This window comes from Haliotis asinina, chromosome 11 (genome assembly GCF_037392515.1).
Source record: "Haliotis asinina isolate JCU_RB_2024 chromosome 11, JCU_Hal_asi_v2, whole genome shotgun sequence".
NCBI lineage: Eukaryota > Metazoa > Mollusca > Gastropoda > Lepetellida > Haliotidae > Haliotis > Haliotis asinina.
This window is the reverse complement of record NC_090290.1, coordinates 17384013-18336239: the sequence shown is the minus strand read 5'-3', so window position 1 is coordinate 18336239 and position 952227 is coordinate 17384013. Positions and strand designations below refer to the sequence as shown.

At 39.7% G+C, this 952227-nt stretch overlaps 13 protein-coding genes and 1 pseudogene across 23 annotated transcripts; 9 read left to right on the top strand and 5 right to left on the bottom strand.

The window, feature by feature from the left end:
• Positions 1–13603: 13603 nt before the first annotated feature.
• On the bottom strand, positions 13604–69719 carry LOC137255976 (coiled-coil domain-containing protein 93-like). Its single transcript, XM_067793606.1, has 23 exons — positions 69550–69719; positions 68997–69110; positions 68514–68608; positions 65466–65577; positions 65026–65124; positions 52882–52938; positions 52427–52524; positions 49320–49356; positions 47458–47553; positions 46476–46526; positions 42295–42381; positions 41371–41487; positions 40779–40841; positions 39741–39814; positions 39164–39245; positions 38791–38865; positions 37597–37668; positions 36564–36672; positions 35579–35661; positions 33657–33694; positions 33126–33210; positions 32439–32552; positions 13604–14944 (listed from the first exon to the last, which is right to left on the bottom strand). Exons 1-23 carry the CDS (start codon positions 69652–69654, stop codon positions 14900–14902), a joined length of 1908 nt encoding a protein of 635 aa, XP_067649707.1. The 5' UTR covers positions 69655–69719; the 3' UTR covers positions 13604–14899.
• A 151-nt stretch (positions 69720–69870) lies between these two features.
• Positions 69871–77102, top strand: LOC137255979 (insulin-induced gene 2 protein-like). Its single transcript, XM_067793614.1, has 6 exons — positions 69871–70038; positions 70717–70907; positions 72200–72324; positions 72992–73158; positions 73840–73939; positions 74716–77102. The coding sequence occupies exons 2-6, from the start codon at positions 70727–70729 to the stop codon at positions 74740–74742; spliced, it is 600 nt and encodes a 199-aa protein (XP_067649715.1). The 5' UTR covers positions 69871–70038; positions 70717–70726; the 3' UTR covers positions 74743–77102.
• Positions 77103–79259: 2157 nt separating this feature from the next.
• LOC137255966 (uncharacterized) lies at positions 79260–669169 on the bottom strand (annotated as a pseudogene).
• On the top strand, positions 94102–369438 carry LOC137255967 (serine/threonine-protein phosphatase 6 regulatory ankyrin repeat subunit A-like). 2 transcript variants are annotated; one of them, XM_067793586.1, is made up of 4 exons: positions 94102–94294; positions 98458–98797; positions 99556–99639; positions 363976–369438. In XM_067793586.1, exons 2-4 carry the CDS (start codon positions 98491–98493, stop codon positions 369258–369260), a joined length of 5676 nt encoding a protein of 1891 aa, XP_067649687.1. In that variant the 5' UTR covers positions 94102–94294; positions 98458–98490; the 3' UTR covers positions 369261–369438. The 2 variants fall into 2 exon arrangements, with proteins under 2 accessions (XP_067649687.1, XP_067649688.1); XM_067793587.1 differs by lacking the exons at positions 94102–94294; positions 98458–98797; positions 99556–99639 and adding exons at positions 358711–358997; positions 360291–360605; positions 363180–363263.
• On the top strand, positions 113725–140715 carry LOC137255969 (splicing factor 3B subunit 1-like). 2 transcript variants are annotated; one of them, XM_067793588.1, is made up of 20 exons: positions 113725–113779; positions 114651–114832; positions 115100–115186; positions 120921–121038; positions 123687–123766; positions 124375–124771; positions 125277–125725; positions 126417–126614; positions 127125–127226; positions 127604–127870; positions 129214–129484; positions 130153–130298; positions 132440–132586; positions 132966–133091; positions 133538–133759; positions 134386–134568; positions 135496–135860; positions 136536–136808; positions 138133–138349; positions 138770–140715. In XM_067793588.1, exons 1-20 carry the CDS (start codon positions 113758–113760, stop codon positions 138926–138928), a joined length of 4011 nt encoding a protein of 1336 aa, XP_067649689.1. In that variant the 5' UTR covers positions 113725–113757; the 3' UTR covers positions 138929–140715. The 2 variants fall into 2 exon arrangements, with proteins under 2 accessions (XP_067649689.1, XP_067649690.1); XM_067793589.1 differs by lacking the exons at positions 113725–113779; positions 114651–114832; positions 115100–115186; positions 120921–121038 and adding an exon at positions 121045–122947.
• On the bottom strand, positions 355775–386787 carry LOC137255978 (oxidoreductase NAD-binding domain-containing protein 1-like). 3 transcript variants are annotated; one of them, XM_067793611.1, is made up of 7 exons: positions 386737–386787; positions 386088–386193; positions 383254–383360; positions 382147–382288; positions 372599–372838; positions 371462–371558; positions 355775–356132 (listed from the first exon to the last, which is right to left on the bottom strand). In XM_067793611.1, exons 1-7 carry the CDS (start codon positions 386772–386774, stop codon positions 355966–355968), a joined length of 897 nt encoding a protein of 298 aa, XP_067649712.1. In that variant the 5' UTR covers positions 386775–386787; the 3' UTR covers positions 355775–355965. The 3 variants fall into 3 exon arrangements, with proteins under 3 accessions (XP_067649712.1, XP_067649714.1, XP_067649713.1); XM_067793613.1 differs by having other exon boundaries at positions 386681–386763; XM_067793612.1 differs by lacking the exon at positions 386737–386787 and adding an exon at positions 386487–386724.
• On the top strand, positions 386801–420037 carry LOC137255977 (corepressor interacting with RBPJ 1-like). Of its 3 annotated transcripts, none has more exons than XM_067793609.1 (10): positions 386801–386972; positions 390473–390567; positions 392082–392160; positions 395417–395484; positions 402299–402450; positions 403339–403442; positions 404780–404862; positions 408123–408235; positions 416261–416356; positions 416676–420037. In XM_067793609.1, the coding sequence occupies exons 1-10, from the start codon at positions 386901–386903 to the stop codon at positions 417317–417319; spliced, it is 1506 nt and encodes a 501-aa protein (XP_067649710.1). In that variant the 5' UTR covers positions 386801–386900; the 3' UTR covers positions 417320–420037. The 3 variants fall into 3 exon arrangements, with proteins under 3 accessions (XP_067649710.1, XP_067649708.1, XP_067649709.1); XM_067793607.1 differs by having other exon boundaries at positions 386802–386972; positions 408123–408241; XM_067793608.1 differs by having other exon boundaries at positions 386838–386972; positions 395420–395484; positions 408123–408241.
• LOC137255973 (beta-4C adrenergic receptor-like) lies at positions 420131–648351 on the bottom strand. Of its 4 annotated transcripts, XM_067793593.1 has the most exons (9): positions 648227–648351; positions 605753–605815; positions 574897–575056; positions 524146–524179; positions 499267–499326; positions 462202–463919; positions 461311–461434; positions 449723–449788; positions 420131–431368 (listed from the first exon to the last, which is right to left on the bottom strand). In XM_067793593.1, exons 6-9 carry the CDS (start codon positions 463039–463041, stop codon positions 430383–430385), a joined length of 2016 nt encoding a protein of 671 aa, XP_067649694.1. In that variant the 5' UTR covers positions 463042–463919; positions 499267–499326; positions 524146–524179; positions 574897–575056; positions 605753–605815; positions 648227–648351; the 3' UTR covers positions 420131–430382. The 4 variants fall into 4 exon arrangements, with proteins under 4 accessions (XP_067649694.1, XP_067649698.1, XP_067649697.1 ...); XM_067793597.1 differs by lacking the exon at positions 449723–449788 and having other exon boundaries at positions 648227–648350; XM_067793596.1 differs by lacking the exons at positions 449723–449788; positions 605753–605815; positions 648227–648351 and adding an exon at positions 598877–599082.
• A 30801-nt stretch (positions 669170–699970) lies between the features above and the next one.
• Positions 699971–700864, top strand: LOC137255320 (ankyrin repeat domain-containing protein 50-like). The gene has a single exon (XM_067792771.1). The coding sequence runs from the start codon at positions 699971–699973 to the stop codon at positions 700862–700864; it is 894 nt and encodes a 297-aa protein (XP_067648872.1).
• Positions 700865–747789: 46925 nt separating this feature from the next.
• On the top strand, positions 747790–785870 carry LOC137255319 (ankyrin repeat domain-containing protein 50-like). The gene is made up of 2 exons (XM_067792770.1): positions 747790–748351; positions 784018–785870. The coding sequence occupies exons 1-2, from the start codon at positions 747790–747792 to the stop codon at positions 785868–785870; spliced, it is 2415 nt and encodes an 804-aa protein (XP_067648871.1).
• A 14945-nt stretch (positions 785871–800815) lies between these two features.
• On the bottom strand, positions 800816–801220 carry LOC137255318 (uncharacterized). Its single transcript, XM_067792769.1, has one exon. It carries the CDS (start codon positions 801218–801220, stop codon positions 800816–800818), a length of 405 nt encoding a protein of 134 aa, XP_067648870.1.
• Positions 801221–855742: 54522 nt separating this feature from the next.
• On the top strand, positions 855743–856543 carry LOC137255317 (uncharacterized). The gene has a single exon (XM_067792768.1). It carries the CDS (start codon positions 855743–855745, stop codon positions 856541–856543), a length of 801 nt encoding a protein of 266 aa, XP_067648869.1.
• A 22821-nt stretch (positions 856544–879364) lies between these two features.
• Positions 879365–904409, top strand: LOC137255970 (uncharacterized). Of its 2 annotated transcripts, none has more exons than XM_067793591.1 (4): positions 879365–879443; positions 900542–900692; positions 901613–901762; positions 901945–904409. In XM_067793591.1, exons 2-4 carry the CDS (start codon positions 900547–900549, stop codon positions 903872–903874), a joined length of 2226 nt encoding a protein of 741 aa, XP_067649692.1. In that variant the 5' UTR covers positions 879365–879443; positions 900542–900546; the 3' UTR covers positions 903875–904409. The 2 variants fall into 2 exon arrangements, with proteins under 2 accessions (XP_067649692.1, XP_067649691.1); XM_067793590.1 differs by having other exon boundaries at positions 901921–904409.
• A 24081-nt stretch (positions 904410–928490) lies between these two features.
• Positions 928491–942785, top strand: LOC137255972 (uncharacterized). Its single transcript, XM_067793592.1, has 4 exons — positions 928491–928497; positions 939569–939719; positions 940524–940673; positions 940832–942785. The coding sequence occupies exons 2-4, from the start codon at positions 939580–939582 to the stop codon at positions 942783–942785; spliced, it is 2244 nt and encodes a 747-aa protein (XP_067649693.1). The 5' UTR covers positions 928491–928497; positions 939569–939579.
• Positions 942786–952227: the final 9442 nt, after the last annotated feature.

The window sequence follows — 952227 nt, the reverse complement described above, 5'->3', positions numbered from 1 at the left end:
CATATGTCATTGGTTACCAGTTGCTCAGATCGATGGTCATGCTCGTGATCACTGGATTGTCTGGTCCAGACTCGATTTTTTACAGACCGACCCTATATAGATGAAATATTGCTGAGTGCTGCGTAAAACTAAACTCACTCACTTACAGACCGACGACCGAATAATGACTAGTGCGACGTTAAACAGCAATTATAAAAACAGACAGGAATGTGTATTGTAATCTAAGGTAGTAGTGGTTTGAAGGACAATATTACCTGCAGAGGCAAGGATGTATAATACGACAAAATATTTTTATTAATACCCACTGAGAATGATAATGTTTGCTTGATGATAATTTTATTTTCGAAACACTTGTTCAGTTGCCTCTATTGTTTGACAAAAGCTCGCAGTAACGTTACCTCATTAACACATTGTTCCAAATGATGTCGTTCAATGATAATGAGCAATGACGTCATTCTAAATGACTCAAAGAAGGTAGTATGAGTCATAACAAAAGCCAATATAATTACAATTCTTGCTGTTACCCTGCCTGGTCCGAGTTAAGGGATTAAACAAGAAATTGTCAGCAAAACTCAGAGTATGGTTTCTATGTCTAACTGCAGAACGGGTATAGCAATACCTTAGCACTATACAGCCACTCCAATACAAATAGGCGCCCCAATAACATGCAGGTCTGATTTAAACACGGTTAAATATGACACTACAAGTCACCGTCGACGATGTTGCTGACAAACATATAATCGTGTCTCGTGGCATGCTCAGGTTATTCCTAGTGTTACCTAAAATATCCGCTTACACAACCCAAATATCCGAAGGCTTAATATACAAAAAAAATATGTTATGTCCTCAGAGCTGAGAACCAGTTTGTGAAGCGGAGATCACGTGATAGACAGCATACAAATGGGTTTTTTTTTCAAATTACCCTCGAAGAGCCTTGTCACGTACTTCATGACAAAAGAAGATTAAGGTACGTAATATCGCCATCAAACGTTGAAGAAAATGACCGTGTTTAAAAGTAACCGCCCATTCTTCAACCGCTAACGACATGGTGATAAAACACACTGCTCATACCTAGAAACATTGCGTGCTCTGTTCACTATTTTCATGTTTCCTTAAACTGGCTGTTACTTAGTTAAACCTCATACTAGTCGATCTTTTGTTTCATTCTTCGTCATATTATATGTTCGTTAGTTCAGTTTGACGCCGCGTTTTGCAGTGTCCCAGCAACATAACTACGAGGGTGACCAGGAATGGGCTTCACAGCACACCTGCTGTTATATACTCTGTAAAAAAAGCAGGGGATAATGAACTTTCAATTTGGATAGGAAGGGTAGACGTTAACAAACGTTTCAAGGACAGACATCTTATGAACGCACCACCATTATATTCTATTACGACCCCTGAACACAACGCATGATATTCACGTGCACAACGCAGAAGGCCCATACACGTGTATGGGGTCACATTCTTGATTTTGACGTTTTTTTTCAAGAAGGTCGAGAAATCACTTTGAAAATAAATTTTGACAGTCATCTTGCATCACACATTTGTTAGAGTTTGTTTCTAGTCGTGTGTTTTAAAATGAAACTCGTATATATGCAAATTACATGGCACACACCAATCATCTTTCAATAGCGACTACATTCCATATAACTATGGTTGTAAGGAAGTGCAAATGGTGATGCACTCTCAAAACATTCAATAACATCATTGACTCCGATAAATCTGCCAAATATTTTTAATCGTAAATTTTAAAAAAATGAAGATCCCCTACCTTTTTTTAAAGAGTAAACTGCTGACTTAAAGAACACCCGACCGAAATGACCAACCTCAGTTATCCAGTTTCTCATATCCCCTTTCACGAAATGAAGATAAGCTATACCGGCTGGCTCATAGAGGCTGAGGTATTTCAAGTGAAGAATACATAAATTCTTATACAGTTACTACAGCTACAGCACCACGGAGTCTTAGCTTGTTTGCCTGTTTGTTGCTGAACGCCGCTGTAATATTTTAGTTACGTGGGGGTATTCTGTAAATATTCGAGTCTGTGATCAACCTAATGAGCCTCGACCTGCCCAATTGGTGAGTGAGAGAGTTTTACGTCGCACCCAGCAGTATTCCAGCTATGTGGCGGCGGTATGTAAATAATCGAGTCTGGACTAGACAATTCAGTGATCAAAAGCACGAGCATCGATCTGTGCAAGTGGGAACCGATGACAAGTGTCAACCAGGTCAGCGAGCCAGACCACCCGATCCCGTTAGTCGCCTCTAACGACAAGGATGGTCGCCTTTCTTAGGCAAGCATGGGTGGCTGAAGACCCATTCTACCCGGATCTTCAGTTGGGTTATGATAACATGTTATTCACTTCAGCTACATGTCGGCTCTTAGTAAATAATCAAATTTGGACCAGACAATCCAGTGGTTAACAGTATAAGCATCGACCTAATTGGGATACGTTGACATGTGGGTCAGCCAACTCAGCGAGCCTGGCCACCCGATTTCGTAAGTCGCCACATAAGACAAGCATGGGTTGTAAAAACCAATTCTAAGTTTAATGGAAGGGAAGTTTGACACAAATCTCAGACCCGCCAAGTCAAAGTATAATTCACAACTGCTTCAGATAACTATTACCCGGGTATCCTTCTAGCAAGACCATGTAAAAATGTGGACAAAATGTAAAAACAAAAACAAACAAAAAAAGGCAAAACAAAGCAAAAAAAGTAAGTGAGCACCTGTTTATGTTTTTGTCCTAAATATTGAAACATTTCCTTTCTCTTAAAAAATCTAGGATATTTAATTCGTAAGGTGGTCAAAAAATACCCTCCAAGCCTTCTTATCAGAGTCGAAACCAGCGTGTTAAAAAGGATGTTTGAGTTAGGGCGTCAAGGAATCAAGTGTGCTGTGAATGGTGTAAGGAGGCCAGAGAAGAAAGTGTGTGTGTTTTAGGTAGGCGGTCGGGTGGTCATGCACGCGTACGCACGCATGCACACACGCTCCTCCATTACGGAGGAGCACAAGTTTTTGTGTGCTTGTCACGAAACTCCCAGAAACCCTGCATGTGAACGACCTCCAACGCACCCAGTGACAGTTCAGCACGATCATGGCGCTGGAAAATGTCAACGTATGACCCTGTACAAAGCTGGCGTTGCCCGAACTTTATCTGTGGGTCGTTACGGGCACTGACTTAACTTTGCTACCACTCTCTGCAATAAATCACACTTTCACAATATCGCGGCACAATTTACGATCCCATCGCATTAAAATATAACATGACCTCCCGCTTTGCAAGTAACCCGCCTTATCTATCGAGATCACTGTCTCCAAAGAATGAAGTAAATATTCGAGCGAGAGACCGAGTTTGGTTTCACACCGTTTTCATTACGATTAAAAGATTATGACGGCTGAGGGCGCCAGAAATGATTGATATTCCAGCTATATTGTGTAAATAATCGAGTCTGGACCAGACAATCCAGTGATCAACAGGATCATGATCGATCTACGAAACTGGGGCGCGATGACAGGTGTCAACCAAGTCAGCGAGTCTGACCTCCCGATCCCGTGAGTTGCCTCTTACGACAAGCAAGTTCAATTCTGACCCATATCTTCACGGGTGACACCCGAAATGGGTTTCACACATTGTACCAATGTGGAGAATCGAAGCCTTCACCACTAGACTACGTGCCCTAAACACCAGAACCACAACATAAAGTCTGTGTGGACAAACGTCATCAGGTCATTTGTTTGTTTGTTCGTGGTTTAACGCCGTTCCTTGTGAACAGAAACCCAGCTGTTTCGTTTTTTCGAGCATTGCTCATTGATCAAATTCAAGCCAATATATCCCAAGTTAACGTTTGAACTGTTTTTATCCGGTCCGCTTATATTTGCTGCATGCTGCGCCAGGTCCACGAGGAAAACGCTTCTTGTCAACAGGTGAATTTATTTGGCACATGTTGCACGCGTCTCACCAGCAAGTCGTGTCAGTTGCCGTTGACACCACGTGCCATTGATATCCAATATCCAACTTTTTCGGTGCAAGTGATGACGATTTCACTGCCGTGTAGAGAGGTTGCACTTAATAACATTCTAGCTATGTGTATATAATCGACTCTGGACATATAATCCCGTGATCAACAGCCTGGGCATCGACTTATGAACATGAATTGGCCTGCAGCAACTCGTGCTCGTCACAGGACATGACACTGGACGACGACGAGCTGAAACCAAAACCTCAAATCCGGTGGTTTATATGGTTGATTGTTGTTTTGTTTAACGTAACACTCACAACACGACTGATGTTTGTAACCTCTGTCTTTGAAATATATCGGTCTGAAGTTAAACCAACATGTTACCGTAAAACAATAACCATACATACAACAATGCAATACACAAATTATCTATAGATCGCCAACAAGTAAAGGTGGATCACCATGGGAACTAACAGTACATTTGATGCCTGCATCGAGTCTAGCTGGATGTACACTATTCCATCAGTTATGAGAGATTTTGACGAATTAAGAAATTAATTACATAAACACATATCCTTCGATCAGAACTGTGGTACGGACACATGTACTTTAACTTGCGTGGTCTTATTACCGTCTCATGTGTGATCGCTCAACCCCGGGAAGAATGGGTCTTCTTAACGCCATGTCCATTGGGTCAGATAATGTAATGTAAACGCGTCTAATTCCGCCCTTATGAATTTGTTGTGACACAGACATTGAAGCAAATATATCCAAGAAAGCTGATGCAAGTCGAATACGTGGCAAGTGTATGGGCTTATTTTCATTAGATTTGATCATTAAGATTTTGTTTGGGTAAAAATATGTTCGTGAGTGAGTTCGGTCTAACACCGCTTTGAGCAGTATCAGTTAGTTTAGGGTGAGTGAGTGAGTGAGTTCGGTCTAACACCGCTTTGAGCAGTATCAGTTAGTTTAGGGTGAGTGTGTGAGTTCGATGTGACACCTCTTTGAGCAGTATCAGTTAGTTTAGGGTGAGTGTGTGAGTTTGATCTGACACCTATAGGAACAGTATCGGATATTTCCTGGTGGGTGAGTTAGTGAAGTATAACACCGCTTTGAGCAGTATCGGTTATTTCGGGATGGGTGAGTTCAGTATAACACCAGTATCAGTTATTTCTGCATGAGTGGGCAAGGTATAACACCGTTTTGAGCAGTATCAGTTAATTCAGGGTGGGTGAGTAAGTGAGTTCGGTATAACACTTTAAGCAGTATCAGTTATTTCTGTATGAGTGGGTGAGGTATAACACCGCTTTGAGCAGCTTCAAGAATTTCAGAGTGAGTGAGTGAGTGTGGTATAACACTGCTTTGAGCAGTATCAGTTATTTCAGGGTGAGTTCGGTATAACACCCCTTTGGGCAGTATCAGTCAGCGAGTTAGTGAGTGCGTTCTATATATTACCGCCTTCACTAGTATTTGAGTTATTTTTAGTATTTCAGATGTTTCAGTGTGATATGACAGCAGACACGGAAACTATGCAAGTGTTAGAGTTTGAAACTTCGGTGAAACCCACGTGCACAGGTATCGCGAGTGAGAATCTGAAGGAAGGAAAGGGATGTAACTCAGCGACCATCGTTGGCATTTTCTATTCTGAAAACCCGTGAAAGGTTCAAATGTCTAGTTTGCCGGAATAACATGAATGGATAGGCGGCAACAGTCAGACGTCTTGATACAATGAAATCGGACGTGAAATCCAAGTTAGAATTGGTCTTCAGCAACTTATGCCCGGCAAAAGAGACGACTGACAGAGTCGGGTAGTCGGGTGGTTGGGTTCTCGGACGTAATTCGTGGAACAATGTCGAATTCGTACTGCGTAGATTGATGCTGACATTGATGTATGTCACTAGATTGTCTGGTCCAGACCAATTAATATTCACAGACTGCCGTCACATAGTTTGAATATTGCTGATTATGGCTTTAAACAGTCAAATGTGAATTCTATGGAATTTTGGATTTTAATTTCAGAATCTCATTCATTCAGAAATATGTGCGTAGATCGATGTTCGTGATTTTAATCACTCGATTGTTCGGAGGAAGCTGGGATTTTGCGAAGGGTGGTGTTACAAGACAAACATAGAATGATGAATTATAGTGATAATGCCCAGAGTAAGGTAACTCGCGGCTGCACATATAGAACTGACAAGCTTGCCAGGCTAGGTCAGGAAAAAAATACAACATGTTTTTAAAGCAAGCCGACAAATATAGAAAGAATGTGTTTTTGTGGTGCAACGAAGTTCGCAAAAGAATCCGTGTTGTGTGAAAAGAAACCCAGCTTTTTTTTCGAGCATTGCTCATCGATCAAATTCAAGCCAATATATCCCAAGTTAACGTTTGAACTGTTTTTAACCTGTCCCAAAACACACGCGATATATTTGCTGCATGCTACGCCAGGTCCACGAGGAGAACGCTTCTTGTCATCAACAGGTGGATTTCATTGTCATGTGCTGCACGCGTGTCACGAGCAAGGCGTGTCAGTTTTCTCAGCCGTTTAGACTCAATCTCAATACTGTTGATTGGTTAACACCGTTTACGGCAATGCTCCAGCTACCGTATCTGGGGGTGGTCCAAACCAGATATTCCATTGAGAGACAGCATCAGCAAATGAAGTAAATCTCTTTTTATTAGGAAGATACTGCTGGGCAGTATTTGTACGGCAATATTACACCTGTGTAATACCGCTAGATGCATGAGTCATAACGCTTCACAGTTAGGACGTCACAATGCTACTACCGCTGCAGCAATGGCGCAAGACCTTGCTTGACTCGTGAAAAGCAGAGAATCATCTCACTGTAGGCAATTTCGCCGCAGTTTCTATCAATTTAAGATGGAGAGTAATAAACAGAATACTAAACTCGCTTCCGTCAAATCCATTTGTATTAAACTCGTGGAAGATTTAGTTTCAAACGAGCGAAAGCGAGTTTGATACCAAATCATTAACTCGTTTCATAAAATGGCATTACACGGAAGGTAGTTTAGTATTCTCTATTTACGTAGGATATATAATTACAGTCGTATATTCACCTTTGATGCAACTATGGTGTGAATTTTCTCTTGGCAGAGGGGCCATTTTCTCTTGGTTCGGAGGTCGTTCTCGCCAGAGCGATGGCCGCTCTCCCGATTTCTTTTCTGTCCGTGTTCGCTAGGGTCTGTTTTCTCCGTATCCCGACTAACTCACTCACCCACGAACGATATCGTTCAGTAATTTTCCGGGTCCAGACTCGATTGTTTTCAGACAAGCTGAGGTATCCCTGAGCTCAGCGTTTACCCACACAAACAACGACATGTTTACCAGTCACTGAAATATATTGTCGAGTTCATAAGACAATCACCAAATCGCCTTCAAAACATAGACAAAAACATCCCCGTTTTCTGTGAACGTTGATTCGTTCCCCATATTATTATTGAGTGAGTGAGTTGAGTTTTACGCCGCACTCAGAAATATTACAGCTAAGTGGCGGCGGTCTGTAAAGAATCGAGTCTGAACCAGACAATCCAGTGATCAACAACATGAGCATCGATCTGCGCAAATGGGAAGCGATGACATGTGTCGACCAAGTCAGCGAGCCCGACCACCTGATTTTGTTTGTCCCCTCTTACGACAAGCACAGTCTCCCTTTATGGCAAGCATGGTTGCTGAAGGCCTATTCTGCCCCGGGACCTTAACGGATTCCCCATATTATTAGATGCACCCGGAACAAATATTGCCAGTGTAAATACATCATCTAGAAAGCATACCAAGCTTGCCAGTAAAAAACATTCCGTGATAAACTCTTCCTCTGAAGTATATGTGGGCGATGTTCATCGTTGTATTAGTATTATTTGTTAAATTTTGCTCTTTTTAGTTCGTTTGTTTATCACAAAGGTTGTGGATGTTCGGAAATTTTAAACAGCTCATTTTTTAACACGAAACTGTTTGTTTTGGGTTTTTTTAAAATATAAAACCAATGCTGAGGTAGAAATCCCATGTTAATTATGTATAAAGAATAGATTTTCTGCCCCAAACATTAAGCGTTGGATTATATGTCTGTGGAAATATACTTGAATTGTATGCAATGAATTTGTTTAGGCGTGTTACGTGAACAGGCCCCGAGGGTCGCGTCGTTTTCGTATGTTAATGAGTCGAAATGTAACCTGTTTCAATTTCCGTAGCTTTGAAACGCAAGGCACGCGCTCACGTTCCGCACATTTTCCACAATTTGAACAAGTCACTGCGGTGCAATAATGTAATCAACACACAAAGCTGTTTTTGTGGCAACAAAGCCATGTTTCGAGATAAAATCTCGTCCCACTGAATGTCAGTTTTCCTGTGGAGCATTGTTGCAATAAGTGTATCGTTTACCATGGCTAAAAAGGCTCCCGATAAATAATAACACAATGGCACGTTGTGAATGTCGGGTTGCAGACTTTATTGTCATGACCTCGAGGATTGCGGTCTAAGGGAGATAATTCTGTTAGACCCAAAACCTCAAAAGCAAGTGAAATCCAGTTGAATCAAACACTTTTTATCTTGACTATTTTCCTATCTTATTTAGGTTTGAAATTTACACCAAATCCAATATTGCTCCTGCTGAAACGTTAAATGAATACTCAGAGTGAGTGAGTAAGTACGGTTTTACGCCGCTTTCAGCAATATTCCAGCAATATCACGGTGATAGACACAGGAAATGAGCTTCACACATTGTACCATGTGGGGAATCGAACCTGGGTCTTCTGATAGACGAGCCAGTGCTTTACCCCTTGGCTATACCCAACCGCCCTACTGTGTGTTTGTTAAACACTGCACTTAGCAACATTCCTGCTGTATTATAGCAGTCTGTAAATCAAAACTGGACTAGTCAAACTAGTGGGTGATATCATGAACATAGGTATCCTCTGCTGAGATGTGTCCTTGATGCATGAAACAGATCAGCCGCTTCAATCAACCGAACCCGCGTGCCACTTCTTAATGGTTACTTGTTTTGGTGTTTTACGCCGCACTCAGCAATATTCCAGCTGTATCACGGCGGTCTGTAAGTAATGGAGTGAGTGAGTGAGTGAGTTTAGTTTTACGCCGCACTCAGCACTATTCTAGCTGTATCACGGCGGTCTGTAAGTAATCGAGCCTAGGTCAGGCAATCCAGTGATTACAAATATTACCATGGTTTTAATAAGTTATGCATCTTTTTGAATTTCATATAAACTTTATTTGTATTATCAACGTGATCGAATTTGTGACTGAATGATTTTAGTTTTACGCCACGTTAAAAATACTCCAGTAGTTTTAGGGTGATGAAGATCAGACTCAGGCTACACATATTGTACACTTGTTGGGAATCGAACCCAGGTATTCCACGAACGAACGCTTTAAGACTAGGCTATCACACCGCTTTTGAATTTAGGCATCAGAAATTTGTATGTTTCATATGAAATGGTTTCATAAGATTATATATTTTTTTAGTTGTTTCTTATTGGTATGTCACTGATTCAGGCAGAGTCAGCCATTCTCCAGTTAGAGATTGCGTTCCAAAGGGTAATCAACGTACTTTTAACCGAGCATGTATCCCCATCGCTTAATTGCCATTATTCACACGATGCTAAAGATTCTGTTTTATATGAGTGAGTGTGTTGGATTTAACGACGCTTTTAGCAACTTTGCTTCACTTCAGCAATATCAGGGCGGGGGACACAAGACATGGGCTTCACACATTGTACCAGGAATAATTCACTAGTGTTAGATTCTCCCTGATTGTACCCTTGTAGGGATTCGAAACCCGAACTCCTGCCTGAGGAGTGAACATTTTTACCACTAGGCTGCGCCACCGCTGAGTTAAGCTTCTTCAGTGCATTGTATACTGACTTGTGAGCTAGCAAGTGTTTGTTTCATCAATAACTGTTATTATGCAGCCTAAGTCGATTATTCCTTGGGCTGTGTCAGTTATCACGCCCATAAGTCCCATGTATAAATGCACCGGCATAATCGCTTCATCAATCTATTTGTCTGCATGTGTTTGTATTTATAGTGTTTGTCATTCCTGTAATCCGACTATCTGTGTCAGAAAGATAATGTTGTCAGAAACACCTGACTTTGAGTCTCAGTTCCGTTCACCGGATTTGCGTCTGAGCTGGATCGTCCACCCAAAGTCTCATTGTGTTTTCTGATTTAATGCATTGTGTTATTTGTGCAACAGTGTGCGAAATAGTTTCCAACTATGACGGAAAGTTACTATCCCACAGAATAATTCACTTATGAGATAAACACCATGTGTTGGCCAAATTCCGGGTGTTATCTCGTATTTGAAGCACATGAATTAATTTGGAACCGATGTCGTCCGAAATTTGAATGTGGACACATGCTTCACCATGAAGCTGATAATAACATGACCTTGTGTATCAGGTCATGACTTTGCTTGATTTTAAAATGTATTATGATTTAACAAATCGGAGAGAGTGATATACACGCATTTAGAAAATAATCCCATGAAAATTCAACTGACTTAACTGGATTTTCACTTGCCACGGGCTACCCATCCAGTGGCTACATCGCAGCTATGTGTTAATATTGCGTAACTTACACATTACAGGACAGTGATGCCAAATAGACCAGTGACAATCTTGAGCTAGCTAGTAAAACTGAGGAGATATAGGTCGATTGAAGATATAGCAAGATATATTGGGCATAGACGGAAAGCTGGGGATCTCTATTTTGGAATCCAGTATGGCCAGGCGTGCAAGTGTCCGGCATAATGTCATTTTGGGGCGTTTCCATGGTAAATACGCTGTCTTTACAGAAAACGTGACTGCTATAAATATAATGACATATTTCTCTATCGAAAGTGTTTTGTCATGATCGAGAATGCATGTACAATGAAAGCTGAGAAAATGGGCACCTGTCCAATCCGGCAAGTTGTCAACAATGGCGTAAAAGCTCAGTCCCATTCGCGGCTTGTACAATTATCATCTGCTCTACAATCCGGTACATTGTTTAAAATGGACTATTTCTTCAGTCCCAATGAGTGCCGGTTTAGACAGCTTCCGATCAAAGCAATCCTAGGCTACTAATCCAGCGAGCTTGGAGGTGCATGGAGGTGCCGGGATCGAGCCCACATGTGACCGGGTGTAAAAAACCTTGAAGTCAACTTTGTGTGCAGACTCTTTCAGTATTTTGTCACAACCCCTATTGTGCAGTAAACAACCCTGTCCAATTAAAAGAACCCACGAATCCGTTGATAGATGACCCAGATGGTGGCCACATGAACACGTGCTTGCGGGTACAGCAACGTGCAGTAAACATGGACAAAGTACTGTGACTATCTGCCCCAGTCCACCCAGCTGTGAATGGGTACCTGGTAAGGATGGAAAGCCACATAAACATGGTGCGCCTGTTAGACTGCAAGAGTTGTATGATACCCAGGGAGTTGAGATTGAAAATACTATGTGCCGTTGTGATGGACATCCTAAGATCAACGGAAAAAACAAAGCGCCCTTGAGCAGTTGCACATACTGGATATGGCGCTACACAAATATCTAGTAGAATAGTATGTTAGGTCTTCCAGACATATATCAAAATCTTGTACTGACACTGAAGGTGAAAAGGTAACCACTACAAGATCTTTGGGATCTGTGTAATATGGTTGGTTGCTCAATATTAGTGTTTAATTAATCATGACGCAGGGTTTATCTAGCCTGTATTTATTGACCCATGAAGCTCCGGGGCAGAATAGGTCTTTAGCAACCCACGTTTGCCATAAAAGGCGACTATGCTTGTGGTAAGAGGCAACTAACAGAATCGGGTGGTCAGACTCTCTGACTTGGTTGACAAATGTCATTGGTTCCCAATTATGCAGATCGATGCTCATGCTGTTAATCACTGGACTGATTGGTCCAGACTTGATTATTTACAGACCGCCGCCATATAGCTGGAATATTGCTGAGTGCGGCGTAAAACTCAACTCACTCACTCACTCACCTGTATTTACTACATCTGAAAGTGAAACATTCAAAGTATCCATAGTATAATGTCCAGTTCCCCTTGCTGACCACACTCACAGGTTAGAGAGCAGACAAAGGTTGATTTCCCACTGTTGTACTAGGCCCACTTGCACAAAGCGATCGCTACAATGGTTGTAACTCCCATTCTACAACACAGGCTTAAAATAGTTGTAGCGCTAAGATCACTTTGTGCAGGTGGGCCCAGGAAAGCAGACTATCCACATACATTTGTATACAGCCTAAGTAAACCTAGTCTCAGTATTATTTGTTACACTCCTCTACTGAGTCTAACAAACCCAAGTCGGAGGTCACAAAAATATGCCAAGGTGGATAAATTCTTGATCAGAGATGAAGACTGTGATTGAAGAGATCAGTCTGGCTAAAAGAGTGACAAGCTCTTGAGACATGTTGACACGTGGACAGGTTACACAATACTGTCCCACAAAACTTGATTGGAGATGAGTGAGTTTAGTTTTATGCCGCTTTTAGCAATATTTCAGGAATATCAAGACAGCACACCAAAAAATGAGTTTTACACATTGCATCCATGTAGGGAATCAAACCCGGATTTAGACGAGCAGATGCTTTAACCACTAGGCTACCCCACTGCCCTCTGGCCTCACTTGCACAGAGCGATCTTAGCACTATGTCTATCTTACACCTATGCTGGAGAATGGGAGTTACAATCACTGTAGCACTAAGATCCTGTTGTGCAAGTGAACCCTTGTCGGAGATGAACTCTCGATTCCTCTTCTGTGCCACCGTTGCTGACAAGTTCCTCTCACAATTCCTCTTGTGTGTCACCATTGCTGACAAGATCCTCTCATGGTCTCCCTGTGGGTCCTTCTGAGTGTTTAGCCTCGCCTTGTTAATGGCTGTGGACATAGCCAGTCTGTAGAAGGCCCTCGTGGTAACGTTGTCAAGTTGCCACACCTCACATGCTGTTACACAAACCAGTAACTTGTTGAGCGAGCATGTGAGTGTGGTTTTACGCCGCTTTTAGCAATATTCCAGTGAGTGAGTGAATGAGTTTAGTTTTACGCCATACTCGGCAATATACCAGCAATGGCGGCGGTCTGTACATAATCCAATCTGGACCAGGCAATCCAGTGATCAACAACATGAACATCGATCTGTGCAATTGGGAACCGATGATGTGTCAACCAAGTCTGCGAGCCTGACCAATCGATCTCGTTAGTCGCCTCCTACGACAAGCATAGTCGCCTTTTGTGGCAAGCATGGGTTGCTGAGGGCCTATTCCACCCCGGGACCTTCACGGGTCCAATATTCCAGCAATATCATGGTGGGGACACCTCAAATTTGCTTCACACAGAGTATCCATATGGGGAATCAAACCTGGGTCTTCAACATAACAGTGAACACTGTACCCACTAGGCTACACCATCGCCCCATTCACTTGTTGACATGGACATAAAACACCCACCTTTTCGTTAACACCCTACAAGTTAAATGTGCACTTGAACCAGTCATTGTGGGGTTTGAATATCAAGCATCCCCTTTTTCCAAATCCGGGAACAACCTCACCTAACACAGCATGATCTGGGTGATTTTTTCCCAATATGCCTTTCTACAACAAAACAAGACCTAGATGTAGTTTCTGTGTATGAAGTCATTTTTACTTGCATTTATTTATCAATACAGTTACAATAGTTCCACGGAAATATTATGTTTTATTATCTCATAAGAAAATTCAACAATATCACTGACAGGTTTTTAAAATTGTACACCACTGTGCTGATTTCTGAAAGTTGTATATTCAAATACCACAGAACCAAATGGGTTGGATACTAAAGTTTGTTCTTCACACTTGTCTCTGATCTGCTCATAAAACACTTGATTCCCATCACAGATAGTTGGCTAAAGAACAAAGAGTAATCTCTGAGTTGCTTCCCTTTACATACACCACCATATCTCAAAATGTCTGTTAAAACTTTGCAACTGAAATTAGTGAAGGCTACTTTGTACTTAATTTGTCTCAGGGTTCCATATCCACATAATTTTCCCTTCCGCCGAGCCCAGTTTTTGAAACTCATATCTCACCTGTGCTCCTTTTCAACTTAAATGGAAGCGTTTGTTTCTATACAAATTACTGTATATTGCCAACCATAATTACCGTATGTTTGGGGCAAGTTTTTCGTACCTAGATTGGATGTTGGGTCAGGGTTAACGTCTCACATTACAGGTTTAGTTCCTAGGTGGGTATATAAATTAGCATTCATTTTGAAGGTTTGTACTCGTCTTATGATTATGACAAAATCGTTTCACTTCTAGACTTCTGTGAAAAAGTTTAGAAAGCTTTACAAAGTGACGAAAAACAAAAATACCTTTTTTATTACATTGCAGTATATCGAACTGTTTCACTCCTACAGCTTTTAGCAATATTTTAGCAATATTTTAGCAATATTTTAGCAATATTTTAGCAATAGCATGAAGGGAGACACCAGATATAGGCTTCTAGACTGTACCCATGCTGGGGAATTGAATCTGGCCTTCGGCATGATAGGTCACTTTGACACTAGGCTACCCCACCACCCTGTGTGTTCAAGAAGGTGGGGGTGGAGAGTGGGGGGTCTGAGAAGGTGGGCCAAAGGGGCATAAGATACATGTATTCATAGAGTAAACATCAGGTTACCTTGAGCTGATCAGGCATTGTGAAGTACAAGCTTGATTTGAATTCTTTGAATCATCTTCCATAAATGCTAGTCTGAGTGATGTTGGGAGAAAAGTACTAGAGAACAAAACACTATCTACTTGGTTCACCTCCCTTAACTGGTGGAATGTTTTCACATCAACAAGATGGCAACTGTGAGAAGCCTGACCTTCAGTAAGGAATCATAATCATCACACATCACATTGCACACGTTCAGGACAAATTGCTTCAGTCAGTTCATTATCCCTTCATCTTCCGGAGGAGAGTTTCATTCCTGCGACATTCCTGGAAAACAATGGAAATGCAAAGACTGAATCAAAAGAATGTTTTTAAATATTAAGGCTACATTGTTTTTGAGTATTTTATGGAACAAACAAGTTTGAAAGTCACAAGGCTCTTTCAAGAGTATCAGACACAGCAAAAATAACTCGGTTTCCGTTCTTGCGGAAACCTGATGGATACTGGGTAATGTAGGTTTCCGCTGGGTTTCAGTTTCAGGAAACGCGCAATGAGAGTTTCCGCATAGTTTCCACAACTGAAACTAACAAGTCTTAGTTTCCGTCATGTTTCCGTCAACTGAAACTGTAGTTGGAAGTTTCCATTTAGTTTCAGTTTACTGAAACCTTTATAGCTGGAGTGAGTTAGTTTCTGGTCTTGCGGAAACCTTGTGGATCTTGGGTAATGTAGGTTCCCGCTAGGTTTTTGTACAAGGAAGATGACAATGAGAGTTCGGTTAGTTTAGAAAGCTGAAATATGTTGTATTATCTTGTTATATTTAATACATATTTATTTGAACAAAAAACAAACTCTGGAAATGTTATGATTCAACTGTTTCATTTCTTAGAAAAGGTCACATTTTAATGCAACAGGGCAGTTGCAGTAGTACACAATTCGCTGTATTAAGAAACTGGCGCGCTCAGAGAAGAGTAACAGAATTCTCTCCACACAAGCATTGCTCAGGAAGTTGGCACACTGAATGAAGACGAGCTAGTCACTACACAAAGTGCTTTGTTCTTCTGTAGATGTTTGTTGCTGTATGCGAGTCCTGGTTAATATCTGGCGAAACATCTGAATCCGAATCAATCAGGCTCTCACATTGTGGTGGTAATAGCTCGCAAACCTTGAATGTGCTGTTAATATCTTGGTCACTGTCAGTGTCTGGAAAGGAAAAGGACATTCAGTTTGAATCATCAATTCAACTGAAAGACAATTCACTGAAGAAAAGCTTGTAAAATCTTAACATTTCCAATGAATGAAACACAGCAATATATATGATAATGCAGATAACATGTATTACAAATATTAAATACGTATTACCATTTGCTCACTTTCAGTTATTACAGTTACATGTATGATACATACATTAAATATATTAAACATGGATAGCAAAGTGACAGTGCAAACTCGATTTTTAGTGAAATCTAAAAATTCTTGGATGACTTACCTGATGAAACATTTGTCATTCACCCGAAAAATCTTTACAAACAAACAAACATCTTGTCGTTACGGAGATGGAGATAACGTGTTTTTCTTGAAACAGACGTCTGGCAGTGAGGACAGAAAAGCCGTATTTCTCCTGGAATTTAAAATATATGTATATATTACGCTTTACACTTTGAGTGAGGTCAAAAAGGTTTGTTGTATGCACTTACATAGTGTCTGCTTCATTATAAAGCTATATGAATAATATTGTTATAATAGAAATTCCCTTACCGGGCATATAACAGATAATATAGCGTGAATTATAAATACCAATGAAGGCGTCTTGTCATTCTCCGAGTTTGTTGGTCCACAATCCATATCTGTAAATCAAATAACTGACACAATGATTCCTTCAGAAATATGAAACTTGAGGTGTGATGATAATGTCAATGCATTGTAGGGCTAACACATGCAACATGTACTGATGGACAAGGTTTTAATGGTTATAAAACAAATATCAAATCAAACTGATTAACTGGGACAACTGAATACACAGAACTGTCACAGAACATAAGATACTAGATAATTTGATGAACTAATAAATGTATGATGTGACTTGGTTGAAATATTTCTGGAGTACAGATTATATGAATAGATATAACGAAGACATATATACGGAATATCTCTGGGTACCCATGTTAAAACAAATATTGTAGAAACCAACCATATTTCAGAAACTTATTTCTCGTGATTTTAGGCTGTCTTTCTTGACAATTACTTGTCGCAATGTCCACAAAGAACTGTGTCCCTGCAGCAGAAAGTGCCACGAATAGTCTACAGAAATTATGCATGTACAAATCATAACCAAAGGGTCAGTGGGATTGTACTTTATTCTTCATTCACATTGACAAATGAATTAAGGTTTGAAAGAAATTGTGACACATCACCAAATTATATTAGTAATAGTAGTAAAGGTATTCATCAAGTTAACGTAAAGGGTAGATAGGGATAGTAGATCTGGGTGTATAACTGAGAAGAGCAAACAATGTTAATATTTCTAACCCCCGTGAGCACTGTGCGTAAATTACTTACATGGTACGTGGGGAGGGGGGGGGTCCATCCAGTAGAAATATATCCGGATACTACCTTCTCCTGACAGGATCTTAGAAAATAACTTATTTGCCACAATAAAGTTTCCCATGAGTGCTAAATCAGTAGGACTCGGGCCTGTTAAAGGAAGGTGAACACGTTTTCACAATTAATCACTGTTAATAATCACAAGGCCTACATATTGATGCTTGACACTGAGAAAAAACAATCAGTGACGCTAAAAAACTGAAAAGACTGCTAAAACCATAACTGCCCACTGTTGTCACTTTGAGTACTTACATTCAATCCGCTGAATTCCACTTTTCACACTCCCCTTTGATGTCGGCAATGTAAACAAATAAACGAATGGCGACAGGATCACGTCCACGCGAGACTATCTAATTGTTACAAAAACAACTCACAACAGGGCGTACCCTCCTCTTTTGTTGTAGAACGCGGAAATCTACTGTCAAATGGTCACATTAGATTTATTTTTAAAAAAACAATGACAAAGCTGTGTATTTCCCGTGAGTGTTAGCGAGACGCCATCTTGTTTGGCGGGTAGGAACAAATTTGTTTTCCTAGCAATTATTTTCAAAACTTTAAGCATAAGATGGCTGCGTCGTGTAAACTTTGCCACGGCCACCTCACTTTCCCCAAAAGCACTCGACGAAAGAATTCGCGACTTGGAGAAGAAAGCAGAGAACGGATGCGAGGAACTCGGAGTACCTCGGATGTGTCAGGTAAGACCGAGGGTTTTTTTTATTGTCAAATAACGTTTAAAGAATTATTGCGTCAATGACAGAAATCCGGATAGATTCTAAAGATTATCCCGCGAATGCATATTTTCGCTCGTATTATTTTTAAATGTTATCGTAAAATCTAAGTAAAATAGGCCTGAAAAATAAGTTTTTTTATATTTCATTTCAATAGATCGACATGGTATAGAATACACCAAGCTTGTATTTGTAAGTAACTATCTTAGTACTAACCACAAGTATTTATTTAAGTTTAAAGGAGCAGACTTTTGATTTTGGTGCTCCTGTTAATCCTGGATCATTAGTGAATGAAATTTTTGCGTTGCAACTCGGTTAACACTTGTACAAAAGGTGTTGGGGAGTGGGGATGAATTACGATCTGCATCACAAAGATCCGCCATATGTAGTGGTTCACTCATGAGTGTACTGGGTATTGCAAGATATATTTCACCAATTCAGATATATTTTAAAGAATGATAAAAATGATGGGCTTTTACAATGCAACATTTCGGTGTAGTTTCTTAAATGCAATCCTGGATCATTAGTGAAATTAAATTTTTTACCCCCAAATTCGCTCAGAGGGGTCAGTTGTGTTTCTGAACTATTTGAGGCAAACACTAAATTCATATAAGAAACTGTTAGCTTTGCGTAGGATACATTTGAAATTTCATGTAATTTGTCAGTAATTCAATACATATGTGTTGAGCTTAATCATATATATACCTGTTATATATATACCTGTTATATTTAACGTATTTGATTTAATCCTTCAGGCTGTTGTGAGAAAAATCTTGACACGACTGCTCCTGGACGATCACCCTTGTCTATCGAAGGTATGTGCTCATGTTACTAGGTAATTTCACTTTGAATATTTCATCAGTCCGAGACGTAACGTGTACGCGAGACGGCCTATCGTCTCTTGTCCGCGAGACGGTGCGCTCCGCGGTACTAACTGAAGCGCTTCCCCCTAATTAATTCAATCACCGTGGAACCACCTCGATTGGGTGCGAACACGATGCAGGGTAATTAAAGCGTCCCGTAAAATCCCCAAGGGTGGTGGGGTACTTGACAGTCGTGAATGAACAGGTTTTTCGATCTCGGATGCCACGCTTTCGTCATTTGCACTGAACAGATTACAACCTGCAGAATACAAGTTGTTTGTCCGACAAAATATTTACAATCATCCTAGGTTGATGCATACTTGGCCTCTGTATTTTCGATTTTTTCGGCACGGCCCAAGGTCGGCTGTTTACACATGCCAATTACACAAAAATCAACTCATCGCTCATGAAAAGGTGATTTATTTCATTTGAATGTATTACTGGTGGAAATGTCAACGTAATCATCTTGCAGAAAGTTACAGAATATTTTGAAACTAATACGACCCCTACCGCATCTTGCATGAATCAAAACTTTGCCAATTTCGTCAAAAGTAATCCTGCGAAAACTATTAACTCATTTGCATATTTTTCGGAAGTGACGTACGTCCATTGTGTAACTCCACACAGCACACTGAAAAAAGGGACTCGCAGTGCCAGCCAAAGCTGACATCTCGTACTGATCAAAATTAGTGTTATACTAAAATACCTGCTTCGATATTTCATTACAGCTCATGGTGTTGACATGTGGATATCGTATCTTCCAGAGTACATATCAGTTTATGCCCGCATTAGCGTTTCTGAACCTCTTGAAAGAGAAATGATGTTTCTTTTAAGACCACCGTAAATAGATGTGCATTGTGTAAAATGACAGAAGTTGGGAAGAAAACAAACTAATTAGACGGTAACTTTTATAAGGTTTCTGGTGAGCGGCTCACTGATCTCGTGTTTGCTTATTGCAAGTTGAGGATGGTGTTCCTCTGTACGGTCCAGCTTGCGAATGATGACTTGTTGATCATGAAAATGCATATAAGTGAATTGAACCTAATTTATGCCTTCGGAAATTGACATGATTTGATAAAGGCATTTAAAAAAAGAAATCACACATTGTGACATAATTTCGAAATGAAAAAAGTACGAAAATACAAATATAAATAAGGAAACATAACGCCCCCTGCAGGTTTTAATATCTTTCGCCCCCTCTTTCGATCAAACTCCATATGACCTGGCGAATACATTACGCATTCGGTAAGATCATGTTAAGTCTACAAATCATCATTTTCTGAAGAATTGTGCATCATGTCGGCGATTTGCGTAACATCCCTCATCCTGGAAGACATCATTCCTCCATCCCCTTCAGTGTGCACAGTATATTCAGGTAAGAATGTGTTGTTTCACTTACCCTGTACACACACAGGCAACTTCAATTAGATCGAATACATACGTATTTGCATACATACCTTTTCTACAACAAAACTAACAACACACATTACCAGATCTATACTTCAGGTAAAAACTGGGACTTTCTTGTTTACACATATTCTATGTATATGCTTGAAACAGAAAAGGTTTTCGTTCCTGGAAGACAGCATGGCCAGTGGAAGACAACCAGCCCCGTGTATAATCCTGCATGCTGCGTTGGACTGGGAACGGCCAAATGCCCGTTTCCGCCAGGAGTCAGCAGAATGAGGGAACACGCACATTCCTGAGAACATTGCATTATTTGTTATAAAAACGAAAATGTATGAAGCTTTCACTGAATGTTTTAGATGTATCACAGTATGTAGTACAGCTGTTTATGAAACACAGGTACATATTTCAAATAGATCAGTGCGGCGAATTGTGCTTGTCTTGGTTCATCTTTTTGGCCGAATGCAACACAATTAACTTTCATTTGGATTACGCAATTTATTGTATCACACACGTGACACTGGAGTGAAGACTGGGCCGAACGCGGCCAGGCATAGTTAATGACTGTAGTTGGGTATCACTGAATATACAGGTGGAGACAGGCAACAGGTGTGATGCAGTACAGCACGTTACTTCAGGGTGTGTACATCTAATGAGTTTGCAGACAGTTTACACGGCTATCTGGTGGACACGGGGGGCGACTGTGCAATTTCCTGTTTACGGTGCCTTTGTCGTTCGAGGTATATTTTATGATAGCTTGAAAACACATAATTAAATGCTAATTATATGTATTCCGTTTCCTGTTTGTGTTTGATAATCTGTGAAAGGCCATAGAAATGTTTATTTTGTGGTGACAAATATTCAAGTCGCATGGAGGTGGGCAAAATAGCGTTTTATTACTTCATTCCGATTGAACTGATCACGTGATAACGATCTCTCACGTGATAATGAGATGACATATTTATGAGGAAGAAAGGAATAAAATTGTTCCAGATGATTACAAACTCAAAATATTGTCCATAGCATTACTGATCGACGACTTATAAACAGAGTTTTATTGCTTAATGTTATAATGTTTTTCAAAGTGTTCTGTTTTGGTATGAAGGAGTTATTCTTGTACTGATTATCTTCGAAGAGTACTTGAAAGTGCTGTGCGTCGTTGTCAACACTATCATAGGCTTTCCTATCTTTTACTTTGGTAGATGATTTAAACATCCTTTCGGCCGTGGGAGCCGTGCCAATTTACACTCATCAGAGGGGTACACAAAGTACGCAGTCTAAACTACCAGTTGTCCGACTTTCATTTTGTGGAAGTCGCGGTGGCTGAGCGGGCTAGGCGGCTGACTTTGTGTGCTGGCGATTAGGTGCCTGACTCTGAGGGTGCGGGTTCGAATCCCGGATGGGACTCAACCGAAAAAAGTACTAGAATTTGTACTTAACTAAGAAAGTGAAATCCCAAATATGACATATGTTGCATGATTTAAACAGTATTCATAGATAAAAACAATACATTCAAAGCCAACACAGAAATATATATTTTATGTATATGCGTGAAATAGGAAGGGTTTTCCTTCCTGGACGACAGCATGGACAGGAGAAGACAACCAGACCCAGCTACAGTCCAGCATGTTGGTTTGGACAGCCTTTTCAGCCATCATCTGCAGAGTGAAGAAATATGTGTATACCAGGGAGTTTTGCATTATTTGTCATAATTACGTAACCTTTCACTGACTGTTTTATATGTATTTAGTATAACTATGGAAATAGTTATATATTCTCGGACACAGGTGCATGTTCAAAATTCTTCAGTACGGCGAATTGTATTTGTCCCCTGACAGAATGAAACACAAATAAATTTCACACAGATTATGCAATATCACACACGACACTGTTTTCCAGCAATGATTAAGCCGGAATGAAGAGGATGCAGTCAGGCATAGTTTATGACTGCAGTTGATTAGCCCTGAATATACAGGTAGGAGACTGGATACCCATTTATTGGGTTTGGAGACAGCATATTTGCAGACAGTTGACACGGCTGTCTTGTGGACACTGCCAGCCACTGTGCAGTTTCCTGCTTACGATGCTTTTATCGTCCGTGATAAACTTAAAAACGCACAATTAAATGCTAACTATTTTGTTTGGTGTTGTTAAGCTGGTAAAAGACAGAATCATGTTTATTCAGTTGTGACAAAAATTCAGTTGATATGTAGGTGAGCAAAATCTGCTCAGGGAAGTGGCATCTTCCGTGTGTAACAGGGATGGCTCGACTGATTTTATTGCTGTAGTTGACTAATAATACAGCTTTGAAACAATGTCAGTCTAAGTAAACTCAGTCTCAATGTTATTCCTTAAACTCCACCACTGAGTTTAACAAAACCTAGCAGAAGGTCGCATCAGGCAACCTTTGAGCGACCTATGACCGTCCAATCAATAGCGAGACGGTTATATAGATTTAACCAATCAGACAACGGCTACTACTTAGGGGCACAGCTCTCTCCACAAACAACAATCCGCAGAAAATACAGATATTTGACCTGCGATATATACGCTTTGGGGTTTCTGTTGACATGGTGACCATTGGCTAATATTTCTGCAAGATGAGATCCCTTGCATATTGCCAAAACACTGTTTTCGGAGACAGTTAACTCTGTTGTCATGGTTGTAATGTGCGCCGTGTGAATCACCCAGAAGCGATCATACGCTAAACAACATTCGGAATCGTTCGGGTACGAACCTTTTCGAGATAAAAAGTTCAAAAGGTGTGTGCGAATGTGCACTTTCGCGATTTGGAGAGCTGTGTTCTGATTGGTCAGTCCCAAAGGTTACCTGACGCGACCTCCCATAAGGTTTTGTTAGACTCAGTAATGGAGCGTAAGGAAAAGTACTGAGGCTAAGTTTACTTAGACTGGAAACAATATATATGAATACATAAATCTCCGTCTAAATAACTCTCTTTTTTTATCACATTCACGTCATCTGTTTAAAAGTGGAGAAATCGCATTTCTATAACATTACGTGTTGATGACAATGACATAAAACTTAAGGAAATGAGTGGTAATTCCTGCATGCAGTGTGTTCAAGAATACATTTTGCTTAAACTATTAAAGATCATGCAGTCCTCCGAAGTTACTTACCACCTGATGCGAGTGAACATATTGAGCACCGGGTCTGCTCCCGTGGCAAAAGGCGTCTCTCGTAGTCGTAACGATCTTGTGAGTAAGGTTTGAGTGTCTGACGAGCAGTGGGAGGAAAGTAGATGTGTTTCAACGCGATGCCACACCTATGTGCGTTCGTGTACTTGAACAAGTACTTGTATAGTGTAAATCTGCATTGAATATGCTTTCAGAACATGTTAAGTTAATGTTTCTATGAAACTGGCACATATGTGAAAATCGTCGTCAAAACCGACTACATTTGCCTCTCGAACGTCTGTTGATGTTGTGAGGGCGGTGTGTGTGTCTGTGGCCAGTAGCAGGAAAGTAGATGTGTTTCATCGCGATTGTACACCTATGTGCATTCGTGTACACGAACAAGTACTTATACGAGGTTAATCTGCATGGAATAAGCTTTCAGAAAATATAAACATCATGTTTGTGAGAAATGTGCACATAGGTGAAAATTGTCGTCAAAGGCTGACTACTTTTGTTCGTGCTTCTGGGAAGCGTCTCTCGTACGCGTAACGAAATTGTGAGGACGCTGTGTGTGTCTGTGACGAGCGGTGGGTGGAAAGTAGATGTGTTTCATCGCGAGTGTACACCTATGTGCATTCGTGTACACGAACAAGTACTTATACGAGGTAAATCTGCATGGAATAAGCTTTCAGAAAATATAAACATCATGTTTGTGTGAAATGTGCACATAGGTGAAAATTGTCGTCAAAGGCTGACTACTTTTGTTCGTGCTTCTGGGAAGCGTCTCTCGTACGCGTAACGAAATTGTGAGGACGCTGTGTGTGTCTGTGACGAGCGGTGGGCGGAAAGTAGATGTGTTTCATCGCGATTGTACACCTATGTGCATTCGTGTACACGAACAAGTACTTATACGAGGTAAATCTGCATGGAATAAGCTTTCAGAAAATATAAACATCATGTTTGTGTGAAATGTGCTCATAGGTGAAAATTGTCGTCAAAGGCTGACTACTTTTGTTCGTGCTTCTGGGTAGCGTCTCTCGTACGCGTAACGAAATTGTGAGGCCGTTTGTGTGTCTGTGACGAGCGGTGGGTGGAAAGTAGATGTGTTTCATCGCGAGTGTACACCTATGTGCATTCGTGTACACGAACAAGTATTTATACGAGGTAAATCTGCATGGAATAAGCTTTCAGAAAATATAAACATCATGTTTGTGAGAAATGTGCACATAGGTGAAAATTGTCGTCAAAGGCTGACTACTTTTGTTCGTGCTTCTGGGTAGCGTCTCTCGTACGCGTAACGAAATTGTGAGGCCGTTTGTGTGTCTGTGACGAGCGGTGGGTGGAAAGTAGATGTGTTTCATCGCGAGTGTACACCTATGTGCATTCGTGTACACGAACAAGTACTTATACGAGGTAAATCTGCATGGAATAAGCTTTCAGAAAATATAAACATCATGTTTGTGTGAAATGTGCACATAGGTGAAAATTGCCGTCAAAGGCTGACTACTTTTGTTCGTGCTTCTGGGTAGCGTCTCTCGTACGCGTAACGAAATTGTGAGGCCGTTTGTGTGTCTGTGACGAGCGGTGGGTGGAAAGTAGATGTGTTTCATCGCGAGTGTACACCTATGTGCATTCGTGTACACGAACAAGTACTTATACGAGGTAAATCTGCATGGAATAAGCTTTCAGAAAATATAAACATCATGTTTGTGAGAAATGTGCACATAGGTGAAAATTGTCGTCAAAGGCTGACTACTTTTGTTCGTGCTTCTGGGAAGCGTCTCTCGTACGCGTAACGAAATTGTGAGGACGCTGTGTGTGTCTGTGACGAGCGGTGGGTGGAAAGTAGATGTGTTTCATCGCGAGTGTACACCTATGTGCATTCGTGTACACGAACAAGTACTTATACGAGGTAAATCTGCATGGAATAAGCTTTCAGAAAATATAAACATCATGTTTGTGTGAAATGTGCACATAGGTGAAAATTGCCGTCAAAAACTGACTACTTTTGTTCGTGCTTCTGGGAAGCGTCTCTCGTACGCGTAACTATATTGTGAGGACGCTGTGTGTGTCTGTGACGAGCGGTGGGAGGAAGGTAGGTTTGTTTCAACACGATGATACACCTATGTGCGTTAATGTACACGAACAAGTACATGTACGAGGTAAATCTGCGTTGAATAAGCTTTCAGAAAATATGAAAATCATGTTTATGTGAAGTGTACACATAGGTGAAAATTGTCGTCTGAAGTCTAATATCTACTGGTATGGCAGCTAACATAAAACGTAAAACTGTTTTTACATCGGTAGAAGTGACCCCCACTCTTAATCGTGTTTTCCAACGATTATACTTCCAACAAAAGAGTAGTCCGTATGAAAAAATGTTATTCGTGATTTTGTTTAAATTTATTATACCCCTTTGATGTAACGCAAGAAATATCGCCATGTACATTACGCACGCTTCACACAGTCTCAGACTCAAGACGGATGTTTTGACTGGGCAATTTAGTCAGGCATCAGTTACCTCCCATTAATGACACGCTAACCCGGTCACTTCCACGCGAGACGATTCGCGCGGTTTCGAAGAAAGTAAACATGTTTCAACACAATAACAAACAGGTGTGCGTTGGTGTGCATCGAAAACTGCATATATATTATGAATCTACGATAAATGAGCTTTCAGAAAATACTAAATGTAAGTTTCTGAAAATTATGCACATAGGTGAAATTCGCAGTTGAATATCGCCAATTTTTGCTCAAATTTTGCACATTTTTGTCATTTTTTGACAATTTAATTTCCTCTTTTTATGTTTTCATTCACGTCATCCAATAACTTGACCATCTGTCAATGACTGTAGCAACTTTTGTTTAATTATTTTCACAAATAACAATTTTAGACATGTTTTTGTGTGACATGCAGAATTTCTCTCTCTGTGATCAGGGAGTCACGCGTATGAGTGACCCCCTCTCAGGTAGTCACTTGTACGCGTAACGGGAGACCGTCTCGCGTACACGTTACGTCCTCTACTGATATTATTCACTTCCCTACGTACGTTTTCTCAAAATGAAAAAAAACATGAAAGTATCATTTGCAAATGGAATTGAATAGCCGGTAAACTAAATCAGTTTAACATTACACCTGTGTGAAATTGCCATCAAACTGACCCCTTGATTTTACAATGCTTAATTGCTGCAAGGTTATGTCATGTGATATAACTAAACTTCTTTTATCATGATCTTTATGTCAGTTGTTCACTTACCGGTTGCATAACTTTGACAAACAGGATGTACATAGAATTTGCATGAAATAACACAAAGGATGGTTAGCCTTTTTGGAGGTTATTTCAAATCATTTAACTAAAAAATGGTAAACTTTCATAACAATATATGTATTCAAAGTGATAAATCTGTAGTTTACTTGGTTGTATAATTTTCACTGACGATCTTTAATTTTAATTAGACATTGTGTTGGATGCATGATTGAATGAAGTGCAAGGAAAATGACATTTGTTTTTATTTCAGTAAAGCCGATGACGAGGACTCTATGAATATAGTAGTCAAAGAAACAAGTGACTATATCACGATCAAGGATGGTCAATAGGATCTTGTGAAGGTAATTTTTACTCACCTGCCTGTCATTATAAATAGCTAATGATTTAATTAATAGTGTAAAGACAGATTTATGGGAGTTAACTTCAGTAACCCAGCCAGCATGGCATATATAAATACCTTTGCCTAACAGATGAACTAAAATGTGTGAAACATGCTGTATAGTACTTTAAACATTTATTTTCAGAAGCGCTTTGTAGAGTGTGGCGGAACAGGCGTGATGATCTCAGTAGACAAGAAACCGGAAAGAAAGTGTCACACAGAACAGCAGCAGCAAAAAAACAAAACAAAAAACCCAAAAAATCCGTAAGTATATTCGAATATTAACATGTAGCAACTCTTCTCATTACAATGTCAGATGACAGATTCTAAGTTCCTGAAATATACATTTAAAACGTTTATGGATTATTGCTTTTTACATTCTTAAGATATGTAACACATGATTCAGATCATAATTTCATAAATCATAACATAAGAATCAAGTCAGTTAATGATGATATATAAACATGTTACTACACTTCAGTGACTACATGTCACTTCCGAGCAACAGATTGTGTGTCCATAAGAAAAAAGGATATGTCATTAAATGTGATGAACTGCTTAACTTGTGTTGGGGTGATTAATAAAGTAAATGATTTTTCACGACACTTCCTTTTTAATAACTTGCAATCCATCTTGGCATTATGGTTTATCTGTTGATTGATTTTTGTTTAATTTTCAGAAAATTGCACTGCGCATGAAAAGCCTGAAAACTATTGACTGGCCAGATCGACGAAAGGAAAGGGTTTCAACTATACTTACCTTGGAAATGACTTCACTAGTTGTGAGTGATGAAGAAGATGCCAATTTATTGCTCTCTTACCCCTTTACTTGGGAATCTAAACTCAAGACGTCTGCACTGGACTCAACCACAATTTTCAACGCCACCACCAAAGCTAAGGCCAACAAGCTAAGACCAGGATGCGGCATCCAACCAGAATGACAGAGATATCCGCTGAAGGATGCCCAAGTGGGCTAGTAAATAGCTAATCGATCACATGAACGCAATTTTATCTGTGATCAATTAAAATTGAATTATTCTCAATGTAAAACTTTAATAGTTTTGATATTCTGATTGTATTTCAATTAATACAATTTTATTCAATCTTAATTTTTATCTATTTTCAAAGAGACCTTTATTTACTTTAAATACATTTTTTGTACTAACCTAAGTTCTTTATTGCATTTCATTTCATTGTTGTATTGTATTGCATGGTGTGTGTTATTATATGTTTAGCATTGACTGACTGGGGTGTGTTTTTCTGTGTCAGCGTAAGGAGGTGCAGGAGGAGTCAAGGGATGCAACTGTTATAGCATGTTTTTAGAAATATTTTTGTCATAAGTTACAAATGTTGATCTGTTATCTAGTGCTATATCTTTTTATTATTTATTAGATATATGTTTGATCCATATTTGTCTGAAAATAAAACAGTGAATCTTATTGTATCTTTTGTTTTTCTTTCTGTATACTCGATGATTGTACATAAACTCCTTATATTGTCTTTGCCAACCAGGAGTAACAAGAATGTTTTATGCAATGACACACATTGAATGACTCCTGTGACCCGAGTAAATGAAATACTGTGGAAAGTTTTCTGGCAACAGAAACTCTGCGGAAACTATGTAGGTCAGTTTGTAACTGAAACTCTGTGGAAACCTGATGGAGTCCTGATAACTGAAACTCTGCGGAAACCTGATGGAGTCTTGGTGACTGAAACCCTGCGGAAACCTGATGGATCTCTAACTTAACTGAAACTCAACGGAAACTTGTTGGAGCATGGGTAACGGATACCGTGCGGAAACCCTTAGAAAGTGGGTAATTGAAAGTTTCCGTCATTGCGGAAACTCAGTGCAAAAGAACGGAAACTCACTGGATTCTTGGTGGAAACTTAAGTTTCAGTCCACTTTCCATCAGGTTTCCGCACTGCGGAAACCAGGTTATTTTTGCTGTGAGATGGTCCGTATATTTATATGAGTAAAATTCAGCAATATTTCAGCTGCAGTCTCCTCTGCCAACATCATGACCTACATCTCTGAAGTCCTTGACAGTCTTGAAGTACATTTTCCTCTGTGAACAACATGATCTACCTCCTTGAAGTCCTTAATCCTTGAAGTACACTCACCTCTGCCAACATCATGACCTACCTCCTTGAAGTCTTTGGCAGTCTTGAAGTACATTCTCACTGCCAACATCATGACCTACCTCCTTGAAGTCCTTCACAGTCTTGAAGTACAGACTCACTGCCAACAACATGATCTACCTCCTTGAAGTCCTTAATCCTTGAAGTACACTCACCTCTGCCAACATCATGACCTACCTCCTTGAAGTCTTTGGCAGTCTTGAAGTACATTCTCACTGTCAACATCATGACCTACCTCCTTGAAGTCCTTGACAGTCTTGAAGTACAGACTCACTGCCAACAACATGATCTACCTCCTTGAAGTCCTTAATCCTTGAAGTACACTCACCTCTGACAACATCATGACCTACCTCCTTGAAGTCCTTCACAGTCTTCAAGTACATTCTCACTGCCAACATCATGACCTACCTCCTTGAAGTCCTTGACAGTCTTGAAGTACATTCTCACTGTCAACATCATGACCTACCTCCTTGAAGTCCTTGACAGTCTTGAAGTACATTCTCACTGTCAACATCATGACCTACCTCCTTGAAGTCCTTGACAGTCTCGAAGTACATTCTCACTGCCAACATCATGACCTACCTCCTTGAAGTCCTTCACAGTCTTGAAGTACAGACTCACTGCCAACAACATGATCTACCTCCTTGAAGTCTTTGGCAGTCTTGAAGTACAGACTCACTGCCAACATCATGACCTACCTCCCAAAAGTCCTTGACAGTCTTGAAGTACAGACTCACTGCCAACATCATGACCTACCTCCTTGAAGTCCTTGACAGTCTTGAAGTACAGACTCACTGCCAACATCATGACCTACCTCCCAAAAGTCCTTGACAGTCTTGAAGTACAGACTCACTGCCAACAACATGATCTACCTCCTTGAAGTCCTTGACAGTCTTGAAGTACAGACTCACTGCCAACAACATGATCTACCTCCTTGAAGTCCTTAATCCTTGAAGTACACTCACCTCTGCCAACATCATGACCTACCTCCTTGAAGTCCTTCACAGTCTTGAAGTACATTCTCACTGCCAACATCATGACCTACCTCCTTGAAGTCCTTGACAGTCTCGAAGTACATTCTCACTGCCAACATCATGACCTACCTCCTTGAAGTCCTTGACAGTCTTGAAGTACAGACTCACTGCCAACAACATGATCTACCTCCTTGAAGTCCTTAATCCTTGAAGTACACTCACCTCTGCCAACATCATGACCTACCTCCTTGAAGTCTTTGGCAGTCTTGAAGTACAGACTCACTGCCAACATCATGACCTACCTCCTTGAAGTCCTTCACTGTCTTGAAGTACATTCTCATTGCCAACATCATGACCTACCTCCTTGAAGTCCTTGACAGTCTTGAAGTACATTCTCATTGCCAACATCATGACCTACCTCCTTGAAGTCCTTGACAGTCTTGAAGTACAGACTCATTGCCAACATCATGACCTACCTCCCAAAAGTCCTTGACAGTCTTGAAGTACATTCTCACTGCCAACATCATGACCTACCTCCTTGAAGTCCTTCACAGTCTTGAAGTACATTCTCACTGTCAACATCATGACCTACCTCCTTGAAGTCCTTGGCAGTCTTGAAGTACAGACTCACTGCCAACAACATGATCTACCTCCTTGAAGTCCTTGACAGTCTTGAAGTACAGACTCACTGCCAACATCATGATCTACCTCCTTGAAGTCCTTCACTGTCTTGAAGTACATTCTCATTGCCAACATCATGACCTACCTCCTTGAAGTCCTTGACAGTCTTGAAGTACAGACTCACTGCCAACAACATGATCTACCTCCTTGAAGTCCTTCACAGTCTTGAAGTACAGACTCACTGCCAACAACATGACCTACCTCCTTGAAGTCCTTCACTGTCTTGAAGTACATTCTCATTGCCAACATCATGACCTACCTCCTTGAAGTCCTTGACAGTCTTGAAGTACATTCTCATTGCCAACATCATGACCTACCTCCTTGAAGTCCTTGACAGTCTTGAAGTACAGACTCATTGCCAACATCATGACCTACCTCCTTGAAGTCCTTGACAGTCTTGAAGTACATTCTCATTGCCAACATCATGACCTACCTCCTTGAAGTCCTTGACAGTCTTGAAGTACAGACTCACTGCCAACATCATGATCTACCTCCTTGAAGTCCTTGACAGTCTTGAAGTACAGACTCACTGCCAACATCATGACCTACCTCCTTGAAGTCCTTCACAGTCTTGAAGTACAGACTCACTGCCAACAACATGATCTACCTCCTTGAAGTCCTTAATCCTTGAAGTACACTCACCTCTGCCAACATCATGACCTACCTCCTTGAAGTCCTTCACTGTCTTGAAGTACATTCTCACTGACAACATCATGACCTACCTCCTTGAAGTCCTTCACAGTCTTGAAGTACATTCTCACTGCCAACATCATGACCTACCTCCTTGAAGTCCTTGACAGTCTTGAAGTACAGACTCACTGCCAACAACATGATCTACCTCCTTGAAGTCCTTCACAGTCTTGAAGTACAGACTCACTGCCAACAACATGATCTACCTCCTTGAAGTCCTTAATCCTTGAAGTACACTCACCTCTGCCAACATCATGACCTACCTCCTTGAAGTCCTTCACAGTCTTGAAGTACATTCTCACTGCCAACATCATGACCTACCTCCTTGAAGTCCTTCACTGTCTTGAAGTACATTCTCACTGCCAACATCATGACCTACCTCCTTGAAGTCCTTGACAGTCTCGAAGTACATTCTCACTGCCAACATCATGACCTACCTCCTTGAAGTCCTTGACAGTCTTGAAGTACAGACTCACTGCCAACAACATGATCTACCTCCTTGAAGTCCTTAATCCTTGAAGTACACTCACCTCTGCCAACATCATGACCTACCTCCTTGAAGTCTTTGGCAGTCTTGAAGTACAGACTCACTGCCAACATCATGACCTACCTCCCAAAAGTCCTTGACAGTCTTGAAGTACAGACTCACTGCCAACATCATGACCTACCTCCTTGAAGTCCTTGACAGTCTTGAAGTACAGACTCACTGCCAACAACATGATCTACCTCCTTGAAGTCCTTAATCCTTGAAGTACACTCACCTCTGCCAACCTCATGACCTACCTCCTTGAAGTCCTTGACAGTCTTGAAGTACATTCTCACTGTCAACATCATGACCTACCTCCTTGAAGTCTTTGGCAGTCTTGAAGTACAGACTCACTGCTAACCTCATGACCTACCTCCTTGAAGTCCTTGACTGTCTTGAAGTACAGACTCACTGCCAACATCATGACCTACCTCCTTGAAGTCCTTGACAGTCTTGAAGTACAGCCTCTGCTGCTCAACTAGGTTCAGATAGTCATCGTTCAGACGGTCCCTCTTCATCTTCTCCTCCTGTTTCTTCTTCTCCACCTGAAGCAACAAATTGTCAAATCTCAGTTTCTGCTATAACCTGACCACTGTCTTCTCACTGCTGTTCTTCCAGTTTCATCCTGCAGTGTCAAGTTTCACCATACAGTAGACTAAAGAGGATAGTTTGTATATCAGTAATACCGGATGGTTTCCAGTTTTCCACACTAGATGTCAACAGTAAGGTTATCCTGTTTCTTACAGCCATCAAAATAGTTTCCTGTTTTCTACAGTTGTTAACAGTTTCCTTCAACAATCTTACATAGTTGCTTCAGTTTCCAACAAAAGATTCAGGTAGAGCTTCTTAGCTCTTGGCACAAGTTTTACATTTAGTTTCCCGTTTCCATCTGTAGAAAATGGCCCTGTGTGATAGTTATTGTTGGCATCTCTTTCAAAACTAACGTCAAAATACCCCGAAATGGACAAGGACCTGATCCACAAAATGTATGAGTGCTACAACATTCGTAAGCCAATAATAAACTGCAGATTTATCACAGGTCGTGATATCACTGACGCTTTGTGGATTGGGGCCCAAATCTCCATATACTGAACATGAATTAAAACCCCAGAACTGACCTTTGCTCTGTTGCCCTTCACTCCTTCCACAATTTGCTCAAACTGCTTGAGGAACTGATCCTTGTTGGCCTGAGATGACATAGCTCTGAAACATCCCAAATATTGAGTGAGTGAGTGAATGGAGGTTGGAAGGGTGTCTAACCAAATATCAGATCATCAGTGGTATTGAAGGGTGGGACTGGTATAAACTTGGTGTAATAGTATCAGCTGGTTGGACTGGTATAAACTTGATGTAATAGTATCAGCTGGTTGGACTGGTATTAACTTGGTGTAATAGTATCAGCTGGTTGGACTGGTATAAACTTGGTGTAATAGTATCAGCTGGTTGGACTGGTATAAACTTGGTGTAATAGTATCAGCTGGTTGGACTGGTATTAACTTGATGTAATAGTATCAGCTGGTTGGACTGGTATTAACTTGGTGTAATAGTATCAGCTGGTTGGACTGGTATTAACTTGGTGTAATAGTATCAGCTGGTAGGACTCTACCATGGATCTAATGATCTCCTGTGACACTGATGTCAACACTTACTGAGAAAAGTTGTCATGGATGGAGTTCAGCAGGTTGAACTGAAATTACAACACATCTATCAGTTTATGGCAATACACATTTTATGCAACATTTTAGCTTTTTCCATTTTGATGGTCAAGCGTTAAACCAGGGACAGTCAAAATAATAATAGTGCGCGAGTGAGTTTAGTTTTATGCCGCACTTTTACTCCAGCCATATGGCGGCGGTCTGTAAATAATCGAGTCTGGACCAGACAATCCAGTGATCAATAACATGGGCATCAATCTGCGCAACTGGGAACCGATGACATATCAATCAAGTCAGCGAACCTGACCACCCAATCCCGTTAGTCGCCTCTTACGACAAGCACAGTCGCCTTTTATGGCAAGCATGGGATGCTGAAGACATTTTCTACCCCGGGACCTTCACGGGTCTGAAAATAATAATAACAGATACTGACTTGAATTAAGGAATTTGTGAATTGGGATGAAGGCTGCCTTAAACAGACTTTCTGTTGTGGAACTATCTGTCTAGTTATTGCAGGAAGGAAAATGGAAGTTACGGAGATCTAGCATGCTGACCACCTCAGAAGCAGTAATGAGTGAGAATGGTTTAAAGGGGCACTGATGCGGAGTGACTAATGTTTCTCGCCAACGGTCTAATTACGAAACCAAACTGCAAATTGGTCAGCGCCCGCTCCTTCCACCGTGATGGACAAAGGGACTGGGCTCCTGTCCATCTTAGCAGAATTTCTTCACCAAAGAAAGTCAGGAGGCCGGATACCCATCATATGCCATTATTTAAAAATATCCATGGTATTCCCTTCAAAGAACTAACCACCCTTGCGTCGATTGATTGATTTGCTCATTATTGGTTAACTAAATTACTTAGAATAGCGGACATCATACAATTAGTTGCCAGGTGTGCTATCTTGGGTGACCAATGAGAGGTTTATCAGGTTTTCACCAACGAAAGATGTGAAACGATGTGTTACTTTTTCGCAAATTAGACAGTTGTAAGACACGCGACACAGAGCAGGATTATTTACCAGCTGCAGATGAATGGAATACGATTTCTTTTACGTGGATATTGATGGATACATTCCTGAACAAGGTAGTAGCCTGACATTGTTGCTATAAAATTAGTCTGGTTTACATTCATTATTTGCATTTTGTTTTAATTTATTTGTTGTAGCATTCAGCAGAATCTATATGACAGAAAACGCACACTAGATCGCATATGTGTGTGAAATAGGATCCACATTGGCAATATATACAATGTATAAATGTTGCTGTTATGTTAGAAATTGACTGTGAGTATAAGCAGACCGTGTGTTCTTTTATTAATTTTCAAAATCATACAAATATGACAATAAACTAATTAGGGTTATGAGACAAAATATAGAGACATACATTGGCTTCGTTATTTTTCAGTCCTAATAGTTTTTTTACCATTTCTACCACTGGCAGATGATTAACCTTCAAAGTGTTTCATTTGTTTTCATAATACATTTGTAATGAAGTAAAAATGACTTCACCTCAGTTGATCTGTCTATAATTAAACTATCAGTGGCGCATACGGACTGCGCAGCAGAGGTCATGAACCAGTCACAAATTCTGGGATATCATCCGGGTACTCACGGGAGGAAAACAATAACAGTTTACACCAGTCCATGGAAATTGCTCCGCATCAATGCCCCTTTAAGTCTACTTTGAACTGTACTTGACATTATCACTCTTACATTTACATAGCTAAGACTGCCTGAAAAGTCACATACCCCAATGAATGAACCAGCAAACATTACCCAGAGTCACAATCTGGGCCAATCTTGAATCTGAATGGAATCAGATTCTGTAACTTCTAAGGGAGGCAACTCTGCACAAAAACTCTAGCGATTAAGTGAGCACTAATGTCCAATATCAGTATGTGAAATAACACTGTACCTCCTTGGCCAGGTAGAGTTTGGTGTCATCTAGAGTGTTGTACAGTGTGTAGAACTGCTTTGTCTCCTTGTGCTTCGCTGCAACTGTAACACAGACCACATCTAGAATTCTTACCCTTTGTTGTGTCAGTTGGGGTGTACATAATTATCAGAAATATTCCATTAATATCATGTCAGGGAACACTAGAAATGGCTTCACACACTGAACCCATGTGTAGAACTAAACCCGAGTCTTTGACACATTGAACCCATGTGTAGAACTGAACCTGAGTCTTTCACACACTGAACCCATGTGTAGAACTGAACCTGAGTCTTTCACACACTGAACCCATATGTAGAACTGAACCCGAGTCTTTCACACACTGAACCCATATGTAGAACTGAACCCGAGTCATTCACACATTAAACCCACGTGTAGAACTCAACCCAAGTCTTTCACACATTAAACCCATGTGTAGAACTGAAACCGAGTCTTTCGCACACTGAACCCATGTGTAGAACTGAACCCAAGTCTTTCACACATTAAACCCACGTGCAGAACTGAAACCGAGTCTTTCACACACTGAACCCATGTGTAGAACTGAACCCAAGTCTTTCACACATTAAACCCATGTGTAGAACTGAACCAGAGTCTTTCACACACTGAACCCATGTGTAGAACTGAACCCAAGTCTTTCACACATTAAACCCATGTGTAGAACTGAACCAGAGTCTTTCACATAATGAGCATAACATCCCGTTAGTTGACTCTTATGAAAAGCATGGGTTGGTGAAGGCCAATCATAACCTACATCTCACAGGTCCACAGTGCAACAGCTCCATGTTGGAGGAATTTTGCATAGGTTTCAGACGTTGTCTATGTTTGTGAAACCTACAAATGAAGTAAGATGCAGACAAACCTTTAAACATAACCAAGGCTAATCTGAGATTCAAACCCACAATCACAGATTCCTGGCACATCTAAGGGAAGAAACCCAGTAACTTACTCTGGCTATACAGCTCCACGAATCTGCGCTGATACTGACTGAGTTCGGCCCTAGTTGGAACCTCATCTATCTTCCGCTGCAGACCGGCGATCTCACGATTCTTCCGGGCCTGTCACATACACATAAAGAATCTCAAACGAGTGTCACCCAAGATTAAAAATATCAGGGCAGGTTGGTAGTAGTAATAAACATCAGCTGTATTCAGGATGACTGCATATACTTAGAAGCCGAAATGTGTGTGTGTGACTGACTTCACTGGTCTGGACTTAAGCTGGTTGCATATTATTATCCTTATCTTGCTGTTGGTTGGTTGGTTGGTTGGTTGGTTGGTTAACACTCAGCAATAATCCACCTATATTGTAGCATAAAATAATCAAGTCTGGAACAGACAATCCAGACCACTAACCTCAGAGAATTCAAAACCTGCAAGGGCTGCAACCCTTGATAACACTGGAATCATTACTATAGAGAGAAAGTATAATCTCAAAGAGTGAGTGAGTGAGTGAGTGAGTGAGTGAGTGAAGTTTTATGTTGCACTCAGAAATATTCCGTCTATATGGCGGTGGTCTGTAAATAATTGAGTCTGGACCAGACAATTAAGTGATCAACAGCATGAGCATCTATCTGAGCAATTGGAAAGCAATGACTTAAGTCAACCAAGTCAGCGAGCCTGACCATCCGATCCTGTTAATCGCCTCTTACGACAAGCATAGTCGTCTTTTATGGCAAGCATGAGTTGCTGAAGGTCTACTCTATCCTGGATCTTCACAGGTCTAATCTCAAATAGAGCGAGTGACTATGGTCTCACACTTAAATACTCCTGCAACATAATTGCAGGGGGCACTTGAAATTGGGTTCAGACCTTGTACCCATGTGGGCAACTGAACCCATGACGATCATGAAAAGCAGGTGCTTTGACCACTAGGCCCCCACGATCCCAAACAGAACATACTTTCAACTTGACAGGTAGAAACTCCTTCCTATGAACAACAAAAGGTCATCTCATACACAGACAGGAATATTGTTAACATACCAGCAGCAGACGTATCTTATGGAGTTTCTCCTTGTCGGCAGTATACTGCTTGTCGATCAGTCCAGCACGAGCCTGGGGAAACACATGACAGATAACCAAGTATGAACACAAATTAATCATTAATTAATTAATAATTACAGAAGGATCTGACGACAAATAGGTGCATGGTCATTCCTGTCTTCTGTTTCAATGCCCTTGATCTACCTCAAATTGTTGAGAATTGAAGAGTGTGTCTCCAGAAAAAAAACAACTAAAAACTAAAATCTGATCTATGAAATGTTTTGAGAATGGAACAGATACATAATAATTAAGTTTTTTTCATTACTCAATATTTATTGGAGCATCTTTAATTTAGTATTGTTTTACACATCTTTTAGATGTCAATTCCATGGCACTGAATTATTAAGAAAATACCAATAAATATGAGAGAGTTTTATGCCACTTTTAGTGAGGTCAATATTTCAGCAATATCATGATGGGACACCAGAAATGGGCATTACACATTGTACCCATGTTGGGAATCGAACCCCGATCATCACCATCACACCTTAACTACTACCCTAACCCACTGCTATGACAAGGTACTTACTCAATCATGTAGCCAATTCAAGGCACCGAGCTAAAGTGTGTATGAAGTGTAAATTCGGTTCTGATTTCTTTCTGAACCAAAAACATATTCTTACAATAGTCTGAACAGACCAAACCTGTTTTAAACTAAAAGTGCTTTATGGTTCAACTTCTGTATTATAAAAGGTCACAACGTTTCGAGACAGATTCTAGTCTCTTCTTCAGGTGAAGTGAGAGTAAACCTAAAGGGTTGTAGTATATATACATATAACAGTAGACTGATAACAATGGGTAACAAGATATACAGGTTTCTATTAATTGATGTACAGGCTTCAACTTATGTACAGGCTTCGACTGATTGGTGTGCAGGCTTGTGTTGATTAGGTTAAGGAGTTACAGGTAAAGAAGTTGAACCATAAAGCACTTTTAGTTTGATTCCTCCAACTTCTAAATGCCTTTAAAACAACTCAAACCTGTTTTAAGCTGAAAACAATAAATATAAAACTGTCTGAGGATGGAGTCAGTGTCTGCTTCTGTCACACAACATGTTGCAGCTTCTAGGCCAGTGTCTCTTGCAGGATACCTTCCCCAAAATAATAATCTGAATTTACTTGAAGGAGTGGCTACCTTATCCTCAGAGTCGTCCTCATCTATGTCTTCCTTCAGACGACTGATGTTGTCCTTCAATCGGGCCATCTCCTCCTGCAGAAACAAACAACTAAATTTAAACTATGCGCATAACAAACAGTGACCTTGACCTTACAATGACCTCGAACTCATAAACATGCACCATGAGTTTTGATTGATTAACTTACGTTGATCCTTAAATAGAGAGATCAACCTATCCTGGTAATGGTCTTGAATTTCTGAACAGTCCTTTTCAGTCTGCAATAGGTCATCAAAGAATGACCTTGACTTTATCATGGCCTTGAACTCCAGAACCTTCTTACCCTTATCAACTCTGTTAACTACAATGATATAATAGAGAAATGACCCTGACCTTGCAATGGGCCTTGAACTCTTGCTCCTGTTTCTTGAGGTTCTCATTCATGGCCACCAGTGACCTCAGACTGGTCAGGATTCTGTGGCAATAAGAAAATGAGGTGAGGTGAGGTTAAATGGGGTATAACTTCATACTTAAGAACACATTCGCTCTTATGACGATGCGCATGCTACCCATACTGCACTTAAGCATGAATACCCCACTCAGACATACTATACTGACTCTGAGCCGACCAGTCCTTGTTGTACCCATTAATGACAAGTGCCAGGCATTGGTCAACACGTACCACATTTTAATGTCTTTTGCTAGACACCTCCTGGGATTGAACCTGGTACCTTCCACTCTCCTGGTGGATGCTCTAACCACTGCACCATAGACACAACAAGAATTGCAGTGAACAGAAACACGACACAGCACCCAGCTCTGTGTGTAGTAAGTTGGAACTGACAAAAACTGGTTTGTCAGATCACTGGATTGTCTGGTCCACGACTCAATTATTTACAGATTGCAGTCATATAGCTGCCATATTGCAAAGAGTAGGGTTAGGCAACAAACAATGATCTGTTGTACTTACCCCTGATTCTCCTCTGTTTCAACCTCTGCCAGTTTCTCCATTTCAGTGTCAATAGCTTCACTCTTTTCTTGCACCTGAAACAGGTGAATGATCATTCACAGGTGTATAAAGACTCTACAGGTAGATAATGATTGAACAGGTAGAGAAAGGCTCTGTCAAGCATGTCACTCATAAAGAGGCTCCACTATCTTAGATGACTTTTACAAATGATGACCTTACAGGTGAGCAACAACTTCACACGTTTGACCTTGACCACAACTTGCTATCCGACAATTCCCAAGTTCCAAGACTGTACAAACAAAAGTGTAACTGGCAAAAACTGATGGAAAGATGTTTCACGATAACCATTCATATAGACACTACAAATAATCTGTGTGGTAGGATTGATAAATAAAGTCAAACAATTTTTGAAAAGCCCTAAGAACCTCTTCAGCCCATTCATCAGCTCACACTGGCTATGATCAAAGTTAAGAATTCCTAGGGCTACGAACTTGTCGAAAATCTAGGCCCAGAACTCCATCTTGGAATGGGTACACTGACATACAAATGTGACTCTGTAACAGAATATGCTAAAAACCGATAAAAAATGCCACTCATCACTCTGTGACATCATTATTGCTGATGTGAAACATAAACGTGCTACAGGTATATGATATGTCAACAGGTGAGTTCAAACATGTTCCAAGGCCATCCTGAACACATTCATAGCCCTACAAAATTCTTAAGCCCATTCTCAATACATTGGCTACGATCAAAATTAAAATTTTTTAGGGCTGTGAGTGTTTCGAGAATAAGGGCGTAGGAAGCTGTAACAGATTTGTCTCCTTTCCCACAAGGCCACAATGAGCAGTCTTAGGGGAAATCTAATCACCATTTTCTACATCTCTTAACACAAACACCCACCTCTCTCATCCAACGCCATCAATGGTGAAACTTGAAAACAAACATCTTATCATCAACATGGCTTAAAAGGTTTACATACAGAATCACTAAAATGGATCATACAACTGGTTTTCATTTCCACTGAACATTACTAACCTCCTTCAGCTTCGTCTGGGTGTCCAGATAGGTTTGATGAAGTTCTGCATGCTTTGCTGTTACCTAGCAACACAAAAATAGTATTATAACAAAACTGTTACTATGGAGATATCATCAACTGTAAATATGACTTTCTCATGAATTCTTCACATTTTTGGAAGGGTGGAAAGACAGTTGGTAGAGTTTGTTCAGCATGGTGTAGTGAATCCAGTGATCAACATCATGAGCATTCATTTATGCAGTTAGGATACAATGACCTGTGTTACTTGTCGTAAGAGGTGACTAACAGGATCGGGTGGTCAGGCTTGCTGACACATGGCATAATATCCCAGTTGTGCAGATATATGATCATGTAGTTGATTCCTGGAAAAACAGGTCCAGACTCAATTATTTAACGACCACCACCATACAGCTGGAATATTGCTGAGTCAGTGTTAAACAACATGGAAACAAACTTACAACCACTCAAAAACACACCCGTTCAGGGGTCAGAATCAAATAGCCATCAAGGACTTGTTTTCTGTCTACAGTAGCTTAATGTAATAAGTGAACAACCAGCAGAATGTACAAACAGAAAAACCAGTCTACCAACCTCTTCCAGTTTGGTCTTCTGTTGTTCAATCTGTTTCCGGAGGGCAGTGGTGACTCGCTTGTGTTGCTGAGCACCACCTACACGCTCCGTCTTCTCGATCTGTTCTATCTCAGCTTGCTGAAAAATGGACACAATAGTGAATGACAGAGTATGGTTTTATGCCACTTTTAGCAATATTCCTGCAATATCAGGAGACACAAAAAATGAGCTTCATACTTAGTACTCGTGTAAAGGATCAAACCTGTGCCTTTGATGTGACGAACCTCACCCTGAAATCTGACCAAACATACCTGTAACTGTGCACTATTAAGAAACCAGTCAGTAAAGAGACCACTCTTCCATGCAGGGTTGTTTAGGTTGCTAGCACTGTCTGGAGTTTAGTGTTGATCTATTGCTGAATTTTTTAGTTGTTCAGACATTACCTACTCTTGGAGTGAGTGAGCAAGCTACTTTTTTCATTTCCCAAATAACAGAAGACCACCAGATATTCATACATTTAATTTTACTTCATAATTAGAAACTGGAAGCTTTTGAGGATGGATCAGTCTGTCAGGTTTAAACAGATGTCCATGTCATCTAGAGACGCCATTGCTGCATGAGTTGTCAAACATTGTAAAAACATCAAATGAAATATTCAACAGACCACCATCATATTAAACAAACATTCAGGTGCTGTAAGAAAGTTTGTTAGCAACATAGAAATACAATATATTCCATATGCAATAAAGCTGCGATACTGATTATAAATTAACATTCAAGTCATGCAAATTGGAAAAAAATAGAAAGCAAGAATGGGTGATTAAAAAAGGCTGACAGACAAGCTTTTGTTGTCTAAAGTATGAAACTATATTTTTTGACAGTTTCTGTCAACATTAAAAATGAAGGTTAAAAACATGCAATGAACAAGAAATTAAAAGAACTCACTTTCTCTGCATATTCAGATGCAATCTGCTGGATCTCCTCTGATTGCATGCCCACGATTGACCCAACAGCACCTGCCGTTAACTTGCCCTAAACAACGTCAAACAAGGGGGATAACCATGCAGTGCTTCACACTGGAAGCTCCACAGAGGGCGCAACACAGCCTGGACATACTAGAACAAAGAGCCATGGGAGGTGATGGGCACACAACACATGATCTAAAGGTTGTGCCATTGTCTGTGATGGTGGGGTACATAGGGACCACATGGACATGGTCTGTGATGCTAGAGAATATAGGGACCATACAAGGACATGATCTGTGATGGTGGGGAATATAAGGGCCACACAGGGACATGGTCAGTGATGGTGGAGAATATAGGGGCCACACAAGGACATGGTCTGTGATGCTAGAGAATATAGGGACCATACAAGGACACTGTCTGTGATGGTGGGGAATATAGGGACCACACAGGGACATGGTCAGTGATGGTGGAGAATATAAGGACCATACAAGGATGTGGTCTGTGATGCTAGAGAATACAGGGACCATACAAGGACGTGGTCTGTGATGGTGTGGAATATTGGGACCACACAGGGACATGGTCTGTGATGGTGGGGAATATTGGGACCACACAGGGACGTAGTCAGTGATGGTGGGGAATATTGGGACCACACAGGGACATGGTCTGTGATGGTGGGGAATATTGGGACCACACAGGGACATGGTCATGATGGTGGGGAATATTGGGACCACACAGGGATGTAGTCTGTGATGGTGGGGAATATTGGGACCACACAGGGACGTAGTCTGTGATGATGGGGAATATTGGGACCACACAGGGACTTGGTCGTGATGGTGGGGAATATTGGGACCACATGGGGACTTGGTCTGTGATGGTGGGGAATATTGGGACCACACAGGGACATGGTCTGTGATGGTGGAGAATATTGGGACCACACAGGGACGTAGTCTGTGATGGTGGGGAATATAGGGACCACATAGGGACGTAGTCTGTGATGGTGGGGAATATTGGGACCACATAGGGACATGGTCTGTGATGGTGGGGAATATTGGGACCACACAGGGACGTAGTCTGTGATGGTGGGGAATATTGGGACCACACAGGGACGTAGTCTGTGATGGTGGGGAATATTGGGACCACACAGGGACATGGTTGTGATGGTGGGGTATATTGGGACCACATAGGGACATGGTCTGTGATGGTGGGGAATATTGGGACCACACAGGGACGTAGTCTGTGATGGTGGGGAATATTGGGACCACACAGGGACATGGTCTGTGATGGTGGGGAATATTGGGACCACACAGGGACATGGTCTGTCATGGTGGGGAATATTGGGACCACACAGGGACATGGTCGTGATGGTGGGGAATATTGGGACCACATAGGGACGTAGTCTGTGATGGTGGGGAATATTGGGACCACATGGGGACATAGTCTGTGATGGTGGGGAATATTGGGACCACATGGGGACGTAGTCTGTGATGGTGGGGAATATTGGGACCACAAAGGGACATAGTCTGTGATGGTGGGGAATATTGGGACCACACAGGGACGTAGTCTGTGATGGTGGGGAATATTGGGACCACATGGGGACGTAGTCTGTGATGGTGGGGAATATTGGGACCACATGGGGACGTAGTCTGTGATAGTGGGGAATATTGGGACCACAAAGGGACATAGTCTGTGATGGTGGGGAATATTGGGACCACATGGGGACGTAGTCTGTGATGGTGGGGAATATTGGGACCACATGGGGACGTAGTCTGTGATGGTGGGGAATATTGGGACCACATAGGGACATGGTCTGTGATGGTGGGGAATATTGGGACCACACAGGGACTTGGTCTGTGATGGTGGGGAATATTGGGACCACACAGGGACATGGTCTGTGATGGTGGGGAATATTGGGACCACACAGGGACGTAAGCTGTGATGGTGGGGAATATTGGGACCACACAGGGACGTAGTCTGTGATGGTGGGGAATATTGGGACCACACAGGGATGTAGTCTGTGATGGTGGGGAATATTGGGACCACATGGGGACGTAGTCTGTGATGGTGGAGAATATTGGGACCACACAGGGACATGGTCTGTGATGGTGGGGAATATTGGGACCACACAGGAACTTGGTCTGTGATGGTGGGGTATATTGGGACCACATAGGGACATGGTCTGTGATGGTGGGGAATATTGGGACCACACAGGGACGTAGTCTGTGATGGTGGGGAATATAGGGACCACACAGGGACTTGGTCTGTGATGGTGGGGAATATTGGGACCACATGGGGACATGGTCTATGATGGAGGGGAACAAAGGGACCACACTGGGACATGGTCTGTGATGATATGCCAGGTTTTCACAACACAGCCAACAAATATGGAGGGAACATTCAGTGCAGGGTTCCTACAGTGCTACATGAAGTGACCTACTGCTCCGTTAACTGATCACTCTACCCATCACATACATCTTGTTTTGCAACACGGAGAACTGAACTAAAGCTGTATGCCTCTGGTTTCTTGCTCTGCCAAGATGTGATAGTATAAGATGAGGTTGTGATATGATCACTGTCCTACTAATATGGGTATAATACAACTGGTCATATTTTCACAAGAATCATGAAAAAAGAATTATTTTTCCCTGCTTAAAAAAAGTAAAACACTAATGTTTATGTGATGCAAGTGAAATAATCTTAAAACCAGCGTGAAACATAAACTGAGTTTCTGTAATAAATTCCCTCATGTCATTCTTATGATTTATGCCCCAACTGACCCTTCCCACAATGGCCCCTGAGTTTTCACGCCTTGTTAACGACGTTTCCCAGAGTGGCCCCTGAACAGTTAAATGCTCTTGCACTGGCCTCTAGCTTTTAAAGTGCTCTGAGTACCATGATAAAAATGAAACACAACAATCAAAAGAGTGTTTTACGATACATTATTACACTTGCATCTTCTTTTTATACTGTGAAATCTTCCATCAAAATATCAAGTGCTTTTTGTCTCACCCTCTACAGCATCAATATAAGTTGTTGTGTATTGTACGTATTTTGATACAGGAGTAGACCTATACAATAACACACTGCACGCCACGGCATCAATTGTCCCTCTCCAAATTGATGTCATTTTCTTCACTCCCAAAATTGTGTTTTCTCCATCCCCTTCCTCGAAAAGTTATCCCCCATCAAGATCTCTGATTAAAGCAGTTATCATGTCAAAGGATCTCTGGCAAATGTTAAAACAAGATTGCTTGGAAGAACTGAGCTGTAGCAGTTATTGTAATCACCTAGATAATGCTTAATTTGACATCTTTTAGCAAACAAACCTATAAAACAAAAAGTATTAATGATTAGAGACATGGCAAATGAAAAACATTGGCATATCTCTTGTAAGGCCCTGAATCTTCAGAAGGAGTCATAAGGCTAATTATATCCCAAATGGAGGGATCGATGCCCATCTCACCAATCACTGGATTGTCTGGTCCAGACAGTGAGTTTAGTTTTATGCTGCTTTTAGCAATATTCCAGCAATATCACGGCAGGGGACACTAGAAAGGGGCTTCACACATTGCATCAATGTTGAAACTGAACCCAGGTCCTGATAAGCGCACGATTCAACAGTTACGATACCCATCTGCTGCAGGTCCAGACAGATTTACAGACCACTGACTACAGCTGAAACATTGCTGATAGCGGTGATAAACAACAAACAGACAAACAAAGGTAGCTTGTGAGAGTGAACAGAGAGAAGCTTGAAGGTTATGTCATGCATCACCTGGGCTTAGTCTGGTTTACTAGCACAGCATGGTGACTATTTACACTAGTCAAGAATCATCTATACATTATAGGATCAAAATCTAAAGGACCAGGAAACTATATTTTTAAAAAAATTAATTTAAAATGAAAACAACCACCATAGTCTACTAATTTTAAAACCATGGAATAAAAATGTACCTTCTTCCATATATATTAAAAACAAAAACTGATATTTAATCACGATACGGCTGTATTGTTTGATTCCAAATATCTTTAACGTATGACTGCAGTACAATATCAAACAAACGTACCATTGGCAAGTACAGCACACTACCTACATTGCTAGGAGCGTCATGCTGTACACTAACTTTGTATTACGAATAAATATTAATTTCCAAGGTAACATACCTCAAGGGCGCCTGTTGCCATCATGTCACTCATAAGCATTTTGATTCGACGCTGAAATACACAAAGTTTGCAAAAATATTTACTAAAATATTTACAATATATCAGAATTAGCTCTGAACCAATTCAATTAATTAACTCAGTTTAGTTTTACATCAATTTCAGCAATATTCCAGCAGTATCATAATGACACCAGAAATAGGCAATACACCCATGTGGGGAATTGAAACCAGGGCTTTGTTGAGATGAGCAAATGCTTTAACCACTTGGCTACATCACTGCCCCTGAATGAATCACAGAAAGGTTGTAGTGACTAAACATCAATGCAATCGATCATGTTTTTTTTCATTGGGATCGAGTGGTACTTTTGGAACACTCTTTTGCATTAATAATATTTCTCACAGGGATGTTGTTGTCTGTGTCAGTAAGTCATGTTCCAATATTTCTTGAGGACTACCAGAAGTTTATGCTGATGAGTTCATAATGTTGACTGTGAAATGTGCTAATGGATTTTGTGCAGTTCGTCTTTTTCTTTATTTTTATTTCTTGAGGACTACCAGAAGTTTATGCTGATGAGTTCATAATGTTGACTGTGAAATGTGCTAATGGATTTTGTGCAGTTCGTCTTTTTCTTTATTTTTATCTGCATAAATAACCTTAACAGGAAAATTTGAAAAATCATGTTTTGAAATTTCAACGAGTTCCGAACACTAATACTACTAATGGCCATTCACAAAGTGCCTTTTCCAGACACTTGTGCATGCTCACAGCACAGGATTATTATTACTCCAGAAAACCCAAGGTGCCCCTGATGCCCTAAAGGTAATAGTCACTTGTCTTATCCCACCAGGTACCCATTTTCTGCTGGGTGAACTGATTAACCTCTTTTCTCCACAATTTGCTTTCACTTGTCATCTCCTTGTCTGTGGGTTGACATTACATGCTGAAATGTGAGACCTCTCCTCTTCCCATAATCCCCTCTCACCTCTTCCTCTTCCTGTGTCTCCTCAGTGGACTCAGGCACCTGTTGCCCGGACAACCCAGCAGCCACAGCCTTTTTCTTTGCAGCTTTCTCATCTTCCTACAATCGAATCATATATATCATGTACAAAACTGATACATATATCTCCTTGTTTCAGGATGCCATGCTGATCAGTTACGGATCTATAAACAGAGAATACTAAAATATGTCCCGTGTAGTACCATATTTTGAAATAAGTGAATGCTGTTCACGAGTGTCATAAATAAGAGTCATCTGAAGATGACATATCCCCCTGGCCCCCACATATTTGAAAGGTCAAATCATCTGTTACTTGATGATTTTTTTAGACTAGGTCTGAATTGTTTCCATGGAAGTCATGATAAATATACATGATTCATGATACTGTGCTTATCAATTATGGATCTATAAAGAGAGAACACTAACGATTTCCTGTGTAATACCATATTTATGAAACATGTGAATGCTATTCACGAGTGTCATAAAAAAGATATTACATCAGGCACAGTATAGTATCATATTTATTACTCAGCCAACTTCTTTCCTAAGAATTCAACAAGTGTAAAGACGAATCAAGCCAGGTCTAATACTACTGTAACAGAGGTATTAGCATTGTGATGTCATAACTGTAGACAACTTTGACGTCATACTAAGGCATCACGCTATGTTATTACACATTATTACACAATGTGTAATAACACTGTAAAATTATTAAACAGTGATATCTTCAACAGGTGAAGAATAAGATCATATGATATAAAGTCCACTGTTGAGTCAAGGATGAAGGCACCCGTGAAGCTCCTTGTGAGGATTGGTTTTCAGTAACCCAGACTCACTGACTTGGCTGTCATCATATCCAAGTTGCGTAGATCAGTGTTCATGCTGTTGATCACTGAATTATCTGGAGCAACCTCCGTCAATTACCAACTGCTGCCACATAGTTGGAATATTGCTGAATGAGCTTTAAACAACAAACCAACCAAACCCCACAATGACCCCTTTCAAAACCACAGTCTCCTCGTTAAAGCACTCATGTTCAAGTCATTAGAAAAAGCAGATCGAGAAATCTGTAAAAAATGTTGATCATGTTGAAATGACTATCTAGTGATAATTCAGTAGTAATGAACTACAGACCTCTGTCTTATAGCTAGAATACTGCTGTGTGCATTGTAAAACAATAAAGTTAGGCCTACGTTAGGATTTGACTTCAGCAATTGCGCTCATAATAAGAGGCAACTAATAGGATTGGCTAGTCTGCCTTATTGACTTTGTTGATGCATGTCAGCGTATTGGAATTGTTCAGATTCAGGCTTATGCTATCAGTAACTGGGTCATTTTAATATTAAGTGTATATTTACACTGATGATATCAATCACCAGATTGTCCAGTCCAGACTTAATTATAAAGCTGAAATATTGCTTAGTTAATAAAAATAAAAGAGCCATCAGAAGATGACATATCAAATAGCACCCCCCAAATTTGAAAGAACAAATCATCTGACAGTTACCTCAAGTCCAATTTGATTTTTTAGGACTACATCCTAATCGTTTCCATGGAAATCATGAAAAATATAAATGCCAAAAATCAGCAAATAGCAAAAAGAATCAATTTGAAATCTGCTTGATTTATAAAGATATTGAGTGTTTATTGAGTTGTGATCCAGAAATGTAGCCCATCCATCCAAAAGTCCAAACCATGGAATACAAGAAGGATGGACAGAGGACCAAAGGAGAGATAGACTAGGCATCTCTATATCCCCCTGCTCTACCTGCCGGGGGATAAAAAAAGAGAAAAAAACCCCTAAACCTCAAGAATTAATCCTTCTAAGAGAAGTTCAAAGATATTACCTGTTCCTCCTTTGGTGTCTTGCTTACTCCATATCGCCTGCAGAGAAAAACATGTCATTACTGATTCATCCTTAACTTTCTTCAGTTTGTCTCAAACAGCACCTCCACATCTGTCATTTAGACCTAAATTTATCAGTTAGACAAAGTAATGATTCCCATCAATGCTTTTTAATTATGGCTGGATTTACCACAGCAATTTGGTTTTTCCTGTTATTACAATGACAGTCTAATATTGTTTTCAAGATTATGGCTGTTACATAATGACAAATTGAACATAGTGTTCAAGATTATGGCTGTTACATAATGACAAATTGAAGACAGTGTTCAAGATTATGGCTGTTACATAATGACAAATTGAAGACAGTGTTCAAGATTATGGCTGTTACATAATGACAAATTGAAGACAGTGTTCAAGATTATTGCTGTTAAAAAATGATAACACTGATTGTGTTACAGTGAGTGAGTAAGTATATGAGCTTGCAGCAATATTTCAGCAATATCAATGTGAATGGCATTGTACCAATCTGGAGAATTAAGCCTGGGTCTTTGGTCATATGAGCCAACCCTTTAACCACTCGGCCACCCTACTGCCTTGCCTTGTTATAGTTGACCCAATCTTGTTTTCATTATCCCTTTCACAATCTATTGTGACCACAGTGCATTTGAGTTGCTAGACAATCGAGACTGGGATATAGAAAAAAGACCATAATATGAAATTCAACCACCTGAAAAACTAGGCAAGATATGTCACAGTAACGAAACATGTTAAAGAAGACGTTATCCATAAAATCTGTCTTGTAAGACCATTATATGTTTTGAGATTTTTTTCTTGAACAGTAAAACGTTTGGTTAAAAAAAATACTTGAAAAAAATTGACACAAATTTAGAAACAAATGTGGAGAAATGAGGTGGGTTGTTCCAAAAAATAAGAAAACACCCCAAAAGGACAAATGGAATATCCCTGTCACAGTATCCTCCTGTAGATGAACATGTTGATCTAACCCAGGTCACGATGACCTGTTTCACAGGATCAATATTTGTCACGAGTACTCCAGCTGTTTATTGTTTTTTTCTCAAATGTTGAAAAGGTAATCATTATACTTCACCAGGACTAGCTATCACCTCTGTCATGTTTACATATTCATGCAAGAGTTTTCCAAGCTATCCAGACAGTTTGGCAGTTAACTTCAAACCAGATTTATTTTCAGGAAATCCACATGAATTCTTATCACTGTTTAAATTTAGTTACTGTGATTTTTCTAAAATATCAGATATGTGCCAACATCTGTTGTGTTCAGCCCTGAAGTGCTGAAGTATACAGCCTTGGCACAGTGGCTCACTTTTAGTCAATTGTTTAAAATGCAAATGGTTACTGTCAGAGCCATTATCCAAATATTTTCAGCAAATATTGTAAACTGTAATGATTAACAAAACGGAAAAAAAATATTTCCAACAATCATTCGAGAGAGAATTTTTTTCAAGCTTTATAGCAATGTGATTCCCAAATGCTACCTAATGTTTCAGAGACAGCCGGGCATGCTTTTATTCGATTTGGTGGTGTTCTGATGATGTCATGGCTGATTTGATGAGCATATGTTCTGGCTGTATTCGGGGTGTATTTGAGATACATTCAAACTGTAGTCCAACTTTAATAGAAACAACCCATTACATTTGAAGAATATTCCATGTGAAGTCCAGCAGCAATCTAGATACATTCAAACTGTAGTCCAACTTTAATAGAAACAACCCATTACATTTGAAGAATATTCCATGTGAAGTCCAGCAGCAATCTAGATGCATTCAAACTTTAGTCCAACTTTAATAGAAACAACCCATTACATTTGAAGAATATTCCATGTGAAGTCCAGCAGCAATCTAGATGCATTCAAACTGTAGTCCAACTTTAACAGAAACAACCCATTACATTTGAAGAATATTCCATGTGAAGTCCAGCAGCAATCTAGATGCATTCAAACTGTAGTCCAACTTTAATAGAAACAACCCATTACATTTGAAGAATATTCCATGTGAAGTCCAGCAGCAATCTAGATGCATTCAAACTTTAGTCCAACTTTAATAGAAACAACCCATTACATTTGAAGAATATTCCATGTGAAGTCCAGCAGCAATCTAGATACATTCAAACTGTAGTCCAACTTTAATAGAAACAACCCATTCAAGACATTCTGACAGGATCTGACGTGGCTTGTCTTTTCTATTCTCCCTCCTTTACGTTCAGAATACTCAGAATGCAGTTTGAATGCAGTAAGAATACTTAGAATGCAGTTTTAAAATGCAGTATGAATCCACAGAATGCAGTTAGAATGCACTTCAAGTGCTGTTCGATATTTTTCCATTTTGAATGCACCTCAAAAGTTTTGAACATGTTCAAAACATTCCGGCATGTTACAAGAATTGACCCAAACAGTTGGAATGCATTTGGAATCCAGTAAGAAGTTTTAGAATTCAGTTCGAATTTCCAGGAATCTCCAGAAATTTTCATTCCGACAGCATTCCAGCTGATTCTGCCTCAAGTGTCAAGGGGGTATCCAGTAATTGCTCTTGAAAGATGATTATTGTATGACAAAAATTTCCATGTGTACAATTTTCACTTCATAAAAAAAAAACAGCTGGAAACAAACACTAACAATCTGCGTGATGCAGGAGGATTGTCAAAATTAATGGTGTACAGTGGTTTATGGACCATCCAGAAACATGTCAAAATCATGTATGGGGCAACTGCATTGTGCATGTTCACCCCATGAGCCAGACATCTGGGCTGGTAACTTCAAAACGTTACCAGCCCAAAACAGATTTAACCAGACCAGACAATCCAAAGAAAATAACTCAGTATTTAGTTACAATAAATATTTTTATGAAACTTGTATTTACTGTCTGTCTGCAATAGTCATTATTACTACTCAGATGTATGGTATATGTTACCTACAATTTCTACCAGACCATTGGGCTGGCTCGCTGTAAATTGAGACCGTTCATCAGAAAGATAGACTTCTGAAGTATAGGAGTCACCTTTGCGCTATGATCGTTTTGCAAAGCGAGGCCCTGGATTATAATTATCTCTAGACAACAAAATCTTCCATACGCACCTGCCATATTCCAGAAGTGTCGAGTGGACTCTCGTCTCCTCATTCATAAGCTTGGCATTGTCGCTACGTCGATACTGCCGCTGGGGCTTATACACATCCTGCACAGAAAACAATCATGAGTCCATGGTTTAATTTTTAGCAATACACGTATTCCACCAAATCACAGCTGGGGACTCCAGAATTTGGCTTTCCACATTGAACCCATGTGTGGAATCAAACCCAGGTCTTTGGCATCATGGGCTAATACTTTATCCATTAGGCTAACCTTCCACCCCACACAGAAAACAAAAGGTGCTACACCTTTCAAACCAACCTGTGAAGATCTGCTTTAAACTGGTGTTTAGTAACCTAATCTTGTCATACAAGGTGACTATGATGCTCGTGATATTGATCACTGGATTGTCTGGTCCTTCACCCACCCAACTATTGACAAAGTTTTGGGTTACAGTTCTCACCTTCACTCCCCCAACTGTTGACAAAGCTTTGGGTTTCACTTCTTCAAAAGCTTGATCCTGCAACAAATAAAAAAGATTTTTTATATATACATTCATTCATGGAATTTTTGAGGATTGGATTTATTGAATCAATTCATTCAAGACAATAATGCTTACAAATACAATACAATAGCATTGTCACTAAAGTGACATAATCCCCCCACTGCAAATTATCAAAATGAACTTAAAAAGTTATGAAAATGAAGGTAGTAGTTTAAGATGAATTTGACTGCACCTTCCATAGATGAATAATGGTGATGAATAAGAAAATTCAGTGACCAGTTCTTGAAGTATCGTGTTGACAAGCTTGACATGTAGGTAAACATACTGAAATCTTGAAAATAATGTGAAAGTCACCAAAACTGATTGGGCCCCACACCTTCCCTAGAATAAGCCTGGTGTTGAATATGAAGAAAATTTCTGGGGATGGTTCTTCAGATATCTCGATGACAATGGTAAAAGGTTAAAGTCCCCTTGTGACCTTAAAGAGAAGGTGAAGGTCACCAAACCTGACTGAGACCTGTCTTTTACTATGATGAACCTAGGTACCATATATGAAAAGAATCTAGAGAATGGTTCTTGAAAACCTAATACTATATCCCCCGCTTTCACACTTAACGTGTGGTAGGGGACAAAAAGATGAATGGACATGCACCTCTTTTGTGAAACAGTCACACATGGCTTTGGTGCTGCCGTTGACAATTATACAAAGAAACCTGCTAATGGTGGATCACATCTTTTGGTCTAATATATATTAGCAAGTTCACTTCTGTGAACAGTATTTCAGCTCATACTGTGATGAAGTGTTCGACATTTTAGTTATATCACGGCAGTTCAACTTGAAGTAGGAGGAACAGCAGTCATTGTGCATTATGTGAACCCTGCAATTATTGATATGCATAATTGATAGAATTATGACTGGGGTGGATATGGGTTTAGAAACTTCAGTGGATCCTGACACACATAAGGGAGATAACTGCTCAGTTAACTAATGCTGAGACCAATGCTCTCCCCTTGGTTTAGGATCTAGGTTTATGTTTTCTACCTGTATGAGACATATGTATTTCTTGCATCATACTTCACTGTGTAATTCTGCATTGGTGAGTGAGTGAGTGAGTTAGGTTTTACACAATAGAAATAGGCTTCACACATTATTCCCATGTGGGGAATCAAACCTGGATCTTCTGTGTGATGGGAACACTTTAACCATAAGGTTATCCCACCATATTCAGCATCCCTAACTCTGTATCATGCAACAATGTGATAGCAGCCTGCACATAGCTTAGGCAGTCTGGCAAACAGGGGGTGGATATCATAAGCATAACGCGAAAGAACTTGTGACCACACAAGTCATACAGCCAAGCCAGCTGACTGAGTTTAGTTGTCACTAACAATGATCTGTTTGTTAGTTAGTGAGACATAAAACCAGATCTAGTCTGTTCCGTCTTAAGAAGTCTCACAGTAGTAGGGGCAGTGGGGTAGCCTAGTGGTTAAAGTGTTCACTTGTCATGCCGAAGACCCGGGTTCGATTCCCTATATGGGTACAATGTGTGAAGCCTATTTTCTGGAGTCTCCTGTGGTGATATATGCTGGAATATTGCTAAAGGCGGTGTAAAACTAAACTCGCTCACTCACTCACTCACACCAGTACACATACATTGGTTTTCACCAACCCATGCTTGTTGTAAGAGGTATCTAATGGGATTGGGTGGTCAGGCTTATTGACTTGATTGACATGTCATCGTATACCTGTTGAGCAGATTGATGCTCTTGACGCTGATCACTGGATTGACTGGTTCAGACTTGATTATTTACAGGCCGCCACCATAAAGCTAGAATAATACTGAGGTGGTGCCAAACAGACAGACAACCAACCTTTTACCAAATGGATCTATAGCTGATATTGAGAAAGAAATGTTGCATAGCATAAAAAAAATGTAGCACAATTTCATCAATCTTGTTGTGAAATCAGGAAACATAAAACGACACCAGCTGAGATGTCATGTTGACTGCGTAAAGGGCTAAATATATCATCACACTGTTCACCCAACACGGAGGCCGTGATGCAGCATTAGCCATAATCCTTGCCCTGCCTTTAATCCTTTTCAGATCTCAGCGACTGTTGAGATTGAAAAGATATTAGAATACTTCTGTCTACTTTTGGGCTCATCCAATGACTCATACCAGGAAAAGCTGTATATGATTTAAAAGAAAAATTGGTGGGGGGGGGAGAAACAATATTTCACTGTAATATTTTAGAAAGCGCACAAAATAAGAATTGCATTTTTTTATTTGGTGACAAAACAGCAATAAAGCCAACTCACTTTCCCAATATCCTTTTAAACAAATGTTTTCCCCTAAAATATGAAAACACTAAAATCTTAATGAAATGGTAGTAAAATCATTCTGGTGCTCTTAAGAAAATCAAATTGCTGCTGTCTACAACCATTGAATCAAGTGAGTGAGTGAGTGAGTGAGTGAGTGAGTTTAGTTTTACGCCGCACTCAGCAATATTCCAGCTATATGGCAGCGGTCTGTAAATAATCAAGTATGGACCAGACAATCCAGTGATCAACAACATGAGCATCGATCTGCGCATTTGGGAACCGATGACATGTGTCAACCAAGTCAGCGTGCCTGACCACCCGATCCTGTTAGTCGCCTCTTACGACAAGCTGAGTCACCTTCTATGGCAAGCATGGGTTGCTGAAGGCCTGTTCTACCCCAGGACCTTCACGGGTCTTGAATCAAGTCATGGCCTGATTATAAGAAGATGCAACCAGAGTGTACCTAGCCTAACGAGCTCTAATACCACTTTCTGCTCTTACTAATCAGCTATCACAAGGTGTCAACCAGGTCATGCTTGATGAGAGAGAGAGTGAGTATGATTTTATGCTGCTTTTAGCAATGTTCCATGTGCTAAATGACAGTACCAACCCATTCACAGATGACAAGTGCTTGATAACAGACACTCAAGCATTTGTCACCCATACACCCATGGTGCCCAGCTGATATACACTGCAGGTATCCATGACAACCATGGGTTCCAGGGAGATGAATTGTGTTCCAAAACTTTCACACGTACTTGATAATGATATATAACGATAACTGTGCTATGATATGAATGCAAATTGTTTACTCCCACCCAATGACACCTCATATCTCTGTAGCTCAAAACTACGCAGCGGTGATAAGTCGTGGCAGCCGAGGAGTATAAAACTATGTTGTGCATTTGCAGGTATTTCAAGGCCACGTAGGTAAGGCAATAATCACGTGATTGTCAGTCAGATACTGCTCCGATAACATACAGTCACAGCATCCTCAAAAGTTGCATTCATGAAATATTTCACTGTCAACTGTCTCCAAAGAAAATTTCAAATAGATACTAATGCCCTTTTTTTTTTTGCATAGATTTACATCTTTAATATGTTAGGTTTACCACATATGGAAGAAGACTGAAAAATCTGGCTATCAAAAACCACCCTTATCACCAAATAGAAAAGTCAACCATCTTAAGAAGAAAAAACTTACTTAAGGGAAGTGAGGTGATGAAAGAACTGGAAGGGAACACAAATATGTATGGTATGGATTTACTTCTTTATTTACAACATGATGTTTCTGAGCTACTTTTTACCACCTTCATCAAGTGATTAATAATAAGAAAGAAAATCCATACTTTGCATTGTAATACATGTATGAATACACATCTCACACCTGTCAAATATTTCTAAAGCTTCTAAGACATTTTCTAAAAAATCAATGGCCCCCAAAATAAACCTTAATTATTGGAATCTGATGAAGGAGGAAGGATATGCTGTAAAATGTTGCATTCCTTGTGATAAAGAAGTTGACAGACATAAATCCCTCTTTTTTATGGGTAATGCTTCTAAATGCCATTCAAAGACCTGACTGAAATAAACCTATGATGCCTTTTCTTCGAAACAAACGTCCAGTCATATATAGATATATCTCATTTTCTGTCTCCTTAATCTTGCCATGAGCTAACTTTATACAACTAATCAAACATTAATAAAATGGTCAATCCTTACTGAAATAACAAAATGCTTGGTGTTAAATTTAGAACATGAAGGTGGAGGGATTGTTGTCAAATCCCTCTTGAAGCCACTATTTTACGCATAAATGGTTGTAGTTGAGATTAAGGAAGTTGGCAAAATTTACAAAGAAAGGGGTGTTAGTTTTGAATCCAAATTATTCCATGAACCACAAAAAAACAAATTATGCCACAAATAATCACCCAGTTAAATTTTACAGCATATGCAATGAATTATCAATTTAAACCATTTTCATACATGACTAAGTTTATGCATACATCTTCTAAAGTCTTAAATGAAATATTGAATCTTAAATTAAAACTATTTGCTATTAATAAAACAGAAATCCAGATGTTAACTTCAAAACATCAAGCATCCTGCACAGTCACAATATTGATTCTGGCAATGTGCCACATGTCTCACCTCAGCTGACCTGCCTCATTTGCATAATATATATGTCGGCTATCATCCGTCTGGTCACACCACCATGTGTGTGGTGAGATAATCGTGTCAGTACACTTCACTCCTCTCAACGTGGTTCTATATTTACATGCTGGGAGTGACATTTATTCCGGCAAAAACTTGTCTCATTCAAAATATTTTCCTGAAGGCAAGTTTTCTGTAATGTTAAATCATCCATATGGTTGCTATGTGTGGACATGTGGTGTGGATGTTTTCATGACTTGACAAATAAAGTGTTTGTGATAGTGTTGTCATGTTTTAGTGTAGACATATTTTTATCAATGTAGTAGACATATTTAAGTGCCTTTCTTCTATATTTTACATTATTCTAATTCTGATTACATACTGTTCCAGTTTAATCTGAAGATCTATGAAATCAGACTTTATGCTCGGTATACTTTATCATGTTTATTTTGTTGTCACTAACATTTTTTTGAATTTGAATCTCTGTTAGAGGTGGTGACAAGCAGCCAGGGAATTCCTTGTCCTCTTGGAGAAAAAACTTATGAAAGGATTCAGTTTTTTTAAACAAGAAACAACTGTCACACTGTCATGGGCTTCACACATTGTACCCTTTTGGGGATTCAAACCCAGGCCTTTGGCGTGATGAGCGAATGCTTTAACCACGCAGCTGCCCCTTCCCTCCCACTGCAACGTGAGTGGGTTTTAGTTTTATGCCCTTGCATACAAGAAAGTATACACTGTGAAAACATGCCATACCAGAGATTCATGCAACGTATAGTCCGTTTGGCTCAAATTGTCAAAAGTGAATCGATGAAATTGCAATGTAACTCAAAAAATGAATAAACACAACATACTCAATGAAACGCTGATCATAATCAAAACATTGTAACAACACTGCGAGGTTTTTGCAGAATTTTTGTTTGAATAATAAAGAAGTTGTTTAACAAATTATCATTAAAATATTGACACAGCTAACTATTTGTGATGAGGGAGGTGTGCAGAGAAAGGGGCAGCCAGGTGTGCGAGAAAGCATACATACAGCACAGCACAGGTTAATGAATAAATAAATTTCTTGGCACTTGTGCACATGCTTCTCGAACACTTGGCTGTGCCTTTCTCTGCACTTCTCCCTCAAAATAGACAGTGAACTGTGTCAATATTTTCTTATTTTAAGAAAAAATATTCTGCAAAAAAACTCACAGAGTTGGTATGATGTTCTGATTATGATCAGCATTTCATTGAGTATGTTATGTTTATTAGTTTTCAATCTAGACTGCAATTCATCTGTCAGGCTTATGAGCCGAACGGACTGTAGGAAGATATGACAGGAGCAGCCCCTATGGGAAGAGAATGATCAGTGATAATACAATCCATATCTGCATACCAAGCAAAGCAAAGACTTCTCAAAGAATGGACTGGATGAACCACTTAACATAGAATTTATCATGGTTATATCTGCTAAAATGTGACATGTGACTCACAATAGTATAGCACTTTGCCAGGAGATGTTTAAACATTTTCAAACTGATCTTTCAATCCTCCAGTTTTGTAAATACAAAAAGAGGTCAATTACAGAATGAGGTTGGATACATCTGTAAAAATATTAGTACAAGTTCAGAAGCAAGAGTGACGAACAATGTTTAATAAGCCATGATACAGTTATCTGAAAGTTATCCTTGACACTGTTAAAGTGTCTAAATCAAGACAGCCACTGTGCAAAAATATCTAACGACCACAAATGTGTAGCCAAGCCACGTGAGACTTAATTGTAATTATTCAATTTGCATTCTTAATCCTTATCACAACTGAATTATGCATTGTCTTGTGAGCCACCCTGTACCATACTGTCACTGTCATTAATTACTGTATATGGCATTTATAGCCTTCCTGACCATCCCCCTTGGCCGTGTCTGTCATAACATCAACTTTTGCTGTTGTGTCTCTATCTGTCCATTGTTGAGTCTTCACCCATCAATGTTGTCAAAAACTGTAGATATGCTCACATCTCCATTGTCAAACAGTTCAGTATTCCGACTGTCTGTGTTGAGACAACCATGAGCAGGATGTCGCTCGTAGGAAATGCCCTGGGGTTGAGCAGGAATTCTGCTCTCCTCATTAAATCTGAGCATCCAGCTCATTTCTATCTTGTATATTTGTTTGCCATGTCTTGTGTAACCAACTGAAGAAGTTTGAACTCATCCCTTCGTCTTCATCAATGTACATATCCTAATTCTGAGCAAATTCTCCTGTTGACCACATCTAGATCATTCACAGCACTCCCAGAATAATGAACTGAAGTTTATTTTTCTAATTATTATTGTGCATAATTTTATCACAAATATCAGAATATTTACTTTAGAATTAACCTCTTTGTATTTCTGAATTGCAGCCACAAAACTTACAAAACCTCTGTCTTCTACAATTACTAAATGTTCAACTAAAATTGATGAGCTGGTGTAAGATTGTTTTGAAAGAAAATATATGTTTGGCAGATGTTGGTCAGTGTTTATTGATCCAAACATGGACCAGTGTTTAATGATCCAAACATGGACCAGTGTTTAATGGTCCAAACATGGACCAGTGTTAACAATTAAACAACTAAAACAGGGACAAGTGCTTCATGAACATAACAGGGACCAGTGTTTAACAAACGTAACAGGAACCAGTGTTTAAGAATCCAAACAGGGCCAGGGGTAACAACTCAACAACTAAAACAGAGACAAGTGCTTTATGAACATAACAGGGACCGGTGCTTAACAAACATAACAGGGACCAGTGTTTAATGAACATAAAAGGGACCAGTGTTTAATGAACATAACAGGTACCAGTGTTTAACAGTCCTAGGTGGGACCAGTTTTTAACAATCCAAGCAGGGGCCAGTGTTTAACAATCCAAGCAGGGGCCAGTGTTTAACAATCCAAACAGGGACCGGTGTTTCACAAACATAAAAGGGACCAGTGTTTAATGAACATAAAAGGGACCAGTGTTTAATGAACATAACAGGGACCAGTGATTAACAAAGGTAACAGGAACCAGTGTTTAATGAACGTAGCAGGGACCAGTGATTAACAAAGGTAACAGGAACCAGTGTTTAATGAACATAGCAGGGACCAGTGATTAACAAAGGTAACAGGAACCAGAGTTTAATGAACATAGCACTATTAGCAGGGACCAGTGTTTAACAAACATAACAGGGACCAGTGTTTAACAAACATAACAGGGACCAGTGTTTAACAATCATGATTCCTCCAGAGCAAAGCAAAAAAGTTGACTGTCGACAAGAGTTAATAGCTGTGACAAGACTGGGAGGGGCTACACACAGATAAACCATCAGTCCCAGTTTACAACCAGAAGCCAGGAAGGATATACTATCGTATACTATGTCTGGATTCCATATCTGACCTCTGACCTCAAGTTCAAGTCACAATGAGTGACAAACAGTGGTTGTGTCTGACTAAGAGAGATTGCAACCAGCCAATCACACCTCCTTGTCCTTGGATGTTATCTCCTTTCAAATCACTTGCACTCTGTCACATACACACCAGAAACAAATCTGTGGTGATACCAAAAACTCCAATATAACTGGAAAAAAACATATTGAGGTAGACTGTAATTGAATTTGAGATCCAGATCAGTGAGTGAGTGAGTTTAGTTTTATGCAGCACTCAGCAACATTCTAGCTAAATAGCGACAGTCCATAAAGATCCATATCAATTTCTTGATACATAGTATAATGAGTAAGTGAATGAGTGAGTGAGTGAGTGAATTAGTGAGTGAGTGTGTGAGTGAGTATGGTTTTAGGATACCTTTAATAACATTCTAGCAATAACATGGCAGGGGACACTAGAAACGTATTAAAATAGTGTGGACTTCAGAAATAATTTGTCATAACCATCATATTCCATAAATATCAGCCCGTGAAGATCTGGGTTTGAACAGGTCTTCAGTAATCCATGCTTATCGTAAGAGGCGACTAATAGGATTGTGTAGTCAGACTTGCTGACTTGGTTGACACAAATTATAGTATCCCAATTGTGTAGATCAATGCTTATACTGTTGATCACTAGATCGTCTGGCCAGACTGATTTATTTACAGACCACTGTCACATACCTTAAGGATCGCTGAGTGTGGAATAAAACTGAACTCACTCACTCACTCACTGGTATGGATCTCAGATTCAATTAGTCTACCTCAATATTCACTCATTCACTCTGCAATGTCAGGATATCCAGAAATAAAGAAAATACTGTGGACTTGTGAAACAATCTGTCAAAATCATTGTTATGTTATAATATTATCTGTGACTTATAACCGTGTGTCACTAAAACAGGGCTATGGAGAGTGTATTTGTGGGTTTACACAGACATATAGCCTATCTGCTGTTTAACTGATATCACTTTCCGGTATATACCAGAACTAACCGCTTCATACATGATAATTTGACACTGTGACACATGTATCCAGTCATGTGTTTGACCGATATCACAGTCAAACTGACTGTATGCATGAGGGTAGTCAGGGCACATTGTAGTCAGGTCACAGTGCAGTCAGGTCATATTGCAGTCTGGTTACATTGTAGTTTGGCTACAGGGGAATTAGGTCACACTGTAGTCAAGTCACAGTGTAGTCAGGTCACAATGTAGTCAGGTCATATTGTACTCTAATCACATTGTAGTCAAGTAAAAGGACATTTTGGTCACATTGTAATCAAGTCAAAGGACATTAAGGTCACATTGTTGTCAGGTCATACTGTAGTTTGGTCACAGGGCAGTCAGGTCACATCATAGTCAGGTAACATTGAAGTCAGGTAACATTGTAGTCAGGTCTCAGAAATAAGTTATACATCAGTTTTATACTCTAGAAGAACACTTATTGATTCTTGCTCACCTATTATCTTAGATCAAAATAGAAAAAACTAAAATATTTTTATTTGATATACATGCGCACAGAAAGAAACAGTCAGATAGACTGATGTACAGACAGTCAGATGGGCAGACAGACAGACATGAACCCATCACTTACAAACATGATATACACACACATGACAAAGTACACACATGCAGGCATGCACCTACCTACACATGCATGTACACACACATGCATACATGAATGTGACAGAGGCACACAATCACATCAATATCTCGCATTCATTCACCCACTTCCTGCATGTGGCATTCTATAATACTCTGTCAGCGTGTGGGGTAGCAGAGTGGTTAAAGCATTCGCTCATCAAAACAAAGACCTGGGTTCGATTCCCGTAAGGGCATGTGTGAAACCCATTTGTGGTGTTGCTGCAGAGACATCCACGGAATATGGCTACAAGGGGCGTAAAGGTAAGCTCTGTCACTCACTGTCAGAAAATGCTCCAAGTACTTGTATGTAAACATCAGGAGAAGGGTCTGTTTTGTTATCAGAGGCTTAAGGAGTTACCCTACCTTCCCTAAATACAACCCACTATCTATGTAACCATGACAACATGACATTCCATAGTCATGTTCAAAGATAAGATGCATTCAGATTTTTTTGAATGACATACCAAAGTTTTCTGAGATAGTGTTCAGGTCACCTGTTCAGAATATGTTCTAGAAGACAGGTCAAGGTTAAACTTAATCCACCAGCATTCACCATTCAGTGAGTGAGTGAGCATTTTACCAATGGTTAAACAGACACTGTGTGATTGAAATATTCAATCAGGCCACAAAATGTAATCTGACAATGTGCCACACATTGCTCAACACATGATTTCTGAAAACATGCTGGTTGTACTGAGGCACAACATAGTCTACTCTGCCCAGGAAAAGTGTACCTGTGTACTCTGAGGTTTAAGTAGATTGTACTTCAAATAAAGACCATGATTTCTGTAATCATGTTTGTCTTCTTGTCTGAACATCAATGATATAAGGCAACCTGGACTATGCATTTCAGACCACATACTGCCATTTTGCAAAAATGAGTACATAAGCTGCTGTTCTAACCATTTGGATACCCCATTGTCCAATTCACCAGAATACAGTGAGTGAGTGAGTTTAGTTTTAAGCCGCACTCAGCAATATTACAGCTATATGGCGGCGGTCTGTAAATAATCGAGTCTGGACCAGACAATCCAGTGATCAACAACATGAGCATCGATCTGCGCAATTGGGAACCGATGACATGTGTCAACCAAGTCAGCGAGCCTGACCACCCGATCCCATTAGTCGCCTCTTGCGACAAGCTGAGTCGCCTTTTATGGCAAGCATGGGTTGCTGAAGGCCTATTCTACCCCGGGACCTTCACGGGTCTCACCAGAATACAGGAAAACTGTGAAACACAGGACACACTAGTAGACAAGGTGTGTTCACTCCATTAAGTGGCAATTCTGAGATGTTCGACAGTAACATATGGACAAACTTTATGGATGAACATCTTTTTTCTGGTGATGCTACATTTTCATCAGATACCATATGCACCCTAAGCACTTCTACACACATTTTCACACATCTGCTCAAACTAGCAGCTTTCATATATGGATGAACAACTTCTTATTCAGGTGACATGACATTTCAATAAAGATTCTTGTGTCACTGTCCATTATGTGACAATGCCTCTGAAAACCAATGCTAACCTTGATCTTTACTGGAAAAAGGTAGAAGTGTTTAGGCTTTTGCTTGTGAAGCTCGTAAGCTCGTGAAGGTTTTGCTCCTAAATCTCAATGAACTTCAATTTAAACTCCATTGATTATTGTATCATTCCTAGAACTAGAAGTTATAACCTGACACTGAGGACATGAAGAGAGCTGGATGTCACAGGATCGACTGGAGCATGAGCTACCCGTGACTGTCTACAATAGATGGAACTGGGGGAGTGCGGGTGAAGTGTTGAAAGAGGTTGAAAACTTTGTGCCATGTTATTTCCACAACTAGGTGGTGCTGCACAGTGCTGACAGACGTTTGAAAGATTTGCCTTTTAAATGGCTTTTAACTTTGTGTGACTTTTGTGCTGTTTTGTGTTTTATATACTTCTATTTTATTTCTAACATGTGACCATATGCCACTTTCAAAACTGAAAAGAATTCACCTTCTGGTAGTAAAGTATTGTCATAGTCACAAGAACAAATCATAAGAAGATGTTCATAATGAGAGATATGGCAAGTTTTACTATTCACTGTTCTAGAATAGGAGAACAAGCAATGGAATGCAGCTCAAGAAAAGAAAAAAATAGCCAAATTTTTCTTGATAAACTTTCACTAGTATCTATCACCTATATCTGTACCTAAGGGTAAAGAGATATAAGATCAAATTTTCATAGTCTTCTATGCACCCTTCAGCGCAATCGTTTCAATTTCAAGCTTTGAAAAATGAAAATTCTTTCATTGAAGCCACATGTAGTTACCTTAAGATAAGTCTGTGACCTGGCCCTGATTTCTTGAAACTGGCTCAAGTTTTTGAATTTGACAATTTGAGCCACATTTTCAACACCAAAAGACGAAACAGCTCCTGTAACATATCTACCTAACTCAAATTGTCAAGTAAGTTTGAGTTAAATATCCATTTCAGTTTATTCTAGGAAATGCTCTTTATTGCTTTTTCTCAAAACTCAAACTTGAGTTTGTTTCAAGAAATCAGGGCTAGAGGAATGTTTGTTTACCTCAGGAGTAGCATAGTTCTTGTTGAACTGAGACACAGAAAACATACGAATCTGGTCACCCATTTCCTCTCGGGTCTCGATTGCACGTTTGACCAGCCACTGAAACATGAGTGAGTGAGTTTGGTTATTCGCCACTTTCGGAAATGATCCATCAATATAATGGCAGGTGACAATGAGATGGGCTCCACATACTGTACCACACATTAGGGAATAGAATTTTTAATCAACAGAGTAAAGAAGCGGAGATTTTCACTGCTTGTCCCAAACTTCAGCAGAATAACACACCTGTACAACCAGGCATATCCACCAATACAATGGCGGGTGACAACGAGATGGGCTCCACACACTGTACCACACATTAGGGAATAGAATTTTTAATCAACAGAGTAAAGAAGCGGAGATTTTCACTGCTTGTCCCAAACTTCAGCAGAATAACACACCTGTACAACTGGGTATATGTGAATAAAGTCCAGGCCTTGAATCTGATGAGGTTCGATACGATGTGGACATTTCATCTTTGGTAATACCGCCACAATCTTCTCTGTCAGAGCTCTGTTAAGAGAACCATCATGATGCTTAAAAACTGCTTTGAAATTGCTTTACTGTTTAAGAACACATCCGTGATATCTCCAGGGTATACGTTCCTATAAATCACCACTATACCCTGGATGCATCTATGGCTCAGACCGATATATTTATTACCTCCCTTAGTTGGCTTCCTATCAAATCTGGTGTCTATACTGTGAAGATGAGTGAACCAATCACAACTCACTTTCGCTTTTTGAATTATCTAAATGAGTAAACTTGGCAAAACAAACCATCCTGAGGTTCTTGCACATATATTTTTTAAGCAGCGGAAGAAATTTTTCTGTATGATTTCCCCAAAATCTGAGTTGCACTGCGAGCAAACCTTCACAGGTGCAATCGCTATCTCTTTGATACTGGCAAGCTTGGTGCAATGGGGGTTTAGCTGATTGGCTACTGTCAGAATGTGGAGCCAGGAAAGGGAGGTAATAAAATTATCAGGCCGACTCGTAGATGCATCCAGGGTATGGTGGAGACTCATCGGAATGTATACCCTGAGATATCGAGGATGAAGAACACATATGATGTAAATAATATACTCATGGAAACGAATATGGGAACATAAGAAAGTACAAGTGTTCCTTTATCTATTTCGAGAATTTCACCCAAAATGCAATACATACCTTGTGAAGAAACGTGATAAAGAATAGCAGAACACTTGTACTTTCACGATGTCTTATTCGTTTCCATGAGCTTATACGTGATATGTACATACCGGTTTTACATTCATAACACTACACATTAACAAATATAATGAAGTCTGTTCTTACATGGGATGTGTACTGGCAACATTGTTTTGAAATTTCAAAACAAATGGACTGATAACATAAAAAACAAGACTCCTTCGGCTGATAAGTCGGAGGAAAATCCCTTGGAATACAAACAAAATGATACAGTGACACCTGCCAGCACCTGCACCTGTCTAATCTGGCACAATGTCAAATCTGACATAAATTTTTGGTCCCCATTTCACAATGGTATTATAATCATAAAAACATTGTCTAATCCGGCGTCTGTCTATTCCGTATTCCAGCACGACTTTCCGGTCCCAACAAGTAATTTTGACTGTAATTAACACTCTCTTAACCGACATGGACATGAGCAGACAAAAGAGGAAGCCATAATCCAATACACTCATTAATCCACTTGTCAGGTTAGATAATCAGGTGAATAGTGAATGCGCTGTGAATCAAATGCTTGTGGGATGACCACGGTTATGCATTAACTGTTTTCAAGTGAGGGACCAAGCACCCTCTGACGACAAAGATGATTAATGACTGTAAATGGCAGCTATGTTGGAAAATGATCATCGCTCTCTAATCTGTCAGCGTGTAAACAGGCTTTTTATTTCAGTCCAGTGGGTCCTGGTTTAGACAGGTTTCACTGTCTTTGATAAACAGACTTTCCTGATAATGACTCACTCTGACCTCTGAGAAAATCCCCCAACATTCTAAAATTCAAGCAGACAAATGCCTTAAAAAGGGTAAATTTACTGACTTCTTAATAAGTTTTGATTGCTATCATTTGCAAAACCATTTTAAAATTAGGTTTTCCTTCTTTCATGTAACTAGGATGACATGTGTCAGCCAGCCTCTCTGTCCTGAGCCTCACTGCCTCATGCTATCAAAAGCCTCTTCCAGAAGTAATAAAATTATCAGGCCAACCCGTAGATGCGTCCAGGGTATAGTGGAGATTTATCAGAACGCATACCCTGGAGATATCGAGGATGGGAGTTGCTCAAGATGGAGTGAGTGAGTGAGTGAGTTTAGTTTTACGCCTCTTTTAACAATATTCCAGCAATATCATGGCGGGGGACACCAGAAAATGAGCTTCACACATTGTACCCATGTGGGGAATCGAACCCGGGTCTTCGGCATGACGAGCGAACGCTTTAACCACTAGGCTACCCTACCGCCCCACTCAAGATGGATGAATCTTCATAGGTATCATCAACATTCAAAATATCTTCCTGTCTGATCACCCGGGCATGGCTTATTTTCAACACGGACTGCCAGATTCTCAAATTCACCTGCTTGGTGGTCGGGGTAAAAATTAAGACATGTATATGAACATATTTAGTGGCAGGTAACTTTTGGTCAGGGCTGGAAAGCTTTACATCTAACAAGCCCTGTGGTCTGCCTGAGATTTTGGGGAGTTACCTTCCCTGAAACTACCACTAACAGACAGACAGGCTGACATTTAAGTGTCAATAAACCAGATATTGAGTTTCCTCTGTGACAGAGTCTGCTTATCACAATCAACATGGATTTTTTGCTGTAACGAGTACATTTTTTACTTGTTTGTGTATACAAACAAAATTAGACTACTGCTCAAGACCTCATAATCCATATTCACTACGCATACGTTATGAACGCAGCATAGCTTTTGAAACCACTTTTCCCCCCCGTGCTGGGGGAAATTTAGTGAATCGTTTGAACTGCAATTTTGTGGGCGTTTTTACGTCGCGTTTATTTTCAACTTTATAGGTTGAATTGGCACTTTTGATGATTTGTTTCGGTAAGTGCATACCGAAAGGTATCAGAATCTGCAAAGTGTGTTTTACGTTGCATGTGACCTTTAAATCAAGTCTAGATTTCCTCAGGTCTGAATGTCTGGTCTCCCTGGGGCTCCTTTTCAATTAAAATGGGTTTGTTTGTTACTATCAAAGTGATATATATTCAGAGACTAAGACTTAGTCTGTCATATCCTGCATCAACTGAACATTTATACAGTGAGTGAGTATGGTTTTATGTCACTTTCAGTAATATTCCAGCATGAGAAGAACTTATTGTACTCATATTGAGAACTGAATCTAGGTCTTCAGTGTGACGAGCAAATAACTTGAAGACTAGCTGCTCTACCTCCTTGGAATATTAATAGAAAATATGGGAGGTGTGACTTACATTTTCTGACCAATCGTCGAGTTTTCTTGAAATAGCAGGTCCACATCAACATCAAAGTTGCAAGTTGTTATACACCATGTCATGCCACCGACCACCTGTCACCACCAAGAATGACACATGACATCATGACATTACATTTTTATAGTATTTACCGAATATAGCTTGGAAACAGAAATTAGAATCAATAAAATATATTTAGATATTGATGACAAGGTGCTGCTGAATGTCTGTAAATTTTTGTTGTTAGCCACTACCCCTAAAATTGCCCCAACAGACCCTTGTGAAGAACAAACGTTCCTTTCATAAAGTGTCAAATTCTACTTCATAATAACAACACCAGTGCCAGTGAGGGTATTTATGTTTTCTTAATGCATAACTTCAACTTAAGTGAATGTGCAACATCCAATGCTGTTGAGATGTGATGATGCACTGTTATTGAGACAGATAAAAAAAAGATGCATAAAATACATATGTCCTCCACACCTTGTCAAAGGGAGAAAGTCCCTTGATCCTGGCTCTGAAATACCCTGCAGCAAGGAGCAACTCAATCGTCTGTTGTAGTTTGACATTCTGCTCCTCGTCTTCCCTTGTCTCAACCTGCAGGGAGGTGAAGATTTGACCATTTAGAAAATGTAATGTCAGAGAGAGAGAGAGAGAGAGAGAGAGAGAGAGAGAGAGAGAGAGAGAGAGAGAGAGAGAGAGAGAGAGAGAGAGAGAGAGAGAGAGAGAGAGAGAGAGAGAGAGAGAGAGAGAGAGAGAGAGAGAGAGAGAGAGAGAGAGAGAGAATTAACTCGGTGGCTTTATTACAATCTGACATTTATTTCTAATACGCTAGTAAAGAAAAAGGGGTACACAGGAGACAGTGTATTCGAGTGCATTCAATGCACTAAAGTACATAATGATATCATATCTGTAGGTTGGTGACTGCTTTAAAGTCACGCCCCTTTTCTAGGCGACATATGATCAATATTTATTCTGAATGTATTGTTGTTGAAATGTACGATCATGACATACTAATTGTTGGGTTTAGAAATACCTCAACTTCCCGACCGTCTGCATCTAACTGAGTGGGAGGGAATTTTGTTGAGCCTGTTCTAGGCCTTCCTGCAAAGATACTACCACCAGGACTGGGCGCAGCCATTTTGAAGAATCGCTAATCATGTGACCAATCGTCTTCGGACATAATCGGCAGTTTTCGATGTAAACAAATATATGACCCGGAAGTAATTAGAAACGTCTGCGACCCCCATGAAAGCGCGCATTTTTCGATCTTCCGAAGTTTGATTGGCTGATTGACTGACCGAGAATGTTACCGACCGCGTGACCCCGTTCAAAGGAATGAACACGCGGTGACGTAGTTGAATATGATTGGTTAACACTTGTCAGGCGAGTGCGATGGTGTGATGCTCGCCTTACGATTCAACACCGTGCGATTGTGCCGGTAGTATAGTATTTTACTGTTTGGACAACAATTACTTGACATAATATCGAAGTCTGGCAGTTGGAACGCTTCACATACGCACAGGTGAGTTTAGTGTACTGTGTAAGGGATAACAGATTTATATATGAACTGCTGTATTTTCTTGATACAAATACACTTTCGTTAGTGTTGATGTTCGTCAGCTGATCACGAAATCGCTGCATGCATTTGGCATGTCTTATAGACTGGTGGACTTTAGACCCTGGGATATATCTAGTCGTTTTCGGCAGAGTTCACAGTATTCTGATTTCTGCCAATTTTAAATCAGTATTTGGACTTAATATTGCTATGAATGCATAATAATTTTCAGTTTACACATGCAGAGTAAGTGTTTATAACATCGTGTATTTTGACAGATCTTAGCTGTGACGTAAGAAAACGTAATAGCCTAAATATATACAATTTGCCCAAGATCGTTCCTGATGCGTAAATAAATGTTCGTTTCTAGTGTAAGAAACACTTTGTAATGTAACTGTAATGATAATTTAGGCCTAGACTAATACAAATTTAACTGATTAAATCAACTGCTCAAGCGTCGTGACAGGTTGTAATACAACTTTACAAACCACTGTCGTCACGACCATGATGACTGACTCTGCAAGCCGAATATGGAGTGAAATAGAAACGTAGCCCTTTTGATCCTACTGTATACTTTTGAATTAAGTATTTATCACCACGCAACTCATGATTTTGTATGAACTTATATATTGTCTTTTTCTTCAGGCATTCCAATATGGCTACACTGCAGCAATTGATGATCCGCGGGACTGTGTTATTTAGTATTGGAGTATTCTTTGCGCTGGTTCTAAATTTGTTGCAAGTTCAACGTCAAGTTACAGTTTTCCCCCCTGAGGTTTTAGCCAGTCTTTTCTCTTCGGCATGGTGGGTGCCTCCTTCCTGTGGGACAGCAGCAGGTAAGATCTTAGTGAGGGAGTTTATTTTATGCCACTCTCAGCAATATTCCAGCTATATGGTGGCGGCCTGCAAGTGATCGAGTCTGGACCAGACAATCCAGTGATCAGCAGCATGAGCATCAATCTGTACAAATTGGGAACTAATGGCCAGTGTCAACCAAGTCAGCGAGTCTTACCGTTCAATCCTGTTAGTTGCCTCTTATGACAACATTGTTGACTGAAGGCCAGAATAATTCTTACCAGAACCGTTACGATTTGGTAGGAATTTTTAGGCAGGTGAGGACACATATTAGGGTCCTATAACATCAACACATAAACACGATGAAACAGTGTTAAAATAGAATGAATAAGGCTTAGTAACCATGAATTATTATGGCAGAGCTTTTGTGTTGTGAAATCTATGGTTTGGGTATAAGACAAAATGAAACTGAAAATGTGAGAGCAGTAAAAAGCATCCATCAGTCATAAAGAAATCTTGTTTATGTGGCCACCCCACTAACCCTAACCTAACCATAATCACCAACAATTAAGCAAAAGAGCACTATGACATGGTTATAAAGTTTGTAGTGCTGTATTCCTAAAGTAGGCTCCTAGATGATATCTCATGGGGTATTCTGTTCACTATTCAAATTCAAAAGATGGTTGAAGAATTCTTCCATCTTACAAGAGATATTGTGTAACAAAAAATCCCAAATGCATGTACATATTTCAGCAAGAAAGGTTTTGGCTTAAATCATCAGGATCATCTTTGGGCCTTATCTTCATATGACGAAGTATGACATGTCTGAAATGAAACTTTTACATAAACCATGAAACAGCTCAGTTCAAATCAGAAAGCAATTACTAAATCATCTTCGTTTTATGCTGAGAACATTTAAGTTTTCAAAATAATGTTGAATGTGACTTAAGCAGAATTCGTTACAAATGCCTACTTATATCGGCAACAGCATAGAATTGAGTTTCGAATTACCTGAAATGTTAAATTAGGATACAGATTTGTGATTTAAGTGGATGCTTTTCAAGAAATGGGATTAACTGATTTTTCACTTTTGGGTTTGTTTTATTTTTTCAGCTGTGATAGGCTTGCTGTATCCTTGTCTTGACAAAATAATGTTGAATGTGACTTAAGCAGAATTCGTTACAAATGACTACTTATATCGGCAACAGCATAGAATTGAGTTTCGAATTACCTGAAATGTTAAGTTAGGATACAGATTTGTGATTTAAGTGGATGCTTTTCAAGAAATGGGATTAACTGATTTTTCACTTTTGGGTTTGTTTTATTTTTTCAGCTGTGATAGGCTTGCTGTATCCTTGTCTTGACCACAAGCTTGGGGAGACTCCTTGTTTCAAGCGAGAGTGGTCAAGTGTGATGCGATGTGTAGCAGTCTTCGTTGGAATCAACCATGCAAGTGCAGTATCCTTTGACGAGAACACATTGCTCCTGTTTTCACATGCCTAATGTAATGATTAATGTGGTGAGGATTGTGAAAATGTTTTTTTAATGTGGTTAAGAAATTGACAATTAATTTTACAGTTTTAGATGATGGAATGTGCCCTAAGTCAAATATTACTTGAAGTGGACTTGTCATGTTAAGACACTGCAATTCTTTTTAAGAGAAAGTACACTCACTGTCTTCTTCCGAAAGCAAGATTGTTTACATTAACTAATCAATTTGAGGTTACCAAGCATTATTTCTGTGTCGTACATACTGTTATTAAGTGCCAATGTTTTTGAAGTGAAGAACTTTGTCAGTGCCAAAAAGTGACTGAGTGAGTTTAGTTTATATACCACTGTTAACGTGAGTAAAAAAAAATCCACATGGCATCGACAACATCGCAGCCATAAAGCAATTAAACCACTGTTAGCGCTAGCAGTATTCTAGCAATATTATGGCATCACACAGAAATACCAGAAACAGAGTATTAAATGACCTTTCAATGTGTAATATCATTTTATGAGACTAAGCTAATGATATAGTATCAAACAATTGGAAGCGAATTGTCATTGAACTTATGGCTGAGACACCTGTGTTTCCTATTTTTGTATTTCACACGGCTTGTTCTTCCTTAACTTGATACAGAAAATTGACTTTGCCAATAACCTGCAGCTTTCTCTCTCACTTGCTGCTATGTCTATTGGTCTCTGGTGGTTGTTTGACCGGTCCAGGAGTGGATTTGGGCTTGGGGTGGCCATTGCCGTACTTGCAACATTTGTAGCTCAGCTTCTAGTCTATAATGGAGTTTATAGGTGAGTTAAAGGACAAAATAATTTACATTCATTATTCTCGTAAAATTTATGGTTTTTCCATGTGTGGCTGCTAACAAGATTTGGTCCATTCAAATAAGCTTATGGTGAAGTGGCTGTTGTCAACATTTTAGTCAAGTTTAAAAACCCATCTCTTGCCTATGACTGTTAAACCAAGAGGCACTGTGTATATAGTGTGTACATACTGTGAATATTTGAAGGCACCAGTGAACAGTAAATTTGGAACCTTTCAACACCATACAAAATGATTTGACTAGATTAGATCTGAAAAAAGTTTCATTTGTTAAAATTTCCGAAAGTTCAATCCATATGAACAGAATTTAGGCTCATTAAGAGCCCTTTGACTCACATTCCAAGTTTATTTTGGTGCTGAGGTTATTTTGAGGTGATTGAGTATGCTTTTACATCGTAATATCACGGATGGGGCACCAGAAATGTGCCTCACACATTGTACCCATGTGGGGAATGAATCCCAGGTCTTCAGCCTGACGAGCAAACACTAACCATTAGGCTACCCCACCACCTCTTGCATCAAGTGAACTGTGTAAACTGAATGTGAAAACATGACAACAAAATACAAATAAATATTCTTTCTCTTGTCTGTTGTTCACTGATGATACATACGTGTGAAATATTTTAAAATTTGAATTATGTTTTTCCCAGGTACACAGAGCCAGATTTCCTGTTTGTGAGGTCATGGCTGCCGTGTGTGTTTTTCTCGGGTGGTGTAACGATGGGCAATATTGGACGACAACTTGCAATAGTAAGTAGTCATTGGAATTTTGGAACTTTGGATGTATGTGTTCATACATTCAAAGTGTGCCATAAAATTTGAAAACTTTAAAAGACAGGAGTTTGCCTTGAGCAAAACTCATGGCTAAATCTTCATGTATGTCTGCTTGCATGTTTTTGTGCTACCTTCACTGGTTTACCTGTTTTTAGTTGTGCTTACTTAATCACAGTGTTTCATTAATCCATTATAATTTTGATTCTTTGATGCTGAGAGTAAATCAGATGAAATATAAAAGATAATGAATTTCCATTTATAACTGATTGTATGTTGTATTGCTCTTGCTTTTGACCAGCAGACGTTCATTGCAATTGTATTTCGATTTATCAGTATCTTCCTAAATTTACTGTCAAAATATTGTTGAAGAAAGAGGAAGTGAACAAGTTTTGTCTTACTCCGCTTTTAACAGTGTCACAGCTGGAAACTCAAGGAAATGGGTTTCACATGTTTTGCCCATGTGGGGAATCGAACCCCGGTCCTCATTGTGACAGGCATACACTTAAAACTCACGACCACTAAAGATATAGGGGCAGTATAGTAGAACAGTACAGGTACCATGTGTGAAGCCTATTTCTGGTGTTCCCTGTCGTGATATTACTTGAATATTGCTGAAAGCAGTGTTAAACTCGCACAATATCACGTGACTTAAGGATGAAATTACACACTTGGAGAGAGGTAACATAGAATGAGTTCCTATTTGTGTCTGTTTCTAATGCTTAGAACATAAAGAATTCATTCATTCCTTTCAGGATGACAGCAAACAAAAGGAAGAGTGAACTTGTTGAGAATCTCGTGAGGATTAAATTCTCGTGATGACCAATTCAGTGACTTATCTCTGCTGTTGGACTATCATGCACTGTTTGTGTCATATGAACACCATCTCAAGCTGTCACCTATGACTGGCAGGTGTTACCATAGAAACGTACAGGTGACATAATTCACAAGACAGCTGTGTCGGTTGTGCGGATCAAAGGGTTGAGGCTGTCCCAATGTGATACATCGATGATACGTCACTCATTGCGATGCAGAGTACACCACAATACTTCAGTACAGTTAAAAGATTCGGCTTCATCCAATTTTCTGTGTGATGTTGCAAGTGGAAGATACAAGATCATACATTCTAAGACTCTTTCTTCATTTTCTGTGAAGTTGACAGAGCACTGAACTAGAGAGCATGTATACGATCATCAAATTAGCTTTGAACATGTGATGATAAATTTGTCATATTCATCTGTCATGTTCATCTGTTCACTGTTTTTTTCCTAAATGAATGGACCCCTTGAGGTCTTCTTGGATATTTGAATTTAAGAATCCCAGAATACAAAGTGCATGGGATTTTAACATTACTTTAAATTGGCATATTCCGAACTATGATTGCATTTCTCTAGAAATTAGAAATTTGCAGAAACATTTAAGACAAACAACAAGTATATGGACTTAGTAATTGGTATGTAAATTATTGCTTTTAGTTCAGTTACATTTAGTTATATTCCAGTCATAACATCGACTTCCAAAAATCTTTGTATAGATATTTTTGGTTTGAATGTTGATGTGACAGTATATGAGAGAGCTTCAGATATGCTTTCCACAATGTCAATTGAAAAAAGATTTTGGGAATCAAATATGGTAGCTACAACAACTGGTTACATCTGTTCTTTTTCTCAAAGGAAACCCATTGTCATGAAATCCATTATATTTGAAGCGCTGTTTTCATTAGCTGAGTTCAGCTTAGTTGAGCGCACTCAAAGGCCATTCCATGGTGACTGCATATGGCAAATGTAAAAAGTGACATATATTTCAACTACTATATAGTATATGTAATTGAATTACAGATATGTATGCAAGCAATTGTGTAATTTATTCGGTCTTAAAACATGTAAAAGTTTGCTGACATGGCTCAGGAATTTCTGATATCCAAGGAAAGGAAAAGAAGAAAGTTTCTTCCATGCTGCCATTAATCTGCAGTATTTTGTCAACTATCTTGCTTTGGTTCACTTTCTGATGTTGTTGGAAACAAGAATTGAACAAGATTTATGTTGTTTATGTTGATTTTGAAAACTGAAGGACTGACTAATTGAGATTGCACTCAAAAGGACACGACCATGCCTCAAATTGTATTTAAAGGGATGTAACTCTACCACTAGAGTTGTCAGGTCTAAAAAGCATGCAATAGGGCAACATTATGTGCAATATGAGTTGATTGGAGTTATCTTGTAAATAATAACCTGTCTACATGTGTTATCAAAATTTGATGGAACCTACAGGTTTGAATTAACCTACATCACCCTTTCATTGTTTGATACTCATTCCATAGTATATTAGGTTTTGGTGTGAATGTTGATATAACTTTTTGAACAATGTTGATAAAAAGTGTCACATGTTTGTATCATCTATGAGTAATCATAGTTTTTGCATTGGGCATAGGTAGTAGGCCTCATTATACCCATTTATTCATCATTGTAAGATTTTGTATCTTTAACCTAATAAATATGAAATATTTGAATATCAAAATAGGGAAACCTTTCGGGAAGTATTGTCAAATATAGGAGCATAAGAATCTCACAGTTGCAAAGATTTGATTAATTTTATTGGATTTTCGGTAAGGTACTAAAATTTGCTTTTGTCTGGTGTTTGGTCTATTTTAAAGCATAAGAGGTAAAAGCATAAGCTAATCTGAAAACATCCACTGTTCCCTTATAAACTATGTTAGGCCACATTCCCTTAATTCTGAAACGATTCTACACTCATCTCGCTGTAAACTGGTACACCAGTGAGACACTGTTGTAGGTGTTTTCTCAATAGAATCCTGTGTATCGTCCACAAAGAAATGTCCAATATATTAAGTGTTTTTGAATGCCAATGATCTTGAATGGATATTTTGGACTGTGAACAGGAACGGGAATGTCTTGAGGGGATCGGGGGTGACATGGTATCACAGTTTTCCTTTGATTTTACAAAAATTATTGTTGGTGATGCTCATGTGTATGATAGAGACAGAATGTTTTGTTGTGTATGTCAGGTGTGTGATGCACCAGTGTGTAATTAACTACCTTGTATGTACATATGTAAATATTTGTAATTAAATCTTGCCATGAATAATTATGTTATTCCAGGGCAAATAAATATGACCACAATTCCAACAGGCGGTTTGTCATTTCACTGAGTTACTTTTTGGAGGCTTGAATTAAATCTTTACATATTCATAGAGAATTTGCATTGGAGGTAGTTTCAGAAAACTGTCTGCCTTGTTTGTGATTTTGTGGACTAGTATTTATATTTTTTAGCTGCTGTGAGCCATATTCCAGCAGTAACACCTTAGGACGCCAGAATTAGTGTCTTACACGGGGAACTGAACTCATGTCTTGGGGACCCGTGAAGGTATAGGCCGTAGAATAGGCCCTCGGCATCCCATGCTTGCCATAAATGCGACAATGCTTGTTGTGAGAGGTGACTAACAGGATCGGGTGGTCAGGCTAGCTGACTTGATTTGACACATGTCATCGGATCCCAGTTGCGCAGATCGATGCTCATGATGTTTTTGACTGGATTGTTTGGTCCAGACTTGATTATTTACAGACCGCCGCCACATAGCTGGAATATTGCCGAGTGTGGCGTAAAACCAAACTCACTCACTCACTCACTCTTCCGATTTACTGGCTGTTAACGAAGGACATTACAATTTGCCTAACAATTAGCATCAGTGAATTATACAATGCAGTTATTGATTCATGATTCCTGCATTCAATCACCCAACAAACCATCTGTAACAATACTTGTGATCAAGACGTGTTGTAATTCTTTTCAAAGTACAAAGTATGCTTCTTTTCAGATGTATTGATTTGTTATTTTAAGCAACTGTGCAGGTTATCTGGAGGTTTTATTACATATCAACGCATTAACGTCCTAAAAAGATACCTCTATCCTTTCTCAGTTTCCACTACTCCATGGATAATTGGAGAACATAATCATGCTAATCAAATATGTACTTGGGGAATGACAAACACCTAGTGACCTACAAAACATTCTTAAAGTGTGAGATATTAAAAATGTAATGTGGAACATTGTTATGAGGATATTGCCAGTAGGTAACTCTTGTGACTGGGGGAGTAAGGTGTAGCCTGATAATAAGAGTCTGCTTGTCGCACTGAACACATGCATTCAATTCCCCACAAAGGTACATTGTATGAAGCCCAGGCCTGATATCGCCTGATACACTCACAATTCACCTTATTCTCCGAATGTATACGTTTAGAAAGAAACAAATAATTGCACTTAAATAGTAAAGGAGATGAGAGATTTAGAACCTAAACTTGAGAAAATGTAGACTTGCTACATATTGAGAACATAGTAGAAAGGCCTGGGTAGTAGGGAACATGATGCAGTTTGTTCAACAATCAGCAATATTCCAGCTATGTGGCGTCTTTAACTGATTGAGTTTAGACCAGACAATCCAGTGATCAAAACCATGAGCATCACTCTAGACAAATGGGATACGATGGCGTGTCAACCAAGTGAGTCTGACACCCAGATCTCGTTAGTCAGCTTTTATGACGAGGATGGGTTGCTGAAGACCAATTCTAACTCTGATCTTCATGGGTAATTGACTGACTTACTGATATTTTAACAATTTCTAGTATATTTACTATTAAACATATTGTTGTGTATTCAAATCATGTACCTTTCTTCTGAAACAAAACTGACTTATTCTTTGAACAAGTACAAACTGTCAGCCATCTAACCCACACAGCCACTGAGGCTGCCCCAGATGGGTTAGCAGCGTTAGAAATGTCTATGTGTCTGGCACGGGTTATTTCCCACAAGGACTGCCAGATTATCCAATTCACCTGCCGGATGGCTGGGACAAAATTTAGACATGTATATGAAGATATTTTGTGGGCAGGTAAGTTTTTGTCAGAGCTGGCAAGTTTTACATCTGACCAGCTCTGTGGTTCCATCCCCTAGGGATGGGCAGCTGACTTTTAATGCTGGTAATTAGTTGCTTGACTAAGAGTGTGGGATTCAACTCAACAAAAGTACTAGAATCTACATGCCTGAGAAAGTGTAATCACAAATGTGCTACATTTGACCACTTTCTTAAATGACAGTGTATTTGACAGCAAGGTTACATGCAAGTTCAGGTAACTGGTAGACAATACATACACTTTATCTCCATAATTGAACTCTCCATGAATACTTATTTTGGGGGTCTAATTTGGGACAAATTCATCATCATCCTCATCATTAGAGCTTAGAAAAATCTTCAGTGACATACATAATCAAGACAAAAATCCCATTTGAAATGATTCAACTGTATTCAGTAATACACATTTGCAAAAATAAGGTGACCAGCTGGCAATAGCTATCTTATCAATAAACCATCATCATCATCATCATCATCATTAGCAAATGTGTGGTATATAACAGGTTAATACATCTTGAAAATAGCAATTTCTATAGCATCAGCAGTGATCATTACTGATGGAATTAAACACAAATAGAGTTTCATGTCTGAAGTAGATCCGATGTTCATCCACCAATATGACATCCTTCCAATGAGCACGGTGGGTATTCAGCATGTCTAAGAACGCAAATGGGTCATGTTTCTTGTAATGTCAAGAACAGACATCAAGCACATACAGGTTTCTGACAAAATGGTCTTGTGTCATATTATTGGCAGGAGTGGGATCAGGAAGAATAAACATTCATAAAGGCAAATTTCCCCCCAGCAAACAAATTTTCATTTCAGTCATATGTTGCACATTATTTTGTCTCTACATATCATCTGTTATTTCAAGAAATTCCAGTGCAAAACCCCACTTGAAAATAAAATGATCTTTCTACCTTAAATTAATTGTTGAATAGATGATCATTGTCAGACTTCCAGACTGAAATCCCTCACAGTTTAGTCTGTGAGGCTAGTGAACTGATAATGAACGATGCCCCCCAGCCCATGACAGCTATATCCTCATATCCTCATTACTGTCAGAAGTGTCAGGTCAGCTTGGTGGAGGTCAGCAACATCTATATCCATACAAGGCAGCCTTCAATACCAGCCTGTATCCATGACTCCCTCTACTGTTGATGTTAGAGGGAGATAGGAGGTGTTGTACTATAGCAGTGTTACCACCCTGACAGGCAAGATGAAGTAAACTATCACCAGATGTTGACACCAGTGTCAGGTCAGCTTGGTTGGACACAAGGAGATCAAACACACTTTGATGTCCACTGACAGCTGCCTTCATGAGTGGCGTCCAACCATGCCTCCCTCTACTGTTGATGTTGGAGGGAGATAGGAGGTGTTGTACTATGGCAGTGTTCCCACCCTGACAGGCATGATGAAGTAAACTGTCACCAGATGTGTCCAACAGAGTCAGGTCAGCTTGGTTGGACACAAGGAGGTCAAAAACAGTTTGATGTCCATGGACAGCTGCATTGATTTAGATCTTCCATCCATGCTCAGTTGTACTGTTGATGTTAGGGGGAGACAGCAGGTGTTGTACTATAGCAGTGTTCCCAACCTGACAGGCAAGATGATATAAACTGTGACCAGATGTGTCCAGTAGTGTCAGGTCAGCTTGGTTGGACACAAGGAGGTCAAACACACTTTGATGTCCATGGACAACTGCCTTCATGAGTGGTGTCCATCCATGTCTCCCTCGACTGTTGATGTTAGAAGGAGACAGCAGGTGTTGTACTATACCAGTGTTACCACCACGACAGGCAAGATGAAGTAAACTATCACCAAATATATCCAGTAGTGTCAGGTCAGCCTGGCTGGACACAAGGAGGTCAAACACACTTTGATGTCCACCGGCAGCTACTTCCATTGATGGTGTCCAGCCATACTGACCTCTGCTGTTGATGTTAGAGGGAGACAGCAGGTGTTGTACTATAGCAGTGTTACCACCACGACAGGCAAGATGAAGTAAACTATCACCATATGTATCCACCAGCGTCACGTCAGCTTGGTTGGATACAAGAAGGTCAAACACACTTAGATGTCCAATCACAGCTGCCTTCATGAGTGGTGTCCATCCATGTCTCCCTCGACTGTTGATGTTAGAAGGAGACAGGACGTGTCTTACTATACAAGTGTTACCACCCTGACAGGCAAGATGAAGATAAGTATCACCAAATATATCCAGTAGTGTCAAGTCGGCCTGGTTGGACACAAGGAGGTCAAACACACTTTGATGTCCACTGACAGCTGCTTGCATTGATGGTGTCCAGTCATACTGACCTCTAATGTTGATGTTGGAAGGAGACAGGAGGCGTCTTACTATAGCAGTCTTCCCACCACGACAGGCAAGATGAAGTAAACTATCACCAGATGTTGACATCATTGTCAGGTCAGCTTGGTTGGACACAAGAAGGTCAAACACACTTTGATTTCCAGTGACAGCTGCATTCATCAGTGGCGTCCATCCATGTCTCCCTCTACTGTTGATGTTGGAAGGAGAAAGGAGGTGTTGTACTATAGCAGTGTTACCACCACGACAGGCAAGATGAAGTAAACTATCACCATATGTATCCACCATTGTCAGGTCAGCTTGGTTGGACACAAGGAAGTCAAACACACTTTGATGTCCATTGACAGCTGCTTTCATTAAAGCTGTCCATCCATGTCTCCCTTTACTGTTGATGTTAGAGGGAGACAGGAGGTGTTGTACTATAGCAGTGTTACCACCCTGACATGCTAGATGAAGTAAACTATCACCATATGTATCCACCATTGTCAGGTCAGCTTGGTTGGACACAAGGAGGTCAAACACACTTTGATGTCCATGGACAGCTGCTTTCATTAAAGTTGTCCATCCATGTTTCCCTTTACTGTTGATGTTAGAGGGAGACAGGAGGTGTTGTACTATAGCAGTGTTACCACCCTGACAGGCAAGGTGAAGTAAACTATCACCATATGTATCCAGCAGTGTCATGTCAGCTTGGTTGGACACAAGGAGGTCAAACACACTTTGATGTCCACTGACAGCTGCATTCATCAAAGCCGTCCATCCATGCTCACCTCTACTGTTGATGTTAGAAGGAGACAGGAGGTATTTCACAATATCCTTGTTGCCACCATGACAGGCAATATGAATAATTCTATTGCAAAATTTATCTTTCACTTTCAAGTTTGACATTTTCCGTAGTAACTCAAAACATCCTAGTGATGTTGCTTGTGCTGCAACCATGACAGGTGTTCTGCCATTCACATCAGCAGAGTCTATAGCACTAACTCCAGGTTTCCTATGTAACAGGACTTTCAGGGATTTTTCCATTCCTGTCTTACAGACCAGATGGAAGATGTTTTGATGGAAGTCATTGTCTCTCGTGTCAACATCAGCACCTTCATGGAGCAGATACACTAGAATGCCAGAACTGCCATTTTCAGCTGCCTGCAACAGAAGTCTGTTCAGTGTCTGTTGATGATCATGTTTTTCACAGCGAGTAAAGAGCCATTTCAAAACTGTCACATTGTTGCTTTGTGCACACCCTTCCATAGCTTGACTGATCTCGTCTTGAGAGAACTCTTCTCCAGTTGTGTGTTCTATATCTGTAACTAGATGTGCATTATGTCCAAGAACTGCCCAGTACAGAAAACATTTTCCTTTTTCTCTTCTGTGAAACCAAAGTTCATCTTTAGAATCAGTTTGATTATGCTGATGGTGGTGCTTTGCTTTATCAGACTGAAGTTTGTTCAGCAGTTTGAAAGCTGTAGTGTCTCGTTTCAGAACTGGATGTGTCACTGATTGAGAAAACTTTCCTTGTTTAATAGAATGTGCAAACCTTGTGGTTAGTATGTCATCATAATTATCTGAGACATATATCAGATGGAGATGATCATCAACTTTAGTTTCTTCAACCTTTTCACCTTGTACCCTTTCAAACAGAAAGTCATCACTACAATGCTTCAGAACAAAGACAGGACTGATATTGTACAAGGCACAGGCACAAGCATCATAGATCGAAGAGTGGGCAAAGCCGATAGTGTCTCCTCTAGTGAAGAATGTACCTCGAAAACTTTTAGCTGCTTTGTATATTCCTGAACGTGTAGCATTAGGCACCAGGTCTTGAACAGTTTTGACCATCGTGTCCATTTCCTTGTCTTCATCTCCACTGTCTAACCTAGTCAGGTTCAATTTGTCTTCACACAGCAGCATCAGAACCAAAATGCCAGACCTATCATTTCTATCTTCAAGTAACTGCTTTAGTTCTAGCCTAAGATAAAACAGTGGTTCCTTGAAAAATGATTTTGCATTTTTACAAAATGAGGAAAATTCAAAACAAAGTTTACAAATGAGAGGAAATCCAAAGATGTTGGAACAGATTTCCAGTTCATTGTAATCTGGAATATGTTGACCAGAACTGTCACCAAAGGCATGTTTATGTCGTTCAAATATTGACCGTTTCTCTTTGTCTGAAAGTCTGTATTTTTCTTGTTTTGTCAAGTCTACTACAGTTTGACCCCTGAACAATTTAAAACCCTCATACTGCAGTTTGGCAAGTCCATCATGGAAATTGTAGGATTTTGATGTGAAGACTACATGAATATCCTTTGTTTGAGAGTCTTGTAAATTTTGCATTTTCTTTCTGGATTCTTCAACAATATCGCTGTTTCCACTCAATGCTGACCTTTTCTCTTCTGCTCTCTGCTTTTGTTCTAAATGGGGGAGAAGATTATTCAGAAAGTCTTTAACATGTGAAGTATTAGCAGATACTCCAACTGTACCAAACAAATCATCTACAATGAGGAATACTCTTGAGTAAGTACTAAGACAGCGGTCAAAGTCAAACTTCTTAAGGCTGTCTACAAGCACAACCTCGTATCCCTTTTGTCTATACTGTGAACCCAGCACCAGAGCCATTGTTGTCTTGCCTTCTCCTGAAGCACCACAGATAGTCACATGACCAAATTCCTTCAATTTCTGTTTCACTTTTCTGTAGGCTTCAGTTGGAGCAAAAATCTTCCTTGCTTCATCTGTGCGTAAATCAAGGGAATCTGTGAAGGAATAAAATATATTTACCATCCCAGCAAAGACTCAAACGTAAATATAAGAAGAAAATTCACTTATTTCTACTGTGTGTGAAACATCTTCTAGTCTTTATGACTGATGTTAAACGTCTCGCACTAATGTCCCTGGAAAGTGATATTTTAACTTGACACTTAAAAATCTTTTATGCCTTCAAACTCAACACAAAACACCATATTGTTTCATCACTGAGAAAGGCTTGTGGCATCAGTTGTGCAGCAAAATTGACAAAAGGTGTGTAATAAGTGTTTCTCATACACATAGATCATCAGGGAATTGTTCAAGTCCTGCATGATATTGCAAAGCATAAGGTTGACAGGTAGGAGCAGGAAACGCAATAATCTTCTGTCTGAGAAAATGAAAATGGTAATAGTCTTGAACAAGAGTCATCAGCCCCAACATATTTGACAAATAATCTGACAGTTACTTGAGGTCTTTTTAAGATTAAGTCTGAATCATTTCCGTGGAAGTCTTGAAATATATAAATGCCATATATCTGTAAACAGCAAAGGGCAACACTTCAAGATCTGTCTCATATATCTGCCAAGACCTGTTGAAAGATATCAAATGGTTTTTGAGTTGTGCTCCAAAAGGTAGCTCATCCCTCCCTTTTCAGACTAAGTCCAAATTGTTTCCACGGAAACTGGGAAAAATATTAATGCCAAATTTTTGTAAATAGCAAAGGGCACCACTCTGGGGGTCTAGCTCACTTATCTGCCAAGTTTTGCAGAAAGATGTTAAGACGTTTTTGAGTTCTGCTCGGAAATGAGGCCCATGCCTCCCTTTTGAGACTCAGACAGAATTGTTTCCATGGAAATTGGGAAAATTAAAAATGACAAAAGTCTGCAAATAGCAAAAGGCACAACCATAGGTTCAGTTTCTTATATCTTCCAATTATGGTCTAAAAATATTGAACGGTTCTTGAGTTATGCTCTGGAAACAAAATGATTGTGAACGGGCGGACAGACGAGGCACTGACTATACACCCTGCATTACATGCCTAGGGGATAACAAGATCTGGTCATTTACTGACCCTTCCTCCATCAACACTCACCTCTCCCAAGTGTTCCTTGTCCGGCACCTCCAGTGACGATGTTGAGAATGTTGGCAGCTTGGGCATTCCCTGAATGCTGTTCACCTGCCAACACCAATCAGGAGGAATCATCAGTAACCATGGAAACCACAAATCAATTGATTAGTGTTTATTTCCACATGGAATAACATTTTTATGATTTCTATCATTCTGAAGACCTTCACTTTTCTCATGATGATAAAATTTATCCTGTCATAAACATTCTCTGATTAATTATACATATTAATCAGGCATCTTAACACTGCACAAACTGTCTGGGAAGACGCTCTGTCAGCTACTGAAAAGACACAATGGGTGAAGGAGTTCAAGTTTGACATAGAACTGATTTCACCCTGTATTCTCCACTGAATAAAAGCAAAATAAAACAACATCCATAAGAAATATCTGCTAGAAGCTAGAACTGTTAAAGTACAATTCTCACTGCATAGGAGTAAGTGGGTAAGTGAGTTTAGTTTTATGTCGCACTCAGCAACATTCCAGGTATATGGTGGCAGTCTGTAAATAATCGAGTCTGGACCAGACAATCCAGTGATCAACAACATGAGCATTGATCTGTGCAATTGGGAACCGATGACATGTGTCAACCAAGTCAGTGATCCTGATCATCTGACCCCATTTGGAATTTTGAAAGAAAACCCATCAGAGTACCTTGCCTTAGATTTTTGGCAGGAACATTGTTTTGACTGTGTCTGTACTTTTAAGGAGAGATATCACAGTGCAAATAGACAGATGGGTGGGAAGAAAATTATGAGCTGAGGAAAACTGTACCCATGTGCAATTTTTTTAAAAGGAATATAGAAAAGGATGGACAGGACACTTTAGTTTAGTTTACGTCATCTAAATAACAACTAGGATGACAACACTGAGGACAAAAATGACACCTACCTGTACTTAGTGTAATTGCTTGGCTATCTAGCTCAAGGACCTCTTCATGCTCTGCTGAACCTGCAGGTACCAAGAGACCTTCATGTTCCTTGTGTGCCATGTCCACATCAGAAACAGGAATGTCACTTCTGGAAGCTGACATGTCCGTGTGGCCTTCAGGTTGCTGACTGGAAGTGTCCATGTGACCTTCCGGTTGCTGACCTTCAGTCTGCTTATTAGAACTGGCCATGTGAGTTCACCTCCTCACTTCACCATGCTCTGCCTGTCAAAATGATGGTGAGTCTAAACATGCTGTGACAATAAGTAAGCCAGTCTGACAACACTGTTCCAGGCTCTGTAGCTCACCTACTATTATTGAAAGACCTCATACAAACAAGCTCACTGGACTGATACTTTGCTTTTGTGTGCTGACAAAAGAATTAAAACCTCTGAGTCAAATTCAGACATTAAATTCAGTTAAATTTCAGCTAAAATCAACTTCCTGGATGAAGGTACATAGCATACTCAACCAAGAATTTTCTTTTTTGTATTTAACTTACTTGTCTCTTTTTTGACTGAATAAAACTGAAGCCTTTTCATGATAATATTAAGCTTTGCCTGTCAAAGATGGATACCCTGTTGATGCCTCCGATCTTCAAGTAAACGATACATTTATAGAATACAAGTACCAGAGAGGAACCAGGTTAGAATTGGTCTTCAGCAAACCATGCTTGTCTTAGACTCTAGAGGCAAACACGGGATCGGCAGGTCAGGTTTGCTGACTTGGTTGACATGTCATCATATCCCAACTGATTGAGGCTCTTGATGTTGATCGCCGAAGACCCGGGTTCGATTCCCCACATGGGTACAATGTGTGAAGCCCATTTTCTGGTGTCCCCCGCCATGATATTGCTGGAATATTTCTAAAAGCAGCGTAAAACTTAACTCACTCACTCATGATGTTGATGACTGAATTTCCTGGTCCAGTGTTGTTTAGACTGCCAGCATATAACTGTATGACATTAAACAACAACAGCAACAACAACAACAGCAACAACAACAGCAACAACAACAACCACAGCAACAACCAGATCAATCATAATTCAGCAGTTGCACCTTCCTTGGTTGACTACGTTCAATGTCTTCATCTTTGGAAGGGAGGTTTGATGTATGTACGAGGGGATGTCAATAAGTTTTGAGCCTTACATAGAAAAACACAAAATATTGGTATGAACCACATTTATTTTTCAACATAGTCCCCTTGTGAGTCAAAACACTTGTTCCATCTTTTCTGCCAGTCGCTGATGCCATCTCTGTAGAGGGCGCCATTTTGGTCCTCAAACCAAGCCTCAGTAGCAGCAATAAGCTCATTATCATCCTGAAATCTACGACCACGCAAGTGTTTCTTGAGATTTGGGAACAGATGGTAATCACTTGGTGCCAGGTCTGGAGAGTAGGGGGGATGCGGCAAGATTTCGTACCTGCATTCCTGGACAGCAGCGGCTGCAACGTCAGAGGTGTGTATTGGAGCATTGTCTTGATGTAGAAGAATACCACGTCTGATCTTGCCCTGGTGCTTCTCCTTGATTGACTGTCGCACTTGCCTCAACAAGTTAGCATAATATTCCCCATTCATTGTTCTTCCTTTTGGTAAGTAATCTATGTGGATGACGCCTTTGCTATCACAGAAGACTGTCACCATTACATTCTGCAATGATCTGGAGGCTTTGAATTTTTTGGTCCTGGGAGAAGTGACATATTTCCATTCCAAGGATTCTTGTTTGCTCTCAGGATCAAAGTGGTGGATCCAGGTTTCATCAAAGGTTACTAGCCTAAAGTGAAAATCTTCTGGATTCTTGTTGTATCTGGTTAGCATGGAGTTACTTATGGTGACCCTTGTTTGCTTCATTTCATCTGTAAGCATTCTTGGCACCCATCTTGCACACACCTTAGACATGACGAGATGTTCATGAAGAATTGTCTCGATGGATCTGTGTGAAATGCCTGTGGTCTCCTCTAACTCATAGAGCGTGATTCGACGATGTTCCAGCACAAATCTATGCACTCTGTCAATGTTTTCCTGACTCTCTCTACCATGCTTAAATTCATTGACCCATCATTTGATGGTAGCAGATGAAGGGGAAGACTTCCCATAAACTGCTGAAAGCCTTTCTTCAATGTTCTTCGCCGAGCTTCCTTCAAGAACTAAAAACTTAATTACTGCTCTATACTCAATTTTATCCATTTTCACTGCCGTGAGGGGGGTCTCTTTCTGTCAATGTGAGCTGTTCAATAACTTCTGAGAGTAGGATACCAAAACTTATATATCACCTCAGCTACACCCCAAGATTCAATTTCATACCATAGGCTGTGACACCTGGGTATGAAAAATGCTCAAGGTTAAAAACTTATTGACATCCCCTCGTACATGGTGTTGGATGAGTGTGAGTGGGGTGGTGTGGGTTGGTAGAGGGGAAGGGAAAAGAGGGTTGTAGTTGGTCTAGTGTGGTGTGATAATGTGTAAGTGGTGAGGGGGTGGTTGGCTTAGTGTGAGCAGGACATAAGAGGCGGTGGTGAAGGGATAATGGTGAGGGGCTGTGTATTGTGTTTGTTATGTAATGATGGTTGAGTGGCCGGTGTGCGTTAGAGCTGCAGTTTTGGGTGAGACTGGATCGAAATGTACATTTAGTTGTGGGATGCGCGGACGTCGGGAAAGACGGCCACTCTATGGAGAGAGAATTTGGATCCCGTGTCTAAACAGTTGGGGAGAGGTTTTAGGTTTTAGTCAGCTTTCAATTTGTGTGGGATGATCTAAATTTTATGTAATAGATTTGAGTTTGGGGGGAATGTTGCTATGGCGTTGAATATGTTGGGGTGGGGGGTAGGGGAGTTTAGAGGGTTTATGAGTAAATGAATGTTGTTATGGTATTTGCTGGGTATTGAATTGTGGAGCTGTGTGATGTTTGATTGTTGAAGTGGCAGTGTGTAAATATGTGCTCTAGTGTTTCTGGTGTTTTCAGCAGTTGCAGATTCCATCTGGGTGTCTGTTTTATGTGAAAAGTGAGTAGTTTAACTTGGTAACACCTGTGATTAATCTTGTGATGAGTTTGTCTGTGTGGATTGAGCTGGAGAATGTAGGTGGTTTGGTGATTTGTTTTGTGATTATGTTTTGTATCCAGGTGGATTTGTTTGTAGTTATGATGTGTTGGTAGTTTTGGCTTAGTAATTGTGTTTGGATGAGTTGTTTTATTTTGGTTTTGGAAGTGTGTAGGTTGATGGGTGGGGATGGGTGTGTGGTAGCTGCTGCTGTGTCTGCTATGTTATTTCCCTGCTTGTTTCCTGGTATCCAAGGTATTGTTATGTTTTTGTTAGTTTGCTGAAGGGAGTGAATTAGTCATGTGATCTTGTGTACTAGGTCCTGACATGATTTTGAGTGCAGGTTTTGGAGTTGTTGAATGGCACTGAGGGAGTCTGATAGTATTAGGAACTGGGTAGAGGGTAGGGAGGGGATTAAGTGGAGAGCTGATAGGATGGCTGTGAGTTCTGCTGTAGTGATGTTGATGTGGTTTGTATAGTGCAAGTTTGTGGTTATTGGGGGTGTTTGCTGTACACGTATGCTTAATCCTTTGATATTATTTGTGCTGACTGATGTGTCTATATGTATTTGGGTGTGGTTTGGATAGTTTGAGGTTATGTGTGACTGGATGAGATTTGTTTTGGTGAGGGTGTTGGTGCTTTTAGGTAACTTAAGTAGTGTGGTGGCCAGGGTGGTGGTTTGTCGCAGATGTAGCTTGTGATGGGAGGTGTGTTGGATGGTGTTTAATTGTTGTGCATGAAGCAGTCTGTTGAGGTGAGTGAGAAGGGGAGTTATCTGGGGTTTGCTTTTGAACTTTTTTATGACAGACAGACAGACAGACAGACTGGTTTATTCAATACTGCAGGCCATGTGTCCTAGGGTACAATTACACCAAAACATATTATTTTGCTACGTGGATTTGATATGAAGAAAAAACTAATAATTAAGAATGGTGTGCTGCAAATACATGCTTTAAATATAATGATAGTAATTTGATTGTTTGTGGATTTTGTGAACAACTAAGTTTGATCAAGTAACATTTGTCTGGTACAAAAGAGGCTAACCAGGGCAAATATTTCGTTCTGAGTGCAGAATATTTTGGACAGGTATGTATGTGGACTTCATCTTCGATGTAGAGATTCATACAATATTCACAGCAGATGTTATAGTCGCAATGTCGTTTCTCCTTCCTATATGTATTTACCCTCAGATTGTTCAATGCTATTCTAAATTTACAAAATGCACGTACCAAAGACTTGTCATGAAGACAAGTAATATATCTTTCTGTGTTAAAATCAGTTTTAAATCTCGAGTATAACGACAGAAACTTGAGGCAGAAATAGATAAATGCCAATCCTGGACAAAGATATCCTGTAACCTTTGTTGAATGTGCTGATGAATAACTTTTCATCACCAACGTGTTGTGACAACCAAGTCCATGCAAAACTCGTTGAAAAGAGCAGAGATCTGAAACCCAGTTATGTCATCCATTATCATCTAGAGATTTGACCAGAATCCTTGGGTATCTGAAGGCATCCATTTGCAACAGTTTCAACCAGTATTTGATTACTCTCATTCTGGTATACACAAATACACTGCAGCCACCTGTTTCACTCAGTATTGGTTTGTTTGATGTAAATTTCCCAACGGATAGGAATCGTTTCAGGTACGAAGTATGGACATTTTCAGTTGCTTCATTGTACATTGTTCCCCATATCTCGGAGCCATACAGCAGGGTTGGTAAAATTTTGCAGTCGAAGATATTCATTGCTGTGGAGAACGTCACTGCACACTTATGTTTAAATAGCTGGTACACTGGCCTTAATGCTTTCGATGCCTGTGATGCCAAATTGTTACATGCAGCTGACCACTTCAGCCTAAATAAGAATAGTAGACCAAGATATTTGTGGTATATTTGTAGTATGTGTGCACCCCAGTTGTTCGTCTGTTTGTCTGTCTTTTAAGAAATTGTGAATGTAATTTAGAATTCGCCCATATGTGGCATTTTCTTTTAACTTTTTAAAGAGGCTGTTGTGCTAAACCATATCAAACGCTTTACTGAAGTCGATGAAAATGGCCATTGTGTATTGTTTTTGTGTCTGGGCTACCTTTGTCTTGCTCCAAATGCAAAATATGGTTTAAAGTTTGTTGATTTGGAGTAAAGCCACTCTGGTCCTCCTGTGTAAGATTATGTGTTTGAATATGGTGTTTTAGCCTATTATTTATGACAGTTTCCGTGATTTTGCATAAATGCGAGGTAACTGAAATGGATCTAAAAGGAGTTGTTAGGTTTCACTGGCTTTACGATGGGCACCATAATACACGGTAAGAAAGTTAATTACTTATTGTATTGTTATCATAACACTACCAAACAATCAAATCAAAAGGTTTTGAAATAACACCTCTAATGATAAAGAAAGAAAACATTGAGAGATTAATTAAACATCTCCATCATCCTCAATAATAAACACCAAGTTTTGTTGTGTGACTTCTTTTGTCATTTTTACACTTTGATATCAAATAATACAAATGTCATGAGCATTACAAAATAATAAAACCATGTATGGCCATTTTGACTTTTTTGTGTGCCATGTTGACTTGGGGTTGTGGCCATTTTGACCTTATTGTGTGGCCATTTTGACTAGGGGTTGTGGCCATTTTGACTTTTTTGTGTGGCCATTTTGACCTGTTCCCTTGTTCAGTATTGTGTAGGTGATGTGGTCTGGACCTGGGGCTGAGGTTGTGTTTTTATGATTTAGTGCTGCTTCAATCTTCATGTACATGGATTATTTTGTTAATGGGTAAATGTGAGCGGGGTGGTTGGGCGGTGTTGGAGGGGGCTGGTTTTTGATGGTTTGTTGGAGGTTTTGCAGGTAATTGGTGGAGCTGCTGATTTTCGAAAAATGGACAGCTACTTTATAAGTTTTGTTTTTATTTGTGGTGTGGTACGCAAGGTTTGGGTGAATGACTTTTTTTTTAATTATATTGAATAGCTTTGAATTTATTCCACATTTTCCGAGAATTCTGATGGCTTAGCCTCAGGGTTGAACAATTTTTTTCCAATTTGCAATGTTCCTCCTTGGCTGCACTGATAATATGTTTTGTGTAATATCTGAGTTTTTAAGCCAAATGTAATTTTGAACGGTCCCTCTTTGATTTATTGAGGGCCTTTTTCCTTGCCTTTCTGGCTTTAATAAATTCAGGGCTCCACCATGGGACTTTTTTTTGTGCAGATGTGGGCCAAGATGTGGGGATGCACTTATTCGTAATGTCGATTATGGTTTTAGTGCGGTTTCTGTTGAAGGTGTGCACCTCCCATGTGCATGATTTGGCGAGTGCGGGTGTGGTAATAGTTATGTCTAGGGCAGTTGGTTGTTGAAAGTGTGAGAGTAGGTATCTGGTGGGCTGTTTGTCGTTAAGTGTAATGAGGTTTGTGTTGTCTAGCCAGTTTGCAAGAAGGATGCCATGGCGGTCAGAGTAGGGTTTGGTGTCCCATGTTGGGTGGTGTGCATTTAGGTCCCCAAGAATAAAAGTATTGGGCGTTAAGAATTTTGATATGTTGTCTAAATCTTGAAATATAAGTTTGACAGTGGGTCTTCTGTATACATTTATGAAAGTGATTTCCTTACGGTTTATTTTAGTTTTAATGGCCAGGACTTCTATATATTAGAGGTAGGTATGTTTATTTCTGAAAAAGTTTGGCTATCTTTAATGAAGATGCCCAGGCCCCCAGCATGGGGGCCTGGGATGTTTACTGGCCGAGGTTGGTCTTTCCAAATGTAAAGGTAGCCTGGCAGTTTGAAGGCATTTTTGGGTGATAATTTTGTTTTAGGGATAAAATTTAAATGAGGGGAAATTTTCTTTTGGGCGATGAGTGCCTTAAGCTCCTGCCCGTTGGCTTGGAAACCATTACAGTTTCACTGCAACAGAGCCATGACGATGGTAATTTGGAATAGGATATTATAAAAGGTCATGGGTGGGGCAGTAATTTTGAAAAAGATAGCGTTTGTTGCAAGAGTAGCTTAGCGGTTGATTTAGGAGAAGGATTTAATGGTGATGAGTACGCTGGCTAGACGCTCATGGTATATGTTGAGTTTGGGAGCCATATTGTGAAGTTTCTTTGCTGTGGGGTTTTGCATTAGGATTGTGGTTGAAATGAATTCGATGAGTATATTTAGGTTGTGGATAAATTTTTGTGTGATGCAGGTGGGTGGGCATGGTGGTGGGCGGTTGTAGGGTGAGAGGGAGAGGGTTGAGGAGATGGAGATGTTGGTAGGAGTATAGGACATTGAAAGTAGTGAGTGATTTGTGATGGGGCAGATTGCAGGTGTTGGCAGGTGAGTGTGGTTGAGATGCCTGTTTAGTTTCAGTACTTGTGTTTGTTTTATGGGGCAAGGGTTTTGATTTGCTGAATGTCCTTGTCTTTTGAGCAGGTTTTTTGGTGTAGTGGCAAACAGTTGAAGAATATGTACAAAGCAAACAGTTTGGCACTGGGGGTGATTTGATAGACATGAAACAAATTACATACAAGATTGTTGGAATTATGTACAAGTGGTATCTACAAGTTGATAATGATGATATACAAAGAAGTTGGGTACTTGCCGGACAGGAGCCTGGTAAGCCAGGGATGAGGCCGGCCTGTTTCTGTTAGGCGATCAGAGATGGTGGAAAAGTCTTTGAATTTGGGGTTTGTTGTTTTGTGGTGGCAAGATGGAGGCCTGGCCTTGATCATTGACATCAGTGACTGTCAGCTGACCAGCTCCAAAGATCGGTAGAGAATGGATGAATGTGAATGTGAGATTTTGGAACTACACCATCTCGCTTTCATAAACGGGAAATATGAAAACGGGAAAACCAAAGCTATTTATAGCTTTCGTCCCGCAGCGAATATGAAGACATATTTACACTTGTTGTTATTGCAATCAAACCTGAACCCGTTCCCGTCTCTCGAGGCGCTTTATCAACGCGATACCCTTGATGCTGGAATATGAAAATGTTGCGTGCGGTGTTAAACAGCAAACATTTTAGTGTGAACAAGAGGGATCAAATGGACCAAAGGACCGCTGGAAAAGGTCTAATGGGAACCAATCAAACTGCATTGTCACGTGGCAGTTTAGGGTATCGCGTAGATAAAGCACCCTGAGAGCCGGGAACCAGTTCAAGTTCGATTGCAATAACAACCAATGTAAATATGTTTTCTTATTCGCTGCGGGACGAAGCTATAAATAGCTTTGGTTTTCCCGTTTTCATATTTCCCATGTGTAAAGGTGAGATGTAGTTACAAAATCGCACAAAACGCATGCCTTCATGAAAACGGAATCGGCCCACGGAATCTTTACCTTGTTTTGGTGCAGGGCTACGAAGTCAATGAAAGTGAAAGTGAAAGTAGGGTAATGAAAGAACGGACAGCAGGGGCGTGACCCGGGTGTTTCCCGCTCGCAACAGTCTATTAGTATTATATCATATGGTCTCTGCTCGCAATAAGTCGCCGTCCACCCATCTAGCAACATCTTGAAGTCGTGCGTCGTGAGGAGATTCAGTACACGAGTAGTGTGTATGTAGTCAGCTGGTAACATCGTTTTCCTATAGACAAACATCTGAGATGAAGAAGATGCAGGCACGAATGTTCAGGTAGTGACATATATACATGTATGCTGATGTCATACAGTCCCATTCAATTTTGTGTCCACCCGACGGTACCCAATTTCAACATCACGAACATGGCTGTAATTTAAAGGGGCACTGACGCTGAGCAATTTCCGTGGACTGGTTTAAACCTTTATTATTGTTTTTCTCCTGTGAGTATCTGGATGACATTCCAGAATTCGTGATTGGTTCGTGATCTCTGCAGCGCAGTCCGTATGCGCAATCGAAAGTTTAGTTATAGACAGATCTACTAAGGGGAAGTCATTTTGACTTCATTACAAATGCATTATGAAAACAAATGAAACACTTTGAAGGTTAATCATCTGCCCGTGGTAGAAATGGTGAAAAACTATTCAGACGGAAAAATAACGAAGCCAATGTATGTCTCTATATTTGGTATCCTAACCCAAATTAGTTTATTGTCATATTTGTATGACTTTGAAAATTGATAAAAGAACACACAGACTGCTTATACTTATAGTAAATTTCTAACATGACTGTAACATTCAAACATTGTATAGACTGCCAATGTGGATCATATTTCACACACATACTCGATCTAGTGTGTTTTTTCTGTCATATAGATTCTGCTGAATGCTACAACAAATAAATTCAAACAAAATGCAAATAATGAATGTAAAACAGACTAATCTTATAGTAACAATGTCTGACTACTACCTTGTTCAGGAATGTATTCATCAATATCCACAAAAAAGAATGATATTCTACTCATCTGTAGCTGGTAAATAATCCTGCTCTGTGTCATGTGTCTTACAACAGTCTAATTTGCGAAAGTGGTGAAAACCTGATAAACCTCTCACTGGTCACCCAAGATAGCACACCTGGCAACTAATTGGATTATGTCCACTATTCTCAAATTTTCAGATTTCTCTACCAAAGGCAAAGTCATCGTTTTTTGTTTACGAATTCAAATAAATCAACTGTGTGTTTTTATTATCATAAATAATAAACCATTGTAGCTACCATAGCTACCAAAATTTTCGTAAGATATTTGCTATCACAGCTGAACCAACACTCAGAATTACCTAAATATAAAGCTTTGCAATCTTCCGTACTGAAACAAATGGCTACGTGCCTGTAGACATCATATTTTCATGTAACATGATTAAATATCAGGTTAAAAACACTGAAATAGGATCAAATTGGATCAGTAACTATACCATCCAAGCATCCGAAAAGAACTACACTGCTGGGATATTTGGTTATGATCAGACAAGGAATACCATGGATATTTTTAAAGAAATGGCATATGATGGGCATCCGGCCTCCCGACTGTTTAGGTGAAGAAATTCTGCTAATATGGACAGGAGCCCAGTTCCTTTGTCCGTCACGGTTGAAGGAGCGGGCGCTGACCAATTTGCGGTTTGATTTCGTAATTAGACCATTGGCGAGAAACATTATTCGCTCCGCATCAGTGTCCCTTTAAGCTCAGTACGTCTCATTGAAAATATCAAGACAGGCAGAATGAAAAGACTCATTTATGGCCATGACATCAAGATTTTTCAGCCACATTAAACGTGAGATTTTGTTATATCCTGACATTCAGAAGTCGAGGGTATATAGTTATACCCATTAAAGAATTACACTGGAAGACATATTGGATCAACAAGTAACATAAAAACTAATGGTTGGATTGTTTTCCAACTGGATGATCACATTCCTGTCAGAAGGAGAGGTGCTGTGCAAACTGGGATTCTGATATTCATTTTTTAAGAAATTTAAACATAAGAAAATCAGTTCAAATTGAAAAGTATTGGTCAGATTGTTTTCACATTTGAGGATTATTCTAAATAGTTAGGATGTGTATTTACTCAAGACATTACAGCAATATAAGAATTTGAACTTACAAAAGTTTTTTCAACCACTATTTTGAAAAGTATTTGTGTAACAGAGGTGTTTGTAAAGTTTGGTTCTGATTTTAATTTTTATTGAAAGAATTGCATCTAATTATATTTTTCAGGCCAAGGGAAGTTTTGTTCAGCCAATAACTAGATCACATTTCAATGAATTTTTTTCTAGTTTTGAGATGACACTCCATATCTCGAGGAGAGGTGTAGCACATCAGATTTAATCATCCTATAACTTTTTTGGATTTTTTCAGATGTGGGTAATGGCTGGTGCAATATACAAAGCAAAGTTCAAAAACCTTCCATGTCTGAAGCAGAAGTGCAGTGCAGTGCAGTGCAGTGCAGTGCAGTGCAGTGCAGTGCAGTGCAGTGCAGTGCAGTGCAGTGCAAATAATGACTATGATATTTATTTTTGTAGAAATAATGCAAGTTGAACATTTGAACATATCTTGGAAGGTATATTTCTTGAAAAGAACGTTAGAGGTGCCTGTAAAGCTTGGTTCTGATTTTCCAGTTTTTGAACTGAGGGAAAGTTTTGTTCAGCCGGTAACTTAACCACATTTGATTGGATTGTTTTCAGTATGTGGGGATCTCCATATCTACAGGTGATGTGCAGAACAAAGTTACATTTTGATATGGCTAAAGCATCATTAATTAGCACAAATAACATCCCATGAAAAAGTGCTACATCAAATTTGTCCAATCAATAACTCTGCCAATCATTTTTTCTGATTGGAGTAATGGCCTTTGTTTCTTGGAAAGGTGGAGAGCAAAGTTAAATACAAATCTGCAGTTTTTGACAAGAATAAGCATTTGCGATTTGGGAGTCACAGTTCTTGGTATTAGTGAGTGTTGCTCAGACATTGTGGCTTGTTTACAGTGTAATGGAAATATTTTAGGCTAATGGCTGAACACATGCCCATATAATACAAAGTACAGTCTCGGCCATGCTTCTAATTTTTCTGAAACTATTTTCCTACTTATGTCCCAAAAGACTATTAAAACTGTTACTGAACCCCATTGAAGAGGCCATTTTGAAATATATTTAGCCGTCAGTTAAAATGAAATGGAATTTGGTATTCAGTATTCATAAGTTATGTTTTTTCTGCTGTTTCTTATTTTGCCCTTGATAAACATTTGTGCTTTGACATCACAGACTCCATCAATTCCAAAGATGAACATAGTCAAGCAAGTGTATTATTTCAAGAAGAAAAATACTGAATTATGATTTTTCAGAAAGCTGAACACTTGATCTGTTTGTTACTATTGTTGTTGTTGTTGTTGTTGTTGTTGTTGTTGTTGTTTAATGCCACACAGTTATGTGGTGGCAGTCTCTAAATAATCAAAACAGGACAAGAAAATCCAGTGATCAACATCATGAGCATAAATCAATTGGGATATGATGCCATGTCAACCAAGTCAGCAATCCTGACCATCCAATCTCATGGTTGCCTGTAAGACAAGTATGATTTGCTGAAGACAAATTCCAACCCGGTTCCTCTCTGGTACTTGTATGCTATAAACTGGTACTTGTATGCTATAAACTTAACTTTTCCTTGAAAACGTAGGCATCAGCAGGGTATCTATCTTTGACAGGCAAAGCATATTATTATCATGAAAAGGCTTCAGTTTTATTCAGTCAGAAAAAAGACAAAAAGGGAAGATTCTTGGTTTGATGTGCTATGTACCTTCATCCAGGAAGTTGATTTTAACTGAAATTTAACTGAATTGAATGTTTGTATGAATTTGGCTCAGATGATATAATTCTTTCGTCAGCACATTAAAACAAATATCAGTACAGTGAGTTTGTATGCGGTCTTTCAATAATAGTAGGTGAGCTACTGAGCCCGGAACAGTGTTGTCAGACTGGCTTACTTATTGTCACAGCATGTTTAGATTCCCCATCATTTTGACAGGCAGAGCATGGTGAAGTGAGGAGGTGAACTCACATGGCCAGTTCTGACAGGCAGGCTGAAGGTCAGATGAACACTTCCTGTGGGCAGTCTCAACATCATGTGGCCACTTCCAGTCACATGAAGACCTTCAGTCACCAACCTGAAGCCGGGAACATGGAGACTTCCTGTCAGCAACCTGAAGGCCGTATGGACATGTCAGCTTCAAGAGGTGACTTCCCTGTTTCTGATTTTGACATGGCCTGTTCAGACAAGGAACATGAAGGTCTCTTGGTACCTGCAGGTTCAGCAGAGCATGAGGAGGTCCTTGAGCTAGATAGCCAAGCAATTACACTCAGTACAGGTAGGAATCATTTTTGTCCTCAGTGTTGTCATCCTAGTTGTTATTTAGATGACTTAAACTAAACTAAAGTGTCCTTTCCATCCTTTCCATTTCAGATATTGCACAAGGGTACAGATTTCCTCAGCTCATCATTGTTGAATTTTGCAACTATGTTTTTCTTACCATCCGTCTATTTCTTATGGATGTGTTGTTACTTTTATTCAGTGAAGAAAACAGTATAAAATAAGTTCCAGCTATATGGCAGTCTGTAAATAATCAAGTCTGGACAAGACAATCCAGTGATCAACAACATGAGCATCGATCTGCGCAATTGGGGACCAATGACATGTGTCAACCACCCGATCCCGTTAGTCTGACCACCCGATCCCGTTAGTCACCTCTTACGACAAGCATGGTCGCCTTTTGTGGCAAGCATCGGTTGCTGAAGGCCTATTCTACCCTGGCACCTTCACGGGTGAAATCAGTTCTATTTCTAACTTGACCTCCTACACCCATTGTGTCTGTCTGACAGAGCGTCTTCCCAGACAGTTTGTGCAATGTTATGATTCCTGATTAATATGTTTAAATAAGCAGAGAATGTTTATAACAGGATAAATTTTAGCATCATGAGAAAAGTGAAAGTTTTCAGAATGAGAGAAACACAACTCTTTTGCTCTGCAATAATATTAAATAATGTTATTCCATGTGGAAAGAAACACTGATCTATTGATTTGTGGTTTCCATGGTTACTGATAATTCCTCCTGACTGGTGTTGACAGGTGAACAGCATTCAGGGAATGCCCAAGCTGCCAACGTTCTCAACATTGTGACTGGTGGTGCCGGACAAGGAACACTTGGGAGAGGTGAGTGTTGATGGAGGAAGGGTCAGTAGTGACTATAGATCTTGTTATCCCCTAGGCATGTAATGCAGGGTATATATTAGTCGTTGCCTCGTCTGTCTGTCCATCCGTTCGTAATCGTTTTGTTTCCAGAGCATAACTCAAAAACTGTTCAATATTTTTAGACCTATAAATTGGTAGGTATATTAAACTGAATCTGTGAATGTGCCTTTTACTATTTGCAGACTTTTGTCATTCTTAATTTTCCCGGTTTCCATGGAAACGATTCCAACTTAGTCTCAGAAGGGAGGGATGGGCGTCATTTCCAGAGCAGAACTCAAAACCTTCTAAATATCTTTCTGCAAAACTTGGCATATACTTGAGGCAGACCCCAAAGTGGTGCCTTTTGCTATTTACAGATTTTTGCAATTTTTATTTTTTCTGGTTTCCATGGAAACGTTTCAGATGTTTCAACAATATCGTGTTTTATGTTCAAAGTAGTCTGAAGGCATAAAAGGTTTTGAAGTGTTGAGCTGAAATATCACTTTCCAGGGACATTAGTGTGAGACGATTAACATCAGTCATAAAGACTAGAAGATGTTTCACACACAATAGAAATAAGTGAATTGTCTTCTTATTTTACATTTAAGTCTTTGCTGGGATGGTACATATATTTTATTCCTTCACAGATACCCTTGACCTACGCACAGATGAAGCAAGGAAGATTTTTGCTCCAACTGAAGCCTACAGAAAAGTGAAACAGAAATTGAAGGAATTTGGTCATGTGACCATTTGTGGTGCTTCCGGAGAAGGCAAGACAACAATGGCCCTGGTGCTGGGTTCACAGTATAGACAAAAGGGATACGAGGTCGTGTTTGTAGACAGCCTTAAGAAGTTTGACTTTGACCGCTGTCTTAGTACTTACTCAAGAGTATTCCTCATTGTAGATGATTTGTTTGGTGCAGTTGGAGTATCTGCTAATACTTCACATGTTAAAAACTTTCTGAATAATCTTCTCCCACATTTAGAACAAAAGCAGAGAGCAGAAGAGAAAAGGTCAGCATTGAGTGATACTGTTGAAGAATCCAGAAAGAAAATGCAAAATTTACAAGACTCTCAAACAAAGGATATTCATGTAGTCTTCACATCAAAATCCTACAATTTCCATGATGGACTTGCCAAACTGCAGTATGAGGGTTTTAAATTGTTCAGGGGTCAAACTGTAGTAGACTTGACAAAACAAGAAAAATACAGGCTTTCAGACAAGGAGAAACGGTCAATATTTGAACGACATAAACATGCCTTTGGTGACAGTTCTGGTCAGCATATTCCAGATTACAATGAACTGGAAATCTGTTCCAACATCTTTGGATTTCCTCTCATTTGTAAACTTTGTTTTGAATTTTCCTCATTCTTTAAAAATGCAAAATCATTTTTCAAGGAACCACTTTTTTATCTCAGGCTAGAACTAAAGCAGTTACTTGAAGATAGAAATGATAGGTCTGCCATTTTGGTTCTGATGCTGCTGTGTGAAGACAAATTGAACCTGACCAGGTTAGACAGTGGAGATGAAGACAAGGAAATGGACAGGATGGTCAAAACTGTTCAAGACCTGATGCCTAGTGCTACACGTTCAGGCATGTACAAAGCAGCTAAAAGTTTTCGAGGTACATTCTTCACAAGAGGAGACACTGTTGGCTTTGGCCATTCTTCCATCTATGATGCTTGTGCCTGCACCTTGTACAATATCAGTCCTATCTTTGTTTTGAAGCATTGCAGTGATGACTTTCTGTTTGAAAGAGTACAAGGTGAAAAGGTTGAAGAAACTAATGTTGATGATCATCTCCATCTTATATATGTCTCGGATAATTATGATGACCTACTCACCACAAGGTTTGCACATTCTATTAAGCAAGGAAAGTTTTCTCAGTCAGTGACACATCCAGTTCTGAAACGAGACACTACAGCTTTCAAACTGCTCAACAAACTTCAGTCTGATAAAGCAAAGCACCACCATCAGCATGATCAAACTGATTCCAAAGATGAACTTTGGTTTCACAGAAGAGAAAAAGGAAAATGTTTTCTGTACTGGGCAGTTCTTGGACATAATGCACATCTAGTTACAGATATAGAACACACAACTGGAGAAAAGTTCTCTCAAGAGGAGATCAGTCAAGCTATGGAAGGGTGTGCACAAAGCAACAATGTGACAGTATTGAAATGGCTCATCACTCGTGAAAAAAATGATTATGAACTCACACTGAACAGACTTTTGCTGCAGGCAGCTGAAAATTGCAGCTCTGATATTCTAGTGTATCTGCTCCAGGAAGGTGCTGATGTTGACACGAGAGACAAGGACTTACAGAACATCTTCCATCTGGTCTGCAGGACAGGGATGGAAAAATCCCTGAAAGTCCTGTTAAATAGGAAACCTGGAGATAGTGTTATAAACTGTGTTGATGTGAATGGCAGAACTCCTGTCATGGTTGCAGCACTAGCAGCATCACTAGGATGTTTTGAATTACTACGGAAAGAATCAGACTTGAATGTGAAAGATAAATATTGCAATACAATTATTCATCTTGCCTGTCATGGTGGCAACAAGGATATTGTGAAATACCTCCTGTGTCCCTCTAACATCAACAGTAGAGGTGAGCATGGATGGACGGCTATAATGAATGCAGCTGTCAGTGGTCATCAAAGTGTGTTTGACCTCCTTGTGCCCAATCAAGCTGACCTGACACTGGTGGATACATATGGTGATAGTTTGCTTCATCTTGCCTGTTGTGGTGGGAACACTGCTATCGTAGAACAGCTCCTGTCTCCCTCTAACATCAACAGTAGAGGTGAGCATGGGTGGACATCATTGATGAATGCAGCTGTCCATGGACATCAAAGTGTGTTTGACCACCTTGTGTCCAACCAAGCTGACCTGACACTACTGGATACATCTGGTGATAGTTTACTTCATCTGGCCTGTCAAGGTGGGAACACTGCTATAGTAGAACAGCTCCTGTCTCCTTCTAACATCAACAGTAGGGGAAGTTATGGATGGACAGCATTGATGAAGGCAGCTGTCAGTGGACATCAAAATGTATTTGACCACCTTGTGTCCAACCAAGCTGACATTACACTGGTGTCTACATCTGGCGATAGTTTACTTCATCTTGCCTGTCAAGGTGGAAACACTGCTATAGTACAACACCTCCTGTCTCCTTCTAACATCAACAGTAAAGGGAGACATGGATGGACACCACTCATGAAGGCAGCTGTCAGTGGACATCGAAGTGTTTTTGACCTCCTTGTGTCCAACAAAGCCGACCTGACACTGCAGGATACATCTGGTGCTAGTTTACTTCATCTAGCCTGTCAGGGTGGGAACACTGCTATAGTACAACACCTCCTGTCTCCTTCTAACATCAACAGTAGAGGGAGACATGGATGGACGCCACTCATGAAGGCAGCTTTCAGTGGACATCAAAGTGTGTTTGACCTCCTTGTGTCCAACAAAGCTGACCTGACTCTGCTGGATGCATCTGGTGCTAGTTTACTTCATCTAGCCTGTCAGGGTGGGAACACTGCTATAGTACAACACCTCCTGTCTCCCTCTAACATCAACAGTCGAGGGAGACATGGATGGACGGCATTGATGAATGCAGTTGTCGTTGGAAATCAAAGTGTGTTTGACCTCCTTGTGTCCAAGCAAGCTGACCTGACACTGATGTCTACATCTGGTGATAGTTTACTTCATATTGCCTGTCGTGGTGGTAACACTACTATAGTAGAACACCTGCTGTCTCCCTCTAACATCAACAGTAGAGGGAGACATGGATGGACGGCATTGATGAATGCAGTTGTCGTTGGAAATCAAAGTGTGTTTGACCTCCTTGTGTCCAAGCAAGCTGACCTGACACTGGTGTCTACATCTGGTGATAGTTTACTTCATCTTGCCTGTCAGGGTGGGAACACTGCTATAGTACAATACCTCCTGTCTCCCTTTAACATCAACAGTAGAGGGAGATTTGGCTTGACGGCAGTGATGAAGGCAGCTGTCCATGGACATCAAAGTGTGTTTGACCTCCTTGTGTCCAAGCAAGCTGACCTGACAATGGTGGATACATCTGGTGATAGTTTACTTCATTTTGCCTGTCGTGGTGGTAACACTACTATAGTAGAACACCTGCTGTCTCCCTCTAACATCAACAGTAGAGGGAGACATGGATGGACGGCATTGATGAATGCAGTTGTCGTTGGAAATCAAAGTGTGTTTGACCTCCTTGTGTCCAAGCAAGCTGACCTGACACTGATGTCTACATCTGGTGATAGTTTACTTCATATTGCCTGTCGTGGTGGTAACACTACTATAGTAGAACACCTGCTGTCTCCCTCTAACATCAACAGTAGAGGGAGACATGGATGGACGGCATTGATGAATGCAGCTGTCCATGGACATCAAAGTGTGTTTGACCACCTTGTGTCCAACCAAGCTGACCTGACACTACTGGATACATCTGGTGATAGTTTACTTCATCTGGCCTGTCAAGGTGGGAACACTGCTATAGTAGAACAGCTCCTGTCTCCTTCTAACATCAACAGTAGGGGAAGTTATGGATGGACAGCATTGATGAAGGCAGCTGTCAGTGGACATCAAAATGTATTTGACCACCTTGTGTCCAACCAAGCTGACATTACACTGGTGTCTACATCTGGCGATAGTTTACTTCATCTTGCCTGTCAAGGTGGAAACACTGCTATAGTACAACACCTCCTGTCTCCTTCTAACATCAACAGTAAAGGGAGACATGGATGGACACCACTCATGAAGGCAGCTGTCAGTGGACATCGAAGTGTTTTTGACCTCCTTGTGTCCAACAAAGCCGACCTGACACTGCAGGATACATCTGGTGATAGTTTACTTCATCTAGCCTGTCAAGGTGGGAACACTGCTATAGTACAACACCTCCTGTCTCCTTCTAACATCAACAGTAGAGGGAGACATGGATGGACGCCACTCATGAAGGCAGCTTTCAGTGGACATCAAAGTGTGTTTGACCTCCTTGTGTCCAACAAAGCTGACCTGACTCTGCTGGATGCATCTGGTGCTAGTTTACTTCATCTAGCCTGTCAGGGTGGGAACACTGCTATAGTACAACACCTCCTGTCTCCCTCTAACATCAACAGTCGAGGGAGACATGGATGGACGGCATTGATGAATGCAGTTGTCGTTGGAAATCAAAGTGTGTTTGACCTCCTTGTGTCCAAGCAAGCTGACCTGACACTGATGTCTACATCTGGTGATAGTTTACTTCATATTGCCTGTCGTGGTGGTAACACTACTATAGTAGAACACCTGCTGTCTCCCTCTAACATCAACAGTAGAGGGAGACATGGATGGACGGCATTGATGAATGCAGTTGTCGTTGGAAATCAAAGTGTGTTTGACCTCCTTGTGTCCAAGCAAGCTGACCTGACACTGGTGTCTACATCTGGTGATAGTTTACTTCATCTTGCCTGTCAGGGTGGGAACACTGCTATAGTACAATACCTCCTGTCTCCCTTTAACATCAACAGTAGAGGGAGATTTGGCTTGACGGCAGTGATGAAGGCAGCTGTCCATGGACATCAAAGTGTGTTTGACCTCCTTGTGTCCAAGCAGGCTGACCTGACACTGATGTCTACATCTGGTGATAGTTTACTTCATATTGCCTGTCGTGGTGGGAACACTGCTATAGTAGAACAGCTCCTGTCTCCCTCTAACATCAACTGTAGAGGGAGAAATGGCTGGACGCCATTGATGAATGCAGCTGTCACTGGACATCAAAGTGTGTTTGACCTCCTTGTGTCCAAACAAGCTGACCTGACACTACTGGATACATCAGGTGATAGTTTACTTCATCTTGCCTGTCAGGGTGGGAACACTGCTATAGTACAATACCTCCTGTCTCCCTCTAACATCAACAGTAGGGGGAGATTTGGCTTGACAGCAGTGATGAAGGCAGCTGTCCATGGACATCAAAGTGTGTTTGACCTACTTGTGTCCAACAAAGCTGACTTGACACTACTGGATACATCTGGTCATAGTATATATCATCTTGCCTGTCAAGGTGGGAACACAACTATAGTACAACACTTCCAATCTCCCTCTACCGTCAACAGTAGAGGCTACCATTGATGGAGGGCTTAAATCAATGCAGCTGTTAGTGGACATCAAAGTGTGTTGGACCTTCTTGTGTCCAGCCAAGCTGACCTGCCGCTTCTGGATACATCTGGTGTTAGTTTACTTCATCTGGCCTGTTGTGGTGTGTTCCTACCCATTTTTGGACAGTAAAGGGAGACAAGATGGGATACATATGGTGATAGTTTACTTCATCTTAACACACCTGTTGTGGTGTGTTCCTACCCCTTCTGGACAGTAAAGGGAGACAAGGTTGGAACACAGCTACAGCACAACACCTCCAGTAAAGGAAGACATGGATATAGGCCAGTATTGATGGCTGCCTTTTATGGACATAAAGATGTGGCTGGCCTTATACAACACCAAGCTGACCTGACACTTCTGACAGACAGACAGTAATGAGGATGTCGGATGTGTAGCTGTGATGTAAGGGCATCATTCATATCTACAAACTGTTCACCAGCCTCACTGAGTAAACAGCTATCAAACAGCACCACAGAACTTATGTGGGGGATTTCAGGCTAGAAGTCTGACAATGATCATCTATTCAACAATTACTTTAATGTCCAAAGGTCAGTTTATATTCAAGTGGGGTTGAGCACTGGAATTTCTAAAAAAATCAGATGTTACGTAGAGACAAAATAATGTTTAACATATGACTGAAATGAAAATTTGTTTGCAGGGAAAATATTCGCCTTTCTTTATTAATGTTTATTCTTCCTAATCTTACTGCTGAAATAAAATGACACAAGACCATTTTGTCAGACCTTTTTGACAGAAACCAGTATGTGCTTGATATGTTGTTTACCCAACTTATGTTTCTTTGTGGGTTTTATGATAGTAATAAACATGTGTGACCTGCCTTGATTCAGACTTTCCTACTTCATACAGCTGACATGGTGTTTTGTAACTGATCAAAGCTGTGTGAACTAGGTACATATAATTCATTTGCATTCAGTATGTATTTGTTCAGCCAATGACCGATCGCCATGAGGAGACCATAAAACTTGGATTCCAGACATAGCATTTTGATAACAAATGTAAGGATCAAGACACTACTTTAAGGTAGCCATATGCACGGATACATATTTAGTCTTGGGCCTGTAACATGAAACATCAAATGTGATACTCAATTACTGTGTGAAAGCTGTTCTTGACATTGTAAGAAACATGACCCATTTGCGTTCTTAGACATGCTGAATACCCATCGTGCAGACTGGAAGGATGTCATATTGGTGGATGAACATCAGATCTACTTCAGACATGAAACACTATTTGTGTTTAATTCCATCAGTAATGATCACTGCTGATGCTATAGAAATTGCTATTTTCAAGATGTATTAACCTGTTATATACCACACATTTGCTAATGATGATGATGATAATGATGATGGTTTATTGATAAGATAGTTATTGCCAGCTGTTCACCATATTTTTGTAAATGTGTATTACTGAATACAGTTAAATCATTTCAAATGGGATTTTTGTCTTGAATATGCCATTGAAGACTTTTCTCAGCTTTGATGATGATGACGACGACAGCGATGATGATGATGATGATGATGTTGATGATGAACTAGTTATAACTATGCCAAATGTTTTGGTGCATATAGTAACTTTCACTGATTAAATTTCACCATTGTATTTCCAGTTTCATACTCACTATCACTTATAATGGATGCGAAGAGTTAGTAGACAGATGTTTCTTGCTGTCCTGTGCTGGCACTGTAAAGTTAGGTCTACCTGATGATATCAACTTTTCTTTGTTATATGCAAAAAGAAAAACAAAAAATTAGATGTACCGTATCACGAATTCTTGATAATAGTTCTGCACACTCTGGATCTCCAGTCTGACAAAAAGTTTCAGTTAGTTCAATATTCATCTGAATGGTTCAACAGGTCAGCAAACATACATCTTCTAAATCACAAGAACATTTCTATATAATTGTTTGCAGCTTTGTTGCTTCTGTACTAGGTTCTGCTCCAGAAAAAATTGCTGACAGCAGTTTCAGTCTAAAAAGAGTAAATATGAAGACATCATGTACTTTGACCGTTTAACCTCAGCTGCTTGGCCTTTTAACACAAGGAGCAGACAACCATTTCAGGCAAATTGTGAAGGGGGAACAACTCTGACTGCTCTGACCAGCAGATGTTGATATTATCGATGACAGATAGAGCATGGAATAAAGAGTTCCAGCTACTATGAAGGGCTCAGTGAATTTCCCATCTTTTTCAAGCGGACCAGGAAGAGGATTTTTGAGTAAGCAAAGGTTTAGAAGAACATTAAAGTTTTGCAATAAGTTCCACACCATCCTTTACTGTCATAACTATAGCCTTCTCAGATTATTCTCAGTGCCTCAAAACTTTTTTCATTCTGAAGAGTTTGTGCCTTGTATGTCTTGTGTCTGTTACAAATACTACCTACATAAGGTATCTCATTTTTTATTTCATCATTTGCACAAAATTCAGATGGAAAGCAATAAATGATCATAACTAGCAACTCTAATATTATAATGAGAATGATATTAACACAACATTACGTGAAGGCTAAAAATATTGTTAAAAGAAGTCACTAACTGTTCAAGGGAAAATGAACTTTAAGGGGAGAGAACTTAAAATGGACCTTTTAACTCTGATATCATCCGCTTGGTATTGTTTGAGATGGTATGTTACTGAAAATTGAGATGGTATGTTACTGAAAATTGAGATGGTATGTTACTGAAAATACCTTGCCATAATTTACAAATCATCACTCTTTTTAATGTCATGAGTGGGTACATTATCCTGTATATTTTCTTGCATTTCAGAAGACATATTATCAACATACCAATGTCTTACAAACTCCAACAAATAGCATAACACAAATATGTTTTAAAATAAGTTTTAAATCCACAAACCAGCTTTAATTATTATACTTCCATATCCACCCAGAATGGGTATAAATTCATGAATAAGTTAATTATGACATAAATTTACCATTTATCCTTTGTCATTTTAAAGAAATTGTTTACTGTATTAATACACAAAACACTGTGCAGAAGTGGCCAGGATTGTCCATATTTTAGAAAGAAGTTACTATATAAAAATTACCCATTTTAGCATAATCATTAACCTATAAGCTCCGATGCAGTTGTCATCATGTATTTTATGGTTCATTGTTTTCATACATGCAGATATTTTGCTAAAAGGAATAATTCACTGTATTATAAAATATTAATCAATCAGTCAATCTTTATGAATAAAAAAAATGCATGAATGAAACACACCGAACGTATAAATCCAGCAACAACAAACAGGGTCATTTATTGGTAGTTTCCTTCAGGTAAGCTGGACCCGCACTCACCCAATGCCGAGATGTACTAATTAGAGCAAAATAAATTCTATTTCGTTTCAGCAGAGGCCATATGATGGTCTCTGGTTTCAGTTGCACATGTCTTCCTTTTCCTACGTTGCTATATTCGTAGCTCTGCAGTTTGAATGGTTGCCATTAGACCTTTTACGTCGACCCTTTTGTCAATCGGTCCATTTGATCCCTTTTGTTCACACTAATGTGAACTCGATTTGCATTCTCAACTCGATGCAGATTATACAACTGCCGGTACCCATCCAACATCTGAGAACATGTTTTTTTATGCATGTAAAACACACAGTATGATATAGAAACATACATATATTTTGATACAATACAATGCGACATTATGGCTAAAATACATATAAATATTGTAATATGGGTGTATAATCAAATAGAACAGTACTTTTCGTTAAACCCGCCAGTTTCTGTACCGAATGGGAGGACAGCCATATTTCAGAGAAATTAATTTGTCATTGTGAGGGTTACTACAAAAATACCTAAGGGGTGCCCTGTGTCTTACATCAGTCCGCTTGGAGAATGGACCTGTGAAGGTCCCGGGTTAGAATATGCCTTCAGCAACCCATGCTTGACATAGAAGGTGACTATGCTTGTCGTAAGAGGCGACTAACGGGATCGGGTGGTCAAGCTCGCTGACTTGGTTGACACATGTCATCGGTTCCCAATTGCACAGATCAATGCTCATGTTTTTGATCACTGGATTGTCTGGTCCAGACTCGATTTTTTACAGTCCGCTGCCATATAGCTGGAATATTGCTGCGTGCGTAAAACTAAACTCACTCACTTCATTTGGAGAATGGAATGTTGCAGGTTCGATCCCCGGCCGCGTCACACCAAAAGATGTTAAAAGACTTGTTGGTCCCTGTCTGGCGCTCGGCATTAATGGGTACAACTAGGGCTGGTCGGTTCGGAGTCAGTATGTGTGAGTTGGGTATTCATGCTGTGGCATGGTATCTCGGTGAGCTTGCACTTTAAAACTAACTGGGCTAGTACAATTAATCCGTTTGAGTCAAAATCTCCCCAATGAATTGCACTCTAACTCAAAAACAAATAATTGCAAGTGACTCAAACCAGAGTCAATTTTGTCATAATTCCTGTCTACAAATGAAAAAACGTTGTTCAGCAGACCATCATAGTTATCAACAGCTGTCTCACGATTTGTGACAAGGGTGTAGCGACAGCTCGAGTAACAGTCAGGTAAATGAGAAGAACGTGCAAATTTGTCACGTGATTGTTTATCCCACTCCCGCTGACTTAACGACTGATTCATTTCACACAGTGAAGTTTGCTTGTGATGTTAAAGGTGTAATTCACATGGTGTACGACTACACGGGGCTGAGCATCTTATGCACTTGATAAATTTCTTAAAAGCACATCTTGTGGTGTTGGGGTTCCAAAGCAGCATGCACTTGAAAACATTATTAAAACAACGACAGGCGCCATCTAAAAATGGTAGCGCCCAGGAAAAGGTCGTATCAAAAGCCATGAAAAATGGATAACTTAATTCCATTTCAAATCACTTGTCAAGAACACAGTTCGAGAGAAACGAAACTTATTCTTAAGAAGTATATTGCAAAAATATAATGGAAATTTATTTTGACCACATAATAAAATTTTCCCACCGAACCGTAGATGCCTCCAGGGTCTAGTGGAGATTTATGGGAACGTACATCGATTATGATTATGAGATAACCCCTCTCAGTATCCAAGTAATGCCTCCGCAAACTGCTTCTCGGCGTAAGGTCGAATTTCGGTACAGCATAGTTAGTGGGGAAGTCGGACATGTTACAGACGTGTTCTTTGTGAAAAAGCAGATATTGTGCGAATGTGAAATATATTGTACGCACCATACGTCAAAAGAGGGACGAGGGTTGAGCCTGTTCACCTTGATGAAACTTGATGAGGTAAATGAAAGCCACACTGCAGAAATACAACGGATTGCAAGCACCGAAGAGACATGCTCCAGAAGACTGCCATCAAGGAAAGGAGAGCGACCAGGGGCATATGCTTCATGCAGGTCGGAAATCTTTGGAGTTTGTACTAGGGTGCTCTCAGAGACTATACACAAAAAGGGCTGCTCCCTGGTGTTCTTTTGTGTTTACGGCTGAAGCCAAAGACAACGGAGATTATCTCAAAGAGATGAATGGACATGCTTTTATGGAATGGGTACAAAAACAACTGGTACCGACGTTGCCATCAAAGAGCTTATTGTAATGGACAATGCTCCATATCATAGCGACCAGGGCCCACTTGCACAAAGCGATCTTAGCGCTACAACTATCTTAAGCCTATACTGGTGAATGGGAGTTACAATCATTGTAGTGCTAAGATCGCTTTGTGCAAGTGGGCCCTGGACTCAGATACGAAAGCACCAAATTAAATGTCCAGGAAGGGTGGCATGATAGAGTGGTTAGAAAACCATACTATGCCGTTTCCACAAAACACAACAAAATCAAAACTTTATGAAATCATTAAAATCATCAAAAGAGCGCCTGTGCGCGAAATTGACCAGAATCTGAAATCACAAGGTCATGATGTCTTACGTTTGCTTCTTTATCACTGCGATTTGAACCCGATTGAACTGATCTGAGCACGAATCCGTGGCTAAGATTTCACAAGGGTGGCATGATAGAGTGGTTAGAAAACCATACTATGCCGTTTCCACAAAACACAACAAAATCAAAACTTTATGAAATCATTAAAATCATCAAAAGAGCACCTGTGCGCGAAATTGACCAGAATCTGAAATCACAAGGTCATGATGTCTTACGTTTGCCTCTTTATCACTGCGATTTGAACCCGATTGAACTGATCTGAGCACGAATCCGTGGCTAAGATTTCACAAGGGTGGCATGATAGAGTGGTTAGAAAACCATACTATGCCGTTTCCACAAAACACAACAAAATCAAAACTTTATGAAATCATTAAAATCATCAAAAGAGCACCTGTGCGCGAAATTGACCAGTATCTGAAATCGCAAGGTCATGATATCTTACGTTTGCCTCTTTATCACTGCGATTTGAACCCGATTGAACTGATCTGAGCACGAATCCGTGGCTAAGATTTCACAAGGCACATGGCAAATATCAGTTGAAAATGCTGTGATGATGATGATGATATTGATGATGATATTGATGATTATATAGCGCACATATCTACGCAACTAGAACATCCTCTAGGCGTTTGAGTGTTTGATTGGTCAACGGCCGTCTTTACTGACATTTTATTTAACCAGTTGATCCATGAAGATCCGTGTTTGAATGTTGATCTTCAGTAACCCATGATTGTAAGAAGAGGCGACTAATGGGATCGGGTGTTCAGTGTCGCTGACTTGATTGACTCATGTCATCAAATCCCAGCAGCGCAAATCGATGCTCATACTGTTGATCACTGAATCGTCTGGTCTAGATTCGATTATTACAGAGAGGTGGACTATTGTTAATTGTGGCGTAAAACGAAACTCACACGCGCACTCACTCATTCTGACCAACGCATCTCCCTGGACAGTATTCAACTCGTGGAACCTGTTGGGCGGAAGTAGTTATCACACAGCGTCCTAGTTATAGAGCATCAGTACTGGCTTGAAAGCTGATTGCAGCAGACAGCTATTAGTCCTGTCATCACACGAGTGCATTCTAATGACTGACAGCAGTGAGTAGGTGTCCGATTCAGAACCATAGTGCTATGACTTTTGATACCATCCCTACCAATGAAATTAACATCGCCCGTGCCCCGCGCTTACCTGGCTATTACCTGAGCTGTCGTTACACCCTCGACACAAATAGTGATAAAGCTGATGAAAACAATGGTGGTATGTTGCATAATTTTTTTTTCATTTTGTAGATGATTATGCAGAGTTGGGGAGTGTTGCATCTTTACTTTGACGTTGGTGTGAGTCGTTCATGATTATTTGTCGTTTTTTAGTCAGTCTAAGTAAACTTATCCTCAGTACTTTTCGTTACACTCCTCTACTGAGACTCAGTGGTGAAGTGTAACGAAATACACTGAGACTAAGTTTACTTAGACTGTTTTAGTAAGAGTGTAGTTAACTGGGGCAGCCACACACACACACATGTAAGCGAAATATTCTGAAGGACGACGTCAAACCCCGTTTCACCTCACCACACCTTTCTTATACCTTCAACAACTGTACATAAGAAAATAATAGGAAATAATGTTGTACTATCTGAACAACTGGCACAAATTGCACCATTGCTGGGATTCTTCAAAGGCATTCAGAAGTTTGTGTAGTTATACATGACAAAACCCATGGATAGCAACTTCTTGATGTATTTTTCAGAACGTTTCTAGGCTTGTTCTTGCTCATTCGTCAGGTGGATAATGGACGTTATCATTGTCATGAAGTTGTTATCCGTAACATTTGTCTCAGCCTATCGTGAAATTTACCCCTGCATTATAACATTTTACAAAGCTATTTCAACAAGCTTCTTCGGAGGGTATAAGCAAGTATAAACTATAACTTCGGAAAAGCGGATGATGAATCTCATTTCGCTGGCAAGTCGTTTCATCTTTTAGAAATGCGTACTTCCGTTTTCGAATGCATTGTGGGTAAATAAACGTCGGCCATATGCAAGGATGGCTGCAACAACAAGAGAAGGTAAAATTTGAAATGATACCATTTTAAACACCTAGGTGTGCTTTAGAAACAGTTACACACGAATATGAAACGCCGGTCACTAAAGAATCACCATGTCCAGTTACCATTGTGGCAGTGTTTATGTCATTAATAGGAAACTGGTACGATCAGTGATATTTAGCGAGATGAGTCAAATCTTTCGCCAGTTTCGGTAATGAAGGTGCAGATCACATGGCTTTCAGGTTTAAAGTAAAGAATAGAAAATACTGCTCGCCATAACGTCTTTCTTGAACAGTCGTTTCACAAAATGATCATTGCTGTACAATTGATTTTTACCACAGCACCGCTGTTTCGTTCGTTTAAAATTGCCAATTTTGGGATGAAGTGCAGCCTAAAATTATGAAATTTGCCATGGTGACAAATATTCCAGGATGATTTCCTCAATGAAGTGGCATGAAAGTAATCATACAGAATGCCTTAAGATTACCAGGCGTTAATTTTAAGTTGTAGTTTGGACGTCACTCCGAAAACTTTGTCATGAGGATTGCAGGTTTAGCCCTGTCTAGTGACCTATGAGTACAAGACACAGTGATGCTGGAAAATTAGAAAATTTCCCAAGCATTGTAGCTAAATGACCTGTAAATATGCACATCCATTTCACAAGTTTACAAATAACCACTTGTTGATCCACATGCAGTCAACAGGTTAGCTGAAACATGGAAAATTTTAATGTTTTGCAGATACACATGAGCAAGGATTGAGCATTATGTTCCAGTTTCATGTTTGGGAATCTTGTAAGGAATAGATGCCCCAAGAGTAGGATATCTTTGTTAGACGTTTTATCCACTTTCCGAAAATATCATGTCACATTTTGCTTTTGTTCTTGTTTCAGAGATTGAAGAGCAGGTGAGAAGTATCCAGGCCAAGAAAGCACAACTAACTGTAGTCCCAACAAATGAAGATGATTGTGAAAGAGTTGGACTTGGGGCAGAAGGGCACTATGATGTGGATATCTATGATTCTAACAAATTTTCTGGATATGTCACATCGATTGCTGCCACAGATGAACCAGATGTAAGTACATTGCTGTGGTTATTTGGTCTGATATCATTAATATGTACATTGTATTGTTCCATCACTTTGATTTCCATTGATGAATGTCAGTTGATAAAATGAAATTAAGAATTCATTCTTTAATATTATCTTGGTTATTACTGTGTATTACAGCATGTTAAGAACATCCCACTATCTCTTGGTTTTGAAATGGTGATCAGTGTGTTGCTCGTATGAAGTGATGTCAGGAACTTAGTGTAATGAAAATTATGTTCTGTATTGTTTCAGGACTATGAAGATGTAGGAGCTGCATTTCCAAAGCGGTCAAGTTACACTGCACCGTTGAACTTACTTCATGAAACAGCAAATGACAAGGTATTTTGTGAATGAAATCATGCATTTGTTTACATTTTGTCTCCAGTAGGTTGAAAAGTTCAGGATTTGAGGAGGTTCCATACTAAATATCAAAATGTCAAAAAATTGCTAAATTTGGTATCATTTTGTAGACCGATGTGTTCTGAATCTAATTATGTAATAAAAATAGCAAGTCACCACAGCATTTGTTTGACAAATGGCGCCCTCCAAGTGAGCTGAGTATTTTTTGCACCTGGAAGAGAAACACAAAAATTTTTCCTTATCTTGACTCATGCTTAGTTGCTTATCTCCTCTTCCTGGAGAATGTTGTGGAACACCTGAAATCCCTTGAAGTTCCCTTCTAAAAGAAGTGGACGTAAAATTCACACTCACCCATGTATTACCTCCCTTCCTATGCACATGGTCAGCTGATCGGCCATGCTACTTCACTCTCTTCCTATCGCCTGAGGGCGACTGGAGGCACACGGGGTCCCATATACGATGATAAGTCTTTCATTCTTTTGGTTTTTCTAACTACATTTGTGTTATATGCCATTTTTTGCTTGTATATATATATATATTATTTTTATACAAATAGTGATTATTGTGCTTTTCTCTAACATGCATTTCATCAACTGAGACTTAGTCTTCAATGCCTCAGAACCCTTTTCACCTACGACAGATATCACAGATGTCGACTGCAACCTCGGGCATCGTAGACAACTCTTCAACACAGTTGTCAATGCACACAAAGCATGCATTCGATGCAGGTGCCTCCATTCATGCAACAATTCACAGATGAAAACACAGATGTGAATCTTATGGAGCGACGGTTGGAAGATGAAAGACAACTGCACTCTGCAACAATGTCGACTGCGAATCAGCGAGTGGATTCATCTAGACCTGCACTCACGTCTGATGATGAAGAGGTGCACGCACGCACCGCAGAAGATCCAGGTCCCAGTCATCGGGTTGCAGTACACAGAAGGACACACCCAAGCCGAGTGAGTGCTCTCACACAAGTAGTTATACTGGGATGAGTGACGTCACATGCTCGCGTGAGTGTACTCGTGGATGGACTTCCCTATTCATAGAAGATGCCGTATGCAGTCATCCTTCCCTTCAGACTTAGACTCACACAGTCGTGATCGTCTGCGATCTATGAATTTGTCTTACCCTAGGAAGAAAGAACGAAGTTAGACACCATCGTGATTTGTCACCGGAGGGAGTCTATTTTTGGACTCAGAAGTCACATCATGGATCACAGATGGCTTAAACCTTGTTGCCGTGTTGAAGGCGTTGTCAGCACGGACAAGTGCACTCATGTGGATGACTAAACTCACATGGGTGAGTGCACTCACAGGTCTACTTGTCAACGAAGAGGATCTTATGCAGTCTGCCCAACTCATCAAAGGCGCCATCAGCACTTGTCGTCCCCTTAGACCTGAACTCGCATAAGGAGGATCGTCGGCATCCATTGAATATGTCACACTCACGAAAGGATGAAGACAGATTTTACCTATCGTCTTCTCCGAAGGAACCTCTCATCTTGGACTTGGAAGTCACCTCGTTAAACACGAATTGTCTGGACTTAGTATCACCATTCAAGGACTCCAATGAACTCAACACTTATAGGATAAAGGAGGAAGGCATCCATTAATGTTTCTACCGATAACTCTACAATTTCTGAGAAGTTATATACGGCATTCAAGTCAGTAACCACCTTTGCCACTTTTCAACGTTTGTTGCTTCCTTCTTCACCAGATGTAGAAGAGCCATACAAGATCATCAGCAGTCCCCGCAACATATCTTACAAGATAGAACGCATCTACCTGGAAGACACTTTGTCTACATCAGCTTCAAGCTACGGAAGTTATTTCGCACGCTTTACTCATCTAGACGCATGCTGGCAAAACAGCATGGTTACGGACAAGCCTAAATGCTAGCAAGGGTACTACTGTTTGAACAGGATTTCATGATGATCATTTGTATGCTACACAAGTGATGTCATGTCTACACTCTGACTGGTCCCCGAGTAACAACACCCTGCAAACAAAGCCAGTGACATGATTTTATTATTCCAGTGTCAAGAAGTTGTCTACATTCGACTTTCTGTTTTTTCAACGTTGTTTACACACTGGATTAGCCGTCTACAGCGTCATTTGATTCTTCAGGTGGCATAGAGATCATCTAACAGTAGACTCAAAGCTGCCTGTCAGGAGGCTTGCAGCAATGAAGAGAGTTTCTGATCGGGCAGACAGCCAGCTATAAATAGACATCCTGGGAATGAAAACTTGTTGGTAATGTACAATGTTGATGATCTCATCATGAGAGAAGTCAACTCAGTCTACAGTTGAATTTCACTATTCGGCTACTAACTCAGCTCGGATGACTTGAGAATCTAAATTCATCGGGATGGATGTCAGTGACAATATCTACTTGATCTGCTCATGTCACCTCAGGATATGACCAGACAAAGACGCCTACTACTGCGTCTATGACAGCGGTTCCTGAGTCACAGTTTCACGTCCTGATCCACACACAATGTTGATGATCTCATCATGAGAGAAGTCAACTCAGTCTACAGTTGAATTTCACTATTCGACTACTAACTCAGATCGGATGACTTGAGAATCTAAATTCCTCGGGATTTGATTCATCACTACATTGGAATACATTGCTGTCCCAGAGGATCGGTGGGTGGAAGTTCAAGCTGATGATTAGGACAAGTTCTACTCTCTCCATTATCACTATGTCAGTGACAAGATCTACTCAATCTGCTCATGTCACCTCAGGATATGACCAGACAAAGACGCCTACTACTGCGTCTATGACAGCGATTCCTGAGTCACAGTTTCACGTCCTGACCAGTTTACGACGCTGGACATCTTGAGAGCATACCCGCTATGGAAGACTCGCCAGTCAATATCTGCGCATGAACTAGCATGTTAGAGCCGACATTCGGCGACCATCTTTAAGGTAGAATCAACTCTCCTAAGATGGATTGCCCATCTAAACAACGAAGTTGCAGCAGGAGTCTGGAAGAAGGAAGATCAAGCTCTCTTCATCAACCACACGGGAGTGGTGATGTGAAGTGGTGATGCATGTTATCCATCATTGGCTGACAACGTTGAGAGACAAGCTACTGATGAACCACACAGATCAACTCCACAGTGGCTTTTTTACGTAAAGTAAACAAGTCAACAAGACCTCCATCTCTACTATGTTTCTACTCTTTGACGTGGTCGACCGTCTGAATCTCAAAATAAAAGCATTTTCACATACCAGGAGCCTGCAACATCATGGCAGACACCTTATCTTGTCCTCTTCATCCATCATCAACAGGGTATATACTGCATCGAGAGACGTTTCAACTAATCAGCCGGAGGTGTGGATTAGTACAAATAGACTTATTTGCAAGAAGGTTCAACTAACAGACAGCAACCTTAGTGTCACTGGTACCAGATCTGTTAACTTTGGCTTCAGGTGCTCTCAGCATCTCGTGGGAAGGACTAAATGCGTTCAAGTTTCCCCCTGGAGTGCTGCTACCAAGAGTCATTGTGAAAATCAGATAGCTGCCAGGTCAGCTGGACAGACTGTTCAATATACCTGCCTTGTCTTCAATCCTTGAAGATATACATTTCATGTACCATGTCTAAAAGACAAAGTTTCAAGCGCCTGTTCATCCATATAGCTACTGAGAAGTCTACGAAAAGTATTCTGCAACACTATCTCAGTGTGGTCTACAGAGTATAATGGCGGAGAGTCCATGCACACATCTTGAACAGACTAGCATGAGTGATTATGACCCTGTACTCGTAATGAAGATACTTGTACATAAGAAAGGTCGCAAATGGTCATGGTGGGAATATCTTGACATTTAGTTGCATCAGACACTGGCAGAACGTTAGTTATTTTGGATATCATCATGTTCCAGTCAAAGAAGCCTTCTGCTGAAGACAAGTTTGACTGGATGTGATCCTCCCCGAATCTTCAATGAATAATAGAAGAGCAGGACTGAATTATCGCCGTTACAAGTCCCGTTAGGGGGAGATTATTGGACGTAATTCTGACAGCCTCCAGAATCCAGCGTGGCCTGACCCACTGCCGTTTAGGAATTCAGCATGAGTCAGGATAAGGAAAAATGTGTAATTTTCTGATTAAAATTGATATCTTATACTTATCCTGACTCATGACGAAAGACCTCCCAGCTGCCCCTCACAGGCACACTGAATTCTCGTATTCTCATGTCAGGCGATTATAGGAGACAATGAAGTATCATGGCCGATCAGCTGACCATGTGCATAGGAAGGGAGGTAATACATGGGTGAGTGAATTTTACGTCCACTTCTTTTAGAAGGGAACTTCAAGGGATTTCAGGTGTTCCACTACCTTCACCAGGAAGAGGAGACAAGCAATTAAGCATGAGTCAGGATAAGTATAAAATATCGATTTTATTCAGAAAATTACATTTTGCAAAATATGAACTGAAACAGAATATTTCCATTTTACTGTATGTCAATAATAGTTCTCGTAGTAAATTATTTATTTTATAATGTTCAATCTGTCTTTTTTTTCTATAAAAACGAGATTTCAAGATAGATATGACCTAAAGCAGGAAAACAAATTTTCAAGGCAGAATGTAGGATTTGACACATTCTCTCACTTCTGAAAAACATTAATTTATAAGTAAATATTGATTCATCAATGAAAGGAAAGGATATTTAAAGTAAGATTTTTTCCTAAAATGAATTTTTATATGGTAAATTCACACTAGATCCAGAAGGTATCAATATTATCACCAAATATGAAAGAGCATACCCAAATTGAATTTGATAAAGGGATTTTTTGCACAGGTTTACCTGGGGATAAATGCTTGTGTGACCAAATTATCATGTACTGTGATTAGAGGCAAGATAAAGGGAAATAACAGTGTAACATGAATACATGCTTCTACTGCACATCCCATTACATACCATATGGACACAAACCAAGCCATCCAGCCTCATTAGTTAATTCTCTCTGCAGTATGGAGTTAGAGTTAAACAGTCGTTGAAGCAATCACTTTCCCTCTATTGCTCGCTTCATATAACTATGTTTGCATCTGAATTAGTGAGGTTAAAGTTTGAAACATACTGCTTTTTGCATGCTTCAAAGAATATACGATGTTGGATCAAGAACATCAAAGCTATGATGAAGTGTGGGCGTTGTTATTATAACACTTCTATAGTTCTGTCGATCAGGCCTGATTGTTGGTTGCCAGTCTGATTGTGAATAGTTGCTCTGGTATCGAGTCTCAATTATTGTAAGAAAATAGTCATATTGCTTGAATGTTGTTGAGTACACTTTGGGCAAACCAAAATGGGACTGACTTTTGACATTGATCAAAAGTAATCACCAACTGGTAACTGAATGTTGGATTATTGGTTAATATTGGAGCTCAAAGTAGTTTGATCCTGTAAAAGAAAGTACATGACGTTCTAGAAAAAGACGGTGTTCCGATTCAGAAGCAGCACAAGGTTTAAAGATGTAGCTTTATGTATTGTGTGTATAAGTTTCATCATAACAGTTTAAAGTAAGATATCATTGATAATGCATTTTTCATATGGATAATCATTGGTAATGCTTACTATCAGTAACATTTTCATTAATCAGTTTTTGTGGGCGGCAAACTTTTGGCACAATACTTTATTTTTGTTTGTCAAACTGACAGCGTCAGTATGTCGATTCTTGATGTCATTATCAAATGTTGTAGGATTATGATCCGCTGGCAGATCATCGGGTGTCGAAGATTGCCGACCGTGAAACTGAATACCAAGCCCGGCGACGTCAGATGATTATTTCGCCAGAGAGATATGATCCATTTGCTGACGGTTAGTACAAATCCCATGAACTTCTTACTTTGTGTCTGTCTGTTTACCACCTTAGTTTTTTAAATGATTTGTACACTCAGCGTCACAATTCTCAGTTACCTCTTATTATTCCTATTGGAGATAATGATGGATGTCAATGATATTTTGTGGTGTGGGTGTTGGTTCAGTGTTGGATGATAGTGAATGTGAAGCAGGACTTGATGTTTGTGAATTCTGTTATAGCTGTGAAAAAATAAGGTTAATGAATGTCAGAAGAGAAAAAGAACCTTTGTATGAATTGATATCTTATAGGGAAGGAAGTTAAAAGTATTTAAAGAGTTGCAGCTTTTTATCAGTCACAGAATGTTTAGAAAATGATCGGTATTGGGATTGAGAATGGGTTGATATTCAACACTTAAAGAAACAGTAATTTATGGTAGAGATTGGTAAACGTGTGTGTGTGTCAATATGTTAGTATAAATAAATTTAGTTGGGTTTTTAAACACTGCACTCGGCAATATTCCAGCCATATGGCAGTAGTCTGTAAATTACCAAGTCCTGGGCATCGTTCAGCGCAAGTGGGATGCGATGACGCGCGTCAGCCAAGTCAGCAAATCTCACCACCCTATCCTGTCAGTTGCCTCTTATGACAAGCATGGCTTGCTGATGAGCAATTCAGACCTGGATCTTTACAAGTCAAATTAAACTAGGTGATGAGAGCCAAGGATGGGGTTAATACCGTTATCGTAATGGGACCAGCAGTTTTGAGGTTGCGTTTTGCCACCACGTCAAGGTGCATATTTTTAGAAACGGTCATTGATTTTCTTTTTGTGGCAGTGTTAATCAGATGTAGTCAGACGTGTATGTTCAGCATTAGAATTGAGTATTTTTTGAAGGGGTGTTCGATTTTGTGAAAAAACTAGACAAATACTGGCTATCAAAAACGACATTACAGGAATGATCACTGAATGGAAGAAGCTGCGGCATCTCTGCAGATGTTTTCAATAACCTTTGTCTTTCAAAATGTGTGATGCGTATATGTACTATTTAAAGTAATAGTGAGGCAAACAGCTGTGATAGTTTCATTTCCATACTGCAAAGATATCAGTTTTCAAGCTTTCCAAGGGAGGGTTGTTCATCATGATGGTAAAGTTTACAGCTTTGTTAATACCAAGCAAGAAAAGTAAGGATTTTTAATTGTACCATATAGGGTATAGTTAAGGGCAAAAGTGTAGACTGTTAAAAATTATTCTGACTCGTACATGTATTTAGGAAAGAGAACTGATTACAAGATTGTTGACCTGTCTTTGTGAATGAATGTCACTGAGTTTGAAAGTTGGCTATGACAAAGCGAAGTTTGTACAACCTAAGCCTCAGTGCAGGAAGGCGAACTTGTAGGATTGTCATGTGCCGAGAAACAATAAGTCAACCCGAGACTAATGTCAAATATTTTCCTTTCTAGCTTCCTTCATTCGTTGAGGACATCGCCCAAGAACCTGACAACTATATATGATATTTTTTACATCTATATTGTAATGATACATCCAAGGTTCTTCGATTACAAAACATTCTTGATTTATTAAAGTTTCAGAAAAGTGACCATGTGGATTAATATAAACATGAAACATGTCAAGTACATATTGCCAGTAGTTTTAACAGGTCTTCTTAACCGTTGCAATGTTGAAAAACATATCCATAAATATGTAATGATTTGTTTCTTGTGGTAATGATATGGGTATCGTGCATGATATACGACCAGCCTTTATACCATACAAGGTTTATTCTGTGAGATGTGTGGGTAGTTCTATATGTTGCGTATGTGTGTGGTGGTTTAGAACTACACTAATCTGAGACTAATTTTAGGAGTTGTGAGGTCTGAGTATAACTCAGGGAGGCGTTGCAGCAAGACGGGAACCTGAAGACCCAAGGTGTACGTATACAATGCCATGGTGCAGATACCTTGAAGTGGTCAGAAATCAGATTTAGAGCTTTACGTTCTTTGATTTTCATCTTTGAAAAGTATTCGTCTGAAAATATTTCATTCTGCATGTAAATTTTTTCAAGTTTTGGTTAATTGAAGTATTTAAAGGGTATTCTTTGAGGCAGTCTCAGAATCTCGGTCAAACTTTCGGCTGTATATTTAACACTGATAAAAACAAACGAAGCTGTCGGTTAAGATTTGTTTTTTGCTTCTGAATGAGAAAGGCTTAATTTTGAAATGTTTTGTTTTTTTAAATTATGATTTGTCTCATTAAAACAGCATATTTTTCGAGAGATTTGCCTAAACTGAAAATGTATTTAATGTCAAGATCAATAGGTGTATTTTGTCACTGATTTCTGGCCATTTCCCCAAGAACTACAAATGGATCACACCAGTCATCAACTATATGGACAGGTAACACACAGTGGACAATTATAGTAGGGTTGAAATTTCAGAGTATTTGGAAATTGGTCACCAGACAGTGTTTCATTCTAGCATGTTGTTTCAAAAACTGCTCAAGAAATGTCAGTGGGATGTTTCCCCATACTCTGATCTTTCATGTGTAGTTCTTGGGATGTTGTAATATAGGCAACAATTACTGCTACTCTCCAGAGATTTTGGCAATGAAGTTAATGACTATTTATTTTCGTCACGGCGCATGTCGTGACTCTTCTGCTTTGTGTTGTAGGAGGCAAGACACCTGATCCAAAGTTACAAGCAAGAACCTTCTCGGATGTTATGACAGAATTGCAGCTCGGCAAAGAACAGGTAATAATATTAGATGTCTCAAAAACATGCCACCTTTCAGTGGTTTATATTAAGCATGAAATACTTGTCATGATGTTGTGAGATGCAGATTGGGGGGGAATCTGTAGATACAGTTATCATAGGAGAACATGGACATGTAAGGATTACCTTGAATTTTGGAACACTGCAGAAATAAAGCGATGCTAGTGCTAAGGTGGAGCTGATCCAGACTTGATTGTTAGCAGACTGGTGGAATAGTGCTGAGTGTGTTGTTATTCAGTTTACTACATAACTAAAGACATCGTTCTTGGAATGTAAATATGATTTTATCACAATTGTTTTTTTCCTTACTAGTGAGATCTCAACCAATTCCCAACACAATTGATGATTGCTTTGTTTCCAAGGTGCAATTGGTGAATAAAAGTATGTTATCTAAGAATTGAACACATTTTCTGGCCCTGACTACTTAGGAGATATGTTCCTTTGTCAAGTTTTTTAAAGTCTAAAACAGTAGTTCCAAAATTGTTTGTGTTCCACTATGAGAAAATGTGATCGATCGCTTGGTTGTTTGGTCAATGAGACCAATCTTTGGTTATTTCATTTAATTGTAACACCACTGTTCCTTACAGGCCGGGCTGCGTCAACAGATGCATGAGAAGGCTAAGGCAGGAGAATTACGGGCTGTCAATGGAGCGGGAGGTGATGCTGGCCACAAACAACCCACAAAGAGGAAACGTTGGGACCAGTCCTCCGCCCAGGAAGATGCCCCCACCAAGAAGAAAACCTCGTCATGGGATGCTGCAGAAGCTGTCACCCCATCAAACAGCCGATGGGATGAAACTCCTGGTAGAGCCAAAGGGGAACAAACCCCTGGTGCCACTCCAGGCCAAAGCACCAGACAGTGGGATTCTACCCCAGGTCATGCCACCCCTGGTGCGACCACACCAGGCAGAGACACCCCTGGCCACCAAGCCACGCCAAGTGCAAGAAGAAACAGATGGGATGAGACACCGAAAACTGAAAGAGGTAAATTTAGGATGATTCATGCGATGATAATTGTCAAAATACATAGGTTGTGTAATTTTATAGATTGTTTTGGTGGTGGCCAAATTATGTTATTTTTGCAATATTTTTTTAATCAAGCATAGCGACTAAGACACTGTAGTCCTATGGAAGATTAAGGTGTGTCTCAAGGATACATTTCTAACTTGAAGGATGACACAACGCTAAGAACACCTATGCTTACAACAGAAGATTAAGTGATCAGTGGGTCAGACTCAGGTACTTGACCTGTTATCATGCATCATGAAACGTATCTCAAATGATAATTCTGTGAAGAAAGTGTTCTGTGTTCTCTGTTGAGTGTTTATCCAGTAAAGTGGCTTAGTGGTTACTATGTTTTGTTTGTCATGTTTGGGATCTGTGTTTGATTCAGTACATGTGGACAGTGTGCAGGTCCCAGTTGCATGGAATATTGCTGAAAGCGACTAACTCACTGTTTGTTTATGATGGAATCTTTTCTATATTCTAGACACACCTGGCCATGGAAGTGGTTGGGCAGAAACCCCTCGAACAGACCGTGGCGGTGACTTGATTGAGACCACCCCAACACCAGGGGCAAGCAAACGCCGTTCAAGATGGGACGAGACACCCGGAGCCACCCCTGGTGGTATGACCCCTAACATGACCCCGGGAGGAATGACCCCAACCATGACCCCTGGAGGTCACACCCCCAACATGACGCCTGGAGGAATGACTCCTGGACAAACGCCCGGCGGTCACACACCAGGTGGCTTCACTCCCAGCGGTGCCACGCCCACTGGTCAGAAAGCCATGGCCATGGCCACTCCAACTCCTGGTCATCTTATGTCCATGACTCCGGAACAGTTGCAGGCATACACATGGCAGAGAGAAATTGATGAAAGAAATCGGCCTCTGTCAGATGACGAACTGGACTCCATGTTCCCACCTGGCTACAAGGTAGGTGGTCATAGATAGTCGCCAAGGTGTGCTTCTGTTGACTGAGAAGAATATTGGAATAAGTGTCTTGATCCTGTAGTTGTTGTTAACGAGGTTTCTCCTGAAGTTATGTTCTCATAGTACGGCTTGTAGTATAAACTTGACCTGAATATGACCTGTAGTAACAACTTGTAGCATACGAGTTATCACAACAAAGATCTTAATGACTTTGTTATTCATGTACACTTTATGTTGTTTACATCCTGTATCTCATGTGATTCTCTCACATGACTCGGCAGCATGGATTCATTGAGAAACGCAGGCATTATTATTTACCTGCACTCCTCCCTCATAACAAATAGTGAACTGTGTCGATATCTTTATGATAGTTAGTTAAACTATTTATTTATTATTAGGACAAAAATTCTGCAAATAATCATTTATTACTTACAGCATAAAAAACCATGATTAAAATGTGGACAATGCATAAACCGATACTTTCAATACATTTATTTTTGACAGGTACTTTTGATACAGTTAAGTATTGTCTTAAAGAAAGGATTGATGTATTGATGAATAGTGGCATCCCTAATTACAAGCCATTGGATCATCTAGTCCACACTTGCTTCCTCACCAACCTCTGGATTACTGCAGAGCAATATGAACAAAATCCTCTTCTCTATTACTTATTGACATGCTTTGTGTTATCTAGGTGCTGAATCCCCCGGCAGGTTATATACCAATCAGAACACCGGCCAGGAAGCTGATTGCCACGCCTACCCCCATGGCTGGCACCCCTGGCTTCCGAATGCAGACCCCAGACACCAAGACACAGATTGTAGACATGCAGCCCAAAGGCAATCTGCCTATGATGAAGCCAGACGACATGCAGTACTTCGACAAGCTGTTGGTGGGTTTTGTTATGAAGAGAGAACATAGTATAGTACAGTACCTCCTTGTTGTGACAAACAGTTAAAGGTTTATGTCTGTTTGAGTACGTGTGCACTGCTCACAGCCAATTGTTTGAAAGTGATTTATGGGGATTCACCTTGCAGAGGGGCACTAACTTTTAGTTGCTTACTGTTGCAAGAATCACTGGCAGAGATTGCGTTATTCTCAAACCAAAATAGCAGCTGAGGGAAGTTAGATAATGGAACAAAACATTTCGACTGATCAGAAGTGGCTCAGGCATCCCAGATTGTTGGTTTGCTCCACATCTTCAAAGTAGTTTTCAGTTGTCCTTTGGGCCTTGGAGCTCATCTATTCCATCTGCCTTGATATTGCTGGAATATTGTTAAAAGTGATTCATTCACTTCCATTATGTTCTAGGTGGATGTTAGTTTGTAGTACAAAGATAAGATCATTGTTACGTTAGAAGCAGATGCTTGTTTGTAGTACAAAGGTCTTTGTTCTGTTAAAGGTGGATGTAGATGAAGAGAGTCTGTCTCCAGAAGAACAAAAGGAAAGAAAGATTATGAAGCTGCTCCTCAAAATAAAGAATGGCACGCCTCCAATGAGAAAGGTATGTTGTTGGCATTTGGGTAAATTAGCGCACAAACTATTTTTGTGAGGATAATCCTCGTGATATGAAAGCAACAAAACAGTGTCATCCCTGTGTAGATAATATCCCCCCAAAAAACCCTTGTCTCTTTTGTCAAGAGACAGCTGACAAAGACTGGATTATGTACCTAATGTTGGATTGATGTTCATTTCATCAACTGACCAAGATTCCCCATGTGGGTACAATGTGTGAAGCCAAATTATGGTGTCCCCAGTGTGATATGGCTGGAATGTTACTGAAGGCGGTGTAAAACTCCCTCAAGTCCATAATCATAATACCTAACTTGCTTCATGCTTCACTGTTTGTTACAACAGATTCTTATTATCTTTTCCTTCCAGGCGGCTCTGCGTCAGATCACAGACAAGGCCCGTGAGTTTGGTGCCGGTCCTTTGTTCAATCAGATCCTACCACTGTTGATGTCTCCGACCTTGGAAGACCAGGAGCGTCACTTGCTGGTGAAGGTCATTGACCGAATCCTGTACAAACTGGATGATCTGGTCAGACCCTACGTACACAAGATTCTTGTGGTCATTGAGCCTCTTCTTATTGATGAGGACTACTATGCACGTGTTGAAGGGAGAGAAATTATCTCAAATTTGGCAAAGGTAAGTCTGAAAATTCCTAAAGATTCATATTTGAGTGAAATGCACTTCAGTTAGGTCTCCATTAAATATACTGTGACATAAAACCAGTTGTATTCATGTGTATTTATGTTGCTGTTCTTTTTATCTAAGGTTATGTTACTGACAGCATGACTGGCGCCAATGGAATTTTAGAATTTGGGAACCTAATACTGTAAAATCATTATTATTCCCGGGGGTTTAATTTTCGCGCAAAAAAATTATCCGCGAAAATAAAACCTCCGCGAATAATTATGATAAGTTGTGGAAATAAAAACAAACAAAGAGCTTTGAGTTTTAGTTTTGTATTGCTAGTAATTTGACTACAAGTACACGTCATTCATTCATAACTCAGTGAAACAAAAAGATACATAAAAACAAATTAAATAGTTGATTCAACACGTCATTTTCAGTGTCTCTGATTGACACGATACACACGACTTTACTAAATTAAAAATGTCAGGTCACCTGCTACTAGTGAATTAGTCCGAAAGTCCCGCTTGGTGAAATCCGCTTTGGATTAAATCCTTCCTCTTGGATATGTTGTCGTAGGTCTGGATAATCCATTGCTCATGTAGTGGTTTGACAATACTGGTACACGTGCACAGAGCTTTCTGAGTAGCTAATTGGCCGAGCGCGTCATGGGTCGAGGTCACATAGGTCAATGATTTCTTACGCAAATCTCAACATGGATTCTTCAGTGCTCCATTGCGTGTCTCAATGTAGCGGAAGGCCCATGTTTCCCCAGCTAATTAGGCAGGTGACAGGACGACAGCTATGGAACTTTGAACACAGGGCTGTACAAAACAAGCTGCGCTGCAAGGAGTATAATAAACTCTTAACCTTGCACTGTGTAATGTGTTTTTTATTCAGTATGTCACACTATACACAAATCACATTTGAAAGTTGCATTCTGCAACAGAAAGTATCTCATTTGATACTAAAGTTTTTAAGGACTACAAATGAAAATAAAACAACTGAAATTGTTGACTCTGATGAAAACCAGAAAATGGACACCAGTGGTGATCTAGTATACTAATCTGCAGAGGCTTAATTCATTCCAATTTATGACTGGTTGTTTTGAAGTTTCTTAAATACACATGACAATGTCCTGTTTGTTGTTTTTTCCTTTTCTTGTGAATGATCATTAACAGTTAAATCTCATAAGTTTTGAAAAAATCTCATGTTTTTGGTCCAGTGTGAGATTATATCTTGTATTTTTTCTAAGCCATGTTTATTCCTGGCTTTGATATTGTGGAGATGCTAAACGTGATGTTAAAACAACTCACTCACTTGCTCTATTAAAGTGATCTTATTCTTTATCCTAGGCTGCTGGTCTGGCCACCATGATCTCCACGATGAGACCTGACATCGACAACATGGACGAGTATGTCCGTAATACAACTGCTCGAGCCTTTGCCGTAGTGGCATCTGCTCTTGGCATCCCGTCCCTGCTGCCTTTCCTGAAAGCTGTGTGCAAAAGTAAGAAGTCATGGCAAGCCAGACATACTGGTATCAAGATCGTACAGCAGATAGCCATCCTCATGGGCTGTGCCATACTTCCCCATCTCAAAAACTTGGTGGAGATTATCGAACATGGTAAGTTTTATTTAGGAGAATGACCCCATTATTAATTTTGTTATCAGATCATGTCCAAGGGAGATAATTCCTTCTCGAAGTGTATTGTGATCTTGGAGCTCTGTGTCACATCCTGTTCTCTAAGGAGTTGTACTGTTCCTCCCCCACTCTCATATCTACACTGGGATAGGCAGCCACTGCCATACGTGGAGTTAGAATCCCTTTGCCCATCTAAAACTGTTGATGGAGAATTTTGTTGTGAATTATGTCTCCCCTGAAGAATCCAGAGACATATTGTTCTTGGTGTTTCCAGCATCAGCCTTGGCATTAACGTTCTCATTGTTTCCAGAACATAACTCCAAAACTACTTAAACAATCTTTCCTAAATTTGCTATACTGCCTTGACATATCAAGTAGATGGGCCTTTTAGGGGTGGGAGCTTTTCTTTAAGTATTCATACTAAGAGATTTTGAATTTGTAGGAATCAAATGAATTTTTTTAGGTCTCATCATAGGATTGGGGGAAGGGGGAGACATCTATTTTTAAGATTTAAACACTTTCTAGCTTCCTTTGTAATATGTTATTCAGACCATTAATATCTATGTCTTAAATTTCCTTGTCATTCATATAAACATTGAAAATCTGAAACTGTCTTTTCCTCCAACTGATTCACGGCCATTTATTTCCAGGTTTGGTTGATGAGCAGCAGAAGGTGCGAACCATCACTGCCCTGGCTTTGGCTGCATTGGCTGAAGCCGCCACACCTTATGGGATTGAATCTTTTGACAGTGTCCTGAAACCTCTCTGGAAGGGTATTCGTCAACACAGAGGAAAGGTAACTCATGCCGGTATTTTTTTGGCGAATGCAGACAGGATCCAAATTATACAGTTTTTTTTTTTATAATTTCTTTATTTTTGTTGCATTTTTACAGTCACGCATACTCATTTACAATTCATGAGAACTAACTAAAAAGCAAATGACAACTCGACCAATATTTATAAAATCTGTCGATGTTTGAATTTATGGAGGCTGCATATTTAGTTAGTCTATAATAATCTATTAGCTCCCTTTGGATTTCTTTGAATTTTGGCGCTTTCTTTTGTAATCTCCTGGTGAATATGCAGTGCTTAGTTATTAGTGTGATAATGTTAAGTGGGTTATTATTTCTTTCGGTATAGCCAAGGAAAACCATTTCTTTTGATATATTCATATTTATCTGAGCTTCTGTTAGCAGCCACCTTTTCAAATCATTCCAAAGGGAATGTATGTATTGGCATTCTCAAAACAAATGGACTATAGATTCCTTTTCTGATGAACAATAGCTGCATAAATCACTTTCAACGTATCCCATTTTATAGAGGCGAGAATTTGTAGGTAGAATATTGTGTAGAATCTGATACTGAAACCATTGGAACTTAGTAGAATCAGTGCATTGAAAAACTAACAAGTTATAGCTTGTGCGCTCTCTGTCATTGATATTATGGGATAATATATGTTCCCATTTCGCAAAATTTTGGTTTTTGCATTGATACTTTTTTATCAGAATTTTGTAGAAGTATTGTGAACCTTTCTGGGTTTTTAATAAATGAGCAATATGAAATGGTAGTAAAGGATATGCAATTTTGTGTATTTTTGTAATATTTTGTTTCCTACAGTATTGTTTAATAGATTGTATAATGCCCATATAATCTAAGTAGTTTATGGAGATGGAGTTTAGCTTACAAAAGTCTCCATGAGAGTAAAATTGTCCCTTTTCATCTATAAAATCGTTTATATATTTTACACCTACTTTGTACAATTTTTCTATAAAGATCGTGTTATTTCCTACATGTATGTTGTCGTTGAACCAGACAGGTTCAGACATAATGTCAGTATTAGTTAAAGTAGTTTTGTTCAGGCCCTCTATGAACAACCACCATCCTTGTATTAAATCTTTGTAAAACGGATTATTTATGTTGGAAACGAGGCGTACATATTGTTGTTTACTCAAGATATCATATATACTATGATTTTTGACGCCGGGAGTATTTAAGAAAAACAAGCGAGTCCATTTAGCGTTAGTAGTAAAGGCTCGTCGTAACATACCTAGCTTCTGAGAGTATATAGTCTCTCTTATATTAGGGCATTTTATTCCCCCATCGGCTTATACAGTTGATATAACTGAGAACACTGTGTGTTTAGGTAAAAGGGACCTAATGCTAAGGAGCATGCTGCTAGTCATCTGAGACAGAGTACTTTGTCCTGACTGTTGAACACTTTTCACTCCCTTATTTGAAGAATAAAGGGGAGGTGGGGTAGGTTAGTGGTCAAGGCTTTCGCTTGTCAGGTTGAAGGTCGGGGCTATATTCCTCATGTGGATACAATGTATGAATCCCAATTTTGGTGACCCCCGCCATGCTATTGCTGAATATTGCTAAGGATGGATAGAACTAAAATTCACTTTCTCACTCACTGAAATCTGGTGGACAGCACATCTTCCAGAGAGAGTGGATGTCTGTTATCAATATTTTTAGTACTGCACTTGCTTCCTTGTCTGTCTTGAACCTAGGATTGCTTGGCCCAGGGTTAGTAACTGCTTCAGATAGGTATCCATGTTAAAGTACTGTATCCTCACTGGGCCACAAGGAGTGATGGCTTAGCCTACTGGCTAAAGCATTTACTTGTCATGCTGAAGACCTGGGTCCAAATCCCCACATGGACACAATGTGTGAAGGCCATTTCTAGTGTGCCATGCTGTGGTATTGGTGGATTATTGCTAAAAGCAGCTTTAAACCATACTCGCTCAGTCAGTCAATGGGCTACCACATTAAAGTGTGATAGTGTTAGCAGACACGAACACAAAACTGCTCTCACCAAAAGCCAAATGTAACCCCTTTTTACTTTCCTTTCTTTTAAAAATATGTTCCCAATTGCGGAATATTGTATGATTGAAGATATATTGGTCATTTAATGTGAGCTGAATTTGTATTGTGCAGGGTCTAGCTGCCTTCCTAAAGGCTATTGGCTACCTTATCCCCCTTATGGACGCTGAGTACGCCAACTACTACACCAGGGAAGTGATGTTGATCCTCATCCGAGAGTTCCAGTCTCCTGATGAGGAAATGAAAAAGATTGTACTTAAGGTCAGTGCTTATTACAACTTAAGTTAAGTTCTTGAATTTAACGTCATGTCATGATACAACATCCATATTGTGAATTGACTTATGTAATATGGAAGGAGCAAGATTTAAAGTGCTTAGCACCAGTATCACTTGATGCTTTCCTTCCATAGCTGACAGTGTTACATATAGAGAATAATAAACAACCTGTCACCGGAACTGCCATTATGATGGCAAACTAGTGATATTACACTAGTGTAGTATTACAGTAACAATATTACACTGCAGTATTTTCCACAGGCATGTTATAACATAGAAATACTTATTCACAGTGTAATAATCTCATTAATCACACATTTCAACCAGGCAGTAAAGTGTACAATAATTGTTGTTTTGTGTTTAGGTTGTGAAGCAGTGCTGTGCCACTGATGGCGTTGAACCCCAGTACATCAAAGATGAGATTTTGCCTGCTTTCTTCAAACACTTCTGGAATCAGAGAATGGCTCTTGATAGGAGGAACTACAGACAGGTATGTTAAAAGATGGTACTACTTTCATAATGTTGCATAACAAGGCACTGTTGCTTTTCTGTCCTGAAATGTGCATCATTACTCTGCAGTCTTGCAAAAGTTTTGGCTCTGGTCCAACATTAAGTTGACAGGCTGTTCTAGCTTGTTCCTTACTACAAGTCAGACATGCACCTCTGCTGTGCTTTAGGATTTTATCTTGGGTCAGATATGGGTCGTGAATGTCTGAGACATGCTGCATTTGGGACTCTTGTCTCACATGATGCTTACAGGCTGTGTTAGAAGTGGAAAAGTGTTCCAGTTTCAAAATATTAAACCAACCTCGCTTCTACCTCAAGCGATTACAATATGTTACCATGCTTCTACCTTGTTACCATACTGTTTGTGAACCTGTTCTCATAAATATTTCAAGTCTTGACCCTGCATAACATCTTTCCTTGGTATTCTAGTTGGTGGACACAACAGTTGAGATTGCCAACAAGGTTGGGGCAGCAGAGATTGTTGGCCGAGTTGTTGATGATCTGAAGGACGAGGCTGAACAGTACCGTAAGATGGTCATGGAGACAATAGAGAAAATCATGTCGAATCTTGGAGCTGCCGACATCGATTCACGTCTGGAAGAACAGCTGATTGACGGTATCCTGTACTCCTTCCAGGAACAGACCACTGAGGTATGTTGGATTAGTAGTGATTGGATACTGAACTGTTTGATTGTTGACTTGCTGTCACAGAACTGGTGATGTGATGTTGGACGTTGTTTTGTGACTGTTGACTTGTTTATAACTTACTGGTGGGACTGTTGCCATAGTGGTGTGACTGTGACTTAATGTTACAACTATTGACTTAAAGTTCAAACTGTTGACTTAGTCCTGTGACTGTTGATTTAGAGTCTTAACAGTTCAGTTAATCGTGTGACTTTTGACAGTGGTTTGATTTCTTAGTGATACAACTGTTGACGGAATGTTTTCTCTGTTGACTTAGTGGTGTGACTGTTACCCTAGTGTGGCAACTGTTGACGGAATGTTTTCTCTGTTGACTTAGTGGTGTGACTGTTACCCTAGTCTTACAACTGTTGACTGAATGTTTTCTCTGTTGACTAGTGGTGTGACTGTTACCCTAGTGTTACAATTGTTGACTTGATGTTTTCGATGTTGACTTTGTTGTGTGACTGTTGACTTTGCAGCATGATGCCTCCTCAGTGTGAATTTAATGTACAGTCTTAGTATGTCTTTTGTCACATGATTTCTGATAAAGCTGGAAATCCACTACATGTTATTCAGTTTAATTTCCTTTTCAGGATGTGGTTATGTTGAATGGTTTTGGCACAGTGGTCAATGCACTGGGCAAGCGGGTGAAGCCATATCTGCCCCAGATCTGTGGTACCATTCTCTGGCGTCTCAATAATAAGTCGGCAAAGGTTCGACAGCAGGCAGCTGATCTCATCTCCCGGATAGCCATTGTTATGAAGACTTGTCAGGAGGTGAGTTAATGAAACTGTTTCATTTGTCTTGTGTTCACTATTGAAATTGTTCATATGTTATGAACTGTTGCTTTTGGAAAAACATGGTGGTGAAAATAGACAGCTTGTGTTATTTTTCTGATTGTGGTTTCACTGTGACACCAATTTCAGAAGTTAAGTGTTTACTGCATCTGAAATAGTTTTATGGTATGGTGGGTGGTGAGGTACCCCAGTAGTAAAAGCATTCACTCGTCATGCAGAAGACCTACGTTTGATGCCGCAAATGCGTACAAAGCATGAAGTCCATTTCTTGTGTCCCCCACCATGATACTGGTGGAATATTACTAGAGGCAGTGTAAAACTAAACCCACCCAGTTACTCGCTAGGCAATGGGGCCATTGCTTTGGGAAGAACTTAGTGAAATTTAAACCGCCTCATTGGTCTGGTGGATAGATTGTTTGCCTGAAGCATGGAAGGTCAGGGATGATATCACTTGCAGCTGCACTGTCTAAGAAGATATTAGAAGATGGTACTTGTTACCTTGGTGATGGATGTTATTGTGATAAAACAATGATTCGCTGGCTTTGAGACAGTAGACTAAGTATGGTATTCTTGTTAAACAATGGCATATTATCTCATTGCGCCAAGGGACATTTATCTACTTAAAAGACATAATGAAGACATTTATGATCAAATTGTTACCTCATATGGATTAGAGACTTTTATGAATGTCAGTGTCATGTTTATTCTTTTAGCAGTGTTCTTAAAGAACAATGTATCTGCATGGAGCCTGTAAATCTTAAGGAATAGCGACCTCTTCTCTCAGTGTCTTTCACAGACAAACACACACTTTCAAGTTACATTTTGAATCCTATGTTATGTTTCTGTCCTTGTGTCTGTGTCCTTGCGGATTATGAACACTTTTATTTTCATCTCATCCACTAACAGGAGAAACTGATGGGCCATTTGGGTGTGGTGTTGTACGAATACTTGGGAGAAGAATACCCCGAGGTTCTAGGCTCAATCCTGGGAGCTCTCAAGGGTATTGTCAATGTCATCGGTATGACTAAGATGACGCCTCCAATCAAGGATCTCTTGCCAAGGCTCACACCAATCCTCAAGAACAGACACGAGAAGGTACAGGAGAACTGTATCGATCTGGTTGGACGGATTGCTGACCGCGGAGCTGAGTTTGTCTCAGCTAGGGAATGGATGAGAATCTGCTTTGAGCTGTTGGAGTTACTCAAGGCTCACAAGAAGGCTATAAGGAGGGCCACTGTGAACACCTTCGGCTACATTGCCAAGGCTATCGGGTAAGATATGACATCTCAGATGAACAAGTCAGAGAATGAGTATTTCGATTGCATGAGTAATATCATGCTATGGCAATAGACATATAAAGGCAGACCAATATTATTTCTTGTTTTATGGAATTTTGTCCGCAGAAAACCTAATGGTTGAAGGAAAAAGAGGAAAATAAAAATAAACAGTCAAAGCCATATTCCTTATAAATACTCCAAGTGTTTACTTTTGGTATTTAATAAAGTGTAGATGGGTGGAGTAGCCTAGTGGTTAAAGCGTCTGCTCATCACACTAACGACTTGGGTTTGATTCCCCACATGGGTACAATGTGTGAAGCCCATTTCTGGTGTGCCCTGTTGTGATGTTGCTGGAATATTGTTAGATGTGGTGTAAAACCATACTCTTGAATGTGGGGACGGACTGATCTGATATTGCAGAATATTGCTGACTGCAGAGTTCATGGCACCAACAATTTGGAGGCAAAGATAGATACTAGGTGAAAGCACTGATAGATACTAGGTCAACATCCCCTTTGCTTAACAAAGTAAATGTCCTTTGCAGCCTACAGGTCATGTTTCAGCCAGACCTTTTTCATACTTGATCTATTTCTGTTATAGTCAATAGTAATAATTCAAAAGCAAGGTTCTTACAGTTATCCCCAGCTAATGTTGATGATCCATTTGCAGCCCACATGATGTGTTGGCGACCCTCCTGAACAACTTAAAAGTACAAGAGAGACAAAACAGAGTGTGCACGACAGTCGCCATCGCCATTGTTGCGGAGACATGTTCCCCCTTCACTGTGCTGCCGGCCCTGATGAATGAATACCGTGTGCCTGAGTTGAACGTCCAGAACGGTGTACTCAAGTCTCTGTCCTTCATGTTTGAATACATTGGAGAAATGGGGAAGGACTACATCTATGCTGTGTCACCTCTGTTTGAAGATGCTCTCATGGACAGGTAATTTCCAGTCTTTTTTATTTTCGTTTTGAATACTGTTGACCCGTGAAGGTCTGGGGTAGAATAGACCTTCAGCAACCCATGCTTGCAATAAAAGGCAACTATGCTTGTGGTAAACGGTGTCTAATGGGATGGCTTGGTCAGGCTTACTGACTTGGTCGACACGTCATTGGTTCCCAGTTGTGCAGATTGATGCTCATGCTGTTGATCTCTAGATTGTCTGATCCAGACTCCATTATTTACAGAGCTATATTATTTACAGCATAATATATAGCTGGAATATTGCTGAGTGCGGTGTAAAACTAAACTCACGCACTCACCAACTTAAATACTGTCAGTCGTCTCCTTGTGTCTGGTGTAGGCTAAATATGGAATACCTGGTAGGTCTGTCAGTGCACAGGCTTTTTCTGAAGGACTTGCTTTGTATCCAGTTGGTTCATTTCTAATGGGCATGCTTTAGTTCCAGTGGTCACACTTTAATCCAGATGGGCTAGCTTTAATTCCTTTAGGCACACTTTAATCCCAAATGGCACACTTTAATTCCTGTGGGCACACCAATGCATCATAAATGCCTTGTAGGTTGAGGATGAAGACTTTCATGGATAGACATCTTCTCTTTTGCAATCTATGTGACGTTACGGTGTAGATTCTACCACTGTTATCAAGTGAAAGAATCACCACCGAAATGTCTCATCCATTGCAAGAAAGAAGTTGTCTATCCACAAGAGTCTTCATCCTCATCATACCAACTTCTAAAATGCCACTTACGAACCATTTAGGTTGTTGCTGAAAGTTCTAGGAGTGCAAGTTTAGGAAGTGAAGGCTATAATACCTGATACCTCCGTCATACTGTATGTCATATCCTCAAGCTTCATGCAAACAGTTTCTCAGTTTCTATGGCTTTGCTATATTCGGTTGTGTTAGCTTGTCTATGCTCACTGTGACCTGATACACATGCTACTGGAGTGAATGCTATTGTTTCCAAAGTTCATTGAAAATACTTCATGTTTGTGTTGAAAAACTATGGAAGTTTGTTGTTGTTATGAAACATAATTGAATAGGGCGGTCAAATTTGTATGTTGTGTGCATTCCTTAATTATAAGAGGTATGAAATTTCTATCGATCTTATGGTTTTCTGTCAGGATATGACAAGTCCAATAGTCTAAAGTAGCAAATTCGCTTCAGGTGGTCATGAATCCTATCATTGTAGGCGTGAATCACAAATTCACCCAAATCTAGTTTGAGTTTGCTGTAACACCTGTGATCGTAATAATTTACTGTTGACTGTTGTGTTCATTGTTACCTGTTGTTACCTGTTTTGCAGAGATCTGGTACACAGGCAAACATCCATGGCTGCAATCCAGCACATGGCCCTTGGTGTGTATGGCTTTGGATGTGAGGATGCACTCACCCATCTCCTCAACTATGTTTGGCCCAATATCTTTGAAACCTCCCCTCATGTTGTGCAGGCTTTCATGGGGGCAGTGGAAGGACTCAGGGTGGCCATAGGGCCATCCAAAATACTTCAGTATGCCATGCAGGTTTGTATTCTTTTCTTATGAGTGATAAGTTCCAGCACTGTTCAGTAACTCCAAAGACCAGGGTTTGATTGCTCAAATGGGTACAATGTATGAACCCTATTTCTGGTTCCTCAGCTGTGATATTGCTAGAGCATTGCTAAAAGCCTCGTAAAAAATCTCTTGGTTCTGCAGAGTAATGTTCCCAAGGCTTGCCAAGATAAGCTGTTTGTCATGAGTTTGCTCTGACACATTTGACTGTCATTCAACATCAGTATGTGTCTAACTCCCCTACTTAAACAGAAACTGATATGACTTTGTAAAATGGGTTCAGACTCAGAACAAAATGCCAATTCTGTTTTCTTCTGTAGTGAACCTGGTGATAGTACTGAAACACTCATTGGGACAACAATGATGACAGATCACTCACCGTTGATTTTTCAGGGCCTCTTCCATCCTGCTCGGAAGGTTCGGGATGTCTACTGGAAGGTGTACAACACGGTGTATATCGGGGCACAAGATGGAATGATTCCTGCCTACCCCAGAATCCCCAATGATGCTAAGAACCAGTACATCCGATACGAACTGGACTACATCTTATAGGACACACTAACTCTGGACAGTCAGTGTTGTGTGAAAGTGCTGGACTGTAGGGAGCTCACAGTGACTGATTTTTGTATCAAAGTCATTAAAAATAATTTTGGTACTCTTGTACGACTGGGATGAGTTTGCTGATTAAGAGATGTCATTAGATGGATGATGTTATTTGTTAAACATTGAGCTTAACTCTTGATTTGGGAGTGATATGGGAGTGGATTAAAAGAGATATAGGAAAAGGTCATTGTTAGGTTGTCATCTAAAATGGATTGTGAAAGCATTATTCATATGATGCAGTTAATTCAGACTCTTGATGTCTGTGGGATAGTGAAAAAACAAGGTGGATATTTAGGCAAGACCCACTTGTGAATAACTAATACTCACAATTCTTACTTTACTGTGGAGACGTAAAAGGATATCGCTTTCACACACTTCACTATTGAGAGATAAAGGGAAATTGCTCTCACACTCTTATTGAGACATAAAGGGAAATCATTCACATGCTTTGCTATAGAGACATAGAGCGAAATCACTCACACACATTAGTATTAAGAGATAGAGGTAAGTCACTCTCACACACTTTGCTATTGAGACAGAAAAGGAAATCACACACTTTATGACTGAGACATAAGGGGACATAACTCTCACTCTTTTATAGAGACAGAGAAGGAAATCGCCCACAGAATATGATAGCAACATAATAGGAAATCAGTTAAACACACTTTACAGCTGAGACTGAGGAAAGTTACTATCACACATTTCACTGTTAAAACATACATGCATATCACTCTAAGTATCAGTCTTGTGTTTGTTGAACGTTTTTCAAGAAAACATTAATATCCACATGTTCAGGGAGAATAGTATGCGATTCTTACTTCTCTGCTATATTTTGACAGGGCCTTCAGTGCTGGTAGGCTGTGTGTGACCCTCATTTCTGTATGTGTCAATGTGTGCTGGAATTAGTTCTTAATTAGATTCCAGGTCTGCAAATCATCATGACTATTCATGCTTGAAAACCGTTAGCCCAGGTGTGGAAACACTACAGCAGAATTTGTATATTGAGTCTGACTTATACCTTCAGGAAGACTCTGTTTTCTTACGTTTTCTTGCTTTCTGGAGACAAAGTGAATTCAGTCATCTTAGAAGCATCATATTCCATTTGTATGTGACATCACAGTATTCCAGTCTGATGTCAATTGTCCCATCTATTGGTGTATGGGTAGAAAAAGTGCAATGGAAAATTGACGATACATGCATGAGTTTAAAATGTTGATACCGGTTTTGAAATATTGGGGTTTTAAGAGTTCCAATCATTGGAATTTCATTTGTAACAGATATATTACACTGTGAAAAGAACAGGAAAACACATGGTAAGGTAAGGTTATCTGATTTCAATCATAGAGATTGATGTGTTGGGCTTTGTGAAGATGCTTCACAGCTATTTGTCATCTGCTATAAATTCCCTCTTGTTGACCTGATGTTTGTTGTATCTGTCATAGATGAACACCTATAGTGGCTAGTCCCACTCAAAAGGATAACCTTCATCTCCATATTTTTAGCCTGATATTTCCAATCATTGTTTACACACTTCATCTGTTCACCATACCATACTATACTAAGTCTTGTATTTTCATCATGTTAAAATTTCATTTCATCCTTCAAAGTAAATAACAATCTCAACTGTGGCTTGTGAATTGTGTTGATGTCTCACCTGAGCTCTCTGCATGTCATTTATTTGGTCATGTTTTGTCTGTAAAATTTCATGTAAATAGAAATAAATCTGTACAAATATTTTGTTTTTTGTATTTGTGCTTGTGTGAAATGTTTGCCCCTATGGCCTAGTGGATAAATTGTCAGCCAGGGGAAAATTGCCTTGACCAACCCTAGCCAGGACTCCCGACGTTGATAAATTGTCTGCCAGGGGAAAATTGCCTTGTCCAAGCCTAGCCAGGACTCCAGACGTTGATTTCTGGTGTATCAGAGACCATGTCATATTATTTGGTCTCTGGGTGTATGGAAAAATACTAGCATAGAATGTTAATCAAATAAATGAAAATTATGTAACTTTATGATTTTGAATGTCAACAATATTCAATTTCACAATATCAGCAAAGAGATTCTCCTTCTGAACATCATTGTACCATTGTACCACCTGCACAGAAAATGTGTTCAGTCATTTTGTCAGTGTTCAGCAACCTGGTTGGGGCAGAATATAAATAATTTGTTGAACAGTCTAAACGGACACAGGCGTCAAAGTGAGGAAAAAATGTAAGGCCACACCAGCAGTAGCTGTAGCTTAAGGTACGATAAATACATATCGATATCCGTCACAAAGAGCACTGGAACATCAGTATTATAAAATATTCACGTTCAGTCTACGGCTGTTTGTCTTTCTAATTATGATGACAATGGCCATCTGAAAAACAATGCTTGTTGACCTTGCAAACAGTTTGCAAACACAGATCATTGTTCATGCCTAATGAAGTCGTAGTACGATGATTTTACTTAGCCTGTTCGTATGGAGCTAGTGATAAACTCTCGTAGCCAGGTACGAGTATCAGAGTATGTCTGTGGAACGCACAGTCTGTTAGAAACAAAACAGCTGAAGTCGTGGACTATATCATGGACAATGACGTTGATGTATTCCTTATTACGGAAACTTGGCTGCACTCACAAGGAGATGATGCTATCATCGCTGATATGACGCCACCAGCATATTCGTTTCGTGACGAACCACGTCTCTCAGGCAGGGGTGCGGGTGTGGCTGTGATATTTAAGGAGTACTTGAACCTCAAACTGTGCTTCAATAAGATATTCTATAAAAGCTTCGAACATCTGAGCTTCGTGCAGTACAATGGGAACGTCCACGTGAGATGTGTGTGCATCTATCGTCCACCTGTATCCAAACGTAACGGTTCTACTCAACAGGATTTCATTGAAGATTTTTCATTGCTTCTGTCAAACCTCACACAGAAAAACATACTAGTTCTTGGAGATTTCAACATTCTTTGGGATAGTCCACAGGATGCCGTCACGAAAAAGTGGATTAAGCTCCTGGAATCTCATGAGCTTGTGCAGAATGTGGTTACTTCTACCCATAGATCAGGACATACCCTTGACTGGGTTATTACTCGACAGGATAGGGATATCTTGGATGATGTATCGGTGTCAGACTCCCAGATGTCTGATCACCAGGTTATCACCTGTATGTTATCTTTAGTGAAACCGCCAAAGCCTGTTCAAACTGTCAAATCTCGCAATATTAAGAAAATTGATAGGGATGACTTTAGATCAGATTTACTAAATTCACAACTATTGACGACCCATACAGATGATCCGGACACTTTATGTGAATTGTATAATGACACCCTATCCCATCTCCCTGATAGGCATGCACCCTTTAAAGAGAAGAATATTCCTGACCGTTTGTCGGTTTCACGAAGAGATTGCTTCTTTAAAAAGAGAGCGTCGTTTCAGAGAGTGGAGATGGAGACACTCCGGTTTAGAAGTGGATCGTCAAATGTTCACTGCCGCTAGAAACTGTGTAACTAGGGCAGTACGGAGGGCAAAGTCTGCATACACTCTATCAGCTCTTCAGTCAGTAAGATCCAGTAGAGAGATGTATCAGCTCCTAAATCGCTTAGTTGGCAAGCCTAAGGATTCTGCTCTCCCACAGACGTCGGATCTGGGGGAACTTGTGGAACACTTCAATAGCTTTTTTGTTGACAAAATCTGCAAGATTCGAAATGAACTTGATTCATTGGATGCACCTTCTGTAACGCATCACGAACCAACCCCACTGGGTCAAGAACACACCATCAGTGCTTTTGCATCATTTTCAGAAGCAGAGGTCCTAAAGCTCTTAACATCAGCAAGACCAACATTTTGTATTTTGGATCCAGCACCAACACGGTTTGTTCTTGAGTTCATTGATGTTCTGCTTCCAGTGATAACAAACAGCAGTTTATCTTCCGGATGTGTTCCCAGGTGTCTGAAGGTCGCAGTTGTTAAGCCGCACTTGAATAAGCCTGGCTTAGACTCTGACATACTGTCAAACTATAGGCCTGTCTCTAATTTATCCTTCATATCAAAAGTGCTTGAGAAGGCAATCAAGGTACGCCTTGTTGATCACTTGGCCTTGAATGACCTCTATGACATGCATCAGTCTGCATATCACTCCGATCATTCCACAGAAACCGCACTTCTGCATGTGATGGAGAGACTTCTTGCTGCAGCTGATGCGGGCAATGTCACAGTTCTAACGCTGCTTGATTTATCAGCGGCTTTTGATACCATTGACCATGTTCAACTAATTGAGTGCCTGAAAACAGAATTTGGTATTCATGGCACTGCTCTAGGATGGTTTGTCTCCTACCTCGAAAATAGGACTCAATCTGTGGTCATTCACGACGTGAAATCGTATACGCATCAGCTTACGTACGGAGTGCCACACGTTTCCGTTCTTGGGCCCATTGTCTTTACACTCTATATGAAGAACCTCGGCAATATCATTCGGCACCATGGTGTGATGTACGAGTCATAAGCTGATGACACCCAACTGTTGCGTTCCACTAAATCGGATTCACTCCGAGCTGATATAGTCGAAGACTGTATCCTTGACTCCAAAGCATGGATGACACAAAGGAAGCTGAGATTAAATGACAGTAAGACCGAGGTTCTGCTGTGTGGATCACCCGGTAGCAAAGCTAAGGTGGATGTGTCTTCGCTGGTAGTGGGTAACGAGAAAGTTCTTTTCAGTGACTCGGTGAAAGACCTTGGTGTTTTTCTAGACTCAAATTTGTCCATGGAAACACACGTGAACTCTGTTTGTAAGTCCTGCTATTTTCACCTCAGAAGTATTGCTTCCATTCGTGATATTCTGACACTCGATGCAGCTCACCATCTAGTTCGTTCACTTATTCTCTCACGTTTGGACTACTGATGCAGTCTTCTCTTTAAATATCCGCCAAGAACTACTGTCTAAGCCACAGAGGATTCAGAACTCTGCGGCGCGACTGACGTGCCGAGTCAACAAGCGCAGTCACATTACACCATTGCTGATACGCTTATACTGGCTGCCTACGAACAGAGAATAGAGTATAAAGTCCTCACTCTCACTTTCAAATGCCTCCATGACAAAGCTCCAATCTATCTGAAAGATCTCCTCAGTGAATATGTCCCTCCGCGGCTTTTAAGATCAAGTTCGAACTGTCAGCTGAATGTTCCCAAGGTCAGACTAAAGTAATATGGACACAGACAGTTTTCTTACACAGCTCCCCTTCTCTGGAACTCACTGCCTCTTCACATACGACAAGCCTCGTCCGTGGAATCTTTCCAGTCTCAACTGAAAACCTTCCTTTTTAAACAAACTTATGAACTTTAACCCTTTCTTCAGATCACTCTGTCTTCTAGCGCCTAGAGAAATTGCCTTGCAGTTTGATTTGTGCGCTATACAAGAACACTTATTATTATTATTATATACCTTGAGTATGCCGGTTACCGAACAGTCGCCAGAGAACGCAGAGAGAGACAGCTAGAGCGAAGGCCACTGAATGTATAAGGAAGCCACAACGGTCGGCGAGAGGCAGAGGCAGTCCTGAACGAACACCGTTATATGCATATGGTGGTACCAGAGACCGTATAATATTATATGGGTTCTGATGGTACATAGAAGGTAGATCGGAGGCAGAGAGGACGCTTATGTTTTAGAAGGCAGAGCGGCCGCCGTCCAGTGTGAAAGGGGCCTTAAAAATGAATGTCAGAAAAAACGAGAATTTACATTGCTTCATTTCCTTTGTATTTGAAGCGGGATTATAAGTGAGCTGTTTAAGTAAGGTCTTCACTGAGAAAGAAATTGTGATTCTAATCACCAGGGACACAAAATGGAGAAGCCTTACCATTCAACAAGTATTTATGAGTAAAAGGATACAGTCAGTTCAGATCAGTATATATGTGTTTTATATTAATAAACGTTAACTCCGATAATATCAATTATACCTTTATACCTGTTCGCAAAAGACAAGTCACAAATTTACCATCAAGCGATACATGTATTACTAAACGGTATAATGCAACATCAAAAAGGGCTATACGATCACCAGAGACATTTTGGCTTACACTAAGTTACAGTACTTTTGCGACCTGATGGTGTTCACCATCCCTTCATGTGTTAGCCATTTTGACAAATCTAGCCACACGTTAATCGAGCGCATATTCTGCGATTAAAATTGTGGAAGGAATAAATATAGTTCGCATGGCGTGGACTAAGGTTACCTGTCAGAGTGTTGATGATTTAACGGTGCTTCACCACCCTTTGAAGATACAGCCACAACAATCTCAATTGTAAATATAATCTACAAACTTTAGAGTAACCTGTATGTATTCAAAAACACATCAACACTGTTCATCCATTTATATATTTTTCGAAACAAATTAAAGCAACCAGCATGCCTAACCGTGAGTCTTTCATCACCGGGACTTAGATTTTCAAAGCTCTCAAAGCTAAGATGGTCGCAAGTGCCATACGTTAACATTAACTTACCACTATGTTATTGCTAAGAGGTCTTCGAGAATCTAGGCTTTCGGTGCATAATGGATCATCTTCAACTTTAATATATATTCCTGAGTCTGAAATCTGGACTGTCTGCCCATGTGGGTGTAACTGATACTTATTCACACCTTCTGGTTTGGGGATCAAAGTTATTTATTCACTCAACCGAAATTAAAATTAACTCACGAATTATATCAAATAATCAAAAATTATCAATTCAATCAATTTCTTTTAAAGTACAGTTACTAATGAAAACATCCTTTATAGAAGCTGATTTGAAATATGCTGTCAAGCAACATATGCTTGACTATGATGTCCCTGTATGTATCTAAACGAGACACAGTCCTCTGTATATTTATATGCACATATATATTATGTACATGTATTGCTATAAAATGGATGGAAATGTAACAAAAAAGTGGAAATAAAACAAACAAACAAACAAACAAACAAACAAAAAATCCCACAAAAACAAAACGAAAACATATGCTTGACCATGATTCATCACAAGGAATTCAGAACGGAAGATCTTCGTCCTTTAATAAATAATTTCAGACAAAATGTTATGGATGTTAACTTCCTTATTATTTACACAACGTTTCAGGGCTATTCCTTGTCAGGTGGCCACAAACTATAATCCGACAACTAAACAAGTGGAAGATTAAATTTGTCTTCGAATGTTTTGGGACTTATGCACCCTCTTAGGACGACAATAATTTTAGGGTACTTCAACCTCCATTGATGATACCACCACTAACAATCTGAGTTATTGATTAAAACATCCAATAATGACTTATTTTTCTGTTTACAAATTAGTTAACAAATCTAATTCTTTTAAAAATGTAACTTACATTGCTAAACAATCCTTCATAGTTCGTGATTTGAAATACTTATGGAATATTCACCAAGCAAGAGGTTTAGGGTGTCTTTGAACATATTTAAGAGCCGTTAGTATGGCGTTAGCTTCAGCTGTAAAAATAGAGCTGTTATCTGGAATTCTAGAAGATATTGTTCTCGATCCAATGACAATGGCACAAGCTACTGCACCACCGTCCTTGGACCCATCTGTAAATAAGAGTTTGCAGTTGCTATATTTAGTTTTTAATTGATTATATTCTTGTTATATTGTAATTCGTTAGTTTCTGATTTTTTAAATGTAGTTAATGTTAGGTCAAATTGTGGCCTAACAAATTGCCAGGGAGGAGAAGAAAGAAGCCGGAAAGGAGCTATATTTTCCAGCTCAATGCCAGCAGCAGCAATAAATGGCTTTATTCTGAGCCCAAAAGGCGGAACAAGAGACGACTTATTGTTACACAAATCCTCATAGAGAGAATTGAAAACACAGTTATGTGCGGGGTTAGATTCGTTAGCGTATAATTTTGTGATATATTGTAAAGCTAATTTTATTCGGCGTTGTGTAAGAGATGGTTCATCTGCCTCTACGTACAGGCTGTCAACAGGAGAGGTTCTAAAGGACCCAAGACAAAGTCTTTGACCTTGGTGGTGAACAGAATCTAACAGCTTTTTAACACCATAGACGATGGAGCCATAATCAAGTTTGGAACGGACCAGCGATCGATACAGATGGAGGGGGGCAGCTTCATCACCTCCCCATTTAGAATTTGAGACAACCTTTAACAAATCGAGTGCCTTCAGGCGTTTGAATTTAAGGGATTTAATATGCGGCAAAAAGGTCAAATGCGAATCGAAATTAAGTCCCAAGAACTTGGCTTCCTTGACAACTTTGATTGGGGTGCCGCTTAGAAATAGTGCTGGGTCTTTATGTGGTTTGTATTTACGACACAAGTGTATACAACTGTTTTGGATTTAGAAAATTTAAAGCCGTTTTCAAGACAGCATTCATTTATCTTGTTTAAAAACATCTGTAGCTGCCGTTCAATAGTATGCATATTTTTACCACGACAAGAAATATTAAAATCATCCACGAATAATGATCCATCGATTGAAAGTGAAATCCCAAATATGACATATGTTGCATCGATTGAATCAGTTTAAACTTTTGATAAACTGTTGATAAACTTTTGATAAACTGTGGAAGTCGCGGTGGCTGACCGGGCTAGGCGGCTGACTTTGTGTGCTGGCGATTAGGTGCCTGACTCTGAGGGTGCGGGTTCGAATCCCGGATGGGACTCAACCGTAAAAAAGTACTAGAATTCGTACTTTACTAAGAAAGTGAAATCCCAAATATGACATATGTTGCTGTTGATCTTTATGCTAAAAAGTGTGACTGACAAAATACTGCCTTGTGGAACACCTTGCTCCTGATTGTAATGATCAGACGGGGTAGAACCCACACGGACCTGGAATTGTCTGTCAGTTAAAAAGTTGGCTATAAATTCAGGCAAACGACCTCGCAAGCCGAAGTCATGTAAATCTCTCAAACTGCCATATTTCCAGGTTGTGTCATATGCTTTTTCTAGATAAAAAAGATAGACACCACATGTTGTTTATTGATTAAAGCGTTTTTAACAAATGATTCTAAACGCACTAAGTGATCAACGGTACTTCTGTTTTTTACGAAAACCACACTGAATATCTGTAATTAGGACATTGGTTTCCAAGTACCAAACAAGTCGATTATTAATCATACGCTCCATGGTTTTGCATGTAAGCAATATGGGCCGATAGTTCGAAGGATCGGTATGATCCCGTCCAGGTTTAGGGCTAGGGACAACTAGAGCATCATGCCATAAAGAAGGAAACTTTCCAGATATCCAGATATCCTCAAATATCTGTAAAAGGGTTTCTAAACATGATTCCGGTAAATGCTTCAGAAGTTATTGGATGTTATCAGCACCTGTAGCAGCATCTGGTCAAGAGCTGTATGGAGCTCATGAATCGAAAATACCTCATTGTAATCTTCCCCGTTGTCTGAAGTAAAATTAATAGCTTTCTTTTCTTGCTGTATTTGATACTTTTGGAATTGAGGTACATAATTCGAGGAGGAAGAATGCTTTGCCAGTGTTTCGCCAAGTTTATGGGCTATATCTGCTTTATTAGTTAATAACTGGTTTCCATCTTTGAGATGGTGAACACCAGATCTAGTGCCCTTACCTTTGATTTTCTGGATCACATTCCATACCTTGGATATAGGTGTGCGGGAATTGATATTAGACACGTAGTCTTTTATAGCATCGGGATCATTAAGAAAACAGTCAGGTCTAAGTTTGTCAACACACAGGGTTTCACATAAAGCCCAGTTGGCCTTTCTAAAATTCCATCTTAATGATGGCGGAACATCGGATGGGTAGACAGGTTTTAATATTGTTGGGAATTGATCACCTTCACACAGGTCATCATGGACTGACCACCCCAATTCACTTAATAGGGTGGAATCAGTCTTTGATAAATCGAGAGCTGAATATGTTCCCGTGCCAGGGTGTAATTATGTCCTTGAGCTATCATTATAAACGCATAGATCATTATTTGAGATGAAATCCTCAAGTACGTTACCTTTGGTGTTTGCATTAGTACCACCCGAGAGTGGGTTGTGGCCTTTTAAATCACCCATGATCAAACAGGGTTTAGGTAGTTGATCATAAGGAGCTTGTATATCACTTAACTGAACAGCAGAAGATGGTGCAAGATACAATTAACAGAGAGTAAATGCAACTTGTAATGTAAGTCCCACTGCGAAGGCTTGGAGATTTGTTTTGAGTGTGACTTGACTATGAATAACATTATTCCTCACCAGGATAGATGATCCACCAGTAGCCCTGTCGCCTGGGGGAGAAAAATAATGGTATGCATTAAAATGACGTAGATCAAAATTATCCGTCTGCTTTAGATATGTTTCATGAATGTAAAATATTGACGGGTTAAGATCTTGGACTAACAGTTGTAAGTCATTAAAATTAGTTCTGAGTCCTCTACAATTCCACTGAATTATAGACGAAGACATTATTTCTTCCGAGGAGGATGTACAGGAGATCTACCCCGCGCCTTCCTTGACGGTGACAAGCTATGTGCCCTACCAGTGCTATGGTCGGACACATCCATGTCCTCAAGGGATCCAAACTTATTGTATAGCTGGATATCATCATTTGATCAGTTAGCGAGTCTATCGCATTGGTTAAGTCTAGTTATTTTGGGTTTCCTTTCACAATTTGTTTAACATGATGTTCTTGTACAGGTTTTGATGGACATGAATCTGGTCGAGATTTGGGGCTGGAGGATCTACTTTTGTCTGGTTGCGTCTTTGGGTATGTTCCACCTTTTGGAGAAGAAGACATATCTTGAGAGGACGTCACTGTAGCTGCTAAAACGTCAGCAGTCTGTGTAGCAGATTCTCCTCGTAATAACAGTTCTTGATTTGGGACAAGTACAGGAGAAGTAGACTTTGTCCATGTCAGCTCTGTCTGACATTCGATGGAGACTGTGGTCGTAGATTGTTTTCTGGTAACAGAAGCATAAGATTCACCTGGGAGGACATATGTCACAAGTTTCTTAGCTTCAGCATAACTGATGTTTTGAGTATGCTTTATTTTATTTACTTCCATTTCCCTTTTCCAAACCGGGTAATCTTTTGACGATGAAGAATGCAGGCCTGAGCAGTTGACAAATTTTCTAAAGTTGTTTGTAAATCTTCTGTGACGTGTGATTGTTCAAGTTATTGCATTAATTCATCCCATGACCATTTTTTTGGCATTTAAAACACATCAACGGATTGGGAATATACAATTCAACTTGAAGGCTACAATATCCAGCTTTCATAGATCTTGGTTTCGATGGTGATACAAATGAAAACAGATATGTGTTGGTTGGAACCACTTCTGAATTCTGACGTCTCGTAAATCGCTTCACGAACGTTACACCTTGATCATTGAGTTCTAGCACGACGTCATGTTCGGTCATGTCCGCTAAAAGATGATCCCTATCTCTGACTATGCCTGTACTAGAAGTGAGGGTCCGATGAACTGACACTGAAACAGGTATTCCAGCCAATGTATCAATTGACAGCAGGTTAGATGTATGTATAGGTTAATGTATTTAGATTCATCATTCCAGCTCTCCACCTACCACGGAGTATCACAAGGACAATGCTATAAACAAGTGGACCTCCTACTTGCAGCACAAAGGGTACTGGAAAGATATATTCAAGCAGAAAAATAGAAAGTAATTTTTCTACCAGATTGGGCCATGAGCCACCGCCTTCTGGGCATATCACTCTAGGCAAAATACAAAATTGAAGATGTTTTCTCTTTTTTTAAACACATACGCACAAACCAATGCATCTGACAAAACGTGTAAATAGTTTTCTTGCAGACGTGCATCAAAAATATACATGCCACAGGGCTCGGCATGACCAGCCGATTGATTGGTGGCCCATTCAACCACCCGTCTTGGTGAAGTTAAGGCCAAAGTGGTGTGTTGGGCAACAGGATCTCTTAGTCCTTGTTCCAGAGCCCTCAACCACCAGGATCCCCTCCTCCACCGACACAGGGGCGCAACCCACGGCAAACAGGTTGCCCAATTTGGTCGCCTCTTACGACCAGCAATGGGGTGCTGTGGACACATTCTGCCCCGGGTCCACACGGGAGAAGAGCACTCAGCGTTACCCAGCACCCAACACGAGGAGGTGGCTCTTCATGGGTGCCGGCAATACTTCAGCTGTCTCGTGACGATAACATTTAACACTGAAATGGAATATATGCACATCTTAAAAACCTGTCGAGGATGGGCAGTAAAACAGTTTTAGAGAGAGATTGTAGCTTTATTTCTTGCTAATGTGATATTCTAGTTGTTTTAATGTCCTTCGATGACAGGTTTTTATAATAACTTACATATATTTGTGGTGAATATACAACTTTTAAGTCACGATATGGCTGAAATATAGCTGTTGGGACTTTAAATTTTAACTCACTCACTCACTCAAGAGGCCCCGTTACTTTCTTGTAGATAAAATATTCACTCTGGGTGTCATTGTTAATACTCATATTCACTGTAAGAACCTTTATTGGTAAAGTGTTTTGAAGTCTTGGGCAAACTATGTAAGAATAGAAAAATCTTAATATTAATGATATTTTGTCCCAACCTTTATAGCTCAATCATCATTTTAAACATAACACCTTTTTGAATAAACAATGGCATGGTAAAGTAATTTATTTAGCAAACAAACATATGTAGCAATAGCGATTCACAGGCAAACTGTAACGCAAATGGGTTGCGCAGTATAGAGAAGATGACCAGTCTTCTTACATGCCAGCAAAGGTTGGCAACGTTCTATCCACGCTTCGGTTCGTAAAATATTTTTCATGTCAAAATAAAATATCGCCACCATCAAAAGAATATACCCATTTCTTCAACGGGTTGTGCTCTCACATTTCTAAACCCATGTTGAACAATTACTCACGTTAAATATTGTTAATTAAACATTTTAGGACAACTCGTGGCATATAAGACCGTTTTTCGCCTCCATTCCCACTCTCCTACCCAGAGTTCCATGCTAAGTTATCTCTGCGCGGAGTGTGCTCCATTCTCCCTTCCAGCTTCCGGTTCAGCGGAGTGAAGGAACAGGAGCGTATTACTCAATTCGTAACTACTCGTCTCTTTCCGTGACCTACATGAAGACTCGTACCCCCCATCGTACACCACTATTACCAAGAATCGTGCCAATCAAATCGCGCGTGGTAAAACACATTTCAAAACATGAAAATGGCGGAACGGTTGAGCTAAACTATACAAAGCACAATTTAAACATAAACTTTGAGCTAAAGGATCAACAACTTTGAACACTGGAACATATTTGCAAAGGGGATCACCGTATTGCTGTTTTGTCCACGGGATGTAGGATATTCTTAGAGCCATGTTTGGAAATTCAGAGTTATCTTTCCTTGATAATAGAACTAGACCGTTTTCATCTCCATGCCCGTTTGCGCTTAGACAGGACCAAGTCTTAAACATGGCCATGAGAGGGTTACGAGACGCCATCCGGCTTGCCGGAATGACACGAGTAGTTACGAATGGGTATTTCTCCTCGTGGAATACTTACACTTACCTCCCCTGCTTCATTCGCCCATTACCTCAGAAGTGTTATTATGTAGAATCAATGTTATGGAAATTCTAACAATAGCGACGACAGAAATAACAAATAAATTCCAACAAGTTCATGATAAAAGGCAAGTGACTATCAGGGACCTGTTGTTGGAATGTGTAATTTTTGTCCACTGGGAAAACGTTGTCATACTGTTCAAACATTTCTTAACTTCAATGCCGCTTCCATCAGTATTTGCACTTCTTTAACTTAGTGTTTTAGATCTAATGACTAGTTTTATATTTTTCTCTGTGATATTCTTGTTAGTTTTACTATCCTCCGTTGACAGATATTTGCAATGTGCCATTAATTAATATGTATTTTTGTGATTAATCGTTCTCATCAGGGTATGGCTGAAATATTGACGATGTGACGATAAACTCACTCACTCACCCTAAAGCAAATGTCCCATTACTATAAGGTGGTCTCCGTCTAAGAATAAAATGATCCTGCCATCGATTTGTGTGACGGACAAGGGTCATACTAGATGAGTTCGCCGAGTAAAGATTGTTGTTTATGGAATCGATTCCCAGTTCCAACACAGATAAGACTCCCTCGTGTAAGACTTTGCACACTGCTACACACACTACCAAAAAGACACACTAATCTAAATTTCATTTTATAATACCTTATTGAACATACAAAGCCCACAGACGTATATTATACGCTCACACAAACCATAGTATCAATGGTGTTCTGCAAACAGCCTCGCAATACAAGGCGATACACTGGACGGTACCCTTTCTTCCATGCAAAAAGCAACGACTATACTAACACAACACGCAATCAGTGAATGTTACCCATTCGACATATGAATAACGATATCCGCCACCAATTGCTCAAACAACAACTAAGGTTACAATACCAAGTAATCATCAATATATGGTACGTATTCGTCATTCCAATTATGATGTCCGGCACCCAAATGCACAAGACAAAGGCTAACATAGCGTATAATCAAGGTTGTTATCCATTCATCGTTTAAGGAACCATACCTGCCATTCGTTGTACAAAACAAACGACTGAAACTAGAATAACACGAGATCATCGATGTATCTAACAAAGTCGTGAAGGTCCCGGGGTAGAATAGGCCTTCAACAATCAATGCTTGCCATAAAAAGGCGACTATGCTTGTCTCAAGAGGCGACTAACGGGAACGGGTGGTCAGGCTCGCTGACTTCGTTCACACATATCATCAGTTCCCAATTGCGCAGATAGATGCTCATGTTGTTGGTCACTGGATTGTCTGGTCCAGACTCGATTATTTACATACCGCCGCCATATTGCTGGAATATTTCTGAGTGCAGCGTGAAACTAAACTCACTAACGCACTCACTGTGGGTAACACCATACACTATCAATGTCGATTACCTATTTATCATACAAAGCCATATACTCGCCACCTATTTCACAAAATAACGACTAAAACTAACATTAAAATTATCATCATACAAAACGAGATAACAGTCACTTGTTGCAATGACTGAAACTAAAAATATACGAAACCATCAATATATGTCACATACTCGTCTAAACCTGTCATTCACTACTTGTACAAACCAACGAAAAAGACTAAACATAGAACGGCACCAGTTGAAACCTATTCTTATCTTGCACTGATTTTGGAATACTGCCTACATTACTATAAGAAATGTAAACGTGTAGTTAAACGGAGTAATCTGCAATCTTTACCGTGAAATAACACATGCAACTCTTGCTGCAGGCAACATATACTGTATAAGAGATCATAAGAGGATAAAATTCTTTATGGACAACAACTTCTTTATTACATATGATGCGACGTTTCGGTATGGATCCTTATACCGTTGTCAAGCAAGAGTGAAATGACAAGGACATCACCATCGCCCCAGCCGACAGGGGCAAGGCCACAGTCATCCTGAACACTCCAGACTTCCGCAACATGGTCAACAAGATCCTCCATGACCCCACAACCTACTGCAAGATCAAGAAAAACCCCACCGCAAAACTCAACCGCCAACATAAAGCCAGCCTCAATCAACTGAAAGATAAGTATGAAATCAGCCAGCAACTATACTACAAGCTAACAACATCCAACCCACAGCCACCGTATGCCAGAGCCACCATAAAAATCCACAAAACTCCACCCAAGGCCAGACTGCACGTGTGTTCCAGAGACACTGTGTTCTACAGCACCGTCCAACACCTGACAGAAATCCTTGCCCCACTCGAAAAAAAACAGCGGACACCTTTATCTCCGACTCTAGTGATTTCTGTACTAAACTCCTGAAAATAACCGGAGCTGACCAAATCCTAAGCTATGATGTTGTGGACCTCTTCACAAGTGTCCCAATAGACGAATCCTCCGGCGACGCATCTCTGAACTGGAAACACCCCTTGACACCAACCTCACCATTGACTCCATCAATGCCTTGACCTCTGCCTGCATCACCTCCACATTCTTCACCTGAAGAGACGACTACTATGAACAAATCCACGGCCTGCCCATGGGTTCCCCTCTGTCCCCATTACTCACAGAAATCTATATGACCTCCTTTGAAAAGCAAGCCCTCAGCACCTCAACCATCAAACCTACTTGCTGGTACAGAAAGGTTGACGACACCTTTGTCATCCTACGTCAAGACCTAGACCCAGCTACCCTCCTGCAACACCTCAACCAACAGCACCCCCGGGTCCAGTTCACCTTAGAAACAGAAACAAATGGTCAACTTCCCTTTCTAGATGTCCTTGTAACCAGAGCCCCAGATAACAAGATAGAAACCAGTGTCTACAGAAAGAAAACCCACTATGACCAATACATTCATTTCGACTCCATCCATCCCCTGAAAACCAAAACTGGAATAATCTCTACCCTCACCAGACGGGCCATACACCTCCGCCCTGCTCAAAGTGAATGGCAGGAACACCTCTAAACAACATCAGCTACCAAAAGCTGTCGTCTACAAAATCAACTGCGACTGTGTCGAGGCATATGTAGGTGAAACCTCCCGGCCCATAAACATCAGAATCAAAGAACACTTATCATCTACTACCAAAATCAGGTCGAAAACCTGCTATATCCGACCACATCATCAAATGTTCCAATCACAGCATAGTTTGGGACAATGTAGAGATATTATCAAAAAACCACAAGGACTTCACCCGAAGAAAACTGGCAGAAGCAGTTCAAATAGGGAACACAACACAAGCCCTCAATTGCTAATTACCCTATCAGCTATGTATACTTTGTTTCAGCTACAGGTACTATTGGCTTCCTCTTATTGTCACATCATCACTACTATCCATTGTCGTTGTTGTTAATCCCCCGCCTTTGATTCATACCTACATGTTGTTATTTCTTTATCCCTGTTCACGTATATAAGTCTGTTCTGTGATGTATTACTCCACTCTTGCTTGACAACGGTATAAGGATCCATACCGAAACGTCGCATCATATGTAATAAAGAAGTTGTTATCCATAAAGAATCTTACCCTCTTATTACTCACCAGCTTCTAATAATGTCAATCAAACAAATGTATGAGAGATCAATGTTAACATGTAGAGCTTATAACTTCGGGCGCGGACATCCCACAAATACTCGATTGGGTTGATGTCATGCTTTGAAAGGTCATGGAAGGCCATAGAAGCACTGTGACGTTCTCATTCAGAAACGGGGTCTTCTCGTTTATCCACCACCTATTGTTCTAGGTGGACAAGTCACTGAAGCGGAATAATCCTCAAGACAATCGATGTCCCTGAAATTTTGTTCCCTGTGAAATAAGACCCCCCCCCCCCCTTGAATGTAGTAGTAAAAAAGTAAGTCTTTCTACATTTTTTTTAATTTCAACAATACATACAATATCAAAATTAACTATACATTCAATATCTATGACAATCCTCAATAGTCTGTTAAATGGGATATTGCATCCCAATATGCATATACATCCATATGGCCAGCCAAGAATTGCTGTTTGATGTTACATAATCTGTTTGTTAAATTGACATATTTAACTTTCTTGCGAGGAGGTTTGGCACCTCCTCTTAATTGCATACATGATGCCTCTACGTTCTTTTTTCAAGACTTTTTTTTGTAGACTTTAAGTTTTCCTTTAAGCTTTGCTACCATTGCTGCGGTATTCCCGTTCTTGTCTCTAGCGTTAATGTCGACCACGTTCTGTGACAAGATGCGCTTCACGATCTCCACATATCCACCTGCAGAGGCCACATGGAGGATGTTGTGTCCATCATCATTCACGTGGGACATATTACCTCCTATGCTCACAAGGAAGTCAAAAACGTCTTTGTGTCCGTGTAGTAGAGCCTCCATCAAAGGGGACGCTCCTGATGTACCTCTACAGTTAATATCCACACTGCTTTGCGAAACTAGATACTTCACAATATCCACTTGTCCGTAAGAGCAGGCCCAGTGCAGGGCTACGTCGCCCTGAGAATCAAATTGTGACACATTACTTCCCGTACACACCAGAAACTCAAAAACCTTCCTCTCGCTCCATTTGTCCTGTATAAGAGGGGATATTACACTAGCTTTAATACCGTATTGTCGGAGAATACATCCCGACATACCTACTTGTCCACCCTTGCATGCCCAGTACCGCACGTTCTTACAGTCGTTATCAACGTCTGACTTGTTAGCCCCTTTACTGATAAGAAGTTCAAATATTTTGCAATGTCCCTCCTGTGCTGCCACCATGAGTGGTGTTCTTCCGTACTTCTCGTCTCTGGTGTTGATGTCGACCAAACCCTGGGACAGGATGCGTCTCACTCGGTTCACATCCCCCTTCCTGCATTCCTCGTGAAGTGAGCTTTTGAAACATGATTCCTGCTTGTCAAGTTTAGGCTGTGAAGATTTCTCAGGGTCGTTCTGCTTTTCATCTGTGGGACAGTACGCGATAATGATACAATGGCGTCAATCTGGCAATAAACATCTAACAAATTAAAAAGTTTGTTATAGTCTGTAAGTGTGCTGAGGTTTCTTACATATAACATCAGTTGCACGATTATATTACCTCCCTTCACAGTAACAGTCGAAATGGCCGACATTGTTGTGAGAGTACAAGTTTGGAAGCGGTGAGATTTGACATACAAGGTAAGTACTGTCAGTTTTAAGAAAATTTGCCATTGGGCAATAGGTTTTGAAAGTTGTTAAAAACATAAGGCATTCAGAAATAACATCTGAATAGTCACGTTTGATCAATGACATTTACTACAGGTACATACAGATTTGATTTCAGAGTCATTTAATAAGCTTTTCCTACTAGATTTTCTTGTCACACGATAATGTTTAGGATGTGAAATATTGCCTTAAGAACCTTTAACAAACGATATGGAACCATCAAGCTTCCAAATGATTCTTACTGATATTATTTTACCACGACTCATCACATATAATGCAAAAAGTCTGTTGATCACTAACTTTTTGAGTGATTTGTAGTCAATGATAGTCAAGAACGTATTTTCAAATATAGTGAGTTAATATTTAACGTCGGCAATCTTGCAGCCATATCGTGACGAGAACATTCTTGAAAAAAGGAATTGATATATACGGTAAAAAAATTGTCGACGAAGGACAGCAAAACAACGAGAATATCACAATAATAAACAAAACTAGCGTGAAAAGTTAAAACTAATATCACCATTCAGACAATACGATATAAAAACGGGCTATAGATCGCCAACAACAGAAGGTAGATCACCACACTAGGGACCACGGGGACTTACAGTACCTCTGCTACCTGCATGGTCCCTAGCTGGATTTACACCATCCCCTCAGCTGCTGGTGATTGTAAGCAAGATTAGCCACAAATTAAAATGACAGAAATACTACGGCTACAAAAAATGGAAGATTAAATTTGACTTCAAATGCTTTGGGACAATCATAAAATACTTATTTATTTACAAGTCAGATTCAAATATAGATTATCAATGAAAATATGTTTGTTCATTACACAATACGTGGCTACCACGCGTATTTTGATGAACACAGCTTTGGATATCTCTATTTTATATTGGTGTATTTGTCCCTTTGATATGTAAAAACTGAATTAATGCACAAAGTAACAGTAAAAGGCATCTATATTAACACCTGCAAGACATTGTGCAGACATTAAGTTTCCAAGTTTTAAGTGTTCCAATATAAACGAGCCTGCAAAAGCAACTTAAAACGTTTAGAATCTGTCCGTCACCAAGGTTTAAGACTTTGTCTTGGCACCTTTGAACTCAACCTGTTGGCAGACTGTACGTCGAGGCTGATGAACCATCTCTTGAGCTGCGCCGTATAAAATCAGCTTTACACTACATAACAAAACTACATTTCAATCAGTAAAAGCCTGCATATAACTGTGTCTTCAATCCTTTCTATGTGGATTTGGTTACTGTTAAAAATATGCTGTGACAAAAGGTGTAAGAAATCACCCATGAACCAGCAAAACAGAACAAAGTCTAAAACTATCAATTACTGCATTATTAAGCAAAGAGAGCAAGTTATACAAAGTCACAAGTCAATTTCACAATACCGATTTCAAATACAATACAAGTGAGACAAAATCTAAGGCAATGGGTCAGAAAATATATAGCAAACTCACCAAAGTCTTGATTTGCACATAGAGTGAGAAACCGTTATGCAGAGTGTAACACAGCGAGCGGCCAGGCAGCAGTTATGTAGATCAGGCGTGGACGAAGCAGTTTGATACTACTCTAGTGTCGACAACACCGTAACTACCATTTATATATACATTCAGTCATTTCCTGAATGTTCGAGCACATACGACCATCACCACTGACGTGAAAAGCTCTAAAACAGTCTCCCGGAAGTCAACAAATAGGAAACCAAAGGCATCTAACTCCAAAGCACTGCCTTAGAGGCGTGTCGCTTAAATACTTCTCTTTAGGAAATGTGACCCATATTAACTAAGACTAAAACCTTAAATATTGTGACCCAATTACAACTACCACAATAATAATAATCAATAACAACTCTCGTAACCGTTTACAAAATCTTCTCTTGTTCCACTCTTGATTTAAGAATGTATTTCTGCTGCCTTTAACCCTGCCTATAACTGTGTCTTCAATCCCCATTACAAGACTTTGTACAACAAGAAGTCATCTCTTGTTCCGCCTCAAGGGCACAGAATTAAACCATTTGTTTCTGCTGCCGGCACTGAGCTGGAAAACATAGCTCCCTCCCGTCTTCTTTCTTCTCCTCCTTGGCAGTTGGTTAGGCCACAAGTTGACCTAACATTAACATCATTTAAAAAATCAGAAACAAATGACTTACAATATAAACAAGAATATCATCAATTAAAACATAAATATATCAATTACAAACCCTTATTTACAGATGGATCCAAGGACGATGGCGCAGTGGCTTGTGCCACTGTCATTGGATCCAGAACAATATCTTCTAGAATTCCAGAAAACAGTTCTATTTTTACTGAGCTGGATAATAATAATTCCTTCTCGTCTTCTTTCTTCGCCTCCTTGGCAGTTGGTTAGGCCACAAGTGGAACATATAATTTTACAGTATGTAGGATAAGAAAAGGTCAACAGACCACCAGCAACTGAAGGTTGATCACTGTACTAGGGACCACGGGTACAGTAGCTGCTACCTGTATGGACCCTAGCTCGACTAACATCATCGCTTCAGCTGTTGATGATTGAAAACAAATATGACCACATAACGGAAACATGCTATAACATGTACGTTACAAGTGTTTTACCCAGAAGATAAAGCACTATACACTTTAGTAAATACGAAAGTGCTTGGACAATGAAAGACCATTGTGCTGGTGGTACTCCAATCCGAGAGTACGTCGGATTAAGGCCTGAAATGTTTTCCTTAAAGAAAGCCGACAGTGATGAGATATGAAAGGCCAAGGGTGTGAAGAAATATGTTCTGATAAAAACCCATAAAATACGAACAATTCAAAGAGATCCTATTCAGTTGTGACTCTGCATAAGATATACATTTTAAGGAGGGTTGCCGATGATGGTATAGTCTCTTAAGTGTATGAGTACCTACGGGTAATACCGCACTGTTGAGCACTATGACCACAGGCAAACTGTAGCGCAAATAGAGTCACGCAACAGAGAGTAAATGACCAGTCTTCTTGTATACTAGCTAAGCGAGCAAAGGTTGGCAACGTTCTTCCTTCCAATGCCTGGGTTCGAAAGCTATTTTAAATGCCAAAATATAATCTCGCCACTACCAAAGATAGACCCTCATTTCCTCACACGTTTGTGCTGTCAGATGTCTAACCTCACATTCAATAATTACTCACATCACTCGTGGCATATTAGGCTGTGCTTCACCTCCAGTTACACCTACCAGATTCTGGTTCAGTTGAGTGATGGAACGTGTGTGTGTGAAATTAAACTCAATACATTGTGTTCATGAGGAGATAAAATATATAAATCGTTATTCAAATAATGAACATTCTAACGATTTTGATATCACGGCAGATAAGATAAATAATCAGCAACAGTTTAAGGGTATAATTAGGCTATTGTTGTGACGTTTCGATTTAATTTCTGGTTATTCTACTTCCTTCACACTGGAAAATTTAACATTGACCAAATATGTGTCAAATTCAGAGAAACACCAAATGATGTTCCTCTAGATTTTGCTTGATTTTGCTTGAACTGTGGCCAGTGCTTGAGACAAGCTGGGATGATAACGGAGATTACGACCGTATCCCCATTCTGTATAATATAAAGGCTGGTAAGGCAGATAAATTACATAATGAGATAAGACTATCAAATGTTTGAAACTATATTTTCTTCCTTTGCAGAAACACCTTGAAACAGGAAAAGATACAAAAGTCTTTGGCAACGTTTACACACATTTGGCTACATACATAACTGGCGAGAACAGCCTACTGCTAGACACATATTAGATGATCCTGCGCACTAAACGCATTTGTTACAAGAGAGGCGGTACAACGAATTGGGCGAGTACACTTGGCTGCTATAGGTAGCTTGACGATTATGCACGTGCAATACATGCTAACGGTGACATGAAATCAACACCGCTACTGATTAACACCTGTCTCGCTACTGTGTAACACCTGTCTCGCTACTGTTTAACACCTGTCTCAATACTGTTAAACAGATTTCAGTTGTAGTAAAAAATGTCAAAGTTAGGAAAACATTGGCAAATAGTTCATTCTCAGGCAAGGGAGATAGCATACAATGTTATCATGCATATGGACAAAAATTGTGCAACCAGAGTAGAGTCTCTTTTACAAAGTTTCCTTGCTACTGGACTCTCAACGGCAACTTTAAAGCGCATTAAGGCAGAAGGTGGTAGGAGTGCGAGTGGACCTACATTTATCAGTCCCACCAAGTTGCGCAAACCCAAAACTTGCAGTTACAAACTTGATGATTTCGACCGGTGTGGAGTCCGTCAATTTGTGCAAAGTTTATATGGCGTAAAAAACAACAACTATCCTCTCTGGATACGAAGTATGATATGGCAAAGTGCCAGTTGAACTACAAGGGTTCTAAGGAAAGTTTTCGAAAAAATCTCAAAGACATGGGGTTTAGGTGGCGAAAAACGCAGTCAAACCGTAAACGTTTAATGGAACGTAAAGACATTGTTTCCAAGCGTTTGCAATACTTGCGTGCAATAAGGAAATACAGAGAAGAAAATCGAACACTCATCTTTATCGATGAAACATGGTTGCATGTACACCACATTGTCCCAAAGTGTTGGCAACTTGAGGGTGGAGTCGTAATAAATGGGGTTCAACCTCCGTCTGGCACCGGACCTCGGCTTATTGTGGTTCATGCAGGGGGTGAAAACGGTTTTGTTCCAAATGCTTTGCTTGTTGTTCATTCCAAACTCAAATCGGCAGACTATCATGACGAGATGAACTTTGATAATTTTTCCAAATGGCTCCAGGAAAAGTTGATCCCAAACGTTCCACTGCACTCTGTCATCGTTATGGATAATGCACCATATCATAGCAAGCAAGTGGACAAATGTCCGCCAACCGCCAACAGAAAAGATGACACAAAAGCGTGGCTACAAAGGCACAATATCTCATCTGATGAGAAAATGCTTAAAGCCGAACTATTGTTTCTTGCAGAATTCAACAAATTGGGCCCTGTCTACAGAATAGACACGATTTTGAAGCAACATGGTCATGATGTACTACGTCTCCCTCCGTACCACGCAGAACTAAACCCGATTGAGTTAATTTGGGCAAATGTGAAAAATTATGTCGCTTCACAAAACTTGCAGTTCACAAAAAGTTCCTTAAGAGTTGCCATAAATGAAATGATGTCTGCAATCGGTGCAAAAGAATGGTCGGAATGTTGTAAACTTGTTAAAACAATTGCAGATGGTTACTGGCAACGCGAAACCGCAGTAGAAAGGGAAATTGACAGACTAGTGATTGACATAGGACTTGTAAGTGATTCAGACACCGAGACAGATTCAGAGAGTGATAATTAAAGCATAAATCAGTAAGTCTGCCTAATTTTCCAGCATTATTGTGTCTTGTATAATAATTGACTCATACTATATCAGGTTTTTACTTGCTACTCTGATTTAGCCACCACCATTCAGTAACAGATAGCTTTTAACATATTAAAAAGTTAAATGAAACACAATTAACTATGTGTAGTCATTATCTATTTAATATTTAGCAGACGAAAAGTCAACATTACCATTAAAACAACACCGCATATTCCTTCGAATGATAACACTGCAATTTCAGGCATAAGATACTGATATTCCATGCTAACCTTTAGTTAAGACGAAGACAAATAGATGATTGGGGCATTGACAAGCATTTTAGATATTCAGCAATTTTGTTAAAAAAAACCCAGGAAAATGTCATTTGCTTCGTGAAATGGATCGGTGGTCCTAAACATATTTGCTCAGTATGTTGTGTTGATTCAATTCGTTGGGATTGTACCTGTTCCCAAATCGAGTGTGCTATAACAATTCATGCGTGAAACGCACGGGGAAAATGATATTTATCAGACAACCTGTCTCCCTCTTGTTTCAAGTGGATCGATCTGTGGGGCGTTCCCAAGTATGCAAATTGGGGGCATTTGTCAGGTCGTGGATCATCTTATATGTGTTTACCAGTAGTGTTTTTACTGTCCTTCGATGACAGGCTTTTACGTTTTCAATTTATTGATTTTAATATTGACATAAAGTAAATTGTTCTCGTCACGATATGGCTGCAATATTGTCGGTGTGACGATAAATTCTAACTCACTCACTCACTTAAGTCTCACTCACTCACTTAAGTCCCTATCGCTACTATTTGTACAGTGGTGTAGCATGCCCAGAATGTTATAAATGTGAGAAAGAATGTCACGACAATTTCATCGTGGAATAGCTTACAATCTCGGGAATATATGAGAGTTAATATTAAAAATATCGGTCATTACCTTTTACACAGACGTCTTTTCCAGATCGAGTCTTCAAACATCGTTGACCGAAACTGCACGTACAGGAACCAGTCTGGACATCGAATACGAAGAAAGAAGAATGATGTTATGTTGTCCTCTATTTAAATATCAGTACTATAGTTTTCCATATAAGTATGTTCAATCAGCAATACAGCTGTCAGAATCGGCATCTGTGCAATCCGGCAACTTGTCAACACCGGAATGAAATCACAGTCCTATCCGAGACTTGTACATTTATCATCAGCTCTGCAATCCGGCACATTGTCTGGATCACAGGATGGATTACTGATAAACTGGATTATTTAGTAAGTCCCAATGGGTGCCGGTAGAGACAGCTTCCTCTGTACTTGTAACAAACAAAGATATGACAGAAATTGTTTATGATAATACCACACGAGAGTACTAAAAGTTAAGATAATATTGTAGTGTGACTAAAACACTCTGATTCATTAAATTACCTAATAACTCAAACAGGAGCAATAATTGTTTAAAAATATCGCTGATCAAACGTCAGTTGTATGGGGAAAACAATATTATTCCTAGAAAATGGGTACTAATTATGTATCCTCCTTGATCGTTTCACATACAATTTTAACTTGTCTTCAAGAAGAACTTTACTGATGATTTGACTTTGTTCGATTTCTCAAATAAATCTGCTAACAGCCAAAACTTCCCTTCCCTTCCACCACTTTATCATCCTGAGTAAAATTGTTCGTTTTCTTGTCTCGATATATATTCAGAAATTAAAACTCCCATAAACTCCTGGTCCCTGGGATGGTGATCTACCTTCAGTTGTTGACGATTTACAGTCAGGTTTTATATTGTAATGTCCAAATAGTGCTATTAGTTTCTTGCCATGCTAGTTTTAAATTCTAATGTGATATTCTAGTTGTTTTACTGCCCTTCGTCGACAGGTTTTTCATACTATGCATATATTCCTTTTCTATGTCAAGTATCTTCTCGTCACGATATGGCTGCAATACTGTCGATGTGACGATAAATATTAACTTACTCACTCACTCTTAAACTCCATTTTTACATATAACATGACTTTCCGACGGTCGACTTCCGCCTCATGTGCAGTAATATTTCATCAGTCCCAACCTTCAGCATCTCCTTTTGAGGTAAAATTCAGAATTCGTTTACGATTGTCATTTGACCTTTGCTCAAAAACTGTCTACAAGATTTTGCAGTCGGGTGAGTGAATGAGTTAAGTTTTACGCCACACTCAGCAATCGTCCAGCTACATGGCGGCAGACTGTAGATAATCGAGTCAGACAATCCAGTGATCAACAACATGAGCATCGATCTGCGCAATTGGGAACCGATGACATGTGTCAACCAAGTCACTTTCACGTGTCCTTTGCAGTCAGCATGTGAAAGTCAGGGCATCATGTTTTGTGCTTCACGTTGCCACTGAAAAAGTCAATAAAGACAAGATTGTCTGAATAATGTTCTTGATTCTCATTATTGTAAATCTTTTTAAAATTCTGCTTAGAAGACAAAAAAATTGTTTGACACCGTGGTAAGGTTTTACGTTCGTGTCGGAATGAAAACAAAAGACGGGTGATGAAACACATACACACCACGCACACACGCACGCATGCACGCACGCACGCATGCACGCACACACACACACACACACACACACATACACATTACAAATACTGCCCAGCTAATTAAAAAATGCACCTGATACTAATCATGTCCCCATGTGTCCATTTACAGAATACTTCGGGTGTTATTCGTCTTTAATTTTTTTATTCATTTACAGGTACGGTACATTGTGACTTTGGTAGGTACAATTGTGCTGGTATACATGGTATATAAGTCAATCAGTAGTATTACTATAGGAAAATGTTGCTGAATGCAAATTAGACAGCACTATAACTTCGTAGTGTTTGTTTGTTTGTTTGTTTCTTAGTTTTCCATGTTTGTTCATGCCTCTCCTTATAGTGCTGGAAAGTACATGTAGATATGACTAAAAGGAAACGAATTTGTCAACACCACAAGAAGAGGAATAAACATATTTGTAATGTCATAATACTTAATTATCTCCCTTTTCACATGACTCATAAAGGGTACAGGTCAATTTCTACTAAGCCTAAGGACAACTTGTTTCACAACAAGTATTATGGCATTAATTGGAATACTATTTTCCCCTTTGATCCCAAGCAAGACATGTTTTGTGAAATGCAACGGAATATTCAAGTCAGGGAACCATGGCTGGAAGTTTTACCATATATTGTGAACAATTTCACAATCCCCAAATAGATGGGTAACTGATTCAATGCTATATTTACAAAAACTACATATGGGGGAGCTTATATACTTGATCTTAAACAAAAACTATTTTGTAGGTAGAATATTGTAAATAAATATGAATCGTAACCATCTTAGATCAGTGCTATAAGTTGTTATCCATGGGATAATATTTAATACTTCCCAGTCCTTTGGTAGAAGGCTTAGATTCAAGCTGTCCCAGTTTTTAATATAGTATTCTGCATTTAGAGCACAGGAATATGGAATATTTGCTACCTTTTTCAGTGACTTTTAGTTTAGAGTGAGTGAGTAAGCTAATATTTAACGTCACATCGGTAATATTAGAATAGTAAAATATCAGAGTTACAATTTAAAACTAGTGTGGAAAGTTAAAACTAATATCACTATTTGGACAAGACTATATATCACCAACGACAGAAGGTAGATCACCATACAAGGGACCATGGGGACTTACAGTACATTTGTTTACTGCATGGACCCTGGCTGGATTTACATCTTCCCTTCAGCCGTTAGTAATTTAGGAAATGTAGCCATACATTAAAAAATATATTCTACGATTAAAAATGTGGAAAGTTTTAATTTACTTTGAATGTTTGTGGAGTTACGTGCACTTTTAGTTTAGACAGATTAAAAGGGTGTGTAAGTTGTTTTACTGCCCTTCGTCGACAGGTTTTTCATACTATGCATATATTCCTTTTCTATGTCAAGTATCTTCTCGTCACGATATGGCTGCAATACTGTCGATGTGACGATAAATATTAACTTACTCACTCACTCTTAAACTCCATTTTTACATATAACATGACTTTCCGACGGTCGACTTCCGCCTCATGTGCAGTAATATTTCATCAGTCCCAACCTTCAGCATCTCCTTTTGAGGTAAAATTCAGAATTCGTTTACGATTGTCATTTGACCTTTGCTCAAAAACTGTCTACAAGATTTTGCAGTCGGGTGAGTGAATGAGTTAAGTTTTACGCCACACTCAGCAATCGTCCAGCTACATGGCGGCAGACTGTAGATAATCGAGTCAGACAATCCAGTGATCAACAACATGAGCATCGATCTGCGCAATTGGGAACCGATGACATGTGTCAACCAAGTCACTTTCACGTGTCCTTTGCAGTCAGCATGTGAAAGTCAGGGCATCATGTTTTGTGCTTCACGTTGCCACTGAAAAAGTCAATAAAGACAAGATTGTCTGAATAATGTTCTTGATTCTCATTTATTGTAAATCTTTTTAAAATTCTGCTTAGAAGACAAAAACATTTTTGACACCGTGGTAAGGTTTTACGTTCGTGTCGGAATGAAAACAAAAGACGGGTGATGAAACACATACACACCACGCACACACGCACGCATGCACGCACGCACGCACGCATGCACGCACACACACACATTACAAATACTGCCCAGCTAATTAAAAAATGCACCTGATACTAATCATGTCCCCATGTGTCCATTTACAGAATACTTCGGGTGTTATTCGTCTTTAATTTTTTTATTCATTTACAGGTACGGTACATTGTGACTTTGGTAGGTACAATTGTGCTGGTATACATGGTATATAAGTCAATCAGTAGTATTACTATAGGAAAATGTTGCTGAATGCAAATTAGACAGCACTATAACTTCGTAGTGTTTGTTTGTTTGTTTGTTTGTTTCTTAGTTTTCCATGTTTGTTCATGCCTCTCCTTATAGTGCTGGAAAGTGCATGTAGATATGACTAAAAGGAAACGAATTTGTCAACACCACAAGAAGAGGAATAAACATATTTGTAATGTCATAATACTTAATTATCTCCCTTTTCACATGACTCATAAAGGGTACAGGTCAATTTCTACTAAGCCTAAGGACAACTTGTTTCACAACAAGTATTATGGCATTAATTGGAATACTATTTTCCCCTTTGATCCCAAGCAAGACATGTTTTGTGAAATGCAACGGAATATTCAAGTCAGGGAACCATGGCTGGAAGTTTTACCATATATTGTGAACAATTTCACAATCCCCAAATAGATGGGTAACTGATTCAATGCTATATTTACAAAAACTACATATGGGAGAGCTTATATACTTGATCTTAAACAAAAACTATTTTGTAGGTAGAATATTGTAAATAAATATGTATTGTAACCATCTTAGATCAGTGCTATAAGTTGTTATCCATGGGATAATATTCAATACTTCCCAGTCCTTTGGTAGAAGGTTTAGATTCAAACTGTCCCAGTTTTTATTATAGTATTCTGTATCAAATTTAGTGAGTGAGTGAGTGAGTGAGTGAGTTAGTATTTAACGTGACATCGGCAGTATTGCAGCCATATCGTGACGAGAACGATTAATTATAAAAATACAAATGAATTACTAGCACGGACATTTAAAACCCTGTCAACGAAGGACAGTAAAACTGACTAGAATATCACTGAATAGAATATAAAACTAGTGAATAGACCTAAAACAATGTATCTATAGAGGACAGTACAATATAAAAATGAGCTATAGGTTGCCAACCACTGAAGGTAGATCACCATACTAAGGACCATGGGGACTTACAGTACATTTGCTTCCTGCATGGACCCTAGCTGGATTTACATCATCCCTTCAGCTGTTAGCAATTTAGACAAATCTAGCTATAAAGTAAAAACACACTTATTCTACGATTAAAAAGCTGGAAAACTGAAATTTACGTCATATGTTTTTGGACTTATGTACCCTCTCAGGAGGACAATTATTTTACGGTACTTCAACCCCCTCTGAGGGTACAGCCACTAACGATTTGAGTTACTAATTTAATCTTCCAATTTTAAAATATTTATCTATTTACAGTTCGGTTAACAAATTTAATTTCTTTAAAAATGCAATAATTAAATGAGGACTAACACTGTTAAAAAGATCCTTCATAGTATGTGAATTAAAATACTGATCCCTTGTGATGGAATACTCAACACAGTCAAGCAAGATATGCTTGACTGTGATTCTTTCATCACAAGGGATGCAGAACGGAGGATCCTCACCTTTCAAAAGGTATTCATGTGTATATCTTGTGTGGCCAATACGACATCGCCGCATGATGACCTCTTCAAATCTGGACTGACAACCCAAGTAGGTGTAACCAATATAGGGTTTTATTGCATGTAATTTATTTATGCCCACTTCGGTGTCTCACTTCTTCTGCATCAGATCACGGATGTAAGTTCTAATGCTGGCTTTATAATCAGAGTATGGAATAAGAAGTGGTCTCACAGATTTGTTGAGTGCTGCCTTTGCAGCAAGATCGGCCATTGCGTTACCGGAAATACCTACGTGGCTGGGTAACCAACAAAAGACGATGTCGTATTGGCCAGTGGCAAGATTATTATACAATTCAATAATTTCTATTAAAAGTGGATGTTTACAAGAGATATTTTTAATAGCCTGAAGGCAAGAAAGAGAGTCGGAATAGATTATATATTGTTTACGTTTAGGGTGTCTTTGAATATATTTGAGAGCTGTTAATATGGCGTTAGCTTCTGCTGTAAAAATAGAACTATTATCTGGTAATCGAGAAGATATTGTTCTGGATCCAATGACAGTGGCACAAGCCACTGCGCCACCGTCCTTGGACCCATCTGTAAATAAGGATTTATAATTGCTATATTGATGTTTCAGTTGATTATATTCTTGTTTATACTGTAATTCATTAGTTTCTGATTTTTTAAAAGTCGTTAATGTTAGGTCAACTTGTGGCCTAACCAACTGCCAAGGAGGAGAAGAAAGAAGACGGGAGGGAGCTATGTTTTCCAGCTCAATGCTGGCAGCAGAAATAAGTGGTTTTATTCTTAAACCAAGAGGCGGAACAAGAGAAGATTTCTTTTTGTATAAATCCTCATACAGGGGATTGAAAACACAGTTATATGCAGGGTTAGACTCATTTGAATATAGTTTTGTTACATACTGTAAAGCTAATTTTATACGTCGCTGCTCAAGAGATGGTTCGTCAGCCTCGACATACAGGCTGTCAACAGGTGAAGTTCTAAAGGAGCCAAGACAAAGTCTTAGACCTTGATGATGGACTGAATCTAATAGTTTTAAGTTGCTTTTGCAGGCTCCACCATAGACAATGGAGCCATAATCGAGTTTCGAACGCACGAGAGATCGATATAGATGGAGAAGGGTAGCTTGATTCCCTCCCCATTTTGAATTTGAAACCACTTTCAACAAGTCAAGTGCTTTCAGGCATTTAGTTTTAAGTGATTTAATATGCGGTAAAAACGTTAAGTGTGAGTCAAAAATGAGACCCAAGAACTTAGCTTCCTTCACAACTTTAATTGGTGTGCCATCTAGAGATAGTTCAGGGTCTTTGTGTGGTTTATATTTACGACAAAAATGTATACAGTTAGTTTTCGATTTAGAAAATTTAAAGCCGTTTTCAAGACACCATTTATTAATCTTGTTTAAACATAACTGTAGTTGTCGTTCAATGGTATTCATATTTTTACCACGACAAGAAATATTAAAATCATCCACAAATAACGATCCATCAATTGAATCGTTTAAAACTTTTGATAAACTGTTTATCTTTATACTAAAAAGTGTGACTGACAAAATACTGCCTTGTGGAACACCCTGATCCTGATTGTAATGATCAGACAGGGTAGAGCCCACGTGGACTTGAAATTGTCTGTTATTTAAAAATTTGCATATGAATTCAGGCAAACGACATCGCAAACCGAAATCATGTAAATCTCTCAAAATGCCATATTTCCAGGTTGTGTCGTATGCCTTCTCGAGATCAAAAAAGATAGACACAGCGTGTTGTTTGTTAATTAGTGCGTTTTTAACAAATGAGTCTAAACGCACTAAGTGATCGACAGTACTTCTGTTTTTACGGAAACCACATTGTATATCTCTGATATGGTTATTAGTTTCCAAATACCAAACAAGTCGATTATTTATCATGCGTTCCATGGTCTTGCAAACACAGCTTGTTAATGAAATCGGACGATAATTGGACGGATCCGTATGATCACGTCCAGGTTTAGGTATTGGTACTACTATGGCGTCACGCCATGATGGAGGAAAGTTACCCGATGTCCAAATATCATCAAAAATATTTAGGAGAGTTTCTAGGCAGGATTCTGGTAAGTGCTTCAGGAGTTGATAATGTATGTTATCAGCTCCAGTAGCAGTGTCATGAGGCTGATCAAGAGCAGTATGGAGTTCATGAATAGAAAACGTTTCATTATAATCTTCCCCATCATCAGAATTGAAATTAATAGTTTTCTTTTCTTGTTGTTTTTGATACTGCTGGAATTTAGGTAAATAATTAGAAGAGGAAGAGTGTTTAGCGAGGGTTTCGCCCAGTTTATTTGCGATATCTGATTTATCAGTAAGTAACTGATCTCCATGTTTAAGATGATGGACAGTAGATTTTCCTGTACCAGGGTGTAAATATGTGTTTGAACCGTCATTATATAAGCATAAATCGTTATCTGAACAGAACTCTTCTAATAGTTTACCTTTAGTTGTTAAATTTAGACCACAGGAATATGGAATATTTGCTACCTTTTTCAGTGACTTTTAGTTTAGAGTGAGTGAGTAAGCTAATATTTAACGTCACATCGGTAATATTAGAATAGTAGAATATCACAGTTACAATTTAAAACTAGTGTGGAAAGTTAAAACTAATATCACTATTTGGACAAGACAATATAAAATACAGGCTATATATCACCAACGACAGAAGGTAGATCACCATACAAGGGACTTACAGTACATTTGCTTACTGCATGGACCCTGGCTGGATTTACACCATCCCCTCAGCCGTTAGTAATTTAGGAAATCTAGCCATACATTAAAAAAATATATTCTACGATTAAAAATGTGGAAAGTTTTGATTTACTTTGAATGATTGTGGAGTTACGTGCACTTTTAGTTTAGACAAATTAAAAGGGTGCGTTTCAGTTTAGTTTAGAGTTGTGAACTGTGAAATATATGCTTTTAACATGTAAGTAGTAATTGCTTGTTTGACCCCTTCATAGGTCAGGAAATTAGTTTAATTAGTTTATATAGATCCATATAGTCAACAGAGGATAGAAATTTACCTTCTGTTGTCACATACAAATACAACTCTCATGTTATACCAGTATTTATACAGAATAGGTTTGTTATCTATTAATATGTCATCATTACAACAGATAGACTTTGACTGGATTTCAAATTCACTTACATATGAACCAGGCTCAAACAAGTAACATATCCTTCTGAAACTGATTAGCTAAGAATGCATTAACAACAATTAAATATGATTACTATCTGCAGACCATTGGTAAAGTTCACCTGTTATCTGTATAGGAAAATGATAATCCCACTTGTAACATTTCTGTAATATTTTTTTTACTCACCCAAGCTTTTGGGCATCAACTCTCTCTTTAATGTTTGGTACCTTTAATCCACCATGTTTTGGAAACGATGTAATAATGTCCTCTCTTAACTTTGTCTGTTTCTTTTTCTCATTACAAATCCAAAAACATAGCTTTGAACTTTATCTAAAATATGGTCTGGATGATTTGAGAGTGTAGCAAATAGGCGTTAAAAATTTAGGAAGAAGGGGTGATTTCAAAACTCTGTTTCTTCCAAAGGCAGTAAATGATGGTGTTGACCAGGTCTTCATTTCTTTTGTGATTTGGACAATTTATCTGCGTAACTATTCTCAACCATATTTTCTAAATCTATGACAAAATGATTGCCTAAAAGTGTAAATTCAGAGTGGGACAAGTAAATATTCCAGGCGATCACAGTGGTATTGGTATCGTGACATAGCTGTGAAGCGTTATGACGTCATGCATCTAGCAGTATTACACTGGTAATAAAACTCACTCTCTCTCTCTCTCTCTCACACACACACGTACACACACACACACACACACACACACACATGTACGTACAGACACACACACACACATGTACACACACACATACACGTACACACACACATTACAAATGCTCCCAATGTAATCAAAAATGCAACAGGGACTAAACCTAAAACACGTCCCCATTTAGAGAATATGTTACAGTGACAATTTTCAGAAAAAAACATCAAATTTTCACCTCCTCAAAATCCATACTTCAAACTGACTGAATAACATCTGCCGCTGCTGACGAATTAGGTACTGAAGTCTAATCGTTATGGAGAACCCTTTAGAAACGTTTACTTACATGTGCATGATTCCTTGCAAGAATCACATGTCCTTCCTTTTTCTTGATCTTCTTTTGATAAACGGCAGGTTAAAGTCTCAATATCGTATTCAAAATGCAAACATTGTCCATTTTCAGCACATTTAAGCTGACACAGTTTGACACCAACGTTCCTGATAACTTGACCGTCCCTCTCTGTCTTCTTAGGTTTACACTGCTGCGTGCTTGATGTTGAAAACACAAACATCAGCAAAACCGTTAATTTCAGGGTAGTTTCACACGTTCACTCATGTGAATCGGTGCCATGTCCATGAGCTATCACACTGCTACCACGATGATCAAGGATCAAAGTCCGGGTCAAAATGTAATTTCGTCAATGTCTGGACCGTCTACTTTCTACAGTGTCTGGAAGCTACCACTGGGTAGACAATCGGTACAAGGTATCTGTCTTGATACTTGATTACGGGAAGTACAAGACAACAGAACAGTGCATCGATTGTCATGGATATACAGAGAGTACGAGCCACGTGTTCCTATCTGGGAAGGGGCTTCACAACATTAGATTTAGTGTTCTGCATAACGAGATGTAAATCAAGTGTTCTGCATAACGAGATGTAAATCAAGTGTTCTGCATAACGAGATGTAAATCAAGTGTTCTGCATAACGAGATGTAAATCAAGCACATAAATCTTTCACCCATGTCTGACTTTGACAACAGAAAATGTGTTGAGTTTTGTTGCATGTATCACTTTTCAGATATTGATTTCCATGTTTTTGACATTGCACTAACTTTCATGCATCTCTTCTCTGTTCTATCATTGATCGTAAAGCTTAAGTCCACCTCTTTGTATCCAAGGGGTTAGCAAACGCAGCTCCGCCGTCTTACTTGTAGTCAGTAAGAACCAACGGGTTGGGCGAAAGACTCGATATCTTGGTTGATGTACGTCATCATATCCAAATCGCTTTGATGGATGCTCATGACGTCCCAGACTTAACCATTTACATACTGTCACCATTTGGTCCGAGCATTTCCGAGTACACTGTTAACTCACAAACACTACACCAAGATATTATCTTTTAACCACCGAGCTAGAGGTAACATTGGCCACTAATCTACCATCAGGATATATCACTCGCTTATCCACAAACTAGATATCTGTGTTGTCCGTAACTCGGTCTCTAGTACTAGTAGGCGCACATACCATAGAGCCAGCGCTCGAAATGAACGCTGACCCAGAGGTCCAGCGGCAGTTGTTCATGGATCTGGCCCGCAGGTTCAAATATTTGCAGGCCTTTGTGGCCTTCACTGAATTATCTGGCATTTTCGTGACAGGAATTTGAAGCCATTCCATATAATTACAGAATTAAGCACTACAATACTGTGTATATTGTAGTCTATTTTGATTTTACTGGTTTGACCTTAACAAATTTAATTAAGGACCTGTAGACTTTAAAGCCCGCAGGTCCCAAAGGTCAACTGCCCAATATTACAAACAATAAGCATTCCAAACACTGCGTAGAGCTAGTCTTTCGTTATACTACCACTCTGTCTGCACATTAGGCGACTAAGGTACCTTTTCCTAAGATCGTTTTGTGCCCGTAGTGTGGCAAATACTACAGGAGATCCAATCCCCACACTAGACAACTGAGGTTCCTACATCACAGACCTATGCGCAGACAGTACCACTGACGACAAAATTACCCGGAGGTGAGACCGCTCCTTATGCCCCAGGGCCCTTTGATCCGAGAGGTATCCATTTCTAACAACTCAGAGCTACCCCTGCATCAATAACATTGAGTTATCCACGCTCAGTCATTGGAACTTCTGTGATACTTTAGATTATCGACCAACAGATCACCCATGGCAACAATGAGATTACATGTAAACAATTGCGAGTCTCATATCTGAAGTTGTGAGTTGATAATCATAAAAGAGGAACTATTTTAGTATCACGATGAACACTGAAAGTCAAACCAACCCAACTGGAATTTTCACTGACAGAAGTTCTGAAATTTGACAACAATAAAATATCTTTATAATGTATCTGTATCGGATAGCTAACCGTTTCTCAGGCAACTGCGTTCAATATGCATAGAAACGTGCTCAGTGTTCATCTTGGGTTTATACACATTAATCAGCTGCGCTGTAAGTATCTTCTTGGAAAATGCCATGCATGGTAAGAAAAATCACAGGTTTTTTTGTTTTGATTTAGTTGATTCCTCCTTAAATATTTGAGCATGCTATGCAACCAAGGAGTGCGCGAATCAAGATTTAACGTCACCTCGGCAATATTTTAGCCGCATAATGACAAGGAAAGTATTTGTTACATGAGTTTTGATGAATGATTTGTAAATGGATACTGTTTAATAATTGGTAGGTTAGATTATCAGCTTCGATTGTTAGTGACTGTACCCTAAAAATGTTTGAAGTATTTAAAAATCAGTGTCCTCTTGAGAGGGTACGTAAGTCCCAACACATTTAAAGTAAATTTATACTTGCCACTTTTTAAATCGTAGAACACGTGAGCTTTAATTTATGTCTAGATTTGTCTTGATTTCATGGCTGAATTTATTTTGATTAATGTGTTCTGTAGGTATTTTTATGATTGGTAGGTTAGATTAGCACAGCCACTAACAATTCAAGTTCCTATAAAAAGGGGGTTGAAGTGTTGTAAAATTATTGTCCTCCTGAGAGTTACATAAGTCTCAAAACTTTCAAAGTCATTGTAAACTTACCAGGATTGTTAAACGCAGTATTTTTTGTCATTTTAGTTTTGGCTAAAATTTCTTACAATCGCTAATGGCTGAGGGGATGGTGTAAATCTAGGTCCCTGAAGGCAGCAAAGGTGCTGTAAGTCCCCATGATCCCTAGTATGGTGATCTACCTTTGGTTGTTTTTAGTTTAACTGTTTATAGTGATTTCATTTTACGATAGTGAGTTAGTTTTAAATTTATATAGCTGTGATACTCTAGTATTTTTACTGTCCTTCAGAACAGGTTTCTATGTTCTGACTTTATTGATGTTCACATTGATATAAACTAGATTGCTCTCGTCAAGAAATGGTTGAAATATTACCGATGTGACGTTAAATAATAGCTCACTCACTTACGTGTACACCTAAGATGTAAACCTTAAACTACTACATTTATAGAAAGACAATACAATATGAAAACAGGATATAGATCGACTGAAGGTAGATCACCATACTAGGCGCGATGGGAACTTACAGTATGAATATGATAGCAAGGACTATTTTCAGATGTAATACAAAGTTTGTGAGGTCGTCGTCTACAGCAGGCAGACCATGTGTCCTTCAAGGTATGCTCACATTTCATCAATGGTCCATATATAATTATCACACCTTTGAGGAAATGACACTCAATAGAATGTGTTCAAGAAATACCTCGTGGGGACATGCTATGCCTGGGCTTCTACGACGTGTATGTAGAGTACAACAAAATAAATATATTGTGAATAAATGACCCATACCAACTAGAATTCTGACCTCAGAGGTTTTGAACACGTGCATGTGGGCATGTATCAATGTCAGCATCCAAATGTTCTGTTTTGTAAAAAATCGAATTGACAAAACACATTAAGCATTACTTCATTACAAACATATGTTGGAAGTTCCTTTCTGTCATGATTGTAGTGAAACATTGCTAAACCACCCACTCTGTGCCTGTTAAGTGCTTGTCAGCCTGAAATCCACTGTCAACATACTTTTAGTTAAATCAAGACGCACAGTAAATGATTAACCAGATAAAACAGTGACTAGGCGTAAAGGCCACAAGTATTACAGTTAATAATTTGCTGTAACAAAACGGTGGTTATGGTAATCAAAAATGAATTAGGGGAAATGCATTGTCTAGAGGGAGACTCGATGTCGTTTATTTGCTCGAGGGATGGGGTGTCGCGCTCCAAAAAATCGAAGCTGTTTTCCATTTTGCCGAATGTAGATGAATAACGCTTGGGTGTTTTTCGGGAAAAGGGACACCTGCTACTAAGGCCAGTTAGCGTTATTGAAGTTCCATCTTGACGATGGAGGGATATTAGCTGGAGGTATTGCCTGAAGAATTGTCGGAAAATGATCACTGCCACACAGATCATTGTGTGGTCGAACTGACCATTCGAATTCATTTAACAAATCTGCATCAGTGAGTGACAAACAAAGAGAAGAATATGTACCTATACCAGGATGTAAGTACGTTTTCGAATTATCTTTGAATATACATAGTTCATTGTTTGGAAGAAAATCTTCTAATATCTTCCCATTTCTGTTTGTATTAGAACTACCCCAAAGTGGATTATGGCCGTTAAAGTCACCCATAATGATACATGGCTTAGGGAGCTGGTCATAAAGAGCCTGAATATCTGTTTGTTGAAGAGTAAAAGATGGTGATACATAAATTGAGCACAAAGTGAAAACAGGCGGCTGACGTTGCGTGCTGGCGATTAGGCACCTGACTCTGAGGGTGCGGGTTCGAATCCCGATGGGACTCAACCTAAAAAGTACTAGAATTTGTACTTTACTCAGAAAGTGAAATCCAAAATATGACATATGTTGTTGTGTCTGATTCTTGCTTGCGCGCACATTCCACTAACAGAGAGCCATTTCGAAGTTGAGTTACATCCTTAACTTCTCCACAGACACCGTGAATGCCCGTGGAGATAGCAAAGGGGTTCAACTTGAGAGGGTTTTCATCAGCAGATGAGATGACAATAAATCTCGGCCACGAGTGAACTAAGTCAGATGAGCCTTCATCAGATGACGAAGATTCAACATACCGGCGTTCATTCTTCGATGAACCAGAAGGAATGGAGGTAGCCATTGTGTGGGAAAAGTGTTTGACAACCCTGCTCCCCACCCACCATGGTGTAAGAACGAGGACGGTGTTACAGTGGAAACCAGTCTGTTCCACCAGGGCTACACGGATGTTATACTCCAGCCAATAAAAACTTGAAAAGCTGTTGAATGAAACAGAACAAATGCCAGGCTGGTTCGCCCTTGACACCTTTCTAAAGAAACACAGAATTCAGAGGTCAATATTCTGGCATGGGACGCTAGGCAAATTAGCACACAAAAATTTGTTCTTTGAAAGCCAAAAGCCAAAAAAACCCCAAAGACCAAAAACAATAAATCTTGATCATATTTTTCAAAGCTTGATGAAACCTTTCTAAAGCCCCATGTGGCTCTGGATGATAAGCACTAGACTTAACTTGCTTAATACCTAACTGGTACATAGCTTGTTGAAACACCTTAGACATAACATTTGAGCCCTGATCAAACTGAACAACATCTGGCAAACCAACTACTCGTAAGGTGAAAATCTTGATCAAATCACAGAAGCAACAATCCTACGAAGCGGAATTGCTTCAGGAAATCTGGTAGAAGCACACATAATAGTGAGTAAATACTGATTACCAGATTTAGTCTTAGGTACTAACACAGTCAATAATAAGTCTGCTGAAAGGTTCCTCAAAAGTCGGTATTGATTTTAAGGGAGCGGAAGGAATTTTATGATTTAGTTTTCCAACAATTTGGCATGCATGACAGGTTTTGGAAAATTCATCCACATCTTGTCTCAAACTTGACCTAAAGAAATGTGCCAAAATTTTTCTCACAAGTTTTGTTTACACCCAGATGACCTGCTATGGAACTTTTGTGTGCCAATGGAAGTACATGTTATAGAAATAATTTCGTTTCCACAATTTGATGGTACAATTTCCATTCATCTTCCGCAAGAACATCCGGCGACCTATATTTCCTCATCAGAACACCATCCTTGTAGTAATAACAAACTGGAACCTTGCTAACCTCTTCCTCCTCCAAATGAAACAAAAAAACCCAAAAAAAACCCCAAAACAAACAAACAAAAAAACAAAAACCACCACACCCTTACTAGCCAGCTTCTGCACCTCAACATCCTCACTCTGTGCAGTAATAAGCTGCTCTCTGGAAAGAATGTGTTCACCACCTGACAAACAATCAGAATTATTTCAAAGATCTGAAGACCTACTACTCTTTGAAGACAAGTCATCTGTCTCTACCTCACACAAAGAGTGATCCACGAATGTACCTAACAAATCATAAATGGTACCATTCTGCAAAGAAGTCTTGGAGGAAATGCCTTTCGACATTGAACGAGTCACTGCACAAGAGGGAAAAATCCCGAAATTTATCCTCCAACTTTTCTGTACTAACTGAACTCTCCGGTAAAACAGTGACAATTGGATCAGCGCCTACTTTGGCCCCCATAAGATAATTACAAATCGACATCGGGTACTGGGAGAGAGTCAAGGACACCAACTTTCACCTCACCTGAAATCAGATCTGAAGTGCAATTCACAAATTGGAGAGGAGCAGAAGAATTGCCATCTATACCCTGAAGCAAAACGTCTGAGCTGAAGACTCATAAGAAAAAGGCAAAATACTCTTCAAAATCAGAGATTGAAGAGCTCCAGTATCCCTCAACATAATAACGGGCCGTATAACAAAGGGCAAAAACTCCTTCCGAACTACAGAACCTGGGGACTTACTCTCACAAATATAACTCTCCTCAAAAATTCCTGGAAAGAAAGGCTTAGGTGCGATGGGCACAAAAGCATTTGGGGAAAATGTAGCCTGATTTTGTAACATGCAGAAATCAAATGACATGGCTTCTTACAATATGCACAAACAGAATCAGAACCGCGGGTAATCTTAGGCTTAAACTGAAAAATATGTGACTGCTTGCCACCAGAATTTGAACCTGTTCTTACACCACTGTAACCTGCATGTTTTTAAGTCTTACTCGTACAAAAGCACCTTTGGCCAGAAAACTTTGTATTACCCAGAGATCTAAAGGAACTCTTGTGAGTAAAAAAAATAATAATCATTTGCCAACATAAACTTACAAGGTATATAAAGATAGTATTTTTGTTATGTCATATTTTGTCTAAGTTTTACTACAAACGCCAGCAACTGAAGGGATAGTGTAAATCCAACAAAGATCCATTGCAATTCACTATGGATCCAAGCATGGTGATGCGCCTTCAGATGACGATCTGTAGCCTTTTTTCTTAATGTATCGCCCTCTATAGTCAAACATGCTTAGACTGAAATACTAGTTTTAACTTTTGTATCTGCAATAGTCTAACTGATTTGCTGTTCTTTACTTTTAATTTACTTTTATTTTCATATTTTCAACATAAAGACATGATTCACAATATTCAGACACACAAAACGAATACATGTATTCTGAATAAGTTATAAAGACTAGTTTCTGATGTGCAGTAGAGATAACTGATAACAATAAAAGACATCATACTCTCAATAAATCGTGTAGGGAGGACCAGAATTTAACAAACATGTCTTCTTCACCTGATGACCGGTATGAATATTTTGTGGAATCATAGTACTGTTTAATCTGGTTCTTGATGTAAGCAATATCAGTTTTTTGCTTTTTAATAGAGAATTTGTAGTGAGTGAGTGAGTTAATATTTAACGTCACATCGGCAATATTTCAGCCATATCATGACGGGAAATTAACACTGAAATGGAATATATGTGTAATATAATAACCTGTCGACAAAGGGCAGTAAAAACACTAGAATATCACACATATGAATATAAAACCAGCGTGAAAAATTAAACATTGTAATTAAAGAAGACATTATAAAACATGGGCTATAGATCGCCAACAACCGAAGATGGATCACCATACTAGGGACCATGGGGACTTACAGTACCTTTGCTACCTGCATGGACCCTAGCTGGATTTACACCATCCCTTCAGCCGCTGGTGAGTGTACGAAATGCTAGCCAAATTTAAAATGACAAGAATACTACGACTAAAAACCTGATAGACTTAAATTTACATCGAATATTTGTGGACTTACGTACCCTCTCAGGAGGACAATAATGTTACAATACTTCAACCCCCTTTGAGGGTACAGCCACTAACAAAACAAGTTACTAATCTAAGGTACCAATATTTAAAATACTTGTATTTACAGAACACATTACTTAAAATTCAACCAAAAAATCAAGTTTTTAAAAAAAATATATAACTAAATGAGAAGCAACAGTGGTAAAAAGATCCTTGATGGTTCTGACATTGAAAAATCTATACCTTGTGGTGGAGAATTCAACACAGTCAAGCATGGTATGTTTGACCGTGACTCTGTCATCACAAGGGATACAAAATGGAGGATCCTCACCTTTTAACAGGTAGTTATGAGTATATCTAGTATGGCCAATACGACATCGTCGTAGTATGACCTCTTTAAATCTGGACTGACAACCCAAGTGGGTATAACCAATGTAAGGTTTCACCTCATGTAATTTATTGATACCCACTTGGGTGTCCCACTTCTTCTGTATCACGGATATAAGATCTCATGGTGGCTTTGTAATCACTATAACGAATAAGAAGTGGTGTCACAGATTTGTTGAGTGCTGCTTTGGCAGCAAGGTCAGCCAATGTGTTCCCAGAGATTCCTACATGACTGGGTAACCAACAGAAGACGATGTCGTATTGGCCAGTAGCAAGATCATTATATAATTCAATAATTTCTATTAAAAGTGGATGTTTGCAAGAAATATTTTTAATAGGTTCTAGACTGGTGACATCAACTGATCTTAGGAGTGTTGTTGAACAGTGTTCATCATCATCATTTCCAGTTATTTTTTTCAAATAGATCAAATAGTTCAAAAGCAACGGGCCCTGGAGGCATACAATATCGCCATCGCGTTGTCCAGGTTCGGCTTGCCAGCCTAGACCTTCAAAACTCGCATGAACTGCCATGACAGTGTGATGGTAGAGCGTTGGATTTGCGAGTTGGGGCTAGCGTCGGTAACTTTTCCAAATCAGGATCCACATCTGGCAACGGCAGAAGTAGATTACCCGTTTTGGCAAGTTGGCGCCGAGCTGAGTAACGGCGGTTCCGATTTCTTGTTTCAGCAAAATGGTCGGCAAACCTAGTAAGGAGACAAAAAGCAGTTTTCGAAACTCTTGCAGAACATTTTCTTGGGGTTAGCTGTGGTGGACACCTCACTGAATCTGCTTGATTATGCTATTATGATATCTAGAAACCAGTTTAATGTTCATGTTTTATGAGATCTTTGTTTTTGGTCAGGAAGGCTTGAATGATTCGCTGTCTGCCTTGTTCTATGAACTTTTTTCTCGGCTTCACTGATGATGGCGGGTTTCAAAGTCTTAGTTTGAATGTCTTCTTTCATGCAGTGGTATTTGGCGAGTTCGGCTAGCACCAGACGGATTTCTTCCATGGAGATTTTACTGTCTGTCGGCGCCAAGGCCAAGGATACGTGATCATCAATGGTATTCAGTTTGTTTTTGGATAGAACTCTGATCTCATCATGTTTTAAGGTCTTACGTTGCAACCAACGTGAAATGAACCTAAGAGCTATCCCTGCCAGTCCTGACAGCCCCATGGCTATTTCTAACCTTAGGACGACGCGGAAGGCCACGATGGTCGATAACCAATGCCAGCACCCCCGAGTCCCATGTTGGTGGCCACGAGCGTGGTATCTATCCCGTTGATGGCATTGACAGCTCGATGGTACTTTTTATGACCCTTGAAGATCCGTTTGGAACAGACCTTCAGCAACCCATGCTTACCGTAATAGCTGACTATGCTTGTCGTAAGAGGCGACTAACGGGATCGGGTGGTGAGACTTGCTGACTTGGTATGCAGATGTCATCGGTTCCCAATTGCGCAGATCGATACTCATGTTGAGGATCACTGGATTCAGACTGTCACCATATAGTTGGAATATTTCTGAGGACGACGTAAAACTCAACTCACTCACTCACTTTTATGCAATCCGAGTCTCACGTCGCGTTCGGTGACATCATCATCATCATTTAGACCACGGTATAGATGGGCAAGCACTATATTGATGATCCTGTTCAAATGACATTCGATTATCACTTCTCGGTTTTGCTATACGTTGTTTCGTAAGTGCAATTCACATAAGGCGTCTTCCATACCGGCTTGATCGAATCCCCGCGTGTTGTGGTACGTCTCTCAAATCAGGGCGTGAAAAACGGCTGTGTTTCTCTTTCGTGCAGCATCCATCAAAGTCGTCCTTCCGTATCTATTTCTCCTGTTAACATCAACACTGCATTGTGGAACGAGATACTTCACCACGTGTCCACCTCAGCATGTACAGTGTAGGGCGTTTCTGCCACTATCATCAACTTGTGACACATAGCTTCCCGTACACTCCAGAAACTCAAAAACGTTTATGTATCCCTTCCATGCTGCCTGCATAAGAAAATGTGCATGTATGCTCTTTACAACACGGTGTTGTAAGAGTGCACACTCAACCATATCCACATGCCCGCCCTCGCAGACCCAGTGCAGGACGTTCGTAGAGTCATTATCAACATCTGACTTATTATCCCATTTACTGAAAAGAAATTAAAATATTCAAATATAATGCCCCTCCTGTGCTCAAAAACGTCTATGTATCCCTTCAATGCGACCTGTATAAGAAAAGACATATTCGATATCCAGTCCTAGTTAAATGCTTAGTTAAATGGTTTAGAAATGTATCAACTGTATCCTCAAAGCAAATATTCCATTATTATAAGGTGGTCTACGTCTAAGAATACAATGGATCTGTCACAACTGTGTGTATGACAGGGGTCTGTGGATAGGGTTCGCAGAGTAAAAAATGTTGTTTACGGAATCATCATCATCATCATCATCATCACCATCATCATCATCATCATCACCGTCATCATAATCATCATCATCATCATCATCATCATCACCATCATCATCATCATCATCGCCATCATCATCATCATCATCATCATCATCATCACCATCATCATCACCATCATCATCATCATCATCATCATCATCGCCATCATCATCATCATCATCATCATCATCATCATCATCACCACCATCATCAATGTCTTTATTACGTATGAAGGCCACAGGCCCATATACATAGTAATGTGCATCTTCGAAACAGGCATAAAAACATGAAACAGTTCTTAAAGGAATAAGCATTTACCTACCTGCTTGAGTTAATTTTTTCCTTTCGTTACATCCCCACTGAGAAATATCACAGCACATATATGTACATGTGTGTCGGTACTGTATTTTTAAAGTATAATTCTAATACTAAATTCCATTTTCTAACCTTTCTCTTATTGTGTATGCATGATAGATAAAACGAGAAAGATTAATTATGTCTTCAGTTTTGTTTCGTGTAAGGATATTTTTAAACGATATCATATTTACTTGCAAGTTGTCAGGCAGAAATCTTTCCCGAAGATCTCTATGAACTGGACATCGATTCCCAGTCCCAGCAAAAGTAAGACTGACCCATGTGAGACTTTGCTCAGTCACACACTACCAAAATACACATTTCATAATACTTTATAGAACATACAAAGACCACAGACGTATATTACATGCTCACACAAACCTTAAGTATCAATGGTGTTTTGCAAACAGCCTCGCCATACAAGGTGATACACTGCATGGTATCCTTTCTTCCATGCAAAAAGCAACGACTGTACTAACACAACACGCAATCAGTGAATGTCATATGAGTAACGGTATCCGCCACCAACTTCTCGAACAACAGCTAAGGTTACAATACCAAGTACTCATCAATGTATGTCACATATTCTTCATATGAATCACGATATCCGCCCCTGTTGCACAAAACAACGAGTACGATTAAGGCTAACATAACAATAATAATGGGTGTTACCCATTCACCATACCTGCCAAACAACTGAAACTAAAATAACACGAGATGATCGATGTATCCAACATACTTGTCTGAGGGTAACACTATACAAGATCATCAAATGTCGGATACCTATTCATCATACAAAGTCCAATACTCGCCACCCATTACACAAAATTACGACCAAAACTAACAACAAATTAATCATAAATGTTTGTTTTCTAGTCATCATACAGGGCATGACAACTACCTCTCGCTGTATACAATAATGACTGAAACTAAAGTATACAAGCCACATAAAGAAACTGTGCACTGTCAAATTATTATCTATCCCACTTGATGAGTACGATAACAGTGTCACAGGTATACATGTTAACTATAATGGAGGGATCATGAGACCATTACAAGTCGTGAGAATTTCAGTTGAAAAGTCAATCACAATGAGTCCACAAGCGGGGCAGGGATCAAACTACCATGTCACAAGCTCAATAACGGGCATGTGCACCATCGGCATTAAGAACAGCAGTGCATCGACGACGCATAGAGCGTCGTGCAAGGAAACTTGCAAGGAAGGATTGTGGGATGTCACGCCAGATTCTCGCAAGTTCTGTTCCAAGGTCAAAGACGTTGTCTGGCAGATGAGCAAGACTGCAAGAAACATGCTCGTCCCAAACATGCTCCATCGAGGAGAGATCCTTTGAAGTGGCAGGCCAAGGCAGTAAGTCAACGTTGTGCTGTTGCGAGATACAATAAAATTTGCCGTATGATGGCGGGTATTGTGCTGATGGAATGTTAACCCTTGGCCATGACGTTGCAGAGAAGAATTTGCCACTGGTCGAAGAATCTGCTCCCTGTAGCCTACACCAGTTAAGTTGCCCTGAACAATCACCAAAGGAGTTCTTTAGCGTGTTGTTATTCCACCCCAAATCGTCACGGAACCACAACCAAAGCAAGTTCTCTCTAAGACACAAGCCTGTGCATAACGTCCTTCTATGCGTCTATAGGCATGTTGACGTCCAGTACTATGGGAAATGTTTTGTCGAACTGTGTCGGGGTGAATACGGCAAGGTCTAGGGATGGTCCGGGCAGTCATCACTGCAGTCTGAAACCTGTGTTGAAGATGGGTCAGCTTTGCCATCGTGGACGTCCAGTATGTGGCCGATCGATGGCGTTGTGTTCTGGTAGAGCCTCACCAGTGCAGAAATGGTGTTCCGGTGGCAGTGGATATGTGCAGCCACTTGTCGTTGAGACATTCTCCCTTGACCATTCCAATGGTCTCATGACGTTGTGAAGACCTTAGCTTTGGCATGCTATGCGTTTCAAGAGCCGTTTAATTTCTTCCACGATCGCAAGAGCAGGGGTGAGATTTCCAAAGTGACAATATTGTGTGGCATTCATTTGCTCTGTTTCTCTTTCCCGGAATGCACGTGCAACAAAGTATTGCACGTCTCAAGGACGAAACCACTGACGTCAGGAAACCTTTCACGTCCATGCATGTTGCATACATATCACTAATTCTCAGGTTTGATAAATTTACATTTTAAATTTTTGTATGCACAGTTTCTTTATGTGCCTTCTATAATACAAAATCATCAATATACCTACTTGTCTTAAACTGTTATTCACTTCTTGTACAAACTAACAAAACAGATGAAACAGGACGAAAATGGCATCAGTTGAAACCTATTCTTATCTTGCACTGATTTCTGCCAACCGCCTGCATTGCTCTCCTATTAAAGAGATGTAACCGTGTATTTCCACGGAGTGATCTGCCACCTTTACCGTGAAATAACAGAACTCTTGCTGTAGCCAACATGCACAGTATAAAAGATCAATGTCTATTAACATGTAGAGCTTATATCCAATGTGGCCACCGAGATCTATGAAACGGGCTCCACGGAGTAATCTGAAATAACACGTTACTCTTGCTGCGGGCAACATAGGATAAAAGGTCAATGTCTGTTAACATGTAGAGCTTACAAAACGTTAATTAATTAAAGGCATTTCTTTCCAGTTGGGCGGTGTCCTCAATGTCCGTTGTGGCCACCATGAGCTATGGAACATGCACTGCACCATCTCGGCATGGACTGAAGTGAGAGGGTATGTATATGTCTTTGAATCCGACCGTGTGGAATTCCTCTTGCACAGTATAAGAGATCAAATGTCTCCGAGGAGAAAGGAAAATAAAGTAGCAAACCTCGCTTCAATAGCCACATAGAGCACTATGAGGTCTGTTTGATATGTATGCCACTTTTGAGTGAAATATATTTAACAGTTTTGGAGTTGTTAATATAATGAATGTCCGTTACCCGCACATCATAATAGAAGGTTGTCAAGTTACTGGTTACCGCCTACATATCAAGATGCGTGACATCAACTTTCAAAATTACTCTTATTTCACAGGACAACCCCGTGAAACAAGAAGATTGTAGACTTTGAGTTTTTCTCTACGCTTTGCTATTATGGCTGCCGTTTTCCCATCCTTGTCCCTGGCGTTCATGTCGACCAGGTTCTGTGACAGGATGTACTTCACCATCGCCAGACGTCCACGTGAAGAGGCCAGATGAAGGATGCTGTAGCCCCTATCATCTGCACATGACACATTAGCTCCCTTGCTCACAAGGAAATCAAAAACGTTTTTGTGTCCATACACTACAGCCAACATCAAAGGGGTCTTTCCGTCTCTCTTTCTACTGTTAATGTCAACACTGCCTTGTGAAACCAGATACTTCACTATATCCATGTATCCGCGTCTGCAGGCAAAGTGCAGGACGTTGTAGCCCCTATCATCTGCACATGACACATTAGCTCCCTTGCTCACAAGGAAATCAAAAACGTGTTTGCGTATCTTTAATAGAGCTAGCATCAAAGAGGTCTTTCCGTCTCTCCTTCTACTGTTAATGTCAACACTGCCTTGTGAAACCAGATACTTCACTATACCCATGTTTCCGCGTATACAGGCAAAGTGCAGGACGTTGTAGCCCCTATCATCTGCACATGACACATTAGCTCCCTTGCTCACAAGGAAATCAAAAACGTTTTTGTGTCCGTATACTACAGCCAACATCAAAGGGGTCCTTCCGTCTCCCCTTCTACTGTTAATGTCAACACTGCCTTGTGAAACCAGATACTTCACTATACCCATGTTTCCGCGTATACAGGCAAAGTGCAGGACGTTGTAGCCCTGATCATCCGCACATGACACATTAGCTCCCATGCTCACAAGGAAATCAAAAACGTCTTTGTGTCCAGCTAATGAAGCCATCATCAAAGGGGTCCTTCCGTCTCTCTCTCTACTGTTAATATAAACACTGCATTTTGAAACCAGATACTTAACCATAGTCATGTGTCCGCATGAACAGGCATGGTGTAGGGCTTTTCTGCCTCTATTATCAACTTGTGACATATTACTTCCCGTGCACTTGAGAAACTCAAAAACGTCTCTGTATTCTCTCCTTGCTGCCTGTATATGAGAGGATACATAACGATATTGTTGGAGTATACACTCAACCATACCCACATGTCCACCCTCGCACGCCCAGTGCAGGACGTTCTTACCACCATTATCAACATCTGACTTATTAGCCCCTTCACTGATAAGAAGTTCAAATATTTTGCAATGTCCCTCCTGTGGTACCACCATGAGTGGTGTCCTTCCGTGCTTCTCATCTCTGATGTTGATATCGACCAAACCCTGGGACAGGATGTGTCTCACCCGGTTCAGATCCCCCTCTCTGCAGGTCTCATGAAATGAGCTGTTGGGGAATGATTCCTGCTTGTCAACTTTATGTTGTGGAGATTTCTCAGGGTCGTTCTGCTTTTGATCTGTGGAAATGTATGAGATAATAATTCAATGGTGTCAATTTTTTAGGACCATTCCAAGCGATAAACATCTAACAGAATATATACTGAATTGCAGTCTATAGGTTCCTGTAATGATGAGAAAACAAAAAAAAAACCCAAAAAAAACAACACACTAATAAACAATCCTGGGGTAAACATGGGATGCATCCTTAGGGATGCCCTAAGGTTTATTACACATAGCATCAGTTGTATGATTATATCATCTCCCTTCATAGTGAAAGCAGAAGTTTTGAAGCGGCGAGAGTTGACTCACAAGATAATTACTGTGAGTTTTAAGAAACTTTTCCGCATGACAATATACGTTAACGACAGTTGTTAAAACATAAGGCATTATTGAGGATTAACTTCAAAATAATCCATATATATATATATATATATATATGTTAAGAGATAGATACAATTGATACCGAAGCTTAAGACTTCAATGTCATATAATATGCTTTTCCGACTAGATTTTCTTGTCATATTGTGATGGATTAGATGCTTAGGATGTGCAAGGAAATGAACACAATCAAACCTTAAGTGAAATATTACCTTGTAAGCTTTTGCAATCGATATGGAACCACCGAGCAACCAAAGTATTCTTTCTGATACCATTTTCCTCTCCAACTGATCAAATGTGATAGAAAACGTAACTATCTCTTTGAGTGATTTGTTGTCAAAGAATGAAAATAGTGGCGGTCTTTACACATACATGGCTACCATCTGTATTTTGATGAAATTAGGTTAGGATGGATTTATTTTATGTTTGCGTATTGACCCCGTGATCGTAGCATTTGTGCATGAAGTTCCAGTGAAAAGCATGTATGTTCACACCTGCAAGACACTGTACAAACAGTTAGTTTCCAAGTTTTAATAATTCCAAAAATAAACGAGTGAGTGAGTTAATATTTATTGGATGAGCCACATCGTGATGAGAACAGGTTTGATTTTGAAATGAAATGTGCATACACTATATAAACATGTCGTCAAAGAACAGTAAAACAACTAGAATATCACAGGTCAAATTTTAGAAATAGTGTGGAAAGTTAAAACTAATATTGCTATTTGGACAATGCAATATAAAATACGGACTATACATCACCAACTACTGAAGGTAGATCAGCATACTAGGGGCCATCGGGACTTACAGTACATTTGCTTCCTGCATGGACCCTAGCTGGATTTACATCATCCCTTCAGCTGTCAGCAATTTAGGAAATCTAGCCATGCATTAAAAACATATTCTACTATTAAAAAAGTTTTAATTTACTTTGAATGTTGTTGGACTTGCCTACCTTCTCAGGAGGACAATAATTTTACAGTGCTTTAACCCCTTTGAGGATACAGCCACTAACAAGCACAGTATAATTTAAAGTTCCAATAATATAATATTTATCTATTTACAAGTCATTTAACAAGTCTAATTCTTTATGATTAAAAAAATGCAATGAACTGATATTAAAAAGATCCTTCACAATTCTGGATTTGAAATATGTATACCTTGTGATGTGGTGTCACAGATTTATTTAGTGCTGTATTCCCAGAAATGCCTACCTGGCACAGATTGTTTGAGTGCTGCCTTAGCAGCAAGGTCAGCCAGTGTATTCCCAGAAATGCCCACGTGGCTTGGTAGCCAACAAAAGACAATGTCGTATTGGCCTGTAGCAAGATCATTATGTAGTTTAATAATTTCAGTTAAAAGTGGATGTTGACAAGAATTTTTTTAATAGCCTGAAGGCAAGAAAGACAGTCTACATAGGTTATATGCTGTTTATGTTTAGGGCGTCTTTGAATATATTTAAGAGCTGTTAATATGGTGTTTGCTTCAGCTGTGAAAACAGAGGTGTTGTCGGGTAATCTACAAGATACTGTCCTGGATCGAATGACTGTGGCACAAGCCACTGCACTACCGTCCTTGGACCCATCTGTAAATAAGGTTTTTTAATTGCTATACTTATTTTTATTGATTGTATTCTTGTTTATATTGTAATTCATTAATTACTGACTGTTTAAATGATGTTAATGTCAGGTCAACTTTTGGCCGAAGAAGGAAGACGAGAGGGAGCAGAAAGGAATCGTTTAATTCTCTGAGCCCAAGAGGTGGAACAAGACAAGACTTTTTGTTGTGCAAATCCTCATAGAGTGGAATGAAACACAGTTACATGCAGGGTTTGACTCGTTAGAATATAGTTACGTAATATATTGTAATGATAATTTTTATACGTCGTTGGGTAAGAGAAGGCTCATCCAAAGGCTGTCAACTGCAGAAGTTCTGGAGGACCCAAGACAAAGTCTCAGACCGTGATGATGGACACAATCTAATAGCTTTAGGTTGCTTTTCCAGGCTCCACCATATACAATGGAGCCATAATTAATCTTCGAACGGACAAGCGATCTATATATGTGTAGGAGGGTAGCTTGATCCCCTCCTCACTTTGAATTAGACACGACATTCATTAAAGCGAGTGCCTTCAGGCATTTAGATTTAAGGGATTTAATGTGCGGCAAAAAGGTCAAATGTGAAGCGAAAATAAGTCCCAAGAACGAACTTGGCCTCCGTGACAACTTTGATTAGGGTGCCACTTAGAAACAGTCATGGGTCTTTGTGGGGTTTGTATTTACGGCAGAAGTGTACACAACTGGTTTTTGATTTAGAAAAAATTAAAGCCGTTTTCAAGACACCATTTATCTATTTTGTTCAACACAACTGTAGTTGCCGTTTTATAGTATGCATGCCACCTTCTCGTGGTGGGTGCTGGGTAACGCTAGGAGACGTTGTGGACCCGGGGGATATTTGGTCCACCAACCCGTTTGGCGTGGGTTGCGGCCCTGTGTTGGTGGAGGAAGGGATCCTGGTGGTTGAGAGCATGGGAGCAGGACCATTGTTCCTATTGCTCAACACACCACTTTGGCCCTGACTTCACCTAGACGGATGGTTGAATGGGCCCGGTTTAACCATTCGGCTGGTCATACTAATCCCTGTACATGTAAATGTTGCTACACAAATTTGAGAAATAATTTAAATATTTGTCTTGCCCTCATGATGATTCATTTGTATTTCGACTGAACAATTCCAATTTTGTAACTGGCATAGAGTCATATGTCCAGAAGGCAGTGGCGCATGGGCCAATCAGGTGGAATAACTACTTTTGTATTATTCTGCTTCAGTATAGCATCCGGGTATCCTTGGTGCTGCAGGCTGGAAACCCGTCTGCTCATAGCATTGTCCTTGTGATACTCCGTGGCGGGTGGGGAGCTTGGATGATGAAACAATATAAACTTACCGTGGCTTTTGAAACTCCGCTTATGAAATAGTCCTCTTGATACTATTGATCATGATGTTGACGACCAAGGACTGTGCTTTATTGTAATTGAGACCACTGACAAAACTCCATTAAAACTGAATGAGTTTCCTGTATCAAAAGGCATACAGGACATTGCAGGTGATGATAAAAACGTTAGACGTTTACGAACAGGTTCTTTGTTTCTTGAGTGCAGTAGGAGGCAACAAGCAACCAATCTCCTAATATGCTGGAAATTGACATCACCCTAGAGATGAAGGACCAAGGTGTGTTATTTGTCAAACGTTTCACTACCCGAAAAAACAACCAGATCCAACAAACCAACACCTATTTATTCTCATTTTCCACTCCAGCGGCTCCAAAATCAATAAAGGCTGGTTACTGTCACATCAAAGTGGAAACTTTTATTTCTAATCCATTGAGATGTTTCAAGTGCCAAAAATATGGTCATGTTGTAAATTCCTGCACATTGTCTGTTGTGTGTGCACACTGCGGTGAGAAGACCCACACAACAGAGGATTGTGACAGTAAACACAAGAAATGCACCAACTGTTCTGGAGACCATTCCTCTATCTCAAAAGAGTGGAAGTAGCAGTTGGAAATAAACAAGATAGAATTTACTCAAAATATTAGTTTTGCCGAAGCAAAACAACTTGTTCAAAGACGCGACCCACAAGAAACATATGCTTTGAAAACCAAAGCACCATCTGAACCATCCTCTAAAGCTTGTAAATCTTCTTCAGCTGCTCAAACAAACCTGACTTGGGTGCACACTGATTCCCCAGAGATCTTTTCACCCGCTTTATCCACTCAGACTGCTGAGCTACTTCCTCGCATGTCAAAAAGTCAATCAGGGTTAGTTTCGGATCATGATTCAACATCACAGCCACCTGCAAGGTCTCAGACGTTGTCAAATGTACAACAAATTCCTAAAGGAAAAACTAAACCTATGCCTGGTTCTCTGAAAAAGCAAAGTGGCAGAGCCCCAAAGGGATCTGAAAACAGAATTAAGCTTTATAACAAATACGGATCACAAGAGGACATGGACGTTTCCGAAAACGTCCAGTCAACAGTTTGTCACCCTCAAAACAAGAAAAAGTGCCGGGTAGATCCTGCCTTGTGAAACAATATACTTCACTATAGCCAGGTGCCCGCCCAAGGAGTCACAGTGCAGGATGCTGTTGCCGTCACGATCTACTTTTGACTCATTAATTCCCGTACACACGAGAAATTAAAAAACGTACCTGTCTCCCTTAAATGCTTCCTGTACAATAGGGGCTATTCCACTACTTTTAATACCGTATTGTGGTAGTACACAGTCCAACATACCTACATGTCCGCAGTTGCATACCCAGTGAAGGACGGTCTTACAGTCATTATCAACATCTGACGTATTAGTACCTTTACTGATACGAAAGTCAAATATTTCACAATATTCCCCATATGCTGCCACCGTGAGTGGTGTCCTTCCATGCTTCTTTGCTGTTGATGTCGACCAAACTCTGTCACATGATGTGTCTCGCTCGGTTCAGGTCCCCCTTCCTGCAGGCCTCGTGAAGTGGACTGTTGCAAACGTTTCATGCTTGTCAACTGTATGTTGTGGAGACTCTCAAGGGTACTTTTTCTATCAGTGGACGTGTGTATGATATATGATAGTATGCATTCATAGTAGTAAAGATCTAACATGAGTATTATGCTGTAATGTCGCATAGAAATTTGTGTGCAGCAGTCACTTCTGAAAGGAGTGAAGGAGAAAAGCTATGCAAATGACGACAAGAAGACCTTATGGCACATCATCACACCCTCACTTTATTTCGGCCATGTATGACAATCATGCAAAATATAGTCATTAACAAATGGATTTTATACCAAATCAAAGTCAACCGTTACTGCTAATGAATATCCCTTCTCATGTCTCAGAGCCGCGTTCCAGACTAAAGGAAGCCAGTGGTGATTACTGAAAACTGCACGGATCCTTTCTCAATGCAGTAGACAGTAATGATGTTGTGTACTTGAATACTTCTGTGTGCTGGCTACATTTTTGTTTTCAAGTTCGTTGGACTACTTTTCTGTGTGTTTGACTACTTTTCTTCGTGTATGTTCGACTACTTTTGTGAGTTGGACTACTTTTTGCCTTCATGTATGGTCGATTACATTATATTTGTCTTCGTCTTGGTGATGAGGAGATGCTACAGCCAAAGCTGCTACTACTGTTTGCCGTATTTGCAGATACACACGCCAGATATAAATGCCAAGATACTGACAACATAACTGGCACTGACGAAATAATGTGCAATAACTGTTGATGGAAATTCACACCAAAAGTCATTTGGACTACGTACGTAACTTGGATCTCGTCACTATATGGCATGTTTGTCTCAGGCATGTCCTGTAGCCAAACTGATGCGACACCTTGAGCATGGTTTTTAGTTAACTTATGAGGAAAGTAAAGTATCATCTGGCAATACACATTCCCATAATCCATCCCAAGAACTGTATTGGTAATACATGACTCACCACCAATACCACTTTGAAGAAGCTGGTCACAGATTGACACCACAGGGAAGAATGTCTGGCGTGGTGTAGGCTGCAGAGGTTCGCAAACTGACTTGGGTTGTTGCGAGACATAACTCCATGAGATGATCCTTGTAGCCGAACCTTTTGGTCTTGGCTCAACGATGAGGTGGGGGTGGAATTGTACATAACTGCAAGCTGGATCTCTTTACCTCGGACAGTCAATAACCCATTTTGATAACTATCCATTTCTCAGTTGTCCTATGGTAAAGGATGATATAACCAGACCAGACCTCTCTGTTAGGAGCCCATTTGCGCAAGACAACCCCATCGAAAGGTTTCCATGGCGCGCAAAGAGCAACAGTCTGAGACCCGTGAAGGTCTGGGGTAGATTAGACCTTCAGCAACCCATGCTTGCCATGAAGGGCAACTGTGCTTGTCGTAAGAGGCGACTAACGGGATCGGACTTGTTTGACACATGTCATCGATTATCAGTTGCGCAGATCAATGCTCATGCCGTTAATCACTGGATTGTCTGGTCAAGACTCGATGATTTACAGACCGCCGTCATATAGTTGGAATTTTGCAAACTGTGCGTGGCAAACTCACTCACTCACAAAACTCACGCCTTGCTCTTTCATTTCCGACATATCAGAAAACAGTCGATCTCTATCTGACAATACCTTTGCTCGTATTCAGTCATGTAAAGGGAAACTGAGACCTGAACTCCAACGAACAACTCAGTAGACATTAGGTTGGTGGATTGTTGTTTTCGATTACACTCTATAAGGAGAGAGCCTGAACGTTATCATCTGACATTTCTGACCTCACCCGCAATACCATGTATACCTTTTGATACTGCAAAAGGATTTAATGTAATAGGTGATTTGTCAAGCGTTTCCATAAGGAGAAATCGTGGCCAATATCCGATTTAGCTGGACGTTCGAGGTTCATCATCATCATAGTCAAGTTGACGTTTGTTTCTTTTTAGGGGGGTTGTGTAAGCCATGGGCAATGTAGTATGGTTCATCATCTGAGCTCCCCACTCACCACGGAGTATCACAAGGACAATGCTAAAAACAAGTGGGCCTCCGACTTGCATCGCCAAGGATACTCATATGATATACTCTAGCGGAAGAATTATAAATAGCTAATCCACCAGATTGGCCCATGAGCCACCGCCTTCTGGCATAAGACTCTAGGCAAAGTTCAAGTTCATATTAACATATTTCAAAATCCAAATCATTGCACTGTAATAATAAGTCCAAGTCCGACAATCAAACAATTCCAAATAAGATTTGTGCATTGACATATATACAGTCCATACCGATTGGTTGAACCGGGCCCATTCAATCACCCGTCTAGGTGAAGTAAGGGTCGAACGGGTGTGTTGAGCAAAGGGAACACGATTACAGGCCCCCAGTGCCCTCAACCCCCGTCCTCCACCGACACAGGGCCGCAACCCACGGCAAACAGGTTGGTGGACCAAATATCCCCCGGGTCGACTACGGGGGTATTGGCGAGCTCTTGGCGTTACCCAGCACCCACCACGAGGAGGTGGCTCGCCTCGGGTGCCTTCGATGATATTAAGAACCTTGAGTAACTTTGCTGTCATATCCCAGCTGAAATTTCTAATGGATTCGCTGACTAATATGCTAATGACCAAAACACAACAAATATTTCCAGAGATGGGAAATATATGCAGACTGTTAATATTAAGTTGCAGACAATGTGCACAAGTCTAACATGCCCGGAAGTCCTAACTGGTGACTTAGATTTCCACGACAAATACAAACATAGATAATAATCAAGAGCTACCCATTCCCCTCTTGTGAATACTTGAGGGGATGTTTAACTTACCTTGTACACAGACTGCTTTTCCAGATCGAGTCTTCAGGCATCGTTGGCCGACACTGCACATACTGGATTTACAGGAAGCATGCGGGAGCTTCCAAATGGATAAAGAAGAATTATGTTGTAACTCATGTATCAATAGATGTAACTGACTTGTTTCTTGATAAAACCACATGGGAATGAGTTATCATTCATAGTTTCCTTCGTGTGCATTGATGTTATGCCTGCTCTACCCTTCAGAATCACCTTTTCAGGTAAATTGGAGAATACCATTTCTGATTTCTAAGTATGTCATACGACATGTGCTCAAAAGCTGTTTATAAAGAATTTGTGGTCGTCGTGTGGAGGATTATCTCCAGAAACATCAGTGACTTAACTTTGGACAGATACAATTTCCCATTTAGGTATATTCAGGTTAACAACTAATATTTGTCTCTTCAAAATCAATCTAGGAGTGAATGAGGTAAACATTCAGTCACTTTAGGAAACATGTCTGCCATATCGTTTCTAAAGCAAGTTTATAATTCATAACAAATGCATATAAATTATGAGAATGTACCGTAAAACCAACTAGAATATTACAGTAATTTAGAAGTAAAACTAGCATCAACGTCTATAACTGGATTTTAAATGGGGACACTACAGTATAAAAATAAGTTATAGATCGCGAACAACGGAAGGTAGATCACCCTACCAGGGACCATGGGGATACACCTACCTGCATGGACCCTATTTGGATTTAAACCATCTCTTCAGCCGCTGGCTAGTTAAGGCCTAATTCAAAATCACTCAAATGCTTCATTACAAAATTCTGGTAGATTGAAATGTACTTTGGTGGTTTTGCGCCTCACGAACCTTTAAACCTCAGTAACATCTTATGGTGAGGCGCAATTCAGTCTTGGACATGCTTTTAGACACATTTACTTACATGTGAATGATCCCTCGCAAGGATGATATATCTTTCCTCCTTCTTGATCTCTGATTCAGCTCTTGATAAACGACAGGTTAAAGTATCAATATTGTATTCTACACTTACACACTGACCATTTTCAGCACATTTAAGCTGGCACATTTTGATGCCAACATTCCTGATAACATCACTATCCCCCTCAATCGTCGTCTGTGTACTCTGCTTCGTGCTTGATGTTGAAAACACAAACATCAGGAAAACCACAAATTTCAGGAGTAGTTTCAGATAGTTACTCACATACTTCGGTGCCATATTTGAAGTCTGTCGCTATCAGTGGCTGTGTGTGTACACCGAGGTTCAAGGATCACGGTCAAAGACTATTCTCACCAGTAATATAGTGAATACAAGGTTATGAAGGCATGTGACTACAGACTACCTCATGCTAGTGATCACAGGAATTCAAAACTATCTCTGGACGCTACCACCGGATAGACAATCACTACAATGTACCCGTCTTGAGACAACAACGATGTATACGGCAATCACAAGGATACAGAAGAAGACTGCAACGATTGTCATGAATATGCCGATAGAACGAGCCAGCTGTTCCTCTCAGCTAAAGGGCTTCAGGACACCGATTGGTTACACAACACGAGACATTAACATAAAGACATACATGTTTCAGATGTGTCTGGCAAGAAAAAATGTAAATGCACGTAAAACTAGATCTCCATTCAGAGATATTGATATCGATGTTTTGACGTTGCCATAGGTTTACGTGATAAATGAAACATCACTCAATCCTCTGGTATCCCTGGATGTTACTCATTGTTAGCGGAATCCAAACATTGGGCAAAAGGCTTGCTATCGTGGCTGATGTACGGCAACGTATCCGTGAACAGCGTCTGTCCAGAAAATCTTATAACATAATGCTAAATTTTGATAATCTTAGTTGTGTAACATGGTTATCAAATATAAGATACATGTTATTTTCGTATGGATTTGGGTATGTGTGGATTTTCCAGGGGGTGGTCTGAACGGAGTTCGTCAAAGAGCAGGTGATATGTTATGTCAGAATTGTATGAATAACACTAACATAAGTTCTAAATTTGATGTATATGCATCCTTTAAAAGAATGGTTGAACCTATGAGATATCCATGAACCATAACAAGCAAGAAAATAGAAATTCGCATTTGGATTTAGACTTGGTGTGAAAAATATAATGATCAATACTGTTTGTAAACAGTCACTGGTCAAACATGTAAGACCTTTCCCTGTATGTATGACGGATATTGAATACGAATATCATATGTTACATATATGCCGATTAAGGAAAGTATATTCCACAAGAGTATTTCGGTCAACATACAAGGGGAACACTTATACGAATATTTTCATAGAAAGACTGTTCGTGTAAAATTAGCTCTGTTTTTAACACATTAAGGAAGGGTCTGATGTCTCTTGTCAGCTAATTACACAATGATATGATGCTTTCCACTATTTGCTATGCCCATACTTTACCTGTAATATAACACTTTGTATACCGACCGAAGGACGTACGTACAATAAACCATCTTGATCTTGATATGCATGATGGAACAGACGCTATTATTTAGCCATGAAGCCCCGAATGCATTCTTAAATCACAAACACTACGGCCAGACACTATCCTTGAATGACTGAACTAGAGGTGTCTTTGGCCACTAATCTACAATGCGTTTAATCTACAATCACTCGCCTACACACCAGATATTGATGTTGTCCGTGCTCAGTGCACGGTACTTCCAGCAGAATGTGCCACTCAGCCAAGTTTTCCTTTTGCTACAAATCTACCTACACACTGGACTTTAAAGGTCACTGCACCAGAAACTACTGACACCTTAAACAGCTGATGTATCCACACGTTAGGTCTGTGATCAGCCTGTACCTCTGACCACTAAATTACTCCATGTGACACCACTCCCTAAGTCCAAGAGCTACCCGATCCTTTGACCAGTTTGCTACACATTTCATATAACTCAGTCCTACCCTACCCTCAATAACATTAAGTTATTCACATCTCAGGAAAATGAGCTTCTACCATACCTCTCAGTTCCTTGTATGGTGAGCTAACTTCAGTATATCGCTCGTGCTTTATACTATATTGTCCTGTTTAATTACGATATTTTAGCTTTGCTCGTTAGGTTTATATTCATATTTGTGATTCTCAAGTATTTTTTACTGTCCATTGTCGACAGGTTTTAATTTTCAAAATGTTTTCAATTTTGCCTGTGTAAATTGGTTTTGCCATGATATGACTAAGATACTGCCGAATTGACGTTTAATACTCACTCACTCACTCATTCATTAGTACCTTACCTTGGACCACTGAGAAACATCACTTCTGATCATTAGTCCATAAATACTAAATCTAAAATCCATTGTAAGCTAATAATCATTAAAAGAAGAAAAGTGTTATGATCAGGATAGGCATCAATTCAACCTAAATTGGAGTTTTTCACTCGCAGAAGTTCTGAAATTTGTTAAGAATGCCTTTCATTAAACTTTATCAGTATCGGATAAGCGACGGTTTCCTGGCAACAGCATTTATTATGTATGGAAATGTGAATCATCGTACTCATGTACGGTTTATACGTATGAATCGTTAGATCAATTGTTCTGTAAGTGCCTTCTTTGGAAAATACAATGCATCAGAAGAACACTTAAATTCGCTACTTTCTGTGTTTATGTGTAAATACAAATACATGAGTTCATTTGAAACGGTTTCACGGTTTCCTGTTAAAATATTCAAGTTTTAGATGTTGTCAAGAACTATTTTGAAATATAATGCATAGTTTTTGTAGCCGTCTACAGTTGGTAGTTAAAGTATTTCAGATTTAATTACTATACTCAAATCCTGAGTCGAAACGCTGTGGACCAAGTAATAAATTCGACTTATAAATGTATTCGGGACATCAGTATGTCTATGAGGGTTGAAAAAAGATGATCGTATGTTAAATAATTCGTTTATTCAGCACATCAAAATAGAGGACATCAATACTTTAGGTGACAGATAATGAAAACACATGACGCCATCTTGAACGAATCTATCGTGGCAGTAGCCGCCTTAGGTTGTTACTTGCTTCACTTTCTGCCAAGCATGTCGTAACATACACATGACATCAAACACTCTGATTACACATTCATTACTGTCGTTGAAGGCTGCTATGTAACGGTCAAGAGCGGCCTTTTGAACTGTGACATTATTTAGGATATGTATAATCACGTAATTTCATTTGATGTAAATATGTTTGCCGTTTTCTCTGGGATGAAAGCCGTTCTCTTCTGCGCGTTGGCCGTTTTCTCGTGTTTTTCGGGGTTCGTTTTCGCTGAGGTCCGTTTTCTCCGTATCCCTTTGAACTGACCTTTCAATAGCAGAAAGGTGTGAGGCGCGCTGGTCTGTTAACTGGATTAACGTCTTGTAAGAACTTGTACATCTCCTGTTTCCAATCGGAATGCCCTTATACCAAACAACGAGACAATTAACGTCTCACTGACTGACTTTGGCTTATGCATGCAAGATTCCTGTTGTTTGAATCTCATGGGACCAAATTTCCTTCTCGAGTTTTCGTGTGTATTTATGAGACGAATTCGTGTAACCGGAAAGCAACTGATGACAACTGTAATAGGGGATGGTCGGGACTCAACACACAATCCTAGAATCTGAACCTTACTAAGTGAGTTTAGTTTTGCACCACACTCAGCAATATTCCAGTACGTGAAGGCAGTTCTGTGAATAATCCAACCTGGATCAGACAATCCAGTGATCAACGGAAATGTTGTAACCCGGATCTTCACGGGTCTTGGCCACAATGAGACATTACAGGTAAACAAACAATGAGGGAGATAACTCCTGTCTTTCTTGCATGCCTCCCGCTAACAATAATACACCTGTCTGCGTTATAACACTACATCTCTCTTCTCCTTTAAAAGTAAAATAAAATAGTAATATCATAATGGATATGAATTATGATAGATATTCTCAAATTTACTTTAGAGTCCATGTGTTAACCAATACTAAAATTTCTGCAACCTTAACAAAATAATTATTGTAAGTCTCTCATAAAACACTGTGAAAAGAATTGGTCTGAACACACTATTATGAAAAAGTCCTGTTTTCATATTGTTTTACATAACAAAGTCATTTAATCTGTACTGACGTCTCCGTTCCCGGGTTGGATATCTTTGTTCTTGTATTTGATCATTCAGATCCATTTCCGGAACCAGTGTCATGTAATGTTTCACCATTTGGGGTGTCAGTGTCAAGTGTGCTCTTTGTCTCCTCAATTTCAGATTCCGTGGGGTGGCAAGGAGCAGGTTTGAAGAAACCTGCTGTTCCTTGTGACTTGTCATTCTCCACACTGGGCACTTATCATGGAAACTTTGGTTCAGGTTATGGTATAAGGAATGAGTTCATTATGCGTTTTTGACTTTAGAATTGATGTCTTTGTAAACAACACTGTATCTCCTTTCTGATAATCCGAAGGCTTTACATACGCTCTTCTGTCAGCATATGTTTTCATCCTTGGCTTTGCTTGGGCATCTTTCACTCTCATGTGAGAATCGGGTTTCATTAACGGCGATCGGTTTCTGACGTTACGTTGAAACAACGCAGTTGCAGTAGGAACACCAGTGGATGAGTGTGGTGTAGCTCTGTATGATAACAAGAACTTGTACATCTCCTGTTTCCAATCGGAATGCCCTTGTACCAAACAACCTTTAATGGGTTTTTATGGTACGTATGAAGCGTTCAGTTTCTGCGTTTGCACGAGGTCACAAAGGTGTTATTTTCCGATGATTGAATCCAGTGTTTTCTGCATATTAAATGGAGGGCCATTGTCAGTCTTGAGCACATATGGTATTCCAAATTCCGAGAACATCTTATCCGATCTTGGCATCACACTCGATATGATTTCAAGAACCACATATCTTGAATATTCTTCTTCAATATCAAGTAGTCTCCAGTTTCGATTTGTCCAAAATCGGCACTGAGTTTACGCCAAGGTCCACCAGGTAGCTTTGACATTTAAAGCAGTGCTCTTTATGGTGTTTCTATTGCAATTTGACATGTTAGACACTTTTTAACAGTGCTTTCAACCATGTGGTGCATGTTTGGGAACCAAACCTTTTCAAGCAACAGAGATAGCGTCTTGACTATACCTTGATGCCCAGTGTGAGCTAGGTCCACAGCTTGCTTGTGCAAACATTCCATCAACACATTTTTTGTCTCATTTAGCAGAATGACACTTTGACACAGAATGACATTTTGGGATGTACGTCATTCGATGACAATTTCCAGTTTCCAGTTTTGACCGACTGAATGACTGCGTGTAGTGATCATTGTCAGTGGCTTTCACAACATGACCTATAGTCATAGACTTTGGTACTGTCGTAGATATCACATACTGACAGTATTCTTCAGCAACACTTTCCTGTTTGCTGTTGTTGGATGTCTGAGAGAGGTGTCTACTCAGATAATCTCCTAGATTTTCTGCACCTTGTTGATAAATAACACTGAAGTCATATTGCTGGATTCTCATGATCCAACATTCAGTTCTTGGTAGCAGATTTGCTTTCGGGTTTCCAAAGAGGCTTGTCAATGCTGTGTGACCCTTATATATTGTGAAGGAAGAACCAAACACATAAATGAGGATATGTTCACATGCCCATGTGACAGCAAGAGCTTCACGTTCAGTTTGAGAGAACCGTTGTTCAGTCGGTGTGAGAGATCTTCTAGCAAACTGAACTGCTCTCGGATTTCCTTGTCCTTCTAGTTGACAGAGAACTGCACACAGCCCTAATGAACTGGCATCCACACAAATTGATAGTTCTCACAGATTCATGAACCTGTAGCAGATTGAGTTTTTGTGACACCTTCCACCTCAGGAGACACTCTTCGTCATCAGGAACTACAAAGATGTTCGTGGTCACTGTCGCCGTTTTCGATTTGATAGTTCTTTTGAATCGTCCTCATACAAAAACTGAATCTTTCTTCCCATACGGAATTATCTTGGTTTGACAGTTCTCTACGGTTGGTTTTGGACTCAAGGTTTTTCAATACCTTGCTCCAAAATCAGCTAACATGTTGGCACTCTTGCCATTAATGTTCAAGTCAAATTTTGGAAATTGTGTAGAATTCCCTTTTGATAAGAAAACATAGTCTTCTTCTGCATTACTATTGTCCATTTCTACATTCCGTACTTTCTTCCTTTGAAAGTTTTCAGAGCTCTTACACACTTTTGAGAAGTGATTCATTTTAGCACACTTATCACACGCAATTCCTTTGACAACCCTGGTGAAGCCAATCTTCTCCACAGTTGTTACATTTAACTCAGGGTTTTGAGCTGTCTTTCCTCGAAAACTGTTTTCTGTGCTTTTTCTCTCTAATTCTGTGTGCTTGTTCATTGTTAATACCGGAATTTGCAGCTGCTTGTATTTCTTTTGCAAGTTTATTGGTAAGTTCCAGTGTCCTACCATGAGTGAGCAAGTATTAGCAAGTCCACACCATTTTGATATCAAAGGGTCAGATTTTTACAACTATTTTTCCATGGTTTGCTGACACATCAGCATTGCAACAAACTTTACCTGATTAAATTCTGTCCAACCGTTCTTGATTGACAAGGTGATGAAGTCAACTACCGTCAACTATGTGAAATGTGTAAAAAAACCGTCACACTTCTTCATTTTAAATACGAAACTATATTCAGCAAGTGTTGTTAAACCACAAATATATTCATATTCCTTTCTACTAGCACAGGTATTTACAGAGAAAAAACGATTCTTCTTGAATTAAACTTCTTCTTCGAACATCGAAGAATTTTGATTCAAAGTACGTCCATCAAGTCAGCATACCTATAAGGAGAAAGAAACAGTTGCTTAAACATCATGAATGATGTACAATGTAATACTGGAAGGAACAGTAACTTAAAAACACCAAGTTTTTGAGACACATTTAAGTTAGAGAGTCAATATTGTGAGCTGCTACCTTCGTTTTGCATCAGTTAAGATGTAACATGTTTACATTTATTCTAATCTTCAACCTGCATCACCACTGTTGAAGATTCAATGTAGACAATGCTTTAAAACGAAAGATACCACATTTCAAACCTGAAGCAAATCTGACACTGAATTTTTTCATTGAAAATAATTAAATGGCAGTTAGTATCTAAGTTAATAAAACAGAACAAATCTGAACATAGGTTAGTATGTTAAAATCATCAAACAAAATGACCTTCAGTATGCACTTTGCAAAAGTTATCGGATAACAATACCACACTCATTATGGTTTAATCCCACCATTTACAGCAACATATAAACAAACCATGTTAGGAAAACTGCTTTTAATTCATTATATTCATTATTATTACAAGAAACAAATTTGTATCAAGGAACAAACAAAATCTCACAAACTATTAGTGTAAACATGGAATGAAGAAACAATCATCTAATTGTTAATAATCAAGCAAATCATAACAATGCAGATCACAGTGATGAGGATCACGGTCATGTAGATCAGAGCCGTGCAGATCACAGGCATGCTGATTCATGATTTATGATTGGTTGATTATCTGTGTTGAACTCCAGACAGAAGCTGCAACTGTCTGTAAGTGATAAGACTGTTCATGTACTGGTGTGTAACTCATGGTGAACAATCACTCCGAACTTACCAAAGATTTTCCAGTCTTATCACTTCATAATGCAGCAGTGATGGGAATGATACCTCAGCTGTTATGATCTCCAGGTCACCTCTCTCATACTCATTGCGGAGTTCATACACAAACAGGCTTGGATCACCATCATATTGAATGTTGTACCATGATGCGTGGCCAGGTACACATGAGAGCACAGTTCCAGCATATACTCCATCATCAAATGTATGGCGGACTCTCTTTCCAACTAGGAGTGGAGACCCATGTTGAGTCGCTTCTTTGGTTGGCTTGCTAAATGATGCATGAACAAGCTTCATGACCTTTTTCTTCAGTTCTGCCACAGTTGGATTCTTCTTTCCTTCTTTGAAGACAAAAACCTTCTTGTCATGATGTGTCTGTCCTAGAACATTCTTTCTAAACAATAACTGAGTCTTCAGAGCTTCCTTTTTTTCTGTGACAGATCTGATTTCAGATAGTTTGGCTTCAACTTGTGTGTTAGATTGTCATAGGCCATAGTAGAGGATTTTTGTTGTCAACTGCTCTTTGTATTGTCATTTCCGGTCACGTCGCTTTTTCAAAGCAAGTCTTTTTAGTCGCAGTGCAATTTTCTTTTTTAAAGCTATGTCTCCGAGCCTTTTGTGGATTTTTCTCCTCAACGCAGGGCCTCTTCGCTTGCAGTCCATGACAAGAGAGTCTCTCTCCTCCTTTGGAAGGGAATTAAGCCATTCTCTTGTTTTGTTGAAGGAATACAGTACCATGGCTTCATTTGCCAGCGTTGTAGCTGCTGGCCTGTACTTCATTAGTTGGTCCAGAACACCAAACACAAACTCTGGTAGTTTGTTATGAGCTGGGACGGGTGCACTTTGTGAACGGATTTCTTCAGTTGGCTGCCAGAATCTTCCTCCTTCTAGGTGATCACTTACCATTGTAGCCAACAATGTTTTGATTGCTGTGCATAGAGATTGCGCAATTTGGATTGCCAAAGTGTCCTCATGCACATCTTTGAGTAGAGCGTCATAAATCCTATTTCGGTCAACAAGTTCGTCATCAAACGGACTTCTGCCATTCAACACCTCCACACCATCACGAATGCCATCTTCTAGAAATGTCATCGTCCTGTGATTATCATGATTGATGTCAAGCACATGTTTTGTCCTTTCAACTGAACGCCAGAATGGTGATGTAAGTACCTTGGACAAAATACCCATAACCCTACATCCAGTAGTGTAAACTTTGTTACTCAGTAGCCGTCGTAGAGCCCGGAGAAGTCCATTGGTAATACCATGAACATTACCTTGTGATACCAGACATACTGGCAAACAACAAATATCATGTTGAATCTGTTACCACGGAATCTTGGAAACAGAACCTTTTCTTCTTTCTCATGGGTGTATGCCTTCCAATCTGAATGGCAGCCATTCTTCTCATCCATTCCTCTGGAGAGAGTCTTGCAGCATAGTCTTGCTAATTCACAAGTACCACTTTCTCCACTCTTTCTGAATTTTTTTCTCTGACATTAATGGATGGAGGTGAATCCTGAGTTGAAGTCCCAGGTACTGGCTCTGGATCATCATCCATGATTTGGGTTGTGGGCTGGTTCTCCCCAGCCTTCCTCCTCTTTGATAGTCAAGTCTTCAAAGTTTCAAAGAGATGCATTACACACATCTGCCATACCAACAAGGAGATGAAGGGAGCAGAAAAAATTGTGCATTTGGTTGCACTGTTCCTGTTCACTGGCTGATAAATCTTGCCAGGAACTGACAATTGTTGGCACAATGTCTGCTCTATACTGTTCCAAAAGTAGGTTGAAGGCATTTTGTGTGGATGCTCTGTCTGACATGGTATCTCTTATTCCGGCAAGTATGTGGTAACCAACGTTTGAATGCACAATGCCCCTTCCTTCATACACTGCACAGGTTTCCGATATGTCCGACAGGATGTCTTTAAACGTGTCCAGTGTTGTCTCTGCACTTTTGTCAGACATATCTCTCAGTCCTACGCAGTATGTACTTTCCTCATCAGACATAAGTGTTGTTGCTTTGGCTGTCCTCAAAACTCTACCAACATGAGCCTGTGTTAAGGCCAGTGTGCCCTCTGCACACTTGCTGACCATGCTTTTTGAGGGCAATTTGTTAGCCTGTTTCCCCACCAGAGACAAGACTTCTTTTATCACAGATCCCACCCTTTTTTACTGGCACTCTGAGATCTGTTAGGTTATTAATACAGTGAACTGTCTCAGCTGTGTAGCATCCTTGCACATTGTCATAAAGAAGTACTTCAGACTGATCAAGTATTTGGTTTTCTAGGAATGAACATGTAGTCTCCAATTCCTTAAGTCTCTGGGGTTTTTTTCTGTCTCCTCAGCTTCCTTTTCGGCGTGTGTTGTCATTTCATTCACAACCTGCTTCAGTCTGTCATTAGCTTCTTGCAAATGTTTAACTTCTGAAGTTGCCTTCTCTGTCTCTTTTCTCAGCTTCACACATTTAGCATTCACTGAAAACAAGCTATTCTTCAAAATACTTGTCTCTCTTATGTCCAGTGATTTCCTCTTTACAATCTTTTTCATTTCACGGTTCTTCCTTTGGGATTCAAGAAATGTCTTTTCAAGTTTAAGTTTTTTGCTCTTCACATTTTTAAGGCTTCCTTCCAGACGTCCAAGTTTACGTTTGGTTAAACAACCAGTTCGTCTCAATTCTTGAATTTTCAATGTCTTTCCCTCTTCTCTTTCTTCTTGTTTATGAATTGTTTTTGTTAGGTCTTTGAGTTCATCTTCCAGCTTGACAACTGTCAAAAGTTCTACATCTTCAGAGAAAGATGTTTTAGGGGCTGTACTTTACGTTGAAGTGGGAATTTCGAAGATGTCATTCTTGAAGTTGACTTTTGCCTGGCCCCGAAGTTTCTTGAAAGTACCTACTGATCGATATAATTTTCGTAAAAGTGCGTCCTGCTGTATATGATCTGTGTTTAATCCAACCAATGCACATATCCAGTTCTTCAAAATATGTCTCTGTACACCATGCGTAGTTTGTAATTCATTCAAATCGAGTATCAGCCCATTCTGAATGACACTGCCTGGCAATCTGGGTACATTATTTGTAAGGAAATGTTCAGCTGATAGTCCAAACTTGTTCATAAATTCATACATGATGGAAACTGTTCACAGAGTTGAATTCCTGAGCACGGATTCGAAGTAATATATGTTATCAACAGATGGTAAGTCCCCGGTAATCAAAGTTTGTGTGGCAACATCGGCAGAAGTTACAGATGAACGGTCTTCCTTACTCTTAATTTCTTCATCTTGAACAAAGTCACTGCCTTTGTGAAAGTAGGCTGCTGCCTTGGAAAATACATCATACTCAGGTGAAGATGAAGCTTGTTCTCCATGCTGAACTGTTGAGTCACTGACTACATTCAAAGCAGTAAGGTGATGGAATGACTGAGACTGATTAGTAGGCACTTGAAGGTTTGGATTAGTGTCGATAACAGCATACTCACTGTTGCATTCCTGGCCGTCACTGTCAGTGTCTTCAACCAGAACTGGTGGCTGAGTTAAGTCATCATCATCAGACGATTCCTCAAACAGTAGTCTCAATCGCTGAAAACAAGATATTTAAATCACATTGTGATATCACATTTACACACAATGTTGGATGAATATGGACATAATCATAACATACTGCACAGAAAAATAGATACCTTGGAATTGCTGGCCATAGTTGTTTGTGCAATGCTGGTCACAAATACTGTTTCTCATGGGAATATCCTGAAAATAAATTGTGTATCATAGTTGAAGTCGGCATAAACTGAAAGCAATATTCTTATTTAAATTTTCAACAGAGAATAACCACACCTTTATCCAATTGCATCGTTCACTTTAAACCTTAGTCATTGAGTAGAGTAGGCATTTTGTGATGTTGTATTGAGACAAATGTGAAAAATAAATACTAACTACTCACTAATACATCATGAGTATAAGTGCTATGGCATCCACAAATGTTCCATGCTGAATTCTGCTGAAATTAAAAGATCAGTATAATAGAGTCAGTTTTCAAGTACCAGCCACTGTCTTGTGTTTACTTTGGGATAAACATAAAGAACAATATATAAGTAAATCTGATTTACCATTGCTTAACAGTTAACTATCACAAAATGCTTTCAAATGAAAATAAGATACAAATTAAATTTCACATGGTATTTGGATCATAAATAATGTTTTCCTACTGTTTCATTAATTATCAAAGTAAACATATTAACAGATATTGAGCATGTTAAATAAAGTTACTTGATAAATGAGTCAATAATACGATCTTGTTGATCATTGTCTGCTGGAGTCACACGTGGAGTTATCTGCCCTTGGCAACACACCCCACCCTCACATAAAACTATCTGGAGTTTGCATCCGTGGTTGTATTAAGTTACAATTTGTTTTATTGTGGAGAGGATTGGTGTGTGCATACAATAAATATAATCTAAGGCGTGCCATCGAATGATAAACCAAATTTCAAAGTTCAGCAATATTTCAAAGGAATGAAAAACTACGAAAGAACAGAGCGAACCAACCTTTTTTTCCAATGGCGCCAGCGCGGGAATATTTTCTGAAAGGACCAGTCATTATTTTCCACTCAAATACGTTGTGGACACAGCCAGAACGCGTAAAACAAGGGCCCCTCCCTCGACCAAAAATAGACCAGGTTTTCACAAGTACTACAGAGTTACGTCCCCTGGCAACTCGCTCGGTGTGGACTTGCTACAAGTATACCATTTGGGTCAAGTCATATTGAGGGATGAAAGTCCTTTCTCCCTCACTTTGTTTGATTTACAGCCTGCTATCAGTTGTGATTTAATTTCACTTTTTACTCTCTCTTCCAAACCACAAGTACTTGCATGCTGACGCATTTCCTGATAGAATTCATCTAATACTGTCCGTTTTCTGCCTTAACTAACGAAAAACATACCTCTGAAATTAAAGGTTGACCTCGCCATCGGGAATGGAATCAACAATGTCATTCAAGTCATCACCTCCAAAGGAGAACAGCAATGCTTTCTTCTCTCGATCATCGTGTTATATCCAACGAACACATTATTCACAAGGTGAGATTTCCACTTATTCCAGCGGACTAGCTTTCTTTCCGATTTGAAGTCGAAGGGAGGATAGTGCGGTAGGTTTACCACTGCTTGGGGCTGTTCGGCAGGCTGAGGAGCTTTGTTGGCCATAATATCGCTTGATATAAATGAACTTCCTTATCCTCGTCGCCAATGTACTGTTTTTGATAACCGATGGGTGAACATGACAACAGATTTTAATGAATCACAATATGCACGTTGAATACACGCGCTATTCTGTTAGCCAGCTAGTCTCGACCCCCGTTCCAGGGAGATAACTCCTGTCTTTCTTGCTTGCCTACCGCTAACAATAATACAGCTGTCTGAGTTATAACACTACAAACCTCTCACCCAGAAGTTCTGAAATTTGAAAACAAAACATTTCTTTAAGTGCATCAGTATCGAACAACCAAACGTCCCCTGGCAACTGCATTCAATATCTATGTAACTGTGAAGCGTGTTCATATTGAGTTATTACGCTCAAATCATTGGATCAGTCGAACTGTAGTCTTCTAAGCACGCACAGAAGGAGAAACTACATTCTTTTTTCTGTTTAAATATGGAAATCGATGCAGATGTGTTCATTTTAAATGACTTCGCCGTTTTCTCTGTAAATATTCAAGCATGCTATGTCGTATAGTTGTCCTCAGTAAGCGGATCATGTGTCCTTCAAGGTAGTGCTAAAATCTATCACCGGTCCATTTACGTAGTTACCATCCCATTTACACACAAAAGAAAATGCTGGAGGAATATCAGAGACAGGTAATGCATTGGCTTTCACTACTTATGCATGTAGTTGAGTGATTGACTGAGTTAATATTTAACGTCTAATTGGCAGTATTTCAGTCAAGTCGTGACTAGAGCATTTAACACTGAATGAAATGCATATATTGTAAAAACCTGTCGTTGAAGAACACTAGAATATCACAAGTAGAATTGAGTGAGTGAGTTAATATTTAACGTCACATCGGCAGTATCTCAGCCATATCGTGACGAGAACATTTAATACTGAAATGAAATATATGTCGTTTTTAAAACCTGCCAACGAAGGACAGTAAAACAACTAGAATATCACAGATGAGAATATAAAACTAGTAACTATACCTAAAACAATGTATCTATAGAGGACAATACAAGATAAAAAGGGGCTATAGATTGCTAACAACTGAAGGTAGATCACCATACTGGGGACCATGGGGACGTACAGTACTTTTGCTACCTGCATGGACTTCAGGTGGATTTACATCATCCCTTCCGACGTCCGCAATTTGGGAAATCTCGCCATGCAAATAAAAAGACACTTATGCTACGATTAAAAACGCGGAAAGTTTGAATTTACTTTGAATGTTTGTGGACTTACGTACCCTCTCAGGGGGACAATAGTTTTACAGTACTTCAACCCCCTTTGGGGATACAGCCACTAACAAGCACAGTTATGAATTTAAACTTCCAAGCATAAAATATTTATCTATTTACAATTCATTCAATAAATCTAATCTTTTAAAAATGGAATGATTAAATGAGAGCTTCTGTTATTAAGAAGATCCTTCAGAGTTCGTGAATTAAAATACTGATGCCTTGTGATGGAATACTTAACACAGTCAAGCAGGATATGCCTGACTGTGATTCTTCCATCACAAGGGATACAAAACGGAGGATCCTCACCTTTAAGCAAATATTTATGTGTATATCTTGTGTGCCCAATACGACATCGTCGCATGATGACCTCCTCAAATCTGGACTGACAACCCAAGTAGGTGTAACCAATATACGGTTTTATTTCATGTAATTTATTGATACCTACTTGAGTGTCCCACTTCTTCCGCATCATATCACGGATATACGTTCTAATGCAAGCTTTGTAATCTGAATATGGGATAAGAAGTGGTGTCATAGATGTGTTGAGTGCTGCTTTTGCAAGATCGGCCATCACATTCCCAGAAATACCTACGTGACTGGGTAACCAACAAAAGACAATGTCGTATTGGCCAGTAGCAAGAGTATTATACAGGTAAATAATTTCAATTAAAAGTGGATGTTTACAAGAAATATTTTTAATAGCCTGAAGGCAAGAAAGAGAGTCGGAATATACTATATACTGTTTACGTTTTGAGTGTCTTTGAATATATTTAAGAGCTGTTAATATGGCGTTAGCTTCAGCTGTAAAAATAGAACTATTGTCTGGTAATCTAGAAGATATTGTTCTCTGGATCCAATGACTGTAGCACAAGCAACTGCGCCACCGTCCTTGGACCCATCTGTAAATAAGGATTTGCAATTGGTATAGGTATGTTTCAATTGATTATATTCTTGTTTATACTGTAATTCATTCGTTTCTGACTTTTAAAATGTAGTTAATGTTAGGTCAACCTGTGGTCTAACCAACTGCCAAGGGGGAGAGGAAAGAAGCTATATTGTCCAGCTCAATACCAGCAGCAGCAATAAACGGCTTTATTCTGAGCCCAAGAGGTGGAACAAGAGAAGACGTTTTGCTATACAAATCCTCATAAAGAGGATTGAAGACACAGTTATATGCAGAGTTAGATTCGTTAGAGTATAGTTTTGTGATGCATTGTAAAGATAATTTGATACGGCGTTCTGCAAGAGATGGTTCATCGGCCTCAACGTAAAGACTGTCAGTAGGTGAAGTTCGGAAAGACCCAAGACAAAGTCTTAAACCTTGGTGGTGGACAGAATCAAGAAGTTTAAGGTTGCTTTTGCAGGCTCCACCATATAAGATGGAGCCATAATCAAGTTCAGAACGTACGAGTGATCGAAGGGTAGCTTGATCCCCTCCGCAATTGAATTTGAAACAACCTTTAACAAATCTAGTGCCTTCAGAAATTTAGCTTTAAGGGATTTAATGTGTGCTAAGAAGGTTAAATGAGAATCGAAAATTAAACCCAGGAACTTGGCCTCCTTTACAACTTTAATGGGAGTGCCATTTAAAGATAGTTATATATTTTCTACAAAAATGTATGCAATTAGTTTTGGATTTAGAAAATTTAAAGCCATTTTTAAGACACCATTTATTTATTTTGTTTAAACATAACTGCAGTTGTCTTTCAATAGTGTGCATACTTTTTTCCACGACAGGAAATATTAAAATCATCGACACATAATTATCCATCTATTGAATCATTTAAAACCTTGGATAAACTGTTGATCTTAATACTAAACAAACTGACAGACAAAATTCTACCTTGAGGGACACCCTGATCCTGATTGTAATGATCAGACAGGGTAGAACCCACTCGGACTTGAAATTGCCTGTCTTTTAAAAACTGTTATATAAAAAGAGGCAAACTGCCTGTCAATCCAAGGTCATGTAAATCCTTCAAAATACCATGCTTCCAGGTCGCATCATAAGCTTTCTCGAGATCAAAGAAAATTGATATTGCATGTTGTTTATTTACTATTGCATTTTTAATGAAGGTTTCTAAGCGTACCAGATGATCAATGGTACTGCGATTTTTCCTGAAACCACTCTGAATATTTGTGATAAGATTATTGGTTTCAAGATACCAAACTAATCTATTATTCACCATACGTTCCATGATTTTACAGACACAGCTAGTGAGAGATATCGGTCTGTAATTCGACGGATCTGTATGATCCCTGCCAGCTTTTGGTATTGGGACTACAATGGCATTAGGAAACGAAGGAGGAAATTTTACAGACGTCCATATTTTGTCGAACATATCTAAACGTGTGACCAGACATGGTTCAGGCAAATGTTTCAGTAGCTGATAATGAATATTGTCATTACCTGCTGCAGTGTCATGAGCTAGGTCAAGAGCTGTATATAACATATTAGATGAAAACACTCCATTATAATCTTCACCATTATTTGATTCAAAATCAACTTTTTTTCTTTTCCTGTTGTTTCTGATAATTCTGAAATAATATTTACATAATTCGCCGATGAAGAATTTTTGGCAAGTGTTTCGTCAATTTTATTTGCAATATGAGACTTGTTAGTAATTAAATTATCACCATCTTTGAGATGGTGAACTGAAGATTTTGAACCTCAACCTTTAATTCTTTGAACCATGTTCCATACCTTGGACATTGGCGTGCGCGAATTAATCCTGGAAACGTAGTTCCTCCGAGATTGCCGTTTGTTTTGTTTGAAGGTACGACGGGCTTTCGCATTGAGGATATTAAACTTATTCAAGTTGTGCACAGTTGGATGATGGCGGAAATAATTTTCAGCCTCTTTCCTCGCTTTTCTGGCTTGCCTACAATCGGAATTGAACCATGGTTTCCGTACATGTGGAGCAGTAAAGGACCTTGGTATACACTCAAAAGCTATTTCTTTGAAAGTGTCAGAAAAAATCCGAATAGGATCAGTTACATCACAGAAACACTACGGCCGTAGTTTAAATGTGCATAACGTTTTAAATAAAATTCCATCTTGTATAAGATGGATAATCAGATGGATTAATTGCTGCAAGATAGTTGGAAAGTGGTCACTTCCACAGAGGTCATTGTGGACTGACCACTCAAATTCATTTAGTAGAGAAGAGTCTGCAAGAGACAGATCCAGAGAAGAGTAGGTGCCAGTTGCAGGGTGCAGATATGTGATTGAATCATCATTGTATATACACAAGTCATTATTGGCTATAAAATCTTCCAGTATTTTACCTTTAGAGTTTGTATTTGTACCACCCCAAATCGGGTTATGGCCATTGAGATCACCCATAATAATAGAAGGTTTAGGAAACTGGTCATAGAGAGCTCGAAGATCAGACTGCTGGAGTGCTGAAGAAGGTGAAATATATAAAGACCATAGTGTAAATGTAACGTTAAGAGTTAGTCTCACTGCAACAGCTTGGAGACTAGTTGTGAGTGTTACAGGACTATGGATAACATCCTGCTTTACAAGAATTGAAGACCCTCCAGTGGCCCTATCACCTGGAGGTGAAAAACAATTATATGCAATGAACTGGCGTAAATCAAAAGTGTCTGTCTGCTTCAGATAGGTTTCCTGGAGACAGAAAGCCGATGGTGCACAAATCCCGGACAAGTAGCTGTAACTCGTTAAAATCGGTCCTTAGGCCTCTACAGTTCCACCGTACAATAAGTTTGGAATGGGTTATCGTTTGGCGGGTTGATTGGGGATCTATCCCGCACTTTTTTTTAGCTCCACAAGCTGTGCGCCCTTGATTGGACGTTTTCAGACACGTCCATGTCCTCAAGTGATCCGTATTTGTTATGAAGCTTAATTCTGTTTTCAGACCCTTTTGGGGCTTTTTTGAAGAATCAGACATATGTTTAGTTTTTCCTTTAGGAATTTGTTGGACATTTGACAAAGACTGAGACCTTGCAGGTGGCTGTGATGATGAATCATGATCCGAAACTGACCCTGATTGACTTTTTGACATGCGAGGAAGTAGCTCAGCAGTCTGAGTGGAAATAGCGGGTGAAAAAACCTCTGGGGAATCAGTGTGCACCCACGTCAAGTTTGTTTGAGCAGCTGAAGAAGATTTAGAAGCCTGAGGGATGGTTCAGATGATGTTTTTGGTTTAGAAGCATATGTCTCTTGTGGGTCGCATCTTTGAACAAGTTGTTTCGCTTCGGCAAAGCTGATATTTTGAGTAAATTTTATTTTGTTTATTTCCATCTGGTACTTCCAAATTGGACACTCTTTTGGTGCATTTCTTGTAATTACTGTCACAATCTTCTGTTGTGTGGGTCTTGGTTTCTTGGTGTCGGTTTCTTGGATCTAGTTGTTTCTTCGGGTAGTGAAACGTTTAACAAGTAACACACCTTGGTCCTTCGTCTCTGCAGCAATGTCAATTTCCAGCATATCAGCAAATAGTCTATCACGGTCTCTCACAATACCCTTACTTGTGTTAACAGTACGGTGAGGAGACACTGATACATCAATGCCAACAACTGATTTTGTTGAAAGGAGATTGGTTGCTTGTTGCCTCCTACTGCACTCAACAAGCAAAGAACCTGTTCGTAAGCGTTTAACGTTTCTAACATCACCTGCAATGCCCTGTATACCTTTTGATACCGCAAAAGGGTTCAGTTTTAATGGGATGTTGTCAGTGGTCTCAATTACAATATACCGTGGCCAGTAGTCAATGGATGTGGACAGTCCTTGGTCTTCAACATCAGGATCAGTAGTATCAAGAGGACGTTTCGTTTTTTTCAGGGGAGTTTCGTAAGCCATGGTAAGTTTATATTGTTTCATCATCCGAGCTCCCCACCCGCCACGGAGTATCACAAGGACAATGCTAAAAGCATTCGGGTTTCTTGCCTGCAGCACCAAGGATACCCGGATGATATACTCAAGCAAAATAATACAAAAGTAATTATTCCACTTGATTGGCCCATGAGCCACTGCCTTCTGGACATAGGACTCTAGGCAAAAACATACATAACATGATACATTTGAAATAATAGTCTCAAGATAGGTCCACGTATGAGAAATTTAATTAACAATTTCATGAATTGTGAGCACTACACAGTTGCAGCTCAGGGCTTTGCGTGACCAGCCGATTGATAGAACTGGGCCAGTTCTACCACCCGTCTAGGTGAAGTAAGGGCCGAAGTGGTGTGTTGGGCAAAAGGAGCAAAGTGGTTCAGCCTCTTACTGCCCTCAACCACCAGAGTACCGTCCTCCACCGACACGGGACGCAACCCACGGCAAACAGGTTGCCCAATGTGGTCGCCTCTTACGACCAGCAATGGGGTGCTGTGGACACATTCTGTCCCGGGTCCACACAGAAGAAGAGCACTTAACGTTACCCAGCACCCACCACGAGGAGGTGGCTCTTCACGGATGCCGCTTACATAGGGCAGCAATGTTAGCAGATGAGTTCTCTTAGGTCTCCAGGTAGTAAAAAGTTTTCTGGCCAAAAGGGCTTTTTTTCCCCGAGTAAAACTTCAGGACATGCAGTTACAGTGATGTCAGAACAGGTTCAAATTCTATTGGCAAGCAGTTACATACTTTTCAGTCCAAGCCTAAGATTACCAGTGGTTCAGATCCTGTTTCTGCATATTGTCAGGTCATACTGGGGTCAGGTCATACTGAGGCCAGGTCATAAATTTTGATTTCTGCATGTTACAGTTTAGAAATCAGGCTACAGGTTCCCTAAATGCGTTGTGTACATCACACTTAAGTCTTTCTTTCCAGGTGGTTCTAAGGAGAGTTTTGCTTGTGAGAGTAAGTCCCCCGATTCTGTAGTTTGGAAGGAGATTTGTCCCTTTGTTACTAAGGGTTCTGTGTCGCTTATGAGAAATAATTCTACCCCGTGGCCCATTATTATCTTGGAGGATATTGTGGCTCTTCAGTCTCTGATTCTGAAGGATATTTTGCCTTTTTCTGATACGTCTTCGGCGAATTCGTACGTTTTGCTTCAGGGTGAAGGTGGCAATTCTGCTCCTCTCCATTTTGTGAATTTGACTTCATAACTGATTTCAGCTGAGGTGAAAGTGGTTGTTCTTGACTCTCTCCCAGTTCCCGGTGTCGATTTGTTGATCGGTAATGATCTTATGGGGGCCAGAGTTGGTGCTGATTCAATTGTCACAGTTTTGCCGGAGAGTTCAGTTAGTACAGAAAAGTTGGAGAATGAATTTCCGGAAAATTTTCCTCGTTCAATGACAAAAGGCATTTCCTCCAAGACTTCTTTGTTGCATGATTCCATTTATGATTTGTCAGGTACCTTCATAGATCATTCTTCGTGTGAGGTAGAGACTGATGACTTATCTTCAAAGAGTAGTAGCTTCTTAAGTCTTTTGATAAGTCTGATAGTTTGTCAGGTGGTGATCACATTCTTTCTAGAGAGCAGCTTATTAGTGCACAGGGTGAGGATGTTGAAGTGCAGAAGTTGGCTACTAAGGCTGTTTCTCTTGAAGGGGTCAGCAAGGTTGGTGTTCTGATGAGGAAGTATTGGTTGCCAGATGTTCCTGTGAAAGATGAATGGAAATTCTATCATCAAATCGTCGTACCGAAAGCATGTACTTTCACTGGTACATGAAAGTCTCGTGCCAGGTCATCTGGGTGTAAACAAAACTTGTGAGAAATATTTTGGCACAATTATTTTGGTCCAGTTTGAGAGAAGATGTGGCTGAAATTTGTAAGACCTGTCATGCATGCCAAATTGTTGAAAAACCAAATCAGAAAATTCCTTCCCCCTTAAAACCAATGCTGGCTTTTGAGGAACCTTTCAGCAGAGTTATTATTAATTGTGTTGCCCCACTACCGATGAGTAAGTCTGGTGATCAGTGTCTGCTCAGTGTCATGTGTGCTTCTACCAGATACAACTCCACTACGAATGTTGCTCCGGTGATTGTCAAATTGTTGTTTGCTGTAAGAGAGTGAGTTCAGGAAAGTTTAGGATTTAGCACCTTTGAGCTTGTATTTGGTCAGAGTGTGCGCGGGCCACTGAAACATTTAACAGAACAATGGATCAATGAAAGTCCCGAGATCAATCTGTTAGACTATGTGTCCACATTTCGAGACAGTCTTTCAAAAGCAAGTGAGTTGGCCAGACAAAACTTGAAAGTTTCACAAGCAAAAATGAAACCAAACTGTGACAGACAGGCAAAAGAGAGAACTTTCACTTGTGGTGAGAAAGTGTTAGTTTTACTTCCCATTCCGCAACAGTATCAATAAATTACATGAAATAAAACCCCATATTGGTTGTACCAACTTGGGTTATCAGTCCAGATTTGAAGGCGTCATCACGTGACGATGTAGTATTGGACATAAGAGATATACTCGCGTTTAATTATTGAAAGGCGGATATCCTCCATTTTTTATATACCTTGTGATGAAAGAATTACGGTCAAGCATGTTCTGCTTGACTGTCTTCAATATTCCATCACAAGGGATAATTATTTTAAATCGCGAACTATGAAAGAGCTTTTTATCAATAACAGTCCTCATTTAATTATTGCATGTTTGGCACCCGTGAACGGCCACCTCCTCGTGGTGGGTGCTGGGTTATGCCAAGAGCCGTTCAAACCCCCGAGTGGACCCGGGTCAACTAGGTCCATAGCACCCCATTGCTGGTCGCGAAAGGAGCGACCGAATTGGGCAACCTGTTTGCCGTGGGTTACGTCCCGTGTCGATGGAGGACGGGATCCTGGTGGTTGAGGGCACTGGGAGTCTGGAACGTGTTCCTTTTGCTCAACACACCACTTAGGCCCTTGCTTCACCTAGACGGGTGATAGAATCGGCCCGATTCTATCAATCGGCTGGTCATGCCGTGCACTGAGCATGGACACATTCATTCTGAAATTGCGTAGTATCAATATTATTCGATGCTTTCAATGAATGTCATCAATAACCTGTTACCTTTACTATTGCCTAGAGTCCTATGCCAGAAGGCGGTGGCTCATGGGCCAATCTGGTTGATCCTTTGGTTCAACTGGAGTATAACATTCCTGTATCCTTTTGGTGTCAGTATGCTGGAATACCGCTTACATGTGGCATCGCCCTTGTTGGCGCTCCGTGGCGGGCAGGGAGCAGGAATGCTGAACCACAATACATATAACCATGGGAAAACTAAATCCAAAAAAACCAAAGCGGCAATTGTCTGACTCAGAGAATCAGAACTAGATTCCTCTGATGATGAAATAGTTACCAAATTACTTTATTCTGAGAGGGATACTTGGCCTCGTTTTCTAGTTATTGAAGCTAAGGGTGAACGTACCCTTACTTCATATTCACCATTTCTTTTGGAAAAAGGACTTCAAGGTAAAGCTGGAGATTTAAAAGATGTGACAAAACTGCGTTCAGGAGGACTTTTGGTGGAATGTGCTAGGAAGTCTCAAGCAATTAATCTCATGACTTCAACAAGATTGGCTGATATTCCGATTACCTGCTCTACCCACAAGACCTTAAATTTTTCAAAAGGTCTAATACGTGATAGAGACCGAAGCCTTGCCAATGAATCAATTGAAGATATTGTGTCCGAACTCAGATGTCAAGGTGTCATCGAGGCAAAACGTTTCACCTTTCGAAAAGATGACCGTGTGTTTCCACCAAACACATATCTGTTAACTTTTGATTCTCCAGTGCTACCTAGTTCTAGGATGTTTTAATATGCGTGTGGAACTTTTCATCCCACGACCAACACGCTGCTTTAATTGTCAGAAGTTTGGTCATGGGCAAAATTCTTGCAGGAATAAGCTCACTTGCTGCAGGTGTGGGGAAAGTGATCATGATGGTAAAACATGCACTAACAAAATCAAGTGTTTGCATTGTGATGGCGACCACATGGCTTCATCCAAGGAATGCTCAGTGTTTAAACATGAGGCAACTGTTCAGAAACTGAAATGTGAGAAAAGAATCAGCTATGCTGAGGCCCGAAAACAAGCACGTTTACTCCCATCTGAAACCATCAGTCGTCCTTCTTATGCTGCTGTAGCTAAAAAGGTAACGGCATCAGTTCCTTGCCAAACAGATCTGACTTGGATAACGTCAGACCACCCAACAAATGTTTCTGCAGAGGTACCTAGTACGTCACATTCAGATAGTAGTTCCGATCATACAACAAGAAAACACAGAGAATCGTCATCATCGACTCAGACTGAATCAAAGATTAAGCCATCTAAATCCACCAAAGTGGACTCTAAAAAACAACCAATTCAATCGGATCGCGTGCCAAAGGCCCTGAAAGATGCTGTGCAACTCCATAACAGATATGGGTTGCTTGAGGACATGGATATGGAGGTATCCGTCCATGTGAGCACCAACGTCCATACCAATAGTCACTCACCCAAAAAGAAAGGGAGAGCATTGCCACCTGTTACTGCCCCTTAAATGCCTAACACATCCTTAATTCAGTGGAATTGCAGGGGACTACGGACTAATTTCAGTGATTTACAGCTTTAAGTGCACGATTTTACACCGTCAGCAATCTGTCTACAGGAGACATATCTCAAACCGTCTGATGTTTTTGAGCTGCGTCATTTCAATGCCTATCACTCTTTTTCACCTCCAGGTATGAGAGCAACTGGAGGATCTTCCATCCTTGTTAAGCAGAATGTTCTTCACAGCCCTGTTACGCTCAGAACTAATCTCCAAGCTGTTGCAGTGCGTCTTACGTTGCACGTCACTTTCACATTATGTTCTCTATATATACCACCCTCTTCAGCTCTTTAACCGAATGATCTACAAGCTCTTTATGATGAACTTCCTAAACCCTGCATTATTATGGGTGATCTAAATGGCCACAACCCGCTCTGGGGTGGTTCAGCTACAAACAATAAGGGCACAGTACTGGAAGATTTTATTTTAAATAATGATTAGTGCATTTATAATGACGGTTCAAACACGTATTTACATCCCAGCACAGGAACATATTCAGCTCTCGATATTTCAATTACAGACCCAAACCTATTAAATGAATTTGAATGGTCAGTCCATGATTACCTCTGTGGTAGTGACCATTTTCCAACACTATTAAAACCTGTAACCCCATCCGATGTTTCTTCATCATCCAGATGGAACATCAAAAAGGCTAACTGGGCTTTATATGAAATGTTGTGTGCAGACAAGCTTAAACCTGAACTTTTTATCAATATCCCTGACGCTATACAACGTTTTTCTGATGAAATGAATATCATTGCTGACGAATGTATACCACAGTCCTCTGCTATTCCACATATTCGGAAACCATGGTTCAACAATAATTGCAAACAGGCCAGAAAGGATCGGAAAAAGGCGGAACACTATTTCCGTCGACATCCCATGGTGCATAATTTAAATAAATTTAAAATCTTAAATGCTAAAGCACGGCGTACTTTTAAGCAAAGTAAACGCCAATCCTGGCAAAATTATGTATCGAACATTAATTCGCGTACGCCAATTTCTAAAGTCTGGAACATGATCCAAAAAATCAAAGGTAAGGGCTCCAAATCTAGCATTCACCATCTTAAAGGTGGAAACCGGTTGTTAACTAGTAAACCCGACATTGCAAATAAACTTGGTGAAACTTTAGCACAACATTCTTCCTCGTCAAATTATGAACCTAAGTTCCAAAAATACCAACTACAACAAGAAAAGAGAGCTATTAATTTCAGTTCCGATAATGGGGAAGATTACAATGAAACCTTTTCCATACACGAGCTTTATACTGCTCTTGACCAGGCTCACGATACTACATTATCAGCTCCTGAAGCATTTACCAAAATCATGTCTAGAAACTCTGTTACATATATTTGATGATATTTGGACATCTGGAAAATTTCCTAATTCATGGCGTAATGCTATAATTGTCCCTATCCCTAAACCTGGACGTGATCATACTGATCCTTCAAACTATAGACCAATTTCACTTACTAGCTGTGTTTGCAAAACCATGGAACGCATGATCAATAATCGGCTCGTTTGGTGCTTGGAAACCAATAATCTTCTAACTGATATACAATGTGGTTTCCGTAAAAACCGTAGTACCATTGATCATTTAGTGCGTCTTGATTCTTTTGCCATAATTAATAAACAACACTCAGTGTCGATCTTTTTCGATCTAGAAAAGGCATACGACACCACATGGAAACATGGTATTTTAAAAGATTTACATGATTTTGGATTACGGGGTCGTTTGCCTCAATTTATATCCAACTTTTTAAATGACCGGCAATTTCAAGTCCGCGTGGGTTCTACCCTGTCTGATCATTACAATCAGGAACAGGGTGTCCCACAAGGCAGTATATTGTCCGTTACACTGTTTACTATAAAGATAAATAGTTTGTCAAATGTTTTAAATGATTCAATCGACGGTTCATTATTTGTGGATGATTTTAACATTTCTTGCCGTGGCAAAAACATGCATACTATTGAAAGGCAACTGCAGTTGTGTTTAAACAAAATAAATAAATGGTGTCTTGAAAATGGCTTTAAATTTTCTAAGTCCAAAACAAATTGTATCCATTTCTGCCGTAAATACAAACCACATACAGATCCTGAACTATATCTGGATGGGAACCCCATCAAAGTTGTCAAGGAGGCCAAGTTCTTGGGTCTTATTTTTGATTCACATTTAACCTTCCTGCCACATATTAAGTCACTAAAAGCTAAATGTCTGAAGGCACTCGATTTGTTAAAGGTTGTTTCCAATTCAAAGTGGGGAGGGGATCAAACTACTCTACTTCATCTATATAGATCACTCATTCGTTCCAAACTTGATTATGGCTCCATTGTATATGGTGGAGCCTGCAAAAGCAACCTTAAACTGCTAGATTCTATCCATCACCAAGGTCTAAGACTTTGTCTTGGTTCCTTTAGAACTTCTCCCGTTGACAGTCTCTACGTTGAGGCAGATGAACCATCTCTTGAACAGCGCCGTATAAAACTATCCTTACAATACATTACAAAGTTATATTCTAACAAGTCTAACCCTGCTTTCAACTGTGTCTGTAGCCCCCGCTACGAGGATTTGTACACCAAGCAATCTTCTCTTGTTCCACCTCTTGGGCATAGAATTAAACCATTCCTTTTTGCTGCCGGCATTGAGCTGGAAAATATAGCTCCTTTGCGTTTGCTGTCTTCTCCTCCTTGGCAGTTGGTTAGGCCACAAGTTGACCTAACTCTAACACGGTTTAAAAAGTCAGAAACTAATGAATTACAATATAAACAAGAATATAATCAGGAATATCGTCAATTAAATAGTAAATATGATCAATTGAAACATAAATATAGCAATTATAAATCCTTATTTACAGATGGGTCCAAGGGTGGTGGCACAGTCTCTTGTGCCACTGTCATTGGATCCAGAACAATCTCTTCTAGATTACCCGATGACAGCTCAATTTTTACAGCTGAAGCAAACGCCATATTAACAGCTCTTAAATATATTCAAAGACATCCAAAACATAAACAATATGTTATTTATTCTGACTCGCTTTCTTGTCTTCAGGCTATCAAAAACTTCTCTTGTAAAGATCCGCTTTTAACCGAAATTTTTGAACTTTATAATGATCTTGCTACTGGCCAATGCGACATTGTCTTTTGTTGGTTACCCAGTCACGTAGGCATTTCTGGGAACACAATGGCCGACCTTGCTGCTAAGGCAGCACTTAACAAATCTGTGACACCACTTCATATTCCATACACTGATTATAAAGCCAGCATTAGAGCCTACATCCGTGATCTGATGCAGAAGAAGTGGGACACCCAAGTAGGTATAAATAAATTACACGAAATCAAACCTTATATCGGTTACACCTACTTGGGTTGTCAGTCCAGATTTAAAGAGGCCATCATGCGACGATGTCGTATTGGCCATACGAGATACACTCATAACTACTTATTGAAAGGTGAGGATCCTCCGTTTTGCATCCCTTGTGATGAAAGAATCACAGTCAAGCATGTCTTGCTTGACCGTTTTGAATATTCCATCACAAGGGATCATTATTTCAAATCACGTACTATGAACGATCTTTTTAACAACATCAGTTCTCATTTAATTTTTGCATTTTTAAAAGAATTAGATTTGTTGGCTGATTGTAAATATATCAATTTTTTATGATTGGAGGTTTCAATTAGAAACTTAGATTGTATCCTCGAGGGGGGTTAAAGTACTGTAAAATTATTGTCCTCCTGAGAGGGTACGTAAGTCCCAGGACATTCCAAGTAAATTTAAACGTTCCATTTTTTAAATCGGAGAATATGTGTAGTTTTAATTTATAGCTAGATGTCTTAATTGCTAACGACAGAGGGGATGATGTAAATCCAGCTAGGGTCCATGCAGGAAGCAAATGCACTGTAAGTCCCCATGGTCCTTAGTGTGGTGGTCTACCTTCAGTTGTTGGCAATATATAGCTTTCTTTTACCTTGTATTGTACTGTATGGCTAAACTTTCTTAGATCTAGTTGCTGGTTTTACATTAGAATCTAGTTGTTTTACTGTCCTTCGCTGACAGGTTTATACAAATTACCATTACTTATTATGTATGAAATTAATTGTTCTCGTCACGGTATGGCCGAAATATTGCCATTGTGACGATAAATTTTAACTCACTCACTATTGCATTTTTGAATGAATTAGATTTGTTAACTGACTTGTAAATAGATATACATTTTATATTTGGACGTTTGAATTAGTAACAAAGATTGTTAGTGGCTGTATCCTCGAGGGAGGTTATAGTACTGTAAAGTCCCAAAACATCCATTTATTGATGTATTAAAACTTTCCTATGTATTTAATATGTGGTTTTGTAATATATTGCTAGATGTGTCTTAATTGCCAACAGCTGAGGGGATGGTGTAAATCCTGGTAGGCTTCATGTAGGAAGCAAAGGTACTGTATGTCCCATTTTCCCTAGTATGGTGATCTACTTCAGTTGTTGGCGACCTGTAGCCCATTTTTATACTGTCATGTCCGCATTTGAACTCAGGTTTCACATAGGTTTTACCATATTAATTACTCTGATACGCTAGTTGGTTTTACTATTCTTTGTTGACAGTTTATTATGATTTGCATGTATTTCTGGTGGATTTACAACTTGTTTTAGTCACGATATGGCGGAAATATTGAAGATGTGACTTTACATTTTAAATCACTCACTATTGGATCACCTGTTTGTTGCCTGAATGGTACCTTTGTATGCATTAGTCATTGTCAAAAACGACTAACGAAATTAAAATAACAGATTATCAATAACCCGCGTCATGAAAGAAGATAGCCACACTCCAATAATGGGTACCGAAAACATATAAGGGTGCGTGGTATCAACTCACAAGCTACAGTTATTTCACAGGACAACCACTTGAACAAGAAACTTGGGTTAGTGTTTAACGTCACATCGGCAATATTACTATATAATAAACTGTCAATAAATGTCTATTACGGCTTGTCAACTCGACTAATGTGTACCGCCAACATGTCGTGGTGCGTGACACCAACTCGCGATATTCAGTTATTTCACAAGACAACCGCGTGAAACAAGAAGATTGTAGACTTTAAGTTTTCCTCTAAGCTTTGCTATCATGGCTGCCGTTTTCCCATCCTTGTCCCTGTCGTTAATGTCGACCAGTTTCTGTGACCTGCTTCACCATCTCCACACATCCTTGTGAAGAGGCCAGATGAAGAATGTTGTCTCCATCATCATCCAAGTGTGACACATTAGCTCCCATCCTCACGAGAAAGTCAAAAATGTTTTTTCGTCCGTTTAAGGCAGCGGTCATCAAAGGTGTCAGACCCTTTTTACATCTACTGTTAATATTAACACTGCCATGTTGAACCAGATACTTCACAACAGCCATGCGTCCGCGTATGCAGGCTAAGTGCAGGACGCTGTAGCCATTATTATCCACAAGAGACACATCAGCTCCCATGCACACAAGGAACTCAAACCCATCTTTTTGTCCGTATAATAGAGCAAACATCAAAGGGGTCAGTCCGTCTAAACGTCTACTGTTAATATCAACACTACGCAGTGAAACCAGATACTTCACCATAGCCATGTGTCCGCCTGCACAGGCATGGTGAAGGGCGTTGCTACCGGTAGTATCAACTTGTGACACATTACTTCCTGTACACACGAGAAACTCAACAACGTCTCTATATCCCTTCTGTACAGCCTGTATCAGAACGGGGATCCAATATTTAACGTAAATATCGAATGTTTGGAGCACACACTCTACCATATCCTCATGCCCGCCCTTGCATGCCCAGTGCAGGGTGCTCTTACAGTCATAATCAACTTCTGATATATTAGCCCCTTTTGTGATAAGAAAGTCAAATATCCTGCGATGTCCCTCCTGAGCTGCCACCATCAATGGTGTTCTTCCATGCTTCTCGTCTCTGCTGTTGATGTCGACCAAATTCTGAGACAGGATCAGCCTAACACGGCTCTCATCCCCCTTCCTGCAGGCCTCGTGAAGTTGGCGGTTGGCAAATGTTTCATGCTTGTCAACTTTATGTTGTGGACATTTCAGAGGGTCGCTCTGCTTTTTATCTGTGGATGCGTAAATGAAAATAGTAATATGCTGTTAGTTTGCCAGCACCATTCAGAGCAGTCAAAATAAGAACACACAGTGCATTACCGCATGTGCACATATGTAATGTAATATTAATTTGTGTCCAAAATGCCAAAACAATCGATTAATACTTGAATAAAAAGACTGACTACAAAGCCTTGTGATACATCATCACACTTCCGATTTACTTGGGGCACTGATGTCAATCACATAATAGCTATTAACACATTGATTGGAAATTCTGAATTCCAAAGCAAAGTCTACTGATTTATGTCCCTTCAACTGTGACTGAACGTCCAGACTAAAGTAAGTCACTGTGCTGTTTACTGAAAACTAGGCAGTCTGTTCTTCCTTTTTTAATTGAAAAGAATTAGATGTCTGAAAGCATTAAGATTTGAGAGAACATTGGAGTATCGTGGCAAACTTTGTCCCTTTATCAACAGTATATTGGATACATAGAGGATACTAAACGACCTTCCGTGTAATACCATATTTATTAAACGAGTGAATGATTTGGTATCAAACGATCGAAAGCGAGTTTAATAAATATGGTTTTACACGGAAGGGAGTTTAGAATTCTGTTTATTACTCGCCCATGTTAATCAAGCGAAATCGCCGAAAAAACGATCGGCGAGACAATCTAGGTCACACGTATGAATATATAAATCGTGGGATTTCCATCTGCATATAGTTCAAAAATAAAAACACAGTAGCAGGTGTCAGTTGAACAAAATAACAATTTATACGTTGAAATATTTCAATCGAAAACTCAACAATTGAAGTCACAATGTATTTGAAATGATAGACATAGTCTCATTAGGTAACCAATAACAGGGAATCCCTAGAATGTGGCGGACAGTTTACGTCTACGTCATGCGCCCGAAGGCTTGGATTTGAAAAAGTGTCAGTTTATTTGTTTTGTCCACCGTAGAAATTCAGGTTGATCACTGAATTATTCACAGGACCTGCACAGACTGAACTCAGCGATTGTGAAGTTGAATCTGTGACATATATTGTCTGTACTCTATTTTGAGATGCCACTAAAGACTGACGGTTTTCTTGCGCGCAAACTGCCACGTTGGAGTTACTAGCATCATTGCTTGACATTGCTTTTGCTGATAGTTTTGCGTTCATCTTCGGAGATGTGAGAATCGTTATTGATGCTTTGCACATTTTTATGCCCACTGATCTGCATAATCTGCGTTGGCGGCACATATTTGTCAGGGAGTGTTTGAACAAGATACTTTCGTGCAGAATGGTTTGTGAGGCGTTCAGTCGGCTCAAGCTTAGCGTTGGATGCCATTCGCTTCATAATACAAGAGAGTTTATTCACACCTACTGGTTGTCGTTCAGACCAGGGTTTGTCACCAATTGGTCGCCAAATAGAATGGTGCATCAGGTACACTGAACCCAAGAGGTCTGAGTCTAGCATACGTCTTGTAGACCAACACCGGACATCGGTCATCGCCTGTAGCCCAGGCTTTCGGTGTGACAGTACGGACGTCACGGGTGTTGACCCCGGTGCGTGTTTTTGTCTGACACTCGCTGAATTCAAGATATTCAACACCATTTACATCAGTTTTTAAGCAGACGTCCCCCCAATTCATGTTTCTGTGAGGTGTTACACTGCGGAGGCCAAAGTGTGTTGTGTTGTGCCACCATAATGTAATCAAAATGGATTCAGGAATATTCAGCCCCAACTTGCCGGAATCCCATAGTGTCTCGATGTCTACATCGCTGAGAGACTGAGCCCGCTTGGGTAGGTTCCCTAATCCACCTGGTTTCAGAAGCTTTTAGAACATCTTTCAGATTATTGAAATCAAAATCGAACAAGATCGATTTTCTGTAAGATTTGTAACGAAGATGTCGGTCGATACTCGATAAAATGCTCCTCAGGCTGTTCGGTTCGTAGTTAGACCCATCCCCTTTCTTGACCACCATCACAAATGTACATAGTAATTTGCAAAGATCAACTGGTGAGATACACTCAATCTTTCTGTTATCGCCATACTGTACCGTTTTATGTATGAACATCTTCATGTCATAGGATATTTTCCCTGCTGTGTTATTTTCCCTGCTGTGTTATTTTCCCTGCTGTGTTTACATTCATATTTCCCTCAATGAAATCCTCAATCTCAGCCTGGTTACAGTATTGAACCTCTTCACAAAAGAAATCATCCTCAAAGATCCTACTGATCATATCATGAAATATATTTTGGCTAGGAGTAGCGCTTACAGTTTCAGACAGTTTTTGTAATCTCTAACGTGCAACCTGTTTAGTGGATCCATCTTCTAGGTTCACGTTGTACACGTGAAAAGGTTGTACAATGTTAATTACTCTTCCTCGCATACAACCGTCAATTCTCACACAGTCATTAACTTTAATTGTACCTTTTTGATTGTCTCGTGAATGTATCGTCTGCAATGTATTGTATTATTATTTTTTTTTCTATCGTAGTGATTAGTTGTGTTAATAAAATATAAAGCTACTGATTTGTTTGTTTACTGCTTCCAAAGTACATAATCATAAAAAGAGATGTCTTATAACAATGTGTTATTTATGGTCTCGAACTAACGGGACTAAAAACTTTGACAGAAGAGATTTTGATTTGTCATGTGGTACATCACGTGACCGAAAGTAGTTCCATTAGAACTGGTTCACGTGTGGCGGTAGTTAGATATTACCGTATAAATATTACACTGCGATATCCTCCACGGGCGAGTAATAAAGGTATATTGCATACACGCACATGAGCAGTAATTAAACGTCAATCACCTTAATAGAAGGGCATGTGAAATATTTTGGTCTATAACAGTAATGGAACAGTCATGTACATGACGAGACTAAGATGCCCTGTTGCAACATTGATACTAATTTGAACATTAAGTACATGGTTGCTTTCAGAAGGAAGGACCTTCAAGACCTATAGGACACAGTCCTTATCTGGTTAACCAATTATTAATGCTGGTCACAGATATAAGGTGGACTCCCTGCTTTTCGCGATATTCTGAAATGTAGTGTTATATATAGTGTTATCATTTGTATAAGGTCTTAGGTGAACGCGAAACATTACATAGATTGCACTTATCTGTACGTGAAAAGCAAAGACTAGGGAAACTATTAGAATTGCATGTAATTACCTTGTACGCAGGCAGCCTTTCCAATTCGACTCTGCAAACATCGTTGACCGAAACTGCACATGCTGGATGAACAGACACCAGCCGTTACCTCCAAGAAGGAGAAAGAAGAATTATATTATACTGTCCCTTATAACCAATGTGCTGTGAATGTATTTATGTTCTGGTTCAAATTTTAGCATAGAAAGAGGCACGAACTGTGTTCCCCTTCTGGCGTATCTTTTCGTTTTTACATATAAGCTTGAACGTCAAGATGAAAAAGACAAATTCACCAAACAGTTTAAGTTTATCGATGTGTGATTTCGTTCAAGTAGCAAGTTCCCCGCCTTTGATTGACCAGTCATAGCTATTTTAGGGAGAGATATTTAACCTAGCAATAAGCATTCCCCTGGCCACTCTGTGTTTGAATCTATGTTGATGTTTCTCTTGCCATCACCAAGTCGAAAATTGCTCCACAGGTTGGATTGGAAAAATCCCAACACCAGCAAGGCGTTTCCACCAAGCAGTTTAACAGTATGGATAATCTGAGTTTGTTCAAATAGCTAGTTCCCGTCTTCTTCCTTTGATTTACCCTTTTGAGTCAGTCAAAAGTCAAACAGCCAGTCCCTTTCCACTGATTTATGAAATGGAGTTTAAAACTGAGTCAAACTAGAAACTAGAATTATGCATGTATATTAAATATTATGCAAAAACAGACCTGAGAATGTGGCACAGATGCTGGTATATATTTGCTAAGGAGGATAGGAGTATAATCACAGTGCCCCATATCGGCTCTAAGTGCTAACAGAATTTATAAAAAAAGTGTCAAGTAACAAGAAATTCTCTCTCATTTTTCAAACGTTCAGCAGTGTCACGGTCACTCAAAGAAGGCCTCCTCATGGACTGACTGATATATTGCTTACGAGTATGTATTTTCAGTATATTTTTGTTATTATTTCAGTAATAATTATTACTGGGTGACAATGTTTAGTGTTTTGAATAGTAAATATTATGGGTCAAATTTCGTTTTAATATCTGGTCAACACTTTTAGCATTCTGGCATTCCGGAATTTGCCTGCTCCTAGTTTTCGATGTTTCACTTCCGGGATACTGTTTCAAGACCATTCTACAGTGTTGACGATGTTAGTTTGTGCCCAAGCTTTCGGAAGTGACTTAGTTTATATATAAATATGCTGGTTGCCGTGTTTAGGGCGACACTCTCACTGATATTCATTCATATCTGCTGGATTTACATCTCTGCCACGCTTATATAAACACATTATTGGGAAGTTGGAGCCATTGTTCCTCAGAGTGCCCAGACGTCTGAGATGAGAATCCAAGACGTGCTCAACTAAACTGAGGTCAGGTGACCTCCGGGGGCCTAGAGATAATTCCAGGTCAAGATGGATCTTTGGGGCCTAGCACTGTTATGTTGAAAGTGGAAACCTGGACCACGTACTGTCATGAATGGAGTAAGGCCGGGGACACGCACCTGGTCGCGGAAACTTGCAGAGGGCGACATTTAACAGCAGTAAGGTTCCCGAAGCAGTAAGGTACCCTGCACTCTTGAGAGGCGCAGCATAAGTACCGGCTGTTCAGAATGATAAGTCCAGCTGATTGGAGCATGTGCAGTCGAATGCCCGTGTAATGATGAGATCACGTGACTAATGATGCACAACACGTGTTAAGACTATTGCAGGAGGTCTGGATTGACGTAAAGTTGTGGCGACATTTTTGAATCCATATTTGAGAATTAATTGTATGATACTCGAAAACTGTCTACTATAACGATTCATATGTTTATTTATGAATATGAATTGTGATATTTTAATTTTGACTATATGCTTCATGTCTGGATGTATTCAGAGACACAATCCTCTCAAACGTTTCTGTGTAAAGGATTTTGAGGTAAAATTGAGAATGCTTTGTTTGAGATGGTCATACGACCTTGACTCAAAAGATGTAGGAAAGGGTTGTCAACATGTCAAGGATAATCACAAAACGAATCAGGCACTAAACTCCAGATGCATGTCCACTTTCAAATATAATGCTTTCTGTAATGTTCTGAGCTCAGTAACGTCTTCCTATGATGATCGGCAGAGGATTCTTATCATTATGGACAGCCTTTCAGACACTTTTACTTACATGTGAATGTCCCCTTGCAATAAGGACATGACCTTTCTTCTTCTTGATCTTCTTTGATTCGACTTCGGATAAACGACAGGTCAAAGTGTCGATATTGTATTCAATACTCAAACATTGACCATTTTCAACACATTTAAGCTGACACAGCTTGATGCCAACGTTCCTGGTAACGTAATGGTCGCTCTCAGTTACCTTAGGACTACAGTGCTTCGTGCTTGATGTTGAAAACATAAACATCAGAAAAACCATTAATTTCAGAAGCAGTTTCACACACCAGCTCACTAACTTTGGTTTCATGATAAAGAACTAATAGGATCGCTTGCTGTGAGATGGTGAACGACTACCATGAGTTTCAAAGATCCAGGTGAGCACCAAAGAGTATTTTCCCCAATGTCTGAATGCTAACACCCGGTAGGCAGTGAACACAAGGTTATGTACGTCTGTATCTGCAGACTACCACCTGATACATAGTGATCACGAGAAGTGATAGACAGTGAGTACAAGGTACCTGCCTTAAGACTACAACGAGGCAGAATACAGAAGACTGAAGCGACTCTGATATATATATACAGTGAGTCACTTGATCCGACCACCAGAAGGACTTTACGCCACTCGACTGGCGTGCCACAAAGAAAGCTATAAAACAAGGACATAAATCTTCCAGCGATGTCTAAATTTGACAAGAGAAATTTATTGATCAAATGAGTTGATGGATGCTCATAATGGACCAGACTCACCTGTTTACATACAGCCATCATTTAGACCGAGCATTTCTGAGTGCATTGCTAAATCACAAACACTATGCCACCACGTCATCCTTAATTCCCTGAGCTGGAGGCACTTTGGCCACTATTCTACCCTCAGGATAGATCCCTGACTTACCCCCACACTAGATATATGTGTCCGTACCTCATTTCACAGTGCTTCCAGCAGCAGATACCACTGTGCTAACCTTTCCTTGTACACTCCCCCAAACCGAAACGCGTGATGGAAATTGCAATTTCATGTAGCAATGAATTAAAATAAACATTATTTATTTTACGAAAGGTTTTGCTGTGTTTATGAGTCCTATGAAACATCACAATAAAGTACACCAGCCACAAAATACCCGTATTTAACAGCATGCTCTTCAATTTCGGCGTGCACTGTCACAGAACACACAGTTCACATGCAAGCACGTAAAACGGATCTCAGTGATGAGTATAAAAGGTTGGTCGCTGTCGTTTGATTATTCATCGAATTTGGAAGTGAGTGAGTTAATATCTATCGTCACATAGGCAATATTGCAGCCATATCGTCACGAGAACAAGTAATAATGACATTGTAGAATGGAGAAATATAAGAAACTAAAGTCCTGTTGATAAAGAACAGTGAAACCACTAATATACATCACAGACATCCATTTAAGACTAGTAATTGAATCCAAAACAGTTTAACTATATTGGACAATACAATATCCAAATGGGCCATAGATTGCCAACAACTGAAGGTAGATTGCCAACAACTGAAGGTAGATCACCACACTAGGGTCCATGGGGACTTACATTACTTTTACTACCTGCATGGACCCTAGCTGGATTTACACCCTTTTTTGGAATATTTTTGACTAATTGCATAATGCCATGTTTAAGTGAAGCCAACCGCCATATCGCCATTGGTCTCGTTGAAGCTGGCCAGTCTAAACGTACAATTGCGCTGACGCATCAATATTCACCACAGAACCGTTTCACGGCTCTGGGAGAGATATTGCCGTCACAATTCGGTAGCAGATGCCCCTCGTAGTGGCGACCTCTTGCGGTGCAGGATCGCTACATCCGGGTACATCATCTGCGTCATCGAACAGCTATGGTGACCAGTACCACTCAACAAATACCCGAAATGACAAGGCTTTCTGCACAGACCGTCAGGAACAGGTTAAGAGAGGCTTGTTTAAGTGCCAGGAGACCTTATTTTGATCCAGTGCTTCGACAACAACGTCTTCGACATCAATTTCATTGGTGCACCAACGTTCAGGCCTGGAACTTACCAAACTCACTTAGAATCTGGTTCAGTGATGAAACAGGATTTCTATTGGAACAACGCGATAGAAGAATGCGGGTTTAAAGACGTTTACGTGAACGTTTCGCCAATGCCTGCGCTTCCCATGTGGACAGATTCAGCCCAGGAAGTGATGTGGGGACACATCACCTGCTGTAGGAGAAGTGATTTGGTGATGATCTAGGGCAAGCTGATAGCTAAACAGTACTGTGACGACATCCTACGCCCACCTCCCTCCAGTCATTGATCGTCAGAGGGAGTTGTTTCAACAGGACAGGGCCAGGCCCCACCAAACAAATCACACTAGAGACTTCCTCCAATATCAAAACATCAATGTGCTCCCCTGGCCCTCAAAATCACCGGGCTTAAACAGGATAGAACATCAGGGGGGTGCCCCGGACAGACAGGTGCGACGCCATAAGCCTCATCCCCAGACACTTCAGCAACTCTCAGGCACCTGTGGCGAGCCACCTCCTCGTGGTGGGTGCTGGGTAACGCGAAGAGCTCGCCGACACCCCCGTTGTGGACCCGGGGGGATATTTGGTCCACCAACCCGTTTGCCGTGGGTTGCGGCCCTGTGTCGGCGGAGGAGGGGATCCTGGTGGTTGAGAGCAATAGGGGCCTGCAACCGTGTTCCTGTTGCTCAACACACCACTTTGGCCCTGACTTCGCCTAGACGGGTGGTCGAATGGGCCCGGTTCGACCAATCGGCTGGTCATGCCAAGCCCTGTGCATGGATTACATTTATATATGTCATTGCACAAATTTTTTGGAACTGTGTTATTTTGAGTCTTGGCCTAATTGTTCATTTCGATTTATGATGTTCTGAACTTGCCTAGAGTCTTATGCCCAGAAGGCGATGGCTCATGGGCCAGTCTGGTAGGACATATCTTCTCAAGATATTCTCCTGCTTGAGTATACCCTCCTGGTATCCCTGGTGCCGTCTGTTGGAGGTCCATGGACATAAGGCATCGTCCTTGTTGACACTCCATGGTGGGTGGGGAGCTAGGAGGGCGAACTATATTTAATACAACCATGGCACCCCCACTCAAAAAAAGATCGTATGAATCTGATGATTCATTATCGTCTGAAGATGAGACTCCTACTGCCGTTGGTAATTCTGAAAATTGGTCTCGTTTCTGAGTCATGTCTTAACCAAATGATTGTCCACTGAAACTGAATCCATTTGCTATCGCAAAAGGTATTGAAGGTCTGGCAGGTGACGTTAAAGAAATTAAAAAGCTCCGTTCTTGCTGTCTACTGACTGAATGCAAAAAGCAGATTCAATCACAAATCCTACTATCAACAAGGTCATTAGCGAATGTTCCTGTAACGGTTTACCCTCACAGGACTCTTAACAGCAGTAAAGGTATTGTCCGAGATGTAAGTCGTTGTCTTTCAGACATGGATGAAGATGACATTCTTTCGGAATTAAGCTCACAAGGAGTTACACCTGTTAAACGTTTTACATCAAAACGAAACAAAGAAATAATGAAGACCAACACGTATTTATTTACATTCGGTCTTCCTAAACGCCCAGAATCACTAAAAGCTGGATACTGTCATTTAAGGGTGGATTCTTACATCCCAAATCCCCTTAGGTGCTACAGGTGTCAAAAGTATGGTCATGGCTCAAATTCATGCCATAACCCAGCTGCCTGTCATCGCTGTGGTGGCAAATGTGAAGACAGTAAACTCTGTGATAAACCTCCTTCATGTGTTAACTGCTCCGGGAATCACCCCTCATCTTCCAGAGACTGTCCTGTGTGGGCGTTTCAATACAAAATTTCAAAACTGAAACATGACCGCAATATCACCTTTTCAGAAGCGAAGGCATATGTTCTTGCTCTTGAAAAACCAGGGCCATCTTATGCGGCTACTGCTTCTGCCTCAGTCCAAAATGCTTCAGACCTGTTTCATGTCATTCGGTAGCTTGCCAGACCGAATACACGTGGCTAGAGTCCTCGACTCCAGTTCAGACTAAACGTCTTCAACAATCATCATGTTCTTCTTCATCACAAACTGAAGATCAATCTACAATGATACCAGCGTCGCCATTGGCTCCTAAATCGGTATCACAACCATCTCCTGTTGTGAAGACGTCCAACACAAAGCAAGATAAATCAGATCGTGTACCGAAGGGTCAGCGTGATCCTATACGGATACATAATAGGTTTCACTCTTTGGAGGACATGGATGTCTCTCCTCTCCCTCCTCGGCGCAACAGAAGTAAGTCGCCTAGAAAAGGGAAAAATAGATCTCCCGTGCAACCTCCTGTCACATGAGCGTTTCCAGTTCGTTAATTCAGTGGAATTGCAGAGGCCTCAGGACCAATTTTAATGATTTACACTTACTAATACAAGATTATAAGCCGTCAGCAATATGTCTCCAGGAGACATATTTAAAAGAAACTGACAACTTTGTTTTACGTCAGTACAATACTTACCATTCATTCTCTCCACCAGGGACTAAGGCTACTGGTGGATCTTCTGTTCTAGTAAAGCAGGGTGTGATCCACAGTCCTGTGTTGCTTCATACCAGTCTTCAGGCTGTCGCAGTTCGGATAACTATGCACGTTGTTTTTACCCTGTGCTCACTTTACATTCCTCCAACATTGACGCTTCAGCTAGCTGATCTTCAAGCACTTTATGATCAGCTTCCCAAACCATGCATCATAATGGGCGATTTAAATGGCCACAACCCACTTTGGGGCAGTGACCACACCAACAATAAAGGTAAATTACTTGAGGAATTTATTTCAAATAATGACTTATGCATGTATAACGATGGTTCACACACGTATTTACATCCTGGTACTGGTACATATTTTAATCTCGATTTGTCACTCACTGACTCAAATCTCTTGAATGAATTTGACTGGTGCGTCCATGACGACCTCTGTGGAAGTGATCACTTTCCAACAATTCTAACACCGGTAACCCCCTCTGATGTTCCTCCATCATCCCGATGGAATTTTAAGAAGGCTAACTGGCCTTTATTTGAAACCCTTTGTGCTGACAAACTTAAACCTGAACTTTTTGTTGATGTTGCTGACGCCGCAAAGTGTTTTTCTGATGAATTGAATAACGTAGCCAAACAATGTATTCCTATGTCCTCTGTACTTCCACACATTAGAAAACCGTGGTTCAATGATAATTGCAAACAGGCTAGAAAGGCTCGGAAAAAAGCTGAACATTATTTCCGTCGCCATCCTCTGGTCCACAATTTGAATAAATTTAAAATTCTAAATGCTAAAGCACGACGTACCTTCAAGCAAAGTAAACGCCATTCTTGGCGAATGTATGTATCAAAGATCAATGCACGTACGCCGATATCAAAGGTATGGAACATGATTCAGAAAATCAAGGGTAAGGGCACTAAATCTAGCATTCACCACCTCCAAGATGGGGACCAACTACTGACTAATAAATCAGATATTGCAAATAAACTTGGAGAAACCCTGGCCAAACACTCATCTTCTTCAAATTATGTACCTGAATTTCAAAAATATAAAAATCAACATGAAAAGAAAGCTATAAATTTCAATTTTTGACAATGGAGAAGATTATAATGAACTATTCTCTATTCACGAGCTCCATACTGCTCTTGAGGAGGCTCATGATACTGCTACAGGAGCTGATACTATACATTATCAACTCTTGAAGCACTTACCAGAATCCTGTTTAGAAACCCTTTTAAATATTTTTTATGACATTTGGACATCAGGAAAATTTCCATCATCATAGCGAGAAGCTATAGTAGTCCCAATACCTAAACCCGGACGTGATCATACCGATCCTTCAAATTACCGACCAATTTCTCTCACAAGCTGCGTTTGCAAAACCATGGAACGCATGATAAATAATCGACTTGTATGGTACTTGGAAACCAATAACCTCATAACCGATATCCAGTGTGGTTTCCGTAAAAACAGAAGTACCGTTGATCACCTGGTGCGTTTAGAGTCATTTGTGAAGAACGCTCTAATTAATAAACAACATGCAGTGTCTATCTTTTTTGATCTGGAAAAGGCATACGACACCACATGGAAACATGGTATCTTAAGAGATTTACATGATTTCGGTTTACGGGGACGTTTGCCTCATTTTATATCTAACTTTTTAAACGACAGACACTTTCAAGTCCGAGTGGGTTCTACCCTGTCTGATCATTACAACCAAGATCAGGGTGTCCCACAAGGCAGTATTTTATCTGTGACATTATTTAGTATTAAAATAAACAGCCTTTTAAGGGTTTTAAGTCATTCAGTTGATGGATCACTTTCCGTGGACGATTTTAATGTTTCTTGTCGTGGTAAAAATGTGCATACAATAGAGAGGCAACTACAACCATGTCTCAATAACATCCATAAATGGTGTCTTGAAAACGGTTTTAAATTTTCTAATTCCAAAACAAATTGTATACATTTCTGTAGGAAATATAAACCACACAAAGACCCAGAACTATTTTTAAATGGCACTCCCATCAAGGTTGTAAAGGAGGCCAAGTTCTTGGGACTTATTTTTGACTCTCATCTGACTTTCTTACCACATATTAAATACCTGAAGCGTAAATGCCTGAAGGCGCTTGACTTGTTGAAAGTCGTGTCTGGTTCAAAGTGGGGAGGAGATCAAGCTACCCTGCTACATCTGTATCGATCACTCATCAGATCCAAACTTGATTATGGCTCCATCGTATATGGTGGAGCCTGCAAAAGCAATCTAAAACTATTGGATTCAGTCCACCACCAAGGTCTGAGACTTTGTCTTGGGTCTTTCAGAACGTCTCCTGTTGACAGCCTCTATGTTGAAGCCGATGAGCCATCTCTTTCCCATCGGCGTGTAAAATTAGCTTTACAATATGTTACAAAACTCAACGCTAACGAATCAAATCCTGCATATAAATGTGTTTTTACTCCTCTCTATGCAGATTTGTACACCAAGAAACCTTCTCTTGTTCCGCCTCTTGGCATAAGAGTCAAACCTTTCCTTTCTGCTGCAGGCATTCGACTAGATAATATAGCCCCTTTCCGCCTGCTTTCTTCTCCTCCTTGGCAATTTGTTAGGCCACAAGTTGACCTGACACTGACAGCATTAAAAAAATCAGAAACTAATGAATTACAATATAAACAAGAATTTAATCAGCTAAAAAGTAAATATAATACATACAAATCCTTATTTACAGATGGATCCAAGGATGGTGGCACCGTAGCTTGTGCCACTGTCATTGAATCCAGAACAATATCTTCTCGATTACCGGATAATAGCTCTATTTTTACTGCAGAAGCAAACGCAATACTGACGGCTCTTAAGTACATTGATAGACACCCCAAATGTAAACGATACATAATCTTTTCTGACTCTCTTTCGTGCCTTCAGGCTATTAAGAATCTTTCTTGGAAGCATCCACTTTTATTAGACATTATTGAATTGTATAATGCTCTTGCTACTGGCCAATGTGACATCGTCCTCTGTTGGTTACCCAGCCATGTTGGAATCTCTGGTAACGCGATGGCTGATCTTGCTGCTAAGGCAGCGCTGAAAAAATCTGTAACACCACTTTTGATTCCATACTCTGACTATAAAGCTGTTATTAGATCTTATATCCGTCATCTTATGCAAAAGAAGTGGGATACTCAAGTAGGTATCAATAAATTACACCAAATCAAGCCAACTATCGGTTATACTTACTTGGGTTGCCTGTCCAGATTTGAAGAGGTCATTATGCGACGATGTCGCATTGGTCATACAAGATACACTCATGAGTATTTGTTAAAAGGCAAAGATCCTCCGTTTTGTATCCCTTGTGATGTGAGAATCACGGTCAAGCATGTCTTGCTTGACTGCATTGATTTTTCTATCACAAGGGATAAATATTTCAGTGCCAAAACAATTAAGAGTCTTTTTAATAAAGTAAATTATCATCTAATAATTGGTTTCTTAAAAGAAATAGAATTGTTGGATAAATTTTGAACAATATGTTTTGTATATAGATAAATGTTATTTTATTACTGGTAGTGTAAATTGGCAAACTGAGATCGTTAGTGGCTGTGCCTTCAAAGGGGGTTTAAGTATCGTAAACTTATTGTCCCCCTGAGAAGGTACGTAAGTCCCAGAACTTTCAAAGTAAAATTTTCACGTACCAAGGTTTTAAACGTAGTATATTTGTTATTTTAAATTTTGGCTAAATTTTCTCACAGTCGCTGGCAGCTGAGGAGATGATGTAAATCCAGCTAGGATCCAAGCAGGTAGCAAAGGTAATGTAAGTCCCCATGGTCCCTAGTATGGTGATCTACCCTTGGTTGTTGGTGACCTATAGCCCGTGTTTTATATTGTATTGTCTTCCCTGATTACAGTATTTTAGTTTTCCATGCTAGTTTTATGTTCATATCTGTGATAGTCTAGTATTTTACTGTCCTTCGATGGCAGATATTTATGTTCTAAATTCATTTATTCTAATCTTGATATAAATTAAATTGTTCTCGTCACGATATGGCTGCAATATTGCCGATGTGACGCTAAATATTAACTCACTCACTCACTCAGCAACTCTCACAGGCACTACAGGGAGAGTGGGATGCGATTGGGCAACACGAGATGCTAAGAGTTATTCGTTCGATGCGACGCCGTGCAGTTCTGGATGTCCACGGTGGTCACACTAAGCATTGACTTCAGCGCCACCACATGTCTCCATGTGACACTCAAACTGACTGTCCTCGAGTTGGTGCCAAAGGCGGATAAATCTGCCTTTGCAATGTGCAATTTCTCTATATTTCATTGGAACCCGTGGCGAGTCACCTCCTCGTAGTGGGTGCTGGGTAACACCAAGAGCTCGCCAACACCCCCGTAGTGGATCCTGGGGGATATTTGCCGTGTGTTGCGTCCTTGTGTCGGCGGAGGGGTGCGGGGTGCGGGGTGCGGGGTGCGGGGTGCGGGGTGCGGGGTGCGGGGTGCGGGGTGCGGGATCCTGGTGGTTGAGGGCAATAGGGGCCTGCAATCGTGTTCCTGTTGCTCAGTACACCACTTTGGTCCTGACTTCGTCTAGACAGGTGGTCGAAGGGCATGGTTTGACCAGTCGGCTAGACATGCCAAGCCCTGTGCGTGGATTATTTATGTAATTGTACAAATATGATTTTGTATTGTTTCAACCCTGGGCTTGGCTTTTCACTCACAAAGCATTTTTAGATTTGAAAACTGATGTCATGAACATTGCCTAGAGTCGTATGCTTATACCCAGAAGGCAGTGGCTCATGGGCCAGTCTGGTGGAATAATTCTTTAATTTTTCTGCTGGAGTATATCATCCGGGTATCCTTGGTGCTTCAAACTGGAGATCCGCTTGTTTTCAGCTTTGTCCTTGTGATACTCCGTGGTGGGTGGGGTGCCCGGATGATGAAAAATTACTCATTCACCCTGGCTTATGAAACTCCCTAAAAAAGGATGATAACAGCGACCTCCACAATCTGTTGATTACTGGCTCCGGTTTCTAGTGATTGAAACTATTGATAAAACACCACCGTTGAAATTAAATCCTTTTGCGGTTTCTAAAGGCATTCAATGTATTGCAGGAGACGTGAAAAACATTAGACGATTAGACAGCAAGCATCCAACCCATCAAACAAAAACCTCTTTTCGTTTTCTTCTCCAACTGCTCCTCAATCAATAAAGGCTGGTTCCTGCAATATGAGGGTTGAAACATACATTCCCAACCCTCTCAGATGTTTCAAATGTGAGAAGTTTGGCCACGGTATGAACACATGTACGTTGTCTGTCACATGCGCTCACTGCAGTGAGAAGACGCATGTGACGGAAGATTGTGACAGCAATTTTAAAAAGTGTGCCAACTGCACACTCGTCGTCCTCCAAGGAGTGCCCGATGTGGAAAAAACAGATGGAAATTAACAAAATTAAATTTGCTAGAAACATCAGTTTTGCAGACGCTAAAAAACTTGTACAATCTCCAGAACTAACTAGACCACTATCAGATACAACCCTAAAACAATTGAAAGTCAAAACTACATCAATAACCTGTCAAACAGACTTGACATGGGTGAAGAAACCGAGAGGTTTTCACCGGAATAATCCACCCAAACAACAGTTTCAGCACAAATCCAATTTGAGTCTTAGAGTAATCATGACACATCTACACCACAGGAGATACCGCCATCTCATTCAACTGCAAATGTCAAACAGGTCTTTAAAAGTAAACCCAAACCAAGGCTAGATCTTTCTGAAAAACTTCAAAGTGGCAGAGTATCCAAAGGATCAGAAAATCGAGTTTAACTTTATAATAAATATGGTTCGCTTGAGGACATGGAAGTGTCCGAACACACCCATCAAAGGGCACATAGCTTGTCGCCCACCAAAAATGTGTGTGGTAGATCCCCAATCAATGCCCCTAAAAGAGGAGTCTTCAGTCCTTGTAAAGCAGGATGTTATCCATAGTCATGTAACTCTCCAAGCAGTTGCACTGAGACTAACTCTTCGCGTTACTTTTACACTCTGCTCTCTGTATATCTGCTCTGCTCTTCAACACTCCAGCAGTCTGATCTTCAAGCTCTCTATGACCAACTTCCTAAACCTTGTATCATAATGGGTGATCTCAGTGGTCATAACTCGATTTGTGGTGGTGCAAACACTAACACTAAAGGTAAAATACTGGAAGAATTATAGCCAATAATGACTTGTGCATATACAATGATGATTCAACCACCTGTCTGCATCCTGCAAATGGCACCTATTCTTGTCTAGATTTGTCTCTCGCAGTCTCTAATCTACTTAATGAATTTAGTTGGTCAGTCCACAATGATCTCTGTGGAAGTGACCACTTTCCAACTGTCTTATCAGAATTCAGTGAGTTAATATTTAACGTCACATCGGCAATATTGCAGCCATATCGTGACGAGAACATACATGACAAAAAAGAATATATATGGATATTCTGAAGACCCTGTCTACGAAGGACAGTAAAACCACTAGATTATCACAGTTAGTATTAAAACTAGCGTGGAAATTTAAAAAAATGATAGTATGACTATTTGGACAGTACAATATAAAAACAGGCCATAGATCGCCAACGACAGAGGGTAGATCACCATACCAGGGACCATAGGGACTTACAGAACCTCTGCTACCTGCATGGTCCCTGGCTTGATTTACACCATCCCCTCAGCCGTTGGCGACCGTATGCAAGATTAGCCACAAATTAAAACGACACATATTCTACGATTAAAAAATTGGAAGATTAAATCTGACTTAAATCGTTTTGGGACTTACGTACCCTCTCAGGAGGACAATAATTTTACGGTACTTCAACCCCCTTCGAGGATACAGCCACTAACAATCTTAGCTGCTAACTTCCAGTCATAAAATACTTGTTTATTTACATGTCAGTCAATAAATTCAATTCTTTTAAAAATGCAATGATTAAATGAGAACGTACGTTACTAAAAAGGTCCTTCATAGTTCTTGATTTAAAATAATTGTCCCTTGTGATGGACTATTGAAAACTGTCAAGCAAGACATGCTTGACCGTGATGATTTCATCACAAGGGATGCAGAACGGAGGATCCTTACCTTTCAAAAGATATTCATGCGTATACCTAGTGTGGCCAATACGATATCGTCGTATTATGACCTCTTCAAATCTGGACCGACAACCCAAGTCGGTGTAACCGACATATGGTTTTATTTCATGTAATTTATTGATACCTACTTGGGTGTCCCACTTCTTCTGCATCAGATCACGGATGTAAAATCTAATGGTAGCTTTATAATCAGTATAGGGAATATGAAGGTGTGTCACAGATTTGTTTAGCGCTGCCTTAGCAGCAAGGTCAGCCAAAGTGTTACCAGAGATTCCAACATGGCTGGGTAACCAACAGAAGACGATGTCGTATTTCAATAATTTCTATTAAAAATGGATGTTTACATGCTAGGCTTTTAATAGCCTGAAGGCAAGAAAGAGAGTCTGAATAGATTATATACTGTTTATGTTTAGGATGTCTTTGAATATATTTAAGAACTATTAATATGGCGTTAGCTTCTGCTGTAAAAATAGAAGTATTATCTGGTAATCTAGAAGATATTGTTCTGGATCCAATGACAATGGCACAAGCTACTGCGCCACCGTCCTTAGACCCATCTGTAAATAAAGATTTATAATTGCTATATTTAGGTTTCAACTGATTATATTCTTGTTTGTATTGTAATTCATTAGTTTCTGATGTTTTAAACCAAAACCAATTGCCAAGGAGGAGAAGAAAGAAGACGGGAAGGAGCTATGTTTTCCAGCTGAATGCCGGCCGAAGAAAGAGAGGGTTTAATTCTGTGCCCGAGAGGTGGAACAAGAGAAGACTTTTTGTTGTACAAGTCCTCGTAAAGAGGATTGAAAACACAGTTATATGCAGGGTTAGATTCGTTAGAATATAGCTTTGTCATATATTGTAAAGTTAATTTTATACGGCGTTGTGTAAGAGATGGTTCATCGGCTTCAACATATAGATTGTCAACAGGAGAAGTTCTAAAGGACCCAAGACAAAGTCTTAGACCTTGATGATGAACAGAATCTAATAATTTTAAGTCGCTGTTGCACGCTGCACTATATACAATGGATCCATAATAAAGTTTAGAACGGACAAGTGATCGATATAGATGGAGGAGGGTAGCTTGATCACCTCCCCACCTTTAGAATTTGATACCACTTTCAACAAATCAAGTGCTTTCAGGCATTTAGTTTTCAGAGATTTAATATGAGGCAGAAACGTTAGGTGTGAGTCAAAAATTAATCCCAAGAACTTGGCCTCCTTGACAACTTTAATGGGAGTGCCATTTAGAGATAGTTCAGGGTCTATATGTGGTTTATGTTCACGACAAAATGAATGCAATTAGTTTTCGATTTAGAAAATTTAAAACCGTTTTCAAGACGGCATTTATTTATTTTGTTTGAACACAGCTGCAACTGCCGCTCTATGGTATTCATATTTTTACCACGACAAGAAATATTAAAATCATCCACGAATAACGAACCATCATTTGAATCATGTAAAACTTTCGATAAACTATTTATCTTTATACTAAAGAGTGTAACAGACAAAATACTGCCTTGTGGGACACCCTGATCCTGATTGTAATGATCAGACAGGGTAGAACCCACAAGTCATGTAAGTCTCTTAAAATACCATATTTCCAGGTTGTGTCATATGCTTTTTCTATATAAAAAAGATAGACACAAATGATTCCAACTGCACTAGGTGATCGACAGTACTTCTATTTTTACGGAAACCACATTGTATATCTGTTATGAGGTTATTAGTTTCCAAGTACCAAACAAGTCGATAATTTATCATGCGTTCCACGGTCTTGCAAACACAGCTAGTTAATGAAATAGGTCGATAATTGGACGGATCGATATGACCACGCCCAGGTTTAGGTATAGCGTCACGCCATGAAGACGGAAATTTACCTGGTCCAAATATTAACAAATATATATAAGAGTGCCTCTAAACAGGACTCTGGTAAGTGCTTCAGGAGCTGATGATGTAGTTATCAGCTCCTGTAGCAGTGTCATGAGCTTCATCAAGAGCAGTATGGAGTTCATGAATAGGAAATGTTTCATTATAATCTTCCCCATTCTCTGAGTTGAAATTAATAGTTCTTTTTTCTTGTTGTCTTTGATACTGCTGGAATTTTGGTACATAATTAGAAGAGGAAGAGTGTTTAGCAAGGGTTTCACCCAGTTTATTAGCAATATCTGATTTATCGGTAAGTAATTGATATCTATGTTTAAGATGATGGACAGTAGATTTAGTACCTTTACCCTTAATTTTCTGGACCATGTTCTATGCCTTGGACATGGGTGTCCGAGAATTTATTTTGGATACATAATTTTGCCAAATTTGGCTTTTGATCTGTTTAAGTACGCCGTGCTTTAGCATTTAAAATTTAAAATTTATTTAAATTATGCACCATAGGATGGCGACGGAAATAATGTTCTGCTTTTCCCCTTGCCTTCCTAGCTTGTTTGCATTCATCACTGAACCATGGTGTCCGGATACGTGGAACTGCAGAGGACTTTGGTATACACTCATCACCTATGGAGTTCAGTTCATCAGAAAAGCATTTAATAGCATCAGGAACGTCAATAAAAAGTTCAGGTTTACGTGGTTCAGCACACAGTGTTTCATATAAAGCCTGGTTAGCCTTTTTAAAATTCCGCTTGATGATGGAGGAATATCAGATGGAGTTACAGATTTTAGTATAGTAGGAAAATGGTCACTTCCACAGAGGTCATCGTGGACTGACCATTCGAATTCATTTGGTAGTTCTGAAATTGTGACTGACAAGTCGACAGCAGAATAGGGTCCTGTACCAGGATGTAAATATGTATTGGAGCCATCATTATAAATACATAAATCATTATCTGAACAAAATGCGTCCAGTACTTTACCTTTACCATTTATTGTTGCACTACCCCAGAGTAGGTTGTGCCCATTTAAATCTCCCATAATAATGCAGGGCTTTGGTTGATCATATAGAGCTTGAAGATCGAGTTTGTGAAACGTTGAAGACGGAGAAACATAGAGAGAACATAATGTAAACGCAACGTGCAAAGTTAGTCGCACTGCAACAACCTGAAGATTAGTAGTAAGTGTAACTAGGCTATGGATAACGTTCTGTTTAACTAGAATGGAAACTCCGGTGGCCCTGTCACCCTTAGGCGAAAAGCAATGGTATGCACTGAACGAACGTAGGTTAAGAACATCTGTCTCTTTCAAATATGTCTCCTGCAGACAGAACGCTGAGGGAGATAAATCTTGGATTAAAAGTTGTAATGCATGGAAATTAGTCCTTAGTCCCCTACAATTCCATTGTATAATAGGATTATGATAAGCTATCGTTTGGGAGGATTTATTGGGGATCTTCCCCGTACTTTTTCGGCGGGCGACACGTTTTCAGTCACGTCCATGTCCTCAAGGGATCCATATTTGTTGTATAGATTGATTTTATTGTCTGACCCTCTGTGGGCTCTGCCACTAAGTTTTTTCAAAGAATCTGGCTTTGTACCTTTGCCTTTAGAGAGTTTTGTTTAGACTTTGTAGGCAGAGATGATGCGTTGAGATCAGAGGATGTTTCACATTGGCTTTGAGATGTACTAGGAACTGATTCTGTTGTTTGGGTCGATATTGCAGCTGAGAATATCAGAGGAGATTCCATTTTAACCAAGGTCAGCTTTGTCTGACAGCATACAGATGACGTTGTTTTAGCGGTTACTGCTTCTGAGGGTGTTCTGGTGATAGAAGCATAGCTCTCCTTCTGTTCTCAGCTTTGAACTAGCTATTTAGCTTCCGCAAAACTAACGTTTTGAGTGAATTTTATTCTATTTATCTCCATTTGATGTTTCCAAACAGGACAACTTTTAGAGTAGGAGGAGTGGTCACCCGCACAGTTTGTACATTTTTTAACATTATTGTCACAATCTTCTGTTGTATGTGTCTTTTCGCCACAGTGAGCACATACAACAGACAATGTGCAAGTATTGACGCCATGACCGAACCTTAGACATTTAAAACACCTCAGAGGGTTTGGATGTTACAATAACCTGCTTTAAGAGATTTCGGAGCAGTTGGTGAGGAAAAGGATAAGAGGTAAGTATTGATGTTTGTAACAACATCGTTCTTCCGGATTGTGAAAAAACGTTGTGATTGGAAGTTGAATTAGCAGCTAAAATTGTTAGTGGCTGTATCCTCGAAGGTGGTTGAAGTACCGTAAAATTATTGTCCTCCTGAGAGGGTACGTAAGTCCCAAAACGATTTAAGTCAGATTTAATCTTCCACTTTTTTAGCCGTAGAATATGTGTCATTTTCAATTTTGGCTAATCTCGCCATCAGCCGAGGGGATGGTGTAAATCCAGATAGGGACCATGCAGGTAGCAAAGGTACTGTAAGTCACCATGGTTCCTAGTATGGTGATCTACCTTCGGTTGTTGGCGAACTATGGCCAAATAGTGATACTATTATTTTTTAAGTTTTCACGCTAGTTTTAAATACTAAGTGTGATAATGTAGTGGTTTTACTGTCCTTCGTCACGATATAGCTGCAATATTGCCGATGTGACGTTAAATATTAACTCACTCACTCACTCTATATTTCACTGACTCATAAAGACTACAAGATGTTTAAAAAAAACATAAAAAGTGGAAATTCCTAAATGCGTTTCATTTTGGGGAGAGTGTAATTTCAATCTATCTCGCAAGTCAGATGATTTAGCAATCTGTATATTGACAAACACTCCACTCCGGAACTTCCGAGTTATTCCACTAAACTAATCTCACATGGAAGCAAATAGCCACGAGCACATTAGATTGCTGAGCTACCAGTACCTTCGACCACAGAGTTATCCCAGGTGAGACCGCTCTTTAGACCAAAGGGATACTCGACCCTTTGACCCGTGAACTAATCATTCTGTACATCTCAGAGCTACCCGAACCCCGATAACAATGAGTTGTTGACATCTCTGACCAATGATCCACATCACTTCAGATCACCTGTTTATCCGCGGTCACTGTGAGACATTACGAGTGAACAAAGTTAGTAATCATAAAAGCGGAATTATTTTATCATAGTGGACATAAATCGTCAATTCATCCTTAATTGGACAGTTTCACTCAAAAATCAGTATTAAGGACCCAACGGTTTCCAGGTAAATACATTCTGTTTGTATGGGAACGTACTCAGTATTCACTTAAGGTGAACGCACATCAACCATAAGATCAGTAGTGATGTAAGTGCCGCCTTTTTAATATAGCATACATTGTCTGAAACTCGACTTTACTTTTCTTTCACTATATGCACCAAGAGGTGGACACTAATGCCTGGATGTTACCAGCAGATAGTCAAAGTACACCAGCCTATGGACATCACTTGGAGGTTACCACCAGATAGTCAAAGTACACCAGCCTATGGACACCAATGGTCGGGGGTTACCAGCAGATACACAGTTTACACCAGACTATGGACACTAATGTTTGGAGGTTACCATCAGATAGTCAACGTACTCCAGCCTATGGACACCAGTGTTTAGACGTTGTCAGTAGATAGACAGTGAACACCAGGCTACAGACACCAATATTTGGAGGCTACCACCAGATAGACAGTACATGGTTCAAAATTCATAACAAATACCCATATTTTGAAAACTTGTCCAGAAAGGACACTAAAACCAAGTAGTATATTATCACAGTATTAAGAATTAATGCTAGCATTCATCTCTAAGACTTATTTTCAAATTATGACAATACAATATCAAAAGGGGTTGATTATCGCCATCACCCGCAGGTAGATCACCATACAAGGGACCTCGGGGACTTCATCAGCTGAGGCTCCTGACTGCCCAGACTCAGTTATTTAGATACTGCAAACAAACATCGTATGGTATTTTAATAAGATGTCTTAGATGAACCAGATGCCAGTCGTCAACTGACAATAAAGTGACATTGTACATGATTTACTTTAAATAATTGCCAATATCTATGTAACTGCTCCTCATTTCATAGCTTTGATATATATATATGTCAGTAAACTCAGATCGTTCGAAGACAAAAGCAGTCTAGGGTAGTGTGTGTTCTAGTCATAATGATGCATTCAGACAGCTGGAGGAATTTTCCGTTCCCATAGGAATGATATATTAAAGTAACCCGATAATTTTAGTCAATCATCAGATTACGAACAGGACACAACGTTAAGTCAATATCCCCAGCCTTCGTCCTTCCTTAGTTTTCAAACTGAATGCTGAGGTGCTTCTCGGGATGAGTTAGGCTTTTAAACTGTCTGTATATGTCGTATCTCTATTTAGCACTATTCCAAAATTGATGATACATATATATATTGCAATTTCTTTAAGTGGCTTAAAATGCTAATTTATTATTTTGTTTCGGTTCGGGTTTTTTTCTTTGTAGAATGATGTGTTCAGCAATAGTGTCACTATTCCGGAGGTCTGTAAATAATCGAATCTGGATATGAAAGTGATCAACAGCATGAGCATCAATCTGTGCATATGAGATACACGAGAAGCTTGGATTGTTGAAGATGTGGTGTCATCATAATGTGTCTGCTGTAGCCGCCACCATTCTTTGGTCCATTAGTGTATATGCCCGTGTGATCGACATGTTTATGTTAAATTTCCAGGATGGCTGGTTGACGTGACGAGCGGTTAGCCTTTTTCTGTTTTGTTTATTCCAAATTAATACCAGGCTGTATTTATGCCAGAGTGACACTTCAGGCAGCTCCAAACTGGTAATAATAATTGGTACATATATGCATTTGCGTTATCATGTTCGGATTGTTATCATACAAGGTTTGACAAGGAGGACTGAAAACGGTGTTGGAGGCAGTATCTAAGTAAGTGAGTGAGTTAATATTTAACATCACATCGGCAATATTGCAACCAGACGAGAAAATTGTACAGTTACACTGCATACCAAAAATATCAGCAACTAAAAACCTCTTGACGAAAAGCAGTAAAGCCAGTAGTATATCACAGACATCCATTTAAAACTAGCAATTAAATCTAAAACAGTTTAACTACGAGGACAATACCACATAAAAACCGGCAATAGATTGCCAGCAACTGAAGGTAGATCACCATACAAAGGACCATGGGAACTTAAAGTACATTTACTTCTTCCATGGGCCCTAGCTGCATTACACCATCCCCTCAGCTGCCAGCAATTTAGACCCATTTAGCCATACATCAAAATGCACATATGCTACGATTTAAACAGTGGAAAGTTTCAATTTACTTCGAATGTTAAAGGATTTACGTACCCTCTCGGGAGGATAATATTTTTACAGTACTTTAAACCTCTTTGAGGATACAGCTACTAAGAATCAGAGTTACTAATCCAAACTTCCAACATGAAGTTAGAAACGGATTCGGAATTAGGATTGGGGATGGGGGATGGGGGGTTCGAATCCCGAATCTGAACATTTGTTTCAGCGTATGTATGTAATTCTTTTACACATTTGGAATTTGGAGCATCAGCGCCCTTGTAACTATGCTGTTTGGAACTTCATCTCTCAAGCGATGCTATCCCCACGATGCCGTGCACCATTCCCTGCTTGCAAGGGTCAACTCTCCATGACTCAATATGCATTATCTCACCCCTCCCAACGCGCAAGGCGCTCCTTGTGAGCATGGGTATCTCAAAATCATAAACAACTACACTGCAGTTTTCCATTGTTTGAACCTCACGTTTGAGTTTTCTTCACATTCGTTTTTCGGCATTTGAATCCTGAATCTGAATATCTTTCCACATTCGGGATTTGAATCCCAAATCTGATTATCTTTTCACATTTGAGACGAACGGTGTCAATATCCCATCCCCTCTAATGTACTAGGTGCTCCTGGTGAGCCCTGGGTATCTGGCACCCGTGAACCGCCACTTCCTCGTGGTGGATGCTAGGTAACGCTTAGAGCCGTTCACTCCCGTTGTGGACCCAGGGGGATATTTGGTCCACCAACCCATTTGCCGTGGGTTGCGGCCCTGTGTCGGTGGAGGAAGGGATAATGGTGGTTGAGGGCAATAGGGGCCTGCAACCCTGTTCCCATTGCCTAATACATCACTTCGGCCCTGACTTCAACTATACGGGTGGTTGAATGGGCCCCGTTCAACAAATCGACTGGTCATGCTCAGCCCTGTTCATGTAATTGTTGCTACACAAGTTTGAGAAATTATTAAAATGTTTGTCTTGGCTTCATGATGATACATTTGTATTTCGATTGTACAATTCCAATTTCGTAACTTGCTTAATGCCCTATGTCCAGAAGGCAGTGGATCATGGGCCAGTCAGGTAGAATAATTACTTTTGTATTATTTTGCTTGAGTATATAATCCGGGTATCATTGGTGCTGCAGGCTGGAAACCCACTTGCTTTTACCATTGTCCTTGTGATACTCCTCGGCGGGTGGGGAGCTCGGATGATGAAACAGTATAAACTGACCATGGGTTACGAAACTCCCCCCAAGAAAACAAAACGTAATCTTGATTCTACTGATCCTGATGTTGAAGACCAAGTACTGTCCACATCCATGGACTACTGGCCACGCTGTACTGTAATTGAGACCACTGACAAAACTCCATTAAAGCTGAATCCTTTTGCTGTATAAAAAGGCATACAGGGCATTGCAGGTGATGTTAGAAACGTCAGACGTTTATGAACAGTTTCTTTGCTTGTTGAGTGCAGTAGGCAGGCAACAGGCAACTGATCTCTTTTCAACAAAAGCATTTGTCGGCATTCCAGTGTCAATCTCTGCTTACTCTAAACACTAGCAAAGGCATTGTGAGAGACCATGATAGACTGACATGGCTGCAGAGATGAAGGACCAAAGTGTGTTAGTTGTCAAACGTTTCACTATCCGGAAAAAGGACCAGATCCAAGAAACAAACACCTTTTTTATTTTAATTTTCCACTCCAACTGCTCCAAAATCAATAAAGACTGGTTATTGTGACATCAAAGTGGAAACGTTTATTCCCAATCCACTGAGATGTTTAAAGTGCCCAAAGTATGGTCATGGTGTAAATTCCATGCTGTTGCAGTGTGACTAACTCTTCACGTTACACTATGCTCTTTATATATTCCGCCCTCTCCAGCACTCCGTCAGTCTGATCTTCAAGCTCTCCATGACCACCTTCCTAAACATTGTATTATAATGGGTGATCACAATGGCCATTTAGGGTGGTAAAAACACTAACTCTAAAGGTAAAATCTTGTGTTTATACAATGATGATTCAAGCATTATCTGCATTCTGCAACTGGCACCTACTCTTCCCTGGACCTGTCTCTAGCAGACTCTTCTCTACCTAATGAATTTGATTGGTCAGTACACAATGCCTCTGTGGACGTGACCACTTTCCAAGTATCTTATCAGAAATAGATCCATCTGATTATTACAAGATGAAATTTGTCCAAGGCAGACTGGTCATTATTTAAAACGTTATGCACATCTAAACTAAAGCCGGAATGATTCAGTGATGTAACTGATCTTATTCGGGTTTTTTCTGACACTTAAAATGAAATGGCTGATGAGTATATATCAAGGTCCTCTATCTCTCCACATGAACGGAAACCATGGGTCAATTCCGATTGTACGCAAGTCAGAAAAGTGAGGAAAAAGGCAGAAACAAACGGCAATCTTGGAGGAACTATGTCTCCAGGATTAATTCACGCACGTCCAAGGTATGTAACATGGTTCAGCGAATTAAAGGCAAAGATTTAAAGTCTTCAGTTCACCATTTCAAACATGGTGATAATTTAATTGCAGAAAAAAACAAAAATTAATGACAAATCTCAAATTGCAAATAAAACTGGCGAAACTGTTGACAAAATACATCAGTAACAAATTATGTCCCTGAGTTTCGGAAATCAGAGGGAAACAAAATTTTGAATCAAATAATGGTGACGATTAAAATCAAGTTATACATGAGTTATATACAGCTCTTGAGCAAGGTCATGACACTGAAGCATGTGATTCTGTCCACCACCAAGGTCTAGGACTTTGTCTTGGGTCCTTTAGTACCTCTCCTGTTGCCAGTCTCTACGTTGAGGCAGATGAGCCTTTTCTTACTCAACGCCGTATAAAACTAGCTTTACAATATATTACGAATCTCTGTTTTAATGAGACTATACAATATATTAAAAAATTATTTTCTCATGAGTCTAATCCTGCATTTCACTGTGCCTTTAATCCTCTTAATGAAGATTTGTAAAACAAGAAATCATGTCTTGTTCCTCCTTTTGGCCTGAGAATTAAGCCTTTCCTTATTGATGCCGGCATTGAGCTGGCAGTTGGTTAGGCCACAAATTGACTTAACATTAACTACATTTAAAATGAGAAACATGACTTACAATGTAAACAAGAATATCATCAATTAAAAAACGAATATAACAATTACAAATCCTTATTTACAGACGCGTACCAGCACGATGGCGCAGTAGCTTGTGCCACTGTCATTGGAACCAGAACAATATCTTCCTGATTACCGGATAATAGTTCTATTTTCACAGCTGAAGCAAATGCCATATTGACGGCCATTAAATATTTTCGAAGACACCCTAAACATAAGCAATATATAACATATTCACACCTTTTCCATGACTTCAGGCTGCTAAAATCTTATGTAAACATTCACTTTTATTGAATGGTCTTGCTACTTGCCAATACGACATCGTTTTATGTTGGTTACCCAGCCGTCACTGGACCTTACACCCGTGATCTGATACAGACGTGGGACACCCAGGTAGATATAAACTACAGGAAATAGAACCCTACATTGGTTATACCTACTTGGGTTGTCAATCCAGATTTGAAGAGGTCATTTTGCGACGATGTCATATTGACCACACAAGGTAAACACATAACATTTGCTTAAAGGTAAAGATCCTCCGTTTCCAGGAAGGATCTTGTTAATAATATTTCTAGTAATTCAGTTATCGCATTTTGAAAAGATTTAGCTTTGTTAACTGATTTGTAAATCAAATATTTTATGATTGGAAGTTTGAGTTAGTATCCTCGAGGAGAAAGTAAAAAGAAAATTGTCCTTCTGAGGGGTACGTATGTCCCAAAACATTCAATACATTAAACTTTTCTACTTTCTTTAGTCGTAGCATATATGTATGTTTATTGTTTGGCTACATGTGTCTAAACTGGTAACGGCTAAAGGGATGATGTAAATCCAGCTACTGTCCATGCATGAAACAGATGTACTGTACGTTCCCATGGTCCCCAGTATGGTGATCTACTTTTAGTTGCCACTTTGATATCAAATATGAAAATTATTTCCCAGTTATTCATGATCTTATATTGCCCAGAGTCTTATGCCAGAGACAATCTGGTAATGGCAACCTCTGAATTCCGTATTTCTACAATTAATATGTGTATTTTTAATGCATGGTTGCTACAGGTAGATTGGCGATTAAGCACGTGAAATACATGCTGACCGTGGCATGAAACCAATAACACTACTGTTCAACCTGTGGCTCGTAGAGCGATTTAGATCAGCAAAACACCATCACGACACGATTCGCACGAGGAAATTGAACTTTTCAATGTTCTGGAGGGCGTTCCTGTACATGCAAATTAGGGGCGTTTGTCAGGTCTTGGCTCATCCAATACTTGCCAAGGAGTAGCAGAAAGTATAAGGTCTGTTTGATATATGTTTCACCTTTTGTTGAAATATATCGACCGTTTCTGGAGTTATTCCTGACAATCTTATAAGATCATCAGTGTCTACAAGCTCACAGTTATTTCACTGGACAACCCCGCGATGCAAGAAAATAGTAAGTATTACGTTTTCCTGCACGCCTTGCTTTCATGGCTGCCGTATCCCCAAGCTTGTCTCTGGCGTTAATGTCAATCAGGTTCTGTGACAGGATGTGCTTCACCATCTCCACATGTCCAGCTGAAGAGGCCATATGAAGGATGTTTCGTCCACTGTCATCCGCGTGTGAGGCATTACCTCCGATACTTAAGAGGAAGTAAAAAATGTGTATGGTTCCTCTTAATGCAGCCAACATCAAAGGGTTTTTTTTTTCATCTTTACGCCTACCGTTAATGTCAAAACTGCCTTGTGAAACAATATACTTCACCATAGCCAGGTCTATGGTTCCTCTTAATGCAGCCAACATCAAAGGGTTTTTTCCATCTTTACGCCTACCGTTAATGTCAAAACTGCCTTGTGAAACAATATACTTCACCATAGCCAGGCTCCCGCCTAAGCAGACATAGTCTATGGTTCCTCTTAATGCAGCCAACATCAAAGGGTTTTTTCCATCTTTACGCCTACCGTCAATGTCAAAACTGCCTTGTGAAACAATATACTTTACCATAGCCAGACTCCCGCCTAAGCAGACATAGTGCAAGACGTTGTTACCTTCACGATCTACTTTTGACACATTAATTCCCATACACACGAGAAAATCAAAAACGTCCCTGTCTCCCGTCCCTGCGACCTGTACAAGAGGGTTATTACACCACTTTTAATACCGTATTGTGGTAGTACACAGTCTTACATGAAGAAGGAAATTTCCCGGAAGTCCAAATATCATCAAAAATTGATAAGAGCGTCTCTAAACAGGATTCTGGTAGTGTTTCAGGAGTTGACAATGTATGTTATAAGCTCCTGTAGCAGTGTCATGAGCTTGATCAAGAGCAGTATGCAGTTCATGAATAGAAAAAGTTTCATTATAATCTTCTCCATTATCAGAATTGAAATTAATAGTTTTCTTTTCTTATTGTTTGGATATTGCTGAAATTTAGGTATATAATTAGAAGAGGAAGAATGTTTAGCGAGAGTTTCGCCCAGTTTATTAGCAATATCTGATTTATCAGTAAGTAATTGATCTCCATGTTTAAGATGATGGACAGTAGATTTAGTACCTTTACCTTTAATTTTCTGGACCATGTTCCATACCTTGGACATGGGTGTCCGAGAATTTATTTTAGATACATACATTTATTTAAATTATGCACCATAGGATGGCGACGGAAATAATGTTCTGCTTTTTTCCTTGCCTTCCTAGCTTGTTCATTCATTCATCGCTGAGCCATGGTTTTCGAATATGTGGAACTGCAGAGGACTTTGGTATACACTCATCAGCAATGGAATTCAGTTCATCAGAAAAAACATTTAATAGCATCAGGAACGTCAATGAAACGTTCAGGTTTAAGTTTCTCCGCACACAGCGTTTCATATAAAGCCGAGTTAGCCTTTTTATAAACCTGCCTTGATGATGGAGGAACATCAGATGGAGTTACAGATTTTAGTATAGTAGGAAAATGGTCACTTCCACAGTGGTCATCGTGGACTGACCATTCAAATTCACTTAGTAGTTCTGAATTTGTGAGTGACAAGTCGACAGCAGAATAGGTCCCTATACCAGGGTGTAAATATGTGTTGGAACCATCATTATAAATACATAAATCATTGTCAAAACAAAAGTCCCCCAACAACTTACCTTTAGTGTTTGTAGTTACACCACCCCAGAGTGGGTTGTGCCCATTTAAATCTCCCATTATAATACATGTCTTTGGGAGTTGGTCATATAGAGCTTGAAGATCAGTTTCGGCAAACGTTGAAGACGGCGAAATATAAAGAGAGCATAGCTTAAACGCTACATGTAGGGTAACTCTCACTGCAACAGCCTGCATATTAGTATTAAGTAAAACAGGGCTTTGAATAGCGTTTTGTCTGACTAGAATGGATGATCCGCCAGTGGCTCTATCACCCGGAGGTGAAAAAGAATGATATGCATTAAAATGGCGAAGGTCAAATGTATCTGTATGTTTTACATGTCTGTTGGAGACATAACGCTGAAGGTCTAAAATCTTGGACTAATAACTGTAATTCATGTACATTAGTCCTCAATCGTCTGCAGTTCCACTGTGCAATATTATTGGAATAAACTAACATCTTTTGTGGGGATTTATTGGGGATCTACCCCGCACTCTTTTGGAGGGCGACAAGCTATGTGCCCTAGAATGGACGTTTTCAGAAACGTCCATGTCTTCAAGAGACCCGTATTTATTGAACAATTGCATTTTGTTCTGTGACCCTTTAGGAGCTCTGCCACTTGGTTGTTTTGAAGCATCAGGCTTTGGCTTCGGTTTACTTTTCACCGTTTGTTGACTATCAGCTGTCGATTGAGACTTTGAGTGTGACTGAGATGATGATTTGTGATCAGAAGAAGACTTAGGTACTAGGAAGTGATTCCTCAGTCTGTGATGATAAAGCAGGGTACAAAAGCTGTGGAGAATCGCAATTTACCCTAGTCCAGGTAGTTTGGCAGTCTGTTGATGATTTTGTTATTTTAGAGCTAGACTCCAGTGATGTTTTTGCTACTGTACCATAACTTTCCGAAAGTTCAGATCTCTTTACCAGATTTTTTGCCTCCGAAAAAGAGATATTTTGGGTGAATTTTATTTTATTGATCTCCATTTGCTCTTTCAAAATAGGACACTGTTTAGAAACTGACGAATGTTCGCCTGAGCAATTGATGCCTTTTTTATAATCACTGTCACAATCTTCTGTTGTGTGTGTCTTCTCACCACAGTGAGCACACACAACAGACAATGTGGAAGTATTTACACCGTGTCGATATTTCTGGTATTTAAAACACCTGAGCGGGTTCTGGATTTAGGTATCAACCGGAATGTTACAGTAGCCTGCCTTCCTTCACTGATTTGGGAGCATTTGGACATGAAAACGTAAACAGATAAGTGTTCGTTTTGATGGTTTCATTGTTTCTCCTAGTTGAAAAGCGCTTGACACAGAGCACACCTTGATCCTTCATTTCAGATCCTATATCAAGGTCCGACATATCAGCAAACAATTGATCCCGATCTCTAACAATACCTTTACCTGTGTTTAAGGTTTTGAGCGGAGAGACCATGACCGGAATACCCACAAAAGATTTAATATTCATCAGGTGGGTTGCTTGTTGCTTTTTCCCGCATTCAATTAACAGCGCACCCGAACGTAAACGTCTAATGTTTTTCAGATCCCCTGCAATACCTTGAATACCCTTGGATACAGTAAAGGGGTTAAGCTTTATCGGTGTCTTGCCAGGAGTCTCAATCTCGATGCAGACGGTCTATGGTCAGTATCAACAAGATCAATATCAAGTGGACGTTTTTGTTTTTTTTGGTTGGAGTTTCATAAGCCATGGTTAAGGTAATATGGCTCATCATCCGAGCTCCCCACCCACCACGGAGTATCACAAGGACAATGCTAAAGCAAGCGGGCCTGCAGCTTGCAGCTTGCAGCACCAAGGATACCCGGATGATATACTCCAGCAGAAGAATCATTAATAATTAATCTGCCAAATTGGCCCATGAGCCACAGCCTTCTGGCATAAGACTCTAGGCAAAAGTTCAGAACTTCAAAAAATGCATTTTAAAATCAGAAAAGCTCAATGAACAAATACGCCAAGACCGAAAGTTAAAGTCCAAATGAAATTTGTGCAATGACATATATATATATATATACTTCATGCACAGGACTTGGCATGACCAGCCGATTGGTTGAACCGGGCCCATTCAACCACCCGTCTAGGTGAAGTCAGGGCCAAAGTGGTGTACTGAGCAACAGGAACACGGCTGCAGGCCCCTATTGCCCTCAACCACCAGGATCCCTTCTTCCACCGACACAGGGCCGTAACCCACAGCAAACGGGTTGGTGGACCAAATACTTCCCCGGGTCCACTACAGGGTTGTCGGCGAGCTCTTGGCGTTACCCACCACCCACCACGAGGAGGTGGCTCACCACGGGTGCCTTCATAGGAGTAAATATCTAACATGAGTATTATACTGTAATATCGCATATGTGTAAAATGCCAGAAATAGACTTTATGACTTTTTGAGTTGGGCTTTACGGACCCGTAAAGGTCCGGGCTAGAACTGGCCTTCAGTAACCCATGCTTGCCATAAAAGACAACTATGCTTGTCATAAGAGGCGACTAACGGGATCGGGTGGTCGGGTTCGCTGACTTGGTTGACACATGTCGTTAGTTCCCATTTGCTCAGATCGATGCCCATGCTCTTGATCACTGGAATGTCTGGTCCAGACTCGATTGTTTACAGAATTATTTACAATGAATGTAGTTGGTTTTTTATAGATCCTATTTTCAGATTCAATAAAACAAATCCCATTTGTGATTACTGAACTTTTTTCAGAAATACATTTGAATATGAACATCTGGTAATAATTACGTCAGAATATGCCTTTCTTTCACACTTATGTTATCGTCTTTCTTTTAGTTGTATCGTGGAGATTCTTTCCAAACAAAAATAAGCAACAACACCCCCCCTCCGAAAAAAAACAAACAAAACAAAAAAACACAACAAAAACCAAAACCAAAAATACCCCCCAAACAAAAACAACAACCCCCTACCCCACACATAAAAGAAAACAAAGTGACCCCCCACCCCCCCAAAAAAAACAAAAACAAAAACAAACAAACAAACATCATCAACAACAGCAAAAAAACAAACAAAAAACGATACAGTGTACGAGTGTTTCGATAATATTAAGAACCTTGGGTAACCTTGCTGTCAAATCCCAGATGAATTTTGAATGAATTCGCTGAAAAACATACGAATGACCAAAGCACACAAAAGAGAATAGAACATATTACCAGCGATGTGAGATATATGCAAAGTTGCAGACAATGCTCGCAGGTCTAACATGCCCGGACGTTCTGACTGGTGACTTAGATTTCTACGACAAATACGCTCATAGATAACAATCAAGAGTTGCCCATGAGAGAATGTTTAAATTACCTTGTACACAGACTGCTTTTCCAGATCGAGTCTTCAGGCATCGCTGACCGACACTGCACAGATTGGATTTACAGGAACCATTCGGGACGTCCTTAATGGAGAAAGAAGAATTATGTTATGATCTTACTTCTGCAGGTCATGTGTCAATATCATATTTTTGGGAATTGTTTGCGCTATATATGAAGCACCATTTTTTATGACTATTTGTATTTCTTGGTAAAACCACGTGGAAATGAGTTGTCATTTAACTTTTCCTTCATGTGCATTGATGTTATGCCAGACTCACCTTTTCAGGTAAATTGGAAAATTCCATTCTAAGTATGTCATTCAGGCAATTATGTCAGTCATATCGGTAGTAAAACAAGTTTAGAATTAACCATTGAACTTTAAATTAGGACAATGCAGATTAAGGCTATAGATTGCCAACAACCGAAGGTAGATCACTCTGCTATGACCATGGGGACTTACAGTAACTTTCCTACCTGCATGAGCCCTTGATGGATTTATCCCTTTCAACCCCTTCAGCCGCTGGCGTTTATTGGAAATCATTAAAATAATTTAACATCACATAAATGTTGGTAGATTGAAATGTACTTCGATAGTATAAGGGACACTCCTTTCCAATCTTTATGTTACAGCTGGTTTAGGCGCCAAGAATCACATGACTCGCTGTAGGGGGGTGAGGATGGTTTATTCAGAAGTTCATATTGGTAATTGTAAGTACCGGAATGACATAACATTCTTATTAAAATTTGTACAATACATGATGTTTGGCATAAGCAGCACAAGCAGAATACCACAATAAATTCTGTAATCCAACAATGAAGTTATTTAACATAACTGAGCAAGTGAAATAATTACGATACATTGGTTGTGCCACCAGGGAAATAATTCATGGTCCAGTAACCTAGTTTGCCCAAGAAACTGTTACACTTAGCAATATGTACACATATTGACAGGCAATAAAGTTCACAACTATAAAAACATACAGCCAGATAAATATTTGGTAACCCTTCGTAGATACTAGAAAGCTGTACATAACAAATAGACATATGTGGACAAATGAGAATACATCTTACCCATTTGTGGAATAGAGCCTAGTATGTGACCTTGATAATCTGGACCATGTGTTCACATGTGACCTGCCAAGTGCAAACATCATTCGTCCTTGTTGTTGTACTGTGCTACAGTGAAGTATTGTTAGATGAGTACCCAGATTGGTGCATTGGAACTTTTAAATTTTCTAGCTAGGAACTATAAACTAGGGTCATGTGATGCACAATATTCCAAAGTGAGACAATCCTCTTGATCCAGCACTTTTTCTGAACCACAAATGCAATAGAAACGTTTCAGAAGAATAAAATGCATCTGGAATACTTTCCATACCGTACTAAATGTCAATATGATTGACATACGCATAAAACCACAAACTTTAGAACACTACCACCAACCTTCAATATTTTTAGTGACCTTTTTATGACTTATATAATATTTTTATTCCTATTTTCCTTGTAAAGAATAAAACACTGTAACACCAATTTATATAAGGTATTTATAAAATAGTTCACAGCAAACAAACCAAACTGATTTATGAAAAGCATGAAAATATCTCTACTACGTTAACACTTAACTGAGTAACACCTTCTCAAGAAGAGGGGCAATTTAGTAGGGATGTCGTATTGTTTTGGAAAGGCTTTTGGACACTTTACTTACATATGAATCATCCCTCGCAAGCATGACATATCCTTCCTTCTTCTTGATCTCTGATTCAGCTCTTGATAAACGACAGGTTAATGTGTCAATATTGTATTCTATATTTAAACACTGACCATTTTCAAGACATTTAAGCCGACACAGTTTGATGCCAGCGTTCATAACATCACTGCTTCCCTCAGTCGTCTTCTGTGTACCCTGCTTCGTGCATGATGTTGAAAACACAAACAGCAGGAAAACCATTAATTTCAGGAGTAGTGTCATATAGTTACTCACATACTTCGGTGCCATGTTCCAAGTCTATCACGATCAGTGGCTGTGTGTGTACACCGAGGTTCAAGGATCACGGTCACTATTCTTACCAGTAATATAGTGAATACAAGGTTAAGGACTACAGACTGCCTCCTGCTAGTGATCACAGGAATTCAACACTATCTCTGGAAGCTACCACTGGGTAGACAATCACTACAATGTACCCGTCTTGAGACAACAACGATGTATACGGCAAACACAAGGATACAGAAGAAGACTGCAACCATTGTCCTGAATATGCGGATAGAACGAGTCAGTTGTTCTTCTCACCCAAAGGGCTTCAGCACACCTGATTGGCCACACAACACGCGATTGGTGTGCTGCACAGCGAGACATTAACATGGAGACACGCATGTTTGCCGTGTTTGGCAAGAAAAAATGTAAATGCATGTAAAACTATGTATAGTTCAGCGATAATGATATCGATGCTTTGACGTTGCCATAGGTTTCCTGTGTCTTTCTACTTTTATTGATAAATGCAACATCACTCAATCCTCTGGTATTCCTCGGTGTTACATACATCCTTTAAAACAAGAAATCTGATTTCATGAAGAAATAATCATTAAAAATGAAATGTTTTATGACCCCGATGGACAGCATTTCAACCAAAATTGGAGTTTTTCACTTTCAGAAGTTTTGAAATTTGTCAACAAAACTTTTCGTTAAAGTGTGACAGTATCAGAGAACCAACGGTTTCCCGGCAACTGAATCATCGTACTCATGTAGGGTTCATGAATCATTAGATCAGCTGTGCTGTAAGTGGAAAATACAGTACATCATGAGAACACTAACATTCACTCTTTTCTGTTTTGATGTGTATATTCACATAAATGAGTTCATTTGAAACGGTTTCACGAATTTCTGTTTAAATATTCAAGTTTTAGACGTTGTCAAGACTATTTTGAAATATAATGCAAAGCTTGCGCAACCTGCATTGTCTCACATTTCAGCAATATTTACATAACTACCCTCCCATTTCGGGAATCAATACTCAGTGGTAGTTGTCGATCTACAGACCGATTTATGTTGTATCATTTTATATTGGAATCTTTAGTTGAAGTATTTCAGATTTAATTACTACACTCAAATCCCGACGAGTAGAATCGCTGTGGACCACGTAATAAATTCAACTTATCGAGACATAGGTATGTCTATGAGGGTAGGAAAAAGTGAGTGAGTGAGCTGAGTTTTACGCCGCACTCCGCAATATTCCAGCTATATGACGGCGGTCTGAATAATCGAGTCTGGACCAGACAATCCAGTGATGAACAGCATGAGCATCGATCTGCGCAGTTGGGAACCGATGTCATGTGTCAACCAAGTCAGCGAGTCTGACTACCCAATCCCGTTAGTCGCCTCTTACGACAAACATGGGTGACTGAAGGCTAGGGCCCAGTTTCACAAAGCTCTCGTAAGTCTAAGATCTCGTAAGTTTTCTCATAGCCATTGTGCCTCCTATAATGTAACACAGGAGCTACGCATGCTACGAGAACAGTTACGAGATCTTAGGCTTACGAGAGCTTTGTGAAACGGGGCCCAGTATTCTAACCCGGACCTCCACAGGACGTGGCCACAATGAGACATTACAGGTAAACAAACAATGAAGCATAGCGTGTCTCATACATCTGCGTTGTAAGGTAATAATCATGAAAGCGGACATATGTTATGACCACGATGGACATTGGAAGTCACTTCAGCCTAAACTGAAGTTTCATACCCACAAGTTCTGAAATTTGAAAAAACCCCATTTCTTTAAAGTGTATCAGGGCACCCGTGGCGAGCCACCTCCTCGTGGTGGGTGCTGGGTAACGCGAAGAGCTCGCCGACACCCCCGTAGTGGACCCGGGGGGATATTTGGTCCACCAACCCGTTTGCCGTGGGTTGCGTCCCGTGTCGGTGGAGGACGGGATCCTGGTGGTTGAGGGCACTGGGGCTTTTAACTGCGTTCCATTGCCCAACACACCACTTTGGCCCTTACTTCACTTAGACGGGTGGTCGAATGGGCCCGGTTCGACCAATCGGCTGGTCATGCCAAGCCCTGTGCATGGAGTATATATGTCATTGCACAAATTTTATTTGGTTTTTTACTTTCGGTCTTGGCCTATTTGTTCATTGAGCTTTTCGAATTTTAAAATGCATTTTTGAAGTTCTAAATTTTTGCCTAGAGTCTTATGCCCAGAAGGCGGTGGCTCATGGGCCAATCTGGTAGACTAATTATTTCTAATTCTTCTGCTGGAGTATATCATCCGGGTATCCTTGGTGCTGTAAGCTGGAGGCCCGCTTACTTTAGCATTGTCCTTGTGATACTCCGTGGTGGGTGGGGAGCTCGGATGATGAACCGTATTACACTAACCATGGCTTATGAAACTCCAACCAAAAAAACAAAACGTCCACTTGATATTGACCCTGTTGATACTGACCATAGACCGTCTACATCGATTGAGTATTGGTCACGTTTCATTGTGATTGAGACTCCTGATAAGACACCTTTGAAGTTGAACCCCTTTGCTGTATCCAAAGGTATTCAAGGCATTGCTGGGGATGTGAAGAACATCAGACGCTTACGTTCGGGTGCCCTGCTAGTCGAGTGCGGGAAAAAGCAGCAAGCAACAAATCTGATGAATATTAAATCTTTCGTGGGCATTCCCGTCTCGGTTTCTGCACACAAAACCTTGAATACAAGTAAAGGTATCGTGAGAGATAGAGATCGATTGTTTGATGACATGTCGGAACTTGATATAGGAACTGAAATGAAGGATCAAGGTGTACTATATGTCAAGCGCTTTTCAACTCGCAGAAACAACGAAACCGTCAAAACAAATACGTATCTGTTTACTTTCTCATGTCCAAATGCTCCAAAATCAGTGAAGGCAGGCTACTGCAACATACAAGTTGATACCTACATCCCCAACCCGCTCAGGTGTTTTAAATGCCAGAAATATGGACACGATGTATCTACCTGCACATTGTCTGTTGTGTGTGCTCACTGTGGTGAGAAGACACACACAGCAGAAGATTGTGACAGCGATTATAAAAAATGCACCAATTGCTCAGGCGACCATTCGTCCTTTTCTAAACAGTGTCCTATTTGGAAAGAGCAAATGGAGATCAATAAAATAAAATTCACTCAAAATATCTCTTTTGCGGAGGCCAAAAAACTGGTAAAGACATCTGATCTTACAGAAAGTTATGCAACAGTAGCAAAAACATCATCGGTTTCTAGCTCTAAAACAACATCAACCACAGGCTGCCAAACTACCTTGACTTAGGTAAATTGCGATTCTCCACAGCATTTGTACCCTGCTATATCATCACAGACTGAGGAATCACTTCCTAGTACCTCAAGGTCTTCTGATCATAAATCATCATCTCAGTCACACTCAAAGTCTCAATCGACATCTGATAGTCAGCAAACGGTGAAAAGTAAACCGAAGCCAAAGCCTGATGCTTCAAAACACCAAAGTGGCAGAACTCCTAAAGGGTCACAGAACAAAATTCAATTGTTCAATAAATACGGATCTCTTGAAGACATGGACGTTTCTGAAAACGTCCATTCTAGGGCACATAGCTTGTCGCCCTCTAAAAGAGTGCGGGGTAGATCCCCAATAAATGCCCCCAAAAGATAGTTTATTCCAATAATATTGTACAGTGGAACTGCAGAGGATTGAGGACTAATTTACACGAATTAAAGCTATTAGTCCAAGATTTTACACCTTCAGCGTTATGTCTCCAAGAGACATATTTAAAACAAACAGATACATTTGACCTTCGTCACTTTAATACATATCATTGTTTTTCACCTCCGGGTGATAGAGCCACTGGCGGAGCATCCATTCTAGTCAGACAAAACGTTATTCAAAGCCCCGTTTCACTTAATACTAATATGCAGGCGGTTGCTGTGAGAATTACTTTACATGTAGCATTTACGCTATGCTCCCTCTATATTTCGCCATCTTCGACATTTGCCAAAACTGATCTTCAAGCTCTATATGACCAACTCCCGAAGCCCTGTATTATAATGGGAGACTTAAATGGTCACAACCCACTCTGGGGTAGTGTAAATATAAACACTAAAGGGAAATTGTTGGAGGACTTTTGTTCTGACAATGATTTGTGTATTTATAATGATGGTTCCAACACATATTTACATCCTGGTACAGGGACTTATTCTGCTCTCGACTTGTCAATTACAAATTCAGAACTATTAAATGAATTCGAATGGTCAGTCCACGATGACCTCTGTGGAAGTGACCATTTCCGTACTATATTAAAAGCTGTAACTCCATCTGATGTTCCTCCATCATCAAGACGGAATTTTAAAAAGGCTAACTGGGCATTATATGAAACACTGTGTGCTGAAAAACTTAAATCCGAACGTTTTATTGACGTTCCTGATGCTATTAAATGTCTTTCTGAGGAACTGAATTCCATAGCTGATGAGTGTATACCAAAGTCCTCTGCAGTTCCACATATTCGAAAACCATGGTTCAGCGATGAATGCAAACAAGCTAGGAAGGCAAGGAAAAAAGCAGAACATTATTTCCGTCGCCATCCTATGGTGCATAATTTAAATAAATTTAAGATTTTAAATGCTAAAGCACGGCGTACTTTTAAACAGAATAAACGCCAATCTTGGAAAAATTATGTATCCAAAATAAATTCACGGACACCCATGTCCAAGGTATGGAACATGGTCCAGAAAATTAAAGGTAAGGGTACTAAATCTACAGTCCATCATCTTAAACATGGAGATCAGTTACTTACGGATAAATCAGATATTGCTAATAAACTGGGTGAAACCCTCGCTAAACACTCTTCCTCTTCTAATTATTTACCTAAATTCCAGCAGTATCAAAAACAAGAAGAAAAGAAAACTATTAATTTCAATTGAGATAATGGGGAAGATTATAATGAAACATTTTCTATTCATGAACTCCATACTGCTCTTGATCAAGCTCATGACACTGCTACAGGAGCTGATAACATACATTATCAACTCCTGAAGCATTTACCAGAATTCTGTTTAGAGACGCTCTTATCAATATTTGATGATACTTGGACATCCGGGAAATTTCCTTCTTCGTGGCGTGATGCTATAGTGGTACCAATACCTAAACCTGGACGTGATCATACGGATCCATCCAGTTATCGTCCGATTTCATTAACTAGCTGTGTTTGCAAGACCATGGAACGCATGATAAATAATCGACTTGTTTGGTACTTGGAAACCAATAACCTTATCGCAGACATACAATGTGGTTTCCGTAAAAACAGAAGTACTGTCGATCATTTAGTGCGTTTAGAATCATTTGTTAAACATGCGCTGATTAATAAACAACATGCTGTGTCTATCTTTTTTGATCTTGAGAAAGCATATGACACAACCTGGAAATATGGCATTTTAAGAGATTTACATGATTTCGGTTTGCGAGGTCGTTTGTCTCAATTCATAGCCAACTTTTTAAATTACAGGCAATTTCAAGTCCGTGTGGGTTCTACCCTGTCTGATCATTACAATCAGGATCAGGGTGTTCCACAAGGCAGTATTTTGTCTGTCACTCTTTTTAGCATCAAGATCAACAGTCTATCTAAAGTTTTAAACGATTTGATAGATGGATCTTTATTTGTGGATGATTTTAATATTTCTTGTCGTGGTAAAAATATGCATACCATAGAGCGGCAGTTGCAGTTATGTTTAAACAAAATAAATAAATGGTGTCTTGAAAACGGCTTTAAATTTTCTAAATCGAAAACTAATTGCATACATTTTTGTCGTAAGTACAAACCACATAAAGACCCTGAACTATCTCTAGATGGCACTCCCATTAAAGTTGTCAAGGAAGCCAAGTTCTTGGGATTAATTTTTGACTCACACCTTACGTTTCTGCCTCATATTAAATCTCTGAAAACTAAATGCCTGAAAGCACTTGATTTGTTGAAAGTGGTATCAAATTCTAAATGGGGAGGTGATCAAGCTACCCTTCTCCATCTATATCGATCACTTGTCCGTTCTAAACTTGATTATGGCTCCATCGTATATGGTGGAGCCTGCAACAGCAACTTAAAAGTATTAGATTCTGTTCATCATCAAGGTCTAAGACTTTGTCTTGGGTCCTTTAGAACCTCTCCTGTTGACAGTCTATATGTTGAAGCCGATGAACCATCTCTTACACAACGTCGTATAAAATTATCTTTACAATATATCACGAAGCTATACTCTAACGAATCTAACCCTGCATATAACTGTGTTTTCAATCCTCTCTACGAGGACTTGTACAACAAAAAGTCTTCTCTTGTTCCACCTCTCGGGCACAGAATTAAACCCTTTCTTTCTTCGGCCGGCATTGAGGTGGAAAACATAGCTCCTTCCCGTCTTCTTTCTTCTCCTCCTTGGCAGTTGGTTAGGCCACAAGTTGACCTAACATTAACGACTTTTAAAAAATCAGAAACGAATGAATTACAGTATAAACAAGAATATAATCAACTGAAACATCAATATAGCAATTACAAACCCTTATTTACAGATGGATCCAAGGACGGTGGCGCAGTGGCTTGTGCCACTGTCATTGGATCCAGAACAATATCTTCTAGATTACCAGATAATAGTTCTATTTTTACAGCAGAAGCTAACGCCATATTAACAGCTCTTAAATATATTCAAAGACACCCGAAACGTAAACAGTATATAATCTATTCAGACTCTCTTTCTTGCCTTCAGGCTATTAAAAATCTTTCTTGTAAACATCCACTTTTAATTGAAATTATTGAACTGTATAATAATCTTGCTACTGGCCAATACGACATCGTCTTCTGTTGGTTACCCAGCCATGTAGGCATTTCTGGTAACGCAATGGCCGATCTTGCTGCCAAGGCAGCACTCAACAAATCTGTGACACCACTTCCTCTTCCCTACACTGATTATAAAGCTACCATTAGATCTTATATCCATGATCTGATGCAGAAGAAGTGGGACACCCAAGTTGGTATAAATAAATTACATGAGATAAAACCTTACATTGGTTATACACACTTGGGTTGTCAGTCCAGATTTGAAGAGGTCATACTACGACGATGTCGTATTGGCCACACTAGATATACTCATGCATACCTGTTAAAAGGTGAGGATCCTCCATTTTGTATCCCTTGTGATGAGAGAGTCACGGTCAAGCATATTCTGCTTGACTGTGTCGAATTCTCCATCACAAGGGATATGTATTTTACAGTTAAAACGATGAAGGATCTTTTTACCAGCGTTAGTTTTCATTTAGTTATTGGTTTTTTAAAAGAAATTGATTTTTTGATTGAATTGTGAGCAATATGTTTCTGTAAAAAGATATATTTTAATAATTGGTAGTTTGGATTCATAACTAGAATTGTTAGTGGCTGTACCCTCAAAGGGGGTTGAAGTATTGTAAAAATATTGTCCTCCTGAGAGGGTACGTAAGTCCAAAAACATTCATAGTAAATTTAATTCTACCAGGCTTTTAATCGTAGTATTCCTGTTGTTTTAATTGTGGCTAGCATATTGTACACTCGCCAGCGGCTGAAGGGATGGTGTAAATCCAACTAGGGTCCATGCAGGTAGCAAAGGTACTGTAAGTCCCCATGGTCCCTAGTATGGTGACCTACCTTCTGTTGCTGGCGATTTATAGTCTGTTTTTATATTGTATTGTCTGAATATTGATATTAGTTTTAACTTTCCAAGCTAGTTTTAACTCAAATTGTGATACTGTAGTTGTTTTACTGTCCTTTGTCGACAGGTTTTATAACACACACATATTCGTTTTCAGTGGTCTGTTCCCGTCACGATATGGCTGAAATATTGCCGATGTGACGTTAAATATTAACTCACTCACTCACTCACTAAAGTGTATCAGGATTGAAAAACCAACCGTTCCCTGGCAACTGCATTCAACATCTATGCAACTGAAGCGTATTCATATTGAGTTATTACGCTCAAATCATTAGATCGGTCGAACTGTACTCTTCTTAGAAAGAAAAAAAAAACACGCAACAGAAAGACAAATTACATTCTTTTTTCTGTTTAAATGTGGAAATCGATGTAGATGTGTTCATTTGAAACGACCTCGCCCTTTTCTCTGTAAATATTCAAGCATGCTATGTCGTCCCAGACTATGTTCGAGGTGTATCAGAGACAGGTAATGCACAGGCTTTCACTACTTGTAGTAGAGTGATTGAGTTAATATTTAACGTCTTATCGGCAATATTTCAGGTAAATCGTGACGGGACACTTGACACTGAAATGGAATATATGTATATTCTAGACGACGAAGGACAGTAAAACAACTAGAATATCACAATTAGAATTAAAACTGGCGTGGAAACATCACTATTTGGACAATGCAATATAAAAACAGGCCATACATCGCCAAGAACAGAAGGTAGATCACCAGACCGGCATGTACCTGAGTGAGTGAGTGACTTTTAACGCCACTTTATGCAAGAAAAGAGCAATGTAACGTTGGGGTGACGAGAAATGGGCTTTACACATTGTACGAATGTTGGGAGTGGAACGAGCAAACGCGTTATTCACCAGGCTACCCAAACGCCAAACTTAAGGATGCCAAATGTAATGTTTTTCTTGAATCCACTCAAGAACTTCAAACCACCAAATTGCATGGAGACCCAACTTGTAGCGAAGTTGTTTTATGTCACAATCACTTAGTAGAGCAATAAATGACATGTGGAAGCAGATTAAACGGGTATCAATCCTGGTGTTCTCTGGTGACGTCAGAATGCATGAAATTGGAAACCTTCATATATCACATTTATCGATCACTTACCACCTGCTGCTGGCAATACTTACCAGGCAGTGCTTTGAAAGTAATTGAAGTGTTAGTGCGTTGTGCTGTAGCATACGTAGAACGTTTCGAACGAAAATATTGCGGAAAGGGACGACAAGATTCCTGACAGTTAGAAACACCGGGTAATTTCAAACCTCATCGTCGGGTCTGTGCTAGGGCCCCTAGACATTTGCAGTCGTGTTAGATATAGCAGTTGCTAATATAAGAAGGAATAAATTAGGCAATGAAATGCTATTGTGCCAAAGAAAATGACCGAAACAATTACATCGCAATATCAAACGTATTGATAGTAAACACCAAGAAAGTGTAGAATCTCTGAGAGAATGGATAATACAAGAGTCTGAGTATTAGTATGAGTATCAGTATGAGTGTCAGTATGAGTATCAGTATGAGTGTCAGTATGAGTGTCAGTATGAGTGTCAGTATGAGTATCAGTATGAGTGTCAGTATGAGTATCAGTATGAGTGTCAGTATGAGTGTCAGTATGAGTGTCAGTATGAGTATCAGTATGAGTGTCAGTATGAGTGTCAGTATGAGTGTCAGTATGAGTGCAAGTAATGGTGGACCTCACAAGCTGAATCCATTTGCTGTCGCAAAAGGCACTGAAAAATATAACAGAAACTTCGATCAGGTTCTGTAGTCATTGACTGTAGGAATGATGTACAACCTTATATTCTGGTCAAAACATATCATTAGCGGATGATGCGACAGAATTGTGCTTATAGGGAGTTACTGGTGTCAAGAGATTCACGGCCCAAAAGAATAACGAGATCCTCAAAACAAATCCCAAGGCCGTTGTAGTGCGACTTGACGTGTATGTTACGTGCTCTCTGTACATCCCGCCGACATCAGCTGTTCAACTAAGCGATCTGTAAGCTCCTTATGAACAACTAGCGAGAACCCGTATAAACATAGCTACATAAATGACCACAAACCACGCTAAGATGGCACTAATACAAACATCTGAAGGGTCATCATGCGACGATGTCCCATTTGCCACACAATACTCTCATGAAAACCCACTGAAAGGTGAGGATCCCTACATTCTGCATGGAAGAATCACGGTCAAGCATGTTTTGCTTCACTGTGTTGAATATTTCATCTCAAGGGATGCCTATCTTATATCACGAGCCATGAAGGATCTTTTCACTAATATCAGTACTCATTTAATTATTGCATTTTCAAAAGAATTGGATTTGTGTTTAATCGTAGTGTTCGTGTTAACTGCTAGCATTTGTCGTTGGCATACCGTATCAGCCCCTTAAGGACTTACCTAATTCATATTTGGAGACATTCTTACAATATAGGTCAAAGCTGTGAAAATAGCTTTTACCTCAGCAGTGCAGATGGAATTGTCTGGGATTCTAGAGGAGACAGTCTTGGATCCAATGACTGTAGCACTGGCAACTTGGCCAACATCCTTTGATCTTTGAAGATGGATCTATGGGTGTTATCCTTGAATCTGAAATATATAACTCGACAAGAAAAACAATTAATCTTGACTCTAGTAACCGTGAAGAATATGATGAAGTATTTTCATTACATGAGCTACATACATACTGCTCGTGAGCAAGTTCACGATATTGTAGCTGGTGATGATTACCACTTACGAGAACATCTGCCTTAATCATGTCTTTTGACACCTTTGGAAACATAAGCGATAAGATATTTGGAGTTTTGTTGTGATATTGGGTATTTTTTTCTCCTTCGTGCACAATGCCATTGTAATCCCCATTCAAAAAGTCTATCCGGGATCATAAGGATCCTTCAAATTACCGCCCTGTATCGTTAACCAGTTGTGTTTGTAAAACCATGGAACGAATGTTAAACAATAGATTAGTTCGGAAACAAACAATCGCATCACATACATTCAATGTGGTTTCCGGAAACACTGAAGTACTATTGATCAGTTAGTACGAATAGAACCCAATGCTAAGAATGTTATTGTAACTAAACAACACGTTGTATCTATTTTCGTCGATCTGGAGAAAGCATATGATACCACTTGGAAGTATGGCATTATGAAGGGCTTACATTATGTCGGTTTCAAACTAGTTTCAAACATATATGCCTGAAGGCACTTGACTTGCTGAAAGTAGTTTCTAATTCTAAGTGGGTAGGGGACCAAACTACCCTGCAACACTTATATCTTCCACTTGTCCGCTTGAAACTTGAACTTACGGTTCCATCGTCTATGGTGGAGCCTGTAAAAGCAACCTCAAAATACTTGATTCTATTCACCATCAAGCTCTATGACTCCCCTTTTGACAGCATCTACGTCGAGACCGATGAGCCATCCCTCAGCAAACGACATGTAAAACTCTCCTTATAGTATACAACAAACCTATATTCCCACGAGTCTAAAACTGCATTTAGCTATGTTTTTAATCCTCTTCATGAGGATCTGTACAGCAAAAAAGTCTCCTGTTGTTCCAGCATTAGGGCTAACTCTCAAACTTTTACTTACCGCTGCTGGCATTGATCTCGAAAATACATCCCCTTCCCGTATTCCTTCGTCTCCTTTCTTGGTTAGGCCAGTAGTTGACCTCATACTAACATCATTTAAAAAGTCAGAAACTAATGAATTACAATATAAACAAGAATTTAATCAATTTAAAGTGAATATCACTGATATAAATCCTTACTTACAGATGGATCCAATGATGGTGGCGTAGTAGCTCGTGCCACAGACATTGGCTCTAGAACAATATCATCTACACATTACCGGATAGCAGTTCCATTTTCACAAATGAAGCAAACGCCATACTACCGGCTCTTGAATTTATTAGAAAAGCATCCTAAGCATAAACATAATCCTTTCCAATACTCTCTCTTGCCTTCAGGCGATTAAATACCTATCGTGTAAACATCCACTTTTAACTGAAATTATTAACTTGTATAATGATCTTGTAACTGGCCAATGCGACATCGACTTTTGTTGGTTACCCAACCATGTAGGCATTTCTGGTAATACGGTGCGCCGATCTTGTTGCCAAGGCAGCACTCAACAAATCTGTGACAACACTTCTTATTCCATTTTCAGATTATGAGACTACGATAAGATCTTATATCCGTGACCTGATGCAAAAGACGTGGGGCACCCAGGTGGGTATCAACGAAATACATGCAATAAAACCCTATGTTGGTTAAACCTACATGGGTTGTCAGTCCAGATGACGATGTCGCATTGGCCACATAAGATAATGAATGGTTTTGGAGTTATTCTTGACAATAGTATAAGATGACCGGATGTTAGGATACCTGACTATCATTATCTGTAACTCACGTCATGAAAGAAGAGAGCCACACTCCACTAATGGGTACCGAAAACATATAAGGATGCGTGATGTCAACTGACAAGCTACAGTTATTTCACAGCACAACCCCGTGAAACAAGAATATTGTAGACTTTCTTCTTGCCTCTACGCTTTGCTATCATGGCTATCATTTGCTATCATGGAAGTCAAAAATGTCTTTTTGTCCGTTCGAGGCAGCGTTCATTAAAGGTGTCAAACCCATTTTATTTCTACTGTTGATATTAACACTGCTTTGATGAAGTAGATACTTCACAACAGCCATGCGTCCGCGCATGCAGGCAAAGTGCAGGACGTTGTAGCCCCTATCATCCACAAGTGACACATTTGCTCCCATGCACACAAGGAACTCAAACACCTCTTTGTGTCCTTATAATACAGCAAACATCAAAGGGGTCAGTTCTCCTATACATCTACTGTTAATATCAACACTACGCAGTGAAACCAGATACTTCACCATAGCCATGTGTCCGCCTGCGCTGGCATGGTGAAGGGCGTTGCTACGGCTAGTATCAGCTTGTAACACATCACTTCCTGTACACACGAGAAACTCAACAACGTCTCTATATCCCTTCTTTACAGCCTGTATCAGAACGGGGACAGGATCTTTAACGTAAATGTCGAATTTTTGGAGTACACACTCCACCATATCCTCATGCCCGCCCTTGCATGCCCAGTGCAGGGTGCTCTTACAGTCATGATCAACTTCAGTAGTATAGGGAATGGGGGTTTTAAAACACTTTCAAAAAAAAAGTCTCCACAACGCCTTATTTACTAACTAAGGCTTTGGTTGGCCCCTTAGCTCTTGCTACTATTACCCCTACTACAAAAAAGTTGGCGGTAATTACTGTAATTACTAGACTAGTAGTCAGGGTAATAGGTGAGAATCTAATAGACTTTCCTGTTGTAATAAAAACCCCACTGAGGTTTATTAAGCGGTTTATAGAACCTCCGTGGGTATCCCGTTGCATAACAATACGACAATATTGGTCTTGGTGTTCGTCAAACCAGTGTATTGACACCCCGGGTAAAATTTGGTGTACTCTTGAGGTGTTTTCCTTGTCTAAATCATTAAAGAAGACTTCTATGATGAGTGTGAAAGGGGGGAGTATATCAAGACTTGTTATGTTAAAAGAATAATTGCTAAACGTTAATTTATTTTTTACTACAGTCTTTAACCTATTTTTTTCGGTATCAGTAACTGCTATGGGTACCCTCTCCGGAATGAAATCCCCGACCCAGATACCGTTGTTCCTAATCTTAGAGATCCACGCATTTTCGTCTATTGTGATATAAGGTGAGGTGAGTGTTAAGTTGATCAGCCATTTGGGCTCTTTAAAATCTGATAACGACACCCGTCTGTACACGTTGTCTTTGAAGTGCAGGATATATAAGGTGTCTTCCTCACCAGGCTGATCGAATCCCTCCGTATCTCCTAGGTCGTTAAGCGTAGTGTTGGGACGATGACTGGTCATTATTATACTATTACGATATAATTTCCAACTGGTTTTCTGATAATAGTTCAGGGGTGAACTTCATACCCATGAAGTGTATGTTGTCAGGCAGGAAGATATTGGTTAGTGATATCTTGTTTTCCACGATCACGTTGACCCCCTGCTGACTGGTGTTGGAGCCGACACCCACCCGCACGTAAACGTTGCAAACTTGATACTGGTGTCGTTTCCCCCACCCGAGTTTGATCCCCTTCACGATCTCGACATCATTCCCCGATGGTTCCCCTAGGTAGACTTTGATGATCAGTGTTGAGTTTGCCGGTAGACTCTCTAGTATACTGACCACGCCTTCGAATTCAGACACCAACTGCAATTTCACGTTTTGTATGGCCGGTTTACTTGATAGCATGTGGGCTGCCATAGTGTCGAGTGGGCTGACGACTACGCTACGTCTCTGAGTTGGGACGTAAGCCACGAGCAGGGTTCCATTGTTCACGACTTTGTTTAGGTGGTTGTCTTTGTTATCCGTGAACACGTAGGGGGAGCCGAGCCTAATATTGAGAAACCAGTCGTTATCGGGTAACAACACCCACTTGTCATCTTCGGTGAAGACGAGCATATATGGCTTGTTTCGGGCGACGGTAGTGCTCTCAACATCGTCTAAGTCGAACAGTTTACCCCCGAACGATGGGTATATTATCCAGTTATTACCGGTGTTGACAAGGGCGTACTTAGTGTTGACTGTTGCTCTTGTGGTATCTACTATATCACTTAGGGTTCCACCGGAGGGGACTTCAACGCGTTTGTAAATGTTGTTTTTCAGTTGAAAGGCGTACGATTTACCATCTACTCCGGGAGCGTCGAAACCGCGCGTGTCTCCGAGGTCGAAGATCCCGATATTGACGCATTTTTTCACTCCGGGCCCTTGTGCGCTGGTCATTTTACATGAAGCGTTAAGCTGAGGTATCCTATATTTACAGGATTATGATTTATATCTAACACCGATATTATCAGCTCAGGTATGTTGCCCTGGATTAATCTCTTATACTGCCGTGGTGAAAACGACTCGGTTCTACCGTCGTTGTATTTCTCAGTTTTCATCGGCACTGCTCTCAGTATAGTGGAAGGGTGACCTCCTTGAATGTTGTACGTTGTGCTCACCTGACCGAGATGAATGTACAGCTCTCGGTATCCGAGTATCCTCGCTAATGGTCGGCCGAGCCTCAAGGGGTTTCTTCCGTTGTTGATTAACACCACTGTACCGTTTGAGTCGTTCATCTTGAGTTCGGCTCCCAGGGGTTTGAAGACCTCGTCGTTTAGAGAGCACACGCTGTAGTAGCCGTCAGTTATCTGGCTGCGAGTTCCACTGACGAACAGCTTATTGTTGCTGGCGTTGATGTTAGTCCATTGCGGTAGGTAGGTGATATCGCAGAGTGCGACTTCGAGTTGGCCTGACGTGTTATCGATCACGTGCGTCAGCTGAACGGCCTCACCGCTCGTTATTCCTGGAAGTGTTATGTACATATTATAATATATAAATTATATATTATAATATGGACTTAGCACACTTGAAAATCGTGGTGGTAGGTAGTACGGGGTTTAAAACAACCTTTATTAATATCTTTGAAAACTATATCGTGACCGTTAATAACGCGCAGGCGGTGGTAAACTGGAATCAAAACCCAATGCAGTTTTGGCAGAACCAACTCAACTTTGCTGTGTGGTGTGCGACGACAGGGTCGGGTGTGACACTAGACTACGGTATAGACGAACTGAGTAAGGCAGTCATTTTGTTTCATATTTATTATCAAACGAGACGAATATTGAAGGAAATAAGTGCTCCTCTTCCCCAAGATAAAGCGTGGAGTATGACGAATAACCCCTATGATAAACGCGCTTATGAACGTGTTTGTGGGGAGTTTGAGATTCCAACGAATAAAGACTTTCGCCTTCCTGGTGTGAACCATGGTCTCGGTATAGTTCTCGTGTACTTCTACAGGTCCGGAACATATATGGCCGGTTCTGCAGATGGTACATACAACCCAAACCGTCATACATTTACAGGCCCTACAACGAATGAAAAGATCCATGTCAGCTGCATAAAGCAAACCAATCCTGATGCAGCCACAGCCTGGACTAAAATGATCTCAAAAACATCGAAAGAATTCACTCGTGCTGGTACAATACGCTTGAACGACTCGATTCGAACGTACGTGTGGGCGCTGTTGGGTGCGCAGTCGATGACGCGTTCCAACATCCTCGGTAAGGGAACTGCTTTCGACGCTCAGAAACAGTTTGTTGCCAACGTTGAGGATGCTATCAATTCTCCAGTTGATCTCCCGCGGGCCATCGACCGTTACCAAAACGTGTTAGAATACGCCAGATCGAAAGTCAATTACGTGTTCGGCGTGGGGCTGTACATGACTCCGAGTGATATGCAACTGAGAGTAAAAAAAGTGGTGGGTTATAACAACAAAATAGTCATAGCCACGGCGGATCAAAAGTTGGGTATCAACCCCGATATTAACACCCCCTATATCCCACACATCCCACCATGTGAAAAGGGGTATAGTGGCGCCGCCCCCGGAGTCTAAAGTTCAACCAACACCACAGGAGGTGGCCCCCCATATTCAGGCCTCCAATCAGCAGCATATTGATAGTAAAACGGCCCTGGTGGTTGGTGGGGTAGCTTTGGGTCTTATTTGGTTAAAAATTTCTTAGTCGCTACGTACACCAGACCCGCCACGGCGACGATGGCTGCCCACAGGTTTTGACTGAGCCACGTGGCAGTTTTAGCCAGAGCGCCCAACAACCACGAGACGATGCTACCCAGGATGCCGGGAAGGGCTTCGGCGGCTTTACCAGCCAGTTTAGCTAGGCCTTCCCCGAGTTTTTTTATCCAGTCTTTAACACCACCGCCGGGGGGTGTGGGAGTTCCCCCCACGGGGGTACCCCCTGTCAGTGACACCACCAAGGTTGATATGATGAAACCCAATGCAGTCAGAATGCTGGCGATGGTGATCCCTTGCTCCCGGAACAATATCCGAATCCTGTCTGCTAACGTGGTGTCTCGGTAGAGGACTTGATTGATGGTTTCCCGCACACGGTTGGTCTGGGATCGAAGCTTTTCTTTGTAGCCGGACGCTGTCTCCAACCAGACCTGCTTTTCCTCTTCCAAATTACGTATTCGTTCCTCGATGGTGGCTTTCATAGACTCGTCCTCAGTTTCACCGAGTTTTTCCTTTTCATAGTTGATGTGGTCGTCTATCTCGCCCGCTTTGGCCGTGCTTTTCCAGAGCTGACCACGAATGGTTTGCATCAACAGGTCCAACCCCCGCAGTTCCCGAAAGGTATGTTCGAAACCCGGGAAGGGCTTGTTCTCGTAGTCGGCCAACACCTTTTTAATATCATAATCTTGCATATCTTGATGGACCTTCGGAGGAAGCTTAGGTCGCGCGCCACCGTAATCTATGAAACCTAGTTCATCGCGGATCAAGTCACTCCCATGTCGACTGCCCAGTGTTGATAAAGCAAGCGGTTCTCTCGTGCGTTTATTCACGAGATCGATCTCCGGGTGAGCCTTCAAACGCAGCGTGCCATTGCTATCGAGGGTAAACCTGGAATAGTCCCTTCCCAACGGCTTGAGTTTGGATTTATTTTCAACTGCGTTGTAATAATCGTTGACGGCGTCCTCCTTCATAAGTGTGTCACCTAGCGAGAATGAGGTCTCCTGCTCGGCCCCTGTATCATCCATAGGATCATGCCACGTCTCCATAGGTATGTCTTCATCCATTATTTAGTATTAAAAATATATTTCATTTATATATAACAATGTACGGCAGAAAATTAGATCCTTTCAGAAGATTGAGAGAGCCATTAGGAGCCAGAGCCGTGCGTCAGTCGGTGACCATCACCAACAATCCCAGCAAGATAGACCAGAATCAAACTCTGCTGGTTAGATTTCCAAACCTTGGTGAGAATGACCTTATTGTACCAGGCACTGTTCGACTGGCGTTCAATATCACGTTGACCTCCGACAACGACAAACGCGAGCTAGTGCGGAACGTGGGTCGAGCTATCATCAAGAAAACGACCGTCAAGATCAGCGGTAACGAGGTGCTGAGCATCGACGACAGCGACGTGTTTCACTGCTACAAGGATCTCTGGAAAAGCGAGGGAGAACGAGTCAATGATGTGTACCAGGGTATCAGCAAATCAACCCGGTCGCGCATAGGGTATGCCTTCACGCCAGACCAGCATACGGGAATCGATTCTGCGTGCCGCTTGACTTCGAGTTGCTCACGGGACACGCGCCGTTTTACCAGGCCGTGCTGGGTGATAGGCTCGAATACGAGCTCACGTTTAACGACTATAGCAAAGTAGTATGTACGCCGAACGGTGATGAGGCCAGTTATGCCATAGACAACATCTCTCTGGAGTTCGACATGGTCACTAGCCCGGAGCTGGCCAGGCAGGTTCGAATCCAGTACTCTGGGAAGATGGCTATCCTGTACGATCGCGTACTGAGGCATAGATCAGTCGTGCGAGATAAGAGCGACACTGTGTGGAATATCAACCTAAACGTGCCGGCGCGATCGATGAAAGGTATCCTGGTCGTCCCCGTGGAGGATTACAAGCCATTCCGGAGGGACAGCGAGAAGTTTTTCAACCCCGAGATTGAAAAGGTGGAAGTGACCATCGAGGGCGTGCCCAACCAGCTGTTCAGTCATGGTATGAGACCACACCAGCAGTGGGATGAGATAAAAAAGCTACCAGTGGGGGATTACATAACAAAGCACCTGGACCTCGGCTCCGTGCAGATCGGTGAATACCTGACCACCAAGTACGCCCTATGGTTGGACATGCGATCCACGGATGATGATAAACTGCACGGTAGCGGGCGCCGTATAGATAACGGCAGCGAAGGGATAACCATCCAGATTACTAAGAAGGCTCAACCCGCTGGTAAGTTGAAATTATATCTGTACGTTATTATGGACGCGCAACTTAATATAGACAATGGGAGATTCGTGCAAGCCATCTACTGACCTCCACCTCCCCACTGACCCACACTGCGCCATAGTGTGCGGGCAGACTGGCTGTGGGAAGACCGTTTTCGTGTTGGATATGTTGGAGGGTTACTACAAGGATGTGTTCGATAACATCGTTATCATGTGCCCTACTCTGAGCATGAATAAAACGTATGCGCGACCTTGGGTGATGACGGACCCGGACGTACACAAAATCGACCCTGGAACACGCCTGCAGGACTGGTTGAAAGCTCTTCACGAGAAATTTAAAGGGGAACCGACGCTGTTTATACTGGACGACTGCAGCGCTATTTGCGAGATAACAAAAAAGAGAGACATGCTATCGTACCTGGCCTTCTCCGGCCGGCATGCAAATCACAGCGTCTGGGTGCTAACGCAGAAGTTCAACTCGGTGTTGAAAGACCTCAGGGAGCAGACGCGATGGGTGGCCTTATTTCACTGCAAGGACAAGGATTCGTTCGAGGAGTGTTTGAGAGAGAACGATGTGATGAGCAAATTAGAACGGGAATGGGTGAAGAAACAGCTCGCTGAAACTAAACACGCTAAGCTCGTGCTCAAGACCGACCAACCAGTAGCATATAGAGTATGCTAAGCAAAGCTAAGCAAAGCTAAGCAAAGCTAAGCTAAAGCTAAGCAAATGCTAAGTATAGCTATGATATTTGAAGTGTTTGTCGTGTGCAACTTAACCTTCATTTCTCTGTGTTTTGTCTGCATCGGGTATTATATAGTTAAAACTAAATCTTACTTGTTATATTATAAGATGGAGTGTGAGGAATTGCTCGAACAATTGTCTGGGGATGATGACAAGCGAGAGAAACTGGTGGCGTTGGCTGTTGGCGGCAAAGCCAAACATTACTTTGGAGACTACACTCCGGATAAAATTCACAAAATGTCACCCGAAGAAATCGATAAGCTGTACGCTAGATACGAGTCCCGGCTCGGAGCAGAAATGACAAAGACAATAGGATCGGCTATGACCCAGATATACACCGGTATTGTGTCATACTTCCTTCCCATTCCACCAGAGCGCCGACTTTACCTGTGGGAGGACCTCGAGAAAGACCCTTTTATCGAACACGCCGTGAGCTCTATCAGCTGCGAGCTGTACCACAAATATGGTATGTTGTTGGCTCCAGTGACGGCGGCGATTATCACGGCAAAGCATTGTCAATTTGAGAGAAAAAAATATAATAATAGTATAGATGGCTGAGGTGAGGGTGGAGACCCCTCCCGAGGTGAGGGAAGTGACCCCTTCACAGGAACCAGTGGGGGTACACCCCACAGTGGGGGAAGTGACCCCAGTGGGGGTACCCCCCACAGTAACCAGGCAGAAGAATCCTAAGAGAGTAGCTGCCGGTAAAAAACGGTGGTGTAACCAACATAAAATTATCAACCCCCGACTGTTGTTGGCTGTAGGCGCTGCCGTGGTTCTAACATGGTTATACGTGGGGATACCCTCCCACAGTGAGCCCCCCAACAGTGAGGTGGTAACCCCCACTGTCGACCCGCATATCATGTTATAATTTTAATATTTTTATATCATATACATAATGTCTGAGGGGAAAACGTTCGTCAACGACGCATACCACGCCACAGTGGTCGCCAGTCTAGCCGTAGGGTACGCTCGGTTGACTAAAATGGTGCTTAAACAACCAACTATCAAGCTAGATTTCAACCTGCAGGATATGGGTATGCTCATAATGAACCTTGGTATGGCGATGGCAACAAAAGACATCCTAGTAAAACAAGGGATAATACCTGAAAATATAATGAAATAAATATAGGATGGCCATGATAGCTATGATGGTCGGTGGGGCGTTAGTGAATGCTCTGGCATTTTCCGGGAGTAATTTCCTCTTCTCGAAACTACGAGATGACCACGCGGCTGAAATACAGGAAGAAAGGAAGCGGCACGATCTCGCTACTGAGAAATTACAAAAGGCACAGGCTGAGTACACTAAAAAACGCCTCCAGAGGATCGATTTTATTAACGAACAACTCCAGCGTGAAAACCATGCCGTTCAAACATTCAACGATGTCGATGAAGCAATGAAAGAATACTACCTACTAACTGGTAAACGATTGGAACCGCTCAATAAACCCACACTCGCTCAGTACTACACACCATCCAAGGGACAAATGAATCGTGAACTGGGCTTCATAGTGTTGGGTATAGCAGCTACTGCGTTGGTTGCGAAGCAACTAAATTAAATACCCATATAAGTAAACATGAGACCCGCTCCATACCGATGCGAATACATACTTATGGGGAAGACCGAGGCCTGTGGTAGGAAATGCAGGACTAGGTTCTGTTGTTTCCATATGGGAAGTCCTAACTACACGTGTTCTGTGTGTGGTATCGGGTTAAAGGGCACTACTGTCTATGTAAAGCTCACGGAGCGAACGTTGTCAGGCATCAACTCATCTACGAGAATAAAAAGGGCTACATAAAAGAACGTAGGCGACTGCTCAAGATAGACTCCAATTAGACATTGGTTATGTTAGGTGTAAACACTATGACTACTGTACGCGAGCTTAAGCGGGTCGCAAAACAGAGAGGTGTGATCGGGTATTCTCGAATGCGGAAGTCAGCATTGTTGAGATTACTAGGTTTAGAAGCCCCTACGGTAAAACAATTAAAAGCTCAAGCAAAACAGCTTGGATACACGGGTTATTCAAAACTGGGGAGAGCCGGGTTAGTCGAATTGTTATCACATACCCCCGTAGCACGTCCCACTGTAAAACAACTGAAAGCCGAGGCACACGATTTGGGTTTAGGCGGGTATTCCCGTATGAGGAAACCACAACTTTTAGAATTATTACGACAGAATAGAGCTATTGACCTACAGTTCGTGCGCACTGAGCGCGCTGTAGGCAACTATTTGAGAGGTTGGCACATGCACGTTGATAGAAACATAGACATTACAGATATCAAGCCTCTGATAGCTGATAAGGTCAACCAGGAACTAAATAACCTAGGAAGTATCAAATTTCAGATCACAGTGAAAATGTCGCTCGATAAGCAGGTTGGGGACCTCACTGAGTATGTTCAGCCTTACTTCCGAGGTAAACAAGAGGTCGTCACACATACAGAGACCATTGGCACATCAATCGATACCAGTTTTCAGCAGATACGAGAATACCTAGAACGCTACACACACTTGGGGTCCGGGTGGGCTGTAGATAAAATCGATAATGTCTATCTAGACATAGCTAACTACGTGCCGTTCAGAGGCGGGTCATACCTAGCCTTGCCTCCCTACTATAGGAACAAACATGCCATAGTAAATGTTAAGAATAGAGGAAACGATTGCCTGAGGTTAGCTATCAGGTCAGCCTTATTTCCAGCTGACACTAATCCGAACAGGCCTTCTAGTTATCCTCAGGATGATGGGCTCAACTGGGATGGTATAGATGAACCCATCCCCATATCCCAGATCACTAAAGTAGAAAAACAGAATAATCTGGCTATAAATATCTTTGGGCACGAAGGTAACACAACAATAGTACACAGGGTCAGCGGGGTGAAGGATCGCCAAGTTATCAATATATTCATGATCCAGCGAGGTGACAAGTATCACTACACATGGATAAAACACTTTAACAGGCTGTTGTATGACCAATCGGCACACAGAGAAAAGACCCACTTCTGTGAACGATGCCTACATGGCTTCACACGAGCTGATTTATTAGAATCCCACCGGGAGGATTGCCAAGGTGTGGGGCAGACGGCCATACGAGTCGACATGCCTAAGGAAGGTGATAATATCCTAAAATTCGGTAACCACAAGAACCAAATGTCTGTGCCTTATATCATATACGCCGACTTCGAAGCCTTGGTTGTGGGGGGCACACAAGAGCATAAAGCCTGTGGGTTTGGATACATTGTCGTCCGTTGTGACGGGGAAATGAAAGCTCCGGTAGTGTATAGGGGCCCTGACGCGGCTGAAAGGTTTCTAAAGTGTTTGCAGGAGGAAGAAAAAATTATTAGGAATGCATTGTATAGAATCGCTCCCATGCGTATGACCCGAGTCGACAGGCTAGCTCACGCTAGTAGCACTAACTGTCACGTGTGTGACTCACCACTTAACGGTGATTCGGTGAGAGATCACTGCCACATAACTGGTAAGTATAGAGGCGCCGCTCACAGCGCGTGCAACCTCAAGCTTAAAATCAACCCTAAGACAATAAACATCCCCGTTGTCTTTCACAACTTGAGAGGGTACGACTCACACTTGATCATGCAGGCCATCGCGAAAATCGATGGTAATATAACGTGCATCCCCAACAACATGGAGAGATACATCTCCTTCAGCTTAAAAGGACTTAGGTTCATTGACTCGTTTCAGTTCCTCCTGTCGTCACTCGACAGTCTGGTCAAGGCCAACAATACCTTCCCTATCACCGATCGATACACAGACGCCGAAGCTAGACCCCTGCTTATGAGGAAGGGTGTGTACCCCTATGAGTACATGGATAGTTGGGCCAAGTTCACCGAGACAAGACTACCCCCTATTGACTGCTTTTATAGCAAGCTGAATGAGACGTCCGTCTCACGAGATGATTACTCGCACGCGACTAACGTATGGAATAAACTGGGTTGTAAGAACCTGGGTGATTATCACGACCTGTACTTGAGGACAGATGTACTGCTGTTAGTCGACGTGTTTGAGACGTTTAGGCGGACGTGTTTCAAGCAGTATAAACTCGACCCCGCATGGTATTACACCAGCCCAGGTCTGTCGTGGGACGCCTCGCTTAAAAAGACCGGAGTTAATTTGGAATTGCTCACAGATTACGACATGCACCTATTCATTGAGAAAGGCTTGCGAGGTGGGATTTCCATGGCATCCAAACGATACGCGAAAGCAAATAATCAATACGTGAAAGGTTACGATCCTAACAAGCCAACCAATCACATTCTCTACCTCGACGCAAACAACCTGTACGGCTGGGCCATGAGCCAGTATCTACCTACAGGGGGATTCGAATGGGTACCCCACGTTGATGTTATGGGGGTTGCACCAGATTCGAACAAAGGGTATATCCTCGAGGTTGACTTAGAGTATACCAAGGAATTACACACATCACACAACAGCTACCCCCTGGCTCCCGAACGTATGAGGGTTAACCCAGACTGGATGTCCGAGTACCAACATAACTTGTTAGGTGGGCGTGTGACAGACGTTGAAAAACTCGTGCCTAACTTAATGAATAAGACCAAGTACATCGTTCACTATCGCAACCTACAGCTGTACCTGTCGGTGGGTATGAGGCTAACCAAAATACACAGGGTGCTCATGTTCGACCAGAGCCCATGGATGGAGCCCTACATCAGAATGAACACAGACCTACGAAAAAAAGCCACCAGTGATTTTGAGAAAAATCTCTACAAGCTCATGAACAACTCGGTGTTTGGTAAGACTATGGAGAACCTGAGGAAACGCGTGACCGTGAAGCTGGTTCGGTCGAGTGAGGAAGACAAGCTCAGGAGATTGATAGTCAGTCCGGCATTCAACCGTAGTAAGATATTCACAGACAACCTGGTTGCCCTACACATGAAGAAAAGCCACATAAAATTCAACCGGCCTGTTTACGTGGGGATGAGCATCCTCGATTTATCCAAACACCTGATGTACGACTTTTACTACAACGAGCTCAAGAATCAGTACGGCGACAGGTGTGAAGTGCTGTACACTGACACGGATTCCCTGCTGTTAGAAATTCGAACCGAGGACGTGTACGAGGACATGAAAAAACACCTCGATTTATACGACACCAGCGACTACCCTAAGACCCATACCATACACAGTACGGTAAATAAAAAGGTCCTAGGTAAGATGAAGGACGAGTGTGCTGGCACGCCCATAGCCGAGTACATAGGTTTGAGACCTAAGATGTACTCCATACTGAAAGCCGACAATAGTGAGATCCGGAAGGCTAAGGGGGTTAAGAAGTATGTGGTGAAACAACACATCAAACAAGCCAGATTCAAGGAAGCCCTGTTCAAGACCCGTACCTTTAGGCATAAAATGAACACACTTAGAAGTGATGGACATAAGATATACGGACTGACTATAAACAAGACGTCCCTGTCGCCTATGGACACGAAACGTTGGATAGCTATTGATGGGATAAACACATACGCGTATGGACATGAAAAAATTTGAGGCTATTTACTACAGCCCGCGTGGGTACTGGAAAGGAGCTAGCGCAGTAGATAAGCTAGCTAAAATAGCGCGAGTACCCCCGGAGGAAGCCAAAGCGTGGCTTGAAAAACAAGCCCTGTGGCAGATCTATTTGCCGGCACCACGCTACGTGCCTAGAAGGAGGTTCGGTATTAACATACCTAATAGCGTTCACCAGGCAGACCTACTGTTCCTACCCCACGACAAGAGGTACAAGTATGCCTTAACCGTAGTGGACGTAGCCAGTCGTTACAAGGAAGCCGAACCCTTGACCACGAAAGATTCGGCCCAGGTAGCCAGAGGATTCGAACGCATATACAAACGCAGCCCGCTGACGTGGCCAACAGAGCTGCAAGTTGACCCCGGACGGGAGTTCATGGGTGCCGTGTCACAACTGCTAGCCAAACACGATACAAAGGTCAGGCGTGGCACGGCCGGAACCCATCGCAGCCAAGCCATAGTTGAGAGATTTAATAGGACTTTGGCTGAGCGCTTGTTCGGCCATCAGTATGCTATGGAGATGGCCACCCCTGGAAAACGATCGACTGAATGGGTCACGAGGTTACCCAAGGTGGTGTCGGCAATCAACCATGAAGTCACCCGTCTTACCGGTAAGAAACCGGCAGACGCTATCAAACTAAAATCAATAGTTGCAGAGTCGGCCGCTCCATTGCGTGGGAAGGAGAAACAGATACCAGATAGGGCCCTAGTGAGGTATCTATACCAGCCGGGGGAACACGAGGGTGATAACCGTAAGCGGGCCACCGATCCTATATGGTCAGTCAAAACTTACAACATAGATAAAGTGGATATGAAAGCCGACGAACCTAACTTATACTACTTGAGGGATGGGCCGGGTAGGGGGTTTGTAAGAGAAGAATTATTGATCGTACCGTACGGCACAGTGTTACCTCCTACCAACACACTGTAGTAGGGGTAATAGTAGCAAGGGTTCACGTTAAACTGTTTCATCGAGGTAAACGTGACATAGCGGTCAGTATTACCGCCAACTGTAGTAGGGGTAATAGTAGCAAAGAGCTAAGGGCCCAACCAACGCCTTAGTTAGTAAATAAGGCGTTGTAGAGACTTTTTTTGAAAGTGTTTTAAAACCCCCATTCCCTATACTACTACTTCTAATATATTAGCCCCTTTTGTGATAAGAAAGTCAAATATCCTGCGATGTCCCTCCTGAGCTGCCACCATCAGTGGTGTCCTTCCGTGTTTCTCGTCTCTGCTGTCGATGTCGACCAAATTCTGAGACAGGATCAGTCTAACGCGGCTCTCGTCCCCCTTCCTGCAGGCCTCGTGAAGTTGGCTGTTGGCAAATGTTTCTTGCTTGTCAACTTTATGTTGTGGACATTTCAGAGGGTCGCTCTGCTTTTTATCTGTGGATGCGTAAATGAAAATAATAATATTCTGCTAATTTTCAAGCACCATTCAGAGCAGTCAAAATCAGAATACACTCAGCATGGTGACATGTGCACATGTAGTGTAATGTGAATTTGTGTCCAGATGCTAAAACAATCCATTCATGTTTGAGTAAACGGTACAGACTAAAGAACCTTGTGATACATCATCACAGTTCCGATATACTTGGGGCACTGATTCAATCACATAATAGGTATGAACACATTGACTGGAAATTGGGAATTCCAAAGCAAGGTCTACTGATTTATGTCCTTTCAATTGTGACTAAACTTCCAGACTAAAGTAGTGAGTGAATGAGTTAATATTTAACGTCACATCGGCAATATCTCAGCCATATCGTGACGAGAACATTTAATACTGAAATGAAATATACAGAGGACAATACAAGATAAAAATGGGCTATAGATTGCCAACAACTGAAGGTAGATCACCATACTAGGGGTCATGGGTACTTACAGTACCTTTGCTACCTGCATTGACCCTAGTTGGATTTGCATCATCCGCTCAGGTGTTAGCAATTTAGTCACATCTAGCCAAAAATTAAAAATACACATATACGATGATTAAAAACAGTGGAAGTCTAAACGTACATTAAATGTTTTTGGACTTACGTACCCTCTCAGGAGGACAATAATTGTCACTAACAATTCAAGTTACTAATCTAAACCACCATGAATTAAAATGTAGCTATCTACAGAACATAATAATCAAAATTCAATGATGAAATCAATTTCTTTTAAAAATGCAAGAATTAAATGAGAAGTTACGGTGTTAAAAAGGTCCTTAATTGTTGTGACATTGAAATATTGTGAGTGAGTTAATATTTAACGTCACATCGGCAATATCTCAGCCATATCGTGACGAGAACATACATGACAAAAAAGAATATTTTTGCATATTATGAACACCCTGTCTACGAAGGACAGTAAAACCACTAGATTATCACAGTTAGTATTAAAACTAGCGTGGAAACTTAAAAAATGATAGTATGACTATTTGGACAGTACAATATAAAAACAGGCCATAGATCGCCAACAACAGAGGGTAGATCACCATACCAGGGACCATGGGGACTTACAGTACCTCTGCTACCTGCATGGTCCCTAGCTGGATTTACACCATCCCCTCAGCTGTTGGCGACTGAATGCAAGATTAGCCACAAATTAAAATGACACATATTCTACGATTAAAAAATTGGAAGATTAAATCTGACTTAAAACGTTTGGGGACTTACGTATCCTCTCAGAGGACAATAATTTTACGGTACTTCAACCCCCTTCCAGGATACAGCCACTAACAATTTTAGCTGCTAATTCAACGTCCAATCATAAAATACTTATTTATTTGCATGTCAATCAATAAATTCAGTTCTTTTAAAAATGCAATAATTAAATGAGAACGTTTGTTACTAAACAGGTCCTTCACAGTTCTTGATTTAAAATAATGGTCCCTTGTGATGGAATATTCAACACAGTCAAGTAAGACATGCTTGACCGTGATGATTTCATCACAAGGGATGCAGAACGGAGGATCCTTACCTTTCAAAAGATATTCATGCGTATACCTAGTGTGGCCAATACGACATCGTTGTATAATGACCTCTTCAAATCTGGACCGACAACCCTAGTAGGTGTAACCAACATAGGGTTTTATTGCATGTAATTTATTGATACCTACTTGGGTGTCCCACTTCTTCTGCATGAGATCACGGATGTAAGATCTAATGGTAGCTTTATAACCAGTATAGGGAATATGAAGTGGTGTCACAGATAAGTATTTAATCGCCTGAAGGCAAGAGAGAGTATTGGAAAGGATTATGTTTATGCTTAGGATGCTTTTCTAATAAATTCAAGAGCCGGTAGTATGGCGTTTGCTTCATTTGTGAAAATGGAACTGCTATCCGGTATTGTAGATGATACTGTTGAGTAACCAACAGAAGACGATGTCGTATTGGCCAGTCGCAAGATAGTTAGAAAGTTCAATAATTTCTATTAAAAGTGGATGTTTACATGTTAGGTTTTTAATAGCCTGAAGGCACGAAAGAGAGTCTGAATAGATTATGTACTGTTTATGTTTAGGATGTCTTTGAATATATTTAAGTGAGTGAGTGAGTGAGTTTAGTTTTACGTCGCACTTAGCAGTATTCCAGCTATATGGCGGTGGTCTGTAAATAATCGAGTCTGGACCAGACAATCCAGTGATCAACAACATGAGCATCGATCTGCGCAATGGGGAACCGATGACATGTGTCAACCAAGTCAGCTAGTCTGACCACCCGATCCCGTTAGTCGCCTCTTACGACAAGCATAGTCACCTTTTAAGGCAAGCATGGGTTGCTGAAGGCCTATTCTACCCCGGGACCTTCACGGGTCGAATATATTTAAGAGCTGTTTATATGGCGTTAGCTTCTGCTGTAAAAATTGAAGTATTGTCTGGTAATCTTGAAGATATTGTTCTGGATCCAATGACAGTGGCATAAGCCACTGCGCCATTGTCCTTAGACCCATCTGTAAATAAAGATTTATAATTGCTATATTTAGGTTTCAACTGATTATTTTCTTGTTTGTATTGTAATTCATCAGTTTCTGATGTTTTAAACCAAAACCAATTGCCAAGGAGGAGAAGAAAGAAGACGGGAAGGAGCTATGTTTTCCAGCTGAATGCCGGCCGAAGAAAGAGAGGGTTTAATTCTGTGCCCGAGAGGTGGAACAAGAGAAGACTTTTTGTTGTACAAGTCCTCGTAAAGAGGATTGAAAACACAGTTATATGCAGGGTTAGATTCTTTAGAGTGTAGCTTTGTTATATATTGTAAAGTTAATTTTATACGGCGTTGTGTAAGAGATGGTTCATCGGCTTCAACATATAGACTGTCAACAGGAGAAGTTCTTAAGGACCCAAGACAAAGTCTTAGACCTTGATGATGAACAGAATCTAATAATTTTAAGTTGCTGTTGCACGCTCCACCATATACGATGGATCCATAATCAAGTTTAGAACGGACAAGTGATCGATATAGATGGAGGAGGGTAGCTTGATCACCTCCCCATTTAGAATTTGATACCACTTGCAACAAATCAAGTGCTTTCAGGCATTTAGTTTTCAGAGATTTAATATGAGGCAGAAACGTTAGGTGTGAGTCAAAAATTAATCCCAAGAACTTGGCCTCCTTGACAACTTTAATGGGAATACCATCTAGAGATAGTTCTTTATGTGGTTTATATTTACGACAAAAATGTATGCCATTATCTTTCGATTTAGAAAATTTAAAGCCGTTTTCAAGACACCATTTATTAATCTTGTTTAAACACAACTGCAGTTGCCGTTCAATGGTACGCATATTTTCACCACGACAAGAAATATTAAAATCATCCACAAATAAGGATCCATCAATTGAATCATTTAAACCTTTTGATAAACTGTTAATCTTTATACTAAAACGTGTGACTAACAAAATACTGCTTTGTGGAACACCTTGACCCTGATTATAATGATCAGACAGGGTAGAACCCACGCGAACTTGAAATTGTCGGTTATTTGAAAAACTGGCTATGAATTCAGCAAACGACTTCGCAAACCGAAATCATGTAAATCTCTTAAAATGTCATATTTCCAGGTAGTGTCATATGCTTTTTCTAGATCAAAAAAGATAGACACAGCATGTTGTTTATTAATTAGTGCGTTTTGAACAAATGATTCTAAACGCACTAAGTGATCGACAGTACTTCTGTTTTTACGGAAACCACACTGTATATCTGTTGTGAGATTATTTGTTTCCAAGTACCAAACAAGTCGATTATTTATCATGCTTTCCCTGGTCTTGCAAACACAGCTAGTTAATGAAATCGGACGATAATTGGATGGATCAGTATGATCACCCCCAGGTTTAGGTATTGGTACTACTATGGCATCACGCCATAGGAAGGGAATTTCCCAGAAGTCCAAATATCATCAAAAATATATAAGAGCGTCTCTAAACAGGATTCTGGTAAGTGCTTCAAGAGTTGATAATGTATGTTATCAGCTCCTGTAGCAGTGTCATGAGCTTGATCAAGAGCAGTATGGAGTTCATGAATAGAAAATGTTTCATTGTAATCTTTCCCATTATCAGAATTGAAATTAATAGTTTTCTTTTCTTGTTGTTTTTGATATTGCTGGAATTTTGGTACATAATTAAAAGAGGAAGAGTGTTTAGCAAGGGTTTCACCCAGTTTATTAGCAATATCTCATTTATCAGTAAGTATTTGATCTCCATGTTTAAGATGATGGACAGTAGATTTAGTACCTTTACCTTTAATTTTCTGGACCATGTTCCATACCTTGGACATGGGTGTCCGAGAATTTATTTTGGATACATAATTTTGCCAAGATTGGCGTTTGTTCTGTTTAAAAGTACGCCGTGCTTTAGCATTTGAAATTTTAAATTTACTTAAATTATGCACAGAGGTCATCGTGGACTGACTATTCGAATTCATTCAGTAGTTCTGAATTTGTCAATGACAAGCCAAGAGCAGAATAGGTCCCTGTACCAGGGTCTAAATATGTGTTGGAACCATCATTATAAATACATAAATCATTGTCAGAACAAAAGTTCTCCAACAATTTCCCTTTAGTGTTTGTAGTTACACTACCCCAGAGTGGGTTGTGACCATTTAAATCTCCCATTATAATACAGGGTTTTGGGAGTTGGTCATACAGGGCTTGAAGATCAGTTTTAGCAAACGTCGAAGACGGCGAAATATAAAGAGAGCATAGCGTAAACGCTACATGTAAAGTAATTCTCACAGCAACAGCCTGCATATTAGTATTAAGTGAAACAGGGGTTTGAATAACGTTTTGTCTGACTAGAACGGATGACCCGCCAGTGGCTCTATCACCCGGAGGTGAAAAACAATGATATGCATTAAAATGACGAAGGTCAAATGTATCTGTTTGTTTTAAAGAAGTCTCTTATAGACATATTGCTGAAGGTGTAAAATCTTGGACTAATAGCTGTAATTCGTGTAAATTAGTCCTCAATCCTCTGCAGTTCCACTGTACAATATTATTGGAATAAACTATCTTTTGTGGGGATTTATTAGGGATCTACCCCGCACTCTTTTGGAGGGCAACAAGCTATGTGCCCTAGAATGGACGTTTTCAGAAACGTCCATGTCTTCAAGAGACCCGTATTTATTGAACAATTGAATTTTATTTTGTGACCATTTTGGAGCTCTGCCACTTTGTTACTTTTCACCGTTTGTTGACTATCAGCTGTCGATTGAGACTTTCAGTGCGACTGAGATGATGATTTGTGATCAGAAGAAGACTTTAGGGTACTAAGAAGTGATTCCTCAGTCTGTGATGATATAGCAGGGTACAAAAGCTGTGGAGAATCGGAATTTACCCAAGTCAAGGTAGTTTGGCAGCCTGTGGTTGATGTTGTTTTAGAGATAGCTCCCGATGATGTTTTTGCTACTGTAGCATAACTTTCTGGAAGATCAGATCTCTTTACCAGTTTTTTGGCCTCGGAAAAAAAGAGATATTTTGAGTAAATGTTATTGTATTGATCTCCATTTGCTTTCGAAATATGTTTAGAAAATGAAGAATGGTCGCCTGAGCAATTGGTGCATTTTTAAAAATCACCGTCACAATCTTTTGTTGCGTGTGTCTTCTCACCACAGTGAACGTGAGCACACACAACAGACAATGTGCAAGTATTTACACTGTGTCCACATTTTAGGCATTAGGTTGGGGATGTAGGTCTCAACTGGAATGTTACAGTAGCCTGCCTTCACTGATCTGCGTGCATTTGGTGATGAAAAAGTAAATAGGTACATATTCGTTTTGATGGTTTCGTTGTTTCTCCGAGTGGAAAAGCGCTCGACATAGAGGACACCTTGATCCTTCATTTCAGATCCTATATCAAGGTCCGACATAGCAGCAAACAATTGACCCCGATCTCTCACGATACCTTTACTCGTGTTTAAGGTTTTGTGCGGAAAGACCGTGACCGGAATGCCCACAAAAGATTAAATGTTCTTCAGGTCGGTTGATTGTTGCTTTTTCCCGCATTCAATTAACAGCGCACCCGAACGTAAACGTCTAATGTTTTTCACCCCCCCTGCAATACTTTGAATACCCTTGGATACAGCAAAGGGGTTCAGCTTTATCGGTGTCTTGTCAGGAGTGTCAATCACAATGAAACGGGGCCAATACTCAATCGATGCAGACGGTCTATGGTCAGTATCAACAGGGTCAATATCAAGTGGACGTTTTTTTTTTTTGTTGGAGTTTCATAAGCGATGGTTACCACCACGGAGTATCACAAGGACAATGCTAAAGCAAGCGGGCCTCCAGCTTGCAGCACCAAGGATAATCGGATGATATACTCCAGCAGAAGAATTATAAATAATTAATCTACCAGATTGGCCCATGAGCCACCGCCTTCTGGGCATACGACTCTAGGCAAAAACATGAATTTGTAAAATTGTAATTCAGAAAGTCAAAAGATCGGCCAAGACCTAATAATATACATCAAATATTATAATATCAAAATTTTTGCAACATTACATAAAGTAATGCTCAGGGATTGGGGTGACCAGCCGATTGCTTGAACCGGATCCATTCAACCACCCGTCTAGGTGAAGTAAGGGTCGAAGGGGTGTGTTGAGCAAAGAGAAGGCAGTCACAGGGCCCCAATGCCCTCAACCCCCAGACTCCCGTCCTCCACCGACAGAGGGCCGCAACCCACGGCAAAAGGGTTGGTGGACCAATATCCCCCCGGGTCCACAACGGGGGTGTCGGCGAGCTCTTCGCATTACCCAGCAACCACCACGAGGAGGTCCCTCGCCACGGTTGCCCCAGACTAAAGTAAGTCACTGTGCTGTTTACTGAAAACTAGGCAATCTGCTCTTCGTTTTTAATTGAAAAGAATTAGACTTCTGAGAGCATTAAGATTTGATTGAACATTAGATTATCGTGGCGACTAATGCATTGAATAACAGCGTTTCAAACTTTGTCCCTTTATCAGCTGTAGTTTGGATATAGGTTTACCCTATACACGCACATGGGCAGTAATTAAACGCCAATCACCTGAATAGAAGGGCATGTGAAATATTTTGGTCTATAACAGTGATCATCGTGATCATATCCAAAGATACGGGACAATGCACACTGGAATATAAGTAAAATATTTTTAGTGTATACAATACCTGTTTCTGAAATAACTGAATTAACTAGACGAAGATGTCCTGTTGCTACATTGATACTAACTTGAACATTAAGTACATGGTTAGTTTCAGAGAAAGTGAAGGATCGTCAAGACCTATATGACCAATGACAGCAATGACAGAGCCCTAATCTGGTGAAGCTATTATTAGTGCTGGTCACAGATATAAGGTGGACTTGTTCCTCCCTGTTTCAGCGATATTCTCAAATGTAAGGAATAGTGTTGTCATTTGTACCTGGCCCCGATTTCTCGAAACAAATTTAAGTTTTTACTCAAAGTGAGTTTCACAATTTGAAACAGCTGAATTTTTAACTCAACTGCAGTTTTGAAATATAAAAGCCCACACAAGTTAAGTAATCTATCCACGAAACTCAAATTGTTTCCTATAGTTCGAGTTTTGTGCTGATTTCAGTTCATTTTGTGAAATGCGTTTTCTCAAATTTGAGTAAAATCTCAGTCTTAAGTCAAAACTCAGACTTAAGTTTGTTTCGAGAACTCGGGGCCAGGTCTGAGGTGAAAGCGAAACACTACATACATTGTACTTATCTTTGCGTGAAAAGCAAAGACGAGGGAAACTATTAAAATTGCATGTAATTACCTTGTACGCAGGCAGCCTTTCCAATTCGACTCTGCAAACATCGTTGACCGAAACTGCACATGCTGGATGTACAGACACCAGCCGTTACCTCCAAGCAGGAGAAAGAAGAATTGTATTATACTGTCCCTTATAACCAATGTGCTGTGTATTTATTTTATGTTCTGGTCCAAATATTTAGCATAGAAAGAGGCACGAAGTGTGTTCCCCTTCTGGCGTATCTTTTCGTTTTTACAAATAAACTTGAACGTCAAGATGAAAAACGCAAATTCACCAAACAGTTTAACTTTATCGGTGTGTGATTTCGTTCAAATAGCAAGTTCCCCTCCTTCGATTGACCAGTCATAACTATTTTAGGGATAGATTATTTAACCTAGAAATAAGCATTCCCTTGGTTACTGTGTTTGAATCTTTGTTGATGTTTCTCTCGTTATGACCAAGTAGAAAATGCTCCACAGATTGGATTGGGAAAATCCCAATAAGGTTTTTCCACCAAGCAGTGTAACATTGTGGATAATCTGATTTTGTTCTAATAGCTAGTTCCCTTCTTCTTCCTTTAATTTACCCTTTTGAGTGAGTCAAAAGTCAAACAGCCAGTCCCTTTCCACTAATTTATGAAATTGAGTTTAAACAAGATGCTCACCGACCCTCCCACCAACTCACTTCAATGCCAACACAAGTCCACACTGAACCGCCTGAGAGACACCAAGATTCACAAAGACCCGATCAAGGCCAGACTACTTAAATGCTCAAGGGACAGTTTTCTACAGGACCGCCCAGTACCTCACCCAAATTGAGAATACTCTGTTTGAGATTTCAGGGATGGTCATACGACCTTGACCTGAAAGATAATCCCCAAATGAATAAGGTACTAAACTCCAGATGCATGTCCACTTTCATATATAATGCTTTCTGTAATCTTCAGTTTTTCATCTCATCAACAGCAATATTTCTAGCTGACTGAGTGAGGTGGAGGATTCTTATCATTATGGACAGGTTTTTAGACACTTTTACTTACATGTGAATGTACCCTTCCAGTTATAACATAACCCTTCTTCTTCTTGATCTTCTTTGATTCGACTTTGGATAAACGGCAGGTTAAAGTCTCAATATTGTATTCAATACTCAAACATTGACCATTTTCAACACATTTAAGCTGACACAGCTTGATGCCAACGTTCCTGGTAACAAAATCGTCGCTCTCAGTTACCTTAGAACTACAGCACTTCGTGCTTGATGTTGAAAACATAAACATCAGAAAAATCGTTAATTTCAGAAGCGATTTTACACACAAACTCACTAACTTCGGTTTTATGATCAAGAACTATTAGAATCACTTGCTGTGAGATGGTGAACGGCAAGGATCCAAGTGAGGACCAAGGAATATTTTCCCCAGTGTCTGAATGCTAACACGTGGTAGGCAGTGAACACAAGGTTATGAACGTCTGTATCTGCAGACTACCATCTGATACACAGTGAACACGAGAACTGAACAGGATAGACAGTTAGTACAAAGTGAATGCCTTCAGACCTGAACGAGGTAGAACACAGAAGACTGCAGCGACTGTGATGTATATACAGAGAGTGCGAGTAACTGGATCCGACCACCAGGACTTCACGGCACTCGATTGGCGTGCTACAAAGAAAGCTATAAAAACGAGGACATAAATTTTTCAGCGATGTCTAAATTTGACAAAAGAAAATGTGTTGTTTTTTGTTGCATATACAACTTTCAGAGATATTGGTAATGATGACTTGACATTGCTATAACGTTCCAGCGTCTTATTATTATTATTGATCAAGACAGTTGATGGATGCTAATGACTGACCAGACTCACCTACTTACATACAGCCATCATTTAGACTGAACATTTCTGAGGGCACTGTTATATCACAAACACTGTTCCAAGACAGTGTTTGTGACAGATGTGTTGCTCGTACCTCAGTTCACAGTGCTTCCAGGAGCAGATACCGCTGAGCTAACCTTTCCTCATATACTCTCCATCCGTAAAATACCCGTATTTAACAGCATGCTTTTCAGTTTCGGCGTGTAGTGTCATAGAATACAAATTTCGCATTCAATACACGTGAAAGTTGGGGATCATATAGTCTCAATGATCGGTATAAACGGTTGATCTCTGTCGGTCGATCATTCACCAAAATTAAAACAACAAGAATGCTACGTTTGAAAAGCCTGATAAGTATACATAGACTTGAAAGATTTGAGACTTACATACCCTCTCAGGGGGACAATGATTTTACAATACTTCAGCCCCATTTGAGGGTACAGCCACTAACAATTCTAGTTACCAATCATTAAAATGCATCTATCTACAGAACATATTACTCAAAATTCAACAATCAAATTTCCTTTAAAAGGCCAATAATTAAATCAGCACTAACTGTGTTAAAAAGATCCTTAACTATTTGTATTGTAAAAATTCGTCAGCACAATTCAGTAGCAGATGCCCCTCGTAGTGGCGACCTCTCGCGGCGCAGGATCGCTACATCCAGGTTCGTCACCTGCGTCATCGAACAGCTATGTCGACCAGTACCGATCAACAAGTACCCGGATTGAGGAGGCTTTCTACACAGACCGTCAGGAAGAGGTTGTGTCAGAAGACCTTATTTTGGTTCAGTGCTTTGACAACAACATCGTCGACATCGAGTTGCAAAATAGGTCAGGCCTGGAACCTACCGAACTGGCGTAGAATCTGGTTCAGTGATGTATCCAGATTTCTATTCGAACAACGCGATGGAAGAATGCGAGTGTACAGACGTTTACGTGAACGTTTCGCCAACGCTTGCGTTCCCCAGGTGGACAGATTCGGCCCCGGCTGTGTTATGATGTGGGGAAACTTCTCCTGCTGTAGGAGAAGTGATTTGGTGATAATCCGGGATAACCTGGGAGCTCAACGGTACTGTGACGAAATCCTACGCTACACTTCCTTTCAATCCTTGATCGTCAGAGGGAGTTGCTTCATCAGGACAATGCCATTCCCCACACAACACGTCACACTAGGGACTTCCTCCAGAACCAAAACATCAACGTGCATCAACGTAAACCCGAAAGAACATCTGTGGGATGCCCTGTACAGACAGGTGTGACTCCGTAACACTCAGTCTATGTCGATTGGGCAAGACAAGATCCTGAGACTTATTCTTTCAATGCTGAGTCACCACAAGAATGAATAAGAATGGTATTAAGAATTAACGCTAGCATCTATCGCTAAGACAGTATTTCAACTTAGGACAATACAATATGAAAACGGGTTGATTATCACAAGATTATCGCCAGGTCATACAAGGGACCTACATGGACCCTCAATAAATTTAGGAAAACATCGGCATTTATTTAAAATCACAATATACTACGTTTAAAATTTAAATAATTTAAAATTTAAATTTAAATAATAAAAAAATAATAAAAATAAGTTTAAGTTTACTGTCTCAAGTCCTGCACCATCCTCTGTCCTCAGTCTTAGACAACTAACAGGATTGGGCAATGACTTGCTCTCTGAGTCTCTGTACTTCGTCTCATATGCATAAGTTGAGGCTCCTGACATCCAACACTCATTTATTAAGATACTGCAAACATACATTGTATTGTATTTTAATAAGATGTCTTAGATGAACCAGATGCCAGTCGTCAACTGACAATAAAGTGACATTGTACATGATTTACTTTAAATAATTGCCAATATGTATGTAACTGCCCCTCATTTCATAGCTTTGATATATATATTCGGTAAAGTCAGATCGTAAGAAGACAAAAACAGTCGAGAGTAGCATATTTTCTTGTCATGATAATGCATTCTAAACAGCTGGAAGGGTCTTCCATTCCCATAGGAATGATATATTAAGGTAACCCGATAACTATAGTCAATCCTAAGGTTACAAAAAGGACAAAAAGTTAAGTCAATATCCCCAGCCCTCGTCCTTCCTTAGTTTTCAAACTAAATGGTGAGGTACTTCTCGGGATGAGTTAGGCTTTTAAATTGTCTGTATATGTCTATCTCTATTTAGCACTATTCCAAAATTGATGATACATATATATTGCTCCATAAATGGTGTCTTGAAAACGGTTTTAAATTTTCTAATTCCAAAACAAATTGCATACATTTCTGTAGAAAATTTAAACCAACTCGATTTTTAAATGGCACGTCCATCAAGGTTGTAAAAGGGGCAAAGTTCTTGGGACTTATTTTTGACTCTCATCTGACTTAACACGTATTAAGTACCTGATGAATAAATGCCTGCAATTAATTAAATTAAATTTAAGGCTCTTAACTTATTGAAAGCCGTGTCTAATTCAAATTGGGTAGGAGTGAGTGAGTGAGTTAATATTTATCGTCACATTGGCAATCTTGCAGTCATTTTGTGACGAGAACAAGTAATAATGACATTGTAGAATGAATGAATATAAGAAAATAAAACACTGTTGGCAACGAACAGTAAAAGCGCTAGTGAATGTCACAGATATCCATTTAAGATTAGTAATTAAATCTAAAACAGTTTAACTATAGTGAAAAATACAATATAAAAACGGGCTATGGATTGCCAACAACTGAAGGTAGATCACCATACTAGCTATAGGGACCATGGAGACTTACATTATTTTTGCTACCTGCATGGACCCCAGCTGGATTTACACCATCCACTCAGTCGTTAGCAATTTAGGCACATATAGCCATACATTTAAAACAGTGAGTGAGTGAGTGAGTTAATATTTAACGTCACATCGGCAATATCTCAGCCATATCGTGACGAGAACATTTAATACTGAAATGAAATATATATCTATTATAAAACCTGTCAACGAAAGACAGTCAAACAACTAAAACATTACAGATGAGAATTTAAAACTAGTAACTATACCTAAAACAATTTATCTACAGAGGACAATACAATATAAAAATGGGCTATAGATTGCTAACAACTGAAGGTAGATCACCATACTAGGGACAATGGGTACTTACAGTATCTTTGCTACCTGCATGGACCCTAGCTGGATTTACATCATCCCCTCATCCGTCAGCAATTTGGGAAATCTAGCAATGCAAATAAAAAGACACTTATGCTACGATTAAAACGTGGAAAGTTTGAATTGACTTGGAATGTTTGTGGACTTACGTACCCTCTCAGGAGGACAATAATTTTACACTACTTTAACCCCCCTCGAGGATACAGCCACGAACAATCTTAGTTACTAATTAAAAATTCCAATCATAAAATATTTATCTATTTACAATTCATTTAACAAATCTAATTCTTTTACAAATGCGATAATTAAATGACAACTGTTATTGTTAAAACGATTCTTCATAGTTCGGGATTTAAAATAGTTATCCCTTGTGATGGAATATTCAACACAGTCAAGCAAAACATGCTTGACCGTGATTATTTCATCATAAGGGATGCAGAACGGAGGATCCTCACCTTTCAATAAGTATTCATGAGTATATCTCGTATGGACAATACGACATCGTCGCAAGATGACCTCTTCTAACCTGAACTGACAACCCAAGTATGTATAACTAATATAAGGTTTTATTGCATGTACTTTATTGATACCCACTTGGGTGTTCCACTTCTTCTGCATCAGATCACGGATATAAGATCTAATGGTAGCTTTATAATCAGTGTATGGAATAAGAAGTGGTGTCACAGATTTGTTGAGTGCTGCCTTGGCAGCAAGATCGGCCATTGTGTTTCTAGAAATGCCTATGTGGCTGGGTAACCAACAGAAGACGATGTCATATTGGCCAGTAGCAAGATCATTATACAATTCAATAATTCCAATTGAAAGTGGATGTTTACAAGACAATTTTTTAATCGCCTGAAGACAAGAAAGAGCCTAAAAGCAAGAAAGAGAGTCGGAATAGATAAAATACTCTTTATGTTTAGGGTGTCTTTGAATATATTTAAGAGCCGTTCATATGGCATTAGCTTCTGCTGTAAATATACAACTGCTATCCGGTAATCTAGAAGATATTGTTCTGGATCCAATGACAGTGACACGAGACCCCGCGCCACCGTCCTTGGACCCATCTGTTAATAAGGATTTATAACTGCTATATTTATGTTTTAATTTATTTTATTCTTGTTTATATTGTAATTCATTAGTTTCTGAGTTTTTAAATGAACTTGTTAATGACTTGTTAAGTCAACCTGTGGCCTAACCAATTGCGAAGGAGGAGTAGAAAGAAGACGGGAAGGAGCTATATTATCCAGCACAATGGCGGAAGCAGAAATAAAAGGTTTTATTCTTATACCAAGAGGCGGAACGAGAAGATTTCTTATTGTATAAATCCTCACTGAAAGGATGGAAAACATAATTATATGCAGGGTTTGACTCATTCGAATATAGTTTTGTTACATACTGTAAAGCTACTTTTATACGGCGCTGTTCAAGAGATGGTTCATCAGACACAGGCTGTCAACAGGTGAAGTTGGAAAGGAGGCTAGACAAAGTCTTAGACCTTGATGATGGACAGAATCTAATAGTTTTAAGTTGCTCTTGCAGGCTCCACCATATATAATTGAGTCATAATCAAGTTTCGAACGCACAAGTGATCTATATAGGTGTAGGAGGGTAGCTTGATCACCTCCCCATTTTGTGTTAGAAACGACTTTTAGTAAATCGAGTGCCTTCAGGCATTTAGTTTTTAAGGATTTGATATGCGGAAGAAAGGTTAAATGGGAGTCGAAAATCAGACCTAAAAACTTGGCCTTCTTAACAACTCTGATAGGAGCGCCATTTAAAAACAGTTCTGGGTCCTTTTGCGGTTTTGTATTTTCTACAGAAAGGATACAATTAGTTTTCGACTTAGAAAATTTAAAGCCGTTTTCAAGACGCCACTTATTTATTTTGTTTAAGCACAACTGCAGTTGCCGTTGAATGGTATGCATATTTCTACTGCGACAAGAAATGTTAAAATCATCCACGAAAAGTGATCCAGCCAATGAATCATTTAAAACCTTTGCTAAACTATTGATCTTGACGCTAAATAAAGTAACAGACAAAATTGCTGGCTTGCAGGACACCCTGATCTTGATTGTAATAATGAGATAGGGTAGAACCTACTCGGACTTGAAATTGCCTGTCGCTAAAAATATAACTTGAGGCAAACGGCCTCGTAATCCAAAATCATGTACATCTCTTTAGATACCGTGTTTCCATGTAGTGTCATGTGCTTTTTCTAAATCCAAAACGATTGACACTGCATGCTGTTTGTTTACGATGGCATTCTTAACGAATGATTCCAGTCGCACTAAATGGTCAATGATTTTTACGGAAACCACATTGAATATTGGTGAGTAAATTATTGGATTCCAGGTACCAAGTTAATCTATTATTGACCATGTGTTCCTTGGTTTTGCAAACGCAGCTAGTCAGAGAAATAGGTCTATAAGGATCGGTATGATCACGTCCCGGCTTAGGTATGGGTACAATTATCGTATCACGCCAGGATGAAGGGAAGTTATTTTGAACCTCTACAGGCGGTTGCGAAGAGGGTGGCGCCTCCAAGTGTTGAAGCGCCTTCGTCTTTTTTTCTTCTGTTTTTTCTTTCCTTGTTTGCCGAAGAACATTGTTCTCAGTGTCAGAAAGTTCTGGAGATTCTGGCTCTGTGATCTGCTATGGTGGACTTTCGGTTTGAGAGGCCGATGTATTTGTCGTTTGACTTGATAGGATACTTTCACTTACAGATATTTATATCATGAATCCATCAAATTTCAGTCTGGCACGATGTAGCAACTGAAATAACTTTTTTCATAGGGGCAGGAAAAGGTTAATGTATTTGGAACTGTCAACGGATCTGGCAACAACTGTTTAGCTTCAAAATATGAAAGATTGTTTGTGCATTTCACTTTCATAATTTTTGACTGATAAACGAAGATGGGACAGGACCTGGACGAGGCCAAATGCTCACCATCACAGTTTGCACTCTTTATTGCATTATTGCAATCGGAACTGGCATGAGCACCACCGCAGACAGACCATATCTGAGTGCGAGTACAAGTTCTGGCACCATGACCAAACTTTTTGCAGTGGTAACACCGGAGAGGATTTGGAACATAAACATCAACTCCGATGTTGAAGTATCCGGCATTTATTGATTTTGGGATAGTTGGCAGGGCAAACGTGAAAAGATAAGTGTTTGTTTTTATCACAGTGCCATTTTGTTTCCTTGCAAATCGCTTAACAGCAATTACTCCTTGGGTTTTGAATCCCACCAGAAGCTCATCCTCGCTCATGCCAGAAAGACAACGAGCATGATCTCGAATTATTCAATGGCAGGAGTTAAGTGTATTGTGTGGGACATTTACAAACTGCTTTAATCAAAGCAGACTGACGGACTGTTGTCTTCGTATACATTCCACAAGAAGCGAGCCAGAGCGAAGTCGAGTGACGTTTTTAACTTCTCCACAGGCACCTTTGATGCTCAAGGATATGGCAAACGGATTCAACTCGAGCGTATTATCATCGGAGGGTGAAATGACAATAAATCTCGACCAGTAATGATTAACTTCAGGTGTAAGTTCCTCATCAGATGACACAGAATCGACATGACGGCGTTTGTTCTTCGACCAAGCAGAGTGTTGGTTGAGAGACATGGTGAGAGAATTATATTTGGCAAACTTGCTCCCCACCCGCCATCGAGAGTCAACAAAGGACAATGTTGCAGAGGAATCCAACATGCATCATCAGGGCTACAGGTCTGCTATACTCCAGCAAATGTAACACGAATAGCTATATATGTCTACCAAAGTAACTGTCCCGCTGGTTCTGCACTTGACAGAAATTTGGAAATATACAGAATTCGGAGGTTGACATTTACTAGATTGGCCCATGAGCCACTGCCTTCTGACGTAGGACTCTAGGCAAAAACCGTTGATATTTTTTACAAATGTGAAGCCAAAACACAAAAGAATAGGATATTAGACTCAAAACATATTATGTCCAACACAGGGCTTGACATGACCAGCCGATTGATAGAATCGGGCCCATTCTACCAAAGTGGTGTGTTGAGCAGTAGGAACACGGTTCGAGGAACCCACTGCCCTCAACCACCAGGATCCTGTCTTCCACCGACACAGGGCCGCAACCCACGGCCAACAGGTTGCCCAATTTGGTCGCCTCTTACGACCAGCAATGGGGTGCTGTGGACACATTCTGTCCCGGGTCCACACGAGAGAAGAGCAGTTAGCGTTACCCAGCACCCACCACGAGGAGGTGGCTCTTCATGGGTGCCAAAGTGGGGAGGAAATCAAGCTACCCACCTACATCTTTATCGATCGCTCATCTGATCAAAACTTGATTATGGCTCCATCGTATATGGTGGAGCCTCCAAAGTAATCTAAAACTATTAAATTCTGTCTACCACCAAGGTTTGAGACTTTGTCTTTGCCTCGACGTCTCCTGTTGACATTCTGTATGTAGAAGCCGATGAGCCATATCTTTCCCAACGGCGTATAAAATTAGCTTTACAATATGTTAAAAAACAAATGAATTACAATATAAACAAGAATTTAATCGACTAAAAAGTATATATATAATGCTTACAAATCCTTATTCACAGATGGATCCCCCGATGGTGGCGCCGTAGCTTGTGCCACTGTCTTTGGGTCCAGAACAATATCTTCCCGATTACCGGATAACAGCTTTGTTTTTACTGCAGAAGCAAACGCAATACTAACGGCTCTTATATATTTTAATAGACACCCTAAATATAAGCAATACATAATCTTTTCTGACTCTCTTTCGTACCTTCAGGCTATTAAGAATCACTCTTACAAGCATCCACTTTTATTAGACATTATTGAATTGTATAATTATCTTGCTGCTGGTCATTGCGACATCGTCCTCTGTTGGTTACCTAGCCATGTTGGAATCTCTGGTAACGCAATGGCTGATCTTGCTGCCAATTCAGCGCTCAACAAATCTGTAACACCACTTTTGATTCCATACTCTGATGTTATTAGATTATTAGTTATTAGATCTTATATTCGTCGTCTGATGCAAAGGAATTGGGACACCCAAATAGGTGTCAATAAATTACACCAAATCAAACCATCTGTCGTTTGTACTTACTTGGGTTGTTAGTCCAGATTTGAAGAGGTCATCATGCGATGATGTCGTATTGGTCATACAAGATACACTCATGAGTATTAGTTAAAAGGCGAAGATCATCCGTTTTTGTATCCCCTGTGATGAGAGAATCACGGTCAAGCAGGTGTTGCTTGACTTTATTGATTTTGCTATCACAAGGGATAAATATTTCAGTGTCAAAACAATTAAGGATCTTTTTAATAAAGTAAATTATCATTTAATAACTGGTTTTTAAAAGAAATAGATTTGTTGGATAAATTTTGAGCAATAATTTTTGTATATAGATAAATGTTATTTCATTAATAGTAGTGTAAGTTAGCAAACTGCGATCGTTAGTGGTTGTGCCTTCAAAGGGATTAAAGTATCGTATTGTCCCTCTGAGAATACGTGAGTGAGTTATGATTTTAAGTCACATTGGCAATATTGCAGTCATATCGTGACTAAATCAAGATATAAATATATTGTCAACGAAGGGCAGTAAAACAAATACATTATCACAGATATAAATAATATTTTATAAAACTAGTAATTGAATAGAAAATATTTGAACAGCACATGGCAGTACAATATAAAAATAGGCTATTGGTTACCAGCGACTGAAGGTAGATCACGACACTTGGGACCATGGTGTCCCCCTGAGAAGGTGCATCCCTGAACTTTCAAAGTAAGATTTTCATCTTTTCAACATATTATATTTGTTATCTGAAATTTTAGCTAAATTGCCTTACAGTCGGAAGCAGCGGAGGTAATGTAAGTCCCCATGGTCCCTAGTATGGTGATCTACCATCAGTTGTTGGTGACCTCTAGCCCGTGTTTTATATTGTATTATCTTCTCTGAATACGGTGTTTTAGTTTTACATGCTAGTTTTATGTTACATCTGTCTTTTCACTGTCCATTGTCGACAGGCTTTAGTCTTCCAGATATTTTCATTTTATTAAAGGAATTGTTCTCGTCACGAGATGGCTGCAATATTGCCGATGTGACGGTAAATAGTAACCCACCCACCACCCACTCACTCACTCACTCACTCACTCACAGTTTTTATAGGAAGCATATATTTCTTTTCAGTGTTAAATGTTCTCGTCACGATATGACTGAAACATTGCCGATATGACGTTAGATACGAACTCACTCACTCACATATATTGCAATTTCTTTAACTGGTTTAAAATGCTAATTTACTGATATCACAACATTTATTGTTGTTTTTGTCGAATGGTGTGTTCAGCAATATCTAACTATTCCGGAGGTCTCACATCAGACTGTAAATAAGCGAATCTGGACCTGAAAGTCCAGTGATCAACAGCATGAGCATCAATCTGTGTACATGAGATACACGACAAGCATGGGTTCTTGAAGATGTGATGTCACCACAACGTGTCCATTGGTGTATATACTCGTGTGATCGATCTGTTTATGTTAAGTTTCCAGGAAGGCTGGTTGATATCTTGAGTAAAGCAAGTTGTAAATCCACCAGAAACTCATGTAAATTATAATAAACTGTCAATCAATGTCTATTACCGCTTGTCACACGCGACTAATGGGTACCGAAAACATGTCTCACAAGCTACAGTTATTTCACAGCACAACCCCGTGAAACAAGAAGAGTGTAGACTTTAAGTTTTCCTCTACGCTTTGCTATCATAGCTGCCGTTTTCCCATCCTTGTCCCTGGCGTTAATGTCGACCAGGTTCTGTGACACGATGTGCTCCACTATCTCCACACATCCTTGTGAAGAGGCCAGATGGAGAATGTTGTATCCAGCATCATCCAAGTGTGACACATTAGCTCCCATTTTCACGAGGAAGTCAAAAATGTCTTTTTGACAGTTTAAGGCAGCGCTCATCAAAGGTGTGAGACCTTTTTTACTTCTACTGTTGATATTAACACTGCCTTGTTGAAGTAGATATTCCACAACAGCCATGCGTCCGCGTATGCAGGCAAAGTGCAGGACGTTGTAGCCGTTATCATCCACAAGTGACACATCAGCTCCCATGCACACAAGGAACTCAAACCCCTCTTTGTGTCCGTACGATACAGCCAGCATCAAAGGGGTCAGTCCGTCTAAACGTCTACTGTTAACATCAACACTACGTTGTGAAACCAGATACTTCACCATGGTCATGTGTCCGCCTGCGCTGGCATGGTGAAGGGCGTTGCTACCGGTGGCATCAACTTGTGACACATTACGTCCTGTACACACGAGAAACTCAAAAAGGTCTCTGTATCCCTTCTTTGCAGCCTGTATCAGAATGGGGACCGGATATGTAACATAAATATCGAATTTTTGAAGTACACAATCCACCATATCCTCATGCCCGCCCTTGCATGCCCAGTGCAGGCTACTCTTACAGTCATAATCAACTTCTGATATATTAGCCCCTTTTGTGATAAGAAAGTCAAATATCCTCCGATGTCCCCCCTGAGCTGCCACCATCAGTGGTGTCCTTCCGTGTTTCTCGTCTCTGCTGTTGATGTGGACCAAATTCTGAGACAGGATCCGTCTAACACGGCTCTCGTCCCCCTTCCTGCAGGCCTCGTAAAGTTGGCTGCTGGCAAATGTTTCTTGCTTGTCTACTTTATGTTGTGGACATTTCAGAGGGTTGTTCTGCTTTTTATCTGTGGATGCGTAAATGAAAATAATAATATGCTCCTAATTTGCAAGCACCATTCAGCAGTCAAAATACGAATACACAGTGCATTACGACATGTGCACATGTAATGTAACATTAGCTTGGGTCCAGAGGCTAAAACAATCGTTTAATGCTTGAGTAAACAGTCCTGACTAAAAGCCTTGTGATACATCATCACACTTCCGATATACTTTGGGCACTGATTCAATCACCTAATAGCTATAAACACATTGATTGGAAATTGGGAATTCCAAAGCAAAGTCTACTGATCTATGTCCCTTCAACTGTGAACATTTGATCTAAATTTAAGGTTTCCAGGTTTTTAATCGCAGTAGTTTTGTTATTTCAATGTATGGCTAATTCTCCGCATAATTCTCCGCATAAAAGCTAATGACTGAAGGGATGATGTGAATCCAGCTAGGGTCTATGTAGGTAGCAAAAGTAATGTAAGTCCCCATGGTCCCTAGTATGGTGATCTACCTTCAGTTGTTGGCAATCCATAGCCCATTTTTATATTGTATTGTCCTCTTATAGTTGAACTGTTCTAGATCTAATTACTAGTTTTACATTCTCTGTGATATTCTAGTTGTTTTACTGTCCTTTGTTGACAGTTTTTTTATGATATAAATATATTCCATTTCATGTTAAATTGTTCTCGTCATGATATGGCTGAAATATTGCCGATGTGACGTTAAATATTAACTCTCTCACTCACCCTTCAACTGTGACTAAACTTCCAGACTAAAGTAAGTCACTGTGCTGTTTACTGAAAACTAGGCAATCTGCTCTTCTTTTTTAATTGAAAAGGATTAGACTTCTGAGAACATTAAGATTTGATTGAACATTAGATTATCGTGGCGACTAATGCATTGAATAACAGCGTTTCAAACTTTGTCCCTTTATCAGCTGTAGTTTGGATATAGGTATACCCTATACACGCACATGGGCAGTAATTAAACGCCAATCACCTGAATAGAAGGGCATGTGAAATATTTTGGTCTATAACAGTGATCATCGTGATCATATCCAAAGATACGGGACAATGCACACTGGAATATAAGTAAAATATTTTTAGTGTATACAATACCTGTTTCTGAAATAACTGAATTAACTAGACGAAGATGCCCTGTTGCTACATTGATACTAACTTGAACATTAAGTACATGGTTAGTTTCAGAGAAAGTGAAGGATCGTCAAGACCTATATGACCAATGACAGCAATGACAGAGCCCTAATCTGGTGAAGCTATTATTAATGCTGGTCACAGATATAAGGTGGACTTGTTCCTCCCTGTTTCAGCGATATTCTCAAATGTAAGGAATAGTGTTATCATTTGTGTCAGGTCTGAGGTGAATGCGAAACACTACATACATTGCACTTATCTAACATATAAGGACATTTTATATCAAGACACATGTCACAAATAGACTCTTTGAACCTCCTGAAGATGAAGACGAGAGAAAGCATTACATGACGTTACCTTGTACGCAGGCAGCCTTTCCAATTCGACTCTCCAAACATCGTTGAACGAAACTGCACATGCTGGATGAACAGACACCAGCCGTTACCTCCAAGAAGGAGAAAGAAGAATTATGTTATATATTACATTATCAGATATACGGATAATCTGATTTCGTTCAAATAGCTAGTTCCCTTCTTCTTCCTTTATTTTACCCTTTTGAGTCAGACAAAAGTCAAACAGCCAGTCCCTTTCCACTAATTTATGAAATTGAGTTTAAACTGAGTCAAACTAGAACCAAAAATCATGTATTAAATTTTATGCAAAATGAGACATTAGAATGTGGCACAGGGGCTAGTATATCTTTGCTAAGGTCTATAGGACATGGGATATAATCACAATGCCCCAAAATCGGCTCTATGTGCTGACAGAATATCAAAAGTGTCAAGTAACAAGAAATTCTCTCTGATGTTTCAAACGTTCATTAGTGTGATGGCCACCCAAGGAAGACCTCCTCATGGGCTGTCTGATATGTGTAAACACATTATTGGGAAGTTGGAGTCATTCTTCCTCAGGGTGCCCCGACGTCTGCCATGAGCATCCCAGATGTGCTCAACTGAACCGACATCAGGTGACCTCCGGGGGCCTGGTGAATAACACGTTTTAGCACTATTGTGGGGTGCAGGAGGTTTGGATTGACATAAAGTTATGGCGACATTTGGCGATTAATTGTATGATGCTCGAACACTGTCTACTATAACGATTCATATGTTTATTTATAAATATGAATTTTGATATTTTGACTCAGTTTCTATGCTTTATATCTGGATATATTCAGAAACACAATCCCCTAAAAAGTTTCTGTGTAATAAAGGATGGCGTTTGAGGTAAAATTGAGAATGCTCCGTTTGAGATTTCAGAGATGGTCATACGACCTTGGCTCAAAAGATGTATGAAGGGTTGTCGACATGTGAAAGCTAATCCCAAAACGAATCAGGCACTAAACTCCAGATGCATGTCCACTTTCAAATATAATGCTTTCTATAATTTTCTGAGTAACGACTTCCGGTGATGTGTCGGTAGAGGTAGAGGATTCTTCTCATTATGGACAGGCTTTTAGACACTTTTACTTACATGTGAATGTCCCCTTGCAAGAATAACATGTTTTTCCTTCTTCTTGATCTTCTTTGGTTCAGCTTTTGATAAACGGCAGGTTAAAGTCTCAATATTGTATTCAATACTCAAACACTGACCATGTTCAACACATTTAAGCTGACACAGCTTGATGCCAACGTTCCTGGTAACATAATCGTCGCTCTCAGTTACCTTAGAACTACAGTGCTTCGTGCTTGATGTTGAAAACATAAACATCAGAAAAACCATTAATTTCAGAAGCAGTTTCACACACCAGCTCACTAACTTCGGTTTCATGATCAAGAACTAATAGGATGACTTGCTGTGATATGGTGAACGACTACCACGAGTTTCAAGGATCCAAGTGAGGACCAAAGAATATTTTCCCCAATGTCTGAATGCTAACGCTACCATCTGATACACGGTGAACACGATAATTGAACAGGATAGACAGTCAGTACAAGCTACCTGCCTTAAGACCTGAACGAGGTAGAACACAGAAGACTGCCTTAAGACTTTGATGGAAATACAGAAGAGTGCGAGATACTTGATCACACCACCAAAAGTACTTCACGCCACTCCATTGACGTGCTAAAAAGAAAGCTATAAAAACAAGAACATAAATCTTCCAGCGATGTCTAAATTTGACAAGAGAAATTTATTGATCAAATGAGTTGATGGATGCTCAAGATGGACCAGACTCACCTATTTACATACAGCCATCATTTAGACCGAGCATTTCTGAGTGCATTGCTAAATCACAAACACTATGCCACCACGTCATCCTTAATTCCCTGAGCTGGAGGCACTTTGGCCACTATTCTACCCTCAGGACAGATCCCTCACTTACCCACACACTAGATAGATGCGTTGCCCGTATCTCAGTTCACCTTGCTTCCAGCAGCTGATACCACTGAGCTAGCCTTTCCTTGTATACTCTCCCAAACAGGAATGCATAATGGAAATTGTAATTTCATGTAGCAATGAATTAAAACGCAATTCATTTTACAAAAGGTTTTGCTCTGTTTATGAGATGGGGGGTGTTTATGTCTTGAAACATCACAACAAAATGCACCATCCATAAAATATCCGTATTTAACAGCATGCTTTTCAATTTCGGCGGGCAGTGTCACAGAGTACACAATTCACATGTAAAGCACGTGAAAGTTGGGGATCAGATAGTATCAGTGATGGGTATTAAAGGTTGATCGTTGTCCTTTTGATTATTCACCGTATTTGAAATATTTGTTTTGGTCCAGTGCTTCGACATCGAATTAAATGGTGCTCCAACGTTCAGGCCTGGAACCTACAGAACTGGAGTATAATCTGGTTCAGTGATGAATCAAGATTTCTACTGGAACAACGCGATTGAAGAATGCGGGTTTACAGACGTCGACGTGAACGTTTCGCCGCCATTATGATGTGGGGAGACATCACCTGTTGTAGGAGAAGTGATCTGGTGATGACCCGGGGCAACCTTACACCTCAACGGTACTGTGACGACATCCTACGCCTACATCTCCTTCCAGTCATTGATCGTCAGAGGGAGCTGTTTCAACAGGATAATGCCAGGCCCCACACAGCACATCACACTAGAGACTTCCGCCAGAACCAAAACATCAATGTGCTCCCCTGGCCCTCAAAATCACCGGACTTAAACCCGATAGAACATCAGTGGGAAGCCGTGGAAAGACGGGTGCGATGCCGTAAGTCTCAGCCCCAGACACTTCAGCAACTATCACAGGCACTACAGGGAGGGCACCCGTGAACGGCCACCTCCTCGTGGTGGGTGCTGGGTCACGCCAAGAGCCGTCCAAAGCCCCGTGTGGACCCCGGCCGTGGGTTGCGTCCCGTGTCGGTGGAGGACGGTAGTCTGGTGGTTGAGGGCAGCAGGAGCCTGAACCGTGTTCCTGTTGCCCAACACACCAATTCGGCCCTTACTTCACCTAGACGGGTGGTAGAATCGGCCCGATTCTATCAATCGGCTGGTCACGCCAAGCCCTGTGTGTATGGACTATACTTATTTGTCATCACACAATTTGGATTTGTTCATGTTAACCATTGGGTCTTGTTGAAATTGTTCATAACAGATGTTTAAACTTTTGAACAATGATGTTTTGCACTTTGCCTAGAGTCCTAAGCCAGAAGGCGGTGGCTCATGGGCCAATCTGGTGGATTTGTTATTTGTAACTCTTCTGCTGGAGTATATCATCCGAGTATCCTTGGTGCTGCAAGCTGGAGACCCGCTTGCTCTAGCATTGTCCCTGTGATACTCCATGGTGGGTGGGGAGCTCGGATGATGAATTGAAAAAACAATAACCATGGCGTATGAAACCCCCTACAAAAAAACAAAACGTCTCCTTGAAGAAGATCATACTGATACTGACCTTAGACTGTCCAATCCTACTGAATACTGGCCACGTTTTCTAGTTGTTGAGACTGAAGATAGAACACTAAGACATTTGTCGGCATTCCCGTCACCATCACGGCACACAAAACGCTCAACACGAGTGAGGGAATTGTACGGGACCGCGATAGATTACTAGCTGAATTAGATATTGCCTCTGAAATGAAAGATCAGGGTGTTCTTTATGTGAAACGATTCTCAACTCGTAAAAATAATGAAACTGTCACAACCAACACTTATCTGTTTTCCTTTTCCCTACCTTCTGCTCCAAGATCACTCAAGGCCGGCTATTGCAATCTAAATGTTGACACGTACATTCCGAATCCTCTCAGATGCTTCAAATGCCAAAAATTCGGACATGGTGTAAATTCTTGTACATTATCCGTTGTGTGTGCTCGCTGTGGTGCAAGACACACACAACAGAGGATTGTGACAGTTCTGTTACAAAATGCACCAACTGCTCAGGGAATCATCCGTCTTATTCTAAAGAGTGTCCTGTTTGGAAACAGCAAATGGCAATAAATAAATTAAAGTATTAAGCTTAGAACAAACAGAAAGCTATGCTTCCATTGCCAGATGAGCGCCAGAAACAGCATCTAGAGTACCTACAGTATCCACTAGCTGTCAGACAAACTTGACTTGGGTCAAAACGGATTCCCCAAACCTTTTCTCACCCGCTACATCTACTCAAACACGAGAATCACTTACTGGTACGTCCCAAATACAATTAGAAACATCCCCTGATCTAGAACCATCTTCTCTGTCATCGACAAAGTCTCAGCAAAGTCTCAGTAAAATCAAAGGTAAACAGCAAGATTCTTCAAAGAAACTGAGTGGGAGAGCCCCGAAAGGGTCACAAAATAAAATTCAGTTATTCAATAAATACGGATCGCTTGAGGATATGGACGTGTGTGAAAACGTCCATTCTAGGGCTCACAGCTTGTCGCCCACCAAAAAAAGTGCGGGGTAGATCCCCAATAAACCCCCCAAAAAGATAGGTTATCAGAATAATCTTTTACAGTGGAATTGTAGAGGTCTGAGGACTAATTTTAATGAGTTGCAGCTGTTAGTCCAGGATTTAACACCATCAGCTTTCTGTCTGCAGGAGACCTATTTAAAACAGACAGATACTTTTGACCTGCGTCATTACAAGGCATATCATTGTTTTTCACCTCAGGGTGACAGGGCCACGGGAGGGTCTTCCATCCTAGTCAAACAGAATATTATCCATAGCCCTGTTTCACTTACTACTGATCTTCAGGCCGTCGCAGTGCGACTAACTTTGCATGTTGCGTTTACATTATGCTCTCTCTATATTTCTCCGTCATCAACGTTTCACAAAACCGATCTTCAAGTGCTGTATGATCAACTCCCGAAACCCTGTATCATAATGGGAGATCTGAATGGACACAACCCACTCTGGGGTAGTGTAACTACAAACGCTAAAGGTAAATTACTAGAAGAGTTTTGTTCTGATAATGATTTATGTATTTATAATGATGGTTCCAACACATATTTACACCCTGCTACAGGGACTTATTCTTCTCTCGACCTGTCAATCACAAATTCAGAATTACTAAATGAATTTGAATGGTCAGTGCACGATGACCTGTGTGGAAGTGACCATTTTCCTACTATTCTAAAGCCTGTAACTCCATCAGATGTACCTCCATCATCAAGGCGGAATTTTTAAAAAGGCTAACTGGGCTTTGTTTGAAACACTGTGTGCTGAAAAACTTAAACCCGAACGTTTCATTGACACTCCCGATGCTATTAAATGTTTTTCGGATGAACTAAATTCCATAGCTGATGAGTGTATACCAAATTCCTCTGCGGTTCCACACATTCGAAAACCATGGTTTAACGATGAGTGCAAACAAGCTAGGAAGGAAAGGAAAAAAGCAGAACATTATTTCCGTCGCCATCCTATGGTGCATAATTTAAATAAGTTTAAAATTTTAAATGCTAAAGCGCGGCGTACTTTTAAGCAGAACAAACGCCAATCTTGGCAAAATTATGTTTCCAAAATAAATTCTCGGACACCCATGTCCAAGGTATGGAACATGGTCCAGAAAATCAAAGGTAAAGGTACTAAATCTGCTGTCCATCATCTTAAACATGGAGATCAATTACTTACTGATAAATCAGACATTGCAAATAAACTGGGTGAAACCCTTGCTAAACACTCTTCCTCTTCTAATTATGTACCTAAATTCCAGCAGTATCAAAAACAACAAGAAAAGAAAATTATTAATTTCAATTCTGATAATGGGGAAGATTATAATGAAACTTTTTCTGTTCATGAACTCCATACTGCTCTTGATCAAGCTCATGACACTGCTACTGGAGCTGATAACATCCATTATCAACTCCTGAAGCACTTACCAGAATCCTGTTTAGAGACGCTCTTATATATATTTGATGACATTTGGACTTCCGGTAAATTTCCTTCTTCATGGCGTGATGCTATAGTAGTACCCATACCTAAACCTGGACGTGATCGTACTGATCCATCCAATTATCGTGCGATTTCATTAACTAGCTGTGTTTGCAAGACCATGGAACGAATGATAAATAATCGACTTGTTTGGTATTTGGAAACAAATAATCTCATAACAGATATACAATGTGGTTTCCGTAAAAACAGAAGTACAGTCGATCACCTAGTGCGTTTAGAATCATTTGTGAAAAACGCGCTGATTAATAAACAACATGCTGTGTCTATCTTTTTTGATCTTGAGAAGGCATATGACACAACCTGGAAATATGGGATTTTGAGAGATTTACATGATTTCGGTTTCCGAGGTCGTTTGCCTGAATTCATAGCCAACGTTTTAAACAACAGACAATTTCAAGTCCGCGTGGGTTCTACTCTGTCTGATCATTACAGTCAGGATCAGGGTGTTCCACAAGGCAGTATTTTGTCAGTCACACTTTTTAGTATAAAGATAAATAGTTTATCCAAAGTTTTAAACGATTCAATTGATGGATCGTTATTTGTGGATGATTTTAATATTTCTTGTCGTGGGAAAAATATGCATACTATTGAACGGCAACTGCAGCTGTGTTTGAACAAAATAGATAAATGGTGTCTTGAAAACGGCTTTAAATTTTCTAAATCGAAAACTAATTGCATACATTTTTGTCGTAAATACAAACCGCATGAAGACCCTGAACTATCTCTAGATGGCACTCCCATTAAAGTTGTCAGGGAGGCCAAGTTTCTGGGCCTAGTTTTCGACTCCCATTTAACTTTTTTGCCGCATATTAAATCCCTCAAAGCCAAATGCCTGAAAGCACTCGATCTGTTGAAAGTTGTTTCCAACTCAAAGTGGGGAGGGGATCAAGCTACCCTTCTACACCTATATCGATCACTCGTTCGTTCTAAACTTGATTATGGCTCCATCGTCTATGGTGGAGCCTGCAAAAGCAATCTTAAACTTCTTGATTCTGTCCATCACCAAGGTCTAAGACTTTGTCTTGGGTCCTTCAGAACTTCACCTATTGGCAGTCTTTACGTTGAGGCCGATGAACCATCTCTTGCACAACGCCGTATCAAATTATCTTTACAATATATCACAAAACTTTACTCTAACGAATCTAACCCTGCATATAACTGTGTCTTCAATCCTCTGTATGAGGATTTATATAGCAAAAAGTCTTCTCTTGTTCCACCTCTTGGGCTCAGAATAAAGCCGTTTATTGCTGCTGCTGGTATTGAGCTGGACAATATAGCTCCCTTCCGTCTTCTTTCTTCTCCCCCTTGGCAGTTGGTTAGGCCACAGGTTGACCTAACATTAACTACATTTAAAAAAAATCAGAAACGATTGAGTTACAGTATAAACAAGAATATAATCAATTGAAACATACATATAACAATTACAAATCCTTATTTACAGATGGGTCCAAGGACGGTGGCGCAGTTGCTTGTGCTACTGTCATTGGATCCAGAACAGTATCTTCTAGATTACCAGATAATTCTTCTATTTTTACAGCAGAAGCTAACGCCATATTAACAGCTCTTAAATATATTCAAAGACACCCGAAACGTAAACAGTTTATAACATATTCCGACTCTCTTTCTTGCCTTCAGGCTATTGAAAATATTTCTTGTAAACATCCACTTTTAATAGAAATTATTGAACTGTATAATACTCTTGCTACTGGCCAATACGACATCGTCTTTTGTTGGTTACCCAGTCACGTAGGTATTTCTGGGAATTTGATAGCCGATCTTGCCGCAAAAGCAGCACTCAACAAATCTGTGACACCACTTCTTATTCCATACTCTGATTACAAAGCCATCATTAGATCTTATATCCACGATCTGATGCAGAAGAAGTGGGACTCTCAAGTGGGTATCAATAAATTACATGAAATAAAACCATATATTGGTTACACCTACTTGGGTTGTCAGTCCAGATTTGAGGAGGTCATCATGCGACGATGTCGTATTGGCCACACAAGATATACACATAAATATTTGCTTAAAGGTGAGGATCCTCCGTTTTGTATCCCTTGTGATGGAAGAATCACAGTCAAGCATATCCTGCTTGACTCTGTTGAGTATTCCATCACAAGGGATCAGTATTTTAATTCACGAACTCTGAAGGATCTTTTTAATAACACAAGCTGTCATTTAATCATTGCATTTTTAAAAGAATTAGATTTATTGAATGAACTGTAAATAGATAAATATTTTATTATTGGAAGTTTTAAATTGGTAACTGTGCTTGTTAGTGGCTGTATCCTCAAAGGGGGTTGAAGTACTGTAAAACTATTGTCCCCCTGAGAGGGTACGTAAGTCCACAAACATTCAAAGTAAATTCAAACTTTCACGTTTTTAATCGTAGCATAAGTGTGTTTTTATTTGCATGGCTAGATTTCCCAAATTGCTGACGGCTGAGGGGATGATGTAAATCCAGCTAGGGTCCATGCAGGTAGCAAAGGTACAGTAAGTCCCCATGGACCTTAGTATGGTGATCTACACTCAGTTGTTAGCAATCTATAGTCCATTTTTATCTTGTATTGTCCTCTATAGATAAATTGTTTTAGGTATAGTTACTAGTTTTATATTCTCATCTGTGATATTCTAGTTGTTTTACTGTCCCTCGTTGACAGGTTTTATATAATAGATAATTATATATATTTCATTTTAGTATTAAATGTTCTCGTCACGATGTGGCTGAGATATTGCCGATGTGACGTTAAACTTTAACTCACTCACTCACTCACTCACTACAGGGAGAGTGGGCTGCGATTGGGCAACACGAGATGCTGAGACTTATTCGTTTGATTCTGAGGCGACGCCATGCAGTTCTGGATGCCCACGGTGGTCGCACTTGGAATTGACTTCACCGCCACCACACGTCTCCATGTGACACTCAAACTGACTTTCCTCGAGTTGGTGCCGAAGACTGATAGGTGTGCATTCCCAGTGTACAATTTCGCTATATTTCATTCACTCATAAAGCCTACAAGATGTTTGAACTAAACATAAAGATACTGCTGAAATTCCCAAATGCGTTTTGGGGGGGGGGGGAGAGTATAATTCCAATCTACCTTGCAACTAATATGATTTAACTGTCCGTATATTGACATACACTGCAACTATCCGGAACTTAGACAACCACTTATTCCACTAAGCTAAAAGGACTGTGTTGAATTCTCCATCATAACGGATAAATATTTCAATGTAAAAACAGTTAAGGACCTTTTTAACACTTCAGATCACCTGTTCATCCGCGTGCATTGTGTAACGAGACATTACGAGTAAACAAAGTTAGGAATCATAGTAGACATAAAACGTCAATTCATCCTAAATTGGACAGTTTCACTAAAACATCAGTATCAAGGACCCAACAGTTTCCAGGTAACTGCATTCTGTTTGCATGGGAACGTACTCAGTATTCACGTAGGGTGAACGCACATCAACCATAAGATCAGTTGTGCTGTAAGTGCCTCCTTTTAAAATAGAATACATTGTCTGAAACTCGACTTTACTTTTCTTTCACAATGTGCACCAGGCTGTGGACACCAATGCATGTGATTCACCAGGCGATGGACACTAATGCTTGAAGGATACCAGCAGATAGTCAACCAGCCTATAAACACCAGTGTTTAGACGTTATCAGTAGATAGACAGTGTACACCAGCCTACGGACACCAATACTTGGAGGCGACACCAGATAGACAGTGCAGAGTTAAAAATTCATAACAAATGCACATATTTTAAAAACTTGTCGAGAAAGAACAGTAAAACCAAGTAGTATATTATCACAGTATTAAGAATTAATGCTAGCATCTATCTCCAAGACAGGATTTCAAATTAGGACAATACAATGTGAAAACGGGTTGCTTTTTTATCGCCATCACCTGAAGGTAGATCACCATACAAGAGACCCCGGGAACTTGCGCTGCCTATGCTACCTACATGGAGCCTAAATGAATTTGGGAAACTTCAGCCATTATTTAAAATCACAAAAATGCTGCATTAAAAAGTTCGGTATGTTCAATTTTCCTGTCTCAAGTGCTGCATCATCCTCTCTACTCAGTCAACTAACAGGATTGGGCAGCAACTCGCTCTCCCAGTCTCTGTACTTCCTCTCAACTACATTAGTTCAGGCTCCTGACGGCCCAGACTCATTTATTAAGATACTACAAACATGCATTGTATTGTATTTTGATATGTCTTAGATGAGTGAGTGAGTTCAAATTTAACGTCATATTTCAGTCATATCGTGACGCGAACATTTTGATACTGATATGAAATATGTATACATTATAAAAACCTGTCGTCAAAGGACAGTAAAACAACTAGAATATCACAGGTACAACTAAAACTAGTGTGGAGAGTTAAAGCAAATACCTCTATTTGGACAATGCAATATAAAATACGGGCTGTAGATCGCCAACAACTGAAGGTAGATCACCATACTAGGGACCATGGGGACTTACAGTACCTCTACTACATGCATGGTCCCTAGCTGGATTTACACCATCCCCTCAGCCGCTGGCGACTGTATGCAAGATTAGCCACAATTTAAAATGACAAATATTCTACGACTAAAAAGGTGGAAGATTAAATCTGACTTCAAATGTTTTGGGACTTAGGTACCCTCTCAGGAGGACAATAATTTTATTGTACTTCAACCCCCTTCGAGGATACAGCCACTAACAATCTAAGTTGCTAATTCAACTTCGAATCATAAAATATTTATCTATTTTCAAGTCATGTAACAGGTCTAATGCTTTTAAAAACGCAAAGATTAAATGAGCACTAACATTACTAAAACGATCCTTCATAGTTCTTGATTTAAAAAAGTTATCCCTTGTGATGGAATACTCAACACAGTCAAGCAACACATGCTTGACTGTGATTCTTTCATCACAAGGGATACAAAACAGAGGATCTTCACCTTTAAGCAAATATTCATGTGTATATCGTGTGTGGCCAATACGATATCGCCGCAAAACGACCTCTTCAAATCGACTGACAACCCAAGTAGGTGTAACCAATACACGGTTTTATTTCATGTAAGTTGTTGATACCTACTTGAGTGTCCCACCGCTTCTGCATCAGATCACGGATGAAAGACCTAATGGTAGCTTTATAATCAGTGTATGGAATAAAAAGTGGTGTCACAGATTTGTTGAGTGCTGCCTTGGCAGCAAGATCGGCCATTGTGTTACCAGAAATGCCTACGTGACTGGGTAACCAACAAAAGACGATGTCGCATTGGCCAGTAGCAAGGTCATTACACAATTCAATAATTTCTATTAAAAGTGGATGTTTGCAAGAAATATTCTTAATAGCCTGAAGACAAGAAAGAGAGTCGGAATAGATTATATATTGTTTATTTTTGGGGTGTCTTTGAATATATGTAAGGGCCGTTAGTATGGCATTAGCTTCAGCTGTGAAAATAGAGCTGTTATCAGGTAATCTAGAAGATATTGTTGTGGATCCAATGACAGTGGCACAAGCCACTGCGTCACCGTCCTTGGACCCATCTGTAAATAAGGATTTATAATTGCTCTATGTATGTCTTAATTGATTTTATTCTTGTTTATATTGTAATTCATTAGTTTCTGATTTTTTAAATGTAGTTAATGTTAGGTCGTCTTGTGGCCTAACCAACTGCCAAGGAAGAGAAGAAAGAAGACGTAGAGGAGCTATATGATCCAGCTCAATGCCGGAAGCAGAAATAAATGGTTTTATTCTTAAACCAAGAGGTGGAACAAGAGAAGATTTCTCATTGTATAAATCCTCATAGAGAGGATTGAAAACACAGTTATATGCAGGGTTTGACTCATTGGAATATAGTTTTGTTATGTACTGTAAAGCTAATTTTATTCGGCGCTGCTCAAGAGATGGTTCATCAGCCTCAACGTACAAGCCGACAACAGGTGAAGTTCGAAAGGAACCAAGACAAAGTATTAAACCTTGGTGGTGGACAGATTCTAAAAGTTTTAGGCTGCTTTTGCAGGCTCCACCATATACAATGGAGCCATAATCGAGTTTGGATCGTATCAATGATCTGTATAAATGAAGGAGGGTAGTGTGATCCCCTCCCCACTTAGAATTGGAAACAACCTTCAGCAAATCTAGTGCCTTCAGGCATTTAACTTTATGAGATTTAATGTGTGGTAAGAAGGTTAAATGAGAATCGCAAATTAAACCCAAGAATTTAGCCTCCTTTATAACTTTGACTGGAGTGCCATTTAAAGATAGTTTTGGGTCCTTATGCGGTTTATATTTTCTTCAAAAGTGTATACAATTTGTTTTTGTTTGAGAAAATTTAAAGCCGTTTTCAAGGCACCATGTGTTTATTTCATTTCAACACAAATGTAATTGCCGTTCAATGGTGCTCATATTTTTACCACGACAAGAAATATTAAAATCATCCACAAAAAGTGATCCATCGATTGAATCAGTTAAAACCTTGGATAGACTGTTGATCTTAATACTAAACAGAGTGACAGACAAAATACTGTCTTGTGGGACACCCTGATCCTGAGTATAATGGTCAGACAGGGTTGAACCCACTCGGACTTGAAATTACCTGTCATTTAACAAATTGGATATAAATTGAGGCAGGCGGCCTCGTAATCCAAAGTCATGCAAATCTTTTAAAATCCCATGTTTCCATGTCGTGTCGTATGCATTTTCTAGATCGAAAAAGACTGACACTGCATGTTGTTTATTAATTATGGCATTCTTAACAAAAGACTCCAACGCACCAAATGATCGATGGTACTTCTATTTTTACGGAAACCACATTGTATATCTGTTATAAGGTTATTAGTCTCCAAGTACCAAACAAGTCGATTATTTATCATGCGTTCCATGGTTTTGCAAACGCAGCTTGTTAGTGAAACTGGTCTATAATTCGATAGATCAGTATGATCACGTCCAGGTTTAGGGATGGGTACAATTACGAAATCTCGCCACGAGGAAGGACATTTTGCAGATGTCCAAATGTCATGAAATATGTGTAAAAGTGTCTCTAAACAGGATTCTGCCAAGTGCTTCAAAAATTGATAATGTATACCATCAGCTCCAGAAGCAGTATCGTGAGCTTGGTCAAGACCAGTATGAAGTTCATGTATTGAAAAGGTTTCATTGTAATCTTCCCCATTATCTGATTTAAAATTAATAGATTTCTTTCCTTGCTGTTTTTGATATTTTTGGAATTCAGGTACATAATTTGATGAGGAAGAATGTTTCGCCAAAGTCTCACCAAGTTTATTAGCAATATCTGATTTATTAGTCAATAACTGATTCCCATCTTTAAGATGGTGAATACTAGATTTAGAGCCCTTACCTTTTATTGTCTGGATCATGTTCCATACCTTTGAAATTGGCGTACGTGAATTTATTTTTGAAACGTAATTTTGCCATGACTGGCGTTTGTTTTGTTTACATGTACGCCGTACTTTAGCATTTAGAATTTTAAATTTCTATAAATTATGGACCATGGGATACTGTTCTGTTCAGAAATACTGTTTAGTTTTCTTCCGGGCCTTCCTAGCTTGTTTGCAGTCAGCAGTAAACCATGGTTTACGTATGTGTGGATTTGAAGAGGACTTCGGGATACATTCATCAGCTATTTGAAGAAGTTCTTTAGAGAAGATATTTATCGGATCAGAAACATCAACAAAAGCATCAGGTGTTAGTTTAGTAGAGCAGCGAATTTCATACAAATTCCAGTTAGCTTTAGCAAAGTTCCATCGTGATAATGGAGGGACATCAGAAGGTGTCACATATTTTAATATGGTGGGAAAATGATCACTCTCACAAAGGTCATCATGAACTGACCATTCAAATTCACTCAGTAAATTAGAGTCCACAAAGGAAAAATCCAGACATGAGTAAGTTCCAGTTCCTGGATGTAGGTATGTAGAAGAACCATCATTAAATATGCATAAACCGTTGTTCAAGAAAAAATCTTCCAGTACTTTAGCTTTTATATTGCTGTCAGTACTACCCCAAAGTGGGTTATGACCATTTAAATCTCCTATTATGACACAGGGTTTAGGGAGTTGATCATGCAGCGCTTGAAGATCAGACTGTTGAAGGGAAGCCGACGGTGGAATATACAAAGAACATAATGTGAAAACAACATTTAATGTCATTCGAATAGCAACAGCCTGAAGAGGGGTATTGAGAGAAACGGGACTATGGATGATGCCCTGCCTCACTAATAGAGAAGAACCTCCAGTAGCTTTATTCCCTGGAGGGGAAAAGCTATCTTATGAATCATAATGTCTCAGGTCAAAGTTATGTGTGCTTTTGAGGAACGTTTCTTGAAAACAAAGTGCTGATGGTTTAAAATCCTGTGTTAAAAGTTGAAGGTCATTGAAATTGTTCCAAAGTCCTCTACAATTCCATTGTATTATATTGGAAAAGCCACTCATGGCGGCTTAACTGGAGATCGTGAGCAGTTAGATTGTCCCCTGTGCTGCATGGGCAGCGATGGATTGACTTCCATGGCTAGAGGTTCAAAGACATTATGAACCTCCAGAGGGGATGTTGAGGTAGACGGGTCCTGAATATGTTTAAGGGACCTTGCTTCTTTTTTCCGTTGTAATTTTCGCTCTTTTGCGGTTAAAATTCTATTTGTTTTCCCTTCAGTTATACAGCCTGACGCAATCACAGGGTCAGGAACAGAGTCTGTGTGCGAAGCTGATGAAGTGTTGGTATCTGCAGTATCGATTGGGTATAGTAGGTTTTGGTCGTTAGACAGCCAGATAATAGCAGTCTGACAGCCAGTATCAGATGTGATAGGGGTAGAGGAAACTGCGTCGGAATACGATCGTGAAGGAGAGGAATTTGTTGATGCATTTGTTACCAACTTTTTTGCCTCAGCGAATGAAATATCATTGGTGTATTTTAACTTCAATATTTGTGTTTGTCTGACGAAAGCGGGACAAGATTTGGATGAGGACATGTGAGGACCACTGCCATTTGCACACTTGATTTCATCTGTGCAGTCTGTGCTGGCGTGCTGTTTACTGCAACGGGAGCAAACTTGCATATTACGACAAGATTTAGCTCCATGTCCGAACCGCTGGCATTTAAAACATCGAAGTGGGTCAGGAATATATGCATCGACTCCAATGTTAAAATACCCAGCTTTAATCGATGAAGGCGTCTTCGTGAGGGCAAAGGTAAACAGGTACGTGTTGGTATTCACAATACGGTAACCATCTTTCCTTGTAAATCGTTTCACTGATGATACGCCTTGGGGCTTCAGTTCTGTGACATTTTCGTCTTCGGACATGTCTGAGAGACACTTAGCACGATCGTGGACAATGCCTCGACATGAGTTGAGAGTTTTATGCACTGACACAACAATCTCAGTGTTTGCAAAACGATGTGCCTTTAAAAGATTTTGAGACTGCTGTCGCTTTGTACACTCCACAAGCAGGGAACCGGAGCGGAAACGCGTGACATTCCTAACTGTACCACAGATTCCTTCAATAGATTTCGAAACCACAAAGGGATTGAGTTTAAGGGGTTCACCATTAACTCCTTCAACGACAAGAAAACGTGACCAAGAATCAACATTTTAAACAGATTCTTCATCAGAAGATGTTGCTATATCAGCGTCAATGCAACGTATTTTCGTTTTAGAACGAGAACCAGTCAAATGTGTGGTGTCCGTAATGAAACAGAGGTTATTCGGCATCCCTGCTCCCCACCCGCCATCGAGTGTCAACAAGGACGATGTTGAAGTGGAAGCCGCCTACAAACACCAGGTTTACAGGGATGTTATACTCAAGCAAAAATGACTCAGATAGCTATTTCTGCCAAACAGGTCAGGGTGGTTCAGCCCAAGACAGATACCCGAAGAGGTCAAAAATGCCAGATTGGCCCATGAGCCACCGCCTTCTGGCATATAGTTTCTAGGCAAAGGTGGGATTTTTTTAGAAACTGTTGTCTATTATTTCTATAAAATAAACAGGTATGGATGGAACAATTTACAAATACAGAATTCAAATGCTCAGGGCTTGGCGTGACCAGCCGATTGATAGCATCGGGCCCATTCTACCACCCATCTAGGTGATGTAAGGGCCAAAATGGTGTATTGAGCAACAGGAACACGGTTGCAGGCTCCCATTGCCCTCAACCACCAGGATCCCGTCCTCCACCGACACAGGGGAGCAACCCAGGGCTAACGGGTTGGTGGACCAAATATGCCCCCAGGTCCACAACGGGGGTTTGGCGAGCACTTAGCGTTACCCAGCACCCACCACAAGGAGGTGGCTCGCCACGGGTGCCTTTCTTAGCTGAACCAGATCCCAGTCGTGAACCCACAGTAAAGTGACATTGTACATTATACACTTTAAATAATTGCCAATATCTATATAACTATATAATATCTATAAATCTATATAACATACATAGAGAGAGAGAGAGTAAACTTTGATCGGTCGAAGACAAAAACAGTCTAAAGTAGCACATTTTCTTGTCATAATAATGCATTCTAGACAGCTGGAAGAGTCTTCCGTTCCCATAGGAATGGTATGTTAAGGTAGCCCGATAATTGTAGTCAGTCCTCAGATTACAACCAGTACACAAACTTAAGTCAATATCCCCAGCCTTCTTCCTTCCTGGTGAGGTACGTCTTGGGATCAGTTAGGCTTTTAAACTATCTGTATATGTCGTATCTTTTTTTAGCACTATCCCAAGATTGATGATACACATATACTGCAATTTCTGTAAATGGCTTAAAATGCTAATTTATTGATAACACATCATTTATTGTTGTTTTTGTAGAATGGTGTGTTCAACAATAGTCTGACTATTCCGGAGGTCTGTAAATAAGCGAATCTGGACCTGAAAGTCCGATATGTTTACGTTAAATTTCCAGAAAGGCCGGTTGACATAACGAGGGGTTAGCCTTTTTCTGTTTTGTTAATACCAAATTAATACCAGACTGTATTTAACGCTAGAGTGACACTTCAGGCAGCTCCAAACTGTACATTTGCGTTATCATGTTGCAAATTATGTGTGTGTGTGTGTGTGTGTGTGTGTGTGTGTGTGTGTGTGTGTGTGTGTGTGTGTGTGTGTGTGTGTGTGTGTGTGTGTGTGTGTGTGTGTGTGTGTGTGTGTGTGTGTGTCTTTATGGCTACTGTTAACATCAACACTGCCTTGCGAAACTAGATAATTCACTATAGCCACGGATCTGTCCTGCGACCATGAGTGGTGTTCTTCCGTGCTTCCCGTCTCTGCTGTTGACGTTGACCGAACCCTGGGACAGGATGTGTCTTATTTGGTTCAGGTCTCCCCTTCTTGCAGGCCTCGTGATGTGGGCTGTTGGCAAACGTTTCATGCTTATCAGCTTCATGTTGTGGAGATCCTTCAGGGTTGTTCTGTTTTCCATCTGTGGATGTGTATATGATAATGGTAATAGCCAGACAATTTGTTGGAACCATTCATAACAGTAAATATCTAACAGAATATATACTGCATTGCCGTTTGTGTGTAATGTGACAGAAATAGTAATTTGTGTGCAGCGATGACTTGTGAAAGAAGTCTAGAAGAATAGCAAATAAAGACAAGAAGACCTTGCAGCACATCATCACACATCCACTTTACTTCGGGCATTGATGTCAATCGTATAAAACATAGGCATTAACAAATTGGTTGGTAAGTGGAAGCTCCAAATCAAAGTCTATTGTCACTTCTAATGAATATCCCCACTCATGTCTCAGGGTCGCACTTCCAGACTTGAGGAAGCCACTGTGATGATTACTGAAAACTGCGCAGGTCTTTTCTCAATGGAGTAGTGAGTGAGACTTTCTCAGCAATATTGCGGGTATATGGCCGCGATCAGCAAATAATCGGATCTGGTCCAGACAATCCAGTGTTCAAGAGCAGGAGCATCAGTCTGCTCAATTTGGAACCGATGATATGTGTCAACCAAGTCAGCGAACCTGACTACCAGATCCCGTTTGTCTCGTCTTACGACTACCGGCCATTACCTTGTACGCAGACAGTTCTTCCAGATCGGGTCTCCAAACATCGTTGACTGAAACTACATGTATTGGATGTACAAGAACCAGTCGGGACCTCGAACACAGAGAAATAAGATTTCTGTTATGTTGTCCTCTATTTCTCAAGTGTATTTTCTGCATTTGTCGATATTCAAGTTCAAACCCAATTTTGTAATACCTATAGATGAAACTGAAATTGATTTGATGATATGTACCCATTGGTAAATACTCGTCTCTTTCCGTAACTTACAAGAAGAATAGTACCCACTCGTTCGCCATTATAAGAATCGTGTCAAACCAATCAAATTGCGCGTAGTAAAACTCATTTCAAAAACTAAAATAGAGGAACAGTGGTACTTTGAAACTTTGCCAAACTGTACCAAGCACAATTTAATCATACACCTTGAGCTAGAGGTTGAACACTTTTCAACGGTGAAAAGGAAATGGACGTATTGATCTTTTGCCCACGGCGTGTAGGATATTCTTAGAGCCATGCTTAGAAATTCAGAGTTATCTTTCCTTGACAATGGTACTAGACTGTTTTCATCTCCATGCCCGTTTGGGCTTAGACAGGACCCAGTCGTAAACTCGAGAGGGATACGAGGCGCCATTCGCCATGCCGGAATGACATAAGTAATTACGATTCACAGATACCTGTTCCCATTAGTGATTATGTTTTCGTAAATTTCCGGGTTAAGGACTGATTTTAACTTCAGTATTTATCTTCAAATCAGTATTTGAAACTCACTAATTAACACCTGCCAATGATAAGTCGGAACTCTTACACTTATACTTAGACACTTATACTTACATGTGAATGATCTCTTGCAAGAATGACATATCCTTCCTTCTTTTTGATCATCTTTGATTCGGATTTGGATAAACGGCAGGTTAAAGTCTCAATATCGTATTCAGTGACATTGACTATTTTCAGCACATTTAAGCTGACACAGTTTGATGCCAAAGTTCCTGATAACATAATCGTCCCTCTCTGTCTTAGGCGTACACTGCTTCGCGCTTGATGTTGAAAACACAAACAACAGCAAAACTGTCAATTTCAGGAGTAGTTTCATACAGTCATTCAGTGCCATGTTCGAGAACTGTCGCGGTCGCCGGCTTTGAAGAACGACTACCACGAGGTTCAGGGCTCACAGTCAGGGTCAAAGACTATTTCGCCAATAAATAGTGAACTCAAGGCTATGAACGCCTCTGTCTGCAGACTACCACATGATACATAGTGAACACAAGAATTGAACACCTATGTAGCTAAGCCGCTACCGGGTAGACAGTTGGTACAAGGTACCTGTCTTAAGGTATGTGACAAACACAAGACCACGGGAACCTGCAACGATTGTTATGAATATGCAGAGAAAGCGAGCCACGTGTTCTTCTCAGTGAAGGGATTAGTTTGCTGCATAAAGAGACATAAGCATATGCCATCTTTCAACCATGTCTGACTTTCACAAGAGAGAAGCGTTGTTTTTTTTTTGTTGCATCTTTAACCTTTCAGAGATATTCGTGTCGACGTTTGGACATTGTCGAACGTTTGTCTATATATTTGTATTTCTGTTGATAGCTGAAGCAGAAGTCCCTATCTGCACATTAACTGAGTTCGGAAAAGCTGCTTCCTTAGCTCCCTTGTCATTAAGAACCAATGAGACTGGGCGAAATTCTCGCTGTCTTGACTGATGCACGTCATTATGTCTTTACTGCGTTGCTCCTGGTGAAACAGATTTAGTCATATACGACACCCAGCATGTAGCCAAATATATTTCAGAATGCACTGTTAAATCGAAAACGCTACATCTAGACGAAATCCTCAAATCACTCAGCCTTATCCACTAATCTACCCTCAGGGTGGACCACGTACTCAACCCCACACTAGATATCTGCGTTGCCTGTACTCAGTACACAGTGCTACGAGAAGCATATACCACCGAGCTAACATTTCCCCATACTTCCAATCTGTATGCACATTGGACTGCAAATACACCTGATCTTTTCGTTACCCGCATATGACAAATACAGAACTAGAAACCTATTTGCATTTCAGACAACTGAGGTGCCACACCTCGTTCTCTGAACTACCAGTATCTATGGCCACCAAATTACCTCCGTTGAGGCCGATCCTTAGCTCCAAAGGATACCGATCCCCTTCACCCATGAACTACCCAGAGCTATCCGTGCCTCAAAACACTACTGTCCGATCTTAGACCACCGACCAACATTATTTAAGATCACGTGTTCATCAGAGGCCAAAGTGAGACGCTACAGGTAAACAAACAATGACACATAGCGCCTCTCATATCTGTGTTGTATTTAATAATCATGAAAGCAGAAAGGTTTTGTGATCACGATGGACACTCAAAGTTACTTCAACCTAATTTTGTTTTTACTTGCAGAAGTTTCGAAATTTGTCAGCACAAAGTTTCTTTAAATGTATCTATTCAGTATCAGAGAACTGCCTGGTATCTGCGTTAAGTAAGTATGGTAATGTGCTCAGTGTTCATGTTGGGTTAGTACGCATTAATCATTCGATCACTTATGCTGTAAGTGCATTCTTTGGAAAATAACGTGCCTGGTAAAGTAAGCACATTCTTTTTTTCTGTTTTCATGTATGAATCGACATAACTGTATTCATTTGAAACGGTTTCGCTATTTTCTCTTTAAATATTCAAGGCTTTCTCAAGAACTATTTGTAATATAATACACAGCTTGTGCAGTCGTCTACAGCAGGCCTTCAAGACATGCTCACTTTTTATCAGTAGTACGGTTTATATAAATATAACTGCCATCCCATCAACAGAACAAGAGAGTCGGTGTATCACATGCTTGAATGTTTAAACAGTTTCAAATAAACACATTTACGTCCATTTACACATCAAAACAGAGAAATGAGTGTGATTTGTCGTACCACGAACTGTAATCTTTCTAAGAAGACACCTATAACACAACTGATCTAATGATTAATATACTCAAAATAGAAAGTTTAACTGATCACGTTTCATGGAATGCAGTTGCCAGGAAACGGTTGGTTGTTCGATACTGAAACACTTACGAAAAGTTACTTGTCACATTTTAGAACTCGTGTTTAGGTTGAATGATCTTGAGAAATGTCCCTTTTAATGTTTTTATACTTAAGGCGCATAGTTCAGACGCACTATTTGTACATTATATTGAGGACAATATAATATAGGGCTCATTTATGCAAATAGAAAGCAGTGATTTCATTGTTTACTGACCAGCAATGCCTCACTGTGGCCACGGGTGCACCTGTGATCCCAAGTGCTCTTAACCTGCTCAGTGGTTTCAGGTTTGGTACTGATTCAGTGTACTAAGGTGCATAGCTCTTACATGTGCGAAATGGGTAGGTCAGAGGGGGAGGTAGCTCTTGGGTCAACAAGGTGGCCTCATCTGGGATAATCGAATGCTACTGGTAGCCCACAGTTCTAGCGTGCGGGTTGTTCCTAGGTTTAAGGTGCAGATAGCCTAAAGTGACACTGTCACGGTGATAACGTATGAGTGCCTCAGTTGTTTATAATTGATGATAGGTTTCTTTATTCATACTTGATTCATATCTTTATTCATACTGAAGGCCCCAGGCCCATATATACAAGAACAAAGCACAAAATATCATAAGAGAAGAAGAATATAGTTACACCTGAACACCTGAACACTCACCCGCGAGCGCTCGCCAACCCCCCTCACAGCTACATTGCCAAGTGAACCAACATGGCGCCGAACACGGAGACGGTTGAAGAAGTGATGTTGCAAAACCCCAAAGACACCAAACGTTACTCGCCGTTTGTTCCCACATCACTGAGTGAGTAAGCTGAGTTTTACGCCACGCTCACCAAAATTCCAGCTGTATAGCATCGGTCTGAAAATAATCGAGTCTGGACCAGACAATCCAGTGATCAACAACATGACCATCGATCTGCGCAATTGGGAACCGATTACATGTATCAACCATGTCAGCGAGCCTGACCTCCTGTTAGTCGCCTCTTACGACAAGCATAGTCGCCCTACGTCACCGAGGATCCAATCCGACACTGGAAAGCTAACTGTTCAACCGTTAAAGAGTCGCGCAGTGTATGTTATGAGTGAATACCATGCAGCAATCGTGAGCAAGCATGTGATTTCACACACGTGCTTTTTGCCTCCCACTGTTCCAAGTGGAGTTTGTTGCTATTGCGAAGTAATTAGTACACAGCATGAAGTTAGCATCATGAATTTGTAATGTCGCAGCTCATTAAAAACTACAATTTATGATGTGGCATTGTTCATTTAGGGTTTAAGACGTCTTTGTGATGTTACCATGTATAATGAAAACATATTGAAGATGTCCATTTGTGGTGAAACATGTTAAATTGTTAATAATTTATTGCCATAAGATTCCGTGGCCCCGCCCATTGCCGAATAATTGGTAATATGTATTACACCGTGATGGTTTCATTTCGCCCAGACACTTCAGCTGCTGTCTATAGCAATGATTTTACATGTTGATGACACTATGTAAGTATGACAAGGCAAGAAAGGATGAGTTGATGCAAGCTGAGTGTGGAATAGTAGTGGATAGAAAGCTGCCAGATTTCCCCCCATGAATAACTGTGCTATTGTTATAGTGCAAATATTTCACGCATAATAACTATAATATTTAAAATGTATAAGAATTCACAAATATACCTATATTGCAATGTTTCGTTCTTACAAACGAAGTAACCCACTCAGGTTGTAAAATACCTGTCGCCAGACATAGACTTACTGTAGACAATAGATGACTGTTTGCACTGGGGTTACCGGCTCCATGTCACTTCCTGATTGACAAGCTGACCACTTAATTATAATCCCACAAACAAGTCGGCAGTCAATCTGAGATGCTTCTGGCTAAATGAAACGGTAGCCTTTGTGTTTTTATTACCACCGTCCGGTTTCAGTCAGACATACATTAGGCAATTTATGAAAATATTGTGTCAACCAGGAACAACTCATGAAATAACAAAGGGATAATGGTGACAACAATTTACAACTGCTACGCGTTCCTGTATATATATAAGCAGGTGCAGTTTGACTGTCAAGTCACTCTGCATCTGAATAAACCTTGGAATGCTAGCAACTCTAATGTCATCACTATCCTGAATTCATTTGTTTTACTTTAAGGTAAGACATTTTTCATGGTTGTTTCTATGTTCCTTTTATTACATGTTGAAAGTGTTTTGTGATTACTCTTTTAGATATCGGTAACGTCAAATCATTTATATTATTTTAGATGTTCGGCTAATAGACTTAAGTTCATTGGTTTAGTTATCGTTCAATATATTGTGAAATTGTTAAAATGTTTGGGAAGGTTTGAAACCCCGGAAACACGTGTACACTTACAAGTATGTAAAACTATTATGTATGTTGCATATATAGCACTTGTATTGAAATGAGTACGGTGGTGCGTAAAGGCCCCACCGTAAAACATCTACAATACGTATAATAGTTAAATTATTTTAAGCTGAGGTTACAGCAGAAATTTGATGTGTTATCGTATGTTTGTGTATTGTATGTGCCATTCAGTAAACTTTAAAACGTGTTCCAGCAAGGTAAACACAAAAGCATATTGTCCAACTTACGTTGATGTTTTGATATACATATAATGTTACGTATACAAATGCTCATATCAGTTATTTGTAATATTGCATCTTATCATGTGTTCATATGCATGTGTATATTTAAATATATATAACTGCATTGAAATACAATATTTATGTAATGTTTGAAACGTTGAGGTTCTGCTAAGCTTGATAGTTATGAAGATGAATATTATATGTTCAAGCCAATTGTAATATTGTATTATTATTCTCATATCTCATATATTGATTTGAACTGAAATGATTATTGGTCACACTCTGCATCTGAATAAACCTTGGAACCCTATCAGCTCTGATGTCATCATTATCCTGAATTCATCTGTTTTACTTTAAGGCGAAAAATACCGTGAGACAGCACGTGCTCACTATGCTACTGATGAAATACCTGACATGCAGCATTAGCATTTCAGACTGTCTGTTGTTCGGTTGATGGAGTCATGTCAGAAAGGCCAGTGACATGACCATGGTAATGCGTTTATTGTAAACGACTTTGGTGAAATTGCTCATTTGTATTATAGTGGAAATATGAGCCATCTTATTTACTTCCTGTAATGCTAAATGTCTGTGAATGATACGTTGACTGCAGTGAAAGGGTTTACAAGGATCATATGTTTTTCTGCACAATTGATTTCTTAAAGTTGTAATTCCTGATATTTGTTCCTAGAATATCAAACCATCGGCTTGTTGTCAGTCCAGGTTATGCAGCAATGTCGCATTGGTCATAGTAGATACATTCATGAATTTTGATTTTTTCCCATACCTGGGGATAATTATTTCAAAGTAAAACCAGTCAAGGGTTATTTTACTACTCTGTTATCTGTATTATGTGTTCAGAAATAGAATTAAAATTGTTGCACAGAGTACTGCAGTGAGTTCTTGATTGAATACTATAAAATTATACTCCTCCTGAGAGGAAACGTAAGTCCAAAAACTATCAAACTTAAATTAAAACAAATTAAACTTACTACTGTTTTATTAGATACATAGATACAGAACATTGATGATTACTCGTTATGTAACCTAGCAATGAATCACACGCACAATAACATGAAATCATCAATCCTATCTTAATTCGTACTGAAGGCTACAGGCCCATATATACAAGAACATAGCACAAAATATCATAGAAAAGAGTAATATAGTCACATCACAATATGTCATATCGCCTCAAAATGTATCACATCATATAACATCACATTACTTATACTTTGTTGCATCACATCATATCATGACCCCTCTTATTACATCATACCATTTATCATATCATATCATATCATATCATATCATATCATATCATATCATATCATATCATATCATATCATATCATATCATATCATATCATATCATATCATATCATATCATATCTCGCACCACATCACACCATATCATATGAAAAAACAATATAAGTACATTCTTTCTCAACATTGTTTATTTCGTAGAGATAATGCCTGGTAGATAAAGGTTGACAACCTACGGATAAGGACATTGACATCAGTACTCATTAGCAATGAAAATTTCACCCTATCAGTATATCCATAATAATATGTTGGGACATGTGTTTTTCTAAAATCCCAATAAAATAGACAAATCAAGAGGAAGGATATTCGTCTTCTACACAATTAAGATCACAACATTCACAAATTCTATTTTCTCTCTCTAGTTTATGATATCTTCCAGTTACGATGCCCAAGTCATCACATCACATCACATCACATCACATCACATCACATCACATCACATCACATCGCATCACATCATATATCACACCACATCATATCATATCATATCATATCATCACACCACATCACATCATGTCATATCATATCACACCACATCATACCATATCTCAAATAACATTATAAGTACATACTTTCTAAACATTATTATTTATTTGGTAGAGACAATTTCAGCCTCTCAGGATAAGCATAATAATATGTTGGGACATTTGTTTTTCTTAACTCCCAACAGAATAAGCAAATTAAGAGAATGAATATCCATCTTCTGCACAAGTAAGATCACAAAATGTGCAAATTTTCTGTATTTTATATGTTCCCGTTACGAGCAAATGCCTTTCGAAATTTCTTGATGTTTAGTGAAAATCATAAGTGTAAAGACACTGTTCACAACGCTTGTACATCACCATGTCATACATTGGTCATTATATGAGGCACTTTATGGCTTCATGCCTGCCACAAAACAAGGACTGAAACATTATAAGAACACCAATATCTGGAACTAGCTACCGATATCCTCATTGCGCAGATAGTCGCTATATAGCAAGAATAGGTTTGAGTGCGGCATTTAACAAACAGCCGAAAACCCAAACAAACAGACTGTTATATTAATCAACCTCCAGTTGTTGTCGATCCATATCTTTTCACTTACACTTTGACACACATCATGTTATAGTGAGTGAGTGAGTTAATATTTAACGTCACATCGGCAATATTTCAGCCATATCGTGACGAGAACATTTTTTACTAAAGTGAAACATGCATACATTATAAACACCTGTCGTCAAAGGACAGTAAAACAACTAGAATATCACAGTTATAATTAAAACTAGTGTGGAAAGTTAAAACAAATACCACTATTTGGACAATACAATATAAAATCAGGCTATAGATCGCCAGCAACTGAAGGTAGATCACCATACTAGGGACCATGGGGACTTACAGTACCTTTGCTACCTGCATGGACCCGAGCTGGATTTACACCATCCCTTCAGCTGCTGGCGAGTGTAAGAAATTTTAGCCAAAATTAAAAGAACACAAGTACTATGCTTAAAAATCCTGGAAAGTATAAATTTACTTTGAAAATTTTTGGACTTACGTACCCTCTCAGGAGGACAATAATTTTACAATACTTCAACCCCCTTTGAGGGTACAGCCACCAATGATCAATGTTCCTAATCTATACTACCATCCCTTAAAATACAACTATCTACAGAACATATCAATTATAATTCAACAAGGAAACCAATTTCTTTTAAAAATCCAATAATTAAATGAGCATTTACTGTGTTAAAGAGATCCGAAAGTGTTTTTACATTAACATATTTATCCCTTATGATGGAGAATTCAACACAGTCAAGCAGGATATGCTTGACCGTGGTTCTCTCACCACAAGGGATGCAAAACGGAGGATCTTCACCTTTCAACAGGTATGCATGTGTATACCTTGTATGACCAATACGACATCGTCGTAATATGACCTCTTCAAATCTGGACTGACAACCCAAGTGGGTATAACCAACGTAGGGTTTTATCTCATGCAATTTATTGATACCCACTTGGGTGTCCCACTTCTTCTGCATCAGATCACGGATATAAGATCTAATGGTGGCTTTGTAATCACTGTAAGGAATAAGAAGTGGTGTCACAGATTTGTTGAGTGCTGCTTTAGCAGCAAGGTCAGCCAATGTGTTACCAGAGATTCCTACATGGCTTGGTAACCAACAGAAGACGACGTCGTATTGGCCAGTAGCAAGATTATTATACAATTCAATAATTTCAATTAAAAGTGGATGTTTACAAGAAATATTTTTAATAGCTTGAAGGCAAGAAAGAGAGTCTGAATAGATTATATACTGTTTATGTTTATAGTGTCTTTTAATATACTTAAGAGCCATTAAGATGGCGTTAGCTTCAGCAGTAAAAATAGAGCTGTTATCTGGTAATCTAGAAGATATTGTTCTGGATCCAATGACAGTGGCACAAGCCACTGCGCCACCGTCCTTGGACCCATCTGTAAATAAGGATTTATAATTGCTATATATATGTTTTAATTGATGATATTCTTGTTTGTATTGTAATTCATTTGTTGCTGATTTTTTATATGTGGTCAATGTTAGGTCCACTTGGGGCCTGACCAACTGCCAAGGAGGAGATGAAAGAAGACGGGAGGGAGCTATGTTTTCCAGCTCAATGCCGGCCGAAGAAAGAAAGGGTTTAATTCTGTGTCCTAGAGGCGGGACAAGCGAGGATTTCTTCGTGAATAAATCCTCATGAAGGGGAGTGAAAACGCAGTTATAGGCAGGGTTAGAGTCATTAGAGTATAACTTAGTAATGTACTGTAAAGCTAACTTTATTCGGCGCTGCTCAAGAGATGGTTCATCAGCCTCAACGTAGAGACTGTCAATAGGTGAAGTTCTGAAGGACCCAAGACAAAGTCTTAGGCCTTGGTGGTGGACAGAATCGAGAAGTTTAAGGTTGCTTTTGCAGGCTCCGCCATATACGATGGAGCCATAATCAAGTTTTGAACGGACCAGTGATCGATATAGGTGTAAGAGGGTCGCTTGATCCCCTCCCCACTTTGAGTTGGAAACAACTTTCAACAAGTCGAGAGCCTTATGGCATTTAGTTTTAAGGAACTTAATATGAGGCAGAAATGTTAAGTGGGAATCAAAGATTAGGCCCAAGAACTTGGCCTCCTTAACAACTCTGATGGGAGTGCCATCTAGAGATAGTTCAGGGTCCTTATGTGGCTTATAATTTCTGCAAAAATGTATACAATTAGTTTTGGATTTAGAAAACTTAAAGCCGTTTTCAAGACACCATTTATTTATTTTGCTTAAACACAACTGCAGTTGCCGTTCAATAGTATGCATAGTTTTCCCACGACAAGAAATATTAAAATCATCCACAAATAGCGATCCATCAATTGAATCATTTAAAACTTTTGATAAGCTATTTATCTTTATACTAAAAAGAGTGACAGACAAAATACTGCCTTGTGGAACACCCTGATCCTGATTGTAATGATCAGACAGGGTAGAACCCACTCGGACCTGGAATTGTCTGTCATTTAAAAACTTGGCAATAAATTCAGGCAAACGACCTCGCAAGCCGAAGTCATGTAAATCTCGTAAAATGCCATATTTCCAGGTAGTGTCATATGCCTTCTCAAGGTCAAAAAAGATAGAGACAGCGTGTTGTTTTTTTATTAGTGCGTTTTTAACAAATGATTCTAAACGCACTAAGTGATCGACAGTACTTCTATTTTTATGGAAACCACATTGTATATCTGTGATAAGGTTATTTGTTTCCAAGTACCAAACAAGTCGATTATTTATCATGCGTTCCATGGTTTTGCAAACACATCTAGTTAGTGAAATTGGTCGATAATTGGACGGATCGGTATGATCACGTCCTGGTTTAGGTATTGGTACTACTATGGCGTCACGCCATGAGTGAGGAAAGTTACCCGATGTCCAAATATCATCAAAAATATTGAGAAGAGTTTCTAGGCAGGATTCTGGTAAATGCTTTAGGAGTTGATAATGTATGTTATCAGCTCCAGTAGCAGTATCATGGGCTTGATCAAGAGCAGTATGGAGTTCATGAAGAGAAAAAGCTTCATTATAATCCTCCCCATTATCTGAATGGAAGTTAATAGTTTTCTTTTCTTGTTGTTTTTTATACTGCTGGAATTTAGGTACATAATTAGAAGAGGAAGAATGTTTAACGAGGGTTTCACCCAGTTTATTTGCAATATCTGATTTATCCGTTAGTAATTGATCTCCATGTTTAAGATGATGGACAGTAGATTTAGTACCTTTACCTTTAATTTTCTGGACCATGTTCCATACCTTGGACATGGGTGTCCGAGAATTTATTTTGGATACATAATTTTGCCAAGATTGGCGTTTGTTCTGTTTAAAAGTACGCCGTGCTTTAGCATTTAAAATTTTAAATTTATTTAAGTTATGCACCATAGGATGGCGACGGAAATAATGTTCTGCTTTTTTCCTTGCCTTCCTAGCTTGTTTGCAGTCATCGTTGAACCATGGTTTTCGGATATGTGGAACAGCAGAGGACTTTGGAATACACTCATCAGCAATGTTATTTAGTTCATCAGAAAAGCACTTGATAGCATCAGGAACGTCAATAAAATGTTCAGGTTTAAGTTTGTCAGCACATTGTATGGTATATAAAGGCCAGTTAGCCTTTTTAAAATTCCATCTGGATAATGGAAGAGTATCAGATGGGGTCACACGTTTAAGTATAGTAGTAAAATGGTCACTTCCACAAAGGTCATCGTGGACTGACCACTCAAATTCATTAAGTAAGCTGGAGTCAGTTATTGACAGGTCAAGGGCTGAATATGTTCCTGTTCCAGGATGTAAATATGTATCTGCACCATCATTGTAGATACATAAATTATTATTTGAAATAAAATCTTCAATAATTTTACCTTTAGTGTTTGTGGTCGCACTCCCCCAGAGCGGGTTGTGGCCATTCAGATCTCCCATGAGTACACATGGTTTGGGAAGTTCATCATAGAGAGACTGAAGATCAGCCAGAATAAGAGTTGATGATGGCGGAATGTACAATGAACACAGAGTAAGTGTAATGTTCAACGTAAGTCGTACTGCAACTGCCTGAAGGTTTGTTGTGAGTTTCACATGACTGTGGATAACGCCATTTCTGACAAGAATGGATGATCCTCCAGTGGCCCTATTTTCAGCAGGAGAATAATAATTATATGCGCTGAACTGACGAACGTTTAAAGAATCTGTCTGCTTCAGATGCGTTTCTTGTAAGCAGATTGCTGACGGTTGAAAGTCTTGGTCTAATAGATGTAGCTCATGCAAATTATTTTTAAGGCCTCTGCAGTTCCACTGTAAAATGTTCGAAGAAACTATTTCTTTGGGGGGTTTATTGGGGATCTACCCCTTGACTTTCGAGAGGGTGACAGACTATGTGCCCTGTGCTGGATGTTTTCGGACACGTCCATGGCTTCAAGGAATCCAAACCTATTGTATATCTGGATCTTATCTTCTGCACCTTTAGAGGCTCTGCCACTCTGATTTTTCTTACAAGTATCATTGTTTGGTTTCACTTTGGTTTTTGAAACCTGTTTCCCATAATTTCCAAAAGAGAGTGTTGGGGTAGACTGTGATGATGATTTATCCTTTGACACTGACCGAGATTGAACTTCAACTGTGACTGGTGTTTTTGATTGTGATTCGATCGTTTGTGTTGACTGGTGAGGTGAGTATACCTCAGGTGTATCAGTGTCAACCCATGTCAAATCAGTTTGGCATGATGTGGAAAAGGTGGACATAGGTGCAGTTGCTTTTTGACTCGTTCCAGCGGATACTCGAGTAACTGAGGCATATGACTGATTTGGTTCTGGGGTTTGAAGAGCAAGCTTTTTGGCATCAGCAAAACTAATATTTCTGGTGAATTTAATTTTGTTTATTTCCATCTGTTGTTTCCATAATGGACAGTCTTTAGAAAAAGATGAATGAGTGCCAGTGCAGTTTGTACATTTTTTAAAGTTACTATCACAATCTTAAGTCACGTGAGTTTTTTCACCGCAGTGAGCGCATGTTATGGAATTTGTGCAGCTATTGACACCATGTCCATACTTTTGACATTTAAAACACCTCAGAGGGTTTGGTATATAAATGTCAACGTTGATATTGCAATATCCTGCTTTAATTGATGTTGGAGCAGTTGGCGAAGAAAAATGGAATAAGTAGGTATTTGTTGGTCTATTTTCAGAGTTTTTGCGGGTCATAAATCGTTTCACAAAAGTTACTCCTTGGTCCTTCATTTCCGAGGCAATGTCCAGTTCATTCATATCGGCAAACAGCTGGTCCCGGTCTCGCACAATGCCTTTACTTGAGTTCAAAGTTCTAAACGGAGTAACTGATACCGGTATTCCAACGAATAACTCAGTGGACATCAAATTTGTTGCCTGCTGTTTTCTACTACATTCTATGAGCAGAGAACCTGTACGTAACCTTTTTATGTTAGAAACTTCACCAGCAATACCATACACACCTTTTGATACCGCAAAAGGATTGAGTTTTAGAGGTGATTTGTCAAGTGTCTCGATCACGAGAAATCGTGGCCAATATTCATTTGAGTTTGAAGGTCGTCGATCATCATCATCACTGTCCAGTTGACGCTTGTTTCGTTTTAGGGGGGTTTTGTATTCCATAGTAAGTGTATAAGTTTCATCATCCGAGCTCCCCACCCACCACGGAGTATCACAAGGACAATGCTAAAAACAAGCGGGTCTCCAGCTTGCAGCACCAAGATACCCGGATGATATACTCCAGTAGAAAAATTAAAAGATTAATGATTCCACCAGATTGGCCCATGAGCCACCGCCTTCTGGCATACAACTCTAGGCAAAAACAGACATTAACTTAGGTATTGAAATTCGGAGTCCAAAAGTTCGCCAAAACTTTAAAACATATCAAAGTATAATTTTCAAACTTTGGTGCAACAGTACAATATGTAGCACAGGGCTTGGCGTGACCAGCCGATTGATTGAATTGGGCCTATTCAACCACCCGTCTAGGTGAAGTTAGGGCCGAAGTGGTGTGTTGGGCAACAGGATCACCTAGTCCTTGTTCCAGTGCCCTCAACCACCAGGATCCCCTCCTCCACCGACACAGGGGCGCAACCCACGGCCAACAGGTTGCCAAATTTGGTCGCCTCTTACGACCAGCAATGGGGTGCTGTGGACACATTCTGTCCCGGGTCCACACGGAAGAAGAGCACTTAGCGTTACCCAGCACCCACCACGAGGAGGCGGCTCTTCACGGGTGCCCGTCATGTTATAAGCAATACCGAAATACCGTTTAGGGTAAAACGAAGCTTAACCCTCCAAAACATTCCTAGGTCTCTCACCGGAAAGCACGCACGTACGTACGTATATGCACAATGCTTCACCGGTTACACAAAAAATGAAGACAAATATTCCAAAACTATTTTCAGAATACTTCATTGAACATACCATTGTATGCTTACACAAACCATAAGTATTAGTGATGTTCTCCACGCAGCCCCTCCTTACAAGGTGAGACGATATCCTTCCCTCCTTGCAAAACAACATAATTATAACAAAAAAACCCAAAACAAACCCCCACCCCATCCCCACAAAAAAACCCCACAAAAACCCAACAAAGCAAATAATTAAATGAAACAAAATAGGCCCAGTAAAACGTTCACCATAGAAAACAATAAAAAACAAACAAAAACCAAAACTAACAAGTAAATATCATTATCTGTTACCTTTCCGTCACGTAAGGGACAATACCTAACACCCGTATAAAACAATGACAGAGGCTAAACGAGATCATCAATGAATGCAACATACCCATCTTAAACTGCACCACATCGTTCAGTCGTGTCACTAACCTGCAAAACAAGAACCAGGTCATAACACCTGTATCATATAGTTCTGTCGTGTCACTAACCGGCAAAACAAGAACCAGGTCACAACACCTGTATCATATTGTTTAGTCGTGTCACTAGCCTGCACAACAAGAACCAGGTCATAACACGCGTATCAAATCGTTTAGTCGTGTCACTAGTCGGCAAACCAAGAACCAGGCCATAACACGCGTATCAAATCGTTTAGTCGTGTCACTAGTCGGCAAACCAAGAACCAGGCCATAACACGCGTATCATATCGTTTAGTCGTGTCACTAGTCGGCAAACCAAGAACCAGGTCATAACACGCGTATCATATCGTTTAGTCGTGTCACTAACCTGCAAAACAAGAACCAGGCCATAACACGCGTATCATATCGTTTAGTCGTGTCACTAACCTGCAAAACAAGAACCAGGTCATAACACGCGTATCATATCGTTTAGTTGTGTCACTAACCTGCAAACCAAGAACCAGGCCATAACACGCGTATCATATCGTTTAGTCGTGTCAGTAGTGGGCAAACCAAGAACCAGGCCATAACACGCGTATCATATCGTTTAGTCGTGTCACTAACCTGCAAAACAAGAACCAGGTCATAACACGCGTATCAAATCGTTTAGTCGTGTCACTAGCCGGCAAACCAAGAACCAGGCCATAACACGCGTATCAAATCGTTTAGTCGTGTCACTAACCTGTAAAACAAGAACCAGGCCATAACACGCGTATCATATCGTTTAGTCGTGTCACTAACCTGCAAAACAAGAACCAGGCCATAACACGCGTATCATATCGTTTAGTCGTGTCACTAACCTGCAAAACAAGAACCAGGTCATAACACGCGTATCATATCGTTTAGTCGTGTCACTAACCTGCAAAACAAGAACCAGGTCATAATACGCGTATCATATCGTTTAGTCGTGTCACTAGCCGGCAAACCAAGAACCAGGCCATAACACGTGTATCATATCGTTTAGTCGTGTCACTAGCCTGCAAAACAAGAACCAGGTCATAACACGCGTATCATATCGTTTAGTCGTGTCACTAGCCGGCAAAACAAGAACCAGACCATAACACGCGTATCATATCGTTTAGTCGTGTCACTAGTCGGCAAACCAAGAACCAGGCCATAACACGCGTATCATATCGTTTAGTCGTGTCACTAGCCTGCAAAACAAGAACCAGGCCATAACACGCGTATCATATCGTTTAGTCGTGTCACTAACCTGCAAAACAAGAACCAGGCCATAACACGCGTATCATATCGTTTAGTCGTGTCACTAACCTGCAAAACAAGAACCAGGCCATAACACGCGTATCATATCGTTTAGTCGTGTCACTAGTCGGCAAACCAAGAACCAGGCCATAACACGCGTATCATATCGTTTAGTCGTGTCACTAGCCTGCAAAACAAGAACCAGGTCATAACACGCGTATCATATCGTTTAGTCGTGTCACTAGCCTGCAAAACAAGAACCAGGTCATAACACGCGTATCATATCGTTTAGTCGTGTCACTAGCTGGCAAAACAAGAACCAGGCCATAACACGCGTATCATATCGTTTAGTCGTGTCACTAGTCGGCAAACCAAGAACCAGGCCATAACACGCGTATCATATCGTTTAGTCGTGTCACTAGCCTGCAAAACAAGAACCAGGCCATAACACGCGTATCATATCGTTTAGTCGTGTCACTAACATGCAAAACAAGAACCAGGCCATAACACGCGTATCATATCGTTTAGTCGTGTCACTAGCCTGCAAAACAAGAACCAGGCCATAACACGCGTATCAAATCATTTAGTCGTGTCACTAGTCGGCAAACCAAGAACCAGGCCATAACACGCGTATCATATCGTTTAGTCGTGTCACTAGCCGGCAAAACAAGAACCAGGCCATAACACGCGTATCATATCGTTTAGTCGTGTCACTAGTCGGCAAACCAAGAACCAGGCCATAACACGCGTATCATATCGTTTAGTCGTGTCACTAGCCTGCAAAACAAGAACCAGGCCATAACACGCGTATCATATCGTTTAGTCGTGTCACTAACCTGCAAAACAAGAACCAGGCCATAACACGCGTATCATATCGTTTAGTCGTGTCACTAACCTGCAAAACAAGAACCAGGCCATAACACGCGTATCATATCGTTTAGTCGTGTCACTAGTCGGCAAACCAAGAACCAGGCCATAACACGCGTATCATATCGTTTAGTCGTGTCACTAGCCTGCAAAACAAGAACCAGGTCATAACACGCGTATCATATCGTTTAGTCGTGTCACTAGCCTGCAAAACAAGAACCAGGTCATAACACGCGTATCATATCGTTTAGTCGTGTCACTAGCCGGCAAAACAAGAACCAGGCCATAACACGCGTATCATATCGTTTAGTCGTGTCACTAGTCGGCAAACCAAGAACCAGGCCATAACACGCGTATCATATCGTTTAGTCGTGTCACTAGCCTGCAAAACAAGAACCAGGCCATAACACGCGTATCATATCGTTTAGTCGTGTCACTAACATGCAAAACAAGAACCAGGCCATAACACGCGTATCATATCGTTTAGTCGTGTCACTAGCCTGCAAAACAAGAACCAGGCCATAACACGCGTATCAAATCGTTTAGTCGTGTCACTAGTCGGCAAACCAAGAACCAGGCCATAACACGCGTATCATATCGTTTAGTCGTGTCACTAGTCGGCAAACCAAGAACCAGGTCATAACACGCGTATCATATCGTTTAGTCGTGTCACTAACCTGCAAAACAAGAACCAGGCCATAACACGCGTATCATATCGTTTAGTCGTGTCACTAACCTGCAAAACAAGAACCAGGTCATAACACGCGTATCATATCGTTTAGTTGTGTCACTAACCTGCAAAACAAGAACCAGGCCATAACACGCGTATCATATCGTTTAGTCGTGTCACTAGTCGGCAAACCAAGAACCAGGCCATAACACGCGTATCATATCGTTTAGTCGTGTCACTAACCTGCAAAACAAGAACCAGGCCATAACACGCGTATCATATCGTTTAGTCGTGTCACTAACCTGTAAAACAAGAACCAGGCCATAACACGCGTATCATATCGTTTAGTCGTGTCACTAACCGGCAAAGCAAAACCATGGTTATAGCACGTGTATCATAAGGTTCAATCGTGTTACTAAATGGCAAAACAAGAACCAGGTCATAACATGTGCACGTCAACATGTGCTGCATTGCTCATGATATAAGGCCATATAGCCCTCGTGCGTAATAAGATAATAATATAATAGGAACAACGAACGTTACCTATGCATCATACAAAGTATGATAGCCGCCGCCGACTGCACATAACAACGAATGAGACTAACATAAGAAGTACTCATCAATGTCTGTTAAATAGTCCTTATACAAGACAAGATGTCCGCCACCCACCGCACAGAATAACAACCGGGACTTACAAGACTTACAAGACATGATACATGCCACTCATTGCTCAAAACAACGACTGGGACTACCATTACAATAATCATCAATATTTGTTACGTATTCATCATGCAACCCGTTGCTCAAAACAACGACCAGACCAACATTACAATAATCGTAAATGAATGTTACCTAATCATCAAACGAAGCGTAATGCCTGCCTGTTGGTGACTAAAACTGAGACTAAGATTGAGTCTACAATAGCACGAGATCATCAATGTATGTAAAATTCAAACTGCAGCGTATCGTTCAGTCGTATCCCTAATCGGCAATCTTACAGATTGTTCATAACATGAATACATCAGCGTGTGCTACACTGCACGAAACCACAGCCATCATGTCTGCCACAAAACAAAGACTAAAATATTACAAAACCACCAATATCTGTAACTTGGGATGAGGGCTGCACAAAATATCGATTGAGACTAACATTACATCATCAATGTCTGTTATCTATTTGTTGTATCTGTTGTATTTATTCACTACTTGTAAATAGTGTAACCAAAGAATAAGACCAAACATAACGAGAAATTTACACAAGTTGAAAACCTTATTTTTCCAAGTATGAAGCTGATAATTTGGAAAAAAAGCCGCATGTAATTCTGAATCAGTTGCAGCCACATTTCACAGTATAAAAGATAAAATTAGTTAATACGGTGGAATAGGTCACAGCTCAAACCGTGCTCGATGAATGGATCTTTCTCGAGGTCTTCCCACAATGTTCCGGCGGAATGGGAAAGAAATAAGACGCGATGCCTACGTAGATTTGTGTCACGGCTGATCCAATGGTTTTCTTCACTTTGTCACCGAGTCTGGCCTCGTATCTTGCATTTAACTTGCCGATGTCTTTGGAAGACATTTTGTGAAATTTGCAGGGAGTGACATCCCCAGTCAAGTAATGTTTGGGTTTGCTGCCGATCGCCAGCGCCATCAGTCTCTCCCGCTTGCTGTCCATAGGATTATCCTCCATCATTTGCTTGACAGTTCGTTGCACTCCATCTTATTGTTACGGTTAAAAATTTGCCCTGACAAAAGGTGTAAGAAATCCCCGCAGAACCAGCATAATATAACACTCAGAAGTGTGACATTTTCGATATTCTATTCAGCAAACAAAAGGCAAAAATATACAGATTCACAAGAGAGGTTTCATGTACAATGCAATTGAGTCAATTCTAAAAGAATGGGTCACAATGTAGTGTCAGCTCACCAGTTTTGATATGATAGTGAGAAACAGTTATGTAGACTAGAACACTGCGAGCGGTCAGGCAGCGGTATTGACGATCAAGCGATGATGGAGAGACAGAATAATATACTCCAGTAAATGTGCGTAACCGTGTATTTTCGTGTCGACAACTAGCCTTTATATATACATTCAGTCATTTCAAGAAAGTTTGTGGTGGGTGCTGGGTAACGCGAAAAGCTCGCCGACACCCCCGTTGTGGACCCGGGGGATGTTTGGTCCACCAACCTGTTTGCCGTGAGTTGCGGCCCTGTGTCGGTGGAGGACGGGAGTCTAGAGGTTGAGGGCACTGGGGGCCGGTGACCGCGTTCCCATTGCTCAACACACCCCTTCGACCCTACTTCACCTAGAAGGGAGGTTGAATGGGCCCGGTTCTATCAATCTACTGGTCATGCTAAGCCATGTACCTGTAAATGTTGCTGCCTAAATTTTTAGAAAATATTTTGTCTTTAGTCAGTTGTCATGGATTCGTGATGATATATCTATTTTGTGGTTGAATAACTCAAATTTCGTATCTTGCCTTGAGTCCTATGTCCAGAAGGTAGTGGCTCATGGGCCAGTCTGGTGGAATAATTACTTGTTGATTATTCTGCTTGAGTATATCATCCGGGTATCCTTGGTGCTGCATTAGCATTGTCCTTGTGATACTCCGTGGGGGGAGCTCGGATGACGAATTCATACTAACTTACCAAACCCCAAACAAAAAAAACGAAACGCCAACTCGATAACGATGACGATGAACAGCGACCCTCCAAATCTATTGATTACTGGCCTCGTTTTCTGATCCTTGAGACTCTTGATAATACTCCTTTAAAGCTGAATCCATTTGCGATATCTAAGGGTATCCATGGAATAGCAGGAGACATTAAAGATGTGAAACGCTTGCGTTCAGGACGTTTATTATTTGAATGTAATAGAAAACAGCAAGCAACTAACCTGTTGTCCACTGAAACGTTTGTTGGAGTTCCAGTTAAGGTCTCTGCACATAGAACTCTAAACTCCAGTAAAGGTATTGTACGAGACCGAGATCGTCTATTTGCAGATATGACCGAGATTGACATTGCATTGGAAATGAAGGATCAAGGTGTGATGTATGTATAAAGATTTTCCACTCTAAAAAACAATGAAAGTGGTCCAACTAACACATAATTGTTTCCTTTTTCTGCGCCAAATCCACCCAAATCAACCAGGGCAGGTTACTACAGCGTTAATTAACGCTGTAATGTTGATGCATACATCCCCAATCCTCTGAGATGTTTCAAATGCCAGAAGTTTGGACATGGTGTGAACACTTGCACATTGTCTGTTACATGTGCTCAATGTCCTGAGAATACCCATGTAACTGAAGATTGTGAAAGTAGGTCGAAAAAATGTGCCAACTGCAATGGAAGTCATTCAGCATTTTGTAAGGATTGCACCACTTGGAAATGGAGATCAACAGGATTAAATACACTAATAATATCAGTTTTGCTGAAGTTGATACAGTCAAGGGATACCAGTGAAACTTATGCCTCCATCGCCAGAAAACCATCAGAAATGACCAACAAAGAAAATACTTCTCCAGCCATTACCTTGTCACATGCATGTCAGACTTGACGTGGATAAACACAGACATTTATAAAAACCTTTCTCCTGAGCAATCAACACAGACAGCAGAATCACTTCCTCATCAGCAGAACTTTTCTCAGCAACAATCTCCTGTTTTTCAACTTCGATCACAACCAGGGGAAAATGAGAAACAGACAGGTAAAACAAAGATCAAATCAAGATCAGACACTTCAAGACCAAATCGCGCTCCTAAAGGGTCAGACAAGATCAAATTATTTAATAAGTTTGGGTCACTAGAAGATACGGATGTGTCTGATAACATCCATTCTCGGGCACATAGCTTGTCGCCCTCTAAAAAGGTGAGGGGTAGATCCCCAATCAACCCACCATAGTTTCTTCCAAAAATATAATACAGAGGAATTGTAGAGGATTGGGGACTAATTTTAATGAACTACAGCTATAAGTCCAAGACTTTGCACCATCAGCTTTCTGTTTACAGGAAACGTACCTGAAACAGACAGATACTTTTAATATTTACGTCAGTTTGATGCATACAATTATTTTTTCAATCCGGGTGACAGGGCCACTGGAGGATCTTCAATCCTCGTTAAACAAGATGTTATCCATAGTTCTGTAGCTCTTAAAACTAACCTCCTAGCCGTTGCAGTGAGACTTTCTCTTCGCGTTACTTTTACACTATGCTCTTTGTATATACCGCCTTCCTCAGCACTCCAACAGTCAGATCTGCAAGGTCTCTATGATCAACTCCCTAAGCCGTGTATCATAATGTGTGATCTAAATGGCCATAACCCGCTCGTATTTTATGATCCATTATTTACTTGATATGAATGTAATATTGCTGAATGTATTCTGGAATTCCATCACAAGGGATAAGTATTATACAGTTAAAGCAATGAAGGATCTTTTTACCAGTGTTGGGTCTCATTTAATTATTGTTTTTTTTAAAAGAAATTGATTTTTTGGGTGAATTTTGAAAACCTTTCGTGTAAATATATGTATTTTAATTATTGGAAGTTTGGATTAGTAACTTGAATTGTTGGTGGCTGTACCCTCAAAGGGGGTTGAAGTATTGTAAAATTATTGTCCTCCTGAGAGGGTACGTAAGTCCAAAAGCATTCACAGTCAATTTAAACGTTCCATTGTTCTTAATCGTAGTATTTGTGTATTTTTAACTTTTGGCTAGATGTGTCTAAATTGCTAACAGCTGAGGGGGATGATGTAAATCCAACTAGGGTCCATGCAGGTAGCAAAGGTACTGTAAGTCCCCATGGTCCCTAGTATGGTGATCTACCTTCGGTTGTTGGCAATCTATAGCCTGATTTTATATTGTATTGTCCGAATAGTGATATTAGTTTTAACTTTCCACACTAGTTTTAATTCAAACTGTGATATTCTAGTTGTTTTACTGTCCTTCGTTGACAGGGTCTTATACTATACATATATTTCATTTCAGAATTAAATGTTCTCGTCACGATATGGCTGAGACATTGCCGATGTGACGTTAAATATTAACTCACTCACTCACTATTCTGGAATTTCAGTTTGACAGTGTGTAACATGGATGATCTTTCCCACACGTCGATATACATGATTAGATATATTTGATAAATGATATCCACTCCAAAAGTCGAACAGTAAGGACTTGTGGGGAACAGACTCACAAAATACTGAATTATTTTTCCTCTAAACGCACAAGTCGTAGAGCCAGTGGCTTAAACTGTCTCAAGTACGTCTCGATCAGATTCGGTATGTCTGCTGTAGGCGACAAGACAAGTCGTGTATAGTATGTCCTTGACAACATCACATGCTTGAATATTTAAAGACGAAAATGGGAAAGCGTTTCAAATGAACACATTTATGTCCATTTACATGCTTCCATACTGAAACACTTTCGAATTTAGGTTGAACTGACTTTCCGTGCCCATCGTGATCTTAAGAACTTTCCCTTTCACAGATCGATCTTACCCTCACCAAACTCAAAAAGTCAGAAACAAACTCTTCGGTGTTCCAATGGGAACATAACCAATTGCGTTCCAAGAATAACACCCACTGATCCATTTTCACTGACGGATCCAAGGATGATGGCCAAGTTGCAGGTGCTACAGTCATTGGATCCAAGACTGTCTCATCTAGAATCCCAACAGTTCCATCTTCACCGCCGAGGCCAAAGCTATCTTTACAGCTATCTTTGACACCAAACCCACTCGAAAAACTTCATCGTGTTTACAGATTCACTATCCTCCTTTCAAGCACTTAAAAATGTTACTTAAGTCACCCTGTCATCCTGGACATTTTAGAGCTTTACAACGATCTTTCTACTGACCAATGTCCTCTGCTGGCTGCCGAGTCACGTCTTGACAAGCCCTTATCTCCACTACTGAACCCGTACAGTGACTTCAAAGGTTATACTACTGTTCTAGTGACCTCATGCAAAACGGACAGTGCATCCCACCAACAGACCAGACCATAATTGCACTTCTAAGAGTCTCATTATGAACTGAACCATCAATTTTGTGGTGTCCATTTATACTACCGACAGAAAATAAGGGAACTAAGAAATTGAATGTAGATGACTTTGACTCTGACAGGTCCGTTATCGTGGCGTATCTCCCAAACGCAAAATCCAATGACAATGGAATTTCGCATAATGCATGCCCAGCACGTGCTACACGTGCATACAGAAGTTAACTCCTGTAAATGTACTGGAGAAGTCGCAATCACTAGTGCAATAGAGATTGACACTTGCTGACAGAAATGCCTCCGAGGCAGTATCTCGGTGAAGCAACAAAATGGAGAATTGTGGGGATGATAGAGGGGGGACATCATTATGTGAAGTTGCCCGACAGATGGGTAAATCAAAAAGTGTAATTTCACGCCTGTGGGATAAGTACCGTCAAACGGGTGGGGTTGCAACGAGACCTGGGCGTGGCAGACCAAAATCAACGACACCACGACAGGATCGTCTCATTACGTTAATTGCTCTACGCGATAGGTTTAAATCGGCCCCTGCCATCAATAGAGAATTCCGCACACTCACTGGAAGACGCATTTTAACCTCAACCGTTAAAAACCGACTCTATCAAGCTCGTCTGAAAGCAAGACGGCCTTTTAAGGGTGTCACCCTTTCAGCTCACCATAAGCGCCAAAGATTGGCATGGGCTAGGCAGCATCAGGGACGGGCTATGCGCCACTGGCGTTACACCATGTTCTCTGATGAGTCAAGGTTTTGCCTACGATTCACAGATGGCAGAAAACGTTGTTGGCGTCGGAGCGGGGAGCGATATGCCAGAGCAGCAATTCTTGACCATGATCGATATGGAGGTGGTCGTGTCATGGTTTGGGGTGGGATTACACATGACAGACGATCAGGTTTGGTCATCATTAACGGAGCCATGACTGGTCAGCGATACGTTGACCAAATATTGCGTCCTGTTGTGGCTCCATTGGCTAGAGTTATCGGCCGAAATTTTGTATTCCAAGATGATAATGCCAAACCACATCGGGCCCGAATTGCCTCCGCTTATCTCCGACAAGAAGGTATCCAGACATTAGACTGGCCCTCTATGTCCCCAGACCTGTCCCCAATTGAACATCTGTGGGACGTTCTTGGTCGAAGGGTGTACGCCCGGGACCCAGGACCCGCCAACCAGGCCCAGCTTGGTGCAGCTCTCCAAGAGGAATGGCGGGCAATACCACGGGCAACCATCCGGAAATTGATTAACAGCATGCCATCAAGGTGCCGTGAATGTGTTGCCCAACATGGTGGACACACCAGATATTGAACTTGACGCCTAAAATTGATTTAGTGGATATTTAAAGCAGTTTCAAATTCGCTATTATTTCATTAGTTCCCTTATTACTTGTCGGTAGTTTATTTTGAGTTCTTTTCATATGTTCAGTGGTAGTAGAACAATTGTTATCTGAACGATGTGCAATGAACTGAATGTGATAAAAAGGTAATTTCGACAGAGATTTATATACGCATATATAGTCTGGTTCATAATTATTGAGAATTTTTCTTCTTACTTTGAGCTATCCTAACACCTCAACTGATTCACTGATACTTAAAACTAAGTAATGGTATAAAGGAGGTAACTCATCTTGGCCTACTGAGTATAGTACAATTAGAGTTACCTCCCCTGAATTTGTAGCAGACGTCATTTTCCTCAGCACTGTCAACAATGTCTGCTGAAGATAAAAGAAGGTTGATTTTTGAGTTGTGTAATCAAGGAATTGATGATGTAAATACATTGGCAGAGAGAACAGGAACTCCTCTTTCTACTGTGTATAGGATTAGGAAGAATTTTAAAGAGGGAAAGGATTTTGGGCACCAGAAAGGAGCAGGGAGGCCCAGAAAATTGGACTTCTCAGATCGCGTCCGGTTGGGAATTTTAGCGTCTAAAAAGCAAAGGGCAAGCATCTCCAACCTCAGGTATGAAATGATAGAAAGGGGATCAACAGTTGTATCAAAATCTACAGTTAGAAGAAATTTGATTGATCTTGGATGGGAGAAAAAGACTGGAATTCCTTCTCCTCTCATGAAACAAGAACATAAAGACAGGCGTGTTGAGTGGTGTTTGGCACATGCAAACTTTGACTGGGAAAATGTGATTTTTACTGATGAAAGCTCAATATGGGTATATCCCAATAATGTGAAAATATGGACAAAGTCTGCGTCAGCACCGTTGTATCAACGACCTAAGTACAGCCCAAAGTTTCATGTATGGGGAGGGATATCCTTATTAGGAACGACCCCGCTGTGTGTGTTTGAGGGAAATCTGACAAGTCAACGCTACACTAACATATTAGATAATTTTCTCCTTCCAAGTGCACATGTGTTTTATGGAAATGACTGGATTTTGCAGCAAGATAATGATCCTAAACACATCGCAAAACATGCCAAGCAGTGGTTTCAGGAGAAAAATGTGACTGCATTACCATTTCCTGCATATAGTCCTGACTTAATCCCATTGAGAACATTTGGGGGATGATGAAGGAATGTGTGAATCAAAAGGGGTTGACAAAAATTGAAGACATGAAGAGAGAAGTGGTCCGATACTGGGACAGCATAACTCACGAGACACTAACCTCTCTGATAGGAAGTATGCCTACCCGTCTTAGACTGTGCCGTGAAGCTCAAGGAGACTTGATAAAATATTAAATTGTTACCTACACAACATGAAAAGGTCAGTTCACTTTCACAATACATTCAATTTTATCTGATTTGTTCTCGTTTAATAATATGAAATGCTTGAGCTATTCTCAATAATTTTGAACCATACTGTACATTGTTTCAGATTATAAAGTGAAACCTACGGTAAATAAATCTAACTGCAGCCTCGATGGAGCTTGGTCTCGTGTTGTCGAGCCATCCCAGTTACATAATAATATGATAAAAAACAAAACAACACTTTAAACTTGAGTGTACTCAGTGATTCACTGATTATATTAATAATTCTGTCAGTTTAATGGACAATTGTTGAAGCACAGCTACAGATATATATTGGAATTACCGCAGATTTGTCAAAGACAATGTTCTCAAAATCTACATGAAAAGAGCACAGAATTAATTAATTAGGTTATCAATACAAAAATAGAACCCTAAATGACTACCACCATCTCTCGTAGTGAATGCTTGATTCGGTGATGCCACAAGCTTTAAGCATTGTTTCTATGTCTGCTATCATGGGGGATGGTCCACACAGGTAACACTCCACCTTCCCCGAATTCAGCTTGTCCGTCGCTTCCTGCACGTGCTCCTGTTTGATTCGACTACCTGTTCGAATAAAGAAAAAAACACATACTTTCATAACATACAAAACCAAAATGATCGCGGGGTAAAACTGAAAACACTCACTAAATGCAGCAATATTTCGTGATCCGACTGACCAACTCTTAAGGTCATAAACAAAATTTCAGGGGTGCGCGTGGTTTACATTCATTGGAGGTAATAACCAATAATACCTAACCAGTTCAGACAATCAAATTAAAATGCCGGGTTACAATAAGGTGGAAGAAGATATATTGTGTTTATACCTAATCAGTCCAGACAATCAAAATGACGGGTTACAATAAGGGAAAATAAGGGAACTAAGAAATTGAATGTAGATGACTTTGACTCTGACAGGGTCCGTTATTGTGGCGTATCTCCCAAACGCAACATCCAATGACAATGGAATTTCGAATAATGTATGCCCAGCACGTGCTACACGTGCATACAGAAGTTAACTCCTGTAAATGTACTGGAGAAGTCGCAATCACTGATGCAATAGAGATCGACACTTGCTGACAGAAATGCCTCCGAGGCAGTATCTCGGTGAAGCAACAAAATGGAGAATTGTGGGGATGATAGAGGGGGGTGGGGGGGTATCATTATGTGAAGTTGCCCGACAGATGGGTAAATCAAAAAGTGTAATTTCACGCCTGTGGGATAAGTACCGTCAAACGGGTGGGGTTGCAACGAGACCTGGGCGTGGCAGACCAAAATCAACGACACCACGACAGGATCGTCTCATTACGTTAATTGCTCTACGCGATAGGTTTAAATCGGCCCCTGCCATCAATAGAGAATTCCGCACACTCACTGGAAGACGCATTTTAACCTCAACCGTTAAAAACCAACTCTATCAAGCTCGTCTGAAAGCAAGACGGCCTTTTAAGGGTGTCACCCTTTCAGCTCACCATAAGCGCCAAAGATTGGCATGGGCTAGGCAGCATCAGGGACGGGCTATGCGCCACTGGCGTTACACTATGTTCTCTGATGAGTCAAGGTTTTGCCTACGATTCACAGATGGCAGAAAAGCAGCAATTCTTGACCATGATCGATATGGAGGTGGTCGTGTCATGGTTTGGGGTGGGATTACACATGACAGACGATCAGGTTTGGTCATCATTAACGGAGCCATGACTGGTCAGCGATACGTTGACCAAATATTGCGTCCTGTTGTGGCTCCATTGGCTAGAGTTATCGGCCGAAATTTTGTATTCCAAGATGATAATGCCAGACCACATCGGGCCCGAATTGCCTCCGCTTATCTCCGACAAGAAGGTATCCAGACATTAGACTGGCCCTCTATGTCCCCAGACCTGTCCCCAATTGAACATCTGTGGGACGTTCTTGGTCGAAGGGTGTACGCCAGGGACCCAGGACCCGCCAACCAGGCCCAGCTTGGTGCAGCTCTCCAAGAGGAATGGCGGGCAATACCACGGGCAACCATCCGGAAATTAACAGCATGCCATCAAGGTGCCGTGAATATTTAGTGGATATTTAAAGCAGTTTCAAATTCGCTACTGTTTCATTAGTTCCCTTATTTCTTGTCGGTAGTATATATTGTGTCTAGTCATTTTGTAAAATCTTAAAAAATGCAAGATATTTCTCACAGGAAATTCGGTTTGGGCGTAATATAGGTGATATTGATTATTCATTTCCTTCAAGATTGTCTTGACCAGACACGACTATCAACAGTCCGCTGGAGGTACTAAACAACATAACGTCTACCACGGTCTGGAGAAGTGACGTGACCTACATAGGAGTTCTACACATAAGAGTTCTACATTGCTGAGATTGGAGCGAAAACACCAACCCACATGGGGTCATGTAAAATACTGTTGAATTTTAGACAACTCGAAAGTCGGTTTTGACCCGGACTATTCATTAAAATTGTGAAAACAAGCCCTGTTTCATGACATGAGTGTGTGGCTGTGGCTGAAGCGCGGATAGTGTGGTTTGGAAGGAGGAGCGAACTGGAACCCGGCTACACGGGCGATTTGCTGTAGGTTCCACTACATTCTATCAGCACCACATGCACCCGACCGACTCAAATGGACAGATGACTGTGACAGTTGTGACTGGATGAAATAGTGTTTATGTGTTTTAAAAGCACATCCATCCAGTAAATAAAACTGGCCACAATTTTCAGTATTTAGTGCTGTCATTTTTATCACCATGACTTATGCTTTTATGTGTGCATCGATATTTTCAAGGTGACATTTGGTGGGAATGGAGGGTTCACGTGTTTTCCTGTGCTCAGAAAAATCGCCTGACAAGTTGGACAGAATTTGTTTTTATTGCATTTAAAAGGCCAAATGTACACCTATATGTACATGGAATGGCTGTTGATTGCCTGTATATATATATTTTTAAAAAAAAAAATATGTCGTTATTATACAAGTCTATGGGAAAACAGCTGGTGTCGCGTAACTTGTAAGGCAAATCACATGCTATTTTCGTATCGTAAGTTGACAACGCGCATAGATAACCATGAACCAACTTAAGTTGGATGCAATCGCAACCAATGGAAGTACGTTTTTCCAATTCGCTGCGGGACGAATCTATAAACAGCTTGGGTTTTCCCGTATTCATATTTCCCGTGTATAAATGCGAGCAGGTAGCATGTGTAATCACAATATCTTACAAAATGCCATTAAATAACTGGGACAAAAAGATAATCGATATGACAGGGTGGTAATGATGACGGAACGGGAGCTTTTTTTGCTGTAGATCTACGAAAGTGAAGGTAGGATACGGAAGAAGGCGTTCGAAAACCGGTTTAGGCGGTTACGCGAAGAGTAGCTCGAACTTGTCGTCAACCGCCTCGCAACATTTAGAAGGCTTGCAAAATATGCTGTGACGTTTTGTATCGTAAGTCCAGTTGTGTGTTTGTAATCTGCGGGTCATTTTTACAGGGGACCCCCACCCCCCCTCCCCGAATCTCTAGTAGAACGTCCCAGGTGTAGTAGATACAGGCATGAATGTTCAGTTACTATGAGTTAATGGGTTAGTGGGTCGCTGCCAGGGAGGGCCACGGGACTAAATTGAGACCATCTGATTGTACGCGTATGTTAAACCTTTATTAAAAACTACAAAGCTGAAATTTTGAACCGTACAGATTACGACGTAGACATTGGTAGACATTAAGGATCAACCAGTACCTTGAAACCTGTTTATTGGAATTGTTTTCAGACTTTCCAGGTGTCTGAAGGAGAGGTGTTGTGTAAATAATGAATATATTTATGTTTTTGGAAATATTGCAGGTTGAACATTTAAAGATAAATTTTTTTTTTTCAACCAACATATCTTGAAAAGTATTTGAGAAGTGTATGTGATGCATTGTTTTGATTTTCAATTCTTTTTCATCTGAAGGAAAGTTTTGTTCAGCCAATAACTTGACCACATTTGATTGGATTATTTTCAAAATATGGATATCTACAAGACAGGTGCAGAGCAAAGTTACATCTTGATGTTGCTGATGCATTAATAATTAGTACAAGTTACTTTTCTTGAACCCACATCAAATGTATTCAACCAATAATTTTACAATAACTCATTTCCGGCGTCCCCTTCCTGTGAAAACAGTCTAGTGATTGACATGTCAGCGAGCTTGACCACACGATCCCGTGGTTGCCTATTTAGACAAGCATGGGTTGCTAAAGACCAATTCTAAACTGGTTCCTCGCTGGTTCTTGCATGCATAATTCTCATCTTGAGAATATTTAAGGCATCAGGATGGTATTCACCTTTGGCAGTATAATATAATAGTATTGTCAAAAGGTTACAGTTTTTGCAATAAAAAATGGACAAAAGTGCCATAACAGCCTCCCCCCCCCCCACCTCATAATTCTTGTTTGATGTGGTATGTACCTTTGTTCCAGATAGTTAATTTAAAATGGTTGCTGTGCATATTTCTTCATGGCTGAATGTTTACCTGAATTTGGCTTGCATCATAGACACCAGACACTTTGACATGACTATTATAAATCTTTCAATAGCAAATAAAAACAAAGTATGAGTCGAGTGAGGTTAATTGTTTGTAAAGTCTGTGTGAAGTCTTTCATTGTTTCAATAACAGTAGGTAAGCTACAGAACCCTGGAACAGGGTTGTCAGACCAGCTTACTTATTGTCATAGTATGTTATATTCCCCATCATCTTCACAGGCATGGCATGGTGAAGTGAGTTGGTGAACTTTTGATGGCCAGTACAGATGAAAACAGTGGACACCATCTAGAAATGGCCACTTCGTCAGTTATCTGAATGTCACATGGCCACTTCTGGTGAGCAGCCTGAAGGTCACATGGACATTCCAGGTGAACAGGTTGATGGTCACATGGACACTTCCATTGGGCATTCAGAATCTGATGTTGACATGGCCAGTTCAGATGAGGGACATGAAGGTCAAGTGGTACCCACAGGTTCAGCTGAGCACGAAGAGGTCCTTGAGCTGGACAGCCAAGCGATCACACTAAGTACAGGTGGGTGTCATTGTTGTCCTCTGTGTTGTCATCTTAGTTCTTATTTATATGTAATACAATAAACTAAGGTGTCAAAGGTTACATCGCTCAGCTTGTAACGGTTGTATTTTGCAACTGTACTTGCAAAAGAACAGATCCTATCAAAATCATGTCCTAAAACAACAACAGCAAGGCATACAGTCTAAATTGACAAATGGCAGCTGCTTCCAATTTTTTTCAGGTGAGGTTGACAAGTCTTACTCTGTTTCTAGAAAATATCTGTTATGGAAGTAGAAAATGGTTTTGTTGCTTTTATTTAGTGAAGAATACAGCTTTTAATGCTAGGACCATTTTCAGAACAGTAAGACACTTGCCATGAAATGTTCTCAGGATATTCACAGCTTTTTTTTGACATAAGGATTTGTGTTTGTGTTGTCTGAGCAGCAATATTCCTGCTGTAGACAGTCAGATCTTGACCAGACAATGCAGTGATTAAAAGCATTAAAATCAATCTACACAACTGGGATACTATACTGAGTCAATAAAGAAACTTCACAAAATGTAATTTTTAAAAATAATGAATAATTTTTCTCTCTGATGATACATATATGTTTCCGAAATGGGATCCCTATCTTTTGACTCTAGAAAACATGTTAGCAAAACCCACTCAAACCCATCCATTCGTCGTGCAATGGACGTCAGTGCCAAATCCGGTTTTGCACATGCAGTCAATCACGTGATCTTCACATCAAAGGTTTCTATATTTTGCACATGTTTGCATTGGCCTCAAGGAGTGAAATAACACTTTTAAACCACAGTTCTAACAGTCAAATGTGTAACGTGATCGTGCCATTGGCACGTTGCAAGATCAGTTATTGACGTCGTAAGAGCAATGGGATGCAGCTGTCATATTGTGTATGACTTGCGAGGTCATCTACAACAAACTGGCACCACTTCTGATCGCCCAAGGTTGGGTCGTTCATGTGTGACGTCACGAGCAGAAGACTGTCAAATCGTCCAGTGTATGACATCACACAGATCTCATCAATGAAACATAAAAATTTCACCATCTTACCATCTCTTGTTCTTTAAAGTAGCCTGAAGAAAGAATGTGAATTTTCTATTTTGACTCGGTATATGACAAGTGTCAACCAGGTAATTATTCTAATCACTTGTTGGACACCTCTTATGACATGCATGTTTTGCTGAAGACCAATTCTAACTCTCATCTGCATGGGTATTGTCCTGGGGAAAGAAGGTTTCTACTTTAAACAATTGTTTCCTTTCTGAATCCAGTGTACGAAATTAAAGCTGTGTTCAACTTGATCTGCTACACCCATAGTGTCAGTCTGCTGAAAAGCTGAGCGTCTGCCCAGACAATGTTTGGATTGATGTTTGTTTTATCCACCCATTGATCTCTTTGCACACTCTGACCTCTCCTAATGACAGACCCTGTGAATGTTATGCTCTCATGAAAAACATAACTGCAGCAAGATACATGTACACAGTGTTTGCAACACGTTAAGTGGCCAGTAGGCCATGAGGGCCTGCTGCTACCTGCAAGCTTTAAAATCTACTGGCGCTGAATGAAATCTACAGGCCCAATTTCTTGTAGTCAAACGTAAGTAGACCAAACTGTTCAGTTTTACACTGTTTCAACATAGTGAATTTGCAAAGAATAAGGCACGGACAGAAGTTTTTATTTGTTGAAGATTGGTTCTGAAATTCCTATGTGCCAAGCATTGCAATACGAAGAAGTGAAACTGTGAGCAATTGAAGAATCATGCATGATTCCTGAATGCTAATAAAGAAAAAAATATGGAAAAGATTAAAGTTGGAAAAAAAAGATGATACACTGAAGGCCAGAAGGGCCTGCAGATATTTGAAACTGTTGACCTGATACAATAACAGACAGCGCTGGACCTCCAGGCGAATGGTGCATGTGCATTGCTCTTTTGAAAATTCCAAATGGCTGCCACACACTGATACTTTCAGATATCAATTGACTAGCTTTATACTTGAGAAACTGTGTGACAATGTCAAAAACGAATAAGAAAACAAATGGCTGATCTTCAATATTTTGTAAAATGTTCAAATACTTTGATGATGATGAACACTGTTATCAGACCATGTAAGAGTGTATTATAACTTTACAAGTCGAAGAGTGAGTGATGTATTTACAAAATGACCCCATGAAAATTTACTACCCATTTGGGGCAGTGACTGAGAGATTAACTGGCACAGCTGGATTTTTCCTAGCCACAGGCCAGCGGGCCAGTGACTATTTCACACACTTGTGTCCAACATGGCCTGCGAGCTGCACTTATTGTGTCGGTCTGCTAGATAGCAGACCGAGCGTCTACTCGGAGAATTTGTGGGATAAAATGATTGATATGTTCCAATTATCAGCAGTTGTTAATGACGTGAGTTTTTCATTATGAGAAAAGTGAAAGTCTCACAGAAGTGAAATTTTGGAATGATAGCGACCCAACTCTGCAAAAATAGGAAGTAATGTTATTCCAAGGGGAGAGAAACACCTGATCAATTCACACTTTGGTTTCCATGGTTACTGATGATTCCTCCTGATGTTGACAGGTGAACAGCATTCAGGGAACGCTCAAGCTGCCAATGTTCTCAACATTGTGACTGGAGGGGCAGGACAAGGAACACTGGGGAGAGGTGAGTGTTGATGTTGGAAGCGTTAGTAAGTGAGTAGATCTTGTTCAAAAGTATTACCATTGTCAGTTTCTCAGAATGAAGATCAGTGCCTACCACCATGTTGTTTCCATGGCGCTGCCTGTCACTCTTATGGTTCCAATTGGGTGATAGATGAATACATTACATACAAAGCCCTGATGTATTGACAGCAATGTGTTGCAAAACTATTGAATCTGAGATCATGTGGTTGTTTGTTTAAAATTCACATTAATGTCAATTTGGCTTGGCTAGCACAACGGAAACCTCAAGCATTAGTCAGTGATTAAACATGGTTACTGGGGATGGGGTGCCTCTCTCTCTCTCTCTCTCGCTCCCACACTCCTTCCCCTCTCCCCTTCCAAGGCTTTAACCTGATTTAAAAATTACTGAAGTACTCATTGAAGTTGATGTTTACCACTGGTGAATCCAAAAGGGGTTAGGTGTGTTCAGAACACACACACACTGAAATTTCCTTGATCTACCTTTCATGTTGGTGTTCAGTTCAACATGGTAGTGATAAGTGAAAATGCATGGAAGATGGTTCTGAGGATATTGGGAAGAGAGTATGAGATTCTTTATGTCAGTCATTAAAACTAAAGGATGTTCCACCTACAAGAGATTCAGGTAAATAGTTTGTCATTTTATGTCTACATCAAATCTTTGCTTGGATTTTAAGTATTTGTTATTCCTTCAGATACCCTTGATTTGCGCACCGATGAAGCAAGGAAGACTTTTGCTCCAACTGAAGCCTACAGAAAAGTGAAGCAGAAATTGAAGGAATTTGGTCACGTGACTATTTGTGGTGCTTCAGGAGAAGGCAAGACAACACTGGCTCTCGTGCTGGGTTCACAGTATAAACGAAAGGGGTACGAGGTTGTGTTTGTGGACACCCTTAAGAAGTTTGACTTTGACCGCTGTCTTAGTACCTACTCAAGAGTATTCCTCATTGTAGATGATTTGTTTGGTACAGTTGGAGTATCTGCTAATACTTCACATGTTAAAGACTTTCTGAATAAGCTTCGCCCCCATTTAGAACAAAAGCAGAGAGCAGAAGAGAAAAGGTCACAATTGAGTGAAAACAGTGATACTGTTGAAGAGCCCACAAAGAAAATGCAAAATTTAGAAGACTCTCAAACAAAGGATGTTCAGGTTGTTTTCACATCAAAATCATACAATTTCCATGATGGACTTGCAAAGCTGCAGTATGAAGGTTTCAAATTGTTTAAGGGTCAGACAGTAGTGGACTTAACAAAACAAGATATATACAGGCTTTCAGACAAAGAGAGAGAGTCAATATATAAACGACATAAACATGCCTTTGGTGAATGCTCTGGTCAACATATTCCAGATTATAATGAGCTGGAAATCTGTTCCAACATCTTTGGATTTCCTCTCATTTGTAAACTTTGTTTTGAATTTTCCTCATTCGTGAAAAGTGCAAAATTATTTTTCAAGGAACCACTGTTTTATCTTAGGCTAGAACTAAAGCAGTTACTTGAAGACAGAAATGATAGGTCTGCCAGTTTGGTTCTGATGCTGCTGTGTGAAGACAAATTGAACCTGACCAGGTTAGACAGTGGTGATGAAGTCAAGGAAATGGACACGATGGTCAAAACTGTTCAAGACCTGGTGCCTAATGCTACACGCTCAGGAATGTACAAAGCAGCTAAAAGTTTTCGAGGTACATTCTTCACTAGAGGAGACACTATTGGTTTTGCCCACTCTTCAATCTATGATGCTTGTGCCTGTGCCTTGTACAATATCAGTCCAGTCTTTGTTCTGAAGCATTGTAGTGATGACTTTCTGTTTGAAAGAGTACAAGGTGAAAAGGTTGAAGAAACTAAAGTTGATGATCATCTCCATCTTATATATGTCTCAGAGAATTATGATGACCTACTTACCACAAGGTTTGCACATTCTATTAAAGATGGACATTTTTCTCAATCAGTGACACATCCAGTTCTCAAACGAGATACTGCAGCTTTCAAACTGCTCAGCAAACTTAAGTGTGATGGCACCAAACACCACCAACAGCATAATCAAACTGATTCTAAAGATAGACTTTGGTTTCACAGAAGAGAGAAAGGAAAATGTTTTCTGTACTGGGCAGTTCTTGGACATAATGCACATCTAGTTACAGATATAGAACATTTAACTGGAGAAGAGTTCTCTCAAGAGGAGATCAGTCAAGCTATGGAAGGGTGTACACAAAGCAACAGTGTGACAGTATTGAAATGGCTCTTTACTCGCTGTGAAAATCATTATCATCAAATGACACTGAACAGACTTCTGTTACAGGCTGCTGAAAATGGCAGCTCTGATATTCTAGTGTATCTGCTCCAGGAAGGTGCTGAGGTTCACACGACAGACAAGGTCTTACAAAACATCTTCCACCTCGTCTGTAAGACAGGAATGGAAAAATCCCTGAAAATCCTGTTACTAAGGAAACCTGGAGATAGTGTTATAAACTCTGCTGATGTGAATGGCAGAACACCTGTCATGGTTGCAGCACAAGCAGCATCACAAGGATGTTTTGAATTACTACGGAAAATATCAAACTTGAATGTGAAAGATAAATATTTCAATACAGTTTTTCATCTTGCCTGTCATGGCGGCAACAAGGCTGTCGTGAAACAACTCCTGTCTCCCTCCAACATCAACAGCAGAGGGAGATATGGATGGACGCCAGCCATGGTGGCAGCTGTTAATGGACATCAAAGTGTGTTTGACATCCTTGTGTCCAACCAAGCTGACCTGACACTGGTGGATACATCTGGTGATAGTTTACTTCATCTTGCCTGTCGTGGTGGGAACACTGCTATAGTACAGCACCTCTTGTCTCCCTCCAACATCAACAGTAGAGGTCAGTATGGCTGGACTCCATCAATGGTGGCAGCTGCCAATGGACATCAAAGTGTGTTTGACCTCCTTGTGTCCAACCAGGCTGACCTGACACTGGTGGATATATCTGGTGATAGTTTACTTCATCTTGCCTGTCATGGTGGGAACACTGCTATAGTACAATACCTCCTGTCTCCCTCCAACATCAACAGTAGAGGAAGACATGGATGGACGCCACTTATTAGGGCAGCTGTCAATGGACATCAAAGTGTGTTTGACCTCCTTGTGTCCAACCAAGCTGACCTGACACTGGTGGATATAGCTGGTGATAGTTTACTTCATCTTGCCTGTCGTGGTGGGAACACTGCTATAGTACAACACCTCCTGTCTCCCTCCAACATCAACAGCAGAGGGAGACATGACTGGACTCCATCAATGGTGGCAGCTGTCAATGGACATCAAAGTGTGTTTGACCTCCTTGTGTCCAACCAGGCTGACCTGACACTGGTGGATACATCTGGTGATAGTTTACTTCATCTTGCCTGTCATGGTGGGAACACTGCTATAGTACAATATCTCCTGTCTCCATCCAACATCAACAGTAGAGGTCAGTATGGCTGGACTCCATCAATGGTGGCAGCTGCCAATGGACATCAAAGTGTATTTGACCTCCTTGTGTCCAACCAAGCTGACCTGACACTGGTGACTACATATGGTGATAGTTTACTTCATCTTGCCTGTCGTGGTGGGAACACTGCTATAGTACAATACCTCCTGTCTCCCTCCAACATCAACAGTAGAGGGAGACATGGATGGACGCCACTCATGAGGGCAGCTGTCAATGGACATCAAAGTGTGTTTGACCTCCTTGTGTCCAACCAGGCTTACCTGACACTGGTGTCTACATCTGGTGATAGTTTACTTCATCTTGCCTGTCGTGGTGGGAACACTGCTGTAGTACAATATCTCCTGTCTCCATCCAACATCAACAGTAGAGGTCAGTATGGCTGGACTCCATCAATGGTGGCAGCTGTCCATGGACATCAAGGTGTGTTTGACCTCCTTGTGTCCAACCAAGCTGACCTGACACTGGTGACTACATATGGTGATAGTTTACTTCATCTTGCCTGTCAGGGTGGGAACACTGCTATAGTACAACACCTCCTGTCTCCCTCCAACATCAACAGCAGAGGGAGATATGGATTGACACCACTCATGAGGGCAGCTGCCAATGGACATCAAAGTGTGTTTGACCTCCTTGAGTGCAAGCAAGCTGACCTGACGCTGGTGGATACATCTGGTGATAGTTTACTTCATCTGGCCTGTCGTGGTGGGAACACTGCTATAGTACAATACCTCCTGTCTCCCTCCAACATCAACAGTAGAGGTCAGTATGGCTGGACTCCATCAATGGTTGCAGCTGTCCATGGACATCAAGGTGTGTTTGACCTCCTTGTGTCCAACCAAGCTGACCTGACACTGGTGTCTACATCTGGTGATAGTTTACTTCATCTTGCCTGTCGTGGTGGGAACACTGCTATAGTACAACACCTCCTGTCTCCCTCCAACATCAACAGCAGAGGGAGACATGACTGGACTCCATCAATGGTGGCAGCTGCCAATGGACATCAAAGTGTGTTTGACCTCCTTGTGTCCAACCAGGCTGACGTGATACTGGTGGATATATATGGTGATAGTTTACTACATCTTGGCTGTCGTGGTGGGAACACTGCTATAGTACAATACCTCCTGTCTCCCTCCAACATCAACAGCAGAGGGAGACATGACTGGACTCCATTAATGGTGGCAGCTGTCCATGGACATCAAAGTGTGTTTGACCTCCTTGTGTCCAACCAAGCTGACCTGACACTGGTGGATATAGCTGGTGATAGTTTACTTCATCTTGCCTGTTGTGGTGGGAACACTGCTATAGTACAACGCCTCCTGTCTCCCTCCAACATCAACAGCAGAGGGAGACATGACTGGACTCCATCAATGGTGGCAGTTGTCAATGGACATCAAAGTGTGTTCGACCTCCTTGTGTCCAAGCAAGCTAGCCTGACACTGGTCGATACATCTGGTGATAGTTTACTTCATCTTGCCTGTCAGGGTGGGAACACTGCTATAGTGCAACACCTTTTGTCTCCCTCCAACGTCAACAGTAGAGGTCAGTATGGTTGGACTCCATCAATGGTGGCAGCTGCCAATGGACATCAAAGTGTATTTGACCTCCTTGTGTCCAACCAAGCTGACCTGACACTGGTGACTACATATGGTGATAGTTTACTTCATCTTGCCTGTCATGGTGGGAACACTGCTATAGTACAACACCTCCTGTCTCCCTCCAACATCAACAGCAGAGGGAGATATGGATGGACGCCAATCATGAGGGCAGCTGTCAATGGACATCAAAGTGTGTTTGACCTCCTTGTGTCCAACCAGGCTGACCTGACACTGGTGGATATATCTGGTGATAGTTTACTTCATCTTGCCTGTCGTGGTGGGAACACTGCTATAGTACAATACCTCCTGTCTGCCTCCAACATCGACAGTAGAGGTCAGTATGGTTGGACTCCATCAATGGTGGCAGCTGTCAATGGACATCAAAGTGTGTTTGACCTCCTCGAGTGCAAGCAAGCTGACCTGACACTGGTGTCTACATCTGGTGATAGTTTACTTCATCTTGCCTGTCGTGGTGGGAACACTGCTATAGTACAACGCCTCCTGTCTCCCTCCAACATCAACAGTAGAGGGAGACATGGATGGACGCCACTCATGAGGGCAGCTGTCAGTGGACATCAAAGTGTGTTTGACCTCCTTGTGTCCAACCAGGCTGACCTGACACTGGTGGATACATCTGGTGATAGTTTACTTCATCTTGCCTGTCATGGTGGGAACACTGCTATAGTACAACACCTTCTGTCTCCCTCCAACATCAACAGTAAAGGGAGACATGGATGGACTCCGGCAATGCTGGCTGCCTTTTATGGACATAAAGATGTGGTTGACCTGCTTATACAGCACCAAGCTGATCTGACACTTCTAACAGACAGTAATGAGGACATCGGACGTGTAGCTGCGATAGGAGGGCATCCTTCCTTGACTAGTTATCTAGAAACTGTTCACCAGCCTCACTAACTAAACACCTATCAAACAACTGCTGTGGTGGACATCAGGCTATAAGTCTCATAATGATTGTGTAGTCATCAAATGTTTTGGTCAGTTGATATTTTGTTGGGGTTGGGAACTTGCATTTTTTCAAATATCAGATAATGTGTTGAGAACAAAATCAGGTGTTACATATAATTGCATTGAAGAGCTGTGTTTGTCCTTCTTTTAGAACTTTCAATCTTCCTAGTCTCCTATCTGCTGCAAATTTAATATGACACAAGACAAGATTTCCTCACAAAATGACCACCATTTTATCTTGAAATGTGTGACTGCATGTGTGACTGATAATTTGCCCAAATTATGTTTCTTGCTTTGGCGGTGCTCATGGGTTTCATGATACTAGTGAGTTGGTGAGTGAATGTTAGTTTTATGATGCACTCAGCAGTATTCCAGCTATATCATTATTTGGCACCAGTCTGTAAATAATCGAGTCTGGACCTGACAATCAAATGATCAACAGCAGGACCACTGATCTGTGTAACTGGGAACCGATGTCAACCAAGTCAGCGAGTATGACCAATCCCGTTCGTCACCTCTTATGACAAGGATTGTTGCCTTTTATAGCAACATGCATGACATCTAGCTGACATGTCATGACATTCAGCTGACAAATCTTAACACCCAGCTGATATCATGACATCTAGCTGACACCCTGTGTTATCTAGCTGACATGCCATGACATCTAGCTGACCCTCCATGATGTTTAGTTGATATCATGAGATTTAGCAGGCGGACCATGACTTCCAGCTGATACATCACTACATCTAGCCGAATGTCACAATTTCTAGCTGACATGCCATGATGTCACTGAATTACTAATCAAAGCGTTATGATCTAGGCACATGTGATTCATTTGCATATTCAGTGAATGGAATTTGATTTGTAATTGACAGTCACTGGAATCAAATATTCAGGAATGTTGTAAAAAGGAGTTTTTTGTTTGTTTTTTTTAAATTTGATTTAATTCATCAAAATGAATCATCAATTTGAATTAAAAAGAGTATTTCAGTTGACCCAGATACTGAAGGGTTGGCCCAGTTACTGAAGGGTTGGCCCAGTTACTGGAGAGTTGGCTAAGTTACTGAGGGGTTGGCTAAGTTACTGAAGGAATGGCTTGGGCATTAAAGGGTTGCTCAGTTCCTGAAGCTTTGGCCTAGTTACTGAATGGTTGTTCCAGTTAAGTTACTGGAGAGTTGACCCAGTTACTCAAGGGTTGGTCCAATTACTGAAGGATTGACCCAGTTACTGGAGGGTTCGTTCTGTTACTGAGGGCGTTGGCTCACTTACTGATGGGTTGACTCAGTTACTGACGGGTTGTGTGAATTACTGATGAGTGCGCCTAGTTGCTGGAGAGTTGACCCAGTTAATCAAGGGTTGGCCAAGTTACTGAAGAGTTGACCCAGTTACTGATGGGTTGGATCAGTTACTCACGGGTTGAGCCAGTTACTGAAGGGTTGGCTCAGGCATTAAAGAGCTGTGCAGTTACAAGAGGTTTGAGTCAGTTCCTGAAGGGTTGGCTCAGTCACTGAAGATTTGACCCAGTTACTGAAGGGTTCGTCCAATTACTGAAGGATTGACCCAGTTACTGAAGGGTTGGCCCAGTTACTGGAGAGTTGGCTAAGTTACTGAGGGGTTGGCTAAGTTACTGAAGGGTTGGTCCAGTTACTGAAGGGTTGGCTCAATTACTGGAGAGCTGACCCAGTTACTGAAAGGTTGACTCAGGGTTGGCTGAAGGGTTGGCTCAGCTACTGGAGAGTTGGCTCAGTTACTGAGGTGTTAGCCCAGTTACTAAAGGGTTCACTTTGTTGCTGAAGGGTTGTCCCAGTAACTGATGGGTTGGCTCAGTTACTGAACGGGTTAGCCAGTTACTGAAGAGTTGACCCACTTACTGAAGGGTTGATCCAGTTACTGAAGGGTTGTCTCAATTACTTGAGAGCTGACCCAGCTACTGAAGGGTTTACTCAGTTACTGAAGAGTTGGCTCAGTTACTGTGGGGTTGGCTTCATTGCTGAAGGGATGAGCCAATTACTGAAGGGTTGGCCCCGTTAATGAAGGGTTGTCTCAGGCATTAAAGTGTTGTTCAGTTAAAAGAGTTACTCATGATCAAGTTACGATGAACGAACATTTTTCAAGCTCTCTCAACCACCTAACAGACAAAATGAACTTACAAACTGTGTTGTCTTCTGTTGCACCTGTCTCTTCTGTGATGAAATACACTGCCGACATGTTGTTTGGCTTCACATTACATAATTCGTTGATTCTTTTCTGAAACGATTCACAAATAGTAGAAGAGTGAGTGAGTGAGTTAAGTTTGCACCACACTCAGCAATATTCCAGCTCTATAGAGGCAGTCTGCAAATAATTGAGTCTGGACCGGAAAATCCTATGATTAACAGCATGAGAATCAATCTGCGCAGTTGCCAACCGATGACATGTCAACCAAGTCAGTGAGCCTGATCATCCGAACCTGTTAGTTGCCTCTTATGACAAGCATGCATTACTAACGGGCAATATTCTAACCCAGACCTTCATGGGGTCTTTCGAAAAGAAATCATCACACTTGCATAATTTAATAACGTCTAAATATATCCCATACTCTTAAAAAGAAGGAGGAGAACCTGAACTTTGAAGTCTGGTGGAAAGAAAACCCATTGAGGAATGTTACAATGACATTCATCTTGTGTATGCAGCATCATTTCACGTTCTCATCACATGCAAACACAATGCATAGCAAGCATGTGCACAACGTGGGAGCCTCCTACACGTGCATGGGGTGTCAGTATGAATCTTAATGTTTTTCAGGCAGGTCGATAAATCACTGTAGACCATTTTTTCTGATAAATTTCTTGCATCTGTGCATGGTCAGGGTTTTCAGGGTCAAATCACACACTACTGACGGAAAATTGTAAACCTAATAAGGGGATAAGTGAACGAGCAGCTTTGCTTTGAATAAATCCATGTGGTGTGATGCATTCTCAAAACATCCATTATTTATTATATCAACATTGATTCAATCTCTTATATCTCCCAATTTCGACAATCATACATTGAAAATAGAGTTCCCGTACTTTTTTTGAAGAGTACATTTTAAAGGTTTCACAAGTATTAAAACTCATTCATTTTTTTTTAACTGAGTGAGCGAGTGAGTTTGGTTTTAAACCTTTTCTGTAAATATTCCAGCACTATCACTGCAGAAATGGGCTTCACACATGCCTTTTTTATTAACAGGTTATGTTCTGTCAATTTTAAAAATACTAAAACTATTGCAAAAAATTATTTATAACTAATTTAAACTAGTACTATACCCTGAATAAGAGTTCATCATTGGTTTTGGCGCTGAACATAAGGATGACCTTATTTGGGCACATGCTGCGTGAAGTTTCGGACTGATGCATGTCGTGGATGTGGTTCAGCATACTCATGAGGGGGTTGATTCCGACTCCACCAGCCACAAGCAGCAGATCTGTGGGGGGGTCCTCCCCTGTCTGGGGGTCATAGAAGTAGTCACCACCTACACGCAGATTCACTTGTGACCCAACCTTGCACTGGAAGAAATAAGCCAATCGTAGATATACATGTACAAATACTGGTGTATCAGACTAAAAGTAAAAAGAGAATTGGTTCAATCACCCACACAGAGATTCACTTGTAGCTCCACATTGCACTTGTAGAAATAAGCCAATTGTGGATATATATGTACAAATCAGGGTATACCAGGCTAAAAAGAGTTTTGGTTTTATTACCCACATGCACATTTACCTATGATCTCACCTTGCACTGGTAAAAATATGCAAGGTTCAGATACATGCATGAATCTTGTAATTCTATATCAAGCTAAAAAAGAATGGTTTTTGTGGAAGTTATGTGTTCAGAAGTAATGTGCCGATAACTTTTCGCAATGCAGTTATCTCCAGTGGCCTGTAAGTGTAAGGAATACTGAAGCCACATGGCCTGTAAGGAATAGTGAAGCCATGTGGCCTGTAAGGAATAGTGAAAGTGAAGCCATGTGGCGTGTAAGGAATAGTGAAGCCACATGGTCTGTAGTGTAAGGAATAGTGAAGCTACGTGACCTGTGTTTGAACTGTATGAGTGTATATTTTTTATGCCTAAAAGTGAGAATGAAGCCAGTCAAACTGTTTTATAGTTTTTATTCTTTATTTTTCACGCTGTCCAGTAAGTGAAGTATAGTTCTGAGGTCATGTTGGTTTAGGACAGAACAACCTTATTTAACATTTAACAGTTAACAGTTAAGCCTTACTGTTCAGTTCAGCTTAACCTGATGAAGGGGGGGCTAGGAAAAACCCCGAAACGTCGTAAAACTAAAATCTCAAGAAGTTATAATCCATAACATTTGTCCTGTATAACCTTATTTCTTGTTTTACAGATTTTTGTCCTCAGAAAACCTAAAATCAGTAGGAAAAAAGAATAAAAATAAACACATCAGTCAAAGTGATATTCCTTCAAAATATACGAAGTATTTTACTTCTAGAAATTTATGAAGTGTACATGGGACAAAACCAATAAAAAAAGTTCTTGTAAGTTTACATTTTTGGCCAATAAAACATAAGGATTGGGGAAGGTGGGGGGTTTCATTTTTTTTTCGTATTCTTGTAAAAACACAACTGCCAGATCCGTAAAACAAGAAGTAAGCTTTGTCTGACATTAGCATTGAAACTGCTCACACAAATGCACTCAGTACATACTGGTTGTGTGACTACACCTGGAAACAGATACAAGTGCATGTTTAACATGAGGTAGTTTAGAAATATTTAAGATGGTGGAAAATGTCAGTATGGGGTCTTTATGCTTTTTCGTATTTGACAATTGCATTTGGCATATGAGCAAGATTGTGTATTAAAATAGTAAGCTACAGGGCCTGGTTATAACAATTAGATATAGTTTGACACTTCAAAGTTATTCATTTTCAAAGTTTTTCATTTTCTTCACACAGAACCACCATCGGGAAAGTCACGATGAGTTGACTACTTTTTGTTATAAAGACCTTCCCAGGTTTTACTTTTAGTAAATTATCCTATCCTAACTCTATATGAGCATCAACATGATATATGAGTGTTTGTAATCAACTGAAAAATGTCATTCAATATTATGTTCGAAGTGCAAATGTTTTCCCAAGCAAGATTGGACCTGCAATTCTCAGACTTGTTGGCAGACGCTCTACCACACCGCTCTACCATTATCTATATTGAGTCATTCAATTGATTTTACTTGCACTAAAGTTATTTGAAAACACGGTGCAGGTGTGCACGGGACCAGGTTTAATTCGTCATGCCAGCGCCTCATGGCTGCCGCCATGTGCTTTTTTTTTGTTTTCTACAAAACTTGCAATCATACAAAACATGGGTCCGTAAACGGAATCGGAATGTAAACGAAACAGGATTCATGAATAATGTACTGACCACTCACACCCTAAGGACTTTGTAACAGCTGCCCCCAAATTTAAGCATTAAATTTGAAATAATAAAAAGTCTGTCTACATGCTCCGGAAATAGCTCATATGAATCGAACCGTAAACTCAAGTGTCATTTGGTTCCTCTTGACATTCTGTCAGAGGGATCAGTTTGGACACAGGCCTTGTGTAGTGCTTGTTCTTAACACTGACTGTAGCCATCTGAACATGACCCTCTTGTCCTGGGTGAGTCTGGGTCACACATCCCCTACCTGAATGTCAACTTTGGGCTTCTGCCATTTGCACTGTAACTGCATGTCAGGTAGATATGATTTGATAAAGTGGGTCCAAAAGTGGTCCGCCAGGACCTGGCTGTGTCTCAATCTCTTTCGGCTTAGGAATTGGTCTGCAGGATACACAACCTGAGGTAGGGATATGTCATGCCGCCCCATCAAGAGAATATTGGGCGTAACTGGGTCCATATCTCTAGCATCCGATGACACATAGGAAAGTGGCTTGGAGTTGAGAATGCATTCGACTTCGCATAAGACAGTGCGCAAGGTTGCTTCGGTAACGGTCTGTAGACCAAGTGACACTCTGAGGCCATGCTTAACTGACCTGATCTCCCTCTCCCACACACCTCCATGATGAGGTGCACTTGGAGGGTTGAACACAAATTCTACCTTTTGGTTGACAAGGTACTGACGTAGTTCTGGTTCCATTTCTGACCATGGATCCTGTAATTCTGATTTAGCACCCTTGAAGTTGGTGCCCTGGTCTGACAAGAGTTCGTGAGGTTTACCCTTTTGGGATGCAAAGCGGCGGAATGCCATAAGGAAAGCATCTGAATCCATAGGCTCAAGGAGGTCTAAATGCACAGCTCGGGTAGTCATACACTTAAAAATCACGCCCCATCGTTTCTCCAAATGACATCCTATCTTTACCAGCATTGGTCCAAAACAGTCTACTCCAGTTGAGCAAAAGGCTGGTTTGGAGAGTCGGAGACGTGCCGGCGGTAGGTCGGCCATCTTCTGATCATGAGTTGCAGGGTTTGAACGCCACCTTTGGCAGGTAGCACACCTGCGTTGATGTTGGTGTATGGCTTCTCTGCCACGAAGAACCCAGAATCTGCATCGGATCTTGGCAAAGAGACGTTCTGGACCATAATGTAAGAGTTTCTCATCATGATCTCTGATAATCAGTTTGGTGATCTCATGGCTTGGATCAAGAATTATGGGATTCTTGATACGCAAATCAACAGATTCGGCTCTACGGAGTCTGCCGCCTACGCTGATCAAGTCAAGTTCCGGATCATACTCAGGATCAAGTTTAATCAATTTACTATCGCGTGGTAATGGCTTACCAGACTTAAGGCAATCAAAGTCCATTGTGAAGCACTGCTGTTGTACTTGGCGATAAAGATAGTTCTCAATTTCCTCAACATGTTCAGGAGTCAGTGTCTTAGTTTTCTCGTTAGAGGCTGCCCCGTCAAGGACTTCATTTACATCAGAGATGAACAATTCCCATGATTCATACTGTGTGGGATCAGGCAAGGTGGGAGTTTGTGTCACAAGAGTTGACAACATGGCAGATTTCTTAAGCTCTGCTGGCTCGTCACAGTGTGTTAATGGAGATACAGGCCAGTCATCCACGGATTGCTGGAGGAAGGCAGGTCCATTTCTCCATCTAGATTCTTCAACAAGTTCTTTGATACTCAGGCCTCGAGTGATATCATCAGCTGGGTTTTGCTGTGTGCTCCAGCAATATGCGTCCGTGAGGTTCTGAATTTCAACTACTCTGGCTCCAATAAATACCTTGTATCTGCAGGATTCAGATTGCAACCATGTGAGGCACAGTAGTAGAGTCACTCCATAGGTAAGTAGCTTTGATTGGCAGGGTTATTTCCCACTGCAACAGGTCTGCCAACTGAGCACCTGTCAAAGCTGCTCATAGCTCTAACCGAGGTATGGTTAACTGTCTCTTTGGTGCAACCTTGGATCTCGACATCACGTAGCTAACATAAACCTTTCCATGTCTATCTTCTGAGAGCACATAGGCGATTGGCCCATATAGTCTTTCGGATGCGTCACAGAAGATGTGTAATTGTGTGGTTGAATCATCTGGATCAAACCCTTGAGGGGTATAGCACCTTGGTAGAGAAATCAGCAGGATGAGTCCCAGCTCCCTTTCCCAAGCAAGCCACCTGTCACGAAGTTGCCCATTTTCAATGGGATCATTCCAATTTCTCTTTGTCCTCCAAAAGTCTTGTACTATGACCTTGGCTTGTCCAATGAATGGTGACAGATACCAAATTGGGTCATATTAGCTTGACAGCACCTTGTAGACCATTCTCATGTTTAGGACTGTAGCGACTTACACCATCCACCTCAATCCTTGTGGTCTGGGAGTCTAATATTTTCAGCGCCAATTTGTCTTGCTTGGAGCAAATGCAGCGGACCGGCTCTATAGGCAAGATTAACTTTGAGTTGTCGGATCCTATCAGGATACTTGGTACGGCTCCATTTATCTTTGGTAAAGGAAGGCCTTCCAGATGTGTCGAGTGCTGCTGCATATTCTCTAGGGGATATGTGTACTCTGACATCCATAGATTGTCTGCAGTGAAGGCACTGTCAATGTCAAACCTAGTAGCTGGCTGATCTGCTGGCAAAATCTGGAGTTTCACAGATTGACCATTACAGTGCACTGATTCTTGACTTATTGTTGTAAGGAGAATGGAATCCTGCGTCCCAGTGAGTTGAAGCTGCTGAGCTGTTGATTTCAGTATCATGGTTCACATAGATCCATCATCAAGGATTGCGTATGTGGATACTGAGCAGCAAGGACCATGAAGGATTACTGGCACAATCTTTAACATAACGAGTGCAGGATTAGATGGTTGATCCATGTAGTAGACCTTGGATGATGTCTGCTGAAGAGCATCATGTAAAGCTGTTAGATGCAACTGGCACAGCTTTCTCAAGGTGCATTCCCTTTCTTTGTGGTTTCGGCCACATCTCCTGCATCTGCTTTGACTCAGCCACTTGGAAATCTCACTTAATGACAGCTTCTTGAATTCAGGACACCCATTCAGGAAGTGGTCCCCATTAATACAAAATGGGCAAAATGGCTTAGCCTTATTAACAGACAGAGTCTTGGAGTCCTTAGTCAGGAATGAAGCTGTTGGATTGGGTTGTCGATTGGCCAACCGAGGTGGTGGAGGCTTCCGTGGCTCTCTCGGAGTCCCTGGCTTGTAGAGTGTAACAGTCTGGCTGGCAATGCGCATGGCGCATGATTTGGTCTGTAACCAGTCGGCTAAGTGACACTGTGTGTATGTTTGGTCACTGTCCAACTGAAGGATTGAGTCTTTGATACAGAGCTCTACGTAGCTGTCTCTGTAACTTGGTGGCAATTTTCCAAATAATCTGTGGACATGAGAACCACATTTAAGCTCAGATCTGTTTTCACCCTCAACTGATTTCAGCATTCCTACAAATGAGCGTACAGAGAGACCAAAACTGTCAAATGCATCAAGATCCCCATACCTCAGTACTGGGGTTCCCATTAGGGCACCTAGTTCACTCCGAACAAGCTGTCGTGGCTGCTCATATCTCTCTTCCAATGTGTGGCTGTAAATGGCCTCTCGTGAAGCTAATCTCTTAGGGGGACCTCCATGCCTGTCCAGTTGAATTTGATATGTGTATTGCTCAGTCAAGTTTGGATGGACGCTTACCAAATCGTCCAGGGCTATCTTCAATAGGGCAAAGTCCCTTTCCTTTCCACTATTGAAGTTAGGTAGATTAGGCCTTGGAATAAAAAGTTGAGACATGTTTGCCGTCACTTGCGGGTTGACAGTTGGGAAGCCGTAGGGAACTGGATTAACATTCACAGGCTCACTTAACGTTGAGTGAGAGTTTTTCAAGTTCTGTCTATGGGTAACGTAATGTGGGTCACCATAGTTTTGTTGTGAGTAACATTGTCGATAAAGGTAAGTGTGACTCCTTGGGGATGCTTGGTTAATAGAGTCTGCAAGTGAAGTCTCAGCTGGAACACTTGCTGGTATGCTTGATGGTATCAAGCCAGGAGGGTTGGCCACATGAGGACCTGGTATCAAGCCAGGAGGGTTGGCCACATGAGGACCTGGTATCCCAGAGGGCATCATGATGGGAGAGTGGACTCTGTTGGGTGACATCATGATTGGTGTATGGACAGCACTGGAAGCTGGTAGTGGTACACCGGAAGGTGTCTGGATTGTAGAGAGAACAGCACTGGAAGTTGGTAGTGGTACACCGGAAGGTGTCTGGATTGTAGAGAGAACAGCACTGGAAGCTGGTAGTGGTACACTGGAAGGGGTCTGGACGGTAGAGAGAACAGCACTGGAAGCTGGTAGTGGTACACCGGAAGGTGTCTGGATTGTAGAGAGAACAGCACTGGAAGTTGGTAGTGGTACACCGGAAGGTGTCTGGATTGTAGAGAGAACAGCACTGGAAGCTGGTAGTGGTACACCGGAAGGTGTCTGGATGGTAGAGAGAACAGCACTGGAAGCTGGTAGTGGTACACCGGAAGGTGTCTGGATGGTAGAGAGAACAGCACTGGAAGCTGGTAGTGGTACACCGGAAGGTGTCTGGATTGTAGAGAGAACAGCACTGGAAGCTGGTAGTGGTACACCGGAAGGTGTCTGGATTGTAGAGAGAACAGCACTGGAAGTTGGTAGTGGTACACCGGAAGGTGTCTGGATTGTAGAGAGAACAGCACTGGAAGCTGGTAGTGGTACACCGGAAGGTGTCTGGATTGTAGAGAGAACAGCACTGGAAGGTGTCTGGATGGTAGAGAGAACAGCACTGGAAGCTGGTAGTGGTACACTGGAAGGGGTCTGGACGGTAGAGAGAACAGCACTGGAAGCTGGTAGTGGTACACTGGAAGGGGTCTGGACGGTAGAGAGAACAGCACTGGAAGCTGGTAATGGTACACCTGAAGGTGTCTGGACAGTAGAGTGGACAACACTGGAAGCTGGTAGAGCAGTAATTACTGCAACAGGGGTATCATACAGTCAATGAAACTTGCCTCTTGTAATTCAGCTTCCGCTTCCCGAATTCTCCTTAAGTGCAAGATCTTGGTTCCCAGTTGCTCTCACTCTCGTTGGGCCTCACGTTCTATCTCATGAGCCCTCCTCTGAGCCTTTAGAATTTCCATTTCAGCCTCTTCCTGTGCCTTTCGTGCCATATCATCACATCTTGATAACTCCTCCTGTGTATTGAAATCCTCCTCAAATCGTCTTCTCAATTCTTCAAGTTGAGATATTTTCTTTAGTTTCTCTAACCTTGCAGTTTGCTTGTCTGACAGCTGTGAGGTGACAGAACTTATTGATGCTTGGGAATTTCTACTTCATATAGAGTTATTGCCAGAAATGGTGGATTCTGATTTTTCTGATTCCTGCTTCTTCCAGTACTATTCACCGACTTTGATGATGTTGCTGACTTTCTGCTCCTACCATTCACGGATTTGTTTGATTCTGACTTTCTGCTTGTTCCAGTGACAGACGTGTTTGATACTACTGACCTTTGGCTTCTACCCCTTTGTTCACAGAAATTGTATTTCCTTCTGCTGTAGCATCTTCCCCATCAACATTCATAGGTGGGGTTCTTAATACGTAGTCCTCCCTGAGGTGCAGGGGTAGTTTACTTTCCCTCCGTGACTGTCTTACCGTTGTTATGGGATTTTGTGAGGTCTGCTCCTTCGCCTCTATTTCACTTTACATCCGCCTCGTGGGACCATGAAAACACGGTGCAGGTGTGCACGGGACCAGGTTTAATTCATCATGCCAGCGCCTCATAGCTGCCGCCGTGAGCTTTTTTTTTTGTTTTCTACAAAACTTGCAATCATACAAAACATGGGTCCGTAAACGGAATTGGAATGCAAACGAAACAGGATTCATAAAGAATGTACTGACCACTCAGGCCCTAAAGGACTTTGTAACATTATTGTTATGTAGCTTCATTAAATGATCATCTACATTGTAATGATCCATCATTGGCTGTATGTATGTTTGAGAAAACACTTCTCCTCGGTTTGGGTAGAAATGTAAGACCGTTGGAGTCTGGAGATCCCTTCCCCTCCGGTTTTACATAATATCTACCGAAACCTCAGAGGTGTGGTTCTTCCAATACATCCAAGATGTCTACCACAGAGCCATATTGAATTCCAGTTTTGATCACTTAAGGAAACAATCTGAAATTCAGTCACTTGTTTGAGACTTTTACTAATGTCGTTTAATTCTATTTCATTAATTGGCTAAATCAGTCACTTGGTCAAGACTTTTACTAATGTTTAATTCTATTTCATTAATCTGCTAACTCAGTCACTTGGTCAAGACAGACAGAAATATTTTATGAAAATGTCAAATGATATGTTACAAGTAGAACAACATTTCAATTACTGAGATAAAACATATCACATAGACATAACATTGTCATATGAGACTCTGCTAAAACAAATTAACTAAAAATATATACAATATACAGTATGATGATTGTGTTCATAGCATGCATAAAATAGTACATATAAGTAAAATATATTAAGAATGTAACTGCCTTCTAAAGAACATATCATTAACCGTATCAGCTAACATTTTAAGAACTTTGAATTTAACTGTATTCATTACCATATTCAATTTTACAATGATCACTGTCAAGTCTGTTTGAGTCTGCAAAATGTCCTTCCCTCAAGTAGGCATTGCTGATTCAGCTGAATTCATTTGTTACTTCTGGCTAAAAGCAAATACTTGCTTCATGCATCTTCATGGGTGAGTGTAGTTTTATGCCGCACTGAACAATATTCTAGCTATATGGCGGGGTCTATAAATAATCAAGTCTGGACCAGACAATCTAGTGATCAAGTGCATGAGCATCAATCTACACAATGGGGGTTCGATGGCACGTGTCAATCAAGTCAGCGAGTCTGACCACCCGATCGCCCCTTACAACAAGCATAGTCACCTTTTTATGGCAAGCATAGGTTGCTAAAGACCTATTCTACCCTGGGACCTTCACGGGTCTGCTAGATTGGGACATATTCTTAGATTTACACTGGATTATATGAGACTGTGGTTAGTCTGTTGGTTAAAGCCCATTTTTGTCCCCTACCATGAGATTGGTGGAACACTGGGCAAAACCCGGGTAAATGCACTATGGCTGGGACGATACACTGTGTCATGATGCAACACACATTGTAATATTTAGTCACCTCTTACAACAAAACAAGCATAGTCGCCTTTTGTGGCAAGCATGGGTTGCTGAAGACCAACCCCAAATCTTCATGGATCAGCATGCTGACCCATTGTTTCATGTGAGATGCAAATATCTGATCAGATTTTAAGATCCTGGTGTTAATTAACACACAAACAAATATTTCAAAGCGTTGTAACATAACAGGTCACCCACACATTCTGACCTTTGTATGCACCCACTCTGCCGGAGGATGAGAGCTACGTTTGACAGCCAGGTGCATCATCCCATCTCTCTGTAGCAGACCAGGTGATGAGCACATGGAGAAGCCTGTCACTGTATCTACACCTGGGATGAAGGTATCCACCCTGAACACAACATGGAATCATGGGTAAAATATGGTTGAGTGCCAGCACAATGTGAATGAAGGACACTGTGTGTATCAAGTTGTAGCGAGGTACTCATACACATGCAGATCTAGCTGTTATAACAATTGAACGACCAGGTGAAACAGTATACCACACTATTAGTAGAGCCACAGAAATTTGACAGTAAAGTAATGTCATCCAAAAGTTCAGTATTGTCCGTTTTCGTACAGTCATTTTATTAAACTTTTCAAAGTTTTCTAAAATGTCTACGAATAAAGATTTTGTCAAAATCTATCTAGGTTTGGCTCTTTTTGTCCATTATAAGCATTAAGTGCATTTCTCATATACCGAACCAAACCGGAGTAAACCAAAGGCCTTGTACTGCACCATGGTACACTGTTTCACCCCTAAACCAGGGCCCACTTGCATGAGGTGACCTTAGCGTTACACCTATTTCAAGTCTATGTTGTGGTAAGGGAGTTACAATTTTTCACTTTCCAGTACTAAGATATCTTCATGCAAGTGGCTACTGACTTCTCTGAGTGTCACTGACTGAATTTGGTTTTATGCCACTTTTAGCAATATTCCAGCAACATCCCTGCAGGGAACACCAGAAATAGGCTTCACACATTATACCTATCTGGGGAATCGTCCCAGGCTAAAATGCACAAATCCTCAATAGTAAGCCCTTAGACAATTACCTCTCTTTGGTGGGTTACTGAAAAAGTGACATAGAAATTAAGCAAAACAAAAGTAAAATTACTCTTTGTTGAATGAAAAAAACTAGAAACTTAATGGAAAATGATTTTGAAAAATAAAGGTTTATGAAAATAGGCATTTTGATCTAAACAACTTAACTCGCACAACCTGGAGCAAACACTTTAGGATTGGAAAATGAACAATCTTTTTCTACATACTGGTATACAAATAAAAAAAAAGAACTAACAGTTCTATAATTTACTCACCACTGACCGGCCTTAAATCTGAAGTTTTCATTGTGGATCTTCAAGTTCAGACTTTTGACAGTGCGTGACTCATCTTGGATGTTCAACACGGTTGCCGATGACATTATCTGGCAATATACATACTAAGGCTGCAAACTGAATCCACTATGAGACAAATCTGATGTATTTTATTAATATAAAAAAACAAACTGAATGAATGTATACCTTGTTCATTAAATATTATGAAATTAACAAAAATGTCATGTAATTACTTTTCTTGAAAGATTTCAGTGATATTTCTTGTTGAGGTAAAAGCAGTTTAGTGAGAATGCCCCTATCTCACCACACACAACAATGTAATTTTATGATTGGCTGAGTGCTCTTTAATAAATTTCAATGTATCCTGCTGACAAGTATGTAATATTTTCTGTTTGCTGGGAATGCCGAACTGCAGTAATTCATTTGGTACTTCATGTTAGTAATTCTTTATCTCAAATAATCATGCCATGCATGATGTACGGAAATTACCAATATTGCAAATGCAAATAGATGGAAGGGAGATAACTCCAAATATTGTTTTTTCATGTCTGTTGTTATCGGTATTGGCTAATTGCCTTACTCCGGTACTCCTTATTATGATCTGATACCCATGCTTCAAACAGTTCCAAATTAATTGTGTTGTTCGGTACCTTGTGCACCATCCTCAATATCTCCAGGGTATACGTTCCGATAAGTCTCCACTATACCCTGGATGCATCTACGGCTCTGCCAGATAAATTTATTACCTCCCTTGACTGTCTTTTGATCCAGTCAGGTGTCTATGCTGGGAAGTTGAGCAAACCAATCACAACTCACTTTCGTTTTTTGAATTATCTAACCGATTATACTTGGCAACAGAAACCATGCAGAGGTTCTCTGGAAGAGGTAGAAGGCGTTCTTCCATAAGTTGTTTTAAAGTTTCGGACCTGTCAGTTTGTTTGTATGATTTCCCTAAAATCTGGGACGCATTGCGAGCAAACCTTCGCAGTTGCGACCGCTACCTTTGTTGACACTGGCAAGCTCGGTTTTAACAGCGGCCTAGCTGATTGGTTACTGTGAGAAGGCGGAGCCAGCAAAGGGAGGCAATAAATTTATCTAGCAGAGCCGTAGATGCGTCCAGGGTATAGTGGAGACTTATCAGAACATATACCCAGGAGATATCGAGGATGCTTGTGCACTGGCTCTTCAGGTTCTGGGAACATAAACACAGAGGTACATGAACAAATGATTAACCCATGGGCCCCTTGTGACGAGTGAACAACTTATGTTATAGCCTACTGTAAGGAGTTTTGATAAAAGGACAGAAGTTCTGCTACTGTGTAGTGTGTAGTTTGTATGTACTAAATCTTTCAGCAATAACACTTCCACAGATCTTAGTTAAAAGCAGTCTTTCATTTCTTTGTAAATATTCGCTTTCTTTCAACTGATTGAATACACAAATGAATAGTAAAAGGCTAACACACCATGACTAAGTTTGTGACACTTGTTCAGAGATGTTATTTTCTATAAAATGAACTCAGAAGTGGCCTAAAACATTAATAAAATTTCTACAAAGACTCTTGGACAACTGGAAATATACAATTTAGAACAAATGAGAACAAACAACTCCATTTATATCAACACTCAGTGTTTTATCAGCAGAGTACTGCAAATATGCAAGTACAGTGGAAGCTGTCAAATCCGTCACAAAATGGGGCTGAAGAAATAATCCGCTTTGGCAATGTGCTGGATTGCAAAGCTGATGATAAATGTACAAGCCTCGAAAGGGACTTTTATGCCGGTGTTGACAACTTGCTGGATTAGACAGACGCTGGTTTTGACAGCTTCCATTGTACTGTAAGTGCTCTCAAGGCTAATAGCATTGTGCACAAAGTTTGATGACATCATCTGTGACATAATCATATGACATTAATAATGGCATCACTTTTGCTAGGGAATGAACATGGCCACTTTCTCTATCATCAAGTTCACATAAAAACAAATATCAACTGGTAAACCTCAGTCATCATCAATGATTACACAGTGCCAATTTGAGAAAGTGGTCCAGCGTAGAATGTGTTATATTTGGGAGTATGCTTTCTTAGTAAAGTATAAATTCTAGTACTTTTTTGAGCTGAGTCCCATCCGGGATTTGAACCCACACCCTCAGAGTCAGGCACGTAATCGCCAGCACACAAAGTCACCCGCCTAACCTGCTCAGCTACCGCAACTTCTACAAAAAATCCCCACTTATCAGCGGGGTACTAAAAGCCTGTCATCTATGACACATCATCATATGCCATCATCAGTGATTGGGACACTTCTACTGGGAAGCCAGCATGGCTGCTGCCTGTATCATCAAGGTCACATCATCATGACTCCATCATCAATCCAACTCACAGATCATGTACAATTCTGACAAGTACTGACTACATTTTGGGCATGAAACATTGAAAGATTGGGGGATGATAAAATAATATAATCACACACTGTGGTACACTCTAAAAGGTCAGTTGTGAAGTAAATGAGAGTTTATCAATAAATAATAATCAACTTGTGAATTGAATGAGTGAATATGGTTTTATGACACATTTAGAAAAATTCCAGTTACATATGATGGAGAATAGAACCCATGTCTTCAGTGTGACATGCAGATGCTTAACCTTTGGGCTATCCAAGTGCCCCTTGACCTGTGAAGATTGGATCACTTACCTACTTCATTTTTGGGATTGACACTGAAAATAGTTCTTTTGATCTATGTAAAATGTGCAAAACTTGACAAAATATCCCATTTATCTCCTTTGGTTACATTGTAAATGTCTGACAAAAAGCCTAACCTTTTGTCTGGAACTCTCAGCCGTCCTCTGGAGATGGTCCGGGGTTTGTGCATGGGATGACATCTTCAAAATACGTCCTTGTATTATCTGTCTGTATCTACTACACCTGTCGAAGGACAACCTAATCTGAATATTGCATGACAGGGCATGTCAAATCTTATTTGTCTCACATAACCCTTCAAATTAGGACATCGTAATTCATTTAAGATTTAAGAATCCCCTTTTATTTGGATAAAATTATCCCACGCCCTTCAATAACAGAACACAATTGGGGATGTGTCGTTTAACAAAATCCACAAACATGAAAATATTTATTAGACTATGTTCGCGTACAGTTAAAATTACAACTTGATTGCGTCATGGGACGCTGGTCGAAACCGGTACGATGTGGAAACGTACCTAAAGCGACACGCGTAACGTAGTACCATACTTTAATATTTCGTTGTCGTAAGTTTTAGTCGCAACTGCACTAAACTAAGACTCCTAGTCCTAAGCGGAGTCTCAAACAAATGCACACTAAAGGAAGTAACTGCTGAGATCAGCTTAATAGCTATGTTGTATTAATGTTCAAGTTTGATAATGACAAAACCGACCAAACTTCGACCATTCAGTGATCTTTGGGAGAAAAAAACACATCAACAATACGAACTCTGTACATTGCGTATGTTCTCTCATTATCGAAAGCATGAAAATCGACGCTGCAAGGAGTTTTTAAAAGACGTACTTCCGGTATTTTGACGACAGAGAAACGTTTCGTTTATAGACCTATATATTCAGATAATTCTCTAGACTGGTGTGCAGATACCGATCAAGATGGGGAAGGGTTTCAACAATTATATGACCAAGAAGTTTTTCCATCCAGCTAGCAAGGATAACATAAAACGAGTGAGTGGGACGACTGTATATAACTTCTCAGACGTCATGTTCAGTGTATTCAAAATATTGCCTGTCACAGTTGGTTCAACTAGCTAAACGTCGTGTTCCTGCCAAGGCATAAACGGACTGGGCAGGAACACGACGTTTAGCTAACTGAACTATGTCACAGCGTGACTGGTAAATGATCAGAAATATTAACATGATTACCACCTATTTTCTTACCAGTCATACTAGCTATAACTAATGCACTCTAAATATTACTGTTATTGGTATGGTGTCAGTTAAGTGACCATTTTGAATGTTGGAGAAATAGCTTGCTTTTTTTGCGAATATGGTCATAACCTGTCTTTATGATACATTGTGTATTTTCATGATACACGTTTAACTCATCCATTCCCCGTGAAAAAGAAAATGAATTTTGTTACAGTAAAGTGGTGGCAACAACCGGGTACCAGTCCAATTGCCCCAGCTATAAAATGACCCAGCAAATATGGCCAAATTGCCTTAAGGGGTAGTCAAAATGCACCAAACTATGTGCTATAAATGTTTAGTTTTTGTCAACTTTGATATTATGTTTTTCATATGAGCGTTATGGGAAAGTAATATTTCTGATACATGTTCCATTAGTAAACTCATAAGAGCAGAAGGAATATTCCTGTATAGAAGACACTCAAATACAAATTGTTATGCATGTTGTTGTTGTGTTTGTGAAGAGGTACAAGATTTCAATAAGATGTTTGTATAATCACACTTTTAAATAGACTTTTCACAGATGACACTTCTCTATATGGTATAAATAACTGATGGTCCTAACGTAACTACAGACTGTTAATTAGATAATGACCTCAACTGGACCAAATAATGGAATGTTTTATTCAATCCTAGCAAAACGAAACCAGTGCAGTTTAGCAGACAACTAAACAGAAGCATCAAACCAGATTTTACAATGAACGGTCGTTTAATTCAAAATGAATAAAATCACAAACATCTATGCTTGACCCTTCAAAATAACTGTTACTAGGATGTTCACATAAACTCCATGAAAAGTAGGATCCATTGATTAACTGCAGAAGAAGTTTGAAACATCAACTATCAGGTAAAAGTTTTGAAACAAGTCTTTCATCTTAGCAATTTTTCATTATTGCAGCCACATTTGGAACAATTATACTCAGGAACAGCCCATCTCACTAGAAAATTTGAATTTGCACATGCTGGGTTCAGAAAGCATAAGCTCTTCTTGGGGCAATGTGACCAAATTTGCTGGGGCAACTTGGGCATAAACATACACTGAGACTGAATTTCATAAAATTGTTATGGTAAACTGTCATTGAAAAATAGCTGAACAACAATTTAGATGCTTTTGTTTCATATATGACTTGTCATGTGACCAAGCAGAATTTGGTATTTACAAGCCACAAATTTGCAGGAGTGAATCGTATGCAGAACCAGCTTTTCAAATATATCCTTACAAAGGCCGACAGTCTTAATTTCAAAGGAGATATTCTTTTCTTTATTCTTCACCCATGAGTGTTTGTTTATCAACATTACCCAGTCATGTAAATATTGAGTATTTGAAGTACGGGAATACATTTGGAACCGACGGCGTCAGCCGGAGGTTTCAAATGAAATATTCCCGTGCTTCAAATACTCAATAATACCCGGAAATTGGCCAACACATGATGTTTATTGATGTTGTAAACCAAAAAACAAAGGGGATTTTACTTTCTGCACTCGTTTACATCAAGCAGGAGTACAGCTGTGAAGTGTCATCAGCTGGCCGTTTCGGCTGGTTCCCATGGTAGCATCTAGAGTTGCTCATTTGTGACGTCATTCTAACTTTACATCACAATATGATTTGAATGACGTCACCACTGTTGATGACAACAAAACAATTGTTTACGTGTCAATACGCAGTGAATAGTCTTGCAGTTTCCGGGAATCTAATAAGATTTGATCATGTTTTTCAACCAATCAGATTACAGAACACAGTGACTTTTGGTTTACAATTATGTGATAAAGCAGTTGTAGCAACGTGTCGCTGTGCACCCAGTGAGTTTGTGTACCAGTTTTTTTCATCTGTGAAATTATTAGTAACTTTTTGCTGCTATTGTATAGCCAGTTCCGATCTCGCCTCTATCCCATGAAGTATATTGCTAGACGGGTGCACTGCTTGACCTTGTGTGTTTCTGTTTTCACTTTTTTTTAATTAACTCTATGCTGCAATGTATAATAATTATCCTGAACACATTGATAATTTTCAGAGTTTATCGCTGCAGTGTTACTGACTTTGTACATGTATTCCAATTTCTTACTTTTGGAAATTATCAGTAACTCTTTGTTGTAATTGTTTATAGTTAAAATGGATAGAATTATCATTGTAAACCAAAATTTACTGTGTTCTGTAATCTGATTGGTTGAAAAACATGATTAAATGGTATTAGATTCCCGGAAACTGAAAGACTATTCACCGCGTATTGACACGTAAACAATTGTTTTGTTGTGTCATCAACAGTGGTGACGTCATTCAAATCATATTGTGACGTAAAGTTAGAATGACGTCACAAATGAGCAACTCCAGATGCTACCATGAGAACCAGCTGAAACGGCCAGCTGATGACACTTCACTGCTGTGTCCGTATTCGATGTAAACGAGTGCAGACACTAAAACCCCTTTGGTTTACTTTTGTGTTTACAATGTCGATAAACATCATGTGTTGGCCAATTTCCGGGTGTTATTGAGTATTTGAAGCACAGGAATATTTCATTTGAAACCTCCGGCTGACGCCGTCGGTTCCAAATGCATTCCCGTGCTTCAAATACTCAATAACACCCGGAAATTGGCCAACACATTATATTTATCTCCTAATTAAAACGCCCGCGGGCCACTGTAACTTGATAGTGCCCGCAAAATTGAAGTCTAACGTTGTTCATCACTGAAAACAATGGCGGCTGGTAGTATGCGCAAAGATCAAGGTCGAATGTCGTCACTCTAAATAGTGACGTCATCTGTGTTGTTCTATGACATGTCTATATTTGTAAAAAGTGTGTCAGTGACCACCTTCGTATGTTGTTGGCAGTAAATGCTTCTAAGCCGATGCCGTTGTTTTTATTCTTGTTTTATTAAAAATTCTATTCATTTTAGCTATAATAATGGTAACGCTATTTTTCTGGGCATTATCATTTGCAGGAGCCCTCTGTCTTTTCAACTGCCCTCCCTCGTCGGGCAGTTAGTGAAAGACCTCAGGCTTCTGCAAATGATAATGCCCTGAAAAATAGCGTTACCCTTATAACAACCAGCTTTAAATTTTGCCAGTAACCCATGTAGTTTGCTGCTGGGGCTATGCACACCCATATTGTAAATTTTTCATAGTTTGGAAACTGCCTTAATATGGAAATGTGCTCTCCCTGTCTTTGTACACCTGACTGAAATTAATAAAAATATTAATCCCCCCCGCTAAACAACAACAACGAAAGAAAAAACACTGTATCAGCATGTCTTGTCTTTCTAGGTATGGATGGCTCAACAGAAGACAACCTATGAAAAGAAGAAGCAGGAAGACCTAATGAACCAATATCAGAAGGAGCAAGAGATGCTGAGCAACAGGTGAGAGTGATTTTCCTTGTTGTATTGTTTTTTTGTGCCCAGGTGCCCATTTCTTAGACTAACAGCTAGTCTCTGAAATGAACATATTTTACTGAAAAAAACGTTCATAATGAAAAAAATGATATAATGAAATGGAGCCCTGAGACTTTCTTCATTTTCAGAAGCTATGGAAATCTAGACTTGACACATTTTCTAGACTTGCGTGGGCTTTCTTGGATATATGTACTTCAGGGTCTGTACGACAGACTACCCATTTCTCAAGTGATCATAGTGCATCCTGCATGTCTTTGACAAAGTGTTGGAGTTACCATGCACTTTCTGTAACACACTCCAGGGACTGTCAGCAACCATGGTCATGCTGTTTTGGTTCTGGCACTAGCAAGTGACATGCTTCACTTGATATTTGAGAATTTCACTTTACTTAAATCATATAACAGCACCTGTTACGAAACTTTAGATTATTATAGGTGAGAACTTTAAGAAGAAAGTGTCAATCTTAGTTTGGAGAAACATTACCTATGAAATTCTATAATTTGAGGGTAATATTCACCAAAATGGTAATGTCAGAAATATGTAAAAGGCAACCTTACAGATTCATTTACAGATTCAAACATTAGTGGGGATGTATTTTTGTATCCTCAAATTTGCACGTGAATAATCTGCAGTTACAGTTATCGTGTATCATGTCTATCATAGGGTCACATTATGTTGCCTTGGATAAGACTTTGATGTAGTAGACATCATTAATCTATCGGTTTTATAGACTCGCTTGCTGATCATGTATATGCTGAAAAGTTATGTGCTGGATAATTCAAGCTGCCACATTCTCATATCAGCTGTTACAGTTAATAATTTGCAATACCAAAAGGTATAAGAAATCTTCTATGAACCAGCAAAACATACCAGAATGTCTGAAGTATTCAGTATTATGTATTGAGCAAAGAGCAAGATACGATTGACAATAGAGGTTTCTAGCACAGTGCAGCAGAATAAAATCTAATGTAATGGGTCACAAATATAATGTCAACTCACCAAAATCTTGGTTATCAGTAAGAAAAAGTTCTACTTAATCTTTCACAGCAAGCTTTCTTGAATGTAGGTCAGTGTTGATGAAGAGGCAGACAGGTGTAGATAGACTGAATGATGACACAGCTCCAATATTACTCTGAGTGTAAGTCTGTGTGTGGTCAACACAACAACCAGCCTTACATACACTCTCATTAATTCGTCAGCATTCCAGCGAAGCATGGAAACTTCATGATCAACCTCGTGTTTACCAACAGTCCAAACACACCAAATGGAGGCAACTCTAAAGTGCTACCTTGAAAGGCATGCCACTAAAAACACTACTATTACTATGATAAGAAATGGGACCCATAATAACTATCACTCAAAACTGTAAACATTATGACCCAACAATAACTATCACTTAATCATGTTAATCAACAACAAATTACAGTAATACAAATTAGAGAAAATACACTCTTGTAACACAGTACCGATTCTCATTACAGGGCCTTGCTTGGGGACGAGAAGGCAAAACTAGGGCTGAGTTTCTTATATGATGCCCCGCCTGGGATGAAGAAGAAGGAGGTATGATTTTTTATGTTTGACTTACCAGGATTAACAGTGTTCAGTGATCAACTTGAAAAGTTGAAGCTTAAAAATGCACATAGATTAGCTATATGTGAATAGAAATTAAAAGGTTTTACTCAAAATATAACATTTCATGTTCTTTTTAAAATTGTCACCAGCTCAGATGCCGACTGTGTTGATTTTCTATATGACAAGGACTATGGTATCTGTGGTTAACATAAACGATGAAAGGCAACATGAACATTGCATTTCTACTACCGACGTAAGTTTAGATCAGCACATCCAGATGAAGCTGACTTGTCAAGCAACATTCCACGATTCCATTTATGGGCATGAAAACATTACAAGTGTTACTGTGTCGCTTTAAAATTGTGAGTCAAACTATGAGACATGTTGTTTACTGTAGGAGGCTGTACGAGGCCATGACAACTGACATACATCACGACGTCAGTTACATTGTGATGGAATGATAAAGTGTTCGCCGAGAATGACTCGCTGACGTAGTGTAAAAAATGCACATTATCTTCTGATAAAGTATTGTTGGCGCCTTTGATCTTTCAACGAAGCATCTCAGAATAACATATTACATGTTTAGCTACTTACTCTTTACTTACAAATTACATGTTTAGTTACATACTCTACTCACATATTACATGTTTAGTTACATACTCTACTCACATATTACATGTTTAGTTACATACTCTACTCACATATTACATGTTTAGTTACATACTCTACTCACATATTACATGTTTAGTTACATACTCTACTCACATATTACATGTTTAGTTACATACTCTACTCACATATTACATGTTTAGTTACATACTCTTTACTGACTAATTACATGTTTAGTTACATACTCTTTACTGACTTATTACATGTTTAGTTACATACTCTTTACTGACATATTACATGTTTCGTTACATACTCCTTACTGACACTAAATGTTTAGTTACATACTCTTTACTGACTTTTTACATGTTTAGTTACATACTCTTTACTGACATATTACATGTTTAGTTACATACTCTTTACTGACTAATTACATGTTTAGTTACATACTCTTTACTGACATATTACATGTTTAGTTACATACTCTTTACTGACATATTACATGTTTAGTTACATACTCGTTACTGACACTACATATTTAGCTACATACTCTTTACTGACTTATTACATGTTTAGTTACATACTCTTTACTGACATATTACATGTTTCGTTACATACTCCTTACTGACACTAAATGTTTAGTTACATACTCTTTACTGACTTATTACATGTTTAGTTACATACTCTTTACTGACATATTACATGTTTAGTTACATACTCTTTACTGACACTACATATTTAGTTACATACTCTTTACTGACTTATTGCATGTTTAGTTACATACTCTTTACTGACATATTACATGTTTCGTTACATACTCCTTACTGACACTAAATGTTTAGTTACATACTCTTTACTGACTTTTTACATGTTTAGTTACATACTCTTTACTGACATATTACATGTTTAGTTACATACTCTTTACTGACTTATTACATGTTTAGTTACATACTCTACTGGCATATTACATGTTTAGTTACATACTCTTTACTGACTTATTACATGTTTAGTTACATACTCTTTACTGACTTATTACATGTTTAGTTACATACTCTTTACTGACTTATTACATGTTTCGTTACATACTCTACTGGCATATTACATGTTTAGTTACATACTCTTTACTGACTTATTACATGTTTAGTTACATACTCTTTACTGACATATTACATGTTTAGTTACATACTCTACTGGCATATTACATGTTTAGTTACATACTCTTTACTGACTTATTACATGTTTAGTTACATACTCTTTACTGACATATTACATGTTTAGTTACATACTCTTTACTGACTTATTACATGTTTAGTTACATACTCTTTACTGACATATTACATGTTTAGTTACATACTCTTTACTGACATATTACATGTTTAGTTACATACTCTTTACTGACTAATTACATGTTTAGTTACATACTCTTTACTGACTTATTACATGTTTAGTTACATACTCTTTACTGACTTATTACATGTTTAGTTACATACTCAACTGGCATATTGCATGTTTAGTTACATACTCTTTACTGACTTATTACATGTTTAGTTACATACTCTTTACTGACATATTACATGTTTAGTTACATACTCTTTACTGACATATTACATGTTTAGTTACATACTCTACTTGCATATTACATGTTTAGTTACATACTCCTTACTGACACTAAATGTTTAGTTACATACTCTTTACTGACTTTTTACATGTTTAGTTACATACTCTTTACTGACATATTACATGTTTAGTTACATACTCTTTACTGACTAATTACATGTTTAGTTACATACTCTTTACTGACATATTACATGTTTAGTTACATACTCTTTACTGACATATTACATGTTTAGTTACATACTCTTTACTGACATATTACATGTTTAGTTACATACTCTTTACTGACATATTACATGTTTAGTTACATACTCTTTACTGACATATTACATGTTTAGTTACATACTCTTTACTGACATATTACATGTTTAGTTACATACTCTTTACTGACATATTACATGTTTAGTTACATACTCTTTACTGACTAATTACATGTTTAGTTACATACTCTTTACTGACATATTACATGTTTAGTTACATACTCTTTACTGACATATTACATGTTTAGTTACATACTCTTTACTGACATATTACATGTTTAGTTACATACTCTTTACTGACATATTACATGTTTAGTTACATACTCTTTACTGGCATATTACATGTTTAGTTACATACTCTTTACTGACTTATTACATGTTTAGTTACATACTCTTTACTGACATATTACATGTTTAGTTACATACTCTACTGGCATATTACATGTTTAGTTACATACTCTTTACTGACTTTTTACATGTTTAGTTACATACTCTTTACTGACATATTACATGTTTAGTTACATACTCTTTACTGACATATTACATGTTTAGTTACATACTCTTTACTGACTTATTACATGTTTAGTTACATACTCTACTGGCATGTTACATGTTTAGTTACATACTCTTTACTGACTTATTACATGTTTAGTTACATACTCTTTACTGACTTATTACATGTTTAGTTACATACTCTTTACTGACTTATTACATGTTTAGTTACATACTCTTTACTGACTTATTACATGTTACTTGTTTTGCAGCAGGAAGATGATGGAGAGCAGGAGATAAAGTTTGAGTGGCAGAGGAAGTACAATGCTCCTCGAGAGGCGTAAGTTGCACCTAAAAATAAAACAGTTGTTCTTTCGTGTATGTTTAACATTCATGTTGGTAAAACGTTATCAAACTCATTTTATTTTGCCTTTTTTCACTTTTTGTCATGTAAAATCACTAGCCCTCATAATATTTTCACTATACATATATATGCAAAATCATTAACATTGAAAAGTCAACTGGACACCATTCCATCATGATATGCAAATTTGCTTGCCCAACAGAAAATAAACACTGGTCTAGGACGTCAGGCAATGTGTTATTTCCAGCCATGATAATTATTAGTAGGACCTAGTGTTTGTCCTGATGAAGAAGACCTACGTATTTGATGCACAAATTATCTCAAATATGCAGTGAATTTAAAAGCTTGCTTCATTGTTCACACAGTGGTGATAGATAGATATAGATAGATATAGGATATTTATATAGCGCACATATCCACGCACTAGTGCATGCTCAAGGCGCTGGTATTTTCCCCTCAATCACTGGATGTCAATCTCAACTCCATGGGGAGTATACAACTCTTGCTGCCACTAGGCGCACCGAGTTTGGTGTGGCTCTCTCATCCTAACAAGGTACCTAATTGACAGCTGGGTGGACTGGGACACATAGTCACAGCACTTTGTCCAAGTTAATGCATGTTGCTGTACCCGCAACTAGATGTAAGCACGTGTTCATGTGGCCACCATCTGTCATATACCAACGGTTTGGTGGGTTCTTTTAAGTGCACAGGGTTGTGTACTGTACACTAGGGGTTGTGACAACACTGAAAGAGTCTTCACACAAAGTTGACTCCAAGGTTTTTACACCTGGTCACAGGTGGGCTCGATCCTGAAAACTCAACCTCGCTGGATCACTAGCCTGGCGCCTTAGCCAGCTCATCCACCATGCCCCCGGTGGTGCTTGGCCTTAAGAGCAGATAATCAAAGCTTGTAATTTGCTGTCATTCAAAACTACTTAGTTTACTGTTTGCCATTTAACTGCTAAGTGCTGATCAAATACCTGACCTGCTTTACCTTGTTTCTTATCATTATTAATCAATCACTGTTGATGTCTTGATGAAAGTTCCATACTGAAGTTGACTCACCAAAACATGTCCATGACTCCTCATGGCGCCAAGGAGTTATGAGTCCTAAATTTTCATGTCTAGGGCAAACACTGGTATCGCGGTATGCCGTGCTTATGATTCTGATTTTGCTTGTGGCTGTCACCAGTAATGTGGACAGGTGAAATCTGCATCTTACTATGCTGTTCTCTCTCAATGAGTTGACATGCCATGGTGTAACTCGAACTAGTCAAAGTTGCATTGAGGAGCCAGTAGTGGTAAGGCGTCTGCCTTTCTTGCTGAAGGTCAGGGTTCTTTTCCTGATTGAGGCACCTAGGTTCGGGTCCTGAGATGGCCACATTTGCATAATATCTCTGGACAAGATACTTAGAATCACATTGTTTCATTTCACCCAGCTGTAAAATGGGTACCCGTGAGGTTGTGCTGGCTATGAGAGTGTTTGGTTCATGGCTCTTAACAGGCAGCATAACTGTATGGTCCCCAGGGAGCTGAAAAAGTATGAGAAAGTACAATAGTTTCCTGTGACCAGGGATAGTAATGTATGTAGCGCCATGAGCAGGTAATTTGCCTGGATATGAGTGCCATATAAACAGACTATTACTTTTACTATAACTATTACAGAGGAAGCTGTGAAAACTGGCATCTGTCCAATCCGGCAAATTGTCAACACTGGCATAAAATCTGAGTTCGTTCCATGGCTTGTACATTTATCACCAGCTCTACAATCAGGCACATTGTCTAAAATGGATTACTTTTTCAGTCCCAGTGAGTGCCGGTTTAGACAGCTTCCACTGAACTTTAAACCTCACTCACTCACTCTTAATATTCAAGATCAGCATTTCTGTATTATTGCAAGGAACATTTAATCCAATTCACTCACTCTCTCAGTCTATAACTTACCATATAGAATGCATTAATTTTTGCAAGGGCATGGTGGGCGAGCTGGCTGAAAGCACCAGGCTAATGATCAAGTGATGTTGCGGTGTCACGATCGAGCCCACCTGTGACCGGGTGTAAAAAACATGTAGTCAGCTTGTGTGGAGACTCCTTCTGTATTGTCACAGCCCCTAGTGTACAGTATGCAACCCTGTGCACTAAAAATGATCCATGAATCCATTGGTATATGACCTGATAGTAGCCACATGAATATGTGCATACACCTAGTTGCAGGTACAGCAACATGCAGTAAACTTGGATAAAGAACTGTGACTATGTGTCCCAGTGTGAATGGTACCTCTTTAGGATGAGTGAGCCACGATAAACTCGGTGCATCTAGTGGCAGGAGGAGTTGTATACCCAGGGAGTTGAGATGAGATTGACATCCAATGATCGAGGGAAACAAATACCAGCACCTTGAGCAAGCACTATTTGCATGGAAATGTGCGCTATCCCTAGACCAATCAGGGAGTCGAAAAAATATGCTTACATGATAATCGTTAATATTGGCCACGGTTGAAATGCGTTAAATTCGCTGAAATAATGGCATCTAATCATAGCTATGGTTATCATAGAATCTTGGACTTCAGGAATGTATTTCCATCACACCTGGGTCCCGATATACAAATTTTATATATTTTATCAAGGTGTCTTTTATGGACTGGTTGTGTTTTTTTTTGTTTTTGTTTTATTTGAATGTTTCTTTTTAAACTTTTCGATATTATGTTTTTAAAGTCTGTCGTAACCTTGATGGCAGGCTTTTGCATTATCAATATATTAATTTTAATATTGACGATGTAGGTTAAGTTGTTCTCATCACGATATGGCTGCAATATTGCCGATATGACTCTAAATATTAACTCACTCACTATACAGTGTGGCTTATTAATTTTATGCTCATTTTGTCACAAGTTATGTATAATTTATATCATGTAGGTAGGTAGGTAGGTAGGTAGGTAGATAGGTAGGTAGATAGGTAGGTAGATAGGTAGGTAGGTATTTAACAATCTGTTAAAGTGCCTTTAAACTTACTACATCGCAGCACTGTAATTTATCCTTAGCTTATGAATAACATAGTGCAACAAATATTGTATGGATAGAGTCTGTGCCTAAACTGACAGGCTCCTGACCTCTGACCCTTTCTCATGTGAGCCACGATTAATGATAACAATAGCCAAGTTGCTGTTATCAGTTGTATATTGACCACATAGGGATTGTTAACACAGCTGTGAAAGACAGATGCGATCTGAGACATGAGAGTGAATTTATATCTCATATGGTCAAAATACCATGTTCAAGGACCAAGATGTTTATGGATCATAGTTTTCATGTCACATAAACTATGAATAGTAAAATTGTTAGTGAAACCTGTTGAATGTACTGGTATGAATGAAACAGTCGGTTAAGATTTTTATGTGTGTAATATCACAAAAATAGTGCTCAGAAATGAGCACATATTGCTTTTAAATAGGGTTTTAAAAATATTCAGTTCTAACCTGCTTGTCAGCGAACAGATCTCCAGGAGTGATTACATTGCTTTAGGTGTCATGATGAGGATGCACAGATGATATGTCAGTGAACGATAGTCAATCAACATGATCAACAAACACTTGTCAATGAAATGTTTCACAGCACAATAATATTTGTTGCTTAACATTTAATTATGATCTGTTCTAGTTTCTGCTCGAGATGCTATTGTATTTTCATTTTCCAGAATTCTATGATTGTATTTAATACAGGTGTGAATGGTGCATGGTTGAGCATAATCTTAACATGATTTGATGCATAAAAGACAGGAAACAAACAAAAATATTTCAGTTTTCATTTTCTAAAATTGTGATGTATTGATTTCTCATTTTGACCAATGTGTTCTTTAATGAATAATTAAAGTTGTAGCTCAGTCAACCTTTTCTCAAGTATTAAGGGGAGACAACTGTGCATATGTTCTAAAAATCCATTTCTGCCCTCACTATTGAGTTAATCATGAATTGTCTTCCCTGGCAATTAACCACAAATAGAGAAGATTAATTTGGATCAGTTTATGTTCTTTCGAATATTTCAAGATGTATAAACCAATTTTGAAATGAAACAATTGACTATATAATTTAAATAGGTGTACAATGATATAATGAAACTAGGTTGAAGACAAAGGTATTTTGAGGCCCATTATGTAACATGAGCAACTCTTAATTCGCAGGCTCCTTAGCTCTTGGGCTAGTCCTGACGAAGAGTTAGCCGGGTCGTAACCTTGGCTAGACAAACCAAACATTTTTGAAGCTCCACTGTGAAATGGTGGAGTGCAAAAACTGAAGTAAGAAGAAGTCTGTATTGCAGTGTTTGAAGTGACACAATCTCTGAAGTCCTATTTACCTCCTTTATTCTAGAGCTTAGTCTTGTGGATAAAGCGTTTGATCATCATACCAGATACAGGTTCCATTCCCCACATGGGTACAATGTGTGACGCACATTTCTGGTGTTTTCCACTGTGATTTTGCTGGAATATTGCTAAAAGCAGCTTAAAACCATAATCACTCACTCATTAGGGTAAAAGAGGGGTTAAAGCAATGGCTTGTCATGTTGAAGATCCATGATCAATTCCCAAACAGCGGCATAAAAGCATACTCGCTCATTCATTTCATTTGCTAATGGGTTGATTGACCAGGTATGACACTTTGGAGTTGCTGTCATATTGTTAGTATTGGATGGACAGTCCTATTTTTCTCCATTTGACTCTTTTTGAGGCTCTCCCCCCTTCCTGCACCCTAAACGGGGGATTGGGTAGCCAGGTAGTGTATACGTTCGCTTGTTACGTCAGCGATCTGTGTTTGATTCTCCACGTGGATACAAAGTGTGAAACACATTTTTGGGGTCCATTTCAGTTTGTTTTCCTAGAAAATTGCTAAATGCTGCATTAGATCATTCTTGCTCCCTCGAGTCCATTAAGTTTCCAAAAACTATGTCAACAAAAAACAGCAAAAACAACAAGAATATCACAAAAACAGAATTTAAAGCAGGAAGTTGGTTGTCTAGCATGTTCTGACATCTTAGCTCTTAGGCTAGACCTTTGAAAATTAGGAAATATATTTGAATTGTGTTTGTGTATTTGATGTAATATTTGCGAGCAATAGTCTCAAAGCTCCAGATAATTTTTCAAACATTTGGGTATTTACTCCCATGTCTGTTTGAGTGTTTGCATTTTTGTAGGAGTAACTAGCGTTTTGTGTACTCCCACCAGTTTGAAGAATTGAGTACTTTTACACAGAGTTTCTTATCCTTATTGAGTAATTAACACTTTTAAATATATAAATACAAATGCTTCTCAGTAGGCCTAAATTTTTAGTAATTCATAGGCTAAATTAGAAAAAGTGAAAATGTTTCTCAGGCATCGTTGCGTCACTTTTATTTGTGTGCATAACAATTATTTATTGCCATTTTAAAAAGTAATTTTAACCTGATCATGCATTTGTCAATTATAAGAATGAGTGTCTGTAAGAGCAGGTGTGCCTGAATCTACAACACTTTAACACGAGCTAATCTTTCCACACTGTGTTTCTGAGAGTCACTTTTTTCTGTCCAATTTTTTTTTTTAATTCTACCGTCCTCTTCACTTTTGAAAAACAATGTGCACAAGAAACATTTAATATTTTTTGTGCAGCCTTACATTGCCAAATAGTTGTCAGCCATTTTCAAGCACTCAACATGGAGTCATGTGACTACTGCAGTAAACTCTGGACATTGCATTTATAGGCATCACTTAACATTTGCCAATGTTGTTGTAGAATTGGGCACCACAACAAATTATTATACACAAACCAGTTTAGTTAACTGATTAACATGCGCAAGGTATTATAGAGCTATTGGGCTTAAGATGATTATTATGTGTTTTTTGTGTTCCCATATTTTTAAAAGTAATTGAGTAAATACATGCCTTATCTGGAGCTCTGTAGTCAGCCGATTGAGTCTGTCCCTGCTGTGATATTGCTTGAATATTGTGAAGAGCAGGGTAAAACTACACTCACTTATAGTTTAAAGCAGTGTAAAACTATAGAAGTAATCATTTGCTATTTATCTCTTGCATCCAAAAAGTTGTGGGAGATTTAAAAACAAGTTTCATGAGTACGTCCGCTCATGCATCCACCATACTTTGTCCGTAGCATATCTTCTAAACCATTTGTGACAGCTTGACCAAACGTGTTACATTATCATTATCAAGCATGATCCCTATATGTGCCTTTTGTGGTTAGACCCAGATATGAATCTTATTTTTGCGGTTTCCATGGAAACATGACTTAGGATGTGACTATGACTGATGATGAGGATGTCATTTTGTCTGGAGCAGATATTACATGTGATCTTCATCAAAAATGCTACACATGTCAAGAATGAGCCTAGATGTGGCTTTTGGGGATAAGACCCAGATATGAATTATATGTTTTGTGGTTCCCATGGAAACATGACTGGGGCTGTGTTTTTGAGGATGTCTTCTTGTCTTGAGCAGATCTCCCAGATTCTAGCTTCAGCAAACTTGGTACACGTTTGCCATGCTCACCATGATCTCTAGAAGTGCCTTTATGGGGTACACCAGTGTGGGAATTTTATTTTTTGTGGTTTCCATGACAACAAGGTTGACTGAGGTTATCATAAAGTTGAAAAAATACAGCATACTTTGTAACAGTTGTGTTTGTGTTTGATATTGACAAATGAATCATTTTCTAAATAAACTGATGTCTATGAATTTCATCAGAAAAATCAGTAAATGTTGAGTTCCTTTCAACCTTGAAGGATGAATTGTGAGTGTTTGTCTTCACAGATATGCCAAGAATGATGAAACAATTCGAGATCAGCCATTTGGTATCGAGGTGCGGAATGTCCGATGTATCAAGTGTCGACAGTGGGGCCACGTGAACACTGACAAGATTTGTCCTCTCTTTGGAAGGAACCTCACTGCCGAGCCCCCACAACGTAAGATTATTTGTCACTCCTGCCTACAGTGTAGCCATCTGAGGGGCGGGGGATCAGCCTAGTGGTTAAAACATGTTTGCCATGCCAGTGATCCCGGGCTAGAATAGGCCTTCAGCAACCCATGCTTACCATAAAAGGCGACTATGCTTGTCTTAAGAAGCGACTAACGGGATTGGGTGATCTGGCTAGCTGACTTGGTTGGCACATGTCATCGGTTCCCAATTGTGCAGATCGATGCTCGTGTTGTTGGTCACTAGATTGTCTGGTCCTGACTCGATTATCGACATAGCTGGAATATTTTTGAGTGCGGCATAAAACTAAACTCACTCACTCACTCACTCACTCACTCACTCACTCACTCACTCACTCACTCACTCACTCACTCACTCACTCACTCACTCACTCACTCACTCACTCACTTCATGCCAATGACCTGGACTATGATTACACAATGCCATTTAGAAAATGGTCAAATGCAACATATGTCATATTTGGCATTTGCTGGCGATTAGGTGCCTGACTCTTAAAATACCGATACCATGAATGCAGAGATAAGAGGTCTGAGTATATCAGTTACAGTCAGTGTTTAACAAAACTGTTCAATATTTTGTAAGTGTAATATTACTTGTGCAGTGTAAACAAAATGACATCAGTCCTTAATGACTTGATTTGTAGAAATGTTAAATTTTATTTTTATTATACTTGCAGAAATTGTAGAATTTTCAGTCTGACCATCAAGACAGCTGTACAGAAATGTTTCTAGTCCTGTGGATAAGTCACATGCTTTTGGTCAACTAGAAAGCAGTGTTTTCAAACAGTTCTTGTGTGAATATCTTGTGTTCCTGGAATAACTCTTCAGCTGTATGCAACTTTTTTATATTTTCATAGCTGAGAACACAACTTCATCATTGCTGGAGAGCCTGAAGGAAGATGGCTTCCAGATGAAGAAGAGCATCATGGGAAGGTTGATGGAAGGCGAGGATGAAAAGAAGGTGGGTTGCTTTTAGTGATTAAGTTTAATTTTAAGCTGCTTAAAAAGTATTTGAGCATATATCATATGGGGCGAGACCGGAAGTGAGCTTCACAATTATACTCATGTAGGCATTTCTAAAGTCTTAGACCCGTGAAGGTCCGGGGTAGAATAGACCTTCAGCAACCCATGCTTGCCATAAAAGGCGACTATGCTTGTTGTAAGAGGCGACTAACAGGATCTGGTGGTCAGGCTTGCTGACTTGGTTGGCATATGTCATCGGTTCCCGGTTGTGCAGATTGATGCTCATGTTGTTGATCACTGGACTGTCTGGTCCAGACTTGATTATTTACAGACCACCTGGCTGGAATATTGCTGAGTGTGGCGTAAAACTAACCTCACTTACTCTAAAGTCTTTGCATTTTCATCTAACTTTCTGAGTGATATTAAGTTGGAGTCAGTGTGTATTTTGTTGTTCTAGACATACTTGTTAATTTGCTGCTCCTGAATAACACTGTTTCTGAGAGGCAATTATGAATCATTCACTTTATATTCATAAATGAATAGGAAAATATCTAAATGTTTGTGGGTCATTTTCTTCACATGTTGATCAATAGTGAGGCATTTTGAATCTTCTCTACTTTGTGGTCTGCTGCGAGGTTCCTTTGAAAAGTTTTGTACTGATTGTTTTAATGTATTTTTTTTTTTGTTGATATCACAATTCGGAGAACTCTGACATTGTGGTAATGACTGAAATATGTAGTGTTTGACACTAATTGTCATTAGTGAAACCCATGAAGATCATGGGGTTAGAATCTTCAGTAACCCATGCTTGTCATAAGATGCGTGAGTGAGTGAGTGAGTTTAGTTTTACGCCGCACTCAAAAATATTACAGCTATATGGCGGCGGTCTGTAAATAATCGAGTCTGGACCAGACAATCCAGTGATCAACAACATGAGCATCGATCTGCGCAATTGGGAACCGATGACATGTGTCAACCAAGTCAGCGAGCCTGACCACCCGATCCTGTTAGTTGCCTCTTACGACAAGCATAGTCACCTTTTATGGCAAGCATGGGTTGCTGAAGGCCTATTCTACCCCGGGACCTTCACAGGTCGTCATAAGATGCGACCAACAGGATCAGGTGGTCAGCTTGCTGATTTGTTTGACACATGTCATGGTATCCCATGTCTGTTGATCGATTCAGATGCTGTTGGTCACTGCATTGTCTGGTTCAGACTCGATTATTTAGAGAACACTGTTATATAGCTGAAACATTGCTGAGCGCTGTAATAAACAACAAAAGCAAACCAATCGTTAGTGAATAGTCCTTACCCTTGTTTGATGTCTGTTGCAGGTCATTGAAGCAGATGATGAAGATGACCCTGAAGTGCTGTTTCTAAAATCACTCACTCCCAAACAGAAGAAAAAACTCTTGAAGTAAGTACTTCGTGCTTTTGAATGTTGAACATTGCCTTTGTGATTTCTGTCCTCACCTTTTCTGAAGAATCAGTAGTCATGCAACTATCCCTGAGGATTTTGGTGGTAATAATTGGTCAGTCAGCAACCATTGTGTAGTTTGGTGGCAATGATAGATGGATCAGCTATCCCTGTGCAGTCAGGTGGTGTGATAGGTCATTCAGCAATTCCTCTGCAGTTTGGTGGCAATGATAGGTGAATCAGCAATTCGTCTGTGGTCGGGTGGCAGTGATAGGTGAATCAGCAATCCCTGTGCAGATTGGTGGCAATGATAGGTGAATCAGCAATCCCTGTGCAGTTTGGTGGCAATGATAGATGAATCAGCAATCCCTGTGCAGTTTGGTGACAATGATAGGTCAGTCAGCAATCCCTGTGCAGTTTGATGACAATGATAGGTCAGTCAGGAATCCCTGTGTGTTCCGGTGGCAATGATAGATGAATCAGCAATCCCTGTGCAGTTTGGTGACAATGATATGTCAGTCAGCAATCCCTGTGCATTTTGATGACAATGATAGGTCAGTCAGGAATCCCTGTGTGGTCTGGTGGCAGTGATAGGTGAATCAGCAATCCCTGTGCAGTTTGGTGGCAATGATAGGTCAGTCAGGAATCCCTGTGTGTTCCGGTGGCAATGATAGATGAATCAGCAATCCCTGTGCAGTTTGGTGACAATGATAGGTCAGTCAGCAATCCCTGTGCAGTTTGATGACAATGATAGGTCAGTCAGGAATCCCTGTGTGGTCTGGTGGCAGTGATAGGTGAATCAGCAATCCCTGTGTAGATTGGTGGCAATGATAGATGAATCAGCAATCCCTGTGCAGTTTGGTGGCAATGATAGGTCAGTCAGGAATCCCCGTGTGGTCCAGTGGCAATGATAGGTGAATCAGCAATCTTGTGCAGATTAGTGGCAATGATAGGTCAGTCAGGAATCCCTGTGTGGTCTGGTGGCAATGATAGATGAATCAGCAATCCCTGTGCAGTTTGGTGACAATGATAGGTCAGTCAGCAATCCCTGTGCAGTTTGGTGGCAATGATAGATCAATCAGGAATCCCTGTGTGTTCCGGTGGCAATGATAGATGAATCAGCAATCCCTGTGCAGTTTGGTGACAATGATAGGTCAGTCAGCAATCTCTGTGCAGTTTGATGACAATGATAGGTCAGTCAGGAATCCCTGTGTGTTCCGGTGGCAATGATAGATGAATCAGCAATCCCTGTGCAGTTTGGTGGCAATGATATGTCAGTCAGGAATCCCTGTGCAGTTTGATGACAATGATAGGTCAGTCAGGAATCCCTGTGTGGCCTGGTGGCAGTGATAGGTGAATCAGCAATCCCTGTGCGGTTTGGTAACAATGATAGGTCAGTCAAGAATCCCTGTGTGTTCCGGTGGCAATGATAGATGAATCAGCAATCCCTGTGCAGTTTGGTGACAATGATAGGTCAGTCAGCAATCCCTGTGCAGTTTGATGACAATGATAGGTCAGTCAGGAATCCCTGTGTGGTCTGGTGGCAGTGATAGGTGAATCTGCAATCCCTGTGTAGATTGGTGGCAATGATAGGTGAATCAGCAATCCCTGTGCAGTTTGGTGGCAATGATAGGTCAGTCAGGAATCCCCGTGTGGTCCAGTGGCAATGATAGGTGAATCAGCAATCTTGTGCAGATTAGTGGCAATGATAGGTCAGTCAGGAATCCCTGTGTGGTCTGGTGGCAATGATAGATGAATCAGCAATCCCTGTGCAGTTTGGTGACAATGATAGGTCAATCAGCAATCCCTGTGCAGTTTGGTGGCAATGATAGGTCAGTCAGGAATCCCTGTGTGTTCCGGTGGCAATGATAGATGAATCAGCAATCCCTGTGCAGTTTGGTGACAATGATAGGTCTGTCAGCAATCCCTGTGCAGTTTGATAGCAATGATTGGTCAGTCAGGAATCCCTGTGTGTTCCGGTAGCAATGATAGATGAATCAGCAATCCCTGTGCAGTTTGGTGGCAATGATATGTCAGTCAGCAATCCCTGTGCAGTTTGATGACAATGATAGGTCAGTCAGGAATCCCTGTGTGGTCTGGTGGCAGTGATAGGTGAATCAGCAATCCCTGTGCAGTTTGGTGGCAATGATAGGTCAGTCAGGAATCCCTGTGTGGTCCAGTGGCAATGATAGGTGAATCAGCAATCCCTGTGCAGATTGGTGGCAATGATAGGTCAGTCAGCAATACCTGTGTGGCCTGGTGGCAATGATAGGTGAATCAGCAATCCCTGTGCAGTTTGGTGACAATGATAGGTCAGTCAGGAATCCCTGTGCAGTTTGGTGCCAATGATAGGTCAGTCAGGAATCCCTGTGTGTTCCGGTGGCAATGATAGATGAATCAGCAATCCCTGTGCAGTTTGGTGACAATGATACGTCAGTCAGGAGTCCCTGTGTGATCCGGTGGCAATGATAGATGAATCAGCAATCCCTGTGCAGTTTGGTGACAATGATGCGTCAGTCAGCAATCCCTGTGCAGTTTGGTGACAATGATATGTCAGTCAGGAATCCCTGTGTGGTCTGGTGGCAATGGTAGATGAATCAGCAATCCCTGTGCAGTTTGGTGGCAATGATACGTCAGTCAGCAATCCCTGTGCAGTTTGGTGACAATGATAGGTCAGTCAGGAATCCCTGTTTGGTCCGGTGACAATGATAGGTGAATCAGCAATCCCTGTGCAGATTAGTGGCAATGATAGGTCAGTCCGGTGGCAATGATAGGTGAATCAGCAATCCCTGTGCAGACTGGTGGCAATGATAGGTCAGTCAAGAATCCCTGTGCAGTTTGGTGACAATGATAGGTGAATCAGCAATCCCTGTGTAGATTGGTGGCAATGATAGGTGAATCAGCAATCCCTGTGCAGTTTGGTGGCAATGATAGGTCAGTCAGGAATCCCTGTGCATTTCGGTGAGGATACTAGGTTATTCAGCAATCCCTGTGCAGTTAATTGTTAATAATTGGTCCGTTTGCAGTTTGGTGGTAATAATCAATCATCACATTATTACCAGTTTCATAAGGTTGAAGAGATTATTGTCACTAAATGATGAAACTCTGTGAAAATTGGCAAATTCTTTTTAAAAAATTCTGTAAAAATGCAGCTGTTCACAATCACGATATGTGCACATGCTTTTCATCAATTTGATGTATGATCCTCATGCAAGTTTTGTGAATATAGGACTTAATTCAATTATCATTCTGTATTGTAGAAAACTGAACAAGCTTCAGAGCAAGGGATTATCAGCTAAGTCCAAGAAGAGCAAGAAGGAGAAGAAGAAGAAGAGAAAATCAAAACGTTCAGATTCTGACACTGACTCTTCAGGCAATGGCAAATATTATTGAAATGAACTTTGTTTCACATACATGAGTAATGTTTACAACACTGCATGACTTTGAGTCATACCAAGTCATTATAGAGTGCACATTTTTATGTATTTACTCACAATAATTTATATAACTGCCAAGTAATTGCAAACATATCAACATCATGTTAATATGTCATGTCTCTGTTGTTAAGCGCTCTTGAAAACAGACCAACTTGACAAACTCAAAATCACTTGGAAGCATTTGGCCACTCACCTATGGCTTATCTGCCCTTGGTTACGCTTCAACCAATTACCATTACCTGTATCCCCTCTGTGATATTGATCAAATAATGCTATTAGGAGCGCAAACCTAAATTCACTCACTCATCCCCCACCACTTTAAAGAAAACTGCAATATGATCAGTGACATGTGAGGGTTATCTCCCTTTGACTACTGTCGCCATGGACAATGCAGTTTGAGTTTAAATACTGACTCAGAAATATTTTTGTATGGATAGTACAGAGGCATTGGTCAAATCCAGACTCTTTGTAAACCGGTTTTCTCTACTACTCCAGACTACTCTTTGAGTCCTGGGAATACTATTCTCAATTTATCATAAGGTTGCCCAACACCAAATATTTTCCTGAAGACTTCTCTAGTATTTTGCTTTAAATCTTAAATCTTTAAGGCTGTCAACAGCCATTGCATTTACAAATGGCTACAGTCTGGCCTTTAAACTACAATAAAAGCTACAATTCTGGCCAACTTAACCTGCCAATTTTTCAAGCACGAAAACCTGAACACATCAAGCCCAGTTCTGCACCAAATATCACCTACTTTAAAATATCTGTACACACATTGAGCATCATTCATAGTGATAAAGTGAGAGCACTAATTACTTAAAATTGTGGTCAGTTTGAATTACAGGATGGATGTACATTTAAAAAATATAAGACTCTTACACAATTTCATCCAATCACAGCTGTCACACGTCTCGATCGCTTCAAATGTTGACATACGGTACATGCTCTGGGACATGTGATTCCAATTTAATGTAGTGGAACCTGTAGGAAAATTTGGAAACACCTGCCTCTGACAAATCAGTGATTTATGTACTGAATATATATGTAACTTCTCAGAAAAAAAATAAAACTGAATGGAGCTTGAATATGTATTCGTGTCCAACATATCTATATGGCACAAGAATATAGACATTTGCTGTGTTGAAAGAGCTATGACAGTTATATCATGTCTGTTTTATCACATGATTGCAAATGCTTTGTAATCAAAAAATAATTTTAATCATACATGAAAGGAGTTTACTCAAACTTCACAAAACAAGGTGTCATGGATTAATCCTATGCGTGACTGGGGCCACATGGATCATATCAACCCCAAATATATTGTGAACAACAAATATCTTGTAGTTAAGGGCAGAAATTAAGCAGCTTTTACATCCTGACATATGCTGGATGATAAAATTTGACAAACACTGTGTAGGGTACAATGCTGGGTGTTAAAGGCAATGGATGGGTATGACCCCTTAAAAGATGAAATCGTTTTCAGCACATGGCATGAATGGAACTTATACTTGAGTTTAATGATTCCTTAAACTAAGACTTTGAAATACATCCAACAATTTAAGATTGTTTACTTTTTACTGTTTTGAGGCTGTTAGACTTGCCACTTTCTTTAAAAGGCATTGAAAAGAAAACATAACTTTATAAGTTTATTGGTTATCTTGACCAAATGTGAATATTTTTAATCACAATTAACAGTTTTTGGCATTATCAGCTGAAAACAGTGTATCTATGCTGTAAGTTGTGGGTTACTGGGTGACAAAAAGACTTATTGTATTTAAGTAGAAGGGGAGATAATTTATTGATATCAAACACTATTATGTGACTAAAATGTTAACTGAGAACCTTAATGCAGTCTAAGTAAACTTAGTCTCAGTGTTATTCGTTACACTCCACCACTGAGTCTGACAAACCCTAGTAGGTTGTGTCAGGTAACCTTCTTCACCTGAAGAAGAGACTAGAATCTGTCTCGAAACGTTGTGACCTTGTAGAATAAAGAAGTTGAACCATAAAGCACTTTTAGTTTAAATGCGAGATGGTTAAATAGATTTAACCAATCAGACAACGGCTACTACTTAGGGATCGGAGGGACTTACAAAATATTCCGGTTACCGACACAGATCTCTCCACAAACAAAACTCTGCATATAACACAGTTATTTGAGCTGCAGTATATACGCTTTGGGGTTTCTGTTGACATGGTTACCATTAGCTAATATTTCCACATGCTGACATCCTTGAATATTGCCAAAAACACTATTTTCAGCGACTGTTTACTCACCGTTGTCATGGTTGTAACGTGTGCCATGTGCATCACCTGGAAGTGAGAGTACGCTAAAATAGCATTCGGAATCGTTTGGGCATGAACTTTTTCGAGATAAAAAGTTCAAAAGGTATGTGCAAATGTCCACTTTCACGATTTGGTAAGTTGTGTTCTGATTGGTCAAAGGTTACCTGGCGGGACCTCCCATAAGGTTTTGTTAGACTCAGTAGTGGAGTTTAACGAAAAGTACTGAGGATAAGTTTACTTAGACTGTTTAAACCTAGACTGAACCTTAATGTTACATTCCACAAAGGTCAGGTGCTTTTATTTACATCTAGTCAGTTAGTGGGGATGATGTACAGACCTTTTTTCATGTCGTGAGGTGATACTGTCAGAAATTTCCAATGGAGGAAAGTGACCTAGTTATAGAATTTGTTATTGAGACAAAGTGATGCCTTAACTGGTCTTGGGGATTTAAATGTTCTATATGTACCCACATATCCAAGTACCACAGCTTTTACAAGACAGTGAGTGGTGGTTAAGCCTTGTGGTTTAAGCGTTTGCTTGTCATGCTAAAGACTCAGTTCAATTCCCCACATGGGTACAGTGTGTGAAGCCCATTTCTGCTGTCAGTTGCTATGATATTGATAGAATATTGCACAAAGTGGCTCAAAACTAAAACTCAAAACACTATAAGGCAGGTAAAGCATATCAAAGCAAGAGGAGTGTGCTAGATTACACTAAATAAAAGAAGGTGAAATGTTTCTGGGGATCGGCACGTGACTTTTATTTGTGGCATAGCACTTTTATTATTGGCATTTAAAAACAATAATTTTGAATTTACCACACCCCAATCATCCATTTGTCTACTAAAAATGTCAATGTTTGTAAGAACAAGTGTGACTTAATGTACAGATTATCACCACATGCTAACCTTTCCAAAACGTACTTCAGAGGGAAAACAAATGAAAATGTGTTCCTCCCTCGTCACATTGTTTTCTATCAAAAATTGAAAAAAGTCCTACCGCCCTCGTTTTTTTTAAAAATGTGCCTGAGAGACCTTTAATTATTTATGTGCAGCCGTATACACTGTCTACATCTGACTTTTGACCACCTTGTTGAAATTCCGCACTGGATGTGAAGGCTTCTGTTTCTGCTGTATGTGTGAAGACTCCAACAGACATTCTACATGCTGAAAATACTGCTGACATTATGTTGTTTATAATCATCCAGAATGGCAACAGCCTTTCCCTGTACACATGGGTACAGTCTGGCCTGTAAACTACAATAAAAATACAAATTACAGCTAACGTAACCTGCCAAATTTCCGTTCACAGGAAGGTGAACACACATCAACCCCAGTTTCGCGTACTTGAAAACAGTCTGCACATAAAATAAGCATTGTGGTCAGTTTTAATTACAGGATGGATGTGTTTTTAAAAAAACATAAAACTCTTACACAGTTTCATCTAATCACAACTGTCACACATCCCAACTTCAGATGTTTACTTCCGCTGCTTGCTCAGGGAGCATGTAGTTCTGATCTAGTGCAGTTGGACCTTAAAACTTGCTTTATAATTGGAACTCTCTCAATTACGGATTACGGACTAAAATAATAGACCTGACAAACAACTTGCAATGACAACAATGCTTTGTAACCCGAATGTAGCTGACTAGAATAACAATCCGTTGAAGAAACATCTCAATTACTTCTGTTCTCCCCACGACATGGACAGACAATCAGAAGGCTTGGATGAATACAGCTGTATTCATTGATTTGCTAGAGCAAGTAAAGGATATTATAGGTTGTTCACAATGTTCAGATCAAAATTCAACTTAAGCAACGATTAAGTGAACTTTTTGCCAAAGAAAATGTCTGTCCCACAACCACTAGATCAAGGAATCATCGGTGTATTCAAAGCTTGGTATCGAAAGCATATGCTCAAGTGAGAGAGAAAAGAAAATGTCGGTGGACAAAAGTCGACTGCTAGATAATCAGGACAAATGAGTCTGTCCCAGGCCAGTCCATAATACACAGATTCCACTACATGTCAGTGCAATAAACAAGACAGATAAACATGATCTGACATCTAAGTATGCAATGGTATCTGTAAAGATAAACCAAGCATGAACTCCTTTTGAGATGAATACAAAAAGAGAATCTCTGCTTGCTTGATAAACTATTGAGAAATACAGTACTCCCAGAAAGTCTGTGCTCGGGAGAACTCGTGTGATGTTGTTTCTGTTGACAACCAAATTGCATGGCACACTGTGATGAATGAGCCAATTCATTCCAACATTTTATAAATCCACTGTCCCATTTCTATAGTTACCGAGTGCCATTACACATTTAGGTGTTCCTTTTTTTTAAAGAAGATTTTTATAGATAGAAGGTACTTTGTCACACAGTGCCATTATATATTTAGGTGTCCGTAATTTTAAGAATTTTTTTATAGGTAGAAAGTACTTTGTCACACTCATGGATCATGAACATATGTCATGAGTAAAAATAACATTTATCTTGTACCTTTCCATGATATAGGGTATTTTACAGGTGTGATTTAGTCAACATAGAGACAGTCCTAATGCAGGGGTGTAAAAACCACACTGCACTCAGCAACATTCCAGCCATATGGCTTCCGTCTGTGAATAATCAACTCTGGACCAGTCAATCCAAGTGATCAATAACATGAACATCAGTTTACGCAATCGGTTTTAATGAAGTGTCAACCAAGTCAGTAAGCCTGACCACCCAATATTGTTAGACCAATTCTATCTTGGATCTTCAGGGGTGTCTTGTCATATGTACTGACATGTCATGTGTAGTGACATCTCTTGCAAATACGATTGGTGTAAGCTGGATCTTTTTACAGGTCTCTTGTCATGTGTAGTGACATCTCTTGCAAATATGATTGGTGTAAGCTGGATCTTTTTACGGGTCTCTTGTCATGTGTAGTGACATCTCTTGCAAATACGATTGGTGTAAGCTGGATCTTTTTATGGGTCTCTTGTCATGTGTAGTGACATCTCTTGCAAATACGATTGGTGTAAGCTGGATCTTTTAACAGGTCTCTTGTCATGTGTAGTGACATCTCTTGCAAATACGATTGGTGTAAGCTGGATCTTTTTTACGGGTCTCTTGTCATATGTACTGACATCTCTTGCAAATACGATTGGTGTAAGCTGGATCTTTTTACGGGTCTCTTGTCATATGTACTGACATCTCTTGCAAATACGATTGGTGTAAGCTGGATCTTTTAACGGGTCTCTTGTCATGTGTAGTGACATCTCTTGCAAATACGATTGGTGTAAGCTGGATCTTTTTTACGGGTCTCTTGTCATGTGTACTGACATCTCTTGCAAATACGATTGGTGTAAGCTGGATCTTTTTACGGGTCTCTTGTCATATGTACTGACATCTCTTGCAAATATGATTGGTGTAAGCTGGATCTTTTTACGGGTCTCTTGTCATGTGTAGTGACATCTCTTGCAAATACGATTGGTGTAAGCTGGATCTTTTAACAGGTCTCTTGTCATGTGTAGTGACATCTCTTGCAAATACGATTGGTGTAAGCTGGATCTTTTTTACGGGTCTCTTGTCATATGTACTGACATCTCTTGCAAATACGATTGGTGTAAGCTGGATCTTTTTTACGGGTCTCTTGTCATATGTACTGACATCTCTTGCAAATACGATTGGTGTAAGCTGGATCTTTTTACGGGTCTCTTGTCATGTGTAGTGACATCTCTTGCAAATACGATTGGTGTAAGCTGGATCTTTTTACGGGTCTCTTGTCATGTGTGGTGACATCTCTTGCAAATACGATTGGTGTAAGCTGGATCTTTTAACGGGTCTCTTGTCATGTGTAGTGACATCTCTTGCAAATACGATTGGTGTAAGCTGGATCTTTTTTACGGGTCTCTTGTCATATGTACTGACATCTCTTGCAAATACGATTGGTGTAAGCTGGATCTTTTTACGGGTCTCTTGTCATGTGTAGTGACATCTCTTGCAAATACGATTGGTGTAAGCTGGATCTTTTTCACGGGTCTCTTGTCATATGTACTGACATCTCTTGCAAATATGATTGGTTTAACCTAGATTTTCACAGGTCTCTTGTCACATGTAGTGACATCTCTTGCAAATACAACATAGTTTCATAGTTTCATGTTGTGGTATATGTTATGAACCAGTTAACATATTCTGGGAAATAAGTATGTTAAACCAACTTTTAATATTGCAAACAAACACACACATACTCATATCATCTTAAATCTTGTCGCATTGTAGATGTAGACTAAAGCCCTTAAACAAAGGCTCACACCTCTGTGGCTAATGCTAATTATCTGGTGCGTATCTGTCTTTTAGCCATAGTGCAATGTTGGTTTAACAAGGCCTTTTGTTTAGACTCTGGCTAAGTGAGAGTGAACCCAGAGACGGGTCCAAATTTTCTACCCTGTTACTTTACCCCTATTATCTTATCCTATCCTTATATTCCAGATATCAAATTTGTAAAATATGGCCATACATTCTTCAGCCCAGAGGCTAAAATTTCGAGTTTTACAATACCTTAATCAGGTGTAATATTCAAAACAGTTGACTTTAAATATCTTTATCTTCAAAAACAGGAAGGTAAGGGGTAGAATAGGCCTTCAACAACCCATACTTGCCATAAGAAGCGACTATGAATGTTGTATTAGGCGACTAATGGGATTGGATAGTCAGGCTCTCTGACTTGGTTTGCAGAGATGGATGCTCATGCTGTTGATCATTGGATTGTCTTGTCGGACTGAATTAGTTACAGACCGCTGCCATATAGCTGGAATATTGCTTAGTGTGGCGTAACACTAAACTCACTCAATCTAAATCCTCAAAGACGATACAGACTTTTAATCATAAAAGAATATCATATTCTATTGTTTTATCTAGTACCCACATGAGTCAGGGTATTGACATGGGCACCTGGATCTAACTCATTGGCCACCTGTCCCAGGTATGAGGATTACCTGTCCCAGCCCTAATATATTCAAACTGTACCAACTTCTCCTGCCGTATCAGCCATTGGGCTTATACACATGATATACGGTTCAAAGTAAGGTTGGGGTATGTTATGAATGCAGTGCATTATTCTTGCCCCCAAAATACCTTTTTTTTATTTTTTTTATTATTTTATGTTATTTTATGTTATTTTATTTTATTTTATTTTATTTTATTTTATTTTATTTTTTTTTATTTTTTATTTTATTTTTTTTTATTTTATTTTATTTTATTTTATTTTTTATTTTATTTTATTTTATTTTATTTTATTTCATTTTATTTTATTTTATTTTATTATAAATAATAATTATGATGGGAAAAAACTCCCAGCTAATAACTCATTATTTTAAAATAGTTCTTCATTGGCAAAGATTAACATTTCATTTATATTTTTATTTCATTTGTCTGCTTAATGCTATGCTATTCCATTAAATGTTTGAGGTGGCACTGTTCTGTATTTTACACATAAAACATAAGCATAGATCTTGGTGAGTCGTCCATCCCAGACAATATGGATTGGTGCTCGTGATATCAATCATCAGATTGTCTGGCCCAGGCTCAATTGTTCAAATACCTTTATTGTATAGTTGTGTACTTATTATGTAGAACTTAACAGTAAAACAGCAACTGCCTAAAAACTCCTATTGTTATATTTTTGTAGATTCTGAAAAACGAGGACGAAAGAGGAAGCTGAAGACCACGAAAAGAAAAAGCAAAGACTCAGGTTCTGAGAGCAGCAGCAGCGAAGACAGTGATGGTGAGTTCTGACCAAGGACAACACACATGTCATCAACTTTGTATTTGTTCAAAAACTGACTACCAAGATATCAGAGCTGTTGAGGCCCCACAGATTTGATTTTTTGACACAGAATGTTTAAAATAATAGTGATGTCTCCCCTGTGGGGGCGGTGGTCCCCCCTGAAGATAAAATTGACTATTTCAAAAGGCTGTATTCGACCATGAGTAGATCAGCCATGTACTTCCTGTTGAGTTTGGCACAAATTGATTATGGTTTCTTGAGGCCTTAAGACAAAGAAGTGTTTTTTCCAAATGTTTCCAAGTGCTTTATATTTCAGATCCAAGGGGAGCTTTCATTGTTAGAAGTAGAGACGTTAGGCCAAAAGAAACACGGCCCAGCAAACGAGGACACCCTCTTGGTGAGCGCAGTCGCAGCCCTGTACATAGGCCTCATGAACAGGCAAGGTTACGAAAAGACTCTTCCTCGGAGGAGGATCTTAAACATGAGCACAGGATCAGACAACAGAAACATCAGTCTGATCTACGTGATCATCAGAGAAAGGGTGGGAAGTCAAAGGACAATAGACATCGTAGACATCAGCCCTCAGACTCTGATTCCGAAGGTGATGGATCTCATGAGAGGCGGAAAAAAAAGTCGCGTGAATACAAACAGCGTTTGAGTTCCGATTCTGAAAGTGATATATATTCTTCAAGAAGTGGTAACTCAAGTCGTAAAGATTTTAAGAAACAACCATCAAGCTCGTCTGATTCTGAAGATGAGAGGCAGGTTTCAAAAAGAAAAGATGTTGATGGCAAGCGGCACAGAGACAGATCATCCGGAAAAATGAGACGTGATGTTGATGAAGATTGGTATGACAGAGATCAGTCAAAGAAAGAGAGAAGATATGAAAGAGATGCCAGAGACAGGAGAGAGGAGAGATATGGAGGGAGGGACAGAAAGAGAAGCAGAGATAGACACTGACATGTTGATAAAAGTCATATGTTTTTCAGCCAATAAGATGTCTGATGTCTAAAAGGAATTGATTTCATTTTCCCTCGACCTACGTGGACGTCCACATATTATTCCCAACTATTTCTTTGAGGTATTCTCTGGTGAAGTGCAAATGTCATGTGATTCAGAAATGATAGGAAATATGAAATATCCACAACAGTGAACTGATGTGCTCATTAATCTCTGTTTGGAACTTGCCAACCAAGCTCATATTTGAGGAACTGACATCAGATATGACATCTGAATTCTTCACTCAATTATTCTGAGAAATCAATAGCCTTGATGCTTGAAGGCTGTTTAGAAAGAGATGTGATCTCTCAGGGATTTCCAAGATCTGAATTAAATGTATCCTTAATTTAGATTTTTGTCAAAAGTTGACAGGTCAGTTGACATGGCCTCCTATGAAGGTGTCATCAGATCTACAGAGATTCATACTTGGAATACTGAATCTGAAATGGTCAAAGGTCATCATCATCATCATCATCATCATCATCAGTACTTTGAAAATTGCGCTTTTGTTTCCATCATGAGTATACAAAACAAAGGCAGCAGAGAGGCAGTCAACTTGACATCCTCCAGAACTCCGCCACACCATCTTCTCTATAAATATCTGTGAAGTAGGTCTCACATTAGGATGATGTTTGGAGTCATCTAAACTATGTCTGTTGTTGGAAACGGGTTTTCAGAGGCAGGAAAATGTAAACCATTGCAAAATATAGTCTTAGCTGGTGGAAATTATGTCTCAAAACTTAAGATATATTTTTTTAGGAACAGAACTGCTTCCTCATGATAACGTGAATGACCAAATGTAAATAATCCCCAACTTCACTGCCGTGGTTACCTCGTTACAAATATAGTCAGTCCAGAGAGAGCTAATGCAGTTTTAAACAACAAACATTGTTCCAAGATTGTATATGTGAGGATGGGCAGTGGGGTAGCCTACTGGTTAAAGCGTTTGCTTGTCATACTGAACACCCGGGTTCTATTCTCCACATGTGTACAATGTGTGAAGCCCATTTCTGGTTTCCCCTGCCATGACATTGCTGGAATGTTACTAAAAGTGGCATAAAACTAAACTTGCATGCTAGCTATGTATGTGAGGAATGTATTTAGTCACCTTTGAATTATATTCTTTGATTTTATGATTTGTGAGAAGGGATTGAGAAAGACATTTGACATCTGTTGTTTCAGTGAGTGGATGTACACCTGGGCAAATTCTGAGCACACCTGTGTCATATATTATGATTTACATTCTTCTGTTGCTATCAGTATCTGTACTTAGTTTTGTTTACTTTCAGTAAGTAACACTTGTACTTTGAATTGTGGGCGAATCCAGGATTTTGGAGAAGAGAAGTCACGCAAATAATGAAGTTCAAAGCTTAGGGGTTGGGGAGTTCTGCTCAGGGAAAAAATTTGAGGTTAGGATGTGTGTTTGCACACACAAACCCCTCTCTGGTTTCTCCCCTGTGAATACACAGAGCATTTAGACAGTGGTCAAAACTAACATTTTATATGTGGGATTACACATTCTCAGTAAAGAACACATTCTAGTACACTTTAAGGATCTGGCACCAAATTTGACTGAATGGGTTAGACTGCTGACTTTGTGTGACTCTGCGAGTTAGTTTGAATCCTGGATGGCGAAGGGATAGCCTGGTGGTCAGAACGTTAACTTGTCACGCTAAGACCCAATTCCGTGCATAGGTACAATTTGGGAAACTCCATCTCTGTTGATAATGCAGGACCATTGCTTGAAGTGGCATAAAACCAAACTCAATGTCACTCACTCACTTGAATCCCAGATGGGACAAACCCTAAAAGTACCAGAATGTTTATTTGTTTATTTGTTTCTTGTTAAATGCAGCACTCAGCATTCCCAACATGTGGCGGCGAGTGAAAATCTGTACTTTACTGGGAAAGTGTAACCCTAAATAAAACATGCTGAACAAAATTAGTTTGGATATATGCAAAACACTGATAAAGTATCAATCCTAAAAATACCAATATCCCTAACTTATTTTGTCCAGTATATTTTACTTGTAACACTTGTGTCCAGAAATCCCCTTTGAAGATATGGGTTAGAACTGATCTTCAGTAAACCGTGAATGTCATAAGAGGCAACTCAGAGGATCAGGTGGTCAGACTCACTGACTAGGTCGACACATACCATCTTTTCCCAGAGTGTAGATAAACGCTCTTGCTGTTGATAATCAATGGATTGTCTGGTCGAGTCTTGATTGTTTACAGATTGCTGCCATGTAGGTGGAATATTGCCGAGTGTGACTGAAAACTAAACCCACTCTCTGTATTCATGAACACCTTGTCCAGAAAGATATTTCGTCACTAACACACGTAGTGAAGGATCCTTTTCGCATGCATGTCATGTCCTCTGATTATCATCTGGTGTCTGTATGTCAAAAGGTTTGTTACATTGTAGACGAAACAGAACTGAAATGCAATTTTTGAAAAAAGAAATCTCATAAAAGTAAGCATTCATATTTTAAAGTTTCTGTTCAGTTTATTTGTTTTTGGAAGGTGTATGAATGATAATAGAAAAAATACTTGGAGTGTTTTAACAGGTTTATGGTTTGCATGTCTGATTGTCCAGGACAATTAATGTGAATGTACTGAATCATCTTTGTGTAAAAATGTTGACTGCAGAATAAAGGGAAAATCCCCTCATGGATATGTGCAGAAATAATCAGTAAGTCTAAAAGTGATGCAGCACGTGTGTTGTCAGGATCCAGTCTCGGCCATGATGGGAAAAAAACAAACAAGAAGAATGAAGCAAATGTTTATTACACGTACTGCACATCACAGGCTCAACAACAAACAACAGTGTAAGGAGTGGACCATTGGGCTGCCGTCTTTGATCATGGGAAGCATGTGTGCAAAGAAGTCGTACCTATCATCTAACACCTGGTCGCCAATACATAGCCCGAGTCACATTCTTTCACCAAATTCCTATGATATAAGGAGTTGGCAGTGACTTCCATCAGAATTCACATTACATGTTAGGTAATGTCTTGGTAGCGTTCCATTCCTTTAAAATAATGGAGTCATAGTAGGTTTTGTACGAGTGCGTACAGAAATAAAATTTTAAATATGTAGTCCAAATCTTTTACGTGTGAATTTTCAGTAAATTTATTGTTTGTCTGTATGTTGCAGTTTTAAGGTACTTTTAAAATTACATAGATCAGAATCAATCCAAAACACGCTTGCAAAATATTTTTTGCATGGTTTTATTTTTTTGAGTGAAAAACGCAGGTTTTTGCATTAATGCAAACACTGGACCCATTATGTTTCATGAATGGAGAGTTGCATGGATGCCCCCCTACTTAATTATTTTAGGTGACCTTGTAAAATGAGTCTGTACACGAAATTTTCCGGAAAACATATATATATACATGTAGATGTATATAGACATAACTGTCAGCTAGAAGTGGCCCATTAAGGGGTCATGTTGTTTGTACCCTCTAAATGTGTACACATCATTGAGAGTTTTACGCCATGTCTAGCTATATTTCAGCAATTTGGACATCAAAAATGACATCACACATTTTATCTAAATTGGGTATCAAAACCTTTATCTAGAACATGGAGAACAGATTCTTTAATGATAAAGCTACTCCACTGCCTGTTATAGGGAATAAAAAAACATAACCCTTGGAATTATGTACTCCACAAGGTTAAGAGAGCAGTGGAGTGTGTAATGAAAGTTTTAACCAGCTGTACATTGGCGACCAGTGGATGTCGGTACCACAGTTAAGAAATACACTGGTGCAACTACAGTGCTGCTGATAAACACTTAAACAGCTGAGCTTCTTAAGAACATGGTTTACAGATTTGCAAAAAATATTAGGTCGGAAGGGAAGGGGAAAAAGGAAAATTGGAATATTGAGATGTTATTTGAAATTCAGTACAGTGGAAGCTGCCTAAACTGGCACTCCATGGGACTGAAGAAATAATCCCATTTAGACAAGGGTGCTGGATTGTAGAGCTCATGGTAAATGTACAAGCTATGGGATGGGAGGGAGGGGCTGAGATTTTATGACAGCTTCCACTGTATATCAAATATGCCAGCTGAGCAGCCTGTGGTATTACCTTTCTCTCTGTTCCGCTCTGGTTCAGGGAAAATGTGAAAGGCACAATTTGCTATTTTTTCTTCAATACACTTTCTTGTTTTTTTATTAGGTTGGCAGCATATTACGGCAAAACAGTTTAGGCCAGCTCAGTTTTATTTCTTGTTTTACAGACAGTTTGTCCTCAGAAAACCTAAAGGCAGGAGGGGAACAAAATAAAAATAAAATCACCTGTCAATGTAAATATTCCTTCTAAATATTGGTAACATACCAAGTGCATCTGAGGCATTTTCCTTTTATATTTTTGGCCTTGGGATTATATTTTTTGAGCAGGGACAATTAATTTTTTTTTTTCATATTTTTAGAGACAGCATTACATCCTCAAAGAAGAGGTCTTTTTTAGCGGTCAATTTACATAAATGATGGGACCAATATTATGCAGAACTGTCAGTGAATTTATATTGATACAAACATATCTGGTATCTGAATCTGTTGAAAATTTTCTAGCAATATCACAGCAAGAAATACCAGAAATGGGCTTCACACATTGTATCCATGTGCAGAACCAAACTCCACCGTGACAAGTGAAACACTATATCCACCAGGCTACCCTAAAATGATGCTGATACTTAAACATGGACTTACGATTGGCAGGATTGCTTATTGTAGCAAGGTCGAGAGAAGAAATATGATCCATATTTTGGAATTTTGACAAATTTATTCACCAAATCTTGTCTGAATCTACATCTTGTAAGTTTAAGAAATGGTTATTTGAAATAGTCAATGGGAATATTGAGACAGGATTATAGAAAGCAGCACAATAAGCTATAAGTATACAGGCTGCAGCCTTCAAAAGACCTGCTGTAATTGCACTCTTCTCTTTTTGGAATTATGGTCGTCACAGGGGGTTCAATTTAATTTAAATGACAATGTAGAGTTACGACCGTTAGATGAGGCGGGATGTATGTGTCTCCACCAGGTTCCCAGTGGGTGTTGCTCTCAGAAGTCACTGATACTAATATGATGGATTTTACAATGCTGAGTTCTTTCTTTGTGACCAGTATGTTTGTAAATTCATGTTTGTATCAATATAAGATTCACTTCCCTGACAAGAGATTTTAGTAACAATCAATACAGCCATTTTGGAAAAACAGTGGGGATATTGGTATGGAATAGCATGTAATATATTGTATGATTGACATGTGATATTGATGTTTAATAAATATATTTGATCATAAAAAAACACCTCTGAATTGTTTTTAATATGCAAACACCAGCTTGGTAATTGACCTGATGTATGACTACATTATTTTCTTTGATTTTGGTGTGTTGAAGTGTATTTTGATTTTCTAATTTGCTATATTAAAGCACCTTGATCCAATAAACACCTTCTTCTCAACCAAAATTCTAATGTCTATGTGGACTACCGTATTCACTGTGATAAGACATTGGTTCTAACCAAAAAGAATAGGGAATTACTTGAATAAATCCCTTTTAGTCAGTGTTAAGTTATTTCCTTTCATGTATCTATTCCAAGAAGCGATTCACATCCCGTATTCCAAACTGTTTCTTTCTAAACATCAAACATGTTTAAGTCTTTTTAACACCATGACACAGGAAAATTCCAACTATATGCCAGCAGTCTGTATGCCACAATGCCAAGACTTTCCCAGCCTTAATGAGCTCATCCTGGCCAATCCAGGGTATTTTTTCCCATGGTTCAATAAATACCCATGACTCCATGCAACCATTGCTTAGTTTTGAGACCAGTTTGATGCTAATCATAGCCAGCCTATCGAACTACACTCCACCACTGAGTCTAACAAAACCTAGTAGGAGGTTGCATCAGGTTTTGAGATTGATGAATCAGAACACAGCTTACCAAATCACGCAATATTACATCAAATGTACATTGGCACATACCTCTGCACTCTATGCCTCGGAAAGATTTGTACCAGAACAATTCCAAATACTATTTTCCATATGATCACTACCGGATAATGCACATCGAGCACACTAAAATAACTGTCAACAGTGAGTAAACAGTCACTGAAAATAGCATTTTTGTCAATATTCAAGGATGTCAGCTAGGGGTAACCATATCAAAGCCCTAAGCATATATACTGCAGGTCAAATACCTGTGTTTTATTCGATTTTCCGTTTATTGAGGGATCAGTGTCAGTGACTAGCAAATTTATTAAGTCCCTCCAAGCCCTAAACAGTAGTCATTGTCTGATCAGTTAAATCTGTTCGGGATCACGTTTGACTGGACGGTCATTGGTCGCTCAAAGGTTACCTGACGCGACCTCCTACTTACTAAGGTTTTGTCAAACTCTGTAGTGGAGTGCAACGAAAAGTACAGAGACTTACAGTTTACTTGGACTGGCAATATCACAATGAGGAGACACCAGAAATGGGCTTCACACATTGACCCCATGTTGGGGAATCGAACCAGGGTCTTTGGCATGACAAGCAAACACTTTAACCACTAAGTTACCACTGCAGAATAAGAAGTGTTGTTTTGCCTTATGTAACATTTTAAAAACTATGAACACTGAATGAATACTAGCAGTACTTCCCTTCCTTTTTTACACATACTGCCCACATAAAGTCTTTACATCAGTGACTCATGAAGGTCCTGGGGTGAATAGGCCTTCCGCAGCCCATGCTTGCCATAAAAGGTAAGACTGCTTGTCGAAAGAAGCAACCAACGGGATCGGGTGGTCAGGCTCGCAGACTTGGTTGGCACGTCATCGGTACCAAAGTGTGCAGACCAATGCTCATGCTGTTGATCACTGGATTGTTTGGTCCAGACTCGATTATCTACAGACCGCCGCCACACAGCTGGAATATTGCTGAGTGTGAGTAAAACTCAACTCATTCACTCACTCTTTACATCAGTCATCTAAATGTTTTGAGCACCTGCTTGTATGACATGGTGTGAAGCATTTTTGAACAGTTATATGATGGAGCAATGCAGTCAGAATCAACTCGATGCACATTAACAATTCAATTTGACTGGTTTTTAATAATTTATAAGCTTATGGGCAAGAATTTGTGGGACTAGAGAAATAGAGATGTCTCTTCTAAAACAAAGCCATGCTGATGTACAGAATTGACTAACAGGGTCTAACATAGTTCTCACAGTTGTTCTCACAACTCAATCCTTGAGTTGCAGCTTAAATAATATATGTAACAAATCATCTTGGCCCTATATGCATTATTAAAATAACAGATCTACAAGAGAGTTTATGTTTAAGGGTGTTTATAATACTGGAAACCAAACAAGCTTTTTTATTCTTTTTTTTTCATTTTTTTCTCTAAACAATTCCTAAATTTACGCAATAAGATATGAAACACAACATAACCTGTATGGAACAGAGGGGATCTAAAAATGAGGTTTTCTCTCCTGTTTATCAATATTAAAATAAGAGGAAGAAACCACAGGTATCCCAAAGTTTAGTACATATAAACATTGGATACAGTTCTCTTTATATACATGTGCATAATAAAAATCTTTTCAAAAGGAATATCAGATTTTCATTCCATGCCACTCACTAGTGCAAATGTAGCCACTTCTTCAGTCAACTGTTCTGAACTAAATTTTGCAAAATATTCCATACTCTCTAAAGGTACTGTTCTCTCTGTTTACACATGAACTCATGCATTGTAAAAAAAAATACGTAACATTGAAAAGATTATCGTCATGAGTTAAAAAAAAGATGAAACTCACATGCTCTTCAGGAATTGGATATGTGATCCTCATGCATGTCATCTGTATCAGGTTTGCAGTCAGTTCCCCTCTAGTCACTGGTGAAATTAATCTTCGATATAACCACATATACAAATGCTTATTACTTGCCCGTTGAAGATACTGCAGTGTAATATTTTTACAACAATATTGCACTAGTGTAATACCGCTTGACATATGTCAAAATGGTTCAAAGTTGTGATGTCACAATGCTAACGTCGATGTCGCAATTTTACTAGCCCTTGCTTGACTCGCGGAAAGCTGAGAGTAATCACACTGTAGGGAATTTCGCGTCAGTTTCTGTTAATTTATGTTGGCGAGTAATAAACAGAATACTAACTCGCTTCCATGAAATATCATTTTTATTAAACTCGTTAAAGATTTAGTATCAAACAGTCATTAACTTATTGAATAAAAATGGTATTACACGGAAGGTCGTTTAGTATTCTCTATATACACAGCGAGTCTGAACTTTTGATAGGTGGTAATATGCAGGTATTTTATCATTTTACCAGCATTTAATATGTGCATTCAACAACTAAATGTATTGAAATGGAGAGTTTTCAGCTGGGAATACAGTACTAGTTTTATTGAGAGCATGCTTTTGCTGTGAAATATCAGAAAAGATGGTCGATAAAGCAAATCATTCAAACTGCCCCATCATCAACCATCAAAGATCAGTACTGGTAAATGAGATGGTTATTGATAAATTTTTGTGCAGTTGATTTTGAATTATTTAATCTGAAAAACCTTGGTTCCTTATATGGTAACTTAAAAAAAACAAACCCAAAACTGGAGGTATTCCAACGAATACCAACTACTTGATTTGCCTACAAACTATAACGAATCTGCCATTTTCTTGTAAATATTATCACAGAGATCGGGTAAACTTGTCTTAGAAACATTCATGTGCAATTCATGATTAAAAGCTGTACAGTTTAACAAAAAAATCCTGTATTTTAACTGAGATGGGCCAACTTCATTTAATGCAAGAGATATAATAGTAAGTGTTTCCATGTGTCAGTAACTGCTGCCTAATCCAATACTATCTGAGATACCAGAGGACCTACACAGAGGAAAGGAAGGATTTGGGAGGACAGGGGTTAATATTTTTTTTTTAAAAGTCACTTGCCACAGGGCAAGTGAGTTCAAGAAAGTAATTTGTCCTGACTAATTTTCCACTTGCCCTGATTTTCTGACACACTGTTTGATGTTAATGTTTACTGGACTATTTATCGAAGAATGACAAATTTCAAAGAATGATAGCTCTAAATTATTATTATTATTGCGAAATGTAATAGCTACAATATGAGCAGATATGAAATGAAATTCAAGTTTATTTGCAGTTCAAAACCATAAGTGGAAATTATCTAGTAGTCCACGGACAAGCAAGATACCATTATTTGATTGCCTGAATTGAAAACTGACTTGTCCCAGGCATCGGGATCCTGGAGTACTATGCCATTTTCAGCAACAATACTGCAATACCACAATAAGGGACACGACAACTGGGTTTAAATCCTTACATGGTCTTGGTTATGAGCAAATCCTTAAACCACTTGGCTACACAACTGCCACTTGTCACAGCTAGATAGACAAATAGAAAAGGGGACATTTTTCAAAACTAGATGACTTATATGTCAAATTACAAATCCGTAAACATGATCTTGTGTCAAATGGGCCTGGGAGAGGTAGTTTATGGAATGAAGTGATGACTCTGCCTGTCTTCTGTAAATAGGACACACTTTGAAGTGCATGGACAAAACCTTGGTGCCAAAATGAAATCAAGACTTGAAGTCATGTTTCTTAGTAGTGTTTAAAATAAGTGGAATACTTTATGGTAAGATAACAGTGAGATGGATGGTTACGAGGAACAAACAGTCCATTTGACTTAAAAGCAGACTTTTTAACTAATGGACATACTGGACTGCAAAAACCTCTCAAGACTTTGTATAATGTTTAGATTATGATCACTGTTTCATTAAGCATTTTATGAGATAATACCTATCCCTGGGTTGCATGTTGTTGTTAGATGGCATTACAGAGAGCCCATAAGAGATAATACCTATCCCTAGGTTGTATGTTGTTGTTAGATGGCATTACAGAGAGCCCATAAGAGATAATACATATCCCTAGGTTGCACGGTGTTGTTAGATGGCATTAGAGAACCCATAAGAGATAATGCCTATCCCTGGGTTGCATGTTGTTGTTAGATGGCACTACAGAGAGCCCATAAGAGATAATACCTATCCCTAGGTTGCATGGTGTCATTTCATGGCATTACAGAGAGCCCATAAGAGATAATACCAATCCCCGGGTTGCATGGTGTTGTTAGATGGCATTACAGAGAGCCCATAAGAGATAATACCTATCCCTGGGTTGCATGGTGTCATTACACGGTATTACAAGATGATACCTATCGCTAAGTTTGAATTGGCGTTACTAGATTGCATTACTGTGAGACCATAACAGACAGCACCTGGCCGTGGGTTTCATGGTGCTTCTACATGGGATTAAAGTAAGACCATAACAGACAGCACCTGGCCGTGGGTTTCATGGTGCTTCTACATGGGATTAAAGTAAGACCATAACAGATAATACCTAGCCCTGCGTATGCATGGTGTTTGTGTCTGCCCTTAGCCACAACACTGATCCCTCACATACAAGGGATGATCGTACAACATGAATCAGCAGGGAAACCCTTGTTTCTAGTGTCTAGTGTAGACGAACAATTTAACACTAGGTCCATGAACACAGCAGCAATTACATAACGATACGGAGTAACAGTAGCAATCGGTTCATGGTTGACATGGCAACGCCGTAATTGAGTATTTGGTCCATGGACTCACAGCAATCACATGTTAGGAAATAACAGCAACAATTGTACATGGTCCACATTGCAACATAATAGAGTACTGGGTCAGTGGTAGAAGAAAATACATGAACATGGGCTAAAGTAATACAAGATATCACTCAGAAGTTAAAGAACATCCACTTCTTTCAAATCACTACAGTAAAACTGTCACAACTTGACATATAAACTATTGTCATGCAAAGGGATCTTTCTTTAACTTCTTGAGAGTAGAACAGTTTTCATTAAACAGAAAAAAAACATAGCAGTGTTAGCATACAAATCCTTTGGGATGGCACTGAACAGGAAATACTAGAATCCACAGTGGGCTATTGATCAACAACTTCTAAAACAATACTACATCACCACATATTGCAGATCTGAAAATTTTCAGACATCCTGAGATCCAAATAATCTTTACAACATAAGTTACAATTATTATTCACAACAAATAGTATTCTTGCACTCAGCAAAATATTTGTACAGTTTCCATTCTTATTTCAAATATGGCATGAATACCAGACTATGTCTTATCTGTTGTCACTAAGCTAACATACGTACAGCATAGTTGAGGAAGATGAAGAATGAAGTGCAAGATAGTTTGTTTTTTGTTTAACCCAGCACTCAGCAATATTCCAGCTACATGGCAGCAGTCTGTAAATAACTGATTCTGGACCAGACAATCCAGTGATCAACAGCATGGAGTACGAGGAGGAATTGTAACCATCTTTTGATATTCTGAAGGGAGACAGGAACTTCAGGTGATCACCAAATAACCCCATTCAGTTAACAAACAAACACAAAAGGGAGTAGCAGAGTAAGTTGTAAATAACTGTTCATTTGATATTCTTAAAAAAGAAGCGATACAACAACAAAATATAATTTCCATGATAATTGGTTTTTTTTAAAATTTTGGTTGGGATTGGTGATAGGTACTGTGAAACATTTTGGACACATAAATCCTATAAATCGATTCTTGTTTGAGTAATGTGTTCAAGATAATAGTATCTTTCAATTTTTTTGTCATTACTAAAACCATCAACTGGATTTATGATAATTCATGAAGACTGAAGAAATAGCCCCGTGAAACAATTAATTTTCTGAATATTCCTGACTCTATTATGTACCTGTGTAAGTACATTCCAGGGTAACTTTGTGATATCCCATCAGTATTCTAATAAAGGATATATACTGGCTGGATTTGATTGTAAGTGATCACGTCCCTCATCGTGCAGCCACAATGAATGCTGAACAATTCCATCATCCTTGTGAGTGAGTAAACATGGTTTACCACCGGCTTTAGCAATATTTTAATAATATCACGGCAAGGATCACTGGAAAAGGGCCAGTTTGATTGTAAGCAATCAGGTCACTCAGTGTTTGTAAAGTCATAACAGACACTGAAGAACTCCATGAAGAATCTTCCTAGATATTTGTCATTTTATGTCACAAATGTGTGGCCCTTGAAAAACCTAGTCATGAAACAAAGTTCACATTCTAGTCTCTATGATGTCGTATGCCCTGAACTGTTGATGCAGATATAAGACAGAACAAACTATGCATGCAAAATGCCTCCGATCTTGATCAGACGCAGGAAGATTCAGCTCAGGATGACAACCATGTGTACATCTTGACCATTTCATCAGCAAACAGCTGGTAATCAACATAACAATCTCATGTGAAGAAAGTTGGCCAGTTGTAATCAGGGGACCTAACTCTACCGTACTGCCATTTCCAACTTAATAGTTGTCTCCCTTGTTACTTCCCTGAATTTGAACAGGGCTTTCCCTTGTAACAAAGGACTGTTCAGAGGCATTTCATTCTTTTATCTAACACTGATAATTTCCCCCTTTTTTGATAACCAGCTGATATTCAACATTACAATCTCAAAGAAGACTGTCACAGTCATCAGTCTGCCTTTCAGTATGTCCTTTAGAACATGATAACTGAATGGACTGGAAAATCAGGTACTGCCTGTTTCTCTGCTTCCACTAGTGTCTCTTTAAAATACTGATTTCGAAGTGAAGGACTAATACTATTTGGAGAATCATCCAAGATTAAAGATGCCTTGCAAAAACTGCTTCAGGACCAAAAGCAATCTCTCATAAGACTCTTATGTAGAATATACTTATAAGAATCAAAGCATTGCAGCATATCAGAGACAGACATGCAAACATTTCAGTATGTTCATCAGCAGTAGCAAACAGTAACAATTATCATTTCAACAGTATTGTCATTGAATATTATCATAATCCATACATCTTGAATAAAATGTAGATATATGGACATTTTGCAGTATTTCATTCATCATCAACAAGTCACATTGCAACAATAAACATCTCAGATAAATCATGTTTTAAGCTTGCTAAATGTCCATCTTCTTGGGATAAGAGGTGACGGTCTCGGAGAAGATTTGACTTTCCTGAAGTTGTTGTCACTAGCAGATCGTGGCATACCCTTGGGAATGTCCAAATGTTCAACCGATGGGAACCGCAGCAATGGGGCTTTTGACAAAACTTCAGAACTCCTCGCACATTTCAATCGTTTCTTTGCTTTTGGATTATCGTCATCATCATTTTTGTCCACACCCAGGAACAAATCGCTCCTTGTGAGCCGATGCTTTGTATTTGGGGTTAGTGGCATTGAATTCAAGATGCCATCATCATCACTAATACTGATAACAATTTTAACTTCTTCTTCAACAATGGCAGTCATACCTTCTGCATTTTCAGTTTCAGGACTAGCAATTAACTTATTGTTTTCATTAGCATCACTTTCATCTTCAATTTCATCACAAATATTCGTCTCTTGAGTATTTTCTCTCATTATTTCATTACCCTTATCAAATACTTCGTCACTTCCACAAGAATTATTGTCTTCCATCTTGTTTTCATGTGAGGAAAGTCGACCATTTGTAATCAGGGGAGCTAACTCTACCGTACTGCCATTTCCAACTTTGTTGGTTGTCCCCCCTGTTGTTTCTCTGAATTTGAACAGCGTTCTCCCCTGTAACAAGGGACTGTCCTGCGGCATTTCATTCTTTCGTCTAACACTGACAATTTTCCCTTCTTTCATAATCACGGATGTTCCATCTTGATGAATGACGGAGGTTCCATTTCCATGTTTAGATGCATTTCGCATGAGCTCTGTGACACTTTTCTCTCTCTTAAAATTTGCTCGAGGATTTTTCTTGACTTGACTGTTGATACTGATTGTTGAATGATACATGAATTCAGGATCAGGTGAAGAAGGAGAACGCGCAGTGCTTCGTCTATTTGAGAAGAGGTTTGACAAACGTCGAAATGACATCATCCCACCATCATCGTGTAATGTGTCTGTAAATACAAAATAACACAAACATTAGACTAATCTTACGTCTTGTCAGACAAGCACTATATACACCACTTTAAGTAGACACAAAACTTTCAGAACATAAAAACCTTTATTTACAATCATAAAAGTAGTTTGAAAAAATTCAAACAATTTTGCTGAAAAAGAAATACATGATAATTATATGCTGGATTTAATCCATAATATCAGAGTAACAGCTCTAAAGAGCTAATGTCATATTGTTACCTGTAATAATCAAATATCTTTATCCTACATAGGTTTTTAAAATAAAACACAATAAATTTTCATCAAACATGAATGTATAAATTTTGGATAAGAGAAAATGTGCAAGATGCTAAAAAGACACAAAGATAGAAAATGTGACATATGTAAATATGACATAATACTGAATAAATAGTCATGACAAAATTCCCAAAGGATGCAAAACTGAAATAAAAAGCTATAGCTAGACCAATTTTATTTCTTGTTTAACAGTTTGTTTTCTCAGGAAACCTACAGGCAGGACAGGAAAAAAAATCAATAAAATCCCCAATCAGAGCAAAAACTCACATAAGTTTGGTTTGTTTACATCAACTAAAAATATGTTGACTGAGTTTATGCTTCACATTGATTTCAAGACTATTTCACATATATCATACCAATATTGTTTTTGAGAAAATTGAGAAAATTTGCTAATATCTTTTTATTTTTCGTGAAAACATACTACTGGCAGATCAGTAAAAACAAGAAATATAATTGGCCTGGCCTATCTAAAAAACTTTTTTGACACTGAAACACAAACTAAGCATAACCATTGTGTTTACATCTAAACAGTCAATAACCAGCACATACAAACAATAACAGAAAAATAAAGATCATGCATACAAAAAATCCATCTGATTGGTTAAAATAAAATCATAAGGAAAGGTAATGAAAAGAAATCAAACTCAGATAATAGTGATCAGGCAATGACTGTCAAAGAGCACAATATATAAGTCACAGTTACTGCAATACATATTCCTAGTGATGCAAGCTTATTGCAGCCACTGGGCATCAATGATTAGACTTCTTGAACAAATCAATGCCACTATATTAAATATGTATTGTAAGCCAATAGTGAGTGTTTCCAATTAGTCAGGACAGAAAATAATGTAATTACTTGCTTTACACATCCATCTGTGACTTTTAAAGTATTCAAAGCAAAATGAAACAAATGATTTTTTTGGTTACAAATCAGTGTCTAGTAACCATTGTAACATTTGTTTCTAAAAATTCAGACATCGTGATGAAGATTGTTCTTCCTATCTCGTTGGAGCAAAGATAAATCAGAAGCGAAAAAGATAATTCTTGTTCGCAAATTTCTTTTATCCAAAACAAGAAAACACTATAAAAAAATCAATGCAGTAACATATAGATATCATTTAATTCCATGAATTTAAAAAAAAGTTGGAAAAATTCTATGCTGCATTTAGAGATGGACAGACGGATGGTTGAAAAATCTCAAGTAATGAATAGTTCCAGCCTTATCAGAATATCTCTTATTTAGCTACAACAGCACACTGATAACATCACATCTACATACCAGCCGTTACATTTCAAGCAGTGTGAACCACGAACTGTATTACAGAGCATCAGTACCTGCTTTGTGTGAGGGTCACAGTCTCAATGAGGCAATACTATTGCTGCAGTCAATCATATCAGTGACTTAGTTATTACTGCAACCAGCAGGTATCTTAGTCTGTTGGACATGATCCAGTGGTTGATGTCAATGATTTACGGAGTTTGGTCATGAAAACTCAACAACTCTTGGTCAAGTCAAGCAACTCTTGGAGTTCAGTGATAGATGACTGACTGATTGAGGCCACAGTCTAATGATCAATGGATTGGGCACAGTGAGCAATGATGATGATGATGATGATGACGACGACGATGATGAAGATGAGGAGGTTGAGGAGGAGGAGGAGGAAGAAGAGGAGGATATCTCCAATCTCAAATTATGTCCCCTCTGAAAACCTTTCAAACAACACATGGATTTTATATGACTCCGAACAGCATTCTGAAGTCAGTCCTTCACAGAGATTTATACAGTTGGTGGTATGGCAGTGTTCTGGAGCATGTCATGTAGATAGTCTCTCTACTCAATTTGTTTTTATCCTCATGATAAAACAGAGATGAGTGTAATGCTGCTGCTGCTGCTACTTCTGTCATGATGATGACGATGACGATGATGACGACGATGATGATGATGACGATGATGACGGTGATGATGGATGAGGTTTGCATGAAAAAATGCACCCCTACTCTTATAATGAAACAGTCTTACCAGGGATATAGTGATCGTGATTGACTGTTGTTATAAGAATATTTAGCGGCGTTAGAAGATAAGCATATCCAATATGAATTCCATTATTTATTTAGATGTACAGCATTAGCGATTGAACATTCTTCTTTTAGTCGTGATTATATTATAAATGGCCTAACATGTCAAAATATAATCAGCCTTTTTACTAAGTTTTTATTTCCAAGAGATACATGTTAGCATGGTTGCCGTGTGCAAAGGCAATAAATTTACATGATTTGTAGCAGTTTTTCTTATCTCACTTTCAATCTGGTGAAAGTTGGGTTTAGCGTCTTTTCTGCTCATAGTGTAAAAAGTCTTCTTTACTATTAGGCAGATAGTGTTTAGAGGGTTGTTATGTCCCCTTTAAAAATAAATAATATATTTTCTAATGTTAATTCAATTTCTCCTTCACCCAATATCCTGAGCCATGACGACAATTCCATCCACACTTAACTATACTCAAACAGTTGATGCCATTCAAACCTGTTTACCCGTTTGTGCCTGTTTACAAAATGTGCACAATGGTGATTCTGTAATTCCAATCTTGTACAGAAAATATTTCAAATTCACACTGTGTGCATCTATATATTGGGCATTAAATGTCCCAATCATTCTGCAGAAATCGTCTTCCTCATATTTCTTCCCATTAAGATATTAAACATCTGTTAATATCAATAAAGTCATTCTATACCTCTGTATACCTCTTTATTTTCTTTCAAGTAGAAGAGTCCATTTTCAGATCATGGGGGTGATGCTTATTTATCACTGTATAATTTGTGGTCAACAGACCATGAAGTGTTGGTTTAAGATTGTGATCCTATGTTTAAGGATTTGCTGAAATCAAACTATAAAAATATAATAGGATAACAGATTTACCTCTTTCTATGATTGCGCTGGACAAAATATCATTAAAAAAAATCATCTCCAACAAATCCACTACGTGTCTGACATCACTGAGATGAGGCCTGTCTTCTGATAAGGTTTATATTAACTACTTTAATGTTTAGACAGTAAAGCCAATTGTTTATCTGTACGGTGCATTTCAAGTAAACATTTAAAACTTATGCCAGCTACCACCCAACATAAAACTACTCCTGTCGAGCCCGATGGTAATGTGTATGTGCAAAAATCTGGAGCAGTTCATCCCTCAATCACTTCCACAATGAGCATTCCTTGGGAATTTACAACAAATGTCTATGAATAACACTTCAAGACCCTCTTTGTCTCAGCCAGAACCAAAACCAAACAGTTCGAGTGGCAAAGGTGCCATGAAAAAGGTAATTTTTACCAAATTCCAGAAAATTGGGAGGATTAAATGCAAACAGACACAAGATGAGGATACGAGATCAAAGAGAAGTTGAGTTTGTAATATAAAAAAAAAATACAGAAAATGGCATCCAGTAAAGTTCAAGTAGAAATGACGTCATAAGAAGGTACTTTTTACTAATGTGAGATAACACGGAAGATTGTAGAGCGAGTGAGTGAGTGAGTGAGTGAGAGAGTGAGTGAGTGTGTGAGTGAGTGAGTTTATGCTGCTTATAGTTCTAAGAAATATTCCACCACTATCACAGCTGGGGAACACCAGAAATGGTCTTTGTATGTTGTACCCAATGTGTTTAATTAATCCTCAGCCTTTGTCACAACAAGTAAACATTTAAACCACAAGGTCGTCTGTCATACAGACGCTGAGGCAAATTTATCAAAGGAAACCATGATTTCCATAGCTCTCTGTATATCTTTGTAGATAGTCTTGTTTTTGTTTTTTATCCACTGTGAACTTTTTTCTGTAAAATATAGTGCTGGCATAAATCCTGCGACATGATACATCATGATACCAAGATTTTAGTCGTAGTGACATATTGCCAGTATATTGTGCACTATATCTGCCATACGATACAACAGTAGCAATATGATATGTAGCACAATACTAAAATCTTTAATTCTAACACCAATTAAAAACACCTTAAAATCAAACCAAAAACAAGGTTTACATGACTTCATTGAGAGGGATCCATATATTATCATCCTTCCTTAAGGTTAACATGAAACAAAATATAACTGAAAAAAATCGCATTGGGCACCTTTTTTTAAAAAAACAAGAACGAATAAAAAAAACACTATAGTGTTATAAACAGAAAACATAGATCATCGTTAACATGCTACTGGATGCTGTAAATGCAGTCATATAATAGAATGAAATTTGTTGTGATTTTTAAACAGTATATCTTGATAGCCATCATGATCAGGTAATACATTTGAGGTTCAACATCAATGCATCACAGCCCATTTGAATTATCATATTGGGATGAATGTCTACTTAAAACTTTGTAACGATTCAATGCATCAGTGACCCATGGATCGATGTGTACTGATGAAGCATCACACCACTAGCGAAATATGTTGATTTCAGAGTCTAGTTGTAAGTCTAACTGCAAGTCTTCCACAAAGCCCCTAACTGCAGAGAAACATCGTATAAAGAAATGAGATAAAGAAAAATTGATTTTGAAATACTGGATGAACTAACACATTGTTGACATCATTCTTTGAAAATTTGTACAGCACAGTTAGAACTGATCAAATGTTGTGATTCTTCAAAGGCATTTAGAAGTTGGTGTCATAATACAGGACAAATCTTATGGATAACAACTTCTTGAATTTATTTCCCAGGACCTTTCGGGGCTTGTTCTAGCCAATGTATCAGGTTGAACTGAGCAGTAATGCTTAATTGTTAACTCTGTAACAAATGTTTACGCCGTTATCATTTACTCCTGTCACTCCACTTAATTATCCTCCACAAGCGGTGTCCAACGCAGACAGCCAATGAGGCATTAGTAGGTTCCCAGTCACATCTCCTCCTAAGTATCATGCCTTGGGTGAGTGAGTGGGTTTGGTTTTATGACTCTTTTAGCTATATGGTGGGGACACAGGAAATTGGCTTAACACATTGTGTCCATGTGAGGAATCAAATCCAGGTTGCAGATGTATTTGATGAATATTATTATATTCAAGATAGCTAATCATATTCTTAATCACTGGATTGTCTGCTCCAGATTCCCTACATTACAGGTTGCTTAGATACAGATGGAATACTGCTGAGTAAAGCATCAATCAACTAGTCAACAAAAATAAAAGGTGAATAAGTGAAAAATACAAATGAACACTTCCCATGATATTGTGTTCAGAGTTTCCACCTTGTCCACATAAATTACACTAATCAATCTCCAACATTCTCCACTTATCTCAAAATCCGACATGTTCCATTAGCTTTTATTAATGTAATGACTCTGAATTAGAAAAAACAAACAAATGTCCAATTAACCAGAAAGTATCCCAAAACACCAAAATGTCCCTGCACACCAGATGGGTTCTCAAAGCAATGGTGAGTGAAGTTGATGTAAAATGCATACATCTTTAAAATACTGATGAATCAGAAAGACATTTTTCATCTTGGTATGTATGTGTTTTTGTAGAAATTCCTAACATGTTGAGATAATTTGGTAATTACAGGGTGCGTCATGGAACAGAACTCAATTCAGGAAATGATAATAATTTGGAAATGTGTCAAAAATCTTTACAAGAAGAAAAGCGATTTGGATTATTCAGTTTGTAAATACATTATATAGATGCAATAAACAGAATGGTTTTCTGCTAAAAAGATTGACGCTGAGTGTCAGTGATTTCGCAGCAGCTAACTGTCGAGTAGGCAGCATTTCCAACCAATCAAAAACCACTTTAGGATCTACATGGGAAATGTGTTGTGAATTTAGCAGGGAATTTGTTTCTGTATCCCCTTCACATGTCATAGAGTGATGAATGAATGAGGGGCTCTCTCTCATACAACTGGCACTGGTTGTTGATGTGCTCTTTGTCTTTGCTGGCTGAGTGGATCCTGTGTGAAGCAAGTCAGTGTTGTGGGTATGCTGGTTTTACAAATAGTTAAGGACTCCCGGCTTCTTCATTTTACTATATTCACCATATGATTCGGCCCTGCCATACTTAAGAGACAAGCATGAGGTACTGGGGACCTATTCTGTCTTTGATACCCACCTGGAGACAAGCATGGGGTACTGGGGATGTATTCAGTCCTGGAAATCCCACAGGTAGACAAGCATGGGGTACAGGAGACCTATTCTGTCCTGGAACTCACAGGAAGACAAGAATGGGTACTGGGGAGCTATTCTGTCCAAAAGACGAGAAATTTTATGGTAGACAACTTCTTTATTGTGCTCCTAAAGTGGTTTTGATTGGTTGGAAATGCTGCCTAGTCGACAGTTAGTCACTGACACTCAGTGTTGTCATCGATAAAAACTCTTGTTTTTATGTGTATCACTTCTAAATGCCCTTCAAAGACTCTATTTTGTCCTAGATTCCCACAGGTAGACAAGCACAAGGTACTGGGGACCTATTCTGTCCTGGGATCCCACACATAGACAAGCATGGGGATTCTGTCTGGCTATCCTATAAAGACACAAGCATGAATTGGTAAGTTGGACAAGCTTTACGAACACCATGGCATATCAGCGAAGTTTTTCCAAGGCTGAGGTAGCAGAAACCTCATATGGATCTTCTGAAGCAGATCCATAACCTCCTCTTCAGCAGATCACATACAAATAAACATATCACAAATAACATGATCTTGAAGAGTCTAAAGATATGAAAATTGCCATTCAACAAAACTGAAATCATTTTACATTCAGCTGTGATGAATGCATGATTACTAATTTCAGTGATAGACATATCACCATTGTTGAAAGGGCAGACTGTCATGCAGGTAATTACACAGACACAGCAGACGACAGATATCAAATGGACTTGACAGAGGTGAATGGAGGAGATAAGGGTGACATTCAGCTTACAGGCAATTTACTGACTAACTCAGGTGCTTCAACATCATCCTCAATAATCTCCAGGACATACATTACAATAAGTCTCCACTATCTTGGCTGGCTTTATATACAAATGAGGAGTCCACATTGGGAAGTTGAGCTTGCCAATCACAACTCACTTTCATTTGTAAAATTATCTGATTTAACTTAACAACACAACTGATGCAGAGGTACTCTGAAAGAGGTATAAGGTGCTCATGCAATTTATTTTTCAAAGTTTCAGACCTGTCAGTTTGTATGATTTTCCCCCAAAATCTGAGTGGCACTGAACAAACCTTCGTGGCTGCGAACACCATCTTTAATGACACTGGCAAGCTTGGTTGTAATAGCAGCTTAGTTGATTGGCTTCTGTGAGAATGCTAAGTCAGCAAAGGGAGGTAATAAAGTCACTGCTGTGGATTCATCCAGGGTATAGTGGAGACTTATTCTGACGTATACCCTGACCATCGAGGATGCTTCAATGTGGGGATGTCTGTCTGTATGTTGTTTACTGACGCACTCAGCAATATTCCATCTATATGTCTGCAGTCTGTAAATAATCATGTCTGGACCAGACAATCCAGTGATCAACAGCATGAGCATCTATCTACGCAACTGGGATACGATCATGTGTGTCAACCAAGTCAGCAGGCCTAACATTCCTTAAAAGCCTCTTACAACAAGCACGGGTTGCTGAAGACCAATTCTAGCCCAGCTCTTCATGGTTAGAGTAGAGATGAGCTACATGGGGTTGGCTAATAGACATTTTCTGGGACATGAATGATTAGCAGACAACGAACAGATACAGACCAGATAAGGGACAGACACAGATATGGTACAGACATGAAACAAGCGGTTTCTGCAGAGGCGAAGGATGTTTGTTAATAGACAGAATATTCGGTCCTGTCAAGAGCTGATTACAATGTAATCCTTTGTGAGTTTATTTTTTCACAACAGGAAGCTTCAGGAAGCAAACAAAATTACTTTTTATGTTTTTTTATGCAAGGTAAAATTATGATAAAAAAACCCCACTGACCCAAGAACATAAGAAAATGTCTTGTAGAATTACAAAGACTGCTTGACAGGCAAGGACATAGATAAACCAACAGACAGACAGACAGACAGACAGACAGACACAGACAGACAGACAACCATACTGCCAGTCGAAGGGACACCTTTGAAGCCAAGACAGTGTTTTGCAGACAGTGTGGGGAGTTAAGACGGTGTTTTGGGTTGTTGTGACTCTCTCGGTGCATCCTTCACCTCCCCTGCATGGACCTCTGCAACAGGAGGGCCACGTTACCATAGCAACACACATAACAGAATGGGCGGGATCAATCAACAGCCAATTACATAAAGCATGCTGGGAAATTAGACACTCATCACGAATCTGCCTTACCTTCCAACAAGCTGGTGCACAGTTTTAGGGCCAAACATTGTAAAGTGATAGTCTTCATAATTGAGCTTGTATAACGTGTCCAAAGGGACTCATTAACTAGATGAAAAAGCAACTCAGAATGCCACTTAGAATAAATGAAATGACATCTTCATTACAATACACTTTCAAGCTGCAAACCGAAGAAATAGCTGTTGTTCTGAAAATGAGTTGAGTTCACAGATTCTTTAAACAGCTTTCTACTTATTTCATGTCATGTCAAATTAATGCTGGAGCAAAGTCCTAATTGAGTGAGTGAGTGTGGTTTTGTGACGCTTTTAACAATATTCCAGCAACATCATGGCTGGAGACACCAGAAATGGGCTTCTCACATTGTACCCATGTGGGGAATCGAACCAGGGTCTTCAGCGTGACAAGTGAACCACTTGGCTACCCTTCCACCTCTAGAGCCCTACAAGATGCAGCTGACAGATTTTGATGTAACCTATAAGCAGGGTTGTGTGCCGACAAAGACATATATCACAGTAAACTGGAACCATAACCACATACAAAGGACTCCTTTCACAAAGCGCTAAGGTGATCATAAGTCACTAAGGTTACCTTACTGCAACGTAAAAGAATGGGAGCTATTAGGTTAACCCCAGAAAAGGCTGGTTCATGAAAGGAGCCCCTGGATCTGTGCATGTACCCAGGAGCTGAATCTCTGCATAAAAGAATACGATAGATGACTGAGCAGTCTTCTTCTTCACAGAAATACTGTTATCCACTCTAACTAAAGTATAAAGTAGTAAATTGGTTCTAGATAAAGGTATCTGGTGCCACTAATGGTTTGCACTGATGTAAAATAACTTAGCCTTGTGCACTAGGTAGCAATAGTTCAGCCTCTTGCTCTGGTCTTCATTTTTCAAACACTGGGTCAATATGTTTATGGAGACACAGAAGTCTTTTCCCAAAATCTAACTCTCAGCTATGACAATATTTTTCAATCAAAAATTTTTATCCACCAGCCGTGAGATTGCAGAAATTAAATACTAAGTAGCTGCAAAAAGATTGTCAATCAATGTAAGTGAAACAAAGTCAATGTCAAGACAATGTTCTCTAATCAAATGATTTGTGGGGAAAAAGATCCCACATCATTTTACAAGATGATGTTGATGTTTTCCCCAAAGATAACTTATTTTACAGTTTACATGATATGATAAAGAATAAAAAGGTGATCTTTAGTTTCAAATTACCTCTGAATATGAAGGGGAAAAGGACCAAATTCAGGAGAGAAAAAAAAAAAAGTAGGAAATAAATAATGCCTTTCTATTTCAGTTCCACAGGAACTGAAAACCCTGATAAATACTGTTGTAATTTTACTTCTTTTTCATCAGTGGTTTTTAAAACATACTATTTCATAATATAATTCACTTTAGTTTTTGAAATTGCCCGGTGTTTATGCAACAATATTTGCAACAATAATCAATTTCTACAATTATGGAGGATTTTTTTCAAGGAGAAAAATTACAATCAACATGAAGTGCATTAATGTTTATATCTTTCTTGAAGAAAGTTTAAAAATTTTAATTTAAAAAAAGACAAAATAGTTCTAAATTGCTAAATTTGGATTAATTTGTTTCTTGATAACAGATCAAGAGGTCATTCTGACCCTGGGAAGCACTCTAAACATTCTGCCTTAAGATACCAAAATTGGTATATCTTCATAAATCAACAAAATAACAAACCATGCTATGACAATTAAGGGTGAAATAACAATATTTGATTAATTGTCCCCAAAACAAACAAATTCTTAGGATTGTGAAACTCAACCATCAATACCACAAAAACACCCACAGCACCACACAGCAAGAGAACAGTGTTTATGAACCATGAACAGATGGCCAAAACACATCTCTTCAGTTACTGTCTGATAAGAATGTGAAAACAATAGCTTGGCTACCACTGGTAAACCAGCAGACTGGATGGGAGTGAATAGAAAATACAGCTGGTTACGAGGCCCTCCTACAGGAGATATTTGAGTGACTCTGTCTGTTTTCTCTGTCAGTAGGGAGATTGATTTGTTGACAAAGTCAGCTCAAAATGGATTCTTTTCTTGGTATGGAACCCTTCAACATATGGACCTTAGCGGGATCAAAGAGAACTACCGAATGTCTGTATACCGTCAGACAAGAACTGTCTTATCTTACCAAACCATTTTATTGGTTTGAAGAGTGGCACAGAAAAGCCTAAAATCAAACAGTGTGAAACAGCAAAAAAGGATTGGACTTCACTCATTTTCTGAACAATGAAGGCTTTTTAACTGCTTCAAAACACTAGACATTAAAGGGAATGACTGTCGACATTATTTCATTCACACATCACACTGATGGAATTTTGGATGATGGCAACCTTTAAACAAATCCTTCGTAACAATTTCATATCAGTCTATATCATTATCAATTGATAGATACGTGTCTTTAGAAAAGTCTAGTTTCACTATCATGCATGTAAACACTCAAATCTGGATAAAAAACCAAGTGATTGACGGCATGAACAACACAGTTGGACAAGAAAATCAAGTGACTGATATTATGAACCACAAAGTGGGACAAGACAAGAAAATCAAGTGATTGATATGAAAAAAGCTGGACCAGAAACTCAAGTGGCTGATGTTATGAGCACACTCTACGCCATGGAGTTTAATTTGGTATGCTTTGAGTAGTCATAGAATCTGACCTCATGATGCAGTAAGTTGTCAGGAAACCAGTTTTGACAATGAGTGTACCATATAGTTATATATACCATATACCCATAGTGGTGCTGAGTAATCAGAGGAAGTAGACACAAATTTATTATCAGAACAATTCTACTTGTATGTGATTGAGTTGTATTTACTTAAACGACTTCATTTTTATCTTGGCTTGACAGCTTAATAATAAATAAGCACTAGCTGATGCCTAATGAAGGTTGTGGACACTTTAAGCATGGTGTGACTGGGTGAGTTAGTTTAGTTTCATGACGCTTTTAATAATATTCAAGGCAAGGAACACCAGAAATGGGCTTCACACATTGCACCGATGTGGAGAATCAATCACAGTCTTAGGTGTGATAAGCAAACGCTTGATCCACTAGGCTACCCAACCACCCATCAAACATTGTGCTCACAGACCAAAAAACGCAATCAGACTGGGATTCAAACCTTAATGGGATCCCCATATGTCTAAGAGACACAACTGCACACAAATTCCTGTAATTCAGACAATCAGATCTTCCCGCAGCCTAGGTCAGATCACAATGCTCAATTATGATCCATAATTGTTCTCTATATTTTGTCTATAAATGAAACAAGACCAGCAGGTGTAATGATCTTCCCTTACACATGAAAGATGGGTTCTGATTGGCTGTGGCATTTTCTGTGCCATGGTGATGTAGCCCCTGAGATCATGTTCCCTTCTATTATGGAAAATAATGGGTACATCAACCAACATCTCCAAGGAGATTGGTGGAGATACTGTAAAATAGCCCTGCAAAAGATTTGGTTCAACTTTTTTGTTTGCCATTTCACACTTAATTCAGAAATATTCAAGCCATATGGTGGCAGGTGTAAATAATCGTATCTTGACCAAACAATCCAGTGATCAATGTCATGAACACTGACCTACCCAAACCTGTAAAACAAGACAACATTGTTATTCTTTCCACAAGGACGTACAAGATTCATTCAAGTCACATGATTTCAACACGAAATCATGCTGTTACCATAGCAACTACTCATATAAAACACACCTGGACATTGTGCAGCAATGAGGATGGAATAAGAGACAAGTACAAATGGTTCATGCTTTCAAGGATAAAAAAACCTGCTGATAAAGAGAGGTCACTACAATGCATGGCGGGAACAAAAATTAAAGCTGAAAACCATGAGGTGCACTGAACTAAGGTTATGTAGTTAACGAGAAGGAATGGATTATAGCGCTCAAATCCACACAATGACAACCAAGGGAGATAACTCTACCTGTCATTGTTGTTCATTATCGTTATCTTGGGGTTCTGAGCCGCAAGAAAAACAAAGCATCAATTAACATTCTACACAAGTATATCCAATTAACACTTTGTCAGTGTTTTGGTTTTCAATCATAAAATAATCTAAAAACATGAAAAAGTATTTAAAAGCATATTGCAAACTGACCTGAGTGGTAAAAATCTTTAATAACATCTGTTTAAATATGCGCATATATCTGCATAAATAATCTAACAAACTCATAAAAACATGATAGTGCGTAAGCATGCAAATTCTATATGGTTCCTGAAAACAAATAATGCTAGTCATGTTGCAAAAAAATAATCAATTGGGGAGAAACACTTGCAGAAAATAGGTAATATGTAACACTGACCATGACTATTTGCATATTCAAATGAATATTTGTATACATATACAGCACTATAGGGTTATACAAAAATAAAGAGGCGAAATAAATCAATTATTCACTTGTTACAGGGCTGCAAAAAATATATATATGATTACAATATTGTGAGTAAACCACATAAAAATAAAAAGGTTATGCAGATAAAAAAAATTCTTTATCAGGTTTATGTGGCATGCAAATATTGATGCAGCCACATCCATCACTTAGTGATTGATTGAGTGAGTGAGTTCAGTTTCATACTGCTTATAGCAATATTCCAGCAACATTACGGCTCTGGGCACCAGAAATGGACTTCAGACATTGTGCCCATGTGGGGAATCGAACATGAGCGAACACCACTCCTACTGATTTTGTGATCAAACCTGTAATGTCATGTGACTTTTCACAAATGTTGCCTTACAGTACGTTTTTTTCTGAGAGTCTGTTTGCTGGAACACCCCGCATATCTCAATCTTTTCCTGTCCATTTGGTTTAATGGCCAAGAAGGTCTTTACAACAAACTACATAACTGGTCTGGCATAACAACTGAGAGAAAAACCAGCAAATCAGCCTGCATTTTTTATTTGTATTGTTTTTTAGTGCAAAAAATCGTGTCTACATATCACAGCATTCATAGTGTGAAAAGCATACCACAAAATTTGAGCAGGTCAAACTGTCATCTGTATATGTCACATAAACCTAAGCATGCCTGATATAAACATTCAAGCGATAAGAAATGATGAAATATGCTTTATAATCCCACCAAAAACTAACCAAACCAAATACATAAATATTATGTGGAAATCTGGAACATGTGTTGCACCTCAAAAGTAGGTCACAAAGACCCAATAATCTTACAAATACTCAATAAACTGAATGACAGCATTTAAAAATATCCCTTAAAAGTCGAGAAACTAGGACACAGCATATTCTTCAGGTGTATTAACCTCAAACAAATTTTAAGGACAAGGTCATGGTCATGGCCAAGGTCAAGGCCATATATCAGAAATCATATGATCAGCTGTTATTGTAATGGTTATTCAAATAAAAATCAGAAAATATCTAGTTAATGATTACATGTTCTAGGCAAGCTGAAAGTTTGTACCGCAAACCTACCTGTCTCATTTGAGAAACAACACTGCCTGAAACATTCATCTTTATCCATGGACTTACAATAAATGGAATATAATAGCGTAATACACATACAGTTATTTTCTTCAAGGGTAATATTTACATTTGAACTTATTGCCAATGAAAGCAAAGTTGAAGACAGACATCCTTTTTCAAACATGACAAAAAGATAGTGTATCAATCTGGTAAAATGTAGTCATGTAAAGATACACTTTCTTTAAATCCTTTTGAGTAGTCTGTTCTGATAACAGCATTTCAGGTACAAGCATGTAATAAGGAACATTCACGAGATTAGGATTTATTGTACACTGTCTGAGTCAACTTGGTGCACACATAATATATGGGCTCATTTCTAAGCTTGATAAATGAAAACTATACCAGATGAACTATCCAGAAGTTTCTTACCAGGGAGGGTACTAAAGAATTAAATTAATATCAGACAGTTTGTATATCTGTAAGACTAGGCTTTAAGACATTAGCAAGGGAAAGATAAGGGCAAATGTCAAGGTCAAGTTTCAATTTTTTTCTTGGAAAGAAGGACGTGCTTTTTCACTCAGTGTCCTTTCTTTCAACATATCCTGTGAATAATTTATACTTAAAGCATAAAACTGATATTACTAATATTTGAAAAAATATTTCGTCAAATTTTTAAAAGGATGAAAATAAAGGGGAAAAGAAATCCCTGTGAATTCCCTGAAGAACAAATGTTCCATCATTTGTAAATAACACAGAACAGCAGCGGCAGGAATATCACGTTTTTTGGTTAAAGCCAAGACAGTTATAATCCATTATCAGAATTCATTTTTTTCCTGATTCCCTATCCAGCTGCCACTAAATTTAATACACAGGATGTCAATGCAAAAGAATAACCATTCTTGACTATCATAAGAAACAACAATTTGGTGTAACTGGCAAAAGAGCATATTTGCATGTTGGTAAAGGACCGTCTTTCTGTACTTCGAATGTTAAACACCAGCAGCTGCAGATATGTAATCATAAATTGTAACATTAAAACCAATATTTTAGTTTGCACAAACTGTCTTTCAAAATGTATGCAAATATGTCTGATTACGCTGAATAATAGTATCAAGAATAATTCTGAAAAAAAATCTTATCAAACGCTTTGGTAAACATGAAGATTACATGCTGTAATGTCCCAATCATTAATATAGTCAAAGCATTTGTTGTAGTGTCTAAAAAGGCTTCTGTAGATAGTATATACTTATGGAAAAAAATAAGGGAACATTCGTTGAGAAAGCAGGAGTTTCACAACCACCACACAAAGAAACATGACTGTAGCACCATTTCATCCATCAATGACCTGTACGATTATTTTCTATGTCTTGTATTATAATAAGGCTGAATTGTTTGTTTCCTTATTTTTGTCCAAAAGCACCTGTAGAAAATAAAGGAAGATATACTATACATATATACATGTATATGCTAAAATATCTTCACACCTCCAGTCAGTTTACGTTGTGCCTCTGAAATATGAGTGAGTGAGTGAGTTTAGTTTTAGGCCGCACTCAGCAATATTCAAGCTATATGGTGGCGGTCTGTAAACAATTGAGTCTGGACCAGACAATCCAGTGATCAACAACATGAGCATCGATCTGCGCAGTTGGGAACCGATGACATGAGTCAACCAAGTCAGTGAGTCTGACCACCCGATCCCGTTAGTCGCCTCTTACGACAAGCTCAATCACCTTTTATGGCAAGTATGGGCTGCTGAAGGCCTGTTCTACCCCAGAACCTTCAAGGGTCTCTGAAATATGAAACACTGATATGACATTCATATCAAACACCATAGAACAATGAGGAAGATTAATGTATATTTTGCAGATTCAAGCTAAATGAAAATCTCATGGAAGCACACAAGGATACAAACACAACAAAAAAACACAGTTTGATCATGCTTATGAGAAAGTCTCAAAAAGGATAGCACAACCCCAAACAGGTGTGTTCATACATATAACTAAACTTCACGCTGAAATTATATATAAATATGCAATAAACCGATAAGGTTGATGGATATGTTGTTAGTTCTGACTATCATGCCAATGTGGACAACTAACAATCCACAAATTGTTTCTTAATACTGTCAGAGACTGACTATTTTTCGAAGGCGTAAGGGTACAAAATCAGTGACTGAGATAAAATTGATTGCCATCTCAATCAGAGGCGAGTGACAAGAAAGGTTTTGCAGACACATTATACAAAATTACAATACACATTACTTTTTAGACATCCTTTCAGACCAAGAACTTACAATGTTGCAATCTATGAAAATATATCTTTTGTTTCTTTGCTACCATTTATTGCTCATTAAACAAAAGGGAACATTTTTTCAAAAATTCACTTAAGTCTGTCAGTTTTTATTGCTTTGACTATTTCATAATCACTTCTTTGGCTTATTTTCAGTCACTAAAATATATTAGGCACATAAAATTCACCAGTAGTGCCATGAATTTACAGAAATTTAATATTAACTCTTCCATTTTAGTGCAGAATGTGAAATAGGATCATACAGGGGTGTCATCTACCATCCCTATTTTTATTATATCAGTCAAGCATGACATTACTCATGAAACTCTGTTAGGCACTTCAGGGAAAGACATTCATCTTTTATCTGGATATCAGTGAGTGAGTAAGTAAGTGAGTGAATTCTTCCACAACTTTTCTGTAATATCCTGGTTTGTCAGCTTCCTGTGGCAGAGAAGCCAAGGTTAAACAGATGTTACAGTCATTTGTCTCTTAGATGAAGCTTCAAAAGTCATACTGAGCTGACCAACCAAGAAACAATGAAACCTTGGATTTGAACCCACAATCTACAGTGTTTCACTCAACGAAAAGACACAAAATGCTGTGCACTGCTAGCTATGTCGATAAGCATGCAATATGATCTCAGGATCGAATGGCTCTAACAGACATTCAGATACAACACTGCACACAACACACTATGTATTCCTACAAGCTATAGCATGCATGGCAAATAAAACCAAAATGTGATAGGAGGCCGAAGTGATGCTTGCAATTATATCCAGCTGGAACTGAAGACATACTGAAAACTAAAGCGCTTGCTCCTATTTAATGCATAGACAAGGAATAGCATAGAACAGATATCACATTAAGTGAAGACAATGACTGGATTCTGTCCTGTATAAGCTCTGTAAACCACAACTCAAGGCAAGTAATGAAATTCAATCTATGATTTTTTCTAAACTTCCTGAAATTCACCGGAAATTTCATTTTTCTTTTCTGTTAATGTTTGTCATATTAAAATTGGGAAAAGAGTGAATTTAGTTTTATGCCATTGTTAGTAATATTCCAGCAATATTACAATATTGGTGTGGGAGACACCAGAAATGGACATCACACATTGTACCTATATGGGAAATCGAAATTGGGTCACTGGCATGACGAGCGAAGATTTTAACTCTTTCAACACCAGTCAAACAGAAGATTTTACTGTCAAGACACTTACTGATATGAAACCATTCATCAATGAAAATATCAGCTTGGAAAACAATATTGAGCCTATTAGGCTACACTATCGCCCCTAACTTGGGAAAGAACAAAAGTTGCCTTACACCACATTTAGCAAATATTTCTGCACCTTGAGGTGACCTTTACATAAACATTCCAAATAAGAAAGTCTGAGCATGTAAATGGGTGGATGACTAGCTCAGTGCAGTCATCAGTGCCCTGTAATCTGATACATTAACAGAAGAATCACAAATGCATATTAGTTGGATCATGTGACTGGCATTTGGCAGTAGTACCATGTTTTCCCCTCTGGATCCTCATGGATGCAAGGTACACAACTCCATCACACTATTAGTGTGTTGTATGACCATTGGGTGGTTATTCCTCGTAATGACCATGCATGTGCAACATGACAAGGCCAGATGATCTGATTCAGAGAAAAAGCCTTTGTCTATCAATATTTGGAATTTCTGGTCCATGTGAAATATGATATTACCTGCCCCTGCCTGAAGTGTCAAAAGTCGATATCACCCTTGAAGAAGTCACTAATCTATACTTTAAGCAATTGTATGTCTTTGTTATTACATTGAGATACAATACATTCAGTTCATATTCAACAACAGATTAGATAACCATCTAGTCAGTTAAACTACCAAGTTTAAGATTTACTTGAAACTTTGACTCAATTGAAATTATTTGTCCACCGCCATGAGTTGTGATTACAGGGTATACAAGATATAACCATATTCCACCTGGTTCGAGAACTTTCGACTGCAGTCCCATAGTGGAGCAATCACCAAATTTTCTTGAATGGCCACCTGAAAACATCCACATGCTTCATTCAAATACTTGTTCAACTTTCCACAAACCTGTCCCAGGAGAAGTTTCTACCACGCCAACATATGATCAAAACGTAATGTACTATTTTTTAACACATTGCACTTTTTCAGAGGACAATGAATCTGAGGGTCAAAACATGATGCAAATGTAAATAATTTAGAAACATAATAAAGGATATGAATAATGTAGAAATGTTTCAATATACAAATAAACATGTTTCAGCCTTTCAAAACATTGGCTGAAGCATGACGCAAGGTGTCCACATGATAGCCAATGAGATCATCATTACCAAAATTAAAATTATAGTTGTTACATTATTGAGTCCTAGATGGAGAGCCCTCTGAAAAAATACCACTGTCGTGGAAACCAAATTTTCATTATGTTAGGATCTGGTGTATTTTCAAGAAACATGCCGACTACACTAAGTAGATATATACAAGTAAGGAAACTTCTCCTTTGAATATGCAGTGAGTCAACTACTGACCAATACTACACTCTCAGTTTGCTGATGGAGATAAATATGAAGCAGAACAGCACTATTTAATAAAATGATTCCGAATAATAACTTGCAAAATATCTTTAGACAAGACCAATTTAATGTTTATTTTTTTATGGATCTGTCTGTCATATTTTTCAAAAACAAGAACAAAATTTCCCCATTCAAAAAATAAAAACCTACGGTTTTTATAGGCCAAAAATATAAACTTACACAAAACCTTTTTTGCCCCATATACACTTTAAAACTTGCCAAAAGTAAAATACTCTTAGTATTTCAAATAGTATTTAAAAGGAATATTAACTTTCACTGGTGATTTTCTTATTTTTTCCCCCTCTTTCCTTTAGGTTTTCTGAGAACAAACATACGTAAAACAAGAAATAAAATTGGTCTGTTCCTAGGTCCCTTTATATTAATTTGCTTTATTTTCAAATACACCTGAAAAGAGGATAAGCAAATCCGTTCTGTAGTTTGATACATCGTGCACTTAAAATTAAGCTTGGAGACAAGTGCATTTCCTATCATAAAGGTCCGGGTTGGTTAAAAAAACAAACAAATGTGGTGCTTTTTTGAGATAAGCTTGTTGTTGAGATCTAGTAGAGATCTAGTAGAGATATATTATTAACAGGGGGTCGAGATGTTTATTAGGGGAAGATGAAACACACCAATGGTGGTGGGCCATTGATTTCATTTTGAAATACGTCTCAGATTTTGACAACCTGACATGCAAACATGTGCGGAGCTTGTATTCTTTCCAGGTGTAGACTGTTTTCTCCTTGATATATATTTCTAACAGTCCTTCAGCAAAGGGAAAGTTCAACCACATCAAATTAATCACAAGTCCTTCAATCTTACTAAAGATAAGGATATGATTTAATAGCCCCTTAAATATTCCTATGGGTTTTAAAGTCTAATCAAGATATATTCATACTTATCTGACAAAGTTCACCTACTTAAATTCCCAAACATTTCTTGTGACCGTATTCAACTGAATAATGCATAGTCTTGTGAACAAACAATGTACAATATGAAACACCCTTGATTTACCTTTGAATATTCTTCTGAAATGTAAGTACTGCAGTAAATAACTTAACAGACAGAACAGAGCACTAAACTTATCACTGACCCTATCCCTTGTAACGTATATACACCCTGAGTGTGGTTTCACAAACTAATCTTAACAAAATGATTATGAAATGCCTATGTTAAAGTTTGGGAGTCACACCCATCTTAATGCTAAGGTAATTCAAAGGGATGGGTCCTAGGGTGCTGTGATGCAAACCAACCTTGTATTGTATAACGTAAGGTGAACTTAACTCTCATATCTTAGCATCGGCTAGTCTTATCGCTAAGGCTAATTTGTAAAACAGCACCCTAGGCTCTAATTTGGTTTCATAATATGATCTTAGCATATGATTATAATAATCTAATATTAAAGTGTAAGAGTTTCAACCAAGATGACTTCATTTAATGTGTCTGGCTGCAATTCAGTGATGACTAACCATCTCAAAAATGCTTGAATATTCTTAAATAATTGAGGACAAGTAATTAATTCTATGGCTACACTAAACTATATATTAATAAATATATATACATGTACATACATCCTGAATAATATCCTCTACAACTAAACATATAGACATATTTCATCAAAAACAAGGCAGATAGTTATAAGAAGCTAAATAGCATGTAACATACAAAACACAAGGCAGATCCCTCTGTGATCAAGACATCAGAAATGTCATTTCAAATAAATAATTTGCAAATTGATCAACCATTTTTTTCAACATCATACTAGGCCAGACCAATTTTATTTTTTTGTTTTACAGATAAACCGGATGTATTTCTTCAAAAATATGAACAACTATTTTTTCATACACCAAAAATAATGTCATGATGTTTTCATTGGACAAAAATGTAAACTTACAAGAATATGTCTTTGGATTGTATTTTGCCACGTAAACACTTTACAAATTGCCAAAAGTAAAATACTTTCAGTACTTAAAAGGAATATTACAATGACAGGTGAATTTATTCTTATTTCCTGTCTTTAGGGTTTCTGAGAACAAGAAATATAATTGGTCATGCCTTGGTCTATAGATGTGAAGCCAGAAATTAATTGGTTTTGCCCACAGGAACCCGATATCGCACTGTAGACCATAGACCTACACGCATGTCATACATATTACTAGAGTAAAGGAGCAGCAGCTGCCAATTGTGCAGACATCGACTCGTTCCGATTTCAAGCTGAAATGTACCCTTAGAATTCGGTGACATTGAAAACTATGCACACGTACCTCTCAATTATACATGTCCTCACACATCCTGACTGATTTCCATGACATAACACCCACTTTATTAACTTTAATACGTCCTCATACTCGAAAATCAAACCATAACACCTCTGGGGTGAACGTTATCCCGCACTTGCAGCCTCTCGAGCAATTTCATTGGTCCGCTGAGTGTAAGTAATTTTTCCAGAACAAATGCATTACATTTGTGTGAAATTTAGAAATCGTTTTTTTTTTTTGTTGTTGTTGAAACCTGGACGGTTGTGAAATTCATGGCTCATCCAAAACCTTTCGCTCTCAAACCATGCGGTCTTGTTTACCGATACTATAAATACTTCGGTTCAGCTATCAAGCCAGAGGCTGCGAGTGCGGGATAACGTTCACCCCAGAGGTGTTTTGGTTCGATTTTCGAGTTTGAGGACGTAATAAAGTTAATAAAATAGGTGTTATGTCGTGGAAATCAGGCAGGATGTGTGGGGACATGTATAATTGAGAGGTACGTGTGCATAGTTTTGAATGTCACCGAATTCTTAGCGTACATTTCAGCTTGAAATCGGAACGAGTCGATGTCTGCACGACAATCCAATATGGCAGCTGCTGCTCCTTTACTCTATTAATATATTGACGTGAGTGTAGATCTATGGTCTATGTTTAACCTACAGTGCGATATCAGGTTCCTGTGGTTTTGCCTTGGTCTATAGATGTGAAACCAGAAATTAAAAGTTTACAGGTTTGATATGCTAATCAAAAGATGTTTAACACAAGGTAACTACAGGAATATGATTGAATGGGTGTTTTCTTATTACTTTTGATTAGTATGTAATTTTTATTTTACTGACAGCAGGAATTATCTGAGGCCTGAGAGGCTGATATTTGGCCCTTGGTTCATGAATGACATCACTGCCAGAAGAACAAGAGAGCTAAGCATCATGATGAGCTTTAAGTGAATGAGTGAGTGAGTGAGTGAGTTTTAGTCTCAGGCTGCATTCAGCAATATTCAAGTTATATGGCTGCAGTAAATAATCAAGTCTGGACCAGACAATCCAGTGATCAGCGAGCCTGACCACCATATCCCGTTAGTTGCACCTTACATCAAGCAACAAACATAGTCGCCTTTTATGGCAAGCATGGGTTGCTGAAGGCCTATTCTATTCCGAATCTTCACAGGTCAGTGAGTTTTAGGATTTCTTTTAATGTGTGTGGCAAATGAAACATTTTATAACCCAACATTAACTTTTTTGTTCAGCATGAATGTCTCTAAAGGAAAAAAAATGTCCCATGTCTGCTTATGATTATTCGACGTCTGCTTATGATCATTTGAATGATAAGCCCAAAGTCATGACGAAAACATTTTAGCAGTTTAGTAAAATGGCAATGTTCCACAAAGTGCTGCTGAATGATAAGATTGTCATAGCTCTAAGATGGTCATTGCTCCCACACTTAAAAGCAGACTTGGTCTTCAGAGATTGTACACGCATCAGGAACTGATCGTGGATCTTCAGCATGACAAGACATTGCTTTAACCCCTCTTTCACCCTAATGAGTGAGTGAGTATGGCTTTAGGCTGCTTTTAGCAGTATTCCAGCAATAGCACAGCTGGGACACCAGAAACTGGCTTCACACATTGTACCCATGTGGGGAATTGAAACCAGGTCTTTGGTGTGATGAGCAGACAATTTAACCACTCGGCTACCCCCCATCCCTAGGCTACCCTTCCACCCCCGAAACGAACAACACTGCTCTCCAGTTTGTTGAATCCTCAATGAATCTGCTCAAGGACACATACATGATTATCAAAACATTTTACGAGCAGAAATTCCCACAACATGTTACACCCGTATTTGTTTATTTATTTATTTATTTATTTATTTATTTATTTATTTATTTATTTATTTATTTATTTATTTATTTATTTATTTATTTATTTATTTATTTATTTACGAAGTCAGCTTGGGTTATCTTTAAATTTCCCTAATTACTTCACCGTCTCGAATCAGATGTCAGTTTAATGATTTCATATCCTTCATAACAGACCTGCACTAAATACTATAAGCTGCCACTCATAAACTGATGATGATGAATCTATTTTCTAATTCAGTTTGAGGAACACTGCTTCGCTGAGTAAATATTAATCAACAACATCTTTCAAACACCATGCTTCATCACAGCAACAACATCAGAAACACCATGCTTGTCCACACTGGTCAATAGCCTCATTTGACTGTTAGGCCGTACCAATTCTATTTCTTGTTTTACAGATTTTTGACATCAGAAAACCTGAAGGCAGGAGGGGGGAAAAATATAATCACCAGGAAAAGTAATATTCCTTCCAAATACTAAAAGTATTTTACTTTTGCCAATTTATGACAGTATATCGGGAAAAATACAATCTAAAAACATTTTCTTTTAAGTTTACATTTTTGTCAAATAGAAACATTAGGACTTGATTTTTTGAGGAAAATTAATTTTGACATTTTTTCTATTCCTGAAAAAAATACAACAGGCAGAGCCATCAAATAAGAAATAAAATTAGTCTGGCCTAAATCTATTTACTCATCCAACGGGTCAAAATCAAAGTACATTCACAACTGATGCTTTTGTCTATCTCTCACCAAAATAAGTGACAAGACATCTTTGAATAAGTGTTTACCTCCTTACTGAACACATAATAAGTTTACAGCATCATCTACTACTCAAGCAAAGTTAAGGATACAATTCTTTCATTTTACTTATTTGATAGTTGATCAGGCAGGAAACAAGTTGATCTGAAACCTTTTTTGAGGAGCACACTAGGATGCCAAAAGTTCTGGAAAGTGTCCAAAAATGCACAAAAGGCATTTTTGTTAATTAATCAATTTCCATAAATTTGAAATACTGAACAATTTAATTGTAAATGTTTAGAATGCATTTATCTTAAGTGCAAAGAACATGATATAAGCTATAAAAAAAACACAGAATTTCATATTTCATTTTTCACTAATGGGGTCACATGCTTAATGTGGACATATTTTGGCGATAAACAGGAATAACTAGAGTGTCAGACATTCCACAAGGAAATTATAACTGTATTTCATTATACACAATTTTGTACAAACCAAGAGCTGCATGAAATCAACAAATAAATGAAAAAAGTGAAAATCTCTTCCTAAGTCACTTTCCCAAAAGGCATGGTAGGCCTTGAAAATTTAATTATTCGAAGTATGTAATCCATGCCTGCTTCAGCATTAAACACCCAGCTCGCTTCAATTTTTCGGGAGTATTTGCAGACAAGGACAATAATAAAAAAAATTCAATTGTTTATAGGGGGTTATTCCATTGATACTTGACAGACATAAAAAGCTAACTGACGTGGTCACTTGTCAAGAGTGAGTGAGTGAGTGTGACTTTACCATTTTTAACCATATTTCAGCAATATGACATGAGGGACACAGAAATGGGCTTCACACATTGTACCCATGTGGGGATTTGAACCCAGGTCTTCAGTTTGCCGAGCAAATGCTTTAACAACTTGGCTACCCACTACCCCAAAGACAAGAGGAATAGCAGAGGCTCTAGATGTTTTTGCCCCAAATATATGTAATTTAAATAAACAATACTCCAAAATAACCCAAAAATTACTTTTGATCAATTGGTATCTCTACCAGTACACTTATCATTCATTCTTCATCCGAAATTGAAAGTTGCTTCTTTTTTTGAGAAAAACTTTAAAAAAAAATCCAATACATAGCTTTTCATAGCCTGAAACAGGAATGTGACTGGAAGAGGTATTGTGGAACAGTCAAGATATTTCTTCATGTAAGAGCACATGCCGAGTTATCAACAAACAACATCACACCATAAGAAAATACAACACCACATGCCCTTCACCTTGGCAGTGCACACGAAAAGCGGGTACAGTCAACAGTGGAGTCCGAACGTATAGTTCGTATCGTTTGACATCGAAGTGTACCCATTGGTCCTGAAGATACACATGATACTACACCTTAAACAGAGCTAAACACAATCTGTCCTCAATCAGGGCATGTACGTAAAGCCATCTCGCCCTGAATGTGAATAGATATCTGTAATCTCATTCACAATTCTAGATACTGTTTTTGATGTCACAAATGTGAGATTATAAGCAAATACAAGTCCAAATCTTGGAGCCTATTGATTCTGTAGTTACAGGCGACCAAATCATCAAACTGTGAATCAAACAAGTCCTAAGCTTATACAGTCGAACCTTGTTATCTGACATATAGGCATGAAACATGTTGTAGTACAAGGCCATCAGTTTGGTTCGTTTTGGTTTAGTATACGAGAACTAGTTTCCAGGAAAATAGCATCCTTCTTGCAAAGAATCATTGGACAAAATGATTGGATTTGTAGACTTTTAAGAAAGGATTTTAAAGGGTTAATATAATGATGGCATTAAAACCAAAATACCAAATTTTTTTATTCCACAACGGTCTACCGAACCGAAGTCAAAATACAGTGGTTATATTTAAATACCACAGTTTACATTTCACCCCAACTGACATCTTGAACCTAGTCTGCAGTTCTTACCACATCATTTAATAAATAGACATACACTTGCCCTTTTACCGAGGAGTCTTATCTCCAACTCTAGACTGGATACCAGGTTTGACTTAACTACAGACCCTAATATGTTTTTCTTGATATGAGCACCACTACATGAACAGCTTTGTAAAGCTAAAGCATATCTTGTAGCATATGACCCGAATCTAAATTCAATGGGAAAGTTCAGTTCAGTTAAGTACTTGTTAACCAATTATTTACTTCTGTTTTGTTCCAGTGACTGAGGTTTTTTGACAAAACACACATGACCAAAAACATGGCAGCACTTCCTGGTTACATCAAAAAGTACTATTTGAAACTGGATAAAAGGAATGTTATGGGACACGTCTCCCAATATCCAAGCTTTAAATTAATAATCTTGAGTGAGTGAGTGAGTGAGTAAGTGAGTTTAGTTTTATGCCGCTTTTAGCAATATTCCAGCGATATCACGGCGGGGGACACCAGAAAATGGACTTCACACCTTGTGCCCATGTGGGGAATCGAACCCAGGACTTCGGCGTGACGAGCAAACGCTTTATCCACTAGGCTACCCCACCGCCCCCTAAACATCTTGAGGCAATGCTGACACTTTTTCTTGTTTTTGTCAAGTGGATAAATCAATCAATTACATATGGCTGCTGTGCTTTTCAAGATTGTACACAATTCACAATTTGTCTCAATACCTACTAATCAATGCCATCAAAACATATACTACTCTGTTACACTATTACTTGAATTGACAAGTTGGTTTGTTGTTTAACAACACATTCAACAATACTCCAGCTATAGTATAGCGGTCTGTAAATAATCAAGTCTGGACTAGACAATCCAGTGATCAACAGCATGAGTATTGATCTACGCAACCGGGATACAATGACATTTCTCAACCAAGTCAGCAAGCCTGATCCTGTTAGTCGCCTCTTATGACAAGTCTGGGTTACTAAGCATGAATTCTAACCTGAAACTTCATGGAACAACTGATGAGCCATGTTAACTTGAATGTCTGAATAGCTACGAGTTTGAATTAAGTACCATTTCATTGAGATAACAGGGTTCGACTGTACTTCATCGGATCAATTTTCGTTTCCTGAGCTTTTTAAAAAGTAACTATTGTCTTTTATCTGTATTCTGTCTTGCTTGTCTGGATCTCAGCCATGTCATAAACACATGCACATATTAATATAGTAAATCTTGTGAAGTACAACAAATTGAAAAAATATCCATCACCCCAAAAATAAATTAACAAAATTACAATGTGAAAAAAAAATTAAAAGTTAAAAAAATGTTCACAGGTGTCAAAAAAACAAACTGTGGCTGCTAAGATATTCAACACATATTTGACATGTTTATCATGCAGTAAACAAAGAATCATTAATCAGAATAAACATGTACCAAGAATATCAACAGATATGTTGAACGTTTGTGCTTCTGTTAAGAAAAGACCTGCATCCATTGCACAAAACAATACTAGTGCTACGTGCAGTTACAACTTCAACATAAATACAACAATTTTAGTGTTCCTCACACTTATCTCAGTCTAAGGAGATCAATGGTCCCAAATTCTCCCCGCAAGTATTTAATTAGATAACTGTTCCCCAGTTTACCATGACATTTGCATGATATGTTCCCTAGTTTTATCCAGAAGTCTTTAACTAGGTAACTGTTCCCCATTTTACCATAAAGTGTACATGAAACGTTCCCAGTTTTATGTATGAGTGTTTAAATAATATGAAATGTCCTCCAATTTTATGAACGAAAAAATAGTTCCTTTGAAACTGACCACTTAAGTTTTTCCACTAACTTTGGGTCAGTGACTGTAGTAGCATTTTGAAATGTTCCCAAGTTCACTTACTAACTAGAGGTACCCATTTTGAATAAATCATCCCAATTGTTGTCCACAAGTAGGCTGTTCCCCTTTTCTTCCACCATAAGGATCAACTAAACCAATATTCTATCCAAATGTAGATGATTGCTAGCCAGTATTATTGCAAAGTTAATCAACTACACCAATAAACTGTCTAAAAATAGAGATGACAGTTCCCCAGTTTTAACCTGAATTCACACCAATTTTCAAATTCTTTTTTCACAAAATGTTTTAGATATTTGTGTGCTGCAAAATATCATCCAAAGACACACAATTCATTAGACAAACTAATTTCTACCGAACGAAACTACATCTAATGGTTCCAGGTTGCAAATAAGTCTCATATTAGTTGTCTGTCCAATAGTATCTACAGATATGCTTTTGTTCTTAATGCATGACAAGGATACATACCAAGTCTTTATTTTGACCCTTGTCTCTGGTCTATCACATATACTATAGGTTGGAGAAAAACTGTTAGGAATCTCATTCTCATTCTCAAAACATTAATTCTCCCAGCCCAATTAAAATTTAATAATAATAATAAAAAACATTAAAAATGTGATTAAGTGACAGTTTTAACCTTTCATCCCATTTTTGGCACTATTTCTAATGTTCAAGTTCAGAAAGTAACTTCTGTTACAGTCACATCCAGTATGAGAGTGAATGTTGTTTTAAGCCACTTTCAGTGTTTTTCACAGTAATCCACCGAAGCCACTCAGCAATGGAGTGAGGGCAAGGTGAACTAGTGGTTGACAGTATGAGTACCAACCAGTGTGTTAAACAGACACTAGTCCACTAGTCCAAAGCTCGTAAAAAGGAAACAGTGGGGCTTGTGAATTTTTTTTAGGTCATTTTGTAAATACATCATTCTCTCCAGCTTGTTAAATCATGCAAGATGACCTGAAGAAACATGTTCATCGTATTAGCAGCTTAAACATCAAACGTTGGGCTAGTGAACTATTTTGTGAGCTAATAACTGTCAGGCATTATAAGCTAGAATGGCTAGCAAAATTTAGAAACAGTGCCCACACTGGTTCGAACTAATGTATAGGGGATGGATATCAACCTGGACACAGATTATAAATCTGCCTTTCTGGCACTTACAGGCAAGAGATTCCATACATGGGCTGCAGTATTATGAGTGAGTGAGTGAGTCAGTTTAGTGTTACATAACTTCTTCCAATATTCCAGCAACATCACAGCCAAGGACACCAGAAATGAGCTTCACACATTGTACCCATGTGCGGAGTTGAACCCAGGTCTTCAACATGACCACTTTGACCACTTGGCTACCCCATGGATACGGTGTTGACAAACCGATATATATATTCTGGTCAGTCAGGTGAGGTGAAGTGAGCTTTATTATCGTACTTGAGAATATTTCACTCATTTGCAACATGCGTGTGTTTGTGTGTGTTTGTGGCTACTTGTACCAGACGAGACTTATCCAGGTTTTCTAGTGCCATCTCTCTGAGATAACATGTCACATTTAAGCATGAATATCCCACTGGCATATTGTCCTGATCAACAGAACTGTGGCTTGTTGTACCCATTAATGCTGAGCGCCATGCAGGGACCAACAAGTACCATATCTTTTGATATGATATACCAGGGATCAAACCCTTCTGTGTCAAACCCAGGTGAACATTATAACCACTACACCATGTCTGCAGTCCAGGAAACAAACCTGGACTGCAAATATTGAACTGAATCCCCCACCCATGCCCCCAACACACTGTGAAACCAACTTGCAAACCTAATGACTTTAAATGACTTTACAATATACACAGGGATGAAAGGTTAAAAACTAGTAGATTTTAAAAAGTCAACAACCGAAAAACTCTGAATATTTCACCACTTTGATACAATTAATTAGCCTTCCAATAAAAATTTCATACCATGTCCTGATAGAGAAACCTCATGTCTGGGAAATCAATTTGAGATGCATATTTCACAGTTGATTAATCTTTCCATCAACTCACCAAACATTGTGAAGGAAAAAAAGAAATTGAATATTTTTTGTCAGGGATCATCTCAAAAACTTTATAGTCAGTAAAAAATATGTTTACATTCATCAGACCAAACAAATAAACTTAGAAACATGATTTCCATGTGTGGTGTGTAATGATTTTGACGAGATGAATAAATAATTACTTACGAAATCATTCTGATCAGATGAGCACATTGTTACGAGCTAAATAATATTTTTTCATCGATGAATAAACAGTTTTGTTAATTTAGCTGATGGGAAGTGATTTCCATTTTGAAAAATGTAACTGGAAAACCTCTTACCATCAGTGATGACGTATTGTGGATTTTGGCACAGTATCTCCTTGTATCCTTCACGGAAAGAGGGGCTGCGGAAAGCGTAGATAATGGGGTTGCAAGCACTGTTCAGATACCCGAACATGTACGCCTGCAAAGGAGAGAGAGAATGTGTGAATGAGGGAGTTTAGTCTGATGTGATGTTAGAAATGCTGTTTATCATTGCAAAATTTGAGAAATATGATTGGATTCTGAGGACCTATGGAGCTCTGGTTCAGAAATGATCTTCAGTAACCCATGCTAGTTGAAAGATGTGAATAACTGGATTGGGTGGTCAGGCTTGCTGACTTGGTTGACACATGCCATTAAATCCCAAATGTGTAGATCAATGATCATGCTATTGATCACTGGACTGTCTGGTCCAGATTTGATTATTTACATACGTCCATAGAGCTGGAATATTGCTGAGCGAGGCATGAAACTAAACTCACTACATTCTGAAATTAATGAAGTCTAGATCAGACAATCCAGTGGTGACCAAGGCTAGACAGTTAAAGTTCCTTTCCAACCCAGCCTAACCATCCAAGTTAAATCTTTTGATATGGATGTTCTGGTGAAAACCAGTTCTAACTAAGCCTAACCATCCAGTCATTCGTGACTTCTTATAGACAATACAAGACACTATTATGGATGACAATTTCTTTAATTCTTTTAACACGACGTTTCAGGGGCAAGAATTAGCCTTGAAACGTCGTGTTAAAAGAATTAAAGAAGTTGTCATCCATAATAGTGTCTTGTATTACCTCACCAACTTCTAAATGCCTTTGAAGTATTTCTTATAGACAAGCCTGAAATGAAAACTGACTTGTCCCGGGCATCAGGCGATGGGATTTTTTAACCCCTGATGGGTATACTCACCAAAGGGTTGATATAGATGTTCACGCCTTTCTTCTTCTTCAGACTGGTCACATATATGGTGTAGATATTATAAGGTATCCAGCAAGTTATAAAACAAGCCAACACAATGAACAAAGTGACAGCCACCTTCTTCTGTTGAGCAAGTATTACGTCCTGTTCCAGAGTGGTATTTTCCTGAAGGCGTTTTGTGTGAGCCCGTATCACCTTGAACATTTTTAAGTAGCAGTACACAAGAATTAACAGAGGGATGATAAAATCAGTTACCAAGATAATAGCATGGTGGGTGTAGGTTCGTACGTCGTGAGGATATACAGGTCCACACTGGGACGTGCCTTCCTTGTATGTCACGTTGTTCAATCCCACCACTGTGATTGTGCCGCTGACTCCAGCCCAGATCCATGTGCACGCTATCATTAGAAGTACACACCGTAATGAAAAGGAACTGCTGAATGGACGCGTTATCGAGTAGTACTTGTGAATACTGATGTACATTAGGGTATGAATGGATGCTACGAGACAAAACGGATTAATGAACCCATGTATCACACAAAACTCATCTCCGAACTTCCACGTTCCGGCTAAGATCGTTGTGATGGCTGCTGGCATCGCAAGGCACCCTACAAGAAAATCTGCAACAGCCAGGTTCACCAAAAACAGGTTGGTCCGAGTTCGCATCCCCCGGTGTCTGACAACTACTAGGATCACCATGGCATTTCCCACGACTGACAACAAAGCAGACACACAGAGAATTGAGGATACTGTCACTGAGAATTCAAGTGGCCATTCCCTTTTTTCAAGATGGGTGCCGTTCCCCCAATCTGTAGAATTTTCGTCCAACATTTTCAATTATTTCCTTATAATAAGATCCCTAGATATAATCCCACAGCACCAATACGAGAACGAGAAATCATCAAAATGAGAAATATCAGGATCAGATATTTCATTCACCCATTAGAGTTGCATTTCCAAAGAAAATACATTTCTATAGAAACTCCTTGAATCCAAAGAAATACCGAATTAGGCAGAGATTAGAATCATGCTGTTTTAATAAATTGATTGACAGATGTCACTCAGTGTCAGTACTACTTAGCAACAGTCTCCATCATGACCTAAACGTGTCAGTCTGCTGATTGTTTCACCACATCGCTATGTTTCTGTTGACGACTCCCTGTTAATCCATTCCTCCAAACCATCCTCTGTAATTTGCACTAATCACACAAATCAATTCCTAACAAGAAAATCTACTTCATTAAAAGGAGCACTTCCTGAATAAATACTTCAAGCTGAATCATCCAATCATCACACTTCTTCTCAACTTTGGACACGACTTCTCGTCTTCGAAGTGAAGTGATATTCCACAGCTGAGTGTTATTTCACATGGCACAAACTATTCTCAACGATGAAGAATAAAATCCGCTAATTTTCCAAACACATCAGCATTGTCACAATCAAATTCTAATTCATTTTTCTCTGGAAGTATCTCACATAGCTGTTCATGAACGCACATTAGAGAACATGATATTGAGACTTGATGTCCAAACTTTGTAGATCTTCCTCCGTTGATACTTCGTCCAATATCCAGAGCTGTGCCTCTAACTCTGCATCATCTGGGTGTATTTGCTGAGTCCGAAGCTGCCAATCATCACAAGTGACGATGGTAAGGGATGTGTGCAATCGCCAGAAACTCAGTCCATGGTCCTGTCGCTGCCCATCGCTATCTGCAGAAGAAATCAAACATACAGTACAATGCTTACTGGGTGCTCTAACACATCATAAGTCATAATTAGCAGTTACGAAGGGCCAGCAACCTTACTCTGATATAAAAGCCTAATGGCCCTCAATAACATATTGATTAAACCCGATTGTCCTATTGAAAGAGCTGCTTGATAACATTAGGTAGGAGTTTATCATGACGGTTACTGGTTAATGGCTGTCTCAAATCTGTATTTAGAAACCTCTGTCAATGGTAAAGCATTGATTTTGGGCACAGACTTGACATCAAAATTTGTTGTCGATATTGTTCTGGTATTTATGAGAGCAGGATGTGTATTATGTAAGGGGAATATTGTATATAACTGTTTATGGATGCTTTTTGAATAATGGAACATTGTTGCTTTCTGATAAGTTATTATTTCAATTATACGCTTTTTGAATAGTTAACACACTTGGCAACATTCCAGCTATGACACTGGTCGGTAAGTAATCATGTCTGGACCAGACAATCCAGTGATCAACAGCAATCAATCCACGCAATTGACCACCCGATCCTGTTAGTCACCTCTTACGACAAGCATGAGTCCTGAAGACTTGATAATGATTATAGAGTGCTGCCATATAGCTGGAATATTGCTGATTGTGGTGTAAAACTAACTCACTTACTCACTCAGTTAGGCTATTGGAGAAAATATCATAAAGCGCCATTCAGAACCTGGTCAAATGTAACGTCTGTTAAGCAGTCTCACATGACAAACTAAAATTTGATAACACGTGTTGTCAAACTCGAGTTTGAGAGTGTGAACATTCCAACAAGTCAACACCAACACCAATTTCAGGATTGTCAAACTGTTGTTGAGAAATATGATTGGTCTCTATTCTCACCAACTGCTCTATCAAACGTTTGTTATTGTCAAACTCATGTTTTTAAAAAATAACCAATTGCAGTCAACAAAAGTAGCCCATGTTGTCCCATGACCACACCCATAGAGACATGGTGCTCAAAATGACACAAAGTCTGACACGTGTTAGATGTGTGAAAGTGCAAGTTTGACAACTTTTAAAATTTCAACAATGTGGGTTGTCAAACGTAAGTTTGTCATGTGAAGATTGCTTTAGTTTGCTGTGTGAAAGCCACTGTACAATCAAAGGACTACACATTCCATTTTTTCACACTGAGATTCATTTGGGTTATGGTGGCAAAGTGGGTTGATCATCGTGTGTGTGTTCGAATCCTATAAATGAGACTCACTCTAAATATAGTACTAGAATCTGTACTATATTTAGTATTTATCAAAGTACTTAGTACTTCACTAAGGAAGAGTAATCCCAAATATAATATATGTTACAGAAGAATTATTCTGGCAAGAAAAACCCCATTCTTATGTGTCAAGGTCCTCACATGAACCCCCATGCAACTAATACGTCCAGAATATTAACACCCAGTACACAATAATGGAGGATCTAGTCAAACAGGTTTGTGAATATCATTTCTCTCATCAGGAAACAAATATCAGGAAGTGGAGGACTTTTCGTAGGAATGATAATCAATTAACCAATCAGGCATTAAGGCATGCATTGCCTAGCAACCTTTGTTACCATGTTAAACAGAAACCTAATGCTTCACAATAGGATGTGGTAAAATCCCAAATTGGTCATTTCAAAGCAATGGTAGTTTTTCTAGCAAAGACAATGTAACCTGTGATTTGCTCAGGGAGGAAGTTTCCACACTGATATGAGATATTGGCGTCAGCTTGAAATGAAAGCAAACCTTTGAAGTGTCATGCATCAAAGGCAATTGTAAGACATACAGTTGTTGTTTGACAGGAATTCATTTCCCTTTCAAAAGTCATATTTGAACACATGTTTTTTTTTAAATATTTGTAAGATTAGCCACAGCATTTTTTTAAATAATATGAAACTTTGAGATAGAAATCACAAACATTAAGGGTCACTGAATGGGATAAATTTAGATGGATTTGATGAAATTTGTAATTTATATGAGGTACAATGTGTTTCATGGTTGTGTTTTATACGTAAGAAGGAATGTCAGCCAACAGTGTTTAAAAGGCAGCCAGAGGCGACAGGGTAGTCTCATGGTTAAAGTGTTCACTTCTCATGCCAAAGACCAGGTTCAAGTCTCCTAATTGGTACAATATGTAAAACTCATTTCTGGTGTTCCCTGCCATGATATTGCTGGAATACTGCTAACACTAAACTTACTGACTCACTAAGGGTAGCCAACAGAAATGTTTCACTGTACCAATATGTTTTGCAAATGATAAAAAATGATGTCACACAATTCTATGTGACACACAAGAACTAAAACCTTACTCTGAATGTCCCAGATCTCTTGAAATACCACAGTCCATACTGACTAAAGTGTATCGGTTCTAAACTAAGATCTCACTCTGAATTTCCCAGATCTCTTGAAATACCACAGTCCATACTGACTAAAGTGTATCGGTTCTAACACTAAGATCTCACTCTGAATGTTCCAGATCCCTTGAAATACCACAGTCCATACTGACTAAAGTGTGTCAGTTATCCCAGTTCCTGGCTGACTCCTAAGCTGAATTCGACATCACCCTTCAGGCAAAAACAGTATACACAAGCTTCTCATTAAAGCCAAGCAGTGTTCTACCAATTTGGAACGAATGTCCCTGAGCAACTATTTCCTAACTGACTCCTGTCATCCATACACCACTTCACTGCTGATTAATTTTGACCATCTGCAATTTCAGATGTGCATATCATTTGACAGGATGGAAACTCATGAATGCATGATAAAACATTTGAAAGCCATAGAAAAACTGCTTGGTTTTTCAAAGTAACACTGTAAAGGTCCCTTCACAAGGAGGCTGGTGTCTTTCTGATCCAATTGTGTAACAACTGTTTACCATCACTGACAGTTTTGCAGTCTAATCCAGACAGGAATAAGACAGCTAGACATGGCTGCAACCAGACCATCAGGCAAAGACTCAATGCCTGAGTGACAAGGCTTGGGAATTGGAACTACTGGTCTAATTCATTTAAGTTGGTCAAACACCAGCAATGTTTATCTGGCCACTTACATTTTCTTGTGAAGGTTCATCTGACAGTTGAGGATTCGTCTGATTTCTAGTTTGTCATAAAGACCCTGAAGTGAATATATCCAAGAAAGCCCAAGTGAGTCTAGCAAATGCGGAAAGTCTAGACTTCCACATCTTCAGGAAATATAGAAAGCCTCACAGATCCTTTCTATTTTTCAATATTTTGCTTATCTATGAGCTTTTTCCAGTAAACTTAATGTTCATTTCAGAGATTAGTGGCTTACTAGTCTATCTGATTTCATGAGATACTGGTTCAGTTTCAGACAGTTATAACAAAGGGAGACCTGCTATTTTCAGTAGACTTCAGAAAGCCGTCTTGTCAGTATTACCTTTGCCTGTTGGGTGGCATGAATTACGGTCATCCCACACAATAACGCCCTCCATGACACCGGGATTCAGTCATAGCACTGGGTAATCATGTTAGCCCTGAAAATTTCACATGATTACATGTATGTGCTGGGAGTTTGGCAATGTCCTGATAAATGCCCTAGCAACTCTACACACCTGGCTTGTGTCAGTTTCTTAAAAAGTCCATGATGCTATCTCCATAACTAATTATATCCTCTTGCTCTGACCAGAGGCTCTGTTCCAACAATGAACCAAGCATTACAGATGTTGTAAACGTATGTTCAAATATGAGTGAGTGAGTGAGTTAAAAGTTAACGTCACATCGGCAATATCTCAGCCATATCGTGACGAGAACCTTTAAATCAAATATGTGTATGTGGTAAAATCTGTCAACAAAGGACAGTAAAACAACTAGAATATCACAATTTCAATTAAAACTAGCATGGAAAGTTAAAATTTATATCACTATTTGGACAGTACAATATAAAAACAGGCCATAGATTGCTAACAACAGACGGTAGATCACCATACTAGGGATCATGGGGACTTACAGTACCTCTGCTACCTGCATGGTCCCTAGCTGGATTTACACCATCCCCTTAGCTGCTGGTGACTGTATGCAAGATTAGCCACAATTTAAAATGACACATATTCTACGATTAAATATGTGGAAGATTAAATCTGTCTTCAACTGTTCAAATATGAGAGTAAAGATCACCTCAGTGTTACGTTGTCCTGCTGAACAGGGTCCTGTGCCGAATTTCAGATAATGTAAATGCAAGCTGCGTTATGCCTCTGTCAGCTTTATTCTAGCTTCACCATGACCAGTGCTAAGTGTTAGCAGCAAACTATCACTGACCCACAGTAAGTCTGATACTGATCACCGATTTACAAAACAATCTGTATTGCTCTTAAGCAACCAATTCATGAGTACCACTGTATGAATTCGCAAGGGCAATGAATAAATTTACTTTTGTAGATGTAGACTTCAGTAGTTTCAGAATGCAGTGAGTGAGTTTGGTTTCAAGCCTCACTCAACAATATTCCAGCAATTTGGTGTCCATCTCTAAATAATTAAGTCTGGACCAGACCATCCAGTGATCTAAAGCATGAACATCGATCTACACAATCGGGATATGATGACATGTTTCAACCGATGACACATGCAAAAGAGCATGTTGGCAAGCATGCCACCTGATCCTGTTATTTAAAAAAATGTTACCTAGATTTTCTCAGGCAGACAGACACTGCACCTGTATGCACCATGGCCACTGCAGGTTTGTGAAAAGTCATGACAATGAGAGCTATCTGACCTGAGACCTGAAACTGAGTCATCATCAGATCTCAAAATGACCACAAACATTTCGTGGTCATCACATGCGGGACCTCTGACCCTCTAGAATGGCCAGCTTGGTCAAATATCCAACAAGTAATCACTAACCACTTGTCTCATAGTTGAATTTGGTCTACATCAATATTTGCTGAAGTTATTGTCCCAAACTAAGCATCAGGCCAATTTTGGCCTAGATGTGTTACCCTTGACCTCAGTGGTACATACATATTTGCCAGGCTATCAAAAGTGACCTGTGCGCAAAGAATGATTGATTGATATTTGCTCAATTTATCATGCCAAAACCAAAACTGTTTACCTGACAACTAACCAGAGTGTCCACTTATGCACAAGTGCTGTGACATAAATCCACACATATATGGTAATCAGTTTAACCTTAAATCATAAAAGACCAGTTTTGAACCTTAAATCTCGTAATCCAACATTTAAACCTGCATGGCAACATTGCTGTGGGTAATTATTTCATTCCTAAAAGAAAAAGCTAAATTGATTTTGATGGCCATTTCGATCAGTACGACAATAAAGCATGTATTTTGAACTTACATGTACAGCTATGTATACACCACAATAAACCATTCTGTGAGTGAGTGAGTGAGTGAGTGAGTGAGTGAGTGAGTGAGTGAGTGAGTGAGTGAGCGAACTGAAAATGTTCACTGAGAATCCTATCCCTTAACATCTGATGAACATATACTGGTATACATATGCCCTTAAAGTATGAGAAAAATACACTAAAACAGAATGTGTGAAGTGAAGTGAATGGTGTACCCTGTGATATTGCTGGAATATTGCTTAAGTGACATAAAACTACATTCACTCACTCACTCACTATCCAAGTTTTTTAAAAACTGTGGGGTTGGTAGTGTAGCCTAGGGGTGAAAGCATAAAGATCCGGGTTCAATTCCCACGTTGGCACAGTAAGTAAAGACCATCTCTGGTGACCCTCACCATGATACTGCATTGTACATTGTGAGTGCTAACCTTCTTGAACCTCAAGGCAGTGTGGGATGTATTGTCTCCACGGAGATGAGAATGAAATTTGATTTCCTGCTGATCATTTGACAGGGATAAAAGCAGCAGCACTTGCTTCAGAAGTAGTAGAAGTAGCTGCAGAAGTGGTAGTAGTAGTAGTAGTAGTGGTGGTGATGGTGGTGGTAGTAGTAGTAGTTGTAGCTGCAGCAGTAGCAGTAGTAGCAGTAGCAGAAGCAGCAGCAGCAGCAGTAGTAGTAGTAGTAGTAGTAGAGGTGGTGGTGTTAGTAGTAGTAGTAGCAGTAGCAGCAACAGCAGCAGCAGTAGTAGTAGAGGTGGTGGTGTTAGTAGTAGTAGTAGCAGTAGCAGCAACAGCAGCAGCAGCAGCAACAGCAGCAGCAGTAGTTGTAGTAGTAGTAGAGGTGGTGGTGTTAGTAGTAGTAGTAGCAGTAGCAGCAGCAGCAGCAGCAGCAGCAGCAACAGCAGCAGCAGTAGTAGTAGTAGTAGTAGAGGTGGTGGTGTTAGTAGTAGTAGTAGCAGTAGCAGCAGCAACAGCAGCAGCAGTAGTAGTAGTAGTAGTAGAGGTGGTGGTGTTAGTAGTAGTAGTAGCAGCAGCAGCAACAGCAGCAGCAGTAGTAGTAGTAGTAGTAGAGGTGGTGGTGTTAGTAGTAGTAGTAGCAGTAGCAGCAGCAGCAACAGCAGCAGCAGTAGTAGTAGTAGTAGTAGAGGTGGTGGTGTTAGTAGTAGTAGTAGCAGCAGCAGCAACAACAGCAGCAGTAGTAGTAGTAGTAGTAGTAGAGGTGGTGGTGTTGGTAGTAGTAGTAGTAGCAGCAGCAGCAACAGCAGTAGTAGTAGTAGTAGTAGTAGAGGTGGTGGTGTTAGTAGTAGTAGTAGTAGCAGCAGCAACAGCAGCAGCAGTAGTAGTAGTAGTAGTAGAGGTGGTGGTGTTAGTAGTAGTAGTAGCAGCAGCAGCAACAACAGCAGCAGTAGTAGTAGTAGTAGTAGAGGTGGTGGTGTTAGTAGTAGTAGTAGCAGCAGCAGCAACAGCAGCAGCAGTAGTAGTAGTAGTAGTAGTAGTAGAGGTGGTGGTGTTAGTAGTAGTAGTAGCAGCAACAGCAGCAACAGCAGCAGCAGCAGCAGCAACAGCAGCAGTAGATAAATGAAAGTGGATTTCCAGAAGGATCACAAGGGTCAAGTCCTTATCAACACATAAACCAGGTACTGCCGCTGCTGCTGCTGCTGCTGCTGCTGCTACTAACAGTAACCACCACCTCTACTACTACTACTACTACTACTACTACTACTACTACAGCTACTGCTACTACTGCTTCTGCTATTCCTACTTCAACTACTATCGCCACTACTTCTGCTACTATTTCTACTACTACTGCTACTTCTAATTCTACTATTTCTAATACAACTACTGCTAATAATACTACTAATACTACCACTGTTTCTACTTCAACTAACACTACCACAACTACCACTGCTACTACCACTGCTGCTGCTACTACTACTACCACTACTACTACTATTACCACCACCACCACCACTACTACTCAATTAATACTTAGGTAGACCCATACGTTTTGCTGAAACAACGACAACATGTCTTTATGCTGTCAAGTTCTTACCATTGCACTCAGACACCCCACCACAGTAGGTAAGGCCCATGTTTAACTTCCTTGAGTATAATCTCCTCCAACTTATATCTGTGTGTGAAACTCTTGCTAACACATATGTTCCCTCTGAGTCATGTGACATACATGTGGCAAAATCTCCACAAGCAGACATTCAATAGTGATAGTATTGTTCACTTAAGTCACACAGGCTAACATTGGTGATGTGAAATATATTTGAATTAATTTCGCTTTCATATACATGAGATGTGTTTATATATGTCTCATGTTAAATCTGATTCAAGGCCATGTTCAACATCAACAACGAATGTGGGACTAGGGTGGTGGGAAGGTCGTGGATCTGTTTGGAACACTGGACACGTTGGTTTGATTCCTGAATTGGTTCTATCTTGCAACTCATCAATTGGGACCCAGTGGTTAATACTTATGAAGTCTAGAAATCTGTTGCAAATAGACATGCAATCTACTGATGCAATATTAAAAACAGTTATAAGTGGGACTAGGGTGTTGGAGAGTTTTGGGATTGGTTTGGAGTATGGATACCTGGGTTTGATTCCTGAATGGGTTTTGTTTCATAAATCATCAATGGGGACCAACAGACCGATTGGTTGACACTATGAAGTCCACAACACTATTGCAAATGTTATTCAATCAAACTAAAAACACTGACAGAAGTTATCTGTTGCATCAGGGTGCTGGGATGGGCATGGATTTGCTTGGAACATGTAAGGCCTCTGTTTCATTCCTTACATGGTCCCAATGGCTTGAAAGCCATCTAATGTAAGAAAACAGACACAGTGGTAGATATCATGAAGTGCAATCTAGAACTCTGTCTCAAAAAGACACACGTATGTTGCCACATAACAACCTTCACCTTCACAGTGAGATATTTCAACAAGCCCATGAAACTCGGGACATGTACAGTGGAAAACGGGTTGAAGTACTCGGGACTTATTCTGAAAAGGAACACCTCAAATCGGGACCTCTTCTATGGGAACAGGCATGGGTTGAAAATCAGGACTTCTTCTATAAAGAAACAGACATGGGTCAAATCAGGACCTCTTCTAGAGGAAACAGGCATGGGTTGAAAATCAGGACCTCTTCTATAAGAAACAGACATGGGTCAAATCAGGACCTCTTCTAGAGGAAACAGGCATGGGTTGAAAATCAGGACCTCTTCTATAAGAAACAGACATGGGTCAAATCAGGACCTTTTCTAGAGGAAACAAACACAATTCAAATCAGGGCCTCTTCTAGAGGAAACAGGCATGAGGAACTTGAACCTTATTTTCTAGCTAACAGGCGTGGGAAAACCTTGGACATCTTCTCTTGGGAATAAGCATGGGAACTTTAGCACTAACATTTTAGACAACAAGGTCAGAGGAATCTGGAACCTCTTACCCTGGGAACAATCATGGTGAACACAGGACACATGCTCACTTGTTTAAAATATTCAATTTGTCTAGGCACAACACACTTTCAACTTATGAAGAGTTTTGCCACACTGAGTAACAACATGTCAAAGGTGAAACAGTTTCACATTTCAAAACTCTTCCTGTTTACATTACATCATCATTAAATGCAAAACTTCAAAACTAAATTCAAATACCTGCACCTAATGATGCACCGAAACTCACCCACAACACTGCTGTGCTTGTCAATATAAATATGACCCACCAGCTTTCAGGGTACTAGTCCATAGTAATTACTACAGTAATCTCCACAGATCAGGAATGTCTCAACTCCACAAGCCATTACAATCAGTTGCTATAGAAAGCTGTGGCCACATTCTCATAACTTCTCTATTGACACATATCCGCTCTGTTTTGTTCAGGTAATACCAAGCTGCAGGTAAGTATACCCAGCAAGCGGTTCAGTCTTATCTTGAATTAGATGACATGTTTGTGTTTAACAAGCAGTGGAGTACATTCATGTGCTAGTCTCATCATGTGACTTCGTATGTACATTACATCATGTACTTGAGTCTGGGTCATGGCTCACAGCACATTTGAGAAAACAACACAACCTTTATGCTTAGAATGCACGATGATCATATTTTGCCGGATACATTTCCCCTGAAACATATGCTGTACACTATGGCTAACAGACTCTAAAGGACCACTAAATATATTTCAAACCATTGCTTGTTAGATGCATTTTGACTGAAACACACAGTAAATAGCCAGCACTGAAACAGTTCATATACAGTATGGTTCAAAATTATTGAGAATAGCTAAAGCATTTCATATTATTAAACGAGAACAAATCAGATAAAATTGAATGTATTGTGAAAGTGAACTGACCTTTTCATGTCGTGTAGGTAACAATTTAATATTTTATCAAGTCTCCTTGAGCTTCACGGCACAGTCTAAGACGGGTAGGCATACTTCCTATCAGAGAGGTTAGTGTTTCGTGAGTTATGCTGTCCCAGTATCGGACCACTTCTCTCTTCATGTCTTCAATTTTTGTCAACCCCTTTTGATTCACACATTCCTTCATCATCCCCCAAATGTTCTCAATGGGATTTAAGTCAGGACTATATGCAGGAAATGGTAATGCAGTCACATTTTTCTCCTGAAACCACTGCTTGGCATGTTTCGCGGTGTGTTTAGGAACATTATCTTGCTGCAAAATCCAGTCATTTCCATAAAACACATGTGCACTTGGAAGGAGAAAATTATCTAATATGTTAGTGTAGCGTTGACTTGTCAGATTTCCCTCAAACACACACAGCGGGGTCGTTCCTAATAAGGATATCCCTCCCCATACATGAAACTTTGGGCTGTATTTAGGTCGTCGATACAACGGTGCTGACGCAGACTTTGTCCATATTTTCACATTATTGGGATATACCCATATTGAGCTTTCATCAGTAAAAATCACATTTTCCCAGTCAAAGTTTTCATGTGCCAAACACCACTCAACACGCCTGTCTTTATGTTCTTGTTTCATGAGAGGAGAAGGAATTCCAGTCTTTTTCTCCCATCCAAGATCAATCAAATTTCTTCTAACTGTAGATTTTGATACAACTGTTGATCCCCTTTCTATTATTTCATACCTGATGTTGGAGATGCTTGCCCTTTGCTTTTTAGACGCTAAAATTCCCAGCCGGACGCGATCTGAGAAGTCCAATTATCTGGGTCTCCCTGCTCCTTTCTGGTGCCCAAAATCCTTTCCCTCTTTAAAATTCTTCCAAATCCTATACACAGTAGAAAGAGGAGTTCCTGTTCTCTCTGCCAATGTATTTACATCATCAATTCCTTGATTACACAACTCAAAAATCAACCTTCTTTTATCTTCAGCAGACATTGTTGACAGTGCTGAGGAAAATGACGTCTGCTACAAATTCAGGGGAGGTAACTCTAATTGTACTATACTCAGTAGGCCAAGATGAGTTACCTCCCTTATACCATTACTTAGTTTTAAGTATCAGTGAATCAGTTGAGGTGTTAGGATAGCTCAAAGTAAGAAGAAAAATTCTCAATAATTATGAACCAGACTATATGTGTTTGATATGAAGTTTAAATGTAGTCTATTGTATATCCAATGTCCCATTCAAGTCTAGAATGTGAGTGGGTGGGTCAGTCTGTCCGTCCGTCCGTCAGTCTGTCCGTCCAGTCGTCCATCAGTGAACTGAAAATATTCACTGAGAATCCCATCCCTTAACATCTGAGGAAAACTTACTGGTACACATATGCCCCTATAAGTATGAGAAAAATACACTAAAAACAGAATTTGTTACACCTCCTAGAAGGACCGTTAAGGTCCCAGGTTAGAATAGACCTTCAGCAACCCATGCTTGCCATGTAAGGTAACTATGCTTGTCGTAAAAGGCAACTAACGGGATGGTTCAAACATTGAGCCAATGTGGGGAATTGAAACTGGGTCTTTGACATACTGAGCCAATATTTTTACCACTAGGCTACCAAAACGTTTCTCTAGAATATGTTGCAAGTCTAGATTACTGCAGTTTCAGTCTCTGAAAATAACATATCTGGGCTGTTTTTAATGAACTTAACTTACAAACTATTTTCTTTCTATACATTCTTTTGTGACACTAGATGTTAGTCTGTCCCCGTGACTGTGGATTTTATTTTTTCTTCAATAATTTGTTTTATGTTGTTTATTTTTCAAAATGATCAATTCTCAAACACAAACCACTGAAAGAATGAAAATTGCAGAAGTGTCTAAAGAGTTAGAAAGTAAGAAGAATATTTCAGTTATATCCCTTTGATAAGGGTCAGGAAACTTGGATTCAGACCAACATTGCATTTTTTTATCCAAAAGGGAGGTAACTCATGAAATTGGGTTAGATTTGATAACGTTTTGATCATATGCACTGACGGTTATCACAAAATTATTACTGATACAAAAAAGGAGAAATAAATATGAAAGCTCCCAACAGATTCCACATGATGAATCTACCATGAAAGATATATTAGCTTCTGGTATCCTATTTAGCAATACTCAGTGGGGAGTTTCAGGGGGAAAGTGTATAGGCCCCTCATGAGCTGTTACTAAAAGGAAGTGGTTCATGTGCTGTAGTCAGTCGGATTACACCCTGCACTACAGTCTGTAAAATGATCAAGCCTCATGAACGCACAAAACCTTGATGACATCTTCTACATTACTGATCAAGCTAATTTTAAATACCTATGAAAATGGTGACCAAGACAATCTAAACTTGTGAATAACGAATTGCTTGCCTTAGAATTTAACATTTTAAATCATAAATACCTACAAAAATGATCAAGACAAACCAAACGTGAATAACGAATCGCCTGCTTTTGTTCTTAGTGCGATGACATTTTATGTTTTTGAATAACAATGTAATGAACATATTTTTTTAAAAATGAAACTCATCGGGATTTTGTATTTTAAATGTTTATGAATGCAGACTTGGACGAATTGCTAAAAGTTGTTTGTGTTTTATTTTTACTTCAAATCACAATGTTTGACAAACTGATAGATAAATACATTTGCTTAAATATTTCTTGGAATGTTTCATGCCATTGTTCTATTACAGCTTAAGTCTAATTATAACGCCGATGACACATAAAACCCAACTTAAACCCAAACTCAGAACACATAAACCAAAAACCATAACTGGGTTGAACTGACATTCAACATCATAAAAGTAGGTTTCTGTGGAAACAGACAAGCATGGGTATTCAGCTGACAAACCTAGAAACATTAGTTTACGCAAAACCTGGATTCAAACACAAGCTCATAGATTTCTGGTAAGCAAAAGGAACGTAATCTGCACAGCAAATTGGGAGCACCTTCAACAACTAGGCCCAGTTACAAAGAATGTGTGTAGAAAGAATGAAGGATGAATCAATAAAACTCAGAACAATCACAGGATCCTGTAGCTTCAAAGAAAAGTAAATCTGCAGAACAAAATGTCAACCTTTTCAACAACTAGGCCACCCATTCCTAATTACGAAGAATACATGAAGAAAAACGGAATGATGGGTCTGTAAAAATTAAGTACATGAACCAATAACCAGAGGATCCTGAGGCTTTTAAAGGCGGTAACTCTGCAAAGGAAACTGCAATCTCTTCCACAACAAGGCCACCAATTCCCAATTACAAAGAATGCATGAAGAAAGAAAGAATGAAGGATCAGTAAAAATCAAGCACATGAACCAATAATCAGAGGATCCTGAGACTTTTAAAGGATGTAACTCTGCAAAGCAAACTGCTGACTCTTCAACAACTAGGCCACCCATTCCAAATTACAAAGAATGAAAGGAGAAAAAAAGAATGATAAGTCAGCAAAAATCATTGGAAACAGCAATTAAAAGATCTTGGGGCCTCCAAAGAATTACCTTTGCACAATAAATTGCAGTATCTTGAAAAACTATGCCACTCATTTATAAAGAAGAAAGGTTCAAGGAAGAATAATCATGAAGCAGATATTGGTACCATAAATATAAGAGGATCGTAGGGGCTTAGACCTGTTTCACCCAGTTATGTCACAATGGAAAATATAAACATCCTTGATTAGAAAATCTATTCTAGGTCTACTGATTTCAAGATTATAACAGCTAGAGATCTTGTTGATAAGGAGGGGCCACTAGAGAATTTACCAATAATTACTACATCATTACTACCATTTCTTTCAGATTAAATACTAAGCTCTAAGACAGGATTGTTTGACTAACACCAAAGAAACTAACAAGGGAAATAAATTACACAGCCAGCCTTTATTAGGGCTTCAGTGTTTGCACTTATCCACAAAATAGGTCATAAAGGAAGAACGCCAGTGGAGAGCTCTTGGTTAAATACAGTTTTGCATGAAAAGTGAGTGAATATTGTTTTGTGACAAAATGGACAACATTTCTGCTTTATAACTGCGATCTGTAAACAATGGAGTCACTACAGGGAAATTGGTGTGTGTGCGGTCCTGTGCATAGAGTGCAGATCACAAATGAGGCGAAGTTAGTCACAGCAAGGCTCTGATGGGTGACTGTTTAAGCATTTCAAAATGGCATCTGTTCACTCAGCAGAAAATGGGTACCCAGTGGTATAAGTCACTATTTACCTTCTATTGCCTCACAAGCTGCTTGGTTATCCTGGTTATAAAGTTCATCATGTTGTAGATATAAATGGCAATAGTAACAGATATTAGATTCTATGACATCCTGGCTGATTAACTAAGGTTACCATAGGTTACCATTGGTGTGTTGAAAAAAAGTCCTCAAAAAAAAAGTCCAAACTTGTCTTCCAAATATAGTCTTTTTTTTCGAAAAAATTTTTTTTGACAGAGGTCATACTGGATTTATGACATTTCCAAACAATCTTGGCTTTTCAACTTGTGTGTTTGGTGTACATATACCTATTCTAGACTACCTGAAAACCACTCTTGCTGGTAGGATGACTTAATTCCATGGTGGAATCATTACATAACATAATGAGAACACTTACAACCTATGATTTTAAAACTTTGTTTTAAAGACCAAAGATCAAGTTGAATATCTAATCAGTCCATTAAAATCACAAAAAGTAAGTAGTTCATGTTTCTGAATGTCATTTGAAAGGTCAAAGACCTATAAAAATATTTAACATGTTCTTTTAATCAGCCTTTGTATGTGAGCACTTCATGTTTTCAGAAGTGTCAATAAAAAGATAAAAGATCAATTTATCTATGAGAGTTATCAACAATGTTTTTTAAAAATATTTGACATCAAATGTAATGAATAAATAGGTTTTTTACATTAAAATAGGATGTTTTTTTTACATCGGAGTACTTTTCTACCATGGACTTTTTTGCCCCTACAATCCAAGCTGATCATTATATCCATTTATCTGGTAATTTGATATCAGTTAGCCTACACCTCACTACTAGAGGCTACTCACTCACTCACTCACTCACTCACTCACTCACTCACTCGAGGCTACAGATCAGAAAATGCCTAGCAACATGTGCTACCAGTGATTGAAATAATTTTTCAACTCAACCTGACAGCTGGGCTGGTGGCCCATAAATAATGCCTGCCCATCTTGAAAGTTGCCTGCCTACCTTTTTAACTTACTTTTTTTGCAATAACTTACAAAAAATGAAGCCATTTTGTAACAAATACAAACGAGTAGGTAACCCTCTCCTTAATTTGTTCTTATTGAACCATGTGACTACAGATATCCAATCATAGCGCAGCTTCCTAACCCAGCCAGTGTTCGTGTCCCATTGCTATCTTCACTGGCTGAAGAGCTGTCCATGTAAAATTAAGGGATATACTCGTAGTTTTCATTCATCTTTCTTAAATCAAAATATGAAATGACAATTAAAATGGAATGATCATCCTGAGAGCGAACTGAAAGTAGGTCAACCTTAGAAATTTCAGCCTGACAATCAGGCTGGTGGAGAGAATTTCCAGGCAGCCCGACTCAAAATTTACCGGCCATGGGCAGTCGGGCAGGCCGTTATTTCGATCAGTGTGTGCTACTACCAGGCAATGAATTAAAACCAAATCCCACAATCATGACTGTCAAAGGACACTAGACTGCCTTCACAGAGTGCCATTTTCAAAACAACCTTAGTGCCAAAACTGGCGTTATTCTATGTTAATTAATAGGATCTACGATCAGGTTAGCGTAAAGAATGTTTTAGGTCTATGTTAAGGTATGGGAGAATAAGGATTACCTTAGCAGAAAGATAGCTTTAAAAACACCATGGAATCCATCAAGTCTTTAATTTGTGTTTGGTAAATATCTATTTTTTCCATAAGATGATTTCTAGGTCCTGATGTTAATTAATGCACACTTTTATATTTCCAGCTGGCTATGAAATATAAAATATTATATTTCTGTGAACCAATAACTTAATGAAGTCCTTGTATCCAATTAGATGTATCTACATTCTTTTAAAGTGAACTCCATTTAAACTGAAGATGAGCTCCATTCAGACGAGAGATTCAGAATGGGTATATAGGTATATATTTTGCACAAACAAAAACTGAATCCAAGAATTATATCTCCTTATAAATATATAAGCCAAAGACTAATGCTCAGTCTCGGAATATAAATAAATTTGAAAGTAATATTTGAAGTAAAGTGAGCTCCAATGAGATGGGGAAATTCAACCTGATGAAATCTAGTCTTCTTTATTATGGTTTTTTAAATTGCAGAAATGGGTCAGCAGAAAGGAACATAATGTGGTTCTGGGACAGTCCAGTAAAATTTAATGTTTGGGATGCCTCGAGTTTCCCAGATCCTGAACCAGATTTAGACATGTTACGTCAGTGTTAGCTTAGACATGATTACACTGAGGTCAATGACACATGCAGATATGCCTCTTGACAAACTTAACGGATACACAGGAAAGCTAGGGTCTGATTCCAAAAATATAGAAAAAGAACATCCTTACTTTCTGCTGAACACCTTCCTTAAAGGATTTCTCTATCTTCATCATCCTCATCACATACTGAATCTGTGTCTTCTGACTTCGTCTCCAGAAGACAACACCATCACACATCAACACCTAAGTCTTGTTTCCACAACACCCCATCCGACAGACTCCACCATGGCAGATCTACACCTTGCGTCTTGTTGCAGCATGCTATCCAACAGATGCCTCCACAACATATCAACACCTCATCCAGGTATAGTGTCTAAAAACCAGCCCAATAGACGCCACCACTGCTGGGCAGGATGTAAACATTGACCAACTGCCCCGAACTGATGCAGCCATTATGTAAGCTGTTAATGTCCAGCTGGGCAACATGTGGACCAGCACTGTGGTCTTTGAACAAACTCCATCACCATCTGGATGGCTAGCCATAGTTCCTGTTTGCTTAGAGGATTAACAATAGTGGCTGTATGCGTGAATGTGAAGATCAGATGTGGTTTTCAGTGACCCAGTCTCTGCCCTGTGAAGATCAAGCCTTGAACTGTTTTTCAGTAACCCATGCTTGTCGTATGTGATGATCATACCTTGAATTGGCATTCAGTAAAACATGCTTGTCATCTTTGAAGATCAAGCCTTGAAATGGCCTTCAGTATCTACTGCTTGTCACCTGTGAAGATCCAGCCTTGAATCGACCTTCAGTAACCCAAGTTTGACATCTGTCAAGAACAATCCTTGGCCTTCAGTAACCAATGATTGACATCATTGAAGATCCAGCCCAGACTTAGTCTTCAGCAAACCATGCTTTGTACTAGCACTTAGTCTGAATATATATGATTTTGAGAGTAACAAATCCATTTAAACTGAAAAGGAGGTCCAGTGAGATGCAAGATCCGGAACATGGGAAAATCTAGACTTGCTTGATTCTGGCCTTTACATTGCAGGGATCTGGTGGTTTTGGCTTACTGTATTGTTTGATTCGTGCCACCATATAATGACAAGAAATATATTAGCTGCAAATTTTAAAATTCTGACCTGCCCGAATGTCTGGAACAGTCTGTTTTCATCTCAGATGGTCATATTTCAAAAGTAGCCTGTCCGGTGGTCTGGTAGATATTTTTACCCCTAACTATTAATATTTCATAATAACGGACAGGTTTTTTTGTCATCAGAGTTGTTTAAGGTAAAATGATAAATTATGTTAAACTACTTACCATTAGATTGTTACTATCACAACATGTGTACTTTCAGTTTTCCTAAACTCGGTGCATTGCCTGCATGTGATATGTAGTTCACTTTGATACATACAGACAGTGATGTATTCAGAAACCTGTCTTTTTTCTTATTTTATTTTTTTTTCATTTGAAAGTGAACAGGTAAGTTTGTATTCAGACGAGTACCGCTCTGTCTGTCAACTTTAGAATTTGGGGAGTTTTAAACGCAGTGTGTTGTCTGAAGATGATGAAGTGAGGGAGTATGCACTTACTCGATTAGTAATACACAGCAGGTACACAAACTGATAATGGACACAAATCATGCTAACAGCAAGTCCCATGAGATGCAGACCACATGGTCACTAGTTATTAAACTAGTCCAGCTGCCATGGAAGAAAACATTTTACTGTCCATGGTGTTTTCCTTCACCTCCAGAGTTATTTCCCCCCCCCACCCCAAATTTTATGAAATTGTTCACAAATACATTATGCTTAATAAGTTGCTGGTCCAGTGGTAAGTTTGAGAGGTTACATCCCCAGACAGACAGACAGACAGACAGACAGACAGACAGACAGACACAGACAGACAGACAGACAGACAGACAGTATCTCCAGAACTTAACAGACTCAAGTTAAAAACCCTGGTGTTCGTGTTTCATATATCATGTATCTAGTATCTTGAGGCGTGCCATCAAATTAATAGGTATCTGTATCAAGTGTCGTCTACAGTCCTGAATGATTGAGTAAGTAAGTGAGCGAGTGAGTGAGTTTAGTTTTATGCTGCACTCACAAATATTCCAGCTATATTGAGACTGAACCAGACAATCCAGTGATCAACAGCAAGAACTTTTGTGACGTTGAAAAGATTCTCATAAGTTCAATAAATGATTAAGCTCAGTGAAAACTGGCAAATTCTTTATAAAACATAGCAGTTCACGTGCACAATATCTGCACATATGTTTTAGCAATTTGATACATATTCCTTGTGCACTAAGTTGGTGGAAACTGCTGATGTAACAACACAGACAGACAGACAGACAGACAGACAGACAGACAGAGACACAGACACACACAGTGAGTGCTTTAAGTGAGTCAAAATTGTTGATGGGTAAGTATATAATATACAGGAAATACAAAAGAAATTGGTATATCAGTGTGCTTGTCTTCACTGCACTGAGCATACATGACACACATGGAGTTACCTGGTTTGTAGCTAACCTTCCTTATCCAACCTAATAATGGGATCAATCGCAACTGGAATACCCCTTCCTTGTGGCATGTGACTACCTCGTTATAGCACCCTGCAATGCCCTGCTGACACTGTCAACAGTAACCTTCTGTCATGTGTATGGAACTCCGGGCCATTCAGGGTCCTCGTATTACCTCCCTCAGAGACAAATCTGTACAACCTGAGCATGAATATCTCACAGCAATGAACCTGCCAGGACACTCTTGTCCTGACTACCACCGAGACCAGTGTACTGATTAGTTAGTTACAAGAGACTCTATCATAACTAAAACCTATACTTTGAACATCATATAGAAAAGACATCCGCAAAAGAAAATAGGATTCACAAGCAACACCTGGGTCATAAACTCACTACACAGCAACTGAGGTCAGATACATTTCAAAGCAGTGACTGGGGTCAGACACATTTGCTCAGCAACAACTAGGTCAGACACATTCACTCAGCAACAACTAAGATCAGACACATTCACTCAGCAACTAGGTCAAACACATTTGCTCAGCAACAACTAAGATCAGACACATTCACTCAGCAACAACTAGGTCAGACACATTCACTCAGCAACAACTAGGTCACATTTGCTCAGTAACAACTGGGATCAGACACATTCACTCACAACAACTAGGTCACATTTGCTCAGCAACAACTGGGTCAGGCACATTTGCTCAGCAATCACTAAGGTCAGACACATTCACTTGGCACCAAGTAGGTCACATTTGCTCAGCAACAACTGTGATCAGACACATTCACTCGGCAACAACTAAGTCACACTTGCTCACCAAGAACTAGGTCAGACACATTTGCTCAGCAACAACTAAGGTCAGACACATTCAATCGGCAACAACCACGGTCAGACACATTCAATCGGCAACAACCACGGTCAGACACATTCAATCAGCAACAACTACGTCAGACACATTCACTCAGCAGCAACTAAGGTCAGACACATTCACTCAGCAACAACTAGGTCAGACACATTCATTCAGCAACAACTAGGTCAGACACATTTGCTCAACAACAACTAGGTCAGCAATATCAGGAGTGATACACATGCACTCAGCTGCATGAACGACTTGATACATGCACAAGGCACAACTGACATGTACTCAGAAAGCTAACTCTTCTTTACTATGTCCTAAACTGTGAATGGAAATGCTGCATCAAACGTTTGTCCCTCAATGACAGCAGCAAATACGGCACTGTATGTACATTATGAATGTCAATACTGCAGGTCACATTGACTGCAGAGAAAATCTACTCAACTCAGTATCAACACTGAACACCTGGGAAATGTAAGTAGTGGTACAATTAGCAGATACTAGGAACAGGATTTCAGTGACATGGTTTCAGAATGAAGACAAAGGTAACACTGTGAGGTTATTGTCTGATAAAATGAACTTAGTCTGTCTCACATTCAATGATCCACATTACTTTCCCTACTGCTACTGCCATCCCTGCAAAGCTAAAGTCCTAAATGAAGCCTGTCTAGATTTAATCCGGCTCCTTTTCAAACTAAAATGAATTAAAGGTTTCTATCAAAATCATGTACAATCAGAGACCCAGGATGCTTTCATAATTATGGCTAGGGTGTGTGTAATGATAATGATTTTAAGAGGGATTTGTTCTTGGGAGATGGGGGGAATCAATTTTGTAGAAGGGGGGAGAGCTTCACTGGGTTTCAACATGGGCCACTGTATATACTTTTCCACAAAAACCATCATCAGCCCCTTTAGCCTTCATAATGATCAGACCCGTGAAGGTCCCGGGGTAGAAAAGGCCCTCAGCAACCCATGCTTGTCATAAAAGGTGACTATGCTTGTCGTAAGAGGCGACCAACGGGATCGGGTGGTCAGACTAGCTGACTTGGTTGATACATGTCATCAGTTCCCCATTGCGCAGATCGATGCTCATGTTGTTGATCACTGGATTGTCTGGTCCAGACTCGATTATTTACAGACCGTCGCCGTATAGCTGGAATATTGCTAAGTGCGACGTAAAACTAAACTCACTCACTCACTCATAATGATCAAACCCTAAGTATCAGTGACATGCATTCGGTACCCAGAGAACACAAAACAAAACTGAGCATAAATCCTGAGCAAACCTATGCAAAACGTGGCAAGCAGTGCACACAGCCGTATTTTATTTGTATGTTGACAGTATGGAAAGTGTTTTCCAGGTCAAACATTTTGAAAAAATTATCACCAACCTTAAATCAAAGCCATGATTTATTGTGAAAAAGCTTCTAACTGTACATGTTTTCAGTTAAATAGAGGTGAGCTTGATAAAGCCACCACGCTACATATATACTATTATCATTAACTGATAAGCTTTTTACTCCTATTTGTAGAGTTTTAGAGACAGTCTTTACTCAATTTGGGCCAAAGATTGCTTTATGAGGAGCTCCATATTGAACCATGTCAAGATACCATCTAAGTTCAAACACAATATGCCTATTTTCTTTCTATTTTCTGCAAACTATCAGAGGGATAAAATAAAAAGCCAATTGTGTATAATTGTATAACTCAAATAAAAAAAATAAATGCAGTGCTAAAATAATATTAAGAATAATTTTGAAAAATCTGACATGAACCATGTGTGCTGTACACAAACCAAATGGCTTTCCCACTGCCTGCTGGGAAGTGGGCATAGGATAACAAAGATGGAACAAACTCCATATCAATCATTAGCCTCAATAAAACCTTTCATGGCAGTCAGATCTCATTACTGATAAAGTGTCAAATGTTTCTGCTAACTGGTACCATTACATATAGACCATCTCAATCAGTGATTCTTAAGTTTTGGTAATTCCTGTGATTCCAGTTTTGGTAATTACTGGCAACACTAATTGCGAACCCTCATGTGTCACAACCAAATCGACTAAATAAGTTATTTCAAACATGCTACTAGCGGAAAAAGAATTGCGGTCATAATACTCATGTTTCTGAATGGATTATTTAGATCGACCAGTGTCATGGCATAGCCCTTTAATCTTATCCATATATCTTAGACAAATATTGGCCTTTGCCAGACATATTGACTTGGGAGAGCATGGAACACTTTGTTTTGATAGCTATTAAAGTGGGTAGTACCTCACTTGTCAGCAACATGACATGTTACTCCGAGTGGCCACGTGATTACATATTTGGAAACAGTCATGTGGAAAGTAACACATTTAGTTCACTGTTGCACAGAAAGTAGCAGATATATTTGATCAATGTGAAAAGAGAACCATATCTAACTACAATGTTTGATGAATTGTTTACACGACAAAGTGGCCCATAGATCTCATATAGTGGAGAAAATAAGTTACAGATATTGGTACTTTGATGATTGATCAGTGTGTCAATGAATAAACAGATCACTATTAATAATTTCAAAACTAACATATATCCCTAATTATTTTTGACAAGTATATTTAGAAACAGTCATGTGAAAACTAATATCTCAATCTCCCAGTCAAGTCTGGACCTGAAAGTCCAGTGATCAACAACATGAGCATCAATTTGCACAACTGGGAACTGATGACATGTGTCAACCAAGTCAGCAAACCTGACCAGCTGATGAAGTTAGTCGCAGAGTTGTCTGGCAATTGCACAATTATATATAGTCACATGGTAAGTAATATATCCATATCAAAGTCTGAAGTAAAATAGATAGGGCCTATCAAAATATATCAGACACCATCTAAGTTATGAGAATCAAGATTTCCTTGACAATTTTTTCACCAAAAACACTGGTCATGGCAGACAGAGAAAATGTTTCTAGAAAGTAATATATCCAGTTGTGCAGAGAGTAGTGTATACTTACTGCAATAAACATCACTACATCTGTGAGTGGCAATACATGGTTCGTTATCTTTCGGAATAGGACCTTGTTCGATTGATAGAACACATGGGCAAAGTAAGCTCTTCATGAATGAAGTTTGGTGTAACAGAGCAACAGACTCTCTTTAGCTAAGTAGTCAATTACACGAAAAACAAGGGCAGTTTCTGACCACAACTTAAAAAGTAAGCCTCATGGGTAATTGTATTCGTAAAATGACCTCACCACAAAGATCTGTTTGTACGACAAAGTTTGATGCAGGAAAGAATTATACTTTTTCTTGTCTGATAAAATAATATCCAAGATTGATGTCTCATTTTGGAGTTCATACATAACTTTGGAGGTATGTCAGAACAAAGATGTCAATTAAAGTTTGTTTGTTTGTTTTGTGACAGCAGTCTATGAATAATTGAGTCTGGACCAGACAATCCAGTGACTGACATCATAAGTTCTGAGCATTGTGATGCATTTTCATCTTAAAGCTATTATTATGTGGTTCTCAATCTGTGTTCACGACTGTGAGATTTGTGTTTAAGTTGCTTATAGCAGAACTGATAATGCAGGGAACCAACTGTATCCATGTGTGGACTAGAACAGGTGTTAATGTGATGATCACCCCTCTCAAGTTGACAAACTCACAAGTGTATGTGCATGCATGCCTGCACGCACTCATGCATATACGCACACATATCTTGTACAGAACTTGTCCCCAAAGTGAATATGGCAGGTACCTAGATTAGATTAATGCTTAGTCTCTGAATATACATAATTTGTTTGATTGTAACAAATTAATCCATTTAATTTGAAAAGGAGCCCCAGGGAGACTAGAGATTCAGCAGAACGGGAAGCAGTCTAGACTTGCTTCCTTTAAGGCTTTAGCACTGCCCAGGAGGACTAGGCTGTGGGGAAAATATGGTTCAGGGACTGTCGGACAGACTAGTACCTGGAAATGCAGGGATGAGAATTTTCTGCAAATCTGCGAATTCCACAGATTTGATCATGGCCAGTTATTTTGCAGTCCCCAAGATCCGAGGCTCATTTTCCTCTTTTTTAACTCCTACTGATTCACATCCTTGGACAAGGAGACTCTCTAATTATTCAAACACAACAACCTTTTGTTATCTACACACATTATCAGTTTCCATGCTTGATGGAGACAAATACATAATCTTTCTGCTGTAAATCATGCACACAAAGGAAACTTAATGCATCAACACATAGTTTGCTGAAATCAATAAAATACATCCATTTACCTATCCATTATATCAATAACAAAAACATACATGGGACACACATGTACAAATAATCTACTCGCCTTCTCCATCCTTATGAAAAGGTAACTGTTCTCTTGTAATGAAACATGTTTGCACAAATAAACACAAAATCACCTTGTGAAATATTAATAAGGAATTATCGGCACTGAGCGCCTCTGGTATAAACACTGCAAGGATCAAAATATACCTCTAGAAAGCATTTCCACATGCATCAGGTCCGTCATTCAGGCAGTTCTACCACAAGATGCATTCCATGTGTAAGCTGTTGTGATAAAGTCTTTGGGAAACATTCCTCAAACAGCTGCCAAAATAATCTCCCAAGAAAAAGATGAACTCATCGCAAACACACAATGAGTGTCAAAATACACTGTGTAACAGTTCATTCATAACAATTGTGTCCACTCGGAAAGTGTACCGAAGTGCCCGAGTCGTCCAATCATCAAAGAAACCATAAATCTCCATGAAATAGGAGCATTCACAATATCCTGACATTCAAAAATGGTCTGCGTGGTATCAGGAATTTGATCATACGTACAAACTAACGGAGGCACGAGGCACGTACTGCCTGAACTTAAACATTACCTGCATTGATGAAGTGAGCCTGTGATAAAAACCATGGATAATCTCCATCCAAGTTGTGAGGCATACAAACACTCCTTCTGAACACATCTCATAATGCACTTGGGGGTTGCTCATTTGACTCTGCCACACAAAACAGTGTAGGGAGCTGCAATGAGCTTCTGCTATTGTTTTTTATCCTCACCATTTACTTGCAGCTAAGGCTGCCAGAGCTTGTTCACATTCTTGCCCTTCGCATATTAAGGCAGTCTAGCAACTTCTGTAATGCTATAGCTAAATGGAAGGAGTTTGTGACTTTTAGAGTTATCTCCCTTATTTGATATACCTGCTGCAATGAGAAACTGTTATTACTTTTGTATTTATATGGAGCACTAATATAGTTGGTTGAATCAAATTAGTTAAGTGAGATAAAGTCAGCTGCACATGAGTGAGTGAGTGAGTGAGGCAGTGAGTGAGTGGTTGAATGGGTTAGTGAGTGAGCAGTTGAGTGAGTAAGTGAGCGAGTGGGTGAATGGGTTAGTGAATGAGCAGTTGAGTGAGTGAGTGGGTGAGTGGGTTAGTGAGTGAGCAGTTGAGTGAGTGAGTGAGCAGGCATACAGCTATATATACACTTTGTTGTATGACACTGGTCAAGTGTGATAATGTGAGGTGCATGTATGTGAGTGAGTGAGCTAGCAACGCGAAACCAAATTGAAGCCAGTGAGTGAAAGAGAATAATTGAGAGACTGTCTTTTTCCTAGACTTAGTCCAAATTAGAGCTAGTTTTAGGTAGCTATTACACATCTAACATTGCAAGCCAATATTTATCTGTGTCTGCTTGTATTAGTCCAGACCAACATAGTATTCTACTGCCAACCAACTGAGATATGATTCAGTTTGTCACCCAATCAGACCACAACAGACGAGTCCTTGTTCCATCCTCTTAATGATAAATGGCAGACAATGTAATAAAGAGTATCATCTGTTGTTTGGGAAGACTAACAAACTCCTGACTTTCTGCTCTCCATGTAGAAACACTATCCACAAAACAATGTTAATTTAAACACTATCCATAAAACCAATGGTAATCTAAACACTATCCATAAAACCCATGGTAATTTAAACACTATGCCCAAATCCAATGGTAATTTAAACAATATCCACAAAACCTTAGGAGATATATGGAGCATTTGAGCCATAACCATCATATTTATTGTAAATCTTAGCGTGATCAAAATAATACTAATAATGCAAACTTAAAAACAATAAAAATAATAAATAATAAATATGTGACTTGACAAAGTACTTTTCATAAACTTCATGTCTTATGGCAGCAGACATTAAACCTGGATCCTTTCAACTACCTGCAAGCAGAAGTTAGAGACTGAACTTTTTACTACTGAATGAAACGATACATGAAACATAATTATTTAAAAATACATAATTATCTGTAAATAAACAGGATAGAAATTCTTACATTGTAAATACTGTATTTCAACGTAACTGAAGCAGAAATCAGACATAATTCCAATTAAACTCAAACACTGATTGTAAAACTAGCTGTTTAAATAACCCAAATTGCAGTCTTTGAAGTATTTTAAATGTGCAGCTGATGCTGTATATGTACACTACAGAAGTCTTCATCTTTCCTTTCTCTTGCTTTGGCCTTTGCTAAAATGAATGACACGCTACTTTTTCATACTGCTGTTGAAATATTTACAGAGGTCAAGTCAGAGATACAATTTGAGATTTAATGTAGCATTCAAGATTATTGCTGATTCCTATATTGTCTGTCTGCTCCAGACACGACTATCTACAGAGTCTGCAGCCATATACCTGAGACATATTAGAGTATGGCATTAAACAACCAGCAACCAAGCATCAAGATTATTGCACTTCTATAGTGTTGACGTCTGCTTCTGGTAGTCAGGACAAATGCAGCATATTAGTTCCAGTTCACTGAGATACCATGCTGAAGTATGGATGCCCGACCCAGACGTAATACACCAACCAGGTCATGGTTTATTACTAGCATGTACATATTTAACTCTTGTGGTGTGAGACAGTCAATAAAATTTTCTGTTATGAAAGGGGCATGGATGAATACGTGAGTGTGTTTACTTTTACGCCACACTCACTAACATTCCAGTTCTGCTGTGGCATGTCTATTAGCAGCATTTAGACTGAGTGAGTTTAGTTTTACGCCGCACTCAGCAATATAATTGAGTCTGGACCAGAAAATCCAGTGATCAACAGTATGAGCATCGATCTGTGCAATTGGGAACTGATGACATGTGTCAACCAAGACAGACAGCCTCACCCTCCGATTCCGTTAGTCGCCTCTGAAGTCAAGCATAGTCGCCTTTTATGACAAGCATGGTTTGCTGAAGGGCTATTCTACCCCGTGACCTTCACGGGTCAGCAGCATTTAGAAGTTGATAGAGATGACCAAGATCTTTTAAGGACAAGTCAAAGTCAGTTCATGTGATGAAGGGATCTGAAATGACCCCGAAACATAGTGTGTAAATAAGAAGATTTATCCATAAAGGATCTTGGTGATATATGGTGGCAATTTGTAAATAATTGGAAATTACTCTTTTGTTGCATTTTCCCAATGAAAGCTCAATCTTGACATTCTCATTTGTAGTAGTTACTCTGATGTATAGCCTATAGCTAGTGGTAAGGTGTTTAATCATCAAAGCAACAACCTGAGTTTGATTCCACTCATGTTCACAATATGTGAAATGTCTCTGTGCTGTTTCCTGCCTCAATATTGTTTGCATATTCCTTTAAGAGGTTTCACCACATACTAGTATCCTTAAGCGATCTGAATTCAATGTTCTGGTGATTTTGACGATCGCATTGCTAGCGCTATATCGGGGAAGTACCTGCATGATCTGAGTGCACATAGAGTTTCATTGGTAGGGCGAATAATCATTCTCATTTCACATTACAGCAAGAAAACAAACCCACTTGGCAATATCTTTGTCCTTCAGCAGCATTGTGAGCTTTTGACTGAGTGTAATTTTCCGCCACTTTTTGCAATATTCCAGCAATGCCACACTGGGATATACTACTAAAAAATGGGCTTCACACTATGTTCCTAACTGAGGAATCAAACCTGTTTTCCACGTGACAGGCAAATGCTTAAAAGGTCACATGCAATGTAAAACACAACTCTGCAGATTCCGATATCTTTCGGTATGCACTTGCCGAAACAAATCTTCAAAAATGCTAATTAAAATTATAAAGTTGAAAAAAAAAAAACATGATGAAAAAAAGGCCCATGAAATCCAAGTTCAAACGATTCACTAATTTTCCTAGGGGGAAAAGGTGGTTTCAACAACTATGCTGCGCTGCGCTCATTATTAAATGCATGCGCAGTGAGTATGTTCGCGGAGCTTGAAACAGTGTGCCTGCCCAGAGTATGAGGTTGTGAGCAGTAGTCTAATCTTGGTTGTGTACACAAACAAGTAATTATAAAAAATCTACTAAGAAAGTGAAATCCCAAATATGACATATGTTGCATAAAAAATCTACTCGTTACATAAAAAAAACACAACATGCTGATTGTGATAAGCAGACTCTTGTCACAGAGGAAACTCAAAGTCTGGTTTATTGACATCTATATGTCTGCCTGCCTGTCTGCTAATGACATTATGCAATGCACAACTTCAATCACTGACCACATGCAATTAACACCTATTGGGCTTATAAGTCATAAACAAAGAGCCAGCTACACATATTGGCAAATGAACCATTGGCCAATGACAAAAGCTGTGTTACACTTAAGTGCACCCCCTTAGCTCTGACTGGGTTCAGTATCAAGGATGCTTCATTTCGATGTCAGGCAGAATTTGAGGTTTATAATGTCAAAAGCCATACCATTGGGATAGAGATCAGAAGCACTAAATTAATTCATTTCAGGATGCAGGTTCTGATAAGGACACAGATACCAGGATGTAAAGTTCCATTTTCTTATCAACAGACTGTGTTTAAACTGTTACTGAGACACACTGAAGTCTGTCTTTTTAACAATTATTAAAAGAAAACATAATTATCTGTAAATAAACAGGATACAAATTCTTAACTGTAAACACAGTATTTCAATGTGATTGGACAGAAATTAGCCACTCCAGACAAAGCAGACATGCCTAACTTCTGACTGGCTATTCAAATCTACGTTTTTTTTCACAAAGAAAAGAACTGGAAACATCTGCATTAAGTCAGTATGAGATATGTATTAAGTCTGATGAGTTAAGCAACACTCCAAAGTCAAGTAACACATAACACTGTAAAATATCATAAGATGGTTTCTGTTTTTGAATTTTATCAAGGTATTCATGTCCTGAAAATCCATAAGGAATTTGGTTTCCTTATCTATGCTCTTAAAAAACATTGGGGATCTTCATTTTTTTTATTTATGATTAAAAATATTTGGGAGATTTATCGGAATCAATCAATGTTGATATGACTTTATTGAATGTTTTGAGAGTGCATCACCATTTGCACTTCCTTACAACCATAGTTACTTGGAATGTAGTTGCTTTTGAAAGATGACTGGTGTATGACATGTAATTTGCATGTATACGATTTTCATTTTCAAACAAACAACTAGACACAAACACTAACAAATGTGTGATGCAAGATGAGTGTCAAAATTAATGTTCTAAGTGATTTCTGGACCTTCTTGAAAAAACATCAAAATCAAGAATGGGACTCCATGCACGTGTATTGGGCTACTGCGTTGTGCACGTCCATATAATGCACTGTGTTTAGGGGTGTTAATAAATGGAAAAGGTGGTATGTTCATAAGATGTCTGTGTTTGAATCGTTTTGTTAATGTTTACACTTCCTAACCAAAGTTACAGTTTATTGTTCCCTACTTTTTTTGAAGAGTATATAATAGTTTTCAAGAAAATCTGTCCCCATGATCTCAGATGGACAGCAGACGGACAGAGCTCAAACCAATATCTCCCTCCCACGGTAGGGGAATAATTAATATCTCAACCGAACTGTTCAAAATAGATCTGTCAATCTGGTGAGTAAGGGTAAAATTATTGTGACCAAATATTTCCTCAACAATAAGACATCTATACAAGATGCATGATTGACTAAACAGCAAAGGTTTATGTCTATATCAAATCATAATTCATGATACTTATTTGCATGTTTTGCCGGTGAGAGCCCATTTTGCTAATTCAATGCAATCCAGGATAGGGTCAGCCAGATACAAATGGTTTCTGAGGGGGGCCTAAAATGATGCTGGGAAAAAGGTTTTTCATGTGTCCATCACAAACACAAACAATCCTCACGTCCCAATATTCCCTCCAAGATTCAAATCTGATGCATAGTATTTGGAGCAATGTTATTTTTCCAATATACAAAATCAACTTGTGTATTCAGAGTCACAGCCAGAAATATCGTCTCCTGTCAAGCTGTCTCTCAGGAGAAAACACAACTCAATCAGAGACAGAACCTCATGCTGATAACTTCGGCTGAGCAAGTGTAATAACATATCAATATGGCACCAATTCCCAGACAATTACCTCTCAAAGACATGGCAGCTAATCTCAGAATGTCTGGATGTCTGTCAGGAACCTACCCCCACAGGACGAGTTCAACCATTCCTCATCTAGCCGGGAACTACAAGTACTGGTTTGTGTGCCACTCAGAGTAGCGAGTACATTATTAAATGGGTTTGGTGTAGTGCTGTTTAGAATATATGTCAGTAATATTATGACATGTTCGCCTGTTTCAACACTACAAGTAGATTTGGAGAGTTGTCTCCCTTTGGTGTGCCTGGAACCAGTGACAAAGGTTTGAATCATAGATCTGCATTGATGTTTCTAGCTGTTTTAGCACCACATTCATGTTGGTAAGTATCTCCACATTAGTGAATCCCTTTAAGCTGCATCACTTAAGGTTTTCATTCCACATAAATCAGGCATGTCACCAGTGGTTCCAAACTCAGCAGCCATATTGGAAAATGTTTGGACTGCAACTGAAACTTTTAGAACTTTTCTTCAGAGTCAGTGTGTTATTGTCAAACCATCTGAAGGATAAAGGCTGAAGATACATCACAATTGTCATAGAGTAGCGGGACAAATCATACAAAACCAGCAAATGGAAATCAGGCTTCATTTGAGAAGAGGAGATAATCCCATTTACTGTTCAGTTTCCCTTGACTGCCAGAACTGTCCACGGAACTGGATTAACAGTGGCTGTCTACAGAGCACAAATACAGGCAGAAATATCAAGTGAATAAGCTAGGTCTTCCTTTGTCTCAGACAGGGATAGAGGATGGAAAACTATTCACGTGAACAGGTTTTATCCACACTTAAAAGGGGCACTAGACAGACAGGCCTGAAGATTAGTCAAGGGGAACGTATTGGAACATGGCAAATATGTCACAATAGTCTAAGAGTTGAAATCAAGATTTAGCCCTGCGACAATATTAAGTCTCCATTCCACAAATGATATTTACCCAAACAAACAAACGTATGGTCACCTGCACTTTGCCTTTGGCAATTAACCCTAACCCTAACCTTAACCCTAACCTAATGGAAGCAACAAGTACATCTAAGTACACTGTAACTTTTTCTGACCCTGACCCTAACCCTAACCTAATCCCAACACTAACCCAGAACTTCTGGGAAGCATAAAGTGCCGTCTACCCCAGACATGGAATGGAACATACATTAGATGATAATTTGGTTAATATTGCTATCAGTCATAAAAAATAGTACGTGACTTTTAGAAAACATCAGTTTAAAAATGAAGAAACACGACATACTTTTATGAAAGTCTTTGAGTCCAGAGTATAGTAAAGGTTTAGGTAGGATTTGTTCTAGAGCAACCTGAGTATCCAGGGGTTCGATTCCCCACATGTGCACAATGTGTGAAACCCATTCCTGGTGTCCTCTACATTCACATTGCTGGAATATTGCTAAAAATGGCATAAAATCCAACTCACTCACTCACTCAGTAACTCACTGACTCACATCAGAGGCAGTCACTGTCATTATGGATGACTCCAGTATCAGGTGTTCAAGCTTGCTGACATGGTTGATGCATGTCATCATATGTCCCTCTCACAAGTGAAGCCCGACCAGTCATAAAAGGCCTCTAACAGCAAGAGGTGGCCACAAACTAGTCTCGTTCCAAAGCTGTACTGAATTCTAAGCCAATGGATGTATAGCCATTCTATCCTTTGAGGTCCAGATACGGATGCCAGTCTCCTATTTATATTTTATCAGAATTTTCCATTTAAGGGGTTACTTATTAACCTAGAGACTTGTGCAAGTCTAGACACAAAAATGTTGGCTTAACTGACACACATGATGGTATCCCTATTATGTAGATCAATGCTAATGCCAATCACTTGATTGTCTAGTTAAGATGTACAGTGGAAGCTGTCCAAACTGGCATCTGTCTATTACGGTAAGCTGTCAACATTGGCGTAAAATCTCAGTCCCATTTGTGGTTTTTACAATTTTATCATCAGCTCTCCGATCCGGCACATTGTCTAAAATGGATTATTTCTTCATTCCTGTTAAGTGCCGGTTTAGACAGCTTCCACTGTATTTACACATCGCAACTACAGGTGTAGCATCATACACTGTATTACATACAAAAACATTATTACAAACAAACTAACCACAAACATATAACACACAACGACTGGGAACCTCAGGGTTTCATCTCAGAAAGCTTTACCCACCAATTGTAATGTAATTCCAAACAAACAACTTCAACAGGTAGCCATACCTGAGTACACTGAATGTAAGAACACACTGTTGCTCTCAGTCTGTCATACACACCCTGAAACAAATGTATCCAAAAAAGTCCTTGCAAGTCTAGAATATCTGGCAAGTGCAAGGCTCCGTTTCTCAAAGCTCTTGTAGGCATAAGATCTTGTAACTTTCTCATAGCAATCATATACATCCCTTACTGTAGCATAGTCTTAAGACAGCTATAGACCTACAACAGCTTTGTGAAACAAGGGCCCAGATTTGCACAGTTTCAAAAAAAAGAAGAAAGCTCTTTTTCATCATAGTTCATTTTTAAAACTGAGAACTGCTTGTTTCTGTAAAATATGTTCCAATAGTTGTCAGTCAATGTTGTTCTCAGTCTACCAATATGTTTACAGGTTTGGTCATATAATGGTTTCCAAATGATCCTTGGACACAAACAGATAACATCCTCTCCATCTGTTATTGTATGTTTTGACAGGTAAGGAAAAGTGCGTAAACAAGCTCTAGGTAGATCTATGGGATCTTTAGAAGCAGCTGATGATAGATAAGGGGCCAGATAAAGAGAGAATATAATATTTGGTGGGAGGGTTGGCGGAGTCTTTAGCCAGGATATTACAACATAATACACTTCAAGACATGTTTTCATGAAGAATATGCCAACAATATTTTTAGACGGACAACTTGTACTTTTTTGTCTATGTGAAACTTGAAGACTCATTTTCCTGCATTTTCAGGAACACCTCAAGAACCTGACATTACTGTGCAACCTTGTTTCACATTTGTTCATCGTTAAACACACATGCAGCAGTATTCAAGCTAAATGATGACAGTCTATGAATCCAGTCGACCTGACAATCTGGTCACATCATTAGCATTACATAACACTTTTAGGATACAATGACATGTGTCTATTAAGTCAGTGAGTCCGACCTCCAGATCTATTGGTCGCCTCTTCCTAGAAGCATGGGTTGCTGAAGACAAGTTCTAGCCTGGATCTTTATCTGTATGTAAAGATTTAACCAAAGGTCAAAGCTGTACAAGGAAAGACATAGCAGTGTTAGTGAGCATCAGGCTTTACGTCTCATTTAGCAATATTCCTGCAATATTGCAACTGGGAACACCAGGAATGGGCTTTACAAATTGTGCCCATGTGGGGAATCAAACCCAGGTCTTCAGGGTGACAAGCAAACGCTTTAACCACTAGGCTACCCCACCACAACAGACATAGGCAGAGGCACAATCATGACAGTTACAGCTACATATTAAACAAGAAAAGACCTAAGTAGAGGGTAAATCATGCAGGATACAGTTCAAACTAGATCAGGTAGGACATGTGATGAGATTAAATTGGGATTTACACTTGTAGAGATTATATCAGATAGGTCATGGGTCATAAATGTGTACCTCCTCAGACAACACACTGAAAGTGAAAGTTTGTTTATTTATATATGCTGAGACGCCCTTCGGCAACCCATGCTTGCCATGAAAGGCGACTCTGCTTGTCGTAAGAGGCGACTAACGGGATAGGGTGGTCAGACTCTCTGACTCGGTTGACACATGTCATCAGTTCCCAATTGTGCAGATCAATGTCCATGTCGTTGATCACTGGATTGTCAGGTCCAGACTCGGTTATTTACAGACCGCAGCCATATAGCTGGAATATTGCTGAGTGCGGCGTAAAATAAAACTCACTCACTCACTCACTATACATGCTTATTTCCTATATATCTCACAAAACAACCACCGTCTACTGCTTAGACTGACACACAATTTGTAGTTACAAATGTGGTAAAGTATAAAGTACTCATCTTGCTACGGCAATCAACAGGTCATCATGCCATAAATACAGGTGAAAACAGCTTCCCTCCCCATCATCGAAACAGCTGTGCCGATACCATCAGCTCTTTATGCCAGGAAAACATTAAACCCACATAAAAATCTTAACTCTTAGACATTTCCCTAGCAGCATCTTTCATTACCACTAATAAAGTTTCTTAAAAAAAATATGCTTGCTATTAATTTCTGGAATTGGTAAGTTAACCAGGTGAGTCACAAAAACTAATAAGAAACAAAAATGTATTTATTATTGATAAAGGATATTTAAGATCAAATATACAAGGATCATATTTCATGGCCATATTGGCTTCAGAAACAAAATAGAAAATCTATAAATATATTTCAAACTGAAGCTTTGATGATAACACATAATTACATCCAAGACGGCTTGTTTTCACAAATTTTCTGGGTTATCACTATATAATTATCATAAAATAATTGATAATAATCATATGTCTTTGTTACTTTTACAGTTTTACATGTGTTTACAGTGACATCAAAATATATTCACACTCATGATAACTTTCATATACATGTCTGATGACCAGAAATAACCATTTGGATGTGATGACAGGGTGAGATGTGAGTGAGTGAGTGAGTGTGCGGACAGGTGGGCAGCGAACTAGACTTCACAATGACTTTCCAGTAAGCTCTGTTACATGTTGATTAGTGATTGTAACAGTACTTTTCTCCAGCTGCTGCTTTGAGTGAGCAAGTATAGTTTAACACCATTGTTAGCAATATTCCAGCAATACAAAGATGGGGGAAACCAAAAATGGGCTTCTCACATTGTCCCTATGTAGGAACTCAAACCTGGGTCTTTGATGTGACAAGCAAATGCTTCAACAACTTGGCTACCCAACCCCCCCTAACAAAGTAAAGAAACAATCAAGAATATAAACTACATACATCAGGATTCTGTGCAAGGAAATTTTGGCATTGAGGCCTTCGCCTTCGTGACTCACTACATGTTAAAAGAAAGTAATTGTTATTACCTTGCCTGCTCCTCAGCACTATGGGAATGCTTGGTTGACTCAGAGTCAGTATTCTGTTGGTCACTACATCATGTTGCTACTTCAACCAGCATCCATTTGTAGTTTAGTACACATGTACATTTAGCACAACTCACACTGGCTGAGAATCAGTGTGACACCAACCATTTATTCATCTGGGAATAGTGTATCAAGACACGAAATGTTTTTCTTTGAGGTGGGGATGATCAACTCCATTTCAAAAACACTTTTTTCCACACATTCAGCAAATAATCTCTCACCAAAATACATAATTCCAAATATCAGGATTTGTTCTACTCGATTTCAACTCATAATTCATGGTTAGTCTTAAAATTGGTTAACCTTGGTTCCACAGGGTGACAGAACAAAGAAAGCAGAACTTACCAAATATATGTCACCATGGCAACAGTAGACAGGCGCCAATATCATAGTACCAATTCCAGGCTGAAACCAAGACAGGAAATAATCAGCTTGCAATGTGAGACTATAAACTCAGACATCAGTACTCAATGAAAACCATACCGTAGCTGCAGTTAGACATCATGGCCCCAAACAAGCATAAACTAGTTCATGCAAGGATAATTAGAAATAATGGACACCTCACCATTTAACATTCTGGATGTTTATCCTTGAATGCATAACCATGCTAAGGGCACTTGAGTTAGACATGGTGGCCCCTAACAAGAACACAAGATGCTGATTCTTTGTATTCTCTCCTAATGAACCATTGGATATTTTCATGGGGATAAGAACATATTCATATCCTGGGCTTATGATTCATACACAAGGGCCCATATGCAGTGTATGGCCAATTGACTGAAATGTAAAACCAAAACCTACATAATTACTCTTGACTGATCATATTTACTAAACAGCATGAAAGTGTATTTCTGTCACAACCTTCGTCCCCTGTGGAGGAAAATTAGATGTTTTACATGATTTATTTTAAGGGAACCTTTCTTATCATACGTGAAAAGGTCAAAGTTGGAGTTTCACTCATTCCTGTCAAGCAATTTGCTTTTCTTTCTTTCATATTCTGTCATTTAACCTCTCAACATTGAAGTTATGAATTCTACTTTCAAATCCATAGGAGGCTCATGGCTGCATTTTCATGTTTTCACTTTAAGACATCTTGTTAACATAAATGAGCATTTGCAAAGCTTACTATTTGTGTGTTTCTGTAACATATGGAACTATCAAAATAGTTTGATATGTGTATTCAACAATATCATGACTGGGGACACCAGAAATGGGCCTGACATATTGCTACAGTCAAGTGGGGAAATGAACCCTGGTCTTTGGCATGGTGAGCGAAAGCTTTAACCATCAGACTACCCTACTGCTCGCATAACTTCCAGAAAATAATAACATATTGTATCATTGTACAGAATCTTTCAGATGTGTGAAAAGTGCCCAAATCCATTTCCATGGCTTGAGATTAGTGATGTCATATAATTGTGACATCATAATAACCATTGATGTCACAATGGCCTGACAAGCATTATGATACAACGCCATTGTAGTTATTGTTGTCTGAGACATTACTTATTTTACTTGTGATATATCAGCTGTGATGACCAGTTCCAGATTAAAAATCCCAGGCCCCATCATCATCATCATCATCATCATCATCATCATCATCATCATCATCATCATCCCCCTTTAAATATCAATGGTCAGTTCCTAGCAACACTTATCTGACATCAATGGTCAGTCCCTAACACTTAACTGACCGTTCAGTCATTAGAATGATAAGTCCTGCTGACTGCCAGAGGGCAATTGAAGCGAAAGAATTCCATGAGCAGGACATTCTCAGAATTCAATAATCAAACCATGCTACAAATTGATTTATTAAGAGATGTGAACTTCAAGGGACTGTAAGATACACAAGCACCAGCCCGCCCACACCACGGCCTAGTGCTAAAAGCTTTGAAGGAGGGACCATATATCATATTTGAGAATATCATTTTCAATCAGAACTCACTTCAAGCCTTCAGGGACAGATCTATTTCTTGCATAAAGACACAAAGGTTCTTGTAATACATTTTCTATCACTATTTTTTGGAGGAAAAAATCATTATCACAAAATGTTTGTTTTTCAAAATTAAAACTCAGCAACAGTCTAGCTTTGAGTCTGTCATTAGCTGAGTGTGGACCAGACAATAGAGTGATTGATACAGTGAGCACTGATGACTGAATTTTAGCAGTCAACCGACAATTTGACGACATGATTCATTAATAACCCTTGTAATACAAGCATACATTTTTGGTAACCAATAGTAACCTTGAAACCAGTGACCAGTGACTGATATTCTATTCATCGACCTGGAAAGAATGACAATCACCCAAGTCAGTAAGTTTTATCACCATAATGACTTTTATGTCTTTAATCCAAGCACTGACCAAATCAAATATTTATTGTAAATATTGCTAAATTTAAAAAGCAATACAAAAAAATCGTAGTGTCCCATTTTCTTCAGCCCATTTCTGGCATTCCCTGATATGACGTTGCGGGAATATTTCTAAAAGAGATGTAAAAACATTCTCCCTTTTTTCAGGAACCAATAATGGTAATCACACAAATTCCACACTTCCACTTTTGACATGACCCCCTTCACATCACCAACCTGTCTTTAATCCCCATCAAGAACTGCTGTCATTCTTACAGTCAGTGGACATAATACAAGTCTAAATGGAGATGAATCCTACTCTAGTCACAGACCTAACACAATAATATGAAATAAGCAATGAAAATCAACAAGCATTCTTCCATGAGGAACGAAATATGAGAGTAGGATCAAAGTAAAGCCTTAAATCTTTCATTCTAGTCTGGGAACCTTATCTGTTTAATGAAGTATTCTTCTGATCCCTTCATGGCGGGATCGTTACCTGTACGGAATAGCACCGACCTTGGAAATTACTATTTCATGGAGATTGATTTGCTTAAGTATTGCTCTTGTATTGTTCCTTAGACTTTACGAAGGACGTTATGTCGTCTTAAATAACTGACAGTTGTTGAAAGTCTGAAGTTATTATAAAGGCTTTGTGTACAAATCACACATTAATCTGCAGGAAGTCATGGATTTCTATGGGGTGATATTGACTTGTCAGATTGGTAGTTGTACTGAGGACCTTTGGAAGCAGTGTTTTCCCAAGGATCCCAACAGGGTAGGGTCACAGACTTTCAAAAGGGGCATCCCTACTCTAAAAGGTGCTTGCAATGATACATTTCCAAGTACTATGCTGTCAATGCATATTATTCTTAAAGACTCGAAGCGTCATTTCACTTCAACATTAAATAGATATTGAAGAAAAAACACCATGCGGTAAGATCAATTATTATACGAAAAGTGTGTGTGTTGAGTGAGTGAGTGAGTGAGTGAGTGAGTTTTTTCATTCAGTAATACTCAGAGACTAGCAATATCTTTATCGTCATCCCTCTTAAATCAAAACCCACTTCTGGAGTAATGAGTGTCTACTGCATCACAACTTTCAGCATTCATTCATGAGAGATAAATAATTCAAGAAGCTGAGTTTTTCTCAAAGACATTATAAAAGTGAGTTTTATGTCGTACTCAGTAATACTAAAACTACATGCAGCAGTCTGAGAATAACTGAGACTGGACCAACTGGACCAGACAATCCAGTAATCAATAGCATGAGCATTGATCTACGACTGGGAACCGATGACATGCTAACCATGTCCGTGACCCTGACCACCAGATCCTATTAGCTGCATCTCACCTCAAGCATGTATTACCGATGATCAGTTCTAACCTGTATCTTCACAGATTAGACATTTTAAAAACAAATGTGAAGAAAAAACATGTGGAAAGTCAACCCGACAGGGAAAACATCATCCAAAAGTTCAGATGTGGTCAGACTGTGACAAAATGAGAACAAACTGCAGATACTTTACTCAAAAGAGTAGCATCTTAACAGAACTGACTGATCAGGATTGTGATGAATTAACCATTGTGAAATGTCACAAAGTTCCACACAATCATTCAACCTATATGGATGAAATATTACAGACATTAACAACAGTGGCAAAATTACCCAAACTTTTATGTCACACATGAGAACTGGGATACAAGTTCACTAAGGGCAGAGTGATCATGTCCAAGATACCTCGTAATACACCACAACAAATCTGTCCTAGTCAGGAACAGTCTCATCTCCATGATCACTGCCATTCTGTCAGAGCCAGTTCTATCATACATCCAGAACAATATAGACCCCACAAAACCATATAATCTTTGCAGGCTGAACCTCTTCAGACAGACAGTTTTCAGATAACTGCCTTCCTTCCATCACACTGCTAATACATTCCTCCTGGGGGATCCAACAATGCTTTTGGGAGGTTCAGAACTGACAATCCCTCCACTAAAAATCCAATTTCTCCAACAATGTTCGGGAGTGGTATATGTTTAATTTTGTTCGCAAAATGAGATTATGTTGTTATGGTCGACTCTTGTCAAGTTTTACATGAAGAAGACCCATGGCGATAATATCATTTGCTGTAAGAACCAATCAACGATCAAGGACATCTTTTCTGCTCTCCACACAGCAGTTCAAAAACAGCCACAGCCAAAGAAAAGTGGAATCTATATTAGCATGCTCTGTAGGCTGGATGTCACCTGCGATATCTGTGACATGTAAAGAATCCTCTGTTCAATAATTTAAAGAGCAGATTTTTCTTTGGATCTAAGCATTAAAAATATTCACATCAGAATTAGGTTTTTGAATAAAACATGACAAATAATACTGTTCCATTTTATTTATATCAAATGCTTGGTCCCCAAAGATTTCAGCTTGTTTGTTTCTAGTTAACACTGTCTTTGAATATATATAATATTGGTAGTAACGAAGAATCACATAATTAAATTGAAAAGGAGCCAAAGCCCAAGAGAAATGGGAGATTCAGAACCTTGGAAAGTGAAGACTTGCTTCATACAGGGCTTTAGCATTGCAGGGAGAGCTGGGCAGTAGGGAAAATAATGTGACTGTGAGACAGACTTGTCTAATCAACACCATCTAAGTGGAAGACATCCAGGACCCGTTTCACAAAGCTATCGGAGTGCTACCATTGTCGTAAGTCCATGTAAGTACATAGGAGGTATGACAACTGTAGGACAATGCCAGCTTTGTGAAACAAGGCCTCTTTTTCACTTTTTCCATCCACATCAAAGCTACTTGTCATGATGCTACTGAAAATCTGTTGAAAGCTTCAATAAACCAAGTTCACTATCCTCATTGTGCTGCCTGTCGGTCTTGGTACAGGGTACAAATGGCAGACTAATGTTTTCTTGAAAAGATTAACAGACTTATGTCTTTCTGATATGTCAGGTGATCTTTGTCTTGCTTAATACTAATTGTTAGCAGACTAATGTCTTGCTGAAATGTTAGGCGACCTTTATCTTGCTCAATACTAATTGTTAGCAGAATATTGTCTTGCTGAAATGTTAGGCGACCTTTATCTTGCCCAATACTGTTAGCAGAGTATCTAAATAACCAAGTCTGGACCAGACAATCTGGTGATCAACAGCATCAGCATCAATCTGCACAACTGAGAACCGATGACAAGAGTCAACCAAGTCAGCAGACTGACCAACCGATCCCAATAGTCGCCTCTTACAGCAAGCTTAGTTGCCTTTTATGGCAAGCATTGGGTTGCTGAAGGTCTATTTTACCCTGGACCTTCATGGGTGACTTTCATTGGAAGAGGATAAGACACTCTCACATATAGCTCTGTAGCCAAAATTTCCATTGACGTTACTTTACAATAAAGATTAATGGAAATATGTCTTCTTTTGTGATGTATACATAAAAATATAAATAAATCCAACACAGATATAGAGTGTCAATGCTGCAAAATATTATTGTCATGAAAAGCTATGGACCACCTTTAGCGAAATAATCTCGGGTTTATCAAATTGTTAACTACAGTAACATGCCAAAAGCATTGCAACAAGTCTGACGTCACCTGTGTAGAATCAATAGCACTCCATAAAATCATGTTAAACAAGACGAATTAATGTACTGACTCACCAAAACTTGTCAATATTTGGTCATATAACCCTTCTGGATTATGGAACTTCAGACTCTTTGAAGGATCAATGGGTATAAACTTCGGATATAGACATGTGGGAATGTGGATCAGATATCTGCTATACCGCAGCAATCAAACCATCATGACAGTTGATGTTTTCATAGCCTCGCTGAAGTATAATTTTAACACATCTCCACACAATTTCTATGACCTTAATATCTGGGGACTGTGCATGCCTGTCCATTCCTGGGATATTATCGGTTTTCTGAGACCAGAGCACTGTGAGGAGCATATTGTCATCCTGATATATCCATTATGGAGTTGTTCCCAAATTCCTTGGCTACAACTGGATAAAAATTAGTACATCAATGTACTTTTATGAGTAAGTATTTTCCTCAATTGGTACCAGTACACCTACACGATTGTAGCTAACACATCCTGAAACATTACACATGATGTTTTAGGTATTTTGGTCTCCAGTTTTCGTCAGCCTTCCTCCAAACAGAATTCTACCATGGCTTCAGTAAATACTGGATTGTGATTGCTAATCAAAGTCATTCAGAGGTGTATAATCACGTTATATACCTCTGATTTTTCAACACGTTAAGTATTTGTTTAAAATCTGAATACCACAGTAATGGTAGAATGGAGATAAACGTATTGTGTTGGAAAATCAGCGGTATATAACAAAATTATAATAGCTCTAAATTTTGTATTTAAAACCTCATGCTACGCGTTCGGTTTTAAATCAAATTTACAGCTATTATAATTTCGTTATATATCTCTGATTTCCCAACACAGTATGTTTATCTCCTAAATGTTATTATTTTCTCCAAACACTACCCGAGTTTCATCTATAAACTTTCTTTCACCTACTAAGTTGCCATGTGACTTTACCCTACACCACCTGACTCGTTTCTGATGATTGACATGTGACATTGTAATACCCTTTCTTATGGTTCACTTTTTTAATACAACTCAATGTAAATGTCGCTGGATTGTCCTGTTGCAAGTAGCCTGTGATTAGATCATTTGCTTGTCAATGACCCATGTTAAAGCATCCACTTGTCATGCCTCAGACCTGGGTTCAATTCCCTACATGGGTACAATGTGTGAAGTCCATTTCTGGTGTCCCCTGCCATGATATTGCTGGAATATTGCTAAAAGCATCATAAAACTTCACTCGCTCGCTCACTCACTCACTCACTCACTCGCAGTTCTAAAAAGGTACTGACAAAAGGTAACAATCAACATGTAACACAGATTACCTGACAGTCACTGTGAAGGCTTGCTCTGACATGATCTGAACTCCTTCACAGAGTGAGATATGTTTGGTACCTATCACCTCTCCCAACTTTCTACATCGAGGTCAGATCGTGCTGGTTCCACCTCACAAGGTAATATAATCATCATGAAAACAACAGGATGCTAGGAGGGTAGAGTCAGACCTCACAAACATTTTGGATCATCTGCCAAAATTATGGGGCAGGTGTTACAGTGAAACAAGATCACAGTTATAGGTGGCAGCACTTCAATACAGTATTATGGGATTGTTCCAGTAGGTGGCAGCACTTTCCTGCTGCATGATGGGAACGTATGTAAACTGCCTATCTGAGTGCAGAGCCCATCCTAAACCTACCAAGATAATAAAGTGTGCACGCTTAGAGATGGGATAATATTAACAAATCAACAGATAAAAAAACCAAAGAGGTTATTTTTACAATCACTGCTAAAGCATCAGAGGAATATTATTTGTGTTTTGTAATCTATGCTACGTGTCTCAGTGTGACAACACATCAAAACACCGATAGCGATGTGGGTGTCTGGAGATAGCGGAAATGGGAATTAAATCACATACTTAACACTAAGTTGCCCAAAACACAAACAAGTAAATTACGTCTTTGGAAACAGTGGTGTAGATATCCACGTTTAATGGTAGGTCAAGATAAAACCACAGTGTTTTCAGAATCTGTCAAGAAGAAAGATATATTATCATAAACATAGGGAGTCAAGTTTCTGTCAGTATTTCAATTACGTCACAGCTTATATTTATTCTAGGAAAAAGAGGTTATATATAAGAAGTGGGATTATATTTGAACATTCCATTCAGTTCACTGTTGCAACATTAGACCATGTATTAACACCTCCTCACTACAGTTGTGAGTGAATAGAAGTAACCTCTACAAACTCACGACTTTACAATGGGGTAACTTAGGGTGAGTTTAGTTTTACGCCACACTCAACAATATTCCAGCTATATGGCGATAGTCTGTAAATAATCGAGTCTGGACCAGACAATCCAATGATCAACAGCACAAGCATCGATCTACGCAATTGTGATGACATGTATCAACCAAGTCAGCGAACCTGACCACCCGATCTCAGTAGTTGCTTCTTATGACAAGCAGAATCACCTTTCATGGTAAGCATGGGTTGCTGAAGGCCTTTTCTACCCCAGACCTTCCCGGGTTGGGTAGCTTAGAGGTAAAAGCATTCATTCATCTTGCTGAAGACCTGGGTTCAGATCCTCACATGGGTACAATGCGTGAATTCCATTTGTGGTGTCCCCTGCTGTGATATTGTTCATACATCGCCTACTTGAATGTAAAAAGCACAGTGAACCAGTTTCAGTTGAATTCTGATGATAAACATATCCTAACCAATCTGCCTTTGATTTCAGATTTAACAACGTGAGCCATTCACATTCTAAATCTCTCAGACTCCCTGAAAGGTGACATATATTCATAAACAACTCTTAGGTGCAATTCTGTACTATAATTTCATTCATGAAGACAAGGTACCTGTTCTGTACAATCTCCATAAAGAGAGACTCAGTCCAGGTCATTAGGATCATTGGCTAATGTCACATTTTCAGGACCTGTCTTAAGACATCAATCCAGTGGGACTTCTGACAGCTTTTTCTTATTATTATGCTAAATAGAAAAGGTGAAATGTTTCTTGAGCATTGGCTTGTCACTTTTATTTGAGTATGTAACAACTTTTTGCCATTTAAAAAGATCATTTTGACTTAAAAGTTACAAGAATGAGTGTCTGAGAGAACGAGTGTGACTGAATTTTCAACTTTTTCAATTTTTTAGCACCAACACGTGCTAAACTTCCCAAACTGTATTTTTGAGAGAAAAATATAACAATGTGTTCCTTCCTCGTCACTTTTTTTCCTTTCAAAATTTCTTTAAAAAGTCCTACAACACTTGTCACTTTTGAAAAAAATGTGCCCAAGAACCGTTTCATTATTTCATGCAGCGTTACATCCATGTATATTTAAAGCAGTACATTCAAGAACAAGAAGTATACTTAACAGTCCCTAAACTGCATTATCAACCCCTCTGCTCAGCACTGCATGCAACAGCTCCACACTGCATGCAACTGCTCAGCACTGTATGCAACTGCCCAGAACTGCATGCAACTGCCCAGAACTGCATACAATGTTAACTGCTCAGCACTGCATGCAACTGGCCAGAACTGCATGCAACTGACCAGAACTGCATGCAACACTAAAGGCCTAATTGAAGCAAGACTAGATTTCTTCAGGTTCGGAATCTCACATGAGGGCCTTTTCCATAAAAAGGAACAGTTTGTTTCTATAAAAAAATTATAACTATGTGTTATTAAAGAACAACCTGACATTCGCAGGTTCTGTACAGATCGAGTTTGTCTAGATGAATGCAGTCATGCCGTATTTGTGCGGATTGGACAGACATACATCCTGTTGATGAAGCGCTGATGTCTGTGTTATTCAACTTCTGTGTGACAAGTTTGGATGATGGTGTCGCTTAAATGAGTAATGGTACACGCTGCCAAGTAATGTGTTCACATTAATAAGAAACTGCTTTGCCATAGTAACCTTTGAAATCATGGTAGCTGAAGGCACTATATCACACTACACTTCACTAAAACTAAATAATGTATTTCTTTCAATAATACTATCAGCCCTCATGGAGGCAACCAAATCACTTATTCAAAAACAAATATAAGTATTTAGATTATAATACTGAATTAAAAAATTTGAATGAATGTATGCAAATTTTGCATTAAATCAAGTCTCATGTCCTCTGCCAGCTGAAAACTATTTCCCCATTGAGTAATTTCCCTTGGAGAGCTCTTTATGAAGATCCTGCACAAAACATGTGATTCAAACCAGTTCAGCAAACACCAACAAAACGGTGACAATTTTCCATGTAGGGAGTAATTGTTCATGTTCCATGTATCTCTCCTTGGAAGTTGCTCACCTCTGAGTTTCAATTATCAAATTCAGGCACATTGTAAGGGATAATAAGTCTTTTATGGGATCAATTGAAATGCACACACCAAAATATATATAAAAGAGGCAGAAATATTTCTAAAATCATGTGATGTGCCTTCATTGTGATCAAATACTACAGCATACTAGTTGCTAATTGTTCAATACGAGGGTGTCAGTCCCATCTACCCTGTTTGAACCAGTAATGGAAGTGGTGTTGCTATGCTTAGGCCTAGGCTTGCCATCCACATGTATAACACTTAAATGTTTATGAATTCCATTTTGCAAAAGCTGATATTAAATAGGAAAGTGTCAATACTCAAACAGTGTGGGCAAAGAAATTCCCAAGTGACTGTCTGAAAACTCAGATCAGTGTACAGAAGGTAAGATGTGACCAGAGGGAGTGAATATGCTTGTTTTCACTCCACAACAACATCATCATCATCATCATCATCAGCATCAGCAGCAGCAGCAGCAGGAGGCCACACTTGTCACACTGCCCCCTTCACTATCACAAGGTTGAAACAGTTCTTTAAGTCAGAAAGAGAAAATGTTCAACAGACTCAAAAGCTGGATTCGTCCTTGGAAACAGACAAGGTGTCATCATCATCATCATCATCATCATCATCATCATCATCATCGTCGTCACAGCAGTCAACATAGATGGCTCATATTTAGCAACATTCCAGAAATATTGTATTAGAGAACACCATAAATGGATTTCAGAAATATGATTTGGGGCTGTTTTATAATTCTGCCTCCCTCCCTTCCATAAAAGTTTCAAATGCTCCTCCAATTATACATAACATTTATTCCATGAACGCAACCTGGTTCGATTAATTTTCGTGCACAATCCACTTCTTGTTAAACCCAGGTGTGTGTGTCTCTCTTATAATAAGTATTCACTAACAACCACTGAAAGGATCTCTGATTAATACCAACATATGATTAACAATCTCCTGGACAGTACCAGATTAGCATCTGTTGGCAGGAAATGAAGAACATTGGAATCATGCAGAAATCAACAACTGACACCTGGAATCTGATCACCTTGCTGATGAAGTCGAGATGAGGTCAGGCTACAATGTAGGTGAAGCTGGTGCTGGTGCTGGTGCTGTTGCTGTTGCTGTTGCTGTCATAGAACAGGTGCTACAGGATGTCATTAAGGTTGGATAAAAAAGTATGTGTGAATGTTGGTTGACAACAGTATAAGAATCTATACCGAAATGTCACATAACATATACTAAAGTTGTCACCCTTAACTTATCTTACTTTCTGAATATTATCTATAGCTAAAATTATCAGTGATTATCAAAACGAAAATAGTGTAATCGATAATATAGTAACATCAACTTTTGTGACAGAAAAGAGATGTAATTTACTCACACAATACACAAAGTTTGGTTTATGATCATGGGGTACTTACAAATTATATTCAGGAAGTTGTTTTGTAGTCCATGTATAAACAGGCCACAGCTTTTCCACATGTTATATTCTTTTCCACATGTATTTCTTCATTTTTGCTCAGTTTTCTCTCTGATATTCATCAATAGCCATTCAACATTTAGTTAATTACTATCAATCTAAATGATTGAAATCAATAATCCAGCCCAACAAGACGATCACATTTTACTGAAAAAATAAAAAGGCTACTATAACTATTAATTTCATACTAAACAATACAAAAGCACCAAAAAAGGGATCCTCAGGTGTTATTATAGCAAGCTTGTTAAAAACAAAAACATCAACATGAGGAACCACAAACTCACAATCACTGACCTGTGCCAAAGCCAAAACATGTACAGTCGAACCCCATTGTCTCGAACTCGGTTGAGACGAATTCCCGGATGTGTCGAACTGACATCTCGGTCCCTGCCGATTTCCTTATATTTATCATTATTTTTACCCTGATGTGTCGAACTAGATGTGTTGAATTCCCGGTTGTGTCGAACTCATTTTAGGGTCCCCAAAGGCTCTAACAAGTACAAATTTACCCTTTTGTCTCGAACTGTCAAAGCTGTATGTATATTTATTTGCCATGACGAATAAAGTGATTGAATTGATTTACATTTGTATATGTTGTAATTTAAAGATCAATACTCCCGTAAACGTTTATTGCAAAGATATATTGTTCGTATGTGTATCCTACTGCAAAATAACGATGTGTTAAGCAACGTGGTCGTGTTGGTTCTTGGTCTTTTCAGTGCTGACGGATGTGTCGAACACTTGGATAAGTCGAACTTTCCCCTTGGACCCAACGAGTTCGACACAACGGGGTTTGACTGTAACTCTACTACACAGCAAATTATGGTACCTCAGATGACAGGGTGCCACATGTCCCCAAAATACATGTGAATCATTAAGCATTCATTACTTATACTCCCTGGGGAGTATACAAACCCTGCCAACCTATTAGGTGCTATTGACAAATGACTGCAACAATGTCAGTAGACACGTACACGTGTACCATCAGACAATTAGTTCTATTCTCAGCTCCTATTCTCTAAGTTGACTATGTTCCTATCAGCTAACACTTGACTACCATATACAGATGTCAACATAATAAAAGCATAAGTGAGGCAGTGGGGTAGCCAGGTGGTTCAAGTGTTCACCTCTCATGCTGAATACCCAGATTAAATTCCCCTGACAGGTACATGCACAATGATCTCATAATGTTTCCTTCAGGCACCAGACAGGTATATCTCTACACGTGCATGTGTGAAAGCTGCAGTATACAATGGTAACCAACTTGGAGAAATTATACTGATTTTAAGTCATCATGTTTTCTTCAAATCCCCCTGAGTACTGTACACCAGCACAACAACATGCCCCTTCTAACATGGGGCATGACATGTGTGACTACGAGGAGTGAGTGAGTGAGTATGGTTTTACACCGCTTTTAGCAACATACCAGCAGTATCATGGCAGGGACACAAGAAATGGGTTGACTGTGCCCATGTGAGGACTCAAACCCGAATCTTCGGCATGACAAGTGAATGCTTTAACCACTAGGCTACCCCACCATCCTGACTGAAAACAGAACCACTGACACTGTCCGCTCGACCATGGAGCAGTCTTCCAACAGTGTTAAGCATGGGCCCTGTCAAACAATGAGTTTGAAACACATTACTTTCATTTGCATCTCTTCAGATTCAAGGGCAGTGTCTACAATTACTCATTAGGAAACACCATCATTCATGTTATCACACAGACGTGGAATAACACAGAATACTGCCTCATCAACGTGATCTATGATGGCACCACATGTATCAATCATTTCTCTCTAAAAGACCTGGGATACACTTTCATTACAAATATGACACTATAACGTCAGCAACTATAATAATTTATCAAAGAATTGTTGAGAAGTTGCAACATCAAAGTATCACATTCCAAATAATGGCTTTCATTTTGCTTTTAACTACATACGGCTCAGTGTAATTTGTTGGACATTTTTACACTGTCTTAAATATTACAAATGTTGGTTTGGTTAAAATTATTAAAATTCCAAACCAAACTTTAGCTTCTAGAAGACATTAGCCTGGTATGGCAATAACACTGTGTATTACAGTGCATTACAGTGTATTACTGCATATTACGGTATAATACTGTATAATACTGGATAACACTTCATAATACCCTCCCCTTAAACCTAATCTCTCTCACAGTAACTGAAATATTATCTGAAAACTCCTTCATAGGTCAACAGTTCATTGGCAAGTCAAGATTTATTCTAAAAAATTGTAAATACTCTTGGTTTCTACTTGTCACATTTTACAGCCAATTTTACATAACAGAAAACAACTCATTTCAGAAGCAAGACATCTGCCTATACAATGAAGACCATTCTTCCTTCTTATTTTAAGGCCAGACCAATTTTATGTCTTGTTTGACGGTTCTTGCCAGTATTTTACTACAGAAAAAGAAATAAAATATAGATAAACTAAACTAAAATTCCAATGCTTTTATTGGCCCAAAACACAAACTCAATGAAGATTTGTCTTTGACTGTTTTATGCCCCACATTACACTTCATACCGAAAGTAAAATAGTTTTACAATTTAAAAGGAAAATTACTTTGACTGGTGATTTTTTAAAAATAATTTCCCTCCTGCCGTTAGGTTTAATGAGCACAAAAATCTGCAAAACAAGATATAAAATAGGTCTGGCCTAATATAACTTTTCCTTCAATCCACTCACAGCTTTTAATTACTCACTCTCACACAAGAATGCACATGTAACCATATCAACAGAATCATGGAAGCCTCATAATACAACCCAGGCAAACAAACAAGGTATCAAGTTTCTTACATCTTTGAAATCCTGCAGCTCACACATGATGTCAGATCAACTAATTGCTAATATGAATCTAAAGATACCAAGATATACGATGTTAATTCAATCAAGGCCTCGCCAGATATAATTAGTACATCACGTTGAGATAATTGTTTGACCTCGAGCAACTTTGATGCTTCCATTGAGTCCATACTTCATCTGACCCTTTCAGCTCATCCTCATCAGCTGCGACACATCAGAGCACTGACGACCAATTGCAATCTTCAGGCATCATTAATCACCAAATCCTGATTCGCTTCAGCAAGTTTAAAGGGATGGCACTGCTGCCCCCCTCCCCACCCAACCCAAATGAATATGTACTATACTTCATTACCTACCAGAACGAAAATATCGCGGTCCATATTTTTTATACCAAGCCTTAGGGAAAAAAATCACTTTGTCATGGTGACGTGATGTCATCAACAATACTTTGACATCACGTTTGTTATATGACGTTGTGTTCTACATGTAGCGACAGTGGGTAGCCAGCGTATGTTTGAAAGCAGATTCGGGTATTTTACCTCAATTTCACGACTTTGGTAATTAATACAATATTATATTTGTGCCCATATCATACTACATTCACAACAAGCGTCTCTAAATATTGGTATATCCCTCACTCTTGCAGCTCAGGAAATACCAAAATTTAGGCACTGGTATCGTTAACTTGGTATGACTTGGTTACAGCAAATCTTCAACAACTCATGCTTGTAAGAGGCGACAAACTGTATTGGGTGGTCAGGCTCGATGACATGGTTGAAAAATGTCAATGCTCATGATGTTGACCACTGGTCAGGATTTGATTATTTACAGATTGTTCCTAATATAGGTGTACAATGCTGTGTTAAACAGCAATCAAAATGCGATAACACCCATAGCATGATGGTCACAAGTGTTCGTTCACCGTGCCAAAGAACCATGTTTGATTCCCCACACGAATACCATGTGTGAAGCTCCTGTTAACTTTTTGTAATATTGCTGGAATGCTGTTAAAAAAACATAAAACATGAGACTGTGTAAAACATACCACTGGAAGAGTGAGTTTAGTTTTAGGCCGCACTCAGCAATATTCCAGCTATATGGTGTTGGTCTCTAAATAATTGAGGGGCGGTGGGGTAGCCTAGTGGTTAAAGCGTTCGCTCGTCACGCCGAAGACCCGGGTTCGATTCCCCACATGGGTACAATGTGTGAGGCCCTTTTTCTGGTGTCCCCCGCCGTGATATTGCTGGAATATTGCTAAAAGCGGCGTAAAACCAAACTCACTCACTCACTCACTCTAAATAATTGAATCTGGATCAGACAATCCAGTGATCAACAACATGAGCATCTGTTGTCACAGTTGGGAACCGATGACATGTGTCAACAAAGTCAGCAAGTCTAACCACCTCATCCGGTTAGTCGCCTCTTACTGTAAGCATGGGTTACTGAAGATCAATACCCAGACCTTCACTGGTAACAAGTGGATGAACAAATACTTGTAAAAACTTCCCCTAAAACATAATCATAATCTGAAAACTCCAACAGTAGCCTACAGTACTTAGACAAGTCTATATTCTGTAACTTCAAGATTGCACTTCAAGTGCAAAACAACCTTTACCCTTCCTCATTCTTTTGTCTTTTATGAAAATATTCTGATGATTCACATAGAAAATATCTAGCTCGTTTTGCCTTTTAAGTCAAACTGGATTCGATTAAACTTAATGCTGATGTTCCTCAAATTAAATGCACCGATATAGGTACTTGGGTATAAGGTTTACACAATTTCTGGCAGTGTCAGAGTCAGAGCAAGTGCATCTTGATATTTCCAGGGCATATGGTCCAGTGAATCTCCACTATACCCTGGATGCATCTACGGCTCAACCTGATGAATTTATTACCTCCCTTGGTTGGCTTTTCAGCCAATCAGGTGTTCACACAGGGAAGTTGAGGGTAGCAATCACAACTCACTTTTGCTTTTTAAATTATCTAACCGATTAAACTTGGCAACACAAACCATGGAAAGGTTCACTGCAAAATGTAGAAGGAGTTCTTGCATATTATATAATCTTTTTAAAGTTTCAAACCTGTCAATTTGTCTGAATGATTTACCCCAAATCTGAGCCGCACAGTGAACATACCTTCACAGATGCAACTGCTATCTTCGTTGACACTGGCAGGGTCTGTTGGAATGGCTGATTGGCCACTGTGAGAATGCGGAGCCAGCAAAGGGAGGTAATAGAATCATCAGGCCAAGGTATAGTGATGACTTATCGGAATGTATACCCTGGAGATATCGAGGATGGAGCAAGTACAAAGGCTTGCACAAGTCTTAAAGGAAAGGATCATGAATTTAAATAATTATCCCAACATTGTACAGTGGTAAGAAGCAGATGTCCCAATGAAGAGTCACATCCTGCCAACATATGTAGACACCTACATATCTACAGTGCTTCACATCTACACATCTACACATATCACATCTACTGCTTCACATGTACACATCTACACATATCACATCTACTGCTTCACATCTACACATCTACACATATCACATCTACTGCTTCACATGTACACATCTACACATATCACATCTACTGCTTCACATCTACACATCTACACATCTACACATATCACATCTACTGCTTCACATGTACACATCTACACATATCACATCTACTGCTTCACATCTACACATCTACACATATCACATCTACTGCTTCACATCTACACATCTACACATATCACATCTACTGCTTCACATCTACACATCTACACATATCACATCTACTGCTTCACATCTACACATCTACACATATCACATCTACTGCTTCACATCTACACATCTACACATATCACATCTACTGCTTCACATCTACACATCTACACATCTACACATCTACACATCTACACATATCACATCTACTGCTTCACATGTACACATCTACACATATCACATCTACTGCTTCACATCTACACATATCACATCTACTGCTTCACATCTACACATCTACACATATCACATCTACTGCTTCACATGTACACATCTACACATATCACATCTACTGCTTCACATCTACACATCTACACATATCACATCTACTGCTTCACATCTACACATCTACACATATCACATCTACTGCTTCACATCTACACATCTACACATATCACATCTACTGCTTCACATCTACACATCTACACATATCACATCTACTGCTTCACATCTACACATCTACACATATCACATCTACTGCTTCACATCTACACATCTACACATATCACATCTACTGCTTCACATCTACACATCTACACACATCACATCTACTGCTTCACATCTACACATCTACACATCTACACATATCACATCTACTGCTTCACATCTACACATCTACACATCTACACATATCACATCTACTGCTTCACATGTACACATCTACACATATCACATCTACACATATCACATCTACTGCTTCACATCTACACATCTACACATATCACATCTACTGCTTCACATCTACACATCTACACATATCACATCTACTGCTTCACATCTACACATCTACACATATCACATCTACTGCTTCACATCTACACATCTACACATATCACATCTACTGCTTCACATCTACACATCTACACATATCACATCTACACACATCACATCTACTGCTTCACATCTACACATCTACACATCTACTGCTTCACATCTACACATCTACACATATCACATCTACTGCTTCACATGTACACATGTACACATGTACACATCTACACATATCACATCTACTGCTTCACATCTACACATCTACACATATCACATCTACTGCTTCACATCTACACATCTACACATATCACATCTACTGCTTCACATCTACACATCTACACATATCACATCTACTGCTTCACATCTACACATCTACACATATCACATCTACTGCTTCACATCTACACATCTACACATATCACATCTACTGCTTCACATCTACACATCTACACATATCACATCTACTGCTTCACATCTACACATATCACATCTACTGCTTCACATCTACACATCTACACATATCACATCTACTGCTTCACATCTACACATCTACACATATCACATCTACTGCTTCACATCTACACATCTACACATATCACATCTACTGCTTCACATGTACACATATCACATCTACTGCTTCACATCTACACATCTACACATATCACATCTACTGCTTCACATCTACACATCTACACATATCACATCTACTGCTTCACATCTACACATCTACACATATCACATCTACTGCTTCACATCTACACATCTACACATATCACATCTACTGCTTCACATCTACACATCTACACATATCACATCTACTGCTTCACATCTACACATCTACACATATCACATCTACTGCTTCACATCTACACATCTACACATATTACATCTACTGCTTCACATGTACACATATCACATCTACTGCTTCACATGTACACATCTACACATATCACATCTACTGCTTCACATCTACACATCTACACATATCACATCTACTGCTTCACATCTACACATCTACACATATTACATCTACTGCTTCACATCTACACATATCACATCTACTGCTTCACATCTACACATGTACACATATCACATCTACTGCTTCACATCTACACATCTACACATATCACATCTACTGCTTCACATCTACACATATCACATCTACTGCTTCACATCTACACATCTACACATATCACATCTACTGCTTCACATCTACACATCTACACATCTACACATATCACATCTACTGCTTCACATCTACACATGTACACATGTCACATCTACACATATCACATCTACTGCTTCACATCTACACATCTACACATCTACACATCTACACATGTCACATCTACACATATCACATCTACTGCTTCACATCTACACATATCACATCTACTGCTTCACATCTACACATCTACACATATCACATCTACTGCTTCACATCTACACATATCACATCTACTGCTTCACATCTACACATCTACACATATCACATCTACTGCTACACATCTACACATATCACATCTACTGCTTCACATCTACACATCTACACATATCACATCTACTGCTTCACATCTACACATCTACACATATCACATCTACTGCTTCACATCTACACATCTACACATATCACATCTACTGCTTCACATCTACACATCTACACATATCACATCTACTGCTTCACATCTACACATCTACACATATCACATCTACTGCTTCACATCTACACATCTACACATATCACATCTACTGCTTCACATCTACACATCTACACATATCACATCTACTGCTTCACATCTACACATCTACACATATCACATCTACTGCTTCACATCTACACATCTACACATATCACATCTACTGCTTCACATCTACACATCTACACATATCACATCTACTGCTTCACATCTACACATCTACACATATCACATCTACTGCTTCACATCTACACATCTACACATATCACATCTACTGCTTCACATCTACACATCTACACATATCACATCTACTGCTTCACATGTACACATCTACACATATCACATCTACTGCTTCACATGTACACATCTACACATATCACATCTACTGCTTCACATGTACACATCTACACATATCACATCTACTGCTTCACATCTACACATCTACACATATCACATCTACTGCTTCACATCTACACATATCACATCTACTGCTTCACATGTACACATCTACACATATCACATCTACTGCTTCACATCTACACATCTACACATATCACATCTACTGCTTCACATCTACACATCTACACATATCACATCTACTGCTTCACATGTACACATCTACACATATCACATCTACTGCTTCACATCTACACATCTACACATATCACATCTACTGCTTCACATCTACACATCTACACATCTACACATATCACATCTACTGCTTCACATGTACACATCTACACATATCACATCTACTGCTTCACATCTACACATCTACACATATCACATCTACTGCTTCACATCTACACATCTACACATATCACATCTACTGCTTCACATCTACACATCTACACATCTACACATATCACATCTACTGCTTCACATGTACACATCTACACATATCACATCTACTGCTTCACATCTACACATCTACACATATCACATCTACTGCTTCACATCTACACATCTACACATATCACATCTACTGCTTCACATCTACACATCTACACATATCACATCTACTGCTTCACATCTACACATCTACACATATCACATCTACTGCTTCACATCTACACATCTACACATATCACATCTACTGCTTCACATCTACACATCTACACATATCACATCTACTGCTTCACATCTACACATCTACACATATCACATCTACTGCTTCACATCTACACATCTACACATATCACATCTACTGCTTCACATCTACACATCTACACATATCACATCTACTGCTTCACATCTACACATCTACACATATCACATCTACTGCTTCACATCTACACATCTACACATATCACATCTACTGCTTCACATCTACACATCTACACATATCACATCTACTGCTTCACATCTACACATCTACACATATCACATCTACTGCTTCACATCTACACATCTACACATATCACATCTACTGCTTCACATCTACACATCTACACATATCACATCTACTGCTTCACATGTACACATCTACACATATCACATCTACTGCTTCACATCTACACATCTACACATATCACATCTACTGCTTCACATCTACACATCTACACATATCACATCTACTGCTTCACATGTACACATCTACACATATCACATCTACTGCTTCACATGTACACATCTACACATATCACATCTACTGCTTCACATGTACACATCTACACATATCACATCTACTGCTTCACATCTACACATCTACACATATCACATCTACTGCTTCACATCTACACATATCACATCTACTGCTTCACATGTACACATCTACACATATCACATCTACTGCTTCACATCTACACATCTACACATATCACATCTACTGCTTCACATCTACACATCTACACATATCACATCTACTGCTTCACATCTACACATCTACACATATCACATCTACTGCTTCACATCTACACATCTACACATATCACATCTACTGCTTCACATCTACACATCTACACATCTACACATATCACATCTACTGCTTCACATGTACACATCTACACATATCACATCTACTGCTTCACATCTACACATCTACACATATCACATCTACTGCTTCACATCTACACATCTACACATATCACATCTACTGCTTCACATCTACACATCTACACATCTACACATATCACATCTACTGCTTCACATCTACACATCTACACATATCACATCTACTGCTTCACATCTACACATCTACACATATCACATCTACTGCTTCACATGTACACATCTACACATATCACATCTACTGCTTCACATCTACACATCTACACATATCACATCTACTGCTTCACATCTACACATCTACACATATCACATCTACTGCTTCACATCTACACATCTACACATATCACATCTACTGCTTCACATCTACACATCTACACATATCACATCTACTGCTTCACATCTACACATCTACACATCTACACATATCACATCTACTGCTTCACATCTACACATCTACACATATCACATCTACTGCTTCACATCTACACATCTACACATATCACATCTACTGCTTCACATCTACACATCTACACATATCACATCTACTGCTTCACATCTACACATCTACACATCTACTGCTTCACATCTACACATCTACACATCTACACATATCACATCTACTGCTTCACATCTACTGCTTCACATCTACACATATCACATCTACTGCTTCACATCTACTGCTTCACATCTACACATCTACACATCTACACATATCACATCTACTGCTTCATCATTCATCACTAACTTAAAGCAAGGCTAAGTTAAATGTTAAAAGAAATGTCCCAGGAATAGTATGGCTGTGTACATCTATAAAACACCCATGTGAACCCAATACCATATACATATCACATTCTGTGGAACTCAAATTATTCTATGTGATAACTATTCCATACAGGGAAAGAGGAAGTTTAATATGCAAAAATCAAAGAAACCATTTATTACAAGTGAAAAATTAATATGTGGGTTTTGCTTAACTTTCAATATGAGAAACAAAGGGAGAGAAAATACTTGAGTGAGTGAGTGAGCAGAATTGCTTCACATTCTCGTTCATATTCCTGCAGTAATACAGCAAGGACACCAGATATTCACAAAATGTATCCGTTCAGAAAAAAATCAAACATGTTCCTGTGGCAAGATGGGAATGAAAAGGCTAACCCACTGCCATTAATTACCACACTTAAACCAGAAACAGTTTTGACTCTACCAGTATCCTGTATCTTGAGTTATTTAATTTACGAAACAAATCCATAATACTCATCACTACAACATGTACAAACTATGAAACAAGATCATAATATCTTCCCACAAGCTAAACAACATGGCGCCACCAATATCCAAACTAATGAACTCCCTGGTACAGCCATTCCTTGCATCAGAGGAAATAATCCACAGTGCCATTATAACGCCCCAGTTACCTATCTCCTGTAACACATGTCTATGATCTGTATCTACATGCAGTAACAATATCCACCAATATCCCAACACTCCTGACCTTGTTGACTGTGATGGTCGTGGGGTGGAAAGATGGTAAGTAAATAAACAATATGGAAATACTGGCACTCTGGGCCTGAAGGAGTGGGGTCTAACCAATACCACAAGGTACAGGCACTAGATACAGAGGCTGTTTGTAATAGTTGATGTTGTGCCAAGATTACAAGAATCGCTTGATAAATTTCTGCCTTCAGCAAGGAGTTCTGCTCTCCCATGTTTTTCATGTTAATCATCCATATAATTTTGAAGTGGTGAAGGCATTAATTCTTGGGTTTAGTGGGAAGGATGAAAGCTGTGATAACATTGTAATCTCATTTTCCAAGAGCTTTACTTGGTATTTAACGTTGATCTTCCACATTATGGTTTAATTACTTACTCAAGTATGTTTCACAGAAAATGTCTCTAAACTTGTATTGTAATAAAACTGTCAGTCAGTCAAAAGTGGGCAGTTGAGATTCCTTAGTTTACCTTGACACGCTGAAGTAGGATATCAATATAAACAAATAAATCTGATGTCTAGCCAGAGTAAGAGGAACTAGATTTGCATCACAAACATATGGCATTCTCCTGAGAAATCACCAATCTATCTGGTCAACATTGACATGTGTCTAATGGACAGGGACAGCCATGATACAAGTTAAGTTTGATGCTGAGGCTACTAGAGTGCAGCTCACATGATAGCACCTGGACTGTAATACAAACACAACATATGGGCTTGGAAACTGATTGGCTTTGACTGCACAGAGTGGACTAGACTTATTGAAGGGGACAAGCAGTTGACTACAGGCAGTGGCCACAAGAGGATGTGTCATGTGAGTGAGTAAATATATTGCTGAATTTACAGCCAATCACTGCAAACAGGAGCTGTGACGTGTGAGATGGGAAGGCCACAATAAAGTGGTTATTAAAATACTTGTTTCACATACTTTCTGTGATTTTCATAGGAACAGAATCTAGCACAGACTTGCAAACGTCTCTAAGGTAATAAAAAATAAATCAAATAATATTTTTTTTAAAATCATATCTCAATTGACTGGCATCCTTAGAACTGTCCATGTATCTAGACTTGTCTCTTTAAATGAGAGAATTACCATACATCCACTTGTCTCTTTAAATGAGAGAATTACCATACATCCAATTGTTTTGCCTTTAGTGCACACTGTTATGGAGCAAGGCTGCTCAACACCCAGCATTGTTGTAAAGGGTCTATTTTCTTGTCTTGCCTCTTTAATGTGTTATTTTCAAGACAACCTAATATAAATCTAAGGCCTCTTTTAACACTTTTTGCATCAATTTGAAAAAATCATATATTTTAACCATTACTTTGCAACATGAATATCACCACATGTAGATATTCTAGGGACACCTGAAGATGTGTTGACCATTTTCTAAAACATTTTCAAGAATCGCAGTCTTGAAATTGTCAGAAGACTAACTAATGGTGAGCAGTCAAAAGCAATACTTTGACTAGACTTGCACAAGTCTTTAGGTCATAATTTAAAAAACATTTCTAAAAACATATAAATAACAGACTGGCTTTTGTCTATTTATCTGGATTTGCCTCTTAAAGGATAGAATTACGGTACATGCATGGCTCAGCATTCATGACAGCCTTGGAGCAAGTGTGAGTGAGTTTATTTTTATGCTGTTTTAAGCACTATTCCAGCAATATCACAAGGGAAAACACCAGATAAGGGCTTCACACACTGTACCCATGTCAGCACCAGCATGAGGAGGGAAGGCTCCGACCATGAAGCTACCTTTGCCCCTCCAGCTGTAAAACTGCTACCGTCCGTCAAATACATAATTATGATATAATCAAAACTGTTCGCTCTGCTTTAAGCAGAGATTTCATATTTAAGTTGTTTCTCTTTAAGCTTCAGTTCTAATATACTTACCCAGGTCTTTCTCAATCTTCACTGAGACTGGGACCTGCATCAAATGCAAAACAGTGGTTTTACTGGTCTTAAAAAACAAAGGCTACAACACAGATGGTAAAGAAATCACAAAATGGTGTAATTTTGTAAAATTTTTAAAAGGCTGCAAGTCATTATTTGGGTGGTTTTGATAAATTCAACTAGCACTGTAGACGGACAACTAGTCTCTGAAATGAACATATTTTACTGAAAAAAGTTCAAAGTGAAAAGAAAGTAATATAATGAAATGGAGCCCTGAGACTTTTTTCATTTTCAGAAGATGAAGCTTCCTGAAGCTTAGGGAATCGAGACTTCCACATTTTCCAAATTTGCTTTCTTGGATATATTTACTTCAAGGTCTGTACAACAGACTACTATCACATTTGAATGCAGATTTTGAATACCATTCTATACATCTGTAAGACATGGTATAATTTCAACAAGGGGTCATGTGACCAGCTCCTAATGCATTATGGTAGGAAACCTTTGAGCTTAGAAGCGGAGGATGAAACATAATTACTGCATAACCCAAGTCAACAGGCTGTCTTGGTGCATCCACATATACAATCAAGACTACCTTGTCACCATGGAAACGGTCATACACTGATTAATTCCCTAATCTACTCAAACTAAGGAAACCATTGATTATAAGTTTGATAAGTGCATTTTGCATTGAATGGAAAATCTTTAACATATGTTCTTCATAGAGGATGCTGCAAGGAAGATGTTCTGTAAGCTAAGAGTTTGATGTAGTTGGCTGAGGCAAGGTGTCTATCTTTGTGTGCAACCCTTTATAGTGTTCTATACAGTCCATTCCCTTAGCTAAGCTCTATGATGTTTCTTTCTCTTGCCCATGTGGGCCAACATTACTAGGGCCATGTACATCATGTGCACATATCACTTTTGTCAACCATTGTTCTTGTATTTTGTTGTCTGTGACGTCATTAAAAATGGACCCGTGAAGGTCCCGGGGTAGAATAGGCCTTCAGCAACCCATGCCTGCCAAAAAAGGCGACTATGTTTGTTGTAAGAGGTGACTAATGGGATCGGGTGGTCAAGCTCGCTGACTTGGTTGATACATGTCATCGGTTCCCAATTGCGCAGATCGATGCTCATGTTGTTGATCACTGGATTGTCTGGTCCAGACTCGATTATTTACAGACCGCCGCCATATAGCTGGAATATTTCTGAGTGTGGCGTAAAACATAACTCACTCACTCACTCATTAAAAATGATTGAACAAGATGTCAGTGAAGAGGGCCACACACTTGCTTAGTCTGTTTTAGAACACAAATGAACATGACTGAAATGGATAATAAAAAAAATTATTACAGTCAAGCAAGTGTGTACAGGACTAATACAAAACTCATTAAAAAAAATATTTCACACTCATTTCATATACGTCAGAGGACATGCTTGTGTAATAATCTCTATATATCTATATCAGATACTTCACTGCTAAATGAATATACATCTGATTTCAACATTCAACATTTCAACAAAAAAAATGCTCTTACAATCAACCTCTAGCTTGTCTTTATCTGCCAGGAATATTAACTGGTCGGCAATTTGATAACTATGTACCATATATGTTTACACTATTTTTTTATTAATTAATTTACACAAAGTCAAATCATGTTTACATGAAAACAACCAAAGAGGAAGGGTCCTTCTGAAATCCATTCCAATTATTTCAAAGGAATGTTTTCATCCAGTAAGTGTTTATCTAATAGCTCAAGTGTGGGTGTGGTAATTCAGCCATGATCTCTTGACGTGAAATTCAAAATTATCTTCCCTTCATCAAAACAATTTTATTCTGATGAAACCTGGTACGACAAGAGAATATATCCTATGTATTTAGCAACGGCATATTAGCACTTCACGCCAAGATTCATCAAGTTTATAAAACATTCAAATAATGCTTTCTACTTTTGCTACTGATAAGATAAGTCTTCTTTCTCTATCATGCTTTCATTACAAGTTAAAAATACTTAAAACAAAAAATACTTTTTTTGACACTTCAATGACTGGTAAACGTGCAATCATAGTGATTGAGGACTGTTGTGCTTGATGCTTCTGCCGACCAACGTGAGATTGGGGAATATCAAACGAGGTGAAAAACTGAAATAAATGTAGTATTATCTTTCCAAGGCTGATAAAACTCCATAAATAGCTCCCCTTCACCCAAGCCAGCAATCCTGTTCCATGGTATTGCCAAGAATATTTTTCCTGGAACTAAAACATCTAGTAGTGGTTTACCAAGCCTCATGGCTGTGATGATGGACTAAATTACCTTCTGATATTGTCACACAAATGAGCGCGTGAGTGTGTGTGAGTGAGTGAGTGAGTGAGTGAGTGAGTGTGTGTGTGTGTGTGTGTGTGTGTGTGTGTGTGAGTGTGTGTGTGAGTGTGAGTGAGAGAGTGAGTGAGGCATTGTGGGAGTATTGGGTGGGAGTGAGTGAGAGGTTGATGAGTGAGTGAGTGAGTGAGTGTGTGTTTAGGTTTGCACATCTTTTAGCAATATTCCAGTAATAACAGAACTGGGGATACCAGAAATGTGTCTCACACCTTGTACCCATGTGGAGAATTGGACCTGGGTCTTCAAATGTCTTAATCAGTAGGCTACTACACCACCAGCCTGTCACTGTGAATAGCTTTGAATAATCCTCCACTTATAACTTTATTAATAAACTTAAAATTCAAACCGGTATACATACAAAATGTGCCAAACTACTGGAACAATTTAATCTGAAATGCGTAACATCTTAATATTTACATTTTCACAAACAGATGTCAAGAAACATTTTCCAAACTATGGCATCACATTGCAATTTTATATGAATTCTGTATATTACCATGGTACTTCATTTTGTTTCCATGTCATGTTTTGTGAAATTGTTATAATGTACATCATTTTTATGTGGAATGTATCTGTGTTCATATTATGAGTAAAACAAGTAAGGGAACACACGAATGCACAAGTGATCCTTTATTCTTGTTCTGGACTTAGATTTTTGAAGCTCTCTTAGTGCTAAGATAGTCGTAATTTAATGTTAATGTATGGCACTTAAGACTATCTTAGCACTAAGAGTGTTTTGAAAATCTAGGCCAAGGTTTGCTCCCAAGCTTTGTATCATACTGAGGCTAAAATCTGAGAGAAAGTAGAGGAACAATGTGATAAAGGAACACTTGTGCGGACATGTGTTCCCATTATTCTTTTCAAGGATCCTTCACATTTTTTATCATACTGTTGATGAGTATCTGAGTGAGCAAGATAAAATTTTTAGTCACATCAGCAAGGTGAGAATTAGAGACAATCACTGCGATGAAGTGGTGTTCCCTTATTTGTTTCCTTCAGTATATTTGTGGTTTATAAGATACTGTCACTGTTCCTTAATGCAATAAATATCTTATCTAATACCTGATCCTATGTATGGTCTAGCAGTTAAACACTGGGTGTGTGACATTGCACTATTCAATATTCAATATATGTGGCATCTGTCTGTAAATGATATATTTTTAGGTGTTACTGTAGTTTTCCATCATAATTTATAGGTCGCAATACCTCAGCCAGGAGTAAGTTCAGAAAGAAGACTGGTGATGGGGCACTCGGCTGTTTGAACATTTGATTGTATACCCTGATATACTAGCAGCTAAACTTCAGGTTCTCACTCAAATATTCTTGACTGGACTTGGCGGCAGTCTGTAAACGATGAGCGTCTGGACCAGAAAATCCAGTGATATATACGAAAAGCAACAATCTCAGTAACACAACAATGACATATGTCAACCAAGAAAGTGAGCCTGACCACCTCAGTCATTAGTTGCTTCTTATGACAAGCATCGGTTGCTGAAGATCAGTTCTAACCCTGATCTTCACAAGTCACTACTTACATAAATCCCCAAGCTTCGGTACAGCACTGACTGACCTTCAAACTCAACAAAGCAAAATTGGGATTTGAGCTACCTGTAACTGGCCTGATTGTAAAGCAGTACAGATTGGGCAACTTTTGTTCACTAAAGTGGTCACTGCCATGATGAGTTACCTCCCTTTCAGGTCAACCGACAAGTTGAATTTTTGTTTCTTATTTATACTCAGTACATTATTTATACTTTCACTGGAAAAAGTCTGAAGTGGTTGTGCTTCTTTAAATTCTGTATGGATGATCCATTTTGCCATTTTGTGTGTGTTTCGCCTTGTTAAGAATTGAACTGTGAAAGTCAGTGATACTTTTATCTAGGGTTTTTACACAATTACTATGATAGTTATTATTGTCATTATTATTCCCAGAGGGATAGCCTAGTGGTTAAAGCGTTCCCTTGTTACGCCTGAGACCTGGGTTCGATTCCTCACATGGGCATAATATGCCTAGCCCCTTTCTGGTATCCTCTGCCATGATATTACTGCAATATTGTTAAAAATGGCACTAAACCACACTCACTTACAAACAGTTAAACCTGTTTTCAATTTCATTTTTCATTAATGATCAATGTATGCATAACAGGAAAACTAATTTCTAATGAAATTCCTTATCTGTTAAAAGCTATATTCCTCAGGCTGTTATTACCAAATGTACAAAAACTATCTGATCACATTTATACAGGAAGAGCTGATGTGGTGGTTTGGGAATATGACTGCAACGCTGGGATTCTAGGAGTATTTATAACATATGGTTTCACTCAAGCTAATACAATAGGAGAGTCTCTCTGACAGCCTGAAACCATCCAGCAAGTTGATAATCTTATCAAAATAAAACACCCTCTTCTGCAGCAACGCATTTCTATTTCAGGGAAATATTGCTAAATATTGGCTCTTTATGCTGTTAATGTTGAGGAAATTACTAGTGTGCTTGCAGTGTTATCAAAATAGAACATCATTCTGCATGGTTCTCCTCTCCGCTTGGCATATTGCAGACAGACAGGCAGATGTTCTTAAATATGGGCTCCAGCATTGATATATTCAGTATTTGGAGAACATGAGAATAGAAATGTCTGTACATAATAATCAGGGTCCAATTCCACAAAACCTTCGTAGCACTACAAAATATTTGCAAGTCTAATGACCTATAAAGTTATGATGGGACCTTTGAGATGAAATACAAGTTAAATGGCCACAAAGGCAATATATCACTGTTGCATGAATTCATGTCGTTTAATATAACACCTCTTAAACAGAATCCTAGCATATTTCTTTTTGTCCCTGATCGCACAAAGATGCTATTAAATAAACTAAAATTCATGTTTTAAATTAAATGTAAGAAAATAAAGCCAGTTGGATAGAATAATGCACAGGGAAGAGAGAGTCATTAATTTCACATTTTTTTATTTGATATAAATTTCTCCCAAAGTAAAGCAATTTGAAAAAAATTACTTTACCTTAAAAAACAAAAAAACACCATTTTGTTACAACTGTACTGAAGAGGGTATTGATAATTTCTAGCATGATAGACTTAAAAAAACTGCAAAAAAAACCCAACCCATCAAGGATGTGTTTAATTTAATTTACACAAATGTTCTAAATTCACCTAAGCCTCAACATTGGCAGGCCCAATGTCAAACATTGTACAAGATGAGAACTATCTCCTCACTTCCACCAGCCAGCGTTTCAAATTTGGAACTTGTTACAAGGTGCCTGACCAAAACCGAGAGCCATAATTCCATCAGTTTCAGAAAAACAGGAAGCAGACATTCCATGTTTGTAAGTGCAGAAACGTCAAATACCCTCTGGCCTTTTCATTTCTAACTCTGCTTAAGCGACATTACCCTTAAACACATATTGACAATCTAATGAGTTTGCAAATAAGGAAGCACTTCTGAATATAGATAAAAAAGGGTCTGGTTCATGAGACACCATTTTGGTGCTAATACAGCAGAATTAATCCACCGACTAAAAGGGGGTCAGCCTTTGAGAGTGAATGTCATTTTAGAGTCTTTGTGTCTTTTATTGCGTAACGCTGCACTCGGCATACATTCCAGGTGCATGACATCTGCCTGTAAATAATTAAGTCAGGACCTAACAAGTGAATGAGCTAGTTTAGTTTTTCATGGCACTTAGCTACATTCCCACTATATGGCGGCAGTGTGTAAATAATTCAGTCTGGATCAAACAATCCAGTGATCAACAGCATGATCCGTGCAAGTGAGAATTGATGACGAGTCAATCAAGTCAGCAAGCCTGACCATCCAATACCGTTGGCTAGTCACGTCTTATGACATAGTATAATCACCTTCTGTGGCAAGCATGTGTTGCTGAAGACACATTCTCCAATTTTCCAACCAGATATTGGGCAGTAGGGGTAATAGAGTGATCGAAGTGTTTGCTGAACACGCCAAAGACTTGGGTTCAATTCTCCACATTGTACTGACATGATATTGCTGAAAGTATTCCTAAAAGCCATGTAAAACTAAACTCTCTCACTCCAACCTTATATGTAGGTGCTAGTGATAGAAAAGAGCATTTGTTAATCACACCAAAAGCCTCGGGTTCGATTCCCCACATGGGTACAATGTGTGAAGTCCACTGCTAAAATAGTGCTAAAATACGGCTTAAATACTGCTAAAAGCGATACAAAACTAATCTTACTCCAGCTTGATATGTGGGTGCTGCAGGTTTAAGTGTTCAGATGGTAACATGTTAACACAGTTAAAATGGTGACATCCTGTTGGCAACAAGACAAAAGCCTCAGGTGTGATCACAAATAATATGTTTAAACTAATTGTTCTGACAGACCTGACACAGCTGAACACATCCTGCACACTGCTTTCAAAAGCCATACCTTCCACTTCACTTTTGAAATTGCATTACTCAAAAATGTGTTAAATGTTATTACAGTCTTCAGACAAATTTAGACTTGGGACGATGCAGATCCTTGAAGACTGCCTTCTCATTAAACACAAATGTTGTTGTGGACTGCATGGCAATTCAAAACGCAGAAGTTCAGTCAAATTGAGAAAAACAACAAATGAAAAGACAGTTCCATGTCTGCAAACACGCAGTTACCAGCTAGTGCAGTTTGTAGCTTAAACAACAGTTTATACACCGTGTGATGTATTAAATACTGTGTCACATCAATAGCAGTATTTATCAGTTTGGTACTTTCCGAAAAGAGGTCGACAGATGTATCAGCATACACCAAATAACATTACAATTACAACATTGTAATAGCTACAAAAGTTGAGTGATTGACATAAAACTCAATATGGATAACATGGAGTCCATATTGTAATCCTATTTGAACCTTTCAAATAAAATTTTGATGTCACTATCAAGACCGAGCAGGTGATCAGACACCCTACAAATGAGGTATTTTTTTGGTCTTAGAATTTAAGGATGAGACACCAGAAATGGTCTACACACATTTCATCCATGTGGGGAATCAAGCCTGGTCTTAGGCATGAAGTGTGAACTCTTCATCCATGAGGCTACCCCATGTGGTTAAATAGTTTTGATGAGAACACACACCTTGATAACAGAATGAGGAAAAAGTCCAAGGAAGTTCCTTTGATAAATATAGATATTTTAATATTTCATTCTGTTATGTCAATGCGATGCTGAAGAGAACAACGTTTCAAATTTGGGGCTGAGAAAAATAAAATACTGATGAAGAAACGAATTCATGAAAGCTGAGAAATTTCAAAACTTCAAATCTCGTTAAAGACCAATGTCAACCAATGTCAAATTGCAGTACAGACACCTATTCATTTTACATGTTGACTTTTGTTACAATATCAGCTGCACAACTAATAGCATCACATCAATATTTACAACATCATTAATGCACATGCTATCAGTTCTGCTGCATCAAACCATCAACATCAATGTTTATAACTCCATCACAACTAACTCCACCACCACGCATCAACAGAACCCAGCTGCACCTGAGATAAAGCTTCAGACTTTTTGTGCACAAAGACATGGACCATAAACATATCAGAAACCAATCCTAGAACCTGTGTTCCATTAAAGGATGAAGTCAAAATTACTCCTATCTATTCCTTAAGGTATTTAACTGTCAGTTGTACTCAGTACATATAGCACCAACATCTTACAAAGTTCCTTTCGGAGCTGAACAAGCTGAACACGGGACAATGTTTAATTATCCAGTTAGCTGCTATATCTTCTTGACCACATTATCAGCAGACATATTTATTTACAGACAAACGACCATTTCATATTAGGTTTGCGAAGAATTTTGAATTTTGATTATTTTGGCATGGATGAAAACTATGCTTGTTATCTCGAGTTAATTGAGGTATGTGTCCATATTTCTCTTTCTGCTGCAGTTGCCTCTTAAAACAAGCACTCTAATTGCTGTTCTCCTAACACTGCTGTAAAACAAATGTCATCTTTGCCCTTTAAATTATTCTGTTAAATTGTTTCTGTTGTTTTCAAATTCCTCCACGAAATCAATAACGCTGTTGTCTCCTGGTTCCATAAAACTGATCCTCCATGGTTCTATTAAACCAATACTGCTTTTTCTATGGATTCTCATAAACGCATCCTGTTGTCTTTTGGTTCCGGGACCCTGGTTCCATTAAACTGATCCTCCAATTGTCTTCTGATGGTTCTATTAAACCAATACTGCTTCTGTCTCTGGATTCTCATAAACGCATCCTGTTGTCTTCTGGTTCCGGGACCCTGGTTCCATTAAACTGATCCTCCAATTGTCTTCTGATGGTTCTATTAAACCAATACTGCTTCTGTCTCTAGATTCTCATACACTCATCCTGTTGTTTTCTGGTTCTATTAAACTGATCCTCCAGTTGTCTTCTGACGGTTCTTTTAAACCAATACTGCTTATGTCTCAGGATTCTTTTAAACTGATCCTCCTGTTGTCATCAAATGGTTCCATCAAACCAAATTACAGCTGTTGTTTTCTAATGGTTCTGTTATATTGAACCTGCCGTAGTCTTCAAACAGCTCCATCAAACCAATACTGCTACTGTCTTCACATCCTATCAAACCAATGTTTCATCTTCTAGCTGTTAAAATGAACCTTGGACCCTCCTGCCAATAATCAAGGATCAATCATACAAATGTTGCTGTCATCTAAAAAATGGTCAATGATTCCAACACAGCTATAGGCCTTATAAACCAGCAAAGGAATGGCAAGCCATACTGAGTCATACCTCCAGGCCTTGGGATTGGTAATGTTCAGAGAGCACACAGTACTACATGGGTAGCTCTCTCTGTAAGTTCATCAAGCATAACCTGAAGTGTTACATTTTTTTTGGACAATCAGGGTCACGCAAGATCATTACCTTGCAGGCATCTATATATGTTGATTTAAGTGGTAATGTGGAAATTATCAGGGGAAGAGATGTTAAGTGCCAGTACGAGAACCTTCAACATCTGAAGGTTTGTCTTGGCATATAGACTTGTTGCCAAACCTGCAAAAAGCATCATGGTAAAGCAGAATGATGGAACAGGGTCTTGTAGCTAGGTTAGCTCATTTAGCAGATGCTAAATTTTTCACTTTTATGATCATCCAAGCACCAGATCTTCTAAATTCCAGGAATAAATTCTGTTGCTTTGAAAAAATACTTATGAATCATCTGTTCTTAAAACTATGTCTCAACTTGGTGTTTTGTGGTATGAAATGTATGATCAATATTTAATATGTTAAATCATATTACTTGTTTGCTTATTTGTTGTTTAATGCCACGTTCACAAATATTCCAGCAGTAAATAATCATGTCTGGATCAGACAATACATTGATCAACAGCATGAGCACCAGTGTACACAAATGAGATACAATGACATGAGTTAAGTCTGACCACCTGGCCCTGTTGGTCGCCTCTTACAACATGGGTTACTAAAGACCAGCGCTTACCCAGATCTTCATAGGCAAAGTCAGCCTAAACACAACTGTGAAGGTGCATTCAGGAACACTACTCCAAGTCAACATGACGAGAGATGAAAGCCTCACGTAATTCATTCATATAGCCTTGGGTGCCCAGTCTTTATAGAAAGGAACCTTAGCACTAAGATTACCTTAAGTCTGTGTTTAGGTATAGGAGTTACAGTCACCTTAGCACTAAGGTTGCTATGTACAGCAGTGTCTTGGTCATGTTGATAGGCAATGATCAGCAGATCCTGACAAGACTAAGGGAGACAACTTCAGTGCAAACTATAGGACCTTTAAATACTGTTCCCCTATCCAGCAAAGAAATCATCTGAAGAGTTTCAAGTGTTCTTATTTTCATATAAAACGCTAGAAACATTAAATTTCCCTATCAAAATATTTCTCATTTGTTGAAAGATGGGGAAAAGAAACCTCATTCACCATCAAATGACAAAAAGAACTTAAAAATAATTTCATCCAGAAAATGTATAAATGACATCTGTAGCCTTAATGTCATCCCATGAGTGAAAATCATTAACAAAAATCAAATGAAATTTTTCTGTTCCTCCCAAGTTGTGATTAAGCTTCATGGAGCATCTCTAATTGAGATCTATTTTCAGCAACTTCTTCAGCTGAAGACCTTGTAAAATCAATCTGCACGATTTCCTTTGTGTGGGAATAAATGATGCAGATGTTATTTTAAGCCCGTGACATCTGGTGATAGTCCCTTAATCCCAATTGAGACTCCTCAAGAAAACCCAAATTTATTTCATTTCGATTATTTTATTTACCCAGCACTAGTTCATTTTTTCCAGAATTGATGATATTTAAACAGTCTGAAACACATATCTTTTCACAATCTAGAAAAACTTCAAGCAATAAATTTTGTTACCATTTTCTATTAAACCTTTAATGCAATAACTCCTATTTACATAGTAGTCTTGGTTTTATTCATGCAATCATAATTTAGAATATCACTAATATTCTATGCTACAAAAACATTTTTACACAACCTTTGAATCAAAAGATTCAATGTATGATCTCTCGCCTGTTAATAGCAATTTGCAGTAATTTTTACAACTTCCCAAAAATTGAAAAATCAAATAGATTTTCCTCATTTCTTTAAATTACATGCTTTTCCACAAATTTACTTAAACCATACTGAATTAATTCTTTCCAAATATTCATAAAAACCTTGGTTTTATGAAGCCATAACTCTAATCGATCATGTTAAGACCACTTCACAGAAAAAGTTTGGCGACTATACCATCCTTTCTGAGCTCTGCTAATTCAATCTGATAAGGACATATGCACATTTATTGGTTTAAGCTCATTCCTAGATCTAATTCTCCGCAATGTTGTATCTAATCTGATCATGGTACTGCGTTGTTTAACCAAGGGGACTGCCATGGATGAAGAGCAAGTGTACAAAGAGCCACAAATTGATGAAATATACATTTCGAATATGTCAATATCATGTCTGGAGGTTGTCTGTTACAGAGAAATGTTTCAAATCAAGAAGACATTTCTGTCGATCAAATAGACACATCATCTAAAATGAAAAATTTGTAATGTCGTTATTTCATCGCTTTCAAAATGGCAGAGTTATTGTCAGTCAGTCTGGGGACTGAGAGATGATAATTTGAATGTCGAGTAACACTTTATCTGGATTCTAGACTCTTTTTAGACAAACGGTTCTACCATATATGCTTGTCAAATCTAGATATAGCACCAAAGGGTTTGTGAAGATAAACACTGATCTAAATGTGAGACATGAAGTACTTGTGGAAACATGGTCAGACATGATAGCATGATACTGTCAGATGCCATCAGCTTCAAACGAACACAGGTTCTTTCATGACTTGATTTGTGTGCTTGCAAGTTTTGCAAATGTTGTTTTCTAACAGACTATCTTCTCTCAATATTCTCACACCATAAGAATACATTGTCAGGTAAAATAAGATTTAGAAAGAAATCATTGGCTAGACCAATTTTCGGAATATAGAAAAATCTGCTTCATGTTTTGTAGTAGAGCAAAACGACTGTTAAATGAAATGCTGTATTCCATGACACTATTTATATCTTTTGATTTATGTGTTGTTGAAAACAAATTATTTTTACATTGTTTAAAATTGAAGATTTTTTTTTCATTCTACTTTGTTTAAAGATTTTAAATTTTTCAAGAATTAAGCTTTCCAGTATCTACAGTTCAATAACAGGAAACAGTAAAAACTTTGTGGTTGATATCATGAGCTTAAATGTTTGGATACAATTGCAAGCATTAACTCAAATTCACAAGAGCCCTCAGACTAGATTTTCAAAATTATCTTAGCCCCAGGGTAATCGTAAGTTAATGTTGATGTTTGGCACTTATGACTCTCTCAGTGCTAAGAGACAGTCAAAAGTCTAGGCCAGTTTCTCAAAGCAAACTGAATGCAATGACTCGTAACTCTATGTTAAAGTTGGGCAGTTATGATAATTGTAGCATTACAACGATGAAAGTTACTGAAAACCAGGGATCCATTTAACAAGTGAGTGAGTTAAGTTTTATGCCGCACTCAGCAATATTCCAGATATATGGCGTCAATCTGTAAATAATTGAGTCTGGACCAGACAATCCAGTGATCAACAACATGAGCATCGATCTGCACAACTGGGAACCGATGACATGTGTCAATCAAATCAGATAGCCTGACCACCCGATCCCATTATTCGCCTCTTACGACAAGCATAGTCGCCTTTTACCGCAAGCATGGGTTGCTGAAGGGCTATTCTATCGCGAGACCTTCATGGGTCACCATTTAACAAATTACAAAGAGATCTTTGCTACCTAACTGTTGTAACTCTATATTAATTTATGAGTGTTACAATAATCGTAGCCATGAAGATAGAGGTTAGAATTGCTCTTCAGACATGACTAATGGGATTGGGTGGTCTGATGATACTCATTGAATGGGTTGACATGTGTCATCAGTTCCCAATTGCACAGCTCAGTGCTCATCGTATCCCATTTGCATCAAGAGATGTTCAAGCTGTTGATGCCTGGATTGTCTGGTCTTGATCCGATTATTTACAGACTGCCATCATATATTGCAAGTATAAAGCTAAATTCAGTCATGTGCTCACTATGATAATCATAGCACTACACCACTCTGTCAAATGGGTCCATGATTCCACTTGTCAGTTTTCATGACCTCATTCCCTCTCAGTGAAGAGTAAGTGAGTGAGTGAGTGAGTTTAGTTTTACGCCACACTCAGCAATGATCCAGCTGTATGGCAGCGGTCTGTATATAACTGAGTCTGGACCAGACATATAATTGAGTCTGGACCAGACAATCAAGTGAGCAACATGAGCATTGATCTGCGCAATTGGGAACTGATGGTATGTGTTAAGCAAGTCAGCAAGCCTGACCACCCGATCCCATTAGTCGCCTCTTACGACCAGCTGAGTCGCCTTTTATGGCCAGCATGGGTTGCTGAAGGCCTACTCTACCCCGGGACCTTCACGGGTCCTCAGTGAAGACAAAGGAACCATTCTACTGGGCAATGTTAGTGACATGGTGATCACAACTCCACAACTGAACATACATTTACAACTGTCATAGCACTATGATTCCACTGTGCAAAAAAATGTGACACTAGACAGAAAGATTATCAATCATGATCTTTTATGGATATTCTTCTTTTAATTCTTTCACACACAACGTTAAAAGACAAATCTCCAATAGCATTGCTCTTTAGTAACCCATGGCTGTTGCAAGAGGTGACTAACAGAATCAGGCAGTCAGACTCACTGACTTGGTTGACACATGCTATCAGTTACCAACTGGACAGCTTGGTGCTCATGCTGTTGATCACTAGATTGTCTGACCCAGACAGATTATGTACAGACCACCACCATATAGCTGGAATATTGCTGAATGTGGCGTAAATCGGAACTCATTCAAATAGTTTACTGCAGCCAGCAAAAACTAAGTTCTGGCAAGCGATACCATAAAGTAAGGGAGTATTTTTTTGTTGTTCTGTTTGATGCCACGCTCGGCAATTTCCCGTTTAACAACAGAGAACCATAATGAAACAAAGTACCATCTATATACTGAATGAAAACATACTGTCTGTGACCATTTTTCAGGCACTGATTCCATGACCAGTCTGTGTAATAACCAAATGATTAGTTCTTTACATGGCGTCGACCAACCTCCTCCAAGTCCCTATGGACAAAATGAATGTGTTCACACAGCAGTGATGGAAATAACTGACATCCAGAACCAGCCAGGCAGAGTGGTAATTAACTTGCCCAAATAATATCCTGATGTAACTATCTTGAATCAACATTTATAGTATTTTCTAGAGTATAATGGACACCCTTCCCACCTGTCCTGTCATGGCTGTGTTTGAGATGAAACCAGGTGTTCCGATGAAGGATACTAGATACGACAGTGTAACTTAAGCTGATGAGCAAAAACATGGTCATCTAAACAACAAAATTAGACCAGACCAATTTTATTTCTTGTTTTATGAATCCGCTGGTCATATTTTTTCAAGACTAAAAACAAAATAATTTTTTCCCCTCCCACTTGAAAATCATGATGCTTTTATTTGCGAAAAAAATAAACTTACAAGAGACTAAATCTATACTCCTTTTCGCCCAATTACATTTCATAAACTGTCAAAAGTAAAATACTCTTAGTATTTAGAAGGAATATTACTTTGACTAGTGATTTTACCTTTCTGTTCTTTTTCCATCCTGCCTCTAGGTTTTCTGATGAAGACAAAAATCAGTAAAACAAGAAATAAAATTGGTCTTGTCTTAGGGAAAATCACAAAGAAATAGATCCTGTCAAGGGCACAATCTGCTGGCTCGTTGGATGGTTGGTTGGTTAAATGCCGCACTCACCAATTTACCAGCCATATGGGGAAGTCTGTAAATAATCTAGTCTGGACCAGACAATCCAGTGATCAGCATCATAAGCATAGATTACGCAAATTGGATATGATGACATGTGTCAAACAAGTCAGTCAGGCTGAACAATGACAAGTATGGGTTACTGAAGACCTTTTCACACAATCTATATTGCCAGAAAACTTTTTATCACTGTGATGTCGTAAGGAAAGTGATTACATGTATCTAAGTGAAGGATCAACAACCTTTACACCACTTAGGTCATTTGGTGTTAGTGTCTGAAGGACTTGTTTCACACGTCAAACTTAATACTATGGACATCAGTGTTAATACACTGGACCCCAATTTCTCAAAACAAGCTTAAGTCTGAGTTTTGACTTAAGTTCAAGTTTTCACTCAAATATGAGAAAATACATTTCCCTGAATTTACTGAAATTGATACTAACCTCAAAATAGTAGACAGTTTGATTTTTGTGTATATATTACTTAAGGTGTTTGTATGTATTTAAAAATTTGTATTTGAGTTACAAATAAAGCGTTTCAAATTGTCAAACTCAGTTTGAAATCTAAGTAAAAACTTTAGTTTGTTTCGAGAAATCAGGGCCGGATCTTAGCACTAAGGTCTGTTTGCATGAGTTACGCAAACCTGTAGCATGGGTTGATCTTTAAGTTACAGCAGTCAACAAGCAACGTAAATGGATATTTATGATGACATCTGAGCCAAAAATGCTCAGTATTTGCAGTTAATACCAGGTCCTCATTTCAGAGATCAATGTAAGAGGTTTAACAGCAGTCAAATGTTACATGATTGTAATCACTAAGGTTGTTTTTAAAAATAAGGCCATGGGCTGGATTGTGTTTCTCCAAGCTATCAAAATACCAAATTTTGGCATTATACTGAAGCAAGCCACTCTATCAGCCCCCGAATCCAATACAAAATGATTCAGAGCATCTTATGAAAACCTAAAGGTCATGACTCTCAATTCACTGTGTCCAGACATGTCCACTACATAATGGATCCGCAAATGTTGTTCTTGCAATTTACACGGAGCAGAGGTGGAAATTCAATGCCCAATCAACCTGCGACATTTTGAAACGTATGCCCACATGATAGCGCTACTACAGAAGGAACTGGAGACCCGCACCCTCTAACACCAGAAAATGTGTGAAATTGATGCAACGTCATTCGACAGATGCATCGAGACAAAAGAAAGTGATGACACTTGGATTTGACAAGCACAATGTTGTTGTTGGCTGATTTCCCTGTGTAGCTGTATGACCTTTTCAATTAGCAGCTTGTGGATGCTCAAAGGAGGAACTTGAAGAAAAGATCCAAGAATTCATCTGATTAAGATTCTGAGGTAAAAGTCCCCAATGAGGTCTGGGATGGCATGGTGAGTGAGTGAGTTTAGGTTTACGCCACACTCAGCAATATGGCGGCGGTCTGTAAATAATCACGAGCAGACAATCAAGAGATCAACAACAAGAGCATCGATCTGCACAACTGGGAACTGATGGTATGTGTCAACCAAGTCAGCTAGTCTGACCACCCAATCCTGTTAGTCGCCTCTTATGACAAGCATAGTCACCTTTTATTGCATGCATGGGTTGCTGACGGCCAATTCTACCCCACACTTTCATGGGTATGAGATGGTCTGGTACCTTTGAGGTTTAAGCACTCGTCAAGTTTAAGGTTTGAATACACATTACCATTTAGAAGGTGGTCAAATGTACATTACATTTGGGCTTATACTTTCTCAATGTAGTACAGATTCTAGTACTTTTGTACGGTTGAGTCCTACCCTGGAATCAAACCCACACCTTCAGAGTCAGGCATACATATCCTGCACACATTACCATTTAGAAAGTGGTCAAACATATGCTACATTTGGGCTTACACTTTCTCAATGCAGTACAGATTCTAGTACTTTTGTAGGGTTGAGACCATCTGGGATTCAAACCCACACTTTCAGCGTCAGGCACCCATATCAAGCACACCAAATCAGATGTCTTTTAAGGCTGTGTACCCATCTCAGATGGCTGACTCTCTATGAGTGGGTTTGAATCCCAGATGTACAAATGTACTAGAATCTGTACTTTGCTAAGAAAGTGTAAGCCCATACACAAAATAGTGTACAAGTATGACTTTGATTTCAAATCAGTAGATTGTGTGACAGATTTCTTCAGTCTCTCAGTGTCATTACAGGAATATTGCAAACACCAGCTTAAAACAATATTCACGTAAAACTGCAGCTAAACAATAGTCCTCTCAACTCCCAATAGCAACACCCATAGATATCGGATATATTTCTTGGCCCCAACCCTTCTACCAAATACTTTGAATTCATGCTAACCACAGCTTTCCATGAAAGAAATACAAATTCCACCACAGCCATTTTGTCATCACTTGTTTACATTACAGAGCATAAAAACAAATAACTCCTATAAAAAAACATTGTAGACTCTGTTAGCAGACATCAGATAAGCTTGTTACTAGACTGGAGTTTAGTCTCCTTATCTCGTCAACAGTACCCACCCACAGAGGTAATCTCATAGATAATGTCAAACTTGATAAACTCTTTCATCAGCCTGCTACTGCTGGGATCGAAACAGAGCTTAATTTGCATGCTGTGGTACGGCAAATATTGAAATGGGATGGATGAAATATTTTCAATGTGATCAGGCAGTACGACTAAAATTATGAAACTAATTCCCAGGACGATCCATTTTAATAAACAAAGTAAAATTGAATTTTATTTAATCATCAAAAGGTTTATTTCACAATGGCACACCTATATTATCTTCCTGGGGCCTAAATAGCACCCCATACACAAAATTGCATTTCAGTCCCTGCGACACAAAGAAAAGTTAACCAATACTTGCTGCTAGACTGTAATACCCAACCTGAAGCATGCCAAAATGATACGCCATGTTCATTTCTCTACAAATCTCAAAAGAAAACACTTAAGTAGAAAAAAACAAAAGAATATTAAAGAAAATTCAAGCTGTATAAACAAACCCTCACAAACAGTTATTTCATTTCTATGACATATATGCCTACTGACGACCTATGTAGCTTTGCTAATTAAGATGCTACACTGGATTGTATTTGCTTTCTGCAGGCCTTGAGAAAGATGAGGAAACAGCATGGGGTGAGGTAACAGCATTGGGTGAGGTAACAGCATGGGGTGAGGTAACAGCATGAGGTGAGGTAACAGCACTGGGTGAGGAAACAGCATTTGGTAATGTAACAACATTGGGTGAGGTAACAGCATGGGGTGAGGTAACAGCATTGGGTGAGGTAACAGCATGGGGTGAGATAACAGCAGGAGGTGATCGAGGTAACAGCATTGGGTGAGATAAGAGCACTGGATGAGGAAAGAGCATTGGGTGAGATAACAGCATTGGGTGAGGTAACAACATTGGGTGAGGTAACAACAATAGGTGGTGTAATCCATTATGGTACATATTTGCACCTGTAGTTGTGCCAGAAATCTTTGATCATGTATTTGAATTCCGGACCTGCACTGATAATGTTTCTAGGTTTATCAGCAGCAAGTACACAGGGACCCATATCCCTGTTCAGAACTGGAAAACACTAAGAAAAGCCCTGACTGTGTATTTACAATGCAAATGTAAGGATAAGATCAAATGTGTTAGAAGCATGGAACTGAATTCCCGATTTTCCCTGATTGTTTGTCAGCAGCATACCCTTCATGGAGGTTTCACTGAAGTGTTTAACATCAATAGCCAGCTTCACTGCAGATACTCCACAAATGTCTAGCTGACACCCAGGAATTTAACATAAGGAGGTGCAGTTCATAGCTGTGGTAACGATGATGGCCAGATACCCATGCTCTTTGTAAAACTGTCATGGATTGGTGTACCTCTAGTTACAAATTACAAGTCAAACTAAATCTATCTACAAGCGCTCCTTTCACAAACCAACCTTTACTAAGATTAACCTTAACTCCCATTCTTTTACACTGCACTAAGATAGATTAGGCTTAGGTCTCCTTAGTGTAATGTTCAAGAATGGGAGTTAAGTTTAACCATACTGAAGATTGCTTCATGAATGGAGCCCTGGACTTCCTGTCACAAAGCACTAAGGTGATCATATTTCACAATGGTATCTTAGTGCAGTGCTAAAGTATGAGGGTTAAGGTTAACCCTTGTAAAGGTTGTTTCATGAAAAGAGACCCAGACCCTAAACAAGGTGCAGGAGCTCACCTTCAGTGGACTATATAAGTGAGTGAGTTTTATGTTGCTTTTAGAAATATTTCAGCAATCACATTGAGGAACACACCAGATATGGGCTTCACACATTGTACCCAAGTGGGGAATCAAACCTGGAACTTTCCATGATGGGCAATCCTTTTACCCACCAGCCAACAACACTGTCCAGATTATGTAAGTCCTCTCATCTACATTGTAGTCATATTGCAATGTTTTTCAAAAGATTTCAAAATTCATATGACTTATCAGTGAACTCTGAACAATCAGAAAATCAAATTTAGTTTTCAAGTGTTTGTTTAAGAGATGTATCATAGCTTGCACATATCAAAATCTTGGAAACTCGTGCACATCCACATTAGAACCGATCTTCCATAACCCATGTTTTAAGAAGTAACTAATGTGATCAGGAGGCCCCCGGCTTGCTGACTTTGTTGACACGTCATTATATACCATTTGCATAGATCGATGCTCATGTTGTTGGTCACTGGACTGTCTGTTCCATATAACTGGAATATTGCTGAGTTTGGTATAAAAGTAAACCCACCCACCCACTCACTCACTCAAATGAAAACCAGTTCTTGATGAAATGGGCAAACGTGAATATAATCACATACACTCATAATAAAACATTTCATTCAATTTAGCTCCCTCTCAGGTTAAGCAACAGAGTCCCGGAGACCTATTTTATCCTGAGTCCCAAAGGACCATCCTTTACTGAAGCCACAGGATACACCAGGTTCAACTGTACCAACATGCTCTACAGAGGGGAAGAGTTGCGGCTATTTGTGTCAGCAGATGAAAGGACCAAACGACTGATGGACAAAAACAATGACTTTCCCTTCCATTGACTATTCTGTGATGATCAGTGTGTGGAATGGTCAAGGGACAAGACGGTGCCATGAAAGTGCCATGATCATTCTCTGGAATGGTTCCTGGAGGTGTCATGAAATGACAGTAAATACACACAAATGGTACACTCAGGACATGGCACCGGAAATTGGTATATCAATCTACTTGTCCTAACCACACAGAGCACACATGATACACACTAACCCACTGGGTTGTAGCTGACGTTTCTTATCTAGCAGGATGATGGAACTGAAAGTATGAGTAAGTCTAGTTTTAACCCACTGTAAGCAACATTCCAGCAATATCATGGCTGGGACATCAGAAATGGGCTTCACACATTGTACCCATGTCAGGATTTGAACCCGGTATGATGAGCAAATGTTTTAACAACTAGGCAATCTGTCCATGGAATTGATTGTTAGGTATCTCTAACAGAATTCACAAATTACAAGTAATTATTCCTCGAATCAGGAACAATACTGAAACTTTTGTTGGTCATTATATCAATCACTGGTTTCAAACAAAAACAATCACAATCATTCTCTTACAAACTGACAAACGTCAAAAACAGACAAAATAACAAGCATTAAGATATGGTGTGACATCCAGTTTTATGAAACTGTTCCTCGTGCCTAATTCATCAGTTCAATCACCCACATAGATATATTTAGCCTCACAGTCCACAAACCACAGTATTTTCCCTATAGCATATAACTCCCTGCAATGCTAAATCTTAAATGAAACAAGTCCAGACTTTCCAAGTTCTCCCTGTGGGTCCTTTTCAATTTAAATGGATTTATTTGTTACAATTAAATTCTGCATATTCAGAGACGAATCGTTAGTATAAGGTACATTGTAAGAAGTCAATTTCTGATGTCCCTTCCATGATGATTTCTGGAATACTGCTCAAAGGGGTATAAAACCCAACAAACTTGCTGACAGAGAAAACAATCTTTCTGTGGTTATTTAATGTTTCCGAAGAAGAAAGGAAGTCTTGACTGTTGTATAAAATAAAGTACACTAGTGAATATGGACCATAGTAAGAAAGGAAATGGACACATGAAAAAATCCTTTCCATGTTTTTCAGTTAATACCCTGCATGTGTCTGAAAATACAACATTCAAACAACATCCTGGACAACTTGAGTTTGATCAGGGGAATCAGGTTAAAGTCAAAGTCTGTCTCTGTGTCAATGATTTAATTTAAAATTAAGAATCAATTTTCTTTCAAGCCAATAACAACAGTGATCCCAGTTCCCTGACTTGATGTGAACGAAATGCTGTTTTCCTGTCAATCTAATTAACAGACAAAAAATTTCTAGAATCCAAATAAAAGAAATAGATTTTGCTATTTTCTTTTGGACACTGAAGGATAGGTGCTGTTCTGGCTTGAATCATTGAATGTGGGACAAAAAACAACAACAACATACTGCAAGTTCTAGCTATTGATGACTTTTCTGGTATAAATGTTAAAGAAACAGAGTGACAATTTCAGCAAGAAATGTGTGTATTTCTATTCAGCAGAATGCAAAGGGTAAATAAGATAATATGAAAACAAAAGTTCCCCTTAATCTGTGCACTTGGACCTAATCTAAAGTTAAGTCAGTTCTACCTGATCTCAAGTAAAAACGTTCCACACGATCTCAAGTAAAAGCAGTTACATTTGATCTCAAATCAAGGCAGTTCCTCATGATCTCAAATAAAGGCAGTTCCACATGATCTCATGTAAAGGCAGTTCCTCATGATCTCAAATAAAGGCAGTTCCACCTGATCTCATGTAAAGGCAGATCCTCATGATCTCAAATAAAGGCAGTTCCACCTGATCTCATGTAAAGGCAGATCCTCATGATCGATCTCAAATCAAGGCAGTTCCTCATGATCTCAAATAAAGGCAGTTCCACATGATCTCATGTAAAGGCAGTTCCTCATGATCTCAAATAAAGGCAGTTCCACATGATCTCATGTAAAGGCAGATCCTCATGATCTCAAATAAAGGCAGTTCCACATGATCTCATGTAAAGGCAGATCCTCATGATCTCAAATAAAGGCAGTTCCACATGATCTCATGTAAAGGCAGTTCCTCATGATCTCAAATAAAGGCAGTTCCAAATGATCTCATGTAAAGGCAGATCCTCATGCTCTCAAATAAAGGCAGTTCCACATGATCTCAAGTAAAGGCAGTTCCTCATGATCTCAAGTAAAGGCAGTTCCACATGATCTCAAATAAAGGCAGTTCCACATATAGGCAGTTCCTCATGATCTCAAACAAAGGCAGTTCCATATGATCTCAAGTAAAGGCAGTTCCACGTGATCTCGAAGGCAGCCTCCACATGATCTCATGTAAAGGCAGTTCCACATATAGCCAGTTCCACATGATCTCCAACAAAGGCAGTTCCACATGATCTCAAGTAAAGGCAGTTCCTCATGATCTCAAGTAAAGGCAGTTCCACATGATCTCAAATAAAGGCAGTTCCACATATAGGCAGTTCCTCATGATCTCAAACAAAGGCAGTTCCATATGATCTCAAGTAAAGACAGTTCCACGTGATCTCGAAGGCAGCCTCCACATGATCTCATGTAAAGGCAGTTCCACATATAGGCAGTTCCTCATGATCTCAAACAAAGGCAGTTCCATATGATCTCAAGTAAAGGCAGTTCCACGTGATCTCGAAGGCAGCCTCCACATGATCTCATGTAAAGGCAGTTCCACATATAGCCAGTTTCACATGATCTCCAACAAAGGCAGTTCCACATGATCTCAAGTAAAGGCAGTTCCTCATGATCTCAAGTAAAGGCAGTTCCACATGATCTCAAATAAAGGCAGTTCCACATATAGGCAGTTCCTCATGATCTCAAACAAAGGCAGTTCCATATGATCTCAAGTAAAGACAGTTCCACGTGATCTCGAAGGCAGCCTCCACATGATCTCATGTAAAGGCAGTTCCACATATAGGCAGTTCCACATGATCTCCAACAAAGGCAGCTCCACATGATCTCATGTAAAGGCAGTTCCACATGGTCTCAAGTAAGAAACAATGTCACAAAGAAACAATACCACATGATCTCAAGTAAACACAGTTCTGTGTGATCTCAAGTGAATGCAGTGAATGCTATGATCTCAAGAAAAATCAGTTCTACATGATCTCAAGCAAGAGTGAGTGAATGAGTGAGGCCTTCTGCTGCTTTAGCAATATTCCAGCAATACCCATTTGGGGAATCAAAATCATTCCTTCGGGATAACAAGCGTAGACCACTAGACCACCCTACCACCTTACATCTCAAGCAAAAAACAGTTCCCCATCACCTAATCAAGTAAAAAACATTTAAATGTTCTCCAGTAAAAGTAATTCAAAGGGAACACAAGAAACACCATTAAAGGTCACCCTTTTCTCTTGCTCCAAGCACATGAACCTTGTGACACAACCATTAATGCACATGTTGAGGTCGCACACATGGTATCAAGTCAACCAACACATAAAACCAAGAGTTCATGCAAACACAGGCTATTCAAGAATTCAGTATGTGAAAACCTTAATAATCATTCCACCTCTTGAACTCAGTATGAATCCATGGAGAGCTACTCCCATGCTACGCTGGACTCCTGGTATTGAATTTTGAAACATGGCATCAACACACACATTACAGCTCCATCAGTAAACCTTCAGACTGAGGTGAGCCATGTACACAGGGACCAATATTCCTGCTTAGGGCTGGCAAACACAGGGAAATACTCTGGCTGTGTATTTACAAAGCAAATGTACCAATACCATTAAGTGTGTTTGTTGTGCGGAAGTCTACACCAGACACACTGAAACACTGACAAGGACCACATTTGTCATTTTGTCTTACATTTGCTGTAAGAGAACAACTGAACAAATAACAGACGAATGAACAAAGGAAGAAACAAGCATCAGCAATTTTTCAGCAATTCTCAAGCTATCCACAGAAAGAAGAGAACTGGTTACTATAAATTACAACTTGTGAGATGAAAAAAATTACAACTTGTGAGATGAAAAACAATCATAAATGTATGACATCAAATAACACATAGAACATCAGTTATATGTCAAAGGAAAAAGGTAAATATTACTATTTTGCTAAAGAATTATTGCCATAGAGATCAATTTCCTTTAAAATGACAAAATTGTAAGGCAATGAAGTGAAAAAGTTGTTAGAAAGTAGAACATTACATGTTTGACGTAACAATACAAGATCCACAAAGTCTAACAGTTTCATGGTAAAATTGACATTGATACGAATACTAAGAATGAAACAGCTCTTATCACAGGATGGTATGTATTGCGGTACAAGGCCTTCATATGAAATATGATCATAATGCAAGAAATAAATAAATGCAGAAAATTGACAAGAGCCAAACTTTACGTTGTTTAATAACATCTAAAGAATAACCATAATCCTTTAAAATTTTATTTTGTTATTTTGAATGAACAAAACTGTCAAATTGTAGCTAGAGAGGTATGACAGTACGAAAGCTGAAATTATCAACTTTGCATTGAATAGAAGACAAAAAAACTGCAGCTCTATTAATACAGCAGATATTGTGAGTTCCAGTCCTACTTAATAAAGATTGGAGCATCGTAGGCCATTAAAAGGAAAGAACTGGTAAAAAGTGCTACAGAGTCATAAAACAATATCATCTGTACGTCAGTTGGCACTGATATGGTTACATCTTGACCACGGCTTTTGAAATATTTCACAGCCTAGAGGCCCCGTGCCAGTTGATATTGCATTGGGCTAGTAGCTTCAAATATCAGCAGGTTCTTGAGGCCTTCTTTTATGACTGGAATGTTTTCCCTTAATTGTTTTCTTTATTTCTCTTTACTGACATTCTGGAATCCATGATCTATCATGTTACCATAACTTAGAGTTTCACTTCCTGATATTTCACTGATTTAAACATGGAAATGTCAACACCTATATTTAACAAATAAAAAAGTCTCTGTCTGCCATAAGCTTTGCTAATCGATCTTGTAAAAACAGTGTGAAAGTGTGTACAGTGTTGTCAATTTTCTTTTCACTGGCTTGAATTTAATGAAATGGGCATGCAGATTTCATTCAAGACCTGTAGATTTTAAAGCCTGCAGGCTCTGATGATCAACTAGCAATTAAAGTATTGCAAACACTGCTTGTAGATTGTAGACTGTCATTTGTAGAGCATGTTGACTGTTGGTTGGTTGTTTTTCCCTGTGTGATCACCAATATTGAGTGTTTAGTTTTATGCTGCACTCAGCACTACTCCACTATTCCGTGATCTGTAAATAATGGAATCTGGACCAGACAATCCAGTGATCAATAGCATAAGCATTGATCTACTTAAATGGGATACAATGGCATGTGTCAACCAAGCAAGTGAGCCTGATCATCTGATCTTTTTAGTTACCTGTTTCAACAAACATGCCTTACTGAAGATCAGTTCTAACAATCTTCACAGGTCTTGCTGACACTGAATAACATATTACCGCATAATAGGGTTGCAGTCAGTATTGGGGATCTCAGTGTATGCTGTGATTTGTTCAAGAGAAGCTTTTACTGCTGCATCAACTGTGCTATTTCCTACATGTGAGTGAGTGAGTGAGTGAGTGAGTGAGTGAGTGAGTGAGTTAGCATGGACACCACAAATGGGCTTCGCACATTATGTTAATTAGGCGAATCAAAAGGCGCCATCGGCGAGACAAGTGAATGACTTCACCACTCTGCTACCCACTTGCACCAAACGTCTTCAGACAAAGCAGACGATCATAAATGATAATCTCCGGTGCTAATGTAAAATCTTGGCTAGAAAAGGGTGGTCAGATTTCCTACCATTTATTGCCAGCAAACATGACAGACTATCAGAAAACATGATAAATTGTCTGTCCTTATAATGCTTAATATTCTGTAAAGCAAGCAAAATTGATCTTGTGTCTGCAATGAAAATAGAACTTTCATCATTAAGTCTAAGTGAAAATATTGTATCATTAGTATTGGCCACTATTTTCTTTCATCTGTTTAAAGTTGTCAGTATATATACTGGTGTAGCGGGGTAGCCTAACTGTTAAAGTGCTTGCTCATTACACTGATGGCCCAGGTTCCATCCTCAAGATGGACACAATATGTGAAGCCCATTTCTTGTGTCCACACTGTGATGCTGCAGAAATATAAAAGTGCCGTGAAGCCACACTGCCTCACTCTACAGGTGTAAGTATAGAGTGAGTGAGTGAGTGATTTTAGTTTCACGCTGCACTCAGCAATATTCCAGCTATATGGCGGCAATCTGTAAATAATCGAGTCTGGACCAGAAAATCCAGTGATCTACAACATGAGCATCGATCTGCGCAGTTGGGAACCGATGACATGTGTCAACCAAGTCAGTGAGTCTGACCACCCGATCCCGTTAGTCACCTCTTACGACAAGCACAATCGCCTTATATGGCAAGCATGGTTAGCTGAAGGCCTATTCTACCCCGAGACCTTCACGGGTCGGTGTAAATATAGAACTTTACGGATAACATCTATTAATTTACCACAAAAAGCAAGAAGTTCTATGCTTCAGTAATAATTCATTAAGAACTTCTGATAGAGCTGGAACTGTCCAACACTCCAAGACATATCGGCTGGCATCAGTATAGTACTTAATGACCAAAATTACTCAGAGATATATTTTTATATCACACATGGCACCAAACAAGATGTGAAGATAAGAACCTCATGAAACCAATACAGTGAACATCAGACAACTTTAGACACAACATTAGATATCATCTGAAATTATGTACCCATCTTGGGAAATGAATCCAGGACTAGCTAAAAGACACCACATACATGAATTTTGAGGGAATGAGTGAACGAGTATGAGTTTATGGCGCTTTTAGCAATATTTCAGCAATATCATGGCAGGACACTCGAAATGGGCTTCTCACATATGTACCTATGTGGAGAATCAAACCCAGGTATTGAGGCTGACGAGTCAACCACTAGGCTACCCCATCTCCCTCATAAGTAAAAAGAAATAGCATTATATCTACATCTACAAACTACAACAAAACCATCCAAGATTTTTCATTATTTGTTCAGTAATCCCTGACTGAAAAACAAGATATTCTGGTCAACTGAGGATTCATATGAATCATTTCTGTGGCCTTTGAGATAATGTGAATTGTTTTTGTCATTTTCTAAATGCAATCACAGCTCTGTTTGTGTAGAACCACACACTTTGTCACACAAATTCCATAGAGTATGTATACTCACAGAAATATCTTATTTATCCAAAGTCATGACTCGGAAATAACTCTAATGACAAATATTAATTTACGTTGAAAATAACTCCATATAATCACCTAAAAAAATAGCCAAAAAGTTGATGCAAACATAGTCTGTTTAATCCTGTCATCCCAAAAAATGTACCTTAACTGGTCATTCTCTTGAAAATACATATCGGCTGCCACGGATATGTTCTTAATCATTTTTTCCAGACACCAAAACAACATTTCCGCATAAAAATAAGTCCCTGTGTAAAACATGATATTTCATTGGAGACATCTACATGCCACTTTCATATGGATTGGCTACATGGACACTTTTAAATAATAAATCAGATTAAAAGTAAATTCTGAAAGCGCTTCCCTGCCATGCCTGGACTGGGATCCGAGGATGAAGAGGAAACAGAAATTACATCAAATAACCAACACCATGTTATCATGAAGTACGCTTGGCTTGAATCAATACATCATACCATAACGGCAAGTCCCAGAAGAATTAATTTGCAATCAATGTGAAGGGCAGGGGACGCGGTGGCGCTTTTGAATTTTAACAAGGTGGCTCAAACAGTTATCCCTGATGAATCAAAGTGTATCAGAAGTTGCTAAAGATTAATCTAGTATCAGGAAAATGAGGACTATGATGGTGATGATGATAACAATGATGATAATACTGATGATGATATCATGATGACAATAATACTGATAACAATAATGACAATACTGATGACAAGATGATGATACTAATGACGGTGATAATACTGCTGACAATGCTGATTATGATGACAATCCTGATAACAATGATGGTGATGATGATGATGACAGCGATGACAACAATGATGCTGCTCATGATAGCGACGACGACACTGATGATGATGATGATGATGATGATGATGATGACAGCGACGACGAAGACGACGACGATGATGATGATGATGGTGATTACAGTCTGTAGCTCACATGGTCAGATGCACATTTTAATAATAAGTTTCGCAAGTAAAGCTACATTACCTGCTGTTTATACCACATTAAATTTAGCATTTGAGACCTGAATGTAGCCATTAAATATACAGGCAACCTTGAGGTGTACTGCAAACAGACTCTCTGGTCATAAGAATGTGAACAGGCTAATTGGTGGGTAACCTGAAAACACTGATTACTGGAGCAATCTCAGCCGCATCCTCATTCGTGATAATGAGGATGATGGCAAATTGTCAACACCAGATCCCGTCACAAATGAAAAACAAACGCGTCTGTCCCAAACAATACAATATTCTGTCACACATTCAAAATGAATAAAATCCATGTTCAGATCCATTTGATGCTAACATTTCAAAACACCCTTCCTACAAAACATGTGCAAAAACACAAATCCCTCATCAGATAAAAAATACATATTTTTTTCAGTATCTCAGCCAATGGAAAAAAGGTCACTAATGGTGAGATAACAATCATCTCAACAGTCTATCAGACGAATCTCTTGGGACAAGCTCACAGTAAGCAAGCTATGGCTTAATCTTAAAGGGACAACATTGAGTAGAGTATGAGACTCAAGTGATGCGGCTTCCAATGGAGAATCAATGCCTGTAGGTTGAAGATCACAGCATGGTCAAAGCTCATCTTGCACTGCCTTCTGTACACTAATGCTTAGTTCCTGAATGAACATAATTTTGATGGTAACAAATAAACCAATTTAAATTGAAAAGGAGGTACAGTGTGATAGGAGAGTCAGAGCCTGAACCTGAGGAAATACGACTTGCTTCCCTTAGGACTTTTACATTGCTGGGAAGGCTAGGCTGTAGGCAGTGTGTCTGACGCTGAAGCAAATTCTCAAGAAAGCCCATACAAGTCTGGAAAATGTGGCAAGTCTAGAATCTGACAGTCTGAAAACGGAGAAAGTCTTTTTGCTCTTTTTCATTATATACGTAGGGAAAAAACTTATTTTTTTATTGCTATTAGCATTTTTTCTGCAAAATATGTTCATTTCAGAGACTAGTTAGTCTAGGTTGCAGGGAAAATATGTTTCAAGGACTGACAGTCTACAAACTAAGCAGGAGACGATGAACCACTTTGTGACGAGGAATATTTGGTTGGCATCATCATCATCATCATCATCATCATCATCATCATCATCATCATCATCACCACCACCATCACCACCACCATCACCATGACCACCACATCATCATCTTGAATGTGAATGTAGTGCGTGCTTGTAATAAGAGAACATGATGAGCCGCTATCATTCCTGCAACATAAAAATGTCAAGATTGTAAAAGTTTACAACCTCCCCCAATTTCCTGCTCACAGGAAGACGAGGGCCTGAAGCAACCATTAGGGTAATGAGCCTTAATATTTCAATGGAAGCCTCAAATCCAGGCCCTTGTGTGACAGGCACCATTGCCTGCAGGATGTTACAGTTCATATCTGAAGACAAGACACTTGAAAATATGTTGGTCTTGGACTGTGGGGATATAATTATAGTGGTCACGCTCTTCAGAATATAGTGGTCACGCTCTTCAGAATATAGCTGTCATGCTCTTCAGAATATAGTGGTCAGAATATAGCGGTCACGCTCTTCAGAATATAGTGGTCACGCTCTTCAGAATATAGTGGTCACGCTCTTCAGAACATGATGGTCTTGTTCTTCAGAACATGGCAGTCTTGTTCTTCAGAACATGGTGGTTTTGTTCTTTAGAACGTGGAGGTCTTGTTCTTCAGAACATGGTGGTCTTCTTCTTTGGAATATGGTGGTCTTGCTCTTGAGAATATGGTGATCTTGCTCTTCAGAACATAATGGTCTTGCTTCTGAAAATATAGCGGTCTTGCTCCTTAAAATTATGGTGGACTTGCTCCTGAGAATATGGTGGTCTTGCTATTGAGAATATTGGAGAATACAATGACCTTGTTCTGTGGGAATATGTTGGTCCTGCCATTGAGAATATGTTGGTTTTCGTCTGTGGGGACATGGTGATCTTGTTCTGTGGGAATATGATGGTGTTGCTAGGTGAACATGGTGGTGTTGCTATTGAGAATACCTGGTGGTCTTGGTCTCGACCACCAGTGGTCTGGACCAAATGGATACAGAGAAGGTCTTCCGTTCAGAAAACAGTATTTTTTTCTCTTGAGAATTTGAAAATATTGTGGTCCTGCTGTTGAGAATATAATGGTCCCTTCTATGAATATTCTTTTATGTAATAAAAAATGAATAATCATGTACAATCTTTATCTTTATCTCATGATCTGAATCACAAGCAAACTGTAGCACAAATGGGGTTGCGGAGCATAGAGAAAATGACAAGTCTTCGTATATGCAATCGAAGTGAGCAAAGGTTGGCAACATACTTTCCTCGCTTCGATCGAGGAAAATATTTTTATGTCAAAATAAAATATTGCCACCATCAAAGGTACACTCCTATTTCCTCACTTGGCTGTTCTCTCCCATTTCTTACCCCATGTTTAGTAATTATTTATGTGAAATATGTTTTATTCAACATTTTAAGCCCACTCGTGGTATTCAGATAGTTCTTCGCCTCCATTACCCCTCCCATTGTAGAAATAGGTGTATACTTTTGATGGTGGCGATATTTTATTTTGACATGAAAAATATTTTTCGAACTGAAGCGAAGAAAGTACATTGCCATCCTTTGCTCGCTTCACTCACATGTAAGAAGACTGGTCATTTTCTCATTTGCTTCTGCTTGATTATAGAACTGTACTGAATTAACTCCTAAATAGAAATCAGTCTTGACTCCAACACAAACATTCACTTTGCACAGTACTTTCACATCCCTCAACTGACAGATGTCACAAATGAATGTTTCAACACAATTGACAAATCAGAAAGCATATTCCCACTGACATGCTTCTATGACAATTAGTCCATCTGGTGCTCACAGAAGACTCTCAGTGTGACAATTCTGGAAGAAACTATGGTCTGCAGTGACAAGGCAAAGCAAGTGACATCACATCAAAAATACTGAACCTTCTTCACTACGCTTAGGCTGAGTGATCACAGACTAAATGAACTGGGTAGAAGATCGAGAACACTGACGCCTTTGGAAGAACAATGCTCAGTCTTTGAGGATGAAAACACAATTTTATGTCTTGTGGTATTCAGATGTAAGAAACTCCTCGTTTAATTATTTTTCTTCTCAGATCGATCAGTTAATAAGCTTCCTTTTAGTAAATAATGAACTCAATAGTCTAGAAATAATCGGTTATCATGTATACAACATCAAGTGAGTGAGTTTAGTTTTACGCCGCACTCAGCAATATTCCAGCTATATGGCGGCGGTCTGTAAATAATCGAGTCTGGACCAGACAATCCAGTGATCAACAACATGAGCATCGATCTGCGCAATTGGGAACCGATGACATGAGTCAACCAAGTCAGCGAGCCTGACCACCCGATCCCGTTAGTCGCCTCTTACGACAAGCTGAGTCGCCTTTTATGGCAAGCATGGGTTGCTGAAGGCCTATTCTACCCAGGGACCTTCACGGGTCGTATATCATGTATACAACATCAAACAAATCTAGATGTCCAGATGTCATTATACATATGTGTAGTAGTATATGTATCATTATCCTGAATTGTGACACATCTTTTTATTATAGTTAAGAATATTGTCATTGTTTCCAGATGGAACATTTGCGAAATAAATATCTTGAATCTTGTATCTTTATTCATCATAATTAAAGTATAATTGAAGTAATTAAATCTGGAAATATGTATGTGTCAACCAATACCAATCTGGTTGAATCACACAACAATTGGCCAATCAGAAGGCTGATTCTAAATTAAGAAATGATGACAAACAAGACAAGCATCTCATTGCTGTATGCCCGGTGGTGAGGCATTTTGATGGGAAAGAAGACATGACTTTTAAGCACCTTACACACAAAGAATGACAACAGATGAGTAAAACCATGGTTATACTGGCAAACATAATTCCATAAGATGTCTGAAGTGGTAAGTATCATGTTGAGCTTGATGTTGTGAAGCTACTAGAATCTTGGCATGTGATCAAACACTATGATGGGTCTGTCCTAGTGAAGAGCGAATCCAAAGAGGTCTGTAGCTTGGATGATAGGGACTGGGTTCAGTCATTGTTGATATACTGAGTGGGTGGGTAGTTGGTGAGTAGTTGGAAGTTGGTGGTTGCTTGATGAGTAGTGGGTGATTGATGAATAGTTGGTGAGAATTTGGTGAGTAGTTAGAGAGTATTTGGTGGGCCAGTTTAGATAGATGTGTATATAGGTGTGAGGCAGTGAGTGAGACAGTGGTCTTAATGTCAGGGTGATAGCTTACTATAGGACTGAGACATCGATCTGTCTTCATATATAAAATAACAAATAATTGTGAAAATCAGCAGCAGCCCACGAAACAGACCACCAGTATTTCTTTGGTGTGGAATCCATACATTTTGTTTGAATTCCACTGCCAGACCAAGACAACCTGACCACTGCCTGATGAAGACAACCTGACCACTGCCTGATGAAGACAACCTGAACACTGCCTGATGAAGACAACCTGACCACTGCCAGACCAAGACAACCTGACCACTGCCAGACCAAGGCAGCCTGACCACTGCCAGACCAAGGCAGCCTGACCACTGCCAGAACAAGAGAGCTTGACCACTGCCAGACCAAGACAGCCAACACAAGACAGCCTGACAACTGTCAGACCAAAACAGCCCGACCACTGCCAGACCAAGACAACCTGACCACTGTCAGACTAAGACAACCAGACCACTGCCAGACCAAGACAACCTGACCACTGCCAGAACAAGACAACCTGACGACTGCAATCTAAGCACCGTTGGAACTGGCTCACACCAGCACAGCCAGAGCATGCTGGAGTGTGTCTTTCCGATGAGTACATCCTGAATTAGCTCATCTATTTATATCACCATACATACACTGGATGAATAAAAACAACATTTCATTTAACAACATGGTCAGAACACTCCCTCAACAGTTCAGCCAACACGAGGAATTATAAAACACATTTATCCCTGATGTACCTTAGCAATTAGATGTTGACCCCATAATACCAAAACCTGCAGAGGCATAACTATGACATTCATCATAAAGACATTTCATAAATAACATTGCAGAGCATCTGCTTTCAAACTATTTCAAGAAACAGGAAGTTTTTCCTCCTCTTCATGAATGTTAGTAAGACTTTGAAAACAAACAGAACATGCTTTCTTTCTGCCGAAGTAGCAAATTCAAACCCAGCAAGTACAGTTCCTTGAAACAGACGTTTCCATAAATACACACACCCTCTTTTCTTACCAAGTAGTTCGAAGTAATTTGAATTTTTGTAAGCATAACCAAAGACTGCAGAGCAATACGCATGTTTGTATATGGCTGTATAGACTCCGATATTAGCACCTTTACATAGATACAATTATTAACTTGATATTTTGATTATAACATGAGCCATGTGACCTGTACTTTGAAAACATGTGCAAATAAATAAATAAATAAATAAATAAATAAATAAATAAATAAATAAATAAATAAATAAATAAATAAACCTCCTCTTTATAAGCCTAGTCTTTGATATTATCAGCTTTCTCTAATTTCATTTAACAAACTACAATCAATAAACAGCTGTACTTGAGATAGCATGAGCAAAATTGACATTTATCTATGATATATTATATACATGATACATGAATATCATTTGCATAATACAACATAAACAATCAATAAATATTTTATATTTTACCATTTCTCGCACACCACTGACTCTGATTCTAGGTTCCACTTTGAATTATTAAAAAATTTCAATAACCCTTTCAACTTTTAAGTTACATAAAAACTTTTCCAATTTAATAAATTATTCACCTTAAAAATTACAAAGCCTTGTGGCTTGTCCTCATGAAAGAGAATGATGGTTCAGAAACAGTTTATGAGGCAATAAATTAAAATGAAACTTTCCAAAATCACACGTTTCCTTGATCTTCACAAGCAGGATTCTCATTTAGCTTTCAGAGCTGTTCTTTGACAGGAATGGAATATACTGCAAGACTTTGTTGTTTAATGTCATACACAGCAATATTCAGCTGTATGGTGACGGACTGTAAACAATCGAATCTGGAAAAGACAATCCAGTGATCAACATCATGAGCATTGATCTAAGCAAATAAGATACATGAGATGACATGTGTCAATAAAGGCAGTGAACATGACCTCCTGATCCTGTTAGTTGCCTCTTTCAACAAGCAGGGGCTGCTGAAGACCAGTTCTAACCTTGCTCTTCACAGTTCCCAAAGGAACAATCATTACCCTGTAACTATTACAAACTATACAAAGCCTTCCTCATATGGGCTTTCATGCACATTTTAGTTAAACTGAACTTTCCATCTGATAAAGGGAACATTAAATCCAGATAAAAATAATTTACAGTTTGCTTCTTTTAGTTTCAAGTAGAAATGACATTAGCTCTCTACAAATCTACAAAACAAACATTCAATTTGATAAAGGGAAGACTTAATTCCAGACAAATCATTTTTCTTGCCTTGAAATCAGATTTCCAACTTTGGAGCCTGGGGTACTTGTGTGTCCTGATACCTTTGAGTACAGGAATGTGATCATGGCATAGTACTTGTACAGAAATATCCCAAAGAATCCTTAACCTTCTTCCACATTCGATGAAAAGAACATTTCTGTTGATAAAGGCAACATATGATTCCAGATACAAATATCATATCAATGACCAATGAGTTATGCAGTAAATTTGTTTGTTTGTTTGTTGTTTAATACAGCACCCAGCAATATTCCATCCATAAGGCAGTGGTCTGTAAATAATCAAGTTTGGACCAGACAATCAAATGATCAACATCATGAGCATCTATCTACACAATTGGGATAGGATGACATGAGTTAACCAAGTCATTAAGTCTGAGCACCCGAACCTGCTGGTCGCCTCTTATGACAAGCTTGAGTCACAGAAAACCAGATTTGATCTTGTTCTTCACAGTGATTCCACAGTAAAATTTCTGAATCCTGACCATTTATGGCATCACTTTATCAACTCTTAGAATTTAGCCTTTACTAGATCTGGTGACTGATACAATGGGACCCACATAATTGAGACATCATTATGACATCAATCTATCAGCTCTTAAAATTGAGTCTGGACCAGATCCAGTGATAGACATCATGAACAAACATCTGTGTAACTGAAATAACAGTGACATTCATCTTCAAAGTCAGCAAGTCTGACTAAGGACAAGAATTGGTTGCTGGCGACCAATTCTCACTCTATCATCACTTAGAGTAAAATTTTACGCAAGAACAGCCAGCTTATGGCAGACAGCAAGACTTGTTGGCTGATACTTACAAGCATTCTCTTTAGGTATTAATCAGTAAAAACAGCCAAATTAAATGTATGACTAATTCTTTTATGCAATACGTCCTCAGATATTAGTGTAATAAGTGTAATTAGGTTTTTAAAGCAGAGTTACAGAAAATGAAAATTAAATAGGACCTAGTTTCAAATAAAACAACCTATCAAAGATTTGATTTTCATGTCTCTTGCTTTATGGCTGTTTTCAAGTTTCTGTTCTTAGCTAGTCAAGATAGAATAAATATACAACAATAGAAGTACATACAGCCCTGTAAATTTGCAGAGAATTGTGTGCAATCCAATTAATTGTCAGCACATGCTTTCATCCTAATAGGATCACAACAAAACAAACTATTAGCTGTAACTCCCAAATTGATAGTCAACATATTCCTTTTCACTGTTTTATCATTATCAGACTCTGTTAACATTCAAAACAAGGATATGGCGATAATAGAAAATTCTTACCTTCTTGTAAACAGATCCCAAACAATGCCACACAAAGTTAACACTAATGTATCACATATGCCCTGACTACAATCAATGAATTGCCTTTAAGAAACGGCAGTCAGAGAGCTAGGTGTAGCACCACAGCCTGCAAACAGCAGCACTGTTAACTCACAACCGACCGAGCCGCAGTTATATGAACACTATCCCACAAGGAGAACTCCCCACTGAGGAAGAGCACTCCACATCATAAATCCGCGTCATTCGGCACTGTGCTTTAATTTTAGAATAAATGGTTCCTGGAAGAGACTCGTTGGGTGAGAGGTTTGTATCACATCGTTTTGGTTGCAACCTCACCTTCCTACTTTGCTGAACTCTGTTGTAAGCTGGCAAGCTATTGGATACCTGGAACAGACAGGATAACGAAATACCTGACAAACTGGTAATCCTGGTGCTTAGGCTTCAGAGGAATGGAGTTCAATGACTTGTTGGTAACACGGAACTGGTTGAATTCCTCCGTCACGACAAAAACATCGATGTGGAAGCTGTTTTGCATGTGTAGGAGGCTGAGTTTGAAAGAATTCTTGACATGGTTCCAAAAAAGTGTGTATTATGCTTTAGGATATAAAGTTTGACGTTGACTTGAAGTGCTGAAAAATAACTTAAAAATCATAACTTCATTTCACACTGATATGTTTGCTTCTATAAACGAAAATGAGCCCTGGAAATTATATAGTACGGAAATAACATATAGTGTGCAGCCATTAAGGAAAGGCGAGGTTAGATGAGATGGACATTAATGTCGTCTTGAATATCTCTATCTCTTACAGACAAACACTGACAGACAAAGATCTAGGAATCAAACAGCATATTTTCTATCAATGCTTCTACTGGCCTGTCTGTCACCTCCTGAAGCTAGCAAATATATCTTATATTTCACTTCAAAATCGCCACATCTGGAAATACTTCAGTACTGCTTTCGTATCTCTCATCCTTTTAAGAAAAGTGAAAGCTTAACTGTACTCGAAAAGATGTCTTTTTTTTGTAATTGCTTTTTATTGTTTTTTGTTTGCACTGTGTTATATTTTGTTTTTGTCTTTGGTACAGCTTTTTTTGCTATTTTTTTTTTCATTTTAATGTTGTTGGTGTTGCGGGGGGGAGGGTGATTTGAAAAGAATCTGTTAATAACTGAGATAAACAAATGAAGAACTTCCTATCAACATTCTTCCTAAATTGAATAATAGACTGTTTTTCAGTGTTCAGTCATCTGAAAGAATGGAGAATATGATTTTACACTGCATTTAACAATATTACCACAAAATCATAGCAAGCAACACTAAAATTGGATTTCACACATTGTACCCAAGTGAGGAATAAAACCCAGACCTTTAGCATGATGAGTGACCACACTGACCACAAAGCCACTCATCCGCACACTTAATGATAAGTGCATGCGCATAAACATAGATGTAATGGATAATCAGTCTGTCCTTGCATTAAATACATCCATATTATCAATGGCCTCAGACGACAATATTTAATGACAATTTACTCTTGGTTTGCCAATCTGGTGGACCAAAAATGACACACTACACTTGTATCATTGCAGTTCTTGCAAAATGGTGAAAAATTCATAAAAACCGTAAATTTAATTTTGTCAAAATCTTTAAGAATTTTTTTCACAGTTGAACTTCAATAATAGTGTGACCTTGTGTTTATAATAGCAGATAATTATACAAGATATACAACAGCTATATGAAATTTAACCCCTATTCTTCAAAAACATCAACAACAAAAAAAGGAATAAAATAATATTAAAGTATTCTTTCATAGTTCCATAATAGTGTGACCTACTGTTTATCACAGCAATTATTTTTAAAAAGAGGACAACTATAGATATGACATTTTATCCCCAAATCTTTGCAAAACATGAACAAAATAACAGGATATAATGACAGTATTTAAGAATTCTATCACAGCTATGCTTACATGATAGTGTGACTTGTGTTTATCACAGCAATTATTTGAAAAAACAACTGAACACCTACATGATATTTTAAGCCAAAATCTTTGAAAACCTATTTTAAGCCAAAATCTTAGAAAACAACAATAAAATATGATAAGTACCATCACTAGACACTGATGCTGAACTGCACTACCAACAATATCAAGAAACATGACTGAGTTAAAAATATACCCACAGTCATTGCCTTTCAAACTGTTTTAATTCTAAAAGAAATTGCTAGTGTTACTTCCTTCAAGATAAAGTCTTATTCAGAAAGACCTGGTTACCAGAATGAAATAAATTAACCCCAGCTTTGGTGGTTGGTATCACCTAATGACTTTTTGACAGTTTCAACAGTCTTCTTAACCAAGATTAAAACTCAGACACTCTAGTTTTGTGACTACTCAGACTTCAGATTAAAAAAAGGTTATAATGTCAAAAACATGTTGGTTGTCATGAAATCAAGTTGGCCTCTTGTGAAATCATGTAAGTTCCAGTGAAATCATTACTTTTCGTGAAATCACGCTGGCTACTTGTGAAATCATGAATGATTCTTGTTAAATAAGGAATGGTGGGGGTAGTCTAGTGGTTAAGGCGGTCACACTGAGGAGCCAGGCACACATGAATACAATGTTTGAAGCTAATTTCTGGTGCCCCCCACCTTGACATTGCTGAAATTATTTTGTTAAAAGTGGTGTAAAATCCACCCCACTCACTCACTCTTGTTAAATAACATTGGATTCTTGGGATATAATGATTAACCTTTGTGACAAAATGTTTTACTTCTGAGAAAATATATTGCCTTCTTGTTAAGTAAGGTGGGTTCCTCCTGAAATCAAACTGGATTTTTGTAGTACAAAAATGACTTCATGTGAAATCCTGTTGGAAATTTGTCAGACCTATGTGAAATCGTAACTTATATTCTAAAGTCATGCTGGCTCCTAGAATATTCATTTGGTTATTAAAAATAGGAGATAACATAAATAAATTCCTTTTCCAAAATTAAAGACACACCAAGAAACATCTACACACTTGCCACTTTCTGAAATTAATGACCAATAAAACAAACTGTACACACAACCATCAACACCTTTCACTGCTCGCAACACAATACCGATATAAGCTTCTATGGATGAACGTTAGGCTCACAATCTGGGGTGATAAATGTTGTCTTGAAAATGATATCATCCAACAAATCGAATGTAACATGATCATATTGTGCCATTTGCAACAAAACTGTCGCGACAGTGCCAGCCATTAGAGATATTCCACATCTGAATGAACTACTCAGAGTCTGGTTAAAAGGACACAACATTAAAATTACAATACAAATAGTGTGTGAGGTATTCCTACATTTTACCTTTCACTTGCTGGTATTAGAGTGAGTGAATGAGTTTAGTTTTAAATTAGTTTTAATTAGTTTTTAGCAATATTCCAACGTTGTGCCCTTGTGAGGCATCAAACCCAGATCTTCAGCACGACTAGTGAACACCTTAACCACTAGGCTACCCCACCGCCCCTGGTGGAATTGGAATTTAAATTTGACCAATGCCAATCATGGTTGGTTATCCACAATGTTGAAATGTTATTGCTTCACACAAAACACTAGGATTCAAAATACATGCATATGCCTGTGATACTGCCTTAACACAATCCGATGTTCTTGAAATAAAAAACACTTCAAAACAACTACTAACACCTGAAGCCATTTCCTAACTTGGATGCATATCTCCTCCCTCCAAAAATTATTGCTGTGCCATCATTGAGCTTCCGAAGACGTAACTGTAGCTTACCTATTGAGACTGACAGTTTGAATAATATTCCAAGGGATGAGACGATATGGGGTTTCCTCACTTTGTCGTAATGAGGCCACTGGCAGTATTGATGGTTGCTGGCCAAGTAGCTAAACAACATTTCCAGTGAATACTGGTGCCTCTGATTCTCTTCACTCTGTACTTCTGGAACCTTGACATGGGTGAAACCTACACATGACTTCTGCCACTGCAGCTGTTGGGAACAAACTCTATGTCAACCTGAACATTTGCCATTTTGCAATGACACATTTTGTTGTTCAGGTCATTATATAGTATCACCTGGTAACCACTCACCAATGCATCAAATTATACTAATTTTAATAAGTTAACATATCTCAGGTCATAACACTAATTGTGACCACCAATTGCAGGGTGAACTGCACTCAGTTAATGAGACCACCCCCATGCTTGTGTGAATATCATTAACGCTAATCCATGTTAATCCTTGGTGGCAAAGTGAGGATAAACTGATGATATCACACTTATACACTTCTAAAAACATCGCAGATTAATATCACTATATTTTTCATTGCAAAACAATATTTGTCTACCTATCTAATCTCTTTTCAGAATAAAAGAAAGTTTACAAAAGTATTATCTGCAAAACATCTTGAGACACAGTAAATATATCAAAACATATCATACCTCTATCATCTCTTGTCAGAGTTAAAAAGTTAATGTTACTTTCTTTAGTTTGTCTGCCAGTTTGAATTTGTACTTGTATATATACTGACAGAAACAAATAAGGGATCAAAGGAAAATTCAAGCATTCTTTTATCATTTTCCAGTTTTCATTACCCCAGCACTTTTCAAAGCTTATGATGAAAACTGGAAAATATTTAAGAAATGCATGACTTTTCCTGTGATCCTTTATTTGTTTCTGTCAGTATATGTATATATATATACATATATATAACAATAAGGTGTATTCCACACATAAAACATGCTCAAAATGCTACATGGAGTGAAATAAAGCCAAAATTTAAAGGTAAAGCAAAGGATAGAGTGGAACAAGGGTTAAAAAAACTTAAATGTGTCAATGGAGGGAGACATTTTGAGTTCAGTGGGAAGTTGATTCCATAACTGTGGAGTGACCTGTGAAGACCCGGGGTAGGAAAAGTCTTCAGCAATACATACTTGCCATAAAAGGCAACTATGCTTGTCGTAAAACGCAATTAATGGAATCTGGGGGTCAGGCTCGCTGACTTGGTTGACACATAGCATTGATTCCAAATTGTGCAGATCGATGCTCATGCTGTTGATCACTGGAGTGTCTGATCCAGACTCAGTTATTTACAGACTACTGCCATATAACTGGAATATTGCTAAGTGTGGTGTAAAACTAAACTCACTCACTCACCCACGACTGAGGAGCACCATAGCTGAAAGAACCAAATCAGAATCCCTGGAGTTTCTGTCTGGGAATGGTGAAAAAGTGTTGATCTGCCAATCTTAACGTTCTGGAAGGACTGTGCTTGGCTAACATATGCTCTTATATCACCCTGGTGCATAATGAGAATAAAGAAGTGAAATGGAACTTGAAACACAAAGTGGCACGCCCATCTATGAAAGTAGAACTTATGTTGTTGTCTTTCAGGATGTGTATTTCTCTTTGCAGGATGTGTATTTCTCTTTACATGAGGAAACCAAACATAATAGTTGACACAAATTTACTAAATACTTGATGAGGCTTGAAAGCCTGCGCCTTCTTACAGGGAAATATACTCAACTGCCAGTTTCAACATAATGCGGTGAAAGTTCAACACATATTTATTTCCAAATTTGTATCAAGTCTCTACTTCCATCACATAGCTGCTTTTTCCTCACCATAGTTCATCCACTGCCCATGTCAATTACTGCTCATGACTATGCTCACTACTGACCATCTATGCTTACATCTGCCTCCAACTGCTTACCTAAACCCAGGCTAATGCTCTTTGCTGCCAAACCCATGCAAATAACTGCCTCCTGTCCTCACCTATGCTCGTCCCCTGCCTATGCTTACTGCTGCTCACTTTTACCCATCCATGCTCACCTACGCTCATTAATGGTCCTTCACTTACTCCTGCATACAATACTTGCTGACTTCTGCCCATCCATGCTCATTGCTGCTTGGTCTGGCCACCCCGTGCTCATTGCTGCTCACTCCTTAGCAACCAACTACTGCTCAGTCCAATCTGATCATGCTCATTGCTGCTCACTATGGCCAGCCCATGCTCATTGCTGCTCATATCTGATAACCCATGCTCATTGCTGCTCACTTATGATAACCCATGCTTATTGCTGCTCACTCCTAGTAACCTATGCTCATTGCTGCTCACTTCTGATAACCCATGCTCATTGCTGCTCACTTCTGATAACCCATGCTCATTGCTGCTCACTTCTGATAACCCGTGCTCATTGATGCTCACTTATGATAACCCATGCTTATTGCTGCTCACTCCTAGTAACCTATGCTCATTGCTGCTCACTTCTGATAACCCATGCTCATTGCTGCTCACTTCTGATAACCCATGCTCATTGCTGCTCACTTCTGATAACCCATGCTTATTGCTGCTCACTCCTAGTAACCTATGCTCATTGCTGCTCATATCTGATAACCCATGCTCATTGCTGCTCAATTCTGGTAATCTATGCTCATTGCTGCTCACTTATGATAACCCACGCTCATTGCTGCTCACAAGACCAACCCATGCTCACTTCCTCACTCTTCTTGACCTCTCCCAAACCTCTGCCAGCGACAAAATGTGTTCTGATAATTTTGACAAGAAGAAAAGCATTTCATATTTACACAAAACAGCCGTGTTACATGTTGCGCAAGAATGAAACCTTTCGATCTTCAAACTATGCTCTACCACACACAAAAAAACATCATTACAAGAATTCCCTGGTCAGTGATAACAAGGGAATAATGGAATGTCTCCACAACAAATCCTGTCTCCTGACTCTTGTTATTCTTTTGTAACAATATGCCCAAGGACTTTTTCAAATATTTGTAGATTGTTTAGGAGGAGGGATGGCACAATTTGATATTCAAACTTGCTCCAATGACACAGAAGCAACCTATGCTTGAGAGTATGAATACTTCAATTATGTTTCCAGGTCAGCAGCATACATACCCATGCATTATCCCCAGGGTGGTAATGTAAATAGAAAATATGTATCAACCATTTCAAAGCTGAGGTAGGCGCCATGTTAATTTCCCAACCAAAGCTTTGACTGATTTTTCTTTGGTGGACAACAGTTGTTCAATCAAACATATGTATGTTTTTCAATAGTGATCTGAACATAATATGTGCCATTAGAGTGGGTGGGTGGGTGGGTGAGTGAGTGAGTGAGTGAGTGAGTGGGTGGGTGGGTGAGTGAGTGAGTGAGTGGGTGAGTGAGTGAGTGAGTGGGTGAGTGAGTGGGTCGGTGGGTGGGTTTGAGTGAGCAGTAGACCCATGTGCGGAACCAAACCTGAGTCTGAGGCATAATGAGCAAACACTTTTGCCTATTGGCTAGCCTACCCCATCTATCTTTCTGTCACCAAGGGGATGAAGGTATTGATGTATGCATGAAGATATAATTTGACCCAGGTCATTTACCACAGATTGCTAAGAATGTTAAGAATCCATTTAATCGAAAAAGACATCACAGAAATTTACAAAATATCTTTAATTTGACAAGAAAAGTGCATTAGCAGTAGAATCACTTAACCGTTCTAGCAGCAGGAATCAAATCATTCCTCGTGTTTATTTTTGTAAATTTAATTAAAAATAGAAAACCAAATGGTTACTGAAACGGTTCCTGCTTCTAGTTTTGATTTTAATAAAGTTCTTCTGCAAAAGAAAATAAAAGCAACGAAATGTTCAAAATATTCTATTTAGGCCTGTAAGTACTTTTTCAGTGTTGGGGTATCCCAGAGGTTAAAATGTCCATTCATTCAGTGTCCATTCTTTAGACCTGGGTTCATTTCCCCCACCTAGACACATGTGTGAAGCCCATTTCTGGTGTCCCCTGACATGATATTGCTGGAATATTGCTTAAAAACGGCATAAAACTGTATTCAGCCAGTCAGTCCAAATGCATCAATGAAGAGAGTGTAACTACATTCAGTATGTTCATGACCTTCAGACAGACCAACTGATGGTCCAACAATTAGGACGTTGTTGCAATACATTGGACACACGCTATCCAACAATTAACACTCTCTATCTCCTAGCTGTTTCCTCCGTGGCAGTCACCTGCATCCTCATCAGCTTCAGTGTGTGTAGCAACATCAATTAATCATTCAACCTGAGAGTGAATGTTCTCATTAAAGTCGCTCACTTCTTGTGTTGCCCACGTAAAGAACCAATTCCTGTATTCTGATAGAAGAGTATAAAATAATCCAAGCCTATCTCTGAAATCAAAAGACTTGTCTCATGCATGTTCTAGACTTCCATGTGCTTTTTTCAGATCCTCATATACACCATGCTGTAGATAATCTCTGCTACTGATGCACACCATGCAGCAGACCTGACCACCTGACCACCCATACCATCCAATAGGCCTATCCAACCACATTCTATCCAGGGTCCTGTTCCATTTGTAACTACTTGTCTTTTTCCGTGACCTACAAGAAGACTCGTATCCTTCTCGTACGCCATCATTGCCAAGAATCATGGCAAACCAATCAAATCATGTGTAGTAAAACACAATTCAAAGCATGAAAATGGTGGAACTTTGAAACTCTGCTAAATTATACCAAACACAATTTAAACATAAACTTTGAGGTAAAGGATGAACAACTTTCAACACTGAAAAATATTTGCAAAGGGAATGACCATATCGCTTTTTTGACCCCTGGGATGTAGGATATCCTAAGAGTCATGTTTGGAAATTCAGAGTTATCTTTCCTTGATAATAGTACTAGACCATTTTCATCCCCATGCCTGTTTGCGCTTAGACAGGACCCAGTCATCAACATGGCCAGGAGAGGGGAATGAGCGTTACGATTGGGTGTTGTTCTTCAAAATGACTGTAGCACTATGACTGTCACAGGTCTATGTTACAGTATAAGAGTGGCAATCAGCTTAGCTCTAAAGTGAAACAGGACAATGACCCATTCACCCACACCTTGGCGCAGACTGAACCACCCATCTCTACCCTGTTGTCCAACTACCCATCCACACCCTTGAACATCTCGCCCACTAACACCCTGCTTATGACACACCACACCTTGCCACAGTCACACTCACAGTCTTTCACAGCCACTGTGACTCACATCTTTCTCAGATCCACACACAACAAAACTGTAGACCTACAAAGCCACATTCTGTTGTAGACCCATCAACACCATTCTGCAGTCCTGCCCGCCCACATCCTCCTATAGATACATCAACATATCATAGTAAACCCACCTATCCCAATCTTGCTGATGACCACGTGCCTCATGGAAGACCACATAACACCACAACCTCCTGAAACACTTACCCGCCCTGCAAAAGTCCTATTAGTTCATCACACTGTCCTAAAAACAACCATATTCAAGAATCCATGAATGTCTAGATTATGTGGCAAGTCTAGATATACACAATTTCATCAACACACTACTGAAAGTAAAATATGGTATTACATGGGGCATAGTGTTACAAGAGTGTATTTTCCATGATTTGAGTTAGTATTAATCATTATTGTGGTACTTGCAATTGGGTCACAATTTTAAAGGTTTTAGTGTCAGTTATTAAGGGTCACATTTCCTACAGAGAATAATTTAAGCGGCACGCCTCTAAGGCAGTATTTTAGAGTTACTTCCCTTTGAAAAACATTAACTTGAGACCACTATGATTGTTCTATGGCTTTCCACGTTAGTGGCAATGGTCGTATGTGCTCAAACTTTCAGGAAATGACTGAATGTATTTATAAATGCTACTTGCCGTGTTGTCGAGGGACACGTACAGATTTACTGGAGTGTACATCATCAATATCCGTCAATGCCTGATGTACATAACCGCTGCCGGACTGCTCGCTGTGTTACATTCTGCATAACGGTTTCTCACTACCATATAGTTTGCTATATATTTTGTGACCCATTGCCTTAGATTTTGTCTCATTTGTATTGTATTTGAAATCGGTGTGGTGAAAATGACTTGTTACTTTGTGTAACGTGCTCTCTTTGCTAAATATTACAATATTTGAATATTTTAGACTTTTCTTTGTTCTGTTTTGCTGGCTCACAGGGGATTTCTTACACCTTTTGTCACGGCAAATCTTTAACTGGAACAATAGTTTAGTACTTAGTTTATTTAACTCACCCAACACTAGCAAAATAATACTGAGCAAAGTACTTTCCTAAGAACTGAATGAGTTTGGTGATACTCAGCTTTCCACGAGTCAAGAAAGGTCTAATACTATTGTGACAGATGTATTAGCATTGTGATGTCATAACTTGACAGCATACATACAGCACTATGCGATGTTATTAAGATGTGCACAATGTGCAATGACTTTGTAAGAGATTAAACAGTGATTGCTTCAATGAGGGAGTAATAAACACAGTATCATCAGCAAGAAAGTCTCTTGACTGATTTTCATTATATTTTATTTTTTAATGAAGTTTTTTATCCTGTAAAATATGTTTATTTCAGAGACTAGTCTATCTACAGCCTCGCAAAGAACCAACAGTAACCATTACGTCCAGCACCGGTCGCCAATCCCCGACATCCATTAAATACGAATTTTATCATTACCACAACTTATTCACACCAAAGCCTTCTAATTCATTTCTTGTAGCCTGCTCTATGTGAAGGACAAACAAGGATTCAGTATTCAAGAACATGAGGCTGTGGTTTCTATTAGGGCCAGTATTCCTCATCATGATTCTGTCATCATGCTCTTCCATGGGAGGTCATTTTCCCTCTGTGTACTTTAGAAATGGAATAATTGAGCAATCTTGTTGCTGAATACGACCGTGATATTGCTGAAGAGTTCCATGAAAGCAATTAAGTATTTCTCAATGCATGTTTATGATCTACACTTCCCTTCTGTATAGCAGGGAGACATAACATGCGCTGATTGAAGTTTGAGGTCAGCTGTCACAAAATGGTTGTTATTACACAGCCATGTTGGTTTTATGCAAAAGTCAAACTTTCAATGGCATTGTACTACTTCTAAAATGAAAAAGGATTTCATCAGAGAGCACAAATGTAGTAAGGAATAAAAAGAAGAATAAATTCATGTGATGAGTACATTGTTTGACTTGTGGTTTAACGCCACACACAGTAATATGCAATGAGTGAGTGAGTGAGTTTAGTTTTACGCCGCTTTTAGCAATATTCCAGCAATATCACAGTGGAGGACACCAGAAAATGGGCTTCACACATTTTACCCATGTGGGGAATCGAACCCGGGTCTTCGGCGTTACGAGCAAACGCTTTAACCACTAGCCTACCCCACTGCCCCAGTAATATTATAGCTGCATGATGGTCATCTGTAAATGATTGAGTGTGATCAGCATCCTAAGCATCAATCTGCACACTAAAATGTGTCAAACAAGTGAGTGAATCTGACCATCCAATCCCCTTCTAGTCCCCTTCTAACAGCTACCAGGGATTACAGAAGGCCAATTCTGACCCAGATCTGCACTGGTCTGTAATGAGTTAGTGGGGAATTTCAACAGTATTATATCACAACATGTGAGCTTACAGTGGAAGGAACGTCTAAAGTGATGCAGATCCCATGCGTCATTTTGACGGACCCAGGAACATACAGCAACATGCAGTAAACGTGGACTAAGTACTGTCACTATGTGCCCCAGCCAATCCAGCTGTGAATGGGGAACTTGTAAAGATGAGAAAGCTGTAATGACCCGTTTGACTGTAAGGGTTGTATGATCCACTGGGAGTTGAGATTGATAATATGATGGGCCAATTGAGTGAGTGAGTGAGTGAGTGAGTGAGTGAGTGAGTGAGTGAGTGAGTGAGTGAGTGAGTGAGTGAGTGAGTGAGTGAGTGAGTGAGTGAGTGAGTGGTCTTTGACATTAAGTTTTCATTCTCTGGCAAAATCATCAAACTCATGTAGAGTGATAAACCAATAATAAACTTAATAGTCTGCTATTCATTTATAAACAGTGAAATATTCATTGAAATTTGTAAAGGATTTATTTGATACAATATTATTTGATACAACAAAGTTTTTCCAAACCAACCAAAAATCCATTTTCCATACAAAAGAGAAATTTTTTACTGGTAATGGTGCCCATTTACAGAAAGTCAAACATCAAACTGAAAATATACACTCAGGGTCCCTCAAAATAGTACAAAAGATTATTTAATTCTGCAGAACTGATTGCTTCCCAGCAGGACAACTATTTACGTCTGTTCATCTAAAACAATATATAGATTTAATGAATCATTTTTTACTCAGGGAATTCTCCTTCATCAGCCCATTACATGATCAATAAGTAGAAATTCCTGTTTTTAATTTGCATTTCCGCAATTGATAAATTATGAGCAATCAAATATGGAGTACTAAATCACACAAAAGTAGTCCTCTGGGAACTATTATATGGTATAATAAATGACAGCATCTAAGACAGATATTAGATTGAGGCCATGTGTTTGCTGATAACGGAAATGAAACAAGATATTGATTCTTGTAATGATGGACATAACAGTTTTCTATTTGACAGTTTTTTCCTCAATAAGTTGCATGGAAACAATACTCAGATGTATCATCCATTAAGTTGAGGATATCCATGCTTCCAAAAGCATATCCACTAATCTACCAATGTGTTTTGAGTTTGGTACAATGCCACACACACAACACATGGGTAAAAACACACTGCTTAAGAGGGCAGTGTATTGACGGTTCTGGGTATATGTGATGACAACGACGATGATCATGATCATGATGATGATGATGACAATGAATTTGATTATGAGTTAGTGAGTAAATTTGGTTTTATGTTTTATGCCACCTTTGGCAATATTCCAGCAATATCACGATGATGAGGTGGGGGGTGAGGGGTGGGGTGGGGGACACCAGATATGGGCTTCACACACTCTACCCAGGTGGGGAATCAAACCCAGGTCTTCAGTGTCACAAGTAAACACTAACCACTGAGCTAACCAAGTGATTATGATTATGAACATGACCATGGATGATGATGAGGAGGAGGAGGAGGAGGAGGAGGAAGAGGACGATGACGACGACGACGATGATGATTACTGATGGTGGTGGTGGTGATGATGAAGATTTCAGCAAGGGTGAAGATGACAATGGACTAATGCTACTATGAATCAGTTGAGCACGTCTTCATTGATGGGACCTCCATGAATTCATTCCATATATGTTATTGACATACACTGCAAGTTCACAGAGACTGAGATCACTCCCCCTCGATCATGTAACAACACACAACAACCACCCAGGGGCATTCTCACCTGCGCTATCAACATTTCTTCTACAAAATATCGGTCTGACCTTTAACAAGATCCACTGGGAAATCTTGCTTAAAGGAAACTCAGAAATTTGTATTTTCATAAAAACCCATAACATTTCTTTAACTATAGATGTGACCTTTGATTGTGTTTGCAGATAAGCTGATAGAGAATAGAAACATACCAGCAAGCTCTTTAAGGACATTTGTTCCCCTGTTAGCTTACAGCTCTTAGCCAATAGGCTTTAGCTAAAAATGCCATTTTGAAATGGTAAAATGTAACTAATGTTGTATTTGGAATTACATATTTTCAATAACTATAAAGTACATATTCTAGTACTTTTGATGATTTTGGTCCTAACAGCACTACAATCTGTACTCTGATGTAAAAGAGTAATTCCAAATATAGCATACATTTGGCCATTTCTAAAAGGCAGTATGTCACATTACATTTGACATTAATCACTACCTTCTCTGGTAGTGGATGGAAATGCATGGCATCTTAAAATATGAACATCAGTAATTATGATACATCTTCATCAAGTTACTGTTAGCGATGAAGACTTCAACAAATTGCTCTGCTGCTATTGCATGAATTTATCTCATGTACTCAACTGCAACATACTATTGCAACACTGATAGTCTATTGCAACAAAGTATTGCAATACTATTACAATAGTTTTTGTTTGCTTTGCTTGTCTCATTTGAAGTCATACCATAAATTAATGTATAGTTCATATGACATAAAAACAAGTTGAAGTAGTCAAAATCTCTTTTGATAACTGACAATAAACTTTAAACACATATCAAGTAAACCTGTAAAACATAAGAGGGGCAGATAACTCTAAATAAAAAAGAATGAATCTCATACTTCCTGTATTTTGTGTTGATTGTTTATCAAAAGAAGTCAATTACTTAACTATCGGAGTATCACACCTCATTGTGGCACAAAATAACAAACAAAAAAACAAAAAAAACTGCACCATCTGACACAAGTCCAAGCACCTTGTTTCATGTTAAAGAAAACTGATAAGACTTACATCCCATAATCACTAACCATGACAGTCAACAAGATGCCGAGTACACAAGCCTTATCTAACTTAATGACCCATTACAGCCTGAAATACAGATCTATGATAACAATTGGTATTAATTAGTGAATCCTGGTATGGTAAAGGGACGCACCTTTACACTAAATATTTAAATCCCAGATCACAGAAACTCAAGTGAAGCATTTGGTCAGCTTCTCTGATGAGTAACTCCACTTCGGTTTGTGTAAAAACTAGGAATGTGTTTACCATACTTCGAATTCACACCAGTCTGTTCAAGGACTGCTGAATTATGCCGAAGAAAATCCACACTAAAAATGCAATGATTTCAATCGTCACTGACAGTTGACAGTATCAATTCTGATTGATTTAGGTCCATATAAATTAGAACTGAATAAAACTGACAGAAATTAAAAGAAAGATTACATTTTTGTTTTGCTCAAGAAGGCCTTGCAAGATATTTGAAGAAGAGCGGAATCCAACATATGGAGGTGAATAAGTCCCCAAACTTCTGATATTCTGGAATCAGCCACATAACTTACTGACCTGCCGAGTTGATGTACTTACCTCCAACAAGAGATGGAGTTTATGATCACCATGGTGATGTCCTGTTGAACCAGAGTCCACTTCCTGACTGTCGTCTGCTGCTCTCCCGGTAAACAATAGTTGTCCTGTGAGTAGTGTCCGATCTCACAGCTAATCGTTAGTGTAATCCAAGAGGCATTTCCTGTAGCAAGAAGATCCTCATTAAGTTACATCCAACTGTCTTAGCCAGAAATAAGGAAACTTCAGAGAGAAATTCTGTTGGTATTGGGTGTCAGATGAGGATGTTTGACCAAATGAGCTTTGTGATATTGGTTTGATTGGTTGGAGGATTATGACTTAATAGGTGAGTTTAGTTTTACACAGTATTCAGTAATATTCCAGCCATATGGTGGCGGTCTGTAAATATTCAGGTTTTGACCTGATAATCAAGAGATCGACTGCATGAGCACCGATCTGCTCAACTGGGTACAAATTCCATGTGTCAACGAAGTCAGCGAGTCTGACCACACGATGGTGATGATGAGTGAGTGAGTTTGGTTTTATGATGCTTTTACAATATACCAGCAATATCACAGCAGGGGACACCAGAAATCAACTTCACACCTTGTATCCAAGTTGAGAATATAACCCATGCCTTCTGCTAGGTTACACCCCCCCAACCCGTTCATTGTCAATCACCATCCCACCCCTCTGTTATAAACTACTCAAAAAAAACCTAACACATAGGTAGTATTTTTCCATGTAACTTTTCGAATTTGAATCATTGGTGTCTATGTAATCAGTATATCTATGGTGAACATTGGCTGCAAACATATCCCAGTTTGAATTTATTGTCATTGAGAACAACTCGCCAAAACGCACCAAAATCTGTTTTCTTCCATAAATGCACCAAATTGTGAACGGGAAGAAATTCATGCAATTCCTTTTGCAAGCACATTCCAAGCATCATTTACAATAAAGGTCAGGGGGTTTCAATGCTTTTGCGACAGTTGACCACCTTAAATTTGGTGTTTAAGTCATGCCTAGACTTACTGAAGCTCAGTGCAACAATGTGATTGATCATTTGGAGGCTGGAGAGTCTCAGTCTGCAATTGCAAGGCAACTGAATGTGTCCATAGCAAGGGTCAACACGTGATCGAAATCGAGCTGTTATCATTTCGGAGATTTTTACTTCAATTAGAAACCTGTAAATTTTCAGTTTGAGATTCTTGCCTTGTTTCAACATCACAATTGGTTTCAACCCTCAGTTTATGTTCAAAAGCAAATAAGTTAAAAATCCTCTTTCTGAAGTCTCAAATCTGCATCTGAAACCTATACATTGAAAACACAATATATGTATATCCTAATGAAAACAGTTCCAACTTTTCTGCTTGTGTCCAAACCCCAGTCGATCTCTCCAAACTAACCATCAAAACATGACAGGAAATTTGTCTGGCCTCATGAACGCCCTCTCCAGGTCTCAAATCATTCTCCCTACCATAAATCTAAACCAAATGGATACTCATATTTAATGCTTCAAGACATGTCATGTTATTTATCCTGCTGTTTGTGTCCATACAAATGCATGCTATTACTGGTTGCTAAGGAGAACATTAAAAGCATTAACTGATATTACTCAGGTTCAGACTAATTTATCTGTCTATCTGAATCATAATTACAGCATTATATCAGGCATACCAACAATGCCACAGGGAGTGTTGCACAGAAATTAACTTTCTACAAAGAACTAGCTCACCACAGCAGTGAACAGCCATAAACACTTGAAGCACACTTGTCCTGAGGTTCTGATGGTATAGAAATTGCTCACTGCACAATTGTTTTAAACAACAGTGAGGGTGCTGTTTCACATTATTGTCTAACCTTCAGCTTGGAGTGAGTGAGTGAGTGAGTGAGCAAATATGTGAAATACATTTCATCCAATGTACCCATGGTGGGAATCAGACCCAGGTCTGTGGCATGACACGTTAATGCTTTAACTACTCGGCTTCCCCTGGTGACCATTCCACCATTATACATGGGTTTGTTGAACTTGACCCTTGGTGGTATTTCTGAGTGAGTGAGTGAGAGTGAGTGAGTGAGTGATTCAGGGAGGGACTCCAACCGACGTCTGGGGCATGACGTGGAAATGCTTTAACCACCATGCTTCCCCACCATTCCACCATTAAACATGGGGTTGCTGGACAAGACCCTGGGTGGTACAAGTTCATTAGGTTAATGCTAGGATAATCATAACTCTATCTGTAAGATTGGGATTAATGCCAGTTATACCCCTAAAATGATAAACACAGTCAGTTTGTGGAAAAGGGTTCTGTTACAAAATGGGTGTTACGTCTTTATAAACCCTAACGTGAGTTGTGGTGGTGCAAGCACTTTTTCTGGGTACATACCCCATGGATTAAGCTGGTTAAGCATCATGAACATTGATCATGTGATATGTTGACATGTGTCAACCAAGTCAGCGAGCTTTACCACCTGACCATGTTAGTCAGTTAATTTAAGGATTCTTCGATTTACAGTAACAATCAACATACTAACACTAAAACCTCAAATAAAAAGAAACATTTATGAACATTAGTGAAATTTCTTCAATTTTTCATACATTAATATGAAATATTATTTTAAATTTTATACGTATGATTTTTACAGCAAGGTATGAAAAACTATGACAAGACAAAACGTGAAATATTTAAATGATAGATCCAGTCATGAAATACGTAACAACAATTGATTTCAACTACATGACATCTGATTTCCCAGTGCGGTATCAATGAGGATGACAAAAAGTCATTTAAACCTAATACACCTTAGTGTACAACAACATATATGATATCACTCAGTGCAATCCCAGAGTGAAAAAATGTTGGGTCAATACCGGCATTGACGACATGATGCAATGCCAAATTGAGTTAGTGAAAAATGTTGGTGCATATATTTTACTTATGCCAGCTGTCCAAATCTCTACATTACAGATGCATTTAAGGGCATTAATGTGTCAAGGAAATAAATACTGCTTGCCACAGATATAAAAAGTTATCTAACACATTAAAGCTACAGTTAGATACAATGAATTTTTCGGGAGCTCAATGGAGGAGTTATCTGCCCTTGTCGAAATAATGGAGAATCTGTTATTGATCACTGTTCAGGTGAAAAAATAATTAAAAAAAAAGAAGTTGATATTATATTTTTTTTATTCACAGTACATACTTAATTTGGGTGATGGGAGTGTGTTTGTTTGAGTGAGTGTTGTGTGTAAGTGACCGAGTGAGTTCAGTTCTATACAGCTTTTAGCACTATTCAAGTCGTATCAGGGCAGGGGGGACATGGGCTTCACACATTGTATATATGTGAGGAATCAAACCTGGATCTTTGGTGTGATGAACGGATGCTTGAACTACTAGGCTACTCCACCGCCTGGGTGGGGTGAGTAAATAGGTGACTGAGTCAATGGGTGTTCGAGTTAGTGAGTGAGGTTCACTGCCACAGTTAGGAGTATTGCAGGCATACCAGACATTGATTCTGGACCAGACAAACCCTTCATTGACAGCATGAATAGAGTCCAACCAACTCTAAATCAAAATCAGAAAAATATTCGGGCCTGTACACTCGATCCCTTTTAATTAACTCCAAAATCTAAATCTTCAATTAGAAACACTAGTAAAACAAGTGTTCCAGAAATATCCTTGAGTGAGTGAATTTAGTTTTAGGTGCCGCCACCTGTAACTGTAATCCCAATATATCTTGGTGTGTCAACATGATGTGGAGACCAGAAAGATGGTTATAAAGACTCTTCATATTTTGGAGGAAGCCATAAAACACAGGTTCAGTTATCAAGGAAAAATAGGGTTAATAATGCACTTGTTTAATCCCACTTTTATAAACCTCCTGTGATGTCACTCTATCATCTCATTCTACTTTCACTGAGTAAAGCCCTACAGGCAGTTTCATTGACATTCTCCATGAAATCCCATGGATTTTCTACAGAAATGCCTGCATCCCAGGGATTTTCTGAGGATCAGCTCTTGATGTTGCATTATTGCTAGTTTTGAAGATTGGCATAACATTGTCATGTTATTACTGAATATGACTGCAAAATATCACATCATTAAAAAATTTTGACATCCAGTTCTAATACCTGGTTTCGAAGCTGCAGCCCTTTGCTTACTAGCTTATCGAAAGTACATATTTGATCAGTTCATAAGCTAATTTGTAAAAGGATCAAAAGCAACTCAAAGGTTTTGATCCTTTACAAATTAAGCTTCCTTCTCAGAAGATCTTCCTCACTCCTGTCTCAACTATTGCCAAGAAACTTCAGCAAAACTAAAGAATCGCAGATATCAAAGAATCAAATACCAAATTAACATCAGGTTAAAATGTTTCTGGAAATGTTACTACATGGTATTGAAACAGTGTAATCTGGACCTGAAAGCTCCACTACTGTACTGGCAATGTTCTTAATAAGGGACTGGAATGATCTGAGATTCTTTCAGAACCCTGTGATAACTGATACACTTCAGAGGCATCAGGATTCAATTATCGGTCGATTTGGTAAAATGTGAGAAATGCAGACTTTAATGGAATGGTGTAATTTATTAATTACTGGAACCCGCTGACATTAATTCGACTTTCCTGTGAACGTGCTTCCTTCCGAGTGACAGATAGAGATACGAGAATTATGAGATTCCTTGTCCAACATTTCACGCAGCTCGTCACCTGGTCTCATTATCTGTGAGTTGTTTGACATATCGCGACAAGTTAATACATTGAATATTCATTGGGTGGCATTTGGTTGAGGGTTCCACTGGCAGACAGAACATCAAATATAGACAACAGAACTTTGATACTTGTGATCACGCCGTGATTAGACCTGTGACAGACGATCTCGATGTACGTGTCTATTGGAATGATCTCCGTGTTATTTGTGGTGAGGACAGGATGGACTTTTAGCTTCAGACGCTGCTGTAGGAGATGGTAACACAGACCACTGCTTCAAAGCTAAGGCCAAACTATTTGATGCATCTATTTCAGGACTTTTATTGAAATGGTTTTAACTGCTACAGTTCAGGTAGAGGTAGAGAGAGGTAGAGAGAGAAAGGTAGAGTGAGAGAGAGAGTTTGTGGGAGATAGAGAATATGTGTGAGAGAGAATAAGACAGTATATGAGAGGAAGAGAAAGGAAAGGAAAGAAACAGACAGAGTGTTAGTGTGTGTGAAAGAAATAAAAACAGAAGAAAGAAAGACACACGTAAAAACACAGAGGGAGTGTGTGTGGATAAGCATTTGTGTGAGAAACAGTGTGGGAATGAGACACTGTGAGAGGGAGACACACTAAGAAAGGAAGAGAAAGAGAGGGAGAAAGAGAATGTGTGTACGAGAGACAGAGAGAGAGAAAAAAAGAGAGAGAGAGAGACCAAACTTGCACATTCTGTGTCATGCTAATGCCAATGTTTAACAACGGTCAAGTAACAAGCACCATTTTCAAATCTCTCAGATCAGGTAGACATGAGGATCATGACCTCTGAACCGACACTCGACTATGAAATTGGTCAACACGTCAAAAGTGAATGATTCATGAGTAGTATTCCACGCGACTTGTGACAATATTTCTTGCACATCACAGTGAGGGGCACCAGAAATGGCACTGATATAGAACGGTCTGGTAAACTGTACCAAGGTCCGGAATGAAATCTTAAAGATGAACAAACATATAAATCGCGAGGTTATCCCAGTTGTTCTTTAATGCTGAACTCAGAAATATTCCAGTTATATGACAATGGTCTGATATAAGGTCATGTCTGGACAAGAGGATTCAGGGACTGATTTATAAGCATAATTTGTGATGTGATAACTAGCTAGCATCAGTGAAATGCGATAACAACATCAACAGATATGATAACAAGTATCTATGGGATGCAATAACAAGCATTAATCCTGTTAATGAGTTTCTCCATATGATTAATCTGTCACCTTTTACACCCAGATTGGGTTGTTGAATACCACTTATAACCTGTAATGTCAAGTGTATCAGATGTACAAAAGTTGAAACGGTATGCCATGACATTAGCAGAATAATGGTAATTTGCCTTCGGATCGGAATACCATAACGCAATCCAAAAATCGGTATTTTCAGTTTTCATACTGTTTTGTTCTATAGAAAAAACACAGATTATATTGGGTTTTTTTCATGCTATTAAACAATGTAAGGTTTTGATCTTTCTGCAAACTTTCTCCATTATGAATATATCTAATATACCGAACCAAAACAAACAGAACCAAAGGCCATGTACCACAAAACTTATCGTATGTGGTAGGAGTGTATTATCTCATTCTCAGTAAACAGTTGAGCCTCTAACAACATTGTCTGTCGTTTTATGAAATCGTGAAGCTTTTAAGATTGCTATAGGGGTTTGGTTTGGGGGGTTGGAGTTTTCGGCTTTCAGGTTATCTGAGGTCAATGTTTGATTTTTGAGTTCAGGTTTTGTGTTTGGTTTGTTTGAGGTATGGGGTTTCATGGTTTTGTTTTTGCATTTGTTCTTTGACATTGCAGAACGAGGTTTGTAGTTTTAAATTTGTGGTTTGATATTTTCGGGTCTTAATTGGTTTCAAATTTATGATTTGAAGATTGTTTTAGGGTTTGGAGGTTTTGGACTTAAGGTTGTTGGCTTTGAGTTTGAGTTGGACAGGAGTCAGTGAAAATATACACAACAACTATCTTCAGTTAGGTTAAACAGTCACTAAGTGTCGCCAAGGCTACAGGTGCAGGTTGAATCCCCTTGCTGGTTTCCATACGTGAAGACTGTTCAGTGACTACATCTGGTTGTGATACGCTTCCATTTACAATGACAATAAAATGACCAACGGTCAAACAAACCAGCCACACAATGACCGATATCATCCCATGGGGGTGTGTTTCAAACTCATTCAATTGACTTAGCTCAAGACAGAAGCCTTCCCACAATGGCCTGCAGTATATTTCACTACCCCACTCCTACTTAAAAGCTTAGCAATGCCGTGGCTAAACATAGTGAGGTGTAATTGTCATCAATTCCAATATTCCATGACAAGAACAAGAGCTGGTAAGCATCCACTTCCACAAACAATGAGATAAATCTCAAATTCCAGACAGAGCTTTGTAAAGCTGTGCCTACTTACCTACTTACTACATGTCTAGAAAATAATGATTAAGCATACTGCAGAAAACTGTATTGACACGCGTGAAGTGTGAAGTGATCATTGTTAGTTTTCTTCTTGTAATCCTGACAGATTCTCTTCAGGTATTCTAGAATGGATGGCGATGTAGGTGTTGTTTTTGCATGTGTGGTTTCAACCACGTTGATTGAGTTTGGGTTGTTTCTATTCATTATTACAGAGCTCCAAATAATTTTTCACGCAAATGATTGTTCACTCCCAAGTCTATCCATGTATAGTATATGGATCATATAAATGCATCTATGAACAGACTAATGCATGAACAGACTAAAGGTTTTCTGTAATTGTCATGTTGCCAAACATTTGGCAACCACTTCCAAATACTCAACATAGAAGTCATGTGACTGAGTAAACTCCGGACAGTGGCTATGGCTATAATAGTATATATATACATAGGCATCACCTACCATTAGCTAATGCTGTTGTAGAGTTTGGACGTCACAACGAATCATACGCAAGTCAGTTTAGTTAACTGAGTAAAGTATGCAAGGTATTACTGAGACCTACCGACATCATCACCACCAACACTACACCATCACCATCATCATCATCATCATCATCTCTACAATCACCACAACTATCATTATCATCATCATCACCAGTAACACCAACACCATCATCATCACCAGTAACACCAACACCATCATCATCACCAGTAACAACAACACCATTATCATCTCCACCAATACCAACACCATCATCATCATCATCATGAACACTACAATCACAGTCATCATCACCACCCGGTAACCATCATCATCGTCATCAAATTTAAATTTAAACATCTGACAAGAACAAAGGGTTTCATGAAGTCACTGGCTTCCTGAACACAAGTTCAAAACGGATGCTTCAACCACTTGAATACTCCATCGTCTCACTTCATAATTCAAACTTAGGTTCAAATATCATTGATTTTAAATTGATGTTTTTCAATTCAAAACACCACATGACACTTCAGGGGTTCAAAAATGTTTTTAAAAGCCACTTGTCACAGGGCAAGTAACTTCAGAAAAGTAAGTTGTCCTGACTAATTTTCAATTTGCCCTGATTTTATGACACAATGCATGATGTTAATGTTTACTGGACCATTTATCGAGGAGAGTGATAAAATTCAAAGAACGATAACTCTGCTTTATTACTATTGTGAAATTTAATAGCTACATTATGAGCAGATATGAAATGAAATCCAACTCTACTTGCACTTTGAAACCATCAGTGGAAATTATCTAGTCCACGGACAAGTAAGATACCCTTATTTGATTGCCCAACATGTCCTGGGTGTCGGGCAATGTGATTTTTTAACCCCAGAGCTTCTTCGATTTTCCAGACAATAACCTAAACAAATGCCATTACAAACATATTACCCATCAAAAGTGTGACTCACTTCATGGAATGTTTGCACAATAAAAAATATCTTATCTATATTAGGTTGTTTTACAAAAGCACTCACAGTACACTATGTACATATATACGGTTACAATGAAGATGAGTTTCTCCACTCACAGTACGCTATGTACATATATACGGTTACATTGAAGATGAATTTCTCCACTGACTTGGGGGAGCCAACTGCAAACCTTATGCAAATGAATTGCACCAGGACCGTGAAACAAATAGTGGAAAAGCACGTGCAAATATAGTGCATGTGAACATCAGTGTCTTGCCAATTTTCATGGAGTTTCATCATAATACTGAACACATGACAACATTGCGACTTTATTTTACAATACATCAGGCCCTGATTTCTCGAAACAAACTTAAGTCTGAGCTTTCACTCAAATTTGTAAAAACGCATTTCACAGAATGAACTGAAAACGACATAAAACTCAAACTATAGGGGACAATTTGAGTTTGGTGGATAGATTACTTAAGCTGTTTGGGCTTTTATATTTAAAAAATGCAGTTGAGTTAAAAAATCAGCAGTTTCAAATTGTGAAACTCAATTTGAGATTTGAGCAAAAACTTCAGTTTGTTTCGAGAAATCGGGGCCAGTTCAAGTTTAAATACTACTTTTAACAGCCTGGAAAATTGAGCAAAACCTAGTTTAGGCCAGTTCATAGACACAAGTGCCTATATTTACACTAGTGAGTCTAAAATTTTGATAGTTTTTACATTAAAACCAAGATCCTCTTATTCCACCTTATTTATCTACTGTCTGTAGTTACAGTAGAACATTTGGTATCTAACTGTAAACCTTGTATGTCTGATGGTGGCAGGTGTAGGCTTTTGTTATTTCTGGTCCCATGTAGTCAAAGAAAGCTGAATTATAATGAATCTGGAGGATTCTTCTGTCAGAAAAACCTATAAGTATCACTGCTAAATGTCAGGGCAATAAACGCTGTTGAAATCCATATCAGTGTTGTTCTTAATTAAATCCAGTCCCTGACGCCAGCAGCTCACCTTATTACCGAGATTGACAGGATGTGCCTTCAGTGACTGAGTGTTTACAAGCAATAATGAGAATCTACTGATAAAATTGAGACTTTACCTGCATTTTTTCTACATGGAGGAATAATTTAATTAGTAATATTAGTCAGTGTCAGGATGGAAGGGACATCAGAGTGCAAATTCATCTCACATCCTGACTGGAGGTTCAGGCAGGGTGGAGCTATATGGACTGAAGTATCACATCAGAGAATCATGAATTAATGAAGCAGTCATCTTGAAAAGTGAAACTTTGTCAGCATAGAATGATTCAATACAAAGTTTTAGCTTGCAAAGCATTGTACCTTCGTGATCGGGTGACTGGGTGGCTGGGTGGGTGATTGTTACATGAGTGACAAGAGACAAGTGACAAGTGCATGCATGCTTGAGTGAATGGCAGAATGTGTGAGTAAAACATTGTAAATTAGTGGGTGGGTCATGGTGGGTTGTGTGACTTGTGATGTGTGATGAGTGGGTACGTGAGGATTTCACATGTTGTAATAACTGTGAATGAACAAGGGTCTTCGGCGTGACAAGCATCAGCTAAGTTGCTTCACAACATGTAGTTGAAACCAGACAGTGAAAACAGATGGACAACATACCATGGCATGAGATGATTAGAATAAGAAGTAGTAACATTAAATGTGAAGATGTATTTGCAGGTGCAGACTTCAGAGTCCATTCCAGTCAGAAGGGGAATATTCCAGGGGAACTTTTTTAGTCCTTTGCTTTTCCACTTGTCTTTAAATCCTTAAGTTTTCTGCTCAATAAAGAGGAGGGTTACCATCCTGGACCTCCTCAGCACAGATCCCCAACACCTCTTACTGAACTCCTTTACATGGCTGACATGGAGCTCCTTGCCAAAGGAGATGCCAGTTTGAAAGAACTCATTCTCATTCTTGAGTCCTTTTCTAATGATTTTGGCTTGACTTTGGACTTGACAAATGTGATACCCTTCATTTGAAATGCTGTAAGGTACTTATTGGTGAAGTGAACAAGTTACAAGGGGGAGGAGAATTTGAGCATCATGTGGAAGATCAGTCCTATACTTATCTTGGAACAAATTAGTGAATAGGCCCAGAATACCAGTTTCAAAAGAGCCCGAGTATAAATGTAGCTAAAACGAAATCTGGAACACTAAGCTAAAAGTTCAATACAAGGTCAAGGCACCAATACCTTTGATATGCCAGTTCTTTCCCACTCATTTGGAGTAGTTGACTGGACAAAACAAGACATCTAGTCTTGACCACTTGACCATTGAATAGGTAAACATGAATGCAGACAATTAATTGGATTCATGTAAATGCTACTCAACTTCACCAAACCGTCAGATTGAAAGTACACCTCTTTTGAAGAAACATATTGGTATCCATTCAATATCCATTCTCCTAATAAGGGCACTGCTGCTTATTCTCTGAACAAGCTTTGAAAAACATGTAGGTTCTTATGACTCCAAGACCTGCAGGTAAACACGTCAACAAAAACAGAAAGTCTTCAGTATCCTCCCCAACAAAATACAAATGACAAAATACTCTTGATGAATATGTCTGTTAGTTATGATGATGTCAAATGTTTTGGTGTGGCAAACTTGAGCGAGTGAGTGGGTTGAGTTTCATGCCGCACTCAGAAATATTCCAGCTATATGGCAGCGGTTTGTAAATAATCAAGTCTGGACCAGACAATCCAGTGGTCAACAGCATGAGCATTGTTCTGTGCAATGGGGAACTGATGACATGTGCCAAAGTAAACTACTCCAAAACAGAAGCACACAGGTAGTATTATTCCATGTAGCTTTTCAAATTTGAATCACTGGAGTCTATGAACATTTCCAAGTTTGAATCCATTGTCAATGAAGGCAGTCTGTTTTCCTCAATAAGTGCATTAAATTGTTGGAAGAAATTCATGCGTTTCCATTTCCACGCACATTGCATGCATCATTTCCAATAAAGGTCAGAAGGTTTCAATGCTTTTGCATATTTGACAACCTTAAGTTTGGTGTTAAAGTCATGCCTAGACTTACTGAAGCTCAGTGCAACAATGCAATTGGTCATTTGGAAGCTGGGAGTCTCAGTCTATGATTGCAATAGCAAGACTATGGCATCGCTAACAGCAGCATGGGTCAACACATGATCGCCCCAGGTCAGGTCGACCCCGGGCGACCACGCAAGCTCAGGACAGGTTCATTCAGCTTCAACATTTGTGGAACAGGTTCACCACTGCATCCTTCACAACACCAGTAAGGCCAGGACTGAGAAGAATATCTGATCAGACTTACATGAGGCTGATGTTCATTCCAGAAGACCTTTGCGAGGACTTGTCCTTACACATCAACATCAGCAAAAATGCAGACAGTGGTGTTGCCAACATCTCTGCCATTGCAAAGGTGGAGAACGGTTATCTTCAGTGATGAGTCACGTTACATGCTGCGGCATCCTGACAGAAGAGCACATGTATATTGACGTCGCAACGAACACTATGTTGTAAATTGTGTACAGGAAGAGGACAAATTTCCTGGTGGAAGTGTCAAGGTTTGGGCTGTAATCTCATACAGTGGCAGGACAGATTTCATTCAGGTCCAAGGCAATTTGACAGCTTGATGTTACCATGATAAAATCATCAGGCCTCATGTCCTTCCTTTCATGAACTGTCAGAACATTGTTTTTCAGCATGATAATGATCGGTTGCTACAGCAAGAATAACCAGGGATTTCCTTGTCCACAACAATGTTCAGGTTCATGACTGGCCCTCACGATCACCGGATCTTAACCCTATTGAACATTTGCAGGATGAATTGGATCTCCATGTGCAACAGCGTGACCCTCAGCCACAGACGTTACCTGCTCTGATTGTGGCCATGAGGGAAGAGTACCAACTCATTCCCAGGCACTTCATCCAGAATCTGGTCCAGTCTATGGGACACCGATGCCAAGCAACCACTGATGCTAATGGTGGCCACACAAGATACTGACTCTTCTGCGACCTTGACCTTGGGACACTTGTCATATTGTGACGTACAGTTTCTTGCAGCATTGGACCGTTAATGTTCATTCAGGTTTTCTTCATGACTGCCCTGTATTACTGAACTTTAAGTGTATAAATTGATAACAGGTACGTATTGATTTTTTTTAGCAGTATATATTGCAAAGTGCAAGGAGAATATTGAAAAGTTTTTAAGTTCTGCTCCAGAAAGGATTAATACTGCCAAATTCAGTTAAATCCAATTTGGTTGGCATGGAAACACAACAAAATACTTATTCAGTGCACCATCAAACCTATATATGTGCCAAGTTTGATGAAGATATAGTGAACAGTATTTAAGTTCTGTTCTGGGCAAGTGCACAGATGCAGCCACACAAAGACAGAGTGCATTTTAATACCTCTGCAAAACATGTTGTGGGGGATCTCAATAGCATTGCTTGAGCTACAGTCTAACTAATCAATTTTTTATCATCTGGGAGCAGTAATTTCAATCAAATATACCCAAAGAACATTAAAGATCCAAAGCTTATTAGAGACCTATGTTTTATGTTTCATACCTAGCACCTATTGGGAGACCTGGCATTCATTAAAAAATCATTGTAATTTATCAAGTAATGCTATATCACTTCTTTTCCTAACTTATCCAAAGATACTGCAGTGAGGCATTGATCACTGGATTGTCTGGTCCAGAATTGATTATTTACAGACTGGTCCAATGCACTCACTGAGACTGGTTCAATACATTCACTGTTAAACAAAAAAGAGAAGTATGTGTATGCTTGCATTCAATCAGTCAGCAAATATAGATTTGTAAAAACATAAAAGAATGTGGCTTTAAGTCAATATTGTTTTACATTGTTTTTTTCATGGTTATTTGTAGCAAAGAAAAATTCTTTTAGTTGTAGTTATTTTGTGGACACTGTCTACCGAGCTTATCTGAACACTGTATAACACTGCTAACTTGCAGAGGTTATGAAATAACGTAATTGCCACTTGTCGGAATGGAATGCATTATCACTAACTATCTCAACCCAACAACTCTCAATTAGACACGAAGTGTGCCGATCGACCTTACATAAAGTTGAGTGGTCCAACACAAGATTGATCCAGCGCTATTTGTGGGACACTTTGATTGGCGACAAGAATCTTAATGCCAGCATGGATGGTTTCGTTCTGTTTTATGAGCTCAGGAATGCAATGAACTCTGACGATTGGGAAAAACAGCTGTTGTTCACAATAAACAATTCAGCCGGAAAGCGTAATAGCCCCTACTCAGCAACCATTTATATTTTCCCTCCAAAGAGGGGAGTTGAAGAACTTTATGGTGAAGAAAGTGCTGCCACGGTGACTGTGATGAACATATACATATATTCCCTTGTGTCTAAAGCAAAGCTGGAAAGGTATTCAGGAAAATATATGTGGACGTGAAATGTTCATTACCTAGAAATGGTATTTTCATTTTAAACAATAATCATTTGGTTAAGGTCTCAGATTCTATGGTTCGGCAAATAGATTTGTGCTGTCTGCTTTGTTCAAATTTAAACATTATGCAACGATGAAATGGTCAATTTATCTGAACGAATTATTGCACAACTGTCTAAAATCGATGTTAAAATATGGGTGTTACTGTTATAAGTGAGTGGGTATGCCATTACAACGCTCTTTATGGCAAAATTCAAGCAATATCATGGACACCAGAAATAGACATAATGTACTCATGTGGGGCATCGAACCCGCATCTTTGGTATGATGAATTAACACCCTAACCATTAGGCCATACTACTGTCCATCCTACTCTGAACTGGACTGGGTGTCACAATGTTTCTAACTCATTTATAAAAATATTCATTCTTACATCAAGAAGACACAATGAAGAATTAAAGACACCAATTCCATCTCATGTTTTTCAAAAATGAATCTTGTGGTGTGTAACAAAATCTGTTTCAAACAAACTCACTTGCATCCAGATGAATATTCTGGGAAACAGAGTATGTGACAGAAACATGACTTCAGACCAGCCCCAGTCAAGGTATTCATACTGACAGCCCATATTACTAATTAGTGGTAGGTAGCTTATGCATTACCCAGGAGTAACCTCCCTCGGCCATTATGACTTTGCATATTTATAACTTGTCATCAACTGAAGTCTTGTCTTAGAAGAACTTCTTGTGTCGAATTGGGAATCCTCTCTCATCCTCATTTCTTCTCTAGAGGGTCACTTGCCACAACTGCCCACACTGCTCAGCAGCTTGTAACATTACATGACACTGAACTAACAAATGACATGACACTGAATAATGTTCCATGGATAAATTGTTTTAATTGTTTGCTGTTTTGAGTTTCTATTTCACTCATTAGGAAAAGTAGGGGATATTTGATTTAAAATATTCATAAAATGCAAATGAAGAAGTTAAGGAGGAAACAGATGATAAAGAGAAATTAAGGGAAAATGTGACAACTTATTTTCCTTATTCACAACCATTGCCTTCCCAAAGACAATTATGATTTCACTTTTGTTACAGTCAGTGTTTTTATGACATGCGGAGATAAAACTAAAACAATTTGTTCACGTATGACATCATCACCTCGACACTGACAGTGCTTAACAAGGCATCCCATCTTCCAGCTTTCTCCAGTAACTAGTTCTATAGCTACTCATGTAAGCATGTTTTTTCAGCCCTCTGTGTCGCCGATTCGGTCTGTCTACCACTGTGCCTATCCGGTGTTTCAGGTACCATAAACACAGCCTGGCGATTCAGTCAGACCCAAATATACTCCAGCATTCCACTGTACACAAAAAGTTTCAATCAGCAATGCCTGGCTATTTACCTGCCACAGAAACCAGGTGGAACATCAGCTGATGAGGATTCCTGGAGCTGACATCGAGATGGAATAAACTCTTTGGTGATTTGTTTTTCTCCATTACCATAGTTCCCATACATCAAGTCTACTTGACATGAACCAGGTAGATGTCTGCTGCTGACATCGAGATGAATAAACTCTTTGGTGATTTGTTTTTCTCCATTACTGTAGTTCCCATACATCAAGTCTACTTGACATGAACCAGGTAGATGTCTGCTGCTGACATCGAGATGGAATAAACTCTTTGGTGATTTGTTTTTCTCCATTACCGTAGTTCCCATACATCAAGTCTACCTGACATGAACCAGGTAGATGTCTGCTGCTGACATCGAGATGGAATAAACTCTTTGGTGATTTGTTTTTCTCCATTACCGTAGTTCCCATACATCAAGTCTACCTGACATGAACCAGGTAGATGTCTGCTGCTGACACCGAGATGGAATAAACTCTTTGGTGATTTGTTTTTCTCCACTACCGTAGTTCCCATACATCAAGTCTACCTGACATGAACCAGGTAGATGTCTGCTGCTGACACCGAGATGGAATAAACTCTTTGGTGATTTGTTTTTCTCCATTACCGTAGTTCCCATACATCAAGTCTACCTGACATGAACCAGGTAGATGTCTGCTGCTGACATCGAGATGGAATAAACTCTTTGGTGATTGTTTTTCTCCATTACCGTAGTTCCCATACATCAAGTCTACCTGACATGAACCAGGTAGATGTCTGCTGCTGACACCGAGATGGAATAAACTCTTTGGTGATTTGTTTTTCTCCATTACCGTAGTTCCCATACATCAAGTCTACTTGACATGAACCAGGTAGATGTCTGCTGCTGACATCGAGATGAATAAACTCTTTGGTGATTTGTTTTTCTCCATTACCGTAGTTCCCATACATCAAGTCTACTTGACATGAACCAGGTAGATGTCTGCTGCTGACATCGAGATGAATAAACTCTTTGGTGATTTGTTTTTCTCCATTACCGTAGTTCCCATACATCAAGTCTACTTGACATGAACCAGGTAGATGTCTGCTGCTGACATCGAGATGGAATAAACTCTTAGGTGATTTGTTTTTCTCCATTACCGTAGTTCCCATACATCAAGTCTACCTGACATGAACCAGGTAGATGTCTGCTGCTGACACCGAGATGGAATAAACTCTTTGGTGATTTGTTTTTCTCCATTACCGTAGTTCCCATACATCAAGTCTACTTGACATGAACCAGGTAGATGTCTGCTGCTGACACCGAGATGGAATAAACTCTTTGGTGATTTGTTTTTCTCCATTACCGTAGTTCCCATTCATCAAGTCTACCTGACATCTGACACCGAGATGGAATAAACTCTTTGGTGATTTGTTTTTCTCCATTACCGTAGTTCCCATACATCAAGTCTACCTGACATGAACCAGGTAGATGTCTGCTGCTGACACCGAGATGGAATAAACTCTTTGGTGATTTGTTTTTCTCCATTACCGTAGTTCCCATTCATCAAGTCTACCTGACATCTGACACCGAGATGGAATAAACTCTTTGGTGATTTGTTTTTCTCCATTACCGTAGTTCCCATACATCAAGTCTACCTGACATGAACCAGGTAGATGTCTGCTGCTGACACCGAGATGGAATAAACTCTTTGGTGATTGTTTTTCTCCATTACCGTAGTTCCCATACATCAAGTCTACCTGACATGAACCAGGTAGATGTCTGCTGCTGACACCGAGATGGAATAAACTCTTTGGTGATTTGTTTTTCTCCATTACCGTAGTTCCCATACATCAAGTCTACTTGACATGAACCAGGTAGATGTCTGCTGCTGACATCGAGATGAATAAACTCTTTGGTGATTTGTTTTTCTCCATTACCGTAGTTCCCATACATCAAGTCTACCTGACATGAACCAGGTAGATGTCTGCTGCTGACACCGAGATGGAATAAACTCTTTGGTGATTTGTTTTTCTCCATTACCGTAGTTCCCATACATCAAGTCTACTTGACATGAACCAGGTAGATGTCTGCTGCTGACATCGAGATGGAATAAACTGTCTGGGGATTCTTTTTCTCCATAACCATAGTTCCAATACATCAAGCCTACCTGACATGAACCAGGTAGATGTCTGCTGCTGACACCATGATGGAATAAATTGTTTGGTGACTTATTTTTTACATTACCATATTTCCCATACTTCAAATCTACTCAACAAGAACCAGTTATTTGTCTTGTGCTGATACTAAGATGGAATAAAGTCTTTGGTTATTCCTTTTAATAATACCAAATTTCAAATAAATCAAGTCTACTTGACAAGAACCATGGTGCTGACCGAGATAAAAAAAACTATTTGGTGATTAAGTTTTTCACAATACCATATTTCCAATACATCAAGTCTAGTCTACAAGAACCAGGTAGATGTCTGGTGCTACTACTGAGAGGGAAGATACTCTTGGGGGATTCTTTTTCACAATACCATTAATAGGGGCACTGTCTGCTGATGCATTTGCACTGAGATGGACTGTACCAATAGGAAAGGTGAGATCTGTTAATCTGGACACACACAACTGGGAGATCTGATAATCTGGACATACACAAATGGGAGATCTGATAGTATGGACATATACAAATGGGAGATCTGATAGTATGGACACATACAACAGAGAGATCTGATATTATGGACACATACAAATGAGAGATCTGTTCATCTGGACACATACTACCAGGAGATCTGATAATCTGAGCACATACAACTGGGAGATCTGTTAAAAGAACACATACAACTGGGAGATCTGTTGTTCTGGACACATACAACTGGGAGATCTGTTATAAGAACACATACAACTGGGAGATCTGTAAATAGGAACACATACAGCTGAGACACCTGATAATCTGGGCATACACAACTGAGAGTTCTAATTATAAGAACACATACAACTGGGAGATCTGTTGTTCTGGACACATACAACTGGGAGATCTGTTAAAAGAACACATACAACTGGGAGATCTGTTGTTCTGGACACATACAACTGGGAGATCTGTTAAAAGAACACATACAACTGGGAGATCTGTTGTTCTGGACACATACAACTGGGAGATCTGTTAAAAGAACACATACAACTGGGAGATCTGTTGTTCTGGACACATACAACTGGGAGATCTGTTATAAGAACACATACAACTGGGAGATCTGTTGTTCTGGACACATACAACTGGGAGATCTGTTGTTTTGGACACATACAACTGGGAGATCTGTTAAAAGAACACATACAACTGGGAGATCTGTTGCTCTGGACACATACAACTGGGAGATCTGTTAATAAGAACACATACAACTGGGAGATCTTTTGTTCTGGACACATACAACTGGAAGATTTGTTAATAAGAACACATACAACTGGGAGTTTTGATAATATGGACATATACAACTGGAAGATCTGATTATGAGAGCACATACAACTATCTGGACACATGATCTGGGTGATCCCAGCCACGACATTATCTGGTCACAACTGAGCACATTTAACAACCATTATGATCAACTAATGAGCAAATCGCCATCCTGCCTTTGGTTTCTTTAACCCACTAATAAAATTCCAAATCCCTTGTGAACATGTGAAGAAGAAAGTCAGCAAATAATTAATGAATAATATATCATTCAGTTACCTACAGGGGACACCAGAAATGGGCTTCATACACTGTACCCATGTGGGGAATCAACCCAAAGCTTTACTTGGGAGCGTTTAACCGCAAGTCTAACCCTACCAATGGGCAGACATACCTATGGATGCTGAGTTGTCTACACCACAGGACAATTACTTCTCTGTTTTCTATATTGACATAACACAACCCTGAGAATGACTCAGTCTCCCAAGACTCTCGACTGCCATATTTCAAAAGACTTATTGAGCCTCTCTTGAAAATTACAGTTCTTAACTTCATGGAGTAAACACAAATTTGACCATGAATTCTAACAGAAGATGTGCAATAAGCTACCGCCTGGTGGAATGTTAAGGAGAACCCACCGTGACACACATCACCCATTCCAGCTGGCTTCCCAGACACCATAAACTCCCAACAGGGCTATCAGCTTTCATTCACTGTTAAGCATGGCCAACAAGCTCCACACACTGTTCACATTTACCAACAGGTGACCACAAAATTGTGTTTATTGCTCATTTCATCTCCCATTATTAACTCACATCTATCTCAGTTACTGGAGATAACACAGGTTTTGATTTCAAATAAGCATGTGTTGAACACCTGCCCTTTCATCACAGTTCTCTAACAATATGCTGACTCATCATAAAATATGAGGCATGCAACATCCAAACAGCATGCATGGAGTATTAGCTGCTATCCATATTGATAAGGTATACATGGATGTTCTGTACAAAAGCTGGTGTTCCGATGATCAAAAAAAATTTAAAATTGATCAAAGGAAGTATTAAAAATAATTATCAAAGTAAAATATAATTGTAAATTTCGATTAATCAGAATATTGTTGTTTCAGTAACACACTTGAATGAAGTAAACCAACCATTAAATTTGATGAATATTCAAGAATAAACATACTCAACTGCACAAAGCTATGTGCTTTGCATTCATAGTTTACTATCATTATCGTAAATATTACTGTAACCTTTCCATAAATAAATTTTACATCTACTGTGGACTAAATGAAATATACTGATAAGTATTTGTTGTAGAAAAAAAAAGAATAAGTACATGAACATTAATTAAGAAAAACCTGTGGAAAAAATCTCACTGAAATTGTCCATTACGATTCATAGACTGATCCAGAGGGTTGTGCAAGTGCAGGAATAGAATTCATCTTCGACAGTCATCATTGTCACACGTATCACATATTAAGGCAGACCGGTCAATGCTTTCTTAACTTTCGTAATAAAGAGACCCGCGAAGGTCCGGGGTAGAATAGGCCTTCAGGAACCCATGCTTGCTATAAGAGGCGACTAACGGGATCGGGTGGTCAGACTCGCTGACTTGGTTGACACGTCATCGGTTCCCAATTGCGCACATCAATGCTCACGTTGTTGATAACTGGATTGTCTGGTCCAGTCTCGATTATTTACAGACAGCTACCATACAGCTGGAATATTGCTGAGTGCGGCACAAAACTCAACTCACTCACTCTGATAAAGTTGGTTCTGAATCTTTAAGTTCTGAGAAAGTATTCAAAACTTCGCCAAAACAACTTTTAAATCCTTACCTACAGAATTTGACAATAAATGAAATTCTGTAGTTAATGATAACTTATAACAACTACGCAGAAGCAAAGAAATGTTGTACGACTGATTTTTTTTTTACACCAAGTTTGAATTCATTTATCTCTGTTTGAACAATCTTAGAAAACATTTCGTATCTCCACAATCTTGGGCAATATAGATATATGAGAATCCAGTTTTGAAAAGTAGAAGTCTGATGTGAGACATCCATTTTCTTGGCTGTGCTAATCTTGACCTTTCATCATATTCTAACAAGTGTGCTGGTATTTATTTGCATTCATATGGATCAGTCTGCACCAATAGCGAATGCATTTACAAAAATAATTTGAACATAAGTTATGCTGCCCAATCTCGCTCAGTACTGCGCTGGATGAGCATTATTTACTTGTACCAAGGCATCTTGTATTTATTTTAAAGAAGGCACTTTGGACTTCATCAATGGATACTCAATGTCTATAACCCCAGATTTCACAACCCTATAAAAGAATCAGTACTATTTTAGTGTCAAACATTTGTTAAGTGACATATCGGAATAGTTACTGAAAATAGTAAATATAGGAAAACATTTGTATTCTGGATAGAAACTGGTGTCCAACAACCCATACATGTCATAAGTGAAATGTGACCGTTCATCTGGTCCAGACTTGAATATTCATTGCTGCTATGTACATGGAATATTACTCCTTCAGGTTTTTTTCTGTAGTCTTAGTAAAGTTGCCGCGATGTAATTCCCCTTCTTAGTATCCACAGGGACTACATTTGAATGTTTTGTCAAAATTTATTTATTGGAATGTGAGGCAAAATTGTTCGCAGCCATCGATAGATATGTCTTACGACACAAGAATAACAATTCCATAGATTTGCATTTGTAAAACATCAGTAATTCCTGTGCATCATGTGTGATGCAATGGTATTCGAGATAAATACTATGAAGTACTGAATGAGTTGCTATTGGTAGCAGGGTGTATTGCAATACACCTCGCTTGTACGCAGGGTGCATTGAAAATAATAGAAGAGCGCTCAGCCAATCAGTGACATTTATGTGTGAGGTTAGATTATGCTGACTGTAGCATTTAACATCAAACAAACAAACATTAAAATTATCATCTCAGTTTCAAATACGAAGTTTCTCAAATCTGCCTGACATATTAGTTACTTCCCAGTTGTGATATTAGTTCTGCATTGCTTTTAGCAATATTCCAGCAGTATCAGGTTGGGGGACTCTAGGAAATGGCCTTCGCACATTGTACCCATTTAGGGAATCGGACCTGGGTCATCTGCGTGACAAGGGAACACTTCAGCCCCTAGGCTAACTTATCGCCCTCAAAGTACGACTGATGACTAGATGTAACACACCTTGAAAGTAGCATACCTGCTCTTGTATATACATGTGAGAAAAGATTATCATTCGCTCGGATTTATTTGAGTCTGGGCCTTTAACATTTGCAAATTCTTCTATCAGTGAGTCGCATATTAAAATGTCTAGTTCAAAATCATCAACGTTAGTGAAGCAATGAAACACTTTCTATGAGACACTGAGGTAGTAATCAGTTTCACATATCCAGACAGAAATACTACCAGACAATGGCCAGGAAGCAATTTAACTGCAGACATCTCACCTTGGCCATTCAACATTAAAGAAGTTCAAAATGACATACTACAGATATTACCGTATTTCACGTACTATAAGCCCTAGGAGCTAGCAGCTACCCTGTAAAACATGTTTACATCAAGAAACACACAGGAATGTGTGAGACTCCATCTCCTTTATGTCTCCCTCACTCTCTCCTCTCTTTATGTCTCTCACTCCCTTCTCTTTGTCTCTTTCTCTCTTATCTTTATGTCTTTCTCTCTTCCGTCTCTTTCTTCATGACTCTCTTTTCTTTATGTCTCCTCTCTCTTTTCTTTATGTCTCTCTTCTTTGTATGTCTCTCTCTCTCATGTGTGTATGTGTCTGTGTGTGTAAGTGCACGTGTATGTTGCTTCTGAACATGGTGTATCTGTGTGCATGTCTGTGGTGCATGTCTGTGTGTGCACACACATGCACAGTATGTTGTCTGTGTGTGTATGTTGTGTGCACTATATCTGTGGGTGTGAGTGGTATGGTGTGTGTATATACTGTCAGTGTGCACATTCATGTGTGGAATCAACACATACATGTAGATATATATAAAGCTCCAAACTGCTGTTATGACATCTCTGCCTGGTGATGTCGACATACTACAATATGCGTGGCTAGTCATCATCTGACATTTGTAGTCAGAGACAAAGGATGGATGAACCATCACAGCAAAATGTCAAACGACTTTGTTGTTCACAGGAAATCACAGTTGCTAATAATGGAAACGAAAGTGATTTAATCTTCACAATCTCGAAAGCCAATCTGGCGATTTGACTAAAGAGAATTAATTGAGATGTGAGTTACCATACAAAACACTCTACTAGCAGTTCTGACCAAAATACAAATCAGTCTCACATCAAGTCAAGTCCATTTGTGATAATGTATCACAGTTGGACACACATTTTCAAATATGATTTTAAAAGTTTGGGTTTTTTAAAAATATGTCACCACACGGTGGTGAGCTTAACATATGATGTCACTGCCGATTTTCAAGGCACAAAACATTTTGTCTTGCTAGACATACATATTTTGTTTTAATGTAATGTAAACTCAAACATTTGCTTAATTGTTCTTGAACGGTTTAAAACAACAATTAAATTTCAGCTCATTGTTAATTTCATTGGAAGTCAATGGTACTTTAAACAAAGCGAATCGAATGTAAGCTTACAGTTAAAAATAACTGGCAATATTGGAAACAATAATAACATTGTTTTCAAACCATACGTGATAGCAACAAGATCAACTTACTGAAGAAACTGAAATCATTGTTCGCAAGGTGACTTTAAAATCACTTCAGTGTTCAATATTTGTTATTGAGTATGGCTTTATGTTACTTTTAGCAATATTCTATCAATATCAGGGTGGAGGACACCAGAAAGGGGCATAACACATTATAATGATGGGCGAATGCTTTACCCGCTAGTCTACTCCACTGTCCCTGTTCGCTACTAAGTGATACACTTTGTGCTCAAAACTAGAGAATGAACAACAGTTGTTCATATCACTATAGCTAATTTATCAACCCTTTATGCATGATAGATAAACGATAGCAACATTATAAAAATTAATCCAGTGTTCCTTTGTTTAAGCAGTATATGCAATCAATCAAGAAATACAGAAGCAGAATAATTTGAACGCAATATTTGTATTCGAGATACAGTAGAACTAACCTGTACATTACGAAATCCCAAACTGGAATATCCCTACACAGGCTGCTCACTTGGTCCGTAACAATTAGAAACACTGATTTTCCATCACGTAGTAGTCATCCCTCTTGCTTATCTTTATCCTACACTGCTGTCCTCAATGCTTACATTTCACAAAACGTAGCGACCTCTGACACGTGACCTTATTCCGATTACATCAACCACAAAGCTGTGATGCTTCTCTCTTCCTGTTAGTGTTTGGCTTATGAAGTAGCGGCTTCTTGTACAGCCCGCCTTTCATAACAATCGGTACGCCACAACCTGTCGCCAGTAACAGGATACTTGTTTCTGATGGACTCCTTTCTGTTATTTAGTCAAAGAATTGTTTTTGTTGTTTTAAGGTACTGTTTATGAGCAGAAAATAACATGTTTCTTTCATATACTTCAAAATTACTTTTTGTTTAGTCTTAATGGAATGCTTTAACAAACACACAGTACATCTTGTCTCTAAATGAACCTTTTCTTTTAAATAGTTATTGTTTTATTTCAGTTACCTAAATTTGAGCAGAAAAATAAAATCAGAAGTAATCTTTTCTCTCGTACAGTTAGCAATCCGTTTTTGTTGTCATAAGGTGCTGCTTTTGAACAGAAGTAAAATTCTTTATTCAGGATGGTTTTCTTTTACCTAGTTCAAAAACAGTGTTTGTTATTTCAATTTACTGCTTTTTAACAGAAATGTAGATTATCTTGCTCCAAAAGGAACTTTTTGGATGCTTGGTTAAAAATATTACTTTCTGATATCTGAAGGTACTGCTTTTGAAAGGAAAAAGAAAATCCTAGATTGATAATCGTTTCCATTTCTTAATCTAATCCAAAGATTGAGTTTCTGATTAATGATGGGCCGACACAGGAGACAAAAAATATATTCCATGTTCTCAGTGGGTTATGCATGGGTTATCCATTCAAAGATTAAAACTGTATAAATTTTGGTGAAATTGAGTTTAAATGAATCAGACCAAGCAATCATCACTAACTGTCACAAGCTTGTGAATGAATATTGTTTTACTCTACAATGAACAATATTCTTGCAAGTTTGGTTCAACAGGTCTCATGTGACTATATCAGTTATATCATGGCATGTGAGCCTCGTGATTGATATAGGACAACCTGAAGTCATTCAGGACTAGAAACTTTCAGAAACACATCATTTAATTAGACATAGTTACTGCAACTTGTCTGGATACAAAGAAAGTATGTAAAAGAAATAACAGCATTCTTGTAAAAACACAGGAAACAGTAAACATTTTTTCTGCAATATATCTGATCTGGTTTCATGGATAATACCCCTGCAACATTAGCAGTTGTAACACAAATGGACTTGACGTCTGCTGGATCAAACTGGTAAAACCGCCATCACTTGACACAAGTACAATCCAGTTAGCAGGTAGTTTATGAGGCACTGGTGATAAGGGCTCCTTTTATGATGATTAACATTCTATTGAGTGGACTTACAGTGACCAGAACGTAGTGGTGAAGAGGATCGCCAGTTCGGAGTTCACTCACCCTGATTTGACTTGCACTACAGGGGAAGCTGTAGTTTAGCCTTCATTGCCTGATGGCCTTTGTTCAATTGACAAACTGAGTCGGTCGTATTATACGACTTGCCTGAATGAGATGGTATTATTGGTACTGACCATTCATTACAAATATATACCAAAAGGAAAAAATCAATGACGAATATTAATCATGTATTGATTGAAATAATCAAGGGAACACTTGAAACAGACTAACGCTTCGTCTGTAAATATATATAATTTTGATAAAAAAATGAAACACTTCCATTTAAGTTGAAATGGAGCCCCAGTGGGATGGGAGATTTAGAATCTGATGCAATCTCTAGTTGCTTTATTTAAGATTTTAGATTTCAAGGCCTTGGCAGTAATGAAAATAATGTGGTTTAGGGACTGTGAGACAAACTACATTGCAGAGAGGGCAAGGCAGCAGGGGAAATAATGTGGTTCAGGGACTGAGACAGAAAACATTGCAGGGACAGCAAGGCAGTAGTGAAAATAACGTGGTTCAGGGACTGTGAGACAGACTACTTTGCAGGGAGGGCAAGGCAGTAGGGAAAGAAATGTCGTTCAGGGTGTGAGACAGACAACATTGCAGGGAGGAAAAATAGGGTAGATCAGAGACTGTGAGACTGACAACACTGCAGGGAAGGCTAGGCAATAAATGGGAAGATAATGTGGTCCAGGGACTAGGAGCCAGATTACTCACAAAACTGTATTCCTTTATTTATATCCAGATTTCTGCCCACAGTGCAATACAAATCATGTTGTGAAACCTTCAAAAGGGTACAGGAACACTTGCACTGTGATGTGTCACTAATTCCTTTCTATCAGAATCTGAGTGAGCTAAATGTTTATATGAATAACTGAATGACATATATGCTACTCAAAACAAGTCAAGGAACCCAAACTGTTGTATCCCATGTTCCTTGACAGATCTACTTTTACATATGAAAACATAGGTGATCCATAACTTCCTTGAGCCGAATATATCTGGGTTCCATACTAACGCACATTTGAATGTCACTGTCTAGTAAAACAGCTGGTCTGGCCTTGCTAAATTGTGATTGGTTAGCCGGACTGGTTGTGTAGATACTTAACGATCACTATTTTACATCCTCATATTTGTTGATTATACAGATTGTTTTAGCTTATTAAAGTGTAAAAACACTATAAAAGCTACTGTTTAATGATAAATGCTCTTAAGAAAAGTCAAAAGTTCAGGTATACAATATTCATAATAGATAAAAGAAAACAACAATTATCACCTAGTTTTGTGTTTGATATAGTTTGTTCCTTAAAGGTCACATGCAACGTAAAACACAACTTTGCAGATTCTTTTGGTATGCACTTACCAAAACAAATCATCCAAAATGACAATTCAACCTAAAAAGTTGAAAAAAAAACAAGATGAAAAAAAAAAAGCCAGCGAAATTGGAGTTCAAACGATTCACTAAATTTCCCCAGTGCTGGGGGAAAAAGTGGTTTCAACAGCTGTGCTGCGCTGCGCCCATAACGCATGCGCAGTGAATAGGTCCGCAGAGCTTGAAACAGCATGCATTCCCAGAGTACGAGGTCATGAGCAGTAGTCTAATCATGGTTGTGTTTATTGACACCTATATGTGACTGCCGGTCTGTCTGTTAAAGACAATATGCAATACACAGCTGCAATCATTGACCATGTGCAATTTGAACTTAACACCTATCAGGCTATATGTCATAAACAAAATAAATTGATTTATGACTCGTGCACCCGAGTCCTGTCTCTGCCACATTATGTAATTAGGCAGGTGGGATACTTGTGCACGTGAGATGTTTTTCTGTCAGTGGGTTGCAAACAAAATACATCCATTTTTCTCAGATGACTGGATCTGACGGAAACTGATGCAAACTCCTGTCAGTTTCAAGTCCTGCTATGTACTTTGACAAATGACAGTTTCTAGCCACTCAGTAGTTCACCATCTCTACTAAGATGATTTATGATTTGATCAAACACAAATTCAGAGAACACGTATTAATGTATTCTGACATCTCTATATACATTCTTTATGGATGACAACTTCTTCTAGTGCATATGATTTTGTTTGGAAATGGTATATCAGTCCATACTGAAACAATACATCAAGTAGAATGAAAGAAGTTGTTATCCATAAAGAATCTTACTTTCTTGTGACTCGCCATACTAAAATGCCCATCAACCAGATCATCTTTCTGTACACATTATGAGCCCTCAGCGTATCAGCAAATGAACCAGTATTGAAAGCCGTCGATACACTTAAGTGCACCCCCATCCGCTATGACTGGGTTCAGTCTCCATTGGGCTTCACTCCAAGGGAAGTAAGCCCAAGTACAAAATATTGCACTTTTGAATTGCAATTGTAAACTTTGCAAGTTTGATTATTTGTTTTTCACAAGCAGCAATGTATATTATATGTCATGAATATGTCATGAATATGTCATAATTGTGTTTTGATTATGTTTGATTTGTTGGTTACATGTGACCTTAAAGCATGCACTATTAACCTGCTGATAACCTTGTTCTGTTTTCCAAATGGATGATCTAGTTGACAAGAGATTAGAACCAGCCAATTTTAAGGCATACTTGTCCACTGGTTTAGTTGTGAAAAATTTTAACATTGAACCCTGTATATCTGTGTCGTTGAGCAAACAGGATCACATTAACCTTGGAAGAGTTGCATCCCTTTGATGTGCTAGGATCCATAGACAGGGATCATCCAAATTTGCCCATATTATTACTCATGGTTCATGATCAGAACCATAACAAAGGTTTTCACCAAAGCAGTACTGTCATAGCCCTCTATGACATAACACTTTCCTGCTATGTATTATCCAATAGCACCAGCATCCTACAGCTCCCATGATGTTCTTCAAATATTGGGAAGCCTGCAAACTTACTTAGTAGTTGTTGCTGTTGTTGTTGTTGTTGTTGTTGTTTTTATAGTTGTTTCCCGACTTGTATAAGTCAGAGTTTCTCTACCTGGACATTCAAAGTTTTGGACTAAACCTGCAACCTCACATATCATGTTTTGTATTCTGACCCACTGCTTTTCCATTGACCATTAGAACAGATGAAGAAATCATGTTTAATGTTACACACAGGACTAAAGTCAGCTGTAGGTCACAAGTGGCATTCCTCTCTCATCCACTCATTATATAATTCTTTGAATGTCATTTAGAAGTGAAAATACATAAGAATGAAGATTTTTTATGGATATCAACTTCTTTATGTGAGAACACAACGTTTCGGAGTTAATGCTTACTCCTTCACTCATTATATAGCTGGAATAACGCCAATGTGACGTGAAGCCCAACTCAACTCAACTCTCATCCCCTGTTACCAAATAATGATATACTGTATCTACCATAATGCTTCGCAGCATATCCAAGTTCTTTTAGAAACTCTGGAATTTCATGCTTTCATGGTTAGTAACCCCAAAACACTGATTTACATTGTTGGTGAAATATTGAAAATGTAAAACTGCTATAAACAAATATTTTAACATTTTTTGTTATTTCTTATTTTGGTGGTTTGTAAGTAACATTTCTACATTTTGGGTGAAAACCTTGAAAATCTAAAACTTTTAAAATCTATTCTACCTTCTTTTTTTCATTTCTTACATTTTGGTGGTTTGTAAGTAACATTTTTACATTTTGGTAGAAAATGTGAACATACTGGTGTTTTACATTATAACCAAAACCTTGGACTAATGCTTAACCTCTGACCAGTCACTCTCAGAAGCTAACTTCCGCAATATGCACTTAAGATTCTGTTCATCATGCCACTGACATGCACATTCTCTGAATCTCAAGATGACAGTTTGAAAACATTAAAAGCCAAGTTTACATGAAACCTCTTTCAAAATAAGTTAATTATCTTGGCATGAAGAACGAAGGTAATTAAAAGATATAATCTTTCAGCAAAATACTGTAAACAAACAACATCCCAGCACGAAACACAAGACATGCATGTGTTAAGTGATTGGCATATCCATCCTGGCTCTCAGCCATGACCCATAGCAGAGGGCATTATTCAAGTACCATTTGTTGTAGTGTTGCTGTTGCACTGTTCATTATCCACATCCATCTCCAATCTATAATCCATCTTCAGTGAGTGAGTGGGTCAGGTTTTATGCCGTGTTTAGCAATATTCCACAAACATAACAGCAAGAAACCCCACAGGTGTTAAAAAATCCCATCACCCAATGCCCAGGTCAAGTCAGTTTTCATTTCGGGCAATCAACTTATGGTATATCTTACTTGGCCATGGGCTACTAGTTAGTTCACGCTTACGGTTTCAAACTGCAAACAAACTTGGATTTCTTTCATATCTGTTCAAAATCTAGCTATTAAATTTTGCACTGATAATAAAGTAGAGTTTAATCTGTGTTTGCTATTTATCATTACCCAATAAATAGTCCGGTAAACATTAACATAAGATACCATGTTGATTTAATATTTCTTAATTAGATCATTATTATGTCATAAAATCAAGCACCGTTAAGGTCTTGGGGTAGAACAGGCCTTCAGCAACCCATTCTTGCCAAAAGAGGGGACTATGCTTGTCGTAAGAACAGACCTTCGTCTAAGACCTTGTCGTAAGAGGTGACTGACGGGATCGAGTGGTCAGGCTCGCTGACTTGGTTGATGTCATTGATTCCCAATTGCGCAGATCAATGCTCATGTTGCTGCTGATCACTGGATTGTCTGGTCCGGACTCGATTACTTACAGACCACCGCCATATAGCTTGAATATTGCTGAGTGCAGTGTAAAACTAAACTCACTCACTCACTCACTCATTAAATCAGGGCAAGTGAAAAATTAGTCAAGACAACTTACTTTCTTAAAGTCACTTGTCAAGTGGCAAGTGGCTTTTCAAAGAAATGTTGAAACCTGGAACTACCAGACCCCTAATTAATGTACAAATATATATCGAATGTATTTGGCTTGATGAGCAAACACATGGTTTAATTAAACCAAAAATCATAATCAGAAAAATCTGAACTTATAACTACAGGATCCTGGCTTGTCCAAGGTACATAACTCAGCACATCTATTTGTAGAGACGTAGACACACCAAAAATCAGAATCAGTAAGAAATGAAATCACAATGATGGGATTCTGTTTCTTCAAAGTAATTTGTGGTGCCTCTGACAAACCAAACATCAAAATCAGCACACCTCAAAATCACAATGATTGGATTCTGGTTCGTCAATTCATGGCATCTCAGAAAACTGGCCAGCTTGTGGTAACTCAGGGTCTATATTTAAACTTAATGTTCCAAAAGACAATGCAAAACAACATACTTACTGTCTGATTGATTCAGCTCCGCATTTCCAGACTGTTCCAGCTTCTTTAATTATCTCCAGCAACCTGTAAGTAAAATGGAGTTAGTGAGTGAAAGTATCCTACAGAATGTCCATCTGCAGAATGCATCATTAATGCTGAATGCCATGTTCTCATCTTGGAGCTGTATTGTCACAAATGAATGGCACTGATACTTGACATAATCTAATGCTGAGACTGACACCAGCAACGGTAACATCAACACCAATCTACACAACTGGGATATAATGACATGAGTCAACCACGTCAGCAAGCCTGCCCACCTGATCTGACTGTCACCTCGTATTGCAAGCATGGGACAATGAAGACCAAAAGTAACCCAGATGTTCACGGGTCTAAGCAAAAGAAGCAGACTGGATATTGTGATAGTGATGAAACTGTCTTCCATGTACTCAGTTCTTCAGTTTTTCAGAGCATGATATCATCCTGTTGCAATTTGGGGACAGATAAACACATTCTTCATCATCTCAGAGAAACGAAACAAGAATGGACAAATGGCGATGGAGTATTTAGGATTTATGAGTAAGTGAGTGAAAGAATGACTGGACCTTTCTGCATTTATCATTTTACAAGCGCAAAATCTCATGATGCTAAGACTGGCAAAGAGACAATTTACATCAAATTAGATTTTTGTTAATTTACTTACACTGCAACAGCTAGAAATGCTTTCAAAGATATTATTCATTACTATAGAAATCTACTGGGGATGAAGAGCTACAACTGATCAATACTCAAGCGGCAAGCTTTAATGTCCAAAACTTGCCACTATTTCAAACAGAAAATCTCCATTCAAATTTCAACTTTATCAAAAGCCAGGATTCCATTCAAAGGACATAAGACTAGCACATCATTAATGATGTAAAGAGATCTGCCATACCATATGAGCCATACATCAATAATAACCCATAATTAGCAATGGGGAAGACTAGCTTCATCAGCTATGAACAAAACCATCAGCTCCTCCATTAAGTATTATCTATTCGCCTCGGTCACCCAATATATGGATGGCAGTGTGGCGCTGGCATTTCAAGACACAGGATACTGTATCAGCGTTCAATTTGAATGTCAGATACTTGAACAGGATGAGGTCAGCCAGTTTGAGGAAGAATGTTTCTAAATAGCTCCTATTCATGTTTCAAAACTTCTTATAAAATGATAGGTTCCCTTGGAGCTGTACAGATATTTTCGGTCATAAGTATATTATCACAAATAGATACTCTCGTTGAGTTTTTTTAAATAATTCTTTGAGTATTCAACACATCAATTCTCCTTCTGGAGTAGACTTTATTCAGAGTGAATGAGTGAGGTTAGTTTTACATGGCACTCAGCAATATTCCAGCTATGTGGCAGCGGTCTGTAAATAATAGAGTCTGGACCAGAAAATCCCCTGATCAACAGTATGAACATGAATCTGCGCAACTGGGAACAGATGACATGTATCAACCAAGTTAGTGAGCCTGTCCACCCACTCCCGTTAGTCACCCCTTACAACAAGCATGGTCGCCTTTTATGGCAAGCATGGGTTGCTGAAGGCCTATCCTGCCCCGGACCGTCATGGATCACTTTATTCAGAAGTTTAAAGAATAGATATTCCTTTTACTAACATTACTTCAAATGTACTATTTCAGTACACTGACTTGATGGATTTTTGTCCCCAACCATCAATGGCTGCCTTAAATTCGGAGTCATTTGAATCGCATGTCAAGCTTGCATTACATCGATGAATATGTCTATGTCAGGACAGAGGTAGCACAAACTATCAATTATTGACACACTAGATTTCATGTGTGCAGTGCCAGCATTTCATGTCTAATTTACATGAGAAAGCTGAAAAGTAAGCTCCCCATTGAGAAATGAAGTTCCGTGTTGTAATGTTGATATATCTTTTTCCACTCTTATCCGTAGCGGTGCACAAGGAGCTGAAAAGTATTTGGGTTATGGTGACAGATTGTTTGGTATTTTGTTCTAAAGGCATCTTGTGTGGAGCACAGACAGTTGAAATACCTTGCTGGTGCCAATTCTTCCATTTCAGGAAATGTCTTAGTCTGACGTACAGACCCTGATGTATATATATCCAAGAAAGCCCACGCAAGTCTAGAAAATGTGGCAAGTCTAAATTTCCATAGCTTCAGGATATTATTTTTTTTTCACTATGAACATTTTTTCAGTAAAATATGTTAATTTCAGAGACTAGCTGTTAGTCTAGAAATGTCTCTTAGAAACTGCATAAGGGATCTACATCCTATACACATGAAAATTTGACAATGGACGCCAAGAAATTCACTAGCACATCCACAGGGGTGAAGAAAGACTCCAAATACTTTTTGTGAAACTTCCAGTCAAGCAGCAGTAAGTTAGCTCAGAGTTTGCTCACTAGTAGCTTGTTAAAGAGAATTTAACAGTAAGAGTGTGATGATCATGATACACAATACAATAACAGTACCTGAATTACAACAACATTAAATCACAGTAATAATAATATAAATGTGTGAGCATTTGGAACAACCATTTTGTAATCCAGGACCCTTGACAATTAAGAGTCCCAAAGTCTCAGTAAACTTAGCCCCAGTGTTATTTGATACACTCCTACACTGGGTCTAACAAAACCAAGCAGGAGGTCGCGTCAGGTAACCTTGGAGATTGACCAATCAGAGTTCAGCTTACAAAATCCATCGCAAAGGTTTGTATCCGAACGATTCCGAATGCTATTTTTCCTACGATTGCTTCCAGACGATGCACATGAAGCATGTCATAACAGTGAATAAACAGTTGCTGAAAATAGCATTTTGGCAATATTCAAGGATATCAGATGTCAGCTTGTGGAAATATTAGCTGATGGTAACTTTGTCAACAGAAACCAAAAAGCGTATATAATGCAGGTCAAATATGCAGATTTTCGTTTCGCATTTGATTGGATGGTCAAAGGATACCTGACGTGACCGCCTACAAGGTTTTGTTAGACCCAGTGTAGGAGTGTCAGGAATAATACTGTGGCTAATAAGGTTACTCAGACTGATGAATCCCAAGGACTTTCAAATCCCTGCTGCATGATGCATATTTACTGACCCGTGTCTGACCACTGGTCAGATTACTGTAAGAAGTGTCCCTTCAGAAAATGTACTCGTTAAAAAAAAGTAGGGAAACTTCATGCTAGTAGTATAAGCATTAATAAACTTTTCAAAGTCAGACATCTTATGAAAGCACCACCATTTCTCTATCACACCCCTAAAGACAATGCATGGGATGCACATGCACAACGTAGTAACCCCATAAACAAACATGGGGTGTCATTCTTGATTTTGATGGTTTTCAAGGTTGATGAATCACTCCATTAAGACCATTAATTTAGACAATCATCTTGCAACACACTGTTGTTTGTGTTTGTTTCTAGCCATCTGTTTTTTGAACTCATTAAGGCCGAGAGTGTGGCAAATTAATTACAGTGGAATCTGTCAAATTCAGACACGACTGGGACCGACTTAATTGTCCGAATTACATAGAGTCTGAATTGTCCAATTTGACAGGAGTTAGCTCCCTTGATGACGAAGTTGAACTTTCAGACACAACAGTGAAAACACATAAATAAACTACAATACACTAGTGTAAAAATGAATAATTATTTATTAATTTATTATTAATTTAATAATTTCACTTAAACTTGATCATCATGTTGTGATTCATGGTCAATTATACTTTCACTTACAGAAATACTGCCTCAAGTTGGTGTGTTTGTGCTCGGAAAATCGCCGACGTAGCGCAACATCCTGTGTCATTGCCTCTAAGCTCAATATAAGCTGCAACATTCTCTCATTGTTACCATATGCAAATTGTCTCATTCTTTGTAACATGTTCATCATTTCAATACGAGACATCTGACATCGTTTCATCATCATCATCCGGTTCATCGTCATTGTCACCTGACACACACTCGCTCGCAGTTCCACGATGTGACTCCACCATGTCACGCTCCCAATCATCACCACACGTATAATAAAATGACACTGACACTGAGCTGAGTCCTCTTGGTTGCGTTGTTTGTTTACTGATTAACCCGATAATCCGCTTGAAGTCGGGGACCACTAATTAGGCCACTCAGTTTGCCTCCGGCAGGAAGTCTGACGTAGTCAGCGTGTTTTCATAGTCAATTGCCTTGTTGGGCTGAGATTTTAGTCCGAATTCCGAAATTATACCAAGTCCGATTTATTCAGCGTTTGTGTAAATTGATACCTTAACTAAGTTCTGCCCGTACCACCACTAAGGTCCGAATTGTAAATAAAACTGATTTACCCAAGGTCCGAATTTGACAGATTCCACTGTAGCTTCTCGCAGTGAGAACCGCATATGGGTGATAATAAAAAGCACCTCTTACTCAGCGAGAGCCGCACATGTTCGTCAGCAGAGAGCACCTCTCATTCAGCGAGAGACTCACATGAGCGTTTTATATTTTAAATTCGTACTGTATCTATTATTTAAATCAAATTAGTGGTACTGATTAGCTTTACTTACGAGAGAGGCTACCTTCAGTGTTAATCAGGTATTAAAGTGTTTAGATAACAACTGCTAGTAAATGAACACGTCTGCGGGAATGGGGATTATGAGATGTTGTTACAGGAGGTAAGTGTTGGGAGTGAATACTAAAATACACATTGCACATTGATTGAATTAATGGTGACAAGGTTACAAAACCTTCCTCTAAATTAAATCATTCATTCATTTGTTGTTATAGTTTATATGATGAATATTAGACATACATATCAGTACTGTCTTACACCCATGTTCATATAGATTTGAAATAAACCAAGTTACTAATTTAGACCTTACTCAGTTGCGACTATTGATTTTTCATAATTCTTAAGTTGTTAATGTTACATAATCCAATATGAAGTGACCACTCGTGCATCAACTCATAATATATATATTACACATAAACCATACAAGGGAACTGAAATATTTTGTTCAAGCTGTTGAAAGTTTCATGTTGATTTGAAATGTGATTTTTCAATGCAATTTACATAAGCATCTGAATCATACATTATAATAGACAGACAGACAGACAGACATATTTATTCAGTAATGTGGGCCTAACGGCCTATAATACAATTGACAGATACAATATTTTACAATGACACATGTTTAATTTTCAAGAGTAGTGCTTAAACAGGTGTTTCAAAAATAGAGCAACTGATTTAATAATGCATAATCTTTAGACTGTAGTTCATTTATCATGCTTTGTTCACATTGAGGCATGACATTCAGCTGCTGCAAGTACTTTTTGCGAATTTCATTATATTTTGTACATTGCATAAAAACATGATATTCATCTTCAATCGCTCCAAGATTACAATTTATACAGATACACCTGCCTATACAATTGTCCTTATTTCTCCTGAAATTTTTAAAATTATGTAGTGATATTCTAAATTTACAAACTGCTCTCAGCAGAAAATATACCTTTCAGACTCCAGAATTACTTTCAGCATAGAGTAGTGTGTTAAATAATGCGAGCTACAGATAGAATCATGCCAAGATTGTTTGTACATATCAGTTAATCAATCTCTAAGCTGCCATATAAACATATCTGCATCACCAACAGTTAGTGTTATCCACACATATGAAAAACCTGTTCTAAACAATATAGTTCTACTGTTGGACACCCAATTACGTTTTCCATTTTCATCTAATTTTTTTAATAGTACATAACATTGATATGGATAACAATTTACTTTCATTTGCAACAACTTAATCCAATACTTAATACATCGAACTTGAGTTAGTATCAGCATATATCTACCAGTCTCACCAAGTATAGCCTTGTTAGATGCAAACTTTCCCACCCTTAAGTATCGTTTACAATATGCAGTTTGCACTTGCTCTATTACCAGATGTTAGTTACTGCCCCAAATTCCACTTACGTATAATAAAACAGGAGCAATTTTCTTATCAAATATTTCACAGGCTGTAGTGAATGAGATATATCTGTTCTTACTAAATAAATGAAATACATTGCTTTAGATGCCTGTGCAGCAAGAGTATAACAATCGTTTGACCAAGAGAGCCTTGAGGAGAATATCAACCATAAGTACTTATAATATGTAACACTTTTTGGTTGCTTGTCCCCAAAGGACCATTTCTCGTTTCTCCTTAATTTACAACCATTTCTAAATATTGTACATTTGTTTTTCTGTATTCACTTCAAGACTCCATTTTTTACAAAAATCATCTAATACATTCAGTTGTCTTTGCAAACCTGCTACTGTAAATGAAAACGTTGTAACATCATCTGCAAACAATAGCATCATAATGCCTTCAATATCTTGGCTTATGAAGAGTCCATGATTGCATTTATTATACATTTCAATTACAAGTTCATTTATTAAAAATATGAACAGCACAGGGCTTAAAACACAACCTTGGCGAACACCACATGAAGACCACGCGAACACCCGCTTCAGATTTTATATAAGCTTTGACTGATGAATACATACTCTTCAATATGTTAAATATTTTGCCATGGCAACCTTTGTAACTAACATATATAACATTTTTTTCATGTCAATGTAATCAAAGGCTTTTCTAAAATCAACGAATGCCATGAAAAATCTGCCACCTTTTTCACAAAGATAATTGCTCCACAACGACTGTAAGATAAAAATATTGTCTACTGTAGAGTAATCAGGACAGAAACCTGCTTGAGACTCCGAAATCAAATTATTAACATCCAACCAAATTCTTATTCGTTTTTCTAAAACAGACGTAAACACTTTACCAATAACATTTAGCAACGAGATCCCTCTATAATTATCCGGATTTGATCTGCTTCCAGACTTAAATAGAGGGACAATCATTCCAATATTCCACACTTTGGGTAAATGACCTGTATCTAATATCTTATTAAACAGTAAGTGCAGGTATTTAGTAACAGTTGTAGTGTCGGTTAACTTAAGAAATTCTGTTGGAATACCATCTTCGCCCGGAGCCTTGTTTCATTTCAGCATACTAATACCATCTTCAATTTCTTTTATTGTGATTTGACCCGATAATAGTTCATCAGTAAGGGTCTAGTTATTACAATAGTCACAGGAATGAGAATGTAAGAAATCAGATACAGTTTCATCAAAAACATTGTTCTCATTGCCTGGATCAGGACAAAGTAATGATGTGAAGTGCGATAACCAGATATCTGGAGAAATGCCACTTTATATACTCTTACCACACATCAGGGATTTCAAAGACTTCCAAAACGATTTCCAGTCTCCATACCTTGCTGCAATGCATATATCATCTGCATTTTTCTTATTGTAATTATCATTTTTAAGCTGACAACACCTCTCAAATTCAAGCTTTGCTGACAAGTATTTATTTAAATTTAACTGACACTTAAATTTATGGAAAATAGATAACGTTTTCTTTTTTTTAATACGACAACCTTGATCAAACCACGGTGGCTGTTCTCTTTGCTTATATGGACTGGTATTAAACAATGACCTAGTTGGGGAACAATATATCAAAATATCTCCCATTTTCTTAGCAGCCTGGTTGATGTCGACATCTAGTAATGTAACAAAACCTTCAAATATACTTGACTTGATGGTTTGAACGAGGCAGTTATTATATTCTGTGACAAAGGCGTTAGGGAGTCTGTATCTCGGTACACAGGGTAGAACAGGAGCATCTGTACATACAGGAACATCAGAATTTAGACAGTGCTACAAAATAGGCTGGATTATAAAGACGACAACAATTGGCATATGGTCCAACTCTGTGTGCTCAGGTATTTGGAAATCTTGCACATAACCAAACATCTCAGTGGACAAAATACAATAGTCCACAACACTTGTACCCATCTTGGAAATGTATGTATACAAACGAGAAGAAGTGGGGTTACAACGCCCATTTGCAATGTATATACCAAACAGTTTACACAATTCGAGCAAGCATCTGCCACATCTATTTGTAATATCATCGTGAGTTTCGAGGTTTTTCAAAATTGTCTGTGTTATATGTGTCACCAACTGGAAGATATTCATTTCTATCGTCAGTAATAAAATCAGGATCTGACCTAGTTCTTGCATTTAGGTCACCACACAAAACAAATTTACTGCAATCCCCATAATCACGATTTATATGCAACAGTTTGTTTTGCAAAAGTCAATACCATTGTCTTCAGATTTTTCATACTCAGGAGACTTTTCAGGATGGATGTATGTGAATACAAGAAATACATTTTCACTAGTCTGGGAAAGCCTGCTATTAACTACCTTCAGTATAATGATATTATCCCAGTTTGCATATACCCTTTGCATATACCAAATATTTCAATGCCTCGGCGGATCATCACACCAATGCCACCAGACGGTCTTCCTCTTGCGTACTGTCGTTTTGCGTCACAGTAGTGAAGTACAAACCCGGTAAATGTGCCCTCAAGTGCAGTTGACTTTTCAGTGCACATGGTTTCAAGAAAACAGAAAATATTGTACATTGAACAAAATGTTACAAAGTCAGGCCATTGTATATTAGGCAACAAACCACATACATTCCAAGCACATACAGAAATTTTATCAGCATCATGAACACGTTTTGATTTTTGTGAGTTCACAACTGGGCCGCGGCCCCTGTCCTATGTGGTAAGGGTGTGTACATCCTGGTCAGGGGACCTTGCAGCTGCTGCATCACCATGCCCGTCCCTGCTGTAGTTGTCTGGTTGTCTTTTGTTGGGTTTCCAGTTTTGGCGTTGACGTGTTTCGAGCAGCGACTCGCTCTCTTCATCATAACTGAACACTTTCTCTTTTTTTTCTTATAAGTTTGTCGTAGCTCATGCAAGATATCTTGTTTTCTTCTCTGGCTTTCTTCGTGAACGGGAAGAGACATGACCTTAACCATCTCACTCTCTTATAGCATAGTTGGTGCTCTCTATCCCCCTTTAAACAGTCCCTCGCAGATTTAAGAATGGTTGACTTGTCCTTATAGTTGGCAAATTTCACAGTTATAGGACGGGTGCCAGCATTTGAAGGGAGGTGATGAGCTCTTTCAATTGGCATGTCCTCAGTCTGTGTTATGTTAAGTTTGTCTTTAATAAAGGTTCTCACTCTGGATTCACTTTCATCCCAAGTTTCCCCCTTTTGAGGCAGGGACCCCATGAAACAAAAGTTTATTTTGCCTGGATTGAGCCTCAATTTTGTCCGTTTTAACTTCTAAATACGAAATCCTTTTATCAAATTCACTATTTTCATCTTTCAGTGCTGATATTTTGTTTTCGTATTCCCTTGTAAACACATCGAGTTTATTGCTAAGGGAGGTAATTTGTTCCTGGATACCTTTCAGTGTTGAAGTGAGATTGGCCATGACCAACGGATTTGAAGCGCTTTCAATTGTCAAACACTCTCCACTGACATTCTTAGTTGAAAGTCGTTTCTGTACTTTATCAGGCTGAGGGGGGTAACGAAGGGGGTAAAAAGGCCATGGGTTTATTTCTATGTCGCCCGACACAATCAGCAGACAAAATGACAACAACACAATTCGCAGTCCAATCCCTATGCCACCAGTGAGATGTATAACGGGGGGCACATGCCTGCCTGTCCTGACTCAAGGACAAAATATACCAATTTGAGTCTCCAAACTTCATAGTTAAGCATAGGATGCACAAAACACTTATTACCAAACATAATCAGTCCTATTGGCTCAATAACTCACTTTAAAGACGTTAGGGGCGTTTTTGTATGTGAGTGACTTCAACCCTTGACGACCCTGTGACTGCTTCTCCACATTATAATAAATCAGTATCGTGTCACTTTTTGAATTCTATAATACATGTACTTCAATTAGGATATTCATTCATAACAATGTGCAGATTATATTTAAATGTTCAGCAAGTCGTTATGTTTGAAGTACTAGTGAGTGTGAGTGAGTTAATATTTAATGTCACATCGGCAATATTTCAGCCATATCGTGACGAGAACATTTAATACAGAAATGGAAGATATGTACATCATAAAAACCCATCATCAAAGGACAGGAAAATGATTAGAATACCACAATCACAATTTAAAACTAGTGTGGAAAGTTAAAACTAATATCACTATTTGGACAAGACCATATAATATACAGGCTATATATCACCAAGGACACCAATGACTTTGATGTACTAGTAGTGTACGCAAAATATATATGCAAATAAATACTATCTCTATTAAATGGTTGTATTGGATTATCCAGGGTAATAATAATCAGATTGTAGCACTCTGGGCGTTTTAAGGAAAAATAACCTCGCCAAAGTGCTTCTTAGTCCTGTGTGTACATTTCATGCATCCTTACAATTATGTATGTCCACAATAAACAAACTTTTTCATGATAGTTAGAGTTGATAAAGCCAAAATCCAGCATATCAATTGGTCAACGATCTAGTGAATAATCAATCTGTATCCATGCTGTCTAGTGACCAAATGTGCTCTTCAGAAATTAAGCCCACGCCCCATCACCTGTCATTTCCTCTGTGACAGGTATCTCATGATACGATTGGTCATAACAAATAAGCCACTATATTGAACAGCTGAAATACAAAACGTTCTATTTGGGAACTTTGATGACGTCCCACCCTATAACCCCTAGTCTTACATATGTGCAAGGAATAGCATTATGCTATATATATGCATACATGTATGTTCGTGTGATAACGTATATTTTCTGCGTTAAATCTAGATGAGCCAAAGTGACACACTCAGTGTGAATCTGCTCCACAGACTAGTCACAGACTAGTCACAGACTAGTCACAGACTAGCGTATTAGTACTTTCCGTTAAATATTCAGTATACACTAGCAATGTATCAGCGAAAATGCTTCTTTCATAGAAGATCACTAAGCATGTATGTAAGTTCTCCTTTACTGTCATTGACAAAGATGTCTTGTACAATTTTACCTCACACAATGATATGAGAGGGACAATTTGTTTTAAGTATGTCTCACGCCTTGCATACAAAAAATACATACATATGTTAAGAAAATACATATGTACACGCGACCAAAGGTCTACAAGAAAAAGTGCAATAAAATTACATAAAACGTTACATATATGATATGTATTCACACTTGTTAGGTTTCAACACAATTTAACAATTAAACAATTACACAATCAGTTTCCTGTAATCTCGGAAACCTGCCAGGGGTATCAGGCGTGAATAGACCTAATTAGCCTCACCACAGTCGGCCAGGCAATTAGCACAGGGTTCCAGGTGTTGAGCAGTGAAGTGGCTCTCAGGCTTAACGAGTTAACAGAAAATCATACAAATCCAAATTTCATGCCATACACCAATTATCTTTAAAGAGCGCTGATTGCACAAACGCAGGGGTCTAGGTAAAACGCAGGGCTCTAGATAAAACACAGGGCTCTAGACAAGCGCTTTATCAGCGTATCCGATACGGTAGGAAAAAAATGGAAAAAGTAGCAGATATGCACCAAAGCAATGGTGCACAGTCTTAGAATTATTTATGGACATATTTCTCTGAGACAATATTGCTTTATTGTTTTTTGACCTGTTTACACAAGAATAACAATGTTGTGGTGCATATATCATTTACGTGCCATTAAATTCCATTAAGTACTCTAAATGTACTCTTAACTTTCCCAGTCCTCTTATATTGAAAAAATAAGGCATATGTACTTCTCAAGTTGAAAAATATCTGATGCCCTGCAAATGACTATGGTCATAAGGATGTGCAAGTGTTGATGCACTCTCAAAACATTCATTATCATCATATCAACATTGATTGACTGTGATATATCTCCAATCTTTCAATCACAATTAAGTTCCCTTACTTTATTTCTTATAAGAGTACAGTTAAATTTTCGCATATTAATTGTTTGTTCAAATTTCTAACTTGCACTTTTTGTATAGTCTCCTCTATCATCCTGAAAGCCATCTTTCATTATCAAGGCTAGTACATCTTGGTGTTGCCAAGACAAATACCTTGGATCTATTTACTGGATCCATTCACTGGATCCATTCTCTGGATCCATTTATTGGATTCACTTACTTCATTCACCATCTTTATTTTTCACATTTTTAACCACTCTGGATACAAAACCATTCCAGTAACTGGATCCAGGATGAGAACATGATGGACTACCAATCTTTGACACCAACATGAGTTGTATATTCCCCAGGAAGCTGATAAAAATAACGGAGTAAACATTAATCAGATTTCAGAGTAATAACAACATACAAAAGCAACAGCAAAACAACATGCGGTCTTATAAAGAATCCATTAGCAGAGTCATGATTTTGAAAAGTTTTAATCCATCGGCAAAAACAGCAAGAAAGAGACAGAGAAATCAATTCCTTCAATGTCTTCGAAAGTCTCTTTGCAAATTGTTGAACAAGGTAGTGTCTTCATACTAATGATATGTCCTTAACATTCAATCAAGTGAGAAAAGCCAAAGCACTGAAAAACTCCCATGCCATAAATCAGCGATATTTTATGTGACAGAGAGTGGACACACAAGTTCCTTTGGCATGTTTCTGTAGAAGTGTCTGCGAATTCAAAATTACCCTTGAGACGTACCAATTCCATCCAACATGTTTTAGTTGAGTTTAATGGATCCATAACACAAAGTGGCAGACGAAAAGGAAATAGAAGACTTTTCAATAACACTCCTGCATGTCCTGGTGTCAAATTGGGGTTTTGTATGTATAGAATTCATAAAAATTAACATGTTTGGGGCCTTCAAATGTTGACATTAACATGCAATGGTTTTTTTTGCTGTTGCATGAATGGCACTGAACATTATCTGGACTCTCAGTAGCAAAGGCTGAGCTTTACAATCTACTTGCCATTCAAATTTGAGTCATTAAGAAATATTAACTCGTCAGACAAGAAGCTTTGGCGAACAACAGTTTGTCTAGGAACACATAAAGGCTGAAATATTTGGAGAGAGTGCTAGACTGGTGGTTAGGTTTTGCAAGATCAATCAGTGCTGGATTGTTGACTTCAAACAATCCGTCAAACTGAAATGTTTTTTAATAATGTCTTAACTACTCCCTAGGGAAAACACAAATGACATGCACGGTTTGTCAAAGTTTTGCTCCTTAAATAATCAACAAATGGAGAATGCTTGCATTTGATGCTCATGAAAAATATTAGTGATGCTGTCTTATGAATGAGACAGAAATAAACACGCCAACGCTTTTGAATGATTCTGTATTTTTAGATTTGTGACTCCACCAGACTTTTGTGACTTTTACAGGTTGAGGTGAGTGAGTTCAGTTTTACACCATACTCAACATTAGTCCAACTGTATGGCGGCAATCTGTAAACACTTGAGTCTCTACCAGACAATCCAGTGATCAACAGCATGAGCATCGATCTAGCAACTGGGATACAATGTCTGTCAACCAAGCCATCAAGCCTGACCAGCCAATTCTGTTAGTTGCCTCTCATGATATTTTACTGAAAACCAGTCATAGCCCAGAGCATCAGGCGAGGCAAGGCGAGGTGAGGTCTTTTGCAGTGCAGTGAGGTTTACTGAACAGTCCATGATCATAACTAATGACAAATTTACAGTATCAGCCCCATGAGACGTGACAGTTTAATACTACAGTGAGTTGCTACCCCACTCCGACCCAGTGCATCAAGTCTGACCCAACCTTCGTCAGTCTATCAGATAATATCAATGTTTAACTACATACCGCTATAACTAGTACCATCTTTGGTTGGACAGGTGATGACCTCTGACCCAACACTCCATCCACTTGACCACGGAATCGGTCAAAATGTCATAAGTGAATGATTCATGAGTAGACTTCCATTCCGTTGCCATTATGTAGCAATATTCCTGGCACACCATGGCAGGGACACCAGAACTGGGTCTGATGCATTGTACAATATTCCTGGCACACCATGGCAGGGACACCAGAACTGGGTCTGATGCATTGTACAATATTCCTGGCACACCATGGCAGGGACACCAGAACTGGGTCTGATGCATTGTACAATATTCCTGGCACACCATGGCAGGGACACCAGAACTGGGTCTGATGCATTGTACAATATTCCTGGCACACCATGGCAGGGACACCAGAACTGGGTCTGATGCATTGTACATACAGATCCGTGCCAAAATCATTCATCACCTTATGTCATTTCCACAGACTTACATGTTATTTCAGTTTAACATAAATAATTTTCATGAAGATAGTGTAAGATGGATCTTTGTCAAATTTGAAGGGCAAATTTGAAATCATCTCTGATCTGTGCACACAATTTCTGTTCAAGTCTCTGACCACTATTAAACTAATGACATCACATTTATCAACTAACATATGGATGGTTCCATGATACACATATGCAATAGCCATTGTTCACTATTACTTCATGAAGAATTCACTATAATTTCAACACGGAACGTGTAAGGCTATGGCTATGACGTTTTGAAGCTGATCTCACTGAAGATCCAGGCCGAACATTGGAACCATTATATTAACCCGATTACCCCTTGTGTAGTTAGGTAATATAGTACATGTATAACACAGTAATATGTTGGTTTCTTGTTTAATGCCACTGTCAGCAATATTTACCCGTCAAGGTCCAAGTTCACCGTGATGTTGCTGTAATATTTCAGAGTGAGTGAGGTTAGTTTTACACTGCACCCATAAATATTCCAGCCATATGGTGGCTGTCTATAAGTAATTGAGTCTGGATCAGGCAATCCAATGATCAACAGCATGATCATCAATCTGTGCAGCTGGGAACCAATGACATGTCAACCAAGTCAGTGAGCCTGACCATCTGATCCCTTCAGTCACTTCTCTTGACGAGCAAGGCTGAAGTGCATTTACACTCCGGATCTTCACAGGTTTTCACAATCCAGAATATCACACATTACGAAGTATCACTAATCATTTCAATCAAATCAGGTGACAAATCACCTAATTTATCTCAAATCATGTTCACATAACTTTCCGTTATTTGTTCAAATAATATTCCTTCCTTCACTTGGGATTTTTGCCACAAAACATTCCTAACTTCCAAGGTTCCAGTGCATAAAGTATCATGTGCCCTCTCAAAATCAGCCAATCACATTTCACCTTCTGCCAGAAAAATGTTCTACATATCAGCTTAAATTTTAAAACGGTAAAGAGAAAATTCAATCATGGTACATGCACACTTGGTTTGAAAAACACTTGCAAACTCATTATTGCATGCAGCCTGCTTCACAGGAAAGTTTATGCACTTCCTGTCTTGGAAAAACATGTTCACTGGAATAGCGTTTCTGTGTACGATGTCAGCACTATTCACAGAGTTATTTCAACCAATGGCACTGATGCAATTAAACCCATCTCCAAATCATATAATTTATTTATCTGAATTGATTTCAGGATGATTTTCTTAAAACATGAATCTGACTTTTAATTATCTGTTACATGCAACAACAAATATTCCTGGGTAGAGAGAGGGAGCGAGTGAGTGAGTGTGTGCGTGCCTGCGTGTGTGCGTTTGTGCGCCTTAGGCTGCTTCAAGCAATATTCATGCCATGACGAATGAGCAGGTGAATGAGAGTGATGTAACAAATGGGACTTGTGAGTGAGTGAGCAAGAGAGTAGGTGAGTCACTGACTTAGTATATTATTACACTAGGACATACATAAAACTCTACAAACAATTGCAAGTATGATGGCAACCACGCCATGAAACGACAAACTGAATCTGTAAGCTGACACAACATTGGATGCTGGCACACAAAGGGACACAACTCTTCTCAACAAATTTTATCCTTTCATTCTACTTCTCAACAAAGTCCTTCAGAAATCAAAAAGTTGTAACTCCATTCAAATTCAGACACTATAAGCAGCCCTTCTATTCAAAGGGACTGTGTAGTTCAAATTGTATATTGTGTACAACACAATGCTAACAAGCACATGCATATTTGTACTGAATTACATAGCAATTAAATCAATTTCTGCACACTGTCCAAAGAATCATCTATAATTGCACATAATGGGTCTAATTACCTGCACACACATTTTCCTGAATTAGTAACTGTCAGACTATGTGCTGTCTTTCATTACATCTCTCACCAAGGGCAGATAACTCTGGAGGAGCGAGTTTAGTTTTACACCACACTCTGCCATATTCCAGCTTTATGGTGGCTGTCTGTTAAATAATTAAGTCTGGACCAGATAATCCAATGGCTAACAGCACGAGCATCAATCTGTGCAATTGGGAACCAATGACATGCGTCATCCCAGTCAGTTAAAGCCTGACCACCTGTTTGGATTACTGAAGGCCAATATTCTTAAGTGGACTTTCACAGGTGCAGATAACTCTAAGGAAGTTTTGAGGATATTGGAATTATGCTAAAAATCATGATAATTGTTTCATTATCTATCACGCACACCCTGAAACAAATAAATCCCATGCAACCAATGTACATCTAACATGTGTGACAAGTCTCCATCACCACAGTTTTAAAACTGAATAACAGTTTTATTAACAAATTTTTTGAAAAAAATGTTTTTTTCCTGTAGAATATGTTGGTATCATAGAGTTGATATCCCGGACAGCCCAACATGAAATGAAGAGGAAACATTTCTCCAGCGTTAAGATCAACTGGATGTCTGTTACAAAGCCATGTAGCCAGTCAGATAACAGAATGTGCTCCATCACCTCTTACAACCAGCAGACGCTAGAGAGGAAATGATTAGAGCAACAATTCAAGAGGTTAGGTTAAAATGACACGCAACCATCCACATAAACAGCCAGACAACCCATGAATCACATCACATCTTATGACTTAAGCATTGTTACAGTGGAAATGATATGATTAAAGTAGTCAGGTTACGATGACATGCAATCATTAATGTAACTAGTCAGATAAATTAACGTACTACATCAAGTCTTATAAGGGGAAATGATACAAGCAATGATCAAAGTGGTCAGTTTATGATGACACCCAATCATCCACGTAACCATTCAGACAACCGCTGAATCACATCACTTACGACCAACACAAGTTACAATGGAAATGATACGTTTAAAGTAGTGAGGTTACGATGACATGCAATCATCCATGTGACCAACCCATTAACCGATGAACCACACCACTACACACCACCACATACGACAAGGACAAATTACAGTAAAAATATTACAGTAAAAAAAGTCAGATTAAGAAGACACAAATATCCACATAACTATCCAGACAACCGCTGAATCACATCACTTATGACCAACACAAGTTACAATAGAAATGATATGTTTAAAGTAGTGATGTTACGTTGACATGCAATCATCCATGTGACCAGCCCATTAACCGATGAACCACATCACCACATACGACAAGTTACAAATATTACAATGAAAATAGTCAGATTAAGAAGACCCGAAATTATCCATGAAACCATTTTGACAACTGATGAATCACATCACTTACAACCAGCACAAGTTACAATGATACGGTCAAAGTAGTGAGGTTACAATGACATGCAATCATCCACGTAAACAACCAGACAACAATGAATCACATCAAAATGCACGAAAAGGACAAGTTACAGAGGAAATGATATGATCAAAAAAGTCAAGCTACACAGGCACGCAATCATCCACGTAGCCAGTGAGACAACCGATGAATCACATCACATACAATCAGCATAAGTTACAGTGGATCAATTCTAAACCGGAATCCCCCAGCTCAGTGCATCTGTGAAAAGCAACACAAATCTCACATAATTTGAACGCAAATTTCCCTATTCTGTTCTTCCTGCAGACCTTTATTCCAAATGACTTCCAAGTCCAACCATGATAAATGATATTATGACAAAGCTTACTGCAGATCAAATCTCACTGCTGCTGCCAACATAATGGTTCCCAACTAATGGCCATAATCCAGTTCTTGACACAGGTTAGGAAGCAACTTGTACTGCCATATCAAACACAATCAAGAAACTATCCTTTGATGTCCACTTGTCTCACGCTGCAGTGTGACGGCGCCTCCATCTGTCGTCATGTAAACTAATGGAGCTTGGAAACTATACATCATGTCTTGTATTCTTAATTTGCCATGGCGGTGACATTTCAGCATTGTGAAAGTGTTCAGGTAATGAAACAGAGAAAGTATAAAAGACATTACCGTTCTTTTTTTCTGGGGGATCTCATATGTTCAATAAAACATTTATTGATCCTTTTGGTGACCTTTAGGCAATATTTTTAGGACCAATTCAAATTAGTTAAAACAAAAGAAAAAAAAAATGTTTTCCAGACATGTTTTCTGGACCTCAAAAAATATAGCCGACCTTAATTTTCAGGTGCATCTAATAATATCTACAGCATACTACCTGTTAGCTATTATGCATATACTGTGCATCAGGAAACATTTGTGGGCATGACATGTTTTCAAAAATTGCGAACAGCTTGAGCTGGCATCATTATTATGATGCAGGAAGATATGATAGGGTGACCTCTGCGGGAAGCGACTGGTGCCAACCATGTAACACACATTCTTTGTCTCTAGAGACCATCCAACGAAGACAGAGGCATTCCAATGAATACCAGGGATTAACAATTTTTTTTAAAAGCCACTTGCCACAATTCTAATTCTCCAGTTGTCCTGCTTTTTTATAACATAATCATGATGATGAAATTATGAGATAATAAATCAACAACATTATTTGGTGTTAATGTTTACTGGACGATATATCAAACAGTAATAAAAAGCAAAGAAGGATAACCCTAATTTATTATCATTGTGAAAATTTAATAGCTACATTTTGAGATATGAAATGAAATAAGTTTATTAGCTGTTAGAAACTAGAAGTGTAAATTATCTAGTAGCCCATGGACAAGTCAGATACCGTCATCTGATTGCCCAAAATGAGAACTGCCTTGTACCAGGCATTAGGCGATGGGATTTTTTAATTCTTGAATACATCCTTTGAACTGTTTTAAGCTTATCTAACCTATGCAGCATGTGCTGTTTTCAGGAAATCATCACTGTCTGCATACACACAGATGAGCTAATATTAAAAGTGGCTTAAAACAATACTCACTCATTGACTGACGATGGGAAACAATCTGACAGGAAAGAGTCATCTGCTATTGAACGACTGTATGTTGTGAAAGGATAACAGTAATGAGATGTTTTGAAAAGATGTTTTGACGTCACAATGGTCATTGATAATTGTCAAACAGTCTTACAGTTGCATTAATATGTTTTTCTAAGATTCAGTAGAGGGCAGTCATGCTATGTTGACTACTACATTTAGATTAAGAGACACAGCCTGCATGGAAGTTGCTGGGCCTATTCAAGTGTAAACTGACCCAAAGAATTAGAGAAAATACTTTTAGCTTTTTACGCATAGAAAGGGAGCCTAACTCTTAATAATATCACATGACATCTCACATTAGAAAAGGATTAGCAGTGGTGTCAATCTGTTTTTTTCAGCCAATTTTTTTTTTGTGAGTGAGTGAATTTAGTAGTTTCACGAACATTCACCAATATTCTAGCTATTTGGCAGCAATCTGTAAATAATCAAGTCCAGAACAGATGATCCAGTGATCAACAGCACAAGCATCAATGAAAGCAACTGCAAAACAATGACATGTGCCAAGTTCTTATTTTCAACCACTCGCTGACTCGGACTACCTAATCCTGTTAGTAGCTATAGATCAATTCTAACCAGGATCTTCACGGGTCGACTGTTTTCTTTCAGAGGCACCTAACTGTTACAGCCGAGTGAATATTATCATCACTGTCTTGCAATTGACTGCTATAAACTTTGCTTTCCTGTTTCTCGGCAGCTCTAGTTTGTACTGCGACACTGGTTACTTTGCAGTGCTCTGTAAACTATGCAAATTTTTGGAATACACTTGTTAATCATATGGCCTTTCCTTGCTGTATGTTGGTTTCACATCACACTGATTTATAAACTTATTTCTACCTATGAAATTATACGACTTGAGGATTCCTTATTACCAAAGTGTTCTTCAAAGTCATTCTTGTTAATTAAACTTTTGAGGACAATGTCATAAAAATCAGATTTCTTACTCGTCACGTAAGTCGAACTGTCTCATCAGCCAATTAGCATCTCACTAGCTGTCTTGGGGTAAAGTGCTGCACATTACAAGAGGTATAGTAGTAGATTCCAGCAGATCTCTTGCTGTCAAAAGAGTTGGGGTGCCAGAGTCATTAGATTAAAGATTAGTCTGAACCTGAAGAAATCTTGACTTGGTTCTTTTAAGACTTAAGCAGTGCAGAGAGGGCCAAGCCATAGGGAAAATAATGTGGTTCAGGGGATTGTCAGACCAACCAGCTGAACCATCAATGGAAACGCTTATTGATGGTATTTTCTATGAGTCACAAGACAATGTGCATCATTTGCATGTCTGAGCCTCAAATGCTGACAAAGTCATATCTTGTTCCTCTTGAAATAACCACTGCTCATATCCCAGGACTGGGTGAACAGTCAATGTGTGTTTAAATTCTGCATACGAATTCAGGAACACACACATTCTTGTTGTGCTACAGCATCTGTATCTATAATTGGGTCTAATTTCCATAAGCATGGTTTCGGGACATTAGTTCAGAAGTCATCAAAATATTGCATTCTTTGCAAATTCACCACCAACATCAAAAGTCACAATGGTTACCAACGACTGATGAACTGATTGCACTTGAAAAAGGCCAGCATGATACAAGATATGGACATAGCAGAGAGATATATTGCCTAACTGAATTACACAAGACAGAGACACTAGAGAGCTGAGAGGCAGGAAATCAAGGTCTTAATGACATTTCCAGCATTCTTCTATAACAGCTATGGTGGATGGAGTGACTTTCTTATATTACTGCCATACCAACAATCTGCAGGGTTTTTCAAGTGATGTGTATCTTTTCTATTTTGGTATACTTTGAAAAACATAATAAAAGAACTTTTGTTATCAATAGTACCATTTAACCTTAAGTCTAGACAAAGTTCATTCCAAATACTTTTCATCTTAAAATTGGTGGACTAGATGGCAGATATGCAAGAGTGATCAACTTTCATCATAGTTATCTCCCCTGTATCCATGACTACAAAATGGTGATGACTGACCTTGAGGAATTAGGAAGAAGCATCAGCTTTGGGAATCTGGGTCAATCACTGTCAAAGATGTACTTTCCTGCATGAGCGAGCTTCTCATTGTGAACTACATGGTCGTTGACTTTATCATTTATAAATTATAACTAATTAACGTGAACAGCAAATTGCTTGCTTTTGAATTTAGTGCTAGGACATTTCATGTTCTATTTAATGTAATATTTACATGAAACACTTTGGACTTTGTACTTAAAATGATCTTCAGTGAGATCAGCTATGTACAATGCATCTGACCCGGTTCTGGTGTCCATGCCATAATCATGATAATGTGCCAGGAATATTGCTATCTGACAGGGGAATGGAATTCTACTCCTGAATCATTCACTTCTGACATGTTCACTGATACCGTGGTCCAGTCCTAACTAAGATCTTCAGGAGTCAGCTCTAACTGGAATCTTCATCGGTAAGACAGCATGGACTCCAATTATGCACATGACACAGGTATTCATGGAAAGGCCAAGTTAAGTGCTTTTGGCACAGTAATTGTCTCAGGCCTCAGAACCTTAAGGTGAAAAAGGAACTATGCACCAGCCACATATTCCATGATAGCATCTTAGTCTTGTATGCTGAGGTCACTGCACCTCTCATTTCACATCTAGCAGATTGACTGTTTACCTGCTTTAAAATGTCTTGATCCATCATGTTTGTTATTTTGTCTTAGTGCATCAAGCATCATGTTTACCTTCTGTATTTCTTTTCAATTAACTCATCTTCTAAAATGTTTCTCGTGATTTATTCTTTGTTACAATAGGGAAATATATTTGTTTGCTTTTCCAGTGGTGACAACTTAAAACAGAAATAAACCTTTGACAAAATATGTTTTACAGATATTGACACTGAGTTAGGTTGAAAGGTGAATACATACGCCAATACATTCATTCTGATATTTGACTTTATTCATGTCCAAAGTTTGTAGGAATTTTATCTCAGTGTTTAATCTTACACTTTGAGTGAGTGAGTTTATTTTTAGGCCTCACTGAGTAATATGGCGGCGGTCTGTAAATAATCGAGTCTGGACCAGACAATCCAGTGATCAACATCATGAGCATCGATCTGCACAGTTCGAAACTGATGACGTGTCAGCCAAGTGAGCAAGCTTGACAACCCGATCCCGTCTTACGACAAGAATAGTCACCTTTTATGGCAAGCATGGGTTGCTGAAGGCCTATTTTACCCAGCACCTTCAAAGGTCAGTCTTACACTTTGAACAACCAGCATCAACAATCCAAAATATGGACAGATTTTGATCAAGATCCACAAACATGCCACTGCAGAGATTGACCGTGCTTCTACCATGTTTATCACTGCTAATGAGGTGTCTCCTGTGTTCATGATATCATACATGCAAGCTTATCGTCTGTCACAGTCCAACTGACAGCTTTGGGAAACCACCGAAAAACCTTTGGCTATTTGGACAGCCGTTAAAAGCAGACAGAGGCATGAGAATAATACTGTAATATGCTTCTTATTGGGTATCAGCGAATGTCAGTTATATCTGAATGATAACAGTTGGACTTACTCTGACAATAACCTGTGACACAGTTCTAGTCTCCATCGGAAAAACAGCCCTGCATGCAGGTAGTTAATGTGTGATGCCGAACAAACATTTTGTAGATTGTTCAAATTTAATGAGATTTAATTTAATTTACTGAGTCTAAATTTTTGTGGGTGATTTTTGTTTTATTTTTCAAGTGAAATATTGAACTACCCATGCTTACTGAATACATAAATTTAGCAGCAGTAAAACTGATGCAATCATCTCTGTTTTCAGATAGTGAGTGAGGTTGGGTTGCATGCTGCTTTGAGCAGACTTTCAGGTACATCACATTGGATCTGCTGGATCTGTGATAACAATCAGTGTTTGAAATCATTTCAACAATTTGAAGACACAGTCATCAATATCTCCTCCAGTTTCAATCTAAGTCACACTTGTTGCCATGGAAACGAGAAAAATACTTTATTAAGAATACCCAAACTACCAAAAGGCACTAACACACCACCAGATCTATCTATGTGCCAAGTGTGGTGAAGAAATATTGCATGCTTTTAAAGTTCTGCTCCGGAAAAGATAAATGTGCACAGACGGACGGACGGGGTGCATTTCAATATCCCTTGCAAAACGCATTGCAAGGGATAAAAACTTATGGTCAGGGGTAGAGCTGTGCTGAAGGTATGTACAAATATTAAATTTCATTTGCTAAAGATGGCTTCATAACATCATTGCAATATTTGTCTGAGTGAGTGAGTGAGTGAGTGAGTGAGAGAGAGAGAGTAAAATTTGAAGTCACATCAGCAGTATTTCAGCCATATCGTGACAAACAAGAGATAGAGTAATAGTAATTGAAAGTACATTTTACAAGGATGGACAAAATTGTCACTGATAAAAATATATAACTAGTAATTAAATCTAAAACACATAAGAATAGATGACAACACAATATAAAAACAGTCTATAGATCACCAATAACTGAAGGTAGATCACCATACTAGGGGCCATGGATACTTTCAATACATTTGCTTCCTGTATGGACCCTAGCTGGAGTTACACCATCCTTCTTTGACAATCTAGCCATCTATCAAAATAACATACACACTGTGGTTAAGACGGTATTCCTAAATTTACCTTAATTGCTTTTGCGATTTACATATCATCTTCGGAGGTAAAAAAATCATGTGTCAAAAATGGTTTATAAATATTGGTAGAAGTTAATGTTGTAAATTGGTTGAAATCTGATTGTTCATTACCACTAGCAATCATAAATAAAAAAAAAAAAAAAAATTGGTTAGAGAGTCATTTTTCAGATTTTCAGGTTGTGGTTGTTATTGTAGATCAGTTGAACATGGCTCTGTGGGGTTTCCTTTGTTCTTCTGCAGAAACAGTGTAAACTATATTTGCAGATTTCACATGTAAAATAATACAATGTGCTACTTTCAAATTATGACTAACACATCATGAACATAAACTTCCTTGAGGCTTCAAGAAATATTGGATCATGACTTTTCAGTAAGTGAAGTGAGTTTGCTAACAATTAAACATCTTTTCAGGCCCTGACAACTTTTTAGATATGTTTATTTGTGTTTGATTATGAGAAGACATGACCAGTCTTTTGGTTGTTTGGTCACTGCGACCTTTCTGCCCTTTGTTCAGTTAATCAGAACACTGCATATAACAACAGATATCAATCTGCAGAATGTTGAAATCACTGAAATATCATCATCAGAGACTCAAATTTATGAGTGATGAAAGCAGTTCTCACTTGTACTGATATTAGCTTACAACATGCGCTACAAAAGATCATGACACTAAAAGTTTAGTCATGACGATATATTGCTGAACTAATGTTCACTGAAGCTGCAATACGATACAAATCATGATACATGGGTGGCAATACAACACATGTGACAATACCAAAATTTTTAATTGAAACACCCAATTGCCAGGTAGCATATATGCTACAAACTGCAAATCACGATTTAGAAATGAATGATCCAAAGACACTAAATGGCAAATCAGAAGACAATAGATCAATGCATATCGTCACACCACTACTTCTGACTACAGGACTCAAGTGCATCAATTTCTGATGTAGAAGTCAGGTTGATGTATAGCCCTGAGAAGAAAAAAGGACAAAGAAGGAGGACATCGACGTATTTGAGATTGAGAGGGACTAATTTCTTTTTTCAATTATCAGGATGCCTACATCCAGGGATTTACACAAGTTAGCAGAAGCCAATCATTACCTCAGCCTGTCAACATGGTCAAGTATCGTAATCAGCAAATCTACAGCCAAGCTTTGCAACAAAGCTCTTCACAGCAGTCAGTTGTTCCTGTGATCTAATCTTAGAGGCTAATGACAGTGTTACATGCTGAGATGGAGCTCGCTCAATAACTCATCGATGCTCAATGATCACTGATGTGAACACATGAGCCAGTATCACATGCTGGAGGTGGTCACGATGAAGGGTGCTGGTGTTGGCAAGTGTGCATGGTGGTAAGTGCCCATGTTGGTGCATGTGTGATTATATGCTATCTTCCAACCAGCTCTCACAAGGAAGCAAATGCCCTAAAAGACACAAGTCTGTATGTTTAATTACCTTCCACCTAAATGAGCTCTCTCTTAAAATGAAATAAGTTCTTTGCTTTTATAAAAATGACATATAATTTCAGATACCAAAAGTGAAGGTAGAATAGGCCTTCAGCAGCCCATGCTTGCCATAAAAGGCGACTATGCTCGTCCTAAGAGGCGACTAACGGGATTGGGTGGTCAGGCTCGCTGAATTGGTTGACACATGTCATCGGTTCCCAATTGTGCAGATCGATGCTCATGTTGTTGATCACTCGATTGTCTGGTCCAGACTCGATTATTTACAAATCACCGCCATATAGCTGGAATATTGCTGAGTGTGGCATAAAACTAAACTCACTCACTCACCCACGGACCCACTCACTCACTCACCCACTGTGGACAACCTCAGCATCAGTCAGATGACCACAGTTCGACACGTTCTAGTCAAGACGACAGTAATTTTAGAATAAGGATGTCCTATTTTTATCATGATAACTATAATTTATCCCGGACATCCACACATCCCTCTCATTAGTCGATGAGGTGGATCAGCGTTCATGCCGACCCTGTGATCATTGTGATGGTAATTTACTTGCACCATGTCAGCGATCACCTGTCAGGTACTATTAGGTGATTGTTTCTACCGACCAATCTAACTAAATCAGTCTGACCTACATCCTTACATAGAAAATAACCTACAACAACTAATCAAGAACATTTTCCAATCAACAGAGGTCCTATAACAAACAAGACAATTAATAGATTGCAGTAATCCCTTGGCTTGACATCAGAGGCACAATCACGTGATATCTGATACAGCAGAAGGGGTAGTGTTTAAAGGCAAGGATATTGCTGTAACTTCACCAGCAGGTTTCCTTCAAGGGCAGAAGATCGACAAGTGGTATCATGTCTTTGTGATAGTGTCTTCAGCAAGAATGGTCAGAGAGTATGAAGGTGTTCTGACACTGTGACTGTTGTTTCAGATTTCACAGACAACTGTATTACGTCTCTTGTAGAATGCATTGTTCCATCGTAGTGACTCCAATGATTTCAGATTTGACAGACAACAGTATTGTATCTCTTGTAGTCTATCCAACAAGAATAGTCAAAGAGCCAGAAAGTGTTGTTCCAACACTGCGACTCCACTGGTTTCAGATTTGACAGACAACAGTGTTATGTCTCTTGTAGTCTATCCAACAAGAATAGTCAGAGAGCCAGATGGTTTTGTAGTGACAATGTAACTCCATTTGCTTCAAATCTGCCACATGGTGTTATTCTGATATCGTGAATCCAGTGCCTATTGTTAAAAAAACCCAACAATACAACTGGTTCCGACATATAACCTGGATGATTGCATGTCGTTGTACTCTGCTAGCACTGATCTGTGCTCACACATCATCAATCAGTGGACTTTCTGATCCAGACCCAATTACTTGTAGACCACAGACAAACAGTTGGAACATCGCTGAGCATATTACAACACAAGCAAAAACTAGGAACAGACATAGATGAGTCTCCAAGACACTTTAAGACAATGGCATGACATGCTCGTTTCCATGACATCTGAATCGGCTCTAGGTAGTTGAGATTGATAGTAGGATATGCCGGTGAGGCTGACATCAAATTATCAGGGGTAAATTACCAGGTTCTTACGCATGCACTATTTTCATGGACATGTGGGCTATATAAATATCCTATGATGATGATGATGATGATGATGATAATGGGTAGAATGATTTTGATAAATATTATCTATATGCAGTGTTCAACTGATTTATTATCCATGAAGTAATTCAAATTTCAGACAAGATATTTATCATGGAAACAATTCAAATACAATAAAACCTAACTAGAATCTAAGCCTTCAAAACCCAAATTAATGTTTCTTAACGACATGCTTGAAACACCCACTTACTAGTTCCAAACCAGTAAATATATTCAGAAAAAAAAGATCAAACAAAACTGGGTATAAAATAATGAGATGATAGTTGATACAAGTTGTAACGACAACACAGAACTTTTTCGCCATTGATTTTTCTGTTACTTCATCGTCAAGAAAATATTGATGAAAAAATTGCAATGAAAGTGGTTATTACCGTTCCATCAATACACAAGTATTTGCCACAAATATAGCAATGTTTCATGCTGCTAAGGAACAATGAAAAATTGATAACATTGACATTGAAAATAAGGTCAAGGTCATCAAAACTGACTGAAGTCGTCATTATCCCCAAATGTAGGCTGTCACCAAATTTTAAGATGTCGTGTACAATAGTTCATGAGATATAGCATTAACAAGATAAGATAGATGTATAGATGTACGGACGGATGTACAGACACCGCGGAATACATAGCGCCCCCCCCCCTGCTCTGTATTGCAGTGAGAGACAATAATGGCGATCAATCTCAGTGATTATTGAATTATTGATTGAAGGTGACACAAGGTATAAAAAATGTCACTGGGATAAATTAAGAAAATATTTGTAATTTTGTATATAAGATTTAAAAGTTTCATTCATTCATTCATTTGTTGATTCATTCATTAGATGAGGCTGGAACACTGCTTTAAATGTTGCATGTTTGGCCAAATTAATGCACGTCAACAGCGACAAGCATTCCTAATTCCAGACTGATGTAACTTTCTCAGCGGCAGCCCAACAAGATACAATGACGGAGAACATGAAAAAGCTCACTGAATCAAAGTATACTGACTCCAAACTGACAAGTACCTGTTGTAGCCCCTGAATGCTCAGCACCAGGCAGGTGCCATTTATCAATATTTCTGGAATGGCACAGATGAAACCACCAGACTCCAGCATGTTTGGCAGATGTCCATCCTCCTCAGGCAGGGCAACAAGAAATACCTCCTCTAACATTTTGGCAATGGCAAAGCCACAGATGAAACCACAAAACTTCTGACTGTCATGCAGATGCCCATTCATTTCAAGGAAGGTAAAAGTGTCATCTTTTAACATTTCTTAAATGGCATGGCCTTGGATGAAACTTCCAAACTTCAGCTTTAGACAAATGCTCCATCCACGTAACTGCTCATTCTCCATTCAATAGTGACTATTTCGACATGCAAAGGCGATGATGGCAAATTTGCTGAGCTGGAGAACCAGACTGATGAAAGACTTATCTGCATCAATGTCCTGAACCTATGCTAACCCAAATCAGACCCAATTATAGATATGGCAACTGCAATGTATAAAGGATCTTCGTGTCTGTGATATCGTGCACAGAATTCAAACAAGGAGATTGACTGTGAAGCGAGTCATGGGATGTAAGCTCATTGTTGTGATTTCAAGAACAGTGAACTATAGCCATGATTGACATTTGCCATTCAGAGATACGAAGGATGCTCTTTGTCCACACTCTTCAGGTTTGTGAGTGGTTCCTTTGATAGACAGCTCATAACATGTTAGTCATTTTCTCCAGTGCTGTAGAGCTAGCCTGCTAAGACACCATTCTCCAGGCAACAGGGACAACCCATTGAGATACAGTACATTGAGTCAAACAGTTGTTATTTTATCTTTTGAATGCCAAGCACCAGACAGTGGCACAAGTACTGTCTGCAATCATCTTCTGCATGATGGAACCAGGGAATCAACCTCTACCAGGACAGTGGTGGCCTAGTGGTTTAAGAGTACATCTGTCATGCCGAAGACCTGGGTTCGATTCCCCACATGGGTACAATGTGTGAAGCCCATTTCTGGTGACCCCCACCATGATATCATTGGAATACTGAGAAACTAAACTCACTCACTACATCCATTATATCCGCATGATATGTCAAACAACATCAAACATTATTCACTCATCTATACTGCTTGTGGAATGGTGGGACTGTGTGTCCTGATACTGTTCTGGACATTTCTGGTAGAGCCCCTTGTGATATTGCTGGAATATTGCTAAAGGCGGCATAAAACAAAATTCACTCACTCTAATCTACCGCTTTCTGTGTAGACTTACTTTCCATATATAACGTACACTATCTTATTCTTATAAACTGTCAAATTATGCCAGAATTACTTTTAAACTACTAAAGAAACATTACAGTTTTCAGAATAAGCTTGAAATGATCAACCAGAACAAAAATCATCCTTGCATACCTTATTCTTGCCATCTGATTGTTAACCTTGATCCAGTATTCGGGGTGGTGGGGTAGCCTATTGGTTCAACTTTTCGGTCATTAAGGTGAAGATCTGGGTTTGATTCCCCATATGGCTACAATGTGTGAAGTCCATTTCTGGTGTCCCCTGCCATGATTGTGCTGGAATATTGCTAACATGTGTGTAAAACCCATCTTACTCACTCACCTGATCCAATATTCACATTTCCTATCAATAACCAGATATTTTCCATCAATAACCAGATATTTATGAGTAAAATTAACCATAATCACTCATTTGTGTCACTGTCATAGTTAAGGACTGACTGGAAATGTCCTTTGTAGATATCATGTATGTATGAATTGACATGCTGCTTTTTCTTTGTATTAAAAATATTCAGATTACTAATGATGTTTGTTTCTAACCTGTCATGAAACCAATCTGGCTTTCCCAGTCTACTTTTAGACACACAGCCTGGAACCTAAGTGTAAAACATTATGTTTTGCTTTGCTTCCAGTTCATGTCTTACTTCCAGTTCAAGTCTTACTATGGTGGGAAATCAGAAGAACCTTTTTACTATTTTACACCTAAGCAGCGCATCTCATGCAAAACAAGACAGAAAGATGGTGAACAGGAAAAGATGGAGAGAGTGCACAAGAGGTACAGTACATGTGCCATGCATTCTAAAGCTGTAAAGAACATAAAACTTGACACGTTTGGATGAATGAATTTCGATGGATATGGCGCAAAGAAAAAACTGGCTGTGAGCCTGTATAGTGTAAAGCAATGTAGCGAGGAACTCACTCTTGAGGGAGTGGTAAGTCATATTGTGACCAGTACTGGGGATGGTATTTTCAAAAGCTGTGGAACAATGTGACCTAATGGAAATGTAACAAAGGATTGAGTTTAGTTTTAAGCCCATTTTAGTAATATTCCAACAATATTGTGGCAAGGGACACCAGAAATGGGCTTCACCAACTGTACCCATGCGGGGAATAGAACCAAGTTTTTCAGTATGACGATTGGACGCTTTAACCACTAGGCTACCCCACTGCAAAAGGAAAAGAGAATAATGAAATGTGGTACAATGTCATGGTGACAGTACTGCATCACTTACGTTTAACCGAGAGATTCCATAAACCTAGATCCTTTGTGTAACTGCAACTGTTACAACCTCAAGAGTGAATAAGTTAAGTTTTATGCCGCTTTTAGCTATATTAATAATAAGGGCATTTGTAATGCGTTGAATTCCACACCACGAAGGGGCTTGTCCAAGGCGCTACAAACTGGTTATTATTACCATCAGATAACCAAAGCTGCCTGTTAGGCACTAGAAGGTTACTAGACTTACCGGGTACCCATTTTCTGCTGGGTGACAAAGGCAAGATTGACAAACTATCATGCCTAAGGTAAGACCACATGTATCATGTGCTTCATAACATTCCAGAAATATCATTACAGGAGACACCAGAAATGGGCTTCACTGTAGCTGTACCCATATGGGAATCAAACCCAGGTCTTCTGCGTGACAAGCAAACAAGGCCACTAGGCTAGCCCATTGCCCACAGAGTTTCAACAGGTTGAATTTTGAAGAGATGTAATCAGAACCACAATATTATTTTTATTTGGCCTGAGTAGGCCAGACAGGCATGTTAATGTGGGTGAATACGGTGTTTGGTGGCATGGTGTTTCAGGTAAACATCTCTCAAATGCCAATCTGAAGTCTGACAGGTTTGCGCATGCATGCTGGTGGATTTGGTACATGGCACAATTGCATGGTGGTGAATACAGTAAATGGCACATGCATGGTGGTAAGTATGGTATATGGCACATGCATAGTTGTGAATATAGTATATAGCACATGCATGATGGTGAGTACAGTATATATTGCCCATTCATGGCAGTGAATACAGTATGTGGCACAAGCATGGTGGTGAACACTGTACATGGCACATGCACAGGAGTGAATACAGTTTATGACACATGCATGGAGATGAATACGGTATATGGCAGCATGGTGGTTCAAAGATACATTTCTCCTCTGACTGCTTGTTTTTAAGGTGAGGAGGCCAGACAGGCTCATAGAATGGCATCACATATCACTGTCCATCACAGGAATAAAAACATTTATCGTCTGTCATCGATAACATTCTTCAGATAAAACCATCTTCGTTTCATTGTGTGATCACAACATTCACAGAAAGATTATCTTAATATAAAATAAACCCATGAATATTGATACAGCACTGTTTGAAACAAAAAAGTTCAGAGCACACATAAACCTCTTTGAAACCATGCATCAAAGCTAAACCAGAAATCAAACTGACACATTCATTGCTCCTAAAACGGAGTTCACAACTGATAAACATGCTTGTTTCAAGCTGTCATTTACTTTACAAACATGAACAGATTACAATATTTTAAAAGCTAAAACATAACTCTTCTTTTTCATATGAATTTAAAACTTGACCTAAAACCAGACATTGATCATTAAACTGCAGAGTTCCTGCAAATGTGTTCCTTCATATGATTAAAACTAGTTTATAACAACAGCAAAGCTCAGTAACAAAGGAGCCAAATATTCCAAGGATTTGAATGAATTACATCCTCACTTCATGGAGCTGGTGGCGCCAATCCACGTGTCAGAAGTTGGTTTAGTCTTGCATCTCTTTATCAACATAATTCTCTAGAGATGAGATGAAGTGAACTGGGTATTAGCATTGGGTTCAAGATTTCTAATGCAGGCTGTGTGTATTTGTGAGTCTACTTGTACGAAAATTGATTGGTTGGTTGGTTGGTTGGTTGGTTGGTTGGTTGGTTGGTTGTGTTGAGGGACCCAGGGGCCCATTTCACAAAGCTCTCATAAGCCTTTTCTCAAAACATTGGTACCTCCTATGTTACTGTATTGGAGGTAAGGATGCTGTGAAATGGGCCCCAGAAATGGTCTTCACACATTTTCGTATGTGGGGAATCAAACCCGGATCTTCGACACGACGAGCAAACACACCAAATAATGTAAGGGCAGTGTTTGCTTCCTGATATCTATAAACCGAAATCATACAACCAGAATGTCGACGACTGTCGCATTCAAAGCAACAAAACAGACACAAACTGTCAGTTCACATATAATTTGAAAACAGACACAAATTATTCTCATACCAGTCCTATTTCATGCCTGTCTTCATGAACTGAATACAAATTATGAATTGCTTCCAACATGAAAATATGGTAACAGGCATCTCTCTCCTGGTAAGATGCTCAGTCTTCATGGTCTCTTTCACCAACAAGCATCTAGCTGCGGACTGGTGAAGAGTTAGGTTAGTATTGGTCTCCATCAACCCATGTTTGTCGTAAGGAACCAATGGGTTTGGGTCAGAAGACTCACTGACTTAGTTGACTTTTGTGTTAGGATGTTCATGATGTCAATGATGTCACTGGATCGTCTAGTCCAGACTTGATCATTTATAGACTTCCATCATATAGCTGCAAAATTGGGAAGGGGGTGTCAAACAAAACATCATTCAAAAGAGGAATTTTTGCTGATATAGGAACTGCCATTTTGCCTATGGGAGCAAGAAGGAAGGAAAGGTACTGGATGGTGTTGATCTCTGGAGCATACAAGTACTCTAGCCTTGGGAGGGTTCTTATAATTTTAGTTATAGGTCACAAATGTAACATCTTTTCTCTTCACACTATAGTGGAAGCTCTCAAAACCAGCCCTCTAATCCATCATGCTGTCAATATCGGCACTACAATTTGTTCATTTATGATCACTTAATCCAGCATCAGTCTATTCCGTATATACAGTAATAAACACTCTCAAAACTGGCAGCCCTCTAATCCATCATGCTGTCAATATCGGCACTACAATTTGTTCATTTATGATCATTTAATCCAGCATCAGTCTATTCCGTATATACAGTAATAAACACTCTCAAAACTGGCAGCCCTCTAATCCATCATGCTGTCAATATCGGCACTACAATTTGTTCATTTATGATCACTTAATCCAGCATCAGTCTATTCCGTATATACAGTAATAAACACTCTCAAAACTGGCAGCCCTCTAATCCATCATGCTGTCAATATCGGCACTACAATTTGTTCATTTATGATCATTTAATCCAGCATCAGTCTATTCCGTATATACAGTAATAAACACTCTCAAAACTGGCAGCCCTCTAATCCATCATGCTGTCAATATCGGCACTACAATTTGTTCATTTATGATCACTTAATCCAGCATCAGTCTATTCCGTATATACAGTAATAAACACTCTCAAAACTGGCAGCCCTCTAATCCATCATGCTGTCAATATCGGCACTACAATTTGTTCATTTATGATCATTTAATCCAGCATCAGTCTATTCCGTATATACAGTAATAAACACTCTCAAAACTGGCAGCCCTCTAATCCATCATGCTGTCAATATCGGCACTACAATTTGTTCATTTATGATCACTTAATCCAGCATCAGTCTATTCCGTATATACAGTAATAAACACTCTCAAAACTGGCAGCCCTCTAATCCATCATGCTGTCAATATCGGCACTACAATTTGTTCATTTATGATCATTTAATCCAGCATCAGTCTATTCCGTATATACAGTAATAAACACTCTCAAAACTGGCAGCCCTCTAATCCATCATGCTGTCAATATCGGCACTACAATTTGTTCATTTATGATCACTTAATCCAGCATCAGTCTATTCCGTATATACAGTAATAAACACTCTCAAAACCAGCATCCGGTATCTAAACTCTTGTGTTGATTGGCAGATTGGTTGAACATGTATGAACAACACTGGATTACCGTCGGTATCATGCTCATTGATGTTGTCTGATAAAAGGAGAATGGATAAAGATTAGGCCAAGGTATGTGAGTCAAAGTGGTGAGTGACACATGTCCCGGAATCACATTACTTTCCCTTACTGCCTAGCCCTCCCTGCAGTGTTCTCTGTCTCACAGTCCCTGAACCACATTACTTTCCCCACTGCCTAGCCCTCCCTGCAGTGTTCTCAGTCTCACAGTCCCTGAACCACATTACTTTCCCCACTGCCTAGCCCTCCCTGCAGTGTTCTCAGTCTCACAGTCCCTGAACCACATTACTTTCCCCACTACCTAGCCCTCCCTGCAGTGTTCTCAGTCTCACAGTCCCTGAACCACATTACTTTCCCGACTGCCAGAATTTCATTCTCGAATCTTTTGCTACCAAATACATCAACGCTTGTCTAGCCATGGAGTTTATTTATGGTAATATATTTCTTTAAACAAAACACTTTCATAAAAATTTTTAAGATAAATTAGCAAAAAGTGGAAAATATAGTTGATATTTACAGCTCACAAGCCACTACTTCAAAATGACCATTCAGCTTACAAAAAACACAGTTAATACTATCACCATGGACACACTCGACTGACTGCATTCAATACAAACAGATGTTACCAATGTTGCTTTTCCCTGTAAATATCTGAAATACCATTATATCATCACCATAAACTGGTTTCCATTACTGGAGCAACAATTCCTGAATGTTAAACAGCAGAACTTAACACATACCAGCATTTATAAAATTTTAGATTCATTCATCCATGGTATGTGGGTCAGAGGTTTCTGACGCTCAGATTTACAGAAAATCATAATTATTTCCCTTGTCATAACTCGGATGAAAATTCCCATGTCCTGAATTTTTTATATTCCCTCTTGAAAAAATAAATGCAAAAGTACTTTGTCTCAAAATAAACTGTCCATCATTCATGTTCCTCCCAAAATATGTACATTACTGTTTAGGCCCTGTTATTGTGTTCATACAGTTTTATATTTTGTGATCCTCCCAGTTCCCTCCCACTTCACCTTCCTGCAAGCCAAGCATCAAGTTTCTGAACACATACTTCACCAACGCACTTATAAAAATCTGAAAAAGTATTGATTTATTGTTTATTGACCTGTTTACACAAGTGTAGCAATGCTGTGGTACATACATGAAATACTCAAAATTACTGATGTTCAATTAAATTTCATTCAGTACTCTAAATGTACTCTTGGTTTTCCTGTACTCCTGTACAGAAAAATATGGTGTACAGTGGAAGCTGTCTAAACCAGCACTCACTGGGACTGAAGAAATTATCCAGTTTAGACAATGTGACGGATTGAAGAACAGGTGATAAAAGTACAAGCCACAGATGGGACTGAGATTTTATGCCAGTGCTGACAACTTGCCAGATTGGACAGATGCTGGTTTTGACAGCTTTCACAGGATATACTTCTGATGCTGACACATCACCTGGAGCCCTGTCACATGATCGATAGGGATGCAGTGGATATAGTTCTTCCATAAGGTTCTTGTGAGGCATGTAGAAGAAGTCGTTATTCAGGAATAAAACAAAATTTTATGCATGCTAACTCCTATTGTTTACACGACGTTTGCTGGCTATTCCTTGCCTTTTCAGCAGACTGACCTGACAAAGGGGCAAAGAATAGCCTTGAATTGTTCTTTAAACAATAAACAAGTTGATGTCCATAAACTTAGCTTGTTCCATGGTCTACATCCCCCTCTTCCCATGACTAGTCTGTGAACTTCGAAAGTTAACTTTTAAGACCAACTTTCCCTCCTTCTTGTAGAACAGGCTACTCCCTTCCTTCATCCTCTCAGATTTCATAATACTCAACACCTGGTCTCAGTATGTTCAACACTACCTCAGCTGCTGTAGTTGGGGACATGGGCTAAATCATACCCTGGTCTCCACAACGAGTAAGAGACTGAGTTTGGTTCTATGCCGCTTTTAGCAATATTCCAGCAATGTCGCAGCAGGGGACACCAGAAATGGGCTTCACACATTGTACCCATGTGGGGAAATGTACCCAAGTCTTCAAGGTGATGAGTGAATGATTTACCCACAAGGCTACCCCACCTCCCCACTACTAAATGACTGGCAAACAATTCAATCACATGGCTACCAACTAGCACTAAGTGATGTCGTTAAAAAAGATTTTTGTCATAAACTTACATCCGCTTAAAATGAAAAATATTATTTTTCTTTCACTCATTGTGTAAAAAATCATTATTGTAAAAACATTACAGCATCGCTTCTACTTTCAATTAACTAGAAATTATGTCTACAAGATCTTATGGAGCCTTAGTACATAAACAGGAATCCCATCTTGTTAGAAAAACACAAAAGTCATGCAGCACATAGTATTAATCAAGTCTGCACTAGAAAATCAAATGGTTGGTTGGTTTGTTGTGCCAGACATGGCTGCTGAAGGCCTATTCTACCCTGGGACCTTCACGGGTCCCATAACACAATGAACTAAAAACAATTAATTCAAGTGATCATTTGCAACAGTTGCCTAACATGAAAGAAAATCCAATGACTGACATGGGCACATATTTATAGAATAACCATGTATTCACCTAGCAGTGAATGGGTACCCAGTGGGACAACATGGAAACATGACTAACCCTCTGCATGGAAACCCAAGCTTGATTACATCCATTCAACAACCTCATATGACAAGCACAAAATGCTAGGGAGATATATGTTTACCCAGAATGCACACAGGGGTTAATCACAGTTATGTTATCCTATCATATCCAGACTGATTGAAAACAACACTTAAGTGTCATACAGCCTACTTGACACCTCCTGATTGTGTTATTGTCAATGTCAGAGAGAGAGCTAAGTCAACATGTGAGATCACAAGCTACATGCACTTAAAATCAACAGATCAATATGCATGTGCATGTTATCACACGTTCTGCTGACATACAATGAAACTTGTAGATTTCATATCAGTTAAAGCACCTCCTGAATGTCAGTCGGTTATTTACAATCACAGGGACTTGTATCGCTTAGAAACAGCGCTAGGAAGACATTTATGTGTATATACCCTACCCTAGTACTATATAAAAGGAAAGGGATGTAACGAAGAAACCACCCCCTGTTCGATCAAAGCTACATGTCACTGTGTAAACTATTTTAAGGCCCTGTCGACGTCAACGGATCGAAAGCCAGATGATTTCCCTACAAAATGACCTATAAATGGTCACAATTGGATCATTATTTCAAAAGTTATACGCCACGAATCATCGAAAACAGCTACCTCCACTATTTCACGCCAAAATCATGGATAAAAAAATATGGCGAAAACTCATCTTTTAAATTCGTTTATTAATTCCAGCCACGCTGACAGCTGGATTCGATCGGCTTGACTTTCAAGTGAACTGATCAGATCTGCACAGACTCGGGCCATCCGATTGGTTGGAAATAAAATATACAGTGGGAATGGCCAATCAGATGGCCCGAGTGTTTGTGCGGATCTGATCAGTTCACTTGAATGTCAAGGTCACTTATGGCCGACAAGTGAGTAGGATTGCCGGCGGTTTTGGTGAAAATCCTTGCTTACTGTCGAGATAATGATATGTAGATATTGCAAAAAGTTTTCCAAACCACAGAATGCCGCAGTCGATCGAATCCAGCCCAACGCTGGTGCTGTCAACGTGGCTGGAATTAATAAACGAATTTAAAAGGTGAGTTTTTGTCGTATTTGGTGATCCATGATTTTGGCGTGAAATAGTGGAGGTAGCTGTTTTCGATGATTCGTGGCGTATAACTTTTGAAATAATGATCTGATTGTGACCATTTATAGGTCATTTTGTAGGGAAATCATCTGGCTTTCGATCCGTTGACGTCGACAGGGCCTTAAAATAGTTTAAGAGGTGACATGTAACTTTGATCGAACAGGGGGTGGTTTCTTCATTACATCCCTTTCCTTTTATATAGTACTAGGGTAGGGTATATACACATAAATGTCTTTCGAGCACTGTTCCTAAGCGATACAAGTCCCTGTGTTTACAATCACCACAAATACAAGTTCATTGGCGACACACTTCTGTTCTATTTAACTTACTCATGAATTTATTAGTGAGTGAGTGAGTTTAGTTTTATGCCACAATCAGCAATAATCCAGCTATATGGCATCAGTCTGTAAATAATTGAGTCTGGACCAGAAAATCCAATGATCAACAGCATTAGAATTGATTTGTGCAATTGGGAACAGGTGATGGGTCAACCAAGCCACCAAGTCTGACCACCCGATCCCATTAGTCGCCTCGTATGACAAACATAGTCACCTTTTATGACAAGCATGGGTTGCTGAAGGCCTATTCTACCCCGGGACCTTCACAGGTAGTGAGTGAGTGGGTGGTTGGGTAGGTGGACTGGTGAGTAAGTGAGGGAAGAAGGGAGGGAAGTGGGCAAGTATAGTTTACAGAGTAGTTCAAAGAATATTGTCACTGTTTCTGCATGGAACATTTGCACAATAAAGTATCTTGTATAACAAACAAACAAATCATGGACAACCACTAACAACTGTCACCTCACATGTCAACAGACTGTGTTCATATGAACTGTAATTATCTCACGGATTCTGGCAGTTGACATTTCGTACAACTAGGTAACCAGATAACATTTGCTGAAGTAGCTTGACTCTTGAGATGAGTGTTCAAGGCATCAGTCCTGCTGAGACACTGAAGCACATGTAGCACATAAAGCACATGTAGAACATTCAGCACATGTAACACATGAGGCACATGTAGCACATAAAGAACATGAAGCACACGAGGCACATGTAGAACATGTAGCAGGTGTGGTGTCTCAAGTTGCCGTAAGTCTCATGTGTCTCTGTTCACCTAATCTGTCCTACAGACCCTGAAGCAAATATATCCAAGGAAGCCCATGCAAGTCTAGAAAATGTGGCAAGTCTAGATTTCCTTTCTGAATATGAAGAAAGTCACAGGGCTCCATTTCATTAGTTCACTTTTTTAACTATGAACACTTTTCAGCAAAATATGTTCATTTCCGAGACTAGTTGTTAGTCTACTATTCACCCAGCAGAGAGGTTGGTGATTATGTCTTATGGTCAAAGTGTTCCTCCCTCATGACAAAGACCCAGGTTCAGTTTTTAGACATGGGTTCAAGTTCATTTCTGTGAACCCTGCAGTGATGTTGCTGGAATATTGCTAAAAGTGGTGTAAAACCAGTCTCACTCGCTCTCTCTCGTACCCAGCAGTGAGTGAGACCACAAGGATAAGATGCTAAAGTAACTTATCTAAGGTTCTGGTGCCTCAATGATGTTTGTACATAGAGTAAGTGAGCAAATTTGATTTTATGCCATATGGCACCAGTCTGTACCAGATAATCCAGTGATCAACAGCATAAGCAGCGATGTACGCAAATGGGATACGATGAGATGTGGCAACCAAGTCAGTGAGCTTGATCACCTCATCTGACAAGCATGGGCTACTGAAGATCAACTCTAACCCATATCTTATAGGTTGCATATGGGAGATGAGAATGACATTTGAAAGTGTGCTGATTCAGTGATCAGGGTAGTAATGTATGACTATACAAGACCTAGCAGGTGAGGCAACATCATCATCATCATCATCATCATCATCACCACCACCACATATTTACTGCACATGTGAACCAGTGATGACTATGGTGTGCGAGGTAAGATGAAATGGGGTTTAACATCTTACTTAATAACATTTAGCTCATGACGACATGCATGTGTGAGAGAGAGAGAGAGAGAGTATGGGTGCCTTGTACTTTCACACAAACAAACACATAAATACTGACCCTACCATGCGCTAGTTACACAGAAGTGTTGTTTAACTGTTTAAAGGGGCACTGATGCGGAGCAATTTCCGTGGACTGGTGTAAACTTTTGTTATTGTTTTTCTCCCGAGAGTACCCGGATGATATCCCAGAATTCGTGACTGGTTCGTGAACTCTGCTGCGCAGTCCGTAAGCGCAATTGATAGTTTAATTATAGACAGATCAAATGAGGTGAAGTCATTTGTACTTCATTACAAATGTATTATGAAAACAAATGAAACACTTTGAAGGTTAATCATCTGCCAGTGGTAGAAATGGTAAAAAACTATTAGGACGGAAAAATAACGAAGCCAATGTACGTCTCTATATTTTGTCTCATAACCCTAATTAGTTTATTGTCATATTTGTATGATTCTGAAAATTAATAAAAGAACACACGATTTGCTTATACTCATCGTAAATTTCTAACATAACAGCAACATTTATACATTGTATAGATTGCCAATGTGGATCCTATTTCACACACATACGCGATCTAGTGTTTGTTTTCTGTCATACAGATTCTGCTGAATGCTACAACAAATAAATTAAAACAAAATGCAAATAATGAATGTAAAACAGACTAATTTTATAGCAACAATGTCAGGCTACTACCTTGTTCAGGGATATATCCATCAATATCCACGTAAAAGAAATCGTATTCCATTCATCTGCAGCTGGTAAATAATCCTGCTCTGTGTCGCGTGTCTTACGACTGTCTCCTTTGCGAAAAAGTAACACATCGTTTCACGTCTTTCGTTGGTGAAAACTAGATAAACCTCTCATTGGTCTCCCAAGATAGCACACCTGGCAACTAATTGTATGATGTCAACTATTCGAAGTAATTTAGTTCACCAATATTGAGCAATCAATCAATCAACGCAAGCGTGGTTAATTCTTTGAAGGGAGGATGTTGTTTTTGCACTCACACTTTACGACAGGGTGCAGTCATCTACACACACTGCCTTTTGACAAATCCGCTAGAAGATAAAAGTAATTAATCAATCAGTGTGTTATCGGTTAATCCTTTGATCGATGTTTGTGTTTGTAACTCAGCTGATAAACCCTCTTGCATCACTTACATGCACATATTACATAACATACAATACATTTGCCATTACAGACCTTAATTTATAATGTTGAGTATTTACTCCAGACAGGAGAAATGCCAAATGGGAACCTTTGTTGAGTAACAAGGAAGATGTAATCTCTGTGTCGCATGCAGCCTGAAAACACTTATGGGCCGAAAGTGTTTTGAGGATACCAACGGAATTTCGTTACATAAGGAATACACACAGGCAATTTTGTGTACTTTGGTAAATAAGTGAAATAAGTTTTTTTTACGTAAGAAAATTTTCAGATTTCTCTACCAAAGCCAAGGTCATCGTTTTTTTGTTTACGAATTCAAATAAATCAACTGTGTGTTTTATTATCATAAATAATAAACCATTGTAGCTACCATAGCTACCAAAGTTTACGTATGCTATTTGCTATCACAGCTCAACCAACACTCAAAACTACCTAAATATAAAGCTTTGCAATCTTCCGTACTGAAACAAATGGCTTGCTACGTGCCTGTAGACATCATATTTTCATGTAACATGATTAAATATCGAGGTTAAAAACACAGAAATAGGATCAAATTGGATCAGTAAGTATACCATCCAAGCATCCGAAAAGAACTACACTGCTGGGATATATGGTTACGATCAGACAAGGAATACCATGGATATTTTTAAACAAATGGCATGTGATGGGCATCCGGCCTCCTGACTGTTTAAGTGAAGAAATTTTGCTAATATGGACAGGAGCCCAGTTCCTTTGTCCGTCACGGTCGAAGGAGTGGGCGCTGACCAATTTGCGGTCTGCTTTCGTAATTAGACCGTTGGCGAGAAGTATTATTCGCTCCGCATCAGTGCCCCTTTAACACTAATGTACCAATAATACAACAACACTGTAACAACAAACACGAACAACTTATGATACTCCCCATAACTTCAATTATATCTTCGCGAGTTGTAAGCAGGTATAACTCCTTCTCATTGACAGATGCGATAAGAAGATATAACCAGAGACCATATATCGGTATATGGTCTCTGATATAACTCACACTATCCCTCTCATTGACAGGTGCGAATAAACCGAATAAATCATTCAGGCATTTCTGACGTTTTGACATGTGTATGTGGCCAGCGTTTGAAATTGTCCGATGTCACACTACATCGTCAACCGCTTGTGCAACACGAACAAAACACTCCTTCTATTATTCCTGTCCGGGTGAAGGCAGTTTCGAAACACATGTACACAACAAACTTGGCTCCCACAGTTTACCGAACTTTCACAGTCTCGTTTCCGGGTTGACCATTTCGAACCGTCCGAAACGCGGCACGTGTCTTTTTCAAAGTGTTTCAACTGGAAATCTCAGGAATAAACTTACATGACCCTGTAATCGACATGTAACGGCTTACCTGATGTGTTGACAGCTGCTGACAGAATAGCCACTGCAGACAATTAGCTCGTATTACATGATACAACGAACAGTCGCCTGTCAACAACACCTCGATTTGTCCCGGGCCGTTGTCATTCGGAAAACCTCGGCTACCGTAGTCATTCGGATAAATTATGGCGGTGCCTTCGCGTCGTGTTTGTGGTTGGTTGTGTCCTCGTTCGATCTATAAGACATCCTAGTATCTCCAATTGAAGGGTATTTCATGACAATATTAACACTGGTAATCTTATCTACAACAAAAGCACGGACCCAATCTTATTCTGTCTCAAGTAGACCGTCGTTCGTAAATATTGCTGAAGTGGATTTTTAAATCAATATTCCAAATACCGCCGATTCAAATAAAAATAAATCAAAATAAAATCAACGTTTTTGAAATTGACTTTCTGTCTTAGCATCGTTTAAGACCCTGTACTCTGACCCTGCAAAGAGCAAAACTATGTACTTGTATTTACACTTTAACTGACTGGCCTACTCTACAATATGGTCTTCATGTGGTGTTGATTGTTATAAATAAGAACACATTCTTTGGCATAAAGCAATGAAGCAAGCTATTACAAAATTACCGCATTCGCCCACACCGTCTAAACCGCAGTATTAGTACTGTCACTGCGCTTCACATCACCGTGTTATGAAGCTATCGAATTATTTCTGACGAAACTATTCGTGAGTTGATAAATGTCATCGGCATGACGATTTGATTGGATACACTGGCAGACTATTCCAAGCGATACATCAAAGCATATATGTGTCAATCACAAATGGATTTCTCGTGTTAATTCCAGCACAGTTGTAAGTTTCACAATTGTACACATGGCCAGTAGCGAGCATCTAAATTCATCTATTGTTATGGTACTTCAAGCACCTCGAACATGAGGATAAAGACTGAGATGACAGGGTATATGTACATCATTGAATTGGTATATGCATGTATAGCGTGACGTAATTATAGCAAACAACAACCGAATTGTCCGACTGTCCAAGTAGTGGTTTGTTTGACAGCCGGCTTGATTGACAGTCAGAAATAGGTCACTCGGCGAATACATCACGCTGCTTTCGACCAGGTGTCATATATACACTGCCACGTAAATTGTGTGTGCGTCAAGGTAAAGGCAGCCTTAGACAGAGTGAAATATAGGTAGTATTATGTACAGGGAATTGTCTTTTAGATTAATAGTGATAGACAAAACTGATACATTGGTGTACATTGGACTGAAAGGGATGGGCGTGAGTGAGTGAGTTTAGCTTTACGCCTCATTCACCAATATTCCTGCTATATGGTGGTGGTCTATAAATAATCGAGTCTGGACCAGACAATCCAGTGATCAACAACATGAGAATCTATCTACGCAAATGGGAACCGATGACATTTGTCGACCAAGTCAGTGAGCCTGACCACCTAATCCCGTTAGTCGCCTCTTACGACAAGCATTGTCGCCTGTTGTGGCAAGTATGGGTTGCTGAGGGCCTCTTAATTCTACCCTGGATCTTCAAGGGCAGTATAAATGGATGAATAGTGGATGATGTTGGACAGTGGAGGGTGATGTTGAATAGTGGATGGCTATTGGTGAATAGTGGCGGATGATGGAAGGATAGTGAAGGGCGGTGGGTGATGGATGAAAAGTGGAAGATGGTGGTACGGGATGGATAGTGGAGAGTAAAGCGTGATGGGTGGATAGTAGAGGATGGTTGTGGGTGATGGATGAATAGACCAGGTTGATGGATAGTGGTGGATTACAGGTGGATACTGGATGGACAGTGAAGGATGGGGGTGAGCTATGGGTGAATAGTTAATGATGGTTGTGTATGATGGCGTGGAGAGTGATGGGTAGAAAGCGAAGACAGGTGATAGGTGGTTGGTTGGTAAAGGATAGCTAATGGAGGATGGTGGATGGCCAGTGAAGGGTGGTTGCTGATGGATGGCTAGTGGAGGCTGGTGGATGGACAGAGGAGGATGGTCGTGATGGATGGATAGTGGAGGCTGGTGGATGGATAGAAGAGGATTGTTGGTAATGGATGGCTAGTGGAGGCTGGTGGATGGCTAGAGAAGATGGTTGGTAATGGATGGCTAGTGGAGGCTGGTGGATGGCTAGTGAAGGATGGTCGTGATGGATGGATAGTGGAGGCTGGTGGATGGATAGAAGAGGATTGTTGGTAATGGATGGCTAGTGGAGGCTGGTGGATGGCTAGTGAAGGATGGTCGTGATGGATGGATAGTGGAGGCTGGTGGATGGATAGAAGAGGATTGTTGGTAATGGATGGCTAGTGGAGGCTGGTGGATGGCTAGTGAAGGATGGTCGTGATGGATGGCTAGTGGAGGCTGGTGGATGGCTAGTGAAGGATGGTCGTGATGGATGGATAGAAGAGGATTGTTGGTAATGGATGGCTAGTGAAGGATGGTGGATGGCCATTGGAGGGTGGTTGTGAAGAATTGTTAGCGGAGGTGATGGATGGAGAGCGGAGGATGGTTTGTGAGAAATTGTTAGTGGATGTGATGGATAGAAAGTTGAGGTGGTTGATGATGAATGTGTGGAGGTGGGTGATCAATGGATAGATGATGTTGATGGTGGATGATGGATGGATAGTGGAAGATGGTGATAAGGGATGAAGTGATAGTGTAGAGTAGTAGTGATGGATGTATGGTAGAGGATGGTTGTGGGTGATGGGTGGATAGAGGAGAGTGGTGGTTGTGGGGTTTGGATGGTATTAGGTGATGGGCTGATAGCAAACGACTGCGGTGTGTGTGTCCACAGGTCCATCCACCTCTATCTAACACAGATATTAATCATAACGACTTTATCCAGCTATCATGATCTGCGACAGGTAAGTATTCATATACCCACGAGTCGAATATTCCGAATGATTCTAAACAGGTCGGAATGACATGATATTTATTTACATGAGAGGACAATGAAAAGTCACACATGACTGACACACTGAGGTCAGGCATGCATAAAGAAACGCTACCTTTGGGTCATACGAAGGCTCGCATCTCTCTAACGCTATAGTAAGTGTTTCGCCTGTGGTGCTTTGTACTATGACGAATACCGATATCCGTATAAAGCCGTATAAATAACTACTTGATAGTGTGTATAAACCGCTTGTAAGAGGGTGTGTCGGTCTTTTTATTATTAAGTGACATTCAGTGTGTTGGGCGAATCGTTGAGTGCATCTTTGAAGAGATATGACTGAGTATAGACTGATGCCTCTTTTAGCAATAACCCAACCGTATCACGGCAGGGGATATCAAAGACATAGACACTATACATAGACCTTTTGATGTGAATCGAACCTGGATTTCCAGCGCGATAAACCAACGCATTATCAACTCGGCTACACCGCATGGCGTTAAGTGAGTGCCGTTTAAACCCGCTTCAGTATTCCAGCCATGGCAGGGTTCGCCAGAATTGGGCTCCACTCACTGTACCCGAATTTCCACACTACGCGAATTCGTTGTTAGTTATTTTAGTCGTTGTTTGTTCAGTTATTTGGCTTACTTACACCTCACCCATTGTTTCAAATTGTTCATGTTTAAAATTCTCTCATAACTATTGAAGGCTGCACAATTTCAGGTGTAAATGTTGAGCATTTTTCTGGCGTGTTGACTAGTTGATGAAAATACCTACAGAATGGCTGTATTCTTTATACAAAGTAACGCCGTATACACATACAGCTTAGATATACATATGTGGTTACACCCTTCCACGTCATGCTTACCAACAGATCCTGTGATCTGATGAGTGAGTATGATTTTACGCCGCTTTTGAAATATCACGGCGGGGGACACAAGAATGAGTGAGCATGGTTTATGCAGCTTTTACCAATATTCCAGCAAATACCATTTACAGTTTGAACCCTTATGAGGAATCGACTCCTGGTTTTCGGAACTACTTGGCTATACTACCAACCGCTTGATTTGATTGAGCAAACAGCAAGTCTATAAAGGCCACATTTAAAATTTGTGAAGCATTTTCTGTACGTTTTCATCTTGACATGAAAATTTCATTTCTATACGTTTTCATCTTCATATGAAAATTTTAAGGCTTGTAGAGATTATCAAGTATTGGATTAAGATTTTGAAATGTAATCTATATATATTGTTCTGATATATAATTCTTTATTGCACAGTTTGAATGTAAGCATATTTATAAACAGTTGAGGTGCATGTCACACAAGCAGTCACTAAAACATATGAATCAAGCAAAGTGTTACTGTTACCTTTGATTCATTCACATACAGAGTGTCATTGAAAGATCTGGTTGTCACGGTGACACCCCCGAAACATCATTTTGTACGGCACTCTTTATTTTGGCAACACTTGATTTAATATAAAAGTGACTCTGAACTCTGAACCATTGTAATTGGTCTTACTTGTGTTGACATGCCAACAATTTATGAAGAATTATTCGGTTTTAGTCCATATTTGCTACAAACGTTATAAATGTGACCCTGACCTTTGACACTGAATGTGTTTTTGTGCACGTATCTATCACACACGGAGTAGGATATCATTAACACCAGTAAACATTCTTGAAAAGCAGTATTTAGATACATTCTGTGGCATTCTGTGGTACAATTAGAATTACACGGTTACCATGGATACGACCTGAATCGCACGTGCCCTAACAATTACTGGTATGAAATATATTTTGTCAGAAAGCTGAGCCTTTGTGGTGTCTTATGATACCAAATACACTCTTTAAAAACGTAGGGGAACTGTACTTTCATTGTATGATTGTCAAAATTGGGAGATATATGGGATTGAACCACTGTTGATGCAATAATAATGGTTGTTTTGAGAATGCATCACCACGTGGATTTCATTCAAAGCAAAGCTGTTCGTTCAGTTATCCCCCTTGTAAGGTGACTGGAGTATGAGTGAGTGAGTGAGTGAGTGAGTGAGTTTAGGTTTAGGCCTAATTCAGCAATATTCAAGCTATATGGCGCCGGTCTGTAAATAATCGAGCCTGGACCAGACAATCCAGTGATCAATAACTTGAGCATCGATCTGCGCGATTGGGAACCGATGACATGTATTAACCAAGTCAACGAGTCTGACCACCCGATCCCGTTAGTCGCCTCTTACAAGCATAGGCGCCTGTTTTTGGCAAGCATGGGTTGTTGGAAGGTCTATTCTACCCTGGGACCTTCACGGGTGACTGATGTATGACGTGAAAACCCTGACCATGCACAGATGCAAGAAATTTATAGGAAAAAATGGTCTACAGTGACTTATCGACATTCCTGAAAAACGTTAAGATTCATACTGACATCCCATGCACGTGTAGGAGGCTCCCACGTTGTGCACATGCTTCCCGTGCATTGTGCGTGTGGTAATAACTTGAAATGATACTGCACACACGAGATCAATGTCATTGTAACGTTCCTCAATAGGTTTTCTTTCTACCAGACTTCAAAGTTCAGGTTCCCCTACTTTTTTTAAAGAGTATGGGATATATTTAAAAAGTATCAAATTATGCAAGTGTGATGATTTCTTTTCGAAAGACCCCATGAAGGTCTGGGTTAGAATATTGCCCTTTAGTAACGCATGCTTGTCATAAGAGGAAACTAACAGGTTCGGATGATCAGACTCACTGACTTGGCTGACATATGTCATCGGTTGGCAATTGCGCAGATTGATTCCCATGCTGTTAATCACAGGATTTTCTGGTCCCGATTCAATTATTTGCAGACTGCCATCATAGAGCTGGAATATTGTTGAATGTGGTGTACAACGTAACTCATTCACCCACTCACTCACTCTTCTATTATTTGTGAATCGTTTCAGAAAAGAATCAACGAATTGTGTAATGTGAAGCCAAACAACATGTCGTCAATGTATTTCATCACAGAGGAGAAAGGTGCAACAGAAGACAGCATAGTTTGTTAGTTCACTTTGTCTGTTAGGTGGTTGAGATAGCTTGAAAAACTGTTCGTTCATGGTAACTTGATCATGAGTAACTTGGTCAAACACTGAGTAACTGAGCCAACCAAGAGAGTAAACTGGACCATCTCGCACATAACTTCAGCTACTTGGCCATCCCTTGAGTAGGTTAATGATTCTTTCAGTAACTGGGTCAAACCTTCTGTAAAAGGGTCAACACTCCTGTAACTGGGTCAGCTCTCCAGTAACTGAGCCAACCCTTCAGTAACTGGGTCAACTCTCCAGTAGCTGGGTCAGTCCTTCAGTAATTGCACCAACCCTTCAGTAACTGGGTCAAATCTTCTGTGACTGAGCCAACCCTTCAGGAACTGGCACAAACCTCATGTAACTGTGCAGCTCTTTAATGCCTGAGCCAACTCTCCAGTAACTGGCTCAACCTGTAACTGAGCCAACCCATCAGTAACTGGGTCAACTCTCCAGCAACTAGGCGCACTCATGAGTAATTCACAACCCTTCAGTAACTGAGCCGACCCTTCAGTAGGCAAGCCAACGCCCTCAGTAACTGGGCCAACCCTCCAGTAACTGGGTCAATCCTTCAGTAATTGGACCAACCCTTCAGTAACTGTGCCAACTCTCCAGTAATTGGGTCATTTCTCCAGTAACTGGGCCAACCATGCAGCAACTAGCCAACTCTTCAGTAACTGGCAACCTTTGAGTAATATGGCCGGTTCATGAGTAATGAAATACTTTTTAAAATTAAAATTGAGCTGTTCATATGAATTATTTATAAAGAAATCAAAACTATTGTACAATCCACAATGCTAATGTAATTTATTAGCAAACAAGAGCCAATATGCATAGTTACAGTTTAACCAATAGTGTACAAATGTCTTGAGCAATAAGAGAATAGTAAAGACACTGGAAATGCAGTACATTAATGGTCTGTTTTTTACAATAGCTGGTACTACAGCAGTAACAATTCTCATGAAAACATGAATATTACAGTGGAGAAAATTGTTGTGATGCAAAGTCACAAGTTATCAGAATCTGTATCTCCGTCTAATCATGTTCCAGACATGAAGACTCTGCATCAAGGTGTTGTACCCATTATCAACCACATTAAAAAGTCGAACCTCCTGGTGTTCAAGTCAAAAGTACATAAAGGGACGGTTTCCTGAACATGTTGCAAAACTGATATTGAAAGAGCTTTCACATCCACTTTCCTGATGAAGGCCATTTGCACAGTGATCTCTTTACATGATCTCTTATTAGTGGTACATTCTTAGGCATCAACATAGCAGTTGTCTCTCTTGTACCATGTTAGCCATGCCATCGAACAAATGTCAAGAATGGCTGTCTTATTATGGGTCCACTGTTAAAGGTAAACATTTGTCACTGTATATATGCTGAGAAGAACGATGCTACCTTGATCCTTACAAATGGTATCAAAACGCTATGTCTGGCACAGTCGCTTGCGTCATTATGAGGATTAACGGTTTTTTAAATATATGAAAATTTTTAAATGGCCCCGACTTGAAACGCTTCACAGTACAATATATCCAGACAAGGCCAGACACTTTGGTGTACCCCACCCACCCGCTTTGCCAATCACTACCCCACCATCGCATGCAATCGATTAAAACTTCATCTAAACATAATCATGGTGATTGACCTATCGATCACCACTCATGACACCTACCTGTTCTTTACTGGTATTTCTACAAGTCGATTGGAAGCCGATTTTGACCCTCAACTAAACGATCTTGACACAAATGGCAGACGATATCAAGAACGTAAGGCTGCATAAACTAAGAAGTTGTGGTAAAGCAAGAACTCTCATTGATGCACTCTTGTTATCGTCCACCATTTGTGCCAAATTCGTTTAGTTGAGGGTACATTAGCTGTATGGACTTCCTCTTGGTGATCAGGAGATACATAAAAACATATCCATACTGAACTGAGTAAGTTAATCCTCACAATAGAACATGTATGTACTAGTATCTAGTTACTTTTGAGGTGAATGTGGTGCATATCACAAGTATTGTGTAACAAAAACAAAAACAAGTTATCAGCTGATGCATTAATCATAACATTCAGTAAACAATTACAAATTCTACCATGACTTCAGTAAATACAGGATTGTGATTTTGGTAACCCAAAGTCTTTCAGAGGTACATAATCACATTATATACCTCTGCTTTTCCAACACCATCTTATTTTTTCAAATCTGAATAACGTGATTATGGTAGAATGGAGGTACATGTACTGTGATGGAAAATCACAGGGATGTAACAAAATTACAATTGCTCGAAATTGTTTGTCTGAAACCTCAAGCTACAAGTTCCATTTTAAATCAAATTTAGAGCTGTTAATTAACAGCACCAGATAAGCTGCATATATGGGTAAAATAAGCATAGAAAATTTCAATTACTGATTCAAAAATAATTGTTGCACATCAATTACGCATTTAAAATGACATACAGATTGTATGTATAAAATTGTTTGCGTAATTAAACAGACACTGATTGCTCTCAAGTTGTACTGTTAGTATAGGACTCGAGTTGTACTGTCAGTATATAGGATCAGTGATTTTTAATGTAATCCTTTCCATTATATTAAGTTGGTTTTGCTTAGGTATGACATCAAGCAGTACATACCTGTTGAGTAAACGTACTCAGTGATATGTACTGAGTAAATTCACAGACGGAACTAACGGAAAAGGAAATACCTACTCAGCATTCTGAATACCCACTCTAAAATATACAGTACGTAACAGTACCCACATGGGCTAAATCTTGGGTGGAGCTCTGGTACAGTCTTGTCAAACCTCTAAATGTTTCATTAAAAACCTCATGCTATGCACTTTTTAAAAAATCAAATTTAGAGCTATTATAATTTCATTACAAACCTGATTTTCCATTATGATCTCCTAAATGTATTCTCTGTGTTTGACCATGTGCAAATCTATCAGAAAACCAGGAACCACATCAATGTTGAAGTAAATACATAATCCTGCCTGACTTTGATGTATTCCAGTTTGCATATTTCATTTGGATGAATTAAATCAAACTTAAAAAACAACAACAAAAAACACTCCTGTTTAAAGCATTCCGGAATATTGACTGAATATGCAAATGGCATGTGAGCTAAATTCCATGATGTGTCAGCTAGATGTTATGACATGTCAGCTAGATATTGTGACATTCGGCTAGATGTAGTGATGTATCAGCTAGAAGTCATGGTGTGTCTGCTAAATCTCATGCCATTAACTTAACTTCATGGCGGGTCAGCTAGATCTCATGGCATGTCAGCTACAGAACACAGGGTGTCAGCTAGATGTCATGATGTCAGCTAGGTGTTAAGATTTGTTAGCTGAATGTCATGGCATGTCAGGTAGATGTCATGGGACATCTCCTTGATGTCATGACATGTTAGCTAGTTAAAAGGCAACAATGCTTGTCATAAGAAGCGACGAACGGGATCCGGTGGTCAGACTCGCTGACTTGGTTGACCTCTGTTCCCAATTGCGCAGATCGACGCTCCTGCTGTTGATAACTGGATTGTCAGGTCCAGACTGATTATTTACAGACTGCCGACATATTGCTGGAATACTGTTGAGTGCAGCATAAAACTAAATTCGCTCACAAACTCACCACTATCATGAACCCATGAGCACCGGCAAAGCAAGAAATATAATTTGGGCAAATGATCAGTCACACATGCAGTCACACATTTTAGATACAATGGTGGTCATTTTGTGAAGAAATCATGCCTTGTGTCATATTATATTTGCAACAGAAAGATCAGGAAGATTGAAAATTCTGAAAGAAAGACGAACACAGCTGTTCAATGCAATAATATGTAACGTCTGATTTTGGTCTCTACACGTTATCTGATATTTGAAGAAATGCAAGTGACCAACCCCAATAAAATATCAACTGACCAAAACATTTGGCAGTCCTTTGGGGTTGTTTGATAGGTGTTTAGTTAGTGAGGCTGTTGAACAGTTTGTAGATAACTGGTCAGTGAAGGATGCCCTCCCATCTCAGCAACACGTCCGATGTTCTCATTACTGTCTGTTAGGAGTGTCAGGTCAGCTTGGTGCTGTATAAGGAGGTCAATCACATCTTTATGTCCATACAAGGCAGCCTTCAATACAGGCGTGTATCCATGACGCTCTCTACTGTTGATGTTAGAGGGAGACAAGAGCTGTTGTACTATGGCAGTGTTCCCACCTTGACAAGCAAGATGAAGTAAACTATCACCAGATGTATCCACCAGTGTCAGGTCAGCTTGCTTGGACACAAGCAGGTCAAACACACTTTGATGTCCACTGAGAGCTGCCCTCATGAGTGGCGTATAACCATGTCTCCCTCTACTGTTGATGTTAGAGGGAGACAGGAGGTGTTGTACTATAGCAGTGTTCCCACCACGACAGGCAAGATGAAGTAAACTATCACCAGATGTAGACACCAGTGTCAGGTCAACTTGCTTGGACACAAGGAGGTCAAACACACTTTGATGTCCATGGACAGCTGCCTTCATCACTGCTGTCAAGCCAAATCTCCCCCTACTGTTGATGTTGGAGGGAGACAGGAAGTGTTGTACTATAGCAGTGTTCCCACCCTGACAGGCAAGATGAAGTAAACTATCACCAGATGTATCCACCAGTGTCACGTCAGCATGCTTGGACACAAGGAGGTCAAACGCACTTTGACGCCCACTGACAGCTGCCCTCATAAGTGGCGTCCAACCATGTCTCCCTCTACTGTTGATGTTGGAGGGAGACAGGAGGTGTTGCACTATAGCAGTGTTCCCACCCTGACAGGCAAGATGAAGTAAACTATCACCAGATGTATCCACCAGTGTCAGGTCAGCTTGGTTGGACACAAGGAGGTCAAATACACTTTGATGTCCACTGACAGCTGCCATCATGAGTGGCGTCCAACCATGTGTACCTCTACTGTTGATGTTGGAGGGAGACAGGAGGTGTTCTACTATGGCAGTGGTCCCACCACAACAGGCAAGATGAAGTAAACTATCACCAGATGTTGACACCAGTGTCAGGTCAGCTTGGTTGGACACAAGGAGGTCAAATACACTTTGATGTCCACTGACAGCTGCCTTCATAAGTGGCGTCCAACCATGACTCCCTCTACTGTTGATGTTGGAGGGAGATAGGAGGTGTTGTACTATAGCAGTGTTCCCACCCTGACAGGCATGATGAAGTAAACTGTCACCAGATGTATCCACCAGTGTCACGTCAGCTTGGTTGGACACAAGGAGGTCAAATACACTTTGATGTCCACTGACAGCTGCCTTCATAAGTGGCGTCCAACCATGACTCCCTCTACTGTTGATGTTGGAGGGAGATAGGAGGTGTTGTACTATAGCAGTGTTCCCACCCTGACAGGCATGATGAAGTAAACTGTCACCAGATGTATCCACCAGTGTCACGTCAGCTTGGTTGGACACAAGGAGGTCAAATACACTTTGATGTCCACTGACAGCTGCCTTCATAAGTGGCGTCCAACCATGACTCCCTCTACTGTTGATGTTGGAGGGAGATAGGAGGTGTTGTACTATAGCAGTGTTCCCACCCTGACAGGCATGATGAAGTAAACTGTCACCAGATGTATCCACCAGTGTCACGTCAGCTTGGTTGGACACAAGCAGGTCAAACACACTTTGATGTCCACTGAGAGCTGCCCTCATAAGTGGCGTCCAACCATGTCTCCCTCTACTGTTGATGTTGGAGGGAGACAGGAGGTGTTGTACTATAGCAGTGTTCCCACCCTGACAGGCATGATGAAGTAAACTGTCACCAGATGTATCCACCAGTGTCACGTCAGCTTGGTTGGACACAAGCAGGTCAAACACACTTTGATGTCCACTGACAGCTGCCTTCATAAGTGGCGTCCAACCATGACTCCCTCTACTGTTGATGTTGGAGGGAGATAGGAGGTGTTGTACTATAGCAGTGTTCCCACCCTGACAGGCATGATGAAGTAAACTGTCACCAGATGTATCCACCAGTGTCACGTCAGCTTGGTTGGACACAAGCAGGTCAAACACACTTTGATGTCCACTGAGAGCTGCCCTCATAAGTGGCGTCCAACCATGTCTCCCTCTACTGTTGATGTTGGAGGGAGACAGGAGGTGTTGTACTATAGCAGTGTTCCCACCCCGACAGGCAAGATGAAGTAAACTGTCACCAGATGTATCCACCAGTGTCACGTCAGCTTGGTTGGACACAAGCAGGTCAAACACACTTTGATGTCCACTGAGAGCTGCCCTCATAAGTGGCGTCCAACCATGTCTCCCTCTACTGTTGATGTTGGAGGGAGACAGGAGGTGTTGTACTATAGCAGTGTTCCCACCCTGACAGGCATTATGAAGTAAACTGTCACCAGATGTATCCACCAGTGTCACGTCAGCTTGGCTGGACTCAAGCAGGTCAAACACACTTTGATGTCCACTGAGAGCTGCCTTCATAAGTGGCGTCCAACCATGACTCCCTCTACTGTTGATGTTGGAGGGAGATAGGAGGTGTTGTACTATAGCAGTGTTCCCACCCTGACAGGCATTATGAAGTAAACTGTCACCAGATGTATCCACCAGTGTCACGTCAGCTTGGTTGGACACAAGCAGGTCAAACACACTTTGATGTCCACTGAGAGCTGCCCTCATAAGTGGCGTCCAACCATGTCTCCCTCTACTGTTGATGTTGGAGGGAGACAGGAGGTGTTGCACTATAGCAGTGTTCCCACCCTGACAGGCATGATGAAGTAAACTGTCACCAGATGTATCCACCAGTGTCACGTCAGGTTGGCTGGACTCAAGGAGGTCAAATACACTTTGATGTCCACTGACAGCTGCCATCATGAGTGGCGTCCAACCATGTGTACCTCTACTGTTGATGTTGGAGGGAGACAGGAGGTGTTCTACTATGGCAGTGTTCCCACCCTGACAGGCATGATGAAGCAAACTGTCACCAGATGTATCCACCAGTGTCAGGTCAGCTTGGTTGGACACAAGGAGGTCAAATACACTTTGATGTCCACTGACAGCTGCCTTCATAAGTGGCGTCCAACCATGACTCCCTCTACTGTTGATGTTGGAGGGAGATAGGAGGTGTTGTACTATAGCAGTGTTCCCACCCTGACAGGCATGATGAAGTAAACTGTCACCAGATGTATCCACCAGTGTCACGTCAGCTTGGTTGGACACAAGCAGGTCAAACACACTTTGATGTCCACTGACAGCTGCCCTCATAAGTGGCGTCCAACCATGTCTCCCTCTACTGTTGATGTTGGAGGGAGACAGGAGGTGTTGTACTATAGCAGTGTTCCCACCCTGACAGGCATGATGAAGTAAACTGTCACCAGATGTATCCACCAGTGTCACGTCAGCTTGGTTGGACACAAGCAGGTCAAACACACTTTGATGTCCACTGACAGCTGCCTTCATAAGTGGCGTCCAACCATGACTCCCTCTACTGTTGATGTTGGAGGGAGATAGGAGGTGTTGTACTATAGCAGTGTTCCCACCCTGACAGGCATGATGAAGTAAACTGTCACCAGATGTATCCACCAGTGTCACGTCAGCTTGGTTGGACACAAGCAGGTCAAACACACTTTGATGTCCACTGAGAGCTGCCCTCATAAGTGGCGTCCAACCATGTCTCCCTCTACTGTTGATGTTGGAGGGAGACAGGAGGTGTTGTACTATAGCAGTGTTCCCACCCCGACAGGCAAGATGAAGTAAACTGTCACCAGATGTATCCACCAGTGTCACGTCAGCTTGGTTGGACACAAGCAGGTCAAACACACTTTGATGTCCACTGAGAGCTGCCCTCATAAGTGGCGTCCAACCATGTCTCCCTCTACTGTTGATGTTGGAGGGAGACAGGAGGTGTTGTACTATAGCAGTGTTCCCACCCTGACAGGCATGATGAAGTAAACTGTCACCAGATGTATCCACCAGTGTCACGTCAGCTTGGTTGGACACAAGCAGGTCAAACACACTTTGATGTCCACTGAGAGCTGCCCTCATAAGTGGCGTCCAACCATGTCTCCCTCTACTGTTGATGTTGGAGGGAGACAGGAGGTGTTGCACTATAGCAGTGTTCCCACCCTGACAGGCATGATGAAGTAAACTGTCACCAGATGTATCCACCAGTGTCACGTCAGCTTGGCTGGACTCAAGGAGGTCAAATACACTTTGATGTCCACTGACAGCTGCCATCATGAGTGGCGTCCAACCATGTGTACCTCTACTGTTGATGTTGGAGGGAGACAGGAGGTGTTCTACTATGGCAGTGTTCCCACACCGACAGGCAAGATGAAGTAAACTATCACCAGATGTATCCACCAGTGTCAGGTCAGCTTGGTTGGACACAAGGAGATCAAACACACTTTGATGTCCACTGACAGCTGCCTTCATAAGTGGCGTCCAACCATGACTCCCTCTACTGTTGATGTTGGAGGGAGATAGGAGGTGTTGTACTATGGCAGTGTTCCCACCCTGACAGGCATGATGAAGTAAACTGTCACCAGATGTATCCACCAGTGTCACGTCAGCTTGGCTGGACTCAAGGAGGCCAAATACACTTCGATGTCCACTGACAGCTGCAATCATGAGTGGCGTCCAGCCATACATCCCTCTACTGTTGATGTTGGAGAGGGGCAGGAGATGTTGTACTATAGCAGTGTTCCCACCCCGACAGGCAAGGTGAAAAATTGTATTGCAATATTTATCTTTCACATTCAAGGTTGACATTTTCCGTTTCGATATTTTCCATAGTAACTCAAAACATCCTAGTGATGCTGCTAGTACTGCAACCATGACAGGTGTTCTGCCATTCAGATCAACGGAGTTTATAACACTAACTCCAGGTTTCCTATGTAACAGGACTTTCAGGGATTTTTCCATTCCTGTCTTACAGACGAGGTGGAAGATGTTTTGTAAGTCCTTGTCTGTCGTGTGAACATCAGCACCTTCCTGGAGCAGATACTCTAGAATATCAGAGCTGCCATTTTCAGCAGCCTGCAACAGAAGTCTGTTCAGTGTCTGTTGATGATCATGTTTTTCACAGCGAGTAAAGAGCCATTTCAATACTGTCACGTTGTTGCTTTGTGCACACCCTTCCATACCTTGGCTGATCTCGTCTTGAGAGAACTCTTCTCCAGTTGTGTGTTCTATATCTGTAACTAGATGTGCATTATGTCCAAGAACTGCCCAGTATAGAAAACATTTTCCTTTTTCTCTTCTGTGAAACCAATGTTCTTTAGAATCAGTTTGATCGTGCTGATGGTGGTGCTTTGCTTTATCAAACTGAAGTTTGTTGAGCAGTTTGAAAGCTGTAGTGTCTCGTTTGAGAACTGGATGTGTCACTGACTGTGAAAACTTTCCATTTTTAATAGAATGTGCAAACCTTTTGGTAAGTAGGTCATCATAATTCTCTGAGACATATATCAGATGGAGATGATCATCAACTTTAGTTTCTTCAACCTTTTCACCTTGTAGTCTTTCAAACAGAAAGTCATCACTACAATGCTTCAGAACAAAGACTGGACTGATATTGTACAAGGCACAGGCACAAGCATCATAGATGGAAGAGTGGGCAAAACCAATAGTGTCTCCTCTAGTGAAGAATGTACCTCGAAAACTTTTAGCTGCTTTGTACATTCCTGAACTTGTAGCATTAGGCATCAGGTTTTGAACAGTTTTGACCGTCCGGTCCATTTCCTTGTCTTCATCTCCACTGTCTAACCTGGTCAGGTTCAATTTGTCTTCACACAGCAGCATCAGAACCAAACTGGCAGACCTATCATTTCTGTCTTCAAGTAACTGCTTTAGTTCTAGCCTAAGATAAAAAAGTGGTTCCTTGAAAAATAATTTTGCACTTTTCACGAATGAGGAAAATTCAAAACAAAGTTTACAAATGAGAGGAAATCCAAAGATGTTGGAACAGATTTCCAGCTCCTGGTAATCTGGAATATGCTGACCAGAGCATTCACCAAAGGCATGTTTATGTTTTTCATATATTGACTCTCTCTCTTTGTCTGAAAGCCTATATATATCTTGTTTTGTTAAGTCCACTACTGTCTGACCCTTAAACAATTTGAAACCTTCATACTGCAGCTTTGTAAGTCCATCATGGAAATTGTATGATTTTGATGTGAAAACAACCTGAACATCCTTTGTTTGAGAGTCTTCTAAATTTTTCATTTTCTTTCTGGATTCTTCAAAAGTATCACTCAATTCTGACCTTTTCTCTTCGGCTCTCTGCTTTTGTTCTAAATGGGGGAGAAGATTATTCAGAAAGTTTTTAACATGTGAAGTATTAGCAGATACTCCAACTGTACCAAACAAATCATCTACAATGAGGAATACTCTTGAGTAGGTATTAAGGCAGCGGTCAAAGTCAAACTTCTTAAGGTTGTCCACAAACACAACCTCGTATCCCTTTTGTCTATACTGTAAACCCAGCACGAGAGCCATTGTTGTCTTGCCTTCTCCTGAAGCGCCACAGATAGTCACATGACCAAATTCCTTCAATTTCTGTTTCACTTTTCTACAGGCTTCAGTTGGAGCAAAAATCTTCTTTGCTTCATCTGTGCGTAGGTCAAGGGTATCTGAAGGAATAACAAATACTTAAAATCCAAGCAAAGATTTCATGTAAACATAAATTGACAAACTATTCACCTGAATCTCTTGTAGGTGGAACATACTTTAGTCTTAATGATTGACATGGACAGTCTCACACTCTCATCCCAATATCAGAACCATCTTTCATACATTTTCACTTGTCCCTACTAGGTTGAACTGAACACCAACATGAACGGTAGATCAAGGACATTTCAGTGTGTGTGTCTTGGACACACCTTCCCCTTTAGGATCCACCAATGGGGAGAGGAGGGGAAAGAAGAGAGAGAGAGACACACACACCCACACACGGATCCCCCAATAACCATGTTTAATCATTGACAAAAGCTTGAGGTTTCCGTTGTGCTAGCCAAGCCAAATTGACATTAATGTGATGTTTTAACCAAACAGCCACATGATCACAGATACAACATGTTCAAAAGTTATATTGACATATTGCTGTCAATACATCAGGGCTTTGTATGTGATGTATTCTTCTATCACCCGATTCCAACCAAAAGGTGACAGGCAGCGCCAGGGAAACAACATGGCGGTAGGCACTGATCTTCTCTCTCAGAAACTGACAATGGTAATAATGTGAACAAGATCTAGTCACTTACTAACCTTTCCTACATCAACACTCACCTCTCCCAAGTGTTCCTTGTCCTGCCCCTCCAGTGACGATGTTGAGAACATTGGCAGCTTGAGCGTTCCCTGAATGCTGTTCACCTGCCAACACCAACCAGGTGGAATCATCAGTTATCATGACGACCAAAATCTGAATTGATCAGGTGTCTCTCTCCCCATGGAATAACATTATTTCCTGTTATTGCAGCGCTCAAGAGCTGGGTGTTTTTCATTCCGAAATTTCACCTCTGTGATACTTTCACTTTTCTCAGGTAGAAAAACTAACGTCATTAACAACTGCTGATAACTGAAACATATCAACCGTTTAATACCACAATAAGTTCAGCTCGCAGGACATGTTGGACACCAGTGTGTGAAATAACCACTGGCCCGTTAACCTGTGGCTAGGAAAAATCCAGCTGGGCCAGTTAATCTCCCAGTCACTGACCCAACTGGGTAGTAAATGTTCCTGGGGTCATTTTGTAAATACATCAATACACCTTTAAATGGTCTGATAACAGTGTTTATCATCATCAAGTTATTTGAACATTTTACAAAATATTGAAGAAATTCAGCCACGTGTTTTCTCATTTGTTTTTGATGTTATGTCATAGTTTCTCATGTATAAAACTAGCATAACTGTTATCTGAAAGTATCAATGTGTGGCAGTCATTTGGAATTTTCAAAAGAGCAATGCACATGCACCATTCGAAATAACTGCCGGCCTGGAGGTCCAGCGCTGTCTGTTATTGTATCGGGTCAGCAGTTGTCCATATTTGTTCTTTATTAGCATTCATGACGCTTCAATTGCTTACAGTTTCACTTCCTGGTATTGCAATGCTTGGCACATATGAATGTCAGCACCGGTCTTAAACAAATAAAAACTTCCGTCTGTGCCTAAGGCTTTGCAAATTGATTTTGTAGAGACAGTGTAAAACTGAGCAGTTTGGTCTACTTAGGTTTGACTAATTGGGCCTGTAGATTTCATTCAGGGCCAGTAGATGTTAAAGATTGCAGTTAGCACCGGGCCTTGATGGCCAACTCTCAACTTAACGTGTTCCTTGTCTAAATGTGACAAAATATCCCAGCAGTGTAGTATATTTCTAATGCCTGGATGGTATAGTGACTGATCCAATTTGATCTTATTTTTACATCGATATTTAATCATGGCATGTGAAAATGTGTGTCTACAGGTACGTCGCAAGCCATTTTTTATGTTTCAAGTCTGAAAGATTGCAAAGCTTTATATTTAGATAGTTTTCAGGGTTGACCCAGTTGTCGTAGCAGAAATCATACACACATTTTGATAGCTACGACCCCAGTTTATTGTCTATGATAATAAAACACACAGTTGATTTATCAGAATTCGTAAACTAATAACAACGACTTTGCCGTTGGTAGAGAAATCTGAAAATTTTCCTACGTAAAAAACCGATTATACCTAATTACCCAAGTACACAGCAAATGTATTTTTTATGTAACAACGGAATTCCGCCAGTGTCCTCAAAACAGTTTCGACACATAAGTGTCTTAAGACACACAAGTTACATCTCTCTTGGTCTAACCCGCGTTTGATGGTATAAACCTACACGTGTTATTTATCATCATTCACTTGATAGTCAGTTAATGAATGTATGACAGGTATAGTGGTAACACGTCTAAGATTAATCAACAAAGGTTCCCATTTAGCATTTCTCCAGTCTGGAGTAAAAACTCAACATTATAAATTAAGGTCTGCAGTGGCAAATCTATTGCATATTATGTAATATGTGCATGTAAGTGATGCAAGAGGCTTTATGAGGTGAATTACATAAACAAACATCGATCAAAGGATTAACCGATAACACACTGATTGATTGATTTCTTCCACGTGGATTTGTCAAAAAGGCAGTGTTTATGTGTGTAGATTTACTAATCTATACTGACTACACCTTGGCGTAAAGTGTGAGTGTAAAGGAACACCCTTCCTACAAAGAAATAACTGCCACTGCCCAGACTGATAGCTCATTATTGGCTAAATTATGGCCGATATCATACAAACAGTTGCCAGGTGTGCGGTCCTGGGTGACCAGTGAGATTATGTATACACCAGTGTGAAAAATTCTCAAACAATGTGCGACTTTTTGGCATATTAGACTGTTAAAAGACACAAGACATAGAGCAGGATTATTTACCAGCTGCAGATGAATGGAATATCGTATTGTTGTGGATCCATATTGATGGATACATTCCTGAACGAGGTAGTAGCCTGACATTGTTGCTATAATTCCAGTCTGTTTTAAATTTAATATATGCAGTGTGTTTTAATTTATCTGTTGTAGCAGGTCGCGCATAGTGTGTGTGTGAAATATGATTCACGTTTGCAAACTATACAATGTTTAGATATTAAAATCATGTTAGAAATTCGCTATAAGTATAAGCAGACCGTGAGGGTTTTCTTTTAATTAATTTTCAAAGTGCATACAAATGTGACAAGAAACTAATTAGGTTTATAAAACAAAGTATAAACACGTACACTCACTTTGTTATTTTTCAGTCCTAACAGGTTTTTCTCATACCACTGGCAGATGAGTGAACTTCAAGGTGTTTGATTTGTTTTCATAACAATGAAGTAAAACTGAATATATGAAAAAAAGGATGAACTAGGAGATTTTAGTTTATTGTATTACATATAAATAAGAACTACGATGTCAACACAGAGGACAACAATGACACCCACCTGTACTTAGTGTGATCGCTTGGCTGTCCAGCTCAAGGACCTTTTCATGCTCTGCTGAACCTGTGGGTACCACTTGACCTTCATGTCCCTCATCTGAACTGGCCATGTCAACATCAGATTCTGAATGCCCAATGGAAGTGTCCATGTGATCTTCAACCTGTTCATGTTCACCTGGAATGTCCATGTCACCTTCAGGCTGCTCACCAGAAGTGGCCATGTGACCTTCAGATAACTGACGAAGTGGCCATGACTAGATGGTGTCCACCGTCTTCATCTGTACTGGCCATCAAAAGTTCACAAAGTCACTTCACCATCATGCCTGTGAAAATGATGGGGAATATAACATACTATGACAATAAGTAAGCTGGTCTGACAACACTGTTCCAGGGTTCTGTAGCTTACCTACTGTTATTGAAAGACTAAACAGACTATACAAACAACCTCGCTGGACTCAAACTTTGTTTTTATTTGCTGAAGTCAAGTTTTATCACATGTCTGGTGTCTATGATGCGAGCAAAATTCAGGTAAACATTCAGCCATGAAGAAATATTCACAGCAACCATTTTAAATTAACTATCTGGAAAAAGGTACATACCACATCAAAAGAAGAATTTTTTGTGGCACTTGTATCACTTTTTTATTGCAAAAAACAACAACCTTTTCACAATAATATTATAGCATACTTCCAAAGGTGAATACCATCCTGATGCTGTAAATATTCTCAAGATTAGAATTATGCATGCAAGTACCAGGCAACCACGGGATCAAGTTGTCAAGCTTGCTGACATGTCAATCTCTAGACTGTTTTCATAGGCGGGGAACACCAAAAATGAATTATTGTAAAATTATTGGTTGAACAAATTTGATGTGGGTTCAAGAAAGGGAATTTGTGCTAATTATTAATGCATCAGCAACATCAAAATGTACCTTTGCTCTGCACCTCTCTTGTGGGCGAGCTGGCTAAGGCGCCAGGATTGTTATCCAGCGAGGTTGAGGTGTCGGGATCGAGCCCACCTGTGATCGGGTGTAAAAGCCTTGGAGTCAGCTTTGTGTGCAGACTCTTTCAGTGTTGTCGTAACCCCTAGTGTACAGTACACAACCCTGTGCACTTAAAAGAACCTACGAATACGTTGGTATATGACCAGACAGTGGCCACATGAACACGTGTAAACACCTGGTTGCGGATACAGCAACGTGCAGTAAACTTGGACAAAGTACTGTGACTATATGTCCCAGTCCACCCAGCTGTGAATTGGTACCTCGTTAGGATGAGAGAGCCTAAAAAAACTTGGTACGCCAAGTGGCAGCAAGAGTTGTATACTCCCCAGGGAGTTGAGACTGAAATACGATGAGCTGTTGAGATTGACATCAAGTGATCGAGGGAAAAAGACCAGGGCCTTGAGCATGCAGTAGTGCATAGATATGTGCCCTATATAAATATCCTATATCTTATCATAGATATGGAGATCTCCACATTTTGAAAATAATCCAATCAAATGTGGTTATGGGCTGAACAAACCTTCCCTTTAGTTGGAAAGAGTTGAAAATAAAAACAATGCGTCACATAAACTTCTCATATACTTTTCAAGATATATTGGTTGAAAAAAAATATCTTTAAATGTTCAACATGCTGTATTTCTAAAAACATAAATATATTCATTATTTACACTACACCTCTCCTTCAGACACCTGGAAAGTTTGAAAACAATTCAATCAACAGTTTTCAGGTTGGTTGATCCTTAATGTCTACCAATTGACTGGCCAAATGTCCGTGTATAAGAAATGGGAAAGTGTTTGCCCGTACCACCCCACAGCTCCCCACCCTCTCTTTTAACATAATTTGCTCCAGGGAAGTACTTCTTTGGTGTATGATAGCAACACTGAAATATGTTCATTGAGTGTTCTAGTTTCTTGAATGTATAATTTAGGGTAAGATATGCATGTCAGTTTGTTCATTTTACTTTTTGACGGGGGTTGGGGTTACAAACGGAACTCTTACCCAATATAATAAAAGTGTGTCATGAAGGTTCACCTCCCTCTGTGTTCTTCCAGAAGACATCTGCTACACCTGGGACTTTCTACTAGTATAGCCCAGAGGTTCGGTTGGGGGGAGGAATCCCCTGTAAAAAATGACCCGCAGAGTACAAACACATAACTGGACCTACTCGCGATATAAGACATCACAGCATACTTTACAAGCCTTCTAAATGTCGCGAGGCGCTGGACGACAACTTCCAGTGACTCTTTGCGCAACCAGTGGTAACCGCCTAAACCGGTTTTCCGTATTCTACTTCCGTATCTTACTTTCACTTTAATTGTCTTCGTAGATCTACAGCAAAACGAGCTCCCGTTCCGTCATCATTACCACCTTGTCACATCGATTGTCTATTTGTCCCAGTTATTTAATGGTATTTTGTAAGATATTGAAACTACACATGCTACCTCCTCGCATTTATAAACGGGAAATATGAAAACGGGAAAACCCAATCTGTTTATAGATTCGTCCCGCAACGAACAGGAAAACGTATTCATCTTAAGCAGGTTCTCGGTTATCTATGCGCGTCGTCAACTTACGAAACAAAAATGGCATGTGATTTGCCTTACAGGTTACACGACACCAAATGTTTTCCCACTGACTTCCATAGTAACCTTAAATATTTATAAAAAAATATCCAGTCCATCAACAGCCATTCCATGAACATAGATGTACTTCTGGCGTTTTACCTACAATAAAACAGAAATTCTGTCCAACTTGTCCGGCGATTTTTCTGAGCACAGGAGAGCACGTGATGTCACCTTCTTGAAAATATCGGTGCACACATAAAAGCATAAGCCATGGTGATAAAAATGACAGTACTAAATACTTAAAATTGTGGTCAGTTTTATTTACTGGATGGATTTGCTTTTAAAACACATACACTATTTCATCGAGTCACAGCTGTCACAGTCTTCTGTCCCTTTGAGTCGTTCGGGCATGTGATGCTGATAGAATGTAGTGGAACCTACAGCAAATCGTCCATCTAGCCTGGTTTCATGTCATGAAACAGCACTTGTTCTCACAATTTTGATGAACAGTCCGGGTCAAGATCGACTTTCGACTTTCTAAAATTCAACAGTATTTTACATGACACAATGTGGGTTGATTTCTTTCGCCCCGCTCTCAGCAATGTAGACTAACAGCTAGTATCTGAAATGAACATATTTTACTGTAAAAACGTTCATATTGAAAAAAAAATAACCGAGTTTGGACCAGACAGCCCAGCGATCAACAACATGGGCATCGATCTGCGCAATTGGGAACCGATGACATGTGTCAACCAAGTCAGCGAGCCTGACCACCCGATCCCGTTAGTCACCTCTTACGACTTGCCTTTTATGGTAAGCATGTGTTGCTGAAGGCCTGTTCTACCCCGGGACCTTCACGGGTCTGATACTCTTCAGATGCAGTATGGTCATTTGAAAGGTCTGTGGCATAATGACCAGAAGCTCTGACATGACAAATTATGGAAGTATTTTTTTTCACTATAGGTAATATTCGGGAGAGAATTTGTTTTGTGAAGACATTTTTAATCCCCAAATGAATTGAATCATTTGTTTTCATATGTGCAGGAAAATGTAGCACATTTCACTTGATACATGTTTTGAAATCCTTGTCGATTTCCTGTGTTTAGAGCTTTCTCTCGTCACGTCGCCGGGTACGATTCCCGACACAGGTACAATGTGTGAAACCCATTTCTGGTGTCCCGCCTTAATATTGCGGGGAATATTAATAAAAGCGACGCAAAACCATACTCTCCCACAAGAAACGTTTTACAATATTTCCAAATTACAATGTCATTGAAACCCTTTGACGTGTATTATTTAAGTACAACTTAAACTCTGGAACCATGAAATAAAATGAATTACACCTCTTGGATTGTTATTCACATATCCAGTCTCATGGTATTCTCACAACGCTACTGCATCATTTTTTAATGAGTTATAACACTTTTGGTAGCAGTCGGTGTTACAGCTACCGTAGGTGTGACAAGATTGGTCATCATGCTACTGTGGTCTGTGATACACCGTTTGTTGTATGGAGGCTGGTCTGTTGGTCTGTGATACACTGTTTGTTGTATGGAGGCTGGTCTGTTGGTCTGTGATACATTGTTTTAAGGAGGCTGGTCTGTTAGTCTATGATACATTGTTTTATGGAGGCTGGTCTGTTTGTCTGTGATACACTGTTGTATAGAGACTGGTCTGTTGGTCTATGATACACTGTTGTATGGAGCCTGGTCTGTTGGTCTATGATACAGTGGCTGTTGTTTGGACAGACACAAATCGGAGGTCCATCCCCATCTGTTTTCAGCAGATAGTCATCAGTAAAACGGCTATAGCCAATACGCTATGGTTGTAAGACAACTTCATCATCTTGGCTGACAACATGAGTAGGTATAACAATTGTTGGCTTCAGTTCATGAAGTTTATTTTTCTTACCTGGGGTTCTCACCTTTTTGCATGAGGTCACTAGTATAACTTTTGATAGTGGGTTTGAAGTCACTGTAGGGGCTCAGTAATGGAAATAATGGCTTGTCAAGACCTTGACCCGGCAACCAGCACACTGGCCAGTTGAAAGATCGTTGTAAAGCTCTAAAATGTCCAGGATGATAGGGTGACTTCAGTAACATTTTAAGTGCTTGAAGGCAGGGTAGTGAATCTGTAACCACGATAAGGTTTTTCGAATGCATCTGCACTTCGCATATTTTTACCAGTGCAAGGTGAGATCATAGGTAAATCTGCATGTGGGTAATTAAACCAAAACTCTTTTTAGCCTGGTATACCAGGATTTGTACATGTATATTTGCACCTAGCTTGTTTCTACCAGTGCAAGATGGGGTCACAAGTGAATCTGTGTGTGGGTGGTGACTACTTCAATGACCCCAAGCCAGGGGAGGACCCCCCACAGATCTGCTGCTTGTGGCTGGTGGAATCGGAATCAACCCCCTCATGAGTATGCTGAACCACATCCACGACATGCATCAGTCCGAAACTTCACGCAGCATGTGCCCAAATAAGGTCATCCTTATGTTCAGCGCCAAAACCAATGACGAACTTTCGTTCAGGGTATAAGTACTAGTTTCATTTTTTTTCAATAGTTTTAGTAAAACTGAGAGAACGTAATCTGTTAGTGAAGAAGGTATGTGTGAAACCCATTTGTTCAGCGATAGTGCTGGAATATTAATAGAAAAGGTTTAAAACCAAACTCAACTTACTCAGTTAAAAAAATGAATGAGTTTTGATACTTGTGAGACCTTTAAGATGTGCTCTTAGAAAAAGTAGTGGAACTGTATTTTCAATGTACAGTTTTCAAATTTGGGAGAAACAAACCCCTGTGATTCAACGCAAAGCTGTCCGTTCAGTTATCCCTATCGTTAGGTGACTGGAGTATGACATGAAAATTTCAGGTTTACAATTTTCCGTCAGTAGTGTGTGATTTGACCCTGAAAACCCTGACCATGCATAGATCCAAAATATTGCCGGAAAAGGTGCTCTTCAATGATTTATCGACCTGTCTGAAAAACATCAAGATTCATAATGACACCCCACGCACGTGTATGATGCTCCCACGTTGTGCACGTGCTTCCCATGTATTGTGTTTGCGTGTGGTGATAACGTGAAATGATGCTGCATACATAAGATGAATGTCATTGTAACGTTTCTCAATGGGTTTTCTTTCTACCAGATTTCTGTTTTCCCCTCTTTTTCTGAAGAGTATTCATCGTGCTCTATGCATTCCATACTTAGCAGTTTAGAAAGATTAAACGTAGAATTTCAAGCAAAAATAGCAACCATGGGGGCTACTGTGACCTTGAACTTTGACCTTGACCTGACATGCATTCTCAAAAATGATAAAAATTACCATTTATAGCGAACATATATGTTTCTTTTATATAGCTGTCATGCTGTCTGAAAATAGCATGGTTACCATGGAAACGCACCATGACATATTGCCTGACGCATTCAAGTCTGGCAACTTTGATTTGGGAAATCTAGAGATTCCAAACTTTCCAACAGTACCAAATACATCTTGCTAAACCTCCGGTAGACCTACCTCGTTAATTTTCATAGCTAGCTGGAGAAAGTGCCACTGCACTACAGGTATCAGGAAATATTGCCATTGCATTACAGGTATCAGGAAATATTGCCATTGCATTACAGGTATCAGGAAATATTGCCACTGTACTACAAGTATCAGGGAAGATTGCCACCTCACTACAGGTATCAGGAAATATTGCCACCGCACTACAGGTGTCAGGAAATATTGCCATTGCACTACTGGTATCAGGAAATATTGCCACTGCATTACTGGTATCAGGAAATATTGCCATTGCACTACTGGTATCAGGAAATGTTGCCACCGCACTACAGGTATCAAGGAATATTGCCACTGCACTACAGGTGTCAGGAAATATTGCCACTGTACTACAAGTATCAGGAAATATTGCCACTGCACTACAAGTATCAGGAAATATTGCCACTGCACTACAGGTATCAGTAAATATTGCCACTGCACTACAAGTATCAGGAAATATTGCGACCGCACTACAAGTATCAGGAAATGTGTCAGCGTAATTAATCCTTTACTCTACTAGAAAATGCAAAATGTTTAAATTTGTCAGTTTGCTGAAACGTGATAAATGAAGTTATGTTTATGCATTTATTATATTTTGAAAGAAAGAAATAAGCATAAGTGTATACTGTATACACACTTGCCCCAAGACAGTGTCAGTATCATTCCATGTTAATAACAATTTATATTGTGTGTATAATCCTGCCATGTCCTGAAGATCAATCTACTGTCAGTGACTTGTATTATTTTGCTTTTTACCTAATAAAGTCTTTTTCTGGTACATAAACAAATATCTCGTTTGGCACGGAGGACGAGCAAAGGGCTGTGGACCTGGAATAATGTGAGTATAAGCGACACCAGATTGCGGCACTCAACGTATTATAAGCAGGCGGGAATAGTTTCATTCAATTATACATTGAATATATGTCACTGCCTGTCTCCATCGTATCCCATTACATTTAGACACACCAGGCATTAGATGATCCACGAAAGGAGACGTGAACGTCTGTAGCTACGAACGCCGACGCCTCAAGTTCACCGTATTTTTCAGACGTCACATCAGCTGGCGTATAAAATCGTCCATAGCTGCTGAAACCATCAGTTCTAGTCTTGAAAACCAAAACGTCATTCGTATTGACGGGATTGCATTTCAGAAATCAGTGAAATCAGTGTTAAGTGGCTTGAGATAGTTTTTGTGTATATCTTTCATCCTGCTGACTTGTGGAAAGATATCTGCAGGTCACATATCACGGCAAAGTAGTGTTACCGATTACAAATCAGAAAACACAGCTCGTCAAGCTCTTTATTCCATTCAAGTCAGCAAACCAGCCTAGCTATTCTCGAAAGTATCCCTAAGAACATCTTCAGCTACGATTAAAGTTAAGAATTCTTAAGGTTACGAACGTTTCGAGAATAAGAGCCCAGATTCCTAAGTCGGCTTGGGCTTCGGTTTAGATGTTCACGAAAACATACGCACAGCTTTTTGAAATTTAAAAAAAAAAAAATTATTTAAGAGATTAAATTAGCCTGGTAACTTGAACTATACCGACATTTCGTTGTACAGAGTTGCGTCCCCTTGCTGCCAGGATCTGCTGTTTGTTTGGAATCCTGGATTAGACCAAAACATGATGCTTGGTTTGTGAACACGTTACTTTCTCATGGGGTTAACCAACGTGACAAACGTGCTGCACTCGACCTTCGATTTTCTACCTCATAAACTTGACGGTAGGACATGTGCCAAAGATTGGCAGAGTTATACCTTCTCGACCCACTCCTTACTTAAAATCAGGAAAATCTCTTCTCAACCTGCTTTACATTCTTCGGACGCGTGTCAGGGAAACTTTGATTCTCATCGCAATGGAATAAATTGGATAAATACTGACTGAAAACACCTCGAATATTTTCTCCTCTAGCAAAGGTTTACAAGTGCACATGGTTTATCTTATCACTCAACCACTAATTTTCAGTAAAAAGAATAAAATGGCATGTCACCAATACGGATGCAGGTGTTGCTCCTTCCATCAGATATGGTCGTATATTAGGGCTACACCCAAGCCCTCACAGAGATTGTGCTGGGACATTCCGTCACGTTTTGCAAGTGACGCACGTGCCTCCACGCCTAATTGGGCAACACACGCATTACGTGTTTCGAAACCGGATTCGATGGTACTTTATTTTTGTTTTGGAATTTTTCATTTGAGAATATTAGCAGGGTCTGTAAACATGATATGGTAAGGGTCAAAAGGTTTCAGTTGCACGATGCGTTCAGTTAACGGCATATATCTCATGTGTATAAAGGAATAATGACGTCATTTCTATTATTGGTGTCAAAGAAAGAAAGCACTGGTTCATGTCTTATGGAAAATAGAATCCTAGAGTCGATACATTTATCATGGAAATTGTTGTGGAAAGTTTCGTGTAAAATCATATTGTTTACATTGTCTTTCTGAAAGTGACGTGGTACTGTGACTATCTTTGAGAATCCAGTGTAAAAGGTAGTACACTGGTCAAATCTCTTTGTCGTTCTAATCGCCTCTTGATTCTAAGTTCAAATCTCCCATGTATGATCCATAGTCCTGCTGCACCTGTGTCGACGGCGTGGAGGATAATGGTCTTTTCTGCAACATCAAGGCGTGATGTACCCGAAGTTTTGTTCTGAGCACAATTGAACCCATCTGACTCACTCACCTAAACGTCAACTCTTTAACGTGGCCGTAAACATCTCACCTGGACACTTCCCTGTCACCATCAGAGGGGTAGCTGACTCAGGTCACTATTTGTTACGGCGGAGGAGTGCAGAGAAAGGGTTTCGAGAATCAAGCACGTGCGTAAGTGTCGATAATGCGATTTATTCATCCACCTGTGCTGTGCCGTCTCCAGTCTTTCCCGCACACCTTCAGACTCCTCTTTTGGTAACCCCTCGCAACAAATAGTGAACTGTATAAATACTTTATTGATAGTTTGATAAACAACTTTTTTTTTTACTTTTAGGACATAAATTCTTCAGAAAAAAATCAGAGTTGGTCTGGTGTTTCGATTATGATCAGCTTTTTATTGGGTATTATAGTTTTTGAGTTAGACAGCAATTTATCGGTCCGCTTTTGAGCCAAACGGACCATATTCTTTCATCAGCATTCACGATCCTGGATTTTAACGATGTTTTCTTAACATTCTCTTGTCCGTGAGAGGATCACAAAATGGGAACTACACATATGGATATGGTGCTTATAAACCAAAGTAACACCTTCCATGCTTTCTACCTTCCCTTACACGTCATGCTGGGGCAGTGCGGTAGCTTAATGGTTAGTGCGTCCGCTCGTCACACTGAAGATCCGGTCATTGCTAAAAGCGGTGTAAAACCATACCCACTCACTCACTCACTCCAACTTTGGCTAACGCACTGTGACACTATACTTCATCACTGTACAAAGTGACGGCGTTAAATCACTCACTCACTCTCACATTCTAATTGGACCAACGTAAATGAGAACACAAACTTTACAAGTTTCTTGTTTATCTAACTATATTTCATCCACGTGAGAAATATGTGAAACGCTTTTTTCAAGATTTGGTCGAACAGAGAAAGCCTGCCATGATTGCTTAATTAACTGTCAAGCTAATGCCAACGTTAACCCACGTCGTAGACGTCGCAGATGGCCCTGATTAAAACACTGATATTTTTCCAGATGACAACATGATCAGGGCCGTGATTATGTGAAGAGGAACTTGTAACATGCATTTTGAAACAAGTAATTTAACAAACGTCTTGCTACAAACATACATACATACATACATACATACATACATACATACATACATACATACATACATACATACATACATACATACATACATATAAAATTACATCATATATATATGTAGCAAGCCTTTTGATAGTTGTTTGTTTCAAAATACATGTATACACACCAGGAAAATACAAATATTTTAGGAGAAAGACCTATGTTTTGAAATTTGAATGTAGCTGACAGACATTGATGTATGCATTGCTACGTAGCCTGTCGATAATGATTTTTTTCATACGCACATATTTGTGCGAATGTTTGTAATTAGGTTACAAAATGGGTGAGACCACCCAGAGACCACTTTGGTTCATGAACACTAGATAATTGCAGGTTCCATCACAACGTAGAACAACGGCGCAGTTAGACAAACATACAGTCTCATAAGTGAGTGAGTGAGTGCGTCAATATTTATCGTCACATCGGCAATATTGCAGCCCTGTCGTGACTAGAACAAGTAATAATGACATTGTAGAATGAATGAATATAAGAAACTAAAACCCTGTTGACGAAGAACAGTAAAACCACTAGTAAATATCACACATATCCATTTAAGACTAGTAATTAAATCTAAAACAATTTGACTATAGAGGACAATATAATATAAATTCAGGCTATAGGTAGATCACCATACTTGAGACCATGGGGACTTATATTACTTACATTGCTACCTGCATGGACCCTAGCTGGATTTACACCATCCCCTCAGTCGTTAGCAATTTAGGCACATCTAGCCACATTTAAAAGGACACATATATGACGATCAAAATAGCGGAGAGTTGAACTTACTTTGAATGTTTGTGAACTTACGTACCCTCTAAGGAGGACAATAATTTTACAGCACTTTAACCCCCCTCGAGGAGACGTCTCTGAAGTGAATGTATTTTAAAGAAAATATTAGTTTCTGAATTATCATCCTAAAGTAACTCAAAAAGGAGCTCGGAGACTTTCTTTATTTCCTGAAACTGTGGCAATCGAGACTTGCCAGATATTTGAGACTTTCATGGGCTGTACTGCGTATACTTGTTGTTCCAGGATCTGTATGTTAGACGACCCGTGAAGGTCCCGGGGTACAACAGGCCCTCAGCAACACATGGACCCGTGAAGGTCCCGGGGTACAACAGGCCCTCAGCAACACATGGACCCGTGAAGGTCCCGGGGTAGAACAGGCCCTCAGCAACCCATGGACCCGTGAAGGTCCCGGGGTACAACAGGCCCTCAGCAACACATGGACCCGTGAAGGTCCCGGGGTAGAACAGGCCCTCAGCAACACATGGACCCGTGAAGGTCCCGGGGTAGAACAGGCCCTCAGCAACCCATGGACCCGTGAAGGTCCCGGGGTAGAATAGGCCTTCAACAACCCATGCTTGCCATAAAAGGCGACTATGCTTGTCGTAACAGGCGACTAACGGGATCGGGTGGTCAGGCTCGCTGATTTGGTTGACACATGTCACATGTTCCCAACTGCGCAGATCGATGCCCATGCTGTTGATCACTGGATTGTCTGGTCCAGACTCGATTATTTACAGACCGTCGCCAAATAGCTGGAATATAGTACGGCGTAAAACTAAACTCACTCACTGTATGTCAGACATTGGCACTGTAGGTAATCGTGTTGGTAGCATGCACTGAGTGAGTGAGTAGGGTTTAAATCCGCTTTGACCAGTGGCCCAGTTAAATCATAGCAAACCAGGTCAAAGACAAAAGAAGTGAATCCGACAAGAGCTGTTCTGAACAAACCTTAACCTATCCGATCGAAGCGTTCGGAGCCACAACCGCAGGGTTTGGGGTGCCAAGGGGACGTAACTCTGCTTAGCTAATTGGAACGCCTTGGACTGGAAGCTCCCGTGCCCTATCGCATGTTGGTGAAATGACGTGATCGGCTGGGGAAGAAGCTGATAGTGTAGACACTTCAGTGCCAATTGCAGTATAGCTGCCAAAATATCGCTTGATATTTAATTTCTCTCTGTCAGTGTGAGTCTGTCACTTTGCACACGAAAATTAACATGTTTGTCATAAAATGAACGAGAAATCGTCACGATGAATACCCAGGTTCGATTCCCCCCCCCTATGGGTACATTGAGTGAAGCGCATTTTTGGTTTTCCCTGTCGAGATATTGGTGAAATATTACCACAATCGGCCTAAAACTCACTCATTCACCCAACAAGAATCATTATGGTTAAACTCAGCTTAGGTCAGAAAATACCTCAGCACGTCAGAGAAAAGTTACCTTATACCCAGTAAGGACTTGAGATGTGGACCTCACTCACGTAGCGTGCATATGGTAAACTGTGTTTAGTCAGCTTGACACAAGTGGAGGTGTTTAAAGTCAGAGATAATTTGCCACCTGGAAATGTGGCACCACGGTCTCGTAGTTGTAGTTGAAGTAGGTGTAGTTGCAAAACATGACGTTGATGGTGTCGGTGATGTGTGATGTATACTCTCTGCCACCTTTGAAAGTAAACGCGGGGTGTCATAAGCTGGTCTCACCTACGACAACACGCCACAAAACACGCCTTCGCCGCGGCTCCTCTTTCGATTTGACCAACGTCAGTAGCGCGTGGTACGAGAGGGTATCGAATTGCCCCTATGTCACTGTAATGCCAAACATGAAATCATTATTTGTTTTGTACAGAAATAATGTCCATCATTATGTGGCAATCAGTTCAATATATTTTGAATTCAATTCAAGATAATATTATCTTTAAAACAATTAAGATCTCTAGATAATAACCAGCGAGGTACAAGTGATTACGGGAGATAAGCCCGAATAGAGTCTTTGCAGGGCATTTATAAGTGATACACATAAAGACAAGCGTTTTTCATGGATGACAGCTTCTTTATTGTGAAGAGTCAGGACGCTTCGAAGTATGTTCTTACTTCTTCATCAGGTGAATGAAACAATTGAGTACAGCCAGCTATATATGTACATGACATCAGAAGAAGCCGACCAGCTACCAATCATGACCAAAGAACATATCGCCCTAGCCGCTGGGACTTATTGCTATTGGGATAATTCACTATCATCGCTGCCCACTTCATCCTTGTACATACTACCAATAAGGCCCACTCCCACTTGTCTCTTACCAACTTGTTACATGCCGCCACTGTTACCACATCAGCCACGCCTGGATAAACACTCCTTGTCTTCACTTGTCCATTATACCCACCCCATCTGGCTTCCTATTGTTTGTCTTACCAATCATGCCTGGGTTAACAACCCCCTGGCTTCCACCAACCAACTACTGGCTTCCCTTGTCATACTGTTGTTGTTTCTGCATGTACATGTATAGCTGTCTGTACTCGATTGTTTCATTCAGCTGATGAAGACGTAAGAACACACAGTCAGGCCGCGTTAGTCCGGACCCCGACAATCCGATTCCCGCGATTCCTAAAAGTTCGTTTCAGTAGTCTGTACGTTTCACTATCCGAACGTTTTTGATGAAAAACAGAAGCGTCCGGATTAACGCGGGACTGTACTTCGCAACGTCGTGACTCTTCACAGTAAAGAAGTTATAGTCTTTAAGCCCGAGTTGATATAATGTTCTCATTGCTAACCTTTAATCGAGGACGTATTTCCCTCAATCATTCGTACCGAGTTCGTTATTCTATTTATTACCCATAATGTAATTTAAAAAGAACCATGAAATAGAAAAAATAAAAACCCAGCTAATTTGTATTCAACATAGCATAACATAGTTGTATAACATAACTACGCTACGGAAAACAGTGCCTCGTAAAATCGGTTTAAAATACAACGACACGTACATCTGTTATTAAATAACTTACTAACATTTGTTAATATTGATAAAAATACAATATCTTTTAAATACAATATCACTGAACTTAATAACAACTAGAACGTTAATTGATCAAGTTAGTACGCCGGAACATCGTTCATTCACGTCCGAAGTGCTGTCCAGTGAGTGACAGGTGACAGTGTAATGTTGGAACACACTTTGGCAAAACCCTGTCAGTTTTGTGGAAAATCAGCGGTTAAACGTTGGGAAATCTAAAAGACAACCATCTTACAAATACACCTAGAAAAGGTTTTCTGTCAAGAAACTTGATAATTGTGCAGATTAAACAACATTTTGGAATCCGAGTCAATGGGAAGAATACGCCCCAGGAGCAGATGGCCGACTGTCAGAGGACTCATTCGAGATGCTAAGGTGGAAATTTACTGCTGTAAATTGGACCTGAGAATAGTGTATGAACACTAGGTCAAATGATTTTATTGTACTAAAGGCCTCCGGCCAGCATACAAATACAGAATGAAGATTTACTGCATGCGACAAAGACTGTGACGCCCGACGGTATGGACGCCGTGCAGACTCACTCAAGCCTTCAAACTAACAGGTAACACCTTTAGTCGGTATCTTGCTGTTTCTATTTCTACAAATCCAGTTTTAACAACAAGCAGGTTGTACTTGTAGTAATTCAAGGGCTGTAAAATTCTTATCACTCCTGCTATTCTGTCACCATTTTAGGTCATTGACCTTGATCGGGGTTAGCCTAATGGCGGCCACGTTTGTTTTCAGGCTATGCAAGCAATTGCTGTTTTTCTAAGGTTGTTTATTTTAAAAAGACTACTGTGTACAACTTTTTTGTTGCAAATTAATAATTTGTAGTAAAAAGACTATTCGTATTCTTTATAACCTTGTTTTCTTGTTTAAATCTCGGAATGTGTAAGTACAGCACGTTCTAATTATCTATGAAAGGTAAAGTTGTCAATGAACTTGGATCATGAAAAGTAGTCACGAAATCATAGTTTTTCTCTGCTTAGCTGATCAATCAACGTCGAGAATCAACGAAAAGCATACGTGCGATGAACAGAGAAATAATCATCTGTGCATCCTAGCCCGTATTGGTGATAAAGGATTTTACCACACCTCATTCACTTAAAGTCAGTGCGGTGTGGAATTGTTGCTTGAGTCACACTCAGCTATTTTCCTGGTACATGCCAGTGGCTCAAATAGCAAAGAATTGTTGTCCAATATTGGTATATGGTTATTGGTTGGCCTGCGCGTACGGTTAGACAACATTGGTCAAAATTATCTTAATCAGGTAAAGGTAACTGTGGTTTTGGATTCGTTGGTCCATCGGTGGGCCAATATTTGCCTATTTTCCCTCATCTTATATCTACATATGATGTAAATAGTATATATATAGGTATGTCCCAAAGTTGGCTCAACGTTGTCAATCTATGACCACATCACTATCTTAGGCATATTTTGGTAATAAGATTTCAATGAAAGTTGAAATAAATATACAGAAATATGAAATAATCTGTTTCCCTGTCTTCCAACTATGATGTGGTGAATTTTACGGCGCTTGAAGCAATCTGAATTCTATGGGTGATTATGTCGACTGCCTTTATGCATCTACCTAGTAAGAGTGTGAATGAGTGAGTTCAGTTTTACGCCGCACTCAGCAATATTCCAGCTATATGGCGGCGGTCTGTAAATAATCGAGTCTGGACAAGACAATCCAGTGATCAACAACATGAGCATCGATCTGCGCAATTGGGAACCGATGACATGTCTCAACTAAGTCAGCGAGCCTGACCACCCGATCCCATTAGTCGCCTCTTACGACAAGCATTGTCGCCTTTTATGGCAAGCATGTGTTGCTGAAGGCCTATTCTACCCCGGGACCTTCACGGGTCCTACCTAGTAAGAACCACATTGTGCTATTTGCACACACATATACACATACCAGTCATCTTCTACAACTTCCAGATGCTGGGTGTTACGAGCCCTTCGAATCCGGGTGGATTTCAGCATGTCATTCACATTCGCGTCAAACTGGGTGAAAGGCTGTCACCCGATACGACATTTGCAAGTTTGCTTGCAAGGTTCACACTACCAATATGCTTATCTCAAACATTGAAATTTTTATTCAGGAGGTCAGGGATATATCCCCTAGACAGTGAGGTTGGTCCAGGCACCTCCGTCGCTCCAGTTTTGTCTTTTCCAAAGCCTCAACATACTGCAGTTGACATGTCAGCAGCTGTTACTTTTCTTGAAATTCGTGAAGGGGAGCTGATAAAAAATCTAGCTAGGGGCTGAACACTTCCCAAGGACTATTCTGACCTAGGACAATTCCCATCCAGGACAATTCGCACCTAAAACAATTCTCACCTAGGACAATTCCTACCCAGTTATTTTCACTATAATGATGGGGACAATTCCCACTCAGGCTTTTGAATATTGAAATACTGACTTTGATGTAATATTGCAAGTAATAAAATATTGACTTACCTGAAATTTTGACGTTAAAGAAAGAGATTTTTTCCACTTCGCTGTAATATTGACTTTGATGAAATTTTGACATTAACAAAATAACTTTTTTTACTTTGATGTTATGCTGATAAAATATCCGCTTGATGAAATTTGAACTGAAGTGCAAACATAAGACATAATTTCTTAAATAACATTGACGAATTTGTATTGTGAACAAGTGCTGGGCGATCAAATGTTCATAAAACCAATTTATTTGAGCTTGGGCGCCACTGTCTTAAATATAAATATCTTGAGATGATGAGATGAATGTTTTGATAAACACATCTCAGTATGAATGTTTTGATAAGCACGCCTCAATAAAAATGTTTTGACAAACACATCTCAATATGATTGCTTTGATAAGCAGATCTTAATATGGATGTTTTGAGAATGTTTTGATGAGCACATCTTAATATGAATGTTTTGATAAGCACATCTTATTATGAATGTTTTGATAAGCACATCTTAGTGTGAATGTTTTAATAAGAACATATTTTGTTAAAAAAACGATATCTACAGGTTTCATCATCTTGTCCGGAATTAATCCAAGGAAGGAATACATGTTGAAATTGAACTATGTTCTTCATGTTAACACCCCCCCCCCCCAAAAAAAAAAAACAAAAAAAAAAACAAAAAAAACACAAAAAAAACAAAACAAAACAAAACAAAAAACAAACAAACAAAAAAAAAAAAAACAAAAAAAACAAACAAACAAAAAACAAACAAACAAAAAACCCAAAAAAAACAACAAAACAAAAAAAACTGAAAATAAAAGTAGAAAAATTTGAAAAGAAAACAACAAAAAATAAAAAAAAAATATTAAAGGAATAAAATTAACAAATGCGAAAAGAAACCCAAAATTAAACCCCAAACAAATAAGATAATACCAGGGAATAGTAATACTTTGCTGGGTGAAAGAAAGAGTCACCATAACATATACCCAAATTGTCAATTAAAAATAGGTATATTTATGTTTTAATAACACACACACGCGCACACACACAAAACAACAACAACAATAACAAAACACACACACACACACACGCCCCCCAAAAAAATAAAATAAAAAAATAATAAAAAAATAAAAAAAATAATAAAAAAAATAATAAAAGTGAAAATAAAAGAAGAAAAATTTGAAAAGAAAACAACAACAAAAAAAAGAAAAAAGAAAAAATAATTAAAGGAATAAAATTAACAAATACAAAAAGAACCCCCAAATCAAACCCCAAACAAATAACAAGCCAAAACATTTTCTGTTATCTGATGTTAGGGCATGCATATTCCGCTAACGTGATCTGTCCGCTCGTAACGTCAAATGTACCCAGAATCCACCATATTGCGCTACAATCCTAACGAAACAAAATCAATACAGTTCAGCAGAAAACTAAATAGAAGCATTAAACTTGATCTTAAAATGAACGGCTTTGCACCACAATGGCACAACACTTACACTCAAAACCAGCTGGGATTGGGATTCACTCACCACAGTCACACCTAAGAAATAAATTAAAGTATATTGAAAACATGTACAATAATTTGGCACATGAACAAATTCGAATTCCAATATTCGACACATGTTTATATAACGAACATACCAGTTCGAGTTCCCGAGTCTTCCAACGCTGACATCAAGTGGTCGATATGTCAAACTGTAACATATTTTCACTACCTTGGTATTCTGGCCGAAAGCATGTCAAAGTATCTCCCTCAAAGATAGTAAAGTAATCTTCTCCATGTATAGAATATTTTCGTAAGAGTAAGCATATGCCCTTCACAGCTGCTTGTACATTTTTGGATAGTAAAATCATGTCTGTATTACCATATGGTCCAGAAAGTTGGGAGGCTAGGTATTATGAATGCATAGAAAAGGTGCAAACCACATACTTCATACTATTTCTAAATGTTGGCAAACATACATCAAGTAAGGCAATATTTGGTGATTGTGGTGGATACGTGGTGGACGTGTCTATTCAAATACGTGCAGTAAAGTTTGGGTTACAATCATTAAGAACAGAATCACACCGCCATCCTCACCTCGTGTTATTTATTCCGACACAAAAAAGAATGATGACAACAGCAGACAACATTACACGGGTTTCAGGTGTCCGTCACTGACTTTTGACGACTGGTTTGTTTTTCGTAATTATGCTTGGATAGCGCAGGAAACGCGTTGCATAGTGATGTAGGGAAGATATACTTTTACACAAAGAATCCGTGATGTAGTGATGCAGGAAATATATACTTTTATACAAGGAATCGTGATGTAGTGATGTAGGAAAGATATACTTTTACACAAGGAATCCGAGATGTAGTGATGTAGGAAAGATACACTTTTACACAAGGAATCGTGATGTAGTGATGTAGGAAAGATACACTTTTACACAAGGAATCCGTGATGTAGTGATGTAGGAAAGATACACTTTTACACAAGGAATCGTGATGTAGTGATGTAGGAAAGATACACTTTTACACAAAGAATCCGTCATGTAGTGACGTAGGAAAGATATACTTTTACACAAAAAATCCGTGATGTAGTGATGTATACTCCCCGGTCTCGCATGACTCACTTTGAATATCCACATTTCAAAAGAATTTCTCGACTTTCAGTGAGTGTATGAGTGAGTTACAGTTTATCGTCACATCGGCAATATTTCAGCCATGTCGTGACGAGAACGATTATTTACAACAATATATATTAATTAATGGCACATTATAAAAAAACCAAAACAAAACAAAAAAAAACCAAAACAAAACAAAAAAACAAAACAAAAAACAGTCAACGAAGGACAGTAAAACGAACAAGAATATCACAGAGAAGAATATAAAACTAGTAATTAGATCTACAACTGTTCAACTATAAAGGACAATACAATATGAAAATATATTGCCAATAACTGAAGTTAGATAACCACACTAGGGACCATGGTACATTTCCTTCCTGCATAGGCCCAAGCTGGATTTACACCATCCTTTCAGCCGTTACCTATTTAGACATATCTAGCCATACATTAAAAAGACACACATTCTACTCTTAAAAACAGTGGACAGTTTCAATTTACTTGGAAGGTTTAAGGACTTACGTATCCTCTCAGAAGGACAATATATTTACGGTACTTTAATTACCCTCGAAGATACAGCTACCAACAATCTTAGTTACTAATTCAAACTTCCAATCATAAAATATTTATCTATCAACAATTAATTTAACAAATATAATTCTTTTAAAAATGCAAGAACTAAATGAGATCCGGTATTGTTAAAAAGATCCTTTAAAGTTCTTGATTTAAAACAATTATCACTTGTGACGGAATATTTACTCTACTTGAATCATTACCGCCTGGACTATACCTTACAGCAGCAAGTGTTAAAACCTTGATTCATGCATTCTGTAAATTACGTACACGTAGTGCATATCATTCGTTTAAAGTAAATCTTTTTAGTCGAAATAAAATGTACCAATGAAAACATTCCTGTATGCATCATTTGTGTTGCAATCTAGGAGTTCTCGAAGATGAATACCATGTATTATTATTATGTCTCCGAACAAAACATTTACAGAATATAGTTACAAAACTTCTCAATAATGAAAAAAAAAAGAAAAAAGAAAACCATAACTTCTGTTGCAATTTTAATGAAGCATATATTTTCCTATCTGGAATATGTGCATACGTTCGTGCTGTCAAGTTAGAAGCGTACCTGCCATTGGGCACTTTAGGAACATGCCTTCACTTATTTTTTTCGGCAATTCATCACTATGCTCGTGATATCAACATCAAGTGAGAGAGAGACACACCGTGTACTTGAGCAATTGGCTTCAGCCGATATACAAACACTAATCTCATTTAGTGCTTAACACTCAATGCATTTATTTTAACCATTCGCGCTTTCTTTCAGTTGATTCTCACCGCTCGTTTATGTTTGCTTACGTCACCTAATGACGTCAAGTGTCTAGTCCTGATTGCGTCATCGTTTTATCATCCTTTGATTTGAATTTCACATGGTGAGTCTATCTGCTTTGTCTTCAGCAATAAGTTATATATTTTCGCTTGCAAAGTTTTATTTCCGCTTTCACGTCGAGCAGTTGGCGTGTTGCTTCATTTGGATATTGTTCAAGCGGGTGGATTTTTTGGCCATTGTTAACTGTCGGGTGTTTCCCTTATAGGCGGAAATTCGCGGGCGTAGCAGGGAACGTTTGATGTTTTTATTGCATACAGTGAGCTATAATTTTCACTAGTATTAAATAGAGATATTTTAGGATGAAATATCTCAGATGCGGATTAGAGGATCCATGTAATGATTGTATTTTTATATCATATTCTGTTTTTCATTGGTTCATTTAAATTCTTATCTCTTTTATTACGTAAATGCTAATATTATATATATTTTTTAGTTTGTAATTTGATCTATGTGGTTCAAGGTATTGTTTTCATGTATTAAAGTGTACAGTGATCCTTCACAATAAAGAAGTTGAGATCCATAAACCTCTCGCCTCTATGTGTATCACTTCTAAAGGCCGTTCAAAGACTCTACATCTCAGTTTATATAAATTTCATATGGATAATATCTTGTTTTTGCATATGTCAGACCTGGAGAGGTATGCAGCCATGTGGCAGTCCTATTGTTCAAGGTTGATGCAGCTCTGAGATCAGAATTAACCTAAAAAACTTGCACCAGTGAAGAATGCAAGTGAAATGTTGCTTACATAAAAGAAGTAGTGCTCTCACTTTTCATATGATATGTATCAATTTAGATTACTCTTCAGCATCGTGTACGTTACATATGGATATCACTGAACATGAGGGGAGTGAGCGAGTGAGTTTAGTTTACGCTGCACTCAGCAATATTCCAGCTCTATGGCGGCGGTCTGAACATAATCGAGTTTGGACCAGACAATCCAGTGATCAACAGCATGACCATCGATCTGCTCAAGTGGGAACTGATGACATGTGTCAACCAAGTCACTGAGCCTGACCACTCGATCCCGTTAGTCTCCTCTTACGACAAGCACAGTAGCTTTTTTTGGCAAGCATGGGTTGCTGAAGGCCTATTCTAACCCGGGACCATCACGGGTCAGAGAAAGGGAACAGTCAGTGACACAGCCTTATATGTATATGGGTGAAGATGTGGTCTAATAGTTAAAGCGTACGCCAAAACCATAACAGCTACCCACTCTTACCTCATATTTCCGCTCCAGCCTACATCACAGAGTGAAGTTCATCATCTGTTTGGCAGTCGTCGGAAGACTACCAGTACAGCTGTACCAGGAACTGGAAAAGCGCCACTTCCTGATGTTGCAACACTCCAGTCAATAAAAGATGTGTCCTAAAGTGTATTCCTGCATTTAATGGTGAAACTGACAGTGCTGCAGAAGATGAAGAGACACAATCGTTCCTCCCAACAATTACAAGTGTGTGAGGACGGAATCACTGATGAAAACTGAGGAACTGAGGAACTGAGGAACTGTGGAAGTCTTATCAGTGTGAAGCAACACAGATTAGCAACTTGGAGGAAGATACCAAGAGCCAAGCTATTAGCCCTCTTTGGTTTGAACACTGAAGAGGACGAATCTCAGGAACGAAAGCCCATGATATATCTTGTTTATGAAGTTATTCATAGACACAAAGAACACCATCACGAAGGTATCAGTTTGCGAAACAACACGCTCAGTTTGGAAGCAGAACAATGTTGCAAAAACAACAACAGCAGCAACAACAACAAAACATCTATGACCTTCACACATAAGCAGGAGTCCTGCTTGATTTCAACACGTTCCATGAAAAATATTTTAAATATTTTAAATTACGAAAAGCTCTTCCAAAGGAATTTACAAACATGTTGAAAAACGTCTTTAAATATACAATTGATAAAGAAAGCGAAAGTGACATGTTGAAACGAGTAATGTCGTCTAAGACAGCAAGCTCATTCATCTATTACACATTACGTGATAAGGAAAGAGCCACATTAGACAAAATTGCAAATAAATGGGAATCCAAACTAGACATGCGACCCTCAGCAAATTTTATGTCAAAATGTTTTCTGTCATCAACAACAGCTGCGTTGATGATAAGACGAGAAAGTTTCAGTTCAAAATTTTCAGTAACTTGTATTCAGCTGAAAAAAACCCAGCCAGATACAAAGCTACACAATAGAGGTTTCATGTACAATTCAGTAAAGTAGTGGGTCACAATTATAATGTCAACTCACCGAAGTCTTGACGTGAGAGTGAGAGACAGATGTGCAGAATGTATTTCTGCAAAGCGAGCAGTCAGGCAGCGGTTATGTAAGTCAAGCGTTGACGGTGTTTGGCAGATATGTACTCTGGTAACTCTGTGTGCATCCGTGTCGACAACGCGGCAACTAGCCTTTATATATACCGTCAACATTTCCTGAAAGTTCGAGCACATACGACCATCGCCATCAACGTAGAATGCTCTAGAACAGTAGTAGTAAACAATTAATCAAGGGAGGCAACTCAAGAGCACTTCCGGAAAGCCTGCTGCCAAAAAACTAAAAGTGCTGGACATTTATGATACGAAACGTGACCCATAATAATTATTATTCAAAACAATAAACGTTGTGACCCAATAATAATTATTACTTAATTAATAATACAATTTACAGAAAGTACACTCTCGCAACACAACCACCGGCCACTAATTGTTGGGGATGAGATGTCGCTGATCAAACATCATAAAGGACTATTCAAATGGATCAAAGTGTTCAGTCAACACTAGCCACTTCGCTGTCAAGATCTGTTGTGCAGACCTGTTGTCCAGATGATGCACCGAATGCCTGCGAATGTCCAAAGGCTCGACTGAGTCTCTTTTTCTATTTCTGAAAGAAATGGTTTTCAGTTGTTGAAAACCACAGTCAATATTCTGTTTGCTGTGTAATGACGCCCCGCAAATTGTCTGGTGACTCAATTTCCTTCAGAGAAGCGTCATGAAGCTGAAGTGCGACATGAAACAACCAACCAGAAAACAAGCATGCAAAGAAAGGCATTGGAGAATATGTCCTTTACTAATGTAGGCGCTAACACATTATAACCCTGAGTAACCCAAGCTGCCTTTTGCAAGAGGGTTATAGTTTCAGTGCGGCTTCATTTCCGCCGGGTACCCATTATGTGCTGGGTGAACAGAAGCAATTTTGAGCAAAGTCACTTGCCTAAAGTGAGACCACGCGTGCTTCGTTGATGGGCGGTACTGACATCCAAGTAACCCCCATGAGTCAAGCTGATCCATATGATCACCCATCCAAAGACTCTCCGCTTAACTCTGCCTAACTGACTTGTGATCCGAGCTCTATGAACTTGTCCACATACCACCGAAAAACATTATATGTGATAGATTATGCTTGTCTAATGTATGATCTTCACTTTATGGTATTTAAACAATGCTCTTAAACCGATATGTAAAAATAAATCACAACAATAATGACTCTTTGGCATCTGGAACATTTTACATTTATTTAGCCCCCCATCAAACATAGAAAGAAACACGCTGGCGAATATGTATTTTCAAAAACTGAAGATGCTACTCAATATTGAATACCACCAGTTTAACGTGAAGCATTATGTTTGTCAGATATATGATCCTCACTTTGTGGTAATGTACTTATGTCGGTATCTGAAAATGAATCACAATAAAAATGGCTTTTGGGCATTTGGAACATTATACATTTACCAAATCAATGATATCAAGTAATATATTAATAATAAATATAGGTAAAGTGACAATTAAAAAAAAAATAAAAACATGAATTTTTTAAAAAATAAGATAAAATATAAAAGTAAACAACAAATACCAAGAACAAAAACAACAACAAAAAAAATCAAAACAAAACAAACCAGATAAAACATCTGTCAACGGAGGGCATCAAAACAACGTTTCACAAATAAGATTTGAAGCTAGTAATTCAAGTCAAAACATTTTAACTTCTACATGACAAAACAATATAAACAAAGACTATATATCGCCAACAGTTGAAGGAAGATTGTCCAACTTGGGACCATGGGGACTTACAGCACCTTTGATTCCTGTTTGGACCTGGCTGACAATGATGTATATAGCAATATAGCATACAGGTGAATGTTGTACACAGTTTATACACATTGCTCTATTTAACAGAACGTCCTTCAACCGCATCCTCAAAACCTTGAAATGCTGTTTATGGCAGACATGAAGTTAGGGTTTAGTAGCTCTTAACTGTAATTACTAGTTTGTCTGGTCCATTAGTCACAGAACGTCTTGATTTAACGAGAAAAATGTTATTTTAAAGTTGACAAACACTTTACTTGCACAGACAGAGTGAGTGGTTTAGCCATGTTCCAGCAATATCACGACTGGTGGCAACAGAAAAAGCGCTTCCAACATATGCATTAAACGCAGTAATGCGTAATGTATTTTTCCGTTTGAGCCGTTTTAAAGTTTTCATTTGGATGGTCCGTCCAATTTGCCGATCTTGATATATGATCAGACCCACGTGGTCAATAATTCCAACGTCAAAAGTTGCTGGTATTCCTCGGATTATATTGATGGGATGAACGTTCTCTTTATATAAATTGATAAAATGTGAGTGCGTCTTGAAGGTCCCAAAGTCCTGCTTGCTGTAGACAAGTACACAAGCTGTGTATTGTATTTCCAATAGTTCTTGAGAAGAAGTCTTATACTTGCATATTTATTCCAATAAATACAATGATGTCACACGTCAAAACGGAAAAGTATTGTGATTGTTTTACTATGCATGGAATTTTCCAAAGAATGCACTTATAGAACAAGTGATCGAATGATTAAAGCGTATTAACCCAACATGAAAACCGAGCACATTACCATACTTATTTATCGTAGTTGGCAGGCAACGATTGGTTCTCTGATATTGATACTCTTAGAGAAACGCTTTTTTGACAAATTTCAAAACTTCTGCAAGTGAAAAAAACATTAGGCTGAAGTAACTTTCAATGTCCATCGTGATCGTAAAACCTTTCTGCATTTATTATTATCAATACGCAGATATGAGACATGCTATCTTTCATTGCTTGTTTACCTGTTATGTCTCATTCTAGCCACGGATGAACATGTGATCTGAAATAATGTTGGTAAGTGGTCTAAGATCTGGTAGCAGTGTTTTGAGGTATGGGTAGCTTTGGGTAGTTCGAAATGGGTAGCTCACAGGTCAAAGTGCTGGGTATTCCTTGGGTCCTATGGATGCGTACGTCGTTTGTCTGAGATAGATTCTGGTGCAGTATTTGGCAATATGCGGGTAACGAAAGATCGGGTTTATTTGTAGTCTAATGTACGGACATATTGGAAGCATGGGAAAAGGTTAAGCTCAGTGGTGTATGCTCCTGGTAGCACTGTGGGCTGAGTACGGGCAACCCAGATGTCTAGTGTAGGGGTGAGTGAGTGATTCAACTGGAGGGTAGGCTAGTGGCCAAACGCGCCTCTAGCTCATTGATTTAAGGATCAGGTTCAGGTGAAGTGTTTTCAGTTCAACAGTGCAGTCTGAAATATATTGGGCTAGATCTACGGAATGGTACGGAAGGTGGTGGTACGGAAATGATCGAGTCTGGTCGATCATGCGCATCAATCGACGCAGTGGGGATACGATGACATGTTTCAACCAAGACATTTCGCCCAATACCGTTGCTTCTCTCGGGCAACAAGAAACACCGAAGAACTAGCCTTTCCGCTCAGTGGATGTGCAGAGGTGGACTGCTGTTTCGTTTATCAGCAGTATACAAACACGGGGACAAACGTATGGCAGCGTCAAACAATCAATACGAATATCTCTGAAAGTTTCGAGATGCAACAAAAACACATTTCTCAACGTCAGACATGCCTGAAAGATGTCATTATGTATCGTTATGTGGCCTTCATATCAGTTGTCACATGACAGGAAGCCCCTTCGCCGAGAGGAACAGGTGACTGGTAATTCTTTTCATATTCATGACAATCGATGCAGTCTTCTGTGATCTTGTGTTTCCCGTATGCCTCATTCTCAAGACAGGTACCTTGTACTGACTGTCTACACAGTAGTAGCTTTCAGAGATAGGTGTTCAGTTCTTGTATTTACTGTGTATCAGGTGGTAGTCTGAACACAGAGGCGTTCATAACCGTGTGTTCAAATTTGCCTGGTGACAGAGTTCAGATAGTGGTGAAATAGTTTTGGATCCTAACTGTGACCCTTGAACCTCGGTGAACAACCGGTGACCTCGACAGCTCTTGAACATGGCACCAAGTCACTGTATGAAACTACTCCTGAAATTAACAGTTTTGCTGATGTTTGTGTTTTCAACCTCAAGCACGAAGCAGTGTACGCCTAAGAAGACAGAGAGGGAGGGTTATGTTATCAGAAACGTTGGCATCAAACTGTGTCGGCTCAAATGTGCTGAAAATGGTCAATGTCACAGTATTGAATACGATATTGAGACTTTAACCTGCCGTTTATCAAAAGCTGAATCGAAGGAGATCAAGAAGAAGGAAGGACATGCGATTATTGCTAGGGATCATTCTCATGTAGGTACAAGTGTAAAAAATCATGTTCATAGCGATAAGAATCTCTATGAAATCCGACTCATCAACAGTTGTACATGTAAATCAGTTACAAATATTGATGTTAAAATCAGTTCTTAACCTGGACATTTACGAAAACATAATCTCTAATGGCAAGTATTTGTCGGAAGTTTAGTCACTGATGTTGTGTGTGTGTGTGTGTGTGTGTGTGTGTGTGTGTGTGATATCAAAAGCAATTTCAGTTAGATCTAAAGTTATTAAACATATTGCTGTTTGAACTAGAATATAGCTAAATGCAAAAAAATATATATATACATATGGAAATTAATTAAGCAACACCAAATTCAAAGACACATAAAAACTTAACAAAGTTTAACGAAGTAATTTTGATGATTGATTATTCAATTTTGATGTATTGACATACAGCATGAGCTTTTCATGGGTTGATATGACGCGCGTGAAGCTTGCACAGCGCACGTGCATTGCTTTAACCTCAACTTTCGAAAAATGCACTTTTTCCCTGGGGTGTTTACAAGCGCAGGTTGTCGATTGCATTCGGTTTTTCATTCATTTCAATGTCATGGCACGTAGGAAATTATCAGAGGCCACTCGTTGGCAAATAATCGGCATGAGGAATGCTGGTATGTCTCTAAGACAAATCGGGACTCAAATCGGACGACATCATTCCATAATTTCAAAACTTTTGAAAAAATACCGGGCCACTAATGAAGTTAAAGACCTGCCTAGACCAGGAAGACCCAGGAAGACCACAGTCCGGGAGGACAGAGCTTTACTGAGACTTGTACGGCGCAGGTCCTTCGACTCGAGCTCTCGGTTGAGACAGGAGTGGCTTCCAGGGAGACCCATCTCGAACAGGACTGTTCGGAATCGTCTGAAAGCTGCAGGATACCGGGCAAGGAGGCCAATCAAGCGACCCAGACTGTCTCCAGCCCATAAGGCAGCCCGACTGGCCTGGTGTAATGACCGTTTGCACTGGAACATTGCCTCTTGGAGGAAGGTCCATTTCTCAGATGAGAGCCGGTTCTTGCTGCACATGGTGGACGGTCGTACTCGGGTCTGGAGGCAGAGGAACACAGCAATGGCTCCACGGAACATCCAGGAGACTGTGGCCTTTGGGGGAGGTTCCGTTATGGTATGGGGGTGCATTTCCATGAACTGCAAGTTGGATATCATTACCATCCGTGGCAACCTTAACGGTGTTCGTTACCAACAGGAGGTTCTTGACAGGGCTGTGGTACCTCATTTTGAGAACCATCCTCTGGCAACGAGACCCATATTTATGGACGACAATGCTAGACCTCACAGGGCGCATGCTGTAAATGATTTTTTGCGGCAAAATGCAATTGACAGAATTCCATGGCCTGCCATGAGCCCTGACCTCAACCCCATTGAACATTTGTGGGACTTTATTGGCCGTCGTGTGAGGCAGAGAGACCCACCAGTCCATAATCTCAACGAATTGACGGCTGCCCTGCATGAGGAGTGGAACAGGATCCCCCAGAATCAGATCCGGAGACTCATCCAAGGAATGAGGAGGCGTCTGGAATCGGTGGTGCGTGCGCAGGGAGGACACACTAGATATTGATGAAAGTCGGTGTGCAGACTCTCAGATGACTGTTCTTTCTTTCCATGTGACATTTGTGTTAATACACCTGACAACAACGTCTGTGGATGAATAGTAAATTGTGTCCATTTTTTCATGAATTTAAGACAGTTTTAAGAATTTGGATTTCGTTGCAATAAAGCAAAGTCTTGATACTTTTTCCCTTTAAGTTGTTTGTCAGAGATCGTCTGTTGAATAAAAAAGTGTCAAACTATATCAACCCGGCATATTTTGATTGTCAGAACACTTCAAAGTTGCTCCAATAGAAAAAATTGGGGTGTTGCTTGATTAATTTCCAGGTGTATATATTGATACTTGAAGTATAGAGGACAATATAACTGAATTGTTCTTTCTTTATGTTCGAGGTCCCAACTGGTTCCTGTACATCCAGCATTTACAGTTTCTGTCACCGATGTTTGAAGACTCGATCCGGAAAAACTGTCTGTGTACAAGGTAATTGTCCGTATTTTTCAAATTTTCATTCCCCGACTTGAATGGGCAGTTCTGCATCTATGTGACATATGCTCTCAAGACAAGTAGGGGATGATGAAATTTCAATTTGGATTGGAAGTGTAAACGTTAAGAAACGTTTCAAAGACTGACATCTTATGAACGCACCACCATTTCCCTCTATTATCTCCCCGAAACACAAAGCATGATATGTACGTGCACAACGCAGTAGCCCCATATACGTGCATGTGGTCCCATTCTTGATTTTGACGTTTTTTTGAGGAAGGTCAAGAAATCACTTAGAACATTAATTTTGACACTCATCTTGCATCACACATTTGTTAGTGTTTGTTTCTAGTCGTTTTTAAAAAAAATGAAAATCGTATACATGCAAATTACTTTAATAATGCTAATATTTTAATCGTAAATAATAAAATGAAGATCACCTACTCTTTTGGAAAAGTATATAAATATATATGTCATGATGTTTTATTGTGTGAGACAAGGAACCCATTAATGTGAAAATACAATCATTTTGCCCACCCACGGCTCCTTTATTAATTTAACACATGTAGTATATAACAACAATGAAAAACTACACAATATTTTCTACAGTATCATCCAAGTGAGGGGAATTTCCCTCTCGACCATGCATAAAACTGGGTCATAGATCGCATCACACGGCCCCGATTTTGAAAAAAAGTGACCCAAAAAAGGTTTTGTAAAACTGAATGAAATGTTAACATTCTTCAAACTCATAAATCATGGTTATTATCTATGTGTATGCGGAATAGGATAAATGTCATGTGTCATATGTGTCATGAATCTACCTTAAATCCCACACAATAATATGAATAAACACAGCCGCATAATACTACTAACATTACTGACATGGCCATGTTCCTAGTATGGAGATCTACCTTCCGTTGTTGGTGATATGTAGCCCGTTTTCTTATTGTACCATCGTCTTTAGTTAAAGTCTTTTAGATTTAATTACTAGTTTTAAATATCTGTCTGTGATAATTTAGTTGTTTTACTGTCCCTAGTTGACGGGTGTTTATCATCTTATTTTTGATATAAATCTATACCTTGTCTTAATCACGAGTTGAAGTACTGTAAAATAATTGTCCTCCTGAGAGGGTACTTAAGTCCCAAAACATTCACAGTAAAGTTAAGTCTACCAGGTTTTTAATCGTAGAATAGGTGTTCTTTTACTGTATGGTTAGATTTGTCGAAATTGCCAACAGCTGAAGGGATGGTGTAAATCCAGCTAGGGTCCATGCAGGAAGCAAATGTACTGTAAGTCCCCATGGTCCTTAGTATGGTGATCGACCTTCAGTTGTTGGCAGCCTATAGCTCATTTTTATATTGTGTTGTCCTCTGTAGATACATTGTTTTAGATCTAATCACTAGTTTTACACAATATTCTGTGATATTCTAGTTAGTTTGACTGTCCATCGTTGACAGTTCTGTTTACAACGTATGTATTATTAATTCATTTGTATTTCTATGATTAATCGTCCTCGTCGCAATATGACTGCAATATTGCCGATGTGACGTTAAATATTAACTCACTCACTCACTCTTAATCACGATATGGCTGAAATATGGTTGAATTCAAGGCTGTTGTACTTACATACGACAAGGAACAGACCCCAATGGGCCCGAGGGTATCCACGTTTTCCCCATCAGCGCATTCAATGCCATTTTTACATCTGAACATTTTGATTTTATTGAACTGAAGTATATTCACCTACAATTGACGGAGGACCAACTGAACATCATATGCCATATATATGGCACTAGCAAAACAACATTGAAAACGCTCTCAATGACTTTATTCGATTAATTCAAACTTAATTTCTACAAACAGTTTCACATTTTACATTTCTCCAGACCGACCCCATGATCCTTTCCATGTCCGTAGCTTGAAAACTATCCCGCCGAATTTAATCAAAGTATGCATGCAAACCAGTTGATAGGATACATAATAGAGCGTTGTGGGTCACCCTTTCTCAATGGGGCAATTAAGAAATTGGTGATGCAAAACCACTATTGTGTATACTGTTCCTTATGGATATGGTATCTCCACAATAATAAGATGAAAACAAATAAATGTCGTCCAAAATAAATGAGGACACAAGGTAGTCAGACATGCATGAATACAGAAAGTAGTTCACCACACAAACACGTCGTCCAACATAAATGGAAGACAAAACATAGTCCAATACACTAAAATGTAGTCAAACATGCACGAAGACAAAACATAGTCCAATACACTAAAATGTAGTCAAACATGCACGTAGACAAAACAGTCCAATACACTAAAATGTAGTCAAACATGCACGAAGGCAAAACATAGTCCAATACACTAAAGTGTAGTCAAACATGCACGAAGACAGGAAGACAAAAACATAGTCAAACAAACAGAAAAGTAGTCCAAAGAACATGACGGCAAAAAATGTAGTCCAGCAAACAGAAAAGTAGTCCAATGCTCAGCTTCTTTTTTTCTGTCTACTCCATAGAGAACCTGTAAAGATGCGGCTTAGAATATTGGCCTTCGGTAACCCATGCTTGTCATAACAGGCAACCAATGGGATTGGGTGGTCAGTTTCGCTGACGTGGTTGACATAATTATGTCATTGGTTCCCAATTGTGCAGATCGATGTTCATGCTGTTGATCACTGGAATGTCATTTGCAGACCGTCGCCTACTGACTCACTACAGTCTTCTGTAATCACCACGGGCTTATTGGTCTGGAAGCGCGGCCCGGAGATATGAGCGGGGATAGTAGCGGTAGACTTCGGTTTATCACTTCCAGTTTTCAATCAGTGTGTTAATGGCTATGTTTTATATGACTTACACGAATGGCCGAAGGAAAGGGAGGGCATGAGGATGTGCTACAAGGTCTTTTTGTCCTTGTGTGCTAAACTTTTCTACTTGAATCCTTTCAGAAGTGACTACTGCACACAAATTTCAATTTCTGGTATATTATACACAGACTCTAATACACCATATTTTCTGTTAGATATTTATTGCTATGAATGATGCCAACAAATTGTCTGCATATTATCATTATCATATACACATCCACAGATGAAAAACAGAACAACCTTGAGGAATCTCCACAACATAAAGTTGACAAGCAGGAAACGTTTGCTAACAGCCCACTTCATGAGGCCTGCAGGAAGGGGGACCTGAACCGAGTGAGCCACATCCTGTCCCAGGGTTTGGTCGACATCAACTGCAGAGACGAAAAGCATGGAAGGACACCACTCATGGTGGCAGCACATGGGGGACATTGCAGAATATTTGACTTTCTTATCAACAAAGGTGCAAAGAAGTCAGATGTTGACAATGACTGTAAGAACGTTCTGCACTGGGCTTGTAAGGGCGGACATGCGGGTATGGTGGACTGCGTACTTCCACATTACGGTATTCCTAGAAAAAAGGATATGTCCCCTCTTGTCGCAGCTGCATGGGAAGGAAATAGAGACGTTTTTGAGTTTCTCGTGTGTACGGGAAGTAATCTGTCAAACGTAGATTCTGACGACAACAACATCCTGCACCATGCTTCCTTTGCCGGAAAGCTGGCCATAGTGAAGTATGTAGTTTCACAAGGCAGCGTTGATATTAACAGTATCCGTAAAGACAGAAAAAACCCTTTAATGCTGGCTGCAATAGGAGGACATGTAGACGTTTTTGACTTTCTCTTGAGTATGGGAGGTAATGTGTCACAAGTTGATGTCAGTGGATACAACATCCTCCATATTGCCACTTCAGTTAGACATGTGGAGATAGTGAATCGTATCCTCTCACAGAACCTGGTCGATGTTAACGCCAGGGACAAGTATGGGAAAACAGCAGCCATGATAGCAAAGGACAAAGGAGAACTTAAACTCTACAATCTCCTTGCTTCGCGGGGTTGTCCAGTGACATAAGTGTGGTTTGTGAGTTGACGTCACGCACCATGATATGCTGGCGGCACCCACTAGTAGAATGTGACAAACGGAAATAGACACTGATGATGTCATAACATTATCAAGAACAACCCCAAAACCGTTCAATATTTTTTCAACAATTCGTGGCACACATGCCAAAGAGTCCTCAGTGTGCCGCCTGTTGCTAGCTACTATTTTTTATAGTTTATTTTCCTTTCTACTAACTGAAATGGAAGTAGATATTACCGGAGCACTGCTAAAACTATCAACATTTTAATTAGGGCTCAACTTGTCACTTTTGCATTTACCAATTTCTTAAAATATGTTTTGCTTGCTTCCAAGGCAGCATTTTTGGCAAGTCTTTTCCCATCTGCAAGTTTGACTGGACCATAACTATACTCTCCCAAAAAGGAAACGCATAGGTGATATTGAAATGTTTTAAATTACGTTCATGATTGCCATAATCTCGCTATTTTAATTCTTGTGTGTATAGCACGAACACACACATAAGAATATACAAAAATATTTTATATTGTATTGTGCTCAGTAATTAATCTGAGCAGGATATCATTACTAGTTTTTAAATGAATGTCTCTGATATACTAGTGGTTTAACAGTTTTTAGATTGTTTCAAATATTATTGATATATATCATGTATTTTTTATTGTTGTAGTCACGATATGGCTGCGATGTTGCCGATGTGACGATAAATATTAACTCACTCACTCACCATTAATACTTCTTCAGTGCCTTGGTGGAAAAGTGCGTGCCACGTCAAAAGACATTTGACATATCTTTCATACTTTAATTTTGTATTTCAAATAAACAAATTAATACGTGGGAAATACACCAATGCGTTTTTTGGTGAGTATAGTATAATATAATTTGTGACAGAAACATAAAGGTTTCAAATGGTGTAAATTTCTCGTTATGTTTAGTTGTATTCTTTGGTTAATTACACGTAGTGATTAATACAACGCATTTTATCACGAGCAGGTGACAGTCTTCGGAACAAGTTATATATATTTTTGTTCTTGTTATATTTTAGTCTTTGTTTCATGGGCACCCATGAAGAGCCACCTCCTCGTGGTGGGTGCTGGGTAACGCTAAGTGCTCTTCTCCTGTGTGGACCCGGGACAGAATGTGTTCACAGCATCCCATTGCTTGTCGTAAGAGGCGACTAAATTGGGCAACCTGTTTGCCGTGGGTTGCGTCCTGTGTCGGTGGAGGACGGGATCCTGGTGGTTGAGGGCAACTGGGCCTTTGACCATATTCTGTTTGCCTGACACACCACTTCGGCCCTTACTTCACCTAGACGGGTGGTTGAATTGACCCGATTCAACCATTCGGCTGGTCATGCAGCTCTGTGCATGGACTATATATATATGCCATTGCACAAATTTGATTTGGACTTTTTAATTTCGGTCTTGGCTTTATTGTTCATCGATATTTTCTGGTTTTGAAATGCATTTTTGACGTTCGGAACTTTGCCTAGGGTCTTATGCCCAGAAGGTGGTGGCTCATGGGCGAATCTGGTAGATTAATTATTTATAATTCTTCTGCTGGAGTATATCATCCGGGTATCCTTGGTGCTGCAAGTTGGAGACCCACTTGCTTTTAGCATTGTCCCTGTGATACTCCGTGGAGGGTGGGGAGCTCGGATGATGAACCATATTACACTAACCATGGCATATGAAATCCCACCAAAAAAACCCCAAAACGTCCACTTGATATTGACCCTGTTGATACTGAGCACAGACCGTCTGCATCGATTGAGTATTGGCCACGTTTCCTTGTAATTGAAACTCCTGACAAGAAACCATTACAGTTGAACCCTTTTGCAGTATCTAAGGGTATTCAAGGTATTGCTGGGGATGTTAAAAACATTAGACGCTTACGTGCACTGCTAGTTGAGTGCGGGAAAAAACAGCAAGCAACCAATCTGATGAGTATTAAATCTTTCGTGAGCATTCCGGTCACGGTCTCTGCATTGTCAGAGATCGTGATCGACTGTTTGCTGACATGTCAGAACTTGACATAGCCTACGAAATGAAAGATCAAGGTGTGCTTTATGTCAAGCGTTTTTCAACCCGGTAAAATAATGAAACTATCCAAACAAACACGTATCTGTTTTCCTTCTCGTCTCCAAACACTCCTAAGTCAGTAAAGGCAGGCTACTATAACATCCAAGTTGAAACATCCATCCCCAACCCGCTCAGGTGTTTTAAATGCCAGAAATATGGACACGGCGTATCTACCTGTACATTGTTTGTTGTGTGTGCTCACTGTGGAGAGAAGACACACACAACAGAAGATTGTGACAGTGATTTCAAAAAATGCACCAACTGCTTAGGCGATCACTCATCTTCTTCAAACAGTGTCCAATTTGGAAAGAGCAAATGGCCATTAACAGAATACAGTTTACTCAGAATATCTCCTTTTCTGAGGCTAAAAAACTGGTCAAGAGGTCTGATCTTCCAGAGAGTTATGCTACAGTAGCAAAAGCATCATCGGAGTCTAAGTCTATAATAACAAAATCATACACATGCTGCCAAACTACCTTGGCCTGGGTAAATTGCGACTCCCCGCAGCTTTTGTACCCTGCGATTTCATCCCAGACTGAGGAATTACTTCCTGGTACATCAAAGTCTTCTTCTGATGACAAATCATCATCATCTCAGTCACACTCAAAATCTCAATCAACAGCTGATAGTCAACAAACGGTGAAAAGTAAACCGAAGCCAAAGCCTGATGCTTCAAAACAACAAAGTGGCAGAGCTCCTAAAGGGTCACAAAATACAATTCAATTGTTCAATAAATATGGGTCTCTTGAAGATATGGACGTTTCTGAAAACGTCCATTCTAGGGCACATAGCTTGTCGCCCTCCAAACGAGTGCGGGGTAGATCCCCAATAAATCCCCCCCAAAAGATAGTTTATTCCAATCATATTGTACAGTGGAACTGCAGAGGATTGAGGACTAATGTACATGAATTACAGCTATTGGTCCAAGATTTTACACCTTCAGCGTTATGTCTCCAAGAGACATATATAAAACAAACAGATACATTTGACCTTCGTCATTTTAATGCATATCATTTTTTTTCACCTCTGAGTGATAAGGCCACTGGCGGATCATCCATTCTAGTCAGACAAAACGTTATTCAAAGCCCTGTTCCACTTGTTACTAATATGCAGGCTGTTGCAGTGAAAATTACTTTACATGTAGCGTTTACGCTATGCTCTCTCTATATTTCGCCGTCTTCGACCTTTTGCCAAAACTGATCTTCAAGCTCTATATGACCAACTCCCGAAGCCCTGTATTATAATGGGAGATTTAAATGGGCACAACCCACTCTGGGGTAGTGTAACTACAAAGGTAAATTGTTGGAGGACTTTTGTGCTGACAATGATTTTTGTATCTATAATGATGGCTCCAGCACATATTTACACCCTGTTACAGGGACCTATTCTGCTCTCGACTTGTCACTCACAAATTCAGAACTACTAAATGAATTCGAATGGTCAGTCCAAGATGACCTGTGTGGAAGTGACCATATTCCTACAATATTAAAAGCTGTAACTCCATCTGATGTTCCTCCATCATCAAGGCGAAATTTTAAAAAGGCTAACTGGGCCTTATATGAAACACTGTGTGCTGAAAAACGTAAACCCAAACGTTTTATTGACATTCCTGATGCTATTAAATGCTTTTCTGAGGAAGGAAGGCAAGGTGATGAGTGTATACCAAAGTCCTCTGCAGTTCCACATATTCGAAAACCATGGTTCAGCGATGAATGCAAACAAGCTAGGAAGGCAAGGAAAAAAGCAGAACATTATTTCCGTCGCCATCCTATGGTGCATAATTTAAATAAATTTAAAATTTTAAATGCTAAAGCGCGGCGTACTTTTAAACAGAACAAACGCCAATCTTGGCAAAATTATGTATCCAAAATAAATTCTTGGACACCCATGTCCAATGAATGGAACATGGTCCAGAAAATTATAGGTAAGGGTACTAAATCTACTGTCCTTCATCTTAAACATGGAGATCAATTACTTACAGATAAATCAGATATTGCAAATAAACTGGGTGAAACCCTCGGTAAACACTCTTCCTCTTCCAATTATGTACCTAAATTCCAGCAGTATCAAAAACAACAAGAAAAGAAAACTATTAATTTCAATTCAGAAAATGGGGAAGATTATAATGAAACATTTTCTATTCACGAACTCCAAACTGCACTTGATCAAGCTCATGACACTGCTACACGAGCTGATAACATACATTATCAACTCCTGAAGCACTTACCAGTGTCCTGTTTAGAGACGCTGTTATATATTTTTTTATGATATTTGGACTTCAGGTAAATTTCCTTCTTCATGGCGTGACGCTATAGTAGTACCAATACCTAAACCTGGACGTGATCATACGGATCCATCTAATTATCGTCCGATTTCGTTAACTAGCTGTGTTTGCAAGACCATGGAACGCATGATAAATAATCGACTGGTTTGGTACTTGGAAACAAATAACCTCATGACATATATACAATGTGGTTTCCGTAAAAATAGAAGTACTGTCGATCACCTAGGGCGTTTGGAAACATGTGTTAAAAACGCACTTAATAAACAACATGCTGTGTCTATCTTTTTGGATCTAGAAAAAGCATATGACACAACCTGGAAATATGGTATTTTTAAGAGACTTACATGACTTCGGCTTGCGAGGTCATTTACCTGACTTTATAGCCAACTTTTTAAATGACAGACAGTTTCAAGTCCGAGTGGGTTCTACCCTGTCTGATCATTACAATCAGGATCAGGGTGTTCCACAAGGCAGTATTTTGTCTGTCGCACCTTTTAGCATAAAGATAAATAGTTTATCAAAAGGTTTAAACGATTCAATGGATGGATCGTTATTTGTGGATGATTTTAATATTTCTTGTCGTGGGAAAAATATGCATACTATTGAACGGCAACTGCAGCTTTGTTTAAACAAAATAAATAAATGGTGTCTTGAAAACGGCTTTAAATTTTTTAAATCCAAAACTAATTGTATACATTTTTTGCAGCAAATATAAGCCGCATAAGGACCCTGAACTATCTCTAGATTGCACTCCCATCAAAGTTGTAAAGGAGGCCAAGTTCTTGGGCCTACTCTTTGACTCCCACTTAACATTTCTGCCTCATATTAAGTCCCTTAAAACTAAATGCCTGAAGGCTCTTGACTTGTTGAAAGTTGTTTCCAACTCAAAGTGGGGAGGGGATCAAGCAACCCTCTTACACCTATATCGATCACTGGTCCGTTCGAAACTCGATTATGGCTCCATCGTATATAGTGGAGCCTGCAAAAGCATCTTTAAACTTCTTGATTCTGCCCACCATCAAGGCTTAAGACTTTGTCTTGGGTCTTTCAGAACTTCACCTATTGATAGTCTCTACGTTGAGGCCGATGAACCATCTCTTACTCAACGTCGTATAAAATTGTCTTTACAATACATTACTAAATTATATTCTAATGAATCTAACCCTGCCTTTAACTGTGCGTTCAATGGGCTTTATCAGGATTTGTATTACATAAAGTCTTCTCTTGTTCCATCTCTTGGGGACAGAATTAAACCATTTATTTCTTCTGCCGGTATTGAGCTGGAAAGTATGTCGCCTTCCCGTCTTCTTTTCTCTCCTCCTTTGCAATTGGTTAGGCCACAAATTGACCTAACATTAAGCTTGTGCCACTGTCATAGGATCCAGAACAATATCTTCTAGAATTCCAGATAACAGCTCTATTTTTACTGCAGAAGCAAACGCCATATTAACAGCTCTCAAATATGTTCAAAGACACACTAAACGTAAACAATATATAATCTATTCAGACTCTCTTTTTTGCCTTCAGGCGATTAAACATATTTCTTGTAAACATCCACTTTTAATAGAAATAATTGAATTGTATAATGATCTTGCTACTGGCCAATATGACATCGTCTTTTGTTGGTTACCCAGCCACGTAGGCATTTCAGGGAATACTCTGGCTGATCTTGCTGCCAAGGCAGCACTCAACAAATCTGTGACGCCACTTCTTCTTCCATACTCTTCTTCCATACTGATTACAAAGCGAGCATTAGAACTTACATCCGTGATCTGATGCAGAAAAAGTGGGACACTCAAGTAGGTATCAATAAATTACATGAAATAAAACCGTATATTGGTTACACCTACTTGGGCTGTCAGTCCAGATTTGAAGAGGTCATACTACGACGATGTCGTGTTGGTCACACGAGGTATACACATGCATAGCTGTTGAAAGGTGAAGTTCCTCCGTTTTACATCCCTTGTGATGAGAGAACCGCGGTCAAGCATATTCTGCTTGACTGTGTTGAATTCTTCATCATAAGAAATAAATATTTCAATGTCAGACCTATGAAGGACCTTTTTACCACTGTTAGTTGTCATTTAATCATTGGCTTTTTAAAGGAACTCGATTTCATGGTTGAATTTTGAGCGATATGTTTCTGTAGATAGATATATTTTAATGATTGGTAGTTTAGATTAGTAACTAGAATTGTTAGTGGCTGTACCCTCAAAGGGGGTTGAAGCATTGTAAAATCATTGTCCTCCTGAGAGGGTACGTAAGTCCACAAACGTTCGATGTAAATTTAAGTCTACCAGGTTTTTAATCGTAGTATTCATGTTATTTTAAGTTTGACTAGCATTTCATACAATCTGCAGCGGCTGAAGGGATGATGTAAATCCAACTAGGGTCCATGTAGGTAGCAAAAGTACTGTCCCATGGTACTTAGTATGGTGATCTACCTTCAGTTGTTGGAGACCTATAGCCTGTTCTTATATTGTTTTGTCCAGATAGTGATATTGGTTTTAACTTTCCACGCTGGTTTTAAATTGTAACTGTGATATTCTAGTTGTTTTACTGTCCTTTGACGACAGGCTTATTTATGAAACACATATCTTACACTTCAGTATTAAATGTTCTTGCCACGATATGGGTGAAATATTGCCGATGTGACGTTAAATAGTAACTCACTCACTCACTTTGTTTCATGGGAGACATCCAGGTTATGATGCCGTATATGGTGAGCAGTGTCGCACCTGTTATAATAATTGTGTTATTGCCGTTTAGTGATACGACTGAACGGTAAGAGTGAGTGAGTGAGTGAGTGAGTTTAGTTTTACGCCGCACTCAGCAATATTCCAGCTATATGGCGGCGGTCTGTAAAAAATGGAGTCTGGAGCAGACAATCCAGTGATCAACAACATGAGCATCGATCCGAGAATGGACGATATAGTGCAGTTTATATGTTGCAGAAACTGATGATCTCGTGTTATATAAGTCTCAGTCGCTCTTTTAGAAACCCAATGGTATTCAATGCCCGTTTTATGGTTTTGCTTTTCTCACTCATTAAAGCAGGCATACGGAATGAGTTCAAGTCAAGCTTAAGACTAAACTGACGTTTCCCATCACGGCCATCACTGATATCACCATTGACGTGGCTACCTGAAATGCATTGTCCTGAGAGAAATGTGGAAGAGAGAACTCTCCGCAGGTGTAGCATGAACTTGACCTTTGACACGAAAAAGATAAGCAAGCTGGCTAGGATGAAAAGCACCAATAGGCTGGACAGCAAACTGCACGTCCCGGGTGACCTAAATGAGGTGATTGGTGTGCTCGCTTCCGACAAAGATTCCGGACTGCCTTGTTCTCAGCCAAAGTAAACCTTTTGTCGTCATCAGAGTTATCAGCGAGATGATTTGCAACATTATTTCTCCCAGTTCCCAAGCCCTTTTTACTCTTCAGTTTCAGTGTGTTTATTTATTTTGTGGACACTTTCTTCAGCTGACCACATGTCTCCGCCTATTCATAACGTTGATTATGAACCGCCAGTAGTATAGGAAATGACAGTCCGAAAACACTTTTCAAAAACCCCTCTAAAAAGCCTCATTTACTAAATGAGGCTTTGGTGGGACCCTTAGCTCTTGCTATTATTACCCCTACTACAAAGCCACGCCATCACGTTTACCGTGACTTGGCAGGCGGTAACACTGTACCGTACGGTACGATCAATAATTCTTCTCTTACAAATCCCCTACCCGGCCCATCCCTCAAGTAGTACAAGTTAGGTTCGTCGGCTTTCATATCCACTTTATCTATGTTGTAAGTTTTGACTGACCATATAGGATCGGTGGCTCGCTTACGGTTATGTCATGTTTATATCGAGGAAACAGTTTAACGTGAACCGCCTATGATCTCTTTTGTGTTCGTAATAAAAGCTTGTTGGGCTTTTTGTATTCCCTGTTCTATGTACTTTTTTTTCTCGTCCTCGTTGATAGCAGACTTACGAGATTTGGACCGAATATCTTGTTTCATTCCGTTATATTTTGTGAGTTCAGAGAGGATTGAACGAAACTCCTCTTCTGATATCTTACTGTCAGAGAGTGCCGTGGAAATTCGCTCACTCACTGTGTTCAGCTTTGCTTCGGCCAGAACCCTGATCTCGTCGTGTTTCAATGCCTTACGATTAAGTCTGCGTGATACTAACTTAAGCGCCAACCCTACCAACCCTGTAACCCCAGCTGTTATTTCAATACCTAGCACTATAGGTGCAGCCACGATGGTGGTTAACAACCCAACGCCTGCCGCCCCTAGTCCCATGCTGGTTGCCATAAGGGTAGTGTCAGCCCCGTCCACGATATTGAAAGCTCTATTATACTTTTTACATAGAGCTTTCCGCGTGTCACGGTCTTGTTCTAGTTGATGTTTCACATCACATAACTGCCTCAAGCGGAACCCATCTACGGTTTCCAGCGTCTTCGCTACTTCCCCTACGACTGGGTACAGACCCATCCTATAATATATATTATGAAAGATATTTTAATTGGGTTTCAGTTAATACTTTATCAATGAATTTGAAGTCTACAAGTTTTAGATTACTAATCAGGGTAATAGGTGAGAGGCTAATAGACTTTTCTGTTGTAATAAAAACCCCACTGAGGTTTATTAAGCTGTTTATAGGACCCGTGGTATTCTGTTGTATAACAATACGACAATATTTGAATGTGTGTTGTTCGTCATACCAGTGTATTGACACCCCGGGTAAAATTTGGTGTACTCTTGAGATGTTTTCATGTAGTAAAGACGTAAAGAAGACTTCTATGATGAGTGTGAAAGGGGAGAATATTCTATTAACAAGATTTATGTTACGAGTATTATAGCTAAATGTTAATTTATTTTTTGGCCCAAAATTTAATATATTTTTTTCAGCACCAGCAGTAGCTATCTTGAATGCTAATTCTCTCTCCGGAATGAAATCCCCGGGCCAGATACCGTTGTTCCTAATCTTAGAGATCATCCACGTATTTATGTTTATTGTGATATAAGGTGAGGCGATTGTTAAGTTGAGCAGCCATTTGGGCTCTTTAAAATCTGATAACAACACCCGTCTGTACACGTTGTCTTTGAAGTGCAGGATGTATAATTCATCTTCCTTACCAGGCTGATCGAATCCCTCTGTATCTCCTAGGTCGTTAAGCGTAGTGTTGGGATGATGACTGGTCATTATTATAATATTATTATATAATTTTCAACTGGTTTTCTGTTAATAATTCAGGGATTAAATTCATATTAATAAAGTGTATGTTGTTAGGTAGGAAGATCTTGGTTAGTGATATCTTGTTTTCCACGATCACGTTGACACCCTGCAGACTGGTGTTGGAGCCGACACCCACCCGCACGTAAACGCGGCAAACTTGATTATTGTGTCGTTTCTCCCACCCTATTTTGACCCCCTTCACGATCTCGACGTTATCCCCCGATGATTCCCCTAGGTAGACTCTGATGACCAGTGTTGTGTTTGATGGTATACCATCTAGTATTTTGTCCACGCCTTCGAATTCAGACACCAACTGTAATGTCACGTTTTGCATGCCTGTTTTACTCGATAGCATGTGGAGTGGTGAATTGCTGATTGGGCTGACGACTACGCTGCGTCTCTGAGTTGGGACGTAAGCCACGAGCAGGAATCCATCGTTCACGACTTTGTTTAGGTAGTGGTCTTTGTTATCAGTGAACACGTAGGGGGAGAAGAGCTTAATATTGAGAAACCAGTAGTTGTCGTAATCGGTTAACAACACCCACTTGTCATCTTCAGTGAAGACGAGCTTATATGGCCGGTTCTTTTCGATGGCAGTTCTCTCAACATCATCTAAGTCGAACAGTTTACCTCCGAATGATGGGTATATTCTCCAGTTGTCATCACCGGTGTTGACGAGGGCGTACTTAGTGTTGACTGTTGCTCCTGTGGTATCTACTACATCGCTTAGGGCTCCACCGGAGGAGACTTCAACGCGTTTGTAAATGTTGTTTTTCAGTTGCAAGGCGTACGTTTTACCATCTACTCCGGGAGCGTCGAAACCGCGTGTGTCTCCGAGGTCGGAGATCCCGATATTGACGCATTTTTTCACTCCGGGTCCTTGTGCGCTGGTCATGTTACGTGAAGCGTTAAGCTGAGGTATCCTATATTTACAGGATTATGATTTATATCTAACACTGATATTGTCAGTTCAGGTATGTTGCCCTGGGTTAATCTCTTATACTGCCGTGGTGAAAACGACTCGGTTCTACCGTCGTTGAATTTCTCAGTTTTCACCGGCACTGCTCTCAGTATAGTGGAAGGGTGGCCTCCTTGAATGTTATACGTTGTGCTCACCTGACCGAGATGAATGTATAGCTCTCGGTACGGTACTAGTTCGGGTAACTTCGTGCCTGTGACGGTTGTTGTTGGTTTTATCTCGTCAGGAGACATACCGAGTATCCTCGCTAATGGTCGGCCGAGCCTCAAGGAGGTTCTTCCGTTGTTGATTAACACCACTGTGCCGTTTGAGTCGTTCATCTTGAGTTCGGCTCCCAGGGGTTTGAAGACCTCGTCGTTTAGCGAGCACACGCTGTAGTAGCCGTCAGTTATCTGACTGCGAGTTCCACTGACGAACAGCTTATTGTTGCTGATATTAATGTTAGTCCATTGCGGTAGGTAGGTGATATCGCAGAGTGCGACTTCGAGTTGACCTGACGTGTTATCGATCGCGTGCGTCAGCTGAACGGCCTCACCGCTCGTTATTCCAGGAAGTGTTATGTACATATTACATATATATTTATTATATAATAGTTTTAAAATGTATTCCCCTGGTGTGTTTTACCCTAAACTGGATGTAGATTTCTCCCCCATGAAGATCGTGGTTGCTCCTGAGTTGTATTTCAATGCCCAGCTTTTAGATGTGTTCGATAAGTATAAGCTTATGGTGACTAACATTGAGGCAGTCCACGCGTGGTTCAACAACCCTATGCAGTTCTGGCAGAATCAATTCAACTTTGCTGTGTGGTGCGCTACAACGGGGTGTGGTGTGGCATTGACCGACACTCGGCGTGGACCGCTGAGTCAGTCTGTGTTCAAATTCCACGTGTACTACCAGGTCAGACGTATCCTTAAAGAGATCAGTGCCCCCCTCCCACAGGACAAAGCGTGGGACGCAACAAACAACCCATACGATAGACGGGCCTACGAACGTATTTGTAATGAATTCGAAATAAACCCGAAGACGGATTGGCGTTTGCCGGGCCCGAACCACGGGTTGGGTATTCCTTCTGATGGCGTGCGATCAGTGAAAGAACTCAGTGATCTTATACTGAAACAAGGTAAACTACGCCCGGACTTTGCTTTGTCGAGTAATGAATGGAGGGATGATCGTATGAACTTTAAAGGTGGTGTTGCTTTCACAGTCCAGAAAGTGGAGCAGTCAACCGCAGACGGGTGGAAAATGTTCATGCTAGACACGTCGAAAGGATTCACTCGTGCAGGGGTAGTCAGGTTGAACGACTCGATTCGAACGTATGTGTGGTCGCTGTTGGGTGCGCAGTCGCAAACGCGTTCCAACATCATCGGTAAGGGAACTGCTTACGACGCTCAGAAACAGTTCGTTGCCAACGTTGAGGATGCTATTAATTCTCCAGTTGATCTCCCGCGGGCCATCGAACGCTACCAAAACGTGTTAGAATACGCCAGATCGAAAGTTAACTACGTGTTCGGTGTGGGGCTGTATATGTCTCCGAGTGATATGCAACTGAGAGTAAAAAAAGTGGTGGGTTATAACAACAAAATAGTCATAGCCACGGCGGACCAAAAGTTGGGTATCAACCCCGATATTAACACCACCTATATCCCACACATCCCACCACGTGAAAAAGGTATAGTGGCGCCACCTCCGGAGCCTAAAGTTCATGTGGAGGTACCCCCCACACACTCTCATATTCAGGCTCAGCAGTATATTGATAATAAAACAACTTTAGTGATTGGTGGGGTAACTTTGGGACTTATTTGGTTAAAGATTTCTTAGCCGCTACGTACACCAGACCCGCCACGGCGACGATGGCTGCCCACAGGTTTTGACTGAGCCACATGGCAGTTTTAGACAGAGCGCTCAACAACCACGAGACGATACTACCCAGGATGCCGGGAAGGGCTTCGGCGGCTTTACCAGCCAGTTTAGCTAGGCCTTCCCCGAGTTTTTTGATCCAGTCTTTAACACCACCACCACCGCTGGGAGTTCCACCGCCGGCACTTGGGGGTGTGGGGGCACCCCCCACCAGTGACACCACCAAGGTTGATATAATGAAACCCAATGCAGTCAGAATGCTGGCGATGGTGACCCCTTGCTCCCGGAATAATATCCGAATCTTGTTGGCTAAAGTTGTATCCTCATTCAGTATTCTATCGATTGTTTCCCGAATGCGACTGATCTGGGATCGAAGATGTTCACGATTCGAGGAAGCGGCTTCCAATCGTGTACGTTTCTCGTCTTCTAAATCGCGTAGTCGTTCATTGATACGACGCTTCATATCATCGTTTTCAGTTTCGGTGAGTTTGGTTTTTTCCCTAGCGATGTGCTCGTCGATTTCGTTCAGTTTCCCCATGTTGTTCACGAGTTCTCCACGCACACGTTTCACGGCTTCGTCTAAGCCGTACAGTTCCCTTACCGGAAAGTCAAACCCCGGTAACGGTTTGTCCCAGTAGGTGCTCAACAGTTTTTCTATGCTGTCCGAGGCTTCTGTAGCACGCTCTGGCGTCATTTCATCTATAGTGGTGAGGTGGGATCTGGTAGCTTGCAGATCTTCTTTAACGGTCTTAGGTATTGCACCACCGTAATCACGCATGTTTAGATGTTCACGGATAAATTCAGCACCACCATTGCGGCTGGCTAGAGTTGACAAGGCCAGTGGTTTTTTAGTGATCTTGTTAAAGAGGTCAACCCCTGGGGCAGACTTAAGACGTAGAACACCCTTTGTATCAACAAAAAAATTCTTATGGTATATACCCTGGGGTTCAACGTAGTTTTTATCGCTTTTTAAACTTTTGTAATAATCATTTACCGTTGTTTCCAAGAGTTCTTGGCTCAATGGTGAACTAGTAAATGAGGTCTCCTGCTCATCATCGAATGCCTGGGCACTAGCGCCCGGCATCTCCGTCATATCTATGTCTTCATCCATTAGTATTTAAATATATTTTATTTATATATAACAATGTACGGTAGAAAATTAGATCCTTTCAGAAAATTGAGAGAGCCATTAGGTGCCAGAGCCGTGCGACAGTCGGTGACCATCACCAACAATCCCAGCAAGATAGACCAGAACCAAACTCTGCTGGTTAGATTTCCAAACCTTGGTGAGAATGACCTCATTGTACCAGGCACTGTTCGACTGGCGTTCAATATCACGTTGACCTCCGACAACGACAAACGCGAGCTAGTGCGGAACGTGGGTCGAGCTATCATCAAGAAAACTACCGTCAAGATCAGCGGTAACGAGGTACTGAGCATCGACGACAGCGACGTGTTTCACTGCTACAAGGATCTCTGGAAAAGCGAGAGAGAACGAGTCAATGATGTGTACCAGGGTATCAGCAAATCAACCCGGGCGCGCATAGGATACGTCTTCACGACAGACCAACAAGACAAGCTATCGGACGGTGAAAAGGCTATCGCTCTAGCATACGGGAATCGATTCTGCGTGCCGCTCGACTTCGAGTTGCTCACGGGACACGCGCCGTTTTACCAGGCCGCGCTGGGTGATAGGCTCGAATACGAGCTCACGTTTAACGACTATAGCAAAGTAGTGCGTACGCCGAACGGTGATGAGGCCAGTTATGCCATAGACAACATCTCTCTGGAGTTCGACATGGTCACTAGCCCGGAGCTGGCCAGGCAGGTTCGAAGTCAGTACTCTGGGAAGATGGCTATCCTATACGATCGCGTACTGAGGCATAGATCAGTCGTGCGAGATAAGAGCGACACTGTGTGGAATATCAACCTGAACGTGCCGGCGCGATCGATGAAAGGTATCCTGGTCGTCCCCGTGGAGGATTACGATCCATTCCGGAGGGACAGCGAGAAGTTTTTCAACCCCGAGATTGAAAAGGTGGAAGTGACCATCGAGGGCGTGCCCAACCAGCTGTTCAGTCATGGTATGAGACCACACCAGCAGTGGGATGAGATAAAAAAGCTACCAGTTGGGGACTACATAACAAAGGACCTGGACCTCGGCTCCGTGCAGATCGGTGAATACCTGACCACCAAGTACGCCCTATGGTTGGACATGCGATCCACGGATGATGATAAACTGCACGGTAGCGGGCGTCGTATAGATAACGGTAGCGAAGGGATAACCATCCAGATTAATAAGAAGGCCCAAACCGCTGGTAAGTTGAAATTATATCTGTACGTAATTATGGACGCGCAACTTAATATAGACAATGGGAGATTCGTGCAAGCCATCTACTAGTGGGGGTCTCCCCCACCTACCCACTGACCCACACTGCGCTATCATATGCGGGCAGACTGGTTGTGGGAAGACAGTTTTCGTGTTGGATATGTTGGAGGGTTACTACAAGGATGTGTTCGATAACATCGTTATCATGTGCCCTACTCTGAGCATGAATAAAACGTACGCGCGACCTTGGGTGATGACAGACCCGGACGTACACAAAATCGACCCTGGAACACGCCTGCAGGACTGGTTGAAAGCTCTTCACGAGAAATTTAAAGGGGAACCGACGCTGTTTATACTGGACGACTGCAGCGCTAATCGCGAGATAACAAAAAAGAGAGACATGCTATCGTACCTGGCCTTCTCCGGCCGGCATGCAAATCACAGCGTCTGGGTGCTAACGCAGAAGTTCAACTCGGTGTTGAAAGACCTCAGGGAGCAGACGCGATGGGTGGCCTTATTTCACTGCAAGGATAGGGATTCGTTTGAGGAGTGTTTGAGAGAGAACGATGTGATGAGTAAATTAGAACGGGAACGGGTGAAGAAACAGCTCGCTGAAACTAAACACGCTAAGCTCGTACTAAAGACCGACCAACCAGTAGCATATATAGTTTGCTAAGCAAAGCTAAGTAAAAGCTAAGCAAAGCTAAGCAAAGCTAAGCAAAGCTAAGCAAAGCTAAGCAAATGCTAAGCATAGCTATGATATTTGAAGTATTTGTCGTGTGCAACTTAACCTTCATTTCTCTGTGTTTTGTTTGTATCGGGTATTATATAGTTAAAACTAAATCTTACTTGTTATATTATAAGATGGAGTGTGAGGAATTGCTCGAACAATTGTCGCCCGCAGGCCCCACTGATGACAAGCGAGAGAAACTGGTGGCGTTGGCTGTTGGCGGCAAAGCCAAACATTACTTTGGAGACTACACTCCAGATAAAATTAACAAAATGTCAGCCGAAGAAATCGATAAGCTGTACGCTAGATACGAGTCCCGGCTCGGAGCAGAAATGACAAAGACAATAGGATCGGCTATGACCCAGATATACACCGGTATTGTATCACAATTCCTTCCCATTCCACCAGAGCGCCGACTTTACCTGTGGGAGGACCTAGATAAAGACCCTTTTATCGAACACGCCGTGAGCTCTATCAGCTGCGGGCTGTACCACAAATATGGTATGTTGTTGGCTCCAGTGACGGCGGCGATTATCACGGCAAAACATTGTCAATTTGAGAGAAAGAATAATAATAATAGTATAGATGGATGCTGCACAGGAAACCCCAGTGGAGGTACCCCCAACAGTGATGGAGGAGACCCCACCCCCAACAGTGACCCCTTCAGTGGAGGTACCTCCAACAGTAACCAGACAGAAGAATCCTAAGAGAGTAGCTGCCGGTAAAAAACGGTGGTGTAACCAACATAAAGTGACCAACCCAACCCGACTGTTGTTGGCTGTAGGCGTAACTGCTGCCGTGGTTATAACATGGTTATACACCTCCCACAGTGAGCCACAACCCAACAGTGAGAACAGTGGGGGTGTGGGGGTATCCCCCATGGTAGACCCGCATATCATGTTATAATTTAAAATATTTTATATCATATATATAATGTCTGAGGGGAAAACGTTCGTCAACGACGCATACCACGCCACAGTGGTAGCCAGTCTAGCCGTAGGGTACGCTCGGTTGACTAAAATGGTGCTTAAACAACCAACTATCAAGCTAGATTTCAACCTGCAGGATATGGGTATGCTTATAATGAACCTTGGTATGGCGATGGCCACAAAAGACATCCTAGTAAAACAAGGAATAATACCTGATAATATAATGAAATAAATATAGGGATGGCCACGATAGCTATGATGGTCGGTGGGGCGTTAGTGAATGCCCTGGCATTTTCCGGGAGTAATTTCCTCTTCTCGAAACTACGAGATGATCACGCGGCTGAAATACAGGAAGAAAGGAAGCGACACGATCTCGCTACTGAGAAATTACAAAGAGCACAAGCCGAGTACGCTAAAAAACGCCTCCAGAGGATCGATTTTATTAATGAACAGCTCAAGCGTGAAAACCATGCCATTAAAACATTCTACGATGTCGATGAAGGAATGAAAGAATACTACCTACTAACTGGTAAACAATTGGAACCACTCAATAAACCCACACTCGCTCAGTACTACACACCATCCAAGGGACAAATGAATCGTGAACTGGGCTTCATAGTGTTTGGTATAGCAGCTACTGCGTTGGTTGCTAAGCAATTAAACTAAAATACATATATAAGTAAACATGAGACCCGCTCCATACCGATGCGAATATATACTTATGGGGAAGACCGAGGCCTGTGGTAGGAAATGCAGGAATCAGGGGTTCTGTTGTTTCCATATGGGAAGTCCTAACTACACGTGTTCTGTGTGTGGTATCGGGGTTAAAGGACACTACTGTTTATGTAAAGCTCACGGAGCGAACGTAGTCAGACATCAACTCATATACGAGAATAAAAAAGACTACATAAAAGAACGTAGGCGACTGCTCAAGATAAAATCCAATTAGAGATTGGTTCTCTTAGGTGTAAACATGTCTACTGTACATTCTTGAATATGGAAGCCTATCTTACGGTAAAACAATTAAAAGCTATAGCAAAACAGCTTGGATGCCGGCGTTATTCAAACCTGGGGAGAGCCGGGTTAATCGAATTGTTATCAAATAACCAAACACTGATCGATGCCTACATAGATTCACACAAGCTGTTGGAAGACTTACGAGAATTGTGGCCAACAAACCGAGTTTGGTTAATAAGTGATTACAAGAAATAAAATATTTTTTATCAAGAGTGGAGGAGTTACCTCCCCTTACTGTGAACCAATTAGACATTAGTTCTCTTAGGTGTAAACACAATGACTACTGTGCGCGAGCTCAAGAGGGTCGCAAAGCAGAGAGGTGTTATCGGGTATTCTAGAATGCGGAAGCCAGCATTGTTGAGATTACTAGGTTTAGAAGTCCCTCCTACGGTAAAACAGTTAAAAGCTCAAGCGAAACAGCTTGGATACACGGGTTATTCAAAACTGGGGAAAGCCGGGTTAACCACATTGTTATCACATACCCCAGTAGCACGTCCAACTATAAAACAACTGAAAGCCGAGGCACACGATTTGGGTTTAGGCGGGTATTCTCGTATGAGAAAACCACAGCTTTTAGAATTATTACGACAGAATAGAGCTATTGACCTACAGTTTGTGCGCACTGAGCACGCCGTAGGCAATTATTTGAGAGGTTGGCGCATGCACATTGATAGAAACATAGACATTACAGATATTAAGCCTCTGATAGCTGATAAGGTCAACCAGGAATTAAATAATCTAGGAAGTATCAAGTTTCAGATCACAGTGAAAATGTCGCTCGATAAGCAGGTTGGGAGTACCACTGAGTATTTTCAACCTTACTTCCGAGGCAAACAAGAGGTCGTCACACATGCAGAGACCATTGACACATCAATCGATAATAGTTTTCAGCAGATACGAGAATACCTAGAACGCTACACACACATGGGGTCCGGGTGGGCTGTAGATAAAATCGATAATGTCTATCTAGATATAGCTAAATACGTGCCGTTCAGAGGTGGGTCATACCTAGACTTGCCTCCCTACTATAAGAACAAACAAGCCATAGTAAACGTTAAGAATAGAGGAAACAATTGCCTGAGGTTATCTCTCAGGTCAGCCATATTTCCAGCTGCCACTAATCCGAACAGGCCTTCTAATTATCCACAGGATGATGGGCTCAACTGGGATGGTATAGATGAACCAACCCCAATAACCCAGATTACTAAAGTAGAAAAACAGAATAATCTGGCTATAAATGTTTTTGGTCACGAAGGTAATACAACAATAATACACAGGGTCAGCCCGGTGAAGGATTGTCAAGTTATTAATTTATTCATGATTCAAAAAGGTGAAAAGTATCACTACACGTGGATAAAACATCTCAGCCGGTTGTTACACGACCAGTCGAAACACGATGGGGAAAAACACTTTTGTGTACGATGCCTACACTGTTTCAGTCGGGCTGATTTATTAGAATCCCACCTGGAGGATTGCCAAGGTGTTGGGCAGACGGCCATACGAGTCGACATGCCTAAGGAAGGTGAAAATATCCTAAAATTCGACAATCACAAGAATCAAATGTCTGTGCCTTATATTATATATGCCGACTTCGAAGCCTTAGTGGTTGGGGAATCATCCACTAGTGGGAGTTTCACACAAAAAACACAAGAGCATAAAGCCTGTTCGTTTGGATACATTGTCGTCCGTTGTGACGGGGAAACGAAAGCTCCGGTAGTGTATAGGGGTCCTGACGCGGCTGAAAGGTTTCTAAAGTGCTTGCAGGAGGAAGAAAAAATTATTAGGAATGCATTGTATAAAATCGCTCCAATGCGTATGACCAGAGCCGACAAGATAGCTCACACCAGTAGCACTAACTGTCACGTGTGCGACTCGCCACTTAACGGTGATTCAGTGAGAGATCACTGCCACATAACTGGTAAGTATAGAGGCGCCGCTCACAACGCGTGCAACCTCAAGCTTAAAATCAATCCTAAGATAATAAACATTCCCGTTGTCTTTCACAACTTGAGAGGATACGACTCTCACTTGATCATGCAGGCCATCGCGAAAATCGATGGTAATATATCGTGCATTCCCAACAACATGGAGAGATACATCTCCTTCAGCTTAAACGGACTTAGGTTCATTGACTCGTTTCAATTCCTCCTGTCGTCACTCGACAGTCTGGTCAAGGCCAACAATACCTTCCCTATCACAGATCGATACACAGACGCCGAGACTAGACACCTGCTCATGAGGAAGGGCGTATACCCATATGAGTACATGGATAGCTGGGCTAAGTTCACAGAGACTAGACTACCTCCTATCGACTGTTTTTATAGCAAGCTGAATGAGGCGTCCGTCTCACGAGACGATTACTCGCACGCGATTAACGTATGGAATAAACTTGGTTGTAAGAACCTTGGCGATTATCACGACCTGTACTTGAGGACAGATGTACTGCTGTTAGCCGACGTGTTCGAGACGTTTCGGCAAACATGTTTAAAGCAGTATAAACTCGACCCCGCATGGTATTACACCAGCCCAGGTCTGTCGTGGGACGCCTTGCTTAGAAAGACCGGAGTTAATTTGGAATTGCTCACAGATTACGACATGCACCTATTCATTGAGAAAGGCTTGCGAGGTGGGATTTCCATGGCATCCAAACGATATGCGAAAGCAAATAATCAATACGTGAAAGGTTACGATCCTAACAAACCAACCAATCACATTCTCTACCTCGACGCAAATAACCTGTACGGCTGGGCTATGAGCCAGTATCTACCTACAGGAGGATTCGAATGGGTACCAAACGTTGATGTTATGAGCATTGCACCAGATTCGAACAAAGGGTATATCCTCGAAGTTGACTTAGAGTATCCCAAGGCATTACACACATCGCACAACAGCTATCCCCTTGCACCCGAACGTATGAAGGTTAACACAGACTGGATGTCTGAGTACCAACATAACTTGTCAGGTGGTCGTGTGGCGGACGTTGAGAAACTCGTGCCTAACTTAATGAATAAGACCAAGTACATAGTTCACTATCGCAACCTACAGCTGTACCTGTCATTGGGTATGAGGCTGACCAAAATACACAGGGTGCTCATGTTCGACCAGAGCCCATGGATGGAGCCCTACATCAGAATGAACACAGACCTACGAAAAAAAGCCACCAGTGATTTTGAAAAAAATCTCTACAAGCTCATGAACAACTCGGTGTTTGGTAAGACTATGGAAAACCTGAGGAAACGCGTAACCGTGAAACTGGTTAGATCTAGTGAGGAAGACAAGCTCAGGAAATTGATAGCCAGTCCGGCATTCAACCGTAATAAAATATTCACAGATGACCTAGTTGCCATACACATGAAGAAAAGTCACATAAAATTCAACCGGCCTGTTTACGTTGGGATGAGTATCCTCGATTTATCCAAACACCTGATGTACGACTTTTACTACAACGAGCTCAAGAAACAGTACGGCGACAGGTGCGAAGTGTTGTACACTGACACGGATTCCCTGCTGATGGAGATTCGAACCGAGGACGTGTACGAGGACATGAAAAAACACATCGATTTATACGACACCAGCGACTATCCTAAGACCCATACCATGCACAGCACGGTAAATAAAAAGGTCCTAGGTAAGATGAAGGACGAGTGTGCTGGCACGCCAATAGCTGAGTACATAGGTTTAAGGCCTAAGATGTATTCTATATTGAAAGCCGACAATAGTGAGATCCGGAAAGCTAAAGGGGTTAAGAAATATGTGGTGAAACAACACATCAAACACGCCAGATTCAAGGAGGCCCTGTTCAAGACCCGTACCTTTAGGCATAAGATGAACACGCTTAGAAGTGATGGACATAAGATATACGGACTGACTATAAACAAGACGTCCCTATCGCCTATGGACACGAAACGTTGGATAGCTATTGATGGTATAAACACATACGCGTATGGACATGAAAAAATTTGAGGCTATTTATTACAGCCCGCGTGGATATTGGAAAGGAGCTAGCGCAGTAGATAAGCTAGCTAAAATAGCGCGAGTATCACCAGAGAAAGCCAAAGCGTGGCTTGAAAAACAAGCCCTGTGGCAGATCTATTTGCCGGCGCCACGCTACGTACCTAGAAGGAGTTTCGGAATTAACATACCTAATAGCATTCACCAGGCAGACCTACTGTTCCTACCTCATGATAAGAGGTACAAGTATGCCTTAACCGTAGTGGACGTAGCCAGTCGTTACAAGGAAGCCGAACCCTTGACCACGAAAGATTCGGCCAAAGTAGCCAAAGGATTAGAACGCATATACAAACGCAGCCCGCTGACTTGGCCAACAGAGCTGCAAGTTGATCCAGGACGGGAGTTCATGGGTGCCGTTTCACAACTGCTAACCAAACACGATACAAAGGTCAGACGTGGCACGGCCGGAGCCCATCGCAGCCAAGCTATAGTTGAGAGATTTAATAGGACTTTGGCTGAGCGCTTGTTCGGCTATCAGTATGCTAGGGAGATGACCACCCCTGGAAAACGATCGACCGAATGGGTAGCGAGGTTACCAGAGGTGGTGTCAGCAATCAACCATGAAGTCACCCGTCTCACCGGTAAGAAACCGGCAGACGCTATCAAACTAAAATCAGTGTTAGCAGAGTCGTCTGCTCCATTGCGTGGAAAGGAGAAACAGATACCAGATAGGGCCTTAGTTAGGTATCTATACCAGCCGGGGGAACACGAGGGCGATAGCCGTAAGCGAGCCACCGATCCTATATGGTCGGTCAAAACTTACAACATAGATAAAGTGGATATGAAAGCCGACGAACCTAACTTGTACTACTTGAGGGATGGGCCGGGTAGGGGATTTGTAAGAGAAGAATTATTGATCGTACCGTACGGTACAGTGTTACCGCCTGCCAAGTCACGGTAAACGTGATGGCGTGGCTTTGTAGTAGGGGTAATAATAGCAAGAGCTAAGGGTCCCACCAAAGCCTCATTTAGTAAATGAGGCTTTTTAGAGGGGTTTTTGAAAAGTGTTTTCGGACTGTCATTTCCTATACTACTCCGCCAAAAGAACTATAGTCTGGTTCATAATTATTGAGAATTTTTCTTCTTACTAGCTATCCTAACACCTCAACTGATTCACTGATACTTAAAACTAAGTAATGGTATAAGGGAGGTAACTCATCTTGGCCTTCTGAGTATAGTACAATTAGAGTTACCTCCCCTGAATTTGTAGCAGACGTCATTTTCCTCAGCACTGTCAACAATGTCTGCTGAAGATAAAAGAAGGTTGATTTTTGAGTTGTGTAATCAAGGAATTGATGATGTAAATACATTGGCAGAGAGAACAGGAACTCCTCTTTCTACTGTGTATAGGATTAGGAAGGATTTTAAAGAGGGAAAGGATTTTGGGCACCAGAAAGGAGCAGGGAGACCCAGAAAATTGGACTTCTCAGATCGCGTCCGGCTGGGAATTTTAGCGTCTAAAAAGCAAAGGGCAAGCATCTCCAACATCAGGTATGAAATGATAGAAAGGGGATCAACAGTTGCATCAAAATCTACAGTTAGAAGAAATTTGATTGATCTTGGATGGGAGAAAAAGACTGGAATTCCTTCTCCTCTCACGAAACAAGAACATAAAGACAGGCGTGTTGAGTGGTGTTTGGCACATGAAAACTTTGACTGGGAAAATGTGATTTTTACTGATGAAAGCTCAATATGGGTATATCCCAATAATGAGAAAATATGGACAAAGTCTGCGTCAGCACCGTTGTATCGACGACCTAAATACAGCCCAAAGTTTCATGTATGGGGAGGGATATCCTTATTAGGAACGACCCCGCTGTGTGTGTTTGAGGGAAATCTGACAAGTCAACGCTACACTAACATATTAGATAATTTTCTCCTTCCAAGTGCACATGTGTTTTATGGAAATGACTGGATTTTGCAGCAAGATAATGATCCTAAACACACCGCAAAACATGCCAAGCAGTGGTTTCAGGAGAAAAATGTGACTGCATTACCATTTCCTGCATATAGTCCTGACTTAAATCCCATTGAGAACATTTGGGGGATGATGAAGGAATGTGTGAATCAAAAGGGGTTGACAAAAATTGAAGACATGAAGAGAGAAGTGGTCCGATACTGGGACAGCATAACTCACGAGACACTAACCTCTCTGACAGGAAGTATGCCTACCCGTCTTAGACTGTGCCGTGAAGCTCAAGGAGACTTGATAAAATATTAAATTGTTACCTACACAACATGAAAAGGTCAGTTCACTTTCACAATACATTCAATTTTATCTGATTTGTTCTCGTTTAATAATATGAAATGCTTTAGCTATTCTCAATAATTTTGAACCATACTGTATATTCAGAGAATCTATTGTCTCACTGTTGAAATTGTACTGTATTTTATTTCCTTCACTTGACCTCTCTCAGCTTTGTGTTTCTTCAAATCAATAAAAGCTTGTCGTAAAGGAGAAAGCAATTCCCTACTTACTCCGACTTCAGACATTGGAAATTTCCTGTGTCCACCGATGTCACAATTGTTAGCTATCGCAAACCCTAGCTCCTCGATCTTACTTGTAGTCAGTGAGAACCAACGGGACTTGGCGAAGGGCTCGCTATCTTGGTTATCGTGTCCGAACTACGCTGAGAATAATGACTGAAAGTAATTGAGCCATTCGATGTTGTTAGGATTTAGTATTTTCAAGTTCATACCAAAACTCTTTTGCATCATTTATAATATTTTCGAGGTTTTTTTTCCGTTTTGTTCCATAAATGCCTTTCTCTTTTCCTTACAGCTTATGTTATATGTATTTCTAGCTTTGTGGTAGCTCTCCAGAGGCCGCCAGGTTTTATCTTTTCGGAAGAAATTTACACCGTCCTTTTAAAAAATAATTACATTCATCATCAGCCTTGATGTCACCAGTGCTGGCTGTCGCAAATGCCAGCTCATCCATTTTACATCTTGTCAGTGAGAACCAACAGGATTGGACGAAAGGCTCGCTGTATTGGTTATTATCTTACCTCACTACCTCGCTTTCTGATTGGCTAAGCGCTATTCTATTATTTTCAATGTACACCACTGGGAATTCCGAACTCTTCTGGTGCTTCATGATAGACCTTTTTATCTCGAACAACATGGAATCGTGCATCAAGCACGGAAATTACCGATGTTATGCGATTGAAAATCAATGGAAGGGAGATAACTCTAAATCTGTTTACCTTGTGTCGTCTGCAAAATGGCGAGTCACCTCGCATTCAACAGAAGTGCTTCAAACAGTTCAAAGATAAAATTCAGGTGTTCGGTAAGATAAACGCGTTGTTCACTGGTCCCTCGGGGTCCATGGGCTCATGCACCCTCGAGGTTCGTTTATGTTCCCGTTTGCTGGCAACTGCATTCTGTTAGTATGGAAATGTGATCAGTACTCATGTTGAGAATATTAATCATTAGACCAGTTGTGCTGTAGGTGTCTTCTTAGAAAGATTACAATGTCTGGTACGACAAATCACATTCATTTCTCTGTTTTGATGTGTAAATTGACGTAAGTATGTTCACTTGAAACATTTTCCGTATTTGATCCCTAAATATTTAAGTATGTAATGTTCTCAAGGACATGTAATATGAGGCTTCTCTTGCGGGCTTGGGGAACATAAACAAACCTCGAGGGTACATGAGCTCATGGCGGGCTCGGGGAACATAAACAAACCTCGAGGGTGCATGAGCCCATGGCGGGCTCGGGAACATAAACAAACCTCGAGGGTGCATGAGCCCATGGCGGGCTCGGGGAACATAAGCAAACCTCGAGGGTGCATGAGCCCATGGCGGGCTCGGGGAACATAAACAAACCTCGAGGGTACAGGAGCTCATGGCGGGCTCGGGGAACATAAACAAACCTCGAGGGTACAGGAGCTCATGGCGGGCTCGGGGAACATAAACAAACCTCGAGGGTACATGAGCCCATGGCGGGCTCGGGGAACATAAACAAACCTCGAGGGTACATGAGCCCATGGCGGGCTCGGGGAACATAAACAAACCTCGAGGGTGCATGAGCCCATGGCGGGCTCGGGGAACATAAACAAACCTCGAGGGTACATGAGCTCATGGCGGGCTCGGGGAACATAAACAAACCTCTAGGGTACATGAGCCCATGGCGGGCTCGGGGAACATAAACAAACCTCGAGGGTACATGAGCCCATGGCGGGCTCGGGGAACATAAACAAACCTCGAGGGTGCATGAGTCCATGGCGGGCTCGGGGAACATAAACAAACCTAGAGGGTGCATGAGCCCATGGCGGGCTCGGGGAACATAAACAAACCTCGAGGGTACATGAGCTCATGGCGGGCTAGGGGAACATAAACAAACCTCTAGGGTACATGAGCCCATGGCGGGCTCGGGGAACATAAACAAACCTCGAGGGTACATGAGCCCATGGCGGGCTCGGGGAACATAAACAAACCTCGAGGGTACATGAGCCCATGGCGGGCTCGGGGAACATAAACAAACCTCGATGGTACATGAGCCCATGGCGGGCTCGGGGAACATAAACAAACCTCGAGGGTACATGAGCCCATGGCGGGCTCGGGGAACATAAACAAACCTCTAGGGTACATGAGCTCATGGCGGGCTCGGGGAACATAAACAAACCTCTAGGGTGCATGAGCCCATGGCGGGCTCGGGGAACATAAACAAACCTCTAGGGTACATGAGCCCATGGCGGGCTCGGGGAACATAAACAAACCTCGAGGGTGCATGAGCTCATGGCGGGCTCGGGGAACATAAACAAACCTCGAGGGTACATGAGCCCATGGCGGGCTCGGGGAACATAAACAAACCTCTAGGGTACATGAGCCCATGGCGGGCTCGGGGAACATAAACAAACCTCGAGGGTACATGAGCTCATGGCGGGCTCGGGGAACATAAGCAAACCTCGAGGGTGCATGAGCCCATGGCGGGCTCGGGGAACATAAACAAACCTCGAGGGTACATGAGCCCATGGCGGGCTCGGGGAACATAAACAAACCTCGAGGGTGCATGAGCTCATGGCGGGCTCGGGGAACATAAACAAACCTCGAGGGTACATGAGCCCATGGCGGGCTCGGGGAACATAAACAAACCTCTAGGGTACATGAGCTCATGGCGGGCTCGGGGAACATAAACAAACCTCTAGGGTGCATGAGCTCATGGCGGGCTCGGGGAACATAAACAAACCTCTAGGTACAAGAGCTCATGGCGGGCTCGGGGAACATAAACAAACCCCGAGGGTACATGAGCTCATGGCGGGCTCGGGGAACATAAACAAACCTCGAGGGTACATGAGCCCATGGCGGGCTCGGGGAACATAAACAAACCTCTAGGGTACATGAGCCCATGGCGGGCTCGGGGAACATAAACAAACCTCGAGGGTACATGAGCTCATGGCGGGCTCGGGGAACATAAACAAACCTCGAGGGTGCATGAGCTCATGGCGGGCTCGGGGAACATAAACAAACCTCTAGGTACAAGAGCTCATGGCGGGCTCGGGGAACATAAACAAACCTCGAGGGTACATGAGCTCATGGCGGGCTCGGGGAACATAAACAAACCTCGAGGGTACATGAGCCCATGGCGGGCTCGGGGAACATAAACAAACCTCGAGGGTACATGAGCCCCATCGCCACCAGTGAACAACTTATAATGGATGCTCATGATGGATTTCAGCCTCACGTACCACCACCATGTAGTCCGAATATTGCTGTGTGCACAGTTAAATAACAAACACCACATCCAGACGTCATCCTTAAATGTCTGTACAAGCTTAAGAGGCATCTTTCACGACTAATCTACTCTCTGGTTAGATCACACAAGATATATCTTTTGCTTGTACCTCAGCCTTACTAGGAGTATATACAACCAAGCTACCCTTATACTACCATTCTACTTGCACCTTGGAGTGAGTGAGTGAGTGAGTGAGTGAATGAGTTAATATTTAACGTCACATCGGTAATATTTCAGCCATATCGTGACAAAAACATTCAACAATGAAAACGACCATATGTACATTATAAAACCTGTCAACGAAGGACAGTAAAAGAACTAGAATATCACAATTATCATTAAGACTAGCGTGGAAAGTTAAAATTAATATCACTATCTGGACAAAACAATATAAAAACAGGCTATAGATCTCCAACAACCGAAGGATAGATCTCCATACTAGGGACCATTGGGACTTACAGTACCTTTGCTACTGCATGAACCCTAGTTGGATTTACATCATTCCTTCAGCTGCTGGAGAGTGTATGAAATGCTAGCCAAAATTAAAATAACATGAATACTACGATTAAAAAACCTGGTAGATTTAAATTTATATCAAATGTTTCGGGACTTATGTACTACCACCTTGGACCACTGAGGTACCCATGCGTTACATTACTGAGCTCATGTAACATTAAACCAAAACCACCGGTGCCTCTGACCACAAAGTTACCGTGGTGAGACCACATCATACAGCAAAGAGGTACTCGACCAAGAACTGCTCATTTTACATCGACAGTAATTATTATGCGGTCTGTAAATTCCACCGGAAACCTTGTCTCCACCTTTGAACAGGTGAGTCACACGTTCATTATACCACTGAAATAATGCCACCTTAGACTGTCTTCAAGTTAAGCGAAGAGCTACCCGTACCACCTACTTACTCGCATCTTAGATCTCTCATATATCCGTAGATTAGACCAGTCGATTATTCAAGAAAAGACCACCCTGTAGACCCAAGAGCTACCCTCCCCTCTGACCTACCCATTTCGTACCATCAACAGCTACCCATAACTCAAAACACTGCGTTATCAGCACCTTAATACACTGACATGACCCAAACCTTAAACCACCTAGAAATTTCAGATCACTTGTTCACACCCGTGGCCATGATTAGACTTTACTGGTCACTAAACAATGAAATCACTGCTTTCTATTTGCGTGGATTTTCTTCAATCATGAATGCTATATTACATTGTTCTCAGCAAAGAAATAGTCAAATCTGCGTCGTAAATCAAAAATGTTGAAACGGAAATTTCTGAAGATCACGATGGGCACGGAAAGTCAGTTCAACCTAAAGTCGACGTTTTCACTTAAACGTTTTGAAATTTGACAAGATATAACTTCTCGAAAGTGTATCAGTAACGGCGTAGTAACCGTTTACAATGCCTGGTACGACATTCACGTCTCTGATGTGTAAATTGACGTAAATATGTTCACTTGAAACCTTTTCCGTATTTCATCTCTAAATATTCAAGTATGTAATGTTCTCAAGGACATGTAATACGAGGCTTCTCTTGTCGCCTACAGCAGCAGCCATACCATGTGTCTGTCAAGACCTACCCATTTATATAATGTTCATCCGTATTTAGGAAGCCAGGATAACGTCGTGGCTTCTACGAATTATGCAATTAGAGTAAAAATAATTCAACATTTTGTGAGTCTGTTCACCTTACAGCAACTTGTCATTACTGTTTGAACTTTGACGTGTGTATTACTTACCATATGTATCTGGTCATATATCGACAGCATGTACGGGGGATCATCCATGTTGTATACTGTCAATTGAAATTTAATTAGCAGTTGTCACTAAAGTGACATAATCACCCGCAGCAAACTATCGAATCAAACGTAAAGAGTTATGAAGGTGAAGGTCGTAGCTTAGATGAAGTTAAATGCCAACAAAACCCTGACCAGTCAACCTCTCTTGATATCTTGCTCTGTAGTTGTTCAGACACACAAATATGTTCAAGACTCACGAGAAGTCTTGATCTTTGAAAAAATCCAGCGAGCTATCTTGCTGACAACTTTAACATTCTGAAATCTTCAAAATGTCCGGTTGACCTTGAAAATTACACGAAGATTATCAGCATCGACTGGGCCCTGTGCCTGTCTTAGATGAAGCTTAGTGTCAAACAAAAAGAAAATCCAGTGAACGGTTCTTGAGATATCTCGCTGAAAAGGGTATATGACCTTGAAATGAAGGTCAAGGTCACCAAACCTGACTGGGACGTTTGTCACACTGTGATAAACCCAGATATTGAGTGTGAAAAGAAATCTAGTCAATGGTTGCTAAGATATTTCAATTCGTTCGTACGTACTGCCGGAGCCTAATACTGTATCCTTCTTTTCGCACTATGCGCACGGCTTCAGTTGTTAGTGATGTATAGCCCGTATTATATAATGTTTTGTCCAAATAATGCCACTAGTTTTAACTTTCCACACTAGTATTAATTGTAACTGTGATATTCTAGTTGTTTTACTGTTCTTTGACGACAGATTTTTACAATGTATAAGTATTTCATTTCAATATGAAAACATGTTCTCGTCACGATATGACTGAAATATTGCCTATGTGATGTTAAATATCACTCACTCAAGAGGATATAAATACATTCAGCAACGCTACATTCATATCAAGGATCTCTGTAAATAGTGGATCAGAAAAGATTATGCATGCCATTCGATTCAAAACTAAACAACTGTCAGTAGAGGGCGTTGGGGTAGCCAAGTGGTTAAAGCGTCAAGAGAGAGACCCGGTTTCGATTCCCATTTCTCTGGTGTACCCTGCCGAGATGTTGCTGGAATATTGCTAAAAGCGGTGTAAAACTATACTCTCTCACTCTATGTCTGTAAAGTGATTGTCTGTTGTTGAAAACCACAGTCAATATTTTTCTTGCTGTATCAAAAGCCTTGAAAATGTTCTGTTGACTCGATGACTATCAGACATCGAGCATGAAGCTGAAATATTTCTATTTGCGTCGTCAAAGAACCCTCCAACAACAAACATAGAAAGAAACACATTGGCAAATATACCTTTTAAGAGTATGAAATGCTAGTCATTGAAAATATAATGTAAATAATAACAATGGTCATTTTTACACCTACGCATGCTCAAAAGCGCTTGCGCATTAGTACCCCGGATAACGAAGCATGTTCTGAAACATGTTTCGCAGATATATGATGTCTGTGGTATTTCAACAATGCACTTATACCTGTATCTAAAAATGAATCAGAACAATATTGTCTGTTTGGTATTTGGCACATTTTGCATTTAACGAATGAAGCTATCACTTTGTGAGATGGGTAGAAATCTCGAATTGTATTTCCATGGATTCGCATTTAATTGTGGAGTTCTGTGTTGCGTTCATTGGAAATTTTAGGTCTGGTCTATCTGACAGGGTCTATTTGACAGTAAAATACAAGTTTTCAGATGATCCATGCAAATTTACAGTTTCTGTATGAATAAAGTAAGGTTTATCTAAACAAGGCGTCACCATCTCGCCCGAATGCATTCATGTGGGAGTAACAGGAAATTCTGTAGGAAATAACACCGAAAATCCGTGATAACACCAGGTGCCCGTGAAAACAGGACATACACACTGGAGGCATATGGTGTGCTTGCTATAGCAGTCAAAGGAAGGATGTAGGTAACTGATTCTCTCCTGGCAGACAATGAGAGAGTGAGTGAGTGATTTAGAAGTCACATTGGCAGTATTTCAGTATCCTCTAAATGCTGCTGCTGAATCCATTCGACAGAGCAGTAGCATAATGACATCGCTAAACATAACCTGCAATAACTATCTACCAGATACGATTTACGTGTGATTTGTATTACGTATGGAATGATCAAATTCTCAGCTTTGTTAATCTAACAGTTTTATGTAAGTTATGTACCTTAAAACGAAACGCCCGCAAATGAAAAATGTATTAGCTAATCTTAACGGCACACGGGCTCACCAAAAGGCCTTTTTTTCGCGAGGCGCTTAACTTTGGATCAGCAGTACAAGTAAACTTACCCTCAATACTTTTCGTTTCACTCCACTACTGAGTCTAAGAAAACCTTATGGGAGGTCGCGTCAGGTAACCTTTGAGAATGACCAATCAGAACACAGTTTACCAAATCGCGAAAGTGGACATTCGCATATACATTTTGAACTTTTTATCTCGAAAAGGTTCGTACCCGAACGATTCAGAATGCTATTTAGTGTACGACCTCTTCCGATTGATGCACGCGGCGTACGTACAACCATGACAACGCGTACGGTGAGTAAACAGTCCCTGAAAATAGTGTTTTGGGCAATATTCAAGGATACTGTCGGAAATATTAGGTAATGGTAACCATGTCAACATAAACCCCAAAGTGTATATACTGGAGGTCAAATAACTGTGTTATATGCGGATTTTTGTTAGTGGAGAGATCTGTGCCAGTGACCTGAATATTTTGAAAGTCCCTCCGATCCCTAAATAGTAGCCGTTGTCCGATTGGTTAAATCTATTTAAGCGTCTCGCGTTTGATTGGACGGTCATTGGTCACCCAAAGGTTACCTGACGCGACCTTCTACTAGGGTTTGTTAGACTCATTGGTGGAGTGTAACGAAATACACTGAGACTAAGTTTGCTTAGACTGGTTGGATCAGCATACTGCCCGATATTTATATCTAAATGTTATTATTTTTTAATTGAGCAAAATCTTTGATACTTTTATCATTAAAAACAATAACAACGTTTTTCTTCGAAATAGTAACCGCTTTATTTACCAAAACGAGAACGGTTTATTACATCATCGACTGGCTGACACGAAAACAATCATGGCAACGGTAGTAAACAATCACCTCAAAATGGATCGCAAATCCAGTTTTTCTAAAATTTTAAAACTTTAATTTCATTTTCCAATTTCAGATACACATATTTATCAGGTTTCTATAATAAAGTCTAATACCTGATGAATTCCAAATTGGTTTTGTTCGTTAAAAATCGTGAAAAAATCGGCAATGACCAGCAGTTGGCGAGTATTGATGTCGTTGAATCACTTTCACAAATAACCACATACAGTGGAAGCCCTCAAAACCGGCATCCCTCCAATCCTGGCACAATGAAGATCCAAGCTGATATGTGACAACGATTGATAAACCCTAAAACATGGATGCAATGCAATAACAATGGAAACCGGACCACCAAGCCCCTTGATAAAGTTGTGGAATTATTTCCCGCCAAATAATGAGGAGATGACGTAATTATCAGTTGTACACACCTTCACTTGTTTATTTTTCACTGAACGGCTAGAAACGAGTGAAAGAAATCTCCCGCAATCTTATTATGTTTCGTATTTTTTGTGACCCGCAACAGAAGTTAGATTTTCGGTAGCGAATTTGAAAAAGACATTTTCGGGTTCGAGCAAATGGATTTGGAAGAAAATTTGGACACTAGGGAGGCTGAAGAAGAATATTTGGACGACCCCTCAGGCGGAGTGAGTGATACACTATGGATACGAAATTTTGTCGATCGATCTGGGCCAAGAAATACAGGTGAAAATTTGAGTTGGATGCTTTTTATCTTTTTTCAGTGATGAAGTATTTGATTTACTTGGCACTGAAACCAACAGGTATGCAGCACAATTTATGACTGAAAAAATGGACACTATGAAAGTACATTCACTTGATGACAATTGGAAACCCGTTGATGCCTCCGAAATGAGGGCTTTCATTTCTGTCTTCTTAGTGATGGGCTCAAAGCAACGATCGTGTGAATCATAGTGATCAAGTGACCAAATGCTTGAAAGTAAAGGGTGAAAATCTACCATGGCAAGGGATAGATTTATTTAGATACTTATTATTTTTATATTTAAGATTTACCCAAAGAGAATCCAAGGCACGATATTTCTTTGAAAATGAGACCTATATAGTGAAAATGTTTGTCCCAGGATGGCAGAGGCAAGAGCTGGAATGTATGTGTGTGGCTCGTATGGTGTTTTGAAAGGTATCAATCCTCAGTGTATTCTAAAAGACAGTACTACCAGAGAGAGAGAGAGAGAGAGAGAGAGAGAGAGAGAGAGAGAGAGAGAGAGAGAGAGAGAGAGAGAGAGAGAGAGAGAGAGAGAGAGAGAGAGAGAGAGAGAGAGAGAGAGAGAGAGAGAGAGAGAGAGAGAGAGAGAGAGAGAGAGAGAGATGAGGATGATGTTAAATGACTGGGCGGGGGATGTCAGTTATTCTGTACATAAATGAAATGAAATGAAAAACTGTCCGACAGATAATAATTCAGGATATTGTTCGTTTTTCTCCAAAAGACTACAATGTATCGTCAGTGATATTCTCATAAGTGTCTTAGTAAAACCATTTGGTTTTCACAACCATGTTAAAACTAGTAACTACATTAAAAGAAACATTTATCTATACATGACAAGACAATGTAAACAACTGACAGAAGATCACCACACTCGGGACAATGAAATGAGGACAGTACCTTTGTACGGACCTGGAAGACAATCACTATTACACCATACACATGAGCATTACTGTCTACTCAGTAAAGCCTTGTCTAGTCAGTAAGGTACTGTCTAGTCAGTGGCGTTACTGTCTAGTCAATAAGGTACTGTCTAGTCAGTGGCGTTACTGTCTAGTCAATAAGGTACTGCCTAGTCAGTGGCGTTACTGTCTAGTCAATTAGACACTGCCTAGTCAGTAGCGATACTGTCTAGTCAATAAGGTACTGCCTAGTCAGTGGCGTTACTGTCTAGTCAATTAGACACTGCCTAGTCAGTAGCGATACTGTCAAGGCAATAGGGTAGTGCCTATTCGGTGGCGTTAATATCTAGTCAATATGGCACTGCCTAGTCAGTGGCGTTACTGTCTAGTCAATAAGGTATTACCTAGTCAGTGGCGTTACTGTCTAGTCAATAAGGTATTACCTAGTCAGTGGCGTTACTGTCTAGTCAATACGGTACTGCCTAGTCAGTGGCGTTACTGTCTAGTCAAAAAGGTACTGTCTAGTCAGTGGCTTTACTGTCTAGACAATAAGGTACTGCGTAGTCAGTGGCATCACTGTGTAGTCAAAAGGTACTATCTAGCCATTAGCCTTAGTGTCTAGTCAATAAGGTACTACCTAGTCAGTAGCGTTACGTCTAGCCAAAAAGGTGCTGTCTAGTCAGTGGCATTAGTGTCTAGTCAATAAGGTATTACCTAGTCAGGGGCGTTACTGTCTAGTCAATAAAGTACTACCTAGTCAGTGGCGTTACTGTCTAGTTAATAAGGAAACTCACTCTGTAGCGTCACTGTCAAGTCAATAAGGTACTACCTAGTCAGTGGCGTTACTGTCTAGTTAATAAGGAAACTCACTCTGTAGCGTCACTGTCAAGTCAATAAGGTACTACCTAGTCAGATAAATCTAGAGCTGAATATATTCCGGGATGTAAATATGAACTAGTAGTTGTACCACCCAAGTGTGGGTTGTGACCACTGAAATGTACCTTAATAAGACAAAGTTTTGGGATTTGGTCATACAGATTTTGAAGGTCAGTCTTCTGAAGAGTTGAAGACAGACAACAGCCTGGAGTCCAGTAGTAAGTGCATCTGGGCTATGGATAATATTCTGTTTGATAAGGATTGAAGATCCACCAGTGACCCGATCACCCGGAGGTGAGAAACAATGATAAGCACTGAAATGGCGTAGGTCAAAAGTATCCGTCCGTTTTCAATATGTCTCCTGCAGACATATTGCTGACGGTGTAAAATCTTGGACTAATAGTTGTAGTTCATTCAAATTAGCCCTTAGTCCTCTGCAATTCCACTGTTTGATATTATTTTGATAATCTTTCGGGTGGATTTATGGTGGATCTATCCCGCACTTGTTTGGAGGGCGACAAGCTGTGTGCCCTGGAGCGGACGCTTTCTGACACGTCCATGTCCTCGAGTGATCCAAATTTGCTGTACAGGTTGATTCTGTTTTCTGACTATTTTAGGGCTCTGCCACTTAGTTTTTTCAAAGCATCTGGTGATTAAACGATTTGTAAAGATGTTGGGGTTGATTGAGAAGATGATTCATGATCAGATGGTACTGACTGGATTTGAGTCGAGAGTGATTCTGGCGTTTGAGTAGATATTGTAGATAGGAACTTCTAATGTAATCCAAGTTAAGCCAGTTTGACAAAGTGTGGTTGATTTTGTTCCGCTTGCTTCCGATGGTGTTTTGTTTATGGAAGCATAGCTTTCTTACGGTTTAGAACTTTGGATCCGTTTTTTGGCTTCTGCAAAACTGATGTTTCGGTTGAATTTTGGTTTGTCGATCTCCATGTGATACTTCCAGACAGGACAGTCTTTAGAAAATGCTGAATGGGCACCAGTGCAGTTTGTGCATTTCTTAACGTTACTGGTTAAATTACATTAAATTAGCTGCCATGATAATCTGATATTTAATCATATGTATACTGTTTCACCACAGTGGCTACCTTTAGTGTGGAAGTGAGTGATCGAGTTTTGTTTTACGCCGCACTCAGTGACCAACAACATGAGCATCAATCTGCGCAATTGGGAACCGATGACATGTGTCAACCAAGTCAGCGAACCTGACCACCCGATCCCGTTAGTCGCCTCTTACGACAAGAATAGTCGCCTTTTATGGCCAGCATGGGTTGCTGAAGGCCTATTCTTCACCGGGACCTTCACGGGTCTTAGTTTGGAAGTGCGGCCGGCCCGGAGACATGAGTGGGGATATTCAATAGGAGTAACAGTTTAGTTTGGTTTGGACATCCCAGTTGCAAATCAATGTGCTAATGGCTGTTTTATATGATTGATATCAATGCCCTAAGTAAAATGAGGGTGTGAGAGGGTGAGTGAGTGAGTGAATATCTAACGTTACATCGGCAATATTTCAGCCACATGGTGACGAAAACATTCAACAATGAAAACGACCATTATGTACATTACAAAACCTGTCAACGAAGGACAGTAAAACAACTAGAATATCACAATTAGCATTAAAACTAGTGTGGAAAGTTAAAACTGATATCGTTATATGGACAAAACAGGAAACAACAGGCTATAGATCGCTAGGGACTTACAGTACCTTAGCCACATGCATGGGCCCTAGTCGGATTTATACCATTCCCTCAGCCGCTGGCGATTGTAAGAAATTAAAATAACACAAATACTACGTTTAAAAATCCTGGAAAGTATAAATTTACTTTGAAAATTTTGGGACTTACGTACCCTCTCAGGAGGACAATAATTTTTCAATACTTCAGCCCCCTTTGAGGGTACAGCCACTAATGATCAATGTTCCTAATCTATACTACCAACCATTAAAATACAACTATCTACACAACATATCAATTATAATTCAACAAGGAAACCAATTTCTTTTAAAAATCCAATAATTAAATGAGTATCGACTGTGTTAAGAAGATCCGAAAGTGTTTTTACATTGAAATATTTATCCCTTATGATGGAGAATTCAACACACTCAAGCAAAATATGCTTGACCGTGGTTCTCTCATCACAAGGGATGCAAAATGGAGGATCTTTCAACAGGTATGCACGTGTATACCTTGTATGACAATACGACATCGTCGTAGTATGACCTCTTCAAATCTGGACTGACAGCCCAAGTGGGTATAACCAATGTAAGGTATTATTTCATGTAATTTATTGATACCTACTTGGGTGTCCCACTTCTTTTGCATCAGATCACGGATATAAAATCTAATAGCAGTTTTATGATCTGAGTATGGAATAAAATTGGAGTCATAGATTTGTTGAGTGCTGCCTTAGCAGCAAGGTCAGCCAGTGTATTCCCTGAAATACCTACGTGGCTGGGTAACCAACAAAAGACGATGTCGTATTGGCCAGTTGCAAGATCATCAGTTGCAATTCATCACTTAGAATGTATTGAATGTCTCAAGTCCATGTTCACTAGTCATAAGTCATAAGTCGAGGCGACGTGGTGGGCGCGTCATGCGCCCTGTTCTGGTTGTGACCCCTGTATGCGGTTGGCCTGGTGAATACCGAACATCAGGACTCTGTGTCCTTGATGTTGGCTTCTGTGTAGTGTTGGGTTGTCTTCCTGCATCTGGACTCTGTGTCCTCGGTGAGGTGGCCACGTCTTTGCCTTGTAGGTTCTCTCCATTCTTCGAATCTTCTTCCTTAAGTGTTGTCAAACGCTGACCTTCATTTCCAATAATTTGGCGCCGCTTCCAAGCCAATGCCACGGAGATGCAGTCCGAATGGCAGGCTTTCAAACGTTCATGGTGCAGTACCTGAGATTTTGATTCTGTCTGTACTTCATACAACACTGCACCTAATTCTTTCGAAACAATAGCTGGACAAGACAGTTGTGGCTGTAGCTTCGGGCTTTTTCCTTGTGTCCTGTCAGATCGTTGGATGTACACCAGGTCTCCAACTCCGTACGATTTGGAGTTAAGATGAAGATCATGTAGTTTCTTCATTGTCAAAGCTGAAGTCCCTAGGTGCTCCCTGGCTTCAGTGTAGCACTTGTCCATGGAGAGTCTCAACGTTTCCACATACTGTAATGGCTCCACTTGGCTAATGTTTTCAGTATGGCTGATACCCAGAAATGCCTCTGCTGGTTGTCTGACTTCTCTGCCAAATATCAGGTGGTTTGGCGATAGTCCTGTGCTTGAATGAGGTGTTGCCCTATAGGCAGCTGTCAGTAGACTTAGATGTTCGTCACAGTTGTCCTGTGATTTGTTCACATAGCACCTTATCATCTGTAAGAGTGTATGGTTGAATCTCTCTACTACCCCGTTAGAAGCCAGATGGTAAGGAGTTGCTCTTCTTTTTGTCAGCCCGAGGATGTCGCTAACTCCTTGCATTAAGTGACTGTTAAAATTCCTTCCTTGATCAGTATGCAAGTGGAATGCCGAATTTCACTACAAATTCATTTACGAAGATGCGTGCTGTTGTCTCCGCGGTTTAATCTGGCATAGGAAAAGCTTCAGTCCACTTTGGGAATTGGTCAACAATGACCAGGATGGATTTATTTGCTCTTGCGGAAAGAGAAATGGTACAGTGACATTCATTTGCACTCTATCAAGGGAAAAACCAGCAACATATCTCTGCAGTCCCGCTTTATTGGAATGTGTGGACTTCTTCATTCGGGCACACTGCGAACATTTTGTGGCAAATGTTGGTATGTCCTTACTCATCTCGTGCCAATAGAACTTTTGACGCAGAATGTCTTTTGTTCTTCTAATACCTCGTTGTCCAGCAAAGGGGCTTTCATGACAGAGTTTGAGTAAGTCCCCTTATAGAGAGTCTGGCACAATGAAAAGGAGTGTTGGTTCTACGTCTTCCTCCCATTTGTAGAAGAGGAGATTGTCTTTGATGACTAGTTGACGTTGACAATTCCAGTAATGCCTCAATACTGGTGCTTCACCAAACACGCTTTCCCTGTTGGCTGGGGCAGAGTTTGTGACCCAGCTGTAAAGTTCCGCGATGACTTTGTCCTCTTGTTGCTTGTTAAAGAGCTCGTCAGCAGTGTATCCATGTCATGGTAAACTTGGGGGGCTTGTTGCGTTGTCGCTGGTTTGAATTCTGAATTGCCTGATTGTCAGAGGTAGCACGTCATCCACATCTTCTTCAAACGTTTTCCATTCTTGAATGAGTCGAGTACAATGCTTACATCCTCAGCATGGCAACATCTGTGGATCTGCTCCAGCTTGGTAGCTGTCACATTCCTTTTCCTCAGGAATTCTGAACATTGCATCTGCACTGGAGTGTGCTGTACCCTTCCGATGTTGGATCACAAACTGATACTGGGCAAGTTCCTCTAGCCATCGGGCTAGTTGTCCCTGTGGCGCTTTGAATCTAAACAGCCATGCCAGTGATCCATGATCTGTCCGCAACACGAACTGCCTTCCTAAAAGGTAGTGACGAAATTTGCTGATAAAAGTAACCGAGTGACACAGTAACGTTGCTGAGCTGAGCCAAGGTGTTGACTTGCATAGCTCAGTACTCTCTCCTGACCATTCTTGAGCTGGGACAAAACTGCTCCAATCGCTGTGTTTGAAGCATCTGTGTTGAGGACATGAGACCTTCTCTCTCTGGGAAACCAAGAATTGGTGGTGATATCAGCACCTTTTTCAGCTCTTGGAAACTGTCTTCATGGCTCTGGTTCCAGACAAAACTTCCTCCCTTCTTGAGAAGATGATACAGGGGTCAGCTATATCAGCATACTGTGGTATGAACCGCCGATAATAATTTATGATTCCTGAAAAGGATTGAAGGTCTTTCACATTCTTTGGCACTGGCCAGGACTGAGCTGTTTCTGTCAGATCTGGGTTTGTTTCAATACCCTTCTGCCTCACAATATACCCCAAGAAGAGAACTCTTGTTTGAAACAAGCTGCATTTCCTTGGCTTGAGTTTCAGGCCATGCTGATGAAATCGTTCAAAACGAATCAGAGGTGTTTGAGATGCTCGTCAGTTGAATTGCTGGCGATGATAATATCATCTAGATATATGAGAAGGATGTCCCACTGTAAGCCTTGAAGATACAATTCCATTGCTCATTGGAACATTCCTGGAACACCTGATAACCCAAAAGGCATTCTTGTGTATTCAAAGAGACCAAATTTGGTAATGAAAGCTGTTTTATGTTGGTCCTACTTGGCGATCCCTATCTGGTGATATCCATTTTGCAGGTCCAATGTGCTAAACCATTTGGGTCCCGATAATGCGTCAGTCTTCTATATTTGGCAAAGGATGCAGATCTTTGGATGAAACCGCGTTTATCTTGCGATAATCAATACACCAGCGTGCTGAGCCATCTTTTTTTCTCACAAGGACCACAGGGGAAGCCCATTCCAACTTTGATTCCTTGACAACTCCACTTTCAAGTAGTTGGTCCAGAAGTTTCCTCTCTTCTTGCTGGAAACTGAGCAGTGTTCGTCTCACTCCTTGTTGGATAGGTTTTGCGTCTCCTGTGTCAGTTCTGTGCTTAACTCCTGTGAATGAGGCGTCGACCTTGTCCAATAGGGCTTGGAGATGTGCTGGAGTCACTGAACTGTGTGACTGAGACACTGTGTCCACAGTCTCATCATCAATATCCATGTTGTACACTGTTGTCATTGTCATCATCAGTGACTTAGCTTACCAAGTTGTACTCCTTGTTCTAAATTAACAACAGATTCTGTTGGGTTGAGCATGCGGACTGGTATCTTTTCCTTCATTTATACAAAGACTGAACCAGATTACATGGATTGCAAACTTTGCTGACCACAATGGATTCCATCTTGGGAGGTAGTTCAATACCTTGGTCCAATAGCACTCTTGACACATTCACTTTAGCTCTCTGCGTGTCTCTTCCATACACCAGGGTGCCGTCAACAAGAAGGTCACCTTGTCTGGCCAAAACAATGCCATTGATCTTGGCGAGTAAGTCCAGTCGTAGGAGGACGTTATCATATATCGGTGCTACAATGAGTGACCAGGTGACACTCTTACCACCAATTGACATATTTGCTTTGATGTTGTCATGTACTATCATTGGCTTGTCCTCCTCAGCGTTCCAAACTTCCATAATCTTGTTGTCCTTGTAGTCAATGCCCAGATCATCCGTTGTTTTTTTTGACAACACTGTAACTTCTGCTCCTGTGCCAACTATAGCATCTATTGTTGTACCTTCAATTTCAAGTGCCACTATCAGAGCTCTCCTGGATGAGGGTCTTCCCACTTTAAGTATTTGCTTTTTGGACTTGGAGTTCTGTACCCTCCAGGGCTTGGAGATCTGCTTCTCTTAGGGCATTGAGATTTAAAGTGGCCCTCTTCTCCACAGGAAAAACAGCCTCGTTTAGTTGGTTGCTCATGTTTGTCCTGTTTGTCCTGCTGTTTCATTATCCCCTCCAACACGTTTCTCTATTTCAGATGTTAGAGAGGCTCTGTGCTAGAGGATTCACTGGAACTAGTACGTTTTGCAGCGAAGCTCTCTTCATTCCCTAGAACTTCATCAGTCTTGGCAAAACTGATACGTCTTGAACGTAAATGCCGTGTTGTTCGATCATGCCCCAAGGTGGCCTTGTAGTTGTGTTCCAGTTGAACCACTATGTCGATGGCAGCTTCCAGGTTTCTTGGTTGACGATTCATTGCCTCGTAAGCCAATCTGGAGTTCCTATATCCCTTTAGGAATGCTTCCGCTACTAGTTCATCCTGAAATTCAAGGTCAACGTTTGGATATGCCCTTGATGTCAGCCTTCGGACCTTTTCTGTGAATTCATTGGTCGATTCTCCTTGTTGTCTCACCTCAGCAAGGCATTTGCGGGCTGCTGTTGGATTTTGTTTTGATCCGAATCTGCTCTCCATTTGCTGTAATAGGCCTGCATAATCGTCTCGGATTTGTGTTGGCAATCTGCAAATATATCGAAGTGCATCACCCTTCATACACTCCAGTAATCTATCCAACTTCTTGGTGTCCGACCATTCGAACCTAGCTGCAGCCTGGTTGAATGGGAAAAAGAAAACAAACCACTCATCTGTGCCGTCATATGAAGGCAGCGTGTGTCTTGGGAGGCAGCTTTGCTTGTCAGGCTTGTATTAGAATCGACTCCCATCTTGTGAGAAACTCCTTGAATTCCAACTATTAACAACATCCATTTTTGGACCAAAATAATTTGGTGCATTTGTCTCCTCAGGTTTTGGAGTTGATGCGAAGTAGGAACTTCGGGCAGCAGACTGATTTAATCAACCCTTGAGTTTCATGAACTAATTGTGAATATTTCTCCTCATTCTGTACCACATTTGTAGCAAGTGTATTAACAGAAACACTGAGTTGTTGGAGCATTTCCAATGTCCAGTGTTGCACTTGCAACAGTTGAGCGAGCATTTCTGAATTATCCATAGGGGAAGTTGCATAGAAATTACTCTCTTCTCGCCTATCATCCATGATGAGGTTAAAAAGCTACAACTTCCTGTGGATCAAGACACACAGACAATGATTCTGGATCCCTCCTACAGTCCTTTATAATGTCCAGCCACTTTTTGGCTAAAAGTGGACCGGGATGCACACCGTCCTGGTGCAATAAGTGAAGATTTATGCTACGCCTGCCTCTTCTCACCTTGCACAGGTGAAGGTCAAACTGGAGAGTGTTGCGTCGAAGAGTGTTGTTGACATTAATAATCTCCGAATCTATTTTTGACACTCTCCTCTACTGTTCCTTGTCATCTTCAAAGAAAGATTTTGGGTTTTGATGGTGTTTGTAGGCATTGTAACTATGGATTGAATAATTTGGCGTATTGATAACCTTTACAATGGAGCCATGTGCATTGACAAAGTTCTTGATGTCATGATAATTCCCCAAAATGCTTTCCAAGCTATGTTGCGAAGAGTCATGCAGATGGATGAACTTGTTTCTTTTGTAAGTTAAATCACAGGTGCCACCCCAGATACACACAACCGCTGGTTTTCCATGGCGAGAGATAATTTCAGGTAATTTACGTCTGAGCAATTCTAGGGACACACATGTGGTCAGTCCAGAAGAACAGATATATTCAATATTCAAACCGCTATCTTGATTAATTTGGCGAAGATAATGTCCCTTTCTGTCCGAAAGAAGTACTGGCACTTTAGCTGAATCATCAAGTGGAATGCACAATGGATTCCTCTCTTGAAAGTATTGTAGAGATTTTTACTCATTTAAGCACACACATATTGTCAATAAAACTTAAGAAATAACACTCAGTGAGGTACTGTACCCACACTGAACATGAGAAAGTCACTGGCACACTACTATGAGTAATATGAAAAATATCACTCAGTGAGGTACTGTACCCACTCTGAAAAACATGAGAAAGAGTAGCTTGAAAACTGCGAGAAATAGTGGCGATATTTCACAAGAAAACTAACAAACAAGCAAATTGTAATAACACTCACACAACTATTATTTATGTAATTTTAGCAACAACAAAAATGGTGAAAGTGATATATGAATGCAAACACACCGCAATTCACACTGTCACACAATTGGACAACAGCAGAGTCAACACACAGAGCGTAAAAAGCATGGATCTAATAATAGAATGCCGCCATTTCAGAAACAGACGACATTCACACTGCGATGTTCGCTAGCACACTGACATGAAGGCAATATTCAAAATACAATGAAGAAATACCACTAATCTAGATTTCAAACAGTAATGAAGTCAATTATGAATTGATTTTGCTAAATTAACGATCAGATGGAGAGTAAAATTCCCAAACGATATGGCAACGATCTCACCAGGTAACCCAAGCACACGATTTCACCAGAGGGCCGATTTAGGTCACTTCTACAAGTTTCCTCGTCGCACGAATGACTGCAAACAGTTCGAAGTCACTTCTGACACCAATGTGATGCCTGCTACTGACTTGGCATCAGTTATATATTCAGCAGGACTCTGAAAGTGCCCCGGAACAACAGACACGTCTTGTTGTTGAAACTATTTATTCCGGAACTCTAACAAAAGTGGGAATCTCCCACAAATGAACGGGGCATGCGCTAATCCGGAATGGATTGTATTACAATATTTAGGAGCTGTTAATATGGCGTTAGCTTCAGCTGTAAAAATAGAACTATTATCTGGTAATCTAGAAGATATTGTTCTGGATCCAATGACAGTGGCACAAGCCACTGCACCACCGTCCTTGGACCCATCTGTAAAAAAGGATTTATAATTGTTATATTTCTGTTTCAGTTGATTATATTCCTGTTTATACTGAAATTCATTAGTTTCTGATTTTTTAAAAGTAGTTAATGTTAGGTCAACTTGTGGCCTATGCAACTGCCAAGGAAAAGAAGAAAGAAGACGGGAGAGAGCTGTGAAGTTTAGCTCTATTACTTATTGAAGTTTCGTAAAATATTCAGGACTAGCCCAGCCTGACAATACTCTGTGACATGCGCGGTGTGTCTTCCAGTAAAAAGCCATGCTGCTTCCCCTCTCGGTTATCTTGGACAGGAAATAAACGTTGGTCACTACAAAGTCTTACATCATAACTAGAAATGTACATGGTGTCAGAAGCTTGGATTGTGTGATACGAAGTGTTCGTGCATACAAACGGGGACCTGTGACTGTTGTAAGTGACATTTTTTCGTGAATATATACGGATTACGTAGTCTACAGGATAAAAAAGCAGCAGTGTTGTGAAAATGGCGGATGGACAGCCACAACAACCAGCACCCACTCCACTCGGAGGATCGTTCTGGGATAAAGGCCCAACCATGAACTGGTCGGCAGATGAAGGGTTGTATCACAGATACAAGCTGTGGAGACAACAGTGCGAGCTGTTATTCTCCGGTCCCATGGTCCAAACCGGCTAGGAAATCAAGACCAAATACTTACTGTACTTGTCTGGAACACAAGGCCTGGAACTCTTTAACAGTTGGGGACTGTCACCAGATGAACAAATGGTGTTAGACAACTATTGGACGAGGTATGAAGAATTCGTCAAACCACAGTCAGACGAAATTATGGCCGCGTGGGAGTTACACCATGCTAAACAAGGTAGTAACTCATTAGAGGAAGATATTGCCAAACTAACAACACTAGTGAATGAAGCCAATTACCCAGCAGCTGAAAAGAAAAGGTTTCTAAGAGACTTTCTCGTATTTGGCACTAACTCAGACCGTGTGAGAAAGGAATGTTTGAAATTAGGAAATGCCTTGACTTTCGACGTAGCTAGAGATATGGCCAAAGCAGAAGAGTCTGCTGACCAACAAATCAAAGCCATGGGTTCCAGGACTGCTGAAGTAAACGTCCTCGGCAGAAAGCCAAAACACAAATCAAACAAAAAACGTCTCCCCAGCACCAAACCACAACAGAGCAACCGCTCGCAGCAATCAAGAAACGAGCCATCGAAGTCACAATTATGTGGCTATTGTGGCAACACACCCCACCGAAGGGATCAATGTCCGGCGCGCAAAGCCAAATGTGCAAAAGTGTGTCGTCTAAAGGGAGCCTCAAGTAATGTGAACGAAGTTGACGCTAATGACGATATGTCGGCAGTCCTCGAAGAACACATCTTCTTGGAACCCATTAGTGCTTCCCCAGTTGATAGCAACACAAATGCATTGTCCTGTAGAGATAGGGCATTACTGGAATTGACACTGTCAACCGCTGAAAAACAGGTACCAATGATGTGCAAAATAGATTCAGGTGCAGAGGCGAACATCATCCCCAAGTCAGTGTACAAAGTTTACAAAGCCAATAGTACAGCTGACAGCCTATGGTGGCACATCATCCCTAACCTGGGCTCATGTATGCTATCTGTCTCATCGTCAAGTGACAACAAAGCCACAAAAATAAAAGCCGAGGTCGCTGACACAAGCGGCAGGACAGTGATCATTGGAAACAAGTCTGCACAGCAACTTGGACTGCTCAAACTCAACTGGCCTGTAACGGCAACAGAACAAGAGTGTTCTAGCAAACAACAAAGTAAGGAAAACACCAAACTGATCGACATCACAGGCAAACAACATCCATTCCCCCTTACAAGAGACTATATCATGAAGGAGTACCAGGATGTGTTTACTGGGATTTGTTGTTTCCCTGGAGCACCATATCACATCGAAACAGACCTCAATGTCACTCCCCTTCAACATTCACCAAGACAGGTTCCTGTCCACGTACAAGAGGCCTACAAAAGAGAACTTGAGCAACAAATTGTTGAGAGCAACAAATACTCCGTGAGGTCCATGATGAATATACCCCCTGGGTTAACTCAACTGTTGTTTTCCACAAGTCCAGTGGTAAACTCAGGATCTGTTTGGACTTAAATAAAGCCATCTTGCGCAACCCATACTATGTGAGAACTGTTGATGTTGTCATACCCAAGGTCCAGGGTGCAACACACTTCAATGGCTATTGGATGGTGAAAATCGATGAAAGCAGCAGTAAACTGTGTACTTTCAACACCTCCTGGGGCAAATACAGGTGGACTCGTCTACCTTTCGGTCTCACAATCAGTGGTGATGTGTTTCAGGGAAAGATGGACTCACTGTTCGGAAACCTAGAAGGTATCAGTGGCATCGCAGATGACACTTTTGTCTATGGAAAATGTGAAGCTGCACATGATCAGCATATCATTAACATTTTGGACAAGGCCAGAGAAAACAATATAAAGTTCAATCCAGACAAATTCCAGTTCAAGGTGAAGGAGGCATCCTTCTTTGGCATGAAATGGATCCCAGAGGGTCTCAAACCTGAAGACAAGAAAGTGACAGCCATCACTGAAATGCCCCCACCTCAAAACCTAAATGAACTGCAATCCTTCATGAGGCATGATGAACTACTTAAACAGATTCCCACCAGTCCTAGCTCAAGTCTCTGAACCAATGAGACAGCTGATGAAGAGAAACGTTGAATATATCTGGCAACCTGAACATGACAAGGCATTCCAAAATATCAAACAGACCATCTCTGAAACACCAGTGCTTGCATATTATGACCCGGAAAAGGAGAACATTATCCAAAGCGACACCAGCTTGAAGGGTCTTGGTTGTGTATTCCTACAAAACGGTGTGCTACGCAAGTAGGTCACTAAATGATGCAGAGACGAGATACAGTAACATAGAGCGAGTACTCCTCGCCGCCTGCTGGTGCCTTGAGAAATTTCATCACACAGGACCCAGATTCTCAACAATTCATCAGGGACACCTGGGCCCAGAGAAGTGTCTGTTAAGAGCCAAAGACTGTCTGTTTTGGCCTGCAATGGCGAAAGACATAAAAGAGTTGACAACCAACTGCCCTACATGCTTACAATTCTCTAAGCAACACAGCAAGGAACCAATGCATCCACATGATGTTCCAAGCTATGCCTGGCAAAAGCTTGGTTCTGACCTATTTGACTACAAGGGCAACCAATACCTGTTGATCGCCGACTATAACAGTAAATTTCCGGTCATCCGGAAACTGCAAACTACTACATCATCTGCTGTCATAAACCACATGAAATTCCTCTATGCTGAATTAGGGATACCAAGAGAGCTCGTCACAGACAATGACCCTCAATACAGCAGCAAGGAATTCAAGTCTTTCTGTGAGGAGTGGAGAACCGAGCACACAACAAGCTCCCCAACCTACCCACAGAGTAATGGTTTCAGTGAATGCATAGTACAGACAATCAAGAACATCTTGAAGAAATCGAAAACACCTGGACAAGACCCATATCTAGGACTTCTGACCTATCGTACCACACCTGTAGACAACACACTTGAATCGCCAGCAAGACTCCTGAACAAGAGAGACTACCGAACTCAGCTGCCATCATCAGGTAGACTCCAGAGAGGATAATGTGACCCAGACAACATTGAGAAGCTTCAACGACGCCAGGACAGTCAAAGCCAGTATGATCGCCATGCATCCAACAGCCTTAAAGATCTGCTACCTGGTCAACAAGTTGTTGTGTATCAACCCTCACCCAAGACCTGGGAACCCTGCAAAGTTACCAACAAACTTGATGAGCCACGATCTTACAGAATCCAAACCCAAGATGGCACCCAACTCCGTGCAATAGACGACTGCATCTCAAACCGTCCTCTAGTGGTACAACGCATGTCAATGGTACAACGCATGTCAATGGTACAACGCATGCCAGTGGTACAGCACATGCCAGTGGTACAACGCTTGCCAGTGGTACAACACCAAGCGCCAAAACTCCTGGGTCTCGTGATACCATGACTAGAAGTGGTTGTGCCATTCGACCACCCAAGAGACTTGATTTATAAAAACAGTTTGAGAGACTTGATCCACAATGAACAATTCCACAAGTGTTCAGTAGTTTGTTTCTCATAGTTATCGTTAGTTCTGTTCTGCTAGTTCTGTAGCTAGTTTGAGACGACCTAATGGACAGCTATGCCATATGAGATTAATGATATAGAACATTTTTAGTCTAGTCAGTTTTACTACTCATATGATCCAATATGTTCATCCATGCCAACATATAATTGTACTTGGTTAATTTTAAATTGTTAAAGTAATGTTCTTATGTGCTTACCACAAGTTTGTTACAAGGATCTTAAAGGTGGAGATGTGAAGTTTACCTCTATTACTTATTGAAGTTTCGTAAAATATCCAGGACTAGCCCAGCCTGACAATACTCTGTGACATGCGCGGTGTGTCTTCCGGTAAAAAGCCATGCTGCTTCCGCTCTCGGTTATCAGTAGTTTCGTTTCTCATACTTATCTTTAGTTATTTCTAGTTGTCATAACTAGAAATGTGCAGGACCTATGTTTTCCAGCTCAATGCCGTCCGAAGAAAGAAAGGGTTTAATTCTATATAATTATATACTAGATATACTCATTCATACCTTTTGAAAGGTGAGGATCCTCCATTTTGTATCCCTTGTGATGAGAGAGTCACGGTCAAGCATATTCTGCTTGACTGTGTTGAATTCTCCATAACAACAGATAAATATTTCAATGTCAAAACCGTTAAGGATCTTTTTACAAACGTTAGTTCTCATTTAATTATTGTTTTTTGTAAAAAGAAATTGATTTTCTGGTTGAGTTTTGAATTGTGTGTTCTGTAGATAGATCTATTTTAATTATTGGTAGTTTAGATTAGTAACTTGAATTGTTAATGTATGTACCCTCAAAGGGGTTTGAAGTATTGTAAAATTATTGTCCTCCTGAGAGGGTACGTAAGTCCAAAAGCATTCACAGTAAATTTAAACATTCCACTATTCTTAATCGTAGCATATGTATATTTTTAATGATTGGCTAGATATGTCCAAATTGCTAACGGCTGAGGGGATGATGTAAATCCAGCTAGGGTCCATACAGGTATCATCTATAGCCCATTTTCATATTGTTTTGTCCTTTATAGATAAATTGTTTTAGGTATAGTTACTAGTTTTATATTCTACTCTGTGATATTCTAGTTGTTTTACTGTCTTTCTTTGACAGGTTTTATCAAAGACATATATTTCATTTCAGTGTTAAATGTTCTCGTCACGACATGGCTGAGATATTGCCGATGTGACGTTAAATATTAACTCACTCACTAACACTCGCTTATTACCCATGTGAGCCATGAGAAATATTATGTGCCTTAGTCTGCATTCATTTTAGTGTAACTCAGGATACCAAGATGGATCCTGTGTTACGTCAGCTAATGATACAAGTTCATGAAAATATCCCCGGATATGGATTCTGATTGTGAAATACAGTACTTATCTGTTAACTGAGCTATCCGTCCTCTAATGAAGTTGTTGTGTTCTGTTTATAAGACGTCAGAAACTAGATATTTTACTTTGAGCATATGTTGTAGCTTACAACACTTGTTCACCATTTTCAGTTTGTTTACAGAAAGCCGCTATTTGATAGGTCGTTATTTATAGATGGGCCAATCAGTGAGGGGTTAACAAACCACAATTTATACTCTGTCTCTGTTGCATTTTTCAATTGCCTTCATAATTATTCAGGAATTTATTGATCGTGATTATTAAGAGATGGAAAAAGCTTTAAGTTCGACTGGCTCGAATTTATGTGAAACGCAACATGATTTTGATGTATTTGGTAAATATGCATTGCTATTTTGACAGAGCGTAAGCATAAATATTATTGTTTTTAATACGCTGGCATTTTTTTTCATGCGTATTTCAACTTTTCAGTAGCCTATTTGACGCAATGTGTAGCTTATCTGGAGATCTGAAACAAAATCCAAAATCCTGACAACGTACTTGCTGGTCAGTCGGTCAGCAACGTACGAAGGGTTTCTACGAGAAACAGTTTTGTATCATAAGAGCATAACTATCATTAAAAAAATCCTATTTTTAGCAAAACATTTCAAGAAACCCATTAATATTGGCTTTTGTGATAAGTTCTTCGAGATTAGTTTCTTGCTTTTTTCAAGATTCATTAAGATCTGTCAATATATGTTAAAACAGATAGAGGGAGACAGATCACAAGGTTGTATGTATTAGACAATTGTGTTTGTGTACAAGAGGTTCGAAACAATATTATTATGTTATGACACAGACTGAAGAAAATCTAAAGGCAATGGGAAGTGGAAATATGATTAAGAGAGAAGTGGTCAAACATATTTATCAAAGTATTTAATGCTACATCTCATCCAAAGTTAAAATGGGCGCAATACAGGCTACTACATAGAATTATACCAGTCATAGTCTGGTATACATAGTCAAGATGAATGTTGTTAATATATATGTACATTGTGTAAGGCAGAGCCGGAATTAATACTACATCTTTTTTGGGGATGTAGATAAAGTGAATATGTTTGAAGGAATCTCTCTCGCTGGATTATGTTGACTACCTTCACAAGCCAACAGAGTTATATTCGATTCCGATCTAGTGTTTTTTGGCATTTCAGAATCCTTCGACTTGATAATTTTATTAGCTCAATTTCATATCTGTGAACGTAAACTTATCGAATATCTCAATTATCCGTTTCTTACAAAGAAGTCAACTAATACCACAACTTGCAAAAATTAGATATCATAGAAAAAGCAAGGCTACAGGAACATCATAACATACAGGAACAGTATGAAGATCTTTTTCAGTAGCACACATTGATAACATGAATTAATTTAACTGTTTTTGCATTGTGCTTGCATGGATGTGTTAGTGAATAGTACATCTAGGTGTAAAAAACCTTGGTGAAAAAAACCTTGGTGAACCCACGTACTGTATTATATAATTTTACAGCTCAGTCCAAGAATAAAATTCAAAAGAAGATAAATAACCCCCACCACCCCCCAAATCCAAGACCAAACAAACAAAAAACATTAAAGGTAAGAGCTCTAAATCTAGCATGAAAAAGTCCAATGTATCAATAACTGTCTCAAATGATTTTTAGAGCCATCAAGAAAGAATCCATGAATGTCATCTGGGTATTGTAAAATAAAGTACTCTATATCCCCAACCTTTAAGCCATTTATAGGTTTATATTTTTTTTATAAGAGCAGATAAAATATCAACACATAGTATGAAAACATAGGAAGATAGAGAATCTCATTGTCTGTAACCACGACAAATTGGTATCCAAGGTGACATATTTCCATTTATAATAAGACTAGATTTAATATCATTATATAAGATTGATACCCACTTTGAGATACTATCACCAAACCCATAACATGTAAGCGTCTTATTTATGAATGACCAATACAATATAATATAAAATCAAATGTCTTCTCAAAATCTACTTGTAATATCATTCCCGGAACATTTTTTGATTCTGTGCAGAGTAGTAAGTCATATATCATAAGTATGTTATCCCCAATACATCTGGCAGCCATAAAGCCGGTCTGGTCCTCATCTATTAGACAGAACTCATATTAGTCTGTCACCAATAACTGATGATAATAGCTTATAAGAGGAACTTAAAACTGAAACTGGGCACCAGTTTTTTATATAGGTTTTTAATAATAATAAAAGAAAAGAAAAAAAAATCAAACAAAAATAAAAAATCCAACAGTTTTTTAAAGGTTTCTTGGCTTATGTCCCTTTGAAATACTAGTCATAATGTCTTTTTTGTCTTTCAGATAAGTAACCAAAGATTGCAGCTCTACGTTGGAGATCTTACCATGAAATCTTCTAAGTCAAGCGAAAACATGTTAAAAACATAAATACGGAAAGCCATCAGAACCTGGACTTTTGTTATTTTTTATTTCTCATTAAGTGCTGTAAGGAGTTCTTGTTTGGTTATTGGACTTTCATTCAGATCTGGTTGAGTCTTATCAATCTTCTCTACACCTTGTCCAGATAAGCGTGATTCGAGTTCAGCATTCATAGCGAGATGTTCTTGAGATGTTTTGGTAATAACTTGTTGCGTCTTCTGTAATATCTTCTATATCGACTAATGCTTTCCCATATTTCGATGCTATTGCATTCATATTTTACTTATGTAGTTTTTGTTTTCTAGATTAGAGAAGTACTTGCTTATAGTTTCACCTTTATCAATCATTTAACCTTGGGCCTAGATTAAATTCTACCCAGGTTTTGTTGTTGCAGGTCTTGTTTTCAGTTTCATATTACTATCTCTGAAATTAACTGGCATTCTTTCTTATGGCTTTCGTTTTTCGTAAAAGAAGCATATTGTTTTGCCCCTTGTTTCATAAGCAGAGTTTCCAGGAATAAACAATCATTCATTTGGAACTGTTTACCAGAATGTAAGACATTATTAATCTGTGAAAAGTATAGCATATTCAAGTTTAACTACAGATATATAATCTATATATGTGTGTATAGGTGGATGAACAGACGGACGAATGGATGGACTGATGGATGGATTTATGCAGGTAGACCAACTATAGGTTACACCCACTTGGGCTGTCAGTCCAGACGTCAGTAAGCAACGATGTCACACTGGCCACTCAAGATACACTCAACGAATATCTGCTAAAAGAAGACGATCTCGGTATGGTCGAAGTTGGAGAACAGAGATGTTTTTTGTGATTTCAGGGATATTGTCTCTGTAATGATAAATATACACTGGCCCCATACATGCAGCTTTGCAAACCATGTTTTCAAGAAAGTGTAGCATTAGAAATACTAACTTCATTGTTAAACTTACTCCGCTTGAAAACTGAAATGTTTTAATACATAGAAAGGTATGTTGATTGTGACAAGTTGTCCCTGTCACTGACAAACTCAGTGTCTGTTTTTGTTTACACCTGTGTGTCTGCCTACTAATGACAATATGCAATTCACAACTTTAACCACTGACCATATGCAATTTAAACTTAAAACTCATCAGGCTATACACCATAAGCATAACACACTGATTTATGGATGGTGCAACTTGGTTCTCTCTCGTTCACACTGTGACAATTACACAGACAGGCCGGTGTTATACTTGTACACATGACATGTTATCATATCTGTGGGTTGGAAACAAACTGCATCCATTATTCCTGAATGACTGGTTCAGATGGAAACCGGTGCAAACTAAGATTGTCAGTTTCAAGTTCTGCTTTATACTTAGAGAGACAACTGTTTCCACCCACGCAGGAGTTGGCCAATCTCAGTATTTGTTGACTGGATCGAACGGAAATGTATACATTATTTATGGATAACAACGCATATGATTCAACGTTTCCCTATGTCGTTATCACTTTTGCTTGAGAATGGTATATGAATCCATAAAGAAACGTCGCATCATATACAATAAAAGACGTTGTTAACAATATAAATCTTACTTTCATATTACTCACCATACTTCACTCACTCACCAAATGCCAGTGAAACAGATAATCTCTGTATAATGAGCCTTTTGACTATAAGCAAATGAACCACCCGGTGCAAAGTCTTGGTTACACTTGAGTGCACTATGACTGGCGTGTGGTCTTCCCGAAGGCAAGAAGATCCAAGTACAAATATTGTATTTTTGATTTGCGATTGCACGCTTGAAATTGTTTACTTGTTTTTTCACAGTCAACAATCTATATAATATGTCATGAATAAGTGATAATTCTGTTTGTTGCATGTGACCGTTAACGTTAAATATCATTCAATTATTGTAGAATGATAGATGTTTTATCATCGGCAGTTTACTTGAACAACAGGACCCGTGAAGGTCCGGGATAGAAAAGGCCTTTAGCAACCCATACTTGCCATAATAGGCGAGTCTGCTTGTCGTAAGATGTGACTAACGGGTCATGTTCGCTTTGGCTTGGTTGGCACATGCCATTGGTTCCCAACTGCGCAGACAGATGCCCATGCTGTTGATCACTGGATTGTCTGGTCCAGACTCAACTATTTACAGATCGCCGCCATATAGCTGGAATATTGCTGAGTGCGGCGTAAAATAAACTAAACTCACTCACTCACTTGAACAACTGAGATAGTGTTTGACTGTATCCGCATATGGACGGAAGTTTTGTAATGTCATTGTCCTCCTGTGAGAGTACTTAAGTCCCAAAAACGTTCATGTTTAATTAATAATATTTGAAAACGTAGCATATATATGATTCTAAGTTATGGCATATTGTCGACAATTGCTTAATAACCTAATTGCGCTTAGTGTTAATTTATAACAAGATATGACTGGAATATTGCTAATGTGATAATAAAATTTAACTCACTTGATACACAATGAGTATATCACCACTACTTAACACCTCATTTACTAAAATTTCAAATGTTGTTTAGGTTGAAGTGCCTTTCATACCTTAACACTATCACAGGTCTGGTCCATTATTTACAGAGCGTTTTCATGCAAGTAGAAAACTGTTGACTTCTGTTGAAAAGCAATGTGCAGAGTGATTTAACAATGTTCAGACAATATCACAGCGGTGAACACCAAAGAAAAGTTTCCAGCACAGTAACTATACTCTGTTTTATGTCTTATTATCGGAAGTTTAAATTAGTAACTCAGATAGTTAGTGGCTGTATCCTCGTGGGGGGTTAAAGTGCTGCAAAACTATTGTCCTCCTGAGAGGGTACGTAAGTCCCAAAACATTCACAGTAAATTTAAACTAACCACTGTTCTTAATCGTAGCATGTGTGTATTTTTAATTATTGGCTAGATGTGTCTAAATTGCTAACAGCTGAAGGGATGATGTAAATCCATACAGTAGCAAAGGCACTGTAAGTCCCCATGGTCCCTAGTATGGTGATCTACTTCCAGTCGTTGGAGATCTATAGTCTGTTTTTATATTGTTTTGTCCAGAAAGTGATATTAGTTTTAACTTTCCACACTAGTTTTAAATTGTAACTGTGATATTCTAGTTGTTTTACTGTCCTTTGACGACAGGTTTATTTATGAAATACATATCTTCCGTTTCAGTATTAAATGTTCTTGTCTTAAATGGCTGAAATATTGCCGATGTGACGGTAAATATTAACTAACTCACTCACTAATTACTCTATTTTGGCTTCACATACTAGTTTTATGTTCATATCAGTGATAATCGAGTATTTTTCTGTCCTTCGATGGCAGGTGTGTATGTTCTGGATTTATTAATTTTAATATTGATATAAAATAAATTGTTCACGATATGGCTGCAATATTGCCGATGTGACGATAAATATTAACTCACTCACCCACTCACTCAGTCGTATATATACTTTAATATTTAAAGAGGAAAAATCGAAATCGTTTGTATTGAAAGAAAAATACGGCAATTTAGACGTCAAACAGAAAAATGAATGTGATTTTTCCAACGAAGACACATACGACACAACTGAATTGATGATTAATACACATCAACTCTACATGGATACGGTGTACATTTCTATGCAAATTGGATGAAGTGGCCCGGAAACAATTCGTTCGCCGATGCACTTTATAAAACGTTTTTATTATCAATTTTAGGACATGTGAGTTAAAAAAAACAAATTCGAATTTAGACTGCGTTGACTTATACGTCCATCATGACCATATATAGTTTCCTGTCCATTATTGTTGGTGATCTCGATATCATAGCACCTTGACGACTTCTGTCTTCCCCACCCTGGCAGATGGTGAAGCCACAAGTGGATCTTACCCTCACAAAATTAAAAAAGTCCGAAACGATTCCTTTGGTGTTCCATCAGGAAAACAGTTGCCTCTCAAACTTAGGATCTTGATTCATGCCAGGTGATTTAACAAGCTTACTAACTCACGCATCGTTATAATTTTATCGCTAAAGCTTTAGACAACCGAAAAGAAGTCAGTGCTGCATTCTGCCATATAAGCAAGGCATTTGATAACGTTTGCCACAAAGGAATTATCCATAAACTAAAAGCATTTGGGATAGATGGGAAGTTTTTGAAATGGTTTTATTTGCAGGTTACTTGAGTAGTATTTTAAGGTTATAAAACAGAATTAAAACCGATAATAGCCAGAGAGCCCCAAGGATCAGTTCTTGGACCCCTTTGATTCTTAGTACATAAATGACGTAGTTGATGGAAGTAATTTCACAGACGACACATCATTTGATGTAATAATCGATGGCCCCTATGCGAGCGCATTTACACTTAACTCAGATTTAGACAGAATATCAAAATGGACGGAACCCTTGAAAGTAAAATTTAACCCAAACAAAACTGACAGTATCCAATTTTCAGTGAAACTTCTCCACTCGATTTAATGTAAAGAGTATTTTATTTACAAACGATGTAAGAAATCCCCTTGTGAACCAGCAAAACAGAACAAAGACAAGTCATAAACGTTCAAATTATGTATTATTATGCAGCGACAGTAAGGTATACAAAGTCACAAGTTCAATGCTGATTACAAATATGATTCAAGAGAGACAAAATCTAAGGCAATGGGTCACAAGATACATAAAATATATCACACTCACCAAAGTCTCAGTACGAGAGGTACCTCCAATCAACTATGCAGAATGTAAACACAGCGATCGGTCTGACAGCAGATAATGCAGATTCAGGGGTCGACGGGTTGTGATGATCAAGTGTCGGCTACGTAACGCCAGTAAATATGAATAAGTGTCGCCCTCAACGCAGCAACCAGCCCTTTTACATATATACAGTCAGTGCCTGAAAGTTCGGTCACATACGACAATCGTCAACACTGTAGAATGCCCTAGAATAAGTCTCCCGGAAGTAAACACATAGAAAACTAGGAGCAGATAAATTCCGGAAAACCAGAATCCTAAAAATGTTAACCATCTATTAAAACGAAATGTAACCCCTCATAATTATTATTCAAAACACTAAATGTTGTGACCCAGTAATAATTATTACTTGATTAATAACAAAAATATACAGAATATACACACTTGTAACTTATATATCAAGAAACAGTTTATACATATATTTGTGGAAATAAATTATTAAAAACTAAGTACAGCATATGGTACCACACTTTATGGAAAAGGAATTGTATCATTTAAGAAATGATAAACCGATTGTATTATCAGTTCGTTTTCATACTGAGACAACGAGTCACTGCCACTTAGAATAGCATGTACACTCATACGATTTTGAAAGAGGTATTTTGTAAATCTAAATCTATCATATAGAGGAATGTTATGGAAATAATGAAAAGGATTCTCTTGAGTGTTTCCACAGGAGCAGGTTTGGCTGTCTGACTAAGGTATATGAAATAAAGGAGGGTTAAGATGACTGGAGTCAGGCGATAAAATCAGAAGACAATATGACCACGTCTGGAACAATACGACACACACGTACACACGCACGCACGTTTTATAAATGTTGGGGAAAATGTCGTGTCACAGGATATAAATTTCATGAATTGTGAGAATGACTTCACATTTCTGAAACTGATGTCTGGTGAATGCCATGCCTTAACAGTAGATGGAAGAGAAGAAGAAGTGTGTAAGACGCGCGCCCTGCATTACACTGGAGATTATCTGAGTTTCGAAAATTATAGTGGCTTTAATTAAAAACGTTTGGTGGTACCCACATCGAGAGATATTGTGGGGTTAACGCCTTTACCGTTTTATAGAACATCATAACTTATGATAGCAGTGTCTTCAACCATGGAACTATATCCTGTCTCAACATACAGCTTTTCGTGACGTATGTGTCACTACACTTGTTCTAGTCCTGAGGGCATTTAAATGTAGCTTCGCCATCAGATGAGTCTGCTCCCAGATGACATCACTGTACTCAAAATGGACAAAGTAAATGATTTATTCATAGTTTCAAGCGATGTTCTATAAAACCTGTAAACTTCTCTGATATTTTATTAGTGGACATGCTTTGGTTAATTACATAATCAATAGACTTCTGCCATTTTCCATCATCTTGTAAAATCAGACCAGGGTGTTTTTATGTTCTCAGATCGCAGTGTTATTAAGTGTTAGTTGAAGTTTCGGACTTACTATAGCCGTATTGGAGAATAACACAGCTTCTGTCTTTTCATCATTGAAATTAACCTGCCACTTGGTAGCAGAGTATGAAATATATTCTAGGTCATTGTTAAGCAATGCCTGTGTCTGAAACGGATCTTCACTTACCAAGTATAGGGAAGTATCATCACGATTACTTACCTTTACGAAATATTTATGATTACTTACTATTCCCTTTTTAAATCATATAGAGAGACGAGAAATAATAGTGGCTCCAAGATAAAACCTTGAGGAACACCGGCTCATCCAGATTTTGGACTTGATTTGTGGTAATTAATAACAGCTGACTGCTTTCTATCACTAAGATAATTTTCAAATAGTTTTCCACTTATTTGATTTGGATTTATCGATTTATTATGGATTTGAGTTTTGATACAATCCCTGCATGCAGGACACGATCGGAGGCCTAGTTGAAACCATAATAGACAGCTTGGACTTCTTTACCCTCAGTAAGAGCCCACGCTAGTTCTAATTCTATTGCTAGTTGCTATACTGTCCTTCATCGACATGTTTTCGTAATATACAAATATTCTAACTTGTTTAACATTGTTTAAATTCTTTGCTGGTTGCCTGGTGTTGCCAATTGCTACCCTTACCTTTCTAAAGAAAGAGGGATATTGCGTAATAATTACTCCCTCAGAGTCTGTTCAAAATGACTGATCCATGCGTCAGGTGTGTGTGTTGCAGGGCAAAACCAACTTGGAAGTAAAGTGACCGTCTCCCACCAGAGGTTTATGCTATTGCGTCTTCCTAGGACATCATCTGACATGACATATAACTTAACAAGTATATTGCAATAAATCCAAAGATCGGAAAATTGTTTCCAAAGTTTGTTTTTGAAAATTGCTTTTGACATTTGCATAGATGAAAACAGTACGCTTGGGGATAGTGAGTCATTTTGTATTTACAGGGATTCTCTGACCACATTTGGTGCATCGTTATAGTGAGGTTTCAAAACTCTTAGTTATTAGAGTCACAAGACACCCTCTGAAACAAATGACCATATTGTTTAAGCCACTTTAAGGCGATTTTTTTTGTCAAGATGCTATATTGCTTTTGGGTGGATGAATTATTGTCAACACAATATTTTAAGAAATTGTTTCCATTTCAAAAAATGTATCTCTGTATGTATGTATGTATCTCTGTATCTATGTACCTATGTATCTGTGTATCATGTATGTATATATCATGTATCATGTATGTATCTATGTATCTATGTGTTCATCTATGCATGTACCTATGTATCTATCTGTGTACCTATGTATGCATCTCTGTATCTATCAGTGTATCTATGTATCTATGCATCTATGTATGTATCTATGTATGCATCTCTGTATGTATCTACTTATCTATATATCTGTCTATGTATCAATGCATCTATGTATGTATGTATGTGTGTATGTGCGTGCGTATGTATGTATCTATGTATCTATGTATGCATCTCTGTATGTATCTACTTATCTATATATCTGTCTATGTATCAATGCATCTATGTATGTATGTATGTGTGTGTGTGCGTGCGTATGTATGTATCTATGTATCTATGTATGCATCTAAGTATCTACATCTGTATCCATGTATGTATCTATGTCTCAATGTATCTGTGTTTCATGTATGTATGTATGCATGTATCATGTATGTATCTATGTGTGCATCTACGCATGTATGTGTCTCTGTATCTATCTGTGTATCTATTTGTGTATCTATGTATCTATTTATGTATCTATGCATCTATGTATATATCTATGTATCTATGTATGCATCCCTGTATGTATCTATTTATCTATATATATGTCTATGTATCAATGCATCTATGTGTGTATGTATGTATGTATGTCCGTGCGTGCGTGTGTGTATGTATGTATGTATGTATCTATGAATGTATCTATGTATGTATCTATGCATCTATCCGTGTATCCATGTATCTATGTATGTATATGTATATCCATGAATATTTTATTTTCAGATTCGGGATTAAAATCTTAAAAACATGAACACCCAAACCTACATTTTTCCATATTTCAGCCTCAACATAGACTTTTTCACGCACGCACGCACATAGATGCATTGATACATAGACAGATATATAGATAAATAGATACATAGATACATACATAGACACATACATACATGCATAGATGCACACATAGAATATATACACGATACATGATACATACATGATACACAGATACATAGAGACAGATACATACATAGATACAGATATAGATACATAGATGCATGCATAGATACATAGGTGCATACATAGATACATACATACATACATACATACGCATGCATGCACGCACGCACGCACGGACATATACATACATAGACACATACATGATACATGATATATACATACATGATACACAGATACATAGGTACATAGGTACATAGATACAGAGATACATACATAGATACAGAGATAGATACATAGATGCATACATACATGCATGCATACATGCGTGCATGCATACATACACACATACATACATACATACATACATACATACATACATACATACATACATACATACATACATACATACATACATAAAGAAATTCAAATTCAGGATTCGAATCCCGATTGTGAACAAAATATTCAACTTCGGGATTCGAATCCCGAATCCGTTTCTAACTTCATGTACCTATAAAAGGTTGCGAAGAAAGTTGTTTGGTAGGATATGTTGTTCATGGGTATACATTTTCAACATATTACATTATATGAATATGCTTTCTTTTCATATATCAAATTCTACACTTTGCAAATCGATATTTATTCTTTTATGTCGTGCATTAATGGTATCAAGATTACAATATTCCTGACTTTTCTTCTTAATCGATTATTTTGTACAATTCAGCCGGTTCGTTGGGGCAGTTTTGGACAAACTGAAGAAGGCGATGAGGTCCAACTTATTTTGAACTACAAAAGCAGTCAATGCCTATTCTACCCCGGTCCTTCGCGCGTCCGAACAAGAGGGATCACTTTGGAAGACATGGGGAAGCGAAGGTCACACTAAGTGTAAGTAAATATATTCGAATCATTTTACATCTTACTTAGGTTGAAATCTTCAGCAAATATTATATTTGAGAGAAATGAAAGTTGATGTAGTTTCTTGAAATGTACACTGACCTTCAAAAGAAATTTAAAAAAGAACACAGTTTACGAAGTGCAGTTTATCCCTAGAAATACACAGCTTAAATAGTTTCAAATAAACATATAGTATAGTGTCAGTGTATGCCCGTGACCCATTATTCAATTTCTTGTCTAACAGAGAGACTCAACATTATTGTTTAGGAAAAGAGTTTTTCATAACACTGGACAATTTGTAGTTCTCTGCACATAATATATATTCTAATATTTAATGTATGTAACGTTCAGAAAAGTTATACCTTTCATCGGAGAATTTCTGAAATAAATAAGGAATGACAGTGCATTCCTAAAAGATGTAACCAACAGTTATTAATTCAACGTCATTGTTTTTGTACGTACGTCTCATATATACTTACGTGAAAAAGATTTTTTTTTGAAATTCCAACCCAAGGTAAGAATGTATTCATGTCATACCATGTCTCTCCTTCTATTCTATCAAATTTCATTACGTTCTGCGATTGAAACTTTAAATTTGTCAATTTTGAAGTGAAATGCTTAGTTTGTAGTTATTGAACCACTTGCTTGTTGGACAGGGGTTTAATTTTATTTTCCCCCAATCAATATTGGGCACATTTCCTTTCTCTAAATATGGATGTGGTTGGCGAATGCTTGTTTGTATTGACAGTTTATTGTCGTCTTAATTTCAGACCCTGGAAAGCAGGGGGAAGGCAGTGACAACGATTGACTGGCCGGAGGAGAATTTCGAAGAAGCAGAAAGTTCTTCCCCGGGAAAAAAGAGCTTCCATTTCTCACACTGGAAAACCAAGCAATATGGACTGATTTACATTGATGAGTAAAGAAAGCATTGATCTGCTATTTATTCCCTTATTGTTTCCATGTCATTTACTAATGTGGACATTCCAAATATCAATTGCTTAATTTGAAATCGTTGGATGTAAGTAAACTCTCAATGAATTTGTGTTTTATTCTGTAATTTGTCATCCTGGAGGTTTTAGCTATATGCAGTTGTATGAAATACCTGATTTGCTACGTGTGCGATACGAAACAATCTCTTTTCTGGAGGAGCGGTAAAGCACCGGCATAATTCAATTTCAGTCTCAGCGAAACTAGTTTGGAAACTACAATAAACTAAAACCTGGAAACCAGCACGATCCTGCTTGGATGAGTGGGTAATTAATCGCACTGTAAACCATCCGAAAATAGTGCAAAAGCAGTTTTAGTTATCATGAAAACCACAATGAAACTCGTTGAAAGTACTTTGGGATACCAAATGAATTGCTGGTTCCATGACGCTTATTCTCAGTTTTAGTGCTCCGAAAACCAGCTTAGTCTTGTAGAGCCCTTATCTCCACAACTGATCCCATATTGTGATTTCAAACTCACTGTCAAAAGTTATGCTCGGAACGTTATGCGAAAATGTCGGGACACCGAAGTAGGAAGAAATAAATTTCATGGACTGAAGCAGACAATTGGTTGTACCTACTTGGTTTGTCAGTTAAAACGTAATGGGGTGATTGTGCGACGATGTCGCATGGCCACAGCTAATGACTATCTGCTCAAAACGGATGGGAATGGACATCCCACGTATGTCTCTTGCGACGAACTATTCATCAGATTCTACTTGACTGTGTCGACTTTTCGACTGCAAGGGATTCACACTGTGAAGGGAAAAATCTGAGAGATCCATTTCCCTGCGCGAGCATATATCTCATTGTCAGCTGCTTGAAGGAAGTTGACTTGTACCCTAAACGGACCTGTCAAGGTCGTTGGTAGAATAGACCTTCAGCAACACATGCTTACCATAAAAGGTGACCCTGCTTGTCGTAAGAGGCGACTAACGGGATCGGGTGGTCAGACTCGATGACTTGGTTGACACATGTCATCGGTTCCAAGTTGCGCAGATCGATGGTCATGCAGTTGGTCACTGGATTGTCTGGTCCAGACTCGGTTATTTACAGACCCCTGGGATATTGCTGAGTACTAAACTCACTCACTCACTTGTTGTGTCTGCTGTAGATGACTTGGCCAGGATACAGGAAACTGATTCTGTCCCCACACAATATCCACGGCACATGAATGCTTCACACATTCCACACGCATTGCTTCACTTAACAGAAGGTACTTGAACCGTATCTACTTAAGTTTCTAGTCTGGCTAACATGAATTTAGGTTTAGGTGATTTTCAACCCTAACCAACAATAATAAGAACATTTCCATTCATATCAAATGCAGGTGCCATGAAACGGTTTGTTCTCCGTTTCTGATACACTGATCCATTTTTTGAGTGAAAATGTCAAATTTAAATCTGAGAGATCCATTTCCCTGCGCGAGCATATATCTCATTGTCAGCTGCTTGAAGGAAGTTGACTTGTACCCTAAACGGACCTGTCAAGGTCGTTGGTAGAATAGACCTTCAGCAACACATGCTTACCATAAAAGGTGACCCTGCTTGTCGTAATTGGCGACTAACGGGATCGGGTGGTCAGACTCGCTGACTTGGTTGACACATGTCATCGGTTCCAAGTTGCGCAGATCGATGGTCATGCAGTTGGTCACTGGATTGTCTGGTCCAGACTCGGTTATTTACAGACCCCTGGGATATTGCTGAGTACTAAACTCACTCACTCACTTGTTGTGTCTGCTGTAGATGACTTGGCCAGGATACAGGAAACTGATTCTGTCCCCACACAATATCCACGGCACATGAATGCTTCACACATTCCACACGCATTGCTTCACTTAACAGAAGGTACTTGAACCGTATCTACTTAAGTTTCTAGTCTGGCTAACATGAATTTAGGTTTAGGTGATTTTCAACCCTAACCAACAATAATAAGAACATTTCCATTCATATCAAATGCAGGTGCCATGAAACGGTTTGTTCTCCGTTTCTGATACACTGATCCATTTTTTGAGTGAAAATGTCAAATTTAGACTGAATTGACTTTCAGTGTCCATCGTAATTATAACACCTTTCGACTTTCACGATTAGTGATCAGCGATCGAAGGTGACGTACTATTAGCTCAAGAGTATAACGCACAAGTACCTGGTCTAAGGTGTGGATAGTTTTTCTTAGCGATTTTGCAGTATTTGTTAATATGCAGGTACCTTGATGATCCCAGGTGCAGATTGATTTGTAGTTTAAGGGCTTTCAAAATTGTACCCATGTGGGGAATCGAGCCCGTCCTGACGAATTTTCACCAATAAGCTACACATGTACAACACGAGCTGTGTATTACATCTGAAAATTGGCCATGGGGTACCTCTGTGTTCTCAGGTGCATCTGGATTTGTAGTATAAGGAAAGGGTAGCTCAGTGGTACATGGTCCTGATAGCATTGGCTGTTGATTGAGTACGGGCAACACAGAAATCTAGTGTTTGAGTGAGTGAGTGATTTAACCTGACGGTAGATAAGTTGTCAAAAGATGCCTCCAGCTCAATGAATTCAGGTTGAATAGCCAGTGTAGTGTTATTTAACAGTGCACTCAGCTATATTCGAGCTGTGCAAATGATGGAGTCTGGTCCATCATAAGAATTTGGAAAAAAGATCGTGCATCAGCCAAGATAGCGAGCCTTGTGCCCAATCACACTGGGTCTCTCTGACAACCAGTCAGACATAGGAATTCCATTCGACGGACCGCTTTTTCATTTATCAACAATATTATAAAGACGCAGGGAACGTATGGCAATGACATATATCTCTGAAACGTTATACATGCAACAAAATCACCACGTTTTTTCTTGTGAAAGTCAGACATGTCTGAAAGGTTCATGTCATTATGGTGATGTCTCGTTATGCATCACACCAATCAGGAATCATGTGACAGGAAGCCCTTTGCTGATAGGAACACGTGGCTCGTACTCTCTGTACATTCATGAGAATTGCTGCAATCTTCTGTATCCTTGTGTTTGCCGTATACCTCGTTACCGTCTCAAAATAGGTACCATATACTGACTGACTACCCAGTGGTAGCTTCCACAGATATTTCTTCAGTTCTTGTGTTCATTGTTTATCAGGCTGTTGTCTGTGAATACAGGCGTTCATGACCTTGTGTTCACTATCTTCCTGATAATAGCGTCCAGACATTGGTGAAATGGGTTTTAACCCTGACTTTGATCCTTAACTCACGGGATAGTGGTTCACCATCTCACAAACGGTGATCGCGTTGGTTCTCAAACATGGCACCGACTGACCGTGTGAACCTACTCCTGAAATTAACGGCTTTTCTAATGTTTGTGTTTTCAACATCAAGCACGAAGCAGTGTACGCCTAAGAAGGGTCATTGGGGCGGTTATGTTATCAGGAACGTTGGTATCAAGCTGTGTCAACTTAAATGTGCTGAATATGGTCAATGTTTGAGCATTGAATATAATATTGCGACTCTAACCTGCCGTTTATCAAGAACTGAATCAAAGATCAAGAAGAAGGAAGGGTATGTCATTCTTGCAAGGGATCATTCCCAGGTAAGTTAAAGTGTCTAAAAGCCTATCCATAACGATAAGACATCCATACTGAATTCCTACTAATCGTCACCAGGTGTTACTCGGTTAATTTCAAATATTGATTTTGAAGAGCGTGAAATCAGTTGTTTAACCTAAAACGTTAATGAAAACATAATATCTAAAACCGGGCTTGCAGCTGTCAGTAGTAGAGTTCGTATGTTAAGTTGACAGGACATGCTCTGACGCCTTTAACAGAACATTCTCGATTTTAACTCAAGATGCGAGTTTCAAGGGTGGAGCTGGTGAAATATTACTTCATACATGCAACATATGTCATATTTGGGATTTCACTTTCTCAGTAAAGTACAAATTCTTTAGTAGTATAGGGAATGATAGTTCTGGCTCACTTTCAAGAAATGTCTCTACAAAGCCTTGTTTACTAAATAAGGCTTTGGTTGGGTCATTAGCTCTTGCTACTATTACCCCTACTACAAAAAAGTTGGCGGTAATTACTGTGCCTTGGTAGGAGGTAACACTGTGCCGTACGGTACGATCAATAATTCTTCTCTTACAAACCCCCTACCCGGCCCACCCCTCAAGTAGTACAAGTTAGGTTCGTCGGCTTTCATATCCACTTTATCTATGTTGTAAGTTTTGACTGACCATATAGGATCGGTGGCTCGCTTACGGCTATCGCCCTCGTGTTCCCCTATGTTATGTTTATATCGATGAAACAGTTTAACGTGAACCGCCTACGATCTCTTTGGTGTTCATAATAAAGGCTTGCTGGGCTTTTTGTATCCCCTGTTCTATGTACTTTTTTTTCTCGTCCTCGCTGATAGCAGACTTACGAGACTTGGACCGAATATCTTGTTTCATTCCGTTATATTTTTTGAGTTCAGATAGGATTGAACGAAACTCCTCTTCTGAGATCTTACTGTCAGAGAGTGCCGTGGAAATTCGCTCACTCACTGTGTTGAGCTTTGCTTCGGCCAGAACCCTGATCTCGTCGTGTTTCAATGCCTTACGATTAAGTCTGCGTGATACTAACTTAAGCGCCAACCCTACCAACCCTGTCACCCCAGCCGTTATTTCAATACCTAGCACTATAGGTGCAGCCACGATGGTAGCCAACAACCCAACGCCTGCCGCCCCTAGTCCCATGCTGGTTGCCATAAGGGTAGTGTCAGCCCCGTCCACGATATTGAAAGCTCTATTGTACTTTTTACATAGAGCTTTCCGCGTGTCACGGTCTTGTTCTAGTTGACGTTTCACATCACATAACTGCCTCAAGCGGAACCCATCTACGGTTTCCAGCGTCTTCGCTACTTCCTCTACGACTGGGTACAGACCCATCTATAATATATATTTTGAAAAATATTTTAATTGGGTTTCAGTTAATATTTCACGAATGAATTTGAAGCCTACAAGGGATAGATCATAATTAAGGATAATAGGTGTGAAGCCAATAGACTTTTCTGTTGTAATAAAAACCCCAGGGAGGCTTATTAAGCGGTTTATAGGACCCGTGGGGGCATCCCGTTGTATAACAATACGGCAATATTGACCTACGTGTTCGTTATACCAGTGTATTGTCAACCCGTGTAAAATTTGGCGTCCTTTCGAGGAGTTTTCCTGGTTAAAATACGTAAAGACGACTTCTATGATGATTGTGTAGAGGTAGTCTAGTTGATTAAGATGCTCCTTGGGTAAAAAAAACTTACTGCTAAATGTTAATTTACTTTCTGTGTCAGAACTTAACCTACTTTTTTCTCCAACATAAGACTCTATCGAGATTGTTGCGTTATTCTCCGTAATGAAATCCCCGGGCAAGGTACCGTTATTCCTAATCTTAGAGATGTACCCCCCCTTTTCTTCTTTTAATGTGATATAAGGTGAGGTGATTGTTAAGTTGATCATCCATTTAGGCTCTTTTAAATCTGATAACGACACCCGTCTGTACACGTTGTCTTTGAAGTGCAGGATGTAGAATTCATCTTCCTCACCAGGCTGATCGAATCCCTCTGTATCTCCCAGGTCGTTAAGCGTAGTGTTGGGTCGATGACTGGTCATTATTATATTATTATGATATAATTTCCAACTGATTTTTTGATAATAATTCAGGGGTTAACTTCATACTCATGAAGTGTATGTTGTCAGGCAGGAAGATATTGATTAGTGATATCTTGTTTTCCACGATCACGTTGACCCCCTGCAGACTGGTCTTGGAGTCGACACCCACCCGCACGTAAACGTTGCAAACTTGATACTGGTGTCGTTTCACCCACCCGAGTTTGATCCCCTTCACGATCTCGACATCATTCCCCGATGGTTCCCCTAGGTAGACTTTGATGATCAGTGTTGAGTTTGCCGGTAGATCCTCTAGTATAGTGACCACACCTTCGAATTCAGACACCAACTGCAATTTCACGTTTTGTATGGCTGGTTTACTCGATAGCATGTGGGCTGCTATAGTGTTGACTGGGCTGACGACTATGCTACGTCTCTGAGTTGGGACGTAAGCCACGAGCAGGGTTCCATTGTTCACGACTTTGTTTAGGTGGTTGTCTTTGTTATCAGTGAACACGTAGGGGGAGACGAGTCTAATATTGATAAACCAGTTGTTATCGGGTAACAACACCCACTTGTCATCTTCGGTGAAGACGAGCATATATGGTTTGTTTTGGACGACGGTAGTGCTCTCAACATCGTCTAAGTCGAACAGTTTACCCCCGAACGATGGGTATATTACCCAATTATTATCACCGGTGTTGACAAGGGCGTACTTAGTGTTGACTGTTGCTCTTGTGGTATCTACTATATCACTTAGGGTTCCACCGGAGGGGATTTCAACGCGTTTGTAAATGTTGTTTTTCAGTTGCAAGGCGTATGATTTACCATCTACTCCGGGAGCGTCGAAACCGCGTGTGTCTCCGAGGTCGGAGATCCCGATATTAACGCATTTTTTCACTCCGACCCTTGTGCACTGGTCATTTTACATGAAGCGTTAAGCTGAGGTATCCTATATTTACAGGATTATGATTTATATCTAACACCGATATTGTCAGCTCAGGTATGTTGCCCTGGGTTAATCTCTTATACTGCCGTGGTGAAAACGACTCGGTTCTACCGTCGTTGAATTTCTCAGTTTTCACCGGCACTGCTCTCAGTATAGTGGAAGGGTGACCTCCTTGAATGTTGTACGTTGTGCTCACCTGATCGAGATGAATGTACAGCTCTCGGTACGGTACTAGGTCGGGTAACTTCGTGCCTGTGACGGTTGTTGTTGGTTTTATCTCGTCAGGAGACATACCGAGTATCCTCGCTAATGGTCGGCCGAGCCTCAAGGAGGTTCTTCCGTTGTTGATTAACACCACTGTACCGTTTGAGTCGTTCATCTTGAGTTCGGCTCCCAGGGGTTTGAAGACCTCGTCGTTTAGAGAGCACACGCTGTAGTAGCCGTCAGTTATCTGGCTGCGAGTTCCACTGACGAACAGCTTATTGTTGCTGATATTAATGTTAGTCCATTGCGGTAGGTAGGTGATATCGCAGAGTGCGACTTCGAGTTGACCTGACGTGTTATCGATCGCGTGCGTCAGCTGAACGGCCTCACCGCTCGTTATTCCTGGAAGTGTTATGTACATGTTAGAGTATATATGCTCATTATATAATAGTTTCAAATGTTTTACCCTAAACTGGACGTAGATTTCTCCCCCATGAAGATCGTGGTTGCTCCTGGGTTGTATTTCAATGCCCAGCTTTTAGATGTGTTCGATAAGTATAAGCTTTCGGTGACTAACATCAAGGCAGTCCACGCTTGGTTCAACAACCCTATGCAGTTCTGGCAGAATCAATTCAACTTTGCCGTGTGGTGCGCTACAACGGGGTGTGGTGTGACATTGGCCGACACTCGGCGTGGACCGCTGAGTCAGTCTGTGTTCAAGTTCCACGTGTACTACCAGGTCAGACGTATCCTTAAAGAGATCAGCGCCCCCCTCCCACAGGACAAAGCGTGGGACGCAACAAACAACCCGTACGATAGACGGGTCTACGAACGTATTTGCAATGAATTCGAAATAAACCCAAAGACGGATTGGCGTTTGCCGGGGCCGAACCACGGGTTGGGTATTCCTTATGATGGCGCGCGACCAGTGAAAGAAGTCAGTGATGATTTACTGAAACGAGATATACTACGCCAGGACTTTGCTTTGTCGAGTAATGAATGGAGGGATGATCGTATGAACTTTAAAGGTGGTGTTGCTTTCACAGTCCAGAAAGTGGAGCAGTCAACCGCAGACGGGTGGAAAATGTTCATGCTGGACACGTCGAAAGGATTCACTCGTGCCGGGGTAGTCAGGTTGAACGACTCGATTCGAACGTACGTGTGGGCGCTGTTGGGTGCGCAGTCGATGACGCGTTCCAACATCCTCGGTAAGGGAACTGCTTACGACGCTCAGAAACAGTTCGTTGCCAACGTTGAGGATGCTATTAATTCTCCAGTTGATCTCCCGCGGGCCATCGAACGCTACCAAAATGTGTTAGAATACGCCAGATAGAAAGTTAATTACGTGTTCGGCGTGGGGTTGTACATGGCTCCGAGTGATATGCAACTGAGAATAAAAAAAGTGGTGGGTTATAACAACAAAATAGTCATAGCCACGGCGGACCAAAAGTTGGGTATCAACCCCGATATTAACACCCCCTATATCCCACACATCCCACCACGTGAAACGGGTATAGTGGAGCCACCCCCGGAGTCTAAAGTTCATGTACCCCATATACATGTGGGGGGACCCCCCTATCAGCAGCATATTGATAATAAAACAGCCCTAGTGGTTGGTGGGGTAACTTTGGGACTTATTTGGTTAAAGATTTCTTAGCCGCTACGTACACCAGACCCGCCACGGCGACGATGGCTGCCCACAGGTTTTGACTGAGCCACATGGCAGTTTTAGACAGAGCGCTCAACAACCACGAGACGATGCTACCCAGGATGCCGGGAAGGGCTTCGGCGGCTTTACCAGCCAGTTTAGCTAGGCCTTCCCCGAGTTTTTTTATCCAGTCTTTAACACCACTTGGAGTTCCCCCGCCGGCAGGTGTGGGGGTTCCCCCTGTCAGTGACACCACCAGGGTTGATATAATGAAACCCAATGCAGTCAGAATGCTGGCGATGGTGATCCCTTGCTCCCGGAATAATATCCGAATCCTGTTGGCTAAAGTTGTATCCTCATTCAGTATTCTATCGATTGTTTCCCGAATACGACTGATCTGGGATCGAAGCTGTTCACGATTCGAGGAAGCGGCTTCCAATCGTGTACGTCTCTCGTCTTCTAAATCACGTATTCGTTCATTGATACGCCGCTTCATATCATCGTTTTCAGTTTCGTTGAGTTTGGTTTTTTCCCTAGCGATGTGCTCGTCGATTTCGTTCAGTTTCCCCATGTTGTTCACGAGTTCTCCACGCACGCGTTTCACGGCTTCGTCTAAGCCGCGCAGTTCCCTTACCGGAAAGTCAAACCCCGGTAACGGTTTGTCCCAGTAGGTGCTCAACAGTTTTTCTATGCTGTCCGAGGCTTCTGTAGCACGCTGTGGTGTCATTTCATCTCTAATGGTGAGGTGGGATCTGGTAGCTTGCAGATCTTCTTTAACGGCCTTAGGTATTGCACCACCGTAATCATTCATGTTTAGATTTTTACGGATAAATTCGACACCATGGCGGCTGGCTAGAGTTGACAAGGCCAGTGGTTTTTTATTGCTCTTGTTAAAGAGGTCAACCCCTGGGTCAGACTTAAGGCGTAGAACACCCTTTGTATCAATAAAAAAATTCTTATGGTATCGACCCTGTGGTTCAACGTAGTTTTTATCTCTTCTTAAACTTTCGTAATAATCATTTACCGTTGTTTCCAAGAGTTCTTGGTTCAATGGTGAACTAGTAAATGAGGTCTCCTGCTCATCATCGAATGCCTGGCCACTAGCGCCCGGTATCTCCGTCATATCTATGTCTTCATCCATTAGTATTAAAAATATATTTCTTTTATATAACAATGTACGGCAGAAAATTAGATCCTTTCAGAAGATTGAGAGAGCCATTAGGAGCCAGAGCCGTGCGACAGTCGGTGACCATCACCAACAATCCCAGCAAGATAGACCAGAATCAAACTCTGCTGGTTAGATTTCCAAATCTTGGTGAGAATGACCTCATTGTACCAGGCACTGTTCGACTGGCGTTCAATATCACGTTGACCTCCGACAACGACAAACGCGAGCTAGTGCGGAACGTGGGTCGAGCTATCATCAAGAAAACGACCGTCAAAATCAGCGGTAACGAGGTGTTGAGTATCGACGACAGCGACGTGTTTCACTGCTACAAGGATCTCTGGAAAAGCGAGAGAGAACGAGTCAATGATGTGTACCAGGGCATCAGCAAATCAACCCGGGCGCGCATAGGATACGTCTTCACGCAAGACCAGCAAGACAAGCTATCGGACGGTGAAAAGGCCATCGCTCTAGCATACGGGAATCGATTCTGCGTGCCGCTCGACTTCGAGTTGCTCACGGGACACGCGCCGTTTTACCAGGCCGCGCTGGGTGATAGGCTCGAATACGAGCTCACGTTTAACGACTATAGCAAAGTAGTGCGTACGCCGAACGGTGATGAGGCCAGTTATACCATAGACAACATCTCTCTGGAGTTCGACATGGTCACTAGCCCGGAGCTGGCCAGGCAGGTTCGAAGCCAGTACTCTGGGAAGATGGCTATCCTGTACGATCGCGTACTGAGGCATAGATCAGTCGTGCGAGATAAGAGCGACACTGTGTGGAATATCAACCTGAACGTGCCGGCGCGATCGATGAAAGGTATCCTGGTCGTCCCCGTGGAGGATTACGATCCATTCCGGAGGGACAGCGAGAAGTTTTTCAACCCCGAGATTGAAAAGGTGGAAGTGACCATCGAGGGCGTGCCCAACCAGCTGTTCAGTCATGGTATGAGACCACACCAGCAGTGGGATGAGATAAAAAAGCTACCAGTGGGGGATTATATAACAAAGGACCTGGACCTCGGCTCCGTGCAGATCGGTGAATACCTGACCACCAAGTACGCCCTATGGTTGGACATGCGATCCACGGATGATGATAAACTGCACGGTAGCGGGCGCCGTATAGATAACGGCAGCGAAGGGATAACCATCCAGATTACTAAGAAGGCTCAAACCGCTGGTAAGTTGAAATTATATCTGTACGTTATTATGGACGCGCAACTTAATATAGACAATGGGAGATTCGTGCAAGCCATCTACTGATGGGGGGTACCCCCACCTCCCCACTGACCCACACTGTGCCATAGTGTGCGGGCAGACTGGCTGTGGGAAGACCGTTTTCGTGTTGGATATGTTGGAGGGTTACTACAAGGATGTTTTCGATAACATCGTTATCATGTGCCCTACTCTGAGCATGAATAAAACGTACGCGCGACCTTGGGTGATGACGGACCCGGACGTACACAAAATCGACCCTGGAACACGTCTGCAGGACTGGTTGAAAGCTCTTCACGAGAAATTTAAAGGGGAACCGACGCTGTTCATACTGGACGACTGCAGCGCTAATCGCGAGATAACAAAAAAGAGAGACATGCTATCGTACCTGGCCTTCTCCGGCCGGCATGCAAATCACAGCGTCTGGGTGCTAACGCAGAAGTTCAACTCGGTGTTGAAAGACCTCAGGGAGCAGACGCGATGGGTGGCCTTATTTCACTGCAAGGACAGGGATTCGTTCGAGGAGTGTTTGAGAGAGAACGATGTGATGAGTAAATTAGAACGGGAACGGGTGAAGAAACAGCTCGCTGAAACTAAACACGCTAAGCTCGTTCTAAAAACCGACCAACCAGTAGCATATATAGTATGCTAAAGCTAAGCTAAAGCTAAGCAAAGCTAAGCAAAGCTAAGCTAAAGCTAAGCAAAGCTAAGCATATAGCTATGATATTTGAAGTATTTGTCGTGTGCAACTTAACCTTCATTTCTCTGTGTTTTGTCTGCATCGGGTATTATATAGTTAAAACTAAATCTTACTTGTTATATTATAAGATGGAGTGTGAGGAATTGCTCGAACAATTGTCTGTGGAGGGTTCCCCCACTGGGGATTCCCCCAAGCGAGAGAAACTGGTGGCGTTGGCTGTTGGCGGTAAAGCCAAACATTACTTTGGAGACTACACCCCGGATAAAATTCACAAAATGTCAGCCGAAGAAATCGATAAGCTATACGCTAGATACGAGTCCCGGCTCGGAGCAGAAATGACAAAGACAATAGGATCGGCTATGACCCAGATATACACCGGTATTGTATCACACTTCCTTCCCATTCCACCAGAGCGCCGACTTTACCTGTGGGAGGACCTCGAGAAAGACCCTTTTATCGAACACGCCGTGAGCTCTATCAGCTGCGGGCTGTACCACAAATATGGTATGTTGTTGGCTCCAGTGACGGCGGCGATTATCACGGCAAAACATTGTCAATTTGAGAGAAAGAATAATAATAATAGTATAGATGGATGCTGCACAGGAGGTACCCCCAACAGTGGAGGAGACCCCTTCACAGGAACCAGTGAGGGAAGTGACCAGGCAGAAGAATCCTAAGAGAGTAGCTGCCGGTAAAAAACGGTGGTGTAACCAACATAAAGTGACCACCCCAACCCGACTGTTGTTGGCTGTAGGCGTAACTGCTGCCGTGGTTATAACATGGTTATACGTGGGGGTACCCTCCCACAGTGAGGGAAACTCTGGGGGTACCCCCACGCCGCCGGCAGGCCCCACTGTCGACCCGCATATCATGTTATAATTTTAATATTTTATATCATATACATAATGTCTGAGGGGAAAACGTTCGTCAACGACGCATACCACGCCACAGTGGTCGCCAGTCTAGCCGTAGGGTACGCTCGGTTGACTAAAATGGTGCTTAAACAACCAACTATCAAGCTAGATTTCAACCTGCAGGATATGGGTATGCTCATAATGAACCTTGGTATGGCGATGGCCACAAAAGACATCCTAGTAAAACAAGGAATAATACCTGATAATATAATGAAATAAATATAGGGATGGCCACGATAGCTATGATGGTCGGTGGGGCGTTAGTGAATGCCCTGGCATTTTCCGGGAGTAATTTCCTCTTCTCGAAACTACGAGATGATCACGCGGCTGAAATACAGGAAGAAAGGAAGCGACACGATCTCGCTACTGAGAAATTACAAAGAGCACAGGCCGAGTACGCTAAAAAACGCCTCCAGAGGATCGATTTTATTAATGAACAACTCCAGCGTGAAAACCATGCCGTTCAAACATTCAACGATGTTGATGAAGCAATGAAAGAATACTACCTACTAACTGGTAAACAATTGGAACCGCTCAATAAACCCACACTCGCTCAGTACTACACACCATCCAAGGGACAAATGAATCGTGAACTGGGCTTCATAGTGTTGGGTATAGCAGCTACTGCGTTGATTGCGAAGCAATTAAATTAAAATACCTATATAAGTAAACATGAGACCCGCTCCATACCGATGCGAATATATACTTATGGGGAAGACCGAGGCCTGTGGTAGGAAATGCAGGAATCAGGGGTTCTGTTGTTTCCATATGGGAAGTCCTAACTACACGTGTTCTGTGTGTGGTATCGGGGTTAAAGGACACTACTGTCTATGTAAAGCTCACGGAGCGAACGTAGTCAGACATCAACTCATCTACGAGAATAAAAAAGGCTACATAAAAGAACGTAGGCGACTGCTCAAGATAGACTCCAGTGTGTGAAAGGGTTACCTCCCCTTACTGTGAACCAATTAGACATTGGTTCTCTTAGGTGTAAACACGATGTCTACTGTAAGCGAGCTTAAGCGGGTCGCAAAACAGAGAGGTGTGATCGGGTATTCTAGAATGCGGAAGTCAGCATTGTTGAGATTACTAGGTTTAGAAGCCCCTCCTACAGTAAAACAATTAAAAGCTCAAGCAAAACAGCTTGGATACACGGGTTATTCAAACCTGGGGAGAGCCGGGTTAACCGCATTGTTATCACATGCCCCCGTAGCAAAACCTCCCACTGTAAAACAACTGAAAGTCGAGGCACACGATTTGGGTTTAGGCGGGTATTCCCGTATGAGAAAACCACAGCTTTTAGAATTATTACGACAGAATAGAGCTATTGACCTACAGTTCGTGCGCACTGAGCGCGCTGTAGGCAACTATTTGAGAGGTTGGCGCATGCACGTTGATAGAAACATAGACATTACAGATATCAAGCCTCTGATAGCTGATAAGGTCAACCAGGAACTAAATAACCTAGGAAGTATCAAGTTTCAGATCACAGTGAAAATGTCGCTCGATAAGCAGGTTGGGAGTACCACTGAATATGTTCAGCCTTACTTCCGAGGTCAACAAGAGGTCGCCACACATACAGAGACCATTGATACATCAATCGATACCAGTTTTCAGCAGATACGAGAATACCTAGAACGCTACACACACTTGGGGTCCGGGTGGGCTGTAGATAAAATCGATAATGTCTATCTAGACATAGCTAACTACGTGCCGTTCAGAGGCAGGTCATACCTAGCCTTGCCTCCCTACTATAGGAACAAACATGCCATAGTAAACGTTAAGAATAGAGGAAACGATTGCCTGAGGTTAGCTATCAGGTCAGCCTTATTTCCAGCTGGCAAGAATTCAGATAGGTTTTCTAGCTATCCCCAAGACGATGGGCTCAACTGGGATGGTATAGATGAACCCACCCCAATATCCCAGATCACTAAAGTAGAAAAACAGAATAATCTGGCTATAAATGTCTTTGGGCACGAAGGTAACACAACAATAGTACACAGGGTCAGCCCGGTGAAGGATCGCCAAGTTATCAATATATTCATGATCCAGCGAGGTGAAAAGTATCACTACACGTGGATAAAACATCTCAGCCGGTTGTTGCACGACCAGTCGAAACACGTTGGGGAAAAACACTTTTGTGTACGATGCCTACACGGTTTCAGTCGAGCTGATTTATTAGAATCCCACCGGGATGATTGTCAAGGTGTGGGGCAGACGGCCATACGAGTCGACATGCCTAAGGAAGGTGAAAATATCCTAAAATTCAGTAACCACAAGAACCAAATGTCTGTGCCTTATATCATATACGCCGACTTCGAAGCCTTAGTGGCTGCCGCCGGCGAGGCTCCCAGTGGTAGCTTCACCCACAAGACACAAGAGCATAAAGCCTGTTCGTTTGGATACATTGTCGTCCGTTGTGACGGGGAAACGAAAGCTCCGGTAGTGTATAGGGGCCCTGACGCGGCTGAAAGGTTTCTAAAGTGTTTGCAGGAGGAAGAAAAAATTATTAGGAATGCATTGCATAAAATCGCTCCCATGCGTCTGACCCGAGTCGACAGGCTAGCCCACGCTAGTAGCACTAACTGTCACGTGTGTGAATCACCACTTAACGGTGATTCGGTGAGAGATCACTGTCACATAACTGGTAAGTATAGAGGCGCCGCTCACAACGCGTGCAACCTCAAGCTTAAAATCAACCCTAAGACAATAAACATCCCCGTTGTCTTTCACAACTTGAGAGGGTACGACTCACACTTGATCATGCAGGCCATCGCGAAAATCGATGGTAATATAACGTGCATCCCCAACAACATGGAGAGATACATCTCCTTCAGCTTAAACGGACTTAGGTTCATTGACTCGTTTCAGTTCCTCCTGTCGTCACTCGACAGTCTGGTCAAGGCCAACAATACCTTCCCTATCACCGATCGATACACAGACGCCGAGACTAGACCCCTGCTTATGAGGAAGGGTGTGTACCCCTATGAGTACATGGATAGTTGGGCCAAGTTCACCGAGACCAGACTACCCCCTATTGACTGCTTTTATAGCAAGCTGAATGAGGCGTCCGTCTGACGAGATGATTACTCGCACGCGACTAACGTATGGAATAAACTGGGTTGTAAGAACCTGGGTGATTATCACGACCTGTACTTGAGGACAGATGTACTGCTGTTAGCCGACGTGTTTGAAACGTTTAGGCGGACATGTTTCAAGCAGTATAAACTCGACCCCGCATGGTATTACACCAGCCCAGGTCTGTCGTGGGACGCCTTGCTTAAAAAGACCGGAGTTAATTTGGAATTGCTCACAGATTACGACATGCACCTATTCATTGAGAAAGGTTTGCGAGGTGGGATTTCCATGGCATCCAAACGATACGCGAAAGCAAATAATCAATACGTGAAAGGTTACGATCCTAACAAACCAACCAATCACATTCTCTACCTAGACGCAAACAACCTGTACGGCTGGGCCATGAGCCAGTATCTACCTACAGGGGGATTCGAATGGGTACCACACGTTGATGTTATGGGGGTTGCACCAGATTCAAACAAAGGGTATATCCTCGAGGTTGACTTAGAGTATCCCAAGGAATTACACACATCGCACAACAGCTACCCCCTGGCCCCCGAACGTATGAGGGTTAACCCAGACTGGATGTCTGAGTACCAACATAACTTGTCAGGTGGGTGTGTGACAGACGTTGAAAAACTCGTGCCTAACTTAATGAATAAGACCAAGTACATCGTTCACTATCGCAACCTACAGCTGTACCTGTCGTTGGGTATGAGGCTGACCAAAATACACAGGGTGCTCATGTTCGACCAGAGCCCATGGATGGAGCCCTACATCAGAATGAACACAGACCTACGAAAAAAAGCCACCAGTGATTTTGAGAAAAATCTCTACAAGCTCATGAACAACTCGGTGTTTGGTAAGACTATGGAGAACCTGAGGAAACGCGTGACCGTGAAGCTGGTTCGGTCGAGTGAGGAAGACAAGCTCAGGAGATTGATAGCCAGTCCGGCATTCAACCGTAGTAAGATATTCACAGACAACCTGGTTGCCCTACACATGAAGAAAAGTCACATAAAATTCAACCGACCTGTTTACGTGGGGATGAGCATCCTCGATTTATCCAAACACCTGATGTACGACTTTTACTACAACGAGCTCAAGAAACAGTACGGCGACAGGTGTGAAGTGCTGTACACTGACACTGATTCCCTGCTGATGGAGATTCGAACCGAGGACGTGTACGAGGACATGAAAAAACACCTTGATTTATACGACACCAGCGACTACCCTAAGACCCATGCCATACACAGTACAGTAAATAAAAAGGTCCTAGGTAAGATGAAGGACGAGTGTGCTGGCACGCCCATAGCTGAGTACATAGGTTTGAGACCTAAGATGTACTCCATACTGAAAGCCGACAATAGTGAGATCCGGAAGGCTAAGGGGGTTAAGAAGTATGTGGTGAAACAACACATCAAACACGCCAGATTCAAGGAAGCCCTGTTCAAGACCCGTACCTTTAGACATAAAATGAACACACTTAGAAGTGATGGGCATAAGATATACGGACTGACTATAAACAAGACGTCCCTGTCGCCTATGGACACGAAACGTTGGATAGCTATTGATGGGATAAACACATACGCGTATGGACATGAAAAAATTTGAGGCTATTTACTACAGCCCGCGTGGGTACTGGAAAGGAGCTAGCGCAGTAGATAAGCTAGCTAAACTAGCGCGAGTACCCCCGGAGGAAGCCAAAGCGTGGCTTGAAAAACAAGCCCTGTGGCAGATCTATTTACCGGCACCACGCTACGTGCCTAGAAGGAGGTTCGGTATTAACATACCTAATAGCATTCACCAGGCAGACCTACTGTTCCTACCCCACGATAAGAGGTACAAGTATGCCTTAACCGTAGTGGATGTAGCCAGTCGTTACAAGGAAGCCGAACCCTTGACCACGAAAGATTCGGCCCAGGTAGCCAGAGGATTTGAACGTATATACAAACGCAGCCCACTGACGTGGCCAACAGAGCTGCAAGTTGACCCCGGACGGGAGTTCATGGGTGCCGTGTCACAACTGCTAGCCAAACACGATACAAAGGTCAGGCGTAGCACGGCCGGAGCCCATCACAGCCAAGCCATAGTGGAGAGATTTAATAGGACTTTGGCTGAGCGCTTGTTCGGCTATCAGTATGCTAGGGAGATGGCCACCCCTGGAAAACGATCGACTGAATGGGTCACGAGGTTACCCAAGGTGGTGTCGGCAATCAACCATGAAGTCACCCGTCTCACCGGTAAGAAACCGGCAGACGCTATCAAACTAAAATCAATAGTTGCAGAGTCGGCCGCTCCATTGCGTGGGAAGGAGAAACAGATACCAGATAGGGCTCTAGTGAGGTATCTATACCAGCCGGGGGAACACGAGGGCGATAGCCGTAAGCGAGCCACCGATCCTATATGGTCAGTCAAAACTTACAACATAGATAAAGTGGATATGAAAGCCGACGAACCTAACTTATACTACTTGAGGGGTGGGCCGGGTAGGGGGTTTGTAAGAGAAGAATTATTGATCGTACCGTACGGCACAGTGTTACCTCCTACCAAGGCACAGTAATTACCGCCAACTTTTTTGTAGTAGGGGTAATAGTAGCAAGAGCTAATGACCCAACCAAAGCCTTATTTACTAAATAAGGCTTTGTAGAGACATTTCTTGAAAGTGAGCCAGAACTATCATTCCCTATACTACTTCTTTTATGGTTGAGTCCCATCCGGGATTCGAACCCGCACCCTCAGAGTCAGGCACCTAATCGCCAGCACACAAAGTCAGCCGCCCAGCCCGCTCAGCCACCACTACTTCCACTTTACTGAGAAAGTGAAATCCCAAATATGACATATGTTGCATTTGACCACTTTCTAAATGGCATCGTGTAATTACTTCATACATGTTTACCAGTTTTGAGGAGATTTTAGTCATCGCCAATGAGTGAGTGAGTGAGTGCGTTAATATTTAACATCACATCGGCAGTATTTCAGCCATATCATGACGAGAACATGTTTGACATTGAATTGGAAGATGTGTATTTAATATATATATAAAAACTTGTCGTCAAAGGACATTAAAGTAGGATATCACAGTTACAATTAAAATGGTATAAAAAATTTAAACCAGTAGCACTACTTGGGCAGTCCAATATAAAAACCTGCTATATATCACCAACAACTGGAGGAAGATCACCTTGCTAGGGACCATGGGGACTTACTGTACTTTGGCTACCTGCATGGACCCTAGCTGGATTTATATCAACTGTTCAGCTGCTGGCGATTGTGGTCAAATTTAGTCCGAATCAAAATGACAAAAATACTACATTTAAACAGCAGGTAAATTTAAATTTCCTTTGAATGTTTTGCAACTACGTACCTCTCAGGGGGGACAAAAATTTCATACCCCCTTGAGGGTACAGCCACTAACAATCAAAGTTACAAGTGTAAATAATAAATGAATAATAAAATAATAAAATTGTTATTTATTGTTAAAAAAATATATACCAAATCTAATTCTTTTAAAAAATCAAAGAGTAGACTTACATTGTTAAAAATATCCTTCTTTGTTCGTGATTTGAAATAGCCAGTGAAGGGTGTTGGGACAGCCTCAGTATTTGCAATACTTTGATTTGCCAGCTGGCCATTAGCGCCTGCTACCACCTGCATTTTTCAAAATCTACAGGCCCTGAATTATCTGAAGGCCTATTTTGTCATAATCAATCCAATAAAATAAATAAACAAAACACACAACACTGTACACAATTCCACGCTGTTTCTATAAATGACTCAGCAAAGACTATGGCCCAGAGACAAATGTTTATTTTAGTTAAGACTAGAGTTGCCATTTCTCTGTGCCAGGCGCTGAAATGGGACATGTAACTGCAAGCTATTGTAACATGATGAATCATAGACGGTTATCGGACGTGAATAATAATAATAATAATATGGGAAGGATTCTGGTTGAAAAAAGAATGACAGATAATTCACTAAAGGCCACGGGGGCCTGCAAACATTTGAAACTGCTGGTCCGATGTAGTAACAACTGGCGCTGGGCCTCCGTTATTTAAAAGGATAGCCTTGTGGTTAAAGCGTTCGTTCATCATACTGAAGAACAAGGGTTGATTCCCCACATGGTTAAATGTGTGAATCCCATTTCTTGTATCTCCCACCGTGGTATTGATGGAAAACTGCTGAACGTAGCATAAAGCCACACTCACTCACGCACTACTTGACGATGAAAAGAGAAATATCACACAGATGTCCAAGTGGAGTTGCCCATGGGATGCATGTTTCTAGTTGATATATTCTCTCCCCCGAAACAGTTATGCAATTGGTCACTTGAGTTAGTTGTGTTTTGTTATCGTAAAAGAATTCCAGTTATGTCTAAAGACATTACACATATTTGCGCTTGAACCAGAACATAAGTAGATTTAAGAACAAATAGTAATCAAGAAGGAAGTATGGAGGACAACCTAACATTGTTCTTCTTTGTCTTTGTTCGAGGTCCCGTCTGGTTCCTGTTCATCCAGCATGTGCAGTTTTGGTCATCGATGTTTGAAAACTCCATCTGGAAAAGCTGCCTGTGTACCAGGTAACAGTCATGACATTGTATATTGTCTCTCAGTATACTGCTAAGGCAGTTTTATTATACATATATTATTATTTTTTTCCTTTGTCACAACTGAAGATTGCTTGATATGCTACCTTCCTTACATCTGAGGCCCGTCATGGTTCCGGGGTTGAATAGGCTTGCCTTCAAAGGCGACTATGCTTGTCGTGTAAGAGGCAACTAACGGGATCGGGTGGTCAGGCTCGCTGACTTGGTGGACACGTTTCATTAGTTCCTATTTGCGCAGATCGATGCTCATGCTGTTCATCACTGGATTGTCTGGTCCAGACTCGATTGTTTTACAGACCGCCGCCATATAGCTGGAACATTGCTGAGTCACTCACTCTACTGTAATGAGTATGCCCCATTGCACAAAACAGTTACTGAAGTGTTCACAATCCACGACTGGAACTTTGGCTCCTTCAGCAACCAGCTTAGTCTCCTAATGGTAGACTCCATATGTTCTAAAACATGACAACCTCAAGCTAACACATTTCGACTTAAACTATGTCGAATCCCCAGAATTCCCCAAACTGTGAAATTTGAGATCTCATCCCTCTAGATGATATCTGCCAGTCTCCTCTTGTACTGGCAATCAATTGTCATTAATTCAACAAAACCATGAAGCCTATTTTAGCTTCAGGCACCGACTCAAAAGACGAAACTGGGCCTCAATTACTTTCTGGCACATTATACACGGACGATAATACAAAACATATTCTGTCAGCTGTATTCACATCAGTAAACACCTAACAAATTACCAGCGTTGTATATCCCTGGTATGGTGGTCTACCTTCAGTTGTTGGCGGTCTATAGCCCGTTTTTATCGTGTATCATCCTCTTTAGATAATCTGTTTTAGATTTGATTACTAGCTTTAAATATTTGTCTGGGACAGTCTAGTCGTTTTACTGTCCTTCGTAGACAATTTTTTTACCATTCACTATTATGTATAATATTAATGATTCTCGTCACAATATGACTGAAACATTGCCGATGTGGCGTTAAATATCAACTCACTCACCAACATTGTATAAATATCATTTCTGCAGATGAAAAACATAACTACCCAGAGGCATTTCTACAACATGAAGGTGATAAGCAGGAAACATTTCCCAACAGCCCACTACACGAGGCCTGCAGGAAGGGGAACCTGAGCCGTGTTAGACTGATCCTACACCAGGGTTTGGCCTACGTCAACATCAGAGACGAGAAGCACGGAAGGACACCACTCATGGTGGCAGCACAGGAGGGACATTGCAGAATATTTGACTTTCTTATCAGACAAGGGGCTAATATGTCAGAGGTTGATAATGACTGCAATAACGTCTTGCAATGGGCTTGGAAGGGCGGCCATGTGGGTATGAAGGAGTGTGTACTTCGACAATACAGTATTAACATCAGTGCTAAGAATATGCGTCCCTTGATGCAGGCTGCAATGAAGGGATACAGGGACGTTGCAGAGTTTCTCGTGTCTATAGGAAGTAATGTGTCACAAGTTAATGACGACGGCAACAACGCCCTGCACTTCGCGTGCAGGGGCGGACACTTGGATGTGGTGAAGTATCTACTTTCTCACACGAGTGTTGATATTAACAGAAATGGAAACATGGGAAGGACACCCCTGATGGTGGCCGTTATTTATGGATACAGAGATGTTTGTGAGCTCCTAATGCAAAATGGAGCTGATGTATCACATGTTGATGACAATGGCGACAACGTCCTACACTTGGCGTGCAAGGGTGGACAGATGGATGTGGTAAAGTATCTGCTTTCACAAGCCAGTGTTGATATTAACACAAGAGGAAAAGGTGCATTGACGCCATTAATGGTGGCTGTTACGTATGGACACAATGATGTTTTTAAGTTCCTTATGAGAAATGGAGCTAATGCATCACAAGTTGATGACTACGGCAACAACGTCCTGCACTTGGCCTGTCGTAGCCGAGAGATGGATGTGGTGAAGTATCTACTTTCTCAAACCAGTGTTGATATCAACAGAAAGGGAGACAAGGGAAGGACACCTCTGATGGTGGCTGTAATTTATAAATACAGAGATGTTTTTGAGTTCCTCATGCAAAATGGAGCTGATGTATCACAAGTTGATGACAAAGGGGACAACGTCTTGCACTGTGCCTGCCTTCACGGACAACTGGGTGTGGTGAAGCATCTACTTTCACAAACCAATATTGAAATTAACAGAAGGGGGAAGGATGGAAGGACCCCTCTGATGGTGGCTGTTATTCAGGGACTCAGATATGTTATGGAACTCCTAATTCGAAATGGAGCTGATGTATCACAAGTTGATGAAGAGGGCAACAATGTCCTACACTTGGCGTGCAAGTTCGGACTCTTGGATGTGGTGGAGTATCTGCTTTCTCAAAACAGTGTTGACATTAACACAAGAGGAAGAGGTGCAATGACACCTTTAATGATGGCCGTTGTTTATAGACATAGTGATGTTTTTAAGTTCCTCATGCGAAATGGAGCTGATGTGTCACAAGTTGATGACTACGGCTGCAGCGTCCTGCACCTGTCCTGTCGTGGCCGAGAGATGGATGTGGTGAAGTATCTACTTTCTCAAAGTAGTATTGATATTAACAAAAAGGGAGATAAGGGAATGACACCTGTGATGGTGGCTGTTATTTGTAGATACAGAGATGTTCTTGAGTTCCTCATGCAAAATGGAGCTGATGTATCACAAGTGGATGACAGTGGACACAACATCCTTCATCTTGCCTCTCAGAGTGGACGTGTGGAAATGGTAAATTACATCCTGTCACAGAACCGGGTCGACATTAAAGCCAGGGACAATGGTGGGAAAACGGCAGCCATGATAGCAAAGAGTAGAGGAAAACTTAACGTCTACAATCTTCTTGTTTCGCGGGGTTGTCCAGTGAAATAAGTGTAGCTTGAGTTGATGTCACGCTCCATTACACGTTGGCGGTAACCAGTAGTAGAGGGTAACAGCCGGTAATAGACATTGATGATCTTATTGTGCTGCCTGTTGCTACTAATGCTATTTTATGTTTGTTATCCTTTCTCCATGGAAGCAACGTAAGCCTAACTGAAACGGAGGTAGATAGTCCCGGAGCAGTATGAAAGCTATTAAACATGTTAACTGGGGCTGAAGTGGTGCGTTTTGTACTTAGGGTTGTCTTAGCGACCGCCCCCTTGGTGTGGTGGGTAAAGCGTCCGCCTGGAGAGCGGAAAGTTGTGGGTTCGATGCCCGGCCGTGTTATACTAACAGACGTTAAGATATGGTACTTGTTGGTCCCTGCCTGGCGCTGCGCATTAGTGGGTACAGGGACTGGTCGGCTCGAAGTCAGTATTATGTGTTTTTGTGTAGTGTTCATGCTTAACTACGACATGGTATCTCAGTGTGCCAGCACTAAGTAACTAATTATGAAAAAAACTGCTTAAGCCTTGGCTAATACAAACAGCTGCATAAGAGTCAGCGAGTGAGTTAAGTTTTACGCCGCTTTTAGCAATATTTCAGCAATATCACGGCGGGGGACACCAGAAATTGTACACATTGTACCCATGTGGCGAATCGAACACGGGTCTTCGGCGTGACGAGCGAACGCCTTAACCACTGCGCTACCCCACCTCCCCGCTGCATAAGAGCACGTATGCACATCGTCATATGAGCAAAATATTCTCAAGTACGAGGTTATACCCCATTTCACATCACCTCATCAGGAATTTCGTAAAATATGTTTTCCAGTTACTAAGGCAGTAAGTTTGACTTCAATTACATTGCTATCAGAATTAGTCTGGCCCACGACTCTAAAACTATATTCTCCTGAAAAACAAATGCATAGCTGATACTGAAATACTTTCCAAACTATGTCTTTAACTGTTATGGTTTCGCCAATGTGATGTTGATTTTGGACAGCGCGTAAATAAATAAATCGGAAACTTCTGCTTTAGTGCCATGACGGAAGAGTATGTGTCTATTGATGTCTAAATGAATGTTTTGCCCAGAATCGTGTGCTGAGTCGCTCAGGCAAGATAATGCCAGCACATGTATGTGCGGGATGTCCTCTCGGCTGACGCGTGAGTGAAAACGTACTCCCTCCCCTTTCTTTGAAACTGGGCTCCATCTGATCCAGAATTACACGTCTTAGTTCACTTTACACGTATCGGATTAAATCCTGGTAAATACTAGTATGTAGGAAGCAAGGATAAATACTTGTAATGTTAGTCTCCGTCGTTGCTTTGAGCGAAAAGGCGGAAGGTATGGGGCCTTGTATGATGAATACGAAACAGACATTGATGATTATTGTAATGTTAGTGTTAGTCGTTGCTTTGTGAAATATTATAGGTTGTTCGCTGGTCACGAGTGGGACATGGGTTGCCCTCGATGTTTGTTTATGTTCCCCTCGCCCTTCGGGCTCGAGGGTACCTCAACCCACGTTCCCCGAGGGACCACTGAACAACGTATTTATCTTACCGAACACCTCAATCTTAGTTTTTGAATTGTTTGATGCATGAATATCGGATCGTATACTTTAGTTGACCTGTGTGAATCAAACGATTCGAATCTTTCATGTTGCTGTTTTCTCCCTTAAGTATTGTCTTGGTAAAGTCGCCGCGATGTAATTCTCTTTCTTAATATTCACAGGGACTACATTTGAACGTTTTGTCGAAACTTATTTATTGGAGAGAGAGTCAAACGTTTTCGTAGACATCGCTAGACACAAGAAAAACAGATTTAGAGTTATCTCCCTTTCATCGATTTCGGTACATCGGTAATTTCCGTGCATATTAGTCGAGACAAAAGCATAACTACCACCAAGTACCGAATGAGTTGCTCTTGGCAGCGGGGTGTACTGCAATACACCTCGCTTGTACACAGCTGCAGGGTACACAGAAAAGGCGTGCGTTAGGCCGTATTACTCGAGGAAGAAGTTGATAATGTGTTTATCTTAGAGCCAAGATGAATGTACAAAATATAATTATTTTTTATCCCCCGGGATATAGTCGTCGCCTCGTCCGTCTCACCGTCTGTCCGTCTCGGTTTCCATGGAAACGATTCAGACTTAGTCTCAAAAGGGATGTGTTGGCAAACAAAATAAAAAACAAGCAGAAAAAAACAACACAAAACAAAAGAGAAACCGGAGAAAACAAAACACATAAAGCTGAACTTCAAGTAACTGTGATGATTTGTTCTTTCAGATATGTGGAGGACTGTATTTTGACGCTCACTACCAACTTTTTGCCATGTAAACAAAATGGGGTCCGCTCGGCTGGTTTATAGTATCAATTAATCATTCACTGACAAGCATAAATCTGTTATGAAAGGTGGTTAAGTTGAGTGTGTAAACGATTCAGTGTATAAAATAGTTTCAAAATAGCCATCAAAATCGGTTAAATGAGTGTGTAAATTTTGAACGCAAAAGCTGCTCATCGAACGGTATACGAAATCCATGTACAGGGGTTGATATTCCTCCCAGTTGGGAGGAGTGGGACGGAGAGTGGTTATAAAGGCAAAGACAGACAGAAATATACTTAGCATTGCAGGGAACTGTCTTTTAGAATAGATTGTCGACAAGACTGATTTGTGAGTGTATTGGACTGTAGTGGGTGGATAGTGGAGGGTGGTCGTGCTGATGGATAATGGAGGGATAGATATATGGAAAGTTGAGGATGGTTGGTGATGGACGAATAGTGGAGGATGATTGGTGATGGAGGAATATTGGAGGATGATTGGTGATGGAAAAATAGTGAAGAGTGATTGTTGATGGACGAATAGTGACGGATGATTGGTGATGTAGGAATAGTGAAGGGTCATTGGAAATGGAGGAATAGTGGAGGTTGATTGGTGATGGAGGAATAGTGTAGGTTGATTAGTGAAGAAGGAATACTCGACGGTGACTGGTGATAAAGGAATAATGGAGGGTGATTGGTGATGGTGGAATAGTGGAGGATGATTGGTGATGGAGGGATAGTGGAGGATGATTTGTGATGGAGGAATAGTGAAGGATGATTGGTGCTGGAGGAATGGTGGAGGGTGATTGGTGATGGAGGAATAGTAGAGGATGATTGTTAATGGAGGAATAGTGGAGGATGGTTGGCTATGAATGGATAGTTCCGGAAGGTTGGTAATATAAGGATAGTGGAGTTGTTTAAATGGAAAGTGAATAGTGCAGGTTTTCTCTCTCTCTTCATTGACTCTCTCACACACACAGACAGAGGAAAAGAGAGAGGGAGAGACAGAGAGAGACACAGTGAGAGAGGTCAATAAAGTCACGCATGACTTACACAGTGAGGTAAGGCATGCGTAAAGAAACATTACCTGTGGGTGATATAAGTGCTCGTATCTACCTAACGCTATATTAAGTAGGTACATACTTGAATGCCGCCAGGTATTGCCTAAGGCAGGCAAAGCAACAGAGCCTGCTAATCCTTAGACAGTTGTCCCGTGTGGACCCGGGACAGAATGTGTCCACAGCACCCCATTGCTTGTCGTAAGAGGCGACTAAATTGTGCAACCTGTTGGCCGTGGGTTGCGCCCCTGTGTCGGTGGAGGACGGGATCCTGGTGGTTGAGGGCAATCGGGGCTTTTGACCGTGTTCCCTTTGCCCAACACACCACTTTGGCCCATACTTCACCTAGACGGGTGGTAGAATTGGCCCGATTCTATCAATCGGCTGGTCAAGCCAATCCCTGGGCATTGAGGCTGTATTTTGCACATGTAAATTGTTATTGGGTCTTGGCCATGTCTATCTCAAATATCTAAACTATTTATATATTGAACTGCCTAGAGTCCTATGCCAGAAGGCGGTGGCTCATGGGCCAATCTGGTGATAATAACCTCCAAATGATGTATGTCTCTACTTTCTTGCCTTGGGCCGAACCAGTCGGGCATGAAATTGGTAGACAAATACAGCTATTTGTGTTGTTGTCTCTGGAGTATACCACCCCTGTATCCGCAGTGTCAGCATCTTGGATATCCGGTGCTTTGTGACACTGTCCGTGTTGGCATTCCGTGGTGGATTGGGAGCAGGAGTGCTGAACGATATTTTTCCATCATGGATCCCAAGCAATCTGGTTAAACTCGTAATGAAAAGAAGAGACGATTAGATGAAATTGATCGACCTTCTGGAAATATATCTCCTAATGCTGACTCATGGGCTTGATTCCTTGTAATCGAGGGCAACGATAAACAACCTTTAAGTTTAGTGTCCAAGAAGTGTCCAACGTCACTCGTCTTCGCAGTGGTTCGTTGTTGGTCGAGTGTGCACAGAGACAACAATCTCTGAATCTGTTATCTATCAAAACATTTGCTAACGTTGAGGTTGTTGTGTCTGTGCACAGAACATTAAATTCCTGTCGCGGCATCATTCGTGATAATGCACGCTGTCTCTCTGACATGTCTAAAGAGGACATTGCTACACCGATTCTACCTTATTTAATGAATTTGAATGGATGGTCCATGAAGACCTCTGTGGGAGTGATCACTTTCCAACCATTCTTAAAACACTCCGCCCTGGTGATGATCCGCCTTTGTCACGACGGAACTTCGCCAGGGATGACGGGTCATTATATAAGACACTATGTACTAATTACTTAAAACATGACCTTTTCGCGAACAGCGAAGATCCTATACTGTTATTTTCAGATATGTTGAACAACATTGCTGACCAATCTATACCAAAATCCTCTGCAATTCCGCACATTCGTAAACCATGGTTTAATAGTGAATGTAAGCAGGCCAAAAGAGTAGGAAGAAAGCTGAAAAATATTTTCGACGCCACCCTACTGTTCATAATTTGAATAACGTAAAAATGTTCAATGCTAAGGCTCGACGTGCATTTAAGTAAAATAAGAGTCAATCTTGGAGAAACTATGTATCTAAGATCAATTCCCGTACACCGATTTCAAAAGTGTGGAATATGATACAAAGAATTAAGGGCAAAGGTTCCAAGTCGACGGTACACCATCTGAAGGATGATGACAGTTTGTTACCGGATAAAGCTGATATTGCCAACAAGCTTGGTGAAACTCTTGCCAAACATTCTTCTTCGTCAAATTACGTCCCTGCATTTCAACAATACCAGAAACAACAGGAGAAGAAACGGATAAATTTTAATTCGGATAATGGCGGTTATTATACTGAGTTATTTTCATAACATGAGCTCCATACTGCTCTTGTGCATGCTCATGATACTGCGACAGGGGCCGACGATATCCATTATCAGCTCCTAAAGCATTTGCCCGAATCATGTCTTGAAACTCTACTACATGTATTTGATACGATATGGACTACAGGGAATTTCCCAACTTCATGGCGTAATGCCATTGTTGTACCTATTCCAAAACCTGGCCGGGATCATACCGATCCGTCTAATTACAGACCAATCTCTTTAACGAGCTGTGTCTGTAAAACCATGGAACGAATGGTAAACAATAGATTAACTTGGTATCTTGAAACCAACAACCTTCTTACAAATATCCAGTGTGGTTTTAGGAAACATCGTAGTACCATTGACCATTTGGTACGTTTAGAATCCTTTGTTAAAAACGCTATAGTAAAAAACCAACATGCTGTATCGATTTTCTTTGATCTTGAGAAAGCATACGATACTACCTGGAAGCATGGAATTTTAAAGGATTTACATGATTTTGGTTTGAGGGGTCGTTTACCTCTTTTTATATCACAATTGTTAAACGACAGGCATTTTCAAGTCCGAGTGGGTTCTACCCTGTCTGATCATTATAATCAGGAGCAGGGTGTTCCACAAGGCAGTATTTTGTCTGTTACATTGTTTAGTATCAAAATCAATAGGTTATCTAAGGTTTTAACTGATTCAATCAATGGATCACTTTTTGTGGATGATTTTAATATTTCTTGTCGTGGTACGAATATGCATACTATTGAACGGCAATTACAGTTAAGTTTAAACAAAATAAATAAATGGTGTCTTGAAAATGGTTTCAAATTTTCTAAATCAAAAACTAATTGCATACATTTCTGCCGTAAATATAAACCACACAAAACTCAGAACTCTTTTTAAATGGCTCTCCCATCAAAGTAGTCAAGGAGGCCAAGTTCTTGGGACTTATTTTCGATTCACATTTGACCTTTTTGCCGCATATTAAATCCCTAAAAGCCAAATGCTTGAAGGCACTTGATTTATTAAAGGTTGTTTCTAATTCAAAATGGGGAGGGGATCAGACTACCCTCCTTCACTTATATCGATCACTCGTGAGATCTAAACTTGATTATGGTTCCATCGTATATGGTGGAGCCTGTCAAAGCAACTACTTGATTCTGTCCATCACCACGGCCTAAGACTTTGTCTTGGTTCTTTTAGAACCTCTCCTATCGACAGTCTTTACGTCGAAGCTGATGAGCCTTCTCTCCACCAACGCCGTATAAAACTATCTTTACAGTACATTACAAAATTAGCTTCTAATGAGTCTAACCCTGCATTTAAGTGTGTCTTTAATCCTCTGTATGAGCATTTGTATAATAAAAAGTCTTCTCTTGTACCGCCTCTTGGGCTTAGAATTAAGCCATTTCTGGCTGCTTCCGGCATTGAGCTGGAAAATATAGCTCCTTCCCGACATCTTTCTTCTCCTCCTTGGCAGTTGGTTAAGCCACAAGTTGACCTAACGTTAACTACATTTAAAAAAATGGGAAACAAATGAATTACAATATAAACAAGAATATAATCAATTAAAAACTAAATATTGCAATTACAAACCTTTATTCACAGATGGTTCCAAAGACGGTGGTGCAGTAGCCATTGTAGTCATTGGATCCAGAACAATATCTTCTAGAATTCCAGATAACAGCTCTATTTTACTGCAGAAGCAAACGCCCTATTAATAGCTCTCAAATATATTCAAAAACACCCTAAACATAAGCAGTATATAATATATTCCGACTCTCTTTCTTGCCTTCAGGCTATTAGAAATATTTCTTGCAAACATCCACTTTTAATTGAAATTATTGAATTGTACAATGATCTTGCCACTGGCCAATACGACATCGTCTTCTGTTGGTTACCCAGCCATGTAGGAATCTCTGGTAACACATTGGCTGACCTTGCTGCTAAAGCAGCACTCAACAAATCTGTGACACCATTTCTTATTCCTTACAGTGATTACAAAGCCACCATTAGATCTTATATCTGTGATCTGATGCAAAAGAAGTGGGACTCCCAAGTAGGTATAAATAAATTACATGAAATAAAACCCCACATTGGTTACACCTACGTGGGTTGTCAGTCCAGTTTTGAAGAGGTCATTATGCGACGATGTCGTATTGGCCACACCTGATATACCCACAACTACCTATTGAAAAGTGAGGATGACAGAATCACAATCAAGCACGTCCTGCGTGACTGTCGAATACTCCATCACAAGGGATACCTACTTTATATCACGAACTATGAAGGATCTTTTTAACAATATAAGTTCTCATTTAATTATTGGATTTTTAAAAGAATTGGATTTGTTGACTGATTTGTAAATAGATCAATATTTTATGATTGTACTTTTAAATTAATAACTCAGATTGTTAGTGGCAGTACCCTCGTGGGTGGTTGACGTACCGTAAAATTGTTGTCCTCCGGAGAGGGTACGTAAGTCCCAAAACATTTGAAGTAAAATTTAATCTTCCACACTTTTAGCTGTAATATTATTGTCATTTTAATTCGTGGCTAAATACAATCGCCAATACCTGAAGGGATCATGCAGGTAGCTAAGGTACTGTAAGTTGCCATGGCCCCTAGTATGGTGATCTACCTTCAGTTGTTGGTGATCAATAGCCAATTTTTACATGGTATTGTCTAACATAGTTTTCTGCTTTTAAAAATTCTAGCTAGTTTTAACTCTTTTTGTGATACTCTGGTTATTTTACAGTCCCTCGATGACTGGTTCTTTAATTACTTGTATTTTTTGTGTGCATTTACAACATTTCTCGTCACTATATGGCTGCAATATTGCCGGTGTGACGTTAAATTTTAACTCACTCACTCACTCACCTTAGACAATTGAGTATTAAGGGGGACATCTCCTAATCATCTCCTAATCGTAAGTGAAGTTCAAATCGGACAAGTGGCCATGTTCATTCTTCTTGTCTGAGCTAGGCAAAGAAATGAAGCGTGGCAATCCTTAGACAGTGTGGGATGATGGGTGATACCTCCTAATCTTAGGCAAATTCAGAATTTTTTCAAGTGAGGGAGAGTTCAAATGGAGCATCTGTAATCTTGTCTTAGTGAACGAAGGGTTACTATTTGCTTGCAGGGTTATATACTGATTTTTATGTATTTCATGTAAGTGTTATGTGTCGTTACATCTCCTTTTCACTGTCATAATATAGTGTACCTATTATTGCATTATGTCAGCCGCTCCGCAAGAATAAAATGCCATTCATTTGTCCATAAACGGTTTGTATTTTTTTTGGAGTGGAGTAATTTTTTTGCACGTTGCATCAGTTGATCATATTATGTCTACCGTAATATTAATATTGTTGGTCACATTACATGTGTTTTCACATCTAAATATTTCTTCTTCTTTCATTCCGGGAGTTGTTGCTGGCGATCTATAGCCCGTTTATATATTGTATTGTCTAAATAGTGATATTAGTTTTAAGTTTTTCAGTTTTTCAATGTAGTTGTAATTGTAACTGTGATATTTTAGTTGTTTCACTGGCCTTCGTTGACAGAGTTTTAATATATGCTTATATTCCATTTAAATCTTAAATGTTCTCGTCAGGATATGGCTGAGATATTGCCGATGTGACGTTAAGTATTAGCTCACTCATTCATTCCGGGAGTAAACAGCCACGGCAGGGTTCTCCAGAATTTGGCACCACGCACTGTACCCGAGCTTACACACAAAGCGAATGTTAGTTATGTAGTCGTTAGTTGAGTTATTTGGCTAACTCATGTATTCTTTATGCATTTGCATTTAGGAATTGCAAATGTTTAAAATTCTGTGAAAACCATTTAGAACTCCGTTGTATAATTTCAACACAGGGATACAGTAAAAACGTTTTCGTTTTCGGCGTAAAAGAAGCATCTTTCTTGTGTGTTGAATTGTTGATAAAGATACTTACAGTGAGTGAGTGAGGTTAGTTTTATGCCGTACTCAGCAATATTCCAGCTGTATGGTAGCGGTCTGTAAATAATCGAGTCTGGACCAGACAATCCAATGATCAACATCATGAGCATTGTTCTGGGACCGGGAAACGATGGCATGTGTCAACCAGCCTGGCCCATCGATGCCGTTTGTCGCCTCTCACAAGTATACTCGCCTGTTGTGGCAAGCATGGGTTGCTGAAGACATATACTAGACCTATTCCATCGGGCCAAAGACGTACATCATAACTTTTGTATTCTTTACACAATGCTTGTGTGTGTATGTGTGTGTGTGTGTGTGTGTGTGTGTGTGTGTGTGTGTGTGTGTGTGTGTGCGTGTGTGTGTGTGTGTCTGTCTGTCTATCTGTCTGTCTGTCTGTGTCTGTTTCTGGGCATTCAGCTTGGTTACAAGTCCTGTGATTTGATGACTGAGAGTATTTTTACGGCACTTTTAAAATGTCACTGCGGAGGACAGTGAGTGAGTGAGCGTTGTTGTACGCCGTTTTAGCAATATTCCAGCAGTATAACGGTGGGGGACACCAGAATTGTGCTTCACACATTGGACCCATATGGAGAATCGGCGAGACAAACGAACGTTTAAACCACGAGGGTACCCCACCGCCTGCTTGGTTTGGATGAAGTAAACAACACATGTAAAGACAAAATTCTCGTTTGGCTCGGAGGACAAGCAAAGGCAGTGGACCGATGAATCCTAACGTGAGTATAAACGGCGCCATATTACCGCACTCAACATGTTGGAAGCAGGCGATTAGTATAGCAGGCTCAACCAGGACCACTCGAGTTTAGTCCCCGTGAAAAGGGTAACCAGACGTGACGTGATCTGAACTCTGGGTAAGAGATAGTGACGTAATAGCCGGAAATGACGATATGTGGGCATTCTGGGAACTATCGCGGAATAGTAAGAGAGACAGACAATGAAATTACACACGTATCTTCACATATGTATTTTAATGGCGGTTGGGAATATGTGCGTAAGTGTAATAGAGTTCCTCATATACGAAACTAGTATTTGTATTTGTGTATGAAAATGCATATATTTGTTTGCGTTGTTACGGTTAAAATTGCCCTGACAAAAGGTGTAAGAAGTCCCCTCAAAACCAGCGAAATACAACACTGAGAAGTCTGATATTTTCGATATTGCATTCAGCAAAACAAAGCCAAGATACAATAATTCGCAAGAGAGGTTTCATATACAATCCAAATGAGTCGAATCTACTCAATTATAATGTCAACTCATCAAAGTCTTGATGTGTGAGTGAGAAACAGTTATGTAGAATGTAACACAGCGAGCGGTCAGGCAGCGGTTATGAAGATTAAGCATTGACGAAGAGGCGGAATAATATACTCCAGTAATGTGTGTAACCATGTATTTCCGTGTCGACAACACGATGACAGGCCTTACATATATACATTCAGTCATTTCCTGAAAGTTCTAGCACATACGACCATCGCCACTAACGTGGAATGCTCTAGAACAATCTCCCGGAAGTAACACAAACAATCAAAACAGAAAGGCAAAGGGGAGGTAACTCTAAAGCACTTCCTGAAAGCCTGCTGCCAAAATATTTTGCTGAACATTTATGATACGAAATGTGACCCATAATAATTAGTATTCAAAACAAGAAATTTTGTGACCTAGTAATAATTATTACTTAATTAATAATACAATTTACATAATTTACTCTCTGGTAACATCATTGTAATGTTTATTGACGTGTTTGTTATAATTAGTGGTATACTCTTAATTATCAGTTCACGAACGCATCAAACAAGCAAAAATACTGAAAAATACCCGGCAAACAATACATATCATTATGTTTTCAAGTTTTGTTTGTTTCTATTTGGTTGGCCCTTATAAGCACCTATGTATAGAAGCTTCTATTGGACTTAAACGCTTCTAAATACCACCTTCGTATAGAAAGAGTTGGGGGAATATCGTCTATGTTCTGTGACGGGATTCTCTTTGGACCACTTAGGGTGATAATACTTTTACAGTTTTTATAACACACATATATCCTTTATCAACGTGCTATTTGTTCATCGGCTGAAACATTGCTGATGTGAAGTGTATGAAGGATATGCTTGTGACTGTACGCGTCGCGTGACAGGATCCTGATCAGCTGTGTTTCCGGCGCCATCATCTTGTACGTCACTTTAGTCCGTTTCGCGCAAAAGCAGTCTAGCTCGAAAACTAATAAACATATACATACTCAACGAAAGGCTGAACACAATGAGAACATCATACCAACTCTGTGAGGTTTTTGCAGATTATATTTGCATAAAATATAAACGTTGTTCAACAAACTATCATTAAAGTGTTGACACAGTTCACTATTTGTTACAAGGGAGTGCCGAGAAAGGCACTGACATCTACAGATCTGGATATATACAGAATTTAGTTTCATTGAAAATGGTGAAGGTAATTACATATTATCCAGAATAACATGATAAATAAGTGGAACATTCCTGCGAAATGTCAAACTTGCAAACAAAGTTGTAGGTTGTGCTCCATGCCTTTGGTGAATGAGTGAGTATGTGTGTGCTCGTGTTTGTGAGTGTACATCGTGTTTTGTATCGAACATGAGGTTGAATATCTATCTACAAATGACACTGTTTGTGACAATACCCTTGTCAATATCCTTGAAATGGATAAAGTATTGCGAAGGTATTGTCGCCCTGAGTGGGTACTGTAAGACAAAGACACAATTTTCATAAAATATCTAAAACTGTGTTTAAAACGTAGAATCTTTGTTAGTTTAATCATGGCTAAAATTACCAATTCGCCAGCGACTGAAGTGATGGCGAAAATCCAGCGAGAGCCCATGTAGACAGTAGCACGCCCCGATGGTCCCGATAATGACAGCGTGAGTATCAGCATTAGAATTGGTCTTCATGCTGTCGTGACACATTTCACCGTGTGTCAGGTGCTTCGATGATAGTCATGTTGTTAATACCCGCATTATCTGGGCCAGGCTCGATTGTTTACAGACCCCCTTCGTATAACTCGAATAATGCTCAGTGCGGCGTTAAACGAAAAGAAACCAACAACTTGATTTAGTGATCCGCCTCCAGCTGTCTTAGTGCGCAGTCTCTGAATTGTGCGATAGTATCATGGATATGGGCTTGTTGTACACATATACCTGTGATAATCTGTTTGTTTTGAAGTGTGTAGTCGACAAATCATATCAAATAATCTCACATTATTTACTATCAATGCATTAAATGTTACCACTAAGAAACCTATCATTATTGTAAAGTCGTCTATGTCAAGGGCGGTGGTGTAGCCTCGTGGTTAAAGCGTTGGCTAGTCACGGGTTCGATGCCCCACATGGGTACAATGTGTAAAGCACATTTCTGGTGCCATCCGCCATGATATTGCTGAAATATTGCTACAAACGACGTAAAACCACTCTCACTCACTCACTAAGTCTGCCACTTTTGTATGACGTACAAATGTCATAGTTAGCCCAGTGTACAGCTTGGCGGTAATCAACGTTCATGGATTCGATTTCTATTTCCGACCGATGCAACAGGTATTGTTGTATCTGCCACACACTATGAAAAGACAAATTTATCTAAAACGCATTTCATAATACTTTATTGAACATACAAAGAACAAAGACGTAAATTACATGATCACACAAAACATAAGTATCAGTTATATCCTCCAAACCCTCTTGCCATGCAAAGTGAGACACTGTGTCGTATCTTTTCCTTCATGCAAATAACAACGACTAAGACTAACCTAAGAAATAATCCCCATTGTTTGTTACCTATTCGTCATACAAGGCACGATACCCGCCATCCATTCCAAATACAACGATTATGACTAACATTACAATAATCATCAATGTCTGTAACCTGGTCGTCATGCAAGACACGATACCCTTCACCCATTGACAAAACATCGACTCTGACTGACACAGCCAGTAACCACTCATGCCTGTTACCTATTTGCCAAACGAAGCACGATGCCCGCCATCCAACGACCATGACCAACATAAAAAATGATAATCAATGGATGTTACTTATTCGTCATGCGAGGAACGATAGCTGCCACCTGTTACACAAAATATCGACTCTAACTTAGTTATCATCGATGTCTGGTACATATCCGTCATACAAGGAAGAATATCCGCTGCTCATTTAAACCAGATACTAAAGGATTAACCTGCACTTGTGGGGTTAACCAGTCTGGTGGTTGAGGCATTCGCTCGTCTCGCCGTTAACCTTGGTTCGATTCTCCACAAGGGTGCAATGTGTGAAGTGCAAACCGTGCTGGACAACTAAACTCACTCACTCACTTAACCTGAACTGCATCATTCAGTATTGTCACATGGTCAGCAGTGTTTGTCGCATTGCTCGTAACGTTAAGCATGATAACCACCATGTCGCCCATAAGACCACGAAAACGACTAAAATATTATGCATACACGAATATCTGTAACTTGATATGAAAACTGAAAGACCGTCATCCTTCACTACCCGTGAAGGTCCCGGGGTAGAATAGGCCTTCAGCAACCCATGCTTGCCATAAAAGGCGACTCAGCTTGTCGTAAGAGGCGACTAACGGGATCGGGTGGTCAGGCTCGCTGACTTGGCTGACGCGTGTCATCGATTCCCAATTGCGCAGATCGATGCTCATGTTGTTGATCACTGGATTGTCTGGTCCAGACTCGATTATTTACAGACCGCCGCCATATAGCTGTAATATTGCTGAGTGCGGCGTAAAACTAAACTCACTCACTCACTCACTCATCCTTCACTAATTACACAAAACACAACAATGAGAAACACAGAGCGCCAAATTATCCATGTCTGTAACATGCTAGTCCCAAACTGTTTCCTATCCGGCAATCCAGTAACTGAATCACACTATCATTTACACAAGATCATCGACATTCTGATCACACTTTCAGAAAACAACGACTAGGGCCAAAAGATCAAGAACATATGTTGCTTGCTACGAAAGCTGAAAAAAAGTTCTTCACTCACTGCACAAAACAATGACAGTTACTAAGGTGACATGAAATTATCATGACTGTTACCTGCCTGTCATAAAATGCGTGGTATAAATGCACTAACCGTAAAAAACAACAAATAACGACGAAACATGGCTGGAAAAAGACACCATTTGAAAACCTATTACTTTTCTGTGCACAGAATGTTGAAAAATACGTAACTTGCTGCCTTGGAAACGAGCAATTACTGAAGGAAAACGTTACCGCTTAAGCATTGAAAAAATGAAGGAAACAATTAAAGGGTCACATGTTCCCTTATGTTGTTCCAGGTTTCTTTACAATCTTTATATCGCGTAACGTGTAAAGTCACCCGCACAAAACATAAGGGAACACTTGTCTTTTCATGTGATCCCTTATTTGTTCCCTCGGTAAGTTTTGAATAGCTTTAGTATTGCTCCTGGTTCCATGGAAAAAGGAAATTGTATCCGCAAAAATAGCTTACACAGCAAAAGGCAGTCTGCCACGTATTGCTTTAAAGAACGGTTTTGAAGTTGTTCTTGGCAATGATACGAAATCATCAATGTCTGTTACGCTCTTGTCATAATCTTCTTTGTGTGTCCTTCAGCCTTGGCGAAATGACCGCGAGTAAATGTACATAAGATAAGCAATGTCAGTTACATCTACGTCAGAGAAGTAGATTGTCACATTTTGCTACTGATCACAGACAACACATAATTGTGCTTAACATCAACCTACAAGGTAGACTTATTTCAAGAAACAAGAAACTGAAACACGTCAGATTTTCCTTCACGCTTTGCTATCATAGCTGCCGTTTCTCCATTATTGTCCCGGGCCTTAATGTCGGCCATCCTCTGTGACAGGATGTGTTTCACTGTGTTCACATATCCACCTGAAGAGGCCAAATGAAGGATGTTGCGACCATTGTCATCGACTATGTCAATTCGACCACCATTTCTCACAAGCAGATTCCATACTTCTATGTGTCCAGTTAATGCTGCTGTCATCAATGGAGTCCTCCCATTTCTTCCTCGGCTGTTAATGTCCACAATGTCTTTTGATATGATATACTGAACTATCTCTGTCTGACCAACCCTGGAGGCACAATGGAGTATATTATCTCCTCCGTCATCCACAAGTGACACATTAGCTCCCATTCTCACGAGGAAGTCAAAAACCTCTCTTCTTCCCAATAATGCAGTGGCCATCAATGGTGTCCTTCCTGCTTTTCCCTTTCTGTTGATATCAATACTGTCTTGTGAAAGTAGATATTTCACTACATTCACGTGTCCGCCCTGCAAGGCATAGCGCAGGACGTTGCTGCCTCTATAATGACCTGACACATTAGCTCCGAGACATACAAGGAACTCACATAGATCCTTCTTTCCTTGATATGCAGCTTGTGTTAGGAGACGTATTTTCCTTTGTGGATACTTTGCCCGTATTGTTTGAGTACACACTCCCACATACTCTCATGTCCGCCCTTACATGCCCAGTGCAAAGCGTTTTTACATTCATCATCATCTTCTGACATATTAGCCCCTTTTCTGATAAGAAACGTAAATATTTTGCAATATCCCTTTTGTGCTGCCACCATGAGGGGTGTCTTTCCGTGCTTGTCTCTAGAGTTGATGTCAAAGCCACTCCCTAATAGGCGTTTAACTAGGCCTACGTCCCCTTTCCTGCAGGCATCGTGAAGTGGGCTGGAGGGAAATGATTCCTGCTTGTCAACTTTATGTTGTACAGATCTTTCAAGGCCGTTATGCTTTTCATCTGTGGATGTGTATATGATAATGACAATATGCATGGCACCATTCATTGGAGTAAACACGTATAAGAAAACCTATGAAGATCCGGGTTAGACTTGATCTTCAGTAACCTATGATTCTCGTAAGATGCAGTCAAATTCGCGGTCTTGGTTGACACATGTCATTGTATCCCATTTAGTACATCAGTGCTGATCCTATAAATGACTTGATTGTCTGGTCCAGACTGGACTACGTCATGTGACTGTAATATTGCAAAAAGCCTTATGGCACATCATCACAGATTCGGGCATTGATATCAACTATGTTTAATACAGCCACAAACAGGTTGATTGGAAATTGGAAGTGCCAAACCAAATCTACTGCTCCTGTGATGAATATCTCCACTACTGTGTCCAGACCACGCTTCAAGACTAAAGAATGGCCGAGGTTTCAATGAAGTTCTTGAAGGGCATTTAGAAGTTAGACGAACATGAATACATGACACGCACAAAGAGTAGAGATAAGCAGCATCTAAGCTAACTTAAAACCAGTTTTATTAGTCAACTTGGGAGGATATTAGGATCCGTGGGCCGTAAGACCAATGGCCGTGATGTTGTTGTCCAAATTCGTCTGGAAAGACACAATCCCTTAAGCCATGCTAAGAACTTTCTAAAGGAGAGTTTGACTCGCTAGAGATAGCTGATGCTGGCACTTCATCGGGAAGATTTTAGGATGCCAGGATTTTGTTACAAAGTTACTCATGAAGAAAGATGTGTTACATCGGAATTACATCGCAATGACGTCACACGTCAATGTCGTATTTTCGCACTCGCCATCTTAGCTGAAGTTTATTCAGGATGGTAGAACAACATCATCGTGCAGGAGCAAGTAAGACTGAATCCTCGATCTGACCTCGGCTGTGGTATGTTACATTTACAGTCATTATCACCCGGATGTTGTTACGTTTATGTGCATTTTGAAATTCACTGGAATAATGTATCGTGCTACTCAGAAATCGCGAGGTTTTGAGAAACATTGAGGTCGTACGGTAAACGACCTCTTTAGGTAGCTTCTGTGTTGTTAGTCCTCCAAGAGATGGCATTGTGTAAATGTTGTTGTGAAGGATGTTGCTCATACACCTGTTTTCCAAATTCTCTTTCCCTCTCCACAAAAGCGGTTGTTGTTTTGTAATATCAGTGATATGGACTTTAGTATCTTTAGTGTATTTAACACTGCAGTGTTAAGGTATGACGACGTCGGGCCGATGCAGTGCCAGTCACGTCTGTCGAAGTTCCAGGACTAATACAGGGTCATTGAAGTTTGCCATTGTTGGGCCGACATCGATCTGATGAGCAAAACTTCATCGGCCCAGTTACGTTTGCCAGTGTCGGGTCGATGATGCACACAATGTCGGGCCAGTGATGGCATGCTACCTTGATTTATCACGGACAGGTGAACTTGTTACTCACTCTAGTTAGTCCTGTCATAGACATAAGGTATACTTGTTGCTTACTATAGTTAATGCTGGATTTGTGACTCTAATTAGTGCTTGTCACAGACATAAGTTGACTTGTTAATCATAATAGTGAGTGAGTTTAGTCTTACGCGGCTCTCATCAATCTGGCGGCGGTCTGTAAATAACCGAGTCTGGACCAGACAGTCAAGTGATCAACAACAGGAGCATCGATCTGCGCAAGTGGAAACCGATGACATTGGTTCCGGTTAGTTGCCTTATCGGATTAGTCGCCTCTTGTACCAACAATAGCTGCCTTTTGTGGTAAGATCTATTCTACCACGGATCTTCACAGGTCGTTACTGACTCTATTTTGTGCTGGTCACATATGTTAGATGCATTTGGTACTCCATATTGTTAGACACAGCGTGAACGTGTTGCTTACTGAAGTAAGTGCTGGTCACAAACATAAGGTGGACATGTTACTCCCTATGGTAAGTGCTGGGCACAGATGTAAGGCAAACATGTTTCTCACTATCGTTAGTGCTGGACACAGACATAAGGTGGACCTGTGACTCCCTATGGTAAGTGCTGGGCACAGATGTAAGGCAAACATGTTTCTCACTATCGTTAGTGCTGGACACAGACATAAGGTGGACCTGTGACTCCCTATGGTAAGTGCTGGGCACAGATGTAAGGCAAACATGTTTCTCACTATCGTTAGTGCTGGACACAGACATAAGGTGGACCTGTGACTCCCTATCGTAAGTGCTGGGCACAGATGTAAGGCAAACATGTTTCTCACTATCGTTAGTGCTGGACACAGACATAAGGTGGACCTGTGACTCCCTATGGTAAGTGCTGGGCACAGATGTAAGGCAAACATGTTTCTCACTATCGTTAGTGCTGGACACAGACATAAGGTGGACCTGTGACTCCCTATGGTAAGTGCTGGGCACAGATGTAAGGCAAACATGTTTCTCACTATCGTTAGTGCTGGACACAGACATAAGGTGGACCTGTGACTCCCTATGGTAAGTGCTGGGCACAGATGTAAGGCAAACATGTTTCTCACTATCGTTAGTGCTGGACACAGACATAAGGTGGACCTGTGACTCCCTATGGTAAGTGCTCGACACAGATGTAAGGCAAACATGTTTCTCACTATCGTTAGTGCTGGACACAGACATAAGGTGGACCTGTGACTCCCTATGGTAAGTGCTGGACACAGACATAAGGTGGACCTGTGACTCCCTATGGTAAGTGCTGGACACAGACATAAGGTGGACCTGTGACTCCCTATAGTAAGTTGTCATCAGAGAGGTGCACGTCTTGCGGACACGTTAGTTTAGTATAAGATGTAATTCCCTATCTATATCGGTAGCACTTGTATCATGTCTAACGATAATGCGCACAATTATCATACATACATACAAGAAAATCCTATGGGGTGATAGAGATTGTCACGACTTATAGTAGACCAAGAGCTGCGCGATCCCGTATAGAAAATATATGAGACATAATGTTGAAAATACCGGCCATTACCTTGTACACAGACTCTTTTTCCAGATCGAGTCTTCAAACATCGTTGCCCAAAACTGCAAATGCTGGATGTACAGTGAGTGAGTGAGTGAGTGAGTTTAGTTTTACGCCGCACTCAGCAATATTACAGCTATATGGCGGCGGTCTGTAAATAATCGAGCCTGGACCAGACAATCCAGTGATCAACAACATGAGCATCGATCTGCGCAATTGGGAACCGATGACACGCGTCAACCAAGACAGCGAGCCTGACCACCCGATCCCGTTAGTCGCCTCTTACGACAAGCTGAGTCGCCTTTTATGGCAAGCATGGGTTGCTGAAGGCCTATTCTACCCCGGGACCTTCACGGGTCCTGGATGTACAGGAACCAGTCGGCACCTCGAACAAGGAGAAAGAATAATTATGCTATGTTGTCCTCTATAACTCATGTATCAATATTATAATTTTGGTATTTATTTATGCTCCACTTCAGTCATCAATATTCATAACTGTAGATGTAACTGAAAATGTTTTGGTAATACCACATGGCACATGGCACATGCCACATGACACATGACACATGACACATGATAAAATCGAGAATGCAATTTTTTATGATTTCAGAGCATGTGATACGATCTTTGCTGAAAAGCTGTGTAAATGGTATTTTGGTCGGTATGTGAAAGATACTCCCAGCATACATCAGTGACCAAACGTTTGACAGATACATGTCCCCATTTAGAGTTTAGGTTTTCGTTAATATTCAGGTTAACAAGTAATATTAAACTCTGTAAAATCCATTTTTTAAAACTGACGTTGATGATAAGTCGGAATTCAGTAAGGGTGTCTTATTGTTATGGACTGGCTTTTGCATACTTGTGCTTACCTGTGAATGATTCCTTGGAAGAATGACATACCCTTTCTCCATCTCGACATTCTTTGATTCAGCTCTTGATAAACGGCAGGTTAAAGTCTCAATATTGTATTTAAAGCTCAAACATTCACCATTTTCAGCACATTTACGTTGACACAACTTGATACCAACGTTCCTGATAACATAACCGCCAATCTCCGTGTTCTTAGGTGTACACTGCTTCGTGCTTGATGTTGAAAACACAAACATCAGAAAAACTGTCAATTTCAGGAGTAGTTTCATACAGTCACTCACATACTTCGGTGCCATGGTCAACGCCTATCAAGATCAGCGGCTGTGTGAGATGGTGAACGCCTACACCGAGGTTCAAGGATTGCAATCAGGGTCAGAGACAATTTTCACCAAATAGATAGAGAACACAAGGTTAGGAACACCTGTGTCTGCAGACTACCACCTGATACATAGTGGGCAAAATATTTAAAGATCTTTCTCTGCAAACTACCATAGGGTAGACAGTCAGTACAAGGTACCTGTCTTCAGGTATAGGTAACACACAAGAACCCAAAAGATGCAACGGCTGTCTTGAACAGAGAGTACGTGTCAGTTGTTCATCTCATCTAAGTGGCTTCTCGGCATCTGATTGGTCACACAAAACGTGATTGTGTGCTGCACAACGAAGCATAAGCATAATGGCATATATTTTTCAGATGTGTTTGATAAGAAAAAAGTAAATGCGTATTAAATTACGTGTCCTTTTCACAGATATTGATATCTATGTTTTGACATAGCTAAGTCATAAGTCAATAAATGAAAATGGAGACCGTCCCTTGATGTTAATCAGTGTCACAGTGAACCAGCGTGTTTTAGAGAATGGCTCGCTGTTTTGGATGGAGGACATGACAATATTGCAAATACCTTGATGGATGCTCCCGATGGCCTTTGGCCAGTGAGCTACCCATTTCGAAAAACTTGGAGCTACCCCGGCCTCAAAACAATGAGTTGTCCACCGCTCAACCGGTTGAACTACCTGTCCATCCATGGTCTACTGAAAGAGTGAGTGGTAGAGTTTAGTTCTACGCCGTACTCAGCAGTATTCCAGCTGTATGGTGGGGATTCGAAATTTAATCTGTACAAGACAAGCCGGTGATCAACACCATTTGCATCGATCTGCGCGACTAGGAACCAATGACATATGTCATCGAGCCTGAAGACACGATTCTATAAGTCGTCCGACAAGCAGGGTTACAATTCCAACCCGGTTGCAGAAGGGTTACAATTCGACCCCAGTTACTGAAGGGTTACAATTCCAACACGGTTACTGAAGGGTTACAATTCGACCCCAGTTACTGAAGGGTTACATTTCGAATCCGGTTACTGAAGGGTTACATTTCGAACCCGGTTACTGAAGGATTACAATTCGTCCCCAGTTACTGAAGGGTTACACTTCCAACTCGGTTACTGAAGGGTTACAATTCGAACCCAGTGACTGAAGGGTTACACTTCCAACTCGGTTACTGAAGGGTTACAATTTCAACCCGGTTACAGAAGGGTTACAATTCGAACCCAGTTACTGAAGGGTTACAATTCCAACTCAGTTACTGAAGGGTTACAATTCGAACCCGGTGACTGAAGGGTTACACTTTCAACTCGGTTACTGAATTGTTACAATTCCAACCCTGCTTTTAAGGGTCTGTTACAAGGAAACAAGTAAACAAACAATGAAACATAGCACGCACGTCTCATATCTGTGTTGTAGGCTAATAATCATGAAATTGGAAATGTTTTATGATCACGATGACCACTGAAAATCAGTTAAGCTTAAATTAGAATTTTTCACTTACAGAAGTTCTGAAATTTGACAAAACGTTTTTGAAGTGCACCAAAATCGTAGAACCAACCGTTACTTGGCAATACCATCAATATGTATGGAACCATGAATCGTTTTCATGCAGGGTTAATAGGTATTAATCGTTCGATCACTAGTGCTGTAAGTGCCCTCTTTGGAAAAGACATTACATCGTAAGAAAATTCACATTATTTTTTGTGTTTTGATGTGTAAATTGACATATATGAGTTCATTTGAAACGGTTTCACGATTACTTCTTTAAATAATCATGTTTTAGATGTTGTCAAAAACTACTTTGAAATATAATACGCAGCTTGTGTAGTCGTCTATCAAGGCATGGTCACATATCAGCAACGGTACATTCAAATAACTACTGTCCCATTTCTGGAATTAAATAACTCAATTGATATTGTATCGTCTTCAATGAATTTTTTTTTCAGATTTAATACTAGTCTTTAATAGTCTTAAATTTGTACACGTGATAATCTAGCTGTTTTAGTGCCCTTCATCGACAGAGACAGTTCATGCATTAGCTTTCACTACTTATACATGCAGGGACGGTGGGGTAGCATAGTGGTTAAAGCGTTCGCTCGTTACGCCGAAGACCCGGATTCGATTCCCCACATGGGTAGAATGTGTGAAGCCCATTTTCTGGTATCCACCGCCGTGATATTGCTGGAATATTGCTAAAAGCGACGTAAAAAAGTAAACTCATGGAGAGAGTTACGTATTTAACGCCACTGTTTAGCAATATTTCAACAATAACGTGGCGGGGTGCCCCGGCAATGGGCTTCACACAATGGAAAAATGACGCTTATGCATATAGAGGCAAAATCAATATATAATTCAACATTCCTCACATAGCAAATGGTCATTCCTGGTTGAACTTTGACCTTGGGATTATTGATAACGTGTACCTAGTCATTTAGACCTAACATATAATAGGTATAATCCAAATGTCTCATTCAGCTCAACTTAAAACTGTAAAATGCATTCATTAATGTTACACTCATACCATCATCAGATCACATGTCCATTTGTGGCCACAATGAGTGAATGAGTTTAATTTTACACCGCACTCAGCAAAATTCCAGCTATATGGTGGTTATCAGTAACTAATCGAGTCCGGACCAGGCAATCCAGTGATCAACAACATGAACATCGCTCTGCGCATTTGGGAACCGATGACATGTTTCAACCGTCAGCGAACCTGACCTCCTGATCCCGCTAGTCGCCGCTTACAACAAGCATGGGTTGCTGAGGGCCACTATACTAACCCGAACCTTCACGGGTCGTGCCCACGCGACAGGTAAACAAACAATGAAACAGCCGTAAATTTCACTTGCAGAAGTTCTGAAATTTAACAACAAGTTTCTTTAAATTGTATCAGAATCGAAGAACCAACCTTCGCCTGGCAACTACATTCAATATGTATGTAACTGTGAATCATATTTACATTGAGTTGTTACGCTCTAATTAGATCAGTTGCCCTGTGTCACCACGCACAGAAAGACAAATTATATTCCCTTTTCTGTTTAAATGTGGAAATTGATGGAAACGTGGTCATTTGAAACGGATTCCCTCTTTTCTCTGTAAATATTTAAGTATGCTGTGTCGTCCAGGAGGCACCCATGAAGAACCACCTCCTCATGGTGGGTGCTGGGTAAGGCTAAGTGCTCTTCTTCCGTGTGGACCCGGGACAGAATGTGTCCACAGCACCCCATTGCTTGTCGTAAGAGGCGACTAAATTGGGGAACCTGTTTGCCGTGGGTTGCGTCCCGTGTCGGTGGAGGACGGAATCCTGGTGGTTGAGGGCAGATGGGCTTTTAACTGCGTTTTATTTGCACACACCACTTCGGCCCTTACTTCACCTAGACGGGTGGTTGAATGGGCCCGATTCAACCAATCGGCTGGTCATGCCAAGCCCTGTGCATGGACTGTATATGTGTCATTGCACAGATTTCATTTGGAATTGTTTTGAATTTCGGCTTTGGCACTACTTGTGATCTGTACGTTTTTTATTGTGAATTCTAATATGAACTTTGCCTAGAGTCTTATGCCAGAAGGCGATGGCTCATGGGCCAATCTGGTAGTTTAATTATTTGTAATTCTTCTACTGGAGTATATCATCCGGGTATCCTTGGTGCTGCAAGCTGGAGGCCCGCTTGCTTTAGCATTGTCCTTGTGATACTCAGTGGTGGGTGGGGAGCTCGGATGATGAACCATATGACACCAACCATGGCTTATGAAGTACCCCACAAAAAAACAAAGCGTCTGCTTGAAATTGATCCTGCTCATACTGACCACAGACCGTCTCTATCGATTGAGTATTGGCCACGTTTCCTTGTTACTGAAACTCCGGACAAGACACCATTACAGCTGAACCCTTTCGCAATATCTAAAGGCATTCAAGGTATTGCTGGGGATGTTAAGAACATTCGGCGATTACGTTCGGGTGCGCTACTAGTTGAGTGCAGCAAGAAACAGCAAGCATCCAATCTGATGAGTATTGAATCTTTTGTGGGCATTCCGGTCATGGTCTCTGCTCACAAGACCTTGAACACTAGTAAAGGTATCATCAGAGATCGTGATCGATTGTTTGCTGGCATGACCGAACTTGATATAGCATGTGAAATGAAACATCAAGGTGGGCTGTATGTGAAGCGATTTTCAACCCGAAAAAACAATGAAACATTCCAAACTAATACCTATTTGTTTACTTTTTCATGTCCAAATGCTCCTAAATCAGTGAAGGCAGGCTACTGTAACATACAAGTTCACCAACTGTTAAGGCGACCATTCATCTTCTTCGAAACAGTGTCCTATTTGTAAAGAACAAATGGAGATAAACAGAATAAAGTTTACTCAAAATATCTCCTTTTCTGAGGCAAAAAAACTGGTAAAAAGGTCTGATCTTCCAGAAAGTTATGCTACAATAGCAAAAATATCATCGGAGTCTACCTCTAACAGAACAAAATCATCCACAGGCTGCCAAACTACCTTGACTTGGATAAACTGCGATTCTCCACAGCTTTTGTACCCTGCTATGTCATCTCAGACTGAGGAATCACTTCCTAGTACATCAAAGTCGTCTTTTGAGCACAAATCATCATCATCTCAGTCAAATTCAAAGTCTCAATCGACAGCTGATAGTCAACAAACTGTGAAAGGTAAATCGAAGCCTAAGCCTGATGCTTCTAAACAACAAAGTGGCAGAGCTCCTAAAGGGTCACAGAACAAAATTCAATTGTTCAATAAATACGGGTCTCTTGAAGACATGGACGTTTCTGAAAACGTCCATTCTAGGGCACATAGCTTGTCGCCCTCCAAAAGACTGCGGGGTAGATCCCCAATAAATCCCCCCAAAAGATAGTTTATTCCAATAATATTGTACAGTGGAACTGCAGACGATTGAGGACTAATTTACATGAATTACAGCTATTAGTCTAAGATTTTACACCTTCAGCGATATGTCTCCAAGAGACATATTTAAAACAAACAGATACATTTGACCTTCGTCATTTTAATGCATATCATTGTTTTTCACCTCCGGGTGATAGAGCCACTGGCGGGTCATCCGTTCTAGTCAGACAAAACGTTATTCAAAGCCCTGTTTCACTAAATACTAATATGCAGGTTGTTGCTGTGTCTACATGTAGCGTTTACGCTATGCTCTCTCTATATTTCACCATCTTCGACGTTTGCCAAAACTGATCTTCAGGCTCTATATGACCAACTCCCGAAGCCCTATATTATAATGGGAGATTTAAATGGGCACAACCCACTCTGGGGTAGTGTAAATACAAACACTAAAGGTAAATTGTTGGAGGACTTTTGTTCTGACAATGATTTATGTATTTATAATGATGGTTCCAACACATATTTACACCTTGGTACAGGGACTTATTCTGCTCTCGACTTGGAGATCAATTGCTTACTGATAAATCAGATATTGCTAATAAACTGGGCGAAACCCTCGCTAAACACTCTTCCTCTTCTAATTATGAACCTAAATTCCAGCAATATCAAAAACAACAAGAAAAGAAAATTACTAATTTCCATTCTGATAACGGGGAAGATTATGATGAAACGTTTTCTATTTATGAACTCCATATTGCTCTTGATCAAGCTCATCACACTGCTACAGGAGCAGATAACATACATTATCAACTCCTGAAGCACTTACTTACAGTAAGAATGACTTTACATGTAGCGTTTACACTGTGCTCTCTTTAGATTTCGCCGTCTTCTGCATTCGCCAAAACCGATCTTCAAGCTCTATATGATCAACTCCCGAAGCCCTGTATTATAATGGGAGATTTAAATGGGCACAACCCACTCTGGGGTAGTGTAAATACAAACACTAAAGGTAAATTGTTGGAGGACTTTTGTTCTGACAATGATTTATGTATTTATAATGATGGTTCCAACACATATTTACACCCTGGTACAGGGACTTATTTTGCTCTCGACTTGTCACTCACAAATTCAGAACTACTCAATGAATTTGAATGGTCAGTCCATGATGACCTCTGTGGAAGTGATCATTTTCCTACTATATTAAAACCTGTAATTCCATCTGATGTTCCTCCACCATCAAGGCGGAATTGCTAACTGTGTTCTGAGAAACTTAAACCCGAACGTTTTATTGACGTTCCCGATGCTATTAAATGCTTTTCTGATGAATTGAACTCCATAGCTGATGAGTGTATACCAAAGTCCTCTGCAGTTCCACATATTCGAAAACCATGGTTCAACGATGACTGCAAACAAGCTAGGAAGGCAAGGAAAAAAGCAGAACATTATTTCCTCACCATCCTATGGTGCATAATTTAAATGAATTAAAAATTTTAAATGCTAAAGCACGGCGTACTTTTAAACAGAACAAACGCCAATCTTGGCAAAAATATGTATCTAAAACAAATTCTCAGCCACCCGTTTCCAAGGTATCTAACATGGTCCAAAAAATTAAAGGTAAAGGTACTAAATCTACTGTCCATCATCTTCAACATGGAGATCAATTGCTTACTGATAAATTAGATATTGCTAATAAACTGGGCTAAACACTCTTCCTCTTCTAATTATGAACCTAAATTCCAGCAATATCAAAAACAACAAGAAAAGAAAATTACTAATTTCCATTCTGATAACGGGGAAGATTATGATGAAACGTTTTCTATTTATGAACTCCATATTGCTCTTGATCAAGCTCATCACACTGCTACAGGAGCTGATAACATACATTATCAACTCCTGAAGCACTTACCAGAATCCTGTTTGGAGACGCTCTTATCAATATTTGATATTTGGACTTCCGGGAAATTTCCTACTTCATGGCGTGATGCCATAGTAGTACCAATACCTAAACCTGGACGTGATCATACTGATCCATCTAATTATCGTCCGATTTCATTAACTAGCTGTGTTTGCAAGACCATGGAACGCATGATAAATAATCAACTTGTTTGGTACTTGGAAACAAATAACCTTATAACAGATATACAATGTGGTTTCCGTAAAAACAGAAGTACTGTCGATCACTTAGTGCGTTCAGAATCATTTGTGAAAAACGCACTAATTAGTAAACAACATGCTGTGTCTATCTTTTGTGATCTGGAGAAGGCATATGACACAATCTGGAAGTATGGCATACTGAGAGATTTACATGACTTCGGCTTGCGAGGTCGTTTGCCTGAATTTATATCCAACTTTTTAAATGACAGACAATTCCAGGTCCGTGTGGGGTCTACCCTGTCTGATCATTACAATCAGGATCAGGGTGTTACACAAGGCAGTATTTTATCTGTCACTGTTTTTAGCATCAAGATCAACAGTTTATCAAAAGTTTTAAACGATTCAATTGATGGATCGTTATTTGTGGATGATTTTAATATTTCTTGTCGAGGTAAAAATATGCATACCATTGAACGGCAATTGCAGTTGTGTTTAAACAAGATTAATAAATGGTGTCTTGAAAATGGCTTTAAATTTTCTAAATCGAAAACTAACTGCATACATTTTTGTCGTAAATACAAACCCCATAAAGACCCTGAACTGTCTCTAGATGGGACGCCCATTAAAGTTGTAAAGGAAGCCAAGTTCTTGGGTATAATCTTTGATTCACATTTAACATTTTTACCACATATTAAATCCCTTAAAACTAAATGCCTGAAGGCACTTGATTTGTTGAAAGTGGTTTCAAATTCAAAATGGAGAGGGGATCAAGCTTCCCCTCTCCACCTATATCGATCACTCGTTCGTTCTAAAAGTGATTATGGCTCCCTCGTCTATGGTGGAGTCTGGAAAAGCAAATTAAAACTATTAGATTCAGTCCATCATCAAGGTCTAAGACTTTGTCTTGGCTCCTTTAGAACTTCACCTTTTGACAGCCTGTATGTCGAGGCTGATGAACCATCTCTTGAGCAGCGACGTATAAAATTAGCTTTACAGTATGTAACAAAACTATATTCAAATGAGTCTAACCCTGCATATAACTGTGTTTTCAATCCTCTGTATGAGGATTTATACACTAAGAAATCTTCTCTTGTTCCGCCTCTTGGTATAACAATAAAACCACTTATTTCTGCTGCAAGCATTGAGCTGGAAAACATAGCTCCCTCCCGTCTTCTTTTTTCTCCTTGGAAGTTCGTTAGGCCACAAGTTGACCTAACAATAACGACTTTGAAAAAATCAGAAACTAATGAATTACAGTATAAACAAGAATATAATCAACTGAAACATAAATACAGCAATTAGAAATCCTTATTTACAGATGGGTCTAAGGACGGTGGCGCTGTGGCTTGTGCCACTGTCATTGGATCCAGAACAATATCGTCTAGATTACCGGATAATAGTTCTATTTTTACAGCAGAAGCAAACGCAATATTAACTGCTCTTAAATATATTCAAAGACACCCTAAACGTAAACAGTATATAATATATTCCGACTCTCTTTCTTGCCTTCAGGCTATTACAAATATTTCTTGTAAACATCCACTTTTAATAGAAATTATTGAATTGTATGATAATCTTGCCACTGGCCAATGCGACATCGTCTTTTGTTGGTTACCCAGCCACGTAGGCATTTCCGGTATAGCAATGGCCGATCTTGCTGCCAGGGCAGCACTCAACAAATCTGTGACTCCACTTCTTATTCCATACAGTGATTATAAAGCTAGCATTAGAACTTACATCCGTGATCTGATGCAGAGGAAGTGGGACACCCAAGTAAGTATAAATAAATTACATGAAATACAACCGTATATTGGTTATTCCTACTTGGGTTGTCAGTCCAGATTTGAAGAGCTAATCATGCGGCGATGTCGTATTGGCCATACTAGATATACTCATTCATACCTATTGAAAGGTGAGGATCCTCCGTTTTGCATCCCTTGTGATGAGAGAACCACGGTCAAGCATATCTTGCCTGACTGTGTTGAATTCTCCATCATAAGGGATAAATACTTCAATGTAAAACAATGTAAAAACAATTAATCTTTTTAACACCGTAAGTTCTCATTTAATTCTTGGATATTTAAAAGAAATTGATTTCATCTTTGAATTCACTGTTGAATTGTGATTATTATGTTCTGTAGATAGCTGTATTTTAATTCATGGTAGTTTAGATTAGTAACTTGAATTGTTAGTGGCTGTACCCTCAAAGGGGGTTGAAGTACCGTAAAATTATTGTCCTCCTGAGAAGGTACGTAAGTCCCAAAACATTTCCTGTACGTTTAGACTTCCACTGTATTTAATCGTAGTATATGTGTATTTTTAATTTGTGGCTAGATGTGACTAAATTGCTAACAGCTGAGGGGATGATTTAAATCCAACTAGGGTCCATGCAGGTAGCAAAGGTACTGTAAGTCCCCATGGTCCCTAGTATGGTGATCTACCTTCGGTTGTTGGGGGCACCCGTGGCGAGCCACCTCCTCGTGGTGGGTGCTGGGTAACACTAAGAGCTCGCCGACACCCCCGTAGTGGACCCGGGGGGATATTTGGTCCACCAACCTGTTTGCCGTGGGTTGCGGCTCTGTGTAGGCGGAGGAGGGGATCCTGGTGGTTGAGGGCAATAGGGACCTGTAACCGTGTTCCTGTTGCTCAATACACCACTTTGGCCCTGACTTCGCCTAGACGGGTGGTCGAATGGGCCCGGTTCGACCAATCGGCTGGTCATGCCAAGCCCTGTGCGTGGATTATTTATGTAATTGCACAGATTTGATTTTGTACTGTTTCAATTTTGGCCTTGGCTTTTTCATTCATATATAACTTTTAGATTTGAAAACTGACGTTATGAACTTTGCCTAGAGTCTTATGCCCAGAAGGCGGTGGCTCATGGGCCAATCTGGTGGATCGATTAATTTTGAATTAGTCTTCTGCTGGAGTATACCATTCCAGTATCCTTGGTGCTGCCAGTCGGAGAGCCACTGGTATATAGCATTGTCCATGTGATACTCGGTGGAGGGTGGGGAGCTGGGATGGTGAACTTTCTATTATTAACCATGGTTTAACCCAAAAAACACAAACGAGCACTAGATGAGTGTTTGTCCTCGGACGAGGACAGTGCTACAAACAGATTACCGGATACATGGAGCAGATGTTTGGTTGTATCTTCTACTGACGGTGAACCTCTAAAACTCAATCCATTTGCCACATCAAAAGCAATTTATGGACTTGTTGGGGATGTCCAAGCTGTTACAAAAATTAGATCTGGGTTTCTCCTCATAGAGTGTAAAACAAAACAGGTACAAAACAGCTTGCAAATACTGCAGTATCTGTTTCACCCCATAAGTCTTTGAACAGCAGCAAAGGCATCTTGAGAGACAGGGACCGGTGGCTTGCCCACATGAGTGAAACAGAAATCGCCACTGAACTACAAAATCAAGGAGTCACTCATGTCAAACGATTCACTTTTAAGAAAAATGGAGAAACTTTCAATATAAATACTTTTTTGATTTCTTTTTCACAATCGAAACATCCAAAGTATATCAAAGCTGGATATTGTAATATCGAAGTGGAGCAATATATTCCAAATCCACTTCGTTGTTACAAGTGTCAAAAGTTTGGTCACGGTGCCCAATCTTGCAGGAATCGTGCAACATGCTACAGATGTGGTGAAGAAGATCATGAAGGTTCTGACTGTTTGTCTTCTCCAAAATGTGTTAATTGTCTGGGAGACCATATGTCTTCATCAAAGTCATGTGAAATCTGGAAACGTGAATATGAAATTATCAAAATCAAAACTCATAAGAATGTCACCTATCATGAGGCAAAACGTTTAGTAAATGCAGCCTCGCCTCAGTCATCAAGTATAACATACTCTGCTGTCGTTGCTCGCCCTCATGCTAAATCTGTGCTGTCTGTTTCATGTCAAACAGATATCACCTGGCCAAAGCTGACAAACAAACTTTAAGTATAACAGATTCTGCTGGTGATAAGAATCATGCCACATCAGCTTGCCAGACTGAATCACAAACAATATCTCCTGCAGTGAAAAATCCTTGTCATAAAGTAGATTATAGACAAAAATCTGATCGAGTACAAAAGGGATCACGTGATCCTGTACAAGTTTCAACTTTTAGAAGACATGGACGTCTCTCCTCATCCCCGTGCGCGAAATAGAAGCAGTTCGCCTCGGAAGGGGAAAAGTCGGTCCCCAGTACTACCACCTGCTATTAAATGAACAATAATTCCTTAATCCAATGGAATTGCATAGGACTTAGGACCAATTTTAATGAAGTACAATTACTAGTACAGGATTATAACCCATCAGCATTTAGTTTTCAAGAAACGTACTTGAAACATACTGATAAGTTCGAATTGCGTAAATACCATTCTTATCATTCTTTTTCACCCCCTGGTGACAAAGCCACTGGTGGATCTTCCATATTGGTGAGACATGGTACTATTCATAGCCCTGTTCCTCTTAAAACCAATCTTCAGGCTGTTGCTGTTCGTCTTACTTTACATATAACTCTTACTCTTTGTTCCTTGTATATCTCCCCTTCTTCCATTCTCCATCAGAATGATCTTCAAGATTTGTATGACCAATTACCGAAACCCTGTATCATAATGGGTGATCTCAATGGACATAACCCATTATGGGGAAGTCCTGATACCAACAGTAAAGGGAAAGTTCTTGAAGAGTTTATATCTGATAATAATTTATGTATATTCAATGATGGCTCTAACACGTATTTGCATCCTGCAACGGGAACATATTCGTCTTTAGATCTGTCACTCACTGATTCAAACGTTTATAATGAGTTTGAATGGTCAGTCCATAATGATCTTTGTGGTAGTGACCATTTTCCTACAGTACTTACAGCAATTAACCCTTCCGATGATCCGCCTGTAACAAGATGGCCATTATTTCAGGCCACCTGCCTTATGGAACTTAAACCAAACCTTTTCATGGATGTCCCTGATCCAATTAAAATATTCTCAGACAAACTAAAACATATAGCTGATGAAACTATTCCTAAGTCCTCTGTAAATCCGCACATCCGTAAACCATGGTTTAATGATGAATGCAAACAGGCTAGGAAAAAGAGGAAGAAAGCAGAGAAATATTTTCGTCTTCATCCCACTGTTCATAACTTAAATAATGTAAAAATCAGTTACGCTAAAGCTCGACGAACGTTTAAACACATTAAACGTCATACTTGGAAAAATTACGTTTCCAAAATAAATTCCCGTACTCCTATGTCAAGGGTATGGGATATGATCCAAAAAATTAAAGGCAAGGGTTCCAAATCCAGTAGTATTCAGTATCTCAAAAATGATAATAACATACTAACTGAAAAATCTGATATTGCAAACAAGTTGGGTGAAACTTTGGCTAAACATTCGTCCTCCTCAAATTATCATCCAAAATTCCAGACTTATCAAACACACCAAGAGAAGAAACCAGTAACTTTTAAATCTGATAATGGTGAAGATTATAATGAGGTATTTTCATTACATGAACTTCATACTGCGCTATCACAGGCTCACGATACTGCAACAGGACCTGATGATATCCATTACCAACTCTTAAAACACTTGCCTGAATCATGTCTCGAAACGTTACTTGGCATTTTTGACCATATTTGGATAACACAACATTTTCCCCCTTCATGGCGAAAGGCCGTAGTTGTTCCTATTCCAAAGCCTGGGAGGGATCATACAGACCCATCAAATTACGGACCTATTTCCTTAACTAGCTGTGTTTGCAAAACCATGGAGCGAATGGCAAATAATCGCTTAGTTTGGTTTTTGGAAACCAACAATCTGATTACTGATATACAATGTGGTTTTCGTAAAAACCGAAGCACAACTGACCACTTGGTTCGGTTGGAATCATTTGTAAAAAATTCTTTCATTAAAATACATCATGCAGTATCAATCTTTTTTGATCTCGAAAAAGCATATGATACTACTTGGAAGCATGGTATTTTGAAAGATTTATATTCTTTTGGGTTGAGAGGTCGCTTGCCTCAGTTTATATCCAATTTTTTAAATGACAGACAGTTTCAAGTACGTGTGGGATCAACCCTCTCAGATTATTTTCATCAAGATCAGGGTGTTCCACAAGGCAGTATTTTGTCTGTGACTTTATTTAGAATTAAAATCAATAGTCTTTCTAAGGTTTTAAGTGATTCAGTAGATGGATCACTATTTGTGGATGATTTTAATGTTTCTTGTAGAGGTAGAAATATGCATACAATAGAGAGGCAATTACAAATTTGTCTCTATAAAATTGAAAAATGGTCACTTGAAAACGGGTTTAAATTTTCTATAACAAAAACTAATTGTTTGCATTTCTGCAGAAAGTATAAACCGCATAAAGATCCAGAACTATTTTTAAATGGCACCCCCATCAAAGTAGTAAAGGAGGCCAAGTTCTTGGGTCTTATTTTCGACTCACATCTAACTTTTCTACCCCACATTAAATCCCTTAAAACTAAATGCCTGAAGGCACTTGATCTGTTAAAAGTTGTTTCCAATTCAAAGTGGGGAGGAGACCAAACTACCCTACTCCACTTATACAGATCTCTCATCCGTTCGAAACTTGATTACGGCTCCATCGTTTATGGTGGAGCCTGTAAAAGCAACCTCAAACTACTTGATTCTATCCACCATCAAGGTTTCAGACTATGTCTTGGGTCATTTAGAACTTCTCCTATTGACAGTCTTTACATCGAGGCCGATGAGCCATCTCTTACTCAACGACGTATAAAACTCTCCTTACAGTATATAACAAAATTATATTCTAATGAAGCCAACCCTGCATTTAACTGTGTTTTAATCCTCTTTATGAGGATCTGTACAATAAAAAATCTTCTCTTGTTCCGCCTCTGGGACTTAGAGTGAAACCTTTTCTGTCTGCTTGCGGAATTGAGCTAGCCAATATATCTCCTTCCCGTCTACTTTCGTCTCCACCTTGGCAGTTAGTTAGACCCGAAGTTGACCTAACACTGACAAGTTTTAAAAAATCAGAAACAAATGAATTACAATATAAACAAGAATATAATCAATTAAAAAGCAAGTATAATACATACACATCTTTATTTACAGATGGGTCCAAGGATGGTGGCGCAGTGGCTTGTGCCACTGTCATTGGATCCAGAACAATATCTTTCAGATTACCAGATAATAGTTCTATTTTCACAGCAGAAGCAAACGCAATATTAACTGCTCTTAAATATATTGAAAGACATCCCAGTCATAAACAGTATATTATCTATTCTGATTCTCTTTCTTGCCTCCAGGCAATTAAAAACATGTCATGTAAACATCCACTTTTCATAGAAATAATTGAATTGTATAATAATCTTGCTACTGGCCAATACGACATCGTCTTTTGTTGGTTACCCAGCCATGTAGGCATTTCTGGCAACACAATGGCCGATCTTGCTGCCAAGGCAGCACTAAAAAAATCCGTGACTCCACTTCTTGTCCCATACTCTGATTATAAAGCTACCATTAGGTCGTATATCCGAGATCTGATGCAAAAGAGGTGGGACACCCAAGTGGGTGTAAATAAATTACATGCAATAAAACCTTATATTGGTTATACCCACTTGGGTTGTCAATCCAGATTTCAGGAGGTCATTATGCGGCGATGTCGTATTGGCCATACGAGATATACTCATGAATATCTTTTGAAAGGTGAGGATCCTCCGTTCTGCATCCCTTGTGATGAAAGAATCACAGTCAAGCATGTCTTGCTTGACTGTGTTGAGTATTCCATCACAAGGGATCAGTATTTTAATTCACAAACAATGAAGGATCTTTTTAGCAATGTTAGCCCTCATTTAATTATTGCTTTTTAAAAGGAATTAGATTTATTAACTGAACTGTAAATAGATAAATATTTTATAATTGGAAGATTAAATTAGTGACTCAAACCGTTAGTGGCTGTACCCGTGAAGGGGATTGAAGTACCGTAAAATAATTGTCCTCCTGAGAGGGTACATAAGTCCAAAAACATTTGAAGTAAATTTAAGCTTTTTAATCGTAGAATAAGAGTGTTTTCAGTTTATGGCTAGATTTGTCTAAATTGCTAACAGCTGAAGGGATGATGTAAATCCAACTAGGGTCCATGCAGGAAGCAAATGTACTGTAAGTCCCCATGGCCCTTAGTATGGTGATCTACCTTCAGTTGTTGGCAACCTATAGCTCAGTTTTATATTGTACTGTCCTGTATAGATACATTGTTTTAGGTCTATTCACTAGTTTTATATTCTACTCTGTGATATCCTTGTTAATTTTTCTGTCCTTTGTCGACAGGGTTTTACAACGTTTGTGCTTTTAATTCATTTGTATTTTCATAATTACTCGTTCTCGTCACGATATGGCTGCAATATTGCCGATGTGACGTTAAATATTAACTCACTCACTCACTCACTCGGTTGTTGGCAATCTGTAGCCTGATTTTATGTTGTATTGTCCGAATAGTGATATTATTTTTAACTTTCCACACTAGTTTTAATCATATTTGTGATATTCTAGTTCTTTTACTGTCCCTCGTTGACAGGTTTTTATAGTATCCATATATTTCACTTCAGTATTAAACGTTCTCGTCACGATATGGCTGAGATATTGCCGATGTGACGTTAAATATTAACTCACTCACTCACATAAAAATAATAAATGCCCCCACACTTATTAACGCTCAATGCCCCAAAAGGAATTGAGCAAAAGAGTCGGTTATAGGAACTTTGAAAGAGGCGGTTTTAAATTTTGGCTTGCAGGTTGGGAGAGAGATTCACAGAATTTGAAATTTAGGGGTGAAGACTTCCTAAGAGTTGGTGCAACATAGGAGAAAGTCCTTTTCCACAAGAAAATTGGTGGAATTTTGGAACTTGTATTAGGCGCTGATTCTGGGACTGTAGTGATCTTGATGGAATGTATTCTGTGCTGAGTTCAGAATAGTACGTGAGTTTAGTTTTACGCTGCACTCAGCAATATCCAGCTATATGACGGCGATCTGTAAATAATCGAATCTATACCAGACAATCCAGTGATCAACATGATCATCGGCCTGTTTATTGAACCGATGACATGTGTCAACAAAGTCAGCGAGCCTAACCACACGATCCTGTTAGTCACCGGTTACGACAAGCATGGGTTAGTGAAGGCCAACATTCTTACCCGGACCTTCACGGGTGAAGTGTAGAATAAGAATAGTGAGTGAGTTAACAATTAAGGACACATCAGCTGTATTTCAGCCACACCATGAGTAACACAATTTAGACATTAATAACTCTAATATTTGCAGTTAATCTACCATGATACATCCAGTGAGTGAGTGAATGAGTTTAGTTTTATGGCGCACTCGCCGATATTCCAACTATATAACGGCGGTCTGTGAATAATCGAGTCTGGACCAGACAACCAAGTGATCAAGAACATGGGCATCGATCTGCGCAATTGGGAACCGATGACATGTGTCAACAATGTAAGGGAACCTGACCACTCGACCCCGTTAGTCACCTCTTACAACAAGCATGGTCGCCCTTTATGGCAACCGTGTGTTGCTGAAGGCCTGTTCTACCTCGGGACCTTCACGGGTCTGGTACATGCAGGATACTCTAGGTAGGTACCCTACAATGTAGTATGGCCATGTGAAAGGTTTGTGGCATAAAGACCAGAAGCTCTGACATGACAAACTAAAGAAGTATTTTGTTTCACAATAGGTAATGTTGGGGAGAGAATTTGTTTTGTGAAGACATTATTTAATCCCCAAATGAATTGAATTACTTGTTTTCATATGTGCAGGAAAAGGTAGCACATCTCCATTGATACATGTTTTGAAGTGAGTGAGATAATATTTAACGTCACATCGGCAATATTTCAGCCATATCGTGACGGGAACATTATTGTGTATTATTAAAACCTGTCGACAAAGGACAGTAAAACAATTAGAATATCACAATTAGCATTAAAACTTCGCATAGAAAGTTAAAACTAAAATCATTATATGGACAACACAGCATTAAAACAGCCTATAGATCGCCAGCAACTGAAGGTAGACCACCATACTAGGGACCATGGGTTTATAAAGCCTGGTGTGTTTACATTGACTTGAAAGTTTTGGGACTTACGTACCCTCTCCGGGGGACAGTAATTTTACAATACTTCAACCTCCTTTGAGAGTACAGCCACTAACAATTGTAGTTACTAATCTAAACTACCAGTTATTAAAATACATCTATCTACAGAACATATTATTCACAATTCAACAGTGAAATCAATCTCCTTTAAAAACCAATTGAATTGAACCCTGCGTGAAAAAGAACTTAACGGTTTTTACAGTAAAATGCTTTGAAGTACCCATCCTTGTCGATTTCCCGTTCTCTCGTCACGCCGCCGGGTACGGTTCAAGTCACAGGTGCAATGTGTGAAGCCCATATCTGGTGTCCCGCCTTGATATTGCTTGGAATATTGATAAAAGCGACGTAAAACCATACTCTCTCACATTAAGGAAACGCATAATAATATTTTCAAATCATAATGTCTTTCAAATCCTTGACGTGTATTATTTACGTAAAACGTGAACTCTGGAACCATGAAGTGAAATGAATTACACTTCTTGGATTGTTATTCACATATTCAGTCTCATTGTATTCTCACAACACTACTGCATCTGGGTAAATAAGTTTAAGCTTTTGGTAGCAGTCGGTGTTACTGCTACTGTAGGCGTGACAAGATTGTTTATCATGCTAACTGGGGTCTGTGATACACTGTTTGTTGTATGGAGACTGGTCTGTTGGTCTGTGATACACTGTTTTATGGAGGCTGGTCTGTTGGTCTGTGATGCACTGTTTTATGGAGACTGGTCTGTTGGTCTATGATACACTGTCTGTTTTATGGAGGCTGGTCTGTTGGTCTGGGATACATTGTCTGTTTTATGGAGGCTGGTCTGTTGGTCTGGGATACATTGTCTGTTTTATGGAAGCTGGCCTGTTGGTCCATGGTCCACAGATGTTTTTTGTATGGAGGCTGTCTGGCTGTTGGTCTATGATTGTTGTTTGGACCAACACACATCGGAGGTTCATCCCCATCTGTTTCCAGCAGATAGTCATCAGTAAAATGGCAATGGCCAATACGACGTAGTTGTAAGTGTACTTCGTCACGTCTTGGCTGACAACCTAAGTAGGTATAACCAATTGTTGGCCTCAGTTCATGAAGTTTATTTCTACCTACCTGGTGTCCCCCGTTTGCATGAGGTCACTAGTATAACTTTTGATATTGGTTTTGAAGTCATTGTACGGGCTCAGTAGTGAGATAAGGGCTTGTGAAGACCCTAACCCTCCAACCACCAGAGGACGATGTCACATTGGCCAGTTGAAAGATCGTTGTAATAAAGCTATAAAATGTCCAGGATGATAGGGTGACTTAAGTAACATTATGCTTGAAGACAGGAGAGTGAATCTGTAAATACGATAAGGTTTTTCTAGTGGGTCTGGTGTTTTATATAGTTCAAAGCTGTAAAGATAGCTTTGGCCTCGACGGTGAAGATAGAACTGTTTGGATTCAAGATGAGACAGGCATGGATCCAGTGACTGTAGCACTGGCAACTTGGCCATCATCCTTGGATCCGTCAGTGAAATGGATCTGTGGGTGTTATTTTTATAATGTAACTGGTTATGTTCCCATTGGACATTTTGAGTTTGGTGAGGGTAAGATCGATCTGTGGCTTCACCATCTGCCAGGGTGGTGAAGACAAAGCCGGTAAAGTGTTATGATATCGAGATCAATTTTAGCTGCAGATATGTGTGGTTGATTCCAAGTGGTAGCACCAGGCTTGGTACTCTAGAAAAGAGGGTCCCACATTTTTAGCATATTAGGAAGACGTATAAGAAAGTATCATGAGTTCACTTCTGCAATCACTGCTACAACCCCTTTCCGTGGTACAATATATGTCATTTTAATGTACGGCTAACTGTGTCTAAATTAGTACCAACTGAAGGAATTGTGTAAATCCAGCTAGGGTCCATGCAGGAAGCAAATGTACTGTAAGTCCCCATCACCCCAAGTATGTTGATCTACCGTTAGTTGTTGGCGATCTACAGCCTGTTTTTATATTTATCGTCCTAACTAGTTAAACTGTTTCCAATATTTCATTACCGGTTTTAAATATATATGTCTGTGATAATCTAGTTAGTTTTGTACGGCGGCGTATTAGGGCCACGGTGAAAATTTTTTTTGGTGTCTATCTCCTACGTAGGACTTACTATCTTCTACATATTATCGCCTACGTAGGACTTACTATCACCTACGTAGGACTTATTATCACCTACGTAGGACTTACTATCCCCTACACAGTGCAGTAGGACTTACTATCGCTTACGTAGGACTTATTATCACCTACGTGGGACTTACTATCTCATACTCTCTAGGAGATAGTAAGTCCTACGTAGGTGATATTAAGACCTGCGTAGGGGATATTAAGTCCTACATAGGAGATAGTAAGTCCTACGTAGGTGATAATAAGTCCTACGTAGGAGATATTAAGTCCTACGTAGGAGATACTAAGTCCTACGTAGGAGATGGTAAGTCCTACGTAGGTGATATTACGTCCTACGTAGAGGATATTAAGTCCTACGTAGGTGGTAATAAGTCCTACGTCGGGGATAATATGTAGAAGATAGTAAGTCCTACGTAGGAGATAGTAAGTACTTAGTCCTACGTAGGAGATACTAAGTAGTAAGTCCTACGTAGGAGATAGTAAGTCCTACGTAGGTGATATTAAGTCCTACGTCGGAGATAATATGTAGAAGATAGTACGTCCTACGTAGGAGATAGTAAGTACTTAGTCCTACGTAGGAGATACTAATTAGTAAGTCCTACGTAGGAGAAAGCAAGTCCTGCGTAGGAGATAATAAGTCCTACGAAGGACTTATTATGATGGTAAGATCTACGTAGGAGATAGTATGTCCTACGTAGGAGATAGTGACACCAAAAAAAATTTTCACCGTGGCCCTAATACGGTTCCGTAGTTTTGCTGTCCTTTGTCGACAGATATTTAAAATCGGTTATCTTGTTTTCATCACAATATGACTGTAATAACCGCTGTCGATTTTCTTCAACCATGAATAATATATTATCTTGTTCTCAGCAAAAATAGTGCGTCTCAAATCTGCGTCTGAAGTGAAAAATGTTGAAACGGAAATTTCTTAAAATCACGATGGGCACGGAAAGTCATTTCAACCTAAATTCGACCTTTTCACTTAGAAGTTTTGAAATTTGACAACATATAGCTTCTAAAAAAATGTTTCAGTATCGGAGCATGAAAATGGGCGTATATGCATTCATTTGAAACCCTTTCCCTATTTCATCTTAAAATATTTAACCATGTGATGTTGTCAAGGACATACTATACACGACTTGCCTTTTCGCCTACAGGAGACACACCATGTGTACATCAAAATATGCTCAAAATTTATCAATGGCCCACTCATACAATGTATTTGGGACTTCACACTCAATTGAATCTTTTCGAGACGTACTTGAGACAGCTTATGCCATGGACTCTACGACTTGTGCGTTAAGAGTAAAAATGATTCAATATTTTGTGGATCTGTTCCCCACAAGTCGTTACCGTTTGACATTGGACATTTGACGTGGATATTGTTTACTATATATATCTGATCATGTATATCGACGTGCAGGAAGGATCATCCATGTTACACACTGTCAAATTGAAATTCCAGAATCTATTCAGCATTGCTACATTCATATCAAGTAAACAATGGATCATAAAAGATGACACATACCATGAGCAACATTTGAATCAAAACTAAATAGTTGTCTGTGAGGGCCGACGGGGTTAAAGGTTAAAGCGTCACGTCAGAAATCTGTGGCGAAAATGATGTATTTTCAAGCATGCATAACTCGTCTACAAATATACTTTTGTGCATGACCTTTTACACCAGTTTAGAAGAAGGTAATGTTTATACAACCAAGTGCATACGTTTAGATAATAGAGACGTTGAGCGCGATGGTGACGATGTAGCACAGGCCCGACGTCGGGTCACATGGCTGTCAGACCAATCTTTTTCAACCTGTTCCGTGTCTTTTGAACGGATATCTTCTGCAGCCATCGTTGTGGCACCTGTGGCGAGCCACCTCCTCGTGGTGGGTGCTGGGTAACGCCAAGAGCTCGCCGACACCCCCGTAGTGGACCCGGGGGGATATTTGGTCCACCAACCCGTTTGCCGTGGGTTGCGGCCCTGTGTCGGCGGAGGAAGGGATCCTGGTAGTTGAGGGCAATAGGAGCTTGAAGCCGTGTTCCTGTTGCCTAACACACCACTTTGGCCCTGACTTCGCCTAGACGGGTGGTCGAATGGGCCCGGTTCTATCAATCGGCTGGTCACGCCATGCCCTGTGCATACTAAAAGGTTTTTGCACACTCAACTACTTATTGGGTCTTGGCCATTTCGAGTTTTCATTTCCAAAATATTAACATATTTAATGCCTAGAGTCCTATGCAAGAAGGCGGTGGCTCATGGGCCAATCTGGCAATGTTGACCTCCAAGTTCAATATGTGTCCAATCATTTGTCACGGGCAGAACCACCCTGGCAATTTATTTGGTATACAAATGTTGCTATTTGTGTCATAGTTGCCGGAGTATAGCATCCCTGTATCCCAGGTGTCGGCATCTTGGAGATCCGATGCTATTTGACATCGTCCTTGTTGACACTCCATGGTGGGTGGGGAGTAGGGATGCTCAATTTTTTCCTTCAATCATGGATCCCCAATCATCTGGTTCTCGGCGAAATGAAAAAAAGCGACGAATTGAAAATATAGATGAATCAACAAGAAGTGTTTCTTCCAATGCTGATTACTGGGCACGTTTCTTAGTGATTGAGGCAACAGACAATCTTCCTATTAAATTAAACCCCTTTGCTATTTCTAAGGCTGTTTCAAGTATTTGTGGAGAGGTTCCCAATGTCACCCGTCTTCGTAGTGGTTCACTTCAGGTGGAATGTGCACGGAGACAGCAATCTCTAAATCTTTTATCTATCAAAACATTTGCCAATATTGAGGTTGCTGTGTCCGTGCACAGAACATTAAATTCCTGCCGGGGCATTGTTCGGGACAGGACTCGCTGCCTGTCTGACATGTCAGAACAAGACATAGTAACTGAACTTCATGATCAGGGAGTCACAGCTGTAAAACGGTTCACCGTCAAGAAAGAAGGAATCAGTGTCAATACCAATACATATCTCTTGACGTTTGCTCGTGCATCCTTACCACCTTCAATCAAAGCAGGGTATTTCAATATTGGAGTGGACGTGTATGTCCCCAGCCCGCTTCGCTGCTTTAAATGTCAGAAGTTCGGTCATGGGGTTAGTTCTTGTCGTGGTTCGGCTGTATGTCATCGTTGTGGTGAACAACATGATAATACAGACTGCAACAATGAGTTCAAATGCGCAAACTGTTCTGGATCTCATGCTGCTACATCAAAATCTTGTCTTGTTTGGCAAAAGGAGTCCAAAATAATGAAACTTAAATGTGAAAGGAATATTTCATACTTTGACGCAAAAAAACTGTTGACAGCTGAAACCACGCCTCCATTAAATAAGACCTACTCTGCTGCCGTCACTCACGCTGTTATGACATCTCCTGTAAGTTGTCAGACAGACTTGACATGGATTAAGTCTGCAAAACCCATTACCTTATCCTCAGTTGCAAAACCATCTTCCCCAGGAACTCAATCTACATCTGGATCACAGACTGAGAGACAGCCTGATCCCAAATCACAATCGTCTGATAAACAGACCGACAGTCAAAAACAGAAAGGAAAAAAAATAAATAGGAAATCAATTCCCATCATCCCTTCATCTTCAGAAGTTCCTGTAGAAAACTCTTTTGGGCCTCTGGAGATGGATATCACTCTGTCCTCACAGGACAGCAGGAGGAATTTACCCTCCACACATTCGCGTGGAAGATCACCAGTTGAGCCACCATGAACCAGTCCAATCTATTGCAATGGAATTGTAGAGGACTAAAAACTAATTTCAACGAGGTACAATTGCTGATACAGGACTTTCAGCCATCTACGCTATGTCTCCAAGAGACATATCTTAAAAATACAGATACCTTGAATTTGAGACAGTACAGCGCTTATCATTCTTTTTCTCCCCTGGGAGATCGGACTACTGGAGGCGCTTCTATTCTCGTTCATCAGAGCGTAATACATAGCCCTGTTACTCTAAAAACAAACCTTCAAGCAGTTGCTGTTCGCTTGACTTTACACATTTCTTTGACATTGTGCAGTTTGTATATCCCTCCATCTTCCAATATTTGTCAATCAGATCTTCAAAGTTTATATGATCAGCTCCCCAAACCATGTATTATTATGGGGGACCTCAACGGACACAATCCATTATGGGGAAGTGACCATACTAATAATAAAGGCAAAATCCTTGAGGAATTCATTTCCGATAATAATTTGTGTATTTTCAATGATGACTCAGCTACTTATTTACATCCAGCTACGGGAAAATACTCTTCCCTGGACTTATCACTAGCTGATTCCAACTTATACAATGAATTTGAATGGCTGGTCCATGATGACCTATGTGGGAGTGATCACTTCCCCACTATGCTGAAAGCCATCAACCCTGGTGATGATCCACCTGTATCAAGACGGAACTTTGCTAGGGCTGATTGGTCATTATATCAGACACTGTGTGCTGAACACTTGAAGCATGATCTTTTTAAGAACAGTGAAGATCCAATACAGTCTTTTTCGGATATACTAAATGCCATTGCAGACAAAACAATTCCTATGTCCTCTGCAATTCCACATATTCGTAAACCATGGTTTACTGTCGAGTGTAAACAGGCCTGAAAATGTAGGAAGAAAGCCGAAAAATATTTTCGCAAACATCCTACAGTTCATAATCTAGACAAAGTCAAAATTACTAACGCAAAGGCTAGACGTGCTTTTAAACAAGGTAAACGTCAGTCTTGGCGAAATTATGTTTCCAAAATAGATTCACGCACACCAATGTCAAAGGTGTGGAATATGGTCCAAAGAATAAAGGGCAAGGGTTCCAAATCTACTGTGCATCATCTGAAGGACGGGGATACCATATTAACTAATAAAACTGACATAGCAAATAAACTTGGCGCTACTTTAGCCAAACATTCATCTTCATCAAATTATGTCCCTGAGTTCCAAAAGTATCAGAAACAAGAGGAAAAGAAAAGAATCAATTTTAACTCAGACAATGGTGAAGACTATAACGAATTATTTTCGTTGCATGAGCTCCATACTGCCCTTGAGCAAGCTCATGATACAGCTACAGGAACCGATAATATTCACTATCAGCTCCTAAAGCATTTGCCCGAATCATGTTTAGAAGTCCTTTTAGGAATTTTTTATCAAATATGGACGTCGGGGAATTTCCCAACTTCATGGCGTAATGCCATTGTTGTCCCTATTCCAAAGCCTGGCCGGGATCATACTGATCCGTCTAATTACAGACCAATATCTCTAACGAGTTGTGTCTGTAAAACCATGGAACGTATGGTGAATAATAGGTTAACTTGGTATCTTGAAACCAATAACATTATGACAAATATTCAATGTGGTTTCAGGAAAAATCGTAGTACCATTGATCACTTGGTACGTTTAGAATCCTTTGCTAAAAATGCTATAGTTAATAAACAGCATGCTCTATCAATTTTCTTTGATCTTGAGAAAGCTTATGATACGACCTGGAAGCATGGTATTTTACAGGATTTGCATGATTTTGGTTTGAGAGGCCGTTTGCCTCTTTTTATATCACAGTTTTTACAAGACCGGCAATTTCAAGTCCGCGTGGGTACTACTCTGTCTGAACATTATAATCAGGACCAGGGTGTTCCACAAGGAAGTGTTTTGTCTGTTACTTTATTTAGCATTAAAATCAACAGTTTATCCAAAGTTTTAAATGATTCGATTGACGGATCACTTTTTGTGGATGATTTTAATATTTCCTGTCGTGGTAAAAATATGCGTACTATTGAGAGGCAACTGCAGTTATGCTTAAATAAAATTAATAAATGGTGTCTTGAAAACGGTTTCAAATTTTCTAAATCGAAAACTAATTGTATACACTTCTGTAGACGATATAAACCACATAACGACCCTGAACTGTTTCTAAATGGCTCTGCTATTAAAGTTGTTAAAGAGGCCAAGTTCTTGGAATTGATTTTTGACACACATTTAACGTTTCTTCCCCATATCAAATCCCTTAAGACTAAATGCCTGAAGGCACTTGACTTGTTGAAAGTCATTTCTAATTGTAAGTGGGGAGGAGACCAAGCTACCCTCCTACAACTTTATCGATCACTGATCCGTTCGAAACTTGATTACGGCTCCATCGTATACGGTGGAGCCTGTAAAAGCAACCTTAAAACTTCTTGATTCTGTCCATCACCAAGGTTTAAGACTTTGTCTTGGATCTTTCCGAACTTCGCCCGTTGACAGTCTTTACGTTGAGGCCGATGAACCATCTCTTACACAACGTTGTATAAAATTATCCTTACAGTACATTACTAAATTATCCTCTAATGAATCTAACCCTGCATATAACTGTGTGTTCAATCCACTTAATCAGGATTTGTACGACAAGAAGTCTTCTCTTGTTCCACCTCTCGGACACAGAATTAAACCATTTCTTTCTTCGGCCGGCATTAAGCTGGAAAACATAGCTCCCTCCCGTCTTCTTTCTTCTCCTCCTTGGCAGTTAGTTAGACCACAAGTCGTCCTAACATTAACTTCTTTTAAAAAATCCGAAACTAATGAATTACAATATAAACAAGAATATAATCAATTAAAAAGTAAATACAGCAATTACAAACCCTTATTTACAGATGACAGTGGCACAAGCTACTGCACCATCGTCCTTGGATCCAGAACAATATCTTCTAGAATTCCAGATAACAGTTCTATTTTTACTGCAGAAGCAAACGCCATATTAACGGCTGTCAAGTATATTCAAAGACACCCTAAACATAAACAATATATTATCTATTCAGACTCTCTTTCTTGCCTTCAGGCGATGAAAAATATTTCTTGTAAACATCCACTTTTAATTGAAATCATTGAATTGTATAATGATCTTGCTACTGGCCAATACGACATCGTCTTCTGTGTTGGTTACCCAGCCACGTTGGCATTTCTGGGAACACACTGGCTGACCTTGCTGCAAAAGCAGCACTCAACAAATCTGTGACACCACTTCTTATTCCATACACTGATTATAAAGCAATCATTAGGTCTTACATCCATGATCTGATGCAGAAGAGGTGGGACACCCAAGTAGGTATCAACAAATTACATGCGATAAAACCCACTGTTGGTTATACCTACTTGGGTTGTCAGTCCAGATTTGAAGAGGTCATCATGCGACGATGTCGCATTGGCCACACAAGATACACGCACGAATATATATTAGAAGGTGAGGATCCTCCGTTTTGTATCCCTTGTGATGAAAGAATCACAGTCAAGCATATCTTGCTTGACTGTGTTGAGTATTCCATTACAAGGGACAATTCAAGAACAATGAAGGATCTTTTTAACAATACCAGTTCTCATTTAATCATAGGATTTTTAAAAGCATTAGATCTGTTAGCTGATTTGTAAATTGATATATATTTTATAATTGGAAGTTTAAATTAGTAACTCAAATTGTTAGTGGCTGTACCCTCAAAGGGGGTTAAAGTACTGTAAAATTATTGTCCTCCTGAGAGGGTACGTAAGTCCCGAAACATTTGATCTAAATTTAAGGTTTCCAGGTTTTTAATCGCAGTATTTTTGTTATTTTAGTGTATGGCTAATTCTCCGCATAAAAGCCAATGACTGAAGGGATGATGTGAATCCAGCTAGGGTCCATGCAGGTAGCAAAAGTAATGCAAGTCCCCATGGTCCCTAGTATGGTGATCTACCTTCATTTGTTGGCAATCCATAGCCCAGTTTTATATTGAACTGTTCTAGATCTAATTACTAGTTTTACATTCTCTGTGATATTCTAGTTGTTTTACTGTCCTTTGTTGACAGTTTTTTTATGATATAAATATATTCCATTTCATGTTAAATTGTCCTCGTCACGATATGGGTGAAATATTGCCGATGTGACGTTAAATATTAACTCACTCACTCACTCCCCCGTTGTAGTACGACCACGCAAATGCAGTACCCAGATGTACCGATCTGGGACTGCAGTGGCAACTCAGGACTGTCCCTAAGGATACGGTTATTTGTTATACCTGTTTCGGAAGGCCATGATATCTTCCTCAGACTAACATTCAGACGCCTCGCAACAGAAGACTGGAAATCTCCAACGTGCATTCTATCAATGGCGTAGTGATTTGATCTTGAAACTGCTTCAAAACGAATGCCGATTTCCCAAAGTAATCTCTATTTTTTTCCAGATAGTGCATGCCCCTTGTTTCAAGTTTCAAGTATAAGGTGATTTCTGTTACGTTTCGGTGATGCCTTTTTAGTCCTTTTAAGAAATCTAATCAAAATAAACATTTTCAGGTAAAATCGTGTTTTCTCTTGTTCGGTTGTGTAAAATCATGTTATCAATGGGATTTTATTTACATATGTTGACGACTGTTTGAACACAATAGGTAATCAATAGACTTTTATAAGTACAAGTCACCTATGCTTTTCTTTTTCTTTTGATTGTACATAAGATCCTAGTCATTAATGAATACCGCCAACCTAATGTGTGAATTATAATGGCCAACTGTGAAAGCTCAAAGCGCCAACACATCGGTATCCCTGGTAACCCACACTGCCTGTGAGACGCAAGAGGATTATAGTTCCAACGGGTCTTTATTCCCATCGGGTACTATTTTGTGCTGGGTGAACAGAGTCAGTTTTAAAGAAACACACTTGCCTAAGCTGAGACCACATGTGCTTCGTTGTTGGGCAGGAGTGACGCCCTACTAACTCCAGCTGATAAACATGATCACCCATCCAACGACTTCAGTTGTTGGCGATCTATAGCCTGTTTTTATATTGTATTGTCTAAACAATGATATTAGTTTTAACTTTCCAGGCTAGTTTTAATTCAAATTGTGATATTCTATTTGTTTACTGTCCTGCGTTGACAGAATATCTTAATATGCATATATTCTATTTAAATGTTATATGTTCTCGTCACGATATAGCTGAGATGTTGCCGATGTGACGTTAAAGTTTAACTCACTCACTCTAAGGACTCTGCACTTAACGTTGCCTAACTGATTTGTGATGCAAGCTCTATGCACAGGTCAACATATCACTAAAATCATTACATGTGACTCGTTATGCTTGTCTAATATATGATCTTCACTTTATGGTATTTTAAGTGCCCTCAAACCAATATCAGAGAATAAATGATAATGAATGTATCGTATGATGTATTGTATTTTCCAAAGAGGTCTCGTATAGTACAACTGATCTAATGATCAAAACGCATTAACACCACATGAGTGAGTGGGTGAGTTAATATTAACGTCACATCGGCAATATTTCAGCCACGTCGTGGCGAGAATCACGGCAAGGAAGCTGAGCAAATTTGCAAACTTATTTAACGGAGTTGCCAGGTTGGTTCTCCGTTACTGATACACTTTAGAGAATCGTTGTATTGTCAAATTTCAGAGCTTCTTCAAGTTGGGACAAGCACGTGAGGTTGAAATGATCATAAAACCTCTCTGTTTTCATGATTTTTGCATACAACGCAGATATGAGTCGCTATATTTCAGTGTTTGTGTACCCGTATTGTCTCATTGTAGCCGCTATGTTTCATTGCTTGTGTACCCGTAATGTCTCATTGTGGCCACGTGATCTGAACATGTGATCTGAAGTGATGTTTCGGGGTGCCCTGAGATCTGGTAGCAGCTCAATGGGAACAGGTGTGGATAACTCACTGGAGGTAATTTAGTGGTCATAGGTGCTGGCAACTAAGAGAGGGAATGTGTGGGTACGTCAGTTGTCTAAGGTGTGGATATAACTCTGGTACACTATTTGTCAAAATGCGGGTAACTAAATGATGGTTACATTGGTAGGGCAGACTGGAGTTAGAGCTCAGTGGTATATGCTGTTGGAAGCACTGTGGACTGAGTAACACAAATATCTCATGTGGGGGTGAGAGAGCGATCTAACCTGAGTGTCGTGTAGCTGCCTCAGCCATTTTAGAAAGACGTCCGAGTGTAGCGCGTCTTACTTAACAGTGCACTCAGAAATAGTATATGATATGTTAATGATTGAGTCTGCATCCATCTATGCGATACGATGAATCAGCCAAGGTAGTGAGCCTTTCCTCAAACCCCATTGGTTCTTAATGACAACAAGTATTACCGGGGAGCTAGCCTTTCCAAAGTAATAATACAAATACGTCAGAAAGTAATGACAGTGTCAAACAACGATACCAATACATCTGCAGAGTTGTAACTGAAACAAAAGCAACACGTTTTTTCTTGTCAAAGTCTGACATCGCTGAAAGATGTATGTCATTATGCTTTTATCTCGATATGCACAAAATATTCTGTCATGTGACGTGAAATACATTTGCTGATTGGAACACGTGACTCGAAGTATATGCATATTCATGACATCCGTTGCAGTCTTTTCTGTATTTGCCATATACCACGTTGTAGTTCAGAGATAGGTGTTGAAGTCTTGTGTTCACTGTGTATCAGGTGGTAGTCTGCAGACACAAGCGTTCATAACCTTGGGTTCACAATCTACCTTCTGGTAATCTACAGACATTGGCGAAAATAGTCTTCGACTCTGACCATAAACCCTGAACCTCGTGGTAGTCGTTCACCATCTCACAGTCGGTGATCTTGTTAGCCGTCCAGCATGACACTGAAATATGTGCTTGACTGTGTAGAACTACTTCTGAAATTAACAGCTTTTCCGACGTTTGTCCTTTCAACATCAAGCACGAAGCAGTGTACACCTAAGGAGACAGAGACAGACGTTTATGTTTTTAGGAACGTTGACATCAAACTATGCCAGCTTAAATGTATTGAAAATGATCAAAATTTGAGCAATGACTACAATATTGAGACTTTAACCTGCCGTTTATCAAGACCTGAATCAAGGATCAAGAAAAAGGCAAGGAATCATTCACATGTAAGTAAAGTGTCCAATAGCCTGTCCATAACGATAAGACATCTCTACTTAATTCCGCTCATTCATCAAAAGGCGTCCGTCCGTCAGTTTCAAAGTTTGACTTTAAACAATTTCTAAATGGAAAGTTTAGTCACTCGTGTTTTGGGTATTATCCTAAATGGGAAGATTAGTCACTCATGTTTTGGGATTGTCCTCCACATCCAGACCAGAAAACCCTTTGCTTCTAAGCTTCTGAGCAAATGCCGTATGACATGCTCAGAAATCAGAGAGAGCATTTTCCGTTTTACCTAACAATGCAATTCAATGTGGTGGCACCTATTCCTATGTGGTGTTATCGACATTTAAAGTTATAACACAAATTGGTGGTTGCTCTTAAGCATAAATAATTGCAAAATAATATGCTATTGACACATGAGTCGAAGAGGACAACATAACATAATTTTTCTCTTTCCGTGTTTGAGGTCCACACTGGTTCTTGTATGTGCAGTTTCGGTCAACAGTGTTTGAAGACTCGATCTGGAAAAGACGTCTGTGTACAAGGTAATGGCTGGTATTTTTAATACTTTCTTTGTACTTCTTCGACTGGAATGGGCAACTCTAGATCTTTGTCCATATATGTATTTGTCGAGACAATCTATGTCTCCATATAGGATGTCCGTATATGTTATACCACTGCGCATTTTCTGGTGAGTAAGTGAGATTAAATTCTACCTGGAATGTTCTGGGACCAACTTTTCCTCTCAGGATGGGAATAGTTTTACCATACTTTAACTTCCTCTGAACATTCTTTGAAGATTAAGATTCTAATTTTATTATAGATTATAAAATATATATCTATATAAAAACATATGAATCAAAATGTATCAATTAGTTCCGTTTCCGGTGCTTCACGTCCATATTAGACCTGATACAAATGGTAACGAAAAGTGTTACATCCAGAACTAACATTAAATATTTAGAGAAACAGGTATACTTTATATCTGTGACCACTGTATAGAGTCTTCCATCATAAGCCATAAATATATCAATGAAGGATCTTTTTTAATTTGTTTTGTAATTAGATTATTTTTATAGCTGGAAGTTTAAATCGGATTGTTAGTGGTTGTTTCCTCAATGGAGGTAGTGACTGAGATTGTCAGTGGTTGTGTTCTCTATGGAGGTAGTGACTGAGATTGTTAGTGCATGTATCCTCAAGGGAGGTAGTGACTGAGATTGTCAGTGGTTGTGTCCTCTAGGGAGGTTGTAACTGAAATTGTTAGTGCCTGTATCCTCAAGGGAGGTAGTAACTGAGATTGTCATTGGCTGTATCCTCTAGGGAGGTAGTGACTGAGATTGTCAGAGGCTCTGTCCTCAATGGAGGTAGTAACTGAAATTGTTAGTGGCTGTTTCCTCAATGGAGGTAGTAACTGAGATTGTTAGTGCCTGTATCCTCAAGGGAGGTAGTAACTGAGATTGTCAGTGGCTGTGTCCTCTAGGGAGGTAGTGACTGAGATTGTCAGAGGCTGTATCCGCAAGGGAGGCAATGACTGAGATTGTTAGTGCCTGTATCCTCAAGGGAGGTAGTAACTGAGATTGTCATTGTCTGTGTCTTCTATGGAGGTAGTAACTGAAACTGTTAGTGGCTGTATCCTCAATGGGGGTAGTAACTGAGACTGTTAGTGCCTGTATCCTCAAGGGAGGTAGTAACTGAGATTGTCAGTGGCTGTGTCCTCTAGGGAGGTAGTGACTGAGATTGTCATTGTCTGTGTCTTCTATGGAGGTAGTAACTGAAACTGTTAGTGGCTGTATCCTCAATGGGGGTAGTAACTGAGACTGTTAGTGCCTGTATCCTCAAGGGAGGTAGTAACTGAGATTGTCAGTGGCTGTGTCCTCTAGGGAGGTAGTGACTGAGATTGTCATAGGCTGTATCCTCAAGGGAGGCAGTGACTGAGATTGTTAGTGCCTGTATCCTCAAGGGAGGTAGTAACTGAGATTGTCATTGGCTGTTTCTTCTAAGGAGGTAGTGACTGAGATTGTCAGTGGTTGTGTTCTCTACGGAGGTAGTAACTGAGATTGTTAGTGCCTGTATCCTCAGGGGAGGTAGTAACTGAGATTGTTAGTGCCTGTATCCTCAAGGGAGGTAGTAACTGAGATTGTCAGTGGCTGTGTCCTCTAGGGAGGTAGTGACTGAGATTGTCAGAGGCTGTATCCTCAAGGGAGGCAGTGACTGAGATTGTTAGTGCCTGTATCCTCAAGGGAGGTAGTAACTGAGATTGTCAGTGGCTGTGTCTTCTAGGGAGGTAGTGACTGAGATTGTCAGTGGTTGTGTTCTCTACGGTGGTAGTAACTGAGATTGTTAGTGCCTGTATCCTCAGGGGAGGTAGTAACTGAGATTGTTAGTGCCTGTATCCTCAAGGGAGGTTAAAGTATTGTAAAATTAGTGTCCTCCTGAAGTTCCCAAATATTCTTAAATGGTTTTATATTCTATGTGCGGCCTCGGAGGGTAGCCAGTCTATGAGGGTAGATTTGGGTGTATTTTTCTCAATTTGACAGCTTCGGTAATAAATAGAATATTATGTTCATTTCAAACTTTGTTTATGACACAAGCGCCTAAATGTTAGTTTTTCCCAAGCAAGAGTCAAAATGTACCTTGAAAACCAACTGGAATAGTCATTAAAACACTTCTTGTTTTCTTCCAATCTTTTGTCCATTGTCTTAAGGAATTCTACGTTTTATTTTATATTCTTATCCCATAACGAGACGGGCAACAAATGACGGGTAACTCTGAATCACAAACACCAGAGCCAATGCCAACACCTGAAACAGAAACTGTGCACCCAAAAGGGAAAGAAAAGAAACTAAGGAAACTAAGGCAGCTTGAGCAACTGTCAAACCCCAAAATAAAGGCCATCTCTCCTTCAGAGATCCCTATCGAAGTCTCCTTTGACCCTCCAGACATGGAAGTCACTTTACCTGACACCAATAGGACACTTCTTCATGGTCACGTGACATATCACCAGTAGACGCACCATGAATCCACAAAACATGATTCAATGGGATTGCAGATGATTCAAGTACAACTGAATTTTAGACCATCTGCGTGTTGCCTCCCAGAATCCTGCCTAAAAAGAATTGATAAATCCAGTAGAGTTCCTACCACTCTTTTTCTCCACAAGAGGCACTTCTATCCTGGTCAGACAAGGCATCCTTCACAGACCTGTTCTAGTAAACACCAACCTAAAACCTGTCGTTGTGCGCATAAACACAGGGTTTACACTATGTCCTCTCTTCCACCTTTAAAAATCCAGAACAAACTGTATTCACTTTTGCCGTAAATGCAAACCGCACAATGATCCAGATCTATCTTTAGATGGTACGACATCTGCCTAAACGTAGACTGTCAACATGGGAAGTTCTAAAGGACCAAAGTCTTAGACCTCGGTGATGGATAGATTCTAATAGTTGTATGTTGTTTTTACACATGTCACCATAAACGATAGAGCTATGATCAAGCTCCGAGGGGACAAGTGATTTGTAAAGGTGTAGGAGAGTAGCTTGATCTCCTTTACATCTTGAATTAGACATGACTTTAAAAAAATCAGGCACCCGTGGCGAGCCACCTCCTCCTGGTGGGTGCTGGGTAACGCTAAGAGCTCGCCGACACCCCCGTTGTGGACCCGGGGGAATATTTGGTCCACCAACCCGTTTGCCCTGGGCTGCGACCCTGTGTCGTTGGAGGAGGGGATCCTGGTGGTTGAGGGCATGGGAGCAGGACCAGTGTTCCTAATGCTCAACACACCACTTTGGCCCTAACTCAACCTAGACGGGTGGTTGAATGGGCCCGGTTCAACCAATCGACTGGTCACGCCAAGCCCTGAGCATTACTATATGTAATGGTGCACAAAATTTTGACAATTGTACTGTGTGTATTATTAGGCCTTGGTCGATTTTTGAGTCTTCTGAATTTCAATTTTACAAATTTATGTTTTTTGCCCAGAGTCGTATGCCCAGAAGGCTCATGGGTCATTCTGGTGGAATAATTAAACTTTCAATTTTTCTGCTAGAGTATATCATCCGGGTATCCTTGGTGCTGACCCACTTGTCATTAGCATTGTCCTTGTGATACTCCGTGGTGGGTGGGGAGCTCGGATGATGAAAATGTATACATTAAACATGGCTTATGAAACCCCAACTAACAAAACCAAACGTCCTCTTGAAACTGATCCTATTGATGATGACCTTCAATCAATTGATTTTTGGCCACGTTTTTTAGTGATTGAAACTACTGACAAGACACCTTTAAAGCTGAACCCTTTCACCATATCTATAGGTATTCAGAGTATTGCTGGAGAAGTCAAGAACATAAGAAAGTTAAGGTCGGGTGCGCTGCTGGTCGAATGCGCTAAAAGACAACAGTCGGCCAACCTTATGAGCACTGAATCGTTCGTCGGTGTTCCAGTTACTGTCACTGCCCACAAGACCTTAAATACAACCAAAGGCATCGTCAGTGACCGCGATCGACTATTTGCTGAAATGTCAGAACTTGATATTGGGTACGAAATGAAACATCAAGGTGTGCTGTACGTCAAACGTTTTTCAACCCGTAAAAACAATGAAACTGTTCCAACCAACACGTATCTGTTCTCCTTTTCATCTCCGACAGCTCCAAAATCATTGAAGGCTGGTTACTGCAACATCAAGGTTGACGTGTACATTCCAAACCCGCTGAGATGTTTCAAATGCCAGAAGTACGGCCATGGTGTAAATACTTGTACATTGTCCGTTGTGTGTGCTCACTGTGATGAGAAGGACACATACAACAGAAGATTGTACAAGTACCTTTAAAAAATGCACCAACTGATCAGGAAACCATTCATCTTTTTCGAAAGAGTGCCTGATTTGGAAAGAACACATGGAAATTAACAAGATCAAATTTACCCGAAATATTTTTCTGATGCCAAAAAACTTCAAAGAGATCTGAACTTCCAGACAGTTATGCTTCTATAACCAAAACATCAACTGAGCCAAGTCATAAAATATCTACTTCTTCCACAAGCTTTCAAACAAATTTGACTTGGGTCAAATGTGGTTCTTCCCAGATTTTCTATCCTACAACATCATCTCAAACTACGGAATCACTTCCTAGTAAGTCACAAAAGCAGTCAGAGTCATCTTCTGATCCTAAACCACCCTCTCAGTCGCGTTCACAATCTCAATCGTTATCTGATACGCAGTCAGTTAGTACAAGCAAAACTAAACTGAAGCATGAAGCCTCAAAAAAACTTGTGGAAGAGCCCCGAAAGGGTCGGAAAATGAAATTCAGCTACACAACAAATATGGACTTTTGGAGGACATGGACGTGTCTGAAAACGTCCATTCTAGGGCACATGGCTTGTCGCCCTCCAAAAGAGTGCGGGGTAGATCCCCAATAAATCCCCCCAAAAGATAGTTTATTCCAATAATATTGTACAATGGAACTGCAGAGGATTGAGGACTAACTTACATGAATTACAGCTATTAGTCCAAGATTTCGCACCTTCAGCGAGATGTATCCAAGAGACATATTTAAAACAAACAGATACATTTGGCCTTCGTCATTTTAATGCATATCATTGTTTTTCACCTCCCGGTGATAGGGCCACTGGCGGATCATCCATTCTAGTCAGACAAAACGTTATTCAAAGCCCTGTTTCACTTAATACTAACATGCAGGCTGTTGCAGTGAGAATTACTTTACATGTAGCGTTTACGCTATGCTCTATTTATATTTCACCGTCTTTGACGTTTGCCAAAACTGATCTTCAAGCTCTATATGATGAGGGCCCGCTTGCACAGAGCATTCTTAGTTACAATCAATCTTAAGCCCCTACAATCAACTTTACAATCACCGTACAATTGCTCTTATCCACTTGCACAAACACGATCTTAAGACAGCATCGATTTACGATCGTAATCTTAACTAAGATCGAACTCTTCAACGTTGGAGGTAGAAATTTCTTAAACTCGACTACTGTCTACAGTTGTCTTCAAGTGCGCATAGCATGCAGCACAAATAAAACGTGGAACTGGTTACGACACGCAAATGACATCCCTTCCTTAATCGCACCTTGCAGATTTTTCATCAAAACACACCCCCTCCCCCCAAAAAAAACAAAACAAAACAAAACCAAAACAAACAAAAAAACAAAAAACAAAAAAACCCCCAAAACCCCCAAAACCCCCAACCCACTAATCTTTGAAGGAAATGATAACGTTGAACAAGGAATCGATAACGTGGAAGGTAACGTGTATAATCACTCGTACCTCAGGGGTTATTCTCTAAGTTTTCTACATTCTAATTTTTTATGAACTAAATATGTGATACTGCAACCACAGAAATATATTTTATGCAAGTACTGAAATACAAACAAATACGTTAACAAATTGGGTCTTGAGTTATCGACCTAATAATCATGAAATTAAAAGATAGCACATAAATAAAATTTCCTTATGATATAACACTTAAATGTACTATGATTTGTCAGTGGCTGTCAGTTGAACATAGTTTGGCATCTCGTAGGTGTTATTTGGAGTAAAGTCCCAAATATATCCAACAAGCATTAGATCTGTAAAGATAGGAAAGTGTGACATGACTGTGGGAGTGTTGTGGAAAATTCATGACAGGGAAATATGAAAACGTTATTAGTTCGTGTGTGTTGTATGTTTTGTTGAATGCTCATCCACAGTATATTATATTATATTATATACAAAATCATTAACCGAAAAGAAACATGTTGAGATCTATTCTGTCACAACAGAACATGCATTGTATTTGGGCGTGGAAGATTTTACGGCAACGGCATAATATGCATAGGGAAACCACTCCCATCTTGCGTAAAAACTAAGATTAGCTGCCCTTGAGTTATTGAAAAGGTCATGGCCACTGCTAATCTTATGCAGACACCTTTCGTTATTATCCTTTCTTTGTTTACCAAAAAGGTATGGTGTTCATACTTTTTCCAACACTGAATCGAGTGAGATTTTTTCTCTATGATATCGACTCGATAATGATGTTGTTCACTACCTCAAATAACAATATTTCAGACGTTAAATCGATATTGCATTCTCCGTGTTGTTGAAGTGTCGAGGCGAATCATACAGCTTTATGCAATATAAAAGCAATCCCCAAACGCAAAGCTAATCATTTGCGTGAAACTGACAACAACTTGAACGCCATTTTGCTACTGACTACAATGATCTTAGCTCCTTACAATTGGTTCCGACCAATTGTAAGTTTTGATTGTAACTTACAATGATCTTAGCCTACAATCGCTTTGTGCAAGTGGATGGCGATTGTAGCCAAAGCTTAAGATCGCGATCTTAAGGATTTACAATAATTGTAGCTCTAAGATCGTTTTGTGCAAGTGGGCCCAGCTCCCGAAGCCTTGTATTATAATAGGAGACTTAAATGGGCACAACCCACTCTGGGGTTGTGTAAATATAAACACTAAAGGTAAATTGTTGGAGGACTTTTGTTCTGACAATGATTTGTGTATTTATAATGATGGTTCCAACACATATTTACACCCTGGGACAGGGACTTATTCTGCTCTCGACTTGTCACTTACAAATTCAGAACTACTAACTGAATTCGAATGGTCAGTCCATGATGACCTCTGTGGAAGTGACCATTTTCCTACTATATTAAAAGCTGTAACTCCATCTGATGTTCCTCCATCATCAAGGCGGAATTTTAAAAAGGCTAACTGGGCTTTATATGAAACACTGTGTGCTGAAAAACTTAAACCCGAGCGTTTTGTTGACGTTCCTGATGCTATTAAATGTTTTTCTGATGAACTGAATTCCATAGCTGATGAGTGTATACGAAAGTCCTCTGCAGTTCCACATATTCGAAAACCATGGTTCAGCGATGAATGCAAACAAGCTAGGAAGGCAAGGAAAAAAGCAGAAGAGTATTTCCGTCGCCATCCTATGGTGCATAATTTAAATAAATTTAAAATTTTAAATGCTAAAGTGCGGTGTACTTTTAAACAGAATAAACGCCAATCTTGGGAACAAATTATGTATCCAAAATAAATTCTCGGACACCCATGTCCAAGGTATGGAACATGGTCCAAAAAATTAAAGGTAAGGGTACTAAATCTACTGTCCATCATCTTAAACATGGAGATCAGTTACTTACAGATAAATCAGATATTGCGAATAAACTGGGTGAAACCCTCGCTAAACACTCTTCTTCTTCTAATTATGTACCTAAATTCCAGCAGTATAAAAAACAAGAAGATAAGAAAAGTATTAACTTCCATTCAGATAATGGGGAAGATTATAACGAAACATTTTCAATTCATGAACTCCATACTGCTCTTGATCAAGCTCATGACACTGCTACAGGAGCTGATAACATACATTATCAACTCCTGAAGCACTTACCAGTGTCCTGTTTAGAGATGCTCTTATGTATTTTTGATGATATTTGGACTTCAGGTAAATTTCCTTCTTCATGGCATGACGCTATAGTAGTACCAATACCTAAACCTGGACGTGATCATACGGATCCATCCAAGTATCGTCCGATTGGGTTAACTAGCTGTGTTTGCAAGACCATGGAACGCATGATAAATAATCGACTAGTTTGGTACTTGGAAACAAATAATCTTATAACTGATATACAGTGTGGTTTTCGCAAAAAACAGAAGTACCGTCGATCACTTAGTGCGTTTAGAATCATTTGTTAAAAATGCACTAATTAATAAACAACATGCTGTGTCTATCTTTTTTGACCTAGACAAAGCATATGACACAACGTGGAAATATGGTATTTTAAGAGACTTACATGACTTCGGCTTGCGGGGTCGTTTACCTCAATTTATGGCCAACTTTTTAAATGACAGACAGTTTCAAGTCCGAGTGGGTTCTACCCTGTCTGATCATTACAATCAGGATCAGGGTGTTCCACAAGGCAGTACTTTGTCTGTTACACTTCTTAGGATAAAGATAAATAGTTTATCAAAGGTTTTAAACGATTCAATTGATGGATCGTTATTTTTGGATGATTTTAATATTTCTTGTCGAGGGAAAAATATGCATACTATTGAACGGCAACTGCAGCTTTGTTTAAACAAAATAAATAAATGGTGTCTTGAAAGTGGCTTTAATTTTCTAAATCCAAAAGTAATTGTATACGTTTCTGCCGTAAATATAAACCACAGAACTGTTTTTTAAATGACACTCCGATCAAAGTTGCCAAGACGGCCAAGTACTTAGGTGTGAACTTTTCTTCCTCATATCAAATCCCTAAAAGTAAACGTCTGAAGGCACTTGATTTATTGAATTGAGTGAGTGAGTTAATATTTAACGTCACATCGGCAGTATTGCATCTCGTGACGAGATCATTCTTAAAAATGGAATCTATGCATATGATAAAAACCTGTCGACGAAGGACAGTAAAACAACTAGAATATCACAATGAGAAATAAAACTAGCGTGAAAAGTTAAAACTAATATCCCTATTCAGACAATACAACATAAACACAGGCTATATAGATCACCAACAACTGAAGGTAGATCACCATACTAGGGGCCATGGGGAGTTTCATTTAATATTAAGATCATCCGCAAAAAGTGATCCATCAACGGAGTCATTTCAACTGTTGATCTTGATGCTAAATGTAATTATGAGACAGGGTAGAACTCACTCGGACTTCAACTTGTCTGTCTTCTAAAAAAATCACATAAATTGGGGTAAACGGTCTCTCAAACCAACGTCACGGAGATCTTTGAGAATTCCGTACTTCCATGCCGTATTATATGTCTTTTCAAGGTCGAGAAAAAATGATACAGCATGTTTGTTTATTTAACATGGAATGATTATAAAAGATTCTAAACGTATCCAGTGATTGATGGTACTTCGATTTTTGCGGAAAGCACATTGAATGTTATTGAGGTTGTTGGTTTCCAGGTACCAAACTAAACGATTATTAACCATACATTTCATAGTCTTACAAACATGGCAGTAAGTGATATTGGTCGGTAGTCAGAAGAATCAGTATGATGCTGACCAGGTTTAAGAACAGGAATGATATTAGCATTTTGCTATGATGAGGGAAAATAACCAGACGTCCATATTGTCAAGATCACAATTATTATAATGTATACAGTATATGTGGAGTGTTAAATTTGAAGGGTGAAAAGTGTGGAGTGAGGACTTGTTAGCGAGGGTAGAGATGCAAGCGTTGAGCTATTGTTTGGGTCTGAGGTGTGCAGTAGGAAAGATTATTGTATGTGGCTGGGTAGTAGGCTTGGGGTCTATCATGTAGCTTGGGGGGTATATAAGTTTTGATTTGAAGACTGTGAGTTGGCAACCAGTTGGAAAGTGTATGTGTGTGAGCTTGGCTGTTTTCCCTATATATTCAGCTGGTGTGAGTATTATGATTTTGTGTTATCTTTTGATTGAATTGTTTATGTATGCATTGAGGTTTAGCTTTCACCTTATAATATGTAACCTTAACTTAGATGAAATATGTGCAATATTATTGTTGAAGTTTGGAATGTGAAAGAATTGTGATTTATAATGAAATCACAATGAAAGCATTTAGAATGTCCCTAAGCTTAAGCTAATTATCAAAGATATTCAACAATTATTTTAAAGATTATTCAGGTAAATGTTTAAGGAGCTGATAATGTATGTTATCATGCATTATTCACAATATTGTGTAAAGGTACATAGGTTTACCACTGGGCGTGGCGTAACCGATTCTACCACCTGTCTAGGTGAAGTAATGGCCGAAGTGGTGTGTTAGGCAAAAGGAACACTTGCTGCAGGCTCCTTCCGCCCTTAAATGCCAGACTACCGTCCTCCACCGTCACGGGACGCAACGCACGGCAAACAGCTTGCCCAAATCTGTTGCTCCTTGCGATCAGCAATGGGGTGCTATGTGAAGAGCGGCATCTTTTATGTAAACTTTTACCTTCCATCATCTTCGGACAACGGAATTGTTGACATATGCAGTTGCCAAACATATTCAAAGACCACTGTCCTGCAAATCCAGGAAAAGACATCAGTTAGTGGAATCTTTGAATTCACTGGGATTATCAACCTCTGTTTTATACGCCTTTGCAAAGCTAGTTTAGTCAAATTTTATTTGACCATAACTCTGTTTCTTCTTTGGAGATCTACAAACGTCATTGTATTAGAAAACTCATCCATTGCCTGTGGATTTAATGGGAGGATGGGACGGATGAGCTAACAACTGTCCCATTCGTGACCTGAGGTATGAAATGGACATGGAGAGTTCCTGATTCATAATTACAACAAAACTTACCTTTTGGCTTGGAATGGAAATTGTTTTGCTTTCCTTGTTCGTTTGGCAAGTAATACGTCCCTTTACATATGCAGTATCTTGTCCATTCATATATCTCCATTGTGACCAAAGTTGTCACTGTCCATTGCAAACTCCTGAGGCAGATTTAGTTGATTGATTGACTTTTTCTTGATTGACAGCAGCCGATTTTCTCGTCAGAGGGTACGCAAGTCTTAGAACTTTCAAAGTAAACTTTCCACATACCAACTTTATAAATGTATTATTTCTGTTATTTTTCTTCCGGCTAAATTATTGTACAGTCGCCAGTGACTGATGGTGTAAATCCAGCTAAATTCCACGCAGTAATGGAAGTCCAGATGGTTCCTAGTATGGTGATCTACCATCATTTGTTGGCGATCTATAGCCCGTGTCATGTATTGTATTGTCGTCTTTAATTACACTGTTTTAGTTTTACATGCCAGTTTTATGTTCGTATCTGTGATATTGTTATATCTAGTATTGTTACTGTCCATCCGCGACAGGTTTAACTCTTCACAATTTTGTATTGTATGAATTGTATTCGTCACGATATGACTGAGATAATACCGATGTGACGTTAAATGTTACCTCACTCGCTCGAACTCAATGACCTCAAGAGGTGCTAAATCCAAGGGAGGGAAGAACAAAATCCAATGGAGGGAGTAACATTGCGAATAACTCTTGACCGAGACGTATCGCTGTCCCGAAGGAGTCCGAAGTCAACATGACGAATTGAAAGGAAAACAAGACTGTTTGATCTCCAACAGTCTCAACCAGTCTTCCCTTCAGCTGGTTTATGGAATATAATTCGTTTTCATGCGACAGATACAACGAGGAGTTCTTTGTGCACATTTTGTATTGTGAATTGCTATCCTCGTCAGACTTGATAAAGGCTCTGTTTTTCCTGGTCAGTGTTACGTGCTTTGACCGTGGAATGGTCCTGGGGATGTAAATATCTACAGTGCACAGTATCCGCCATGAACTACTCTGATATCTGAAACAAATGCTTTGGGAGTTGATGCATCCTCGTTATGTGTTTTACTGCATTGATATAAATGAGTTCTTTAAAGAAGACGCGTGATTACGACTAGTTTCAACTTTGCTAAAATCAGGAGGGTGCAGATGTCTCTACTGCTTGATGGAGTTAATCCTCGCACAGATCAAGCAACAGGTGTTAAAACAGAACTTACTCTCATAATTTCTTATGATAAGATGGACTGAGCTCCTATAACCTTTTCCTTTGCAATGTATGAATTTCTACAATATTTTGTCTGACTGTGAAAGATATTCATGCAGGTCATCCTTTCAGTTTTCACTTATCTGTTCAAAAATCTTACAATGCTGCAGAAAGACCTACTTGAAACATTAAACCTTAATTCATGTATTTCAAATGTTTCAAAATCATCAAAATAATTTTGCTTATATGAATGATGATTTTACTAGTCAGCTAGAAACAATGTCCCTTTGGTTATTTGATACGTGAGGTAAGTCTAGTAATGTCTAGTAATGTCAATATAAAACATTCGACAAGTGCTTCAGGCAGATCGCAGGGGATTCTGTAGAAATATAGCCATAACAAACCGATACAAGTTTAACTTCCATGCTTAAATATGATTCGTGAAATATATGCATAGTGTAAACCTCCATGAACGAAGGAGAGTAAACCCACTAGAATATCACATTTTGAATTAAAACTAGCATGGAAAAGGTAAAACGAATATCAGTATTTAGACAATACAATATATAAACAGGCTATAGATGGTCAATAACAGAAGGTAGATCACCATACCAGGAACCATGGGAACTTACAGTACCTTTGCTACCTACATGGATCCCAGATGGATTTACACCATCCCTTCAGCTGCTGGCGATTGTAGGAAAATCATAAAAATACATCTGTCTACAGAACATAATAATCATAATTTATCCATGAAATCAATTTCTTTGAAAAAAAAATTAATTGAGAAGTAACGTTAGTAAAGAGATCCTTAACAGTTTTGACATGACGTGATAATTACACTTACATTTGTATGGTTTATGTATAATATATATATATATATACTCACACACATACATATATACATGTATACACATACATACATACATACATACATACATACATACATACATACATACATATCGGTATATATTACGAGTCGATGAAAGCGTTATCACTTCATTTTCATATTATTATTATGTATTATTATCAAATTTTGTATTATGAAAAATCAATAGTCGCAACTAAATTAGTAAAACTTGGGTGATATCAGAGGACAAGACATGTTTGGTGCCGCATGGGCGCTGAACATGCACGGCCCATTCACATATTGCACATCGATTTAAAGCTGACTTTGAAGGGCATTTAGAAGTGAAGTGCATCAGAATGAAGATTTTATGGATATCAACTTTCTTTATATGAGAACACAACGTTTCGGAGTTAATGCTCACTGATGAAGGAGTAAGCATTAACTCCGAAACGTTGTGTTCTCATATAAAGAAGTTGATATCCATAAAATCTTCATTCACCTGATGAAGGAGTAAGCATTAACTCCTAACGTTGTGTTCTCATATAAAGAAGTTGATATCCATAAAATCTTCATTCACCTGATGAAGGAGTAAGCATTAACTCCGAAACGTTGTGTTCTCATATAAAGAAGTTGATATCCATAAAATCTTCATTCTGATGTAAAGCTGGTTTCCAGCTTTCGAGCTTTTCACGCTGCGGGTACCTGTCAAAATTCGTACATCGACCCCCATGGGTTGTGTTTACTATGGATCGGAAGCCATGTGTCTCGGCTTTCACGTCATGTGCGACACGTGCGGCTGCCGTCATGTTGTCCCACCCATACAGCCACCCAAAGCCAAAGTCCGTGCATGCGGCGGGATCCAAAACAGCGTGAAAGAGTGAGGGAGGTAAGGAGGGAGCGAGTGAGTGTACCTATACATACACTTACGAACTGAAAGCCAACCAGAACTGCCCATTAGCTTTTGATGTTAAGTGGACGTCATCCTTCGCTAGCAGTGCAGGTCCCATCCCCATGTGCTGGCTGTGGTCCCATAGGGTGGCATCCAGACGACGGAAACACACTCCCTGTCACTGTCCTGCAGCCTGGAACCTGGAGCCTGGCCGTTTCCACCGAAGGTAGTCCAGAAAATCCAGCAAGTCCTCGACCAGGTTCCGATGATCAGTTGAGGTAGACACGTCGTTCTCTCCCACTTGAAAGACAACAATGCCCTGAAAAGCTGCATCTAGGGCATCCATCTCTGCTTTCCTGTGAGCGACGGTTGCCCGACCAATCCCACGCACGGTAGTGAGGATACCATGCGGAGGGGGACAAACTTGAACAAGTCGCCGCACGAAGCTATGCCCAAGGATGGCAAAGTGGACTGGCTTTGAAACAGAAACTTCAGAAAGTGCGCAGGCCATGGCTTGAATGAAGTAAGTCTTCAAGAATGATTTCTAACAATGAGTTGTGTCAAATAATATCAGCACAAGTGCCGTGATGCTCGTATCTGACTGCTAAGTATATATAGCCTGGGTCAATAAGTGTTTATACTAAGCTCTGCATTGAACTCAAAGGATCAATCATTTATGGTTAAGACCTGTTGGTAGCTTAAGCCTGACAGCACTCACTCATCTCGTTCAGTTATGGGATAAAAAACCCCCAACAAAACAATCAACGATTGGTGCTTTCTGTCGTAATTGCCGCCACTTTGGTTGGCTTCCACGTTTCACTCAGAAACACAGTTTAGGCATTACTATCAAAATATCACAGCCAAGCTTGTGTGCACCACCCCAAGTGCCTCTGCAAACATGACACCAATCAAGGCACAATTCCAGACAATGTAGTGAGTGAGAAGCTACATTAGGAATGTAATTGTGTTTGTCTTGTGTGAGGGTGACCTTTAGTAGCACTAAGAAATCACACATCCAGTGTCTTCGCTTTCTCTCCACATGGAAATAGAGACAATAACAAGGCTAAACGCGGCAATAAAAACGTTGTATTTCATCCTTCCCGGCCACACCAAACCATCGGCAAACATGGACACACGGAGTACGGATCACACCAAATGGTATTAAAGACAATTTTTCCAGGCCAGTTTGTAGGGATTGAAAATGTGTCACCTTCACCTGGAAACTTTCAATGCCTCAATAGTTTGTAATTTTAGTTTGGCACTTATCTCACTTATCTTTCAGTTACAAGTACTATTAGTTTCGTAGCGGATTGTCAGTGTTTATGTTCAGTTTAAAGCACCTCACCTCTGTGCAAAACCAGCGTCTTGGCCTGCTTCGTGGCTAAGTCATCGTGGATTATCGCCACCTCCTATGCAACACCAACGTTTCGTTCTACTTCCAGCAAACTCGCCACTGAGCCCCCGTCAAGACTCGATATGTTTTAGTTCTGCTACACTGGACCGCTTGTAGATCGAGCGTCTTCGGTAGAACGAATGATGAATAGTATGAGCAACGTCGCACGCCGTTACCCAAGGTAACCACCACGTCAACCAAGTGCTCGATCAGGGTGGAGGTCGGAATTATCCCCCTATTCACAACCTTGGGCCTTCCTTCTTTCCAACCTCCATGGGCAGGCGTAGAGGGCAGCTTCGCAGTTTCCGCAACGCCGTGCCCGTTTCATCGTCGTGCCCGGGGAGCCCAGGCATTTTCCGAGCAGTGGCCAAGCTGGTCTGGGTTCCCCTTATATAGAAAACTACGTCAATACGTTGGATAGTTAAACTTTCACCTGAGGGTAGTACACATAAACTCTTTATTTGGAAAGATAGAGCAACGAAATTTTGCATGTACCTCGGCCATTGACTGGGCTTTCTGGGCAACACCAACCACTTTGACATCTAACTTTTAGAAAGGAAGCTATATAGTAGTTTCCAAGAAAGTACAGCAAAAACGACCATTTTTTTCGAACAAATTGTGCAATATATTTTTTAATTTAATAGATGAAATCTGTTTACACCATCGTAGCCACCACCAGAAGAGCTTTCTAACGATACCAAAAAGTGTATGTTGCAGACCAGAATACTGCAGTTAGAAGCAAGAAAAGGTGCAATAAGGCAATACATGAGCAAACACGCCACTGAAAGGCCGCCGACGCAAAAAGCAGCAGTATATACAGACGTGTGTAGCGTCTCCAGAAAGCGTTGTGTATGTACATGTTATACGGCGTTAGAAGCGGAATTGAAAGGGCACTCATAGGCATTATGGGCATTTAGGTTCGCAAAAAGGATATAGAATTATCAGCGAACTTAACTTCCGCTTACAGCGCCGTTGAGACGGAAGTAACAAGCGGAATTACATACGGACATGCTTAGTACCTTTGCTCAACGTTGCACACGCACATGCCATACACCTTCTGAAGCGCATTGAAATGCTCTGGATGGACCCCCCAACGGAAATAGAAATTATAAGGAGGTATTAACGGGGTCGGCGGCGGAAGGGAAGCGGGATAGAAAAGCGGCATTATATACAGGCGTTTGCAGGTAGGCACAACATTGCAGAAGTGCATGTTATGCATCGTAAGAAGCCCCATGGACAGACCTTTCAAATACATTATAGATATTAAAAGTCCAAAGATTGACAATGAAATTAGGAGCGAAGTCTACTTCCGCTAATATCGCCGTTGAGACGGAAGTAACATGCGGCATTACATACGGACATGCCTAGTACCTTTGCTCAACGTTGCACATGCACATGCCAGACACCACCAGAAGCGCATTAAAATGCTCTTTCAACTGAATATATGATATTAGGGATCACATCAGGCTTATAGACATGATAAGAACTTATTAGCCAACGAAACATGCACTGATAGTGTTGGCGACGCAAAGGATATGCTTCATGATAGGCAGACGTTTGCAGCTTGACATGTCCGTGCACGTGGGCATCTTATACATCGTTACAAGTGCATTTGAAAGGACTTGTATAGCGCGGAACGGATATAAAACATATAGCTGAAAAGGACATAACATAGTAGATATATAAATAATTGTATAACTGAACCAAATATATTATGAAATGGAGTTTTGTGGAACCACCCCAACGAAACTTTTAAGAGCTATTTGTATTAACCAGCATTCACAACGTGGAGGTTGCTCTATTAAGAGTGCCATTTTGCTTTTCCTGCACAATTTCTACAACACCATGTTCGAACAGCGAACTCTACTGCTGTATAAACCTAATGGGTCGAAATTGACATTAGGATATGGAATTACAGACCTCTATATAGGCTCCCTGGTGATTATAAACATAAGAGGGCAAGACAGGTGACGACATTACATTTGCTGATAAGTTGTATGTCCAGGGTACGGAGATGTGAACACAGACGAGTGATATACAGGTAATCAAGTAATAGTTAAGTTTACGGGAAGCTAGAGAAGTACATGTATATACAATGAATCCACGAGGACAGATCTGAAAGAAGTTATGAAAATAATGATGATAAGGAGTTGCGAACGCAACAGACTAATGAAGTGGCCAGGCAGAGGCGGCCTTTGTGAAAAGTTACAGCTGTCATGCGCGTCGTTATATAATGGAACGTATATTCGAATGCACATCATAGCTTGGCAGATCCACATTTTCAAGGTATTACCGACGCATTTTACACCTTTGATTTCGGATGGCGGATATTGAAATAACAGCTGACGAAAGATGCGCACCAGATCATCCACCACAGGCACAAATGCGCTTACAGAATGACGCGCATCGCCTGACTATCAGACGTGTCTTGAATGCACATTATACCTGGGCAGAGTCGCATTTTCAAGGGCTTTCCGATGCATTTTAAATCTTTAATTTGGATTAAGGATGTTGAAATAATAGCTGACGGAAAATGCGCGCCAGATCCCCGTTTCTACCAACCACACGCACAAGTACAGTTACATAATGACGCGCATTGCCTGATTATCAGACGTGCCTTGAATGCACATTATAACTTGGTAGAGCTGTCATTTCAAGGGCTTTCCGATGCATTTTAAACCATAAATTTGGGATGATGGATCGTGAAATTATAGCTGCAGTAACTCTGACGGGAGACGCGCACCCGATTTCCGACTACTTTACTCGCCATGAGGGCAAGTGCAGTTACATAATGACGCGCATTGCCTGACTCTCAGACGCGACTAGAATGCACGTTACACTTTGTCAGAACCGCACTTCCAAGGACTTTCCACCATAGTAAAAGTTTATATACTAAGACAACGGGTATTGCTTTTATGGCTTTATTCGAGTCTGCTGTAACTTTAGCTCTGTTAAGTATATGGATTGCTGTGTAGCTCGACTATCTAATGTTGCACAACAGCATGTTACATATTTGCAGAATCCAACGTGAATGATCTTGCAAATGCTTTATAGTTGTAAATATTAACGACGCCGGTACAGGCGGTGTACAGATTCATCTAAATTCCGCCAATCTATATCACCTCCGGTATTAGTTGCATTTCGCACATTAATACCTATATAGCTCTATTACTAAATGCGCAACATGTGCGTTTTATACATTGTCTAAAACACACTTTAAATGACTTTCAAAAGCAGTATAGAAATGCATTTTCTGAGGTGACTCGTAAGAGTGGTTCCCATTGCATCTTGACCAGATTATGGTGGCATGATGGTTGCTGTGATAGAGAAGCAATTGAAGTTCAATAAAATTCCACAAACAATCATGTCGGAGATTCAGTCTGGACTAGTTACCAGGGGCAGCATTAGATTTACGTTTGCATTTTTGCAGAGAGCGTTTCCTGGGGTTTCCAAAGATGCACAGATATGACAAATTAAAAGGCTTCCAAAATACAGTGGCGCAAGCGACTCCCACCGGAGGCTGGGTGGAAGAAAATTCTTCCACCGAGACTTCAGTGGAAGAAAATCAGACAGCCTTAAATCACAGAAACCTTAATTTCTCTGCTATAAATTTGCCGAAAACCCCAAACAAACGAAGAATCATAGGTTACTGAAGATCAAGTTTAATCCGGGTCTTCATAGGTCTTCTGATACGTGTTTACTCCAATGAATGGTGCCATGCATATTATCATTGTCATATACACATCCACAGATGAAAAGCATCACGGCCTTGAAAGATCTGTTCAGCAAAACGTTGACAAGCAGGAATCATTTCCCTCCAGCCCACTTCACGATGCCTGCAGGAAAGGGGACGTAGGACTAGTTAAACGCCTATTAGGGAGTGGCTTTGACATCAACTCTAGAGACAAGCACGGAAAGACACCCCTCATGGTGGCAGCACAAAAGGGATATTGCAAAATATTTACGTTTCTTATCAGAAATGGGGCTAATATGTCAGAAGATGATAATGACTGTAAAAACGCTTTGCACTGGGCATGTAAGGGCGGACATGAGAGTATGTGGGAGTGTGTACTCAAACAATATGGGAAAAGTATCCGCAGAGTGAAAATACGTCTTCTAATAGATGCAGCATTTGGCGGAAAAAAGGATCTATGTGAGTTCCTTATCTGTATCGGAGCTAATGCGTCAGGCCATATTAAAGGCAACAGCGTCCTGCACTTTGCCGTGCTGGGCGGAGACATGAATGTGGTGAAGTATCTACTTTCACAAGACAATATTGATATCAACTGTTGGGGAGAAGCTGGAATGACACCCTTGATGACCAGTGCAATGCATGGAAGAAGAGAGTTGTTTGACTTCCTTGTGAGAATGGGAGCTAATGTGTCACTAGTGGATGACGGGGGAGATAATATACTCCATTATGCCTCCGCATATGATGAGAGTGAGATAGTTCGGTATATCATATCAGAACACATTGTGGACATTAATAGCCGAGGAGAAAATGGGACGACACCACTGATGACAGCAGCGTTTCATGGACACATAGCAGTATTGGATCTGCTTGTGAGAAATGGTGGTCGAACTGACATAGTTGATGACAATGGTCGCAACATCCTTCATTGGGCCTCTTCAGGTGGACATTTGAAGACAGTGAAACACATCCTGTCACAGAGGCTGGCCGACATTAACGCCAGGGACAATAATGGGGAAACGGCAGCCATGATAGCAAAGCGTGAACGAAAATCTAAGGTGTTTCAGTTTCTTGTTTCGAAGGGTTGTCTCGTGAAATAAGAGTACCTTGTGGGTTGATGTCAAGCACAATTATATGTTTTTGGGATCAGTAACAAAGTGTAAAAATCTACTCCTCTTTCGTGGATGTAACAAACATTGTAAATCAAGTGTAGTTTTACTCTTGGTCGTTTCTGTCGCCAAGGCTGAAGGACACGCAGCAGTTTACGACACGAGAGTAACAGACATTGATGATTTCATATCACTGTCAAGAACGACTTCAAAACCGTTCTTTCAATCATACGTGGCAGACTGCCTTTTGCTGTTGTTACGAAATTGACCGTAAGAGTTCTCTCCCTTTGGTCGATGGCGACCTGTTTTCGACAAACTTCTATTTTCGGACTTATTCGGTCACTTATTTCCTATATAAGACTCACCAAATTGATATCTATTGGTAGCCTGTGTTTGTGACTTACGTTTCAGGTGTGTTTTAACATCCAGTAATCTCTAACTGTAAGACAGTTATTTTCTGAACTGGTAACTTCATCATTTTCGTGAAGGTCGGTCACGCATTAAGTTGTCTTGTTTATTGTTTAATGTATTACTGTTGACTTTCCTTACACGATAGGATTCCTCAAGTCGTGAACTCTGTAATGATGTTAAGAATTACTTATTACGGCTTGTTATTGTTTTATCATGGTAATTATATCGAGTTGGACAAAGCACACTTCGGCCTCGGCTGAAGAATAACCTAACGTCGATTGACGTTGTCTACTTTGACGTCCGCGCCTCTCATATAAAATACGTTGAACGCTCGTTAGCGTTACTCATTAAAAATCTCGCCTTCAGAAGCAATGCATGTCGGCATGAGTCGGTCGCTGATTCAGCGTTCCTTAACCAAGACAGTCAGGATAATCAGATAGTGGGAACTTTATTCCATTTTTGAACTACCAGTGTGTGGTATTATATTCACTTACCGGATATTTATGGGAATTATGTGTTGGATGTGATTCTATGTCACGGTAGGTCCAGTACTGTTTTATGCCATATTATCGGGAGTAATAGCTGTGTGGTGTAGTGAATCCTATTATAAGAATACTTTAACCTTTTATTGGAACACGGCAAAATTCCTCTGAGGTGTATTCAATTTCGGAAAAATTCACGGCAGACTAAGAGTCTTTTATCTGTGTTTATGTATCCCTAATCGACTATCTTTTGATATCCTTGACTTGTCGAATTTTCCTATTTAGACATAACCGTCTAAACTATTAGTTATCGCACTTATTCATTAATTGACTCCTATCATATCAATACCTTGGTTTCGAGTAAATATTCTCGAAAACCATGTAAATCTTCTAAAAGTCTGTACACTTGTGCATGGTGATATAAGCACTCAAATAAGTCTAAGTGTATTTTGTAAGAAGACAATTTTTAGGAGCAATGTAAATCTCCTTAAACTCTATACACTTGTGTGATATCACAAGGGTGATATCAGGGATCACATGAAAAGACAATTGTTCCCTTAGTTTTTGCCCTGGTGTCTTTACCAGCTATGCGATATAAAGCTTGTCAAGAAACCTGAAAAAAACATAAGGGAACACCTAAGCTTTAATCTGATCCCTTATTTGTTTCCCTCATTTTAGTCACGGCTGATGTGGTGACGTTTTCCTCCCGTAAAGACAGCAAGTTACGTATTTGTCAACACTATGTGCACACACAAGTAATAGGTTTTCAAATGGTGCCTTTTTCTGCATATGTTTCGTCTTTATTTGTACGGTTTGTGCATTTATACTACGCATTTTTATATATATTATGATGGACAGGTAATAGTCATGATGAGTTCATGTAACGGTAGTAATTGTGATTATTTTTATTACTTTTTTCAGTTTTCGTGGCAAGTGACATATGTTCGTGATCTTCTGACCCTATTCGTTATTTTCTGAAAAGGTTGAACAGATGTTGATGATCTTGTGCAAAGTTATTCTTAGTCCATGATTTATGCAACACGTTTTGTGTATCATTGTGATTCAGTTATAGGATTGGTCTTCGTTGTTTTATGGGCGACATGGAGGTTATCGTGGTTAACATGACGCGCAATGCAACACGCACTGATGACCGTGTGACAATACTGAATGATGCAGTTCAGGTTAAGTGAGTGAGTGAGTTTAGTTTTAAGCAATTTTGCAGCACTGCGGGGGACACTAGAAATGGACTTCACAGATTGCACCCCTGAGCAGAATCGAACCAGGGTTAGCAGCGAGACGAGAGAACACCTGAACCACTTGACTGGTTAACCCCACCAGTGCATGTTAATCCTGTAGTAGCTGGTTTAAATGAGCACTGGATATCGTTCCTTGTGTCACGGATATGTACCAGACATCGATGATATTATGTTGGTCATGGTTGCTGGATGGTGGGCATCATGCTTCGTATGGCAACTTGGTAACAGGCATGAGTGGTTACTGGCTGTGTCAGTCATAGTCGATGTTTTGTCAATGGGTGGAGGGTATGGTGTCTTGCACGACGACTAGGTTACAGACTGATGATTATTGTAATGTTAGTCATAGTCGTATTTGCAATGGATGGCGGGTATCGTGCCTTGTATGACGAATAGGTAACAAACGTTGATGAGTTTTATTAGGTTAGTCTTAGTCTTGTTATTTAAATGAAGGGAAAGATACGACACAGTGTCTCACTTTGCATGGCGAGAAGGTTTGGAGGATTTAACTGATGCTTATGTTTTGTGTGATCATGTAATTTGTGTCTTTGTTCTTTGTATGTTCAATAAAGTATTATGGAATGAGTTTTAGATAAATATGTCTTTTCACAGTGTGTGGCAGGCACAACAATGCTTGTGTGTGTGTGTGTGAGTGAGAGAGAGAGAGAGAGAAAGAAGAGTAATACAGAGAAAAAGGCTAACCGTGTGTGTTTATGAGACTTGGGCTTTGCTCTGCTTTGAAAAGTACTTCAGTAGAGTTTATATGATGGCGTGTGGCTTGGTGTAACTGAAAAGCCTTGATGATTGTCGAAAATGGGAATCGACTCGATGAACACAGATTGCCGCCAAGTGAGTGACCGAGCCAGTATGGTGTTTCGAAGCTTTTAGCAATATTTCATAAATATCATGGTCAGGTGGGGCCAAAAATGTACTTAATGTACAAAAATGTACATATTATACTCATGTGAGGAATCGAACCCGTGACGAGCCAACGCTTTAACCACTAGGCTACACCACCGCCCCAGATAGAGATGACCATACAATAATGGCAAGTTTCTTCGTAGTAGGATATAATACCTTGATAATAAGCAATGTTAGATTATGTGATTTGTCGACTACACACATTAAAACGAACAGAATCAGAATATCACAGATATATGTGTAGAACAAGTGCATAGACATGATTCTATCGCGCAATGTTGTTGGTTTCTCTTCGTTTAACGCCGCACTAAGCATCATTCGAGCTAAACCAAGGAGGGGAGGGGGTTGTAAATAATGGAATATGGTCCAGATAATACAGGTATTAACTGCACGGCCATCATCGAAGCACCTGACACACGGTGACGTGTCACTGCAGCATGAAGACCAACTCGAATCATGATACTCACGCTGTCATTATCAGGAACATCGGGACATTCTACTATCTACATGGGCTCTCGTTGGATTTTCACCATCCCTTCAGTCGCTGCAGAAATTGGCAATTTTAGCCATGATTAAACTAACAAACATTCTAGTTAGAAAAACACTGTTAGATATTATGTAAAGATTTTGTCTTAAAATAGCCACTCAGGATGACAATACCTTTACAACACTTCAACCATTTCAAGAGTATTGCCACAAACAGTCTCAGTTGCCATAGATATTCAGCCTCATGATCGATGCGAAACATATGTACACACAAAAACACGAGAAAAAACATACTCACTCACTTACTCACTTACTCACCAAAGGCATGGAGCACAACCTACAACTTTGGTTGCAAGTTGGACATTTCGCAGGCGTGTTCTACCTATCTACTATGGTATGATCTTCATTATCAGTTCACGAAGGAAGCAAACAGACAGAAATACTCAAAACTACGTGGCAAACAATACGTGAATTTAAATGGATGTATGTCAGTCTGGTCTCCTCCGTATCCCATTAAAGTCAGACACATAGGTGATTATACAATCAGCGAAAGGAGACGTGGTCGTCCGGAGCTACCAACGCCGACGCCTGAAGTTCATGCTATTGTTCACAGGTCACATTGGTTGACGAAGAAATCGCCCACAGCTACTAAAGTTTAAGTCGTGAAAACGAAACATTCTTGATGCACCATCAGTCGTATTGACAAGATTGCATTTAGGTGTCAGAAATAGGTGAAAACTACAGTCATGGCTAATTATGGTGAGGATGTTAAGTGGCATGATGTGAAAACATACTTATAACTTTTTAAAATAGAGTTATGTTATTAATTATATGGAGCAATACGTTAACAATGGTGATTTGAAATATATACTATATTTCTAGGCCCTACCTTTCGTTGTTCAGATTTCCGTCGTCATACTGCAGGGATCTGCGTTTGTGATGTCAAATTCTGGATTCGATCACACCATGATAGTCAGTTTGATAGTCGTATTTGCTCGAACTTTGGGGAAATGACTGAATATACATAAGACGGTTGGTTGCAGTGTTGAGTGGGGACACACACATTCATATTACTGGAGTACATGCCTCATCAATATCCGCCAACGCCTGAAACTGCTGTCAGACCGCTCGCTCTCTTACACTCTGCATAACTGTTTCTCTCTCGCACTAAGGCTTTGGGGAGTTTGCTATATTATATTTTGTGACCCATTGCCTTAGATTTTGTCTCACTTGTATTGTATTGGAAATCGGTATTGTGAAATTGACTTGTGACTTTTTATAACTTGCTCTCTTGCTTACATCTAATAATACAGTACTTGCTAAATAATACAAAAAACCTGAATGTTTTAGACTTGTCTTTGTTCTGTTTTGCTGGTTCACGGGGTTTCTTACATCGTTTGTCACGGCAAATTCTTAACCGCAACACAAGAACAACGTCAAAACCGTCCTTTCAACAATGCGTGGCAGACTGCCTTTTGCTGTGTAAGCTATTTTTGCTGATGCAGTTTCCTTTTTCCATGGAACCAGGGGCAGTACAAAAGATAGTCAACATTTACGGAGGGAAATAGTGAGGGATCACATGAAAAGACAATTGTTCCCTTAGTTTTTGTCCTACTGTCATTACCAGCTATGCGATGTAAAACTTGTCAAGAAATGTGGAAAATATAAGAGAACACTTTTGCTTTCATATGATCCCTTATTTGATTCCCTCATTTTTAGTCGGGGCTGAAGTGGTGACGTTTTCTCTCAGTAACTGCTTGTTTCCAAGGGAACATGTTACATATTTTTCATCAATCTGTGCACAGAAAAGTAATAGGTTTTCAAATGGTTTTCTGCCTATGTTTCGTCTTTATTTGTTGTTGTGTACGGTTTGTGCATTTATACTACGCATTTTATGACGGACAGGTAACAGGCCCCCCTAAGTAATGGAAGGAATTACGGCAAATTTTAAGGAATTGCATCTCAAATGTAAACAAACGCAGCCCACTCGCGAAACAACTGCAACGATATCGGTAGTTTAGCGGTAATAAGAGAAACACAACGCCCCTATCGGAAACAATGTCAGTAAGACTTAAAACAAGCTCGGCAATCTTCGGAGATTTCTCGGCTCAGTTCCGTGATTAGTCGGTCGCGTCCTGAAACTCACACATCCAAACATGGAGTCACTGGAAGGAGCACCCGTCTCGGTGAGTTTTGTTTTAAGTTTCTGCTGTTTTCATTTTCATAATTATCCATCTTTGACCACCTGTGTTGAATGCGTTTAGGTGTGAGGTGTTGTCGGAGCTACAGAATATTTTTTAAGGAAAAGATCGTCACTTCAAAACAGCGTCATAAGTCATGGGCCCGGAGGCTTCCTAATTTTAGACGTAAACAACCTCCGGGGGCATGACGTATGACGTTGATATTATCTGGGCAGCCCAAATCATGTATGGAATTAACCCATGATCCCCTTCTTTTGTGATATAGGAGCAAACTCCCATGGTATATACGTGATTTGAAAACTTTCTCTATGAAAGCAGAAATGCATTTTTGCAAAGCTTTGATGAAATAGACACTCTGTCGGTGCAGCAAAATCTCTTTATTCTTGTGCCATAATAGGTATGTTGGACAGGAAATCGTATTGAAGTTTTATGCAATGCTATTTTTATTTTGAAAAGTTACATGCATATACAATACATAAATCAAAGATTTTCCTAGTGCAGATGCAGACCATTTTCTCTACAGGTTCAAGTGCACTATATCAATATCACATGCTCCCCCAGGGAGGGCCGTATGGAAACAACTCAAACGGACATAGATCTGTGACAGCTGTGATTGGATGAAATAGTGTAAGATGTTTATGTGTTCTAGAAGCACATCCGTCCAGAAATTAAATCTGACCACAACTTTAAGTATTCAGTGCTGTCATTTTTTATGACAATGACCTGTGCTTATGTGCGCTTATGATATTTTGTAGTTAGGATTTATTTACCGTTGGTTTATAATACAAATCTGAAACAGTGTATATGCATTCATAAATCTCTGTCAAAATTACCTTTTTATCACATTCAATTCATCGAACATTGTTCAGATAGCAATTGTCCTACTTCCACTGAACATATAAAAAGAACTCAAAATAAATGGACTACACATAATTCATGGTTCAGTTCATAATGAGACTCTCCGAAGTGCAATTATGGAACACTGTTGGCATCGCCTAAACACAATGAAATATCAGCTTGTCTTGCAATCTATGGGACAACGTGCATCAAACTGACCACATGTTGTGAGGCACCACAAATACGCACGATCCAAGGATCTAAAATATGTACGCCTTAAATAGCATGGAAATGCTAATTCTCGCCAATAAAGTAAACGTACATTCTGTTTGGACTCAAACATTAATCTGAATCAATTGTAAGTGAAATTATTGACACCAACAACTTCTAACCCTGAGTCAAAATATTCCTCCACCAAATACATAAATTCAGTTACAATTCAGTTGAACCTTTCAACTATTAACCATTTTTGATAGTTTATTCCTTTTATATAACATCAAATATAACTAACCTGATATTCGCCAAAGTCAAAATCCTCTCCCCATGACTTTCAAACCACCTTGCCCAGTTGGGAGAAAGACAGCAAGTGAACAAACTTCACATTTCCAAATGCATCAAAACTCAACATCCAGTCAAGATGCTGCACATCTTCAGCCAACTGAAACCAAGGACAAGACAGCAGGCCCGACCTCGTTAAAACTTAGCTAATTTGCATAGGAACTACTTTCAAACCATGACCCAATGGTGACTTTGAATACAACATGGGCTTGTGAAAATGTAAACCTTTTCACTGACAATTGTATTATTGTTTAATGTGTTATTCCAAACAGATAAACAAGACAAGACATGTTTAAAAAGTGTATTTTTCCAGAACACTTTACAAATTGTGTATTTGTACTTGTTACAATTACATTTTTCTACGATATCGACAGGTCATGTTATGTACGTTATATATTACATTTTGCTCAAATAAATACGTAAAAATAATAATGTCATCTATAGGGCGCAAATGGAATTTGGGAACTTGTATTAGGCGCTGATTCTGGGACTGTAGTGATCTTGATGGAATATATTCTGTGCTGAGTTCAGAATAGTACGTGAGTTTAGTTTTAAGCCGCACTCAGCAATATTCCAGCTATATGACGGCGATCTGTAAATAATCGAATCTATACCAGACAATCCAGTGATCAACATGATCATCGGCCTGTGTATTGAACCGATGACACGTGTCATCAAAGTCAGCGAGTCTGACCACACGATCCTGTTAGTCACCGGTTACGACAAGCATGGGTTAGTGAAGGCCAATATTCTTACCCGGACCCTCACGGGTGAAGTGTAGAATAAGAATAGTGAGTGAGTTAACAATTAAGGACACATCAGCTGTATTTCAGCTACACCGTTACTAACACAATTTAGACATTAATAACTCTAATATTTGCAGTTAATCCACTATGATACATTCAGTGAGTGAGTGAGTGAGTAAGTGAGTGAGTTTAGTTTTACAGTTTTTACACTCACCGATATTCCAGCTATTTGGCGGCGGTCTGTAAATAATCTAGTCTGGACCAGACAACCCAGTGATCAAGAACATGGGCATTGATCTGCGCAATTGGGAACCGATGACATGTGTCAACAATGTAACGGAACGTGACCACTTGACCCCGTTAGTCACCTCTTACAACAAGCATGGTCGCCTTTTATGGCAACCGTGTGTTGCTGAAGGCCTGTTCTACCCCGGGACATTCACGGGTCTGATACATACAGGATACTCTAGGTAGGTACCCAACAATGTAGTATGGTCATGTGAAAGGTCTGTGGCATAATGACCAGAAGCTCTGACATGACAAACTAAAGAAGTATTTTGTTTCTCAATAGGTGAGTTAGTGAGTGAGTGAGTTAATATTTAACGTCACATCGGCAATATCTCAGCCATATCGTGACGAGGACACTTAAATGAACACTTAAATGAAACATATGCACATTCTAAAATCTGTCAGCGAAGAACAGTAAAACAACTAGAATATCACAAAAAACCAGCATGCAAAGTTAAAACCAATATCACTACTTAGACAATACAATATAAGAACGGGCTATAGATCGCCAACGACAGAAGGTAGATCACCACACTAGGGATCATGGGGACTTACAGTAACTTTGCTACCTGCATGGACCCTAGCTGGATTTATATCATCCCTTCAGCTGCTGGCGAGCGTACAAAATGCTACCCAAAACAAAATAAAAAAAAGAATACTACGATTAAAAACCTGGTAGATTTAAATTTACTATGAATGTTTTTGGACTTACGTACCCTCTCAGGAGGACAATAATTTTACAATACTTCAAACCTCTTTGAGGGTACAGCCACTAACAATTCTAGTTACAAATCTAAACTACCAATAATTAAAATACATCTATTTACAGCACATGCTATTCATAATTCAATCAAGAAATCAATTTCCTTTAAAAAACTAATAATTAAATGAGAATTAACAGTGTTAAAAAGATCCTTGACAGTTTTGACATTGAAATATTTATCCCTTGTGATGGAATACTCAACACAGTCAAGCAGGATATGCTTGACCGTGACTCTCTCATCACAAGGTATACAAAAAGGAGGATCCTCACCTTTCAGTAGTGAGTGAGTTAATACTTAACGTCACATCGGCAATATCTCAGCCATATCGTGACGAGAACATTCAACAATGAAAAAGAGCATATATAAATCATAAAAACCCGTCAACGAAGGACAGTAAAACAACTAGAATATCACAATTTCAATTAAAACTAGCATGGAAAGTTAAAACTAATAGCACTATTTAGACAATACAATATAAAAACAGACTATAGATCGCCAACAACAGAAGGTAGATCACCACACTAGGAACCATGGGGCTTACAGTACCTTTGCTACCTGCATGGTCCCTAGTTGGATTTACACCATCCCTTCAGCTGCTGGCGATTGTATGAAAAGTTAGCCGAAATTAAAAGAACATGAATGCTACGATTAAAATCCTGGTAGACTGAAATTTACTGTGAATGTTTGTGGACTTACGTACCCTCTCAGGAGGTCAATAATTTTACAATACTTCAACCCCCTTTGAGGGTACAGCCACCAACGATTCAAGTTACTAATTCAAACTACCAATCATTAAAATGCATCTATTTACACAACATAATTTTCAAAATTCCACCAAAAAATCAATTTCTTTTAAACAACCAATGATTAAATGACAACTAACAGTGCTAAAAAGGTCCTTGATAGTTTTGACATTGAAAAATGTATCCCTTGTGATGGAGAATTCAACACAGTCAAGCAGAATATGCTTGACCGTGACTCTCTCATCACAAGGGATACAAAACGGAGGATCCTCACCTTTTAAAAGGTATGCATGAGTGTATCTTGTATGGCCAATACGACATCGTCGCAAAATGACTTCTTCAAATCTGGTCTGACAACCCAAGTATGTATAACCAATGTAGGGTTTTATTTCATGTAGTTTATTTATACCTACTTGTGTGTCCCACTTCTTCTGCATCAGATCACGAGTGTAAGCTCTAATGCTAGCTTTGTAGTCAGAATAAGGAATACGAAGTGGTGTCACAGATTTGTTAAGTGCTGCCTTAGCAGCAAGATCGGCCATTGCGTTACCGGAAACTGAAGACGATGTCGTATTGGCCAGTAGCAAGATCATTATATAATTCAATAATTTCTATTAAAAGTGGATGTTTACAAGAAATATTTTTAATAGCCTGAAGGCAAGAAAGAGAGTCGGAATAGATTATGTATTGTTTATGTTTATGGCGTCTTTGAATATATTTAAGAGCTGTTAATATGGCGTTAGCCTCAGCGGTAAAAATAAAACTGTTGTCTGGTAATCTAGAAGATATTGTTCTGGATCCAATGACAGTGGCACAAGCTACTGCGCCACCGTCCTTGGACCCATCAGTAAATAAGGATTTATAACTGCTATATTTATGTTTCAATTCATTATATTCTTGTTTATACTGTAATTCATTAGTTTCTGATTTTTTAAATGTGGTCAGTGTTAGGTCCACTTGGGGCCTAACCAACTGCCAAGGAGAAGAGAGAAGACGGGAAGGAGCTATATTTTCCAGCTCAATGCCGGCAGCAGCAAGAAATGGTTTAATTCTTAAACCAAGAGGCGGTACAAGCGAAGATTTCATATTGTATAAGTCCTCACACAGAGGACTGAAAACACAGTTATATGCAGGGTTTGACTCACTGGAATATAATTTTGTTACATACTGTAAAGCTAATTTGATACGTCGCTGCTCAAGCGATGGCTCATCAGCCTCAACGTACAGGCTGTCAACAGGTGAAGTTCGAAAGGAGCCAAGACAAAGTCTTAGACCTTGATGCTGAACAGAATCTAAAAGTTTCAGGTTGCTTTTACAGGCTCCACCATAGACAATGGAGCCATAATCAAGTTTTGACCGGATCAGTGATCGATAAAGTTGCAGGAGGGTAGCTTGGTCCCCACCCCATTTAGAATTTGAAACGACTTTCAACAAGTCAAGTGCCTTCAGGCATTTAGTTTTGAGGGATTTGATATGTGGTAGAAACGTTAAATGTGAGTCAAAAATTAATCCCAAGAACTTGGCCTCCTTTACAACTTTGATGGGAGTGCCATCTAGAGATAGTTCAGGGTCCTTATGTGGCTTATATGTTCTGCAAAAATGTATACAATTAGTTTTGGACTTCGAAAATTTGAAGCCGTTTTCAAGACACCATTTTTTTATTTTGTTTAAACACAACTGCAGTTGCCGTTCAATAGTATGCATATATTTACCTCGGCAAGAAATATTTAAATCATCCACGAAAAGCGATCCGTCAATTGAATCGTTTAAAACTTTTGATAAACTGTTGATCTTGATGCTAAAAAGAGTGACAGATAAAATACTGCCTTGTGGAACACCCTGATCCTGATTGTAATGATCAGACAGGGTAGAACCCACACGGACCAGGAATTGTCTGTCATTTAAAAAGTTGGCAATAAATTGAGGCAAACGACCTCGGAAACCAAAGCCATGTAAATCCCTCAAAATACCATGTTTCCAGGTTGTGTCATATGCTTTTTCAAGATAAAAAAAGATAGACACAGCATGTTGTTTATTAATTAGTGCGTTTTTAACAAATGATTCTAAACGCACTAAGTGATCGACAGTACTTCTGTTTATACGGAAACCACACTGTATATCTGTACATGTGATAAGATTATTTGTTTCCAAGTACCAAACAAGTCGATTATTTATCATGCGTTCCATGGTCTTGCAAACACAGCTAGTTAGTGAAATAGGTCGATAATTGGACGGATCCGTATGATCACGTCCAGGTTTAGGTATTGGTACTACTATGGCGTCACGCCATGACGGAGGAAAGTTACCCGATGTCCAAATCTCATCAAAAATATTGAGAAGAGTTTCTAGGCAGGATTCCGGTAAGTGCTTCAGGAGTTGATAATGTATGTTATCAGCTCCAGTAGCAGTGTCATGAGCTTGATCAAGAGCAGTATGGAGTTCATAAATAGAAAACGTTTCATTATAATCTTCACCATTATCAGAATTGAAATTAATAGTTGTCTTTTCTTCTTGTTTTTGATATTGCTGGAATTGTGGTACATAATTAGAAGAGGAAGAGTGTTTAGCAAGGGTTTCACCTAGTTTATTAGCAATATCTGATTTATCAGTAAGCAATTGATCTCCATGTTTAAGATGATGGACAGTTGATTTAGTACCTTTACCTTTAATTTTCTGGACCATGTTCCATACCTTGGACATGGGTGTCCGAGAATTTATTTTGGATACATAATTTTGCCAAAATTGGCGTTTGTTCTGTTTAAAAGTACGCCGCGCTTTAGCATTTAAAATTTTAAATTTAATTAAATTATGCACCATAGGATGGCGACGGAAATACTCTTCTGCTTTTCTCCTTGCCTTCCTAGCGTGTTTGCATTCATCGCTGAACCATGTTTTTCGAACGTGTGGAACTGCAGAGGAATTTGTTATGCACTCATCAGCTATGGAATTCAGTTCATCAGAAAAACATTGAATAGCATCAGGAACGTCAATAAAACGTTCCGGTTTAAGTTTCTCAGCACACAGTGTTTCATATATAGCCCAGTTAGCCTTTTTAAAATTTCGTCTTGATGATGGAGGAACATCAGATGGAGTGACAGCTTTTAATATAGTAGGAAAATGGTCACTTCCACAGAGGTCATCGTGGACTGACCATTCAAATTCATTAAGTAGTTCTGAATTTGTGAGTGACAAGTCAAGAGCAGAATAGGTCCCTGTACCAGGGTGTAAATGTGTGCTGGAACCATCATTATAAATACATAAATTATTGTCAGAACAAAAGTCCTTCAACAACTTACCTTTAGTGTTTGTAGTTACACTACCCCAGAGTGGGTTGTGCCCATTTAAATCTGCCATTATAATACAGGGCTTCGGGAGTTGGTCATAGAGAGCTTGAAGATCAGTTTTGGGAAATGTCGAAGACTGCGAAATATAGAGAGGGCATAGCGTAAACGCTACATGTAAAGAAATTCTCAGTGCAACAGCCTGCATATTAGTATTAAAAGAAACAGGGCTTTGAATAACGTGTTGTCTGACTAGAATGGGTGATGCCCCAGTGGCCCTATCACCCAAAGGGGAAAAACAATGATATGCATGAAAATGACGAAGTTCAAATGTATCTTTTTGTTTTAAATATGTCTCTTGCAGGTATAACGCTGAAGGTGTAAAATCGTGGACTAATAGCTGTAATTCATGTAAATTAGTCCTCAATCCTCTGCAGTTCAACTGTAGAATATTATTGGAATAAACTATCTTTTGGGGGGATTTATTGGGGATTTACACCGCACTCTCTTGGAGGGCGACAAGCTATGTGCCTTGGGATGGATGTGATCTGATACATCCATTTCCTCAAGTGATCCAAACTTGTTAAAGAATTTGATTTCATTATCTGACCCCTTTGGTGCTCGATTTGATTTCGAAGTTTCTGGCCTTGTCTTGAATTTCGATTTTACAGTTTGTTTATCATTTCTATCAGACTGTGAAGGATTTGTAGTCGAAGGAGATACATTCTTTTGCATAGACTGAGCTGTATCTGTCTGAGTAGACTGTTCTTAGATAGACTGTGGAAGATCAGGAGAGATAGACTCTGGAATATCTGAATTTACCCATGTTACGTCTGTCTGACTTGAGCTTGACGAAGTTAGTACGGGCGTAGTTGTTCCTTTTGATAAGGTTCAGATGTTTTTGTGACAGAGGCGTACGTTTCAGTGTGCTCTGTAGATTGTACAATCTTTCTTGCGTCAGCAAAACTGACATTCCTGGAAAATTTGACTTTGTTAATTTCCATTTGCCTTTTCCAAATGGGACATTCTTTCGAAAAGGCTGAATGATTTCCTGAACAGTTGCACATTTTTTTATGAATACTGTCACAATCTTCGGTTACATGTGTATTCTCAGCACAGTGAGCACATGTGACAGACAATGTGCAAGTATTAACACCATGTCCGCACTTTTGACACTTATAGCAGCGCAGAGGATTTGGAATATATAAGTCAAGATTGAGGTTGCAGTAACCTGCTTTGATTGACTTTGGAGGTGTTGGAGCTGAAAATGAAAACAGATATGTGTTGGTTTGGACAGTCTCATTATTTCTCCGTGTTTTGAAACGTTTGACGAAAGATACTCCTTGATCTTTCATCTCGGACATTATATCGAGCTCAGTCATGTCTGCTAGAAGACGCTCACGGTCTCGAACTATACCTTTGTTTGTATTCAGTGTTCTGTGGGCAGAAACTACTACCGGGACTCCGACAAACATATCAGTTGATAACAGGTTGGTAGCTTGTTGTTTTCTGCTACATTCAATCTGCAGTGAACCAAATCGCACCTGCAATGGCGGAGATGCCTTTTGAAATTGCAAAGGAATTCAATTTCAATGGAGTCTTGTCAAGTGTCTCAATAATAAAAAAACGTGGCCAGTGATCAATTTATATAGAGGGTCGATGCTGATCGTCATTTTCCAATTGACGTTTGTTTTTTTTTGGTTAGGGGTTTGGTAATCCATGATTACTGGTATATTGGTTCATCATCCGAGCTAAATGCTAAAGCAATCGGGCCTGCTGCTTGCAGCACCAAGGATACCCGGATGATATACTCCAGCAGAAGAATAAAAAGATTAATAATTCCACCAGATTGACCCATGAGCCACCGCCTTCTCGCATAGGACTCTAGGCAAAGTTCAGAACAACATATTTCAAATTACAAATGTTTTAGACAATAACGCCAAGGCCAAAGTACACCAATTCCATATGATATTTCTGCAATGATAAATATAATCCATGCACAGGGCTTGGCATGACCAGCCGATTGGTCGAACCGGGCCCATTCGACCACCCGTCTAGGCGAAGTCAGGGCCAAAGTGGTGTATTGAGCAACAGGAACACGGTTACAAGCTCCTATTGCCCTCAACCACCGAGATCCCTCCCTCCGCCGACACAGGGCCGCAACCCACGGCAAACGGGTTGGTGGACCAAATATCCCCCCGGGTCCACTACGGGGGTGTCGGCGAGCTCTTAGCGTTACCCAGCACCCACCACGAGGAGGTGGCTCGCCACGGGTGCCTGAGACACCAGAAAGAAGCTTAGGATATATTAATGTCATAATACTTCATCTGTTTTTTCAATGTGATTGTTTCACAGCATTAAACATTTGGATGATCCCTCCTGATGACAGATACACGTAGTCAATAATACCAAGGTCAAGGTCAAAGTGATTAAGAGAGTGAGTAAATACGTAACGTCACGTGGGCTATATCTCAGCTAACAACAAGTTATATAATAAAAATGAAACCGTTTTGAAGAATAAAACTGTCACGATGGACAGTAAAAATACTAGGGTATCACAGATGTGGATGTAAAACTAGCATGGAAAAGTACAACATTCTAGCAATGAAAGCACACAATACAATATAAAACACGAGCTATAGATCACTGACAACTGATGGTAGATCACCCTGGTAGGGATCGTAAAGACTTACAGTACATTTGCCTCCTGCAAAGGACCCTAGCTGGATTTACACATTCCCTTCAGCTGTTGCAATTTAGGAACATTTAGCCATACATTAAAATACAGATATGCCACGATTAAAAAAAGTGGAAAGTTTAAATTCACATTGAATAGTCCTTAACGACACAGCATAATTAAATATTAACAGAGAAAAGAGCGAAGCTGTTTCAAATGAGCACATTTACTTTAATGTCCACATTTAAACAGGAAAGGGAATGTAATTTGTCTTTCTGTGCGTGCGTTTGTCTTTCGAAGATGAGACAGCGCAACTGATCAAATGATTAGAGCGTAATGACTCAATGTGAATATGGTTCACAGTTACATACATATTGAATGCAGTTGCCAGGAGAAAAGTTGGCTCTTCGATTCTGATACAATTTAAAGAAACTTCTTGTTGTCAACTTTCAGAGCTTCTGCAAGTGTAAAACTCCAATTTCGGTTGTTTCTTTGTTTGTTTACCTGTAACGTTTCGTGGCCACGACCCGTGAAGGTTCGGGTTGGTATAGTGACCTTCAGTAACCCATGCTTGTTGTCTGAGGCGACTAATGGGATCAGGGGGTCAGGCTCACTAACTAGGTTGACACATGTCATCGGCCCCCACTTGCGCAGAGCGATGCTCATGCGGTTGACCACTGGATTGTCTGGTTCGGACTCGATTATTTACATGATTATTCACCATATAGCTGGAATATTGCTGAGTGTGGGGTAAACTTACACTCATTCACTCACTGTGGCCACGAATGGACAGGGGATCTGAAGTAATGAAGTAATGGATCTGAAGTGTTGATATGATGAATGCATTTTACAATTTCAGTTTAAGGGAATAAAACATTTGGACGATACCCCTAGTTCTACAGTTGTACAGTGGAACTGCAGAGGATCGAGGACTAATTTACATGAATTACAGCTATTAAGATTTTACACCTTCAGCAATAAAATTCCAAGAGACATACTTAAAACAAACGGATACATTTGACCTTCGTCATTTTAATGCATATCATTGTTTTTCCCCTTCAAATTTAACACACCCGTGTCCAAAGTATGGAACATGGTCCAGAAAATTAAAGGTAAGGTACTAAATCTACAGTCCATCATCTTAAACATGGAGATCAATTACTTACTGATAAATCAGATATTGCGAATAAACTGGGCGAAACTCTCGCTAAACATTCTTCCTCTTCTAATTATATACCTAAATTTCAGCAATATCAAAAACAACAAGAAAGGAAAACTATCAATTTCAATTCTGATAATGGGGAAGATTATAATGAAACGTTTTCTATTCATGAACTCCATACTGCTCTTGATCAAGCTCATGACACTGCTACTGGAGCTGATAACATACATTATCAACTCCTAAAGCACTTACCAGAATCCTGTTTAGAGACACTCTTATCAAATGCTGATGACTTCTGGGAAATTTCCTTCTTCATGGTGTGATGCCATAGTAGTACCAATACCTAAACCTGGACGTGATCATATGGATCCATGCAATTATCGTCCGATTTCACTGACTAGCTGTGTTTGCCAGACCATGGAGCTCAGGAGAAATAATCGACTTGTTTGGAACTTGGAAACTAATAACCTTATAACAGATACACAACGTGGTTTCCGTAAAAATATAAGTAGTGTCTATCACTTAGTGCGTTTGGAGTCATTTGTGAAAAACGCGCTGATTAAAAAACAACAAGCAGTGTCTATCTTTTTTTTTATCTTGAGAAGGCACATGACACAACCTGGAAATATGGCATTTTGAGAGATTTACATGATTTCGGTTTACGAGGTCGTTTGCCTCAATTCATAGCCATTTTTTAAAAAATAACAGAGAATTTCAAGTCCGCGTGGGTTCTACCCTGTCTGATCATTACAATCAGGATCAGGGTGCTCCACAAGGCAGTATTTTGTCACACTTTTTAGTATAAAGATAAATAGTTTATCAAAAGTTTTAAACGATTCAATTGATGGATCGGTATTTGTGGATGATTTTAATATTTCTTGTCGTGGTAAAAGTATGCATAATATTAAACGGCAACTGCAGCTGCGTTTAAACAAAATAGAAAAATGGTGTCTTGAAAATGGCTTTAATTTCCTAAATCAAGAACCAATTGTATACATTTCTGCCGTAAATATAAACCTCATACAGACCCAGAACTATTTCTAAGCGGCACCCCTATCAAAGTTGTCAAGGAGGCTAAGTTCTTGGGACTTATTTTTGGTTCACATTTGACCTTTTTGCCCCATATTAAATCCCTAAAATCCAAATGCTTGAAGGCACTCGATTTATTAAACGTTGTTTCTAATTCAAAGTGGGGAGGGGATCAGACTACCCTCCCTCATTTATATAGATGACTCGTCCGCTCAAAACCTGACTACGGCTCCATTGTATATGGTGGAGCCTGCAAAAGCAGCGTGAAACTACTAGATTATGTCCATCACCAAGGTCTAAGACTTTGTCTTGGGTCCTCCAGAACGTCAAATATTGACAGTCTCTACGTTGATGCTGATGAATCATCTCTTACACGACGTCCCATTTAATTATCCTTACAATACATTACTAAATTACACTCTAATGAATATAACTGTGTGGTCAATCCACTTTATGAGGATTTGTACGACAAGAAGTCTTCTTATGTTCCACCTTTAGGGCACAGAATTATACCATTTCTCTCTTCGGCCGACATTCAGCTGGAAAACATAGCTTCCTCCCGTCTCCTTTCTTCTCCTCCTTGGCAGTTGGTTAGCCACAAGTGGATCTAACATTAACTACATTTAAAAAACGAATGAATTACAGTATAAACAAGAATATAATCAATTGAAACATAAATAGAGCCATTATCAATCCTTATTTACAGATGGGTCCAAGGACGGTGGTGCAGTGGCTTGTGCTACTGTCATTGGATCCAGGACAATATCTTCAAGATTACCAGATAACAGTTTTATTTTTACAGCAGAAGCCAGCGCCATATTAACAGCTCTTAAATATATTCAAAGAAACCCTAAACGTAAACAATATATAATCTATTTAGACTCTCTTTCTTGTGTCCAGGCTATTAAACATTTATCATGTAAACATCCACTTTTAATTGACATTATGGAATTGTATAATAATCTTGCTACTGGCCAATACGACATCGTCTTCTGTTGGTTACCCAGCCATGTAGGCATTTCAGGTAACACAATGGCCGATCTTGCTGCCAAGGCAGCACTCAACAAATCTGTGACACCACTTCTTATTCCATACTCAGCGAGCATTGGAAGTTATATGCGTGATCTGATGCAAAAGAAGTGGGACACTCAAGCAGGTATAAATAAAGTACATGAACTAAAACCGTATACTGGTCACGGTCAACCACATCATTTAATTATTGTTTTTTTAAAATAAATTGATTATATGGTTGAATTTTGAATAATATGTTCTGTAATAGATGTATTTTAATGATTGGTAGTTTAGATTTGTAACTAGAATGGTTAGTGTCTGTACCCTCAATGGGGATTGAAGTATTGTAAAATTATTGTCCTCTTGAGAGGGTACGTAAAACCACAAACATTCAAAGTAAATTCTAAATTTCCAGCTTTTTAATCGTAGAATAAGTGGCTTTTTGTGGTGTGGCTCGATTTCCCAAATTGCTGACGGCTGAGGGGATGATTTAAATCCAACTAGGGTCCATGCAGGCAGCAAAAGTACTGTAAGTCCCCATGGTCCCTAGTATGGTGATCTACCTTCAGTTGTTAGCAGTCTATAGCTGATTTTTATATTGTATTGTCCTCTGTAGATAAACTGTTTTAGGTATAATTACTAGTTTTACATTCCTTTCTGTGATATTCTAGTTGTTTTACTGTCCTTTGTTGGCAGGTTTTTATAATACTCATATCTACCATTTCAATGTTATGTTCACGTCACGATATGGCTGAAATATTGCCGATATGACGTTAACTATTAACTCACTCACCCACTCACTTACTCATAAGTGAGTGAGTGAGTTTAGTTTTTACGTCGCTTTTAGCAATATTCCAGCAATATCACCTGGGACACACACGGTAATGTGCTTCACACAGTGTACTCATGTTGGGAATCGAACCCTGGTCTTCGGCGTGACGAGCGAACGATTTAACCACTAAGCTAGCCCACCGCCTCTGCATGCATGAGTAGTAAACGCCAATGAATTAACAGTATTCCTATAATATCTTATTTTGAGTATAGTTAGTGAGGTAAAATGTAAAGCCATGTTGGCACTATTGCGGTCATATCGTGACTTTCAAGGTTGTACATTCATAATAAAAGCAATTAAATTACGAAATACTGTCTGAACAACTTTAACAACTGGTATTTTTAATTCCAGAAATGGGACAGTAGTTATTTGAGTGTACAGTTGTTGAAATGTGACCATGTTTTGAAAGCCGACTACACAAACTGTGTATTACATTTCAAAATAGTTTTTCTAAAACGTGAATATTTAAAGAGGAAATCGTGAAACCGTTTCAAATGAACACATTTATGTCAATTTACACATCAAAACACAAAAAATAATGTGAATTTTCTTACGATGTATTGTCTTTACCAAAGAGGTGATCGAACGATATCTACCCTTTATCCTGATTCACAGTTCCATACATATTGGTTGTATTGCCAAGTAAGGGTTGGTTCTACGATTGCGGGTCACTTTAAAAAAGTTTTGTCAAATTTCAGAACTTCTGCAAGTGAAAACTTCTAATATAAGCTGAATTGATTTTCAGTGGCCATCGTGATCATAAAACATTTCCGCTTTTATGATTATTATCCTAAAACACAGATATGAGACATGCTATATTTCATTGTTTGTTTACGTGTTTATTTTAAAGAGGCCCATGAAAACTGGGTTGGAATTGTAACCCTTTAGTAACTGGGTTGGAATCGTAACCCTGCCTGTTGTATGAGGCGACTTATGGGATTTGGTGGTCAGACTGGTTGACATATGTCATCGGTTCCCAATCGCGCAGATCGATTGTAATGGTATTGATCACTGTACTGTCTTTTCCAGAATTAATTTCGGATCCCTGCCATACAGATGGAATATTGCTGAGTACGGCGTAAAACTAAACTCACTCACTCACTCCTTCAACAGACTAGAGGATGGACTGGTAGTTCAATTGATTGAGCTGTGGATAACTCATTGTTTTGAGGAGGGGTAGTTCCAAGTTGTTCGAAATGGGTAGCTCACAGGCCAAAGGGACGGGGCTGAGGAGAGGTCTCACCTGAGTAATTTAGTGATCAGAGGTATTGGTAGTTCAGAGATCTATGTTGCGGGTACCTCGATCGTGTAAAGTATCGACACGTGCCTGGTGCAGGATTTAACAATATACAGGGAACTAATGGTCTAGTAGTCCCACGTCCATATAGACTGGTGATATACAGAGAAGAGCCCCCATTGTATATGTACTGCAGAATGTGGTAGGGCCAACAAAGATATCAAGTGTGTCCAGAGGTGGGTGATCAAGACAGGGGGTAGATTCGTGATCAACGTTACCTCTAGCCCAGGCATTTAAGGATGGCGTATGAGTGTAGTGTTTGTAATTTATCAGTGAACACAGAATATTCGGACGACAAGATGGTGGCATGCAATGATTCAGTTTGGTACATCATGAGCATCCATCCAAGTATTTGCAATACTGTGATGTCCACCATCCAAGACATCGAGCCAATTGCTCAATCCCGTTGGTTCACTGTGACACTGATTAAGAATGAGGAACAACGAGGGGCGATCTGCTGTTTTATTTACCTGTAAAAATACAAAGACACGGACAACTTATGGCTATGTCAAACATCGATATCAATGTCTCTGAAAAGGAGACGTAGTTTGATATACATTTAGATTTTTCTTGTCAAACACTTCTGAAAAATACGTATCATTATGTTTATGTTTTTTGTGCAGCACACAATCACGTGTTGTGTGACCAATCAGATGCCGAGAAGCCCCTTAGATGAGAGGAACAACTGACACATACTCTCTGTATGTTCAAGACAGCCGTTGCATGACAGTCTTGTGTGTTCTTGCGTGTTACATATACCTGAAGACAGGTACCTTATACTGCCTGTCTACCCAATGGTAGCTTCCAGATAAAGGTGTTTATGTATTGTGCTCACTATGTATGAAATGGTAGTCTGCAGACACAGGCGTTCTTAACCTTGTGTTCTCTATCTATTTGGTGAAAATAGTCTTTGACCCTGATTGCAATCCTTGAACCTCGGTGTAGGCGTTCACCATCTCACACAGCCGCTGATCTTGATAGGTGTTGACCATGGCACCGAAGTATGTGAGTGACTGTATGATACTACTCCTGAAATTGACAGTGTTTCTGATGTTTGTGTTTTCAACATCAAGCACGAAGCAGTGTACAACTAAGAAGACGGAAGTTGGCTGTTATGTTATCAGGAACGTTGGTATCAAGCAGTGTCAAGTTAAATGTGCTGAAAGTGGTGAATGTTTGAGTTATGAATACAATATTGAGACTTTAACTTGTCGTTTATCAAGAGCTGAATCAAAGGATATCGAGAAGGAGAAAGGGTATGTCATTCTTGCAAGGGATCATTCCCAGGTAAGTAAAAGTGTCCAGAAGTCTGTCCATAACGATCAGACATCAATACTGAATTTCGACTTATAATTATCAGTTTTAAAAAAATGTATTTTAAAGATGTGAATAGTATTTGTTAACCTGAATATTAACGAAAACCTAAACTCCAAATGGGCACATGTATCTGTCAGACTTTCGGTCACTGACGCGAGTATCCTCCACATACCGACTAAAATACCATTTACACATCTTTGTGTATAACAAGCTGTGAAATCATAAAAAGGGCATTCTCGATTTTGTTTCAAATGCCGATTCTGAAGGGTCGCACTGGCGTAATGTCACTACACATTAAGGGAAAGTTGAATGTTTACTCACTTCCACGTGCAACGTGCCATGTGCCATGTGTCATGTGTCATGTGCCATGTGTCATGTGGTATTACCCAAAACAGTTTCAGTTGAATATTGATGATTGAAGTGGAGCATAAATACACACCCAAATTGTGATATTGATACATGAGTTATAGAGGACAACATAGCATAATTATTCTTTCTATGTTCGAGGTCCCGACTGGTTCCTGTACATCCAGCATTTGCAGTTTTGGGCAACGATGTTTGAAGTCTCGATCTGGAAAAGAAGTCTGTGTCCAAGGTAATGGCCGGTATTTCCAACATTCTGTCTCATATACTTTCTATGCGGGATGGCACAGCTCGTATTTTGTATGTCGTGACGACCTCTATCACCTTGTAGGATTTCCTCATGTGTTAGACCAGTGCACATTATCCGATGCTTCACGTCCACCTTAGACATGATACAAGTGGTACTGATAGGGACATACATCTAACGCTAACGCGTCAACCACAAGTCCACCTTATGTCTCTGACCACGACTAATTAGAGTTAGTCAGAGGGCCACCTTATGTCTCTGACCACCCCTAACTAGAGGGGGTCACAGGTCCACCTTCAGACTGTGTCCAGCACTAACTATAGGGAGTCACAGGTTCACCTTATGTCTCTGACGACCACTAACTAGAAGGAGTCACAGGTCTACCTTATGTCTGTGCCCACCACCAACTGTAGGTGGTTACAGGTCAACCTTATGTCTGTGTCACGCACCAACTACAGTGAGCAACAAGTTCACGTTATGTCTGAACAATATGGAACAAGAAGTCCATCTAACATAGGTGACCAGTACAAGCTATAGTCAGTAACGACCAGTCAGGTCTACAGCTACCCATGCTTGCCACATAAGGCAACTATGTTTGTTATAAGAGGCGACTAAATGGATCAGGCGACTAACCGGCATGGTCTGGGTGGCCTGTATCAGGGGGCAAGACACGTTGGGTGCAGTGATTTAACTGTCGCGTGGGCTCTGAATATGTACAGCCCATTCACATATTGCACACCGACGTAAAGCTGGTTCCCAGGGATATCTGCTGGTGTCATTAGAAATGACCCTTCGTCAACAGGATCGACGTCGGGACGCTTTTAAACCCGATTTAACCCGATTTACGGCAGTTCTTCAAGCTGCGGGTACTTGTCATGCTTCGTACATAGATCCCCGGGTTTTGTTTTTACTGTGACCGGAAGCCCCGTGCCTTGGGTTTCAACGTCACGCGCAACACGTGCTGCTGTCGTCATGTTTCCCACAATTAAAACCACCTAAAACTAAGCCCCGTGCGTGTGACGGGATCCAAAACACCTCAGATTTTATATCAAAAGTGTCTTATCTCTGCACCCGCAGAAAGAGACATACATGTAGGCGTATCATACATGAAAATATCGGCACTTGCATGAAAGACCTGACGTTGCCATGGGATCGACGTCCAACACCTGGCTGCACGCCCATGTCCATTTTGCCATCAGTTATAGCATGTATTTGAGCAAGAAAAGAGCCCACTCAAAAATCGCGAAAAGAGCTGTAGACACTACAGCAATAGTCCGCTCCTTTCCCATTCGCCACACCTTAGAGAATCGCAAATATTTGACACGGCAAATCGCCTTTGAGCCTCCTGTCAAGATTCGAACGGGTTTGCCTGCGCCAGCTACCCTTTCACCATCATCGCTTCTCCTCTCGGGGCCGCTCCTTCACCTCCTATAGAACACCAACATTTCATCATGCTTCCGGCAAAATCAGCAGCTACCAGGCGAAATCACCAGCCTATGCACTTTCTTACGGCCAAATCGCCTTTGAGCCACTGTCAAGACTCGAACGGGTTTGCCTGCCCCAGGTGCCGTTTCACCATCATCGCCTTTCCTCTCGGGCCAAAGCGAGGGTCGTACGCATTTTAAAAAGTTAATAAAAACTTTGAAGAGATAGAGCAACGAATTTTTGCATATACCTCCACCATTGATTGGGCTTTCTGGCAATACTCACCAATGTGACATCTTAGAGTGACTGACAAAAGAAGTTACATAGCATTTTCCACCAAAGTACAGCAAAAAAAAAAACCGACTATGTTTTCAAACAAATTGTGCAATATACATTTTAGTGTTCAGAATAGATGAAATCGACACGTAGCATGCGCGTGTGAGGCGGAGAATGTAGCTCCCAAGGGAACCGTGCTGAAATAGGTGATTCAATCTGAGTGGATTGTGTCTTTCCAGACTTTTTACAACGACATCACGGCCATTGGTCTCACGAACCATGGATCCTAATTTGACTATTAAAAATGGTTTTACGTTAGCTTAGATGTTGCCCGTCGCTACTGATTGTGCGTGTCATATATTCATGTTCGTTCAACGTCTAAATGCCCTTCAAGAACTTCATTGACAACCTCGGCCATTCTTTAGTGTGGAAGCGTGGTCAGGACGCAGTAGTGGGGATATTCATCACAGGTGCAGTAGATTTGCTTTGGCACTTCCAATTTCCAATCAACATGTTTGTGACTGTATTAAACATAATTGATATCAATGCCCGAAGCTGTGATGATATGCCATAAGGGTTTCTGCAATATGCCAGTTACATGACGTAGGTCTGTAAATAGTCCAGTCTGGACCAGACAATCAAGTCATTTATAGTATCAGCATTGATGTACCAAATTGGATACAATGACATGTGTCAACAAAAACCGCGAGTTTGACTGCATCTTACGAGAATCATAGGTTACTGAAGATCAAGTCTAACCCGGGTCTTCATAGGTCTTCTGATACGTGTTTACTCCAATGAATGGTGCCATGCATATTATCATTATCATATACACATCCACAGATGAAAAGCATAGCGGCCTTGAAAGATCTGTTCAGCAAAACGTTGACGAGGAGGAATCATTTCCCTCCAGCCCACTTCACGATGCCTGCAGGAAAGGGGACCTACGCCTGGTTAAACGCCTATTAGGAAATGGCTTTGACATTAACTGGAGACAAGCACGGAAAGACACCCCTCATGGTGGCAGCACAGAAGGGATATTGCAAAATATTTACGTTTCTTATCAGAAAAGGGGCTAATCTGTCAAAAGATGATAATGACAGCAAAAACGCCTTGCACTGGGCATGTAAGGGCGGACATGAAAGTATGTGGGAATGTGTGCTCAAACAATACGGGCAAAGTGTCCACAATGAAAAAATAAGTCTCCTATCGTATGCTGCATATGGAGGAAAGAAAGATCTATGTGAGTTCCTTGTGTGTATCGGAGCTAATGCGTCAGGCCATATTGAAGGCAAGAGCGTCCTGACCTTTGCCATTCGGGGCGGACACATGAATGTGGTGAAGTATCTACTTTCACAAGACAGTACTGATATCAACAGTAGGGGAGAAGCTGGAAGGACACACTTGATGAGGAGTGCAATGTATGGAAGAAGAGAGGTGTTTGACTTCCTCGTGAGAATGGGAGCTAATGTGTCACTCGTGGAGATAATATACTCCATATTGCCTCCATTGCTGATGAGAGTGAGATTGTTCAGTATATCATATCAAAACACATTTTGGACATTAATAGCCGAGGAAGAAATGGGATGACACCGCTGATGACAGCAGCGTTTACTGGACACATAGCAGTATTGGATCTGCTTGTAAGAAATGGTGGTCAGATTGACTTAGTTGATGACAATGGTCGCAACATCCTTCATTTGGCCTCTTCAGGTGGACATTTGAAGACAGTGAAACACATCCTGTCACAGAGGATGGCCGACATTAACGCCTGGGACAACGATGGGGAAACGGCAGCCATGATAGCAAAGCGTGAACGAAAATCTGACGTGTTTCAGTTTCTTGTTTCGAAGGGTTGTCCCGTGAAATAGGTGTACCTTGTTTGTTCATGTCAAGCACAATTATATGTTGTCTGTGATCAGTAACAAAATGTGACAATCTACTTCTCTAACGTAGAAGTAACAGGCAATGTTTATCTTGTGTAGATTTACTCTCGGTCTTTTCTGTCGCCAAGGCTGAATAACACGAAGCAGCTTCTGACCAGAGATATTGATGATTTCATGTCATTGTCAAGAACAACTTCAAAACCGTTTGAATCAGTTTTCATGGCAAGTAGCATATGTCTTGCTCTTCCGGCCCTATTCTTAATGGTTGAACATATGTTGATGATCTTGTGTAAAGTTATTCTTAGCCGATGCTTTATGCAATACGTTTTGTGCCTAATTGTGATTCAGTTATAGGACTTGCGGATATGAAACAGTTTGAAACCAACATGTTACAGACATGGATAATCTGCAACTCACACTGTGTTTCTCAGTGTTGTGTTTTGTGCAATTAGTGAAGGATGACTATCTTTCAGTTTTCATATCAAGCTACAGATAATGTTTTACATAAACGTAATATTTTAGTCTTCTTCGTTATTTTATGATCGACACGGAGGTTATCGTGCTTCACGTGACGAGCAATGCAGTAAACACTGACGAACATGTCAAAATACTGAATGATGCAGTTCCGGTTAAGTTTAGTTTTACGCCGCTTTTAGCAATTTTCCAGCATGACGGGGCACACTAGGAAAGGACTTTACGCATTGCAACCCTATGGAGAACCGAACCAGGGTTAGCAGCGAGACGAGCGAACACCTTAACCACTAGACTGGTTAACCCTACCGGTGCATGTTAATCCTTTAGTAGCTAGCAGCTGGTTTAAATGAGCAGCGGAGATTGTTCCTTGTATGACGGATATGTACCAGACAACGATGATAACTAAGTTATAGTCGATGTTTTGTGTAATAGGTGGCTGGTATCGTTCCTTGCATGGCGAATAAGTAACATCCATTGATGATTTATATTTGCTATATTGGTCATGGTCGTTGGATGGCGGGCATCGGGCTTCGTATGGCAAACAGGTAACAGGCATGAGTGGTTACTGGCTGTGTCAGTCATAGTCGTTGTATTTACAATGGATGGCGGGTACCGTACCTTGTAACAAACATTGATGATTGTTTATTAGGTTAGTCTTAGTCTTCTTATTTGCATGAAGGAAAAGATACGGCATAGTGTCTCACTTTGGATGGCGAGAGGGTTTGGAGGATATAACTGATACTTATGTTTTGTGTGATCATGTATTGTACGTCTTTGTTCTTTGCATGTTCAATAAAGTATTATGAAATGAATTTTAGATAAATTTGTCTTTTCACAGTGTATGGCAGAAACAGCAACGCTTGTGTGTGTATGTGTGCGTGTGAGAGAGAGAGAGAGAGCGAGAGAGAGAGAGACAGAGTGGGGGAGAGAAGGGTAAGATAGAGAAAATGGCTAACCTTTGAACTTTGAACAGTATTTCAGTAGAGTTTATATCATGGCGTGTGGCTTAGTGTTGGTGAAAAGCCTTACACGGTGACATGTGTCACGCCAGCACGAAGACCAACTCTAATCCTGATACTTACGCTATCATTATCGGGACTATCGGGACATTTCACTATCTACATGGGCTCTCGTTGGATTTTCACCATCCCGTCAGTCGCTGGCGGTAATTGGCAGTTGTAGCAAAGATTAAACTAACAGTTATGGAAAGATGTTGTTTTTACAATGCTTCAAGTATTTCTGGGGTAATTCCACAAACAGTCTTAGTTGGCATAGATACTCAAACTCATATTCGATATAAATTACAGGTACCCACACAAACATGAGCACAAATGCTCACTCACTCACCAAAGGTATGGGGCACAGCAAACGTGTTCCACTTATTTACTGTTATACTGGATAATATGTAATTATCCTCGCCGTTTTCAGTGAAACTAACTCTCTCTCTCTCTCTCTCTCTCTCTCTCTCTCTCTCTCTCTCTCTCTCTCTCTCTCTCTCTCTCTGTGTGTGTGTGTGTGTGTATAAAAGATGCCACTGTATCTGCCGATATTATATAACGATATTGACTTAAAATTCCCACTAGGGTGGTAATACTTTTACGATTCTTTAACCATTTTAAGTTTATTGGCACGGACAGTCTCAGCTGCCACAGGTATTTAACCTCGCGGTCTATAAAATATGTTACTTATATCCAGTGTTTGTGTTGCGTTGTCCAACAGTGCTAGTAGTAGTAACTTAACTTGCTAGTTTTAATTCTAACAGTGATAGTCGAGTTGTTTTACTGTTCTTAGGCGACAGTTTTTTTACAACACACAGATTCTTTATCAACGTCATATTTGTTCTTTAAAAGAAGTAGATTTATTGACCGAATTGTAAATAGATAAATATTTTATTATTGGAAGTTTAAATTCATAACTGTGCTTGTTAGTGGCTGTATCCTCAAAGGGGGTTGAAGTACTGTAAAACTATTGTCCTCCTGAGAGGGTACGTAAGTCCACAAACATTCAAAGTAAATTCTAAATTTCCACCTTTTTAATTGTAGTATAAGTGGTTTTTGTAATTGTATGGCTAGATTTCCCAAATTGCTGACGGCTGAGGGGATGATGTAAATCCAGTTAGGGGCCATGCAGGTAGCAAAGGTACTGTAAGTCCCCATGGTCCCTAGTATGGTGATCTACCTTCAGTTGTTAGCAATCTATAGCCCAGTTTTATATTGTATTGTCTTCTACAGATAAATTGTTTTAGGCATAGCTACTAGTTTTACATTCTTTTCTGTGATGTTCTAGTTGTTTTACTGTCCTTCGTCGACGGGTTTTTATACTACTCATATATTCCATTTTATGTTACGTTCCCGTCACGATATGGCTGAAATATTGCCGATGTGACGTAAAATTTTAACTCACTCACTCACTCATATCTGTTCTCGTCACGATATGGCTGAAATATTGCCGATGTGACGTTAAATATTAACTCACTGTATGAAGGTTGCTTGTGACTTGGGTGCTGTACTCGTCACGTGACAGGATCCTGGTCAGCTGTCTTTCCGGCGCCATCATCTTGTACATGGCTAGAGCTATTGTGTCGGACAGGACACTGGCTGTTAGCAAAGGACTGGCTGGAGCATAGTAACATTACTTCATCAACAGAACTATTCAGTCTGTAATGCTGTGGAAATTGATAAGCCAAATGCACTACTGTACAAACGTCCATTTACCTTACAAGATGAGTGAGTGAGTGAGTGAGTGAGTTTAGTTTTACGCCTCCTTTAGCAATATTCCAGCAATATCACGGCGGGGGACACCAGAAAATGGGCTTCACACATTGTACCCATGTGGGTAATCGAACCCGGGTCTTCGGCGTGACGAGCGAACGCTTTAACCACTAGGCTACCCCACCGACCCCCTTACAAGATGAGAGGAGCGTGATGCAACCTATGTCAAGATGCTCTCAACGCGTGTGAAGGAGATGAACCTCTGAGCATTATAGCGAACAATAACAACACGGTGGTGGCAATAATAGTATCGATTATAAAGGTCCGAATCGTTCGCCCTTTGGACACTAAGGTGAACGTGTGTGATAAAGAGCAGCTGACAAATGTGCATGATTTTAAATTCATTGTACCTACACTAAAGAATGTCAGCATCCCGAATCTCGTCCTTGACATGGTTCTAAAACCAGAGGTCATAACAGCATGTAACTCAGACGACGTGAGATGAAGAAGAAATTGCTTAATGTCGAGGGGTGATTATTGTAATGGCACTTGCACTAAATTCTGTCTGCTGAAATACCTCGCGTGAATGTTTACCTGGAAATATATTCACTGGTGCAATAATTAAAGACGTGAACTGTCACTGTAAAATCACAGTTATGTTTTAAGTATACTCTTCATAAAAATAGGGGAACTTCATAAGTAATTTACGATTAAAATTTACAGATATATCGGAGTCAAGCAATGGTGACATGATAATAATAATTAATGTTACGAGATCTTAGACTTACAAGAGCTTTGTGAAACGACTTGATGAGACATGTCCCCGTGATCTACATTTACGTATACATACTGTATACATACATACACCCTCCTGTATATTAACATTTAGATGCACAGATATGAAGCTGAAGAAGGTCCACGAAGACGATTTTAGTTTATTTAAGAGCACTAGTTGTGATGAAGATCTATTACGACAGAAACGTATTCTTTTAAATACAAATAGGCCTATTTTCATGGACAACTCAAAGCTGTCCTAAGATAATATACATATAAACATTTTGTTTCTACCACAACTGTCATAAAAGACAAAACTGTTTTGTATTAATGAACTCTCATCAAATAACATATTACAACGTAAGCGACGGCTACTCTATTAACATGATATTTTCATCACGTTGGGGTTACTCGAGGTTAGGTCCGCATTATGAGGTTACTGTAGACATGTCGGTATCCTGCAATATATTATTTCGCAACCAATCATTACGTACACGTTTAAACGGAACCTAACCTTCAAGGGATACCCCAGGTCAGTGTCCAGAGACTTCACCTACTCTACACTGTGAAACTTTCCGAACACATCGCTCCCATCTTTTGCCTATCACATGGTGAATTAGAGAATGTAAATATACGATCGCACGCGCACAGCGTAATACAATGTCCCTATATAAGCCATGTTCCATACATTAAGTAGATATTCAATTAAATATCACAAATGCATGTTGGTCAGTTTACAGTGTAAACATTATAGAATTCACCACGATAAAATATATTGATATATTAAGCCATTTAATCGTAATGTTGTTGTCAAATGAATTTCTTTCTGAAATGTTCTAATAATGTGTTCGATTCAATTGCTAGTTTTAAATTTACATTTGTGATAATATATTTGTTTTACTATTGTTGAAACAGGTTTTTAATTTTACATCTTATTGATATTTGATACAATAATTAGCCGTTCTCGTCACGATGTGACGGTACTTGTGCCGATGAAATGATTAATTTAAACTCACACACTCACTAAAACACGCTCTCCAGACAGCTGGTGGCTTCATAGTATCTGTAAAACAATGCTGTTGACTACACCCGACTTGGCAGTGTTCATCTGGGTGAGGTATATCAATATTTTAGACTGACGCTGTGTTGTTGACGTCCATCAACTGATGAACTCTGCTTGAATGACGACGTCGTCATGTGACACACTGATATCGGTAAACACACGACAGTTGGTCTTTTATTGTCCAACAAGGCGAGTTCATCTGTTACTGTCAATACTTTCGGTCTGGCGTTGTATTATTCACGTCCATCAGCTGATGAAGGTACCAATTCACGTTCCAACTCCATATCTGCACTATCTATTGTCAATGCATTAACGCTCTGCTTGAAGTACCTGGTTTTGCAACACACTGAAATAATGTCAATATGTAAATACAATTTCAAGGCTTTCCGTGAAAACATTGATTCTAAAAAATCTAACTTGTCTGCCAACATCTAGACCAACTTCTGTGCGTATATTGAACAGATGATAGTGATTTAAAGTAATTTGACAATTCCCTCTCTGAGGTACGAATGTTGCAGAGATCAGTTGATATTGGTGACATTTATGGTATATATCTATTTATCTCGACTTCCACAGCAATGTCAGCTACCCATTGGTTTAAACCGGTCAGGTATGCCATAGGTATACTTTTTACTATGTTAAACCTGACCACGCGCGTCCCTAGTAATAACATGCCAAAAGTTGTCTCCCTTGTTTGTATGGTTCTAAACAAATACTAGACGAACACACAATTTGGTGTTCCTACGTTCCCGTTGGAGTCGATACTCTCCGGAAACCCACGCTATCACTAAGCAAGAGCTGTAGTCTACCCTACATGTACAAAAATCACTCTATCTGAGCCACTGGGATCACAGTATTGTCGAGGTGTCACTTCGGTGCAGTTCAAATTACGGCCGTCTCTGACCACGAGAGTGTATAATTATTGTCTCTCTCTGTTTATCGGGGAGTTGGCGATTCTAAGGAAGGACGTATGAGACAAGCCATCCAGAATAAACTAGGATAAATTCACATTCTCTTTCCCCGTCTTCTACTCGCCCTGTCTTGAAGCAAGCGACCCTAAACGACCTGCTTTCTCGACGGGTCTCGGAGTCCTCCATGACGCGTCCAGCAGCGAGCATGACCGATATGTTGACGTTCGCCTGATAGGCGTTGACACGTCTACAGTAACATCTCCCTTAGTAGCCGTCGCTTACGTTGTTATATGCTCTTTGCTGGGAGTTCATTAATATACACCAGTTTGCAGATGAATGACAGTGTGGATTTCGGACGTTTCACTGCATAAGGTGGAATGTCTGCACGAGGTGACGAGACCGTTCAGACACAAATAAGAAATCGCCGTTTCAGCTACCTTGTAGATTAATTTGTATAAATGGTTTTATTTCTGTCGTTTTCGTTTGATAGTTAACTCGGACACATGATAAATCTCCATATCAAACTCGCGAACACATGATAACATAATATATTTTACCATTGTGTTATCTATGATATTATTTGGAATAACCTACAATCCATATCATGAGACTGACTCTGGATATATTCATTAATTAATGTATTCTTTCTTACGGGTTCTCAAGTATTTTGGATCCGATAAACAATTCCCAATTCATTGTATCCCACTTTCGAAGATCAATGCTGACAGTGCCATGATCATCTGATGTGTACCTCTTTTATGTATGTCATTGCATATTACTAACACTGAGGTCTGCTTATCTTATGACCTTTGTGGTAGAAACAAAATTTTTATATGTATATTATCTTGGAATATCTTTGAGTTGTCCATGACAAATAGGCCTATTTGTATTTAAAACAATACGTTTCTGTCGTAACAGATCTTCATCAAATACTCCTCTTAAATAAAGCTGCAAATACGTTGAAACTAAATCGTAACCATGGACCTTCTTCAGCTTCATATCTGTGCATATAAATGCTAATATACAAGAATGTGTAGATGTTAGAGGCTGAACATGTTCTTCAGCAAAATAAAAGTGCGGGACAAAAAGGTTACTTTCCCTTTAACAATGAAATTGAGAAGAAATGGTTATTCGAATGTAATGCATGTGATTTCGGTACCGTGACTGTACAATTGGGACGTTTCAATGTTGAGAGTATTAGAATATACTGTCACATCGGCTGACTGTGAACGATATTTTGAGTAAAATAATCTATACATTCATGACAAGTAAATTTAGATTATACAAAATGTCGACGAAAGAGTGCAAAAAGAACAAGGACATAACTCTCACAGATGTCAAGCCAGCATTTCAGTTGTAATCTAATTTATGATTGGTGACTAAACAATACAAATCAGGAAATACATCTGGAACAACTAAAGGTAGATCGCCACACTACTGGCCAGGATGGTGTTTTGATATGCACAGAGAACGTAATTGAACAACCCTTTGGTTTGGCAACATCCTTTGACTGGACGACCCGTGAAGGTCCCAGGATAGAGTAGGCCTTCAGAAACCCATGCTTGCCATAAAAGGCGACAAACGGTGACTAACGGTGACAAGCTCGCTGACTTGGTGGACACATGTCATCGGTTCCCAGTTGCGCAGATCGATGCTCATGTTGGTCACCGGATTGTCTGGTCCAGACTCGATTATTTACAGACCGCCGCCGTATAGCTGGAATATTGGTGAGTGGGGCGTAAAACTAAACTCACTCACTAGCTTTGACTCTACAAAAACAGCTGATGAACGCCAACAATACAGTGTCACTCCACAAATATTGACAGTGTTGGATGGCCTTGCCTTGATGGATACTACAAGACCAACTGTCGTACATTAACGATTTTAGTATGCCGAATGGCTGCGTTGGCCTTCAATCAGAAATTAATGGATTGAAAATCGTCAGTGCGTATTGGAATCGGAACTTGAAACACTATCTTCATCAGCTGATGAAAGTTAACAACACAACGTCAGTTTAAAATATTGACAGACCTGACCCAGATGAACACTACCAAGTCGACTGTAGTCAACTGCATTGTTCCAACAGACATAACAAACGCACCTAGACCAGTGTTTCAGTGAGTGACTCAATATTTATCGTCACATCGGCATTACTTCAGTCATGCTGCCAATATTCATAATTTCTGGTACTGAAAGGCAACTTAGTACATTTGGCAAAACGATATTTGCACGTACATGTAACATGAAGAAGAGAGGAGGTTTTGGACTTGGTTTTGATTATGAAACATCATAATTAGCTCAGTCTTACAATGAGATCACAGGAGTGTACTCTGAAGCAACATAGCTATCACAACATCCTTATCTGCTGTCCTTTCGTTTCTTCTCGGGGATTAATTCTTTCCCGAAGAAGATTCAAATGGTAGGAATAGGTAGTTATGAAAACATCTCCCGAAACGCCACCTGAACCATTTTCTTCCAACCTTCAGTTTGGATACCGGTATCGAGGAACGGTTTCTTACTTAACTCCAAGATAGTATGACAAAACAACTGAGTATTTAATATGCCAATACCTTGCGTGACAGAGTTGAGTGTTTCTAAAATGACTTTGCTAAGAGTGCCAGAAAAAGAGGAAAAGACCGATGACCAAGGGCTTGGTAGATAAACCTATTCAAAGCTATGCTCTGGGCGTCTTTTGACAACCACAGATATTAACAAAGACACATGTATTTTCTTGCGAGAAGCAGTTTCCATGTCATCCATATCTGGTAGGCAGGGGTTTGTCAAATGTGGCTGTTCAGGACTTAAAAGGTGCTACACAAATAGGTGTTTTAGTTTCAAACTGAGATAATAGCTTAAAATGCTGTAACAATTAATTAATCATAGTATATGGCAATACCTTCCCTTCTGTGTATGGGCTCTGAATAATGATTGTTATCTGATTACTTGCATATGAAATAAACAATGTTTTGTTTTGTCATATATGAAGTTTCACCGACGAACAGCCATTTCAGTCAGACAGTGTAACTTCCAGGGCCAAATTTCAGTCATTTCATGAACTGATGACCAAAAACAGTCATTTAACCAACTGACTGAAAGTTTCACAAAATGACTGATTACACAGTCTGACATATATATCCCCTAAAATTCCCTTCCATTCACCTGAAAGAAAAGCATACTCTCTGAACCGCTGTGTTATGCATAATAAAGACATCCATATAGCTCGCTATTGTTAAGACGTTGATAGTCGAAGTGCACATCAAGATAAATGGTATCACAAATTTGAGGTCACAAAACACACTAATATCTGAAACAGTTCAGATCTTTTACACATGACCATGCACTAACAGACAAACAAGACACACACAGTGCCAAACCCTGAGACTCAAGGGCATACGGGGATACACAAATACGCACACACAACAAAGACAAAGGACGAGTGGGTTTAGTCTTACGCCGCATTCAGCAGTATGCTAGCTATATGGCAGTCAAAGAAAAGTATACAGAGAAAAGACTCAAATACACGTACATACACAGGCATACAGAGACAAGCAGACACATACATATGCGAACACGTACCCACAAACTCACACATACCCACAAGGGTCAGGTATACACAAGGAGACGCAAACACACATAGATACAAGCGGATGCTTGACTCGTTGATGTTTAACTCCGCCCTCGGCAATATTCAAGCTTTATGACGGCAATATGTAAACAATCAAGACTGGACCAGACAATCAAGTGATGAACATAATGAACACCGATCTAAGCAATAGGGATACGATGACAAGTGTCAATCAAGTCAGCAAACCTGACCACCCAATCTCGAAAGTAGCCTCTTACTACAAGCATGGGATACTGAGGACACACTCTAACCCGGATCATCACGGACTGGTACTAGTGCACTCAGAGGAACATAGACATATACGGGAATCGAGATATAAGCACACACTAGCTGTGCAATTTATCTCGCAATGTACGCTTGTCACTGGAACAGGTGCAAAACACCGTGTCGATTGTCAAAACAGCCAAACTCACCCACTTATGATAATTATAAATGGCTATTTATATTGCGTCTTTCCACGCCACAAGGATATGTTCAAGGCGCTTCCTGTGCTACAGTTGAAATGTACACAGCTGGCAGGTTCAAATGGTTTTAAGTCACTTGTAACGTGGAAGTAAATGGATCTCAACGGGGAGAGAGCTCCACAGAGACGCTGCTGCATATGAAAAGGTCCTTGAGCCAAATGATTTTAGATTATACCTTGGGACTGCAAGTAATAGTTGTTGTGATGAGCGCAGAGTTCTTTCTGGAGAGTAATGTTTTGATTATATAACATAACCATGAAAACATTTGTATGCACGAGTGCACATTGCTCTGCAACGTTCCACAAGGTTATTCCCCAGCATCGACATCCTCACAATGCTCATGACACATTTCTCAGAAGGTTTGCCTTTTAGGACCAAAACACGTGTCACTGATATTTACCTAAACCCTTTTAGGACCTATGTCACAATACGTCCTCATGAGAATGAATGTCGCCCTTTTGTATGCATAAACTGTCCTGTTGTGACCGTGTTGGGGAAAACTACGGAAGCTGTTGAAATGTCAAGATTTTCGTGAAATATATCGTGAAATTTCAACGTAGAATCATGAAATTTCAAGAAGGAAAATACAAAAAGCATGGCCCTAAAAGGTTTCCATATTTATGCAAATGCGCTTGAACAGAACGGAACGAGTATTGTTTTGAGTATCATACATCCCAAAGGATTAATCGATTCTTGTCACGACCTATTCCTGATATAACAGTGGGGACTTCACCGTTTTGCACGTACACAGAACACTCTGTATGTCGCGAAGTTACAGGTAAGTGGACAATTCCTACCCATTTTAAGTAAGTGAGTCAGGTTAGTTTCACGCCTCACTCAGCAATATTCCAGGTATGTGGCGGCGGTCTGTAAATAATCGAGTCTGGACAATACGGTGAAAATCAACATGAGCATCGATCTGCGCAATTGAGAACCGATTATATGTGTCAACCAAGTCGGTGAGCCTAACCACCCGATCCCGTTAGTCCCCTTTAACAAGCACAGTCGCCTTTTATGGCAAGCATGGGTTATTGAAGGCATATTCTACCCAGAATCTTCACGGGTATTCTATTCATTGTAGGGAAATGTGCGACACTAACACTGAACGTAGGATAATCACATACAAGTGTTCCCCCGGACATTTTTAGCAAGGTGCAACGTCCCGTCCTGCCCTGTTCTTATTATTTTGCAGCCTGCCCTTTTTGGTGTACACATATTTTCTTTCAAAAAGATCGGTAAACAGGCATCACCCTGCTTAGCTGAATATGTTCCCTGCCCTATTTCTAAGGCATCCTGTCCTTCTGACAAAGTTGTTGGAAGCTTCCTGTACAGAAGAATGTGAGACTGACCTCTTTCAGTGTGATCTGGAAACAATTTCTATACAAGAAACGCAACTCTTGGTTGTTTTTATTTATACTTTATGTAAAGTTTAGTGGTGAGATAACTGTCCCCTTTAAGAATCATATTAACGTATAACAAAATGCTTGGAAATCTCCAATTGTATTCCCATTTTGAAATTCGGGCCAAATATTTAAAATCGTGCATGACCAGGTTTATGTTTAGGTTGAATCTTGGTAACATCAAGACACACAGTTAGTATTGCGCCATTGTATAACGTTCTGCCACAACGAAATGAAGAAATTTACGTTGAGGATGCGCTATACGTAACCACGTTTCTTATAACCCGGTGTCTCGATAAATGTTTATGTAAAACGTTTCACTTTGCGATTACGGTATTCTGCTACAGGTTCAGAAAACATTCGACCAAACATTGACATCGACGAATGAACATTGAAGAAAATTGTTTTCTGTTACTGCTGAACTGATAACATGTAACATGCTGATGAAAGTACAAACGACCAACTTACGTTTCCTTGTAATGATATCTCATCGATACAGTGCCAACCAAACGTACATGATGATCCTGAAATGATTTAGCTGACTTAGAAAATCATAAATTTGGCAATAGCGCCTTAAATTTGCAAAGTTTACCTCATATTTCTATGATCAGGTTCAGTTTCTAGTAAAACTGATCTTTGGCTTTGTGAAAATATTTTTGCGATGACCACATATATAATCTTATTGCCCACACTTCTTAATCGTGAACTGAGCATGCCCAAACTGCTATTCAGTAAGTCCAAACATTAGGTACGGAACTTAATCTCCGGTTATCGGTTAACCATACACAAGACACGCGGCCGGATAGTACACTATTGAAATAAACGTAAACACAGTAGGAAATACGACCGGGTTTACGTATGTTTGCATATCCTCATCCGCCCCCTCCCAAATTAGTCACAACTCACCACTTGAGTGTGGTTGAATAATAATATACGATTATTTATAAGGAAGCGCAACCGACAACAACAACAACAACAACAACAACAACAACAACAACAACAACAACAACAACAACAACAACAAAAGTAGCAAAAAGGAGAAAGTTAGCCAGTGATTGGGAGAAGTTCAGAGAAGTCAAGTTATCGCAGCCGTTAGATCTGCAAAGAAGAAACATGCCCATAGCATAGAGGAAATAATAAATAGTACCTAAGTACATCTATCTTTCCATCAGGGTCATACAAAAACCTAATTATTGATGCTTTTAACGATTACTTACTCAAACAATCAAACGTGCCGAATCATAATATTAGTCCACCTAACATTGAACTACGCGTCCAAAGGGACTCATGTTCAGATATATTCTTTAACCAAGGGGAAATGAGGGTATCATCAAATCAATCAGTTGATGCTTCTAAAGATGGTCCAGATGGAATCGGTAGCAAAATTCTGAAAATAACGGCTAATACCTTAGCACTCTTTTGTCAGCCAATTAACATAACGGAATAAAAGAAATATTAACAAATATGTGGCAAGTTAGTTTTAATCCCTCAAACCAGAAACTATGCAGTTCACACGCAGAAATACTCTCAACCCTAAGCCGAAATTATTTATGAATTGGATTGCACTCCAAGATGTTGAAATCCATTAACACCTTGGAATACTACAACAAAACGACTGTTCATGTTACGCACACATTCACAAAATTGTTTAAAATGTTAGTCTCGTGATAAATTGCCTTAAAAGCTTTAAATATCGGATGTCTCGAAAAATGCTAGAGACTATGTACAAATCCTACATACTCCCTTCTTTGGAATATTGTTCTCACATCTGGGACAACTGTACAGATTTCCTTTAGAAATTACATCTAGATGCCCTAAGAACAATATGTGGTGCTCTTCGTGAAACAAATCATGAAAAAAATATGGCGAAACTTCCTTCACTTCGTTGAGTGAAAGGAGAAAATACTACAAATTAGCTAATGTTTTACAAAATGTATCATCTGCTACCCCAATTCGTCAGGGAAAATAGTAGTTATCCCTTACGTTATAGCACTAATCTGGGAAGCATATACTGCTAAACACCAAGATATGCCAAAACATTCATCCCAGACACAATCACACTCTGGAGGTCATTGTCTGTTGACGTTTGAAATTGTGTATCTCTACCTGATTTCAAAACCCTTGTCAAGAACAAGATAAACATAATGCTAACTTTGATGTATATCATGTAGTAGAAATTGACAGATAATTCACAGTCGACTGAGAATAGGATGCAGTGATCTTAACTGGGGCAATGTTCACAGATACGCTTCAGAAAACCCAGTCTGCTCTTAAGGGCACCAAATTGAAAATTCATGTGATTATTTCTTTACTTATACTAAATAAAGTGAAATCAGAAAATGCCTTCTATTGCATCCCTGGATATGATCTGGAAACTGATAATGACAATGACAATGCTCTGAACTTTATAATATCTTGAGGCATATCTGTAGTTTGAGGACTATTTTATGGATATACAACTTCTTTTTTCGTATTAGCGACCTTTCGACATCGATTCTAAGATCTATGTATACAGTCCTCATACTCTATCTACCCAATTTCTAGAATGTCAATGAAAGAAGTCATATCTGTATGCATGAAAAGCAACTGTTTTGTTTAGATTAAGTATTATAAAAAAAGAAGAAAAATAAAAAAACTTGACATACTGTTTCGGAGTGAATATAACTGGTTCAAACATGACACCGTTGCTTAATCATCACCTGACAAATTTCCAAAACATAATTATCTGTAAAGAGTTAGGCTAAACCACAGAGAGCTATCAAAGCCACTTAGTCAGAGTAAAATGTAAGTATCTAGTGTCATCACATATCGATAGCTTCCTGGCAGCGGTGACCCTTAGAAACATGGAGATGCCCAGTGCTGTCTTGAGGAATGTTTGAGTGGAGTGCAGGCACAAGCGTCTTTTAAGAGTATCCCATAGATGGTCAGTGGGGAACAAATGGGGTGATCGAGAAGGCCAAGATAACATCTGAACATTGTTTTGCTGGAGGAATTTCTGTCAAACACGTCCAATGTGACGTCGAGTACATTCATGCTCCGAACCGTGTGACGTTGAACTGGTCTTCTGGCAAAACGTGTGTGTTTTCTTAGGCAATTGCTCGCTGTCTGGTCAGAGTCAGAACTCTGTGTGGATGATATGGCCGTGGGGTTTGAACGTTGTCTCAACTGGATTTAGCGATCCTGGACGGAGGTGGCAGCTCTTGTCGGCCTGACCTGTATATGTGACTCCAAAAGTGTCATAATAATTAATTGATGTGCAAAACGTAATCTTTACAAGAATTGGGGGTGGGGTTAAGGGGGCATGGGGACAGCCTACTGGTCTACCTACGCCCCTGATATCTTGCGCTGGTTATGTGCAATAAGGACGTAGCAGTCAAAGTTAGACATAAATATTTCGTGCTGTCTTTCTCCACTACGTGCATCCAAGACATTTCACCACATCCGCACAACTTTACCACGTCCAAACGTATCTTTCTCCACGCCCTGATATCTTCGAATTCACCATCATGTCAAGACATCACCTCCACCACATCCACACATCTACATTACATCCACACATCTCTACCACTTAGACACATCTCCTCCACCACATCCACACATCTACATCACATCCACACACTACCTCCATCACCTCTTCTCTATCACAGCCAGAAATCTCATCCATCACATCCACTCATCTTTACCACATTCGCACATCTCCTCCATCACATCTTCTAAACCACATCCATAATCTCCTCCATTAAATACACACATCTCCTCCATCACATCTTCTCGACACATCTCTATCACATCCACACATCTCCACCACATCAACATATCTCCATCACATCTTCTCCACTACATTGACACATCTACATCACACCCATACACCTTCATCACACCTCCATCACATCTACACATCTTCTCCATCACATCCACACATCTCTGTCACATCCACACATCTTCTCCATCACATCCACACATCTCTGTCACATCCACACATCTTCTCCAGCACATCCAAACATCTCTATCACGTCAAACATCTACATCACATCTTCTCCACTACATCCACACATCTCTGTCACATCCACACATCTTCTCCATCACATCCGCACATCTCCATCCCATCCACACATCTCACATATTTTCCCACCTTATTAGATTTTGGGTGAGGATCGAAGTAAACAATTTATCTTTACTAAGTGTACATGTCAAGTTAATGCCCCAGTCCATAATTATCAGGGTTACTGGTTATGTTATGCTACCATAGACAAGGGTGCCAATGGGCCTGCATGCCACATGTCTGGGGTCTTCCTCTGGAGGTTCAGCTTAAGGCCCAGTTCCCGTGTGTCGCCACTACGAGACACTGCATGGGTCTTGCTGATGGAGCGGTTACGTACTGGCAGGGAAGTCTTACGCACCTCTTGGCCTACATTGGGCATTTCGGCGTAGGCAGGCTAAACGAGAACGGACAGTGGCTACTTGAGCTTTGCTCCTACCAAGACCTGCTTATCACCAACACCTTATACACTACCAAGCCACACCACAGAGTGCCTTGGACGCACCACAGATCCAAACACTGGGACCAGCTGGACTTTGTCATCACCAAAAGACCCATGCTCAACCATGTGCGTGTCACTCGCACTTACCATGTGCTGACTGTGACACTGATCACTCCCGGGTCAGCAGCAAGCTAGAGATGCTGCCCCAAACGAGTCCATCGCTTTAAGGGCCACCCTTGCATCGACACGGCTAAAACACTGATGCAAGAACTGCATGAATGCTTCGCTCAAGCCAACGATGAGGGACTGGAGTATACCTACAGAGAATGTTACTACCCGGAGTTCATGCACTGCCTGAAGCGTCTCCTGGGCATCAACTGTCAGGACCGTCCCAGAAACGCAAGCGTCTTGTCCCAGGCAGGGCACACCAAGCAGGTCCGTCATTCTCACCCAGAGAATCTGCGCTGGCTTGGATATTCTAACGTCACGATAGTGTATCATGTGACTCTACGTCACCTATAAATAGAGCTTTCAAGCTTAGCATTGGTGTGGCAAATTTGAGTTTCACAAGCATTTTAGGATTGCAGGGCTACGGCACAAGGTCAAGGTCATTCCGACATGTTATGTTTACATTATCAAGTTACAGTCTCAGCTGAGGATTTCTTACAAAGGGGATTACTGGAATCGTCTAAAGTCAAGACATACGTTTACACTGCAAGGGATGTAGCTTCATTCTTATATGTATCACATTTTGACTGCTGTGGGAGGTGTGGCCTCCTTAGTATTATTAATTCCCGGACACGTGACTCCCGGGATGTGTTGTTTACATTAAGTTCATACACTTTCAAGTTTCGAATGGTTGAATATACCGTTAATTCATTTAACAGCCAAGGGGTATTTTATTTTTGTAGTTTGTCTACTAGTATTTTTCGACTATTCCTTACATTATCTTCGTTCCGTTACATTCTTTTATTTACATTATTTTAAAACCCACGAAACCCGCTGAGTTTTATATAATTTATTTTATTTCCATTGATTTGGTTATTTATTATTGTAACAATTTTGTTCCGTACAAGATTTTGCTTCCTTGTCCGTTTCATGGAAAACACCACGTGACAATGTAAATGTGGGGTCTGTTTATTTGTATCTTTTGTGTTTATAATTTGAGAATGAATGTGTAAACCCAGTCCATTAACCATAAACCTATTAAAGTCCATTCTTAACTCAGAGACTAACTACTAGTGCTTTACTGAACAAAACCCTCTGTAATAAAAAATAATAATAAACTGAAATGGAGCTCTGAGACTTTCTTAATTTTCAGAAGCAAAGGAAATCTAGACTTCCCACATTTTCTAGACATGCGTGGGCTTTCATAGATATATTTGCTTCAGGGTCTGTACCACAGACTTGATGAATGCATTTGAAAAAAGAATGTGTTCATTTTGGTCCATGTATTACAGAGCCAGCAACAAAACTCAGCATTCTTTCCCCTTCATAAGACACAACAATAAAACCATCTACGTACTTTGTAAAAAATGGTTCAGTTTTAGCATTAGTTGTCCTGCCTCACTGACAATCTTATTTTTGCTGCAGGTCCAATGAACATGGGTGTTCTGCATCGGAGACAGTCAGTTTTTATAATCCTGTGTGTCGCTTCTGTGTGTCTTTTGGGCGTTTACACGTATTTGGATGGTCCAGTTAAGAAAACCAAGAGTGACACCGTCGACAAGGGTTTGACATCAAGGTTGATCAAGGAATTTGGATTAGTAATGTTCATTAAATAACTGGTTGATGCAGACGTATGCACGTTTGAAGCTTTGTCAGATGAGTGAGTGAGTGAGTGAGTGAGGTTGATTTTACGCCCCTTTTAGCAATGTACCAACATTATTGTAGCGGGGAACACCACAAATGGACTTCACACATTGTACCCATGTGGGAAATCAAACTCCCATTTTCGACGTGACGGGTGAATGCCTTAAGTTACCCCCAGGGATAATGACTGGGTGTAACCAATTGCAGAACATTGGTTATATGGCGAAAACTTTGTCATGTGTGATAACAACAAACCCAGAAAATATTCCCGATTAATCAAAACTGATGTTGTACTGTATACATACTATTTCATATGTGAAGTTCAGGGTTAGACTTGGACTTCATTGACGAAAGTTTATGACGATATGGTGTATGTGTCTTCAGAATAATGAGCGCGCTGACACGTGTTTTGGTGCACATCATTTGTGTATTCTGTGAAATAATAATACACAAATTATAGGTGTATTAAATTCACAATAAAAGGTGAGTTATTGCTACAAAATATCAGGGATTTAGGTTCGGAATCGAGAAATCATGATTTTTCGAGCTTCCGAAGACCCTAGCTCCAACGTACTTCTTCCGTGTCTCATTTCGTAGGTAAATCTATTTGCTTGAAAAGTGTGCAAATTTGTAATGGGATAGATACAGTGATCATTGTTGCATTTGCCCTGAAAAGAACTTAGTGTGTTGAACCCGCGGCATCCCTTTCATTTAATATAGCGCTAAGACCCGCCAAAGTGACAGTATATACATTATACGGATATACGTTGGGAAGGCGAGTGTTTGGATGGATTGGATGGTACTTTTCTTTTAATCACAATGAGAAGATTGTTCAGATAATCTATTTTCTAGGCTACCGGACAAGTTCAGCACAGTTTCGTCAGATCGATGGATAGTTGTGACAACCATATTCAACCCCACACCAGACATCAAGTTCATGGCAGAGATACCTGGATGGAAGGTTGTTGTTGTCGGAGACACTAAGACTCCAAAGGACTGGAGGTAATGTCAGGGTCTATAATTATGTAAAAGTAAAAGTTAGTGATGATCGAGAAATTAATGATTTCTATTAGTGAATACATGACAATATATATGCATATGTATTGCCGTTTACTAATTCTGACACTAAACCTACATGATAGTATATGTTACCATTTCAGGCATCCAAACTGTGTATTTTTAAGCTTAGAAGATCAACATAGCCTCGGTTTTGAATCAGAGTCTCTTGTGCCGGAAGGAAGCTATGCCAGGAAAACAGTGGGATATCTGTTTGCTATAGCTCATGGTGCAACTGTTATTTATGAGACTGATGATGACAATCGTCCTCTTGATCGTCTGAAATCCTTCATACTGGATCCAACAATGTGGGGAATCTTGTACAGAGGGAAAAAACTCTTTAATCCCTATCGTCATTTTGGACAGCCGACATTGTGGCCTAGAGGCTATCCACTTGGGTCCGTAGGGGAAAGGCCGACATCAGAGTATCTACTAAATCACTGGAAAACTCCATCTATTCAGCAGGGTGTGGTCAATGGTGATCCGGATATGGACGCTATTTTCAGATTGACCCGGAAACAAACCAGTTCTCAGCTGAATGTGACCTTTGATGTGAGAGCTCCACCAGCACTTGTTCCGGCGGGCGTGTTCTCTCCCTTTAACTCCCAGAATACCCTTTTTCTGTATGATGCATTTTGGGCACTCCTGATTCCAAGCACTCCGACATTCCGAGTGTGTGATATCTGGAGAGGCTATTGGGCTCAGAGACTGCTGTGGGAAATAGGAGGAAACGTTGGATTCTTCCCACCAAATGCTTACCAGAAGAGGAATTCCCACTCCTACCTAAGCGACGCTAAAGAAGAGACAGACCTGTACTTCCAGACAGAACGACTTCTTGATTTTCTGACCAAATGGAGATGTGGGCCAGATTTGACATTCTTTGCTTGTGTCTCTCAGTTGTCAGCTGACATGGCATATGAAAACTTCTGGAAAGATAGGGATGCAAGATTGACGAATCTTTGGATCAAGGATCTTGTGTCACTTGGTTATAAGGAACCACAAAGAATTTCTTCTGGTTCTCTGAAAGACGGTGCCCAATACATACTAGAGGAGAAACTGCCGAACCAAACACGTCTGACGGATCAACAGGTCAGTCTCACATTCTGGGCAGCTGAGCAAAACCCACCTCAGGTATATTCCCAAGGCACACAGTCACCAGTCACTGTTGTATATGCCGCTCAAGTAGCTTCATATTGTACAAATCTGTCTCTTACGACGCCAGAACTAAAGTCAGTCATAACGTATCCAAACATCGTGTTAATGATAGTGTTTAACTTTCCACACTATGAGAACCTAGAGTTTCTGGAGGCAATGTACGGCATGCATTTCCCTCACATCGTCTACTGTGGGGCCAATAAAACTAAATTCCACACCTACGCCAAATTACATCCCAAGCCCCTGACCTTCATGGAAGTTGACCACAAGCATGGTACATTTTTTCAACACTGTTTGATACAAGTGATGAAGATGCAGTTTCGAGTTGACGGCTACTTATACATCGGGGACGATGTACTGCTTAACGTGTGGAACATTCACAAGATGCCGCTAAACAAAATTTGGGTTTATCGTGGAAAAGTTGTACAGCTATCTAAAAAGGAGGTTGGACATAATGTTGAGCATCCCATAATAGGTATGCCGGCATACAAGGCTGGTCTACAAGCTTTGAAAGCTGTGGACAGACACAGATACGACAGTTTCACAAGGATGCTTTTCATCAATTCAAAGGAGAGAGACGGGTTCTATATTGGCTCATCCGATATTCACTATGTTCCTGTACGGTATAAAGTTGACGTCCTTTACTATCTGGAACATTTCTCCCGATTTAATTTGTTTGCTGAGTTGATATTTCCCACAGTTTTCCGTGGAATAGAAAAGTTGGAGAATCTTTTCATGATGCCTGGGTCCTACTTTCATGTTGGACCAGTCTCCGAGACGAAGAAACATTTTAATAAAAATGACCTTTTCTGCCACACTGTAAAAATATCAAAAACAATATCCGTGAGTGAAGGTTTGAGATTCTATTGTGAGGTATTCTTTCCCCTTTCGTTGAACAATTAACCACTACTAGAATGTTCAAGTTAGATTTGTCAAGCATATTTGTGTCATGCAGCGCTCTCTTTCTCGACAGCGCTACCATTGCTAATGTAATTTTCTCCCTATTTCCCGCTAATTGTACAGTGTTGTAGTTTTGTGCTCTTTCCGTACACAGAGAGTATACTGAGTCAAAGAGAAACTTCACATTCTCTCTTCAGGGCACTATAAAAGAACAAAAGACGGTAAGATAGTCAAAATGTTAGTACTTCATTGCTGAAATTTGTGTAATGTACTCGATACAGTGACGTCGTCGACGGTGCCACACAGTTCCATTAGATTACACTGCCGTTCCAAAACATGGGTATACAGAATATCAAGTCACAAGAATAAAAAATCGAAATTTCTTAGTTCAATATTGTGTATTGTCGCCCTGCGTATTCACCACTGCCAAACACCGTCTCCTAATCAACGGCCCGATGCTTGAGAACAAGTCGTCGGGGATTCTACGCCGTTGCTCATTCAAGGCAGCGCCAAGTTCCTGCAAATTCTGAGGTTGGTTCCTAACACCACAAAGCCTTCTCCCAGGTGCATCCCAAACTCGCTTTGTCGGATTAAGGTCAGGGAACCTAGATGGCCAGCCCATGACGCTGATTCCAGCATTTTGAAGGGAATCTCGTGTCAACATCGCGGTATGCGGCCGGGCATTATAATGCTGGAACTGTAGACCTGGGTGAGCACGTGGTCACGGTAAGCAGCAGCTGTGAGGTTTCCAGAAGTCGGGAACGGTATGGACGTCGAGAATGGAGATTGGCAGCCTGCAACTGATTTCGAATGGTCTGTGAGGACAGTCGACCTCTAAACATCTCAGCACTTGTTCGAGTGGCAGGCAGAAATCTGTCACGTAGGTGACATATTTGACGATTTGACGGTCTTCTGCTCGTGACGTCACACGACCGGTCCTTGGGCGATCAGAAGTGGTGCCAGTTTGTTGTAGACGACCTCACAAGTCATACACAGTACGGCGGCTCCATCTCACTTCTCTTGCGACGTCAATAACTGATCTTCCCGCTAGCAACATGCCAATGGCACGTTCACGTTGCACACTTGAGGATCGTGGCATTTAAAGTACCGTTAGAACTGTGGTTTAAAAGTGTTTTGTTTTTCAATTATTGAGGCCAATGCAAACATGTGCAAAATGAAGAAAACTTCGATTTGAAGATCACGTGATCACGTGCAAAACCTGATTTGACACTAACGTCATTTGCACGACGAATGGTTAGTCTTGGTTTGCGAATTATTAATGTCATTCTGTTACAAAGTACGTATTTCGCCTCTCATTAATAATATATTATTCATGTATCCTCATTCATACTTACATGGTCGTGGAACGTAAGGTCATTCATTCACCCTCATTCTGTACAGATTTACCTTTTAACTATTGGTTTAGTTGTGATGGTGTTACAACAGTTTAAAGCCTTTCAAGAAACACAACCCTGGCCTGTTTCACCCGTGGGACTGTCTTCAATCAGGCTCATACCTTAGGTACATAAGCAACATATTTACCTGCGTTAAATAGCTATTAAATTCAGTACCGGCCATTCCTCGTGCACAGGTAACTCTCTGTGGGACGTAGTAAACAGTTACTGTCAGGATTCTCTACTTCATGGAGTCCCTAGGTGTATCCCGTACAGATCTATTTACCCTTTTCCTTTGCATAGAAACGTTACAGGTAAACTTCACCTGTAGTTTTACCCAGTATCTGTTCACCATAGTTGTGCCTGATAGGTATCTTGCAGTACTTTGTACTGGTTTTCGTATTTCAAGTGATGTGCACATTTTGGGTATTCTTTTTCATAATCAGCTGACTTGTAGGTGTCAATCAAACAGTGATCGCCTGTTGTCCCTGCTACGGTGCCTCGAGTCTTTGTCTATTTGCTTAGTGCGAGCTCTGTTTGTGCAAGACGTTAATTAACCTTGACGTGTATTCAAGTCAGCGGCAATAAGTCATTATCGTAAGAGCTTAACAAGAGCCAATTGGTCAGTGTGCAGTTGGCGTGTCAATGCTACTCTTTTGCATGTGATTGAAAGTACTCGACAAAAACCTTGATATTAAGCTCGTTCCAGCATTGTCCTGATTTCTAGTGTGTTTTATGGGTGTATTGCGCCACCTTTTATGTGGGAGTTCGTATTTAATTAGAAAGACTTTCGAATAGTGTGGCAGAGTGTAAGCAAGTTAATTATGTATCTTCACCAAAACTTCAGTTATCCCAAATACTTGATTGTTGAGACTCAAGACTCAAGGCGACAAAAAAGACAACTTTGCAGATTCTGATACCTTTCGGTATGCACTTACCGAAACAAATCATAAAAAAATGCCAATTCAACCTATAAAGTTGGAAAAAACGCGATGAAAAAAAGCCCGCGAAATCGGAGTTCAAACGTTTCACTAAATTCCCCCCAGCGTTGGGGGAAAAACTGGTTTCAACAGCTGTGCTGCGCTGCGTCCATAACGCATGCGCAGTGAATAGGTTCGCGGAGCTAAAAACAGTATGCATGCCCAGCGTCTGCGGTCGTGAGCAGTAGTCTAATCTTGGTTGTGTACACAAACAAGTAAATAATCTACTCGTTACGTAAAAAAAACTTGTTGATTGTGGTAAGCAGTCTCTGTCACAGAGAAAGCTCAGTGTCTGGTTTATGCACACCTATATGTCTGCCTGCCTGTCTGCTAAAGACAACATGCAGTACACGGCTTCAATCATTGACCACGTGCAATTTGAACTTAACACCTATCAGACTATACGACATAAAGAAAATAAATTGATTTATGACTCGTGCACCCGAGTCCCGTCTCTGCCACATTATGTAATTAGGCAGGTGAGATACACATGACATGTTTTTATGTCTGTGGATTGCAAACAGACTACATTCATTTTTTTTGGGTGACTGGATCTGACGGAAACTGGTACAAACTCTTGTCAGTTTCAAGTCCTGCTTTGTACTTGGACGAATGACAGATTCCAGCCACGCAATAGTTTACCATCTCTACTGACATGATTTTTGATTGGATCGAGTGCAGATTCAGAGAACATGTATTTTCAAATACATCTCTATATACATTCTTCATGGATAACGACTTCTTTTAGTGTATATGATTTTGTTTGACAACAGTATATGAATCCATACTGAAACGACGCACCAAGTACACAAAAAGAAGTTGTTATCCTTAAATAATCTTACTTTCTTGTGACTCGCTATACTTCTAAAATGCCCATCAAACACATCATCTTGTACGCTTATAATTTTGTTTATTTGTTTTTTTTTAAAAGCAGCAATGTATATTATATGTCATGAATAAGTGATAAATGTGTTTTAATTATGTTTGATGTTTTTGTTGCATGTGACCTTTATCTAATAAATGTAGCTCGAAAAAGATGATCTGTCATTCCTAGTCACGATATTTTTCACTTTATTTCTTGGTTTTTCCTTTCTTTTTTTCGACTAACGGGATCGGATGGTCAGGCTCGCTGACTTGGTTGGCACATGTCATCGGTTCCCAATTACGCAGATCGATGCTCATGTTGTTGATCACTGGATTGTCTGGTCCAGATTCGATTATTTACAGACCGCCGCCATATAGCTGGAATATTGGTGAGTGGGGCGTAAAACTAAACTCACTCACTCACTCACTCACCCCTTTCTTTTTCACACTGGTATAGTTATATCATTCATACACAATACGATGCATATACATAGCACAATGAAAACAAAACATTGCCAGTGACATCGGATAGGTTATGCAAACAGGTTGTGACAGTGTGACCAGGACGTCGTGAACATACAGAATAAGTATTGCATTTATGGAGATTGTATATATTTTTTTATATTGCATTGTCCAAATAGTTATAACTTTCCACGCTAGGTCTTCTATTGTTTTACTGCCCTTCGTCGACAGTGTTTTGTGATATACACATGTTCCATTTCAGAGTTAAATGTTATATTGCCGATGTAACGTTAAATATTATCTCACTCACTTACGGTGATTTAACTATGGTTTAATTTTGCTTTCAGACTTTTAAGAGTTGGACGTAAATTTCCTAGCTTTCTGGAATATCTATCACATCGACAATGGTTTCTGTTTGAGCATTGAAAAAGGTGCATAACGGTGATTCTAATATACTGCATAGGTCTTTGCTGGTTGTGAGAATTCTGTGGACAATACGATATTGAAACCTTCTTTCCTTAGTGTTATAGAAGGCTCTGAACGGTATGAAATGATAAGTATTCCATAAGTCACGAAGAAGATTGTGGTGAAGGTCTTTTCCCGATTACCTTCATAACCTAAACCTGGAGTAGAGTTACCCTACTTTATAGGCACTGGATGGAAAATAGTGCCTTTCTTATTTTCATACAGTATTTTTATATTTGGGGGAATAAAGGTCGACAGGTTTATGTGATATACATATATTCCATTTCAGAGTTAAATGTTTCTCCGCACGATGTGACTGAAATGTTGCCGATGTGACCTTGAATATTACCTCACTCACTTATGGTGATTGTAACTATGGTTTAATTTTGCGTTGAGAATTTTAAGAGTTGGATGTATATTTCCTAACATTCTGGAAAATCTATGCCTTTGTTGAATAAATATCAAGTTCAGAACATCGTTGCGTTTTTCATGAAAGAGCAGAAGGACTGTTTTGGATCCAGCTTTGTAATAGTGTCGGGGTAGTTTACCATCCAGTTTAAAAGGTCTTGCCATAGCCCATTTATGTATCTGCATTCAAACATCACATCGACCGTGGTTTCTTTTTGAACATTTCTCTTTGACCACCCGATCCCGTTAGTCGGAAAAAGAAAGGAAAAACCAAGAAATAAAGTGAAAAATATCGTGACTGGGAATGACAGATCATCTTTTTCGAGCTACATTTATTAGTTTAAAGGTCACATGCAACAAAAAAATCAAACATAATTAAAACACATTTATCACTCATTCATGACATATAATATACATTGCTGCTTTTAAAAAAACAAATAAACAAAATTATAAGCGTACAATCGCGATTCAAAAGTGCAATATTTTGTGGTTGGGCTTACTTCTCCCGAAACGAAGACCTCGGGAGACCGAACCCAGTCATAGCGGGTGGATGTGCACGCATGTGTAACGACGGCTTCCGATTGGCTGTTTCATTTACTTATATGCTGAGGGTTCATTGTGTGTACAGAAAGATAATCTATTTGATGGGCATTTTAGAAGTATAGCGAGTCACAAGAAAGTAAGATTATTTAAGGATAACAACTTCTTTTTGTGTACTTGGTGCGTCGTTTCAGTATGGATTCATATACTGTTGTCAAACAAAATCATATACACTAAAAGAAGTCGTTATCCATGAAGAATGTATATAGAGATGTATTTGAAAATACATGTTCTCTGAATCTGCACTCGATCCAATCAAAAATCATGTCAGTAGAGATGGTAAACTATATATTGCGTGGCTGGAATCTGTCATTCGTCCAAGTACAAAGCAGGACTTGAAACTGACAAGAGTTTGTACCAGTTTCCGTCAGATCCAGTCACCCAAAAAAAATGAATGTAGTCTGTTTGCAATCCACAGACATGAAAACATGTCATGTGTATCACACCTGCCTAATTACATAATGTGGCAGAGACGGGACTCGGGTGCAAGAGTCATAAATCAATTTATTTTCTTTATGTCGTATAGTCTGATAGGTGTTAAGTTCAAATTGCACGTGGTCAATGATTGAAGCCGTGTACTGCATGTTGTCTTTAGCAGACAGGCAGGCAGACATATAGGTGTGCATAAACCAGACACTGAGCTTTCTCTGTGACAGAGACTGCTTACCACAATCAACAAGTTTCTTTTACGTAACGAGTAGATTATTTACTTGTTTGTGTACACAACCAATAGACTACTGCTCACGACCTCAGACGCTGGGCATGCATACTGTTTTTAGCTCCGCGAACCTATTCACTGCGCATGCGTTATGGACAGCTGTTGAAACCAGTCTTTCGCCCAACGATGGGGGGTGGGGGGTGGGGGGTGGATTTAGTGAAACGTTTGAACTCCGATTTCACGGGCTTTTTTTCATCGCGTTTTTTCCAAGTGCATACCGAAAGGTATCAGAATCTGCAAAGTTGTGTTTTACGTTGCATGTGACCTTTAAGTCTTGAGTCTCAACAATCAAGTATTTGGGATAACTGAAGTTTTGGTGAAGATACATATTTAACTTGCTTACACTCTGCCACACTATTCGAAAGTCTTTCTAATTAAATTCCAAGTCAGCTGAATATGAAAAAGAATACCCCAAAAGTGCACATCACTTGAAATACGAAAACCAGTACAAAGTACTGCAAGACACCTATCAGGCACAACTATGGTGAACAGATACTGGGTAAAACTACAAGTGAAGTTTACCTGTAACTTTTTTATGCATAGGAAAAGGGTAAATATATCTGTACGGGATACACCCAGTGACTCCATGAAGTAGAGAATCCTGACAGTAACTGTTTACTACGTCCCACAGAGAGTTACCTGTGCACGAGGAATGACCGGTAATGAGTTTAATAGCTAATTAACGCAGGTAAATATGCTGCTTATGTACCTAAAGTATGGGCCTGATTGAAGACAGTCCCACGGGAGAAACGAGCCAGGGTTGTGTTTCTTGAAAGACTTTAAACTGTTGTAACACCATCACAACTAAACCAATAATTACAAGATAAACAAGCTAGGAAGGCAAGGCAAAAAGCAGAACATTATTTCCGTCGCCATCCTATGGTGCATAATTTAAATGAATTGAAAATTTTAAATGCTAAAGCGCGGCGTACTTTTAAACAGAATAAACGCCAATCTTGGCAAAATTATGTATCCAAAATAAATTCTCGGACACCCATGTCCAAGGTATGGAACATGGTCCAGAAAATTAAATGTAAAGGTACTAAATCTACTGTCCATCATCTGAAATATGGAGATCAATTACTTACTGATAAATCAGATATTGCGAATACACTGGGCGAAACTGTCGCTAAACATTCTTCCTCTTCCAATTATATACGTAAATTTCAGCAATATGAAAAACAACAAGAAAAGACAACTATTAATTTTAATTCTGATAATGGGGAAGATTATAATGAAACGTTTTCTATTCATGAACTCCATACTGCTCTTGATCACGCTCATGACACTGCTACAGGAGCTGATAACATACATTATCAACTCCTGAAGCACTTACCAGAATCCTCTTTAGAGACGCTGTTATCAATTTTTGATGATGGTTGGACTTCCGGGAAATTTCCTTCTTCATGGCGTGATGCCATAGTTGTACCAATACCTAAACCTGGACATGATCATACGGATCCATCCAATTATCGTCCAATTTCATTAACTAGTTGTGTTTGTTAGACCATGGAACGCATTATAAATAATCGACTAGTTTGGTTCTTGGAAACAAATTACCTCATAACAGATATACAATGTGGTTTCTGTAAAAACAGAAGTACAGCTGTTCATAGAACATAGACATATAATGATTTGTGAAAAACGCGCTGATTAATAAACAACATGCTGTGTCTATCTTTTTTTATCTTGAGAAGGCATATGACACAACCTGGAAATATGGCATTTTAAGAGATTTACATGATTTCGGTTTGCGAGGTCGTTTGCCTGAATTCATAGCCAAATTCTTAAATAACAGACAATTTCAAGTCCGCGTAGGTTCTAGGTGTTCCAGGCACCCATGAAGAGCCACCTCCTCGTGGTGGGTGCTGGGTAACGCTAAGTGCTCTTCTCCCGTGTGGACCCGGGGCAGAATGTGTCCACAGCACCCTATTGCTGGTCGTAAGAGGCGACTAAATTGGGCAACCTGTTTGCCGTGGGTTGCGTCCCGTGTCGGTGGAGGACGGGAACCTGGTGGTTGAGGGCATTTGGGCTTTTAACTGCTTTCCATTTGCCCAACACACCACTTTGGCCCTTACTTCACCTAGACGGGTGGTAGAACTGGCCCAGTTCTATCAATCGGCTGGTCACGCCAAGCCCTGAGCTGCAACTGTGTATGCTCACAATTTATGAAATTGTTAATTTTATGTTTCATGCTTAGTCCTATCTTGAGACTGTCATTTCAAATGTATCATGTTATGTATGTTTTTGCCTAGAGTCGTAAGCCCAGAAGGCGGTGGCTCATGGGCCAATCAGGTGGAATAATTACTTTTACATTATTCTGCTTGAGTATATCATCTGGGTATCCTTGGTGCTGCAAGCTGGAGATCCGCTTGTTTTTAGCATTGTCCTTGTGATACTCCGTGGTGGGTGGGGAGCTCGGATGATGAAATCTAAACCCTAAACATGGCTTATGAAATCCCCACCAAAAAAACTAAACGTCCTCTTGAAAATGATGTTGATGATGATGACCTTCGACCGTCCAGAGCAATTGACTTTTGGCCACGCTTTCTTGTGATTGAAACTGTTGACAAAACACCTCTAAAACTGAACCCGTTTGCAGTTGCCAAAGGTATACAAGGTATTGCCGGGGAAGTTAAGAGCATTAAACGGTTACGTTCAGGTGCACTGCAGGTTGAGTGCGGGAAACGGCAGCAATCAGTCAATTTGTTGAGTACAGAATCGTTTGTTGGCATTCCCGTTACTGTTTCTGCTCACAAGACGTTAAACACGAGCAAAGGTATCATCAGAGACCGTGATCGGTTATTTTCTGACATGACAGAACTTGACATCGCGACTGAAATGAAAGACCAAGGTGTACTCTATGTAAAACGCTTTTCAACACGTAAAAACAATGAAACTGTTCAAACAAATACCTACCTGTTTTCCTTTTCGTCACCAACTGCTCCCAAGTTCTTGAAGGCAGGTTACTGTAATATCACTGTTGACACCTACATTCCCAATCCGCTGAGATGCTTTAAATGTCAGAAGTATGGCCATGGTGTGAATACATGTACATTGTCTGTTGTGTGTGCTCACTGTGGTGAAAAGACACACACAACTGAAGATTGTACAAGTACTTTTAAGAAATGCACCAACTGTTCAGGTGATCATTCCTCTTTCTCTAAAGAATGTCCAATTTGGAAAGAACAAATGCAGATCAACAAGATCAAATTTACCCAGAACATTAGTTTTTCTGATGCCAAGAAACTTGTACAGAGATCTGAGCTGACAGAGAGTTATGCTTCAGTAACCAAAACACCAATCGAGCTAAGCCCTAAAGTATCTAAATCAACCACAAGCTGCCAAACAAACTTGACTTGGATAAAAGGCAACTCTCCACAGAATCTATATCCTGCTACATCATCTCAAACTGCGGAATCAATACCTAGTACGTCAGAGGAAGTTTCACAACCGTCATCTAATCATACGTCGTCTTCTCAATCAAGGTCACAGTCTCAGTCATCATCTGATAGTCAGCAAGCTGTGAAAAGCAAAACTAAACTGAAGCACGATGCTCCCAAAAAGCAAAGTGGCAGAGCCCCAAAAGGCTCGGAAAATAGAATTCAGCTATATAACAAATATGGATCTCTCGAGGACATGGACGTCTCCGAAAACGTCCATTCTAGGGCCCACAGTTTGTCGTCCTCAAAAACAGTTCGGGGTAGATCCCCAATCAACCCACCTAAAAGATAATGTCTTCCAACAATATAGTACAGTGGAATTGTAGAGGATTAAGGACTAATTTTAATGAATTACAGCTATTAGTCCAAGACTTTGCACCATCAGCTGTCTGTCTACAGGAGACGCACCTCAAACAGACAGATACTTTTACTTTACGTCAGTTTGATGCATATCATTCTTTCTCACCTCCGGGTGATCGAGCCACCGGTGGATCATCTATCCTTGTTAAGCAGAATGTTATTCACAGCCCAGTAACACTACAAACTAACCTTCAAGCCGTTGCAGTGAGACTAACTCTTCATATTGCTTTTACAATATGCTCACTGTATATTCCGCCTTCTTCCACACTTCATTTGTCTGATCTTCAAGCTCTTTATGATCAACTTCCGAAACCCTGCATTATAATGGGTGATCTTAATGGCCATAATCCACTCTGGGGTGGTACAAATACCAACACTAAAGGTAAAACACTGGAAGATTTTATCTCCAATAACGATTTGTGTATATACAACGATGGTTCGAGTACTTACCTGCATCCTGCAACCGGCACCTACTCTTCTCTGGATTTGTCTCTTGCAGACTCTACTGTACTTAGTGGATTTGAATGGTCAGTCCACAATGACCTTTGTGGAAGTGATCACTTTCCTACGATACTATCAGGAACTTCTCCAACTGATTCTGCATCTTACACACGATGGAATTTTTCCAAAGCAGATTGGTGTTTATTTCAAACCTTATGCACATCTAGACTAAGACCCGAATGTTTCTTGGATATTGTTGATCCTATTCAGGTGTTTTCTGATGCCTTAAATAAAATTGCTGATGAGTGTATACCAAGGTCCTCTACAGCTCCACATGTACGGAAGCCATGGTTTAATGCTGACTGCAAAAATGCTAGGAAAGCAAGGAAAAAGGCAGAGAAATATTTTCGTCAACACCCAACTGTCCATAACTTAAATAAATTTAAAATACTAAATGCGAAGGCACGTCGTACCTTCAAGCAAAACAAACGGCAATCCTGGAGGAACTATATTTCCAAAATTAATTCACGAACGCCTATGTCCAAAGTATGGAATATGATTCAGAGAATAAAAGGCAAATGCACAAAATCGGCTGTTCACCATCTTAAAGATGGTGAGAATTTAATTACGGATAAATGTAAAATTGCAAATAAAATTGGCGAAACTCTTGCCAAAAATTCTTCATCAACAAATTATGTTCCTGAGTTTCAGAGATATCAGAAACAACAGGAAAAGACAAAACTTAATTTTGAATCAAATAACGGTGAAGATTATAATGAAGTGTCTTCATTACATGAGCTACATACTGCTCTTGAGCAAGTTCATGACACTGCAACTGGTAATGATAATATACATTACCAGTTACTGAAACACTTACCTGAGCCATGCCTGGTCACACTTTTAGACATATTTGATAAAATATGGACGTCTGGAATATTTCCTCCTTCATGGCGTAATGCCATTGTAGTCCCAATACCAAAACCTGGCAGGGATCATACAGATCCATCAAATTATAGACCGATATCTCTCACTAGCTGTGTCTGTAAAACCATGGAACGTATGGTTAATAATAGACTAACTTGGTATCTTGAAACCAATAACCTGATCACAAATATTCAATGTGGTTTCAGAAAAAATCGAAGTACCATTGATCATTTGGTACGTTTAGAATCCTTCGTGAAAAATGCTATGGTCAATAAACAACATGCAGTATCGATTTTCTTTGATCTCGAAAAAGCTTATGATACGACCTGGAAGCATGGTATTTTGAAGGATTTACATGACTTTGGGTTGAGAGGCCGTCTGCCTCTTTTTATATCAGAGTTTTTAAAAGACAGGCAATTTCAAGTACGAGTAGGTTCAACCCTGTCTGATCATTATAATCAGGATCAGGGTGTTCCACAAGGCAGCATTTTGTCTGTTACATTATTTAGTATTAAGATCAACAGTTTGTCGAAGGTTTTAAACGATTCAATTGATGGATCACTTTTTGTGGATGATTTTAATATTTCTTGTCGAGGTAAAAGTATGCATACTATTGAACGCCAACTACAGTTGTGTCTAAATAAAATAAACACATGGTGTCTTGAAAACGGCTTTAAATTTTCTAAATCCAAAACTAATTGTATACATTTTTGTAGAAAATATAAGCCGCATAAGGACCCTGAATTATCTTTAAATGGCTCTCCCATCAAAGTTGTCAAGGAGGCCAAGTTCTTGGGTTTAATTTTCGATTCTCATTTAACCTTCTTACCGCACATTAAATCCCTCAAAGCTAAATGCCTGAAGGCACTAGATTTGTTGAAAGTTGTTTCCAACTCCAAGTGGGGAGGGGATCAAACTACCCTCTTACACCTATATCGATCACTGGTCCGTTCAAAACTCGACTATGGCTCAATCGTATATGGTGGAGCCTGCAAAAACAACCTTAAACTTCTTGATTCTGTCCACCATCAAGGCTTAAGACTTTGTCTTGGGTCTTTCAGAACTTCACCCATTGAAAGTCTATACGTTGAGGCCGATGAACCATCTCTTACACAACGTCGCATAAAACTGTCTTTACAATACATTACTAAATTATATTCTGATGAATCTAATCCTGCGTATAACTGTGTGTTCAATCCGCTTTATCAGGATTTGTATAACAAAAAGTCTTCTCTTGTTCCGTCTCTTGGGCACAGAATTAAACCATTTATTTCTTCTGCCGGTATTGAGCTGGAACGTATATCGCCTTCCCGTCTTCTTTCTTCTCCTCCTTGGCAATTGGTTAGGCCACAAGTTGACCTAACATTAACATTATTTAAAAAATCAGAAACAAATGCATTACAATATAAACAAGAATATCATCAATTAAAACATAAATATAGCAATTACAAACCCTTATTTACAGATGGATCCAAGGACGGTGGCGCGGTTGCTTGTGCTACGGTCATTGGATCCAGAACAATATCTTCTAGATTACCAGATAATAGTTCTATTTTTACAGCAGAAGCTAACGCCATATTAACAGCTCTCAAATATATTCAAAGACACCCTAAACGTAAACAATATATAGTCTATTCCGATTCTCTTTCTTGCCTTCAGGCTATCAAAAATATTTCGTGTAAACATCCACTTTTAATAGAAATTATTGAATTATATAATGATCTTGCAACTGGCCAATACGACATCGTCTTCTGTTGGTTACCCAGCCATGTAGGGATCTCTGGTAACACATTGGCTGACCTTGCTGCTAAGGCAGTACTCAACAAATCTGTGACACCACTTCTTATTCCATACTCTGATTATAAAGCTACCATTAGAACTTACATCCGTGATCTGATGCAGAAGACGTGGGACACCCAAGTAGGTATAAATAAATTACATGAAATAAAACCTTATATTGGCTATATCCACTCGTATTGGTCATGTCGTATTGGTCATACAAGATATACTCATTCATACCTATTGAAAGGTGAGGATCCTCCGTTTTGCATCCCTTGTGATGAGAGAACCACGGTCAAGCATATCCTGCTTGACTGTGTTGAATTCTCCATCACAAGGGATAAATATTTCAATGTAAAAACAATTAAGGATCTTTTTAACACCGTAAGTTCTCATTTAATTCTTGGATTTTTAAAAGAAATTGATTTCATCTTTGAATTTTGATTAATATGTTCTGTAGATAGCTGCATTTTAATTCATGGTAGTTTAGATTAGTAACTTGAATTGTTAGTGGCTGTACCCTCAAAGGGGGTTGAAGTACCGTAAAATTATTGTCCTCCTGAGAGGGTACATAAGTCCCAAAACATTTCCTGTACGTTTAGACTTCCACTGTTTTTAATCGTAGTATATGTGTATTTTTAATTTTTGGCTAGATGTGACTAAATTGCTAACAGCTGAGGGGATGATGTAAATCCAACTAGGGTCCATGCAGGTAGCAAAGGTACTGTAAGTCCCCATGGTCCCTAGTATGGTGATCTACCTTCGGTTGTTGGCAATCTATAGCCTGATTTTATATTGTATTGTCCGAATAGTGATATTATTTTTAACTTTCCACACTAGTTTTAATCATACTTGTGATATTCTAGGTGCTTTACTGTCCCTCGTTGACAGGTTTTTATAGTATCCATATATTTCACTTCAGTATAAACGTTCTCGTCACGATATGGCTGAGATATTGCCGATGTGACGTTAAATACTAACTCACTCACTCACTCACTCTAGGTGTTCCACAAGGCAGTATTTTGTCAGTCACACCTTTTAGTATAAAGATAAACAGTTTATCCAAAGTTTTAAACGGTTCAATTGATGGATCGTTATTTGTGGATGATTTTAATATTTCTTATTGTGGTAAAAATATGCATGCCATTGAACGGCAACTGCAGTTGTGCTTAAACAAGATAAATAAACGGTATCTTGAAATTTAAATTTTCTAAATCAAAAACTAACTGCATACATTTTTGTCGTAAATACAAACCACATAAGGACCCTGAACTATCTCTAGACGGCACGCCAATTAAAGTTGTTTAGGAAACCAAGTTCTTGGGTCTAATGTCTGATTCACACTTAACGTTTTTACCAGATATTAAATCCCTTAAAACTAAATGCCTGAAAGCACGTGACTTGTTGAAAGTGATTTCAAATTCTAAATGGGGGGGGGGGGGGGGGGGGGGGATCAAGCAACCCTTTTCCATGTATATCGATCACTCGTGCGTTCGAAACTTGATTATGGCTCCATCGTCTGTGGTAGAGTCTGCAAAAGCAACCTTAAACTTCTTGATTCTGTCCACCACCAAGGTCTAAGACTTTGTCTTGGGTCCTTTAGAACCTCACCTGTTGACAGTCTCTACGTTGAGGCTGATGAACCTTCTGTTACGCAACGCCGTATAAAATTGTCTTTACAATATATCACTAAATTATCCTCTAATGATTGAAATCTAATCTAACCCTGCATATAACAGAGTGTTCAATCCACTTTATGAGGATTTGTACGACAAGAAGGCTTCTCTTGTTCCACCTCTTGGGCACAGAATTAAACCCTTTCTTTCTACGGTTGGCATTGAGCTTGAAAACATAGCTCCCTTCCGTCTTCTTTCTTCCCCTCCTTGACAGTTGGTTAGGCCACAAGTGGATCTAACGTTAACATCATTTAAAAAATCAGAAACGAATGAATTACAGTATAAACAAGAATATATTCAATTGAAACATAAATATAGCAATTATAAAGCCTTATTTACAGATGGGTCCAAGGATGGTGGCGCAGTAGCTTGTGCCACTGTCACTGGATCCAGAACAATATCTTCTAGATTACCAGATAATAGTTCTATTTTTACAGCTGAAGCTAACGTCACATTAAAAGCTCTCAAATATATTCAAAGACAACCTAAACGTAAACAATATATAATCTATTCCCACTCTCTTTCTTGCCTTCGGGCTATTCAAAATATTTCTTGCAAACATCCAGTATTAATTGAAATTATTGAATTGTATAATGATCTTGCAACTGGCCAATACGACATTGTCATCTGTTGGTTACCCAGCCATGTAGGAATCTCTGGTAACACCTTGCTGCTAAAGCAGCACTCAACAAATCTGTGACACCACTTCTTATTCCTTACAATGATTACAAAGCCACAATGAGATCTTATATCCGTGATCTGACGCAGAAGAAGTGGGATACCCAAGTAGGTACCAATAAACTACATGAATTAAACCCTACATTAGTTATACCTACTTGGGTTGTAAGTCCAGAATTGAAGAGATCATAATGCGACGGTGTCGTATTGGCCATACAAGATATACCCATACCTACCTGTTAAAAGGTGAGGATCCTCCATTTTGAATCCCTTGTGCTTGTGATGGGAGAATCACGGTCAAGCATATTCTGCCTGACTGTGTTGAATTCTCCATCACAAGGGATAGATATTTCAATGTCAAAACCATCAAGGATCTTTTTACCACTGGCACCCGTGGCCAGCCACCTCCTCGTGGTTTGCATTGCTCAATAACTATTTGGCTTGGTTTCACTGTACACAATACTGACATAATTGGTTTCGAGTATATATTGTATGATACACGAATTTTCTAACTCTAAAATTTGCCTAGATGCTGATGCCAGAAGGCAATGGCTTATGGGTCAATCTGGTAGACTGATTACTTGTTTAATCCTTCTGCTGGAGCATATCATCCCAGAATCCTTGGTGCTGCAAGTCGGAGATCCACTTGTATAGAGCATTGTCTTTATGATACTCCGTGGTGGGTTGAGAGCTGGGATGATGAATCTATAATACTTGAACATGGCTCTGGAAACCCCAATTAAAAAGAAGCGTCAACTTGACAATGATCATGATACTAATGAAGGCTGTTTACCTCTTAATCAAGTTTAATACTGGCCACGATTTCTGATTTCTGAATCTCCGGACAAGCAACCGATCAAATTGAATCCATTTGCAATTTCAAAAGTAGTGTGTGGTATAGCAGGAGATGTTAAGAATATCAAGCGTATGAGATCTGGATCACTTATTGAATTTGCCAAAAGACAGCAAGCCACATTTACTGTCTGTTGATACCTTTGCTGGACTCCCTGTTTCAGTGTCAGTCCACAGGTCACTGAATTCAAGCAAAGGCATTGTAAAGGGCCGTGATCACCTCCCAGATGATATGTCTGAGTTTGACATTGTCTGTGAATTAAAAGAGCAAGGGGTAACACATGTGAAACGTTTTACTAGGCGTCAGCACTCAGAAGTAATTCAAACAAATACTTACTTGTTTTCTTTCATCTCTCCATCTCCACCAAGAACTATCAAAGCAGGATATTGCAGCCTTGCAGTTGAACAATATATCCCAAACCCACTGAGGTGTTTTAAATGCCAAAAGTTTGGCCATGGGGTAAATTCGTGCAAAAATATTATTACTTGTGCACACTGTGGTGAGAAAACACGTTACCGAAGATTGCGATAGCAACTTTAAGAAATGTGTCAACTGTTCTGGTCAACATTCATCCTCTTCAAAAGATTGTCCCATATGGAAAAGAGAGATGCAGATAAATAATATATTAAAACTATTCAGAACATTAGCTACAATGAGGCTAGAAAACTCGTACCTTCCTGCGATCCAAATGATTCATATGCTTCTGTAACTAAAAGACCAGCTGTGGTAACATCTTCCATTGGCTGTCAAACAGATCTGACATGGATGAATTCCATCAATCCTGAACCCTCTTGCATGTCGGATTCCTGCACACAAACTACTACTGAGCCTTCTTCAGGTAAACAGACTCCTGTATCATCATCTACTGTTTCTGTAACTCCAATTCAACGAACAGGGACACAGAATCATTCGTCACAAAGTTCACAGCCTCAGAAAGGAAACACTACGTTATCCAGATGTAAAACTGACTCTTCTCGAAACAATGAACCGGGTAGAGTATCAAAAGGCTCTGATGATCCCATCAACATATACGACAAGTCTGGATCACTTGAAGACATGGATGTTTCAGAGAGCATCCCACAGAGAACAACAAGTTTGTCGCCGAAACGTAGTGGGCGAGCAAGATCTCCAGTTCACCCACCAAAGAGATGAATAGTTCTCAGCCTTTGATTCAGTGAACTGCAGAGGATTGAGGACTAATTTACATGAATTACAGCTATTAGTCCAAGATTTTACACCTTCAGCGTTATGTCTCCAAGAGACATATTTAAAACAAGCAGACATATTTGACCTTCGTCATTTTAATTTTAATTTCACCTCCGGGTAATAGGGCCACTGGAGGATCATCCATTCTAATCAGACAAAACGTTATTCAAAGCCCTGTTTCACTTATTACTAATATGCAGGCTGTTGCAGTGAGAATCACTTTACATGTAGCGTTTACACTATGATCTCTTTATATTTCGCCATCTTCAGCGGTTGCCAAAACCGATCTTCAAGCTCTATATGATCAGCTCCCGAAGCCCTGTATCATAATGGGAGATTTAAATGGACACAGCAAACTCTGGGGTAGTGTAACTACAAACACTAAAGGTAAATTGTTGGAGGACTTTTGTTCTGGCAATGATTTATGTATTTATAATGATGGTTCCAACACATATTTACACCCTGGTACAGGGACTTATTCTCCACTTGACTTGTCATTGACAAATTCAGAACTACTAAATGAATTTGAATGGTCAGTCCACGATGACCTCTGTGGAAGTTACCATTTTCCTACTGTATTAAAAGCTGTAACTCCATCCAATGTTCCTCGGACACCCATGTCCAAGGTATGGAACATGGTCCAGAAAATCAAAGGTAAAGGTACTAAATCTATGTCCATCATCTTAAACATAGAGATCAATTGCTTACTGATAAATCAGATATTGCTAATAAACTAGGTGAAACCCTTGCTAAACACTCTTCCTCTTCAAATTATGTACCAAAATTCCAGCAATATCAAAAACGACAAGAAAAGAAAACTATTAATTTCAATTCTGATAATGGGGAAGATTATAATGAAACCTTTTCTATTCATGAACTCCATACTGCTCTTGATCAAGCTTATGACACTGCGGCACCCGTGGCGAGCCACCTCCTCGTGGTGGGTGCTGGGTAACGCCAAGAGCTCGCCGACACCCCCGTTGTGGACCCGGGGGATATTTGGTCCACCAACCCGTTTGCCGTGGGTTGCGTCCCTGTGTCGGTGGAGGGGGGGATCCTAATGGTTGAGGGCAATGGGAGCAAGACCAGTGTTCCTATTGCTCAACACACCACTTCGGCCCTGACTTCACCTAGACGGATGGTTGAATGGGCCCGGTTCAAGCAATCGGCTGGTCATGCCATGCCCTGAGCATTACTGTATGTAATGTTACACAAAACTTTGAGAATTGTAACATGTATATTATTAGGTCTTGGCCGATTTTGGATCTTTTGAATTTCAGATTTTACTAATTCATGTTTTTGCCTAGAGTCGTATGCCAAGAAAGCGGTGGCTCATGGGCCAACCTGGTGGATTTATTAATGTTTTAATTCTTCTGCTGGAGTATGTCATCCGAGTATCCTTGGTGCTGTAAGCTGGAGGCCCACTTACTTTAGCATTGTCCTTGTGATACTCCATGGTGGGTGGGGAGCTTGGATGATGAACCATTTAAACTAACCATGGCTTATGAGAACCCAACAACACCAACAAAAAAAACGCCCACTTGATACTGACCCTGTTGATACTGACCATAGACCGTCTGCATCGATTGAGTTTTGGCCGTGTTTCATTGTCACTGAGACTCCTGACAAGACAGCATTGAAGTTGAACCCCTTTGCTGTATCCAAGGGTATTCAAGGTATTGCAGGGGATGTGAAGAACATAAGACGCTTACGTTCAGGTTCCCTGTTAGTAGAGTGCGGGTAAAAGCAACAAGCAACTAATTTGCTTCCTTGCTTTCGTGGGCATTCCCGTCACGGTTTCTGCACACATAACCTTGAACTCAAGCAAAGTTATCGTTAGAGATCGAGACCGATTCTTTGATGATATGTCGGAACTTGATATAGGATCTGAAATGAAGGATCAAGGTGTACTCTAGGTCAAACGCTTTTCAACTCGGAGAAACAATGAAACCATCAAAACGAACACGCATCTGTCTACTTTTTCATGTCCTAATGCTCCCAAATCAGTGAAGGCAGGCTACTTTAACATTCCAGTTGATACCTACATCCCCAACCCGCTAAGGTGTTTTAAATACCAGAAATATGGACATGGCGTAAATACTTGCACATTGTCTGTTGTGTGTGCTCACTGTGGCGAGAAGACACACACAACAGAAGATTGTGACAGTAATTATAAAAAATGCACCAACTGCTCAGAGGACCATTCGTCATTTTCTAAACAGTGTCCAATTTCGAAAGTGCAAATGGAGATCAATAAAATAAAATTTACACAAAATATCTCTTTTTCTGAGGCCAAAAACTGGTAACGAGATCTGAACTTTCGCAAAGTTATGGTACAGTAGCAAAAACATCATCGGGGTGTAGCCCTAAAACAACATAAACCACAGGCTGCCAAACTACCTTGACTTGGGTAAATTGTGATTCTCCACAGCTTTTGTACCCTGCTATATCATCACAGACTGAGTAATCACTTCCTTGTACATCAAAGTCTTCATCTGATCACAAATCATCATCATCTCAGTCACAGTCAAAGACTCAATCGACAGCTGATAGTCAACAAACGGTGAAAAGTAAACCGAAGCCAAAGCCTGATGCTTCAAAACAACAAAGTGGCAGAGCTCCTAAAGGGTCACAAAACAAAATTCAATTATTCAATAAATACGGGTCTCTTGAAGGCATGGAGTTTTCTCAAAACGTCCATTCTACGGCACGTAGCTTGTCCCCCTCCAAAAGAGTACGAGGAACATCCCCCATAAATCCCCCCAAAAGATAGTTTATTTCAATAATATTCTACAGTATAACTGCAGAGGATTGAGGACTAGTTTACATGAATTACAGCTATTAGTCCAAGATTTTACACCTTCAGCGATATGTCTCCAAGAGACATATTTAAAACAAACAGATACATTTGACCTTCTTCAATTTAATGCATATCTTTGTTTTGCACCTCCGTTTGATAGGGCCACTGGAGGATCATCCATTCTAGTCAGACAAAACGTTATTCAAAGCCCTGTTTCACTTAATACTAATATGCAGGCTGTTGCAATGAGAATTACTTTACATGTAGCATTTACACCATGCTCTCTATATTTCGCCGTCTTCGACGTTTGTCAAAACTGATCTTCAAGCTCTATATGACCAACTCCCGAAGCCCTGTATTATAATGGGAGATTTAAATGGACACAACCCACTCTGGAGTAGTGTAACTACAAACACTAAAGGCAAATTGTTGGAGGACTTTTGTTCTGATAATGATTTATGTAATTATAATGATGGTTCCAGCACATATTTACACCCTGGTACAGGGACTTATTCTCCACTTGACTTGTCACTCACAAATTCAGAACTACTTAATGAATTCGAAGGGTCCGTCAACGATGACCACTGCGGAAGTGACCATTTTCTTACTATATAAAGCTGTAACTTCATCTGATGTTCCTCCATCATCAAGGAGGAATTTTGAAAAGGCTAACTGGGCTTTATATGAAACACTGTGTGCGGCAAAACCTAATCCTGAACGTTTTATTGACGTTCCTGATGCTATTAAATGTTTTTTTCTGATGAACTGAATTCCATAGCTGATGAGTGTATTCCAAATTCCTCTGCAGTTCCACATTTTCGAAAACTATGGTTCAGTGATGAATGGAAATAAGCTAGGAAGGCAAGGAAAAAAGCAGATCATTACTTCCGTCGCCATCCTATGGTGCATAATTTAAATAAATTGAAAATTTTAAATGCTAAAGCGTGGCGTACTTTTAAACAGAATGAACGCCAATCTTGGCAAAATTATGTGTCCAAAATAAATTCTAGGACACCCATGTCCAAGGTGTGGAACATGATCCAGAAAATTAAAGGTAAAGGTACTAAATCTACTGTCCATCATTTTAAACATGGAGATCAATTACGTACTGATAAATTAGATATTGCGAATAAACTGGGCAAAACTCTCGCTAAACATTCTTCCTCTTCTAATTATGTACCTAAATTTCAGCAATATCAAAAAGAACAAGAAAAGAAGACTATTAATTTCAATTCTGATAACGGGAAAGAGTATAATGAAACGTTTTCTATTCATGAACTCCATACTGCTCTTGATCAAGCTCATGACACTGCTACAGGAGCTGATAACATACATTATCAACTTCTTCATGGCGTGATGCAATAGTAGTACCAATACCTAAACCTGGACGTGATCGTACGGATCCATCCAATTAGTTCATTAACTAGTTGTGTTAATGATAATGGGGAAGATTATAATGAAACGTTTTCTATTCATGGCCTGAATACTGCTCTTGACCAAGCTCATGATACTGCTACAGGAGCTGATAACATTCATTATCAGCTCCTGAAGCACTTACCAGAATCCTGCCTAGAAACTCTTCTCAACATTTTTGATGATATTTGGACATCGGGTAAATTTCCTTCCTCGTGGCGTGACGCCATAGTAGTACCAATACCTAAACCTGGACGTGATCATACGGATCCGTCCAATTATCGACCTATTTCACTAACTAGCTGTGATTGCAAGACCATGGAACGCATTATAAATAATCGACCTATTTGGTACTTGGAAACAAATAACCTTATAACAGATATACAGTGTGGTTTCCGTAAAAAACAGAAGTACTGTCGAACACTTACCTCATAACGGGTACCTGACAGCTCGCAGTGGTACATTCTGCATAACTGTTTCTCACTCTCGAAACCAAGAGGTCGTTGAGTTGACATTATATTGTGACCCATTACTTTAGATTTGACTCAGTAGTATTGTACATGAAACCTCTATCTCTGTGTTTTACGTTGTAGCTTGCCTTTGGTTAGGCAGAATACAAATATATTGAAAATAGCAAACTTCTCAGTGTTATACATTTTGCTGGTTCTGAGGAGATTTCGTATGCATTTTGTCACAGCAAAATTTTAACCGTAACACATTTTTTTAGCATTGTATGTTTTTGGTATTAAACAATGCTGTGAAGATATAAAGGTTTTGATGGTCATTTTTTTCATAAAAAAACCTTTTCAAGGAATTATAAGCAGGGCAATTTAAAAGAAATGATATTCATCTTCTACATGGTTCAGGACACAAAGTTTTTTTTATTTTTTGACATTTTAAAATCTTCCACTTCTGATAAATGAATAACGTGAAGGACATCTCAGTGTACTTAATGCTATCTTGATCATTTTCGTTTAAGAAAAGATAATTTCACTACATTTAAACATCTTCTAATGCAAATATTTACTCCAAAGTCACATCTGTTGAAACCATTCTTGGACATAGATTTGCTTTAATCTTCTTGGTGGTACTAAAATAAAGTTACCGACAGGGTACTGATCATTATATCATATCATCATTATATATTATATCATACTGATCATTATATCATATCATCATTATATATTATATCATCATCATACTGATCATTCCACACATAATCAACACCATTGGAGAATAGAATATTTCTAACAAAAGAAACCGATCTGTGTATTCATTTTCAAACTAAAAGTGCTTTATGGTTCAACTTCTTTATTTTACAAGGTCACAGCGTTTTGAGACAGATTCTAGTCTCTTCTTCAGGTGAAGTCATCTCTACCTGAAGAAGAGACTAGAATCTGTCTCAAAACGTTGTGACCTTGTGTAATAAAGAAGTTGAACCATAAAGCACTTTTAGTTTGATTCCTCCAACTTCTAAATGCCCTTGAAACAACTTATTCATTTTCACCGAATAACATCATTATATCGTATCATTTCTTTGGTAGACTAAATGGAGGCATCTTCAATAATTTTGTCCAGTATCTTATAGCTGTGATATTTGTAAAGATGTGCATCAGATATTCAGCACATTCTCCAAACACTGTAGCTACCTCGTGCTTTATCTATAATACTGTATTTCAGGGCGAAAGTGTGCTTTATTACACTCTGCATGATGGTAGAGTGAACTGTATAATAATAATGAATTTATAATAATGAATTTATAAGAAAACCCAATGAGAGGGATAATGTGAATAGATGGGTTTTTAGGGCTTTTTTGAAAGAGTCTTTACAGTTGATTTCTCTGATGGTGACAGGAAGGCTGTTCCATAGTAGTGGGGCTGCAACTGAGAAGGCTCTGTCACCCATTGTGGTTTTGGCGGATGGCTGGGAAAGAAGAAGGGAGTTGCTGGAGTGGAGTGCTCTGGCTGGCAGCATGGAGAGTTGATGCAGTTGTGAGCGAAGAAGCTTGAAGTTGATTCTGAAGGATATTGGGAGCCAGTGAAGTCGTTCAAGGATGGGAGTGATGCTGTCATATCGGGGAACACAGGCAACGACTCAGGCAGCAGAGTTTTGAATTCTTTGGAGCTTGGATAGTAAATGACCCGGAATATTAAAGTAGAGAGAGTTGCAGTAGTCGAGTTAGGAGATTACAAGATTTGTCATGAGTAACTGATCGGTGTTATAGTCCAATAGGTGACGGATTTTGCTGATGTTGAAGATATGAAAGTAGCAGGATTTGAAAAGGGCACTGATTTGTTGTTGAGGCAACATAGTTTCCTTGAAAATGATACTATGATTCTATGCCACTCAGTTGTGGAGTGCCCCAGGGCTCGGTTCTTGGTCCTTTGCTGTTCAGTATTTACATTCTACCAGTAGGAGACATCATTAGAAAATATCCTGTGAACTTCCAAACATGTTCTTGAAATGCAATTAGAAAATGGACACACATGAATACATGACACTTCTCCGATAACGAATTATGTATTTTCAGTGATGGCTCCTGCACATGTTTACATTCTGCTACTGGGGCCTGTTCTGTTTTATATTTGTCAATAGCTTATTAAATGGATTTACATGGTCGATGCACGATGTCTTGTGTTGAATTTCCGGCCATTTCCCTACAATTCTGGTTACTAACATTTAGATTATTGCTTTAATCAGACTACAAACGACGTAAAATCAAACTCACTTATACAGCAGCACCATGAAAGGATTTGTATGTACGAGTGCCACTTGTGACCCAAACGCTCGTCACCGATATTTACCTACAGTCACAATATGTCCTCATGGGGATGGGTGCTGGGCCTTTGGATGCATATACTGTTCTCCTTCAAGCCCTTTGGGGAAAACTACGGAAGATATTCAGGCTTTACCTTGAAATGTCCAGATAATGTTCGTGAAACATGTCAGGAAATTACAATGCAGTATCTTGGAATTTAAAAACAAAATGACAAAAACATATGACCCTAAAACGCTTCCATAGTTAACAAAGCGCGCTTGCAAGAGGACGCTTCATAGATCCAAACGGCCGGCATCGATTCTCATCAGGACATATTGTTTAGCAAGCGGTGACTTCGACGTTTTACACATACACCAAACACTCTGGATCTGGCAAAGTTACAGGTAAGTGGACCATGCCTACCCATTGTAACTGTTGGTAGGGAAATGTGCGACACTGACCCTGAACGTAGGATGATTACATACAAGTGTTCCCCCTGGACATTTTTAGCAAGGTGCAACGCCCCGTCCTTATTATTTAGCAGCATGTCCTTTTTTGGTTTAAACATATCTACCTTCAAAAAGGGAAACAGGATTGGCAAACAAGCAATGCGCTGCTTATCTGAATATCGTTCCCTGCCCTATTTCTAAGGCATCCTGTCCTTCTGACAAAGTTGTTGGAAGCTTCAGAATCCTGTTCAGAAGAATGTGTGACTGACCTCTTTCAGTGTGATCTGGAAACGATATTTATACAAGGAATACAACTCTTGTTCGTTTTTAATTTATACTTTATGTAAAGTTTAGAGGTGAGTCAACTGTTCCATTTAAGAATCATGTTAATGGATAACAAGATGCATGGAAATCTGTAATTGCATGCCCATTTTGAAATTCTGTTGCTATGCCCTTTCGAATCCTGGAGGAATCACTATTTCCAAAATGTATGCTTTAATTTACATACACTGAGCACGGCCGTCATCTTTATGCGAGTTTAACGTGCGAACAATTTGAAATCGTATGTGACCAGATTTGTGTGTACCATACTCTTCTAAAAGCTAATGGCTGTATTCTATAAAGGTGATAAAACTGAAGTATGAAAGATTCCAAGCTTACACTCAACGTTTTTGAAACGTTGTGGGAAGGTTGTAGCTTGGTAACATCGAGACACCCAGTTAGTATGAAGAAGTAGCAAAGTTACGTTGAGGCTTCGGACAGCGTTGTAACCACGTTTATAACCCGGTGTCTCGAATAAGTTCTCTGTAAAATGTTTCACTTTGAGATTATTTCTTCACTAAACGGTATTCAGGTACAACTCCAGAAAACACTCGACCAAACCAACATTCACATTGACGGCTGAACATTGAAGTGAACTTGTGCTTTGTTACTGTTACTGCTGAAATGAAATTATGTAACATGAAAGTACAAACCACTAACTTGCGTTTTCTTGTAATCTGGTCTCATGCAGTGCCAAACAAACGTACATATGGTCCTAAAATGATACTGCAGACTTAGAAAAACATACATTAGGCAACAGCGCCTTTAATTTACAAAGTTTAACTCACGAATTTTATCATCAGCCTCACTTTCTAATAACACTGATCTTTGACTTTATCAGAATATTTATACAGGACAAACAGCCAGATAGTTCACTATAGAAAGAAACGTAAATACAGTAGGAAATACATACTATGACCGGGTTTACGTATGTTACTAGATATCCCCCAACAAAATAATCACAGTTCGCCACTCAAGTCCCCTGTTTTGAATAATAATATAAGACTATTAATAAGGAAGTGCAACAGACAAAATAAACAAGCAAAAAGGAGAAACTACTGTGAGTGGGAAAAGTTCAGATAGAAATCAAGTAATTGCAGCTTTTAGATCTGCAAAGAAGAAACATGTCCTTAACAGGGAATAAATAGCTCTCGTGGCACCAACACATGGTGGAGCCTTGTCAAAAAATGTATTGGGACTAAAACATCTAGCACATCTATCTTCCTGTCAGTGTGATACAAAAACCTAATTATTGATGATTTCAACAATTGTTTAAGCGAACAATCAAACGTGCCGAATCCTGATATTAGTCTACCTAACATTGAACTACGCGTCCAAAGGGACTCACGTTCAGGCCCTCTACTCTTTATTATATACATGAATGACATAGTGGATGAGATTAACAGTAACATCAGATATTTCGCAGATGATACATCTATTTCTGTTATTGTAGACGATCCATTTGAAACGGCTAACTGCTTGAATGACCATCTGGAAGGAATATCGAATTGGACAAGTATGTGGCAAGTTAGTTTTAATCCCCCCAAAACAGAAACTATGCAGTTCACACGCAGAAATACTCTCAACCCTAAGCCGAAATTATTTATGAGTGGGATTGCAATCCAAGATGTTAAAAGCCATAAACACCTTGGAATACTACAACAAAACGACTGTTCATGGTACGCACACATTCACAACATTCTTTAAAATGTTAGTCTCATGATAAATTGCCTTAAAAGCTTTAAATATCGGATGTCTAGGAAAATGCGAGAGACTATGTACAAATCCTACATTCTCCCATCTTTTGAATGCTGTTCTCACATCTGGGACAACTGTACAGATCAGTAAGATCTGACTTTAGAAACATTGCATCCAGATGCCCTTAGAAGAATATGTGGTGTTGTCCGTGGAAGAAGTCTGGAAAAGATTTATCACGAAACTTCCTTCATTTCGTTTAGTGGAAGGCGAAAAGACTACATAATGCAAACACCTTATGCAATGTGTCATCATTTACTACCGAAGTGACAGACTTGACATGGTTGAACTCTGAAGCGCCTCAAACATATTCAAATGAACAGTCAACTCAAACATCTGATTCACGCTCTGACATACAGACTCTTTCTCAAGGTCAATCATCATCTCTCACTCAGAAGAAGTCTCAAGCACAAAAACCACAAATATCTCAAAGAAATGTGAAACAAAGCAAATCAAGAACTGAATCTTCGAAAGGACAAAGTGATAGGATTTCAAAAGGGTCAGATAATTTGATCCAACTATTTAATAGGTTTGGATCTCTTGAAAGAATGGATGTGGCTGAAACCATCCAGCCACGGGCGCAAAGCGTATCGCCCTCTAAAAAGGTACGGGGTAGATCCCTAGTCATACCTCCCAAAAGATAGATTTTCAAAACAATATTATACAGTGGAATTGCCGAGGACTGAAGACCAACTTTAACGACTTATTGCTGTTGGTCCAGGGCATTAGTCCATCAGCATTCTGTCTTCAAGAAACATATTTAAAGCAGACACTTGCGTCACTTCAATGCATATCATTCGTTTTCTCCTCCGGGTGATAGGGCCACGGGAGGATCATCCATCCTTGTGAGACATAATGTACTCCAAAGCCCTGTTATCCTTAAAATTAATCTTCAGGCTGTTGCAGTACGACTTACTGTGCATGTTACTTTTACTCTCTGCTCGCTATATATTCCACCATCTTCAGATCTTCAGCAGGCTGATATTCAAACCCTTTACAAACAACTCCCGAAACCCTGTATTATTATGGGTGATCTTAACGGCCACAACTCACTCTGGGGTGGTACAAGTATTAATAATAAAGGGAAAGTACTGAAGGAGTTTATTACAAACAATGATTTATGCATATATAATGATTGTTCAAACACTTATTTACACCCTAGCACAGGAACCTATTCAGCTCTTGATTTGTCACTTACTGATTCTGGTCTTTTGAGTGAGTTTGAATGGTCAGCCCACGATGACCTTTGTGGAAGTGACCATTTCCCAACAATCTTAAAACCCCTGAACCCATCTGATGTCCCTCCATCATCTAGATGGAATTTTAAAAAGGCCAACTGGAATTTATATGATACTCTGTGCACTGACAAACTTAAACCTGAACTTTTCATTGATGTTCCTGATGCTATTAAATATTTTTCTGATAAACTGAACGACATTGATAATCAGTGTATCCCAAAGTCCTCAGTAATTCCGCACATACGAAAACCATGGTTTAATGTTGAATGCAAACAGGCTCGTAAGGCACGGCAAAAAGCTGAACATTATTTCCGTCGTCATCTTATGGTCCATAACTTGAACAAATGTAAAATCTTAAACGCCAAAGCACGGCGTACTTTTAAACAAAATAAACGTCAGTCTTGGCAAAACTATGTATCTCAAATAAATTCACGAACGCCGATTTCTAAAGTATGGAATATGATCCAGAAAATCAAAGGTAAGGGCTCTACATCTTGCATTCACCATCTCAAAGATGGAGATCAGTTATTTACTAATACATCTTATATTGCTAATACACTTGGCACAACATTCTTCTTCCACAAATTATGTACCTGAGTTCCAAAGGTATCAACAACAGCAAGAAAAGAAATCTATAAATTTCACTTCAGGTAACGGGGAAGATTATAACGAGGTATTTTCGATTCATGAACTCCATACTGCTCTTGACCAGGCCCACGATACTGCTACAGGAGCTGATAACATACATTATCAACTTCTGAAGCACTTACCAGAATCTTGTTTAGAAACTCTTCTAAATATTTTTGATGATATTTAGACGTGATGATATTAATTTCCGTCATCATGGTGAGATCCTACAGTAGTCCCAATACCTAAACCTGGACGTGACCATGCCGATCCTTCAAATTATCGCCCAATTTCTCTCACAAGCTGCGTTTGCAAAACCATGGAACGCATGATAAACAATAGACTAGTTTGGTACTTAGTAACCAATAACCTCATAACAGATATTCAGTGTGGTTTTCGTAAAAACAGGAGTACCATTGATCACTTAGTGCGTTTAGAATCTTTTGCCAAAATCGCTATAATTAATAAACAACATGCAGTGTCTGTCTTTTTTTATTTTGAAAAGGCGTATGACACTACATGGAAATACGGCATTTTAAAAGATTTACATGACTTTGGATTGCGAGGCCGATTGCCTCTATTTATATCCAACTTTTTAAATGACAGGCATTTTCAAGTCCGGGTGGGTCCTACCCTGTATGATCATTATAATCAGGATCAAGGTGTTCCACTGCTATTACAGTTGTAAAGTTCTTGGGATTGATTTTTGACTCGCATTTAACGTTTCTCCCCAATATCAAATCCCTTAAAGCTAAATGCCTGAAGGCACGTGACCTGTTGAAAGTTATTTCTAATTGTAAGTGGGGAGGAGACCAAGCTACCCTCCTACAACTTTATCGATCATTGGTCCGTTCGAAACTTGATTACGGTTCCATCGTATACGGTGGAGCCTGCAAAAGCAACCTTAAACTTCTTGATTCTGTACACCCCCAAGGTTTAAGACTTTGTCTTGGGTCTTTCCGCACTTCACCTATTGACAGTCTTTACGTTCAAGCCGATGAACCATCTCTTACACAACGTCGTATAAAATTATAAAATTATCCTTACAATACTTTACTAAATTATACTCAAATGATTCTAATCCTGCATATAACTGTGTGTTCAACCCACTTTATGAAGATTTGTATGACAAGAGGTCTTCTCTTATTTCACCTTTAGAGCACAGAATTAAACCCTTTTTTTCTTCAGCTGGCATTGAACTGGAATACATAGCTACCTCCCGTCTCCTTTCTTCTCCTCCTTGGCAATTGGTTAGGCCCCAAGTCGACCTCACATTAACTTCTTTTAAAAAATCAGAAACCAATGAATTACAATATAAACAAGAATAATCAATTAAAACATAAAAATAGCTATTACAAACCCTTACTTACAGGTGGATCCAAGGACGGTGGCGCAGTTGCTTGGGCCACTGTCATTGGATTCAGAACAATATCTTATAGAATTCCAGATAACAGCTCTATGTTTACTACAGAAGCAAACGCCAGATTAACAGCTCTCAGATATATTCAAAGACACCCTAAACGTAAACAATATATAATCTATTCCGACTGTCTTTCTTGTCGTCAGGCTATTAAAAATATTTCTTGTAAACATCCACTTTTAATTGAAATTACTGAATTGTGTAATAAACTTGCTATTGGCCAATGCGACATCGTATTCTGTTGGTTACCCAGCCACGTAGGCATTTCAGGTAACGCAATGGCCGATCTTGCTGCCAAGGCAGCACTCAACAAATCTGTTACACCACTTCTCATTCCATACACTGATTACAAGGCTAGCATTAGAACTTACATCCGTGATCTGATGCAGAAGAAGTGGGACAACCAAGTAGGTATAAATAAATTACATGAAATAAAACCGTATATTGGTTACACCTACTTGGGTTGTCAGTCCAGATTTGGAGAGGTTATTTTAAGACGATGTCGTATTGGCCATACTAGATATACTCATTCACACCTTTTAAAAGGCGAGGATCCTCCGTTTTGTATCCCTTGTGATGAGAGAGTCACAGTCAAGCATATCCTGCTTGACTGCGTTCAATTCTCCATCACAAGGGATAAGTATTTTACAGTTAAAACAATTAAGGATCTTTTTACCAGCGTTAGGTCTCATTTAATTATTGGTTTTTTAAAAGAAATTGATTTTTTGGTTGAATTTTGAAATTATGTTGTGTAAATAGATGTATTTTAATTATTGGAAGTTTGGATTGGTTTTTTGAATTGTTGGTGGCTGTACCCTCAAAGGGGGTTGAAGTATTGTAAAATTATTGTCCTCCTGAGAGGGTACGTAAGTCCAAAAACATTCACAGTAAATTTAAACTTTCCACTGTTCTTAGTCGTAGTATGTCTTTTTAATTTTTGGCTAGATATGTCTAAATTACTAACAGCTGAAGGGATGATGTAAATCCGACTAGGGTCCATGCAGGTAGCAAAGGAACAGTAAGTCCCCATGGTCCCTAGTATGGTGATCTACCTTCAGTTGCTGGCAATGTATAGCCTGATTTTATATTGTATTGTCCAAATAGTGATATTAGTTTTAACTTTCCACGCTAGTTTTAATCTCATTTGTGATATTCTAGTTGTTTTACTGTCCTTCGCTGACAGGTTTTTATACTATACATGTATTTCATTTCAGTATTAAATCTTCTCGTCACGATATGGCTGAGACATTGCCGATGTGACCTTAAATATTAACTCACTCACTCACTCACTCATATATCGATAGCATCTTGGCGGCGGTGACCCATAGAAAGAAGGAGATGCCCAATGCTGTCTTGGGGAATGTTTTGAGAGGAGTGCTGTGTGCAGTTGGTGTAGTGTCTGGGCTGGCGGATTACTCAGACGCACGCGTCGATCAAAAGTATCCCATAGATGGGATACAAATCGGGTGATCGAGAAGGCCAAGGTAACATCTGAACATTGTTTTGCTGGAGGAATTCCTGTCAAACACGTGCAATGTGACGTCGAGTATTGTCAGGCTCCAAAGATAAATCGTTGACGTAGATGAAGGGAACGACGTGACTGGTCTTCTGGCAAAAAGTGTGTTTTCTCATGAACAATTGCTCGCTGTCTGGTCAGAATCAGAGCTGTGTGTGGATGATGTGGCAGTGGTGTTTGAACGAGGACGTCTCAACTGGATTTAGCGATCCTGGAGGAAGGTGGTAGCTCTAGGTCGACCTGACCTGGGTCTGTATGTAACACGCCCAGTACTGTTGTATCGGGTCCATATGTTTGGGATGGTCTGTCTGGACACGTCGAAGTGCCTTGCCACCTCGTGCTGTGATGCCTATGCTTAGAAACGGCTATGGTGTTGTGTTGTTGAGTTCTTGTCAGTCTTTTCATTTCGTTGTCATCTGTAGTGCCTTAACTCAATACATGCGGTGTACCATTGATGTGACGTTTTAAAGACTACAGTTATAGGCTCCAGCTCAGGATGATACACACTTGCATGATACTCGTTAAGTTCATATAGGCTGCGTTGTAGCGATTCCATACAGACGAGGGTGGATTGAGATGAGTGTACATGACACATCAAACTTGTCATAATAACTGATTGATGTGCAAAACAAGTGTATAAGAATTGGGGCTGGGGTGGGGTTAAGGGGGCATGAGGACAGCCTACTGTTCTGCCTACGGCCCTGGTCTATCCTGCACTATTTATGTGCAATAGAGGCGTAGCATTATCACTGCAAGTGCAGTCAGCCATAAATACTTCATGCTGTTGGATGTGTTGGAGTCTTTCTCCACCACATCAACACAACTCTAACACGTCCATACGTGTCCTTCTACCGCGTCCTCACATCTCCACCATCAAGTCAACACATCACCTCCACCACATCCACACATCTCCGCCACCGCGTCCACATATATTTCCCCACCTTATAAGACTTTGGGTGAGGATAGAAGAAAACAATTTAACTTTACCATGTATACATGCCAAGTTAATGTCCCAGTCCATAATTATCAGGGTTATTGGTTATGTTATGCCACCACAGACAAGGGTGCCAGTGGGCTTACATGCCACATGTCTGGGGGCATTCCTCTGTAGTCCCTTGTAGGTCCAGTTCCCGTGTGTCGCCACAGAGAGACACTGCATGGGTCTTGGTGATGGAGAGGTTATGCACTGGCACGAAAGTCTTACGCACCTCTGGGCCTTGCTGCATTGGACACGTTGGCGTCGGCAGGCTAAACAAGAACAGACCCCAGATCCAAACACTGGCACCATCTGGACATTGTCCATACTCAACCACGTGCGTGTCACGCACTTACCATAGTGCCGACTGTGACACTGATCACTCCCTGGTCAGCAGCAAGGTGCGTCTCTGCCCCAAACGAATCAATCGCTTCAAGCAAAAGGGGCGACTCATGGGCATCAACTGGCAGGACCGTCCCAGAAACGCAAGCGTCTTGTCCCAGGCAGGCACACCAAGCAGATTCGCCATTCTCACCCAGAGACACCTGCGCTGGCTTGGCCACATGTGCAGGATGGACGACAGTCGCATCCCTAAATACAATGCTACAATAATAGGATGCACGCAGGTTCTGGGAAGAAATTTATTATCGGATCAATGATCTCCACATCAGTTTGAATATTAACTGGTCTCTAAACTGTCCATGGTCTCCATCAACAGGGTTGTATCATTAACACTCAGAATCATTATATGGAACAGGGCCGTGAGAACACTGGTCTATTGCTTTGTCGGTATAATATACGGTATAATATACCCGATCTTTAAAAAAAACTGTCCAATTGTTTCTTGGTTTCTTCCTACACTATTCTGCCTGATTCTTGAGACCTGTTAGCACAAAAGTTTAGTGTGGTCAGTTTGTGTAAATCTAAGCTTCCTAGGTGACTTTATCGCCTCGTGCTTTGTGGACCTACACTAGCCGACTTCCAAAGCGGCTGACAGGATCATCTACAACTACATCTACAACTACATCTACAACTACATCTACAACTACATCTACGTCTATTCCGTTAAACTATAGATAGGGCACTAACATTAACTGTCTGTTATGCAGACCTTAGACCAGTCTGATAAAGTATTGTTCCACCTACATGTTGCCAAAAGATTAAGTGTAGTGCCTGATTGCACATTTCTACAAACGGCTTTGACGTCAAACGTTGCTTACATTCCACACTGTATAATTCCAACACTGCTTACACCTAGCATCTATTTGTTCTTTCAGTGATTACGTCTTTCATTGCGCTTGTGCGTCCTCCAAACACTGCTGCGTACATAAAACAGTCCGTTCTTTAACACTCTTTGCCTGTATCCTCTCTCACATCTAACGCTGTTTAAGACTAGCTCTTCTAACGAGAAAAAAACTGCTTGATTCTAACACTGCTCACATGTATCTATGTGTTCTTCAAACACTGCTTACTTTTATTACCTCTTATCTAATCTATGTCTTCTCCAAAAACGGCTTGCTTCTAACACTGATTACCTGCATGTGGACGTTCCCCAACAGTCATTGATTCTAACACTGCTTAAGCGAATCTGGCCATTCTCCAAACACTGCATATTTCCAACACTGCTAACGTCGATCCCCTCCAGCACTGCCTTCTGCTCTTTCTTCTACCACTGATTTCTGATGGCTGTGTTCTACAGAGATATTCAAGCTCTCAGCCATCACAGTGGTTCCAGTCAGGATACTAGCCTTATGATGCATTTAATTAAGGTAACATAACTTTGTGCAGTGTGCAGTGTGCTTCCAGGTTACATTATCGAGTATAAAAGTGCTTTCCAACGCAGGTAACGTCAGTCAGAGTCGCCATCTTGGATATCCTAACATCACGTTTGTGTATCATGTGACTCTAGCTCACCTATAAATAGATCTTACACAGGCACTTATTGGAATCGTCTAAACCTGAGACATATGTTTTTCACTCCAAGTTAGAATTGGGATTAAGCTTCATTCTTATATGTATCACATGTTGACAGCTGTCGGACGTGTGGCCTCCTTAGTATTCATTCTGGGCCACGAGGCTACCGGAATGTGTTATCTGGATCCAGTTCCGGTTGCTGCAAGTTCATACACTGTCTAGTTTCGAAGTTTATTGTACAATTAATTCGTTTAACAGACCAGGAATCTCAATTGACCCCTCAGTGTGCAGTATTGCAAGACTGCTGCAGCAGCAGACTGAGGTCACAGGTGACAGTATAGTTCACAGTCGGTATCGTGTCGAGAAGTGCATTTTCAGTTTGGTGTTGACCAATTAAAATAGTTAATGGAACTTTATCTACTTGTCGTGTGATTCTTCTGCATTTCACCAGTTTCGACATTCACTATTTGTTAGGTCCTTGTGATATATTTTCACTAAACGTAGTCTGACTGGTGGCACATTTTATTTTTGTAGTTTGTCTACTAGTATCTTTTCCACTAGTCATTGGCCGTTCTGTTACATTATTTTAACAAAAGACTATACCTGCTGATTTTGATATAATTAATTTTTTTCCATTAATTTTTTTGGGATTATTTACTATTGCAACGATGTTGTTCCGTACATGAGGTTGCTTCCTTGTCCGTTTCAAAATGGAAATCAGCACGAGACAGTATTTACTGTGGGGTCTGTTCATTTGTATCTTTTGTGTTTTGAATTTGAGAATGAATATGTGAATCCTGTCCATTAACCATAAACCTATTAAAGTCCATTCTTAAGTCATGATGCCTTTATCAAGAGGAATACCAGAGACTAAAAACTAGTTACTGAAATGAACATATTTTACTGAACGAAAACTTCATAAAAACAATAATAAATTGAAATGGAGCTCCGAGAAATTCTTCATTTTCAGAAACTGGCGAAATCAAGACTACACATTTTCTAGACTTGCGTGGGTTTTCATAGATATATTTGCTTCAGACTACTAGATGAATGCGTTTGAAAAAAGTAAGTGTTCGTTTTGGTCCATGTATTACAGATCTAGCAACAAAACTCAATTTCGTTTCACTTCACTTTCAATGGTTTATTGGTTGAAAATGATAATAAGACCAAGCAATAAAACCATCTATGTACTTTGTAAAAATGGTTCAGTTTTACCATTAGTCTGTACTGACTGACTCACAATCTTATTTTTGCTGCAGGTCCAAGGAACATGGGTGTTCTGCGCCGGAGACAGATAGTTGTTATAGTCCTGTGTGTCGCTTCCGTGTGGCTCTTGGGCGTTTACATGTATTTGGACGGCACACTGAAGAAAACCAAGACTGACACTGTCGACAAGAGTTCCGCATCAAGGTTACTCACGGAATTTGGATTAGTACTGTTCATAAAATAATTGGTTGATACAGACGTATGCACGTTTCAAGCGATGTAAGATGAGTGAGTGAGTTTAGTTTACGCCCCTTTTAGCAATGTTCCAACATTATAGCAGCGGGGAATGCCATAAGCTGCCACATAGCTTTATGTCATGAGTAATAACATCAACAAACCCGGAAACAATTCCCTCTTAAACATAACTGATGTTGGACTATACACATACTATCTGATATGTAAAGTTCAGGGTTAGAATTGACCTACAGTGACCAAAGGCTATGACGGTATGGTGCATGTGTCTTTGGAAGAAATAGCGCGCTGGCAGGTGCCAGCAATTAAACGTGTTCTGGTGCACCTCATTTGTGTATTCTGTGAAATAATCACAATACTAAGTGAGTTACCGGCACAAAATCTCAGCACGGGATCGGTTTGGTTTGGAATCGAGAAATCATGCTTTTTCGAGTTTCCGAAGACGCTAGCTCCACAGTACTTCCTGTGTGTCTCATTCGTAGGTAAATGTATTAGCTTGAAATGTGTGCAGATTTGTAATGGGATAGATACAGTGATCATTGTTAAACTTGCCCTGAAACGAACGTGGTGTGTTGACCTGGTGGCACCCCTTTCATTTTATGCAGTGCTAAGACCCCCAAAGTGACAGTATATACACTGAGGAGCGTTACAAGCCCCTGTGGTGTGGACGTTGGGGAGGCGAGTGAGTGGATGGATTGATTGGTACTTTTCTTTTAATCAAAATGAGGAGATTGTTCAAGATGATGTCTTTTCTAGGCTACCGGACAAGTTCAGCACAGTTTCGTCAGATCGATGGATAGTTGTGACAACCATATTCAACCCCACACCAGACATCAAGTTTATGGCAGAGATACCTGGATGGAAGGTTGTTGTTGTCGGAGACACTAAGACTCCAAAGGACTGGAGGTAATGTCAGGGCCTATAAATATGTAAAAGTAAAAGTCAGTGATAATTGAGCAATTAATAATTCCTATTAGTGAATACATGACAATATATATGCATATGTATTGCCGTTTACTAATTCTGACACTAAACCTACATGATAGTATATGTTACCATTTCAGGCACCCAAACTGTGTATTTTTAAGCTTAGAAGATCAACATAGCCTCGGGTTTGAATCAGAGTCTCTTGTGCCGGAAGGAAGTTATGCCAGAAAAACAGTGGGGTATCTGTTCGCTATAGCTCATGGTGCAACTATTATTTATGAGACTGATGATGACAATCGTCCTCTTGATCGTCTGAAATCCTTCATACTGGATCCAACAATGTGGGGAATCTTGTACAGAGGGAAAAAACTCTTTAATCCCTATCGTCATTTTGGACAGCCGACATTGTGGCCAAGAGGCTATCCACTTGGGTCTGTAGGGGAAAGGCCGACAACAGAGTATCTACTAAATCACTGGAAAACACCATCCATTCAGCAGGGTGTGGTCAATGGTGATCCGGATATGGACGCTATTTTCAGACTGACTCGGAAACAAACCAGTTCTCAGCTGAATGTGACCTTTGATGTGAGAGCTCCACCAGCACTTGTTCCAGCGGGCGTGTTCTCTCCCTTTAACTCCCAGAATACCCTTTTTCTGTATGATGCATTTTGGGCACTGCTGATTCCAGCCACTCCGACATTCCGAGTGTGTGATATCTGGAGAGGCTATTGGGCGCAAAGACTGCTGTGGGAAATAGGAGGAAACGTTGGATTCTTCCCACCAAATGCTTTCCAGAAAAGGAATTCCCACTCCTACCTGAGTGACGCTAAAGAAGAGACAGATCTGTACTTCCAGACAGAACGACTTCTTGATTTTCTGAGCAAATGGAGATGTGGGTCAGATTTGACATTCTTTGCTTGTGTCTCTCAGTTGTCAGCTGACATGGCTTATGAAAACTTCTGGAAAGAAAGGGATGCAAGATTGACGAATCTTTGGATCAAGGATCTTGTGTCACTTGGTTATAAGGAACCACAAAGAAGTTCTTTTGGTTCTCTGAAAGACGGTGCCCAATACATACTAGAGGCGAAACTGCCGAACCAAACACGTCTGGCGAATCAACAGGTCAATATCACATTCTGGGCCGCTGAGCAAAACCCACCTCAGGTATATTCCCAAGGCACACAATCACCAGCCACTGCTGAACCTGCCGCTCAAATAGCTTCATATTGTACAAATCACTCGTTTACGACGCCAGAACTAAAGTCGGTCATAACGTATCCAAGCATTGTGTTAATTGTAGTGTTTAACTATCCACACTATGAGAACCTACAGTTTTTGGAGGCAATGTACGGCATGCATTTCCCTCACATCGTCTACTGTGGGGACAATAAAACTAAATTCCACACCTACGCCAAATTACATCCCAAGCCCCTGACCTTCATGGAAGTTGACCACAAGCATGGTACATTTTTTCAACACTGTTTGATACAAGTGATGAAGATGCAGTTTCGAGTTGACGGCTACTTATACATCGGGGACGATGTACTGCTTAACGTGTGGAACATTCACAAGATGCCGCTAAACAAAATTTGGGTTTATCGTGGAAAAGTTGTACAGCTATCTAAAAAGGAGGTTGGACATAATGTTGAGCATCCCATTATAGGTATGCCGGCATACAAAGCTGGTCTACAAGCTTTGAAAGCTGTGGACAGACACAGATACGACAGTTTCACAAGGATGCTTTTCATCAATTCAAAGAAGAGAGACGGGTTCTATATTGGCTCATCCGATATTCATTATGTTCCTGAACGGTATAAAGTTGACGCCCTTTACTACCTGGAACATTTCTCCCGATTTCATTTGTTTGCTGAGTTGATATTTCCCACAGTCTGCCGTGGAATAGAAAAGTTGGAGAATCTTTTCATGATGTCTGGATCATACTTTGAGGTTGGACCAGTCTCCAAGGCGAAAAAATATTTCAATAAAGATCACCTGTTTTGTCACACTGTAAAGATATCAAAAACAATATCCGTGAGTGAAGGTTTGAGATTCTATTGTGAGGTATTCTTTCCCCTTTCGTTGAGCAATTAGCCATTAATAGAATATTTCTAGTTAGATTTGTCATGCAAATGTCTCTCAAATGATTTGCCTTGATTGTTAAGGCTCGAAAATTATGCAAAAAATATATAACTCGTTTAAGGTAATCTGTCAATCCTCGCCTTGAGTTATTGTTGTTATTATCCATATCAGGTTTCGATATATAGTGAGTGAGTGAATTTAGTTTTACGCCGCACGCAGCAATATTCCAGCTATATGGCGGCGGTCTGTAAATAATCGAGTCTGGACCAGACAATCCAGTGATCAACAACATGAACATCGATATGCGCAGTTGGGAACCGATGACATATGTCAACCAAGTCAGCGAGCCTGACCACCCGATCCCGTTAGTCGTCTCTTATGACAAGCATAGTCGCCTTTTATGGCAAGTATGGTTTGCTGAAAGCCTATTCTACCCCGGGACCTTCACGGGTCTCGATATATAGAACGCTAAAAAGAAAACTTCACTCTAGATAACGAAACCTGCGATGTGGGGAATCCCCGTATTGATTGGCTGTTTTCTGAAAGACTATAAACATAAATAGAGTAGTCTGATGCCCTTACGCCATTTCAGAGGGGTCACGAATGAGGTAGCGAAACTCGCTGTGAGAGGCGTGATTTAGAGTTCATCAGAAAGCTGTGATTGCTGGTTCGAATCTCCGTTAGCCATGAGTATATTTAGCAGGAATATTACTGCGTGCGAGAAAAAGTATATGTCACTGACTGGCCGAGATTAGTCAAACCAGTTTAACAACCAATGTTTGTCGTAAGGAGAGACTAACGGTATCAAGTAGTCAGGCTACCATCGCATCCCAGTAACACAGACGTTTGCCTTGATTGTCTGGTCCAGAATCAATTACTTGCAGTAACGTAAACCAAGCTGCGGTAAATATCTTGCATGACTTAATCAGCTGCTGACGGATAAATAATTAGTTGATGACAATGATTTTCTGTATTTGTTTTGCAATTTCCTAAAAAAAAACAAAAACAAAACAAAAACAAAAACAACAACAAAAAACAACAAAACAACCCCCCAAAAAAACAAAAACAAAAACAAAACAACAACAAACCCCCCCCCCAAAAAAAAAAAAAAAAAAAAAAAACAAACAAAAAAACAAAAGACAAACAAAAAACAAGGAGTGAGCTGGTGTTACGGCCTCGAATCAATGTTATATATATTTTTGTCTTCTTTTCTGATGTAGACACGAACAAATTCTAGTATACATTTTCTACATGCACAGCCCACCGGCCCAAGTTTAGGCTTTCGTGCGTACATGAAGCATTATAAGTTGTTCAATGGTCACGAGGGGAGCATGAGTTAAGGTACCATCGATAATTTGCATATGTTCCCTCAACTCATTGTCCCTGAGGGACCACTGAATGACGTATTTATCTTTCTGAACACCTCAATGTTAACTTTGACCTGTTTGAAGCATGGGTATCGGATCGTACACTTCAGCTAACCTGTGTGAATCAAACGATTCGAATCTTGCATATTGCTGCTTTTCCCGTTAGTGGGGTCTTAGCAAAGTCGACTCGATGTACTTCACCTTCTTAATATCCACAGGGACTACACGTGAACGTTCTGCCGAAATTTATTTATCGGAAAGAGTCAAATGTTTTCGTAGCCATCGCTACATTTTGCAGACGACACAAGAAAAACAGATTTAGATTAATCTGCCTTCCATCGATTTCTATTAGCAAAACATCTGTATTTTCCTTGCATCATGCGTCATGTAACTACCACAAAGTATCACATGAGTTGCTATTGGCAGCGGGGTGCATTGCACGCGGGGCACATTGAAAATAATAGAAGAGCGCTCAGCCAATCAGACAGCAACATTTATATGTGAGGTAAGATAAATAAACAACGTAGTTCAGTTGTGGAAAAGATCATAAACCTTGGTTAATCACAGGTGTTTATTCAGTAGAGGGAGTGAGTGAGTGAGTGTGTGAGTTAAGATATAACGTCACATTGGCAATATCTCAGCCATATCGTGACGGGAACGTAACAATAAAATGGAATATATGAGTATTATAAAACCTGTCGACGAAGGACAGTAAAACAACTAGAACATCACAAAAAGGAAAGTAAAACTAATATCTATGCCTCAAATAATTTATCTATAGAGGACAATACAATATAAAACTGGGCTATAGATTGCTAACAACTGAAGGTAGATCACCATACTAGGGACCATGGGGACTTACAGTTCCTTTGCTACCTGCATGGACCCTAGTCGGATTTACATCATCCCCTCAGCCGTCAGCCATTTGGGAAATCTAGCCATACAATAAAAAAAACCCATTTATACTACGATTACAAACCTGGAAATTGAGAATTTACTTTGAATGTTTGTGGACTTACGTACCCTCTCAGGAGGACAATAATTTTACAATACTTCAACCCTCTTTGAGGGTACAGTCACCAACAATTCAAGATACTAATTCAAACTACCAATAATTAAAATACACCTATTTACACAACATACTGTTCAAAATTCAACCAAAAAATCAATTTCTTTCAAAAATCCTATAATTAAATGAGAATAAACGCTGGTAAAAAGATCCTTAATTGTTTTAACTGTATAATAGTTATCCCTTGTGATGGAGAATTGAACGCAGTCAAGCAGAATATGCTTGACCGTGACTCTCTCATCACGACGGATACAAAACGGAGGATCCTTACCTTTTCACAGGTGCACGTGAGTATATCGTGTATGGCCAATACGACATCGTCTTACAATAACCTCTTCAAATGTGGACTGACAGCCCAAGTAGGTGCAACCAATATACGGTTTTATTTCATATAATTTATTTATACCTACTTGGGTGTCCCACTTCTGCATCAGATCACGGATGCAGGTTCTAATGCTAACTTTTTAATCAGAGTATGGAATAAGAAGTCTTGTAACAGATTTGTTGAGTGCTGCCTTGGCAGCAAGATCGGCCATTGCGTTACCGGAAATACCTACGTGGCTGGGTAACCAGCAGAAGACGATGTCGTATTGGCCAGTGGCAAGATTATTATACAATTCAATGATTTCAATTAAAAGTTGATGTTTACAACAAATATTTTAATAGCCTGAAGGCAAGAAAGAGAGTCTGAATAGATTATATGAAGGGTTGCATGCCAAAACAACCTAAGTCAGAGGTTTTTTTTAATAATAACAGAAGTATATGCAGCTTGAGAAGCTCTTTCCGGTGATATTAAGGTTGCTGGGGTATGATTCTTAGTTTTCAAGAAAGTAGCTTTTAAAATCTGGTACTCAGTGCCAAAATGACCTACGCCAGACTAAGGTTGTTTTGGCTGACTACAGTCATGATACTGTCGTAGACTCTTCCGGAAGGAGGTAGAAAAGTCTTCCTCCGTGTGGTTACCAAGCAAACAAGCAGCTCAAATTAAGGACAATCCTGGACTTAAAACAGCTTGTATAAATTATATAAAATGATAATTTATGCTTGAAAATTCAACAAAATATGTGACTGAATAGTGAAATTATTAATTTAGACCTGTAAACTCCGTTTTTCCACTCCCGTGACTTAGGTTGTTTTGGCAGGGAATGATTCAAACACGTTGATAGGATGTTTTATTCCTACTAAATGGGTTCAAACTATAATTAACTTGGTTTGAAGCGGGAGACGTAAGGTTTAGGAACTATTACATGTTTCACCTTTCAAATCTTTTTTTGGGGGGTCGTAAAATCATGTTATTTATTGATATTTATTGATTTTACGCATTCTGAAGTACAAGGAAAAATTCTGTTTCTTTCTTGTTTCTGATGTCGTGATGAATGGTCTCCCCATCGCAGCTTTGAGAGAGACTTTTCAGTACTCTGAACCAACCATCTTATTCAGGGATGTAGCCACCGTCTGTAGACGCTATAGAGACCCGTCACATTGGGCGAGATAAATCTACCACAATCTTCAAAGTTGTGTTTGCCTCTCAAGATCAGATGAACGTTATGGGTTTTCCAACTATATAATACTACTATGTACCAATGTGGAGAAGCTTCTGCTGAGTACAGTACATTTTACCCTCGATAATGTCCGGGGTATACGTCCCGATAAAAACTCCACTAGAATAGATTTAGCGTACCATATACCCAAAAGACTATCAAGGATGCATACACGTATGCTCATTGCAGTCATTGTATATGCTAAAAATACTGAACATACTGAAGAAATACGATTATACTGAAATAATCACAATATACTGAAGGAGTAAGAATATACTGGGGGAACAAGAATATACTGGAGAAGTAAGAATATACTGGGGGGATAAGAATATACTGGAGGAGTAAGAATATACTGGAGGAGTTAGAATATTCCGGGGAAAATAAGAATATACTGGAGAAGTAAGAATATACTGGGGGGGGGATAAGAATATACTGGAGGAGTAAGAATATACTGGAGGAGTAAGAATATACTTGAGGAGTAGGAATATACTGGAGGAGTAATAATATACTTGAGGAGTAGGAAGATACTGGAGGAGTAAGAATATACTGGAGGATTAAGGATTAAGAATATGCTGGAGGAGTATTGATATACTGGAGGGTAAGAATATACTGGAGGAGTAAGAATATACTGAAGGGATAAGAAAATACTGGATTAAGAATATACTGGAGGAGTAGGGATATACTGGAGGAGTTAGAATATACTGGAGGAGTATTGATATACCGGAGGGTAAGAATATACTGGAGGAGTAAGAATATACTGAAGGGATAAGAAAATACTGGATTAAGAATATACTGGAGGAGTAGGGATATACTGGAGGAGTTAGAATAACCTGGAGGAATAGGGATATACTGGACGGGTGAGAATATACGGGAGGGATAAGAATATACTGGAGGAGTAAGAATATACTGGAGGAGGAAGAATATACTGGAGGAGGAAGAATAACGTGGAGGAGTAGGAATATACTGGAGGGATAAAGATATACTGGAGGAATAAGAATATACTGGAGGAATAAGAATATACTGGAGGAGTAGGGATATACTGGAGGAGTAAGAATGTACTGGAGGATTAAGAATATACTGGAGGAGTAGGGATATACTGGAGGGGTATGAACATACTGGAGGAGTAAGAACATACTGAAGGAGTAAGAATATACTGGAGGAGTAGGGATATACTGGAGGGGTATGAACATACTGGAGGAGTAAGAACATACTGAAGGAGTAAGAATATACTGGAGGAGTAGGGATATACGGGGGAATAAGAATGCACTGAGTAAGAAAAGAATACATTGATGGATTAACATTACACTGAAGAAGTAAGAATACACTGACGAAGTAAAATTACACCACGAAAGTTCGTGCCCCTTGAAAAAATAACAAGTCGTTGTCTATAAATTCTTGTAATTCAGCGAAATATATACATTGTATTAAATTTACAATGTAAATGCAAGAATGCAGTCAATCTTTGATAACTGATGCACTTAAGGATTCTTATTTCCTATTGCATCCATACAACCAGTATGCTAGTCAAAAGGAAAATTTGTTCAGTACCATCAAATATTTAATGAAACGATTTGTTCCATACTCCGTGACGTTAATGTGATTGAGATCATGCTATCACAATGTCACCTTGTTTTAGTGGCAGTAATTATTGAATTTGGAACTGCATATTACATTAGGCTTGCATGCCCATACCAGGACCTATTCTATTGTCATTGTTATCATTTAGCATTGAAATAGAATAATAATCATAGTTACAATCATATTCAGGGTAATTTACACTGAATTAATCAAAATAGTTAAGTATATTTGTGACTTAGTTTATTTTGGCATGCAACTTTTGTGACTTAGCTTGTTTTGCCATGGAAACATGTGCTGACTTAGGTCATTTTGGCAGGTAATGAAGAAGTCAAAAATGATTCTTTTTGCAATAAATGTTGAAATATTAATGGAAACTCGTGTAACGACTCATTATCCTTCATTGTATGTTTCATGTTATAAGTTAAGCCTATTTCAGCCTCGCTATCTATAATAAACATGAAAATACTGTTTTTCATCTCTCCTGTAAAGTTGCAAAAAATCACTTAGGTTGTTTTGGCATGCAACCCTCCATATATTGTTTACGTTTAGGGTGTCTTTGAATATATTTAAGAGCTGTTAATATGGTGATAGCTTCTGCTGTAAACATAGAACTAATATCTGGTAATCTGGAAGCTATTGTTCTGATCCAATGACAGTGGCACAAGCCACTGCGCCACCGTCCTTGGACCCATCTCTAAATAAGGATTTATAATTGTTATATTACGTTTCAATCGATGATATTCTTGTTTATATTGTAATTCATTCATTTCTGATTTTTGTAAATGTAGTTAATGTTAGGTCAACTTGTGGCCTAACCAATTGCCAAGGAGGAGAAGAAAGAAGACGGGAGGGAGCTATGTTTTCCAGCTCAATGCCGGCCGAAGAAAGAAAGGGTTTAATTCTGTGCCCAAGAGGTGGAACAAGAGAAGACTTCTTGTCGTACAAAACCTCATAAAGGGGATTGAAGACACAGTTATATGCAGGGTTAGATTCGTTAGAGTATAGTTTTGTGATATATTGTAAAGATAATTTAATACGGCGTTGTGCAAGAGATGGTTCATCGGCCTCAACGTAAAGACTGTCAATAGGTGAAGTTCTGAAGGAACCAAGACAATGTCTTAGACCTTGGTGATGGACAGAATCTAATGGTTTCAGGTTGCTTTTGCAGGCTCCACCATATATAAATTTTGAGCGGATGAGTGATCTATATAAGTGAAGGAGGGAAGTCTGATCCCCTCCCCACTTTGAATTAGAAGCAACCTTTAATAAATCGAGTGCCTTCAGGCATTTGACTTTTGGGGATTTAATATGGGGCAAAACGGTCAAATGCGAATCGAAAATAAGTCCCAAGAACTTAGCCTCCTTGACAACTTTGATAGGGGCTCCACTTAGAAATAGTTCTGGGTCTTTATGAGGGTTATATTTACGGCAGAAATGTATACAATTGGTTTTTGATTTAGAAAATTTGAAGCCATTTTCAAGACACCATTTATCTATTTTGTTCAAACACAGCTGCAGTTGAAGTTCAATAGTATGCATATCTTTCCCGCGACAAGAAATATTAAAATCATCCACAAATAACGATCCATCAATTGAATCATTTAAAACTTTGGATAAACTATTTATCTTTATACTAAAAAGTGTGACTGACAAAATACTGCCTTGTGGAACACCCTGGTCCTGATTGTAATGATCAGACAGGGTAGAACCCACGCGGACTTGAAATTGTCTGTTGTTTAAAAATTTGGCTATGAATTTAGGCAAACGACCTCGCAAACCGAAATCATGTAAATCTCTCAAAATGCCATATTTCCAGGTTGTGTCATATGCCTTCTCGAGATAAAAAAAAGATAGACACAACATGTTGTTTATTAATTAGTGCGTTTTTAACAAATGATTCCAAACGCACTAAGTGATCGACAGCACTTCTGTTTTTTCGGAAACCACACTGTATATCTGATGTGAGGTTATTTGTTTCCAAGTACCAAACAAGTCGGTTATTTATCATGCGTTCCATCATCTTACAAACACAGCTAGTTAATGAAATCGGACGATAGATCCGTATGATTAGATGGATCCGTATGGTCACGTCCAGGTTTAGGTATTGGTACTACTATGGCATCACACCATGAAGAAGGAAGTTTCCCAGAAGTCCAAATATCATCAAAAATTGATAAGAGCGTCCCCAAACAGGATTCTGGTAAGTGCTTCAGGAGTTGATAATGTATGTTATCAGCCCCTGTAGCAGTGTCATGAGCTTGATCAAGAGCAGTATGGAGCTCATGAATAGAAAACGTTTCATTATAATCTTCCCCATTATCAGAATTGAAATTAATAGTTTTCTTTTCTTGTTATTTTTGTTGCTGAAATTTAGGTATATTATTGGAAGAGGAGGAATGTTTAGCGAGAGTTTCGCCCAGTTTATTCGCAATATCTGATTTATCAGTAAGTAATTGATCTCCATGTTTAAGATGATGGACAGTAGATTTAGTACCTTTACCTTTAATTTTCTGGACCATGTTCCAAACCTTGGACATGGGTGTCCTAGAATTTATTTTGGATACATAATTTTGCCAAGATTGGCGTATGTTCTGTTTAAAAGTACGCCGTGCTTTAGCATTTAGAATTTTAATTTTGTTGAAATTATGCACCATGGGATGGCGCCGGAAATAATGTTCTGCATTTTTCCTTGCCTTCCTAGGTTGTTTGCATTCATCGCTGAACCATGGTTTTCTTCTGTGTGGAACTGCAGAGGAATTTGGTATACACTCATCATCTATTTAATTCAGTTCATCAGAAAAACACTTAATAGCATCGGGAACGTCAATAAACCGTTCAGGTTTAAGTTTTTCAGGACACAGTGTTTCATATAAAGCCTAGTTAACCTTTTTAAAATTCCGCCTTGATGATGGAGGAACATCAGATGAAGTTACAGATTTTAGTATAGTAGGAAAATGGTCACTTCCACAGAGGACATCGGGCACCCGTGGCGAGCCACCTCCTCGTGGTGGGTGGTGGGTAACGCCAACACCACCGTTGTGGACCCGGGGGGATATTTGGTCCACTAACCCGTTTGCCGTGGGTTGCGGCCCTGTGTCGGTGGAGGACTGGAGTCTTGGGGTTGAGAGCACTAGGGACCTGACCGCGTTCCCTTTGCTCAACAAACCTATTCGACCCTTACTTCATCTAGACGGGTGGTTGAATGGGCCCGGTTCAACCAAATGGCTGGTCAGGCCAAGCCCTGAGTGTTACATTTTGTAATGTAAAAATTTGAAAATTTTATCCTTGTAAGTCTTGGCAATTTTTTGGACCCTCATAATTTCAAATATACACTTTCATGCTTTTGCCTAGAGTCCTATGCCCGGAAGGCGGTGGCTCATGGGCCAATCTGGTGGAATGATTAAACTTTAATTTTTCTGCTGGAGTATATCATCCGGGTATCCTTGTGCTGTAAGCTGGAGATCCGCTTGTTTTTATAAAGCATTGTCCTCGTGATACTCCGTGGTGGGTGGGGAGCTCGGATGATGAACCAATAAATACTAACCATGGAATACCAAACCCCTACCAAAAAGACAAAACGTCCACTTGACATTGATCTTGATGATACTGAACACAGATCTACTAAAGCATTTGACTACTGGCCACGCTTTATCGTAATTGAGACGCTGGATAAGACACCACTGAAATTTAATCCTTTTGCGGTATCCAAGGGAATACAAGAAATTGCAGGTGAAGTAAAAAAATCAGACGCTTGCGTTCAGGTGCTTTACTTGTTGAATGTAGTAAGTGGCAGCAAGCCACGAACCTGATGGCGATTGACTCGTTTGTGAACATTGCTGTGTTGGTCTCAGCACACAGAACTTTGAACACCAGTAAAGGAATAGTGCGAGACTGTGATC

Excerpts from the sequence above, each read along its gene's own strand:
- LOC137255976 (XM_067793606.1), bottom strand. The coding sequence starts at position 69,654 with ATGGCTGCGCCCAGTCCTGGTGGTAGTATCTTTGCAGGAAGGCCTAGA. Across the intron at positions 65,578-68,513 it reads TCGACGATTGGTCAGAAAAT|AGCTCTGACAGAGAAGATTG; the intron begins GTAAGTCACACC and ends TTCTCTTAACAG. Across the intron at positions 39,815-40,778 it reads CCCAGACGAAGCTGAAGGAG|GTGCAAGAAAAGAGTGAAGC; the intron begins GTTAGTAATGTT and ends CACCTGTTTCAG.
- LOC137255979 (XM_067793614.1), top strand. The coding sequence starts at position 70,727 with ATGGCTACACTGCAGCAATTGATGATCCGCGGGACTGTGTTATTTAGT. Across the intron at positions 73,159-73,839 it reads GTCTATAATGGAGTTTATAG|GTACACAGAGCCAGATTTCC; the intron begins GTGAGTTAAAGG and ends TGTTTTTCCCAG. Across the intron at positions 73,940-74,715 it reads TTGGACGACAACTTGCAATA|GATGACAGCAAACAAAAGGA; the intron begins GTAAGTAGTCAT and ends CATTCCTTTCAG.
- LOC137255967 (XM_067793586.1), top strand. The coding sequence starts at position 98,491 with ATGGCCAGTTCTGACAGGCAGGCTGAAGGTCAGATGAACACTTCCTGT. Across the intron at positions 98,798-99,555 it reads AGCAATTACACTCAGTACAG|GTGAACAGCATTCAGGGAAT; the intron begins GTAGGAATCATT and ends TGGTGTTGACAG. Across the intron at positions 99,640-363,975 it reads ACAAGGAACACTTGGGAGAG|ATACCCTTGATTTGCGCACC; the intron begins GTGAGTGTTGAT and ends TTATTCCTTCAG.
- LOC137255969 (XM_067793588.1), top strand. The coding sequence starts at position 113,758 with ATGGCTGCAACAACAAGAGAAG. Across the intron at positions 113,780-114,650 it reads GGCTGCAACAACAAGAGAAG|AGATTGAAGAGCAGGTGAGA; the intron begins GTAAAATTTGAA and ends TTCTTGTTTCAG. Across the intron at positions 124,772-125,276 it reads GACACCGAAAACTGAAAGAG|ACACACCTGGCCATGGAAGT; the intron begins GTAAATTTAGGA and ends TCTATATTCTAG.
- LOC137255978 (XM_067793611.1), bottom strand. The coding sequence starts at position 386,774 with ATGCTTTCGATAATGAGAGAACATACGCAATGTACAGA. Across the intron at positions 371,559-372,598 it reads ATGATGAACTCTTATTCAGG|AAAAGAATCAACGAATTATG; the intron begins GTATAGTACTAG and ends GAATCGTTTCAG. Across the intron at positions 356,133-371,461 it reads AACAGAAGACAACACAGTTT|GTAGTCGAATCAAACAGGAG; the intron begins GTAAGTTCATTT and ends TTATTCGAACAG.
- LOC137255977 (XM_067793607.1), top strand. The coding sequence starts at position 386,901 with ATGGGGAAGGGTTTCAACAATTATATGACCAAGAAGTTTTTCCATCCA. Across the intron at positions 386,973-390,472 it reads GCAAGGATAACATAAAACGA|GTATGGATGGCTCAACAGAA; the intron begins GTGAGTGGGACG and ends TTGTCTTTCTAG. Across the intron at positions 416,357-416,675 it reads CAGCAGCGAAGACAGTGATG|ATCCAAGGGGAGCTTTCATT; the intron begins GTGAGTTCTGAC and ends TTTATATTTCAG.
- LOC137255973 (XM_067793593.1), bottom strand. The coding sequence starts at position 463,041 with ATGTTGGACGAAAATTCTACAGATTGGGGGAACGGCACCCATCTTGAA. Across the intron at positions 461,435-462,201 it reads ACATCTATATCAACCCTTTG|GCGTACATGTTCGGGTATCT; the intron begins GTGAGTATACCC and ends TCTCCTTTGCAG. Across the intron at positions 431,369-449,722 it reads GTCGAAAGTTCTCGAACCAG|ACACATTACACGATGATGGT; the intron begins GTGGAATATGGT and ends TTGTATTTACAG.
- LOC137255320 (XM_067792771.1), top strand. The coding sequence starts at position 699,971 with ATGCCAACAAATTGTCTGCATATTATCATTATCATATACACATCCACA.
- LOC137255319 (XM_067792770.1), top strand. The coding sequence starts at position 747,790 with ATGGCGAAAGACATAAAAGAGTTGACAACCAACTGCCCTACATGCTTA. Across the intron at positions 748,352-784,017 it reads AACTCAGCTGCCATCATCAG|ATGAAAAACATAACTACCCA; the intron begins GTAGACTCCAGA and ends TCATTTCTGCAG.
- LOC137255318 (XM_067792769.1), bottom strand. The coding sequence starts at position 801,220 with ATGGGAGCTAATGTGTCACTTGTGGATGACGGAGGAGATAATATACTC.
- LOC137255317 (XM_067792768.1), top strand. The coding sequence starts at position 855,743 with ATGTCAGAAGATGATAATGACTGTAAAAACGCTTTGCACTGGGCATGT.
- LOC137255970 (XM_067793590.1), top strand. The coding sequence starts at position 900,547 with ATGAACATGGGTGTTCTGCATCGGAGACAGTCAGTTTTTATAATCCTG. Across the intron at positions 900,693-901,612 it reads GACAAGGGTTTGACATCAAG|GCTACCGGACAAGTTCAGCA; the intron begins GTTGATCAAGGA and ends TCTATTTTCTAG. Across the intron at positions 901,763-901,920 it reads AAGACTCCAAAGGACTGGAG|GCATCCAAACTGTGTATTTT; the intron begins GTAATGTCAGGG and ends TTACCATTTCAG.
- LOC137255972 (XM_067793592.1), top strand. The coding sequence starts at position 939,580 with ATGGGTGTTCTGCGCCGGAGACAGATAGTTGTTATAGTCCTGTGTGTC. Across the intron at positions 939,720-940,523 it reads GACAAGAGTTCCGCATCAAG|GCTACCGGACAAGTTCAGCA; the intron begins GTTACTCACGGA and ends TGTCTTTTCTAG. Across the intron at positions 940,674-940,831 it reads AAGACTCCAAAGGACTGGAG|GCACCCAAACTGTGTATTTT; the intron begins GTAATGTCAGGG and ends TTACCATTTCAG.